General features: G+C 36.2%; 3 protein-coding genes, 2 long non-coding RNA genes and 1 pseudogene across 44 annotated transcripts; 5 read left to right on the forward strand and 1 right to left on the reverse strand.

The window, feature by feature from the left end:
• The first annotated feature begins 3,374 nt into the window (after window positions 1–3,374).
• Window positions 3,375–185,465, forward strand: ASXL3 (ASXL transcriptional regulator 3). 11 transcript variants are annotated; one of them, XM_077900396.1, is made up of 14 exons: window positions 3,492–3,558; window positions 19,194–19,267; window positions 21,155–21,337; window positions 34,636–34,718; window positions 69,813–69,921; window positions 71,161–71,269; window positions 87,306–87,427; window positions 98,328–98,445; window positions 99,412–99,531; window positions 118,953–119,116; window positions 165,607–165,703; window positions 167,604–167,709; window positions 172,442–174,389; window positions 177,141–185,465. In XM_077900396.1, the coding sequence occupies exons 4-14, from the start codon at window positions 34,663–34,665 to the stop codon at window positions 180,855–180,857; spliced, it is 6,666 nt and encodes a 2,221-aa protein (XP_077756522.1). In that variant the 5' UTR covers window positions 3,492–3,558; window positions 19,194–19,267; window positions 21,155–21,337; window positions 34,636–34,662; the 3' UTR covers window positions 180,858–185,465. The 11 variants fall into 11 exon arrangements, with proteins under 11 accessions (XP_077756521.1, XP_077756523.1, XP_077756522.1 ...); XM_077900402.1 differs by lacking the exons at window positions 19,194–19,267; window positions 21,155–21,337 and adding exons at window positions 51,385–51,438; window positions 51,665–51,873 and having other exon boundaries at window positions 3,511–3,558; XM_077900403.1 differs by lacking the exons at window positions 3,492–3,558; window positions 19,194–19,267; window positions 21,155–21,337 and adding exons at window positions 32,631–32,648; window positions 51,385–51,438; window positions 51,665–51,873.
• An 85,510-nt stretch (window positions 185,466–270,975) lies between these two features.
• Window positions 270,976–795,601, reverse strand: NOL4 (nucleolar protein 4). 16 transcript variants are annotated; one of them, XM_077900408.1, is made up of 12 exons: window positions 663,327–663,623; window positions 661,579–662,557; window positions 563,975–564,124; window positions 543,716–543,827; window positions 542,699–542,811; window positions 536,664–536,796; window positions 456,837–457,120; window positions 378,818–378,997; window positions 377,900–378,091; window positions 360,968–361,081; window positions 324,830–325,010; window positions 270,976–272,921 (listed from the first exon to the last, which is right to left on the reverse strand). In XM_077900408.1, the coding sequence occupies exons 2-12, from the start codon at window positions 661,840–661,842 to the stop codon at window positions 272,728–272,730; spliced, it is 1,917 nt and encodes a 638-aa protein (XP_077756534.1). In that variant the 5' UTR covers window positions 661,843–662,557; window positions 663,327–663,623; the 3' UTR covers window positions 270,976–272,727. The 16 variants fall into 16 exon arrangements, with proteins under 16 accessions (XP_077756534.1, XP_077756533.1, XP_077756538.1 ...); XM_077900407.1 differs by having other exon boundaries at window positions 661,579–662,193; window positions 662,581–663,623; XM_077900412.1 differs by lacking the exons at window positions 661,579–662,557; window positions 663,327–663,623 and adding an exon at window positions 795,582–795,601.
• LOC144315619 (uncharacterized) lies at window positions 460,844–520,416 on the forward strand. Of its 5 annotated transcripts, XR_013381348.1 has the most exons (6): window positions 460,844–460,921; window positions 481,525–481,597; window positions 495,492–495,554; window positions 496,118–496,219; window positions 516,187–516,273; window positions 520,202–520,416. It is a non-coding gene; the product is annotated as an uncharacterized LOC144315619 (long non-coding RNA). The 5 variants fall into 5 exon arrangements; XR_013381346.1 differs by lacking the exon at window positions 496,118–496,219 and having other exon boundaries at window positions 460,850–460,921; XR_013381347.1 differs by lacking the exon at window positions 496,118–496,219 and having other exon boundaries at window positions 460,888–460,999.
• On the forward strand, window positions 661,076–706,553 carry LOC144315618 (uncharacterized). Of its 11 annotated transcripts, XR_013381336.1 has the most exons (6): window positions 661,083–661,421; window positions 661,549–661,785; window positions 663,168–663,425; window positions 667,070–667,226; window positions 677,330–677,505; window positions 705,465–706,553. XR_013381336.1 is itself a non-coding variant. In XM_077900426.1 (2 exons), exons 1-2 carry the CDS (start codon window positions 663,054–663,056, stop codon window positions 705,516–705,518), a joined length of 426 nt encoding a protein of 141 aa, XP_077756552.1. In that variant the 5' UTR covers window positions 662,002–663,053; the 3' UTR covers window positions 705,519–706,553. The 11 variants fall into 11 exon arrangements, 1 of the variants encoding a protein (XP_077756552.1); XR_013381341.1 differs by lacking the exon at window positions 667,070–667,226 and having other exon boundaries at window positions 661,079–661,421; XR_013381337.1 differs by lacking the exon at window positions 663,168–663,425 and having other exon boundaries at window positions 661,092–661,421.
• LOC144315148 (NADH dehydrogenase [ubiquinone] 1 alpha subcomplex subunit 1 pseudogene) lies at window positions 696,087–696,409 on the forward strand (annotated as a pseudogene).
• Window positions 795,602–795,879: 278 nt separating the features above from the next.
• Window positions 795,880–801,747, forward strand: LOC144315620 (uncharacterized). The gene is made up of 3 exons (XR_013381351.1): window positions 795,880–796,007; window positions 796,502–796,619; window positions 801,247–801,747. It is a non-coding gene; the product is annotated as an uncharacterized LOC144315620 (long non-coding RNA).
• Window positions 801,748–857,265: the final 55,518 nt, after the last annotated feature.

An 857,265-nucleotide genomic window follows, 5' to 3' on the forward strand; every position in this document is an offset into this window, starting at 1 on the left:
CTTAAGTCTCTCTTCTCTTAGTATCTTCTCTTAGCGTTCATATGAACGCTAATCCTTGGCCAACACACCATCACCTCTATTTTGTCTTATAAAATTGATATTTATTACTGTTTGGATTTGTTTTGTATTGAGTGTTTATCAATTGTTAAACACCTTGTAAAATAAAATAACATTGCTGGAAATGAAAAGTTCTGCTGGAATTGATGAAGGTAGACACATACAACAGGAGTTTGAATTGTCGAATTTTGAACTTAAAAGCAGGAATGGAAAGAAAGAAGGCAGGGTAATGCAGAGAAGGTGCTGTCACATGCCAAATGAGCTTTGGAGTCATCCCTATTCTGTCTAATTGAATGGGGATCTCAGAAAAGGAAGAATTTATAGGGCACTTCTAACTGGAACCTCTGCTCTTTGAGTTGTTCTCATTTAAAGGAAAGATTCTTGAAATACATGTGGTCATATATGAAATTTAAATGAATGCCAGCAGCACTTGGTAGATGTCATCTATCCATTTGAGTATTTTTCCAGTTCTAAATTGTCCTTTTACGGCACTTTGCTCTCCATTCTCACAAATTTGAATGTTCAGATCCTTCCCATCCTTCAACTCCCATTGAAAGGACATCTCTTTCTTAAAGCCTTCTTTAACCTCCACAGGAGAAAGTTATTTTTCTTACTAATTTTCACATAATTTTACTTGTACATTTATGCCATTCATTACTATCTGCCTCTGCTTAAAAGATGCTCGTATAGTTTACCAAACTATGAAAGAACTACAATTGATTCATACATATACTCCTTCCTTCCACCACATTTATTGGGAGACTGAGTCGTAAGGGAAAGTATGGCTGAATGTACATAGGCAAATGCGGAGGAAACGAATATAATGGCAGCCACAGCTTCTCTGCAGGGGTGGCCCACCTCTCTTCTGGTGCCTGTGAAATCTGTTATGTTGGCATAAAGCACCTTTAACTAGACTCACCTATTACAGAATATTTATCCTCAAATATCCAAAAGTAGAGATAGAATCTAAGAGTCTTCATACTATTGATTATTTATACTTGGCTCACTCTCAAAGAACGAGTGCACAAATAACTGCATTTAGTTTTAGGTGTTCTTTTGTTTTTAATGTACAATCAATTTACATCTGCTTAAGAGGGATGATATATTTTCTCTTCCGTAATAACCAGAATTGTTTATTAGAGAATAATAAGTTACTGCAAAGCAACCACATAAGTATGTTTTCCTTTAGCTGACTCCAAAACTTCTTATTAAGCACTATTTCACAGAAAATAACAAATTATATGTTGTGGTCTGATTACTTGCAATAGGTACTTCTGAATAGAAGAGAACACATTAGAATGAGAATGCTTTGAAATATATCAATTGCTTTAGTTATAAAGAGAATTGCTGAAAATAAAAGCAGATGTGAATGTGATTCAAATTTAATATATTTGAAATGTAAAGTAAAAATATAATACACCTGGATAGAGTTATGCAAATTGCATGGATAAATTTTCCCCCTAGGGATAACTTCAGCATGTTCTCTAAATCCATTTAAAAAAAGAAAAGTAGGAAGCTGGAGATAATTTTTAGATATTTCCTTAAACCGATGCATAGCTCTTTTCTTATTTTATTGAATTAATAAAGTAAATATTTTTAAAGAATTAATGTAATCAGCTCTTTATGATTGTGAACTGCCTCTACTTAATTTTAGGTAATCAAGCATTTTTATTACTTCAGTCATTTGACACTATTCTCAAAGGAATCCCCTTACTAGTATTGTTCTCATTCTTAGGCGTATATGTATTTTCATTAGATGTAGATGTTCATTTCTATGTAGGAGTGTTTTTATTATTTGTTTGTTTTTAGTATTGCAGTTTAGAATAATAGAAACAACATGGGGGTAGGGCCAAAAGACTCGGGTTCGGTTCCCGAAACTGATTTAGCAAGAGATCTTGAATGCAGTGTAATGTTTTTAAGTTTCATTTCCTCATTTGTGCAGCAGACATAAAAATCTATGTTTGAGTGCCTTGTTTTGAAAGGGTCAAATGAGATAATGTATATGAAAAAACTCCAAGTACTATTTACATACCATTATTATTACATTTAGGAAATAACCTTACATAAATCATCCAGTATGAGTGCCCCTTTTTGTTTTTTTAGATAGTCAAATACACACATAATTAATGTGTGGGTCACAAAGCCACTTCTTTCTTTGCTTAACCGTAACTTTCTTGACCTAAACAATTTACCAGCGATCTAAGAAGTTGGAAGGGCTACAATAAACTTTCAAGCCTTCACATATCACTTTGTAGCTCGCTAACAAGGTTAACAATCCAACTTTTCATGTATCCCCAACCCGGCAATTATAAATAATTTTTTAAGACACCCAAGTGTTCGCTGGGCAGTCGTTCGCAGACGCATCACGTTTCTACGCTATGGAAATGATGACCCTACGATGTTTAAAAATAATGAGTCACTGCTCCACGGCCACAGCTCTCTGGACTTGCATTGTTTAAGATGATGTAGGTGGCTCAGTGTTGTCACGTTGCACGTTCAGTAGTAGTTGTGTTGAGGGGCTGGGTTTGTACCCTTCCAGCAGGGCTCTGGGAATCCACCCAGCCGAGCAGAAAAGGGTTAAAGGAGTCCAGCAGAGGGAAGTAGTGCGGAGTGAGTGTGTGTGTGTGTGTGTGTGTGAGAGAGAGCGAGAGAGCGAGCGAGCGAGAGAGCGAGCGAGCGCACAGGACAGAGCCTCGAGTTGCGGAGCGGACCCGTGCACAAGTTGCAAAGGCCACCGCGTCCGCGGCTCACGGCCCTCGCGGGCCCCGGGGGCACGGCCTGCGCCCGCGAGCAGCGCCCGGCGGGGGAGGGGGCTGGGCTGCGGAGAGGGGTCTCGCGAGGGTTTCAGGGCGTGGCCGGAGTGGGGGGCGCGCGGCGAGTGTGCGCGGGTGTGCGCGCGCGAGAGGGCGAGTGTGAGCGCGGCGAGTGTGAGCGCGGCGAGTGTGCGGCCGCGTCGCCATTCCCCGTGACGTCAGAGTGTATTGTTGTGAGCGGGGCCGAGCGGAGCATCCCCGGAGCTGTCACCGCGGCGGCCGCGGCGGCGGCGGCGCAGCGCGAGCCCCGCACGAGCGAGCGAGCCCGGCCGGCGCCGCCCCGCCCCCGCCCCCGCCCCCGGCCCGGGCCCCGGCCCCGCCGCCGCCGCCGCCGCCGCCGCCGCCGCCGCCGCGGCCCCAGCCCCAGCCCCAGCCCCCGCCCCCGCCCCCGCCCCCGGCCCGCCCGCCGCGCGCCGCCGCCGCCGCCGCCCGCGCGCCCCCACCCACCCCACCCCACCCCCTCGCTCCATCCCTCCCACCCGCCGCCGCCGCCGCCGCCGCCGCCGCCCGCGCGCCTCCCCCCGCGGAGCGAGTGCGGGTCACCGGGTCACTGGGTCATTGTCTCCGCGCCCGAACCCCGAGCACCCCGTGGAATCCCCCACGTCATCATCAGAACCATCAATGAGATGCAAACATGAAAGACAAGAGGAAGAAGAAGGACCGCACCTGGGCCGAGGCTGCCCGCCTGGTACGTACCGCCCCCCGCCCGCCGCCCGCCCGCGCGTCCCGCCGGCCCCGCCGCTCGCCCCGCCGCTCGCCCCGCCGCTCGCCCCGCGCCGGCGGAGACGGCCACTTCCAGCCGAGCCGCCGCCCGCTCGCCGGGCTCCTGCTCTTTGTTATTCTGCGGGAGTGGGCTCGCCCGGGGGCCCCTGTGTGTGTGCGTGCGCGCGCGGAGGGGCGCAGCCAGCATCCCGGGGAGCCCCGCGCCCGCCGCGCCCGGGACCGCCCGGGACCGCCCGGGACACTCCTCCCGGTACTTCGCGCTCGGGGCTCGGCTGTGCCTTCGCCACCGGCGGATTTCCGAGCGCTCGGCCCCGCTCGACTTCCCTCTCTGCCGCTCCGGAGACCTTTGTGTGGCAATTACCACTCCCTCCCGGGCCCTCCACCTCCCGGAATTTCATCAATAACTCTGTGCACGGTCTGTGTGTGTACGTTCGGCGTTCGTGAGTTCATACATTTCACACGTGCATGCACGGCGTGTGTCCGACACGGACTTGCGGGGCGTGTGCATGTGGGCTAGGGCGTGCGTGTCTGTGTGCCGTGTCGTGTGCATTATGTATGCACCCTGGTACGTGCATGTTTTGTGCGGATCAAGTTCGTTCGTGTTTTGTAGGTATTGTGTTCTGCTCGATGTTTGTGTGTACATTCTGTGCACGTGTGTGCAATTTTTTTGAGTGTGTGTCGGGGCGTGTGTCTGTTTGGTGAAGTTGGGTCAGTGTCATTTGTAGTGGGAGGTTATTAAGAGTGTACAGCTAGGTGTGTTTTAACGCTGGCTTCCTGGGCGGTGTTACTTGGCTGCTTTTCTTTAACCTTTCGGAGCTTACGTTTTAATCATCGAAAGAATGTCTCTATAGAAATGCTGGTTGGCAGAGGGGCGTCGGCGTCTTTGGTTTGATGCATGTGTATGTGTGGGGTTTTTTTTTTCTTCTTCTTCTTCTTCTTTTTCTTCTTTTAAAGGACAGCTGTAAACGGATTTTTTTTTAAAAAGGATATTTCTGTACAGTGTGCCTCACGGGAATGCAAGGCATTACATTTGAAGCTCAGCCTTTCAGGATTTCGGCTGCATAAATTAAATATTTATTTAGCAACTTACTGTCTTTTATAATTGGCCAAAAGAAAGCAGACTGCATGCCATAGAGGGTGGGGTGGGGGGTGGGGGTGGAGGAAGACCACAGAACATGTTATTGGGTTGACTTTGTAAAGATTGTTCTACCATAACTGTGGGATTCCTTTTTTTTTTTTTTTTTTAAGCTTTTGAGTAACTACATCATGCTCAAGGAGAACATTTGTCAAAAGTAATTATCTGAGTTTGGTTGAAGGGCCTTGCTGGTATGTTTCTGGATTGGAGCAAAGGGTTTTAAATAATTGACCCTATTGCCCTGTCGAAGAAGTGACAAAAGTCCCTTTTAATTGTGATCTAGTTATTGGATGTTGAAGTGGCTAGGCCCCTTTACTTCATCTCTTATTTTGTAGTAGTGTATATTATGATTTCTCCTCTTATCTGTGATTGTGTTAATTGCTAAATCACTCACTGTCTGGATGAATGGGCAGGTGATAGTCATTCTCTAATGAACTGCATCTGGGGGAGGAAACTTATCTGTGAGGAATATGCGAAAAGTAAGCAGTAAGTGTTAAGTAGACGCCAGATTGATGTTATCACTGAATTTTTCTAGAGCATAGTACATTACTTATTGTTTGCTCAGCCATTAATTCAGAATTGTGTGGGGGTGTGCAAGGCTTCTGAAAATGCATTATTCAGGTTCCTTGGAGTGGCAATCAAGTATTGTAGAGCTTCAGTGTGTTTTCTAAACAAGCGAATGAGTTGACTTATAAATATTTTAAAATAATGATTCATGAATTACCTCTATCTGCCTGCAGAGAATTACTTAATAAACAACCTTTTTTTTTTTCTGATGGAATTTAAAGCTTGCCATTTGTCTTCAACCAGTATTTGTTACTGTTCTTAAAATACTGTGCTCTATTTGATCTAAGCATGATAGATTTGTATTGATAAATCCTGAAATAGATTTCTGAGTCATAGCTTTTTGTTAAAAGTTGCCTTTTCCTCTTACAAAGTTCATTGATGGGAAAAGACACACTAGGAGTCATCAACACAAAAGAATTAATGATAGACCAGATGTCTCTATTTTAACCAGACATATTGAACTAGTAGTTATGGTAATTTTTCAATTTGGTTCAAGTTATTTTTCCCCTGGTAGTTGTACAAATGTGTATGTATTCAAAATGTGACAGTTGAAATAAAATACTGAACAAAATAGCAAGTAATTGCACTGGAAATATCTTTCTTAGAAATTTGTGTTTGTAATTGTGACTTATGATCCTTCTTAACTTTGTGAATAAAAGAAAAGGATCCATTTGGGTAAGAGGGTTTTTTTTTTTCCATGTTTCTTTATGATTACATGAATACATATAGACAAACTGTCTTACAAACTTGCATGAAAAGTTTTTATTCTTATAATTGTATTTACACGCCATTAAAAAGCAATGCTGTTTTAGGGGCATTTCTGTGCTAGAAATACTATCATTACATATTTTATTTTACACTACCCCTGCTGATTTTGCTATGGTTGTTGTTGTTAAGGACTTTTAGCCTTTTCTCCATCAAATGTTAAGCTAGGTGTCTGATTTTAAAAGTAAAGACTATGGGTAGACAGAAAATATGCACGTAGTTCTTGCAACATATGAACTAAAGAGAGTATCCAAATCAATATTAAGAATAACTTTCCAATTATACAGCATATAATATATATCTTCTACTGGAGAGAGTGGGTAAGTGAGATTATCTTGGAGGAGGGGAATCAGGGGAGAGGAAATGCAAAATATGTTTTTTGAACTGTGACCAAAAGCTTAGGTTTAAATGTAGCCTTTCCATTCATTTTTAAGAAAAATATATATGGAAGAAGAACAGTTCTTTGTAGAGTAAGAACTTCCAGTCAACAACATAATTTTTGCTTTCTTTCTTTGTGAGAAAAGTATATGGTCTGTAAATCTGCAAACTCTGAGTGGGAACTCCAGGGATTTTGCTTTAGATAGAGATGCAGCTATCAAGCCCTACCAATTTTCTCTTAGAAGTATATCATGTTTGTATATGGTGAGCTTGCTTAGCTTAGGAAACAGGGAATGGTAGTATAATTTTTTTTTTGTATTTTCAAGAATATCATGATTATTAACAGGCTGCCATTTTAAAACAGCAATACCATATATTTTTCTTTTCTCTTCTCTCTCTCTCTCTCTTTCTCCTTTCTGCCCTGCATCAGTTGGAGAAATTTCAGCCTTCAGCCTCCTTTACTCCCCCTCAGCCTTCTGCAGTTGTGGTTGTTACTTTGCGCATTGCCATTTAATATGGAGGCTGCTCCTAAACCAGATGCATTTTCATCTGTTTTATCTGCTCTTCTAAGGTTATAGAGTCTCAGAGGATCCCACAATCACATGGAAGTATCTTCTGTCTTAATATTTGTAGACCACAATAAGAATAAAAATCAAAACCATAACTCATGTCGAGCTAGGGCTTTGACTTTAATCCTTTTGACTTTTATCTCAGGTCTTCACTCTGTTACTATAAATACAGTTTAAACCATTGTGAAAGGATCTTCATGCTTCTTTGTAGAAAAAAAAAATGGGGATTTGACAGGACTTTGTTTTACTGCACTAAGGGGTTTCTTTGTTACTGGCTTAACACAGAACATACTGTTATTTATAAAATTATTCTAGGTTAATTCTTTTTTTTTTTCACATGCAAAAATGTTGTTGCTTTGAGAAGTGCCTTTTGATAGTTTCATCATTTTGTTCTATAGGGAATGCTGCTGGTAAGATAATGATTCAGTGTATTAATTTGTTTCCCGAGTTTGTTCTGTTTGTTTCATTCCCTACAATCTTTGTTTAGTCTCACTGGCACCTGAAAATAAATCTTAACAATCTTCAATAGCTTTGTGCTTGGTAACATGGCTGATTTATTTGCTTGTAGTTTAGGTACATTCACATAGATGACTATTAGTAGGGGTTTTTGTATTTTTTTTATTTGTTTTGTTTTTTGGTAGTTCAAGGTGACCTTTGGGGGAAAAATTAATGGTAAATTTGCCTCGTTGGGAGAAAACAGACATCAATCTCTTCATGCCATAGCAGAGAATTACTGAAGGTTTTAAGTAAATTGAAATTTTGTAAATCACATTCTATTAAAAATTAAGTGGGGGTATAGGAATTAAAGGAAATCTCTGCAAATCTTTTGCACTGAGAAGATTCTTTTGCATAATGCATTATATGCTAAATAAACTCTTAGAGTTCTCATGAAATAAAGCCAAATGGTGTTGGTGGCTGTTAAAATAGAAAGCAATTCATAATTGTCAGTTTACTGGTTGCCTTGTCTTTTGTCTTTGTATTTTAGAAATACATCTAGTTTTTCTAGAATGATGATATGTAGATGGAGAGGAGAGCATTGGTACTGCTTTTGTCATTCTTTCACTGTGCTAGTGGTGCTTAGATTTCAGGTTATGACCAGGCCTTGACAGTTTGACAACATTTCGACTTGTGATTTGGGGTGAGCCCCCGAGGTGCATATGGGCATAATTGTGACTGTGCTTATTGGCTTACAAGCCTGGTTAACGTATATGGCAAATGGAGTTTTATTTTCAATCACTTACATTTCAGTTGGTTTGATTCAGCTGTTTTCTGTGATCTACACGTAACATAATCTCTTTATGTTTGTATCTCATCATCTCTTCTTTCAGATGGGGAACCTAAATTTTCATTGCAATTTGAAAGATGGAAAAGAGTTTAGCAATTTCTCTGCCTCTTTGAATTTAAAGTTGGGAAAAACGTGTTTGAAATAAATGAGAAGTGTGAACTTAGGCCTAGTGTTTAGGTTGTTAATTTTTTATTTCCTGCTGACATGAAAGGGAATTTTAAGAGTTGATTCTTCCTTAAGGTTTTCTCTTCTTGGAGCAAGCCTTTGGTAGCAGATGATTCCTTGGATGTCAGGGACTCTTGGTGTGCTTTGGCTTTTAGACTTGTAGAGTTGTACCTGTAAAGGAATTTCACCACAGAGAAGTGAACTAATAGAGTAAAGAAATTTAATATTTAATAATGTAATAGTTTCAGCCTTTGCTGAAGTGCACTGAAAATGTGAAGTATGGTCCCTAACCATTTTAAGGGTTCCTACTTATACAGCTCAAACCCTGGGGAGGATACAAAGATACATCCTCAAGGAGTGTTGAGTTCAGTAGAGGAGAAAAAAGAAAACTGGGGGAAGACCGAGCAGACACCATCTGCAGGTGTCACATGAATGATCAAGCGGGTGCTATTTTATAGGTTTACAGAAGGGAGAAGCTGCATGGTATGTGGAGATTGCAGAAGGCTTAATGGATTAGGTGGAACTTGGTTTGTCCTTGAAATATGAGTAAGATTGAACAGGTGATGAGAGGAGAACATTCTAAGAAGAGATCCCTGCATGAGCAAAGGTGTCGTGTCAGGCAAGAAGATGGGGCCATGAGCAGACAAGTCTAGAAATATCCAAAGACTTGAGGGGATTGGCACCGCAATAAAGTTGAAAATTACATTGTGACCAGATTGAAGAGGGATTTGCAAGTTATTTCAAGACAGTTGGACCTTGTAAATTGTGGCGTGGGGCTAGTGGGGTAACTGGTAACAGAAATAGGATTTTTAAAACACACACACAAAACAAAATGACTCTCTCTCATAAAGAGAGGGAACACCAGTGGTCTGGGGATGTCTCTGAATGCTTCCGTTATTTGGTAATAGAGCCTGAAAACAAAATTGATTTTAGAAATATTTTAAATAACACAGCTTTCTTCTGACCTATAGCCTTTGCCAAATGAGGCAAAGTAAACATCAGTGAGTAATATACATTACATTTGTAGAAAATGTACACAGGGCACTTTGTTGCCTGAAATAGTCTCTTGAGATCAGTAGGTAGCTAGTGTTATTTCAGTACCTCAGTCTTCAAATGTGTGGTTTAATGATATGCCCAGTATCATCACCCTGTCTGTAAAGAGCAAAGCTGGCACAGGAATTTTTTTTTTTTTTCTAAATCTGTGTCATGTCTTTCTGATTTTTAAAAACCAACACAGGCATTTTAACTGATGTGAAATTAACTCATTTGTTGCACGGAGGCATAGGCAGGATCCAAGCCTACAGCAGACTTATTTCCAGCTTTTCAGATTCCCTGCTTGCTTTTCATTCCTCTTTCCCTTTTTCATCAAAAGTCTGCATAAAATTATTATTATCATTAATTTATCATTTAAAAGCTTCCCCACACCCCTGCTGCAAAGGTTGTCACTAGCAGATCCCAGCTCCTTCCTGACCCGGCTGGGAGGAGGGGCGTCTGTATAGAACCACTTTCAGCTATTTGCCAGCACTGAGTGCCTTGATTGTTCTGCTTTTGTCCGTGCACAGTTGGTAGCTGTGGAAATCTAGCCGGGATTGAAACTTTCCCTGAAGAGCCCTTGGGGAACAAATGGAAACATTATATGATTAGCCACATTGTTTTCATTATTAAACAAATCTACATAAAAGGGTAGCAATTAACAGCTTTATCAGCCTGAACTTAGACATCTACCTCTCCTCACCCCTCAAAATTCCCACTTGAAGTGAGAACAATTAACTGTTGCTGGTTTTAATGTCAGCAACTGACAACATTAAATTGGGAAAAGGCACTTCTGGTTGATTGACATGTAGCCCTCTGACACATTCTTATGTGTTTTAAGGCAAATTCATGCCCTGGGGTTAGAGCCAAAGGGCTTGTCAGAACATTGGCTTTAATAGCCGAAATGTATAACTTAAATGACATCCAAGACCTTAAAGGCCTTTGGTGGAACTTTGAGAACCTGAGGAATCCTCTATGGCAGTGCAAAACTATACTTAGTGGCCACACTTAGAAATTGTGTGAGTTTCCCCCCTAAATATATAGATGTATAATTTATTTTACAATAGTTATTTACCATGGATTTATTTTGCATATATTTAGCATAAATTAGCCCATGAAAAACCTCATAGTGGTGTTTAAAATTCCAAAATTGCTATTTTTTTTTTTTTTTTGGTGAGCTGTTCTTCAGTTACGCAGTTGTTGATTTCTGAATATATTATTTATGACTTAGAGGAGGAATAGTATGGACCCTCTTCACCTTATCAGAAGACAGATGGCATTTCTGAGATTTTGTTAACTATAAGGTATTAGAACCTATTTGAATAATTTCAAGGAGTTAGAAATTGAGATAGTATATCTGGACTTATTTTCTAGATCAGTAGATAGAGAACACATGATACAATGAAGCTGTTGGTTATTCTTGGTTTTATTTTTTACTGTCAAAAATAAATGACTGTATATATAATTTGTGTATATCAAAACCTTGTTGACAAGACAAAAGAACTGAGTTGCTGTCTGGACCATCAGGATTCTGTATAATGGTCTTTTAGTGTTCTGAGACTCCATTTCCATGTGGGGGAAGGGGTTCTCGCATACACAACAAGCAATTCTCTGACAACAGCAGGGTATCCAAGTATTCAACTCTGTTCTGGCACTATCTACCCAGAGACAGCATCAGATTCAACAGATTAAAGCTTTAGTCCTACAAGAGTTGTCCCCCATTCCCTTCAGAAGCCAATAGCAAGTCCAAGTGGTTGTTACTCGTGCTTGTGACTGACCTACCAGCTCTAGATTGGAAGTTCCAATGGCCTTTCATGAACTTCAGAAGCTAGTTGCAAGTCTAAGAAGTTACCTGTATTTCTGACTGGCTATAAATCAGAGCATCCCAAGATCTCTTCCTCAGATTCAATTAATTTGCTACACAGTTCATGAGACTCTGAGAAATATATCACTTACTAGATTATTACTAGTATGCATTACTTACTAGATCACTAGCTTATTATAAAGGATATAACTTAAGAACAGCCCCATGAAAGAAATGCATAGGGAAAGATGGGGGGATAGGGCATGGAGCTTCCATGTTTCTCCAGGTGAGCCACTCTCCCAAAGCCTCCATGTGTTCACCAACCCAGATGTGATCTGAATTCTGTCCCTTTGGGTTTTCATGGAGACTTCATTATATAGTCATGATTAATCAAATCATTGACCATTAGCACTTGATTCACCTCCAGCTCCTCTTCCTCCCCCAAGGTGAGGGAATGGGACTAAAAGGTCAAACCTAATCACATGGTTGGCTCTATTGTCAAGAAGCCCCCATCCCTAGGTGCTTTCCAGAAGTCATCTTATTAACATAATGAAAGACAGTTTTATCATTCTCAACACCTAGGAAATTCCCAGGTTTGGGGAGGTTTATGCAAGAAAAAGGACAAAGATGGAATATATATCATTATAAATCACCGTATCACCCCCTCTAACTGCCCTTCCCCCCACCATGCACGCACAACCTATACTCTCTTATTTTAAAAAGTATTTATAAGAAAATCCTTGAAAATATGTCATAATGTCTTCAGATTCTTGCAAGCAGAAGTTGTCTTTCCTAAATCCTTTAAAGCAATCCAAGAAATTAAGTATGATATTCTCCTTGATCCCTTTCCATCACTATTTTTGCTCTTTCTTGCTTGTTGGAGGGTACTCTTCTCTGTTTCCTCTTTAGTATCAGTGTATCTCAGAATGCTGCATACTCCCTCCATTTTATTCTCCTTTTCCTCCTGTCCTTTGACCATGTCTCATGCCTCAGTGGCCATTCTAACATAATTAGGACTCCAGCCTTGATCCTTTCCCTAAATTTCAGACTGCTATCAGTAATTCCTTTGTGTATCTCTACATACTCTGGTATTTCAAATGAAATTTATCCAGTTCAGTTAAATATTTATTGGGTACCTTCCACAAAAGTATATTGTACATTGAGTACAAAAAGAGAAATGTGATAGCATTCTTGTCTGGGTAGGGTACTAATCAATGTGTACCTAAACACCTAATATCTGTGAACCGTAGTAAATTCCATCTTAAATATAGTTCACATCTAGCTCCTCCTCTTTTCATTCACTATATTTTACGAAGTTCTGACCTTCCAACTAATTTTGACTCTAATCTCTCTTTTAAAATCTTACAAAAGCTGTATATCTCTTTCTAGAGTAGATCTGATCTTACTGAATCTTTTCTCTGCTTAAAAACTCTTGTGATTATCTTCAAGTTAAAACCCAAGAGGTCATGGGAAGCCCTTTTCAATATTGACAACACTTTTTAAAGTGGTATGTGATGATTGTTTTACCTATAATGTGCAGAATTTTACATTTTCATATCAGTGATATGTCATATCAGTGTTCCAATTTCTACAGCTCCTGCAGGTTTATTTTATATTCTTTTAAAACACAATGAAGATAGTTAATTAAATTTACCAGTAAGTAGTTAAACTTATCAACATTTTTATCACCTGTGTTCAACTCTGTTTCTTGTATCATACTCCACCTTCTTTGTAAATTACCTCCTTTAATAGTTTTTTTGTTTTTTCTTTTTCGTTTTTAATGAGAGGCTCTGGGTCCATTAATAGTCTTCATATATCTAAAATGTATTTGTTTTGCCTACCCTTAAAAAAAATCTTTTTCTTTAAACTTTAATAGTTTGAAATACTTTTAGACTCATGAAGTTCTAAGAATCAAAAAAGAGACTGTGAGCAAACAGCCACATCCTCAAACTATTATCCATACTCTCTCCCTAAATCCTTCCTATCTTCATAAATTTCATCTGAACATAATCCAGGTTGTATGTACAAAAGTGTCCAAGAGAAGCCTTTATGAAGATTATCTCTCAAATATGTAGATTATAATTCAAAAAGCGATATCTTCACAAAGCTTAGCACATCTTTCAGTGAAAAAAAAAAAAAGGTGGAGAAACTTGATGGGGAAAAACTAAAAGATACAATGTTGTTCTCACCTGTGAGTGATAATTTAGCTAGTAATAAAAGTTTAATTGACATTTTTTTACTCTTAATATTTTGGAAACGTTTCTTCATTATATTCTTGTATCAGTGGTTGTGACACTGTGTCTGAGTTGAGTTTATTACTTTTTAAGAAGTATCTGAGAGTTGTTACTTCTTCTTTTTACCCTTGAAATTCTGCAGTTTTAATACTCTTTTATATGTTTATAGGTCGATTTGTCTTTATTCTGCTTGGTATTTGGAGTGTATGTGTGTGTGTGTTTGTATGTATGTGTATGTATTTTAGAGTATACAAAATTCTTGCCTTTATTATGCTTTTAATCATGTTGTAATATAGAACTTACTTTTGGTATTGTATCCCCACCAGATGATGAATTCTTTGAAATCTTCTAAGAGTTCCCTCAATATCTAGTAGTTTAGCATAATCAGTTTAGGGTTTGGAAATGATTTAAGAATAATGCAGAAAGGAGCCCCCCCCCCCCCCAATACTGAACAAAATACAGCAATGAATGTGTTAGCTTCATTGGTCAGGATTCTGGATTGCAAGCAACAGAAAGCAAGTCTTGATAACTTAAATAGAAAAGGATTTTTTGGAGTCCATGAGGTAGTTCATATAATCCTCAGGAAGGATCCAAAAAACCAGGCTGGAAAAATAGACAAGGATCAATAGAAGCTGAGCAGCACACACACACTGGAAGTCATGCTGCAAAAATAATTGGGATATTGCTGTGGGCACCACTAATGGTCACCACTGTGACTTAGTGTTGGCATAGGTCACTGCCATTGCTGCCAATGTATCACATGAATGTATCACGATCTGCTCGATCTTTGCATCCCAGGTTCAAATTTCAAATTCACAGGCAGATGCATTTAATTGTCAGACTCCAATGCTTGTATCTATACCTTAATTGTTAGGCACTAATGAAGAGGTGTGTGTGGTCTCTTCAGTACCATAGTGGAAACCTCTCCATCTGCATTTTCATAGCACTGATAAAGTCAGCAGATTAAAACTGAAGGTCTCATTTCTTCCCCACCTCCTGCTCCTAGCAAGTCCGCTCTCCCTCTCTTTCATCTCTCAGTGAAAGCCACCACTGCTTTCACAGTTGTTCAAGCCAGTAACCTTCTTGTCATCATTAATGTCTTTTTGTATTTTTCCCTTTTATCCAGTAATCACTGAGTTCCACTAGTTTTATATCCTTTTCTTCAAATCATTATCCTTACATCCTACACTTATTTCCATTTCCACTGTAATTTACTTTGACACAGGCAGTATATAGGTTAGGAAAAGAATATAGAGTAAAGACAAGCAGTCTTTAAAAGTCAGGCAGATAATGTTTGAGTCTCAATTCTTCCACTTACTATGTATTTGACCTTGGGCAAATTATATAACATTCCTCAATTATAGTTCCATTGTGTATTAACAGGGAATAACATAAAAGAGTGGCTGGAATATTTAAATAAGGTAATGTGTATAATGTACTTAGTACAACATCTGACATGAGAAGATGCTGGTTAATGTTCATGTCTGCTACTTTTCCTTTTCTCCTTAAGTTGCTGCAGCAACCTTGTAACTGATTTCACTGACTATAGACTTAACTCCACTCAGAACGATTCTTCTTATTACATCCATAACTGCATCTTTAAAGGTAAAACTGGTTTATGGTACCCCTTGAGGCTGACTTAGTTTCTGTAGGAAGCAGATGGCAATATCTTAAAGGACACCACAAAAGAAAAGAACAAGTGTTAGTGAGGCAAATCAGGGGTGTAACCATCATGAAACTGTCACTCCCCTTAGACTGGAGAGGGGGCCAAGAGGAGTAGGGAGTTGTTACCACAATCATGTGGGCTGTGCCTACAGGAGAAGGGTGACTGACATAGACTGTGACCATATGCAGTGGAATATAGCCACTGCCAGTCCTCAGCCCTGCTGGGGGGGGGGGGGGCTCATCACATCAATACACTGACCTCCTCCTCCACTTCAATTTACTCATCTTCCCTTTGCTTCCTGTTGGCTGATCCATCCAGAAGCTAGAGGACAGGAGGTCTCTGTTGAGAAAATTCATAGATGTCAGCCTACCGGGTCACAGAGCTGTGTGGGAGAGGGCAGAGAGTGAATCTCAAGTTGCTAACAGAGAATATACAAAATGCTACTTTTTCAAAAACCCTTTATTAAAGCTTTGCATTTTTCTAAAAGTACAGTTTATTTGTTTCAAAATCTTTTAGGTTTATCTTATTCATACTTCTCCAGTTTCATCACTTGATTCTCTTCTCCAGTTATATAAAATTTGTGTTAGATCTCTGAATTTATCATACTTTCCCATAGTTTGCTTTAATTTTATACATGTTATTTCTTCTCCTTGTAACATCCTCCTTGTCCCCTTTCTTTTTATCTGGCAATTTCCTATGCTTTCTTCAGATTTTAGTCTCCCTTGAGCAGCTTTTATATGTTCTCAAAGCACTATGTCATTGTGACAATATATTATAATTAGTTGTTTAATTTCTTATTTATAATTGTTTCCTAAGTACCTAATGCACTACCTCATCTTTGGTTGTTGCTGATTGCAGTTAAATAAAATGAAGGAGTCAAAGAGGATTTTTCAGGGGAGCTATTAGCTAAGTCTAAAAGTTTTCAACATTTTTATAGAACTATAAAAGTTAGGTCTCCTTGATTCATTTCTGTGCCATGCTGAATTGTCACTGTACAATCTAGAGAAAGGATCAGATTTCTCAAGAATCAACTGGACAACTGATGGATTTTGAAAGCCTGTGTCTACTTTCTGCTCACTAGCACCTTTTATTACTTTGGGATAATAATTTGATAGTCATCATGCTTAATGGCACTGGAAAATATTCAGTTCCTGCCATTAATATGTTAGCTGCCTTGGGAATGTAATAAGATATGGACCTTGACCTTTAGGAAATTAACTTAAAAAAAAAAAAAAACTTCTTAGGGCATAAGAGATATTTTGCTGTAAATTTAAGCTTGTGTAGCATACTAGGAATTCAATAGCCTAAAACTAATCTTCTTCTGTATTTGATTTTAATAAGGCACAGTGATGATCTATAAAGGCTTGCTAGAACTTCCAAACCAAGTGAATTACCTAGTACATTGACTACAATGCAGACTGGAAATGTTTGCAGAGTAAATAATCTCCTTTCTACATATAAGTAAAAATATTTATAAGCTTGGTGTCCTAGCCATAGAATATAAGAATCTTATATAACAATGGAATAGTCTTCACATGTATATTATCATAAAATACTACTTTTACTACGGAACACTAATTAATAATAATGGCTAATAAGAGCTAACACTTATTGGGTACTTTTATGCCTGATACTGCATTAACTTGTTATGTATATTATATTGTTTAATCCTGAGAGCAAACCCAGAAGACACATTGTAATATTATCCACATTTTTTAAGTGAAGAAATTTAGATTTAGAATATCTCCCAGTTGAATTTCTCCCAGTTCAAAGTGAAATAAATTTAACTTAAACTAGTTGAAGCAAAAGGGGTAACTGAGAACACCAAGGGTAGACTTTAGTTCTAAGTAGATGTTGAGATTCAGAGAACGCTTTCAAGGTATTTGCTTTCTCTACACTTTTGTCTTTGTTTTTGCTTGCCTTCACACTGTAGGGAGGGTTCAAATGGAGTTTTGGGCAAGAAGAAGTAGTCACTGGCATCCCAGACCTGTGTCTTTTAAACTTAACACACCAGTATAAAAAGAATCAATCTTTCTCTATTTATTATTATTTATTATTATTATATTATTATTATTATTATACTATTATTATTATTTTATTATTTTAAAGCTAATTCCAAGGAAGTCTTCACTCTCCTCTACTTGGCTGATACACTTATTCCTCACAGCAATGGCCAGGATCAGATAACATGATTGATTGCCACACAAGGATTGCATAGAGCAGAGGGAAATTACACAAAAGCACCAATAAAGAGCAGATGGAAAGTATGTTGGAAAAACAAATTATGAATGCCCTTGCCTTTACTACAGAGAGGGTGATTTAACTTGCTGTGCTAGTAAGTAATAGAATGATGATTGAAATCCATGTCTGTCCAACTTTTGGGCTCTAGTCTTTGAGCATGTTAATATAGATATTTCCTCATTCATTTTTTTCTGGTATTATTCTTATGATCTTCATTTTATATTTAAAAAATGTTAAAGCCAAGGCAGCTATTGCAAAGGTTCTAAAGATTTCTTTGGTCTGTTTCCTCTGAAATTAACTTCCCTGATTTAGAGGCTAAAAGTTACAATGGATGGCTTCTGTTCTCTATCTTCCCTCACAGAGCAGTTTTAGAGTTCTAGGTGAATAGTCTACATATCACATTTACAACATAGTTTAACACAATTTAGGGTATAAATTCACAAAATACATAATCCTAGATAAAATTTCCAGCTACTTTCAGGATACAGGTAAATATTTTTATTCACCAACTAGATGCCAAGTTTTCTTTACAGTGTTGACCGTGACCCTTAGAGAATCTGAGCTTAGCAAAAAAGATCAAACTTTCCTGTAGTGTAAATCTTCATTTATTCCTCTGAATATTGAGATAAGATCCACATAATGACTCCTTCCTTCATTATAGAATTGTATGGGCAATCTTATTGCTGTCAGTTCTTGTTTATTCATCTAACAAGATTTCTCTTCTCTTAGTGCTTAAATGAAATAATGCTTTGGGGGGCATTTCTTCTCCTTTGCCTCCATCCTGCCCTGCACCCCAGTTTTAGGAAAATTTGACCACACTTTCTCAGTTTGGATGAAGGTACATGGTACTGAGAGTTCATGTTCATGTGTGGTCTGCTCTAGGCAGAGATGCTACTGTGTATAAAGAGAAGAATGCTTTTAATCCACTGGGATCTTTGATGAGGGAATGAGAAAAAGAAAGACACTCAAACATACACAAAAATGTTCTCTTGTTCTTATCCTTTTTCCAATTTTTATATGTCCGTCTTGTCACTCTTTGACTAATGCTATCTTTGCAAGCCAACTTCCAGTAACTAAATAAGAAAGACTGTCAGTAGGGGGAAAAACAGTCAACAAATACAGATAATTGCATTTTTAAAAATTTTCTGATGACTTGTCTCCCCTCCTTTTTATCTCAGAATTCACTATGTACTGAGCTCAGCTTCATATTAGGAAATGCAAGATGCATTAAAGTTAACCATTTTCCCCCATTGTTAAAAGCTATAGTATAGAATGAGTTTTTTTCTTAATTAGTCCAGTTTTCCCCCTCCATCTTTTCATGACATTTTGTCTCATTCTCTTGACACTAGATGATAGTGGGAGGTAGCTTTAGGGAGAAAAAGCAATTCTAAGCACGTGAAAGGTGTCATCCAGAAAAATGGATGATGAAGAAACAAACAGTAGGACTTTAATAAACTTTAGTGTTTTGTTACAATTTTTTCCATGTGTTTGTTCATATATCTTTAATTGTCTTAGATAGAGTCTACAGGGAGAAAAATATTGTCTTCTGAGTTATTTAAGAAAATTCTTTCTCTGTCTTTAACAAATGGTTGACTGGATATTTTGTTAGTCAGTAGGCTGGTGCACAGTTCTTTCATTTTCCCTCCTTAGGGACAAATGGTGGGGCTGGACTTCTTTGCTCCCTTGAAGTTAGGCATTAACCATGTGAGTTGTTTTGTTCCCTGTAGCCAGTGTTTGATGCCCCTTATTTCTTTCTCAGTTGTGTTGATCACAGAAGCTGGTGACAAGATGGAATTTCAGTCATCCTGCTTCTAGAGATGTGGACATAGCGATGTGAGTGAGAAAAAGCATTTGTTTTAATCCACTGAGATTTCAAGTGGTGGGTTTATTTTTTTGTTCTGTTTTGGTTTTTTGTTTTACTATTTTGTATCTCCACCTTTATAGCAAAACAGGTGTTTTTGTTCTATGGCGCCTTCTATCTTTGTTTATGAGACACTAAATGCATAATTACATGCTTGAGAGGTAAGGGAGGCAGACAAGGTTAGGTCCCTTTTTTCTTCTCCATTACATTAAACTGCTTTGTAAAATCAGCCTCTCATATTTATTCTTTGTTTTTTTTTTTTAAGATTTTATTTATTCATGACACACACACACACACACACACACACACGGAGGGGGGTGTGTGCAGAGACACAGTCAGAGGGAGAAGCAGGCTCCATGCAGGGAGCCCGACATGGGACTCAATCCTGGGTCCTCAGGATCAGGCCCTGGGCTGAAGGCGGTGCTAAACCACTGAGCCACCTGGGCTGACCAGTAAACAGGGAATTTTCATCACAAGGAATATTCTTTTATATTCCATCTTACGATAATTCTGTTTGTATTTTTGCTTTGTAAAATGCTTGTTTTTCATTCTGTCAACTGGGGAGGAAAGCTCTCTCACCAGAAGGAGTAGAACAATTATGGTTAATAGGGAATTGAATTCCAAGATAGTTGAAGAGATAGAAAGGGGCACCTGGACATTTTAAATGAGTTCAAGTTCCCAAGTCCAGACAAATTGTGCTTCATTGAAAAGGTATGGCCAGATTTCCACACCATTGAGAAGAGGAAAGCAGACACTGTAATAACACCTCTTTCTTTCTCTTTTTCTCTCTCTTTTGGCCTAGGGGAATGCGGGTAGAGGGAGCACTCCCACTAAGGGATTAGATTTCCCAGTCTGTCTCAGAGATTCCTGTCTACATTTCCCTTTCATTGAGGGCTCAGTCACCCTCCGGCTGTTTCCCACCAGTGTCCACTCTCCTCTAGATATAGCATAGAGAAACTCTTGACAGCCGACAGACTCCCCATTGAGTCTTACCCCTTCATGTAGTAAAAGGGGGGGGGTGGGAAGGAAGAAAACTTGTCTTGAAAGCTTGCAGACTTTCACACCACAAGGAATGTGTTGACCATATGCATCTTAAAACCAGATGAACAATGTTTGTCCAGCCCTTCACCTCACCAGTGTGTAGCCATATCTGTTCTATGCTCTAAAGCAAAACCTCTAAACCAGATTTCCCATCAACTTTCTACCAATCTTTTGCTCAAATAAAGATGGAGTTGTAATACACAGTCCGATACATGTTAAATTATATTGTTCATTATGACATAATTTATCAGTAGGGGACATTGATTTTCTTTTTTTTTTTTTTTGGGGGGGGGACATTGATTTTCACAGAGAATCCCTTCAAAATTTTTGGCCTTTATATGGGGACATATTAATTATAATTACCATAGGCAAGGCCACCTCTGAATTGCTAGGGTCACAAAGCAGACTTTCATTTTCCTGTTTTAATTTCCAGTAATATGGAGATAATGTGTTTTATATTTATTTCCCCTTGCGCTAGGATACCTACAGAATATTCCGATGTTTGTTCTCCTATATGTCCTTTATACCTGATGGCAGATGCAATTATCTCTTAAACTCTGAATGTCAGGGTAGTTAGCAGAACTCTCAGAGCTTTTCCTATAGATAGCCTCTATAGGGAGGATTTGATTCCTTGTCGGCCCGCTGCCTACTGCCTGTAGTTGAGTGGATCTAAGAGAAAAACATCTGGCCTAATTTATCTTCAGGCATAATTTAATAATGCTGAATAGCAACCTCTGGGAAAAATCTAAGTAAGACTTTATGTAACCACTAATTTAGAGTTGGTTAATAGGTAATTCTTATTTGTATTTCTTTTGAAGGAATAGATATTTTGATCACATCAGAGCTAATTTTTCTTCATCCTGACATCTAAATGTGGTATTATAGTATAATGAGCTCCCAGCCTGGTTGTATGCAGAACTCAACTGGCAAAATCAGAACTGAGGAAGGCTACAAAGCAATAGGGACTATCTGGTTTCATAAAGAATCTTTTGTTGGCAAAGGTAAGTTTTAATGCTCCATTGCCTCCTTAAAGAGACTCAGTCCATATTTCATATCAACAAATATTGGCTGATTGAAACCAGTTCTGTTTGCTTTGTGCCCTGGTAAATATGGCCTTTATTCTTCTATTACGTAGTTTAAGAAACAAGACAGAAAGGGGTGTAGGATGGAGAGGGTTGGAAAACTTGGCTAATATTAAGGTCAGTGGTACATTAAGTAGAATATAAAAGTAATTGCCCCAAGAATGTATGTAGCATAAATCTAGATGCAGAAACTTAAATTAGATCTTAGTTACTTGAGTATAGTAAATCTGGGGAGAGATCTTTGACTTGGTTTTTAGTATAAACAGTTATGCTAAATTTTTACTTTATGGATCCAATTAGAAACAGGGATGGACATATCACATAAGCCTTTTGGCCCTCAGAAGGATATATCACAAAAATATTAGGATACCTGCTTCATATTTTAAAAATTTTGGCCCTTTTCTGAAGCCTGGGATTCAGAAATTCTTTTAGCTATTGCTCATCAAAGTTGTGTTCTAGGTAAAGACCTCTTACTGCTAGAATTATTTATAGCTTTACCTGCTGAGTTCTCAATTTTATACAGTTGTTTAATTTTTTAACTATGTGTCTGGATGAATCAAAGTGCATATTTGACAAAGGGCTAATATTCTGCATTCCCAAGTTTTATCTTATTAAGAATTTGGGTTGCCAGTGATGAAGAAGTGTTAGCAATAGCTACTCTTTTATTTATCTTCTGAAGGAATAAAACATTAACATCAGGCTTAGAAACATGTCTTTTGTACTTTTAAAAAATATCCTGTAAAAAGAACCAACTAAGAGCTTAGTAATTAGTATAATGCACACATTGGTCATGAACATATGGTCATGGACAGTGACTAAAATCCAACTGTAATCGAGTTAGTAAGAAGTTGAATTTATTGGATGACTTGTATAAACCTGAACCAGCATAGGAGAAAAAAGGTCCTTAGCAACACCTGGGAAGAAGGAGTGAATATGTCCAGGACTCCCTCATCTATGTTTCTCTCAATACAGAAGCCTTTTTTTCTGAGCCTGGCTTCTTCCACATGGCTAGAAACTTGGCTTCCAGCAAACCTCAGGCTCTCTTCACATGGGGTTATTATCAGAAAGCACCTGAGATTTACTTTCTTCAGATTTAGGCTAATGTGTCCTGGGGAAGATTGATAATTGGCCCTCCTTGTGTACCCAACCCCTACCATCCCACCACCCACCCCATCATTAGTAGATAAGTCTTAAGTATCTACAGGAATATGATAGCTCCTATTTAAATCAAAGTAAAAAAGGGCATTTTTCAGAAGAGAATAAGGAGTGTGTACACAGCACAATAAATTCAGTACATCAGTTCTTCCTTGTCATTTGTTCATCTTGTTTTCATTCATTAGGCAAGTTTTTATTAAGTGCCCACCATGTGCCAGGTACTAGAAATGAACCAGTGACCAAAAAGAAAAAAAAAATACCGTGATGATTTTATCACTGTGTCCATAGAATCTGAATTATAATACCACCCTTGGAAATGGGGTATGCAAGGATCATTTCTGTGTAGACTAAATTAGCATTTTAAATAAATATGAAAGAAAGCATAGGGTCTGGTCTCCTTCCTTTTAATTTAAATCCATTTCTAAGTAAAGTAGCGGTTTGCCACCCTCCCCTCCCTAACTATAGTAAACCAGAGGATAAGTGTCTCCAGAGATGGTGATGACATGTTTTATTGTATTTCATTTTGGTGTATGTGTGTGCTTGGTAAATATTTGTTAAATCAATGAATTATTGAGGAAGTGATGTTGTTGTCTAACTATAGTCAGGAGAAAAGGATGACTATTAACTGTGACAAAGTAAGCATCATTGTCTTTGTCATTCTTCAACATTTAAGTGGTCAGAATCAAATAATTCTATATAACAAAGTCATTTTCTACAATTATCTCAAGATATATTTTGCAACTAATTCCTTCTGGCAGCTACATCTGGATGCTGTGTCATTTCAGACGAGTCTGTGAGAATAACACTGAAGAATTTTCCTGACTCAGATTGAATGATGAGTAATATTTGCTTTGGAAAAAATTCAATATACTTGTATTTTATTTTCTCCACTGTGCTTTACAGTATAAGGTATATAACTGCTTTTGTTGCTGTTTGAGTATTCAGTTTTATTTTGTTCAAAACTGATTTTAAAATTATTTAAGTATTATATAATTTATATAAGCATAAATTATATAAATGACATAATATAGAGATTAATAAACAATTTAAAGATTATGAAAGTCATTTGTGCTTATAAATATACAGATATAAAATAAGTATGACATTTCATCCTTTAACTTTTGGCTTTTTATCACTCTCCAGGGTAACAATTGTTAACTGCTAGAATAGTTTTTTATGGTGTGAATGTGTGTTGGTTTGTGTGTATGGACAACACATACACTTGAATACATGCTTTCTTTACATACTGTTCTTCAGCCTGATTATTTTTACTCATCACCTTCTCATGGATATCTTTCTATGTCAGTGCATACTTTCTTTGCAATGATAGTGTATTATTTTATGGTATGTATGTGCCTTTCTTTATCCTTTATTTAACTATCGCCCTCTTAGATTATGTCTTTAAAAAATTTTTTTTTCGAATAATCCTTCATTGAACCTACAGAATGGGCTGTAGATTTCTGTAAGGAAAATTCCTAAAGGTGAACAAATAAGTTGGCACTATTTACTACAAGATAGTATATTGTGATGGTGAATCACCTGAGTCTGAGGGCATGGATTTGAATCCCCATTGGCTTCTTACTTGGGAATAGCCTGACATAAGTGAATTAATATATCTGTGTCTCAGTTCTCCTATCTACAGCATTAATACCTACCTTGATGAGTGGTTGTAAAAATTAAATATGTTAACATAATTAAAGTTCTTGCAAAATTACCTGGTGCATTTCTATTACAGAATGCTTTCTAGCATTCTTTTGTACTACCTTCTATTATTAACACAAGCACCTTGTAACAATTCCCAAGATATGGAAATTTAGGGTCTCAACTGATTGCTGCTTCAGAATGTTATTTTGAGGAGAATGCTGGCTTTGTCCATAGGTTTCCATGTAGACAGCTATTTAGTTTCCCATGTGTGGACAAAAAATGCACATTAAGATCCTTAATTTTCATAATAATGTATTTTGCCACCTGCAAGCCTGGTTTTTAGAGTTATTATATCCATAGTAATAAAATATAAATAAACTCCAGGTTATTGGTAGAGTATATAATCCTAATTTAATTATATTGGACCTTGGGAAGACTATCTACTTGGATTATTTTATTATTCTCAATTTTTATGAGAAGTTCTGTGACAAAATTTATAACTCTCATGCTTGCTTTGGTGAAACTCTCATTAAAGATCTTGTTCATAACCACCCAGTGCCACTTATATGAATTTCTATTGAAGACAATTCTCTTAGTTTAGAAATAAGAAAACCTTTATCATTTCTGACAAGCTAATATTTCCTTTGTTCAGCTAATAGGAGTTAACTGTTTCCTTCAGCATTTTAGCTGCCATGAAATTAGTATGATATTCCAGATCAGAGTGGTAGCATGATTTCTCAGTTTTGAAATATTTGATTACATATTTTTTCCTTTAAAATAGTGCAGAAAAAAATAAGTACTGCATATTTTTTAAAAAGATGTCATAAAGTAACATAGAAGTTATATTCACTGTATTTTAGATGGGACATGAAATGATGAAATGTGAGCTCAATGACAAGACATTGAAAGAATCTGCAGATATGATGAAAAGTGCTGCTGATAATCATGGAGAAAATCACAGAGACAGGAGAATAATTGTCTAAGAATTGAACCACTGGGGTTCAAATTTTGGCTTTACTACCTTGTAGCTGTGGGACTTTGGGAAAGTTAAATAAGCTCTTTGCACTTTAGTTACCTCATCCTGTCAAAATGAGGATGATAAATGTCCCTACATGATAAGGGGGTTGCTATGAGGATTAAGCAAGTTTATATATATGTTAGAATAATACCTGATGCAGAGTCACTGCTGAGTGTTTGCTATTATTATTATAAAAAGAGATATAAGAAGTGTTTGAAATCAGATTATTGAGCTTTATTTCAACTCTCAGTGAAATTCTAGAGTGTATTATTAAACAGATGACTGTAAGGATTTAGAAATGGAAGTAGTGATCCCTGGAAGGCATTATGGATTCTCTAAGTTAATTCATGTCAAACTAAATTAATTTATTTTGATAGGATTATTAGACTTACATATCAGGAGGATGTTCCTGTTGGAGCTAAATTTCAGCCAGTCATTTGAAGTATAATTAAATGAATTTTTAGAAGATTGAACATCTATAACCAAGTATATTGATTGACTAATTAGGATCAGTCTAAAAGAAGATTCCAGCAGCAGCCACATGGTTGTGGCTTTGTTTTCCATTGCTTTGTTCAGCCCTATCACAAGTAACTTGAAGAATTCATCACAGTCATACTCGTCAGATGTGAGGGTATCACAAAATAGAAAGGGAAACTGGACAGTTGAACAAGAGAATGATGATTCCAAAAGAACCTTATAAGGTAGGAAAAACAACCTTCACCTAAAAAGATGAAGTTTGGGTGCCTGAGTCAGGCACCCAAAGGTAGTCAGTTAAGAGCCTGCCTTTAGCTCAGATCATGATCCTGGAGTACTTGGGATCCAGTCCTGCATTGGATTCCCTACTTGGCAGGGAGTCTGCTTCTCCTTTTCCCCCTCCCCTCTGCTTATGCACTCTCTCTCTCTCAAATAAATAAAATCTTAAAAAAAATAAATAAAAAGATGAAATTTGACTGAAATAACTATTTTTTCAAATTTGTAGATACCACAAGTTTAGTTGATACCTGGAGTAAAAGGATATTTGGGAATGATAAGATTTCAGAGCCCATAAAAATGGTTTGAAGCAAATACTAGTGCATCAAACAAACATGCATTAACATCCAGTAGGTTGGGAAATATACCACAGAATTATGCATGTGATTTCAGAAACAAATGTTGAAAGATCTGGAAATTTTTGTTGGTTGATGGTATGAGGACTACGAGAAAGAGCAAGTATCATACTAGGTTGTATTAATATATTTATATGTTAGAGAAATGGAACTAATAGTTTCACTATATTGTATTATGTTTATATATTTTTGTATTATGTTTATATGTTATATAAGCTACATTTAGAGTATTAATGGTATTTAGCTAATTTATTTCAATTAGTATAATTTTTAAAGCATTATTTTACAAGTGACATTGGCAAACTCAATGTTCAAAGGGTGTTTTTCAAGACAATGTCTGCAAACTATTTTATGTGAGAAAAAACAGAATTCATTAGCCTAGAGATAAAAGAAGACTGGGCCCTTAATAGTGTATTCAAACAGGTGGCAGTATATCATATGAATAAATGAGTGGGATCTATTTTGTAAATTTATATAACATAGTCACTTTAAGCTTTCATGTTAGCAAAGTGCTTGTAATTTAATATTAAATAATTGTCACATTGAAAGGCGAAAACTAGGACTACATAGAAGTTATAGGAAAGCAGAATTTTTACTTGATGCACAGAAAAAGCTTTTCAGTAATTAGTGGGTTTTGAATAAAGCGCACTGCCTGCAGATTTCTGTGGGAGAAGCATTTCTTTCATTAAAGAGATGTTTTACTACTTAAAACAGGTCTCATATGTATCATAATTTAAGTAGTTATTAATATTTCTCTTTTACCTTTTTTAGAACATTGTAGAAATTCTAGGTGTCTCTTACTCTGTTTTCTTTTTGTGTTATAAGTAATGGCAACTGTTACAAAAGATTAGAAACTTAATGAGGGAACAGAGTTGCCGAAATCCCACAGGAAATTAGAATTCACCTCTCAGTTGTATAGAACTTTATCTACAGACTCAGGTAATGATCACTCTTTGAACTGTTCTAGGCCTCACAAAGCCATTTTTCTACTCTCAGCTGTGATTAGTTTTATGAGGCTGAGCAACTGAAGTAATCTTACAGATAGAATTTTTTTTTCTGATGGATATTCAATGATACTCTATTATAGTTGCTTGAAAGTTTGTCTTTAAGTGTGTATAGTTGGAAATAAGTTTTTATTGTAGTTCTGTATTTTTACTTGAATTGTAATACAAGTATAACAGGATAATTTGTCCCTGTAGTGTGCTTTTCTTTCTGGGTGACACAGCAGTGTCTAAAAGAGTGCCATATTGTATAGCCCATCTTGTTAAACACGGATAAGACTGTTGGATGATGAAACTAGGCACAGCGTGTGCACATTTACCTGCGAACCTGTATTAGAATAAGTATGGCAGTCGTAAGGCATGAGGGATGGCAGTACATGGCTAGCCTTATTTGTAGAAGCTCGAGTGCAGTTTACACAGGAAATCTCAAAAAGAGACAACATCTAATGTCCTTTTTAAAAAATATTGTTGTCCTCATGTTTCTAGGATGTGCTCAGAGGGGTTCCCCCCGCCCCAAGTCAGCAGTATTAACTAATGTTTATTAGCACATGTTGCTGTAGGCAGTCATTTGGCGTATTGGAATAGTAAGTGCTTTACATTCATTATTTTGTCCTCACAGCATTTTTACAAATGAGGGAATGAAGAAACTTAGATTCAGGGAAGTTAAATGTCTAAGACAGCTAGTGAATAGGGGCTCTTGCTCCAACTGACTCCAGATGCCATAGCCTTCTTGATTATGCCATAAACATCTCTAAGATAGAGTGACCGAAAGCATCTCCCCATATTAACTTGGTCTCTTTATAAGTGGACTTGGTCCTCCTGCCATCTGGGGATGTGGACAATAATGGAGACGAAAACTTGCAGTGTAGCAAGAATAGCGTTAAACAGTTACTATGAATTAATGACTGTTTGACAAGTGCTACCAATGGAAGGTACAGTTTAAACCATTATCTGCGAGTTCAAAGAAATATTCGATTGTTCTTAAGTGATAGACTGCTGAGGTGGGGATTATGAGGTAGGTACTGTGTATAATATCTGAATTACAAAGCATCAGTTTCTTCACAACCCCCATGCCCTTAAGGAGAAGCAATTTAACTCAGTAGGAGAAGCAGACTTCAGTGTCAGGAGCCCTGGACTCATCACCTAGTAGCTGCCCGATGTTGGGGCACTTGATCTTCCGGGAGGTTGCTTTATTCTGGGTGAAGTAGGCCTGATTCTTAAGGATATTACAACAAAATTTCCACATCTTTTAAGTCACATTCATAAATACTACTCCCACATATAACTTCCCCCATAAAAGTCATGCAAGTAGAAAAATTGCATCGTCTTTAAACCCTTAACTAGCAGCTGCATGTGTTAGGATTAGAGCACAACCTAACTGAGCTGCAGATATTGGGCAGTTGGCAAGTGCTGTCACTTCTTGCGTGATTGATTTCCTCATCTGAATACTGTCAGTGATCCAAATTCATGTTTCATCAGAATGACATGGACTTTTGGGGCTTCTTAAGAATAGCAGAAGTAGGGAATATTAAAAATAGGAATCCCGGAGTCTATTATAATATAAGGAAAGCTCCTACACACTTAGGACAGAATTGTCTAAAAAATATTAATTATTATTCTTATTACATTTAAACATGGTTGCCAGCAGTATTATCACATATACAAGTCCTGTCTTCCACTTTTACCAGCTTATGATCTTGAACCAATTACTTCAACTTTGTGCATCTCTGAGAAAGTTAATCCTGCCTCCTCTATGCATCTCACCAAGTTGTTATAAGGGTCAAATAAAATAATATATGTTGTATGAAAGCAAATAAACTGTATTATGTGAAAGCACTCTTTAACCATAGAGAGCTATATAATGGTTTATTGTTATGACCTTAAATCGTTTACCTATGACATGAGACTTTAAACAGTGAAACATTTGAGTGAACTGCCAGCCTGAATTAAGGGGAGGACATATTGTGTTAGAAAAGGGAAGCGAGCTAGATGCTGGATGCTCACTGAGGATTCCACAAATCTAATCGTGTATCATTGACATGCTTTCAAATTATGGAAATCATCTTATTTTGCCATCTAATAAGTAGGCTCAGAAAATTTTATATAGGGCCTGAAGGACCAAGATTTTAACCACTAGATGAACATTGGTCTGGAGTGTTTATCTTAGGAATGCTTGAGAGGAATTTTGTGTTCGAGAGACACCAAGGAAATCTTGAGCAAACTTTAAGATGTTTAAAACCTTTTACTTATTAGAGTAAAATGTTTAAACCTAAAATATAGAAAAATACATTCTTAGGTTGGCCTGTAGCCTTAATCATATGGCAAACTCTCTCTCTCCTTCTCTTAACTAGATTACTATCCTTTCTTTGCAGGTTTTTTTTTTTTTTTTTTTCTCCTACTGGGACATGTAGAAGTCTGGAGGAGGAGTTTTCTGGGATGAGTCTGTCTGGTCTCAAAGTAGTAGGAGTCTAGACATTTTTTGAGATAGGCTCTGAGATGGTTACATCAATAGAGAAGGTGAAATCCAGTGGTGTATTTGGCAATTCTATATGTCTATTCAGGGCCTTGAAAAATACTAGGGGATTCATTGGTAGTAAGGTAGCAGATTGTATACAAACTTTGTATCCCTCACCATGGAAATCCCCCTTTATAGAGAGTGATGCTAAATTTGAAACCTACTGTGGAGTATTGCTGCAGAAGAAAGGAGGACTGAAAGGACTTTAGTGCATCAGGCGGAAGCATGAGACGTATAAGACACAGCTCCTAGAGAGTAAGAGTAAAGTGGACTCACAAATATGGCTTGAACACAGGAGGGCAATTTGTTTTTACAAAGAAAGGAAAGGCATTTTATGTAAAGATTAAGCACTGTGACAGACCAATTTGTATAGAAGAGACTTGATATCTGGCCAGTAGTTTCTAATTACAGTCTTCCCTTGGCAGGGCAGCTGATAGTTGTAGCTATGGATATTCTTTGGGAAACTCAGCAGTTTGGGGGGGCCTGTATTTGAGGAAATAAATGACAAAGCAGCTCAATTTTCAGCAGAATTTTTTGAAAGGGACTAGAAAAGATCAGTTTTTATCCAAAGTAAATAATGTAGGAAAGAGAAAACATGAAAGTGTTGGAAAGGAGACCCAATTCACATTATTTGTAGAAAATATGATTCTGTACTTCTATACAGTTAGGACTATTAAGAATTCAATTAGATGTTCGTATAGATAGTAATTATCACAATTCAATGGCTTTTGTGTGTCTTCCCAATAAAACGTGAGAATATTATATGAAAAAGTGTATTCATAGTTGCAACTGAAAATATAAACAATAAAATGCTTATTGCAGTTTATAAAACAAAACTTAAACACATGGAACACTGTGTAAATTGCTTAAAAATTTAATTAGATGTCTCATTTAATTCCAATCTAAATTTCATCTGGAAATATAAAGAAGTGAACAATTAAAAATTTAAGAAGGAATAATGAGAGCAGTGGCTGAACCAGATAGTGAAATGTATTATAATATTAGAGCAATTCAGAATGGTGTAGTGCTGGCACTGCAGTTGACTGAAAGTTCAGGGGATCTCTGGATCCTGGATGAGCCCCAGGGACAATGAATGGTTTGCAGTCTATTTTTTAGACACCCTGAAGATTACCAGAAGTGCCTTTGGCCATTAGAGGGAATAATATGGGGGCTCTGAGCACTTTCATCTCCACCTTAACAAGAATAGCTTGCTTTTGTGCATTTTATATATCGGGTTCCCACATTTATTTGGTTTCCCATCCAAAAGAGTTTTCACTGCTGTAGTATTAATATATGGTAGAGGATGACTCAGGAACCATGACTAGCTTAGGAAACAAATTGTAGTGGGGGGATCTTGACTTACTTATAGGTGGTGGGCTTACGTTGGTGTTTCACCTTGCTACAAAATGATAAATTCCAGATGAATTAAAAAGTAAAACTATAAATATACCTTAAAAATATTTGTAGATATTTGCATGTTCTCTGGTTATAAGGAATTTCTAGACATAAGACAGAAGTCACAATGGAATAAACTGATGGAGTTGTTGATGTGAAAATAGAAAACTTTGCAAATCTCCCTAAAATATCCAAAAAAGAAGTAACAAAAATAATAAATATTATTAATATGCAAAGTAATAAATACTATTTTACTATATGAAGAGCTTTTTATACATCAATAAGGAAAACAAATATCCTGTCGTATTGCATTTGATATTAATTTGGGGGAAAAAAAAACTTTGTCCTCATTAGTATTTGCAGAAGTATGATTAGAATAACAATGAGCCATTGCATTTTGACCTAGTAAGTTGACAAATACTACTAAAAGATTATACTGAATATTGGCAAAGTTGTGGTAAGAGAGGCAGTTTTAGTTCTGCTTGGTGGTAGTATAAATTGTTAAAATCTTTTTGGAAGCAGTTGGCTGTGTATTGAGACATGACCAAGCTCACATCATTTGATTCAATAATACTCTAAGAAAGTTATATTCAATATATTATGTATTAATTTAATTTTTAAAACGATACAAATGCCTGACTTCAGTGAAGTGTTAATTATGATGCCATTTTGAAGAATTCATATTACACGGAGAAAATTAAATAGCTAACAATATGTGCACATGCTGTATATAAGTATATTAGATTGATATATGTGGATGGGGAAAAACTAAAAGGAAGACACAAATATTAGCAGTGGTTAATATTCTTGCCTGTAGGCTTATGGGTACATTTTGTTTTCTATAATACAGGTATGAGTTTGCTTTTTTTTTTTTTTTTTTTTTTCCAATTTTGACTACCCCAAAATAAGGTCATTTTAAAGGATTATCACTGGTGGAAAATGGGAATTGTATTTTCTATTTTGCTGTGTTTGAGTATGGCTGCCTGTGAGTCTGATTCATGTCTCCACCATGTGTCTCATTATTTTGACAGTATCAATGTTCTTTTCTGTGAAGGTGATTTCTCTTTCTCTCTCTTTCTCTCTCATCCTGTTCATGTCCACATGGCTAGTTCAGTGACACTTGTTCACGACCAGGAACCTCTCCTTCTCTGTCTCCTTTCTCTGTCTTGCAGGAACTCAGGGTGGCTTCTGGTGTTCTGTGTGGCTTCATCATTTCCTTCCCGCCTCTCATCCACTCCACAATGTAATTCTTGGCACTTTTACTTCCTTTGTAGAGTAGGATGTGATGTCATAGAGAAGGGGACAGGGCTATCCAAATTCTCTCAATTGCGGGGAGGAGCTGCCCAGGTGTGCTGAGGGGCCTGTACTCAGGAAGAGAAACAGGGAGTCCTCCACAGTGAGTAACCCCACTTTTGAGTGCACCCAAATTTCCCTCAAAATGTTGCCCGGTACACTGGAGTTTCCTCTTTGGCCCTTTCTGGATTTAATCAGTTTGCTTTTTGGCCATTCCCAGTTCAGCTCAATTTTCCTCCTTTCTCTACCTAGTTCCCTCTTCTCCTCTTTCTGCAACCTGCGCCTCTTCCTGATGGTTTCCCTCTTCCTTGCTTGCCAACGTGTGTGTCTGTTAACCTTCTGCCCATCTCTCTCAGGAGAGACCATGTGTGTCCCCAGCATTGCTTGTCATTTGGGGTGATACCCGCCGTATATATAGTCCATGTGCCCATAGCATCCCCTTTCAACTATTCATAAGTATGCACCGTTCTGTGTATGGTTCTCGTTTTACAAATTCTGTCAGCCTTTTTGTTTCCATGTCTCTTTCTTTCCCACCTTTCCCCATGATCTAATCTTCACCCCTTTGCAGCTCTATGATGCAGTTTCCTTCTTGCCTTTTTTTTAAACCAGTATTTTTACACATTAGTCCTCTTCCCTATACAGCTATGCCTATGTTTCTTTGTCCCCCTTCCCAGGCTTCAGTTTGGCTCTCCAGTGGCCTCCTGTGAAGACAGGTTTCCTTCTTTCCTGTTGATGTACTTGTTGTCATACCCTCTTTCTAGCGTAGATCATGTTGCTGTGTTCTTTAAAGGACTTACCCACCACTATGGCTAAGGGATGGATCTGGGCTGGGAAAAATGGGGACGTTTCCTGGGAACCAGAGAAGGGAGTACAGGAGAGAGGCACTACTGGTGAGGCAGGGCAGGCTGGATGTGAGGCCTTGATGAATAGAACCTTTGCTAGTGCTAGTTGAAATTTGGCCATGATAGTAGGAGAGATCACAGAACTATTTGGAGCAGATTCAGAGCCTTTTCAATTGTTAGTTTTCAAAGTAACCCTGTTGATAATTATGATCGTCCTAGTAAATAATCATAAATTAGAATTCTGGAATGTGCAGATCCTTCTGTACAGCATCTTTAAGTAGGTGTTGTCTACCCTTGGAGGAAGTCATTGTGAGGATATGTGTAGACTTGTTTCTTATTCCCAGAGGTGGCCCCTGAGTCCGTGCTGGTGAACAGTGTTTATTGCTTTCTTTACAGGTAGTTAAATCCCTGGATAAATACAGGAATTTGATTTCCAGGTCTGATGGTCTAATGCCTATGGAAACAGTGAGCTATGTCCCATGTATTCCCCACACTTTAAAAGAACTCCCTTCCACTAAAAAATAAGGAGGCCAGAAGGGGAGAGAAAGAAAAATGGGACTCAGTTCATAAAACTGAGATGGGCTGAATGGGAAGAGGAAGGGGTTTACTTGAAATTAATCGAAAAAGGCAGAAGAAAGGAAACTGAGCTGAACTGGAACACACAGTGTAATGACTTACTTGGGTTTCTGTATGTATGCTTTTTTTCCATTTTGGCCATGAAGGATTTTTTTTTCCTCATTTTTTTTTTTTAATACAAAAGAAGTTGATCAAACTAATCCAGTGAGGTTATTTCTAACCAGCACTTTGTTTTCTGCTATTGGTAGTGTCCAGGCTCCATGTTTCCAAAGTCCTGGAAATTTAGAAAACATTTTAGTAGCCTGAAAGTCTGTCTTTAACCATAAAATATTAGCAATTTCAAATAAAATTATATACATTTATTAACTTGTTTTTTTCAGGTTTCATATTTCTTTCTTTCTTTCTTTTTTTTTTTTTTTTTTGGTGTGTATGCCTTTGTGACATTTTTTTTAAATAATGACCCCCAACCCCTATTGAAGAAATTTCCATTAATTACCAGAAAAGAATTACATTCTCACTTTGGATACCTGAACTGTGTGATGGGATCTTATTTTGACATATCAGCCCCTCCCCCTTTAAAATGTTAAGGAACGATTGCATGATTCACACATATTTTTTTTGTATGCTTCCATACAATAATCTAGGAATTTTATGTTTATTTTTATTTTTTAGGCATTAGAAAAACACCCCAACTCACCAATGACAGCGAAGCAGATATTGGAAGTTATTCAGAAGGAAGGGTTAAAAGAAACAAGGTCAGTATTCATATTTACATTTTCTATTTTCATTGCCACTACTTGCAAAGCAATAGATGTATCTAGATTTGATACTGTAGTTGATTGTGAAGTAATTACCTGAAAATTCTTTTGTGATTGCCAAATATTTGGATGACCCAATATTTCCTTAGGGCTGCCTGTTGGCTTAATAAATTACATTAGACAGGTTAATATAGAAGGTACTTTGTTAACAAAGAGCTCTGCTATATGAATAAGTCCTTCACTGAAGTTACTACTCTTTCTCTGTGTCTTGTAAAAGGAGATTTTGTTTCTGAAAGTAAAGAGGAACACTTTTATAGGCTTAATAGATAGATCCCAGGATATAAAGATTAGGTCACTGTGATAAAACTCGACAGTGCTGTCGTTGAAAATTTAGTCCTCTTATATTTAGAATTCCTCTACTTGGAGGGGCATTAATCAGTCTTTAAAAAAAAATAACAATTTTATTGAGATATTCACATACCATAAAATTCACCCTTTTAAAATGTTTAATTCAGCAGTTTTTAATATATTCACAAAGTTGTGCAGTCAACACCACTATCTCATTTTAGGACATTTTCATCATCCTACATGAAACTCCATCCCCATTCCCTACTCCCTTCTGCCCCTGGTAACCACGATTCGACTTTTTCTGTCTATGGATTTGAGTATTCTGGACATTTCAAATAAATGGAATTATACAGTATGTAGCCTTTTGTATCTGGCTTCTTTCACTTAGCAAAATGTTTTCAAGGTCCATCCATATTGTGGCATGAATCAGTATTTCATTCCTTTTTGTTGCCAAATAATATTCCATTGTACACACACGCACTGCGTTTTGTTTATCTATGATGATCCTTTATTTAGTAATTAATTTTAGTTTTGGCTTTTGCAGTCAGTTTAGGGCCAAATTGATGGTACTACTCAAGGAGAAAAAATAAGTTTGTTACAAAAGAATCATAGAGTTGTCAAATGACCGTGTAATCATCCATGTTACATAGAGTCAATTATTTTTGCATGAAGTTGTCTACCTACAAGCCATTGAGCATACAATAGTTGCAACTTAGTGAAAATTAAAGCTGATATCCTCCTGGGGTCAACTTTACAAAAAAAAAAAATCAGTATTACCTGTAAAGTCTTTTACTATAAAGGGTGGGTAACATCAGCTTCTAGTTCTTTAAAATACATACTTTGCAAGTTTGATCCGTGAACATCACAATTTAGAGGAGTGTAGGACATCTGGCCTCAAATTTTCATCTCTCTGTTGAGGCTTTTTCTGTCCATTCTGAAGACACAGCCTAAGATAACATTAACTCCACCATTTGGAAGAGTTGCATCTTTAACAAACTGAAGGCTACAGTGGGGAGAGAAGTTGCTGACAGAGCCTAGCAGCTCTGGTAGGGGTGATCCTGTTCTTTGAAGCCAGATGTCAGTGGATGGCGTTAGGGAACAAAATGGAGACACTTGGAAATTAATTTTCTCTTTGCTGCCTGTCAAAAACCCTGAAAATATTTATGCCATTTAGAAAGCACTGAAAATGTTTGTGCAGCAGCCAAAAAAAAGGAGGTAAAAATCTAAGGATATGAACTCCTGTTGAATGTGGGCCATGTGCCAGTGGAATCTGCCAACGCAGACATAAAAAGCATCTCCTAGAAGCAGACATTGGAAATTTGTTCATTACAATACTCTCCTCAACAGGAGTGACTATGCTGCCATCAGTTGCTATGTACCTTGAGATATAGAAGTCCTGTACCATGCCTCTGAACAGCATTTTAATTACACTTATTGCCAGAGCATTATTTCATATTTTTCAAAATGCTGGTCTTCCCAGAATGGTATATTATAAAGGGCTTTATGCACATGAAGTTAACAAAACAAAACAAAACACAAAACAGCTTCTTTAGACTAAAGAATTCTGAAATGGGGGAAAAAAAAAAAAGTAACCTGCTATTTCCCTGAATATAACCCTCCTTCTCTACCCCCTCCACCCAATTGTGTCCTTCCATAAAGAAAAAAAAAAATGTTGTTACAAATACTGATGAACCAGTATGGTAATGTTGAATGTGCCTGCAAGAATTTACAAGTTGAATAGGAAAGGGAACGGGCAAAGAAAGAGACCATAGTTATATTTAAGTTCTATTCTGTAAAATCTGCTCTGCACTGAAGGTCTTCAAGCTACACATTTTACGTTATTTCTTTCTGCTTTCTTTGTATCTTCTCTCTCTTGCCAGCTGAGACCTGTTATTTTATGGCCAGTGTGTCTGTGACCACTCTTAAGACCCTTGTTTCCTGGTTTGCTTATTAGAATCGTCTCTAAAATAAAAGTACATGTTTTGAGTGAGTTTTGGGCTTTGTTTCCTGTTATGTAATGTCGTTTTAGGGAGCAGATTCTGACATTTATTTTGCCTACTTAATGTACTCTTTTGCTACCTTCCAAGTTCTTAAATGTTCTCCAAATATTTATGGTAGCTCAGTAAACGAAGTGTAACTGCATCTATTTTTCTCAAGTTACATTTAGAAATTCCGTCATCATAAGGCCATACATAGCTGTTTAATTTCTAGGTATGTATTTATGATGTGTTTTCCAAGAAATGCGAGTTTAGTATACGCCTGATTAAATGGAAGGGAGTGTTTGTGACAGTTACTTAAGGTGACCGTGACCTACTAGTGGTTTCTGAGGATGAGAGGTCATGATAGTGGACCTCCCCCAGACAGTCCATCACTGTACCTTTTCTAGAAAACAGAACATTGGTCTTTATCCATCGTCATTCTGAACCTGGATTTAAAGTAATGCCATTTGTTTCAAGTTCCATGGGGCTCCTTCATTCCATGTGCCAGACAGCTCTCCTGTAGTGTTGACCTCATTTTCCTGTAATTTTATCCTTATTTGTCTACCTGTGCCCACCTGTGGGCTCTTTAAGGGCATCTAACACTCCTGACACTCAGCAGATAGTCAATCAATATTTGTTGAGTAAATAATCTTCTTTTTCAAGATGTTAATTTTCCCATGCTTAGTGATGACTTTAGCTTCCATTTAGGGTTAGAAGCTTCTTTTTAATGTTATATGTTATATTTTTCATCCTATTTAATACTTTGTGTGTTTTAATAAAAAAGAACCTAACAGTTTTGTGGGAGCCCTGTTAAATTCATGCATGCTGATAATCTCTGGCAGATTATACGTGAGCAAGTAAGGTTATTGTGCTGTTGCCTGTTTTAAGACACTGTAAGTGCCTCTGGTTTGAGCTTATAATTTGTAATAAAAAACACACCAATAATTTTGGCAAAGCTGATATGAGTATTTGAATGAGTTCAGTATATGTGATATTGTTAATTTATTTGTGATGAAATTCTTGACATATTATGTTATCTTTTCTTCTTTTCAAGTGACATTTTAAATTGCATACTTTTCATGTAGACATGATAAAAAGAGGACAGCTTTTCTATATCATGTTCTATGTATCTTTTTCATGTTATTGATGAAATGTGTAGTGTGTGATTAAATTCTGTTTGGAAAAGACAGACTGAAATAAATACTTTCCATGTGGTTTACAAAAAGGTCAGAAGGACATATGATTTTTGTTGAAAAAAATAGCATGGCATGGTTTTCTAGAATTCTTAATGAAAATATATTTCGGAGGTCTTAGTTCCTTCTGTATAACATAGAACATTTTTATCAGTATAATTTTATTCTGGTCCACCTATATATTTGCTTTACTGAGTATTTCCAAGCTTTTGTTACTTTGTGTTTATGAGTTGTGAACAATTAATAACACATAGATGTTTGGAATGCTTTTCAGATGATCAGAACCTTACTATCAATGAAATAGCCATATTGCTTGTATAGAGGGGGAAAATGTGCATATTCCTGTCTGCTGCTTTTGTGGATGGATATTTGATATGCCTGATTGGACTGCTTGACTAAACATTCCCACTTCCTCAGGGAGTTAGGGTGCTACTGTAGAATATGATCTTGTCTGCAGTAATTTTAGTATATGTACTGCCAAAGAGAGCACTTGTCTCCAGTAATTGGAAATATGTTCATAGAAAAAGAGGAGTAACTCAGGTTACCATGTTGGTTTGGATGGCATTTGGGGTTGTCCTAATTCTGCTTTTCTGTTTTTGGTTTGCTTATTCAGAGGTTCTAATTCCTTTACAAAGAGGACTGAGGGATTTTTGATGCCTTAGGATATGTTTTTCTCTGCTCACGTAATTTTTAAAGTGATGCTTCCAAAGAAGTATGTGCTCCCATATAGCGACGCGTCCAGGGGCAGCAAGGTTAAGGAGTGAGGCTCGCAGCACTTACCTAGTGAGAACAGAACAGCTATTCGTCAGAGAGGGATAATTTCTTATGTGCTGGGCATTATCATTACAAGATACCTGTCATTAATGTAGCATGAACCTTGATTTAGTTTTCATATTATTTATGCACAGGCAAATAGTTTGCGAATGGAGGTAAAGCAGTCATAAAATAAAGGCAAAATAAAAATCCAACACACCACACACGAAACAATAAAAAAAAAAAAACCTCTGTTTTGGGGGTAGGGCAATATTTATGAGGTACATTTTACAAGATTATAGATGCCTTACTTAAAAAAAATCTGTTAGATTTCATCAACCATTTGCAGAGCAACAGCCTATAATTACATACCACAGTAGGGATATTTGAAAAACTTTATAAACAGTCTCTGTTGTGTTTAGTGTTACTTGAAATATGGACATATTTTTGATTTTGCAATGTGGAACATGCAATTGACAACCCAAGATTTTGCAATTATTCTGGTATCAATGAGAAGTTTTTATTCACACTCATAATTCTTGGAATAAATTTGTTTTTAGCTACTTGCCTTAGGTTTTGCATGTCTTCTGTTTTGCAGTCTGTGTTGTAATGTGCTGAAATTAGGATCTCTACTTCGTACTGTGGTTTATTAAAGATGTTGCATTTTTCTAGGGGGATAAATGTCAGAAAATTCTATTACCATGTATAGTGACAAACAATAAAATTTCTTGGCATTTCTCTTGGTGAGATTTACGTTTCTAATTAGTACTATAGGAGATGATTCTTTCTAGCTGCTGAAATGTTTTGTCTAGAGATAAGAAAGAAACACAAATAATTTCTACTGCAAAATCAATTCTTATCTCTAGACTCCATGTTGGCATCCGTCCTTTCACACTGAAATGGTGGTCTGGTTTGTGCTGAGGCATTTTAGAATTACAGTGTTAACTCACAGTGTCACCCCTGCCATTTGCTAACATCTAATCCTCTCATTGTGTAAATGGTGTGCACAGTCAGCTACTTAGAAGGGGCAAATCGGACAATGGTGTTATTAAACAGAAACATAGGACAATCTACATTTATTTTTGCATGCGTATAGTTGTGTGAATGTAAGTGTGTCAGTGAGCCTTGAGAATAACTTACCTCTTCTCTGATATGAAATTTTACTTGTCATCATTACTCAGATTAGAGTTCCCAAACATTCATTCTCAGCTCCTTTCTTCGATGCTCCCTTGGCCAGTCTGTTCTTGGGTAGTGTTAGTTCTACTTCCTAAATACGTCTTTCTTTCTTTGTATCCCTACTCCTTGCCATTCAGTCTTTGCACTTATAATATTTTAATGAGATTAATACAGTATCTTCTTATCTTGTCTCTTTAAACCCAGTCTCCCCCATTTTAAATAATTTTTTTCTCAAACACTACCATTTACAGTAGAATTTCTTAACTGATCATCCACAATATTCCAGAGAATATACTGCACCTAGCAAACTGTGAATCAAAAGATGCTGTCCGTTGTATGATTGGTGATAATTAGATGAAATTGGGTACGGTACGATTTTCCTAGTCACATGATACCTAAATAAATATGCATGATATTCTGATAATGTAGGGTTTATGATATAAATAATGAAAACAGACATTATATCTTATAAGGTATTTTGAATTGGCAATCTGATCATTTATATATATTTAGTCCTTCTGAAGAAAACATCACTTAAAATGTCATTCATTGGGACACAGAGGTGGCTCAGCGGTTCAGTGTCTGCCTTTGGCTCAGGGCATGATCCCAGGGTCCAGGATCCAGTCCCACATCGGGGTCCTTGCATGGAGCCTGCTTCTCCCTCTGCCTAGGTCTCTGCCTCTCTCTCTTTCTCTCTCTTTCTGTGTTTCTCATGAATAAATAAATAAAATCTTTAAAATAAAATGTCATTCATTGGCATTGTGTGTAATTAACTTGCTTTAGATTAAATGGTATAAAACTGGTTAAATAAGAATTCAAAATGTATACATGGATATCACTAATTGTTTAAAAATTACTTCACAGTCTGTCACAAATTAAATTTTATTTATTTATTTATTTAGTTAGTTAGTTAGTTTCAGGTGTACAACATAGCGGTTTGACAGTCTTCTACATTACTCAATGCTCACCATAAATGCAATCACCATCTGTCACCAAACGTTATTACAATATTATTGACTGTATTCCCTATGCTATACTTGTAATTGATCTCCATGACTTCATTATTTTAAAATAAGAAACTTGTACCTCTTAATCCCATTCTCCTAGTTCATCTAAAAAAAATTTTTTTTTAACTTTAAGTTACTTTTCTTATTGTGAAAAAGTGATTCAGGGGAATAAGATTATATATTCCCTTGGAAGCATTTCCTGAGTTAAAAAGTAATTATGTGAAACATTACCTTACAAGGTAGAGTTCCAACTCCTAGCTCTACCTAAATCAGATGGGACATCTGCAGCTTTAAAGCTTAAGTAGCCAAGCATCTGTTATTGTAGCCACAGGTAATTACTTGTCTTCCAATGCCACATTTCCCATATTATCTCTTTGTGATTTGGGAAGGTAGAAGTAGAGCCCCATGAGGAGTTCCTGAACCATGTCACCCTGTCATGTGCTTGCATGTGCATAGTCACATGCGCTTCCAGCAGTCATCACACTGTTCCATAAAAGACTGTAAGATTGGGCTTCCGAAAGGAGAGGTAGCACTTTTCAGAGAGAAAACGCCTCACGCCAAGATAGTACATTTAGAACAGACCTCTTCTTTGTTCCCTGACTGAAGTCATATTAATAGTGATTGGCTTAGTCTGCTCAGGCTGCCACAACAAAACGCTACAGACTGGGTAGCTTAAACAAGAGAAATGTATTTTTCACAGTTCTATAGGCTTAAAGTCTCAAGTCAAGGTCCAGCAGGGTAGGTTTCTGGTGTTTCTTGGTTTGCAGATGGTCCCCTTTCCACTATGTGCTCACTTGTCCTCTCTGGGTGTGTGTGTGTGTGTGTGTGTGTGTGCAGGGAGAGGGAGGGAGCTCTTCTCCATTTTTTCTTATAAGGACACTACTACTATCGCATCAAGGCCCCATCCTTACTAGACTTCATTCAACATTCATCATTTCCTCAGAGGCCTCATCTCCAACTATAGCCACATTGGGGGCTAGGGCTACACCATATGAATTTTGGGAGCGCAAAAATTCAGTTCATCATAGTGATTGAATATGAAACTTTAGAGTGCCAGAACTCACACACAACATAAGATTTCTAGAATTTTGAATATCTGATTAATCTTGGAGTGTATTCATAACATTATGCTTAACACTGTATTGTGCTTCTGTTTTTATATACTCCTAATATGTGTTTTCATATGTTATTTTTCACATAAACCAGTAGAATACTTGGCTTAAGTTTTGTGTCAAATATAATGTGTATATTCATACAATATAAATTGATTTGGCTTTTATTTGAAGCCTTTGGTAAAAGTAGCTGTGCTGACTGCATATAGCCCTCAAGGCATCAATATTCACTAAGGAATGCAATTATAGCTATGAAATGGCCATTTCTTAATACATCTTTTTATTCTGTCAAGCTTTCTTTCTCCATTCTTCCAAATAATTGAACAAAAAAAGGTAATTTAGGTGATTTCAGCTTTATCAAGATCTAGGTATAATTTACTCCAGAAATACTGAGCACTCTATAAATATTTCAGTGCAGAAATAGAAGCAGAAATGGATATAAAATTACATTGTATGTGATTCTAAGTATCCTATGCAGATGAAAACCTTTGGGAAGGAATAGGCATTAAACTGGGATGATTTTATTTAATTTTTTTCTAACTGGTATTTTTCTCTTTATCTTTTAATTTCGTTGCTTGTGCTCTTAATTGCCATATGCCTATGATTTTAGTTTTGCCTCGTTGTTTTGAACTTGACAACATAATTCAAATGCAAAACAGTTAATATGCTGACATGGGGACTTCTTTTTATAGTTGATTTGTTTTCAGGAGAATAAAAATTACGATGCTTTGTTAAGCCAGGTTTTCCAAAAGCTACCTTGTGTAATTCCTAAGAACAAGTCTTAGTTCTTTCAGGACAATTAAGGATTATTTATCCTGCAACTCCTGAGATGCCTAAATGCAGAATCAAATTGATAATCATGGACTGGGATTCTGCCTCAAGTTCAGGTGATGTCTATCAATATTAAAAAAAAAATTAAAATCTGTTCTAGATGCTGTGCAAGGCTTGTACTCAGGCTCTGCCCAGTTCTCAGTCTGACCACGTGAGTAGGTGCAGAGCTTTGTCTCGTGATTGGTGGTCAAATTAGAGGACATCAGAGAAAAGAAAAAGTTGTGGAGATGAAGGTTTCAGAACATAATGGTAATCAATTAAATACCTACTAAGTTCCTACTCACTGTGCTCACAGTGTTAGATCCTGAGGTTCTGTGAAAGCTTTAAGGCATGTATTCATTCCATTATTAAGCACATGCTATGTTATTGAGAGGATAGAGGTTGCTAGATTAATGAATGAATAAAATGTAGTCCCGGTTTCTGAGGATTTAACAACACAGTTCTGGACCATTTTTCTGTGTCATTTAATTAGGTCTTTTCATCTCTTCTCTGTGAAGCATGTCTTCAGCCTAGTGCATAATTTTATTTATTTATATACATATAAATATATATATTATATATATTATATATTATATATATATTAGTTTTTAAATTTAGGAATTTCTAATTCTCCCTTGAATTCTTGATAAGATATTTGATATTCCAACATATCAAGAAATATTGTCTTTCCATCACAAATATAAGGCCATTACTGTAAAGAATTTACATATCTATTCATTAATTTGTTTGGCAGAGAGCTGAGATACTATGCTTTATGGACTATGTCAAGCAAGTTAATGAGTAAGGGCTTGATGGTTAAAAGGATTCCTAATTTTTAAGTCATTTGCTTATATTATATTGCTAAGGACTGTACATGAATTATATTTTTAGAAACATTAAGGTGGGTCGATGATATTTTATTTTCCATTTTACTGATAGGGAAATTGAAGCAGGTGGGGTTAAGTAAGTTGAGACAGCTAACAAGTGGCAAATCATGGATTTGATGTCTGATACGGAACCACTTGCACTGAACCTTTTTAAATATTTGTAGCCTAATAAAATTTTGATTAAGGAAGGTATGGGTTATGTGATTCTATTAAGTAAATCACCCCCACCCTCCACCTCAAACATATCCCCTTTAGCAGCTTTTTAGGCTATGTCCAAAGTGAGTATGACTTTGAAGATTTGGGCTTACAGACAACAGCAAGGCATATTTGAATGTACCTTCTTACTGTTTGCTTTAGAAGGTCTCCTACCTGAGGTTAGGAAACATGCCTCAGGTAATGGGAGGACCAAAGACTCCATAGGATTCTCCCCATTTTATTATTGATATTGGACCTACAGATTGAAGCTTGTTTCTGGGGAGCTTGCAAATTGTGACTAGCCAAAACATAGTTGCTGACAAGTTGTAGATAATCTGAAAGGGAATTTTAGAGGGTGGCATTGACTCCATTGGTGCAACAACCGAATGAAAATAGATTGGGTTGACTAAACCATCCTTAGAAGGGGGTAGGCTAAGTTATTAACATTGTTCTCCTTTTAAGAAGTACATCTAGGGGATGGAAAAGAGGCCCAAGTGAATAAGTGAGTCTGGTTTCAGAAGCAGCATTAGGCCTTTTTTGGAGAAATTATCTTACGCAAAGAGTGACAGATGAATTTTACTATCCTTAGTAATCTATATCATGACCATTTATCCATCCTTCCTCATCTCATCCATCCATTGTGTTTCTAGCGGAAGATATAAAAATAATATTCTTTCCTTTTTACTTTTATTTTTCATTTTTCAGAATAAAATGAATGTACAGGAATGTAAAATTTCAAAGCAGAGAACATTCTCCTTCAGGCCACTACAGCTAACCTGAATTCATTATTTAGTTCTTTTCTAGCATGTCTGCATGAAATACAGCAATTTGTACAATGATTATTTTTCAATTTCTTGCTTAATTTGTGTTTATTGAAGGTGACCTGCTGGTACTAGATACAGAAAGCTGTCATTCATGAAGATGTGTTGGAAGAAGCTATTGCTAGTGGGAAAGTCTAAATGGCTCCAATCTTAAATTCTGAAGTGTTAACGATAAACAGGGATCACTTTGGAATCCCCTTACACCTCCACACCAAGAAGGAAAGTACTGAATCAGGAATACAGAAAGTACTATTTGGAATTACTTAGAACAGTTTTCACTGCTCAATTATTTTATCCAGCCTTAATATTAGAAATGTTAACTTGATTTTTTAAATTAGGATTTATGTAATATACTATTTTTAGATACTACCTTTTGAGCAGCCACCCATAACTTAGTTTTCAAAGTTTTATAAATTAGTTTGGATATTAGATACAATGGTATATTCTTACTTGTTTTCTCATAAAAAAGAGTGATGAGGAATTGTGAACTAGTATCTGTAGAAACTTGAATAGGAGTAGATAATTATTTTAAATCTAGTCCTTTCCTTACCCAATTTTCGACCACCTGGTCACCCAAGTAATTTCCAGTCTGTCTTAGAAGATTTTTTTGGGATAGAAGAATAATGGGCTGAACAATTCCTAACAGCTGAAGAATTAGACCCTTTGTTAACATCAGGACTGTTTTACAGAAGAGGCTGTTTGCTGTTGTCATTACTACCCCAACTTTAAGCAATGCTTTTGAGAATTTATTTGAAAGCACGTTTCCTTAAAAACAGTGCATTTAGAGCAGCCTCTATTATATCAGGTTGCACTCTGAGGTGAAGTTTAACTCAGTGCTATAATATTCTGTTTCTGGGGTAAGGACTTTGCAGATCATATAGTCTTAAACCTTTATTTTACAGATCAATAAACTAAGGTGTAGAGGTGAGTGGTCCACTATAATAGAACTGGTAAATATTTGACTTATCTTAAAACTTAGATGAGGCTGATCAGTTTTGAATTTAAGAATGTTCAAAAGCCTAGTAGTAAGTGAAGGCAAGACTGTATAAAGAAAAGAAGATAAATCTTCTATTCTAAGGTACTATTAGAAGGAACATGTCTTTCATTTGATTTTCCTGAAGTGATGGGTTTTCATTGATCCAGTCACCCCTCTGTTACCTGATTTTATTTGCTTCCAGTAGTACATATTTGTAACACTGTTGGCAGAAGTTAGGGGTGTGAGAGAGATTGTACTGTAATTTATACTTCAACCAGAAATTTAATACTCTCAGATTTGGCCTCAGCAGCTCCTTGTTGCCATCAAGACCTTGCCCAAAGAACTTTGGGAAGAACAGGGGGAGCAGTTGACATCACCTTATGTCCCTTCCTTCGTGGGCTGATGTAGATAGCCAGTAAGCTCAGTAAAGTATGATGCCTTAGATCATTTTATTAAATATTCTTATTCCAGTTATTCTTTGAAATGCCTGTAATATGAAGTAATATGTGAAGAAAGGGTGAATAGATTTGCCCAGAGACAGGTTGATGCAAACAGGTCATCTGGCAGCCATTCTCCTCTGTTCATCTCTCCCCTCTGGGCTCTTACAGCTTGCTCTGTTTCTTCATTCACACTGTGATGATGTATTTTTGTTTAGTTATTAAATTTTCCTCTGTTCTCTGTAAAAAATGGATAGCAATTAAATATTTAGATGTAATCACAATAACATTGAGTGGACCAAGAAGTCCAATGGGTAAATTGTCAACTAATGTGCACTTAGAGCAAAAATCTACTTTTCACCTATTGATTCTTTTTTCTGGCATTGATAATTTGTTTGACTTATAAATGAATCTCTAGTATATCAGTGTAGTATGGAATATATATAATAATTATTTTATGGATTAAGTGAGATTAAGCTCAGTATAACTTGGAGGTATCAAATTCTTATGAATTCATGATATGTTGTTTTATTCCTCACTTACAATATGATAATATTGATTTCTGACTATAATTTTGCTACATCAGGATATTCAGGGAATTGGGTCCTTCTGTTTTATTGCTTCATTATCCTTAGGATTTTGTCCTCCTCCTGATGGTCTAACATGGCTTGCCACTGAAACAATGTTCTAAGAAGCAGCGGAAGGGACACATGCAGTCCCTTTATTGAAACCTTCTGAAAGTTAAGTGTATCAGTTTTCCTCTTGTCATTGGCCAGATACCGAGCTGCACTTAGCTGATTGAGAAGCTGGAGAACATATTCTGCTGCAGGAAATGTATTCCCAGCTAAAATGAAAGAGTCTTAAGTGTAGGGAAAGGTAGTTATTGAGAGAAAACTACCAGCCTCTGCTATGTCTGTTTTTAAATTAAATCTCATTCTTGGACTTGAATAGGTTAAATATGTATTATCATTTTTGACATTTGAAAACATAATTACCTATATACTTGACTTTGTGTAAACATTCTGTGTATGTTCAAGTCTTTCTGACTCTGCTCAGCCTGTAATGACCTTCACCGTTTCTTGTCCTCCAGAGTTCAATTCCAATGTCTAATACCACTTCCTCAGTAAAGAATTCTTTAATTCTAGCTCTAATTAATTATTTTATCCTTCCTATTCCATTATAACATAATATGTGTGTTCCTTTGTTGTAGCATCTCATAAACTCTCTCAGATTTTCTCTTGTTATAATAGGACTGCAATTTCCTTAATGGTAGAGTTCATGTCTCATTGATTCGTCTCTTCCCCATGGTGCCCTTCATGTAATAGGCTCATGATATTTTCTGATTGAGTGGATGGGAATTTTAATTCTCTCTTTCTGCTTCTAAAATAATGTGTTATCCTGGATAAGTCACTCAGTCTTTTTTTATCTTTCCAGTAAAATGGGGGGAAATTGCATCTCTTTATCTGCATCATAAGACTGCTATGGAAATAATATAATTTGGGAAATGTGCTGTCAATTGGAAGATACTTGACTAATGAGATTTCACTGCTTTCTGCCTTATTAGGAATTTGGGGAAATTAATCAAGATTAAATGGGTTTCAAGTCAAATTTGTATTCTAAGGTATTTTTCAGTGGTGTTTGGAACACTGGTGCCAAAAGATGATTTCAATAAGTATGTAATGTTATTTAATACCTAAACTTTTATCTAAAATTTCATAAGGGATTTGAATTTGTTTTTTTTTTTTTTAAGATTTTATTTATTTGAGAAAGAGAGCATGAGCGGGGGGAGGGGGAGCAGTGGGAGAAGCAGACTCCCCACTGAGCAGGGAACCTGACATGGGCTTGATCCCAGGATGCTGGGATCATGATCTGAAGGCAGACACTTAACTGACTGAGCCACCCAGGAGCCCTAGTTTATGTTATTAATTCAGATGCAGTGATAAGATTGAAAGCCATTGTAACCTAATTAAGCAGATTCTGAGTTTTAGGGATTTTTAAAAGATTTTATTTGTTTATTTGACAGAGAAAGAGCACAAACAGGGGGAGTGTCACGTAGAGGGAGAGTGAGAAGCAGGCTCCTCACTGAGCAGGGAGCCCAGTGAGGGGCTCATGACCTGATACCCTGGGATTGTGACCTGAGCTGAAGGCAGACACTTAACTGACTGAGCCACCCAGGTGCCCCTGAGTTGTTTTTGTTTAAGGTTTATTTATTTAGTTTTAGAGAGTGTGTAGGCATGCAAGTGGGGGGGAGGGGCAGAAGGAGAGAATCTCAAGCAGATTCCCTGCTGAGTGCAGAGCCAGACTGATCTAAAGACTCTGAGATCATGATCTGAGCAAAAATCAAGAGTTGGATGTTTAACTGACCCGTCCTGGAGCTCTGATCCTGAGTTGTTTTTTATGTCTGCCAATGACCAGTGTTGGAACTCTGGTATCAGGGATTTTCTTAATTTACAATATACCAACAAGTTAATAATTTTTCATTAAATGAGATGCCTTTTTGGGGGTCCTATTTGTAACTGAGAAACTATTTCCCTAGCTAGCTTTCACATTTGGGCCACTTCAGCCTTTTAAAAAAAAGATTGTTAAGATTTATTAGAGAGAGCACATGTGAGTGTGTGCCGGGGGGAAGGGCAGAGGTGAGGAGAGAGAGAGACTCAAGCTAACTTCCGGGCTGAGCTTGACAGGAGACTCAATCTCAAGACCCCGAGATCACTACCTGAGCTGAAATCAATAGTTGATGCTTAACTGACTGAGCCACCCAGGCACCCCTGGTTCACTTTAGCCTTTTGAATGAATGATATCAATATGATATTTCCTGCTTTCGCACCCTCCAGACTTCTATGTGTTAACATGTAGTGCCCTAACAGTACCTCCTGCTAATTATATAATTAGTATTTTAGGGGGGGGCGGGGAAATGTGTCTCAGAGTCCTGTGTATTTGTATTATCATCCAAATTCTGTTTGATACTTGATTATGAAGCTTCAAGGACAAAATGAAATTCTGAAGAATAGACTTTAATGAAAAAAACACTTTACTATTTCTGAGGAGGTCTTCATTTAGACATGTAGGAAATGATTAATTATTTGGAAAATCTATGTCATTATTTGTGTGCTTCTGTCATTAAGGTTCTCACAGTTTTGGCTTGTTTAATATGTATTAAATGTTCGTAGTATACTGAGAGTTTTCCATTATACTAAAATGGAAATGCTGTGTATTACACTAAATATAGGACAGAATATATTTTACTTTTGAGTAGTGATCTGATTTCCAAGATTCTACTAAATTACATATATGCTAATGCTTAGCTTCTGTTGATTATTACCATTACTGCTATCCTGCTACCTGTTTATCATTTAAGATGCAAATTGTCATCTCCCCTGGGCAACTTTCCCTGTGATTCCCAGGCAGAAATATGGTTCCTTTTTTTGTATTTCAAGGGAGGTTTTAAATGAATCTTTATCACAGTTCTTTTTGTTTATATGTCTTTTTTCCATCTAAACTATGAATTGCAAGATAGCTAGCGGCCCATCTGACTCATGTTTGTATATCCTGTATAGTCCCTAGATCATAGTAGGTATCTCAGCAAATGTTTATTTCATTGAACATATATCACTTACAGACATCTTTAGCCGACATCTATATAAGGGATGGTTTGAGAAGACTCTTACACTTACTGTAATTGACCCTCAGGTTGTGCAACAGAGGGTCAATATGTCAAACAAGAGGACTTAACATTTTAGGAGAAAAAGCATTATATATTGCTAAGCACCAAATGGACAGTAAGTTTTAGCTATCAACCATGTGGTCTATCTCTTTTGGTATAGTGTTTTTTAAGTCCTTTGCCTAGGTGACCCATTTAGTTTTTGCATTTTCCTTATGAGAGCAATGTCACTTTTTATGAGATGCAGTGAAGTTAGTGGAAAGTGTCCAGAAAAAAACCGTAATGAGTATTATGTTTGATACAAATCTCAGGTCCTAACCTGATAGATTTCTGCGTATTTAATATCAGAATAGTTGACTTGGGAACCAAAGTATATATTCAGTAGGTAGAGGAGGCAGTATACTGGATGGACATTGCTGAGATTTTTCATTTTAATACAGACTGTAGCTAACAAGGATGAGATGAATCTGGCCAGTAGAGCAACTGAAATGGAGATTAAAAGACAGAATTTTATTAATTTTAAATGGAAGTATATATGACAAGCAGTCAGACAGCCATTTGCTTAATGCAAATAATAATTTAGGGTAAGTACATAGAAAATAATGCTCCAATGCTTTAACCCATTTAGTTTTATTTTAGGCATTCTGGAAATAGAGAAACAGTTAAATTTTGTGCGGGGATTGGAAGTTTTAGTTTTCAATATTAGTTTCCGAGAAGGGGCAGCAAAAAAGGAAATATGTAGTCTTTAATATTATAATAAAGGTTTCAAGAAGATAAAAATAGTACGTTTGCTGGTTTAGCTTTGAAAACTACATAATGTCTGTCTCTTTGTTTCTTAAAAGCCTATCCATTAAGCAGTGAGAGGGAAAAATTAACATTTTAAATAAGTTGGTTTGTTCTTGTTCTTTAACATATAATAGCTCTTGGGGCTCCATTGATCTCCGCCCCCCCCCCCCCCCACCATTTGAAGTTGATATCCATTCAAAGGTTTCTGGTCCTGTCTGTATGATGAGCAAGTAGAGGGTTCCTTGATCTGTAGAGATTCTGATAATGCAGTCAAGGCAATGGTAGCCAGGATTATCAAAGTGGCATCCACATAGTGGGATTCAGGAGGAAGAAGGCACACGTTTGGTAATATGAAACAGAGCTTCAAGAGTTAATCTGGCATTGCTTCCTCATCTCCTGAAAAAGCCAAGGTGTTGTGTTGTGTTTTGTTGTTTTTTAAACACCAGAAGAGTTTGATCCTGTGTATCAAGTTTAGAAGATTAGCCTTGGAAACCAATATTGTGTTTTCTCTCTTCCCTTCAGGACAGAGTATATTCCATTTGGGACCACCTCAACTACCTTACCAGGCAGCACCAGGTCTTCATATGCTTTCAGTTTACCTTCTACTATGAAAAGCATCTTTCCTTGAATGTTCATATTTCACCTTGAGAAGGCAATATATCTATATCTATATCTATATCTATATCTATATATCTATATCTATATCTATAGGATGGATTAAGCAGCTGTAAATAAATATGACATAGTAGAAGAGTGGTTTGTGGGAGTTTTACTATATATACACATATATAATATTTTCCAGTCTGGTTTCAGACCCCGGCATGGCTTGGAGACAGCGTTGGTGTGTATGAAGGATCTTCCTCGAATGAAGGATTTGGGACAACTTTCCATGATGATTATATTAGAGCCTCAGCTGCTTTCGTGTTGGTCATGAGGTGATGCTGAACCGAATGCTTGAACTAGCAGGAGTGGCTGGGATTGCATTGGAGTGGTTCCGTTCATTCCTTCCGGGTAGGTACCAGCTAGGGACGGGTGAAAATGGACATTGAGGGTCTTCCTGTGTGGAACCGTGTAGTTGTCACTCATTCCCCTGTTCACGTTTGGTGGGTTTGAGAAGACAACTGGACACCTGGAGGCCAGGCAGTGTGATTTGAATGACTGTGTAGAAGGATATGAGGGTGATTCCCAGATGGATGTCGCTCACATACGTTATTTCTGTTTTGTCAGTGTGACAGTGCAGACTAGAATTGAAACTGAGAAGTGTGACTTGTTGGAAAGGGAAAATTCGGGAGGCCCTGGTGTGCTTTCTAATTCCTCTGAGTTACAGTTTGTGTAAACTGTGGCCATATTTCGACTACCAATTTATCTATACATGCAAATCCTACTGCAATGTTAGAAATGTTTTATTTTCCTTTTTGTTATATATCTGAGCCTTCTTCCCTGTGAACATTGACTGCATCTCAATGATCTTTCTTGTTAAAGCTGTAGTCTGCTTGTTCACCCTTTTGCTTGGGGCTCTTTTAAGTGAAGTACCCTGACCACGTTAATAAATATTCTTGAGGATGATGGCTGATTTTTCCCAGTAAATGTTTTGCTTTATCTTCACTGAGAGCACTTCATTTTTCTAACCCTGTTTTACTAAGAATCAAATTGGGTTGTACTTTGAAGGAGTTTTGCAGCATAAATACTGTCTCTCTCTCTCTCTCCTTAAACTCCTTAGGCATTTTAAGTTTTTACAGAGAATATGCTAGTTTCTCTAATTTTGAACATGTTCTTTAGAAAGTTGGTGCCTTTTCTTGCCTATTATTTATTTATGAAATGTTATTTCAGTTATTTTCCTTCAGAGTAATGAAAAGCTTGCTGAGTTTGAACATGGAGGAAGTTTATTAGGCCTAATATTAGAATACAGGTAAAGAACTGCAAAGAAGAAACACAGATGTATGTATCTGTAAATATCATTAGAACTGTCTGTTGAATGTCATTTTGGCAAAAGGGCAGGAAACTAACATTTATGCAGTAACTGATCAGTGTCAGGCACTGAGCCAAGCAGTTTCTATTTTTTAGTTCATTTAATCCACACAGTAACATTGAGAAATAGGTGCTGTTTCTTCATTTTACAGATGAGGAATTGATTCCGAGAGAAGTTCGGTATTTTGCCTTACTTCAGTTATAGGTGGAAGATCTGGCATTTGAGTGTGAGTTTGCTGATTCCAAAGCTCAGTCTTTCCATCACAGTCAAATGTTAAGCCACAGGCAAATGTTAGACTTGAAGTGGGGGTCGCAAAGAGGAGAAAAAAAAAAAGAAGAAAAAGAATGCCTATCAGAAGGCATGAGCAAACCAAGGAGGAAATGAAAGACAGGAATGTACTAGCATAGTGATTGTTTTGAAAATTTCTAGAATTTTCTTAAAACTCAGTTTAATAAGCCAGGTGACAAGATGAGCAATATTATGATTATCAAATGTTTGTCACTTATGGGATAAATAGGTTTAGAGTTTTGCATTTTATCTTTTCAGACATTTGTCCAGAATTCTCTCTTGTGAAAATGAAGTAGCAATACCCACATTGGATCCTAGAAAACCATAAGAATCAAGTGCATGGAGGTCAATCAGATAGTGATTATCTGAGAAAAGACAGCATTTGAAGACCAATTCTAGGTGTTTTCTGTTTATAAATGCTTTTTGTTTGTTTTTTTTTAATGTATCTACAAAACTTTATACGAAACCTCAGCTTACCATTGCCTTTCATGTATAATATGGTGCTTATGACTGAAGATGTGAATTTTTGTTTCCTGCTTAAATAGTAATATATCTGGATTTCAGTAAATACTTGTTTTCATCTTTAAATGAAGTTTGAATCAATATTATCAGTGTTTCTTTTCATATTGATGGGCAGCTTACTCCTATCACACAATAGATTTATTTTAGGCATAGCCAGAGAGAACATTGTTTTTGTGTTTATAAACTGACATTTGGCAATAGAAAAATACAGTCATATATTAAAGTTGTTATTCTTACTCTAACATGATAAACTGTTATTAATTATGTTAATGGTACCTTATGAAACACCCCCCCCAAAGGAGGTAAAGCTCTTTAAATGTGATGATTTTCAATTTCAGTGATATGTTTTATCTACTAACAGCTCATGAAGTAACAGTCATAATTGAATTCACCACCTTAAGATTTCCTGACTTAGCTTAAGTGAAATATTGATTTCATGGAATTAGGTGGCAGGTGCATCGAGGAACTATTTCCTGAAAGCTTTACGTGGCTATATAAAACCTCAAGAATATTAATTCAGGTTAAATGAGTGGGTTGGAGTCGTGCTTACTTCATATGTTTGCCAAATGGCCAGAAGCCATATCTCGAGTTTTGTTTTTTGAAACATAGAAAAATGAAGGAAGGCACAAGGATATTTCCCTTATTGTTACATAAACATAGATAGTTCTCTATAATTCTAGCAATTGCTTAATCAGTTACCCTTTAGTTAGTTGATTAAGTAGAGGTCCAGGTTGAAAATAATTGTTCTTGAATTATTATCGTGGCTCATCAATTCTCTTCCTTTCCACTCCGATTACATTTACATATTTTTCTCCCTTTTTATTACTGGAGTTGTTGTCTGGAGGGTCTCTGTGTGCCTGGCTGGAACATTGATATTGCTGTAAAATAATGTACAGGAAATCTTTTGTCTAAAGATACATTTCTCCCCATGGGTCATCAAAATGCGCATTTTTTCCTAAGGAAGATGTTTATTTCTATAAAACAGAGGTAACACATATATAACATATTAGTAACATTACTTTTGGAATTTATTAATATGTATGTGTGTATAATTTTGTAGTTTTCCAAAACCATTAGCCTAAAACAGTATTGTTTTTTCTCTTTTTACATTTGCATTGATCCTGGGCATTCTTATCTTTATCTTACTGGATTTTTTTCTGTATGGAAGAGTATTAATATGGCTTACTGTAGGAGACATAGCATTTCTGTAATCCCTTCTCCTAACTTATGCCTCTCATGAATTATATTTTCCTGAGGGTGAAATTAAAACAAGAACTAGATGTATTAAATTTCTTTTAGGCCTACTGCCAGATTCTTAGATGTATTTTTAAGTGTCAAATACTAAGTTTGGGGAAGAGAAGGATTCTTTAATTCACTAGTCTTTGTATTTACTCTTCCTTTCTCAAAGCATATTGTTTCCATAATAGATCTTGCTTAGAAGTTAGGCCCTTTGTAAAGTTTGTTTTTACTCTGTAATTCAATCTGAATTTTGTAGATGTATTTCATGCCGTCCCAAAAAACAATGACGTTTGTGTTTCATAAAACTTCTGATTTAAAGCAGAAAGCTATGTTTACTAAATATATTTCTACTGTAATACTTCTAATTAAGTAGATGACTACCACTGAACAAATTACCTTAAAAATATAAGTGGATAAAGAAAGAGGAAGAGGAGGAGGAAGGAGGAGAAAACACAACTAAGTTAAATTGACATTTGTTCTTTTTGTGTGAATGCCAATCTTAACAGGAGTGGTTGGTGCAGTTAAATTTAGACATTTCCTTTATCAAACATTTAAAGGTAAAAATTTCCCTGTCGCCAGCAAAACTCTGAATTCTTTTGACATTCTGCTGATCAAGGAATTTCTGATGAGCAGTACCAGATTCTTCTGCAGAGAAGTAGGGGCATGAATCAGAAATGGACAAGGAAACTATTCTTTCTGAACCATAGAAAACCATTGAAAATGATAAATGTTTATTGAACATGTAATGTGTTAGTTGTGTTTTATATTGAGAAAGATATGTACATGATTGAAAATTTATATTTGAAAAGTCATACCATTGGGAAAAAATGAGAAAAATTCAAACCCAACATTTGAATCTACCCTTGATAGGGAAGTAACTTTTAACTGTTAAAAGCTATAAAACAAAGTTCAGAGGAAATAATTGACATAATTAACTACTGAAATTTTTATGTGTCTCCATATCAAAATATATTAAGTAAGTAAACATTTTTAGTTAATATGCTGGAGGTATTATATAAAAAGATTATAAAAACAAATAATAAGGGGATCCCTGGGTGGCACAGCGGTTTGGCGCCTGCCTTTGGCCCAGGGCGCAATCCTGAAGACCCGGGATCGAATCCCACATCGGGCTCCCGGTGCATGGAGCCTGCTTCTCCCTCTGCCTGTATCTCTGCCTCTCTCTCTCTCTCTCTCTCTCTCTCTCTCTATCATAAATAAAATAAAATAAAATAAAAATAAAATAAAATAAAATAAAACAATTAATAAAATAAGTAATGACCTTAGAGCATCATGGTCAAAGGACATGAACAGAAGAGCTCCAATGTATAAAACTAAGGAATAAGTAAGTACGTGGGTAAGCATTTGATCTTATTAATAATCATAGAAATGCAAGGTAAAGTAACCATTGGAGATAGTTTCTTAGTTTTCCTAACAAATTAAATCAATCCATGCACTTCACTCTGACTCCAAATGACACTTCCTGCTATATAATTATCAGTGAGAATATAAACCAAAATAACTTATTTGAAAAGCCAATTGGCATTATTTGTGAAAAGTCATTACATAATTTATATATCCTGAGTTAATAATGCCACTTTTCAAGTTTATCTTAAAATATTCCTAAATATAAGAAAAATACTGTATGTGCTAAGGTATTCATATTAATGCTATTTCAATTATAAAGGACATAATTTAAATGCTTACCAGTGAGTGGTATGGTGCTTCTCAAAGTTGGCTGCAAATTAGAATTATTTGGAAAGATGCAAGAAAATGCATGCTCTTCAGGCCCCATCTGGAGATTTGGAGTTGCCTAACGATTTACATTTTAAAAATTCTCCTGAAAATTCTAATATATAGACAGATTGAAAACCATGGACTTGAAATAAGTTTATAGAATATTTTTAACCATTTGATATCTTTCTCATGGCTTTATAATATGGAGAGGGTATAACATAAAATGAAATATTGTAATTCAACATTTAGGTAAATTATAACTTTAGAAACACACCAAAAAAATAGGCTAGAAGAAAATTTATAAAATACTTAGAGTTGTTTTAAGGGGTTCAGATTTTGAGTGATTTTTCTCATCTTTTCATCCATTGACAGATACTTAGTAATGGTTCTTATATTACTTCTTAAAAGAAAACTATATTTAAAAGAAAGATTCCTGCTGGCAAGATACTCTAGGTAATTTCCCATTTATAGGTTATTTCTTCCTATAAATACAGAGATTTATTCTGACTTCTAAAATAATCGTATCCTGAGGTTAGAGTTACACTTCATTATTGTAATGAAATCCTTTGCAGGATTCTTTTTTCCTTTTTTTGTGATCTCAGAAATATTTTCTAGTGTAGTTTTCTGACTATTGGAATATAATAAGCCCAAGTCAGTCATTTTTCTCTTCTTTTATTACTCTACATCTGTGCCTTATCAGTTTTCACCTTTCTAAATACCATCTATATGCCGATGGTTCCCCAGTGTTTTTCTCTAACTCCAGCATTAATTTTGTGATGCATGTATGCATCGGAATTCTGGATGTATACCTTTAAATTAGTAAGTCCAGAACTAAATTTATATTTTGTTTTTCCAGATTGACCTCTTCTCTATTAACTGTCTTACCTAATTATACCACCATTTACCCCCAGACCCTAAAGTAATCCTAAATTCTTTCTCCTCCCATCTGACACATCTAGTTGGTTTTTATGTCTTACTGATCCTCCCCCCACACTATTTCTTCTCATGCATTTCTTTTTAAGATTTTATTTATTTATTCATGAGAGACACGCAGAGGAGAGAGAGAGAGAAAGGCAGAGACACAGGCAGAGGGAGAAGCAGGCTCCATGCAGGGAGCCTGACGTGGGACTCGATCCCGGGTCTCCAGGATCATGCCCTGGGCTGATGAAGGCAGGCACTAAACCACTGAGCCACCCAGGCGTCCCTTCACATGTGTTTTTTGACTCTTCCTCCATATCTCTGACCTACCATCATTGCTCTGTTGAGGTTCTTGTCATCTTCCCTACAGTCCAGTACTGCAGGCTCCTAATCTGTCTTCTAGGAATGTCTTGTTCTAGATCTATCCTCATGCTAACAGAGGGACAAGGGCATTTTCTTCTTTAAAATCCTCTGGTGCTCTTTATTATCTCTTTCATGAAGTCTAAGCTCCTGGCCATGGGATTTAGACATTTGCATGGCAGGGTACATATCTTCCCTCTGGAAACTGATCCCAACCACCCTTCCCTCCCCTGGAAATGCCAAATAAATAATCATGTTTCTGTCTACCACATTCAGTTTTGTCCATTTGTGCCTTGTTCTTTCTGTTCCCTCTACTTGTAATGACCTCTTTCCATTTTGGACAGATTAACAAAAATTTAAAGATTAATACTATCTATGTTGACTAGGGTAGGGAAAATAGTTACTCTCAAGAAAGCGTAATTTGGAAGTAACTATCAAAATTTTAAAATAACCCTTTTATTTTTTATTTCTTTAAAGAATTTTATTTATTCATGAGGAACACAGAGAGGCAGAGATCTAGGCAAAGGGAGAAGTAGGATCTCTGAGAGTAGCTGGAAGTGGGACTCGATCCCAGGACCCCAGGATCATGACCTTAGCTGAAAGCAAATATTCAACCACTGAACCACCCAGGCATCCCTTAAAATAACTCTTTTAAGCTAATAATTTCTTTCAGAAATCTATTCTCAAGAAGTAGCCATACATATTTTCCTAGTCTGTTTGAGCTGCTATAACAGAATACCACAGATTATGTGGCTTATAAACAAGAGAATTTGATTCTCACAGTTCAGGAGGCTGCAAAGTCTAAGATCATGGTGCCTGCAGGTTTAGAGTCAGGTGAGGGCCGACTTTCTGGGTTATAAATGTTCCACCTTGCATTGAGTCCTTATGTAGGAAGGGGACAAAGCTCTCCAGGGTCTCTTTTATAAGAATGCAAATCCCATTCATGAAGGCTCCATCCACGGGACCTAATCACCTCCAAGAGGCCCTCACCTCTATATACCATCACACTGAAGACTAGGTTTCAACATGAATTTGGGGATTAGGGACACAAGCATTAAATCTATAGCTCCTATATAGAGAGAAGTACATACCAGATTATTTATTACAGTACTATTTTAGTGGATAAAATTAGATACAAACTAAATGTTAAATAAGGAAATGCTTTAAAAATTATATTTCTACTCTATAGGATGTGGAAAATATTATGAATATTAATATCCAGTCTGTACAATATTAAGAACAAACACTAATTCTGTGGGAAAATCTGGTTGTGTAATTAAGCAAAGAAGCATGTACCTACCAGTGTGCGCTAACTGCTGTCTTCTATTTGAAAATAAATTTAAAATACCAAACTGTAGAGTTGAATACAGGCATCTATGCATACAAACAGAGGAAAAGCTCTGGAAAAAAACATGGTAGATCCTTACTAGTCATTACTTCTAAAGTAATAGGTAGAGTTAGGGGAAATTGAGAAGGACTCATTACTTTTAATTTTGTGTAATGATATAACTTTATACTTTCCATATAAGTTCCATGTATTGATTTGCTTGCACAAGAATCTTTAAACAATAACACCATGGACACAAGGGAAGCATCTGATAGAATTGGAGAGAAGCCAAATTGTGGGTAAAAGAACAAAAATGAGTGATTTTCTGTTTTGAAAAATTTGGAAAATACAGTAAAATACCGTAGACCACAACCAGTGGCTGAAATTCACAGTTGTGGACATGTCATAGTTGCTATGGATTTTTTAAAAATTAAGTCTAGCAGGTAAAACGAACTTCTTTGATTTCCTCTTTTTCTCAGAGGCAATCTGGGTCATAAATTTGCTGTGTTTTATACAACAGAATTTATATATGCAGAATTTCAGTCTTGTTATGAATATATAGGTAAAAGTATGTTTTTGTCTATAGCTATCATCTACTGGTGAATATTTAGTTTATTGACAGTTCTTTTTTCTTAAAACAAATAATGTCTCTTTGTGAATGTGCATGAGGTTTTCTGGGGTCTATACCAAAAAGTGGAATGCTGATCTGCAGAGCATGCATACTTCTGTTTTGTTTTGTTTTGTTTTTCCCTAGATATTGCCAGATGTCTTTCCAAATTGGTTGTGTCAATTTATATTCTCACTAGAGTATTTCTTAGTTTCTATTTCTGGACATTCTCAGCCAGTACTTGGTATTGCCAACCTTCAAATTTCGTTCTACTCTGTAAATTGTAAAATGTTACTTTATCAACAGCCCTTGAATGTTTCATGAGTGTCCAAGTCTGTCAGGCCCCTGAGGGGACCACCAGGAACTCTAAGGAAGCTGCAGTCCTAATTTGCTAGATGCCATCAAGCAATGTGGTGTTAGATGCACAGAATTAAATGCTACACTTGTGGTAATGACGATAAAGCTTCTGGAATTTCAGAGATGATCATGGACTGGAGAGGTCATTGGAAGTTTTTAGGAAGTGAAGGTAAGGGGATCTTGACACATGAATAGGAAGAGAGGAAAACAGAAGACATTGAAGGTGAAGGGAGTAGGAAGACAGGTAGCATGGCTGGAGTGAAGAGTAAGCCAATAGTCAAACCATTATTAATTGTATTTAAAATCTTAGCCAGAAAGGGATTAGCAGAGCTTTAAAGCACACCTATTTTAAACTCATCATTTTACAGATGAGAAGAATGAGGCCTGGAAAAAGGAGGCCAGCCTTTATAAATCATTTAGCCTATTTGATAAGTGTCAAAAAAAAAAAGTGCAGAGGATTTATTGGCTTATTTAATTGGGACATCCGATGGATTGACCTTCAACATGACTAGATAATGCAGGAGTTCAAGTGATATCATCTTCCCCACACCCCCTCTTTTCTTTCCATGTTGTGCTCTCCTTTACTCTGGTTAGCTTTATTCTTGGCAGGCTCTCTTTGTGGAGGCAGCGGTAGGCACCAGCTAATTGTTTTTGTACCTTTACAGCTTATGTTTCCACTGAAAATAATGTGTGCTCTTTCTCTTTATTTTTATATCAGTTCCCCAAACTCCCACCATTTGACCATTTTGTTTAGCTAGCCTTCCTGGTGGGGAAATAGGGACCATTTCACTGGTAACTAACCTGGAATCACATTACTGAGGACGGAAAAGTCTATAAGAGACAGGAATGCACAGCATGCATATATAAGATGGCCAGTGTGGCCTGAGTGGTATGTATGGTGTTTGACACACAGGATTATAATCATAAATTGCAACAGAATATAGATAGTAGTCATTGCAGGTGCTTTATGTATAGAAATGCATGATTGTAACAGCTTTCATGGCAGTGATCAAGTTCATCTCAACAGACATGTTTTGAGTGGATTGAGATTGCTCGTCAGATAATACAAAAATGAATATGTGACAATCCTCTATGGAGTCCCCAAACTTGTACTTGGTAGGGACAGGAAAGTTAGAAGTATAAAAATTTTGATGAAACCATGAGGGATGTGCAAAGTGTCAAGATTGTAATCCAGGAATGCCCTGCGATCACAAAAGGTGTCACCATACAGGCCGTAGTTAAAAGTTTTATTTTTAGTGGTAAATGGAGCAAGGAGTGGGATGCATTTTCAGGCAGAGGGTTTAATATGAACCAAAACAGAGAGATTGGAAACCATGGAAGCATATGATTTACTGAGTTGGATCAGATTATAGGAGAGTAGTCTGAGGGTGAAGAGTAATCTGAGCATTGGAGATGAGGTAGGCGCCAACTATCCTGTAGGAGACTGTCATTTCCACTTAAAAATTTGTGCTTCTGAAACCACTGATTTTAATAAATGAATGAATGAATGAAATCAAGTGTATGGCATGGCCTGAGGAGTCTAAGCAGTGTTTTTGTTAGTTTTTTTTAAATAGGAACATTGCTTTGGCATCAGTGGGTAGGCTGCATTGGAGCAGGGAGATACTGAAGGTAGGGTTGGGGGCTATCGAACTATCCTCCTGTGATGCAAATACTGTTTGAATTAGGAAGTGAAGAAGCCAAAAGGCAAACCGAAAAATGAACTTTGTTGAGGTACAATGGCTTGAAGAGTGTGAGAAATGCTTCAGTCGTGGGTGATGAGGAGGAGGATAGTACCCAACACTGAGAGAGATTTAGAGGAACTAGAGGGAGGTCTCCATTGGGAGGATGAGTAAGATGACTTTTATGTTGGGTAATATTGCAAATATATAGTGTTTTCAACTACATGTGAATGTTACATATACATTTGTCAATGCTATTCAGAGTTCCTGGATCTATTTTTCAGTTTTACAGATTTGCACAGAGAAAAATACTCATCACAGTGCATTATTTTTTTCCACAGAGGAACAGATGTTTTGTATACCTTTAAAATAATATTTTAAGCATTTGGCTAATAAAATTAAATATTCCTGGAAGTATAACTGCTAGGTACTTTTTCCTAATGTTCTGAGTCATAAATATAGTACAGCATTTTCTCAAGTATATTTCTTGGCATACTATAATAGGGGATGTTGCTAAATATTGCAGGGGGGAGGATTTGGGTTTTTTTGTTTGCGGTTTTTTGTTTGTTTTTGCTTATTCTTAGGAAATAGTGAGTTAAAGAGGTTTCTTCAGTTAAGCAGGATTTTTTTTTTCAGAGACTTTAGTATATATCCTTAATGTGTTTAGTGAGTTTGCAAAGAATGCAGCATGCTCTTTTCTAACTCATTTGATAGTTCTTTTGGAGCATCACTTGGGACTAATATTTCATAGAACACATTCAGAAATGCTATAGTATTAGCCATTGGTAACACATTGGGATAGGAGGAGTACAAGTAGAATATAGAAATTCACATTTTTATATGAAACTAATTTATCATACCAAATATAATTAGTCTTTTTCTTAATATATGAAATTCACTATTTTATTTTGGAAGATACATTTTTTTTGGCCTAATTGAAAATATCCTCTTTGTGATTGCAGTAACAGGGAAATAGTATAAAGTCCTGAAGTGCCATCAGTGGCCATGGGTTGGTTGCCTTTGCATTAGAGTTGGTGACATAAGAAATTGGCACTTGATTCCATGTCAGTCATCTCCTTGGAATAAACTAAGGATAACATTTAAATTTGAAATGATTTTACTCCTGTTGTGCCACATGCCTCAAGGCTCCCTTCTCCTAGATCCCTTGTCATTTTGTATATATTCAGATAATTCACTTGAGTTCAGCCTGCATTTCTATTATGTGCAAAGCACTGTCAGAGTGTAAATTTATTTCAAGATTAATTTGACATATATAATGTGCTCAATAAATGTTTATTCAGTTAATGGATTATGTTATTCTTTAATGATCCACTTCTACAAAGAGGCATCTTGATTGTGGACCTGGATTCTCTACCACATTCTCTCAAAGTTCTTTCTTCTCTAGTTTTAATAGGTAGCATCACTTGAAGAAGATGAACAATGTCATCTTCTGCAGCCTAGTTCTTAGAATAATGAAATCTACCTAGAGGGCATCATTGCTATAGGTGGCATTGAGTGAAGACGGAGCCAAACACATTTACTGTTTGCCAGCATCTGGCTTTTCCTTGTGTGTTTCCTTCAAGTGCTAAATATTCTTTTTTAGTATCCAAGGTTAATTAAGTGGAGGAGGCAATTGGGGGGAGAAGAATGTGGGAGATTGGAAAAAGCATAGGCTTTGGAATCAGAATAGAATTTGGATTTCAGCTCCATCGCTTAGTTGTTATTTGACTGCAGTAAGATTCTTAATCTCTCAGCCTCAGTTGCATCTGCTAAACTGGACAGCATGCTTACATTTCATGGTCGCTACGAGGAGTATAGATAATAGGCGTGAAAACGCAATCACGTTAGAAATGCTCAGTAAATGTAACCATAATAATAGATCTTATTATCATTCTTTTCCTTCTACCTTTACTGAATAAGTTATTTTCAATGTTATTCACATGTTGAAGGCTATGGGGTTGGAATATAAGCTCACTCATGTCTTCTCTTATTTTTGCTCATGAAGTGAAAGTGAAATTAGAAAAAAAAACCTGAGCCATTTTTTAGACAAGTTATGAAATATTTAAATTCTTTCCATTTGCCATCCTTTGTACCTCTTCGAGGAGGAGTAGTATTCATAATAATGAGAGTTTACAATATTTGAACACTTCAGGTATGCCAGATGTATTTCTAAATGTTTTACATGTTTGAACTCATTAATTCTTCAGAATAATCCTTTAAGAAATAGTGACTTTTATTATCCACATTCTGTAGTCAAGGAACCTGAGACCTAGAGAGGTTAAGTCTCAAGTAACACAGCTAGTAAATGGTCTAGCCACTATTGAACCAAGCTGACGGGCTCCAGAAGCCACAGCCTTATTCGTTGTGCTCTATTGCCTTTCCTGGTATAGCAGTGATCACATGACATGTAGAGAAACAGTTGCCAATATCCAGCTAAACCTGTGGTGTGTTGTTCATGTGATGTCTATAAACCAAGGATTTTTAGACATCTCACTTCAGACTTTAGATGGGGTCTTTAAAAACTATAATTTGGATTATAGGCTTTAGTTTATACTTTTATAGGCTCACTTCTTAGTTTCCTTATAGATATTATTTAGAAATAATACTGATCAACTCTTGTCCCTATTTTAATGTTTTGAGAATCTTGTCTCCTAAAACAAAAAGTCAATTTAATGAATATGATTGTATGAACCACTGTCTGGTGGCAGCTTGGTAATGTCTCCAAAGTGAATAAAAGGTCTAAGTTCAAATCTCTGTTTATATTCTAAGAAGAATATCTTTTTATATTTTTCATGCCAATCAGAGACAAATGTTTAGGTTTGGAGTCTGAAACTGTTTCTCTACATTTAAGAATTAACTTGCATAGCATATGTCACTTGGTAATTATTTCATGCCTCATATATCCACTTCATAAGTGTACTGGGGCTACATTTCTATATTACCTGAGAGATGTGTTGAAAATTGAAAATCATGTGGATTTTCTTCACATGGAAATATGTAGAATATCTTTCTGTCATGACCCATCTCTTGAGCTAATTGGTTCTCCCTATTTATTCTTACATTTTTAAAACTCTAATATTAGTTATTTCTCATATGTCTGTGCTCACTAAAAATGTTAATTAGTGATCTTCTTTGAGGCACTACAAAGTTTGGGACACCATTTGTGTCTTCAAAAATCAAAATTCAGGGCTGCTATAGATAATTTTTTGGTTAACATTTTATGTGCTGGGATTAGGTAGGTAACATGTATAGTTTTAGATTGTTATTTTCTATCATTTTCAAAAATTCCAGACTAGTGGTAATTTTTCTCAAAGAGTAAGAAGTTAATTTGGCCTTGCCTTTCTATAATATTTTTTAAGCATCTAAGTTACAGATTTTCAGCGAATGTACACTGTGTCTATGTATGCTAAGGAGTCATCCACACACACTGATAGAAATAGTTTATTCTTTTCCACTAGTAATGACCTACCCATTAAAGATGTAAATAAATAGACAAATCCAAGAATGCATTGTTCATTTTTTAACATTTTAAAAACATTTTGGTGAAGTGTAACATATACAAGACTTAGATGCGCAAGTCCTAAGTAATCAATTTAATTTTCACATAGTGAACACAAAGATCTTCCATCAAGAACTAAAATATTACCTGTCACACCAGAGGCCCACGTAATTTCCTCTTAAAAATATAGTCTTTATAGTTAAGATATTTTCTTAGGCCATCAACACTGGAGATACTTGAAAGGAGCTATTATGAATTGTTTTGAAAGACAGTGAACATGTAATTGTTTCTATTAATTTATATTAATAATAGCACAATAACATTAATAACAAATATTGCTTAACAATTGCTTCTTGAATTTATTGAGTTTTTTGACTGACATTGTTTGGGATTAATTTTTTGATATTCCCAGATTTGAAAAATGAGATTAAAAATATTTTTAGGAAACGGCTTTCATCTGACAATTTTAAGAGATGCTTAGTGAAATAATGTGGTTTAAAATTTGGGTTACTTAAATATTGAACAGCCTTGCTATTTTATACATAAGGGAATGGAGGACCACAATTATGATATTTTCTTTGTCATGTCTATAAATATTCTTCCATTTGCATTCCCTGGGTACTTTTTGTGGTTTTTAAAATTATTAAAATAGATAAGCCATCCAGCTCATTCACTAAGTGTGCACTATTAGTAAAATTTTATGTGTTCTGTCAGCAATTTGATGTGATAAAGCAATGGTTTTTCTGTAGTTCGCACAGCACCAGGGCTCTGCAAAGCATCTCTGGGGGTTCTTTGATGTCTAGACAGTTTAAATTATGCCTGCTCCCCTGCCTCCAAATTCCACCCCTGTTCTGCTTCAGGGGTTGTGGGAAATGAAAACAAACCAGAAGGGTTCCACAACCCTACAGTCTAGGGAGAAAAACAAACAAGTAGAATAAGCTGTATATCTACCCTGGCAGGTGTATAGGAAGGCCCAATTACAGGGAATAGAAAGAAAAGAATTAGGGACAAATATTGTCCTTTGTATTTATTTCTAATTATATTCCTGATGTAGAAATACATGTGCATTACGGATAAAATGTTGTAGAGGCATTAAGGGAAGAAAGTACGAGGTACCTATTACCTCAGCTCCCCACTTTTTCCTCCCCATTGGCAGCCAAATCTACAAGTTTGGTGTGTTTTTTTTGTATATTGTCCTGTTTATTGAAATGGTAAGATGCAGAATTGCATTTTAAGTTGGAAAGCTAACTTTATTTTCTTTCTTTTTTCTTCGTTTTCCTTTTATAATTTGGGACATCATGATTCTTCCAATTCGTCTTTTTAGAAAGTAAGTAACTTTTGAAAGTTCAGAGGTTTTTTTTTGTTCTTGTTAAAATGTTAACACTTTATTATTTCATACATACATATACACATATACATATTTTTATTACAGAATTTTTAACTTTTAAATGCCAACTGAAGTAATTAACCCTTGCCTTAACTGTGAATGAAGTGTGTTTAATTCATTAAAAATATGAATTGCCTTATAGAAGGTGTTTATGCTAAGAATACACTTTTAACATTTATTTGCCTCATCTTTTATACACACAGTAAATCATTATACTATATATTCATACATAAATGTATTTAAATATGTATGCATATAAATATATTTTCCTTAATTTAAATATGTATGCATATATTTTCCTTAATATTTTCCATACTTTCTAGGTTTTTTGAATATGAAAATAATAAAAATAAAGAAGACTTTTATTACTGTTCAATAGAAGTACATTAAGACATTCATTTCTTCAGGAAAAGCAATCCAAATTTTCTAGACTGTATGAGGCTGTTAAGAATAATAGCAATAAGTAAATGGTATGAAAGATTAAAAAAAATAATTTTCCTATGTGTATTCTGCATTGATGAAACAGTTACCTTTTATTAAGCATTTACTTCTTTTGATTCTAATGTTTTATTGTTTTTAGATAAAATGGGCCATATAATTAGTTTTTTTTCTGTAAAGAAATGCAGGTGATATGCTTACAACTAAGTAACCAGCCAATGATTTGAATTGTAGAATTTGCATTTCATTGCAAAATATTTTCCAATTCTTCTAAAATGCAAATGTTGTTTAGTTTTGAAATAAAACAAATTTCATATGTTTGTTTTGGGAAAGATTTTGGAGAATTATAGTGATCATTGAGACTTGGAGATACACTGTCATGTGATTCTGAAGTACATATTTTTAAATATTTCCATAGTAAGTCTTGAGTTTATGGAATTAATAAACAGTGTAATTTAATAATATATTCATGCTCAACAGAGCTTATTATTTATATGAAACTGGGTGCTTATCACTTATACTTGCAGCATGCATAGCATTAAACTGCTACTTAATAGGCAATTTATCTTCTACAATTATCTTTCACTTACTGTACCTTAGAAAGAAAATGTAAATTATAGCAATGTTAAATTATATTTGTTCAACATTTTTTAGTGGCCTTTAAATCTGTATTATTCTTTCATATTCTAAATCTGTGTCAGGACTTCAGGAAAGAAGCAGGAAGTATGTGAGGTTCGATGTTAGGTGGACAATTGTTATATTTTTAAAAGTCTACATTCTTTCATTTTTATGTATTGGATTCTATTTTACTTGTAGTGTTCACATTTTCTTGCCAAGTCTCTACAGAAAGTCTGTGTTTCTGACAGTTTCACTAAATTAAAACTCCACAAATCTGGCATAATAATTTCCTAGCTTCAAATTGTCTGTGCTTTTATCTAGAGAGAAAATGACAAAAATAGGTATTTTGGAGTGCTCAGCATAACATGTACAGCATGATTTATCTGGAATTTGTTCATGGACAGAGATATTTCTAGGAGAGATGAATATATTTTACAGTATCAGGTATGCCTGGCCCACTTGAAATATGAGCAAAAAATCTTTTGTGAGGAAAAATAATGAAATGAGGTCTGTAAACTTGGAAAAGCTTCATGAGGAAAGATATTAAAGTAAACGCACACAATGCAATTAACATGTATACGTTAGTGTCATTACTACATTGTTTATATTAGGGCTCTTACTTCCTGTCAGATCCACTGGGATCATACTGACATGTTGGCACAGAGGAGCTGCTTCCTAAAATAACAGTGTTCTTATTATTATAATACTCATAAACCTTTATGACCATAATGGGTATATATGCTATGTATATATACACACACATACACACATATGTGTGTATGTCTGTGTAAGTATATGCTGTGGCAACTCAGCAAATTTGGCTTTTTCATTTTATTGGTGAGTTTTCATAGTAGGTAAGAAATTTCCTAATTTTTGTTTTTAGAAACTTCTAATTAAATAACATGAAATTATGTTTCTATCATAGAAATTCAAAGCTTAATATCCTAGAGGTACTCTTATCTGAGAATATTTTGGATTAAATACCTAGAACCCCTAAGGCACAATGTGGTGGAGTAAAGCCTCTAATCCATATTGGTTCAACCAAATACTGATGTTTTAGCATATTAGGAAGTAAAATATACATGGAAACATAAGTAATGAAAGTAATAATTATAGCTCCAAATTCCAGCTTGCAAAAATATTAGTTTGCAAACAAAACCCAAAAAAGGTTCTAAAGTCTACCCCAGAAAATACATACATATACATTTCAAAAACATCTTTCTAGGTATAATGAATACATTTCAATACTATTTGTTCATATGTGCTTTGATATTCTTAATCGTTAGTTTAATGCTGTTTGATTCCTTTTAAAAATCTATTTTCATAATTCAATCACTTGCATCTTTATTATAGAACATAAAGCTGGGAAGAATTCCCAAACACTTATTTTTTTATTGACAAATCTGAGAAAAGGATGTCATTGTAGAAGCTGTATCAGGTATAAACACAGATATAGATTTTTATTTGGCTGTGTGAGAAATGCAGTCCTGTGAGTAACTTAAACACTTGTAATTTCAAATCAGTTCTTCCCTGGTTTCTTATTATTCTTTTGTTGCTTTTCAACCTATAGGATGGAGCTGTCCTTGAACTTGGTTTATTTGATCATTCAAGTGCAACCATCAAGTTGTCTGTAATATTTAAAAACTGAGGCTTCATGGTATTATTTGTAAAGTAACAGCACATAAACATTTGGGCTTTGGTTTCTTTGAAATAGAGTGTTGGTTGCTTTATGAATAAAAGCATAATTTCAATTCAGGAGACTTTTTGCCTGGAGCCTATAAGACAGATGCATCTGATTAACTTTGGCAAAACTGGACTGGCCTGTTATTGTAATGTAGATGTTTTCGGGGTTGGGAGGATATTTTAAAAAGGCATGTGAGAAGGTCCTTTTTTTTTTTTTTTTTCTTTTCTTTTTTTTTTTTTTGAGAGAGAGAGAGACTGAGGGAACAGTTTTGCCACAGAAACTACATCTCAGATTGCTTCATTTTTGTACACTTTTATTTTCTAGTGGAACTTCTCCATTAGCCTGTCTGAATGCAATGCTTCACACTAACACTCGAATAGGGGATGGAACATTCTTCAAAATCCCTGGAAAGTCAGGCCTCTATGCTCTCAAAGTAAGTTGGATTGTTCTGCATATTATGTCTGTTATTACTGTGTATCATGCATTTTTTCAGACATTTGAAGGTAAACAAAATTAGATTTGGGTGAAGGGTAGAAAAATGACCCCTATGCCTTTTAAATGTTTTCAGATGTCTTAAAAATGATTTCATATTAAGAATAAACAATGACATTTTTCTTCAAGGAAAGCATATCTGTGGTTTCACTCTAACATATGGTAATGGAAAATAGTTGTGGCTTCCTTAAAATTCTTGATTCTTAAAAATTTACATGGAGGAGTGCCATGAATCATCAGCCAAGAGCTTTAGATGATCATGGTTGCAGTAAACTATTTGACTTTATGGCCTCAGTTGATATACAGGCTTCACACCTGTACACATTGTTGTCTTTTATAAAATAAATTTATCCAGTATTCCTGAAAAGTTGCTGATTTAAATTATTCAATTTTGAAACAGCAGTGTATCAAGGGAATTTTAAATAATGCATAATTGTTGTGTGAGAAGAATAGAGAAATGAAATAAAAAGCTTCAGATAATGGAGTCTTAATTATTTTAGTGTAATCCCGTTCCCTACTAGAATGGGAAATGCTATCTAAGATGCAAAATTCCAGAAGACAAAAGCTGATGATCTACAAATGGTTGCGTAACTTGGAACAAATAAATCAATGTATTATTTCTTATAAAGTTAAAAATAAGTCACTGCTCTAATAAATGATGGATTACATTTAAAGTTCATTCATTTCTTTTGAGAAGATGGTTTTTAATGTTAAAAGTTATACCTGGCGAAGAACCAGGGGTTCCTTCTCTGCTACTAAAAGTATGGGACCCTTCTTACTGTGTGTTTCAGAAAATAACAGGTTAATCAAAAAGACTTGTACTATTTCAGTTGCTTTTTGTAGCTACTTGGGTATTTAATTTACTGGTAAAATTCTGAGTTGTGAAGCCATTTTCTAATATAAAAGTGTAGAATTGGGGAAAAAAAGGAAACAATGAATATCAAAAGGAAACTTTGTTTTGTACAGATTTTAAGAGGTTTAAGAAAGTCATCTGTGGCAATGTGCTTTTCCCAGTTTTTTTTTTAATTCATATTTTTTAGAGATTTTACATTAAGAAAAAAATCTGTTGAAATTCCAAATCACAAGTAACAGTGGTAATACTTTAGGACTCTGAAAGTATTTTAAATATTTTCAGTTGTCAGTATATCTCCATAAATATCATTTTTTAAAAATAATACAGAAAGAGGAGTCATCATGCCCAGCTGACGGAACATTGGATTTAGGCTGTGAATCTGAACTGGATGGCGCAGAAATGGCAGAGGCCAATGCTAGTGGAGAAGGAGATGGAGGTACGTATGACAAAGGTCAAGATATAAACATTATTCTCTTCGAGTTATATAGAATTCCAGTAATTCCACTAATTGATCCCAACCATTAGAGATACAATTCCTTCTCTAAGTTTTTACCATCTGCATTGATTCATCATCAAATATTTGGATTCAAAAGGTTGGCACCAAAGAAAAGTATGCATTTCTTTGCTTTTTGTTTTATTTTATTTTAATTTTTGACACTGTGGACTTTTCTGGATAATATTCTCAAATGTTATCAGTATATTTCTCCTGTAAGGTGACAGTGTTACTGGAGGTATCTGGTGGTTGTATTCTATTGTGAGGCATTTTCTGCATTGTGTTTCTTTTTCCTGTGATCACAAGTAGTTTTATGTTTAGCTTTGTTCCTGGGTTTGTCCTTAGTAAATTAAACCTAGGACTAATATTCCTCACAATTGAACAAGAGCCAAATAAGTTATATTCTTGTGAAACACATTTGAAAAGTGACTGACTCTTCCAGAATTCTAAGGGGGTGTTTTCTGCCTCTGAATTCTGTCCATGTTAATTCATTTTTTATCTTTGTCAAGACATTTGCATTATGATCCCATTGGTGTATGTAATTTCCATACAGCAGTTTTAACAAATTTTCAGTCCACAGACACTGTTGTACTTTTTCCTACCCTACCCACTGGTCCCACAAAGTGGACCCAGATCATGATTTGGGAGGAAGACTGTGTCATTAAAGCCTCTGTTGGTGGACTCATAGAAATCAGTAAATTATCTTTAAACAAACAAACTTTAAAGGATCCTTGAGAAATATCATATTTCAGTAATAGCCCAAAGCCATTCGTTTTATTAACAGCTACAGGAGTCTCTTTGTATTCAGACTGGACACTCCTGCCCTTTAAGCTGGTATGCTCTCTGATAGCCCCCATGAGACTGATTTTACTTCGGTGCCTATCTAATCTGCAATAGACATTGTGAATTAAGGTAAGAAACACAGATTCTTTGTAAAAGGGCTGAAGTTGGCTCTGTAGGCTTTTTTTTTTTTTTAGACCAATTTTCACTGTATTTGATGTTCCTATTCTTTTTTTTAATAATAAATTTATTTTTTATTGGCGTTCAATTTACCAACATACAGAATAACACCCAGTGCTCATCCCGTCAAGTGCCTCCCTCAGTGCCCGTCACCCAGTCACCCCCACCCCCTGCCCTCCTCCCCTTCCACCACCCCTAGTTCGTTTCCCAGAGTTAGGAGTCTTTATGTTCTGTCTCCCTTTCTGATATTTCCTACCCATTTATATTCCTACCCATATATATTTCCTCCCTTTCCTTCTATTCCCTTTCACTATTATTTATATTCCCCAAATGAATGAGAACATATAATGATGTCCCTATTCTTATACCTTTTAAAAACTCAGCTCAACCCCACACTTGTGGTAGTACTGTGAACTTCGACAGGTCCTTGCGGTTACAGAGGGAACAAGGCAGAGGTGCATAGCAATTTCTGCCTTTCTGGAAGTGCTGGTAAAATGGGGGCAAACTATTCCTCTTCAGGAGGATGAAGGGGAATCGCATTGGGTCATTCTCCTTGTTGTACTGCCTGCTTTAGCATACAAATATGCTCTCTCTCAACCTATATATTGAGTTTCTACAATGTGCTATGTACCATTTTCAACACTGCAGTTACAGCAGTAAAAAATAAGACCAAAAAGAGACTTCTCATGGATCTTAGGTTGGTAGAGAGAGAATAAGCAAAATAAATGTGTAAAATGTGTAGCTTATTCATTGCCAGAAAGTGAGTGAGATTAGGGTGAGAGAGAAGAGTACATTTGAGAAAAGATCTGAAGACAGGGAGAAGGTATTTAAGGGGAAAGAGTTCTAGATGAAGAAGCAGCAATTACAAGGGCCTTAAAACAGAAGAGTGCCTGGAATGTGTCAGAAACATCAAGATGCCAGTGTGGTTGGAGGCCAGAGTGAGCAAAGGAGAGGATGATAAGATATGAAGTTAGGAAGTTATGGGGCTGGATGCTATCATGCCTTAATTAATTTTGTCTTTTGCTTTTAGTGAGATGTTCAACTCTTGTAGGGTTTTGAGCTAGAGAGACAGTGATCTCACTTAGATTTAGCAAGAGCTAAAGTATAGCAGGAGCACTAATTACAAAAATACATACATACACACACATATATATGAAGGAGGATATATATATATATACATATGTGTATATATGTGTGTATATATATATATACACATATAGACAAAAAGGACAAAAACAGAGGCCATTCAGAAAGCTATTGCCACAGATAAGAGGTGATGGTGGTTTGAATAAAAGTAGCAGTGGATATACTGAAAAGTGATTGGATTCTGGATATATATGAATAGGAGCTGCTAAAATTACTATGGTTATGAAATTAAAAAAGGAATTGGAGATAACCCCAAAATATCAGTGTTAGCATATAGAAAAGTTAGCACTGTCTTTAATTTAGATGGAAAATCCACAAGGAATTAGTTTGAGGGGCAGGGAGTTGTTGATCAGGAGCTCAGTTTTGGACATATTAAGTATGACATTCATTTTCAACACCCTGGTGGATGTGTTAAATAATTGGACTTATGTGTCTTGAATTCATGGGAAAGACCTTGCTGGAAATACACATTTGGAAGTGGTCAGTCTATAAACAATATTTAAACACAAGAAACTGGATGAGATCACCAAAGAACTGAAGGGAAATTGAAAAGAGAAGATGCCCAAAGGCTGAGATCAGGGTTATTTGACTTTTTTTTGTTTAAGGTTTATTTATTCATGAGAAACAGAGAGAGAAGAGAGAGAGAGAGAGAGAGAGAGAGAGAGAGAGAGGCAGAGACACAGGCAGAGGGAGAGGCAGGCTCCATGCAGGGAGCCTGATGTGGGACTCGATCCCAGGACTCCAGGATCACGCCCTGGGCTCAAGGCAGGCGCTAAATCACTGAGGCACCCAGGGATCCCCTGGTATTTAACTTTTAAGAGCTTGGGGGAAGTGATGGGAAATAATTACAGAAAAATGAAACTGAGGATAAATGGTTAGGAGAACATGTTCTCTGTCCTGGTAAACAAGTGAAGAAAGTATTTCTGGGAAGGAAGCACCTCAGATGTGTTAAATGCTTTGGATATTTCAACTTATAGTGAAGACTGAGAATAACCATTGGATTTAGCTTTGTGATATTGTTGATGAACTGGGCAATGACAATTTCTATCCAGTGGCGGGACCACAAGCCTGAATGAAGTAGATTCATGAGAATGGGAGAACAAAATGGAGACCCCAAAAGTAGCTGATACTTTCAAGGATTTTTGAGGTAAAGGGAAGAAAAATGGGAAAATGGCTAGAAGGGAAAGTGTAACCAAAAGAAAGTTATTTTTTAATATGAGAGATAAATATTAGAATAATTCTATACTGATGAGGAAAATCCAGTTGAGAAGGAGAATTTGATAATGATGAAGTTCTTCTGTGGCCATGTGCTTGATTAGATGAGAGGAAAGGGATCTATTAAATGGATGCAGAGACTGGCCTTATTAGGAGTATAGACAGGTGCTCTAAGAAAGTAGAGAGGATAAGTCAGGGTATTTGGATAGAAATGAAGGGAGGTGAGAACACCTGGGAGAGGCTTATGGAAATATGCTTATTGCTTTATTTTTCTCCGAGAAATAGGAAATAATTTCATCAGTGCAGCATGAGGACCAGGGAGGTAGTTTTTCAGATTTAGAGAGAATATATAAAATGTTTGTCTAGAGTCAGGCAGGATCAAGGATCCTTTTAAGGTTGTTAATTCTGAATTTAGTATGAGACCAATCAACAAGGTGGTACTTTTTCTCCAGTCATGTTCACGACCTCTGTTACAAGTGCAGAGTAGGTACAGAGTTGGATTTGGCCAGTGTTGGGATTTTGCCAGGTGTGAATGAAGAAGTAAGAGAGGGACAGAGGAGTTAAGGGTGCATGAAATGGAATAGTCAAGATCAGGTTCCATGGTATTTAAGGTGGTTGCAGATATGAGTAAGGGACACAATCCTGTGAGGGATGGTGCAGAGGGGGAGGTCTTACTGGGGTGGAAGGATTGCTTGATTTGGTGTTCTAGAGAAAATGAGTTGAAGGATGAAGGATATGTGATGTGAGAGTGGAATACACAAAATTGAGGTCAGGGTGATATTATGGAATATATGTCAGAGATGAGAGGAAAGAAAGGAGGAGCCTAGGTTTAAGGCTGTCAGGAATGGTTATGCGTTGTGCATCCTCTTCAGAGTGGCCCGAATGAAGAGACCATCCAAGGCAGCTGAAACACAGTAACCCTCTGTTTGCCCAGCCTAGTGTTTTGGGATGAAATTGGGTCTCCTTGATGGAAACATTGCTTTTTTAAATTTGCACAAAGATGCAAAGGCTGGTCGTGGCTCAAGTATAAAATACCAGAGAATTATCTGTGTGGATATTGAAACCGACAATTGTGTTAGAACTAGCATCAAAAGAGCATGACCTTTAGGAGCTAAAGCCTTCAAAACATGAAGGGGAGTAATGCAGGAGTTAGTAGGTAAGTGCAGGAAGGAGCATAGTTGCTGCTATGGTTTGATGGAATGAGATAGGCTGGAGGCAACTAAGGAGCAGCAGGGGAAAATAGAGGTCATCTCTCCCATTTCCAGGCTCAGTAGCACAAAGGGTGTGGAAAAGAAAGGGTCTTCTATCTGAAGGGTCCGAGGGGAAGTAGTGTTCATTGGAGAGAGCCAGGTTTTTGTAGATCAAGATGTGAAGGGAGTTTGCAGAGAAAAGATGGAGGCTAATAGGAGATCTTGCTAATTGGCTAACCCCGAATTTCAGAGAAACAGTGGGAGGGTTTTAGTGGCTAGAAAGGGGTGGAGGACCAGGTGGTGGGAGCACTTTGCCAACAGCTAAAACAAAGTAGGGAAAGCAACCTCCCCTAATTTGAAATGTGAAGAGGAACTTCACAAAGTAATGTATTACCAGCACCCCTCCAAGCTAATGTGACCAAGTCACATTTCCTGGTCTCTCCTTTGAAGTTGCATTAGAGAAATTGCTTTGGGGAATCACTGAACAGATAGTAAATAGCTTGTTTCCTTGAGTATTTCTTGACTCACCCACTTTTGCATCTTCTGGCAAACCACAATTGCTTCTTTTAGGACAAGTGTATTTCCTATCCACGTTCCACATAAGTACCATATACTTCTTGTATAGCCCATCAACCTTGCCAAACTTATATATTGAAAAGGACTGCTTCCACTGCCCAGTCTTTGTAAGCTGTTTGCTTGTATATGGTTTAATCCTCATAATATTCCTGTGAGATACAGACTCTTTCTAGGCTCTGTTTTTTGTTTTTTTGTTTTTTTTTTAAAGGTTCATTTATTTATTTATGATAGAGAGGCAGAGACACAGGCAGAGAGAGAAGCAGGGCCTATGCCGGGAGCCCGATGCGGGACTCGATCCCAGGACTCCAGGATTGTGCCCTGGGCCAAAGGCAGGCGCCAAACAGCCGAGCCACCCAGGGATCCCTCAGGGTTTTTTTTAAAAATCTATTTTAATTAATTTTTTTTTTTTTTGCCTTTGAGAAAATAAAATTAGATAAATATCTCATCTAAGTGGCAAGCCCAGGTAGGTGTACATGACATCAAAAGCCACGCTCTAACCACTGGGATACTTCCTTGGAATCACAGGGCACTCTTTTAGCCAGGAGTCATTGATACAATTTGCTTTCCCAACATTTGTGCAAATCTATTCTGATTATAGACTTGAGAATTTGACAAAGAGGAACCCCTGGCTTATCCAGATTAAGGAGTGGAATACCACATGATTTCTTGCAAATTGATAATAAAGTCCATGAAACTGAACCAGTTCAGGTGATTTCCTTGCCATTCTGTTTCTAATACATACTTGAACCAGAAGTTAGAATGGATAGAATTTCTGCACTTCTAACAGCTGTACAAATATACTTTGAAAATATAATCAGAGAGAGAGAAGGTGGGGGATGTGTGGGGATGTGTGGACCTGGGAGCCAGGGTGGGGGAGGGGGGGAAAGGAAAGAAAAGAGGAGGGTCCCACCATCTGTTTTTTTCCTTCTCCTCTCCCATTCCTCCTTTGGGATGAAAGAGTGGGAAGTGCGGAGGTGAATAATAACTGCCACTTGGTAACATAACCTTGTGGCAATCCAGAAAATAAGCCTCTGCTACCATAGAGTTATTTCAAATTAATAAGGATCAACTGAGATTCGCTGTACCATTAAAGAGGGTAAGCAAAGAAATATTTTTTAAAGCACTTTATAGAACTGGTAATACAAAATCTTAGCAGCTTGATTCCAGTCAGTAATATTTGAATCTTCAGGTTTGAGGTAATAACAATAATGCTTCAGTCCGCTTCTTGCAATCAATTGGCCAGAGAAACGTTCTTATTAAATGGGTGATCTTTGGCCAAGAAATTTTATTTTAAAGTTTTGTTGAAAATTTTTACAATGCGGGAAAGTGGTATATTTATTGATTATAGGATTTACAAGACACAGAACTACAGTTATGTGTATGTTCCTTTGACTCCTACCAGTCTCTCAAGTTAATAAGAATTAGGCATATAGACTCAAGAAAATAAACTCTTCAGATTTTACAGGCTTTAGCTCTAGAGATTGAAGAGTGATTTAGGTGAATCACTTGATATATCTTTGTTGACATCCCATGACCATTTATGCCAATATAAGTGTAGATCTATGTCACCCAAAGAAAATATTTTGGATTTTATGGGGTATTTTAGTCAGAGATATATGGGTATATTTGTGTCTGAGTTGTTTTCTGAGCATAATACATTGGTATATCATGAGTTTTCTCACACATATTAAGTTGACTTACAGTGCATTCCTGGCTGCAGAACCCATACATATTTTATATGAAATGAGAGCATCACTACATAGTCTTCACCCTCTTCACCTTCTATTTATAAATTGTTATTAACAAGAAAAAATGAGTTTCTCTTTTCATGGCCCTGATTTATATTACATGTTTAAAATCAAAAGCAACCATCCTATTTTTTAAAATGAAGAAACTGGAGAATGTACAATTTTCATCCACAGAGATCAAAAAAGGTTCTGCTTGTTATTAACCCTAATGGCTTTCAGGGAGGAAGCAGTATTCTAGCGGGGGAATTAGTATTTTAAAAGTCTCTATTTAGGGGGAAAAATTATAGAGAACATATATCCTATGTTTTAGTCCTTAGATCCCAGGGTAAATAATGATTCCAACATTTGAAGAATTTTATATGGTCCTTTTTCATTATTCTTTACGGCCAGCTTTATAAGTGGGTTTCTGATTGTATGATTCTTGGCAGAGTTGTGTTAACTTAATGAAACATTATTCAGCTCACTCTTTGTTTTCATTGGCTCAGAGGCCACAGTTTAAGGGGTCTTTTTTCAGAAGTGAAAAGTGCTTTAAGATGGCCTGAAGTGTGTGGCTAGGATCTCTGTTGAGACATCAATTACATACAGATGAGGAGCGTCCTGGAGGCCCTGAGAAGTGTACTAGTGAAGGTTTAGATGCCCTCAGGGAGTAGTCACACAGACAGTTTATCAGTGACAATTTTATATAGGGGAGCAGGGAAAAGAAAATGGGGCTGTGGAGCTGTGAAGACAGTGTTTTGAGTAATTTTGAAGGATATTGCTAACCTACTTCGTGTCTCTTTCCTCATGGTGAGATTGGTCTTGTTTGGCTGGAGGTTTTTCAGTAGCTAGTCCGGGGTTGCTCCAGCATGATTTCACATAGGATGGCACCCTCAATTTTTACCTGACAACCATTCCTCAGAATCCTGCAGATGACGGTTGGGAATTCTTTCATTGACTGGGTCCCCTGATTTTCTTAGGTTAATCGACTTAGTCTTTTCTTTAACGTTTCATTTTCCCTAACAGCTTGGTTAGCTCACGGAGACACCTGTTCTACATTGGTGGCCCCGAGGAACTTAAGTATGTGAAAATTATATTGTTTTAGTTACAAATGGAAGAAAATACGGAGGAAAGAGAATACTCTTCACAGTCAGAAAAGACCATTGGCAGGATATCAGACCTCCTCTGCCCACTCCTTTCTTATTCTCCCTTCTTTGATCCCAGCCCACAGCATTCATGAGAAATATGAGGGACTTCAAGTTGATGCAGGCTGGACCTCAAGCCAGCATTTAACTTAAGCCAGTCGATTCAGTTAGATATTATTCTAATAGTAAATGTCCAGAGGGATAGGAATCTCAGGCTCCTTTATATTTGCCTCTGTGTTTTGATAACCTTTATAGTCAAGAATTTTTTCCTTATGCTGAAATCTTTTTGTGCTTTTAATTAAACTAATTTTCTCCCCCCTCTTGTCTGATGATGAAGAACAGCTGGGCATCATCTCGATACCACCCCCTTCATCTTAACTTCTCCAAGTGACTTACCCCAGCTTTTTGAAACATTTTTGGTTTACTCTTTTCTTCTACCCATTAGGGACCTCTTTTTCTTGCATACTTGCCCTTGAACTATGAACTTTGATCTTGTAAAATGGGTTGGTCAGTTTTAATAGCTTAGAGTCATGGAGGAGAAGAAAGTTTTCTAAGCTCAGATAAAGTGACCCATTTAAATGTACTTTTCCCTTCTCTTGTGCTATGAGAGAAATATTTTATAATATAGAGATAGAGATTGTATAGAGAGTATGATCTCATAATAAAAGCAAACTCCCTCTCAAATAAAACCAGAATTAAAGGTATTCCCTCAGTTACTCATCTTAACTAGCCAGATTTCTGTTTGATTTATTAGTTTACAATTAGTATATAAGAACAAAGCACCTATTCTTTAAAAAGTAAAATACTTTCTTTCATTAATGTCAGATAATCCATTCTCTCTTTACTCGACAGTGTAGAGCCATTTCTCAAACAGTTAACCACCTCAGTACTTTATTTAGTTCCCTTTTATTGTATACTAGAGTTCTATTTTATGTGTCAAAGTATAAAGCACTCAGTAGTGATGCCCATTGGTGAAGAAAACACTTACCCTTGACCTGTACCAACCTTTTAATGATATTCTTTCTACCTGCTTTTTGCTAGTTTTCATTTTCCAAGTGGATTGCTGTATTTCTGGGTAGATGTTTCGGGAACCTAATGCAGTGTAGAAGATCACAGGTGTTGTGCAGTATAAAAGAAATAGCTTCTACTGTTTTGCCCCCACACAGTTTATTGTGTTACTACTCTACATAATTTTGAGAGAGGAATCTGCAGGAAGGGGTTAGGTGGTGAAAGGCTAGTACTTATAGGATATGCTTTTTCTATTAACTATTCTTATTTCTGGTTTGAGTTTCTCTTTTCTGAGTTGAGAGGGATATTTTGTTGGATATCCAGAGATATTAGTATAACTGAATGGCTCTGGTGATAAATTGAGTACCTGTAGGAGAGATTCCTATAGAGGTACCTTTAGTGTGCACATGTTCTTCCTCGTTGCCTGGGGAGTTTCAGTGTCCTGTCCGCAGCAAACCGAGGTGTCTGTGAATCATCTGTGGACATTGCAATGAAATTGCAGTCTGTCCAGTTCCATGATACCTGATGAGCATCACTGGTAGCCTATGATATCAGCCTGATTACATCTTGTTAGGAGGATGTTCTTATTGATAGATGTTGCTGGTATAATTATCATCTGATTAACCATTCCTCTTGTTTTATTTTGTTCCCTTTTCTGCAAACCTCTTCTGACTAGGAAGAGGGCCTTCTTGGGCAAATGAAGCAGGATATAAAATACATTAAAAACTTCAGTTATATTAGCTGTATTTTATTCATAGATGATACTCTAAATAATATCGAGTATCAGTACTTAACAATATTTAGACAATTTGTCCCTTGAAAGTTTCTTAGAGGAAAAGAGCTTTTTTCATAATTTTATTGCCCCTATTTCTCTATGTAATTTTTGGCCTTTCTTGGCATATTATATGCTTTGGATGTTGTCTTTTATTGCAGTGAGGGAAGTTTTTAAAATCCAGATATCTATGCCTATCTTGGAATAAGGAATGCTTTTAAAGAAGGTAGTTCTCTCCTTAGTCTGGATCCAAAAAGGATTAAGGAATTACTTTTTCTCTGAAAGAAATGGATTCCAGGAAAGATTTTGGGGTCAAATCGGTTTGCCTGGTCCTCATTAAGTCATTTTTAACAGTTTCTGGCATGTATTTTGTTACTATATATATGTATCTAGAACATCTGATATGTATGAATAATTTCAACATAAGTATGATACATAAAGCGTACTCAATCCCAACAAGCTTTTTTAATTATTTGCCATCTGGGGATACTTTTGAATTGTTTGCTTACCTATTTTTCAGAACAAATTTTAGTTATTACTGGTAGGTTTTGTATGCTTGGCTTTCCTCAGGTAGAATTAATAGTTCTATACCATTGTTCTTAGAAAAAATACATTTAAAAAAAAGCTTTATCGTCTCAGTCAGGTCCTAGGTTTTATTTTATGTTGTCCCCCAGTATACAGTGCTTAGCACAAAAGTGCTCAGCAAAAGTTTATGAATAAATGATTCATAAATAAATAAGCTTCCTCTAAGATTCCATTTTCTTTTAACATGTGATTGAATTATAACTGGGCACAGTGTTATCCCTAAGATACCTTGTGCTCTTCAATTTATATCTTCTATTTATAAAAACTAAATTAAATCTATGGTGTATATCAGGATTATTTCTGCAGAGAATTATTTGGATAGCATCTAGTTCGATCAGAAAAATGAAAGGGAGTCATTGGAGGGAGAACTGATAGCAATGAAGTGGATCAAAAGCTGTTCTTCTTCCTGCCTGGATTAGACCTGCAAATACTAGTTACCTCTGATAGCCTGTTACTTATTGTGTTGTTTGGTGGGACATACAGCAATTACTATCTTTGTTGCAGTGACTATATTGTGTCCAGATCCTGGTCCCTGTTGTGGTTCTGCCTTCACGTATCTCCTGCCATTTCAAATAAGCATTGTGATTTCTGATTTTGACTTTTACATTATTTTTATTTTTATTTCATTATGCAAAGCCTCCAAACTGTCACTTTCTTCCTAAAATAAGGCAACAAGTCAGGATGGCAGAAGGAAGTTTATTGACATTGAGTGGCAGGTCATGTGACTTTCCACAGACATACATAGGATGTTTTGTGGTTGGTTTTCATATTTTTCCTACTTGATTTTAGGATGATTTTAAATTTTTTTGTAAGATAAAAAAAATTCACTAATAATAAACTGCTTTGCTAGGGTCCCTTTCCATGAATTCCTATTTAAAGCAACAATTGAAAATTCACATTAAAAAATAGACACTTTAGATAAATTTAGTGAAAATCAAATTTAGCAATTTAGTAAACATTTATAGATTAACTACTCTGTGCCCATCTTTGCACTTAAGTCCCGAGTTGCCGAACCTGTGGATGATTGAGGCAGAGAGAAGCACCAGTTGCAGAGAGTGCCATGAATTCATATACTAAGTTCCAAGAAAACATGGGAAGAAGAGGAATAAGTTGACCTCATAGACTGGCATAGTCAGGAAGGCTTTGGGGAAGCTGTTTCAGTTTGGTCTGCCAAGATGAATTCGCCAGGCAAAGAAATGGAGAAGGGTATTTGGATGAAGGATAATCGGAGCAAATTATGGTAAATACAGCAAGTCACTGTGTTCAGGAAATACAGCAGGGTCTCGGCTGGTTGGGTCAGAGAGGATAGGAGTTGGGGAGGCAGACAAAATGTAAGACTAGAGAGAGAGACAAAGTCAAGGTTGCGTTCTAATCTCTCCCTTCTTTGTGGCTTGGTTTAAAGGTCAAAGCCTTCTTGTACACTTGTCAGTGGATTAGTAATTACAATGAGGGGAGCATTGTCCATAGCCTCTGTTACTTGGCTTTAAAAATATGAGTTCTAACCCATGTTTTCTAGTTTGATCTCATTTTCAAGTTGAATGGTAAATGAAAGAGAGGAGAGCAACATGGAGACTCCGAGTCAGAAATCCAGTCTTGCTGGACAGTCACCAGTGTCTCCAGCCTTCAAGACTGTTTCACGATGATGTGTAAGCCTCCATCTCTCTTATCTCCTAAGCCTCCTAAATAGACTATTTTGGATGGAGGACTTGGGTGAGAATGTGAGAGTGGGAGTAGTTAAGCAACAAATACTGAGAATCTCATTACCTGTTTGAATTTAAAACAAGCAGATTAGCTTTTAACTATATTGTTGGCTCTGCCTAGTTTTGGCAGCCATGCAAAATGTAGACAGAAATAGCATTTCTGTACATTTAAAAAAATATTTCCTTGTCTTCATTTTGTCTACCTACGGAAAGGGCAGGCAGTCTTGTGGGGTTTTGAGGTATAAATCCTGGCATTCGTTTTGTGATCACGCCAGTGAAGTTAGAAAAAAAAAAAAAAAAAAAAAAAAAGCCCCATTCTTGTTTGAATGCCAAAAAGATATCACTTTCTAAGCTGCCTGTCAGTGTTTGATATTTATTGGATAAAACATCTGTCCTAATTCTTCAGTTTCCTGGTTTCTGTTGTAATTTCACATACAGGGAATTTCCCTTGGCCCTTTCTTTAACATTAATTTTTCTTTGGCTTGTATTTCAGAGGCCAGACTCAGTCCCTTATATAAATATTCAGGCAACTGTTTAAAATGAGCTGTGTATTATTTATTTATCACATCTGTTATTAACAAAGCTGCAAGAATTAAGTAAAAGTGAAAACCATGTATTTTGTCAGAATATGAATCTGCATGAACCTCTACAGTCCAACTATTTGGTGTTTTTCGATTCAGCCACCCTCATCATATACATGGCAAAAGAGTGAATAAAATCACTCATGCGCCCATGTTAAGGGTCAATTTTTGTCAGTACACAGACACACACACACCCCACATGCACATACACGCCACATATGCAGGTGCATTGTCTGGAGTTTCTGGATAACACTGTGCATTTTATTATTTCTGGACTTTTTTCCATAAAAATAAGGTATTTTTTTTAACTCAAAGGAACACTCACTTATAGATTTAATTTTCTATTACATTTACTTTCTAAAGATTCCATAATTATTTGATCAGAAATAAATGATTAGAGAAAAATTATTTGATTCAGGGAAATAGGACCATGTTTCAAAAGAGGGAATCAAGGAGGAAATTGACTATGTAGGAAGGAGTTTTCATGATGCTTCATTTGAGTATAGGATAGAATGTAAGATAAAGCAAAATAGAGTTGAGTTAAAAAAAAATGAATCATCTTGAGAAAAAAAAACTTCATAGGATTGCTTGATGCTGTTTCATTTTATTGTCCTGCCCTCCATCTGAAGTTCTGGGCTCCAGATTGAACCAAATCTTCCCTTTGGAAACACTAAATATATGTGAGTCATTATTAACCTGGTGTAATAGTGAATTTAAATCAAACTATGCATTATATTCTCTGATACTGAAATTGGTATTATGATACTCTATGGCTTCCTTGGGCAGAGAGAAATAGAGCAAGTTAAAAGATATCTGTTAGCCTCAGGAAGGAGGGCTGATTGTAGCAGTCAGATTAATGCAAGCAGTACCTCTTACTGTAGCAGTCAGATGAATGCAAGGGGGACAAGGCTTTAATTACACTCACTAATTCAGCATTTGTTGTTGTTTGTCCCTGCTTCATTGGCATTTACCTTTGAAAGACTTACAAATAAAAGCACTTCCTAAGCAAGTTGGTAAATTTGTCCAGTGTGCAGAAGTGTCTCATTTTTTCACAAATTTCCTAAAATCCAACAGCATTTGGTTCTCCTTTTTAACTCATCAGTAAGTTTCCATTTGTCCAGTTGGAAATACTACTCTGAGAATGTGAAGTAATAAAACATATTTGCTAATGCACACTTTGTTCCTGGCTGGGCTTCTATTGCAACATTTAGGTCCATTCAATTGGAATCATTTGTCCCATCTGCCACCTTCCTCTCAATTCCTCAGTTCTTCACACTTTGTAGAGACTTCAAACATTGACGAGCCCATGTGTGTAATCACTGTAAAAGCAAATTTATCTTTGGAATGTAAACTGATGATTAATTTCTAATATTTCTTGAGTTAAGATTTGGCAGAGTGATACAATTTACTCTAGTGATCATTTCAAGGAGAAAAGCCTTGGAGTCCTATAGTTCAGGGTAGCAGTGTTATAAAATGTTTCTACATTTTAATGTTAACTACAACCTTAGACTGTTTTAAGGAAAAGTATCATATGATACCAAATAGAAACAAGTCAGCTGATCTTTAATTCAGAGACTTCTCTTAACTCTATGGATGGGCAAATCCTTTTGGCTTCTTCAACCCTATTATTTCCTGGGCCAATCACTCTCACCCACAGTCCTACATTTTTTCATGTTGTGGTTAAATGACTTGATCTCCCTGCCTTTATTAACTTCCTGTTTCAGTACCTTCAGGATGCAGCTAAATTAAACTTCTATAGACATTGAATTTTCTACATCAGTTCTGGGCTTTTAGGCCAAATATGTAAGTGGGAAATTATGGCTCTGGCCCTGGCTCCCAGCTCTGCTATTTTGTTGACTTTGTTACTGTGGGCAAGTTGTTGAGCATTTCTGGGCTCTAGTTTTCTCTCTCCAAAACAGGGACAGTACCTTTCCATCTTGCAAGGAAGTAGCAATGAATTGTCAAGGATGAAATGAGATCACATATGTAAAGTGCTTGGCATTAAAAACTAACAATTATTGTCCAAAACTTGTTCATTTTGTTTAGTAATCAGCAATTTGATTACTTTCTGTATTAAAATAAAACCTGACTACCTCTTTTTTCCCCAGCATTCTTTCATGAGCATTTTTATTTCTAGGCAGCATGTGCTTGAGTCTATCTAAAGCAGCTTGAGTGTTCGCAACACTCTGCACGTGCATTTGCTTCCATTTTTGACTAGAATAATTTTTATTCCTCCACCTGCCTCTAAAGCTCAGGTCAGAATTCTCTACGTTTCTGTTCCTTGGAAAATTTTCTTGGATTAGTGTTAACCCTGGTGCCCTTAAGAAGTCATATTTTGAGCTTTTCCAATATGTTCTCAAGCTATTTTTTTCCATCCAACTTCTTGCCTCCTGCCTTTGACATATGCCTCCATTCTGCCACTAATCCTAGTGCTTCCTTACTTTGATTTTTTCCAAAAACCTCCTTCCCCTCTGGCGTACATAGAAAAGGTTGTGCATAGAAAAGGGTCCGCATCTGTGCTGCTGCCAGAGTCAGGCACAAAAAAAGGTACTGTCTCTGTTTTGTCTCTTAGGTGGTAGGTTTGGGGACTGAAGAAGAGTGGCCGTTCTAACCCAGGTTTCACAGAACAGAGAGTGAGTGTGGGCCCTTGTCACCCATGTTAGTGAGACATTGGTTCTTCTAAAAGCAGCCTTTATGAAGAAAATGTCCTCTGTTGAATAGACAACAGGTACGCTTGACTTGGGCAAAAATGGACAGATTATATGATTATCTGCAGAGGACTTGATTTCCTTGAAAATAATTTCCTTAAAAAAAAAAAAAAAAAGAAAATAATTTCCTTAAATTGACATCCAACATTTTGGATTTTATTTTCCTTCTCCATGATAGATGACTTGGTCCATAGGAGAAAATAAACATGTCCCAGAAGGCCACAGAATCTATTGAAAGAGGGCTGCTAAGTGGAAGAAGACAATGGTGGTTGGTAGATTTAAAACAATTTCATTAATTTACATGCTTTCTTCAAAATACTATACATTGCCCAATCTGCATATTCGGACTTGGAAAGTATCTACTGATTCCCAAGTCTTGAGTTAGAAATTACACTCTTTTTTATGTCTGCACAATAGCCCTATGGCATAGAAATTATCATCAATTAGTGGGTAAGGAAACGGAGGTGTAGAGAGGTTACATGTAACTGTGACCACACAGTTATTAAGTGATCCTTCTCTCAAATCTAGATACTCGTCTTTTTACTGTGCTATTTGGCTTTATTTTAGGTATCCATTTTCAATTGGAGAGAAGCTCCAAGCGAGTTAATTACAGTGGATATAAAAAAAGGAATTCAAATTAGTAATATCATTATCTCTCTCTGTTTCTAGTTTGTGCAAAGCAGGTAACTGATGAAGCATCTTCCACTCGAGATTCAAGCCTTACTAACACAGCAGTGCAAAGCAAGTTAGCGTCTTCCTTTCAGCAACACACCAAAAAGGCTCTTAAACAGGTAAGAGAACTGGCATTTGTTCTTTGTTCGGCCTACTTAAAGTAATGGGCATTATGTGGAAAAAGTGAAAATCAATAAGAACCTAGCAGTCAGAGAGCAACAGGGATGTCCTGAATTCAACCACTTTCATAATAGTCATACACTAATTTTACTCTATGCTAAAAACTAGGAGAGGCTTGGCAGAGAACTTTGATGTAAAACAGAGGAAAAATGTGCTCAGAACCATAAAAACTTATATTAAGATTTTCTCATGTAAGGGTTGTAGTAAACATATTGGCTTCATAAACGCATATCTTGAAAATAATGTCTCTCTGGTCTCATGTTTGTAGTTGATGTAAGAAATAAACAGATAATTTCTTTCTTGTGACTGAGATACGGCACATTACAAATGAGGAAAATAGCAATTGTGCCTCCTTTTTATCAAGGATGTCCATCAGGGAGTGAGTGGTATTGAACGGAGGTTAGTTGTACAATATCATCTTGATATTACCTAAGCAGTCTTGATCTCTGTGCCTTGCACTGTGATGGTGATAGGAGGGAATGGTTGGAAGGTTGGGGTCTAGGCTCTGAAATAACCCAGTTTGAATTCCTGTGACTCTGGGCAAGACACTTTTTTTTCCCTCTGAATCTCAAATTTCTTCTCTAGAGAATGTGGAAAATAATGATACATTTCACATGGGAATGATCTGAGAAGTATGTGAGATGAGACATTGAAAGCAAGTGGCAGAATGAGTGAACCCTAATCACCACTCAGTATATGTTAGCTATTGCTGCCATGCTGGCAAATTCCAAATTGTGTGTGGAAGAGGAAGAGGAGATGCTATGGTTAAATGGGGACAGTGCATGATGGTAATGCTGTCAGGAAAGCTTTTACATGTGACCTTTCATGTGAAAACTCATGGCTTTCCCTTGTTTAACTGCTTTCCTCTTCCATATTTTATTTTGCTCTTTCTGTGACAGCCCCCTCCATCACACCTCCTGCAGACCTTACCAAGTGTAGAAATAGAAGTATTATTCTAGTGATATATTTGTAACAAGGAAAAAGAAACCATTTTTGTAAGTTAATTTTTTTAAGTCTCATTAATCTATAACACTTCTTAATAGTCCTATCCAGTCTTCCAGAAGGTCTACCCCTACCTTCTCATCTACTTCAAACAAGGAGACTTAAGAAAGAAACTCAACATTTTTGTACTGAATTACATTACTTTTCTATTTTGTGTTAATTATTGAAATTGCAGTATTTCCTTTCATTGGTATTATATTTAAGATAATTAGTGTTGCATCAAATAGTCTTTGGTGAGCTTACCATTTATATCTTGTAAAATGTTTTAGGCCAAAGAACAAAATTGAATTCAATGTTGAGATCCCTTTTTAACTGATGAAATAAAAGATGGATAACAGTGAGAAGGTCCAGGAAAAGGCTTACTTAGGCAGCAAATAGGATGCAGATAATAAAACACTAGCCAGGAGAGAACAGAGGATACAGAGCTGGGAAACATAGATGCCGTCATAAATGAAAATGAAATAAATGAAAGTCATACTTCTGAAGGGCAGCGATTTATAAAATGTGTATACCATGAAGTATTCCTGTATGTGAATGTAAAGATAAAGATTCAGATCTGTGTATTGTCATATCTCGCTCTTTTTTACTTTCCTCATTTTGGTTTCATATCATTTGAACATTTTTTATATTACTAAATAATTTCACAACTTTGAGTTAGTACTTTTGTGTTGCAGTAGAGCATGTGTTTGTGGGAAGTTCCACTTGCTTGCTTCAGGCCTAAGCCTTGTTTTAAGAAACCAGTCCTGTAAGCTTCTTAATGCCCTGAAAGAGCTACATGTTAATTTCTTAAAATTTTATTGTATAACCAAATACAAAATTAGCTACTATGAGAATGTGCCACAATATGTAGCAGATATGCTAATGTTTGATTAATAATCAAATTCATATTTGAAATACATTTAGAAAAAAGCTGTTCTTGCAGAATTTTGCCCAGATTCCCTGTAATTGCTGAATTTCTTAAGACAGCATTTCAAGAATTGACTGAACATGAGGCATTTTAAATTGTAGCAGCCTCAGCAAATCTGCAGCTTTCTTTTCTTTTAGATAGTTGAATGGCTATGACCATGTAGAATTCTTTGTAAGTGTATATATACATATGTGTACATATATATGGGTTCTGCATTCATGAACATATATTTTATGTGTATACATGCATATATAAATCCTCTTATGAATGTAGGGCCAACTGAATGACCCTAATAACAATTACATTCGCTGGTATTTACTTTTCTGAATTTTTGGCATTATGCTCTGTATTTTATATATACTATGTCACTTAATCCTCAGAGAAATCCTTTATTGTATGTACTAGCATTCCCATTTTTCAAATGAGGAAAATAAGGCTCAGAGAATATAGGTAACTTGCCCACAATTGTCCAATGAGTACATTTTGGAGATGACACTTGAACCCAAAATCATAGTTTTAGATTCTTCCCTCTTAACTGAGACTGCCTTTTAGCATATGATATGTAATATGATAGATAAATTTTTGACATCCAAGGAAATTTACATTCTTCAGTATTTGTATAGCATAAGGAATGCAATACAGCATGATTATTAAGAATATTATTTTTGAACACAGACTGTTTATGTTCAGTATCAGCACATATTACTGTTAGACACTCAAATATATCAAATATATAGCTCTTAACATTTTACTAGAAGTATATTTTGGGTCAGTAGGGCTTTAGTAGTTTGTAAACTGGCCAGTGTAGATTCTTAGAAAGAAGTAGATGGAAAACAAGAAATAAACAAAACAAAACAAAATAAAACCTTATAAAAGCCAGTGGCTTTATAAGCATAAGTGTAGTAAAATAATAATCATAGTAATAATAATAATATTATTCAAAATAATCATTAATGCAAAATAAGCCAGACATAATTACTCAGGTCTGAGGCCCCATCCCCCCGAAGCATGTTGTATAGGGAGTGGGTCCTTTTACTTTGCAATACTACTCATTGTATTATAATTATAGTCTGGACAATATGGAGGCTATAACGTCCCTTGACTATTGACATAGAATATTTCCATTATGCTTCTAAATATTTGCATCCCTTTTACTTTCTGATCATCAAAATGTTAGTTAACATCACATGTTAGAGTATGAATAATAATATATCGTTATGTTGGTAGATTTTTTTTCTGAATAAGCATATTCCAAATAAATACATTCGGAAGCCTCTGGAGAGTAGCAGATTGCTGATTCTTACCTTGTTCCCTGTCTTTCTGCCTTGTTATTTTAGTTGTAATGATCCTAAAAAATATGAAATGATTAGATTTTGAATTTTAAAGAAGGATAATTAAGAAAGATTAAATTTTGGAAGTTTTTAAACAGCAGAATCAAATGAAAGATTAAGGAAGGGTGAGTTCTGTTATGATGGGATGTAACATGGTGTAGAACAGAACCTTTCTATGTTGTTGCTGTTGTTTTATTTGACTTCCTTTATTATTTATTTAGGGTGGTAGAATTTATCCATAAAGTTGCAGATCTTTTGCCCTCTTTTCTTATCACAAAGCAGATACAGTGTTGGTATTTTGCTTTAGCTTTATATGTTTGACCAATACTGTGAAATTCCAAAGGTTATGTTGCATGATAGCAGTTTCTGAACATGGGCGTTGACATTTAGCATATGAGCAACAATGCAAGTTGGTGGTGCCTGACTCAGCCAGCTGTTTCATATGTGTGTATTTCTAATTATTTTAGCATTCACAGCATGTGATATTTTCAGATTTTTCAGTGAAGGGCTTTTTGCATTCAGTCAGTGCATTCTTAAGTTACATTGTTAGTGTTGTTTTTCTATTATAATAAAACAGGCATTACTTGTTTATGCAAATTCTAAGTTAACACAAAAGCCTGTGATTTTAGGTTTTATTTCATTTTTCATTAGAGTAGAAATGAGGACCATTTTATTTAGAGTTATCTGACAAGCTTTCTGTTTAAAAAATAAGATGCTTATTTAAAGGGGTTTTTTTTTTTTTTTTTGGTTTCTTTTATAAAAGAACATCACAATACATCTCCAGAGAAAATCATGCTCAACCCATTTCTTTTGATTTCTTTCCTTTTGCTTTTGCTTAAAGCCAGAATTGTAATTGATGAATGATAGGATCTTTACTTTTCCCTGACTGGTTTAGATCTGTTATGTGTTTCCTTTAAAAAATAAGTTTATTTCCAAGTTTAAGCCTGTAAATTTCTTTCATACTGTATAATACCTGGAAGTATTAAACTTGGTTAGTACCATGTACTTTGTGGAGCTTGGTCGTGTTGGACATTATATATGTGGGCAGCTCAAAGGTATATTCCTTCACAGCTGACTGCATTTACACTTACCATCTTCTTATTTAATTTTTTTAAGGTTTTATTTGTTTATCTGAGTGGGGGCGGAGGGCAGAGGGACCAGCAGACGCCCTGCTGAGCAAGAAGCCCAATGGGACACTCAGTCCCAGGACCCTGAGATCATGACCTGAGCCAAAACCAGGGCTTTTAACCCACTGAGCCACCTGGACACCCTTATTGAAATTTTGATAGTGTTTCTGGATTTGAAATTACAGAATTTAAAGTTGTTCAGTAAGATATTCCATTAGCATTTTGAAGAGCTAAGGCCTGAGTAGTCAGAAAGTACCTCATTGAAATCATACCCCTCAGTGAAATCATACCCCTCTAGGCTAACATAGTAAGACTTACTATATAATGTCAATGTCAAAATAAAACAATGCTATTCAGATTGAGCAACAAGGCCACCTCTAGCTAGTTGAGACCTCTGGTGTGGAGTAGAAAAAGCTGCTTCTCATAATTTCACAACAGAATAAAATCTCCCCTTTCAGGGTACCCTTATGCAGAGCAAACCTCCCATGACCATCTAAAGTGACCCTCCTATTCTTATTTTCTTAATCTGTTACATGGCTTTTTATTTTCCAGGCTGTGGAATATCCAAATTTAAATAATGATTAGTTGCATTTAACTTCTGTTATATTTGTAATATATGATGTAAAACAGAAATTTTCTTTTTCTTCTGGAATTTTAGCTAAAGCTTAAAACTGAGGACAGTGGGATAGAAGTATACCTGCTGTAAAGGGAGGTGCTAGACACAGTCTCAGAGGACTTAGTGAGAGAGGCCAGATGGCCCTGGACCATCCCCCAGCAACCAGTATAAAAAAATAGCTTAAGATTCATTTCAAGGAGCATTAATTAAAGGGATTTTATAAAACTGGATAGAACTCTGCTACATCCTTCCTCTCTCTCTCTCTCTCTCTCTCTCTCTCTCTCGGTGAAAGGCACAGTCTACATGAGAGGAAGACTCAGAAACACTCATGAAAAGGGAGTTCCCAGGAAGGGAACGTGGTATCTCACACACTGTTAGGAAGCTTTATAAGATTATATATATATATATATACTTTATATGATATATATATATATATACTTTATATATATAAACTCATATATATATATGAGTTTTATACACACACATATATATACACAGATATATATACTATATGTAGTTATAGTTATAACTAGGTAATAGATATGTAGGTAATATAATCTGTATAACTAGATAATGTACAATATACAAATCTAGCAGTTGGCCTCTGCCTCCCCAAAGATTGTGGTGCTGTGACTATTATAACACAAGGTAAAACGGCGTTGACCTATTTTTCTCCTCATTTTCAACTCCAGTCCTGGGGAACCCAGAAAAAGAGGAAGGAAATAGAGGAAGAGTAAAATCGAGAATCTATTCACTAATGAAGCTTTTTTGATCTGAGTCATAGGCGTGGCCTGGGGAGAGCAGAAAGAAGGCTTTATATTTGACCTCATGTATTTAAACCTGAAAATGAGACTATATAAAAACTTGAAGACAATCCAAGAAGCTGTGGGTTCTATGTAAAGTATTGTTCAGAAATGAGCAAGGGAAATGGGTCAGAAATGTGTGAAGGCAATTTTAAGAGAATAAAATTATTTCTTGTTTCATGCTGATTTCTGCCTTATGAATAAACCAGTTATATATTTTAAAGAGAGACAGAAGAGGGATTTTTTTATTTTTATTAAAATTATTTTTAATTTTATTTATACTTAGTATAAATATTATATATTAAATTCATTTCATAATTTTATTTATACTTAGTAAATATTTATGAGCACCTAGTATAGCTCAGGTAATCTTCTAGGCACTTGGGGATATGTCAGTGAACAAAAAAGATGAAAATCCTTGTCTTCCGTAGAGTCTGTATTCTAGGTTGGGAAAGGCAAGAAAATGACATTGCACAGTTTATTTTTCCATGTGGGGAAAAATAAAGTAGAGTGGATGTTGGGGATCGAGAATATGGTGGGAAAAGCAGTATAAGAGTGTGTGATTTGAATGTTTGTGTCCCCCCACATTTGTATTTTGGGATTCTAAGGTTCAGTATGATGGTATTCGGGGATGAGGTCTTTAGGAGGTGGCTTAGGTTATGAGCATGGGGCTGTCATAAATGGGATTAATATTCTTACAAAAGAGACCCCACCAGAGTTCCCTAGCCACTGTCTGCCATATGAGGGTACAATGAGAAGCCCACAATCCAGAGGAGGGGCCCTATGATCTTGGGCCTTTGACCTCCAGACTCTGAAGAATGAATTTCTATGGTTTGCAGGTTACCCAGCCTGTGGTATTTTGTTATAGCAGCCCAAAATGGGCTTAGGCAGTAAGAAAGGTCTCAAGTATATGAGGAAATGAGCCATGCAGATGTTGAGGGAAGAGTGTACTGTGTACAGAAAAGAATTCATGCAGAGGCTCTGAGGCAGAAGAGTTCCTGGAGTGTTTAAGTATCCTTCCCTAAGTTGCTCAAAATGCTCAGAATTGTTAAGAGCTTTGCCCAAGGTGTGAGATGTAATGTACTTCATGCCGTGGAGCCTTAAAATGTATGCTGAAAAAGTGCATAAAGGCAAACGGCATTTATTTGTTGAAAGACACACTTTGCTTTCTTTTTGCTGGGCCTCTTTCACGTCTTTGGTGCAGAGGTGCTGGAGTGGTCACTTTGGGCTGTGGGACAAGACTGAGGTTGTAGAGGTGCCTTTGCTTTGAACATACATCTCTTGTTCCTAATAAACACTGGGCAGTCATTTCAGGGAATTCTTTTCCATTTCCATAATCTTCCTGGTCCTCCTTTTGAGCTCCCCAAGTTATTTGTTCCTTGAACCACCAAAGACTTCCTGTGAGGTCTAATACTAATACTAGACTGGAGATCCTGACATCTTCATGTGGCTGGTTCTCCTTTCACTTGGGTTTTGTCTCAACTGTCACCTCTCAAGAGATTTTTCTTCCCACCCCAGTTACTCTACTTCCTCATCCTGGCATAATTATATTAGTGCTTGTATGTATATAAAATTATTATGTTTATTTTATGTAATTCCTTAGTAGTCTTTTGCTAAAATGTAAAATAAAACAAAGCTTTTGTCTTGTTCATTGCTATGGATCAGCAGTGTGTACGCTGTACTACAACAGAATAAGTCCTCAAAAAATGCATTCATTGCAGAATGGGTAAATTATATAAGAAGTAACATTTATTGAATATTTACTATGTGCTACAAATAGCATTAAATACTGTTATGTGGATTTCCTATTTAAAACATCTTAAACATCTATTGTCTTCGTTTTATGGGGACATATTACCCACGTAATTTAGCCAGCATTTTCCAGCTGGTTAGTTTATTTTTTCTCTGACTCTGCAACCCTGCTCTTACCCATCACACCACACAGACACAATCATTAGAATGGCTCTGCACTGTTCCCTAGTCCTCTGTAGGTCAGCATGTTCGAATAGGGGGAATTTAATACCTCTATTGGGCAGTGGTCAGACTCATTTATTTGAGGAAGTGAGGAGCATTGGAAATGTGTGTAGTAGATCTGAAAGATTGGTGCCCTCAGGCTGAATTTAACTCAGAGTCATCTTTGTTTTGTCTGGCAGTTTGTTTAAAACAGGAAAGCTCACCTAAAAATCCAGTTGTGTTGCATTTCTTGAGTACTTACTGCCTCCTCCAATGGGGCATGTGCTTTTCTCACTCACTTCAGCCCCCCCACCCCCATCACTATTTTACCCTAGCCCATATACTCCAAAAAAGCATTTCACATTTGTGAGGAGACATGCAGCATATGTTTGAGTAGTTGATGTACACCTAGTTGCAGAAATAGTTACATAATCCAAAAAAACCCATGAACAGCCAGCTACTCTACTTGTAGGATTAACACCATACAGCAAGAGAACAGAAATCACCATAATGCAGGAACCACTGTACAACCTGCCTCATGGACATGGCAGGTGCCAGAGTTCTCTTACGTGGAGCCCACACTATCCCAGACAACTCAATTACTGAGCATTGTTTTCTGTACCTCCATCCACATTCTGATCTACTTGGAAGTTGTCCCTAGTGTCTAGAGTCAAATAAATCCTGCTTTCTGGGAAGTGAACTGGAATCTGCAAGTTAGCCTAATGTGACTATAGATCTAGTAAATGTGATTAAGATGCCCCTTCTGATAACTGAACCATGATGCTCCTCAAGTTTGCCTGGTAGCCTACTTCACTGCCATGACTGGCCTCATAAGGAACAAAAACTTCCCAATTTTTGTTCTCTGCCCCCTAGAGATTGTTATTCAGGGTCAAATATAATACATGCTTTTCAGAAGTAAAACAGAAAAGTATACATATTTTAAATACACTTAAAACAATTTTCTTTATATTGTGGGCATTTAGTTTTGGTCACCTGTTGACACATTGTTTCATTTTAGCATTAAAAAATACTGTATTCAGAAATATTTCTTTAAATTTCTGAATAGTAAATGCATGTTTAGACAAAAATCATTGAAATGGTCTCAATATTGATTATTCCTTTATCCCTACTTGGCTCCACCTTGAAGCTGCAGGTTTTTCTTATTATATTATCTCTGTCATGGTTTCTTTCTGTCCAGCTACTAATTTGTCTGTAATAGAGTCCTCTCAGCTCTAAAAGTTGATGACAAAATTATTACTTTAATAATTATTTACCACAAATCCTATAAAAAGACATACCGTTTTTATGATTCCAGTTCCTAGGTGGGCCCTTTGTTATTTCACATTCTTACTTAACCAGTGTTTTCAAATATATACCTACCCTCCCTAATGTAAAATGAATGCTTTTAAAATACCCACTTGGATTGCCAAGGGAAGTAGTTGAAGTCTATGATGTATAGACCTCTAAAAATTAATCATTCTCTGTACACGTTTTATTGTTCTGTGAAGTCTTATGGAGTGGGCAAAAATGGACTTAATTGTAATTAAGGCACTGTGTTGCTTCCTTCTGTTTTATTATTGGTTTGATAGGTTAATGTCTATAAAGTGCTCTGAGCTCTTACACCAGGCTGTAAGAGATTTATGCAGTTGTATACACCTTGATGAAAGTAAGGGTAAATGTCTTAAATATTTTATAGCACACATGGTCTCATTAAATATATTATTGACAGCAAGCTGAAGATGAGGAGCAAGGCATTTTGTTCATTTTTCTTATCTCTTGCCCCCTACACAGGGCCTGGTACTTTGTAAAAGCTCAGTAGATATAAGAATTGGAGGGAAGTTGCTTGCTTTATCATTAGCCAACAGTATCATTTGTAATAGATTTCCCAAGCCATTCACTTTCCCATCTGCTTCTAAATCTCCTATGAAGAGGCCTTCTCTCATTTAAATGGTATTTAATTTTTTACTTCTGTAATTATTTGATTACTAAATCTTACTGTCTACAGGTTGGACATTCAACTAATACCCTTTGCAAATAAAATGACATTGTTTCTGACAGCAGGGGATATACAGCCAATGCAGTATTTTAGGAGGTTGTGACAACTCCTAGTCGAAGAATATAAATCAAGTAACTGAGTTGTTATAAAATGGGTAGAAATGACACAGAAACCAGGAATAAAAATGTTTGAGACTGTCTGTGGTCAGCCTTTTAACCTTTTGAGGAGTTTTAGCATCCCTGTAACTGTGAATTTAATGTCTCTTCAGTCTAGTGTGCTGAAGACCCTTTTTATTACAGGTAATTTTCTGTGTAAAGTGATCCGCTGGATAAGCTGTATTTCAAAACTTTTAAATGTCTTTTATTACATTATCATCACCGTGGTTGATTCATTTATGAAACACAAAGCACTCCCATTTGGAGAGATTTATTCTCGTATCAATTTTTTTTTCCCCTGGATTTGCCAGAACGCCGTCATGTTCGTGTTCTGAAGGTTAATGCCCAAAGTCAAGCAGACAGAAGCCAAGTGCTGCAAGGTTTCCAAGATTAGGACTGATTCCCTTCACAGTAATAAATGATTCCTGCCATGTTCAGTGATTTTGTGCAGCGCTCCCCACGGCTGAGTGAGTGCATCAATACTGTAGTCCTTACCTGCTGTACATACTGATGACACTCGGTGTTAACTTGATTGACCGAGCAGGCCACTGAAGAAGACGCACCTGCAAGAGAAGTGCAGACACATCTATTTTTATCCTGGTCTCGAAACATTTATTTTACATTTATTTTACTTGGGAGTCATGGTTGCAAGTTCCATGGGCTCCCAAGCCACACAGCTAAGGTAGAACTGTGCTATAAGTGCTGCTTTGTTTTCAGAATTAGACTCCAAATGGTCTCAGGTTGCTACCCTTTGCCAAAGCCTAATTTTAGGCTTTTGAGGGAAAATGACATGAAGAGGACTATTAAGAATCAGGACCAATTAGTGACTCTGTGGAATTTAAGTCTCTTAAGAGGTTGTATCTAACGATGGGCAAAATGGATCATTTATTTCAATTATGAGGCATCATTTTGGCTATATTTGTATGTTATATTTTGTTATGTTTTGTAGGCTTTGAGGCAGCAGCAGAAAAGAAGAAATGGAGTCTCAATGATGGTAAACAAGACTGTTCCTCGTGTTGTTTTGACACCATTAAAGGTGTCTGATGAGCAGTCGGATTCGCCTTCAGGTAAAGCGCTAAAATATTGTATGCTTGGCCAGTTTCTTCCCGGAGGAGACTTCTTCACTGAGAGAGATGTCAGGAATTTTCTCTGCAACCGAATAATATTTCTACTAGAGGTTTCGTTTTAATTTTTTATTTTTTTTAGACTTTGGACTCTTTCAGTGATACAAAAATAATAAGACATTTCGCTCTTAAAAAAAGAAAAGGCAGCAGCTCGCTCATCATCAAAGGACTTCATTTTCTAATGTCAATAGGTGTAAGAAAATGTGTGGTACTGCTAGGTGGATTTTTTTGTTGTTGCTCTGGCTTTTGTTTGAATGTTGAACTTTAATGGTGGACCACATGCTGATGTGTAATGCCATCAAAAGCAGTTCTTCCGTGAGTGTGAATTTGTTTTTCAGTCTTCTGCTGCAAAATCAGGCATCCTTTATTAGTTTCTGTGTTCTGGGAACATTCTTCTCACCTCAGTACAGCCCTGACCTTTTCTTCTAATTTACCTTCTGTCACTTTATCAGTTATGTACCATTCTATTTATTATAGATTGATGCTTGCATTTTCTGTTCCTATTTCAACATAAAGTTGTTTATAAAGGTATGATCTCTCCTTCTCTTCAAGCTTCTCTTCTTTCATGTTTCTATCTCTGTCTTGCATCTTCTCTAAATGGTATAGAATTGTCGACGCTTATCCGTGTGTTTTTACAAAAGATCTGAGTGTTTCTTTTTAAAGCTATCAGATCAGTGAACGTGTTTTTGACTCCACTAATAGGCCATCTGTTCTTGCTTTTTGTTCTGTTTGATTGATTTATTGGGCTTTTCTCTTTATATCCAGCAGAGGAATCAGATTGTGGCCAAAGGTAGTGAATTAACTTATAGAAAAGGAGATTATATCTATGGTTTTTGAAATAATTTTAGATTTTTCTTTTCAAGGACAGCAAGAGGAAGATAATGACATAATAACTATTTCCTTTTTTAGGATCCGAATCTAAAAATGGTGAAGCAGACAGTTCAGATAAAGAAATGAAACATGGGCAAAAATCTCCCACTGGAAAACAAACAAGTCAGCACTTAAAACGATTAAAAAAGTCTGGTTTGGGTGAGTGTTCAATAGACTATGACATTTCACATTTTAGAGATTTATATCTTTTTTCAATGAAATTATGGAAAATTCTTAGAACATTTTTTGTAATGGTTAAACAAGGAAACTTAAAAATCTTTCCAGTTTATCTAAACCAGAAAGGGTACTAAATAAGAAAGTACAGTTCCAATAGATTGGTCTTAGCATATTGCTGAATTCATAAATGATATTATTGGGTAAAGATAGGAGATTTAATGTGATCTGTATATTTAAGAAATTATCTGCCAAGTCATGATTTTATCTATTGTGCCATGTTTTGTTTCTGCAACTGGGTTTCAGTTTATTGGAATATACTGTATTGGGGGAAAAAAGTGCAACTTTTTGTAAAGAGTTCATTCAACTATAGAGGACATTGTCATTGGGGTCTGCTGCAGTAAAACTGCTCTGCTTTGCTTGTCATGGATGCTGCTTGAAATATTCAGTAATGCTTGTCAGAAAAACAGTGTAAAATTGCTGAGAAGTGTAGTGTAGGAGACACAGTCCCAGGGTCTTGCAAGTCAGCACCAGGTTTTCTTCGGCAGATTTCCTTCCTGATAACTTGCATCAGATACTCAGAAGCAGCATTCAGAGAAAACGTAACGTGAGAATTAAAAAAGATGAAAATAAACATATCCAGGGCTGAACATTGTAATTCTCCACTGAATCTCCTTTGTTGGAAATCTGGACCTAATGGCTTCATTTCTCTCTCTCCGTTATTTCACTTCTGAGTCAGGGTAATGATAATGACCTGGATCATTGTAATACTTTGTCAGATGGTTGGTAGAAATTACAGTTACTGATCTGAACTTTATTATCAGTTCTGCCACTTACTTTCTTGGCAACTTAGGTAATTCTTATTTGCAATTCATCTGTTTATAAAATTCAACCAAGAGTTTCTCTCTTTCTCTCTCTCTCTATATATATGTATATATATATACACACACACACACATACACACACATATACATAATATATATGAAACATTTTATATATATATAAAATAAGGGTTTACTATATGTGTGTGTGTGTGTATATATATATGTATACACACACACACACACACACACACATATATATATAAAGGTTTACTGATTGCTTATTTTATACCAGGAATTTTGCCAAATCCTGGGAGCATGCTTTCAATAAAAAGTCTTTGAATAAGATTTATATAATCCTTAGATAAGATCTCTTTAGTTAAACAGAGTTTATTTTTGGTTTACATTCTTGGCATATAGATAATTACCTCTTTTGCATTATTTCCAAAGCTAAATAATTTTATAATTTTTGTGTAGCCCAAAATGTGTGAATGTGTGTTTATATCCTCACTTAATATGTATTATTGTGTTTTTTTCCTAGTCTTTTGAGGGTTGTAAAGTATGTACTTTAATAGGAGTAGCTTCTAAAATAGAAAACTACCACGGGAGAGTGATATGTAAAGAATGTATTAAAAAATGTACTAAAAAAATGCCATGTTGTGATATCATAAATAATGTATTTATTGTTTAAAGATTTTATTTATCCACTTGAGAAAGAGAGAGAGCAAGCAGGAGAAGGGAGAGGAGAAGCAGACTCCCCACTGAGCGGGGAGCTCCATGCTGGGCTCTATCCCAGGACCTTGGGATCATGATCTGAGCTGAAGGCCGATGCTTAACCCACTGAGCCACCCAGGTCCTCTGATATCCTAAGTTATTTAAAAATTAGTGACATTCGGTTAAAAATGGCCTGCTACCAACTTCCGTAAAGTCAATGGCATATCATGCATCTAAAAAAATTCAAGGCATAGGGCCCTCCCTATTTAATTACTGAGCTAACTTCAGGATTGGAAGTCAAAAAAGGTGTGTAGTATGTTATCAGGATCTTGTCAGGTATTCAGGTTTTACTCAGGAGCTCTTGCTTTCTAACTATTGTTACCTAGAAGCCCTGCATGGCAATGAATGTCTTACATTTTAAAAATTGTATTGTCAGAGTATTTCAGCTGACTTGTCAGCAATTTAAAAAGTTGATAAAGGAGACCACTGTGTTCATTTTAAGCTGCTTTTTTTTTAAAGACTGCAAAGTAATAGAATAGTGAAGCTACCTTAATGAAGAGATGTAGAAGTGAAATCATATTCAGTGCTTGTATTTAACGTAATAGTCTAGGTATCTCTTAATAAGTTATCTTGTTTAGTACTGCCTTCAATTATGTACAGTAGAATTATTTCCATTTTTCAGCTGAAGAAACTGAGGCCCATTTAAGGAGGTTCCCCCATAAATGACATGGCTAAGATACAAGCTGAGGAGTAGCTAGCTCCAAAGTCTACACCTGGGCATTATCCTGGGCATTTGGATATTGAACCATCTAGCCCATACTATGGACCTGCAGGCACCATGGAAGAGCAACAGGGCCCTCTGACATGATGAATCTGCCAGTGTTAAAATCCAGGTTTACTAGTTACACATGGAAGGGGGGGCTAGCAACTCTAAGATTTCCTGGCTGATCCTATAAAATCAGGCAGATGGAGGAAGAAGGTGGGACTTAAAATAAGTCAGTTAATGTAAAAAACTGCCAAAGATAAGCTGAAGGTGATTACTGGGAAGGAAATGGGACTGATGACTAACCAGCAAGCAACTGCATTCTGTGCAAATGAAGTGAGCAGTGTTTAGGAAGCCTCCCATATACGCCCAGCACTGTAAAATAAAAAGTGAAAAAAAGATAAGGATGAAATGAAAGGAAGAGCCTTAAACATAACTATTTCTAGACAATACCCCATGTTTCTTCTAGAAAGTAATGTTTTTATGTTCTATGACCTTAGGGATCTTACAGAGTAAAAGAATCTCAATGCTGTGAAGCATTTTAGCTTTGGGATAGTATTTAATATTCCTTAAGGCATATTTATTTATATTTTGCTTTCCCTCTCTTTGCCATTAAGTTGTTATTCCCTTGGACATAGTGACCTTCCTGTCTATCTTTGAGGTCCTCACCACACCAATTATATCCTTCTCACTTAGTAGGTGCTGGATAATTTTGGTATGAATTATTTATAAGTAGCTGAAGGGGTAGTAAGTTTGGATGGTATCCTATAGGTTTCAGCATGCTTACATACCCTTGCATAAAAATGATCCTATGCCCCTGGGGAAGGTCATTCTTTTATAGCTACAAATACAGTGCAAAGAAAGATGAACCAACCAACATCCAGTAGCCAGCCAGACAGGGAGAGCTGTTTCTTCCTTGTGCCTTCCCCATCAGGGTTAGACAGCTAATTCATACAGTTTTAGAAATGTGGTTTGAGCCATCTTTACTTTCTTCTAGGTAGAGGTAATTGTATATAACTCCTAACCTGTTGAAACCATTCTGAATTAAAACAAATGGTGTCAGTCTTTTCTAACTTAAATTGGTAACTCTCAAACTAAATCTAGTCAAAGTCAGAGGTTAGGGTGTAAGTCTAAATTGTCATCCTTGGGATCCCTGGGTGGCGCAGCGGTTTAGCGCCTGCCTTTGGCCCAGGGCGCGATCCTGGAGACCTGGGATCAAGTCCCACGTCGGGCTCCCGGTGCATGGAGCCTGCTTCTCCCTCTTTTTTTTTTTTTTTTTGCTTCTCCCTCTGCCTGTGTCTTTGCCCCCCCCCCCGACTATCATAAATAAATAAATAATAAATAAATAAACAAACAAACAAATAAATAAATAAAAATAAATTGTCATCCTTATTGTGAGATTCCCCTAACCAGATATAAAAATCCTCCTAATCCCTCGAGTGCTTCCTTTTGGTCTCTGGCAAATACTTAATCAAATTGCAGGATAATGACCCTATTCAGGTATAGATTTCACTTGGGTCTTGGAATCTCATGTTTATAGCCCAGGGCACAACGGAGCCTGGTGTGCTTCCCTGAGGACACTTGAGTAAGAAAGTGCCATAGACCTCCCTCAGGTCCCTTTATACGCCAGCTTCCCTGGAGAGGGTGAGGAACACACAATAAAAAAATTACTGAGGGGTGCCTGGGTGGCTCACTTGGTTGAGCATCTGTCTCTTGGTCTCAGTTCAGGTCACTATCTCAGGGTTGTGAGATCGAGCCCTGCATCAGGCTCCACACTCAGTGAGAAGTCTGCTTAAAGATTCTCTCCCTCTGCTCCTCTCCCCACTTTCTCTCTCTCTCAAATAAATAAATCTTTTATAAAAAATTATTGAACTTTAATATCCTCAGTCATTCCAGTTTTTCTGATGGTAATCTTAAACCTTTTTTGAGAAATGTGTCATTTAGCATGGGAGCCCATTACTTCTGACATAGGTTTCTTTTTTTGTTTTATTTTGTTCTGTTTGGTTGTTCTCGACCAAGGTTATGTATGAAAATTCTGAAAATATTTCTCGGAGTAGCTCTGTGATTGAATAGACATAGTAACATAGTGACTGAGTGTAATTAAATAAAATAATGAGTCTAAAGACCACTTCTCTAATGATGTTAAAATAAAAAACCAACAAAATCTTGGTCTCTCACCCATATTTGCATCACACATAGTGGAAAACACTATTCTGATATACATACAAACAAATGCTAACAATATCTACTGGGTTCTTTTATTGTCAAAGGTCTTGCAAAATAGTATCACAGTAAATATTAATCAGACAGTTGAAACTGCAGCTGGTGGAGATGAAAGGTTGGTGATGGCTGAAAATAGGCTTTGAGCTACATGTTTTCTAGCCTCATCAGTTGTTTCATAGCCTTTCTCCTGGCCTTAGCAAAAGATGGAACTCATTTAAAACCTCCCCTATGGAGCTTTCTGAGCTAACCCTGGTATATTATCATCTCCTGGTCTTCAGGGAGCTTAGAGAAGGGGTTGTAAACATTTTTAAAAATGTTTAATGATACTCTCTTACCATTTGTTTTGTATTAATTTCTCACATTTTTCCCTAACATTCATTCCAGTGTATTTCATTTGATTTCATCTTTTTGTAGTGAAGAATTACAACTTTGCTGGTTTCATAAAATGTTGCATACTTTTAAAATAAATTAATGCAGGAAAATTAAAATAAAATTTGAATAGTATCCCTGAATCCTGTCACCTAAAATGATTTTCCCAGTGTTGTATAAACATGATTTGACATCTTTGTTTTTTATTTATTATTTTTATTTTTTATTTTTTTAAATAAATTTATTTTTTATTGGTGCTCAATTTACCAACATATACAATAACATCCAGTGCTCATCGCATCAAGTTCCCCCCTCAGTGCCCGTCACCCAGTCACCCCCACCCCCCGCCCTCCTCCCCTTCCACCACCCCTGGTTTGTTTCCCAGAGTTAGGAGTCTTTATGTTCTGTCTCCCTTTCTGATATTTCCCACACATTTCTTCTCTTGTCCCTTCTATTCCCTTTCACTATTATTTATATTCCCCAAATGAATGAGACCATATAATGTCTGTCCTTCTCCGATTGACTTACTTCACTCAGCATAATACCCTCCAGTTCCATCCACGTTGATGGGTATTTGTCGTTTCTAATGGCTGAGTAATATTCCATTGTATACATAAACCACATCTTCTTTATCCATTCATCTTTCGATGGACACCTAGGCTCCTTCCACAGTTTGGCTATTGTGGCCATTGCTGCTATAAACATCGGGGTGCAGGTGTTCCGGCGTTTCATTGCATCTGTATCTTTGTGGTAAATCCCCAGTAGTGCAATTGCTGGGTTGTAGGGCAGGTTTATTTTTAACTCTTTGAGGAACCTCCACACAGTTTTCCAGAGTGGCTGCACCAGTTCACATTCCCACCAACAGTGTAAGAGGGTTCCCTTTTCTCCGCATCCTCTCCAACATTTGTGGTTTCCTGCCTTGTTAATGTTCCCCATTCTCACTGGTGTGAGGTGGTATCTCATTGTGGTTTTGATTTGTATTTCCCTGATGGCCAGTGATGCAGAGCATTTTCTCATATGCATGTTGGCCATGTCTATGTCTTCCTCTGTGAGATTTCTGTTCATGTCTTTTGCCCATTTCATGATTGGATTGTTTGTTTCTTTGGTGTTGAGTTTAAGAAGTTCTTTATAGATCTTGGAAACTAGCCCTTTATCTGATACGTCATTTGCAAATATCTTCTCCCATTCTGTAGGTTGTCTTTTAGTTTTGTTGACTGTATCCTTTGCTGTGCAAAAGCTTCTTATCTTGATGAAGTCCAAATAGTTCATTTTTGCTTTTGTTTCTTTTGCCTTCGTGGATGTATCTTGCAAGAAGTAGTTACTGTGGCTGAGTTCAAAAAGGGTGTTCCCTGTGTTCTCCTCTAGGACTTTGATGGAATCTTGTCTCGCATTTAGATCTTTCATCCATTTTGAGTTTATCTTTGTGTCTGGTGCAAGAGAGTGGTCTAGTTTCATTCTTCTGCATGTGGATGTCCAATTTTCCCAGCACCATTTATTGAAGAGACTGTCTTTCTTCCAATGGATAGTCTTTCCTCCTTTATCGAATATTAGTTGACCATAAAGTTCAGGGTCCACTTCTGGGTTCTCTATTCTGTTCCATTGATCTATGTGTCTGTTTTTGTGCCAGTACCACACTGTCTTGATGACCACAGCTTTGTAGTACAACCTGAAATCTGGCATTGTGATGCCCCCAGATATGGTTTTCTTTTTTAAAATTCCCCTGGCTATTCGGGGTCTTTTCTGATTCCACACAAATCTTAAAATAATTTGTTCTAACTCTCTGAAGAAAGTCCATGGTATTTTGTTAGGGGACATCTTTGTTTTTTAAAATCACATATATGTAACACCCAGTGCTCACCACAAGTGCCTTTCTTAATGCATATCTCCCATTCTAGCCCATCACCCCATCCACCTCCCCTCCAGCAACCCTCAGTTTGTTCTCTATAAGTAAGAGTTTCTTTGGTGGTTTGCCTCCCCCTTTGTCTCTCTTTGTTTTTCTTTTCCCATGTTCATCTTTTTTGTTTAATAAATTTGACATATGAGTGAAATCATATGATATTTGTCTTCCACTGACTAAATTATTTTGCTTAACATAATACACTCTGCTTCATTCACATCATTGAAATGGCAAGATTTTTATTATTTTTGATGGCTGCGTTATAATCTGTTGTGTATATGTGTGTATACACACACATATATATATATATATGCAGACACACCACCTCTATATCCATTCATCAGTCAGTGGACATTTGGGCTCTCTCCATATTTTGGGTCTTGTTGATAATGCTGCTGTAAACATTGGGTGCATGTACCCCTTTGAATCAGTATTTTTTTATCCTTTGGGTAAATACTTAGTAGTGCAATTGCTGGGTTATAGGGTAGTTCCATTTTTAACTTTTTGAGGAACCGCTATACTGTTTTCCAGAGTGCCTGCACCAATTTGCATCTCCACCAACAGTATAAGAGGGTTCCCCATCAGCTATAGCCAATGTCAAAAGGGTTGCTGCCCTGTGTTCTCCTCTAGGATGTGAGATGGTATACTGTATCACATTTAGATCATCCATTTCAAAGTTATTTTCGTGTGTGGTATAGAAAGTGGTCCAGTTTCATTCTTCTGCATGTTGCTGTCCAGCTTTCCCAAGCCCATTTGTTGAAGAAACTGTCTTTTTTTCCTTTGGATATTCTCTCCTGCTTTGAGAACATTAGTTGACCATATAGTTATGGGTCTGTTTCTGGGTTTTCTATTCTGTTCCATTGATCTGCATGTCAGTTTTTGTGCTGGTATCTTACTGATTTGATCAGTACTTCAAGCTATGTAATATAGCTTGAAGTCTGGAATTTTGATGCCCTCCAGCTTCACTTTTCTTTTTCAAAATTGCTTTGGCTATATTCAGGGTCTTTTGTGGCTTCATACAAATTTTAGGATTGTTTATTCTAACTCTGAAAAATGCTGGTGGTATTTTGATGGGAATTGCACTAAATTTGTAGATTGCTTTGTATAGTATAGACATTTTAACAATATTTTTTCTTCTAATCCATCAGCAATGGAATGTTTTTCCTTGTATTTGTGTTGTGCTCAATTTCTTTCATACGTGTTATAGAATACTTAGTTTCTATGGAACACTTAACAGATCTTTTACCTTTTTGTTTAGGTTTATTCCTAGATATCTTATTGTTTTGGGTGCAGTTGTAAATGGGATTGATTCCTAATTTCTTTTTTTGCTTCATTATTGGTGTATAGAAATTCCACAGATCTCTATATGTTGATTTTGTATCCTGTGACTTTACTGAATTCATGTATCAGTTCTAGCAATTTTGGTAGAGTCTTTTTTTTTTTTTTTTTTAAAGATTTTATTTATTTATTTATTTGAGAGAGAGCATGAACAGAGGGAAGGGCAGTGGGACAGGCAGACTTCCTGCTGAGCAGGGGTCCTAACTCATGTCTCAATCCCAGGACCCTGAGATCATGATGTGAGCTAAAGGCAGATGCTTAACCAACCAGCTGAGCCACCCAGGGACTCCACGGTGGAGTCTTTAAGGTTTTCTACATAGATCATGTGTTGTGTGTGAGTAGTGAAAGTGTGGCTTTTTCCTTGACAATTTGGATGCCTTTTATTTCTTTGTGTTGTCTGATTGCTGAGGCTAGGACTTCCAGTACTATGTTGTGGGTTTTTTTTTTTTTTTAAGACTTTATTTATTCATGAGAGACACAGAGAGAAAGGCAGAGACACAGGCAGAGGGAGAAGCAGGCTCCATGCAGGGAGCCTGATGTGAGACTCGATCCTGGGACTCAGCCCGAGACCATGGGATCACACCCTGAGCCAAAGGCAGATATTCAACCGCCAAGCCACCCAGGCATCCCCTTCCAGTACTACGTTAAATAACAATGGTGAGAGCAGACATCCATATCTTTTTCCTGACCAAAGAGGAAAAACTGTTTTTCCCCATTGAAGATGATATTAGCTGTGGGTCTTTCATATATGGCCTTTATGATGATGAGGTTTATCGTTCCTACTTTGGTGAGGGTTTATATCAAGAATGGGTGCTGCACTTTGTCAAATGCTTCATCTGCATCTACTGAGAGGATCATATGGTTCATATCCTTTGTTTTATTAATGTGGTGTATCGTGTGGATTGATTTGCAAATATTGAACCACCCCAGCAGCCCAGGAATAAATCCCACTTGATCTTGGTGAATAATTGTTTTAATATACTGTTGAATTCAATTTGCTAGTACATTGTTGAGAATTTTTGCATCCATGTTCATCAGGGAATTGGGTTGTAATTCTCCTTTTTAATGGGATCTTTGTCTGTTTGGGAATCAAGGTAATGGTAGCTCATGTATTAAGTTTGGAAGTTTTCTTTCAGTTTCTTTTTTATTTTTTTAGAATAGTTTGAGAAGAATAGGTATTAACTCTTCTTCTGGCTCTGGACTTTTATTTGTTGGGAGATTTTTGATTATTGATTCAATTCCTTTGCTGGTATGGATCTGATCAAATTTTCTATTTCTTTTTGTTTCATTTTTGGTAGTTGTTATGTTTCTAGGAATTTATTTCTTCCAGATTGCCCAATATCTTAGCATATAAATTTTCATAATACCCTATTATAACTGTTTTTGTGGTATTGGTTGTGATCTCTCTCTTCAGTTTGTGATTTTATTTATTTGGGTCCTTTCTCTTTTCTTTTTGATAAGTCTGGCTAGGAGTTTATTTTATTAATTCTTCCAAAAACCAGCTACTAGTTTCATTGATCTGTTCTACTTTTGTTGTTGTTGTTGTTGTTGATGTTTCTATATCATTTATTTCTGCTCTAATCTTTATTCTTCTTCTGCTGGCTTTCAGCTTCATTGGCTGTTCTTTTTCTAACTCCCTTAGGTGTAAGGTTAGTTTGTGTATTTGAGACTTTTCTTCCTTCTTGAGGTAGTCCTGCATTTCTTATAGTTCCCTCTTAGGACCACTTTTCCTGCATCCCAAAGGTTTTAGATCATTGTGCTTTCATTTTCAGTTGTTTCCGTGTATTTTTTTCATTTCTTCTTTAATATCCTGAAAACCCATTCATTCTTTAGTAGGATGTTCTTTAGCTTCCATGTATTTGTGGTATTTCCAATTTTTTTCTTGTATTTGACTTCAAGTTTCCTAGCATTTGGTCAGGAAACATGCATGGTATGATCTCAGTCTTTTTGTATGTGATTTGTGACTCAGTGTGTGATCTGTTCTGAAGAATGTCCCATGTGAACTCGAAAAGAATGTATAGTTTGCTTTTTTAGGATGAAATGTTCTAAATATATATGTGAAGTCCATCTGGTCTGGTATGTCATTCAAAACCATTGTTTTCTTCTTGATTTTCTACTTAGATTATCTGTCCAGTACTATTAAGTAGGCTGTTAAAGTCCCTTGCTATTATTGTATTAATATCAATGAGTTTCTTTATGTTTGTTATTAATTGATTTATATATTTAGGTGCTCTCAAGTTGGGGCATAAATATTCATAATTTTTAGATATTCTTGTTAGATTGATCCCTTTATTATGATTTAGTGCCCTTCTCACCTCTTATTTCAGTCTTTGATTTAAAATCTAGTTTGTTTGATATAAGTATGGCTACTCTGATTTTCTTTGATGGCCATTAGCATGATAAATGGTTCTCTGTCCTTTCACTCTCCATCTGCAGGTATCTGTAAGTCTAAAATGAGTCTCTTGTAGGCAGCATATGGAAGGTTCTTTTTTTTTTTTTAATCTGTTCTGATACCCTATGTCTCTGATTGAAGCATTCAGTCCACTGACATTCTGAATGATTATTGATAGATATGAGCTTAGTCCCATTGTATTACCTGTTAAGTCATTGTTTCTGGAGATTCTTAGGGTACTTTAGTGACTCCATAAAGCATAAGCTTCATATCATAGGAGCCCCAGAAGAGAGAGAGAGGAAAAGGGGCAGAAAGTTTATTTGAGCAAATTATAGCTGAAAACTTCCCTATATTGGGGAAGGAAACAGAGATCCAATTCCAAGCGGCAAGACAAAGAGGGCATGATTGGAGAGAAGGAGAAACAGACTCCTTGCTACACAGGGAGCCCGTTGTGGGGCTCCATCCCAAGTCCCTGAGATCATAATCTGAGCTGAAGGCAGATGTTTAACTGACTGAGCCAGCCCCCCTTCCTAGTCTTTGTTACTTTTGATCTTTCTTTCCCTCTCAGAGTTCCCTTTAATAGTTCTTGCAGAACTGGTTTAGTGGTCATGAACTCCTTGAGGTTTTTTTTTTTTTTTTTTTTTCTTTAATGTCTGGGAAATTCTTTATCTTTCATTCTATTCTAATGACAGCCCTGCCAGATAAAGTATTCTTGGCTGCATATTTTTCCTCATTCAACTTATTGATTAAATTATGCCATTCTCTTCTGGCCTGCGATATTTCTGAGGAGTGGTCTGCTGGAAACCTTATCTGTCCTCCTTTTTAAGTTAGGGATTTATTTCCCTTGTTGCTTTTAGGATGTTTTCTTTATATGTTTTGCAAATTTTATTATGATATATCTTGGGTGTTACCCTCTTTTTGTTAATTTTGATGGGAGTTCTCTGTGCCTCTTGGAATTGGATGTCTGTTTCCTTCCCCAGTATAGGGAAGTTTTCAGTTATAATTTGCTCAAAAAACTTTCTGCCCCTTCTCCCCTCTCTTCTTCTTCTCAAACTCCTATGATGCTAATGTTATGCTTTATGGAGTCACTAAGTGCCTAGCCTACATTCATGATCTAGTATTTTTCTTTCCCTCTTCTTTTCAGCTTATTTTCCATAATTTTTTCTTCTGTGTCACTTATTTGTTCCTCTGTTTCTTCTATTGTTGTAGTCATTATGTCCAGTCAATTTCACATCTCAGTTATAGTTTGTTGTTGTTTTTTTTTTTTCTTTTGCCTGACTAGTTTTTTGGTGTTTTAGCTCTGTGGTAAGGGACTCCCTGGTGTCTTCTGTGTTTTTCTCAAACCCAACTAGCATCTTTAGGATTTTTGTTTTAAACTCTGGTTCAGGCATATTACTTCTATCTGTTTCAATTAGATCTCTGGCTGTGACCTTTTCTTGTTCTTTTGTTTGAGATGAATTCCTCCATCTTAACATTTTGTCCAGGTCTCTGTCTTTTTCTCTGTGTAAGGAAAACTGTTGTTTCCTGCTCCTGAGAGCAATGGCTTTATTAAGAAGAGGTCATATAATGTCCAGGGTCTAGCACCTGAGCAAGTATTTCTGGTGGATATTGTATACATTCTGCTGCTGTGTTTTGGCTGCTCTTTCTCTCAGGTCAGTCCTCTGCAGAATTTCTATTTGCTTGCAGTGAGAAGTGTTTGGACCTTGGCCAGAGTGTGGCAAATTTTATACCTAGGTATGCTCTGGGTCTGCTTGTTAAAAGAGGCCTGATCCTATTTCCACTAGAGCTGCAGCTCTCCTGTGGTTAGTATACTTGGTGCTTTGGGAGGGATAGGGATTGTGTTGGTCTTCTGGGGGAGAAGCCTTCCTAAGCCTTCCTAAGAAGCCAGACAGCCTGCTGTCTGGCTCTTAGACTTGCCCTAGTAAAGAAGGACCTGCAGAGTGCAATGTGAGGGGGCTTGCTGTAGGTGGCTAAGCCTCAACTATCAGTGCTGTGTGCTCACTAAAGTCCATCTATGCTGACAGGCATGAGTAGAATGGCATCAGCCCTCTCCCTTGTTCTGAGAGAGGGACACTTGCTGCTGTCCAGGAAGCCTTCACAGAAGAGCACATAGTCTCCACTCATGCCCCAGGCGTCCCTCAGATTTCTGCCTTTGCCCCATCTATGTCTGGGCTGTCTGCTCCCCTGGCAGCACAGTGCATGCATGTTTATCTCAGGCACACCGGCTATTAGAAAACTCCAAACTTTGGGGACCCAATGCAGCATGGACCCTGACTGGTCCTCTGGGGGAATGTCTAGGTGTACTGGGACTGGGGCCATTTTGTCCCAGAAGTGCAGTTGCACTAATACACAGAAGCTTGAAATTCAGAGTAAAGTGCAGCAGAAAGAGTGAGTTCAGATTAAGTGCTCCCAGGAGATGTCTCTGGGCCTTTGCTAATGAATAGGACAGTGCAGTGGCACCTGCTGACTCTTGTTCCCTGAGAAACAGAGCCACCTCTTCCAGATGCACCACATCTGGGAAAAGTCTCTCCCAGTGTATCCCAGAGGATTTCTCGGATTGCGCCATCTACTCCCTGGCCTCTGCCCTCCTTCTCCACAGGAGCACCGGGCTGCATCCACCCAGACTCCACATCAGCTATACTGTGGAACTCTAAAACTCCAGTCTTTGAGCTCCACTGGTTGTCACCACTCAATATAATCAGTCCCCCTTTTTTTTCCCAGTCAGTGGCTTTGGGGACAAGTTTTCCTTGTGCGACCCCCTGTGCACTGCTCACTGACTCGGACTCTCTCCCTCTCCTCTCTCTGCAGTGAGGACTTTCTCCCATGATCCCTTTCTCTCCCAAATCCCATCTCCACAGTATGGCCTCTTCTCTCCCTCCAACTGTGCAACTTGTTCTGTAGGTCCTCAGATGGATTTCTTAGGTGTTCAAAATGATCCAGCATTTATCTAGCCATGTTGGAGGTATGAGGCAAGCATAGAGTCCTCCTGAGATCAGGGTGCCAGCAGGGTCAGGGGAAGAAGGCCTTCTTCTGAATCAGACTTCTCTTATCCTCACCTGGTGGAAGAAAGTGATTTGATATCTCTTATTGTATGTCTACAGCCAGAGATCATTTTAGGAAAAAAACTGTATTAGGCATTTTAATTAAGAGTACTAAGTTTAATTTTAACTGAATAATAAAAAAGAACAGAAGTAAAACAAAAAAAAAAACGGAATTGCTGAACACTGCCATGAGATATATTCATATCTAAAAGTTCTGTCCAAAGGTATTAAAATGTGAAAAACTGAAATAGTGATTTTTTTTGATTACTCATTACAACTTTAGACAGAATATTGTAAAGGATGGATGAATAATTAGACTTACAGTCCCTCCGAACTCCATGTTCTTGTTAATTTTATTATTTTTAAACATCAAGGTTGCTAACATTTATGTTGTTTTGTAACCATAATCTCACAGTTCTTTAACCTCAGTACTATATTTTAAAGGATTCGGTGCTACCCAATAGATTCATTATACAGTTACTTCATTTGTGAAGGCTATGTTGAATCACGTTGTGAATGATTTGCTTTTGTCCTATGATAAATTTTTTCCCCTTAGATGGAATCTTTGAAAGCCTGTTTTTCTCTGAGCTCTTTTAGAATCATTCCTCTCTAATTGAGACAATGAAGAATTTTTTCATTTTGAAGTCTTTCTGTATTTCTTTGGATAGTTCCTCTTGTAACAAAAGACCGTAGTCTTGCCTCTTGCTTGGGCTCCTTCCCTTTGGGTGAGTGTTATGTCTGTGTCTCTGTGTTTGTGCATTTTATGCATAAATCCTCTGTGTTCCTTTCTGGGAAATAGGAGTGTTTAAGCCTACAGACTACCCATTGACCAAGAGGCTGCAGCCTTTACTCAGATTGGTGGTCTTTGAACTCCCTTTGGTCAAAGTAATAGAGAATTTCCCTGACCCTGATTGGATATATTCCCCATGGTTTTTATCATGGGGTCAGCTTAGTGTCTTCTTGTATGGCATAGACCCTTATTGTGGCAATTTGACAACTGATGCTTCCCTTCCTTCCTTCTCTGGAATTCAGCTACTTTATTCTCCTGCTGTCCAGGAATTAGACACTAAAATGACATATTTTTCTTCCTCTGAATGCTGTAGGGAGATGAGGTACCAGTTCTAATGAGATAAGACAATCAGATATAATTGGATTGTTCTTAAGCCAATTAAGAATAAGTGTGTAAAGATAATTAAAATGGGATTAAACATCCTGTGTGGCTACACATTTAGCAATAAGTTCATCTGCTCTTTGTTCCAAAATTATGGAACATGTTCTCGCTTATTTAGACATGTTTGAAATAGATCTTCCTTTAGATATGTCATTAAAGCTTATGTACCTCTCTGAATCTTCTTTTATCAGTGTTATTCTTAAAGATTTTGAACCATTCTAAATAGTAACCAATAGCATAAGTCCTGCTTTTTGCTTTGCTTATAACATGTTTCAAAGTCTTAGAATTTTCTCATTTCCCCAACACTCCTCCCCAGTCAGAATCACTCTCAGTAAATGACCTCAACTTCTTCATATGAGATTATTTAGGTCATAAATGACAATTAAGCGGACTCCTTTCCTATGTGCCTAAACATTTCTGTCTCTAGGTTTCGCCTTTGCCTCCACTGCTAAGAAAAAAAGCTTCTCCCTAATTCTTCTCTCCTTGTGGTCTTTTGTTTTTAGTTGTGAAATACTTTAAAAATATTGAAAAATACAGATGCTAATAAAGCAGACACCTATATACCTAGCTCCTTGACTAAACAAATGTTAGAATTTGTTAAATTTGCTTTAGATTTTTTTCTAAATGATACAACTTTTGTACTTTTTTTTTTTGTCATATTGGTTGATCTTTTTTTCCTCTTATACTGTTCTTATTTTGGAATAAAGATTATATTAACTTCATAAAGTGAATTGAAAATATTTCTTTATAAACCTTTTCTCTGGAATATTTACAAAATGAAATGGTGGGAGAGTTCCTTAATGGATTGGTGAAACTCATCTTTATATTATATTTATAATATGTATATTTATAATATATATTTCTGTATGTGGGGTAGAGGAGGTTGCCTATTTTCAAAAGTTTTTGCAAATCTATTCAGGTTTTCTATTTTAAATTAATTTTAAATTAAATTTAATAATATTTATAACTTAAAAATTGTTGGTCTTTAGAGATATTCAATAGTCATAGGATCATATTACACAGCTCAAAATCAATTTTCAATTGATTCAATCAATTATATGTGTCTTGTATACTATATCTAGAATTATGTTCCTACCTTTCATTCCTCTTTTTACCGTGTCTTACCAGAGGTATATCTATTTTATTAGTCTAATATAAAAACAAAACCCCTTTTCCTGGTGTTGATGGTCTTCATTGTCCTTCTTTTCTGTTTTAGGACTATATACTTTTATTTTTGTAATCCTTCCTTCTCAAATTTTTCTAGTTCATTTATTAACTTCTTGATTCATACACTTAACCTTGAATTTTCAATATTTTTTCTAATCTGTAATAGATACAATTTGCCTTTTAAACTGAGTTACATTTCACAAATTTTGGCATTGTCATTTAGAATCCAAGTATTTTCTAATTTTCATTAATTTTTTTTAATGTATGAAATACTTAGAAGAATGCTTCTGAGTGTCCAAATATATAATGAGTATGGGAGAATTGGAGAGTTGCTGTGTTTGTGTTATAACTACCTAATTAAATGCATTTGTAGTGACTCACTGGTCAGGTTTTTGTTTTACTGTTCCCTGAGTAATGATGAAACACTGGTTTCTCTAATGGCTTAGTGCAGTGCCCTATGTTAAATTCATTGGTCAACATTGATTATTGAATTGTTAAACTTCTCTTATTAAGACAGATGTTTTTTTTTTTTTTTTTTTTTGGTCTGATGTCTCAGTTTCTGGCATAAGATGTTAAGACTTCCCACTAGCATTGTATAATGTCACATTCTCTTTTTAGTTAAGAGAGTGCTTAAGTGCTTGCAGATTTAAGGTCATTATATCTTCTCAGTGAATTATTCCTTTTACACTTAATGATCCTTCTAACCCCCAATAAGATTTTCTACCTTTACTTATGTTGTCTGATGTTAATATTGTTGTACTATTTTGTTGCTTGAGTCTCAACCTGGTATATCTTTCATTTTCATGTATTCGTTATGATTTTTAAGTTTTTTTTTTTCTTATAAGCAGCATATAGCTGGATTGTATTGCTTTTTAAATCTAGAATGATGGGATGAGCCCTGGGTGTTATACTATAATATATGTTGGCAAATCAAACTTCAATAAAAAATTTAAAAATCTAGAATGAAAATCTGTATTTTGATTTTCTTGAACTTAATTTTGAGTTTTTTCCTCCTGCTTTTATTTTTTTTATTTTTATTTTTATTTTTTTATTTATGATAGTCACAGAGAGAGAGAGAGAGAGAGAGGCAGAGACACAGGCAGAGGGAGAAGCAGGCCCCATGCACCGGGAGCCCGATGTGGGATTCGATCCCGGGTCTCCAGGATCACGCCCTGGGCCAAAGGCAGGCGCCAAACCGCTGCGCCACCCAGGGATCCCTCCTCCTGCTTTTATACTTTCCATTTGATTCATTGAGATTTTTTCCCCAGGTATTCTTTTAGGAGTTATTACTCTTTCTCATTGCCTCTAGTGGTCACCTCTAGAGCTTTCACCAAGTAAAGAACTAGTCCACATCTCTTTCCTTCCCAAATCAGGCCAGGGTTTGTTAGTGCTGGCATTTCGGTCATGCTGTCTTATCATACATGCAGTTATTTTCCATTTTATTTTCTTTTTATTTAACTTTTTTATTTCCTTTATATAACTCTCACTAGTTCTTAGTATTATTTTTCACATTTAATATATACTTGGAGCTCCTCTGATCTATTAGTCTTTCAGTTGACCATAGCTTCTGCAACCCATTCATTTCTTCTTTCATTTAATTTCTCCATTTGATGAGAATATCTACTAGTGATTATTTTAGGAGCATTCTTTAAAGGATAGAGCTCCCATTTTAGATCCTGAAAATATTTGTTTTGGTTTTTTAAAAAGATTTTATTTATTTATTTATTTGACAGAGAAAGAAAGTGAGCAGGAGTAGGGGAGAGGCAAAGAGGGGCAGAGAGAGAGAATCTCAAATATATTCCCTTTTGATTTCGTAGCCAGACTAGGGGTTCAATCCTAGGACCCTGAGATCATGATCTGAGGTGAAATTGAGTCAGATGTGTACTTGACTGAGCCATCCTAGTGGCCTGATCCTAAAAATGTTCTTATATCTTGCCATCATCTAGATTGATGCTTATATTCTCTTGATCCTTTGAAGATATTTTAGTGCAACTTGTTATTCATTGATAAAATATCTGTGTCTTATTATCACCCCTTTGGATATAATCTGTTTTTCTTAAAGATTGTTATAAGATACTCTTCTTATTTTTGATGTTTTTAATTTCAGCACATCAGACAAAAACTTGTCCTTCTTGAGATTTGGTGTATTGCTTTATCTGAGAACTCATAATTTTTTTTTCAGAAAAGTTCTAAAAATGTGAGCCCTTAGCTCTGCAAATATTGCCTGTCCTCCATCTACTGTTTTTGAGTCTTCTATAGATGTTCATTCTGATTGCTTATACCCTTCTCTGTATTTCTTCACTATCCTGTTTTTTGTCTCATTTTTTATGCTGCATTGTAGATATTTTTATCAGCTCTGTATTTTGTTTGGAATTCTTTCCTCTGCTGTGTCCATTACTTTTTTAGTTTAAAAACTAAATTTTCATTTCTAAGTGTTCTGTCTAGTTCTGTTTCAAAGTTGCCTATTCTTTCATCACGGTTCCCTGTTTGTTAATAGATGGCTTTCATTCTGTATTTTGACTCTATTTATTTAAAACAAGAGTTGGCAATTTTTTCTGCCAAGGGCTGGGGAGTGAATATAGGTCATTTGATTTCTGGCACAACTATTCAACTCTGCATTGTGGTGCAAAGGCAGACCTAGGCAGTAGCTAAAAATCGGACATTTACTGTGTTCCAGTAAAACTTTATTTACCAGAACAAAAATTGGACTGAATATAGTTCATGGGCCACAATTTGCTGACCCTTGATTTAAAACATACTCTATTAAAACAACTCACATTCAGGATGTTCTCTTAACTCAGGTAACTGAAAGTGGCAATTCTTCTGTATGATGCTCAGTTGTCTGTTTGTTAGAGTGGATTATTTTCTTATGTCATAATTTTGAGTTGTACACTCTACACATAACCTTCTGTTGGAGGTCAGTGTACCTTGACTCGTAGAATTATCCTTCAAAGTGTATTGGTATTTTAGACCTTGAAACTAATGTTTTTTTATAAAGGATTGCTTTTTAAATTATATTCTCAAAATACTCCGAATAGGAATCTTTTGAAATAATCCAGTGCTCAGTGCTCTGCCTAAAATATAGAGAATCACACAGCTCTCAGCTAGCTGTCAATATCGCTTTTAAAATTAACAGCACTGTTATTATTGTTATTATTGATCTAAGGTCTTATAGAATCTATAATTATAGTTGCTGTCATTATGCTCCCAAAGCTTTTTACAATTCTGATTAATTGGAAAACCGAAATTAAAATACTTCTTCATCTAGACCTGGTCTACTTTGACTAAAATACACAGACAATATTGAGTAAAGTATACATTATGAAAATAAAAGACGAGTAAGACAAGACAAAAACATAAACTTTGGAGAGTTCCTTCTGAAATGTCACTTTCAAAAGCAACAGAATTAAACACGTTATTGAATATGTTTGATGTGTACATATATGTGTATGTATATTTGAGTGTTTTCCCAAGCCTACAGTGAATTAATCTCTTGCTTGTTTATCACAGGACACTTGAAATGGACCAAAGCTGAGGACATTGACATAGAAACCCCAGGATCTATTCTTGTCAACACTAACTTGAGGGCATTAATAAATAAACATACATTTGCTTCCTTACCTCAGCATTTTCAACAATACCTCCTGCTTTTGCTCCCAGAAGTGGATAGGCAGGTAAGTGGGAGTTTTAGACATTTGATATTAGTCACTAGTTACATTATTTGTGAAGTAGCAGTTCTGTTATCAAAGATCACTGAAACATGTATGGACCATTTTTGTAACAATATAGTATATTTATAATATATATACTCATTGCTAGCATTGGTGTGTTTAATTTGCCAAAAGAGAACCATTTTTATTATCAGTAGAGAGCCCATTCAAATGTTAAAATATAGCATGTTGCTATAGAGTGAAAACAATAGACCTTTCCACATTGGAAAGGAAAACAAAGAAATCAAACATTCCATTATCAAATAAATCTTTGAAGTAGCTGCTCCTTTGCCTGAAGGGAATATTGAAGTGCAGCAATAAAAAGCCAGGGTTTCTAAGAAATTATGTAAATGTTTTTATTCTCAACTCCTTCCAAAAAGCATTTAAAATTTATGTTTGCAGTTGCCTTCTGAGACTCTATCATCATGAATATTATTGCCTATAAATAATCTACCTTTTATCTTTTTTTTCTTAGTATAACTGGAAATGCTTTAAGTTTATTTTTGTATTTCAAAAAGCCTCTAAAATAAGGAAATACAAATATAGACCCATAATAGCAGGCATCAATCATCTTCTAAAGCTGTTTCCTTACAAAAGAAAAGGAAAAAAATATTTCATCACATAAACTTTTATTAAATTTCACAAAAGTTATTAAATGGCAACTAGGAAAAATTTCCTTGTGATTCTTATTTCAATAAATTTTGACACTGAATATAGTTTCCAGTTGATGGACATAATGTGTATGTGTTTATGTATTTGCATCTCAAAATGAGAGGTACATCCATATACTGAAATGAGTGAGATTGATTCAACATTTCCATATTACTTTGAATAAATTTTCTTAGCTTTTTATTTGATTCTGTTTTCTATGAACTTAGCTGCCTCCTTTCATATATATTTAAAATGTGATAAGCTACAGTTTTCTACCACTTGTATGTATCTCTTTGGTGGAGATTATTGTCCATATTTAGAAAAAGATTATTTTGATTTTGGCTACACTTCTGTTTTGAGGTTTGCCTTCATTCCTTGAAAATTTGATGTTTACTATGAATATGGTATGTTTTAGATACTTTGGAGCAATGGAAAGACAGTAAGTGCCCATTAAGTATTTATTGATGATTAAGTATGCTTTAGTTGGATACATAAGCTATATTTATGAATAATCAAAATGTGAGGTAGAAACAGGTAAGCCTAGAGGGGAAAGAACAAAGTATATTGAGCTTTCATATGCAGAAGGGGAAAATCAGAGACAAACTTAAGGTCCTTGAATTGGACCTTGAGATGTAGGCAAGAGTTAAATAAAATAGAAGGAAATCTACCAAGTGAAAAGTTCAAAGATATAAAATAAAAAGCTAATTTTGTGGGAGTCTAGATTGTAGGAAGAACAGTGCTAAAGAATCTGGACAGACAAATTGGAAGTCAATTTTGGAAGATTCCTTGAGTATGACGTTCAGGAGTCTGAATAGTATTCTCCCTGTGTTTGCAAAGCCATTGAAGGCTTTTGAGCACAGCTGTAATATAGTAAGATTGTTGCTTTTTAAGAAAATTATTCTCACAGTATTGAAAGGGAATGCAGAGATGGGAAGCATAAAAATGGGAAGAGTTGTTAGGAAGCAATTTTAGTTGTTCCAAAAAGGCAAAATGAGGGCTTGAATTTGGAGAATAGTGTTGAAATTAAAGAGGAAGAAGATAATGTGATATCACCATCATCACCATCATCATCCAGTGGTAGCAATTTTACATTTTGTCAAATAACACTTGAACAAGGTATGGGGGAAGCCATAATGACTCTCAGGTTTCAGATTTGTGTGGGTAAGAACTGAAATTTGGGAGTTAAAGAAAAACTTTTTTGGGGAGGTTGGTGAGACTGATATATTAGCTGTAGAACTGTTTCCTCCACCTCAGCATATGTGTGGTTTATCTTGTTTATAATTCTATCTCCAGCTCCTGGAATAAGATTTGGCACTACAAGATCTTTTGGAATGAACAAATGACAGATTGCCCTAGGTTTAGCCAAATATTTTGGTTACCCAGAAGACCAGTTTAAGCCTAGTATTTTATTCAATCTGTAGCAGCTTCTGTTCCTCAATTTTCCAGTCACTGTGAGAAGTGTAAATGAACAAGGCATAATACCTGTCCTCATAGAACATTTAGTCCACTGGTAAATTACTCAAGCTGTATTTACCAGGTATGTACTGTGTACTATATATACTTTGTTAAATACAGAGGATGTAAGAATGAATCTTGTGGAGAAATCACAGATAGGAGAAAGACAGCCTCATGCTGATATACAATATACTTCGCTCATTGCTAGGTAAGAAGTCTAATAACTGGGTAAACCTATGCCAAATTTAGTATAACCAGGAAGTGCAATATAAATATCAAAATATACATTAAAGAAAATCTTCTGCAGGCACAGAGGATGAAGAACTTTAATTAGAAACTAATATTGTAGAAGATTTTTTGGTGGAAAGGGTACTTCATTTGAGCCTTGAAGAACTTATAGGTGTTTTGTAAGTAGAGCCAAGGGAAAGTGAAATCGACAGAGGGAGAGCATGTCATTTATAACGATTTACTGCTTGTGTGTTCCACAAGATTTACTAGTTCAGTATGACTGGATCATCCTATGGGGGGAAAGTGGTGAGCTACTCTGATGATGGGGAGTATGGTTTACAACCTTAATGACCTGGTTGCAGATTAAGCTCTTCAAACTTTTTCTGAAACCAGTGGATACCATCAGAGAGTTTTTCAAATGAGAAATGGCATGGATAGAATAATTTAAACAGATATTTTCATGCCTAGACATAGGGGAGGGACAAAGGATAAATAAAATGCATTCCTTATTTTCTCCTAGGAGCTAGTAGCCCTCTGAATGATGGATTGGACAGGCAGAAAGATAAGACACAGAGACACTGGGTAAGAGACAATTGGAATAGTTGAGATATGAGATAAGGCTGTGACCTTGGGCATTGGCCTTGGAAATGAGAAGAAAGGACTGAATTCCAGGCATAGTTTCAACCGACTTGAGTAGGAATAAATGACAGATTGCCTGTGGGATGGGGTTGTAAAAGGTCTAGAAGGCAACTGGAGATTTTATCTAGGGTGACTTGGGAGGACAGAAAGGCTCTGTGGGCCTATCAACATTTGATACCAAGAAATTTAGAGCTCTGTTTCTGTGTGCCTTGCTTGAGATGAGCTGAAACCTCTCTCGTGTCAGAAAGTAGTAGCCGACTTACAACAAGCTCCCCAAACTGCTGCTGTTTTAGTACAGCTTAGAAATATCCAGATGGGATTGAACACCACCACTACTTTCTCAGCCAGAATGAGTAGAAAAGGTATGCAAATGTGAAGCTGATTACATAGATTTATTTGAGCCAGTGGAAAGCACTATAATTATTTGAAATACCTCAGAATTTCACTTATGTATGAAAGCTTGTCTTTATATATTTGTATAGAATTTGGAAGTTCCAAGTTTCCTGTTTCCTTCCTTTGGCTCTCCAGGTTTCTACCAGATTTCTCCCCTGGTGTAGTCCCTACCTGCCTCTGACTCTGGACCATAAAGTTGGGGATCTTTCAGTTATCACATCTTGAAAATATGGAAGCTAGGTTTCCCATTTATCTTGACAGTGCCAACTGTCATTATGCCAACCTGTCTGGTATTTTGTTTTTCTGTATTTTTACTTTTCTTTTATAGAGGCCTGCTTATCTTAGATTTCATGTATGTTAACTTCTTGTTGTTTTATAACATTTTCACATCTAGTTTTATATTTAACTTTACTCTCCTTTACATGTTCTACCACAAGTAACAGAAAATCAAACTCAAACTTAGATATAAAGGAATTGATTGGCTTAGGTAATTAGAAGACAAGTTAAAGAGGGCTTCCAGTTTTTTGGTCCTAGGATCCACTTATTGTCAAGAACCCATTTCATTATTATTTAATGAATTAATTTTAAAAATCATCTTTCTTGTTGTTGGCACTATTGTAATTTGGATTTTTGTTTTTTGTTTTTTTCTAATTCCCCTTTGTGATAGGATGCCTACCTGAATCAAAGAATGAGTATTTGCCCCTGGTTTACATTCATGGGAAAAATAATTCTGTCCCAGTATTTCAAAGAAAAGATCTAAGATTCACACTAATGGTACTACTTAGATCACATGACCTTCTTAAACAACACCTCTGGCCATGAAATGGAATATCCAAATTGTTTAGAGCAGCTAGACCTAGTCTTGAGCTTCAGTGTGCTCACCATCTCAAGTAAAATAGTGCACTGTGATAGAGGTTAGGGGTGCCTTAGAAATCTGGTTTTTAGGAAGTTATTTTAGAGGATATGCAATTGGGGGTGGGGGAGAATCTGGGTCGTCCACTAACAGTGCCCACTGTAGTGGGGTAGGTATTTTTTTTTTTTTTTTTTTTTTTTTAGTGGGGTAGGTATTGAATTTGGTTTTAACATGTTGGATTGAGATGCTTCTACTACATGAAATGTTCTATGTTCAGGTTTTAAAGCTGAAGGAGATGAAGTTAGTTTACATCTGTTTATAAAATCTACGTAGATAATGACATCAACTGTGCGATTTGATGAGGCTACAAGATAAGAGTCATCCCAGAGAAATACATGTATTTGTGAGAGGGCGTGAATAAGAAAGTATGGGAAGAAGCCAGGGAATAGACAGAAAATAGCAAATATATCAGAGATCATCATGTGCAGGTTTTGTCCAGGTCCCATGGATTTTAATTTGGTTCAGGCAACAGGATCAAATGGATGTTAGGAGGTCACTGGGGAGTAAGTGGGATATCTTTCCTTTGTCCCTGTAGATCCACCCATCAGTCTTCTTCACTCTGCTTTGCTGCAGGAGGCTAAACCATGTATGGACTAAGGCACCAGGAGGACCTATGCCTTCTGTATTTTTTTTTTTAAATTTTAAATAATCATAAACTTTTAGAAAATTTGAAGATATGTTAGAGAATTAGTTTCTAGCCTGTTTATCCGTCCAAGACCCCACCCCTCCCCCAGTAAATTATGTCTTTAAATATTTGTACCTTGCACCTATTAGTTGGCACATAATATTTATTTGTCCCAATACCACTGATGTTCACTTGATCATTTGATTAAAATGTATCTGCCAGTCTTCTGCAGTACAATTACTTCTTCTCTCTTTGTAATTAAATAGTATTTTGTGAGGAGGTTCTTTTAAACTGTGTAAATGTCCTTTCTCTTCAGACCTTCAGTTTATTCATTTATTTGTATCTGTATGGGTTCATTGTTTTCTATTTTTTCAATAGATGACTATGCTCAAATTGTCCCACATTTGGTTACTGACAGCCGTTCAAGCTGGCTCCTGTAACTTCTGATGTCTCCATTGCCCTCTGATCACTTCATTACTTTGAAGCACATCACATTGTTCCAGTCTCCTCTTAGACTTTTTTTTGCCCAGGCCCTGGAATGAACCTTTTCTTCAAGGAGCCATAGTTCCTTGTAGTGGAGGATAGTACTTTGGAATCTGGATGTCACAGCAAGTGTAGTCTTTGTGCATGTGTGTATGAATGAATACCTCCTTACCTCTGTCTCTTGGAGACAAGGAACACCTTACAGAAGAAAGACCATGAATCTTTCAGAATCTATAAACATAACACAATTTATATCGACATTTACTTCTATATGTATCTTGTGTCTATATCTATATAATCTATATCTTGTAAACCAAGAATTTACATTTATACTTCCAGGCCTTACCTAATACCCCATGGTTTATTCTAATTTTCTTCCTTTCCATAGTTTACACTGACACTAAGAGACCCAGTTTTTATTACCTTAATTTACCTAAATATTTAATCAATCCCCTTATAGGCAGCCACTCTTCCATACTGTCCCATGTGGATGGTCTCCTTTACTACACCCAGGCTCACACTCTATGACAGGCTACTTATCCACCCATCCTGCTTGGGTACCTTCCCCTCCTGCATATCAGGCCCTTCCTCAGTGTAGGAGTAATTCCTCACTGTGCAATACCTCTGTAGCTCCTCTCAGGGCTTCCCTCCATGCAGATACTTTACCTCACCCCATAAGGCTCTATGATCACACTTTGGGCCATCATGGGTCCCTCTGCTCCTTTTTCAGGACAGGGGCCTATATTGTTTTAAGCTTCAGGCCTGAATCTTTTGGAAGCAGGAAGAGAAGGCCCCGTGGATTTAATTGGGTTCAGCTATTGGGGAGCCCCAAAAAGAGTTTGGTCAAAAGAAGAATGAGATTGAGCCCCTCACCTGCCCTGTGTGGTCAGCACATGATGCATCCATCGACCAGCTCCTATCAAAAGGTCCTCTCCATATAGCCCTCTGTCTGTCCAAGTTCTGATAAACCCTTTCTCTTGGTACCCTTCAGGTCAAATACTACTTTTTACTATTAGCTTTAGTTTACTGAACTCTCCTTGGTGGTTTGCTGCACCCTAAGATACCTTTCTTTGTGAGTAGTTGCTTTAATTTACTCTCTTCAAATGATGCTAACTTGAATAAGCCATCTGTGCCTGCTGGGACTCCTGACTGACAGACTTTTTGAAAATTTAAGTAGAATAATATGAAGGTTAAGCAAATTCTAGTGGTTCAAGGAAGGAATGGAATATATAATTCATTCATTCATCCAACCAATGTTTATTTAACACCTATTATGTGCTTGATAAGCACTGATAATACAAATATCAATAAAGTCAGTTCCAACTCTGAGAGAAGTGATGGTTCTAGAGGGGAGAGAGAGATGTAAAAGCATATAGTTACAGAAGCATGCTATGGTGGTAGCATACACATTGTTCCAGAGGAAAAGTGAGGAGATAATTATACTTTGTATGTGGGAATTAGAGAACACCTCAAAGAGAATGTGTTGTCTAAACTGCATCTGGCAAGATGGAGGAAATTTACCTGGAAAAGAAGTGTGGTAAGCATTCCGAGTAGAGGAGACAGTGTGTGACAGTAGTAATATTGATGACATACGGTGCTAAGCCTTCTACATCAATTATCACTAATCCTTGCTATAACTCTCTAAAGAGTTTGTACTATTAACCCCTCTGTATCTATGTGAAAGTAAGGATCAGGAAAGGACTTACCCAACTTCTTCCAAGACATGAGAACCAAAATTTGAACACCCCTTTGTCTGACTCCTAAGTTTATGCTCGCTCTTCTACATGGTGTTTCTTGCTCCCCAAACACAGGCAAAGAAGGATCTGCTGTCCATCAACATGTAATTTGAGATAGAGGGGGTACAGAATGAGTAAACTGAGTTTAGAAGGGGAGGTGAAGCAAATCTTTAAAAAAGGCCTTCTGTGTAAACAATGTAGTACATACCAAGATTTTATGTTTGGAGCATGACATTATTTCATTTCTATTTTAGAAAAGGACTCTGTTGAAGGAATAAAGCATGAAGTAGAGGAAAGAGATTCTCCTACTTTCCACCTGGCTAAGCTCTAGCCATTCTGTCTTTAAACCTATATCTAAACCTTCTGCTCCTAGCGCCTGTGCTTGCTAAGAGCACTGCTAGAGGCACTTTATGGCATCTTTTGGCAAGGCCAGCTTATTCTCATCCACCCTGTCAGTGTCATCTCCTCACAAAGGCTTTTCTTGTCCTTCCACCCATGTAGAGTAGCCTCTTCAGTTGTCCTCGGACTTATTTTTCTGTTTATTTTCCTCCCAGTACTTAATCATAGTTAATAGTTACTTGCTTACATATTTGTCTTCACTCATGAAAAAAGAAGCCCCAGGACAGTGGCTTTGTGGCTGTCTTCTAGTCACTGTGCCTAGCATGGAGTAAGTGTTCAGTAAACAGTTTTTGAATGAATGAATGAATATAGGCTGGGCATCCACTTAGAAGCTAGTATAATGTGTTTGATAAGCATAAGAACTTAGCCAAAAGCATTATAGAATGAAAAAGAAAGGCCTAATTCATGAGACATCAGTTTGCTGTTGTTGCTATAACAAAATACCACAGACTGAGTGACTTAAATTTATTTTCTCACAGTTCTGAAGGCTGTAAGTCCAAGATCAGGGTACTGGCCTGGTTGGATTTTCCTGAGATCTCTCTCCTTGGCTTGCAGAAAGACTCCTTTTTGCTGTGTCCTCACATGGCCCCTTTTCTCTATGTGCCCACATCCCTGCTGTCCCTTCCTCTTTTTATAAAGACATTCACCATATTGGGTTAGGGCCTTGCCCTACGGCCTCATTTATGCTTAATTTCCTCTTTAAAGGTATTGTTTCCAAGTATAGTCACACTGGAGGTGAGGACTTCAACACAGGAATTGAGGAGACATTTTAGGGATAAAACTATCAAGACTTGGTAATTGGATTTGGGTCAGAAGGAGGAATTAAATATATATCTTAGGCAGTAAATGTTTATTGCACAGTTGAAAGTAGCAGAAGATGGCTATGTCTTAAAAGCCAGGGTAGGCTTAAACATGTGTTTGTCCTAAAAATTGAGGTCGTTGATGGGAGAAATTGAAGATAGAAGAAAGAGGGTTTGATTTATTGACCAAGCTTTAGAATAATGAGACAGGATGGGCTATATTAGACAAGAAGCTGATTTAAAAATCAGAAAAAAAAAATCAGGTTCTGATTTCTGACAACAGAAAGTACTGATTTCTGAGATCAGAGAGAAGAGAAGCAAGAGAGGAGGAGCAAAGAAATGAATGAGAAGAGTAGACTGGAAAAGGAGGGTTTTTTAACTGCGGGGTGTGTGATTGTTCACACACTAGAAGATTATGACTGTCGGGAGGCTGACAAGGCTTTGGAAAGAAGCCTGAAGGGTGATACTGTGGGTCCATCCTGGTGAAAAGCTGGTTGCTGAACAGCATTGAGGCCCCATTTAACATTTGATGGCAGTGGGTCCAGTTGGTCTGCTCACGTTTCACTTCAGTAATCCTAAATGTTTGTGCATTTAGCTTGGTAACAGAAGTGCCAGGAGTTGGATTTTGCCAAGATTAGAGATTTTCAAAGGCTCACATTGAAAAAACTGAGAGATTTTAGAGAACTTGTGAGATGCTTGTTGGAGTGATTGATTATGGGGTCCAGGCTTTAGGGAGAGAAGTTAGGGTCAAGGGGGCTTGACTGAGTGGAGGTCTCAGGGAGGGGAAAATATGGCTTTAAAGGAAGAAAGATATGTTGTTGAAAGAAGTAGTATAGGGCCTCAAGATAACACACTTCAAATATGATCAGGTTTTGGTAAACATATAGGTCAAAAGCTATCTTTTTGGTCATAGCATTTCAGTTCAGAGATTAAGTGCAAAGAAACCAAAGGGTGAAAGCAGCATTAGTCAGTGCTAATGAACAGGGTGGAATTGCAGCTAGTTCTTCATTCAGTTCCCAGGTAGGAATATTACCTGAATAAATTCAGTGCGTTTGTCTATAGCCAGACATGGCTTGTGCATAACTCTCTGCAAAATATGCTTGGGGAGTTTTTAGAACCTCCTTTATTTTGCAAAGCAGATCTCTTCTTTCTATAAGAATTTGTACTTTATAAACAATATCTACATGGAACAATGCTATGACCTTTTAAAAATATATAGCAGCTGGTGGAATAAATGTCAGCTAAAGTGGGGTCATATTTAGGTTTTTATTACACTTTCCGATTGAACATCACTGATGAATAGGTTGTTGTCATTTCTGTCATCTGTATCATTTTTAAGTGATGTTCATCTCTGCCTCCATTTGGTGGTATTGGGACTATTAGGGCTGTCTCTCCAAATACTTAAAAGACCATCCCCCAACTGCTTCTAAATAAATTATGACTGTTATTTTTGTCCAAATGGTAATTGCAGCATTTCAATCCATTCTTACTAATCTTCCAATTTTGTTCTGCATTCATATCTGTGTCGCTATGGTCTGTTAAATGACTAGCCACTGAAGGATATGTACTGTGTAGGCTCTTTAAAATCCTATCTAGCTTTGTGCTCTTCAGGTTTTTGCACTCACTGGCAATAATGCACATAATTTTAACTGTGGAGAATGTCATTAAACTAAAATGGAACATTTACACAGTTCCTTTTGCAGAGGATTTTGGACTAGGAAAATGAATGTGTGTGTCAGACATTTTACAGCACATGAGAATGTGATTTATTGATTTCTGATGGCTCTGTTGGCATCAGTGTATATATTTAAAGAAGTCACGCAGCCTTTATAAATGCAAATGGGAAAGGGCTTTCCATCTTTTTCCTCCATGGAAATAGCTCATACATTTGCAATAACTCAGGCTCCTCTTAGAGATTGCTCTATGTACTGTATATATTGATTTAAAAATTATACCGTTATTTTATTCTACAAATAGCGTTTATAATGAAATGTCAATTTACCTAACAGATTATAGAAATTCAAAAGTATTAAAGATATGAAAAAATACTAGTATCTTAAGCCTTTAGGTAAAAGTGTGTACTTGAGATGTAATTATTTTAATGGAACTGACACTGGCTTTTTCCTTGCTTCTGAAAGCATATCTTAAAGTACTTAAGAAATCCAATATTCCTTCTAGCCTAAGTCACTTACTGGTGATAGTAAATCATACATGGCCAAAGATATCCTTACAGACCACACCTGATATTTCCATGCTTGCCATTTGAGCTCTATGCTTATGGAGGGAAGTAATTCTCTCTGGATATTATCCATTTCTTAGCTAACTAGAGAATTAACATCAAATCCTGTTTATTGGTATCTGCTTTGAAGTATATCAAATAATGTATAGACTGGATTGAAGTACATATGTGCAAGCAATTGCATGTCATAGACAATCTGACAAATGGAGTTTCAGTCCTGTGCATAAGAAAGTTAATTGGGGATCACACACTCATTTAACCTGGAGAACATCCCATTCTGTGCATTAAACCACTTTCTTCCTCCTTTACATGAGATACTAAGTGGGAACCTTATGGCTTGAGAGGCTGTCTTTGGCCATGTACAATCAATTACACATGATCAAGCATACTGGATGATTAAATATTTGGTACTATCATCTAATATTTACATAATTACCTTTATGGTATCTTACATAAATTTTAATATGTATATGTGTAATACTTAGTTTATATGAGAATAGAGAGAAGGAACTTTAACTTCAGTTTATCATGCAAATGAGTAGAACTTAAGAAAGGGAGTCATGCAGATGGCAGATAACACATTAGTGCCTATGCCTGTCATTTTAATAAGGGACATTCTAATGTCTAGGTCACCATGGATCATTATGAACAGGTGTCATACAGTGACTCTCACCCCTAAATTAGGCTGAAGGGTAGAAGGAAGAAAATGAATTTTACTCATTAAATCACCTTTAGAACTACTAATAGTTATTAAACGCTATTCAAAAAATATAGTTGCCTAAGAAAACATTTGGTTCCATTTGTAAAATTTATTAAAGATCATTGTAAAGAAATAAAGAACCAATTATAAGCAGGGAGTGAACAGTGTAGTAATGTTCGAACCTCTAGATTACAGTGACAGCATTATTTAATAACCTTCCCTGCTTCTAAATTCCATTAAAATGACACTGGCTTTTTCCGTTATATTTCTTTATCAATCCTAAAACCTAGGGGAAGAATACCATCCAGATGCCAAAAACTGTGTGGAATTTCAGCAGGAGATAATGAAGGTGAGACTAGATTGAGCTAAGAGATTTGTAAAATGAAAGGGGCTGCCTGGAAAGGAACACTCTTTGTGGGATCTAACTGAAGTGGACTATAAATTTCTCTTCGACACAATCAGCAATGAGTGATCCAGCCAAAGGAAAGGGGGGAGCATTCCAGAGAAGATCTCTCTACTAACTCTTACTTTCTGGGAATGTTTGCTAGCTTTTAGTCTCTGAACAGCAGGGTATCACTGCAGAAAATGTTTCCAGTCTGTGCTTGCTGAGGGTTTGCCTTCTGTTCTCTGTCCAAAAGCTAGCTGTTTTGCTAGATAAGGGGAGGCCTAGCCTCATTGATGTATCCTTAAATGTGTTCTTTATTAAGGAATCAATCCCTATTCTTCACAAGTGCCAAACCTCTACTTGGGCAAGTATCACTGGAGTAAACATATACTTTTTCCTGATCCCTTATCTGAGCCTGAAAGATTTATACCAAGTCCAGCAAAGTTTCTGACAGAAACTATCTCAGTAGCTAATACTGATCCAACACCTACTGACCTCTTGCTCAGGAGGAAAAGACAGAGTTCAGTAACGCGACATAGGAAAGATTTAGCAGTTCAAAAAACAGCCCAAGTGTGACAATTCAGAAAACAGGAATATGTGTTACTAAAACAGGATAAAAATTATTTTGAGAACGTCTGTTAATAAACTGAAGGAGATTTATGAGAATTCAGTCATTTTTACAAGTATTAATTAAAATTTTACAGTGGGCTCTGCATGTACTGGCCAGTAGGGATAGTACGTCACACGAGACTACTGTGCATCTGCCTTCATGGAGCTTCCAGTCCAGCACTGGAAGTGGTGCATGTTCACGGAGGCCCCTGGGAATATAATTTTAAAGAAGTGAGAAAAAGCTTCTGAGGAGGCTTCTGAGAGAGCCCGATGCAGTTAGGTTACATGGACGCAGTTTGATGCTTTGAAATCTTAAGATGTCTTTGGCAGAACCAGAGCAGTGCTCAGTCTCTGGCACATTCCTCTCACTACCGAGGCATGTGTTTTTCTAGTCTGACAGGTGAGAACAGACACTGTGAGCCCTGGGCCCTGTTACCTCTGCTTGTTACAGGCAGTTCTTGCCTGGCCTCTGGTAGTTTTTCTCACATTTATGCACTGATAAGCACTAAGCAGAAGGACTCCAGAATTTCCTCTCCATGGTGCTGTGCTCTCCTTTGAGTGATAACTGTCTTGATTTCTTCTGCTCTCAGCTTCAGTGCCTTGTTAGACCAGTAGTTGGAGGGTGGTGCCATTTACTGAGGTGGGTGAGATTTGAGGAGCATGATTTTCATTTTGCACAGGTTGTGTCTGAGGTGCATTTGAGTAATCTATGTGGAAATTTTGAATAAGAATTTGACTTTATAAATATGAAGTTTAGAGTTTGAAGCTGAAGTTTAAAAAAAAATGGGAGCCACCAACATCTAGATGTTAATTAAAATCATGGCTATAAATGATATGGAGTATATGCCAGAATGAGAAGGGGGCCAAGACTAAGGCTTGAGATTTCCAAATCTTGATGGCTGAATAAAAGAGATTAAGCTGACAAAGAATGAAAGTAATGGTCAGTGAAATGAGGGATAGGTAAACCAATGTGTATCACCAAGTCAAGGGAGTGAATATTTAAGAAGGAAGCTGTGATTTATTTAATACTTAAGTATCCCCCAAGGTGAGGATTGAGAGTTAACTATCATATTTCATATGTCATAGATGATCTTGACAGGAGCAATTTTGGAGACATGGTAGGGAGAAAATGCCAGTTTGGAGCAAGGACTTCAAAAGAGAATCAAAGGAGAAAAGTTGGGTGGAACACCATCTTCCTTCACCTTACATGTAAAGTGTATAGGGAAATGAAGCAGTAGATTTTAGAATTAGTTGTTGACTATATTGAGGCCAATGTGTTTCTAAAAGATTGCTGTCATAAATGAGGTCTTTTCTTCCATAATAGAGCTGTTGGATTTGGTGTATAAGAAAGCTATTTTTTTTTCTTAGCCACCTTACTCAGTGTTTGATAATTTTGAATTGCTTATCATTTTATGCTCCTGAGTTTCCCAGATAACTAAGAATGAGTAATTTTATCTCCTTTCTGATTAGTATACTTTTTGGAACCACTTCATTTATTTGGTAGGTAAGAAGGCCAGATTAGGGTTTGATGAGTTAAAGAAGCAAAGAGAGAATATAGACAGATGTATCTTTTAAAAAATTTGGCTATGAAGTGGAATAGTCATACGGATAATGGAAATAGCATGATTTAAAAATAAAGGTGAATTTTGTGTATTTGATTTATTTGTTCAGTTGGGAGAGGAGTTAACATGTTTAGTGATCAAAGATATAGAGATTCCTTTGAGAGGGAGCAGTTAAATAAGATAAAAATGGAAACCGGTTGCTTATTTAAAAGGCAGGGGTGGGGAAATACAGATCAAAGTACTAATGGAGAAATTTTCCTTAGAAAGGAGGCAGTATCCATTTCTGGAATACTGGAAGAGAGGAAGAAAGTAGGTGAAGAAGATGGGTGTGAAGTTTGGTCGTGTAAAATCTAGGGATTTCCTATATGATTAGTACAGATTCTTTTTTTTCCCCTACAAAAGTAAGAGTCAAAAGCATGGACAGGAAGCAATGGGTAGGATGAGAAGAGGGAAGAAGGCTTGAGGAGAATGGAGTTTGGAAAAATCATTGAAGAGTGAGACAGTGAATTCGCTGAAAAAGCACAATTAACTAGTTGGAGAAGTAAGTGATAAGTAACCCAGAGTTAAAGACTTAATTATCAAACCTGTTTGCTAAGAAGAGAAGATTTTTACCGAAAGTGCTGGGTGGAGAGTGGTGGGTCCACCACGGATTGGACCTTTGTTATATGTGTGTATTCAAATGATGAGAAGAGCAAGACCTTAAGAACATCATAGATCAGAATGGATAGGATAGAAGTGAAGGGATGAGTGGACAGCAGGTCTTGATGAGTCAAGAATGGTCAGAGTAGGGCTGTGTGAAGGAGCAAGCCAGAAGGAGTGAGGTGGGTCAGCATAATATGCATGTGACTAAATGTTATAAGGACAGAGCAGTTGGGAAAATTTTCCTCTATCCCCCCAAACATCTATAGTCTTTTGTCTTTTTTTAAGTTATTAGTAGCTCAAAAAAATTAGCTTTCATTTATGATATGGTGTTTGGTGTCTAGCTTCAGAATATGTTCTCTACATCAATATACTACAAATACTCTCCAAAGTATTTTAATCTTTTTTTTTTTTTAACTTTTCCCTTTGGATTTTTAGAATTGTGAGTCCTGCAATTGTGTTTTTCTTTCAAGATTTTTTTTTCTATTCTGGGATCCTGAATTTCCATATGAGTTTTAGGATCAACTTGCCAATTTCTGTAAAGAAAGCAGCTAGAAATTTGATTGGAATTGTTTTAAATATGTAGATCACTTTGGAGAGTATTAGCATCTTAATATGAAGTCCTCTGATCCATCAACAAAGGATGTCTTTCCATTTATTTAGATCATTAATTTCTTTCAACTTTTTTGTTTTTATTTAAGAGTGTAACTTCTGGGGATCCCTGGGTGGCACAGCGGTTTGGCGCCTGCCTTTGGCCCAGGGTGCGATCCTGGAGACCCGGGATCGAATCCCACATCGGGGTCCCTCTGCCTGTGTCTCTGCCTCTGCCTCTCTCTCTCTCTCTGTGACTATCATAAATAAATAAAAATTAAAAAAAAAAAAAAGAGTGTAACTTCTGCATTTCTTTTGTTACATCTATCTCTTCCTATTTTGTTGTTTTTAATGTCATTGTAAATGAGGTTTTCTCCTCATTTTTTGATTAATGAGAAGTCCGCTGATAATATTACTCTAGTCCTTTTGGACATGTCATTTTTCTCTTGCTATTTTCAAAATTTTCACTTTGGCTTTCAGCATTTTTACTATATGTGTCTGGGCATGAATGTCTCTGCATTTATCCTACTTAAAGTATGTCAGGTGTCTTCAATTTGTAGATTAATGTTTTTCATTAAATTTGGAAAGTTTTAACAATAATTCCTTTGAATATTTTTTCTGCTCCCTTCTCTCCCTTGCTTCTCTTTGTTACTTCTATTACTTGTTAGTACATTTAATTGTGTCCCACATTTCTTTGAGGCTGTGGGTGTGGGATTTTTTTTTTAATTATTTTTTCAGTCTGTTCCTTAGAATACATAATCTTTATTGCTCTGTCTTCAAGTTTGCGGATTCTTCTGCCACCAAGTTTACTGTCAAGTCCCCCTAGTGAAATTGTCATTTTAGTTATTTTACTTCTCAATCCAGAATTTCTAATTGGTTCTGTTTGATAGTCATTATCTCTTATTGATATTTTCTATCTGTAAAAACACTTTTATCATACCTTTCTCAATTTATTTAAGCAAGGCTTCATTTAGTTGTTTAAAGATATTTATGATGGCTGCTTTGAGACCTTTTTTCTTAAATCCGAAGTCGGGGCCTCTCACCAGGAATTTTGTTTTCTGATTGGGCCACAACCTGTTTTTTTGTGCCCCTCTCTCCCAGCTTCTTTCTCTATGGATATTTTAAGTTATGTTTGTACAATCTGTATAGTGATCACTCCACTCCCATTTCCCCCATTTCTGTTGTTCTATTATTACTTCGATTAGAGACTGAGCTGGATTATTTTATTTAAGTTGATTTTCCCTGTTACGTGAAGCCTCTACTATTGCTTCTCAACGAACACAGTGTTGGCCAAAATTAGTCATGCTGGAGTTCTCTTTTGTCCCTTTCCCTGATCTTTCTGTTAAACTGTTATAAATACCTATTTGAGATTCTTTTTTCCCATAAGGAAGGAGAGTATTTCTTTTGTTTATACCTTTATTTTATCATTACCATAATTTTGAAGAGTGAATTTGTATTTGCTTTGGGGAATGAGATAATTATTTTATATTAGGTTTACAGTGGTCAAAATGAAATTACATTTGCCATTCATAAACATTGTGAGCCTGTTTCTAGGTGTTCTGTTTCCTTGGTAAGCAAGGGGGATAAAATTAATGAGTAAATACAGACTGTGCTAAAAAATTTTACAATCCCATTTGGTATCACACCCAACCCTTGGGCTCCATTAATCGCTGCCTAATTGCTTTATTGTTTTCAACAATGCCCTGGGGCATAAATTTCTCCAGAAATTTCTGATCCAATTAAATTAGAGCCCCTTTGCAGGGATTGTTTTGAGGCCAGTGTTTGAGGTTTGTTTGCCCCCCACCCCCACCCCAGCAGGGCTCTTTATATCTATCTCTTTCCCTGGTTCTCTCTGGTAAGTTGGTTTAGTTTATTTAGCTTATTGCCCTTAGAGAGCTGTTAGTCTCCATTAATTGCTCACAAGCAAAATCTCCCTTGGTTTCAAGAGCACCCTTTGGCTTAAACTTCCCTACATTCTTTTTTTAAATAAAACTGGTTCCTTTTGAGACAACCTGGAAACTCTGTTCTTATGAAGTTCCTCTCTGCCTGGGCAAAATCTAGAGCCACTATTCCAGAAGTGGGAACAGATGTGACTCTTCTGCTTTCATAGCAGAGCATTGACGAGAGGTGATAGCTCTAGTCTTTCTCATCTTGCCTCTGCTGGGATAAAACCTCCACCCTATAAGTAACCTGAAATAAGGGCATTAAGGGCCCCACTAATACTGACCTGCCATACCAAGAGTAGAGCCACCACCCTAGAGTGGTCACTGGGTGGTGAAAAGACCCCATGACTTCTTGGCTATACTTGCTGGGAATTTAGCCTCTGCAACTCAGGGCTAGAGGGGATAAAAAAATAAAATCGGCCTGCCCCTTCCACTGAGTAACTATACTCCTTGACTGAGCTGAGAAATGAGGCAGTCTCTTTCTGGCCACAAACACCTGCAAAGGAGTTACCTAACAGAAACCTGTTGAGTAGAGGGAGTGGGCTAGGGCTTAAGTGGCATAGACTTTTGCTGTGGTTACAAAGATTTACTAGATTTTTTGAATAACTGTTTCTTCATTTGCTTTGTGCTCTTAGGACAAATTCCAGAAATTTCAATATTTTTAAAAATAGTTTTCACTATTATGATTGTTTCACTGGAAAGCAGGTTCACACAGCTAATCACAATACCATCATGGAAATGGAACCCCACTACCTATAGATTTTTAATGTAACACTTATAAACCATAATAAATACTGATTCAAATTGTTTTTCTCTGCTGGATTACCAAGTATGCCAAAGTCATTTGTTAAATAAGCCACCCTTTTTCCAAAAGTGACATATTAATAATGGATTGATATTTTAATATATGCTGTAATGTAGTAGGTACTCAATAAATATTTTTCAATGAAATTCATATTAACATCTTATTTCTATGAGTAAAAATGCATCAAAAAACCTACTTTATATTCTTTCTATCATCTTGAATTACATTTCACATTTATACTTCACTGAGAAGTTGCAGTTTTGCTAAGCTTTTTTTATATTAGAGAAGATTATAAAGAGAGTTGTATTGAAGCATAGATTATCTCCAAACAATGCAGAGAGGTTAACAATTACCATTATTAATACCTAGGTTAATTACCTGTAGTAATTATTTAAAGTACTTTTTCTCAAAAGAAGGAGAATATTTCTTTTGATTGTACCTTTATCATTATTTTTCATGATTTTGAGGAATTTGTATTTGCTTTGGAGAATGGTATAACTAATTTATGTTAGATTTTCAGTGGTTACAATAAAATGGCATTTTGCAGTTCATAAACTTTGAGCCTATTTCTAAGTATCTTGTTTCTTTGGTAGACGGGATAGTTATTGAATAGAAGTTTGTACGGGATTTACAGTCTTTCAAAGTAATGTGATAAGTTGCAGAAGTATGCCATTGAAATGTGGGAGCTTGGAGGTGATAAGGATACTTAGAATATATATTTCACTTATTTTTCTTCTTACAGTAATTTTGCATCAAGCCTTTATAGATCTGTTTTTATTAATTGGTGTTTTACTGCCAAAATTTTAGTTACTTAAATCTGGTGTTTTGTACATAGAGATATCATTAAATAAATGGTGAGTGAAAGGGAAGAAAGAATGCATTAATGGATGAGGAAATGCTTCAAGTGGTTCAATTTCCCCATTTTCTTTAATCTTCTCTTGGGATAGTTTCCAGAATGTTACTTTTTGTACTCTGTGTTCTCATTTAAATTATTCATCTAATGTTTTATCTATTCAGAGATTCCATTGAAAGGAAAGGAAGGAAGCTAGGGGAAAAAAAAAAAACACTTTGTAAAACAAGTTAATTAATATATTTCAATGTATTATGTATTTCCATATATTAATATACATTTGATTCTTAATAAATAAGGAATATTTTTGCTTTTTGGATGTCTTAAAATACATATGCATAATTAAAAAAAGCAAAATAACTTTGTCACGATATGAAGCTACTATTTATTGTGTTTTTAAATATCCCTTAAGAGTATATTTCATTGGGGAAGAAAAGTATTGGGATACCATCCAACTACAGAGATTCACTTCCAAAACTTGAAGATAACACTGCAATTCTTTTTATATATAACTGAAAATGTTTTTCTTATTCCTTGTGTGACTGACAACTTTATTTAAATTAAAAAAATGTGGTCTGTTAATGACTACAAGCTTTTACTATTATATAAAAGGAACCATATTCAGCAGCAAAATTTTTGAACTCTAGATTTTTTTAAACATAAGCCAAACTACAGATAATTGTAGAAAATTTTAAGCCTACATTATTCTAAGCAAACCTCCAATATGCTTTGATCCTTTCTCATTTTATCAATCCCGGATCTTCATCATTTTCCTCTTTGTCTAATCCTGGCAGTTCTATGGGTCAACTATTTATAAAATTGAGGGAATAGTGAAAGGAAAACATTTATTCCTTTATTTTTATGTAAGCATTTTATCGAAGTGTAACATACAGACAGATAACTGCCCATCTGATAATTGTATCATTTTATGAATTTTTTAAAAAATGAGCACAACCTTGAGTTGGCAATACATACAGTTTTTTTAAAAAAGAGCAAGCATATCCTACCATTTCAGAATTCTTTTTTTCCCCTCTTCAGTTAACACTCAGAGAATTCCACTACCTTGACTTTATCACCATCAGTTTTGTCTGTTTTTGTACTATGTATGTATGAAGTCATTCAATATGTACTCTGTTTTATTTAGCTAAGTACTGTGTTGGTAAGGTTCATGCCTTTTGTTATTTGTAACAGTAATTAATTTATTCTTGTTGCTGTGTAGTATGCTATTGGCTGATTATACCATAATTTCCTTGTTGATTCTGTTGACGGACATTTGGGTTGTTTTCAGTTTGAGACTTTGAGCAATACTGCTCTGAACACTTTTTTATCTATGTTTCTTGGTTTGCCTAAGTACAAAAGTCTTTGGGGGTATATGACTGTGGCCTAACTGCTGGATTACAGAGTTTACATGTATTCAGCTTTTAAAAATAATAATAAATAACTTTGCAGAGTGGTTATCCTAATTCCAACATGAGTATGTGAACATTCAGGCTATTTGACATCTTTGCCATGATGGGATATTGTCAATCTTTATAATTTTATTTGTAGTTTTAATTTGCATTTCTCTGATGATTAATGAGATTGAGCAACATTTTGCGGAGTTTCGGATATTTACATATCCCCTTTCATGAATTACCAGTTCAGGTCTTTAGTCCCATCTTTTTTGTTAGGTCATTATTTTCTTACTGATTTGTGGCAGTTCTTGGTGGTATCTCACATTTTGGCTTATCTTTTGATTCTCTAAATGATGTCCTTTGATGGAGAGAAGTTCTTCATTTTAATGTATCCCAATTTGTTGATTTTTTTAAATAAGCTTTTTTGTGTCATGATGACAAATGTCCTTATGATACCTTTAGATTTAAATCTACAGACCACTTGCAGTTGAATATGAGTATGATGAGGCACAGATTGTTTGATTTGTTTTAGATGATATTCAGTTTGCCAAACATGTTTCATTAAAAAGGCTATCCTTTCTTCCACTGCAATGTGATGTCACCTTTGTTTAAAAAAACAAGTGACAAGATACATGTGCATCTATTGTGGACACTTTTCCTTTCTTTTACATTGGTCTTTTGTCTCTTCTTGAACCAAATCATTTTATTTTGATTATTGGCAGCTTAATATCTGGTAGAGACAGTCCACCAACTCTGTTTTTTTTTTTTCCATTGGTTTTCAGTGGCCCTTTGTATTTTCATAGAAATTTTGAAAAATAGTATGAATTTCCATAAAACTACATAGCTTTTGATGAGGGAATGCATCTGATATATAGAATAGTTTGGAGAAGAATTGAAACTTTTACCACATTCTGTCTTATCACCCATGAATATAGTTTGTCCTTTTATTTATTTAGGTTTTCTTTAACTTCTTGGGCAAGGTCTTTTACGCTTTTCAAGAGGTTTGTTCCTACATGTCTGCTGTTTTTTGCTGGTATTATAAGTTGTTTCTATTTCTTGTTGATAATATAGAAATAAACTTTTGTGTATTGATTTTTCCCAGTGAATGTGCTAACTCATTAATTTTAAAGTGTATAGTTTCTTTTGGACTCTCTGAGTATACAATTATGTTGTCTATAATAATTACAGTTTTATTTATTCTTTTAAAATACTTAACGTCTTTATTACATTGTTGCACGGAATTATATCTTCAGTACAAGTGTTGAATAGAAGTGGTGATATCTGCTATCTGTTTCTTGCTTTCAATTTCAGGGAAAAATATTTTACTATTTCAACTTTATGCAGGAAGCTTAATGCGGATTTTTAAAATAAACTTTTTATCATATTAAGGAGGGTTCGTTGTTCTAGTTTTCTATGTTTTAATCACAAAGGGTAAATTTTCTGCATCTATAGAGATGATTATTTTCTCCTTTATTATATTATTGTGGTAAATGACCAGTTGCTTTTCAGATATCAAACTTTGTATTCCTAGAATAAACAAAACACACACATATAAATCCAATTTGCTAATATTTTGTTTAGGATATTTACATTTATGATCAAGTCCTTGCAATATGTTTTCTGGTGATGTCTTTGTCAGGTTTTGCTAGTAAAGGTAATGCTGGCCTCTTAAAATCACTTAGTAAATGTTCTATTTGATTAACAGTTTGTGTAAGATTATCATTTATTTTTAAAATGTTTCGAAAAATTCACTCAAAGTTATGTAGGTCTGGATATCTCTGTGGAGGACTTTAAATTACAGATTCAAATCCTTTAGCAGATGTTGTACAACTTCTCTCAAATTCACTTTTTGTAAATTATGACTTTTTGAGAATAAAAAAGAATTAAGTTCTATTGAAGTATAATTAACAAAACCTGCACATATTGACAGTTTCCAAGTTAATAATTTGACATATCCAAGATGGATAAGTAATATTCATTACTCCAGAGAATTTCCTCATACCCTTCTGACATTTGTAGAGTGGTAAGTCTTCCAATCCATAAACATTGTATACTCCATTCCTGCCGTTTACTTAAATCTTTATTTTTTTTTTTAACATTTTATAGTTTTCAGTATACAACAGGGTTCTAAACCCTCAGCATTAAAGATATTTTGCACTGGATCACCTTTGGTTAGGTGGAGGGACTAGGGAATAGGCTTAGAGGGGCTGGTTTGCACACTGTAAGATATTTGTCAGCATACCTGGGTTCGACCCTACTAGATGTCAGTAGGGTCCCCTACATCCAGTTCTAATAATTAAAAATTTTCTCTAGCTATTACCCAGTGTTCCCGAAGGGGCAAATTTCCCAAGGCTAAGAGGTTGAGTACCACTGGTATAGAGGTCTCACACATCTTCATTTGGGCTTATTTATTCCAAAGTATTTTTCATGCTATTGTATATACTAGTATCTTTCCAAATTTTTACTTTATCTTTGGACCTGTCATTTAATGGTGACATTGATTTCTATGGATTGTGATCCAAAAGTCTCACTAAATTTACTTGTTAATACTAATAATTTTTATCGATTTAGGCAAAACACTTGAGCTGGCACTTCAAAAAAGTATGTTATTTCAAAAGGCCAATAAATATATAAAAGGTGCTCAGCTTCATTAGTCATCAAGAAAGCACAAATGAAGCCATGATTCAGTACAACCACACACCCAGGAAGATGGCTAGTATGACAAACAAAAATGAAAATCACACATAGACAATTAAAATATTGATGAAGAAGTGAAGCTCATGGAGCTATCACTTTAATGGGAGTATATAAGCATTTTGAAGAAATTATTTGACAGTATTTATTAAAGCTGATTGAGCATTTAAATTCCCACATTTATATCCAATGGAATCATCTATAGATTTACCAAAAAAATGAGCAAAATTTGTTATAGTCATACTGTTCACAAGATTAAAAAACTGGAAATGATTGAAATACCCATGAACAGCAGAATGGATGAATTTCTATATATTTCAGTGCTTGAATTTACAACAATGAGAATGAATGATCTACAGCTGAATGTAGTAGAATGGATGAACCTCAGCAACATGTGGAGCAAGAGTCTTTGACACAGAAGTAAATGTGTGTCTAATTCCATCACTATTAAGATCAAAGACAAGTGAAACTAATCTATGTTGTTATATTATCCTTGAGGATTAGTACTTGGGAGGTGGCACTTCTGAGTGTTGTTACTGTTCTGTTTCTTAATATGGACACTGGTAACAGGAGAGTGATGAGTTTGTGAAAATGAATCAAGCTATGTAGTTGTGATTTGTTCACTTTCTATATATGTTACACTTCAACAAAGAGTTGAAAAAATTAAAACAAAACAAAACAAAACAGAATGCTGTTCTTCTTCCCATAATATGACTCTGCAGTAAGCCCATCTGGTCTATCGCACAGAACTAGAGTTACCTTGCTTTTCCTTCTCACCACTACTTCCCAGGTATCTCCACTCCCACCACTACCCCTTACCAGTGTTGTCCTGAGATTGGTAGGTCTGACTTAAAAGCCAAGTCTGGCTTTCAATCTGGATAAAATGTATTATTTTTCTTCTTGCTGCTCCATGTTTCATTTGTGCCTCATTAAGGCCAGCTAGAAAACTGTAATTAGCAATAGTTTCAGTTTAAAAAAATTATGTCCACAATTGGAATGTCTTGACTAGAAAGAGTTTTCAAAATTAGTGTTTTATTTTTTTCATTTGTGTTTTCTCTTTCATCTGATCATAGTTCATTTCAAAAAGTATGTCTGTGAGCTTCTGAATATATGTTCAAAGATACAAAGTAGATCCTCCCTTTGTCTTACTAACGGTGTATATTTTTGAAGTTGTCTTTTGAAATAGTTTTGATTCCAACCAGTGTAAATTTTCTTGAATTTTTGTCCTTAATTTGATTACCTAATTTTAGAATTCTGTACTTATTTAAATATGGATCTAATGGTGAAAAAACTTAAATTTGACTTTTTTTTTCTTTTGACAATAAGATATTTGGGACCAAGTTATTGCCTTTAACCATATAATGAAATAAATGAATTTTCAGTTTATCATGACCATATTTAATTTTTTATTCTATTTCTTTTACTCAATAATTTTGAAATAGAAATTTTGATTTTTTTTGAAAAAATATTTTACCAACCCTTTATTCTGTAAAATTATTTTTAAATTTTATGATAAAGTAGCTATATATAAAACACTGCTCATTTTTTGTATCATTGTATTCTTTTCTCCAGTGTTGTTTTAAAATGTTACTTTTTTTCATTTGTTCAGATTTATTATTTCATTTAGATGTTCTATTTAGTTTCCTGTATTTTAGCCCAACACAGCAATTTTGTCATTTGAGAATGAATATGTAGATACCATGGTTTTCTTGAATTGATTTCTAAATTAACTAAATTACATCTTATTTTGTAAACAGATGTTTGAATTTACTTTATTGCCATAATTTCTCTATTCCTTTTGGCAAAATACATCATTTTTTTTATTTCTAATCTCAGTGGCATTCACATTTGCTCTTTCTTTTTGTCTTTATATACAAATTGGATAAATATTCTTCCCATCTACTTTTTAATTTGATTTTGTACCATATGCCTTAAACAGGCTTTCAAAATATACACAATTTTCTTCTAAAATTTAGTTTGGCTCCCTTTCCCTAATTATATACAATATTTATATAACTACATTTTATTCCTGTTTCCGAGGTAGGAACTACATCATGGACTGTCTGAATTCCCAAATGACTAATTGTTAACTTGTCAGTGTATGGTTATTATTTAATTAGATGGAAACACTTCTCAGTTATTATGATAATGAATTGTGTCACTGGTAACTGATTTTTAAGCAGCTTGGAATTTTAAAAGCCATTCCTCCCCTTGATCATTTGAATAAAATTTGGTGGTTGACTTGATTGTTTGCATGTAGGTCATATGTGTCCTGTGGGTGAGAGCATATGGTGTGATCGGATCACTCTGTGTCGGGGGCGGGGGGCTGGGAATTCCTTGCAGAGACTGTGCTGCATTTTTACAGTACTGCTTCCTTAAGAATTCTTCTTCAGGCTCCCCCATTCTCACATTTGTGGTCTAGTCACTTGTATATCATTCAGCAATGCAAAACTTCTGTCAAAAAGATTAAGACTCTGTCCATTCCTGTAGTTACTAGAAAAACTGATGATACAGTCATAGAATGTGCAATCCTTATTTTCTTCTGTTTTCATATTATATGAAATTAATTCATTAGTTCCATATACTCTTGCAATTTCTAGTCTATGGACAATAGATTATTCTGTAGGTATTATTACTTGCTTTCTAAGATGAGATAGAGAAAAAGTTATAGAATAGGAAAACCATTGTTTTGGCAGATTTTTGAGAACTAATGTCAATCTTACAGTTGCTATTATTTTACTAAAATTCTTCTCATCTTTTTTTTTAAAAGATTTATTCATGAGAGACACAGAGAGAGAGAGAGAGAGAGAGAGGCAGAGACACAGGAAGAGGGAGAACTAGGCTCCATGCAGGGAGCCCCATGTGGGACTCGATCCTGGATCCTGGGATCACGCCCTGAGCCGAAGGCAGACTTTCAACCACTAAGCCACCCAGGCATCCCTCATATTCTTTTTATTTTTTAATTTTATTTTATGTATTTTTAAAATTTTTTTATTGGAATTTGATTTGCCAACATATAGTATAACACCCAGTGCTCATCCTGTCAAGTATTCTTTTAAAGCCTATTTGTTCATAGTGGTTAATCGTGAAGTTTGTTTTTGGCTCTTTGTTTTTTAGTTCATATATTTTTTGCACAATGTTTACGTTAGATATTCACCCTTTATAAATGAGCAAAAAAGAAATTTTAGTAATTTCTCTCATTCAAAGAATTGTATTATAGTTGTCAAGTCAAAATGGTTATTACTAAGTATGTACATTAACACAGCTAAATATGTTTTGGAGTTAAGATTTCTTGCCTGCAAACCTGAAAATAGAGATAAAGGAATTTGAAAGAATTTAGTATTGAGGAAGGAGTCAATCATTTAATCATACTTTTATATTTCAGAATGCTCTCTTGTTTCTCACTTGTAGATTGCAATACTGGCTGACAAGATGAGTTTCCTTGTGACTGCTCCAAAATGAAAGCTCCTCTGATATTGTTTAAGCTAGTTTTCCCAAGAGACTGTTAGCTATCCCCAACCGCTGTAAAATTTTTAGCTTAGAGCACCAAGAAAGGCTATAAGTTCTGACATTCTGAAGTTTTGTGTAGCATTTTGCATGTGAGTGAGCATGTGTGTATGTGCATGCACAAGCATATGCATTTATCTGTGGTTTATTTCCAAGATGTATCCAGGTAGAAGCTGTGTTGCTGTAACAAAGAGTTCCAGAAAGGGGTGGCTTAGCCATGGTAGCAGTTTTTCTCTTACATAAGAGAAAATTTTTATTTTCTAAAAATAAAAAGAAATTTTTATTTTTAATTTATTTTTATTTTTTTAAAGATTTTATTTATTCATGAGAGTCACAGAGAGAGAGGCAGATACACAGGCAGAGGGAGAAGCAGGCTCCTTGCAGGGAGCCTGATGTGGGACTCGATCCCAGGATTCCAGGATCGCACCCTGGGCCAAAGGCAGACAGACATTCAACTGCTGAGCCACCCAGGGATCCCTGCATAACAGTTTATAAGTAGACAGTTAGTTGGCCCATGGTGATTAAGCAGTTCTGCCCCCGATGTGGCTCATTCCCAAGCCTGAACCTGACACATTCATGTTCTAGCTCAAGTATTGTGGAAGGCAAGCATACAGAAGTGACACACAAGGGACATATATGACGTGTGCGCACATTCCCATGTGGAGAACTTCATCCTTTGGTCACAACCAACTGCAAGAGAGTCTCAGAAATATTATCTCTAATGCTGCTCACACTCATGGGAGGTGTCTGTCACCATATGAGAATGGAGGACAGAATAGGTCCTGGGAGATGGTTAGCAGTCTGCCACACAGTGTTTTCATTGGCAGTTTTCATGAAATAGAGAAAAGTCACTGTAGACCCAAAACATGTAAAACCACTGATATAGATCGAAAGTTCTGGAAGTAGTAACCCTATTCTAAAATAACATATTTTGGAAAGCCCTTTTACATTCTTTAAAGTCACAGAAAATATAGTTTTCCTACACTCACATTTTAAAAATATATAAATAATACACGGTAACAAACATAGTATATAAGAGAAATAAAAAAGGCATTATGATTACTAAAACCTTGCAAGTTCCAGGATGTCACTGGTCAGGCAGGAGCATCTGTAAAGGCAGGATGGAGAGTGGAATCACTGTGTACACACATGGGATGGCTGTGGTCACTATAGCTGCAGTTGGGAGACTGATAGGTTGTCTAGAAATTTGGAGTTAACATCAGTAATGCAATTTTCCACGAACAACTTTTATAAAAGTTTTAAAAATAGCAATTTTAGTATTCTCTCAAAACACATGTTAAGTACATTCCTAGAAAGAAAATACAGTACATACTAAAACCCATGCAAAAAGATGCAGTGATATTGTAGTCTTGGATCATCCTGGCAATTTTGGGGGTTTTTTTGTTTGTTGGTTTGTTTTTAAGATTGATTTATTTTAGAGCATGTGAGTGAGAAAAGGGACCTAGAGAAAAGGGAGAGAATCTCAAGCAGACTCCCTGTTGACCTCGAAGTCTGATGCAAGGCTCAACTTCAAGACCCTGAGATCATGACCTGAGCCAAAAAAAAAAAGCCAGACACTCAACTGACAGAGGTACCTAGGGGCCCCCATCCTAACAGTTTTCATAGCAAGTTTTCCTTGCATACATGGCTTCTAAGTCATTTGTAAGGCCTATGGGGTACATGGAAATTCTCTGTTGTGTGTATGACAGTGTGTACACTCCAGAGCCTCTGGGTCTTTCCTCTTTGATCATTAAAGACCAGAAATGGCCCCCCATAATTGTTAAAAATACCCCTTCCCCCACCAACACACACACTTCAAGTGGCAGGTCTTATTTTTATATAATTTCCCCCCTAGAACTCGTCCCTGTGTTTTGCTCTTTCAATTTTTCATACACATGCACACCCTAGAGCTTTTGTATCTCAGCAGGATCAGTTCAGTATTTTAGTACAGCCACCTTCAAGGAATCAGATTGCTTTCAGCACAGGTGGCCACCAGCTCAGGAAATTGCACCCTTGTTGTTCTTGTCTGCACCTGCTTTCTCCAACCCCTGTTTTACCCTGTTGTCATTGACTGACCTTTATTTGGACTTGATCTTTGGGATCACTGTCATTTTGCTTTACCTTTGCTCTACCTGTGTCATCGAACACTAGGTCTGGAAAAAACATTAGTGATCTTTTATTTTAATCACTTCATTTTACAGACCTTCTATATAAGTTCCAAAAGGTTATAGTAACTTGCCCAAGGACATATGGTTAGTTCTAACTCTCAAGTGGGCCAAGGGTATTTCTTATTGCTTGCATTGCATATTTCCCTTGAGAACCAAGCATCCTTTTTATTCTGTCCAAGTTTCTCCCAACTTGGCCCTAGACCACAGCTTGTTTCCCGAGTTAGTAGGTAGATACCAGAAGGACCTATGTCAGCTCTACTGTATTTCTTTTTGCTTCAATTTGCTCATTAATGTTGAATCCATTTCTTGGTAGGGACTTTTTCAAAACCCTTGTCTGTTTTTTGATGACTAGTTAAGATTTGTAATTGGCAAAGTTACTTAACTGGGAAGGAATAGAGTGCATCTTTTATTTTATTCCTGCTTCTCAGTGAAGCACTTCATGGTGTCCCTTCATTGATGCTGAGTACCATATTGCAGACTTGCAGGAGTCCACTGAACTACCTGGCTTGTGCACATGCACACATTCTGAAATTTAAATTTGCATAACTTCACCAAGACTCCTTAAGTTCCCCATTCTGTCCAGACTTTTGTCCTATTTCCTGTTTTTCTCTTCTTTAAATATTTTATTTATTTATTTGAGAGAGATATATATAGTAAGAGAGAGCATGAGCAGGGCGAAGAGGGAGAAGCAGGCTCCCCACTGAGCAGGGAGCCCAGTGTGAGCCTCAGTTCCAGACCCTGGGATCATGACCTGAGCTGAAGACAAATGTTTAACCGACTGAGCCACCCCAGCACCCCTGTTTCCTGCTTTTGAACCAGAAAATTCTCTAGACGCTCAGCCATTTCATTCCTAACACTCTTAAGACCAGCCTGGCATATGTAGGTCTGCCATGTACATTCGTGTATTTAAAAAACTCACAGTAGGCTTATGCCTTCAGCTGGAATATTAGCTCCTTGCTTGTCACATTAGCCTTTTACATATCATTTAGACATTTTATCACATTCAGTTTAGCTTTCTGTTATCCCTCAAGCCATAGTAATTAGAGGAAGGGTTTTTTTTCTATAGAGAGCAGACCCAGTGTGGACTTGCAGTTATCAAAAATACATGTGATTAATGCCTGAAACGTTGTCTTTGTGTGAGTGATATCTTGATCATTAGCAGCGATGTTTCTATTTTTATGTGTAGTCTTAGGAAGAATATTTTTTCATACTTATGAAATACAGAAAAATCAAGAATGTTAAAACTGGCTTCCTCCCCCCCCCCCTTTTTTAAAGATTTTATTTATTTATTCATGAGAGACAGAGAATGAGAGGCAAAGACACAGGCAGAAGAAGAAGCAGGCTTCGTGCAGGGAGCCCGACGTGGGACTCGATCCTGGGTCTCCAGATTCAGGCCCTGGCCCGAAGGCAGGTGCCAAACCACTGAGCACTCAGGGATCCCCAACTGGCCTCATTTTTAATGATTGCTTTACATGTAAAAACTATTGGTATGCATGGGATTAAAACATGAAATATTTGAGATATAGGTAAAGAGATATACAGCAGCTAATGAAGAAGGGATACAGAGTGGCCATTATAGAGCACCTCTTGAGTGAAGTCCCTGCATTTGACCACACAACTTATTTCCAAAATTCCTAAGATCAAAGGCAAAAGACAAACACAAAAAGTCAATAGACCTCACTTTTTGAATGCATCATTGGTTTGCATGTCGAAAGTACCAGACTGCATTTGAATAATGTTTCACTGGTAATTGTGTGAGGATGGCAAGGACATAGTTCACAACGGCCATTTCCTATTCTGGCTGTTGACAACAGATTGAGAGTTAATTAAATTGGAATTTATAAAGATGTGTCAATTCCGAGATAGAGTGGTAAAGTAGTAGATTCTAGCTCTCTAATTCTCTAGTGGTCTAACTTGCTGTACTTGCTGCAATTGTTGCCTTGCTACTGAAGGCAACATTTCCCATAGTGAACATAATCAGTAGAACACTAGTTCCTCAGAATTATTCAATTGAGAGCTGTGCTCTGAATTTTCAGGAGCCTGAGAAATGCTTTACTCATTTGCACAGTAAAGGCTCCAAAGCTCTGGAATAGATAAAACTGTTGAACTTTGTGTCAAGCAGAGTCTCTTGAACTTAATTGGTGATGCAATCTTCTATTTCCCTAGGAACATCTCATGGATTGCTATCATAGAAAGTCTTTTGAGAAATGAAGAAGTAAAGAATGAAGGTTTGGCATGTATGTCACTGATCTGTGACATAAGTATTTCAGACATTAGGTGATGGACAGGCATTCTCTGTCAGTAACAAGAGGAGAGTTGTGTGTCAGGATTTTCATCTAGGTGCTTGGTGTGATTTAGATGGCATGTTTGGATTTTGATAGGAAAATCTAAAAAAAAAATTAAGATTTTATTGATTTATTTATGAGACACACACACACACACACAGAAAGAGAGAGAGGCAGAGATACAGGCAGAGGGAGAAGCAGGCTCCATGCAGGGAGCCCTATGTGGGACTCGATCCCAGAACTCCAGGATCAAGCCCTGGGCCAAAGGCAGTCGCTAAACAACTGAGCCACCCAGGGATCCCCTTGATAGGAAAATCTAAGGTTGATTTCAAACCTTATCTTTATGAAACTCTACTCTTATAGTGTGCTATAAGTTGAACTGCTGGCTCATTATTAATTTACATTGTCATCCAACTTTGTTCATGGTCGTTGGCTTTTTTTTTTTTTTTTGCAAATGGAATTTCCTTCTCCAATGAACTGTACAATCTCCTCAAAGAGGAAAATGTTTAATAGATTACTCAGTGTAATACTTTCTAGTCCTCTTAGTTGGCCTTGCTCAGATTGCAAGAAATAGAGATGTGTTGGGGGCAAGGGAACTTTAAGTAATTGCAGGGGAGGAGGAGGGAATTAAACATGCATTTGACCTCTTTTCTTTTGCTATATGATTTTGGGGGACTCTTTGTTCTTCTCAGGGATCTCCTCTGGTATCCAAGAAGGCGATTGTCTTAAGTAATAGTACGTTGTCTCTCTGTGACAGCTTTGTCCCTTGCACTTGTCTCATGGCCAATAGCTGATTGGGTAATACAACTGATTTTGCTCCCAGCTAAGGAGCTGATGTCTCAGGGGAATAGTAGAGGTAAGATGACCATCCAAAAGCAGCAAAGCCTACCCTGGACACTGCACTTTCCAGCTGTGATGCCTCATTTCGAAGCAGATAGCCCACCCCAAATGTTACTTCTTAGATATGGTATCTGTATTCAGGTGATATAAACTTAAGAGGACATACTTGAGAATTCCACGATTTGAAAGATCACAAACTAAGCACTCAGTAAACAATGGTTGGTGTTACTATAATTTCAGAATCTTTCAGAATCTTTCTAAATCTCACTCTTCATATGTGGTATCTTAAAATTTCACTCCTTGCTAAGTAGTATATTGGGTTCTTTATACTTATTACTTGCAATTCATATAACAGCTTTGGAAGTAAGTTTGATTTTGCCATTTGAATAATGAGACAAAAACTCAAAGCTGTTACAAAGCTGGAGCATCTTCAGACAACTATGAAAAAAGCAGAGCTGGGCTCAGCAACTTGATTTTCTAACTTTAAACCCAGTCTGCCTTCTTTCCACTGTGGCATGCTGGGTTACTTCAGATGGAGAATTCAAGGGAAATGTCTTGCATATATCAGAAGGGTTTGTGGGGTTTTTTTAAATTAGAAATTAAAGAAGATATCAGAGAAACCAGTATGTACATACAATTTAAAGTCTACTAGAGTATTTCTTCCATTTTCTGGTTTATGCACAACTGATTGATTTAATTTGAAGAGATAAATTGTTGACACTTTGGAATGTTATGTTACATTAACTTAACTGTGGTGTTGATAACCTCTAGACAAAAACTGAAGTCCATTGTCTGCTTTATCCCCCTCTTTATTACTTTACATCAAAGACAGTAACTAAATGTATCTCCTGCTACCTGTGTGTTCCTAACAAAATCAGTTGTTTATACACTACCAAACTGTCTTTTGGGCACTGCCTCATCAGAAGACTGGATAAGGTTACATAGAAGCATCGTTATACAACTAAACTGCAACAAAATTAGTTCATTCCTTGATATTTATTAAGCACCTACTCTGTCATGGCATGCAAATTGCTGCCCTCATAGAGATGACAGTCTGATCTTTCTTCATAATCCATTGCCTGATAATCCTACTTGTATTCCTGTGTTCTCTCCTCCTATCCCCTAGACACACATGCACACACACACATGCGTATGCCTACTGATAGTTTTCTCAACTGATAAAGGAGAAGCAATCAAATAATCTTTTTCTCCTCCTCTGAATTAGTTCTCTGTGCTGTAAAACAAAATACCACAAATTTAGCAGCTTAAAACAGCACATATTTATTATCACAGTTTCCCTGGGTCAGGAGTCTGTGCACAACTTAGCTGATTTCTCTGTTCAGGCTGAAACCAGGTCTTGGCCAGCTGCATTCTCATTTACAGCTTGGAATCCTCTTCCCCACTCATTTAGGTTGCTGGAAGAATTCACTTCCTTACAGCTGTAGGGTTGAAGCCCTCAGCTCTTAGAGGTCACCTCTCTCCATAGGCAATTCACAACTTGGTTGTTTGCTTCTTCAAGGCCAGCCGGAGAGTGTTTCTGCCTCCGTTGGTTAACGTGGAGTTCTTTGTAACATAATCAAAAGGGTGACAGCCCATTTTCTTTCCCATTTTTGATTGGCTAAAAGCAAATTACAGTTTCTTCCTATACCCAAGGGGAGGAAATTATACAAAGGTGACTCACTGGGGTACCCTAGGGTGTGTCTGTCACACCATCTACCAAATAATAATAATAAAAATTATAGAGCATTTTTTGAGCTCTTTCCCTGAACCAGCACTATTCAAAGCATTATATATTTATTGATTTAATAATCACAAAAACTGTATGAAGTGAAGAGTTTGTTATTCTAAGTTTACATATGATGAAACTAAAATGTAGAGAGGTGGACCTTCTCAGCTAGCCTTTATCCATCAAAAAAAAAATAGGCAAAAACGATAACAGCAAGTCTTGGTGCTACATATTTCTTCAGCTACCACCACTCACTGCATTTTGCTTTATAACAAGGTTCTTTACCTCCCTCGTCAGAGTTTTGGTAGCTGTCTCTGTCTCTGTCTTTTGTCTTTGTCTCTGTCTCTCTCTCTCTTTACTGAGGTAAAACTGGTGTTTAATATTATATAAACTCCAGGTACAACATTATAATTTGACATCTGTGTGTACTACAAAGTGATCACCACAAAACCTGGTTGCCATACTTCACCCACCCTCACTCCCTTCCCTATGGCACTGACCAATTCTCTTTGAGTTTGTTTTTGTTTTATTTGTTTTGTTAGATTCCACACATGAGGGAAATCATTTGGTATTTCTCTTTCGCCATATTATTTCTCTTAGTGTAATACCTTTAAGGTCCATCTAGTCTCTTGCAATTGACAAGATTTTTTTAATCACTGAGTAATATTTATACACATATTTATATATATTATATATACCATATCTTTATCATGCACTGATGAACATTTATGTTGTTGCCATTTCTTGGCTATTGTAAAAATACCTTCAATATACATAGGTGTCTATATATCTTTTCAAATAGTGTTTTTGTGTTCCTCTGATAGATATATAGAAGTGGAACATCTGGATCCTGGTGTAGTTCTATTCTTAATTTTTTTAAATAAATTTATTTTTTATTGGTGTTCAATTTACCAACATACAGAATAACACCTTAATTTTTAAAAAAATGTATTTACTTGAGAGAGAGTGTGCAGTAGCAGGGTAAGGGGAAGAGAAAGAGGGAGAGAATCACTACTGAGCATGGAGCCCAACTTGGGGCTTGATCCCAGGACCCTGAAATCATGACCTGAGCTGAAACCAAGAGTCAGACACTTAACCGACTGCACTATCCAGGTACCCCCTATTCTTAATTATTTGAGGAACCTCCATCTTGTTTGACTTGGTAGGCTGTAACAATTTACATTTCTACCAACAGTGTGGATAATTGTTATTTCTTCTCTTTTTAATAATAGCCATTCTAAGAGGTGTGAGATGATATCTCATTGTGGTTTTGATTTGTATTTCCTTTATAATTAGTGATGTTTTACACCTTTTCATGTGCTTGTTGGCCATTTGTATGTCTTTCTTAGAAAAATATCTATTCAAGTCTTCTGCCTGTTTTTATCACTGCATTCCCAGTACCTAGCATATGAAGATTTTGAGTGTTAATTAAAGGAAGCCATATGGTATAAAGAGGTATCATTTTGGGGGATTATATTGTTTCACCACTTACCTATCTACAGGGTCGTTATAGGTACAAAATTAACTATAGTCATTATAGTTATTGATTTTAGTTATTATTGAACAGTAAGTGGATTGGAGCCATTGTTAAACTATATAGAGGAGAAAAAAGGTAAATTCAGGCATGGATATTTACAGATTCCAAAGGGAGAATTAGAAGCATTCCAGATAACCAGGCCTGGCAGTTCTCACAGTTACCTTTTTCCTCTCTGGGCACTTACCATACTATCTGTCTTATTCTAGGTGCTAGGCTTTTGTGGTAGCAGAAGCTGTCCATTTCATAGTTCCTGGCACGTAGTAGATGCTTATGAAATGTTTGTTAAAGAAATGAATGACTAATAGATAGTCACTTAAACACAGCTGTTCAGTGTATTACAAGTAGAAACAGTGATTCACTGCTTCCCACTACATTATGACATAATCTTATTTTATCTACACAAGAGCATGAGCTTGATTTTCACTAAATAAAGCATTAGTATTCTGTCTCATGGTTGGATACATTGAAAGTTTTCTTTATTTCCCTCCCACAGTGGGAACATTGATAAAAATGCAATTATAAGAGAGATTTTTTTAAGACATTTACATATTCTCCAATTTGCTAAAACTTGTTCAAACTTTATTTATCTGCATTTGTATTAAAAAATCACTTCATACCAAGATCCATCAAATTCCCAAATGACCAGGGGTTGTCCACAAAATTGAATAAAAGAGATAGGCATAAAAACACACGTCTCTAGTTTTGAGAAGTTGATAAAAACTTGATATATCAATGACTTTACTTTTGCCTTTAGGCATCTTTATCTTATGCTTACCTGTTTCATTACAGGCTATATTTCTTCTGAGCAAACTGCTAAAACATCAAAGAGAATATAGCACTTTGAATAGAGACTCCTCCCTTTGAAATCTGCAAATGGGATGGTTCTTAGAAAAGGTGGCAGAGTGTAAAAACATAGAATAATGTCATTAGAAAATGATTATTGTTGCTCATAAGATTGTAGAGAAGATTGAGAGAAATCTCATGTGTATAGTAATTGAAACTCAACAATTGAAAACTTTTAAGAATCAATATATGAAAATTCCTTTTTCATATATTTCTAATATGCACACCCTGCAAATGTGGTTTTCCTTATTGTATATGCTGAAATTCATGGCAGTAATTACGAGAAAACTTTTATTTTTCTCTTATTGCTAGGGAATTCTTTTTTCCCATTGCTTGGAGCCTGAGAAATTGCTTGCCAACATGTCTTGCTTTAGGGAATGGCCTCCCCAACCTTTGATTGAACATTTCCTCTGTGGACTTGGGGGCTTGGGGCTTGGTCAGGTCATGCGGTGGGAGAGAGAACAGTTATCTTAGAATGTGCAAGAGATCCCATTTTAAAGAAGACCATTATCTTAGCCAAGTGGTTGGTTTGCCTTACAAATTGCATGTGTTTGGTGTATATGTGTGTGTACATGCATGGATATATATATATATATATACATACATATATATATATACACGTATATGTATATATGTGTATATATGTGTGTAGGTATGAATGAATGTATAGAGAGATACAAGTAGATTCATACAGATATATGTTTCTATGCATTTTTTTAATGAGAAGACAATAAGCAGTTCCCACAGGACTAGTTTTCATTATGCCGTTTTATTATATTTAGTTTCAAAGCCCTTTGCAATTCACATCCACAAAAGTCTCATCAAATAATGAACTGTTGTTGTATACTTCTTTTGTCCATCCCTCTGCTTGAAGAACTTCATTCCAATTAAGCATTATATCCAGCATCATCCAGAGTGTGGGAGAGCTTCCATCTCCCAAACCCTTCCATGCTGAACTTTATACCTTGTGATTTTCACCCTAGTGCTCAGCAGTGATTCCCCAAGGAGTAAGTGATAGAGAGAACTAAGGCACCAGCTCAGTTCAGAAGAGGGACTTTTATGATAAAAGCCCTATTGTAACAGTGATAACACAAAAGCCTGCTACTTTTCCATCTAAATGTTGATTTGGGGGGGGGGGTAATATATCTATATCCTCTCTGAGATTTCCCTTTTGTTTACTTTAGCTTACTCTACATGCATATTTAAAAAAAAGGTGGAAGGAGGATGAACATGGTGTAACACTTCATTTTTTTTCTCGGACACTTAACTGACAGAGCCACCCAGGTGCCCTTGAAATTACAGTCTCTACTTTTTAAAAGAAAAGATGTTATGTTTGCTTATATTTTGATGTATTTTTTAGAAAGGAATGCCAGATAGTTGTTTCCTTTTTTTTAATAAAGATTTTTATTTACTTATTAGAGAGAGAAAGCATGAGCCAGGGGTGAGGGGTAGGAGAGGTTAGAAGGAGACTCCATGCTGACCAGGGAGCCCGATGCAGGACTCTATCCCAGGACCCTGGGATCATGACCTGGGCTGGCAGCAAACACTTAACCGAGTCACCCCTGTACCCCAAAATAGTTGTTTCTTGAAGTGGGCTTTGAACTTGAAGTTGTTTAGGCTTGTAGACTAAAGCCTATTATGTCATTCTTTACAAGTTTTTACTACTTTTAAAAATCATTAACTTTATCTTTATTATTGAAGTATAGTTGACATACAATGCTATATTTGTTTCAGGTCTATAACATAGTGGTCTGACAATTCTATACATTACTCAATGCTCACCACAATAAGCGTAGTCACCATACAACGTTATTGCATTATTATTGACTATATTCCCTATGCTATACATTTCATCTCTGTGTTTTATTATTTTATAACTGGAAGTTTGTACCTCCTACTCCCCTTTACCTATTTCATCTATCTCCTACCCAACTGTCCTCTGGCAACCACCAGTTTATATTTAAGTATTTAAGAGTGTGGGAGGTTTTTTTGTTTTGTTTTGTTTTGTTTTTTTGTTCTGGTTCATTTTGTTTTTTAGATTCCACATATAAGTAAAATCATATGGTATTTGTCTTTGACTTATTTCACTTAGCATAATCTCTAGTTTTATTTTCACTATTTTACTTATTTTGAATATTTGATTTTTGTGTTGTAGTGAAAGTTATCCCATGTCCAGATCTGAGAGCATTTTTTGATCACTTGTTCAACAGGGATTTAGTATCTAACATGTGCATATTCATTGTGCTTAGGTTTATTTCATTTGACTGCTTCTGACTGATTTACAGCTCTTAACACATCATTTCCCAAAATATTCTGAAGAATACTTGTTCCATGAAATATTGATAATTGTTCTGTAAGGGGATTACAGGGTTAAAAAATTGGAGAAATATCACATTATAGGTATATTCTTAGGTATTAAAAATAAACTATAGTACATTAGAAAGTACTTAGAAAGTAAAGAAAACTGTTTTAACCATATTTAATAAATACAAACTGATTCTATCAGCAGAATCAGTTTACTGGGGAGCTTGTATGGCTCAGTAGGTTAAGTGTCTGCCTTTGGCTCAAGTCATGATCTCAGGGTCCTGGTATCCAGCCCCATGTAGGGTTCCCTCTCCTTCTGTCCCTACCCCCTGCTTGTGCGTTCTCTCTCTCTCTCTCTCTCATAAATAAATACATAAACTCTGTTTAAAAAAGATTTAATTTCCTTTTAGATGTATTACCCATTAAAATTAAAATTACCTATTTAAATTACTGTTTTGCAAAGTACTGTTTGGGTAATGGTGTCTTTTTTTTTTTTTTTTTTTTTTTAATGATTTGCTTTATTTATTCATGGGAAAGAAAGAGAGGCAGAGACATAGGCAGAGGGAGAAGCAGACTCCCTGCACGGAAGCCTGATGCAAGACTTGATCCCAGGACCCTGGGATCGCAACCCGAGTCAAAGGCAGATGCTCAACCATTGAGCCATCCAAGCACCCCAGTAAATATTGTCTTAATGCAGCTTTAGAAATAGCATTCAAAAGTTAGTGGCCAGATTATCCTTAGTCTATTGTCAGTCCTGTCTCCCTTACTGATCCTTTCTTTATCAGCAGCCCTCTTTCATTTTTATGCCTAACTTTATGCTTAAAGAATTACATTTTTGCTTATGGATAAACCTTGAGCATACCTATGGAGTCTTATGAGCCACCTGAATTCTACTAAGTGATAAGGTAAAAAAATGAAAAATTTCCTATTAGAATGAATAATATCCTACCTTTGATTCTTACTGGGGTCCATAGTTCAAGAGTACTGGGTGCTTGATCGGAGTATGAATGTCAGTGATGGGATGCCTGGGTGGCTCAGTGGTTGAGCAGTTGCCTTCTGCTAAGGACATGATCCCGGGGTCCTAGGATCAAGTCCTACATCGGGCTCCCATAGGGAGCCTGCTTCTCGCTCTGCCTTTGTCTCTGCCTCTCTCTGTGTGTGTCTTTCGTGAATAAATAAATACTTTTAAAAAATTAAAAAAGAAGGTCAGTGATGACAGCTTATTGTTCATCTGCTTGTTACTCTTTTGCTGTTGCATTTGCCTTCTGGTTAGTCTCCACTGCCTGGCTTGTGTCTGCCATAAAGACTCTATGGATTTTTTTTTTTTTTAAATTGGGCACCACAACTTACATAGTATACTGCACATACTGTTGACCTAAATAATTCTACATGGTTTGATAGATACTAGCACACACATACAATATAGCTCACTTCCCTTGCATCTTTCCTTGCATTTCTTCCTACCTCTGTCAGACAGCTTTTGTTTGGTCTTTCTAGCAGAATCTACATTTCCTGCCCATTCCTTCTAGATCAGTATTTCTCAGGGCTCTGCTTTAGAGCTGTCTTCTATTCCAGTAAATTCTTCTTCCATGTTCTCATCATATCCTTGTTTTCTTCTTTGCTGATAATTGCTAGTTTTCATTGATCCCTCCCATACTGTTGAGCTTCCTGCCCTGAGTCTTAGTTATTGATTAGACTTCTTTATTTGGATGCCTTTAAGATACCTTATATCAACACATCCAAAACAAATCCCATCACTTCTTTGTCCACATTCCTGCTCCTCCTTGTATTTTTCCCATCCTGATTTCTGCTACCAGTATTCACCAACTTACCCAAACTTTATGCCTGAGACTCATCATTTACACCTTTGTCTCATTCACCACTCATTACATGTGCACTCAGCCCTATCCAGTCTGCGGTTCCTGTACCTCTCTTGAATAGCTCTCTTCTCTTTACTTGCATTGCCTGAATTATCTTAAGACTTCATCATTTATACCTTGACCTTCTCTTGATGATTCTCGAACAGGAACCTCTGTCCCTAGTCTTGGCTATGTCCAGGGCATCCCCTACACTATATGTAGAATGATATATCTGAGACATCTGCTTAAAATTGTTATTAGCACCTCAACTGGTTTAAAACCAAACCTCCTCTTCTCACTGTTGTCTTCATTTTGGTAAATAGAAATTTTATAATTGTAGTTGCCAAAGCCAAAAAAAAAAAAAAAAGTCTTTGATGTCATCCTTGCCTGATCTCTTTCTCTCTTACCACACATCCAATCCATCATTAAGTTCTGTTGGTTCAACCCTCAGAAGGAAATCAGAACCCAAGCATTTCCACTGCTGTCACCATAGTCCAAGCTACTCTCATCCTTTTCCTGGATCACCACAGTAACTACATACTTGTGTCCTTGTAAGTCTTTATCATCTAAAACTATGCTGTCCTGTAGAGTAACTATGAGTCACCAGTGGCTGCTGAGCAATAGAAATATGATTGATCTGAATTGAGATGCTTAAAAATATACACTAAATATTGAAGAATTAATACATAAAACAATGAAAATATCTTAATATTCTGTTATATATCAAAACAATAACATTTTGCATAGATGGTATTTAAAAATATGTTATTAGAATTTCACCTTCTTTTTTATTGTTTCAATGTGACTACTAAGAAAACAAATCACGTATGTGGCTGACATTTATGTTGCCATTGGATGGCACCACTCTAAAGTCTTTTTTACACACAGCAGTCAGAGCTATCCTTTTGAAATGTCAGAATTTCCCATTCCTCAGACCAGAATCCCCTCAAAGGCTTTGTAGCTCACTTGAGGGGAAAAGCCAGTCTGTACAGTGGGTCTGCAGCCCAGCACAATTCTGTAGCCTTCAGTCCAGTGTGCCTTCGGGTTTTCAGATCTCCTGGTGGGCCCCCCACAAGGATCAGTATCTGGATTGGCATCCCTTTACTTTACATACTCTTCCCCAGGCGATTTCAGGAATGCTTCCTTGCTTTTTTCAGGTTTCTACAGGAATATCCCTTATTAAGAGTGAGCATTCCAGAGGCCAATCCTGAACACCCCATCTAAACCAGCAGCCTGCCTACCTGCGTACAGGCAGTGTGAGGTGGCTTCACTTTGAATGGCTCCCCATTGTCTGAAGAATGAAATCCACATTGCTTAGTATATCTAGGTGTCGCGTTATTGTCTGGCTATTTTCAAACTCTCCAACACATCTCTCACTGTTCCATTTTGCAGCCCACATGCCATGCATTCTGAATCACTTACAGGAAATCTAAAATAAGAAAAAAGTGATAATATATTAGAGGTCTGAAGGATTATTATTAAGCATAGATATATTCGTGTATGGAATTAAAATTCATCGACCTTCAAAAACTGGCTACGGTGCAAGGAGAATTGGGATTTCCACCCTTTGAATTCCACAGACATCCATCCCACAAAATGGATGTTACTGTAATCAATACCAAAGGCAAGTTATAGACTCACGAACAAGGAGTTTGAACCTTTGTGAAAGGATCTCAACACAAATGAATTTCCCTTTACTCGTATTTATTTTCCTCTATAACAACTAAAACGTTCAGAGTTTTTTCCTCCTAATTAAAAAGGAAGCATAATTTATCAATAGCTTAGACACTTCATTAGAAGAGAGTTAAGGGAGTTTTTAGAATGAACATTTCTAGCGTGGGTAATCTGAAAAACAAGAATTTATAGCTCAGCAATAAATAAATAAATAAATCTTTCAGAAATGTTTATTGTTCCAGCTCATTAAAATGTTATGTCTTTTGGACAGTATTTCTTAAAGGCCATAAAATTAATAGTGTATTTTAAAAGTTTTATTGGCACGTATTTCCTAAGTCCAATTTAGCCCTAATGTTTAATTGTGCTGTCTCATACAGCCTGGAAGTCTGGCAGCTAATATTATTTTTCTGTTTTAAAAGAAAAACATTTTCCTTCAGGGCTAGCTTCCATATTTTTGAATGTGTTTATTTCACACTGCCTTGCATTTTCATGTGCTGAAATCTTGAGACTCTGTCAGAGCTAATCTGGATCTGGTATTTCTTTGTGTCTTAAAATTATGCTGAAATTTCAATTAATAACTAATCATGCTCTTGGCCTGGGAGAATGCATGAGACAAAAATCCTGCCTATCAGCTACCAGAGTTTAATTTTAAATCTTTCATTACATAAAGCGAGGGCAGCAATAATTTATTGAGTACCTGCAATACACTAGGCATTGCATGGACTATAGAAGATTATAAGGTACCGTGCATGTCCTCAAATATAGAAGAATTCTTACCTATTCATCGTGCCTGCTATAAATGCACTTCATAGCAAACAAATTTCTTTACCTCTTCAGGGAACTTGCCTTCCACCTACTAGTCCTATTTAAAATTTACACAATAAGAATACCTCTTCCCTTTTAGTCTTCCTAAGTGAAGTCGCTTTTTCTCAGGGTTCCGAAACCACAGACAGACGTTCAGAGTTAACATTCACAGAAAAATTTCAGACTTCTTAGAGGCATAACACTTAGATGGCCTGTCTTCTCTTCATCCTTTTGTCTTTGCTAGATCTCTTTCATAACACTGCTTGAAGACTTGTGCTCAAGCTCAGCTGCCTTTTTCATCCACCCCATTTCCTGGAGTCATCCTGAGCGTGTTTGGTGTCTGCTGAAATGTTCTTCCATTACCTTTACATCCTCAGTCCTAAAGCCCTCTACCCAGTCCTGAAGATTTTGCCTTTCTTTTCCTTTTTTGGAAGTATTCTGTTACCTGCTGGTGATGTCTTTCTGTTATGCATTCCTCTCCATTCCATCTTTTTCACAGGTAATAAAGTTATCTTGTTAAACATAAATCTTTTTGGACTCTTCCCAACTTTGACCTTTTTAATGGTAGTTTCCTTTTACCTAAGAGCAGGGTTTCTCACCTTTACCCTATTGTGGCACATGTTGAAAAGGTGATTAATGTGCAGAGGTAAATCAGGGGGCTAACTTGGACTTGGAGGTGACCAGCCAGAGGCGCCATGCTGATATATGCTCTGCCTCAAGCCTCCGGTTCACCTTAGGTACATTCACTGGGTCATCTCCATGTGGAGACTAAAGCCCAAACTCCTTAGATTCAGAGTCTTACTTAGTAGGATCCTCCCCTGCCCCTTCCCTCCAGAAATGGAGCCTGGAACAAGAACTTGAGTATAGTTAGTTTGGAAGCAGAAGCCAGAGATTAGATGATGTGAAGACAAGAGGAAATACCCTTGGAATGACTCAGTCACAGTTCTGCTGAGGGCCCTCTGAGAGTTGTCCCAGAGGACAACAGGGAAGCAAGACGTTTTACCACAGACCCTTGTCTCCCATGGATGGGGGCATTGCCCTCAGGGCCAGACTCTGCACTTCCAGGCTGCATCTGTAGCAAAGAAAACCCTAGAGTGTTATAGGTGTGGGTGGGACAAGTGCGCTGAAAAGCATTGCCCCATCTGCTCTATACTTATGTAGGCTAGATACAGATTCACCAATGTCCAGTCCAGTCTACCTCTCTACCACTCAGACCTTGTGCTTAATGTTAAGTTCCCTCTGTGACTAGTTCTGTAAAGAGTGGCTGGTCATGGTATTTTGGAAAGGAAAACAAACAAACAAACAAACAAACAAAAAAAAAAAAACAAAGAACCAGACTTCTGACCAGGGACTTAGTGGACTAGCTACACATACTGCTAGTCTCAGGCTGGTCTTAAGGCTATGATTGAAGTTCATTCCCCTTCCCTGTCACCCATCTCTGAATTTCCTCACACCCAGTGGAATTCTGCTAGTTTGCCTGGTGAAGTCATCCAGACTGTCATCCCTGAAGAGTCTGAGCCTTTGGCTCCCTTACTATTTCTGGCTGTCATTGTTGTAATCCATGTTCACTTGTTACCACCAGATACAGAAACACCAAGAGAGGTCCTAGTGAATCTCCAGTGTTCCCTACATCCTTCACTCTGCCTCTGTCCTATGGCAACAATCCTCTTTCCTCATGACACGTTGGTGCTGATTATCCCACCTGTCTGGTAACTCCTCTCTTTGCCTACTGACCCACCAGCATGAGAGACTCAGAGGAACCAGGCAGAGCTTTAGCTGCAGTGGTGCCCTCACCATGTCCAATAGTGCAGTGATTGTCACTTGGGGATGATTTTGCCTCAAAGGCACATCTGGTAATGTTTGAGGACATTTACAATTGTCACATTTGGGAAGGGGGGGTTGCTACTGCATCTAGTGCATAGAGGCCAGGGATGCTGGTCAACAACCTACAACATTCAGACAGCTGCCACAATAAAGAAGTATTTGGACTCAAATGACAATAGTGCCAAGTCTGTGAGACCTTGCCCTAGAAAAAATGATGCTCCCCTGGGGACATGTACTTTTTTAAAAAAATTTTTTCAATTTTTTTGGGGGAAGGGGGACATGGACTTTTAATATCACATGGTCTGGAACCGTGGGCACCAAAAGTACACAGTCTGCCAGTGGTTTCCTGTGAGAGATAGTATGAAGATTCACTCATCCCATCCGTTGGTTTCCAGGGCCATGTGTTCTACTGGGGACACAGGACCAAATGTCATCCATTTGTCATCCATTGGTTCAGTGTGTATACTGCATTCCAAATAGTCCTAGAATTGTCCAGTCAGAAGATAAGAAGGGTGGGGCACTTAATCCATTCAGATCAAAGGGCTGTGGTAGACACTGCGGTGGGATACTGGCATGGTGATATAACTGCATTACAGTTGTGCTGAACCCAGGCGGGCGGAAGAGATATACAGGGACCACAAGCATCTGCTATATGTAGAATATATTCACTATAAGGGCAGGGGCTTTTTCTTCAGTGCAATTGTATACACGTGCCAGGTACATGGGTTCATATGAGTGGCTTAATAAGTGTCTTGAATAAAGATGAAATAGCTCTGAGTGAGTCAACAGTGATTCAATGAATGAACAAAGTCTTGCCTGACATTTTCCAAGTGTATTGAATATTTTAGCATGGTTATCCATATCTTCTTAGATGCAGGAAACCTAGAATGTCCACTCTGCGGCTTCCCTGTCCATGTCATGGCAGCATTCAGCATACCTTATGTTTTTTCACAGCATCTCTCTTCTGAATTTGATCTACCATTATCCAGTTTAGAGTGGTTGGTATAATACTGACTTTCAGTTTCAGTGTTCTCCTTTGCTCCTGAATGGTGGTTCAGCTGACATGTTCATGAAGGCGTTGAGTGACATTTTAAGAGAGGAGTAGTATTTCTGTGGTGAAGATGGAGTGTGGAAAAGACCATAGACAGAAACATGGGGATGAGAAATCTCAGGTAGCAGTGACAATTAAAGATTAGGACACATGAAGCGTATATATGGGAATAAAAGAAAGTCTTTGAAAATGTAATTGGAGCCAGGCCATTGACCAGCAGGTTAAAGCACCTCACACCTTGATACCTGGTCCAGTTCCTGGTTGTCTGTGATGTCCTGCCTCTGCAGTAAAGCTCCTAATCTCTGCAGTACACTACATGCTTTATCTCTAAAGCCATTCTGTCCAAATCCTATCTTGCAGGACCTGGCTTCGCCTCTGGTATCAAGTTCTTCCTCACCACTCATGTCCATCTAGATATCATCCTCCAGCTTTTATTTTTTGCACTTCTTAATTCCCATTCACCCAATGTTTGACACTGTGTTATCTTCATTCCTCAATGATATAAGCAACCAGTCAAGGACAAGGCCAATTCTTTTATCTCCAATGTCAGCAAGCAGACTACATGCACATAGAAGGTGCAATAAATAATTGGAAAGTTAAAAGCATCCAATTTGATGATGCTTATCTGAATCTCTTCTACATGTGAATTTTTAAAAAATTAGTATGTTTAAAGAAAGAGGTTAATAGCATGCGGTTTCACATATTTACACTTTACCATTTACCTGTTTTTGTGTGTGTGTGTGTGTATGTGTGCACCCAAATTGGAAAGAAGTATGAGGGGGTTTGTATGACAGTGTGGGTATATTTGCCTTAATATTTTAGAACTTTTTCTTGTCTAAACTTCAGCCAGAGAAAAAAATCCAAGTGATCAGACTGGATTTCTTTAGCTTTCACAAATTTTAGAAAATTTAATTTATAAAAGATAATAGAAAAAAAATAAATAAAAGATAATAGAAAGGTATAAACATGGTGATTAAGGTGGTACCACTTAGGACGTAGTAAAATGCTAAAGATATAAAACTGTTTTGATGAAATCCCATGCATTTGTTTTCCTCACTACCAATAATGGGAATGCCTAGTAAAGATTTCCTTTAAATTGTTATATTTGTGTCATTATAGTAGTCACTGTAAAGTGCATTTTTTCTACTAGGAAATTCACCTTCTGCTAGGCTCCTTTTCTTCCTTTCTCCTACCCCGCACTTTCTCTCTCATGCACACACCCTGTTTTCACTTCTTTCCTGCATACTTTTGCTTTGAATTATCCTTGATGGATCTTGTTTTTTTCCGTTTATTTCCTAGATGGGAAGCGATGGAATTTTACGCCTGAGTTCTTCAGCACTAAATAATGAATTCTTTGCATATGCAGCTCAAGGATGGAAACAGCGACTGGCAGAAGGTAAATTTCTCTTTTCCATTATTCTTTGGCATATCTGAATACACACATTGTACTGAGCCTTGCGCCTTTCTCTGATTTCTGAGTCTTTTTCTCTCCCTGACGTATACTTTAATGTAGTAAAAACTCTCATTCTATTCCAAATGACTTCACTAAGTCTTTGTTATACTTGGCATTTTTGAAGGAAGCATAATATTATCTGGAACATAATAAAAAAAATTTTGATGTAGCTAGATTTTCTTTGGAATGGTAATTTTAATCACTTACTTGAGGCATTATGTATTCTCTTAATGTCCTAGAGCTTGAATAGTCTTCTTTTAATACTCTCTCCCCCTAAAGCCACCACTTTACCTTATTCTTCCTTTAGTCACCATGATTCCCGAAAGAACAAAAATAACCAATGGTACTATCATTTTACTGCCTTACTTGCTCAAATTGTAATGATCAGGTGTGACCCTACTTACTATACACAACTGAAATAATGCCTCCTTGAGAATATTAATGACTTTCTAATGGCAAAGCCCAGTTTCCTCTTCTTAGTCCTTAAATTTCAGGCTCCTTCTGCAATATCCTTTTTTTTTTTTTTTTTTTTTTTTACCTCGTCCAATTTGAAACGAAACGATCTACCTAAGACATTCACAGTATATTTTAAATTGTTTCCTGTGGCTGCATTGCTGATAGCGTTCCTCAGTTTTCTTCTAGAGCTTCTGTTCTTCCATCTAATGATACATGATGATGTCTCCACCATTCTCTTGGGTACCTTCTCCTGTAGCTGTGCACATTCGCAAAGCAGACTCTTTCACCTTCTTGGTAGTCCATATGCCAAAAACTTCCATATTGGCTCTAACTCCTTTTTCCTAACTCCATGTTCTGTTCCAAATGCCTGTTGGATCTCCCTAGCTGATATCAAGCACCTGAAAACTGTAATGTCAGTATTAACCTCACTTTCTTTTACTGTCTGCTGTCCCTTCTGCCCCCTATTTGTTAATATCACCGCTGTCCACAGAGCTCCTCACTTTGAAACTTGATGATCCCTCTGGTCCTCTTCCTTCTCCTGATCTGGTCATGAATTGTCAATTGTGCTGTGAATCTGATTCCCCTTGAACATTCCCACAGCTGCTGGCCTGACTCTACTCTTCCTTTCTCATCTGTGCCATTCAGTGGCCTCCTGGCTGGAGTCCCTCCACTTCATTTTGTTTCTAAGCCAGTTGTTTGGCCACATTCCTCCCTGAGTGAATGCTGTCAGGACCTCCCTGAGTGAATGCTGTCAGGACCTTCCTCAGTCTCTTGTAGGAAAAATTTAAAACTCTCTTTAAACCATGTATTTGTTAATTGGCCTCAGCCTACCTTTCCCATTTCATTTCATCCTACTCCTGTGTTCCCACAATTGGCCACTCAAAAGAACATAAATATACATATTCATATCTCTGTGCCTTGTGAGTTAATTACTTTATAAAAGCTTAGTCATCCTTCAAAAGCTAACTCAAGAACCATTTCCTGTATGTGGCCTTCCTAATCGATTCAGGCAGAATTAAGTGCCTTTGCTTCTGTACTTTCACTGCTTTTATTCCTACAGCCCATACAGGGCTTTCAGCATTATATTATAGTCAATTGTGTGCCTTTTCTCCCACCAGACTGATTTCATTAAGGACACTGAATATATGCCATTTCATTCACAGCCCCTAGCACACAGTATATTTGCTGAGGGTTTTAAAGTTCACCTATGACTAAATGACTGTTTGAGCCATGTTCATAAAAAGAGAGGCTGTAGAAATGTTGTCAGTACTCTATGTTTTACTTTTCAACATCCATAAAAGCTTACTCAAATTAATTACATGTTTTCTTTATTATTCGGCAAAAGAGATGACCACTTTGACTCAATATATAAGCATTTGCTTTCTAGGAGAATTTACTCCAGAAATGCAGTTGCGGATAAGGCAAGAAATTGAGAAGGAAAAGAAAACAGAACCTTGGAAAGAAAAATTCTTTGAAAGGTTTTATGGAGAAAAGTAAGTACTAGAGCATTTTTTTCTCATTTCTCTCAGAAGGAAATGAAAATGTAATTCTCTGCTTCACATAGCACACTCATATGCTGTAAAACTTAATAAACCTGCGATAAAAGGCAATAGTCCCACGGTGTAAGAAATTGCAGGTAAAATTATAGTGGCATATCAGCACTTAAATTTTTAAAAAATGCGCTTTCAAGGGTTTATAACTTGTCCATGAAAATTCATTTTGGCCTGAAAATAGCACCTGAAATCCTATAGAAGTCAATTATGGCTTTCTTAACTAGATTCTAGTAAAAAATCTCCTGTTTTTAATCCAAGTATGTTCATTAACGAATACTTTAGAACTAAGTAGTTTTAGACACACTTAATTTTCACATTTTTCTGAAAATGTTGACTGTGCATATACATGTGTTTGGAGAAGATCCTGAAGTATTACTCTTTATCTATCTTCCTCTCCGAGTGTAACCGGTTTTTATTATTTCTCTTTTTATGTGTTTCTCTTTAAAATAATACTGGCCACACTTAAGCTTGGTAGCAACTGAATTAAATTGAAAGTAGTTTAGCTTTTGCCTCACATTTAGAAGGGACATATCATACTTGAGCAGAATTAGAGTCTCAGAGACTAGCAGATCCCTAAGGAAGAAGGAAGTCACTGACAATTGACAGTGACTTTAGATCCTCCTTAGAAAGGAATTTGTGCTTGAACTCCCAGGTACATAATTCATGCCTGAAAGTCGTTTTGTGTAGATGTCACTGACGTGGTTGCAGGTAACAAAATCTGTACCAATTGATCTCATTTCATAAAATTTCAAAAAAAATAAAATAAAATAAAATTTCCCCCTGTAAACAGAGAAAACAATATCAGGAGTCTCATATGAGTGCTCTTGAAAAGGAACTACGTGATTAACAGCCTGCTTAGAGTAGGCTAGCATTTGGTGGAGTGTCCTAAATAGCAGTACTCTCAAGTAGGAAGGCTTGTTTTCATTGCTATCCTAGGACCGTGGATGCATATACATATTTAAGAAAACTTACAGGAGATAATTAATGTGTTTTCTCAAAAATTAAAATGCAGCAGGCTCCTTATATACCTTCAGATATTGTCACCAGCAGTATTACTCAAGCCTGCCTACATCAAAATCCTCACTGGAGCTTTTAAAAATAGATACAGATTTCCAGGACCCATGCCAGACATACTGATTGGGAATGTCCAGTAGTTGAGCCCAGAAATATGTATTTTTAGATGGTCTCTAGGTCATGCTGATGCCCAGCAGGATTAAGAACCTGGAAGATGATATTTCTGACAAAGGGAATGTTGGGAACACTGTTTTCAGTGCTGGCAAAGGTACAACTGAGCTAGTTACCTCCAGTGCACTGGTCCTTAGTTGTGGTTGACTGTGGGCACTTTTTTTTTTTTTTAATTCAGCAAAATTGATTCAGTATCTCATCTAGATGCCAGAGGTGCAGATGTTCACAGGGCTTCTTAGGCTCTGCCCTCAGAGAGCCTGTACCCTAGAGACTACGCATGACAGAGGTCTTCCCCCCCATTCAGCATGTTGTGATTGAGCATATCTGGCTCTGATATGTGCCTAAGAGCTTTGCAAGTATTATTTCACTTACCTACCCAACTGTCCTGTAAGATGGACACCGTTATTACTTTTACATTAAAAAAGGGTTTAGGAAAAAAAAAAAGTGTTTAGGAAACTGAGATACAGTGAAACTGAGTAATTTTTCCAGGTTTTCACAGTGTGGTTAAATGATTTGCTCAGTCACCTAATGCCACAAATCCTTCTCAGAAAAATTCACACATACAATTTTTTTTACATAAAATTTGAGGGCTTCTAGACTTCCATGCCTCTCAGGTTAAGGGCCCCTGCCCTGGAAGTAACAGCTACAATCCTGTGAATAAGCATGATTCCCCATTACGTAACCTCCCTGAGGGCTGAATACAAACAGTTCTCTTTTTTTGACCCTTTTCTTGCTGTAGTTTATCTATAGAGTTTCTGTCCCCTTATGTCACTGGTCTTTGTCTCTTTCTGTCTTCGATTACATACTGGATGACAGAGATATTTTGGACATTTCATTGAGTGCTCTTCTAATGTTGTTACTTCTAGATTACTTGGCTCCAGTGTATGAAGGATTATGTTTCATAGCGTCAGATAATTTTCAGTTGACAAGTGTCTTTTTACTGCTCTAAGTTTTCCCAAGAATGTTGCCATCCAAACTCCCCTGTTTTTAAGAGTTGTCTACTTTAGTTTTTAGCTATTTGTTTGAGGTCTTTATTATGGTTCTTATTGACTTACTCTGCTTATAACATAGTACTGTTCTATACTTGCTTTGGTTACTTAAGAGATCACCCATAGGGATGCTAACTCAGTTATAGGGGTTGGTCTGTTGGTTTACAGTCTAGATTTCTGAACTTAACTGTTTTCCTTTGTGGTGTTATGTGGTGTGCTGTGAAAATCAACCTATGCCTTATGCCATCTTAAATCTATTTTTTTAATGAAAATAATAAAATGTCAACATAAGCATATTTTATGCAGTGCTATTGTCCATATATACATATCTATTATATACATATACACACATGTATAATATATATTACATACATTTGTTATATTTAATGATATTAAATATATTTAATATGAATTAGTAATAATAATAATAAATTTATTAGATCCTTATTAACCAACCAGCAGAAATTTGGCTGCCAGTGGATAGGTACTGTATATTCTACACTTAACCTAGTATCAGTGGCATCTCTGCTTGGCCGAGCCCCATATTTCTAGTTGATTATTTTGCTTTAAGTTTATCTGTAATGTAGTTATTCTGTTCCTCTCAGTGTAGATAGTTATAAATTGTAGCTTCGTTTGAACCCATCTTAGGGAAAGTTGAAAGAAAAGAGACTAAGAATGAGGGGGAGTATCTTCTATCTTCTTTTTAGAATCTTCTGAATGTTAGTAAAGAAGTCAATGAATGCAATCCAAAAAATGTATCCAGTTTTATTTCCCTTTCATTTTGAGAATTTAAGCAAAAGGTTGAAGGTTTCACTGAGATATTTTCCTGCATCAATACTATTTTAGCTATATTTCTTCAGTCAAATACGTTTTCTCCTTAAGAAAGACATATCTCTTCTGCTTATCTTTGTAATTGTCTGAAGAATTTAACTTCTTTTAGAACAGCTTATTTATCTACCATGTGATGCTGACATTGTAACTTAGTATGATGGGAAAAATTGGTTTACAATATCTTTGTAATTCTGATGAACTTTTCCTTATGACATGAATATTAGGTTGGATTATTTATTTATATTCTTTGCTATCTTTTATGAAATATCTGTATAGTAAGATCACATCAAAGAATTTTAAGGTCTTGCCTCATATAAATGTAAACTAGTAGAATCAACTTTGTTGACACCAAATACATCCATTACTCTTTTGCAAAATTTCCATATTGTCTTAGATTAGACACTTAGAGATTAAAGTAAGGTGAGTAATGCCTTGTACATTGGTGTAAGAGAACTTAATCTTTGGAAGTCTTTTCAGTTTTAAGATTTTACAACCTACCCACCTTGTATCAATCTTATTTGCTTATATTGCATCCTTTGAAAACGGTACAGTTTTTTTTTTAAGATTTTATTTATTCATGTGAGACAGAGAGAGAGAGAGAGAGAGAGAGAGAGAGAGGCAGAGACACAGGCAGAGGGAGAAGCAGGCTCCATGCAGGGAGCCCGATGTGGGACTCAATCCCAGGTCTCCAGGATCACGCCCTGGGCCGAAGGCAGCACTAAACCACTGAGCCACCCGGGCTGCCCTACAGTTTTTTTATGATAAAGACATAGTGCTGCTTTCTGACTTTAAAAAGTTTTAGATCTTATACATTTGGCTTTTCTGACCATATTTTTCTAATCTTATAGATGCATATACATATTTAAGAAAACTTAAATTATAGTATTTAATTGTAATTTTTAAATTCCTTTTACTAACATTTGGCAGAATTTATGTCTCCTTGCTTCCAGAATAAAAATCTATATCAAATAAATAAGTAAAAATGAAAATATATACCTTTTTAAACCAAATGTAGAGTTTAGTTTATTTATGATTATAAATAGTATGTAATTTTTAAATTCCTTTTACTAACATTTGGCAGAATTTATGTCTCCTTGCTTCCAGAATAAAAATCTATATCAAATAAATAAGTAAAAATGAAAATATATACCTTTTTAAACCAAATGTAGAGTTTAGTTTATTTATGATTATAAAGGCAGTAGAACTAAGTCATCATAAACATGTTTACATAAATTAAGCATGTTAGTGATTATAAAATTAATTTGATGCTCTTATTTCTGTTGAATAAATATATATATACTATATATTGAATATAGTATATATATACACTATATATATACTTTTATTTCTGTTGAATACTATATATAGTATGCTATATATTGAATACTATATATTGAATATAGTGTATATATATACACTATATATAGTATACTATATATTGCATACTATATATAGTATTCAACAGAATGTGTATGTGTATATATGTATATATGTGTATGTACATATATACACATATGTATGCATATATGTATATACATGTATACATATACATATATATGTGTACGTGTGTGTGTGTGTGTGTGTATATATATATATATATATCCATACCTCCAAGTTGTACCTTATTTGTGGTTGAATAATATTTAATACTTATAATTTCTCTTCAGGTTGGGCATGTCAAGGGAGGAATCGATAAAGCTCACTTCTGGACCAAACAATGACGGAGCTGAAAGTTCGTGTGGAACCTCTGGCCTTCCAGGTCTTTCTACACAGACTCCCTTGGAAGAGCAACAGTCAAAAAGCATGAAAAGTCCAACTTCTCCAGAGCCTGATTTCTGTGATACGCTTTGTCCTATGGTAGATGTAGGTAAGGATGTAATGGCGGAATCAGAATCAGAAGATATCTTGATCCCTGAAGAATCCGTGATTCAGGAGGAAATTGCAGAAGAGGTAGAAACTAGTATCTGTGAATGTCAGGATGAAAATCATAAGACAATACCTGAATTTTCTGAAGAGTCTGAAAGTCCAGCCAACTCTCATGAAGAGCCCCAAGTTGCACCTCCTGAAGAGAACTTGGAATCCTGTGTTATGATGAATGATGTTTTAGAAATATTGCCTCATATTGAAGTTAAGGTGGAAGAAAAATCAGAATCTCCCCAGGAAGAAATGTCAGTTGTTATCGATCAGCTAGAAGTCTGTGACTCTCTCATTCCTTGCACTTCATCTGTGACTCATGTCAGTGACACAGAACATAAGGAGTCAGAAGCTGCATTAGAGACCAATACTCCAAAAATAAAAACAACGTCATCTTCTTTAGAAGGTCAGTTTCCCAGTGAAGGAATTGCTGTAGATATGGAGCTGCAGAGTGACCCTGATGAACAGCTTTCTGAGAATGCTTGCATCTCTGAAACTTCGTTCTCTTCTGAGAGCCCAGAGGGAGCCTGTACCAGCCTGACATCCCCAGGAGGGGAAACCCAGTCCACCTCAGAGGAATCATGTACTCCAGCCTCCCTTGAGACAACGTTTTGTTCTGAGGTGTCCAGCACTGAAAATGCAGACAAATATAATCAGAGAAATCCCCCCGAAGAAAACCTTCATGCATCTTTGATGTCAGAAATATCTCCAATATCCACTTCACCTGAAATATCAGAAGCATCTCTGATGTCCAATTTACCTTTAACATCTGAAGCATCCCCAGTATCAAATTTACCTTTAACATCAGAAACATCACCCATGTCTGATTTACCTTTGACATCAGAAACATCTTCAGTGTCTTCCATGCTTCTCACATCTGAGACTACTTTTATATCCAGTTTGCCACTTCCTTCAGAAACATCTCCACTTTCTAATTCTTCCATGAATGAGAGAATGATGCATCAGCAAAGAAAGTCCCCTTCCCTATCTGAAGAACCGCTCTCCCCACAGAAAGAGGAAGGCTCTGCTCCTGCCAAGCCCCTGGGAGAGAGCCTTCTCTCTCAACCGAAGACTCTATCAAATACTCCTGAACCCCTCAAAATGGGGTCCTCCATTGTTCCTGAAGCATTTCCATCTGAAGACTTGCACAATAAGACTCTGAATCAGCAGCCTTGTAAATCACATGTTGAAACTGAAAAGCCCTACCCTGCTTCGATTCCAGAACTTCCTTCTATAGAAATAATAAAGGTAAAAAATCATAATATCCTGCAAAGAACAGAAAAGAAAGGGGCATCTTCACCATTGGAGCTATCTGTCTTTTCTGAAGAAACAGAGAATAAGGGAAATGAGCTTCCATCAGCTAAGTTACAGGACAAGCAATATGTCTCCTCAGTGGATAAGGCTTCATTTTCAGAAGGCTCTAGAAATAAAACACATAAGCAGGGGAGTTCACAGAATCGGTTGGAGACCTCACATTCTTCCAAGTTATCAGAGCCCTCCAAATCACCCGATGGGATAAGAAATGAAAGTAGAGAATCCGAGATATCAAAAAGGAAAACTGCAGAGCAGCACAGTTTTGGAATCTGTAAGGAAAAGAGGGCTAGGATAGAAGATGATCAGTCTACCCGGAACCTGTCATCCAGCAGCCCACCTGAGAAAGAACAACCTCCAAGAGAAGAGCCCAGAGTGCCACCTCTGAAGGTATGGAGTAATAATAATAACAATAAAGACAATTCCAGAGAAATAGGCTTTTCTGTGTAGATGCTTAATTCTCAGAACTAAGTAAGGTTTTTGTCCCTCTAGGTTTTATGTAGTTTATGATCTAATACTCCCAGCACTAGTCTAATATTAAACAATCCTTTTTAAGGATCACTGAGCTCATATGATAATTTTAGATACATGTATATATTTAGACCTCAGCATTTAAGGAAAAAAGAAATAGTGAGGGAGAACAGGGCCTGGAGGAACCTATAGGCCACAAGATAGTCTTTTGGGGACTCCAAGGTAGGACCAAGAGGTACATGTACTTGGGGGAAGTTGATAATTTAGCCTCCTATAAAAGTTTAGTAGGATGAGGGAAAGTAGTCAAAAGTCAAAGGCATTCACTAAGGAGGCAAAGGTACAGAATACCAGTTCATTTATTTTCCGGCAAATAATCACCACTACCATTGTCTAGCAGAAGGACCTGACTTATGGAAGAGCCTCATTAAATATTTCTTGAGTAAATCGATGAAATTACTTTGCATACCTTGAGGGAAAATGCAATAGGTATTTAGATATACAAATCCTATTTTTTGAGATAGTAAAGAGATATTTAACTTCACAAATAATAAAGCCTGTAGTCAAACATTCCCATTTATATATTCTCTTTTGATCCCAGGTAGGTTTTAACTCTCAGGAAACAAGCCTTTTATATAAATTGGCTGTGCCTAAGTAAACTGAAAATTAGGATTAATTCAAAAGAAACACTGTTTAACAACAACAACAAAAAATCCTACCCAATATAAGCTATATTTATTTGGTGCTTTCATCTCAGTCCATTTATATTGTTCTACAATAAAGTGGATTATTCCACCATAGGTTTGGTTTAGAATTAAAAACATATTCAAGCTTTGTTTATCTTAGTCTCTTTCTCTTTATTTTACTCTGCCCTGACATCTATTTTTTGTATGTGTCTCATGATATCCATAAGGCTGACTTTTAAAAGTGTAGCTGTAGTTATTTTACTTAATGAAGTAACCCCTATTAAATAAAATTCTAGAGATATGGAAGATGAACATTAAACTCCAATTAAAATCCCACTATGCATTTTAATTTCTGAAGCAGTAGAAAGAAAAATGTAAGTGCTTTTCATAGGAAATATTTTTGAACATGGCAGTCTGATTTTTCTTGTCAAAAGCTTGTTTTCAATGTAATACACACTTTACAATAGATGGATACCATAAGTACATTTGGTGTTTGGCCTTGCATTCTTGTTTAAGTATATCTAGGTATAATTTTTAAAATGTTTTTAGTTTTTTTTTTTAACTAAAGAAAATATTTAACAGGAAAAATTGATTCTCCTCTCTAAATTCATTTTTCCATTGGAACCTTTGGATTAGAAGAGAGACATTACAGGTTGGAAAATGAGAAATGCGATAGCAAAGACAGATAATTTCATCCACTAAAGTTCCAAAGCATAATTTCAGATTGATATGATCCTACATCATGTGTTAAATGTCGTTTATAGTGTAAATATATGTATGTTAAGAAGAGAGATGTTTTCTAGGAAAAGCTTTTTTTAGAAGGAGAAAAACGAAGGAATCATAGTACCAGTCGACAGCCCTGAACAGGGAACCCAAAGATTCTCTCTGTCAATCCCTAGTTCTGTGACCCCAGGGCAGCCTATTTTCCCTCCAAGAGTTTTTTCAGCTGTAAAATGAGGGGCTTTGATTAGATCCCTTCCAGCTCTCCAAATCTATGACTCTAAGAACGTTTTAGTGACCAGCACATCACAGGCATTGCTATGGGATGTTGGTGTTGGGTCTTGTGCCTCATGAGTTTGGTGATGACTGTGAGTCTCCTAATTAGCATGAGTAGGTGAACAGTGTGACTTTATGAAAATCAGCAAATTGTAGATTACCAGTATCCAAAGGAACTGCCTAAGCTCCATAGTTGCTTTTAGAGGCAGAAAACCAGAGTTACCCTTGCTTTCATGAAAAGATAACGATATGGGATCCCTTTGGAAAGCAGAGCACTCTTACAAATATAGTCTCATTCCATCTTTATAGCAGCCCTATGAAGGAAATAGACCAGAAATAACTAGTCTCATTTTACAGGTGAGTTTACAAACTCTTATTGTGCACTTATTGTGCATGTAGGAGCCAGCGTACTGGGTGGTATGGGAGTACACAAAAACTATAGAGTCTTTGGCTCGAGGAGGTCATTGGAGAAATCGAACTGCATGGTGATCCCTGAAATCACAGTTTCTTTGAGTGAAGGCAGGACGAGAATTCTAATTCCCTAACCTCTTGGCTAAGGTTTTTCTCTTTGTGTCAAATTAAGAGATAAACTCATGTAGAGTTAAGGTCCCAGTTTTCCCTGCCAGGAAGGAAGATAATTTAAAAGCTAAATATCTCTAAGCCTTTTTTAGCTAACCTCATTTTAAGAAGCATGGATTTTGTTTCCATTTATATGAGGCATTAAGAAGATGTTTCATTTCCATACCAAATGAAGTCACCGGTTGATGTTTCTGTAGATGAAAAACAGAGATTGAAAATTTTAATTTCACATTCATGCCACATTTATTGTCACTTTATCCCCTAAAGGCCCATTCGGGGATTTAGGTGTCATTCCTGCCACATTATGAGAGAATGCAGCACATCTTCTCTCTCACATTATCGCGTTCCACCTGCCTCCTCTGTGATCATGTACCATGAGCTTTCTCTTTCCATTCTCCCCTTCTTCCTGTAGATCCAGCTTTCCAAAATTGGGCCACCTTTCATTATCAAGAGCCAGCCAGTCTCCAAACCAGAGTCTCGCACATCCCCCAGCACGTCGGTCAGCAGTGGGAGGAATACAGGAGCCAGGACCCTTGCAGATATCAAGGCCCGGGCCCAGCAAGCGAGGGCCCAGCGAGAGGCGGCCGCAGCAGCTGCAGTAGCCGCCGCGGCGAGCATCGTCTCAGGAGCCATGGGGAGCCCAGGAGAGGGTGGAAAGGCAAGAACCCTGGCACACATCAAAGAGCAGACAAAGGCAAAGCTCTTTGCAAAGCATCAAGCCCGGGCCCACCTCTTCCAGAACACTAAAGAGTCCCGGTTGCCTCCGCTCAGCTCAAAGGAAGGGCCCCCAAGCTTAGAAGTCTCTTCTGCTCCTGAAACAAAAATTGAAGGGTCAACTGGTGTGATTATTGTCAATCCAAACTGCAGATCTCCTAGCAACAAGTCTGCACACCTCCGGGAGACCACCACTGTATTACAGCAGTCTCTTAACCCAGCTAAACTTCCAGAAACTGCCACTGACTTATCTGTGCATAGTTCTGATGAAAACATACCCGTGTCACACTTACCTGAGAAAATTGTTTCATCTACCTCTTCTGAAAATAGCAGTGTGCCCATGCTTTTTAATAAAAATTCTGTCCCTGTGTCTGTTTGCAGCACTGCTATGTCGGGAGCAATTAAAGAACATCCCTTTGTGAGTTCTGTTGATAAATCCTCTGTTCTAATGTCTGTTGACAGTGCAAACACTACAATTTCTGCCTGTAACATAAGCATGTTAAAAACCATCCAGGGAACTGACACTCCGTGCATAGCCATTATACCAAAATGTATCGAAAGCGCTCCTGTCCCCGTCACAGCAGAGGGCTGCAGTGTCTCGAGCCCCATGGATGACAAGCCCTTGCTCCTGCCCAGCAGCAGTGCTGGTCACTTAATCCCCAGTCAGTACAACTCTGCGCCAACTCCCTCCATTGGAAAGAACTTGCCAAACCATCTCTCCACGAGCTCTGTCTTGATCCCCCCAACGGGAATTAACAGCCGATTTCCCTCTGAGAAGATAGCCATGCCTGGGAGTGAAGAACAGGCCACCGGGCCCGTGGGCACCACTGTGAGAGCCGCCCTCGGCTGTAGGGAGTCCGGGGCAGTCACAGAGCCTCTGGCTGCACGACCACCTGTCGCAATGTTTACTGGAAGCATGCTGACGATAAACTCTTACGAGAGTCCTCCCAAATTAAGTGCTGAAAGCTCGGACAAAAATTCAGGGCCTCGAAACAGGGCAGACAATTCTGGGAAACCTCAGCCACCTGCGGGGGGCTTTGCACCAGCAGCCATAAACAGATCGATTCCGTGTAAAGTCATCGTTGACCACAGCACCACGCTGACCTCCACGTTGTCTCTAACCGTCTCCATCGAGAGCGCAGAAGCCAGCTTGGACCTCCCGAGCAGGTCAGTGAGGACAGAAGCCTCCATACAGCCCATGGTGTGTCCCCAGGTATCTGTTATTAGCAGGCCGGAGCCCGTGGCCAGCGACGCCGTCGATCACAGTTCTAGTTTCATCGCTGCTTCTGCAGCAAAGCAAGAGTGTAATAATAAAGCGATGCAGGCAGCCGGTTCCAGTCTCCGAGAGGGACCCCTCGTCGTTCCAGATAAACTAAACGAGGTGACCACTCCCAGTAACTGCTTTGCCGAGCAGGCTCGTGGCCCGACTGCTTTCAAGAGTGAAGCGGACACAACCTGCAGCAATCCGTATAACCCGGGCAGCCGGATTTGCTGGAATGACGAGGGGATGAGGAGCACAGGGCAGCCTCTGGTCAGTCACTCCGCTCCCAGTAAGCAGAAAGAATTTCTGGAGCAGAGTGGCCCGAAGGCCATCAAAACCGAGCACGCCGGCTACTCCCACATGCCAGAACTTCACCCCAGGAACCTCCTAACGAACGTCACTCTCCCGGTGAAGTCCGAACCTCACGAGGTGGACAAGGGCTTTAGAATGGACACGGAAGACTTCCCTGGCCCCGAGCTGCCGCCTCCGGCCGCGGAGGTCGCCCCCGGCGTGCAGCAGGCCCAGAGCGTGAAGGCTCCCACCCCTGGCGCCGGGGACGAGCCCATTTCCTTGGCCCCAGACCCCCTGAAGCGAGTCCCCGGTGCGGGGAGCTCCGGCTGCCGGCTGTCGTCCGTGGAGGCTAACAATCCGCTCGTGACGCAGCTGCTCCAGGGCAACCTGCCTTTGGAAAAAGTGTTGCCTCAGCCCAGGTTGGGAGCCAAGCTCGAAATTAACAGGCTTCCTCTGCCTCTTCAAACTACCTCAGCGGGGAAGACGGCACCAGAGAGGAACGTTGTGGAGCTGCCGTCCAGCTCTCCCAATCCGGACGGGAAGGGCTACCTGGCCGGGACCCTCGCACCACTACAGATGAGGAAGCGAGAAAACCACCCCAAAAAGAGAGTAGCCAGGACTGTGGGGGAACACACTCAAGTTAAATGCGAGCCAGGGAAGTTGTTGGTGGAGCCAGATGTCAAAGGGGTGCCTTGTGTCATCAACTCGGGCATGAGTCAGCTGGGACACAGCCAGCCGTTTAAGCAGGAGTGGCTGAGCAAGCACTCCATGCAGAACCGAATTGTTCACAGCCCCGAGGTCAAACAGCAAAAGCGGCTGCTCCCCTCGTGTAGCTTCCAGCAGAACCTGTTTCACGTCGACAAGAATGGCAGCTTCCACCCCGATGCTGGTACCTCACACAGACAGCAGTTTTACCAAATGCCCGTGGCTGCCAGGGGCCCCGTCCCAAGTGCAGCTCTGTTACAGGCCTCTGCCAAGCCCCCGGTGGGCTGTGGTGCGTTTGCCTTCAATAGGCATCTGGAACAGAAGGGGCTGGGAGAGGTGGGCCTTTCCTCCGCACCTCACCAGCTAAGGTTAGCCAACATGTTATCTCCCAACATGGCCATGAAAGAAGGTGATGACGTGGGAGGGGCTGCACACGCCGTGCCAAACAAAGCACTGGTGCATCCCCCGCCCCCGCCCCCTCCGCCCCCTCCGCCCTTGGCCTTGCCCCCGCCTCCCCCACCGCCACCTCCGCTACCTCCACCTATTCCTAATGCAGAAGTCCCATCCGATCAAAAGCAACCACCGGTTACCATGGAAACCACTAAGAGACTTAGTTGGCCACAGTCCACGGGCATATGTAGCAATATAAAATCGGAACCTCTTTCTTTTGAGGAAGGTTTAAGCAGCAGCTGTGAACTGGGCATGAAACAAGTTTCCTATGACCAGAATGAAATGAAAGAACAGTTAAAAGCATTTGCGTTAAAAAATGCAGATTTCTCTTCCTATTTGCTTTCTGAGCCACAAAAGCCTTTTACCCAATTAGCTGCTCAGAAAATGCAGGTGCAGCAACAACAGCAGCTCTGTGGAAATTATCCAACAATACACTTTGGTAGCACGAGCTTCAAAAGGGCAGCATCTGCAATTGAAAAGTCCATTGGGATTTTGGGAAGCGGCTCCAGCCCTGCCACGGGCCTGCCCGGTCAGAACGCTCAGATGCCCGTTCAGAACTTTGCCGACAGCAGCAATGCGGACCAGTTGGAACTGAAATGCTCTTGCCGGCTGAAAGCCATGATTGTGTGCAAAGGCTGCGGGGCCTTCTGCCATGACGACTGCATAGGTCCCTCCAAACTCTGTGTAGCTTGCCTGGTTGTGCGGTAAGAGCCGAGGAAAGATGCAGTATCCCTTTTCAACACGGAAAAGCCAAACGGCGTCAGCAGCAACAAATTGAATAACTCAGTGGTTTATATCGTGCTAATTTATTTTACTTTGGAACAGATTCTCTTCTCTCTCTGGGATTCTTTACTTGCATTTCCCAGAAAGGGGAGATGGCGTCCCAACCAAGTGGCTCAGCAGCATGTCTTTTACATATTAAGTTGCCATTCCCAGCTCTGGAAAATTTCTGTCCAAGTGTATACAGGTCACTGCCCCATTTGTTTTTTTTTTTTTCTTTTTTAAATCCAGATGTAGATAGGAAAAGGACATTTTTAATTACTTAATGCTAACCAGAAATGCAGATGTAGAAGGAGGATGGTACAAGTGACTTAAAGTGGTTGGTTATTCATTCTTCTGTAGATTAACCATTACAACAAGGGTTTTCACAGTTGACTCTTCTGGACCTACCTTGACCACAGTGATTAAATCATATTTGGAAAGGGGAATCTGATTTAAGTGTATGATTCCTTGTATTTGCTCATATCACAAAAGATACATTAAAGGAGGTATGCCATTAATGAACTCCACTGTCCTTCTTCTCTTCCCTCCCTTTTTACTCTTTTCAGAGACTGGCAGCATTTCTGGATCTGCCTTGGACATTGTGCACACATTGTAGTGAAATGTGTCTTATACCTGAAATTGCAGCGTGGGCCCTATGCCCAGTAATCTGGTTTGAGCCCTTTGACACCTGATACTGTAGGATCAGTTGACCAACAGAGGCCCAGAGGCCCAGAGGATTTCAGAGCATCGTGTGTAGCTTTTAAGAGCAAGTATGAAAAAATGCCCTTAAGTTTAAAGAGTAAGCAAGTAAAATGCTGTGTATGCAAACACATAGAAGTGGGTTGATAATGTAAATATCAGTCCATTCTGTTCACTCCAGTACAACTACTAGATACTAAAACTGGGGGGAAAATAATCGTACCCTTTATTGATGACACCAGTACATTCTGGCTTCTGACTCTGCAGAGGTTGGCCACCTCTCAAAGTGTCAATGATGATGAAAGGAACTACAGAAGGCTGAAGTGACGATACGTTTCTGAACAATTTTTCTCTTATGATTCACAATCTACATAATTATACTTGACTCTGAAATAGCCTTTGTTTTAAAAGTTCTAGGTACTGCATGTTTTGTTTTCTTTCGCCCCCCCCCCCCCCCCTCAGGTGAATTCAGTACATTCTTCGTATTTGGGGGAGTGGAACTGCTTTTGAAAACGGGATACTGCATCTTACAAATACCGTCAGTGTTTATCCAGTAAAGTCTGAGTGTTGAGTATTTGAGCTACGTTCCTCATACTTTGACCACCCTCATGCCAGAGAACAGCTGTAGTTCAGGAGGCTCTGTTCCCTAAAGCAAGTTCAAAAGCACATGCACACTGTGGGAAAGATGAAAGACAACAAAGCCACGCCCATTTAACTTCAGATTGCAGAGCACAATATATGGAGTGCCAGTAATTCATTGCTTGACCATGGCTGTAGAATTTAAAAAATGAAACAAATCATGGGGTGGGGGGTATCCTCTGTATCCAGGGTAAGAGTGACAGACATTTTCACATCAATGTAAACTTTTGACATTCCCTTAAAACATGTCTTAAAACTTAACTGGAATAAGCAGAGATTACATTCCTGGAGGGAGAAAAAAACACACTTGTGATTTTTTAATAGGAATCAACCATGGTACATGTTTGTTTGTTTTTTTTCTCCTCCATATTTATTATTGTGATGTTGCCAAATTTTGTTAGGTGATACAGATGTCACTTTCATTAAGAAGTTGCTGATAGCGAAAGATATTTAGAAAAGCAAAGAACGGTCTGCCTCTGTGGCTGAGCTGCCATGCTTCCTTCCGGACCGACCGTCACTTCTGTTTTTCACATTGAAATTAACAAAGCGAACGACTGAGAAAGTGAGCAGTGCACTAACCAGCCCCTCCCGAGGAAGGCGGCGCAAGTTGCAGCGGACCCGTAGTTCCCCTGCGCCAGGCTGTGCTCGGGCGGCATCCTCTCGTGGTCGGCTTGGCTGCAATACCATCCTAGTTCAGAAGAGCACGCTCTAGTCCCACAGAAGGGAGCCCGTAAAATGTAGACCCTTGCATGCCAACTCCTTCCGAATGCAGTTGCCGCTCTACCAGTGTCAGGTACTGGCCACACCAGCAGATTCAAAGATCACTACATCAGTAACTGGCACCGTGTTGAAGAAACCCTGGTCTACGAAGCTTTGCACTCTGTATATGAGGTCCGGCTGAGGCGGAAGTGATACTGAGCTCACTGTCGGTTCCATCATTGTGGGACACTGCCTGCAAGGTACTGGGAATAAAGAAAAAAGTGTCCTTCTGTATGTTTTGATTTTTCACAAAATAGGTGATATTTCACATGATTTTGGTGAATCGATTGTTGATCGTGCATGGATTCTATCACCCAGGTCCAAAGAGGATAATTCTTCTGTGCCCTTTCTCTCTTTTGCCCCAGCTCAAATGCCTAATATTCGCATATGGTTTATATTAGTGAAAAAATTAGTATCTTTGGGCTAAAAAATAATGGAAAGAAAAATTCAGAAGTAAAATGTGGGTCAGATATTTTACAAGTGTCCACTTAATATACATATATGAAAACCAGTATATTCGGATTAGGTAAGTAGGTTCTTAGCTTCCTGATTTCCACAGGTGTCTGCCTATGTGCAAATGTAGTATGTTATTTACTACATGGTTATTGTGGTGTAATGTGCAAATGTTAGTGTGTGCATTATCCTGATCATTGGACACTCTGATATCCCTATCAGGAATAGAACTTGCACATGTAACATGTAATTTTTTTTTTTTTATCACAAAGGATGTATTTCCCTAAGTAGCACTTTTGGAGCAGGGGAAAGCAGAGAACTGCTATTCCCTCATCCCCCTCCTCTATGATATGCATATGCCTGAAGTGTGTAAAGACATTTAGGTAGTTAATGGGCATGTTAATAAGAACGTTCTGATGCAAATTCATTTTCAAAATGAAAATAGTTTTCCTTCCCCAAAGTGAGAGTAGCAGAAATGTTGGTGAACTGAGCACCATAGTTATATATAATATTTCTCTACTAAGGTCTAGTTTGAAGAAAAAAACTTGAAAACAAACCTATGAGGTTGAGCCTGGTTGCTATAAAGACTTTATGGTGGTATGTGTTTCTGGGATGAGCTGTAGAGCAGGTTTAGGTGACTTCTAGACCTTGGATGTTCTAAGTCGTTCAGATTAAACCTACAAAACCCAACAAGCTGGTGCACATGGTGCTTCATAACGCAGCCAAGATTAAGAATACATGATGTTGCAGCCCCATTTTAAACACTCGCACAGTTTCGCGAGAGGAAGTTACTGTGGCCTTGGTTTCCCGGTTCCTGCTTGGTCTGGTGAGGTTCCAGGTCACAGAAGCTGAAGCCAAGCTTAGGGTTGCATCGTCTCTCTGGTGTGGAGGCCAGCACCGCACTAGCTGCCTGGTGGGAATGAGCCCGTGGAGCATGCAGAGCCCAGAGTCACTGTCTGTCTGTGTTTCTAGAGAACAATGTGAAGAGTCCTAGAAAAGGAACTCGTCAGACTGTCAGGGGCCTATGTAGCCAAAATGTCACTGAATATAAAAATCTTGTCTTCAGTCCTCATGCTTTGTCACTGTAAAGCGAACAAAAAGCATTTTTACTATAATTTAAAGGAGCTGCTTTTTTATAGCACATACTATTTCGCTTTGTACTATATTTGATAGTTGCAGAATAATTTAGACTGTAGAAAAACTTTGTTGTATTTGTACTGTTCATGAATGTTTCCAAAAAAGTGCTTTACTTGGTTGCCATAATTTTCTTGTACTGCTGTATTTTCCCCCCTGCTTCCTAGAAACCTAATCTGATTCATATTTTCAGTACAGTTTTGTTTTTTTTTTTTTTAATGTGTGTGTGTGTACTATTTTTTGGGGTCAGTATTCTGAATGTTTACATCTGTTTGACATTAGCCATTTAATGCCTTTAAAAAAAAAAAAAAAAGGCGGTATTACTCCTACAGTGTAACAGCAAAATGTGAAATCAACCCAAACATAACATGCATGACAAACACAGATTGGGGGCGAAGGCCCTGAACATACAGACATTTTATATCAGCATACAGAAAAGTAAAACCCTCCTTCAGTCCTCTACCAAAGAATATATTATTCCCACAGGAAAAACTCACGAAAGGTGTGTAAAATCCTCAGAAGGGGGAGCAGTTGATTCAGTAAGACTGCTACAATTTAAAACTGTTATGCTTGCTTTGATACCTGACTAAATGTGACTCAGTGCAACGAGCATTTAAACAATTTTTAGACAGTGTTTTGTTTAGAATTCAGGGATCATGCATTCTTTAATGGTGCTGTTTGTTTTTTATTTCTTTTCTACAAAGAAGAAAAGTGTTGCCTACAAAAGTGACTGCTCACAATACCATAAGTTAAATGAAATGAAATGTTTGTCTCTTCATGTTTCTCTGTTTTTTCCCTTTCTCAAAGTAACAATTTGGGTTTCAATATTAAAATATTCTGGAGAAAATAAAGAAATTAAACATTAAATAATTGTCATTTTTAATTTTTTATGAAATGAGGTAGTTACATAAAATGTGTTAAATACATCGAAAATTTTACTTAAAAAATTTTAGGGAGGAAAAAACCACATACTGTTGAATTATCGACCCCTTCCAGTTTGGTGAATTGTCAACACACAATTTAACTGTTAAAACTGAAACCTATTGGAAATTAACAATATCTACTGTGCTTATTATCATTTAAAAAGTATATTTGGAACTTGCTTTCATAAAGATCTTGTTTAATTTTTAAGTCAAAGACATTCGGGTCAAATTGTTAACTACCATAATTAATTTTAACTCTCCAAATGAATTCCAAAATTCTTTTTTAAAAGAATCGATTAGGTTAATTTTTTTTATCTTGCATTAAACATTACAGCTAGAGTTATTTGAAGAAAGCGCTGTGTGCCATTGGAACAAAATTGCCTCAGTTATGTTTACATTGGTTAAAAACGCATATTTTTACATTAAGATGAATCAGAAAGCATTAAACAATTGGTTAAATCGTAGCTCAGCTGTTTTCCTCTATAATGCTGACTTTGGCCGCCAGATGGCGAAAGAGGATGTTTACATTTGGAGGGGCGAAAGAAAAGAACAAAATAAAAGGGCTTCCTCCAAAAACTGAATTAAATGCTTATAATAAAGTCCAACGTACCCAAATGAGTCCATGGAAAACTGATACTTATGTCATCAAGCTATTTTCACTACAATGATAGCATTCCTTTTTTGTCCTATTTTTTCTATTAAAGTATTATGAAATGCTTTCTTAATTTTATTTAACATGGAATTTTTTTGTTTTCATTGCATTATTTCACAGGCATCCTTTATTCTAAAATTCACTAGAGAGGGGCAGCCCAGCGGTTTAGCGCCGCCTTCAGCCCAGGACCTGATCCTGGAGACCCGGGATCGAGTCCCGCGTCAGGCTCCCTGCGTGGAGCCTGCTTCTCCCTCTGCCTGTGTCTCTGCCTCTCTCTCTCTCTCTGTGTCTCTCGTGAATAAATAATAAAATCTTTTAAAAAATAAAAAAAAATAACTTTCACTAGAGAAAGTTGAACAGTCCAGCATTTTTTAAGCCGATGTTTTTTGAAACCAATCTGAATGCTTTATGTTTTAATTCCTATATTCTCATGAAATAGGAACAATTATACAGTTTTTATACAAATATCCAATTGTTCTTAGTACATTATTGTGTACATTATTGTATGCAGTATTGTGTACATTATTCTGGCCTGATTTGAGTAAAAATTGCACTCAGCATCGGAGGTATTTATTTGTATCCATCATAGGCTTTATCTGAGAAAAAGTAGTTTACCCAGTGATTCATTAAGTTTCACATAGACACTTCATTGTCATCAAAGATAAATATTTTATTTTGGAAGAACCTACCGAGGAAAGCAGTTGACACAACTGTTTGGGCTCCCCCCCCACCCCCCTGCAAAAGGCAACTGAACAGAAATCCTAGGAAGTGTCCCTTCATGAATTTATTTGAAGACTTTAATTGCAGGTTGCCTAGACTTCATGTTTCAATAAATTATTTCCAAGTCTTTAGCCTTCATGATCTGAATATAAAGGAGATTTTATAAACTCTCTTCATAGAAATAAACTTGGAGTTTTAGCTGTATACTAAGCAAATCAGCAATTTTCCAGAATTCCCAAAAGACAGACTACATTTTTAAAAATAGTAGAAAATATTTGCAAAAAGCTAGTGCGGAGTGAGGCAAAGCATTTCACAGCTATTAATGATCACATTTGTCCTTAGAAAAATCCCGTGAGGCAGGCACTATTATTGTAGCCATGTAATAAATGAGGAGCCCAAGGCTTAAACAAAAGAATACATGGGAAAAATCTGAGTATCAAAAAATGTTTTTCAGAGACCAGTGTCTATCCTTTTATTTACTACAAGATGCAGTCAATGGCTGTTTCGCTGACGTCTATGTATTCTGAGAAAAATAGGAGGGTCCCAAACCTTGAAAAAAAATTACAGGCTAGTGAGAGAGATGATAAAATAATTTTAATATAACAGGAGTATAATCAAGACGTGTACAAGGTGCACTGGCGAAGAAAGAGACATCAAGGGGGTGAAACTATTTAGAACTGCTACCAGATGAGAACAAAACCTCCAGAGGAACATCCATTGCCCATACCTGACCCAGTGACCGAGAGGGCATGCTCCTCCCCGTGAGCATCACAATCATTTCCCTTGAACAGGGCTCATCACTAAAGACACGGTCCTTCCTGATCATGATTTCTACAAAGTGTATGATCCTTTACACATTTTAGAGCTCTGTCCCCAGGCCCTTCTTACATTAATCTAGGAATTTGTTTATATGTTGATAATGTTGATAATTGATTTTGTGAAAGTTAACAGCATATTAAAACAATGTTTGTGGTACCAGATGTCCTTGGTGGTTATTGACTTCCTAATACTTTTTTAGATTAATGTGATACATATTTCTGGACGTTGAAATGTTACAGAGTCATATTACAGAGACTACAGAAAAAAGCAGAGTCCTGATATAAATTGCAATGTGAGCTCTTCCTTTTTAAAGGGAGAAGACATTGCTTCTGACTTCTGTTATTCAGTAGAGCTCAGATAACACAAAGGTCTAGTCTTGCATGTGTAAGCTGAGGATTTGGACTGAAGTCAGGGAATTCACAGTGTCTCATGCAGTTCTTCTAAGAAATAAAAGCCTCCCACTTTGCTGGTAATCACAAGAGGGAAATGTTTTGGTCACTGAGGAAAATGAGAATGCATAGATGGACAGCCAATAGATAACACCAGAGATCAGCTTCACCTACATCAATATTTTTCCAAGCAAACCTTAACTGGATAAGTAAATCCTACTGCTTCATTTATTCCAGCCTGGTAACTGGGAACATAAGTGGTAGAAATACAGAAAAGCTTATTCAGTAGTGCCCAGTGGCCTCTGCCCTCCTGTCTCTTTTCATGCCACAAGGGTAAGAGCACGACTTTGGGCTATTCACATTCCTATTCACCGTCTGACACAATCTTCCTCAGAGGAGAAAATCATCTTTTATCAACTCATAACTATTTTTCTTAAAGCCATCTGGCAAGCTAATATTTTAAGTATTTTAATAAGTAATTATTTGATGATATATCAAAGTAATAATAAATTTATAAGGTTAGATCATGTCGGAAATTTGTTATTTCCCAAGAGATGCTTTAACTTTCTTTTCTACTTAAGGAGAATATTTCATTTCACTGAATACAAGCAGAGCATACTCCTTGACCCTCAATACTTGGAAGGGGATTCCAACAACGGGAGCATTTTGATGCCAAGATTCATCCAACCTTCAATGAGCAAACTTGTTTAGTTTGATCACCACATCTGTGCTAGGGACTGCATTACAGGGGACAAAAGATTTTACCAATGGCTTGATTCTTCAGGAAAAAATAGTTACCAAACATTTCTTTAGTGTGTTGTGTTTTAGAATTGTACCACAAAATATGTCATAAAATGAAAGGAATTTTCTCAGAAAATGACCTTTAAAGAATTAATTTCAGTGGAAAATGCCATTTAAATGTACCTTTCCAGGAAACATCCTATTTTCCAGAACAGCTTGAGTGTGGATGGAGAGAATAATTGAGAAAATGAACATTCTGGAGAGAAAAATCTCTTTTGAAGTCATAATTTAACTACTTTGTCTAAGTTCAGAGTGAAGATATTTAGGTAATATAATATGAGAAGCAAAATACTTTTCTGCATCTTTTACTGGAGAAATTATACTTTCTCAGTTAAAATAGAATAATTTAAAAAGAACAGCTCCTTTGTATGGAAAATGGTTTGTCACCAAATTTGGCTCATCTGGAGAAAACAGCACAGATGGTCTGGTTTGCTTCAGGATTGTGGTTTCGTGCCCTGCATGACTCACCAGACAAGGTAAATCAGCATCTCCTCATTTCAATATTGCAGTAGGACCAATATGCACTAACATTGTTTTTTCACTAGACCTTAGCAAGAAAATTAATGTTCTCTTGTAGCTAAACTAGAGATTATTTTTTCCTATAATTTTACATCCAAATTAATGAGGGGGTGCTTAAAAAATACCTTTGCAAGCTTAATAAAATTTTGGATGATGTACAAAACTCTCTGGCCAGGACCTAGTTAATCATTTCTTTCCTTTTTTTTTTTTTTTTTTTTTTTAAGTGAATTCAAACTAATTTATCAGAAAGGAAGATCTGGGCTTTACAATTGGCTATTCTTATACGTGGTCATTTATTAAACTATTGTCCTGGAATATTTCTGCGTGTGTAATTTGCCTGTGAGGATGGATACTTAAAATGTACTTCAGTACATAGATTTAACCTGTTCTTATGGTTTGAAGTTGGCTCATATAAATACTACCAAGAAAGAATGATAACTTTAATAATGGGAAATCTGATTTCCTGACCCATGGTTCAGCAAATAGATTTATGCAAATCTGAAGAGGTTAGCTACTGAAGAAGCAAATATCTCCCTTGACTGTGCACAATACAGATTTCTACATTCCTTTTGGATCATTTCCTGAGTTATAGTTTATAGTTATAGAGAGCTACCATTCACTTATAGCAAGCCTTGTCTATATAGCAGAACCAAGACCTACTGAAGAGCAGGTGTAGGATCTCATCTATTTTGGTGTCTCTAGCAGGTTCCATGATACATAACAGAGGATAGTCCCTTTATGTGCATAGCAGTATTTATTTTGTTGGCTTCCTCTGTGCCGGGCTCCATCATGCGTGCTATAATTGCTGAAACGAACAGTCAAAATTCCTAAGTTTTTCTTCTTGTGTCGGGAGACAGGTAGCTAAGAGATAAATACATGACATATGTAGTATATTTCGAAAATGGAAAGTGCTATAAAGGAAAAGAAATCATGGTAAGGCATAGACTGTATCGTGGTGTGGAGGTTGTAAACATATATAGATAGGCTTCCTAGGGAAAGCCTTACTGAGGAAATGCTATGCGTATCCCCCCAGATTCATCTGTTGAAGCCTCAAATGTGACTGTCATAGAGATAGGACCTATAATGAGGCAATTATAGTTAAATGAGGTCATAAAAATGGGACCTGATACTTTAGGATTAATGTTCTCTTAAGAAAAGTACCAAGGTGTTTTTTCTCCACCTCCCCACCCCCCCACCATGTAAAGACTCAGCAAGAAGGTGACATCTGCAAGCCAGGAGAAGAGCTCTCACCAGAAACCAAACCAGCCAGCACCTTGATCTTGGACTTCCCAGCCTCCAGAACCATAAGAAAATTTAATTTCTGGGGGATCCCTGGGTGGCTCAGTGGTTAAGTGCTTGGCTTCAGCCCAGGACGTGATCCTGGAGACCCGGGATCGAGTCCCACATCAGGCTCCCTGCATGGAACCTGCTTCTCCCTCTGCCTGTGTCTCTGCCTCTCTATCTCTCTCTGTGTTTCTCATGAATAAATAAATAAAATCTTAAGAAAAAAAGAAAATTTAATTTCTGTGTTGAAGCCACTCAGTTCATGGTCTTTTGTTGTGGTTGCACAAGGTGACTGACAAGATTACTTTTAAGTCGAGAATAGAAGATGTGAGAGGGTACAGGTGCATGCCAAGTGAATATCGGACAGAGAGGTCTTTAGGTTATTGGTAAAAGCAAATGTAGGGCACTGAATTTCAGTGCGCTGTAGCCGATAATTTACAGAACATTATCTCTCATTCTTAAAACAACCCTCTATGTCTAGAAGGCAAAACTATCAACTTCCTAGGCTTTCCACTTACCAAGATTCTTGCATAACTGATGGGATCAGCTGTTTCCAAAGGCACAACCTGAGAAGTGTAACTTTCCTAGTAAATGACTAAAATCAGTTGTTTTTCTTTGCCCATGTTATTAGGCTTCTAATAAAAAATTGGATTATTTATTCACCAAGCAAGGTATTAAAAGGGCCTCACATATTATATCATCTGGTGCGTTGCTAGGACAAAAGCCACCTTGGAGAGCTAAGAAAGTAATATGATCCCTATTTTCAGTTTTTTTTTTTTAAGATTTTATTTATTTATTCATGAGAGACAGAGAGAGAGAGAAGAAGAGACACAGAGGGAGAAGCAGGCTTCATGCAGGGAGCCCGACATGGGACTCGATCCTGGGTCTCCAGAATCACACCCTGAGCCGAAGGCGGCGCTAAACCGCTGAGCCACCGGGGCTGCCCTGATCCCTATTTTCAGATAAGGAAAGAGTCAAACCTATTAAGTCACCCAGAAAAGACCTATCTCCAAAAACCATGCCCTTTCTAAACCATGTGGTTCTAGTTACGTGTCAATTTGCATGAACTACTTCAGAATTAGCTTATCCGCCACATTTCCCTTGTAGTTGTGAGTAGTTATACATTTTAAAGAAACTGTCAGCAGGGATATGTTTTTGTCTTCTATTTTATTACATTTTTCCCCAAACCTCTGAGCAACGTATAACACTTTCTGACCTGTAATTAATAATTGCACCATCTAAAATGACAGAGTTAAAAAAATAAAAAGAACAAATAAATCCAATTGCCTTTCAATTAACTCCATGATATGCAACAACAGCAGCTCTGAAGTATTCCCTTGCCACTTCCAAATAGCAGAGGAAAGCGACAAACCAGTAACCATACAATAACTCCTTGTCAACTTACTGAGCCAAGAAGGAACTTCATTGGCCTATCTACCTTTGTACCTTTCTGCACGTAGCCTGACAGGGTCCTGGAGTTGAATAAACATAGGTCATAGCACCAGAAAGACTGGTTTGAATTCCAATTTTGACTTTGAAAAATAGTCACCTGGGTTGATTTACTTAACCCATCTGAACCTCTGAGCTTATCCATAAAGATGAAATTATAGCAACCTGGCAAGATTGCTCTGGGGAATAGCAGTACATGTAAACTGCTTAGCATAAAGTTTGTTGCATATGACAGTCACAATAAATGATCTCTGGTTTCAAAGAAGCATATTCTTGCCTGCAGTGTCTCCAAAGCCTGCATTTTAAGGTTGGAAATGAGCTCTTGATACACACCAGTATTCCCTTGACATCACCTTAAACTGGACACATCATCTTTTCCACTGATAAAGAAATGGAGACAAGTGAAATAGAAGTGTTTCTCCAAGTTTGCACATTATTGTTGAGATTTTCTGACTGTATAGTTTGATCAGAGTGCCAATGGTTCAAAACTTTGAACTAGCTCAGGTAAGTTGTTAAAATGCAGAAGTCTGTGCCTCAAACTTGTTCTGATGTAGGATCAGTCCAGGCAATTCTGATCAGAAGGTTTTGACTCTCTCTCAGAGAAAAGTTCAGGACCTCTCATTATAAAAGGTATTAATTTACCACTTAACATTGGAAGGCTGAAAACTATCAGCTAGCTTGACTTCAGAATTAGCAACAGTTGTCTATAAGAGTAATATTAAAAATCGGTAAATAATTGGTAAATGCTTTACCACAAGGAATTGCTTATAAACTAGTCTAGCCATGTGAGGTAATATTTTTCTATTTCTAAATATAACTCTGTAAAAGGACATTTAATGAAATGAGCAAGTAATTCACACTATATTAAATTAAACAATCCAGCATTTTATTTTATTTTATTTTGTTTTGTTTTGTTTTAAATATTTCATTTATTCATTAGAGACACAGGGAGAGAGGCAAAGACAGGCAGAGGGAGAAGCAGGCTCCTCACAGGGAGCTCAATGCAGGACTCAATCCCAGGACCCTGGGATCATGACCTGAGCCAAAGGCTCAACCACCCAGATGCCCCGACAACTCAGCATTTTTAAAACATGATGTTAAAAAAAAGTCTTTACTATTGAAAAAAAAGTAGACATCAAAAAACTATACATATATGACAGTGACTATGGTTAATTTAGTTTTGGGGATTCTGAATAATTTTATTCTTTGTCTTCTCTAAACTCCTCAGCATTTCTTTGAACATGTAAGACTTCTCTTAGATTTTTAAAACTATTAAAAGTAATGACAGCTTTTAATTTTTAGGAAAATACCATATCTATCTAAAATCATCCTGAATAGTATTAAAAATGTATATTATATTCATAGAATATTGGGTCATAAGGTTTAATGTTTTATCTATTTTTCTCATAGTTGAGTATGCTAGTTTACATGAGAGAGGTAAGTTAATGAATATAATCTGTCAAAAGACAGTTTGTTGAAAATAATGTTGTTTTTTAGTATGCTAAGTGGTAAGAGATAGGATAAAACAGTAAGTGTATCCATGCTGTATATTTTTCAAATTTCTGCTGCCACCCAGTGGCTGCCCAGTCTGTTTTACAAATATCATTTACCCAGCTAATTGAGCAGCAAAGTTGCTCTTGAACACGTCATTTGTGAAAAAGAAAATCAGCCTGTCTTGAAGAAGCAGTGATTTTTCTACCTCAAAGAAATGACCAGTAAAACCATATGAAGTAACAGATAAAGGTTTCAATAGATCAGCCTAAGACGTTTTGGGTCCACTTGAGTAATTTTCCAATTCTCCCTGCTTGTTCCACAAATTCTAGAATCCCTGTCTTGCTATAACAGAGTCCCTGTTAAGCCACTGTTCCAGGAGTCCTATACAAGGAAAAGTTGTCATACAGTAACAATCTTAAAAAAAAAAAAAAAAAGATTTTATTTATCTATTCATGAGAGACACTGAGAGAGAGAGACGCAGAGACATAGACAGAGAGAGAAGCAGGCTCCATGCAAGGAGCCCAATGTGGAACTCGATCCCAGAACTGCAGGATCATGCCCTGGGCCAAAGGTAGGCCCTCGACTGCTAAGGCGTCCCGCAGTATCAATCATTAACACTCACTCATTAAATTGGATCCAGTCGCTTTTAAGTCTCAAAGAAAAGAAAAGCTGAGGATGAGGCCAGATGACACTTGGACATCCCAGAGGGCAGACAGCTGCAGTTCAACAGGAGCATAGCTTGACAGGAAGCAACTGGCAGGTCAGCTAATGCTGAAGCAAAGTCCCCAGGGTACGATTTCAATGAAAATATGCAAAAGCCTGAAGAAAAATAAGAAAAAAAACAATACCTGAACAAGTTCTAATTCCAGTGCAAATAAATTTTTAAAAATAACCACACCTAGAAAACCACATAAGAGTAAAGGTTAAATATATAAATCAGTATTTGCATATGTTTGCAAAAGCTTGAGATAAAAATGGAGATATACACACCAAAATATTATCATCAGTTATATGATGTGGTTGAAAGAAGAAGAAAATTATCTTTTCTATTTTTTATTGTTACAGTGAATATGCATAACAATAAATATGAGTTTTGTAAAAGCCTAGAAAATAGTTATTGTGAAATGAAGGAAAATATAATAAGCATTGGTCTAGAGGCTCCTTCTCGTATTTCTCTGGGCAGAAGGGAAAAGCAAACAGGAATTGTTTTCAGGACTATAATAGGGTTGTTTTTCCCAAAGAAGACATGAATGTAGGAAAGGATAGAGGTTGAGATGCCTCAACACAAAGCAAGGCAATGGGGGGCCCCCAATAGAAGCAGGTCAAACAATATAAAATGGAAATGTCTTTTGATTGAAAGGTAACTCACACAGTGGAAGCCAATATCAAATCAAGTTTTTGAAAGGGCAATGTCAAAAAGTAATTTAGGAGCCAAAGTGAAATTAATAAAAAAGCACTCATATCGAATAATGGCACACTTCAAATTCTGATTGAGCCACAGTGACCTATAATGGTTGCTCTGAACAGGACAGAGTGGAAAACCCTTCAGTAATTGTGAAAATCATACTTATGACTGGTGCCTAGGGGTTATTAATTCTAAAGTAGGGAAGTGAACTTTGGAGAATGTGGAGGGTAGGGCAAGGATTGGATGTGTCAATTGTAAAGATTTGGGTCTTTGCAAATCTTGGGTCAGAGTCTTTCACTCCTGCATAGATCTTTTTTGGACCAGGCTGTCACTTACGTGTAGAGGGATAGGCATGATTTTTCACTTAATTTGTGTGTGTATTGCCCCAGGATTCTTGTCTCTCTGGCATCCTTTCTGTTTGTCTTGTTCCTGTCTGACGGTTGATTTTGAAAGGCTCTGACCTCAAAGGTATATGGAGATCTGTCTTTTATTTCTTTCTTCTTGAATAATTAGCTCCTTACTAACTGAACAGAGGTAAACTTTTGATTCCCTTCTATTGACCGCTTTAGAAACGTGTGATTTATATTTTAAAATAATAATATATAAAATGTCAGCACATAGTTGTTTAAATTATGTTTCTGAGCTGTTTGAAAATCAATATGTCAAAGTTTATTAGTTTCAGAACGGTAACAGTTGATATACATTTATAATAATGATGAAATTTCCCATGTTGAGTTAACAACACAGGAAACGCATTAAGACCAATTAAAGTATTTATTTATATGCATTTATGGATTTCTGATCTCAACATTAGTTCAAATATGAGACTGTTTCGATTTTTCTTAAGAAAGAGAAAAAAAAGAAGGAAAGAAGGATATTTTCAAATGAAGACTATCCTCAAACAGCCTGAAAACATTCGGGGTTTGATTCATATAACTATTACTTAATTTGTATTGTGATGTTCTTCGACATATTCTCATTTAACTCTGTGAACAAACAAATTTAGGTGTCAGCTCATTAAACCTTTATATTTTATTTGTTACCACTTTTGGCTCCTATTCAGCAGTTTTATGTCTTTTTTTAAAGTTTTTATTTAAATTTAAGTTAACATGCAGTATAAAATTAGTTTCAGGTGTACAATATAATGATTCAACTATTTTACACTATAATCAATTATATTAGCTTGAAGCAAAATTCTTAAGTATTGGTGTGCCAAGAATCAAGTTGAATGCTCATTGATAAGGTGGATTCTGGATCTCTGCTATCAGAACTCATATATCAGGAATGGAATTCAAGAATCCATATATGCAATAGACAGCTCAAGTGATTCTGATATATAGTCTAGAGATTTAAAGTAGGTGATTGTCATCTGCTTTTACTATATCCTGACATGTGTTGTAAGTCTAATAATTCCTTTTAGAAGTTAATAATTCCTGGAGAAAAATGGACAGTGAAAGCCATAATATGGATACATCTGACAGGTAAGCTTACATTGAGGAGGATAATTTGTTGAATTTGTGGGAAAAGTATATGGGCTGGGACTTTCCAAATATGTGAAATGAGTTCATTTCACAGTGGCACACATTAGCAAATGACATTTTTTCCTTTTCCCTGCTTTTTAAATTTAGTTTCAGCTCCTGGGTTTCTGTGACTCCATTTTTTATAATTTACTTGATTGTTCACTGTCCCATAGGCTATCTGAGTAGGGGTATAAAAGTAAGTTTTTGACAAATTAAATCCACTGAATGAGTTTTCATGAACTTAATAATATTTTCTATTAGTCTTTTTAATTCAAGAGCATCTTTCTTGAGAAGCAAATGTGTTCTGTTGGTTAAAAGTGAAGTCTCTTAGCTTTAACTTAATTTCCAACTTGTAATCAGCCCCTATGCTAAATCAACTAGAGTTATGTAATTATTTTTGTAAAAAAACATAAATGTATATTTATTGAAAGGAAATTTTCATCATTGAATAAGTATGTATTATTTTAAGTATCTTGTACCATTTTTGTTTACATGTATGTGAAACCATACACTACGAGTTTAATATGGAGTTGATTTTATTGAACTTCATTCATAGGGTTAATATTGTATTCATAATATCTTCCACTTAACTTCCACTTAACTTTTGAATTTGCACAGCTAATCACTAAACATGATTTTGTCTATACTTTGTAAATACTAACAAGCAATTTAACAATTTTAAGTTTTGTCTTTTCTACTTTTTCTGTTCATGCTTTGAAATAAGTACAGACAGTCAGAATTTGAAAGCAAGAGGATATTTCAGATATTGGATAATTAACTGCTGCAATATTAAAAATTTACTATTGTAAAGTGAACTAATTACACTTTTCTTTGCCTTTAGTTTGTAAAATAGTAACAAACCATAACAATTTAAATTACAGGTGAGACCTTTGAGCTTTTGATTGCAGTGACCAGAAGACCCTAGACAAATCTCATAAAAGACACAGCAATAAAGATTCTCTTGATGTGAATAATTGAGTTCACATTGTTCTCATTTCATTTCTGAGTATGGTTCTTTGAACCATTACAGAAATGAAATTGACTCATTGTCTTCACTATATATCTTGCATGTTCTATATCCACACTATGGCTCTCTGTACCTTCCTTCTGAAATATACAGTCTGGTTTTCTCAGACTATCTAAGATTTACTATTTCACATATTCAAGAGGATTTGCCATAAGCATAATGTAGCTTGCTTAGAAGAAGAGGGTATTTTATTTTTGGTTAAAATCATCTTTATGTTCTAGCTGAGGACATGAGGAAAATTCAGAAATTAAATTTAGTAAAATATGATATCTTAGTCTGATCTAATTACTTGAAGTTATTTTTAAGTATTTTATTTTAAAGATTTTATTATCTATTCATGAGAGACACATAGAGAGAGGCAGAGACATAGGCAGGGGGAGAAGCAGGCTCCCTGCAGGGAGCCCAATACAGGACTTGATTCTAGGACCCAGGGATCACAAACTGAGCCAAAGGCAGATGCTCAACCACTGAGCCACCCAGGTGCCCCTGATTTTATTTTTAAAAATATTTATTTATTTATTTTTAAGTGATATCTCTACCTAGCGTGGGGCTCTAACTCATGACTCCAAGATCAAGACTTGCATGCTCTATTGATTAAGCCAGCCAGGTGCCCTATTTATTTATTTATTTATTTATTTATTTATTTATTTATTTATAAGATTTATTTATTTATAAGATTTAATTTATTTTTTCATGAGAGACAGAGAGAGAGAGAGAGAGAGAGAGGCAGAGACACAGGCAGAGGGAGAAGCAGGCTCCACACAGGGAGCCCGATGTGGAACTTGATCCCGGGTCTCCAGGATCAGGCCCTGGGCCGAAGGCAGTGCTAAACTAATGAGCCCTGAAATCAGGCTGCCCTGATTTTAATTTTTAGAACAGTTTTGTATTTACATAAAAATTGAATAGACAATAGAAAAGAGTTTGCATATGTTTGTGTTCAGTTTTCCCTACTATTAACATCTTATTTACTATGGTATATTCATTATAATTAATCAATATACATTATTATTAACTAACGTTCCTAGTTTACTCATATTTCTTTAGTTTTACCTAATGTCTTTTTCCGTTCCAGGATCCTATCAAGGATATCACATTATATTTCGTCATCACATCTTCTTAGGCTCCTGTTGGCTGTGACAGTTTCCTGGACTTTACCAGTTTTTGATTACTATAACAGCGTTGAGGAGAATTGGTAAGGTATTTTATAGGATTCCCCACTGCAGGAATTTGTCTTATGTCTTTTTAGTTATTACACTGGTGATATGGGTTTTGGGGAGAAATAACAGAGGTAAAATGCCATTCTCATTACACAATATCAAGAATTTACATATCAACATGATTTATCACTGTTGCTGCTGTCCTTCATCATGTGACTGAGGTGGTGTTTGTTGGGTTTCTTTACTGCAAAGTTACTCAATTATTTTCCCTTTTTATAGTGTACTCTGAAAAGTAGTCACTATGCACATACAACACTAAAGGAGCTTCCATTTGTGTTAGTTTCCAATATTAGTTTCTTGCTATAACAAAGTGCAAGGTTGATGACTTAAAACAATAGAAACTTTTCTCTTAGTTCTAGAGGCCAGAAATCTGAAATCAAGGTGTCATCAGGATCATGATCCTTCCAAAAGCTCTAGGGGAGAATTTTTTTTTTTTCATCTTCAAGCTCTAGGCATTCCTTGGCTTATAGCAGAATAATACTAATCTCTGCTGTGATCTTCACAGAGCCTTCTCCTCTGACCTCTTCTCTTATTATAAGGATATTTGTTATTGGATTTAGGGCCCACCTGGATAATTTAGGATGATTTTGTCTTAAGATCCTTTACATAATTACACCTGCAAAGACCTTTTTTTTTTTTTTTTTTTCAAAATAAGATCATACCAACAGATTCCAGGCAGATATATCTTTTGGCAAGCCACCATTCAATTAACTACACCCTTCTTCAACATGGAATAGCCATATAAATTATTTCAAGGAAAAGTCGTCTCTTTTCTCCATTTATCAAACAAAGGGGAAGAACTCATGTAGGGAGATGTATAAAATTCAACTTGATGCATATTGACTTTGATGTGCTTATAAGACATGAAAATTATAATTGTAGTAGGCAATTGAGCAAATGATTCTGAAGCTTTGTAAAAGCTAAATATTACAGTTCATCAACAAAATTATTCATACCGTTAGATTCAATGAGAATGTTCAAAGATAGTGTGTAGAAAGAAGAAACCAATGGCCCAATGACCAAATTCAGGGAACTCCAACACAAATGGGGCAGGATGCATATGACCAAGAAGTGATGATTTGAGTAAAAAAGAAGCAAAAAAACATGTCATGGAAGGCAAGCATAGCAGTATCATATGCGCTAAAAGCACCAGTAAAAGTCACAATCTACAGATGTCCCATGCATTTGGAATCAGGGACTTGAGATTTTCCAAAGCATTTTGTGATACTCTTATACATATACATAAAGAGTAAAGGAATAAATAAATGAGTAAAAAAAATAAAGTTCTACAATGATTCAGAGGTGTTTTTTTTTTTTTTTTTTTAAGGGCCAGAGGCAACATCACAAGTGGGTAATGAATGAATCAGAAGTGAGAAACTGGGGTGGGTCAGTTGGTTAGGCATCTGCGCTCAGCTCAGGTCATGATCCCAGGGTCCTGGCATCAAACCCCTTTTCCAGTTCCCCGCTCAACAGAAAATCTGCTTCTCCCTTTCTCTCTCCCTCTGCATCTCCCCGTGCATGTGCTTGCATGTGCTCTCTCTCAAATAAATAAATAAAATCTTAAAAAAAGGAAAAGAAAGTGAGAAATTGAACATGGCATATAGAGGCAAAACTTTCCAGAATTGAGAAAAAAAGGAAGACAAGCAATAGAAAAACGGCAATAGTTAAAGAGGGTTTTGTTCAGTTTCTGTTTTGCATTCTTTTTTATTTTTTTATTTTTTTCTCTTTTCTTTGTAAATGGAAGAGACTTTCTGCATGTTTATAGAAAAATTTCCTCTGGCCAGGGGAGGCAGATGTGGAAGATACAGAGAAGTGAGGAGATCCTGGGGGAACAGTTTTTATTCTGTCAGTGGAGTTTTATTCCACTTCAGTGGAATAGAAGTGGGTTGGAAATGTTGGCCTTGGAATGGACTAGATCAGAAGAAAAGAAGCTAGGAGAGCACACACATAGAAGGCTGCCAGGCTGGGGAAAACACACTCCATTTGCTCTTGGAAAAGAGGATCTACGGGGAGGAAGGGGGCGGGGCACTGACAGCGTATGTAAATTCCTCATGAATCTTACTGGGTCAGGATTGCCTATTAAACCATTTAATTAGAAGCGCTTATTGAATCAATACTTCAGAGCTCCAAGGCTTTGTGTTCTCAAAGATACTCAGAATTAAAGCCTTTTATCTATAATGTCAGGCAGAAATATAAAAACAAGCAGTCATAATATTGACTTTCCTTCTGATTAACTTGTCTGTACCATTTTAGAAGGGCGAAGACAAAGTGCACAGTGCTCCAGAGCTCTTTATCGATCCCCCACACCCCCCACATCCCCACCCCAGGCTGGACTGTGCTGTGTTGGTCTTCCTGTCTCCCACCATGGGGCAGTGTAGGAAGAGCATGCTTTGGAATCGGGGAGACTGGTTTACATCTTACCCTTTCCAGTTAGTAGCTGAATGTCCCCAAGTAAATGGCTTTATGTATCTTAGCCTCAGGATCCTCATTTATAAAACACAGTCCAGAAATCTTCTGCATACATTTGTTGCAAGACACAATCTCTGAATACTGCCCAGGGCTTGGAACTCATTGGAACCGTCTGTCTGGGTTCCTTTCCCAGGCTGTGAACCCCCAAAGGCAGAGAGTGTCCTACTCCTGAATTCCTAGTTCTCAGCATAGTAATGAGTACACACACACACACACACACACACACTTAGTAAATGTTGGTTGATTGGTTGAGTGAACAAATAAATGAATTAAAGATGTTCTACAACTGTTAGTATTTTATAATTAAAAAGAAAATCTTAATGAGAACAATACACACCAATTTGTTCTGAACAAAAGCAGAGGCTTTTCAGGTTCCTGACTTCCCCTCTTTGCCTAACACAAAGATATATAGTAACTTTTCTTCAGTATGGTAACTTTGTGCTCCTAAGGGCCACATTTGACTCCTAATGAAATAGAACTCTATTTCTTTTTAAATTTTGGTATATTCTCTAGTAGAGTAGCTAATGGATAGTGTAAAGTGAAGAAGAAAAACAACACATACATCGTGCACAACACATACATCTTTGAATTACAAACAAGTAATAATGGACTATATGTATGTTTGTTTTCTGTGTGATTTTTATCGTTATGGGGGTTTCTTCTCTAGCCTACTGGTTAGACCTAAAAACAACACATATCAGGATAATGTGGCATTCCTTGCTTTGTTTTAAGAATTTCTCAAACATTCACTGTAAGGGCACTTGGGTGGCTCAGTCGGTTAATCACTGCTGTGAGATTGAGCCTGACTCAGGCTCCCCGCTGGGCATGGAGTCTGCTTGAGATTCTCTCTCTCCCTCTGCCTTTCCCCCCATGCCTCTCTCTCATTCTCTCTCTCTCTCTCTCTCTTAAAAAAAAAAGTTTCCCAAACACTGTAAGATGGGGCTCCCAAGGAAGTCTGAATAAAATCTAGTTTTGCTTAAAGTTCCAATACCTGGGTTATCCAAACCAGTGGACGCAGAGGGGTACAATATAGAAAGGGACCATGCATGCTAGCCCTTGCAGAGAATAGGCTTTTTAGATAAGTATTGGGCCATATTTCCATGGTTACAGCTAATCTATTATTTATTCTTCTGTGCAGAGAAATTCAGTAGCAGCGTGGTCACTGGGGGATGGTTGCTGTGTTTGCCACGCAGAGGATGAGGTTGAGTGGGAGGGATCATGACACTTGCTTGCAGTGGCCATGTCTGTGCCACCTGTTCATTAGTAGATCCTTGCAATGCTCACCATTCTCTGCTTCACTGTATCTGGATGTGCACGGGGAAATCTGGTGAAGGTAGAAGGCTCGATTCTGATACTCTTCTGCTGCTCGCACTGAAAGGACCTCTGTGGAGTTGCTACCCATATTTTCTTCCCCAGAGCTCACTTTGTTACCTTCGTTTGTGATTAATTAGTCTGCTGGTGAAATGCAAATCATAGCTGTGCATCCTAGAGGACAGCGGAGTAGGGATGAGGGGGGTGGGTGCTGTGGGTCCTCATTTAGAAGTCCTCCTTTCCTTTCTTAAGCTTGGTGGGAGTCATTGAGGAGCAAGGTCTCCAGTGAGCAGAAGCAGAGAGCTGAAAATTTGAGGTGTTTTTCTTACCTAAGAGAGGATGGCCAGTAGGTCAGGAGTCTTCCCATCCCTCCCTGTCATCTGGTATCCCAGGGAATGTTCCCACATGGCCCTATTTCAGGAAGTCTCATTTTTCTTGTCATTGTGACTCTGCTTACTAGAGGTGGACTGTTGCAGTACAGTCACTGTGCACTCATAATTCTGACAGAAAATCACTATAAATTGTATTTAAATTTGGATCAATTCTATGTCATAAAAAGGCAAAAGAATACAATTTATTTGTTTAGTTTGGTTTTCTTTAGCTTAGTTGACTAGTATGGTATGAAACTGAGGTTGTTCATTTGTTTGCTTTGGTAGTGAACAAAACTGCCCTCATATGTAAGGACATCGTTTCTTTTTATATTGTCCACTATTTTGCCATCTATCAGCTTTCCCTGAGACCAAAAAGCTTTACTCTCCTCTTTTGAAAGCACTTTTTTCCCCCTAAAACTTCTTTTCTTTATCTAAGTCTTTTAAAAATGATCTTCCCTATCCAGGAAGGAACTGATTACCCATTATTCCAATCCAATTTCCTTGGTATTGATTTTAACCACTTCAGAAATGTCGAAGTAAAACTGTCATTTCATTATCTCAATTTATCCTTCTTATGTGTTATTATACTGATTTTTATCTCTAGTCATATGTTAGTTGTTAATCATTAATTTTTTAAATTTAATTTATTTCTGGTCCTCACCCTCTTTCCATTGAGATCAACATTTCCAGAAAGATAATGATAGCTGCTATAAATTACTGAGTATATACTGTATAGTGTCTAAGTGCTGGGCAAACATTCTCTTTTAATACTCACAACCCCTGTGAAGCATGAGTTGTCAATATGTCCACTCTACACGCTCAAAGAAGTTATACACAGCTGGTGCTTGGCCAACCAGGGATTCAAGGCTGCATACACCTCATAAAGGCCCTGTTATTTCTACTGCACTTGACTATAACATTTCAAGCATTTAGGATTATGCCTTGAATATTTTAGAATCCAAAAATTTTGGTCAAACAGAAAGCTTAACTGCAAGCATATAAACAATGATTAAGGCATTTATATGAATAACTACTAGGTAGAAAACATAAAAGCTAGAACATTAAATCAAATGCAATAGCTTCATCGTTTTCCTTGAACTTACAAAACTGTCTTTTTATCTATTAAAACCTATATTTTATCACTTAGAAATCCTTCTTTTAGGAATGTTTAAGTATATAATTATAAGAATTTAAATGCAGTGAAAAATGGAAGCAACATAAATGGTTCTCAGTGGAAGACTATTATAAATTGTGGCTTGCCAGTGGAATGGCATTCTCTACAGCAATTAAGAACAAAAATCTATATATTCTGATTTGGAAGAGTGATAGTGAGCAGACCAAGTAAAAGAGCAATATGTATTAGATTATTCTATTTTTGAGTAAAAATGTAGATGTGATTATATGCATATATGGCTACATCCATATAAGAAGTAGCAAAAACAAAATCCAGTGGGGAAATGTCTTAAATTATAATCACCAAAATGTTAATAATGATTACCTTTGGGGTTTCAGGTCAGTGATCATTCTGCTTCTAAGTATAAATACTTAAAAAGGAAGTAGGGGGATTAATGGTGATTTTTATAGCTTTTAGTTTTTAAAAAATAATTTTTATTAATTTCAGTATATGACCTTTACCTTAATAAAGGCATTTCTCTGCACTTAGGCATAGACACTTCATATCTATGGGTCAGAGGTAGCCTTTACATATTCCTCACTCTCACTAAAAGTATAAGGAATCTCCAGGCAATAGCAACAAAAAGATTATAAATTTATTTAAAACTAGTGAAGATCTTTGGATACCAAGAAATCTAAAAGGATCAAAGTCAAGAGAAGCAAGTCTTTTCTACACAAGAAAGGGACAGCTCATGTTTTTATACTTAGAAGAGTTGCTGAGGGTGGCAGCAGGGCTGGTAGAAAATCAAGCGTGCACCATGTTTACTTGGAAAAAGAAGCCAGCTACTTTTAACAAACCCAAGCATTGGCATGCTTGATTTGAAACTCCCAGAGTCTCAAAAGCAGAAACAATTCCTTTTGCCAAGTAATGCTCTTACATGGGAATTCTGATGAGTTAGGAGAAGCTGGAGTGTGGCCGAAAAGTGGAAAATCTCTGCAACCTTATGATCGACATGCCTACAGTCTTGAAGCCTCATGGTCTCACAACTTCACGGTTTCACAGATATGCAGTCTTCAGGTCCTGCAGTCTCATGATTTGTGGGTCCCTACTGTTGGGAAAGAACTAACTCAATGTCAAGCCAGTTCAAGCCAGAGATGAAGGGAGTCTGATCAAAGTCATAACCAACTACTACTCAATTCAAATTCTGATGACATCAAATGTATCAATGCTTTCATAGTATACATGGGGATGGCAAACAGAGATCTATTCAATTCCTGGTGTTCTAATTCTAAAGCTCTGACAGAGGAATTAAAGCCACCTCCTTCCAAACTAATTTAGCTTTTGACCAAATCAAGTTGAACAACTTCTTACCACATTTCACACTAGCTACCTAATATTAACAGAAGAAAGTGGTGTCATTTATGTTAAAAAAGAACAAATAATAAAGTGATGCACTTTATGTTAAAAAAGGAAGAAATAATATACATACCCAGTCTTTAGATGCACTGTCCAACCTACAACAAAAAATAATAAAAAGATGTGCAAAAAAGCAGGACAACTCACAGTGAATGGGAACCATCCATCATAAAATACAAACATAGATAATGAAGTGTAGAAATGGTCAAACAAAATTTTCAAATAGCTGTAATAAATATGTTTTAAAAATCCCTAGAAAAGCATAGATATAATGAATGACAAGATGGAGGATTTTGAGAAATAACTTGAAGCCTTAAAGAAAAGACCAAGTGGATAACCAAGAGCTAATTAATATAATATTTGGAATAATAATATCCACTGGGGTAAGGGTGGGCAGGAGGATTAATAGCAGACCAAACAGAAAAAAAAGGACCATTGATATTCTAAACGGGTTATTAGAAATCATCAAAATGGAAGCAAACAGAGAAAAATATTGAAAACATGAGTACAGAACCCTAATAGGATTATATGAAACAGGGTGATATTCATGTAACTGGAGTAGTAAAAGAGAGAGAGAGAGAGAATGAGAATGAGAATGAAAGAAAAAAGAATATTGAACAAATGTGGGGTAAAAATGACCAGATTTGATTTTAAAAGAAAATAGCAACTCATGTATTCAGGATAAAATACAAAGAAAACCACATCTAGATGCATCCTACTTAAACTGCCAATGATATTGAGAAAAATCTTAAAAGTAGGCCAAGAAAAAAGACAAACAAAATGCCCTCAATCCTTGCCTTTCCTTCCAGAATTGTTTTAGATATTCTAGTTTCTTCAGCTTTCTGTATAAATTTTAGAGTTGTTTTATTGATAACTATAAAGGAAAAAAGCCTGCAAGGTTGGTTCTGGTTATACATGTGTCTTAGGTAGACAGTGTCCTTGGGTGTCATGGATGATCTATCTACCAAGGGGAGAAGTAACTTTCATTTCCTTCCCCAGCTACAAGTTTCTTTTTTAGTGCTCTAATGGTGTGCACATTGACTGTTCCCCATCCAGCCTCATTTAAAGCTTTGGTTCAGTAGGGGAGACAGGAAGAGAAGGACCTGGATGGAATGTCATGCTGTTCTTGCTCACAACAGCTCTTGTCACCAGATTCCTTGTCACCAATTTTCTTCACTAGACTCTTTGTCACCAGTGTTTTCCCCAGACTCCATGTCACCAATTTTCTAATTCTATTCCTCCATTCAGCCAAATATTTAGCAGCTGCCCAGGAATCGCAGAGATTTGTTATTTCTGACCCTCTCACAGAGTGAACAACCAGATGAATTGCTGAAGGTCTTGCCCATTGAGAAGATTCCTTTCACTAATGACAATCAGGGCTACCCTGTGGGACTCTAGTACTACATTTATCCACTTTAAATTAGAACTATCATATTGTGAGTACCCCTTTGGAAACCAGACATGAGGGTGTTTTTTTCCTCAGGTCATTGGAAATACACCAGGCCATAGGTATGAATTTGAGAGGCAGTACATTTCTTGATGTTGGAGAAATCCTGCTCCTGCAACTTACTCAGACCTTGTAGACCTGCCCAAGCATCATCTCTTATACACAATTTTTATATCATCTCCATTTGATGATAGACTGCTGCAGTTGCATCTTCCCATCCTATGGCTGTGTGGTTCAAATAACCGAGTTCATGAAGGTACACTCAACCCACAGTCACCTGCTGTTCCACTGTTAGGTGTTCGGTCTCTACCAAGGCTCAGTAGAAAGCCAGAAGAAGCTCTTCCTTAAGAACAGAGTAGTTATCCGTATTAGATATGGATGTAAGTACATATAGATGCGTATAAGTATATGAATAAATGGAGATGGAGAGATTCCATGATCTTAGAAATACACACTGATTTTTCCCTTTGGTGCTTGCCAGGGTCTGCATGCAGCATTCTTATGTGCTCCTGAGTATCATCAGATAGGCTTAATCATACAGCCAAAGCAATGAGGTGCTTGTGTACAGACTGAACTTGTTCCAGAGCCTTCTCTTACTCTGGTCTTTACTAAAAACTGGCAGTCTTACAGATAGCTCTTTAAATGGATTGAAGTCTGCACCTGAATGTGTTATAAATTACCTATAAAATCTAAAAAGGCCTATTGAGCATCTTTTTTCATGGCAGGCGATGTAAGGTGCACAACTTATCTTTCACCTGGAAGGAGATATCTTCACATGCTCTAAACCACTGATCCCTCAGACATTTCCCTGAGGTGGCCCCCTACATTTTTTTAGTGCTCTAATATATGAGCTAGAGGTGCTCCTCTAGCTCATATATGTCTTACTAAGGCATTTAAAATCCTTGCTACTTCCAATTGGCTGTATATAATGAGCAAATATCATCAATATAGTAGGCCAGTGCAATTATTTTACTGAATGTCAAAAAGATCAAGGTCTCTATATGACCATACTTCTGTAGAGAGCAGGAGATATAAGAGAGGTCTCTGAAGGTGTACTTCTGGCTCGAAGGAATAGCTGCATATGAAATGGCAAGGCCTGTGCTATTCCAGTGAAGATATAACATCTGGGGTAGCAGCTTCCATTGAAATGACCACTTTATCAACCTTACAGTAATCCATGTTAATTCTCTAATATCTGCCTCATTTCTCCACACATTGAATTGTTGAATAGTATATGGATATTATAGGTTTCACCACTTTTGCTTCATTCAAATATTTGATGGTGGCATTAATATCTGAAATTCCCCCCAGTGATGCAGTATTGTGTCTGGTATCCTATTTTTATAGGTAGAGATAAGTTCCAGAGGTTTTCTCTGGGCCTTTTATATAATAATAGTCCAAACTCTATGAATCAAAGAGCCAATATAGAGACTCTCACCATTGCCAAGTCTCTATTCTAATTATACATTTAGGAGTTGGGCACATAGCTACAAGGTGGGTCTAGGGACTAACTTCGCTCATTGTAAAACAGACTTGAGCAAGTGCTCCATATATCACCTGATTACATTGGCATTTTGGGTCCCCAGGAATTCGCTTCAATTCAGAGCCAATGTCCAGTAATTTTCCAAATGTTTGGGTATTTCTACTTCACTAATGCACAATACCTCTAGTAAATGACCACAGGTCCCTGTGGAAAGTCTTCAGTAAAGATTTATAGTATGTAGCTGTGACAATGGTCCTTCTTCATGGGGACCAGAATATTTTCTTCAGTCAAGGAGCTCTGGGTCTGTGAATTAACTCAGGCCTAGGAACTGGGCTCAACAAGAGAGTAAACTAAGTCATATTTCTAGCTTCCTGACCTAGAGTTTTTTTCTGGTGCTAAATCTATATTATTACCTTTCAAAGAAACAGAGTGAGGAGGGATGGACTAGGGAGAAGTAAAAAGAATACTTTTTACTTACTCCATTACATCTAGGCCTAAGATAGAGTGGCCAAGGAAGAGACACCCATTCCTGGAACCCAGTTCCAAAACTCGTTATGCATCGCCTGGCTGTAGCTTATTGGAAGGCAGAGAAGTCACAGAGATGCTGTACTGATGGAACTTGCGGGTACTCTGTCCTCTGTTGTGATGGGGTAAGCTGCCCTCAGAGGACTAACTACCGAACTCACACAGAGCCTCCTGTGGAGTTGTCAGGGGAACAGCTGGCTCCTGGGCACTGGAGAATCCACAGCGTGCAGCGTGCAGGAGCCTGAGAGAAGAATACATCAGAACCCGGGAGAGAGACCTTCCTCTTCCAGTGTCTTTCCAGTCCCTTCACCTGACAAAACTTAACATGGTGTCAGTTCTGCTATATTATCACAGAGCAGGAGAAGGAAGATGGATGAGGAGCCAAGACAATACGTTAATAATTGGCACAGGAGACAATGGAAAAATTCTCATTTTGCATATGAAATAGTGATTGTGTTAGAAAATAGTGGATTTTCTTGTGCCTCAGAAAATTAGCCTTCTGTTTTTGAAAACCCTTTGGGGATGCCTGAGTGGCTCAGTGCTTGAGCGTCTGCCTTGGACTCAGGAGGTGATCCTGGGGTCCTGGGATCCAGTCCTGCGTCGGGCTCCCCACAGGGAGCCTGCTTTTCCCTCTGCCTGTGTCTCTGCCTCTCTTTCTGTGTCTCTCATGAATATAAATATAATCTTAAAAAAAAAAAAAGAAAATCCTTTGAAGCTTAACTAGAGTAAATGGCTTAGAAGTATAAACTGCTTTACCCATTAAAAAACAAAATATACAACAGACCAAGCAGACAAACCAACCAAAGGAGTATAGTTAATATGAAACAAACATAAAAAAAAGTTCCAGAAAAACCAGAGAAAACTAAATTATAACTTTAATAGTCCTCAATTAAAACAAAGAAAGCAAAAAAAAAAAAAAAGAGAGAAAAAACCCTGAAAATTGGGAATATGATGAATATTATAAATAACTTTATACCAATAAACTTGATACCTTGAATGAAAATGCAGTCCACATATATTTGTATTTAAATATTTAAGGCATCATGTTCATAGTAGCCAAAAAATTGGGAGCAATCCAAATGTCTCTTAATAGATGAATAAACAACTTACAGCATATTAATACAATGTAACACTAGTCACTAATACAGTATGTAAACTAATTGTGATACACACAATCATATGGATGAATCTCACAAACATCTTGGGAAAAGGAAACTGAAAAAGAAAATATACTGCAATATGGGTGAATTGAATTTAAATAAAAAATTTAAAATAAAATAATATATACTGCATGCTTCTATTTATAAAACTTCTGTAACTAGTGAACTTAAATCTAAGTTACAGAACTTAGATCAGAGGTTGCCTATTGAGGTGAAAGTGTTGCTGAGGATTGTTTGCATGAGAAAACTTTCTTGGGTGATAGGAATATTCCATATCTTGATTAAGGTGGCAGTTATGCAAGTGTATACATTTATTAAAACTCATTCAACTGTATATTTAAGGTGTGCATTTTATTGTAGGTAAATTATACTTCATCAAAACTGATAAAATTCATAATCAATTATTTAGCTTTTAGTATGTATAAGGCAAAATTCTAGGTATAAAACCTTTCTATACTATTTCTTGTTACTTACAAAAGGTCTTTTTTTTTTCCTATTTAGATATTAGCCTCTCCCAAAACTGTGTTTAGTGATCCCTCCTTCCTGTTCTCTATCTTTCTCATCCACATACAATACCACTCATCTTTGTTTTTATTTTATTTTATGGTAAAGATTTTATTTTTAAGCCCTACACCCAACGTAGGGCTTAAACTTAAAACTACAAATCAAGAGTCACATGCTCTTCTGACTGACCCACCAGGTGCCCTGTTTTTGTTGTTGTTGTTTTGTTTTTGTTTTTTTTTTTGTTGTTGTTGTTGCGACACATTGATATAAGGAAACAATTGAGTTTTATTTAATTTTGTTAGTTTTGAAAAGATGGAGCCACATCTATGTTTTAAAAAATTGGCTCACCATAGAGATGAACAGATAAGCAAGCAGCTTTCACTATCATTTCTACCAGTTATTTCTTCTTTCTTTAAAATTAATTTATTTATTTGAGAAAATGTCAGAGTGTGTCTGCGCACATGGGGAGGAGGGAGGGTGGGAGAGAGGGGCAAAAGGGAGAAGGAGAGGAAAATTCCTAAGCAGACTCCGTGCTGAGCACAGATAAGCCACATGTAGGGCTAGATCTCAGGACCCTGAGATCAGGACCTGAGTTGAAACCAAAGTCAGAGCCTTAACTCGCTGAGCCATCCAGGCACCCCCCCCCCCCCCACACACACACACAAACACACACTAGTTATTTCAGTTACTTGAATGTCCATTTGTTATTGCCTTCATACAGATGAAAATTCTAAAGCACAGGCCAAATAATGTTCTCAGATTCATATCCCAACACACAAAAACACTAGGATACAGGTTATCATAAAGCCCCCTTTTTATATTTATGAAAAATTAGTTTTCTTTGTATGATTTGATTTATATACTTCAAATATTGTCTATATATTTCAGGAATAAATAGCACTAGTCTTGTCGTTCTATATTCAGATCACAAAACTGGCCCCACCTTTTTATTTTAAATATGTTTGCCTTTGATGTTGCTGCAGGTGTGAAAAGGGATAGAATAAGAAAAAAAGTTGGAGTGATCTTCTTTCACACTTTTCTTCACATTTCATTTTTATAACCTATAAATATTGGAGAAAATCATCTAATTGTTCTCTGGAATGCCAATAAGTGGATTCAACAAAGCCCTTAGAGCTTTCCCCATAAATTCCGGGGCTTATTTCTCCCTATTTGTACACAACTAGTCTTCTAGTGCTTAGTATGACCCAACAGATAGACCAAATGTGAAAATTTACATTCTTATCATTATGCTGCATTTATTATATATGAGGAATAGAACTTGTATATTATTTTATTTAAAATATATGAATATATGTGTTTGATATATTGGACCAGCTGCTTTAAGCATGCTATTAAAACATTGTTGTTTGTTTTAATGACAACTCTGTGCAGTTGTTAAGGGATTCTTAGAAATGTTAAAGTGGAAGAAGAAATATACTTTGGTTTCATAGAAATGTTCTCCCAAATCAATAATAGTAAATAATTAATCTCATTGGAAATATTCTTCTACCTCAGACCGGTTCACAATTGCATTATTCTTTTTGATCAAAATGCATAAACAAGCTATAGGCAAACACTTTGTTGGCTTTAGGCTCCATAACAGATTTTTGATCATTTGCCTTCAGGCCCATCTGATCTTTGTTCTATGAGGTTGAATTTTCTGTGTGCTTGTGATGAAAATGAGAAATTGCAAGCATCGCATGTTCTAGTATGTTTTCACCCAGGCTTCACAATACTCCTTCTCAAAGCTCAGTGTCTGCTGTGTTTCACTTGTTGGAAATGTGCTACCCCTCCGATAAACTGAAGCCTTTTCCTTTACTGTTTTGAGAGAGCAGTGAAGTCATAGTCTTCTGAGGATGAAATTGCATACAAATCAATACATTCCAAAGACCAATTCATCCTTCTAGGCTGAGTGTGAGAAAATCAAGTGATTTGCCCTATGAATTAGCCTTATGTAATCTGGTTTTTCCCACCTAGAAGTGCATATGTGTTTCAGTCAACTCCAGTGCTTCAGCCATGAAAAGAGACTTCTAGAGCTTATGGAAGTTTTGAACAAGGTGGGAGGTTCTCTTAAATGCCTTGGGGCTGGGTGTCTCCATTGCCTATTTGTGCTCCATTTTCTGGCCTGGATTTCCTAAAGCCTGAGCTGTGTTTTCACTGAGCCATGGGATAGGTCTGCTCAAAACCTCAGAATAGTATATGTGCACATGTGGAGGGTGAGGGGGAAGAGCCAGCAAGAGGGAGAATTAAATGTAACTGCACTCTTGTGTCAGCGGATAAAAACTGAGCTGCTCAGTTTCACCTCATAGTAAAGGGATACCTATGCAATGTCATAACACACTGAGTCATCTCTTTTTGCAAAAGGCAGCTGGCCTGTTTGTATACAAATATATTTTGTTGTGGCCTCGTATTTCTGGTCATGGTCTGAAAGCGCTACGTGGTCAGTGGTAGAACGTTCATTTGCCTGACTCGCATCCTCCATTCTGGACCTGTAAATAGGCATCGTCGATAGCACGGAAAATGGAAAATCTAGACATAAGTCTTTTTTCTTTTTTGGGGGGGGTCATTATCATCCTCAAAAGAAGGCAGCAGAGGGAAGGAAGAAGAACTAAAAGAAACTGTCCATAAGCCAAATTTAATTATTCCAATTTTCACATAAAGGGGCTGAGTTAAATGCCCTCAAGAGGCAACCAGGGGGCAGAGATCACATAACCATGGAAAGAATCAGTACTGATGGACTACTACTAATCTCTTAGGCTATATGCATTAGGATAGGCTGAGTTACCTCATGTCACGTGACTGGCCGATAGTAAGGTCAGAATTTTGCTCTAGCAGGTGCAAAACCTGTTGTTTACTTAAAAATGTTGGCAGCAGCTGCCGCTTGTGCTGTCTCAAAGCAATTAAAGAGTGTGTTGTTTATTAGGTTGCCAGGTGCTGGCTTCCCTATGTGCTATGACAGGTGGGGCAAAATTTCATGGAAACACCTGCCAGCCTCTGAGACAGACCTGTGCTAACTGGCTATTATCTACATAGCATTTAATCTTTTGTGGGTTTAGCTGACAGAGCAGGAAACATAGCTACAACACCCTCCACCAGGACTGAAGAGATATGATATGTAAGCACTTTCTTGCTTGCCACTGTAGACAAGCATATTTTAGATATTAAGAAGATTTCAGAGGTTTCCATTTTTCAGCTGTGTTTGGAGAGCATAGAAAACACCCCAAATTGAAAAAAAATGTTGTCTAGAGATATAGCATGTTAATTATTAATAACAGTCACCAAACTGACTTATGAAACAATAAATACTATCAAACAGTTTTCTCCCAGTGCTGGAAAGCTCCTCACTGCCTTTCCCTTTAGTTAACAATTTTCTTCTTTACATAGGAAAAGTACCTTAATACTCATACTAGAAACAAATAAGTGAAAAGAATCACTACAGCTTTTGGATTTGTTTATTTGCTTGTTTGAAACACATGTGTGACTTAGGCTCTTTAGTTTTCCCTTTCACAAACAGTGGAAACTCCTGGGAGAAGAAATAAAAATCTAGAGATTTCTTAAAGGTTAGATCACAACTATTTTCTCTTTGGTAAAATAATCCCAGGTGAACTCAGGAGACATAGGGACTTCCTTTTAAAACATACTTGACAAGTGTTAGCCACCTACCAAGAAAAATTTCTTCCATCAATCTCAGAGCTGTGGAAACTCAACTCAATAAAGAAGTCTAAATGATGCTATCTTAGAACTGTATTCTTTGTATTTCTATTTTTCCATTGAAAAAATGCTTGAGAGTCGGTCCATAGATAAGAGCTAACAGTTTGTGGCATTCGAAGTGTATCTTCAACTTACGTCTCATGCATCCCTTTTTCCATTTACTTTCATCTATTAAAAGTTGCCTCCAAGAAAGAAGTTTAAAACCTTATTTATACTAAACACTAATGACTGATATATAATATTTTGTTACCTGTTTCTAGAACATTTGCATTTTAGGAGAAAATAGTAAAAATTATATCAAGGGTAAAGCCACCATTACCACAACACAAAATTACCTAATTCTGAAATATTAAAGATCAGCAAAGAGAAAAGAGAGTTGGCATTTGGGAAACAAAGACATTTCTGGTTTGCTTGCACATACTTACTGGCTGGGCTTGTCGGGTCAATTGCTAATGAAGTTCACATATGTTTCCTTAGGGGCAGCTGAATGTTGAATAGAGCAGTGACTTGGTTTTTGTTTGTTTTTACTTTTTTTAAAATTTGAGTATAGTTGACAATGTTCCATTGGCTGCAGGTGTGCAACATAGTGATTCAACATTTCTGTAAGTTCTCTGTGCTCACCACAAGTGGGGTGGTGAGTACCATCTGCCCACCGTACAACACATTACAGTACCATTGATGACATTCCCTATGCTGTGCCTTTTGTCCCTGTAACTTACTCATTTCATAATTGGAAGCCTGGACCTCCCACTCCCCTTCACCCATTTTGCCTATCTCCCATCCTCCTCCCTCTGACAACTGAGTTGGTTGTCTGTATTTATAGATCTGATTCTGTATTTTTGTTTATTCATTTGTTCTGTCTCTTAGGTTCCAGGAATTTGAATCCTGGTCCTCCTATCCACCTACCAAGTCTAGAATCATCAGGCTCCACTTGTCATCCGTGTAAAGGGAAACAATAGGACCTCAACAGAGTCTCCTGAGAGGATTTCAATGAAATGACAGTGTATGGAAAGCACCTAAGACAAGACTGGACCCAGGTGAAACACGAGAGAAATTACAGTTTTCTTCCTTTGCTTGAATTTAAGTTTCTTCAGTAGATAAAAATCATTCTAAGAGCACCCTTGCGGGTTTGTGCTCGCTGAGGTGGAAACTGGTCCCATCTTGGCATTTATAGTTTATAGGGGGCCACTCAGCACAGGATTTATTACTTTCTGTAGGAAAGGCTGCTGTGTGAAATGTGAGTCTTTGACGATCTCCTCCCCATCCTTCAAGGAAATAGTTCATAACCATCTGATTTAATGCTTGTGAAACTCAAAGTTAGTTTTATTAAGTATATCAAGCTTCATGTGACCTTCAACTTCCCATTTCATCTGGCAAAAACCTTCATTAATGTTCACCACTGTGATTAAGGTAGCATTTAAAAACTGTCACAGAATAATCTAGAGGTTATTATACCTGAGGAAAAAATATGCCACCATTTCCAAGTTTCTGCTAGGAGTCTACATTGCCTCCATAAAAATTTCTTTTAAACCATGTTGAAAAGCTGATTTTTTAAATCAAGAAAAGCACCAGGTGGCAAATATACATTTTATATAAAATAGAACTGACCTTTTGCCATTGCTCAACACAGGAAGAGAAGGATAAAAGGATGTGGAGTAGAAGCAGATAGAATTCACACGGGAAAATAAAATCCTTTCCCACAACAGTCCAAAGATATACTCCATCATGGATACTATAAGAAGTTAATGTTATCAAATAGAGATATGGGACAGTTGATCTTAAAAGAAAAGCAGGGTGATGTTTTTATAGGAAACGACATAAAAGAGTAAAAGGCAATTTCTAGGTAAGGAGTCAGGAGGAAAAAGAATAATGAACTAGGTGGTGAACAAAAAGATTGCAAAGAATATATAGAACACACATATCAGAAAAAATATGAAAAGGTCCACTTAGAAAACTCCTAAGGTTACATTTACAAATATTAGAAATAAAGAGGAGCTCAGTAGTGTAGGTCTGGCATGTGTTTGTTTTCGATGTTCATATTGTAGTTTTAAGTGAATTTATTGTTTTACTGGCAGCAACTGCAGGTGAATAAGGAGACTACATGTGGACTGGACACTAGTATACTTGATGTGAGTAGAATGTTGGAAGCAGAGATGGTAAAATAAAAGGACAGGCTTCATCCAAAACTAGCTTTGACTTCTTGCAATTCCAGGTGTGTGCTTCGGATGAGTTACTTCCCCTGTCTATTAGTTTTGTCTTTAGTAAAATGAGATGAAATTTCATACCTCATGAGGTTGGCCCAAAAGATTAAATAGATAATGCAAAAGGAAAGTATTCTAGAATAGCGCCTGGCTGTCAGTAAATAAACACTGTTAACTAATGTTATTAGTTATTAGGATTGATGTTAACTCATTTATTTTAACAGGTAATTTTCTTAGAAGAAATAATTTCTACAAAAAGCACAACACACATTCCTTCTCTTGCTTGCTTGCTTTCTGACCACCAGAATGTAAGTTTTATCTCCTTTTTAGGTAAAAATGCGGAAACTTCATAATGCCAATGTGTACTCTCAGAATTGTTTTCTTCTAATGCAGTCATCAATAAAGTTGAAATCTGAATTTATATTAGGATGTTAATGTCTTAATATTTATGGAATTTCCATGTCAGATGGTCAATAAGGAAAGGGATGCTGAGAAAAGTGATTTTTTATAGTTAAAAGAATGATAATGCTTAAGGACTTGTGGACATGGGTGGAACGGAACAGCCAATTAGAATAGACATCTTACCTCATCATAAAGAAATTACCATCCAAGTTAGCTTAAGAGTTTTGATTTATAGAAAAAACAAAGAAATAAAATTATGCCAAAATATCCACAGCGAGTGATTTTGTGTATGATTGTCAAAGAACTTTGTGTTGAAATAGGATTGTGATCTATTAGAGGCCCTGATGTATTTTATTTGTAATCTACAGGAGAAAACTACATCCCGAGGTGTGAATGCTTCTGTGACCTACAGAAAAGCCTGTGTAATTCATCTGTTGATACACAAGCCTGGTGAGTTCATTTTTAATTTAAGTGAAAATACTCCACTTTTGGTGACAAATATATTCTATTGACATAACTGTAAATATAATGTTTCACATGCCTCATTAAGGTTGAGTGTTCTGTTCCTGAGAGTTGAAACTATTTAATGCCCTAGGAAAAACAAACACCAAACTAACGTAATTCCCATTGAATATCTCCTAAAGATTACTGCTCCTTTTTCAGGACCATAGAAAAGACATAGCAAGAGACAGAGCCTTCACAAATGTAAATAAAAACTTTTCCCCCTTATGATTTCACTCTTACCAGGCACTTGGTTTACTTAGAGTCTATGGTCACTGAATATAAATACTCTAACTATGTCTTCATAACTTGAAATGTCAAAGTATGGCCAAATAATATTCTTCCCTAAGTTTATAAAATATTCTTGTGATCTATAGTTTATTTTAACAACATTGGATCAAAATTCAATGCTATAATTTGTATGTCCAAAATGTGAATATTACACTCTTGTAAAACTCTAAATGTTAAGTAATCACGCAAGAGCATAACAAACTATCCAATGAAACCTTTGCCCCTTTCCCAGGCAAATCCAAAATATGCAATCAATGCTGCTTTGAAATGTATTAACCAACTACAAAGGAAGCAAGCCTTTTTCAGAGAGTAGATTCCCTCTTTGAGTCTCTTTGAATGAAATTTCATTAGGTCATATTCATGATTATACCATGTAAATATACATACCAAAGAAAACCATTAGACTTTTAATAGGACACTATAATGGTACTCTCAGAATTTCTTTTCCAAAGAATTCAGGATCCTGAGTTGTTGAACCACCATTTCATCCAGCACTATATTTATTGCTTACAGATTCTTGAGTATTCTGTGCCTTGATTAGTCTACTGTAGTGAATTTTAACATATAGAGGATTCTTCACCTTAACTTTAGTGTTTCCATTTGGATCTTTGTTTTCCTCCTGACTCTCACCTTCTCCTTTCACTTTCTCCTCATATCTTTGCTCATTAGCTTCTTCCTTTCACTTAAATGACTAGAGTATACAGAGTATCTAAGCATTTTAGGAGAGAGGAACAATGCCATTTTGTTCTTTACATACGTAGTAGATACATTCGTTTTTATAAAAGAATCAAATAATACACAAATAGGCAAAGTCCAACATATATATACATATTTTTTCATTTGTCCTCCTTCAAACTGAAGCTATCCTCCTCAAAGGTAACTACGATAAAAAATTTGGTATGTAAACTTTCATGTATATCTACTAATACTCATATGCAAGCATGCTCATTTTATTCACGTGATTGTATGAATTGATTTTAGGGGAGGATCTTTTCTATAGTATTACAAAGCATGGATGTTCATTTCATGGCAAAATTTAAAATGAAAGATATAAATATTACTGCTCATGAAATCACTGTCCAGTTTAAGAAGTCACATATTACCAACATTATGGAAGTTCCCTGTGCAACCCTCCGTGATTCTATCATAACCTTCCCCTCATCCCAATAACTCCAAACCTGAATTTGGACTTTACTATTCCTTTGCATTTCTTTGTACTTTCTTTATACTTTTTACTACTTATTTATGTATGCCTAAATGTATTTCTCCTGCAAGTTTCTAAACTTTATATAAATAGTATCAAAATCTATTTGATTCTTTCCTTGCAAAATGTTTATGATAGCCATCAGTTTTGAAATAGAAAGTTCCAGTTCATTAATTTTTAGTTTTTGTTGATAAAAATAGTTTATTATGTAAATATAACACAATGTATTCATTCACTCTTCCAGTAATGAACATTTATGTGTTTTCAATTATTTGTAACTAAAAATACATGTTGAGAACTTCTGGTTTCTGATCCAACACATAAAGAGGTTAGAAGTCACTGGTTCCATCCTTACAAAAGCTGAATATTGAAAATCAAAAACTTCTTAGATTCATCAGAGAATTGGGATCATAGGACAAATCACTAACACCAAAACTGAAGACACAGATAGGTTATACAGAGTTTTACAGTTTACTGGAGCAGAAGCCCAGAAGCAGAAACATTCTAGAAAAGAAGTAGAAAAACCTAAACTGCATTTGACAATTTGCTCGAAGCTCAGGATAGACAAATTTGAGAGTTAATCACTCCATGGGTTGAGGCTCAGAGAGGCCCTATACTTTGATGAGCCTCACCTTTAGAAGCCCTGTCAGGTTCTCACAGTAAATATCAGAAAAAATTCCCTTGTGTTTATAACAGCAAGAAGGGGAAAATAAGCATACTGAAATATGTCCATTGCATTCTCCAACTCATCCTCCTCCTCTTTTCCTTCTTCTTTCTCCTCCTCCTCCTTCTCCTCCTTCAAGATTTCTTTATTTCTTAGAGGGAGCAGGCAGGAGGTGAGGAGGGGCAGAGGAAGAGGGTGAAGCAGACTCCTTGCTAAGCAGGGAGCCTGAAGCAGGGCTCAGTCCCAGGACCCTGAGATCATGAGCTGAGCTAAAGGCAGACTCTTACCTGATTGAGCCACTGAGGTGCCACAAGCATTCTGTTCTTCTTAATAAAGCCAATCAAAAAGGGAAGCAATTTTATAAGACTGTAACTAACTAGTGTTTTATCAGAGCCTAACTGATCTGAGTCAAGGGAAATATCCAACTCCAGCACCTGCTAGCTTTCCTGATTCACACAAGGGAAAAAAAAAACCTGAGATACACTGGTAAAAGTCATAGACTAGGGGCACAGGGTTACTAAAAGCCTGAGACCTAATTATAAGACTATAGAATGCTTCTCCTCTTCAGTATATACACTACATCAGTAGCATTCTTGTGTAATAACAGGAAAATACAACAAAAAATATTGCAAGTCTTATATTTTATTTAGGAGGAGATCTTTAGGAAAAGCCAAAGATAGCAACAAAAACAAAAATAAGAACACCAGAGGAAATTTTAGCCTCTGATACCCATAGCTAGAGCAAACAGTAAACAAACTAACTCCTAGGCAGGCAAATACAAAACCTCACATTGAAAACTATTTAATGAGTTCCTTTTACTAGGTACATCATATCTGGCTTTCAATAAAAGCTTCCGGGCACACCAAAAGGCAAAAAACAATTTGAGTAAAGAAAGCAAGCATTGGAACCAGCCTCAGATATGGCAGAGATGTTGGAATGAACAGAATAGGAATTTAAAACAATTATCAATAATACGATGAAGATTGTAGTGGAAAAGTAGACAACATGTAACAACAGATGAGTAATGTAAGCAGAGAAATGGGAACTCAACGAGTCTAAAGAAAATGATGAGAAAAAAAACCCACCATAATGGAAATGTGTAATGGACTTTAATGGACTCATTAATAGATTTAATATGGCCAAGGAAAAATTCTCTGAGCTTGAAGAAATGTCAATGTAAACTTTCAAAACTGAAACACACAGAGAAAAAAAGAATAAAAGAGACAGAACATAATATACAGGAACTGTAGGATAATTACAAAAGATATAATAAACATTGTAGGAGCACCAGGAGAAGAAAAAGAGAAAGGAAGAGAAATATCTGAAGCAACAATGTCTGAACATTTTCAAAAACTAATGCTAGATGATAAACCACAGTTCTAGGAAGCTCAAAGAACAACAAGCAGGGTAAATGCCAAAACAAAACAAAACCCACACATAGGCATATCATTTTCATATTTCAGAAAAGCAAAGAGAAAGTCTGGAAACTAAGGAGGAGAGACAGGTAACATATAGGGAGCAGGAATAAGAGTTACATTACTCTTCTCTTGAGAAACCATCCTAGCCAGAGGAGAATGGAATAACACATTTAAGATATTGAAAGAAAAAACCAGCAGCCTGGAATTTATCCTTTAAAAAAAAAGGACTTCTGTGGACAAACAAAAATTGAGGATATTTATTGCTGGTAGACCGGTCTTGCAGGAAACATTTAAGGAAATTATTCAGAAAGAAGGAAAATAGGTCAGAAATACAGATCTACATAAAGAAAGGAAAAGTGTTAGAGAAGAAATAAAAATAAAATCATTTTTGCTTATAATTAATTGATCTGACAGATAATTGTTTAAAAGGATTATAACAGGGGCAGCCCGGGTGGCTCAGTGATTTAGTGCTGCCTTCAGCCCAGGGCCTGTTCCTGGAGATCCGGGATCAAGTCCCATGGAAGGCTCCCTGCATGGAGCCTGCTTCTCCCTCCGCCTGTGTCTCTGCCTCTGTGTGTGTTTGTCTCTTATGAATAAACAAATAGAATCTTTAAAAAATTATTATAACACTAATGTATATCTCAGGGATAAGTGAAATTATTGACAGCAATACTATAATGGATGGGAGAGGGGTATCAGGAATATTTTGTTGTAAGGTACTCACACTATCTGAGAAATGGTATAGAGCGACTTGAAAGAGGATTTGGATTACTTCTACATGTATTTACAAATTTAAGGATAAGAACAGAAGACTGCATGTTCTCTCATGAACACAGATGTAAAATTCCTCAGCAAAATATTAGCAAATCAAATCTGACAATATCAAGTTAGTTAAGAAAGGGTTTCACAAAATTCAGCATTCATGCATGATGAAAATTCTTAGCAAACTAGGATTAGGAGAGAACCTCCTCAACTTGATAAAGAACATTTCCCCCAAACCCCAAACTTTACCTGCTTTCTGGATGACAGGGCCCATGGTAAAATAAGTAAAATTCAGGGTGATTATAGTGTCAAACTTCTTTTGCCATAAAAATGTTCCAAGGTCAAAGATGATATTATATACTGAATATACATATATATGCAGACATTCTACACATTTATTATTCTACTGCAACAAGAATGTATGACGCATGCTGAATCTGGGATTTTGTCTCTAGTAGGGCACTGGGACGAGAAGAAATGTTATTTCAGAAAGAAGGGAAGAGGCTGCTTAGGTATAATCACATGCCCTGCCAATCAAGGAAGAGAAACATGTCTTGACTGATTGTTCAAGTAAACTGTCAACAAGCATGTGGCCAGCTTGAGCTGACAATAATAAACATCAATAGATCCTTCATTTAAAAAGCAGCTATCATGGACCAAATATGGTTTTTGATACTTGTTGCTTCTCTCAGAATAACCAAGGGCTAGAAGGCAAGTGATTATTGTGAGTGGAGATGTATTCTATTCACAATCAAATGAATGAGGTGGGCCCAAAGCCAAAGAATACTCTTGATTGGACTCTTATTTTATAGCCCTAAATTTAGCTAGCTAGATTTTTTCAATTTTTGAAATGGAGGCTTTGGCATTTATCATAAAATCTTGTTTTCATTGCAGAGATATCATAAAGCTCTATAATTACCCACACAGAAAGTGGTCTTTTTTTTTTTTTTGATACGACATATATAGCATATAGTGAAGTCCCAAATTATATTATTGTTAACAGGTTGCCCTGGAAGAATCCAGATATAAAGATTTGGAATCTTGATAAGAGGAAGTGGAAACAGACTGTCATTTACAAGTTTCCAGTGGTTCTTCCCTTCTCTAGAAATAGAGCCTTCAACTCACAGTTGGGGCAGACTCGTCATTTGTGTTAAGGAAACTCCAGGAATTAACTCTTAAGTTACACAAATATAAAACATACATCTACATGTTGTGAGACAGAATGCCATTTCCTGCACAACCGTAAGACAGTTGTAAAACATTTATTTTGGTCATATATTTGTACATCTCTGAATCTGAGCTGTGGATAAAATGTTTTCAGGGTTTATTAATTGAGACCACATTTTCCCTGAACTCTCACAAGTTTCTAATGAGATTTTTTTTAAATGTATATTTTGAAATAACTCTACACTTAGAAAAAAGTTGCAAAATACTAGAGTTTCTGTATACTTTTCAACCAGCTTTCCCTGACATTGATATCTTGCATCACCACGCCACAATCATCAAAGCTAAGAAATGAACATTTATACAATATTGGTTTCTAAAGACAGTTGCAGGATGTACGAGTTTCTTCACTAGCATCTTTCTTCTTTCCCCATATCCATTCCACGATCCCACATGGCATTTAGTTGTTAGGATTCCCTGGTTTTCTCCAATCTGTGATGGTTTCTCAGTCTTTTCTGAGAGTTTTGAAGAACATTGATCAGTTTTGTAATAGAATGTACCTCAAATTGAGTTTGTCTGACGTTTTGTAAGGATTCGTTTGAGGTTATGAATTTTTGGCAAGAATATCTCAAAAGCGATGTGACTTTCTTGGTGCCTCATCACATCACAGGGCATATGAATTTGGTATGTCTTATCAATGGTGATGTTAGCCTTTGTCACTAGATCCAGGGTTCATCAGGTTTCACACTTCCCAGTTTATCTACAAATATCCATTATTTTCCAACTTTTGCCCACTGGTAGATCTTGCTTATAATAATTATGACTGTGGCATTTTAATGGTGATGTTCTCTTATTCCTCCAATACCTATTAATTAGAATTCTAGAAGGAATAATTCTCTCCCATAAATTCATAATTTATTTTCCAATTTACATATGCCAGTATGGACTTATGGGTATTTATTTTATGCTATGTGTTACAATTTAATATTATATTTATGTATTATTTGCTCAAATCACCCCAGCTTTGGCCACTGTGCTCTTCAGTTTGACTCCTGTGCCAGTTCAAAATGCCCCATTCTTTCTGAGAAATACTTTACTATCTGGCACTAAAATATGCCCCAGACTCATCTTATTTCCCCTGCCTCAGCCCTAGAATCAACCACTTCTGCAAAGAGTCCTTGTTCCTTTTATTGGAGAAGAATATTTACAAACCAAAATCTGGGCTCGCTAGGTGTGCTCATTCCTACTGATGTGTCATTACTTCTAGACCTGTCATCAAACAGTTTGGAAGATGTGTGTGTATACTAATCTGTGTATAAACAGACATCTACATTTATTTCTGCATCTATCTGTAAATATTTTTTAAAAAAATCTCAGATACCTTTCATTTCTATATAACACCACATTGTTCATTCCAAGCTCTCCCCTTTTCTTATTTGTAACTTCTTTCCACCACAGTGAGAAGCCTGGCTCTCATTATTTATAATGTATTTATTTGCTTGTTTAACTCCACTATATATATAAGTTATTTTCAGAATTTCTAACCCATATTCCCATAAAAAACACATTTGCCAACTAAAGTACAATAGTTGTCTACAGATCTTTTTGTCGCAGCCTTTATGTATCTGGTCAAAATATTGTTTTCTTTCATTAATAGGTAGTTCTCTTCACCATCCCTTTAATGCAGTCTTATTATTATTAACTATTAACTCATTTTTAAATAGATATTCTGAATTATTTTCAGATTATTTATTTCTTCTTATATAAGTTTTGGTATCCTGTGTCTTTCAAGGAATCAGTCAATTTCACCTGGGTTATCAGATTTGTGGATAAAGAGTTGTTCATAGTATTCCTTCACTATTCTTTTGCTTTTCATGGAATAAGCAGTGATAACCCTTCTTTCTTTTATGGTATTAATAATTTGTGTTCTTTCTTTTCTCTTAGTCTCTCTAGTGAGCTTATTAATTAATTGGATTATTTTAGATCTTTCTTCTCTTCTAATATATACATTCAATGCTATAAATTTTCCTCTAAGCACTGTTCTCATTGCATCTTACAAATTTTGATAGTTGTGTTTTCATTAACTATACCTATCGTGGTGGATATTTCATGATATATATATATATATATATATATATATATATATATATATCAGAATATGTATAATTGTCAAATCACTATGTTGTACACCAAACTAATGTAATATTATACGTTAACCGTGCTTCAACTAAAAATGAAAAAAATATTTAAGTTCTCTTGAGGCATCTTCTTTGACCCATGTGTTATTTAGAAGTATATTGTTTAATCTCCATATATTTGGGGATTTTTTAAAGTTACCTTTCTGTTATTGTTTCTAATTTAATTCCATTGTGGTCTGAGAGCAGGCATTGTCTGATTTCTGCCTTTTAAATGTGCTAAAGTATGTTTTATGGCCCAGAATGTGGTCCACACTGATGAATGTTCATGTGAGCTTGAGAAAAATGCACATTCTGCTGTTGTTGCATGAAGTAGTCTACGGATGCCACTTACATCTGGTTGATTGATGGCATTGCTGAAATCAACTATGCTCTTACTCATTTTCTGCCTACTGGATCTGATCTGTCTGTTTCTGAATGGAGGTTGTCGAAGTCTCCAATGATGAGACAATTTCATCCATTTCTCCTTGCAAATTCTATCACTTTTTCCTCATGTAGTTCCATAGTCTGTTGTTAGGGACATACACATTAAGAATTGTTATATCTTCTTAGAGATTTGACCTTGTATCATCAGATAATGTAATTCTTTAAGTCTGATTCCTTTCCTTACTTTGAAATCTGTTTTGTCTGAAATTAATATGCTACTACTGCTTTTTTGCTGTTTTTATAGTATCTTTTTATTGGTGCTATCATGGTATATTTTCTGCATCTATTTACCTTTAACCTCTATGTGTCTTAATATTTAAAGCAGGCTTCTTATAAACAAGATAGAGTTGTGTCATGTTTTTTTGATCTACTCTGGTAATATTTTATTTTGTACATTTAAACCATTGACATTCAACATGATTACTGAGATGGCGAGATGAATGTCTACCACGTTCGCTGCTATATGCTATGTTTTGTTCTTATTCTTTGTTCTGAGTTTTGTCTTTCACTCTTTTTCTGCCTTTTGTGGCTTTAACTGAGCATTTTATGAATCCATTTTCTTTCCTTTCTTAGCATATCAGTTCTCCTCCTCCTCCTCCTCCCCTTCCTCCTCCTCCTCCTCCTCTTCCTCCTCCTCCCCTTCCTCCTCCTCCTCCCCTTCCTCTTCCTCCTCCTCCTCCTCCTCCTCCTCCTCCTCCTCCTTCTTCTTCTTCTTCTTCTTCTTCTTCTTCTTCTTCTTCTTCTTCTTCTTCTTCCTCTTCCTCTTCCTCTTCTTCTTCTCTTAGTGGTTGTTCTAGAGTTTAGGACTAATCCAAGTCCAAATAACCTATATACCACTTGACAAGGTAGTGTGAGTACCTTATAATAACAAATGCCCTACTTCCTTCCTCCTATCCCTTGTACTATTGTTATCATTTATTTCATATATATAAGCATATATATATATATACATAATACATAAATGGACTTAATTGAAATTAGTGTTGCTATTATTTTGAATAAACTGTTACATGTTAGGTTAGTTAAGAATAAAAAAATAAAAGTTTTTATTTTGCCTTTACTAATTCCTTCCTCAACGATCTTTCTTTCTTTCTACAGATCCAAGTTTCTGACCTATATTATCTTCCCTCTCTCTAAAGAACTTCTTGCAAAGCAAGCCTACTGGCAACAAAGTCCCTCGATTTTTGTTTATCTGAGAAAAGTCTGTATTTCTCCTTTACTTTTGCACTTTGGAAGGATAATTTTGCAAGGTGCCGAATTTAGGTTAGTGGAGTTTTAGAACTAGTTTTGTCTATTCTTGTTTGCATGGTTTTTGAGAAGTCATATTTAATTCCTATCTTTCTTCTCATATAGGTTAAGGTTCTTTTTCCACATGGTTTCATTCCAAGTTGGTTTTGTTTTTCCTTTATCATTAATTTTTTCAGTAATTCAAAAATGATATGCCTGATTTATTTATTTATTTATTTATTTATTTATTTATTTATTTATTTATTTATTTTTGACATTTATCCTGTTTGGTGTTCTCTGAGCTGTTGGTGTCTGACATTATTTGGGGAAAATTCTCAGTCATTATTGTTTCAAATATTCCTTTCCTTTTCTTTGTTTTTCCTATTATGTGTACATTACAACTTTTGTAGTTTTCCCATGGTCCTTAAACGTCCTGTTCTTTTTTTACTCATTATTATTATTTTTTTACTCATTATTTTGATTTTTCTGTTTTTGAAAATTCTAGTGTATAGATTCTTTTCATTTTTAGGCTGTATCCAGTCTACTAATAAGCCTATCAAATGCACTCTTTATTTCTGTTACAGCTTTTTTATCTTCATCATTTCTTTTTCTTTTCCCTAAGGATTTCTATCTTTCTGCTTACATTGTTCATGTGTCCTTACACACTGTCTACTTTATTCAGTAGAGCTCTTAGCATATTAATCACAGATTAAAAAGTTCCCAGTCTGATAATTCTAACACACTTGCTATGTCTGATTCTGGTGCTGCTATCTCTTCAAATTGCACATTTGGCCTTTTGGAATGCCTTATAATTTTTTCTTGATAGATAGACATGGCTTGCTGTAAACTGTCCCTTAGTAATGAAGTGATGAGGTATTGGGGAGGAGCACAGTCTATGATCCTATGATTAGGTCTCAGTCTTATACTGAGCCTGTGCCTCTGGACTGTAAACTTCACAAGTGTTTCTTAGTCCCCACCCAACCCAGGTAACAGGTTGGCTTAAGTGGGTTAAAATTGAGTATTTCCCTTCCCTATATCAGTTAGGCTCTGATAAAACCCCAGTAGGTTAGGCACTGGTTAATTAGTTTCTCTGGATGGCAAGCCTATTTAAGGAAAACAGAGTGATCTGGCGTATTTCAAGATGGTTCCTTTCCCTCTCCCTCTGCCTGATGCTCAAGGGGATTTTTCTCTGATATTTACTGTGGGACTCTGATTGAGCTCCTGGAGGTAAATCTCACATATTGTGGGGACCTCATCATGACTGGGACCCCTGAATTTTTTAACTCTCAGACTTGTCCACATTGAGCCTCCAGTAATTTGTCAGTCAGAACTCAGGTTTTCCTGCCTTGGCCCTGTTTCTTACAGCAGATTCTCCTCACCAGTCCCTGTTCTGGTAAGTTATTCTCTGTATTTTTGTCATTCTCTCCAATCTTGAGGACAGTAGTTTGCTCTGTGTATTACCCTCTTTGTTCTTGTTTTGTTGTTGTTTAGTCTGTTCAGCTTTTTACTTGTTGGAATAATTTGCTTCTTAACTAAGCTCTTATTAATTAGTTAATTTATTTATTTATCTATTCTTAGCTCATTACATGAGAAACTGGAAACAGTACCTGAATTTCTTTAAAAAAAAAAAAAGTTTACATACGGTTAAATTCACTCTTTGTGGAGCACAGTTCTTTGACTTTGAAAAATATAGACTACAAGACGATTCCATTAACCACCCCAAAATTCTCTGTGCTTCTCTTTCGCAATCAACACAAACCTCCATCCCTTGTAATTAATGATTTGCTCCCATCATTAAAGTTCTACATGTCATGTAAAAGGAATCAAAGCATATAAAGCCTTTTGAATCTGTCTTTTTTTACTTAGCAAAGTGCATGTGGGAGTCATCCACGTTGCTGTGTGAACAAATAATTTGCTTCTTTTTATTGATGAGTATTATGCCATTGGCATGACATACTATACTTTATTCTTGGGTTAAGGTATTCTGAATTATTTCCATATTTTGACAATTATGAATAAAATTGCAATAAACAGTTATATAAACATAAGTAAACCTAAGGGTTTTTTTCAGGGGGAGTCAGTGAACATATGTTTTCCTTCTTTTTGGCAAAATACCTAGGAGTTGGGTTGTGAGTTATATGGTAAATGTCTTTTTTCATTTTATCTGAAACCATTGAACAGCTTTCCTGAGTTGCTGTGCATTCTGCTTTCCTACCAACAGTATATGAGAGTTCCAGTTACTGGATGCAAGTGCATCCTCACCAGCACTTGCTATTTTAACCATTTTTCCCTGTAAATTTTAGTTATTTTGAAATTAGAATTGGCACAGTGGTATCCCATTATAGTTTTAATTTATATTCCCTTAATGGCTAATGCTGTTGAGTTCTTTTGTGAATTTTATTTTTCTTAAATTGCTTTTTGAGCTGGTTGGTAAGTGGAGGGAGAGTTTGAGAGGTTCCTGCAAGATCTGGAGCATGGTGGGGAGAAGCTCAGGGATCTTTTTGTATGTGTATGTGTGTGGGGGGGTAGTGGCCATGAAATATTAGATCTCAGAAATGTTGGTTTGCAGCCCACATAACCAAAGGTAGAATTTTTTACACCCAACCCGCACACAAAATCTAGTGTCCTGTAAGAGGGGGGAACACTGAAATCATTGGGAAGCTGCACCCTAAACCAAGAAAATAAGTATTGTGAGGAACCCATTATTAGAGGCTACCATGCAGGTCCTCCATTAGTTGTTGGAGCCTGGGGGAGCAACCCAGGGTGACTGTCACTATTTGATTATTTTCTTCTGATAGTGAAATTGCAAACAGTAAATGTTTTTAAGTACTGAGAGAGGCATTAACTTTTATAAATACTCCTTTAAGGCTATGAATGCTTTGGGAAATACTGCATTAATTAGTATGGAAAGTGTGATCAGTTAAGATCACTACTACTACCTACTACCTTGCAGCTCCCCAGCCCCTCCCAATAAGTATGTACACCCTGGATCTTATGACCTTGTGCTCAGTGCCTGGAGGTGAAATGGGAAAGCCAAAGGAATTCAAGACTTCTGTGATTTGAATCCCCACGGAGCCCAGAGGGACTAGGCCTGAGCCCTAGAGAGGGAGAGACTATAAGAACCAACCAATCAAACATAAGAAAGAAAACTTTAAGAGACTGTTATTACTAAGGACATTATGGCACAAAATGCATTTATTCAGATCCTAGTAGATAACCACACAACAGGACCTGCAAAGAGGCCTAAACTTTATATGTGGAATGTAGTGTAGATTTGGAACAGTGAATAGGAAAAGCAAAGCAACGGAAACCCTAAATATCCTGCAGCCTTGAGCTAACAGAACCTGCCCCTGAGCCTGGGTGTGCTACTGTCCCAGAAAGTGAGGGCTTCCTTCACCACATGACTTGAGATGCACAACGGGGACCTGTCCACTATTGGAGCACAGGGGTCATCACCTGTGGCTCCCAGAAACAAGTGAGGAGCCTAGAGGTTGTCAGCGACATTCTGTGGGGAGGCAGTTATCAGCTCAATGTTGTCCTAATATGACCCCTCAAGCCCAAAGGCTGATGAGGCCTGGTAAAAGCTGAGTTCCACCTGAATTAGTCTCCACTGGTAGAGACCTTATCTCCTCAGCAGAGAGCTTGATTAAAAACATGTGCGTTGAATGTATTTTAAAATCCAGGCTTGGGAATTAATTGAAGAACAGTTTGAAAATTTCTACCTACTGAAAAAAAAAAAAAAAGTGGAAAATGGAAAAAAAAAAATCCAGCCTTCCATTTCCCATGGTGGATAGGTTCTTGTATTTGCAATTGTGATAAAGCTTTTTGCTCCTTCTATAACAGCATTGTCTTTCTCTCTAGGATATTGTAGTAAAGTTATGTAGGTCATGTGACCTCACACAATTTCCCCAGGCCAGAAGAAAATATGGTCAAATGTCTTCATTGCAAAATGAGTCAGAAAGTAAAGCTGCTATTAGTCATGTCTTGTGTCATTACAGGAAGCAGAAAAATGACTGGCAACATAAATATCAGAGGCATGAATGTTTTGTTTTCCCTTCACCAATCTGAGCTCCTCCCAGCCAGAGAGCTCAAACAAAAGCCCCTGATCCAAATATTCATGCATCAGGAAGAAAAACTCCTTCCCTGCTGCTTCCCTAATAATGTGTGTCTGTAGCCAGTGATTGTGGTTCAGCCTGAGCCCTTTTCAGATGGCTGGTTTCACAAGCTGGTCCCGGAGGTTGACAAGAAGCAGCTGTTGATCTCATCTTACTCCATCCCATTCTCCCCCTACCAATACCCTGAGAAGAGAGGGGTGTGTTCCTTACCTGGTTAGAGAAGCAGAAGGCTCTTGGGTCTGAGTGGAGGGGAGAAATCAGTTGCTTTATTTTAAGAAGCTGGTTAAAAAAAAAAAAAAAAAGCTGGTTTATCATAAGAGTCCATTTCAAATTTGTTACATGCACTCTCATCCATGCCTGTGCCTCAGAGGCATAGAATTTCAACCAGACAGGAAGAACCAGGGCATTGATAACTATTTCTGTGACTTTCTCTTTGTTATAAGGAATAGAGATGGTATAAGGCGCTGTAAGTAGGATAGTAGAGAAGCCAAAATTTCCGCGTATCTGTAATATTGAACGTTGAAAGTACTGGTTATAAGTTTCTGGAAATAATGGAAGAATTGATAAGAAAATAGAAAAAACTTAATAGTTAAATATCAACAAAAATAATGGTCATTTTCTTGACTGTTAATCAATGCCAAGAATGTATTCAGTTTGTCATTAGCAATTCTCAATATCTTAAATTCAACCTATCTTTCCATCCCTCTATCTCCATCGCAATGACCTTCTACTCCCCCTGCTATACAACATCATGTCCAAGGGTCTGGCCATGCTGAACAGTATACTCCTTTCTCTCCTCCCTATTTAGTAGTTTTGGGATTTCCTGCCTTGATTGTGTTCCTTCCTTGCCCTTCTCTCTCTCTCTCTCTCTCTCTCTCTTTCTTTATCTGTTTGTTAAAATCTTTTTCATACATCAAGAACTCTTTCTCATGATGGTGAAATGTTTTCCAAGTCAGACGTATTTTCTCCTATGTTCGCTCATTACATTTTGTTTGTTCTTCTAGTTTATCTATCATATTCCTCTTTATATTAGAGTTTCTTACTTTGGTTGAGAATGCTTTCCAATATCCATTCTTATCTTCTTCCTCAATATTAGAACTTGTTATTTTTTAGCAAATGGTTTCCCAAGCATCATTTCAGCTAGGAGCAAATTTGTATCTAAAATTTGTCAAAGGGAAACAAGCAAAAGTGGCACGTGAAAGATCCAGAAAATGTCATGAAAGGAAGGACACGTGTCCTTTTTCTTCTATTTCTATCTTGTTGCTGTTCAGAATATAGATAAAACGGTTGAAACAGGAGTAGTCATGCTGGACTAGGAGGAGAAAAATCTGTGATTCTTCTTAAATTTGAGGATAGTCAATATTTAATATTATACTAGTATCAGATGTACAACATAGTAAATCAAAATTGCATACATTACAAAATGTTCACTATGAGAGTAGTTACCATGTGGTAACACACAGTTTTTACAGTATTGATCACGTTACCTACATCGTCCTTTTCATCCCTATCACTTACTTACAACCGAAAATTTGTACCTCTTAGTTCCACCATTCTTTTCTAGAAACTATTAGTTCTTTATATTTATTAGTATAGTTATCTTTTTTACTTATTTTTTTGTTTCTTAGATTCTACATATAAGCAAAATTATATTGTATTCGTCTTTTTGTCTTACTTCACTTAGCATAATACCCTCTTGATCCGTCCATGTTGTCATGAATGGCAAGACTTCATTATTTTTTATAGATGAGTAAATATTTCATTGTGTACATATACCACATTTTTATCCATTCATTTTTTAATGAAAACTTAGGTTGCTTCCATATCCTGGCTATTAAAAATAATCCTGCAATAAACATGAAGGTGAATATCTCTTTTCAAATTAGTGTTTTTGTTTTCCTTGGGTAAATACTAAGAATTAGAATTTTTATTGCATCATATAGTAGTTCTTTTTAGGGTTCCGAGGAACGTTGATACTGTTTTTTATAGTGGCTGCACCAATTTACATTTGCACCAATGCTGCATGAGCATTCCTTTTTCTCCACATCCTTGCCAACACTGGTTATTTCTTGTCTTCTTAATAAGAAGCTGTGATCTTAATTATCACAGGACTCCCATTGTTATATTGTACTCCCTATGTTTAATGAGAAGGTTACATTTCAGTCTTATTTGAGCTTATGTTATTCAGAGTTTTCTGTCACTTGCATTTGAAACTGAATTCTAACAATCAGACCTTTGTAAAAGTCTGTCTCCCCCACCAGATTGTGTGACCTGGGGCATGGGTATTATATCTTATATTACACCCATCTCAAGCCACTTCTCAGCAATTAGAACAGTGCATGGCCTATATAGATTGCCAAAAATGATATGATAGTTTGATCCAAGTAGAAAGTGTGTTCCTGATATTTTCTTATTCAAAGCAACAAAAAAAAAAAAGAAAAATAGACACCACAAGCTACATGAAAGCACTGACTATTCAAAATAGAAGTCAAATGAAGAATGTTCAAAAGAAGGGGAATTATACTATCATACCAGACATAATACAAAGAGAGTTCAATTTTAGTATAGTTCTTATCACTGCAGAAACAGTATTTAAAGCTATTTTGAAAGAGATCTAAATGCCTACAGAGCTATATGTGTATTTTATCAATATAAAATTTTAAACTATCCACTGTTGTCAGGTGCTACAACAGTTGGTAGAGATAGAATGGTAGACAGGTATTAATGTGCCCTCATGTATAGTCTAGTCAGATTTTTATTAAAACTTCCCACAGAGGGGTACCTGGATGATTCAGTGATTTAAGCATCTGACTCTTAATTTTTGGCTCGGGGCATGAGATCAAGACCCACAATGAGCTCCATGCTTAGCATGAAGTCTGCTTGAGATCTTCTCCCTCTTCCTCTCCCTTTGTCCCTCCCCATGCTCATGCTCTTTAAATAAATAAAATCTTTTTAAAAGCATCCCACAGAAATTCCCATATAATTTATAATGTGTATGAATATTACATATATTCCTGTCATTTATAATTTATAAGTATAACAAATGCAATGAAGTGAAATATATATGCATTCTATGAGGGTATTGGAGATAGAGTTGGAAGACTCTGGACTATATCTTAGAAATATTATGTAACAGAGCTTGGTAATAGATTGGATATGAGGATAAAGAAGTAAGAAATGTCAAGGATGACTTCTAGTTACCAGGATTAACTAGAATGGTGTTACCAGTCATTAGTCAGTAAAATATTGGAAAAATATAAGATTTGGGCATATATTTTGAGTTTGGTTTTGAACACAGTGATTTTTTTTTTAACATAATAGTTAACATCTCAAATTTGAGATTGAGGGGTGAGTTTTACATAAGAATATGGGGATGCAAAGTTTGGTCTGGGGGCTTGAGACATAAAATTTTGAGTTATCTGTCTTTAGTAGTAATGGACACTATAGGGATAAATGAAATTGCTTCAGGATAGAATCTAGACTGAGACAAGGAATTGGTTAGGATCTGGCATTGAAGGACTCCACTAAAACCCAGATAGAGGAGAATTATTTAGCAAGAGAGGCCAAAAGGGCAAGAAATAATCAGAGGAATAAGAATAATGTGATGTCTGAGAAGTTGAAAAAAATTAAGGGTTCAAAAGAGGAGGAAGGAATTTTCACAAGTGCCTAATAGTAGGCAGATGTTAAATAACATGAAGACCGTAAAACAAAATTTATTGAAATATATATCCTAAAAGTCATTTGTGTTTTAGTAACTGCCATTTTGGTGAAGATAAGAGTGGAGACCAGATTAAAGTAGATTGATAAGTGAGCAGGAAGTGAGAACATGGAGCAGAAAGTGAGAAAATAGTGACAGTTTATATATATATACTTGCCATCAGGGAAATACAAATCAAAACTACAATGAGATACCACCTCACACCAGTGAGAATGGGGAAAATTAACAAGGCAGGAAACAACAAATGTTGGAGAGGATGCGGAGAAAAGGGAACCCTCTTACACTGTTGGTGGGAATGTGCACTGGTGCAGCCACTCTGGAAAACTGTGTGGAGGTTCCTCAAACAGTTAAAAATATACCTGCCCTACGACCCAGCAATTGCACTGTTGGGGATTTACCCCAAAGATACAAATGCAATGAAACGCCGGGACACCTGCACCCCGATGTTTCTAGCAGCAATGGCCACGATAGCCAAACTGTGGAAGGAGCCTCGGTGTCCAACGAAAGATGAATGGATAAAGAAGATGTGGTTTATGTATACAATGGAATATTACTCAGCTATTAGAAATGACAAATACCCACCATTTGCTTCAACGTGGATGGAACTGGAGGGTATTTTGCTGAGTGAAGTAAGTCAGTCGGAGAAGGACAAACATTATATGTTCTCATTCATTTGGGGAATATAAATAATAGTGAAAGGGAAAATAAGGGAAGGGAGAAGAAATGTGTGGGAAATATCAGAAAGGGAGACAGAACGTAAAGACTGCTAACTCTGGGAAACGAACTAGGGGTGGTAGAAGGGGAGGAGGGCGGGGGGTGGGAGTGAATGGGTGACGGGCACTGGGTGTTATTCTCTATGTTAGTAAATTGAACACCAATAAAAAAAATAAATAAAAAAATTAGTCAGATAAAGAAAAAAAAAATAATTTTTTAACTGAAGTTAGATTTGCCAACATATAGCATAACACCCAGTGCTCATCCTACGATTTTTTTTTTTAATCTAGAGTGAAATAGTGAAGTTTTGGGAAGGCTGTGGGGGCTAAGATAGAAAGTGTTCTTTCGGGCAGCCTGGGTGGCTCAGCAGTTTAGCGCCACCTTCCACCCAGGGCGTGATCCTGGAGACTCGGATCAAGTTCCACGTGGGGCTCCCTGCATGGACCATGCTTCTCCCTCTGCGTATGTCTCTGCCTCTCTCATGAATAAATGAATAAAATATTTTTTTAAAAAGTGTTTTTTCTTTTCCTCTTTAAAAAAACAAAAACAAAAACAAAAACTTAAGAGTGACTTGAGAATGATGGGGAAAAAAGGTTACATATACCAAAATGGAATGGAATAGTTGGTATAATTTTTCAAGAATGGCAGGAATAGGATCCAAAGCATAAAATAATGTATCAAGTCTTAAATGAAAAGGGAGATGACCATACCATTAGATCAAATGATGCTTGTATGTGTGTGGATATATCTTTTATGAATTGCATCTAGCTACTTATATCAAAGTCTGGCATTAATTGTGACTTAAATAAGATGAAATTTCCTTTGTTATATAAAGGATATCTGGAGATAGCAATGGGCTAATAATTGTGAACCTACCATTCTCCAGATCACCTGTAGAGCTTATACCTATGAATCATACCTATGTTCCAGGCAGAAAGAAAGAGGTGGAAAGTGAAGAGCATTGCTATATAGTTTGAAATCAGGAGTCATGATACCTCCAGCTTTGTTCTTCTTTTTCAAGATTGCTTTGTGATTTGGGGTATTTTGTGGTTCCATACAAACTTTAGAATTGTCTTCTCTATTTCTGTGAAAAAAAAATGCCATTAGACTGTTCATAGGGATTGTACTGAATCTTGAGATTGCTTTAAGTAATACAGACATTTTAACAATATTCCTCCAATCCATGAACACAGAATATCTTTCCATTTATTTGTGTCTTCTTCAGTTTCATTCATTAATGTTGTATGCTTTTCAGTATAAAGGTCTTTTACCTCCTTGGTTAAATTTATTTCTAGGTATTTTATGATTTTTGATGCAACTATAAATGGGATTCCTTTCTTAATTTCTCTTACAGTTCATTATTAGTGTATAGAAATGAAACAGATATTTGTATGTTGATTTTTGTATCCTGCAAGTTACTGAATTCATTTATTAGTTCTAACACTTTTTTTGGTGGAATCTTGAGGGATACACACACACACACATACATTATTATGTCATCAGCAAGCAGTGAGTTTTACTTCCTTTCTAATTAGGATAACTTTTATTTTTTACCGAATTGCTCTGGCCAGAACTTCCAGGGATATTTTGGATAAAAGTGGTCAGAATGTCTTGTTCTTGATGTTAGAAAAAGCTTTCAGCTTTTCATGACTGAAGATATTACTCGTGGGCTTGTTATATGTGGCCTTATGTTGAAGTATATTCCCTGTCTACCCACTTTGTTGAGATTTTTCCTCATAAATGGATGTTGAATTTTGTCAGATGCTTTTTATGCATCTATTGAGATGGTTATATGATAATTATCCTTCATTATAATGTGGTGTAATCACATGGACTGATTTATGGATGTTGAACCATCCTTGCATCACTGGACTAAATTCCACTTGATCATGTTGTATGATCTTTTTAATGTATTGTTGAATTTGATTTGCTAATATTTTGAGGAGTTTTGGATCTAAGTTCATCAGGGATACTGACCTATAATTTTCTTGTGGAATCCTTGTCTGGTGTTAGTATCAGGGTAATGTGACCTTGTAAAATGAGTTGAAAGTGTTCCTTCTGTTTTTTTGGAAGAGTTTGAGAAGGGTTGATAATAATTCTTTAAGGGCACCTGGTGGTTCAGAGGTTGAGAATCTGCCTTTGGCTCAGGTTGTGATCCTGGGGTCCTGGGATTGAGTTCCCCATCAGGGTCCTCAGAGGGAGCCTGCTTCTTCCTCTGCCTATGTTACTGCCTCTCTCTCTGTCTTTCATGAATAAATAAAATCTTTAAAAATCAAATCCTTCTTTAAATATTTTGCAGAATTCACTAGCGAAGCCCTATGATTCTAGATTTTTATTTTTGGGGAAGTTTTTGGTTACTAATGCAATATTCTTGCTAGTAATTACTTGTTCAGATGTTCTATATATCCATGAATTCAGTCTTGGTAGGTTGTATGTTTCTGAGAATTTATCCATTTCTTCTATGTTGTCCAATTTGTTAGTGTACAAATCTTCATAGAATTCTTATGAATCTTTGGTATTTCTGTGGTATCAGTTATGTCTACTCTTTCATTTCTGATTTCGAGTCCTTTTCTTTGGGCAAAACTTCAGCTAGAGTCCCCTTCTATCTTCTCAAAAACCAACTTTTTATTTCCTTGCTCTTTTCTATTGCCTACTTCATTTATTCTCTGACCTTTATTCCCTTCTTTCTACTAACTTGGACTTCATTTGTTTGTCTTTTTAAAGTTTCTTGAGGTATAAGGCTGTTTGATATTTTCCTTGTTTCTTTTTAAATCACATTCTATTTTTTTAATCACAAGTGTACTCTTTAAACCCCATCCTCTTTTCCCTCGTCTCTGCCATCCCATATACACACACATCCCCTCTGGGAATCATCAGTTTGTTCTCTATAGTTAAGAGTCTGTTTCTTGGTTTGTTTCTCTTTTTTTTTCCCTTTGCTCTTTTGTTTGTTTCTTAAATTCCACATATAAGTGAGATCGTATGGTATGTGTCTTTCTCTGACTTATTTTGCTTAGCATTATACTCTGTAGCTTCAACCATATGTTGAAAATGACAAGAATTTTTTTTATAGCTGAACAGTATTTATATACATATATATATACACACACACACATATATATGTATATATACACATATATATACACATATATATGTGTATATATATATACACATATATATACATATATATGTGTGTGTGTATATATATATGTAGACACACACACACATACACACCACTGCTTTATCCATTCATCTATTGATGGACACTTGGGCTGTTTTCATAGTTTGGCTATTGCAATAAACATAGGGGTACATGTATCTCTTTGAATTAATATTTTTGGTTTTGGTGGATAAATAGCCAGTAGTACAATTACTGGTTCATAGAGTATTTCTATTTCCATTTTTTTTTTAGGAAACTCCATTCCAAACTGTTTTTCAGAGTGGCTGTACCAGTGGACATTCCCACCAACAGTGTAAGAGAGTTCCCCTTTCTCCACATCCTTGTCAACGTTGTTTCCTGTGTTGTTGATTTTAACCATTGTGGCAGGTGTGAGGTGATATCTCATTGTAGTTTTGATTTGTATTTCCCTGATGATGAGTGATGCTGGGTATCTGTTTGTGTGTATGTTAGTCATCTGTATGTCGTCTTTGGAAAGATGTTCTGTCTTCTCATTTTTAATTGCATTATTTGTTTTTGGATATCTGGTTGTATAAATTCTTTATATATTTTAGATACTAACCCTTTATCAGACATATCATATGCAAATATATTCCTTCATTTAATGGGTTCCCTTTTAGTTTTGTTGACTGTTTCCTCTTCTGTGCAGAAACTTTTTATTTTGATGTAGAGCCAATAGTTTACTTTTGCTCATTTCCTTTGCCTCAGAAGACCTATCTAGAAAAATGTTGCTATGGCTGAGGCCAGAGACCTTATTCCCTCTACTCATCTGGGATTTTTATGGCATCTGGTCTCACATTTAGGTCTTTAATCTATTTTGAGTTTATTTTTGTGTATGGTGCAAGAAGGTGGTCCAGTTTCATTCTTTTGCATGTAGCTCTCCAGTTTTTTCAATACCACTTGTTGAAGAGACAGTCTTTTTTTCCATTGTATATTCTTTCCTCCTTTGCAAAGATTATTTGACCATATAATTGCAAGTTTATTTCTAGGTTTTCTATTCTGTTCCACTGATCTATGTGTCTGTTTTCTGCCATACAATTTTGATTACTACAGCTTTGTAATATAATTTGAAGTCTAGAATTGTATTACATCCAGTTTTGTTTTTATTTTTCTTTTTTAAAAAATGTATTTATTTATTTATGATGGTCACACACAGAGAGAGAGAGAGAGAGAGAGAGAGAGGCAGAGACACAGGCAGAGGAAGAGGGAGAAGCAGGCTCCATGCACCGGGAGCCCGACGTGGGATCTGGGTCTCCAGGATAGCACCCTGGGCCAAAGGCAGGCGCTAAACCGCTGCACCACCCAGGGATCCCTGTTTTTATTTTTCAAGATTCCTTTGGCTATTTGAGGACTTTTGTGGTTTCATAAAATTTTAGGATTATTCTAGTTCTGTGACAAATGCTATTGGTATTTTGGTAGGAGTTACATTAAATCTGTAGATCACTTTGAGTAGTATAGGCATTTTAAATGATATTTGTTCTTCTAACTCAAGAGCATGGAATCTTTCCATTTCTTTGCATGGTCTTTAATTTCTTTCATCAGTGTTTGTAGTTTTCAGAGTACAGATCTTTTATATCTTTGATTAAGTTTATTCCTAGGTATTTTATTGTTTTTGATGCAATTATAAATGGGACTGTTTTCTTAACTTCATTTTCTGCTTCTGCGTTATTAGTGTATAGGAATGCAACAGGTTTCTGTATATTGATTTTTGGATCCTTCAACTTTACTGAATTCTCATTTATCAGTCAGTTCTAATAGTTTTTCGGTGGAGTCTAGGATTTTCTATATTTGATATCATATAATCTCCAATAGTGAGTTTTACTTCTCCCTTTCCAATTTGGAGTGTTTATTTCTTTATGAAGTCAGATTACCTGTGGCCACCTGTGTTTACTAAAAGGCAGCCTCAAAAAGGTTCTGGTACCACTGTATCAGTATGTCAGGTTTCCCTTAATTTCTCCTAGGCTCTAGGAGCAGAAAAATAGGGTTTGCACAGAAAGGGACAAACTTTCAGTCCTGAATCACTGGCATAATGGAAAGTATTGTGCTGCCTCAGTCCTTGCACATGCCCTCTGCCATAAACCCTGAGATGAGCTGTCTGAAAAAATAATTTGCAAATATTGAGGATGCCTCAGTTCATATCTGAGGGCCCCCTCCAAAGAAATTTTTAAAGAAGGAAAAAAAAAAAGACTGAGGATTCCTGCAAGAAAGGGAGAATGAAATCGAATTCCCTGTTTAGATGTGTGCTTAAAAAGCTGTCCATTAGGGACTCCTGGGTGGCTCAGCAGTTGTGTCTGCCTTCGGGTTAGGGCATAATCCAGGGGTCCCTTGCAGGGAGCCTGCATCTCCCTCTGCCCATGACTCTCCCTCTCTCTCCCTCCCTCTCTCTCCCTCCCTCTCTCTCCCTCCCTCTCTCTCCCTCCCTCTCTCCCCCTCCCTCTCTCTCCCTCTCTCTCTCCCCCCCCCAATCACAAATAAGTAAAATCTAAAAAAAAAAAAAAAAGTCTGTCAATTACGTCAACTCAAATTGATGGCGACTCCAGAGTTGCCCCTGTGTTCATCTTAGCTTTCCTAGAGAATAGTATCAGCTCATTTTTGTGTCCTCTCTCCTCCCTCAAAAAAATAAAAATAAGAAAAAACTCTATGAAGTATAAATTCCTTTATCTGTAAAAAGTATTTTATAGAAAACTTTTGAAAAAATTTAAGAGGCCAAACTGCTCATTTCAAGGAGGGGTAATATAGTAAATGTACTTCCCCAATTATGAAATCCTTGTATTTCATTTCAGAGATCATATTGTGGGACTGTTGTTCCATTGAGTATATTTTGGAAAACGTTGCACTAGACTTATTAAAACCAGCAACAAGAATGCTCATTCACTTCTATTAATATTTAATAGTCTTTTAATCAATGAAATAAAACCAATAAAACAAATTTAAAAAGTTTAATTATTGGAAAGGATACAAAATTATCAGAATGTGCTAATGATGTGATTCTATCAGAATTCATGATGATAAATTACAAAATGTAGAGAAGTGCAAAAGATTATATAGGTACAAGAAAAATGCTCAACTATCAGTAACTATTTTTAATATAAGCAATGAAGAACTAAAGGATATAATAAAATGTTCATTTAATATCAATAGAAAAATATAAAATCATTCAGAATATCTTGAATGTAAAGAAAATTCAGCAAGATTGAACAGATTTTTTAAGTGTTTGAACAAAGATTGTTCATAAGTCTTTCCAGGGCTCTGAGCTGTTGGTTAAGACTCTGTCTCTTGGTTTCAGCTCAGGGTGTGATCTCAGGGTCACGAGTTTGCTCAGCATCAGGCTTCACACTCAGTATGGAGTCCACTTGAAGTTCTCTTTCCCTCTCCATTTGCCCCTCCCCGATGCTTGAGCACAAGCACTCTCTAACTCTCTCAAATAAATACATTTTTTTAAAAAAGATGAATCATTCCAAATTAATTTATAGTGTAATACAATTAAAATAAACATTTACTGGGAATTTTTTGGTAACGTGATGAAATTATTTTAAAGTTGCTTTAGCTAAATAAACAAGTAAGAGAAACTAAGAAATTTCTGAAAATAATGAAATTTTCCTATCAAATATAAATACAGATCACAATTTTCATTAATTGCATGATAGTATTGGCAAAAGAGTCAACAGGTTGACTAATGAGATAAAGTATATAAATCTCTGAAATACTAATAAGTGTAATAACTTATAAATAAAGGAATCCTCAGAAGTAAATGGGGAAATTGTTCAATACGTGTTATTGAGAGAATTGACTAAAAATATGGAATAGTTAAGTAGAGATCTTGCCTCCTACAATGCAAAACAAATTCAACAGAGTTTAAGGAAAATATTTTTAAAAAGCAAAAAAATACAAATATAAATTTTAGGAGACTATACTGACACTGAGGTGGGTTCTTTTCTACTTAAGACTCATTATACAAATTAATCCAATCAACTTTATATATATATATATATATATATATATATATATATATATATATATATTTTAAAAGGCAACATTATGATTTGGAACATGGTGGAAATCTGCATATATATCAATAGGAAATATAAGCTGTTCCTCAGAAGGAGGATAATTTGGAACTAAAACCATCAATTCTATCTCTAACTTCTCTCTCTTTAAGGGTGACAAATTCTCACCCTGAGGATCTCTCTCATCTGCTTTTCTCTCTCTAGCTCAGCTCCCCTATAACTCTAACCTCAGATGACTTTACTGGGCTTTCTCCATCTGAATATAACTGTGAGCTCAAGTTTCTGCAAATGACCTGCAAAAACTCTGTGAGGTTGTGTTTCCTATAAGTTTTAAAGGGGTAATATGATTTAGGTCATATTTTTTAAGCCATAAAAATCCAGAGGGTGATTCAGTTTCTTTTCTTTTTTTTTTTTTTTTTTAAGATTTTATTTATTTATTCATGATAGTCACACAGAGAGAGACAGAGAGGCAGAGACACCGGCAGAGGGAGAAGCAGGCTCCATGCTGGGAGCTCGACGTGGGATTCGATCCCGGGTCTCCAGGATCGCGCCCCGGGCCAAAGGCAGGCGCCAAACCACTGCGCCACCCAGGGATCCCGGTGATTCAGTTTCTTGTGTAAAGCAGGACACTTCTGAGAGTGAAAGCTCATATGGTTCCTGATTAAGGACCAAGAGAGGCTTTTCCAGGCCAAAGAGGACAAATGTTTCTCCTAGCCTAAGTCACCCTCTAGCTGAAGTTGGATCTTCTGATAGTCGAGTATGTATCTCTACCAACCCAGTGTGGTCGCATGTGATAAGGTAATTCAGACTGCTGCCAATCAGACTGCAAGCTAGAACAGGTTCTATGAGAAGTGGAAGTAGAACAGGAACTATGGAACATGCCCACTCTAACAAGAACTTTTTGAGAATGAAAACAATGAAGATGGAAGCACAGCAAGATCCTGAACTCACTTCCTCCCACTGGCACACTGAATCTATAGCTACGTACGGGATAATTTACTCTGAGAGGAAAAAACCCTAAAAACTGTGATGATTATACATTGGGCACATGAGGAAAAAAACCCTATTGAAGCAGATAGGAGAGGCTGAAACAGAAGCTCTCCATAAACTCCACTCCCAGTGTAGCAACTCATAGTCAGGAGGCAATTAAAAACCTGAACTTCTCCCTGTGGAGCAAAGAGTTTGAAGCCCATATCAGGCATCCCTAAGAGGTGCACCTGAGAGACAAGCCTCCAAAACATCTAGCTTTGAAAAACAACAGGGTTCACATTCATGAGACCCACAGGGCTATTGCAATCTGAGAAATGGCTCAGGTTCTTCTTTAAAGAACTCACAAGTTAGGACTCACTTGACACAAGGCCTAGTGAAGAAATAGCTGATAGCATCCCAACTTAATGTGAAGAAAGCTCATTTAGAAATGGTGAAGCATCAACCTGAAGAGCAGGCATCTCTCTCCTATATCTAGGGTCCTGCTGGATGGAATACTCTCTGGTTGGTGGGTACCATATTCACACCTTTGCCCCTCTAAAAAACCTAACATTTTTTCCTTTCCTTTCCACTCCTGGTAGGTACTATCTTTATGTTTCCACCTCTGCTTTTCTCCAGCCATGAGTTCCATCTTCATATTCTCCCTCTGCTGTGCTCCAGAGTGTCCTGCTAAACAGGATCATTCACATACATCTGGATCAAAAGGATCAAAAACAATTTTAGAAATACCTTGAGACACATAAAAATGGAAGTAAAACATACAGAAAATTATGGGATGCAGCAAAAGTAGCTCTAAGAGGGAAATTCACAGTGATAAATGTCTATATCAAGATGAGAAACATTTATTATTCAAATGATGTCAAAAGAAAACTGCAGTAGCAATACTTATTTCATATAAAATATACTTTAAAACAAAGACTGTAACAAGAAACAAAGAAGGACACTGTAAAATAAGTGGGACAATCCAACAACATGCTTTAAAAATTATAAATATTTATGCATGAAACATGGGAGCACTCAAATATATAAACAAGGTAATAAATAAAAGGAAATAATTGCTCGTAATACAGTACTAATAGGAAACTTTAACACTCTACATAACATCAAAGGAACAGATCATCCCAACAGAAGATCAATATGGCCAGGGCACCAGGGTGGCTCAGTCAGTTAAGCATCTGCCTTTGGCTCAGATATGATTCAAGGGTCCTGGAATTGAATCCTGCATCAGGCTTACAGCTCAGCAGGAAGTCTGCTTCTCACTCTACTTCTGCCCCTCCCCTGTTCATTCTCTCTCTCTCTCTCCCTCCTTCCCTCCTTCCCTCCCTCCCTCTCTCTCTCATAAATAAATAAATAAATAAATAAATAAATAAATAAACAAATAAATAAAACATTTAAAAAAGAAAAAAGAAAATCAACAAGGAAACCATGGCTTTGAATGACTCTGGACAGATGGACCTGACAGATATATTCAGAATAATCTATCCTAAAACAGCAGAATGCACATTATTTTCAAGAGCACACAGAACATTCTCCAGAGTAAATTACATATTAGGCCACAAAAAAAGTCTCAACAAGTTAAAAAATTGAAGTTATACAATGCATCTTTTCTGACCACAATGCTATGAAGCTAGAAATTAACCACAAGAAAAAAATCTGGAGGGATCCCTGGGTGGCGCAGCGGTTTAGCGCCTGCCTTTGGCCTAGGGCGTGATCCTGGAGACCCAGGATCGAATCCCACGTCGGGCTTCCGGTGCATGGAGCCTGCTTCTCCCTCTGCCTATGTCTCTGCCTCTCTCTCTCTCTCTCTCTCTGTGTGTGTGACTATCATAAATAAATAAAAATTAAAAAAAAAGAAAAAGAAAAAAATCTGGAAAGAGCACGAATACATGGAGGTCAAATAACATGCTACTAAACAATGAACGAGTCAGCCCAGCCTTCCAAACCTTTGGGATGTAGCAAAAGCAGTCCTAAGAGGGAAGTTTAGAGCAATACATTCTCCCTTCAGGAAGCAAGAAAAATCTCAAATAGCCTAATCTTATACCTAAAGGAGCTAGAAAAAAGGAAAAAAAACAAACCTCAAACCAGCAAAAGGAAGAAAACAATAAAGATTAGAGAAGAAATAGGGATGCCTGGGTGGCTCAGCAGTTGAGCGTCTGCCTTCAGCTCAGGGCATGATCCTGGGATCCAGGATCAAGTCTCACATCAGGGTCCTTGCAGGGGGCCTGCTTCTCTCTCTGCCTGTGTCTCTGCCTCTCTTTTTCTGTGTGTCTCATGAATAAATAAATAAATAAATAAATAAATAAATAAATAAAATATTTTTTAAAAGATTAGCATAGAAATAAAAAATATAGAAATTTAAAAAATAGGTTGATAAAACCAGGAGCTAGTTCTTTGAAGAGATCAACAAAATTGATAAACCTCTAAGATGAATCAAAGAGAGAGAGAGAGAGAACAAGAGAGAGAACTCAAAATCACTAACAAAAGAGGAGAAACAACCAATACCCAGAAACACAGCCAATTTTAACAGATTATAAAAGTCTATGTGCCAAAAAATTGGACATCTTAGAAGAAATAGATAAATTCCTAGAAACCTATAACCTACCAAAACTAAAGCAGAAAGAAATAGAAAATTAGAACAAACCAATTACTAGCAATGAAATTGAATCAGTAATCAAAAACCTTCCCAAAACCAAAAGTCTAAGACCAGATAGTTTCATAGGCAAATTCTACCAAACATTTAGAGAAGATTTAATACCTATTCTTCTCTATTCCAAATATATCCATATACATATATATATTCCATATCTCTATTCCACATCTCTATTCCATATCCTATAGATATAGATATATATAAAACTTCCAAATCCATTCTATGAGACCAGTATCATGCTGGTACCAAACCAGATAAAGATACCACACACACACACACACACGAGAGAGAGAGAGAGAGAGAGAATTACAGGCCAATATCTATCATGAATATAAATGCAAAAATTCTCAACAGATTATCAGAAAACTGAATCCAACAATACCTTAAAAAATTCATACATTATAATCAAGTAAGATTTTTTCCTGTGATTCAAGAGTAATTTAATGTTCTCAAAATCAATGTGATATGTCACATTAACAAGAGACAGGAAAAAATACGCAATCATTTCAATAGATGTAGAAAAAAAACATTAGACAAAGTACAACATTCATTCATGATTAAAAACCCTCAACAAAGTACGTTTAGAGGAACATACCTCAACATAATAAAGGCCATATATGAAAAACCCACAGCAAACATCATATTCGATGGATACAAACTGAGAAGTTTTCCCCTAAGGTCAGGGCAAAGACCAGGATGTCCACTCTCACCACTTTTATTCAACATAGTACTGGAAGTCCTAGGCAAAACAACCAGATAACACATTTTTATAGCTTTCTTTAAAATGTAGGGTATTTTCTCTTTTTCCCTCAATTCAGAGTTCTAATAGCCATTTCCCTGAAATAGAAAATGTTTACTGATTATGGTATTAAATGCTTTTGAGGAACATTAAAGTGTTTACTGCAGATAAGGACAGTTTTCTTTTGTGTGTGTGTGTAAATTATAATTCAATGTTCAATATGAGTTTATTGGAAGGAGAAAGCATAAAGATCCTTCAAAATCTTTGGGAGAACCTGCAGGGTTTATGTAACTGGGAGCTTTATAAATAATCATCAGCTGATAGCAGGGACTAGAACAATTGATCCTTTGAAATAGATTCCAACTCTAGGATTATATGTTTCTGTGAAATGATGAGTGTAAACTGCATCACAATTATAATCTTTTCTATTTTGCTGGCACTTAATTAATGCTTCTCAGAGTGACAAGTACTATAATGACTATGTGACATAAGAAAACTATATCAAAGAATGATAAAACCATAGTGACCTTATTGCTCCCTTGGTGTGGCTCAAAGACAATGAGGCAGCTAAAAAATAACTTCATCAGTGATTAAGAGGATAAATGCCATTTGGCTCACTCTGAGAGCTAAAATTTGTTCTAATATTCCTCAGGAGTACGTTTAGGATGATACAAATTCATTTATTTATGTTCTTTTGAATGGTTTTAAAGTACCTCGCAAAGATCCACAGAGTATAGCATAGTAAAAATGAGTGGAAAAAGAAACCAAAGAAAAGATAAAAGGAATTTATGATTTTTTAAGATTTTATTTATTCACTCATGAGAGGCAGAGACATCGGCAGAGGGAGAAGCAGGCTCCCTGCAGGGGGCCTGTTGTGGAACTGGATCCAATCCCGGGACCCTGGGATCACAACCTGAGCCAAAGGCAGATGCTTAACCACTGAGCCACCCAGGCATTCCTCAAGAGTATTCTTAATTCCACCTTTGATACCTCATGACCTTGTTATTCATTTCACTTATTCAGATGTGGTGATGATCTGATATATTATTACTATTATTATTTTAAACAAATTGTTGTCATTTAGATTAAGAGAAGAAAGAAATTGACATTCCTGTATACTTTCTCCAGTACTGTTCCTCTATTTACCTAGGTCAAAATTTCTGATCTCTATAATTTTTCTCTTGAACTTATTTTAACATTTCCTAAAGGCAGGTCAGCTGTTGATGACTTAGGTTTTTTGGTTTTTTCCTCTGAAAAAGTCTTTATTTCTCCTTCATGGCTGAAGAAATATATTGCTAGGTATATAATTACAGGTTGGGTTTGATTTCTTTGAAAACCATAATGATTTCACCTGCTATCTTGTTTGCATGGTGGCTGTCTCCCTTAGCTCTCATTCGTGTTCCTCTATGAGGGGCTTCACCACTCACCTTGCTTATTTCAAGAATTTTTCTTTGTCTTTGGATTTCTCAATTTTGAATATGTATATGGCTACCTGCATTTTTTTTCTTAAGAGTTTACTTTTTACTTCTGGGTCATAGCAAAATTGAGCAGAAGAGAGATATTCCCTATATATCTTTGTCTATACACATGCATAGCTTTTCCCATATCAATATTCTGCGTGTGGTGGTGCTTGTGCTACAACTGATGAACCTACATTGACACATCAGTATTACTCAGATGTCGTATATTCTATAAATTTGGGCTTGGACAAATTTATAATGACCTGTATCTACAATTATTGTACCACACAGAGTAGTTTTCCCTGCTAAATATCCCTAAAAATCCTGGTTTCACCCATGCATCCCTCTCTTCTATCTAATCCCTGGCAACCACTGATCCTTCCAATATCTGCATAGTTTTGCCTTATCCAGAATGTCATATGGTCGTAATCATACAGTAAGTAGCCTTTCAGATTACTTCTGTCACTTAGTAATGTGGATTTATGTTTCCTCTGTGGCTCTTCATGGCTTGAAGGAAGTCTCATTTCCTTTAAGCATTGAATAATATTCTATTGTCTGGATGTACCACAGTTCATTTATCTATTCGCCTACTGAAGAACATCTTGGCCTCTACCAAGTTTTGGCAATTACGAGTAGAGCTGCTCTAAGTATCTGTAAGAAAGATTTTGAGTGAACACAAATTTTCACGTTTTTTGAGTGAAAGCATCGGTGAGCATGAATGCCGCATCTCATGGTAAGAGTAGGTTTAAACCTGTTCTATAAGAAATGCAAACGGTCTTCCCAAGTGACTATACCATTTTGCATTCCTACCAGCCATGAATTAGAGTTGCTTTTGCTCCGTATCTTCACTAGTGTTTGGTCGTGGCAGTGTTTCAGATTTCAGCCATTCTAATATATACATAGTGGTATTGGATTATTGTTCTAATTTGCTTTTTCCTGATGGCATGATGCAGAACATCTTTTTATGTGCTTATTTTTTATCTACATATTTCTTTGGAGTGTCTCTTAAGGTCTTTGGCCTATTTTTTAAAGCAAGTTGTCTGTTTTCTTATTGTTGAGTTTTAAGAGTTCTTGTGTATTTTAGATGAGTTCTTTCAGATATGTCATTTACAAATATTTTCTCCCAGTTTTTAACTTGATATCAGTCTCTTGATAATGTCTTTCACAGAACCAAAGTTCTTAATTTTTAATGAAGTCCAGTTTATCAATTGTTGTTTTCATGTATATTGTCTTCAGTTTTTTATCTAAAATGTCATCATCTTTCCCGAGGTCATCTAGGTTTTCTTATGTTTCCTTTGAGGAGTTTTATAATTTTGCATTTTACATTTAAGTCTGTGATCCATGTTGTTTTTATTGCATTTTTAAATTAATTAGAATTAAAATTAATTAAGACTCTATGTCCAATATGGAGCTTGAATTTACTATGCTGAGATCGAGTTGTATGCTTTACCAACTGAGCCAGCCAGGTGCCCTGTCTGTGATCCATTGTAAATTAATGTTTGTGAAGATTATAAGATCTGTGTCCAGATTCATTTTTTAAATATGCAGATGTCTATTTGTTCCAGAACTTGATGAAAGACTATCTTTTGCCATTGTATTCCCTTTGCTTCTTTGTCAAAGATCAACTGACTATGTTTAGGGGATTCTGTTTCTGGACTCTATTCTAGTTATTTGTTTATTCTTGTGTCAGTTAAACACTCCTGAATGTTGTAGCCTTAAAATAAGTCTTGAAGTCAGATAATGTTATTCTTCCAATATTGTTCTTCAATATTGTGTTGGCTATTCTGGGTCTTTTGCCTTTCCCTAATAACTTTAGAATCAATTTGTTGTAATCTACATAGTAGCCTCCTGGGAATTTGATTGAGATTTTCCTATAGATTAAGCTGGGAAGAACTTGAGTCTTCCATGAACATGATATTCCTTTCCATTTATTGATTTCTTTGATTTCCTTCATCAGAATTTTAGGTTTCCTTATGTAGAACTTGAACATATTTTGTTAGACTTACACCCATGTATTTCAGTTTTGGAGGTGCCAAAATACATGGTACTGTTTCTATTTTCAGATTCCACATGTTCACTGCTACTATACAGGCAAATAATTGACTTTTGTATACTAACCTTGTGTTCTGGAACATTAGTAATAGTAATCACTTATGAGTTCCTAGGACTATTTTGGTTGATTCTTCTAGATTTTCTAGATTATGTCATCTCCAAACAAAGACAGTTTTATATATTCATCCCAATCTGTATACATTTTCTTTCCTTTTCTCACTTTATCATATTAGCAAAGATTTCCAATATGATGTTGGAAAGAAGTGGTGAGAGAGGACATCCTTGCCTTTCATCTGATCTTCTGAGAAAGCTTCAGGTTTCTCACCATTAAGTATGCTGTTAGCTAGAGGGTTTTTGTACATAGTCTTTATCAAGTTCAGGAAGTTCCCCCTCTATTCCTAGTTTTCTGGGAGTTTTTAATGAGTGGGTGTTGAATTTTGTTAAAATATTTTTCCTCATTTACTCATATGATCATGTCATTTTTCTTTAACCTATTGATGTGGTAGTTTATATTAATTGATTTTTCAGATGTTGAACCAGGCTTGCATAACTGGGCTGCATCCCACTTAGTAGGGTGGTATAATTTTTTTTAATGTTTTTTGGATTTGATTTGATACTTGTTGTAACTGAATGTTTTTGCACTTGTATCCATAAGAAATACTGATTTGTAGTTTTCTTGTAATATCATTGTCTGGTTTTGGTTATTAGGATAATTCTGGTATTCCCTGTACTTCTTTTGTTGGTTTGTTTTTTAAAGTAAGCTCCATGCCCAGTGTGGAGCCCAACATGGGGCTTCAACTCACAACTCTGATATTAAGACCTGATCAAGAGTCAGATGCTTAATGGATTGAGCCATCCAGTGCCCCTCCCTATACTTTCATCTTTTCAAAGAGATTGTAGAGAATTGGTATAATTTCTTCCCTATATGTATGGTAGAATTTACCAGTAAACTCCCATAGACCTGTGCTTTCTGTTATGGAGGGTTATTGATTATGAATTCAATTTCTTTAAAGAAAAACCTTTTCTGATCATCTATATCTTCTTGTATGAGTCTTGGCAGATTTTATCTTTCAAGGAATTGATCCAATTCATCAAGGTTTTCAAAATTTGGGGACATAAAATAGGTATTACTATTTCTTATCCTTTTGTTATTCTTGGGATATATAATGATATTTCATCATTTGTGATATTAGTGATTTGTATCTTCCTTCTTAATTATGTCTAGAGCTTTCTCAATTTTGCTGATCTTTCAAAGAACCATCTTTTGGTTTTGTTAATTTTTCTCTATTGATTTACTATTTCATTTTCATTTACTTCTCTATTTTTTCTAGTTTCCTAAAGTGGAATCTTAGATCATTGATTTTAGAATTTCTTTTTTAATATTTACGTATAATGCTGTAAATTTCACTCTAAGGGCTGCTTTCACTGCATCCCACAAACTCTGATAAATTTGTGTTTTCATTTAGCTCCAAGTATTTAATTTGCTGATTTTTTTTTTAACCTATGCATTATTTACAACTCTGTTTAATCTCCATTTGGGGATTTTTCTAGCTATCTTCCTGTTATTGATTCTTTGGTGGTTTGAGAGCAAACATTGTATAAATTCAGTTTTTAAAAATTTGTCAAGAAGTGTCTTCTAGTCTAGAATGTGGCCTATCTTGGTGAATGTTTCATGTGAATTTGGAAGAATGTGTATTCTGCTATTGTTGGGTGAAATAGTCAATACATGTCAATTATGTCAATCCTGTTGATTGATGGTGCTGTTGGAGTTTAAGTATGTCCTTACTGATTTTCTGCCTACTGAATCTATCCATTTGTGATTGAGTGAGTTAAAGTCTTTGACTATAATAGTGGATTCATCCATTTCTCTTTGTGGTTCTATTGGCTTTTGCCTCATGTAATTTGATGGTCTGTTGTTAGGTGCATACACATTAAGGAATTAAGGATTGTTTTGTCTTCTTAGAGAATTGAGCCTTTTATCATTATGTAATGCTTCCCTGATTAGTTTTCTTGCTCTGAATCTGCTCTGCCTGAAATTAGTATAGCTACTCTTGTTTTCTTTGGATTAGTGTTAGCATTGTATATCTTTTTAAAATCACTACTTTTCATCTACAAGTATCCTATTTTTAGAATGGTTTTCTTGTAGAGAGCAAAAATTTTGTTCTTCGGTTCACTCTAACCATCTGCATTTTAACTGGTGCATTTACACCGTTAACATTCACATGGATTACTGATATAGTTTGATTAATATCTATGATATTGCTACTCTTTTGTATTCCACTCTTTTTCTGCATTTTATGATTCCACTTTCCTCCTTTCTTAGCATACCAGTTATGCTGCTTTTAAATTTTTTGGAAGTCTTCTGTGTAGTTTGTAATAGATTTACAACTTATTCAAGTGTCCTTGAATTACACTTATTATTATTTTATTACACAAGTTCTAGAAATACCAGAGAGGAAGAACAAGAGAAAGGAACAGAAGAAATCTTTGAAATAAGAATTCTCAATGGAGAATTCCTCCAAATTAATGTCAGACACCTAACCACAGATCCATGAAACTCAGAGACAAAGCAGATTAGAGGCCAAAAAGTTAAAGCTGGGCATATCATCTTCAAGCTAAGAAAACCATAATAATGTAATAGTTTGTAATGTAATACCTAGTAATAAAATAATCCTAACTTCTCCCTCTCATCCTTCATATCATTGCTGTCATTCATTTCACTTATGTGTAAACATGCATAAGTGGATATATTATTGCTATTATATTTTGAATAAATATTTTTAGATCAATTAAAAATAAGAATAATTAAAACTTAATATTTCTTTCATTCTTTCTCTGATGCTCTTCCTTTCCTTATGCAACTCTGAGTTTCTTACCTATGTCATTTTCCTTTTCTCCAAAGAATATATTTTAACAATTCTTGCAAGGCATGTCTACTGTTCACAAATTCCTTTAATTTGTCCAAGAAAGTCTTTATTTCTTTCTTCTTCACCTTTGAAGCATAACTATGGAGAATTATAGGTTGGTGGCCTTTTTTCCCGCCTCTAAGCACTTTAAATATTTCAGCCCATTCTCTCTTCCTTGTGTTGTTTCTGAGAAGTTGGATATAATTATTTTCTCCTCTACAAATAAGGTGTTTTTTCCCCATGATTTCTTTCAGCAATTTAAAAAATATTTGGTTTTCTTAGCTTGAAGATGATATGCCCAGCTTTAACTTTTTGGCTTCTAAACTGCTTTGTCTCTGAGTTTCATGGATCTGTGGTTAGGTGTCTCACATTAATTTGGAGGAATTCTCCATTGAGAATTCTTATTTCAAAGATTTCTTCTGTTCCTTTCTCTCGTTCTTCCTCTCTGGTATTTCTAGAACTTGTGTAATTTTTCCACAATCCTTGGATATTCTGTTTTGTTTTTCAGTTTTTGTTCTCTTTAATATTAGGTTTTTGAAGATTCTATTGAGTTAACCTCAAGCACAGAGATTCTTTACTCCGCTATGTCTAGTCTATTATTAAGCCCATCAAAGGCATTCTTCACTTCTGTAATAGTGTGTGTGTGTGTGTGTGTGTGTGTGTGTTATCTCTAGCAATTTTTTTTTATTTTTTTATTTTTCTAGCAATTATTATTATCTTTTGGGCTTCCATTTCTCTGCTTATATTGCCCATGTGCTCTTGTATGCTGTCTTTTTTTTTTTATTCTTTAAAGCCTTTAGCATATTAATCATAGTTTCTTTTTTTTTTAAATCATAGTTTCTTAAAAGAAATTCCCAGTTTGATAACTCTAACATCCTTGCCATGTCTGATTCTGATGCTGCTCTGTCTTTCCAAATTCTGTTTTTTTGGCCTTTTGTATGGCTTGTAAGTTTTTCTTGATAGCTGGACTAGATAAAATGAACAGCTATATATAGGCCTTTAGTAATAGGTGTGAGTTGGGAGAGAGAAGTGTTCATGTCTCAGTCTTTAAGAGAGCCTGTGTCTCTGGACTGTGAACTTTACATGTGCATCTCAGATTTCTTCCCCTTTCTGTGGGACAGGATGGCCAGAGTTTGGTATTTTCCTTCCTGCATGTGGAAGATTTAAGGCTGGCTGCAGCTGGGTTTTACCTTCCTCAAGGTTGTTTAATCTCTGATAAAACCCCATCAGTCTAGGCTTGGGTGAAATAGTTTCTCCTATGGGCAGATCTCAAAAAGAACAGAATATTTTGTTGAGTTTTATTTCCCCCCTCTTCCTGCTGTGAACACAAAGGGATTTTTCTCCACAATTCATCATGAGGACCTGATAGAAGGCCTGGAGATAAAACTCACAACAGCGTGGAGGCCCCTTTATGACTGGATCTCCCTAGAGTTTTAACTCTCAGACTTGTCCACATTGAGTCTCTAGCGATGTATTACAGTTCAGATTTTCCTACCTCAGCACTGGTTCCTGCCCAGGCTTCTATTCATGGGGCTTTGGTAAAGTAAGTTTTGATTCTCTGTATTCATTTTTGGTCTCTCCCATTTGGGGGCCAGTGATTTACCTTGTGGTTTCACTTCTCTTTAAAGATCTGAGGAGACCTATTGATTTTTCAGTTTGTTTAGCTTTTTTACTTATGAGGGTGAAATGGCAACTACCAAGCTACTTACAAGCTGAACTAGGAATGGGAAATCCCTTATTTTCTTGTTTTGTTTTGTTTTTAATGTTTATCATCTTGATAAAACTGCAATTTATGTATTCCTGTATTGAGGTTCTTGTACAAGAGCCACCTGTATTTGTGGTTTTGTTTCTGTCGTTTTTTCTGAGCAGTTTGAAGCCATGATTAACACAAATATTTTTTTCTACTTCATTGTTTTTCTTCTGCTATTTCAATCATGCATATGTTACCTCTATATAAATTGTCCCGCATTTTAGGTTTTTTATTTTAATGTTTTTCTTTTTGCATTTAAGTTTGAGAAGGTTCTATGGTCCTTTCTTCAAATTTAGTTTTTTCCTCATCTGTGTCCACTCTACTGATGAGTGAAGCAAAAGCTGTTCCATTTCTTGTTTTTGATTTACACCATTGTTATTTTTAGAGTTTCTATCTCTGTTTACATTACCTGTCTATTCTTTCATGCTGTCTTCCTCTGCATCCACTGGAACCCTTAACATATTGATCATAGTTATTTTAAATTCTGCATCTTATACTTTTAATATTCATGTCATACCAGAGTCTGGTTCTCATGTTTGCTTTGTTTCTTTAAATTGTGATTTTTTTTTTTTTTTTTGCTGTTTTGCACACCTTGTGATTAGTTGTCATTGAAAGCCAGATATATTTTATTGGGTAATGGAAACTGAAATAAATAGCCTTTTCATATGAAGATTTGTGTTCATGTGTGTAGGTGTTAGGTTGTGTTTGATTTTGTCTATAGCAGAGTGTCATGGACTTCAAATTTCTCTAGCACCTTTGTTTCCATTTCCTTTTGATTTTGGATTTCTTAAGTTCTCCTTCTTAGAGAGTATGTATTCTGCTGGGTTTTTTTTAGCTATAACTCACTGTTATTATGCTGAACCCCTGTAGGTAGAGTGGTAGGGTATGTAGGAATGGGAGCTTTCTATAATATTGTGGTTAAATCTCAATCTTTAAGTGGGCCTTTGTTTCCTGGCTGGATCTTCACAGGATTTAAACAGAAGTGTTAGCACTCCTACCCCAGGTTGAGACCAGAAGGAATGGGGGGTAAAAGCAGAATGGGAGAAATGTCCTGGCTCTGATAAAGCCTTATCCCAACCAAAAGAAGGCTGCTGCTATGACAAACGCTCCTTATTTAGCAATACTCTTCTCCCTCTTAAGCCACAAGGGGATCTCATATAGATCTTCACAGTACAGCAAAATGAAGCTCCTGCAGATAAAGTCCCTGATTGTTGGCCCTCTCATGAGAATGCAACCCCTAGGAGCTTCTCACTGTCATGCTAGTCTCCACTTAGCCTCCAGAAACTTGTCGGTTACCACTTAAGTATTCCTACAAGTTTATGCTAGTGGCTGCTATTCCAGATAAGTGTATCTTGGCTAAGACCCTCTATTTTTTTTAAGATTTTATTTATTTATTTATCACACACACACACACACACACACACACACACAGGCGAAGACATAGGCAGAGGGAGAAGCAGGGTCCACGCAGGGAGACAGATGTGGGACTCAATCCTGGGACTTCAGGATCATGCCCTGAGCCGAAGGCAGACGCTCAACCACTGAGCCACCCAGGCATCCCAAAGGCCCTCTATTTGTACCTGTCTTTCCACATTACTGGCTGGTAGCTGGCCTGAGTCCTCAGTTCTCTGGGTCAAAAAAGACAAAAACAAAACAACAACAACAAAAAAAACACAAACACTTTCTAGTTATTGGTATGGGAAACAAACCTTTAAGCTCTTTATACAGCAGAGTTAAGATGGGAAACATCTTGTCCTTGATTTTTATTCCACAAGACTCACTCCTCATCCTAGTTGTCTTAATGATTCCTTTTCATTGCTTTCTCTTCAATGATTGGGCCTAGGTATGGAAACAAGACTATTTGTATAGTCTAGTTAGAGACTGCTGGAACTTTATAACAGGATTTTTTTTTTTTAAATCTGAAAGTAACATGTGGAAATTTTCATCACAGAAAGATTATATTGTTAATAGGCTACAGATTACTTCATTTAAGTTTAGAATTGCCCACAAGTGACTTTTTTGCCAAGCTTCCAGTAGCTTCTCTGTGGCAAAGGTCCTATTATTCCTAACTCCCTGGAGTTCTCTTAAATGTTTCTGTATCCACTGAAGATCAAAGACATTGGCAGAGAGAAGTGAGAAATCCTTCCAAGCATGTTCTAGCTGGGGATCTGGCCTTTTTGCATGAGGGTTCCTTTCATTGGGCCATTTCACCCCTACCTGGTGTTACAAACTCATCTCAAGGTCTCAGCAGGTCAGCTCTCTCACAAAGGCAATAATCCACCTTAAAGCAGCAGAAAATTTGAAAGGAATAGATGTTTATGTATCCTGGGTAGTAGATACCCAGCAAGCATTTGTTGAATGAATGAATGAATGAAAGTAGGTCTAGAAATTTGAAGCAGAGGAAAACAGATTTGAAGCAAGATAATAAGTTGGTTCTGAATGCTTTCTGATGAGCTCACTCTTTCAGAACACAAGAGGAAAAAGTCAATTGGGGAAAAAAAAAACTAAGGAAAGTGGTTGTTACAGTCCCTTGCCTTTACCAAAAAAAAAAAAAAAAAAAAAAAAGAAAGAAGAAATTCAGATGTCTTTGGGCATTTGGATCTGAGAATGAAGTTAAGGCTGTTTTAACAAGCATGATATCTTTGTGTATTATCCTAACCCCCGTGTGCATACACTTCTTGACCTCCTCCAATCTGTCCTCCATTGAGCACTCAGAGAATTTTCAGAATATGAATTTGATTAGATCACTTCCATGCTAAAGATCTCTGAATTCCTACAACCTAAAATTAGTTACATATTTAATGTTGTCATTCAAAGCCAATTTATTATCTTGCCTCAAATCTTTTTCTGTTCCTAGCTGTATCTCTTGCATATTCCTCAAATAATGTATCCTCTAATCAAGTCTGACCAATTCCAACATAAACCACACATTTCCACATGACCTTTTATCTGCAATGCCATATTTTGCTTGTTGAACTTCTATGCATTTCTTAAGGCTCAGCTTACTTCCTGTAGTAGATTTTACTGAAGAGTCCCTCCCTCTGGCAGTTTTAGTTGCTCTATGTACTATTTTATTTAAAATTTTGTAGCATAGGGATGCCGGGTAGGCTCAGTGGTTGAGTGTCTACCTTTGGCTCTGGTCGAGGTCCCAGGGTCCTGGGATAGAGTTCCACATCAAGTTCCCTTCAGGGATCCTGCTTCTTCCGCCTATGTCTCTCTGTCTCTATGTGTCTCTCATGAATAAATAAATCTTTAAAAAATTAACATAAAAATTAACTTATAAGTTTTAATTGCTTCGAAGGGGCAGGTGTATCCTATTGACCAGCTAGCCTTTGTTAACTGAGTAGCATGGGATATATATAGTGAGAGAAGCAGTGTCCATGGCTAAAAGCACAGACTAGTTTCAGCTGACCACATCTGACATCTAAGTAATTTTTTGTCAAGTTATCTCTATGCATCTATGCATTGGTTTCCTGAAGTAAAAAGATGCAAATGATGATAGTCAAACCTAACCCACTGGGTCTTTGCAAGGAATAAATGAGTCAATCCTGAGTCAACCTATGAAGATAGTGCAGAAATAATCAGAATTGAGGGTATTGAATTGCTTCGTCTAGTAAGTGGTAAAGATACTTGAGTTGGGTTGGTGGAGAAGTAAAGGGAATCCAGGAGGGAAAAGACAAAAGTTAATGAGGCTGAACAGAGAAGCAATACATTGTTGGTACTATAAAGAGTGAGTTTTAGAAAACAGACCCATCTGGTGAGGATTTTAAGTATTTTTCTAATAATTGTGTGCTGTAACTGTCTCCTATCCCCATCTGCCAGATGAGATCACTAAATGTACTTTATGAGTAACACGTTGAGTGCCACAGGATTCCTTCTGGGTAGTGAGACAGATACTGAGACTGTTTCAGTGCAGTGTGGAGCACAAATGCCTGACTTCAAGTTGCAAGTTGTGTCTTCAAGCTGACTTCAAGTTGGAAGTCTGTGTCTTTTAACAATCAGCATAGGAAGACAGTGCCTTTATCTTATTTATACTGTAAATAACACTCTCCAGCTTTCACTGCCTGAGAGAATAATAACCAGGGCAGGAAGGATATATTTGTCTCTGAACTCCCCCAAGTGAAACCACTGGAATCTCAATGTTTTCTTTTCATACTCCCCTCACAAAATTCCTTAACTGTTACCTGTGGGCATTCTCAAAGGATGTCTTTAGCTATGCTCAGTTGGCTGATAGTCAACAATGACAATACATACTTCTGGTTGTATTCTTCTTTTACTAGTAACCCCGTTGCCATCACCACTCCCAGTATTCCAGATGGGACAGCATTGTTCCATCAGCTTGTGATGATACCTCTTGTGCTTCAACTCTTTCAACTTTCTCATTTTCAGATACTTTCTTTTTGAAGCTGTTGAGATACTTCCTTAAGGATGACCACAGAAAAATAAAACTCATGCTTCTTGTTATGCAGCCCAAACATTCCATCCTCAACAGGTTGGTAACCAGAATAGAGTCCTTGAGGACTAGTCCTCATTTATCTGGAGGAGCACTCTCTAGGAGGTAAATACAGCCTTGTTCTTCAGTTGTGTTTGAGAGCTTAAGTTCAGAGGACAGCTATCCATCTGGAAAAGTGTTATCCATACATCCCCCAGGAGGGTTCTAAGAGCTTCATGCAAGCCAGATCAATCTGTTCTGATGAACCTGAACTCCATACTGGGTTCCCTCTTATACTCTTTACTGGAATTGGACTCTGCTGGAAGCTTGCTTTCAATTTATCCCATGCTAAGGGTCAATGGACTATAACTGTTCTCTGTTCTATTCCTTATCCATGTGAGTGTCAATGAGCATGAAAACCCATCAGCACACCTGACGTTTTAAGAATTATTTCTTTATAAGGTTTTATTAAACCATTAACAGCCGTGTGTGCCATCAAAGTAGCCTCAGATGAAGGCAAGATTGTTTTAAATTCTGGATTTTCCTGCCCATGGAAGATGATAATATTCTAAGAGGTGCTTTCTGAAATTCACGACCTAATTTTAAGAGTATTTTACAAAGCAGAAAATTAAGTAATCTGGTCTGAAATAATTGGCCAAAGAGGCCAAGTTCAGTGTAGCCTACTTTTTTGTAATTTGAATCTTGTTGATTTCCTTAAAATATTTAAGTTTATGCTAATGAAAGTGATAAGAATAATTCTAAATAAATCAAAGGAGGAGGGGACAGACAGACAAAGCAGGTGTCTGGGATGAGTTAGTTACAACAGAAGTGTGGAGCATTTAGCTCTCAGGCTCCTGTCCACAGGGTCACATGCAGAAACAGATGTGAGTTGCTGTTGACATCTCTTGAATGCTTATTATGTGTCAGGCTCAAGTATACAGGCCTTTTAATTTTTGTGCGTGAATTTATTTCCATAACTACTCTGAAGTATTAATGACACTCATATTTTACAGATGAATAAACTGAGTCAAAAAAAGGCAAATAACTTCCCCCAAGATAACATAGCTAGTCCATGAGAGTTGGAATCTGAAATAAGGTAATCTGACTTCAGAGTTTATGCTTTTAAGCACAATGATTCTTCTTACTCTCCAGTAAGGGAACACCAAAAGATACATTTTTCTGAAACTCAAGGCAAGAAAAACTTATTTAGTATTTAGTTTAGCCTTGGATTGGGTAATGTAATAGAAAATAAAAATCAAAAACTTGGGCTCAGTTTTGCAAAAGGAACAATGTATCCTCCACATGGCAACTTTTGTGTCACTATCTTAAAATTATAGGAATACCAATAACCTAAATTAGAGACTTTGCTTTATCATGTCATAACTTCGCAGAGGTTAGACAATGCTTAAAAATATATATTGTAGATTATTGAGTTAAGTCCTATATCTGCAAAGCAGAATGCTGATTTGTAGGATGATATTATTTGGATGAGCCTGGGTAATGTTTAGGGGTGGCTTGCTTTATCTCCACATGGACATGGGGTTCGGTAGGGTGGGCTATAGAACTGGAAAGGACCAATTTGGCCAGAAAAAAATAATAAGTCAGGTGTAATTAAATACTCTTGTATATAAAAGAAAGTATCTTACAGGATATGTATTTTTTTTGAATCAGGGATCACATTTATATATTATACATAAAATTTACTCCATTAAGAGTAAGAGTTAGAGAAACTGAAATTAATGAGTGAATACTAATAAATATGCATATGTGCTGCCTTTAATATTCATAAACCATTTGATTTTTAGAAGCTTAACTTCGCCCTTACAATTACATTCCTCAAAATAATGCCATATGGTGAGTTTGTACAGAGATAATTATCAAACTTCTCACACTTTAAATAATTCTACAGAAATAAAAGATTTTGTTTTCAAAACATGTCTCATATATACATAATATATGTATATATTCTCTATTTCTCTGGTGGCCATCTTATATTCCTTTTGCTTCAGTTTATTTTGGAAGTAGAAAGGAATAAAGGGGGAAAAAGCAATTGAACATGTAGTTTATTTAAGCAAAAGGGAAAATTTTTTTTCCAGATAGGAAAGCTTAAAGTGCTTTTGGCTAGTTACTGTGTGTTAGTCTCTCTTCCCGTAGGGGGCAGGATGTGGTAATCCGTAAACTCAAGCTTCTCAGGGGTTAAATGAGAAGCAGTATCACCTTCTTTTGGAGTTACTGTTTAATTAAAAAGCTGTTGTTTTTTTCGCTGATATATATGTTCTGATTAATTAAATCCCCCAAAGTGAGATTGTGGTAACTTGCAAAATACTGTATTGTAGCAAATTAACACGTAGCCCAGTTCTCTTCCAGAATACCTATACACTTGCACAGATTTCAAGGAAGTATTTTCCATTGTTGATAAATAAGCAAGTGGAAATTTACTACACACTCCAGGTTGTACTCATATGTTGCATTTTAGGACAAAAAGACAATATAGATGTTTATTATTAACTAAGGGGGAGTCACATATGAAGTGCTTTGCAGCAGTGCCTGGCCCTCTTCCAGACTGTGGGGTGCAGAAGTGAGTGGTACAAAAGCTCTACCTATAAGCAGCCTGTATTCTCCCGAAAGGACACAGAAGATCCACACAGATATTGCTGACTAAATAGTTTGTGGACAGTCATAATTGTTAGAAAATGAAACAGGTTGGAGAGTGGTTGGGCAGTCAGAAAGACCTCTCTTGACTAAAGAGGCAGCCCCCAAATTCTAAATGGGCAGCTTCCTAATAGCTTATATTTAGGTCCATGGTTTGCCACTGAGAACTACTTTTCCCACTAAAAATAAAACCTGGAGATTATGTTCCTAAAAACAGTTAATAAAAGACTTGAGTCGGAAAAAAAAAAACCCAAAACTGTGTTTGAATTCTGGTTGCGATACTTATAGTAGCCTGCTTTAGACACATGGTTTGGCCTAAGATTCTTTCCTCACTTGTAAAATCATGATCATAATACAACTAGCAAGGTTATTGGGAGCATTAAAAATAACCTATCAAAGGGGTCTAGTTGAACACTTGGCATATAGGAGATAGTTATGGTCCATAATATAATTTTCTAGACCAGCAGTTGACAAGCATTTCTGTAAATAGTCAGTAAGTATTGTTGGCTTTGTGGGACTACTATAGTGTGAAAACAGCCATAGACAACACGTAAGTGAGCAAACATGGCTGTGTTCCAGTGAGACTTAATTTACAAAATCTGAGCAGGCTGGATTTGGCCAGCTGGCCATAATTTTATGACCCTTGCCCTGGAATATATGTATATATCACTGGATTGATAAAAGTACAGTAATTGGAATATAACTGAATTCAATCACCAAAGGGAGCACTCTTCATTCATTCATTCATTCATTCATTCAAAGAGAGCCAGAGAGTGGGAACACTCACAAGTGGGGGCAGAGGCAAAGAATCTCAAGCAGACTCCCTTGCTGAGCACAGAGCCCCACACAGGGCTCAAACTCACAACCCCAAGATCATGGCCTGAGTTAAGATCACTGACGCTTAACCGACTGAACCATCCAGGTGCCCCGAGGTAGCATCATAACCAATTTGGTGCCTCTTATTAAGGATGTGGGTTTGGGGCCTGTCTGGATTATGGCCTTAAAGAATTGGAAAAGCAAATCCACACAGGATTTAAATATGAATTGCAACTATGTATGATTTTTTTCCCCAAATGTCCAATTGCTAAATAACTGTCTAAAAATTAGGTCTGGCTCAATTGTGCCTTATTTTTCTGATTTCAGCTGCTTTTAGAGTACATGGAGACCCATCAGAGACCTGGCGTAAGCTACCTCTAGAATGCTCCTATTACTCTGCTGCCCAGGAGCGTAAAAAGTGCTGAGAAGCATGTTTCCTGTCAAATTGGGGACAAGCTCTTATATTTTAGTTTTCATTTGGTTCTCCTGGTCTGGCAGGAGTTCTCACTTCTTACAATTAACACTGCCAAGGGCTTCAAATGGAAACGCAAGGAGTAGCACTCTGAGACTCTAAATTTTATTTAGTGAGTGCCTTAAAACCTGTTCTATCTTATTTAAATCCATGTTTATATTGTGAAAGAGCTTATTCTCATTTTACACATGGACAAACAGATCCAGCCCAGTGGCTGTCAGCACAGGGCCTGGTGCTAAAATCCTCACACTGACTTGCAGACTCTTCATAAACATTTATTTCTTTTCCATAAAAATATTCCATCTCTGATGCCAGAAGAGCATGGGGTTCTGTAGTTCATATATTCTGCTTGAGTGACTCTTCTAATGAATTTTCATTAAGAAAAAGACAAACCTACAGGCAAAGAAGGAGAGCAAATCAAAAGGTATTCTGGTTTGAATGTCTCCGAGGTTATGAACGTGTCAAAGGATGGATAGCGTAAATGAGCAGGTTTCAAAACCTAGATAATGTATGTTTGTAACACGTGAGAGAAACAACTCTTTGAAATGCAATGCAAGGTAATGGGGTGGAGGCCAGGGAAAGCACAGGATTCAGCATTAGAAGGCCTGGCTTCTTTCTTGGCTATAATAATTAGCAGTCTTAGAACTCCGTGCTTCAGTTTCAGAAAGTGATTATAAAATCTTCTGTCTTCCCTGTAATAGAGATCAAATAAATCGATGTAGATGAAGGTACTTTCTAAAAGCTCTCAAAATTGTCCATTAAAGTTATATTTTTAAACATAAACATTATGAGCTAGTACTTGGGTAATATATTAAGAATATTTTCAGAGTTATTATATTCTGCTTAATATTCAGTGAGGTACTGAAGGGGACTTTGATGAGGTGGCGCAGAGGGAGATAAAGACTGGTGGTGGTAGTTTGCCAAGCCGAGCTGGGCTCTCCTTTCTGATCATCCATAACTGTCTGTATATTTGGGACTCATTTCAAATGTCAGCTGAGCTGGCCTTTTATGTCACAACACCAGCAGCAGTGTTTAGATTAATGAGGAGAATATGCTGCTGGCCTGAAGCACCGGCCACTGAGCAGGGCGCCTGGTATATATGTGGGCAGATCCACAATTCGCCGAGGTCTTTTCCATTTCCAGCTGCTCCTCCTTATGCTGCAGGCTTTAGCCTCACCCAGTCTAGACATGGGGTCACTGGGGCTGAGCCTTCTGCAGTCACTCCTATCCAAACATGCCATCGAAGGCACCAGTCAGGAGGATGAGTTCCTATTTATTTGAAGGATCATCTTATTTAATTTGGTCTTTGGCACTGGCAATATCTGCAGCTGAGCTGCATAATAATGAAGAGAATGAGAATAATTGATTTGTGAGTGGAACAGGCATGTTGTCCCATTCCTGCAGGTCTCAAGTCCGGCACTACTCCACTCTCTGTATGGGAAGTGTAGAACACAAGTGATACGTGAAATAGCACATTGTCATACTTTGCAAAGGAAACACAACTCATGAGTAATTTTCATTTTACTGGAAAAAAACAAAATCCTACCATGTACACCATGTTAGGAGTCTGCAATAGCAGTGCTAAATAAGTCCTTCTCTGATGCCAAGCTCCCTAGAGCAACTCTGATGATCTTCTATCCAGTTCCCAGAGGTACCACATGTTCTCCTTGGTCTGCTGTGGTGTAGAAGATATCCCTCCTGTTTCTTAATGGATAGACAATGTGCACAGTAATAGACATTTCTGAAGTTAGGAGCTATTGAAGAAAGATTCCTTAAAATGAAAAGTTTGTCACAGATGCCATTCTTACAATGTCAGGTTGTCAAGCGAGGTAAAAAATGGCTTCCCCTGGTCTTATAGTTGCAAGCAAAGCATTTATTGCAGAAAAAAAAAAATGATATATTGGGAGATACTTTATTTCAAATATATTTTTTTTTTAACTTCTATGAACTCATCTTTCCTGTCTGCCTGCCTTCCATTCGTTGCTATTGGCTGGATATCTAGGTATCATACTGTTTCTTTCCACCTAATTTTTATGGGACATGCTCATTGTTTAACTTCTATCTGTCCTAGGAGGTGTTTCTGGCCATTGAAATGACAACACCAGTCTGCAATGATTTTCTTCTCCAATGTCCTTGTTTTAAACTCCACTTGGGTAGGACTTTATGCTATCAACACTTGGAGATAAGGAATTAGTCTAACGATTTCTAAATTCCCTGATTTCAGGGTGGGTCCTTTGAAATTTTTCTTTTCACGGAGGCAATGAGACCCAATCATTCATTTCTCCTAATGCCTTACCCTTTCCCCTGACAGCTTTGCTTGTTTTCCTCTCAGAGAAAATCAAGCAAGAAAAATGGAGCTCATGAGTTTTGGCCATCATGTTGTTAGGTAGGGGTGGGGAGGAGGTAAAGGAAAGGAGAAAGAAGATAGGACAGGAAGATGGGGTGTTGGCTGAAATCTTATTCTTAAAGAAAATTTGCCCAGGGTATTACCATTTCTCTGCCATTACTCCTCAGCCTGCCTTTTCCATCAGAAGATGCACAATATGTCAGTTTCTAGCACTGCTTCTACTTTGGGAGGCTTGTGAGGACAGGGAGGGACTTGCATTCCTAAAGGGTTGTGTACATTGCCGGGGGGTGGGGGGGGTCCACCCACCCCTCAGTCTCCCTTTTTCCAAATTAGGGTATTCATAGTGGAGTTTTTTTTTTTTTTTTTCAAAATTCCTTTCTACTCACCTGTCTTTTCTTGTATCTGTCTCCTGAGAAAGAAGCCACATTAATTTGTGACATTTAGGGAATTATCCTGGTTTCCGGTTCTCAGTGGTTATAGTACAAACCATTCCTTCCTTGTTAGCATGCTGCTCATGTCATACTCCCTCCCCCCTTTTTTTTATTAGTAGTTTTACTTAATTCTCCTGGGAGGGAGGTCCTATGTCCCAGTATTATTCCATCTCCTTCCCCAGAATTTCATTCAAACAGTCAAAAGCCAAGCCAGCACACCACTTACCACACCACTGATAGGCCAGTGCCTCTTGATCCTCTGCAGGTCATAGCTCAGCTCCTTGGCATGGCAGGCTAGGCTCTTCATGATAGGGCTCCTTTATTCCTCCCCAGGAATCTCTCTCGATTCTTAAACCCTACTGTCCAGCAATACTAAGCTGTTTGAGTTACTGTGCACACCATGCCACTCCATGTCTCCTCTATCCTCTTCTTGTGTTGTCCCCTATAGTTGAAATGCCCTTCTCTAACATGTTTGTCTTCTTTCCTGCCCAAACACACCTGACAATTTTGCCAGATATTGTTCACAGCTCCAGTCTTGATGACCAGCTAGCCCCAGCCCATGCTCTACTGCCAAGACAGGATCAGTGCTCTTTTCTGACCTATCTGGCATGTTCCTATCATTACATGTTATGCCGTTAATCTTTATCCCTTTGATTTGTAATTATCTGTACTTCTGTCCCTCTCCTCCAGCAGATGGGACCCCTTGAAGCAGGAATAGTTTTTGTTTTGTTTTGTTTTTGTTTTTGTTTTGTTTTTTTTTTATTTTTTTTTATTTTTTTTATTTTTTTTTTGACTTTTTTTTTTTTTTTATTGGTGTTCAATTTACTAACATACAGAATAACACCCAGTGCCCGTCACCCATTCACTCCCACCCCCCGCCCTCCTCCCCTTCTACCACCCCTAGTTCGTTTCCCAGAGTTAGCAGTCTTTACGTTCTGTCTCCCTTTCTGATATGTCCCACACATTTCTTCTCCCTTCCCTTATTTTCCCTTTCACTATTATTTATATTCCCCACATGAATGAGAACATATAATGTTTGTCCTTCTCCGACTGACTTACTTCACTCAGCATAATACCCTCCAGTTTTGTTTTGTTTTGTTTTCTGTATGACAGCACAATGCCTAGCACATAGTAGGTCAAAGAATACATAGTCGTTAAGATGAATGAAAAGAAAACAAGCTAAGAGGCTTACTACTCCAAGGAGAGTAGTTCACAACAACAAAGGAACTTAGAATAATCTGCCACCATAATAGAACACCTTCAGTAAGTAGATGATACCTTTATCGTAGGCAGACTGATCTCATTCTCTGATAAATAAAGAATATGAGAAATCAGAACTTTAGAGGGGAAGAAAAAACTGGTGCCAATCTCACACTGGTAGTAATAGCATTTGCTCTCTGTGCTCTATGCTTTTATTATATTTTTTCCCTCACACAGCATTAAAAATGGTCTTGAATGATCTCAATCTTCTTTCATTTAGTGGATAGCCTTTAAAGGGAAAAATGGTAAATAAGGGAAAATAAAAATTTTGACATGTAGATAAAAGTACAGTTGTCCTAGCAAATTTAATTTTTAAACTCAGCTGATTATCTTAAATTCAGTATATTTGTTATTGCTCAGTTTGTTATTTGTTAAAAAGAAGGGTCACCTAAAATCATTTAATGTCAAATATATCATTTGTTCAAGTAAATAAAACGCCACTAGTAATTGGCACTAGAAGTTTTATAAATGCAGTTGGTTTACTTAAATAATTTAACCAGCTTTGGATTCTCACGTACCCCTTCTGGCCTAATGAGTTGGAGTCTTCTCATACATATGTCAGGGAATTTCTTGGGCAGAACCACCTTCAAAGAAATGGAAATGGAGGAAAGCGTTCAGAGGTATCTTTGTTTCATTTCCTGTGGAAGATTTAGCTGTACTTTTACCATATTCATTTGTTCATAACGTTGAATTTGAATGTGAGACATGGGAGGGAAAAAATTCCATTAAAATTTCTAAGACTGTATCCTTTATACAGGAAAAAAGAACATGTAGTATTGCCAGCTGACAAACCTTTGAAAAAGGTTTGTGCTGCTGACTTAGGATTTTTAGTACAGGAGATTGGAAAATGCACCTATAGTATCTGGGCACAGAGTGGTATTTTTAAAAAGAAATTAAGGCTGAATAATGTCCCTCAAAGATGTTTACTTTTTCATTATCAGAACTTGTCAGTGTTTTGATACATTTCAAGTTGAGGAATTAAGTTTGGAGAGGATATTAGGGTTTCTAATTAGCTGTCTTTAATATAAAGAAATGACTCTATTTGATCCATGTGGTCCCAAGGTACTCACAAGGGTCCTAAATGTGGAAGGGGGGCTAAAGAAGAAGTCAGATTTAAAGATGAAAGGAAGGGACACTGGTTGAGGAATATTCTGAGAAGCAGAGCAGGCAAGGCAACATTCTCCCCAAGAGCCTCCAGAAAGGAATGCTTTTACTGAATCCTAGATATTAGTCTAGTGAGACTTCTGACCTATCAGACAGTAATAAATTTGTTGTCTGTGGTAATTTGTTACCGCAGCAATAGAACACTAATACAGGTACATTCAGACAATGTGATACTACACAGTCATTAAGAATCATACTTAAGAAGAACACATGGTGTATTGTTAGGTTAGAAAAACAGCTGAGGAAATACTCTAGGAAAGTGAAACCAAATCTTTATATACCTATTTAGGTAAAATTTGAAAGATAGGCTGTAAAATGATATTCATGGTTCTCTATGGATGCTGGAATTACTATTTTTCTTTCTTCTTCCCTTATTTCCCAAGTTTCTTTTTCAATCAGAAAATAAAGTTAAATGTGGAACATGATTGACCTTAATTAACAATGGAGATAGGTTGCTCATAGTATTTTGTTTTCCTTCAAAATCTTGGAGAGGAGATGAGCTCCAGGTAGTATAGTAAGCTCCTGTATGGTAGCTTGTACTCAATCCTTACTTTGCCAAATTTCTACATCTTAAATACATGGAAAATGTGTTAATGTCTTCCTGTTGTATTTTTTATTTTTAGTTATGAACTGAAGTTTGAAATTTGAGCCATAAGAAATTAGAAAATATTTTGGGCATTTAAGATTAGTGTCTGAGTATTTGTATTAATGGTGTAAAGATTAATTACGATTGCAGGAAGGCTAACTCTATAGGTGTAGAAGACTAAAAGACTATCGGTGTTTGAAGACTAAAAGTTGAGGTGAAGGAACCTAATCTTTATGGGATCAGCTGGATACTGCCTTTCACCTCATTGTTAAAAAGTCCCTGCCTCCCCCTCATGCTTCATGTATTTGATTGTCATTAGTGGTGGGTTTTATTGTTGCCCTTGATATTTGCAGAGAATGTAATTTAAAGGAAACTAAACCTCTATAAGCAGGATAAAACTCTCTATGTTCAAGTCAAAAGCTTTATTTGATGCCAAGAACATTTTCAAAAACTATTACTTATGTACCATACTAAACTTTAACAATCTGGTTCTGAGTCGCAGGGTAGAAGACAATTATTTAGTACCTGGGAGGCATCAGACTCCAGCTACCAAGAGGGGAGAGTGGGCATCAGGTATACCTGGGTTCAAATGAGGGCTGAGGCCTTCAGTCTGTGCTCCTGGCAAGCTACATCAATTTCTTGAGCTTCCTTTGTAAGACGGACTGTGGCTACCCTCAGTGCCTACGGTTATTGTGAAAAGGAAAGGAAACAAAATGCTTCTCCCTGTATAAGTAATCAGTAAGGGGTGGTTGTCATTATATCTGAATGCCCATTTACTGAGTATTTTTCCTTAAACTATACAATTTAAGAAAATTCAGTAATGGCTTGTGTGTGCAGTCTCTGTAGTCATTTCAAGGCATTTTTTTTCTTATTAGGTATGATAAAGTAACACACACAACACACTGCTGTTGTATATAAAGGTAACTGGCAGAAACTTCTGTTTGATCTCTGTGTTTGTGATAATTTCCAATCACCTTAGTACAATGAGGATACAACCTGCACCTAGTTTCTCCAAAATGCCTTATAAAGGGGACATGATTTATTTTCATGTGACACAGTGTCAAAGAGGAACCTGATGTTTTTTAGGTACAAGTTCTAAAGGAAAAGGCTTTGGCCTCTGAGCACTCCTAGGGAAATGATCGGAATCCCAGTACCCTCATTCTTTGGGATAAATGTTCAAAAAGCAGAAACTTTGAGGGGGAATTTAGTTCTTGGTAGGTAGGGCTGGGAGTTACATTAGAAGGTGGGGACATAATGAAAGCACGATCACCTTGCTGGAACTTACCTTCTCTACTCCGTTTGCTTCATTATCACTCTTAAGGATTTTTTTATGGATGTGCCAAACTCAAACCTGTTACTTTGAAGACTCAGACATAGTTGCTACTTCTCAAAGATGGCTAGATGACTGCAACAAAACCCAAAATACAAAACAGGAACTTAAAACAGGGAAATGCTTCTCCTAAGATGTTAAATCAGGAGTGACTGAAAGAGCCAGAGTACTCTGGTAAATGAAGAATAAGAGAATTAAATTTAAATAAGCAAATGAAATATTCTTGGCTTGCTAATTTCCCTTACCTTATCTTGGGATAAATTCTTTACTAGACAATGTTGAGACTCTAGGGGATCTTGGGATAACCTGCTGATTAAATGTTAAACTGTCCTTTTTGTGCTCAATGTTGCATACAAAACAGCATTGCATATTTTCAAAGTAAACTGCTGAAAGTATAGTATCATTCAGAAAGTTTGTAAGTTTTCACAATCATTGTTTTAACACAGAAATCTGTTTATTAAACCAAACAAAACAGAGAAAATTATACCAGCCCTCGAATTTTTTTTGAATTTTCATTTAAATAAGCAAACTCTAAATCCACACCTTAAAAGATGTTTGTGCATCTATGTATTTCCAAAATACTCATATTTCAATAAGATTTTCACATTATATTCACCAACAGTATCACAAAAGTTCTTTTTTTTTTTTGTTTTTTGTTTACGTAACTGTAAGGAACAGTAATTCTAGAAACGCTAGAAGAAAAAGCATAGCAATGTCCACAGTTACAAGAAAAAGTGCACATTACTTGGTCACAATCACAGTCATTACTTGAAAAACTATATGTAACAAGTAGATAAGAAAGATCACTGATGCCTTAAACTCATTATCAAAAACTGAATGACGTAAGTTTTACATGAAATAAGGCAAATTCAGGAATGCACAAAGAATTTGTAATCCAACCAAAGCTGAACAACAGAAAAATAATTGTACAAGAAGCATAAACTGATGTACTTCTCCCTAAGTATTTAAAAAATAGGCTTGCCTCAGTGCACAAAGAAAACACCATTCCTGTGTATCCAACACTATAAAATAAGAAAGAAGGGCAAAGAGTAAGGGGAGAGGTGGGGACAGTTCATTGAAAGTTGCAGCTGCATCCACTGAGAGTTCTTTACATTTTTACCTAGAACTGTAAATTATACAAATTCTATCAGGAGAGGTAATGGTCTTTTTTGGAAACTATTTCTGAAATAGAGAAAGAAAAACTACACACGAGTGCAAATTTTCAGATTGTCACTTGCAACCGCTTAACATTCAGTCACCTACATCCAATTGCTGCTGGAGGCATGCCTGTAACACAGCAGCGTCAATCCGGGGTGAGCAGCTGTAAGGAACCAAGGTGTGATTTTTTTTTTCAATGATATGTCTTTTTTAATATTAAAAAATTCTGTGATGAAAACCTCTATTGCGAAACTGCAATGTTGAATGGCATGATGAGCCTGAGTGCAGAAACGCAGGCTTCTCTTGGAAGTAGCTCCTGATGTGACGGTTTAAAGAACTTAGCCAGGGTGTGTTTTCTAGCATTGTTATTTCTGTAGAAAGAATTTGGAAAGAGGAAAAGGCAAAGGGATATGGAAAAGGTACTTACAGTAGTTTCTCAAAACAGTTTTCTTTTAGGACCTATGAAAAAGTTACCAAAGTAAAAATGACAATTTTGAATGAAAAACAAGTTTTCTTTTTATAAAAATTACACATTTTTTTAATACAAGATCCTTCTCATTGTTGTTATATCCTGTAGCAACAAGAAAATTGGCTTTTTTTCTTTTGCCAGATAATGCAGCTTTCCATCCAATAAGTCAGTAATAATAAGTCCATTAATATTTCAGTTGGATCTTGAACTATTTTTTTCATACCACAAGCTTCTTCTGTTTTATCCTTGAATTAGGAATATACAGCCTTTTTTTGTTTGTTTTTTGTTTTTTGTTTTTTTGCCCCAGATATTTATGCTGACAAACTAAAACAAAAAGCAGTAGGCTGGACACATTACAGTATCTCAAGTACTTCAGAGGTCAGAGTTCCTTTGAAGCACCTTAACACATCACTTCATGGATCAAGGACAATGTGGCATAATGGAAGTATTTCTCTTAAGACTGTGCAGTAAGACCAGAAGCATCTCTGCTGGGAAATCAAAATGTCATTAGTGGAAACTGCAAATTTAGACCTCAGTGAATAGGCTCGTCATTTGACTCAGTTCTGTTGTAAAATAAGATTTTCCAGTTCATCTGCAGAACGCAATAAAAATGCAGCTGATTCTCGATATCCTGCAACGAGCTGTCTCACGGCATTGATTTCAGTTGGACTCAGCTGGGGTCTGGAGCTTGAACTGCTGGAGGATCCTGAGCTAGTTGCCAACTGCCTCTTCATGCTGAGATCCGTGGGTCCTAGAAAAAAAAATTACAAAATTAACAGGAACAATCTTTGTTACGGTACTTTGAACACGGACATTAAATTGACTTAATTCACTTACTCTTCTTAGAGATACCAAAGAGCAACATGATGTGAAATGAGTGGCTGAGTAGTCTCAGATTCCTTGTCCAGGCAATCCCCTCTTATTGTGCAAAGACGACAACCTTCTCCTAACATGTATTTTTCGGAAAATTCATTTTTAAGTCTACTTCCCTGTAGAAGTTTCTCAGCAGTAGCTAAAATGTTGAGACTTACAAATTCTTTGTGCTTGTACCATTGGTTCACAAATAATTTTAGATTCCACCAATTCAATGCAGAAACATCCTAGATTGTGATGCTAATGATCCAGATTAGGAATTCCTCCATTTAGAACAAAGGAAATTTTGGACAGGGGAGTTCAATGACAAGGTTATAGTTTCAACAACTATTAAGTGGCACAGTAAGGATGTGAATTGTGGATTTTTTTCATCTCAGGCAAATACTGTTCTTCTATTAGGATGGTTAGTATTGAAAAATATTAGACTAAAATTAGAATTTTAGAAGAGTACAATGGGTAAGTGATCAGTAAAACAATTCTACAAAAAAAAAAAACCAAAAAAACAAAAACAAAAACAAAAAACAAAAACCAGACTAGGAATAGTGATTTAGGTAATGCTAAAGCTGCTTCTATATTTACTTGCAGGAAACATTAGGTGTCAAAAGGTTTATTACATATAATTAGATCTGCTTTTTGACAACATTTTGTCAAATTTTGGGGGTAAATTTTTACTTTAAAATAATGTTCGTTACTTAACACACATCTGAATTAAAACAATTTAGTTACTTCACACAAATGTCTGAATTAAAGATTTTTAAGATGCTTTACATCAATTATTGTATTATTAAGGTTTTTTATGTGTTATTATGGTTTCTAAGTGTCGTAATAGCAATTACTTAATGAAAGTAAGAACTATAATTATTTGCAATGAGTAATGCATTTCAAATCCTTGAATAAATATGAATAAATGTGTACACGATTAAAGCCATGCTCAAAAGCTGTAGTGATGCTCTAACTTGAAAGTATTTTAACAAATTTTTCTTAAATGTAACTTTTCAGATAATGGTATTCATTTCATGAACTGAAACAAGGGATGCTATTTTATCCTGTTAGTTCTTTTTGAAGCCTGATAGAGACAGGTCAAGACCCAATCCCCCTCACCCTTTACCCTGAAGGGAGAAGACTCCTGTCAGCTTGGAGGCAAGTGTCCCATGAGACTCGAACAGTTTCACTTGTAATTTAATTAGGACAGAGACAAGACTAGCACACAAGAACTCTGACATTTGAGATGGACTTATTTCCATTTCTGCCACAGTCTTTCAGAGCCTTGATTTTCTAGCAGGAGTTAGATTCCATTTGTTCTGCTCTTTACAACATTATGATTCTGACATAGCAAGCTGAAAAGGGAGAGATGTGGGGATGTCACACTTGGCAAATATGAATTAATGAACAAGTATTCAAGCAAATCATTAACAGCAACTATCTTTAGTTGCTATTAAAATGCTTTCAACTATTTGGAAAACTCTGAGTGGATTAAGAAAATATGACATAATGGGTTCTGGTTTGCGGATGAACCAACTTTAAATTTGTCTTTTTCCCCCCTTTATACTCAAGAATCCCAATACTAGTACGAATCTTTATAAAAGAAAACAGAAAGGATTTTCTTAAGTTATGTCGATATGTCATGTCTAATTGATTATCCTTATTTTATTAGAAGTTGTAACATTTTGTGATGTTTTGCTGATAAGCCAAGTGGCTGGTTGACATCTTTAACTGGAATTGAGAAAGGCTGAAGCTAGGGCTCAGGTTCTTTTTTGGGATAAAAGAGACTGTGATTTCATTCTGACACTGCAGTTTATAGGTTATTTTCTGCCTGTGGCTCAGGGGCAGAGGCTTTGAAATTTAAGACGTGGCTTTCACTTTCTTTTTTTTTTTTTTAAGATTTTATTTATTTATTCATGAGTAACACAAACACACACACACACACACACACACACACACACAGAGGCAGAGACACAGGCAGAGAGAGAAGCAGGCTCCATGCAGGGAGCCCGACATGGGACTCGATCCCCAGTCTCCAGGATCACACTCCAGGCCGAAGGTGGTGCTAAACCACTGAGCCACCCGGGTTGCCCTTTCACTTTCTTTCAGATTATTAACCTAGGCAAATTCTAGATAGCTCAGTAACACAGAAGCAACTCATACCATTGTTATTTTTCTGGAAGAAAGTTGACTTCATTATCTTGGTGTCTTTTGGATACAGGATCAGAATTAAGTATAATAAAACTGTAAGGAATTCTTGTTGCTGAGTATTTATTATTCAGGTCTTCAAAGTTAAGAGGTTGAGTAGGGCAACTAAAAAATTTTAAATAGTCATAAATGAACAAACTATTTGACTACGGACTACTCAAACAGCCCCTTGTTTGTCACTAGTATTCTTATCTTCGCCATTCAGACAATGTCATACTTGACTGGCCTAGCTTAACCCAAACGACAATTGATTAAAAGTAAAATTTCAAATTTTATAAAGATGTTGAATTTAAAGAAGTCCAGAAAAATATTCTCGGAGATTTGCTCAGATCACAAAACCACTAAAAAATATGGTTCTGGAAGAGTGGGACCAGTTAACCAAACAAGCAATAATAATGACACAATAGATGTGTCAAGAGAAAATGATTTGAACAACAAGTGTTAAAGCAAATAATCAAAAAACTTGGCAGGGCCATTTGAAAACCATAATTAGGCAGACCTGCTTTATTCTGAAAATTTGAGTAAAAGATATTTCATGCTAACATGAAAAAATTAGAAAAATTAAGATCCACTTTTTAAAAAAGGTTTGGGGACATATTTAAGTCATAAGTAAGTTGTAAATAAATGAAAATGTATATCCATAACTCATATTTGTTGATATATTTTTTTTAAATTACAGTTTACGTACAGTGTTAGTTTCAGGTGTATAGCATAGTGATTTGACAACTCTGTTATGCTATGTTCTTTTTAAGTTTTTACTTAAATTCTAGTTAGTTAACATCTGGGGTAATATTAATTTCAGGAGTAGAATTCAGTGATTCATCACTTACATATAACACCCAGTGCTCATCACAAGTGCCCTCATTAATACCTATCACCCATTTAGTCCATCCCCTGACCACCTCCCCTCTAGCAACTCCCAGTTTGTTCTCTATAGGTTAAGAGTCTATTTTATGGTTCACTTCTTTTTTTCTTCCTTTCCCCTGGGTTCATCTGTTTTGTTCCTTAAATTCCACATAGGAGTGAAATCGAAAGGTATTTGTCTTTCTTGGACTTATTTTTGCTTAGCATAATACACTCTAGCTCCATCCACATCATTGCAAATGGCAAGAGTTCATTCTTTTTGATGGCTAAGTAATAATCCATTGTATATTTATATCACCTCTTCTTTATCAATTTATCAGTCAATGGATATTTGGGCTCTTTCTATAATTTGGCTATTGTTGATTATTCTGCTATAAACATTGGGGTGCATGTGCCCCTTTGAGTCCATATTTTTGTATTCTTTTGATAAATGCCTATTAGTGTAATTGTTGGGTCATAGGATAGTCCTATTTTTAACTTTTTGAGGAACTTCTATACTGTTTTCCAGAGTGGCTGAATCATTTTGCATTCCTACCTACAGTATTAGAGGGTTCCCCTTTCTCTGCATCCTTGCCAACATTTGTTATTTCCTGTGGTGTTAATTTTAGCCATTCTGAAAGGTATGAGGTAGTATCTCATAGTTTTTGTGTTTCCCTGATGCAGAGTGATGTTGAACATCTTTTTGTGTGTCTGTTGGCCATCTGGATGTCTTTGGAAAAAAAGTTTATCCATGTCTTCTGCCTATTTTTAAACTGGATTTTTTTTTGGGGGGTGGGGAAGGGTGTTGAGTTTGATAACTTCTTTATAGATTTTGGATACTGATCCTTTACCAGATAGGTCATTTGCAAATATCTTCTCCCATATAGGCTGCCATTTCACTATAAGTGTAGCTAGCATCCATCACCAAACAAATCTATTACAATCCCATTGACTATATTTTGTAAGCTAAACCTTTAATCCCTGTGACTTACTCATTCCCTAACTGGAGGCCTGTATCTTCTACACTCCTTGAACCATTTTGACATCCTCCATCCCTCTAGTAACCATCAGTTTGTCCTCTGTATTTATGGATCTGTTCCTGCTTTTATCTGTTTTGTTTTTTAGTTCCACAAACAAGTGAAATCATATGGTGTTTGACTTTCTCAGGCTTATTTCACTTAGCATAATACCCTCTAGATCCATCAATGTGGTCTCAAATGGCAATTTCTCATTCTTTTTTGTTAAGTAACAGTCTATTACACACACACACACACACACACACACACACACACACACACACACATTCTTTATCCATGCATCTATTGGCAGACATTTGGTTGCTTCCATATCTTGGCTGTTGTTAAAAATGCTGCAATAAACATAGAAGTACATATATCATTTTTCAAATGAGTGCTTTTATTTTCCTTGGGTGGATATCCAGTAGTGAATTACTGGATTATATGGTATTTCTGTTCTTAATTTTTTGAGGAACCTGCATATTATTTTCCATAGTGGGCACATCAAATTACATTCCTATAAGTAGTACGTGAGAGTTTCTTTTTTCCGTACATCTTCACCAACACTTGTTACTTCCTGTCTTTTTTAGTCCAGACAATCTGACAGGTGTGAGGTGGTAACTTCATTGTGGTTTTAGCATTTCCCTAATGATTACTAACATTGAACATCTTCAGGTCGTCTACTTATTTAACATTATTTATTTATTTAACATTTATTATTTAACATTATTTAACATTGAACATCTTTTCAGGTCCTCTACTTATTTAATCAGATTGTTTGGGGGCTTTTTGAGTTGTATAAGTTCTTTACATATTTTGGATATTAACCCCTTATTAGCTATATTATTTGCAAATGTCTTCTCCCAATCAGGAGGTTGCCTTTTCAATTTGTTTGATGGTTTCCTTTGCTGCACAAAAGCCTTTTATTTTGGTGTTTTCCCAACAGAATTTTAGTTTTGCTTTTGTTTCCCTTGGCTGAGGAAACCTATCAAAAAATGTTGCTGAGACTAGTGTCAAAGAGATCACTGCCTATGTTTTCTTATAGGAGTTTTATGGTTTCAGGTTTGACATTTAGATCTTAACCCGTTTTGAGTTTATTTTTGTGTATGGTATGAGAAATTGGTCCAGCTTCTTCTTCTTCTTTGTGTGTGTGTGTGTGTGTTTACATGTAGCTGTCCAGTTTTCCCAGCACCACTTTTTGAAGAGATTGTCTTTCTTCCCCACTGCAATTTTTTGTCTCCTTTGTCATGGACTAATTATTGACCACATAAGTACTGATTTATTTCTGGGCTCTCTATTCGATTCCGTTGATCTATGTATCTGTTTTTGTGCCAATACCATACTGCTTTGATTACTACAGATTTGTAGTATATCTTGAAATCTAGGACTGTGATACCTCTGGCTTTGTTCTTTTTCAAGATTGCTTTGGGTATTTGATGTCTTTTTGGTTCCCTACAAACTTTAATATTATTTGTTCTAGTTTTGTGAAAAATGCTGTTGGTATTTTGATAGGGATTGCATTAAATCTGCAGATTGCTTTAGGTAGTATGGACATTTTAACAATATTAATTCTTCCAATCCATGAGCATGGGATATCTTTCCATTTGTGTTGTCTTCAATTTCTTTCATCAGTATTTAATGTTTTCAGAGCACAGTTCTTTAACATTCTAATTAACTTTATTCATAGATTACATTTCATTTACTTCTGCTCTGATCTTATTTCCTTCTCTCTACTATCCTCGAGCTTTGTTGGTTCTTTTTCTAATTGCTTTAAGCACAAAGTTAGATTATTTGAAATATTTTTTTTTTTAGGTAAGCCTATATCACTATAACCTTGTCTTTTAGACCTGCTTTTGCTTCATCCTGAAAATGCTGAAACTTTGTGTTCTACTTTTATTGTCTCAAGGTATTTTTCAGTTTCCTCTTTATTTGTTGAAACATTGGTTGTTTAGTAGCACATTTAGCTTCTACGTGTTTGTTTCCAGCTTTTTTTTTTCTTTTTCTATTTGATTTCTAATTGCATACTGTTGTGGTCAGAAAAGACAGTTGGTATAATTTCAATCTTCTTAAATTTATTGAGACTTTTTTTATGGCCTAACATGATCTATTCTGGAAAATGTTCCATGTTCATTTGAAAAGAATGTGAATTCTGTTTTTAGATAGAATATTCTATATATCTGCTAAGTCCATGTGGTCTAACGTATAATTTAAAGCCACTTAAAAAAAAGATTTATCATTGATATAAGTGGAGTGTTAAAATTCTCTACTATTTTCATCATATTACTGTCAGTTTTTCCCTTTATGTCTGTTAATATTTGCTTTTAATATTTAGGTGCTTCTATGTTGGGTACATAGGTATTTACAACTATTATATTATCATCTTACTGGATTCATCCTTTACTGCTGTGTAATGCCCTTCTCTGTCTCCTATTAGAGTCTCTGTTTTAAGGTTTATTTTGTCTAATACAAGTATTGCTACCCCAGCTTTCTTTTTTGCTTCCATTTATTTGCATAAAATATCTTTTTTTATTTTCTTTCAGATAGTATGTTTCTTTAGGTCAGATGTTAGTCCCTTATAGGGAGTATCAAGATGGGTCTTATTTTTTTCTTTTTTTATCAATTTAGCCACTCTGTACCTTTTGAGTGGAGAATTTAAGCATTTAAAGTAATACTTAATTGCTATTTTGTCCATTGTTTTCTGGCTTTTTGCAAATCCTCTGTTCCTTTCTTCATGCTGCCTTTGTGTTTTGATTTTCTGCAGTGATATGGTATCCTTGACTAAATTTGATATTTAAGCATAAGAAAAGGTGATTAAAGGCCAATATCCCTGATGAACATATAGACAAAAATCCTCAACAAAATATAGCAAACCAAATTCAACGATATATTGAAAAGATCACACAGCATGATCAGATGGGCTTATTCCAAGGATGTAAAAATGGTTCAATATCTGCAAGCCACTGTGATGTCCCACATTAATAAAATGGATATAAAACATATGATCATCTTAATAGATGCAGAAAAAACATTTGAAAAAATCCAACGTATTTTAAAAGCTCTCAACATAGCAGGCATAGAGGGAAATGTACCTCAATATAAAGCAGAAAGTTTTTTTTTCCTCTAAGGTTATGAACGAAACAAAGATGCCCACTCTCACCACTTTTATTCAGTATAGTGTTGGAAGTGCTAGCCAGGGCAATTCGGTAAAAATAAATTAGTTAATTAAATAAGTAAATAAATATGTAACTAAATAAATGCATTCCAAATTAGAAAGGAAGACATAGGGATGCCTGGGTGGCTCAGCAGTTGAGCATATGCCTTCGGCTCAGGGCGTGCTCCTGGAGTTCTGGGATAAAATCCCACTTCGGGCTCCTGCATTGAGCCAGCTTCTCCTCCTTCTACCTGTGTCTCTACCTCTCTCTCTGTCTCTCATGAATAAATAAAATCTTTAAAAAAAAAAAAAGACATAAAACTGTCAATCCTAAAATTTGTATGGAACCACACAGGAACTCAAATAGTCTCATCTTGAGTTAGAACAAAGCTGGGGACAATATCCTCCCTAATTTCAAACAACGTTACCAAAGCTATAGTAATCAAAATAGCCTGGTATTGGCATTAACACACCATGGAAACCAATGGAAAAAATACATAGCCCAGAACTAAATCCATGTGTATATGGTAAATTAATTTATGACAAAAAAAGCCAGGAATACACAGTGGAGAAAGAATAGTCTCTTTTATAAATGGCACTGGGAAAACCAGATAGCCACATACAAAAGAATGAAACTGGGCTTCTATCTTAAACTATAGATAAAAAATAATCCAAAGCAGGTCAAACACTTTAATACCTGAACCCATAAAGTTCCTAAAAAAAAAAAATAGATAGTAAACTCCATGACATCAACTTGGCTATGATATTTTTGATTTGACATTAAAGCAAAGGCAACAAAAGAAAAAATAAACAATAGGGGCTATGTCAAATTAAAAGGAAACCATCAACAAAATGAAAGGCAACCTACAAAATGGGAGAAAATATTTGAAAACCATATATCTGATAAGGAGTTACCATCCAAAAAATATACAAGCTCAATATAATTCAATAGCAAAAACCAAAAACCCCACAAAACCTGGTTAATAAATGGGCAGATGATCTGAATAGAGAGTTTTCCAAAGATGACCTATAGGTGGCCAATAGTACCTAGAAGTGCAAGTCAAAGCCACCATGATATATCACCTCACATATGTTAAAATTGCTGTTACAAGATTTCACAAAACTTCTATGGACAAAACTCAAAATTCAACAATTGATAAATATATTACAAAATATGTAGTATAGGACTACTAACAGTGAAATTCTTTGGAGGAGGGAAACAACATTTTGCTTAACTGGGATTTCAAGTTTATGTTCCCTGTTACAAAATCAATTGTAAATGCCTATCTGCTAATGTGGATCTGTACAGAGATTTTATCAGTTTTATACAGATAGTTGTTTCCAAATACTGATAATAGTCCACAAGATTATAATTTTAATTGAGTATATTCATCATTTGTAAAGCATTTATAGCTGCCTACTAGATTTTTTTTGATACTTACCTAGTAACTTATCAGTTCATTGCATATTTATCTGGCCATTCTTCAACTGAACAATAAAAACTATTTTGTAATATGGAGATTTATTTTGCACTTGTATAAAGTCCCAAAAAACATTGCTGAGCCTGTAGTGTGTGCTCGGTGAATATATCCACTAGAAATGTGTGTGAAAATTTAGATTTAACTTCTTATTTGACTTGAACAGTATGAATTTATAAAGCAGCTTAGCCTACATGTGATCCAAACAATGTTTGTCATCAGCAAAGTGGCTTTATCACAGCATAAGCTTCACATACAAGAACTGTTTGATATTGTAATTCTAGACTGAATTCATCAAGAATCATTGTCCATTCTGCAGCATAAGCTAATTTCCAAAGCCATTTTGTGTTTGGTAATAAAGTCTGAGGGCAGTTCTTGTTCAGAAAAATTTCAGTCTTGGCCCTGACCTGAAAAAAATTGCAATAATTTCCCATAAGCCATCAAGTTGCTGTGTCTTAGGACAAGTAAGGATATCCGGATACTATTTTTGACAAAATATCACATAACTGATGTTTAAATTGATGAAAACAAAGTTTAAAGTTAACACTACTGTTCAAGTATCACATGATAGTAAATGTTTTCCACAATATACCTATTTCAAGAAATGAATAGTTCAAGAAATAACCATATGCCTTATGTTTTAATGAACAGTAAATTTGTCCAAATAAGCCTTTTTCTGCTTCATACATCTTAGCAGATTCCACTTCAGGTTTTACTGAATTATTTTGTTCTTTGTTTTAAAAATATTCTCAGCTAAAGGTGTTCAACTTCTACTGTTCATAAACACTAAAAGTCATTTGTCACTTCAAATTCATCATTAATTACTCAAGCCCCAGCAGTATTAGTAACATCTCAACTTCAAAACCACTTTTAATCAGTTGCCTTCTTTTTTAATTATTTGCCAACATCTCAATTTCAGCCCTTCAAGCACTGTTTTTGCCATAATGCTAATATCAAGCAAGTTTATTTTCTCTAAACACATTTCTTTGGGGATCCCTGGGTGGCGCAGCGGTTTGGCACCTGCCTTTGGCCCAGGGCGCAATCCTGGAGACCCGGGATTGAATCCCACATCGGGCTCCCGGTGCATGGAGCCTGCTTCTCCCTCTGCCTATGTCTCTGCCTTTCTCTCTCTCTCTGTGACTATCATAAATAAATAAAATTTAAAAAAAAATAAACACATTTCTTCAATTGCTGCAATCAAACACAATTTAATAAACTCACTATGAGTAAGTGAAGTTACTTTCCCTGCTTGACTAACACATGAGCCATTTAGAAACTTACTTTGGTTGCAGGCTTACTTTCATTTTCTATTTTGATCATATATTTAATACTAGTATTTGATAATATTTTCATACTTTTCTGCCAAAGGATAAAAAAATTAACTATTATTCTTTATCATCTTGGCTAAATTAGCTGATACATACAAAGCATCCAGTGCTGTGCCTGGGTAATAGCAGATACACGTTACTAAATTCAAAATACTGAGTTGCAGTTACAGACAGAAGTGATGATAGATTTTGCCCTTTAATACTGTTCTTAATGATAGGATTAAGATGGCATCACAAAATGTGCTGAGGTGCTTTTCATTTCTTTTCCCCTCTTTTTGATCTGTTTGTCGAAGTGAGTATTTTATCCTTAAAGTTTTGGTAAAACTCATTTGTAAAACTATCTGAGTCTTATTTTTTAATGCATTGGTTTTTATGTATTAATCATTGTGAGTTCATGTTGAATATCTTTTTTTGAGTCAATATTTGCCAATTATGTTCTTGTACAACAGTCTAAATTTTTCAAATATACTAGTATAAAGGTATAATATTTTAATTTTTAAAATATTTTGTTCTTTCATTCTTATTTTATACTTGTTCTTGGCTAATCTTGCTAGATATTTTTAAGTATTTTCAAAGATTTTGCTTCTATTGGTCTCTATTGCTGCTTTTTTTTTCTGTTTAATTTCTCCATTTATTTTCTCTGTTCTAACTTCTTGGTTTAAATGAATAGCTCACTAATTGTCTTTCTGTAACATGTGTGCCAAAATACCACTTTAGTTCCATCCAACAAATTTAATGTGTAGTGTTTTCATCTTCATTAATTATAAATATTTCTAAACACAATGCTTTCCGTATATTAATAATCTTTGGTTGTCATCATTTGCTTAGTCAATATGTCTGAAAGAATATTTGTTGTCAAACATGTCTGGGCAGGTTCTAAATATAGTCAGATTAAATTTTTTTTTTTTTCAGATTAAATTTTTGTTGTTTTTTCAAGTCTAAATGATTTTCTTTTCTATCATTCTCTGTGAGAAGTGTTTTAAAAGTTATGGCTAGGCCAGTTTCTTCCTACAATTTTGTAATTTTTTATTTATTAATTTTAAGGTAATAATATTATTGGGACACATAGTTTTAGACAATTGTGACTCTGAACCTTTCCCTGAATTATTAATCTAAAGCTTTTGCCTTAAAGTCAATACAAATTTACTTTACTTTTACAAAATTGGGTTTTGTATGGGTCTTTTCTATCAAAATGAAACCATTTTATGTATGCATCTTCCTAAGAATCCATCCTTTAACAAATAATGGATTAAAATAGAACAAGATATGATGTGTTAATATAAGGTCTGGGATCACTCCATCTTCAGGGGACTTATCCTTTGATAGGAAAGAAGGTCGGATGCTACAGTTCAGTGAAAATTGTTTGTCTCCTCTGCAGTTTGTGCCAAACTCAAGCCATTTTCAAACCATTCAGGTCTACTGTAGGTCTAATAGATTGTGCTGCTGCCAAGTACTTAACTCCTCTTGACCTCATCAAATTTATCCTTTTCTACTTAACACTGATTAATCAACATTAAGTTACCCAGGAACAGGGTATTTATCCATAAAGTATGTACCAAATTGCTGAGATACATGTTCTACAGACAACTAAGAAAATACATAAAGCAAGGTATTTATCACTGTCAAGTAGCTATCTAAGGCATTATGCAAGACAGAAAAGAGTATATGGATCACCCCTACTCTCCACCTACATCATAAGTCTACTTTCTAGTAAAATGAAGGATCAAGCACTGACAGCAATTATAGGTTGAATTAGATCTTCTGTAATATACTTCTGGGCTGATTTGAAGGCAATTTTGAATGTTTACTTTGGACTGTAATTGATGATATCCCATACATTACAAAAAATTGTACATGATTTCCTGAGCCAGATTTAGCTGAGTCTTTATATTTAACATGCAGATCTCTTAGATCTGTTTTTTAAATTTTAATCTATTAAATTTTTCCTTCACCAGGTCTTCTCGTATCTTTTTCATTGTCTTAATCCATTTGTTTTATTTCATTTTTTCTCATCTAAATGTACCTTGTTAAACAAAACAAAACCAAAACCACCAAAGAGCAAAATTGCAGTTGAATAAATTTTTATACAGAATTTGAAATGACTCCATTGTTTCCCCCATTAAGAAGGCCCATCTTTCTTCCACTTATATTTGCTAACTGCTGGCACTCAGCTCTGTAAACTGCCTTAGTGTTTTCATTGTATATAGCCTTTCCACTCGAGCATCAAATTCATTATTTTGTAGAGACTTGACTAATCATTCTGATAAACTGTAGGAAGACCTGGCAGTGAGTCATTGTCCCAGCAGAGTCTTAGAGATTTATGAGGGAAACAACTCAGCATGCTTATTTTGTGCCTAGTTTTGGATTGTGAGAAAGGACGCAAACATTGCAGTAGAGAGAGGAGTTGTTTAACTTCAATGGAATCAAATATATTACATGAGAGTATAATGAATTATTGTACTACTTGACTTTATGCATTTTCATACATGTTTTTTTGTTCAAGGAAGAGGAAGCAATCCCTTAAAAAATAAGCCCAGAACATTCATTTATTATTTTTTGGAGCTGAGGTAAAAAATGTCTTAATTGCTTGGACTATTGGGTTTTGCCTTCATCTACACCCCAATGATTAGTTTTACCTTTCCTTTTGCTTAAAGAGTATTTATTTATTTAGAGTGTGAGCAGGGGAGGGAGAGTAAACAAAAGGGGAGAGAGAGAGAGAGAGAGAGAGAGAGAGAGAGAATCTCCAGCAGACTCTGCTCTGAGCAGGGAGCCCAACATAGGGATCTGTCCCATGACCCTGAAATCATGACCTGACACAAAATCAACAGTGGAATACTTAACCAAATGATTCACCCAGACACCCCTAAAGTTTTACCTTTTTAAGGGTTTCCAAGGATTAGTAGGAAACTTAGGAAATAAAAGGCAAGATGAGATTAAAAAAAATCTCCAGAATGTCCTCAGGAAAGACTAGATATTTGTTTTATTCTTTTCTACTTTTATCTTATTCCATTTTTAAGTTAATAGGAAACCCCAATAAACTACAATTTCAAAATCTCACCTGTAAGATGTATCTGTTTATGTGTATCCATTCAATCTATTTCCAAAGATATTTGAAGATATTTTAAAGATGTAAATTAAATGGAAACTGTACCTGTGTTAAAGTACTAAAAACTCGAGTAAATAGTAAAACTCTACTAAAGAATTAAGAGTTGGACACAGGTTTCATCTTCAAATGATGAAATCTCAATTAATATATACATATAAAGATATATAGTTATAAGAGCATAAAACTAGTATGTGAAAAACTGGGTTCAAGTCTTAATACAGAAACTTTTCTAGATATGTGAACCTTACATTTGGGCAAATCTTTTATTCTCTGAGATTGACAAGTAAAATGGGAATACTGCTCCTACTTTTGTCCATTTGTCAGGTTGTTGGAGCAGGAGAAATGAAATTATGAATGTTAAATGGTCCAATGAATGTGAGATCATATTCAAAACTGGGATCCTACCCTTGCCTTAACTTCTCAGTAATAATAGGGGATTCATGGATTAGTTATGTTAAACTCTAAGGGATTATTCAAGTTTATATGACTCTTTGTATTAGTAAAGTTTCTCCAGAGAAACAGAACCAACAGCTAATATATGTGTATGGGTATAATATTTGTAATGAGGGAATAGCTCACTTGATTATGGAGGCTGGGAAGTCCCAAGATCTGCAGCTGACACTCAGGAAAGCTGAAGGTGCAATTTCAGTCAAAGTCCTAAGGCCTGAGAACCAGGAGAGGTGACTGTATAAGTTTTAGACTAAAAGTTGGCAGGCTCAAGACCCCCAAATGGATTTTTCAGTTTAAGTCCAAAAGCAAGAGTTGACTGTTTTCCAGATCAAAGAAGCAGATGGAAATCTGACTTAGCCTTTCTGTTCTACTCAGGTCTTCATTTGATTGGATGATGCCCATGCATATTAGACCCATCTTCTTTACTTAGTCTACCAATTCAAAAGTTAATCTCATGCAGACCAACCCATAATAATGGTAGGCTAAACATCTGGGCACCCTTTGACCAGTCAGGTTGACACTTAAAAAAGATACATGAATGTGATAGTTAATTTTAAGTTAAGTTAAATTTAAATTAAATTTAAATTTTCTAAATTTTAATTCCAATATAGTTAACACACAATGTTATATTAGTTTCAGGTGTAAATATACTCAGTTTTCTATATATTACTCAGTGCTCCTCATGATAAATGTACTCTTTAATCCCTTTCATCTATTTCACTCATCCCTCTACCCACCTCTCTTTTGGTAATCATCAGTTTGCTCTCTACAGTTAAGAGTCTGTTTCTTGGTTTGTCTTTCTCCTTTCTCCTTCATTTCTTAAATTCCACATGAGTGAAATCATATGGTATTTGTCTTTATTTGACTAATTTGGCTTAGCATTATACTCTCTAGCTCCAAACCTATTATTACAAATGGCAAGATTTCATTATTTTTTATGGCCAAATAATATTCCATTCTATTCACATAGCATTTCTTTATCAATTCATTTATTGATAGGCACCAGAGCTGCTTCCATAATTTAGCTATTGTAAATAATACTGCAACGAACATAGGTGTGCATGTGTCCCTTCAGATCAGTGTATTTGTATTTTGGGGGTAAATACCCACTACAATTACCGTATTGTAAGGTAGTTCTATTTTACGAGGAACCTCTGTACTATTTTCCACAGTAGTTGCACTGGTTTGCACTCCCACCAACAGTGTAAGAGGGTTTATTTTTCTCCACACCCTCACCACACTTTTTTCTTGTGTTTTTGTTTTTAGCCATTCTGACAGGTGTGGGGTGATAAGTCATTGTAGTTTTGATTTTCATTTCCTTGATGATGAGTAATGTTGAGCATCTTTTCATGTGCCTGTTGGGCCATCTGTAGATCTCCTTTGGAGAAATATCTGTTCATATCTTCTGCCCATCTGTTAACTGGATTATTTGGGTGGTTTTTTTTTTTTTTTTTTTTTTTTTACATGTTGAATTTGTATCAGTTCTTTATATATTTTGGATACTAACCCTTTATCAGATATGTCATTTGCAAATAATTTTTTCCCATTCAGATTGCCTCTTAGCTTTGATGATTGTTTCTTTCACTGGGCATAGCTTTTTGTTTTGATGTAGGCCCAATAGTTCATTTTTGTTTTTATTTCCCTTGGCTCAGGAAACATCTAGAAAAACGTTGCTATCGCCAGTATCAGAGAAATTACTCTTGATGCTCTCTTTTAGGACTTTTATGGTATCAGTCTCACACTGAGGTCTTTAATCCAGTTTATTTTCATGTGTGGTGTGAGACTGTGGACCAGTTTCATTCTTTTGCATGTTGCCGTCCAGTTTTCCCAACACCCTTTGTTGAATAGACTTTTTCCCATTGTATATTCTTTCTTCCTTTGTCATAGAGTAATTCACATATAATTGCAAGTTTATTTCTGGGTTTTCTGCTCTGTTCCATTGATTTATGTGTCTATTTTTGTGCCAGTACCATAGCTTTGTAATATACCTTGAAGTCTGGAATTGTGATACCTTTAATTTTGTTTATCTATTTCAAGATTGCTTTGGCTTTTTGGGGTCTTGTGTTCCCATCCAAAATTTGCAATTGTTTGTTCTAGTTCTGTGAAAAATGCTGTAGATATTTTGGTAAGGACTGCATTGCATCTGTAGATTCCTTTGGATAGTATAGACATTTTAATAATATTTGTTTTTCCAATCCATGAGCGTAGAATGTCTTTCCATTTGTGTTGTCTTCAATTTCTTTCATCAATGTTTTACAGTTTCAGAGTACAGGTCTTTCATCTCCTTGGTTAAATTTATTCCTCAGGTATTTTGTTAATTTTGGTGCAATTATAAATGGTATATAGAAAGGCAACAGATTTCTATACATTGATTTTGTATCCTATGACTTCACTGAATTCATTTATCACTTATAGCAGTTTTTTGGTAGAATCTTTAGGGTTTTCTATATACAGTATGGTGTCATCTATAAACAGTGTAAGTTTTACTTCTTCCTTACCCCTTGTCTTGTTCCTGACCTTAGGGGGGAAACCTTTCAGTTTTTCAGCATTCAGTATAATGTTAGCTGAAGATTTTTCACATATAGCCTTTATTATTGAGGTATGTTCCCTTTAAACCTACATTGTTGAGGTTTTTATCATAAATGATGTTGTACTTTGCCAAATGCTTTTTCTGCATCTATGGAAATGAACATATGGTTTTTATCCTTTCTCTTATTGATGTTATGTCATGTTGACTGATTTGCAAATATTGAAACAGCTTTGTATCTGATGAATAAATCCCACTTGATGGTAGTGAATGATTTTTTTAATATATTGTTGGATTTCATTTGTGAGTATGTAGTTGAGGATTTTGCATCTGTGTTCATCAGAAAAATTGACCTGGTGGTCTCTTTTTGTAGTGTCTTCGTTGAGTTTTGGTATCATTGTAATGCTGGCTTAATAAAATGTATTTGGAGGGTTTTCTTTTCTATTTTTTTTTTTTTTTGGAATAGCTTGAGAAGCATAGGTATTAAAGCTTCTTTAAATGATAGGTATAATTCATCTGTGAAGCCAGCTGGTCCTGGACTTACATTTGCTGGGAGTTGTTTTGATTACTGATTCAATTTTATTGTTGGTAATTGGTCTGTTCAGATTTTCTATTTCTTCCTGCTTTAGTTTTGGTAGGTTATAGGTTTCTAGAAATGTATCCATTTCTTTTAGGTTGTCCAATTTGTTGGCATATAACTTTTCATAATATTTTCTTACAGTTGTTCATATTTCTGTGGTGTTAGTTATTTCTCTTTAATTTGTGATTTTGAGGTGGCTTTTTTTTTTTTTAATGAATCTGGTTAGAGGCTTATTTATCTATTCTGTTGATCTTTTCAAAGAACCAGCTCTTGGTTTTATTGACCAGTTCTAGTGTTTTTATTTTATTTTATTTTATTTTATTTTATTTTATTTTATTTTATTTTATTTTATTTTATTTTATTTTATTGTTTCTGTATCATTTATTTATCTTTATTATTGCCTTCCTTCTGCTAGTATTGTGTTTTGTTCTTTTTTTAGCTCCTTTTGGTATACGATTAGGTTGTCTGAGATTATTCTTCCTTCTTGAGGTAGGCTCATATTGCTGTAAATGTCCCTGTTAGAATCACTTTTGCTGCATCTCAAGGACTTGGACCATTGTGATTTCATTTTCTTTATCTCTATGTAATTTTTTATTTCTTCTTTCATTTCTTGGTTGACCCACTCATTTTTAAGCAGCATGCTATTTAAACCTCCATATATTTGTGGTCTTCCTAGATTTTTCCCCTGAAGTTGATTGCTAGTTTCATAGTCTTGTAGTCAGAAAACATGCATGGTATGATTCATTTTTTTTGTTGAGACTTTTTTATTTTTCTTTTAGACTTCTTTTGTGGTCTAATTTGATCTATTCTGGAGAATGTTCCATGTGCACTTGAAAAGAATGTGTATTCTACTGTTTTAGGATGGAAGGTTCTCAATATACTCTTAAATACATCTGGTCCAATATGTCATTCAAAGCCATTGTTTCCTATGCAAATCAAAACTACAATGAGATATCACCTCACATCTGTCAGAATAGCTAAGAACAATACAAGAAACAACAGCTGTTGGCAAGGATGTGGAAAAAAGGAACCCTCTTGCACTGCTAGTGAGAAGACAAAGTGTATAGCCACTGTGGAAGTTCCTCAAAAAGTTAAAAATATAATTTATGATCAAGCAATCACACTACTAGGTGTTTACCCAAAGAATACAAAAACACTAACACTATGTTGATAGCAGTATTTACAATTGCCAAGGTATGGAAGCAGCCCAAGTGTCCATCAGCTGATGGATAAAAAAGATGTATAATTATACAATAGAATACCACAAAAAGAATGAAATCTTGCCATTTGCCACAACAGGGATGGAGCTAAAGAAAATAATGCTAAGTGCAGGTCAGAGAAAGACATATACCATATGATTTCATTCATACATGGAATTTAATAAACAAAACAAAGGGGAAAATAAGAGAAACAAATCAAGAAACTCTTAATTGGAGAGAATTGATGGTTACTATAGACGGGAGGTGGTGGATGCATGGATTACATACGTGATGGGGATTAAGGAGGGCACTTGTGATGAGCACTGGGTGATTTTTGGAATTGATGAATCACTATATTGTACATCTGAAATTAATATAACACTTTATGTTAACTGGAATTAAAATAAAAACTTTTAAAAAGCCACTCTTTCCTTATTGATTTTCTGTTTTGATCTTTCCATAGACTTAAGTTGGTGTTAAAGCCTCCCAGGATCATTTTTTTGTTTTCTAGGATCATTTTTATTACTACTGATTAGTTCCTTTATGTTTGCTATTCACTTTAAAAAATTTTTTTTTTATTTATTTATGATAGGCACACAGTGAGAGAGAGACAGAGAGAGAGACAGAGACACAGGCAGAGGGAGAAGCAGGCTCCATGCACCGGGAGCCCTACGTGGGATTCGATCCCGGATCTCCAGGATCCCACCCTGGGCCAAAGGCAGGCACTAAACCGCTGCGCCACCCAGGGATCCCTACTATTCACTTTTTTTTTTTTAAAGATTTATTTATTTATTCATGATAGACATGAGAAAGAGGCAGAGACACAGGAGGAGGGAGAAGCAGGCTCCATGCACCGGGAGCCTGACGTGGGATTCAATCCCCGGTCTCCAGGATCGCGCCCTGGGCCAAAGGCAGGCGCCAAACCGCTGCGCCACCCAGGGATCCCCCTATTCACTTTTTAATGGAAAGTTTTAAAGTCTATTTTGTTCCAGAGTAGTATTGCTATCTAAGCTTTCTTTTGACATCATTTGCATGATAAATGTTTCTCCACCCTCTCACTTTCAATCTGCATGTGTCTTTCAGTCTTCTAGAGTCTCTTGCAGGCAGCATATAGATGGGTCTTGCTTTTTAATCTACTGTCATTCTCCTTTGATTGGGGTGTTTAGTCCTTTTACATTCAAAGTAATTATTGATAGATTGCTATTTTGTTACTTGGTTTGTGGTTGTTTTTATAATTTTTCTGATTCTTTCTTGCTCTCTTTCATGGTTTGCTGGCTTTCTTTAGTGATATACTTGGACTCCTTTCTCTATTCTTTGCATATCTATTACTGATTTTTGATTTGTGGTTACCATTAAGTTTATATATAACATCTCCTACATAGAGCGGTCTATAGAAAGTTTCTGGCCACTTAAGGTTAAATTCATTCTTTACTTCCATCCCGCCCACGTTTTATGTGTATGTTGTCATATTTTATATCCTTTTATTTTGTGAATCCCTTCACTGATCTTTACAGATAATCTTTTTTCTTTCTTCTTTCTTTCTTTCTTTCTTTCTTTCTTTCTTTCTTTCTTTCTTTCTTTCTTTCTTTCTTTCTTTCTTTCTTTCTTTCTTTCTTTCTTTCTTTCTTTCTTTCTTTCTTTCTTTCTTTCTTTCTTTCTTTCTTTCTTTCTTTCTTTTTTCTTTCTCTTTTTCTTTCTTCTGCTTTTGTGCTTTCTACTTTTTATGCTCTCATTATGGTCTTTCCCTTCCACTCAAAGAGTCCTTTAATATTTCTTGTAGGGCTGGTTCAGTGGTCATGAACTCCTTTAGTTTTTGTCTGTGAAATTCTTTGTGTCTCCTGTTCTGAATGATAGCCCTGGTGGATAGAGCATCCTTGACTTCTTATTTTTCTTATTCAACACTTTGTAGGCAAAAAGGGAGTACCATGATATATTCAAAGTTTCTGATGATAGTCTTATGGAGTTTCCCTTATATGTGGTTTCCCTTGTATGTAACTCATCTTTTGTCTTGATGCTTTTAAATTTTATTTTCTATCACTACTTTTTGCCATTATAATTACCATGTGTCTTGGTGTGAACCTTGTTGGGTTGATTTTGTTGGGAGATCTGTTTCCTTCCCCACATCAGGGAAGTTTTCAGCTGTTATTTCTTCAAATACATTTTCTGTCCCCTTTTCTCTTTCTACTTTTGGGAAACCTATCATGCAAATGTTACTATGCTTGATGGAGTCACTGATTTCCCTAAATCTATTCTCATTTTGTATAACTTTTTTTTTTTTCTCTGACATGCTGAGCTTGATTATTTTCCATTGTCTCCCAGGTCATTAATTCATTTTTCTGCTTCTTATAGCCTGCTATTTATTCAATCAAATGTATTCTTTATTTTATTTATTGTGTTCTTCATTTCAGAAGGGTTTGTTTTTTTATCTCTGTGTTGTGTCTCACCAATGTTATCCACTCTTTTTCAAAAAAGAATATCTTTTTCAAAAGTGAATATCTTTATGATCATTACCTTAAATTCTCTAATCATGCATATTACTTATATTCTACTAGCTTAGGTCCCTTGCTGTGATTTTGTCCTATTCTTTCATTTGAGGCATATTCCTCTTTCTCCTCTTTTTCCTAACTCTGTATCTGTTCCTGTGTGTAAGGAAAGTCAGTTATGTCTCTTGTTCTTGAACGTAGTGAGCAAGGCACATACTTTTAACAAGGTGGCACCTTCCACAGGGAACACAGAGCCACTGCTGAGATTGAGCTGGCTGTGGCTGTTCTGCAAAACATGGGCAAGGTATACAGTCTTAAGGTACATGTGACTTTTGCAGGAGTTTGGGAGAGGCAGTGTTGGTAAGGTTTGCTGTGGTCTTCTGGTGGAGAGGCTTGTAGGGCCAGGACTGAGGCAGGACTAGCTGGTGGGGGGAGGTTGAGGTGGGGGCGCACAGTATAAGCAATTTAGATAGTGAATGCCTGTGCAGCACTGGTTACTGCTGGTGAATGTGTGATTATGCTGGGGGCAAGGGAGGGAAATGGTGCTTGCCAGTTCATTTGTTCCTGGAGAAGTCCCTCAGGGACCTAACAAGATTAGTAACTAACTGGCCCTCTGGTATGCCCCAGTTGTTTTTCAAACTACTTCTTCTAAGCTGTATTTCCTCAGCTTCTTTTTGTGCCAGCCCTAAGGGGCAGGGACTCAGCTTCCTATCACCCTCCAATATCTTTCAGAGCCAAATCTGCTGCTTTTTAGAGTTTCAAGCTTTATGTCTTGCTGGTTGTAAGAACTCCTGAAATTCAATCCTGGTTTTCAAAGCCGAATGCTATGGGGAGTTGTCTTCCCTGTGCAGGCTCGCAGTGTGATAGTCTGTTTCTCAACCTTCTCAACACCAGTGATTCCTTTCCCCCTGCTGGCCATATCTGCAGGGTTTAGCTCCCCACCACATCTCTGCCCTCCCCAACTTCTTCAATGTGGCCTTTTCTATACAGTTAGTTGTGGAGTTTGTCTATCAGTCGTAGGGTCATTTTATGGGTTATTTACATTGATGTGAATGTTATCTAGTTGCATCTGTGGGATGAAGTGAGTTTAGGATCCTCCTATTCCACCATCTTCTCCATAACCCTCATAATTTCAACTGTCATAGTCTAAATCATTTTAATTTTTGAGATGGTTATATAAAACATGTTTATTTGTAAGGTAGGCATTTATTTTATAATAAAGATTTAATAAGAGTTGCTTTTTGTTCCATATGCTCAATAGTAAAATTATTTCTATTCAAGGGAAATGAAATTTGACCTTGAATTTTATTTAGATTCTCTTCTGTGTTTTTTGTTTTGTTTTCAATAATTATTTTTAAAATTTGAGTACAGTGACAGATGGTAGCTGCAATTATGGTGAACACAACAGTTATTGAGTCACCATGTTGTACACCTGAAACTAATTAAGATTGTGTGCCAAATTACTTTGAATTCAGGATATTGAACACACCTACACAAAATGTTAATACCATAGTGATTAAAAAATTTAGGATAACAATAACCATAGCAGAAATTCTGATGGCTCATGAAGTAAGACATAGGTGAACTAATGACACCTCCAGAGTTAGAAGTACCAGTCATAAAATTTATACCTATAACTGCAATATTGTATTACAATATAAAAATACAACCCTGACTCAGCTTGGTCATTGTTACTGCTGATAAAGAATTCAAATAGCTATTTAGAAGAAATTCAATGAATTTCAAGAAAACCCAGAAAGACCATTCTTTGAATGCAGGAAAAAAATTATGAACAAAATGATATACTTACCAAAGAGACATAAATCATTAAAAATGAATCAATAAATTCTGGACCTGAAGAATTCAGTGAATGAAATGAAAATTGCAATAGAGAACATCTATAGTGGAATAGAACAAATAGAATACTTAAATAAAAATTAAAGGACAGGAATTTTAAAATAACCCAATCTGAGCAGAAAAAATAAAGAATGAAGAAAGTGATTTATGAAATTTCATCAAAAGAACAAATATTGGAATAATTAATATGCTAGAGGGAAAAAAAGGAGTAGGGCATAGAAAATTTAAATAATAGCTGAGAGGTTCCCAAAGCAGGGGGAAAACTTGGGCATCCAAGTTCATGAAATATCACAACCTATTATCTCAATGTAAAAAGAAATGATCTAAGATAACTTATAACTTGGAAATATAAAAGAATTCTAAAATCAGCCAGGGAAAAAATGATTTCAACTTACAAAGGAACCCTCCACTAGGCTATCATAAGATTTTTCAGCAGAAATCTTACAGGCTAGGAAAGTACTGAAGAAAAGAATTACCAAGCAAGAAATACTCCATATGGCAAAATTATCCTTCAGATATTGAAGGAAAAATTTTAAAATCTCAAAAGACCTAAGGGAGTTAATCGCAGATAGATTTGCCATGAAAGAAATGCTAAAATTAGCCTTTTTTTTTTCAGCTTAATCAGCAACATGAAAGTATACAACACATTAGTAAAGATAAATACAGATTTAGAAAAGTCTATAAGATAGTGTGTTAACCACTTACCACTAACAATAATTATAGCAACTCTAATGAATACAAAATATAGTGACATCAAAAAAATGAAATAAGAATAATAAAGTGAAGATTTTGTAGGCAATTGCATTTAAGTTGCTATCAGCTCAAAAATGAGCTCTTTAACTGAGATGTTTTATGTAAGCCTTAAGAAAGACCTAGAGTAGATTACTACAGAGGAAAAAAAGGGTTAAATGGAGCTAACCACCACAGAAAATCATCAATTTACAAAGGTAGGCAGAAACAGAAAAAAGAAAAAAATGGCGATATAAAACAACTGGAAAGCAATTAATAAAATGACATTAGCAAGTTCAGATACATCAATAATAACTAAATGTAATCATTATAATTCACTAATCAAAAGCACAGAATTACTGGATGAATTTAAAAAAAAAGGACCCAATTATAGGATGCTTCGAAGACTCAAATGAATTTTAAGGATTGAAAATGAAGGCATGAAAAAAAAATTCAATGCAAATGGAAAAGAAAGTGTAGTTAGCCATTCTTAACACCAGATAAAATAGACTTTTACCAAAAATGGTAACAGGAAACAATAAAGGTCACTGTATAATGATATAGGGGCCAATACATGAAGAAGATAGAATTTATAAATATGTAAATACCAACATTAGTGAATGTAAATATATTGAGCAAATATTAATAAATCTGGAGAGAAAGAGACAAAATTGTAATAATAGAGGTCTTTAATACCCTAATTTCAGCAATAGATAGGTCATCCTGATAGAAAATCAATAAGGTTACATTGGACTTGAACCATAAATTAGACCTAATGGACCTAACAGACATATATAGAACATCCTATCCAATAGCAATGGAATGCACATTCTTTTCAATTGCACATGAAATATTCTCCGGGACAGATCATATTATAGGACATAAAACAAATCTTAGCATATTTAAGAAGACTGAAATCAAATGAGGTATCGTATAGTATGAAATTAGAAATCAAGAGGAAAGTTCAAAAAATTATAAACGTGTAAATGTAATACAAACTTCTGAACAATGGGTCAAAGAAGAAATCAAAAAAATGGAAATAAATCAAAACCTATGGGATGCTGTAAAAGACATTCTTTTATGGGAAGTTTATGATGATATGTGTATATTATTAGGAAAATAGATCACAAATAAACCACCAAACTTTACACATCAAGGAACTAGAAAAAGAAAAAAAAAATTAAATCCAGAGTTAGCAGAAGGAAACAAAAAGGCCAAGAGCTGTTTTTTTTTTTGGGGGGGGGGGTGGGAATATATATATATATACACACACACACACACACACACATATATATATATGTATGTATGTATAAATTGACAAATCTTTAAAATCAGAAATGGAAGGAAAATTAAAACTGATATGACAGGAAAACATAGAATCATAACAGACTCCTCTGAACAATATAATACAAAAAAAACTAGACAACCCAGAAGAAATTAATACATTTCTAAAAACAAACAATGCACCAAGACTGGAACAGGGAGACTAGAAAATCTAAATAGGTCAGTAATGAGTAAGGAGATTAAATCAGTAATCAAAAACCTACAAAACATAAAACCCCAGGACCAGATGGCTTCACAGGCAAGTTCTACCACATTTGAAGAAGAGTTAATGCAAATCCGTCCCAAATGCTTTCAAATAATTGAAGAGAAGGGAACACCTCAAGACTCATTTTACTACAGGCAAGAGTTACTCTGATACCACAGCCAGATTAGGACACTACCAGAAAATTAGAGAGCAAAAAATTAATGAAAATTCAAAATTCTCAACAAAATATTAGTGAACCAAATTTAGCAGCCCTTTAAAAGGATTGTATATGGGTGGGGGGGGAGCGGGGCTCGTGTGCGGCCAGGTGTGCAGTGGCGGCCGTGAACCACGGGAAGAGCGGCCTGCGGATGCCAGCTTTCCGGGGGACAGGGCCCCCGCCGTGTTAGTGCAAATAAAAGATAAAGAGATAAAAAAAAAAAAAGGATTGTATATCATGCCCACATGAGATTTATCCCTGGAATGTAATGATAGTTCAACATATGCAAATCAATAAATGTAATACATCACATTAATAGAAAGAAAAAAGATCACATGATTATCTCAAGATGCAGAAAAAGTATTTGACAAAATACAACATCCTTTCATGATAAAAACCCTCCTCAAAGTGAGGATAGAAAGAACATAACATAATAAAAGTCCTTATTGAACAAACCCACATTTAACATTATACTCAATGGTGAATAGTAAAAAAGATATTCCACTAACATCAGGAACAAGACAAGGTTGCCTACGCTTATTATTCTTATTCAACATATTGTTGGAAGTTCTAGTAAGAGCCATTAGGCAAGACCAAAAAAAAAAAAAAAAGTATACAAATGAGAAGGAAGCTATAAACTGTCCTTATTTGCAGATAATATGACCTTATATATAGAAAATCTTGAAGACTCAAAAAACTGTTGAACTAATCAAATTCAGTAAAGTTGTAACATATAAAATCAACAAGAAATCAGTTGTGTTTCCATACACTAACAAAACATCTGACAATAAATAAAACTATCCCATTTATAACAACAAAATATTTGTACAATGAAAACAAGAAGACTTTGATGAAAAAAGTTGAAGATGCAAACAAATGTAAAGATATCCATGTTCATGGATCAGAAGAGTTAACATTGTTAATGTCCATGTTACCCAAAACCATCTATAGATTCAATGCAATTCCTATCAAAATTACAATGGCATTTTTTACAGAGCTAATAATATTAAAACTTGGATAGAACCATGAAAAGACTCCCAATAATCAGAGTAATCTTGAGAAAGAATAAAGCTGTAGGCATTGCACTTTATTTCAAACTATACCACAAAGCTATGATAATTAAAACAGTATGGTTCCTCAAAGAATTAAAACAACCAAATCACTTCCAGCAAACCACTTTCAAGTATATATCTAAAGGAAGTAAGATAGGATGTTGAAGAAGTATACACATTGACATGTTTATTGAAAGATTATTCATGATAGCCAAATATGGAAACAACGTAAGTGTCTGTCGATGGATGGATGGATAAAGAAGTGGTGGCATATAAATAAAATGCAATATTTAGCCATGTAAAAGGAGATCCTGCCATTTCATTGAATATGTTATTCTAAGTGACATGTCAGACAGAAAAAGAAAAATACTCTAGAATATCCCTTATATATGTGGAATCCACAGAAACAAAATTTAAAAACCATATTCTATAATGATGGTTTCCAGGGGTTTCGGAGGTGTAGACGTTAGGGATATGTTAAGGGTACAAACTAAGAACAAGTAGACAAATAAGTCCTGGAGATCTAATGCACAGCTTAGTCATTATAGATAAGAATGCTATATTATCAACTTCAAAATTGCTAAGAGACTAGATCTTAATTATTGCCACCACCACAAAAAAATAATAATTATAAGACATGATAGAAGTGTTAGTTAACACTACAATGATAACCATATTGCAATATATAAATAAATCAATAAGTAGTATACCTCAAAGTTAAACAATGTTATATGTCCAATATATCTCATAAAAAAGAATGCCCATATTCAATTTACAATTATTCAAAAACAAAGAAAAAATACATGAAGGAAACAGTGGCCCATGTGAAATGATAAAAGTTTCTCCTTACTATCATTTTAATCAATAAACCCTGGGGGTAAAAATACAGATTCAAGACAGAAAATTAAAAGGAAACAGCATTCTTAACACATTAAACCAGATTAGACCAGATGGGCTTAACAGACATACACAGAACATTCTATCAAATGACATCAGGCTACATATTCTTCTCAAGTACGCACGAAACAGTTTCCAGGATAGTTCATTTTAGGTCACAAAACAAGTTTAATAAACTTAAGAGGACTGAAATCCTTTCAAGCACCTTTTCTGATGGTATGAACTAGAAATCAAATATAAGAAAAGTACAAAACTCACAAATCATGGACATGAAACAACCAATACTACTAAATAATGAATGGGCCAAGAAAAAATTGCAAAAGAAAAAAAAATACCTTGAGACATAAGTAAATGGAAATACAACATATCAAAGATTAAGGGATGCAGCAAAAGCAGTTCTTTTTAAAAATTATTTACTTGGGGATCCCTGGGTGGCGCAGCGGTTTGGCGCCTGCCTTTGGCCCAGGGCACGATCCTGGAGACCGGGGATCGAATCCCACATTGGGCTCCCGGTGCATGGAGCCTGCTTCTCCCTCTGCCTATGTCTCTGCCTCTCTCTCTCTCTCTGTGACTATCATAAATAATAAATTAAAAAAAAGAAAATAAATAAAATTATTTACTTGTTTATTTATATTAGAGTGAAAGAGTAAGAGAGCAAGAGAATGAGAGAGAAAGCATGGCAGGAGTAGGAGGGGCAAAGGGAGAGAAGAGATTCCCAAACAGGCTCCAAGCTTAGTATGGAGCCAGATGGGAGGGATTGATCTCACAACCTGAGCTGAAACCAAGAGTCAGTTGCTTAACCAACTGAGCCACCCAGGCACCCCAGCAAAAGCAATTCTTTTTTTATTTTTATTTTTATTTTTATTTTTTTTAGTAAAAACAATTCTAAGAGAGAAGTTCACAACAATAAATGCCTTCCTCATGAAATGAAAAATTTTAAGCACCTTTCACTGCAAAGAAGTAGAAAAAAAGGAACAACTGCTCAAAGTGAATACAAGGAAGATCAGAATTGAAATAAAAACTGAAAAGGCAATAGAAAATATCAATGAAACCAAGCCCTGGTTCTTCAAAAAGATAAACAAAAGTGACAATCTTTGGCCAGGCTAATAAAGAAGAAAACTCAAATTAGAATTAATTATTATTAGAATATTAATATTAAAATTAATATCACTCCTCAAACTCCTCCAAAAAATAAGGGAGCACTTCTAAACACATTTTATTCAAAGCAATCATTATCCTGATACTAAAACCAGACAAGGATGACACAAAATTACAGGCCAATATCCCTGATGAATATAAATGCAAAAATTCTAAACAAAATATTTGCAAACCTAACTGAATACATTAAAAGTATCATTCACTATCACCCAGTGGGATTTATTCTAGCGATCTAAGGATGGTTCAAAATCTGCAATTCAATGTGATACACCACATTAACAAAATGAAGGATACAAATCCTATCTTAATAGATTCAGAAACGCATTTGACAAAATTAGACATTCAATTATGATAAAAGCTTACACAGAAAATATATAGAGGAAACTTACCTCAATATAATAAAGACCATATATTACAAATTCACAATTACCATCATACTTAACCACAAAAAGTTAAAAGCTTTTCCTCTAAGACCAGGAACAAGAAAAGGATGCCTCTTCTCACCACTTTTATTCAACATAGTTTTTGAATTCCCAGCCAGAGAAAGTAGGTAATAAAAAGAAAAGTGATCCAATTAGAAAAAAAAATAAAGCTTCCATTATTTGCAGATGACATATTATATATTATATATAAACTCTATTATAATAGATTTTGGTGGAGTCTTTAAACAAATTTAGTAACATTATAGTATACAAAATCAATATACAAAAATCTGTACTTCTGTACGTTAATGAACTATCAGAAAATTAATAACAATTCCATTTAAATTTTCATCAAAAAGAATAAAATACTTAGGAATGAATCTGACCAAAGAAGTGAAAGACCTATAGTCTGAAAATTATAAGACGTTGATGAAAGAAATTGAAGCCAACCCTAATAATAAGATATTCTATACCCATGGACCGGAAAAAATTAATATTGTTGAATTTCCACACTACTCAAAGAAATCTACAGATTCAATGCAATCCATATCAAAATTTCAATGGCATTTTTATGGAAATAAAACACACAACTCTAAAATTTGTGTAGTACAACAAAAAGACCCTGAATAGGCAAAGCAATCTTGAGAAAGAAGGAAAAAAGCTGGAGGCATCATGTTCCCTGATTTCAAACTATGTTTACACAGTGATAGCAATCAACAGAATAGTATTGGCATAAAGGTTGATGCATAGATTGATGGAACAGAATTGAGAGCCCAGAAGTAAATCCATGCAAATATGGTTCATTATTTTATCAAAAAGGTGCCAAGAATATGGAATGAGGAAAGACTGTCTCTTCAATTAATGGTGATGGATAAACTGGACACTATCTTACACCATACACAGAAATGAACTCAAAATGAGTTAGACTTAAACATAAGATCTGAAACCATAATATCCCTAGAAGAAAACATAGGCCATAAAGTCCTTGGACACCAGTCTTGGTGATGATTTTTATTTATTTTTTATTTATTTTTTTATTTTTTTATTTTTTTTTTTGGTGATGATTTTTAAATCTGTCACCAAAAGCAAAAGTTACAAAAGCAAAAATAAACAAATATGACTAAATAAAACTAAAAAGCTGCTGCACAGCAAAGGAAACTGCCCAGAAAAAGAAATGGCAAGCTACTGAATTGGAGAAAATATTTGCAAGTCATATATCTGATGAGGGTTAATACCAAAAATATAAGAACTTAACATCCAAAAAGACAAAAAAAATCTGATTAAAATATAAGTGGAAGATCTGAATAGACATTTTTCTAAAGAAGACATACAGATGGCCAACAGACACATGAAAACATGCTCAACAACATTAATCATCAGGGAAATGCAAATCAAAACCACAGTGAGATACCCTGTCACATGAGTTAGAACAGGCACTATCTAAAAGACTAGAAATAACAAGTTTTGGTAAGGTTGTGGAGTAAAGGGCCCCATGTACACTCTTGGTGGTAATAGAAATTGATGCATCCACTGTGGAAAACATTATGGGGGTCCTCAAAATATTAAGAATAGAATTACCATATATTCTAGCAATTTCACTTCTGGGTATTCATCCCAAGAAAATGAAAACATTAACTCAAACATATATGCATCCACATGTTCATTGCTGCATTATTTACGAAAGCCAAAATATGGAAACAACCTATGTGTCCTCTGATAGGTAAGTGGATAAAGAAAATGTAATATACAATTTTTATTTAAATAAACCTTGCCATTTGCAACAATATGGATGGGCCCTGAGAGCTGTATACTAAGTGAAATAAGTTGTGCCAAGGAATACAAGTCTTACTTACATGTGTAATCTTAACAAAAAAAAAAATCAAACTAAGCTCAGATACAGAGAATAGACTAGTGGCTACCAGAGGTGGTTGTGGGGGCGGGGGGGGGGGGGGTGGGCAAAATAGGCTAAGGGAGTCAAAAGGTACAAGTTTCCAATTATAAATAAGTCATGGGGATATAATGTACATCAGGGTGATCATAGTTCATTATATATACTGCATATTTGAATGCTGTTACGATAGTAGACCTTAATAGTTCTTATCACAAAGAAAAAAGTTTTATAATTATGTATGGTGGTATATGCTAACTATATTTCTTGTGATGATCATTTTGCAATGTATACTAATATTGAATAACGTGGTACACATGAAACTGATATAATGTTATGTGGCTATTATACTTCACTTAAAAAAATAACTTTAAGAAACTGTGTTTGATGTTAGGGTACCTTTGCCTGCCTTCTCTCAGTGATTTGTTTTTTTTTAATCAAACATGTGCTTTGATTTGTTAATGTCAAGAAATTTAAAAGTTAAGCACGACCGTTTTTTGAACATAGATGAAGTACTTTCTTGTATATGAGGGCAGACAGGGTTGATGGATATCTGTGGATATTAATGTCCTTTTCCCAATGTTTTTTAAGTTATATACAAATCAAATTAATATTTTACACAAAATAGAAGAAAATCATGGGAGATCATAATTAGAGTGGTAAGAGAAGGATGTCTTGTGGATAATGAGGATATGAAAGAGGTGGGTATATTATAAACACAAAACATGGTTTTCCTTGAAAGATCACACAAAAAATAAACAGTATGACATCTCTCACAATTTTGGATAAACTGTTTATAAATATATTTTTAAGAACAAATTATTTAGAAAACATGACTGACTTCTAGAGAAGATGGCAATCTAGGAAGATCCTAGACTCACCTTGTTTTATGGTGACATGGACCCCTGTGGGAACCAGGACAGTGGGAACTTTCCACCTAGCCTGCCAACAGCATGCCCTACCCCTTCCATCTCAGTCTGGGCAGGAATTTTCCCACAGGGCTATGGGTCCCCTCCCACACTAAACTAGTGCAGACCTTACTGGCACCATGGCACTTTGCCCCCACATTCTCCTGTGGACATGCCCTATCCAATATGAGTTTGGCAGGAGACCATCCAAAGAGGTGACATAAGCCTCACAGGGTACAGAAACACTCAAAAGTGACTCCTGCCTCAGGGAGAGGGGAAGATAACTAACCAACCACACCAATTCAACTGCAATCATAACAGTGGGCTGGGGACAGATGTCTGGTCTGACTGTGGGCCCTGTCCACCAACAAAAGCTTTACAGAGGAGAATATAGGGAGACGGCCCTGCAGTTTGGTGCTACCACAGATTTGGCAATGCTTGGTCTGACTTAACTTAAGCCAAAGGCAGCCCCAAACTGGGCTATTAACACAAGGACCAAACCCTGCCTACAACAGGCAGAAAGAGCCATGGTAGGTGACTGGAATGAATGCAAATGGGGCTCAGCCACATAGTAAGGTGTACACAACACATATAGGAAACAACTCCAAAGCACCAGGTTCTCCAGGGGACACTGACTATAGGACGCTACAGTACCTCTTCTCCATAAGGCCATTGCTTTTAAAAACAAGAGATGTAGCTGACTTTCCTAACACACAGAAATGGTCACAGAGAGTTAGCCAAAATAAGGATATGGAGGAATAAGTCCCAAATGAACAAAAGGACAAAATCACAGCAAGAGAGCTAAATGAAAAAGATATAAATAATATGCCTGACAGAGAATTTAAAGTAATGGTCATAAAGATATTCACTGGACTTGAAAACCAGAATGGAGGACCTCAGTGAGACCCTCAACAAAGGGCGAACATAAAGAAGAACCAATAAGAGAAGAAAAACTCAGTTAACTGAATTAAACACACTCAGTAGAATAAACTATAAAAAGCAGAAGAACAAATTCATGACCAGGAGGACAAAATAATGGAAAGAAATCAAGCTGAATGGGAAAGAGAAAAAAAAAAGAGTAATAAAAAATGAAAATGGATTAAGGGAATTCAGCAACACCATTGAACATAATAGCATTCACATTATAGGTTTCCCAGAAGTAGAAGAGAGTAAAAAGGGGGCATATGATATATTTGAAGAAACAGCTGAAAACATCCTGAATCAGGTGAAGGAAACAAAAATCCAGATCAAGGAGGCACAGAGAGCCCCCAACAAAATCAATCCAAGGAGGTCTACACCAAGACACCTAGTATTTAACGTGGCAAACAGTAGTGACAAAGAGAGAATTCTAAAAGCATCAAGAGGGCAGCCTGGGTGGCTCAGTGGTTTAGTGCCACCTTCAGCCCAGGGCGTGATCCTGGAGACCCAGGATCAGGTCTCATGTCGGGCTCCCTGCATGGAGCCTCCTTTTCCTTCTGCCCCCCCCCCCTCTGTCTCTCATGAATAAGTAAAATCTTAAAAAAAAATAAATAAAAGCAGCAAGAGAAAACAGTTACATTTACAAGGGAAAACCTTTAAGGCCATCACCTTATTTTACAGCAGAAACTCTGCAGGCCAGAAGGGAGTGACATGATATATTCAAAGTTCTGAAAGGGAAAAAATACTCTATCCAGAAAGGCTTCTAATAAGAAGAGAAAGAAAGAATTTCCCAAGCAAACAAAAATTAAAAGAATTCATGACCACCAAACCAGCCCTACAAGAAATGTTAAGGGGGACTCTGAGTGGCAAGGAAAAATCATACGTTAGGAGTAAGGAAGATAGGAAGCACAAAAGCAGTAAAAGTATACCTAAAAAATCAGTCAAGGAATTCAAAATATATAAAGATATAAAGTATGACACCATATATCTAAAATGTTTGGGGGAGGGTATAAATTTAGTGCTCTTAGGATGGGCTCAAACTTATGTGACCATCATCCTAATATAGACTGCTATATGCATAAGATGTTATTTATAAACCTAATGGTAATGACAAATCAAAAACCAATAATAAATTAAAAAAAAAACTAAAAGAGAAAGGAATTCAGTTATATCACTAAAGTAGCCAGTAAACCATGAGAGAAGAGAGCAAGAGAAAAAAGGAACTGAGAACTAGAAAAGCAACCATAAAACAAGTAATAAAATGGCAATATATATGTATGTATCAATAATAACTTAGAATGTATATGGACTAAATGCTCCACTAAAAAAGACATAGGTTGACAGAATGGATAAAAAAAAATAAGACCCAACTATATGGGGCCTACAAGAGACTCATTTCAGATCTAAAGACACATGGAGATTGAAAGTGAAGGGATGCTGGTAAAGTATTTATTATGCAAATGGGAGTGAAAAGAAAGCTGGGGTAGCAAAACTTGTATCAGACAAAATAGAAACAAAGACTGTAACAACAGACAAAGAAGGACATTATATAATCATAAGAATATCCAACAGAAAGACACAATTGTAAATACTTATGTACCAAATGTGGGAGTATCCAAATATATAAAGCTGCTAATAATAAACAAAGAAAGTCACCAATAGTAACACAGTAATAGTAGGGGTGTTTAATACCCTACTTACATCAATGGTTAGATCATCCCAAAAGAAAAATCAACAAGGAGAGTGGCTTTGAATGACACATTGGACCAGATGGATCTGACAGATATATTCAAAACATTCCATCCTAAAATAGCACATGCAGAACATTCTCCAGAATAGATCACATTTAGGCCACAAAACAAATCTCAACAAATTAAAAAAGATCAAAGTTATATCATCTATCTTTCCTAACTACAATGTCATGGAACTAGAAATCAACCACAAGAAAAAATCTGGAAAGAACACAAATACATGGAGGTTAAATAACATATTACTAAACAATAAATCAATCAACCAAGAAATCAAAGGAGAAATTGAAAAATACATCAAGATAATGAAAATGAAAACACAATAGTCCAAAATCATTGAGATGCAGCAAAAGCTGTTCTAGGAGAGAAGTTTTATAGCTACACAGGCCTACCTCAAGAAGCAAGAAACATCTCAACCAACCAACCTAACCTTACACCTAAAGGAGCTAGAAAAAGAGCAAAACCCATACCATAGAAGGAACAAAATAATAAATTCTAGAATAGAAATAAACAAAATAGAAACTGGAAAAACAATAGGATGAATTAATGAAACCAGAAGCTGGTTCTTTGAAAATATCAACAAAACTAATAAACCTGAGGTGGACTCCTCGATTAGAGGACTCAAAATCAGAAGTGAAAGAAGAGAAATAACAACTGACACCACGGAAATACAAAGGATAATAAGAGAATATTATGCAAAATTATATGCCAACAAATTTGACAACATAGAAGAAATGGATAAATTCCTAAACTGAATCAGAAACAAATAGGTATTTGAAAACACCAATTAGGGGGATCCCTGGGTGGCTCAGCGGTTTGGCGCCTGCCTTTGGCCCAGGTCGCGATCCTGGAGTCCCGGGATGGAGTCCCACATTGTGCTCCCGGTATGGAGCCTGCTTCTCCCTCCTCCTGTGTCTCTGCCCCTCTCTCTCTCTCTCTCTCTCTCTCTCTCTATCATAAATAAATCTTTAAAAAAAAAAGAAAGAAAAAGAAAACACCAATTACCCGCAATGAAACTGAATCAGTAATAAAAAAAACTCCCAATAAACAAAAGTCCAGGACCAGACAGCTTCACAGGTGAATTATGCCAAACATTTAATGAAGAATCAATACCTATTCATCTCAAACTATTCTAAAAAAAAATAGAAGAGAAAGGAAACCTTCCAGGCTAGCACTACCCTGTGATACCAAAACCAGATAAAGACACTACAAAACAATAAAACTATAGGCCAGTATTTCTGATAAACATAGATGTAAAAAATCCTCCACAAAATATTATCAAACTGAATTCAACAATATATTTTTAAAAAAATCATTCATCACAATCACGTGGTGATTGAATCCAGGGTGGTGAGGGTGGTTCAATACTTACATATCAATCATTGTGATATATCACATCAACAAGAGTCAGGATAAAACCATATGATCATTTCAATAGATGAAGAAAGCATTTGACAATGTACAACAAAGTAGGCTGAGAGGGAACATGCCTCAACATAATAAAGGCCATATATGAAAAACCTACAGCTAATGTTACACTTCATGGTGAAAAACTGAGAGGTTTTTCTCTAAGGTCAGGAAAAAAACAAGGATGTCCACTTTCACTACTTTTATTCAACACAGTAATGGATATCATAGCTGTAGATATCAATTAAAATATTGATTATTTTAATCAATCACGGAAAATAAATTAAAAACATCCAAATTGGTAAGGAAGGAGCAAAACTATGACTATTTTCAGATGACCTAATATACATATTAGGCAATCCTGGAGACGCCATCAAAAAACTGCTAGAAGTGACAAATGAATTCCGTAAGGTTGCAGGATACAAAATCAATATACAGAAATTTGTTCCATTTCTAGAGACTAATAATGAAGTAGCAGAAAACTAAGAAAACAGTCTCATTTACAACTGTACCAAAAAGTGAAATATTTATGAATAAATGTAATCAAGGACATAAAGGACTCATTTTCTGAAAACTTTAAAACATTCATGAAAAAAATTGAATGACACAAAAGAATGGAAAGATATTCCATGTCCACGAATTGAGATGACAAATATTGTTAAACTGTCCATACTCAAAGCGATCTACAGTTTTAATGGAATCCTTATCAAAATGCCAATAGCATTTTCCACAGAACTGGAACATATACTTCTAAAATTTGTATGGAACCAAAAAGTCCATTAGTAGTCAAAGCAATTTTGAAAAGAAGAACAAAACTAAATGTCTCACAATACCAGGTATCAAGATACACTACAAAGCTACAGTAACCCGAACACTATGGTACTGGCACACGTGCGCACACACACACGCATACACACACAAGGCACATAAATCAGTAAGACAGTTAGCTAGACATACACCCATGGTTATATGGTCAATTAATCTTTGACAAAAGAGGCAAGAAGATACAATGGGAAAAGTCTCTTTAACAAATAGTATTGGGAAAACTGGACCACTTTCTAACAACATATGCAAAAATAAACTCAAAATGAATTCAAGACCTAAATGTGAGACTTGAAACCATAAAAATCCTAGAAGAAAGCATAGGCAGTAATTTTTTTTTGTCAGTAATTATTCTGACATTAGCATAGCAATGTTTTTCTAGATATATCTCCTGAGGCAAGGGAAATAAAAGCAAAAATAAACTATTGGGACTACATCCAAATAAAAAGCTTCTGTGCAGTGAAGGAAACAAAACAAAACTAAAAGACAAGACAGCCTACTGAATGGGAGAAGATATTTGCAAATAACATGTCCAATAAAGGGTTAGTATCCAAAATATATGAAGAACTTACACAACTCAACAACAAAATAATCTAATTAAAAATGGTCAGAAGACATGTAGATGTTTCTCCAAAGAGGACCTACAGATGGCCAACAGGCACATGAAAAGATCCTCAACGTCACTCATCATCAGGGAAATGAAAATCAAAACTATAATCAAAAATCAAAACTTACACCTGTCAGAATTGCTAAAATCAAAAACACAAGAAACAAGTGTTGGTAAGGATGTAGAGAAAAAGGAACCCTCTTGCACTGTTGGTGGGAAGGCAAACTGGTGCAGCCACTGTGGAAAATAGTATGGAGGGACCTCAAAAAGTTAAAAATAGAATTACCCTGGGATCCAGTAATCACCCTACTGGTTACTTACTAAAAGAAATATAAGAACACTAATTCAAAGGGTTACACACATCCCTATGTTTACTGCCACAGTATTTACAATAGCCAAATTATGTGTCCATCAATTGGTGAATCTGTAACGAAGTGGTATATCTAAACAATGGAATATATAACTCAGCCATAAAAAAAGAATGAAATCTTGGCATTTGCAATGACATGGATGGATCTAGAGGGTATAATGTTAAGTGAAAAAAGTCTATGAAATACAATACCATATGATTTCACTCATTTGTGGATTTAAGAAACAAAACAAAGAAACAAACAAAAAAGACCCTTAAATATAGAGAACTGATTGTTGCCAGAGCGGAGGTGGGTGGGAGGATGGGCAAATAGGTGAAGGGGTTTAAGAGTACACTTAGCATGATGAACACTGAGTATAGTATTGTTGACTCACTGTATTGTACACCTGAAACTGATATAACACTGTATGTTATATTATCCCAGAATTAAAATTTTAAAAATAATATATGTTTATTCCTACAATATTGCCCCCCCCCCGAACAATAGAGTAACTTATATTTCCAGAAACAGGAACCAGAAAAATGGTCTAGATTTAAGTAGTGTAAAAATTGGTTTTGGATACATTCGGAGCACAACAGTCCTTCCTTATCCATAGTTTCCCTTCTCGAGGTTTCAGTTACTTCCGGTCAGTTTCATCTGGAAGTAGATGATCCTCCTTTTGAGATATCATCTGAAGGTCAATAGTAACTTAATGCTAATGTCACAATGCCTATGTCACTCACCTCACTTCACCTCCGCACATAGGCATTTTATCTAACACCATCACAAGAAGGGTAAGGATGGTAAAATAAGCTCCCTTGAGAGAGAGCAATCACATTCACATAACACTTATTACAGTATACTGTATCATTATTCAGTTTTATTAGTCATTGTTAACTTCTAACTATGCCTTATTTATAAATTACTAAATTTATAAACTTTAAAATATAATTTACAAATGAAACTTCATCAAAGGTATATAGGAAAAAACCATAGTATCTATAGGGTTCAGTACTATCTGCAGTTTCAGGCATCGATAGGGGTTCTTGGAAATAACCCTTGGGATAAGGGGGGGGACTACTGTACTCAACAAGATTATATTCCCTAATGAGTTTAATCACCGGAGAGAATTTCTTTTTGCCTTGAGACCACTGAGATTTTGGCCAGAATTGTCAGTCACCACACATTCCTCATTTGTTAATTTGGAATCTGAATGAGTGGAGCAGCACAGGAAGCAGTTTGCACTCTGTGAACTCACACTAGTTCCAGCAGTGGTATGTGGATGGAAGTAGGACTCTCAGACAGTCAAGAGCCAAGTGGCTATTAATATGACTGTGTGCCTTGAAACCACAAAAGGAAATATTAGCATTGTAACTGTAATCATATTTGGCATTTGCAATGTGTTAACATGAATGAGAAAAAAATAAGGCAACTCTGGCCTTCCTACCCTCTTGGAGTGATTCAGGCAGACAGACCCAAGATCTCTAGTGAGGCCGGGGAGAAGCCTGGTGCCTATTTCAGGAAGGTGCATCAGTACCTGAACCCAGGAAAGAGGAATGTAGAAAATGGCTAATTCAATTTTCATACAGAGAGTGATACTTCTCACTTCCTAGAAAAGTAGAACATTCTGAACTCCCCAAAGAGTTCCTTCCTGAGTAGCAGTGGGCTGATGAAGCTAGTGAAATTTAACTGGTTTGTTCAGAAAGATCCCCAGAGGATATGTCAAAGTTCAAAGGAGGTTGTATAAGGAAAATGAGCCCAGCCAACCATTAGGAACTCATACCACCTGGAAAGCCCCTGAAGAGGATCCTGGCAGCCTCAAAAAGGGAGGTCCCAGAATCCTAATGGAGTTGTCTTTTCATCCCTTCCCTTCAGTGAGTAGGCACAAACACAACATGAAATAAAAGGATCTTAGGAGTCAGTAAAGATCCATTTTACTGTAAAGAAGGGCTTTTAGGAAGCTGCTGCCAGAAAGCCTGCTCAATATGGAGCTGTAACACCATTACAAGTGCTTGGCAGTCCAGGGAAAACACAGGGCCACTCACTTCTTTTATTCCAAGCCCTTTCTCTGAAGCTCCCTGACCTAAAGAACACCTGCTGCAAGATTTGAAGACTTGATCAGATAAACTGAGAGACGCTTCAGTTTATTTTGCAGGTAATTCATATCATTTTCCTTTGAATTATCCAGCAGCTGATTAACATAATTTCCACTCATGGTTATCATCATGGTACATGTGGGAAAACCTGAAAAAATAGAATGAACTCAGTGGCAAAACTGTGGTCACATTTCAAACATTTTCATCTTGAGCTGCTTTCTCTAAATGTTACACTATTTGAAATTCTATCACAATGAAACTCTTACAAAATTTGTTTTGTTTTGGGGTGCCTGGGTGGCTCAGTCAGTTAAGCATCTGCCTTGGGCTCAGCTCATGATCTCTCAGGTCCAAGGTCTGGCTCCCTGCTTAGAAGGAAAGTTGCTTTTCCCTCTCCCTCTGCCCCCACCCCACTCCCAGTTTGTAGGCACACACACTCTCTCTCAAATAAAATCTTTAAAAATTTTTATCTTGTTTGTAATTTTAAAGCAATGCCAGCTTCTGCCAAAAAGGTTTTCAATACTTATGTTGCAACCTATTAGCTTTTCTCAGAACCCTAAAATGACTGCAAGTCATTTAAAAGCTGAGCAGTCTGAATTAAAAGCATTATTTAAGAATTGTCATTTAAGTTTCCATAAGGTTATTCATTGACCCCACATATTTTATTGAGAAGTGAAAAATACATATATAATTAAACACAAGGAGCTTGATGGAATAAATGTAGAAAAAGTTTTCTGCAATAATAAAACCCTCCAAAAGCCAATAAAATGGTGCAAGGTGAGAAGATTAGGGTCTGGAATAAGCATTGTCCAACAGAAATTTTTGTGGTGATGAAAATGTTCTTCAGTGCTATTTAAGTAGCCACTCACCACTTTGGCAACTGAGAACTTGAAATGTGTCCCAGTGTGATGGAGAAACTGACTTTTTAAATTTTACTTAATTTTACTTAATTTGAATAGACACATGTGATTAGTGGCTATTATATTGGATAGTACAGACATTGAGAAACTTAAAAATAAGGATACAAATGAGTAGAGTTTAAAGTAGGGAAATATATGAATTAAGATATGTCATCAAAGGAATTCACATGGAGGAAATGGGCTTTCTAAGAATAGTCACAAGCTGGATACTGTGATGGTACAATCTCCCTCTGCAAATGAAGTTATAGAACGTGCTTTGAAAACTCAGGTGTTTTGAAACTATTGAGATATAATAACAGCATATTCCTAATTATGTTTATTTCAATTAGATCATACGATCATCTTTTTTCACATATGTTATCATCATGTAGATCTTTCCATTGTGTAAACTACATACAAATTAACCATAGGGGATTGCTTAACTTCTGTGAATCACTTTTAGGTTCTACTTTGTAAAATCATTATGTACACAATTTTACATAATACATCTAATGTATTTTTCACACAACAGAAACAGCCAGCTGGTCTATTGGAGCAGGATGATGATGAATCCCTCCCCCATGCCTCTGTACCACTTTGCATTCGGCTCATGAACCAGAACAAGTCATTATGAGGATAAGGTAAATGTATAAAGAGCACCTTGCCAGTTCCCCGGACAACTACGTAAACATTTCTCTCTTGAATCAGGGAACTTAAAGCTGAATACATTTTGAAATGGAATATGTGTATTTCAAAACATTTGTCTGAAATGTTTGATATGAAAACACTTCTCTTCTTCCAGTATTGTACTCTTCAGGGTATTGAGAGAAACAGAGAAGACATCCTCAACTGATGATTACTATGCTCAATAGGATTTAAGTTCTCTAAAGAAGTAATATTTTATTGGAACAATTTCTTTCTTTCTTTTTTTAAATTTATTTATTCACAAGACACACACAGAGAGAGGCAGAGACATAGGCAGAGGGAGAAGGGGGCTGTGAGACTCTCCCAGGACCCTGGGATCATGCCCTGAGCCAAAGGCAGATGCTCAACCACTGAGCCACCCAGGCGTTCCAGAACAATTTCTTCCTGAGTCATTTATCTGCTCAATATTCGTTGAGCATAAATATAAACCTATTATTTATTGATGCTGGTGTTATGTTAGTAAAAAAAAAAAAAAAATCACCTTGCCTGTCCAGTATAGAGAAGAGCATTTAACAGGTTAAATAAGAAGTATGCCCATGGCATTATGGGAACATATAGGAAGAAAACTTAAGTGGGGGAGGCAACCAGAAAATTATCAATGAGAACAAGAGCTGTCATGAGTCAGGTCCAGGGAAGGGCATTCCTGAATGAGGCAGCCTGAGACAGGCAATAGAAGGTATCAAGATGAAGAATTCATTGTTAAATAACTGAATGTGAATTTTCTTGGGATGTCTATATTTTCTTGGCTATCTGGTAGACAACTTGATATAAAATCTGAAGCTCAGGGTGAAATAGGGGTGAGATATACCACTTTTGGCATATTCTAAAACCACAAGAGCTGGTAGGCTCACCTTTAAGCAGTGTGCAGAACAAGATAAGTAAAGAGACAAGAGCAGGATATGCTAGGAGAATCCCAGTATGGAGGGCATGAGTAGAGAGAGAAAGCCCAGGAATACAGTGAGAGAAGAATCATCTGAGGAGCAAAGTGACATGAGAGTATATTATCATGGGAGCCAAAAAGGTGGATGCTTCAAGTCTCTAATCATCAACAGATACAAATATACCCAAGAAACCTGGTAAGATAAAGGGAAAAATCATCTATGGTTTGACAAGTAAAATCATTGATAAACTTGACCTGACCAGTTTCAGCAAAATGGTGGAGGAGAAGCCTGCTATTGTGGATTGAAGAGTGAGTGATAGATGAGAAGTGAAGACAGCACATGAATAGAAGGTCTCCTCTGAAAATTTCAGATGACAAGTGATGTTTCAAAATGTTGATGCCGAGGGGCAGCAATATCCATATACAAAGCCAGGCATATCACTATCAATGGGCTTTAGAATGGTAGTGAAACTTATGGCCAAGCTTCCTTAGACTCATAATTATAGGTTCTGATCCAAAGCATCTTGACAGCCAACAACCCTGAATATTTGTGAGGAGCAAAAAAGATAATGGATGTAAAGATTCAGGCAAACTAGAAATTGCCACACAAATGTTAGTTATTATGGGTCATTATTACTACAATTTGGTCTTGTTAAATTTCGGTCTGTATATCAGCCCAGTTTATATCAGAGTTGAAAAACAAATTGAAAAGTCTGCCCAATGGAGTTTGTGGAGAGGAAACATCAGTAGTTAACTTATGCATTATGCATATAATTTAGACTCAAGAGATCCAATGGATAACTGCAGCAAACCGCAATTGCCCTCTTTAGAAAGCTCAGTGTGAACTTCCTGATAGAAAGAAAGCTTTCCAAAGTCCCATGTAATTGGATGTGATAATAACGAGAGGATTGGCTGCTTGCTTGCTTCTCATTTCAGTTTGATAATTTGAATAAATTCTTTATACAAATTGTAACTGCTGTCATTTTGATAACACTCCAACTTGAAAATTTGGATTGTTGGGTGCAGACCCTTGCCAGCTCTAAACAAATGGAGGTTGGCTAACAAAGGATTTGAAGGGCACCCTTTCCTTGCTATGAAGTCTCCAACAGGGGCAAGTTTTTCCTATTGTTATTACCCTCAAAATTAATCAATTAGTAAAACTTCATGGAGTCTCCCTCTTTCACCCACAGAATCTCCAAATTCAGTTTTGTCTTTCTTCTTGCTTCTCATTCCTTTGCTTTATTTAAAATAAACCCTCACCCGTACCATCCAATATACATAAATAATTCAGTTTGCACCTTTTTCACTTCTTTAGCAAGTGTTCTATTTTTAAGAATTTATTATTCATTAAGCCAATATGGTTGAGCACTTATGTTTATTCACGGGATGCAATAGAGAGCAAGACAGAGTTTCTGCTTTCAAGGAGTACACGTCTATCTAGGGAAAATATTTGAAAACCTATGTCTTGATTCAATGAGACAAATGCTAGAATAGAAACATAAGCAGGAGAATAATTGTTCTCCAAAAGGGTGGAAGGGTGGCAAGGTACAGTAAGGATTCCCCAAGGAAGTACTACTTCATCAGAATCTTAAAGGATTCTGATATTTACACAAGAAGAGAAAGAAAATGAAAAATTTTAAAAAGATTTTACCTATTTATTCATGAGAGAGACAGAGAGAGAGGGAGAGGGAGAGCGAGAGAGGGAGAGAGAGAGAGAGAGAGAGAGGCAGAGACACAGGCAGAGGGAGAAGCAGGCTCCATGCAGGGAGCCGACTTGGGACTCGATCCCGGGTCTCTAGGATCACATCCCGGGGCGAAGGCAGGGCCAAACTGCTAAGCCAACGGGGCTGCCCAAGGAGAGGAAGAAAATTTTATCTCATTTTGATCTGGAAGTTCCTTGAGGTCAGTGATTCTGCCTTTACTCAACTTTGTTTTTCTTTAAGTGCTTGCTCTGGACTGAATGTTCACCTTTCTTTCAAAATTCATATATTGAAACCTAATCTCCAGTGTAATGGTATGTGGAGGTAAGACCTTTGGAAGGTGGTTGGGTTCTAAGGGTGGGAGGAGTGCCTTTATCAGAGAGGCCCCACTCATCCTACTGTGTGGGGACATGGAGAAAAGGTGGTCCACTAGGAGCCAGGAAATGGTTCTCACCAGATACTAAATCTGCCCAGCACTGGAACTTTGGACTCCATAGCGTCCAGAACTCTGAGAAATAAAGGTTTGTTGTTTAAGCTACTCAGTTTATAGTATTTTTGTTATAGCAGCAGCCCAAATAAATTACAAAAGAAATTAAGAAAGTGATTTGAAAATGAGAATCCAAAGTTCTTAAATCTTTGGACTCTTTAAGTCCAAATGCTGTTAAGGTAGCCTTCCTTTCTCATTCTTTTACCCTCATGCTCTTTTTGAATGTAGCACAATCTACAGGGTTCATATTCTTATTATGTTAGCCTAGAAGGTTTTACAAACATTGTATCTCCTTCAATCTTTGCCTTCCTATTTGGATAGCTAATCCACATCATGCTTCCCATTTAATGATTTAACTTCTAATTGTCTTCATCTGCTTTATAAATTCAGATGTGTAGCTAATTCACCTTTGCATCTTGAAAGTTGCTGCTCTGTTCAACACTTCTCAGAAGATCTCCACAAATCCTAAAATCAAGAATTCTCAAATTTAGAGTAACTGGAGTTGTCAGCCATCAGATTTGATGCTGGCATCTCATATAATGCTAATCTTCTGCTATGTCCTTTTTAGCTCTCAAGATTTATGTATATGTATATAGTTTCTTTCTCCACAGCTCCAAATCTGTTACAGGGAATGATTATTCTAATGTCTTAAAATTGAAGAAATAAGCTAAGGATAATACCATTTTTAAAAGTCAAAATATGTTAGGGGTTTCCAGAATTTATAAAGAAAGTCCCCAAATAAAGGAAATTGTGGACCTGAATCAAGCTTCCATTCTGTGCTTAAAACAAGCAAAAACTAAACACTATCAAAATAGCAGTAGCCATTACCAGTGTTACAGGTAGGATGTGCCTTTGGGAAAAAAAAAAATTATTTAGAGCTCCTTCACAACCTGAAATTAACCATTTGCCTTGCTACCATTACTATAGCTTATTTTTCAGACACAAGGTAGAAAAATTTTCCCTGGTTTAATCCTGAAGTTGTTATTTGCCAAGACTAGTCTTTTGCCTCTTTAAAAAAAATAAAACCAAACCCAAAAACTCCATTACACTTATCCCAAAAACAATGCTCAAAGAAAGCCATTCATTTTAAATTTGTTGCATACCACACTGGTTATTCTGCTACTCCTGTTTTTTTGCTACAGTACACAGTCTGAATTGTTCAAAGTTGTTCTTTACTGTGTCCTTAAGAGATCTTTATAGCAACACACAAAAACCAAAAGATGTATTAATCCAATAACCAAAAAAGTCAGCCTGTGTGACCTTGAGCAAGTCACCTTACTTTTCTGGCTTATTTTGTTATAGCCTTTTAAAAATAAAGAGGTTTCTATTGAATTATTTCTCAAATCCCCTTAGGCCTATCATCCGATGATAGGTTTTGGTGGGAGGGGTAACTTACAGACGAGGTAAACTTCATCATAGTACCATAGTACCTACATTTAAACTGCCAATTTATAAAACTTACTTTCTAACCACTTGTATGGTTAGAATCTGATAAAGGATCTATACTCGATTTCCAATGTGGCTTTTGAGTAGCATTGAGCAATAAAATTGAAGAGTGGATACCAATGTATTGTGATTACATATGTGTAAGAATGTGTTTAGGAGTGTGTAGTGTGTGTGTGTGTGTGCATGTGCTGTGGTTCATGCTTCAAAGAATGCTATGAAAATTATGACTATATTTAATCTAGACTTCAGGAATTCAAGATTCAAAAGATGAGCAATAAATGATGGATATGAGGGTGAAAAGGGCAAGTCCAAGAAAAGTTCAGGTGAGTGAACCTTGAGGCATAAAGTGGTAGGTAAGGTCATTTTCCAGGAACAAGGAGAGCTATAAAAGGGTTTTAGATGAAAAAAAAAGGGGGGGAGGGGCTTAGATAATAAGTGATGTAATCAGATTTCTCTTTTCTTTAAACTTACTTTGGTTCCTATGTGGAGAATGAGTTGAAGGGCAAGAAAAAATTTTGGCACCCCACTTATTAATAATTCATAGCAAATTTTTTCCTTTAAATTCCTTCTCAATATTGACTCATCATTGGCAGCTGCTCCAACATTCTCTCCTCTCTCCTCAAAAAACTCAAACTATTCTCATTATATTTCTTCTCACCAGTAACTATCTGCCTTTTTCATGAAAACACAGTGCTTCCTCCAATTTGCTTAACAAGTCAGAGGAGCAAAGTGGGGCATGAAATATGTATAGTCCCACAGGATCCTGTGATCAAAAGAGTCCCATGCCTTGTGTAATGCTCTGTTATCATCATCTTGATATTCTTACTTTTTAAATAAGAAGACCTATTTTTCATTTGGCATTGGGTTCCCAAAATTACACAGCCTTTTATGGAAAAATGACAAATTATTTTGGTAGTATTTGAGTAGAGGTGAGAAATACTCAATTTGTCCTATATTCTTTTTTTTTTTTAAAGAAAACAACATTTTTTAAAAAATTTTTATTTATTTATGATAGTCACAGAGAGAGAGAGAGAGGCAGAGACATAGGCAGAGGGAGAAGAAGGCTCCATGCACCAGGAGCCTGATGTGGGATTCGATCCCGGGTCTCCAGGATCGCGCCCTGGGCCAAAGGCAGGCGCCAAACCGCTGCGCCACCCAGGGATCCCTGTCCTATATTCTTTTATGTGTCACTTCCTCATCCAAAGTTTTGCCCTCTTGTCTTCATTTTCAGGACTACCACAATATTATAGAAATAACTAATATTAGGCAAGATAGATGTAAGAAGTTATAAAGAGGGATATTTCACAATGATAAAAGAGTCAATCCATCAATAAGATATAATGATATAAACAATAAATATGCCTAATGGTAAATTCTCAAATGAAACAAAACTATTAGAAATGAAGGCAAAGTAAACAGTTCAATAACAGTAGTTGGAGACTTCAATAACCTTTTTTCAATAATGGACATAAAACCTAGGCAGATGATCAATAAGAATATAGAATATTAGAACAACACTATAAACCAAGGAGACCTAATATGCATTTACAACCAGCCAAACAATCAACAGCAGGATACACATCTTTGTTAGGTACACATGTGACATTATCTAGGATAGATCACAAGCTGGATCATAAAACAAGCTTCAATTAACTTGAGAGGATTGAAATATATAACGTATGTATTCCAATCACAGTGGAATAAAATTAGAAATCATTAAATAAATTTGGGAAATTCACAAATAAGTGGTGATTAAACAACATATCCCTAAATAACTTGTGGGTCAAAGAAGAAATGACAAAGGTAATTAGAAAACACTTTAAAGTGAATGAAAACAAAAACACAATATACCAAAACCTTTGTAATGCAGATAAAGCAATGCTTAGAAGGAAATTTATAGCTGTAATTAGCTACATATGAAGAAAAAGCAGGCTTCAAATAAATGTCTTAACTTTCCAATTTATTTTCAACTGGAAACTATGGACAAACTGAACTTAGTATAAGCAAGATGAAGGAAATAATAAATATGGGAGTAAAAAATCAATGAAATAGAGGGTAGAAAAACACAGAAAATAAATGAAGCTAAAAGCGGGCACCCCTGGTGGCGCAGCGGTTTAGCGCCGCCTGCAGCCCGGGGTCTGATCCTGGAGACCCAGAATCGAGTCCCGCGTCGGGCTCCCTGCATGGAGCCCACTTCTCCCTCTGCCTGTGTCTCTGCCTCTCTCTCTCTCTCTCTCTGAATAAATAAATTTAAAAAAATGAAGCTAAAAGCTTTCTCTTTGAAATGACCAAGTAAATGATCAAGTAAATTGACAAGTCTTTAGCTAACGTCACCCAGAAGAGAGAGGAGAACTCAAATAACTAGAAGCGGAAATTATAGAGGGAGCAGAGCTTGTGAAAATAGGATTATAAAGGAATCCTATGAACTGTGTCAGTAAATTAGATAATTCAGTTGAAATGGACAAATTTCTGGAAATATATAAAACTACCTAAACTGACTCAAGAAGAAATAGACAATATAACAAGAGACTGGATTAGTGATCAAAACCCCTCAGAAAAACCCAGGCACAGGTATCATCGTTCCTGAATTCTACCAAACATTTAAAGAATACCACTACTTTACAAACTCTTCCAAAAATAGAAAAATATAGAACAATATTTTAAGGAAAACATTCCATCTGCAGTAGCATCACAAAAGGAAATAGCAATAAAAGAAGTGCAAGCTTGTACTGTAAATATTACAAGACAGTCAAGAAAATGTATTAAGGATTGATAACAAAAAAATATCTCATATTCAGTCTATTATTCCCTCAAAGTGTTAATCATAGAGTTACCATATGAATGAACCAGCAATTCCACTCCTAGGTATATTCTCAAAAGAATCATATACACAAATTTGTACACAAATGTTTATAGCATTATTCATAGAAACCTCAAAGTGAAAAAAATCCAAGTGTCCATTAACTGAATGGCTAAACAATATCTGACATAGCCACGGAATGGAACATTACTTGGCAATAAAAAAGAGTGAAGTACTGATTCATACCATAATATAGATGAACCTTTAAAACATCATGCTAAATGAAAGATGCTCAACATAAAAGACCACATATTGTATTATTCACTCATTGTATAAAATGTCCAGAATAGAAGGGTCTCTGGAGACAAAAGTAGATTAGTTCCTACCAGAGGCAATCACATACTTCAGTACTTTCTTGTTTGCACACATTGTTAGCTAAGTGGTTTACTTTACAATGTGGCTTCTGATGTCAGAAAGCCTGTGCTCAGATCCTGGCTTTTCCCTTTATTAAGGAGGGACCTTGAGAAAATCCTACTCAATGTCTCTGAGCCTCACAAAATGGGTTTCAATCATTCTAAGAAAAAAGGAAGTGGTGCCTAAGCATTATTTTTTTTTAAGTTGGGGCAAGTTCAATTTTATAAACTTCTTCCACAAAACTGCAAAACATATCTCAGAGGACTGTGTAAGGAATAAATGGAAATTACATGAAGCACCACAAGGACTCAGTAAGTGATTGGTATTGATGTTAAATACATTAATAAATGAATGACCACTTTAGTCTAAAAAAACAAAGTTTCTGTCAGTAAAATCTACAGTCAATACACTTTTCCTCAAAATGTTTTGATTTACCCCAAAGATACAGATGCAATGAAACGCCGGAACACCTGTACCCCAATGTTTATAGCAGCAATGTCCACAATAGCCAAACTGTGGAAGGAGCCTCGGTGTCCATCGAAAGATGAATGGATAAAGAAGATGTGGTTATGTATACAATGGAATATTACTCAGGCATTAGAAACAACAAATACCCACCATGTGCTTCAACGTGGATGGAACTGGAGGGTATTATGCTGAGTGAAGTAAGTCAATCAGAGAAGGACAAACATTGTATGGTCTCATTCATTTGGGGAATATAAATAATAGTGAAAGGGAATAGAAGGTAAGGGAGAAGAAATGTGTGGGAAATATCAGAAAGGGAGATAGAACATAAAGACTCCTAACTCTGGGAAACGAACTAGGGGTGGTGGAAGGGGAGGAGGGCGGGGGGTGAGGGTGAATGGGTGATGGGCACTGAGGGGGGCACTTGACGGGATGAGCACTGGGTGTTATTCTGTATGTTGGTAAATTGAACACCAATAAAAAATAAATTTATTAAAAAATGTTTTGATTTGGTGGTTGAGTTCTAAACTATCAGTTCTTACCTCCCATGTCAAATATTTAAAAAGAATTGTTAGTTTCTAGCTTTATTGGCTAAGGAATGTTCAGCTTCTGTTTATGGGTTGTCCCTATTTAGTACTGAACTTTCTTGTTCCTGATGATTTGCTGTATGAATACAAATAAGACTTGGAAACAACTAAGAAGACTCATTGCCTTTGGAAAAATTGAAAAACACTTGAAACTTAGTTTCTTTTCAAAATAAGATAATTTCCTTTTTTCCCCCTTCCACTTGAAGCACCCCTCTTTTGAGTTGGAGGCAACTGATTCAAGTGCAAGCTCTGTGATCCTGTCCTTAGAGCACCTTTAATTTGAAAGCAGAACCAAAGAGCCCCAGCCTTCCAAGCAGAGTACCCCTGAACACACCCAGAGCATATTTCCAGTATTAGAAGGGTAAGTGATTTTCTAGAGTATATACTCCTTTGACATTAATAATGCAATTTCCTCCCAAATATGTCAAAAGCTCACAAAGCCTAATTCAAATATTCAAATTTAAATTGGTCTTTATTTTCAGGCACTTTTCAGTAGAAAATGAAACATTTTTTTTAACAAATAATGAATTAAGTTCTCACTGATACTACCAATTCAAATACAAGATTATGGAGCTTTTGCTTGAACGTATTGCTTTTAAATTTATATCTACTTTGTCCCTGCTAAAAATTCCAACTTTCACTGTATCAACATAATTGTAAAATTGTTTTAAACCACATGCACAAACAGTCTCAAAATAATAATGTGATTACTGAAAATAGTTAAAGGTCTTATGATAGACTTGTATGCTATGGAGTCAAATTATGGTTTTTGAACTCATTTGGAAAAGTTCTGTGTGGAGGTTATGCCAACCACTCATTAAGCAGATAAAAATTCATCTGTATCATTTTTCTTTCAATATCAGGAATTCTTTCAATATCAATATCAGGAATTCTTTCAAATCAGTTACATTTATAATTATGTATTTAAATTGTTCAAAGTTAAATTTATAAAACAAAATACAAAAACCAAGTATAATCACAGAATTCTGGCTTGTATTTCTTTCTCCATACTGTTCTCCCCCATTCCTGCCTCTATGCAAACTTTTTTTTAATTATATAAATCCTTCTTTAATGAATATTAGCATACTATAGGGGCTTTTCAGCATTTGGAGGTATAAAGAGATTCTTCATCACTTTTTATAGCTGCATGTTACTGTCTTGTTTGGATGTACTCAAAATGAATCAACTAACCATCAATTGATGGGACATTTTTATTTTGGACATTTTCATTGGTAATCCCTTTTTCTTGCATTTAAAAATAACACTACAATGGATAGCTTTGTGCATATGTCTTTTTGAGATAAATTCCTAACAAGAGATTCCTAAAGAGATTGCTGGACTGCATGGTAAATGCATATTTAACATTTCCAGATACTGCCAAATTCCATCCCAACTTTTGCACTGTACAAACTATGCATGAGAGTCCTCATTTCCCCCCACAGCCTTGTCAAAAGATTATTGTGTAAATATTTGGATTTTTGCTAATCTGCTTTTCTCTTATTAGGTGTGAGTGGGGTTAAGTAAATTTATCCATATTTAAGAGACATTTGCATTGCTTTCTTTGGGAATTGTGTTTTCATTTTCTAGCCTTATTCTTTTTATATATACTTTGGGGTATTTCTTTCAGAAGAACCTCATGTATTGGCTTATTAACCTTTTGTAGTATAGGTAGCTAATAATTTTCCCAGTTTGTCATTTATTTTTTACTTTGTATAAAATGTTTTCTGTCATAAAAAAGTGTGTGTATGTGTGTGTTTGTATATGAAATGGAACTCCCCCCCCCCCCCCGGATTTTAAGTATACTTTAGGAAAACTTTTCCTACAATGCAGTTATAAGAAATTCATCCATATATTTTATTCCTTTTATATTACACATTTGGAACTCATTTTGGCACATAGACTCAAGAAATTCCTAAAACTTTATCAAGCATGAGCCAGTATGAGCTGCCTCCAGTAAACCCTTTACTGCTGGTGGAGCATGGAGAACCACGGGTGCACGGGTTGTTTATGTGGTGTCTCTGTTTGTATGTTCTTAGGTATATGACTAGTTGTGTTTCATAAAGTCAATAAAGTTCCTGGTGCCTCACATTTTCCAAATTAAAAACCTCTTTGAACATTGAGAAAATAGGTCATTATTCTTGACGAATAGTGCATTACAGCTTTGGGGGAAGGACGTATAACTATTTGGTTTAAAAAATTGTTATTTCTCTAGTTGAGATTTTTGTATAAAAATCAAGTATTCAGTTGTATAATAGTGCTGCTACTTTTGGAAACAGCAAGACAATTGGGAAATATCCTTGGAGGGAGACAAATGTTATGTATTTAAGCTGTCTTGTTTTTAGCAGATTGGTACTATTGCTTATCACAGTAAATTCATTTCTTCCTCTCAGATTTAGAGAATTTGCTATCCCCACATGGACAGAAAAAGCACAATAAATAGTAAAGACTCACCACTACTGGAAGCATCATTCAGATTGAGCAGGCCCCCGCCTAGCCCTCTGTAACTATGGTAACTGTAGGTCCCATTTCCGTTGATGTACAACACCTCCTGGGAGCCTGATACAGCTGAGGTGGAGTAAGTGGCCTGGGCTGGCTCTGGTTTACACTGTTTGTCAGCTGGAGCAGATTCGTCCTGCAAGGACAACAGCATTCCATTACTTGTCAGATCACAGTGCTATTTCACATTGACCAGGACTATCTCATTGTTATCTACATGTCTGCATTGAATATGGAAAAATAAAAAATCTGTGGTCAACATCATTAACTCAGCACATATACAGATTTTCAACAACTTGGCCAAAAACTAAAAAAAAATGGAGGGGCATCTGGATGGCTCAGTGGTTGAGCATCTGCCTTCAGCTCAAGTCGTGATCCTGGAGTCCTGGGATTTAGTCTCGCATCAGGCTCCTCACAGGGAGTCTTCTTCTCTCTTGGCCTATGTCTCTGCCTCTCTTTCTGTGTCTCTCATGAATAAATAAAAATCTCTTTAAAAAAAGAAAGGAAAGCAAGGTAACAACGTAAGACAAATTGGAGATAGAACAATTTGCAATTTCCAACTGAATTTAGAATTACATGAAAAGAGTTGTTCACAATAGCCCAGAGGTGAAAGCCACCTAAATGTCTACAGAAGGATGAACAGAGAAGGAAAATGTGGTATATAAATACAGTGGAATATTATTCAGCTTTAAGAAAAGAAGGAAATACTGTCATTCCACAGTATGGATGAACCCTGAGGACATAATGCTAAGTGAAATGAGTCAGTCCCCAAAAGACAAATTTTGCATGACTCTCCTCGAATGAGGTATATAAAGAGTCACACACATAGACCAGGATGTAGAACGGTGGCTATGAGGGGCTGGAAGAGGGGTAGGGTGGAGATAGGGAGTCGATCACTGGGTATATTTTCAGTTGTGCAGGATCAGGGCAGTGGCCTGGGAGTCTGTTGCACAACAACATGCATATGGTTGATGATCTTGTACCATACACTTGGAAATCATTGGAAGGGTAAATTTTATTAAAAATTAGAAAAAAAAAACTAGGTAGGCTTTAAAAATACATGAAGAGAAATCACAGTTTGTTGAAAAAACATTTGCAAAGTTAACTTTCTTAAAATCCTTTTTTGCAGCCTGTGCCTGCCTGCCCTTCACCCCAGGCTCCCTTTCTCTACCTTGCTGCCTCTCTTTTTATTTTATGATTATAGCAAAACTGATTGTGTGCTGCTAACTCCACACTAGGCCCATCTTGTGCAGCACAGCAGCCTAACAAAACCCAAATAAACCCAGGCCTTTCAGCTTGTTTTTCCTTTCTTAAACTACACTAGTGTCTGCAAACTGTGCATCAAAACTGCTAACCATGTCAAGTTGTAGAGGACAATGAAATTAAGATTTGTGATAAATTGTATATGTCTTAAATAGTAAAACAGGTTGAATTTCTCTCCAGCTTTGAGTATATAAAGTCTAAAATGCATACAACATATATGACTTCACTTGCCTGCTGCATTCTTCATGTTTTTTTTTTTTATAAGAAAGAATTATAAACAGGTTCCTAGTGAATTCCTAGGAGTATCTTTGTCATAATCAGAAGTATTTTGCAACTTTTAAGGTTTAGGGTACATGTTTAGAGAAATAAGTAACTTTCAAATACATTTTTTAAATGGCACCAAGTACTAGAAAAAGAGGATACCTGGAATAAGTTTGCTCCTATGTACCCAGTGGTATTGTTATAGTCAGAAATATCCTAATCTTTCATGTAGTAAAAACATCACCAGTTATCAGAATGATACAGTATTGATTTTCTTCTTGTTCTTTTGATCTTATTTATTTGAGAGAGAGAGCGTGCACACGAGAAGGGGGGTGGGTCAGAAGGAGAAGCAGACTCCACTGAGCAGGGAGCCTGAATCAAGGTTCAATCCTGGGACTCCAGGATCATGACCTGAGCAGAAGGCAGACGCTTAACCAACTGAGCCACCCAAGCTCCTCTGATCTTTTTATCTCTAACTGATCTATTTGACTCTGACCATTATACTGAGACAAATTATCTGTGAGCATTTCATCATTTCATTTCTAGGTAGGAAAGATTTTGAAATTAATGGAAAAAATCCTCTGTGTAAACTAAACTGAAAATAAGAATTTTCTGAGCATTCACTTTAAAAACAAGCAACCAAACATAAACTGACTTAAATTGGGGTATGAACTGGAATATCTGATTATAATTCCCTCTTGCCATTTAAACCTTAGTAATCTCTGGAATAACACTTTCCTGGAGAAAGTGCACTAAAGAGGAAACTAAGATAGAATCAAATTTTGCCGGTATCACTGCTCTGCCATTTAGACTGTAAAGTCAGAAAATTCCAGACTTTTTTTTTTTTTTTTTGAAAGTAACTCTGCTAGTTGAAAGTATCCAAAGACAGTGGGTTTTAGAATGGAGATACTGGGCCTTCACCAAATTTACCCCTGGAAATAGAAACTTTTCCTAGAAACATACCAATATATGTGCATTTTTTTTCTGGTACTATGATGTAATGTTATACTACAGATAGTAAGAGATCTTAAATAATCTAAAATATTGAAGAGTATATTTCCAGGAATCTTTTGTTACTGAAAGTATGTACCATAATAAGTACATCTTAGGTAAATAATTATACTAATTATAGTGCTACTGTGAACAAGAATTGTTAATAAAGCAATATCAGTGTTACAGAAACATGGTTAACTATTACAATCTTAGAAACTGTTACCAATGGTCTTTTCAATGGCATGTTACAGTTCAGGGTAAATGGAAAATGGTCAAATCAATGATGACAGCACATCATTAGTGTCCAAAAGTCTTTTATAAAAGTGCAGTGAAGTGGTCTCCCATCTAGGAGTGCCTTCTCCTCCATGCCTGGAGACAGAGATTATCAATCATATATATATATATATAAATATATATGTAGACAGATTGAAGGTATATATAGATAATTGAAGAATACAGTTTATGCATAAACTGGGCCTTCTTTGCTTTAGTCTACTTTCATCAAATTATCACATCTAAAGCGTATTTCCATAATAAAACCACTGGGTTGTGTAGTATTCTTTCTGTAAAGACCTGTAGCTTCTGAAACTCTGAAAGAAAGCAGAATGTTCTATACTTCAAAGCAATTCTGAGGTCTTTGGGAAGGGGCTGGCCTCACAATTCCACTGCTAGCATAACTTCCCAGTTGGTTGATTGAAAATAACTTGGGCAACATGATAGATTTTGAGTTTCTAGTTTGGCAGAATGGGTGGCTCTTCTGAACATCCCAGTCTATTTTTCTGTGTTTGGAAAATGACAATAAGATACACTCCTATTGGAGAGGCGTTTCTTAATGATGAGTAAAAAGGGAGAAGGCATTGTCTCCACAATATTTGCTCACTGATTCTTTGTGTGATAGAATGTATATTATTAAAGATGCTATTTTTAAAATTTGCCTTGGTCTTTCATTATTAACTGTTATTCCAAACCACAGTAACTGCATGGAGCAGAGAGATAATTAATTCCATTAATAATCAAAACAGGCCTTGTAGGGAGTCATTTGTGTTCAAACACAGATTTGCATTATTAATGCTCTTGGCAATCCACTATATGTTGAGAAAAAAAAAACATATGAAAGTCCCAATAAAATCTGGTCTGGGTATCTTTTAGGCAAAAGTTTAATATAAAGTTAATTCATGTTTTTCTTTTGAATGATCAGTGTTATTGGTTTTGAAGAAGAATAGATTTTAATGACATAAAAAATAAATATCCCCTAGGGTCACATTTTATCCCTGTAAGCAACTTTTAATAATCATTAGTTCCCAAATTTCTCAAAGCTAACAGTCTGCCCCATGGGTTGCTCTGAAGATTATTTTTAAAAGAGGATAATATTAACATGTTACAAGATTGTGTATCTAGGCATTGAAATAAATTTTATTCATCAAAAATTAGACAAAATCTCATCCCAGCTTTTATGAGACATAGTTCAAGTTTTCTTTTAAAAATTCCATAAAAATAAGATAGCATCAGTCATTTAATGACCACCAACAGTGCACTACAAGATCAAGTGTTGTTTTGATTCAGATTTCTTTGATTAAAATATATAACCAAAAATTAAAGATATACTCCTAAGTAACTTCTATAATGAGGCTCTGGCCTTATCAATAAATATAGCCTTGATGTATATGGGTAGGCATTTTATGTTTCAGAAAATATAGGCTTGTAATAGGATATGTGATGGATGTTATGGGTAGAGGGCAAGTTTGGGAATGATTTGAAGGAGTAGACACTGTCACAGTCTTTGAGAAGGCTGGTTTGTACTCTCCTATATGTTATCCTCAGAAACTGGACAGAGATGACCTTGAGTTTGTGGAGCTTGACCTGGTACTTGAGCCATGAGACTGAATTCCTGAGTGTGATGCCTAAGGAATCCTTAACTCAAGTACCTTAGACAGATACTTTTTCTATAAAAACGAAATTTGACTGATTCCACTCAAATTTTTTGAGAATAGATTTCAAAAAAAATTTGCTTGGGAAATGTTACATTGCCTTTATTATATTTCTCAAGAATTACACTTTTTCTTAGACTATTGCTTCTATGATCTATTAAGTATACTTTGTTTTCGTTAATTTTTCCCTATCTATAATTAGAAAACTCCAATAAAATTTACTGCTAGATTCAATAATCCAGATATCTTTCTTCTTTTTGCCTTGACCTTACATCATTAGAGCAACTGGAGTTTGCAAGGCATCGATATTGAGTTATATTTTTAGTTTATCATTGAGGTGTCAGGGAACTAGTGATCCACCTTTTTAAGGTGAAGAGACTTGCACAGACCTTAAAGAAGCTTCTCACTGCAGAATAGTAAACACACAGATAATTCATGTGTCCATTTGCTGAGCTTTCTAGAAGATAGTTACAGGATTTCTTCTATCTTTATGTGTTCTTTACAGTCTATATGACAGAAGCATTTTTACTTTAGTGACGGCTCAAAATATCTCCTTCGCTTTCTTAGTACAGATGTGAGGAAGCACAATTTATTTCACATGTAAACTACTGGAAAGGATCCTGCTTTCTAAAAGCTTCTCTTCTTCCATTTGATAGCAAGCATTCCAGAACTAAGTACATTGCTAAGAGTTTCCAGAGAAATTCATAAAAGCTCTGAGAGAGCCAAAGCTTCCATTGTAAACTGCTTAAACTGCGGAAAAAAAAAAAAAAAAAACAATCCGCACTTAAAGTAAATGTAACTTATTACTTGAGATGATAAGAAGTGATTGATGAGGCCATCAAAACACACACACACACATACAGTAATATTCAGGGAATCATTTCTTTCTCTCAGTTAGGAATACTCTATACAGTCTCCTCCCCTTGTTGGCCATACAAATAATTAAGATAGACAACATAGAAGACCATTCTTTGCAAAGATGCTCCCAAACCCTCTAAGATAATAAGGTAAAACACCTTTGATCCAGTCCGAATAGCCTCGTGATAAGATGTGAAATAAAAGAGAAACCAAAACCACAGCAAGATAGCTGTTACCCAGAGTTTTATCAAACTCTCAGAACAACAGGTTATCACATTAACAAACTCTCTTTCTAGCATTATTTTACACACATATGCATGATTTTTTATAAACAATAAAGTTTTGAGAACTATTGGCTTAAGTAAAAATACAAAGTACAGTCCCTGCCTCAGTAAATATGGATACGAGGTTGGCAAGAAGTAACCAAGTACATCGCAAAGTTGTCTCCTATAAAATTCTTCCTGATGGTCATAAAGTTTTATTATTAAAAATAAAAGTACAGATGTAGCATTTAAAAAGTTCAACTTTAAATGAAGCATGCCACCATTTAATTATTGGCCAAAAAAAATCGAATTTAAAAAATGTCATTTCCTATAGGTTTCTAACAATCAATTTTGAATTCCTTTGTTAATAGGACCAAAATGAAAATTTAAAGGTAATGTTCTTTTGAGGTTCTAAAATTGGATTGCAGATATGAATTTTTTTGCATATGATTTTATATGCATCTAACAGTATTTTGGGCCTCAGAAAAATCAATTTTAATAGAGTAATACCAAATTGGTATCTTTAACATTACATTTTAAAGTATTTTAGGGATAAAACATATTTTCCTAATCATATTTTTGTTTCTCTTGAGTTTTTAAAAAATATTTTTAAAGTCTAGGGGCACATGGATTGCTCAATTGGTTAGGTTAAGCATCTGCCTTTAACTCGGGTTATGATCTCAGGCTCCTGAAATCCACCCACCAGCAGCTATCCAGCTATCTGCTCAGTAGGGAGTCTGCTTCTTCCTCTCCCTCTGCCCATCCCGACACATGAGCAGACAGTGCATTCTTTCTCTCAAGTTAATAAAATATTTTGAAAAAATAAAAAGAATAAAGAATAAAAATCTACATTTGGGATACCTGGGTAGCTCAGTGGCTGAGTATCTGCCTTCGGCTCAGGTTGTGATCCCAGGGTCCTGGCTTAGAGTCCTGTACTGGTTCCCTGCAGGGAGCCTGCTTCTCCCTCTACCTTTGTTTCTGCCCCTCTCTCTCCTCTCTCTGTCTCTCATGAATAAATAAATAACATCTTTTTAAAAAATCTACATTTACAGCAATTCAAAACATCTTTAACACCATACCTTTATTTGTAATTTGGGTTCTACTGTTCAAACAGACTTTTATTTTTTCCTTAGTCCCCTTTCATATAATATTCTGTTTTGGTAAGATAGTTGCAATGCTCTACATGATGATTCCATGCCAGGCATGGTGTCAGATATGCATCACACCAAGATTGTTTTCTTCTCCTACACTGGCTTCTCTGAGTCAAACAACATCCAAGTCCTCACATGCCCATCTTGGAAATGACCCTTATTGGCATACATGTGAGAAACTCTCATTGACAATACAGAATTCAGAACCCCATAATCTCTCCTTTGGGTTAATATGGTAATCCTCTGGCCAGTGTTTTCCCCTTCACATTTGTCTACTCTTCTCAAATCTTTTTAAAATCATTTAAATCTTTTAAAACCATTTATCATGTTGAATTCTCTTTAAAAAGACTTTGGGATTTCTTTTTTTTTTTTTTTTTTTCTTGGAGAACAAAACCCAGAGCTCCTGGCATCCAAAGCTCTTCGGAGTTGGAGAACAATCTTGGCAGTCATATTTTCTGTCACTTCCTCTCACCACATTCCATACTCTGGTCATAACTTAAACTGGAAGAAAAAAATCTTAGCAGTGTAATATTCAGAGCCATCTGAATGCCCATAAGAGCATCGATATATAGAAAGTTTCTCATTTTTAATTTTTTCAGAGAATCGCCTCCTGGTTTCATTGATCTATTGTTTTAGTTTCTACAACATTTATTTCTGCTCTATTCTTTATTATTTCCTTATTTCTGCTGGTTTTAGGTTTTGTTTGCATATGTTATATCTGATGATGGTTTGTCATTTAATTTTTACTCTTGTTTCCAAAATTTTAAACATACATATCTAATATTGAATAACAAATTAAATTTTTTTCTTAGAAGATTTTTTTAAAGTTTCTTAAAAGTTTTTAGGTTTTTTTCTTTTTTTACTTTTGGTGTGAAGCCAAAAAGTGTTATAGATAAAGCAAGTTTAGATATGGCTTTCATCAAACTAAGAATAAAGATAGTATTTTCCTTTTTCACATCCTTACTAACCTAAAGTCCAGCATAACAAAATATTTTTCCTCCCTAAATACCTAATATAATTGCCAGCCATCCTTAAATGAAAGAAACAAATCCTATATATCTGAAATTCTTGTACCTCTTTTCCTGTATACAATTATCTTTATGGAAAAATGCAAGAAAAGCAAGTAGAGACTAAAAGATACTGCAGGAGAGAAAAAAGAACCTCAATTGTGTGTAAATGTTCAATTCTCAGATTGCTAAAGACCCAAAGACCTTGGACCAAATACTCTACAGAAGATAGGAGTCCAAAAAGATTGTCAAGGCAATTATATTCTAACAATTAGAAATTTCCCTCAAGGCCAGGGCCTTAACATGATAGCTATGTCAGAATCTTTAGCTATAAAAATATTACAGCTCTAATAAAAATTCAGAATAAATATTATAGTTGCAACCAAAATTCAGAACAAATGTTTTCAGCATTAAATGAGGCAGTAAGAATTTTTTTTTTTAGAGCACTTAACCATTAGCTACTATATAAGAATCGCATTACCACGATGATGTCAGAAGATTAAGGCTAACTATGGGCAAGGGCCACCAAGAGTGTGATGTTGGATAGCCTGAAGAGGTGCATTATTTTATCTACAATGTAATCAAGTCTGTGATACATAAGTAGCTTCATAAAGGAATTTAATTAGTTATTGGCAGTTATCAATTCTAGTCTAATATTTATTTTATCTTGTCCACATATAATATTATTGGCTAATGCTAAAATAAACTAAGAGCTATCAATGCTGTTGTGACTAACATTTTAGTTCAAATTAAATAAAAATGCATGCTACTTCAAAAGATACGTTAAGAGAAGGAAACTTTCTTTTCATTTCTGTGGACATCAGTTTTCGTAAGTAAAAGATTAAGCTACAATTTATGTTAAAACTGTGGTTAGATTCCTCATCACAAATGGCTACATAAGTATAAGTCAACAAAACTCAGGTTGAGTACTTTAAAAGGGACCCCTCAGATACTATTTATTTATCCCAGATGTCAGTCACCCAAAATTTTCTCAGTACGATCCATGGAGTTTTCATCACTGGCTTAAAAAAATTAGACTTAACTGGAAAATAGGGATTTGAAAATACAAGTTAAAAAAAAAAAACTGGCCATAGCACACAATTTTCATCTTTTCACATTTCTTTTTTGAGTAAATAGAGAAACTTGACTAATAGTGCTATTTCAACACTGATGTTGGGAGGTAATCATAGATGATTTCAAAATTAGAAAGAGGTGTGTCAGCATGGTTGCATGAGCAGAATGAAGAACAATCCCTTCTTAAGGTCACTCTACATAATAGATTCCTTCATAGCTACTTTTGATGAACATTATGTTCGATCATATAGTAAACATAATTCCATCTGAATTGTGTATCTTGAAGGAGCCACATAATTGAGATGTTACTTCCTACATGTTGGAATAAAAGCTTACAGGTTATTACAAGTTAATTTAATCTGGATGTAAAAATTACCCATCCATTTTGGTATTTCAAGTATATTAATTATGAAATAGTCAACTAAAGTAATTAGAAAAGCCATCAAAATGGTGATGCCAGAGTCATTGAGTCATAATGCTTTTATATTAATGTGAAATTAACTTTTAAAAGGAACATGCATGAGACAACATGAAATGAACTGAAAATAATCTAGTGATGAATTGAATACACATCGTTTAAGCCCGACTATATACAGGTATGTGCATACATAAACAAAATACTATATTTTTTGTTAATGTTTCTTTCCTGAATAGTTATGTTTCTCTTACTTAGTTACTTAGTTACGTGAAGAGTCCTGATCTACCATGTTGGCTGTGGGTATAGAGTATATAGAAGAAAAGAAATGACACTATTAGTGTATTTTTTACAATTTTATTCCCATCTATGATGAAAAACTAATTTGTTGTTCAAGAAGTCATTAATTTTTAGAAGTTCACTAATTTCTCAAAAATACACACAATTAACCCCTTTAATATTCTTGGACACTTCATGTATTTGGGGTAGTAGTATTATCTTCCTTAAGATAGTGTGTTCTGTTATACGGCTCCATAATAAACTTTGATAAAAACAGTATAGCTAAGCTTCTCTTTTCCATTTTGCTTCTCTTTGAGTCAGCTTTCTATGCAGAATTTTCCTTCAAGAGTTAAACTGTGTTTATGACTTCATCTATCCCTTCTACACCAAAGACCTATAAATCTCAATCTGTAATTAAGAGCTTTTCCCAAGTCTACATTTTCAACCACCTACTGGACAAAAATATCTGCATACTCCACAGGTGCTTCCCAATCAGTATGTCAAAATTGTACATTTTCCTCCTCCACACTCACTTCTCTAGCCATAATTTTCTCTGCCTCCTGAACTCTTGATTTCAATTAATGATACCTCCATCTAGTCTCCTGAGCTAGAGACTTATGCCATATTGTACAGGCCCCCTTCTGATTACCTTATATGTACATATAACCCAGGATGAAATCATATGATTATTTAAACAATGTTCTATAGAATGTCTTATTTATTAGGCTACACATCCAGCTATGTACTGGGGATATATCATCAGATAAAACAGACAGGATCCCTGCCCTCAAGGAAACCTACAGAGGTATGGGAGGAGGGAGAAAATAGGCAAGGGGAAGAAATGAAAAATGTAAGATATAGTAAGTTCCAATATTGATAACCATTAATAATGAAAGAAAATAGGGTGATGTAAAAGAATAATTAGAGATGAGAGTTCAAGAAGGAAGGCCTTTCTGAGAAAAGTATTTATGTCCATAAGCTAAAAATGATAGAAAAGAGTCAGTCATATGAACATACTGAGCAAGTGTGTGTGAATGTTGTACAGAAATCCATTCTATATCTGATATGAAACATACTTCATATCCAAAGATCTCTATGATTCCCAAGATTTTGTTTTATTATGTGAAATAAATAGTCACATATCTTAGACTAGAATTTACCTTACAGCAAAACATTTGAACAATGCATATTTTTGTTACTGAACTGAATATTCTCACCCTCACTTTAGACGCACTCTTTAAGACTATTCCCTGGGAGTAGAATCACTATGAAGTTAGTTAGCTTCCTTGCTCTCTGGCTGCTAGGATTTGGTCAATGGGAAGCCCTGGTAGGATTCAGAGTTGAGAGATGAGAGTGCATGAGGTTTTCTTCCCCAGCAGCCTTTCCTGCCCTGCCATGCTCTGGACTGTGTTTAGCCTCTGCTGAACCTGGATCCTATCAGCCAGCCCCTCTCCAGAGGGGGTTTCAGTTCCTATCTGGTTCTGCTAACCTTTCATTGCTCCTCCAGGCTTCTCTCACTTGCTAGTTCAGGATGCTTTACCTTCTCTTCTGGATTTCCTTAGGCCACCCCACACTTAGGTAAATAATCTCATTGTTAAACAATATTCAATTACTCTTTTGAATATGCTCTATTTCCCTTGCTGGGTCCCAGAAAGACACAGTAGTGTTCACTATTAAGCCAACCATTGGGGCAACCCCGGTGTCTCTGCAGTTTGGCACCTGCCTTTGGCCCAGGGTATAATCCTGAAGACCTGGGATCGAGTCCCACATCTGGCTCCCTGCATGGAGCCTGCGTCTCCCTCTGCCTGTGTCTCTGCCTCTCTCTCTGTCTCTCATGAATAAATAAATAAAATCTTAAAAAAAGAAAGAAAGAAAGAAAGAAAGAAAGAAAGAGAGAAAGAAGAAAGAAAGAAAGAAAGAAAGAAAGAAAGAAAGAAAGAAAGAAAGAAAGAAAGCCAACCGCTGAACAGTAAATATGAACACTGAATATACTTTCTTATCTAAATTTTTATTCCTTTGGTATTAAATTATTTAATTTAAATTATTTTTCTTTGCTGTTATATTCCAAGCCACCATTTCTAATTGGCTAGTATTCTAAGCCACTAATAGTAATTTCCCTCAAATTTTCTAACACAAATATAAAACCCTTTGGAACATTTCCATATCAAATCCATCCATTGTCTCATCAGTTCCATATTTCTCCTGGATACCTCTCTCCCAGAACTCTATCTTCTTACTCTAATCTGGAAAGATTCTTCTCCAAGGACTCTTCCATAGCATCATTCCAGATATTCTTCCAAATTCCCCCCCTATTCTATTTTGGGTCACCTCTTAGATTCAGTGACTTCTTCCTTGGTTTACATTCTTGTTTCAGTGAATATTTTCCAATAACTTTTCAAGAAAGACTATTAGAAGATATATACCAGAAAATTATTTTAAATTATTTTTACCCTTATATTCAATTAACAATTTTCCTGGATATAGAACTGTCTTTAGAATTTTGCATATTTTACTCCTATATATTTTAGTGTTGAGAACAGTTTTTGCTGGGTAATGTCCTTTGGCTTTCTAATTTTTTATATGTGACTTTTTTTCCTCCCTCCTTGAGTATTTAAGATTTTCTTTTCATCTTGTGTGCTCTGAAAATTTCATGGTAATGTTATTGATTCAGATCTTTGTTTGCATTTACTGTCCTGATAACTTTATGGGCTTTCATTCTGGCAACGCAGTTAGTTACTTAGTTCTGAAAGTTTTTTTTTTTTTTTTTATAATTCTTTCGTATTTTCTTTCTCTTGACTCTAATTAGCCAGATGTTGGCCTTCCTAGATTGATCATCCTTTTAAAAAACTTTCTCTTTAATTCTCCATTCTGTGCCTAATTTTTTAAAGTTTCTGCATAATTTCCAAAATGATCTTCCAATCCTTAGAACAATTTTGACTAGTATATATATAATTTTTTCATATTAAAAGTTTGATTTTGCTTATTGTTCTTTTTCATGTATTTGTCTCTTATTTCAAGGAAAAAAACTTTTAAAAAAACTGAGGAAATGTTTTGCTTCAACTATTTCTTCTATTCTTTGCTGTGCTTCTGAAATTGGAGTGCCAGGATTCATAGTTTTATTCCTCTCTGGATCCTCAGCTTTTGAGAAAAGATTTCTAGTTTTCAGAATGGAGGAAATTATTAGGTTATCTCCATTCTTGGAGCTAAAATGTGAAAAGGCCTGTAGCAGAGATATAGAGCCTTCAGTCTGAAGAATTTCTCATGTCCATTTTCAGGATACTGTTCCTGCTTTTATACCTGGCTTATCTGGGTTTAGTGACATTTGCCTTTATTTCTCTACAGGATAAACCTCTTATCTTCCTTCTCAGAGGAAGAGATTCCCCTAGAAATACAGAACTGGGGAGGGAATCCAGGATCTAATAATTGTACATATCTATTGAGCCATTTCTATTTTCATATTCATGCTTTTCCACTTTCTGTAGTACATGGTGCCCTTACTTCTTAGACTTTCATTGTTTACTGGGATTGAATGGCTTCTTCTTGGTATCTCCTTATCAACATTTGCATGTCACATTTTCATTTTACTTTCCTGAATCCTCCTCATTCTGTACCTCCTTGTAGGACTAATGTCTTTATATTCACTTACAATTATTTTAGTGTGGTTTTGGAAGGAAGCAGAGATAAAGGCAAGGATTTACTTTGCCATGTTAAAAGACACGTACGCTTTCAAACTTTAATATATTTAAGATTACAGGTAGGAACACTTCAGGATATAATGCAATATGTGTAGGATTTGGATAGTTACCTTAAGTATATCTTTTAATCTCAGATTCTTGTCATTTGAAATGGTTTTAATACATAGATGGTAAACTATCTGAAAGTTTTGTTCAGTAGAAAGGAAAAGTTAAAATACGTGAACAGAAAGATCACACTGTTTTCTGTCATAAAGGCAATATAAGTCATTAAAGTTGACAATTTAAATATTTTAAAACTGGGTAAATGTGGTAAGAAACAACTCATGCTAAACTTACCTCATTTTCTTTGTGGAAAATACTTAAAAATGCAGATCATGGTGATTTTCAAGACACAGAACAAAGCATATGACAAAATAAAGCAGAGTGTGCTAAAAAGAGAGCACCATGAGGGTAGTTCAATCTAATAGAATGATCACATCCAAGGACAGATGAATGGATTAGAGCAGCTAGAAAGGTTTTAAGAAGGCATGCCACAGAGTTTTGCTCTAAACCTGTGCCATTCAATGTTTAAATTGAGACATCAGTGTATTGATAGAATACTGAACAACTTGAGTGATAACAAGAAACAGGATGCAAGCTGTGAAAGCAGAGTAGTAAACAATATGCAAAGTCAACAGCAGCAGGCTTTGAACAACATCATTACAGGTGGATATTTTATATGATGAACTCAACAGGGCTGAAAATATAGCTTTAAAATTACATCCAAAACATTACCTATACAGACAAAGTGAGGAAGAAATTTTTCACCTCTGAAAAGTGTACAGTTATAAGTACCTTAAACCATTTGTGAAAATATTTATTGAGGGCTCACACTGTGCAAGGCACTGCAGTTGTAATGGGTGATACAGAATGAATGATTGCTTCCTGTGAACTTACACATTAGCAGGGGACACAGGTAACACAAGTCTAACAGGTAATTAGAATTATTCATTATAATTGACATAACAAAAGAGAACAATTAACATTAGAATACATATAATAGAGGTCCTAAAGTATAGATGAATGAGACAAAAATTATCTAATGCCACGGTAAGTGCAGTGACAAGAGCATATAAATCCTGGAACGTTGGGACACTTGGGTGGCTCTATGGTTGAGCATCTGTCTTTGGCTCAAGTCATGATCCCAGGTTTCTGGTATTGAGTCCCTGTATGGAGCCTGCTTTTCCCTCTGCCTATGTCTCTGCCTCTCCCTCTGTGTCTCTCATGAACAAATACATTAAAAAATCTTCAAAAAAAATCCTAGAATTTTGAGCTGCCTCTATTTAATAATTCCTTGAATAAAGAATGACACTAAAAAGAGAGAGCGCTAAATATATTACCGGGTAATACTTATTGAGCATTTACTATATGCCAGGAACTGTGGTAATTTTTATATTATCTTAACTGGAGATGCTTAATTAGAGGAGACAAAGAGTAATATTCATTTGTTCATTCACCAGGGAATGATCTTCATCAGGTTTAAGCTGTCACATACTGCTGGGAACTCTTTGGCAGGTGGCAGAAAAGTGGTATCCAAAGCAGATCTTACCCACTCGGCGTTCCACAGTGTATATGTATATGTTGTTAGACAATTAAGACACAAAAGGCAAAAAAGAAATAAGGCCAGCTATATCATTTTAATACTCCATGCTTATTTATTTTAATATCAAACAATGTGATGATAGAATTGAGAAATTTTTCAAATAAAAATATTCTATTTTCATCTGTTTACTTAGTAAACAATATTTACTCTGATGAACACTAAATATTAAGATTTTTTTTTTTGGTTTGCTTCATCCTATCCATATTTTTAGGTATATCTTTATATGTTTAGAGGCAAAATTCAAACTTGTTTTTTTTTTAACCTTTTAAAATTTGTAACTGCCCTAAATGATGGCTTCAAGGACAAACAGCATTCAATTATTAAGGAAGGGGTGTTTTAATTCTATAATAGCCTTTAAAATACAATTAAGCAAAGTAAAAAAATAATGGAACCGCACAAGGCTACTTCATCATAAATTCAGCATTATCTTCACTTCAAAATTTCCGTTTGATGGGATTTGCTGTTAGTTTTAACCCAGGCACTGTGCAGGAGGCTGGATTTGCTGATAAGTAGTTTTTTTCATTTCAGTGCAAAATCAGCAAGGTGATTAATACTTTTAATTTCCAGAAGCCTAAATTATGCAAATGAACTACAACTTTCTCTCCTCCTCCTTCTCCCTCCTTTGTGGGCCTTTCCTTGCAAAGGGAGATAGGATACAGTCCTGTGTGTAAACTAGTGAACAGCTGGTAAGAACACTCTGTTTCCAGTCAGCAGCTCATCCAGAGTTGCGGTAAAATGCTGACCCAACCTTCACCCTGTTTGTCTCCTGGTGTGTTTGGGTGAACAACGGCACCACAGTTGTATCTGTCCTGTGGAGACCCTATAAATAGTCATATTAATTTTTGCAAAGCTTTTTGAGTACTGTAGAATAAAATACTGTATAGATATTTAATACCATCACCACTTAAAAAAACAATATGATCATCTCAAATTCTTTGGAAGACTCATTAAAAATGAGGGCCTCATTCTAAGATGTGTGCCTCCTAGGGCATGCTTAACGAAGGCTGACTCTCATTCTTTCTATGGCTCTAAAATGTTTCATGATCTGTGGGCTTTCAAGATGCTTTATCCCAGGAATCCTTCATTTTAAATGAATTAATTTAGTTGTCTGCTTTATAAATGTCTTTTAATTCTAGCTTAAGGACTCTGGCCCAATTTTTTTAAAACTAAACATGTCTACTATGACCAAATATAAATAATGTGTTTACCTATTTAGGGACCCAGAGGCTTATCTTCCCTATGAACTCACCAGGAACAAACAGGCAGCTTAGTTCAAAATGAATACTGATAGATTCATTTTGGGTGGGAGAACAAAAAATCTGTCCAGTTGTTTCCTCTTCATTTTGTAACAAGCAAGGCTGTTAGTTCTAAGTACCAAAATCACACAGAAAGTTAGAATTTTAAAAAGGAAGTAACTTTAATTCAGTGGTTGGTTAAGAACAGGGTTCATAATTCAGCTTGAGTTTGATTTATATTCATACATTCTTGCTGATACATATTCATATGTCCTTCATGTATTCTTACTGATATATATATATTATTTCTGATACAGCAAGTATCCTCTTAAAGGTAAAACCACATATCCTTCCATGCTAAAATATAAAAAAAGAGAAGAATCAAATCTAAATAATAGCTTTCCTATTCCTATTCTTTTAGCAATATTTTTTATTCTACTATTGAAATGAAGAAAAGAGATAGTATTTGCATATTTGTATAAGTTGGAAAGGGTAAAAAATCTAAAGACTATCTTATTTCTTATCCTAATTCCTTTTTTCCCCAGAGGATTAGCAAAGCTTTAATTTTTAAAGCAAAAATGTTGGCATGCATGTTTGGGTGATAAAAGACTCAGCTAATATGAGGTAAATCAAAAGCCTTGATATATTACAGGTGGCACACTCAACTGCTTCTAGGCACCCAGCGAAGTATATAAATGAGAAAAGGGGTCCAACTATAGAACAATGGGAAGTTATGGGGACAGTGGTAAATTCAACAGCACATGCCCCCCTACAAAGGGTTCAAATACAAACATTTTACAGCAATGTTTAGACCAAATAAACACTCTGTGGTCTGATAAACATTTGCCATCTTCCTATATACACTTTTGATATATATAATATATTTAGGTTTACTGTACTGAAAAATGATTCAATTTTATTTCTTTTCAGAATACTGAAGCAGTGTTTTCCTAACCTGTTGAAACAAATCACGTGTTACAATCCAGGGCTATACTGAATTACTCCCAGAAATGCTTATAAGATCTAACAAGTGTGTAAAGATGAATTGGGCTCTGTGGCCAAAGCCATAAAACAGACCCAGAGTCCCCTTCTGTGCTTCCTGGACTGAGGCTTTTGAACAACCAGATACAAAAGCATCCACTACATTTACTTCCTGTCTGAGGTCTGAAGAACATGGAGCCCTGATGTGTCATCAAGACAGGGATCAGATCCCTTCCTCCTCTTGAGGGGATTGCTCTGGAAGGAATTAAGGGAAGGAATTGGAGGTCAGGCAGCCCTGATGTTTATCCCCTCAGGGCTGCACAGGGGGTGAATGTGGGCTGTGGGTGCTTGTCTTCATACTAAGATACATACAACTTTTCAGAACCTGCCTTGGTGAGCATTTCTATAATTAATAAATCACTTTCAAATTTTCCATAGTGCCATCAATATTCAGAGAAGAGCAAAAACGTAAATAAGAAACAAAAGACAGCCATATATATATTATTAATATATATATTAATTAACACATATGTTAATTTTAGTTTGATTTTTAGAACAGAATGCACACATATAAAGCTTGGTCAGCACTTTACAGCTAACGAATGGACAGTACTTCTTAAGAGACAGCTCATTAATAATTGTTTTCCTCCTCATCATTAAGAAGCACTTATTACTTGTCTAATTATAGATGGCCTTGATTAGGGGATATGTACACGGTATGTATGCATGAATCACTGGGTTGTCTAACAGCTTTGTCTCTAAAGCAGAAAAACAATGTAAATCTACATAGTATTCCCATCTTATATCTGACAGTTATTACAAGTGAGCAAAATACTTAGAAAAAATACAAGATTAAATTAATTTTTAAGAAGGAACACATTTTCTGGGTGTGGGGCATGAGGTATATGAAGCACTTTTATGGACTTGACAGTAACAATATAGTGGATCATATGTATTTGCTACATTCCCATGAAAGAGCAAAGCACATATCAATAGGCAATAGGGCTATATTTCACCTTTATTTTGAATTTTATTTCCAATGTTTTTACTCTCCATACCTATCACTGATTCAAGATTATTAGCATTTCTTCATATTTTGATACAAAATTATATTTTGTATAAGTTTATATTTATATTACATAGGAGAAAGAGAGAATCTAAGTCAATCTCCTGATTAAAAAAATACTCATGCAATTAAAAAAATAAATGGAAATATTAGCCCTACCATACATCTTTAAATAAATAAAGCTCAGATAATTTTTAATTTTTTCTCGATTTAATAGCACTGGAGGTAGTTATATATTTGCCATTTATAGATATACTTAAATTGTATGCCTTTAATAGTTCTGTTGGTAAATTCTTATTAGGTATAATACAACCTAATGGACATAAAGCCATTGGGTTGAATTTGCTAACACAAAGGAATCAGCACTTGATTTGGAAAATTTTCAATTGAGCATGCTTTGAAACAAGGGTATGGTCAGACCACCCTATGCTAACGATTTTAAGTGTAACTTATAAGTCCAATCAACCATCTTAGCAGAGGTGAGAGATAGAGACGAGGTTATCCAGGAAGGGTGTGTGAAGAACCCTCACGTCAAATAATGTGAATCACCTCAACATCCATGGAAGACCAACAAATGTTTTAAAGATGTTACGCTAGCAGAAGAATTGCAAGCTTGAAATGAGATAGAACAAGAGAAGGAGGGTTTGTAGAGCAAAGGATAGATGCAGAATCCAGAGAAAGTAGAGCTAACTAAAGTGAACCTACCGGCAGTCCCTGGGCTAAGAGTACAGGCAGCATAGAGCTGCTGCCCAGCTGGGCAGAGCACAGCACCTCAGATGGCTATTCTTAGGCCTTGGAATATAATGGGATTTACCCTGCTGGGTTTTGGACTTACTCAGGATGTGTGACCCTTTTCTCCTTTCCCATTTCTCCCTTTTGGGATGGGAATGTCTATCCTACCCTGGCCTCATCATTGGAAGGATCCATTTTGGAAGAATCTAACTTGTTTTACAGGTTTCCAAGGTCTACAGGAGGAGAGGAATTTTGACCCAGGATGGACCATACTCAGAGTCTCACTGGTACCAGATTTAAATGACGTAGAAGATTTGAGACTTTTTGGGGGTACCTGGGTGGCTTAGTCAGTTAAGCATCTGAGTTTGGCTCAGGTCATAATCCCAGGGTCCTGGGATGGAGCCCCACATCTGTCTCTCACATTCTCTCTCTCATATAAATAGTTTTTTTTTTTTCAAGGAAGAACATTTGAAACACTTTGAGTTAATTATATTTAGGGGAGATTTTGGAATTAGGGTTGATACTGGAATGAGTTAAGACTTCTGATGAGGTTGGGATGAATGACTGCATTTTGCAAGCAGAAATGACATGCATTTGGTGAGGAGGGCAAGGGGTAGACTGTTACGGGTGGAATTGTGCCCCCCCCCCAAAAAAAAGACATCTGTTGATGTCCTAACCCCTGATACCTCCAAGTGTGACCTTATTTGGAAATACATCTTTGCAGATATAATCTAGTTGAGACTAGACTGAATTAGGGTGGGACCTGATCCAATATGACTGGTGTCTTTATGAGAACAAAAAACAGATGCAGACACAGAGGAAAGATGCACATATGAAGATGGAGACAGTGATTGCTACCACAAGCCTGGGGTTATCAGAAACTGGAAGAGGAAAAGAAGGGTCCTCCTCTAGATGCTTTAGAGGGACCAGCGCCCTTGCAATACCTTGGTTTTGGACTTCAAGCCTCCAGAGATATGAGAAAGTAAATTTCTGTTGCTTTAAGCCACTGAGTCAGCAGTACTTTGGGATGGCAGCCCTAGGAAACTAACACAGCCCGTCTTAGTGAATATTATTTTTCTTTGGCTTCTCAGCATTTATCTTCCCTCCTTCCCTTTTTAGTAACTGCTTCTGATTTTTCCTCTCCCAGTCTTATTCCATGTGCTTTGCAGAGCTGACCACACCCATGTATCTAAAACTGAACATGCAACCTATGCATTATTCTGTTCTCCCGGGCTCAGTGTATGCTTCAGGGATGCATATGTACCCCAATCACAGTCCATGAGAAGATGGAAAGCTAGAGCTGCTGCAGCCATGTTGCTACCATGAGGAATAAGCTGTCCAAGAACAGAAACAACAAAGAAGAACAGAGATCTCAGGGGGATCCTACTTATCTATAAGATACTCAACCCCATATAAAGCTGGCCCTAGTGCTACAATTTTGAGTTGCCTGAACTTATCAATTCTCTTTTGCTCAAACCATCTTTGATTACCTTTTCTAACACTTTTAAGTAAGAGATTTCTAGGTGTTCGAACTGCCAATTCTTGGCACTTCCTCCTTCATCTGCTTTCAACAGCTACTGAATGCCAGATCCCTCTCTCCTGGGTCGCTGCTAAACTTAATAATAAAGTTAAGTTTCTGGTCTGGTGTTTCACCAAGTACTGAATGAATTAAATGCTTTGACAATATCTAATCAAAGTTCATCAGGTTTCCTCAATCTGAACGTGTACTCCTTGGCTACTTTTGTATCTGGGCTGCATTGCAGAGACCTTCCATCAGCTGTAGCTCGGGGATCCAAGAGAGCAGACAAATATCGCTTAACTTTTCCCTGTAGGAATAATGCAGAAGAGTCTCTCTCTTCATATATAATATATGGATTTGGATGACATCAGAAATACCTTCAATTTCTGTGCATTGAAGTGAATATATTTTATGTTTTTAAATACATTACAAAAGGTAAACTCATTATAATAATAGACTATATTTTATACATTTACATATTCTGTATCCAAATACATTGTGCTTCCAGACTTTTTTTGAAAACTCTCCCTATTTCTAACTTCATTCATAACAGATATAAAATGAAATTTTGACTCTTAATCTTCAATTTTAGTTTATGTTCTTTTTAGCTCACTGTGCATGCATTCTTTAGTAATTTCTGAAATGCTGGTCTGAAATTACTATAGAGTATTACATTTATTTTTTCAAGGTTTAAGCAAAACCAAAATATTACCATTCAGATTATATTCCTATTTTTCTTTTGCTAGTAGCACTGCTTATATTTTTACCAGGTCAAAAAGATTGAGTGAAAAAAATGTAATTTTTCAATTCCTCCTAAAGGTGGAATTATATATTGACTTGGAAAGAAAGAGAAAAAAGCACCCTCATGGTAGTGGTTATACTAAATCGTTATGATCTTTTTATGATGCCTATTCCATAATTGCATAAGCATGGTTTAGAAAATATTTAGGCTATGCTTTAGAATGTAGACATTCTCTATTGATCATACATAGGATTAGGATTTTTGTTCTTTTTTGTTTTAGGCAGAATAATCCAAGATTATTATAAATCTTAATTATTGTTGGAATAGAAATTATTTTTTCTGAAAATTACAGTTATCAGTAGTTTATCTGAGTGTTTCAAGATCATGCATGCATTAACAATTGTAATTGTTTATAAAATAGGATTGTCTAATGATATATAATTTAATGTTACTATTAAGATTTCAGTTGTAGGAAGACATGTCCACATTAATGCCAACTCTATCCTACTAAAGCAAAAATAACATTTTCAAAACTCAAATGAGTACATCACTGACCAATCCCAACATATTGAGAGATATCTTCTCCTTTATGTAGATACGTTTATATATGTTTATGTTTTTATCTAAAGCTTTAAGTAGCTGTCTTTTGTGCAAAAGATAAAGGGGTGCATGCATATATTTGTGAGTAATCAAAGAGCAAATAAGGACAAAAATTTGCTGAGTATGAACAGCATACAGAGCTTAAAAAACATACATCCAGTTTAGCATCCAAACCTTTTTTTTTCTTAGCAACACTTTAAAATACCTTCTCCCCAAGGAACAATAGCCTAGATACATGGTATCTACTTATAGCGGATGGGGCTGCAAATCACATCGAGGCTTGTGGTTGTCATTGCCTTTAAACATGGGCTTCTTATCAAGTACTTAAAAATTAGATAAGCACCAAATAAAGGAGAAAGATGGCCACTGCTAAGGAATGATATACATCCTTGTATATTGTTTTAATGTGTTCCATTTAGGATGGAACTTCCTCCAGAGCCCACAGAAGCACTTGTAGCAAGCTGTTCTATTCATCCTGCTGCTATGACAACTATCTGGGGGCAAATGTCAGGTCAGCTTCCAGCATCTGTGTCTTGCTATAATTGCTTTGTCAGAAACCTAATAGCTGCCTTCTTTTTCTTATTGAACAGTTAAAAGCAACAGTGCCCAAAGACTAAATGTTGAGACATTCTTTACTCTCTCCCCAGATTACACGCTTGATAAAAATTTTTTTAAAAACTATTTTTTTATTTTCTTTATTTGGTGCTAAGACTATGTGTACTGGGCTGTCAGACAACATATTAAATTATAGTATTACTTCCAATGATTACTCTTCTATCAGATGACATTCTCAGGCCTGAGCATTCCTACTGTGTTATGGAGGCATCTCATTAAAAAGGCTCTTTCCGGGCAGCCCCAATGGCCCAGTGGTTTGGCGCCGCCTTCGGCCTGAGGTATGATCCTGGAGACCCACGTCGGGGTCCCTGCATGGAGCCTGCTTCTCCCTCTGCCTGTGTCTCTGCCTCTCTCTCTGTGTCTGTCATGAATAAATAAAATAAATCTTAAAAAAATTAAGATATAAAGGTCCAAAAAGCTTTTTTTTTTTTTTTTAAAAAAAAGGCTCTTTCCTTCCCTAAAACTGAGCTTTTTGCCATGCTACATCAAGATTATATAGATAATTATTTACTGCCTAACCTCAACCCAGTATATAACTAGGTATATCCCTGAGGCTCAAAATGATGAAAAGCCAAAGCTGTTTTAATCCTACAGAGAGACACTTAACTTCAGAGTCAATATTCCAAAAACCCATCTGGAGGTCATTCCAGTGTCAGCTGGGTAGGAGGTAATCAAGTGGTACAATATGTTGGACTGATAGTTGTTGCTACAAAGAGAAGAGGAAAAGGACTTAGTTTTGTGGGGTGATTTAAGCCAGGAGATGTTTCTTAAATCAGATGCCTGTGGGATGGGCACAAGTCAGAGCAGGAGTGGACCTGGACAAGATGAACAGCCTAGGCAAAGACACTTGGGAAAGATTTATGGTGTGTTTAAAGGATTGAGAATCCTGCTTTCCATTCACATACCCTTAAATAAAATTTCATGCATATAGGAAGAAAATGGGGTAACAATGAGGGGTTGCACTTATTCATGTAATTTTCAGTCACGAACAATAGTAATGATGTATTTACCTCACTGAGTTTTGGGGAAAAGTTAAATGAGAAAAACGTATGCGGATTCAACATGAAGGTCTAAGAAAACACACAAACATTAGTATGATTATGAGTGATGTTTTTCCCCACACACGTACTGATTTATCTCCCAAATATAGTGGGGATGACACTTGGCATGTTAAAGAGCTTGAAACTGAAACCTGAATCTGGGTATATGAAGTGGTTTCAACAGACTTGGTTCTTAGAATAAGAACTATCAAATAGTGGTTTACAAAACTAATGTAAAGAGAAACAGAAAGGATCCTCACATGTGGATTCTTTATAAAGAATCTAAGAAAGTACACCAAGAACTAGGCAGTCCCCTAGAAAGGAAATGTTCCTCACACACATGGAGACATACAAAGCTTGACAGCTCCATTGGACTTCTCAAACTTGCTTCATAGACAACCATAAAGGGTAGAAAAATGCAACTGAATTAAACTAATGTGACCTTCTGAGCTCCACATCTAAAGTAGCATTCAAATTCTTCCATGTTATGAATGTGTGATGGCATTAAGAGTTGAAATTTATGAAGCATTCTGATTTTCATTACTCAGAACATTACCCTGAAATAAAAATGAAGCTAAATTCTTTGTACTGTATTGGTCTTTTTTCTTTTTAAAGAGAAATTCCACTTTATAGAACTAGGGAAAAGTTACTAAAGAAAGGAAGAAAGATAGAAAAGAGGAAGAAAAGAAAAACTAAACTAAAAATCAATTTCTCTAGGCTTGCTTCTTTTATAAAATAAATTTACTGAACGAAGTGGTCTGCCAGGTTCTCTGAAGCTCTCTTTATTTTATTTTTTTAAGATTTTATTTATTTATTCATGAGAGACAGAGAGAGAGAGAAGCAGAGACACAGGCAGAGGGAGAAGCACGCTCCCTGCAGGGACCCTGATGCGGGACTCGATCCCAGGACTCTGGGGATCAGGCCCTGAGCCAGAGGCAGACGCTCAACCACTGAGCCACCAGGCGTCCCTGGAGCTCTCTCTCTTTTTTTTTTTTTTTTTAAGATTTTATTTATTTATTCGAGAGAGAGAGAGAGAGAGAAAGCACATAAGTGAGGGGAGTAGTAGGCAGAGGGAAAGGAGAAGAGCTGAGTGGGAGCAAAATGCAAGGTTGGATCCCAGGATGCTGAGATCAGGACCTGAGCCAAGGCAGATGCTTAACCAATGGAGCCACCCAGTCACCCCCAATGTGTTGGAGTTTGCTGTGTGTTCTTGAGTATTAGGACCAGACTGTGCAATTATGTTTCCTTATGTATAAAAACTAGCACTAAAACTAAGAAAAATAAGAACATGGAATGTTACTAGAGAAGTGATTTAATGAGAGGTTTGCTCTTGATGTAGGAAAATCACTAGGCTTTCAACATAACTGTATCATTTAAAGTGTTATTTTGATCTTGTTTGCGTTCAAGGCAAAAGATTAACAAGAACTTGAAAAGAAATGGGACTTGGTTTTTGATCTATATAAGCATCATTTTTCTCCTGGTGAAAGATCGTGGGTAAGGGCTCTTAGAAAATAGGTTTGCATAAACTCCTAAAACTGAGAGGTAGTCCTTCATATATCCCATTTAACAGCGTGTAAATGAGAGCAAATACAGACATGTCCTGGAGATATCTAGAAGCCACTGGGTCGTTAAAGCAAAAAAAAAAAAAAAACAAAAACAAAAAACAAAAAACAAAAAAACAAAACAAAAAAACAAAACAAAAAACAAATAATAATAATGTTAACAAGGCAAAGAACACTGGTAGCATGGAAAAGACGGGGTATCTTCCTGAGGGTGAGAAACTTATAAGATTGATCCATCTGAGCAAAACTGATCAATAAAGATCAACTTCACTGGCAAGGCTACCAGAAATCCAGGATCCTTTCACCATTATGAGAAAGAGGTAAATTACCAAGAAAGCAGGTTGACCTGCCTTGGGGGTTCTCTCTAAGACAGACTTTATAGGATCACTTGTTTTACCACCTGTTCTGCAGTACCTATGCCTATAGCTGAGGCTCTAATATCAGAAATGCCCAATCTTTAGTAAAGAATAATAACTAAATCCATGGTTAAAATTGATGATCAGAAGACTTTTGTCATGAAATGAAGATGCATTGAAAGTTTAGAATGAAATGAAAGCAAAATAAATGAAATGAGAAACAAAAGTAAAACCATCCTTAATGAAGCATAATATTCAACTACCCAAAATAATCAGTTCTGCAGAAACCCCCACTTTCCCAAAGTGCTGAGGTACTGAGAGAAAAATGTGGTTTTTGAGGCCACTGGTCTCATTGTATTTACCATGGGAGTCATGCCAAACATCATAAATCTCTTTAGGAGGCTTAGTCCAATTTGTCAAGTTATTACATTATCTGATTTCATAATAAATTTGTGACTATGGCTAAATTTCACAAATACACACAATATTGTTGCTTCAGGGTAACTAGTGGGTTTTAAAGTGGTTAAAGAAAAAAGAAGATAAAGAATGAATAGATTATGAGAAATAAATTATAAAAATGAACACATTTGGCATAAACCTAATGTCAGACTTTTCATTTATCTACTAAGCCTAAAAATAATCCATTTTAAGATAAATATTAACATAAATGCTATATTCATGGAGAGCTCAGTAAACCATATGTTTCCCTGCCTTTGGCATCAAAAAGTGTATAAACATATCATGTGAATTACTCTGTCTGAATTCAAACCACCTACTCATATCCTGACATTTATCCAGAAACTAATAACATCCTAAGCCAAAGATGTACCTAAAAATTCAAAAAGAAATGATTTCTATAAAAATGTGGGAGAATTCTCAATGAAGCCAGAAAATCAAATAGTAAAGTAGAATGAATTAAAAAAAAAAGACAACCCAACAGATATCACCCAACAGGAATAAAAGTTCTCAGCTTCATATTTCCCATCCATAGAAGAAGGAAATCATTTGATTCACATGCTTCACAATATTATAAGGGGCCAACAAAATGATATCCTATGCACCTCTACACAGATGTAAATTGATAGACATTTACATAAGGAAAACATGTACACTAAGGAAAAATCTTCTACAGAAGTAACCATATTCCCAATTTAAGAAAATAATAAAAAACTCATTGATGAAAAACTACAATGTCAGTTTTTTAAGACCTCATAAAAAGAAAAAGATGAAAAGGTCTTTAGACAGAACAATAATCTTTATGTATAATTACATAAACGGAAACTCTAGGAAAATAGTAATCTTTGATTCCAAATTAGCTGAGGTAATGTGGCGCGGAAGGGCAGGCATACCCAAGACTCGTGGTTAACATAGAAATGCCCTGTAACCATACGATTATTTTATAGCTGATTCATCTTCATAATCACTTTGGCATATACTTAGCTTTACACATCATCTCATTTAAATGGCACGTTTGAAATAACAGGTGATAAGTAAAGTAATTCCTTGCTGGATCAAGACCCCACCTTTGCCCCAGCGTCTCATCAACACTCCTTTGTTCATAGGCTTCTGAAGCCTCCTAAAAATAAAACATTTTACTCTCCTTCCCACTCCTCTCTGGCATGTATTTAAAGTCCAAATAACACCACATAAAGCACCTACGCAATCTAGTTTAAACCCTCATGCCCAATACACTTTCCTTTTCCTTTTTCCCAGGAATCTGGTTTCCTTCACAGGAGATGGCAGTTTTTAATACTCAAGAGGCTTTCACGTGTAAAGATGTTCCATGTGTCTGGAATATTATCCTCAAGCTTTTTTTTACTTTTTAAAGATGTTATTTATTTATTCATGAGTCACACAGAGAGAGAAACAGAGAAAGAGAGAGAGACAGAGACAGAGAGGCACAAACACAGGCAGAGGGAGAAGCAGGCTCCATGTAGGGAGCCCAACGTGGGACTCTATCCCGGGTCTCCAGAATCACGCCCTGGGCTGAAGGCAGCACTAAACGGCTGAGCCACCTGGGCTGCCCATCCTCAAGCTTTTTTGTCAAAATCACCTTTACTTCCCAAGGTCCAAATCTGATAGTGTCTCCTCTGAGAAGCCCTCCTGGGTTCCCTAGGTAGAATTAGGAGCACTGTCCCTTTGCTTTCACAACAATCTGATCACCCCCTTATAATTTTATTTACCATGCTAATTTCACTTATCTTTAATGGAATGTGAGTTTCTTGAGGAATAATATTATGTCTTATCTATCCATAAATTGAGAATAACAATACCCATGCTCAGCAGCAATATGGCCAGAAACAAAGAAATTCCTATCTACAAAGAACCAAGTAAATCCAGACTTAGTAAATTCTCAGTAGAGGTTCCCCTCTCCTTACTTGTTTCATGGCCTCTGTAAAACATCTTCTATATGATGAATATTTGCTAAGATAAGCAAACCACTTTAGGGCTTATTTACAAGCAATTTTCTTCTATTAATCATGTTCTTTGTTGATAGAGATAAACGGAATATTTAAGGAACTACCCAGAGAAGTGAAAAACTTATGGTAAAAGTTTTAAACTTCTAAAATCCATTAAAAAGATATCTTGTAAAAACTCAAGTTGGAATTAATTCATATTTGAGGCCCAGCTGCATTAACTAATGCTGAAAGAATACAAATTCATAAAGCTAATTATTTTGCTTACAAAATATCAACAGAATTCAGGTCAAGTATTCTTTCCCACAGAGCAAATAAAAATTCCAGGAAAATTATTTTAACCCTGTTTTTCAAATATTATATAATGTGTACATAAGCTCAAACTTTTAAATTGGAATGGTAAAAATGCATTATAATTATCCGTAAGGGATATTTCATGTAATTTTAAAACATTTTATTTTGGTATATATCTTTACTTTTCCTTTGTTTTTATGTTTATACAGCTTCAATATTTTTACAAAAATGTAAGGTAACGTACAACTTATCTATATTTTTAGTATTTAAAAATGTGATTATACCTAGTCCCAGAGTCTGTTCTGGTTTAATGAAAGTATGATGGTAGGTTTGCAATAGTGAGAATGTTTGTGATCTAGTTTCTCTGGATTGGCTTACTAGTTGGTCTATTCCTTGGTGCTTATGAATTTAAGGTCATGTTTTGGTATCCACTATGTTAGCTATTTCCCTATATTCCTTTAGAATATGATGACTTCCTACACATTGCCAGGCATTTAAGAGATGATGTAAGCAAAACAAAACAAAACACAAAACACAAAACACAAAACAAAACAAAAACAAACAAAAAGAGATGATGTAAGCAGATAGTTCAGTGTACACCCATTCCAGAAAGAGAAGAGTTGCCAAGTCATGCCCTCCAATGGTGAGCATGCAAACAGCATATTTATGGATGATTAAAACTGATGAAACATGCATTTCTGAAGACCACGGAGCCTTATCTTTTTGTGGCATTCTATTTGTAGCAAAGTGTTGGATGTTGTGGCATCCCTGTTATAAATATCTAACATAATGGTGACTTCAAAATTAGAAAGAATAGAAATGTAATTTTGGGAGAGACCTTAAAATAGTTGAATCGATGAATACAAAGTGGAACTGTACTACAAGAATAAAACTGGAATTAGAAATCACACGTGGCTTAGGTTTTTGACTGAGGTCATAATTGAAAGGGCCATTGATACTTAATTGCCTCATCCTTGCAAAGACATAAAAGTAAATCAAAGGACCCAGTGAAGTTATTTTTATCTGAACCATGCAATTTTTATTTCTAGGTCCTAGTGAATATAAAAACAAAAAGTAAAAGGAAGGAGAAAAGGATGGAGGGAAAATTCATTTACTATGATAATTGCAAAGCCCATGGGAAACTTGTGGATTTTGAAGCTCAAGGTCATCTTTTCAAGTGGGAGTAACAGAGTTATGAGTTCACTATCAAGGAATGGATCTCATAATTTATGATTCCCATTCCTATTCACAAATCCTAGACTACTCCATCCATAGCAGTGCTTCTTTTTTTTTTTTAATTTTATTTACTTATTCTTGAGAGACAGAGAGAGAGAGAGAGAGAGGCAGAGACACAGACAGAGGGAGAAGCAGGCTTCATGCAGGGAGCCCGATGTGGGACTCAAGCCCAGGACTCCAGGACCACGCCCTGGGCCTAAGGCAGGTGCTAAACCTCTAAGCCACCCAGGGATTCTCCCCATAGCAGTGCTGCTTCTGCTTCTTCTTCTTCTTCTTCTTCTTCTTCTTCTTCTTCTTCTTCTTCTTTTATGTTGCCTTTTATATTTATTTATTTATTTATTTATTTATTTATTTATTTATTTATTTATTATAAATTTATTTTTTATTGGTGTTCAATTTGCCAACATACAGAATAACACCCAGTGCTCATCCTGTCAAGTGCCCCCCTCAGTGCCCGCCACCCAGTCACCCTCACCCCCCGCCCTCCTCCTCTTCCACCACCCCTAATTCATTTCCCAGAGTTAGGAGTCTTCCATGTTCTGTCTCCCTTTCTGATATTTCCTACCCGTAGCAGCACTTCTTTTTTTTTTTTTCGTAGCAGCACTTCTTAAACAGTGTTACCAACCACTCACAGGTGACATTGGGAAAATACATAGCAGGTGACACAGGCATGAAGTGGGAGAGGGACCAGTTTACTAGAAGCTCTGACATGCTCTAGGCAGTCTCAAATGACTAAGAATTGTCTCTGTTCCCATGTGAATTTTAAAAAGTTCTGCTGGATATATATATATATATATATATATATATATACACACACAGATATATATTTGTACATACAAATATGTACAAATACATGTACATACAAATATGTACAAATACATATATACAAATATATTTGTATACATATACAAATAATATTTTTATATGTATTCATATCATACATAGTTCATAACACATCCATAATACCTTTCATGTTCATAGCTCAAAAGCAAAAGCCTACATACAATTATCTGACCCTAAAAGTTGACTTTAGGTATAAACACAAAGTGCTTATGCATGCTTTTAAATATATATTGAATTATTTCGGGCATATCGTTACTATGCAAATCAAGGCAATATTGTACTATGCAGCATTTGGAACTTAACCAATAGTTTTTCACCATTTAGAAAGTTCGTGTCACTGAATGCTGTGAGCTGCCACCACACACATATAGCAGATGACAGTTGGAGCTGCTGCTGCTTTGGCGACTTTATGTGGAATCAGTGATGTTAAAAAGTACGAAGATCGGATCAAAGCAGAGCTCCATCCTGAACAACTCTGTACCCTTGGGAGAAGTTACTTCCCTGAAGCCTCAGTTTCCCCACTTCATAAAAAGTCATGACAGTGACATAAAATAGGCTTGTAAAACACCTCACACACTACTGCATCCATACATACTTCTGATACTATTATTAATATTCTTACCAAGGAGGAAAATAATGCCCCATATAGTGAGATGACCTGAGAAGTTTATTCTATCTAAGTAGTTTTAAATTGTGCATGTTACAAAGGAAATACAATGTAATCCAAGAACTACCCTCTATGGCTCTTTGTTGTTCTTATATAGTATATTTTCTTCTTTGGATGAAAGGGTCATGCTGAAACATATGTTGAAAGAGTCAAATATGTCAGGTTTTCCCTAAAATACTGAATAAAAGAAAGAAAAAATCTGAGAGTAGAAGTTGAAGATGATTGAGAATGAGAGCCCAGGGGTGTGGGCTGCAAGGGCACAGAAAGGTTTCAAGCCACATCTCCATCTCTGTTAGCAGCACATTGTTTCAATGTAAGCAGAAAATCCTATTGAAGAATGTTGCTTTCAGTTTGTGCATCTGTTAAAGTTTATAAGTGGTATCAAAAGAACATACAATTGTAGAGGATGAAATATGATAGAAAAGCTGCCTGTCTTGAAAACGAAGTCTTGACCACAGTGTTTTGGCTAGTTTTAAAAAATGTCCTTGACAAACTACAAAGTCTATAAGAAAACTGACACCATGCTTACACACCTATGTTTTCAACCTTTGTACCTATGATTACATTTCTTTTAATAATATGCCCTCTCATTAGTACCTTAACAGGACACCCAATGGATCATGAAGAGACCCAGGTTGCAGGGCGACCACCACTGCTAAAGGAAACAGAAAACTAAAAAAACAGAAAACTAAAAAAATAGTTTTGGGTCCTGGCTGGTGGTTTCATGCTAGTTTACTACCAGTGATTCTTCTTTAAAAAAATATTAATTAATTAATTAATTAATTAATTAATTAATTTTGAGATTTTTCTTTTCTAATTCTGCAACACACCGGTTTTATTATTTTTTCCCTTGATTTGTCTCCTTTTATTATATTACAAGGAACTAACATGCCATTTCTCCTTTCCCTTTCTTGGGGTTTTCTTTTTTTCTCAATAGAATCAAAGAGTTCAGGCAGCCCGGGTGGCTCAGCAGTTTAACACCGCCTTCAGCCCAGGTTGTGATCTTAGAGACCCAGGTTTGAGTCCCACATCAGGCTCCCTGCATGGAGCCTGCTTCTCCCTCTGCCTGTGTCTCTCTCTACTCTCTGTCTCTCATGAATAAATAAATAAAATCTAAAAAAATAAAAAAGGATCCAAGAGTTCACATTACAACCTACCATTGATCTGTCATCTCTCCCAGTCACCGCAAAAACCGTCACTTTGCAGAGTTGTACTGTGTTGTCCTTCACAAAGGCTGTATCTGTTGTGCTATGCTGTGGAAGCCCTTGACTCTTGGCTCTATGTGATTCCCACCTAGGCACTATAAACTAATTTAACTTAAAGAACTAAGGATAGAGAAGAGAAACCAAAGAAACTCACATTATTCAGAAACACATTATTCAGAAATTCCTGAAGTTTATAAGTCAGTAAGCCAGGAATAAAACATATGTTATCCCATAAAAACAGCAAAAAAACAAAACAAAACAAAACAAACAAACAAAAAAACAAAAACAAAAAAACAAAAAACACGCCCATGGGTAACAAGTCACCACCAAGTCACTGGTTCTCATCTCTCACTTTCTGCTTTTGTCTCTCTATTTAGATGGATTGTAACCAAGAGCATTAAAAAAAAAATCTCTTTAAGGAAAAAGTAATAAAGATAGAGAAAAAGATTATCTTTTAATTCAAGCTATAGCTAGAAAAGTGCAGTCTGACTTTGCCCATTTTATTTTTTTTTAATCGTTAGAGTGAGGAAGACTTTCCTAGTTACCATAAAAATTCCAGATTTTCCATTACAAGAAAAGAAATGCTGACTATATTCTATAATGCACTGAGGGTTGACCTCAGTTCTGTGAAATCTGATTCTTGATAAAACAGTAGGCTCCTGTCCTTGCCACTGGCTTGCTCCAGGGCTCAGGCTGCATAATAACAAGTCTCCTCTGGACTGTGGTACAAGGTGGGCATATGAAATAAAGTATTTAACACATCCATAATACCTTTCATGTTCATAGCTCAAACAGCTTTACAAAATCCAATTAATTCATCAAGCTTCATAAACTCTGAAGGACATACATAATTATCACTCTACATGTGGCCAACCACTGGCAACAAACACTCAGCTATAGGACTTAAAAGTCCACATTTAGCTGTCCAGTTCTTGAACTTTCATGCACCTACAGAATAGCAGGGGCATGATAAAGAATCTGAATCACCAGCAAATACTACAAATGGTGAGTTGGGCTAAGAATGTGTGCAGAAAGGAATGATCTCAATGCCAACAACCCAAAGAATCCTTGCTGTCTCTACTTGGGTAAAGAGGGTTTAGATCTAACTAGGAGAGTGCTGTCCCATCTGCATGCTTTGGTTGGAAGTGCAAAATCACTTGGTAGAAGCCTTTGTGTGACATGCCAAATGAAATCTATAGAATTTATGTTAAGAAGAAATAATCTAGATATTTTTAAATATCTATGTGTAATATATTATTTATTTTAAAATGCTAAATAAACACTAAACCTATGTTCATAGCGCATAACTCATTTTTCAGATGAAGTGAGAATAGCTGATACGGAGACAAAAATGCCCTGCTGGAAATAACTTGCTTACTGGAGAAGCCTGGTTTGCTAGTTATGAGAGAGTGCAAGTATCTTTGTGAATAAAACAGATTGTTTTCCAACAGAAAAGTGCACTGTCAAAAACATTATGAGCAGAGGCACAAATGATATGAGTCCTAAGAGTGTTCCAGGACATGGGTTTTCCCTCAGTGAATGTATCAGTGAAAGGCATAGGATTATACAGAGATCTCAAGTGTCAGCCTCTCATAATAGAAACTTGCAGTCTGATTTGCTCATGTAGCTGGATGACCCTATACAAATAATCTCTATTCTCTGAACCTCAGGTTCCTTACAGGGACATGAGAATAAAAATATCTGCTTCTCACCAGGTAGTTGCAATTACTGAAGGAAAAAAAAAAAGTCTACTAAGTGCCTATTAGGTTTCCAGTAAATCATAGCATGTATTTTTTAAAGCATTTGTTCCATATTCCCCCATAAATCCCAAGCTCACTGAACACGTTTAAAGTCTAGAAAGAACATTTCTATGTGGAAGGAGATATTGGACATCCCCTATTCTCAGAATCTTGCAATAAATGACTGATATGTATGAGGACAGGAAAAGGAAACAGGTAATTGGTCACCACCTATTCCCAGCACCTACTCCCTGGGCAGAAGTAAGAAGTCATTCTCCTCGTTATTGCTAGCCATTTTTCTTCAATGGGTAGAAGGAAGCTCTAGGAAGCAAATTTGATCTCAGTTTAAGGACTGTCAAAATGTTATAGCTCTCTGAAAGCAGGAAGCATGTGTTAGTAAACAGTAGAGTGTTAGTACTACTAGAGATGAGATTTTCCTACCACTTTAGATATTCAAGCAAATGGTGACTAGAGTAGTATTCTGGCAATACATAAACTTATTAAATGAACTATGCTTTCATATGCCTTGCCTTATTAAATTCTCAAAACAAATCTATGAATTTAATATTTGTATCCTCTATCTTATAGATATCTATCCATCAATAGATGGATGACCAGCTTTTGGGGATACTGTAGAGTGATATCATACATAGTTCATAACATGAATGAGACATTTAATTTTCATAACAACTGTATATATGACTGATACCATTCTAGAGTGTAGACTAGGGTGGGATATATGGCAAGATAACAACCAATAGAGTACATTCAATCTCAGAATTCTCACTCCAGTTTCTAGAATTATGATCTTTTCTCAAATAGACTTAGTCTGACTTCAAAACTCCTCTATCTGAGATACTCCTATTAGTGCCTCTTTCTAGTTTTACTGATGCCAAGGCAATGACAGAACATGAGTTAAAATCTTCTTTTCTAGGCTGAATTTATTGATGCTTAGTATACGCCAGGCTAAGTACTTAAATATAATAAATCTCATTCTCATGACAACACTATAGGACTAGAACTGTTGTTGTTATTGTTATTGTGCCCATGAATAAACTGAGGCACAGAGAATGGAGCAGCTTTCTGAAGGGCACACAACTAGAAAGGGCAGGGCTGAGAATCAAAACCAGACGTATTTAACTCCAGAATATACCATTTCAATCGCTGCTACATGGTATTTTATAAAGTGCTCTGACTTGTTTCAAGCAAGATAAATTCTAGACTTATAATAATAAATAGAGTCTCACTGAGGACATGTATACATGAATAAATACTTTTGGCCCAGAATGATTAACAAACTCAAAATAAATATTATGTATGTATGTCATCTGAGGCAAATACTACATTCAAAAAAATTAAAGGCTTCATCTTTTGCATTGTTTAGAATTATTAGCACATATCACACTGACAATAAACACAGAAAATTTTTAAATAATGCCACTATGAAACATTTTTACATATTTTGGTCCTGGAATGGAAACAATTTTTTTCTATTTTTCTTCAAAGCTCATTGGCTCCCAGGAAAAACAAAAGTAGACTAACAATTTGATCTTCTCATTCCCAACTTAATGAAAGATATGAAGCACCAGATCATTTGTTGTAAAAATAACTTAAAAGTCAGAATACAATATACTTGTATGTGTAGCATTGAATGTCATGTATTATAATTTAGCACTTTATTATGGATAGTTAAGAGGGCTAGAGAGAAAAAAAAAGACAGAGAAAGGCATTCCAGATCAGAGAAGGGGCAACACACAATGCAGATAAGCCAAGGGAAAACTGAATGAAACAAATAAACAAAAAATGCACACGTCCACACCACCTGGGGTACATTCCTTAGAAAAGAGACAGAGAAAAATGATACTTAATGGATATACAGCAAATGGTTCATTAATGAGGAAGCAAGCCCAGGACATACATTTTCATTATTTTATATCCCCATTTTTATGGCTTTCTAGTCTTTCAGAGTCCTTGCTTTCACCACGCCCAGAACAATACTGACACTTAGCAGCAAACCAGAGGCGATTTAAGAAAGGTTCATGTTCATTCAAAATGAACACAATCCTGTCACTATCATAAACAATCAGGTACAATTACAAGACTATTGTCAATGATCAGTTAGAACCACTTACTTAAATAAGCAATCAGCCTGCGAATTGGGTACTATGCAGAATTCCGACTCATTAACTTTACAGTTGGCCATTTTTCACCACAGAAAATTTGATGGATGTCCACTGATCTCATGAACATGCATTTTCAAGTTCAAATTCGTATCATAAAGACACAAAAAAACATATCTTGGTGCGCTTCAAAATTTCATTCAAAAGTTTCATGCTCTTCTACGTAAATCAGGCTAAATGAACTGTATTTGTTTTCTATCATGGGTGCACACCAGCCCCCAAGGCTCCTCAGTACCTGCTGTCTATCCAGACGCATCCTCTTGGCTGCATTTCTGCTCTCACTCTCACAGGCTGAAGCCAAGATACTCTCTGCAACTGCTGAAGTAAGGTGGGAAGGAATAGGTCGAGACTAAAAAAAAAAAGAGAGAGAGAGAGAGAGAAACATGAAAAATTATTAACAGACCAATGCTATTCTCAGAGGAGCTCACAGGATGTGCAGGAAAATCCATGTATTTCAACTGAACTTATTTCAATAAAAACAGGAGATGGAAATTGCAAAGATGAAAAATGAAAGCTAGTTAGAGGTTAAAGCTACAGCTGTTACACAGATCCATCACTCATTCCCATAGCTCCATTGTCACAAATAGTTAGTCTGGGCCATTAAGCTGGAGTTTGAATAGGCGGTGACAAAATGCTGACTGGGTTTTGCAAATAATAGAAGTTGCTTTAATTCTTTCGTAACACATGACGATGCACAACAAAACAAAATCAAGTGACAAGGCTGAAACATAGCTGGAAAAACTGACAGACACTCAGACCATGTCAAACATTTTTAATATGAAATATGAATATTTACAATTGAAGTTGTGACATTATTGGTATGATTAAAATCTTCTAAAATTATTTTAGCTTAAAAAAAAAGAACCAACTAGCTTGGGAATGACAAAAAAAATATTTTAGCTTACATACAAACTGAAAACTCAGTCCTGAAATAATTTTGATATAATACAAGTTTGATGTTTTGATATGAGCTTTATGTGTACCTACATGTTTTATTAATAAAATAGGAGCTAATATTATTAATTTAATAGATACATGTTAGAAATCTATCTTCTATGTAGCCCATATAGAAGTTAATTACCCCCCCACTAAGCTTGTAATTAATTTCAAATTGTTTGCAACTCTCCATATCATTTGTGATAATCAGAAAAGTTTTCCATTTTCTTTTCCCATAATTACATCCAAAATCATCAAACTGAAAGATGAAGTGCTTAATGATATTGAACAGTTTTTTAATGAAGATAAGCAAATGATAGATAAGAAATAACATGATAATTAAACCAGATAATACAGCAAAATATGAAATTACAAAATAAAAATGTCCTTTGGGAAGCTAGCCTATGTAGTGATATGGCACTTTTGAGTTTTCAAAGCCTCGATCTCAAATATGTATGGATGCCATTTACTAGAAGCTTCTGACCTAATAAAGGCCTTCTCATTTTTCTAAGTGAATAGGAGCATGCCTTTATGATACTTGATTCATTTTGCTAACTCTAGCATATAAAATGTGTTTCAACAAATTGAACCAGAGGGCTTATATCTCAATATTGAAGAACAGCTAAATTCAGACCATCAGTACTTGCACAGATACTCCTCAGTAGAATTTATACAGTGTAAAAAGAGACCAGGCTCTGACCTTGCTTGAACTAGGAAGCAATTTCTATAGCTGTCTCAGACAACTTCTTCATGTTTCCTACCTCTTTAGACATAAGGTAGTAAAGGTAATGGGTACAGTCTCCACTGCTAACCCTGTGGGGTACCTGAAATGATGCCTAGACAACCTTGACAATAAAGCATTAGGATACTAGAAATGTTACTTTTGCAGAGGAAAGAAAAGAGAGAGGCCGCTGAGGCGGCAAGTAAGTGTAGCAGCAGGATTTTGAGAAGGAAATTAGAAAGCTAGGAGTGTGTGTTGGGAACAGAGAGGAGGATCAAATCAGATAAATAATAAATTGAAAAAAATAAATTGTCATAAAGATGTAAATATAATTTTAAAATCCATATGGCTTCTTCATTTCATTCTGTACTTCCCTGAGTATGGATAAGATAATCTAGTTCAGAACCAAAATTATATTAAGCCACAAAATCAGTGTCTCATGAAAGAGCAAAGCTTTGGTCACAGCTCGGCTCAAAATTATAATATAAACCACACGGAAATTAGGTACACAGTGTTGTTTTTCTCAATTGAATTATGTTTGGAGGCAAAGACATTATAGAAAAAAATGGGAAGAAGAACATTCTAATATGAAAAAAGAAAAATTATTTGATTGTAGCTAACATTATTCAAATAGAAGTGACAGTTCACATCATTATAAACTACATTATTAGACCTTTCATCTGGTTCTAGGGGCTGAATTAAAACAATCTAAATAAGACATCAGTAGTCTCTCTTTTCTTGATCCAATTATTGATAGTCACATGAAATTCAGAGAGATGTATTCCTGCTCTTCATTATCTTTATTTTCTCTGTCAGGTATCTTCATTCAGAATTAGGAATACATAAAGCTATGGAACATTATTAAGCTGATTCAATTGAAGTAATAACCATATACCTTCCTAAACACATAAAAGTTTCTTGAATAGAAGAACAAAAGGTGAAATATTTCTGTAATCAAAATTAGCATTTTATTTCATTTAAAACATTAAAAAAACCAAGATGGGAAATAACTTTTACTAAAACAGTAAAAGTTGTTAGGCGTGATAATTTATATAATTTCCTTTTCAAAGAAAATGATGGGGATAGTTCAGTCTTTTCCAGCTATAGGAAATTGGTCTTCTTAGAAACTAGAATAATGTCCTGGCTGAGTGGGGCTAGATCATTTTTAAGGTCACTGGCTAGCCTAATATTTCAAGATTTTGAAAAGAAAATCAACCTCAAGATAAAGCAGTCACGTATCCTTTCCTATTAAGTGGCAAAAAAAATTAATAATAATAATAAGTGGAAGCAAAGGTATGTGATAGATATTGCCAGTAGTTAAATAGTATAATTTTGAAGATAGAGTTGTTTTGAATTTATGGTAACGCTATAACTTGGGAACTGTATATAGCCTTAGAAATCATTCAATACAAATTTCTTCTGAAAAGTTTGAAGAAACTGAAACTCAGAGAGGTTAAATGATTTGCCAAAGGACAGATTGACTAGATGTAGAACCCAGGGTTCATGTCTCCCAATTCTCAATCCTTTCACTCTCGAAATTCTGTTCTATACTTAGTACTTTTACATAACTTATCATTAATATAAAATATTATAGAAAAAAATCCTTATACACACACCCTATTGCACTCAACTGAACAATAAGCAGACCAAAGTTAACCCTTTCCATGTATGTATTACAATCAATACATGTTCATTGAAAAGAAAGCAGAATGAATAAAATTTATATTATGGATTAGGAAATATACATGTGTTTTCCAAAGTATTTACTATATCTTAAGTACATAATAAAAAATGTACCTCTAACTAGAAAACCAGTACCACCCTAATTTAATTTGATGATAAATGTTAGTATCTAACTCATACTGACTAGCTGGGATGGGCAAGCATTAATACAAGAAGCTTAGATTCATTATCTAATTTAGTTTTCCAAACAACCCTTGAGAAAAGTATTTATAATATTCATATTTAGAGGAAAAATAAATTGAAATTCTAAAAAATTATATAACTTGACCAAGATCACACAGCTATGATGTGGAAACACCTTAATATCTAAGTCCGATGATAAAGTGGGAATAATAATTCCTAGTAAAAAAATATTCTCATTTCACAATGAAGGTCTCAGTAAGTTTAAACAAAGCTAGAAATCTTAAATACTACACACTCCTACAGAGGAATCCATTTACAGCTAACTCTATTTTTCACTTAAGTAAGGAATATATTAGGATCTCACTAAAGTTCTCTTAAAGGGATTGAGATTCTCCAAATATATTTTCCTATTAATTATTTAAAGCCTTTCTTCATTAATAGCACAAAAATAAATGTAACATATCTCAGTTCTGTCACGTTCTAAATGGAGGCAATATAAAATCACAAGAATGTCATGTTGGAGAAACCAGGAGTGCCAAGAAATTACTGTCTATGAAACATAAGAAAAGCTTAGTCTTGTGCCCAAAATGAGAATGAGGAGCCAGGCAGAGTTCGTGCTTTCCTGTGAGGCAATCTGTTAAAATCCCTTTGGTTCTAATATTGAGGAGCCAATAATGAATGCCAATGCTCCTCACTATACACAGAGCTCCGTTACGCTGTGCCCTGCTCTAAGATATGAAAGATGAAAGTCTTTTGTTTATTGTTCCTCCATAATTTGGCTTTTATCTATTTCACAGCTCAGAAGTACTTTAACCAAGCTAATGAGAAGGAAATTAATCAATTTTGCTCCTCATCAATGTTATCATAGAGGAATTTAAAGCTATTGTTTAGTGTGAGTTTTGAGGATCATCTTTGCCAGAACTCTCTTTTCCTTCACCATATTTGGTAGTACAGAGCTGATTCTAATTCTAATATTGCCACGCTACGGGCTTACTGGCAGTTAATTAGCAGAGTGTGTTAAGAGCTATCATCATGAATTCCACCAGGAACAAGTATGAAAAGTCCCTCTTACATCAGTAAAAGTGGCCATAGAACACAAAAGCCTCCATGTAATAACTTAAGGATATTTTGACAAAAAAAATCCCAAGTGCGTAGAACTCAATAACACCTACTTGATGAAAAACAAAACCTTCCAGTTGAATATAGCTCAGTAAATATACTACTTGGTATATATCTTGTAAGATTTTAAAATAATGATGCAAAGATGTATATAATCATACATTCCACATGATCTATACCTACAGTGAGATTTGTTACCTATTTCTTATCCTATTTCTTACCTTATTTCTTATCCTATTTGTTATTCTATATCTGTTACTTATTTCTGATACTGGAGGTGAGATAATGCTAATCACCTTTACTAATTATCTCTTTGTAATTAACTGTCATCCTCAACTGGGAAGAGTTGATCTTTCCCTAGCACTGCTCTTATTATAATAATTATCTATGACCAAATTGGTGGTGGTTGTTTCATTAAACAGATGGCTCAACTGTCACAAGGAACTTTTGGAGATGAAAAAGTCACATTTTAATTGTGGTCTTAAGATGTGATTCCTATTGGCACAGCATAAACATAATTTTCCTTATATACACATGTATATTTACCACCACACCAACAAACTATTCCATTTTTGGGGTCTGAAACTAAAAACTAAACAATGTTACCATCGTCTGAACTTCTCCCATACTTTTACTAGCTCTGAGTTTTTTACAATTTTTAAAAAGTAAAAATAAATCATTACTGTAAGACTCTATTCATGAGTTGAGGCACCTGAGTGGCTCAGTGGTTGAGCATCTGTCTTTAGCTCAGTTCGTGATCCCGGGGTCCTGGGATCGAGTCTCACATCAGGCTCCAGGTAGGGAGCCTGCTTCTCCCTCTGCTTGTGTCTTTGCCTCTCTCTGTGTGTCTCATGAATAAATAAATAAAATCTTTAAAAAAAGACTCTATTCATGGGTTAACAGTACTTATTAGTGACAAGGCTTACTAGAATCCAGGGTGAAAGCATTACTAAATCAAGTATTAAATGAGGCAATGAGGCAAGATTGGGAACAACCACACATCTACCCAAGATTCTACATAGAATGTGCTCTTTCAAAATAAGTAAAGCAAAGGATTCAGTAGTCAGTTTAGACAAAACCCTATACTAAGATTATTTTTCCTAATTGTGTTACTTCACAAAACATATAATATAAAAATTCTGCAGCTTAGATCATATGCATATTCTAGATATATCTACTCCTAAAGGGATAATTGTTATAGGTATGTAGAAAGCTGTGGCTCCTCTGTGATCTCTTCTATAAACCAAGTAGCTTCCTTTGTATACATCAGTAGAATAAAGTCATAGTTTAGCAATGAAGTGACTGACCTGAATATTATTATGAAATAAGCTACTTGCAATCAGCCTGACCACTTTTGCGATTTAATCGCTCTGAGCCTCACTCACCATGCCAGGTACGATTATTTCTATTTTTACAAATGGCAAAACTAATTTTCATTCAGTAAGTTATGAAAGGGAAAAATAATCTTTATATCATGAATAGTTACAATTCCATGATGAGGTAGTGATAAAATCACTGATAAAGTTTTTATTAAAGTCACTAATATTTTCACTTAGGTAGCCGACAAATGTATTTCATGAGCACATTCTATAAGTCAGAATCTGTGCCAAGTTCAAATACATAAACAGTATCAATACTGTCTCTGCCATCATAGCTTACAAGCTAATACATGTGCAGCATGAGGTGTGTAATACACATGCAATAATGTTAATTACAGACTTGCAACCATTTATCAGCAATTCTGTAATGCTAATAGTGTATAAATGGAAAGTTTTTCAGAAACTTTGGGGAAATTTGGCCGAAAGAACTGATGAGAATACTTACAATCTTTCTTTTTCCTACTTTCTGTGAATATTCATATTTTAATGGCAGGAATACTAATACATTTGTATATTAGATGTTTTCTCAGACCCTGTTGCAAGTGTTATATTCCTCAAATCTGAAAAGTTCTGAATTTTGGACCACATAGGATCCAAGGTTTCAGATAAGGCTTGTGGCTGTGGACTAAAAATTATAGTTCAATTGTTCTTCCCCCATCCTATATGGTTTTGGTAGAAATAATGATCAAAGAGCCTCAGTGACCTGATCGTGGCCATGACTTAGTGTGGACCATCATGAGAGCTCACTTCAGTGGCTGATCCAAGGGATGGGCATATGAACCAAATAGGACCAAAGTCTTTTCATGGAAAAGGGGATGTAGAGTTGGAAGATTGTTCTTGAATTGTAAATTTTTTAAAAAGATTTTTATTTATTTATTCATGAGAGACAGGGAGAGAGAGAGGCAGAGACATAGGCAGAGGAGAAGCAGGCTCCAGGCAGGGAGCCTGATGTGGGACTCGATCCTGGACTCCAGGATCATGCCCTGGGCCGAAGGCAGGTGCTAAACTGCTGAGTCACCCAGGGGTCTTTTGGATTGTAAATTTTAGGGAGAGAAGTTTAGAGCTACTGATGGCATCATTTTATAACAGGTAGCAAGGACTTGTCTCAGATATAAGCTAATGCACAAGGGAAGCATAGTTAAGAAATAGGAGAGCGTGAAGCCCTAACGTCTGACCCCATGGATCCAGCTATGTGTGAATCCCTGGACTTCCCGGTTTCTTGAGAAAATTCTCCTGACCTCTTTAAAAGGAGATTGAAAATGTGTTTTCAACAAAAATGCTAATTAATCTTCATCCAAGCTTTGATAATAATTATGAGTTAATGATATGCACTTTGACCGTAATTTTAGAGCATTATTGGCCTTTAATAATGATCTTTCACAAATACATGAGGGTTTAATGTCTTATTTTTAATACTCAGAAGCCCAGTTTGGCTAATCCTATCTGAAAATCCCTTTGATCAAGATAAGAAAAACTAAATTATCAACTGAAATAATATATTATCATTTTTAACGAAGTGATTACCTACTTAAATCTCCACTAGGAAACATCTTTAAATTCTGAAAATAAGTGACTAGATGTGCTTATGATTATTGTTGATCATGGCCTCTCTGCCCCTAATAGTTCATTTGTGAAACCTGACACCATATACAAATTCTATTCAGTTAACATTACAAAACATTTCTAAAATAGTATTTCAAGAGTTAATAAGAGTTAAAGTTAAATAATGTAACTTTTTCTTCAGAGAGTTTTTTTTTTTTTTTTTACTATTAGATTTCCAGTTAGCAGTCACTTTAAAAATTGAAATGCCAAGTGCAGAATTCTGTGAAACACAGCACACAATAAAAACTTGCTTATCTCCCAGGTAATTTCTACCACAAAGTAACACATTAGTAAATGTCCATTCACTCATTCATCTTTCATTCGACAATATCAATTCAGTTGAATTGAACACGTACTGAGCAGCTTTCATGAGCAATTAATTGCACTGTGTGTGAAACACTATAAGTGATACAGACATGAACAAGGTAAGCAGCATAGTACTCAAGGAACAGAACTTCTTATAAGGCAGCTAAGGCCAATATATAAATAACAGCAATATAAGACAGGATAAAACTACAAAAAATGTACCACAAAGTACAATTTGCACACAGAAGAGAGAGAGATTTAGGGCTGCTTTTAGTGAGAGGTGAGGACTAAGTAGATAAAGACATATTTGATTTAGTCCTCCAACTAGTTGATGAGGTTGAGCAGTGAGGGTTTTCCAGTAAAGGGAGCCAGGGAACACGGTTTCAAATTATATTGTAATTTATCAAGTTCCTCAGATATTAGGTACTATATTGGGTAGGAGTTTTTACATTTGTTATTTCAAGTGACATTGGTTTTCATGTGTGATATAAAAGCTATTTGTTTCCATTCTTCCATGAGGAAACTGAAGCTCAGGAATACAAGTCCATGAGTAGCAACTGGCAAAGAAAGCAGGTCCAAGAACCAAGATCCAAGGTGTTTTTCTTCAAATTTTCTCACCAATGCTGTTAATTTTTCATTGTTGCCCAGGGCTCAGCCTCCCTCTGCATGGAGGACATTTCAGCTCTTCCATACAGCCTGTGAGTGGTAACCTTGGAAATTGTCTGAGCTAGTTCTTTGTTTCATACTCTGGAAGCAGAGGTTAGCTGGGCATTGACTTGTGAATTAAAAGCAATTTCGCCAAAAAAAAAAAAAAAAGAAAGAAAAAAAAATCAAGACTTTTTTCTTCCTTAGTCCCTTGTAGACAGTCTTCTGGCATCTATTTTGAAGACAAGAGGTGTGGTCCTTCTGTTTTTCTGTTTTAGATCATCTCTTGTTTGTTCATTGTGACATTTAAGAATTTCTTGGGTCTGCTGCAGTTGTACTAGGATGTACACAGGTATAGATTTATTTTTATTTATACTACTCTATGCTCATCTATTTTTCTGTTCTTAGGATTCAATGGTCTACTCAATTCTAAAAAACTCTCCTCATCTGTTTGAATATTGTTCTTATTCTAATTTCTCTTAGGAAATACCTTTTAGATCTATCTATATCATTCTGTTTTCAATCTTAAGTTCTTTTTTCTTATTTCCCTTTTTCTTTCTAGAAGTAATTTCTATAGTCTATATCCCAGATTATTGATTTTCTCTTTGGCTGAATCCTACCTCCTATTTAACCCATCTAGGAAGGTTTTAATTTTAATGCTTATAATGCCTGTCATTTTATTTCTTGAAGTTATAACTGGATGTTTCCAATTCCCCTGTCATAAGAGAGTAACCCTTTCCAAGTCCCAGCTATTTATATAGTTGGCAGTTCCTGTTCCTCTCCAGTTATGAAATCCTCATCACTTGAACTTAAGTGGGCATTCGGACTGTAACCTGACCTGCTTTGGCCTACATTCAGGTTTTCTACCTTACTAATCTGTTACCCTATCAAATTACGGGTTTATAACTCTGGTTATGAGTTTCCTATCAAGTTCATAGCCTGAAAATTTCCTTCTCTTTCTTTTGCTCTCAGCTAGGTATTTAAAAAGTTATTATATTCTACTCAGTATTTGTGTATTTGTAGAGGGAAGGTGGGTGCGGTGTATGAGGGGTACTCCACGAGGCTTAGGTCAACATTTTGCTAAAACTAAAAGATCCAGTGATAAGTCAGTCTTACAACTATGTTGGCTATATTCTTTACACTGTAATTACTCTTCAACCTTAATATATTTAGTAAATAATGAGAGAACAGTACTCATTATCCCTGAGTCAGGAACAATCAGTGGACCACAAGAGCACACGAGGAGAAAAGTACCAGAAATCCTGTGTGAGAGTTTAAGTTGAGAAACGAAAGAATTGAACATATTAGGAAAAAAAGGATAGAAAGAGGCCAGATCATATGCTAAATATTTCATATACATTATCACATATAATACCCCAACAGTCCTCTCCTTTAGAAAATTGGAGATTCAGAAACATCACACAGAGTTGTACAGGAATTGAACCTAGGCCTCTAAGTTTCAAAAGGCCATACTTGATTATTATAAGAAACTCAGAACTTTTTCTGATGTGGCAAAAGTTTGACATCAAAGCCAGAATCAAGGAAGACTACTCCGGGAGCAAAGACAGATTTCTCATATAGCCAATGAAATTTAGACACAAGGGCCTTTCAACTGGATGGGACTCACAGAGTTTCTGGGTATTGTAAGTATGTGGATAGGGAGGGGAAAGCCATGTGAAAATTGGGAAATATTTAAATGTAAGTGTGTCTGAAAATTGTCTAAAGAGATGTCAGAGAGAAGGGTTTGAATCTTCAAGACTTCTGTTTTTGAAGATTTTGGGGGTAGAGTATCTTTTCTAATTAGAAATAAATATTCATCCTTCTACTTAAATTTTTGCTAATAATGGTGTATTACTTTTCTTTTAATGAAAGGCTCCAACTTTATAACTTTCAGGCACAAATCCTAGTTCTGTCCCTGCCTGGGAATAGAGGGTGGGGGGAGTATAAAATGAAAATAGGCTAGTTAGGATTCTGTAGGAGTATAGGTATGAAGTATGAAGGACTAGAAGTAAAGTGGTTAATGATAAAAGTCAAAATTATTTTTTTAAGATTTTATTTATTTATTCATGAGAGACACAGAGAGAGAAAGGCACAGACACAGGCAGAGGGAGAAGCAGGCTCCATGCTGGGAGCCTGATGTGGGACTCCATCCCTGGTCTCAGGGATCACACCCTGGGCTGAAGGTGGCGCTAAAATGCTGAGCCACCTGGGCTGCCCAAAGGTCAAAATTATTAGACTGATTCAAGAATCATAGCAAAGAAAGAATAAACGGAATCCAGTGAATGGTAGGATGTAAGCCATAAATATAAGAAAGAATCCAGTCTCATTCCAGGTTTATGAGCACTGCTGTAAATGACATTAGTGGCACTATTATCAGAAAGAGCCCAGTCAAGAGGAATTTACTGATGATTTGGTAGATGAGGTGAAAGACCAGTGGAGAGTATGAATGGTGGAAAGTACAAAGAGTTCTGCGGATAGAACAACACATTTGTCCAGCATCTGGCTGACATTTGGAAATGAAATACAAAAGCTCTGCAGATGACTGGGACTCTATGGGAAGAGCTGCTTACACACAACAGCCCTCAGTAGCTGTAGATTCAGAAAAGACACAGTACATGGCCAAGCCCAGGATTTTCATAAGTGGCTCAAAAGCAAGGAAAGGTAAATAAGAAGGGAGAGCAACAAGAGCCTCAAGAAAATGGAGGTGATTTCACTGAGAATGCAATGTTTGGATCTGGTGCAAAGATCATATGACTATGTGATCTTTTAAAGAACCAATTCAATAGAGTAGTGAGAAGCAGAGTCTGAATGTGAGGGATCATCAGGAGAGTTGATGGTAATATGCATGATCTGTGAGTATAAAATAATCTTTCAGGATTATTGAATGGCAAAGAAGAATGGTCTCAGATTGTAGAAGAGACATGAGATGAAATACTTTCTTTGAGTTTGAGGACTTTTTTTAAGTCAGAAGAGAAGAAATTTTTCTCTCTCTATGGTAAAGGAAAATTGGAAATAGAAGCATTGGGATGGTTGACAAAACAACATTGTGACAGAAACTGAATGATGGGGGAACAGAGGCTTTGGGGTCATCCAGGGGTAAATACAATGAGGACATTTCCTCTGTAAAGACAGTGGCAGATACTTAAAAAATTTCAGATGATTATGAAAGTTTTTAATATTGCTTATGTAGATTCTTTGAGTGATAACCAAGGCTAGATACATCCATGTTAACAATGGCCAAAGTAAAATAGAGATGTAGATCTTGAAACTGAGAAAGAAAAAAGAATTGCGAATTCAAAAGGTCAGATAGTAAAATTATTAAGGAGAGTATTAGAGGATGTAATTAAAAAGAAATACTATGAATAAAGACCTCAGAAGATGGCATGAAAGTATCCTGGGGGATGGAGATGACATTTATAAAATAGAGACCAAAAGTTGGTACAAGTAGCAGGTGGGGAATTCAAACAAAATGTGTTTGCTAATTAGTATCAATTAAGTTAATTGGTCACAAAGACAGAAACCTACACAGTTATGGGAATAATAACGTGAAAAATGACTGCACAGGTTATTACAGAGTTTTTAATCATGACCTTGTATGAACAAATGGATGGGTATATCTCTAATCAAAGTTTCAGTCTAAAGAAGCACTTGAATTCATTCTTTATATCTCCATTTGCTAAAGAATGAACAGCCAATGTCACTGCAGCTTTTGCAATGCTCCTACCAGGGAAGTTTTAAATTGAAATCAAATTCCAATCTTTCTACTTTCATCTGCATTAGACAACTAAAGGCAAATGATGTAATTAGGGAAATTCCCTTAAAAAATGTACTATTGCTTAAACATTACTTCTTTTCTGATGAAAGAGTCATAAGCTCAGGAGACTAGATATCAAAATAGCTGAGGAGGGTACTATAGGATGTGATTAAAAAGAAATAGTATAAAAAATAAAATAAAAAAAGAAATAGTATAATAAAGAATTTTCATTATGGTATTAAAACATGGTGTTTCTATAATTAGATTTAAATATTTTTTAAATTAATATATCACATTTCCCCCTAAAATAAATATCAGAGCTATTAAAGAAATATATACCTTTCATCAATTAAATGAAAGGATAACTAGTACTTCAGATAAACTTTGGCTCTCAACTTGCTGGCAGTGAGGCACACAAGGGAACATATTTAGTTGCATGGTCCTAGGCAAGAGAAAATAAAAAGCATTCTATCTACATAGGAGAGGCACTTTTTTTTTTCTTGTATTACATTTGGAAGGAAGTTTCTGAAATAAGGTAATTTATGGACATTTTAGTAGCCTAGTGGAAAAAACACTTAGTAAAATACTACGAGTATGTCATAGACCTATTTCTCCAAACATAGTGAATCACATGATATTTTAAAAATAAGTAAATAGGTAAGTTTTCAAGATGCTGAATTTATTGAACTCAAATATTAGGGTATCTGATCTATCTTAGTATAGTGGCGCAATTTGAGATACAGTAGGAATGATAGACCACAAGTGTCTTACAATAGCTCCCCTAAATATCTTTTCAGTTTTATAAAAAATACATGTAAACATATGCAGCATGGTGAAACAGTCTCTAACAATATACACTCAAACTCAAAAAGAGAAAACATCGTTATAACACAGACTACTCAGGTATGGGCCAATCCCATCTTGTTCATAAAGTTTGGCTTTTATGATCTTATCTGTTATATCTGCTCTTGAATTTAAGATCAGGGCATCTTGGACAAACATTTTTATTCTAGAATAATCAACAGATATTCTTCAGAAAACTAAAGTAATTTGAGAGTCAAAAGTGCACAACTGAATCAGTAGCAATTGGATATGTTTGTTAAAGGATTAATTTAATGGCTGTTTAGCCCATTCATTGGGTTCTAAAAATCTAATGAAAACTAAAACAGTACTCTGGATCAAACTTATGAGATTTATTTTTCATAAAAGGTGCCCTTTGATATTCAACACTGAGGATTTTATGATTTGAAAGGATTGGTAACAGTGACTTGGTGAAAAGGTGTAGAAAAGAATCATAATATAAAGTAATATAGTGATAGTTATATAACAATAGTAATATAGTTATTGTACTTCATCCTTTACGGAGACCATTCACAGTGATGGCATGAAATTTTGGCTGCTTAAGCAATCAACATCTGTGGGGTCTTGTTAATTCTAGTGAAAAAAATGTATAAATACCTACTCTAATATTTATGTGAATTCAGTGAAGTCAGTTAAAAGTATTTATGTTGGCATGTAAATTCTTAAGAGATAATTATTATTAACCATGAATATATTTTGTATTAATGACAGTGGGAAATTAACAAAAATGAATGCCAACATTCTTAACTACTATATGTTGTGATAAACCACTTCTATGGGATTATCTCTGAATTTCTCAAAGTCAACACAAAACATGTAATTCAATATTTTGTGTTTTACTCTACTGAAGGAGTCTTCTGGCTTGGAAAGCCCAAATGACTGGAAGAGATAAGCTTGTTGAATGCCACTTTCATTTTATAAGATGGAATATCCTACCAAACAATCCTACACTTAACAATTTCATTTTACAATTATATTTTTAAAAATTCTTATGTTGTCTTGTTGACCTGTGAAGTCTTACAGAATAATTTGTATGTAAAAACCTGCTGAAAACAAGACTTTTTTTTTCATGTCTACCTACATAAAACACAACAGAAAACAAGATTTTATATTTAATGCTGTTCCGATTTTTAAAAAACTATGGATATTACTTTATATCAAATTTAAAAAGTGAGGGCAAAAATATTCACATACTATATTTAGTTGCAATTACTACTGCCCTAGTCATACATTTTTCCTATCTCTTCTAAATAAGTATTCAAAATGGCATCTAATCCTTTCCCATGTCCCGTAACAATGAAGTGATATATTAAAAAAAAAAAAGAAAAGATTCCAAGGGTCAGCTGGATGGTAGATTTGCTATTTCCAGTAGTACATTACTGAATAAATATATATAAAAAAACTAACCTGCAATATAAATTTTCATTCATGTTGCTCATTTAACATTTAATTATATTTGGCCTTGTATTTTTACTTAAGTACTTTACTTCCCACAACTTGTCACCTCAATGAATCATAATGATCAGGGAACATATTAATTTTTCCTAATTAACTGGTCAGAAATCTCTAATATTTCTGCTTATAACTTTATATAATGTATGTACATTATTGAATAAATGAATGAATAAAAATAAAATAGCATTTCTTTATAGTATATTTCTTTAAGATTAGTTTGCAAAACTATATGACTTTGAATCTCAACTTTTGTCCTTCTCTATGCATAGCACAGGGTTTACAACAAATAGATGTCCATGTTGAAGTAAATAAATACAATCAACAGGAAAACCTGTGAGTCTCAAATATGCCTTTAAAGGATATAGGAATCTTACAAGACAATGGCTTTTTTCTCATAAAAATAATTAATGGAAAATAAGATAATTTTTACCAAAGAATCTCTAAATAATATTACAAGATTAGGAAAAGAAATAGTAATGCCAGATGCTGGTAATAAAAACCTTGATAGATGATATCATCTTTATTGTTACTGAAAAAGGAAAGTATATATTGTACATTCTATTCTGAATGAGACATATTTAGGTTCAATTGCAATTTTATATCAGCTGCTAAATGGTTCTGAACTAAAAGTCAATGCCAGGACTCTAGACTTTTACACCTGCTTAGCTACGCTGTCTGTCATCTTTTTCCTATTGAGTAGGCAATAATAATTTTTCAATAACTGAGTAAAGGGATAAATAGCTTTAATTTCCTCAAGCAAACTCTCCTTCTCTTTTATTCTGTGCCACCACTCCTGCCATAATTCAGTTTGATCAGGCATAGCAATGCCATTTTTATTTTAAAATGACTTATGCACTACAAACTCTGGCTTCAATATAGTTATTCTGAGAAGTAAACAAATACTTAAATGGAGTATTCTATGATTGTTTAATACAAACGGTTTGGGAAGCTTTCATCAGATGATAGATTAAATAATATTTAAAATATTTTCAGATTTAAGATTTATTGAGTGACTACCATGTGTCAGAAATGGCTTGCAGAACTTTACAAGTGACAACTTATATAATACTCATAACTTTATAAATTAGGAGTTACCACATCTACTAGAGGCATCTGAGTGTAGGTATCTGAAGCAATGTGCCAGTCACACAGCTCCAGGGTGGTGGATAGAGAACTCCAAACCAGGCTCTCTGAGGACTGAACATTGAGCTTGGTCCCAACTAGGCAGATTGCCTCTCTTAAAGTCAGAGAGTCTATAAAGATTCTGTTTTATAGGATATACAAGGAGGGCACCTGGGTGGCTCCATCAGTTAAGCATTAGATTCTTGATTTCAATTCAGGTCATGATCTCAGGGTCATAAGATTGAGCCCTGTGGCAAGCTCCATGCTGGGTGTGAAGCCTGCTTAAGATTCTCTCTCTCCCTCCCTCTCTGTCCATTCCCCTACCCCTGTCAATTCTATAAATAAATAAATAAATAAATAAATAAATAAATAAATAAATAAATAAATAAATACTGAAGGTATTTTTACAAGCCAGCGGGGAAGGACTGATAGTAGATAGTGGATTTACTGCTTTTGTCATTGCATTTAGATCTAAAAAGCTATTTCTCCAAATGACATCTCTGAAACCTCTCCTAGCTTCACCAGCACCACCCCTTCACAACTAATGCATTACAGACACTGATCACAAACACTAACAGTTCCTAGCTTTGATGGAGCCAAGAAAAGGGGGGAAATGGCTTCAGAAAATTTCTGATACATTGCTGCTCACATGCATTAAAAAACAAAAATTTAAAAAGCACATTGTAAATGTATACACTATTTCTAGGAATAACAATTAGAGCCAGCTGAAATAGAACAAAGTTCAGAAACCATTGATAACTGATTTCTATCTGTAAACAATCTGATGTCAACAAAATCTCATCCATCTGTAAAGCCCAGATGAATATGAAAGCTCATGTACCATCCACAAGCACACAAATACACCACGTACAACAAAACCTTATTTTTCACATGAGGATTTTCATTTCCCTGATCTTTACTTTCAAGGCATGCTACCTGTTAACCACTGGTATGAAAACAGTATTACTTAGGTGGATTCATCCATTTTCTTTGGTTCCAGAGAAAGCAATTCTCATGGGCCATCTAAAGCAACGACTTATGCTTCAGTTGGAGACTTGGTTAAGTTTAATCTGCTTTAGCAGTGACAGAAGACAAACAAAAATGAGATGCTGGTTCTCATTGGTTTTTACTCATATCACCGTCATTTTCCATGACATGGTACCACATGTGCCTGTGAGCACTGGTCTCACCAGGTATTCCTTATTGAGTGACAAAGGGGGTAAATACTTCAGGAAGATGAAAAGGAGAAGGGGGGAAAAACAAACAGGCAAACAAAAACCCCTTGGACCTGACATTATGGAAAAAATAAAAAAAGACACTAAGATGAAAAAAAAAATAGTGTCATGGTTTACATGTGGGATTTTGATGGAATCTAGGGCTGTGTTTTAATTCAAAACTCACCATCTCAAAACCACTTCTTTTCATCCGCCTGCAGGACTTGAGGTAAGTACGTATACGTTTTCTGGCACGCTCTTGATACTCAGGGAATTGTCGCCTGCATGAGTCAATGATAGCCTGGATCTTTTCTTTGGGCTGCTTAGAGATTGGGACCATTCGGTCCAAGTTTTCATCTACAAACAGCCTGACAAACATCTGTTGGCAAGAGGGAGACAGAGGAGAAGGGTTTGGAGGACTGCTCTCTGCTGTTCCTAGCTTCCTGTCTTGATTACCGATAGGAAAATACTCTTTTCTGCTTTATGCACTGGAGAACTTTGCCATGGAAAGCCAGAGATTTTACGCAAACACCCTTTTAAAGGCTTTCGAAATGGTTGGATTAAAAAAAAAATAGAGAGAAAAAAAGAGAGAGAGAGGCAGACAGACAGACACACAGACAGAAAAGTATAGACTATTGTGTAGGGAAAAAAAATCAGGAAATAACAGTACACTGTGACAATTAAGCACCCCATAAAATTCTCCATTAAGGATAAATGCGACTGCTCCACTGTGACACTGCACAGTGCAATCATCTCTGAAAACAATGGACTCTCTTGTCATGCATAATTAGATAAGCCGGGAAGGCGGGAGAAATAACTGGTGACAGGCATACTCTTCCGAGGAAGAAGCCGAGGCCCCTCATCCACTAGGTAAACATGCATACTCACACAACACAAATCCAGTTTTCAGCTCACATTTGGCTTTAAAATTCTAAACAAAACACAGCAATTCTGGTGTCTGGTTGGCAAAGAGTGTTTCATGTACTTTTTAAATCCTTCTGTAAATTAAACAGACATGTCTCTAGAATAGCCACATTTACCAACAAGCAACAACACCAAAGTGAAGCGGTAAAGGAAGCCACGCGGGGAGGGTGGCCGGACTCACATTAAAGGCCTTCAGCCGCTCGGCCTCAACGCCATCGGTCTCGTTCACTTTCTCCGAGTCGTCGTGCTCGTCGTGCTCATCTTCGTCCTCATCTCCCCTGTTCAGGGACAGGTCCTCGGCACCTCGGTCTACGCTCTCATTTTTGCCAGACTCGTAGCTTGAGTAGCTATGTGCCGGAGACTGCAAAGAGAGGCGCAGATTGCTGCTTGTAAATCCATCGCACGGCAGACAAACGCGGCTTTTAATTTCATCGGTTTCTCAAAGATCTTGCTCAAAGAAGTGAATCCCAGGGTTGTAGCTATTTTCATTTGAATCGGAATGAAGGGAGAGGAGAAGAAAAATCTACCTCCCCAGTCATGCTGGTCGCATTACCAGTATTCCATAGCTGCATGAACATTTCTAACACTACAGAAAGTTCTATCGAATTTAGCTTTTCGAGCGCAAAGATAGTTCCCACTTAATATACTCAGGAAGGAAGGAAGGAAGGAAGGAAGGAAGGAAGGAAGGAAGGAAGGAAGGAAGGAAGGAAGGAAGGAAGGAAGGAAGGAAGGGGAGGGAGGGAGGGAAGAAGGGAAGGAGGGAAGACAGATTAACCTTTAATCACCTTTGCAAAAGAATCATTGAATCACACATATCCTTAGAAATGACCTCAGGGCTTAGTCAGTCTAACCATATTAGTAATGTTTTTAACAGATAAGGAACCTAAGGGGTGGATATATTTAATAGATGTGCCCCACAAGGACTACACAAAATATTGATACTAAGGGGTGCTAATTATAAGACAACGTCTTGAAAATCAGTTTTTAAATTGTGAGTCTTATCATGGCCCTGAATTTTGGCAGAAAAAAAGAACTAGGTTTCCTCAGAATCATGTTAAGCTTAATGCTTCCTAAAGCTTAACGGAAGATAAATGCCGATCAGCGCAGTTCTCGCAAACTTCAATAGGGTTCAAGACCAACCATGGGTCCTGCTGTGGTAGCTCCTACTTTTTTGTCCATGTGGCATCTTTTCCTTTCAGGAACAGCTTCTGTTCCACCAGGTGAGAGTGCCAATCCCAGGGCGGCAACCTTCTCTAACCCAGGTGTGCCCCAACTTTACCTCTGGGTAACTGAAATTAAGTTGAATACAGCAAGGCTAAGCAGAATAGAGTGCTAATAATGTCATCTGAGATTCTAGATTCAACTGTGCCTGAAATTAACCCACCTCCCACACCCCTCCCCCCTTAGTCTTTCTTTGCTTAAATCTGAGTTTTAGTCCTTTGCAGTTGAGTCTAGAGTGGCACTATAGTGGAACACCAAATACCTGTTACTGAGTGGAAGAAGCCAATCTGAAAAGGTTACATATTGTATGATTTGAGCTATAAGACATAATGGAAAAAGCAGAACTATGAACAGTTGAGAAAGATCATTGGTTGCCAGGGGTTTGGGGAGTGGGGTGGGGGATGAAATGGCAAAGCACAGAGGTTTCCTAGGGCCCTGGGAATATTCTATATGATACTATAATGGTGGATACATGTCACTATATATTTCTATGAACCCATAAAACAGACAATACCATGACTCCTAATATAAACCATGGACTTTGGGTATTTATAATTTATCAATGTAAGTTCATCAATTATAACAAAAGTACCACTCTGCTAAGTGGACATTGATAATGAGGGAGGTTATACATGTATATGGGCAGGAGGTATGTGGAAATCTCTGCATCTTCCTCTCAATCTTGCTGTGACCTTAAAACTACTTTAAAAAATAAAGTCCTTTTTCAAAAAAATGGGGAATATGAGTATTGGGATGATAAAACAGAAACAAGCCATAAAAATTACTATAGCCTTTTAGTGACCCACATAAAATATGGTAGTCTTTACACCATAACCCTACCTTAATTTTTAAGAACTTTGGATGACCATACCCTAAGAAGCCTTTATTTCAGGAGCAATCATTTTCATATTCCAAGTGTAATTTTAAAAATTCCAAATCAGGGACACCTGGGTGGCTCTATGGTTGAGCATCTGCCTGCAGCTCAGGGTGTGATACCAGAATCAAGTCCTGCATCGGGCTCCCAGTGGGGAGCCTGCTTCTCCCTCTGCCTATGTCTCTGTGTCTCTCATAAATAAATAAATAAATCTTTTAAAAAATTCCAAATCAAATCTTTTTTTTTAAAAAAAAATTTTTATTTATTTATTTGACAGAAAGTGAGAACATAAGTAGAGGGAACATCAGAGGGAGAGGGAGAAGCAGGCTCCCCACCAAACAGGAAACCCAATGTGGGGCTCTATCCCAAGACCCCAAGATCATGACTTGAGCCAAAGGCAGACACTTAACCAACTGAGCCATCCAGGTGCGCACAAATCAAATCATAAAATAAAAGAAACAAAAATGTTAAGGAATCACCACTTAGGCCTTTTGGATGAAACCTTGCTTATCCTCATAACACAGGTGTTCACAGGACCAATGGTATATTTTTGCCTAAATTATGTATTTCATTTTTCCCCTCTTGAGATAACCTGTAGTTCTCCTTAGCAAAGACCTCTTGAAAAATACAATTACACTTTGATTTTCTCACATTTTTACCACCCTTATAGAACTGGTAGCTCTGGACCTAGAAAGCCACCCCACTGCTGTCCACTCCTAGAAAAAGGAGGCCCAATCTGTTTGCTTATTCTGTGGTCAGAGCATAGAATGGCTCGGACAGCAACACCGCCATGCTTGATAGAAGAGCTGAGGCCATAGGGGCCATTTGTGATTCACGCAGCCAAGGGAAATAAAGACAAACCTTTTATTTCTTTATCATGCCCTAAATAAGGGAAGAATCTCATGAATTTAGTGGAAGACATTCATGTTTTCCTATTAGTTTGAACACAGCTCTGTCACAGCACTGATCACGAAGTATTATACAAGTTAGCTCATATGTCCATCTTCCACACAGCCCAAGAGTTACTTGAGGTTGGGGTCACTCAGGGACCATGCCTTTTCCATCCTTATAACTTTGAACAATGTCAGGCACATAGTGGGAATAAGATAAGAAATGTTTCTGAAAAAGTGAACAATTAGAGCTGTACAGAATTCGAATTAACTTTTAAACTGCTAGGGGCAGCCCAGGTGGCTCAGCGGTTTAGTGCCACCTTCAGCCAGTGCCTGATCCTGGAGACCCGGGATCATGTCCCACATCGGGCTCCCTGCATGGAGCCTGCTTCTCCCTCTGCCTGTGTCTCTGCCTCTCTCTGTGTGTGTGTCTCTCATGAATAAATAAGTAAAATCTTAAAAAAAAAGTTGTTAGGATTTAAAAAAATAAAATAAACTGTTAATTAAAAATTTACCTTGTCAGTTACTTCCTTTTTAATTGAGCTATAATTGACAAGCAACATTATATTAGTTTCAGGTATATAATAATGATTTGATATTTGATATATTTCACTGCCACCATATATAATTTCAAAATTGTTTGTGATGAGAACTTCTAAGATTTACTAACTTTCTAATATGCAGTATATTATTAACTAGAGTCATCATGCTGTACATTACATCTCTATGACTTACTTTATAACTCAAAATTTGTCCCTTTTGACTCCCTTCACCTATTCCCCGTCCACTGACCATCCTCCTCCAACTCTGGCAATATATCAACTTATTTTCTATATCTGAGCTTGACTTTTTGTTTTGTTTTTCAAGATTCCATGTGTGAGATCATTCGATATTTGCCTTTCTCTCTTTTCACTTAGCAGAATGACCTCAAGGTTCATGTCACAAATGGGAAGACCTCCTTGTAGCTGAATAATATTCTGCTGTATACATTCACTATGTTTTCTTGATCCATCAAGGACACAGGTTGCTTCCATGTCTTGGGTATTATAAATAATAATACAATGAACATGGGAGTGAATAACCTTTCCAGTTAGTGTTTTCATCTTCTTCAGACAAACACCCATAAGTAGAATTGGAGGATCATATGAAACTTATTTCATTTCATTTTATTTTTTAAGAATTTTATATTTTAGAGAAGGAGAGAGGGAGAGAGAGAAAGAATGCATGAGGAGGAAAGATAGAGGAGGAGGGAGAGAAAGAGGAGAATAAGTCCCAAATAGATTCTATTTTGAGCCAGACGTGGGGCTCGATTTCAGGACCCACGGATCATGACCTGAGCCAAAACCAAGAGTCAACGCTTAACCAGTTGAGTCACCCAAGTGCCCCCATACAAAACTTCTATTTTTAATTTTTTGAAGAACATTCATATTGTTTTCCATAGTGGATAGACCAATGTACAGTCTCACCAACAGTGCACAAGTATGGAGAAAAGAGAACACTTGTGCACTATTGGTGAGACTGTAAACTAACATATACCCTGTTGTAGTTTTAATTTGCATTTCCCTGATAAAGTGATACTGAACATCTTTCCAAGGGCCTAATGGCCATATGTACATCTTCTTTAGAAAAATATCTATTCAGATCCCCTGCACTTGGTATGGGGGTAATTGAATGGGTTGGTATTTTAGTGTTGAGGTGTAGGAGTTCTTATATATTTTCGATCTTGGTCTCTTATTGGATATAACATTTGCAAGTATGTTCTCCTGTTGTTGGTTTCATTCACTGTGCAAAAGCTTTTTAGTTTGATGTAGTCCCATTTGTTTACTTTTACGTTTGGTGTCAAATCCAAAAATCATCACCAACACAGACATCAAAATTACCACCTGTATATTCTTTCAGAGTTTCATGGTTTCAGGTCTTATGTTCAAGTCTTCAATCCATTTTAAGTTTTTTTAGGTGTATGGTGTAAGATAATGGTTTAGTTTCATTCTTTTGCAAGCAGCTGTCCAATTTTTCCAAAATTGTTTTTTTTTTTAAGATTTTTATTTATTTACTCATGAGAGACACAGAGAAGAAGAGACATAGGCAGAGGGAGAAGCAGGCTCCCTGAGGGGAGCCTGATGTGGAACTTGATCCCAGGACCCTGGGATCACAACCTGAGTCAAAGGCAGATACTCAACCACTGAGCCACCCACGTACTCCAACACTGTTAATTGAAGACACTGTCTATCCCTATTGTCTGTTCTTGGCTTTATCATGAATTAATTGACCATATATGCATGGATTTATTTCTGGTCTTCCTATTCTGTTCCACTGATCCTATGTATTGGTTTTTATGACAATACTATATAACTTTAATTACTATAGGTTTTTAATACATATTGAAATCAGGGAGCATGATGCATACAGCTTTGTTTCTCTTTGTCAAGACTGCTTTGGCTATTTGGGGTCTTTTGTGGCTCCATACAAATTTTAGGATTATTTGTCCTACTTCTGTGAAAAATGCCATTGAATTTTCATGTGTCTAAATAAATTTTATTTATTTGATAATATTGCATTGAATCTGTGGGTTATATTGGGTATTAAGGACACTTTAATGATATTATTTCTCCCAATCAATCAGCAGGGAATATCTTTCTATTTGTTCGTGTTGGTTTAATTTCTTTTATCAATGTCATACTTTTCAGTGCATAGGTCTTTCGCTTCCTCCTCGATTATGTTAATTCCTAGGTATTTTACTCTTTTTTTATGTAATTGTTAATGAGATAGTTGTCTTAATTTCTCTGATAGTTGTTATTAGTGTATAGAAACACAAGATTTTTTTAAATTCAAGTATAGTTAAAGCACAACAGATTTCTGTATATTGATTAGTTATTCTATAACTTTACTGAATTCAGTCAGCTTTTAAACATATAGGGGATCCCTGGGTGGCTCAGCGGTTCGGCGCCTGCCTTTGGCCCAGGGCGCGATCCTGGAGTCCTGGGATTGAGTCCCGCATCGGGCTCCCAGCATGGAGCCTGCTTCTCCCTCTGCCTGTGTCTCTGCCTCTCTCTCTCTCTCTCTCTCTGTGTGTGTCTATCATAAATAAATAAATAAATCTTTAAAAAATAAATAAATAAATTCTAAAAATATATATATTAGTTATTCATTACTGAATATATTAGGCAATCTTAGAATCATTAAAAATATGAGCAGTCTAGAAGCAGTGGTTTTCAGACAATGCCTACTATGTCAGCAGTAACTGCATCTCCTGGGAACTTATTAGAAATACAAATTATTGGCCCCCTTCCAAGACGACCTAAATGAGATACTTTGGGGCTAGACCCAGCAATCTATGTTTTCACATGCCCCCCTAGGGTATCCTAATGCACTTTCAAGTTTGGAACCACTAGCCCAGAACTCACTTCTATCTATAAGAAATAAGGCAGATAGAACAAGTTGAATAGCACTAGAAAAAGCAAAGAGACTTCCAAAATATGAGACCTTGTACAGGACGACTGGCTGGTTCTGCAAAAAGTGACACAGGAAAAACAAGTGATACATTAGAAGAGATTTAGAAGTGTACGGGCGTACCTTGTTTTATGGCATTTTACAGATATTGTGGGGTCTTGGTTTTTGCTTCTTTATAAAGTAAAAGTTTGTGAAAACCCTGTGGCAAGCAAGTTGATCAGCACCAGTTTTCCAATAGCATTAAGCTCACTTTGTGTCTCTGTGTCACACTTTGTAACACTCATACTATTTCAGTGTTTTTCTTCTTCATTATAATTGTTATGGCAAGTTATGATCAGTGATCACTGATGTTATTATTGTAATTGTTTGGGGTAATCACAAACCATGCCCATAAGAGATAGTGAATTTAATTGAGAAAGTGTATGTATTCTGACTGCTTCATTGACCAGCAGTGCCCCCACCTCTCTCTCTCTTCAGGCCTTCTTATTACCTAAGATAACAACAACACTGAAATTAGGCCAATTAATAATCTTATAATGGCCTCTAAGTGTCATGTAAAAGAGTCATGTGTCTCACTTTAAATCAAAAGCTAGAAATGACCAAGCTTAGTGAGAAAAGCATATCAAAAGTGGAGACAGGACAAAAGCAAGGCCTCTTGTGTCACAAACTGTAAATGCAAAGGAAGAATTCTTGAAGGAAATTGTAAGTGCTTTTCCAGCGAACACACAAATGGTGAGAGTGAAACAATCATATTCTTGATATGGAGGAAGTTTTAGTGGTCTACGGAGAAAATCAAACCAGCCATCACATTTTCTTAAGCCAAAGTATAATCCAGAGCAAGGACCTAACTCTTGTTTGAAGCTAGCAGAGGAGCAAAGGATAGTTCATAAGGTTTAAAGAAGGAAGCCACCTCTCTCCCTAACATCAAAGTGCAAGGTGAAGCAGCAAGTGCTGAAGTAGAAGCTGCTGCAAATTATCCAGATGATTTAACTAAGATAATAAAGGTGGCTAAATAACTAAATAACACATTTCCAATATAAGACCTAACAGTCTTATATTGGAAGAAGATCTCATCTAGGACTTTCATAGCTAGAGAGAAGTCAATGTCTGGCTTCAAAGCTTCAAAGGACAGGCTGACTCTCCTGTTAGAAGTTAATGCAGCTAGTGACTTTTTGTTGAAGCTAATGCTCATTGACCATAGGAAAATCTTAGGGTCCTTAAGAATTATGCCAAATCCACTCTACCTTTGGTTTATAAACGGAAAAACAAAATCTTGATGACAGCACATTTGTTTGCAACACTGTTGACTGAACATTTTAAGCCTGATGTTGAGACTTACTGCTCAGAATAAACAAAAGATTCCTTTCAAAATATTACTATTCATTGATAATGATAATGCACCAGGACACCTAGGTGGCTCAGTGGTTGAGTGTCTGCCTTCAGCTCAGGGTGTGATCCCGGGATCCATGATTAAGTACCACATCGGGCACCTTGCATGGGGCCTGCTTCTCCCTCTGCCTATGTCTCTGCCTGCCTCTCTCTCTCTCTCTGTCTCTCATGAATAAATAAATAAAATCTTTTTAAAAAAAGATAATGATAATGCACCTAGTCAGTCCATCTTTAATGGAGATATACAATGAGATCAGTAGTTTTATGCCTGCTAACACAACATTCATCCTAACAGATCAAGGAGTCATTTTGAATTTCAAGACTTATTTAAGAAACAAGTTTCATAAAATTATAGTTTCCATGTATAGCAATTCTTCTGATGGATCTGAGCAAAATCCATCTAGAAAGGTTTTATATTCATCTACATTAAAAACCTTTTAGAAAGGATTCACCATTCTAAGTGCCGTTCAGAACATTTGCAATTCATAGGAAAAGGTTAAAATATCAACATTAACAGGAGTTTAGAGGAAGTTGATTCCAGAGGTGCCTGGGTGGCTCAGTCAGTTAAGTGTCTGAATCTTGATTTAAGCTCAGGTCATGATCTCAGGGTCGGGAGATCAAGCCCAGCATCGGTGGCTGGTATGGTGTCTACTTGAAATTCCCTCTCCCTCTGCCCCTGCCTCTACTGGTCCCCCTGCTTGCATGCTTGCTTGCTTGCTCTATCTCAAATAAATAATAAATAAATAAAATCTATAAGAAGAAAAAAATGTTGATTCCAGTCCTCAAAAAGGACTTCGAGGGGTTCAAGGCCTCAGTAGAGGAAGTAATTGCAGATGTGGTATAAATAGCAAGAGAACTAGAATTAGAAGGGGAACCTGAAGACATGGCTGAATTATTGCCATCTCATGATAAAACTTGAACAGATGAGGAATTGGTTCAAGAAAGTGATTTCTTAAGACGGGATCTACGCCTGGTGAAGATGCTGTGAAGATTGTTGAAATAACAACAAAGGATTTAGATTATTACAAAAATCCAGTTGATAAAGCAGTGCTGGGTTTGAGGATGGATTCCAATTTTGAAAGAAGTTCTGTGGGTCAAATGCTATCAAACAGCACTACATGTGAGATAAACTGTAAGAGGGAGAGTCCATCAATTTGCAAACTTCATTTGTTGTCTTATTTTAAGAAATTGCCACAGCCACCCCAACCTTCAGCATCCACCACTCTGATCAGTCGGCAGCCATCAATATCAAGGCAAGACCCTTCATCGGCAAAAATATTCACTAAAAGCTTAGATGATGGTTAGCATCTTTTAGCAATGAAGTGTTCTTTCATCAAAATACGCACTGTTTTTTAGATGCAATGCTATTGCAACTTAAGAGACTATAGTATATTGTAAACATCACTTTTATACACACTGGGAAACCAAAAAATTCATTTGACTAGTTTTATTGTGATATTTGCTTTATTGTGATGTTCACTTTATTGTGGCTTTCTGGACCTGAACTCACAATGTGTCTGAGTTTGTACCTATAATAAAATTAAATGTGTTGAACTCGCTTGTATCATGATTCAAATAAACTCAATACAAAATGTCATTTTGAAAACACTTGGGAATAATTGGCTATAGATGGGGTGTATTACATGGTAACACTGAATTCTTACTAACTTTGCTAGATGTAAGACCTAATATTTGCCTAAGTAAATATCTATGTAAGAAAATGTCCACATTTGTTAGAGACACATATTGAGGTATAAGAGATGAAATGACATGAATATCTGGGATTTGCTTTAAAATACAGAAAAAAGGAAAATAGTGAAAAAAGTGTGGAAAGTCCTAATCACTGTTGAATTTGGCTGATATTAGTAGTTTTGTGTATTATTTTCTTTTTCAATACATTTTAAATTTTCAAAATAAATTTTGAAATTTATAACACTTCTGATTAGTTTGATGAGTCTCCTCCATTTCAGATATTTTTACATAACAATAACTTATTCAACATTTAAAGAATCATTAACCCATGCTTAGAGCAGCAATCTAAGCTCATAGGATTGATCTGATCCAAGTTTTTTGAAGCCTGAAAGTTATAAAATTTGGAGATGGGGCTCACTTATTTGAAAAAAATTGATACAAAAGAGATTTAATAAGAGAAAAATCACAAATTATGAGGTTCTAAAAAGCCTATAAATGCTACTACTATCATCACAAAATACAGTAAAATTTAGAATGTTAATTCTAAAAATTAAGTAACTCCCTGGCACATCACTGTAACATTGTCTTCTTTTCACATTTCCTGGCTGCATGCTCTTTGATTGCTTCTTCATATGACAATTATTTTGTATTACCACAGCCTATTGAGAATAGAAAAATGATTCAGTCTTTATTTTAGCCTGTCTGATGGAAATGTGTCTTTTACTGTTGGTAGTTTAGAAACTTTCCTTTGCTCTTCAAATTTATTATTGCTAATATCATGCAAATTGTTACATTGTTTTCTGTTGGGGAAACCCTTAATCAAGTTCTTTTCATGTCTAACCCATGAATTTTTAGGGCATTTCAAGTTTTCCTGGGAAGTGACTGATATCTTCATTAAAATGGTATTTTATGAGATTACATTTTCTTAATATTGGTATCTTCTGTCAAATTCAGTATGAAATTTAAATCTTCCCCTGGTGTGTTAATATAATTCATTCCTCATCATTAGTTGTATTTTTCTTACTCCTAAATACTGCTGTTAGTGAGATCTAAAATTTCTATTACAAGTCAGTTACTTCTCAGTGTCAGAATGTCTACTGATTTCCCTTCCCTTTATGGTTTTTCATATTCCATTAATATTTTACCTGAGTTTTCTTTCAATCATTTGGTAAATAAATATAAAGACAACAAAACGATACAGTCTTCATAGTCTTCATATATTTCAAAGTAGGCATTTGTAATTTCTCACTTTTGTCAAAAAGATTTTTCTGGGGTACCTGGGTGGCTTAGTTGGTTAAATGTCTGCCTTCATGATCTTGGGGTCCTGGGATCGAGTCCCATATCAGGTTCCCTGCTCAATGGGGAGCCTGCTTCTCCTCTCCCTCTGCCATTCCCCCTGCTTGTGCTGCCTGGCTCTATCTCTCTGTCAAATAAATAAATAAAATATTTTCTTAAAAAAAGATTTTTCCACATGTTAATTGAAATGTCATATTTCACAAAACATCTCTGTTTTAATACTTATAACTGCATGCGAATCTGCAATTACCATTGATATAACCATGGATTGATATATGTTATTTGATTTACTGATTTTCCATTGTGTAAATACTTTCCAATGATTGAGGTTAACCTTAAACAGTTTTGGATAGATAAGTCACAGGGGACATTTCATCTTGACATTGAGTGTCCAATAGTGAACCAAATTTAATGATTACTTTGAAAATTCTCATGGGATTTTAGTTATTTCAATATTATTCCTTTTCCTCATAACCTCTGAAAGATAATGTCTTAATTAATAATTTTAAAACTATTTTTTGGCATTTCGAATAATACCAGTTTTTCAGGCCTGTTCTTCAAGATGTATGTTGGCTAGAACAGTGCTTTTAATTGGCATGCACTAGTATCACCTGAGGATGGTTGGTAAGGAGGAATATCACAGACAAGAGGTCTCCCTGGAGGAGTAAGGGAGTCAAGCCCTAAATTGAGCATCCCTAGCACTGGCGATCTGTACCATGATGACAAACACCCATAAGGTCTGGCTTTTAAAATCAATGGGGCTTAACTCTGAAGCTTTAAAAATCAGGGGTGCTTAACTCCAGGAGAACTGGAGGAGTATAAAAAACTAAGTCTCTGCTATTCTGCTTGTAAAAGGTCAGCATACTATCTCACTAACTCCTAGACCAGAGCACAGTGGCAGTGGTTTGAAAAGTACCTGAACTGTATGTGAAGATTTACTGATTAACTTTAGGTATTTGTTGGAAAGGTAGGGATCTTTAGGCATTTTCTTCAGGAATGTCAGTGCTAACAGACACTATCTTTCTTGCCTCTTTCAGGTTAACTGATCAGATAATAGCAAAAGGTAGTTTTGACACCCTCCATCTACCTGGCTAGTACTGCTTGTCCTGTGTTCTGTTAACTCATCCCACCCAATATGCCTACCTGGCAAGTAACCCTCCAAAGCAGCTCCTGTCCCACCATATCTGGCAGGCAGGTTCAGTGAAGGCCAGAGTCCTTCCAAAGTCACTACTGCCATGCCACACCCAGTGGGTAGTCTAGGCCAGGTTCAACACATCTCCAAAGTAGCTCCTGCCCCAAAAATTGGAGGGAGGGGATAGGCAGTCCTGACTATTAGCATAACCACAACAGTTTTGACTTGGTTTCTCACCAAATTGCAGTAGGGGCTAACTTCACCCACCACCAGCATACCCACATCTGCTATAGCTGGGTTTCTCAGTCAGCCACATTGGGGCCAGCCCTGCTTAGTGGTGTGCCCACAGTAGTTGCTGCTAGTCATTGTAACCAGCCATGCTGGGAGTGAGCCCTGATCATCAGCATAGCCACAGCTGGAGGGTGTACCCAACCCACATAAAGCACACCCCTGGAGCATCTGGTTCTGGTGACCAGATGAGATTGTATTATGGGCTCCATAAAATACCTTCTACATAAGTCCACTACTTTCAAGACCATAATGCCTCATAATGAGTTTAAAGTACTGGTCAAAAAGGATGCTTGCCAGACTTAAGAATGGATGAACTCAGTGAAAACATCAAAAAAGAAATAGAAAACATAAAAAAGAACCCATCAGAGCTGAAGATAAAAAAAAAAAGAAAAATACACTAGAGGATAACAGCAGATTAGAGGAAGCAGAAGAATGGATCAGAAATCTGGAAGACAAAAAAAAAAAAATTAAAAAAAAAAAAAAAAGGGATCCCTGGGTGGCGCAGCAGTTTAGCGCCTGCCTTTGGCCCAGGGCGTGATCCTGGAGACCCGGGATCGAAACCCACGTCGGGCTCCCGGTGCATGGAGCCTGCTTCTCCCTCTGCCTGTGTCTCTGCCTCTCTCTCTCTGTGTGTGTGTGACTATCATAAAAAAAAAAAAAAAAAAATTCAGAAATCTGGAGGACAGGGTAGTGGAAATCATCCAAACTGAACAGCAAAAACCAAAAAAATAAAAACAAAAATAAAAAATGAGGACAGGGTAAGAGGCCTCTGGGATGACATCAAACACACAAACATTTACATTATAGGGGCTGCAGAAGGAGAGGAGAGAAAGGAGTTGAAAACTTACATGAAGAAATAATAGTTGAAAACTTCTCTAACCTGGGAAAGGAAACAGATGTCCTGGTTCAGGAAGCACAAAGAGACTCAGAAAAGATGAACACCAAAAGGTCCACACCAAGACACATAATAATTAAAATGTCAAAAATTAAAAATAGAGAATCTTAAAAGCTGGAAGAGAAAAGCAAATAGTTACATAACAAGGGAAAGCCTATAAGGCTATTAAACTGCTGATTTTTCAGCAGAAACTATAGTCCAGAGAGGAATGGCAGGATAAACTCAAATGCTAGCAAAAATAAATAAATAAATAAATAAATAAATAAATAAATAAATAAATAAATAAATAAATAAAAGATAAAATAAAACCAAGAATACTCTACGTAGCAGTTATCATTCAGAATTGAAAGAGGGATAAAGAGATTCCCAGACCAAAATTAAATAAATTAAAATTTAAATAAAAAAAAAAAACCCACAACAACAAACCACAAAAATAACAACAAAAACCCACTAAAGCAGTTCATCACCATTAATCAAGCCTTAAAAGAAAAGTTAAGGAGACTTCTTTGGAAAAGGCCAAAAGTACAAATAAAAATGTTATGACAGGAAATTATTCCTGGTAAAAGCAAACATATAGTAAAGGTAGTAGATTAATCACTAGGTTAAAAATAAAAGTAGTAAAATCAATTATATTGGCAAAATTAGTTAAGGGATACACAAAATAAAAAGGTAAAATACAACATCATATACACAAAATGTAAGAGGGGGAGAGAGTAAGAATGTAGTGTATTTAGAATGTATTTGAACTTAAATGACCATAAACTTAATATAGGCTTTTATATACATATGTTGTTACATATGAACCTAATGGTAACAACAAACCCAAAACCTATAATAGAAACAAAAAAATAAAGAGAAAGGAATCCATGCATGAGACTAAAAAGAGTCATCAAATCACAAGGAAAGAAAGCAAGAGAAGAAAGGAACAGAGAAGAATTACAAAAACAACCAGAAAACAACTAAGAAAATGACAATAAGTATATACCTATCAACAACTACTTTAAGTGTAAATGGACTAAATGCTTCAATCAAAAACATAAGAGGATTGAATGGAAAAAAAAAGAGGTAGGGTAGCAACACTTCTATCAGGCAAAATAGACTTTAAAACAAAGACTGCAAAAAAAATAAATAAATAAAATAAAATAAAACAAAGACTGCAATAAAAGGCCAAAAAAAAAAAAAAAAAAAAAAGGCATTACATAGTCACAACGGGATCAATCCAAAAGGAGAACATAACAATTTTAAGTATCTTTGCATGCAAGTAGGAGGACCTAAATATATAAAGCAAATGTTAGAGATATAAAGTGAGAAATTCACAGTAATACAATAATAGTAGGGACTCTAACACCCCACTTATATCAATGGGTAGATCACCCAGACAGAAAACCAATAAGGAAATAGTTATTTTGAATGACACATTAGACCAGATGGACTTAATAGATTACAGAACATTCTATCCAAAATGAACAGAACATACATTCTTTTCAAGTAAATGTGAAACATTATCCAGGATAGATCATGCTAGGCTTCAAAACAAGTCTTAATAAATATTAAAGGACTGAAATAAAAATTAGACATCTTTTATACCCAAATGGCATGAAACTAGAAATCACAAAAAAAGATGGAAAAAACAAAAATACATGGAAACTAAACAACATGGTACTAAACAACCAATAAGTCAATGGAGAAATCAAAGAGTAAAAAAATAAATAAATAAATAAATAAAATATATAGCAAATGGAAACACAACAAAATCTTTGTGATGCAGCAAAAGTAGTTCTAAGTTTATGGCAATACAGGCCCACCTCAAGAAAAAAAAAAAAAACTCAAATAAACAATTTAACCTTACACCTAAAAGAAAAGGAAGAACAAAACCCAAAGTTAGGGGAAGGGAAAAAAATAAGAGAAATCAAAGCAGAATTAAATGAAATAGAGACCAAAACTATAGAAATGATCAATGGTTCTTTGAAAAAATAAAATGTACAAACTTTAACTAGACTTAAGAAAAAGAAAAGACTCAAAATCACAAATGAAAGTTACAACCAACAACACAGTAATACAAAGGATTACACAGGACTACTTCAAAAAATTATATGTCAACAAATTAGGCAATGTAAAAGAAATAGATACTTTCCTAAAAACATTCAATCTTCTTAGACTGAATCAGAAGAAATAGAAAATCTAAACAGACTGATTAATGATTCATTTTTGTTACTACTAACAGGAAATTCCCAACAAACAAGAGTCCAGGCTGAGATGGCTTTACAGGCGAATCCTATCAAGCATTTAAAGAAGAGTTAACAACCTTCTTCAGGTGGAAGGACATAAGATGGTGTGGTAGGAGGACCCCAAACTTGCCTCATCCCTCAAAAACAGCTAGATTCCTATCAAATCATTAGTAATAACCGAGAAATCAATCCGAGGACTGACAGAACAAAGTGCACAACTAGAGGGAGAGAAGAGGACACATTGTGGTAGGAGTGCAGAGACATGGTTTGGGAGAGAAACGGATCATGGGTACTATAGAGGGGAGACAGCTCTGGTGGTAGAGATAGAAAGAGAAGAGTGCATAGGAAATTATACAAGGAAAATGCTGGGGAAATGGAAGTGGCTGACTTTTGTGAGGTTCTGCAACCAGGCAGGGCTCAAAGACTAGAGTTTTAGAGGTCTGTGGTATGGCTGATGTGGAGCCCTGAGAGCACTGCAGTTCTGTGAAGAAGGCAGGCAGATAAGCCAGCTGGCAGATAGCATGGATCACCTAAGACACATAAGAGCCAGCAGTCCTCCTTCCTGGAGCCCACTCTTGTGTGAGGGCGCTTCTGGGCCAAACTTGCATCAGTCCCAATGTAACAAGACTGTCTCCCAGAAGACCAGTGCAGGTCTCACCACACCAGATCCCTAAAGTCTGGAGTCTTAAAACTCAGCAGGCCTGGCTGGGATAGAGACCAAAAGTGCACTACACTGCTCCAGGCAGGCAAGCAAGCTAGACCCAGACAGTGTGGAGGAAGGACATCTGGGACACCCAAGGGAAAGTTGTCTGCTCTTCTGAGAGGGCTTCCTCGAAAGTGGCAAACATGAACTTCCCTCTCTGGGGATGAAGGAGCTAGCTGGTGCCATTTCCCGCCCTTGCTCCTAAGCATAAACTAACTTTAGTAAGAGCAAAGTGCCAAAAGTGGCAGCCTAAACTACTTAGACCAAGCCTCATGCCCCTAAACTCTGCAGGTGCTGCTTTTCTCAGGCAAGCATGCCTTAGAACCAGAGCAGCAGGCCTCTCCCCAGGGATGAGCACAAACCCCCACAGGTACCACCACATAGTGCTGCAAAGCTTCAGATCTAGTTCAAACAGATTCAAATCTCTTTTAATAAGCAGACCAGAGCACACTTAGTTAAAACTTCACCACATTCTGGTGAAGGTCCAAACACTCCCCACTGTAGGAAAAGGAAACTGCAGACCTAAGGAATAGAGTAACCAGAACACAGCACCAGAGACCCTTCCTGAAGCAGCAGACCCTGGACAACATATGACCTCTTCTTCATAAAACCATTACTCACAGGATCAGCAAACCTAAAAGGCTTTTCTCACATAGAGAAGAAGACAGAGACCTAGACAAAATGCCAAGATGAAGGAACGTATCCCAAGAGACAAAAGAAAAGGTCACAGCCAGCGATCTAATTGAGACATACATAAGTAATATGCCTGACCCAGAACTTAAAGCATCAATCATAAGGAAACTAGCTGGGTTTGACAAAAGCATAGAAAACACCAGGGAGTCCCTTACCACAGAGATAAAAGAGCTAATAACTAACCAGGCTGAAATGAAAAGTGCAATAACTGAGATTTAAAACTGACTGGATATAATGACCATGGGGATGAAAGAAGCAGATGAATGAATAAACGATATAGAAGATAAAATTATGGAAAATAATGAAGAGAGGGAAAGAAAATCATGAATTGGATCACGAATGTAAACTTACAGAACTCAGTGATTCCATAAAGCATAACATTCATAAAATAGGAGTCCCAAAAGAAGAAGAGGGAGAAAAGGGGGCAAAATGGTTATTTGAGAAAATTATAGCTGTAAACTTCTCTATTTTAGAGAAGGAAACAGACATCTAAATCCAGGAGGCACAGAGAACTCCCATCAAATCAACAAAAGCAGGCCACACCAAGACATAATATAGTTAAATTTGCAAAATATAAAGAAAAAAACCTAAAAGCAACAAGACAAAAGAAGTCCCTAACTTACAAAAGATAACAAAATAAGATGAGCATATCTCTCCACAGAAATTTGACAGGCAAGAAGAGAGTGGCAATGGTATATTGATAAGATGCTGAGCAGAGAAAATATGCAGCCAAGACTTCTATCCAGTGAGGCTATCATTCAGAATAGAGAGGTAAAGAGTTTCTCAAACAAAAACTAAAGGAGTTCATGACCACTAAATTAGCCCCGCAAGAAATTCTTAAGGAGGCTCTTGGAGTGGGAAAGAAAGATCAAAAGCAATAAAGACTAGAAAGGAACAGAGAAAATCTCCAAAAACAATGACAAAACAAGTAATAAAATGGCACTAAACACATATCAATAACTACTCTGAAATGTAAAATTGGACTAAATGATTCAATCAGCAAACATCAGGTATCAGAATAGATAAAAACAAGCAAAATCCATCTATATGCTGCTTCCAAGAGACTAATTTTAGAACAGAAGATACCTTAGGGTTGAAAGTGAAGGGATGGAGAAACATTTACCATGCAAATGGATATCAAAAGAAAGCTGGAGCAGCAACACTTACATCAGGTGAACTAGATCTAAACCAAAGATTTTAACAAGAGTTGAAAAGGTGCTATATCATATATGATATATCATATATGCTATATATGCTATATCATATATCTCTGTTATGATATAGCACAACAGAGAGATCTATCTACCAAAAAGATCAAATAATTGTATATGTTTATGTCCCCAACTTGGGAGCACCCGAATACATAAAGCAATTGGTAACAAACATAAAGGAACTCACTGATAATAATATAATAATAGTAGGGAACTTTAACACACCACTTACATCAATGCACAATCATCTAAGCAGAAAATCAATAATAGTGTCTTTGAATGACACACTGGACCAGATGGACTTATCAGATATATTCAGAACGTTTCATCCTAAAGCAGCAGAACACACATTCTTTTCAAGTGCACATGGAACATTCTCCAGAATAGATCACATACTGGGTCACAAGTCAGGCCTCAACAAGTTCAAAAAGATTGAGAGCATACCATACATATTTTCTGAACACAGCGCTGTGAAACTTGAAGTGAAATACAAGAAAAAATTTGGAAAGACCACAAACACATGGATATTAAAGAACATCTTACTAAAAAATGAATGGATCAACAAAGAAATTAAAGAATAAATTAAAAAATACATGGAAACAAATGAAAATGGAAATACGATGACCCCAAATCTTTGGGATAGAGCTAAAGTGGTCAAAAACAGATGCATATAGCAATACAGGCCTACCCCAAGAAGAAAAAATCTCAAATACACAACCTAACCTTACACCTAAAGAAGCTAGAAAAAGAACAACAAATGAAGTTGAAAGCCAGCATAAGCAGGGAAATAATATAAATTAGAGCAGAAATAAACTATATAGAAACAAACAAAAAACCCAGAATGATGAAACCAGAAGCTGGTTCTTTGAAAAAATTAATAAAATTGATAAATCCTGGGGCACCTGGGTGGCCCAGTCTGTTAGGTGTCTGCCTCCAGCTCATGTCATATCAGGGTCCTAGGATCCAGCCCCACATTAGGCTCTCTGCTCCGCAGGTAGCCTGCTTCTCCCTTTCCCTCTGCCCCTTTCCCCTGCTCATGCGCTCTCTCTCTCTCTCTCTCTCTCTCTCTTAAATAAATAAATAAATAAATAAATAAATAAATAAATAATAAATAGATAAATATCTTATTAAAAAATTGATAAATCCAGGAAAAAATTGTTAAATCCCTACCCAGACTTACCATAAAGAAAAGACTCAAATAAATAAAATCACAGATGAGAAAGGAGAAATCACAACCAACACCACATAAATACAATCATAAGAAAATATTATGAAAACCTATATGCCAACACACTGGACAATCTGGAAGAAATGGATAAATTCCTAGAAACATGTAAAATACCAAGCTGAAACAGGAAGAAATAGAAAACCTGAACAGACCAATAACCAGCAAATAAACTGAAGCAGTAATCAAAACTCTCCCAACAGCCTCGTGGCTTCTGCAGTCCAGTTCCCCTGCCCTAGAGCCCAGTGCCACTGCTGCCATGTCTTCCAGGGTCAGCCTAAAGGCCATGCAGCACCTAGTGGAGCAGCTCAAGCTAGAGGCCAGTGTAGAGAAGATCAAGGTCTTGCAGACAGCTGCAGAGTTTCAAGAGTACTGACTTCAGAGATGCCCTGCTGGCAGGTATTCAGCTGGAAGCAATTGCTTCCAGAACCCCAGATTCTGTGCCTTATTCTAAAGGCTATAGGGAAGAAATTCACTGAGGAATGCTTTTAAGCATGAAGTGATGAAAAACTGTCTCCAGGTCTCAAGAGAACATTTTTCTCCAGCCAAATGATTTCTAGATATTTCAGACCTTTCCTGTAGCCTGCTCCTAAAGCCAAAATTCTACCCAAATTGATGAGTTTCTACTTAGATAAGGAAACTCATTTTAGGAGTAGACTAAGTAATAATGTCCTGACTCTTTTGGCAAAGTGTTTTTATATATAAGACAAATAAAATGTTCCCCCCAAATACACCTGTTTCTACACCTGGAATATTTGTTTTGTTTACTGGATGTTTATATTTTGAGAAGGAAAATATTTTTGTTAAAAAATTGAATATTTGTAATTTGTTGTTTCTAAGGTTTTTATACCATAACAAAACTTGTTCTTTTCTCACAGATCTAGTTTTTAAAGATAAACAAGTATAAAACTGGAAAAAGAATAGGCTTTATTAATCAAAGGATGTCTAGATTTCTCTGAGAATATTGTTTTATTTGTAACTATAAACATGGGAGTTATTTCTTAGCAAACTTGTTTGGAAAGATTCATGTTGTGTTGTGTGTTAGATTGCCTCATCATATGTATGAAGCAGATTTGGTCTTTCTTAAGTTCCTCTATTTTATGGTTGTGGTTGTACTTAAAAAAAAAAAAAAGAACCACATCGTTTCATATCTTTTTAAGGAAAAGATTTAGTTATGTATTCTAGAGAGAGCACACATGCACAAGGGGGGGGGGAGGGCCAGAGGGAGGAGGGAGGGAGGAAGAGAGAGAGAGAGAGAATATCTTAAGCAGATTCTAAACTGAGTATGGAGTCCAATGGAGGGTTCAATCTCACAACCCTGAGATTGTGACTTCAGCTGAAATAAAGAGCCTTACACTTTGACTGAGCCACCCTGGCACGACTATTTCATGCCCCCCCCTTTCCCCCGCTCCTATTTCATGGCTTAAAAAAAAATGTTTAAATGTGATTTCAGAACATTGCAATGATTAAAAACCAAATAATGTGAAAAATACTACAACCTAAATTAATTCTTAATGTCACAAGTGTTTTACTTTGATGATGTCTCTTCAATTTAATCTCAGATGCATTTTTTTAAAAATTTTAGGAAAGAGTTATTGAACACTCATAAGAGCAGAGTGGAGAGGAGCAGAGAGAAAAGGAGAGATAGAATCTTAAGTAGGATCCACACTCAGTGCAGAACCTGACCTGGGGCTTAATCTCATGACCCTGAGATCAAAACTAGAGCCAAAATCAAGAGTTGGATGCTCAAATGACTGAGCCACCCAGGCGCCCCTAATTTGGGATACTTTTAAAAGGATACTTTCTGTTTGTAATAATCTTTGATGACTTTGGAAATAAAACTTCTGCTTAATTAAAAAAAAAAATCTCCCAACAAACAAAAGTCCAGGGCCATATGGTTTCACAGGGAAATTATACCAAACATTTAAAGAAGAGTTAGTACCTATTCTTCTCAAACTATTCCAAAAATTAGAAATGGAAGGAAAGCTTACAAATTCATTCTACAAGGCCATAATTACCCTGATTCCAAAACCAGACAAAGATGTCACTAAAGTAAGAGAACTACGGGACAATATCCCATATGAACATGGATATAAAAGTTTCCAATAAGATACTAGGGAAGTAAAATCTGACAGCACATTAAAAGAATCATTTACCATGATCAAGTGGGATTTATTCCTGGGTTGTGAGGGTGGTTCCATATCCACAAATCAATCACATTAATAAAAGAAAGAATAAGAACCATAATAGTCTTTCAATAGATACATAAAAAGCATTTGACAAAATATAGTATCAATTCTTGATAAAAACCCTTAAAGCAGGGTTAGAGAGAACATACCTCATTATTATAAAAGTCATATACAAAAAAACTAACAGTTAATATCATCCTCAATAGGGAAAAACTGAGAACTTTTCCTCTATGGACAGGAACAAGATAGCATGTCCACTCTCACCATTATTTAACATAGTACTGGAAGTCCTATCCTCACCAATCACAAAATAAAAAGAAATAAAAGACATCCAAATCAGTGAGGAGGAAGTCAAACATTCACTATTTGCAGACAACTGACATGCTATGTAGAAAACCTGAAAGACTCCACCAAAAAAAATGCTAGAATTGACACATGAATTCAGTAAAGTTGTAGGATACAAACTCAATATACAGAAATCTGTATATACATCAATAATGTTTCTATACATCAATAATGAAGTAGCAGATAGAGAAATCAATGAACCAATCCCATTTACAATTGCGCCAAAACCCACAGATACCTACAAATAAACTTAACCAAAGAGGTAAAAAATCTGTACCTTGAAAACTATAGAACACTTATGAAAGGAATTGAAGATGACACAAAGAAGCGAAAAAAATATCCCATGCTCATGGACTAGAAGAACAAATACTGTTAAAATGTCTATACTACCCAAATTTAATGCTCCATATCAAAATACCACTAGCATTTTTCACAGAGCTAGAACAAACAATACTAAAAATTGTATGGAACCATAAAAGACCCTGAATATCCAAAGCCATCTTGAAAAAGCAAAGCAAAGCTGAAAGCATCACAATTCCTAGACTTCAAGTTATATGACAAAGCTATAGCAATCAAGACAGTATGGTGCTGGCACAAAAATAAACACATAGATCAGTAGAACAGAACAGAAAACCCAGAAATGGACCCACAATTATATGGTCAACTAATCTTCAACAGAGCAGGAAAGAATATCCAATGGAAGACAGTCTCTTCAACAAATAGTGTTGGGAAAATTGGACAGCTACATGCAGAAGAATGAAATTGGACCACTTTCTTACACTATACACAAAAAATAAATTTGAAATGGATGAAAGACCTAAATATGAGATAGAAAACCATCAAAATCCTAGAGAATACGAGGCATTATCATCTTTGCCATCAGCTGTGGAAACTTCTTTCTAGACACAGCTCCTGAGGCAAGGGAAACAAAAGTAAAAATAAACTATTGGGCTTCATCAAGATAAAAAGTTTCTGCATAGTAAAGGACACAACCCAACTAAAATAAAACTTTTCAAATGGGAGAAGATATATGTAATAAAGGGTTAGTATCCAAAATCTATAAATAACTTATCTAAATCAAAACCCCAAATCCAGTTAAGAAATGGGCAGAACACAATGCCCTTCTACAGATGAAGGGCTAAAGAAGATGTGGGATATATACACAATGGAATATTACGCAGTCATCAGAAAGGCTGAATATCTACCATTTACACTGACATAGATGGAACTGGAGGGTCTTATGCTGAGTGAAATAAGTCAATCAGAGAAAGACAATTATCATATGGTCTCATTCATTTGTGTAATATAAATAGTGAAAGGGACCATAAAGGAAAGGGGGAAACTGAGTGGGGAAAAGTTAGAGGGGAACACAAACCATGAGAGACTCCTAACTCTGAAACAAACAAAGGGTTGCAGAAGGGGAGGTGAGTGGGGTATTAGGATAACTGGGTAATGGCATTAAGAAGGGCACCTGATGAGATGAGCACTGGGTGTTATACAATATGTTGGCAAACTGAATTTAAATAAAATTTTAAAAAAAGAAATGGGCAGAAGATATGAATAGACATTTTTTCAAAGAAGACATACAGATGGCTAACAGATGAAAAGATGTTCCACATCACTCATCACAGGGACATACAAATTAAAACTACAGTTAGATATCACCTCACATCTGTTTGAATGGCTAAAATTAACACAGGAAACAACAGATGTTGGTGAGGATGTGGCCAAAGGGGAACCCTCTTACACTGTTGGTGGGAATGCAAATTGGTGCCGCCACTCTGGAAAAACGGTATGGAGGTTCCTCAAAAGTTAAAAATAGAACTACCGTATGACCCAGCAATTGTACAACTACGTATTTACCCAAAGGATACAAAAATACTGATTTGAAAATATTGATGTTTATAGCAGCAGCATTATCAACAATGGCCAAATTATGGAAAGAGCCAAATATTCATCAATTGATAAATGAATAAAGTAGTGTGTGCGTGTGTATGTGTGTGTATATGTATATATATATGTGTGTGTGTGTGTATGTGTGTGTATGTATATATATATATATATACACACGTACACATATGTGGAAAACTACTCAGCTATCAAAAGGAATGAAATCCTGCCATTTGCAAGGATGTGAATAGGACTAGTGTATTATGCTAAGCAAAATAACTCAATCAGAAAAAGACAAATATCATATGGTTTTACTCCTACATGGAATTCTAAAAAATAAATGAAACAAATGAACATAGTGGAGGAAAAAGAGAGGCAAACCATAAAACAGACCCTTAAAAGAAACTGAGGGTTGCTAGAGGGGTGGGGGAGGATGGGTTAAATGGGTGGTGGGTATTATGAGGAGCACTGGGTATCATAGTGAGTGAGTGATAAACCACAAAATTATATTACTGAAACTAATATTATACTATACGCTAACAGGAATTTAAATAAAAACTTGAAACTACAACCAAAAAAAAAAAAAAAGCCTATGGAAAGAGCAAAAAAATAAAAATAAAAAATAAATAAGCAATACTCACCTTTCTCAAACTATTCCAAACAAATAGTAGAGGAAGTAATGCTTCCAAATTCTAACTAGGATTACCCTGACACCAAAATCTGATAGGCATAGGTTTATCTATGAATATAGATATAAAAATACTAATATATATATATATATATAAATACTCAAAAAATATTAGCAAATTGATTTCTACAATATATTAAAAGGATTGTTCATAATGATCAAGTGAGATTTATTCTAGGGATGAAAAATGGTTCCATATTTGCAAATCAATCAACGTGATACACCATAGTAACAAAATGAATGAATTAACAAAAATCATGAAATCATCTCAACAGATGCAGAAAAAGCATGTGATAAAATTCACCATCTGCTCATGCTAAAAATCTCTCACTAAAGTACATTTGGAAGAAACATTTATCAACATAATAAAAGCCATATATGAAAAACCCACAGCTAACATCATACTCAATGGTGAAAAACTGAACGCTTTTCCTCAAAGATCAGGAACAAAGCACAGATGTCTGCTCTTAGCCCATTTATTCAACATAGTACTGGAAGTCCTAGCTAGAGTACTACAGCTACATCTAATAGAGCTAATAAATGAATTCAGTAAATTTGTGGGATAAAAAATTGATGTACAGTTATCTGTTGCATTTTTATGCACTAATAATGAAATATCAGAAAAATAATTTATGAAAACAATCCCATTTACAATATTATCAAAAATTAAATATTTTGGAATAAATTTAACCAAGGAGATAAAAGATCTAGTATAATAAAATGGTTGTTTCATTCTTTTGAATGTAGCTATGCAGGTTTCCCAGCACCATATATTGAAGAGACTGTCTTATCCCTATCATCTGTTTTGTACTCCTTTATCATAGATTAATTTACCTTGAAAGAATGTATTCTGGAGTTTCTATTCTGTTTAGGTGAACTATGTGTCTATTTTTGTGTTTTGTTTACTATAGCTTCATAGTAGTTTTAAACCTGGGATTGTGTTACTTCCAGCTTTGTTCTTCTTTTTCAAGATGTCTTTCATTATTTCAGGGTCTTTAGTGGATACATACAATTTTGGGATTATTTGTTCTAGTTCTGTGAAAAATATTATTGGTATCTTATAGGGATTACATTTAACATTTAGATCACTTTGGGTAGTATGGGCATTTTAAATATTCTTCCAATCCATGAATATGGTATGTCTTTTTCTATTTATGTCAGCTTCAATTCACCAGTGTCTCAGTTTTCTCAGTATAGATCTTTCATGTAATACCTGAAACTTTAAAACTTCTAAAAGAAAACATAGTCAATAAATTCTTAGACATCAGTCTTAGCAATATTTTTCTGCATGTCTCCTCAGGCAAGAGAAGCAAAAGCAAAAATAAACAAAACTATATAAAACCAAAAAAGCTTTTTTACATTGAAAGGAACCATCAATACAACAAAAAGGCAACGTAATGAAAGGAAGAGTATATTTGTAAATGATATATCCAATAAGGGATTAATATCCAAATTATATAAAGAACTCCTACAACTCAACATCAAACAATTCTATTAAAATTGGGCAGAGGACATAAGTAGACATTTTCCCAAAGGCGACACACAGATAGATGGCCAAGAGGAACATAAGAAGATGCTCAACATCACTAATCATCAGGGAAATGTAAATTAAAACCACAATGAGCTATTATCTCACACCTGTTAGAATGGCCAGTATCAAAAAGACAGGAAATAATAATTGTGGTGAAAAGGGAAACCTCATGTACTGTTGATGGGTAGGTAAATTGGCATAAACACTATGAAAAACTATATGGAGGCTCCTCAAAAAAATTAAAAATAGAAATATTATATGATTCAGTAATTTCACTTCTGGGTATTTATATAAAAAAAAAGAGGACACTAAATTCAAAAAGATACATGCACCCCCATGTTTATTGCAACATTATTTATAATAGCCAAGGTATGAAGGCAACCACCTGAGTATCCACTAATAGAAGAAAGGACAAAGAAGACATAGTATGTACACACACACACACACACACACACACACACACAAATGGAATATACTCCTCCATAATAAAAAATAAAATCTAGCCATTTGTTATGACATGAATGTATCTAGAAGGTATTATGCTAAGTGAAATAAGACTGAGGAAGACAAATACCATACAATTTCACTTATATACGGAATCTAAAAAGAACAAATGAACAACAACGAAAAAACAGAAACAGACTCAAATTCAAAGAACCTGTGGTTGTCAGAGGTGGTGGGTGGAGGGATGGGCAAAATAGGTTAAAGGGATAAGAAGGACAAACTTTCAGTTATAAAACAACTCAGAGGGATACAAAGTATAACATAAAGAGTATAGTCCATAATGTTGTTATAACGTTATTTGGTAACAGATGATAACTACACTTACTGTGGTGAGAATTTCAAAATGTATACAATTTTCAAATCACTGTCTTGATGACCACAGCTTTGTAGTACAACCTGAAATCTGGCATTGTGATGCCCCCAGCTATGGTTTTCTTTTTTAAAATTCCCCTGGCTATTCGGGGTCTTTTCTGATTCCACACAAATCTTAAAATAATTTGTTCTAACTCTCTGAAGAAAGTCCATGGTATTTTGATAGGGATTGCATTAAACGTGTATATTGCCCTGGTAACATTGACATTTTCACAATATTAATTCTGCCAATCCATGAGCATGGAATATTTTTCCATCTCTTTGTGTCTTCCTCAATTTCTTTCAGAAGTGTTCTATAGTTTTGAGGGTATAGATCCTTTACATCTTTGGTTAGGTTTATTCCTAGGTATCTTATGCTTTTGGGTGCAATTGTAAATGGGATTGACTCCTTAATTTCTCTTTCTTCAGTCTCATTGTTAGTGTATAGAAATGCCACTGACTTCTGGGCATTGATTTTGTATCCTGCCACGCTACCGAATTGCTGTATGAGTTCTAGCAATCTTGGGGTGGAGACTTTTGGGTTTTCTATGTAGAGTATCATGTCATCGGCGAAGAGGGAGAGTTTGACTTCAAGACAGTGTGGTACTGGCACAAAAACAGACACATAGATCAGTGGAACAGAATAGAGAATCCAGAAGTGGACCCTGAACTTTATGGGCAACTAATATTCGATAAAGGAGGAAAGACTATCCATTGGAAGAAAGACAGTCTCTTCAATAAATGGTGCTGGGAAAATTGGACATCCACATGCAGAAGAATGAAACTAGACCACTCTCTTTCACCATACACAAAGATAAACTCAAAATGGATGAAAGATCTAAATGTGAGACAAGATTCCATCAAAATCCTAGAGAAGAACACAGGCAACACCCTTTTTGAACTCGGCCATAGTAACTTCTTGCAAGATACATCCACGAAGGCAAAAGAAACAAAAGCAAAAATGAACTATTGGGACTTCATCAAGATAAGAAGCTTTTGCACAGCAAAGGATACAGTCAACAAAACTCAAAGACAACCTACAGAATGGGAGAAGATATTTGCAAATGACATATCAGATAAAGGGCTAGTTTCCAAGATCTATAAAGAACTTCTTAAACTCAACACCAAAGAAACAAACAATCCAATCATGAAATGGGCAAAAGACATGAACAGAAATCTCACAGAGGAAGACATAGACATGACCAACATGCACATGAGAAAATGCTCTGCATCACTTGCCATCAGGGAAATACAAATCAAAACCACAATGAGATACCACCTCACACCAGTGAGAATGGGGAAAATTAACAAGGCAGGAAACAACAAATGTTGGAGAGGATGTGGAGAAAAGGGAACCCTCATACACTGTTGGTGGGAATGTGAACTGGTGCAGCCACTCTGGAAAACTGTGTGGAGGTTCCTCAAAGAGTTAAAAATAGACCTGCCCTACGACCCAGCAATTGCACTGTTGGGGATTTACCCCAAAGATACAGATGCAGTGAAACGCCGGGACACCTGCACCCCGATGTTTATAGCAGCAATGGCCACGATAGCCAAACTGTGGAAGGAGCCTCGGTGTCCAACGAAAGATGAATGGATAAAGAAGCTGTGGTTTATGTATACAATGGAATATTACTCAGCCATTAGAAATGACAAATACCCACCATTTGTTTCAACGTGGATGGAACTGGAGGGTATCATGCTGAGTGAAGTAAGCCAGTCGGAGAAGGACAAACATTATATGTTCTCATTCATTTGGGGAATATAAATAATAGTGAAAGGGAATATAAGGGAAGGGGGAAGAAATGTGTGGGAAATATCAGAAAGGGAGACAGAACGTAAAGACTGCTAACTCTGGGAAACGAACTAGGGGTGTTGGAAGGGGAGGAGGGCGGGGGGTGGGAGTGAATGGGTGACGGGCACTGGGGGTTATTCTGTATGTTAGTAAATTGAACACCAATAAAAAAAAAAACTGGAAAAAAAAATTTTTCAAATCACTGTGTTGTACACCTGAAACTAATATTTTCTATCAGTAATGCTTCAAGTTAAAAAAAAAGGGGGGTTGTTAAAACAGATTGCTATACCTCATACAGTAGGTCTGGGGTGGAACCCAAAAATCAGAATTTCTAATACATATCCAAGTAATGCAGATGTAGCTAGTCCTACTCTGTTTGGGCTGCTATAACAAAAATACTACAGATGAGTGACTTAAACAACAAACATTTATTTTTCGGAGGGCTGGACATTGGGAAGTCCAAGATCAAGGTGCCAGCAGATTTGATGTCTGATGAGGCCTGCTTCCTGGTTCACAGATAGCAATCTTTTCCCACAGCAGAAGGGGAATGCTCTGGGTTTTTAAAGAAGGGTATTAGTCCCATTTATGAGGGTTCCACCCTCATGACCTAATCACCTCTCCAAAGTCCCACCTCTTAGTATCATATTGAGGGCTAAGATTTCAACACAAAAATTTCAGAAGGACACAAACATTCATTTCAGAAAACTACAAGTCTGGGGAACACACTTTGAGAAGCTAGTGCATTTTTACTTTCTTCAAATGTAATCCAAATAACCATCACCATCATGGGCTCCATGAAATCTTCATAACCTTTAAGATTTTCAAATATTTTTTTTCTTTTTAAGATATCTATACATTTTATAAACCCCAGTATATAATGTCTTTCTTGTTCAAAATAGTTATAAGCAAAATAGTATATGTGAGGGTGGCTCAGCGGTTTAGCGCCTGCTTTTGGCCCAGAGCATGATCCTGGAGTCCCGGGATCGAGTCCCACATCGGGCTCCCGGCAAGGAGCCTGCTTCTCCCTCTGCCTGTGTCTCTGCCTCTCTCTCTCTCTCTCTCTATGTCTATCATGAATAAATAAATTTTAAAAATCTTAAAAAAAACAGTATATGTGACCTTTAGTTTTCAAATAAACTGGGCAACATATCTTATCACATTGACACTTCAATTTTTTCCATAAAATGTAAAGAATTTATTTTTGTCAATGGACTTTTGAATCTCTTTAAATAGCATTTGATTGAAATTTAAGAGAAAAAAACACTTTTTAAAATTAAAATGTTAAAAAAATTTTTTTTAATGTTTTGAATGGAATCAATTCATCTTAAAATCCCATAATGAAATCACAGTATTTATCAAAGTCAAAATGAAACTGCTGCTGACATTCATGTGTTGTTACCCTAACAAATTGTGCTTTTATTTATTTTTTTTTTTCAAATTGTGCTTTTATTATTGTAATCTTTCCTTTGTTATGTTGTTTCCTTTTAGGAAGGGTCTTGAATCTCATCTCTCTCTCATTATTTTCAACATCATTATTTTTGTCACTCTTTTTTTTATTTTTATAATTTTGACATCAGAATTTAGCAACAGTTTTTGACATGTTGACATTTTGGAGCTTCTGCCAATCTTTCTCTTTTGGGCTTTTTTACTAGAAGACTTTTTTTCCTTTATACATGAACTGTGGAATGATCAAGAATTCTGAAAATGTAAAAATTATAATTAAGACATACACATTTCTAAGTCACTTCCATGTTATTTTGAGCTACATAACTATATTATCACATTGTCCTTCTACCATATACATTGAAGTTCTTGATGAATCTATATATAGTTTTGCTGTTAGAAATCATTTCTTCAAGCTAATTCAGCCTGTCTATGGCAACTTTGCTATTTCTTCTGGAACTTCCAAGTCTCATCTGGACAGATTGTATGCTTGATGCAGTATGCTAAGATCCAATTTGATAAGTGAGATGCACACAAGTACCTTTGCCTATAGATACATTAGCTATTCTCAGATCTGCTACAGGGTTGTGTCATATAAAAAATTTTCATGGGATTCCCATAAAACAGAAAAAAATATATAGTAGGCTTATTGAGTATATTCTTCAAAGGACATTAATTTTGACTAATTCTCAGTAAGAAGAAAATCTTTCATTTTATATATGTGATGATTAGAAGAAAGTTCAATATTTTAAACTGTGGCTGCAGACAACTCAACCTTTGTTTCTCCTGGGTCCATTTCCCATATAGTTCTGGTACCAAGGATGACAGTACATGTTCACCTCAGAATCTGTGGCTGTAAACACCATGTGGACTAATGTCAGGACAGTTGATATTAGGATTATTCCTGGGAGGGCTCCCTATGCTGGCATACAGTAACTCAAGTGCACCCAGAAGTGATGGTAAATTTCTTCTTTTCCTCCATTGTTTTATAGATGGTCTTTTAGGTATGGTAACTTTATAGTGATCAAATAAAAAAACAAAAGGCCAGATCTGATTTCTGAGCAGACATAAACAGATTAGTCATACAAGAAAGCTTAACTTAGCTTATTTTGCAAGATTAACTTGACGTGGGTCATTATTTTGCTTATGTCTCTGAAAATCATAGTGAAACTTAAACTAGCCCCCAAAATTGGTATGAAATAATCACTAACCAATTTCCTCATTTACAAAAATTCTAATAGTATAACCAATCACTATGAATACAGTCACTGTCTCCTCACTACATAAGCTGCTTTTTAACAATATACCTACCCCTGAGCCTCATTCTATGTTTTAAGTGCTCACAGTTTATAAACTGTCTTTTTGGTATGTTCACAGTAAACTTTTACTAATTATTAGTTTAGTGGTTCAAGTTCATTTCTGAATTATTGGCAATAGTTTAACCTGGTTATTTTAAGATGAGACCATGATGAAATGAAATGGAGAAAATTAATGAACATACCTTGAGATCCTAGATTTGAAACCTGTTATAATAAAATAAAACTTTTTGGTAATTTCAAGTTTTTATTTAAATTCTAGTTATTCTGGGACACCTAGGTGGCTCAGTGGTTGAGTGTCTGCCCTTGGCTGAGGTTGTGATCCCAGGGTGCTGGGATCAAGTCCTGATCAGGCTCCCTCTGGGGAACCTGCTTCCTCGGCCTATGTCTCTGCCTCTTTCTCAGTGTCTTTCATGAATAAATAAGATCTTTAAAAACTAAATAAATTCCAGTTATTTCACATATAGTATAATGTTAGTTTCAGGAGAATCTAGTGATTCCTCACTTACATATAATACCTAGTGTTCATCACAAGTGCCCTCCCTATGCCCATCATCCATTTGTATCATTCCCACCCACCTCCCCTCCAGCAACCCTCAGTTTGTTCTCTATAGTTAAGAGTCTTTTATGGTTTGCTTCCTTTTCTCTATTTTTTCCCCTTTCCCCCATAGTCATCTGTTTTGTTTCTTAAATTCCACATGAGTGAAATCAGATGGTATTTGTCTTTCTCTGACTTATTTTGCTTAGCACAATACACTCTAGCTCTGTCCACGTCATTGCAAATGACAAGATTCCATTCTTTCTGATGGCTAATATTTCATTGTATATATACCACATCTTCTTTATCCATTCATCAGTTGATGGATGTTTGGCTCTTTCCATAATTTGGCCTTTGTAGATAATGCTGCCGTAAACTTTGGGGTGCATGTCCCTTCAAATCAGTATCGTTGTATCCTTTGAGTAAATACCTAGCAGTATAATTGCTGAGTCATAGGGTAGCTCTATTTTTAGCTTTTGGGGAAACTCTATACTGTTTTTCCAGAGTGGTGGTACCAGTTTGCATTCCCACCAACAGCGTAAGAGGGTTCCCCTTTTGCCACGTCCTCACCAACATCTGTTGTTTCCGTGTTAATTTCAGCCATTCTAACACATGTGAGGTTAGATCTAATTGTAGTTTTGATTTGCATGTCCTGGATGATGAGCGAAGTTGAACATCTTTTCATCTGTTAGCCATCTGTATGTCTTTTTTGAAAAAAATGTCTATTCATGTCTTCTGCCCATTTCTTAACTGGATTATTATTATTATTATTATTATTATTATTTTTTTTTTGGTATTTAGTTAGATAAGTTCTTTATAGATTTTGGACCCTAACCCTTTATCAGATACATCATTTTCAAATATCCTCTCCTATTCCAAAGGTTGCCTTTTGGGTTTGTTGATTGTTTTCAAAACAACAGAAATTTTGAGTGGACTTACATTTTGTAGAAGGGTATGTTTTCAGTTTAGTAGTAACTGCTGCATTTTTAGGATGTGGGAAAACAGTTTTTTAGAAGTGTAAGTTTCTGATATTGGGTGAACTAAGGAAAATAAACAGTAGACATTTGATACCTTTTCCTATTTTTGAGGAATCTCCCTTTTTATAAACTGACCTCACCTCCCACCACAAAAGCTTTAAAATGTCTGTGTTTGGGGGACTCTCAATCCAGACTTCACCTATTGGACATACTCACCACAAACTTTAAATACAAGATGGTTTGTAAAGAAATAGAGACCATTCTGGCCAGAGGGTAGCCAGAGGGCAACTGTATGTTCAGTTGCAGGGGTAGCAGTACCCATGGTTCTAGGGGGCAATTGCCTATGCTCAGTCTTGCAGTATTTCCAACAGGTAACTTGTGCAAACTACAAAATTGTTCCTGGCTATGGAGATTCCAAGCCTGATTATTCACCCCTCCCACAGACTGCTTTATAAATATTTTCTCTGTTGCAATTAGTCACCTTCATTAAAATCCCTGAGTGCTGCCTATGCCAAACTCTTTTTTTTTTTAATTTCTTTTTATTTATGATAGTCACACAGAGAGAGAGAGAGAGACAGAGAGAGAGAGAGAGAGGCAGAGACACAGGCAGAGGGAGAAGCAGGCTCCATGCACCGGGAGCCCGACGTGGGATTCGATCCCGGGTCTCCAGGATTGCGCCCTGGGCCAAAGGCAGGCGCTAAACCGCTGCGCCACCCAGGGATCCCTATGCCAAACTCTTTGATGAGAATATGGATATTTGAATTGAAAAAGATTTTTTTTAGCCCAAAGATTAAGTCACTCATGATATACTGCAGGTTTTAAAAATACTCTGTGAATATATTAAGAACTCCTACAACTCAGGGGTGGCTGGGCAGCTCAGTTGTTTAAACATCCAACTCTTGATTTTGGCTCAGGTTACAATCTCAGGGTCGTGAGATCAAGCCCCACATTGGGCTCTGTGCTGGGTGTGGAGTCTGTTAAGATTCTCTCTCTCCTTCACCCTTTGCCCCTCTCCACTCACTTGTGTATTCTCTCTCTCTCTCTTTCTCTCTCTCTTCCTCACAAGAAAACAAACTCCTACAACTCAACAACAACACAAAAATGTAAGAACCTTATCCAAAAAATGGACAAAGGACTTGAGGAGACATTGGTCCCAAACTGACATACAAATGGCCAACAAGTATATGCAAAGATCCTCAACATCACTAACAATCAGAGAAATGTACATCAAAAATGCAATAAAATATCACCTAATACCCAATTAGGATGGATACTATCAAAATCCCAGAAAATAACAAGGGTTGGTGGTTATATGTTAAAGTACAAATCCTTGTGCACTGATGATGGGATTGTAAAATAGTGTGATGGGTATGAAAAACATGTTGGTTCCTTAAAAAAATTAAAGATAGAACTACCATATAATCCTTAAATCCCACTTGTTGATATGTATCCAAAAGAACTGAAAGCAGGATCTCTAAGAGATATGTTCATAGCAGCACTACTCATAATAGCTAAAAGATGGAAGCAACCTAAATATCTATCCATGGATAAATGGATAAACAAAGTGTGGTATTGGAATATGCATATAATTAAATGTTACTACTCAGCCTTAAAAAGGAGGGAAATACTGTCACATGCTATAACATGTAACATTTTCAGAAGGAAAAATACTGTATGATTCCACTTATATGATATACTCAGAACAGTCAAAATAATACAGACAAAGTAGAATGGTGGTTTGCCGGGAGGTGAGGGGAAAGGGGAGTGGGAAGTTCCTGTTTAATGGGCACAAAATTTGTTTTACAAACAAAAAAACAGTTATGGACTTGGATAGTAATGACATTTGCACATTATTTAATATCACTAAACTGTACATTAAAAATGGTTAAGATGGTGATTTTTGTTGAGTTTATTAGAATTCTAAAAAAAAAATACAAAGATTTAATTTAAAAAGCTCCACAATTGGGGCACCTGGGTGAATCAGTCAGACAAGCATCCAACACTTGGTTTTGGCTCAGGTGGTAATATCAGGAGTGGTGGGATCGAGCCCTGAGTCAGGCTCCACACTCGGCAGGGAATCTGCTTGAAAGACTCTCTCCCTATGCCCTTCTCACACTCGTTACCACCTTCATCTCTCTTTCTCTCAAACAGATAATCTTTAAAAACAAACTCCAAAATTTGTATAAGGAAAGAAATCCAAGCAAGTAAGGAATATTTCCTGTTTTTCTTTGCTCTTATTAATTCTCATGTTTGAGTTTTCACAACTCTTTCTTCCTTATTAGCAATATCATGGGGTTATTAAAAGACATTCAGTGAAGAAATTAGTATATAGGGAAAAAGAAGAAAGACCTTTATCAAACATGTCTCATTTACTTTAGATCAAAGTGGGCTTCCTCCAAAGTTGGTATTGTTTAGGTTCCAACTTTAGATGATGAGGTAGCAGTAGAGAAGGCAGCAATCCCTCCTGCAATCCTAAACATATGTGGGTTTTTTAATATCAAATATAATTTGACCATTGATGATAGGAAGTCATGTATGAGAAGCAGTTTTTTGAGGATATATGCATTGGGATTTTTGCCTCAAATATGCAAGGAGATCATATAGAGATTCAACACTGAACAGGTTAATCTTGGATGTTAACACGCATACCACAGCAAAGAGAGATATTGGTCAGGCTACATAAACACTCATGGAGTGGAAATGGGGAGGAAAGTATAAGCAGTCATTCTAAAATAAGTTCAGAACAACTGATTCTCATGATTGTTCCCTGGCACACATGCCTGCTGTGCTAAATGGTTACAGAAGTTTTTCCTATCTGAGAAAAAAATTGCTCCATTATTCTGCAAATTTCATTTAGGAATAGAAGACATAAGTCAAAAGCAACACATTTCATTTTGATCAACTTGACACTTCTATGTGAAAGAATTTCCCCTGAGAGAATTGATATATATTTTAACCAATTTGTCAAGGCTTTTATTTTTATTATATAAATGATGATAGAAGTGTGTGGCAGGAATGACATTACAGGTTTCTACAAATTCGAAGTTTCTATGATTACATCACTTTTAAGAGGAAGAAACAAATGCAATTTATGTTCCTGAAGCTTCCAAAAACGTAGGGATATCGATTTTTTTCTTTTATTATAAGGTGAGAATATACTGATATTAGGGAAGTCTTGTGGCACAGAAAATATGAACTGCTGATTTAACTCTTAAAGTTTCAAACACAACTATTAATGTTATTAACTTATCACCCTCAATGAGAAATCCCCAAATGGCAAAATTCATCTTCTAGTATCTCCATTTAGTTCTACAATTAAAATAATAAAAGGTAAATGTAGGCATCAGATCTCTGAGTGTCTCATGAATATTATATTTTGTTCAAGTACTTTTAAAAAGATGAAAAATATTATGCATACTGCTAATATATTTCCCCTAATTGCTAATTTTGTGGTTTTAGAGTAACATTTTTCCTTTTTAGAGTTAAAGTTCAATGGAAAGTGAGGCTTGAAAGTGAATTGAATTCCCAATCATTAATTTCATCACCAACAATTCAAATGATTATAATATTATTAGAGGTTTTAAGGCACAATTACAATTTTATTCACGAGGGAAGAGGGTGATATAAATATTTTAGCAGTATTAAGTAAAAATTTCACAGCCTAGGCTTCAGACACTAAATACTTAAGGTTTGAAAGGTGGAGTTTCCAAACCTAGTTTCTGTTATAAAAGTACTTCTAACTTGTAGATTACATATTTAACCTTGTTTCATTTATTTTTAACATAAATCTAGTTGTAAATAACAGCAACATCATCCCTAATAATGATAATCACAATAAAAATGTTAGTTATGTTCCACATCTGTACTTAGTACTTTATACCTATTAAATCATTTTCCCAAGGACCCCATGAGGTAAATTTTACTGGTAAGAGAAATGAGAATGAATGGTGGAGTTGTGATTTGAACCCCTGCAATCTGGCTTCATTGCTGTCCACCCATATGTGCTGTATTATAGCACATAAGATTTAACTGATATAACTTCTGGTTTGAGATTATTTTGATACTATATGGCATACAATCTATCTTTAAAATTATGTTCATAACTGTATTGGTCAATAAATACTAGCTGCTATAAAAAACAAAACTCTCTAAATCTCAGTAACTAAACAGAATTCATTTCTGATTCAAAGCAGATCCAAAGTGGTTTCTGTGACTGGTGGTGACTTCACATGTGGTAATTCAGGGACCTCAGTTTCTTCCATGTGTGGAAATCTAGGACCTTGGAGTCCTATGTCTAGCCAGTAGAGAAGCAAAGGAGGATCATACACAGGAAATTACTATGGGCCAGTCCTGGAGCTAGTGCATTTCATCTCTACTCTTTCCATTGCCTAGAACTCATTTACAGGGTCAAGGAATGCTTGAAAATGCTGTTTAGGTGTATGTGCCCAAAAAGAAGAAGAAAGTAGATTGGCGAGCAGCTGGCCGGTATCTCCCACATCAGGCTTTGCTTATCTTAGTGATACATTACTCATACTTTCGGACTCCAAAACTAATATTTATTTCACTATAGCTCTGCTTTCTAGACACTCTATATACATATAGCAAAGTGAATAATACTAGTATATATAAAGGATGTTATGAAGGTAGAGCAGGATTTTAAAATTGGCCAGATTCTGGTCAGACAAGAGATTTCGGATGTCAACCAAAAAAGTAGACAACACAGTAAGTATTCAATCAGGTCTATACTGAAGGTTTTTTTTTTTTTTTCCCTCTTCTATAAGGAAAACTTATCTGCTAAATCCCTGTTTCCTTATCTGTCCCTGCTACAATATATTAGCTCCCTTGAAAATTTATGGGATTCCTTGAGGAATTTTGACTGGATCAGTTATTGATATATATTAAGCATCTAAGATATCCTGGGTTTGTTAATTATTAATTTAAATGTGCACTATAAATACTTAATGCTAGGAACATAGCAAGTGATTAATAGAAGTTTGTAGGTTATTGCTTGGACAATATTGTTTTTTAATTGTGGGGTAAAGAAAGTGAATCCAAAATATGAATCTAAATTAAAGATTTACAGAAGGATTAGATCATTTTCCTTTCATACTTACTTTTGAAGGTAGGTATGTAGGAAATAGCTGATTGTAGAACAATGTTATTTAATATGTTAAACAAATGAACTTTTAGATTATAAATATAAAAACTGAAAAGCAAGACTCAAATAGACATTAAGCATGCTTGTTCTTAGGTCTCTGCAACAAAATTGGAAACAAAAATCAACCCTACATTTACCCTTGGTTGTAAAATCAGAATAAAAAGGGCAATAAGTGGGGCAGCGCGAGTGGCTCAGTGGTTTAGCACCTGCCTTCAGCCCAGGGCGTGATCCTGGAGACCTGGATCGAGACCCACGTCAGGCTCCCTGCATTCAGCCTACTTCTCCCTCTGTCTGTGTCTCTGCCTCTCTTTCTCTGTGTCTCTCATGAATAAATAAAATCTTTAAAAGAAAAGGGGGGCAATAAGAAGACTTGTAAATCGGTATTTTTCCATAAGTTATCCATTTTTTACAAAAAAAAATATTTTTTAAGATTTTTATTTTTTTATTTGAGAGAGAGTGAGCAAGTGAGAGAGCCAGTGGAGAGACAGAGAGAGAAGCAGACCCCTCATTGAGCCCAGATGTGGGGTTTGATCCCAGGACCCTGAAACAAGACCTGAGCCAAAGGCAGACACTTCACCACCTGAGCCACCCAAGCGCCTCTCTATAGGGTATCTTATTGATATTTGAGGTTTATTCATACTCAAACAATATGCCAGACACAATCTTATCCTTTAAAATTATAAATACAAGTTTTTACTCCTTTTTTATTCATCTGTTAAATGCTCTAACCATATTGTCTGACTCTAAGTCTACTTAATTATACATAATATATCATCTATTAAAGAAAGGTCTTGAATTCTGAGATTAAGAGCAGTATTATTATAGATTCATAGTCTCTTATTGCAAATCTTCATTCTGTTTCAGACTTTGAATTTTTTATATTTACATATAGTATGTGGAGCATAAATAAAATAGTTTGAAATATTCCAGAATACTACACAAATATATTAATATTTCTCTAGAAAACATGAATATTCTAAATATATAGAGACCATAAATAGCTTCATGTTAATTCAGATTACGTTTTGCTAAAAATGAGTTTGCCACAAATTCACGTAGAAAGTTTTTTTTTTTTTTTTTTTTTTTTTTACGTAGAAAAATTTTTGAGAGTCTTTTGGATTTTAGAAACATGAAAAAAGAAGAACTATGGGCTCTTAATACAATTAAATCTTAGGTGTTTAAGTTAGATATTGTTTCTAAGCTACCTGTTCATGAAACAGTTTCAATGAATTATAAATATTTAAATATCTCAAAAGTTTTAAACAATTGTATGCTCAAATAAAAATGTTTCTGGTGGGTACTGGTCCAGCATGTAAGGACCTAACAAGTAAAAGTGAACAAACAAAAATCAGCAACTCTTTTTATATGTCAGAGAGGTGAGGTTACAGGGCAAACCACTGCACCCCAAATCAGATACACAAACAGCTGGGTAGGAAGAATCATGACTTAGCAGAGTAGAAACTTATATCCACAGCAACCCATATTGGGGTAGGGAAATCTTGACTGTAACACATGAAATTTTGGAAGCTCAAATGTAGACAAATTGGAGAGATAAAAACTCCAGAGGGACCAAGTCATGGCAGTTAGAGGGAAGAGGGTTCCTCAATTTGCTTTTATTCTCCCAGGAGCTCTAACAGGTTATAACAGTGAAGATCAGAGGAGTAGAGAGGAAAACAAAACAAACAACCTTGGGCATCCAGGGAGAAGGAGAAAGTAGTATTTTCAAATAAGCCAGAGCATTCTGATCTTAACAAGGCCTGCTCTGAAGAGAAAATGTTTTACCAAAGCCTAAACCATTGGGGTTTTATCAGGACCTAACCTCAAGGAAGAAAAACACCTAAGTCTGAAAGGAAATATCCAAATGTAGGCTCCCCTAGGCATCCAATACACATAAAGGAGGAAAAAAAAAAAAAAAAAAAAAAACAGCTGAGAAGCACTTGTGGAGTTCATAGCAGAGGGACCTAAATGACTGAAACATAATCATAGGACTAGAGAGCACCTCTCACACACCTTACCACTATATTATTAAAGACCTATTTACTACAGTTTCTTTTTTTCTTTTTTCTTTTTTTACTACGGTTTATTTAATGTAGCACAACATGTCCACATTTCAATTAAAATCTACAAGATATCCTAACCAACAAAAAACAGTTTGAAGAGACAAAGACAAAACAAGTATTATGACGAGACCCAAATATGCTATGAATGTTGAAATAATCAAACCATAAGTTTATAACTATGCATAACTCAGCCATTAGAAATGACAAATACCCACTATTTGCTTCAACGTGGTTGGAACTGGAGGGTATTATGCTGAGTGAAATAAGTCAATCAGAGAAGGACAAACATTATATGGTCTCATTCATTTGGGGAATATAAATAATAGTGAAAGGGAATAGAAGGGAAGGGAGAAGAAATGGGTAGGAAATATCAGAAAGGGAGACAGAACATAAAGACTCCTAACTCTGGGAAATGAACTAGGGGTGGTGGAAGGGGAGGTGGGTGGGGGGTGGGGGTGAATGGGTGACGGGCACTGAGGGGGGCACTTGACGGGATGAGCACTGGGTGTTATTCTGTATGTTGGCAAAATGAACACCAATAAAAAATAAATTTATAAAAAAATAACTGCATAATGTACTAAGGACTGTAACGTAAAAACTAGACAACATTCAGGAAGAAATTGACAACATAAGCATAGACAGATGACTTCTGAGAAAAAAATCAGAAACAAGTGCGATAGACCACATTCCAGGCCATAAGAAGTACTTTAAGTTTAAAAGGATAAAAATCATATAGCATATGCTTTCAGATCACAAAGGAACAAAACTAGAAGTCAACAACAGAAAGAGAGCTAAAAACTACCAGAATACTTGGAAATTAAATAACACATTTCTAAATAACACATGGGTCAAAGAAGAAATTTCAAAAGAAATTAAAAAATACTTTGAACTAAATGAAAAGAATACAATTTCACCAAATTTGTGTGATGCAGCAAAAAGACATATATTCAGAGTATATATATCACATTGACTATATATATTAGAAAAGAACAGAGATCTAAAGTCAATAATCTAAGCTTCACCATAATTGTGAAGAAAACGAAATGGAAGAGCAAATGATATCCAAACTAATCAGAAGAAATAAAAGAACAGAACTCAATGACATTGAAAATATGAAAACAGAGAAAACCAATGAAACCAAAAGCTGGTCCTTTGAAAAGATTAGTAAAATGTATAAGCCTCTTGTCAAGCTAATAAAGTAAAAAAAAAAAAGGAGAAGATGCATATCACCAATATTATGAACGAAAAAGGGAGATCACTACAAATCCAATGGACATCTTTCTGTGTCTCTCGTGAATAAAATCTTTTTAAAAGTCTTAGACATTTATCCAAAGAAGACATACAGATAGCCAACAGACACATGAAATGATGCTCAGTATCACTCATCAGGGAAATGCAAATCAAAACCACAACGAGATACCACCTTACACCTGTTAGAATGGCCAGAATCAAGAAGACAAGAAACTATAATTGTTGACGGAAATATGGAGAAAAAGGAACACTTGTATGCCATGGTAGGAATGTAAATTGGTACAGCCACTGCAGTAAACAGTATGGAGTTTCCTTTAAAAATTAAAAATAGAAATATCAAATGATTCAGTATGTCTCCAATTAGGTATTTACCCAGGGAAAAAAAAGATATATGCACCTGTGTGTTTACTGCAGCATTATTTACAATAGCAAAGACATGGAAGTAGCCTAAATGTCCATTAATAGATGAATGAATATAAGGAAAGTGGTGTGTACCCACACACACACACACAGAGGAATATTATATAGCCATAACAAAGAATGAAATCCTTCCATTTGAGACGATGTAGATGGACCTAGAGGGTATTACACTAAGTAAAATAAGTCAGACTGAGAAAGATAAATGCTGTATGATTCCACTAATTAATGGAATCTTTAAAAATGAACAAAAAGCAGAATCAAAACTATAAATACAGAGAACAAACTGATGGTTGCCAGAAGGGAGGGTGGTCATGGGTTGGAAAAAATGAGTGAAGGGGAAAGGATGATATATATCCCCAGTTATGGAATGAGTAAGTCATGGGAATAAAAAAGAGAGCAAAAAACAAAAAACGAACAAATAATTTTTTTTAAATGTAGTGTATACAAACACATACACACATATATCCAGTGGAATATTACTCAACCATAAAAAGAATGGGATCTTGCTATGTATAATAACACAGATGGACCAGAAGGCATTATGCTAAGTAAAATAAGTCACACAGAGATAGACAAAAAACAAAACAAATAATCAGTCTCTTATATACAGAGAACAAACTGGTGGTTCCTAGAAAGCAGTTGGATGGAGGGGTGGGTGAAATAGAGAAAGGGGATTAAGAGGTACAAAGTTCCAGTTGTAAAATAAATCAGTCAGAAATTAAAAGTACAATGTAGGGAATATAGTCATAATATTGTAATAATGCTGCAAAGTTGACAAATGGTGACTGCATATATCCTGGCAAGCACTGAGTAATGTACAAAACTGTTGAATCAGTATGTTGTACACCTGAAACTAATAAGACATTGTATGCTGCTTATACTTCAATTAGAAAGTCCTAGAAAGGACTTTTTCTAGGACCAGCCCCGGTGGCCCAGCAGTTTGGTGCTGCCTTCGGCCCGGGGTGTGATCCTGGCGACCTGGGATCAAGTCCCGCATCAGGCTCCCTGCATGGAGCCTGTTTTCTCCTTTCCCCTCTGCCTGTGTCTCTGCCTCTCTCTCTCTCTCTTCTCTCTCTCTCTCTATCTCTCTTTCTCTGTGTCTGTCATGCGTAAATAAAATCTTAAAAAAAAAAAGTCCTAGAAGACAATAAAACAGGAAATCTAGATGGCCTTGGTTGGTCATAGCCATAACTTTTTTGATACAAAAAAGACAAACTATGAAAAAAATAACTGATAAACAGAACTGCTCTATGAAAGATACTGTCAAGAAAATGAGAAGACAAATCAGAGACTGGAAGAAAATACTTGCAAAAAAACATCTGATGAAGATGGCCTTTCAAAATATGCAAAGAACTCTTAAAACGCAGCAACAAGAAATCTAAACAGAGAGCAAATAAGCATATAAAAAGATGTTTAATTCATGTCATTAGGGAATTACAAAGTAAAACAAAAATAAGACACCACCCCACACCTATTAGAATGGTGAAAGTCCAAAACACTGACAACATCAACTGCTAGAAAGGATATGGAACAAGAGAAACTCTCATTCATCATTGGTGGGAATGCCAAATGTTATATCTTATTTGGAAGACAGTTTGCAGCTTCTTACAAAAATAAATATATTTTTGCCATTTAATCCAGAAATTATACCCTTTGTTACTTAACCTAAATGAGTTGAAAACTTAAATCTACACAAAACCTTTACACCAATTATCACAGCAGCTGTATTCATAATTCCCAAAATTGGAGGCAACCATTATGTAGGTAAAACGATAAACTGTGGCACATCCAGAGCATGGGATATTATTCAGTGCAAAAAATAAATGAGCTACCAAACCACTAAAAGTCATGATGAAACTTTATTTTTTTTAAAGATTTTATATATTTATTTATTCATGAGAGACAGACAGAGAGAGAGAGGCAGAGACACAGGCAGAGGGAGAAGCAGGCCCCATGCAGGGAGCCTGACGTGGGACTCGATCCTGGGTTTCCAGGATCAGGCCCTGGGCTGAAGGCGGCGCTAAACCGCTGAGCCACCAGGGCTGCCCCATGATGAAACTTCAAATGCATACTACCAAATGGAAGGAGACAGTCTGAAAAGAATATACTTTTGATTCCAACTATATGGCTTTCTGAAAAAGCCAAAACTATGAAGACAGTAAAAAGAATAGTTTGTCAGGAGTCATGGCAGCAGCAAGAATGAATAGGTAGAGGAGCACACAGGATTTTTAAGGCAATGAGACTATTCTACATGATACTATAATGGTGAATACATGTCATCATACATTTGTCTGAACCCATAGAATGTACAACATCAAGATTTTCTTTTTGTTGCCATAGGACCATATTTGTTCAACAGGGAAAAAAGAATATATTTTTTTCCCATGGCATGTTAAGTCACACTAAATTTATAAGACACAATGAATTATGATGAAATGTAATGTAAGTTCAATTTTGATCCAGTTTTCACTTTTAGCCTACTTCCAAATATACAAGGAAATATATCTCCAGATAGACACCACATCATACTTACATAGAAATATTTTCCTGTGTTCGGCACATGTGAATTTGCAAGCTTCCGAGTACTGGCCAATTTTGGAATAAAAAACAACAGAAACAAATACAACACAAAACCTAGTGATTTTGTTTGCTTTATCAACTCTGGAGAAATGTAATATAACCAAAGGTTTTACAAATTGTTAGCATTTGTCCAAGGGCTATCTTTAACTTAACCAACTTAATTCTCCCTCCCCCATTTGCTATCTATGCAACTTTGGAGGATTTATTTCACCTCTCTAAATCTGCAGTTCCTCGTTAAAAACTAGTACCTACACCTCACAGAACTGAATGAGAAATAAATGAGATGGTGTTTAAGAACAAAAATTGATTGAAAACTATTCCCAAAGAGAAAAATGCTATAATGTCAACTAGTGACTAAAGTATAGGCTACGTATGATTAAATAGTTTAAAGCCTGTTTAATTTTTAAGAGAAGTTTTAAGCTAATCAACCTAAATGGTTACACCAGTTATAAAACCTCACATGAGATCATTTTTGAGAGCTGTTTTTGACAGCTGGGAAATTCAGGCATTTGAAAGTGTTTACTGAGGCAGCACGAACCGTCTGACAGATGGGGAAAATAAAACCTTCACAGGCACTTAATTGTGAGTGCCTAAATATTGTACCTTCCAACATTTGATTACTTGAGTTTTAGTATTTTGTTTTTGTATTTTAAAATGCTATAAAAATTTATGTCTCCTATTGCGAAAAAAAAGCTTTCATGGCCATCACTATAGTTTGAATGGTTTACTACTCTGTTATTCCTGATCCTCAAAAATCTCCTTGTAGACACTTTTGTTTTTCCTCTAGACCAATATTTTAAAACCCTCATGACTTAGCCTTCCTATTTTTTTATTATAGAGAAACACATTAAATAACACAATATTGAGTGAAATAAAATGCAGTCAACCATTTTAGTTCTCCAATAAAGACTGTACATTCAATAGATTTTAGGTAAAATTCTAACCATAAGCCATCTTTGGTGTGTGTTGGGGAAGGTATGAAATATGTAGAAAGATTTTAAATGAGGTTCTGGCTTCCTTAATCTCTCTTAATTGATTAACTATATGCTCAAGTCTAGGATAATGTAGCAAATAGCCTAAGGTTATACCAACTTGGATTTTACAGGTAAAAAATTAGGTATATAAAAATATGTAGACAAATAAATAACTTCTGAAATTGGTTATCAACCTTTGATCAAATCAACCACCTTTTACTGCTTTATTCTTAAGCCAAAATAAAAGGAACCAATTAAGAAAAACAAGTGTGCCTGATATAAAACATCTTTCTACTTATGTTGGACCGTAAGTACTTTATAGCATAAACTATGCTATATTCCCTTATATTTATCAGTTTAAAAGAGATATTTGTTAACAGCAGTAATTATAGCTATTTGATATATTGATTTAAAGTCTATTAATATTCTTCCAAGAACATTGGGATAAGACCAAATAATACTATTTTATTTTACAATTGGAAGGAGCTATAAACCAATGTATAATGTAATAGTGTCAATTTACATGAAACAGGGTAGTCCAAACAATATTCTGCTAAATAAAGAGCTAAGTACTTAATTTTTTTAAAACAACTTTATATATATATATATATATATATAGAGAGAGAGAGAGAGAGAGAGAGAGAGAAACCCCCCCAACCCCTCAGCCCTGCAAGAGCTGGTGGGGGGTGGGTAAAGGGGGAGGAGGAGGAGGGAGAGGGGGATGGAAAGAGAGAAAGAAAGAATCCCAAGCAGGCTCCATGCCCAGCCCAGGGCCCCAAGCGGGGCTCGATCACACACCTGAGTGGAAGTCAGGAGTTGGATGCCCAACTAACTGAGCCACTCGTGTACTCCTGAAAAGAACTATTTTGAAAAATAAGATTGTTTGAAACTCAGAAGTAACAACCAAGTGTATTTATTATTTTCATTACATAGATATGTTCCTTATATATTTAAATAAAGGGGCCAAATTTCTCGTTTGACTCTTCCTAAGAGAGAAGTTTAAAAGGAAATTCTTGGTATAGTTTTTGTCCTATGGCAGTTGGTGACTAAAATACATCTCATTGCTCTGAAATAATTAACGTATTTCCCCCAAAATTTCTGGCTTGCAGAGTATTTTATGACTCCTGAACTATATAAGAATACTGACCATTTTTACCTACAAACTAAAAGCTAGGCTTTTTTTTTAGGCAGATGTGGATACTTTGTTGAACCACAAAGGATATTGATCATTACATTGAGTTTAATAAGGATTATAATTTCTACAAATTGTTGGCTCTTAACATTTTGCAAGATAGCCAGTCCTTAATTCATAAAAACCTAGTATAAATCTTCAATTTATTCTCCAACCTTGGTTATAATACAGATAACATGATGTAGATATTCTGACCCATTTAAAGGATCTTAGCAGAGTATTAGCATCCAATCTACCACATGTCTTAAAGAAGTGAGAAATAGTCATGCAGTTTTATGTTTTTTGACTAGGGAAAATAAGCAAAAAACAAAATGAGAGATTATATGACTTTTTGGAGGAAGTATGTAAGTTTCATGTTTTAGAAAATCATTATGATGGATTTATTATTTATAAGTTCATATACTTGTTATATATATCACTACTCTGCCTGAGTTCACAAGAGAGGGAAAGACACAGAGCAAATAGAGATTAAAGAGAAGGAGAGGTGGATAGTAGGACTCAAAGCTTATCTGAGCAAACTCCCACAAGCAGAAACCACTGCAGGAACCAGTGCTAGAATAGGAAAACCTGAACTTTAATTGATGAATTGCTGAGAGTGTCAGTGTTGACTCAGAGTTAAAAGCTCTAGGGGAGCTCAGTTATAGGATAGAACCCAACAATACTGCAAGCATTATATCCAGAAGTTTATCCGAGATTCCCACAATAAATATTGGAGAAAAATCTTCTCCTACTTCTGGCAGAGGGAAGGAAAGGGAACCATTTTGAAATGAGCCCAAGCACTCTGTTCTTAAACAGGCCTGCCATCAGGAGAAACTAATTAGCCAGAGCCTAACTTGCTGGAGTTTTATCAGACCCTAAATGGGATACGGGAAGGGAATTATCCAACTCTAGCACACTTAAACCAACCTGTCCCCTGTCTCACTTAAGTGGGGAGGAAAAACCTGAAAAACACTTATGAAATTCATAGTCCAGAGGAGCAGGATCACTAAAAGACAGACCTAATTATAGGACTATAGAACATGTTCCTCCCCCTATGCCTCCCAACACATCACTACAGGCCTATTCACAGCAGTTCCTTTTACCAAGTACACTGAATCTGGCTATATGGAAAAAAATTATAACGCATACCAAAAAGCCAAAATTGCAATTTGAAGATACTGAGCAACATTAGAATCAGACGTGATGGAGCTGTTGAAATTAAATATATTTATATATGCTTATGTATGTGTCTATATAAGTGTAATAAATGACAGCAATAATACAAGGGATGGGAGGAATGAATTAGGATATTTTGTTATTATTAGGACTACTTGTGAAGTAGTAAAGTGTTATTTAAAAGTGGACTTGAATTAGTTGTAATATATATTGCAAACTCCAGATAAAGTCCTGAAAAATGTTTTTATTTATTTTTTTAAATATATTTTTAAAGGTTTTATTTATTCAACAGAAAGAGAGAGAGAGAGAGAGCACAAATAAGGGGAGCAGCAGAAGGAGAAACAGACTCCCCGCTGAGCACAAAGCCTGATATGGGGCTCTATCTCAGGACCCTAGCATTATGACCGGTGCCAAAGGCAGACACTTAACTGACTGAGCCACCCAGGCACCCCTGAAAAAGGTTTTTAAACAGTATAATTGATATACTAAGAAAGGAAAGATAATGGAATCATATAAATCAAAATTTAATAGAATCAGTTAAAGCCAAAAAAGGCAGAAAAGAATGGAAGACAAAAAACAGAAACAAAGAACAAGAACAATAAATAGAATATAGCAATAAATATGGTAGATACTAATCCAACTAAATCATAATCTTATTGAATGTGAATGGTCTAAATATACCAAGTAAAAGACAGAATATCAAAGTAGGGACACCTGGGTGGCTCAGCAGTTGAGCATCTGCCTTCTGCTAGGAGTGTGATCCTGGGATCCCAGGATTCAGTCCAGCATTGGGCTCCCTGAAGGGAGCCTGATTCTCCCTCTGCCTGTGTCTCTGCCTCTCTTTGTCTCTCAATAAATAAATAAAATCTTAAAAAAAAAGAATATCAAAGTAGATAAAAAAATATAACCCAACTAATGTCTTATTTACCAGAAACCCATTTTAAATATAAAAACACAGAAATTAAAAGTAAATGGGTGGAGAAAAAATAGCAATAATCAAAAGAAAGAAGAGTAGCTATATTAATTTTAGATAAAGTGGGCTTCAAAGTAAGGAGAGTAGTCAAGTATAAAGAAGGATATTACCTAATGATAAGAGGTTAATTCCCCAAGAAGACATAACAATTCTTAACATCTATGCATCTAATAATTGATCAACATGAGGCAAAAACAGGGTATTGCAAAGAAAGATAGATAACTCCACTATCATAATTCATCACCCCTCTCTCAGAAACAGATCCAGCAGTCAGAAACAATACTATTAATCAGCTGGATATAACAGGCATCCATAGACTACTTCATATAACAATAGCAGAATACGCACATTTTTTTCTCAAGTTTACATGGAATATTCACATTCTGAGCAACAAAACGTATTTAACAAATTTAATATCATAAAAATCATACAATGTCTGTTTTCTAACAACAATGGAACTAGAAATCAATAACAGAAAGCTAACTAGAAAATCCACCCAAACATGGCAATCAAACAGCATACTTCTAAATAATGCATGAGTAAAAGAAGATATTTCAAGAAAACTTTAAAAATATTTTGCAAATGGAAACATAATTCACCAACAGTAAAGCAGTGCTTAGAGGCAATTTTATAGCATTGAATGTATATATTAGAAAAGACAAAAGATCCAAAATTAATAATACATGTTTCCACCTTAGACATAGAAAAATAGGTGAATATTAAATACAAAGTAACCAGATGAAAGAAATAACAAAAATTAAGGCATAAAGCAATAAAACTAAAGACAGAAAAATACAGAAAATCAACGAAACCAAAGGATCAATAAATCAACAAGCCTCTAGCCATGCTAATGAAAAAAAGAGGACACCAGTTACTAATATTAGATATAAAAGATGGGACGTTGCCACAGATCTCATGAGCATTAAAAGAATAATAAAGAGGGGTGCCTGGATGGCTTAGTTGGTTAAGTGTCCCACTCTTGATCTCAGCTCAGGTCTTGATCTCATGAATTCAAGCCCCTCAAAAAGGATAATAAAGGGGTATTATGAACTACTCTATACCTGCAGATTCAAATACTTAGATGAGATGGACCAATTCCTTGAAAAACTGGAAAAACTCACAGAAGAAATGATGCCCAGATACATGCACTTGTAAATTTTACCAAACATTAAAGAAGAAATTATATCAATTCTCTACATGCATTTTCAGAGAATAGAAATAGAAAGACAATATTCCTTAACTCATTTTATGAGATCTACGTTATGCAAATATCAAAACCAAAAACATTAAAACTATAGAGCAGTATCTTTATGAACATGGAGAAAAACATTTTTCAACAAAATATTAGCAAATTTAAGACAAAAAAAGTATAAAGGGCACCTGGATGATTCAGTCATTTAAGCATCCCACCCTTGGTTTCAGATCAGGTCATGGTCTCAGGATTCTGGGACCTAGCTCCACATCAGGCTCCCTGATCAGTGAGGAGTCAGCTTAAAGATCTTTTCTTTCTCCCCCTCTGCCCCTCCTTCTGCTCATGCTTTCTCTCTCTCCCTCTCTCTCTCAAATAAATTAAATCTTTTTTTAAAAAGCATAAAGAAGGAGTAGTGGAAGGGGAGGTGGGCAAGGGGATGGGGTGATAGGCACTGAGGGGGGCACTTGACAGGATGAGCACTGGGTATTGGCAAATCGAATTCCAATAAAAAAATAAAAAAATAAAAAGCATAAAGAAATGACACACCAAACCAAAGTAAGAGCTATTGCAGGTTGCAAGGGGGTTCAGCAGTTAAATATCAATTAATGTAGTCTATTACATCAGTAGAAAAAAAAGAAAATAATCATACTAATAGATGCAGAAAAAGCATTTGACAAAATCAACACCAAATATTCAAGATAAAGATTCTCTATAAACTAGTAATAGAGGGAAATGTTCTCAACCTGATTAGACAATCTATAAAAACCAACTGCTGACACCTTACTTGATGGTGAGAAACTTGAAAATTTTCCACTAAGATCAGATACAAGGCAAGAATGTCCCCTTTCACCACACCTTTCTAATATTCTACTTGGATGTACTTGCTAATATAAGGCAAAGAAGCAAATAAAAGTATATACATTGAGAAGGAAGATATCAAACTGTCATTGTTTGCAAATGACAGGATCATCTGTGTAAAAATCTGAAAGAATGGACAAAAAAACTCATGAAGTAATAGATTATTATAGCAAGTTTTGAGGTTACATACTAGTGATAGTGATCTCCATCCAGCCATCTGTACACCAGGGACCACCTCAAGGAAAGAATATTGTAGTGTGTGGTCAACAATAGGCAAGCTGAGTTGGGGAGGCTTGTTGCTGCCCCAATGCCCCAAGGCATACTAAAATCAAAAGGTTTCTGCTTTTATCGTAAATTAGAGTGCAGTTACAGTGTTTTTCCCTCTTTATTCAAGAAACAAGAAAAAAACCTTAATTTATTGCCCCTTCCTGGAGGAGGTCAGATGATACAATCAATGCTCACCTATGTATCAGGACTTGGGTTTCCAGATCAAAAAATAAGGTCCGAATGTTGTTAATGAAACATGAAATTCTCATGTATTCCATCAGGTGGACTTGGAAAAAGTTCATGGAGCATTGTATGATTCACTTTATACTTCTGAGGAAAATAAAACATTAGCCAGAGAAGTTAAAGTGGATACTAGCATTATTATTCTTCCCACCTTCCCTATCCTACACAGCCTATCACTAGACCTCTCTCCTCTTCTCCTTTGGAATTCTCTCCTCTTTTGGAGTGCCCAAGAAACTAGATAGAGGTGGAGAGTTTCAGAGGATGCCAGAAGTATGAAATATTTAAGTATAAGAATGTACTTGAATCTTGGTCCCTTCTTTAGGGAAAGATAACTCATCCCAGGAAATGGCCCATGTAGGGAAGCTCTGCTCACTTAAGAAAAGTCAAGATAGGTGGTATTGGGAACTGGTAGGAGGAAGCTCTCTTTCATAGTCACTGTGATTGTGGGCATCACATTCGTTGTGACTACTGAAACATAAGCATCCACCCAAAGATAACTACGGATTTTGAGCCATGAGGAATAACCAGTATAGATGATGTAGCTTGTGATCTAGCTGAAGAGTGAGTAAAATTGATTATTCAGATTTACATACCTATTTTCAAACACGGTAGCTATACATGCATCCTATGGGAAAAGAAAGGAAGACACTTATACTGTATGGTACACACACTTTATTTATTGGGATTCTGTCAAAGACTAGAGAATGAAGAGTACTTTGAAAACCCCTATATAAATATACCATCCTCCCTTTCTGTGGACAATGTCACCAAGTACAACTTGAAAAATCCATCAGAATTATTTGAAATAGTTGTATAAAATTAATGGCAAAAGTCATCCTGAATCAAAGCCTACAATACAGACTAATTAGTGTAAAGGGATTTGCTGCAATTCACTACTGCATCTTAGTGAGATGAATGATAGCATCTGTTAATAATTATGAACCAGCTGCATAGGAGAAATAATAGAAATCCATAACACACAATATCTTTAAGCAACACAATGAAGACAGTTTGCTAGATGCTGAATCAATAGATAAATAACTTTTAATACAAGATCTATTAATAGAATTTTAAATGGTTATTATATGGCATCAGACAAAAAGAATGTGTTTTCATGAATAGTGCCAGGCCCAGCAAAGGGCTGCTAAGGATAGTCACTTAACCTTATTATAATGTTTATTTTCTGTAGAGACACAGATGGTAAATGACATTCTTATGCTCAGCATATTTCAGTGGTTAAAGTCAAATTTTTATAAAACCCAAAGTAAATTCCTTAGGGAACCATTAAAGCAGTATGACAATTCATTATTAATAATGAATGAGTTAATATTAGTAAAGCGATTTGAACAATTTCTGATCTATAGAAGCACTATACAAGTGTTTGACAAACCAAAAAATAAGTATGGGATACTTCTATACTGACACCCCACTATAGCTGTGGCATAATTATAATGTATATAATATGTCAGGTACAATGTGTAATAAGTTAGGTATAATCTTTTTAGCCTTTTTTTCTTCCACTTATAATAATACAGCAGAACATAAATGAGTTAATTATTTTCTTTAACAAATATTTTTTGAGCACTTATTATGTACCAGGCACTATGCTGAGGACGAGAGATGTAGTTAACAAGGTAAAACACAAGATCCTACACTCGTGAGAGACTATCTTCTACTAGGGAAGGAATATAATCAGGAGACAATTAACCAGGGAAATTTCAGACATTGATAAGGATCATGAAAAAAATCAAAGTAGGCATTGAAATAGCAATGGGAGGCTGAGGGTAACAGTTTAGTAACATAAAAACAACTTTATAAAATAATTCCTTTTGGAAAATACAAGCCCGCTAATTTTTTATACTTTACTTCTAATCACTCTTGGTCACTGGACAAAATATAAATATTTTATCCATTTTCTTAAACATCCTACCATGCTATACTCCTTTCACATAGTTTACATTCTTTCATCTCTGATATCGCCCGTTTCATGGCAAGCACACCCTGTCATTTTAACCTTTGCAGAAGAGAACATGCTTCCTTCCTTTCTTTGCCGTATGTTAAACATACCCCTTGCTGAGGCCATTGCCTTTTCTTCTTCTGGTAGGGAAGAAACGGCTCCTCCCCAGGCTTAGCCAATTCTTAGTGACAGCACAGAACTAAGCCTGAATCATGCCTTTGATAGCAAACTAGACTACCCAGAACTATACCTCCTCTATCTGGCTCATATACCCCAGGAGACAATATTATTCTGCCTTAATCATCTCAGAGTCAGGCACCAGGCAACTAAGGACTACTAGGATAGCTTAGAGTCTGCTGAAATTATTCAAATTAACCAATCCTAAATTGTCTACTCTGCTCTGCCTTGCTTTTCTTACAGAAACTCCAAGTAAGGCCATGGACTAGGTCCCTTACTACCTTACCAACACTGGTGCTTCCTCATGTGGTCCTGCCTGATGAACCACATCTCCAGTTTCTAGGACTTGTGGCTATAATGCACTTTGCTCTTTTGAGCCTCTTCTGTGTCTCCTCTGGTGGCTGCATATGACTGACCATCACCTAGGGAGATGCAGAACGGGCTGCTATACTTCTAGGTATACACTGCCCCTTCCAGACATTTAGTTTTTCACTGTTACGTTAAAACAACTTTTTTTCTTTGAGGTTTTGTCTTGTCCAATTTTACAGCCCCTGATGCCTCCTCATTTATTATTTTACTTGCAGTTCAGTTCTCTGTATTTAAAGATTTATTTATCACCTGGCCCACAGTCTTCCTTTCTACCCCAAATGACACCATTTTCCTTGAATGGCTTTGATGTCCTTAAAGATGATGTATTCATCATCCCAGCCTCATAACACTGTACTCCTCAATTCAAATGACATTCATTTCATTTCAAATAGCATGCCATTTCAGGCATATGCAAATAAGATCATATCCTAGACCTCGATATCACAAGAAATGATTCTTTTTTTGAAATACAAAAGCCCAATTTTCAATTCTGTTACTATCCTCACAAATTTATCACTTTCCTTCACCAACTGTCTTTAGCTGTCTTTATGAAGCTTTCCAATTCTTTGCCCAAAGTTTCTCCTGATTTACCAATCTCTACTCACTTTCATTACCTTCTCATTCAATCTAAAATATTATCATAACTTTAAGTATCCTCTTACCAATGCCCACAACTATCTTATCCCTTGATATTTAACTGAATTCAATAAAGAAAACACCTACCCTAGTGAAAACACCTACCCTATATTACTCATTGAGCCTGCCACAAAATTTGGGAAAGCTACACAGTAGTGAGAGATGGTGTCCTCTCAAAGTTGTGGTTGCCAACCCTACTGAGGTCTCATGTTGCCCAGGCATGCCTGTATATGTCCCTACTCATGTACCGGTTCCAATTCCTATATCAGTAGTGTCAAAACTTCCCTGCCTCTTTAAGCTCTCAAGCCTATTACCTACTTTCATTTCCCCTACTCTTCACAGTTAAAATCCCCCAACATCCTGCCATTCTGTTTACAAAGAGAACTTATTTCCCCTGCATCCATCTTCCTCTTATCCTTGTTCAGGGTTTCTCATTGACTTCTCAGTCTTTTCACTGATCTCATTGCCCTAGTTTTGCTTAACTTCAGTCCAGTTTCCATACAACTGCAAGGCTATGACTACATGTCACAATATAAGACAAATAACCCTGCTTTGAATCCTTCAGTTATTCATTACCTTCAGGAAAAGTCCAATATTCCTAAATGATGAAACCTCCCTCTTGTCAGGCCTCATTTTTTGTCTCTATACTTATCTTCCCCCACCTCAGTCTAAGAAGCCTGTAGTCCACCTCTACTGGCATGGTAGCATTATACTGTTCCTATCATGTACTCTTGTTTTTCCTTTCTTCATACATACTACTCCCTCAGCTTTGTCAGCTGGTGAACTCCTATTCATCTTTCAAGATTCACCACAAGGAAGTCTTAAATGATCCCCATCTGCCCTTTTCAAATGGGTTAGGTATGTTTTTGTGTATTTCACATCACAAACATTAACCCAGTTTTCTCTTAATAATCTATACTTCATCTGCATTCCCTCTACATGAAGTGCCTTTTGAGGAAAATTCATTTCATCTTTGAATCTCCAGGACCTACTATAGTGCAAAAGAGAATGATTATTTAGCAACTAATTCTCCCAATTTTTCTAAGAACAAAACTTTCACCTGTTTATTTATATACACTGTGTGGTCCTATTAATATTGCTCCACATTTCTTGGACCTTTCATGTTAAGACCCACCCAACTAAAACTTTATTAATTAATGCATATTTTCATTTCAAATTTCACTTTGCTCTAAAAGATGATGGGAAAAAAACACAAATAATCTAATGCATTTGTCTCTACTCTTTAATAATCACTGTTTGCCAGCCATTAAATGATCTTGTGTATTTGGCTTTTCTAGCATATGACTATTAATGCTACATTATTATTTTAAATTGGAATAATAACATAGCATGTTTTATAATTGTGGGTAGCAGTAAGTGTTAGTCTGTGTGTGTGGGGGGGCAGCGAGCAAGATAAATAGGGACAGGATAAATGAATCAATATAGCAGAATTACCGTTATCTAATGATTTTAGGAACATCAATACAATAGCTTCTAGCCACATGAGTCTACTTAATTTTAAATTAACTAAAATTAAAAATCTAATTCTTCAGTCATACAAATCCATATTTACCATTGTTCAATAGCCACATGTGGCCAGTGGTTACCATACTGGACAGTGTAGATATTGCTATCATCACAGAAATTTCTACTGGACAGTGCTGCTCCCTAAACTGAATTCTATGCCATAAATGGACAGTTATCTCTGGAGACATAAATTGAGACAAAATTAAGTCCTAAATTTTTGCCATTTAATACATCTGCAAGTAAAATTAATAAAATCATTTTTGTAAAATTAGTAGTGTCATCTCTAATTGCAAACAGCCAAATTCTTCAAGCAGATATCTATAAGCTTTTTATGGAAAACACTTGACATTACAGTTTCAGAGGTTAATCTCCCATCAGTGCATGCATAAATCTTCTATAAATGTTAATAGGAGAATGCTAATGAAAAAACTTCTAAAATCAACATGAGAATAGTTTCTTTACTATGAAAACCTATTTTCTCTTCATTTGGATCTGCTTAACTTGAAATTATACTTAGTATTTGCATAATTTTACGTTTTTATTTATAACTAAATAAAATATCTTTTTAATGTCTTACCCCTAAGTCTATTTTTCTTTTATAGTTCAAAATTGGTGATAATGTATGATAAATTGAGATTCATCTCAATTTATTTAAAATGCATTTAACGATTTAATAATCCCACTTAATCTCATATTTGCTTAGTTTTCTTTTTTCATAAATGATTAGCCATACAAAATATTCCTGATAAAAGCAATGTTCTTTCTTATTAAATGCGATCCACATAGGTAATGAGGAGAAATGCTGACTTTCTGTGAAGTTCAGTTTTGACCTAGCTCCCCTATCCCATCTGTACTGCATTTTGGTCATAGACACACACAACCTAAGAGATACGATGAGTGCTCATAGGAATTAAAAATAACTCATTTCAAAATGAATAATCAGTTGAGACAAAGCACACATGTTCACAGACACAGTTCAAAGCTATGATGACTTGAAGCTGAGTGCAGTTCCCAGGAAAGGAGCTTGGTAGTGCACTCTTGCTGTTCAGAGTGTGTATTGCCTCTATCACAGCTTGCTGTAAACAAATACTGCAGGCTATTTTCACTTTTTTACACAAAAGACAAAATTCTCTTTAGATTGCTTTCAGGTAGTGAAAATGGGTACTAATGTAGGTCTTTCGTAAAAAGGAAGTTGTATAATGCAAACTTTCAAAAAAGGAGGAAATACCTGTAATAGCACAAAGGAGGTAGATGGGAGCAAAACTCTACTAGGCTAAGGAAAATGACACCAGCTTTGACACCAGACTTGAGTCCAGAGGAATAAAGGAAGAGAGCCAGAAATGATAAATAAGGTTAACATAGGAAAAACTATATATACTGGTTCTCTTTTCTTCACTAATATTCTTTAAAAGTGACAAAATTATGTAAGGTAATGATTATAATGATGCATTATAGTATTTATAGACATAAGATAACAATAATATTACAAAAAAGAGGAAAAGAGAACAGAGCTATATAGAAGTACTGTATTTCTCACTGGAATTAGGTTTATATAAATCTGAGGCTGAGGCTGATGCTGATAAGTTAAGATACAGGATAGGATCTGGGACAACCACTAAGGAAATCAAAAAAGGAAAAAAAAATCATTAAAGAAGTTAAAATACTACATTAAAAATATTTATTTGATGCAAACAAAAACAGTAAAAGAGAAATAGCAGAACAAAAAAGACATGAGACATAGAAAACAAAAAGCAAAATGGCAGATATAGACCCAACAATATCAATAACAACATTAAATGTGAATGCATTAAATAACCCAATTAAAAGAGATTATCAGACTGGATAAAAACTAAAAACAAAATAAGATACAACTATATGCTATTTAAAAGAGAGTTATTTTATTTTTGCTATTTCTTTAAAAGAGACACACTTTAGATTCAAAGATAGAGATTGAAAGAATGGAAAATGATATATCATGCAAACGGCAACCACAAAAAAACTGCAGTGAGTATACTAACAGATGAAATAGACTTTAAAACAAGAATGCTACTAAAGTAAATGAGCGGCATTTTACAATGATAAAGGGGTCAATCCATCAGGAAGATATGACAACCATAAAATGTATGAGCCTAATAACAGAGCACCAATGTACAAGAAGAAAAAAGTGACAATGTAGGGTGAAATAGACAATTCAACAATAATAATTGGATAATAGTTAGAGATTTTAATATATCACCTCCAGTTTAATAGGTAAAACAACTAAGCAGAAGATCAACAAGGAAATAGAGGACTTGAACAACACTACAAACCAACTAGATCTAATAGACATCAATAGAACACTTCACCAAACAACAAATGCACATGGCTCATTCTCCAGAACAGACCATATGCCAGTCCATAAAACAAATATCTATAAATGTAAAAAGATTGAAATAATAAAAACGTAATAAAAATGTGCATTCTCTGACCTTAATGGAATGAAATTAGAAATCAATAAAAGAAAGAAATTTGATAAACTCACAAATATATAGAAATTAAACAATATACTTCTAAATAACCAATTGGTAAAAGAAGTAATCAGAAGGAAATTAGAAAATATTTTAGGGTGAAGTAAAATGAAGACACAACATACCCAAACTTATGGTATGCAGCTAGAGCAGCGGTACTTAGAAATTTACAGCTGTAAACACTTATATTTTAAAAAAAGGAATAAAGATCTCTAGTTAACCTAATTTTCCACCTTAAGACACTGGGAAAAATGATAAAACCTAATGTAAAGAAAAAGAAGTAAATAACAAAAGTTAGGGTGGAGATTGATGAAATAGAGAATAGTCAAACAGTAGACAAAATGAATGAAAAGATTCTCTGAAACGAAAATAATTGACTACCCATTACCTAGATTGACAAAGGAAAAAGGAGAGAAGACTCAAATGACAGACATAAATGCAGCGGGGGTCACTACACCAACCTTACAGAAACAAAAAAGATTAAAATGAGCACTTTAAATAATTATGTGCCTACAAATTACTTAGGTGAAACGGACAAATTTCTAGAAATACACAAACTACTTAAATTGACTCAAGGATAAGCAATCTGAATAAACCTATAAAAGGTAAAGATATTGAATTGGTAATCAAAACTACTATAAAGGAAAGCTCATATGCTCATATGGCTTCACTTCCCAACTCTTTCTATGAGGCCAGTATTAACCTGATTTGAATGCCAGGCAAAGATATCACAAAAAATGAAAACTAGAGCTGATAAATCATGAATCTGAATACAAACGTCCTCAACAAAATACTAACAAACCAAATCCAGCAACATGTAAATAAAATTATATACCATGATCTACTGGAATTTATCTCAGAAATACAAAGATGGCTTAACATCTGAAAAGCAACTAATCATATCAATAGAATAAGAAACAAAAACCATATATCAACTCAATAGATACCCATAAAAGCATTTGACAAAGCCCACACTCTTTCATGAGAAAAAAATCAACAAACTAAGGATGGAAGGAAACTCCAACAACCTCATTAGAGACATCTACAAAAACCCACGGCTAACACCTAAATTAATAGTAAAAGACTGAATGCTTTCATCAGAGATCAGGATCAAAACAAGAACCTACACTCTTGTCACTTCTGTTCAAAATTGTACTGGTAGTTCTAGCTATAGCAATTTTATAAGAAAAAGAAATTATGGCATCTAGATTAGAAAATAAAGAGTAAAACTATCCTTCTTTGCAGTTGAAATGCTTTTTTATGTAGAAATTTCTAAGAAATCCCTTAAAACTCTAATAAGAGCTAAAAAATGAATTCAGCAAAGTTGCATATACAATAATTAATAGTATTCTGTACAGTTGCAATGAACAAACCAAATATGAAAACTTTTTAAAATTCCATTTACAAAAGCATCTAAAAGAAAGAAAGAAATTGAAGATATAAATTCAAGAAAATAATACCCTATTTATAAATTAGAAGACTTAAAATTGTTAAGACGGTAATACTCCCTATATTGATCTCCAGATTCAAGGAAATTATTAACAAAATCCCAGCTGACTTTTTAAAAGATTTTATTTATTTATTCATTCATGAGAGACACAGAGAGAGAGGTAGAGACACAGGTAGAGGGAAAAGCAGGCTCCCTGGAGGAAGTCCGATGCAGGACTTGATCCTAGATCCCGGATCATGCCCTGAGCTGAAGGCAGACACTCAACAACTGAGCCATCAAAGTGTCCCTCACCAATGTCTCATAGTTTTACAATGTATACATCTTTCACCTCTATGGTTAAATATAGTCGTGAATATCTTATTGTTTTTGATGCTATTGTAAAAGGGATTGTTTTATTTTTTATTTTTAATTATTTTGTTATTGGTGTATAGAAATGCAATCATTTAACTATACAGACTTTGTGTCTTCATCTTTATTGAATTCACTGATAGCTTCTAATGGTTTTTTGGTAGAGTGTTTAGCATTCCTCTATCTAAGATCACATCATCTGTAAACAAAGACAAGTTTACTTCTTCAGATTTGGATGCCACTACTCTTCTAACTTATGCTTGGGATACATCTTTTTAATTGATCATTTTTCCTACGAGCCTGGGCAAAATGTATCTCCAAACCAAACACAGTCACTACCAAGTATTTTCAACTCAAACAAAAAATGAAATCTATTTTCCATTCCTAGGATAAAGATCATTCAATTATCATATTCACTGGAACATCTCTCAGCCAGGAAATGTAAATTAGGTAGTTAAGAAATAGTTTTGGAGACATGATTAGGCATTTGGTATTTAATCTGACTGTCCATGAATAATGCAATTTTTAAATATAATATGGCCCCCATAGTCAACCTGCTCAACAGTTGGCCAATTGCTGAAGGAGCAAGAAACCAGGCAAAAGTGCCTATCAAATACAACCAGCTCTTTGGTAATTACTGTAGATTAATTCAATTCCAGAATTTATTTAAATCATATATTTTGCCTTGATCTCAACACTGTGTTGGGTACTTAGGTTTCAACTATGAACAAAACATTATACATATTTGCCCACTAGACATTTATATTATAGTTACCATGGAGTAAAGACATTGAAGATACTGATTTTTATACTAATCCTTTTTTCCCATCACTATTTCTTTATTTTCCATTAATCTCTGGCAAAATTTTTGTTGAATATGTCAGTTCTTCTCTGTCTTGATAAGAGAATATACAGAGAGATTTGTTATCATAATTAGATCAAAATCTGAGAGTCCCCAGAACACTCCAGATCTGGCATGATATCCAAATTAGATTATAGAATCCCAAGGGGTTAAAATTCAAGACAATGTGAGCAAATGACAATGTGTGTTCCTTTTTGGGGAAAGATAACATCTATATCATTCTCAGTGCCCGGAAGCTCTGCTGCAGACATGACGGGATGCTAATTTCTATTTTTTCTACTCAGGAATAGTGACAACGCTGTCATAACAAAGAATTTCTTAAAATTCAACAATGACTTTGAGACAGAATGTGATTTGATACTGAATTCATTTCCTAAAAGAAACTATAAACCTGAAATAAAACATATAGCTAAAATACAATATAAAGAGTTTAAATTCTCAAATGTGAGGTCCTTACAGAAAAAATAATAATAAACTAAATTTTAAGGAAAAAGATATATTTTTATATTTTATAAATTAGAACAAGAATGTGGGTAGGTCAGGAATGTCAGCACAAATAAGGATTATTTTAGCTCAGTTATTCCTAATTATAAGAAAGATGGTTCAGAAGTTAATCATTTTTAGTATAGTAGAGTACACTTTAATATGACTTTTTTTTTAACTTGAATTCTTCCTAAACATACCTTGAGAGGATTAGTGTTTCCAAGCACTACTTTAGCACTGAAGATAACTAAATTCTCTAATCTCTGACTATAAATTCTTTTTACCAGAGAATCCCAAACTACTTAATTGCCCTCATCTTTTTTTTTTTCTTCTCATACTTATATTAGCTAAGAACAACATACACTTTACCATCTTCCAGCCAATCTAACTGATTCAATTAATACTTGTTAGAAATTGCAGTAAGTGATGGATGTTATATATACTTCTTCTTTGGTTCAACGTAAGAGAGAAAATATGAAACTTATATTCAGAACCTAATGTAAATGGCATAGAACTATATACCAGTTCTAAGAGACAAAAGAAAGTCATTATCAGCAGGGAAGACTTCATATACCTAAACCCCTTTGTAGGTGGTAATGGATGCACCCCAGGTCAAATAAGTGTGCTTGGGGAGGAATGGAGGGCTGGAATTGGGTAGGATAAGGAAAGCAGACAGAGTGAATATTCTGGGTAAAGGAAGTGCATGTTCAAATACAGAACTTCTAAAGGGGTACAACTCAGGTTTCATCATAGGGAGTATTAAGCACTAATGCTGAAATTTAGATGTAATATTTAAGTATTGCAGTAGGAGCAGCAGAGCGCTATGGGATGTGGGACTAGGAGAAGCAAGTATCCCCCAAAAGAGTATCAAAACAGCTTTGTGGGGGGACAGTGACATCTACACAGAGACCTACTTCAGTGATGGGCACTACCATCCACCCAGGTCCCCACGCTAGAAACTAGGTCACCAAAATAACTTGCTTAGATCATTTCAAAGGTATTTGAGATGATCTTGATTCCACCTTGGTTCATCCAGTTTCAGACTCCATAATCTAAGATAGCCTAAAAATAAAAATCTTGGCCCAATTCATGACTTCTATAGTGATAGCATCCAAATTCATAAACATAATTTACAAAGACTTTTGAGATGTGGATCTCTTTACTTTTCCAGATGCGGTTTTGACACTATGCCCCCTCAGACTCCAAAATCCTGCCATACCGAAGTTCTTTTAATTCCTCAAACATACCATGCACTGCCTTCCTCCAAGTTTTGTCTTTGCCTGGAACCAGTCCTTCAGCACAGTTCCTACTTAGATATTATTTCTTCTGCAAAGGAGGTCCTGACTCCCCAAATCCCAATCAATGTCTCTCCTAGTGCTCCTATTTCAGCATGTCCTCCTAACCAGACCCAACCAGCCTCTGAGAAACAGGGACCATCTCTGTCTTCTTTACTCTTTTATTTCTATCTGCCAACATAAAACTTGGCTCATTTAACAATAAATGTTAAACGATGGATAAAATGTAAAACACTTAACATAAAATATGTAATATTAAATATAAGCTCCAACATAAGCATTAAATAAGAACTTCCAATACAAACATTAAATAGTAAATTAAATCCCCATTTACTTTCTCACTCATTAAAAGTTACCATGTGACTTGGGAACATTGTAGATTAATGAAATTTTCATTAAGAAGTCACTCTCACTTTACTAAAGTTAATGTTGAAAATGGTCATGCTTTATATTTAAATTTAAAACCTGGAATCAGTCCTTCCCAATACAGACATCCTTTAATTATATTTATCAAATCTGTATGAAATATTATAGGAGCAAACGTTATCCCTATTTTTCAAAAAGAGGAGTGCCAAGAAAACTCTGTCATACTCATTGTGTTCCTGCATAATAATATTTTTGAAGGAGGTGAAGAAATAATTATATTTTACATTTTGCTTTTGGTATTTTTGAAATCTACCTAATCTGTGAACTTCTTATGAACAAGTATTAAAATAAAGGATTCAGAACGTAAAGACTGCTAACTCTGGGAAACGAACTAGGGGTGGTAGAAGGGGAGGAGGGCGGGGGGTGGGAGTGAATGGGTGACGGGCACTGGGGGTTATTCTGTATGTTAGTAAATTGAACACCAATAAAAAATTTAAAAAAGAAATCATGGAGTGGTACAAATACCCATGAAAAAAAAAAAATAAAAAATAAAATAAAATAAAATAAAATAAAATAAAATAAAATAAAATAAAGGATTATCTTTTGGTTTGTATTGATGTTTTCCAATGTTCCAAAACTTTCATGCAAGTATGAAGTCCAGTGCATATTTTTATTATTGCATGTGTCTTATTTTAGGCAGTTAATGTATTTATGTAACTGCTTCACTCAATGGACTGGGATTTTTATTTTTATTATTTTTTAAGATTTTATTTATTTATTCATGAGAGACACAGATAAGAGAGAGGCAGAGACACAGACACACAGATAGAGGAGAAGCAGGCCCCATGCAGGAAGCCCGACACGGGACTCGATCTCAGGACTCCCGGATCACACTCTGGCCCAAAGGCAGGTGCCAAGCCGCTGAGCCACCCAGGGATCCCCCTGGACTGAGATTTTTAGAACAGACTACCCTTGATTCATCCCTGCATCCTTAGAGCCCAGCATGATACCACACAAATAGATCCTCAGTACATGCTTGTTCAACAGACGAAATGAAGTTTACTTTATCAATTTTGCAAGACTAGACTTTTACCATCTCAAACACCTTAGTAAATTTGAAGAGCCTACTATTTGGCCTTCTAAAATGCAAGTGGAATTACGTCTTCCTCCTGCTGAAAAATCCTTCTCATTCCCTTAAGATAAAATCCAAACCTTTCAGCCAAATCATAAATTCCTTCATGATCTGGCTCCTGCCTCATCCCCTCTCCTGCCTCTCCTTGGGTCCACAGCACACTCCACCACCCATCATTCTCATACACATTATGCACTCATCCTATTCTTTATATGACTGGTTGCTTACCATTTCCTTAACTTTCTGCATTGTTTCATTCATTTACATTCACAACACAAAACATGATAGATACTTTCATTTTGTACTGAGTCCACATTAAACATTTTACAGCTTTTTTTCCCTTTGATTCTCATTGCATTTACCAAATGCCTAACCTTTACTTCAGGACTTGGCACATAGTAAATAGCAAATATATGTTGATGCCTAAATGAGGAATCCTTAGTAATAAAGATAACTCCCTCACTTCTTGGGTAAGTAAATTTAGTTAGAGAGATTAAGTAATTTGTCTGAGCCCACATAGGTTAGTCAATTGCAGAGATTTAAATCATCTTTCTTCCCTTTTCTGGCTGGAAACTATTTTTCCTTTAAGACCCAAGTAGAGTGGGATATTTTCAGGAAAAAAAAAAAAAAAAAAAGATCTTTTCTGATTCCCCCAAACTTTCATTTCCACCACTCGACTCAATAAAATGAGTCATTCTCTCAGACACGTGTTTTATTTACTATCCTAAGTGACTGCACTTAGGACTGTCACATTGTAATGTGTTTAATGTCTCCCTTCTTTTCTTGAAGCCCCTGAAGCACCAGCCTCTGTCTTTTTCATTTCTTCATTCCCAGGGCTCCATATGTAACTGGTGTCCAAAATTATTTGCTAAATTCAGTTGAAAAATCAGTGTTAAGACACTGTGTTAAAATATTAATTTAAACTTCTATTTCACTTTCATAACACTATTACTCTAACCACATACAGTTTTAAAAAGCATACAAGTCCAACAAAACCTTTTACTATACAAGCCTTTTTCTGAGGAAACCATATATTGACTCACGCCTCAGTTCTTTGAGATCTGCCTTTGTTCTCATCACTCCACTGAAACGGCCTTCTAGATGGTCTCCAGGGACATCCAAGTCAAAGCCTTCTTTCACTTTTTCTTCTCCTCCACTGCTGAAATGACCCATCACCTCTCTTTCTTGTACTCCAGAAGTGGATGTGCCAGGTTTTTTGTTTTCCAGCTCTTTGTCAGTTTCATGTCTATCCCTTCTGTTTTCTCTTCTTTCATCCATAGAGAAAGGCTCAGGTTTGTTGGCTGGTCACTTCCTGTCTGGCTTCCCGTTGACACAGCAGATGACTCCTACTTCTTTCCTCCCGGTTTTTCTACTATCTATTGGCCTCACATTTCTACCTGTCATCCAGTCATAGCTAACTGACCTTCTTAGAGCACCTAAAACCCCGTAAGTTCAAAACAAACTTGACACTGCCCCTACTCTGGGAAGGGTCCTTGTACTTCTCCCGTGGAAGGGTTCTCTGTACCTCCTATCTCTAGCATCCTCAAACCATTCTATGAAGTACTGAGACATCCATCCTCCTGCCCAAGATCACTCTCACTGTACTGCTCTCATGCTCATGTCTTTCCATGGTTCCCCACGCTAAGAGATACAAACCAAATAGCATATTAAGATTGGCTCTGGAAAATATCCCCCCTGACTTGCTTTTATGCACCCTTGAGTCATCCAAATTCATGGTTATTTGCTTCCAGGTCATTTTGGCGCCTTCCTGCTTTTGTGACCTAACTCTTCTCACCTCCTCAAACTTCTCTTATCACAACTATCCTTATTCTTTGAGTTCATACAGTCTTTCCTCTCTGAAATCTTCTTCAGTTGCTTGCTTTGTGTTTTCACAGAACATTTTTGCACATAATAATAAACATTCATATATTTTTACCTTTTGTTTTCATTTACATAGTAGCTCTTTCAGAAACAATTTTGTAGCACCCACAATCTCTGGTATGGCACCCTGCCTATACAGGAACTGAGGAGTATTTGATGATTTACCAAATACTATTAGTTAGGTTTCCCCAAACTAATACCTCTTTTGTTATTTCAATACTCTAGAGGCATCTCTGATGAGAAGGCTAACATCAGGAATAATATCCCGCTTAATAAAAACATAGAAATAAGTATCACTGGTTAATTTTGGTCTTTAAAATTTGTCATAAGCAGGGAAAAGGATAAATAGGGAGAGCACAGAGAATATTTAAAAGTAATGAAAACTGTCTGTGTGATAGTATAATGATGGGTATATGTCCTTGTACATTTGTCCAAACCCATAGAATGTACAACACCAAGAGTGAACCCTAAGGTAAACTGTGGACTTTAGGTGATTATGATATATCAATATGTTCATCAATTTTAACAAATCTACTACTCCAGTAAGGATGTTAATGGGAGAGGCTATGCATGTATGGGAGCAAGGGGAATATGGGGAGTCTGTATGTTTCTCTTTATTTTTCTGTGGACCTAAAACTACTCTAAAAAATTAAGTTTTAAAGAGTTTTGTCTGAAACATCAAAGTGAAACTAATTTAAAAACCAATCAGTTCTCTTTACATTTAGTGTGAACGTTTGAGAATAACAACACAAGACCTCATAAACTTCCAAATATCTCCTTTACCAGCATTCAATGATGCTATCCTCAATAATCACCGTATTAGAAATTCAATTTATTTGAGTCATTATTTTTTGTTAGTTGAAATATATTTGATATTGTGTAAATTGTGTAAATTTGTGTATAACATGTTAATTTTATACACTCATATATAGTTATATAATTGGCATTATAGCAATAATTAGCACTTCTATCATACCACATAATTGTCATTTCTTTTTGGTTATGGCATTAATTAAGATCAAGTCTCAAAGTTTGATTATTATAATACGATACTGTTGTCCATATTCACTTACTGTGCATTAGATCTCTAACTAATTTACTATTTGTCGTAAATTTGTCTCCTTTTTTTTAAAGATTTTATTTATTTATTCATAGAGACACACAGAGAGAGAGGCAGAGACACAGGTAGAGGGAGAAGCAGGCACCATGCAGAGAGAGCCTGACTTGGGACTCGATCCAGGGTCTCCAGGATCACGCCCTGGGCTGCAGGCGGCGTTAAACCGCTGCACCACCTGGGCTGCCCGTAAATTTGTCTCCTAAAACAACATCTGTCCTGTTTTCCTACCCCCCGTTCCCCCTGGGAAACACCATCTTACTCTGTTTTTACAAGTTTGGCTTTTTTTTTATATATATAGATTCCACATATAAGTGATATCACAGTATTTGTCTTTCTCTGACTTATCTGACTTAGCATAATGTCCTCAAAGTCCATCCATGTTGTTGCAAATAGCATGATGTCCTTCTTTTTAATGGCTGTATAATATTCATATATATGTAAAATAAATAAAACATAATTAATATATAGAAGATATGAGATATGTATATATCTTTTTGATATCCTGTTTTCACTTCTTTTAGATATATACATAGAAGTGGAATTCCTGGATCATACAGCAGATCTATTTTTTTAATTTTTGGAAACCCACCCCATATTGTTTTCCATAGTGGCTGAACCAATTTACATTCCTTTAAGATTGTACAAGGGTTTCCCTTCCTCCACATCCTCTCCAATACTTATCTTCTTTAGTTTTCTTGATGATTGGCATTCTAACAGGTGTAAGATATCTCAATGTGGTTTTGATTTCCATTTTCCTGATGATAAGTGCTTTTGAGCATCTTTTAATGTCCTTTTGGCCATTTGGATGACTTCTTTGGAAAAAAATGTCTATTTAGTTCCTCTGCTCCTTTTTAAATGTTTTTTTAAACTGAGCTTTTATTCATGCTTCATGTATTTTGCATATTAACCCTTTATCTGATATATGGTTTACAAAATTTTGTACCATTCTTAGGTTGCTTTTTCATTTTGATTGTTTCCTTTGCTGTACAGAAGCTTTTAAATTTAATGTAACCTCATTTGTTTTTTTTATTTTGTTGCTTGTTTTTGGTGTCTTATTCAATTGAGTCACTATTTTTGATGAAATATAATGAGAATCCATGGCCCAGAGAAATAAGATCATATACATATTGCCTGGAACAGGACATACTCACATTTCAGATTAAGGTCAGAGTCAACTACATAGTGGGAAGTTTGGAGAAGCTAGGTGGCAATGTGAGCAAGTATTGGTATAGGAAAGTGGGTAGGATAAGATTAATAGGATGTATTTCCACATCACTGCATCATTTTTGCTCAACAAACATTTTGTAAGGAGCAAGTTTTATGCATGTAAATCACTTTAGGTGTGACCAAACAATCCACCACTCATACAACTTACCATCCTGACTCCTTGTCCTTATTCCTCATGGATCTTTCTCCTTAGAAGTTCAGAAAAGAAAAGACTTTTTTTCCTGGCTGAGTTAATCAAGATAGATACTATAAAGGCAGTGAAATTTGAATTGGACAGATTCCAACAGGGTCAGGTAGATTTTAACAAGCAGAAATTGCAAGGTATCCTAGGATCTATTTCCATGAGTATCTATTATATATACACAGAAATAGGTCTTAGAATAAATGCCTATAAAATACCTCTGGGAATGTATTACATATTCCAGATGCCTGGAAAATAGGTGTAACTAAAAGAAAATAAGGAAGGAAGAAGGGGTTAAAGGGAGAAATAAAATATAGTAGTATTTACTAGATAATATAAAGTAAAATGCTGCTCCAAATTGCCAATCTCAGTAAGTACTTGTAGGCTATAAAAAAATGGATATTCAACTTTCCAAATAAATATTTATGAGATTTAGCTAAGCCCCAAACTCTGGAGCTAGTAATAACCATCACAGAAATTCCATTTATTATGTGCTTATATAAACAATGCATATAGCCTTATTTAATTGTCACAATTGCCTAAAGGTCAAGTATTACTATCCCTACTAATGAAATATCCTGGCTTAAAAGGTAAAGACTTGCTCCAAGTCACAGAGTTGATCAGTGTGGCTTTCTGATAAGGGAAACTATGAGCCATAAAACAGCAGCTGGGGGAGTCTCAGCACCAAGTTAGTTTTGCTACTCACTTTCAGGCCCTATCCCATGATCTCTACTCAAATTGTATCGTTGAAATGTGGGCAAAATGATTGGGGGCTTAAATCCAAATTCTAGAAACTCTTAGTGTAACCATATTTGTGATGTCATTGGGTCTTAGTTATCCCATCTGTAACACTGGGAATAATAACAAAGCCTAATTCCATTGGGTTATATGAGGATTACATGAGTTAGTTTTTAGAATAGTGCCTGGCAGATGGGAAGAACTCAATAATGTCATCTTTCATTATTATTATTCCTTGGGATGAAAAGTTTATGACTTTTTACTACTTAATTCTTTTCTTCAAACTCTCATTCATATTATTCTCTTGATTCCAAATAACCCCAAGATCTTTATTTCAAAAAAAGTTTTTATAAATCATACTAATAACAAAGTTATAGATAATTGCTTTCAGGAATGTACTTCAAGACATCAAATATTTAACATTAATGAAAACAATATAACTTTATTATATTGAGACAAATTAGAATGTATTACTCCTGGTCTCTGGTATTTCTTCTTTTATTCTTTCCCCAAATTTGGGTAAATATCAAGGTGTTTTCAATGAGTCCTGGTAATACCAACTATTTTGAGACATGTATGAGTTACTTCTGGGTATATTAATTATGATTTTCTCTCTTAGATTTCCTCTATCATTCTTAAGATATCCACAGACCAAATGATATTTTTAAACATTTTATCTTATTCCAAATGACAGAATACAAACATAAGACAGGCAAGTATACGTATGTAGGCAAAATAAAATTTAAAAACCACTCCAAAACCAAAAAAAAAGAAAGAAAGAAAATACAAAAGTATATAAAATACAACACTATTTCTTTTGAGCTATTGATTAGCCATTCAATAAAGACAAAGATAATAATTGTTCAGTTTTCTTTATTTTGTATTTTGGCCAAACTTATAACGTATTACTCTAACCAGAATACTTATCAATACATAGCACTGAAGGCTGGAGGATCATTTGAGATTTTGCAGTGAACCAATTGAACTCATATGTTTAAAAGGGAATTCAAAATGTATATTTTGCTGTATATAGATAATTAAAATCTAACTTCACTTTGCACATTTCAGGGTATAAATTTTAGAAGCCCTTTGTCTTCTCCATTCTCCTGATATAGTAAATGTGAAGTGAGCAAATATAGACTGTATCATGCATAGTAGGCACTCACAAATGTTGACTTTACCCTTTCCTTCTTATAGTAACATATCAAGAATATAAGCATATGCAGGTGGTAACCATGACAGCATCATGATTCAGAAGGACACTGATCTGGGTGTTAAGAGTCACTTGAATAGGTCTTAATTTCTTCATCTGTAAAACGAAGCCGTTTTTAAAACTATATTATTCCACAGAGTAGTTAATTTAACAGTCCCTGAACAAGGCACATATTTTTTTGCTAAAGCATTATACACATTTAAATTTAGGTTGCAAATATGATAGACACTACAAAAAAATCATTTGATACTATATCCTTCTTATATATCTTTTGATTAAAAAAAGATCTAAAGACAGAAGGAAAAAAATATGTCCAATAATGAGCATAACTGAAGTTCACATAACTCATAAGTATGAAATATAAAACATATACACATTCTCTCCATATATCTATATATAATACATATGTAAATATATGTGTATGCATGTAAAATACATGAAGATGTCATTTTAAATTGGTAGTTAACAAAATGTAAGTCTAAAATTTACCTTAGGGCTTTTTAAGGACCCACTCTAATTCAACCACTCATTTATTTACATTTATGCACATAAGCAGTAAATGGATACATTCTTAGTTTTCCAACAGAGGCACTAGTATATTATTTTTATGTAAAATATCTCATAGAAGAGAGCAGAACAAATATCTGTATAATAAACACCACTGCAAATATGTGCCATTTATCAAGGAACTATTCACTAATTGTTTTATTTATTTATTTATTTATTTATTTTAGATTTCTTCTTCTTCTTTTTTTTTTTTTGGAGATTTTATTTATTTATTCATGAAAGACACAGAGAGAGAAAGGCAGAGACCACAGGCAGAGGGAGAAGCAGGCTCCATGCAAGGAGCCCGACCTGGGACTTGATTCCAGGTCTCCAGGATCACGTCCTGAGCCAAAGGCAGCACTAAACCACTGAGCCACCCGGGCAGCCCCACTAATTGTTTTAAATATCTGCCTGTCTGGATAGTTTGCTCATCATAGTCACCATATGGTACATAGAAATAACTAGTCCTACACAACATCAACCATTGTGTGGGTACAGTGAAAACTACATGAGCTGCAGAGTCAGAAGACCTGTGTTCAATACCAGGCCCTAACACTTAACTAAGTGTATAATTAATGTGTATAATTAATATTAGTTAAACAGCTTAGCATCCATTAGATTTTATGCACTTATGTTTAAAAAAGACTTGCTCTCCTACCAGATGGAGTTGGTTTGAGTTATGAACATGAAAGCATACACAAGTGTTTGTCACTGTTAGAGTTGACATAACATCCTAATATCAGAAATGATATACCCTTTATCTTCTGGCTCTAAGTTTCTTTCACACTCTCCATCCCTTAACTAATCAAACTCCCCTTTCTGTCCATTTAATATTCTAAATATTTCTTAATTCTTTGCCCTTTCCATCCCTACCACTACCTCATGAAGGCAAGACCTCATGCTGTTAGTAGCTTCCTGTCTTTTTATGCCACTTAAAGCCATCTTGTAACAAAGACAAAGATGCCACAATGACCCTAAAACACAATCTGACCATGCTATTTTCCTATCCTACATCCTAAGCAAGCCTGTCAAATAGAGTAAAGTTCAAGCTTTGAACTTTAGCCAAAACATAGCCTACCCTAGTCTGACACCCCTGAACAACCATTCCAGACTTACCTCTCACTACTTCAAACCTCAACATTTCTAGGCCTTAATTGAATGCTGTGTTCTTTGAGGATTTCCTATTCCCTTTCACCAAGTGTCTATCTCCTATTTAACCATTAGTAGGCCTAGAAGGCACATTCACATACAAATTAATTTCTGTATTATAACACACTTATTTTCTTATGTGTCTATCTTTCTGGTCAAATGAGTTCTTAATGACAGAGACTTTTTTTAATTTTTAATTTTTTATTTTTTTAGCACTCAGGACAGTGCCTAGCACAGTGTGCACATTCATTGAATATATCTATTGTTTCTACCCTAAAGAAGATCCATGCCCAAATCTTTAACATCAAGAAGTTAGATATTGAAAATCACCAAATTAAAACAATAATGAGCTGAAATATCCACAGAAGACCAAGATAATATTTTTCCAAAAGTAAATCTATGGCTCTTATGTTTTAAAAGGCAATCTCATTACACCTAAATATTACAGAGATATTTAGAAAAATGTGCTGCTTCCATTCATCATGTCTAAATAAAATTACATAGCAATTCTTAATGGTAATTAGGATAAGTATTTTATAAACTTTAATTTGAATATCAATACCCATTTGGTAAGAATTTAAAGGAAAGATTCACTGAAAAAAATGTCTCATGGACCACTTTGGGGAAAAATATTTTAATAAAGTGAAGATTGAAGGGTCTTGGGAACTGAGCCAAAAACCAAACCAAATATGCAGTAACCACAGTGACACATTAACCCTCAAACAATAATCACCCTCCTACCACAGTTATTGCTTGAAACATCAGTCTTTTGGGAGACTGATTCAGAATATTTTACCATATTTAAGTATAATGCAGCTAGGTCACAGATACTAAAAGAGAAACAAAAAATCAATGATATTGTTTTAAGTTATATATTTCCCTCTGTTAGATTTCATTTTACTTTAATTCTCACTTAATAATTTTAAACATGTTTATATCCAAATTTTTGTCTTCTTAGCCTTTCTTTTTCCATATAACTTGTTTCTTATTGTTTGCTCATGAGTCTCATTTTCTGAGCTTTTAGACAACATTACTACTTCCTTCTGATTTCTAATGTTACTATTTGTCCTCTAAAAATGTGGCCATCTGCTAGCAGAAAATAAATATCACCTAAACTCTTTCAATGCAATATATTTATTTTTTAGATTGGTTAATGTGATTCACTGGTTTACTGAGTGAATTTGCATAATAATAAGCAATTGGTAAATGGCATAGTCCAGCTCAGCTATTCTTTTTAAGCATTTCTAGTCACTGTTCAGGTTTTTAAGTGCTTTATAATTATTTTTGTTTTATATGACTCAGTACAATTGTAAAATAGATTATATCAAACTCACAGAAATCTAAGTTTTTCAAAGATATTATATAGTTAAGCTTTTTTACTCCAAGTTATGACAGAGGCTAGACTGAAAAATACTGGAAGAGAAATTGGTAGTGTCACTTTACAAATTTGTAAAGAAGTGTTTATTTCTAAGGATTACAAAAGGTAATGCTAACTAGACAGGTGAGTGCTAAACCTTTAGTGCGAAGTTCACCTGATAAGCTTCAGGTAGAGCAAATATTGATCCAAAGCCAGGAACCCAAGAGCTCTCTGCATACAAATTCACATTGCAAGAAGAATCCCTAAAACAAAATTCCAGACACAGTCTCCTTCACAATTAAAATGATTCAACTTTCCCATTCAGCCTCTATAACTGTCTTCAGTCTACTTTCCCACTATTTCTGCTCTTTCTTCTGCCACATGTTTTAACTCCAACTCTTAGCATTAACTCTTTTAACCATCGTCCAGGTTGAGACCTGGGGCATTTCACCTAAGGATTACTCCATTTAACTACATATCAATTTTGAAATGCCCCACACTTTAGCTTCTAAAACATCTCCTATCTGCTTGCCTTCATTTCCTCCTTTTCTTTTCTTTTTTTTTTCCCCCTCTACAAACTCCTATTTATGCCACTTGTTCTTGATGGGCTGATATTCTTCTGTAGAATGATATATTTTGACTCTCTTGTCTCTTTAGTCTATGCTCTTCTGAGGTGATTTCAGCAACCACAACAGCTTTAAGCTGCACTTCTAAATCTTTCACATTTCTTTCTCCAGTCTGGACATTTCTTCTGAGCTGACACATATGTCCCCAATGTCTATCAAATATATCCAATAGATACTGCATAGGCACAGTAAACCTTATGTATCACAAAACTACTTCTTCAAATGTTTCTCACCTGAATCTTGGGAAATGGAGTCATCATTCACCTAGGCAATCAAGCCAATAAGGCTAGATTTATTCTAGAATGTTCTCTGCTTACGACATTCGATAAACCTTTATTTCTTCAAAATTATTCAAGAAGCTACTATGTACCCAATATTAAGCGAGATGCTGGACATACCTCAGTAAACAAGGTAGACATGATTCTTATAGTAGAATTTACATCCTAATGGGAGGTAGAAAGAGGCTCTTCATACTGTAGTGTATGTGAAAAACATTCCCAGGAGTTTCGCAATATAAAATCTATGGAGCTATATATATTCCACAAATAAAATATCAAAAGAACAAAAGCCATCTGTTCTGTTTGTTGTTGTTGTATTCCTGCATTATTGTCTCCCTAGATTGCCATTATAGCTCTCTAACCAGTTTTCTGCCTTTTTTTTATATTTCCTAGTCCCTATCCTATTTATCTGTCCTGAGGTAGCCAGGATAATATTTCTAAAATTCCAACCTGATTACAACCTTATCATACTAAACTTACCTATGGGATACAATCCAAAGTCCTTGAACTGACCCATGACACCTTTATTGATGGAATCTCTTTATACTCCATTTCTCCACATGTATTCTCTGCTGTGGCCATGTGAAGCTCCTTGCAAATCTCCATGCCAAGTGTGCTCTCTCATGCCTCTATGCCTTCAAACATGCTCTACCATATATAATCCTCTCTGTCTGAATAACTTCTACTTACACTTCACATTCATTCTGGCATTAATCTCTGCATAAAGTCAACCTTAAGATCATTATAGCCCCAAAGGTGCTCTACCTTTCTTTTCTCATTTCACCCTGCCTTTGCCCATCATATCACTTATGGAATCACATTATAATCCTGGGTTTGCCTCTCTCTCCTGCTAGATTTTAAGCTTTTGAGGGTCTGGGACCCTAGTTTGCTCGTTTCCATGTTTTTGCTTCCTACAACAGTGCCTTACATGGAGGAGTCCCTCAGTCAATATTTAGTGAATTAAATTAATTGGTGGCTAACGGTCTATGTTGCATAATGATATCGGGTTCTTCCCCAAATACCACGCTATGAAGTCCCACCCAGCTCCAAATAGACAATGATTCTCTAACTCATCTCCTCTGTGCATCCCAGGCCCTTTACAGTGACCAACAAGAGACTCCTGATAAAAGAGTAATCTTACATTTCCTTCAAAATTCAAGACTCACTTCCTCTAGGAAGCCCTCCTTATTTTTTCAGTAGAAATATTTTCTTACTTTGAACTCCCAAGGTTTTAATACAGGAATGGATATTTGCCTATACTTTTACTAAGAAACTTTTCTATATATATGGACCCCTTTTTACCAAAATTATTTACCAAAGATCTTATGAATAAAGAAAGACTCCTCTCTTTGCAGAGTCTCTGCTACGTACTACTTTAGTACAAGTATGACAGGTACTTAATATATCCTTTTATCCCTGAAGGAATGAATAAAGAATCCCTCTGGATTCTGCTCCCAATGTGCTCCATAACTGTTCTCACAGACTCAACTATTTTCTTTTTTTTAAGATTTTATTTATTTATTCATGAGAGACACAGGCATACCGAGAAACCAGGGTCCCTGTGGGGAGCTTGATATAGAACTCAATCCCAGGACCCCAGGGAAATCATGTGCCCTGAGCTGAAGGCAGATGCTCAACCACTGAGCCACCCAGGCGTCCCTCAACTATTTTCTATCTTTATCTTCTTTGATAGATCAGCATTGTCCATCAGAGCTGACCACTCTCTTTCTTAAAAGGTAGACTATGCTTAGCTTCCATACACTTTATCCTTCTGATCTTTCTTCTATATCTCTGGCTACTCCTCAGTGGGTTCTGGGAACTCTTCTTCCTTTACCAAACTATTAAACTTTTGTTTCTCCAGGGATGTCTCTTCCCCAGGTCCATTTCTCATCTTGCTCCTCACAAAATTGCCCAAACAATCTGTACTTTTTGCAACTTTATTTTAAGAGAGTAGAAAAGTAACTTCACTCTTTAAAACGTGCAACAGTGTTTCCAACAAGCATAGTTCTATCATTATAATAAGGGGATAAAGAAGAGTAAACTATTGAATAATTTTAGAAAAATACTCAACAAACACATGGCATAAAAAGGACATTTATAAAGACCAGATGGAAAATGTAGATGGTCAGAACACTTTAAGGTATTTTGTTCTATAAAAATGTAACCTTGATTCAGATCATGTTACTGAATACAAAATCATTTGCGTTTGTGTGATTTGGCTTTAAACCACTGGAGACCGTATTTGCACATTTACCCCAGCAAAAGTTGTAGCAGAGTCCCTCAGGCAGTAGTGCTTAAGTGCATGATGAGGTCAGTGACTTGCTTAAGAGGATAAAGCAACATGCCCTCAGGCAAGCAAGAGGATTTAAATAGAGCCAATTTAGGAAGTACAGTGCCTCAGCAAATTCAGAAATTAATTCAAATTAAGCCATTTTGCTTTAAAATCTATGTCAAAAGATCAGTTCTTCAATTCTAGTTTAGAAGAAGTGGAGGGGGAGGGAAGGGAGTCAAAATGTATATTCCATAAAACTACTGCGTTCAAAGTATGCATTCAAAAATTACAAAACAAAAATCACCAGCATGTATTATTTCAAACTGATAGAAATGTGAAGTCAATTTTTAAATAAATTAATCAAGACAAACTGATGGTTACCAGAGGGGAGATGAGTGGGGGGATGGGGATTAAATAGGTGATGGGGATTAAGTAGTGCACCTGTGATAAGCACAGGGTGATGTATGGAAGTGTTGAATCACTATATTGTACACCTGAAGCTAATATTATGCTGCACGTTAACTAAAATTTAAATAAAAACAAACAAAAAAAGAACTGGCAGTACTTCTAAAAATGGGTATGAAGAAAGAGATAAAAACAGAAGGACTAAAAAAATAAGAAGAAAAAATAATAAATCAATTGGGAATGGGGAGGATTGTAATTTATTCTAATATAAAGAATCTAGAAAATTAGATATGTCTGAAACATGTTTCCGTTTTCATTTGTATAATTCAGTTTGTGATAAATTACTTGTTCCAATAGTTATTTAATCTGCAGGCTTCATCTAGAACACTGACACATCTCCCAGGTATGGGGAATAAATTACTGATTGAAGTCCCTGGGTCTCTAAAGCAAACTTGAGAGTCTAATTGAAACTTTATTACTGTGTACACCTATTAGTCTAGTAGAAACTATATAGTTATCTTTTTAGAGTCCATAATTGTGTTCTGAGAGCTAAATTTTCACATCTGAGATCAACAAACTCCCAGAGACAGATCCATAAGAAGATTATATGAAGGAGAAACATTAAATCAAGTGATTTCCTGTATAAAAACACATCAATGTGATGGGCATTAAGGAGGACACATGATGTGATGAGCACTGGGTGTTATATGCAACTGATAAATTCTTGAACTCAACATCTGAAACTAATGATGTAATATGTTGGCTGATTGAATTTGGATAAAAAAAAAAAAAAACACCAACAGCTTTGTCTGAAACACTCTCCATTTTGTTCACTGTTATTCCTGAAAATTATTGCTTATATGGACACAGGATACCTATGGTTATAAACTTCTTGGTAAGATATTATTGGGATTTGCTTAAAATATTTTTAGCAAAAATAATCATCTCTCATATAAATATGTTTCTCTTTATGACCTTCATGACGAACATAGAAATGCTGAGAACTGTAATGTGACCTTACCTTGCTTCCATTTTCTCTCGCTTCTCGTTCCATCTTGAGGTCAGAAATTAGAAGATTCTTATATTTGTTTTTTCCATTACTGCTGTGGTCATCTATTCTGTATTCCGAAGTCAGCTGTGCTGAGAGGGGACTGTCGCTCAGGTTCAGTGGCTGCTCATCCTGTTCCAGTCTAGTTTTGCTGTCACCATTGGAGTCTCCTATCTCCCTGCTGTGTGTTCCCCCTGAAGCAATCGAATTGTGCCCCAGAGTCTCATTGCCATTAAAGCTCTCTGCAGCAGAATCATCTGTTGGAAAGAATATTTTGATTTTAATTAATGTGCCATTCAGCTTCTACTTCAACTGACATTTACTGAGCTCCTAATATGTGCCTGGCATTGTGGTAATTTTACATATCCTGTGTAGTCTATCCTCACAAATAAACTTTTGAAGCAGCCACTGTTATCTACAATCTAGTAGGCATGTTTAGGCACAAGAAGTGGAGTAAAATAAAAAAGAAAAGAAAAATAGGGAAAACAATTCAATCTCAAATGTAATCTCAAAGGAAAGCAAATTTAACAAAGAAAACTTGATCATTATTTTACAAATAGTTTTTGTTTTTCTAGTGAGAATATCCAGATTTGGTGAAAATTCTCTGATAAAAGCATCATCTATCCTGCTAGTGGGGTAGATGCTGGTTCAAGCTTTATGAGTGTTTAACTCGTATTCAAAATATTAAAAGTGCTCATAACCTTTGCTCCAGTCATTAAACTTTTGGGGCTTCTAAGCCTAAAGAGTATAATCATTGTGTGCATTTCTGTGCAGGTAAAAAGGCCCTTATACCAGTGTTCTTTACAATAGCAAATACTCAAAAGTGATAGAAATTACCAAATATAAAAAATTGACTGAATATATGTTGGAATGATTAGAATATGGGAAATATTGAATATTTTCCATTAATATTAATGGGAAACATGAAGTGTTAAATGGAAAAGGCTAGCTACAAAAATGGTCAAAATGATCCCAATTTTCTAAAAAGAAAACACATAACCATATAGAGTGAAAAAAATGTAGCCTAAAATGTCAATATTAATTTCTTCTTAACTGGAGTGACACTAGATTTTTAAATTATATATGTTGTAAATTATTATTTACAACATATATAATTTTCTAATAACAAAAATAAAATAACTGTAGTAATAAAAAATAAAAAAGCAAAACAGGGAAGAAAGGGAAGAAACAAAATTTGTCAAAACTTTCTGGCTTTCTAAGCTTGTTTAGAAAATACACATCAATAACAATTAGAGTAAGAAACAAAATGTACATGAAACAATAAAATTCTATTTCTCTTAACTTCATCTTTAAGGTAAGAATTTGCTATTAATTTTAAAAGATTATGACGGACCTTTGTTTCCTTTAGTTAAGGGCTATTGATGAAGACAATAGAAAATATGGATGTGCATGAATAATATTTTGATTTCTGAACACTTTCAAGTTTGCTTTATCTTCATAGGATGCAATATTTAATGCCTTCTAATCAATTAAATTGATGAAAATAATGTTTAAATTCTGAAGGAGTGGTATAATTCACCTGTTCATTCATTTATCCAATATTTATTGACTACCTATGCTTGGCCAAGAGGGGGCTAAATAATTTGGCCAACAAAGACTCTGCCTTCAGTGAGTTCACAAATAATTAAAAGAGATGGAAAAAAAGTGCAACTAAAACGCAGAGAAAAAAGGTTTGGATCCAAAACAAAGGGTAAAGACATAACAGAAGTTCTAAAGAAGGTGGGATATGAACTGAATTCCAAAAGATGAGTAAGCCTTAGCAAGGTGAACAAGTTGGGGGAGAGGATTCCCCACCTAGAGATTAGCAGGTGCAACATCTTGGAGGAAGGAAAGTGTGGGGCAGGTGAGAAATAAGGTTGGGGTGCTGAATGTGAACAAGAGAGTCAGAAAGGGAAGCATAGACAGGGAGGCAGAGAATGTGTTTTGTATAATAAAGAGCTTTTATTGGACCTTGGGAGAAAATAGGAACAATTTTATTGTCAGAAGTGATATGAAAGAAAATGTCTTTTGAAAAGATTACTCTGATTCTGATGAGAAGTATGGGATGAAGGTGACAAAAGGGGAAATTGTTAAGAGCTCCAGAAGCCCTCTGGATCAGCATTGTTGAAAGCCCAAGTCAAAGCAGCAGTAATGTAGAACAAGAGGGTACTAGAATCATCCTAAGAAAAGAACAGGTAAGACAGGACAGACAAAGGTCCAGGAGGAAGGCCAGATCTCCAGCTCCAATGGATAACAAAAACAAAGGGCATGGAGCTTGAATTTCAGTAAAATAGTATTTTAAGAACTTAATATCTTAAAATTATTTTTTGAAAAGTTAAAAAGTATTCAAATGTCAAGATGCTCCTAATAAATTATTCCTTTTACATTCCCATTCATCAAAAGACTTCATGCAGAAAGAAAACATACATAAGAGAATTAAAGAAACCCTGTCATAAATAATATGACTTAGCATGTTCCATAGCTATTGAGAAATCAAAAAACAATCTTTTAATCATGAAATATGTAAGGCTTTTGAAATAAAGAGGGCAATAATTTATATAAGTAATTCAGAAAATTCTGCATATCCTTTATATGAAGTCGAATCCAATGCTAGAGCATGCAAGCTCATTTCAGATTATTTCTTTCTTTCCACAAAAGTCCAAAGAAGAGCATAGTGGACACATTCCAGCTCAATTATTCCAATTATTAAATTCACAAAAAGTGTGATTTAACATTTGTGTACTAGAATCCTTTAAAAAATGTTAAACATTTTATGTAAGGAAATTTCATTCTTATATTAAAAGAATGAATAACCCTAAAAGTATATCACACATTTTAAAACCAAATCTAGGGGCATCTGGGTGGCTCAATTGGTTAAGTGTCTACCTGTGGCTCAGGTTATGATCTCAGGGTCCTGGAATGGAGCCCATGTCTGGGTTGGGCTTCCTGCTCAGCGGGGAGCCTATTTCTCCATCTTCCTCTCCCTCTATTCCTCCCCCTACTTGTGTTCTATTTCTCTCCCAAATAAATAAATAATCTTTAAAAAATAAAATAAAACCAAATCTCTACTAGCATAAAACAAATCCAATATTTATTATAGTTAATAATCAAATCTGGTACATCTCTGTCTTTAGTCTGAAATCATCATACATATTTACTAAAGAGTGTACTATTTATTCACATTTTAAAGAAGATAAACATTATCATCTATGAAGAGAATCTTTAATAAAAGTCATATGTTTATAATTTTGGTATAAATTATAAACAATAAAGGAGAAAATATTTTTAGACAGAGTAGTTCACTCCAGATGTTACCAAGGTAACTGAATTCCACAGCTTTCCATATCTCATTCGTGAGTAAATCAGTATGTTTTATGAAGAGCAAATGCTTTATTTGTATAAAATATATATTCACACATTTTATCATTTAAATGGTAAAAGAATCAATCATGTTACATGCCACAATTTTATAAATCAAAATCTAAAACAAAGTTTCTGATGTCAGTATTAGAAAAATTCAATATAAAGAGTGATCAGACATTAAACTGAAGCTAAATTAACCATTTTTATTGTCTGATTTCTTGTGACCATGTTAGCAATTTTTATTTTCTCTTAAAGATACTTTTTCAGAATTTGAACCCACAAATCTGAGACTCCTATTCAGAGCCAACTCATATCAGTTTATTGCTTTAAAGGGGAAATCTGTTTCCTTACCCAAGATCATTTGCTCCATCCTAAGTGGCTGCTGGCGTGTGGGTACCCAGCTGCTACACAAAGAGTACAGTGTTGAGATCTGTAGGTATAGCCGTTAGGTTCACTGGCCCAATTCAATGCTGGTGCTTCTCTCAAGTTTCAGCCTGGGGACCATAGCATTGGAACTATAAATTATGTGTTTGAATCCAAGGGGGGGTGTGGCAGGAAACGGCACCTGGAGCTTTAGAAATTAAGAGTGCCCAGGGTACCTAGCAACAGAAGAGAATGCAGAATGTAACGATGGGTAGTGTGGAATCCAGTGACATCAGGAGGGCCGTTGGATGTTTGGGTTGCATTACTCTGAGGTTAGTTTTTGCTGGGATGGATCCAGCGCTATGGAGAGGGCCATCCAAGTGAGTTGAGCTGTGGCTCTTGCTTGTGAGGTACAGTGTCACTAACCATAGTAGCCAGCTTTTCTTTTTCTTCTTTCTCCTTCCCTACTCCCCATGCCCTCCATCAATTAGTACAGACCCTAGAAGTACTAATTGTTTAAATTATGTCTAATGTCATCAGAAGAGTCAATGGTTAGCTCTCTCTATATAAAGAGAATGAAATATTACAGCAAGTATGATGTGTGTGGAATTAAATATATAAACATACATATATGTGTATGCATCACTGTCTCCCTTTCTCTATCTATATATATAAAAATAATGTGATGTAGATATATTTGAAATCTCCCAAAGCGTCTGACCTACATTCTTATTCAGTTACTTTCAGTAGTTCTTCATAATGGCCTTGCCTTGGGCAAAATGAATAGGGAAATATATATGTATATATTCTTCATTTTAAGATTGGAACTTGGAAATTTAGTTTGGAAATCCAGGTCGGATGCTTATAGGGTCCAAAAAGCTTTTTTTGTTGTTTTCTCTCAAATGTACCATAGTCTTCTAGTCCTTTGGTGCTTCCTTAGAAAATTGCCCTTTAATATCTCACCAAAAAGCTAACTTTTAATTCCAAAATATAGATGTAAATAACCCTGTGTCAAAAGATTGGTACCTTAGTAATGAAAAATATATTTTTTAAATCCTTCAAAATCTACTTGCAAAAAGGAATTTAGGTGCCAGTCCCCTTCATCACTTGGTCACTCCTGATCTCTGCTCTAAGTCTTCTCCCAGCCCAGGGTCCCCTATAAAAAAAAAAAAAAATGGAAGCATATCTATTGCTAGACTATACCCTACATCTTTTTCCCCTCCTTTCAAGTTTTTATTTAAATTCCAGTTAGTTAACATACAGTGTAATATTAGTTTCAAGTGTAGGATTTAGTGATTCACCAGTTACATACAACACCCAGGGCTCATCACAAGTGCCCTTCCCAATACACACCTATTTAACCCATATCCATTTAATCCACCTCCTCTCCAGCAACCCTCAGTTTTTTCTCTTTAGTAAGTCTGTTTTACGATTCCCCTCTGTTTTTTACTCCTATGTTCAACTGTTTTATTTCTTAAGTTCCATGTATGAGTAAGATCATATGTCCATACCCTACATCTTACACCATAGCTACCTCTACCCTGCAACATGAAGCAGGCAATCCAGTCTGCCTTTGTGAGAACACTGGCAGCAACCTCTTTGGCATCAGCCATAGCAACTTCCTATTAGACATGTTTCTGGAGGCAAGCAAAAATGAACTACTGGAACTTCATCAAGATAATAAGAATCTGCACATCAAAGGAAACAATCAATAAAACTAAAAGGCAGCCTACAGAATGGGAGAAGATATTTGCAAATGACATATCTGATAAATGGTTAGTATTTAGGATCTAAAAAGAACTTATCAAACTCAACATCCAAGAACAAATAATCCAGTTAAGAAATGGGCAGAAGACATGAAGAGATACTTCTCCAAATAAGACAGACAAATGGCTAACAGACACATGAAAAGATGCTCAACATCACTCATCATCCAAAGACAAACCAAAACTATGATGAGATACCACCTCACACCTGTTGGAATGGCTAGAAATAACAACATAGGAAACAACAGATGTTGGCAAGGATACAGAAAAAGGGTAACAAACCCTCTTACACTGTTGGTGGGAATGCAAAGTGGTGCAGCCACTATGGCTATCCTTTATCCAAAGGATAAAAAAATACTGATTCAAAGGGGTATATACACCTCGATGTTTATAGCAGCATTATCAACAATAGCCCAATTATGGAAAGAGCCCAAATGTCTATCAACTACTGAATGTATAAAGAAGTGGTGTGTATGTATGTGTATATATATACATACATACATATGTGTGTGTGTGTGTGTGTATGGTGGAATATTACTTAGCCATAAAAATAATTAAATCTTACCATTTCCAACAACATGGATGGAGCCAGAGTGTATTATGCTAAGTGAAATAAATTAGTCAGAGAAGGATACTATATGCTCATATGTGGAATTTAAGAAATAAAACAAATGACAAGGGAAGGAAGAAAAAAAAGGGAGAGGGAGGCAAACCATAACTAACTACAGTGAACAAACAGAGTTGCTGGAGGGAAGTGGGCAGCAGATGGGCAAAAAGGGACGATGGGTATTAGGAAGTGCACTTGTGATGTTATATGTAAGTGATGAATTTACATATAAATTGCAAATTATATGGGTGTCATATGTAAGTGATAAATTCTACTCATTCTACTCCTGAAACCAATATTACACTATATGTCAACTAACTAGATTTTAAATAAATACTTGAAACAAAAAGAGATAGATTATACATAGATGATAGATGGATGGATGGATAGATAGATAGATAGATAGATAGATAGATAGATAGATAGACATATAGATCAACTGATCCTTTGCTGGGCAGCCCCATTCCTCCACCAGCCCAAGACCTTGACACATTCCTGTCTTTATCACTGTTTGTCCATTTGTAGTTGCCACCTAGAAATTTATTTTTCATTTTTCTTGTTTCCTTTCTTCAAATCCTTCTGATGACTTTTCTATTCTTTGATTTCTATTTTACTCACCTTCTATAATACTGTTATTAAGTAAACAGCACTGTCTGAGTTTTATCTTCTGTTTTCTTACAAACATTTTAGTTGCTGATTACAAAACTCTTGCACTTCTAAGTCCTTAACACTACAAAAATCTTTGAAAAGATAATCAACAAAGCAATCTTCTGTTTTTGTTTGTATTTGCAAAGTATTATCTAGACTATATACTATTTAAGTAATGCTATCTCAAACATGTATAAAAGAATGATGCAATATTTTGAAGTCAATCATTCACAACAACTCCTATAAGGAGTTTAAATATCTATGTGTATATACCTAGTTATATATAAAAAGTTAAAGAGCATTGATTTTAAAATGATAAAACCAATATAGAAGATAAAAAAGTAAAGAGCAATTCAGGTTTTCCCTTCCAAAGTGAAGGATAAGTTCTTAAAACTTGACCTCTTTATAAGAAGGAGGCACATCACCAAGTAGGTTCCATCTGGTTTTGATTGCAATGGAAGTGGCTTTTCCACTTGACCTTTGTGAAGACAAAAATAGATCAGATGGTACTCTAGGTATCTGTAGCACTTCAGGATTGGACATGGAGTCTGGGGTAACCTCCAACCAGAGAAATTCTATCAGTAAAAAACATGATTTAGCACAAGGCCCCGTATTCTTCCTAGGGTAGCTTTGCTTTTCGATAACAGCTCCTGACTCTTTATCCAGCTGGCCATCATGAGCTGAGCACCACCTGGTTCACTGAATGTTAAATTTATGTGCACTTAGGAGCCCTCCTTCATTGAGTGGAAGTACAGTATATAGAAAGGAGTCTGCTCATGCCTCAGAGGTATACGAGCACAACCTGCCATACAAGAGTTCCTTCTTTTTTTTTTTTAATTTTTATTTATTTATGATAGTCACACAGAGAGAGAGAGAGAGGCAGAGACACAGGCAGAGGGAGAAGCAGGCTCCATGCACCGGGAGCCCGACGTGGGATTCGATCCCGGGTCTCCAGGATCGCGCCCTGGGCCAAAGGCAGGCGCCAAACCGCTGCGCCACCCAGGGATCCCGAGTTCCTTCTTTAATCTCTGTTTACTCTCTTAGATGAAATTATTCATGAAAAATTGAGAAAGAAAAATGTCAGCTGGGTTTCCATGATTCTGTGAAAGGCTGCAATGGTACAGGTGCTTTCATGGATAGGCCAAATGGCCAATGAAATCCATGTAGTGAACCTTGAGCAGTAGGTCTGGCTGTATTTTCTCTTTAGAACAAAGATAGAGGTTATTTTTTATGGTATTTCTTTAGCAGCAGCCAAATGATGTAGAGACTTGAAAAGGGAAAGTTTGGAGGGCTTCTTAATAGAAGTTGAAAGAAGGATGATATTGATAGATCTTTCATAATTAGGCTAGGGGAGAACAATTGTATTAGATGCCTCTGACTTGAGAAGACAGTTACTTGACCTCAGCAAAATGGACACTTATTTTTTCCTTGGTCTTGCATTTTACTCACCCCTTCTTCCTCCAACACCACTGCATATGAACCCTCAGAATGTTTTATATACTACTCTTTACCTCACACACATTAATTTTAATCAAGGAAATCACATCATACTAAAATAAAATAAATAATTGGATGATTTCTCATAGAGCTATTATTCTTATTCTCTACTCCATTATTGGAAAACTATGGACATTCTAAAATAATGGAATAAACTATTAAAAACTCGGCTACGATGCCACTGAAAGATACAATCCAAGCCTGAGGGGCTGCTTTTCAGGATGTAATATATGCTCTAAACCAGCTGCCTCTCTCTTAGCACAATATCAGTCTGAAAAACAAGGCTTTTCTGAGATGGTAGTGACATTTCTCACAATTCTCTGCAGGAATAGGTTCTACTGGTCTGTAAGTAGGACACTTCCATTAAAATGGATAGACAACTAACTACCCATTTCACACCATGTAGGCCACAATGGGAATAGATAAGAGCTGTGTGTTGGCCATGATCACTGATCCTGAATACCAAGGGAATGAAAGATGTCCAAAAAACAAAATGGATTGGGATATAGGCCCAGAGAAGCACCTGAAGCATTTCTCATTTTACTCCGCCAACAGGAAAATATTGTCAACCCAATCCTTATAGGCAGAGATAAAATCTCATACCTTGACATGATATGCCATCTGAAAACTACTGAGTAGTTTAACCACTAGCTAAAGAAAAGACAATGTGGAGTGAGTAGTGGAGCTGGTTAGTCATACTATCCTTTGGAATGAGATGCAGAAAGGAGTGCAATATTTATCTCAATTTCTTTGTTTGCTGTTAAGTGTCTGATGATTAAAATACATTTCTCATTTTTTTAAGTTTTATTTCCACTGTGTGTATATGGTGTGGTGGTAGTAGATAAATATGCTAATTAGTCCATTAATCACATAGCTTCAATTGTTACAGAACTAAATAAGAATGAACATAACTTGATGGTCTGGCCTCAGAAATTGGGGCTCCTTGGGATGCCTGGGAAGCTTAGTGGTTGAGCGTCTGCCTTCGGCTCAGGTCGTGATCCTGGGTCCTGGGATGGAGCCCTTCATCAGGCTCCCCAGAGGGAGCCTGCTTCTCCCTCTATGTCTCTGCCTCTCTCTGTGTGTCCTTCATGAATAAATAAATAAAACCTTAAAAAAAAAAAAAAAGAAAGAAACTGGGCTCCTCCATACCATCTCTGAATGCCATAGCTGGACATGACAGATTTCATTCCATTTGGGGAAGAATGAGGTTGGTTGAGGTTTATGTGAAATAGGTAGTAAGTATTCAGTAGGATTATCTTCGGTTATATGAAAAAGTTACGTGATATGTGATATGGAATGGTGTGGTGTGTGTGTCTGTATGTTTTAGCAGCCAAATGTACTAAGCACCCATTGGGTTGGAAACCTAGTGCATATGATCCATTTCTAATATGCATGTATGCTCCAGAAACCATAATCCCTTGCTCCTTTAGAAAAATTTGGAGCTTTGAGACAGAAAAAGGGAGTCATTGGAACTAGGTTGTTATATTTTAACCTCTAGAAAAAATGTACAAAAATTACCATCACTGGATTTACCAGGACTTTTCTAAAATTGGGGCTGTCTTTGGTTCCTACATTCCCAGATTGCTGGGTGACTAACTCTTCTATGAATTTTGTCAGAAACTCCAGTACCTCTCCATTGGATTCCCATTATGTGTATTGTTTTCACTTATTTTAGCCAAAGATAATATTTTTACTTGAAAAAGGCAATCTTAAATACTGTATAATATTTGTTTCACTTTTGAAAAAACTGAGGAACAGAAATGTTAAGTGACTTGATTATGTCTTACTAAAAATATAACATACATGTTGCAGGGACTTGAAATCATAATAAAATACAGTCAAAGAACTAGAGGATTCTAAACCTGAAAAGAACATTGTCATAGATTATGAGGAGAAATACAGTTAAATCAAATTTAAAGATGTGAATGTGTTTTATTACCTGTCAGATCGAAGATTAGAAGTCACACATAATCAGTATTTTTATACAAAATACGAGAAATCTTTTTGACAAAATTCTCAAAATATTAAAGAAGACTTTCTACTTCTAGAGGTATTTGATTATGAAATGTAAGCTATTTAAGGGAAAGTTCCAGTTCTTACTCCTTTACCAATTTATGATTGCTACATAGTAAATACTCAATAACTATTCATTGAACTGGATAATCATAGGAGGTGATAATCACATGTCTATTTAATGTCTGCTTAAAATAAAAAGACTGAGTCTTTTTACATCCTTTTATATTGTTTTGAACCACTTATTGAAATCATTACTACAGTGGATGCTGTGGTAGGAAGAATCTAGAAACTGCTCTTCCTCTCAAGATTCTATACCCTAACTCCCCAAACCCGTAAACATGGTGAGATACCACTCCTGAGATTATGCAATGTCATGTGGCACAGTGGATCTTAAATAGGGAGATTAGCTGGGTGGGCCTAATCTAATCATATGGTCATTTAATAGCACAGAGCTCTCTCTAGTTAGTGGCAGAAGTCAGGGACACTCGAAGCATAAAAGTTTTCAGTGTGCCATTGATGGCTTGATGATGGAGGAGGTCACACAAGGAGGAATGTAGGCAGTTGTAAAGAGCTGATGATAGAGGCTTCTGGCAACAGCCAGTAAGGAAACAGGGACCTCAGTTCTATAGTCACAAGAGGCTGCCTAGATTTCTGACCTACTGAACTGTGAAATAGGAGTGTTGCTTTAAGCTGTTAAGTGTGTGGTAATTTGTTACACAGCAATATGAAATGAATATAGCAACAAACATAAAGGATTTTCTTTCGTGTATTGGGATAGGTAAACTACTCTAATTAGTTGAGCATATTTCATATGATAGGTGTATATCAAATAGTTCTCCAACTTTAATTGCTTCAGAATTTTCTAGGAAACTGTCAAAAATGCAGATCCACTTGAACACTAAAAACCTCTATCCTAACAAAACCTAGAAATCTGGGTTTAATTCATCTTAAATAGCAGGTAATCCAGAAGTATTTCTCATACAAGAGTTTTGGGGCCACATGTGAGAAATCAATGTAGACAATATCCAACATGAATATGCAATTTTTTTAACGTATGAGGATAAGAGTTTTTTGTTTTGTTTTGTTTTTATTTTTTATTTATTTATGATAGTCACACAGAGAGAGAGAGAGAGGCAGAGGGAGAAGCAGGCTCCACTGAATATGCAATTTTAAGAGGCCACTGTTGATATCAAGAAAACTGAACACCACAACCAACAGCCATCGGGGGTTAGTAAGACTGAATCTGAGGATATTTTATCCTCATTTAATAAATCTTCAGGAAATTTTCAGAAAATGATGCCAGCAAGCCAAATATTCTCTTGGTCAAAACTAATAAACAAGGGCACTTATTGCCAGTATGGTCCCACTTTTAACGGATTCATGAAAGAATAGGATTTTTTTTCCCATAGAGCGAATGTAAATGTAACTAAAGAACTAAAGGCATTATTTCAGGCAAGATGACTACCTTGATTAGCAAACTCCTGGGAAAGAAGATCTTTACTGAGGTCAAGTGTACGTTTGTAAAATCAAGAGTCTTCACTTAGCCCGTAAAGCAGAACTACATAACACCTATGTGCTCGCATATGCTGAAATCACTGTTGGTTTTGCTCATATTGGAGGTAAAGAGTACCACTCTAGGAAAAATCGTCAAAACCTTCAAAGTTTGTCATCTGGGTCCACCATGTTCTCTGTCCCATCTTAATGGCCAATCTTCCGGCTATTTGTGTGCACACTGGCTCGATATAAATGATTTTACTAAGGAAGAGATTGACATATTGATTGATTAATTGACCTTTGACTGAAATCTCCCCACAGAAATAATATTACTTCAGTTAGGCATTTGTAATTTAAATATCTTATCTCTAATTGTTGAATGAAAGGCTTTTACTCTTGGTATTTTCTGCCATTCACGAGCAGGTGAAGAAGCGTATTGTGCTTCGGGAGTGTGTATAAGAGGGAGAAATCCTGTAGTCCTACTAGATCTATTTAGTACCCATGTTTTTAGAGGAACTTAGAGTCTAATGATTAGAGTGCATGCTCCACAGTATTTTCTCCTAAGCCCTCCTTCCCACCAAAGTTCCTCTCCCTACTGCAGTAAGCCAGGACTACTCAACAAGGAAGCTGAGCTCATCCCTATCATTCTGAGATGCAAGAAATCTGAGCCACTAAGAACTTCTTAGACCTAAAAAACAAAAAACAAATCCTAAAGTAGGATTATAAAAGGCTTCCACACACATTCCATCTTACACTTTGGTCATTTGCTGATTTGATCTGTTCTTCTCCTATTCTTTGCAAACCACTTCCCAGATTTCTCTGCCTATTGTCTTATGTCTTAGTTCAAATGATGAGAGATGCTAGCAAAGACTGAGCATGAGAGAGAGAGAAAAGGGTGAGTATCCCTACCCCCACTTTACACACACATCCTCTCTGGCTCCACTTCAGGATGCATCTTCCCCATATTCCAGCCCCTGCCAGGAAGCATCTTCTGTGAATCTCACACAACAAGGTAGGTAGCTCTGGCTCTTGGGTTCTAGTAACACCAATTCCTCCCCAACTTCTCCCTCCAGCTGTAGCAGTGGCTTCCTTCTATTATTAGTTCCTGTATCGCTTTACTATCTTCTGTTTAGCTTTTCTGCTTTTATAATACTATCGCAAATAGTTCCTGGTATTGAGTTTTCTAATGAATAACATGGAATGGCCTCCATTTTCTAGATTGGATTAAAACTGATACAATTTACCTTACTCTTGGCTTTAAGACTTCTGTTTTCTAGCATCGTTGATGTTATTATAGCCAATGTTTTATAATGTAAAAACATGGTTAATGTCAGTTCATTAGTTTATATCTAAGAGATTTCCACCAAACTTTCTTTACTACTTCTACCTCTGATGTTGAAATCCATCATCATCAGTAACAGTGGTATTAATGAACTTATCTTAAAGGATTCTAAGCCAGAAAGAGTTTTGGTACCAACTTATAAAACATTATTATTTAGACACTTGCCAAAGTACTAATATCTTTCTAAAAAAGACTAAATTATTCTAGATTCATCTGAATAATATCAATTGATTTGAATCATTACACATTTTAATTATATAAATCATTTTGATAGTCACTACCTTTACAAAACTCAAAAACAGATCTAGGATTAGGATAACACTATCAGTTTTCATAATTTAAAGAGCTTGAGAAAGATAAAGAACTTGCTCAAGTCACACTGATTGTGGCAAATTTAGGATTAAAAAACTGGCCCCTTAAAAAAAAAAACAAAAAAACAAAAAAACTGGCCCCTTAATTCTAGACCAATTTTTTCTCTAAATTGTACGGCTATAACTCAGCAGGAAACACCTATCTGGTAGGTATTATGAAGAGAAAAACCTGAAAAAGACAGATAATATGCTATGTGGGGGAAAAAACAGTTAACTTTAGATTTTAGGAAGCTCTTAGAGACACTAAATTGAAAGGTGTCATCTGAGGTTACCCATTTTGCAGCACTTCATAAAATCAGTGATCAGTGAATATCCTACTACCACCTTCCACTCACTGTAACAAAGGCCTTCTGTCTACCCTTCGTGCGATTAGCATAAACTGAGTAGCTATGATTTCTTATAAATACAGGTGAACTTTCAATATCTCCATGATTATAAGTACAGGCTGACCAATTACATGATATTTATAACCATAGACAACTGTGTTTGACATTCAAGACTGAATAATATCAAATGATACCATTTTAGGAAATTTGCTAAAGCTTTAAATAAATACGAAGAGAAAAAATAACATAATTTATGAAATAAGAGATAAAAAGAAAACCAACATAACATCAGTATTTGGAAGATACAGAAAATTGAAGTCCTACTCTTGAAAGAAAACAGTAGTAGCATATTTGCTATTTTTCTACTTGAAAAGTGATTTCATCTCATCACAAGAAAAAATAATTTATACTATGTGTGGTAATGGATATTAACTATACTTATAATAGTGGCCATTTTTTGATATACACATACAACAAAACATTATGTTGTATACCTGAAATTAGCACAATGTTATATATCAATTATACCTCAATATAAATAAAGCAATAAAGGGGTTACCCACAGGCCACAGTTAAAATCTATTCAAAGCACAAAGAAGCCAGAGGCCCTATGGCCACCCCAAAAGGATAAAGTTCTAATACCACTACTTACATTCCCACACTCATCTCTCCCATCACACCAGATCACCAGAGCTTAGGTGAGAGGTAGACAAGGACCCATGGCCACACTCATGGAACAGGATGTGAAATCTGAATGACCATGGATGGCTTCACCTCTATGTATGAGCATTCAGTAAGTACACAAGGTGTATAGATACTTCTAGGTGCCAGGTTGAAAGGACTGTAAGTAAATATAAAAGAAGTGGGGAAAAGGGGAGAAACAACTACTTGCCTAAATCTAAAATAAAATGCTCTGTAAAAAATAACAAGCACTATGCTTGCAATGTAGAGAGTAAACTATAAACCAGGTAATTTTATAATTAAATGTCTTAATAATAGCAGAATCCTAAAAAAAAAAAAAAAAATCAGAATCCTAGACAACACATCATGGGTCTACATAGCATTCAGATGATTGTTACCACCCAGGGATAAATGGTGAAACATTTTCAATAATAGAAATAGTACTTGCTTTTGTTGTATTATAGGACCTTAACAAACAGTAAATATAGAAGGGTTCTTCCCACGTTTTACATTTCTCAAATTTGGTATACTTGAGTCAATTTAAATATTCAAATTAAAAAACCGATGGTTAGTTCTAGCACTGATTTGGGGGGAAAGGAGGATTATGGTTCAAGAGAACCATGAAAGTTCTCAAAATTATCATCTAGTTTGAAATCAAGCAAACTTTCAAATCATGGATGGCTGAGGAATTAGGTCAACTCTAATTGAGCAGCCTGGGCAACATCAAGGTGGCCATCTTGCACCAAATCCTCCTTTCAGAGCACAGGCTCTCTCTCAGAGACCCATCTCTATCAATATCTGAGGAACACTACTTATATTGATCTTACTTTCTAAAGTCTTGGTTTTCAAAGTTCAAAATTTTTTTATTCTACACTAACTTTTCACACAACTGTCATATTTTTCCAAATGTTCATAGACAGTGTGGACCTTGCTCTAATATTCTTTCGTATAAAGTAGTGTAGTTAGCAAGTCACAAGTAGAAATATAATATTTCTTAAAATGTCAATGGATGAAGAGGAAATATTTTGGGTCTCGCTCCTATTTTATTTTTTGTAGTAAAAGGACTGGTAAGAGGTAATGTCAGCATGGATTTAAAAAAAAAATAAAAATGACTAAGAATTGAAAGCATTCCCAGGTAATGAGGGGCGCCTGGGTGGCTCAATTGGTTGAGCGTCAGACTCTTGATTTCAGCTCAGGTCATGTTCTCAGTGTCCTGAGATGGAGCCAACAGCTGGCTCCACACTCAGCAGGGAATTTGCTTGAGATTCTTTCCCTCTCCCTGCCCCTCTTTTCTCCTCCCCCACTCACCATTCTCATTCTACACATACATACATACATACATACATACATGAAATCTTTAAGAAAAAAGGATTCCCAGGTAATGAATATTCTTTATATATCAGGAATATATATTCATTTTCATTAATGCTGTTTCTATCATAACAAATCATTGAATTCCCCTCATACCAAAATTACAAAATCTGTCTTGGTTGACCATTAAAAAACTAATTAGTCTAAGTTTCTGTACTCACTATATCAATTTAAATACTCTAAATAATACCAAGATAAGAGCTCTTACAGTGTGATTATTTCTAATTAGCCAAGAGCTGCTCAAAATAAACTCCTTACCCCCTATGTCTCATGCTGCTATATTAATGTTACACAACCATGGCCATCCATAAAATCTTTCTTTGGATAAAGCACAGTGGATTATGATTTGAAATCTGTTGTTTCTTGGCTTTAGCAAAGAAGAAACATTTACTGAGATTTGACTGGCCTGGTTTAGAGAGGTGTCCAGTGCCCATGGCACCTTTTCAAGCTCCTTCCTCAGTGGCTTTCCATGAAAAGAAATGGGACAACTAATTTACATTGAACATATCATTTTAGTATATGAGCTCCTCTCTATACTCCCTTCTAGAACAAATTAACCTACTTACTGCCTTGGTAGCCATATTACCTCCCCAGGCCCAAAATGCCAAAGTAGGCACCTGTCCAAATGATCATCAAACCATAAGAGGTCAAAGCTGTAATTACTATGGTCAAATCAGAGAGGTGAACTGGCTCAAAAATTTCTATCTCTTGGAATTTACACTAATACCTTTCTTTTCAACATCTGGGCTAATGATGAGCAGCATCAAAATCTCCTGTGAACCTGTTAAAATCATCAAATCTCAGGCCTTACCACAGACCTACTGAATCAGAATTTGCATTTCAACATGACTTCCAGATAATTGTATCTACAATTATCTATGGTGGGAAGAGGAGAACAGAAGAGGAAAGTAGTTGAGGAGAAGCACTTATTTCGCCTTGAATAACATAATCACATACAAATCACTTCAGCTGTTTTGTTATTTAGCATAATACAAATCTCAGAAACCCAAACTCCTAACTCAGTAACCATAGCTAAAGTCATGAGGGAGCACAGGACTGACAAGGTAAGAGGGGCCATTAGCAAGCCAAATTCATCAGAGAAAGCCATAATGGGGGGACAGATGGACACAGAAACAGGTATACAACAGAGGGATTATGTCTGTGGTAGGCTGGCCTCACATAGTCTTGGTGTCAGTGTAATAATTAATTGTGCCCCCTCTCATTCCAAATGTTTGGTTTGGGCAAAAAATAGTATGATAACCCTATGTATGATTCAGTGAGGCCAAGGCTAATTCATGGCCTGGCTGTTCTACACTTCCTCTTCCTGGGCTTCTTAAATCACTGTCTCCCTTATTGTGGCATCATTCTTACAAAAATTGATACCTCCTTTCTGCCCTCATTATTTGAAGTAACTGATGCAAAAAACTATATTGCTTAATTAGTGCCGTTTGCCATTAAAAATAATTTAAATTTGAGTGCTGAATACTTATTTCATTATATGTAATCCTCAAAGCAGGCCCAGCTAATCTAATACCATAGAGGCATATGCTAGGATCTTGATTGAAAGACTTTGTCAAAGTATCACAGGTGTGATTCACACTCAGAGTAGCTGACTCCTGAGCCACTATCCTTTTCTCTCACCTACATACCTCTATAGGAGATGACCTCATGTCATCCAATTCTGATGATGCTGCAAACACCAGTCATGGGGGAAAAAAACAACAACATGGTATATATTGTCCCTGGAGGCACAGAAGTACTTATTATAAGATACTATCCTCTATTTTTCTGAGAAAATGCTTAGAAGCTTTGCAGATATGGGTTGAACATTATTTTCTAGACTATACTAAACCAAGACATGGACATTTTTTATCTTATTCTATTTAAATATGTTCTTACCCAAAATGTGTCTTTTCCCTGTAACCACCAAGGTATATTAACCAATTTGCAGTAGCAAATACAGTGATAAAACAACTGAAAATGTTAATTGATGAAACCAGGACAAAATTTCATATTAATCCACATACAAATCATGTCAGCTGTTACAATTGTTATTAAGCAGTGCAAAATGTACTACAATTGAGTGATTTCATGCCTCAGAAAATAAACAATTTTCTCCTTTTTATGGCAAGAATCCTATCTTAAAGGCAAAGGAAAGCAATGGCCTAAGTAAAAATCTAGTGTCCATTTTCTGGCATTTAGAAAGGAATCATTTTGGGTAGCCCCAGTGGCTCAGCGGTTTAGCGCCACCTTCAGCCCAGGGTGTGATCCTGGAGACCCCCAGGATCGGGTCCCACATCGGGCTCCTTGCGTGGAGCCTGCTTCTCCCTCTGCCTGTGTCTCTGCCTCTCTCTCATGAGTAAATAAAATCATAAGAAAGAAAGGAATAATTCCAATTGTATTTATATTCTTTTTTCTTAAGGTTTATTTATTTAAGCGAGAGAGAGGAAGAGCACACACATACACACACACATTGGGGTTAGAGCAGAGGGATAGAATCTTCAAGCAGACTCCCTGACAAGTCAGGAGCCTGATTCCAGGCTGAATCTCAGGACCCACAAGATCATGACCTGAGCCAAAACCAAGAGTCAAGATAACCAAGTAAGCCACCTAGGTGTCACTTTATATTCTTAATAATAAAAGCTTTGAATTTCAACCTCCACATACTTAATCTTAATATTATCTCTCTCTTTTTTAAAGATTTTATTTATTTATTCATGAGAGACACAAAGAGAGAGGCAGAGACATAGGCAGAGGGAGAAGCAGGCTCCCTGAGGGGAGCCCAATGTGGGACTCAATCCCAGGACCTTGGGATCACTCCCTGAGCCAAAGGCAGACGCACAACCACTGAGCCACTGAGGCATCCCATTATCTCTCTTTTTTAAAGGGTACATGCAAGAATGCATCCTAAGATTGAGCATGCTCAGGTTCAATATTCAGAGATTCCTGAATTCCAGTTCTAATTACTTTTGCTTATTTTTCATTTTAGGGATAGGAACAGGGAATGGGAGGTGAGGATATAGTGGGGTGTGAAGCACAAACCATCCCACATGTGAGGGGCTTACCAAATTCTAAATAAATCTAAATGGATGCAGAGAGTGAAGAAAAGGAGAGAGGAAACAACACACAGGGCTATAGGCACATACCCTTTAGTAATCAGAAATAAAATATGTATATTTCCTCCAAATTGGACTATTTGAAGAGCTCTGTTTGTTGACCATGATTGAAATCAAGGTTACTATTTATTCCCTTCTGTAGATGATAAAGTTTCTCAGTTATGTAAATCAGAGTAGATGAAAACAAATGAAAGATTAAGGGGAACGGTGAGGAGAGTGAGTCATAGCAAGTGAAGGGGAAAGGGGGCAAGAGGGTGAATAGATGAAGATGAGAAGATAGGAGAGGGGAAGGAGAGAAAGGGAAGGAAGACAGGAGAGAGGAGGAAAGTGGTTGAGGAGAAGCACTTATTTCACTTTGAATAACATAGTTATTTGGAAAGGAATCATCCAATTGTATGGCATGGATAAAACAAAGAAGCAAAGCTTGAAACAGAACACGCACAATACAAACCCATTTGTTTATTATTAAATTCTACAGACATAAAATTGCTGTTTCAAATCCTGCACTTATCTTGTCATGGACCAGAAACAGTTGTGAGTTCTACTAACTGCTCCTTGAAGAGTCTGACCTGGTAGAAACTCATTAAAAATTCATAAAATATCTCAATAGTACAGCCATCAGAACATTAACAGTTCAGCAATAAATTATTGTTAGGTCATGCTTTTTCTGGAACTTGATCGCTTTGGTTTTTCCCTCCATTTTATTGCCAATTCAGAGAAGTTAACAGGGTGGGCAATATGACCCTTATTTTTAAATGGTTACACTGAGGACAAAGGCCAGACCTGTCAGAGGATGGTCCCATACTGAGTAGTAGAATAGAAGGAGACTCAGTTCTCTTGACTCCCAGGTCACTGCTTTTTCCTAGGCTTTGGTGGCTCTTTTTTTTTTTTTTTTTTTTTTGTGCAATCAAATTGGACATGCAGCATTAATTAGCGAGCTGTAAGCACTTTCGTTTTCACTTTTGGCTAGCAGACTCCAGTGAATCTCTAATTTACACATTTCAGCTCTGCAGACATTTGCAGACCAATATTCCAAGAGCTAGTTTTTAATGTGGCTTAGCATCTATTTCGGTACTTATAATGTTAAGATGTGTATTTAATTGTCATTCCAGAAGGGATCCTGCCACAAATAATCAATGGTTCCCAAAAGATAAGTGTGTGGTTAAATCCATTCTACTTTTCTTTTAGTCTATAAATTGTTATGCCTTTTGTAGCATTGGCTAGTATAAAAAACTATGACAACTTCAGCAAATCATTGGCAAAAGGACCTTTCCAACAACTGATTAAAAATGATAAAAATGATACCTATATTCAAAATCTTGGTGACCATTTTTTTAAAAGGATAGCTATTGAACCAGCTATCATTTATCTACTTTTCTTTTCTGGAAAAGTACAAACCAAACTGCTAACAGCAATAGGCTACTGGGCGGATAGTATACAGGGAGTAGGAAATGGGGGACCCTCCCTTTGCACATTTCTGTATTTTAAAAATTTTTTTCTCATGAATATGCATTTAGATGAATATGTAATATTTTATTAATAATATATTGGTGATGGAAGTGACTCTAGGAAGTCTAAATGTTTTAAACATGAATATATATTTAAAACAAATGTGTAATATTTTATTAATACATTTTATTACTTTATCCACTGATCTTTGAAATAAGGCAATATGCAAGTCAGGTTCTTAGCTCTTTAGTAGGTAGATGAAGGAACTACAGTGGAGGTATAGGGCTGAGATTCCAAGGGAAATGTGTTATGCCAAAGTGTGTGAGCTTCGCACTTCCTTATGCTGCATGGCAATGACAAATGAATACACTGCAACAGTTAGTGAAATCTCCTTGTATTTCTAACTTAGGTCTCCCAGGGTAGATAAACAACAAACAGGACCTATTTGAAACATGCACTGTGACAATGATACAACCCAGAATTTGGGGTAGTTCTGAACCAAAATTGTTCAGGTACATTTGATCAGAAGTATATTTTATATTTCAATTACCCTGACAAGCTTTTCCTCTGGTTTGGTAAAACCAGTAAGAGATTCATTTAATCTCTAGAAGGTTAGAGATCTGTGCCAAGAACATGTTACATTGGCAAATGTCACATACCATGCTGAAGATGATTTTATCTGATAATCTAGTATGGAGAAAGCATAACATAAATATTTGCCAGATTATAAACTTAATTTTATACCACAGGTCCAATAACACGTAATTTGATTATAATGGATTATTTCTAAAAATATATATTTAAGATATTTAAAATTATAAAGTTACTAACAATATCTTGTTACTCCCAGTTCTGCTTTTTCACTTGACCAGTTAAAAACTATATTTGCTTTAAGAGAGGAAGGGCCACTAAGAAAACCAAGTTTTGGGGTTGAAAAGAAACAATGCTAAATTAACAAGGTTAAAATTTTAAGCTCTAAAAAAATCATAAAAGAACTTGAGAAAAATCCTGTGAGAATTTGTAACAAAAAATAAGCCAAAAAGAAAAATCATATTCTTGGGCCTTTTCTTTCCCACTGTGTAGAATGGGAACCAGAGGAAAGAACTAAAGGTGAAGAAGATCCCTATTTGGCAGGAGTTAAGAGAAACACATGTCTCCTTCCTGATATGGGTACAGTCATCCCTTGGGACCTTATTAGCTACAGAAAAGAAAAAAAAAAACTTGGTTATCACCCTTAAATTCCCTACTCGCTTAAAGCAATTTCTAGAGAGAAGATACACATGTGCCGTATCGTCTAAGTCATGGCTTCTGGGATTTTTAAAAATTTCTAAGGTTCCTTCCAAGCATTAGAAAAGTGTTATATGTGATTTTTCTTTCTTTTTTTTTTTTCCTTTTTTACTAATTGGAGTGACCATTATTAGACAAGTTTGGAAGGTACAGGCAGTGTTAAAGTCAATTTCTCATTTTTCTTTTAAAATCTACCTTAGGTTTGTTCCACAAATCATTGTCTTAACCATATTGTTATGTGAACTGCTGTTCTTAATATTTATTATACAGGGCTAAACTTGATCATCATATTGTTAGCTTTTACTAAAAAGTATGAGATATAAGTGATTCTGTCACAGATTAAGTAATAGCCTTCAGAGAGTTTTCCACTGTGTGAATTTCTGCATGTGATTTAAAAGGCAATGTGATATAATACATACACATGCATTCAGGACTCACGTGTGAAAACCTTTTTTCTATAGATCACAAAGTTTGAAGATCCTTTAGTATATTTTGATTTTTTGACTCAAATACTGAGCCACTGACTCCTCTGAGCCTGATTATAAACAATGCCCTTTTTTTTTCCCTCTGGTGCTAATTTTCTTACCCTCTACAACACATTCAGTGAAACCTATGAATGAAGGCTACATACAGGAAGAGGCAAGTTCCCTAGCCAGTAATGGCATCCTTACTTGCAAAAATGAAAAACTCTCAAGATATTCCTCCCACTGAGCCCCTTTCTCTAGAAACAAACAAACAAACAAAAACAAAACACAAAACAACAACAATAAAGAAAAAACTGAGAATACATGATGGTATTTAGAGGAATACTTCCACTGTTGCCTATCCCAATCATAAGGAACCCTAATGGATACACCTGGGAGGTCAAGTGCTAGGAAAGTTTTCTGTGAACCTTTAATCATCTCCCAGACTATTAGATAAAGTGGAAGGGAGGTAACATGTATATTTGCAGACTGTCTATGAAACAGTCAAAGAAACAAGAAAGAAAAAGAAAGAAAAGGAAAAGTCAGAGCAGTAACTGAGACCTAAGATTATAGTTGAATGATAGTGGCTGCTAACATATATTAGCACCTAGTGTCCTGCAAGGTTTTTCTGGTTACAACCTCCCTTCATTCCCAAAACAATTCCATGAAATAGTTATTGTACAGAGAAATTGTATTTGCTAAAGGGGAATTGTATCTGCTAGGCCTCCCCGTGTGACCACTCCCACCCTGTCGCCACTATCCTTCCTGACAGTTCTATATCTTATACTAACCTTCCTCATAGCACCTTACACATGTGTGCAACACAAGGAATAATATTGTGGTTAAAAGAATAGGTGTTGTGGCTAGAAAAACATAGATTCAAACCCAGGCCTTTCACTTATAAGACAGGTGATTTGGACCTTCTCTCAGAACCTTAGCTTCCCCATAGAAACAACAGGGGCAGGTGTATCATTTACATTATAGGATAATTGATATGATTATTTGAGTTCATGTTTGCAGAGTATTTAACTGGTCCATAACAAGGAAGAGCTTAGCATTATCTTTGAGAGGAGTGGGAGTTTCTGGTTGTCTTCATTTTCCTATAATTTGTCTATGCAGAAGGAACCCAGGGTAAGGGTGTTATTTTTTTAAATTTTATTTAAATTCAATTAATTAATATATAGTGTGTCATTAGTTTCAGAGTTAGCATTCAGTGATTCATCACTTGCATATAACACACAGTGCTCATCACATTGAATCTCAGGACAGCATTATTTTTACTGAAACTCCAATTGCAGGGATGCCTTAGAGGCTCAGTTGGTTAAGCACCTGACTTGATTTCAGCTCAGGTCATGATCTCAGCATCTCGAGATTGAGCCCCACATAGGGCTCCCCTCTCAGTGGGGAGTCTGCTTATCCCTCTCTTTATGCTCCTCCTCTTGCTCTTTTTCTCTCTCTAAAATAAATAAATAAAATCCCCCAAAAATAAAGCTCCAATTGCTTCATCATTCTCCTCTTCCTGGAGTGGAATAAGTTTCTGTGACTGTTCTGTTATTAAGTACCTAGTGCAGTGCAAGTTTCTTTACATTGCTTATCTCTTTTAATTCCCAAAACAATTCTGTGAAATAGTTATTGCACAGAAAAATTGGACCAGACTGTATCCAATGGCCTGCTTATTTTTTTTTTGGCCTGCTTATTTATAACATGGGCATAAGTGTTCATAGATACTTAAGGCAAGAACAATAAAAATGATTGTTTCCTTATTACCTCTCCATGTAGCATCCAAAAATGAGTTTCTACAATGCCTCATTTAAGAAATGAGAATGTGAGATAAGGAGCTGGATAATCTCCTACTATTGGTTCTATAACTTTAAAAATATTCCCTGACCTTTCTAAGCATCAGTTTACTTATTCATAAAACTGGGACACAATGGTAATTATATATGTCTGACAGTGTTGTGATAATTAAATGAGATAATGTGTAGAAAAGGTGCATCATAAGGATAAGTGGATGATTTTCATTGAGGAGACAGGAAGCTGCTTCCCTACCATCCCCTTTAGAGTGTCTTCTTGAAAATATTCAGGTGTAACAGGACCAACCTTTTGATTTTCCAAAGCAAGATTAAGACTTCTGGCCCTTCAAACTGTAAATTCAAGCTTCCAGAATTAGCTCAGAATTAGCTTTCTTTCACAAGAGAAATAGGAGACAATCAGGTGCATCTATTTACTTCTCAAAAAGATAGAGAAGTTATTATTCTTTATTCTACTTAACTATATACATATGTGTGAGATTCTGTGCAGAACTTATAGTCATTTTGACATCACCATATATCCCTACACTATAATAAATTGTTTTCTCTCTTTCTTCTATATAGGTACAGAGGGGTCTTTTTTGGGCAGGGTTGTTTTTGTTTTACCAATAATTATAAACCGTAAAGTACCAAAAGATCTTAACTGTTGATATTGTTCTTATAATTATTAAAAACTTTTCTCATTTCAGGACTACAGTGATGGAAAATTATGCCATTATCCAGATAGAAAAGAATATAAAATACTTGACCCTAGCACATTGGGTAAGTTCTACAAAAGTGGTTTTCTTAAAAGTTCAGCTGAATATATCTTTTTTCCTTTGTATTAACTTACTTTTATCTTATATTAGTGCCAAGAGCACAATGCAAAGACAAAAATTATTAAATTTTAAACGGTCATACCCAACTAATGAAAGATAAACTTCTTTTTGGTCATGCTAAAAAGTTGAACTTCAAAATGAAAACACATATCAAGTTTTTGCATACTCTAATTGCTATATACAAATATTAAAGAGAAACAAAATATAGTAAAGTAAATGCTAAAGACACTATGAAATTCTATGCACTAACACAACCTTCTAAAATAAACTACATTATGAGGTGCCTGGTGGTTCAGTGGGTTAAGCATCCAACTTTTGACTTAGGCTCAGGTCATGATCTCAATGTCATGAGATCAAGCCCCACACCAGGCTTTACCACACTGGGCGTGGAGCCTGTCTAAGATTCTCTCCCTCCTACTCCCTCTGCCTCCTCTGCCCCCACTCTCTATCGATCTCTCTCTCTCTCTCAAACAAACAAACAAACAAACAAACTATACTATGGGTAAGTTAACTCTTACAGTTAAATGCAATATTTCTTTCTAAGTCTTAAAGATCAAACAGGATGGCCAAATCAAATTCACTGCAGTCTCCATTACTATCACTTCTCTCCTCACGTCTCACAAAACCTCCTGTCTCTTCCTATTGGCTTTCCCTACGTCTACTAATGGCACCCATGCATTTCCAAGTTTGAAGGTTCTTTAACGCTATCCAGTCATTGGCCAAGTATACCCCCTAGTTTCCCACATTTCTTACTACAAAACATTTTAATTTTCTATCTCTTAGTCCCACCAGACTAAGTGTTTTTTTATGAATGCCTGAACATAGCATTTTGCTCTGTAATTCTTACCATCCATCTTGGCAGTGACCAAATAAAACCTTAGCTGAGTAAATCAACACATGAAATTCCTTAGATTATGTGGCTATGATTGCTTTCTCACCTATTCCTTACCTTTAATTCTCAGGTTTTCTATGCTAGTTTAGCTTCTCAGTCCTAAACACCTCCCCTTAACTCTTGCCCATACCATAGATTTATCCTTTCCACATTTGTAGAATACATTTTCACAGAGCCCTGCTCCTATTTCTCACTCTTGGCTCAGAAATGCCCCTTGGCCCCCATCTGCTTTCAGAAGTGTTTATCACCAAAAGTACATAAACCCAAGTAACATTCTGGTCTTTCTACATATAACCCAATTTCAACAACTGTTCCAGCCATCTTCCCATACACGATGCTACACATTTACTTACATGCAATCCTGAGAGATAAATTTAGCATCTTACATATTTGTCCTGAGACATATAAAGTCAAACTTAAAGAATATAAGGAGAAGATTTTTACATGAGCATAAATCTCAAAGTTTAAAAAAGAGGAGGAATCATTGCTATATTACAACTCTCTAAAGTGGCCTCTGTAACCCAACAATGTATTATAGAATCAAATTTTATATAGTCAAAATTAAATCTTAATTTGATTTTTAAAAGCAAAAAGTATTCATATCATAGTGTTATCTTTTGTGCTAAATATTTCTACCTTCAATATTTACTATAATGTATATGTCAACCATCAACCATACTGGGTAGTTTTAAAAGCTTTCTTTATTTTTTTTTAATTTTTTAAATTTATTTATGATAGTCACAGAGAGAGAGAGAGAGAGGCAGAGACACAGGCAGAGGGAGAAGCAGGCTCCATGCACCAGGAGCCCGATGTGGGATTCGATCCCGGGTCTCCAGGATCGCGCCCCGGGCCAAAGGCAGGCGCCAAACCGCTGCGCCACCCAGGGATCCCAAAAGCTATCTTTAATGTACATAACTGACCATTATATATATACTAACCCCAAGATCTTGATGTCCTAAGATTTTTATTCTTAAACTGACTTCTGGACTTTCCAAAAGACGTTCCAAACCTCTGAGACCAGTTCAAGAATAGAAAAGCTTGCTCTTCCAAAGATTCCTGAAGCAACGCCTTTCCAAGGATAATTAGGCTTTGGAGTAGGACCTGTCCCTCACCTAGCAAGATCCTGACATAGTAGAAGCCCAAACCAAACTGCCTCAGGGATATAATAAATCCCTACATGTCTTCAGCTCTCAGCATTTGGCTCCAGTTCAATCATTACTGTATTTACAAAAGAAATAAGCTCAGAAGACAGGAAATGGAAAACTCTAAGTAATATAATAAGTTTCTTATTTAAAACTGGTTAGGACCACCTCTTGAAAAACTTTAGTTAACGTAGTGAATGGGCTAAATTCCTTCCTTACCTTTCAATTACTATTCAGTATATAGTATATACTTGTATATACTTTATTCTGTGATCTCAGTCAGTGGTGCCCATTTTCACCTAGCCATTGTTCCCCTTTCCCAGTTCTGTTTATTTTGAGCCTGGCATCATATAGTGAACTCAAAGTTTCTCTCTTTTTAGAATATGGTCATTGGCTCCCTCATTTTTGCACAAAGGCCATAAATGAAGAGAAATAAGTTACTCCAGTTTGTTTTTGGAGGGTAAGGATGGAGAACCGGGGAGAAATAGCAGATTTGCCTCTTTCTCTTCGTGATTTCTAAGGGCTCTGCCCCGAACTACTGATAGAAAAGAGATTTACAATCATTTACTGAAAGGGGCTCCCTGACTTCCTGCTTTGTCTCCATTTTCTTAAGAGCATCAGGCTTCTGCATAGTTATAACCTGAATGCTATTCAGCCAATTGTGACCCTTATGGTTTTGTGTATATTTCCTGACATATGAAGAGAATAATTTTATGTAGCCATTTAACACAACCGTTCCTTCATGTCTAAGACCCATGGTCTCTTCTAGCATTAAGTTTCAGAGAAAAAGAGTATATGTGTAATCTGCACTCTGCTTTTACAGCAACACCCAAATTTCTTTCATTTTGGTAAATTAAAGCAGTATACTTCAAATAGCAATTAAATATTTTTTATGATGTTGGCTGTATTTAGCAGGGACTGCAATGTTAGTTGTAGTGTGGAAGTACACTGATAGCCTAGGATTTTGTATATGGAAACCAAAAGCTAGTTTTTAAATACACATTGTAAATATATGGCCAGGATCAAAGCAATTGAAAAACATGATGAATGCACCATGCTACAATTTTCACTGGGAATATCTTAAATTAAAAAAAATGTATATAATTTCAGTGTAATATACACACTGATCATCAAAGCCACAGTTCACATATTAGTAATATAGTACATAAAATCTACATAATCTTGAAATATTATTTTTATTTTTGGATGTGGATTAAAGTGCACTCTGAAGTAATTAAGTTTTTCAATGAGTAGATATCTCCACAATAGATATCAATATCAAACATTTCAAATCTATAACAAGGTTTACTGATTCTTAAGCTAAAATCTATGCACTACTTAGTAATTATAGAAAGAACTGTTCCCATACAGACCAAGGGGGGAAAAACAAAATCAACCCACATAGTCCCCTAGAATAAAATCCATTTGAGACAAGCAACAGAAAATCCTGAAAGATTTACACATTGCACATACTTTATGCTGACAAGTTGAAGCAATAGCACCAAAGAGAAGACCTAAATAAATTAATCTTCCCCAAAGAATATCGTTTTTATCACAGTCTAACTATCTTAAAAGAGCTGTATCACTTGTATGCTTCTAAAAGGATTTTCAAAAACTGTATACATAATTGAAAACAAACATTTGCAATCCTAAAATGAAATCTTATTACTTTTGGTGTAAAAGAAACACACTTGCTTAGAAATAATACATTTTTTCATGAATTTTTTTCTCTCTATGGAATTTTAAATTTAAGTGCACAAAAATCTAGGGTAAATCAATTAAGCACCAAAAACCTATAATACACTTTTTTTTTTTTTTTGCTTATCTAATTTTAACATGCTCCCAGGATTTTAGATGGATGTTTCAAAAGTACCTAACATTTTCCCTCAAGTTTCTGATGTGATCAACCCCTTAAATACCACCTAAACTAGAAAAACATTGGCAGTCTTATCAGAGTTCCCTGCTGTCATTCCACTGCTGCATGGGACAGTCTTCAACGAGACTTCGACAAACCTCATTCATCAATATTCTACTCTGGAGGAGCTGACACTTACTGCGAATTCTGCTCTTCAACTTAAATACCAGTGTCTGTGGCAGCCAATTCTATCATTGCAGAGACAGCCTCCCTCAGGCGAGGTCCAACCTTTCTCTCCAAGTGCACCCAGGGATTACTCTGACTTCCCCTAAATTCTCTCCTCTGCACAGTAAGAGCTAATCTTTCCTGTATGAAGCAGGAGATGGTGTTGCTATGACAACAGAGCACATTCTAGCAGTGGGACTACCGAGATGAGCCTTCAAAGACTCAGGGAAACATGTACTCAGTTTTCCTCCAGGGCTATGGGCTCCTTCCTTTAGGATTTAATCCCCCAACAAGTTTACTGACAGACCGAGTTGTTGATTATCTATGCATTTTGCTACAGGGAGATGACTGATTAAGAACATGGATGGAAGATCACAGAGTTATTTAATAAAAGTGCCATTCTCAGTTATATTAAATTTCCAGTTGTAACTGCTTTGTATAGCTGTTTTAAAATACTAGCCTCACTTAAATTTAAAACATTCTGCTTACTGTTAAGTTTTTCAAAAATGATATTAATGTGTTGAGAAGGGCATTAGCAAGGGGAAAGCTTTATCTTTTTTCGTTTGTTTGTATATCATCACCAATGTATCAACTTGAAGGTTAGATACAGTCACACACACACACACACACACACACACACACACACACACATCCATTTTCTCTCTCCAGCATCAACGTCTGGAGCCTTGAGGTTTCAGGGTGGGGGAGGGGATATGCTAACAAAAGCAAATCCCTGCAGCCACATTTTGCATACATATATTAGCTGGAGAATAATCACAATAAGCATTAATCATTTAGAAAAATAATCACCAGTAGAATTTAAGTGCCTTTGCAACCACAGAAGAGAGCTAGTATCGGGTCATATTGTGTAAGGGCAGATTTCACATATTATTTTCGAACACAGCAGTTATATTTTTCAGAAAATAATGAATGCAAACATTGTGTATTTTTTAAAAAGTTGATAATGCATTTTAATAGCCCTAACTTTGTACTATTTTTTATATTCACTTTTCTTCAGTAGGCATTCCTGTGAATTCAAACACGTCCATCTTGTCCATTAGAAGGCAAAGACTCAAGGCAGGAAAAGTTTTCCCTTCTCAGCAATAGACATTCAGTTTACTACCCCGCCATGAGAGAGACTTTCACCCAGGCAGTCATCCAAACTGTCCTTTTTGCTCCTCTTCACTTCCCCGATACCTCTTCCATTTCTCAATCTTTTCCTTCAGGAACAGCTCTTATCACACATCACCCTTCCCCCATACCAGGCTTGCAACTGCTCTCCTTTGTGGCTGAAGCAATATCATCTACATCCATTCTTCTGATTGTGGAGGGAGAACATGACTTCATGGGTGTTGCTATCATTCAGAGGTGAGGGGATATACAGGGTATAGGGATTCAGTGTCCTATTGGCTGGCTAGAAGGAGTATCAGACTATCTTTATTACTCCTTCTCATGCAAATTTAGTTACTTCCTTTTTGTGTGTGAAAAGCTTTAAGATATTAACTAGTATGTCAAGATTCCAGATAATAACTTGCATTTACATTGAGTAATTCACAAAAAATGAACAGGGCATTTTAAAACTAATTTTGATTTTTTTTTTTTATTTCTATCAGGTAATAAAACTAGCAGTTAAATTTGTTCAAAGTGTGCCTTGGCATCCTCCAGACACATACGTGCTCACATCATGGGCACATACAGAACATTTTTCCCTCATGATCCTATTCCCAGAGCTTGTTCTGAAGATGCATTCTCATAATTCAAAAAGTTATGGCACCTGTTTTCATTATGTTCATTATTATCTAATTAGTAAAAGGCTTTTTTTCCCCCCATTTTCACTCTCATCTTCAGGGAAACTGGATAAATGCCAAAACATGTAAACAACATATGGTTTACTTTCCAAATCAACCAACCAGAATTACTCATTTTCAAAGAATCTCTTAGCTAAAAAAATATGTTGAAGAAATAATTTCCTGCTCTAATAGCTAATGTTTACCATCTGCTATTCCTTTAGATTAACTACCTGGAGATCAATCACATTATATATTTTCCAGTTCCCCTCCCCTCTAAAAACTGATATTATTAGTAAAATAAAAAATAAAAAATAAAAGGCACTTAAGTAGGTCATGCTGAAGTGGCACAACTAAAATTTGAATTTTGCAAGTGAGTTATAACCACCTAAAATAATATGCAAGCCAGAAATCACTACTGTTAGAAATTTATGAGCTTTATGATAATCTCCTATGTATTACTTTTGAGCTTCTATTTTTCAACATAATAATCATTATATCTGTTAAACCACAATAATAAGTTTGTCTTACGAAAATAGAGATCAGGAGAGTAAAGAGCATTTTCCTCAAAACCAGCTTTGAAGATGAACCCCAAAGCATTTCAGAAGAAAGAGACTGAGCTGCTGGAGCCCATGGCAAGGGGAGCAGAGTGTGGATCAAGAACCATTTTTTTTCTATGAGGCCACCTTTTGTGGAAAGGCTTAAGTACAGTCTCTGGACTTTAACTGGACACTGAACACAGATTCTAATGACAAACTGCACTGCTAACCTGTATTTCAGTTTATCACTTTCAAAATGGGGAAAATAATAATACTTCTATCATGGAATTCTCATAAGAATTCAAGGGATAAATATGTATAAAGTTCTCCTAATAGTGCCTAGTATACATAACATACTATGTAAATGTTAGCTATTATTTAGGATTTTGAAGACAAGGACTACATGTTATTCATTTTGTTCCTCCTATTCCTAACACAATATCTGCTATAAGATATGTACTCAGTAAATCTACAAAAGTATTTTTCATATCATCTATGTGATTTCAATATCTAATAAAGCAAAGTGAACATAAAATATCAAAACATTCTAAAATATAACAGAAGAGAAATAATAAATCTGTATAACTATTATGGGTTTATAAAGTTCAATAAGTAAATAAATAAATACATATTCAAGGAATGGAGTAGATTTTCAATACATAACCCTCTTACATACTAATTCTATGTTAAGAACTATTTGTTGAATACTAGCTACAGATTACAATAAGTAGGATTATTGGAATACAAGCACCATAATCCCTTTAGTTTTACAAGAAAATGAGTTATCACTTACTACAAAAGTATTTAGCACCTGCTTTAGTAAATGTTATGCTAGATGCCAGGGTACTAAGATTTAGATCATGGTTTCTGTTCTCAATGAGTTCACAATCTAGTCTAGGAAACAGACATCCATTCAACACATACTATATGTGCTAGGTACAGTTCTAGGTGCTGGAGATACAACAGTAAACCAACTAGAGAGAAATGTCTGCTCTCAAGAAAGTTACCCATACTCTGTGGATATGCATGTGCACGTGTGTGTGTGTGTGTGTGTGTGTGTGTGTGTTAGGGGTGAAAAATGTGAGTATACAAGTAGATTATAACTGCTTGAGAGAAAAAGGAAACATAGTTGGGAAATAGGAAGGGTGGTAGAAACAGGGACGAAATCTTAATGTTAAGCATATATATACAACGCAAGTTGGTAGCAGCCATAAAAGAGCCACAAAGGATCATGGGCATCTACAAAAGGGATTGATTAACTCTTCCCTAAGTAATCTGGGAAGACTTCATAGAGTACTCAAATTCCAAGTAAGAAATTTAAAAATAAGTACATAAATAGAGTTCTTGTGTATTCAATAGTATTTTTCACATCATCCATTTTATTTTATTTTTTTATTTTTTTATTTTTTTAATTTTTATTTATGATAGGCACACAGTGAGAGAGAGAGAGGCTGAGACACAGGCAGAGGGAAAAGCAGGCTCCATGCACCAGGAGCCCGACGTGGGATTCGATCCCGGGTCTCCAGGATCGCGCCCTGGGCCAAAAGCAGGCGCTAAACCGCTGCGCCACCCAGGGATCCCCACATCATCCATTTTAATACTTACCACAACAAAGTGAATAAATAACATCTAAAAATACTAAAATATGTCAAAAGAGAAATATACATCTATCAACTAATTATTATGGGTTTACAATGTTCAAAAATTTCATGGTCAGTTAAAAATATGTAATTCTAGCACCTGAAATAATATGTGGTTGTTCTACAAAAGTAATTTCCTTTTATTTTGAAAAAGTAATTTTCTTCTTACTTAGTTTCCTAAGATAAAACATAGCTAAAGAAACACAAGTATAACTCTATTATACTTTGTATAACAAAACAAATTGCAGATGGGTTAAACTTTTAAAGAAAATAAAGTTGTAAAAGCATGAAAAGAAATGGAGATTTAAAAAATATATACATACAGGAAAACAAATTCTGCAACATTCTGTCAGATAATTAACATCCTGACTAGTCTAGAAATCTACAGATATATACCCATACCCACTTTTAAATTATTTATTAGACAATCATTTACTCGCTGCAATGATGCATCAGATATTGGGAATTCAAAGAAAAATGAGACAGTCTGCCTTCTACAAGTTTATGGTCCAGCAATAGACACAAATGAGTACATAAGTCTTTACCACAACAGAGTGATAATTATTATAAAATTATGCACAGAATGCTATGAGAGGATCTAGGAAAGAATTCTGTCCTGGTACAGGCATATGAAATCATCAAAAGAGCGTGTAGATGCAGCCAAAATGGAAGAGATTTGAGCGGGCCAATGCTATCACTGAGAATAGCCAGAAAAGCTAATTTTAAAAAATATATGCCTGAATCCGTTTGAAGACATCAGACAGCTAGCAGGCAACCAGGATTTGAGAGCCCACAATCCCTGAGAGAAGAAAATCAGAGAACTGTGAACCAACATTCTCTAAGCAGCTTTTTTTACTCCAGGCAAATGCTGATGTTCATGTGAAGAGTGGGACAACAGTATGAGCATGCATTGTTTAGATGCAGAGAAAAGAGTAGAACTTTTGGAAATCTCATAATGCTGTAAAGAAAATAAACTGGATTTCACATTGAAAAGGTAGCCAGATTATGAGTAGTCAGGATCCCAGAGAAAGGGTAGTAGCACGGAAGTGAGATCACAACTTGTGGTTTTATTCTTGAGACTTAAGCGTATTTATAAGTTGCACAGAGCAAAAGCCCAAGAAGATAAGCAGAAAACCTCTAAACAAACAAACAAAAAACCAAACCCAGCAGCATTTGCCTTAGTCCTCTGGACTGAAAAGCCAAGGACCCTCAGAGGGGCAGGTTTTTTGTTAACAATCCAGGCTATCCCTGGGACCTCTGGAAGGTTACATCATTCAGCTGAGGAAAAACAGATGGGGAAAGGAGATCGTTATAAGACCTGAGACATAGCATCAAATCAGTGCAATCCTTGATTTGATTGATCTGTGCCTCCTTATCTGCCTATATAATAGGCATATTAGGATATAAGGAAAACTCCCTGAGCCAGACAATGTTCCTAAGACCATCTATTATTATTCATACAAAATATCCATAATTTAATAAAAAATTATAAAGCCTACCAAGAAACAGGATTGAGAAAAAAAAAGTTTATAGAAAAACAGACAGCCAGTTACTAGAGCTATCAGAAATAAATTTTTAAATTACTGTGATTATTATAGTAAATGGAAAAAGAGGTGGGAATTTCGCCAGAGCTGGAATTTATAAAAGGAAATTCAAGAATTTTAAATATGAGAACATTAAAATTAGGCATTTAAGATAGGCTTTATTTTTTATAGTAGTTGGAGAGAAAAACAGAGGATTAGTGAATTGGAATATAGATCAGTAGAAAATATACAGGTGGAAACACTGAGTTAAGTGCAGGAGATATAGAGAAAGAGTGTTCAGAACATACAGGAAATGGGAAAATGATTTAATACCTGTGATGTGCTGGTAAATGTTTAACAACCAGTTCTCAAAAAAAGTGTACATATATTATACATTTCACTCATATAAAGGATGTGTAATACACTATTAATAATAATAATAATAATAAAATATACGATATTCCCTGTTGTAAATTCCATATAGCAAAATGATTCTTTCAGAACATTTGGCCTCCCATCAGCTTCAGGGTGAATTGCAAACCCTCATCATGGCAAAAAAAGTGTTAAAAGTATCTAGTATATTGACAACATACATACATATACTGCATATTTGATATAATTTAAGCCTCACAGCAACTAAGATACAGTGCTATCCTCATTTTATAAAATACCCCTGGTTCAAAACTCTGTCTTCCCCTTTCACTGTCTCAGTATTTACCAAAACGGGCTGTACTCTATTCTCATTGAAGAACTGGAGGTTCTCAGAACACATCATCCTTTCATCTGACACCATGTCTTGTATAATGCCTCAAACTCTCTTGCTCACTCTCTCACATGCACATTATCTCTCTGGCTGTCATATCCTGTTCCTCATACTGGATAATTCTGGTTTTTCCTGTAAGGTCCAGCTCAGCTTTCTCTTGTTCTTGGAAGCCTCACCTGAGACTGACAAGATGCCCTTCATCAGTGTTTCCACAGTACCCTGCACATACTGTAAGCACTGTCCCCTGAAATTACTCAACTCCAAAAATGGCCCCAGATGATCTGTGAATCCCACAGTTTTCTCCTTGTGAAATACTCTCCCTGAATCTGAGTTGGCCTGGGACTCATAGTCATGAGAATTCAGAGAAAATAATCCTGTGTAAGTTTTGGACTTGACACTTAAGAGAGGCTGTCAGCTTCTACTTTTGTGCTTTTTGGACCTTCAAGCCAACAGATAAGAAGTCTCACTACCTACTGAAAGAACCATGTGTTGAAACCATGTACAAAACTATCTGAGAGGGGAAGAGGCCCAGACACATGAAGTAAAAGAAACAGGGCCAGTTGTCCCAGTGACCCAATGTTCTTTCTGAAATGAGCCTCCCAGCCTCCCCTAACTAAGGCATCAAACATATGAGTGAGCCACTTCTGATGCTCCAGGCCATTCAAACCTTCAGACCACTGCAATCCTAGCCAACATTGGAAGTGGAAGCACTACCAGCTAAGCTCCATCAACCCAATAAATCATTAGATTATAAAATTTGTCTTTATATTGTTTTAAACAGTTACACTTTGAGGTGTTTTTCGTAGAACGCAGAGACAGATAACCAAAATATCTTGTACTTTGAACTCTGAGAAGCTTGAGAGCAGAATCTGGACATCTACCCTTGTACTCAAAACCACTAGAATAGTACTTTGTACAGAATAGTTCTAATAAATGCTTACTAAATTAAATTAATATATTCAGGTCTCCTCAGGCTGAATGTGCAAAAACTCCCAAACAGCTCTACTTTTAATTTTCAATTCTCAACCAATTTTTAGTGACACTGCTTTACATGGCTAGGAACTTAAATTATTTCTGCACCAATTGCATTAACCTATTTATATGTTCCTACCTCACTGTCTTTTTCCTACTTTATTTTGCCTTTGATTTTTCTCTCATCAAAATACTATGTATTATTAATTTGTGATGTTTATTATCTGTGTCCCCCCATTCTCTCCCCTTCTTCCTATTAAAAGTGCCAGGAGGACAGGGAAGGTTTTTTCTTTATTCTATTCAGTTTACTGGTTTATCCCAAGTACCTAGAACAATATCTAGTAAGAGCAGATGCACAATATTTGTTGGTTGACCTAATTCATTATTTTAGAAGGGAACTGGAGATACTCTACAGTACAGCTACACTGTAGAGAAAACCAGGACATAAAGAAGGTATATAGTCAGTAGCCAATGAAGGGGACTGCATGATTCAAAAAAAGAAATTTTACTTCTCTGTGAATTAGTGTTTAGTGAAGAAACAAAATTTGGGTGGAAATAAGACAAATGTGTATGAAAAACCTTGACCTCTTCCGCATAAAGGTGCTACGTAGATGGAAAGACATCACATCCTGCCTTGCGGTATGACTATTCCAAGTAGCAAAAGTATTTATTTCTCAGGCATTCAGTATTTTTTCTTCAGAAAACAGAACTTCAAATTAACTTAAAGGAATATACAAGGCTGAAATGCCTTAAGTGGCCTGAGTTTCATACAGAAAGAAATTCCAAGATGTGTTATAAAACAAAAGCAGTTCTTACTATCATGAAGCAGTCTGCTAAATATAGACATAAAAATTTCACAGAGAATATAATTAAGAACTAGGAGTATACACATGTATTTACCTTAGTAGCCCATAATAGGTATTTGAAAGATGTTGGCTGAATTAGTGTTGAATAAATAAACATAATCTTACACACAATAATTTTAGTTATAACATTTATTATTAAGATAATACATTATCTTAATGATGCTCTTCAAGATATGGTGAAAAAAATTCAATGAGACATTATCACCGACATTCTAAAACTACAGAGCTAGCTATCTAGAGAGAAAAGAGGATATTAGTCTCTTATACTGTATATTACAGTGATTCTAAGTGGAGACAGCTCAAGAGCTCTTTGGAAGAATACCATATGCACAGGTCATCCTATGGGATGGTGACCAGGATATTAAAATGTTCCCACAAGAAGGTCGACCAGTGGTCTGGCTAAACATATTCTTTCAAGGAACACATCCCTGGTCTGCTGGAGTCACACTATTGGGTTGGCTGAGGGGGGATAAATTTGTTTTCATCAGCTCTGCATCGGTGAAATAGTAACTCATAAGAACTATGCATAAATGAAGGAAAAGAAACTATAGACAGTTTGTCTTAACAACAATAACTTATTTTATTTATATAATATGTGATATTTTTAAGAAGCAATATTATATGTTCATTAGGTAAAGGGACCACGTCTTAAATAATTGTATCTTATAGCATTTAGGAAAAGTGAACAATTAGTAGAGAGTTAATATTGCTACAAGTTCTCTACATACATTATTAGAAACTCCTGCTTCAATTACCCCAGGAACCAATTACATGTTATTTAGTCTATCAGAATAGGACAAAAGATAAAGTAGGGACCTGGAAAAACATGAGAACGGGCAAAAGAAGAAAATGAAGAATTAAAATAAAGAAATAGCAAATATCAAAGCCTGGAATGCTAATAAGTAACATAAAGATTCATTTGAAGGGACAAACGAAGATAAACAGCTATAGATGTCTCCTAAAAGAGAGATGATGAAAGACAATAGCTAAATACTTTAGAGAGGTATAAAAATAGAGCACTGGGTGATGGACCTTACCCTTTCAGTTAAACACATAAGCCTCACCTGAGCTGCAAGGAGATGTAGCAGAACCTCTACAAGCATGAATTTTTTCCTAAAGAAGCTCCTACTAGAGATGCCTGGGTGGCTCAGCAGTTGAGCATCTGCGTTTGGCTCAGGACATGATCCCGGAGTGCCGGGATCGCATCCCATATCAAGCTCCCTCCATGGGGCCTGCTTCTCTCTCTGCCTCTCTCTCTCTCTCTCTCTCTCTCTGTGTCTCTTGTGAATAAATAAGTAAAATCTTAAAAAAAAAAAAAAAAGGCTTCCTGGGGGATCCCTAGGTAGCTCAGCGGTTTAGCGCCTGCCTTTGGCCCAGGGCATGATCCTGGAGTCCCGGGATCCAGTCCCACATCGGGATCCAGTCCCACGTTGGGCTCCCGGCATGGAGCCTGCTTCTTCTTCCTCCTGTGTCTCTGCCTCTCTCTCATATATAAATAAATAAATCTTTTTTAAAAAAAGTTTCCTACTATACTTCCACTAGAATATTATAAATTAACTGAAGATATAAACATCATTCTCTCTTCATACATATATAATATGCTGGAGTAGTAATATTTGTTATTTCCATTCCAGTCCTCATTTGAAATGCTCAAAATGTCTGAGAGAAGTTTAATCAAGTTTGAGAATGTGTCAAAGGTGAGATCTAATGTTTAAAAAAGAGTAATAATATATTCAAATATTCATTTTTCTATATCCATGAAATATATATATACACACACATTTTTATATATCAAAATTAAAATCAGGTGGATGGAAAATATATCAATATAATATCATAGAAAGAAGTCATTTTGACTTGGATAACAGGAAGTAGAAAGCAACAGAGCATATTTATATAAAAAAATTAACTCTATCCAGAATGAAATGTTAGAATACATGAAATAAATGCAAATCACAAACCAAAAAGACTGCCAATGTATAGAACTGGTTAGTTATCATGAAATTTGACATGTAAGACACTGTGCATCATTCAATCAACTACATCACAGAACTACAAACAGAAGTTACTTGTTGATGCTATATTGCCTTTTATATCCATAATGGATCTCTCTCTGCTCCTAAAGAGATCATTCACCTTTGGTAAATTTTACCTTCTTAAACACCATATTCCTAGGTGAGACATAGACAAAAGATGAATAAATGAACTCAGTAAAAGGAATAAAGAAAAATCATAGTCATATCTTGATTTGGTCCAACAGAGATGATCAGATCATGGGAAATTAATCTGAAAAGACAGCAACCTTGACATTAGCAGCAGTATAAAACCACCAGCCAAAGTTTCGGTGCAGTGCTTCACAGGGGTAAGCATTGAGCAAATAGCTTGCTTTCCCAAAATGAGTTAAGTGGCATTTTCAACCTTTATCATACCGTTACTCAATGTTCTAGAGTTCACCCATTAACTAGATTACATTTTTTTTTCTCCCACTGGCAGTCTACCTTACCTCAAAAATATATGTTGTGTGATGCCGTATGTGGAATTATTTATATCAAAAGTTGGCAGGCTCTAATTGACAACAGAAATTATGCTTTAAAAGAAAAAAATGATTGGATATTAAAATAAGGAAATAGATGGAGACCTTTGTTCTTGCATGTATAGTCTGTTACTGGACACTTGAAAAGTCATCTCTTCAAGTCTGAGCTTTCACATCTCTTAAGAGGACATCTGAGAAAGCCAATCTCATCCATCTTTATGACCCAATAAAATAATGTCTGTAAATGCACACTTATTTATTTATTTGAGAGAGAGAGACAAAGAGAGAGAGAGAGAGAGAGAGCACCCGAGCACACAGAGGGAGAGGGAGAGAGAGAAGCAGACTCCCTACTAAGCAGGGAGTCTGATGCGAAGTTTAACTCCAGGACCCCTGGGATCATGACCTGAGCCAAAGGCAGAGGCTTAAACAACTGAGCCACCCAGATGCCCTTGTAAATGCACCTCGTAAACCATGCAACAAAAATGTAGACAATAATGTCACACTAACGCTCAATTATTTTCTCTCAAGGTGAGTCTGTCTTGCTATTTAAAAGCAATACATTGCAGCAAATCTTCAAAGAGCATTTATGATGATTAACCTAATGTACAGAAAACAGCTAATTCTATTTATGTAGTTGGAAATTGCTATTTTTTCTTCCTTGCCATATATTGACTGGTGTGACTGAATGGTTCTTATGTTTATAAAGAATTAATAATTATGATATAAAGACAATCATAGGAAGTCAAGTACAACTTACAGAATACAATCAGCACACTGTCACCTATGAAACACAAAACATATTTACTCTTTTACTGGTGCAAAGATGAGTATCAGTAAAGGATCAAATAAGCCCAAGAAAAGTAAAGCAGAGACCACTGGACTAAACAGTCTCCTTTGCTACCTTCTCTTATTGTTGAAATTTTAATGAAGCAGGTCAAGGAATAAAGAGAAATGAAGGCTACAACATAGAACTGTCAACACCTTACATAAATAATACTATGGTTATACTCATTGTATTGTGGACACTGTATATAGCCCAAGGCACATTTTCTTTTTCCTCTTTCCACTTATATTACAATATCATAAAAGCCTTGGATCTTATAACCTCCATTCATAAGTTCATTTTAAGTGGTACCAGTGAAATTACAGAGTTTGACAACTAATCATTCATAAAGAACTGTTTTTGAGGATCATATGCTAGAGTATATTTTATTCTGGCAGATTAACATGCATTCCAAATTATGAAATATCCATGTTCCCAGATCATTGTTATGAAAATTGGTCTTTATAATTTTAAAATGCAAAACAAATACGTAGTATTAATAATAGCAGATATAATACTTTACTTATGAGATGTGAAATATAAATCTATAGTATTAGGAATCATGATATAATGTATCATATATAAATTTTTGTAGTTTGTCATTATGAATCATTGATTTCCCTAGAATTGAAAATGATCATTCGATTCTTACAAATCTTCCAACCATATTCCAAATGGTTTACCCAAAGCATCCTATGATCATTCTAATTCATAAAAATTTCCAAAATTATAACTTTTATTCCCCATGACATTTCTAGTAGATAATTTATAAATATCTTGTTTTTATGCCAAAAAATTAAAATACATAACATTTACTCATGTACAAGGTAACACAATCTATGTAGAAAGTTATTTGGTTTTATTAAGATAACTCAATTAGACAGGCAATTAACTTGAATAATAAGAGTTATTCAAATAAATATATCACTACATTTTTGAAAACAGAAAGGAGTACAATCTGATGAGAAATTAGCTCAGGAATCTAGTTAGTACAGTTTTAAGAAGTGTTAGAAGGGAGATCAGATTCTTGAAAGAGATCATAAACATACATGATTTAGTTTGTTTTCTCAAGTATCACCAATCATCTCATAATTCCATTTGACTGTATCTTTGACACTTAGCACTTATTAATTTTATTTGAGAGTTAAAGCATCAACTAAGAGCCAATAGCAGTTTATTAATCTTTACATAAACTGACTTCTACTACTCTTTCAGTTAAATACATTCCCCCTGAATCCCACTGAAGTTAAAATGATGTTACCAGGCATTCTAAAGTCCAGAGATCAAATAATAAATATCAAACTATTTGAAATTCTAAATTTGAATAACCAATAGTTTCATCAAAAGAAATGAGCTTTTTTTTAAAGACTAAAATGCAAAATAAACAAATAAAAACCAAAATGCATGACTTTTCTTATTTGTGATACTCACAAGGATTTAAACATACAAATGAGTTTCCCCCTTAAAAAAAATTCTGCAATGTATGCAATACCATTATACCATGAATTGCACTAAAATTATGATTCTTCATTTTATATATTAATTAGAAGATGCATACACATCTATGTTTTCTGACTTATATAGTACAATAATTATTTTATAACTTTAAATAATCTGTTAAGTACATCATGGGATGATAGAGAATAAAGGCTAAAAATTTCTGACAGGAGATATGAAAAATTAGGAGATATAAAAATGTTAAATTGTTAATTTGTTGGAATTTTCAGAACACTGTTTTTTTTTTTTTTTTGCTTAATTGAAGACTCGAAAGTTTGAAGAAATTTCCATGCAAAAAGTTCAAATTTTTTGCTATTAAATGATATATAGCACTATATTTAGTGGTTTTAAATATCTAATCAGTTTCAAAACACAACTTTAAAGAGTTTGACTTAGGATTATTACTCTCTCTAAAAAAAAAAGCAATCTCTTAGGATGAACTGATCTCAAGTATATATTCTAACAACAAAAATAACAATTTGAAATTTGCTTGGGATATTTACACAGAAATTCAAAGTAATGTCTGTATAAGCTTTAAAAATAGTGGCCATGAATAATTAATCTAAAAAAGAAGGTAAATTTGGTTTATACATTTTAGTTACTGCAAAATTATAATAGTAAAATATCTCAATTTTAGATGATTCATTTACTCTTGAGAATTACCAAAATTGTTCTTAGCAGATTTTATCATTTCATTATATTAAAATACAAAGTTCTTTAGTTCCATTCTTTTTTTAATTAAGCTTTTATTTTAATTCCAGTATGGTTAACATACAGTGTTATATATTATTTTCAAGTGTACAAAAAAGTGATTGAACAGTTCTGTACATTACTGAATGTTCATCATAAGTGTAATCTTAATCCCTTTCACCTATTTTGTCCATCTCCTGACCAACCTCCACTCTTTAATTCCATTTTTAAACACGAGCAGCTGTTCTTAATTTTCTGTTGTTTTCAATTATTTAAGTCTTTACACTTGATTAAAATATGGTACATGAGCATAGGTACTGCTATGAATTTAAATGACCTTGAATATGCTATAAAGAGAAAAGTATTTTGGAACTCTGTTATAAAATATTAAACTATTTTCATGGAATTTGAATATTCAAACTTTATTACCACTGTAGGCTTCACAATATTTAAAAGCAGTGTGTAGTTGCCAGTAGGGAGATTGCATGTCAAATCAGTACTAAATTATTCCAAAGCTGTCTACTATGTAAAATATATTAATTCCTTATATTTGAAAAGTGTTTTAATATTTACAAAGCATTTTTTGTAAGATGGAGTACAAATATATGTTCCTTTCTCTAATATAACATTTAACCTTTGTTCAAGAAAATTGTGTTTGCTTTTTCTATTTTAGCTCTAACAATAATCCCCAAACTCTAACATAATCAGTATAAGAATATATAAGAGGGGCTAGGGGTCACTGTAAAACAAGAAAACCTCTTCACCTTTAGATTGTCATAATGTAAAGGACATGAAAGATGAAAACCTCTTCACCTTTAGATTGTCATAATGTAAAGGTTCACAATATGAACCAACAGCCAAGGGATAAAAGAATAGCTAGTAATATACAGAAGCATTAATAAAATACCTTCTATGTGTCAGGAATTATTCTATGGTTACAGCATAAACAAAATAGAGGAAAAAACCCCATTTATCCCACATATTCCAATGGGAGAGAGAAAACAAAATACTAAAGTAAATTACATAGATAGTTGAAGAAAACAGTGTTACAGGGCAAAATAAGGTGGGAAAAGTGTATAGAGTTTTCAATTTAAATAAACTGGTCACTTAAGAACTCAGAGAAAATGATCTTTGGGCAAACTCTTGAAGAAGGCAATGGGGCAAGAAATGTAGACAGGAGGGCAGCCCGGGGAGTTCAGCAGTTTAGCATTGCCTTCAGCCCAGGGCGGGATTCTGGAGTTCTGGGATCGAGTCCCACATCAGGCTCCCTGCATGGAGCCTGCTTCTCCCTCTGCCTGTGTCTCTGCCTCTCTCTCTGTGTCTCTCACGAATAAATAAAATCAAAAAAAGAAAGAAAGAAAGAAAGAAAGAAGAAAGAAAGAAAGAAAGAAAGAAAGAAAGAAAGAAAGAAAGAAAGAAAGAAAGAAAGAAAGAAAGAAAGAAAGAAAGAAAGAAAGAAAGAAAGAAAGAAAGACAAGAAAATTTCAGGCAAAGTTAACAATAACCACAAAGAACCCTGAGGCCAGTGTATACCAGGCATGTTTGAGGAACAGCAAGAAGCTCATTGTAACTAGCCCATATAGAGACTTCAAATTTGACACTGAGAGATGGGAAAGACTCTGACAAGTTTTGAGCAAAAAAAGTAACATGATTGGAGTCAGGCTTCGAAAAAGATCACCTAGGTTGAGAATATACTGTTAGAAAGAAACAGAGACAAGAGTAGAAGCAGGGAGACTAGATATGAGGCTACTTTAATAAGCCAGGCAAACAATGTGGGTAGTTTTCACATAGGTAGTTTTCAAACCTAGGAGAATAGGTTTGAAAATGTACATAAGGGTCCAGATTCTGGATATTCTCTGAAGATAAAAGAACCAGGAAATTAACTGATTGATAGAATGCTGATTAGAAAGAAGGAAGTCATAGGTAACTCCAGGTGTTTTGGTCTGAGCAGCTAAGAGGATAAGGTAGACAAAAATGCAGATGGAGCAAGACTGATTGGTTGATGGATGGATTATTTTGTAAAGAGTCAAACTTTGGATGTATCAAGATGTTTATTTTATGTCCAAATGGAAATGTCAAATGAGCAGTTGGGAATACAAGTCTTGGATTAATAGTAGAAGTCTAGTTTGGAGATATAGCTATGAGTCATCATTGCATAGATGATATGTGAATACACAAGTCTGATATCACCAAAGGATGATTGCACATAGAAACAAAAAGTATTCAAAGACTGAGCCAGCAGGTCCTGCAGATAAGAGATATGGGAAATGATGGAAAATTAAGAAATAATGTGAGAAGGAAAAGCCAGGGAGATAAGAGGAAATAGGAGGTGAGCAAAGTGGTTCTGCAACTTCCACACCTGGTAGTGGGCATAAACATGTATGCACAATGGAAGCACAGACCCACTATAGTTGGAGAGGCTTCGCAGGGATGAGGAAAAATCAGGTAAGACTAGATGACAGTCAGGTCTTCCAAAATAGTTTAAAAACTGAAAATAGCTCCAAATGTAAAAACAAATATCTTAGTGTGTAAATTCTTCTTCCTCCTCTCGTCAAATTTTAACAGAAAGCAGCACTGGAGGAGAAACAATGGAAAGAGAAATTGTTTATTCTTAAGCCACTTTTTTTTACACATGAAAAGTACTAGTTTATAAATAAAATAGCTATGATTGAGATTAAGGTTTAAGAAATACTATGTGTTAAAATGTACAATTTTGATAAACTGAGTAATAATTGAACAAGAATGACTAAGTGTAAATGTTCCCTTCCAAGCATAAAAGTTGTCCTTAGTGAGTAAAAACACACTGACAATTCACTTAGCTGCTATGTTATTATTTTAAACCTCCTTTTTTGGTTTTTAAAAAATAGTAATAATAAACTAACTGATGGTTGCCAGGGGGGAGGTGGGTGGGAGGATGAGTGAAATAGATGAAGGGGATTAAGAGTATACTCATCCTGATGAGCACTGAGTTATGTACAGAATTGTTGAATCACTATATTGTGCACCTGAAACTAATATATCACCATGTGTTAATTATACCTGAATTAAAAGTAAATAAATAAAAATAAAAAATAAAAAGCCATTGAAAAAAATATATAGTAGTAATAACAAAGTCAAAGGCAGTAAGACAAATCCCCTGGAAAATTAGCTTATTCCTAAATAGTCTTGCAGTAATTTTATTTTAAAACACTTTCTAATTTGAATTAAATAGTAAACAAACATACTTAGAATGGCAATACAATACCCTCTTTACCCAAATACTGATAAGATTAAAAAAGGGGTGGTAGCCTGAGATACCAAAGATTAACTCAATATAATTAAAATTGTGGCCCAGCTACAAGAAGAATTTGGAATGAGTAGCTTCTTACCTTCACCACCAGGCAAGTGAAAGGGCTTTATTACCTGGGAAATAATTCAAAACAATAACTATACTTCAACCATTCTTTTAGAACAACATTCAGGGGAATAAATCAGAACTTTATAAGATACCTGAAGGAATATATTATCCATCATAAAGAGAAAGCAAAATAAACAGAAGATCCATAGATAATGCAGTTATTGAAATTATCATTATTATGTTAAACAATTTACAGCAAAAGATTAATATATTGGGTGAAGTGATAGCACATTTCAGCAGAAAACTGAAAGCAATAAAAAAGCACCAAATGGAAATTATGGAGTTACAGAATACATTGTGTGAAATTAAAGTTTGTTAAATGAGTTTAACAGAATACTTGACATGGGTAAAAAAAGGATAAGTGAATTTGAAGTCAAGTGAAAAGAAATGCTCTAAACTAAAAACACAGAAAAATATTGTTTTAAAAATGACAGTAAAAAGGTCAGTAATCTGTGACATAATATCAATAATATAGATGCAATTATGCAATTGCATAAAAAGAGATGAGGGAAAATTAAACTAAAAATGTTTTTGGAAAAATCTGAAAAATCGAAGAAACTTATGAGAAATCTCAACGCACAGATATAAAAAGCTCAACAAACCCTAATCAGAATTTACATACACACACCCACATGCATACACACACACACACACACCCCTGAGCATTCCATAGTCAAACTGCTGAAAACCAAAAATAAAAGAAAACCTTACAGAGACAAAATACAGGTAACCGAAAGAATGAATATACATATGGATAATGGCTAGACCACGTAACAAAAATAGAACATGACACAATCTGCAGCAACTATCCCAGGAAACCAGTCTATTTTCTACAGTAACTAACCTAGGAAGTCAAACTACTTTTTGTAAGTCAGATGTGTAGGAAATCAGATGACTATCTCTAGCAAACAGCCTAAAAAGCCAACAAAAGCCCCTATACAATTGGTCCAAAATGCTCAGGACCTCATTAATAACTGACAGCTTCCCTAATTTTTTGTCCCACATCCAACTTATAATTAACCAAAGAAAGCCCTGTGTACCCCTAACTGTGTAGAATGTACCACTTCTAATTAGCCTACTTCCAATTTCCCCAGGCCAACAGCTTCCAATCAGGGCATTCTTTTTTTCCAATCTAGCCTTTCTTTTCTTTTTTCTTTTTTTTTTTTTTTCATCATAAAGCTTTCCCACTCCTCTGCCTGTCTTTTGAATTTCTGCCAAACATAAGTAATCATGGCTGACTCTTGCTATAGCAAGTTCTAAATAAATAGCCTTTGCCTGTTCTCATTTGGTTGGTCTTCATTTATTTCCACATAATGTGCAGAAGAACACGAATGATTGCTGACTACACATAATAAACAATTCAACCCAGAACATAAGAAACACAATCTTTAACGTGTGAAGGGAAAAATACTTATAACCTAGAATTCTACAATCAGTGAAAAAGTCCTTGAGAAATGAATGCAAAATAAAGATATATCCGCTAAGCAACAGCGGAGTGAAAGAATCTGTCACTAGCAGAATCTGCACAACAAAGTAAATCCTTCAATACAAAAGTAAACAATTCCAGATGGAAACTCGGGCTTAAAGGTAAAAGAAATTATAAATATATAGGAAGTACAAAAGACTATTTCTTAATCTTTCTTACTCTCTTTAAAAGGCTGTTAAGAGCAAAAATGGTAATATAAAAATGGAGTTTATAAATTATGAAGTGAAACATGAAAACAATGGCACAAAAGAGGGAGCAATTGGAAATACATAAAGTTAAGATTCTTGCATTAAAAATAGAATGAGGGCAGCCCCGGTGGCGCAGCAGTTTAGCGCCGCCTGCAGCCCAGGGTGTGATCCTGGAGACTCTGGATCGAGTCCCACCTCAGGCTCCCTGCATAGAGCCTGCTTCTCCCTCTGCCTGTGTCTCTGCCTCTCTCTCTCTCCTCTCTCTCTCTCTGTGTCTCTCATGAATAAATAAAATATTTAAAAAAATAAAAAATAAAAATAGAATGATGAAGTATTAATTCAAAGTGTACCACAAGGTAGATACATACCAAAGTACTTAGATAACCATGAAAAAATTGGAACTAAAAATATTCCAATTAGAGTTTGTTACACTGGAGCTATATACCTAGATCTAGATCTAGGTCTATCTGCCTAACTATGTACCTACCCGTCTATCTATCTGTCTGTCTAGAGAGAGGTAGTGAGGGGCACCCAACTGTATATATCATACAGAGCTGTATTTTAAATGTAAAGAAACAGATAGGTGAAAAGAAAAATGACAGAAAAAGGCACATCATTCATATGAAATCCGATGTGGCTATATTTAGCATTAGAGAAAACAGATTTTAAGATATAAATGTATTACCAGATATATAAAAGTACATTTCATAAAGACAAAAGGTCAATTATCAAGAAGACATGTTCTAAATGTGTATACATCTAATAACAGAGTTTGAAAATATATGAAGGAAAAATGGACAGAATTAAAGGGAGAAACAGAGAAATGTGCAATTATGTTGGAGATTTTAGTATATGTTCCTGAGTAATTAATAAAACAAGTAGATAAAAACCAGTAAGAAAATATATTTGAATGACATTATCAATCAAATTGATTTAATTGACATATACATAATACTATACAACACAATTACAGAATATTCTTATTTTCAGGTACACATGAACCTTCTATTATTAAGTCATATTATATATTGCACCATGAAATAAGTCTCAGCAAATTTATAAGTATGTAAATTATAGAGAAGATAATTTAAAACAGTATGTTAGAGGTGGGTTCTTTGACAAAAGTAATAAATTTCATAATCTCTTAGAATAGCTTCGTGAAATAATAAAAATCAAAATACATAAATTACCAATGTCAGAAATGAGAAATGGCATCAACTGAAGATTCTACAAACATGAAAATGATAATAAAGTGATATTCTAAACATCTAAGCCAAAAAATTCAGAAAATTAGATGAAATAGATAAATTTCTTAAAACCACAAATGTAACAAAAAAGAAATAATAAATAAAAATATCCTTGTATATGTTAAATAATGGATTTCCAAATTAATGGAAATTTAGAAATGCAATCAAATAAAATATTAGGCACTTATTTTCTTCAGGAAAGAATAGAAAAAGTTTTATGGAGAAGGAGATATGATCATCCATGAATATCATTTACATTATAATTAAATATTTTTAACTAAAAAGTCCAATATGACTAAATTGGGAATACAAGAGATAGAGGATGGGTAAGTGCTACAGAAAATCAATACATGGAACTGGAGGGTATTATGCTGAGTGAAATAAGTCAATCGGAGAAGGACAAACATTATATGGTCTCATTCATTTGGGGAATATAACTAATAGTGAAAGGGAATAGAGGGGAACGGAGAAGAAATGGGTAGGAAATATCAGAAAGGGAGACAGAACATGGAAGACTCCTAACTCTGGGAAACGAACTAGGGGTGGTGGATGGGGAGGAGGGTGGAGGGTGGGGGTGACTGGGTGGCAGGCACTGAGGGGGGCACTTGGCGGGATGAGCACTGGGTGTTATTCTGTATGTTGGCAAATTGAACACCAATAAAAAATAAATATATTATTAAAAAAAAGAAAATCAATACATGATGTCCAAAATGTAAACCAAAAAATCAAGAAATAGCAAGAAGCAGCTGTTATTTAGAAATGTCTTAGAAATGAAAAAGAAACAGTTAAAATATTTTAAAGCAGTAACCTTTGTGAAGCAAGAAGAGATTAGATAAGGCATTGATTATTTTTGTATATTCTTTTAATGTTTGAGATTTCAAACTCTTTGTATGCATTACATTCATTAAAGATTAAAATCATATAAGTTCATTATAGATATTTGAAAAACATTAAGAAGTCTAAAGAAAAATTACATTTTATAACTTAAGGTTAGCCATTCTGCATATTGCTGTGGTATTATATAATAACATCCAATATATATACAAACAAAAAAATAAATACTTCACTAAGTTGGAAACATACTATATATATAAATTTTGCAATGTTATTTGTCAACAAAAATTACATCATGGATATTTTCCCATATTATTGACTATTATTCAAAGCTAATATATTTAATGATGATATAATTTCCTATTAGGGATATTCATTAATTAAACAAATATTTATTATGAGTATTTAATATGACCAGACACTTTTCTAGGTATTTGAGATACATCAATGAAAAAACAGGCATTAGCTGTTGATCACTAGTACATTAATATGGATAATTTAAGTTTACTTATTTTGTTGTTGTTATGATAATGCTTCAGTAAACATCTCTGTTTCTAAGAGTTACTCTCGGAAGTGAAATTATAATTCAGACATACAAATATTTTACAGTTTCTTGAAACATACTTGCAAGTTGTCTCCCCGAAAAGGTGCATCAATTTACATTTTCATCAGTGTGACATGGGAGTGTCTGCTTTACAGAATTATGTTGTACCATAACAATTCCATTATCTTTTAAAATTATTTTCCAGTTTGAAGGGGATATAATTCTTTTTTTAAAAAAGATTTTATTTATTCATTCATGAAAGACACAGAGAGACAGAGAGAGAGAGAGAGAGGCAGAGACACAGGCAGAGGGAGAAACAGGCTCCACACAAGGAACCCGACGTGGGACTCGATCCCAGATCTCCAGGATCAGGCCCTGGGGTGAAGGTGGCACTAAACCGCTGAGCCACCTGGGCTGCCCAAAGGGGATATAATTCTTTTATTAGTTTCTATTTGTTTAATTATTTGTTAGATTGAAAAGTTTTCTGATATTAGTTGTCTACTCCTATTTCTTGTATTTACTCTTTGAAGGGTTGACTTTATGTCTTTTCATCTCACAAGTACTGTCTTTTTGGTTTCTGGTTTTTAGATAAGGGAATAAAACAAAATGAAATCATTTCCAATTTCTAGTTTTACATGGAAGGAGCTTGGAAGTCACCACTGTGTCCTAATGAGTAAAAAGCCAAAAAACTGAAATCAACAGATCTGCTGGGTACCTAGAGAACAGATGACAAAGGGCAAATAGCAGCCACTAAGACTAAACAGTCAGGTGAATGTGGGCAGTCTTAGCTTACCAGGACATAGACACATGGAAGGAAAGTGTCATGGGAGCCAGTACCTGAGTAGGAATACATGAACTGTGAATGATGAATTGCTGGAGGCTCAGTGTAGACAACTCTGAGGGTGAATAACCCTAGTGGGATACAGTCCTAGGAGCCCCCCCACAATACTGTGAGATTTACTTCCTGGAGCTCAACTGGATTCCTACAGTAAATATCAGTGAAAAATCCCCCTGGGTATCTGGCAGTAGGAGGGGAAAGGAACCATTCCAAAATAAAACAGAGGGTTCTTCTCCTAAAGAAGGCCTGCACTCAAGGAAAATGACTTAACCAGAGTAAAATCTGCTGTAGTATTTTAGAGCCTAAGTGACCTAAGAAAAGAAAATATCCAAATCCAGCTCAATCTTGCTATCCTGTCCTAACTAGGGTGGGGAGAAGAAAACTGAGAAATAATTGGGCACAAGGCCACTAAAAGACTAAGTGCATTATAGGACTGCAGAAGGCTTTACCCACCCCTCAGGCCTCACAGCACATCAATAAAGGCCTTTTACAATAGTTCCTTTTACCTATTATCAAGAAAAAATTACAAGGCACACCAAAAGGCAAAAAAATCCACAATTTTAAGAGACAGAATAAACATCAGAACCAGACATGGCAGGGATGTTGGAATTATCAGACCAGGAATGGAAAACAACTATGATTAATATGCTAAGGGCTCTAATTAATAAAGTAGACAAGTGCAAAAACAGATGGGAAGTGTAGGCAGAGAGATGGAAATACTAAGAAAGAGCCAAGAAGAAAGTCTACAGATTAAAACAAAACAAAAAAAAAAAGTAACAGAAATGAAGAATGCATTAAATGGGGTATTGGTAGACCGGACATGGCTGATGAAAGAATCTCTGAGTTAGAAGACATAGCGATAGAATCCTCAAACACAAAAAAGCAAAGAGAACAAAGACTTAAAAAACCCAAACAGCAATATTCAAGGATTGCGGGACAATTAAAAAGATACAACATACACATAATGGGAATACCTGAAGCAAAAGAGAGAGAAAGGAAGAGAAAAAAAATTATTTGATATAGGAATGACTGAAATTTCCCCAAATATATGTCAGACACTAAACCACAAAGCTAGGAACCTCAGAAAACAACAGGCAAGATCAATGTCAAAGGGAGAAAGAAAAAGTACACCATGGCATATCATTCTCAAATAATAGAAAATCAAAGATAAAATTCTGAAAGAAGCCAGAGAGAAAAAACTCCTTACCTATAGAGGAACAAAGATAAGAATGACTCCTACCTCTCAGAAACCATGAAAGCAAGAAGAGAGTGGAATGAAGTACTTAAAGAGGTAAGAGAAAAAAAACTCACCAACTAGAATTTAGGTACCCTGTGAATATCGTTCCAAAATCAAAGAGAAAGAAAGATTTTCTCAGATGAACAAAAATTGAAGGAATAGGTTGTCAGTAGACTAACCTTACAAAAAGGTTATAAAAAAGATCTTTGGAGAGAAGGTAAATATTATAGGTCAGAAACTTAGATTTACATAAAGAAAGAAAGAGCACCAAAGAAGGAATAAGGAAAGGCAAAATTTAAAAAAAAAAAAAGGTTTCTTATTCTTTTTTAAAAAAAAATATTTTATTTATTCATTTGAGACACAGAGACAGAGACAGAGACAGAGACAGAGACAGAGACAGAGACAGAGGGGGAAGCAGGCTCCCTGCGGGGAGCCCGATGTGGGACTGGATCCCAGGATCCTGGGATCACAACCCAAGCCAAAGGCAGACACTCAACCACTGAGCCACCCAGGCACCTTATTTTCTTATTCTTAATTGATCTAACAGATATTAGTTTATACAAAATAATAATTCCTGTAATGTATTCAATTATGTCTGTTTTTATATATATCATATATTATTAGCTATAATACAATAGACAAGAGGGATAAATTAGGATGATTTTATTATTATAAGGCAGTCACACTACCTGTGAGGTGGGACAGTGTTACTTGAAAGTGGATTTGGATTATCTATAAATGTATACTACACACCCAAGGGAAACTACTTTTTTAAAATGTAAAAAAAAAAAAAAAAAGGAAGTATAACTGATATACTAAGAAAAGAGGGAAAATGAAATCTGAAAATGCTTAATTAAAGCTACAAAAGGCAGAAAAAGAGTGGAAAACAAAAGGGAAAAAGAACAAGGGGAATAAATAGTGACAAATGTTGATAAATGTTAATCCAACTACATCAATAATCACTGTGAATGTCAATGGTATAAATGTACCAATTAAAAGAGAGAGAATGTCAGAGCAAATCAAAAAACATAATCCAACTATATGTTGCCTATAAGAAATCTACTTTAAATAAGAATACAAAACCGCATATCGATTAAAAGTAAATGGATGGAGAAAAACTTACCATGCCAATAATAATCAAAAGTAAGCAGAGTGGCTATATTAATTTCAGAAACAGTAAACTTCAAGTCAAGGAAATTTATCAGGAATAAAGAAAGGCATTATATAACAATAAAGAGGGCAATTCTTCTCCAAGGAAACATAACAATTCTTAAGGAGTATGTGCTTAACAACAGAGTGTCAACTGAACCAAAAGCTGACAGGACCACAACAAACAATAGATAGATCCACTATTACAGTTAGAGATTTTAACATTCCTCTCTCAGCAGCCAGAAAATCAGGACAGACATAGTTGACCTCAACAATGCCATAAATCAACTGAATTTAATTCACATTTATAGACTACTTCATCCAACAACAGCAAAATATACACTCTTCTCAAGCTCACATGGAACATTCAACAGTTAGACTACATTCTGCCATAAATCATATCTTAACACATTTGAAAGAATAGACATTACACAATGTATGATCTTAGAACACAATGAATTAAACTAGAAATCAATAACAGAGAGATCAATAGAAAAGTCCCCAAATTCGCGGCATGTAAACAATATACTTGTAACCTTTCCACTCAGAGAGTCCCCTTTAATATTTCTTGCAGGACTGGTTTAGTAGTCACAAACTCCTTTACTTTTGTTTGTCTGAGAAACCCTTTATCCTTTCTTCTATTCTGAAGCATAGCCTTGCTGTATAGAATATTCTTGGCTGCAGATTTTTCTCATTCAGCACTTTGAATATATCATTCCACTCTCCTCTGGCTTGCCAAGTTTCTGTTGAGAAATCTTTAGCTAACCTAATGGGTCTTAACTATAGGGAACAAACTGATGGTAACCAGAAGGGGGGATGGGTTAAATATGTGATGGAGATTAAGGAATACACTTGTGATAAATATCAGGTGTTCATGTAAGTGTTGAATCAGTAAATTGTACACCTGAACTAATATTACACTGTATGTTAACAGAAATTTAAATAAAAACTTTAAAAAACCAAACAAAACAAGACACTTCTAAATACACAAGTCAAAAAAGATATTTCAGGAGAAATTTTAAAATATTTTGAACTAAATGAATTAAAACAATTTATCGAAATTTGTGGAATGCAATGAAAGCAGAGCTTAGAGTGAAATTTATAGTATTTCATGTATATATTAGAAAAAATGAAAGATCCAAAATCAATGTTTCCACTTTATGTAAACTAGAAAAAGAAGTGAAAATTCAACCAGAATTCAACAACAGAATAAAAATTAGAGCAGAGATCAATGAAACTGAAAATAGGAAATCAATAAAGAAAATCAAAGCAACCAAAAAATATTTTTTTGATAAAGATCAATAAGTTTCTAACCAGGCTAACCACAGAGATAGAGAGAGGACACATATTACTAATATCAGAAATGTAAGAGGATATATCACCACGGATCCAGTGGACCTTAAAAAGATATCAAAGGAACAGTATGAACAACTCTCTGCCCCCACATATGGTAATCTAGATGAAATGGACCAATTTCTAGAAAGACACAAGCTGACAAACTCATACAAAAAGAAACAGACTATCAAAATAGGCCAATGTCTATCAATGAAATTGAAATCTGTAATCAATAACCTTCTAAAACAGAAAGTACTAGGACCAGAGGGTTTACTGGTAAATTCTACCAAACACTTAATGAAAAAATCATAACAATTCTCTACAATCTCTTTCAGAGGACAGAAATAGAGGAAACTTCTTAACTCATTCTACGAAGTCAGAACTATCTTTATACCAAAATCAGAAAAATTCATAACATGAAAAGAAAACTACCCACCAATATCTCTCATAAACATAGATACAACAAAATATTAGCAAACTTAATCTAAAAAAGCATAAAATTAATTATACACCATGACCAATTGGGATTTATTCCTGGTATGGAAGACTGATTCTTACATTCCAAAGTGAATTAATGTACTTCATCACATCAATAGATTTTTTTTAATCACATGATCAAATCAATAGAAGCAGAAAAAGCATTTGATAAAATCCAGAACTATTCATGACAAAAACTCTCAGTAAACTAGAAATAGAAGGACACTTTCTCAGGATGCCTGGGAGCCTCAGCAGTTGAGCATCTGCCTTCAGCTCAGGGCGTGATCTTGGGGTTTGGAGATCGAGTCCCGCATCAGGCTCCGAGGAGTCTGCCTCTCCCTCTGCCTATGTCTCTGCCTCTCTCTCTGTGTCTCTCATGATTAAATAATTTTTTTTAAAAGGACACTTTCTCAACTTGATAAAGTCTGTCTACAAAAATCCTACAGCTAACATCATACTTTTAAAAAATATTTTTTTTATTTATTTATTTATTTATTTATTTATTTATTTATTTATTTATTTATTTTTTGAGAGAGAGAAAGACGAGAAAGAGAGCACACGCATGTGGAGGGGCAGAGAGAGAAGGAGAAGCAGGCTCCCCGCTGAGCACAGAGCCCAACACAGGCTCAATTCCAGAACCCTGAGATTGTGACCTTGGCCAAAGGCAGACACTTAACTGACTGAGCCACCCAGGAGTCCCCTAACATCATACTTAATGGTGTGAAACTCCAAGCTCTCCCATAAGATCAGGTATGAGGCAAGAATGTCCACCCTTACCTGTTCCTCTTAGCATCATATTGGAAGTTCCAGGTAATGCAGTGAGTTAAGAAAAGCAATTAAAATATATTTATATTGAGAAGGAAAACATAAAACTGTCTTTGTTTACAAATGACATGATTCTGTATGTAGAAAATCTAAAGAATCAACAAAAGCCTCCTGAAACTAAGTGATTAGAGGAAGGTTGAAGAACAAATATTATGTATAAAAGTCAGTTGCTTTCCTATACATCAACAATGAACAAGCATAATTAGAAATTAAAAACACAATATCCATCCCCGAAAATGAAATACTTAGGTATAAATCTATCAAAACATGTATAGTATCTATGAGGAAAACTGCAAAACTCTGATGAACAAAATCACAAAAGAACTAAATAAATGGAGATAGATTTCATGTTATTAGGTAGAAAGACTCAATATTGTCAAGATGCCAGTTTTCTAAAATTGATCTATAGATTCAACAAAATGTCACTCAAAATCCCAAGTTATCTCATGGGTATTGAAAAACTGTTCTAAGGTTGACATAGAGAGTCAAAAGACTCAGAATAGCCAATATAATATTGAAGGAGGAGAATAAAGTTGGAAAATTAACACTACCCAACCTAAACATGTACCCTAAATCTATGGTAGGAGAGTATGGCGTTAGCCAAAGATTAGATAAACAGATCAATGGAAGAGAAGAGAGAGCCCAGAAACAGACCAATATAAAGAGTCAACTGACCTTGAAAAAGGACCAAATGCAAAACAATGAAGCAAAGACAATCTCTTGAACAAATAGTGTGGGAATAACTGGTGTCCACATGTAAAAAAATTAATCCAGGCCCCAGAACCTTCAAAAAATTAACTCAAAGTGGAACATAGGTCTAAACATAAAATAAAAACTAGAAAACTCCTAGAAGATAATCAAGGAGAAAACTTAGATACCCTTGAGCATGGTGATGACTTTTTTAAAAAGATTTATTTATTTATTTGAGAGAGAGGGAGAGAGAAAGAGTTGGGGGAGGGACAGAGGGAGAGAAGAGAGAAAAATCTCAAGCAGACTCCCCACTGAGTGCAGAGCCTAATGCAGGGCTTGATCTCATGACCCTAGGTCATGACCTGTGCCAAAATCAAGAATTGGATACAACTGACTGAGCAATCCATGGAAAAAATTTGCAAAAGGCACACATGATAAAGGACTGTTATTCAAAATATACAAAGAACCCTTAAAACTCAACAGTAAGAAAACAACACATTTCAAAAATAGGCCAAAGACTTTACTTGCTGTCTCAGCAAAGAAGATATACAGATGGCAAATAAGTACATAAAACATGCTCCAAATTATGTGTCGTTAGGGAATGCAAATTAAAACAGCAATGAGATACAACCATACACCAACTAGAATGGACAAAATTCAGAATACTAGTAACATCAAATGCTGATAAGGATATGGAGCAACAGGACCTCTCATTCATTGCTGGTGGGAATGCAAAATAATTTTGGAAGACAGTTTGATTGTTTATTAAAAGCTAAACATGCCCTCATGATACAATCCATCAATCACGCTCCCTAGCATTTATCCAAAGGAGCTGAAAATTTATGTCCACACAAACCCTGCATGTAGATGCTTATAACAGCCTTCATAATTGTCAATACTTGGAAGCAACCAAGATGACCTTCAACAGGTGTTCGGATAAATAAACTGTGGGACATTCAGACAGTGAAATATTATTCACTGCCAGAAAACAAATGAGCTATCAAGTCAGGGAAAGATATGGAGGAATCTTAAAAGTATATTACTTAGTGAAAGAAGCCAATCTGAAAAGGCTTCATCATGTATTATTGCAACTAAATAACATTCTGGAAAAGGCAAAACTGTGGAGACAATAAAAAGATCACTGGGTGTCAGGGATGGGTAGGAAGAGATTAAAAAAAAAAGGACACAGAGGATTTTTAGGGCACTGAAAATACTCTATGATATAATGATGACGTCATTTTACATTTATCCAGAACCAAAGAATGTACAACACCAAGAATGAAGTCCAAGGACTGTAGGTGGTAATGATGAGTTATTATAGGTTCATCCTTGGTAAAAAATGTACCATTCTGGTGAGTGATTTTGATACTGGGTAGACTATGTACATGTGGGGGCAGAATGTACATGGAAAATCACTGTACCTCTGCCTTAATTTTGTTGCAAAACTAAAACTGCTTCAAAAAATAGTTTTAAAAAATAAGAAACAAAAAATAAAGCTTCACATTTAGTCTTCAGGAAAAACGTTGCCAGAATCATTTTATATTTTAATGTTTGCAGCAGGAAAATACCAAGTAGTCATGTTCCTTTTGCTGATCACAAGTATGTGGCATTTTTCATAGCTTTGAAAATAAAGTACCCCACAAAACCAAAAGAAATCCAAGTTCTTATATAGTTTTATTTACCTCAACTGATAACATTTTGAATGACCAGTTGCTGCAGTGCTCATTCTTTCATTGCTTCCCTAAATTTACAAGCAATATCTCATAAATTATGAGGCTAACTCAAGAATGAAGTCATTGAGTGTACTTTATAGGGGTAAATGGGGATCATGAGCTTCATAGCCCAAGAAAGGTTATCTTTTCTTAGATGGCCTGAAAAGAACAGAGCACACTGTAACAAACACATACTTTTTTAGACTTTTCCCCCTTAGTTATTAAACAGTTTTAATAATAAAAAAATTATCCTTCCTTAAAAGAGAAACTTGTGTTTCTAATTTTCTTTCTTTAAAAAAAAAAAAAAAAAAAGCTGTTTTGGGACACCTGGGTGGTGCAGTAGGTTAAGTATCAAACTCTTGGTTTCAGCCCAGGTAATGAACTCGGGGTCATGAAACCGAACCCTGCACCGCCGTGCTGAGAGCCAGGTGTGCTAAAGTTTCTCTCTCTCTTTTCCACTGCCCTTCCCTGCCTCAGGAGCAGCCTCTCTATCACTCTCTCTCACAAATAAAACATTTTTTTTAAAAAGCTGTTTCATAGTCATGAAAGCATGGACATATAAGGCTTAGTGTTTTAGTTTACATCACATAGTTAGATCTTTATCTTATTAGAATATAAATTCCAAGATGCCAGATATCTTGTCTGCCTTGTTTACCACTATGGTCCTAGCAGTAAAAAAGTTTCTGCCTCATAGGAAGGGCTTAATAATTGAAGAATGAATGAATTGTTCTTGAACCCAGTATATTAGCAGTCATAAATTTTTTTAATCATTTTTAAGAAATGTTTCCATAAGTAGTAAGTGAAAAAAGTTTTTTTTCATTCATTAGATCACAGTTCAACAAAAGGAGAGAAGGAATTAATCTCGATAGAAGTTTCACTATAATCTTGACATAAAGCGCATGGCCAAAGTGGAGGTAAAATCTTGGAAAGTCAAATGCATGTTCTCTTTCAGGGCTCTTCATTGCCCAATTTAAATAGTTGAGAAGCAAATAATTTTGAAGCTGAGGGATGAGTGCATCCTACTATAAATACATATGCAGTTTGTTGTTTCCTCTGTTTGTGTTTATGTTTGAAATTTTGGTATGTATAATGTATATAATATATACTTTCCATAGATTTTTTTAAAAACTTTTAAGTTCTGCTGAGTCTTCCCAGTTACTAGTTGATAATTTATTTTTTTTAGTAGTTGATACTTTAAATTAGGTGTTCATTTATAATTGCAAAGGTGAGGGATCCCTGGGTGGCACAGCGGTTTGGCGCCTGCCTTTGGCCCAGGGCGCGATCCTGGAGACCCGGGATCGAATCCCACGTCGGGCTCCCGGTGCATGGAGCCTGCTTCTCCCTCTGCCTGTGTCTCTGCCTCATTCTCTCTCTCTCTCTCTGTGACTATCACAAATAAATAAAAATTAAAAAAAATTTTTTTTTTAAATTGCAAAGGTGAGAGTTTGAGAAGTGTGTGTATATTAATTATAATAATTTGATAATAATTAAAATAATCATAAGGGGAAAATATGAGAAACTTCAGATGCCAAAGATATAATGGCAAAATTTTATATATGATAGGTGAATGAAAGTGATACTTTAGTAGGAGGAAGAGAATAGCATACACATGGGGATGCCTTGAGCAAACTGCAGAAAGGCTAGCTACTTGCAAAAGGCACTTCCCTTTGCCAGAGGAATTATAAAAAGTTGCCTATTCCTCTAGGTGAATGCAGTCTTGCCCTTTTGGCTTGGCAGAACAGAACATGACCAATAATCAGCTTCACTCACCCCATGGCCAACAGTAGCCTTTGTAGAGTGCACAAACGTCATCATTTCATACCTACACACAGCAGCCAAGGGGAGCCATTTCTGGCATCTTCCAAATCCCTGACATCAACAGCAGCCTATTTTGCCGACTCAAAAAAAAAAAAAAAAAGGTCATCCTGGATAGTGTAAAATACAACTACAAAATAATTAGTGCTAGCTAACTGGACTAAATAAAAGTCATCCTTTTGCTACATTTGTAATCTTGCTCCTGTCTCCTAGATAGAATACCGTCTGAAAATAAATTCAGGGGCAGCTCACTAAATGCTCCAAAAAAAATGTCGATGTAATGTTTCCTTAAGTTGAAGTTTTCTCTTTATTGCAGATGTACTCATAATTATTTTGGCTAATTGGAAGGGAATCCCAGAACTTACACATTGCCTTTCCTCCTTGTTCCAACAAGATGACACCACATTTCTTTTTTTTTTTTTTTTTTTTTTTTTTTTTTTTTTTTTTTTTTAAATTTTTTTATTTATTTATGATAGTTACAGAGAGAGAGAGAGGCAGAGACACAGGCAGAGGGAGAAGCAGGCTCCATGCACCGGGAGCCCGACGTGGGATTCGATCCCGGGTCTCCAGGATCGCGCCCTGGGCCAAAGGCAGGCGCCAAACCGCTGCGCCACCCAGGGATCCCCGATGACACCACATTTCTAATTTCATTATTCATCTCAGCAAGAAAATGGGGCTGGAGCCAGACAGATCAGATGAGAGAATAATGAAACTGACATTTCTACTGAGCTTTGAGAGCTGGGACTCTTTAAAGTACTATAGACACAGGAGACTCTCTGACTACAGGGTGTTTCTTAGTTCCTTAGATGTCCCTGTGGTCCATGACAGGAAGACAGACAAGTCCAAGGTTCAGAGATGAGCCCCTCAGTTCTCTCATGCAGATATCAATTGCTACCTTCTTTTATATAAAAGAATGTAAAATGGCAAATTATTTGAAAAGAACAACAATATGTAATGCTTCCAGGGTTCTTAGACACAAATTTTCTACAAAATGGTGCCTAGTAACACTTACTTGTTTCTAACAAAATAGAAGCCATCTATTTTTAGGAACATAACTGACTACAGCATGAGTCCCTGAATGGTGAACTCTATGTTTGATGTGTATGCACACTGCAAATCCCCTGAAGGTGTACTCACAAGTCAGTGTGAAAATGTGTAACATCAGGCAGTAAATTCTTGCCTTAGAATCAAATGGAATTCATATAATCTACTGAATGAAAAGTAAGACAAATTTTAAAACTAATGTTATCATATATACACACATGGGATATATATACACACACACACGTGTACACACATATGTGTGTTTATATAAAGTACCCAATATATACCAACCATTTAAAAGTTAACTATTCTTAAAATAGTTAATAGTCTGATATAGTATTTAAACTTGAAAGGAAAACAAAAAACAAAACATAAATACCCAAACAAAAATAATCCCTATCCAAACTGTCAAATACCATCAATTTTAAGTGGAATTAAAGTTCACAGAAAAAAAGATATAACAAGAAAGAGGAAATTTACTTTAATTCACATGAAATTAAATATTTGTAGAAATGAAGAATGTTGGCAGAAATTTGATATCAGTAGACCTCTAGTGGTTATTAGAGTAACTGGTGATTTTACTATTTTCCATTACTGCCTCTTTCAGCATGAAACAAAAAATGTTCAAGGGTTCCAGGATATTACCTTCAATGGCAACAGTGTAAACAGTAGCAAATATCTGTTCATATCTCTAGAAAAACAAAATAATAAAAAAAATAAAACTAACTTCCAAAGTAGGTTGGCCACAAACTATCACATAAAAATATTCTATTTAAAAATGCCTTTATAGGCTTCTAAACCCAGAGGTTTACCTTCTGACTGTAAAATAATTTCCATGAAAAGAGAAATTCAATGCACATGTGTTATTTTTTTTCATCTCAGATAACTGAAATGTTACATTTTCTTTAGCAAAGATGTTTAGTCTAAATTTAAACCTGTGAGCTATGAATACATGATTTTACTTGCAAGGGAGACAATAAATAACATGGTTTTTCTTTATATTAAAATGAAATAAATGCCAGTTTTGAAGGATGATGGACATAAACCACTCAGCAATTGATGAGGTCACAGAAAATTGCATCAGGTAGACAGACGTAAATTGTATTCTAATTGAAAGTAAAAAGTCTCAGATGAAGTTAATTTCATTTTCCCAAATTTAAGTCATTCTTGTTAATGATGGCTTTTGCCACTGATTAATAAAGACAACTGGTACAGCAAAGGATGTCTTCAAGCAGCAGCATTCTTTAGGTGACATTAGATGTGGCTATAGAATGACGCTCAGGAGCCAATGACACATACTGTCAATGACATCACTTTAGCAAAAAAAAAAAGAAAGAAAAACTTACTTCCCACAAGAAGATATTCCTTTGCTACATATTATAATTCATCTCAAATAGGTAAGTGTAGAAGATAAACCATTTAATAAGTCATGGTCAAGCCAACCATGTATATATCACAATAAGCCAATATAAAAGAATTACTCACATGGGATCAAAATAGCATAGTTTTAAAAGATCTTTTGCTTTGGAGGTGGATTTCTGAAATGCCTACTGATTACTTATAAAAGAATGTACGTACAAAATGGACCTGCTTTCCAATTTCCTAGAAGGCATTAAAAAAGGAAGAATATTGCTCAGGATGATAAATTTAAGATAACTGTGAAGCTACTTTAGAATGTTAACTTCTAAGCTCTGCCCCAAATTTAATGATGATTACTCTCAATATCTATATTCCATGTAGAACTGGTTTAAATTGACATGGTCACCAACTCAAGTGTACAAAAAGGGGCATCTTCCTTTTTTAACTGAATTCACTTTATTGCCCCACTGCTCGTCAGGTAGGGAAATATATGGCCCATGAAGGATGCTTGGTCATTCCAGTGAAAAACTCATTTTTTTTTTTTTTTTTTTTTTTGTAGAACTACTCTGCCTTGTAAACTTCTCAGGATTCTAACCACCAGCACTCCTTTTCCTTCTCCTTTAGGAATCTCAGTGACATGATAGTGAATGAAGCTTGGAAGCCTGAGAAAGAAAAGGAGGCCAACTTATTCTGTCCTCCTCGTCCTGCATGGAAGAGTAACCTTCTCATCAGATGCCTATCCTTGTGGAATCTGCTAATGATAACCATACCTCTGCCAGAGCTTCCAAATAGTAGATTTGGGACTTGGTCCACTCAATCTCAGAGATTCTTACAGTTCACCAGACCTCTTGGCTGCTTCTTCCTGCCACCTTACCCCAACCATGCTAGCCAGGGCATCTGTGAGATTTTCCCTTAGCCTATCACCTAAGTGCCTCATGCTAAGTACTGCACTCTTCAGATGCCATGTTGGACACAGGGCATCTCTCTATGAGGTTTGTGGCCACCCTAACAATACCCTGGGTGTAGAACTCTGTTCTTTTATCCTTCAAGAATATTCCAATTACTCCACTGCCCTGGCCATGGCCACTAGGCTTTTTTCAGAGAACCATGCAGCTCATCTCTCTAAATTGCTCTTTCCCACATACAGTAGGAAGGTTAACTTCTTTGGGGAGGAAAAAAGTTCTTATTATGCATTCTTGTCCTTTCTATAATTTATTCATCCAGGCCTCTAGGCTTTTGCTTCTATTTAAAGCCAATTTCTTAGAATTCTATTCTATGTTTGGATCTCACCGGACAAAGTCATTGCTTTTAAAGATGCATATCTATGCTATTAATTTTAAAATATCAACTTAAGTACTCAAAAACCAAACAATTGATTCTTTATTCTTTCTGTAACATGCTTAGCCTAAGGGCAGTTCATTTGAAAAGCCCTGGACTCTGCTTAAAAGGAGATGTGGTGAGCAGAAGTAAAAGAATTTGAAAAACCAAGCATACATAGTTTAATATCAAAATATGGCCCCATTATACCTAACAATTTATAAAGCACATTATTTTGCTCATGCAGGTTTCTGTCCAAGGTGTTCTTATGCCTTTCTTCACCTGTGAACTGTTTTTCACCTTCTGGACCTATGTCACTTTTTCTAAGAGGCATTTCTAGCTCTCCCATGGCCAGGTTAAATCAGCGCCACTGTTATTCTCTCTCATGTGGCTCCTTCCATTCAGAGTGGTTGTCATAATTTGTAATCACAAATTTACTCTTATGTCCCCACACTACCAGTCTATACATCAATGTTAATAGTGTGGGTCTTTTTTTATTTTGCCCACTGCCAAATTTCAAGCACTTTTTATACTTCTGGCATATAGAAGGTGGTCAATCAATATTTGTGAATAGCCATATTATCTTATTGGTTTCTGTCATAGATTCTGTGAGGTTAAGAAGGCAAATATTACCTTAAAATGGAGGACCTTTAGGTTAACGTATGTGAAATGGAATGCATCAGGACATGTTATATCACAGAACTGGGATCTACGCTTTGGTCCTGTGAACTCTAGCCCACCACTGTCCATTGTACCACATCCTTGTCCACTGTCATCTTTCATAATGGCTTGGAATCTGCCTTATAAAGAATTCTTAGTAAATACTTGCTTAACAAGGCAAAACATTATATTTAGTAACAAAAAAGAATAGTTTAATGGAAAGAAAACAAAAGACAGGGTTTAATTTTGAAATGAGAATAATATGTGACCCAATAAACCATTCTGATCATTATTTTAAAGATTTTATTCATTTGACAGAGCAAGAGAGTGAGGGACCACAAGCAGGGGGAGCAGCAGAGGGTGAAGGAGAAGCAGGCTCTTCACTGAGCAGGGAGCCCAATGTGGGGCTCAATCCCAGGACCCTGGGATCATGACCTGAGCCAAAGGAAGATGCTTAATTGACTGAGCCACCCAGGTGCCCAATCATTTTGATTATTAAACTGAATGACATTATTATAATATCACCATGATGGGGTACAAAACATTTTCAAAAGGTAGTCAAAATACTTAATTTATTTGCAAAAGTTTCACTTCCAGAATAACATTTTATAGTCTTCTTTTTAAGAAGATATGAATGGGTTCTTATCTATAGATGCAAATGCAAAAGCCAGTCTATTTATAGATTGGCCAGTTGACAAGCCCTATGAACATGGAGGGACATTTATAATCACCAGACAAAAAATATACCCAAGTGGTAACTGGCTCTATTAACCTTCAATTCACTCAATATATATTCTCAAAGCCACAATATCTCATGAGCATTTAGTAACCTTTACTGATCTAGTTGTATTCTTTTCACAAATGCAAGAGATTTCAATTTATAATATTAAAAGCCTTCTTTTGAAGTTTGATGTTTTATTTTTTTAATTTATTCACATTTATGTATGGCTGAATGTACCATTATTATATAAGTTTACCCAATTTAATCTGTATAATTTCCACATTTATGCACCCTTTAACAGTCTTTCAAAAATGCCTTTATTAGATTAATGTATTATTGCTATAAAGTATGTTAAGATATGCACCCTGTATGATTGATACTTCAAAATAGCCTATTCATCTGGATGCTTTATGTAGAAAAATGGTACTCTTCATCAAAAAGTGTACACTTTATTGTTAGTCACACAAAGCAAAACTGAAATGTTTCCCCAAAAAAGCTTATAAGATAAATCATTATTGGCATGAGTGGATAGTCATGAATGAAAAGTGTTTTTTTCCCCCTTCTCCGAAAGCTTGCTCTTATTATTTAGAATAAAGCACAGCAAAGTAAAATGAGAAGATATGAAATAATGAATGCACTAGAGGAGGTCAATCATAATTTCTTATTGTCCTTTCCAAAAAGGGAAGAATAGGGGGAAATGAAAGAAATCATCAAAAGTCAATTACGTATTTAACAGATAAAAGGAAATATGAATTTTAAAAACAGGACAATTATTGTCAAGAGGTGTTATAGAAATAAACATTTTAAGTTTGTTACTCCTTTTAGAAAGCTATATAAAACCAATAGATTACAATGGCTAGAAAGAATATTTTAATTCCTTTATAACAATGCGGAAGCAAAGAAGATACATGCATGAAAATAGGAAAGTACAAGAAAACATCTACAAGTAGCTATTATAGACAGTTTTAAAAGCACAGGCAATACTAAAATATGAACCCCAATATTAATTCCCTGTTCAAAAAATAAAAACATGATGAGATAGTTGAACATGCATGGCATAAAATAATGTGCGTAAGCAAGCCTAGGCTACAGAACATGATAAATGCAATGGTTAGAGAGGTGGGCTTGTGGCAACTTAAAAACCCATCTTTAAAGACATAGGCTCCAGATCTATGTTCTGATCTTGTTTCTACCACTTTGCAGTTGGATAATGACAGACTAGTTATGTAGCCTCAATGTCCTCATCTATACCATAAAAACAATAACAGTTTGTACCTCATAGGATTGTTGCGAAAATCTGAAAAGTTAATTCTTGGGCAGCGCCTGGCATACAGTAAGCAATCAAGACAGTTCTTGTCACCACCTATCATCACTTTCTGTTGGAAATATCTTACAACAATTTGATTTTAGATGGTTAAATTAAGATGAGAGACTAGATGTTTCTCATCGATCCAAAAATAGAATTATGCACATCACATTTTAGATAAACAAACTGCTGATGTCGTTGACATGCGTTAAGTAAGTATGTTCTCACTGAGCCCAATTTAGAACCCTGGCATCATTGTTCAGTGTACTAACCCTCCCCTGTACCTATAATGCTAATCTGATTTTTCTTGATTGCTTTATCATAGATTTGAATAAAGACAGAGCTAAGCAGTGATGAGTTGTGTTTTTTATTCTGTATGATGCTAGAATGTATTCTCCAAGATGTTATTATGCAGTAGCAATAATGATATGTTAGTGAAATAAATCCCCAGACTGAGAGATGTGCTGATTGATACTTGACTGCCAAAAATCTCAAAGTTTCTGAAATGTATATAGACATTGAAGGTTGTCAAAGCTTCAGTGATGCTGCTGTTAAAGGAAATTCTAAGAAACCCTCCAGTACCTTAGGAGCTCAGGATAAATTTTATGAAAAGTGTTTCAAAGAATATAATAATCATAATTGTTGAAAGTACTAAACCTAAATCCTCCTCCCTTTCTCCTTCTGTCCCTCCCTCACTCTCTCATCCCTTGCACACACACACACACACACACACAGCTATTCTCTCCCCCCTTTGTTTCTCTCTCTAAATACACACATAACCACTCATACATAAATATGCACATTCTATATACATATATTCAGGAAGGAATAAGGGTTCTTAAGCATGATGTTCATAAAGAAGAGGGGGAAAGAGAGGAGAATTAATTTCACATATTGGTAATATCTACCAGCCTCTGTGTTGACTGTAGTTTCTTACCAAAAGCATGGAAGATTGGCAGCAAAAACAAGACAAAGTAACTCTGAACTCTGGAATATCTTGTAGTCAAGATTGGAGGGAAACTGGGAAGTCTGCTCCTTCAGTAATCACCCTGGTTTCCTAATACACTCTCTCTCTTTCTCTCTCTCTCTCTCTCTCTATATACACACACACACACACACACACACACACACATATGCACCCTGGAATTAAAATGTAATATATAAAATGTAATATATAAATTATTATATATAGTATATGTTACATATAAATATAATATATAAATATAAATATAAATAAATATAAATATAAATATAAATATAAATATAAATAAACAGCCTGGAATTAAGATGGCTGAAACTAATATTACACTGTGTGTTAACTAACTGGAATTTATATAAAAACTAAAAAAAAATAAATGAATGGCTCTTTAAATATGGGAATGACCAGTTGGGAGAAGGATGACGGTGTCTCCATTATTCATTAATCCCTTCCTCTAGCCTGAGAAAATACTTAGAGTAGTTTAAGGATATATAGAAAATGATAAAGGAGCCCCTGGATGGCTCAGTAGGTTAAGCATCTGACTCTTGATTTTGTCTCAGGTCATGATCTCAGGGTAGAAAGATTGAGCCCCGAGTCAGGCTCCATGTTCAATGGGGAGTCTTCTTGAGATTCTCTCTCCTTCTTCCTCTGTCCTTCCCCTGGCTCACACTCACACATGCATGTACACACTCTCTATCTCTCAAATAAATAATTCTTAAAAAAAAAAATAAAACAATAGAGTCCCACTTATTTTTTAAAGGAAAGTGTTTTGTCAGGATGAAAACAACAGAAAACATTATAGATGAGAAAGAGAATCCTAAAAGGGTGAATACTTAGAGTGTTCTAGGACTAGAATAAATCTTAGAGGTTATCTGAGCTTCCTTCCCATTTACAGATGTAGAAATGGTTGCCCCAAGGTGTTAATAATTCTTAAGTAAGGCCACAAAACTAGTTACTGGAAGAGCTGGTATGAGAAATCAGGTGTCAATATTTAAACTTAATAGTGTCTTCCTGCTGCCTCCTTAATGACTTCGCTTGAAGATTTCCAAGCTACTTTTTTATTCCATTGTTCCTCAATGGGTTGGGCGGTAGATGAGGGAGACAGCAATAAGCATCAGAAACCCCAAAGTGAGATGCGAAAAGGACAAAATATTCATTCATGGGCAAGGAAGTCAGCTGCCTATCTCTTTTTTGGCAAGAAAGACTAAGTCTAAGAGTTGAGTGAACTTCCACCTCAGAAGCAAGCAGATGGGGAAGAAATTTCAAACACTATTTCAATTCAAAGACTACATCTTATAGCATGTCAAACACTGTTCTTGACTCCAAAGACAGGGTGCAAGGATGCAGATGATGTACTGTTCCTGCCTGCAGGTGTTCCCAGTCAAATAAAGGAGTGATAAGAAAACAATTATACTATAAATTTATAATGAAGTATCCTTTCCATTGTTTTTCTTCAATAGCCTCTGACTATTCTTTCCTTCATGAATTATCATCTAATTATGATCTCTGTAAACCTTTTTTTTGTTTGTTTGTTTGTTTTTTTTAAGTAGTAGCTAGATGACCCACACTTACCCACAAGAAAGTTGTAAAGAAACACAGCATGGTGTTGACTTTACAGTAAGAATTTACAAAGGTTAGCCAGGTGGTAGTAAAAACAAACACAAATTTTTTGGGGAAAAAAAAAACTACTTAAACATTCAAATTGGTAAATTTCAAGCAGTTCTGATTCTATAATATAGCTGGATACATGAACTTATAAGTTCAAAATTTATTTTAATAAATATTCATAATATATGCACTTTCTAACATCTCTTTGGTATCATGTGCATTCTTGTCTTATTTATGCATTATCAGACAGACAAAACTCATATTCAAGGACAAAGGGTCTAGTAATCTGCTACTTGGTCCTACCAGAATTTTGGCATCCCCTGGAGGTGCTAAAAAATTGAATGTTGGATCCATGTAATCATGCATGGTCTAGTGAACACTGTCAGAAAGATCATGACAAAGCAAAAGAATAATACTTCAAAACAAAGAACTAACCCAGAATTAAAATTCCAAATTAATCTGACATCCTTCACTGATCAGATTAGACTCTCCAAATCAAGACTGGAAGCTAGCCAATTTCCCTTAATTTTCCAGAGGTCCAGGAACTAGCTAAGATTGGATTGGTGTCTGGAGTGCACAGCAAGCTTTAGACTGAAATCAATAAACTAAATTTCTAAACAAGTACTCACTTATATGAAAAATCACTTATATAATATCAGTAAAGTATCAAGAAGCAGAATTTTAATTCAAGATAAAAGTAAACTTTTAAATATGATCACCCTAAATATAAGAAAATATCCCTTACAAAAGCATTTAAAGTAAATGCATAACTATGCATCTTTTTTCCATACTTATGTTTTACATGTAAGCCCCACTGCTATTCTTCTGCTTTTGGAAATAGAGTAACTGCCTAAAAACAATTTCAAATGATTAAACATACACACACACACACACGCACACACGCGCACACACGCACACACATAATATTTAAAAGAATCTAGCAATTGAAATTCCTCCAATTCATAGAAACATTCCACCTAATTCTCTATCTTCCTTATATTACGTATAAAGATATTTTATATTTCTGAAAATCATAATATATTTTTTATAGAACTGCCATGAAGAGAAAGCTTTCTAAAAACTTTATCGGTGTAACCACCTCAATGCAGAATAATTAATTAAATGTTTATCATGTAAATTGTTTTTAAATTTGGCATTAGAACAACTTGAAAAACTAACAGCATTGTATCATTCTTAGGTATTTTAATCCCACAAGTGTATGCAACTTAAAAATTGAGAATACCATCAAGAACAGATTCAATTCGGGAAGTCAAATATTTTATTACATTTATATAAAATAATCCTTTTAACTATTTTTTGCTTTATGCAAAATTTCCTAAACAATTAGAAACTACTAAAAGAAAACAAAGTTTTGGAACAAAGAAAGTCACTTACACAAGACAACATTACATCAATAGGGAATTTGGTGTTCTGCATAAAAAAATTTTAATAGCTTTTCTAATTAAAACTCACCATCATAAAAAATTAACCACTAAATTTAATTTTGTATTAAGTATACTGTTTTACATCATTTTTATTAAAAACATGTTTTATTAGATTTTTCAACTAAATTAAATGGTGAATAGTAATTGCTTTTATTGCTGCTTTATATGCTTTAATAATTACTTGAAACTATCCCATTTGGCTAAATTAGATGCAATTTTAGTTACAAACATACTTTTAATAAAATTTTATTCACATATATACAGCAGTTAGAATGCTATGTGTGTGTGTATGTTCTAAAATTAAATCCAAATGTGTGCAGTACTCAGATAAAAAAGACTGCAAACAGATTGTAAAACTTAGTAGATGAGTGGAGGAACATTTTCAGAAGTATTAAAAAATTGCAGTACACAACAATTGTCATAACTAAGAAAACAGCATTAACTGAAACCCATGCATATCAATCCTCACTCAGAAGGTAACAGTGGCCAAAAATAGCATTGAGCGTGACCATATCCACGTGACTCGATACTCTGGAGACTGTTGCCATCTTGACACTCCAGAACTGCCAGGTACAAATGTGAGAAGTATAAAAGTATGTTCTGGAACACTGGCTCCATGCCTTTTCCACGTGATTGTCTTAGTCATCCCATTTGAAGTGGTCCCATGAATCTGCTGTGCGTTTTGTTTTGCTTTTTAGTTATATTCCTCAGGTAGGAATCTGTGCTGCCAACTCAGTATATAATCTAAATTAGGACGGGGTGCCTACGTGGTCAGTCAGTTAAGTGTCTGCCTTCAGCTCACTGGTTTAGGTCCTGATCCCAGGGTCCTGGGATTAAGCCCCGCATGGGCTCCCTGCTCCATGGGGAGTCTGCTTCTCCCTCTCTCTCAGCCCCTCCCGCAGCTCATGCTCTCTCTGTCTCTCTCTCTCAAGTATATAAATAAAATATTTTTTAAAAAATCTAAATTAGGATGGAAGAAAAGTAAAACTTCCACTACTATATCTCTTTATCCAGTTACTTATCTCACAACTAATTTATTATTTTTAAATTTACTCCTTTCTGTTTTCACTTAAAACAGGGCTATTTATGGTCATTTTACAAATGTCTGAGTCAAGCTATACACAATGCACATGGGTATACATCATTGTTCTGAAACAGAAATCTCAACTTCAAAAACAGTTTGCTTTTTCATACTCTTCATGTTCTAATTTATTTTAGAGCTTGAACTATTAGGTTAAACCTATATGGCAATTTCATGAGGTAAAGTTTACATGTCATGTTCATGCTTATAATCCCATTGTGTAGCTCATTCTTGGGTTCAACAGGTATTTGTTGAATGAATAATGAAATATTGGGTCTCTCACTACTTACCCTTACCTAAGTATGTTCAAGGCTCTAAATAACGTACTTACTAAATTTTACATCTGAATAGGACATTTGCCTCCTTTTTGGCTAACTAGCTCCCAAATATGCTCTAGGGGGTTACTGCTGTATCATATGTCATAGTAAGAAGCAAAGCTCTCCATTACAGAATCCAAAGGGGCTCAAAGAATCTTGGAAAAGTATTTCACATGGAAATGTTGTTTCAATGGGTTTGTTACTAACACTTTGGAAGTCAGTACACTATGGATTATTATAAAGGAAAAGTGTTCTAGACTAGTGTTAACAAATAAAATAACTGCATTCCTGGAAATAGAAATTTAATCCTAGATTCTAGAGAGGGATATTTGTTCTAGTCATTTGTTCTAAACAAACTAGACTTTGAAAGACTAAGTAGACATCAGTGGGATTCAATTTTTTTTTTCTAACAATTGAAAACAAGATACTTTTCTGACTTTCAGAAACTGTCTTCCGACCTTTTGGATCCTGAAAGCCAGGTTTTTAAAGGAAAGTTATGATTTTACTCAAAGATATGCAATTCAAATGATTAGAATGCAGAATACTTACCTATTATTTAATTAACCTATAAGATATTTATAACCTATAAAATATTTTTCACTAAAGTGATATTTATGGTAAACAATTTTCCTGTTTTCAGCCATGATCTAAAACCTAAAATTCTTCAGTTTCTATAATTAAACATGATTGTATGTGTATGTATGTGTATAGATTACATATAATATACATTATATATACGTTGTAGTTTAATATTTATATGCAGGTTAACCACTAAGTTCCAATTCAATTTTTTTCTGTTTCTCAAAAATGGTCTGACCAATTGAAGCATATTAAAACATTTCTAGAATATAAATATGCAGAAAGGGGGAGATTTTTAAACTATGTAAATGAACTTTGCATTTCTCATGATGATAGAATTACCAAACATATTTTTGAAAGAAAAAGTTGCCTTAAGTAGTTTTTTCCATCCATCATGTGTAGACCCTGAAGTATTAATGAACTCATTAAAAGAGTTCTTAATTCTCAAGTCCTTTTCCCTCTTTTTTGGTTTTAAATATTACAATCCTTTAGATGGCACATAAGATGCTGTTTGTTAAGGTTTCAAATGCATAAAGAAGTCATTGTTTGACACATGAATGAAGTACCAAATACTGCAAACAAAACAAAACAAAACAAAAAACTATTATAAAAAAAATCTCTACTGAGTTGAGAGACAATATGGGGACATGCTCCCAAGAGCAAAATATTCTGTAATGTCATGAACAAAATAATTTTTAAAATTCCACATATTTTTCTATTGCAATTCCTTACTTTAAAAGCTGATAATATGCAGAGTTAAAGGAGGTATCTCAACTTCACCTTGTACTCTCATAATCTTTAAAAAAAAGGGCAAAGGGGAAAAATACAACAATTTGTTGTGACTTAAAAAAAAAAAAAACAGAAATCCTCTGCTGATTATCTAATATTTTTGAGACTAATAAAGTACAAATATTCTCTTGCAAAGCTATCAATAGTATACAACATAGTATGAATTCAGAAAAGTAAAATGTCTCTTAGAAAAGTATACTTCTATCAAATGAAGTTGAATGTTTATTTTGAACTGAAACTTTCAAGTCTTTCTCTAAATGTGACACTTTTATTTTGCCAGACATCCTTTAACTTCAGACAACAACAAACAAATCAGCTGTTTGGAGAATTTTGAGAATTGAGAATAAAATAAATAATTAGGAAAAAAAAGAATACTTTTTGAGCTATGGCATGTTCCCACAAATTTCTAGAATCTGGATTCAAAGACAGAAACCTACATGAGCCCATTTCTACTTATAATCCATTTAAATGGATGGTAGAACAAGACACAAACTGATAAACACTTGAATAAAGAGCATCTTTCAAGTTCTTTGATCAGGAATGCCTTTTGGAATTCTGTAAACCACAGCCATTGCATAAGGGAGCCTCTTTCACAATTAGCTACTTATATTTCACGATATATTTCATGATAGCTCCAAGAACCTCCTACTTTATGATTAACTCAAGTGATTATTCAATCTTTAAGTGATTTTAGCTTACAGGTATTACTTGAAGTCTGCAAAAAAGTTTTACATAGCTTAATATATTTTACTCAAAATCAGGTGAAGGTGGCTAAAAGATACAAGCTTCCAGTTATAAAATAAATAAATTCTAGAGATATAATTTACATCATGGTCACTATAATTAATAATTCTGTATTATATATTTCAAAGTTGCTAAAAGAGAATATTCTAAAAGTTCTCATGACAAGAAAAAAATGTAACTATGTATGGTGATGCATGTTAACTAGACTTACTATGATCATTTCACAATAAATACCTATAGTGAGCCATTATGTCATATACCATAGACTAATATGATGTTATATGTCAATTATATCTCAGTATTTTAAAGGTAAAATAGGTTAAATACTTACTATGCTAAGATTCAGAGATTTTTCACATTTTTACCTTTATATTTTATTGACTTAGAGAAGCATTATAAGCTTACAATAAACAAAAGAAGCCGAATATTATACATCAATTTTTCCCTTTTCTAAATTCTTCATTCTGATTTGTGTCTTCTTGACCTTTACCTAATTATCTAGCCTGATGTCAAGAGACAAGATATTTCTCTTCTTTTCCTCTTTTTCTCCAACACACACAGTATACATGTATCCCTCAAATGAATTTATATTTTTTCCCTTGGTATTGATTAGATTGAAAATCTTTCATAAGCACAGTGAGGAAAAAAACTTTAAAAAGGAATTTTTAACTCTCCATTTTATATGATGCCTAACAAAAACATTGTTATACCTACCTGTGTTATAATTATAGGGAAGGATTTCTAAAAATCACAATATTTCAATTTCTTTACAATAATAAATTAATCATTTAGTATTAAAGAAAATAGAACCTTTTAATTTAAAATTTAAAATGTGGGCAGCCTGGGTGGCTCAGCAGTTTAGCACTGCCTTCAGCCCAGGGCATGATCCTGGAGAACCGGGGTTAAGTCTCATGTCAGGCTCCATGCATGGAGCCTGCTTCTCCCTCTGCCTGTGCCTCTGCTTCTCTCCCCGCCCCCACCATGTCTCCCACGAATAAATAAATAAAATCTAAAAAAAATAAAAAAAGAAATAATATTTAAAATGTTATATTATTCATATATTAAGCTGGGGTTCCAGCTGACTGTTAAAATATGAGTTTCACCAACAATTTCTCTAAAGACTTTAGATACATCAAACCCATGGCTACAGAGAAAGACATTTAACTGCCAAGTCAGAGTAAAGCAATATTCTAGACTCCACATCTGATACAGTGGCCACCATCCACATGCAACTATTTAAATTAACATTAACATTAATTAAAATTAAATCAAGTGAAAATTAACATTAGTCCCTCAGTTGTACGAGCAATATTTCAAGTACTCAACAGCTGCAGCATGGCAGTGACTATGGTATTAGACAGCATGAATATAGAACACTTCCATTATCTCATAAAGTGGACTGAATGAACTTCCTAGACTCTTCTCCAATCTTCACTTCTAAACTCCTCTTCATTGGGTCTCTTTAATCTCCATCTTACTGGATTCTTACCCAGACCCTCCTTCTCTGTCTATACAAGTTGTTCTCAACTTAGGGAGATATAACCCCCATGGGACATTTGCCATGGCTGAGACATTTCTGGTTGTTACAATCTGGGAGACAGATTTTAATACTAACATACTGAGTTAAGGCCAGAGACACTGTGAAACACCCTACAAGGCACAGAACATCCCCCACAACAATTAATGCTGTGTCCATAGTGTCCAAGTTGAGAAGTTTTGGACTAGACTATTCTAGGTTGATGCTGCATGTGGACTGCCCACCCAAAATTGGATTTGTTATATCACAAGTCCCTAGTCTCTCAAATATCAATGTACACCATGTACAAGAAAGTAATACACCCTAGATCCAGTGTATGTCTAGCACTCAGAGTCTTCACTATTTAAGGAAGATAGATACAAACTACAAGTATTACTACTATGAATTATTATTTTTATAGAGACTGGAATTTCCCCACATTGGTTAGATGAAAAGTAATCAAATGTGAGTGATATCATGTATACTTTTATTCCTTTAGATTGTATATTACATGAAGGTAGGGACCATGTCTTTGCTCACCATTTTATACACACACACACTCATATATATATATATATGCATTTTTATAATATACATATATATTAGTATATAGGAAGCTCTAAACAAAAGGTGACATTGTATGAGAAAAACAAGATACAGAGTTGTATAAACAATATAAACTTATTTTTATAAAAGAATGATAAATCTTCTGAGTATGTACATATGTTTGTGTGCATGCCTGGGTGTGTTCATGTGTGTATATGTGTGAATAAGTATAGGGAAAATAGAATGATACAGTAGTTCATCAATCCAGATTACCTAGGATAATGCTATTGTCAAGGGAAAGGAGAAATTTTTTGAAAAGTTAAAAGAATAGGTAAAGCTTATGTGTCAAATAATGATGACAAAATTATATTTTCATTTTTTAAATAATGGGGCAAGTAAGAACCACCTCTAGTGGAGCAACTGAGGAAAATCAAAAGCATAAGATCTATTCATTAATATAGCAGTTGTATTTTAGAAGAGAAACAGCTAATAAATAAGAAATATAATATTTTATACAATGATAAATCTTCTAAAGAATATTAAAATTTAGGTTTCTGGGGGGAGATAGTCCTGAACTCAAGAAAGATACCAGGGCTTGGAGAAATAAATTTGGGATTCATCAGAGTATAAATGGCATTAAAAGTTACATGATTCCATGTGATCATCTACATGAGAGTGAACATAGGGGAGGAGAGAGTTGAGGGCTGCACTCTAGGGCTCTCCAATGTGAAGTGGCAAGGATGAAAGCCTACCAGAGATGAGCAGAAAGAGTAGAGGGGAGAAAGCAGAGATAATGAGACAACTTTTTAAATGAGTTTTGCTGGAAAATATGTTGTGGGAATGGTGGAGAGAAATGGGACACTGAACTTAAGATCACAATGGGATCAATGGAGGCTTTCTAAAGATGACTTTCATTACAGCAGACTCGTATGTAGGAGAAGAAAAGAAGGGCTCGTAAAAGAAAACTCAGTGAGAAATGTGTGGAAAAGGCATTTATACAGCGGAAGACTTAGGCAAGACTTAGGCTTAGACTACAGAAGAAATGACAAGATATGTCCCTATTCTTGAGGCATACATCCATATATGATGAAGAAGCACTTTCCCTTCAGAGTAAATAATATTTGAAATTATTCCATTGAATTTTATTGAAATCAATGTAAATTTGTATCACATTAGCTATTCCCTAGCCAAAGATCCACAACTGACAACTTCAAACAAGAAAACAGTGAACTTCCATCATAGGACACAGCCTCTTGCATTCTCCAGAATTATAGACTAAAAAAGAGGGTGGTACAAATAAGCAAAACACACGAATAAATACAAATGGAGTGAAAAATATATCACTGATATATATTTCTGTTATTCTAGGATGTCAGTGCTAAACAATTTCCAATAAAAAATATGAATAAAAGATGTCCACTCATATTATAAAAGAAAAAAGACAACCAAACCAGAAAAATTTCATTCTTAGAAATTATGCAAGTAAATATCCTTTTTATCCCAATAGCTATGCTACTCTAGTGGGTGAGATGTTTTTTAAACCCAACCGATCAAAGTAAATAAATAAATAAATAAATAACAACAACAACAACAACAAAAAAGCCAACTGATCGATGCACTCCTCCTTCCTTGTAATTCATGCCAAAGACACCAATATCTTTTAGATTAATCTGAAGTGTGAAAAAGAAACACCCTTGCCACCATGTGTTTCGAACTTTTGGTACACTTAAAACTAGGGATTTCTTTTTTTTTCTTTTTTTTATAATTTTTTTTTTATTGGTGTTCAGTTTGGCAACATATAGAATAACACTCAGTGCTCATCCCGTCAAGTGCCCACCTCAGTGTCCGTCACCCAGACTAGGGATTTTTTATATCTTGACAGCAAAAACAGATCACTAACAGAAGCTAGAAATGCAGCAATCTTTTACAACCAGTTTTTAATAGCAAGTGTCAGAGAAAGCAAGAAAAAAGTTTCATTTCCCTACCTACAGATGTAGGCACAAAACTTCAGTCAAAAAAAAATTCATGTAAACTTGTTAATTACAGGAACAACAAACTAATGTTGAATAAAACTGGCCATTTACCTTCTATTTATTACCTTTCATTTTAACTCACAATTACCATAGTAAGGTTCAAATTTAACTTTCATACATAATTCTATACTTACAAAGATAGAAATCTACAAAGATAATTTTTAAAGATCTGTACAAATAGTAGACCTAAACAATTAACTTCCAGTCTACTTTCTTTATATATGTAGTTTTCTTCCTATCAAGAACAATTGGAAATTCAGGAATTGTCAATAGACCCAAGAATAAGAGATAATGATTTTCTTTTTTCCCTTTACAGCTGAATAAAGTAACTCAAAATCCCAGCAAAAATCTTCTTATCCAACTGGTGCAGCCACTCTGGAAAACTGTGTGGAGGTTCCTCAAAGAATTAAAAATAGACCTGCCCTACGACCCAGCAATAGCACTGCTGGGGATTTACCCCAAAGATACAGATGCAATGAAACGCCGGGACACCTGCACCCCGATGTTTATAGCAGCAATGTCCACAATAGCCAAACTGTGGAAGGAGCCTCGGTGTCCATCGGAAGATGAATGGATAAAGAAGCTGTGGTTTATGTATACAATGGAATATTACTCAGCCATTAGAAATGACAAATACCCACCATTTGCTTCAACGTGGATGGAACTGGAGGGTATTATGCTGAGTGAAATGAGTCAGTCGGAGAAGGACAAACATTATATGTTCTCATTCATTTGGGGAATATAAATAATAGTGAAAGAGAATATAAGGGAAGGGAGATGAAATGTGTGGGAAATATCAGAAAGGGAGACAGAACATAAAGACTCCTAACTCCAGGAAATGAACTAGGGGTGGTGGAAGGGGAGGAGGGCAGGGGGTGGGGGTGACTGGGTGACGGACACTGAAGTGGGCACTTGACGGGATGAGCACTGGGTGTTATTCTATATGTTGGCAAATTGAACACCAATAAAAAATAAATTTATATAAAAAAAATCTTCTTACCCAGCAAAATCACTTTGATAAAACTGTCCTTTTATAGAAATTGTTTTTTAATTACAATTTTGTCTTTTAGGAAAATTAAAACATCCAAATTACTCTTTTGATTATTTTTAAATGCTTAATTATTATAGCTCAAGAAAGCAAAGCTAGGAAACATCACAGAAACCAAAACTACACTGACACAACACGTTTTGTATTCAGGGAGCAAAACGTGGGCAAGCTTGATTTTTATAATTAACATCTGTTTATAAATCAGTCTGTCACCCTACTTTTGAACAAAGTACTTGAATCCAAAAATAATGAAAGTGGATAATAGAACCTGAGAATACAGAAAAAGTCCCTGTAGAAACATTAAAAACTGGCACAAGAGAATAAGATGGTTGTTTTAATACATTCTGACTCTGACTCAGGTTTTTGTTGTTTTATTTGTTCAGTTTGAAAGGCTTACCATCTTGCTGGCCATGAAGAGCCTGAGGACTTTGCATTCTTTCCTCAAGATTGGAGCTAAGATCAGAGTTCACAGCTGACATCCGTGTTGAATCGCTCATATCAAATTCATCACTTTCTATTGAACTTTCATCCTGAAAATGGTTTTAAAATATCATCAAGCATCATAAAATATAACATTCAAATAGTGACCATTTTATCTACAGGGTCAATTAGAGTTTAGCAAGTAAGTAAGCTTTTACAGAACTCAGTAAAACATGTTACATATTTATAGATCCTTGAAATAACAAATAATGTAATAATTTCTCCCTTTAAGGAATTTCAAAACTTGTGAAAAATCAATGTATCTATGTACAGGCAGATTTAAAAGGTAAAATAATATGTTTAGGACGGATATAGTTGGGGAATTATCCAAAATAATGAAAAATATATTTTTTTAATTAGTAAAAAAAACTTCCTAGAAAGAGTCAAATCACAAAATATAACATATGGAGAAATATGTGTTTTGAGTCTAAAAATAAATGACCTAATAAATATTATAAGAAAAAAAATCTTCGGATGCAATATGAAAACCTTAACCAAAAAATTGTCGTTGACAAGTAGAATGGATTCTAATAATTGACAAGCTTACATGGCTATATTGAAAATCCACATTTACTGAGAGCAAGTTTTATCACATCCCTTCTTTCCTTACAAGTGAATATACACCATAACACAAAAAGAAGTTCTAAGTAGAAATGTGCAAGATCCATTTGCCAAAAGCCAGTTCACTGAGTGGTGAAATTACCCAAAGGCCTGTTTTCCAAAAGCCCAATTCATCAAAGCCTGTCAAAAACTAACTTAATCCAAATCCTAAAATATTTTGCTGTAGCCATTTCACTGAAGCAAACTCCTGTAGGAGAACTAATTTTCGGCCAGTCGTACACTTATGTAGGCAGAACGGCCTGAAAACTGCTGTGACATACATATTGCAAGTATTTAATCAAAATCACCAGGTTTGACTTTAGTTTGTAAATGTCTGATCTGAAGGTTTAGCATTAATATAATAATTAGCAGTAGCTGTACTTGTAGTGCTATTTCGGTTCCAGGTAATTATTCTTTATATTTGTTCATTCCCTTCAACTTTATCACCACCTGTCCCAGGATTCATTGAATTTTACAGATTGAGAAATTGAGGCACAGAGCAGTTAAAGAATGTATCCCAGTATTATATACACCAGAACGGGGATTTATATGAAGTAACTCAGACTTGAGAAAATAGCTTCTTTGAATAGGAAGAGTTACCTTGGCTTCATAAATGACATCTTGGTATCAGCAAAGAAGTTGCTATGGTTAGGGGACAGGAACATTCTAGTAGACTAACAAATTGGCATTCTGATCCATAGGTCAGGTCAAGGTGATTTTGGTGTCCTTCCTTTACAAAAGGTCTGATCATGTCTGGGTCTACTGAGTAGCACTAGCTCTTCATTAATTCAGCAAGGAAATGCCACCCTGCGAGGCCTCTGGGCAATCAGCCACATAGACTTCTCCCGGCGGCATGCCCTCTCTCTCGGTACATTATGTTTTCTCCAATTCTAAATTCTAAGAAAATCCAAAGCATCTGAAATAAATATATATGTTAAAAAGAGAAAAAAATAACAATTCAATGTGCACATCAACATTATCAGTGTGTACCATATACATATACATACATATATATGCACACATAAGTAAGTGACATAGATATTTATTATATATACTATATATAGTGTCTACGATATGGTAGTATTTTAGAGCACATTCTTTAGAGCCAGACTGACTGATTTAGATCGAGGCTCTGTCACTTAGATGTGTTACCTTACATAGGCTACCTAACTTTTCTGTGCCTCAATTTCTTCATCTATAAAATGGAAATAATAGCATTAATCTCATAGGGCTATATAAAGATTAAGGAAATATGATAATATTTAAAGTAGTTAGAACAATGTCAGATATATAATAAAAGCAAAGCTGTTTAATATTTTTATGTAGAACATACAGGAAATTCTGCAGTATATAATAGGACTCATACTAATTATATTTTATGAACATTTACAAAAGTAAATGTATTTATAATGGTAAAGGTGACCAAAATGTGTTTGTAAAGTAGCTGTGTATTCTATATAAACATGGTCTTTAGAATCAGCATTTATTATATATACTACAAATAGCTAACAATATGTAATCCAGTAAAATATCATTTCCAATATATACCACCTGATATATATTATGTGTGCATGTGAATGCAGGTGTGTATGTAAAATGTATGTGTATGTGAGAATGTATGTGTGTTTAAAGAAAAACTAGACACAAAGAGATCACAATCTCTGATCCATAGAATGATTATAGAAAATGCTATAGCACATTATGAATAATCAAACACTCTTATCAGCACACTTTGTAAGAAATGTGGACAATAAATTAACTGGTTATATAACCAAATGTACCTGTTATGTATTTTATTTTTTAAGATTCACCATTCTATTTATCATCATAAGTGGCTTAATGATTGTGACTATCTTAAATATTTTCCTCCATGACTTCCTATGAAATATAATTCAGTTTTCATAATTCTACTCCTTATTAGAATATAAATTATCCAAAACCTTTAATGAAACTAAGTGCATGCATTCATTCTGTAAATTATATTCCAATTATTAAATGATTAGATTACTATCTTTTAATAAGAGGTGGCAAAAGTATATAAAGTATAATATTGTGGTTTTTTATTATCATCTTAGAAACAATGCTAATCACTCTGGAAAGAAATTACTGAAGATTTCTAAGAGTGAAGAATCATAAAACTTGATTGATATATTAAGTATTTTATTTTATTCATAATCATCTGCTGGCGACTCATCTAAATTTTTCCCTCTGTGAGTATTTTATTCTGTATGACAACCAGAAAGAGAGTCTTCACATCTTACAATGTGACCTTATTCCTTATGTTACTAAAATATTATCATAATGAAAGCCCTGGCCAACTATCATAGCATTTGCGTCCCTAACACTTAATTTTTAAAAATTAGAATAAATATTTTACTGTAATAAATAATTTTATCCCTAGTCTTTTTCCTTTTAAGACAGTTGCTTGAAATTCTGATCCCTGATCAATACCATATTTTATTTCAGTTTTCAATTCCAGATTTTACTTCAAAAGAGTCTGTACCATGTGACTCTTAATTTCTATTGCTATTGCCTTAATCTCATTTTCCCATTTTCTGAACAATTAATAATAGTCTCCTAGTTTTCTACCCACCTCCAATCTCTTCCCCACCAGTCCTATTTATCGACTACTACTAAATTAATCTTTCTACTTCAGAGAGTGCCTCTTCTCTGCTCATAAATTTGCAGCTATATTCAAGTCAATCCAAATATACCAAGTAATGTGTAAGCTGCTCAATCAAACATAAAGGGTTTTCCATAAGACTGCTTGAAAACCACTCTCACCAATCTCATCTTTGTTCTGTTTTTCATTTGCCTTATGCTCAAATCAACTCAAAGCCTATATTATTAGCCTTTCTATGAAATGCACCACCTCAGACTTTAGTGTGCGTGAGTGTAGTTAATGTTAAAAGTTCAGATCACCAGGTGTCACACACTACATCTAGAATCAGAATCTTGGGGTCGAGGTCCTGCAACATGCAGTTCAATAAGCTCCATGGATGTCACTAATGCTAGTTTTTAGCCAGTAATGTTCAGAAAAACATTCTGTGCTGTTGGAAATGCTCTATAATATCCCCTATTCAGCAGATAACTACCAGCTATGCTTGGCTATTGAGCTCTTGAAACATGGGTAGTGCAACTGAAAATCTAAAAATTTAATTTTAGTTAATTTTAATTAATTTTCGATTAAAGTTAAATATCCACATGGGGCTGGTGTGGCTACCATATTGGACACTGAAGATCTGACAATTCTTCATTGTTGGATCGTGAAAATATTTTCAATTATTCACAATTATCAATGTAATAAACATCCTAATACATAATTTGCTTCATTCATCACATCCCTTAATACAAATTTCTAGTCAAAGCATATGAGTAACTTTTAAAAGTTTTTAATGATTATTGCCGAGCTCTCTCCCAGGAAATTTATCCTGGTTTAAACTCTGTCGACAGTTTATAAGAAGGTCAACTGATCTTACATTGGATAAAGTATTTTGTAATCCTAAAGAGATCCCCATTCCGTCTTTATTTCTCTAGTAGCATTTAGCATCTTCTCATATATACATACCTTCATTACTTACTGCCTTTATCCCCCCAACCCCTGACTAGAGGTTAAACTTTATAGGCAATATTTTTGTCAATTTACTCACTGTTTATCTCTATTGTCTACAAGAAGGCCAATCACATAGAAGGTACTCAGTAAATATTGGTTGAACTAATTGAATTCACACATTAAAATTTAAATATACCTGAGCACAAAGAACTATCTCACTTGAATTCCTTTTCAGTATGATTTACTTAACCACTTTCCTATCTTTCAATAATCACAACTTCTAGAATCTTGCAAATAATCTAGTCGCTTATCTGAATATTTTTAAGGCTGTGTATATCCAATTGGTATCTTCAAAATGTAAGGCTGAAAGTTATTTTCCTAATCCAGTTATAAATTAAAAGGATCCACTTCCTTTGTATGAAATACTTATGATTCTTTAGAAGCCAGAAAGATTCAGCATATGTGGGCTGTACTGTTGGCACAAAGTTGATCTTACTTTTTAGCCTAGAAATAAATGTACCAACATCTAAGTGAGCTTCCTACAAATAATTTGACAGCTCTAACTAGTTTATGAGGTTTTAAATTTTTTCCAATTATATAATAAATGATGGGAATAATTTTTCCATTCTCTGGGATGGATAGACATTAATATTTTTTAGTTGTCTCTCATGTCTTTAACCCAAAGATTTTATTACTATTTATTTAATCATTTATATGTAGCCATCTGGTAATATGAAATCCAAACTGCCACTATACAAATACAGATCTTCTCATGGAATATATCCTTAATAGTTTTTTAAGATAAAATGATTTTATAAATGTAGTTTTAAGATTAAACCTGCTTAAATAAAGAGGAAAACAAAAAGATGAGTTTTATCAAATAAAGCTCAAAAAAGTAATATTGAAAGAATTTTATAATGCTTCACCAAATAATGCTTTATTTGAAAAATATTTAACCACATTTCCTGTTCTTGAGAAATTTCAAGAAGGAGTATACGTATTAGCTTGAGAAACTATTCCTATTATTGATAATCTGAATGTGTCCATTGATTAATGTCTACTAACTAGTTAACAAGGACTTTCTAAAGCCCCTATTGTTATAGGTTTTTGGGGGAATACATATAACTTGGTCCTTGCTTTTGGGATACTTCCACCAAATTGAACAGTTGATTAGTATCCTAGAGAATATTCAACAAATGTGCATTTGTGTCTAATACATGCCAGTAAGCACATTTCTAGGTACTTATTGTACAAATTAAACAGAATGGTTTGAAACATCAAAATACTTCTGATTAGGAAGAATCACCACAACTTATCTCTAGAAAATGCAGAGAAGTAGACAAACTAATATATAGAATAATGAAAAAGAATATTAAAACGTATGAAAGATTTAGATGGTGGAACAATGATTATACTTGAAATACTATTAAGTGACTTTTTTTTTTAACTTCCAGGCAAAATAGCCTTAGTCCTAAAGGCTTGGACACTTTCCTTGGATTTGGGACACTTTCCCCTGAACTTTCTAGCACTTTCCCAAGGCCAGCTTGATGGCAGTCCATTAAGGAAAATGAGTCTTTCTTGGGAATGAACACATTCCCACACAGCATTAAGGTAGGTGTGTTGAGACAGGGACTCTATCAAGGACTAGAAGTTTCTGCCCGTTTCTCCATCTGTGCAATCCTAGTGACATTCTTTTCATTAAAAAATAAATTACCATCTTCAAAATGCCGTCATGCTTAATACAATAGTCATGGTTATCAAACTCTATTCTGACTTGGAAGTAGATATTTCCATTTTACCTCATCTTGCTGTGAGTTTAGCAGCTGCAGTTTCATGTGCTTCATATAGGCCATGGTAATTGGCATGTTGTAGTCAATCATGCTGGTCACCAAAGTGGGAGGTTTTCCATTATCTGTAATAAAACATTTTTAATGGGTATGAAAGTAATTCCGCATTCTACCTGTAATTTCAGAATGATCCAATTTGTTCAAATTGAAATAGGATTCTAGATACCAGGTCTTTAGGAGATTGGTAGCATTATGGATGGATTGCAGAAAAAATAACTATACAAAAGTGTATGGGACAAATAAACACTACAGATAAATTAGTTATTTCTAATGACAGGGAAGCTTTTTGATACCCCAGCAACAATGGTGGGTGAAAATCATATAGTGATTAAGCACAATTATTTGTATTTTTGTATTTTTTTCTCCTTTGCTGCATACCTACTTTAGCTATGTGCTAGTTGAGTGAAAAAGAAAATTTGTATGTTTTTTTCATTTTTCTTTTTTTTGTCTATTCATTCCCCAACACATGGGAATGAACTAGCCTAAAAGTACCTTTGAGACTAATTTAAACTCTGAGAGAAATTGATAGATTAGAAAAACCATCTAAATAATTTTTAATGAGAGCTAAGGACAAATTGTAACGACGTAAACATTTTAAGTGAAGGAGCTCCACGCTACTCATCACTTTCAGAAATAAGGAATTGGTAGATTTAAAAGGACACCAATGGAACATCCATTTCCTTGCTAAGTACATTTAAAATACTATGGAATACACACAATATGTGAAAATTAAAACATTATCATAGGAAAAAAGTTAGTTGCCACAGTCAAAACTGCCTTTCTTCTGAAAATGGGCACAGAATCATTCTGTAAGTAGATACTCAATATTCACTGCCTCCTACTCAAATAAATGAGATGATCTGACTTGTTGAACTGTTTCAGTCTACCACATTTTTATAAAAATGTGGGATATGAATTGACATTATGAATAAAATTACTTTAAATCTCACTATTTGACACTGTGGCTACCTTTGTGATCTGTTCCATCTGGGTTTAAATGCATTCTTTTCTGGCACTCTGAGCAGCTCATTAGAAACCGTGTCACCGCTTCTCTTGGTAGGAAGGCATAGCTCTCTGAAATCTGAAATGATTCACAAAATAGAGGTGTTATTATATAAGCTGACTGAGCATGAGTCAACAGAAATGATCATTGTATTTCCAAATAAGACGCATTATTCCATAATGGCAGGAAGCACAATGAAAGCATGCACTGCATACCATGCATCATTTCAAGAAATATCTATCCAACTTGATTGCATGTCTCTTAATAATAGCTAATAATGTGATGTGGCGAAAAAGAATCAACCACATCTGGATGGATATCTGTTTATATTTCTGCATTTCTTTTAGGAAAAGTAATCATAATGTGCAGATATTCTAGTGAATTTTCCTTGTTAAAAATTGTCAACGTTGTTTTTAAAAGTACTGCTAGCACCATCATAGTTTTATCCAATTTTACATATATTTTTAAAAATTTAGCCCCAACTATTAACAATAAACTTTGGATTTTGCATTAATGAGCATTTCTTCATTATGGCTTTTCAAAACACTTTAATTGAAAATAATAGATAATTCTAAGAGAAATTATGTATATATTTACTGCAGTGAATCATCCCTTCCACAGAAAATGACACACCTGGAAATGCATTTTGGCCACTTATTCCATGTATTATCTTATGTCAGTATTTCATAATTTATGTCTACAATAGCTCACGCTGTCAGAGTAAGCTTTCCCCATACCCTATACAGAGCTTCTATTTTCAGAACCATGATCTAGAATCATATTAGAAATAAATACTTCTGTCAGAAAATTTTTAAATATTAACTTTTCAAAAACCAGAGTATTTCTCTTATCAAAGCAAGTAACTTCAGAAGTGAAGCTGATATATTGCTAAATATCTCTAAATAAAAGCAGACACTGACTGATACAGTGCTATTAAGGAGTGTGATACAGGGCATTAGTCTTCCACCATAGCACTAATGCTGGTACATAAAACATGAGATACAGAAGAAGAAATGAGTTGCAAATTAGTCGTAAATGCTACAGACAGTTGCTCAGATACATGCACCAGCTCTCATGAACACTATTATATTTTAATTGTAGAAAGGAAAGAAAATATGCATCTTATGTATAATTAAGTCCAAGTCTACAACAATTCCATTAATAGTGATGGGATTAATATTTACCTATTCAGGCTGTAGGAAAAAACCAACATTGAAGAAACCCTATGCACTAAAATCCAAAATTGTAAAGCATACTTTGCCTTGAATTTAATAATAAAATCAGTTTGCATCACTTATCCTGGATCAGGGCAAAAAAAGCCATAAAAATACCAAAAAGACAAAAAAAAAAAAAAAAAGAATACCAAAGAGAAAGTGTAAGTCCACAATTAAATCTATTGTGGATGATCCATACACAGGTAATTAAAATTCAACTCCAAAAATAAATAAATAAATAAAAATAAAAATAAAAAAATAAAATTCAACTCCACTAGAGTTTTTAATATAACTATCATTTGTAAATTAAGATGTCCAGTTTTTTAAAATGTGCATTTTTATACTATACAAAGAATCGTGAGAGAAAAGTAAAGAGAACAATTTAAAAGTGTTTCATTAAACTATTTAATATTAGTTTTCAAATAAGGAAATATATACACAATTTAAAATCTCACTCTCTCTTGTTATTTCCCTAACTACACACACACACACACACACACACACACACGAATTTGATTCCTATTTATCTATTTTACTGAGGGAATTCACACCTCTGCCTGATTTGTTTATCTGATTAGAGATCTTTTTTTTTTTCTGACTCTCTGAAAACCTATATTAAAATAATTTGAAGTTAAAAAAAAAATCCATGATGCATGCCTGGTCCCTGATATTTTAACTCACATGGAGTCATGGCTCATTGGAACTCTGTGGCTGACCATAAATTCCTCAACAAATAGCTTTTGAGAAGAACGTTCTATTGATTTTCATAGAGGATTTCTATTACATCTTTCTCTACTTATATAAAAGAGAAATCTTCCATTGAAAAATGATGGGCAAATGGTGGACTTGAAGACACCCTGCATATGCTTCCAGTGTCCTGATGCTCTCCACAATCTGCCTTCTTCCCAATGCTAATAAGGCACTTGTGTAGGAATCCCTTCTAGACAGATTTAAGACTAATCTCAACCATATTACTTGTCCTAGCATTACTTTGCTCCAAATCCATGTTTCAATAATCATTATTAATCATATTAAATTTATTTTATAGTTTAACTCCGAAAAACAGAGTACATGTAATGGTCACAAAGATGTTTGTGTTCATATGTACATGTGTACATGAAAAATATATAAATTCCCATTTTATATCTTAGGAAAAAAATAGCAAGTATTTTATCACATTATTCTCTGTGATGTTATTCTGACACAGCACTTGGTATGTCACTACATGTTAAAAAGTGGATAAAAGCACTTCCTAAGGGGTACTTTTCTTGGTGTTCAGAATCCATTCTATGGGGAGGCTTGCCAAGGCATCTTATTCTCCTTGAATCCTTTCTTCCTCACCTCATGCTTACTAGGCCCACAGACCACGGAGTCTTCTTATGCACAAGGACACAAGATCCCAGACATATCTCACACTCATTTATGAAATAATATTTCTCTTGCTATGGAGGTGAAGATGGAAAATAATTTCTTTTTCTTTATCTAGAATTTTTCCTCCCAGCCTTCTTTGACATTAAGAATCCTAAGCAACCTTCATTGATAAAGTTCTTAGAATATTTTGCAAAATGAAGAAATATTTTTCAAAAGTTCTTAAATTATGGTACATTTGAATAAATACATTTCATAATTAAAGCCCTGTCTTTTGATCCTGTTGGTATCCTCTGGTAACCCCATTTAGAGATAACACTGAAAGCCTACATGTGAAGCTTCTTTAGAAATTGAGGCAGGGGCTTAATGCCCTTATGGTTCCTTCTCTAGTGAAAGCTCCTGTTTCTATTTACTAGGAGTGAACATTTGAAATGCTGAATCAACTTTAAATAGATATTCATAAATGGTGAGAAAATTCAGGGATGTGTTCTAGGCTGTCCATTCATCAAAGTCCTAACATCTTTTATGCAATATGTAAGAGCAGTTGTAAATGAAACCTAGAAGTAAGGGACCAAAATTTTAAAATATTCTGACTTGAAATACCATTCTATCAATACTATAATTAATTATATAAAATGCTCTAATCATTCATAAGTGTCTATTTCCTTGACTCACTCTTCAAATCTAATCACTTATTTGTTTCTAGGATAGAAACTGAGCTTTGAATATAGAGTACAGAACATTTTCTAGAATGCTGGATGAGATTAATACTTTACTTGAAAATGTATTCTTAGAAATATCTTTATATTTTGGAAGGATAGAGTACTTACTTAGAATTTGCCCATGCAGAAACACTGCATCTTGTTAATAATAATAAGCAAAACAAAACACTAATGGATATTAGTCTTCCTCTCCCTAAACTAAACACTAAAAAGACAACTGCCTTATGACAAGCCACATATATTGCTTTTAATAGAAATTAACATCTAAAGGAAGGACCAGAACCTAGCCATATTGAAATTTATAAACTAATAACCAAACGCCATTTATCAGGAGGTACCTCTTTCATAGAAATGCTTTTTTTCCTGTAAATCCACACCTGTTTTCTTAGATTTATATAATGCTTTATATTTTTCATTGACTTTTTGTATCCATTCTTTTAGATAGTAGCTAAACAGATTTTACAGTAATTTTCTGAGAAGTGGATCAAGTGGTATAAAGAGATGAAATGAACTGCCATGGTTACATGACAGAGGATAAAACAGAGTTGGAAGTGTGGATCTCCCAAATCCTGGCCTATTTCTACAAAGTAAATGAATGGACCATGTGGGCTTATCCAATGGACAAATGTGTAGGGTCCAAGGAAAGCAGAAATCTCAAAATAGATTTTTAAAAATGGTCTATTTCAATAACACCTGAAGTATCAAAGCATCCTCTCAAGACAAAGTCAGCACATGTAAAACTTCCTTAAACGTAAGTTATGTCTGAGTATTTATTGTTACTTTTAACTCTATGGTTGGGGGGTGGGGATGTTGTGGCACAACAGATTTTTTTTCATGACTTACCACTTCTAAGGACCTTAAGTTCTCTGTTTTTGGACATCATTAATACTGTTATCAGTGAAAACATTACATTCTAAGTCCATTAAAATTGGAGTGCAATAATGTAGAATATCATGAATCAAATTATTAATACAAGTAGAAATGACCTCTCCTATCAAAAAATATGGTGATACTCTACATAAAAATAATTGAACTGCAGCATCTTTTGATAGATTAAACAATAAAATTGGCCTCTATTGCAAAGATAGCATGGCATTAATAATCTAATGATAAACAGATCCATCCAAATAAGGCCAGATGATCAAGTCCCAGGCACTGCTATTAATCTTCCACTTGTGGGTTAAAACAACAACAAACTACTAGGGACACATTTCTGAAAAGTTTACCGACAAATAGTATTATGGAAAAGAGGCTGGGCATGTCCCTGCCATTCTGAAAAAAGAAGAAACAATAATTTTTCAAAACCTTACAACCATAAAGCCAGATTCTGGCTTCCTCTAGACATAGTTCTGTTAAGGTAAAAATATCAGTGATCCAAAAGAACTGAAATAAAAGAGCGATTGTAGTTAAATTGGTTTGCAAATCTTATCTTGTAAATTCAGTAATATATAATTCCTAAAATTTTCTTATATTTATTTTTGAATAGTAGAGCTTTATCTTCAGAAGTAAATCTTTCCTACCTGGATCTGAATGCATGAAGTAACACCAAGTTAGGAAAATTGAAGAAATTAATCAGTTAATCAAAGCAATGTAATAATAAACCATTGCTTTGCTGTACTTTCTCAGACTGTGTGTCTCAGAGTTACATGATACAAGCTCATCTTATTAACCCAAGCCATAAAATTTTGATAGCAACATTGCTAACAGAGAAAAAAATTTTAAATGGGGCTATTTGTCCGTCTTCTTCCTCAGTCCCAAGCCTCTTCTCTAATTTTAACTGTTTAATTTCTGAACATTTTCAGAAGAAAGGTGCTCTAAATGTATTCAGCTTAGCACATATACCTGCAATATTCTGGTTTCTGACATGGTAGAGAATGGACAGTTCTCAAAATTAAGATTCTCATTCAATATATGACAACTATTACTCAATATTGCTGTTTTACACGAAAGGAAATGCTTCCTAAAAAATGCATGTGTAAGTTTTCCATTAATTGAGTCCTTAATAACTCGATTATACTAAGCAAATATTTTACATGAATTTTACCCTTTGATCCCCCCAACAACCCCAGGAATAGATTACCATCATCACTATTGTCATCTCTGTTCAAAAGATGAGGAAACTAAGCTTCAGAGAGGTGGTAATATTTGTCAAACGAGTAAAGAGGACTCAGGTGGCAATGTTTTCAGAGTCTATCCCCTTAATATCTATAATTTATAGCCTCTTCTGCTTATCAGCATCAAAGAGAGAGAGAGAGAGAGAAAGAGAGAAGAGAGAGAGAGAGAGACTCATCCATAAAGACTTGGAATATTAACCTCACAGCATAGGTTAATATCCTGAAATGTTTATAATGTTTCCCAGTGTGAGGTTCTTCGTAAGTTTAAGATGCTCTAACGAGTTTGAGGCAACCATTCTGAATACAAGGGGCAGTCAAACTCTCTGTATCTTGACTTGGGTTACAGAGTTCCACAAGAAACACATCAGACTGTATAGTAAAAATGCAGAGCTCCACCTGGAGGAAATTAACAACAGCCTGTTCAGCAGAATTGATGGCAAAAGTGATGAGCATTGCAACAGTATTGTAATACTTAACAGCTGGGAACTAAATGCATAGGACTTCAGCTTTTATTTTTTTTTAATTTTTATTTATTTATGATAGTCACAGAGAGAGAGAGGCAGAGACACAGGCAGAGGGAGAAGCAGGCTCCATGCACCGGAAGGCCGACATGGGACTCGATCCAGGGTCTTCAGGACCACGCCCTGGGCCAAAGGCAGGCGCCAAACCACTGCGCCACCCAGGGATCCCAGGACTTCAGCTTTTAATAGAAAGAACAAGGAGTATGAGTAGCATATTTCTAAGGGAATCAGAATTCCAATTATTGAAGGAAATCCACCAGTAGGGGAGTCATTCTCAGCTTAAGATGCAAGCTTTAACCGGTGAACTGAAACAGAGATATCACATGACACTGGTCAATCATAAACATTAGCAAGCATTTTTTAAAGCAAAGCAAAATGGCTAAAGCCAAAAGCTTAACCCACCAAAATCATGTCATATTGTCCTAAGTTCCCTAGCAAAAACAAAACAAAAACAAACAGAAACTAAATTAATGTTACTAAATACCAGTAATTTGGAAAAGTAGGAGGCAGTGCTAAATTTCATAAATAATAGTGAAAGGGAATATAAGGGAAGGGAAAAGAAATGTGTGGGAAATATCAGAAAGGGAGACAGAACATAAGACTCCTAACTCTGGGAAATGAACTAGGGGTGGTGGAAGGGGAGGAGGGCGGGGGGTGGGGGTGAGTGGGTGACAGGCACTGAGGGGGACACTTGATGGGATGAGCACTGGGTGTTATTCTGTATGTTGGTAAATTGAACACCAATAAAAAATTATTTTATTAAAAAAAATTACTCTTCAGCTTGCTGCCTAGGTATAGTGTGCTCCATTGATACTGAGCATCAGAGCAAATAAAATTGGTCTAATCACACTATTTTTAAAATTACTGTTCCTTAACTTTATAAAATGAATTTAGAGAATAGCAATAATATTTTTATTTTACTGTAATAATAACATTAAAAACATGTTTGTTGCTGAATACCATGCAGTACACTTTATGGAAGAATTTGCCCTTGGGGCCAAACTTTTGATATTTTCTCTTGAGATTCTGGGAAAAAATAATTTAGAAATAATCTCCTAGTGAAATTTGTTTATCTCATTATATTTAGTATTGTGATATTTATTATTGTGCTATTCTATCACAAATCACCTGCAATATACATAACTGGATAATACAACTATAGAAAATGTATCTTTAAAAACTAATAAAATTTAACTATAATTGAATAAAGCCTATAAATCTAAATGCTATTAAAGAGCTCATATTTCCTGATTCATAAACAGCACACCCTAGTCCAGAGAAACCTCTATCTGGGGAATGGAAGTCTTGGTTCACTGTAACATCTCTTAGTCATCAAGGGCTACTGTGCCTTTATCTACTTTACACACTGTGTATCTTGAATACATTTGGAAGGAGAGAATTAGGACTATAAAAATCTGCAAATGGTATAACATCTTGCTCAGAAATTTTTTAAGATATATTACAAAACTGAAATGTCTAGCCAATGGTTTGCCCTTATACTTACATGGGTTCTCTTTTACCCATTTCTCACATGAGAAAAGATAAGCAGGAAGCATCGTTGTACTTTGACAGGAGTAATTATTAATTTGCAAAGGTGCATATGGAAACTGTCTTTCAAAGATGAAGACGTTTTTAACCTAACGTTTACTTATTCAACAAACACCTACTGAATGCATAGACAGTATAATTATCCCTGAATACTGCTAGATATGGTTCTACACCACTAAAGTGCCTGGATACATCAAATTATTGGAATCACTTATTGGTAATTATTTGATTAATTCCAAAGTGATTCTGAAAAATGCTTTCATCCAGGCTCTATATAAATACTCTTAGGTAAATAGCACATGCATGGTAATAATCAATAAGACAAAAAGCCAGACATTTAGCCTGCCTATATCAAATCTGCATTCACTCTGGACCTCAACAATTTTCGCTTCAAAATCCTAGCTACTGTTTCTGAAAGATTTGGTGCTCTGTTGTATCTGTTTGACCTCTAGACATCTGCTATATGACCAATTGAATTCCTGTACCTTAATAATGTCTCCAATATGAAAACCAAGATGCTGCTACATCTTTTTTTTTTTTTTTTTTTTTTTTTGCTACATTTATATTTCAACCCCAAAGTTACCACTTCTCCCTGACAGGATTCTCAGATTTTATATGAGTTCCTAAGAATCCCGTACTACTGCTTGATCTGCTGTGATTCTGATACTATTCCCATTTGGTATTTTCAGTTCATAGCACTTTCCATGTGTCCTTTTCCTTCTTTCTTTTCTGAGCATTTTCTTCTTGGATCATTCATCAGCTCCCCTTGCTTTTTTTCACTTAGTTGAGGGGGATGGCCTGCCCCAATCTGGAATATCTAGTGTTGAGTTTTTATTATTTATTATATTATTTTTCACAACTGGAGGAATTTGATTTCTAATTTTTAAAAAAGCAACTGAGTATAACACGGAAAATTCAGATCATCCTTACATTTATTTGGGGCTTACTACAGTTTTTATTTTGCATTACAGATGATGGAAAAACCACAGTTTTTTCTACCACTAGGGTCTAGTGCTGATTTTTCAATAGGATTAATGTTGGTAGATAAAACACAGCATGGCCAGTTCAATATGAATTCCAGATAAACATGCAATACTGGGACAAATTTATATTAAAAATTATTATTTATCTGAAATTCAAATATAACTGGACATCCTGTGTCTTACTCATTAAATCTGGCAATCTCACAGGATACATTCATCTAAAATGAATGAAAATATGAATTAGAGCCTGAAAATTATTTAACTTTATTTTTTAAAGATTCGTTTATTTATGAGAGAGAGTGTGTGGAGGGGGTGGGGGAAGCAGAGGGAGAAGGAGAGAGAAATTTTAGCAGACTCCACACTGAGCATGGAGCCCAAAGCAGGGCTCCAGGTGGGGCTTGATTCACAACCCAGATCATGACCTGAGCCAAAACCAAGAAGGGTGGGATGCTTAACTGACTGCCACACCCAGGGCCCCATAATTTTAAATTTGAAACAAACTGCTTATTGGGAAAATCTAAGAATAAAGTGAGAGGTACAGTAGGCAGAAGTGATCATTGGAAAGTATGCAGGCAATCTGAAATCACAGTCCCTATTTAAAGCAGTGTTCTCCAACTTTTTAGACCAAAGTACAAGCATAAATATGTTTCCCATCATAAACTAGCACATACACACATTTCTATTTCCTATTTCTGATCACTTCTATTTCCTTTTATTTCATTTTTTGAAAGTGTCCACAACCCACTAAATTGACTTGCTAACTTGCTAATGGGTTGTGATACGTCATAAAAAAAAAAAAAGAAAGAAAAGAAAATTGGTCCAAAGTAGAAGAGTGCAGTCTGTCAATCCAAAGATTTTTGTTGTGGTGTTGAGAGGAGATGCTGGGTATGTGGTCAAATTTAAAATGAAGGCTGGCAACTCCAAAGAGGGTTTAAAGCAGGCAGGGATATTTTTAGACAGTTCGGGCCAAATTGTAGATAGCTCAAAGCAATCTGAAGACATGAAGCAAATGCAACGAATGTAATATAAGAGGAAGGAATGGTGCAAACAGCACAGTGGCAGACACAGCATCCTCCAGGGACAGGGAGATAGATGCTAGAATGGATGGCAAAAGGCAAAAATTCAGTTTCAGGGATGCCTGGGTGGCTCAGTGGTCAAACATCCACCTTTGGCTCAGGTCATGATCCCAGAGTCCTGGAATTGAGTCCTGCCTCAGGCTCCCTGCAGAGAGCCTATGCCTCTGCCTATATCTCTGCCTCTCTCTATGTGTCTCTCATAAATAAATAAATAAAATCTTAAAAAAAAAAAAAGATTGTTTCAGACAGAAGCACAGAAATGCACCCCATGATGGAATCCGAGGAGGTAAGCAGAGAGGTAACAGTATTCCAGGGCAAGGCAGATGAATGGAGCCCTACACCATTATACTTCAGTAAATCAAGGCCTAGGCAAACAAGATATAGCATGTGAGTTAATTTAATATTAATTAATGAACTTTTCCTGGAAACAGTTTTTGCTTCACTGATTACAGTTCAAACTTAGCTGTATGGCTTTGCAAAAAAGAACTTTATTCTCCTCTGCCTTATCTCTGCTATAATGATGCACATCTCTAATTTGGAGCTGTATTTTACAATAATTAAAATAGTCATCAATTGAGCAAATGAGACAACATCAAGAGAGATAATAAAATCAACTGGCAATACATTGCCAAAGTTGTGGATGCTATTTTTGTCACTTCTTATGTTAGAATATTTGCCTGTTAAGGAACAGATTGTCATAACAGAGAATTCTTATATTAGATGAAAAAAATGAGCAGATGGGCAGTGAAAAGTTTTTCTTCATGCATGTTTCCTAATAGTAAAATAAAGAGAATCCCTAAATATTGCATGTAAATAAAATGACTCAGCAAAGCAAATGCTTATACAATTACTTGCAGCATGACACGCTACATTAAAATACACAATTACACACATGGAAAGTGTGGAGAATTTGCTTCCTCTCTTGACTTCTTCTGAAGAGCATATATACTATGATATTTTAGTGTTTTTACTGGGGGCATAGGGGGAAGACCAGTTACAATTCGACCTTCTTGGTCTGGAATTCATCAGCACATTCAAGCTCTCCTTGGCTCTGACTATAACCCACCCTCTCTGTTAAAGTTTACTTTGAGCACATGCTGCTAGTCAGTGGGGACACAGTGCTTCTTTTGAAACAAGTACCTAAGAATACCAAAGTAGGCAATAATTAGGCATCTTAGGGGAAATGGGAGAAGTTGCAGAAGTTTAGACTTCACTACTTAGGGAGTCCAGTGAGTTACACAACCCTCATAGAGCTGTACAGGCAAGGCGCAGAGTCAGGAGATGCTAACCATGTGCCACAGGTGCAGAAATCATTGTCTGAATTCTTGAATTGCTCAACAACTAGCAAATAATGAAAACAATTTTTTGAGACACTAAGTAGAAAACTGGCCACATGGTTTCCTTTAGAAAATGTCTCTCAACTTGGAGTGTTCACTGTGCTGTAGAAGTGACCTGAAATAGAGAACAGGGTTGCATTCTGATTATCACAGGAAGCAGGGCTAGTGTGGCTGGAACTTAACATTCAGGCATAAGGAATGTTAAATGGCCTGGAGTATTTGAACAAAGCCATCTGCCTGCACAAAAGCCTATAGTGCCCAAATGGAAATATCGCCTTAGGTTATACAAATAATTATACAACTAATGGATACATAGGACAAAAGATACCATGTTTACATGTTCTTTTTTTAAAGATTTTATTTATTTATTCATGAGAGACAGATAGAGGCAGAGACATAGGCAGAGGAAGCAGGATCCCTGTGGGGAGCCTGATGTGGGACTCGATCCCAGGACCCCAGGATCACAACCTAAGCTGAATGAAGATGCTCAACCACTGACCAACCCAGATGTCCCTACATGTTCTCTACTAAAGAGAAAAGGTTCCAAGATAGAAATTTCTTGGTGAAAATTCCAAATTCTTAGAAGCAGTGGCTAGGTCCATTTCTTTTGGGATTCATCTCCTTTACCATTACAGTGGCTAAGGAGCAGAGCCATGCTCAAACATGGCTGTGCTGTATGCTGACTGGGAGAGGACATTCCCGGAAAAAGAAGGGGTGGAAAGGGAGAGAAATAGAATGGATAAACAGATAAGAAATAGGCTGGTTTTGTTTTACCTATCATGAAATTAAACTGCTGTTGATAAAGCTAGTGAATAATAAGCTCAATTCTGGGAAATTCAAGAATGAAGACCTGGAAAGAGCCAAGGAAGAGCACAGATGATACAAAGAAATAAATAGATCTTTCAAAATCTAGTTAATAGGAAGCTGTTTCTAACATTTGCCACCCCAAATAACTCCACATTTTTTAAAAAACAAGTTTCCATTCACTTCAGTATAACAATGTTTGAAGCAATTACATTAAAACCTTGAACTATATTATTTCTGGACCTCAAAAAATCCTTCAAATAATACATGCTCAACTCACACATATAGAAGTCACCTAATCCATGATTTAAATCAAGTCTGACTGACCTCAAAACCAGCACCATTTTCTACTACCTCATGCTAGTCATTCACATCCTATACCTTCTTCTTGTTATATTTTATCCCAATTAAATATCTATATAGGTGCACATATGCATATGATTGAAGAAATTCAGGAGATTTTATTTATTATACTATGACTGTACCCAGGAATACCTAGACCTCTGGATCTGACAGAGAATCACCCACTGGGAAGCAGGAATCATCCTGAGTAGTTGTAATGCTGCACTGGCTCACTTTCACCACAAGGGTGCACTGAAGTAGCAATTTCCTAGGCTGGACATAAAGGGTTAATGGTTTCTTCAAAAGGTTAATTCCCTTTCAAGGAATATATCTATTCACTGGGACATTATCATTTAATACAAAAATTATTAATGACACAGTTTGTGACATTAGTTGATGATTAAATGGTTTCAGGGAGCTCTTACGTCTTTTGATGATCTCCACTACCAAAAAGACAGCTTCTGAGTAAAATAGATTTGCACTATTAATCTGCCTACCTGTGATAATTCTAACTATACCTATATAAGAAATAAATCAATTTTGATGAATGGCGATACACTAGTATTCTGCTTCAGAATGGTTGTTTAATAACTCTAATTGCCATGCCATTGATTTTTTTTTCCTTCTGAGGTGTTCTCCACATCTAACTTATTAGGCTGAATATTATTTTTAGTTATCAGAAACAATGGGGCTGCTCTAACATAAAAGTGGATCTAATATGATATGTACCATGTTCAATTCAATGGCTGTTTTCAATATTTAGAAATCACCTCTGTAAAACCTATATATGTGTATAAGGGTAGAATATGTGGGTATAAGTGTGTGTCTGATAAAAATAAGCTACTGTATGGAAAAGTAAGTAAAGTGTTTACAACCTGTCTCAAAGACAGAAGCATTATTTAATGGAGCATCAAAGTCTGTCCTGAAAAGCAAATGAGAAACTCTTGTGCTAAATGACTTTTTTACCTTATTGAGAACCTCCAAAGTTGCATAAATCTGGAGCTGTGTTTAGTGTAAACATGGACTGTACAGTGCCCATCTTTATGGCCATGGGATACACTACTAATCTTATTTCATTATTTCTAGTTATAGTAACATCTTAATACTATTTAGTTGGTATTTAAAAGGCAAGGACTTCAACAAGTACTTATCCAGTACCTCCACTGAGACTCGCCTTCTGCTAAATGTACTTACACCATGGTATGAGAAACATACATGGTTTCTCATGGTTTCCCCCCATCATTAGGAACTGTGTGATCTTTTAAACATCTACTCTAGTCATAAAATACAAAAACAAATAAAAGGAACCTCACAAAAATAGCATAAAATATCTATAATTGAGTAACATTTTGTACTCATAATCTCTCAAGGATAAACTAATTTAAAAACACTTCTAAATCACTGTATTATTGTATAACATTATCACTGAATTCAACATTAAAGAGTACCCACAAAAATATTTGAATTTGGAATAATTTTGAAGTTTCTTTCTATCTCTATTTGAAATCCAGAACAGTTGTTTATTTAAGACACTGTAGTTTGTAATAACAAAATAAAAAATGTCAGTTACATAAAAAAGGCAGGAACCTATATTTATTTGTTATATTAATTCATTTTTCTATTTCTTTGCATTAAGTCAAAGAAGATGGATTATACACATAATGTTAATTTCTAAGTCCCATAGAATATTTTCCTCCACACCTGTCTTCAGTAACACCCTATCCATGTGCTTGGATCTGTTGGCAGGTAAGGGAAGAATTCAAAATAATAAAAGGAAGTGAGAAGGGACAGAAGCACACGTTTTTATATTCTATTAGTAAATCATAATTGAATAGTACTTTTACTAGGAAATCATATTTAAATTTCATAGTTTTAAATCTAATACTGCCCATCTATTTTTATCACTTATTTCTTTCCCAAAATTTTTATTTAAATCCCAGTTAGTTAACACATAGTGTAATATAAGTTTTAGGTGTAGAATTTAGAGATACCACTTACATACAACATCCAGTGTTCATACAACAGGTGCTCCCCTATTTTTAAACAGCACTCTCATCTTTTAAAAAACTTTTCACTAAAAGAAATGGCACCTTCTTTTTGGAAAATATTTTCAAATAAAGTTTGTAAAGGCTTTTTATCCTTCTCTTGACAGCATGAGTTCTCAACTTCTAAATATCATACATGTTTCTAAAGCTATAATATGTAATGCCACACTGAGATTCACACAAAAATCAGGCAGCTCCTATACTACCTGGGGTGTCAGATGTAGGAATGTTTATTTAGAGCATTCCACATTGCTTTTCTGTATGCTTCTTTATGGTTGAGTTAAACCCAGCTAGATATGGGAGACAGAAGCAAGTTTATAAAATGATCATACAAAATGTCCATGACTGCTAGCAGCCTTATTTATTCTCCAACTTTTCTTGTCTGAGGATATTTGAACTCCATATAAAGATATAGGGGTCAATAGTTTAACCCAAGTAAATTATATCCTAACTGTAAAATTTGAGGCACTGTGATAGGGAAGAGAAATAGATCTGGAAAGCAAAGCCTCCCTGGCACTAATCGCAGAACTACATAGATAGATATGTTTCAACAGTGAGATTTACCAAATCCTATTAAACATTGTCTCAGACTATAGGACCATAAGACAGGCAACACTGATGTTCACATGATCATTTATGTTTCAACAAAGATGCAGGAGAAAAAAAACATAAACAAATGAGATATATAGCAATCATCAGGTTCCAGACAAGAATACATGCAACTGAAGTACAGCTGCATGTGTTGTGCTGCAGCTTAAAAATCACATTATAGGGCAGCCCCGGTGGCACAGTGGTTTAGCGCCGCCTGCAGCCCAGGGAATGATCCTGGAGACCCTGGATTGAGTCCCACGTCGGGCTCTCTGCATGGAGCCTGCTTCTCCCTCTGCCTGTGTCTCTGCCTCTCTTTCTCTCTCTCTCTGTCTCTATGAATAAATAAATAAAATCTTTTTAAAAAATCACATTATAACTAAGAAGCTGCTCATTCATAAAATGGTTCAGATTACTGCAAAAATTTTACAAAAAAGTAAAATAGTGAAGATCTGCTGACACGTGGTGGTATTTTCTGGGCTCTCTGATTGCTCTTTTAAATTCCTGGAAATATGAACTACAATGACTACAGATCCTTTACATTATTGTTCTTATCATCATCATGATGATTATTTATAGAAGAATTCTCTAGATAATAATGGAGCCAAAATGTTCTATCTCTATGCTATGCTTACCAACGAATCTGCCTTATGACAGACAGCAGGATACATTCCCTGTGTTTGCACATTTCTGGTGCCAGCTAATTTACTCACTTTGGTTAGTATCTCCATTGTGTCGCCAGCACAGTAATGGCCTCATACACACTATTACTATTGGTGTTAGTCCTTCAGAGTTGTTGTGGGTTTTTTTTTAAACTTTATTTATTTATTTTAGAAAGAAAGAAAATGAGTGTGGGTGGGGGGTGGTTAGAGAATCCTGAACCTACTCCCCACTGAGCACAGAGCCTGATAAGGGGCTGGTTCTCCTTATTGCATGACCTGAGCCAAAATCAAGAATCAGATACTCAACCAACTGAGCTGCCTAAGTGCCCCTCCAGTTTTTTTTTTTTCCAGTGTTATTCCTTCAGAGTTTAAAGAAAACTGAAATGTAACCCCCTCGTTTCATACCTAAGTAAATTGTAGCCTAAGCCAAAAAGAACTTTATTTGGAACTCTTGAATTTTAGCGTAGTGTACTTTTTTTCACACCACAATGGCTTCAAATTTTGCGGATTAGTCTCATTATAAATTGACAAGAATTCTAGAAATTTTTACATAACAAATCAGTAGAAACTAAATATCCTATTTAGCAGTGGAAACACTAACCCAATAGGTATTTATAAAAAGAGAACAAAAATTATGCTAACTTAAGCCTTAAGATTAAGCACTTAATCTTAAGATGTATCTTTTTAATTTTCAGAGTAGGAATGCAGACACTCTACACGATATATTGTTTTTCTACAATACATCCCTAGAAAGGGATGTTCAATTCATACTGAAAACACATTCTTTAAAGAGAGCTAGTTTTTAAATTTTTCAAAAAGTTTATCTGAAATTAATTTATGCAAAATTAATTTTTTTGGAAAAAAGCAAAGAAAATGAATAGAATTCTCATAAACTTCATCAAGTAAGAGATCTTCTAAACATGGAAACTGGCCTGTTTTTATGCTTCCATTCTGCCCAGGGAAACCTCAGAGAAAACTTACACTATGGACTTTCAGGGATGTGACATCTAGAGTTTGACATAAAAAAAAATATGCATGAAAAGTTATTACTATTCCTATCTCCCAACAAGAGGCATCAGGGTGGGCAGAGGAAATTATATCCATAACTGCAACCTGGGCAATGACAGAGCTATGTTAATTGCTTAATATATGTCTTTCTACTTAGAACATGAGTAGTGATTAGATAAAGGAAAAATAATAATATTCCAAAGTTTACCATATTCCAAGTGCTTTATGTATATGAACTCATTTATTTCACCACACCATGCATATCATTATCTCCCTCTAAACAGGAGGAGAAAAAAAGTAAATAATTTGCCAAAACTGACACAGATAGGAAGTGCTAGATTTGAAATCTGAAACTGAGCTTGTCTGGCTTCTAGCCTATTTTCTTTTAGCTCTAGCATATGTTCTCCACTCTGAATTAAATGAATGTAATTATTGGCAGCGATGTATGTGAATAGTACATGTAGGTTTAGTGTATCACACTACAAGTTGTGTGTGTGTGTGTGTGTGTGTACATATACACATTTATATGCAGACTGTTCTCTATTGAAAACACGGACTTTTCCCCTTAGCTCCTGGATTTCCACCATTACTCTTATTTTACATGTAGACATGTAAACATGTAGAGGAAAAAAGTCTTCAAACTTAATCCTCTAATCAGACCCTAACTTCTGTTACTCAAAGGGCAGCTGTGCTTAGCCTATGATAAAATATAGGTGATAAAAGACAACTGGAGAAGAGTGACGCATTCCCAAAAGTGGAGTTCAGGTAGAATTTGAGAAGTACCAGAAGACAACATTTTGCAATAATTTCTTATAATGTTGCATCATCAATTTTGGAGTTACCATCCAAATTGCTAAGTACTCTTGTATTCAATATTCGGTACAAATCGATATTTTATATTCAAATATAAGTGATATTTGAATGAACTATGGCTCACACCTCTCCACTCAGTTAATGTAGATAATCAAAAGTTGACTAAACTCAAATATACCAAAGGAAACAAATTCAGTGCAGCAATAATAGTTCACATATACACAAGAGCAATTGTATAAAAAAAATAAAAGACCTAAAAGACACTAGAATTCCCCAAAGACTGAACAAAACAATTATGATAGCCTTTACATATTCCTAAAATGTGTCATTTTATGTGGATTTTTAAAGAGTTCATCAGTAGTAGAATACATACCCTCCAATTTTATCTATGGTCAGATCAGATTGCAATAATAGTTAAGTTGTATAATGCCTAGATATTTCAAGGAATGACATACTGCAGATAGGTAAAAACAAAGAGCATTCAAAAGTTAATCCAATATTAAAGGACCACCATTTCCTGCAGAGTGAAAACATAGAAAGATTTGCAAAAAAAGGCAAAGTAAATAAAATGACCACTAAGTCTATCAATAATATTAAAACAATATGAAACACTTTAATGATTAGTTGTATAAGTATGGTTTCTTGGCCATGTAGGAAAAGGGAGAAAAAGGTCAATAAATATAATCATGCATGCACTATAACTAATGTTAGAAGTAGGAAAAAAATCTTAAACTTCATGGGAACCATTATAATTGCAATAGGTATAAAGCTAATTCTACCAATGACTAGCCAATTCTAGCATTAGTGTTGAGAACTAAACACTGACCCAGCATTCTAGGGCCCTGATACCACTAAACCATTCCATTTCAAATTGCATTTGGTCTTATGCTCCATTTAGTTGAACATCTCTATGAAATGCTAACATTAGACTTAATCTATTGTAGAGTGATATGTACAGTTCTGCTGGCATTGCAGCAGTTTTTTTTTTCTATGATATATTATTACTCAATAAAATGGAAAATCTTCTTTATTAGGATTCAATTATGAGGTACCAGAAGGCAAAAGATTATGCCAAAAAGAATCTTAATGATATTAGAAAAAGGTGAAAGTACTTTAGATGTGTAAATTAATAATAAACTTGGGAAAGGATCTTTAAATAGGATGTTCTCAAGAGGCAATGAAGGATGTTTCAGGGCTGCTTATATGTCCAAAGTTGGTATTCCCACCCCAAAATGCAGAAAATGTCTTCACAACGTTAATGCAAAATGAGATATGTTGGAAACATGTTTACCAATTTTTTTGGAAGTGTCTGGCATGCATAATGGCAATGGATCACATTCCCTACATTTCACCTAAGAAAATAGGGTGACAGAGTTGGGTCTGTGTCATGTTTCCATTTTAATTAAAGGTCTCTAGTAAATGTATTCCAAAGATTCAATCATTTTGAATTGCTTTTGGCACCTAAATAGATTTGGCTGCCACACTACTACTGACAATGAAGCCACTTTTTTGTTCATTTGTTTCTTTTCATTTCACAGCTGAACTTCTGCATTCCTACCTTATAAAGTTCTTTCTATCAAGTTCAGGCAGCTATTTCATGAAAATGCATTATCATAAGAGTATACAGTTAGTGAAATTAGTAGATCAATGTATATATTTTTCTTGTTAATATCCAAAGATACAACCCTAGCTTAGGAGACAAGCAAAGTGAGTATGTTCAGTAATATTAGTCTACATAAAAATATCTTAAGAAGCTAGGCCATTGTCATTAGTTATGATAAGAATGTCTCCTAGGATATGTAAGTCAAAAGAAAGTTTATGTGGCAGAATTATGTAAGGAAACTTACAATAGTGCCTGCCCACAAACCATGCAATTTGGAAACAGCCAAGAAACAAAACCATAGAGAAGGAGAGATAAATACAACATGTATTAGGGGTTATTATGCAACTACAAAGATTCAATATGACCCTGGAAATATAGCAAAAAATAGTTATGGAAAAGAAGCTATTTCTTATGCTCAGTAGCTAATTTTCAAACATATGTACCTGTATTTGAAACTTTGAGCATTTCACACATTTTTCTGTATCTGAAAAAAAAATGGATCCAGACTGATATTGTATATCAATATAGCTGAAAACAGTCAATAAAAAGGTAGCCAAAAGCAAAGTTCAATAAGAATTCTAAAAAAGGATATTATTCTGTTTGCTGATAAAACACGTCTGATGTATACTTTGCTCATATTGGAAAAGAATAATTTACTGTTCAATTTTCCTAGAAAGGATGAAATATCTATAAGATGATTTCATAAAATGTTTGATTAAATAAAAGCTAGATTAAAGTGTCTAGGTCAAACTGTAAATATAATTAGAAACTTTAGAGATAATATATAACTCCATTTTGAGAATATATATATTTTTCAATATCTGAAAGTTAATGAAATCTGTTTTCCACATAATTTACAATAACAACATTGTATATTTTCACTCTAAAATGTTCAAGGGCATTGGATCTATGAAAACAACACATATATTTTAATTCTCTATTCTGGAAAACTAAGAAATGCATACACTTCAGGACAAATGTATTTAATATAAGGTGACACAGGAAAAGTACATCAAATTTCCTTATCCATGTGAACTTAAGATTAAATAGGAAATACCTGAACATACTAATATGATTTGAAGGGGAAGGAATATTAAGATTATAGTGGTAGTACAAAAGTTCATATATCCAGTCCATAATTCATATATTATGATTTGAATATATACTGAATATATAACATAAATACATCTCCCCATTTTTGGGCATTTGACTGTGACTACCACCTTTTATGTATATTTAAACAAAACAAAATGAGAGTGCTAGAGGCAGATTTAAATTATATGCAACAGACTTAGTGAATATATGACCAAAACAGAATCAGCAATAATAATAGTTTAAATGTTGGGCATGACCATGATATGGTCTAACTTATACTAGAGATAGAATATTTATAAATATTTAACCCAATTTCAACAAACATACATAATATCAAATTTCAAAATGCATGCCTTTCTCTTTTTTTTTTTTTTTAACTTACTGCTTTGTAAGTTCTCTTTTGTCCAGCATGTTTCCGAATTTGTTCTCCATTTGGCCCTGTTTCCACATGCATCGAATAGATAATGTCAAAGAAATCTTCAACCACAGCTACCCGCCGTAAAGACAGCTTCTCATCTACCCCTACGCCATCCTGGAAACAAACCCCCCCCAAAAAAGACAAAATTAATAAAGAAATGTGTATTTAACACATAAAGTTAACACACAGAGTGAATTAAACAAAAACATTTTTGATAAATTGAAACAAATCATCCAGATAGGAAACTTTAAAAAATTGTGAGTGAATGCTGCACCATTTCATACATTACTTACATATAGAACCTTAAGAAACATGAAAAAAGATATTTGGCATAGTGATCATGCTTACCCACCCACCATGACTTATTTGTAGACATCAGTATAACTTTATTAAATTACTCCAAAATATATTTTAAAGCTTAGGAATTTTTATTACAACAATTTCATTCTAGATATTCATTCATCCAATCAATATTTATTGAATTTCTGGGTACTGGTAGCTGTTATTAGAAAAGGAAAAGAAATTATGTGGAATCTCTATCCTTAAATACCATATAATCTAAGAAAGAAAATGCATCTACTATTCTGTCAGATTGGACTGGGGGACAATAATTGTTCAAGGTTAAAAATAGGAATCACAGAAATTATCTTGGTGTGAACTTTGGATCCTCCACTCAGAAATCGTATGTTTTGTGCAAATCATTGAAACTTCCCTAAATTCTAGTCTTCTCAAATTTTAGTTTTCTCAGTTGGAAAACAGAAATAGTAGAGTCTACTTCCCAGAATTGTAAGAATTAAATGCAATAACATAGGTAAAGGATGTGACCTAACAGTTGACATACAGTGAACACTTGGCAAATGGTAACTCTTGTCATTGTGACAATCATGATAAAAATATAGCAACATACTACAGGAGTTCAAAGAATAAAGATATCACCTCTGGCTGAAGTAGCTTCTTGAAAGAAATAGAATTTGATGTGAATGGGAATACACACATGGTATAAGCCATAGTGGTGGTGGTGGGAAGTGGAGCAAAGAGCCAAAAGCTCCAAGAGATGACAGAAAATAAGAAATTTATAAGAAAAAGATAAGAAATTAGGAATTAGGCCAAAAAAATAAAGAAATTTAATCTTATATGAAAGGGTTTCCGGTTTGCTAACACAGACATGCACGCATGTGCATGTACACACAATGTTCTTATTTGGACCCTAAGGCATAACCTGAAGTAACATGACATAGTCATTAATGTTGATACACAGCATAAGAGGATGATTAATCTGAGCAAAATCATTATGAAATGAGTCAAACAGCAAAAGCCTCTTTGAACAGAAGTCCCAGAAGACTGAGCTCACTACAAAACTCAAAATAAGTTATATAGTACTTTTTCTTAGTTTGGTTTTGTTTTTTGTCTGATTTATAATAAGTCTCAGAAGTAGCAGTGTTAGGTGCCTGGGTGGCTCAATGGTTGAGTATCTGCCTTTGGCTTGGGTCATGGTCCTCGAGTCCTGGGATTGAGTCCCACATTGGACTCTGCAGGGAGCCTGCTTCTCCCTCTGCCTATGTTTCTGCTTCTCTCTGTGTCTCTCTCATGAATAAATAAATAAATAAAATCTTTATTAAAAAAAAAAAAAGAAGTAGCACTGTCTGAGGCAACATATTCATATATATATGTATATATATACAAACACATATATATATTTAAATAACTCCATATATATTCAAATAACAATATATTTCATAACTACATATATATTCAAATAACTATATATTAAAATAAATATATATATTCAAATATTATGGGTTGTATGTAAGGTCAAACTGCACAGTATCTCATCTCTGTTAAATCTGAAGCACTCTTTCACAATTACCTATGATGCATGTGATTTGTTATTAGATTATAGACCTTTCTCACTTCTCTCCTTTAACATTTTGAGGCATCTCTTCTGTACTGCATCTCATTGATAACCCCTTATTGCCTTGTAATGCAAGACCAATATGTAGCCAAAGTACAGAGAAACTGCATGAAGCATGGCTGTGACTAGCCTGAAAAACTATCTAGTTTAGTGTAGAGTTCTTGGGAAGCACCATTTGAGATGCCTATCACTCAATCACCCCGGCCTACCCCCCACTCCTCAGAGAACATCTACTGTTCTTAGGCTAGAAATCCAAATTCTAACTCTGTCTACTAGCAAATCAACACAAAATTTTGTCTTCTTTTCTCCCACTCATAAAATTTGTAGTTTCCTCTCAGTTTGCTGGGTAACCAGAAATATTGTAATTTTGTATAGTTAATAAACTATGAGTGATGTAGGAATCACAGACTATTCATTCCTTCAGCAAGTATCCCAGAAAGACCAAATATTGCCAAGACCAAAGTCTACTGTGTTGAGGTTACCAAGGTCAGCTGACTTCTCAAAAGAAACATTGGAGGTCAGAAGGCAATAGTACAATATAAAGTGTTGAACATAAAAAAAAAAAAACTGCTAAAACAGAATTCTATATCCAGAAAAACTACTTTTCCAAAATTAAAGTGGGTTAAAGACATTCTTAAATAAACAAAACAGAGAATTCAATGCTTATAAACAAGAGAAATTTATGCTCTCCTAGTCCTAGAGGCCAGAAATCGAAATTCAAAGATGTTGGCAGAGCTGCACTCTCTGAAAGCTCTAGGGGTGAATCCATTCTTGGCCTCTTCCAGTTCCTGTGATTGTTAGCATTCCATAGCTTGAGGCCATTTCACACTGCCTTCTCCTCTTTGGTGTAGCTTTCCTCTGTGTGTTTCTCTTATAATGACTCATTTTATCTGAGAGCAGTTACAGCCTAACCAGATAATCCACGGTAATCTCTTCACTCAATATCTTTAATTTAATTACATCTATACAAAGACTCTTTTTCCAAACAAGGTAACAGTTACAAATTCCAGGGATTAGAACTTGAAATCTTTTTTTTTTTTTTTTTTTTTTGAGAGAGAGAGAGAAAGGTGCACACAAATGGGGGGTGAGGGGTGGGGAGGTGAAGGTAAGGGGGAGACACAGAGAGAGAATCTTAAGCAGGCTCTGCACCCAGCATAGAGCCCAAGCGGGGCTCAATCTCATAATCCTGAGATCATGACCTGAGCTGAAATCAAGAGTTAGACACTTAACTAATCATGTGCTCCAGAACTTAAAATTGTTAGATGGCCGTATTTAACTACACGAAGTATGAATTAGAGTTCAAAAGATACAAGTTGTGCTCTGGGAACATATATTGGAAATGTTTCATTATCAGTGGTTAATAGTCCATTTTCTTTCAGGAAATCATAAATTCAGTGTTAATCAAGATAAGATTGAAATCATATATTTTGGGGAAGGGAAATAATGTTAGCCTTCTGTCATGTGGCCCTGCTTACTTGCAATTGTGACTAAGCTCAATTCACATCCATACTCTTATTAAAACTCAAAAAAGCCTTCAGGGGTTGGGCCTATAACAAGGTCAAACTGTATTGACCACAAAGTATTTGTGGGAATTGTACTTCCCACAAAGTATTTGTGGGAAGAAAACAAGGAGTAATAAAGCCCTTTAGGAAATAGAAGAAATGTATTCAAAGAGCTTGGAGCTTAGCATACTTCAAATACTATGGGGCACCCAGGTGGCTTAACTGGTTAAGTGTCTGCCTTCAGCTTAGGTCATGATCTCAGGGTTCTGAGATCTGTCAGCATCAGGCTCCCTGCTCAGCAGTCTGCTTCTCCTTCTCCCTCCTAACTCCTCACTGCTTATGCCTCTCTCTCTCTCTTCTCTTTCTCTCTCAAAAAAAAAAAAAAACCTTTAAAAACCTTTAAAAATCATACTTCAAATATCATAAAAAGAAAGACATTCACAAACAGACACATGATAGTTAAATGCCAAAGATAAAATCTCAAAAACAACAAGAGATAAATAACTCATCAACTATTGAGGAAACCCCAGTAACCATTCAATGCTGTAGACATGCCTCATAATAAATAGTAAAAGAAAAATTTTCCAGAATAAAAGTAAGTGGTAAGTGACATCAAGCAGTAATTCAAATCCAGATGTAAATACTAAGAGCTGGGCAACCCGGGTGGCTCAGCAGTTTAGCGCCGACTTCAGCCCAGGGTATAATCCTGGAGACCCAGGATCGAGTCCCACATCAGGCTCCCTGCATGGAGCCTGTTTCTCCCTCCTCCTGTGTCTCTGCCAATCTCTCTCTCTGTGTCTCTCATGAATAAATAAATAAAATCTTAAAAAAAAAATACTAAGAGCTTCAGTAAAGGAAGTAAACATAAAAAAAATAAATAATAAAAAATAGAAACATGCCAAATATAATTACCTATTCTTTTTTTAAAGGTAATAATTGAGTCATTTTTATTTATTTTTTTCTTTATTAACCTACAATCTTTCCTCAGTTACCAAAAATAGTCAACTATGTGTTGCAAGAGGGGAGCCAGGTCCATATCATTAAGACAAAATATATAACAGGCACATTGCCATAAGGGAAATAATACAGACAGCACAACTTATATCTTCTTACTATCACTGATAATAAGATTAATTTAACAGTTCCAAATGTGTGTGTCTCATTTTTGTGAACCAACACCTTAAAGAATTTTCAAATGTTATCTTTAAATTTCCATAATCATCTCTTGAGATGAGAACACTAATACTCAGAAGTTATGCAACCTTCCCAAAGACTCGTAGTAATTACAAAAGCTGAGTAACATACAGTTTTTGTGAAAAAAAGAAAATATTATTTACCCTAAGAATACACTTGGACATATCCTACACAGATATACCTGCTGGTTATTTTACAAGGATTCCACAAAAGCCTTTTAACCCATAGTAGAGCTGAAATAATCTACGGTTGCAATTAAACATAGCAAGATATGTAATTACAATACTAGAGGACAAGAAAGATTAAAGGTTATCTAAATGTTCACCTTGAATACTGATGCTTTGTTAACTGCTTGATTTAAAAGGCAAATGATTAAAATAATATGTAAATAATTGTATTACTGGTATAATAACATACATAAATGTAACATATTTGACAACTAAAGCACAAAAGAGTCAGTAACAGAGCTATACTGGAGTCTAGAATAAAGAAATAACAATAATAAATCAAATCCATATGTAGAAAGAAAGAGAATAAAAAAAGTTAATAAGGTTAACATTAAAAGCTCTATAACTATAGATTTTCCTACTTCCTTCTCTTAACTCTTTGAAATACATAACAGTGTATGAATAATTATGACATTATAATATTGGGAGATTATTGATATATCTATATATTACATGCATAAATCATAGAATTAAAAAGTGAGAAAATTGAGCTCTTTAGGAGTAAAGTTTCTATATTGGATTATAACTAAATCAGTATATATCTAAAGTAGATTCTGATAAGTTAAAATGTATATTGTAATTCCTAAAGTAACCCCCCAATTAAAAAATATATTATCTAAAATCATTAAAGGAATTACTATTTTACAAGGGAAAATATGTACTTAATATAGAAAGGAGCCAACAAAGGATAAATAAAGGAAAAGAGACATGAGACATAGAGGTAATAAAGCAAAGTCACCAATATAAATCCAATTACATCAATATCATTAAATATGAATGGACTAAGGAATCTAAACAAAAAGAATTAATTATAAATAAGATCCTAGTATATGTTAGCTAAAGGAGACACAATTTCAGTTCAAAGATGCAGATAGAGAGTGCCTGGGTGGCTCAGTCAGCTAAGCATCTGACTCTTAGTTTTGGCTCAGGTCATGATCTCAGGGTTGTGAGATGGGTAGAGTCTGCTTAAGATTTTCTCTCTCTCCACCCCTCTCCGCACTCACACTCTCTAAATACATAAATCAATCAATCAAATCTTTTATTTTTTAAAGACGCAGATAGGATGAAGATGAAAAGCTACATTATGCAATTAAGAACAACAACAACAAAAAGAGCTGGAATAGCTATATCAGAATTAGAGGACAGAGTTTAAACCAAAAACAAATGTTACTAACAACATAGAGGAACATTTTACAATAATAAAAAGGTCAATTCCAAGTAGGGTATGCATGCACATGCATTGAATTAGCAAAAACTGAAAGAAGTAACCGGAGAAATTAACAATAATAGTTAGAGACGTCAAAGCTCTATTTTCAAAAATAGAATAATAAGGGAGAATGTAACCAAGGAAAAGAAGACTGAACAACAGTATAAAAAATAGACAAACATAGAACAACCCACACAACAGAAACAGAATATTCTCCATAATAGACCATATCTCAGCATAAAAGTAGTCTCAATAAAATGTAAGGGATTGAAATATGCTTTATATGTTTTCTGATCAATATGGAACTAAATTACAAATCAATGACTGAAGGAAAATAGGAAAATCTACAAAGATGAAGAAATGAAACAACACACTTCTCAAAGCCAATGAGTCAGAGAAGTCAAAAGAAAAATTAAAATATACGTTGAGATAAATAGAAACAAAAACACAAGATCCCGAAAACAGTTCTTCAAAGGAATTTATAACTGCGTGTATTTTAAAAAATAAGATCTTTTTACCTTATAGAACTAGAAAAAGGGTAAACCAAGCAGAAGGAAGGAAATATTTTTAATGAGGAAAAATAAATTAAATAGAGAATAGAAAACAATGGACAAAATCAGCAAGACCAAAGTGCAAGTTTGAAAAAATTTTAAAGACAAAACTTTAGCTGTATTGACCAAGATTAAAAGAGAGAAGACATAAATTGCTAAAACCAGAAAGAATGAAAGAAGGAACAGCACTCCTGATCTTAAAAAAAAAAGGATTATAAAAAAGAGTATAAACAATTGTATGATAAGTAACTATATAAAATGAATAATTTCTAGAAAGACACAAATTATTAAAATTGAAAAAAGTGAAAAAAATTTTTAAAGATTTTATTTATTTATTCATGAGAGACACAGAGAAAGAGGCATAGGCAGAAGGAGAAGCAGGCTCCCTGTGGGGAGCTAGATGTGGGACTCAATCCCAGAATCCCAGGATCACACCCTGAGCTAAAGGCAGATGCTTAACTATTGAGCCACCCAGGTACCCCAAAAAAGTAGAAAATTTGAATAGGTCTTTCACAAGTGAAAGAGACAAAATTAATAATTAAAAAAAAAATTCTTACAAAGAAAAGCTTGGGCCTAATGGGTTTCATTGGACCAAACATTCAAGAAGGAAGGCCAATTTATCACTAAATTTCACCCCCCCCCAAAAAAAGAGAGAGAGACAGAGAGACATTTCCCAAATCATTCTATAAAGCCAGACTTACCCTTATACCAAAGTCAAATGTATTACAAGAAAGGAAAACTATGGACCAATATATTTATGAATATAGATGTAAAAAACTCCAACAAAATCTTGGCAAACCAAATCTAATAATATATATATATGCACATATACATATATATACATATGTATACATATATATAAACTATTACATATATATAAATTATTACATACCATAACCAAATAGGATAATCCTAGGAATACAAGGTTGATTAAATATATGAAAACTAATTAATGTGATACACAAGATTAAAGAATAATAGGCAAGGGATCCTTGGGTGGCGCAGCGGTTTGGCGCCTGCCTTTGGCCCAGGGCGTGATCCTGGAGACCCGGGATCGAATCCCACGTCGGGCTCCCGGTGCATGGAGCCTGCTTCTCCCTCTGCCTGTGTCTCTGCCTCTCTCTCTCTCTCTCTCTCTGTGACTATCATAAATAAATAAAAATTTAAAAAATTAAAAAAAAGAATAATAGGCAAAAAGCATATAATCACCTCACTAGTTACAGAAAAAGCATTTGACAAAAGCTAACATACTTTCCTAAGAAAAGGCCTTAGTGAATTAGAAATAGAAAGGAATTTTCTCAATATGATAAAGTACATCTACAAAAGCCCCACAACTAATATCTTACTTAATGATGAAAGACTTAATGCCTTCCCCCTGAGGACAGGAGTAAAACAAGAATGTCTGCTCTAGACACTTCTTTTTAGCATTTTACTGAAAGTACTAGTCAGGGGAATCAGACAAAAAAAAAGGGGGGCGGAGAAAGAAAAAGAAAAAAGAAAAAGAAAGGAAAGAAAAGAAAAGAAAAAAGGAAGAAAGAAAGAAGAAAGTAAGGAAGAAAGGAAGAAAGAGGGAAAAAAGAGCATCTAGATTGAAAAGGAGGAAGAAAACCTCTCTTTTTCTATGACATAACCTTGTATGTAGAAAATTCTATGAAAGCCACCAAATAACTATTACTCTAAGTGAGCTCAGCAAAATTAAGGTTTAAAATCAATAACAAAAAACAATTGTATTTCTTTTAATTAGCAATAAAAAATTCAAAGATGAATTTAGAAAAATAATTTGATTTACAATGGCATCTAAAAATTCACATACGGGGTTGCCTGTGTGGCTCAGTCAGTTAAGAGTCTATTGATTTTGTCTCAGGTCATGATCTTAGGGTCATTTCAGGCTTCATGCTGGGCATGGAGCCTGCTTAAGACTCTCTCTCTCTCTCCCCCTCTTCCTCTGCCCCTTTTTACCCTGCTCATGCATTTTCTGTCTCTCATAAATACATAAACAAACAAACAAGCAAACTAGACTACAAGGTATACATTTAGGTATAAAGTTAACAAAAAAAAGTACAAGACTTGTATGTGAAATCTACAAAACATTGTAAAAAAATGTTTAATGATCTAAATAAATGGAGAGACATCCTATGTTCTCAGACCAGAGGCTTAATATTGTTAAGACAGTAATATTCTAAAAACTTATTTACAAAATCAATATAATCCCTATTTAAAAGCTCTAGCTAGCTTTTTTTTGCAGACATAAACAAATTAAAATTCAACATGTATATGCAAGATACTGAACATAGCCAAAATAATCATTTAAAAGAAGAAATGTGGAGATCTCTTTATTTAAAAACTTACTATAAATCTTACATAATAGCATGGTACTGGGCATAAGAATAGATAGATCAATGAATAGAATTGAGATTCCAGAGATAAATCCTTATGCTTATTTTCCATTCATTTTCAACATGAGTGTCTTGTTGACAATACAGTGGGGAAAAAATAGTCTTTTCAACAAATGGTACTGGGACAACTGTATACCCACATGCAAAAGAAAGAAGTAGAATCCTTACCTCACCCTATACATAAAAATTAAGTCAAAATGCATCATAGATCTAAATGTAGAAGCTATAACTTAAAATTCTTAAAAGAAACATATAGGAGTAAATGTTTTTAACGTTGAGTAAGGCAAGGTCCTCTCAGTTATAAAACCCAAAGTAAAAGCAACAAAAGACAAATAAGTAGAATGACATTAAAATTAAATTTTTTCATGCTGAAAATGACACCTTCCAAAAAAAATGAAATGACAACCCACAGAAATGGATGAAAACACTTGAAAAATCACATATCTGATAGGGTGTTAATATCTAAAACTTATAAAGAGCACATTCAACTCAATAGCTTTCCCAAAGGACGCACCCATGAAAAGGTGCCCAACATCACTAACCATCAGGTAAATGCAAATCAAAACCACAATGAGATATCACTTCATACCAGTTAGAATGGCTATATCAAAGGGACAAGATATTACAAGTGTTGGTAAGCATAAGGAAAAAAGGGAGCCCTTCCTTACACACGACTGGTGGGAATGTAACCTGTGCAGAACTATGAAAAACAGTACAGCAATTCCTCAAAACATTAAAAATAGAACTACTATATGATCTTTATTGCACTTCTGGACTTATCCAAAGAAAGCAAAAACACTAACTCTAAAAGATACGTGCACCTCCATTTTCATTGCAGCATTATTTACAATAGCTAAGACATGAAAGCAACCTAAGTATCTGTTGATGAATGAATGAATAAAGAAACTGTGGTCATGTATATATATATGCCACATATTGTGCTACCACATAATTGTGGCATTATGCACGTGCATGCATGTGCGTGTGCGCACACACACACACACACACAGGCAGGAATATTATTCAGTCACAAAAAGGAAGGAAATTCTGTAATTTGCAGTAGCGTGGATGGACTGTAAGGGGATTATGCTAAGAGAAATAAGACAAAGACTAATACCATATGATTTCACTTATATGTGGAATTTTAAAAAACAAGCAAACAAATTAAAAAAACAAACTCACAGATAGGGAAAGAGATTGATGGTTGCCAGAGTCAAGAGGTAGGAAGTGGATAAAATGGGTAAAGGTATAAAGGTATAAGTTTGAAGGTGTAAAAGATAAACTCAAAATGGATGAAAGATCTAAATGTGAGACAAGATTCCATCAAAATCCTAGAGAAGAACACAGGCAACACCCTTTTTGAACTCGGCCACAGTAACTTCTTACAAGAAACATCCACGAAGGCAAAAGAAACAAAAGCAAAAATGAACTATTGAGACTTCATCAAGATAAGAAGCTTTTGCACAGCAAAGGATACAGTCAACAAAACTCAAAGACGAGCTACAGAATGGGAGAAGATATTTGCAAATGACGTATCAGATAAAGGGCTAGTTTCCAAGATCTATAAAGAACTTATTAAACTCAACACCATAGAAACAAACAATCCAATCATGAAATGGGCAAAAGACATGAAGAGAAATCTCACAGAGGAAGACATAGACATGGCCAACATGCACATGAGAAAATGCTCTGCATCACTTGCCATCAGGGAAATACAAATCAAAAACACAATGAGATACCACCTCACACCAGTGAGAATGGGGAAAATTAACAAGGCAGGAAACCACAAATGTTGGAGAGGATGCGGAGAAAGAGGAACCCTCTTACACTGTTGGTGGGAATGTGAACTGGTGCAGCCACTCTGGAAAACTGTGTGGAGGTTCCTCAAACAGTTAAAAATATACCTGCCCTACGACCCAGCAATTGCACTGTTGGGGATTTACCCCAAAGATACAGATGCAATGAAACGCAGGGACACCTGCACCCCGATGTTTATAGCAGCAATGGCCACAATAGCCAAACTGTGGAAGGAGCCTCGGTGTCCATTGAAAGATGAATGGATAAAGAAGATGTGGTCTGTGTATACAATAGAATATTACTCAGCCATTAGAAACAACAAATACCCACCATTTGCTTCGACGTAGATGGAACTGGAGGGTATTATGCTGAGTGAAATAAGTCAATCGGAGTAGGACAAACATTATATGGCTTCATTCATTTGGGGAATATAAATAATAGTGAAAGGGAATAGAAGGGAAGGGAGAAGAAATGGGCAGGAAATATCAGAAAGGGAGACAGAACATAAAGACTCCTAACTCTGGGAAACGAACTAGGGGTGGTGGAAGGGGAGGAGGGCAGGGGGGTGGGGGTGAATGGGTGACGGGCACTGAAGGGGGGCACTTGACCGGATGAGCACTGGGTGTTATTCTGTATGTTGGCAAATTGAACACCAATAAAAAATAAATTTATTATTAAAAAAAATTTCAAAGGTGTACACTTCCAGTTATAAAATAAATAAATCCTGGGGATGTAATATATGTCATGGTTACTATAGATAAAAATACTGTATTACATATTTGAAATTACTAAGATCTTCTATCACAAAAAAATATGATTTGTAACTATGCATGGTGGTGGATGTTAACTAGACTTATTGTGATGATCATTTTGATATAAATATCATTATATATAATCATTATAATCACATAATCATTATATATCTATATCATAATCATTATGTTGTATACCTAAAACAAAAAAATTATAAATATTTTGAGTAAACATTTTCTCCAAAGAAGATGTTCAAGTGGCAAATAAGCACAAGAAAAGATGATCAACATATTTAGTAATCAGGGAAATGTAAATCAAAATTTTAATGAGATACTACTTCACATTGACTAGGATTGCAATAAACAAAAATAAGTATAGACAAAGATGGAGAACTTAGAACTCTCATGCATTGCTGATAGAAATGCAAAATGATGCAGGTGCTTTAGAAAGTTTGCTAGTAACCTGAAAATTTAACACAGACTTATCATATGACCTAATAATCCCTTAGTATGTATATATTCAAGATAAATTAAATACAACCACACAAAATAAATTGTACAAAATACAGCAATATATTAGTTATAGCCTTAAAAAGTAGAAACAATTAAAATGCCCCTGAACTGAATATATAAATAAAATATGGTATAACCATACAAAGGACTGTTACTCTGTTATAAAAAGGGATAGAGTACTGATTTGTGCTATCCCATGGATGAATCCTCAGAACATAAACCTAAGTGAAAGAAGCCAGACACATAAAAAGACACATATTGTTTGATTCTTATTTGAAATGTTCAGAAAAGCCAAATTTATAAACGTAGATTACTGAATACTTTGAACTAGAGAGATGGGTATATGGGGATTCACTACTAATGGGTATAAAGTGGCTTATGGAAGAGGTAAAAATGTTCTAAAATTAGATGATGGTGATGGTTTTGCATCCTGTGAATACACTAAAACATTAAATTGTGCGTTTCCATGGATGAATTGCATGGTGTGTGTTTTATCCCTAAAAAGCCATTACAATGTGTGGTCTCCAATAGTTTTGGATTTTCTTTCTTTTTCATTTTATTTTATTTTTTTAAATATGTATTTTTAAATTTTTAAAAAATTTTGGCTGTGGGTGACAGACAATATTACATCAGTTTCAGGTGACAACATGATTCAACTTCTCTATATTACGCTATGCTCACCACCAGTGTAGCTACCATCTGTCACCGTACAATGCTATTACACTATCACTGACTATATTCCCTATGCTGGACCTTTTATTCCTATGACTTATTCATTCTCTAACTGGAAATGTATATCTTCCACTCTTCTTTACCCATTTAGGCCATCTCTCTAACCTCTTCCTTTTGTCAATCACCTGTTTGTTCTCCATATTTATAGGTCTGATTCTGCTTTTTGTTTGCATATTCATTATTTTTTGTTTTATAGATTCTGTATGAATGAAATTATATGGTATCTGTCCTTCTCAGTCTGACTTATTTCACTTAACATAATACCATATTGCCATTTGTGACAACATAGATTTTAATTTCAAAGATAAAAAAGGAGATCATACCATCCAATTTCAACAGTCTACAAACCCATAAACATAGAGTGGAAATGGGAACGGCTCAAACAGCAAGGCTTAGCGTGATGTGCTGGTATATGTTTACCAACTATCTCCCCCAGAGTATATAAGGTTTTTATAAATTGCAATAATATAAAGATGTGTAGCATATAATTTATTTATTTATTTATTTATTTATTTATTTTTATAATTTATAAATAATAGCAAAATATGTACTTTTTATTGTAAATTCCATATAGACAACTAATTCTCCCAGAATGCTTTTGACTTGTGTTGAACTCTTGCTCAGCAAACCAGCCTATTATTTTAATTGAACTATGATATGTCAAATGGAATTTCATTGCAGACTTCTTCCTAATAAGTTTTTTTGTAATTTAATATGGTATGTACTCTACTGTTGTACTATTTCTCCCTTGTATAAATTGTATTAAACTGAAACCTCTTTCAGCTTCAGCACTATGACAATAAACAAAACAATAAATCCAACTCTGATCTGTGGTATTTGCTGATTTTTGTGGTGTAAGTACTTCTATAAAGGCATATTTCAAGATACCAATGTGAGGTCACTGAGCCCAGAGTTAGGAAGAGATGCACAACAGTATACCAGTATGTGGTATTTTCACCATACTGATACTATAGACCAGAAAAACTACCTTAAGAATATGAATAATAATAAAATAATTAAGTAGTGATACATTCTGAGTATCTACCACCTCAATATAAAATAACTTAATAAGCCTATATCATTTAATTTTTCTTAATAGCTGCTTCACGAATGGCTTGTAAAATTCCTGAAAATCTAACAATTAGCTCTCTTAAGCTAGTACAAACCAGCTCCAGAATACCAGTTTTTATGTCATTCAAGATGAGTGAATGACATATTCAATGAATTAGGTGAATATTTCATAGTGTAGTTTCTTTAACCAACCACTGATATAAAAAGCCTTAAATAACAGGAATTCACAAAATAAACTGGTCTAATATAACCCTTCAGGGTGCTAGAAAACATAGCTACTATAGGAAAAATTTTATATTAAAGCTAATATGATAGCAAAGCCAATCAAATTTGTAAATTGAGTATGGGATAGCAAGTCTGTTCTCAAAAAACTTTGGTTACTTAATGCCTTTATTGTATATTATATTAATGCACTCAAATGATATTAAAGGAAGATAATAATTAAGTTCAAAAATGAATCACCCTTACTTCACTTCCTGCTGGCTTACTAATTGCCCATTGGTGAGATGACACATATACACATAAAAACTTAGGGCAAACATGTGAAATTGATCAATGAGAGACACAAACCTTAGAGATACAATACTATTATAATGAAATCACAGTGCCATGATGTTAAAAGACTATCATAAAATTTTACATGTTTCATCTTGGCCTTATAGGAGGTATTTAAAATACACTTTTCCTAAGTTTCAAATTCAACCCCTTTTGAAATTCCTCATTTCCAATTACATTTTGAAGCTAAGTAAGAACTGATGAAAACAGAACCATTAGGGGGTAGATCACTCTCCTGCAATCTTCCCTGACTCCATATCTCCATAGGAGACTGTATCTGCTTTTAGCATGACTAAGCTACGGTAAGATAATAGACAGACATTGACACCAGAAATGTCACTCAAGCATATTCATATAATTTGTGAGGATTTTCCACTCAATTAAAAACAATTTGAGAGTCAAAGTTTTGATATATCAAATATAACATCTACTGGAATAATCTTTATTTGAGTTACATTACACAATTGAAACTAAGGCCAATATAACACATTTGCTATCAAGGAATCAATGAGTGAAAGTAGTTATCATCTTTCCTTCCTCTGTCTAGTTATTATCAAACAGATAACAGGCAAAGTCATCATGATAAACTAGTTGATGTGAGAGCAATTTTAGTGAGATATTCAAAATTAAATGCAGTATGAAAGGCTGCCAGTTTATAAACAATAAATAAAACAAAATAATAAATAAAAAGGGATAGTGAAATAAAAATAAATTTCTAACATTCAATATTCAATAATCCTAAACTCAAGAATTTTTAGAGAATACCTTAAATAATCGAATTTTTGCGAATAATTTCAATGTGCTCCCTAAACTGAAAGGTACCCTTTATCCTACTCTATTCAGCTGACTCTAGAAGTTCACTTTTCATTGGCAAGTCCATCATTGTATGTATGCTGAGAGAAAGCAATGGGGGATGGAAGTAGAGGAGGATTCAGTCTGTGAAGATGGAAAGGTACCTAAAACCTACTTTATCCTACTGTAACTACCTAAAGGTGGTACCTTGGTATATAATTCTGCAAGAGAGATGCAATCAGAAAGCCCAGGAGTGAGGCAGTATAAGGAAATACAAGGTTGGCAAGGCTTCAGAAATTACCTCTACTGTGTGTCAGAGATTATGATAGATTACTTTGGCTAATTGCAAAGAAAAACCTAAAAGATGTTTTCCTTCCTAAAGGATTGTAGCCTAACATTAGTTTAGATGAGTATGTAGAAAGAGATTGTAGTAAGTAGAGCACGGTAAATCCAATATGCTTTAAAACTGGTTCTCAATCTTAGTTGCACTTTGAAATCTCCTGGTGAACTTTACATTTCTGATACCTAGGTCCTTTCTCCAGAGAATGTGATGGATGGAATAGGTCAGGGGTGCACCTGGGCATGGGAGTTTTTAACATCTCCCTCAGGGATTCTAATAGGAGCCACAGTTGAGGAATCAGGCAGTCCCTGCTAATATTGTGCAAACACAGTCCTACACCCTGGATAGCAACTCTTCTTTGAGGCCAGACACCATTCCTATTCCCAATTTACATACAGGAAACCAGGCCTGGAGATTGGAAGTAACTTTGTCCAATCAGTAGATTGTGCTAGGATACAAACCCAGGGCTCCAGCGATCAAGCAGTTATCCCCTATGAATAGGAAACAGACAGGGAAGTACACATTTCTGCGGAATATGCTTATTTTCAAAGCAGCCATCTGCAGCCCTAAACTCTCTCTTTAGCCTGCTACTTGGCCCTCAGCGCCTCAGTTCACGCATATATTTAAAAACAAACAAAACAAACATCTGGGAAAGTAAATAATTTGTAAGAAACTTTCAGCTAAAAAACAACAACGTTTCAATCCTATGTATTCATTATTGAAGAAATGCACTCTAATTTTCTGTAAAATAGTAAGTTTGGAAACCAAATCAAGAACTTTTAACCTGCAGCATTCTTATCATCTAAAGTGTTTAAGTTACTTGACTGTGTTTTTAAAAAGGAAAACAAGACAACCTGAAGAATTTTAAACAGACAATATTTTGGAGAGAAGGAAAAACAGCCGAAAGTAAAAGTAGCATAAAGAGAAACATGCAGTATTTCAACATACAGTACTTCAACTGAAAAATATGTTTTTGGGAAAAGGAAAGCCTATACAAAATTTATTAAATTTGTACTAGCAATTCATTTGCAAAAACAGAGAAATTTAATTTCACTTCTTTGCAAAATTGATGATTTATTCAAGAAAACCATATTGAATTCCAAGTTTCTGTTTCTTCAATGAGAAGATAATTACAATTATTTATGGAGAATATTCATCCTGTCTTCAGCACAAACAAAAGTCCACATTACTAGGAGGCCAATCCCTGCCAGTATAAAAGAAGTCTGGAGAAACACTGCTTCACCATATGTTCAGATGCTGGCAAGATGAACTTTTCTTGTCAGATACTATCTTATAGTAGTGACTTTTCACCACTTCCCTGACACATACTGTTGTCGCCCTTGACATACAAATAACTTTTTATTCTGAGGTACTCATGAACCAGTAGCATTAGTATATTTTAGGCTGTATATTTCACTGCTTCTAGTTATTTCACAGCATTAACATCATTAATGGTTGATGTAGTAACCAAGGAAAAAGTAAAAATTAAATTTCTTTTCTTGAAAGCCAATCTGTTCAATATATATTTAAGTTCATCTAAGGACGGAATCATTTGAGCTTTTTTGGTCATCATTGTGTATAAGTTGGGACTTGGTTGTGAGCAGGAAGTGCCACTGCACCTTCCTGCATTTTCCCTTAACTAGCAGACATAATCATTACTTAATACAGGTACATCTCCTTTATTTCTTTAGTTCTAACAACTAGAGCAAGGCAAATAGTTTTAGAGATGGTAGCACTCATTGCAAATTTTATAAAAAATTTAATAGATCAAAGATGTATGGTGTCCATGGACAATAGTCTATAATGCAGAAGTAACTTCAGAAGGAGATGCTAACAGGCCAAAAAATAATAATAATTTAAGACCTTTACAGTTAAGGATCCAATCTTGAGAGTTATAATCCCAGAAAAAAAAAAGAAAGACTTCATTTTAGGAAAATTCCAAGAATAGTAACTGAGTTAGGTACATAGGGACATAACGTAAGAATTTTTGACCTAATTACAAAGAAAGGACTTAGAGCTTAGAAAAAAACATTCTTCATTTCTAATTTGATCAGAAGAGTTACAAGAGATCCACTGAAAAGTGTGCAGGTGTAGCTAGTGAGATGTATAAATGAGACCTTTGTCAAAATTTTGGTGTCATACTTCCCCAAGAATCCAAACACATTTTATATCCTTCATTACTATTATTACTATTATTATGTTGATGATTTTGTTTAGTGGTATTTTTACCTAGATTCAGCGTCTAAAAATTCGGAATCATGATACTATGCAGTAATCAGATAATTCTACTTCTGGACTGGCTTTCCAATCTACTCCATACCCCACCTACTCTACTAGACTCCTGATTTACTAGCCCAGGAAACGACTTTGGGAGCCTAAAACAGAGATTGCAAATAGGTTTCATTACATGTGTCAAATCTGTTTCTGATAGTGGCTACTCATATGTAGAGCCTTGTTTTGGCTTCATGAGAAAGAGTACCTTTATGGGTTAGTATTGGTTCAAAAATCTGAGATGGCACATGTACTAAGTTTCTGCCAACTCTGGCATAAACTATGGAAACAATATTATTTTTATCATTTTTCTATTAATTTCTCCCCATTCCAGTCTATATTCAAACTGCTAAAATAATCTTGCTTTAAAAACTATAATCACATCAACTTATGATTTATAAATTTCTACTTGATTTTTATGCCTGTAAGACAATTCAAAGTTTTGGATTTATTATTCACTTTAATTTCTTAATCTAGTCCCAATTTACTTAACCACTACTCACCTATGTCCTGTCATTTCAACACATTCACATAACATTGAACTTCTCAACTTTTCCTGAAAATTCTGTAAAACTCATAACTAATGATTTCTTCATTAGAATCCAAGCTTTCTGTGGGCAAAGTCTGCATTTGATTTTCCCTACAAAGACCTAAAATTGAACCAAGCAGAGAATGAATGGACTATAATTTTGAGCAGAAAAATGAATAAATTAATATATGAATAACATTTTCTGATTTCTTCCTAGAATGTCTTTCTTCAGCTGGCAAATTCCTGTCCACCCTTCAAAACCCGTGTCACATGTCCAGTCTTCCAGGAAGCTTTCCTTGATTCCTTAAAGCTAAGTTACCTATATCTCTCTGTTCGTTCCTGTTTTTAGCATTTCATATGCTATTTTTGTTCACTTTTTCTTTTTTATAATTTATATACAGTGAAATGCTCAGATCATAAGTATACTATTCAGCATGTTTAGGCAAATGCATCAAATAACAAACATTTCCATCACTCCAGATAGTTCTTTCATACTTCTTTGTCAACTTCTTCAAAATAATGACCAATGATTTCAGTCACCAGAGGTTACTATTTGCCTGTTCCCAATATTTATCTAAGTGGGATTATAGATGTGTACTTGTGTCTCACCTCTTTCATTTAGCATAATAGAGATTTATTCATGCATTTGTCTGCAGTGCCTTCTTTTTATTACCGAATAGTATTCCATTGCATAGCTAAGCCACAATTTGTCCATTTTCCAGTTGATGGGCATTTAGGTTGATTCTAGTTTGGTGCTATTATGAAAATAGCTACTATGTTGTACTTTAAATGATCTCTTCACTGTAAGATCTTTACTTTGCAAAATGAACTCAAGAGAAGTTGCTTGGTGATAATTATTTTGAAATTGCCATACCTAGAGTAGTCCTTGGTAGATAATACTTGATCAGTAATCATTCAATTAGAATACAATTTGTGTCTCTCTAACCTAGATGTTTGTAGAATCTCTTTGCCAAACAGGACTTGTAGGTACTGGGAAGTGATACGTTATGAGGCAAACTACCATATTCCATTTACTTCCTAAGTTCCTTGGGAAATTCCTTTACATTTCTCTGGGCCTTGATTTCCTTATCTATAACATGAAGATAATTATAGCATTTATCTGTTTGGCTTGATTTCAGGATTACTTGAACGTTGCATAGAATTTAATAAGCACTCAACAAAGATTAGTTGTGAATTTATTATAACGTGTATCCTTCAAATATCTGACTAAGCCTATAACATGAAGAATGGAATTTTGGGATAGTTCCATTAAAAAAATGAGAGAAAAAAGAGTAAAAGGCACCCAGAAGAGTCAACACAATATTAATGAAGAACAAAGTCAACAGACTGACACTTCAAGACTTAATATAAAGCTACAGTAATCAAAACAGTGTCACGGTGGCTAGAGAACAGGCAAATAAATCAATAAAACAAAAGATGAAAAGATGAAGTATAGAAGCAAACCCACATAAATATAGTTAACCGATCTTTGATAAAGACACAAAGGCAATACAACAAAATAAAAATAGCCAGGATGCATGGGTTGCTCAGTTGGTTGAGTCTCTGACTCATAGTTTTGTCTCAGGTCATGATCCAGGGTCATGAGATTGAGCCCTGAATCATGCTCCACACTCAGTATAAAGTCTGCTTGAGATTCTCTCCCTCTGCCTCTGTCCTTCCCCCAGCTCACACGCATATGAGTACACTCTCTTTCTCTCTCTTTCTCTCTCTCTTTCTCTCCCTCTCTCTCTCAAATAAATAAATAACACCTTAGAAATCTCAGTGGAAAAAAGAGATTGTCTTTTCAACAAGTAGTGCTGGAGCAACTGGACATCCACATACAAAAAGAAAAAAAAACTTAATCTAGGCAGACAGCATATAATCTTCAGAAAAAATAACTCAAAATGGGTCATAGACTTAAATGTAAAACTCAAAACTATAAAAACTCCTAGAAGATAATATAGGGAGAAATTTAGATGACCTTAGGCATGGTGATGATTTTTGGTACAACACCCAAGGTACTATTGATGAAAGAAATAATTGATAAGCTGGAATCATTATTAAAAACTTCTGTTCTATGAAAGACACTGTCGAGAGATTGAGAAGACAAGTCACAAATGGAAAGAAAATATTTGCAAAAGACCTATCTGATAAAAGATCGTTATTCAAAATACACAAAGAACTCTTAAAGTTCAACAATAAGAAAACGAACAACCTGATTTAAAAATGGGCAAAAGATCTAAACAGATGCCTCATCAAAGAAGATGTACAGAGAGAAAGCAAGCTTATGAAAAAAAATGTTCCATATCATATGCCATTAGTAAAATGCAAATTAAAATAAGAAGATACCACTACACACATATTAGAGTGGCATAAATTCAGTATGCTGACAACACCAAATGCTAGCAAGGATGTGCAACAACAGGACCTCTCATTCACTGCTGGCAGGAATGCAACATGGTACAGCCTCTTAGGAAGACAGTTTGGCAGTTTCTTACAAAACTAAACATTCTCTTACCATATGATCCAGCAGTTGTGCTCCTTGGTATTTAGCCAAGGGAGTTGAAAACTTATGTCTACACAAAAACCTGCACACGGAAGTTTATAGCAGTTTTGTTCATAATTGCCAAAACTTGGAAGCAACCAAGATAGCCTTCAGTAGGTGAATGGATAATAAATTGTAGTACATCCACTGCTAAAATGAATGAGCTAAAAAGCCATGAAAAGACCTGAAGGAACTCAAATGCATATTACTAAGTGAAGTAAGACAATCTGAAAAGGGCACATACTGTATGATTACAGATATATGAATATTCTGGAAAAGGCAAAATTATGGAGACGTAGCCATCATGAAGACTAGTTGCCAGAAGTAAAGCAGAAGGGATAAATAGGTGAAGCATAGAGAATTTTTAGAGCAGCACAACTATTCTTTATAATATTGTAATAGTATTACATGTCATTATACATTTGTCAACCCATGGAATATACACAAAGAGTGAATCTTAATGTAAATTATGGGCTTTGGATGATAATGGTATATCAATATAGGTTTACTAATGGTAACAAATGCACCAGCTTGTGTAAGATTTTGATAATGAGGGCGGCTTATCCATGTGTGAGGGCAGGGCATATATGTAAAAATCTGTAGTTTTGTTCCATATTGCCACAAACTTAAGCTTGCAATTGATCTTAAAAATAAAATCTATTTAAAAGGGAAAAAAAGTTAAAGTGAGTGAAAGCCTTATTTCCTTGTGTAACCACTATGGAAAGTTATTTAAGTGGCCCAAAAACCAGCTTGAGGCATTTTTTTGTAAAGAAGCCTTGGTCAATTAAAAAAAATAATAATAACTGAAAATACACAAAAAATTAAAAAATAAAATCTATTCCATCTCTTTTAATTGCATGTATTTCTAAAAAAACTTCTTCATATTTTAGAACAATTCATACTGAAAAAATGAAAATTTGCCAAGGACATAAACCATTCACTTTCATTAATATTTAAAAAAAAAAAGACTTTCCACTATAAAATAAGAGGATTAATAGCAACCACATAGTAAAATGCAGAGCTCTCAGAACACAAACTGGGGCAGCCACTGGGGAAAACAGTATGGAGGTTCCTCAAAAAATTAAAGATAGAACTACCCTATAATCCAGTAATTGCACTACTGGGCATTTACCGATAGAAAACAAAAACACTAATTCTAAAAGATACATGCACCTCTATGTTTACTGCAGCATTATTTACAATACCTAAGCTATGGGGGCAGTGCGAATTATATATTGATGGATGAATGGATAAAGAAGATGTGGTATACGTGTATAATGGAATATTATCCACTCATAAAAAAGGAATAAAAGCTTGCCATTCTCAACAATGTTGATGGATCTAGAGAGTATAATGGGAAGAGAAATAAGCCGGTCAGAGAAAGACAAATACCTTATGATTTTACTCAATATGTGTAATTTAAGAAACAAAACAAGTGAAAAAAGAAAAAAAAAAAAAAGACAACCCAAAAAAACTGACTCTTAACTATAAAGAACAAATGGATGGTTACTAGAGGGGAGGGTGGTTGGGAGATAGGTGAGATAGGTGATAAGGATTAAGAAGTGCCCTCATGGGCAGCCGAGGTGGCTCAGCAGTTTAGCGCCACTTTCAGCCCAGGGCCTGATCCTGGAGATCGAGTCCCACGTCAGGCTCCCTACATGGAGCCTGCTTCTCCCTCTGCCTTTGTCTCTGCCTCTCTCTCTCTCTCTGTGTGTGTGTGTCTCTCATGAATAAATAAATAAAATCTTAAAAAAAAAAAGTGTACTCATTGCAATGAGCACTGGATGATGTACGAAATTTTGAATCACTATATTATAGTAATATAACACTGTATGTTACCTACCTGGAATTAAAGTAAAAACTTTAAAAACAAATAAAAATAAAATAAATACAAAGCTCTCAAAATACAGCAACTTTCTAGGGCATGTGTGCAATAGGCCATAAGACTTGAAACAGAAACCTCCACATGAAAACAAGACCCTCAAAACAAGGTCAACATATGTATTGAAAAAATGGAATACGAAAAAAATCTGCCCATTTGAAAACAAGGATGACAAGGTAACTTGTCTTACTTTCCTTTATCTCTTTATTGAGGAAAAAAAAAAGTCTCACCTTTGGGAAGGCAACGGAGAGAAACTGGTAGTTATTTAGACAGAGTTATTCAGATTTAAGAAATATGATTAATTCCAAACAGGATAATTTTGTTTTTTAAAAATCCACCCTTGACTGCATCTCACTTAAACTGCTGATATCCATAGACTGACCACCCTAACAAGTAGCCAGAAAGATAAAACAGATTACTCTCAAAGACCAGCTATTTGTCTGACTGCAAAGTTCTCAATAATCACAAACCCAAGACAGTAGAATAATAGTTTCATGGCCCTAAGGGTAAAAATATATATTACTCTAGAACTGTATAATCAAGTAAATTATCATTCAAGAATGAATTTTGAAACAAAAACTAAAAACATTTACCATCCTCATTAAGGGAACTTAAAGGAAGTACTTTAGAACCAAGAAAATTGCTAGATAATTCTAGAAAGGAAATACTAAAATTGTAAGCATAATTTATTCATAACATTTGAGTTATTTTAATAATTTTTCCCAAAGCACTTTTTTGATAGATAAGTCAGATCCTTAAGGAGTCAATAGTCAGTAGTTATGACCCCCAATATTTAAGAAGCATGGAACAGTTAAAGGATAAACGCTAAAGTTAAGGATTAATTTTGCTCCTACATCTAAGAAACAAGTTATTTCCATTTGTTTATTAAAAATAATGCTACTAAAAAAAAAAAATAATGCTACTGTGGGATCCCTGGGTGGCTCAGTGGTTTAGTGCCTGCCTTCGGCCCGGGGCATGATCTTGGGAGTCCCAGGATTGAGTCCCACATTGGGCTCAATGCAAGGAGCCTGCTTCTCCTTCTGCCTGTGTTTCTGCCTCTCTGTGTCTCTCATGAATAAATAAATAAAATCTTAAAAAATAATAATAATGCTATTGTGAATATTTTGTTCACATTTTTAGCATACCCATGTACTTATTTCTTTTGGACACATAACTAAGAATAGAAACGTTTAGTTACAGGGTATATTTATGTTCACGTTGTACTAGTTCCAATATTTATGAAATAATCCCAAATTTCTAGAAGGTCTTGAATCATAAAGCAAGATGAGCTGGTTTTTAAAATCCTTAACTTAAGAGGGATGTCTGAGTGGCTCAGTGGTTGAGCGTCTCCGTTTGGCTCAGGTCGTGATCCCAGGCTCCCCGGATCAAGTCCCCATATCAGGCTCCCTGCAGGAGCCTGCAGGAGCCTTTTTTTTTTTTTTTTTTATGCAACTTCATCACTTTATTCAGATCTTCAAAATAGTCTTTATTCTACATTTTTAGTATAAAAAATCCACAAGTTAAGTACACCACAGTGTAAAGAGAGATGTACAACGCTGAACTTCCATAACAGTCAATGGTACAGTCAAACATCACATGTACAGAACACAAAATTTAGATGAACTGAAATTATAAGATAAAATAAAATAAAATCCAATTTCCGAAAACAAAAATCAAAGTATTAAGGATCCCTGAAAATGTTCTTAACCCTAATGAGATTTTGCTGGACTCAAGTCATTTTGTAGTGAGGGATTCATAGTATGACCCCATTACCCCAGCTGAGGAATTCTCAGGAGCCATGAGCACCTGCATCAGATACTCTGATAACTGGTAACCAATTTTTGGATGGGGAAACTTCAGGCCCCTCTGCCTATGTCTCTGCCTCTCTCTTTCTCAGTGTTTCTCATGAATAAATAAATAAAATCTTGTAATAAAAATCCTTAACTTGGATATCTACCTCTAATACACATTGATCTTTGATGTTACGCCTTTGCTTAATTCTATAATGTCATGATGTGTATTAAAACTACTGTGTGAAAATAAGCTTATATTTGTTGAGTGCTTCATTTGTATTCCACACTGTGCTAAACAGTTCACATATTTTATACCTTTTAATCATCATGATAGCTATCCATCATTCTCATTTCACAGGTAAGGAATATGGGGCTCAGATAAATTAATACATTCTCCATGATCATGTATATAGGACATGGAATGCACTGCAAGAGAACAAATAATGAATATGGCACAGCCTGGAGATCCTTTCAGTAGAAGAAACCTAGGGTCAGGGCATCTTTGGAAAAACTAGCCTCACTAAACATAGAGGCATATATGAATCACAATGTTTATAAAATATTAAGTGTGCTAAGACAGAGACTATATTATAATAAAGAGATTTCAAATTTTGTAACTTAAATAGAAATGTATTTCCCTCCCATCTAACAGTTGAGTGGGCTGGTGAGCATAGTAGTTTTGCCATCAGAAACATGTGATTTCCAAGGATTCTCTAGATTTCATTAGTTTCCAGTCAGAAGTAAAACTGAAAGAAAAAGTATAAGAAACAAGTTGCACTCATCATGTCTGATCATCCAGCATTGGTCCAAACTTAATCACAGAACCACACTTTGAGGCAAAGAAAGCTAGAAAATGTAGTCAGCAAACTGGTTAAAGACAGTCAGATGTCCTGCTGAAATTAAGATGATTCTATTTTTAAAAAGAAAAAAAAAAGCAATGAATATGAAAAAGTGGAAGCCTCTGCCTCATTAACTAGTCAGACCTGACAGAAACAGGACATGTGCCAAGATGTAACAAGGAAACAACTGGAGAAGTAGGTATAAAGCCCAACTGGGGAAGGCTTGAACGCCCATCTGGAGAAGGTAACCTAATACAGTAGTTAATGAGAAGCCCTTTTTAAAATAAACATTTTTATTGAAGTATAGCATTGAGTCAAAATGCACATATCATAAATGTACAGCCTGCTAAATTTATACAAATGTACACGTCAGAATCACTCAGCTCAAGAAATTTAAGTTCCAGCACTCCCACCAGCATCTTCCTGCCCTTCCCAATCATCAACCTTGCTCACCTACCCAAAGATAACCACCACCTAACTTCTCTATATAGGCTAGTGTTGCCTATCTTACCATGCCATTATGTTTGTGGGATTCATATATGTAGTATATAGCAGGATTTTTTAATGTTTTACTGCTGCACAGTATTCCATTATAGAACATGCCATATTTTTAATTTAAATTCAACTAATTTAACATCGAGTGTATTACTAGTTTCAGAGGTAGAGTTCAGTGATTCAGTCTTCTATAATACCTAGTGCTCATTATATCCCATGCCCTCCTTAATGTCCATCACTCAGTTACCCCATCCCCACACTCCCCTCCCCTCCAGCAACCCTCCTAAGGTTAAGAGTCTCTTATGGTTTGTTTCCCTTTCTGATTTCATCTTATTTATTTTTCCCTCTCTTCCTCTGTGTTCCTCTGTTTTGTTTCTCCAGTTCTACATATGAGTGAAATCATATAATTTTCGTTCTCTGATTGACTTATTTCACTTGGAATAATACCCTTAAGTTCCATCCACATCATTGCAAATAGTAAGATTATATTTTTTTGATGACTAATATTCCAGTGTATGTGTGTGTGTATCTAGATAGATGATTGATAGGTAGATAGATAGATAGATCTCACATCTTTTTATCCATTCATCTGTCAATGGACATCTGAACTCTTTCCATAATTTGGATATTATGGGCATTGCTGCCATAAATATTGGGGTGCAGGTGTCCCCTCAGATCACTACATTTGTATCTTTGGGATAAATACCTAGTAGTGCAATTGCTGCGTCATGGGGTAGCTCTATTTTCAGCTTTTTAAAGGAACCTCCACACTGTTTTCCAGAGTGGCTATACCACCTTAAAGTTCGACCATTCATTTGGGGAATATAAATAATAGTGAAAGAGAATATAAGGGAAGGGAGAAGAAATGTGTGGGAAATATCAGAAAGGGAGACAGAACGTAAAGACTGCTAACTCTGGGAAACGAACTAGGGGTGGTAGAAGGGGAGGAGGGCGGGGGGTGGGGGTGAATGGATGAGGGCACTGGGGGTTATTCTGTATGTTAGTAAATTGAACACCAATAAAAAATAAATTAAAAAAATAAAAATAAAAAAAAAATAAAGTTCGACCAAGAGTGTGGGAACATGCCATAATTTATTTAGCCATTGTCTTCAAGATAAACATTAGAGTTGTTTCCAGTTTTCAGCTATTTAAAATAATTCCACTATAATAGTTTGCCTTGTGTTTTTTGGTGTACCCATTACTCATTTCTTTTGGCTATATCCCGGAGGAATAGAATTGAATACAGAGTATACTTGCGTTCAACTTTTGTAGATCATGCTAAATAGTTTTTCCCAAGTATCTGCAGCATTTATTGTTCCCCTGGAAGTATAGGAGCATTCTATTTACACTACATTCTTACCAACACATGGGAATATCATTATTTTTTCATTTTAGCCATTCTGGCAGTTGTGATTTTCATTTGTCTGCAGACTACTCTAGTAGTTTTAATTTTCATTTGTTTGATGACTATTGAGGTTAAGAACCCTTTCTTACATTTATTAGTTATTTGGAGAACTACTCTTGTTTACTATGTCTCCTAACTGCTTTCCAGTTTTTTACTGGGTGGTCTTTTTAACTTATAGAAGCTCTATAGATAGCCTGAATATGAATCCTTTGCCAGTTTGCAACTTTCTTCTCAGTGAACAGCTTTTGAATTTTTTGAATGAGAGAGTGGCAAGAATAGTTCCTTGTTTTGAGAAAATTCATCTGCCATGAATATGAAAGAGTCAGGCCGAAAAATGTTAAAAGGATACTGTATAAATTTCCTGATAATGGTAAATATAATGAGAGCCTAGTTTAGACAAAGGGGAACAATAATAAAGAGGAAAAAGATGAGAGATATTTTATAAAAGAATAATTCATCTATTCAATACTGAGACTTGCTAACTGATTTTAAAAATATGAGACATGGGCCATTTATGAAGGACAGTGAATACTAATAAAATGCAGTCATTATTGGCAGATGGGAACTTAGGAAAATGAGAGTTCTGAATCACTGAAGAGTGTTTACTTTGGAATTAGGTTTTTAACTATAATGATCACACCAAGTAGCAGCAAGGCCCAATTTCTCCCAACTCAAAGGCTTTTTATCATTCTCGCCGTGATTAACAACTCCATATTCATTTCTTTTCAAGATCACTCAATGAAAAAAATAAAAGACAAAACATGGGCTTAAGGAAACTGATATTGTAAAAAATCAGAAAGGAACAGAAAACTCCTGAAAGAAAATTTTCCCAAGAAGGATATTTGAGGAGTAGCAACCCTAGATTGTCAAAACATCCTCCATTTCTTCCTACCCTCAGATTAGCCATAATGTCTTTCCTTTCCTGGTTCTTAACACTATGATAACTAAGTTAGAAGTAAAGGATGCAGAACTTCCCTTAAGTGATTTCATAAAAACTCTTATTTGAATGAGATGTTAAGTCCTCTATCATTATCATCAGGCCCAACATTATCATCTTAACATTTATTGAGCACTTATATACACTGTGTGTTATATGCATTATTTGATCCCTGTAGAGTCCTGAAAATAAGTATTACACTATTATTACTATTCTATGGCAGAAAGCTTAAGCAATTTGCTCAATGTGACAGAGCTAGTAAGTCATGGACCTTGGACATGAACCAAGGCAGCTTGACTCTAGAGCTTCTTTCTTACCTAATTGTTCTCTACATTCTCCTTGCCAGCTATCATGCAACAATTATTTACAGCTAAGGCCATAAAATAATACGAATCATAATAATTAGGATTTAGTAGTAAGTACCCAGATGTGGAAAGTCCTATAGGACATAATGTACCCTAAGGATAGAAACGAAATTGAGACCCAATCTGAGTGACAAACACAATTGAAATTACTTCATGTCAGTTCACTTTTCTCCCTCTCCACTTCTATCCAGCTTCCTCTGTTATCACTAATCTTCTAATCACTAATACTTCTATTGTCTTTAATTTCCTCTCCATCTCTAAACTGTCACTTCTCTAATTCGTTCTCCACCCCACAGCCAGAATGATCTTTTTAAATTATAAAATAGCTCATGCCACTCTTCTTTAAAAACATTTCATGGCTTCCCACTGCACACAGGATAAAGCTCTTCATTAGGGCCCACCAAATCCTACAAAATCTGACCTCTGCTTCCCTTTCCACCCTCACCCAGCCCCCCCAATTTCCTTCTCACCATGCACATTGATTTTTATGTCAATCCCTTGAATACCAGAAGCCCTTCTCTACCACAGGTTCTTGGTGATTACTATTCTCTCTGCCTGACCTGTTCTTTCTCCAAAAACTTAAATGTTTGGCTTATTCTCATCCTCATCTCCACATAAGAATTTTTTTTTATCATATAGCACCCTAGTTACTTCTGTAGCCGACTTTCTAAAAAGCTGTAATTTTATTATTTAGTCATAAATGTATTCATCTATCTTACCCACCAGAATTAAGTTCATGATAGTGTGCCTGGCACATGCTAGATATCAATAAGAAATCTGATGAGATGAATCAAGAATCAATAAATGGCTCCATGTTTCTTATCTTGGGTAACGGGGGATAGTAAGGTCATTAACTGAGATATGAAATACAGGAGAAGAAGCAAGTTTTGAAGAGGAACATAGTTCAATGAAGGGGAGGAGACTGAATTTGAGATGCCTGAAGGAAAAACCAGTAGAAATATCCGTGAAGTAGGTAGGAATAGGGGGGTCTAGCATTCAGTGGAAAATCGGCAAGATAACACAGACACGATAACATCAATTTAGAAGACAATAGAGAAAAGGGGCAGATAAAGCTATGGATGTGAAAAAGAAGGCCCAGGAAAATATGCAGAATGGATACAGCAGAAGACCCAACAGGCAATATAAAAGAAGGAAGAGGAAAAATGAAAAGCAGGAGGAAAGGGCTTCAAAGAGATCAGAGAAGTGCCAGGAGAAGATGGGGACAGATTTTCCAGGAAGATGAGAAATTAAATAATGAAGGTCAAGTTTTCAGGAGAAGTAGGATAACAAATGAAAGCAGGGATTCAGGGTTGATGTTTAGGAAATCCTCGTGGCCACTGGCAGAGGCTGCAACCAATTAGATTAGGAGATTGAAGACAAATGTGTTTCAAATTCTTAGCTTTACCCAAGGTTTGGATTATATAAAAATCTTTTTTGGTGGCTTTGAAAACCCCATGACACAGAAAGTGTGGCAAAACTAAATTATTAAGTACTTCACCTATCAGCTTCAGGGAAGACATAGTTATCCTGCATTGTTGGAATTTTCTAAAGAGGTGGTATTAAAGTCAGTTAAAAAGGCTAGTCTATTCAAAATTGCAGAACTATGTAAGGAAACTCATGATTATCAGTAGCAAAAGCTACCAGGGTGCTTTCAGAGAATGAAAGCTGTACCATATACACATTAAACACAAAAGAAATTTGAGAAGCAAGGGGCTGAGACCAACAGCAGTTCACAGAGCCTGCCAGGGTACACTGGCAATTCAAGATCACAGATGCCTCAACTTGCTCTAATCAGGGAGAGTCCTTCTTGCTAAGTGCATTCATGTCTGTAGTCAGTAGAGATGCATCCATGCACTAAATCTTGAACTTGAACTAAGTGTAAATATTCTAGGGTATTTAATTTACCTCCCACCCCAGTTCAAGGGCAGACCCATGCTAAAATAATCCCCCCTGCAAAGCGAAACACTGATCTCAAACACGGAATGGAATGGAGCCCAGAAATGAGACATCTTAGCACTGGATTGGCATACGGGCTGGGGGGGGGGAAAAAAACAGGGAAGGAGCTTCTGAACAGCTCATTCTTTCTCTATTATGTCCCCAGATACTCCAACACATAATCATTCCACTCATTTGTCAAAAAGCAGTTAATTTCAGCAAAAGGGTGTTCCTATACTATCCATATCCTATAAATGAAAAGTAAGAATTTCGCATATCTACTATAATTTTAAAAGAATTTTAAATCTCTTTCTGTTGATACTTAGATTTTGTCCTGGACAGTGTTCTGTGAAATAAGCTGTTTGTCAACAGAAGAGGTGCGTGGCACGGTACAAAGGGAGTCACTTTTTCCTCCTCCGGACCGACCGTTAATTGCAGCAAACGCTGAGATCTAGACAATTCTGGGTGGAAAGCCAAAGAAAGAAAGGCCTGGTGGAGGAACCCCGGCGAATTTTGGAAGTCGAAGTGGGCCCTCTCCGGTCCCGTTTGCGGGGGAGGAGCCGTGGCAGGTGCTGGGTTCGAGTTCTCGCAAGAGGCCGCTCGGGCACAGGAAGGCTCGGGTCGGTAGCTGCTGCTTCTAAGGCGGCGGCAGGCCAGGGGAGGCTGCCCCGGCAGTCTCCATGGCAACGCTGAGGGGAGGAGGTGGGAAAGGCGCCCTCGCGCCGCCCGCCCCGCCTCCCCCGACCTCGCGCCGGCTCCGGCTGCTCCTCCAACCACACCTGCCCCGCGCTCCAGCCTCCGCAGCGCCCGCGGCCCGCTGCACTGTTGCCTGGGCAACGCCGGGGCAGGCAGGCCACGCCCCCCGGGCATTCCCGCCCCCAGGGCCCGGAGCGCGAGGGCTGGAGCGGATCCGAGAACTCGGGTCCGGGCGGGGCCCAGGGGTGCCCTTGGAAGACGCAGGCGACCGGGGCTGGACAGCCGGCCCGGCCCCACAGCCGCGGGCGGGGGAGGATGCTCAAGCGCCCCGCCCTCTCCGGCACCTCCGGTCGGGCATCTGCTCTCTCCTCCCGACCCGGGCGGGGTCGCCAAGCGACGCTGGGACTGTGCGGGCCACCTCCCGAAGGGCCCAGAGCCCCAAGGATGCTTGCCGCACCCCAAACCATCCCCGGGTCCAAGGCAGGGCCGAGGCGCCCGCCCCGCTCCTCCCGCGGCCAGGCCCCCTTCACACCCACCTAGGCTCCGCTCCAAGGACTAATTTACCTCCCACCCCAGTGAGTCCTCGCCCTGTTTTCCTGCCCAGCCCTGGCCTTGGAGAGCTAAGGGTAGACTCCCTCGGAGCCACAAAGTAGAAGGCAGCTAGTGCACCCAGGGGCCCTAGGCGACTCCCAGCCTTTTCCCAGGTCAGCAGCTCCGCTGGCCCGGGCCTCCCACGGGAGAGGGCTGCGGGGTGGGGGCGCAGTCAGCAGGCTGTGTCCTGCCACCCCCGACCCACCCCCAGCCATCAGAGAGGTACCCGTGACCATGATTAAAAATTGCATAGAGAAACTGATTTTTGTTCAGAGCCTAGAAGAATTGAATCAAGTGTTTATTTACTGGAGCAAAACAATCCTCGGTGAAGTGTGCCTTTTTCTGCAGCTAAGTCAATGGGGACTGTTGCCTTGATTTCAAAAGGAGCCAAGATTTTGAAAGACATAAACATTACTGCTTAGGTGTGGATAAAGAAAAAAAAAAAGAAACTATTTTTATTTTCTAATTGAAATTTTTCTAGTTACAGTTTTCTATAGTTTACAATATGGATCCGTTCTCTTCTTGAGCAAAAATATTTTATTGCTATGACCGGGGCTTTTCATAACAGAAGGTTTTAGTATTACCTTTTAAATAAGATCCACAAAATTTGAAAATAAATTCAGAAGCAATACATGTATTGGTGAATATACACTGTATCATTGGTTTTTCCAAACATTTAGGGAGATACTTGATGAATCAGTATATTGTTCAATAACTGTTGGTGACTTAGCACTTAAAGCAAAGATCACTGTAGCTGGAGAAAATTCATAGGGAAATAAACAGCACTTGTCAATTAGATTTAATAGTTTGCTTAAGAAATTTTTAAGATATAGATAGATGATAGATAGATAGATAGATAGATAGATACTAAATAAATTTGACCTAAAACAGAGGATCTTTCAGTCGGAGTTTTGAGATTAGATATGTGCCTTAAAATGCAAACTGAAGTATTATGTGATTATTAATTCAGATATGTTTCGGTATCTTTGCAATGAAACACCCAATTTTATAAGGCAGTTATCTTCAAAGATGATTTTCATAAAGAAGTTTACTTTAAATGTGATATAGTGAGTAGGAGATTAATAAAGAAAATATATCTCTAATCATCTTCCAAACTGCCTATTCTGTCATGGCAGAAATGTTTCTATCTCCCTGAGGATTTTATCCATGCCCTCAAGTGCCAAATTATCTCCTTTTGTGCCCACATTGATTAAAGTTAAATGCATATTTCAATTGGGAGATAGATCTGTATATAAGTCATAGAGTATATATGGACCAATGTCTAATATCTCACTTCATGTCATCAGGATCTCACAGAAGAAGGTTCATGATCAGAGTACCCCATGTTGCAGTATGTTGAGATATAACTGAACGGGAAGCAAATAGAAAAGCTTTTGGCCTTCTGGACTGTTTCTTTTGCCATTTGAAAAGGCCTAGCTGCTCACTATTATTTCACATGGTATGATTAGCTCTCAGCAGGTCTGGCACGCCTTCAGCTAGGTCTCAATCTTTGCATATTCAAGTATTGTTCCATTTTCTCAAGGTACAATATATATCGGGGTATTAAAATATAGAATATAACACAGAGCTGCCAACTAAAGCTTTCAAAATGAATAATTATCTGAACACTTAATATTAATGCACACTAGGAATAAGGAAACTGGAAAAAGAAGTATATTAAGAAATGATTTTAGGGCAGCCCCGGTGTCTCAGCGGTTTAGCGCCGCCTTCAGCCCAGGGCCTGATCCTGGAGACAGAGTATGGAGTCCCACATCAGGCTCCCTGCATGGACCCTGTTTCTCCCTCTGCTTTTGTCTCTGCCAATCTCTCTCTCTCTGTGTGTGTGTCTCTCATGAATAAATAAATATTTTTTTTAAAAAGTTTTAAAAGAAATGATTTTAAAGAAACACATATACTCAATATGTAATTTTTGTTAATCGATGTCTCTAGATTATAGAACCGGATGTTATTCTTTTTCTTTCTTTTGCTTTTCAAGAAATCTATAATAAGCAGGTATTAATTGAATAATAATAAACATTATATATTTTTAAATTTATAAATATCTACACTTTTAAAAGCATAAATTTATTTTAATCTATTAGTTGTGACAAACAACGCTATATTTTTTTCATTGTCTAAAATCTGTCTAGGAAATAAAAAGCCAACTGAATTTTTCAAATATGTCTTTCTAAGAGTTGGGAATGTTTCAGAGGTTCCTAACAGAATACAGAGCCAGAGAAACTTGTATGTACATCTCCAGCTTACTCATTAAACAATGTTATAAGAAATTGTTACATTTAAAATACTCATTAACCTTATGATAAGACTGTCAAACCTCCAAAGCATTCTCATCCACTGATCTATCAAAATATAACCACATTATAGCTTACCTGGGCCAGTAGGTACCAACTAATTCATATGTTAGTGTTAAAGTGTTTGACAGAATGATATTAATAAAACAATTTTTAAAAACACTATATAAAAATAGCCCCCTTCTAATTCCCACTTCAACAAGGTATGCCAATTTAGTAGATGGATCTTGCACCTAGATTTGAAGTAAGCAAACAAGATTCTGTCATAGGCAAACAGGGAGGAATTGAAAGATGTTTGTCTTTTACAGAAAGTAGATTATACAAAAATTTGTATATATTCATTTCCCCACAGTCTCAATATCAGAAGTACATCATTTAAACTTGAGCTGATAATAAACATCTAGAGCTATAATAATGTACACTAAAGAAATAGAACAATATTAACTAAAGCTTATAAATTTGTAACAATCAAGCTGGTAAAGAACAGCTATGAAATGTTGTGCCCAAGATTGCGAATCCGAGAAACCACCACGGAGCCAACACCGATGCAAGCACACGAGGGTTTATTAGCAAGCTCGAGCTTGGGTCCAAGTATACCCATCACAGTGGAGCAGGGACTTGGACCCCGAGGTGGGTTTCAGCTGGGTTTTTATGGGCTGGTCTAGGGGACCTCCAGGAGGGGTGGAAGAATTTCTTCATTCCGATATGGGGGAAAGGGTGGGGGAGTTTCTTAATCTCTGTCTTCATTCTGATATGGGACTTTCTGTCAAGGGCATTCTATTTTCATTCCAATATGGGACTTTCTGTCAAGGGCGTTCTGCGGTTTTTCCTGAAACTGAAGTAGGGTAGAGTTCAGCTCTTGTTCACAGGGGCCTGAGATGGCTGCCGAAGCTCAGATGGCTGCACTTGTGCTAAAGCTAAACTTGAGGTGGAATGGCCTTAATTTTCTCGGCCTCCACATTTCCCCCTCTCAGAGGAACCTAAGGAAGGATCCAATCATGAGTCCAGGTTAGTCTCAGTAACAAGATCCAGTGGTTGGTATTGCTGAGTATCATGAGCTGAACTGCATGATTGTCTTTGACAAAAGTAACCAAACTATTGATAATGCAGGGCCCGAAGGTAAGGAGGAGAAGGAAGATAATGAGGGGCCTGGCTAGGGTGAACAGCAAGGTAGTGAGCCAGGGGGAATGACTGAACCAGGATTTGAAGCAACCTTGTTGCTGTTCTCACTCCCATTTACATCTAGCCAAACCTTTTCTGACATTTGCCATAGATCTTGGACTATTCCAGAGGGGTCAGTAAAGAAGCAACATTCCTTGTTTGAGGCAGCACATAACACCCCCTTGTTGTAAGAAGACTAAGTCTAATCCCCTTCTGTTTTGAAGGACAACCTCAGACAAAGATGTTAGGGAGTCTTGGAGGTGGGAAATAGAGGTTTCTATCCGTTTTATGTCTAGATCGATTGTTGCTCTGAGACTGTTATAGTGGGAGTTCTGTACAGCTAGTGGAGCAATATCTGTCCCTGCACCTGCTAACCCAATTCCCAACAGCGTGGCAATGGTGATAGCCGAGATGGACTCTCTTCTATCCCATCGTGGGTACCTGCATTGAGCCACTGAAGTACCTGCTCATCTGAATGGTAGATAATTTTAGGAAGTAGCTGAACTAGCACGCAGAAACTCTTTGTCTGATTTAGAATCTGACCATGAAAACAGGGGGTTAGGCCTGTAGAACATGCCCACCAACCATCTTGAGGAGGTAGGTGGTAGTCTAGGCTAGATATAGATTTTGTATCATTACATAGGAACTGGTATTGGGGTGAAGGGGTGCCTATCCAGAGTCCCTGACCTGACATTGATTGTAAAGTGAGTCCTTGAGTCTTTTGATGCCATGTACAGGCATTAGGGTCGGAGGTTGTGTTGTACTGAACTAACATCGCTGATTCCCTCATAGAAGGGAGGCCAGATGTCATAGCAGAGCCAGCAAGATCAGATAAGATTGGGCTTAGTTGCATTGAGGAACCTGTAAGCTTGGAACATCAGGTCCCAAAGTGGATGCTGAGAGGGGCTGAGGAAAGGAGCATCTTGTGGAAAGGAGGCCGGGATGGGAGTGATTGTCTGATCAGGGGTGTTATTGAACGCAGACAGCATGGTAGGTACAGGGGAAGGCGGTGGGGATATAGGAGCTGTCTGAGGTCTGAGGTTTAGGTGGAGGAGGTGCTAGCACAGGGTTTGGGCCTAAGGCAACCCGATGGATATCCCTGTGTTGGAGTTTAACAGTAAACAGGATACTGGGGTCTGATCCCAGTTGTGAACAGAATCGCAGGCCCCAGGTGAGTCCTGTTTGCCACCTATTCTCTATTCTACCGGCCTCCGTAAACCTCAGGGTCATTAGTCCAGCCCTGTTCGGCGGCGCCCCTGGGTTGTGGAGTTGCATTTAAAGGTGATCAGATTCTTGCTGAAGGGTGCAGTCCTCCAAATATCTCCGGTGGAGACAAACTCCAAGAGGTGCAACAGAAATTGGAGGGGTCTCCACACTGTTTATGTGGGTTCCCTTTAAGATGCCCTGGACGGACAAAAGCATTGATCTGTCCAGTCTCCACAATATCCCTGGCAAGGTTGAGATAAGTTAAAAGTAAGGTCTGGGAACCAGGTCTGTGGAGGCGCTTCCTTAGAGATGGAGTGTATTACTTCTCCCCTTGAGATATCAATCACCTGCCAGGTTAGATTAAGTGGCTGATGGGGATTGGTTCTGGAAGAGGACGTAGCATAAGCAACATTAGTGGGGTAAGTGAGAATGGTGCAGTCTTAGCTTTAGGGGCTTGTCCTTGTCTAGTTGGCTTTTCCATTCTGGAACAAAGTCCTTGAGAACGGCATGTGGGTCAGCTGGCCAGACGTGGGTGTACTGGACCCAGGGAGTAATCCCATCAACCTTGACAGCGGTGGGAGTGGTTAGGATCACGATGTAAGGTCCCTTCCAACGAGGTTGAAGTGGCTGGTGTTGGTATCTCTGGACGTACACCCAATCACCCGGCCAATATCGATGGGGGTCCAGGGGTGGCCCAGTCTCGTAGAGGGCCCTCAGCTTAGGCCACACCTTAGAGATGTATCCTGGTCCGTTGTCTGATCCAATCTTAACAGGAAAACCATACCTCAGCAAGATGTCTCCCAGCAGTTTCTTGGTCACGGTCTGTGCTGTCTCATGTTTGGTAGGAAATGCCTCTGTCCATCCTGAAAAAGTATCTACAAACACTAGTAAATACCTGTATCCGTATTTTCCAGGTTTTACCTCAGTGAAGTCCACTTCCCAGTAGGCTCCCGGGCAGTCCCCCTGGAGCGGGTACCTGGGTTAGATCCATGGGCACTGGCATTAGTTAACTGGCATGTGTGGCAGCTTGCCACAATCTGCTGGATCTTTGCTTGAGAGTCTTTAATAGTGATCTTTGCGTGTCGTATGAGGTCTTCCACCTTTCTTGTTCCCCTATGAGTACTCCGATGCATTTTGGATAGGACTCATCATCCTAGTTCCTCTGGCAAGATGATGCTGGAGTCTGCGGCCCTCCACCAGCCACGCAAGACTTGGGTCATAGGCAAGCGTTTGATCCAGTGTTAAGTGAGCATCAGTATAGTTGGGGGTGTCCGGCAGGGTCGGTGCCCCCCGGATTGGGTAGCGTGGTTGTTAAGTTCTGGATCACCGAAAGGGCCACCTCCTTTGTTTTTGAATTGGCTAGCCGGTTTCCCCCAGCTACTGGTGTATCTGCCTTTTGGTGTCCTGGACAATGGATAATAGCTAGTGCCTGGGGCAGCCAGAGGGCCCTCAGGAGTTTATACTCTACATAGAAAACCCAAAAGTCTCCACCCCAAGATTGCTAGAACTCATACAGCAATTCGGTAGCGTGGCAGGATACAAAATCAATGCCTCTGTTTTGTTTTTAATAGTCTTTCCTTCTGCTGTCAGAAGCCCTCTCTCTGTGTAGAGGGCTCCGGGGATGTGAGCGGTGGCGAAGGCGTACCTGCTGCCGGTGTAAATGTTTATTCGTTTACCTTCTCCCATGGTCAGCGCTTTGGCCAGGGCGATCAGTTCTGCCGTTGAGCCGATGTTCTGGCTGCCAATGGCTCTGCCCAGATGGTCTCCGTTTCCGTGGTTACGGCTGCCCCCGCATATCTGATTCCTTCTCAGACAAAACTGCTGCCGTCCGTGTACCAGGTGGCGTCTGATTTCGGCAGTGGCTGGTCCTGGAGATCAGCTCTTATTCCGTGCACCTGGCGGACAGTTTGCGGCTGTGGGATCCTCAGGACGGTTTCCTTCCACGCATCTGTCAATCATCTTTGTCCACCCTTTAATTTGTACCCTAGGTAGCTCAACTCTGCTCTGCAGATCTGGAGAAATGTCCCAGAGGTGTGGGTGTGGGGTTGGAGCAGTTAAATGCATTAGGGAGGGAACAGCCACCAGGAAGGATTTGCCCAAGGTGGCACAGATAAAACAGTGGGACAGATTGTCCATGCCAGAAAGGCTGGTGAGGGAAGTGCCTTGTCGGGTAAGTTTTATCCAGGAGAATGGGTCCTGGTCCTGAGTTGGGTTAGTCTGTAGGTGGGTTTGGAGAAGTTGTTCCTGTGTGCCTATGGTGTGAGTTTGGATACTTAGGGCGGTTTGGAGAAGTTTGTTAAAACCTTAGAAAGTTTTAAAGCACACACCTAAATAGGATTAAAGACCTGATAAAGGCAAAACATAGAAACTGGTTTTTCTGGGCAGGCAAAGAGAAAACAACTCTTTAGATTTTCTTATCAAGAGCAGACCAACAAATCAAGGAAACTTTTGAACAGAAGTAGACTTTCAATCTTATACATTTGTACTTTAAAATCCATTAACTTCAATATTAGTCTGTCCTGACCACACCTAAAATTCCTTTCCAAGGATTTCCCTTCACAAACCTTCTACACCTTCCTTTGTATTCAGAATTTGTCCCAAGCCATTTCTTTCCAGTCTCATTTAGTACAAAATTGCTTTCTTTTACCTTGAACAAAAATACATTCCCATTCCTTATATTTTTCTTACACATCTCCTTTTCTACATACAGAGTTGCTTCCTTTATTGCCATCAGTCTTATTTTAGCAGAGTTTTTCACTCTTAGAAACCTCAGTCTCCAGTGAAAACTAAGGAGTAACCAATTTTGAACTGTCACACCAGAACTCTTCAGACAGCAAATTTATGAAACAGTTAAGTACAGAGCATGTTCACCAACAGATTCAAATCAACGTTTCAGCACCTTTTCCTGTTTGGAAAAGACCTAGATGTCCAATGAATTTAATCCCATTTATCATCAAAGTGTAGCTAAGGTTTCAGGTTACCAAAGACTTTGAAAGGTATCTTAACAATTACCTATGAAAACTTGGAAACAGACAATTAACCATGTGTTAGCCATTTTCTCCTAACAAATTGCAAAAAGATAACAGCTTATATGACCTTCAGTAAACCTCAATAGAATAAAAGTTTCAGGCTTAGTAGTGATAATTTTCAAGACCTATTTATTATGTCCCACCTGGATCCACTTAAAGTCAATCAATTTGCTCCCCATCGTCAATTTTTACCTGAGACACTAGTGCAGGATTCTGGAGGGGGCAGTGTTAAGTAATTGGTGGTCTTCTTGCTCCTGGATGGGGAAGGGAGAAAGAGCCACTATGGACCAGGGCGCGGAGGGGAAGGGCGGTAGAGTCTGCCGGCCGGTGGGTCCGGCCGCGTGACCCTGCTGCCCCCCGTGCACTGGGGCTCCCTTGTCAGGGTCAGGGAGGGGTGGCACCCCTTCTGCAGCCCCGGCGCCTCTAATGGGGGTGGGGGGCGAAAGGGCAAGGGGGCTCAGGTAGGGCTGCAGGAGAATCAGGTCCTCCGGGGAGGAATCCTGCAAGACCGGATAAGGGGTGTTTTGGTCTTAGAGTCAGTCTCCTTCTCGGCCTTTCACAGGGCTAGAATACTGGTAGGTCCTGCTTTGGGGGGTAAAAATGGTTTTAGCCAAGGAGGGAGATTCTCAATCATGTCCTGCCAGGCCAGCATGTAGAGCACCTGGTCAGGGTGGCCGTCTGGTTTATCCCTGAAGATCACGGCCTTAACCTGTAAGGTAAAAGGTAGGTGGAAAGTTCCTTCTTAGGGCCATCAAAGGTTGGCCACTCTGTCATGCTGTAAGTTCGAAATTTTTCTCTCCATATGTCTGTGCTCAGATTATGAGCTCTTTCCCTAACGTCTGAGAAGTGGGAGAGCATAAGAGACAGGGGGGTGGTTTGTGTCTGCCCCATTCTGTCTCCAGTCCACACCAAGGCACAGTTATGACAATTAACAAAGACACAGTAACACAGACAAACGTTCCAGTGCAGCCGTGGAGACGACAAAAAGTAAACCGAAGGGCTGGCTGTTCCTAATGGCAGCCGGTCCTCCTCACAGATGAGGACCCCGTCCTCCAGGCAGGGGCAAGGGACGTCTCCCAAGACCCCGGTCTACGTCCACCAGTGCATCCTGGCGCATTGGCCTAAGCCAATGCCGACCGATACAGATTGGAATTCCTACTGGTAAAAGTACAGTATAGAGCTCTCAGAGAATATGCCTGCAAAGGTGGAGAAAGTTGAGTGCACTCACCAGCGTGAAACCCTCCAGATGGGGTCCTGGAGGTCTCTCGGATCCGGACGAGCCCCCAAATGTGCCCAAGATTGCGAATCCGAGAAACCACCAAGGAGCCGACACCGATGCAAGCACACGAGGGTTTATTAGCAAGCTCGAGCTTGGAGCTTGGGTCCAAGTATACCCGACACAGCGGAGCAGGGACTTGGACCCCGAGGTGGGTTTCAGCTGGGTTTTTATGGGCTGGTCTAGGGGACCTCCAGGAGGGGTGGAGGAATTTCTTCATTCCGATATGGGGGAAAGGGTAGGGGAGTTTCTTAATCTCTGTCTTCATTCCGATATGGGACTTTCTGTCAAGGACGTTCTGCGGTTTTTCCTGTAACTGAAGTAGGGTAGAGTTCAGCTCTTGTTCACAGGGGCCTGAGATGCCAAAGCTAAGATGGCTGTACTTGTGCTAACGCTAAACTTGAGGGGGGATGGCCTTAATTTTCTCAGCCTCCACAGAAATAGTTGTATAAAGTGCTGTTAAGCTTTAAAATAAGTCATCCTGGATTATTACACCTCCCACATATCCAATTACTAAGCATAACTATTAAACCATTCTCAAATCTGCTGACATTTGCCTGTATCTCTTGCTTGGATTATTCAATTTACTACTTGTTCTACTAGTTTCAAAAATGACACCTACAATTTTTTCTTCTCAGAGTATCCTAAAGTATAAAATTAAAATCTGAGCCTACTTATTTTCTCTCCCCCTCGTATGTCTACACATTTTAGATATACTATTGAGCATACACGTAAATATGAGAAATCCCACAAGGACCCCAAAATTAAAATATAAAATAAATGTTAAAGTGAAATCAGAGAAGTAAGTTGTAACAGAAAACTAAAGTTTAGGCTTATCCAGAGGTAACTGCCTATACCAGAAACCTATAGCTTCTGGGGACTAGACGGAGCCAGAAGAAGAAACTAAACCTTGGATTCTGGCAAAGTAGGGTATATAAAGCTGATTTGTGAGTGCAAGGAATTAGAAATTATAGAAGAAAAGAAAAGAAAAAAGACTGCATTTGGGGCAATATCTTCACATCAAGATTTCAGTTCACCAACTCTTTTTTCAATGTTATCAAAATTTCTATTGAAACCTTTGAGTTCCTACTTTCTACATTTGTTGTTTTTGCCTTAAAAAATATTTTTTAGATCTATCTAGTCACTTTTGTATCATTTCTTTCCCTCTAATTTAAGAAACTGCTGACAGAATTTTCCATAACTGGTAAAAGTCATTAATTCAGAAATTCAAGACTATGTATTATTAGAAAGGCTAATTATTTTTAAATCTCCGCATAGATACATAATCGTGAATCTGTAGAACACCATCAAAAGAAAAAGATTCAAACACCTTCAAAAAAGGGACCATCTACAAAGAAAGGACAATAGAAAAGACAGCACATTTCTCACCAGGAGATATGATGTAATGTGGAAAATAAAAAGACCTTTAAAGAAGATTTTAAAAGTCAAAATAACAGGCCTAAATAAAAATATTTTCAGCTGGAAAATTAAGAAACTTAGCCACCCACCAGAACTTTAACCTCTAAAGCACTAATTTCAATGAAGAAAACATACCTCAGAGTAAAAGCCTAACAGACTGGAATAAAAAATATGGAAAGAAACTAGTGAATTTGAGGAAGAGTGTAAAAACAACATGATCTATGAGATAAAGATAAATGAACATTATATGTAACACACATATTAAAGAAATAATTATTTAAAAGAAGAATAGTGATACTATCTACATTCTGGGCTTCAAGAGAAAAAAAAGACTATAAACTAAACCCTTGATAACAAAAGATTGTAATTCATGTCCAAGACAGTAGGCAGAAAGGTCCAGAGGTAGAATTTAATAGCTATGCATGGTCAAATGCAAATGGCAGTCACTAATATAAATCTAGTTTATAAATTCCAAATCAGTAAAGGGGAAAGGTGAATAAAAAAGTAATTTAAAATGTCAAGGTAGTATGAAAGAGAACTTTTAAAAGAGCAATGTAAATAGAAAAATATATATATGTTGGGGCACCTGGGTTGCTTAGTTACGCTTCTGACTCTTGATTGTGGCTCAGGTCAAGATCTCAGGGTCCTGGCATCCAGCCCTACATTTGGCTCTGAGCTTAGCAGGGAGTCGGCTTGGTGCTTGGGAGTGATTCCCTCCCTCTCTCTGCCTCTCTCTCTATGTTCCTCCCCCTGCTCACATGCTCTTTCTTTTTTTTTTTAATTTTTATTTATTTATGATAGTCACAGAGAGAGAGAGAGAGAGAGAGAGAGAGGCAGAGACACAGGCAGAGGGAGAAGCAGGCTCCAGGCACTGGGAGCCCGACGTGGGATTCGATCCCGGGTCTCCAGGATAGCGCCCTGGGCCAAAGACAGGCGCTAAACCGCTGCACCACCCAGGGATCCCCACGCTCTTTCTCATATATAATTAAATAAGTAAATCATTTTTTTAAAAAGCGATATTAAAATATATAGACCTATATAAATAATAGTATCTTTTTAAATGAAGGCGAACATATATTATTGTCTGATACATAGAGCCAAAACAATTCATTACTAACGGACCTATACTACAAGAAATGTTACTATTCTTTAGGCAGAAATGTCTTTCAGGCAGAAGTAAATGATACCAGATGGAAATATGGACCTATAAAAAGGAATAAAGAGCACCGCAAATGGTGACCACATAGGTAAATATATTAGAATTTTTAATATGTAAGTATCTTTATAGATAATTGATACCTGAACAAAATAATAACGTAACATGAGATTTATGACATATCTGTAGGAAAAATACATAACAATGGCATAAAAGTCAGGAGGGGGAATTGAAAGTATACTATTGTGAACTCCTTGAACTATGTAAGTGGTATAATTCTTGAAGGTAGACTTTGATAAGTTAAATATGTACACTATAAACTCTAAAGCATTTCAAAAATGCAGAAAAAGGGTACAAAAAACAAAGAACAGATTGGACAAATAGAAAATAAACAGCATGATGATAACTTAACCATAACCAAATTAAATATAAATGTTCTAGTGAACCGCTTGATTGAAAGGCAAATATGGATTTAAAAAGCAAGACCAAACTATATGCTACTTATAAGAAATGCACTTTATATTTAAAGGCACAAGTAGTTTTCTAGTAAAGGATGGAATGAGATATACCAACTCTATAGGGAATGGGAATACAAGGTTGGGTTAACATTTCAAAATCAGTGTCATCCACCATATCAACAAACTAAAAAAACATATGGCTCAGCTCAGTAATGCAGTAAAGGCACTTGAAAAATCTAACATCCATTCCTAATAAAAATCCTCGAAAAAGTAGGAATTAAAATAAACTTCTTCAACAGGAAAAAGGGTAACATTTAGGGATCCCTGGGTGGCGCAGCAGTTTAGCGCCTGCCTTTGGCCCAGGGCGCGATCCTAGAGACCCGGGATCGAATCCCACATCGGGCTCCTGGTGCATGGAGCCTGCTTCTCCCTCTGCCTGTGTCTCTGCCTCTCTCTCTCTCTGTCTCTGTGTGACTATCATAAATAAATAAAATTTTTTTTAAAAAAGGGTAACATTTAACTATACCTTATTCTTAAGACACACCTAACTAAAATACATACTCATTAATACAAACTGCCAAAACGTTCATGGTTTAACCCTAAGAATTCTTTAACATTGTCTTTCATGAGTCTCCCTGTCTTATTCTACTCTCTAGCCATGCCATTCTTTTTTCAATTCTTAATCAACTTCCTCCTTTGCTTATTCTTTCACTTCACCCCACCCACAATTTCTTTAGATCCCTTCTGGAAGCTAGGAGAATCATTTCTTTGCCTTTTCTAGCTTTTGGAGTCCCTGCCTTCACAGGCTTATGGCATCGTCTTCCATTTTCAGAGTATATCACATTATCATTTGCTTCTGCCCTCATATCTCCTTCTTTACCTCCAACCCTTCTGTCTCCCTCTTATAAAGACCCTTGGGATTAATTGGGCCCACCTGGAAATTCCAGGATAATCTTCCTATATGATCCTTAATCATATCCTCAAAGTTCTTTTTGCCATGATAACATATCACAGATTCTGGAGATCAGGATATGGACATTTTTTTGGAGGCCATTATTCTATCACTGTGCTCAAATATTTTTGTTCAACAAAAGAAGATAGATTTCAAGTTTTTCTAACATTTCAAGTTATTTTTAAGCACTCAAGGAAAAATAAACTTTAATAGGAAGATATCAGAGTAAAATTAACTTTTGTCTATTATAAACTTCATGCGAAATGTGTAATCTACATGCTAAATATTAAAAGAAAAATTCTAAAACTGTTCATCTATAGCCCATAAACTGTCAATAACCACTGAAGATAAAGCCTGTCATCTTGGGATGCCTGGGTGGCTCAGTGGTTGAGCCTGTGCCTTTGGAAAGGCTCCACTTTGGAAAGGCTCCAGAGTGCTGGGATACAGTCCCACATCAGGCTCCCTGCATGGAGCCTGCTTTTCCCTCTGCCTGTGTCTCTGCCTCTCTCTCTGTGTCTCTCATGAATAAATAAAATCTTAAAAAAAAAAAAAGGCTGTCATCTCTGTAGCAATGAAAATGGCTATTATTCTTGCTACATTTTCAGCTAGTGCCCTATTTCATTTATCTAGTTTTAAATACCTATATAGGTTACTAAACCCAGACACTGGGTAAGCCATTAAGAGGAAATATCAATCCCAGAAAGAGAATTAATTATCATAAACACATCATATATCAAAACCATATATGTTTTCTATGTCAGGCATTGTACCATCAATACAATTTAGGTAGGATTTATAAAAAGAATGGAGTTTCATAGCAGTTTACAAGATAGAAAATACTGAAGTTATTAGTTATCCAAACTGCATTTTGTCATGCTACTCTCAAACCTGATCTTCATTCCAGAAAACAAGGCCTCAGACTGTTGATGAGTTTAAGAATATAATATCGCTTGTCATTTCTTTAATTAATGCATTACTTTATTATTGTTCTGATGTTACCTCAACTATATATATTTTCTGTTTCAATTGGGATAAGGCATTCCTTAAGACAAATATTTTATGTAAAACTCCCATAATTTCTAACTTAGAATTTTACATTTATGAATTTATATGTATGTGGATATCTTTGTATATGTATATAAAACTCTATGCATATACAGACTTATACAAACATATATACATATATGATCAAGTTATTACAAAATATATTTTTGATAAGCTATGTGAAGTTCTGTTACATATCTGAAATTATTAAGATATATCTGTTTTGTGTCAACACGCAGCATTATAACTACAAATGAATGAAATATTTTTGGATAATGACATCAATATATTAATTAATGTTAATCTAATACTAATATAATTTTGAATTATCCAGTTTTAAAAGCTAATTAAAATTTTAAACATCACCATAGTTCCAAATCAGTTAAAATGTTATTTTAAGAATTCTTTGTTGTGAAAATAAAGAAGTAAACAGTTTGAAAATGTAGTTTCTCTCTGTATCTGGCAAACAAATGCTGAAGAAATATTTAAAGGATATCTGTTTAAGGGACACAAAACTACAAACCTGCTCTAGGGCTCTATATATCTTTATCTGTCTTTAAAATATTATATGAATTTTTGAATGGCAAATCTTTGTCTATGTCAAACAGATGCTGCAAATATATCAAGATCAAATATTAACAGTGCTATGTATTGTCTGAATGTGCTTTTACTCAGGACGTGTATCTCTCTCAACATGAATGATATGTTGATATGTGATATCCCAATGTGGATGGTAATATTTAGCTTCAATCATAATACTTGTCCACTATTTCCTTATTTCTGAAACTAATGTCAATTAATACTTTTTATTAACTAAAGTTTAAAAATCCTTTGAGAAACACATGACCTCACATAGTGAATATGAGCAACTCAACAGCACAACACCATGTGCCAATGAAGAGACTGAATGATGCTTGGAAAACTGCCTGGACAATTTGCCCCTTTAGAATGATCCTAAAGTTCCAGACCAGTACTCAAAAATTTTGGCAGGGAGCTTAAACTATACTATTTAAATTCAGGGTACAGAAATGACATCAAAACTATAATGGCAGAGTAAGAACCACTGAAAATCTGTTCTTCCTAAAATTCATGAGAGAATGGGCAAAATCGTCAGAATCTACTTTTCAAAAACCGGAAACTCATCAAAGCCTTACAAAACCCAGCAAGCATTTATTAAAGAAAAAGCACTAAATATTGAAAAGAATGGGGAAATTTATGCTGTTTTAACTTGCTGTAATTCCATCTCCTAATGTGGTACTCTGCCATAGCCTAGAAAAGTCACAGCCCACATTATTAGAGCAGCTCGTTAGTCACTAGAAGTAAGAAAATGGAACCTGAGCTTTTTCAAAGCTTCAGTCTCAAAGAATAGCCACGTTATTTTACCTGTCAGGTGGTTTCCTAGAAGACCCCACTTAACAAGCTGTCTGAAGTTGACCTGACTTGGAATTCATCTACTGTGAAAGGCCTTCACCTCAGGAACATTTATGGAAAACAACTGCAGGAAAATGTTTTATCTTCACAGCTGCCTACAACAGTGAATAACATTTGAGTCAAACAATAGACTAAACAGAAGCCTAAAAGTAAAAACTAGGGAATAAAATGTCCATAAGGCTTTAAAAGGCTCTAACGTGGTCATCTCTGGGTGGCTCAGCAGTTTGGCGCGCCTGCCTTTGGCCCAGGGAGTGATCCTGGAGTCCCAGGATCAAGTCTCGCATCGGGCTCCGTTCGTGGAGCCTGCTTCTCCCTCTGCCTGTGTCTCTGCCTCTCTCTCTCTCTCTCTTTCTCTCTCTCTCTGTCTATCGTGAATAAATAAAATCTTTTTAAAAATTTTTTAAAAATTAAAGGCTCTAACATATTCCCTAGGAATCCAAAACAACACACACATGCATAGAAGCATATGCACACACAAAGAAGGTCTAAGAAGTCCCTCAGGTCTCACCTTTAACTGACCTTGAGACTCTGCAAAAGCAGGAAATAAAGCCTAGGAAGAGCTGTAAGCAAACTGGCTGAGTGTCAAAGGTTTGTGCTAACACAGAGAGCCCCTTACAAATACTGATTCTAGGAATTTAAGAGAATCATTGTTCTATCATTAAATTATTAGGCTGAGAAAAAACTTCAGTGACTGCAGAAGACAAACAATATAAGCCTTACAGAATTAATTTTAAAAATCCATTAAACAAAAAACATCTGTAACCATAATAAGCATCAACAAGCCCTGGATAAAGAAGAGAATCTCATTTCCAGGACTCCCATATAATATTGTCTAAAGTGGCCATTTCTCGGTAAGAAATTGAAATTGACATTCAAAGAAACAAGAATGTATTGCCCATACACAATAAAACCAATCAACAGAAGAAACTCAATAAATGGATTTACTAGAGGGGAAAAAAAAAAACCTTTAAATCAGCTTTTTAAAATATTTTAAAAGAGCTAAAAAAAAAAAAAAAAAAAGGAAAATCATGTTTGAAGAACCAAAGAAAAATATTAGAACAATGGCACACCAAGTAGAAACATCAATAATGAGAGAGAATTTTTTTTAAGAAAGATAAAAAGAAATCTTGGATTTGAAAAGTGGTATCACTGAAATGAACAATTCAGTACAGGAGTTCAACAAAAGAAAGCAGAAGAAAAGACAGAAGCTATTTGAAACATGCAGAGAAAAAGAACCAATGAACATAAAGCTGATAAAATTATCCATTCTGAGGATCAGAGCAAAAAAAAATAAGGAATAAAAACAAAAAAAACCTTAGAGACCTGTGGGACATCATCAGGCATACAAATAAAACCATAACAGGAATCCCAGATTGAGACAAGTGAGAAAGGAGCAAAAGGAATATTTGAAGAAATAGTGGGAAAAAGACTTTGCAAATTTGATGAAGAAAATGAATATATATATATTCAGAAATTTCACTGAACTCAATAGGTTAAATTCAGATAGATCCACATTTAGTGGATCTGAACTGTGTTTGCCCCAAATTCATATGCTAAAGCTCTAATACCCATATGATGGTATTTGGAGATGGGACCTTTGAAAGATTAGAGTAAGATGAGGTCATGAGAGTGGGAACCTTATGATAGGATTATCACCTTTGTAAAAAGAGACAATCAGAAAGCTATGCTCCCTTTTCCCACCATTCAAGAAGTTGGCCATCTACAATATAGGAAGGGAATTCTCACCACAAACTGACTATGCTAGCACCTTGATCTCAGAATTTTAGCCTCCAGAACTGTGAGAAAATAATATTTTATTTTTTAAGCCACAGAGCCTATATATTTTGTCATGATAGCCCAAGCAGATGCCAAGGTACATCATCAAACTGCTGGCAGCAAAGACAAAGAGAGAATATTAAAAGCAACAAGCAGCAACTCGTCATACACAAGAGATCTTCAGTAAGACAAAAAGTTGATTTCTAATCAGAAATCAGGGAGGCCCAGAAGCAGTGGCCATAAAGCAGGAAAACCAAAAACCATATTTAAAGTGCTAAAGAAAAAAAACTGTCAACTAGAATCTATACCCAGTGAAACTATCCTTCAAAAGGTGAAGACATTAAAATGTTTTTAGAGAAACCAAAACTTGAAGAATTTATTGCTAGCGTATCTGACCTAAAAGAAAAACCCAAAGAGAGTTCTTTAGGATGAAATGATAGAAAACTACAATAACTTTAATCCACATGAAGAAATAAAGAGCTGTGGTATGAGCAAACCAAATCAGTATATAAAGAGATTAAATACCATGATCATGCAGGCTCTATCACAGGAATATAAAGCAGATTCCACATATATAAACCTAATCCATGTAATGCCTCATATTAATAAAATAAGGGGAGAACACATTATCATATAAATAGATGCAGGAAAAGCATTTGACAAAAGTTCAACATTCTTTCATGGCAAAAAAAAATATAAAATATAAAAAGCTCAATATACTAGGGTAGAAGAAAATTTCCTTAACAAAGGACCACTATGAAAAAAGCAATTGAAAATTATACTTAATTTTCTCTTACACTTAGGAAGACAAGGGTGTATGCTCCTGTCACTCCATTCAACACTGTAGTGAAAGTTCTAGCCAAGGAAATTAAGGGAAAAAAAGAGGTAATAAAAATCATCTATATTGAGTAAAAAAGAGTTTAGCAAGGTTGCAGGATACAAAATCAATATATGAAAGTCAGTTGAAGTTTTACACAATAGCAATGAAAAATCTGAAAATGAAATTAAGAAAATAATTCCTTTTATCATACCATCAAAAAGAATAAAATAATCAGGAATAAATTTACCAGAATAATTGTACACTGAGAATTTCAAAACACTAGATTTTTTTTAAGGATTTTTATTTATTTGGGATGCCTGGGTGGCTCAGTGATTTAGCGCCTGCCTTCAGCCCAGGGCGTGATCCTGGAGTCCTGGGATTGAGTCCCACGTTGGGCTTCCTGCATGGAGCCTGCTTCTCCCTCTGCCTGTGTCTCTGTCTCTCTCTCTTTGTGTGTGTTTCTCATGAATAAATAAATAAAATCTTTAAAAAAATCTTTTTTAAAAAAGATTTTATTTATTTATTTGAGAAAAAGAGAGTAAGAGAGCACAAGTTAGTGGGGGGGGGTGGTAGGCAGGGCAGAGGGAGAGGGAGAAGCAGATTCCCCACTGAGCAGTGAGCCTAATGCAAAGCTCAATCTCAGAACACTGGGATCATGATCTGTGCTGAAGACAGATACTTAACCAACTGAGCCAGGCACCCCTAAAATATTGTTGAAAGAAAAAAGACTTAAACTTCTATATTACACCATACACAAATATCAATCCCAAATGGGTTAAAGATTTTAACATTAGACATGAAACTATAAACCTCCTAAAAGAAAACAATGAAGAAAATCCTTAACATAACTCTTGGCAATGAACTTTGGGATTTGACACCAAAAGCAAAGGCAAATAAAGTAAAAATAAACAAATGTGACTACATCAAACTGAAAAGCTTCTGCACAGCAAAGGAAACTATCAACAAAATGGAAGGTAATCTACAGAATGGTAGAAAAAAATGTGCAAACCATACATTTGATAAGGGGTTAATACTCAAAAGATATAAAGAACTCATACAACTCAACAACAAAAACCAAACAATCCAATTTTAAAAAGGGCAAAGGATATGAATAGATATTTTTCCCAAAGAAGACTTTCAAATGGCCAAGAGGTACATGAAAAGGTGCTCAATATCACTGATTATCATAAAAATTCAAATCAAAACTACAGTGAGGTATCACTTCACACCTGTTAGAATGGCTACCATCAAAAAGACAAGAAATAACAAGTGTTGATAAGGCTGTGGATAAAAGGGAATCCTTGTTCACTATTAGTAGAAATGTAAATTGATGCAGCTACTATGAAAATCAATATAGATATTCCTCAAAAAATTAAAAATAGAACTACCATATGATCCAGTAATCCCATGTCTGTATATGCAAGAGAAATGAAAATAAGATACCTGCACTCCCATGTTCACTGCAGCGTTAGTCACGAAAAGCAAGAAATAGAAACAACTATTCATCAACAGATGACTGCATAAAGATACACACAAATACACACACATACACATATAAATACAGTGGAATATTATTTGGCCATGGAAAAGAACAAAACCTGCCATTTGTGACAACACAGGTATACCTAGAGGGCATTATACTAAATAAAATAAGCCAGACAGAGAAAGATAAATATTACATAGTATCATATATATGTGGAATTAAAAAAAATCAGAGAAACAAAGAGAAGAAAAATAGAAAAGTGTTTGTTGGGGGCTGAGATATAGAGAAGGTGTAAGATAAACAAGGTCTGAGGATCCCATGTAAAACGTGACTATAGTTGATAATACTGTATCATATAATTAATATTGGCTAAGAGAATAGGACTTAAATGTTTTCACACACCCCCTCACACACATACAAAGATCAATATGTGACCTGACAGATGTGTTAATTAACTAGTTGGGAGGAATTCTATCACAATATACACATATATCAAATTACCATAATGTACATTTTTAAATATCTTATAATAGTTTATGTCATTTTACCTCAATAGAGACAAAATACTTCTTAGGGGGGAAAAGGCAAATAAATGTAAAGACATTCCAGGTTCCTGCACTGGAATGCTTAATATTCTTAAGGTGGCAATTCTCTCCAAATTAACCTACAGATACAACATAATTTGTATTGAAATTCCAACTGCCTTTTTTTTTTTTTTAATAAATTGGCAAACTGATCCTAAAAGCAAAAAGGAAATACAAGGGACTCAGAAAGGCCAAATCTAAATCTAAAAAAGAAAGTTAGGGCAGCCCAGGTGGCTCAGCAGTTTAGTGCTGCCTTCAGCCCAGGGCCTGATCCTGGAGACCCAGGATCGTGTCTCATGTAGGCTCCCTGCATGGAGCCTGCTTCTCCCTCTGCCTCTCTCTCTCTCTCTCTCTCTCTCACTCTCTCTCATGAATAAATAAAATCTTTAAAAAGTAAAAATTAAAAAAAAAGTTAAAAAGAAAGTTAAACTAAGACAAGTCACACTTCTCAATGCCAAAACTTACTATAAAGGTACAATAATTAAGACAGTGTGACACTAGCTTAGAGATAGACATACATCAATGGTGTAGAACTGACTATCCATAAGTAAATTGTATATCTATAGTCAAATCATTTTTGACAAGGGTGCCAGACCAGTTCAATTGAGGAAAGAATAGTCTTCAACAAATGGTGCAAGGAAAACTGGACATGCACTAACAAAAGAAATGAGCTAGATACTTATATCCAAAAATTAACTCAAAATCAATCAACAACCTAAAGGTAAGTACTAAGGCTATATAACACTGTTAGAAGACAACACAGGTTTAAAACTTTATGGCCCTGCTTTAGGCAATAATGTCTATAGCCTATAGCACAAACAACCAAAGAAAAAAATAGGCAAGTTGGACTTTATCAAAACTAAAAATTCTTACACATCAAAGAACACTTTGGCAAGAAGTAAAAAGGCAACTCAAATAGTGGAAGGAAATATTTGCTCATGATATATCAGATAAGGGTATAGTTCCAGAATATATAAAGAAATCTTACAGTTCAGCAATAAAAAGACAACCCAATTTAAAAAACGTGCAAAGAATGTGAATAGACATATACATATGGCCAATAAGCACATGAAATAATGTTCAACAAGATTAGTCATTAGGGAAATGTAAGCCATCAGATGTTATTATTCCATATCCACTAGGATGGCTACAATTAAAAAAAAAAAAGAATGTAAAAAATGATGGGGGGGCACCTGGGTGGTTTGGTCAGTTAAGCATCTTATTCTTGATTTCAGCTCAGGTCCAGATCTCAGGGTAGAGATCAAGCCCTGTGTTGGGCTCCATGCCTGCTTAAAGATGCACTCTCTCTCCCTCTTCATCTGTCCCTCCCCCAACACTCAAAAAAAAAAAAATGTTGGTAAGGATGCAGAGAATTCGGAACACTCATTCATTGCTGTGGGAATTTAAATGGCAAACTACTTTGAAAACAGTTTGGCAGTTCCTAAAAAATACAAAACAGGGTTGCCATGTGACCCAGCAATTCCACAGCTGGGTATATAGCCAAGAGAACTGAACACATACGTCCACAAAAAAACAAAAACAAAAAACTGTACATATGAAAAATGTGTTCATAGCAGCATTATTCATGATAGATAAAATGTAGAAACTCCTCAAAGCGTCCATCAACTAATGAATGGATAAACAAAATCTGTCATATCTATACAGTGGAATATTACTCATACATAGAAAATCTCATCATTGCCAATGTGCAAGGTAAAGAGTGCAAATAGATACACAGTCAAAATCCAATTTTCAGATATTCATCATCATATTTTCTATGTAATTTTTCTGTCTGGGCTGCTTAGTGGGAAAGTTACACTTGCAAATCCATTTATCCTGACATATGTACACTTGTATTCTCTATTCTGTCTACTTTATTGTGAATTACATTACTTTTATATGTCAACAAATCATTTTATTTCCTGGTCTACTTCTATGAATTCGGAATATAATTCAATAAAAAATATGGAAATTTCACAAATATAAACAAGCATGAAAAGCCCTTTAGCCAACCTGACCTGCTCCCTGTTAACTAAATGTTAGCCAAGCCTAGTAACTAATATCTCCTTCATAGTACCTGAACAACCAAGTATATAATAGTCATGAGCCATCATTGAGAATGTATAGAGAATGTAATCTGATGATAATTACATTACAATTAATCTTGGATTTCATAGTTATTAAATTTATTTCAACAAATGTTTCATCCCTTTTCCTCTGGAATAAACTACTTGTGGACCATTTGATGCTCAGCCAGGTTACAAAGTAGGTCAAAGATTTTGCTTTGAGATACACTTACCAGTCTCTTAAGCTACCTGAAGGCAAAGATTTTCACCCATTGACTATCAGTTACCTAGACTGAGAACTAATATATGCCCAATAAAAGTTCACAGTCCTTAAATGTGTGTATTTCTCTTATCCTTTTCTTTACTCACCTTAACATCCTTTTGACTCCAAGGAGACAACTTCTATAAGCATGATTGGCCAATCCAGTTTGGCTTCTCTGAATTCCTAACGCTTATTGCTACCTCCCTGCCAGAAAAAAGTCACCTTTGTGGTAAAACTTTTCAAGTGTGATACTTCCAAAACAAACTCATTATTATGTACTATCTAACAACAGACACATATCTGTCTCCTATTTCTCCTACCACTTGTAACTTTTTGCACTAGCAATGCAGGCTCAACCTCAGAGTCTTTTACTTACTTATCTACTGTCAATATTAAAGCCTTCATATTCTTCTAAAAACATGCTTATTTTGAGGGTGCCTGGGTGGCTCCGTCAGTTAAGCATATGCCTTTGGCTCAGTCTTGATCCCAGGGTCCTGGGATGGAGTCCCACATCCTGCTCCCTGCTCAACTGGGAGCCTGCTTCTCCCTCTGCCTCTACTGCACCCCCTACTTGTGCTCCCTCCCCTCCCTCTCTTTGTATCAAGTAAATAAATAAAAATCTCAGAAAAAAAATGCTTCTTTTCTTTATAGTGATTTTTAAAATTACAAATGTAATATGGGCTTATTTTAAGAGCTAATATGACCCAAAGCTGCATATAAAATTGTTAATACTTCGACCCAACTTCCATGTCCTGTTCCTTTCACACAGTGTTTCCAGATTGGTCTATGGTACAATGACTGTGATAGCAAATTGCTTCTTCCAGCCCCAAATGATACCAAGTTCCTTTTCCTATTTCCACTGCAACTACCCTAACTCAGGTGTTCCTTATCAAAATGATATTTTCCATGTTTGAGTCTCTCCACTTTGTTCATAATCCATTCTGCTCATGTCTATTACATTGTTCTTAAGATCATGGCTTATTTTGCCACTCTCCAACATAAGAAAATATCACCGGTGGCCAACTGAATAAATTCTAAACTTATTTTAATATTCAAGGATCTCCTATAGTTGCCAAAGCATAAAATAAGGAAAATTTGGACTAGGAATTAGAAGAATACACTTAACGCTAATTGTGCGATCATACCTCTAAGCCTTCTTATCTATAGAAGGAGGAATAAGTACATAAAAAAAAAACATTCTAGCTTATTGTAGAATTACACAAGTCCACTTTCAAATATTAGCTTCCATTACTCCACTAAATGGAGTTTTCCATCCAATAAAACTATATATCATTCCACAGAAAGGACTTTGCAATTACTACACCTGCCAAAGATTTTGCCTTTGCCTTTCCTCTCTGCAAGCAATATTTAACTCCTATTCCTAATAAAATAATATTCATACATAATGGTTACACCTTTCATAAAAGTTTTCTAAACCAGAATAATTATCTTCTATAAATTCCCAAAGCATGTGTATTTTGTTTTTTGGAATATTGCCAGCCTTTCTTTATATCTTAGGAAAAAAAAAAAAAACCCTTCAAATTTTATTTTATTTTATTTTATTTTATTTTATTTTATTTTATTTTCCCTTCAAATTTTAGAGCCATTTTAGGTTTACAGCAAAATTGAGCAGAAGTTACAGAGATATTTGTCTTACACTCCCTGCCCCCCACAAATATAGAGTTTTACCCACTATCAACACCCCACACCTGAGTAGTACATTTCTTACAATTGATGAAACCACATCTCGCAGAGTCCATAGTTTACATTAGAGTTCACTCGTGGATTTCAACAAATATATACTCTATGGATTTTGACAAATACATAATGATATATATCCATCATGTAGTATCATCCAGAATAATTTTGCTGCCTTAAAAACTCTTTGTGTGAGGTCCTGGGTGGTCCAGCGGTTAAGTGTCTGCCTTTGGCTCACGGTGTGATCCCAGAGTCCTGGGATCGAGTTCCGCAGCGGGCTCCCTATGGGGACCTGCTTCTCCCTCTCTCTCTGGGTCTCTCATGAATAAATAAATAAAATCTTAAAAAAAAAAAAAAACCTCTTTGTACTTTACCTATATATACCCCTTCCTGCTCAATAAGCTGTAGAAACCACTGATCCTTCACTATCTCCATAATTTTGCATTTTCCAGAATGTCAGATTATTGGAATCATACAGCATGTAGCCTTTTCAGATTGGCTTCTTTCACTTAATAATGTGCATTTAAGGTTCCTCATTTCATAGCTTGATTGTTCATTTCTTTACAGCACTGTCTAATATTGTATTATCAGAGTACACAACAATTTATTTACCATTTGCCTATTGAATGACATCTTGGTTGCTTCCAAGTTTTGGCAATTCTGAAAAAGCTGTTATAAACAACTGTGTGCAGGTTTTTGTGCGAATGTATATTTTTAATTCCTTTGGGCAAATACCAAGAAGCACAATTGCTGGACCTTAAGATAAGAGTATATTTAGTTTTATTTAAAAACTGCTAAACGATCTTCCAAACTGTACCATTTTGCATTCCCACCAACAATGAATTAAAGTTCCTTGGGGCACCTCGGTGGTTAAGCATCAGTTAAGTGAGTTGATTTTGGCTCAGGTCATGATCTCAGGGTGTTGGCCATGGAGCCTGCTTGAGATTCTCTCTCTCCTTCTCCTCTGCCCCTCCCCTGCCCTGCTTATGCACTCTCTCTCCTCTCTCTCTCAAAAAAAAAAAAAAAAAAAAAAAGGTCAAGATTTGGGTTTTTGTCATTCCAGTCGTGTATAATGATATCTTGTTGTTTTAACTGGCAATTCCTAAATAACACATGATGTTGAGTATTATAACTATTTTTATGCACATTGTATCTTCATTTTAATTATAGACTTCTTTTTTATTTTATTTATTTATTTACGAGAGACCCAGAGAGAGAGAGGCAGAGACATAAGCAAAGGGAGGAGAAGCAGGCTCCATGCAGAGAGCCCGATGTGAGACTTGATCCTGGGATTCCAGGATCACGCCCTGAACCAAAGGCAGACACTCAACCACTGAGCACCCAGGCAGCCCTAATTATAGACTTCTTAAGGGTAGCCAAAGTTATTTCTTTTTGTCATCCACTGAATGCAATATAAAGCCTTGAAATCATTATTGAATAAGATGCTTGGATTGGAGGGAAAATAAAAGAAATTGAAAACAATTGTATCAGTTGATTGGAAAGATGAATTCAGCCTCAGATGTGTCTAAGAATCAGTCATTGCTGGAATTGTAGTAATTTTGTATATTTGTGAATATTTATTGGTATATTTGTTCACAGATGATATTCTTTCTTATAATGAAATAGGTTTGTGAGTCCAAGGTACATAGCCTTACTGTACTACTATTGGTGCTTTATTTACTAGCATAGCCTGAGAGAGATCAAAGGGAAAATGAACTATATTTCCAATATGCTAATTCCTATCCACAACTTTCCAAAAGCTTAAATAATGTCGATCTGACTTTCAAAGTTAACTAATTCAGCAAATATTTATTGAGTGTTTACTATGTGCAAGGCACTATTCCAAAACAAGTAATATATTGGTGAGCAGAACCAGTTCTTCATAATGATAATGATTTTTTAATATATGCATTTAAATTTTTCCCCCTACATCTAATAAAATATTTCAGGATCATGTATCATTTGGTATATTTTAAATTAATGTTATTTCAGTTTAGAAATAAATCAGTCCTGAAAAGATTAAGGCTAAAATCCTTTAAACCAAGTTCAGAATACTTTCTTTCCATTCCTCATTTGTGAAATAAATATATATTTTTAATTTCCATATGGCTGTAAGATATTTGAATCCAGAAGACTCACATTAACATTTGGACTTGGAGATACATTTTTAAGCAGTTTTTGCTATTCCTATGACCTCATCAGGTTTCCTGTCCTAACTACACACTGGATGATTTTGGAGTTTTTTAGTTACAATTTAGGCAATAGAGAAAAAATACATACATAAATATGATCCATTGCATATATATAATATCCAAATGAATTTGAATTTCAACATCTCTGTTTTTGGCAAGAATTCAGATTTATAAGCAGCAAGCTTCCGTCTGGAATTATAGTCTATATAAAGAGGCAAAACAGATTGATTGATATTCATTCACCATAATTTACAAGAGCTGAGAATGCTTGTCTCTTGATAAGGATGGCTAAAGGCCATCTGTAACAGATCATATGCAAATAAAAGCTTGCAATATAAATTAAAATAGTCTCTTAAAATGTAATAAAACTGGACAATTGATTTATATATATGATTTTATATATCTCCCAAATGCTTTTCTATAAATAATTTTCAACTAACTATAAATTCAGTAAAATTCTATTATGTTTATATCTTCAATATTTATATGAAGGAATGTGTTGTCCCTTGTAAATGAAGGTAGAATTACCCAGTCACTATGAGTGAAATGTGTGCTTTCAAGTGTTGGTAGGATTTTAGAATTTATCAGTTTATAGTGAGTCACAGTCCTTTAATCCTCCTTGTGGAACTGAGTGGAATAGTCAAGGAAATAATCCAAAGACAATGTTAATATATAAAAATACTGAACAGAATTTTAGGTTGTGATAGCTTAAAATTTAAATATTTTTATTTAAATACACAAATAACTACATTTTGACAATAATTTTAGGCTTACTGTTGTATATTTCTCACTCAAAAAAAGTACTCTGGCATCATTTAGATCAGTACATTAGAGGAATTACTTTATCTTTTAAAGCAATTATAAATGATATTCTATATATAGGTCTGGTATACAACACAAAAACGATTTCACATGAAATTGCAAAACCATGCTAACTGAGCCAAAGAAGCCCACCGGGGTTCCCTGAATCATAAGTATCTAATGTTTTTAAAAGTTATGGAGATAATGCTCAAAAATCTTTGAATATGCTAATAAACTTCAGCTTAAAATCACAGCACAGAAACAGGAACCCAACTTTAGCTGTGTTTTCTTAATGAGATAGCTATATAAATGTGGTGCACAATTTCAGAAGGCCCTGGGCATACATGATAAAGTAAGAAAATACCATAAAAACGAGTGTATCTCCACCCCCTTCTAATAATCTTATTGTTTTAGAACACTTTGTCAGTTGAAAAACAGCAGCCAGATTCACTCTCCTCATTCTCATTTGTCTAAATGATTGGAAAAGTCAGTTATACGATACTAGAAAAAAAAATACATATATACATATATATGCACACACATCATATATGCACACATCGTATATATGTATGTATATACATGAGGTAATTGATCACTTGTGTCAGTGAAGATGATTTTGCTATAATCAATGGAACAGCCACCTTAAAGATACTTCTACATTTAATATTTTGAATACAAAAATTTCCAGAAATAGTGTTGCTTTAGATTTGGCTCTCAGCTGGCAATGTCACCATGACCCAAGTAAGTACTTTCCTTGTGTCTCCTTGTCATCCTCCCATGTCAGCTCTCTTACAAATGCAAGAAGTCCTCACAAGACCCTAGGATTCATGTGTATGCACCACCGCATACAGCAAAGAAGAGTGATTTATTCTTTTCCATCTCCTTTATTTATGGAAAAGCAACTTTCTTGAGATCTTACAAAAGACTTTCCCTTAGGTTCTGCTGGCCAGAATGAGTTTATATTCCAATGCCCTAGCTGCAGGGAAACTGGGAGAGCAAGTATATAAGCATACTCAACCTTTACAGAAGGTAAGCAGAAAAGGACCAGAGACACAGGAGTCAGGGAGATTATCTGTAAGTCTGCCACCATCTCTGGATTTGTCTAAGTTACCCTACATTGTTCAAAATTCATCTACCTACCTACCTATCCCTTCCTCTCTCTTTCTTGTGTGCAAGCGTGCATACCCACACACACTTACTACCCCACATGTTTACTTTTATCCTGCAACTGTTAGCTTGTGTAAGGGAAATGCTATTTATTAATGTGCCAAGACATCATATGTATATTTCTTCACTGTATCTAGATTGTATAGTAAACCTTTTAACTCTTGGCTACATTTTTACCTAAAAGGATTCAGAAACCTTTCTTGGTATTTGCAAAAAAACAATGAGCTACCAGAAGTTTGTAGCTCTTTGAAATTTACTGTGTTCTCAGTGGAAAAAAAAAGAAAAAGAAAAGAAAAAAGCCACAAATATGTTTCATTGGGCTTATGTATTTCTCTTATAAGTTAATTGGTTAAAAGATGTAACCATTTCCAGCATCCTGAAATGCCTTTGTTCAAAACTCAAACATTAAAAAGATGTCACACATCTTTTTCCTGATAGGATTACAGACGATTTTTTTGCATGTAATTAATATAGAAACTACTCACCTAAATGCAAATATCTTTTAAAGAGCTAAGATTTAACATAGAGATCTTTAATGGACTCCAACCCAATTAATTCAAATTGATGAAAGTTTACAGTGAAAAGCGATTTTCAAATGGCTTACCAGAATCTTGTATTTGCAGCCTGGTGTTAAATCATTTACAAATAAAATTGAAAATGACACTTTAGCAGAAATTACTGAAATACTTTTCATGAAACACTGAAGCATGACCACATCTTTCTTCTTAAATGAGCACTTTATGGATTTTATTACTGACAAGTGGCATCACCTGTATATGCTCTTTCTAATCACTTTCTCAAAATTGAAATTAATAAAAAAAATAATCTACGGATGAGTGACAAATAACAAAATTAGTACTTCTCAACACAGAAATTCAAGTAGCTAAGTTACACAGAAGTTGCAAATCCTGATGATTCTATCAGTATGAAACAATGAAAAAGCCAAACTCAGTTTGTGTAAATTGTATGTATGTACTGATGGATGGTGACCTTATAAAATTATCCTGCCATGTTCTCCTTTAAGTCTTAGTGTTTGTAAAGCAAATGTTAGTTTCCTCAAAAAAAAAAAAAAAAAAGCTATTTTATTCTAAGAAAGCTGTGCTCCTACAGGCGTCATAATAAGCTTTCATGTTGCCATTGCATTGAGGCCTATTATGCCAGTTTCACAAGTGATTATAAGCATTTTGTCTTCCACTAGCAGAGGTCAAGACATCTGAGACCTTAATAAGTATCATCTTGTCTGGAATTCTTTACAGCATTGCTTCAGTAAAGTGAACTATCAAGACATCAACATCTGATGTGGGTCAATCTTTTATTAAAAAATATCCCTCCCAGTATATAAAGAATTCATTAGTCCACCCTACAAACAAATCTCTACCCAACTTTCTCATTTAAAAAAAAATTAGGTAACTATAGAATACCATGCAGGAAATAGATATATTCATGAAGATACAATAAAAATTATAAAATATAAAAAAGGTAATTCTTACTTTCGGACCAAAAAGGGGGGGAGGGGATCATTAGGTGCATGCACTTCTCTTTCCTCATATGTTCGAAAAAATGTGTTAATTTTTAAATTACAGATTCTCTTCAGAAACATCTATGCTGAAAATATTGTTTCCAACATATCCTCTAAGGATACAGAGAAAGGTATCCCTACTATTGTATCTGGTTTATGAAATTTTAAGCTAGGAGAAGGTGGCTGCTAAAATGTGTGCACATAGTTTCCCTCATGGCAATTCTAAGGACACTCAACTAGTTTACAAAGACTCTATTATCTTATTTTAATCCAAGTATGAAAACATCACAACTTACAGAAATTGCTGATCAGAGCCATTTGGGACTAGAAACCCATATGTATTCACATTTTAAGCTGTGCAGCATCACAGTCACAAAGTGGTTTTATTCTACAACATCATTCAGTCAATAATAAAGTAAATGGGCTGTCCTAGAAGCGAAATTGACATTACAGAACTATTGTCAGGACAGATGGTCCCCAGCTTTACAAAGATTCAACTTAAAATGTTTCATCTTTACAGTGGTGCAAAAGCAATAGGCATTCAGTAGAAACCAGACTTTAAATTTTGAATTTTGAGCCTTTCCTGGCCTAGCTATATGCTCTAAGATCCTCTTCTCATGATGTTGGGCAGTGGCAGTGAGCTGTGATTCCCAATCAGCCACACCATCACCAGGTTAACAACCAATACACCTACCACCTTTCTATACCCAGACAACCATTCTGTTTTTCACTTTCAGTATAATACTCAATGAATTACATGAGATATTCAACACTTTATTATAAAAAAGGCTTTGTGTTAGATGATTTTGCCCAACTGTAGGCTAATGTAAATGTTCCAAGGACATTTAAAGTCAGCTAGGCTAAGCTATAATGTTGGGTAGGTTAGGCGTATGAAATGCATTTTTGACTTATGGTATTTTCAATTTACGATGTGTTTATCAGGACATAAGTCGAAGAAGATCTGTAGAACATGAATTTTGATTAGATGTTCACAGCAGGGATTTGAGGGCCCTCAAGCAAACATTTTGAAGGAGATTTATTCACACTTTGTTAAATGCAAAACGTTATGAATTTGTAGCAAATTTTCATGCAATTGAAAGATTTGGCTTTTCCAGAATCTGACAGGAAGGGACCTTTTCCTTTCAATAGTTTAGCTTATTTTCCATCAACTTTTGATTTTCTCCATGTAAAGAAGCCACATTTAAGGGTTTAAGAAAGAAAATATATTTAACAAATGAATATTTCCTCTAAATTGAGTAACTGTAGTTTAGTTATATATGGTACAAAAATTGTATTAACTCCTTAGATGACTCTTTAAATTGATAGGCAGATATTTTAGAGCTTTGGGGGATGGATTTCTGCTGCCTCGCAGTCTCTCAAATGTCCTTAGAGACTAACTAAGGTTTTGAGTTCTGTTATTTTTGTTTGTTTACTTTTTTTATTTTTTAATAATAAATTTATTTTTTATTGGTGTTCAATTTGCCAACATACAGAATAACACCCAGTGCTCATCCCATCAAGTGCCCACCTCAGTGCCCACCACCCAGTCACCCCCACCCCCCACCCTCCTCCCCTTCCACCACCCCTAGTTCGTTTCCCAGAGTTAGGAGTCTTCCATGTTCTGTCTCCCTTTCTGATATTTCCCACTTATTTTTTCTCCTTTACCCTTTATTCCCTTTCACTATTATTTATATTCCCCAAATGAATGAGACCATATAATGTCTGTCCTTCTCCGATTGACTTATTTCACTCAGCATAATACCCTCCAGTTCCATCCATGTCGAAGCAAATGGTGGGTATTTGTCGTTTCTAATGGCTGAGTAATATTCCATCGTGTACAAAGACCACATCTTCTTTATCCATTCAACTTTCGATGGACACCGAGGCTCCTTCCACAGTTTGGCTATTGTGGACATTGCTGCTAGAAACATCGGGGGGCAGGTGTCCCGGCGTTTTGTTATTTTTTTAAATGGAGAAAGTTAATAATTGATTTGTGCAGATCCATTACTCGGATGGAGAAAATAATACAACAGAGTGCTAGCACATATAAAATTACAGTATAAAATTACATATGGGAATTTAGCAAGTTCTAGGGCTAGGCAATATACTATTCCGTTTCATTGTGCCTTAACAATCAAGAAAATGGAAAGAAACCTGAAAACTATGATCTTTATCCTTTCTCTCTTAAGTTTATCCTTTTACACCTAGAGTAGGTGACAAATGACATTTTAGCATTGAATAGATTCACAAGTAAATCTAATCAAATCCTCTCATTTTATAGCTCAGCAAGGTGAAGTCAGAAAGAGGCAAATTAATATCTGACTTGTCTATAATAAACACATGTGTGGGAGCTCATAATACCATGAAAGAACAAAGCCCTACATTTTCGTTAACATTTACTGTGTGCTTGCTTTGTTCCAGGGGCTATACAATAGTGGGGGCGGGGTACTTACATTCTGCCTGTTTCATGAAACTTATCTCATGGGAATAGCAAGCTTTAATTAATCACACTAGCACATGTATTATCATAAAGTGAAATAAGTGCTAGGAAGGAATATGAATGAGAGGGAATCTTGAAAAAGGCATTGTTTGAGATGAGACCTGAAGGATGTACAATAGCTAAATAGGTGAAAGGGGTTATGAGAGGGTGATCTGAGTTCCTAGCAGGGGGAACAGCATATGCAAAGGCCTTTCTGGATGAGAGTGTATCAGTATTTTAAGGACGTGCATAAAAATAGAATTTTAGGAATCACCTAATCTGGATAGACAGGAAATGAATTGAAAAAAATGAACACAGCTTCAAAGATTCACCAAAAGAAGTCAAAAAGTTCTATCATATGGGTAATTGGAATCCCAGAAAGAAGACGGAGAATTTGAAGAAATCATGGGCAAAAACTTCCCAAATCTGGTGAAAGACATAAACTTACACACAAAAATTTTTTAAGAGGCACCTCGGTAGCTCAGTCAGTTAAGTGTCTGTCTTTGGTTCAGATCATGATCTCAAGGTCCTGGGATTGAGCCCCACCCCAGGCTCCCTGCTCAGCAGGGAGTCTGCTTCTTCCTCTCCCTCTCTGCTCCTCCTGCTGATTGTGTTCTCTCTCTTTCAAATAAGTAAATAAAATTTAAAAAAAGAATTTAAGAGCTCATCACATCCCAAAGAGAACAAATACAGAGAAATCCCCACGTAGTCATATCATAGTGAAACTGCTGAAAAACAAAGATTAAAAAAATCATCTTCAAAGCAAACAGCAACAGCACATTCTATACAGAAAAATAACCACTTGGATTATTCTGAATTTCTCATCAGAAAGCATGCAAGCCAGTCAGTTACGCCTCAGATTCCTGGTTTCAGCTCACTCAGGTAGTGATTTCATGGTCCTGAGATTAAGTCCCTGTGGAGCTCTGCACTGAGCAGGGAGTCTGCTCCAGATTGTCTCTCTCCCTCTCTCTCTGTCCGTCCCCCTACTCGCTCCGTCTCTCCAATAAATCAATTAATCTTTAAAAGTTTTGAAAAAAGAAAGCATGCAGGCAAAAAGGGGGGAAATATCTTCTAAAAATTCTGAAAATATTTATTAGTTTCTGTTCTTTTATTGCTTACTTCCCTTAAATTATTTTTCTAGCTTCTTCAACAGAGTATCTTATTGATTTTCCACTTTCTGCATTCTATATAAAGAGAAGCATTAGAAGTGACAAATAACAGTTTGAGTGCAACACAAAATTTCTGAAATAATTTTTTTATCATTTAGTTTAAAGTATTTTATAATTTCAACTGAGTTTTTCTTTGATACATGAGTTATTTAAAAGGGAATTTAAAAATCTCCAACTATACTTTTTAGTAATTCGTTTTTAATTTTTAGTTTAATTTTTGTCAAAATGGCACATATGAATCAGTTTTGGAAATTTACTGATATCTGTTCCTACACTTCAACACACTTGCAATTTTTACAAATGATTTGTATATTCTTGAGAATGATGTGAATGTTGTGACTGTTAGGTAGAAGGTAAACATATATTCATTAGACCAAGTCAGTTTACTGTTGGATTAAATCTCCTATTTCTTTAGTAAAGAGCAGTCAAATCAGACAAAAATTAAACAAATATATGATAAACTTCCAACAGTTGGCTTTGTCAATTGCTCCATGTTATTTCGTCAAATTTGGCTTTATATATAATAAAGGTTTACTATTAGTAGCAAGTTTAGAATTATATTTATGTTTAATGACTCTTCCTACTCATGGTAACACTGTCATGAATAATGAAATTCTATTTAGTATGGTATAAATAGACATTTACCTGCCATGTTAATATTTGTTACAATCTTTTCATTTTAACCTATAACTTTATAATTTGGTATACCCCTTATAAAGATGATATTAGCTGGACATAGACTTTTTTTAATCTAACATGTCAATTTTTCATTTTTAATCAAAAGATTTAGTTCATTTATTTTACTATATTTATCAATATATTTGAATTGAGTTCATTGTTTCATTTTTTCTCCTTTACATGTTTTTTCTCCCTTTATATGATTTTTACAATGCACTGCAGTTATTTTTCATATTTCACTTTTGTTTCTCTAACAAATTGAACATGAATTCTATTCTTGTAGTGAATAAATTTGTAATTTTTAAATGTAAATCTAATTAAGTCCAAATCTAAGTAACATTTCAGCCCTCTTTATATTCAAGCTTAAATTGCTTTAAATCTCATCTCATTTAAAATGTTAATTTTGTCCAGAATTTTGCTACCACTTATTTCCCAGTATCACATATTAATATCATTTCATAATAATATTTACTGTGCCTTTATGCTTTCTCATTTTTATGTTCACCATTTCCTCTGACATCCTGATTATTCCTTTTGAGGTCTCTGTATTCCTTTTTCTTTAGACATACCATATCATACCAAAATTTCTTGGGGGAGGGTCTATTAAAGACAAAGTCTCTCATGTGAAAATGTCTCATTACATTTTATTTCTTCTTAGTATTTTGAAGTCATTTAGTTTCCACCGATCTTGAGAAGAAAACTATCCATTCACCTAATCATTCCTAAATAAATCATTCTTAAATCATTTTTGTTCTATCTGCTTTTAAAGTTTTTCTTCTTGTCTATGATTTTATATGTCACTATTAGAGGCCTAGTTATGAATTTCTTTTGTATTTATCCTGTTTGATATTTGCTGTCTTTCCTGATTTTGTGGGTTCATCTCTTCCAAAGACTCTTGGTAATTCTAATTAAATTTATATTTGAAAAGCTCGTTTCCCTTCTTTTCTGTGCTGTGCTTATGGAACCTAATTGAATATATTTTTTACCTTCACATTCTCTTCTAGGTCTTAATCTGTCTTTTCTTTTATCACTATATCCATCTCTTAAATCTAGAAAAATTTACCTAAATTTATCCTTCAGTTCACAGATTCACTATGAAATTCTGTCTAATGAGCTGTTTGTCTTCTCTGTTGGTAGGGGGAGAATGCCATTCTGTGAAGCAGCTGTGCTGCTACAGCTAAGGATTGATGGTCATCCGCAAACTAGCAGGAGTGAAGGGAGAGTCACCCCTCCAGCCCTCAGAAGGAATCAACCCTGCTGAAACCTTCATTCAGGACTTCTAGCCTCCAGAAACTAGCACAGATTTTGATGAATTTTTTTTTCATTTTTAGAAGTGTCTGGTTCTTTTGAAAATTTTCCTGTCTTTTTAAATATCAATATCTCATTTCATTCTTAGATTTTGACTCAATGTTTTTAAAGGCATTTAAGGGGGATCCCTGGGTGGCTCAGCAGTTTAGCGCCTGCCTTTGGCCCAGGGCACGACCCTGGAGTCCTGGGATCGAGTCCCACGTCGGGCTCCCGGTGCATGGAGCCTGCTTCTCCCTCTGCCTATGTCTCTGCCTCTCTCTCTCTCTCTCTATCATGAATAAATAAATAAATACAAATCTTTAAAAAAATAAATAAAGGCATTTTAAATACGTTCCTCATATATGCTGTACACAGTAATTCTAATATCCTAAGTTCTTGGAGGCCTAATTCTTCTAAGATTTCTGCTGACTCTTAATTACAGGTGTTTGTTCTACACTTTGTAATTTTGGCAAATTCAGGTATAGTTGAGCTTTCTCTGTTGGAATCCTGGGAAACCTGAAATGAAAGTATACCATTTCATAGAAAGCTTCTGCAAGTCACCCTCAGTGCAAGAAACCCTGATTCACTTATGTTCATTCCTTAGCTTGGGACCTCTGAGACCACATTGCTGTGGGAGTTGGGAACCCAACCTACATACATGTGAGGTCTATGGTTATAAATTTTTAGGAGAAACCTCCTTTCCTTTCCAGAGCCACACCTGAGACAGAGAAGTTCCCTTGTTCTATCTCTGTACATCCTTTACTGAAATGAAATTCTTTGATGATTTCAGCTTTATGAAGAGGTCTTTGATTCCAACTTCCAACCTTATGTGAACACAGTTTCCTATCTCCTGGCCCATAGACAGCTGATAAAGTGCTAAACTGTCACTTAACTATAGATACTTTTAAGTAGATGAAATATGGTTAAAATAGGATAATAGTTTCAAATTTCATCTGAAGGGTAAGAACGTTCTAAAAAGGATTTAAAACATTATTAGGCTTACCTTTCCACATACAAAACAGAGATCTGTACCGGTAAAAAAATATAGACTTACTTATCTCTGTATCCACAACATTAAATTTAGTTTCTACTATTCTCTACTAAACCAAATCATATAAACTGTATAAAACTTTCAAGAACACAAGAAGAAAAATTCTTCAATGTTCTATAAACTTATACTTGCAGCTATAATGATACAAGTATAAAAATAAGTGGCATAGGTTAATGATTGGGTTAGAGAATAGATTTTAATATTCTGGAAACAAAATTTTAAAGATTTATTTAGGGACACCTGGGTGGCTCAGTGGTTGAGTGGCTGTCTTCAACTCAGGGCATGATCCCAGAGTCTCAGGATCGAGTCCCACATCAGGCTACTCGTGTGAAGCTGCTTCTCCTTCTGCCTATGTCTCTGCCTCTCTGTGTCTCTCATGAATAAATAAAATCTTTTTTAAAAAATAAAGATTTAGGGCAGCCCGGGTGGCTCAGCGGTTTAGCGCCGCCTTCAGCCCAGCGCCTGATCCTGGGGATCAGGGATCGAGTCCCAACGCTGGGCTTCCTAAATGGAGCCTGCTTGTCCCTCTGCCTGTGTCTCTGCCTCTCTCTCTGTGTCTCTCATGAATAAATAAATAAAATTTTAAAAATAAATAAATAAAGATTTATTTATTAAAGAAAGAGAAAGTGCAAGGGTAGCAGCAGAGGGAGAGAGAGAATCCTCAAGCAGACTCTCCGCTGAGAACAGAGTCTGATGATGGGCTCTATCCTAGGACCCTGAGGTCATAATCAGAGCCAACATCAAGAGTTGGACACTTAACTGACTGAGCCACCCAGGCACCCCTGGAAAATTCTTTATTATGTCATAAGGTTAAAAAAAAGTTAGTGACATCAGTTAACTCTAGGAGGTGAGAAGTTTTCCTATAATTAAAAAGCCAATAAACAAAAATAAACTTTATTTAACTACACATTTAAAAATAGTTTCACATCATATTGGTACAATCTGGGGATGGAAGAAGGGGACAACTGTAAATATACAATGTAAATGGTGGCTGGTATCAACTAACACCTTCCAGTCTATTCACATAACTGGATACCAACCATAAGAGCAGCAGCATCTTAAACTGGGGAGGCAGGGAAGTGTATATATTTACCTTTCCTTATACAGTCTCTGCTTTTTTCTTCGGTTTTTAACAATTTTAATAATTGTTGTCTTTCATTCCCTGGCACCATCTATTGAGTGTCACCACAGCAGTAAGCAAAATAAAAGTTGACAGGAAAATTAATGTGTTACTTTTCATCACAGAAAGAAAAAAAAATGACTGTGAAGAAGAGCTCTCTAGAAATTTCTTTTGAGTCATGAATTTCACCATTTTATAAATTGAAGCACACAGCCATGTTGATTTGATAGCACTCACTGATGTTTCTTCTATAACCAATAAATCCTTAGAAACAAATCAAACAAAATTTATATCCACAGGATGCCTGGGTGGCTCAGCAGTTAAACGTCTGCCTTTAGCTCAGGGCATGATCCTGGAGTCCCAGGATCGAGTTCCACATCAGGCTCCCAGCATGGAGCCTGCCTCTGTGTGTGTGTGTCTCTCATGAATAAATAAAATCTTAAAAAAAAAAAGTCAAAATCTTTTAAAATATATATATCCAGAAGGAGATGGGGCTGTCTCAATTCTGGTGGTAGTCCATGATGTAGTTCCCATTATTTAAGGAGAAATAATACAGTAAAAACTGAGTGAGTTTTTCACTAAATTAATCTTATTCAATTTAATGAGCTGTTTTTGATTCTCAAATTAAATCCTTCCTCCTTTCCTTGTGATGGTGGTGCTGCTTTTTAGGTTAAAATGTCTACTATTTTATAAAATGTTGGTATAATAGGTGACAGAGATTTTGTTGTGTTCTAGTGTTCTTATACCCTTATATGGAAAAACAAAAATTTAGTAAACTTGTTGTAGTCTCATGCTTAAAATTCTTTTAATTTACTAATCCACAAAATGAAAAAGTCTCTAGGAACCTCTTTGAGAAAGCAATATATTGATGTGTTACACACAATGGATCCTAATCTATTCAGGTCAGAAACAAGACCATGCCACCACAGTACCAAAAGTCAGCTGCCAATAGGAGAGAGCTGACCAGCTCTTTTTTGAGAGACAGGAAAAAAAAAAAAAAAAAAAAGCATTGTTAGAATACATAAACTGGCTAATTCAGTGAAAGTATTCAATTTGAGAATTCTATGTGACAAGAAAAGTTCCAGAAGGAGAATTTTTTCTTTCCAGAATGTTCCTAGCCACCAGAAGAGTTCCTTATGGTCTAGAGGAAATTTCAGAACTGAAGATCAGTTTTTAATAAAAAAACAAAGGTTCACTTTTATCTTGAACAAATTAACTTCAATAATATGCTTCCCTTCTAAATTAATGTTAATGTTTAGTATGATTAAAGAGAGACAAAGAAGAGAAATAGAGAAAGACACACACACAAAGAGAGAGAAGAAAATAATACTCTGACAGCTTTTTCATGTTCATTTCTAAACACAAAAGTTTTACTTAGTCATTATTCAACAGCATGTACTTCATACAATGCATTTCTCTGTTTTACAAATATTAACTCATTTAATCTTCATAAAAATCCGATGAGGGAAGTATTACCTTCAGTTTATAGATGAATAAAGCAAGGCACAGAGATATTAAGTAACTGGCCAGAAGTCACACAACTAATTCATGAAAAGCTCTAAAAGGCAGTCACCTTTTAGAGTTCATGCTCTTAACCACCATTACTGTCACCATGAATTCAATGGTAGGAATTTTATATCCCAAGAACCAGAAAGCAAAATAATCACATCTAAGGATTATACAGCATTAATATAAGGTATACTAAATAAATTCTAATTACTTGATACTTTTTCTCAGCATCCTTTGTCTGTTAGACATAAAATATTATGCCCTTCTTTCACAGTTGTACCAGTTAGCCCACCCAAATGAACATTGGGCCACATCCAATGAATTTCTGAATTCAAAAACTTTCATCTGGGTTTTTAGCTCAGGAACAGTCTCTTGGAATTTTTCAAAATTCTTTGAAGGCTAGAATTACATTTTTAAAATACTTGTAAATGCTTAACTTAAACCTATAATTTAAATATATCTGTATCATAAATGCAAATCTTATATTCGGTGCCATGAGGAAACCAACATTCTAGTCAAAAAATAAGCTACCTCTCCTCTCATCTAGATCTGCCTTTAATCCATATGGAAACATTTCTCATTACCTGGATTTGTATGAATACTTTTATCACCAATAAATGTATTTGTGGGTGCCTCAGTGGCTCAGTGGTTAAGCGTCTGCCTTTGGCTCAGGACGTGATCCAGAGGTCCTGGGATCAAGTCCCACATCAGGCTAACTGCAGAGAGTCTGCTTCTCCCTCTGCCTATTCTCTGCCTCTTTCTCTGTCTCTCAATGAATAAATAAATAAAATCTTTAAAAATAAATAAATGTATTTGCTTATTTTGCTTTTTTGGAGCATTAAAAAAAGAAAAATAAGGAATACTATTACAGTCTATTTGTCCAGAGTCTAATAATTAGAGATTTAGACCTAACGAAGTTAATTTAACTTGTATTGATCTAAAAAGAGGTCGAAATCCTACCTTTCCCACAATTTTATTCTTTAATTAAATATTTATCAGGTAAAACCACACAAAAATCTAGGGATACTGAGATTAATGTTAAGTATTGGTGGTGTTAAGACATGTTTGAGAGTCATATTTTGGCAAATCCTACTTAGTCAAATTTCATGGCTACATAATTTATTGTAATATAGATTATTCACTTCAGTATCTTTGTCCTAAAGTTAAAAACTGCACCCTTCCTTTCATTGTCTATAAACATTAGCATTGAAAGTATTTGCTCTACAGCTTCCATTTTGGGAAGATAGTTGCTGGCTAGGTATTTATTTACACATGTCAATTTTTCTAACCTTGACTATTTAGGAGAGCACTATTAGGAAACTTTTCAAAGAAAGTGGATTACAGACTTCTAGGTAATAGTGATGCCCAAGATGAATAAACTAAGTAAATATCAGTGACTTTTCCAAAAAAAAAACTGAGAAAATATCACAATGATACCTTTCTATGGTTGTGTTTGTATCAGTGACAGTTACTTTCAAACTCTAAAGAATGTTCAAAGAGAAAGTATGACTTTATGTTGTTATTGACATAAGTTATTATTGCTATAACATTAAAAACTGGATAGGATAGGAAAGTCACACATACGTACATAGCTGATGGGAAAATAAAATAATACAGACATCCTGGAATATAGTGGCAATTTAACAAACCAAACATGCAATTACTCTGTAACACATCAGTTGCACACTTGGATATTTACCCCAGAAAAATGAAAACCTATGTCCACACAAAAACCTATACACAAATATTTATGGCAGCTTATGTTAACAGCCTCAAACTGAAATATGACCAATTATCCAACAGATTAATGATTAAACAAATGGAACATCTATACCATGGAGTACTACTTAGCAACAAAAAAATACAAACTATTGATACATACAACACTTGAATAAATCCCCAGGGAATTACACTCTGAAAAAACACCAGTCCCAAAAGGTTATATATACTGTATAATTTCATTGTAAAATTACAAGTTTAAGAAATGTAGATCAATGATTGCCAAGGGTTAAGTTAGGTGGGGGCTTGGGAAAAGGGGGCAAGAAAGAGGTGGGTATAGTTATAAAAGGGTAGATTGAAAGATCCTTGTGTTGTTAAAACTGTTCCAGTATCTTGAATATGGTACTGGATACACAAACCCACACACATAATTAAATTGTGTACAACTTAATACATACAAATAAATACAAGGCAAAATTGGAGAAATCTAAGTAAGATTAGTGGATTGTATCAATATAATACCTTGGCTTTGATATTATACTAAAGTTTTAGAAAAATGTTAACCAGTGGTGGGAAGTAGTAGCTACAAAGTTTCACTCTAATATTTCATAAACCACATATGAATCTACAATTGTCTCAAAAATTTCAATTCAACAAAGGGCATTGGAACACTCTTTCTATCCTGTCTCTCTCTCTCACACACACACATGCGCTCACACAATGTTCTGCCTGGAAAGCAACATGTCCACCAGAGCTAGAGCTGCTCCAGCAAGTGAGGATGAATGCTACATGGTAAAGGTGGCAAATACGGAAACAGAAGGAGCCTTGGTCTCTTAAGACACCAGGGCTCTGTACATCATCTGTAGACTACCTATCCATGGCCTTTTCGTGAATAAGAGAAAAATAAGCTTCTACTTGTTTGAAAGATGAACACAATGTGACAAGTAGATAATACTCATCTGATGCCTCCTGTATGTTTTCATTAAAAGTGCTATTTGCCTTTAGAACAGTTCTCAACAAAACCTGAATGTGTACATACAAAATACACATCCATAACACCCTATTGCCTCATGACTGACTGCATACATGATATTCCTCCCATTATCTATTGGATCTATATAGTCTCTGCAATAAGAGGAGAATCTGTGCCATCTGACAGTAAGTTCTAGACCTTTCATCACAAATAATCTCAGCCAGTAATTAGTTTGGAAGCATGTTTTTAATCCACCAGTCCCTAAAACAACCTTTACAATATAGCTTTTTATAAGACTTGCCTTATATCATTCCTTCTTATTCCAATATTCTGAAAGTTTAGAAGTTTAAATATACTGTATTTCAAAGTCATCATTGGGTTTACATGAAAAGACTTTCAAAATGGGCTTTGACTGAAATCCATCCTGGATAATAGGTAAGAAAAGAATAAGTGAAGGAAAGTTAAGTCCCTACCCTTTCCTTGGCCAGTTGTGTTCTACTCTAGTACCATGAGCCTGAGCCTCTATCCAAGCATATTATTTTTCTGAATTATTTTATAAATAACTGAATAAACCCTAAGATTCTTTACATCCTCTGTAAAGAGTGCTTCAGAATTCTTACATTTATACCAGTTGTATTTATTGAGGAAAAGAAAGAAATGATGGTGACTAAAACAAAAAGGAAAACTTTTTGTTTAAATATGTATTTGTCCAAAATGACACATGAATCGCATGTATTGACTCATTTAATCATTCCAATACTCAGTAAAATAAATATCATTTCTTCTCCTAATTTCACATATGTTAGGAGAATTTTCAAGTGTTAAACGATTTCTTTCATTTGCATTTTGATGTGTATTCTGGCCTTGTTCCCAAACCAAGCTGTCAGGGCATTCCATCATTGCTGCCCTAGGGAAAGGTTGTTATGATGGCACATATTGGGTACAAACATTTAGATTTTTAGACTTAGATTTTAAGTTTCAGAGATTTACTTAAAATTGTAAAAGCTTTTGAGCTTCATGAACCTAAAGCCTGGAAAACTCATCATATAATGTTTATGTCAAACAAAAATAGAGCTGAATGAACACTGACGAAGTAATAAACAGTTTTCACATTTCTGATGAGATAACAATTCTCTCAGTGGGAGAAAGACAAGGAAGAAAGAAAATCTAACCTATATACTCATAAGTTCCTGAGAAGTAGCTGAGAAGTAGCCTTGAACATATATTGTATGAGACAGTCTCACAGGACAGTAGGTAAATTTCATCCCAAGACATCAAGAAGGACACTCAAATATGTTAAGACAGTCCCTTACTTGCATACTCTGTCTATTCAGAAGTAGTGTTGGGGATCCTTGGGTGGCTCAGGGGTTTAGCGCTGCCTTCAGCCCAGCGTGATCCTGGAGACCCGGGATCAAGTTTCACATCAGGCTCCCAGCATGGAACCTGCTTCTCCCTCTGCCTGTGTCTCTGCCTCTCTCTCTCTGTGTCTCTCAGGAATAAATAAAATCTTAAAAAAAAAAAAAAAAGCAGTGTATACTGCATTTCCAATCTAAATGGTAGAACCAGACTGTATGAGAGAATGTACATCTCAGTAGATGTCACTGCCATCATCAGATAACCAAGGCTCAGTTTACCTCTGCACTCTGAGGCAGTGACACTATATGAATTATCCTTAATCCCTAGAACCTCAGGCAAAGGAATACTTTATGCTTACTGAGATTATCAGGAATTAACTAAGATGAAGTTTCTGTTTTCACTGGGTTTCATTTGTTCCTTTTCTAGTTCCTTAGGTATAATAATATAAGCTGAGATTATTGATTTGAGCCATTTCATCTTTTGTGATGTATTTACCATCCTAAATCTTCCCCAAAGCCTTGTTTTAGGAGCATCCCATAAATTTTGATATGATACACCATCATTTTCATTCAGTTCAAAGTATTGTCTAATTCCCTTTGGAATGTCCTCTTCACTCATAAATACTTGGGGAATTACCAAGCTCTCATATTGATTTGTACTTTAAATCCTTTGTGGTCAGAGAACATTTTTTGTGTGTTATATATAGTTACATGCAACTTATCTACATAGACTTAAAACCCCACCAGACAATGCTATAATTTTTGCTTTCAATGGTCAGACATATTTTAAAGAATTTAGATGATGAAAAATAATGTTTACTATGTCTGGCACTCTTCCTTTATTACTGAAATTTTAAGTTTCCTTCTAGTATCATTCCTCTTCATCCTCAAGAATATACTTTAGCATTTATTTTAGAGCAAGTCTACTGTAAAATAATTCATAGTTTTTCATTGGAGAATGTCTTTATTTCACCTTTCCTAAAAGATACTTTCACTAGATATACAATTCTTTTCTCTCAACACTTAAAAATTTATGCTTTTGTCTAGAACCCTTCGTGGTTTCTGATGAGAGGTCTACAGTCATTTAAATTATTGTTTACCTACTTGGCTGCTCTCAAGACTGTTTTCTCTTAGCAGTTTTGTTATTATTCTGTAGTAATTTCTTGAGCTTATCTTGTTTGGGTTTCACTAAAGCATTTTGAATTGGTCTGTCATAAAACTTGGGAAAATTTCAGCCATAACTTTTCCAACTTTTTTTTTTCTACACTAATTTCTTTTCTTCTGTGATTTCATTAGGACAAATGCTAGCTTTTCTTATATTGTTCCACAGATCCTTCAAGGGCCGTGTTTATTTTTTTCCAACTTTTGCTACTTTGTTTTTCAGACTGGGTAATTTCTATTCATCTGTCTTAAAATTCACAGACTCTTTCATCTGCCCTCCTTATCCTAGTCTTGAGCCCATCCAGTGAATTTTTATCACATTGTATTTTTTTCAGTTCAAATATTGGCATTTTATTCTTTTTTTTATTTTGAAGCTCTTCTTCTTCTGCCAAGAATGTCTATTTTTCCAACCAAAGTGTTCACATTTCCTGAACAGAGCACAGTTATAATAGTTACTTTAAAGTTCCTTGTAATTCCAACATCTAGCTCAACCCAGAGTCGACATCTGTTGATTTTTTCCTATGAAAATGTGTTCAGGAGGCAAGAATATACAATAGGGGAAAGACAGTCTCTTCAGTAAATGGTACTGGGAAAACTGGACAGCTACATGCAAAAGAATGAAACCACCACTTTCTTCTATCATGCACAAAAATAAACTCAAAATTGGTTAAAGACCTAAATGTGAGACAATAAAAATTCTTGAAGAGAACACAGGCGGTAATTTCTATGACGTCAAATATAACATTTTTATAGATATGTTTCCTAAAGGAATCAAAAGCAAGAATGAACTGGGTGCCTCAGTCCATTAATCATCTGCCTTGGTCTCAGGTCACAATCCCAGGGTCCTGGGATGGCAACTCATGTGGGGCTCCCTGCAGGGTCTGCTTCTCCTGCTCTGTCTGACCCTATCCCCTGCTCATGCTCTCACTTGCTTTCTCTCTTGCTCACTCAAGCAAATAAATTTTTTTAAGCAAAAATAAACTATTGGGACTACACCAAAACAAAAAGCTTTTGCACAGTGATGGAAACCATCAACAAAACAATAAAGCAACCTACTAAATAGGAGGGGTTATTTGCAAATGATTAAACATATAGGGGTTGATATCCAAAATATGTCTAAAAAAACTTATACAATTCAAAGTGCCAAAAAATCCAATTAAAAATGGGGAAAGGAATCGAATAGACATTTTTCCAAAGACATACAGATGGCCAACAGATACATGCAAAGATGCTTGACATCATTAATCATCAGGGAAATGCAAATCAAAACCACAATGAGATATCACCTAACACCTGCTAGAATGGCTTAAGTCAGAAAGACAAAAAATAACAAGTGTTGGCAAGGATATGGAGAAGGAACCCTTGTGCACTGTTGCTGAGAATGTAAATTGGTGCAGCTACTATGGAAAACAAGACGGAGTTTCCTCAAAAAGTTAAAAATAGGACACCATATGATTCAATAATTCCACTACTCGGTATTTACCCAAAGAAAGTGAAAACACTGATTTGAAAAGAGAAATGTAACTCTATGTTTATTGTAGCATTATTTATAATAGTCAAGATATGGAAGCAATGTAAGCATTACAGAGGAATGGATAAGGAAGAGGTCACACACACACACACACACACACACACAGGAATAGTATATAGACATAAGAAAAAATAGGCTCTCGCCATTTGCAACAACAGGGATGGACCTTGAGGATATCATGCTAAGTGAAATACATCAGACTAGGAAGACAAATACCATACGATTTCACTCATGTGCAAAATCTGAACACCAAAACAAAGGAATAAACAAAAGCAGAATGAGACCTATAAATACAGAGAACGAACTCAGGGTTGCCAGAAGGAAGAAGATGGGGGAGATGGGCAAAAAGATGAAGGAGAGTAGGAGATACAGGCTTCCAGTTATGAAAAGTCATGGGAATGAAGGCACAGCAGAGGGAATATACTCATGATATTGTAATAGCGTTGTATGGTAACAGATGGTATCTATACTTGTGGTGAGCACAGCTAAAGCATGGAAAAGTTGAATCATTATGCTATACACCTGAAACTAATATAACCACTATGTGTCAACTATTATACAAAAAAGGTTTAAAATTTATCCAATTTTCTGTCTTTTTACATGCCAAATAACTTAAGGTTGTATCCTGAACATTGTGAATATTATAAGACTAGATCCTGCTACAATCTTCTGGAAAGTGTTCTATATTTACAGCATGTGGTAAACCCCATTAAATTTGGACCACAAATTCTGCCTTGCTTTCCAGCAGTAATGCCAGCATTAGCTCATTTTTCAAATTTTGCTCTGGTTCTTTGGGTCTACTCTGCATATGGGCAGCTCAGGGGTTCACCTGGTCCTTGGACAGTGGTTTATACCATAGCTCAGTTCTCAAAGACTTGGTCACGGTGCTTTGCATAGGTTCTTCACATTCACAGCCTGACAATGAATTAGCTCACACAAAGATTTAGGGTGTCTCCTCTCTGGTATTTTCCTCACATTTTCCAATACCCCAAGTCCCCCCTTTTCTTCTGATTCCTCTAGACTAAGACTGGAGCCATCTGTAGTAGAATGTATCAGGAAACCAGGGAGAAAAAATAGTAATGGGATCTCATACACCTTCTTTGAACCACAGGGGCCTTTTCTCCTTGTTCTTCTGGCCAAATGGACAAGTTTTCTACTCAGAGTTTTAGGTCCCTCTCTTACAGCACTGCCTCCATGGTAGGGCTATCAATGAAAATGAGAGGAAAATAAGTGATTCCTTCCATATTCTCCAGTTGGCAAGGGATTTTTTTTTTTTTTTGATCCTCAGAACAAAAATTACCCTCAGAATCTGTGTTGTCTGCTCTCACCACGCAGATCCATGACTGACTGATACCAACCTTCAGTTAAATCCAGGAGCTAAAGCAGCATGAAAAATCTAACCAGGAAATCCATCTCTGAGCTTGTTGTTGACTTCCATCCTCATTTTACCTTTTACTGTTTGTGTTTTAGAGTTCTCAAGTACCTGTGCTTTATATTGTCTCCAGAGTTTTTAGCGTAATCAGTGGAAGGAATAGTCCATAATAAGGCTTATGCTATTTTGGCCAGCATTGGAAGCCCATATGTTAGCTTTTTAGAAACCAAAAATCATGCGTCTTGCCCTGACCTAGATCCCTGATTCATTTTAACAAGCTCCTGAGCTAGATCACAGAAGTAAATTTCAAAAAGCTCTTAGAGGGCATCCCTGGATGGCTCAGTGGTTTAGCGCCTGCCTTAGGCCCAGGGCATGATCCTGGGGCCCCAGGATCAAGTCCCACATCAGGCTCCCTTCATGGAGCCTGCTTCTCCCTCTGCCTGTGTCTCTGCTTCTCTCTCTTTCTGTTCTCTCATGAATAAATAAAGAAAATCTTTAAAAAAAAAAAAAAAAGCTCTTGGAATCTAGGAAGATTCTTGTAAAGTCCTTCAATGAGGACCAAAAAAATAAATTCTAACACACAAACACCACCCCCCACACACACACAAACATATTTTTAAAATAAAAAGGTAATTATCATCATCCACGGGGAAAGGAAGCTTAAAACAGAAAAAAATAAAATGACACAACATATGGAAATGGTAAAGAAAATCACGTTAGAGATGTTTGAGCAGGTATTTGTGAAACTATAAAAATAAACATTAAGACTAGTAACATTAGGAAAATGTTAATAATTTTAAATGAAAAAGCACAACTCAAAGTTATATTAAACTAATGTTATAACTCCAAAAAGTTTGCCAGTCATGAATTTTAGAAAGTAATCAGTTCAGAAGACAACAATCAGAAAGTCAAGAAAACTGCAAACCAAGAGGAATGATTGCTTGGAAGAAAGAGTTCTAAGTAAGTTAGATTATGGTGGACACCATTTTGTTGCCTTTCTAGCATCTGTTATCCCTTCCCCTTCTCAAGCTCTCTAATATTTTCTTGGAGATCTCATCAGTGCATATGAATTGATTAGACATAGATACTCTGAATTCAATCCAAACGCACAAGTGTTTTTAGCACAAAACCTAAAATTACATAACTTATATCGAGAAATATAACTTTAATATTCCCAGCATTGGCAATAGTTCGACCAGTGCATTCTCTTTCTTTTGTCAAGCCATATGGAAACACAAATAATTAAAAAGAGGCTTGTTAAACTTGGACTGAATGAAGATATAATAATACCAAGTGATTAAGTTATGGCAGTAGGCTCATCTGGATGGAAACATTTTTGTGCATAATAAGGATATGCCTTCAGGAAACAATGAGTTCTGTCATCATGACAGTATATTATCAGCACCACAAAGATGTACATCTTTAACTTATATTTCTATGGCTAAACACAACTTATAAATTTCTTTCTATAGTAATAAAGCCTTTTAGCCATTGTGAAGCTCAGCATAGAAAAAAAGTTAAATTTGAAAGGCAGAGAAGATGATACATACACCCCTAAATATCAATATTTTAATATGTGCTCATTTATACTTATTTGCTAAACTTCTGTGATAGAACAACAATTTCTTCTTTAAGTATGGGACTACTAATTGACATTCCAAGTGTATAAGCCCTCAAAAATGCATTGTCTATAATTTCAAGTTTCAGTTAAAGTAGAATGAGAAGTTAGTAATTATTACTTGTTAAGTAATTTAGGCACTGCAGAAATTTAATTTTTTCTTATTTTCCCAATTGTTTTTAGTGATTCACATTTATTTTGAGACTTTTTAAAGCAATACATTTAAGTTATTGTACTCTATCAGTTTATTTATTTATTTTTAAAGATTTTATTTATTTATTCATGAGAGACACACAGAGAGAGGCAGAGACACAGGCAGAGGGAGAAGCAGGCTCCCTGCGGGGAGCCAATGTGGGACTCATCCAGGAACTCCAGGATCACGCCCTGAGCCAAAGGCGGGTGCTCACTGCTGAGCCACCCAGGCATCCCTGTACTCTACCAGTTTAAAATATATATATTCAAATAGCATAATTATAACAAATGAAACCAGCAAAAAAAGAAAAAAAGAATGTGGGAAAAATATGAAAACAACTCAATTTTATGAGCACAAAATGCAAGTAACTACAGGGTAGACTACAATAAACAAGTTTGTTCACACTCTGGGAATCAGTACTTTATAGAGGGAAAAGAGAGTTTTGGTTAATTCACTAGACAGTGAGGCTCTCTTAAGACATCTTTTATCATATTTTCAAGCAAAATACCACCTAGTCTTACAGTCTAGTAACCATTCTGTCATTTAAAGTGACTTTGTATATCACATATTAATTTACTGCATTGATTATAATTTTAAATCTAGAAGGTGATCTTATTTCCCATATTTGAAAATTCTAGGGGACATATTACAATTATACTCTATGTATCAACAACAGAATAATGCAGATTAGCTAACGGGTATTTATTCATAATACCTTCTTTATTAAGTAGAGATCCATTTATAATGCAACGGACCTATGAATTGTTTATATGAGGATAGAGATGGTTTAAGAAAAAGTTTTTACTCATTATAGTAGATAAGCATACCCTCTCTGCTATCTTATTAATTATGAATTTATAGAGAAATCCTCCTTTAATAGGTAGTTCAAGGTAAATGTCATCGTACCCCTGTTCAAATTAATGCTAATTTTAAATTAACATATTCCAAATTAGTGAAACCAAACAAATCATCAAATGAATTATTTTATAATGGTAGCTTTTATAGAAAAAGATTAATTAAAACAAAGATAGCAAAACTCCTTCTTGACCTCAGGTAAACACCAAAGAGCATCGTAAGCAGAGACTGCTAAGACAACAATGACCCACATCTAAACATCAAACAAACCTGTGATATTAGATTTGAAAATCTCATCTAATTAGGTCGATTGGTTAGAGCAGGATGCTAATATGACCAAGCTAGACATTAGATCCTCATGTATGCCACCTAACTTTGTCCCATGTCTCTAGATTAAAGCCCTAAAGCCCTCTAGCCATCTGGCAACTGCAGTTAGGTCCAAATCTAAGCATCCTCCCTCATCTTGGCACCCTACCAAAGAAGACTACAAATATTTGCCAAATCTTATTTCAATGACTGCTCCCATTATATATAATGGTGAGATACAAATATTCAAGTAGTATTTCCTGAAAACCCATCATAACATTTAAAAAGGAAGACAAATAACCACTGGTAGCAAAAACACCAGCTCTCTACCTATAAGACAGTTTATTTCTTTTTATTACCAAAATTAAGTTCCCAAGTTATTAAACTTATCTTCTGAATCTCCTTCTCTTACTCCCCAGTTTTCTAATGGCTCCAAACAGTGGGAAAATCCTTAACTATGAGAAAAACTACCACAAATGAATACCTGACTAAAATTAGGAAGAATAGAACATAAAAGCCTACTGAATAAACCTCAGAGAGAAAAGAAGAAAATCAAAACAAAGATTTTCCCTTCTCAACTGAGAGGAAAATGATTCCCAGTTCCTAAGATTTTAACAGAAGAAGATTTACCTATAAAGTTATTTTCTATATTCCCCTAAACATTAGACAAGTCTTCTTTAAAATGCATATTATATTAAAATAATTATTTAAAAATAAAATTATGGAATGGTTATTCCTAATAAATGATAATGTTATATTTTGTTGTATCTTCTGTATATTGTTTTCAAAAATGCTTCAACATTTAATATAATTATATAGATAATAATTTCTTTTGATATGTATACTCTTCTGTGTTTATCCTCCCACAAAAAGCCTAAAACACTAAGCTACCTTGTGTTTTCCTTAGGGGACAGATGAAAGATAATGAATGAAAGGTATTTAAAAATAAAGACATTAAGAGAAAAATCAAAGTTATATATCAAAGTTAATATATTATTAACTCATACAAACAAGTTATTATTAGGAATATATGTATATATACTTCTAATATGAGCCATCATTAAATACTTCAATTGATCTGTTAGAAATTTTATATTTTACTAAATTATGGACTATCTCATCAAAAACTATAAAAAAGGCAACACATTAAGCATTAGGTGGAAAGAATATTTAAATTATTCTCAGCTGTATCTTAAACTACAAATAGTTAAATAGGCCTTTTAAAATTTTGACCTGAAAAAATAAATAAAAATAAAAATTTGACCTGTTTTAACTGTGCATATGCTTTTGAGAAAATGTACCAAAGAACTCTAAGTTTTCTTTTGCTGTGTGACTGCAAATTGGGTAGCTTACAACTTTACAAACTTGATATCTCATAATTTGTGTGTCAGAAGTCCAGTACATTTTAACTGGGTCCTCTGTTCAGGTTCTCATAAAGCTGAAATCTAAGTGTCAGCCAGCTACATTCTCATTTGGAAACTCAACTAGGAAAGATCCACTTCCAAGCTTCCTCTGGTTGTTGGCAGAATTCATTTCTATGTGGTTATAGGACTGAAGTCCCCGTTGTTTTCCTAGCTGTTGGCAAAACATGCTCTCAGCTCCTAGAGGTTGCTGTCAGCTCTTAACCACATGGCCCTCTCCATCTCAGGCTTAGAAGCTCTGTCTCTGCTATGAGCCAACAAAACAAAAAAATATCTGCATTTAACAGGCTGATGTGATTAATTCGCACCTACCTGAAAGAGCCCTCTATCTTAAAGTCAACAGTACCATGTAACACAACAAAACTGTGGGAGAGATGGCTCATCATATTCACAGGTTCTACCCACACACAAAAAGGAGGGGATTAAACAAGCGTGAAGGTCATTTGGGAGTCATCTTAGAATCCTGCTTGCCTGGGTGGCTCAGTCGGCTAAGCATTTTCCTTTAATTCAGGTCAGGGTCCTGGGACCCTGGGATGGAGCTCCACACCCTTCCCCACATCTTCATCTACCTCCTCTCCCCTCCTCTCATGCTCTTGTGCGTTCACTCTCTTTCAAATAAAGAAAATCTTAAAAAAAAAAATCCTGCCAACCAACCACAGTGGTGCACAAAATTGAAGGATCATAGGGTAGATTCTCAGTGGTAGAGACAGACATGTGAGTATAAAATCAATGAAGTATGAATAAGATTTAAAGTATTGCTTTAAAGCATAAATTTCATGTTTTCAAAACTATTTGAAACACTAACTAGATTTTGAAAAGGACTGTGCTTGAATAAGTGTTCTCTTTTTTTTAAAGATTATTTTTAAATTATCTCTATACCCACCCTCGGGCTTGAACTCACAAGTCTGAGATCTTCATGCTCTACTGACTGAGCCAGTCAGGTGCCCCTTGAATAAGTGTTCTATATAGAATTCTGCACTTGGTTTTTTAGAAGGATTTCTCTGGCAAGTCTTTATAATTGTGAATGTAGTAACAACCAAAAGATCAATAATCATTTCTCCTTAGTTCCAAAAACAAACAAACAAACAAACAAAAACCTGTTTAAGAGGACTCTATTTATATTCCTTTTAAGGGCCTTTAAATTTATTTTTAAGTTTCAAAAATTCTATTTTTAACATTTTATTGGACTTAAAGTCTGAGATTTGTACAGTATGATTCAATTATACATAATTTAATTATAACATCAAGCTACTGAATTTTATTGATTTACTGCTTGATAATTTGAATTTAATGCTTGTGTAATATCTGTAACTATAATATTTTAAACAATATATTGAGTCAAAGGAACTATTAAGCTTCTATTTTACTCATCTGATTTATATCCTCTAACATAAACCACAATGAGACATCAAGTCTCTACATCTAAGACCTAAATCATGACATCGCTGCTCAAACACTTTTGATATCTGTAATTCCCTATGAATTGAAGTCCAAACATTTTAACATGGCAATGGAGGCTTCCCATACTTCTTGCACCAGCCTACTTTTCCAATTTCATCTTTCACTATCCCCTACACTTTAGCTATTCTTGACTATGCACCACCCCCTGCCTGAGTATGCCTTTGATGAAACAACCTCTCCCATCACACCAACATCAAACATCTATAATTGTTTTATGGATGCCAAGGATTTGTAGAGCTAAGGTACTATTTTAATGTTGTGTTGGTTAAGTATAGAAGCACCCTCTGTAATAAAAAAGGTGATACATGCGCTGAAGTATATAAAGTCTTAAACACAATGTACTACTGTGAGACAAAACTGTACTATACATGAGAGTAATTATCTCCAAATTGATATGCACACCCCAGAGAATGTATGAGATGACCTACTGGGGTGAAGAATATTAAGCCTTATATGTATTTTGACCTCAGTTCTGTATTTATATTTTTGAATATATTTTAAAATGTGTTAATTATTGATACAGTAGTATATCTATGTAATTTATTAAAAATATATCTTCAGGCATGTTAATTTTTGTTAACAATTAGAATACATTATTTTAAAAGTCTGGAGATCCAATCAAGAACTTTGGAATTCAACTGAAATGATTTCCATCTGAACTCTAACACTTTGAAGCTCTGTGACTTTAAAAAGTCACCTTAACTTAAACCAAAATTTTCTAAAGTATATGTAATAAAAAGCATTAATAACCACAGGACTATTGCGAACATTAAAGGGGATATTTTCTTTAAAGTGATTAGCCCAACCCTTAACCAATCGTAAGGACTTGACCAATGTAAGGCATTACTATTGTTACTAATTCTGTTATATTCAGAAAGAAGTATGTTCATTGAAAAGTTCTGGATGAGGAGCAAAGTCACCAGTTTCTTAGCCTCAATGAGTGCTTACTCTTATGCACTGTTGGCAGTGCTAGAAAATGGTGCAACTGCTGTCAAAAATAGCATAGCTGTTTCTCAACAAAAAACAAACAAACAAACAAACAAAAACAAAAATAGAGCTAATCCAGCAATCCCCCTTGTGGGTATATATCTCAAAGAATTGAAACTAGGATCTTGCGAAATATTTGCACACCCATGTTCATAGCAGCACTATTCAGAATATCCAGGAGGTTGAAGGAACCCAAAGATTAATCAACAGATGAGTAGATAAACAAAATGTGGTACATACTGACAATAGTATATTATTCAGCCTTTAAAAGGAAGGAAATTCTGTCATACGCTATAACATGGATGAATCTTGAGGACATTATGCTAAATGAAATAAGTCAATCACAGAAAGTCAAATACTGTAGGATTCCAATTTTACATTAAGTATCTAACATGGTCATATACATTGAAACAGAAAGTAGAATGATGATTACCAGGGGCTGAAGAAAAGGGGGAAAGGGTGAAAATTATTATTTAATGAGTACAGAGCTTCAGTTTTACAATATAAAAAGGTTCTGGACATCTGCAGCATGTCTATACTTAATACTATTCAACTGTACATTTAAAAATGGTTAAGATAAAAAAAATGGTTAAGATAATTAATTTTATATTATATATTTTTTATAATAATTTAAATTAATTAATTAGTTATATTTTGTGAAAAAAAATTCCCAAGATAGCTATGAAACTAGCTATTGTGTGGTGGTAAATAAGAAGGGCCCATCATGTGGGGTCAGGCTGGGAAGTTTTTCATTTATTGCATTAATAGCAAGCACCAAGGATACATCACACATTATTCAAACACTAGAAATCAAATCCCCCCCTTCAAAGCTTTTGGGAAAATTACCAAACTACCCTGCGATGGTCATTTGCTTAGTATGGTATAGTAAGAGTATAATGGATTCAAGACATATTCCAGTTTGTAGAATCAATGGTATTCTGTTGAGTAGTGACTACAAAAGGGGAAGGGGGAAATCAAGAATGTTACACAGAATTTTTGCCTTTGATAGATGAACAAATTGCATTGCCACCCATGGAGAAAGGAAATTAAAAAAAAATAAGAAAAGATAGACAAAATCAATAAACCTACAGCAAGACTCATCAAGAATAAAAAAGAGAGGGGCCAAACAAAATCAGAAATGAAAAAGAAGTTACAAGTACTACAGAAATACAAAGGATTATGAAAGACTACTATGACCAATTATACAATAAAAAAAATTGGAAAGCTCAGAAGAAATTAACAAATTCCTAGAAACATACACTCTTTCAAGACTGAATCAGGGAAGAAATAACAAAAGAAAATCTCAACAGACTGGTTACTGGTAATGAAATTGAATCAGTAATCACAAAACTCCCAATAAACAAAATTCCAGAACCAAAGAGCTTCAGAGATGAATTCTACTAAACATTTAAAGAAGAGTTAATACCTATCCTTCTCAAACTCCAAAAAATTAAGAGGAAAGAATGCTTGCAAGCTCATTCTATGAGGTCAGCATTACCCTGATATACAAACCAGACAGATGCCACAAAAAATAACATTACGGGCCAATATTCCTGATGAAGACAGACACAAAAATATTCAACAAATTACTAGCAAACCAAATCCAACAATACATTTAAAGGATCATATACCATGATCAAGTGGGATTTATTCCAGGGATTCCAGGATAGTTCAAATCTGCAAATCAATCAACGTGATACACCACATTAAGAAAATGAAGGGTAAATATCATACAATTATCTCAAAGATGTAGAAAAAACATTTGACAAAATTCAGCATCCGCTTATGATAAAAATTCTCAACAAAGTCGGTAAAGAGGGAATATATCCCAACATAATAAAGGCCATATTTGACAAACATACAGCTAATATAACATACTCAATGGTGAAAAGCCAGAAGTTTTTCCTCTAAGATCAGGAACAAGAAAAAAATGCCCATTCTCACCACTTGTATTCAACATAGTACTAGAAGTACTAGCCATAGCAATTAGATGAGAAAAAGAAACAAAAGACATCTAAATTAGAAAAGAGAAGAAGAAGAAGAAGAAGAAGAAGAAGAAGAAGAAGAAGAAGAAGAAGAAGGAGAAGAAGAAGAAGAAAGAAGAAATAAAATTGTCAATATTTGCAGATGACAAGGTACTATATACTGGAAACCCTAAAGCCTCCACCCCAAAACTATTTTAACTAATAAATGAATTCAGAACAGTGCAAGATAAAAAATTTATACACAGAAATCTGTCGTGTTTCTATACACTAATAACAAACTATCAGGAATAAATTAAGATAATAATCTCATTTACAATTGCATCAAAAAGAAGAAAATACCTACAAATAAATTTAATCAAGGAGATGAAAGATCTGTATTTTGAAAACTACAAGACATTGGTAAAATAAATTGAATATGGTACAAATGGAAAGATATTCCATGCTTGTGATTGAAAGAATATTAAGATGCCCATACTACCCAAAGCAAAAGACTCTGAAGAGCTAAAGCAATCTGGAGAAAAAGAAAGAAAGCTAAAGGTATCACTCTCCTGGATTTTTTTTTTTTTTTATGATAGTCACACAGAGAGAGAGAGGCAGAGACACAGGCAGAAGGAGAGGCAGAAGGAGAGGCAGAGACACAGGCAGAGGGAGAAGCAGGCTCCATGCACCGGGAGCCTGACGTGGGATTCGATCCCGGGTCTCCAGGATCGCGCCCTGGGCCAAAGGCAGGTGCTAAACCACTGCGCTACCCAGGGATCCCCTGGATTTCAAACTATACCGTAAAACTATGTAATCCAAACAGATGACACTGGCACAAAAACAAGTCATGTAGATCGTTGGAACAGAATAGAAAGCCCAGAAATAAACCCACGCTTATATGGTCTATTAATCTACCACAAAAGAGACAAGAATATGCAATGGGGAAGACAGCCTCTTCAATAAATGGTGCTGGGAAAACTGGACAGCTACTTGCAGAAGAATCAAAATGGGCCACTTCCTTAGACCATACACAAACATAAATTCAAAATGGATTAAAGACTTAAATTAAGACCTGAAACCAGAAAACTCCTGGAAGAAAATCAAGGCAGTAAACTTTTTGACATTTACTTTTTACAAAAATAAAAATAAACAAATGAGACATCAAACTAAAAATTAATAAATATTATTTTACAATAGCCAAGGTATGGAAGCAACCTGTCCACTGATAAATGAGTAAAGAAGATGTGTGGTGTATATCCATATATTTACACACACATAGATATATATATATGTGTATATATGTATATATATATATACACAACATACACATATAACACATACATATGTGTGTATGTATATATATATATCAAAGTGATCCATATGTGTGTATATATGTATATGTATACACATACACGCACACATACCCAATGTAATAATATAACTCACCCATATAAAAAGAATAAATCTTGCCATTTGTGCCTACATGGATAGACCTAGAAGATATTATGTTAAATGAAATACATTAGACAAAGAAAGACAAATACTATATGATTTCACTTATGTGTGGGTCCCCAAAACAAAAACAAATAAAGAAACAAAACAGAAATAGACTCAGATACAGAAAACAAACTGATGGTTGGCAGAGGAGAGGGAGATGGGAAGATGGATGAAAAGGACAAGGGTATTAAGAGATACAATCTTCCAAATATAAAATAAACAAGACATGGGGATATAACGTACAGCTTAGGGGATATAGTAAATAATAGTGTAACTTCGTATAGTGACAGATGGTAACTAGACATCCTGGTGATCATTTATAATGTACATAAATATGAAATCGTTATATTGGGGGATCCCTGGGTGGCGCAGCTGTTTGGCGCCTGCCTTTGGCCCAGGGCGCGATCCTGGAGACCCGGGATCGAATCCTGTGTCGGGCTCCCGGTGCATGGAGCCTGCTTCTCCCTCTGCCTGTGTCTCTGCCTCTCTCTCTCTCTCTCTCTCTCTCTGTGACTATCATAAATAAATTAAAAATTTAAAAAAAAAGAAATCGTTATATTGTATAGCTGAAGCTAATACAATATTATCAATTATTATTAAATTTTTTAAAAGATAATCCTTAAAATAGATAGGGATTACAACATAAATTCATGGCTCCATTTATTCAATACCATTTTTGTAAAGTAGCATTTGCTGTACACCAAACAATGGACATAAATGACAATAACTCTTATAAAAGACAGGGAGCAGGAAAAAAAAAAAGGCATATATTCCCAGGAATATTATTGTATAAAAGAGCCTCTAAATTTTTCAGATTGCCCATTAAATGATCCATGGACAAGTTGTTATTTTAGTGCTTTCAATTTCTAAACAAAGGAGAGAAATACAGGTACATTTTTTTAAATAGGAGAAAATGTACCATTTTTCAGATTTCTGCTGTTTTCCTCTAAGTCCACAATATAATGTTAAATGTTACACTCAGTAATAAAAGAGGAAGGCAAATCAGTAAATGCTCCTTTTTCATAAAACTTTACTATATTAGCTTATAGAAATTATACTTATTAAAATCTATTGAATTTACCTTTTTTCTGTTCCTCTTCCAATGTATAGTGCTAATAACTTTTTCTAAATCTTTCAAATTATTGCATAGTTTCAAATCATTTTAATTTGTTTGCCACCCTGAAATTATAATGAATGATCTCTGAACTGCCATTTATTCTGGGAACCAAATGTCTCATTGGTTCACTCTTTGAATGCTTAGCTGGATTTGGTCCCATACTAGGATAAATTGCAGTATAATTATTAAAAATGACAATACAAAAGGGAAAAAAAGGTGTCAGCTTGGAAGACCTAGAATGAAGGAATGAAGGGAAGAAAAAAGTCATTTGGGGTTATGTTCAGTTTAAGGTGCTTAGGGATATCTTGGTAGAAACATCCAGTAGAAAGTATAAAATACAGATGTGACTCTCAAAAGATACGCATTAAGTCACCATAACCTAGACAGATGCAACTGAAGCCATGAACATAAATATAAGTACTCAGTGATAAAAGGAATTCAAAACATATCTCAGTGAAATTATTCAATTTCAATGATAAGCAAACAATCCATGAAACTTGGGAAAAAAGTGTTTGCCTTAGAATTTTACGGAGCACACATATTATCAACAATACTCTAGAGGTAAGAGGGAAAAAAAGACAATACACCTAGTTAAGTTGTTCTTTAGTTATAAAGGCAAAGGTCAAATATTTTTAATTGAATACAAACCTCAAAAAATGGAATACATATTCCTTTCTTTAGAAAAAAAAAGACGACTAGGGATTGTAGCCAACTAAGTAATGAATCTAATCAAAGAATTCAGAAAAAAAAAAAAAAAAAAAAACAGGTAAAAAAATGGATAAGCATTTAAATATGCTAAAGGAAAAACAGTCATGAGAATCTAATTACATACCGTAACAAAACCTTGACAATAAAAACAATTATATAATATAATGAATATAACACAATAAAATATATAATTATAATAAACCTAATATAAGAAGGGAGTAACAAAACAGTGAGAAGTGATATAGACTTCCTCCTCATCTACCATTGGCGAAAGTCAATGATAAGAATGAAATTGGAATCTGTAGTTGAAAAAAGATGAATGTAATTCAATCTCTTAATGTGTTTCATAATCTTTTCTACTAATTTCAGGAACAAATACCTCTGAGAAGTATTTATTAATACCAGTTTTTTGAATTGCATGTTTCTCTTTTTCTTTTGTTATATTTTGATGATATTATGTTTTATGTTTCTTGTTCAAATTAGCATATAATCACAATCCCAGTTTTGGAAAATTATTTCTTCCTGTCCATATCAATCATTATATCAATCAATCACTATACCTAATCTTATTTTGGCATATGTGTTTAGACAGACATCTATAATGATGCTCATAATTAGCTAATGGTTAAATCTCAATGCGGGATCTAATGTAATTTAAAATTTCTCTCCTTTTCACTTAGATTTTTTAAATAATGAAAATGTATCACTTTTACAAAATAAAGTCATTTTTATTTTCTAAAAAAATAAATATTAGAATATACACATTCATAAAGATGTATCTTAACTACTTGTGGCAGTGTGAGCTTGAGTTTATAACATATACCTAATTATAATTACATCATGGTGTCCTTGCTTTCTTAATAATACTTAGAACAGCTTCAATTTTTTAGCATTTACTATGTGCCAGACAGATACTACATATACTATATGCTTATGAATTATTAGTCTTATCTGAAACTACTTAGGCAAGTATTATTAGTGTCATTTACCAAGAAGAAACTTCTTATTTAAATTTCCCCTGACACACAGCTATCATAAATGTCAAATCTAGTATCTAAATCTTCCTCTGGATCTATACCTTGCCCACTATGCCTTGTTTCCTGCCATCTATGTTGTCCATGAAGTTTATTTTGTTATCCCAGGACTATCAAAATGAACATAACCTAAAATACAGCAGATTCACTTTAATCTTTCCTAGTTAGATATAGGAAGTCTTAGCAAATCCAACAGCTATTAGTGAAAAGAGCTTCATGGTCTTGACATGGGATTGAAAACTCTCAGAAGTTCTGCTGCTACATCCCTGTATTTGCTTCTTGATCTTTCTCTATCCTATGCACAAAGTCTAGAGTGTAAAATCTTGAGAAGCAGGATCTCAGCTGGTTCAGAAGTTTATTGATGTAATATAAATGAGTGCTGAATCTTGCCCTGCCTGCCTCCCCTCCTCCACTATGCTTATTAACAAGACAAGGAAGACAGTGGAAAAGTCAAGCACCAGTATCTTAGGAAATATGTGTGGGCTAGTCTTCACATATTAACAGGGTCTGATTTCCTCCATAAATTCAGGGAAGTTATCTCTACCAGCCCCTTGTCCCTAAATACTCATACCACACTGGACTCTTATAAGGGTATACCCACTATTCTTGACAACCTTAATTGGCACTGTATTAGGGTTTTGCCATTGATGAGTTATACCTTACAGCAATTCTCCAGGAACCACTAAAGTCCACTTATTTTTTTTTAAGATTTTATTTATTATTCACAAGAGATAAAGAGACATAGGCAGAGGGAGAAGCAGGTTCTCTGTGAGGAGTCCAATGTGGGACTGGATCCCAGGACCCGGGATCGTGTACTGAGCCAAAGACGACGCTCAACCACTGAGTCACCCAGGTGTCCCACTAAAGTCCACTTTTAAGCCATGTTTTTGAGACTCATGCTTGAGATCTATTTGACCCCCAAAGACCTATATTACAGAGCTCCCCAAAATACCTAAATGAAGAGGAGGAAAAAATGCATTGGTTGTCTACAGCAATGCCCATCTTGAAAGTATGGGAGATAAGCAAAACTATTATCACGATTTGCCTGTGTCAGAGATATAAAGTATCCTAAGGTGTAACTAGCATGTTACTCAGTTTTGTGTTTCTGGAATTTCTGTAGCAAATTTCAGATCAAGGCCTAATATACATATGTGCCTCAGGCATGAAGTTAGACCTGGTAGAAATGTATGCTGACTCTTTATGGGCATTATTTTCTTCGCTCTTGATATAGCATAGAGAATTTGTAACCAAAACCATAGTCAGAGAACTAAAAAAAAATCAGTGACTATTTATAAACCGGTCCATGAATATTCATTCTAATGACTATATAGTAATCAATTAGTATACACAGAAAGAACAATATGAAATCCGAGGCTGCAGATTGCAGAATTGAATAAATCCTCATTTTCAAATGACATAACTATAGATAATACATTTCCCTTCTGGATGAAAATTCATTTTATGTCCCCTGGTTACAATACATATAAAGAAGAAATACACAAAAGGCAAAAATGGGACCTAAGTGTCCGTTCCTACATATACAGTTCAAGAAAGGCATTACTCACATAACTGGAGAGTAAACACTGCCTTGTTTGCTTAAGATTGAAAAATAAATAAAAATGTGAGTTTGTCGAATTTCCTAATGTTTTATACAGCACAGCAAGCCTTTAAAAATACACAATAATGCATTAATCCAGTAGTAGTGAAAGGTTTAATGAATTTTCTGGTTATTTCCCAAGTTTACCTTTCATAATACCAAGTGGTATATATAATGTGTTGTGGTAAGTCGAATTATAAGTGTGATGCTTCAACTAAATTGTGGCCAAAACCAAAATGTCAATCAGGATGAAAAGCTTCTAAATACAAATTAAGCTGAAACTATCAAAAATATAAAACAGAGTAACCGTAGTGTTGCTGATTTAAAATGATCACTGATGAAACCTTTCCTATAATCAATAAGACATTTGCCGTATCTTTTTCAGAACTATCTTAAGTTACGCGTTACTTCGCCCTTTTAAGCGTCCGAAAGCTTAAATGAAGGAACACATAAAAATAACAGCAACAGGGTAAACACAACTTCAATGCAATGCTCAACAAAGTGCACGTGTGCGTGCAAAGTGCACACACGAGCGTGCATGCGCGTGCAGACACACATGCAGATCCTACTCCAGACCTAAAATGGCTGAGTTGCAGGATGTTGTTGCTTGGTGACCAGACAGTATCTCCTCAGTCACAGAGTAATTTAAACAGTGATAGATACGTCCCCTCAGCTTTAGGCATGGCCAGGGCAAATATTAAAGGGTATGTTGATCTTTTCTAGTATTTCACATTTTCATTTGAAGTCAGTTGTCACCTGCTTGATTTTATCCTCAATTAAATTTAGATTTTAGGGGAAAGAGTATTTGCAAAGCTGCGGCTATCCTTTTAAAGAAAATAAGAGGTAGAACCCAGCTCCTTTCGTTCTGAAAGTCCTGTTTCAATTAAGTCTACGTGGTGTGCCTACTCTGTTCTGGTACAATCTCCCAGTTGCTATTTATCAGTCTCCCTTTCTTTCATTAAACATCAGCAGTTAATTAGCCCCAGCCTGTCCTCTTCCCTTCTCTCTGTCCCTTTTCAAGGTAGTAATGATGTCTAATTACCAGCAGCAGTGGGTTCTTGCAACATCAGGCGCAAACCTCTCTCACTGACAGCACAGCCAGCCGCAAACCCTCAAACCTCAAATAGCTGGAAAGATTCTCAGTCTGTTTGAAAACACAGCACTTTATCTCAACCAAGCTACGCCTTTGACCTCAAAAAAATATACATTTTTTGTCTTTCTGGTGACTGTACTCCCGCTATTATAAAGAAAACCTTATTTTTAAGGAAGAAATCATTTAAGATGCGGAGAAACACATGATAAAAGGGGAACCTTTTATTTATTTTTTAACTTGTTGAAATGATGATTGGCTGTCTTTCAGGGAAGGCGGAGCCTATAATTCTATGTAAGGAGCAGCATAAAATTTTCATAAAGAGCAACAGAAGAGTTCATGAATTAAAAACCTCTTCAACATTTCAAAACAGGCTTGAATGAAGAGCGAAGCTCTTAAATACTACATGGAAACCACTATCTAAGAATATCACCTGATGAATTTACATTTTCTCCCATAAATATATAGAATCTCTACTGAAAAGGGAAACATGTGTTACCTTATTATTAACCATGGAGTTGTCATTCTACATTAGATGTCTTAGCAATAATTCTGTAACAACCCTGCATAAATTTTTGAATGAAAATACGGGTATCTGAACATGTGAATACTGGTTTGAATTACTGGCACCCATAGTTCTCCTAGTGCCTCTATAGCTGTTACACAATTTATGTTACTCAGAATTTTTAATTAATGTTTTTAAAGGTCACATCTGTTTATACACATAGTGGACGTAATCAAACCCCTGCACGTATAAATTGGACCAATACGCAAGTGAAGCTATCTAACAGGTAAACAGAGGAACCTGATTTTAACATAAAAGGAATGAACAACAAACTTCCCAGCTAGCAATTGTTTTTGAAAAATATACACAATAGTATTTAATAATATATAAGTAAACATACCTCAAGTGATTATTTTATTTATTCAATTAGCCCAGTGGTGCCCCAAAGAAAATACATTCTTATGTTTTGAATCCCAATCTAAGTTATTTTTTTAAATCAGGTTAAGTTCCTTCTGATACAAATGAATCAAAGCACTTCATTCTCTACAACAGACTTCTGGCTCATCCAGATGTAAATAAACCTCAGTTCTAATCCATAAGCGTCTAGTCCTCATTATTTAGTAAACCAAGACAGTAATCTCACCATTGTCTTTAGCAATGCCACGTTAAGGGAGAAGGCTGTGTTTATAGATCTATCTCCCAGAAAATTCCAACAATAGTACTTAAAAAAAAAAAAAAGGCAGAACTTTTATGTGTGTTTCCATTTCACCTTTATTTCCTTTTCCCATTTTCCAAATAAATTCCAAAAGAAATATACTTCCTTCAAACGACTATCCCTAATTAATCTTGGGAAACCATTAACTATTTTCCAAACCTACAAGAGTCCTCCAAAATAGTCCTCTGAAAAACCTTTCATGCACATATTTCCAATTTAATATACCTCCGCTTGAGACAGAAGAATAGCTTGCAAGACATCTCCTTCCTAGCATCCTCCAGGAATATTGCACGGGAAACAGTTGCCAGTAAGGGGGCGGGGTGGGGGGGGGGGAGTAGGAAAAGGAGCAAATGCTCAAGAAACCCCAAAGCCAGGCAAAAATGCAAAGGATGCCAAATACCCTCCCCCACCCCTGCTCCTAGGCGAGTACCCACCGTGGCAAGACGAAGAAAGAGGTCTTAGGGATCTGATCTGCAATCCTACTTGTAGCCCTCAGTTCCCATCTTCTCAAAAAGGAAATTGACGCTGCCGCCGCTGCCCAACCTCACAGGCTCGTGCCCTGTGAGGCCGGGATACCCTAGGTTCTCGGCGCCCAGGACCTCGCTAGCTGCGCCCGGGCTTGCAGCCTCGTGGCCGTGAAACTAGAGCCATCCCAGAACCAGGAACAGATACATACACCATTTGATCGCGCCCAAACCCATGTCTCTTTGTTGTTCATCATGTAGCTGCGGCTTTATTTATGAAAGGGGGAAGTGAGGAAGGGAATGGGGGGCGGGGAGGAGGAATCTCCAGGACCTTATCCACAATCGAAATAGTCGTGGCAAGATCTCTGGGAGTGATCGAGGCGACGGGATAGCCCCGGGTCCCCCAGGCGGTCTAACAATAAAACCTGATAGTGTCCGGGGGCGGGGGTGCGGGGAGAGGAAGGAACGCGGGGGAGGGGGGATAGAACCCCACATCTCTGACTAGCGGCACAATCGGGCTTTGTGCCAATTAGGAGACACTGGAGACGATCGATCGGAATCGTCTGTTATCAGAGCGTGCGTCTGGGGTTCCAGCGTGGCCTCTATGCTTGGTGGCGAGAGCGGGACACGCGCCCGGCGCCCAGCGAAGGACCTGGGACAATGGGCCAACCCGAGGACGCGCGGGAGGCCGCCCGACGCGGGGATGCAAGCTCCGGCACCGGGCTCCGGAGGGCTCGGGAGCCCGGAGGCGAGGAGGGCGGCGAGCTCCGGACGTGCGCTGCCGCTTTAAAATAAAGGACCACAAAGACTCCACTGCGAGGGAAACGCGCCTGGTTAAGGCGAGTGGGGACGACTTGGGGAGGGGGTTGAGAAAGGTGGGGGGCACACGAGCCAACGGTGGCTCACGGCTCCCCCTTTCTCCCCCCCCCCCCTCGCCTCTCCCCTCCCCGCCGGCTGCTCCCGCAGACAAATAACAGAGGAAGGCGAGTCACTCACCGTGGTCTTGACCGGCACGTAAAGCACTTGCTTGGCGCAGCCGCCGCCCCCGCGGACCTCGTCCGGCTGGCCCAGCTGGAAGCCCTTCGATTTGACCCAGAATTTAAATTTGGCATTGTCCGTGGAGCTCGACTCGGAGCCGTTGAGGAGCTGGACGATCCGCTCGTATTTTTTACGGGTCACCGTCTTGGTCTTGCCTGAGTCCCCGTAAGTCCTGAGGCACCAGTCCTGGAACTGGCGGTACATGTCGCGCTCGCTCTCCATGTTCCCCGCTCCCGGCCGCCGGCCGGATGCTCCCAGCGCACTTCGCACCTGTTCACCCCGGGCTCATGAAAAATGCAGCCCCGGCCACGATGTAGGGACGCGAGGTCCCGGCCGCCGCCGGAGCCTGCCTCGGGTTGGGGGGCGGGGGGGTGGGGGGGGACGGGGAGAGGGGAGGAGGGTCCGGCTGGGCACCAGCAATCAATGCCCTGTGCTACCAAGTCTCTGGTTCATTCGTAATTGCAACGGATGTCTCGGACGCTGGTCTCGGACGCTTTTCCTCGTCCTCTTGGTGATGGGTCTCTTTAATATTGTGTGACTAGGGCCATCCCAACAGCATCCGGCCCGGAGGACCTGGGTTTTAAATAATTAAAATCCCATTCCTTGGTTTATTAAAAAAATATATATATAGATATAGATATATATCCCAATATTGACTTGGGGTGGTCCCTGGACGCCTCGCCCCGGGGCTGTGTCCGGGGCAGGGCAGGTGGAGCGCTGCGCCGCCTCCCCGCGCGCGCCCCAGAAGCTTCCCCAGCCGCTGGCCCCACCGTCCAGGAGGCGAGCGCTGCGCCTCTCTCGAAAGCAGCCGCCGGGGCCGAGCGCCTGCGAGCGCCTGCGAGCGCCTGCGAGCCCCGCAGGGCACCCAGGTCCCCGGGCTCTCCTTCCTCCAGGGTCCCGTTCCGCTTCGGCCTTCCCTGCGTGGGGCGTCCAGGGACTAGAAAGAGAGAAAGTTCTTACCTGTCATGTTGTTAAGCCTATCAAATCCTGCTACACAGGAAACCTTTAAGGTATTTTCTAAAAATGGTTTAAAATGTCATTTCTTCATAGGCATGTAGGCTAAATTCCAGCCCTGCAGGTAGGTTCCAGGAGTTAAGTCCCAGAATTAGCAAAACATTCACGGATATTATTTGGCCATAGTTCTATAGGAAAGACTGTGATACCCCCAAACAGATATCCGTTCCAGGGGGGATGTGGGTAAACGAAGGCAGGCCGCTGGCGGCGGGTATCCCGGATAATGATGGGGTCCCCAGACAGGACTCCTCTGGTTTCTGCTGAACTGGGTACAAGGCATAGAAGTAAGTTTATACTGCAGATGCTTAAAACCCTTTGCGTGAAATTAAAATCTAGAGAGAGATGATTTTCCCCTTGCTTGGTTACAGTTTGCAGTACACACAGGAGGTTTCGTATGTCTATTTTCCCCCTGCCACGTCATGGACACCCCTCCACTGCTCAGAGTAGCCAAATATGAGTTCCTCTGGACGATTTTTCTCAAGCAAATGAAATCAGCGGCTCCTCCATTGAGGATTTCCACCCGTTTGTTACAGAGCTGGAGACAGGGGAGTTCCCATCCTCCTCGCGCTGCGATTGCGGCCGCTCCTCTTTATTCTACTCTCTCTGCGGAGGCCCGCGCCCGTCCCGGGAGGCGGCGGTGCCCGAGAGGCGGCCCGACCAGTGCCCCGCGCCGGGTCCGCGTCCCAGCCCACCTTCGCCCCTCGTCGTCGTCTCCCAGACGAAAGCCCCGAATGGGAACGCGGAGTGTTTGTACCCACTGCGCCGCAGCTGGTCCCGGCACTTGCAAAATGGTCAGTGGCTCCCGCTCGGCCAGGCTGAGTGTGTGCGTGTCTGTGAGCAAGGGAGCGAGGGTGTGCGGTGTGCGGGGGGTGCGCTGGGTGTGCGCGCGTCTCCGGGAAGGTCTCGCGGCGGCTGGAGCCGGGACTGACAGCCCGGGCGGAGCGCGAGCAGCTCCACACACTAAACCTCTCGCCTCTCCCCTCACCCCCACCCCTCCCACTCCCCTCTCCTCCCACCCCCCCCCTCCCTGGCCCCTTCCAAGCTCTCTGATTGGCCAATGGGACAAAAGTTTCTGTGGAGACGGCTGGGCGCTGACGTCACGGGCAGAATTGTCCCATTTAGGGATCCCGGGGGCAGTGCGCATGCTGCAGGCTGCAGGTTAGAGGCAGGAGGAGGTAGCAGCGGGCGCGGCGGCAGCCAGGTGGCGGAAAGGAGCACTCAGCATCCAGGTGGGGGGACGACTCCAGCAGGGTTTCCATGGAGATTCCTCTGGGTCTAGCCTAAAAACAGCAGATCAGCTGACACCATTAGCTCAGGACCTAATTACTGCTTATTGGAGCAACAAATGAGGGAGAGGGCCAGCTGCAAAGGAAGAGTTTTTATCCTCCCCCACCACCCCCCACACACATACACACGCCATCTCCTCCTTTCTCCCCTCTCGGTCGCTCTTGAGTCCCGGGTGAATTCTCATTAACTTGCAAGATTCCTGCAACAACAGCTACCCTTCTCTAGAGGCCACCCGGACCGCGTTTATTCTTTTTATTTCTTTCTTTCTTTTGTATTCACACATACACACACGCCAAAAAAAAAAAAAAAAAAAAAAAGCTAAAATTGTTGTGCCCAAGATTGCAAATCCGAGAAACCAAGGAGCCGACACCGATGCAAGCACACGAGGGTTTATTAGCAAGCTCGAGCTTGGGTCCAAGTATGCCCGACTCAGGGGAGCGGGGACTTGGACCCCGAGGTGGGTTACAGCTGGGTTTTTATGGGCTGGTCTAGGGGATTTTCACAAGGGGTGGAGGAATTTCTTCATTCCGATATGGGGGGAAAGGGTGGGGAGTTTCTTAAGCTCTGTCTTCATTCCGATATGGGGAAAGGTGGGGGAGTGTCTTAAGCTCTGTTTTCATTCCGATATGGGACTTTCTGTCAAGGGCGGGCCTTCTGTTTTCATTCCGATATGGGACTTTCTGTCAAGGACGTTCTGCGGTTTTTCCTGTAACTGAAGTAGGGTAAAGTTCAGCTCTTGTTCACAGGGGCCTGAGATGGCTGCCGAAGCTAAGATGGCTGTACTTGTGCTAAAGCTAAACTTGAGGTGGAATGGCCCTAATTTTCTCCGCCTCCACAAAAATAAATCAGTTGTCCCGAGTCCTTGGTTTTTTTACCCAGTAAATATTAGACCAGTAGAGAGCTCAGAGAGTCTACTGTCTTAATAGAAGTCACAAGTAAGTGGATCTAATATAAGGGGGAGAGGGAGCAAAAACCACTTTCAATATGTTAAATTAGGTATTTATCTTTAGGCCAGTCATATTTTCAAAAAAATTTTCAATATCCTAAACACATATGTGGAATAAACAATTGGACAGAAACATATTTTGAAGCACCCTTGTGTGGTATACCTCACAGGAACACTGTTAAAAGTTTACCTGTGGCATCAGAGAGAGAGGGTAATTCCAAGTTGGGAGATCTGGATTGTGTTGTATATTAGTTAAATGTTTCCTAGATGATTTTGGAAGTATATTTGATCCTAGAGTGGTCATTCATTCATTCAGGAGTAAGCTGGTTCATTCTATACAGTTCACTTTCTTATGGTTATGACTTAATTCTTGATTTCAGAATTCTTTTTGGTAGCTCTTCCATCTGAAAAGTCATCTGTCCTCTAAGCCTCTTTCAAGTACTTTCAGAGCCATAACGCCTTCTTTCCTTGACTACTCAAGTTAAAACAGTCTGTCTCCAAACTCTTCTGGATAAATGTCTTTCAACCATGTTTTTTCTCCTTGTTTCATGGTAAGACATATACATTACATTGATGTACAGTGCATTCATACATCTGTACTTCAAAAATGTTATGAAAAAAAGGTATTTGATTACATAGAATACACACTGATAGTTACCCGATATTCTCCTATGATCATTATCACTACTATTTGGTCAAGTGTAGTCCTAACCCAATAAATTTATGAAGCTGCAAAGGATGCCTGGCAACATGTAGTTTGGAAAACATTGTTTTAAGCATATGAACTACACCACTCCTCGTGCCATATTTATAGTTTCACATGAGTATATTTGACGGTTCAAATGGAATTTTGATTGGAAGGCCCTTGAGAGTTTCTATTTTCTTGTTTTTTAAGGAACTCCACCACAATCAACAATGCACATGGTAAGTGCTTAGTAAATAGATTCTAAGTTAATAAAGGAAAGAGAAAGAAAGGAAAGGAAGAAATAAGCAGGAGGCACAATCCTTCGCAATTCCTGTTGGCTTTTGCTGGGTGGTATTTGGATGAAGTTGGTTCCCACTTAAGGACATACCAAGGTCTTACCATGTACCATGTTCATTATATTTATGATTATACTTGGCATTCTGATATATGGAAATTAAAACACTTTTGACATAAAGAACTCCTAGAATACAAGCAAATATGTTACCAACCCTCAGCTGTATTAACTAGATATGGCAGACTAGCAAAAAGAGAACACAAAAAATAAGTGATTATAGAAGATGCAGTTTTTTAGAAGGAAAAGACAAATAATTCACTATTGTAAGAATATTCACGCTGGAGTAAAGAAATAGAGTCTTAGGATTTTAAGGGTTAAGCTTTTCAGAGCCATGAAGATTCTTTTGCCTCCAATGGAACCTAAAGTGTGCTCTGTTCTATACTTATATTCTTGAGTAATTGTGAAAATCAATTTTCTTTTTTTTACCATATCATTCCTACTTAAGATCATAAACACCTGGCAAGAATCTAAACTCTGCTTCAGCAACTCACTTCTAGACTCATTTCTCTCCTTTTATACTTGTTTAGAGCCAGGTCTTCCCAGCTCCACCTGGAGGGTCATATTGACCCTTTTCCTTCAGCTATATGATTCATTTGACAGGCTGCCTGGAATTTAACTTGGCATTTCTCCAAGATACTTTTACAAATTCACCTCTCTACAGAGCATATCTCCCTCAGAAGTGACTCTTTATCCCCATATCTGAACACCAATTCCCTAATCCCTGCTCGAGGTCCTGCCTGCTATTTATAAGGAGAAGAAATCAGAAAATGTTTTATCAGAAAATGGTTTAATTAAAGATAATCTAGAGTTTCAGCTAAAATCAACATAATTTTGTTATGAAAATAAAACTTCTTCCCACCTCAGGATCAGTTTGCGTATGACATTTTTAAAAATCTGGAAACTCTTATATTTTAGTATCAGTTACAAATATTTACACAACACCACATATTCATCAGTAAAATGTTATAGTCCAAACAACATATAATTTGTAATCACAAAATAAGTGGTCAAAGAATAAAAAAGCCTTCATCATATAATTATGCTTTTATTCAACATATATTTACTGAGTGCCAAATACTCATATAGGCTTTAAAGCTTAAGTAGTCAACAAGACACATATCTATATGTTGTATTCATCTAATGGAACTTAAATTTTTCTCAGGAAAAAAAAATAAACAAGGAAGTGTTGTGCCCAAGATTGCAAATCCGAGAAACCACCAAGGAGCCAACACTGATGCAAGCACACGAGGGTTTATTAGCAAGCTCGAGCTTGGGTCCAAGTATACCCGTCACAGCAGAGCAGGGACTTGGACCCTGAGGTGGGTTACACCTGGGTTTTTATGGGCTGGTCTAGTGGATTTCCAGAAGGGGTGGAGGAATTTCTTCATTCCGATATGGGGGAAAAGGTGGGAGAGTTTCTTAAGCTCTGTCTTCATTCCGATATGGGACTTTCTGTCAAGGGCATTCTGCGGTTTTTCCTGAAACTGAAGTAGGGTAGAGTTCAGCTCTTGTTCACAGGGGCCTGAGATGCCAAAGCTAAGATGGCTGTACTTGTGCTAACGCTAAACTTGAGGCGGGATGGCCTTAATTTTCTCGACCTCCACAGAAATAAACAGCACTTGAGGTGAATGCTAGGAGGAGAAAAATGGTGCTGTAATAGAAAACAATGGCAGAGTGGAGGGACTTGGTAATTCAGGGAAGATCTCTGAGTAGGTAACATTTATCATGAGACCTGAAGGATACAAAGGGATCAACCATCTGAAGAGCCAGGAAGGGGAACTACAGGCACAGCACAAAGGTTCTACAGCAAGAGTTATTAGCACTTTTGAGGAATAGAGAGAAGAAGGCCCATACAAGTGGAGTTTACTGTGCTTGGAATGGACAGTATGGGGTATAAAGGTCTGAGTGGTCTTCTGTGGCCAGATCTTGTAGGACAGTGCTTGCCATGATAAAGAGTCTTCATTCTATTACTGATCCAGCAAAAAATTAATACAGGATTTAAAGCAGGAAAATTTTTGTGATGTGATACGCATTTTTATGTTTCACTGGCCATTCTGAAGAGAAAGGACTAGAAGGGAACAAGCATGGAAGCAGGAAGACCAATTAGGAAACTTGCAATAGTTGTAGTAGCTTAGGTAGGGAATCATGGTGATAGATTAGGAAAGTAACAGTTGAGGTAGAGAGAATTGATGGATGGCAGAAATATTTTAATGATAGAAGAAGGCTCGCTGATGGATTGCATGTGGCAGGTGAGGGAAAAGATTGAGTCAAGGATGACCATATGGCTTCTGGCTTTTGTAGTACGGCTTGTGAGGCCATTGACTTAGAGCGGGGTGTTTGAGGAGGAACAGATTGGAGTTGGAGGCTGAGGTAGGAGCAGAAGTAGGTTGATGTGGAGAGGCAGGAAGAATTTAATTTCAGAGAAGTTAAATTTGAAATACCAGGAGAGTTGTTCATGTAGGCATTTGAATATAGAAGCTTGAACTACAGAGAAAAGTCTGGGCTGAAGATATAAATACAGGAATTTCAAAACCATAAGAATGAATGACATCACCTCTGCCCACATTCCTCTATCCCCCAAAAGGAAAAACCTTCATCTTTAGATATTGATTTTATATAAACTAATACCCCATGACTAAAATAGAATGTCAGACACTGAACAGCTGAAGTTGGCTACTTTTGGTAGAACACATAACAGGAAAGTCTGAGAAACACAGCAAAGCCATTTGGATCAACCCTTGGCTATACCTAGATAGGTAGTGAATTCCAAAATTGATGTGGCTTTAAAACCCTCTAAAATTTAAAAAGGAAAGATTGAAACCATCAGGTTAGACCTCTTCTGTAGGTGTGCTAAAATAGGAATCTAAAATTTGAGGATGGCCTCTGAGTACATCTCTCATTGAAGGGATGGAATAGGAATTTTGGCTACTGAGTTGAGTCAATAAGAGAATGTGAGCCCTTTAGCTGTACTAGAGATTGTGATAGATGGTATTTGTCACTTTGAAACCTCAAAGTTCTGAACATCATTATGCATTCAGATGCTTAACAGTCTATTAATAACTCTTCCAAGGAACAGAAATTTGTAAAGGAAGCAAATGGCCAACTCAATCAGCAACTTGATTAACATATAGCATGGTAACTTTTCAAAATAAAATAGAAAAACAAAGTTAAAGCAGAAATGTACAGCTCTTATGGATAGAGCAATTTGGGACAACATACTAAGTGTCACAAATCTGATCTTATTAGTTGACCTCCATCTGTAGACTCTTCTCCCAAATAATTTTGAAAATAGTATTATCTTCAATATGCTATAGCTATCCTTTGATTCAGAAAATAAATGCTTTTGAGAGATTTAAAATAGTGTCTTGATCCTCATAGCTGTCTTTACTAAGACACCGAAAAACATCTCTTCCTTTCTATTTGTAAGCTGTAGTATCAGTATCTTTATTCCATTTTGTAACTTAAAAAAGATTAGAAATTTAATGATTGTTGTTCAGCCCAAATTAACTGATATTTATGTCTGGTAATATCATTAAATATGATGCACTCTGCAGAAGTTAATTTCTGTAAATACTTAAACATGCAAACAAAGAACAAGTTCGATTTGACAATACAATGGATTTGTTGAATTTCTCTTTACTTCCTACCTTTAACATCTCTGTACAAGCAAGTCAATGGCACAGCCAGTTCTTACATTCTGACAGCCACATATGGATTCATTCAACATTCATCCACCCAACATTTTCATCTAGCTGTTATAACTATGGTAAAGTCCAAAGTTAACAGTCTGGTGTTCGTGTCCCTTGTATGAGAGAAGAAAATACATTTCTTTTCTGGCCCCAAATATTGCTTTATTTCCCACTAGCCATATGGCTTATCTTTTCTTCCAAAATATATGTCTTAAAACAGTAATCCACATATTCATCTTCAACTCAGTGGACAGTACTATTGTAGAATTTCTACATTATTTTTGGAATAGTTATTTTGTCATAGGAAATAAAAGCTCTTTTGGAAAAAGGGAGCAATCCACTTCTGCCCGATTCCCATTATACTTTTCCACATTTCCAGTTTTTACTCTGATTCCTATTGAGTAAACCAATTAATATCATAACCATCATCATCTGACCTTTATATCTTATTTATAATACATTATTAATCACTCTAGGACACTTGTTTAACGTGCCGAATAAAAGTGACAAGAAAAGACACAAGGATTTCTTGGCTAAAACCACACACTCTATAAATAGTTTTCACAGGGGAGACGTCTGAGTTCAAACATCAGAATCTGTAAAATAGCTGTAACACTGTTAAAATACTGTCCTTTGGAAAAGCAGAATCTGAAGGAATAGCTACCCTTAGTTTCCCTGGGACTATACTAATAGGCACTGAAAAGCAAGGCAGAAAAAAAGTTTCAGACTTTTATCTTTTCAAATGAACATCCCCCAAGTTTTTAGAAAACTCTTTAATTAGGTTTCTTGATCAAAAAGCAGTGTAACCATTTAGAGTTTCCAAAATTTTAAGTTCTTTTTATAGTTTATATTAAGTTTGGAAATGAAAGTAAACTTTTACAAAATGAAGTGTTCAACTTATATGCGAAAATGCTTCTTTGGCAATTGAATTTAAACTCTCCATTTTGGTCATCCTGGTAGCCTGGAAAAGCAAAGCACCAGCTTGGGAGTGACACAATTCCATTTATTAATTGTGATTTTTAGCTTAAGCTAATCTTCAGGGCAAAGTTTTATACATTTGCACATGACATCCAAGTTGCTTAACATATCATAAGCATAATTTATTAAGAACAGCCTCACTAGGTATAATTACGTGACTAACCAATCAAACCTATGAGTCATTTTAGCTATTAATTTGTAATTCAGTGTGATAATTGGAACAAACCCCCACATACAACGCGAAGATAGAGCAGCTCCACGAGGATCAATAGTAAAGAATGGTTTACAAAGATAGCTCTGTTTCTGAGTGTATTTATGTGCACATGTGTTTCTGTAGAACAAATATACATGAATTTTGAAACAGCAGTATTCTTTGAAATCTCAAGATTTGTTTGACTTAAGTAAAATCATCTGAGCACCCCTTTTTGCTAGAGTATTAAATTACTAATCCCAAGTAAAATGAACTGATGTCATGCCATACTTTTTAAAATTATTCCAAAATATTCATATGACCATTATTTTCTAAAATAGCAGGAAACTATGTCACTTATAAGTATCAGTCAGTCAATTAATAAATATATAGTGATATTGGCTCACTTTCCTATTAATACCCATCAAGGTAAAGTTATAATTTGATGTATATACTTTAAAAATGTGGATTTCTGCTTCTAGTGCTATGGCTCACTAGCAACCTAGAGAACCTTCTTCAAGAAAGCAACTCAGAGATGCATAATGGATAACTTTGATTGCATGACTATGTTCACAGGATGTGTGGAAAGCATCTCACTCTTCCCTGGCCCTTAAAAAAGAGCCTATTGAAAACCAGTCAACACACCCAAGAGGCTAGATTATTTTATGAGTAAACAAAAAATGTTCAATCAAAAAATTGAACATTACAGTAGGAAGACTGAGCATGAAATCAGTAGCACAGTGCTAGAGCTGTGTTTAAAACTTCTGTATTGGGGATCCCTGGGTGGCGCAGCAGTTTGGCGCCTGCCTTTGGCCCAGGGCGCGATCCTGGAGACCCGGGATCGAATCCCACGTCGGGCTCCCGGTGCATGGAACCTGCTTCTCCCTCTGCCTGTGTCTCTGCCTCTCTCTCTCTCTCTGTGACTATCATAAAAAAAATAATAATAAAAAATAAATAAATAAAACTTCTGTATTAAGCCAGAGACATTTGTTGAAGGGTGTGTCTTGCCACCTAACTTGGTAAAAGTAAATATAAATTCTCCACAGAAAAAACATCTACAATTTGAGTAATCAGGTTTATCTCAGATTAAGATTAACCAGATGTGAGCGTATAATTAGAAATGTCCACATACAAGAAGAGCAACTTTCATCTTCAAAAGTCATCATAGGCATACTTGGGTGGCTCAGTCAGTTAAGTGACTTAACTCTTGGTTTTGATTCAGGTCATGATCTCATGGGCCATGGGATTGAGCCCCGCATTGGGCTCCATGCTTGGTGGGGAGTCTGCTTAATGATTCTCTTCCTCTGCTCCTCCCTCTGCGTGCATACTATCCCTGCAAAATAAATAAACCTTTCAAAAAAATAAAAGCCAGCATAAGTAACAACAACAAAACTAAGCTTTCAAAGATTTTATCTGGAAACAAATAAATTAAATCTATGATAGTAGAAGTCAGGATAGTGGTAACTGATTACAGTGACTGGTAGAAGACACTAGGTGGTTTTTTAAAATGCTAGTAACATTGATTCCTAATCTTTGTAGTAATTACACAGGTAGTCCACTTATGAAAAATTCATTGAATTATAAACTTGCTATTAGTAGACTCTTCCTCGTGTATGTTAATATTCAATTAAGAACTGTACTTTTAAAAAGCAATAAACATGCAAACTCTGTAGAGCAATGGCTAACAATATTTTTTAAAGTACATTTGATATGCTAAGAGAGGAGATAAAATGAAACCATAGAAAATGCTTAATTAAAACCAGAGATAGGGATCCCTGGGTGGCGCAGCGGTTTGGCGCCTGCCTTTGGCCCGGGGCGCGATCCTGGAGACCCGGGATCGAATCCCACATCGGGCTCCCGGTGCATGGAGCCTGCTTCTCCCTCTGCCTATGTCTCTGCCTCTCTCTCTCTCTCTGTGACTATCATAAATAAATAAAAAAATTATTAAAAAAAAAAAACAGAGATGACAGGAAAAAAAGAAAAAAAATTGACAAACTTTGAAAAGTAAGCTATAAACATGATAGATATTAATCCAATGGTATCAGTATAATCACTTTAAATGTGAATGGTCTAAATATGCTAATTAAGAGAGATTGTCAGAGTGGATCACAAAATAAAACCCAACTGTATATTGTCTACAAGAAACTGAGTTTAAATATAAGTATTCACACACTGATTAAAAGTAAAAATGAAAATAGATAAAACATGTTAACATAATCAAAAGAAAGCTGACCTACTAAGTTAATTTTGAACAAGCAGACTTCAGAACAATAAAAGTCAGGAGTAAAGAGGAGCACATATAATGATAAAGTGGTCAATTCTCCAGTTATACATAACCTTTAATGCACATACACCTAACATCAGGATATGTCAGGCAAAAACTGATAGAATTGTAAAGAGAAATAAAGAAACCTGCTGTTGTAGTTGAGACTTCAACATCTCTTTGCCAGTATTGACAGATAAAGCAAGCATAAACTCAATGAAGATACAGATGGCCTGTAGAGCATTATCAATCAACCTGACCTAAGTAAGATTTATAGAATAAAATCAACAACAGCAGAATGCACATTCTTCTTAAGCTCACATGGAATGGTTATCAAGGTATACCACCTTCTAGGCCAAACAACAAAACTTACAAATTTATAAGACTAGAAATTATACAAAGTACGTCTCCTCAAACCACATGAAATTAATTAGAAGTCAATTACAGAAAGATAACTGGAAAACTCCCAAGTTTTGGAGATTAAACAAAACATATATAAATAATACATGAGTTAAAGAAAAATTCTCGAGAAGAATTTAAAAGGTATTTTTAATACTTTGATAATCATATCTTATCAAAATTTGCAGGATGCAGCAAAAGCAGTGCATAGAGGGGAATTTATAACATTGAATACATATAGTAGACAGAAAAATCTAAAATCAGTAACCACTTTCCCCCTTAGAAAACAAAGAACAACAAATTAAGCAAAAACAAGAGGAAAGGCTATAATACACAATTAGAGCAAAGATCAATGAAATTGAAAATAGGGAAACAATAGAGAAAATAAACAAATCCAAACACTGGTCCTTTGGAAAATGAAATAAAAGCAATTAACCTTTAGGAGACTAACCAAGAAATATAAAAGGCACAAATTATCAAATTCAGATATGAAGGAGATGTTATTATAGTTATCACATGGACATTAATAGGATAATAAAGGAATACTATAAACAATCATATGCCCACACATTTGATAACTTAATTAGAATGAATCACTTCTTGAAAGACAAAAACTACCAAGACTCATACAAAGAAAAAAAGATTATCTAAAGAGACCTATTTCTATTAAAGAAATTGATAATAACCTTCCAAAAGAGAAAGTATCAGCCCCAGATGGTTTCACTGGTGAACTCTGCCTATTGAAGGAAGAAGTGGTCCCAACTCTAAATCTCTTCTTAGAACTAGAAGCAGAGGAAACAGTTCCTAACTCTGGTAGAAGGCCATTACTACATCAATACCCAAACTAGATAAAGGCATCTCAGAAAAAGAAAAACTAGTGACAAATATCTGATGAACTTGGATATAAATATCCCCAAGGAGATGTTAGTAAATTAATACAACAATATGTAAAAGAATTTACACTGCAAACATATCGGGTTTACTCCAAATAAGGAAGGCTGTTTCTACATTTCAAAATCAATGATTGTTATCCACCACATGAAGAGATCGAAGAAGAAAAACCATATGACCACATTAATTGACACAGATAAAACCCAACTCCCATTCATAATAAAAACTCCCAGGTAATTCAGAATAAATAAAACTTTTTCTGCTTCATAAAGAACATCTACAAGAACTTTAAAGCCAACATCATACTTAATGGTGAAAAATTAGACACTTTTCCCCTTAAGTTTTAGGATAAGAGAAGAATGCCCTGTCTCACTACTCCTATATGACGTTGTATTATAAGTCTAATCTAATGCAGTAAGATTTTTTCTTTTTTTTTAATTTTTATTTATTTATGATAGTCACACACAGAGAGAGAGAGAGAAAGAGAGAGGCAGAGATATAGGCAGAGGGAGAAGCAGGTTCCATGCACCAGGACCCCGATGTGGGATTCGATCCTGGGTCTCCAGGATCTGGCCCTGGGCCAAAGGCAGGCGCTAAACCGCTGTGCCACTCAGGGATCCCATAAGATTTTTTTCAAAGGAAAAAATATAAGGTACACGATTGGGAAGGAAGAAATAAAACTATCTTTTCCACAGATAGGAGATTATCTATGTTGAAAACTTTAGTTAATCTACCAAGTCCAACGTCCTGGAACAAATAAACAATTATATACAAGACTGCTAGATACAGGTTCAAAGATACCAAGCCAATTGCTCCTATAAAGTGGCAATGAACACTTTTAATTTGAAAATTTAAAAATACCATTTAGAATAGCACCAAAAAGCTATTAAACACTTAGGTGTAGGGCAACCCAGGTGGTTCAGCGGTTTAGTGCCACCTTCAGTCCAGGGTGTGATCCTACAGACCCGGGATCGAGTTCCACATCAGGCTCCTTGCATGGAGCCTGCTTCTCCCTCTGCCTGTGTCTCTGCCTCCCTCTCTCTCTCTCTCTCTCTGTCTCTCATGAATACATAAAATATTTTTTAAAAAACCCACTTAGGTGTAAATCTTACAAAATATATACAGGATTGATACACAGAAAAGTACAATATTCTGAGTTAATTTTATAGAAATTTAAAAATTGATTGTAAAATTTATATAGAAAGACAAAAGACCTAGAATACCCAAGAGTATGGTAAAGAAGGACAAGGTGTAGGAAACACAAGATCCAATCTCAATGCTCATTTTAAAGCCACGGTAATAAGACAGCATGGTATTGGCTAAAGAATTGACATATGGATCAATAAAGCAGTATACAGACCCTAAAAATGCACCAAAGAAATTATACTGACAGAAAGAGCAATTCAATGGAGAAAAGATATTCTTGTCAATAAATGGAGCTGGAACAGTTGGACATTCATACACAAGAAAAAAAAAGAACCTAGACACAGAATTTACACTTCACTTAAAAATTAACTCAAAAAAAATCCTTCAACTTTATATAAAATCTAAAACTATAAACCCTCTAGAAAAAAATATAGGGAATATATGAGCTTCAGTTTGGCAATGAGTTTTTTAGATATAATACAAAAGCACAATCCATGAAAGAAAAATGTAATTTGGACTTTACTAAAAATAAAAATTTCTACTCTATGAAAAACACTTAAAAGACTGAAAAGACAAGCCACAGACGGGGAGAAAAGATCTGCAAAACACGTATCTGATAAAGGACTTGCCTCCAAAATACACAAAAAATTCTTAAAACTCAAAAATAAGAAAACAAACAATCCAATTAAAAACAGACCAAAAATCTCACCATATATGTCACCCAAGAAGAAGATAATACACATATGAAACACCATTTGTCATAAGTGAATTGTAAATTGACATACAATAAGATATCACTACACACCTATTAGAATGGCTAAATGAGAAAATCTGACACCACTAATTGCTGGGGAGGATGCAGAGAAACAGGAATTTTCATTTATTGCTGGTGGGATTGCAAAATGGCACAATCACTTTGAAAGACAGTTTGACAGTTTCTTACAAAGCAAAGCATAGGTTTGCCATACAATTCAGCTATTACACCCTTAGGCTTCTACTCAACTGATCTGAAAATCTATGTCTATGTAAAAAACTATTTGTAAAAGTTTACACCAGTTCAAAAACTGGAAACAACAAAGAGCCCCCTCAATAAGTGATAATATACCTAATAGGGTAAATAAACTGTGGTACATCCATACAATGGATTTTGATTCAAATACAAAACAAATGAACTTTCAATTTATAAATGAACATCTGTATAATTGAATATTGTTCAGAAATAAAAATGAAAGGCATAGGGACGTCTGGGTGGCTGAGTGGTTGAACATCTGCCTTTGGCTTAGCGCATGATCCTGGGTCCTGGGATCAAGTCCCACACCAGGCTCCCTGCAAGAAGCCTGCTTCTCCCTTGCCTATGTCTGTCTCTGCCTCTTCCTCTGTGTCTCTCATGAGTAAATAAAAAGAAAATGAAAGGCATAAATCTTGAATGCATATTGCTAAGAGAAAGCCTGAAAAACTCATTTAGTGCCTCTTCCTAATTGTATGACATTCTAGAACTGACAAAACTATGAGACAGTAAAAAGAACAGTAGTCTCCTGGCATTTGGGGTGGGGTTAGTTTGAATAAGAACAGGAGATTTTCTAGGTTGGGAAAACTATTCACTATGATAGTATAATAGTGGATACAAGGGGCACCTGGGTGGCTTGGTGGTTGACTGCCTTTGGCTCAGGTTGTGATCCCGGGGTCCTGGGATCAAGTCCCACATCTCCCTCTGCTTATGTCTTTGCCTCTCTCTGTGTGTCTCTCATGAATAAATAAATTTTTTTTAAAAAATAGTGGATACACAACACTATACATTTGTTCAGAACTCATAGAAACTTTACCAAAGAATGAACGTTAACGTACACAAATTTTAAAACATTTCAGAAATCAAGGGATCACAGGATGAAATGCAGATGACAACAAAACAATCTATATTACAAAAGTATGAATACAAGTTCACTGAAGGAGAAAGAGATACTGATCTAAGTTACCTTGGAAATGAGTGGATTCTATGAAACTAAAGGAAAAAAACATTTATCCATCTAATAAACAAATTGAAGGTAAGGGTTAATAATTCTGATACCTCTGTACCTGTATATTTGAACAATTAAGTAAACAAACAATTACAATTAAATTAACAATTAAATCAGGTGGCTGGAGCCAAATGACTCACTGTTGGAGTGGGTGTTTACAAATTAGCAAGGGGAGATGGCTAAAATGACCTATAAAGATAACTTGAAATAGAGTTGACATCAATATGAACTCATGTTTAACCTAATATATATGTTTGCAATATGGGAATATTTATTTATGTGTATATATACATGTTAGTATATACACTTATATATTTCCTTGCTTTACTATCTGAGAAGCCCTAGAATATCAACACCCCAGTAGCAATGAGCATACCCAATATCCACATGCTGATTTTTTAATGCCTTTTTAAAAATGGAAGGAAACAGGGCTTCTTGGAGAAATGGTTAATTATTAGACCGGGGCAGGAAATATAAACTATAAGCCTGGAGTACCTTGTGATATCAAAAAGTAAGTGAAAAAACAAAAAATTAAAATAAAACAGAACAAAGATGATCATATCAAGGGATACAGGAGCTAATTGCAAGAGCCCCTACTGGCCAAAGCTGGAAAATTTGACCAACCAGTAAAGTGCTTTGGCCACTAAAATGCTCTGTGCCTTGTGAATGAATGAATAAACTAAGGGCATCTTCTAAATTACCTCCATCACTTCACTTGTCAATAAACTGCAGGTCTCTTAGGGATAGAAGAACATAACTTTCTTTCCAGTGTTCATCATCATTACAATAGATTTATTTAAAAACAAATTCTGTTGATATTGTCTTTGGACACCATAAGAATATTAGAATCACACAAACACCTGAGAATACTGAAGACACACAAAAATGAAAAAAAAGTAAAAATCATTTAGCCAAACTAAACATAAAATCAATATTCTATGTCTATGACCTATTCTAAAATGGCTCTCTTAGGATAAAGGAAGGTTATTCTAAAGTGCCATGATGCAAGATGAATGCCTGAGTCAGACTCAAACTATCTCTCCAGATTTTAGGCTGGCTATTTGTCCTGCAGCCTCAATTCTGTGATGGGTTATTGATTTTCAGTTTGTCCAGGTTTTTCTTGTAAGAACAGGAAGAAAGATTTCCATTTACCGTATCAGACCTTGTCCCAGTCCATATGGGCAGGTATAAGAGAATACTATAGACTGGGTGGCTTATAAAAAGCAAACCTTTATTTCTTATACTTGTAGAGGCTAAGAAGTCCAAGATCAAGGTTCCAGCATAGTCACACTCTCATGAGTTCACAACCAGCAACTTCTTGCTGTGTCCTTACATGGTAGAAGAGCCTAGGGAGCTCTCTAAAGCCTCTTTTATAAGACACTCATCCCATTCATGAAGGTTCCAGTCTCATGACTCCCAAAGGCCCCACCTACTAATACCATGATATTGGGCATTAGAATTCTAGGTCACCATGAAAACAGTTTGTAGTTCTGCAGTATTTATATTTTAGATAGGCAACTGGGTTCAAATGGAGTTAAAAGGAACCTTTTTATATTTAACCATATACACTAGAAATAATAGTGATGTGGTGATACATTAATTCTACACTTTGAACTATTATCTAGACCAGGTGTTTGTCAAAGTCTGGTCCCAGGACTGGTGGTATCAGCCTCACCTGAAAACTTGTTAGAAATGCAAATTCATGGGGTGCCTGGGTGGCTCATTTGGTTGAGCATATAGGACTCTTGGTTTCCACTCAGGTCATGATCTCAGGGTCATGGGATGGGCTAGGCCTCCAGCTATACTCTGGGTGTGGATTCTCCTTAAGATTCTCTCCCTCTGCCCCTCCTCTTGCATGCATGCTTTCTCTCTCTCTCTCTCTCTCTCTCTCTCTCTCATACCACACACACACACACACACACACACACACACACACACACACACATAAATAAATCTTTAAAAAATGCAAATTTTTTGCCCCCATCTGAGACTCAGGAAAGTGGATCCAAAAATCTTCATTTTAACGAGCCTTACACATGCTTCTGGTGTTATCTCAAGTTTGAAAACTATAGATCAACAGTAAATTACAACTGCAGTTGTAACTGGAATACAGTTATAATTTTCTAATAAAATTGTCTGTTAGCTTCATACCTGTTGTAAAAAGAAAATGTTACTCACTTAGTCATTGTTAATGATTCTATTACTCTGGAGGTTATCTCAAGCAGTCACAAAATAAGATCCTAAAATCATAGAAGGTTTGGATGTGTGAAAATAGAATGACAAATTTAATAAAACATTATAAAATTTATTACCAATTTTTAGACTTTTCATCTTGAAACAATTTCATACTTGCAAGAGTACAATTTCAACTTTTCTCCAGCCACCCCAATGGTTAACACTTCACATAAACATAATGCATAATACAATAATAATAACCAGAAAATTGAGAAATTGAAAATACTATTATGCAAACCTTATTCAAGTTTCACTAATTGTCACATTAATGTCCTATTTCAAATCCAAGATTTAACCAGGATTATACATTGCATTTAGTTGCCATGTCTCTTTAATCACCTCTAATCGCCTCTAATTTAGGCAGTTCTTTGTTTTTCATACCCTTGAAACTTCCATGTAAGTCAGCCAGATATTTTGTAATGTGCCTTCAATTTAGACAATTTTGTCTGATATTTTTTAAAAGATTTTATTTATTTATTTATTTATTTATTTATTTATTTATTTATTTGAGAGAGAGAGAGAACAGAGGGAGAGGGAGAGGGAGAGGGAGAAAAGCAGACTCCCCACTGAGCAGAGAGCCCGATCCCAGGACCCCAAGATCATAACCTGAGCCAAAGGCAAGACACTTAACTGGCTGAGCCACCCAGGTGCCCCCGTCTGATATTTTCTTGTGATTAAATTTGAGTTATGCTTTTTGACAAGACTACTACTGAAATGGTATTATGCCTTCTCAGCACATCATATCAATGTTATTCTTGGTGCTATCTTTATCACTTGGTTAAGATGATGCGTTCCAGGTTTATCCATGTCAAATTACTATTCTTTTCCCTTGAAAATTAATAGGTATCTAATGGGACAAGTATTTCGAAATTATTAAAATATTATTTTTCTCATTATACTTTGCCTATTAATTTTAGGATCCCCTGATGATTCTTGCCTGCAACAATTATTACCAAAGTAGTCACCAAATAGTCATTTTTTAAAATTCCATTAATTGCAACTCTTATTAATTACACTTATTAATTGCAATTCTACTATACTTATAAATTGCAATTCTATAATTAAAGGGAGGTAAAGAGCTAGCCTTTAACTCCCTTTAATTTTGTATTCAGTTAATTTTGTATTCAGTTTTGTATTTATTTATATTAGTATAAGCTCATGAAAATTTATTTTACCCTATGGGTTATGCTCCACCACCACCATTATTTATATTGTTGCTCAAATTGTCCTAAGGCAGCCCCTGGAAACTTCAAGTTGGCTCCAGTATCTTTCCAACATGCTGTCATTATTTTATGAGAACTTGCTTACTTTTTGATACTGCTTCTTATTCTAGGATCATTGTGTACTTTCTCCATCCCAACTCTGTTATCACTCATTTCTTCAAAAAGCATTAGTTCATTTTACTAAAGAATAATACTTGGGGGATGGGGATTAAAGAATATACTTATCATGATGAAAAAAGTAGATAAAATCATTTTTTAATTAATATTTAGAAGCTAAGATCTAGGCATGAGATGTGCTTATTGCTATTAAGTTGTTCTTGCTCCTTGGCCTGACTTATAACTATTTCCCATAAAAAAAAAAAAGAAATCTGGCTCACATTGTCCACATTATGTTTATTTTTTCTCGGTTCCAGAAAACACATAGAATTGCTAACACAAACCTCTGTCGAAAAATAAATTACACTCTAAAGTACGTGTGTGCCATGCATTTGAACAAATGTATTGTGAAGTCCTTCATGTTTTTCACTTAGTTATATATTTCTGGAATTTTGTATTGTTATTTAACATATAGGAGAGCATCTTTAGGTCCAGAAGCCCCCAAGCAGGTCTCAAATTTTCCACTTGTAGCACCTAATTATATAAAATTATATCAATTTTCAACTATATAAAACTATGCTTCTTACATATTTCATATTATTAAAGATTTCTTTATTTTTCTATTTTTTTCTCTCATTTTCATTTAGAGAACACATTGCAATAAAGTGTAGTAAGTACCAAAGGGCAGGGATTTTTTTTTCTTTTTCTACTGTAGCCCTAGCATCTGGAACAGAATTTGACATATACTAGGCACTCATTAAAAATGTCTTGACTAGAGTATTCAAAGAATTATACATACATTTCTACAATGGGAATTTTGCCAAAATTGCCAAAATTGAGTTGTCGTTGTTTGACAATCACCACTAGGGGACGGTATAAAACATTTGTACCTTAACTACCAAACAAATGTTTAAAGTTGGCCCATGAAAGCAAGGTTAGGGATGTCACTATACGTAATATACATAGGATCCCTGGGTGGCGCAGCGGTTTGACGCCTGCCTTTGGCCCAGGGCGCGATCCTGGAGACCCGGGATCGAATCCCACATCGGGCTCCCGGTGCATGGAGCCTGCTTCTCCCTCTGCCTGTGTCTCTGCCTCTCTCTCTCTCTCTCTCTCTCTCTGTGTGACTATCATAAATAAATAAAAATTAAAAAAAAATACATAGCTTGACTTACGAAAAACCTGGCGGTATTTATATAAGAAAAGTATTAAATGTACAAACCTACTAAGTGCTCATCTGTGATAACAGAATGAACATTTTAGGAAGAGTAGCTCTGTTAGGAAAAAATGAACCGGGCCTTAGAGAGCGTTGTCTTTAGTATTGATGGATAGGAGATGTGTAGCAGGAAAAGGAGAGAGTGAAGTGGAAGCTGATGAAGCCACAGGAACAGTATCAAGGTGTGCATCACCAAGGATGATTTGAAGAATCTTACGTTAAAGTTAAATCATTGCCAAGTTGAGCAGTGAAGCAACATGTAGGGAATGTTGGTAGTGTTTTGTCTCTGTTAAGAGAAGAAGCTCAGATGAGTGCTTATCTGATGTCACAAAGCTATTCTAATTCCAGAATCCATGCTTTTTCTCACTACTTAAACTGCCTTCTTGCTCCTAAATTCTTCGTGAAGAAAATTTGAATTTAAAATAGTGCCTAAAATTGCTCCAATATTGAGCTTTTAAAAATTCCTAGGAAAACAAGACCAGTAGCTGATTTTGTCTTAATCTAAAATTACTTGTGAAGTTATTTTTAAGAATTTTGACTGCTTTATAATTACATGAATTATAATACATGAGTTTCATTTTCACCTCTTAATAAATAAGAGCTCTTAGAGCTGGTCACTGTTTCAATGAGAAATTTAAAACATGAGGGTGAAATTAAAACATTCTTTCACCTCAAAGCGTTTCTTCTTCAGTGAAAACACAGAATCTATTTGAATAGTGTGTTTAGAACTCTGCTTTCCAGATATTCCTAGAGAAAAGAGATGATTTCACTGGCATTTTAATGGCTTTCCTTTGAAGGTTTCAAATGCATTGTAGAATCTGCTGAATTATTTAAAAAAAAAAAAAGAAGTAATAAGATATATAAAATATATTATTTAGATATATTGTGCTCCATTAGTCTCTTTGAGAGTAAAATTAATTGTTTTAAGGAAGTCAATCTCTCACAAATTAATTATGACTTTAATTAAACATCTCTAAGAATCAAAAACCAACTGTCAGGCAAGATTTGAAGTAGAAATTACCAAAATTTCATTATTTTATGTCCTTTATTTTTTTTTTTAATTTATTTATGATAGTCACAGAGAGAGAGAGAGAGAGAGGCAGAGACACAGGCAGAGGGAGAAGCAGGCTCCATGCACCGGGAGCCCGACGTGGGATTCGATCCCGGGTCTCCAGGATCGTGCCCTGGGCCAAAGGCAGGCGCTAAACCACTGCGCCACCCAGGGATCCCTTTTATGTCCTTTATAATCAAACCTCAATGTGATTGTGTCTGTGTTAACTAAGCTTTTTAATAACCATTAAAGTCATTTGCCTATTTCTGAAATGATCATGTACTTGGAATTTAAAATATTTGAAATTTATGCTTTTAGCAAAGAACTTAGTGTTTTCATCTCATGACAGCTATAACCATGTAGTAGAATAATACCTAAAGACACAAATTATTAGGAAAATTTCTAAATATAACTTTAAATTAATCTTTCCCATTATTCTTCCATTAATTGTACTTTTAATAATTACACATCCCTTAGTAGGAAATTGAGGAAAAAAAGATGGCAAAGACTTTTATGTGAAAAAATATTCCAAAGTAGAATAAAATATTATTTGTTTATAATAAAAAGACTTAAATCTCTGGCTACATAAATATAAGAACATGAAATATTACGTAATTTTAAATAATATGTAAAAAGAATAACATAAATACTAACAAATGAAATGTGATAAATACATGGAAACAGTGGTTGAAAGATTGATGTTAATTATATTAATTATAGGGCAGCCCTGGTGGCCTAGCGGTTTAGTGCTGCCTTCAGCCCGGGGTGTGATCCTGGAGACCTGGGATGTAGTCCTACGTCAGTCTCCCTGCATGGAGCCTGCTTCTCCCTCTGCCTGTGCCTCTGCCTCTCTCTGTGTCTATCATGAATAAATAAATAAAATCTTTTTTTAAAATTATATTAATAATTATATTAATCATAATTATATTAATCATAAACACATGCTTTGACATGTACTCTATAACACAGTTATAACATTTCAATAAACTAGAGTCTAAATTATGGAAGCATTAACTTGGTTTTCTTAAAAGATAAGTTTATATACTGGATTTTGACAATTTATTTTCTGAAGGACACAGCAAATTACCTAAAATAATTGGATGAATTACAAAACTATAGATCATTTATTGATAACAATTAAAAATGAAAGTATATTTGCCTATAATGTGCTATGCCTTTTTTTTAATGTGCTATACCTAAAGTAAACAGAAAAACCATCCATAGTACTGAATGACTAAAAAGTCTGGATTACAAAAATTTCCAAAGCTTTAATTTGCTATAATCAATATTTAGAATAAACAATTTTTCAAATCTGCCATGTGTATATATGTATTTGTAGCTCTATATGTGTGTATGTATGTGTATATATATATATATTTGTATATATGTTTGTATATATATACACATATTCTGAACCATTGAAAGTAAGCTGCAGGCATCATGACACTTTATCATTAAATATTTATGCAGGCATCTTCTAAGAAGAAGAAGAAGTTGCTTCTACATTTTTGTAGAAAATGATGGTTCATTTTAAGTGTCAACTTGCCTGGCTGCAATATCCAGATATTTGGTCAAACATTCCGAATGTTTCTATGAAGGTGTTTTTGGATGAGTTACATTAAAATCATTAAACTTTGATGGGTGAAATTGGTGAAGAGGGTCGAAAGGGAAAAAGAAAAAAAAAGTTCTAAGAGCAGTGGAGATAAAGCATAGAATGAATTAAACAATGTAAGATTCAGAAATACCACATAATAAAACAAACACAAAATTTGCTGGAAAGTTTTTAAGTGATGTCAACAGGATATGTGCCCTAGTGGCAAGGCGGTGTCTCTAAGGGCCTTGCTAAGCCAGGCTCAGTCTGTGGGGTTCAACTAGCTGTGTCCCATCTTCCTTCCATATTCTCTGCTCTTTTTCTGGGGAATGCATTATTGGGAATGAACCAATAGTAGTAATCTTCATAATAATGTCTACAAAGTAGGGGAAACTATATTTGTATCTTGCAAATTGATCAGTGCTTCATTTTGCTAAAAGTTATGTCAGTAAGAATACCAAAACAAGCATGTTGAACTTTTGCTCTTCAAAAATGTAGCTCTTTAAACTTGGCACTAATATGATTTCTCTCTCCTTATTCTTAAGGCATTTTATATAGTTTGCTCTCAGTGTCAGTAAAAATTTTTTAAAAACCCACCCCAAAACAAAAAAACAACACCCAACGTATCTTTCTGTGATACCCTGCATTTTCAACAGGTCTTGTTGATACTCAGTGCCCACAGGCATGATGCACGTCTGTGTGTGTGCATGCATGTCCATGTGTATGTGTGCATGTATTTGATGGCTGCAAGGCATATATTTGGAATCAGGTTCCTACATCGCACGGCCTGTCTTCCAATAATAATGATAGTGTCTTAGTCTGTTTGGGCTGCTATCACAAAGTACCAAAGACTCAGTGACTTATAAGCAGCAGTAATGTAAGTCTCATGGTTTTGGAGCCTGAAAGTCTGAAATCAGTATGCCAGCATGCCTGGATGAGAGCTGTCTTCTGGGTCTGGGACAGCAGATTGCTGTCTTCAGACTGTTACATGAGGGAAAGACAATAATAGAGCTCTCCCGAGACCCTTTTATAAGGATACTAATCCCATTCATGAGAGTTCCACCTACGGTTTATAACCCACATCATCTCCCAAAGTTTCTCCCATCCTTCTATCATTAAAAAAAAAAAAAAAAAGAATTTCAAATAGAGATCACCCTCCATAATGTGGGTGGGCCTCACCCCATCAGTTGAAGGCCTGAATAGAACAAAAGGCTGGCCTCCCTAAACAAGAATTCTGCCAGGAGAGGTATTTAAACTTGAACTGTAACCCTAGTTCTTCCTGGTTTGCCAGAAGACTGCCCCTGGACTCAAACTGCAACTCTTTTCTGAGTCTCCAGTCTGCTTTTATGCTCACTATGTACCCACAATAGCATGAACCCTCTCTTTTTTAGAGATAGAGAAACACAGTGACCAGAGGGAGGGACAGAAAGAGGGAGAGAGAGAATCCCAAGTAGGACCCAACACAAGGTTCAATCCCACAACCCTGGGATAATGACTTGAGCTGAAATCAAGAGTTGGATGCTTAACCAACTGAGCCACCCAGGCACCCTGGCATGAACCAATTTCTTTCTTTCTTTTTTTTAAATTTTATTTATTCATGAGAGAGATAGAGACATAGGCAGAGGGAAAAGCAGGCTCCTGGCAGGGAGTCCAATGTGGGACTCGATCCCCAGACCCCAGGATCATGTCCTGAGCCAAAGGCAGATAGATGCTCAACCACTGAGCCACCCAGGTGTCCCCAATTTCTTAAAATAAATAGCTTTCTCTATGTATACACATCTTTTTCTCTGTAGAACTCTTAATACAAAAATCATTTTCATATTTTAAAAATTTCACATTTTCAAATTTCGAGATTTCCCAATATACATATATGTTAATTTAATTAATTTATATATTCATAAATTTAATTAATTTATAATTTATTAATTTATTTGATTAACTTATAATTTATTAATTTATAAATTTAATTAATATATATAAATATATATATTTCTCCAAAATATAATTTTAGCCCTTTTTTTTGAACTTTGATTCAGAGTTCATGCTTCTTACTTTGCTTTTTCCAATGTCATCTGACATTTTGAAGAGACTTAGCCAACAGAAACAAGGTCCCACATTTTGGGATCTTTATGTTTTTCCTTGCTGCCATTGTTCTTGTTTTTCTAAGCCTGTGTGTTTCTCACGACCAGGAGGTTAGATGTTAAGCTTGATTTGACTCAGGTGTAGCACTTTGGGCAAGAATACTTCGTAGGCCCTGCAGTACTTCATTAGGAGCTATATCATGTCACATGATCCACCATCAGTGAGACTTCATTACATGGTAACTCCCAGATCTCTCCATGGTAAAAGTATTTTTTTCCCTGCCTCATGAAATACCCAGTGATATTTGGGTGAGGGTGGGGTGATACTTTGGTTTCAGTGCATATCCTGTTTTTCAACAATATTTCCTCTAATGATTTTATGCTCTAGTGATGATTCCTTTCTGAATTATTTGGCTCAACGTTACAAAATGGGCATTTTTTAATTCCATCATTCCCTCTTCTTTTTTAATTGGTTGTTTTCAACTTCCATTTAAAAAAGGAGAGTGTGTCATCTCATTACCAGAGGGTTGAACATACTTCCTCAAAGACTTATGCTAAATGCTTAACTTTCCCTTTAATTACTAATTTTGAGGATAAGGGATATAATAATCTCTTCATTGGTAGCCTATCTCTCACTGACACCACAATGAATTAATGGATTTTTATATATTCAGTGGTTACAGTCAATTATATTCATTATTCCTTTTGATGCTCAAATTGTTCTGAAACTGATTCCTGGGTCCTTGTGACATGTCTCCATTCTTTGAGAGCTTATTTTCTGACACGACAGGATGCATCAGGCTCACTGTGTACTTTCCCTAAGCCAGCCCTTGAGAAGCCATTTCTCCAAAATAATATTTAGAAACCACAATCTGGTCACAGGTGTGCTCACTGGATATTTTTAAAATCATGTTTAAATGCATGGCTGAGCTGACATGTACATGGGTGTTTTTGAAGGCATCTAGACAGGTAAAGCTGACATATAACATGGACTTTAATGAGCCACGGGCACAGAGAACAATCAAAATTACTATTCAGTGAGCACTCAGTAGATGTTAAATTTAAAGCAAACAACTCTCTCCACTCCCTCTTCAGTTGACCTCAAATCAAAACAAAACAACAACAACAAATTATATATATATATATATACACATGTATATGTATATGTATATATATAAAATAACAGCATTTGAAAATTAAAAAAGAAAGTGATCAGTATACTAGAAAGTTTGAAGGCATCTCAGGTAATAAATAGGATCAGACTGAAATTAAAAATAGGATGAGGAAGACATAGCCCTTAACAGTAAATAAAAGTTCTGTTCTTCTAAAGATAACCAAGGGTTAGCTCCAGAGTTCAACTCAGTAAAGGCAAAGAGCAAGGACGGACCACTTAATTAAGAGACTTTGTAAAAAAAAAAAAAAAAAAAATACTAAGGTTTAAAAAAAAAAAGCAGGGGGATGGGGAGGCAAAGGAGAAGCAGCTCCACCCAGGAGCCATATGCACTAAGAGCTTTAATCCCATGATAAAGCCCTCTTTAATTTGTCTAATTATGCAAGTCCCAGACAGCTAGACTATTCCATGCTCAATAACCTACAGAGCCATGGCATGTCCTACTCACAGAAACATAGCCCTGCTCCCCATAAAAACACCTCTCATGTTGGAAGGTCTGCCAGAAAAACATAACACACCTACCACTATAAGTCATTCTAATCATTCAATAAGTACAAATCCTATGTCTAAGGATCACCATATATTGGAGGAAAACCAATAGCATCCATGGCAAAAATCAAAATGAATAAACAAAAAAATTAACCTTTTAGGAAACAAATAATTTAGAAACAAAAATGTAAACTATCCCAATTAGTTTCCTCAAGGAAGTTTAAGAGAATATTACATCCATAAAACAAAAAGAGACTATTACTAAAACAAACCACCAGAGAATAAGAGTTTGTGAAAATTAAAATTTTAATTGTGATTACAAAAGAAAACAGTCAATGCACTGAATAAGAGAATAATCAAGCAAGATCAGGCTTAGTATTGGAAAGATTAAGAAATTCTCCATAATATAGAATATATATGTACATTTAACTACTATTACATATAAATTTGTATGTAAATAACTGTTTTTAATATTTGTTTGTTCATTTATTATCTATTTTTGCAACGTGGAGGTTCAATTCCAGAATGCCAATGTTAACCTAATAAACATTCCAGGAGGAGTTCATGATTAATGAAGGAAAAGAAATACTATTGACCATATGGGGGTCAGGGAGACCAACACCCCATGTGGTCAAAAATCTGCATGTAACTTTTGACTCCTGAAAAACTTTTTTTTTAAGATTTTATTTATTCATGAGAGACACAGAGAGAGAGAGAGAGAGAGGCAGAGACACAGGCAGAGGGAGAAGCAGGCTCCATACAGGGAGCCTGACGTGGGACTCGATCCTGGGTCTCCAGGATTACACCCTGGACTGAAGGTGGCACTAGACTGCTGAGCCACCCAGGCTGCCCATGACTCCTGAAAAACTTAATTGCTAATAGCCTACTATTAACTGGAAGTTCTATTGATAGCATAAACAGTTGGTGAACACATAATTTGTATATGTACTGTATACTGTATTTTTAAAGTAAGCTAGAAAATGTCATTAAGAAAATCATAAAGGAGAGAAAATACATTTATAATATTGTACTGTACTTAAGGAAAGAAATCCACATAAAAGTGGGCCTGCACAGTTCAAACCCATGTGTTTTGAGGATCAACTATAACCAAAAAAATAATAGAAACATTTTTAATTAAAAGGGCCTATTAGGTGTTCAGCTGGGTACGTAGCAGAAACCTGCATATTGATAATTCTAGTGAAATTTCAGGCTTCAAGGAAAAGAAGAAATCAAGAAATATTTCAGGGAAAAGATAACAATAAAAAAATAATATGTCAAGTAAATGAAATTAAACCTTGTCAGCAAAATTGGATGCTCAAGGGCAGTAGAAAATGCTATCAAATTTGAGTGGAAAAATAATTTTAAATAATAATTCTACATATAGTTAGTCTAAGAATAAAATCTAACAAAGTAAATGCATTTTAAAGACATAAGGACAAAGAAAGTTTACAAATAATCCCTACCTACCATGAATAAATAATGCTTGGAATATTACAAAATAAGGAAAAAATGCAAGAGGAATAATACCATAAGACAAGAAAGCATCAGCCTGAGTATGAACTAGAAGGATGGTCCTCAACCCTGTACAAGCATTAGAATCACATCTGAGCTCTTAAAAGTACAACTGTCCAAATGAGAAGATCATCCTGGATTCTGGCAATATTCTATTTCTTGGATTATAAGTACACAGAGGTGTTCACTTTGCAATGTTTAATCACAAAAAGTATGTATGCCTAATTTCCACCTCAGACTTATTTTTATTTTTTATGATTTTTTTAAATTTTTATTTATTTATGATAGTCACACAGAGAGAGAGAGGGAGAGAGGGAGAGACATAGGCAGAGGGAGAAGCAGGCTCCAGGCACCGGGAGCCCGACATGGGATTCGATCCCAGGTCTCCAGGATCACGCCCTGGGCCAAAGGCAGGCGCCAGACCGCTGCGCCACCCAGGGATCCCCCACCTCAGACTTATTAAACCAGAAAATCAAGGGGTTGACTCCAAGTGTGGGCATTTTTTAAAAAAGCTCCTTCGGTTATTGTAATTTGCATCCAAAATGCATTCACTGCCCCCAAAAGAAGCTAAAGTTAAAACAAATTAATATTTCGTGAACCCCTGATAAAGAAGATTAAGTTAATCATGCTCCTTAATTTGTAGCATATTAAAAACCCTCTTGTTTTATTCATTTTTTTAATAGATGTGTTCCTTACTGTCACCTCCTACTCTCATTCTCCATTCTTCCCCAACTATTCTATTGTTTAGTGTTTATCCTTTTGTTTATATGTTTTTCATCAAATATAAATTGTTATGTGTGCTTGCAATTTTAAATGATTTGAAAGATATTTTGTTCAATATCTTATTCTGTTCCTTGAGATACCTACTGTCCAATATGATAAATCAAAAACTAGATTGTTTTAAAATCTATTAATATAAAATGTTTAACACCAAAATGAACTCCAAAACAAAAACTATTTTAAAATATTTAATTTTACTCTTGCACTGTTGGTGGGAATGTGAACTGGTGCAGCCACTCTGGAAAACTGTAAGGAGGTTCCTCAAAGAGTTAAAAACAGAGCTACCCTACAACCTAGCAATTGCACTGCTGGGGATTTACCCCAAAAATACAGACACAATGAAACACCAGAACACCTGCACCCCAATGTTCACAGCAGCAATGTCCACAATAGCCAAACTGTGGAAGGCGCCTCGGTGTCCATTGAAAGATGAATGGATAAAGAAGATGTGGTCTACACATACAATGGAATATTACCCAGCCATTAGAAACGACAAATATGCACCATTTGCTTCCACATGGTTGGACCTGGAGGGTATTATGCTGAGTGAAATAAGTCAATCGGAGAAGGACAAACATTATATAGCCTCATTCATTTGGGAAATAAAAAAATAGTGAAAGGGAATAAAGGGGAAAGGAAAGAAAATGAGTGAAAATATCAGTGAGGGAGACAGAACATGAGAGACACCGAACTCTAGGAAACGAACAAGGAGTAGTGGAAGGGGAGGTGGGTGGGAGGTGGGGGTGACTGGGTGACGGGCACTGAGGGGGCACTTGACAGGATGAGCACTGGGTGTTATGTTATATGTTGGCAAACTGAACTCAAATAAATAAATAAATAAATTTAATTTTAGATAAAAAACTGATCAAGGAAATAGAGTTTTCATTTTATGAAACATTAATTTTCAAGATGACTTCTTTCTCAGAAGGATCAAATTATTTTAGTTTGGGGGGGCATGTGGTACTATTGTGGCACATTATATGTAAGACATATTTAGTTATTATTCCACTTGTAAAGTTTTGAGTATTATAAAACTTTTGATTTCACATTTCGTCATATTTTGTGTCTAATTTGTATCTTATTTTGGACTAATTCTTATGTATGTTTTTAGCACAGCACAGCATAATTTCAAAGTCCATAGAATGGTCTTAGATTCCTATCTTGAATATGGAAACATTCTTTAGAAGTGATATTTTTTCTCTGATTGCATTGCTTTGCTGAAGAAATTTAGCATTCAACCAACAAATTTGTGATCTCATGAAGATAGTATATTAACAGTTTGAATCTGTCACAGGACAGGTATCATAATTTGATCTGAAATAGCACATATACTTGTGTGTACATACTCCAGTTACATACACACAGAATCATTTAATTGAACATTAAAATAGTAAAACATACGTAAAGCAGGCAAAAAGAATTAAGGATGTAAGAAGATACAAACTCTTTGGGTGTCTATAATATTCTGATCTCTTGTGAGCATATGTGGAAGGACAAAATAAAGTCTTCTATCCACAGATACTGAAAGAGGAAGAGCTTCCACCTGCCTCTGGGAGAGACAGCTGACTACTTAGCCAGAGATTCCTTAGGAGGTGGCCAAAATGGTCAGGCAATGAGCTCCAAGCTGAACCTCCAACAAAAGGAAAAAGTAATTCATATGGCCATTCCAGTAGAGAGTTTCTTATTGAAATATCTACATAAATGAAAAGTTAGAATTGTCAAGTCCATGCTGTGCTTGGAAGATGATATGGAAGATGAAATAGAGGAAAATGTTTACAATGTAGAACAAAAATGCACATGGACATGTACATAACTGTCTGCAAACACAGGACTTTAAACCAATGGAAATCTGTATATTACTTTTTACCCATTTATTACTGAAAAATTGTTCATTGTTACCATTGGCGAAGAAATTAGAAAGGTGTTCATCTTTTAAAACTGTATTGCTTTTTCAATGGAAAAGTTCATTATCTAATCTATAGTCACAGGACTGTTACAAGGTCACAAATGTACATACATAGACAGAGAAGGCATGATCCATTTAAAAGAGAAACTTGGGGCAACGTTAAATCTGATGACCCTATTACCAAACTATACACCACATCATATGCATATCTTTACAGAGAAAAAAGAATGAAGATAGATATACCCCTACATATTCTTACACTACATTATTTGACTTAATCCATTTAATAACTCTGAAAGAAAAAAAACTCTGAAAGATACGAAGAATGAAGTAGTATAGATATGGTGATATATAGATATTGATACAGTTATAATATAGCCATCCCATAGCCCTGAAAAAGAACTTGCACTAGTTTTGAGTGTTCCATGTCATGGTTCAAGAAACTAAGACAGAAATGAACCAAATGATTTGCTCAAAATCCTACACCTAGAGGCAGCGCGAGACACGGAGCCAGGTTGATACATTCAGTGTCATTCTGCTATGTATTTTATCTCATAACTTCAAATAACCAGAGGTAGTTTCTGTTTTATGTTCATTTACAGAGAAGTGGCTATTTCTCTGCCTTTTAAGCAACACCATCCTAGATAATAATACCCATGCTTGCAGAATAATAGATGCCCATGTCTTAATCCCTAGAACTTGTGAATACGTTAAGGTTACGGGACAAAGGGAATTTAAGGATGTTAATCAGCTGACCTTAAAATAGATCATCTTGCATTATCTGGGATGAGCCCAGGGAAATCACACAGATCCTTAAAAATGGAAGAAGACAGAAAGAGACAGTCAGAGGAAGCTGTAACTATGGAAGAATGGGGAGAGAGAGAGAGATGCAATATTGTTGGCTTTGAAGAGGATGGAAGGGAGCCCAAGCTAAGGAATGCTCTAGAAGCTGGAAAAAGCAAGGAAATAGATTCTTCCCTAGAAACTCCAGAAATGAACACACCCCTGCCAACACCTTGATTTTAGCCCAATGGGACACATGTTGGACTTTAGCTATAGAACTATAAGATACATTTGTGTTGTTTAAGCTTTTTATGGTAACTTATTCTAGCAATAATAGATAACGTAGATGATAGATAGATGATAGATACTAGATGATAACTTTATATATATATATAAATGTTGTATATGATGTATATATACATTATATATATATATATATATATATATATATATATATATATATATATATAAGCATCTTATTTGCCTATGATAACAAACACCATTTCTAGTTCAAGTCACTGGAGATGGGCAATCCAGCTGCGGCTCCCACCAGTTCTGCTTGGCTCTACTCCATGACTTTTCTCATTTTAGGACCCACTACAAAGAAGTAACTACTATCTGGGTCATGTTCTTCTCAAGTAAGGGTGTCAAACACACACACACACAACCAAAACTATATAAGGACATTTCAAAGATTTCACTCAGATGTGGAATATGTCATACCTGCTCACATTCCACTGGTCAAAGTCAATCACATGACCAAACTAAAAGTAATGGAAATCTGTGGCTTACTTGGCAGAAAGGAAAGGGAAGTGTAATTGATAATTATGTAATACAATGTGTTACAGATATGAAGAATAATGTACTTAAACTATGACATGCAAAGTTTTCCTATTCATCTTTCCTAAGCTAAATTAATCATTCCTGGGGAAGTTAAAGTAAGGTGTTCTGATGACTACTTTCCATAGATGCTCAAAGAGACAGAGTATGGCTGTTCTCAAGGGAAAAAACAGCATGGAAGCATCACTAGCTCCTCACTTTTTCATCTTCAGCTTCAGGATTAAAGTAAACCTATATGATGTAAAAAGACTTATTAAAGCTTTCTTCCTCTCTACATTATTTTCACTCAATATGTATTCACATGCTGGGCACTGTTCTAAATACTGGGAAGATTTTGTTGCAGAGAAGAAGGAAACAAAGGAGAGGGGAGCTTATGAGGTTGATCTGAGGCAATGATACAGAGTAAATTAAATGTAGTTTTACCTTTGAAAATAGCTTCATGTTTTGCATATTTATTTTCCTGGCAGGGCCTCTGCTATTTCCTCCAGCTAATCTCTAATGTCAGGAACTCATGCCACACCATGTCTGTCTTTCCAGGCCCCACCCCACCTAGTCCTCTCTCACCAGCATCCTATGCTCTCATATATCTCATGCCTCTTTCTGCTGTCAAAACCAACCTGTCTTTTGTTCAGTTGTGAGTAATTCTTAGTTGGTCCTTTCTCAAATCCCCTCTCCACCACACTACACACTCATCAGTAGTCACTTCTGGCAGCATGGACTCCTACAGATCCAGACCTATGTAACTCTAAAGGAAGCATGTTTTTGAGAAGGATACTACTTAACCTCCACTAACAAGTTTATCCAATAGACATTTATGAAGCTTGCATTCCATTGGAGGCGGTATGCAAGCAGCAGGGAATACAAAGTTAAAAAAAAAATGCACTTCCAACCCTGGATACCTCACATCCTTAGAGGGGAGACACCTATATAAACAAACACAAAAAATGCTGTTGTGCTGATTCAGAGTTGGTTGGACTTCCAATCCATGCTTTAACCTTGCCGTGTTCTTTTCTGGACATAGGCAGCCACGATCTGCAGGATGTCTGGATGCTCCATTAGCTGGCTTTCTGTTAGATCCAGCCAAAGGCAGGTGCTGGCTAGAGACTAGGAAGCATTTTAAAAAGATAAAAACATTAAATAAAAACTGAGGCATAGAGAATTAATAACTTGCTAAAACACCATCGTTACCAGGTGGCGGACATGCAATTTCAAACCTGGGCTAATCAATAAAGATTCCTCTTTATCAATATCCTATATTGAACACAGTAATCTAATACCACCCCATGCCACTTAACAGAGCTGTGAGGAAGTGGAACAAGGAGAGATGATAGATAGGTTCTAAAGAGATGTCCAGACACAGAGAAGATCCGAGAACATGTGGGAAGCAAGAGATAATAGGTCTATATGAGATTTCCTGTGCAGACTCCTAAAATAGTCAAAGAATAAGATAGGGGCACCCAGGTGGCTCAGTGGTTGAGCATCTGCCTTTGGCTCAGATCCTGATCCCCGGGTCCTGGGATTGGGTCCCACATCAGGCTCCCCACGGGGAGCCTGCTTCTCCCTTTGCCTATGCCTCTGCCTCTCTCTGCCGGGGGTGGGGGAAGGAAGGGTTTGGCCCTGCCAACCGTGGTGTGATGTGGTTCGATATGCTCCCAGGATCAGCGTCATGGCCGTGTGCTTGGTCATCCCTGGCATAGCCACGGCGCACATCCACAGGTTCAGTAACAGGGGCAAGGAAAAAAGGCTTGCCTATTATCCATATCAGTGGAGTTTGATGCAAAGAGGTGAGTCCCTGGAATTAATCATTACTATGTGTCAGAGGGTTTGGAGAATATCGATTAAGGAAGCATTTTCCTGTTTGATGAAAAATACCTCGGTTACAGCTCATCTACCCCTTCTAGAAGGTTATGCAGTGTATTAATGTAGTGCATAATAAAAACAAAAAGTAAAAGCTAAAAAAAAAGACATCTCTCTGCATGTCTCTCATAAATAAATAAATAAAATCTTAAAAAAAGAAAAGATCGAAGAGGGGAATTCGGGTTGAGACAGCGATGGGAAAGATGGAGTAAGTTAGAAGTTGCAAATAGAAGGTCCTTAGGGCTTATGCTGAGTGGAAGCAGGTAAGAGGACAGGAAGACAGATTAAGAGAAAAGCAAGAAAGGGGAGCATTATACAGATGCTCACAAGGGGCCTTCCTGAGATGGAAGACCCTGCCAGCTTCATATCCCAGGGAGAGACCTTTGGGTCTGTAGCAAAATCTGAAGCAGGTCTACAGAGGCCTCCTTTCATGGCTTTCTGCTCGGCACCAACTCAATGGTGGGAATTGGTTACAGGATGGGCACTTTTCTCTGGACTCACGTGTGTCAGTAGTCCTCGCTATCAGTGATGAGCTTACCAAATAAAACAAATGCACTATGTGGGGTTGCACAGAAACTGCAAATAGACAACTAAGTCATTGTCTTTTTAGGTTCCATAGGCATTATTGATTGAGGAAGAACAACAGATGAAACGCAAATAGAATTATAACTACAGATCTATTGCTACACTACTGATATTATTCCGAGTACCCTTGTGTGTCCTCATTGCCTTGCTTCGATTTTCCCAGGCATTTGTTCCCCCGTGCACCCTGCCCTTTGATCACAATGTTCAAAATGGGGATGGCCATGGAAAATCAGTAGTACCTGCATCAGAGCAGCTCCAGCTGATTAACCTGTAATTAAAATAGGAAAGGAAGGACAATTGTACATACTTCTGTATCTCCATAAAATGCCACCACGGGAGGTACACAGGCCTGTATTGATTTGAGGGTCATGTTATTACACTGCAAGGAAGCCCTGAGAAACACTTCAATGCCGTAAATGTATCAAAATATGAATAAGTGAAAAGTGTCTCAATAGGAAGCACTGGCTGTGCACTAACACTCTTCATCTACACAAGACCAGTTCAAGCATCATGTTTAACCTCCTGGCCGGGCGCTGAGGCGGAACAGGCCAATGCTGGAGAACCTTAGTCTCTCACCCAGAACTTGTTCCCACAAAGAACAAAGGAAAGCACGGGAGTGAGTGGACACAGAGGGCTGTACACTACCACCGCCCCTCCTGGCTGTTGCACCAGTAGCTGTGACAAGCAGCAAGAATGAGGCCAGAAAACCCTCTTTCATCCAGTTGATTTTTAGCACCCGTGTATGCCAAATAATGTGCCAGGCATGAGGGATACAACGGTGAGCCCGTGAGGGATGGTTCTAGCTTAGAGACCGATGAGGAGACTGCAATTTAGAGAAATCATAGCTGGAAACTTGTCAGACGTCACCTAGCAAGTGGAAGCAGAGCCAAGATTCACACCAGCTTTCATCTACCCTTTAAAACTTATCCTTCAAGCGCTGTCTCCTGTGACTACTTACTTCTCTCCCTTTGTCACTCAATAATTTTCTCTTAATTTCTCTCTTTTAATTTCTCTCTTTTAAATTTCAGGGCAACAAATTGCATGGGGCAGCCCATCCAGTTACCTAATGAATGTTTCTTTAAATATGAATTGGAAGGCCCCTGGACTTGTATCCGGTTGCAATTTTGTCTTATCTGCTGAGCAGTGTGGGGCTGGGTCTGCCAAGCCCTGGCTTGACTGAATTAATCAGCCCGAGGCTCTCCCAGGGAAGCCAGCAATTCTGCAGTGACTTTCCCCATACAGATGGCCCCTTAGTCAGCTCTGAGAATGCAGAGGGAAGTCTGGCTTGGCGTTTCAGCAGCAGACTGGGTGGACAAAGGCTTGGGTGGACACAGATGCCCAAGCAATTGTATTGAGTCTATTTCCTGTCATTTAAACCCAGTGTCATTTATTATTCAACTCAGAGTGTATTTTAGAGATTCAATTTGTAGGGTATATGACACACATAGTAAATTGGGATGTATTATCTCAGTTCATTTGCTGGAGGACAGGTGTTCACATCACAAGAACCAACAGCCCCATCGACCGTAATTGGTGCCTTGGCTGGCAGTCTGAGCCTAGAGGGCAGGACTAAAAGTGCATGAAGAATGAACTCATAATAATTTCCACATGCGGCATAGTGCATTTCACTTGAGGCTCTCAAAGCACATTTTAGGCATTCATTCCCTTCTCACTACAACACTGCCTGGGCTTGCTCTTGTTCTCCTGCCACAGCCAGGAAAACAAAAGCAAAGAATGGAAGACTCTCGTTCACAGGGGAAAATACAGGCAGGACAGGGATTAAAAACTCAGGAGGCCTGAATCCTCATTCTCTCTCCTTGGAATCCCCCTACTTCCATCTCCGTCTCATGTATTATTTAATGTTGTTAGCCAGGATATTATTAAGGAACCTAGACTGATGGATCCAATTTTGTTCAGGTTAATTAATTTCAAAATGTGTGCAAGTCTGCAAGCTGCACAAAATCACACTCGATACAAATTAAACACAGAAAATGAAATATGTGTACAGTTCCCGTAATCGTTACCGTATGTGTCTGTCAAACGTATGTAGCATACAAACACTAATCACAACAAGCCACCCAACACACTTCCAGGAACACGCAGATTGTATGGTTAAGCATTCCTATGTGAAGAGAGGGGAGTCAGTCCGGGAAGGATGGAAAGATTTGTATGAAGCCAAGAAACTCCAGAGCCTAGGTGGTATCTTAACTACATATCTAATGTCATTGCAGAATACTTTGCATGCTAAATTCACTTAAAAATATGAAATTAGAAACCCCTATCCTTGTGGGTTTTGTTAATAATGAGCAGGGAGAAAAATGGAACTTTTGCCCTGGAGCTCAGGTGAAAAGACATAATTAAAAATACTGCCCTAGAAAAAGGATGCCTGCTTCCCAGGTGGCATTTGGCTTCTGCATACTTACAAATAGCCATCGCTCACAAAACCAACACACTCAATTAAACTCCTTCCACTTATCACAAACCCAGTGTTCTTCATTGTCAGTTGAGAAATTCCAAAGGATGAAATGAGTAAATGGAAAAAGAGGTTGACTACCAATCTTCCCTTTTCAAGGATAAAGTTTGGAAACATGAAATAATATGAGTCTCTGATCTTTAGAAAATTAAGTTTGACCAATAACATGATGAAGGTGTGCAAGATCAGTACCCACAGCCATGCAGGTAGTACACAGCATAGCATCAGGGCTTCCCAGCACACCCCACACTGAGAATGGAGACCATGGCTTCAGCAGGTAGTGCTCTACATTCTATTTGCAGAGGATAAAATGCTTTTTCTCTTAAGTCCAGTTTAGCTAGTTAGTTGACCCAGCCTAAGCCCATAAACAGATATAAAATCATCTAAAACTTTTCACAGAGGGGAAGCAGTTGTCAGCTTTTGTTTGACAAAATACCAAGATATAATGAGTGATCTCTACCATCATGATGTTTTCAATGTGATTTTCATTTTACTCAAAAATGAAAGTGGAAAGGATGGAAAAGGACCACAGCACTACAATGTGGGGAGAAGAAGGCTCAAAAAGCTAAGGTCCTTGGTCCAACTGGTCCAAGTATTCAGAGGATCTAGAAAGGTGTGAGTATAAGGACCATAATTGTCCAACTTCCTACAAGTTCTTGGATTTCATACCATTGAGAGGTGTGACAACCCTGTTTCATGGGCTTTTCCCAAAGCTAGTTCATAGCTTAGTACGTTAAAGCTTCACTTGCAGAGTAAAACAGCATCTGCAGCTCTGGGATCAGATTGTCAACAAGAATAAAAAAGGAGTCAAGCCAGGGATTCACTGTCTCCTTAGCTTTATCCTCTGTTCTAATGACTAAGCTCTTGCTTTGTTCTGAAGACACTGTTCCCATCCCATAGTTCCCATCTACAATGACTATCTACTATATTTTTTGATGTCTCAGGTCCTGCCTTGAAATTTGGCATTCCTACTTTGCTCATTGCCTGGCCCCAGTCTCCTGCCAGGATCTGCCTGGTTCCTGGATGGTGGCCTCTTCCCCGTCACCACGATCTTTGGTTCTAACCATCCTGTCAGCACCTGCAGTGGTTATAGGGAAACCAATTCCTCAACACAGGAGAGGGGAATTGACAAATCAAAGCAGGGAGCAGGAAAGAATCTATAGTACCGTATTATTGCTGATACTAATTTCTGAATTTTTTTCCCCATGGTCCTTGCCTTCATCCTGTTTCTCAGTGCTTGAGACAAAAGTGATCATTTAATTCGTTTCTAGGCTATATGTGTTTTTTTGTTGATTCCTTCTCTTCCATCAAAGAACACATTTATCTTCCACTCATTAATTCCGCTGGTGTGGATTTGCAAGCATATGTTCACTGGAAGAAATTTAAATGATTGTGACCTTAAATTCAAGAGAACAAAAACCCTAGCCATTTAAAGAATTTTAACATAGGGTGCTAAGTGTCTGTTAGATTATCTAAAGACCAGTCATATCTTTATTCACTCTGAGACTAACACATGTCAAATAGATTTTGACAATTTCTATTTCCATTAAGAACAGAAGATTGCCTGTTACCTGCTTGTAACATCTAGAACGGTGCCTGGCACATAAAAGGCCCTCACTAAATATGCTGATTGAATAAATTAGGTATATTAAAAGTATTTGGATAAAGATTTCTTCTCTTCTCATTGTTTTCTTTTCTTTTTCATGCCTTCCCCACAATATGAGCCAGAGGTTTCCATTCAAAGGGGTGGTGAATGTCAAATGAATGGGTTGATGAATAAGAGATCCTGTAACAAGGCAGCCCCGGTGGCTCAGCGGATTAGCGCCGCCTTCAGCCCAGGGTGTGATCCTGGAGAGCTGGGATCGAGTTCCACGTCAGGTTCCCTGCACGGAGCCTGCTTCTCCCTCTGCCTGTCTCTCTCTCTCTCTCTCTCTCTCTGTCATGAATAAATACATAAGATCTTAAAAAAAAAAGATCCTATAACAGCAGTTATAAAATATCTATATGATATGATCTCAAGTGTGTCTAAACACACATATGAAAAAAATAAAAATAAACACACATATGTTAGCATAAAAAACATTGTAGTGGGGAATGCATCAGGACAGGAACAGCAATCATCGCTGTATGGTATATTTTTCCTATTTTAGTTTTTTCTAAAATTAATATGGATAACTTTAATTTATATTACAAAAATCACTACAGTCATGATAAAAGGAAATTAAATAACACCAAAGTTATTTAAATATAAATTTTGTTTTCATCTCAAATCCTACTCCCCAAAGCTAAATATAACTAACTGATATGGACACACACAAATAATATATAAAATAGTTCAATCATAACATATATACCATATTGTATTCTGCTTTTTTGTTCAATGAGATGGTGTGTGTGTATAAATGTATGTATGTTGTATATGATCTATGCCAGATATATAAATATTTCTTACCCTATTTTAACAGTTACTAATTATTTCATTGAAATTGATGTACCTTCATTTATTTATTTTTTTTGAAGTGGGGAGAAATTTTATTATTTTTTTAATTTAATTTTATTTTTTTTATTGGAGTTCGATTTGCCAACATATAGCATAACACCCAGTGCTCATCCCGCCAAGTGCCCCCTCAGTGCCCATCACCCAGTCACCCTAACCCCCTGCCCACCTCCCTTTCCACTACCCTTTGTTCATTTCCCAGAGTTAGGAGTCTCTCATGAGCTGTCACCCTCTCTGATATTTCCCACTCATTTTCTCTCCTTTCCCCTTTATTCCCTTTCACTATTTTTTATATTCCCCAAATGAATGAGACCATATAATGTTTGTCCTCCTCCAATTGACTTACTTCACTCAGCATAATACCCTCCAGTTCCCTCCACGTGGAATCAAATGGTGGGAATTCCTCGTTTCTAATGCCTGAGTAATATTCCATTGTATACATAGACCACAGCTTCTTTATCCATTCATCTATCAATGGACACCGAAGCTCCTTCCACAGTTTGGCTATTGTGGACATTGCTGCTGTGAACATTGGGGTGCAGGTGTTCTGGCATTTCGGTTTGCCCCAAAGATACAGATGCAGTAAAACGCCAGAACACCTTCATTTATTTAATCAATATTTTTTTGGGCAAATGATTAGGCCCTTTTCAACTTTTTGTCTGTAATAAACATACAATCTCACACTTGTTCAATGATTTTCCTATATTAAATTTCTAAAAACATATTTATAATACAAATGGTCTAAACATAAAGATTTTGATGTATTTTGTCAGATAGTTTTCCAGAAATGGCATATTGATGTGCATTCCAATTATGTGTAAGATTTTTGCTTCCCTAAAACACTTACTAAAATCAAACATTATAAAATATTTTAATCTTTGTTCATCTGATAATTTAAAGCATTTAATTGCTGTTTTAACTTATAATTCTTTGGTTATTATATCATGTATCTTTTCATTTTTATTAGATATTTGTTTTATTGTGAATTACAAGGGTATATCTTTTGCCCATTTTTTCTCAGAGGTATTTATTTATTTATTTATTTATTATTTATTTATTTTTACTGATTTATAAGAGGCCATTATTTTAGAAGTATAGGAACTCTATTCCTGTTATATGTTGCAGATACCTTTCTCAATATTTCACTTCATTTGAATATTTCATTCTCTCAGTTTATTTTTATTTTGTCATTTATAAACTAGTTCTTTTTACACTATGCAAATTGTTAATGTTTTTATTTCATTGTCTTTGGGTTTTATATTTTACTTAAAAAGTACTTTCTAAAAAAAAAGTACTTTCTATTTTAAGAATTTTTAAATATTCTCCTATAATTTTCTAATACTTTTAATTTTTCTGTTTTCTGTATTTTATATTTATTAATCCAACTAGAATTCTGCATGTTTATATAAAAAGTCTGAATTAAACTTTCTTGTCAAATGAAGATCCAATTGTGCCAACACCGCTTATTGAATAATATATTTACTTCACTGAATGTTTTTGAGCAAGGAAGTGGCAAAATCAAGTTTTAGGTAGACAAATGAGGGCTGGAAGAGAGATGCTTCAGGGCGGATAGCTGAGATTTGATGTTTTCTGGCTGTGAAAAAACAATATATAGGTCACAGTTCAGTGAAGACTTGGCCAAACAGGCATGTTTAGGTGTTATATAGTTATTCAAACCCAAAACATAAACATTCATTTGCAAAAAAATTACACGCATAGCTCAAAATATTTAAAAAATCAACCAGAAGTGGATCATAATCTGAAGACTATAAATTTTTACTTTATTTTAATGGAATATACTGTATTTATTTTTTTTTCAAAGGGAGCATAAAGAACATTTTGAAATCAAACAAAATATTCTCTAATCTAATTTTTGGTGGGTATATGACTGTTTACATTTGTCATATTTCATCAAGAATGAATTTTACTGTATTTAAATTATATCTCAAAGAATCAGACCTTAAAAATCAGATAAGGGAGACATTTTATAAGAAGAAAACAAAAAAGGATGATCAGAGGAAGTAAAGGTTAAGCTGGGGCCAAAGGATGAGTAGAAATGAGCCAAGAGTTCAAGCCAAAAATGCTTGAAGCAAAGGGAATAATTTGGGCAAAATCACTAAGGAGGGAGGGAGCATTTAGATATTAGAAAAAGTAACCTGAGGTCAGTGTGATACAGGAGGAAAGTGTGACAGTGTAATGTGGGAAGAGAAAAAGACAGCACCAGATCATACAGGGTCTTGTACGAACTACTTCAGACTTTAGAGTTTATGATAACTGCAATAGAAATCACCAAAAGATTTTAATTAGAGGAATAAGGTGATCTGACATAAATTGTTAGATCATCCTAGATACTTTGGTGAGAAGGACTGGTAAGGGCAAAAGTAGGTGCAGAAAACAGATTAGGAAAACGTTGCAAAGACAGATATGGGAGCTTAGGCCATGGTAGGGCTGATGTAGAAAGACAGAAGGAGTCATGTTTGGGATCCTCAACTCCCATCAGATCCTCAACTCCCATCAGCTATGAAAATGGAGTTAATAATAACATCTATGTCATGGAGTTGTTGTGACAACAAAATGAATACAATTATTTGGCAATTTTGTTCAACATATTATAAATGTTCAGTACATGTTGGCTGATGTAAATGATGCAAATAAAATAAATATAGCTTTCTCTGTTTCTGCTTTCAACTCCATCCAAGTTGCCTGGGAGGCTGTCAATGCCTGTACCTCTCCTGTCCCCACCCAGCCTTACTAAGATATAATTGACAATTACATAACATTGTGTAAATTTAAAGTATACAATATATTGATTTAATACATTTATTTATCACAAAATTATTAACACTGTGGTGTTAAGACTTCCATCACTATGATGTCTTTACCATGTCTATGTGGAACCAACCCAGTTCTTCCTTGGTGATAACTTTAGTGCTGGTTGGCTTTCTCCCAAGAATGTGTACTAATGTGTAATCAAAACCATGCAAGAGCCAGATCTACACTTCCAGTTACAGCTTACAGACAACGAGGTAGTATCTATGTAGTTTTAAACTGACCTGGTTACATTTGCTTTGTTTTCTTCCTGTTATCGAACATTTGAGTATTTTTTTTTTTTTTTGCAAGGATGGTATGGTGCAAATCTTTTTTCCTTAATTATGTGTGCTTACTGTTATAGGAACATCAAATCTATTTTTATTATTTTTATTTTACTCCCTCCAAAAAGGCCATTATAATCATAGAAATATAAATGATACAGGGCCTGGACAAGAAGAATGAAAGTGAGAAAGATTAATATGAATTTGGAAAGAAGACTCAAGGAGACTAGGTGAACAATAGAATACAGAAGACCATGAATATGAGAACGTCAAGGACAAATTGAGTTTCCATTCCTATTGGCCTGGGTGAAATCCGTCACCACTGATATTGAAAGAAAAGTCAGGAGAGGATTCTTTTATAGGAAAGAAAATGAATTCTCTTTAGAAACATTAAGGGTGAGATAACAATAGAATTTTCAAGTAGATGTGTTCAAGGGCAGTTGTAAGCTATCAAAGTACTTAGTCCACTTGAGTGAGCACTTTAATTTTTTTTTATTTTTTTTTTTAGGATGCTGAGACTACACAAAGCCTCCTGGAGAATGAGAGAGAGCCTGGAGAATGAGAGGTCCAGAAATTGCCCAGCAACTAGTTTGGTAGACGGAAGATAATTTGAGTACCAGGCAAGTTAGAGACTGGGTAATAAATAAGCAAAAGTTCAGACAGATGAGTTGGCTTAACAAGATAAAACTAGTAGAAACCCGGTGCAGTTCAGAGCCAGAGTTTCAACATTTAGGAGAAACAAGAGTAACTATTTGGACAGCAAACAAGGACTTGGACTTGTGTGTACCGTTATAGGATATGTATCAGAAAGATCCAAATTAGTATCCTCCTCAATCAAATACAGCAAAATTCACTACTCTGTCTTATCCCCTAAACATAATTTTAAGTACCCACTTGACAGTGATGAGCTCTAAAAGATAAAATAATTTGTGACATTCCTTTAAAGGAAAAAAATTAGCTTCCATTCAAAAATTGTTTTTATGCTTAAGATCTGTACTTAGCTTTTGCCTCAGAAAATCAGAAACTAAAAGCAACTGAGTTGAAATCTTCACTTTACTGATTTATTGTCCTTCAGTATTATTTGATGGTAGTTTTATTCATGAATTCCTTTAACTTCAAACATTACGTCTTGGTTTTCAGTGGTATTTGTAGCATCTCCCAATTTAGATTCATCTTCAAATTTAATTGACATGCTGGCTGCTCCCTCCATAATTAATCCAGCTGTTAAATAAGACAGGTCACAAAACTCGTATCACCAGCCATCATACCTTAACTGGAAACATTGCCATTCATTATTATCTTTATTGTTTATTTTTCATTCAGAGTTTAGTTCTTGAGATGGTACTTAAATCTCATCCAATCTCAGTAAACTTACAAATAGATTTCACAAGATACATGGTCCTGATGTTATTCAAATCGTGGCTTATGGGATATCCGGGTGGCTTAGTGGTTAAGTGTCTGCCTTTGGCTTAGGTCCTGATCCTGGGGTCCTGGGATCAAGTCCCACATCAGGGTCCAGGCAGGGAGCCTACTTCTCCCTCTGCCTATGTCTCTGCCTCTCTCTGTGTCTCTCATGAATAAATAACTTTTTTTTTAAATCATGGCTTAGTATGTGTTTGTTATTTCCCCTTTTAACAGAATCAGAAAGACAATTGCATTTTCCAGATATGGTTTATCCTTTAAAAGAGTGGCATTTATAATTTTTAAACAATTGCCAAGATAAATCATTAGTACTTGGTTACATGCATTGTTTTTATGTGTTTTTGTTTAATATTTGTAAATTTCACCTACTAAACAAAATTTGTGCATTTTTAACTCTTTCCTTTATGCATTTATCAATGTGTTAAATATCTACTAAATTGAGACCATTCTCCTTTTCTTTTTACTTACAAATATTTTATTTTAAAAAATTACTCAGGGGCCCCTGGGTGGCTCAGTTAAGCTTTCAGCTCTTGATTTTGGCTCAGGTCATGATCTCAGGGTGGTGGGATGAAGCCCAATGTCGGACTCCACATTCAGTGGGGCATCTGTTTGAGATTCTCTTCCTCTCCCTGTCCCTCCCACCACTCTCTCTCTAAAATAAATAAATAAATCTTTAAAAAACTAAAATAAAGAGCAAAATATTATAATATTATAAAAAATCAAAATTTTCTAAGAATATTTGTTTAAATATATGAGAAAATATAAAAAGCATACCACTTCCTAAGAAAGTGAGCTGCCTCATTTTTATTGCCACTTTAAACACTTTATTTACATCGGTTTGGTGAACTAGTCTTATTTTTTATTAGGAGCAATTCTTTTTATTATCAAATAGCTTTTAATATAACAAATCTAAGTAATTTTCTCTGACTTCAAATTTTTAAAATTAAGCTTGTTCTATCACATAATGTCCGAAATTTTCAGACTATTTTAAGCCAAAATCCAACATGTGTTCCATGAAAACTGGAAAGGTTTATCAATATTATTATGCTATGTGTAAGTTGAAATTTGAGGGTGACAAGATAAAAATATACATATGAAAGTCAAAAACAAATAACATGAATACAATAGATATTTCATGGAATAGTAAGAATAACAATGACCACTCACTAGATATTTAGTATATGCCAGACGTTCATCACAACACTTCACATAAATTATCTCATTTAATATAGTCATATTATTTTATAATTGTGGGAACCAAGAGTCTGAGACATTAGATAATCCAAGATTACTCAGCTTGTAATAGCTAGAACTGAGGATTGATTTTAGGTCTGTCTCCTTCCAAAGCACAGGTTTATAACCACTCTGCCATACTATTTTCATTGTGAAGAGAGTGGTGTTCCTAATTCGATGGAGAAGTAACAAAAGAGTATCTGCAATAAGACTTATATATCCCAAATCACTTAAGTAACTGAGATGGTTCAATTTAAAGTTTAGCGGAAAATGCAGCCTCTCTGTTTTATGGCCTTGGCTTAAAATTCTCCATATATGTCCAGAATTCCCTCAGGACTCTTGCTTGTTGTATTCAAAAGATCAATTCAATTTGCTTTTACTTCATCCCTAGAAATGAAACTCAAATCTAACCTTCAGCAGGGGAATGCCCCCATTCAGGATCTGATTACCCAAGAACATGGTCCCATTAACTTGCTTTCTCTCCTACCAAAGGTAGCATAGAGACCTGTGTTACGCTGCTGCTGCCCTGTTGGAATATCATGACTCCAACTGGCCTCAGATACTAGGGCTGAGACAAAGCCTCCTGCTCTGGTAACCTTCACTATTCCTGATGCAGATTTCTGTCCAGCAGAGAGTCATGCCTTTAGATGTGATCGAAGATGATTCTCATTTCTGTATTATGTTCATTCAAGCACATGGTGCTCAGTGCAAAATTGGCTATGATGCCCAGTATTGCAGCCCCTTTTATTCACCCGCAAAGAGCTTCCCCAGGGCATGAGCCTACTACCTACAAGGATACCCTATCAGAACAAGCCCCAGAACCAGATCTACCCTTTGATTGCCTTATCAGCACTGCAAAGAATGAAGACAATGAGACTGGATTGACTATCAACAGGGAAGTGGAAGATTCTTGGAGAACATTACAATATCACATTGGAATTTATGTGATGTAGAGAAAAAATACTGGCTGTGGATCTACTAAAACCAAAGCTTTGGGCAAGCAGAGTTCAAAATTCAAAACACCACAGAGAAAAGACACTAAACCTCAAGTAGGATGAGAATCTCTAAGCTGAAATTGACATGAAGAACTGGCTCCAGTGGAAGAAAAATAAGCATATGTGTTTAAGGGAACCAGAGAGACAGCATTAGGAATGTTAGGGTAAATTCTCATACTCAGAAGATAAGAACAGAACATGGAAACGTCACAAAAAAAGCTCACTTAAAATCAAAAGTTTTTAAGAACGTACAAGAGAGGTTCAGAAAGGCTAAAGCCCAAAATGACATGAGACTTAGGAGAGAAGGGGACAAGAAAAATGTACACGGCTTAAAAAAGAACTTTGAGATACGACTTACATATGGTAAAGTGGGGACAGACTAAGTATACAGCTTGATGAACTGTACATACATCTCTATTTAGTAATCACACCCAAATCAATATGTAGAACGTTCCCAACACCCAGGTGACCCTCCCATGCTTCCTCTCCAAGTCAACAGCCCTCCAGAAGAAATCATCATCTTGATTTCTATCACTGTGCATTAGTTTTCCCTAGTTTTGAAATTTCAGATAAATAAATCATACAGCGTCTAGTTTCGAGGTTTTGTTAGCCACAAGAATATCATTTTCATGAGAGTTACCTATGGTTGGGTTTAGCAATAGTTCTTTTCCATTGTTGTAAAATATCCCTTTTAATAAATACACTACAACTTAGGTATCCTTTCTATTTAAGCTGACACCTGTAACTAACAAGGCACGTCAGCTGCCCCATTCTCCCCTTCCTACTCTGCCTGCCACCCAGCAGGGGTGAAAAGCAGGAAAGCAGGAAAGCAGGAAAATGGGAGGCACACAGCAGTCTTCTGTTTAGAGTAATTCTGAAATCTTGGTGTTCTGAAATGTGGTGTTCTTCTATTCTCGAAGTGTGGGAAATAGTCTTTGATTAGACCTTAGTTTGGGTTTGAGGAGTAGCTCCCCAGTGCACTATTGTCCATAGCTGTCCATTATGCTCCTCTTCCTTTTCCTCCCTGGCCATATCTCCCAGAATTAAGCACCTTTCTCAGCCTGCCTTATTCTCAAAGATCTGGGGCCCGAGGTTAGTTTATGGCTCAAACAGTCACGTCAATATTTGTCCTGGTGTTTCTTTGGCAGTAAAATCCTTTCAAAGATAGACTTTTTAATCTATTTTATTTTCTTCGACAAGCCAATAGCAGCACCAAGAAGTCTTTTCAAGACATGGCTCTAGACTTAATTATAAGTTTAGCAGTTCCTGGGGGAGCCAATTCTTTAGTTTCTTTGCCCTGAGACATCTAGTCCAACTGAAAGGACTAATAACTAACTGTTATCTTAATCAATTTATTTTGACAAAGGGCATGACAGCTGTACCCATGGTTTTGGTTTGCCTGTTAAAGATGAAAAGAAGTTTACTCTTCTAACAAAGCAATGTCCCAGAATTTATGTCATCTTCATACTCCCTTTCATCTTTACATTTAATGTGGCAAATTCATTTTACAGATCATTTCTGCCTTGTAGATTCTTGTAAACACAGCAAATAGCAAACAGAACACATTATGGATACCAATATTCTTTCCCTTCACCTTTTCCTAAAGCCTTAAGCTCTTTCAGTATCTGCTTTCCAAATTACATCAGTGGATTGTTTGACCAAAAATAGTGCCTTTATATAATGTGAGTTGACATCTTTCTAGTCTCTCAACACAACTTCCTTGCCACCCACTGTTGGATCCTACAATCAAAATCACAAAATGTTGGTGTTTTATTATGGCAGTACCCCACTTCTATAAATTTTTGTACTGGAGAGTGTGGGATGTTATATAGTAGTAACCTAAAACTCTAAACCTCAGTGGTTTTAAAAAAAACAAACAGTGAAATTATATATCATATCGTATATGTCCACTGTGAGTCAATTTCTCTATGTGTCCTTCATTCTGGTATCAAGGCCAGTTGAGAAGTACCTATGTGAAACGTTGATACTCTTGTGGCAAGCTGGCCTCTGAAAGTGACACATGGCACTTCTGTTCATACTTCATTGACCAAAGCAAGTCCCATGGTCAACCTTGATGTCAGTTGGATGGAGATACATGTCCCTTCCATTGAGAAAGCGGATGTTTTTAACCAAAAATACAACCAATTATAATAAAGGGGTAACTTTCTAGCAATTAGAGCTAAATAGCAGTGAGGTGAGAACTAAAACTATTTCCACAGAAGTTGAAAAATCTGTACCATCATGATAAATATAGTTATCATTTATTAAAGTATGTAACAAGATCCTAGCCTCCATTTGCTCTTCATTAAACCTAAGCAATGATGGAAACTGTAGCTCAGAGAGTGTAGCTCACCTTACCCAAGTTTATATAGTAGTAAGTTACAGAGTTGGAATTAGGATCTTAGTCTGAATTCAAAATCCATGCTTTTCCCATTGCAAAATATAATGATAGCTATCAAATACTTTTACACAGCAGTGAGGGGTTGGATTGATATCCTCTTACATTGGCTTCAGCAAGATTCTCTGATTATAAACATTTTCAATTATAGGATTTAATGAACTCTTTATTATGGCCAGAATTCAGCAGATGTCAATTGGCAGAATGATATTGTTAAATTAAAACTTTTGTTCTGTTTGGTAAATAATATTGTCAAAGCCCCCCCACGCACACACACATATACACTAAACTATCCCTTTTAGATATGATTGAGGACCCTCAGGACCGCATTTTGATTCAGCAATTAAGGGGTTCATTCTTCCCGATGGGGTTTCCTTAGACAATTAGCATGTCCTTGGCAGTTGGTCAGTGCCTATATCTTCCTGGTTATTAAATATTATGAATATCACCCTACCCAATAACTATTGAGTCATAAGTGGGCTAAATCAGGATTAAATTTTATTCTAAAGAGAATAATTAGCCTACTGGAACAGAAGCTATCCATCAAAAACTCAAGGTAATTATTAGATGTGAAATATAAAAGTCATATGCTTAAAAGATTTAATCATGAAAATGCATAATTTAAATAATTGTAATGAATTGCTAACTGAATAGATATGTTTTCATTTATTGAAGTTAGAATGGGAAGTTTGTTCAACTAGTTCATGTTATCTTTCCTTTTTAAAAAGAAAAGATTTTATTTATTTATCCATGAGAGACACAGAGAGAGAGGCAGAGACATAGGCAGAGGGAGAAGCAAGCTCCCTGCAGGGAGCCCAATGCAGGACTCGATCCCAGGACCACAAGATCATGACCTGAACTGAAGGCAGATGCTCAACCACTGAGCCACCCAGGTGCCTCTCATGTTGTCTTTCTTACATGTTATTTTGTGTGATGGTTGATGTTAAATAAGGTGAAATTTAAATATTCCTTAATCAACAACAGGAATCACTCTTCATGAACTCAAAATATATTCATGTTGAAGTTTAACATAGTAAATAGGGAGAACATTTAAATACCCCCTGTCAGTGGTTCCTAACCTTGGACTCACCTGGGGTACCATGTAGGCCACATCCCAGAACAAAGATATCAAGACTCCTGCTGATGGGACACAGGGATTCATAGTTTTTAAAAGTCTCCGGGCAGCCCAGGTGGTTTAGCACCGCCTTCAGCCCAGGGTGTGATCCTGGAGATCCGGGATCGAGTCCCATGTCAGGCCCCCTGCATGGCGCCTACTTCTCCCTCTGCCTGTGTGTGTGTGTGTGTGTCTCATGAATAAATAAATAAAATCTTAATTTTTGTCTCTGGGTGATTCTAATGCACAGTCAAGGCTGAGAACCACCTCCCTCTATCATCTAAAATGCTACCCAGTCCTTCCTTTTGGAAATTATGTTCTTTAGGTTTTTTAGATCAACTGCATGTCCCTACTTATCAGGTGTCTTACATAATCTGCAGATAGCTCCTGGACAAGGTAGGTGAAAGGGGGTGGACATAATTCAGAAATGAGGGTGAGAAAAATCCTGATTTTCTGGGAACTGATGGCTTCCCAAGATGTGGGATTTTCAATATTACGCTACCAGAACAATCTCCTCTGCCCTTTCTCTGGGAGGATAGCTTACTCAGGTCCACTCTCTGGGGTCTGGGATGGAGAAATAAAGTGAACAAAATTATAAAGGGGATTAACAATTTTATGTCCCTTTATGTAAGAGTTTATAGTCCATAAACAGTACAGAAATGGTTACACCTATGAAACTCTCGAAGAGTAGAATTTTTCCATCATCAGGGGTTTTATTTTGTTGAAGCCTGAAATATTTGCACATATAACAGCAGTCAGCCTTTTCTTATTCTTCTTACACCCTCAGGCACTTGATTCACTGGCCCCTGCTAGGCTAGAATTTAGCAAGCTTTGCCAAAATAGGCCAATTTCCTCAGCATTAAAAAAAAAAAAAAAAAAAAAAACTACTTAAGGGGCTAACCTCTTTCTGGTGTGTGTGGCGGGGAGCTGCAAGATTGTTCTGGAACTTCACAGCTTTTGTTTTTACTTTGTTTTTAACTAGTTACACCTAGCCTTCTAATGTCTTGTCTCACACAACTCCGTCGGCAGCATTTGTTTATAAAATCGTTTGCTTTTTCAGTTTGCGTTGAGTGCAGACAGATGTGTTTGCTGGCAACCTGGGGGTGGGGGGGTAGTTTTTGAATCATCGTGTTAGGACAGTTTCTATGCAACACCTGATCATGGCTCAGCTACCATCCATGCTCTACCCTGTAAACATCAACCCTCCTCCGAGCAAGAGTGAATGGGCCACAGACAGCTCTTGGGTTGCCTTAAGCAGGACATTGAATATTGATGTCCTTTGAGACAATCCAAATTAATGGAATTTAGTTTGCCTTTTTTCTAAAGGTTTTCTATTGAGGTATACAGGAAGCCAGCTGCATACCGACAGTGTCTCCTCAGCCCACCCTCTCCGCTGTGGCACAGGGAGATGCCCCAGGCAACAACAGGAGTGAGCACTATAATGCCATTAGGGCTTGCCTCCCACTTTTGGACTTTACTGCCACTGTCTCACTGCTATTGCTTCTACTCTTGCTGATCCATCTCCCTTCTTTATCTTCTTTTTTTCCTTTTTTTCTTTTCCTTCTATTTCTTGTATGGCTTTTACTTGTATACCAACATCTTGGCTTTAAAATCAAACTTGTTTCCCTCTGATCAGTGAACTGACCAGTCAGTCATTTGATGCCAGATAAAACCTTTGGAGCGTCCACATGCTCTTCCACAAATATTTTCACAGGAGTGGCTGCTTCCAGCCAGTCTCTGTTTTTTTCTGGTTCAGGCTTTCCATGTGCTTTCAAGTTCCATGAGGATTGGCTTCTAGACAATGAATTGCCTATCTGAGCCAAGGAAAAAGTCTTATATTTGGGGGAAAAACCTCCAAAAATATATAATTATCCTCAAGCAAAAATAACAGTGGGCATAGTGAGGATTACAGACTATTACACTTAGGTTTTCTTTTATTCCACATGCATTTATTAAACACTGCTTTGTGTCAGGCAGTGGGTTGGGTGTTAGGAACACAAAGAGGAAAATTTATGTTTTAAGTTCTCAATGAAACGTCAAACTCCTCTGCATGCCAGACCTATAAACAACTAATATTAGATTTTCTCTTAAAGTCTCTATTCATTTATGAAACTCAAATTTTAAAAGTTTTTATTTTAACAGAAATTTCAAATATGTTCAAATTGACACCATACCTTTCATTAATGGGCATTACTTACATATCTTTTAAGTATTATTTGATATGCAAATAATATAGGATATTTATAATTAGTATCACTCATAAAACAAATTAAAAGGATGTTTTAGATCAGTGGAGAATGTTTAATCTTTTGATGTTACTAAGTGGTAGAAAATTTGCCTACATTTTGGTGGGAAAGTTCGATTTATTTTTATTAACTTTTTTATACTGCTTATAAAAACTCTGCCTTTATCTAAATATATAGATCATGGAAAACAGTAATCTAATACTTGGATGAATATGAAGCTGTAACTATTATTTATAAAATACTGTGCATATATATGTGCTTGTATGTGTCTGTGAGGGAGATAAAAAATGGATATTTCAAATATCTGATAGAAAATGAAATCTAACAAACAACTAAAAAATGAGTATATATCTTAAGTCCAATCCATGTTATCATTCTCTTTGGAAAATAGATTAATATTTAGCAGATACCTGGAAGGAGCAGTTTTTGATATCCTATAAATATTTCAGAATGTTAAATGTTTTAATAAATAGACTTTTATATATTGCTTTAACATTAATATACTGGGAAAAACTTGAGTCTCCCTCAAGTTTTCTATTATGTGAGATATCTTGAAGTCCACTGATATTGCTTGCATCTCTGATTCTGCTAGCAAAAACATATCTGAGGTAAGATCTTTCCACTCCTCACCTTCCTCTTGGAGCTGTCTCTCTGGGGCTCATTTTTTTGATACATTTTCAATTTTATACTCCAAATCTGATCTTGAGTTACTCTATTTGACTTACATTCTTGTAGAATTTTTTCAGTATTAATTTTATCAGGCATTTATAATACACTCTGGTGTTCATCACTTGGAAGATACTATTGAAGGGAAACTTAATTGGATGAGATTGATTCCACCACACACACCATTACACATGCTATAGATATGTGTATACAGCTAAAGGGGAAATGGGGATACGCCTTTCTCACTCTACCATACTATTTAAATAATGCTATTAACTTATTAATCAGTAAATCAGTACAGGAGCTCTGTGGAACGTATGGCTTTGGCTTCCTGAATTCTGATTGATACTGAAAATCAAGTAGTAGCTCTTTTGAATTGCTACTCACTGATTTAGAACAGATGCAAATCCTTCTAGAATAAAATAAAATCTTCCTGAATAATCAATTCAGCACGATTATTTATAGAGAATCAGGCTGTGTCTCTAAAAGTTAAGTAATCATACTGCAGCATGGGTAAGCTGGTTATTTAAATTAGAATTGCTACAGTCTATGTGAATATTGTACATTAATAAATCCTAAAATTCTCTGGATATCCCACAAACAATTTTTCCCTTTCAAATGGCCACACAATTTCTAGTAACTTATAGGGGTGGAAAAGGAAGGAAAAGCATAAGAATTTCATCTCATATATACCTTCACCAGTGGTTCTTTTTACACAGATATCAGAGTTCAGTATTAGGGGAAGTTAAAAGGAGAAAGCCTTCTCAAGGGGAAAATATCTAGGACAGGGGAGAAAAACAGAGCATAGAGGGCAAAGCAAAACCCAGAGGAGTAAAATAAAATGTGCAGCCAGAGTAGAAGTATCTGAACACAGTACTGACAAGTGAATATAATCCTGAAAATACATGCCCACTCTCACACTCCATAAAGGGGGCACAAAGAGGGAAAAAGTGAAGTTAGTAAACATCTGTCCTGGCTAGTGTCACTCCCCAGTGCTGAGCCTGAGCAAGAGCTGCATTTGGGTAGCTATATTGGAAACCAATCCCAAGGCATAATAGTACAGTGGGGACAAGGGTGACTGAGGAGGGAGGAAGGAAAGGCAGCCCAAGAGATTGTATCTAACTGCTCCTGTTGTGGGCACCTGGGGCTGGATCCCGTTGGGTACCTTCTAAATAACTACAGAACAAGACTCAGCATTGTCTGCTCAAGGGGCAAAGAAAATATTTTTTGCTAGTTCCTGCATCCATGGCTCAAGATTGCCCATTGCACATGCATGTTTGTATAAGCATCAGAATAGCTAAGTGGATTCCACAGACGGCTGAGTAGTAGCAGCAAAGAACCCCATCGCAGAAAGTGAGAGAGAGTTCAGTTGAATTAAGGTGAAGTCAGGTTACACTTGGGCCGAAGATGTATCACAACAGCAACTGGAATAAAAAGATGGGCAGAGAGGGTCTGAGGCAAGGCATGAGAGGTGTCTAGGACAGCCATTCCTTGCACTGCAGAAACTCACTTGCTCCTTACATCAAGTCCCATTGGTCACAGAGTCTTCAAGATGGTGGCTGCCTACAATTCTACTAAATACTTACTACACAATGATAGGGGAACATACTAGAATCCCAACTGCTATGACTGATCCCAATGCTATAAGCATATTGCTGTCCTTTCCCTCCATTCCCCGTTTGGAATTTCCCTTGAGATTAGATGGCTTGACTGATGGAAAAACTCAGAAGTTTATTCCCCGGGGATTAGAATCCTTAGTTCCTTTACCTTTATTGAACCATGGTTATTGACACTGGCCATTTACTTTTACCACCAGGTTTGGAAGAACCAAGGTACACTTCAGGGAGTTCCCTAGGTTTCAAAAGTCATCCCAGCAATCCTGCCTCTCCCTAGTAATCAGGTTCAAGTACTCTACCAATATGGAAACTCCTTTCTTTTCCTAAAGACCCACTAGCACAAGGATCCAAAAATGGTCCATGGATAGTTACAGCCTTAGGCTCAGTAGAATCTTTATTGTGTCCCCTGATAAAAGTGTCTTCCTTTGCCAGAGAAAGAAGAATTCTTTTCCAATAGGGCCTAAAGTTGCTAAGACAGAAAGCATAAATTTCATAAGTGGGTAGCTGGAAAGACGGAAGAGAGGCCAAGCCTCCCTCCACACCTTGGTTCTCAGAACTGTGCATGCTCGGTGTTGGGAACACAGTGCCTTAGTAATGGCTGGTGGTTCGTTATATATACCACATCCTGGAGGTTAGTGCTCCAGCCCTGCAGGACATTAGCCCCAAACTAATGTCTTTTTGGAATCTTTAATAAACCACTTCCATCATTGTATTAGTCTGTCTATTTCCAGGTCATACAGCGTATATTATGACTGGTGGGTTTTTATGGTTATCCATTCATTGTTACCCTCATTAATCGTGACATGTGTCCCTTTGTCTAAGATAATGTTTTGTTGCATCCCATGTTATTAAATCAGGCATTTAATAAGTTCTCAGATGATGGTGCTGGTAAAAGCAAACCCATACTTTCAACCTAAAAAGGATAACCGTTGCTCCTTGACTGTTGAAGGATTTTGAAGTAATCAACTGGCTACCAAGGAATGGTGCCTTACTGAGGGTTCGGGGTCAGTCTCTGCTTTTGGCAGCTTAAGCAATTAAGCAGTAGCTGCACCAAGATCACTTTTAGTAACGGGAGCCCAACTCTGTAGCCTGTGCTTATACTGCACCCCTACCACTTGGGCTATGCCAACTGTATGATATTAACAAAACACTGGAATGGCTATGGACGGAGGCGGACTGCGAGCCACTGGACAAGTCATCCTGTCACCCAGATTAGTGAGTGTCTTCTCTACTATGGATACTCTCTAGGGGGGCATTATCATGAAGCCCAGAGATTCTTATGCTTTCCTGAGGGGTAGTGCAGTGTGATGGAAGTCTGTTTTCAGCCAGCAGCAACATACACACCCAATCCATTTCTGATCGTGTTTGGGTTTTCCTTCTCTGCTAGTTGGTGATAGAGAACCTCTACCCCATCTGTAAGGTCACAGATGTAACTTGAAAGAGAAAGGAGGAAGTGCAACAAAAGTAAGAGATATGGGAATCTAACCCGCTTGTTCAAGTTGCTGATCTCTCTCTGGATTTACTGAACTGATTGCTACTGCTCCTGTTCAAACTTTTTGCTGGGTGGGTGTGATAATACCTAGCTTATGACAAGAAGCCTTAGTCACACAGTAACTTGATGTCCCATGATCAGGAACTCTCTCTGTACTGCAGTCCAGCAAGAAGCTCCTCTTACAAATGGTAAGTAGTTCTCTGACCCCAACGTATGGCCTGTATGACGTTGTCTGAGGATCCCAGGCATCTGTGCTTTGACTCTGCTCTTCAGACTAGACAGAGACTACACACAACATCAGATCTGTTGGTCACATGAGCCACTCTCACTCTAGGCCCCAAACCATCAGCTTTGCAAGTTACCCAGTAAGTTCATTGTAGCAGTAATCCTAAGCACAGTATATATGTCTCTGAGATCCAAACAAAACAAAAGAAAACTCACCAAGCGCTGTGTCTCTTCTTTGGGAAGAGTACATGACCAGTAATCTGTCCTTTATGTCAAAGGAAATGGCAATGTTCCATAAGCCATTAAATCCCTAACATCTTCACTGGTATTGCAGGTCCCTGAATCTCCATGCTGTTATTTTCCCCCTTTCTGGCCCACATGTGTCTAGCCAATACACAGTACTTGCCAGTACCTGATTACTTAGCAATATAGTTGTCCAATATAGCAGACCAATTGATTAGAGTCCATGAGAATTATCCATGACAGAAAACAAGGGGATTAATGGGGTCCTGGGGATGGAGAGTTGATGGTCTTCCAAGCATAATAAAATTGCTTTGGGTCTTCTTTACTAATAGGACTATGGAAGATGCCAGTTCAGTAGTCACATATGCAATGTTAGAGACTGAGTTCCAGTAAAGATTCCACATCCAGCACAACAGCACAATTGAGAGACTACCATTTGATCAAGTTTATGGCCCATTTATGCACTGCACCCATGGAGGTCTTATGGAGGCCTCACAAGTAAATTGGATAAGAACATAATAGGAAATACCACCCATGCGTCTTTAAGTCTTTAATGTTGTCTCTAATCTCTGCAATTCCTCCTAGGGTGTGATTTACTCTCTTGGCTGAACTAGGTAGTAGAGAACAGTAGGACAGATTTAGAGGCTTTCACTCAGCCTTTCCTACGATAATGGTTATTCCCCTATAGGTCAGGGAACCAATGTGAGGGCTCTTCCAGCTGCTAGGTATGTTCACACCAATTATGTACTCAGAAAATGAGTAAATAACCACAGTGTGGATCCTTGAGCCCAATAAATCCAATGTCAGAGAGATTCAGCTAATACCTTTAATCTCCTGGTCTCTAATCACTCTAGCCACGGAATTATATTGGACTGTTGAGTTTCTGAGTGTCAGGTCAGATTTGGTGTCTAAAAACAGGGGATCCCTGGGTGGCTCAGCGGTTTAGCGCCTGCCTTTGGCCCAGGGCACGATCCTGGAGTCCTGGGATCGAGTCCCACGTCGGGCTCCCTGCATGGAGCCTGCTTCTCCCTCCTCCTGTGTCTCTGCCTCTCTCTCTATGTGTATCATAAATAAATAAATAAATCTTTAAAAAAATAAAAAAGTAAAATAAAAACATGCAAAATTTCTAAGTATTTCCTCTTCCCCAAGTAAAGACTGAAGGTCCTTTTGGAAGAAGATTGGGGATGAGCGTTGTGTATACTCACAGTAGCAGGGCAGGGTTCTTCTTTAAGGGAACCCTGCTTCCACCTCCAGTAGAGGGCTCCAATCTGCAAATTTATGGTATGGAGCCTGGGTCTGAAGCAGTGTCAGAGTTACCAAGATTTCCATGGGTGGTAGATTGGGCTGAGTGGACAGAAGAAGCACTAACTTTTGTAATGGCGAGGGTGTTTCAACGGAACAAGGACACTGGTGACCATAAGGATTGTGGAGTTCACTGGCTTAGGTAAGTGCTTTGAAAGCCTTTGAAAATAAAAGATGGCAGACCCAAGTCAAACCATAACCAAGTACAGACACATTAAAAAAAAGAGGCTATCAATGAGATCTTTCTTCTACTCATGCTGTTGAGTAGAAGCTCTACCCAGCTGAGTGGATTTTAGCCATGTCTTTTCACCGTGTCGAGACTCAGCTTCCACATCTATGATTGAACAGTTTAGTGAGATGATAAACAGAGTTCCCTCTAGTTGCAACACATCCCAGCTTCAGGAACACCACGACTCCCTACCTCAGGTTCACGTATCCTCCTATGAACCCACCAGAAGTGTAGCTGGAGAGCTTAACCATGTGATCCAGGGTCCCAAACAACTCGGGGCAATAGTTGCCCTATGATAAGGGGATCCAAAGGGAAACCTGAGTCCTATCTTGCATTTGAAAAGTTCTTTCCTGCTTGCTTGAACCTGAACAGTGTCTTAGTCCCATTTTCCCTGAATGTTCTATTCCCTCCCATGATCCCTATTTATAATTCACCTATAACTATAAATCAACACCCTCTTAGGGAATATTTCATCCACCCTGGACTGCCATGAATTGCCCACGGTTTTGCTGATGGTCAATAATTTTCAATGACTCATTCCACCCCTGCCTTTGTACCAGCTCCCTTACTGTGGAAGTCACCCCAGCTTGCTGTCCTTTGGTTACCTTTTAGAAGTTTAACTTGCTCGTCTCTTCGTGCTTGCCTACACAAAAGTTCCCTACCCATTTTCTGTAAAAGCAGTCTTTTGGCCTCCATCAGAGATCTTTTGACCTGGCTTCTTCCCACTCCCTACCTCTAAGCTAGGCCCTCGATGGGATTTTAAAGTCCTATTCTCAGAGCCCTTTGACATGCTGTCACTCTACAGCTCTGCCCTGGTCAGCCAGAAGACTTCTGTGCTGTCCACAGAGTTAATCTTTAATACCAATGTATTGTGGACTTCACAAGGGACAAAGTGTGGCAAGTAGTACCCAGGGGTGCCAGGATATTTGGCATCTCTCCCTTTTCCTGGTACACTGATTTTTACCAAATGCTAAATGCTACATGATTTGAAACTACTTCAGACAGCTCCATTGCAAAGGTGACGTGAATGCAGGAGGTGTTTGGTACTCTCTCTGATTAGTGGGTTCTCTGAGTTACTGATTAATTAGCTAAGAGAGACACTTTTTACATCGAAAGCCAGATCATGGCACGGCAGCCACTGCTACAGCCTGGGCCTGTGTACAGTTGCCATGGGGCTTTGGGAAGGCCTGTCGCAGCTGTATACAAAGACTGCTTTCTGAGAACCAGAGGCTTTTTCAATTATTAGACATCCAAAGCTTGATAATTTCTGACTTTGGATTTACATTTAGCATTTTTGTGTTTAATCAGGTGTCAGTGAGGGAAGAAAGGCACTGCTTGCTTTTTAATACAACATCACATTCATCTGCGCAGATGAAAATGCACTCTTAATCTTAACAAACAAATATGTTGCATTCTAGGTCTGGATTTTCACTATTACCAAAGCAGTTGCTGAAATACAATATTTCAGTTTTGCATGAAAGAAAAAGGACTAGAATCAGCTTCAGCAGTAAATATAAAATCTGTGTTTTAGCAGAAGCCCACTGAATAGAAATCATATACCACAGAGAAAGACAACAGATCCTTACAGCTCTATGTGTATAACGAACACAAATAGTCATAATTATCCCTGCCCCGGGGACTTAACTCCTTCGGGGGAAGGCCAGGCTTCCAGCCTCCTTCTCAAACTAAAATCATTTAGAAATATATTTGTCATCTCCTCCAGCTCTGTTTAAAAATGTTTGTAGATAGATACTGTTTATTGTGTTTTTTTCTCCCTCCTTTTTGTTTTCAGTATTCATGAGAATTAAAACCCTGGCTGTAATAAGGCATCTGTTGTAAACAAGTTCAGACAAAGGAAGCAATTTCTCTGGCAAGTAGGGGGCATGAGGAGACACAGAAGCCTGCATTATAGAAAAGCATAGATAACAACAGAAAGTAAACCTCTTTTTATCTCCACACTGCTCCCTCAGCTACCTTGTTGATCTCGAGGTCCATCAGCTTTGTAAGTTGTTTGGGGAATCATTAGACATCAAAAATATTGTGAATCTAAAAAATTTTGCATCATTTCTAATTTTATGGGTTCTAGCCACATCCATTCATAGATTTTCCAGTATCTCTCCATTCTGGACTGAGAGCAGATAGGCATCTGCCTTCAGTGTCAGTGAAAATATATCCTGCTCCATTCCCTTCCAAGGTGCGTGTGCACACACGCTCACACACACGCACAGGCATGCACACACAACACACATAAACACAGTGCACAAGCGCACATAGAGGCACACGGACACGGACATGCATACATTCTCACATACGCAAACACACACATAAGTTACACTTCCATGACCATGTGCACGGACATGCACTCACAGAGATATACTCACACACATACGCACACACACATCCCTGGCTGGGCACTGAGAAACAGTATCTGTCTTGCCCTGCTCTGTTTCAGGCCTCTGGGTTTCTGAGCTCATGCTCATTTTCATTACTGAAAATAATCATCTGCAGCCAAATTCTCCTCACTGCCTCAGGGAAAGTTCTTTCCTATCGCTTCCTCTACATCCCCCTCCCATATTAGGCCCCAAAGCCAAATCCTTTCATTTCAGAGAAAAATCACTGTCGCCAAACTGGACAGCATCTACACATAGACTAGTGTGAGGACACCACTTTGCATGTCTTGCACTGAGATCAGGGAATGGGACACAAGATCCGACAGCCTTCCTTTTCAGGACCTGGCTAAGTGGTAACCTCTCCCCTCGTCGCTCCCACCCTCAAAGTCTGTGGAGCAGCCACCGCAAAACAAGGTTGGTTTTCTCACACCCCCTGCGCAGGGACTGTGTCTTACTCAACTCTACGCCTGCAGCGCCTAACACAGTGCCTGCCACAGAACAGAATCCAATAAAGATCCAAATAAATGAACCCCCAATGTGAGATTGTTTTCCCTCAAACCCCGATATACATACTCATCAGTGTGTGTGCCTGTGGACCAGGGAGCAGGAGAAGTCACAGGATAAACACAGTACATCTTCCTGGAAAGTCCATTTTATTCCTATTAAGTTGTATTTAAAAGATTATTTTTCTATTAAAGCAAACACTAGATAAGGAGAACCTAATAAATGTCATGTTGGTAGTTACGATAAAGATCTTAGGTTTTGAAGGCAGTTTTAAATTCTATACCTACCACAGATTAGTAATATGACCTCTAATAAATTTTTTATATTTCTCCAAACATTTTAATTCTCTGCTGTAAAATGGAGGTCATAATAACTGTCTCGTAGAGATTTTGAAATTCAAGGAAGAGAATATGTGCAGTGACATTGGAGGCAGTGGCCATAACAATAAATATGACAGCAGCAGTATGGTAATGCTGCCAATAGTCCCAGCGACGCTGATGTTAGCAGGGGCAGTTGTAACAGACACAGAAGTAAACAGCAAAAGCCCAGAGGAAAGGAGGGAGCCAGGCAGGGAGGAAGTGATTGAGTAAACCAACCAATTAAGACAAGTTAACCCAAATGCAAGGGGGCTCGCCCTTCGGGGCAGCAGCCACCAGTGGCAATGACTTAATCCGGTCACTTTGTTGTACAGACAAGGAAACTGAGGCAAACTGAGGCTCAGAGAACTAAACAAAGCAATTCATCCGAGTCCATCACAGTTACCAAGCAGGCCGAGTCTAGACCCCATTCCCAACTCCAGAGGCTAGGCCTTCGAGGCTGCAGTCTAATCTGTTCAGCGTTGAAAATAATCATTATTCCTATGTGATGGTAAAAAGATATGCCCATGCTCATGTTCAAAAGCAGTCAATGGTCACATGTGCCAGAGCAGAGTTGAACCCGGACTGCGGAGTCCTAAAATCAAATTACAGCTCTGCCATTTCCTAAATTTCTAACTGTGGCCAAGTTACTTCATCTCTCTGAATCATCATCCACATGTGGAGGGAAGAGGATTATATCTACCTTGCAGGTCAATGAGTCAATTAGAGAAAATGCATCGGAGTGTCTGGTGGCACATACTAGCACGCACTTAAATGTAGCTTTTATGTATTCATCCATTTTCTTTATCCTATAACTAATTCTTAATAATCACTGTAAATACACTCACCAATCTGGTAGGAAAAATAATTATCATGCCAATAGTATATTCTGAACATGTCAAAAACTAGGGTGATCAAATAGATTAGAAATTCAGGGGCTTTGTGGCTTTATCCTGAGAGTCACTGGAATATCAATGACCATAATAATGATAATTGATTCTTCTTGGTCTAAATTTCTTCACCACTACAGCATATGTAGTATTTGGGGGTCAGGGGCAGTGATTGTAATATAATTTGAGCATTTAAAAGGCAATGAACTTTCTGTGAACAATAGCAAATAATAACTAAGAAGCAGACAAAGCACTTGAAACAGGTGAATCATAGTATTTTCACTTTTGATGTGGTTTTCTTTTTTCTTGTTTAAAAGGATCTGACACTCCAAAGAGCATAATGTCTTTCTTGTGTCCTGATCTAGAAATCAAAAGACCTACATTGTATTTGTGGCAAAAAAAAAAAAAAAAAGTGAATTACGGGGGCACCTAGTAGCTCAGTGGTTGAGCATCTGCCTTTGGCTCAGGTCGTGATCCCAGGGTCCCTGGATCGAGTCTCACAATGGGCTCCCTGCAGGGAGCCTACTTCTCCCTCTGCCTATGTCTCTGACTCTCTTTCTGTGTCTCTCATGAATAAATAAATAAAATATTTTTTAAAAAGTTAGTTATGGAATAACCATACAAATTATTTCTCTGCCCTTCAACTTAGCTCATCCCTTATCACCAATACTAATACAAAGAAAAAATGCAAAGAAAACAAAAAGTTGGCAGTATCATCTTGTAATAAAAGATAGTTATTTAAATAAAAAATATTTAGTTTTGTTTTAAATATATATTTAGTATTACTAAAAACTTACTAAATCATTATTCTCCTCACTTCTCCTCCACCTGGGGAAACCCCACTGTGGAGCAGCACTGGCCAGTTGGAAGAAGCTAAAGATTAGGACTGGAAATCACAAGACATTGGACAGAGCCAGATGGGCCACCCTCTGTGTGACTCTAAGTGGTCTTGGACCCTATCTGTCCTGGTTTCAGAGAGATTACACTGTATCTCTAATACCCTTTCCAGTTCTAGCTTTTATATCTCTGACTCAGCCCAGAAGGGTGCAGAAGGATTAAAACCATAACTCTTCCTAAGGTAGAGGACATTGGGGAGACCTCCCCAAGTCTTGCTATATGCTGATATCAAAACAGGGTGAGAGAGTGGAGTTATGAGATCTATGGAGATAATATATCAACCCCTGGTACACACATAATTCCCAAATATTCAAATTCTAATCTAGATCCTGCTGTGAGAATATTTTGCAGATGTCACTAAGAACCCATATTAGTCAATCCTAAGAAAACGAGATAATCTGGGTGAGTGTGACCTAATCAATCACAGGAGCCCTTTAAACAAAGAGAGAGATGACCTCCCCCCAACCCCACGCAGTCTTAGAGGAAGAAGTCAGAAAGACACGTTCTTCCTGGCCTAGAAGAAGCAAAACCACGTTGTGAATTGCCAATGGGGGCTACACAGTGAGGAGCTAAGAGTTGCCCCTGGCTGACAGCTAACAGGAGAATGTGGACCTCAGTCATAGAATCAACCACAAGGAAATGGATCCTGCCAGCAACCATTGACCTTGAAAACATATTTCTTCCCCCGAGTCTCCAGAAGAGAACACAATCTGGTCAGCATTTCAACCTTGTGATGGTCTTGAACACAGAACCCAGCCTTGCCATGGCCAAATTTTTGACCTGCAGAACTGGGAACAAATAAATAGGTGCTTTTGAAGCCACTTGGTTCATAGAAGTTGGTTACGCAGCACTAGAAATCTACCATGTTCCTATGACTAGAGAAAATAACGTGCAATTTGGTAGCTTTTCCTTTAATCAAATAATATTTCTTTAACAATCAATTTTAAGTTGATTAAAACTTCACATAGCTCAGCTGCAATGTTATTCTGCTTCCTGTGAACGTCCTATCAGAAATCACCAGCATCAGGCTTTCTGCAGGTACGCAGAACTGGCCCTTCTTGTACCATAAGGCAACTTTCTCTCAAGAGAAAACATGGGCTCCCAGGAGGCAAAAGGCACTGCTATTCCACAGCATTCCCTACCCTGTCACAATGTGCTTTGTGTACATTTCAAGTTTAAATATGAATGATATCATCCCAGAACTCCACCCATTAGACCTTGTTTTTCTTTATTGCATTAGGACATTTTATTTCAGGTTGGCGAGAATGAATGAGCAAGCTGTTGGTCAGGAAGCTGAGATGTGCTGGAAATTTCCCAGTGATTCATTTGTGGAGAGGATGGCAGGGGCTCTGAATGGGCAACGAGGGGAACAGTCATAGGAAGGGATTAGGAGTATCTTTAAACCAGCCTCCTATTGTTTAGAATCAGGCAGCTTCCTCCAGGTCTTCCACTTTTGGGTCCAGGGGGCTGCAATAGCATGAGCAAAAGTCAAGGGCACCTGCGGTCCTCTGAAACAGGAGGATGACACAGGGAGGGTGTAGAGAAAACACCAAAAAGAACATTTTTTTTCTTTCCCTCAGACAATTGAAAGCTGAGGAATGAATAGGTTTTATGTGTTTTGTTTTGTTTTACTTCATGTTTTGATCAAGCCTTCCCCTAAAAAGATAACGCCAGAGATTTCACTAAAGGCACAACCAGAGCGCCACCATGTGGTAGAGCCTTTGCGAACTGACGCGGTCTTGCAGAGTTGGCAGATGGACGGAGTATTGCAAGGGAAGAAAATTTGTAAGAATGGGTTTACACATCGTCACAAAAGCCAGAACTCTTCATGCAAAAGATCGTGCATGTCTTCGAAAGCTTGGTGATAGGCTTAATTTTTTTTTAACTGTCATATTCCTGCAATATGTGTGACAGTGACTCTCATAGCTAACACTACAAAATTATCATCCACGTGATTTCAAAGTGAAGTTATTTTATTTTGTTGCCTTGATTATTTTCTAAAAGAAAGAATGAGGCTAGCACTAGTATCCATCATGGGACAAGACAGCATTTGTTCTGGCTCACGAAAAATCACATCCATGCAAATTCCTCATGGCTATCATACTGCTTGAGTTTGTTGATGTTGGTGGAATTGGTGAATTTTGAGATTATTTGTCTGGTTGTCGGGTTGTTGTTGTTGCTGAGCAGATAGAAAAAAATGTCACCTGCTCCAATTTGAATGATCAGTTCCAATTTTTTTGTGTCCTCATATCCCTCTGCTCTAGATTTAAATTCTGGAAGGGAGTGTCTGATTAGCTTTGCTTGATCTGATCAACTTTATCCACCTATGATTCTTGACTTACAGTCTCACCAAGACTAGATGCAATGGAGGAGCAGCTCCCTAGGAAAACTGGGCTCACAGTAGTAGGGGAACAGGGAGAAACCGGCAGAGGACAAACACATCGTGTGCCATTTCGAGGGCTAGTCTATCACTGGACCCTGCCACAGACTAAAGGCGTGGCATAGGTGCCATAATGTCCTACTTACTGATATTGCTGAATGATACAGACCAAGCTCCTTCTGATATGTCTGAAGTCTTCTGGTCAATGGACATTGTGCCAATGTGGCCTCCCCAGCTAAGTTCTATCATCAAAGTCACTGAGGTTGCCTGCCACTTGATTACAAGTCCCCCAAGGAAGACACAATATCTGAGGGCCATTTCTGACCTGAAGACATTTGTTTTATTTTTAATACATATTGACTAAGTCTCAATTTTCTCCTACTTTAATGGGAAACAGCAGGAGAATACTCAAAAAGGACCTGAGACCCACTTGACACCTCAGTGAAATGATTTTTTCCCTTTTGCAAGGAGATTAAGGCATCAAGTAACAGTGTTATTATTGCTTTTGTGTAAAGTGTGCTAATGCCTTTGTGCCCCTTCCAAGAAAGAACTTGTTTGTGATGAAAGAGATTCATGTCAGATCCTCCACGACAAGTTATTCTTTGATATTTATACTATGTTTAAATGCGCTTTGCCAAAAAAAAAAAAAATCTTCCTTTCTTTGAGGACTCGGGGCTGCTTACTCTTCAGATATATAATCTATATATAGATTGGGGAGAACCAGTGGCCCAGATCAAGAGAGAGAAAGTTGTTATAAATTGTCACTTTGGTCTCTTAATTTATCACCAGGATGAAATTATGGAAGCAATGAGAATGTTCCAGCCCCTCATCTCCCTGCTTCCCCTGAATGAGTCAGTGGTACCTGAGCACATTCATTTAAGGCCTCCATGATCCCTGATGCTTTGACCTCCATGGGAGTCTCTTGATATTTCATGATTCCTAGTTCATTCAGTGAAAGAATCAGTATGTTCTTGCTCCAGAGAGATGGCCTAGACTTGCAGGCCCTCAACTAGAACCAGACATTTCATCTTCTGACTCAGGCCACAGCCCTCTCCCTAGACACTCTGTTTCTCTTCTTTTACTGATGTCTGCATGGCGTTACTTTTATATTACAAAATCATGTAAACAAAGATTATTAAAATCATGGAATGAAAATTATTAAAAGTACATTAATATTATACATTGAATATTATTTATCAAAATGATATTAAAATATTAAGACTAAAGGAGATACTTAATCATCCTTGTGTATATAGTTGATCCTTGAACAATAGGGGTTTGAACTGTGAAGTTACACTGATACACGGATTTTCTTTTTTTCTTTTTTTTAAAGACTTATTTATTTACTCATGAGAAACAGATACATAGGCAGAGAAGCACACTCCCTGTGGGGAGCCTGTTGCAAGATTTGATCCCAGGACCTCGTGACCAAGACCTGAGCCAAAGGCAGATGCTCAACCACTCAGCCACCCAGGTGCCCCCCGACCACCTATTTTTTTTAATAAAAAATAATTCAGTGATGCAAATATATTTTCTCTTATGATTTTCTTAATAACATTGTCTTTGCTCTAGCTTACTTTATTGTAAGAAAATAGTATATAATACATAAAACATAAAAAGTATGTGTTGACTATATTGTTGGTAAGGCTCTGGTCAATAGTAGGCTATTCGTAAAGCTTTGGGGAAATCAAAAGTTATATGTGGATTTTTGACTACATGGGGGATCAGTACTCCAAACCCCTGCATTGCACAAATGTCAACTGTATATATATATATATATATTTTTACTTTGTTTTATTAATATTTTATTTATTTATTTATTTATTTATTTATTTATTTATGCCATCAAATAGTTTTAAAGTTGCTTTACAAACTGTTGCTGTTAGTTTCAAACAATTTGTGAGGAGAAAGATTCTAAGATTCTCTTAGTAATATAGATTTTAATAGTTAATTTCAGAGATATTTCTTGTCTTAGAGAATTATTTTTTAAACTACCTTCAAGACAAATTATATTATAAAATCTCCTAGGCTACTGGGCAATTTTTCATAGCTATAGTTGACTCATTGTGCACTTCATCCCAATGCTGCTCTCTTTGGTGCCTTTTTTTCTAATTTCTATAAAAAGTCATTAGAGGGAGTTATTTTCTCCAAATTTCCCATTATTTCTATGCAAACAGCAAAAACAAGTTGTTGGTTGAAGACAGAATTGATTGAGGAGATGTATCGTTGGCATATGTGTATGCTGCCTCTGTTAGGTCTTGGTAATTGCTGTGTAAGAAAATTGAAGAAAAAAAGATTATGTACAATATACCTAATAATGTAGATACTACTAATGATAGAAATGTTAAAAATAAGAATTTGTATTCAGCTTTGCTTTATTTTTCTTCTAGACTTTCCATCCCTGACTTTAGAAAGTGAACAAGTTGATTTATACCAGTTTTACAGGAGAGAAGTTCATTTGGTGACTCCCCTCAGGGTAAAATCCAACTCCTTAAATTGACATATGATGCATTTCCCAACATAGCCTCAGTCACTCTTACTCAGCTTGTTCCCAGCATTTTTTTTTTAATTCTGGCTATCTTCATGTTGCTATTACCCAGGGATACATATGCTCTCTTACTTTGGATGCTGTTTTCTGTACTTGAAATATCTTTATCTTACTCATCCCTCATAATCTAGATCAGAGGTCAGTAAACCATGGCTCGTGAACCAAATTTGGTCTGCCCTTCTGCCTGTTTTTGTAAATAAAGTTTCATTAGTATGCAGCCATTTACACATGGTCTATGCCTGCTTTCATACTACAACTGCCAAATTAAGTAGTTAGAACAAAGGCTGTCTGGCCACAAAGCCTAAAATACTTACTATCCAGCTCTACAGTAAACACCAACCTCTGGCCTACATCAATACCACTTTTCTTGGGAAGTAATCACTCCATCTTAGTCACCTAGTCAATAGATCATTTCTGATCCTAGAGCATTCTTGATAAGATACTAAAGAGTACCTACCACTGTTTGCAAATTCTTTTACATATCTATCCTTCCCAGAACAACTGTTTCTTCCTCACACACAGGGATGGTTTCATTTATTGCTGTATGGCCAATTCCTAGTGCAGTGCCTGAATTAGAGAAAGCGCTCAGGCGAGGTTGGTGGCACAGTGAATGAAGTATTTGAAGAATCAACTAAAACCCATTAAGCAGAAAATGAGAAGGAAAGTAAAGTTTTCTACTTTGTTTCTTTGAATATGTTACTCATTATAGCTTTACGAGAGTTAGAGATTTCTGGGGGTAAAGGGGAGGGCAGGAATTGTTTCCTAGTTTAGATGTCTTCTGTAAATTAAATTCAAGAGGTGCTGTAGTCAACAAAAGCCCAAGACACTATCTCTAGGAAGTTCAATGTAAAGAAGGGTGGCTGTAAAATATTGTCACTGATTTTTAAAAATACCATAAAACATAGCAACTAAATGTCAACATAATCTCTTTTAAACAATTCATCATAGGAAATCATATACTTTCTCTAAAACTTCCACCATTAGTTGAAACTTGCTTTTTGGTGGGGTGCCTGGATGGCTCAGTGGTTAAGAGTCCACCTTTGGCTCAGGTTGTGATCGTGGGGTCTTGGGATCGATTCCTATATCCAGCTCTCCACAGGGAGCCTGCTTCTCCCTCTGCCTGTGTCTCTACCTCTCTCTGTGTGTCTCTCATGAATAGATAAATAAAATCTTTAGAAAAAAAATTACCTTTATGATAAATTCCTTCCTAGGTTGTAACTAGTGCATTTAACACTCTCCCATGCCTTGGGGTGAAAGGGTACTTATTTTTTTTCAATGTTCCACAGTTATCTAGTGACAGATGTGTTATGAAAAAGGTAGCTTCTAAAAATTGGGAAATACTCTTTTGAATCTAACAAGACGTATTCATATAAAACAACAAGGTTGAGTTTCTTGTACATATTTGTAATTGACTCATTTAACGAATACCAACTGAGTTCTTGTTATATAAGGCACTGTGGTCAGAAGGCAACTCCAAATGCTTCAAAAATATTCTGACAATGGTAGCATCATAAGAATACATGGGAGGCCCTGAAAACATATAGTGAATACTTACAAAAGAGATCTAGCCACACAGACTGAGCTATGGATGTAAACTCTTACTTAGGCCATTAGCCAAAACTGAGCAGGAAAGCATCAACCCTTAGCACTGGTTGGGGAGGGAAGTATCTTCCTCCTTTAAAAAAAAAAAAAAAAAAAATATATATATATATATATATATATAATTTATTTTTTCATGAGAGACACAAAGAGAGAGGGGTAGGGGGAGAAGTAGGCTCCATGCAGGCAGCCTGACATGGGACTTGATCCTGGGTCTCCAGGATCACACCCTGGACTGAAGGCTGAGCCACCCAGGCTGCCCTCTTCCTCCTTTTCAAGTCATAAAAGCATAGACAACACTAGATTGGTATGTAGGAGCCAGAAGCAGAACAGGCAGGGTCAAAGGGAGCAAAACTGAGGCAAAGAGCAGACGTGAAGGTCAAGTGGGAAAAGCTGAGTCTAGAATTAGAACTCAGGGCCAAGTGTTAGGTTACCAACAAGGAAAACCATTGGTAAAGAGTTGAGTGAGCACAGAAGCAAGATGCGAGTCAGTGGGAGGGATAAAAGAAGAAGATGATCCAAAGCTTCATGAACAGATGGGTTCCTAGCGGTCCCCTTTTATCAGATATTGACAAGGTGGAAGGTGTGTGGGTCAGCATGGGCTAAAGGCACAAGGTCAGAGCAGAAATTAGACCCCGTGTTCAGATAAGAGGAAACAAATAATAGAAATTTTCGAAGCTGTCACTCTTAGCAGCAACCTGCTCCTTCCATCTTTTTGTGTTGGAAAAGCATTTGGACATACCAGGGTAGGCCACTCCCTAGGACATAGTCTGTAAAAGCTGGTAAACACAAAATGCTTCAACAAGGAAACTTCCTGACAGCTTCTACTTCTGCTATCTTCCCTCTTTCCAGCCCTCAGAAGAGCTGTGTACGGAGATACAGATGAGAAGTCTGTCAGGAGGCACTCCCTTATGACCCATATATTTATAGTCTCTAGCACTGTAAGGCATGTAACTCCTCCAATAACCCACTGAAGGATTTATAGTGAGGCCTCTCTCAAAAACAAAATGCCTCCCAGGCACAAATCATTATCCCATTTTTATTTTGTGGTATGAACGGAGGTTATATTCACCTGCAAGTCAAGTGCAAAGAACATTGCAATTCAGAACCCAAGATCTGTGCTTACTAGTTACTTTTTGCACTGACAAGGAGCTTCATACAAATAGAATTGCCATAATGTTTATTTTCCTGGCAGCCAAAATTGTAATGCTCTTACTGACATTCAACTGTCTGCAGCATCCTTGAAGATAAATTGAGAGAGAGAGAGAAAAAACAAAACTAAGCGACTCACTAACCGAGAAAAACATTCTGGACTTTATATAAAAGAGGACACTGGAAGTATGGTTTTTTAGGCACCGTGGGCTATCTTAAACCCAGAGTGGCTTAAAAGCAAGGAGGAATAGACGTGGAGTCACTGTTAGGAGAATGTCCACTTTATAAGCTGGAAACTTTTTCTAAGTGGGGGGGACTTGGAGACTCTCTCTGGGAAATGACTACGTCCCACTCTTGTACTGAACTAATTAATCTTTAAAAAATAATCGGGAAGAAGGAAACCTGAGAGGACATCTGGAGGTAGATTTCCAAGCTGGGCTAATTACCAGACTCCCCTGGGAGCGATCAAAGACTATGGAAAGAAAGGAAACTAGTCTCTGGGCTCCACCTGCGACTAATATGGCTCATAAGCCTGGGGTGTGGCTCACACTTTTGTCTCTGAAAGGCCTGGCCAGGTGATCTGAAGATCAGCCAGGTTTAGGAACCACTGATCCATTTCATTCTCCCCCCACAGGAGAGATCACCTGGAATCTAATGGATCTCCATCCTAATGGAGATTTTTTTTTTTTAAGATTTTATTTATTTATTCAGGAGAGACACAGAGGGAGAAGCAGAGACACGGGCAGAGGGAGAAGCAGGCTCCATGCAGGGAGCCCGACGTGGGACGTGGGACTCGATCCCGGGTCTCCAGGATCATGCCCCAGGCCAAAGGCAGATGCTTAACCGCTGATCCACCCAGGCGCCCACCCCCCCCCCCCATGGAGATTAAAAACAAAAACAAAAACAAATCAACACTTTTTAAAGTAAGAGGGAATTCCATACTTTTTTCCAGCAAAAAATCTATTTATACTTTAAAGCCCGCCTACAGATAACCTACATATCTAGACTCTGCTTAGTTACCTTTGGATTAAGATTCCACATTATAAAGTAATTCATTAGTAAAATTATATACATGTTCTTTTTTACTGTTAAGTATTTGAAAAGTACAAAAGTAAAAACCTATTGTCCTCCAGTTATGTTGATTTATTTTTATTTTTACCTCAGATCTTTTTTGTGATTCTCTGTTTTGAGAAATAAAAATTGGGAGAAAAAGTTAGGTTTCCTCTATTTCTCTCACAGCTTCTGTTGTATGTGCCATCTTTCCTTCTCTCCAACAAGGCAAACACTATCACAGATTTGCCAAATACACAGTTGACGATTTTACACTTTCTCCCCATACTGAATCCATTAACAATATACATATTGGTTATTTTTTAAATTTGCATAGACGATATCATACCTTATTTAACATTCTAAAACTTGCATTTCTCTTTCAACATATTTTCCAGATCTACGTTGATACATATATATTGAATTCATTCATTTGAAATACTGTGTGAACATCCTGTCATATAAATATACCACCATAATATATCTACCCATTCTCTTACTGGTAGATATTTGAATTTTTTAAAAATTGTTGCCTTTACAAAAGATGTTACTGGAGCATTCATATATTTTCCTCTTAATAAATATGTACAGGAACTTCTCTAAGTATTTGAGTTTAACTGCAAAGTTATAGGATATATGCATTTTCAAATGTATTAGTGTCAAATTGTTCTCCAAAGTACTGGATAAGACTTTAATCAGCAGTTTATGATGGTATTGTTTCCCACATCTTTACCAACATTGACATTATCATTTCTTTACAAATTGAGTGAATCTGATGATACTTCAGTGTTGTTGTTGTTGTTGTTTTTTCTCAGTGTTGTTTTGATGGCAATTTTCCCCAATTACTTGTGACATTGAGCCTATTTTTATAATTTCATTGTACATTCAACATTCCTTAGCACTTTTGTCTATTGAGCAAAATATTCCTCTAGAGAAATGTCTTAACCTAAACATTTCTCTTTCCATTTTTACAATCCACTCACCCAGTTGTTTACATTTTTTTATCAATAATAATGGGTCCATTCAGGGTAGGGAAGACTAAAACAACTAACAAAAATACCAAATCACCTCAAAATATCCTATAATACTGAGCACCTACTAAACGACAACACAGTATCACGGTAGAGTGTGCCATCTTTGGAGCTGAACTACCTGGTTTAAATCCCGTCTCCACCATTTGCCAGCCAGTAACTGAGAAAGACTTCTTAACCTCTCTGAGCCACAGTAGCCACATAAACAAAATGAAGGTAATAATAGTACCTAACTATTGAAAGTTAAAGTAGACAATAAACATAAACCATTTAGCACAGTGTTAGGGACATAATAAATACTCAAATACTAGTTATTTTACTGTCATTATTGGTAGGAGGATAGCAGTGGCATTGGTCATGTTTTGCCATCCCCAGCATGTAGATTTTAGATGGAGATTAGCATGCAGAAGGTTCATCAGAGAGTGCTCTTGAGATTGCCACATGGAATACAGGGAAGGAAAGGAGGAATGCCCAACCAGTACCCAACAATGAGAACTAGTCCTGATGCATTTCAATAATCCATACCTTACAACTTACCAGAAATATCAAAAGTATTGCCCTTTGTCCCTGAACCACACTGAACTGTAAGAAGGAGGCAAGGTGGGGGGGTGGGGGGGTGAGGTGCAGGCAGGGAAGGTGAAAAGAATGAGGAAGAGGCAGAAAAGAATAGTCTCTGGAACTATTCTAAACATCTTACACGTTAACTAAAATCTCACAAAATCTATAGGATAATCCCAAGTCAACAAATGACCACAATGAGAGCATCTAAGTAACTTCCTGATGGTCACACAGCTAGGAAGTGGGTACAGCTAGAATTTGAACCCAGGCAATGTAGCTTCAAAAATGACGCCCCTCATCGCTGTTCCGGACTGCAAGAATGCATGTCGATACCACTAGCAGGCTGTAACCGTGCATCATTATTTCTATTACAGGTCTCTCCTAGACACTCTGCTAGGTGCTTTACTAACATCATATAATTTAATCTAATCTCTGTATAACTCATCAAGGGTTGCATTTTTATCCGCATTTCTAGCTGAAGAAAGTAGGGGATGTTAAGTTACTTTCCCAAAGTCATACAAGTTAAAAGTAGAGCCAGGATTTCACTCCATGCTTGTTTGGCTCTGAAATTCAGTGTTCTTTCCCATGATAATGTGGTTTTATTTTTGACAAAGGACCTCCTTTTCAAGGAAATTGATGACTATATCATACCTCTTATGTCATGTGTTCCCCTCAGATAAATAATATCAATTTGTCAACTTCCTTATTGTTTACATTGTCTCATGTTGGCACCTTTTGAATATTCTCCATGTACATTGCCTTATTTAATTACAGAATCAGAATTGAGCATGTAAAGGCTTTGACAATTTTGAGTACCTAATGGGAAAGGTGCCAAGTGTTTCCTACATTCTGAATTCCCATTTAGCATTTCAATGCCATAATTACCTTTTCAAGAGCAGAATTGCTGTACTGACTCATGTTTAATATGCTTTCTGAGGTGACCAGTAGACCTCTTTCTATGGTGCTCAGAGTTCAGACTTCCTACATGTTCTAGCTGTATAATTTGCTTTAAAAGTATTCTAAGAATATTTAGTCCTTGTCAAGTCTACAGCACTTACCTATGCCTAATTATCCTATTTTAAAATTAAAGCATTTTACTGATATGAAATTAGTAAAAAAAATTACAATCTTTCCATACTAGATTTATCCAAGATAATTCTTAATATAGATAAGATATAAAATAAGAGGAGTTTTACATAAATTCTACTATGATTTCTCTATCCCTACCCATGGGTACAACTTAAAAGTTGCACTCATTCTAAAAATCTTAATTCTAATGAGGTACCTTAAACACTTCTTAGAAGTCTCTCTGTGTGTTTATTTATTCTCAGGTGTACAGATTAACGTAGTGGGACTCTAAGAAGCCGCAACAGTCTAAACAACTTGCAAACTTCAGCCTCCTATGAATATCTTAAGTGGATCTATTTGATCAGCTGTCTCATTTTGTTGGAAAACCGCCACCATGGCCTTTTTAGTTTTGCAACGATAAAGCAAGAGCTACTCATTTTTCTTGAGGAAGACCCTCAATGTAGTGTAATCTAAATGCAGTTGTTTTAGCCAGAGACAATATTCTGGATGATCATGTAAATTAGGTCTCTACAAACATTGATACTGTGTGAGAAAAACACTGTTTTTTTCTCTCTATGGGTTTAGACTGCCCTGCACTTGTTCTCAGATGCTATTTTTATTAAAACAGTGAGCATCACAAAAATCATAAGCAGAGAATTTGGCGGTTCTACATGGACATATAGGTATATTTCTGGCCTCACACTAGAGAAAGTATAGAATGTGCCAGAGGGAAGATCTGTCTGTGCTTGCAGCTCCACACAGATGTGCAGGTGACTCACAATTCCCATAGGACTGTGGGAAAGATTCTAAGGCCAGATGAATTTATTCTGATGAATTGTGGGTGTTCAAGAGCAAGGCCACACCCCTCTGAGTAGGGGTGTAATTTATTTTAAAGGAATTAATTTACCTATCAAACTATTAATCATGTCTTTTCTATCTACATCCACACCCCTCCACCTCACCCTGGTCAATGCCTTCCATTCTCATGGTATTGAATGAAATACAACTGAAAACTTCTAAAATTTTCTAAATCCAATTGCCTACTCAAGATATCCACTTGGATGTCTAATATATCTCGGACTCAACCTATGTTCAAAACTGAGCTCTTTGTCTTCCCAAGCACACTTATTCCTTCTTCAGTTTTGTACTTTTAAGCCCCAGATAATTCTGTTCCTCCAGCAGTAAGCCAAAACCCTTGGACACATCTGATTCCTCTTTGTCTCATACTCCTCATCTGACACATGTCTCAATGCTACATTCAAAAAACATCTATAAATCTGATCAATACTTAACACCTTGAATGCTACCACCCAACCCAATACACCAAAATCTTTCCTCTGCTTTATTGTCATGGCCTCTTAACTGATCTCTCTGATCTGCCCGACATCCCTGAAGGCAGTTCTCACCTCTGCAGCCTAGTGAACCTGTTACTCTGCTCCATGCCCTTGCCTCTTACTCAGAGCACCTTACGATTGCCTACAAGGTCCTTACAATCTGATTCCCCTCATATCCCCTATGCCTACCTCCAACCTGGTCCAGCTCCATCTCTGACTTCATCTCCTAATCTTCTCCACATTTCACATCATAGTAGATATGTGGACATATCGGTTTCCTTGCTGTTCCTCACAGTTAGTAGAAATTCTTACAGCTCAGGGCCTTTGCACCTGTTGGTCCTTGCACCAGGAATGCTCTTCCTCCAGATACCGACATAGCTTGTTCTCTCAGATCATTTTTCCAGGTCTTTCTTAGACATTTCTTTCTCAGTGAGGCCTTTTCCAATCATGTTATTTTAAATTGTAATTTAAAATAAATCACATCAAAATCTTCATCCCTTTCCCTACTTTATTTTTTTCCCAAAGGGCATATCACCATAAAATAACATCTATCTTTCCCAAAATATTTTGTTCATTGTCCAATTTCTCCTACCAGAAAAGATTAGCACTATAAGGGCAGGAATTTATACCTTTCCTTCCCTAACCACTGGTATCCTTCAAATGTAGCACATAATTGTTCAACAAATATTTGTTGAATAGATCATTGAATGGCTCCTGAAAACAAAGAATCTGGGACAGGAGATAGATATTTCCTAGGTCATTTTTGAGGAGCCTAGTACCACTTTCGTTAGTATTCCCAGAGCATTTCCAGTGTAGTAATGGGGATGGGGATGGCAATGGATTGATGTAAGTCCTAGAACATGTCAAGGGACACTAGGTGATTTGAAATGTATCCAGCTTTCTGTGTAAAATTTCTGATTTAGAGTGAGATAGAAAAGGAAAAAGGCCTCCATGTCTGTGTTCAAACCAAAGGATCTTCCGCTGCAAACCATCATAAAGAATTGGAAATTTAGGCTTAGTTGAAACAGTTTACTATGGGTACATTTTATTAGGAAATCACACACTTCAAAGAGACTCAAAGAGCCTCCAGATTTTCTTTATTGGTGGGAGCAAATTCAGAAGGATAAGTAAACATGATGGAATTTAAACCACCAGTTTGGATTTGGGAAATTGGCCACCAGAGGAGAAATCCTTGATAATCAAGGTCCCAGCATAAGCATGCTTAATTGTCATTGGTCTGAAGGTTCCCAGAACAATATTAGGGACCTGGTCAGAATCCATGCTCCCCTTTTGTCTTCCATTATGATAACTGGAGAGAAAGAGAGCAATATGGACAATCTGAACTCTGTACTCGTTAGGACTTATTCAGTATAAAGTAGCTCTGGGAGTGGGGGAATGGGGAATTAAAATTAAATATATATATTTATATATTCTATCTATGAAGATAAAAAGCCTAGTGGTTTTTTTTTTATGATTATACAGGACATAAGAATTTATGACAAATGTAGATTTTTAAGAGAGGAGACTATACACACACAGCTATATGAATGAAAAAGATTGACCCAAGCTACTGGGATGGGGTTCCATCCACCATCCACTTCACCCCTAAACCCAAACACTATTGCTTTAGAAACCTAACTTGGTGCTTTGTGAGAAGAGATTCTGAGAAAACACATGCAGGGGCTGGGCTTGGTCTCTGAATACAGCAGAAAGGCAATAATACAATACAAGCAGACACAGGATAGGTGTCACTGATGAGCAAAGCTAAGTAAACCACTTACACTTCATAGGAACAGTAAAGTTCCACTGACCTCTGGGCTCTAGAGAGAAATCAGGAGAGAGAGAAAAAAGAGAGAAAGAGAGCATGAAGGAGATAAAATGGAAACAACTTCTGACCTTTCACGCCTTTCTCCACAGTAGGTATTGTCTTCCTCACCTTTGCCATATAATGTCAGCTCTGGGAGTGATGGAAGGTCCTAGAACTCTGCACTGAGACCTCTTGTCCCATTACAGCCTCAAAGGCCCACCCCCTGAGGTCACCTTTCTTTCCACCCTCAGTCATCACTTCTCCATCCTTCCCCCCAAGCTGATTCATTCTCAATCTAAGGAACTTCTCACCTAAATAACCCATTAAGTAATTCTAAACTCTTACAAAATAGAGATGGCAAAACCCATGTGAGAGAATTAGACCAGTTGGTTTGGCAAGTGCTCAGACATGGGTGATTTTTAAGAGCTGTGGGGATGATTCTAATGAAGGTAGGTGAGAAACATTGCTCTCGGGATGCCTGGGTAGCTCAGCGGTAGAGCGTCTGCCTTTGCAGGGCATGATCCCGGGGTCCTGGGATCGAGTCCTACATCAGGCTCCATGCTCCCTCTGCCTGTGTCTCTGCTTCTCTCTCTCTCTCTCTCTCTCTCTCTTTCTCTCATGAGTAAATAAATAAAATCTTAAAAACAAAAAAGAAACATCACTCTCCATCCTCTTCGTCTTTTTTTTTTTAAGGTTTATTTATTTATTCATGAGAGACACACAGAGAGAGAGGCAGAGACACAGGCAGAGGGAAAAGCAGGCTCCATGAGGGAGCCCAACATGGGACTCGATCCCGCTCCAAAAGCAGCGCTAAACCACTGAGCCACCTGGGCTGCCCGCACCTCTTAGCCTCTTAGTCTTAACCTAAACTTGGTCTCCCCCTCCAAACTGGTATCCTTTGACCTCTTTCAAGTTCAAGCTTTTTCTTAGAAATCCCAAGTGCCTCAAGACAAGGGGTGTCACTTGTCTTCTAGCTGCTAAATTTTGGAGAAACTTTCTGCAATAAACCCTCCTCTGTGGAGATCTGAGTTTCCTGCCTAATAGCCTTTATCTTTCCTCATTCATATAATTTACACACACCCCTCTTCTGCTCACTTTTCAAGCCATCTCCTACCATAATTCTGGGTAATTCTATGAACATGTAAACCATTCATCTGTCACCCTGGCTTCATGATTCTTTGACCTTCATAATTAATTGCAATTGGCCCCTTCTCCCCTTCTTGTCAGAATGACTACACCTTGGGCTTTGACATTACTCACAATTGCTCCACCTCAGAAACCATTTGCAGCATTTCTCAAACCTGGTCAGCATAATCTTCTGTCCTTCCAAATCTCACCTACCATACTTCCAATGTTCACCTCATGTTGGATTTAGTCTTTGAACTTCTCCAATTTCTCTTATATCTCACCCCATTCAGCACTTTGCTTCCTTCCACACTCAGCCTAGTCTCCTAGGCACATTAGTCACTTCTTTACCATCCCTCTGAATCCCTTTCTGCTTGTTTGGCTGCAACTGCCAACTCCCAAATGTGAATAAAGCCAAAAATCTAACTACTCCATTCCCACCTCCTATAATATACACATTCATGGTACCTGATCTTGGTTTTATAGACACAAAGAGAATAAATATATTCCTAATACTTGCTGGTAGTATGTTCCATTAGCCACAAAAGGTAAATATCATGTAATAAAAAGCTTAAATATATTGTGGGCTGTCATTTAATCTTTATATCAACCTTAAAAGGCAGTTGGAATTATCATTCCCATTTTATAAATGATGAAAATGAAGCTTAGAGAGGTGAGTAACCTGCCTAGGGTCATATTAAGTGCCAAATGATAGAGCTTACATTCAAACCATTATCCCTTTGACTCTTGAGTCTCAATTCCTGAATTATTTCATAGTACCTTTCTCTGTGCTACACAACTGATCTCAAAGGGGTCAGGGATGCTCCGCTGGCTCAGCGGTTGAGCATCTGCCTTCAGCCCAGGGCATGATCCTGGAGTCCTGGGATCAAGTCCCACACAATGGGCTCCCTGCATGGAGCCTGCTTCTCCCTCTGCCTGTGTCTCTGCCTCTGTGTCTCTCATGAATAAATAAATAAAATCTTAAAAAAAAAATCAAAGGGGTCCAAAGGAGACTGATATTTAAATTTAATCATTTGTTTAAAAATGTGATTTGGTTAGATGTTATAATGTAAAATTTCTCATAAACTAATCAATATTTTCTATTTAAAGGAAATCTCAGTGTTAGTAAAGGTAATTTATACCCTCCTAGTCTTGTGTCTTTCCCTATCTTATTGATCTCTGTCTGCAGAATATAACTCTTCTACCTGAAGATCTCTCACTTAAATGCTTGCTTTTTTTTTAGAACTAGGTAAACTATACTATTCTATAGAAACCAGCCTTTCACATCAAACTACATAGGTAGTAAATTCAGGTACAAGTAAAGAACTGAGAATGGCTTACATGTTTCAGAAATTAGTTCAGTGACCACTGCCTTGTTTTCTCCTATGAGAACAAAAATGTGTCTCTAGAATTACTCATGCATTAGAATGGACAACTCTTCTTTGGGCTCTATCCATTTCTCAATGAGCTTCCCCACCATCTACCCCTACTCTTATGTCCACAATCTGTTCTCTGCCTTCTGAAGTGGCAGATGTGCCAGTAATCACTCAGTCTGTGAGAGCCTTGTAAATAAAGACAAGCTATTTTAAAAAGCATTTTGCACCCCCTCCCTTCCTGAGTGTTTAAAGAACGGGCATGGGTAGAAAAAAATCTGGATTTTCAGCCCCATCCTATCACATATGTGACTTATGGGCAAGCCATTTTAGCTCTCTGAACTCCAGTAGTCTCTCCTCCTCAAAATAGAAATATTTTACCTAGAAGACTTTGGCTAGGTAGGTTTTTTCCTTGAAATACCCTTAAGAAATATGATTAAGTATAAATAACAAAATGCCATTCTCACTTCAGAATGAAGCCAATAAAAGTCCTATGAACATTTCCACCTACAAAAAAATAGTATTTTTTATAACCTAACTACAATCTAAGCCAAGTTGATTTATATTATGAATTTTTGAAAAACTGAATTAGATTCAAAATTTCCAATTCACTCTTACCATATCTATTTAATTCTTCCTACTTGACAGTATTTCAAAATATTTTCAAAGACAATGAAAGATAGACAGTGATAATTCTTTTAGAGGTTAAATAATTGATAAGAAAAATTAAGAGGATATAAAACAAAATCTCTAACCTTCAAATGAAGTATTCTTAATAGTTATGCAAGCAAGCTTGATTGTGCAGACTTATGCCTTAGATTTAACATGTTATCAGTGCCAGCAACATATGGGTAGTCGGTGATTTCTGCCCACACCTTGTGAGCAGCTTCCTTCATAAATTCCAAAAGTTAATCATGACAAAAAGCAGTCTTGTCTATTCCCTTTAAAAGCCTGAAGCAATTTGTTCGGCAACCACACTGCTAATGTAGAGATAAAGGAAAGGAGCATCGAGGGCAACAAAAGAGGATCAAAAATATGGAAGAATGTGTACAGAATTACAGTGACTATGGTAAGGAGTGACTGCATGTGGATCATTTTATCTTATTACTCTGGAAATATATTGCTAGTTATAAGAGAGAATTAGGAACTGAGATTTTAGGGGAACAAATCCCGATTCATGCCACAGTGCTGAGTAATTTCTGATTCCCAATTCCCTATTCATTATTCATTCAATAATTGCAAAATGAATGCATTTAAGTCCTATATTCAGCAAAATGTACACTTAATGAATGGTTAAAAACAATCAAGAAAAAATTAAGCAAGACACAGAAGCATTGATTTTTATTAGAGCAAGCTGCATTCAAAATAAAGAGGAAGAAAAAGGTCAGGGGTTAGGGATTCCTGCATTCCGAATATATTCCTCTTTACCCTCATTGTATAGTAGCAACCACTTTCCCTTGATAGTCAGGAAAATTTACCCCACCCAGTACAGAAATCCCCTTCTTCATATGTTGGTCAATGTCATTAAATGGCCAAATTAGTCAGATAGCAATCTCAATTCCCAATTCAATGGAATTATATCCCTTGGTGGAAGCATTCCTCCTTTTGGAATTAAAAACTCTAGACAGCAGAGCCCAAAGTTCCATCCCGTGATTTCTGGACCCTGGCTATGGGAGAAATAATACCAAATACTGGATGCAGATTTAGAACATATGCCATATCCTGGAGGATACTGCCCCAGCCCCACAGGATATTGTTCCCTAGCTGGTGCCATAATTAAATCCTTAAAAGTCTATTCCACCAGTCTATCAAGTCAGTTGTTTCAGGGCAATGATGAATATAGTGATATCAGTGAATTTCATGAGTAGGAGTCAATTGCTGCATTTCATTTGCTATAAAGTGATTTCCTTGGTCATAAGCAATGATGTGTGAATGCCATGATGATGGATAAAGTGTCCTATAAGTTCACCGATGGTAGTTTTGACAGAAGCATTGTAAGCAGAGAAGGCATCTGGGGAGGCAGTTTGAGTACTTGGCATGGCTGTAGCCAGGTTTGCCTTGGGGAATGGAAATTCATGTTGCTGAGCTGATTTATAACCTCCCTTCCTGCCACTATGGCCTCTTTTACTTGAGTGACAGGAATGACTAGGGAAAGAAGCTTACCAACAAGCACAAAACCATGTTATCCTATCTTCTGGAATCACCCTTTGGTGAGCATTATAGGGCACAAATATCTTCATGCTGGGCCTATCTAGATACCTTTGCCCCCAACCTCCTTGTCACTAATTTTCTATTCATATAATACCCAAGCCCCTGACTATCTAGCCACAGTCTTCAGGACTGTGACATTAGCCACAGTCCAGAAATAGATATCTGTCCATAATTCTGATCATCTCTCCTTTTAGGAAAAATGAACAATTTGAATCTCTGCCCTTTATCACTCTTTCAGGGCCATCTTAGAGTGGGACTCTCATGCTGCAACTATATTGATGGTGCCCGTGTTTTTTGCAGAATGTGTTTGTAAAATCAGGCCTAAGTTCTTTCTTTCATAGTCAACTGATCATAAAGAGCTCCCTACGAGAGAAGGTTGAGAAGGAAGGCAATAGAGTATGAATAGAGTCCGTGGGCATCTGTGCCACTTCCTTATGCACCTTGTGCTTTCAGAAACTACTTGAGCCTAATCTAGCATATAACCTTTCCTTTTGAAAATGAGTGTTGTTTTCCAGAGTGGCTGCACCAGTTCACATTCCCACCAACAGTGTAAGAGGGTTCCCTTTTCTCCGCATCCTCTCCAACATTTGTTGTTTCCTGCCTTGTTAATTTTCCCCATTCTCACTGGTGTGAGGTGGTACCCCAAAGATACAAATGCAATGAAACGCCGGGACACCTGCACCCCGATGTTTATATCAGCAATGGCCACGATAGCCAAACTGTGGAAGGAGCCTCGGTGTCCAACGAAAGATGAATGGATAAAGAAGATGTGGTTTATGTATACAATGGAATATTACTCAGCTATTAGAAATGACAAATACCCACCATTTGCTTCAACGTGGATGGAACTGGAGGGTATTATGCTGAGTGAAGTAAGTCAGTCGGAGAAGGACAAACATTATATGTTCTCATTCATTTGGGGAATATAAATAATAGTGAAAGGGAATATAAGGGAAGGGAGAAGAAATGTGTGGGAAATATCAGAAAGGGAGACAGAACGTAAAGACTGCTAACTCTGGGAAACGAACTAGGGGTGGTAGAAGGGGAGGAGGGCGGGGGGTGGGAGTGAATGGGTGACGGGCGCTGGGTGTTATTCTGTATGTTAGTAAATTGAACACCAATAAAAAATAAATTAAAAAAATAATAAAAAAAAAAAAAGAAAGAAAATGAGTGTTGTTGTATGTATCCAAAATTATATGTTGGTGGGTCAGATAACACCAGTTTGATGGGCAGCTCAAATTACATGAAATGGCAACGCTTTGCTCCAACATTATAATAATCTCTGTGATTCCCTATAGGATTCTGTCAAAGATTCCATACAGCATTCCTACCCACCACTGACATTTTGAGTAGCATCTAATCTGCTGGAGGACCTGCTGAGCTGGAGGGTTATAAGACAGCTCACTCTCATGGCTCCTGGCAGGACACTTCAATTCTTTGCCAATTGAGCCTTTCCATAGGGCTGCTTGAGTATCTTCCCCCAGAGCAAATAAACCAAAAGAGCAATCAAGGATGAAATGGTGATGCATTTTATAACTTAGTCACAAAACATCACTTCTACCATATTCTACTTAGAACCAAGGTACTAGGCACTCAAGGGGAAGTGAATTGGGCTTCATTTTTGGAAGGAGTAGGTGGAAGATGTATGGACATGTTTTAAAACCACCGCCATACTTATTTATAATATTGAAGAATAAAAGGCAGCCTGATACAAAAATCTTGCACTGTACCTCTCAAAATTTGCTTAAATAGAATTCCTAGAAATTAACTATGGATCAAAGCATAATGATTTCTTTGAAGGCTCTTAACACATTGCCAAACAGTCCTCCAATGAGTCTTTATTGAGCTGGATTTTTTCAGAAGCAGTGAATGTGTATGATCATTTCTTTGCATATTAACCAATATCAACTCGGTATTAAAAAACAAAAACTTATTTAAATTTATTTTTACTATTTTATTATCAGTAAAGGTATATTTTTTCCTGTGGTGATTCACATTTTGTATTTCTTCTTTTATAAATTGTTAAGTGTTGCCAATTGTCTATTAGGATGCTTTACATATTGATTTGGAAAATCGTGTCAAATGCAAAATTATTATTTCCTTACTTGTCATCTTTATAAGTAGTTTACTGGTTTATCATTAATTTTATATTTTTATTTAGTTACAAAAGCTTTTTATTTTGAATTGTCAAATAAATCTATTACTGTCTTTGTGATTTCTTACACAGCTTCTCTGCTGCTAATTTAAGTCATTACTTTCAGCAAATGTTTTTTAAAAATCACCATTTCGATACAACTAACTTCTTTGTTGTTTATAATTAATATTTTTCTTTAAGAGTTCAGAGCTGGTTACATAACTGGCAGGGCCCTATGCAAAATAAAAATGCGGGCCCCCTTGCAAAAAGAAGAAAAGTATGTGACTAAAGGTACTAACATGTAAAGACTTTTCCTTTCTCTCCTGGTGTTTCTCTTAACTTGTCATGGTGCTTTTTATTGTCGCACTATTGTTATGCCAATTAAAGAAAATTAACATTTTTAAATATTACAAAAAGTTGTTTGTCTTTTTATTGTTTGATAGCAGTTCTATTTTTTTTTAATTTTTATTTATTTATGATAGCCACACAGAGAGAGAGAGAGGCAGAGACACAGGCAGAGGGAGAAGCAGGCTCCATGCACCGGGAGCCTGACGTGGGATTTGATCCCGGGTCTCCAGGATCGCGCCCTGGGCCAAAAGCAGGCGCCAAACCGCTGTGCCACCCAGGGATCCCTGAGAGCAGTTTTAAATGCAAACATAAGGATATTTAATTTGCATGTTAAGTTCCTTAAATTATACAATTCATATTTATAGCTCATGCAAGTATATGTATTTTATTCTTATCAAAATATAAGAAGTGATACACAAGACTAACTTAACTGTTTTTATTTTGCTTCTTAATATGTACACATTCTACTCACATTCTCTACTTTCAGCTTACTGAGTTAAGGAAGGACAGAAAGGAAAGGAACAATTGGTTGCCCTATGCCTGCTTTTCCCTCTGTGTTATCATTTGCTTTTTAAATGGCTGGCTCATCCAAGGGATAATAACGAGTAAGAAAGATTATAATAGGATTCCTTGATTATTTGATTTTAAAATGCCACTGCTTTCTTTCTATTTGAATTAAGTTCCTGTTCCAAAGGAAAATATGGCCTCCCTGGCCCATTAGAGTCCCCTCTGTAACATGTTGAACTTGTATTCCTTTTCTGTCTTGCTAAAACTCTAAACACTGTGGTTCCACCAAAATGCTGTGTTTGTTGGGCATCCTGAAAGCTCCATGCAATGAAGTGGCAAGGAAAGGGAGATATGAATACTGTACATGCCTCCCCTACTCAAAAACATGCTTCTTTGTCCTGCTGGACTTTTCTTACAAATCACAAGTTCAAAGATAAAATTATTAAGAATTTAAAGACAGGAGCAATAAAACATTAAATCAAATGTGAAGCTCCTCAGAACATAGGGCCCTGCGGGACATGCAGGTATCATGCCCTTGAAACTAGCTTTACATGAACTACAACCAAATTCTAGGAATGTTTCCCACCAAAATAAACCACATGGAGTAAAGGTAAATGAGTCATAATTTATAAAAAGCTTTCACTAAAAGACAATGAAAAATTGATTAAAATCTAAGTTTAATGTCCACATACAATAGAGAAAGAGGTATACATAGCCTGGGTGACACCATCAATCAAATGGTTTGAATTGACATTTATAGAATACCTCATCCAACAAAAGCTAAATACACTTCTTCTCAAGCTCATATAGAGCATTCACCAAAATAAATCACATTTTGGTGCATTCACAGTCCTCACCCATGGGTGGATGTTTTTTACTCATCAACAGAGTTCCCGCACAGAGAATTCAGGCACTCGTCATAGTCAGGCACACCAAGTCCCAGTGGGTTCTTTGGACCATTTGGCCCCTAAAAGCCTTACTGCCCTTCACTGCCAGGGTCTGGGCCAAGCCATACAACCCTCTGGTTGGATCTCCCAGAAAGCTCAGTTAACAATGCCTTCCTCAAAGAGGCCCTGGGCAGGTGTAGGGAGACTCCATCCAGGCCTGGGTGTGCCAGGACTGAGCTCAGGCCATGTTGGAGAATGCCCAGGACAAGCTTCTTTGACCTTTACCTTCTGCTCTTCATATCTAGGGAGAAGGGCACTCAAACCATCCAGAGATCTAGGAACAGATCAGAATGGATATGGGGGCTTCCTCCATATCCTGGAGGATCCCATGTGCCTTCGGAATATCAGAAGACCTAGTTAGATGTCTCTAACCCAGCAGGAATGTGCCACTGGGAGTCTCCCCTGTTACACCAATTCCCTGAAAGCAAGAACTAAAATGGTAGCAAATCAGAGCAAAATAGTCAGGCGGGGATGACTTCTGGAGGCCTCTAGGCTGGATATTCCAATTTATATAAACATAATTACATTTGCATAGATGCTGAAAGCCCTTGATAAGAGGAAATGTCAGGGTTGTACTCCAGGGTCCCACTTAACAAGCAGATGGGCCAGATGAAGAGGCTGCACAGACAGGATGGCAACTATGTCCATGTTGCCTGTCACTGTCACCATTGCCCAGTAGTAGACATTTACATAGACTCCATAGCTAAGCTCAAAGGGCAGGAGCACAGTCTCTAGATGGCCATGATAGCCAACAAATGGTATTGTACCTGAAGGCTCTGCTGTGTGTGTCTGGGGTAGTGAGGCTGGCTATCACTGTGGACAAATTTAAAAGAATAGAAATGAACCAAATATATTGTCAGATCACAATGAAATTTAACTAGAAACCAATAACAGAAAAAAAAAAAAAGCTGGGAAATCCAAAAACATTTGGATATTAAACAATACTTTTCAAAATAGTACATAGGTCAAAAAGGAAATCTCAAGAAAATTTTAAAAATATTTTGAATAAATTAAAATGCAAATACAACCTATCAAAATTTGTAGGATGCAGGAAAAGCATTGCTTAGAGGGAAATTTATAGCATTGGATGCATGTATTACTAAAGAAGAAAGATCTAAAACCAATAATCTAACCTAGCCTTAGGGAGCTAGGAAAATAAGAGTAAATTAAATTCAAAGTACCAAAAAGACATAATCAATATTACAGAAGAAATAAAATCAAAAACAGAAAATCAATAGAGAAAAATCAATGAAACCCAAGACTGGTTCTTTGAAAAGATCAATAAAAACTGGCAAACTTCTGGCTAAGTTAATCAGGGGCAGATAAAGAAAAAAGAGATTACTAATATCAGAAATGAAAATACCACTACCGTTCTCAGAGACATTAAAAGAATGATAAAAGAATATTATAAACAACTCAATGTCCAAAAATTTGATAATTTTGGTAAAATACGCCAACTCCTTGAAAGATAAAATCTACCAAAACTCATATTAGGAGAAATAGATAACCTTGACAGATATATATAGATTTTTAAAAAATCAAACCAATAAATAATAAACTTTTGTTAATAATAAATTTATTTTTTATTGGTGTTCAATTTACCAACATACAGAATAATACCCAGTGCTCATCCCATCAAGTGCCCCCTTCAGTGCCCGTCACACTTTCACCCCCACCCCCACCCTCCTCCCCTTCCACCACCCCTAGTTCATTTCCCAGAGTTAGGAGTCTTTATGTTCTGTCTCCCTTTCTGATATTTCCCACACATTTCTTCTCCCTTCCCTTCTATTCCCTTTCACTATTATTTATATTTCCCAAATGAATGAGAACATATAATGTTTGTCCTTCTCTGATTAATTAATAAACTTCTAAAACAGAAAACATTAGGTCCACATGGTTTCACTGCTGAATTCTATCAAATATTTAAGGGAAAAATGATACTAATACTCCAAAATTTTCTTACAAAAAAAAAAAAAAAAGGAGAGGAAATACTTGCAAACTCATTCTATAAAGTCAGCATTAGCTTAATACCAAACCAGTCAAAGACATTACAGGAAAGGAAAACTAAAGACCAATATCTCTCTTAAACATAGATGCCAACATTCTTAACAAAATATTAGCATATCAAACCCAATAATGTATAAAAAGAATTATACAACATAACCAAGTGGTATTTATTCTAGCATGCGAGTCTTGTTCAACATTCAGGAAGAAAAAAAAAATCAATTATTAATGTAATCAAGAGACTAAAGAAAAAAATCACATGATCATATCAATAGATATTTTTTAAGCATTTGGAAAAATCCAATACCCATTCATAATAAAAACTCAGCAAAGTAAGAATAGAAAAGAACTTGATAAAGAACATCTACAAAAAACCTGCAGGTAACAGCAGACTTAATAATGAGAAACTAGATGCTTTTCCTCTATGATTACAAAGTAGGTAAAGATGCTCCCTCTCATCATTCATATTCAACATTGTATGGTATTCCTAGATAATGATATACAACAAGAAAAGAAATAAAAGACATACAGACTGCAGAGAAGGAAATAAAGTTTTTTTCACAGATGATATGATGGTCTTTGTAGAAAACCTCCAAGAATCAATGACAACAAAAAATCCTGGAACTAATAAGAGATTATATAGCAAGGCTGCAGGATAAAAGATAATATACAGAAGCCAATTGATTACCTACAAATCAACAATGAACAAATGGAATTTGAATTACAAATACCTTGTCATTTACATTAACACACAAAAATAAAATACTTAGGTATAAATCTAAGATAATTTGTATAAAATTCCAGAGTCACAGGCACCTGGGTAGCTCAGTCTGTTAAGTGACTGACATGATCTCAGGAGTCCTGAGATCAAGCCCCATGTCGGGCTCCACACTGGGTATAGAATCTGCTTAAGATTCTCTCTCTCTCTGTCTCTCCCTTTCTCTCTTCCCCTCCCTCCCCTTGTACTCTCCCCTTAAACCAAACAAAACTCCAAAACACTGATGAAGGAAATTAAAGATATAAATAAATGGAGAGATTTTTTGAGAGATGTTTTATATACACATATAAGAATACTCGATATTGTTAAGATGTCAGTTTTCCCCAACTTGATCTGTAGATTCAATGCAATCTCAATCAAAATCCCAGCAAGTTATTTTGTGGATATCAATAAAATAATTTTAAAACTTATATAGAAAGGGAAAAGACACAGACTAGCCAACACAATTTTAAAGTGGAACACAGAGAACTGACAACTCTAAAACTTACTACAATAATCAAGAGAATGTAGAGAATGTAGCATTAGGTACCTGGGTGGCTCAGTCTGTTAAGCATCTGACTTGATTTCAGCTCAGGTCATGATATCAGGGTTGTGGGTTGAGAAGAGTTGGGCTCCACTCCCAGGGGGGATTGTGTTTAAGATTCTCTCTCTCCCTCTCCCTGTCCCTCCCGCCAAACCCTTATGCACGAGAGTAATACATGTAAGTGTGTGACATAAGTGTGTGCTCTCTCTAAAATAAATAAATCTTAAAAAAGAAAAAGATTGTAGTATTAGCAAAAGAATAGACAAATAGATCGATGGAAGAAAATAGCCCAGAAATACATCCACACAAATATTGTTGACTGATTTTCAACAAAAGAGCACTGGAGAAATAGTTTCTCAATGGCAATTCAATGGAGGATAGTCTTTCTAAAAACTGATACTGGAATAACTGGACATCCACAAGCAAACACAAAACACATTTTTTTAAGAGACTGTATACCCATCACAAAAATTAACTCGATATGTATCATAGATGTAAATGCAAAGCTATGAAACTTCAAGATGATAACACAGAACACAAAAGAAAATCTAGATGACCTTGGGCATGGGCATGATTTTTAAGACTCAATCCATAGAATAAATAATTAATAAGTTGAACTTCATTAAAATTTAAAACTTCAGCTCTGTGAAAAACACTGTTAACAGAATGAAAAGACAAGCCATAAACTGGGAGAAAATATTTGTAAAACACACATCTGATAAAAGAGTATGTCCAAAATATATAAAGAACTTTTAAAACTCAACAATAAGAAAACAAACCACCCAGTTAAAAACGCAAAAGGTCTGAACACAAACCTCACCAAAGAATTTATACAGGTGGCAAATAAGCATATGAAAAAATGCTCTATAGTATATGTTATCAAAAAATGTAAATTAAAACAACTTACTGAATACTGTTTTACACACTTACAAGAATGGCTGAAATCCAAAACACTAACCAAATGCTGGTGAGTATATGAAGCAACAGGAGGTCTCATTTATTGCTGGTGGGAATGCAAAATGGTACAGCCACTTTGAAAGACAATTTGGCAATTTCCTACAAAGCTAAACATAGGCTTACCATACAATCCAGGAATCATGCTCCTAGGTATTTACCCAAATGAGTTGAAAGCTTATGTGACACAAAACCCTGCATAGTCATGTTTATAACAGCTTTATTCATAATTGCCAAAATATTGCAAGTAACCAGGATACCATTCAAACAAGTGAATGGATTAACTGTGACACTCCATACAATGAAATATTACTCAGTGATAGGAAAATAAGAAGATAAAATAAGAAGAAACAACCTGAAATACAGACTGCTAAGTAAACGACACCAGTTCAAAAAGGCTAGTACTATATGATTCCAACTACATGACATTCTAGAAAAGGCAAAACTATACAGTCAGTAAAAGCATCAATGGTCACCAGAGACTTTGAGGGAACATAGAAGGGAGGGATGAATTAAGTGGAGCACAGGAGTGTTTTAGGACAGTGAAACTATTCTGCACAAGACTTTAATGGTATATATGTAGCATTAAACATTTTTCAAAAGCTATGGAGCTGTTCAACACAAAGAGTGAAATATAATGTATGCTATGGACCTTAATTGATAATAACCTATCCATATTAGTTCATAAATTGTACCAAATGGACAACACTACTGTAAGATGTTTATAACAGGGGAAATTGTAGAAGGAAAAGGCATATAGGGGGCATATGGGAACTTTCTGCACAATGTTTCAATAAACTTAAAACTGCTGTAACTGAATAAAATCTATTAATAAAAAATAAAAATAATCTATTAAAGATGGTTCATATTATTTAAAATCCATAGAATCACCAGGAGTGTTCCAGTTCCTAAGAATTGCAAGTTATCACTTAATCGTGTCTGAGAACGAGAATGTGTTCTCAGAGATCATCTTGCTTAGCTTCCTTACTCAGGAAATGTCTTCTCCAAGAAACATATTACAAAATATAGAGAAAAATATAATGCATTTTAATAAATAATAAAAAACTCTAAATAACAAAAATGCAACACATAATTCAGTATAAACAGACCACTGACACAGACGATGAAATGCATATAAACCAGAAACATATCTGGGTAGGTGTGCCTATGTTTTGTTTGGGGGTAAAGGCAGAAAGCACTTAACTCAGGGCTAGCTACACCAAAAGAAGCATTTGAGAATTTTGGTACTATTTTAATTACCCTCTAACATATTTTCATTACTCTGAGAGTAGTAGTCCAGAGAACTTCATTAACAAAGATTGCTAAGGGTAGCAATGCTGGTCCTAGAATAAAAACCCAGGTCAAATTTCTCAGAAGTTTTCATTAAAGGAAGAATCCTACATGGCTCTTCCAACTACTTTTTTTTTATATGAATACAGGCAGATTTTACATTGAGTATACTCCCATGAGATTCATGTCTGGTATTTGTCCAAGGAATCATGAGAAGAATCTAGGAAATTTGCCACTGTCTACAATATGGTATCAAATGGATATTCTTTACATCAAATTCCAGGAGATAAATACAGTTGAAAACAGATAGCACTATAGAAATTGCTTCAACAAGATCCATTTCTGCCTAAATGTCATCTGAAGATGTTAAAATAGAGATTCCCTGGTTGATTCCAGAGTTTTGGATTCAATAAATTTGGAAGAAAGCCTGAGCATCTGAAATAAAACCTAAAATGAAAATACTCTATCCTATCTGGAAATTGGTAAAAATCCTGGGGGACCAGCACAGAAAACAGCAGTGATTGGCTGATATTCATATAGATCCCTCTGTGATCTCTCTCAACCTTTCCTCACCTCCCAGCTCCAGAACCATCTTGACTGAGATGCAGGCAGAACTAGGTTATTTCCCACTTGACTTCTTTGACAGTTGAAACAACTCCTAGGGACTTTGAACATTTCTATTCTTCTGTCACCATTAAGGTAGCTCACTGCTTCTTCTACTCTCAAAAAAGGCAAGCAAAAATAGAAATATGAATACTTCATTTTTTATTTTGCTCTTGCTTTGGAAATCATCCACAGGTCTTTAATCACATGGATTTGACTCTCAGGTCAAGGTTTTGCAGATCGCATGTTATTTCTCACATGTTCTAACAGCAGTGTAACATGGGTGCGATGATTCAGGTTGTGTTATCCACACCCCTCCCCACCAGCTCAACATGATGCCTCTGCTCTTCTAGCAGGTGTGCACACTTGATATTTATGGTTTAAAGCACTCTTGATCCCTGGAACCTTTGAGAATATATATATGACCTCAACTCTACCTATATTTAGTTCATAATACACAGTTTGGGTTTATAGTAAAGTGCCTAAAACAGTGATGGTAGTATTTCTCTTTAATTATTTACTTATCACACTTATCCTCTTTGGGCATTCATTTAATATTAACGATTCTCACTTAAGAGAAAGTGAATCCAAGAATTTAGATGAGCTGGTTCTGCTGCAGCAAAACCCTCATTCAAACAAATTTCAACTAGAGATAATATTTGCTCATCAGACTACAAACACCTAAAGAATATTCTATCTCCCATGGAGGTGGACAGACAGGGCAGCCTCTATCTTGTTTTCGTTTTCCTTAGGGCAGTTCACATTACTCAGTAAACAAAATGTCTGCCAGGGGGCAGCAGAATGTAATACTTTCATTCCCTGGAGATTCCAGAGGATTTTTATGAATGCTACAAGCATATTATGATAATTAACTCGAAATTAAAGCCTCATGATTACCATGTTACACTACATTTAAAAGTAAAGGTCTGTCTGTGGATTTCTTATTAAATCATACTAAGGATTTCCGTGAACTTAAACTGTATGTTCAGACTTAAAAATTAAAGGGAAATCCTAACAGACTGATGTTGCTACCTAATTCTGTCCTTCAAAACTTCCCCAAGCTTCCTTGCTCTCTTGAACCATTTGTGGACAGTTATACTGCCTTTTATAAGCAAAACAAGATATATATATTTTTTTTCAAAACAAGATATTTTTTAAAATTTAGAAGTATCTGGCTATGTTCCCAAAAAATGTGACTCATCTTGAAAGAAACTAGGCGTCATTATTTTTGTTACTTACGATAGAAAAAAAAAAATACTTCCATAATGAGCTGTAACAAAATTATTGTAGCAAATTATTTCTGAGTATGACTTTATTATATATGAATTACAAAACCACAATGTAGAAGGACAGTTCATGGGAAGAGAAAGGCACTGAGGGAAAGAAGAGCCATATTGAATCCTTCAGAAGTCTTATTATAAATTCAAATAATATTTATTCAGAATCCCTGGAAGGGTGCTTTTGAGTACCTCTTGGCCTATCTGTGTATTGTCTTTTATAAGTATGAACTAAAAAGGTACCTTCAGGGAACCCTAGTAGTTGAAGGGGTTCCCTGAAGGTACCAAATTTTATAAAAAGGGCCTTCAAACTTACCTTTTTTTTAAGTAATGAGTGTTAATCAGCTTCAAATCCCTATTCATTTTGTTTACAATGTTCTGCTTTGAGTAATGCCCTTTAATAAAGTGGTTTCTAGGGACCTCTGATTAGAGATACTTCACCAAAACAAAGTAATCCTTAAAATCCGTAAAACCACAAACACAAAAACAACAGGAGAATAACCAAAACAGAATTCTGGAAGCCAGAAAGCAGATGGATATGGGGTAACTGCTTAGAAAACTTGAGAAACGTGAGTTCTGAGCTTCCGTGTTAGAAACTGTGCACTAAGTAACCTGAAATAACAACAGAACATCCAAGTGGTTCAGAAATTGATGGCTGTGAGGGAAATGCTGTGGTTGAAAAGCAGGGAATCATTCGTTCAGTGAATGAACTCAAATGCCATTTTAAGGAGCATCTAGATTTTCAGGTCCCCACCCTTATTCTACATATCTAGGCAACTAGCATTGTTGTTACCTCAACAGAAAATTGGAGATATAGTCTTCAGAGAGGAATAACACAGAGGTCCTGTTGAATGAAAGAGGTTTCTGTAATCTACTGGCATATAACAAATCACTTCCCCAAATGGAAGTAATATAAAATAATCACCTATTATTATATCTAATATTATACCTATGGGCTGACTGGGTCCACTTGGACAATTCCCAATGGGGCTCTCCAAATATAGTTATGAACAGATGGTGGCTGTGTTGGAGTCTCTGAAGGCTTGAATGAGTTGGCTATCCAAGATGAAGTGTTCACTCATGTGCCTGGCTCTTCAGCTGGGATGATTGGAACAGCCAGCAAATGACCATAAGCTATTCTTTACACATAGCCTCTCCATGTAGCCAGTTTGTCCTCATCACAGCTCGGCAGTCTCTGGTTAGTTGAAATTTATCCAAAGAGGTTGGCTTCTTCTAAAGCAAGCATTCTGAGAAACGCAGAGGAAAGCACAAAGAGTCTATGACATAGAGTTGGAGGTCATGTAGCATCACTTCTGCCACATAATCTTGTTCAAGAAGAGAGTCCAGAATCAAGACAAGTATACTCTCTAAAAATGTGAATAGCAGGAGGCATGGTTCATTAGGGGGCAAAGACATGTTTGGGTGCAAGCTGCCACCAGAGAACAAACACCAGATACAGCTGAGGTGTGGAAGATATGAAAACAGAGAAACTAAATGAAATATTAAATCTTTTCTTCCTTTCCACATTGAACTCTCAGAATGTCTCAGACCCTCCAAGATTGAAGTGTACCAATTAACAAGCCCAGAAGATATACATAGTGCATCAAATCAGCCTTGTATTCCCTACTCCTAAATATAAGAAAATGTTTAAGGAGTCATAAAAAGCGAAGATACCAAAACAAAGACAGAAATTAAAAGAAAGTGAGTAAACAACAGTGGGTAAAGAAAACTTCTAAATCATATCTTTAATATTATCAGGGGAAAAAAAGGAAATACAGCATATTCTTGTAACAAAAGCAGGATGATTCTAAAAAGTAATATCCAGAGAATGAAAAAAAAAAAACCTCTTGGAAATTATACACACAGAAGCAGGCAATATGTGGATGGATGGGGTATTGTGAGTTTATATAGGATAGAAAAATATATAAATAAAAATGTTGGAAGACACAGACTTTAAAATTAAGACACAGAAAACAGGGGGACAGTTAACATAATTAAAGGATCATTTCACAAGTTCCATGATCCAAATAACAAATATTCCAGAGAGAAAAGAACAGAAGATAGGTAGGAAAATTTTCTAAGAAAAAATTCAAGAAAATTTCCTCGAACTGAAAGAATTGAATTTCTAGTTCAAAGGAGCTGTTATGGATTAAATTGTATCCTTCCAAAAGATGTTGAAGTCCTAATCCTCAGAATGTGACCTTATTTAGAAATATAGTCTTGGCAGATGTAATCATGTTAAGATGACATCACTAGGGTGGGCCTTATGACTGGTGTCTTTACAAAAAAGGAGAAATTTGGACACAGATACAGAGGCACACAGCAAGAAGGACATTTTAAGATGAAGGCAGAAATTTGGGTGAATCATCTACAAGCAGAGGAGTGCCAAAGACTGCCAATAAACCTCCAGAAGCTAAGAGAGAGAGATGGAAGAGATTCTCCCTCACAGTCCTCAGAAGGAACCAACCCTGCCGCCATCTTGATCCTAGACTTCCAGCCCCCAAAGCTGTGAGACAACAAATTTCTGTTGTTTAAGCCCCACACTTTGTAGTGTTTTGTTATGGTGGAGTTATAAAACTAATACAGGGGCCCACTGAGTATCCAGTTATATAGATAGAGCTAGAGACACAGGAAAGCATAGGACTGTAATTGTGGGAATTTGAGTGAGTATAGAAAACAGATTCTTTTTTTTTTTTTTTTTTTTTTATGATAGTCACAGAGAGAGAGAGAGGCAGAGACATAGGCAGAGGGAGAAGCAGGCTCCATGCACCGGGAGCCCGATGTGGGATTCGATCCTGGGTCTCCAGGATCGCGCCCTGGGCCAAAGGCAGGCACCAAACCGCTGCGCCACCCAGGGATCCCCAGAAAGCAGATTCTAAAAGCTTCTGGGCAGAGGGGTGTAGGAGACTAAACTACTAATTCAGTGTTAGGGTAGAATAAAGACCTGAAATTTCAAACATGTCATTTCTCAAGCATCCATAGGATGACAAGGGCCACCAAAATGAGTCAACAAATAAAAGGCAGATGTGGGACTCCAGCGTAAAAAGAAACCAGCATAAGACACAAATGAAGGGTGTTTCCAAGATGGTTTTGAGAGTATTTTCAGGCTAAGGGCTGTGTAGTAGGCTCTGAGAGCAACCAGGCTGGTTTAGAGCATGCCAAGTGATTAAACCAGAAAGGAGACAGAGAATATCTAATTTGTTTGAGAAATTTTATACTTAGGGCACTAGGTAGTGGATGCATGAATAATCATTGGGGGAGGGGGGAACTCCAAAGTGATAACAAAAAGTTGTGTAAGAAAGACAATGAAATCATAAAAAATTCAGTTGTAAATAGGATTTTCATAGCCATATTGATATAAACACTGAATATTAATTTAAATAAAAATTATAACTAATTAGAGAGGATAAGGAAGAATTTTTATTCTACAGGGTGAAAGGCAAAGGTGAAAGAGGACTAAAGATTCACCTTTTTTTTTTTTTTTAAAGATTTTATGTATTTATTCATGACAGACACAGAGAGAGAGGCAGAGACATAGGCAGAGGGAGAAGCAGGCTCCCTGCAGGGAACCCGATGTGGGCCCTATCCCAGGACTCCAGGATCACGCCCTAAGCCGAAGGCAGATGCTCAACCACTGAGCCACCCAGGCATCCCAAATATTCATCTTTTATAGTGAAAAATTGGTAGATAAAGCCTAACACTAAAAAAAAAAAAAAAAGAAGTATAAACATAATGTTCAAAGGTAGGAAATAATTATCCCCCAGAAGTAGAAAGTGATTGTCTTTAGGCAGCCAGAATGGAGGAGTGGGTGGGATACTGCTTTTTTTTTTTTTTTTTATCACAAGCCTTGCAGAACTATTCTACCTTTTAAATATTTTGCATATACAACTTTGAAGGAAGTAAAAACTAGTGAGAGAGAACTGCCTCTGGATAATTCTGTAATTGAAGTGTAAAGATAAGTCTCCGGCCATTTACTCTAGACCAGTGATTCTTGAAGTGTAGTGTGTCCAGAAATGACCTGGTGTCTTGTTTAAAACACAGGGCTGGACATAAAGAAGGATGAGATCTTGCAAGGACATGGCTGGAGCTAAAGGATATTGGTCTAAGGGAAATAAGTCAGAGACAAATACCACATGATCGCCTTCACATGCAGTATTTAGGAAACAAAACAAACAAAGGAGAAAAAGAGACAAATGTGAAAACAGACTCTTAACTGCAGAGAACAAGAGATGGTTAGTAGAAGGGAGGGAGACGGGTGAGATGGGGGAGGATTAAGAGTATATTGACCTTGATAAACACTGAGTAACTATAGAGTTGCTGAATCACTATATTGTACACCTGACACTAAGAACACTCTATGTTAATTATACTGGAATTCAAAAAAACAGAAAACATGGGCACCTGGGGGGCTCAGTGGTTGAGCATCTGCCTTCGGCTCAGGGTATGATCCCAGGGTCCTGGGATCCAGTCCCAAATAGGATTCCCCACAGGGAGCCTTCTTCTCCTTCTGTCTATGTCTCTGCCTCTCTCTGTGTCTCTCAGAGAATAGATAAATAAAATCTTTAAAAACAAACAAAAAAATAAAAAATAAAATAAAAAAAAATAAAAACAAACAAACAACAACAACAACAACACAGGGCTGGAGTAGGACTTAATATTGTGCATTGACCAGAAGCTCTTAGGCAGGTACCAACCTTGCTGGTCCAAACACCACATTTTGCGTAGCAAGGCTCTGGGGCAGTATTTTCAACTCGAGATACGCATTGTATTCCCATGAAGAGATTTCTAAATGGTGCAGATGGTTTGAGACTAAGAGATTCTTTCAATGACCCTCAAACTGCTTTTAGCCTAGAGGTCAACACTCTGAGAACACCACACCAGGCTCCTTCATGCACACTCTTTGCCCTGCTCTGCAGCCAAGGCCCCACCTCTACCAAGAATTGCCATCTGCTGGCATCACCCAGGCAGACGGGAGAGCCTGCTCTAGAAAGGAGCCAAAGTCGGCCTCTGTGCACTGACTCCTAGGTTGTTTACTTCTTCCCAACACACTGAGATCTGTTGGCTCATAAGCCAACTGGTGGCAAACTCAAATTTTTATACATCCACTTATTTTAAAAATAGCCCAAACAAGCAGATTTCTAGCCATTTACAGCCTGCCTGCTTTGCATCCCCCCAAATGTCACCTCATGTTGGCTGGCAATAAATAAGATAAGCCCTGGGCCATAAAGCTCCCAGGCTGCTGTGGCCCTTTGGAGCTCTCCGACCCAGATCTCAGGTGCTGCCTGGCTGAGCAAAGTCCCCTCTCCCAGGCTCTGCTGCCCTCTCCTGCCCCTTCCCCACACCAAGTGTCCTCACCCTCCTTCTGCCCTTAGGACTAGAAGCAACCCCAGTGCCAAAGCCTTAGGAAGCACCTCTGCTCTGAAGGATTTTGTCCTCACTGTGAACCTATCAGCATTGCCCAAAAAGCTGTACATACCACTGCTACCTCATGGTCACATCTTTTTCCTTAATTACCCCTCAAATATCTCACTCCCCAACCACAACACTTTAAACACCCTATAACCCACTCTATTTTAGTGAGATAATTCTTCTTTACTCTTCAAAACTCATGTTAAGGGCCACATGCTCCAGGAAGCAGTCTTTGACCTATAACATGGGGAATAAATAGTGCCCTGCCTTGCGATCCTCTACATGGAACCCGATCACAAGTCAGACATTACAAGAGTTCTATTTACCTTTGCTGACCTCTAAAATACCCTGGAGGAACCTCCCTTTCCCTCTAGATAAACGGGTTCCGGGTTTTTATTCAGTCGACCAATATTTATGGAGCAACAATTATACACCAAAGAGAGTCTTGGGATTGGATATTCGTGGTAAGAAAATAATGGAATTTCTGTTCTTAGGGATGTCAAGCCTACAGAAGAAGGAAGTGGGAATTAACTAGTCACACGAATAAGTGTGATTGGTATACTCTGGAGGGAGGTACTCAGAAGAGATTATAGACCAGATTCAGGCTAGCAGTACAAAGCACAACACAGACCCCCCCAAGAAAATTCTAATTTCATACTCTCTTGAAGCTAGGATCCTCAGAGTGCTCCTTTCATTCTAGACTGTGTCTTTGGGTGTCAAGCAAAATCATTAATGCCTGTGCCTTATAGGAAAGTGCTCCAGGCCTTTGAATTGCATTATAAATTGTACTGAACTCAGATGGACTTTGAAAGAGAATTCTCAGCACACTGCAGGTGTTGTCTCGGTCAAACCCCGAATGGAGATAAAGTTGCCACATTATCAGGTGCACAACCTGATGAAGATTCCAAGTTTTCTTCCCTTCATTTCAAAATCTTCTCTGGTTGTAAATATTACACACTATAGTGTATTTGAAAATACAATTAAGCTTAAAGAAAATAACATTACCATTGACATATGAGCCTGGTTGGTATTTTGCTGTATTTCCTCTCCTTTGTTTCTATGCCTCTGTATTAGGAGACGTATACTAGCTGTTGTCCTAACTCAGTCTATTCCAGCCATCACCTTCTTGCAGGACATCTCAACCCCCTACAGGTTTCCAGATTTCCCATCAGTGAGGGGACTGTCTGCAGGTAGCAGTTGGATGGGGACAGATGCCCAGAGGTACTACACTGTAATCATGAAATTCCTGAATTAGCAACAAGAGGTCTACTTGGCTTGGAGTCAGTGTCTACACTTGCCTGGTACTTGCAAATGAAAGCTCTATTTTCCTCCCCAGGGATGGAGGTCTTTCAGTTCCTTCCTCCCATCTGCTTGTTCTTTCTCTCCGGCTGCTTCTTCCTCTTCGCAGCTCAAAGTCTTTCAGGGAGTAGAAAAACCTGCTCCTCAAGCAAGCCTGTGAATCTTTTTATGCAGCACATCATTAGCTTGCAACTTCCGTCTTTGAGATTTACAGTCTTTAGAGCTGTTTCTGATGTGGGTGATCTATGCCTACCATGTGAAACAGGCTTGGAAAAAGGCCCCCTGGAGTGAGAATGAGAGAATTCTATGATCCAGGAAGGAAGATTCAAAAGAATTATAGCCTGATACAGATTAATAATCCTGCCACACTTGTATATACCTCTTATTGTATATAATCATAAAGCATACATAGTCAATTTGGTGTCTTGATTTCTTTCACTAAATACTATGTTATAAACATTTTATCCAGGTCACAAAGTATTCTTTGAGGACTCCATTCCACAATATTCACTGTAGAATATTCCATCTTTTGGTCTGCTAACTGCTTAGCTGATTGTCAGTTGGTAATTTTGTGTAGTGATAAAAAGCTCAGGCTCTGGATTCACCAGCCTCGGCCGGAACCCCAGGTCTCCTACCCACCACCTCTGTGACCTTTGAAAAGATACTTAACCCATCAGTGCTTTCTCTTTAAATTGGAATATTAATATTACCTATCTCTAAGAATTAAAAGGAAGTTTAAAAGTTAATATACAAAAATAGCCAGGTCAATTCGTGTACCTACTGTTGCTATAGTTATTTGATTTTTGAATTGTTACTGTTTCATTTTTATAAACAACTATGAGTATGTACGTATATACATATCTCTATGTCTTTTTTTTTTTTTTATGATAGTCACAGAGAGAGAGAGAGAGAGAGAGAGGCAGAGACGGAGGCAGAGGCAGAGGGAGAAGCAGGCTCCATGCACAGAGAGCCCAACGTGGGATTCAATCCCGGGTCTCCAGGATCGCGCCGTGGGCCAAAGGCAGGCGCCAAACCGCTGCGCCACCCAGGGATCCCCCTCTCTATGTCTTTTTTAAAAATCTTTTTAGACATAGTTGTAGAAGTTGTATTAACAGACTATAAATTTTTAAAGGTTCTGTATTTGTCAAATCATTTATTGGTAAGATTATATAATTTTACACCCACACAGCAGTTAAATGTTCTCCTTTCAATAAAGTTTCCATCAGCAAGGACAGTAATCTTTTTAAAAACAGACTAGATCAAGTCTCTCCCTGAATCTTTAGCCTGGCTTTGGGGAATCTGCAGACAGTGCCCCTGACCCACCTCTCTTTCTCCTACAGCTACTCTGGCTGGTTCACTGTATTCTAGCCACACAGGCTTCCTTTCCACTCCTAAACCAGCCAACTCAATTCCAATTTCTAGACTGCAATTCCTTTAAACGTCCCAAATTCCTTCTGCCTAGAATGTCTTCCTGTCTCCATGCCACCTCTATTCTCCCAACCTTGTCTAGTTAACTCTTGGTCCTACACACACACTCAAGCATCAGAACATGATATTCCTTCATTTAGATACTTTCATGGCATTGTCTTTTGCTCCATAGCACTTAATGCAAATGACTTAGTTAATTGATTACTAAGGGTTTCTAGAATGTTTTCCTGGCTTGTCTCTAAGCTCTTGAAACAGGAATTGTAATTAGCTTCAGGATGATCATTGTATTGGGGTTCTCTTTTACAAGAGCAAAGTAAATATTAAATACTTGTTGAATGAATGGAAAAGGATAGGAAAGAAGGTTCACATGATTAGATCTGATTTTCCTTCTTGCAATAGTTGTCTTTAAAATTTCCACTCATTTATTAAAGTGTATTTTTTACCTTTCTCCTCTACCTAAACACCCCAGCAGAAGCACCAGGTCTTTACTCATTAACTTGGGCCATATCCCCCCCCCCCCCCCCACATAATCCAGGCTAAAGGCAGAGGCTTTTTCTCTGAGAGGTTGTAGCCTGAGACCAGAGGCAGTGTTGGGGGGAGGTACAACACCATTAATAAAATATGGGATTAATTGAGACTTTTCCCTGCTTCCTTCCCCTACTTAGCTCACTGATCACTGGTAATGGGTTTGTAGCCCCCAGACAACGGTTGGAGGATTCCTCTCTGGGCAAATCAGCCAGCCCGGGATCTTGACTTTGAAGAAAGCATTTAATGTAAAAGAGAGTGAAACAAACAGAAACATGGATGAAATAGGAATGACACGGTAGCAGAGGAAACTTCTATAATAAAATAAACATTAAAATAAATAAAAGAATAAGAAAGTAATACAATTTTTTGAAGGAACATTTGAAAAACAAGAGAGAACTCTTAGAAATTAAACACAGAGTAGCAGAAATTTAAAATTCAATTGAAGGTTTAAAAGATAAGTTTGAGAAAAATCTATTTGAAAACAGAAAAACAGACAAAAAATAGAAAAATAGGAAACAAGAAAAATTGCGGATGAATCCAGAATGAGCAGCATCTAAATGATAAATATTCCTGAAAAAAAATAATTTTTTTTAAAGATTTTGTTTATTTATTCATGAGAGACATACAAAGAGAGAGAGAAAGAGAGGCAGAGACACAAGCAGAGGGAAAAGCAGGCTCCACGCAGGGAGCCCGACGTGGGACTCAATCTCGGGTCTCCAGGACCAGGCCCTGGGCTGCAGGCAGGCGCTAAACCGCTGGGCCACCTGGGTTGCCCCAAAATAATTTTTTTAAAAGGTAACCCACACAGAAAAAATTATTCTTGCTGCTAACAAGAACTAATGTTATTATGAAGTGAGGCTAAAATATTTTCCAGAAATTCAAGATCTCAAGAGTGAGCTCTACCATATGAGGAATAACACCAAAAAGAAGGAAATAGAAAATTCTGGGACTAGGGAATTCAAAAGAGGAGAGAGAAAGAAGTTCCACAGTAACAGCTGGGCAGAGAGACTCAGGGAACCAGACCAGACTAGAACAAGAAGAAATGCCAGATTATGACCTGATGTGCTTGACAATACCAAAAGGAATTTTACACTACTTTCAGGGAGTTTTAGAATAAATAAATGACAGTATATTTCATGAAATCTAAGATATCTTAGATCCTAAAATGTTCCATCGTTATATATACTACTAAGAAATGGTTGACCAATGAAGTGTGACTAATGTTTTATATTTTATATATATTCAAATTCAGACTTAGGTAGACATGGATATATATCTCTCCATATATATATATCCAGGCACTGGTTATATGTAAAAAAGAAATACAAAGTAAATTGATCAAGGTACTGCTAAACTTTCATTTTTGGAATTCTGATTTTAGATATGTTAACATATAAAACAAAAAAGGAAATAAAATCTAAAGCTCTTTACAGGATTTTGTTGAATTAAATTTGTAAAAGGGACCAAACATTAATAAAAGTCTCCTTAAGGAATGCCTATTAATACCAATAGATTATGGATAGATAATAAAGCTAGTAAGTTGAACTTAGAAGTTAAAATTAAAATATTTAAAATTATAACATTAGGGAATTGGATCAAATAAATTAAAAAATTGTTTTAAGTGTACACAAATACCGACTCATAATCCTGATAATGTAAACACTGCAATACCGACTTAACCCCAAATTGCCAAACTGTATTTGGAAAACGGGAAAAAGCAAAATTGTGTGTAGGTGGGAATATGGTGGTAAGAGGGCTAATTGTTTCTCTTTCAGAGTTGGATTCACTAAAATGCCTGAGGTTGAAAAATAAATAACAACATGAGCACATTAATTAGAAATGCAGCAGAAAGAAACTGTTCAGAGTCGAAAGTGGTGGCCTCTAGAAAGGCTGACTTCCGGATAGGCAGAAGCGAGGCAGGCAAACCACTGTTTTTCATAAGTTTGTTTTTTTAAAAAAGAACAACTATGAATATGTATTACTTTGATAAAAATACGAGCTACATTTTACAAAGAAACACTGAGAAAGTCACTTCATTTTGAATTCTAAGTACATTGCAATTTTCATCTATTTTGGTCATCCTCTAAAACCCAAAATCCAGTTTTCTTGACGCCTTCATTCTCCTTCCTATTCCCTCACCCAGGATTTTTCTGCTCTTCCTCTTCCGTGTAACTCTAACTAGACTCCCAGAGCTCACACAGGTGTTTATCAACAGGCCAAATATAGGGATGGACTTCCCTAGTGAAGAGTCAAGAAACATTCAGTGCATCTAGAGGTGGACCTCCTCCAGGGCTCCAGGACTCAATGCACAACCATTTGTATACTGGAGTCTTAACATAATTACAGCTACACTTTCCCAGCTAAAGCCAGATTTTGACAAGTTAATAGAAAAGGTAAGCCTCATTGGTACTCAAATCAATAAACCCTTGGAAATCAACATGCTTACACCTTCTAGAAGCTTAGGCTACTGAACTCCTTTCTCAGATCCTATGTACCTGTTAATTCAAATGAAAGTTTTTTATTTTTAAAAAAATCAGTGCTATTCACATCCCCATGTGGGTTTCCCTTTCCCAGTATACTTACTAAAACATTCGTTGCACAGTTAGTTGGGATCATAGATTTAAGACATTACCAGTCATCATGGGTTATGTTTTTCCTTGGCATCGATCAGCTCTGCAGGTGAAGGACAGTGGAGACAAAAGAATGGATTTAACTGGATTTTGATTTAGCTAAGGAAGTAGGATATGGTGAGAGGCAAGGGGAGTCTGTACAAGGAACAGTGAATAGTACTTAGATCAATATCATTCTTCATCTTGTATCTACGTGAATAATACATTTCAGTAAGTGTAATAAATGCAGAATTTCAGAAGTAAAACATTTTCAAACCATTTTTATAATGAGTCCTGTAATTTGAGATCTAAAACTGCTTACAATAAAAAGTGAAATGAAGGACAAGTAAACAGAAACGGGAATTTCATACGTTCAATCCACAAATGCTTATTAATCACCTATCATGTGACAGATGCTGTGCTACTTCTAGGGGTGCAATAGAGAGCAAACAGTAGACATAATTCCTTCTTTCATGGATGTTACCATCAGGTAGAAGACTCACATATAAAAATAAGTTACAAACAGACTCATACAAATTAATTACAAATATAATGCTGTGAAGGAAAAACAGAAGTGCTTTGAGTACTTAACACAAAAATGCAACTAAATGATGGAAACAGGAGAGTACTGGAAGATTCCTAAAGAAGTGATACCTGTGGGCAGCCCGGGTGACTCAGCGGTTTAGCGCCTCCTTAACCCCGGGGTGTGATCCTGGAGACCGGGGATCAAGTCCCACATCGGGCTTCCTGCATGGAGCCTGCTTCTCTGTGTGTCTGTGTGTCTCATGAATAAATAAATAAAATCTTAAAAAAAAAAAAAAAGAAGTGATATCTGTTCTAAGATCTGCATTAGAAGGAGTTAATCAGTGAAATGGGGAGGAGAGAAAAGAGGAGAGCATGCTAGGCAAAGGAGCTTTCTAGAATATAAGATTTTCAAAGACGGAGGTACCATTTTTCAATCCCCTACAGTTGGTAAAAGTATCCAATTAGATGGAGCTATGCAAAACAGTAAGCGTCACATAAAGCCTGGCAGGATATCATCTTTATGAGAATTGTGGGGATGCATTTTTGGTTTGTTCTTTGAAGCAACGTTATTGATGGTAAAAGCATTGAGTCGAAGCCAGACTGGCTAGATTCAAATCCCAGATTGGTACTTATTAACAGTGGGAACTTGGGGAGGTCAATTAGCCTCTCTGTGCCTTAATTTCTTTATTGGTGAAATGGGAATATAAAGGAAGCCCCTCATACCAATTAAATCAGTTAAAGTATGTAAAGGCACTTAGAAGAGTGTTGGGTGAATCAGAGACACAGTTAAGTATAATAGGAATGTTAGTTATTATCAGGAATAGCTGGCATTTTGCGAAGAATTTAATGTTTTTATCGTATTCACACTATGGATTATGTTACAGGTTAGATGTATCTCTCTTGTATTTAAAGACAGATCATTTAGGACTGGTGTGCTTCGACCTTCTGGCATAGCATGGTGTATACTTACATTGTGACCAGCATTTCTTTTTTTTTTTTCCTTGACTATATACTGTCATGGGAATTTTTATGAAATGGAATGTTATACGGAGAGCAAATTGTTTAATAACATGTAAAGTAGGATTCATTTACTGCAATAAGATGAGAGAGGCACAAAAAAAATTAAGCTGGAACCAAAAGGAAGATGTTTACAGAACAGGCAAGACCTGTGCCTCATGATTTCACAGGAGAATAAGGAATGAGCAGTGAGCAGCTCAATTTAAGCAATGACTGTGCTAAAGGGTAGTCAAATTCTCTAACTATGATTGTTTTAATAAAAATGGGAGATACAATTATGCTGGGCAGTGACTATGATATAATTACTGGTGACAGAATTAGTCTTGTTTTGATTCTTTTAATCCCCTTAAGAATGCCACCAAAATTATAGCATTCAAAAGTACGATTTAAAAAACAAACAAACAAACAAACAAAAAGTACGATTTAAACCCAGAGTTTAAGAATCACTGACTTGGAACTCAAAGTAGAATGTACAGGTGTACATATACTCACTAGGTGTGCATTTTTCTGTTGGCTTAATTTCTAGATCCATTTTATGCCCCTATCAATTTAATCCTTTCATTAGTGTCAATTTTAGTTTATGTTATTTTGCTATTTTTATGTAGTTTTCTAAATCATCCTGTGGGAGGTGTAACAAGGGTCCTCAAAGATGCCCACATCCTAATCCCTGGGATCTGTGAATATTTTATATTTCCACAGCAAGGGGCATTACGACTGTCAATAGAATTAAGCAGCTTATTCCCTGAATAAGTATCCTAGAGATATTCCTATTCCCCATCCAGGCATTCATTTTCCCATTCTTATTCAAACTAGAAATGGTCTCTAACTTGAAACAATGAAAAACATAGTTTGCTTTCATTGCTTTAGCATATTCTTCTGTATGTGTCTGAAGAACTCACTGCTTCCATCGATATTAGGAGTTCAATGCCTTTAACACAGTCTGCCATCTGCATGGTTTCCTGTTCATTGTTTTAAGAAAAAGGAAAAAAAATGCAAAACCTAGGGAAAGTATGAAGAAATTAGATTTGACCTTCAAATTGATGCACTTTCAAAGATGTTTTTATTCAGGGAAGGTAAAGGGTATACATAGGCATTTGCTTGGTGCCTACATTCTGGTATGGTTCTGGAATGTGGGTGGCATTAGCTCTTGTGAGCCAAACTTATTCTCTAGGAAACAGAGATCCTCTGATTTGAGAAACCCTGAGCTGGCATATTTCACTGGCTTTAAATTCAGCATAAAAACTCAGTGAGAAAATGTTAAAGGACACCTCTACGGAAAATGCTAGGATCAAACTCATGGAACAGACAATACGTTTGTCTGAGTCTCTATAAGACACATGCTCCTGGATGTTTCAAAAGCTTTAAGGCATGAGGTAAGAGAAACAAGGTTGGCCACCCAGTTCAGGTCTGCTTAATGTCATTTGCCATGTGGAAGACCAATTTTGGAGACAGTTTTCTGTAATTTCAAGCAAATAAAAAATAAAACAAAACACAGTAGGGCATTGTTCTTTGCACAGCCTCACAGACACAAATTAGTGCTGATCACATGCAACCAGGCCAAAAATAAAATCGGACAGATTGGAAAATACAGAGGTAATCACAGTCCCTTCAATCAGAATTTCAGATAACATTAGTAAGGTGAACATGGTTCAGAAGCCTTCATTGGTTAAACACAGAGCCATTCATAAGCTCTTTCACTTGTGCATTGGCAAATGTTTATTGGACACCCATCACATCCAGCCTCTGCAACAAACACTGGAGATACACAGCTGAATGTACTTGGTCTTGGATCTTGTGAGCCTAACCAATGGACTGGCTAGACAAATACTACCATACACAGAGATGAGCATTATTGGAGAAATGTGCATATACAGCTGTTAGTGAGGCAGAGAAATGCATACTTCTAACATGAAGAGAGGCAGTCTTTTGGTGTAGTTTGGTTTGGTTTACGTTTTTTGACTTTTGAGGATCTTAGTTTGAATCCCTTCAGAAGTTGACCCTGAGTAAAAGATTAAAATACAAGGTGATTACTTGGGAAATAAAGGAGTCACTAGTAAGGGAGAGGAGTTGGATCTGAAAAGGAAGGGTGGTCAGTAGAGGGTATGTTATCAAGTCAATGGACACAGTGAAACATTAGGGTTTACCCTCCCTTGAAAGTTCCAAGAAATGGTAGAAAACAGACATCTTACAGTTATCCCACCCAAGGACAAGGGAAGGGGGGCATAGCTCCCATCACTCATTTGCTGAGGCCTTTTCCTTGGACACTTAGCTCCCTCCAGCACTTCCGGTCAGCCCACAATAGGCAGAGCCACCTTTTACTCACTTTGGGAATAGCCTTTAAGCAAAGGTACTGGCAAGTGAGTGGATGTCAAAGGCATCCAAGGCACACCAAAGTGGTAAAGGTTCAAAGGATATGAGTAAGGCACCTACAGTTGCTGCAATAGCATGTGAAATTCCTCCCAGGTTTGGACAAGTCCCAATTTTATGACCTGTAGTATGAAACAGAGACTACCTAGCACTATGGCAAGGTAAATCGTGCAATTCGTGCTTTCCCAGCCTCCCTTGCAGTGACGGCTCAGGTAGGTGAACTAGGCTCTACCAATCAGATGCACCTGACGGACTTAAGCAGGAAGTTCAGGAAACTCTCCTTCTGTCAAAGGTGATAGCAACTAACTTTATCAAAATTGAATTTAACACATCAAGCATGTGGCTTTTCCCATCTCTCCTCTGTCTCCAACTTTTCTCTTTGTGCTAAACATACACCCACAAGGTCAGCTACAAAATGTGCAGGACCCATGCAGAATGAAGATACGGCCTTTTGTCAGAGAGGAAAAGTACACTTGCAGGTACGTGTAAAGCCTTTTTCATGTCTTCTGTGCTCTGTCGACTGATGGTGTTTCATATTTGCTTTTTAATGGCACTCTAAATATAGTAAGATTAAAATGTTAAATTTTTAGCATAAATTTTACCATTCATCTTTATACTGTGAATGCCAGTTTTAAATGCAAATATCAGAGTATTTAAGTTGTATGCGATATCACCAAAATTACAAGATTCATATTTTGTGGCTTGTCCCCAGAGGGAGTCTTCAGCTGGCGGGAAGAGACAAACAGAAGCCAGAACCCAGAAAGTTGGAAGAAGAGAGGATCCTTTCAGCCACAGAGCCTTGAGGCAGAGACCAACACAGGCACTCTGGTGCCCCACCGTACCACATGGTGCATTTGTGCTCCCTCCAGTCTCACGACTGTCAAGATTCCCTTGTACTAGCCCTGGACTCATGCACCATATTCCAGGGAGGGGCAGGATCTGGGAAAGTCTCACCAGTCATCTCCCTTTCCCCCAGGTCTACCACCCCATGCCTCACAAATGGGTGAAACCCTATGATCCAAAAACCTCCACACTGAGAAGCACTAAGTAGTTGGATCCGAGATGAACTACAGGCTAGTCCCCACTGACATACGGCCTCTGGTTGGCCACTCACCAACCACTCTAGGATGCTGCTAACCCAAGAAGGGCAGCTGTCACTGTGCAAAGGCCCAAGTCATGGCAGGACACACACACCCAACCTTGACCCTTCTTGTTCTCATGCCTTGACTCCTCTCAGAGGCAGAATGGCAGCAAGGATACTGAGGCCAAGAGGACCTGGAACACGAGACGCCTGAGGGTCAAGTAGCAGAGAACCCTTGGTCAGGAGGAGGGTAGTGGGGAAAGTGAGCCTACAGGATTAGCCCTCACTTATAAAATATAAATGAAAAGAAACAGTTGTCAAGAATCTCGAGATAGTCATGGAAGAGCATTAAATCCCAAATGTGGGACACTGTCCTGTGTTAATATACTGGTCATACACCCATGAAGCCGGAGCAGTATATACATACACACAAAAAAACTCCATTCACCCCAGGCAAGCTTTTTGAAAGAAGAGTTCACACTGGCCAGCCTGTCCTCTCCTGTCTCAGTCACATCTCAACTCATCATATCAGGCTTCCATCTCTAAAATCAGGAAGAGATCAGGCTTTGTAGGACCTAAAGCTCACACAGTTTTGAGACCAGTGTTAAGAAGACAGATTCTAAAATATGAGCCTGTGATTAAGTATATAAAGGAGAACACGCATTTGAGTGGTCTAAAGCTTAAACTCCATTAGCTTCACTGTAAATCCTCCTCTGCTCACAATTTTGCTCTACTGTTCTCCCCATTTTCCTCAATTGCCACATCTAATGGACAAATTTTGGTCTGAGTCTCACTTGATTTCTTCCCCATAATTGATATGAAGATCATTGATTACTTGCTCCTCGAAATCCCCTAAGATGGCTTCTGATACATCATCTATCTTCTGGGCTAACTCATTTCATCAACTTTCATTGGCTTTCTCTCCAATTCTTCCACCTGTGCTACCTCAGTAACTCTTAGTATCTATATTTGTTTTAAAGGAAAGATATTGCTTAAAACTACATTATATATCATATATGCAAGTGGTTTATAAATTGTAAAGCACTACATAAATATAAAATGTTATTATTACTAGGTGATTGATTCTATAATTTGTTCAGCAAAGAGTATCTTAACTTTCCAAATGATCCTTTTATATCCTAAAAGAGATATGTATGTAAGAGATTCATGCAAGTTACAGAAATGACTTTATGATTTATACATTATTTTTATGTGTCTTACTTTTTTGTACTCCCCATTACAAAATAAATAACACTGAAAAATTAAGGAAATGACATTTATTATGTGTATATCTCTGTTTCTCTGATTATATGAGTGGAATTTTTACTTTTATGGAAATTAGTTGCATGAAACTCAAGCAAATATATTGAAATGCAGCATATATACTTCCCTAAATGTAAATTAATCTGTCCAAGTGAAAAACCAACCAAAACACAGATTTCTTTTTCCTTATTAGAGTTTGCCCACTTATGCCACTCAAAATAATGACTATATTTTGCTATAAATTATTTTTCTATGGAATTTGAATAGTTTTATCTCTGCCTTAATCAGAACCAACCTATCTGAAGGCAGAGATAATTTATAAATTATTATTTCCTTGTTTTAAGGTTAATCACAGTTTCAAAAACTATCCAACACACACACAAAAAAAATTTCTTTAAGTCCACTTCGGCTTGTGAAAGGCTTCATTTAAGATAATAAAAACACATTTCATGGCTAATCGCCAAAAGAAGAATGATAATTTCTTATTTATAATGGTGACTTATTTTTCCTCTAACGAATGGGGTATAGGCATCCATAATCTTCATCTTTGCAAATCAATCATTATAATCGAGAAGGTAAGTTTTCATGGCAAAACACTCTTTTAAAAATTACTTTTAGCCTATGACTGCCTTTATTACAACTTCTGTTTAGATTTTGTTTTGATTTTATGTCAGGGAGAAAAAAATCCTATTGGTTTCTCTAATGATAAGTTTTCCAGAGGTATTTAGGTTCACTGCTGATCTTGTTCATCCCTTGCTCATAAAATAATATATCATGTTTCTTTAATGCCCAGATGGGGATGATCACTTCCTTCATAAATTCAATGAGTTGGAAACTCTTTCACTAAATAACGACAAAGAAATTAACAGCACTGGTAGATACCAAGATTTCATACTACGTTTTTGGACTTCTTTAACAAGCCAGTTTTTTTTTTTTTGTTTTTTTTTTGTTTTTGTTTTTTTTTGTTTTTTTGTTTTTCTGTTTTTTGTTTTTGTTTTTGTTTTTTAGATTTTACTTATTTATTCATGAAAGACACAGAGAAAGGCAGAGACATGGGCAGAGGGAGAAGCAGGCTCCCTATGGGAAGCCTGATGCGGGATTCAATCCCAGAACGCGGGATTCAATCCCAGAACCCCGGGATCACACCCTGAGCTGAAGGCAGATGCTCAACCACTGAGCCACCCAGGCGCCCCACTTTTAATAAGCCTATTTTGGGGAAAGGCACCATGCCAACTGTATTGCACTGGATGCTGAAAAAGTCAGATATTTTAAGCACTAAATTTAACAGATGTCATCTTGTCTCCTTTGATGGGCATGGACATCTTAACAAAACTGCGAAGATATCACTTTCCCATAAGGCAGGGATAATCCATGGGGTTTTACCGGAATAATTATGTGCATTTAACGGCCCCTTAACTGTAAAGCTGGCAGCAGAACTGAAGTGGTATCTGTAGCTGTTATTAACAGTCATACCTTGAGAGGACCATAGCTACCAGCTTTCATGAGTTGCAGAATAACACCTGGCTTCCAAACAAATACTTCAACCCTTTTTATAAAGAGCAGGAACTGACCTTGTAAGTAAATACCCTGTATTGGAGAGAAAGTTGAAAAAATTATAGAGATTTTTATTTTTTATGTTATCTTCTAGGAAAAGTAATACTCTCATTTGTTCAATCAATCAGTTATTCAACAAATACTCATTGAACCCCTATCATGAATAAGCTCATACCATATATGTATTTAAGTTAGAGAAACTCAACTCCATGCATTAAATATTAAATATAGCATAGAAACATACAGAGTGCATTTTAGGGGTTCAGCTTGGCCTCAAAAATGCAAACAAAATATTTCATTTGTTCCAAAGCTGCAGGAAAAATGAACTGTGCCAGAATTATTGAAAGGTGCTCTGTCTGCTTTCTGGTTTTTGTTAGGCATATATTTTTAAGACCATTTTCAGAGGTTCAATTTTTGCTTTACATGCAAACTTTAGAACATAAATTCTCACCTCCAACATGCTGCTGACCCAACTTTCACAATAAGACTCTATTCTGATATGACAGATATTTAGTTAGGAGGACAAGGGAATTTTTTTAAAGATTTTATTTATTTATTCATGACAGACATAGAGAGAGACAGAGACAGAGAGAGACAGAGACAGAGACAGAGAGGCAGAGACACAGGCAGAGGGAGAAGCAGGCTCCATGCAGGGAGCCCAACGTGGGACTCAATCCCTGGTCTCCAGGATCAGGCCCTGGGCTGAAGGCAGCGCTAAACCTCTGAGCCACCTGGGCTGCCCAGGAAAAGGGATTTTTACAAGACCCATTCTTTGCCCTCAAGACACTTGTAAATGAGAAGGAGGAATATATTTTATAAGTTAGTTCTCAATGCGAGTGGTATCAGTCTGATACCTGCAATACAAAGCAACATCACCATCCCCACTCTCAGCCAAAATCAATTTTATTTTTCTAAAACTCTCTTCCACTAAAATATTGGGAAAAAGAAAAACTTTCATAAATAATAAGAAAGTTTAACCATCACATTACACATGTAGCGAACAAGAAAAAGAATTCTCAGATGTTTTACCTATCTATAAATAATTGAATGGAGTTGACACTCATTTAATCATAGTCCTCAGCTTGCTAGTGTAACAGGTGTCCACCTTAATCATCCCTACTTTTACAAACAAAACATTGTGCAGCAGTCTGCCTGACAGGCTGCAATTCTATACATAATTACATATATTATACTCCAAATTATATATTGAGAAACATCTCCATTAAAAATGAACACAGAAAGTCTCTGGACTTTTGTCTCCTTTGTCAACTTCTGAAAATAAGCTCAATTTATAAAATGAGAAATGACTTTTTAAAATTGATAACATGAAAATTTAGCTCTCACCCAAGGGGGTTGTATTTACTCTCTTCTGTTTATTTGTAAATTTTAAAGACCAACCATGAGTTTTTGATGAAATATAAAATGCAAGAAAAGCCAAACATAAAAAGCCACAACTTGGGGATCCCTGGGTGGCTCAGGGGTTTAGTGCCTGCCTTCGGCCCAGGGTGTGATCCTGGAGTTCTGGGATTGAGTCCCACATCGGGCTCCCTGCATGGAACGTCTCTCTCTCTCTCTCTCTCTGTGTTTCTCATGAATAAATAAATAAAATCTTTTAAAAAAATAAAATAAAATAAAAATAAACAAAAAGCCACAACTTGATTAATTTTGCACAACTGAACTTTTGTTTTTATTTTAACTTCCAAATAGTTTTTCCTGCTATAATTTAAAAGAAATGTATATTTTAATGCACATCCTAGTCAATTATACTTTAGATAGCATGCATTCAGTCGCTAATTTGATCTCTCATTTGGATTATTTTCTATTCCCAACCAAGACACTTCTCTCACTGCATATATTAAATTTTATCTGTTCATGGCATGATTATCTGCAAAATCGGGCTTTGTCTCCCAGCTGTTCTTTTCCTTGGTGACCCCATAAAACAAAAGTGCCAAGGATCCAGAAATCAAAAAATAGACAAAACATAAACCATTACCCTCAATGAAAGGTGGAGATACACAATTAAACAAATAGTTACAATAAAGCATGCAAAATACTATAGTAAAAGTCTCTACAAGACACTTTGAGATCATAGAAGATGTGATCAGCCTCTCCCCGATTTGGGGTCCAAGAATTAGGGAACTCCTCACAGGAGATGATAATGAAATTTAAGTTCTATTTAAGTTCCACTTAGGTTAAAGATCTTCAGCCTAAAGAACAGGACCATGTCAGGCAAAAAAAAAAAAAAAAAAAAAAAAACAAAACGAAACATGTCATGTGCCTGATACTTCATAGCACATTCAGTCCTCTGAGTGGCTTAGTGCACTATAGCCCACGGGCCAAATCTGGCTCACCACCTGTTTTCATGCAGTCTGTGAGCTAAGCATGCTTTTTAGATTTTTAAATGTGTGGGGCAAAAAATCAAAAGAATAGTATTTCATAGCACATGAAAATTATATGAAATTACAATTTCAGTGCTCATAAGGTTTTATGGGAATACATCCTTGTCCATTCCTTTATATTATTGCCTACAGCTGCTTTTATGTTACAATGGCAGAACTGAATCGTTATGACAAAACCCTTTTGTCCACAAAGCTAAAATATTTACTATCTGGCTCTTTACAGAAAGTGTGTTGTGTTCTGGTTTAGTGTGACTGGAGCAGAGAGTCTTGAGGAAGTAGTAAGACATGAGGTAATCACAAAGAAATAAGTGGTGACAAAATAGCAGATAGAGAAATTAAGAAAACAATTCTACTTACAATAGCACCAAAAGAATAAAATACATAGAAATAAACTTAACTGAGGAAGCGAAAGACCTGTACTCTGAAAACTATAACAGTGATGAAAAAAATTGAAGGCGACACAAACAGATGGAAATATATTCCATGCTTACAGACTGGAAGAATTAATATTGTTGAACATTTTTAAAATGTCCATACTACCCAAAGCAATCTACAAATTCAGTGCAATCCCTACTAAAATACCAGTAGCACTTTTCACAGAAGTACAATAAATAATCCTGAAATTTATATGAAAATACAAAAGATCTCGAATAGCCAAAGAAATCTTGAGAAAGAAGTTCAAAGCTGGAGCTATCAATCCCAGATATCAAGATATACTCCAAAATTATAAAAATCAAAACATCATGGTACTGGCACAAAACAGACAGACCAGTGAAACATAACAGAGATTCTGAAACTACAAGATATTCAATACACTTAGAGCTAAAAGTTTAAAATAGTAAACAGTAGAATAAGTATGGAAAGTTAGTTAGGACCATATCAGACACAGACTTCTTTATCAAGCTAAAGAGTTTAAAGTCCATCCTGAGACCAGGGTTGCTGAAAATGGAAAACGTTTAAATCAAGAGTAACTTAATCAGAATTGAATTTGCAAAATATCATTCTGATTATATTTGAGGGAATATTTGTGGGCAGTGGGGGAAAGCAAGGCTTAAATCAAACCAATTAGACTCTTTAATAATATAGATGAAACATAATCTTACATCTGGCTTGAATTGAGTAGAGGCAAAGGGGATAGACAAGAGAGGGAGCGTGTATTAAGAGTAGTAACTGATTGTCTGACAATGGAGTAAGAGGGTATAATGTAAGAGGTCTGGACACCTAGCTAGAAGGGTATGTCATTCACTAAAATGAGGACATGTAGAGGCAAAGAATTTCTTTTGGTACAGGTTGAGGATAACATGGGATTTAAATTTAAAGGAGCTGTCTGGTCTAGACACTATAGACCAGCTGTCTAGTCCTTACTGCAAGAACGGTGCCAGTGGGAGATAGGCCTGGCTGTGATCACCCAGGACTTTACTAGTAAGAAGACAAAGGGCTGGTCCCTGCTAAGTACCTTCTTATAAGGAAAGAATCTTATGGACTTTAGGTTTAATAATGCCTGTAGAATTTTCAGTCATCACCTTTCTCTTTCTCTTGTTGCCAGAGTGATACATGCCCTCCTCCTCATATTTGGAAAAGAGCATGTGATCCCAGTGTCATCCTCTATTGCTAGCCTCTGTTGATGGAAGGATGGTCTCTCCTCTTCTTGGTGGTTGTCCTCAGTTTGCTTAGCTGACGACCCTGTCTTCTGTTCTCTGTATGGATAAAGTATGGTGGTCATTGGGTTGGAGGCTAGCACCTAATGATCTTTCTTGCTGATTCAATCCCTGTTTCATCTCTTTTTACTAATCTTCGGAGCCCAGTTAGAGGGATCCCGCCATTCCCACTCTGGCCCCACCACTTGGCTATCTTCTGCACTGCACTCTTCTTGGGCACATTGGAACTTTTTGATCTCCCTTATGTCTCACAGGAGCTTAGAGACTTGAGAGGGCACGCCAACTCGCATCCTCACCATGTCTACTCTGCCAGCATTAGAATAGGCTTCGATACTGCCTCTCCCCTGAATCACATCTCCAAACTCATGTAGGACTTCCATGGCTCCTCCTTCTCCAAGGTTCCCCTTGGAAGAGGCCAGAGGATGGCAGCAGAATTTCTACACTGGTCTAAATGTCCTTTCTATTCTGACCAGTGTTTCAGGCTCCTCCCCAATTCAGAAGGATCTTAATCTGCTCTCTGAATAGTGGAAAACTACTTTTTGTCATTCTACATTTTTCTCTTCTGTGTAACTGAAGATATAGAATTCAATGCCCTGATTCAGCCAGACTTTATACTTGACATGCAAAGAAAAGACCTTAACATTCCAAAGCATTTTTCCTTCTCAAGTGCTTGCCTCTTGTAATTCAGAATTGCTTTTAAGATACTGCCTGTTATGGACTTATCAAAAAATACATAATAAAAAACTCAAAGCTAAGAAAAAATTGATTTTTCATTCTTTTTGAGTTCTTTTCCTCTCTTTTCTAGGTAATAAACCTTAAAGTCTTTTTAAAAGAATTTAGATTGATTCCAACTGTCTAAAGTACAATACATTAGAATTCATTTTACAGTCCATATAATTTTAAGATTTACATACATACAAGCATATGAACAAATGTTACTTTGCTTGATATAGATCTAATGAATTGCCAAGATGTATTGGTTTTGACACCCACTTACTTATGGCAATAAATAATTATGACGGTAGACTATCAATAAGAACTTTTGTGCAATGATAGAAAATGTAGATAGAGAATGTAGAGAATGTAGAGAACACAGTAAAATGAAATTATCTTTCTTATGCAATGATACTATGAATAATAAGGCATAACAAACTGTATCACAGTAGTCTGTCCAGCTGTGTTTGAAATGATGAAATCAGCTAGAATAATTCCCAAATCTTACTTTATTTTGTGCTTTATAAATATATGCTGATTTTTCTTCCTTCTATGTATCTTAAAAATAAAATAGGACACTATTGTTTTTCCTTAAAATAATTCAACTTTGATCCTAATAAGTCAGCAAAGCCCATTTTTACATTAATTCTAAGAACATTAATACATGAAGACTTTTACTATTTTTAAATCTGATTTTAATGTTGGAAAGGCTTCAGGGGACACAGAAATATGCATTACATAATATTTCAAAATATTAACCCTCTATATTTTTCTACATGCAAACTATTTCATTCCTCTCATCCTCCAACCTGGCTAATTCTAACTGCTACTTCTGCACTCAACCAAGCAAAAACTTCATGAGGTTATTTACCTTTGGCTCCTCAGCTGTATGAGGTGCTTTGCTTTGCCTACATGTACCTATGACACCTAGTATATACCTCCAGTATGACATTTACTATCCTACATTACAATCGCTTGTTTATAGTTCTATCTTCTCATCTGGAGTGCAATTTCCTTGAGAATAGAAAGTGTCCTATTTCTTGTTCTCTATCAATAATAATTAGCATGTTATCTAGTAGAGTAGACACTCAATACATAGTGGTTAAATAAGTAAATGAATGAGTACTATCATCACTTTACAAACAAAGGAAGTGATGATCAAGACATATTCTTATAAAACATGTCTGCTATAAATTCAAACTCAGAACAATAAATATATAACAATCTGCAAATTTTACAAAAATATTTTCACCAGAGTAGAAGCAAAAATTCATTTTCCTTTATTTAAACATTCAGCAAGAACCATAGTCTCAGTCAGAAACCAACTTACTAATTAGAACTAGATCATTTAGACTGCCAGGAAAGTTATTCAAAATCATTATGGTAATATTATGTTAAAACTTTGGGTTTGTCCAGAAATGTAGGTTTGCCTTTTTGGGTTTTATTTGTTTTTTTTTTTTTAGGTTTACCTTTTTGACTTGGATAATTTATTAGACTTTGCTGAACCTAGATTCTCTTCACTCCTGATTTCTTTCTTCACCTTACCCCTTCCCTGAAAAATTGTAAGGGTTAAATTGGCCCTTCTAAAATTAAAATTTTTTAAATCTTTAAAAACAGAAAATAATATAAAAATAAATGTGTATCTAATTGATGGCATAATCACATTGAAAGGAACTGTTCCAAGCGACATTAAACAGAGTAATTTCTCTGCCTATTCGAATATAATTTAAGGTTGAAAAAAAAAGTCAAAACAAAATCTTAAACTCTTTATTAAGCATGTTGTTGGCAGTACTGTTGTAGTGGGCAAGCTGGTATTGTTCTCCTGAAATACTTATATGTGGATTGTAGAATGTGTAATTGAGTAATTATGTAATCTTCTAGTTATATTCCTGGTGTGGTTATAAATCCCAGAACTTCTTATTCTTAATGTGATGGGCAAAAGAGATGCAGACAGAAGATGTTAGGCAAAAACAAAACAACAAAACACCATTGTCCTGAATTTGAATTGGATATAAAAATAGAATTCCTGATGACATATACATGGATGTTTATATTAATATCTGTTTATGCTTAAATATTTTGGAGTGTATGTATTTCCCCCACTTTATCCTCTGAAAAAAATTTGAGAACAAGGATGAACTCAGTAGCAATGAACATCCTTAGTACCCAGATTGCGGTCTCTAAATACATTTCCCTCTAAAAAGAAAGAGAGATTCTCAGAGATATCTCAGATCTACCATAGGCAATGTATAAAATAAATCTAAAACATCTTGTTCAGATAGCAAGGAAGCTATCAGTGAATACTAAGGTCATATCAATAGGACTTAAGAGTCGGATTAAAGAGGTATGAAATGGCCCCAAATGAGCTATGTGTGGTTTCAAAAATGATAATTACTATGGATTGAGAAATCAAATGTGGTTAAATTCATGAGTTCATAAGGATAGTAAAAAAAAAAGTCTAATTGGTCACCTCTGGAGAATGATGAAGAATTAATTCATTATCTTGAAGACTGGAAGATAAAGGGAATATATCAAGCATTTACAGTTTCCTATATGAGTTATACCATTGGGTAAAACCATAATTAGAGATAAAGAGAACAAGTCTTTTTATGGTATCCCATGAAAAAAAAATGACCAGAAAAAAAAAGAGTTTAATCATTTTGAATGTCATCATTTTCTAAACCTCCAATTGGATTTAGCCACTAAGTGTCTATGGTTATTGAAAACACCAAAAGAGAAATAGCCCAACATTAAGTGTTTCCTGATAGGAGAATTCACCATCTTGCCAACACAATCAAACCTGAATTCAGTCAAGCCTCTAGAGCTAACTTCAATTTATAGGAAATTTAAAACACAAAGTAACATGTTAAACAATTTCACAAAGATACAACCTGCACAATCCAGACTATGGGCAACTCTAGAGACATATATCAGCCAATCACAAAATATGACTTATTTGAATCTTGATTCAAATAAATGGAAAGAGAAAAAATATATAAGCTATTATGATGGCTATAAATAAGTAATTGGTTAGGTCAAAGATCTTGAAAATTTCTATTTTCCTCTGTTAAAAAGATATATGCCTATCCAAGGAAAACATAATTTTGGTCAGAGTAGTAATTAGCATGGTCAGTATAAACCACATTCCCATAGAAATACAACCTTTTCTCTTACATTGTTATAGAAGCATTTTATTAGTTGTGATAATTTATGTTTTTAATCTTTTCAGTTAATATACCCAGAGGCAATGGAATTGGAGCAGTAAGGAGGAAAAAATGAATACAATATTATGCATAAATCCAAAAGCATTAAAAAGCAACTCTATTCTTTGGTCTCTGAAATCAAGTAGGTCAAAATGTTTAAAGAAAACTATAAACCCTTTATTTTCCTTTTTGATCAATTATTTCTGTTGTAACAATTATGAAAATCATGAAAAATCATTTTTATTATGAAAAATTATGATTTTTAGTTGGTAAATCTATTTTTTATAAAAATGGGTATATTGAATATCAGATTAACTCCTCTCACTTAAAATCAATTTATTTCAGTGTCAATTATCTTATTAGAAATAATGCTCTATTTTCTCACATTTCTGGGAAATTATTTTCCTGGATATGGTATTCACAAATCTTATGGCTTGGAACTTGAATATAGTTTTCATTTCCTAATAACGTAGTCAATTAAAAATAAATATTTCACATAATGTATGACTTACTATGTTTGGCTTGTCTGTAATGAGGAATGTCATTAGATGTCTCCCCTCCTATTAAGGCTCTGACGCCTCCAGGGTCACCAGACAGTGCTGGCACTGGAACTTCCAGGTTTCCAATTCTGAGCCTTTGGATATTTCAGGCAAAGGTAATTCTTTTTTATTCTGAGTTATCAAGCCAATTTTCACCTCTTTACTTGAAAGCTGTCCTTTCTCACTGGGAGAAAAAAAAATAACCATTATTTCCCTACCAGAACTCTTCTTTGATGCAGTAAATAACTATATACATGAAAAAGATACTAGGCTCCTTTTTATTTTGTTCTATAAGGAAATAACAGTCCATAGCCATACCTGTGCACTGTCTTCCCATCTGATTTGAAGTCATACTTAACTCTGTTTATGTCACGTTATGTCATGCTATCAGCATGGGGAATTATAATCTTTACTGGTATACTAAGTAATTAAAACACTTTTAATGCCCACCTCGCTAACTCTTCTAAGTCCATTGCAATAATACCTCATTTTAAACAAGTAAATGATTTTTTCACATTTCAAGGATGCACATAAAACTAAAACATATTTATTTCCTTCTCTAGGACTCATACGCAATGCTATTTTGGTCCCCTTTTAAAGAGTAGAATTGAATAATTCTTCCAGGAGACATCTTCTCCCTTACAGAATGTATGATGAGCTAAAATTTCTCTTAATGAAATATCACTCATCTTTGAAACTCATTATTACTTATTTACTAAAACTTCACCATTTCAGTAGATTTTTTCATTAATTTTGAAGCTATTAATAAAAAGAATGAAGAGATCTAACAGGGTGACTAATCAAATATTTAAAAACTATATAACTTCTAAGAGTCATGGTTCATTAATATCACAACAGTGTCTAGCACATAGTAGAAGCTCATGCAATATATTCCAAATGAATATGTGAATAAATATTGTGACAATTATCATGTAATATGTTACACATATACCACACTTAGCCAACCACACTGTGAACTCAGAGGACAAGAAAAATGCTTGATTGCTAGAAAAGCATCTGGAATATAGCAGATAATATATATTGAAGGAAGAAAAGTAGTGAGCAAGTGTCACTGAAGAGAAAATCATCCGTTAATGTTAGACACAATCTTACAGTGAATGCTACCTTTGATTTTATAATTAACTTGGATATGATGAAGCGCAATGGTTATTTTGTAAAAACCACCCAATTCTTTATCAAAAAGGCTGTGGTTGTTAAGTTACCTTTGAATGTCTTAAAACCTGGTGCTAAGCTTCGCTACCATTATAGAGAAAAGGAAAATTATATAATCTTACATAGAAAAGTCTCTGGATGCTCCAGGGGGATGCAACTGTCTATTTATTTCAGAGTTCAGTAGTGCCATTCAACTGGCCAGCTTCCCTAAGGCCTTCAGTCCTGGAGCTACCCTGGGTCATTAGAGCCCATGCCCAGCAGAAATCAATGCAAAAAAAAAGCCCATTCAGGTGAGCATCTGCTAGGGGTCTGGTAGTAGGTAATTAAAGCATAAGCGTTAATGGAACTGAAGGAATACTATGATAATAGAGTTATCAGTGATGAGGTAAGCAAAGAAGAGCAGTTATTAGGAAGTTTGAGAGGGTGGTAGCCCATGTGTCCAAGAAGCAAAGATGGGAGGTAGGTTACAGAAGCGTAGATATAAAACATCATATGTGGGAGCTACTTGGGTATGTGAGAAAAAAATACAAGTCAAGGGTGATGACATTAGAGAACCAGACACTCGATTCATGTATTTCAACATTCAAGGAATGTTGACAAAACGTCAAACATTAGGAATATAGGATCAATAAACAAATAGTCAAAAGGTTTATGGTCTAGAAGCCAAGCTCTAAAACATGTAAATATTAATCACCATAATATGTCACAGGTGCTACAATAGATCTACATATGAAAGAGAGGATATATATATATATATATATATATATATATATATATATATAGTAGAAAGGAGGGAATGTGAATTATTTTTAGGTTGGGGGAGATTGAAAAGAAAGATTTCCTACTCAAAATCCAGTGGTAAAAAAAACAAAAAAAAAAACACAGTGGTATAAAAAAACATGTAAAAAAAATTAAGATGTGGCAAGTGCTATGATAGAAATATGCCCGGGACGCATACTATGATTAACAAATCAGTCTGTGACATTAAGTTATAAAGCAGGAGGTTTAGATGCAACTATAAAAGACTATAGAAATGTTACAGTCTAAGTTTTTTAAATTAAATTTTTACCTTTTCAAAATTATCAAACAACATATACCATAGACTCCTTCATCATATTCTTGAACATTGCACTATCCCTGAGCCCTAATCTGAAATATGGAAATATGGAAATATGGAAATGGATTGAATAAGTGACTGATACATATGAGGTATAATGCCTTGGCTTTTAGGGTCTTTGGTATCATAAAAAGATGTCTGGCCTTTGTCCCTGGTTCCTGAGAGCCCTGAAAACTTTTGGAAATTCCTGCATAATAAAGATGATAAAAGCATCCTTTTTTTTTTCTGGCAGGCCCCTAGATAGCTTCAGGATGTGGACAAGTGGCCAGAAAGACCAAGCTTTGATTAGAAACTTGAAACTCTCAGCCCCAGTCTCTGGGGAGGAAAGGGCAACTAGAGACTGAGTTAATCACCAATCAATGGCTAATAAATTAATGAATTAATGAATAATGCCTATGCAATGAAACCTTCAGAAAAAGTCCTAAACAAGAGGGTTCAAAGTTTCCGATTTGGTGAATATATCTATGTGCAGGAAGAATGAGGCATCCCGACTCCACAGAGACAGAAGCTCCTGTGTTCCTTCCAGACTTTGCCCTATACACCTCTTCATCTAGCAATTCATTTGTATCCTCTATAATAAACCAGGGAACATAAGTTAGGGGGCTTTGTGAGTTCTGTGACCTGTCTTAGCAAATTATCAAAACTGGCAAATCGTTGTGGGAAGTCCCAATTTACAGCCTGTCAGTCAGACAGACAGGTGGCCCAGGACTTGTGATTGGCCCCTGACATGGAATAGCATTGTGGAACTCAGTTCAGAACTGAGTCCGAACCCCAGGTAGTTAGTCTCAGAACTCAGTAGAATTATAAGACACCCAGCTGGGGGCCAGAGAATCAGAGAATTGGTTGTTGGTGCTGGAAAACACCCCAAGGTTATAAGTACTTAGAATGTTAAAATGACTACAAAATCAAAATGTCAGATACCAGGAAAGACTTTCAGTGGGTATGGACTGAGTTCTGCAGGGTAACTCACAACTTGGCCAATTGAGAAGGTCCAGATAAGTGAAAGAAAGCTGTCATAGGCCAAAAGACAAGGTGGGTAATGATTGGAGGAATGCAAGAGAATGTGGCCTGTCCTGCTCTGGATGGCTGGAACATGGAAAGTCAGGGCAGAAACCCATAAGAGATGAGACTGGAAAGATAATCAGGGCTGGAGTGGTCGGCTAAGTGCTTTGTGTCGTGTTCTCAGTTAAGTATGATTATCATCTCAAACAATCCTGGAGAATTATAAGCAAGGGATGGGAGGATTTAATTTTTGTTTTACAAATATTAATAGAAGACCAAACATTCCTCCCATTTTTTGTCAGGTCTACATTAATTGAACACATCTAATGTAGCTTGCTAGCTACCACTATCATCACAGGTTCCCAAAGATTTTGCCGCAGAAACACTTCAAACAGAAACACTCCGCTGTGATTTGTGACCCCTGAAAGAAAACTTTTGTGACCTCTGGGAAAATTTACATGCCTAACCTTGCCAGTCCAAGACACTTGCTGAAGTCTCTTTCCTATGGCAGAGTTTGTGCCCTCTCCGCACGGAACTTGGTCCACAAGAAAAAGGATGTATATACTTTCTCTCGTTTGGGCTTGGTCCAAGGAAAACAAGTCCATATCAGGCCCTCTCGTGGTTCAAGGATTTTGCTCAGAGCACTTGACTATGCCTACCCTTTGCAGTTGAAGTTGAAAACACATACATACTCATGTAGCCTGACAAACTGCCAGATAGTAGAGATGGGAGGATCGCTAAAGTCCTGAATTCCTAAGGCTTCAAAACTCCCATCAGTTTCTGTAAAACCACCGTGTTGGGTTGCCAAGGGGGAGGTTACGCAGCATAGAGAATAACTACTACCATGTGAGTAGTTCTCCAAGTGGATCTCCAAGTGCTGTGGACCCTTGGAGACCCTGGAACCTTTTCAGGGGATCCAAGAGGTCACAAGTATTTTCACAGTAATGCTACAATGTTGTTTGTCTTTCACTGTGTTAATATTTGTTCTGATGACAGCAGAGGCAATGGTTGGTAAAACTTTTGGAGCCTTAAAAACAAAACAAACAAACAAAAACTACTGGAGCCTTACAGCAAATCAAGGCAGTGGCAGCAAACTATTCCATTAGTCACTGTTGTCTTTGCTGCCATGAACTTGCGATGAAAAAAAAAATCAGGTTCACTTAAGAATGTCCTTGGTTTCCTAGTAAGATATATTAAAATATTACTAAACTAAACCTGTACAACCTGTAAGTACGTGGTTTTTAAAAATTCTCTATGACTAAGAAGCATACCCAGAGTACTTTTGCTACATCCTGAAGTATTATAGGTGTTGCAGGGAAATCCGCTCCAAGCATCCAGAGCTCAGCTGAGCTGGGACAGCAAACTGAGCTGTTCTGTGTGAGAGTGGCCCATTCAAGGGACAAGCCATAAACCAAAGAGTTAAGCCTTTACCTACCCCGATGGTGTGAGTGAGAGGCTAAAACCAGAGAAAACACCAACTCCCTGTTTCATTTTTTCCCCCATGGAAGGGCACACCAGTCCTGGGTCAGGTGGATCATCTCACCATTGATGGAGCTCCTGAACAGAAGGCTTTGGTGGTTTCAAGGACTCTGAGGTCAGGAGGAAGAGCTCAGGGTCAGGCTTGGAGGGCAAAAGTACTGGTACTGAGTCAGAGCGGGGAGAAGTGTCTTTAAGAGTTTTCCCTTGGGCAGCCTGGGTGGCTCAGCGGTTTAGTGCCGCCTTCAGCCCAGGGCATGATTCTGGAGACCTGGGATCGAGTCCCACATCGGGCTCCCTGCATGGAGCCTGCTTCTCCCTCTGCCTGTGTCTCTGCCTGTGTGTGTGTGTGTGTGTGTGTGTGTGTGTGTGTGTGTGATGAATAAATAAATAAAAATCTTTAAAAAAAAAGTTTCTCCTCCACGCCACTCCCTTCAAGCAGAGGCACCTGAGGAAGACCTCTGCCCAAGGCCTCCACGAAGGTGCCCGGGTGAGGAAGGTAAATATGCAAAGAGCATGACAGAGCAGGGGAGTCTGAGACCTTCACTGAACCTCCATTCAGGGGCTGTGAGGCACCGGCCGTGCACCAAGTATGATGTGGGGAGGGCAGCTCTCCCCTGGGAGGCCTGCCAGGTAAAGCTTTTGTATGGGTTGGGCTGTGGGTCAGACTTGAAAAATCGCACATAGGTTTTTAACCAAAAGCCTGACTCCTCATTAAGAAAGGCACACTGCAGAGTGATGGAGTTGCAAGCTGAACTAGCAACATTTTTTTATAGAGCACCATTTTTATTTGAAGGAACGACTAACAAACTGTGGTTATTGAAACTTAGGCTTTTGGCAGACATTTTCTTGAAAATGAACAAAGTGAGCCTGTCACTTCAAGGAAAACAACTGAAAGTTTGTTGCCAAGGATAGAATGCAAGCTGCCAAGCAAAAATTGGAATTTTGGAAAACTTGTATCCACCACCATGAGCTTCATAATAATTGCAGAATTTTTGGAATGAGTTCAGTGGTGATAATGAATGATTGCCAGTGTTGTAGCTTGAATTGTGTCCCTCAAAAAAAAAATGTGAAAGTCCTAATATCCAGTCCTGCAAGAATGTGGTATTATTTGGAAATAGAGTCTTTACAAATAGAACCAAGTTAAAATGAGGTGAGGTCATTAAGGTAAGCTCAAATCCAATCTGACAGATGTCTTTTAAAAAGGGGGAAAGGTATACCCAGAGACAGATCTGCACAGAGGAAGGCGATGTGAAGATACACCACCTGAAGATGCAAGACCGCAGTGATTCATCTACCAGGCAAAGAACAATGAAGATGGTCCTTAAACCATTCAGAGGTAGAAAGAGGCAAGGGATGCCTGGGTGGCTCAGTGGTTGAGCGTCTGCCTTCGGCTTCAGAGCGTGATCCTGGAGTCCAGGGATTGAGTCCCACATCGGGCTCCCTGCATGGAGCCTGCTTCTCCCTCTGCCAATGTCTCTGCCCCCCTCTCTCTGTCTCATGAAGTAATAAATAAAATCTTTAAAAAAAAGAGAGAGGCAAGAAGGGATTCCCACACTTTCAGAAGGTGTATGGCCCTACCTACACCTTAATTTCTGACTTTTAGCCTCCAGACCTATAAGACAATAAATTTCTGTTGTTTTCAATCACCCAGTTTGTGATATTTTGTGGCAGCAGCCCTAAGACAGCAGTATAGTGATTTTTCCATACTGTAAACTAAAACATGTCAGTATTTAGAAGATCTGTGTATTAAGGTGAACTAGTATTTTTCCAAATATCAATAGGTGAAGTTATAAAATCCTACATGGGTAAAATATCCATTCAAAGTTTTAATGGGGGGCAGCCCGGGTGGCTCAGCTGATTTAGTGCCTGCCTTCAGCCCAGGGCCTGATCCTGGAGACCAGGGATGGAGTCCCACGTCAGGCTCTCGGCATGGAAGCCTGCTTCTCCCTCTGTCTGTATCTCTGCCTCTCTTTGTGTGTCTCTCATGAATAAATAAATAACATTTTTTAAAAAGTTTTAATGGGCTTTAATGTGCAGAGCACAAAGTGTTCATTGATATGATTTGACATAATACATTACAATCAAGCTTTAAAAAACTACCACTTCCTAATTTTTGGTATCATATCAAACAAGAATATCCACAATTATCTGAAAAGGTTATTTAAATACTTCTCCCTTTTTGAACTATATGACTATACAAAGCCACATTTTCTTCATATCCCTCAAACAAAACAACGAATCACAAAAATCAATTGCAGAGGCAGATGTAAGAACTGTTTTACATTAAGGCAGACATTAACAATATTTATAAAAGTATAAAATAACATCTCACTATTTTATTTTGAAAAAATACAATTTCTTCAAATAAAAATATGCTAATCATGTCAACTTCTAATGTGTTATTTTTGATGAATTAGTTAATATCTTTAAGCATCCCCAGTTTTAATTGCTAACAAAGCAAACATAGATAGATTGAACATAAACAAAAGAATTTGGGGATCCTCAATAATTTTTAAGAGTGTAAGGGTACTGAGATGAAAAGTTTGAAAATTGCTTTCCTAACAAATGCTCAATTTTATGACTCACTGAAGTTTGGAGCCCTAATCCCTGTCTAATTCCCACCCCTGTGAATGGATAAGTTTGGTTGCATATCTAGGAGTTCCTGTCGTTCCTCTTTCTTAGACTCAGTTGTTTTCTGATTCTTCTACTTGATGAGTGGGGACTGACATGTGCACACATTTACTGCATGTGCCTCTTGGAAGATAAATCTTTAGAGAGGGAGCCAAGCCTAGATGGAAAGAGCATCATGCTTGTCCCCCCCCAAAAAAACCATGCGCAGCACACAGTGGGCTCCCAGGGAGTCTTGGAGCTATTCTTGGCAGTAGAAGGAGTGAAGGATCCTAGGAGTCTTCCCATCACTACCACCACCTGCTATAGATGCTGTACAGATTCATAGGACCCATCCCAAGAGATTCCAAAGGTCTGAATTAAATGGCAGAATCAGTCTTTCCCACAAGCAGCTCAAATGATTCTGGAGCAAGGGGTCCATAGACCACACAGTGCCAATGGGTGGGGTGACCTTCTAACCAGGACCAATATGAGAAAGGTGTTAGTGAGCTCCATGCTAAAGGCTAGGTGATTATCAAGACTACCTGGTCCATTACACACAGAAAGAACACCTGTCTCATGATTTCCTATAGGTCAAGGGAGACGTGTGCTACTGCCAGCAGAACACAGTCATTGATATGGTTAACTCTGAGAGGAGGAAAAGATGGATTTGTCAGCCTGGGAACTTAGCTGGAAGAGTGGGCCTTTGAAACAGACTCACTTGGAAAACAAAACTGATATAAAATGAATGTCAATTACCCAGTTCCAGGGGGCCTGTCCATTTTCACTTCTTTTTGACATAGCATTTGTTAAGTTACACTTACATAAAGTGCCCATGACGGTAATATCTGAGTGCCCTTTAGACTCCTAAGAAATGCACAGTTTATTTAACTGTTGAGTAAAACACAGTCCTTGTTTTTCTTCACAAAGAGACAGAATAACAGCACAATTGCGGGTGGTACCTAGGATGGAAAATCACTAACACTAACTGTATCCCCATATAAATTGTGTGAACGATTCTTAGAAAAGGTTGAGACTATCAATATCACATGTAGTAAACCTAAATATTATTCTTAGCTTATCACAAGTAAGCAAAACAGCATTTTGCTTTACAAATCAGCCTTTTGTGTTATGTTACTGTCCTTAACTTTCAGAGTAGCAGGAAATCCTTTCTGCTTCCAGGATTTACCCTCTACTCCCCTGCCTACACTCCACTCAGACTTACCTTTCTGAGATAAAAATCTATTTCAGATCTCTTTACATTGTGTCATGTTACCACACTTTCTTCCTTTATCCAGCACCTTCTATGTGGTGGCAGGCATGATGAAACCATCAGTCAGATGGTTTTCACATATTACCACTTTTTCTCACCCAGAGAGCTCCCCTTATTCTCTCCATGCCACAGTTAGAAAACAAAACTCCAAGAGCTTAGGCACATTTATCTAAGAAGCTATGATCTGCTTAAGCTAGAAGTCTTGCCCAGTTAGAAAGCTCTGGTTCCTAAGCCTGTATTCCAGTCCGCTCCCCCCCACCCCCACCCCCCAGCCTGAGGATGCTTGGATAAATGGACAGTATTAGGTTTCTAAATCAAAAAGGTTGAAGTCAGTTTCCTTGGCTGGTAACCTCTGAAACCCATAGGTGGCTGTGCCTATTTCCTACAGTAACACAAAGGGATTCTACTGGAAAGCAAACTATAGAGCAGGACAAGTTCATTTGGCTTCAGGAACATCCCATGAAACCACTGAGTAGAGTCAGAACTCTTCAAATGGTGCCAAAGATAGCTTTGTGTCAAGCCACTGAGTCACACATCAGCACAATAAAAATAAGAATGACTCATACTTTTTGGTCTCTGTCACGTACTCTGCCAAATAGCAAAAAATAGAAAGATGTTCCTCAAATGTCACATATACCCTAGGAATAGTTCAGGAATAATTCCCACACTGTATGTGTAAATATTACTTCAGAGTCTGAAGACTGCTGCTCACACCAGGTTGTACCTGAAAATCTTACTGTTTTCAAGACTTTAAGATTCTGAACCCTTTTCAATAATCTAATGTTGGGAACAAACCCAAGCATTAAGCTTGAGGAATTTAAATTATTAGAACAAAATGTATTTTCAATATTATTTCCTAGTGCTGAATTGGATTTTAAAAATAAACGGAAATTTTTGGTATTTGTCTGTTTACTTGATTCTTTTTTTTTTTTGAAGACTGTAGCAAAAACAAACAATAAAACAGAATGCACATATTTTTGAGAGGTAGGCTCCTAGAATTTCTCAAAATCTCTCTGAAGTTGTCTCCTGGTAACATTCTCCAGGTCAGAACACTCAAGAGTAATGAGTCTCTTTATATATACTACCTAATCAATAAGAAATAAAACTTCCAGTGCTAACAAATTTCCATTTCAGCAAAAAGAGATTTATTCTGCTTGGCTTGTATTTCCTCATTAGTAAAGTAAATGCAAAGAAGTCTGATTTATCTGGATTTTTTTCCCTACTGAACAAAAAGTAATTTGGTGAAACTACAGTTTTATTTTTCATTGTATTGTATTTTTTAATTAAAACTGGCCAGTGGAACCTCTCTATCCCCAAATCATGGTGTGTATTAAATTTCAAGGAATCCTTATGCAACTGGAGAGAATTTCATTTTTTTAGCAAACTGCAAGGCATTAAAATCAATAAATAGGCTGATGATGCAATTAATATTCTAGAGGCCTTGAAAAGAAAAAAGGAAGATTTAGTGTTAGCAACCACCACTTCTTTCAGTTAAAGAAATTTCTAAGCCTGTGTTTTACTAAGTAAACTATATAATCATGACCACTGAACAGTAGTTGTGTTTTCATTATAGTTAATGTTAATTAGTCTGTTTATTTTTGGTGCAATTATCATTAATTTAGAGATGTGGATGCTGTTCCCTGTAAAGTATATGTATATGATTCATAACCAAGAATGCATCCACTGAAATGGTGAAGCCCTCCAGGAAGGCTTTTCATTCACAGTATTACTCAGTAGCTAAAACTGGATAAGTTTATCCAGGATCTTGCCAGAGGTCAGATTCTCCAATATCACCCCTATTAACTCCTATATTGCTTTTCCATAAAAACGCAAGTATAGAAGCATTTGAAAAATATTTTACCATTTCTTTCATGTTCTAAAGACAATTTTTTTTAATGATTACATATCAAAATATAATAGGTTTAAGGCAACACGTGAAACATTGCAGAGCCAGTGGGAGGTGCTGAGACTACTTCAACTTGAACCCTGAAATGAAGAAGTTTACAGGCATGTGGAGGTGATAAGAGTTCTGCCCAAATGCCCAGAAGTCATAGTGATTCCTAAATAAAACTGTATATCTTTTGGAGTAGGGGCAGGCCTGGATCTCTATAGATTCCAAGTCAGAAACTCATAGTCACAAGAACTTGGGCAAATCACTCTGCGTCTCGATGTCTCAAATTCCCTATCCATAAAATGGAAATAATAACTAACACGTATCATGGTCTTGACAATTAAATGGGATATGGTACATTACAAAATTGAATGTGGCACTTTATGTGTAACAGGTGTTAGAGGGGAAACCTGTGCTCCCCCCAACTTCATACTAGGTTCACCTTACTGCAAAGTTCAAACATGTTCCATTTCAGAGCATGTGTTCAGGTTAGCTTCTTTATCCTCAGAGAAGTCCATAAACTTGCATGGAGACAAAAGTACATTGCATTTTCACTAACTCATTTCAGTTGGAGAACCAAAATTTAGCATTTCCTTCAATGATGACTGTAGGCAACAAACCATAGTAGTATTTGCAGTGCCTTTGTCACCAATATAAAAGACATATTTTCCTATCACATTTTCCAGTTGCTAAGATCTTAAAATATCATTTATGCTGATCATTATTTTGAAATTAAAGTAGTTATTGGACTCAATGTATAACTTTTTTTAATGCATTCACCAAAGGCACATATATAACTATGGACACATATTTTAAACATTTCTTGGCAAGTATTTTTTAACATTTTGGGGTTCCTTTAAAGCCTATGTACTTTATTTTATGCACTTAAAAGCATTATTCTGAGAAGACATTCCTTAGGCTACACCAGACTTCACAAAAATCCATGGTGGGAAAACACTGAAGAACTCCCCTGCCATAGGGGAGCCAGTATCTGTAAGACATGTGTGCTCGCAGAGACTAAAATAGGGAATCCACAGTGCAAGTAATTGGGAAATAATCCTTAAAGATAGGAACAGATATACCAAGTGCTTAAAAAAAAAATCTCTGGATGGATCTGAAGGATGGGATCAACAGGACAGAGCTTAGGACACTGACAGTGTTCATGAGTGGGTTCAGCACTCCTCCTAGGTAGCAACTCCTCTCTTCTAGAGCTGAGGCCAAAAACATCAGATTCCTTGTAACTGTCACCTTTCCTTCCACACCATACAGGCAACCTATCATCAAGTCCTGGCTGCTCTGTCTTCAAAATACACCTAGATCCCGGTCATCTCACTCACTTCTATCACTGCCACCTGGATCCTGGCCACTACCATCTCTCCCTTGATAATAAATAGATGCCTCGCTGCTCTTGCTATTTCAGGCAAGGCCTGAAACATTCATAAAATTGTAGAAGCACATGACAAAGGCACAGGACTAAAAATACGCCTTGCAAAAGTCTGGAGAAGTTCTCTCATATCACAGCCCTGGGGCTCAAAGGAGAGATGAAAATGAAAGGATCTTGAAGGTGAGGCATAAAAAAATACTCCTCAAAATAAACCCCTCCCCAGGACAGCCAGACTTGCAAAATTTTTTTAATTGAAAAAAAGTCACCATGTCTTAGATGATACTTACATAATGAAAGAAGACGTAAATTTCCACTCTCTGGATACAGTGCATCTCTCACATTGGAAGAGTCCTTCTGATTATTTGTTTGCAGTTCATGAACTCCAGACAGCTGGCTTAGACCGGCTGGGATTCTGGAGAAGCAGAAATTGGGGTGTTCCCTAATAACACACCCTCCCTCCCTCAGATATCACTGTATCTCTACTTTGCCCATATAAAGTAATGGGTTCTGGCAGCATATTTGTCTAAGATTATTTCATGAGGCATTGGCAATGTGTGCTTCATCTTCAATGTCATAAGAGTCATTGTTATGATAAGTGTGTATATGACCTGGAAACTTCCAACAGTGAGGCACGTCAGAGCCCAGAAGAAACTGTACCCATTCCAGGGAACTTCAGCCCCAGACACAGCAACTGACAAGTTCTGACTCTCCAGGTAGGTGACAAGACTGGACACAATTGGGATGGGAACAGAGCAGCGAGTAGGTTTCAGTTTTGATAACAGAGTGGCCTTGGAATCTTTTAAAGTAACAAACTGTTTTGGTGTACTTCTGAGTCTTCTGACAAAAACATTCACCCAACAGCATGCCCAGGGAATCCATAAAGGTGTGATGTACAGAAAGCAGCCTCAGAATGGTGAGAGCAGGACTACCCAGTAGGCCAACACCTTTCCAGACATTGCTGGGTGACCAGAGGCTTAATGATGAAGCCCAAAGAATTAAAAAACCAAAAAGCTAATCAGCATTGGGAATATATTTAAATATACCTCATGTGCTTTTCATGAGAAAAGACTGCCACTAAAATACTTCTCATCTCTTGCCTCATTCCCTAGTATTTCCCACAAAACTGCAATAAATTACCCAATAGTGAGTATGAAAGAGAAACTGAGTATTCAAAACTGACTTCCATCTTCCATCTTTCACTTGCAAGTCAGCAGCCTTCAGGAAGAGAGAACGGAGTCTACCTCTATACCGGAAATTTCACAGGGATAGTATTGCTGGTGACAAGGTGGACAAGCAGTTCTAGGAAGTGCATTTTGGCTTTATGAGTAAGTACCTGGCTTTTTGATTCCCATCTGCTGGATTCTTATTTGGTTCAAACCTCAGGTAGTAAAGAAGTGGCTACTATGGGGATCCCTGGGTGGCGCAGTGGTTTGGCGCCTGCCTTTGGCCCAGGGCGTGATCCTGGAGACCCGGGATCGAATCCCACGTCGGGCTCCCGGTGTATGGAGCCTGCTTCTCCCTCTGCCTGTGTCTCTGCCTCTCTCTCTCTCTCTCTGTGACTATCATAAATAAATAAAAATTAAAAAAAAATAAAATAGAAGTGGCTACTATGTACTAAGCCCTGCCAAAACCTATGCATTAACCATTTGATAAATCATTCCTTCAACTAATCCAAGAAAGAAAGTAGCATGTGTCCTAAGAAAAATTGACATAGGTAAAGAGCTGTGATGGCTGAGAGAGATAGAAGTCCTCCTGGTAGCTTAGCAGACAGAAAATTTCATTGAGGGATTAACACATGAGTTAGCCTTTGAAGAGAGGAATAATTTACACATGAGGAATTGGAAAAAAAAAACAAAAAACATAAGCAGTCAGATCCAAGCACTTGAACAAGTGCTTCAGTGCCTGAAGGCATGAGAATGTGGATCATACTGTAAATATGGAGCAGAAAGCACAGTTAAGTTTGACTAATACACAGCAGTGTCTGAAAAAGTGCTTAGCCTACAGATACTGAATTTGTTCAATAAAAACAAGAAATAGCTGAGGACACATCAAAGGTCTCAAATGTGGTAGTCAAAATTTATCTTTGGGTATCTGTGAAATGTTTAAGGAAATATTTATGAGAGTATATCTATTTGTCATACATAGTAAACTTGAGATAATATAAAGAAAAGTAACCTGGCTCCTGCATAAAGATATCAAAATTCATGAAACTCTGTTGTCTTAATGTAGTATGATCAATTTCATACAGTTAAGTAACATGTAGTCATTGAGATGATGCTTTTGAAAAGTAGTTAGTGACATAAGAAAATAAGGAAGATATGTAGAATATGAAAGGATTGAAAATGTTCAAGACTAAGCTGGTTGGGCCACCCACTCTTAGTTTCAGCTCAGGCTCTGTGCTCCATGTGGAGTCAGCTTCAGATTCTTTCTCCCTTTCCCTCTCACTCACACGCTCTCTCTCTCTCAAATAAAGAAAAATACAATCTTTTAAAAATAAATAAATAAAAGGTTTCAAAATATTCATTAGAGTATCAATTTTGTGAAAGATAGAAAATACGTGTGCATGTGTATATAAGTACAAAAACTAAATATACCAAAATATGAAATACATAATTTCTGAGTGTTAAAGTAGGATAGATCAAAATGCCTGGGTTGCTTAGTGGTTGAGCATCTGCCTTCCATTCAGGGCGTGATCCGAGTCCCGCATAAGGCTCCCCACAGGGCGTCTTATGTCTCTGCCTCTCTCTGTGTGTCTCTCATGAATAAGTAAATAAAATCTTTAAAAAATTAAGATAGGTTTATTTTAGTTTTTGCAAATTTCCTCCAAATTTGTAACTCTGTAACAGTCTTTATAACAACTTTCAAGGTACAGAGTACTGGTAGTTTAGGAACAATTTATTTTATTTTATTGTTTACAGGGTTTTTTTTTTAAGATTTTATTTATTTATTCATGAGAATACACAGAGAGGAGAGAGAGAGAGGCAGAGACAGAGGCAGAGGGAGAAGTAGGCTCCATGTAGGGAGCCTGATGTGGGACTTGATCCCGGATCTCCAGGATCAGGCCCTGGGCTGAAGGCGGCGCTAAACCGCTGAGCCATCCAGGCTGCCCTAGGAACAATTTATATATGATTTTGAAAGCCAAATTGATACCACTCTTACTACTGTGTATTTCTAGCAATTCCTATAGGCATATATCTGTGATAGTAGTATAAAAATAATGGCTTACATGAACTTACATAGTGATTTATAATTTACATGCATTTGCAAAGGCATACAATGGCTCCTGGGCCACTGTGAAGAGTTGATGTCATGCTAATAACCAACAGTTGAAAAACGTGTATTCCAGAGAAAAATACGTGTTTCATACAGAGATCTCATTTTATATAACTGTAAAATTTAGACTTTCCCAGATACCAGGACCAAGTCATTAATATGTTGTATCAGTATAAGTTAAGAATCCTGTTAAAATCAAATTACTTCCAAGTCCTAGGATATATCATTGAGGAATATGGGAAAGAGGAAGAAAGAATTCCTTGGAGATAGAAACACAGATTAAATATGAATTTAGATTACTTCTAACTTTTGATAGCCATACTAACCTTGGGAAAGTTCTCTGATCTTTAGTTTCTTCATTTATAAAATATGGAGACTATTCCTATTTTATAGGATTTGTATGAAGATTGATTTAAGTAATATAAGCCAAGCATTTAGCACAACTTAACTAGGTCCCTTGTTCCGCTAGATAGGTTAATAGCCTAATGTCTATCATAACCACCATTAATAGTTCTCACGACCCCACTATTACCCTCTTATAGGACATGCATTCAGAGTGTATCTTTTTTGGTGAGTCTCACGAATTGCCACAACCTGTTCCACAAGACCATCCTTCCCTGGTCACCATAGATGAAACAGAATGATTACCTCACTCAAGAAAGACTAATCTATACATTTCTATAATGGTTTTTAGGGGGCCCGTGTAAGAAATCTACCGACCAAGGGTGATTAAAAATCAACAATACACAGAATTCTATCTTAAAAGTTTGATGATGAAGTAGGTATTAAAATGCACACTGGAGAAGCAGTGTCCAGATGCTATAAATCAGTAGAAAGCAACAATAGGCAAAGCAATAGAAGAAATAAGATCAACGCTCCCCAAGAATTTTTTGTCATGCAGAACATCACACTCTCCTCATTATAGATCAGATAGATAGTTTTTTCTAATTGCATAGTTTTTTGGTGATATCAACAAAGATCCAGACCAGGCTGGGGATGGGTGGTGGAGCTGACGGGAAGGAGAGAGACAGAGATTTTAACACTTTACCAAATGTTGCAATTTTCATTTTGCCAGGAAGTATTACAATCAGAAATTGAACTCTTCAATACTAAAATTCCTAAAAAAAGAAAAATATATCCCATGATTAGATGTCACATTCACATTGCCAACTTTAAGAATTTTTTCAGCTACAGGGATGTCCATATAATGGCAACATTGTTATGTTCCATATGACTGTTGTTTGCTTTTACCCTTTCACAAACTGAGACAGTTTTTTTAGTGCTGAGTATTAGGTGTCCTTTTCTCCCATCACAGCGAACGTTTAAATAAACTTTTTACTGAAATATACCCTTGGATATTCTTATAGATGATTATTATGCTTTTCTTGGGAAATCAGTTGTAAGAGCAAAAGGAAATTAACAATAAGGCAGGTGAGATTGATCTTTTGGTATGTTATGTCTCCTTTCTGATTAAATATAAAAGCCCTTATTATTCTATGTTTCTTTGTAGTTTGTAATCATATAAACCAATGGTACTCAAATTTTTACATTTTCTTATGCTAGAAAATATTTAAAGGATAAACAGGGGAATCATGGATTACTACTGTAATTTTATAAAAGAAATTGGTTTTAAAAGTATAATTTGGAAATAGTAATTGAATTCAGTCATTAGAGTAATTTCCTAAGTGTCTTTACTTCTTCCATATCATTACAGATTAACAAAAAGTTTAAACTTCTCCTGTTCTGTGACAGGATTTGAGAACACTAATGATAGTCTTTATTTTCATTTGAGATCCAGAAAGTAAGTGTGAGGAAAATTAAGAACTTCTAAGAACTTTACCTAAAATTGGCCTATAATGAATACTTTAAGTATGTTTTGAGAAATTTTAGCAATTTGGTAAGCTGAGATTGGATGCTGATTTAGAAAACCTGTAAATGCCAGACCAAATTTAAGTGTCCTTTATTCAATGGTTAAAAGAAACATTCAAAACCTGTAAACTCAGTCATTAAAACAAGAAGGCAGTGATATAGATACTACCTTTTTTATTTTATTAACCAGTTAGGCTCCTTTGGAATTCCTATAGGCATATTTTAAGCAAATATTAGTGATATACAGTTTTACAAAAAGTATTGTGTCCTATTAGATGTACCAATTAGTCATTCTATCTCTACTTAAGGGGATAAGATTTTATTTATACCCAGATACCCTAATGCTTAAAGATGTCAAACACTGAACTCAAAATTACAAAATTCAAATATTCTGATATTTGCAAATATTCACAATAGTAGTTGTGTTAATTAAACACCTGAATGCTCAATAGATTTTATTTTTTTTCCTATTTTGTCTGAACCATTACCAATAAAACTCAGTGTAATTATGGTCCTTTTTTATTAATAGTGTTCTAACATGTTATTATCTTGTTTAAGAAAACAAATTCAATACCCTTCATTTTTTAAAAATAGCTATTGTGAGTATAAGGTTTTTGGTGATAGATGTATTTTTTACTTTCGGTGCTTCGAATGTCACCTGATTTCCTTCTGACCTTTATTGTTTCTGATAAGGAAACAGCTGTTGATCTTATGAGTTTCCTTAAACACGATGAGTTGTTTTTCTCCTACCACTTTCAAGATTTTCTATGTATTGTTAGCCTTTAACACTTTGACTTCATTTTCCCATAGGAGAGCACCCAGAGAAAAGATCTTCCATGAAGATGGAGACAGAGGCAGAAGAACAGGTTATGGCTTAAATGCCACAGACTCTCACTGTTCTTCACTGTGCTGTAGTAGATTTTCTTGAATGATTGTCCATTTACTGGATGTCCTTAGGATAATTTCCAGAGACTTTAAATGATTGTTGTCTTTAATAATTGTATCTAGTTAAATGGTTGCCTTGTGGGGCAGGGAGGGAGTCTGCCAAGCTCATCACTCTACCATTCTGTATGTCCTGCTTTCCATGATATGGTATAACTTTCCATTTGTGAAGAAAAAAAAACAAATCGTAAGCTGTAACATATCATGTCACTGACTTTGCATTGAATTGTTTTCATGGGATGCCTGGGTGGCCTAGTGGTTAAGCACCTGTCTTCGGCCCAGGGCATGATCCTAGAGTCCCAGGATCGAGTCCCATTTCGGGCTCCCTGCATGGAGCCTGCTTCTCCTTCTGCCTATGTCTCTGCCTCTCTCTGTGCCTCTCACGAATAAATAAATAAAATCTTAAAAAAAAAAAGAATTGTTTTCATGCCATAATGTATTACCTCATTAGGCCTTGCTTTATTTTGTTAATGTTAATACTTTTCATTCTTAGAATTTTTTTCTATGAGGTATATCCAGAATCTATTACTGGCATAACTTCTCGTTTCCTTTTATCAGCATTATAAGCAATATGCCTCCCTAGACAACTGCTAACCCATTTCTGATACAGTAGTTAGGCCTATCTCAGAGAGTATACAGCGGTGCTTAATCATACTTCAGGTCTGCACAGTAGAAAAACAATGTGGCCTTTGCAAGTCTGTTAACCTCTCTAAAAATAAATTTTGTCATATGTGAAATGGGGTTGATATTGGCAACCATCTAGAAGGATTACTGTGAGGTTTAAATGAGGTAAAGAAAGTGTTTAAACCAGCATCTTGCACATAAAAAACATCAGTAAGTATAGGCCTTAGGGCAGACCTGGTGGTGCAGCCGTTTAGCGCCACCTGCAGCCCAGGGTGTGATCCTGGAGACCCGGGGATTGAGTCCCACATTGGGCTCCCTGCATGGAGCCTGCTTCTCCCTCTGCCTGTGTCTCTGTCTCTCTCTGTATGTCTCTATGAATAAGTAAATAAAATCTTTTTAAAAAAATATGAAGGGAATCCCTGGGTGGCTCAGTGGTTTAGTGCCTGCCTTTGGCCCGGTGCGTGATCCTGGAGTCCTGGGATAGAGTCCCACATCAGGTTCCCTGCATGGAGCCTGCTTCTCCCTCCACCTGTGTCTCTGCCTCTCTCTCTGTGTGTCTTTCATGAATAAATAAATAAATAAATAAAATCTATTAAAAAAAATTTTTTTAATAAGTATAGGCCTTAGTAGATCAGGCTTGATTACCGAGGTGGGCAAGAATATAATACATCATTCACTCTTTTGGGTTTAATTTCCCATAAAAATAAATAATTTAATCACAGAAGCACATACGCATAGAATATACCAATTTCTATTCCCAACTATGTATGATAAGAAAAAGGTAAAACCAAAAATATAATTACTTAAATCATCAAGATGGTAAATCAAATTGTTTTTAGACTTACATATATAAAATGTTGCTACTTTTAAATCTTTCACCTTGAGATGTCTTGAGTTTAGACATACAAATTTGTCTTCCATTTGTTAGCAGCCTATTCTCGACTGGTGTTAAACAACCTTATCTATTCTTCTCAGCATGTATCAGAAGAATAAATACTGAGTTCTTCAAGAAAAGTTGTACCTACCCTTTCCAGGTCTGAGCCCCGAGAATGTTCTCTTTACCGTCATCTCCTTGACGTGAGTGCACAGTTTCTTTGTTGGCTTTCCCACGCGTGAAATACTTGTCCATGTGTGTGCTTAAAGAATGAATTTATTCAATCTGGGTAGGTAATTACTTCAAATAAATATTAGGTTCATATTTCCCTTTATATTGTATGAAATTCTAACTCTTATAAATAATGGCATACATCTGTCCCTTGGGGAACCATTAGGATTGATAAAGTGTGACTTTTGTCTGTTATCTTTAAGAATAGTAAACTCCTGGTGCCTCTAACAATAAAATGAATACCATGCAATGTTTGCAAATTTCTTGTGAAAAAACCTCCATCTAGAACGATACTGTCTTGTTCTTTTAATGTTTTTGTGAACAAAAATAGGAGAACAGACTCAGGGTCTTAGAGGGCTCAGTAAATCTCATCCCTTTACTTAGCTCCCAGATTCTGAAACAACTATGTAAGAAGAAAAAGAAGAAAGCAGGTGGAAAATAAACACATTTCTTTTAGTTTGGTAGGACTAATATGGAGCATATGTTTTACATCTGTGGAATAAGACATGTAAGACACATTTGAGCCTCCCAATATTAAATCTGAGTATTGGACCAAAGTTGATAAAGCCATGGAAAACTGAGAGCTTCCTTACAGGAGGACCTACTCAGTGTAATTCATGGAGAGGCAGACCAGATTTTAAGGACAGTCTTAAAATCTGAATTATGCCCAATTATCTCCCCATTCCTAAAGCAAACCCAGATTTCTGTAAGACATCAATGTCTAGATCAGTTGAGTTTGCCCTGGTGATCCACACTGACTCATTCCTGAGCCAGTCCCCTTTGTCATGGCCACCTGTGTTTCTCACAATCAAAGATCTTTTCCTTACCTCACTCATCTCTCTACCTTTTGCTAACACTCTGTTTCTTTCTTGAAGAAGCTAGTCTTTTTAAAAATAAAACTTATAGGCAGCCCAGGTGGCTCAGCGGTTTTTTTTTAGTGCTGACTTCAGCCCAGGGCATGATCCTGGAAACCCGGGATTGGGTCCCATGTTGGGATCCCTGCATGGAGCCTGCTTCTCCCTCTCCCTCTGCCTCTCTCTCTCTCTCTCTCCCTCTCTGTGTCTCTCATGAATAAATAAATAAAATCTTTTAAAAAAAAACCTTATATACCGTATTTAAACACAGAGATGACAATAGCAAATACCTTATGAGTGTTTGCCATGTGTCAGACACTTTTTAAGCATTTTCCATTCACAGTAGACTCTTGAACAATGTGGGTGTCAGAGGAACCAATACCCTCACTCATAGTCGAAAATTCATCTATAACTTTTGATGCCGCCCAAATTCAACTATTAATAGCCTACTGTTGACCAGAAACCTTATTGATAACATAAGCAATCAATTGACATATATTTTGCATATTAAATGTATTATATACTGTATTCTTATGATGAAGTAAGCTAGAGAAAAAATGTCATTAAGAAAATCATAAGGTGCAGTACCTGGGGTGGTTCAGTCAGTTAAGCATCTATCTTTGGCTCCGGTCCCAGGGTTCTGGGATCAGCCTCACCTAGCCTCAGGCTCCCTGCTCAGCATGGAGCCTGCTTCTTCCTCTCCTTCTGTCCCTCCCCCTTCCACCACCCCTGACCCCAGCACTCTACTCCCCATGCCCCTAGAGCATGTGCTCTCTCTCTGTCAAATACATAAATAATATCTTTTTTAAAAGAAAATCATAAGGAAGAGAAAATACATTCACAGTACCATGCTATAAAAAAATCTGCGTACAAGTAGAGCCTTGCAGTTCAAATCCTTATTGTTCAAGGGTCAACTGTATTAATATAGTTAATCCCCAGGAAAGAAGCTAGGTAAAAAGTACATTATCCCCGTTCTACACAGGAGGAAACTGAAGTACAGAACGGATAAAGAACTTGCACTAGGTTACACAGCTAGTCAATGTGGGGCTCAGATTCAAACCATAACTCAGAATTTATCTTCTTAACCATTACCCTCTACCACAACTCAAGAGAGAGACTAATAGGAATAAATAGCCAATAGATGCAGATATAAAGACAGCAATTTCTTCAGAGCATCAAATCACAGTACATACATATTTTTGACATTTCAATTATTGTAGATAAATCATTGCATTGATATAAATTCTGAAATAAATTGTGACATATGTAGACATAGGTGATTAAAATTTTAGGGAATTGGGCACTCGTTCTTGCTTGAGTGTGTGGCAGGAAGGGATCTTTCCAGAAAAAGGCACTTGTATCTTTTCAGTGATTTTATTTTCTGACTTAATAGAATATTTCTGATCTTTTACATTACTACAGAACAAGACCGTGATTTATATTTGACAACTTACATAGTTGTTTTCATGTAGTTTTAACACTTATCAAAAAAATTTTTTTTATTTATAGCCCATGGGAAGGAAGAGTTTGAAGGCCTCAAGGAAGTTTGAGGTGCTAAGCAACACTTCTATTCATGTACATGCCCTCCCATTCTATGCTTTTACTCAGGAGCCCATAATATCTTGGTACTTATGAATAAATCTAAACAGCATAGTTAGAGAACAGCTTAATCTTATTTACACAGTATTCCTTATTTCATTGCTTCTTTGTTATCTAAAAGTATAATACAATTCAGCAGAAAAATGTGTGCAGTCAGGAATAAATTTCTTGATTACTCAGAGTAACAAACGCAAAAAAAAAAAAAGGTAACAGTTTTACTTAAATCCTTTGATTTTATTCTGTAAGTTTTTATTCCAATCCTCAGTAATCTTCAAAAAGTTTCATTTACTTGCCCAACTTCCATATTTTAAAGAGAATTAGTCAGGCTTTTATCTGTTCATTTTAAACGAATCTTGCAGAATGCAATCATAAACAGCTCTGAAAAGTTGGTTTAAGTGTTAGACCATTAATTAGAAACTAATAATGAACCTAGTTATTGGATTTTTTTAAGTTACTATAGCTACTAACTCTAATTTGAGTCAGGAGTTTCTTAATTGTGTATTATAAGAATTGATGAACTTAATTGCCTCCTAAAAGCTCCCACAGGCAGTATATATCTTTTATGAAGAATCAATAAATCACAGAGAACTAATAATTTACCATCTCTCTGTTTAGGAAAATATGAGCATGAAAAATCTTTCCTTCTAGTATATGAGAATTTTTAACAAGAATAGTCTGGTAATAAGAAGCGTTAAATTTTTTTCGTTATTAGATCACGTTGAATTCCATAGTTTAGATTTTTACCATCAACTGGCAATTCCAATTAGGTCTTTCTTGACATAGGCAGAAATTGTATATTTGTGACAAAATGAAATTAGCCATTAAAAATGTTATTCTTTCTCAGTCTAAATATAACATAAAATACAATATTACCTGTCTGCTTTCGGGCTAAACAGAAATAAAAATTCCAGATCCTTAGAAGTTTCCAATAAATGAAGTCAAATAAAAGATGGCAAGTTGCCCTGGCCACTTGTGAAAAAAGTGTTCCTACCCAATCTGTAAACAAATAGAAATTCATTACTAGATAGCTTGAAAGAGACAGATTACCCAGAATTTATGGGAGAGTAATTTCTTTCCTTTAAGGCATGATAATGAATCTCCATTATCCCACATTTTTAGTTTACCCTTGGTCCTCAGAAATTGGAACGATGATTATAGGCTGCAGTGAAAAATAGCTCCCATATTCTTTCTTTGATTCTCTTACATACCAGGAAATGGGTTTCCCTTTGCACTTACCTTTGCTGAGTACATGTTTTTAAAGATGAATGTACCACATGTTAACATTTTGTCTAAAGGTTAGTCCCTGTTATTATTACTAATTTCTAGAGTAAGAAATTAAAAAGATAAGCAGTTCTCAACTTAAAAGCACATTATCCTTGTCCCTTACTTTTGTTTGGTTTAAAATTTCAAATATTCTTTCCCATAGAAGTACTATTACAAAGAGCTACCTGGTTCCTGGAAAGATCAAGTTCCACTGTCAGATTCATACAAGCAGGATAACACTGGTTGGTGACATAACCAGGGGCAACTTGATTGTGGCTACAGATGACCTACCTCTCTGGTGCCAACATCAAGGCAATCTGTGCAGAAGCTGGCCTGATGGCCCTGAAAAAACATAGAATGAGAGCAACGAATGAAGATTTTTTAAAAATCTGAAGAAAATGTTATTTATAAGAAACAAAAAAGCACCCTTGAAACGCTTATCTCTTCCAAACCACAGTTGCCTCCAAGGAAATGGTCGGGATTCGATTGGAGCAGTTGCCCAGAAGAATCCATGTTTCAGTTTGTCGTCATTAGCAACACATCTTATCTATTTTTGTCCACATGAAGTGTAGGATCCCCCCGGACTGCCTTCATACAATGCCCTCTTCCCAATAAAGCATGCTCTTTCTCAAAATCAAAGGACTAAAACCAAAAAGCCTGCTCCATAAAGTAGCTAACCAGTAGAAGTATAAACTTCTAATATCAAAACTATAGGTTACGTTCATCATCTTCTATTACATTTTCTTTGTAATCTGCTAACACAGCTCAAGACTTCTTTTTTGCAAATCTATACAAGAGGAGATACATATGTGAGTATTAAACCCAGCATTATTTGGGATACAAAAAACTTGGGAACCACACAAGTGTCTACTGATAGGTGAACGGAAGTAGATAAATATTACATATAGATTCATTTAGACACAGTTATAAATTAGAATATTTATACAATTCAATGCAATAATATATCAACTTTAACATAAATGAAACATATCTACAGGTGCCTGCATGGATAAACCTCAAGACATATCATTGACAGGAAAAATGTGGATTACATAATAATAATATATAATATATATATAATAAATATAATTTAGGTAATGTTTGAAACTACTTTAAATGGTATATATTTGTTGGCCAATATGTGTATATATAGTAAAAATAAATAAGCACAATGGTAAGAACATTACACTCACTTGAGAATGGTAGTCATTTCTAGAAAGGAAGGATGGCAAGTAACTTTTAGATCAGAAGAGATAGACTTTCAAATATATCTGCAATATTTCTTTCTTTTTATTTTATTTTTAAGATTTTATTTATTTATTCATGAGAGACACAGAGAGAGAGAGAGAGGCAGAGACACAGGCAGAGGGAGAAGCAGGCTCCATGTAAGGAGCCGATGTGGGACTCGATCCCGGGTCTCCAGGATCACACCCTGGGCTGCAGGCGGCACTAAACCACTTCACCACCAGGGCTGCCCTATTTCTTTATTTTTATTTTTATTTTTATTTTTATTTTTATTTTAAATTTTATTTATTTATTCACAAAAGACACAGAGAGAGAAAGGCAGAGACACAGGCAGAGGGAGAAGCAGGCTCTATGCAGGGAGCCCCACATGGGACTCGATCCCAGGTCTCCAGGATCACACCCCTAATGCAACGCTAAACCACTGCACCACCGGGGCTGCCCGATTATGTATAGACTTACGAATCACTATGTATGTCTGAAACTAATGTAACATTGTGTTTCAACTAAATATTATTCCTTCTTCTGCCATCCTTACTATAAATATTTTCCCTTAAATCAGTGTATTTCAAAAGCAATTCTTTTTTTTTTTTTAAGATTTTATTTATTTATTCATGAGAGACACAGAGAGAAAGGCAGACAAGGCAGAAGGAGAAACAGGCTGCTCGCAGGGGGCTTGATGCGGGACTCAATTCCCAGAATGGGATCATGCCCTGAGCTTGATGCTTCATGCCCTGAAGACAGATGCTCAATGGCTGAGCCACCCAGGCATTCCACTAAAGCAATTCTTCGAAGTATCAAACAATGAACACGTATGGTAGTTAGATAATCAGTATTTAAGTGGTTCTAAGATAATAGTGTGCATGATTCATTTTGAAGTTCAGAGCAAAGTCAATTTAAGTATTTCTTTGAAACTATTTTTATTTAAATCCAAGTTAACTGAATTTTCTATACTGTATTATTCCCATTGACTTAGATTCCAATATACTTTTCTGACGTGAAGAAAAAGAATGGAGCTAGTAGCCTTTATGATAATTGAACATAACCTTGACTATTGTCCAAATAAGTGGTGTCTCACTGGAAATATCATCTGTTGGAGGCCGACGGCAGAAAATTAGTTGACAACTGCTGCTTTAATTAACAGAACTAGTGGAAAGTCCACATGATACATGGTGAGCCCTCATATTATAGTGATCAGTTACATAATTGCTTGGCTTCTCTATTAGATTATAAGCTCTATGCAAACAGACTTGACTGTCTTGCTCATCCTTGTATTCTGGTACATAACTGTTGAATACTTGGATGAATGAGTAGTAAGAATAAAACTATCATGTGGTATATTCACTACATGCTGCCTTAACAGTTAAAATAAGAGTAGTAGAAATTCACATTTCTGTTTGCTTGTATGTGACTTTGCTCATGAAATTTTACCATGAACGTTTAAATGAATCAATTGTTCAGAAACAATCGTCCAAACTCTTAAAAATACTATTACTTATTTATTAAAAAAAAAGCTTTTTTTATTCTATTTGTTTCTTTCTACCTAATTTAAAATACACATTGAGTAGGAAGTGAAAAAAAAATCTCCTGAGAAACCTTGCTATTTTCCTCTTGTCACATAAATAAATTTTATTTCTGTCAAATTAACATAGTATCTTGAGTTTAGACTCAAAATTAATTACATATACACCCTGCAGGTAAAGAGCTATCACAAATAAAGATCCTGGTCAATATGTTATATAGTTTTATACTGTTTTATTCATCTCATTCCAATGAAATGTCTTGACCAGGAATCCTGAACATTGCCTACACTTGTTTATAAAATATATTTCCTTCTTTGGTTTTCCTTATAAAGTGGCACTTGCCACCCCCTTCTCCCAATCCCATTACCCTTCCTTACATCAATTATCCCAGTACATGCTACTAAAGAAAGAGGCAGCAAGATATTCAAGCAATCCCTCTCAGATGAGACACACCATGGAGCAGCCACCATGGTACCATGTTTGGACTCACCTGGACTGTTCCAGGAACACAGTTTCATCAGTTCTTCCCAAATGGATAAGATTTAAATTTGTCAAACTCACAGGGCACTGTTTAGAAAACCAGAATGCTGGTTTATTAATTTAAATTACAACACACATCAATACTTTTTCCCACTAGCCAAGGCAAATCTTTTTTGATAAATCAGACATTTAGGAAGTGAATTGGAAAAATCTATTCAGTGAACATAAAATAGTAGATCATTGGACATTCTTGAAAAATATTTCTCTCAGGTTAAAGGGAAGTCTATCAGTCTGTCACAATAGAGAAACCTTCTCTAGAGACAGAATGCTCAAGCTGTCACATAAACACCTTTCTAGAAGGTGCTGCAAATGCATATAGATCCAGCCTGCTTGCTTTTTGACATAAAAAAGCAAAAATATAAAGCATAAATCAATGCATGTTTTTCTATATTACAGCATCCTGTGCATCACTGACATTAAAGCTATGTTTTTTTGCATTTGTATTTTGTATATATGTGTAAGTAGTCAATGAAAGGTAGATGCTCTCATTATACTTTTGCATAATGATGGCTGTAATGGATAGAAATAATAGTCTACTTCAATCTTTATACAAACTAAAATTTTCAAAGGTTCAGATCTGGGTCAAATAAACTTCTTACTGGGATGCCTGGGTGGCTCAGCGGTTGAGCATCTGCCTTTGAGCAGGGCGTGATCCCGGGGTCCAGGATTGAGTCCCAAATTGGGCTCCCTGCAGGGAGCCTGCTTTTCCCTCTGCCTATGTCTCTGCCTCTCTCTGTCTCTCATGAATAAATAAATAAAATCTTAAAAAAAATATCTTACTAAATTTCTTACTAAAACATCATAGTCCATGTCATGTGCATATATAGAAAATGTAGACAATGTTTTACTTCTTAGTTTTACCAATATATTTACATCACTTTAATGTCAGTTATTTTTTAAAGTTCAATTTTGGTGACAAAATTATGTTTATGACTCATTTGAAAAATATCTAGTAAAATTTGAGACTGAATTCTATGATGACAGTGACTATAATCATTAATAATTTATCTCCTACTAGGTTAATGATTTCATGCTAGATAGGCTAGGAGAGACATATAAATATTAGGAATTCAAATCATGTTATCATACTCTTCATATAATATGTGAAATATAGTAGTAACGAGATAGTTTGAGTAGGCATTATAAAACCAAGCCTACAATACTGACTCCACATTCATTTGTTGACATATTTCCATTCATTTTAAAGCCAACTCTGATAATCCCCTAGTTAATTCTGTTATACAAAATTTCTCATCATTAAAGCTAAATATTTTCAATCTTAGGAGATTTTACTGTGGTCAATGTCACACTCAGCTGTCAGTTGGGGCAGCCTGGGTGGCCCAGCGGTTTAGCGCCACCTTCTGCCAAGGGCCTGATCCTGGAGGCCCGGGATTGAGTCCCACATCAGGCTCCCTGCATGGAGCCTGCTTCTCCCTCTGCCTGTGTCTCTGCCTCTCTGCCCACCCCATCTCTGTCTCTCATGAATAAATAAATAAAATCTTTAAAAAAAATAAAATGTATGCAAATTGTTAAAAAAAAAAAAAAGAAGTTGGTTGCCACCCTGGCATCCATACCTTCTATTCTTTGTCAATAATACTCTGATTTTCCTTGGAGACTTTATTCCTCCCAAATCTTTAGCCATATGGCTGAGATGGGAATGGTGCCTATGTCTAGCCTTTGAATTAAGTTCTGCAATTGGTTCAAGAATGGAAATATAGAGAACAAGTCTCATAATATGTGCACAAACTACAATAATTGATCTCTTTTAAGATGATATGTTTTACCTTAAGTATTTTGTAAACAGAAGCAGAGGCACCATATAGAGCCTGAGAATAAAGCTAACCCAAGTGGAAGCAGAGAGACAAAAGAGAAGCCAGATCTTGGTGATAATTGTTTAAACAGGTGGTGGGACCAGTCCTCACCCAGAACTAGCTGTACCACTGGCCTTTGAAGATAAAGCCAGTGTGTAACTCTTTTGTTCATTTGTTTGTTTTAGCTGTTTGAATATCATTTTCCATTGCACGTAACTAAAAGAGTTTTAACTGACATAGAAACTGACAACCTGATTTCAGAATTATATGAGGTTATGACATGTATGCATCTAAGAGATAACACAGCAGATCAAGTTATTTCTGCATTTAAAAAAGTTATTGAATACCTACTTATTCCAAGCTATATAGTAATGCTGAGGTGACAGGGTAAACAAAATATTCATGGCTCTTCCCTCAGAATGTTCTGCTTAAAAAAATTTCATTCACTTTGATTTTGAAAGGGCTTTGAAGAAGAGGACTAGAAGCTCCAGGAGGCTGATCACAGGGGAATAGACCTGCTCTGGGCTGTATTAATTCCCTCAAGCTGCCCTGGTAACTACAAATTGGGTGGCTTGAAACAACAGAAATCTATTCTCTCAGTTCTAGAAGCCAGAATTCAAAAACCAAGGCGTGGCCAGGGACCTTTGAAGGTTTTAAGGAGAATTTTTCACTGCCTCTCCCTGACTGTTGGTAGCTGCAGCAATCCCTGGGATTCCTTGGCTGGGAGCTGTCTCACTCCAAACTCTGCTTTCAGTGCCATATGGGCTTCTTCCCTGTGTCTCTGTGCCCCCAAATCTTTCTCTCGTTGGGGGATCAGGACTCCAATGTATCTTTTTGTCTGACACAATTATCCACCACAGGGTGTTAGGTAAGACTTCCTTGTCTGAGGTGATCATCCAGAGCAGACATCCAAGAATGGGAAATGAAAAACAGGGACATGTATTTTGCTGTAGGATGCATTTGCTGCCGTTCCCATTATTTCTGTCACAACCCATCCTTGCTCCTGTATTACCTTCCCATCTTTCATCTGCAATCCCGATACTGTAAGAGAGAGAGAAACCATGGAAGGGCAATTCCTAATGATGATAACAGAATCTCTTGGGCAGTCACTGAGCCACATGATAAATGAATCCTGCTTGCATATTTATTTCTAGAAAAATATTTTTTTCAAAGCTTTTGTTTAGAATAGGGGGTAGAGGGCAGCCCCAGTGGCCCAGCGGTTTAGCACCACCTTCAGCCTGGGGTATGATCCTGGAGACCTGGGATCGAGTCCCATGTCGGGCTCCCTGCATGGAGCCTGCTTCTCCCTCTGCCTGTGTCTCTGCCTCTCTCTCTCTCTCTCTCTCTCTCTCTCATCTGTCATGAATAAATAAATAAAATCTTAAAAAAAAAAAAAGAAAAAAGAAAAGGGGGTAGAGCAATTAAGAATTTCTCTCTTTTTTTCCCGGAACATAAGATTGTATTTAATAGTTGTTTTGATCCTGGAAGAAATAAGCATGTAATCTGTTTTCTACCTTTAATTTTTACTGCTAATGTTAAACTATTAGCATATAAATTTTGTTAATTGCAGAAACTGCTTTAAAATTTTCTCAACTCAATGTTCTCAAAACAAAATTTAGACACTTTGCTGTGAACATTTCCAGAGACCCTATGTTTAGTCATCTCACATCAATGAGTTCCCTCAGTGACTAAGAGATTTTCTTCAGAACATAAACAGCCATGTCCCATGTAACTTTCCTCCTTCTCACCTGCCTACTAGTGGTAGACTTTATTGTCTTTTCTCCCACAGATGACTGGCACATGAGCTTTATTTAATACTTTAATACTTACTGACTGGCTGCAGGAATGGGTTGATCATGGAGGAGGGACAGCACTGCCACTGTTTTGCCTGCCCCTACGTGCACAACATCACCCACAAGGTAAGCAATCAGAAGTAATCAAAGCTCAAAGAACTGGATGATGTGCTTGGTGGAGCAGCTGTCTGGGAGAATGTTGACTCTACCACACAGTCATGACCTAAATGTGAACATCCTCGTGCCTATTTCATGTAGCTTCAGACCCGCTCTGCAGACGAGTCAATGATCACTTTCTTTTTTTTTTTTTATTTATTTTTTATTTTTTTTATTTTTTTTTTTAAGTTTTATTTATTTATGATAGTTACAGAGAGAGAGAGGCAGAGACACAGGCAGAGGGAGAAGCAGGCTCCATGTACCGGGAGCCCGATGTGGGATTCGATCCCGGGTCTCCAGAATCGCGCCCTGGGCCAAAGGCAGGCGCCAAACCGCTGCGCCACCCAGGGATCCCCAATGATCACTTTCTACAAGTGCTGCAATGCTCAGTGTGGACACCGCTGGAGGGACTAGGGCCAGGATCCAGCTGTGTCACTGTCTGCGTACCTTGTTCCCTAGGGTGAATTCACAGCCAGGAGTGTGAACTGTTTGTCCTGAAGCATCTCTGCTGACATAGCCAAAAGCTTACCCTTTTACCAGAGGCTGGTCAGGGTACCAGCCCATCTGGGAGTCAGCGGATGAGCTCATTTATGTCCAGGGGGATTGTGTGTGGGGGGAAGGGTATTCATAAGTAAGTGTACTCTGTTTAATGTCCTGCTTGTGAATCTTGTACATATATTGGCTAATTGACATCTTTTCACCATTACCCTTCTTAAGTATGCACTCTGTTTTCACAATTAATAAAATAAAATTTTATAATATAGTACATTAGATGTATCTAAGTATTTAACTGTTAATTGTAAACTTATCATCTATTCTGAATATTTAATTAAAATGGAAAATCTAAAAAAAAAATACTTACTGACCATGGGAAAAATAAGCTAAAATTAAATTTTGAAAAAAAATTACAACTTGAGTTGTATGTGTCACTTCCAAATCAGCCAAAAAATATATTTTTTCTACTATTTAAACAAATGTCACCATGAACATAAAACATTTTATTAAGGTTGTGAAACCAAAGTACTTAAGATATTATGTATATACAGAATCTCACTATTATTTATTGAATCAGGTACTTTACTACATGCATTTTGCTGTCTGATATTCATGACCACTTTAAGAATAAAGTATTATTACCTTTACTTCATGGATGAAGAAAGATGAGACCCAAGGTCACATAGCAAATAGAAAATAAAAACTTAGGTCTGTCTAATATTAAAGTAAGTGTTTTTTCCATTAATACCACCCTAATTCTTTCCCAAGGTCTTTTTTTTTTTTTTTTTTTTTATTTATGATAGTCACAGAGAGAGAGAGAGAGAGAGGCAGAGACACAGGCAGAGGGAGAAGCAGGCTCCATGCACCGAGAGCCCGACGTGGGATTCGATCCCGGGTCTCCAGGATCGGGCCCTGGGCCAAAGGCAGGCGCCAAACCGCTGCGCCACCCAGGGATCCCCCTTTCCCAAGGTCTTACAGAGAAAATTACACCCATGTTTTTTAATGTATATACTACATTTTCTTTTAACCAAAAATCCAGTAGCTTCTAGGGGACTGCTTTTAGTTATGTGCTCTCATAAAACTAATGTTCTTGAAACAAATCTTCCTCATCATCATTAGTGAAAATCCTTTTTAGTACCCATTTTGTGCACAATTCTAGACAAAATGCTGATATCATTGAAAGCATGGAAAAAACAGACCCTGCCCTTGAGGGATTTATCTATAAAGGAAGTCAGGACACCTAAGGTTATTATCTAATCTACATTTCTTAACTGACTGCTGTTCCTTGGAGAAGATCTAAATTCATTAACAAGAATCCATGATCTAGTTTCACCTCCACTCTTTAGCTTTAATCTTTTCCACAGATGATACTCTTTGCTCCTCTCCAAATCCTAATATATAGTCACATCGAAATTCAAGTTCCTAAACCACTATCCTACCCTTGCCAGTATCTCTGCCACCTCTGGCAGTCATTTGGCCATGTTTGCTATTATCATCCATGACTAAACTATAAACTCCACCATGATATTGCTTAGAACATAAAATATGCTCATCTGTTAGACTTGCGAAGACACTAATGCCTTTCCTTGTCAAAGCACTGGTTGGTTGGCAAATTGGTTGATTCTTTTTTTTTAATTGGTTGATTCTTTAAAAGAATTAATACACTGAGGAACAGATTTTCTATAACCAAATACAATGACTCTATGACCATGCCTACCCCAAGGAGAAATTCCCAATATCTCGTCATAGCATAGCCTATCATGGAAAACAAACAAACAAAAAAAGCTTTTAAATCTTTTTGTAGAGAATTGGTTTTTAAAATAATCTTACTTAATCAAAGAGATACCCCTCTATGCCTTTAAGAAAAAGCTATAGATTGATCACACAACTTTAAACTGCAGTGATTGAAGAAAATCATTTATCCATCTCTTCTAATTCTGTCTCCCATGCAAACATTCTTTCATAAAAGCTAAAAATAATTTCACTGATCAACTAATTTTACTTTCATAACTGTTAACAATGATAGTAATAATGTGATAGCACAATTAATGCAATGTAATTCCAAGTTTGGAATTTTTTTTAAAGATTTTATTTATTCATGAGAGACACAGAGAGAGAGGTAGAGACACAGGCAGAGAGAGAAGCAGGCTCCATGCAGAGCCTAATGTGGGACTGGATCCCAGGTCTCCAGGATCAAGCCCTGAGCTGAAGGCAGCGCTAAACCACTAAGCCCCCCCGGGCTGCCCCAAGTTTGGAATTTTTAAGTGATACCAAAACTGTAAAGTTTTAAATTACAATTTAATGCTTTTTTTCCTTTTCTAGGTGTTGGCCTTGCATTTCTTCTAAATAAAGAGTAGTGCTCATTAAATTTAACTTGAAATAAATTAAAATCTTACAAGTAATACCTAAAACCATGAAACTCCTTAAAGAAAACAGGAAAACAGGAAAACAAAATCATTGACATGGATCTTGGTAATGATTGGAAATCACATCTAATATACAAATAACAAAATCAAAAACAAGAGGGACTACAAATAGCTAATAGAGTTTCCTCACAACAAAAGAAACCATCAACAAAGTGAAAAGAACCTACAGAATGAGAAAAAAAATATTTGTAAACCATATATCTGATAAGGGATTAATATTATATTATATATAATATATATAGAATATATATCCTATATATATTCTATCTATATATCCTATAGATATATATCCTATGTATATATAATATATATATATAAACTCATACAACTCAAAGCAAAAAAGCAAATAATCCAATTTAAAAATGAGCAAAAGACCTGAACAGACATTTTCCAAAGAAAATATATAAATGACCAACAGATACATGAAAAGATGCTCAATATCAGTATCACTGGTTATTCAGAAAATGCAAATTAAAACGACAGTGAAATATCATCTCATAACTGTTACAATAGCCATCATCAAAGAGACAAGAGATGACAAGGAGTGTGTAGGGGGCTCAGTCAGTTAAACCTCAGACTCTTGATTTCAGGGTCATGGGATCAAGCCCTATTTTAGGTTCCTTCCTCAGCAGGGAGTCTGCTGAGATTCCCCCTTTCTCTCTCTCTACCCCTCCCCCTGCTCCCACACACACTCTCTCTCTCAAATAAATAAAATCTTTAAAAAGATTATCTTCTCCCCCTGCCCTTCTCCATTCATGCTCTCTCTTTCTCTCTCAAAAAAAAAAAAAAAAAAAAGTTGATAAATGCTGATGTCGATGTGGAGAAAAGGGAACCTTGTGTCCTGTTGGTTGGTATGCAAACTGATGCAGCCACTACAGAAAACAGTACAGAGATTCATCAAAAAATTAAAAATAGAACTACCATATGATCCAGTAATTCCACTTCTGGGAATATATCCAAAGGAAACAAAAATATGAATGTGAAAGGTAACTGCACCCCCATGTTCACAGCAGCACTGTTTACACAAGCCAAAACATGGAAATATCTAAGTGTACCTCAGCAGATGAATTGATAAAGAAGTTGTGGTATATATAACCACACACAATGGAATCTTATTCAGCCATTGGAGGTGGGAGGAAATCCTACCATTTGAGACATCATGGATGGACCTTGAAGGAGTTATACTAAGTGTAATAATTCAGAGAAAGACAAATACCATGATCTCACTTACATGTGGAATCTTAACAACAACAAAATAAAAACCAAAGACCCAAACACCAAACTCAGAAAATGAGAACAGATGGGGGGGGGGGGGGGCAGCACTGGGAGAGGGGGAATTGGAGGAAAGTGTTTAATGGGTATAAATTTACTTCCAGTTATAACAAGTACTAGGGATGTAATGTACAACATGATGCCTATAGCTAACACTGCTGTGTTATGTACACAGTACACAGGTAAGTTGTTAAGAGAGTAGATCCCAGGGATGTCCAAGTGGATTAGTCCTTTGAAGTTGAGCGTGTGCCTTTGGCTCAGGTCATTATCTCAGGGATCAAGCCCCATGTCAGGCTCTCTGCTCTCTCTGCAGCAACCCCTCTTTGTGCCTGCTCTTTCTCTCTCTGTCAAATAAATAAATAAAATCTTTTTTTAAAAAGAGTTCTCATCACAAGAATTTTTTTCTTTTTTGTATCTACATGAGATGATGGATGTTAACTAAACCTAGTTACAGTCATTTCACAGTATATATAAGTCAAGCCATCATGCTGTATACCTTGAGTTTACATAGTGATGTATGTCAATTATTTCTCAGTAAATCTGGAAAAAAATAGACAGTATTTGACTAGGAACACAATTGTTAATTCTTTTTTTTTTTTTCCCTCAGTAAAATTAATCTAATTGTTCTTGCAGCAGAAAAAAAGAAAAAAAGAATAGTGCCATGTCTGGGCATGAGGCAACCAATTTTAATTTGAGTTGCAATATTCAATATTTCTAACAAAATTCTAAAATGGAATTACTCTGCCTTAGGCTGAGCCTTAAAGTCTGAGAACAATAGGCATCAAACATTTTTTCAGATCTTAAAGTAACGGACTATATGGAAAACATTCTTCTGCATTGTGAAATTGGTTCTACCAACTTTAGGTATCCACCTTCCAATCTTGTGTAAGAGGGAAAAAGAATTTTGAAGATAGTCTTTGAAGTGTTAAAGGCTTTCCTTTCCAGGAAGCTAAGGGAAGAAGAATTTGCAAATTAAAGTCAAGAGGAAGTAAGTTTGGGGGTAGTTGTTGGTGGTGGGCTGCATATATCTTCTACCCCCATCCATCCCCTGCAGGAGAGGATGAGGTTAGCTGCCAGACAGGCTCCAAGGGATCACTCTGAGAGTCTGATAAGCACCCCATGGAATTTTAACCTGAAACAGGAAAGTGAGGTGGGAGGTAGTATTAGGAATGCACTGTGTTTCAACAAAATGTGGGGCACAGAAGCAAGGATTTTCCCTTGGGCCAAGCTAATCTTTGCTAATTCTCGGGAAAACACAAATTTAAGGTCATTTTAGAATGGATTCCCCTGGAAGCAATTATTATTCTAGGGAACAGAGGGATCCCAAAGGAAATAATGTGTGAAGCCAGGTAGAATCCAGATAAAGGGAGAGCCAATAGAGGCATTTATGTGAACAAGAGATGCCCTGGCAGGATCTCTAAAAATAATATGCAAAAAGTGCATTCATGAGAGAAAGAATTAACTGTGCATCAGCCCCAAAGAAGCAGGTATTTTCCCTAAAGTCTTCCTCCCCGTGAGCTCAGTAACCCTGGACTACTGGGTAGAGGACAGCTAGGAATCAGAATCAAGGGAAGGAGAGAAAGCAAGAAGGGAAAGTCATTCCTGCTCCCATTCTCCTCTGTAGGCTTCCCAATCTGAACTGGGAAAGGGGGAGAAACTTTAAGTTGAATGATTTTAAAATGTTGCTTCTTATACCAGAGAAATGTTTACATTGCTCAGATGGAAATGTATTCTTCTGACTAAAAAGGATGAGAAAAGCTCTGGGGCATGTCTGAGATCTGATGCAGGGAAGAGTAAGGATGAATTCACTGATGGGCAGGGGTAGAAACTTTAGAAATATAACATGATGAATTTCTGGAATATAGGTGAGGCCCAAAGCTGACAACCAAGAAAGAATTCTTGAGATGTTTTTGGTGCAAAATGGTGGTTTTATTAAAGCCCTGGGATAGGACAAGAGGGCAGGAAGAGCTGCTGCCCTGGGCTTGTGAGGGGAGGCTGATATATACCTGATTATATACCTGGGCTAGTCTGGGGAGGTAAAGAAAAGGGAGAGTTCAAAAAGATTTTTACTCTAAGGAGGACCTACAAGATACTAGAGGCCTTGCCATTGTCAAGTTAAAGACTGTTTTTCCCTCTAACAAGGCATTAACATTAAGACAATTGGAAACTTCCTGAAAAATGTCACATACACATCCCACCCTGGGGCGGGGGCGGGGGGGGGGAGGGGGGGGTGGGCGGGGGGCAGGGGGGGAGGCTTCATTTGGGGGATATCAGCTGTACTTTGTCCTCAGCTAGCTCTGTTCCCCCATCATAATGTTCTCATTCTTTACCTGCTTCAGTAAAACAAGTACATGTTTATCAATCATTAATTATGTATCAGGCCCAAGAATATATATTTCTTTTGACCCTCTTGGAAGATGGTATTGTTATCCACTTTTACAAGTGAGGAAGTCCTGCATTATATTAAATGTTACTGTGCTGCTCTGTAGAGATGATACTCCTATAGATGCTGTATCCATGCCTCACCTCAAGCTCAGAGTATATGAAGTGATGAGACAGATATTCATCATTCTGTTTCTAGCTCTGGAACGTTCTCCTGATGCACAGAGGAAAGAAGATCAAGCACCTAAAAATAAGTTCTCCTATATTAAGCAAAAATACTATGCATGAGGTACGTTATATATTAACTCTAAAACCCAAAACTCCAAAACAAGTTATTGATCTTATTTTACAGGTTAACTCAAAAGGGCTGAGTAAACTGCCTGAGATTTCACAGCTAGTAAATGGTAGAGCCCAGATTCCAATGTAGGCCTGCCTGATTCTAAGAAAGGTATCCTTTCTCACTATTCCCTACTCCCGTGTGTTAAGATACAAACCTATGGCAGGACATGGGGGCTAAAGATTTCATCAAACTCAGATGGCCCATTTAATGAGATATTTACATAGATTAAATAATATCTGAGATACATGGGAGAATTATTCTTATTTATCTTTTACTGGTAAAATAAATAAGATACCCAAAGTTGAAATGTCCATGAACACAAAATAAATGTATGCAAACTAGTTTGTATGCCCTGATTTGGGTGTCTTCTCTACTTCACAATATTACACACAACAATAGAGGTTATTGGTTGTATGTAGACAGATACCCAGATTAAAATGATGAGAGAGAGCACTTTCTTTATATTTATTTTCCTAAAATAATAGGAAACACAGAGATGCAGTTAACTTACTCCTTAGAACATGGACAATCTCTGAATATGAAAAATTATACTAAAATGCTGCAGACTATTCATTACTTGTAAAGTAGGAATTAGGACAAAATTTCTTTATAGTGTTTAAGGTATAAAGTATTTGAAGCAATTTTATTTACCATTTTTGTCAAGCCAACATTTTCTGACTATTCATGATAAAATTCCAAAAAAAGAAAGTGCTTGGTATCAAAATATATGTTATATCCAAGATCATAACAGTTACATTATTTCCATTAGAACTTTTTAGAATAGAATTTATAAACCCCAATTGTTATGAAGCCAATCTGAGAATTGAAGTTGAAAAGCCAGAAATCACCTCTGAGAGGTTATTATCTGTATTTACTCATTGTTCCACTGTAATTTTATACAATCTGTGTTTAAAAGCTGAATTATGAACCACACAGCCATGACTATGTTTCCTCTCATTCTTTATAAAATAAGTAAAATATAAAGAATACAGCAGTTACATTCTATCTTCTGGATTTTTAAATCACTTACATATTAAAACTAATGCTTAAATTATATGTATAACTCTGAGGGAAGAAAATAAGTACCATACTTGTTCATTCCATATGCAGTTTTCCCCATACTTCATTGATCAGGCTGTTTTCAGAGATTAGTTGTGGCACTTCATGACTGTTTGACTTCACAGAATAATATATTTTATATCCACTGATATTTTGATGCTATTTGGTTTGGAAAGAATATGGTTCAAACATTTGTATTATTCTCTGCAATGAAATCAGTTCTCTACTCACTGCAGTTTGTCTTTATAAAAAACATTGTAGAGGGCGCCAGGGAGGCTCAGTCAGTTAAGCATCTGACTGTTGTGCCCAAGATTGCAAATCTGAGAAACCACCAAGGAGCCAACATCCATTCAAGCACACGAGGGTTTATTAACAAGCTCGAGCTTGGGTCCAAGTATACCCAACACAGAGGAGCAGGGACTTGGACCCCGAGGTTAAGAGGCGTAGCAGTTTTATAGGGGCCAGGGGCCAATGAGATAATCCTAGTGCTTTCTTGGATTCGCTATCTTGGGCACAACACTGACTTGATTTCAGCTCAAGTCATTATCTCAGGGTCCTGAGATCAAGCCCTGCCACAGGCTAAGCCCTGGGTGTAGAGCCTGCTTAAGATTCTCTCTCTTTCTCTCTCTTACTCTACCCCTCCCCACCCTGTTCTCTCACGTATTATAGCTTCAACCCACTTATTAATAGCAAACTAGATAGAAATGGTAAAAATATAATATAGTTCATTTTTACCCCCCACTCCCAAATTTTAGTGGCTTTTTTTTAGACTATAAAAATAAGACCATTTATCACCATTACTGAAAATAAAGACAGCTTTATTATTTCCTTGACAATACATTTTCCTTTTTTATTTTTTTCTCGATATATTTCACTGGCTAGGACCTCCAGTACAATATTCAGTAGAAGTGCTGAGATCAGAAAGCCACATCTTGTTTTTGATTTTAGGAAGAAAATATTCAATCTTCCACCATCAACAATGGTTTTAGATATGTTTTTCATAGATACCCTTTATCAGATTGAGGGATTTCCCTTCTAAGAAGTTTTCCAAGAGTTTCTATCAGGAATGGATATTGAAGTTTGTCAAATAATTTTTCTCCATTGAGATAATCATATGATCTGTTAATATGATGAATTACATTGATTAATTTTTAATGTTAAACCAATCTTACATTATCCTGGGATAAATATCACTTGATCATGATATTTACTGTTGCATTCAATTAACTAAATTCAAATTAAGGGTTTTTGTGTTTGTTCTAGAGAAATTGGTCTGGAGGTTTCTTTTCCAGGGTACTGCTGGCCTCACAAAATTAATTGAAAAAAATACCTATTTATTTTATTTATAAATACAGTTTGTCAATTTGCATTATTTTTTCCTAAAAGTTTGTTAGAATTCACAAGCAAAACCATCTGAGAGTTTCTTTGTAGGAAAGTTTTGGATAAGTAATTAAATTTCTTTAATAGATATGTACTTATTCAGGCTAAATATTTCTTCATGAATGAGCTTTGGTAGGATGTGTTTTTCAGTAATTGTTCCATGACATCATCTTGTTGATTTTATTGGCGTGCATCATTCAGATTATTTTCTTATTATCCTTTGAATGCTTGTAAGATTTGCAGTGATGTTTCCTTTCTCATTCCTAATATTGGTAATTATGTCCTCTCTTTTTTTTTCTTGACGAATTTGACTAGAAGTTAATCGAGTTTATTGATCTTTTCAAAGTTTTTTGTTGATTTGCTTTTATTATTTTTAATGTTTGATATTTCATTAAATTCTGCTTTTTATTATTTCTTTCCTCTGTATACTTTGAGTTTAATTTGCATTTTTCCTAGTTTAAGTAGAAGATTATATAATTGATTTTAGGTCTTTTTTCTTCTATAAGTATATAATGTAAGATTTTTCTCCTAAGTGTGGCTTTATCCGAGTGCCACAAATCTTGATAAGCTGTTGTATCACCTCACATTCTCCAAAAGCATACTTTAAAATGAAATTACATGTGCAACAGATTTATTAAGTGAAGAGGAAAGTTGAGAGAAACACAGAAAACCTCAAGAATCTTTTGATTGAAATGCTGTGATGACTCCTGTGAAAAGAGAGAAGGAAAGGAAGAATGCTGTGTAAAAACAGAAGACTGAGGTAGAACTCTGAAAATCTTGGCAAGTCTGAAGGGAGCCTCAGCGTAAAACATCCCCTATTAGAGGAGCCTTTCATTGAACAAGGTGACTTGGCTCTGTATCCTCACCATGTTCAGTCACTGCCTAGGATAGGCCCAACAAGAGCAAGGCCACAGCGAGAATTCTGCTGCAGATCCTGAAGGTATCAGCTAACTGTACTCTTCATGCAAGGTTTTCTCTTTTGAGAGGACCTGACTGGCAAACTCCCATGGATGCCACAGCCTACCCTGTCTGCCACAAAGATTCATTTCTTCATATATTTTCAGTTTCTCCACAATTTTTGTGAATCTCTCTTTCCAAGAGGGACAAACCACAATCTCCATCATCATATTTGGTTTCTGGGCCACAAGAGGTCCACTATCTTTCCCCACTACTGATTTAAAGTTCCCATCACCCTTGGTTATCACTCTGCAAATCTTGGTCATTTACCCAAACCAACTTTTAAAGATCTTAGTAGCTTACCCAACAAGGGACCCCAACTGCCCAACAGTAGCTTACCCCAACCCTCATTGCTGAGGAATGTGACCCACCAGGTAATTAGATCCTTTTTTTGGGTAGAGTTACTGCAGTTTCCACTCATACTTAGAACTGGGCAGGAAGTACCAACAGGTATTCAAGTGGATTACCTTTGTCCCACATGTATTCATCCCTGCCCCCACTGTAAAAGCAGGCTTACTTCCTCCTGCTGATCAGGGTCAATTACCTATATATTAACTCCTTGCCTTTTAGTCTCTAGAAACAAGGAGAAAAAGTGTCAGGACAGTATCTATATCTTACAGTTAGACACACTCATGCCATGTCTCCTGTCAAGAATACAACCTTTTGAAGACCCAGACCTTTAAACAAGCAGCTCCAAAAGTTAGAAGAATGGGAGGCACAATGCCTTCTAGTAGATCCTCAGGATTGATAAATGGGATACTCTGGCTTTAACCCATTGGTTTCCAGACCCGTGAACTCTTCCTGTTCCTTCTGTGAACTAATGCAGAGCTGATTAGTACCGATATTGTGACTTGAAGAATGGCATCCCATCATTGTAGAGTGTTACCTTGGAATTGGTACCTCAGTTGTGCCCCAATAGGCCATTCCAATATTCTATCAGTTCTCTTCTAGATGGTGTTGTATGTTATAAGGAAAATAGATCTGAATCTCATATCTCTTTCACTATAAAATGAGTCCCCTATTTGGATGTTATGATGTTTGGGATTCCTTGCATACTGATCAAATATTTCATAAATTCCCAGATAGTGATGCTTGCTAAGACTCTACAAGTTGGGAAGTTAAACCTTTCGCAGTATAAATATTAGATACTGTGAAGATGAACTACTCACCCTTCCTAGATGGTAGGAGCCCAATGTAGCTGACTATCAGCACTGGGTCTGCTGAGAAGAACCACCACTGAACTTAGAAATGTTAGCACCCCTGTCATCAATGGTTCTTGATGTCCTCAGTAAATGGAAACTCTTCTAAACCCTCTTATAGAGCACAATCTTGTGTGTCTTCTAAACTCATATAACATGTCCATTCCAGCTTGCTTACCACTCTTTGCCTTTCTATGCCATCCCATAGGATCTGCCATGATAAATGTAGGCCAATGCTTTACCCAGGCTTTTAAGAACCTCTCTAGCAGTAAGTTTGCTCTCTGGTTCTCTGTCAGGGTGCTAAAGTCCTATGCCTTGAGAAAGTATCCAAACTCAAAGAATACTTGGTTTTATGTAAAGGTCTTGGTTTTATGTAAATACTTGGTCTTATGTAAAGGTCCCCATGTTTTGCCATTCAAAATCCAATCCTAAGTATATTTCTCCAGCTCCAGCTAATATTCTCCTCACTCCTACTAATTTCTGCAGCTTCTTTAGAATGGTATCACTTTTCTACCTTATAATTCCAGCATTCCCCCAGCCAAGTTATGTTGGGTTTTCACCCTAGTTACCAGCCTAATAACAAGGAAAGTAGTTAGGAACAACTCCTGAAGGACTCATCTGTTGACTTAAAAGAAAGTGTCTTCCTCTTGGAAGAACTTTGAACTCTTAATAAGGTATAGAATGGGCCATCTCTGCAACTCTGGGAGTTCAGGGTCATATTCAGAGCCCTAATCCTTGAAAAAATCCATTCCATATGTTAGGGTACAAATTTCCAAACTAGAACACAGAACTTACCTCAGCATTTCAATGTCTCCAGAGCTATGTGACTGTAACATTTAAGTCCTGTGTTGTTCCTCCATCTATTAGTGCTTCTACTGTAAGAAGTAAGGGTCTGCTTGGTAGCTTACAAAGAAGCTCACTGTTTCTTACACTTTCCTTCTAATTATTGTTTAACTGTCTTCAATTTCTCATTATCCCTCTGCAGGTCATCAATATGACCTATTAATAAGCAGTCAACTCCACTGTCTTTGGAGGGATTATCCTCTTAACATCTTTCAAATATCTTTATCATCACATTAGGCCAGGAGTTCCCCTCCACTGGAGTATCTTCCAGGATCACCACCAGTGAATTCTTTTTTTTTTTTTTGATGGTTCATAACTTTCACTTCAATTTTTAATTTTTTCCTTTTCTTAAATTTAGCTTTTTTTACTTATTTAAATTCAAGTTAGTTAACATATAGTGTAGTATTGGTTTCAGGAATAGATTGTAGTGTTTCATCACCACCACTGAATTTTTAAGCAAATAATTCCTCATCTTTTTTCATCTTTCACCAGGGATTATTTATGTATAACATCCAAGCTAGAGAGTGATCCAATCCCAAATCCCAGTCTTATTGCCTATTTTGTCAGGCCACTCTTAGTACTTACTGTGTCAATTCAGATTCTCTAAGAAGCAAATGTCAATACAGAATTAGATACACAAGCATTTTCTTGAGGAAAACACCTGTAAAGGGGAAAAAGGAGAGGGAGAGGAATAGGTGTGGAGAGCCTTCAGATTATGATGGGGATATGACACCTACAAAAGGAGTGAGGGAAGGAAGGTGGATTGGTTAGGAAAAGTCTCATATTGAATTACAGTTTTGAGAAAATCAGAGCAAAGCTTATATGGGGAGCCCCAAAGTAAATGTTACTCATTACAGTAATTTAAGGATCTACATTGAGTAGGAATGGTCTGCTCTCTGCTATGCTTGATAACTTGTGGGAGCAGCCCATGAAACCCAGCAAGAGTACCAACCTTGGTATAAATGGTACAGTAAATAAATCTCAAAGGTGAGGCAAAGAAAGGGTTTCATCTAATTACTCCCCTTATGGTAGGTTCTTATTTGGAGATGATTCTCCATGGGTCTCTCACATTTCTTACTTCTTGTGAAGAAAGGCACTGATGGCCCATTTTCTGGACTATTTTTGAAGAATAGCAAACAAACTTGAATACAGAGATAATATCTTCATCTTCATCAAAGCAATCATACCTACTGTCCATCATAAAAGATTCAGGTTCCCTAAACTCAGGGTTCTTCTTCATGCAACCTCTGGCCTTCATTTGGTTGAGCTTATCCATTTTGACCCCTGTGGAGTTGGAGTCAAGAGGAAGATGCAAATATGCTGACACTCATGCTGCTTGTCATTCTACGGGTAACAAAGTCCTCAGTCTTTAACCCGGCATTTTAGAAACGATGTTAATTTGTTATCTTGCAAGTAGGATAAAACTCAGATCCTTCACAGTTCTTGATAATTCTGTCTTGAAGGCTGTTTCATTTTTTTTCTATGATTCATTGATTATTAAGAAGTATGTTGCTGGAAACAACCTAAGTGTTATCAATCATTTAAAAAAGAAGGAAGTCCTGTTATTTGTGACAACATGGATAAAACTTAAGGACATTATATATAGTCATATAGCCATTCTGATATAACATACATGAGTTTGCATATATATAGAACCACAGATTCAACATGGTCCACTTTTAAAAAGTTACTCCATGTGTGCCATCCAAAATAACAAGTCAAAATAATTGTGAGTAGAAAAATTTAAGCATCTGATAAAGGAGAAACTGATTCACATTCTTGAAAATCTTGTTCCTATAATGATATATAACTACTTCATATTTCTTAATATATTCCTTTCCTTTTGCAGAATGTGTTATTTTACCAGAACAGTACACCTTAATATATTCCTTTCATTTTAATAGTACTTGTGCTATATCTTCACTTTTTATTTTATCTTAGAGTGCTATATATAAACCTGATTTCCCACCTTACATGCATAACTAATTCCTTCATTAGGCCAACTGAAGTTGAAGGCTTTGAAACTGAGCTGAATTAAAGCCATATTAAATCAATTCTTACTAGTGTCCTGTAGTTTGTGGAGAGAGAAAGAGAAATAGAAAGAGAGAAAGTATGTCAACTTTCCCTGGCTTTTTAAGGTCAAGAAGAGAGAGTAAAGAAGATAAAGTATGACACTGGTGTTTTATGGAAGTTACTATGAATTGTCTCATCAGCTAGGATAACTCTGCTTCATGCTCTAGGTGACAAATGGGAAGCATACATGGAAAACTACTATCAGTTATCTCTTCTGACATAAAGAATTGATTATGAAGTACTTGCTAAAAATATATGAGTTTAATATCTATTTAGATACTAGAACTTTATTTCTGCATCTCAAATATTTTTCAAAGTATCTTCAAGATTTAGAAAAACAATTAATATTTGTGCATCTGACACATCCATTTGTTGAGCATCTGTGGCATTACCCAGACACTATTCCAAGCACCAATTTGAGACAGCAGTCAACAAAACATGCAGAAATCCCAGTCCTCATTCAGCTTTCCCTCTAATGGAGGGACACTGACACCCAAATAATTAATAATTAATGATAAGAATAAGAATAAGAATAAGAATATTGTACGGTATTTGTGGTAGGCAGAATTATAAGATATCCTCCAATGACTCTTGCTCTTATGTAATCCCCTGGCCTTGAGTTGAGGTGGAAAGAGGAATATAATAGAAATCATTCCTGTGACTATGTTACCTTATATGACAAAGGTGATTTTGTAGATGTAGTCAAGGTCCCAAATCAGTTGATTTTAAGATAGGGAGATCTGGATGAGCTTGAGACTTAGTAATATAAATCTTTTATATTTATGTGGAGGTCAAAAAACAGGGAAGTCAGAGATCTGAAGTGTGGCAGGATTCAATGTAAGGAGCATTCTCTAATGCTGATGATGAAGAGGGTCATACAGCAAGGACATGAGAACCTGCAGGAGCAGAGAAAAGCCTCTGGCTGACAGAAAGTTTCTAAGTTTCTAACAAGAAAGTTAACACCCACTTCTACAACTGCAATGAACTGGTTTCTGCCAACACCCTGAATGAGTCCAAAAGCAGATTTCCCCCCAGAATCTCCAGAGAAAATTCAGCCCTGCTCATACATTGATTCCAGACCTAAGCAGACACTAAGCAGAACAATCACACCATGACGAACTTGGTAACTACAAAATATTTGCTAATAAATGAGTACTGTCTTAAGATACTAAATTTGTGGTGAATTGTTATACCACAGTAGAAAATTAATACAGGAGCTTAAGAGCCTATGTAAAGAAATAGGAGAAAGATGTGACAGTGTGTGCTGGAAATAGAAATGGAATTGGTGGAGGTAAAAGTCTAAGAGTTGCCATATTTGAGTAAAATGTAGAATACAGTAAAGGAGACTGATTTGTGGATATCTAGGGGGGAAAGTTTCCAGCAATAAGAACATCTACAAAGATGTGAAGTAAGTCTTGGCTGTTATTAACCAATTAACTTGGCAGAGTGAGTTACTCAAATGAAGTATAATGTATAGATCCTGGCTGCTTTAAAGAGTTCCTAGTTTAGATGAGAGAGCAATCTTTCCCTCTCTCTCTCTCTCTCTCTCTCTCTCTCACTTGTCTTTCTTTTACCCATTTCCGCATTCTTCCTTCCCTTCTCCCATTCATTTCTTTCAATAATTATTTACTGTATGTCTATTTTGTGCCTGGAACTGTGATGGACGGTGAGAATATAATACTGGTTAAGACAGACATAGCCATTTCCTTCAGGAAGTTTACTATCTATTAACAGTAAAGGGGCAATCACAAGCAGGATGATAAGTTGTATGAAAAGAACAATAAACTATAGTACAGAAGAACAAAATCAAGGTGACCAGCCTTGATTTGGTGACTCAGAGAAGCTTTCTCTAAGCAAGTGATATCTAGGCTGAAACTAGAAAGAAGAGGATTAACCAGGAAAAGAGATTTAGATGGGAAGCCGTGTTTCCTAGCAGGGGGAAACTAACAGGTCTAAAGGCCCAGAGAAAGGACAAAGCATGCTCACAGAAGAACCCACAAGGAGTTCAGAGTGCCTGGACCATGCAGTGCAAAGGACATAGGGAAAGGTGGGGAAATGTTAAAAGTAAACTTGGAGTAGGCTGGGGCCAAAATAGAGAGGTCTTTTGAGCTATGTGAATGACTTTGGATTTTGCCCTAAAAGCAACAGAAAACCATTGAATGTTTTTTTTTAAAGATTTATTTATTTATTCATTCAGAGAGAGAGAGAGAGAGAGAGAGGCAGGCAGAGACACAGGCAGAGGGAGAAGCAGGCCCCATGCAGGGAGCCCGATGCGGGACTCGATCCTGGGTCTCCAGAATCACGCCCTGGGCTGCAGGCGGCGCTAAACCGCTGCGCCACTGGGGCTGCCCTTTTTTTTTTTTTTTTTTTTTTTTTAAGATTTATTTATTTATTCATTCAGAGAGAGAGAGCATTGAATGTTTTTAAATGAGGGGATTTGCCTTTCAGAAATATTGTTCTGGTAGTTACATGGAGTATAGATGTTTATGAGCCAAGACAGAAGAGAGGGAGGCCAGTTAGGTGTGAGGTTCAGCTAACCAAGAAAGAAACAAGGAGTGACTTGGCAGGAAAAGAACACATAGACAGTAAGAGATAAATTCAGGACAGACTTGAAGGGAAATTTATAAGAATATGATATGGAAGGATTGGAGAAAATTCCAGAATGACTCCCAGGTTTCTAATTTGGTCCATACCGTGTATATCATTATCTGAACTGTGTCTAATATATTTTCATTATATTTTAATTAGTTCCATAATCAAGTACAAGGAAAGTGGTATTGTGTAAAAACTGTAGGTATTGAGAAGAAAAGAGGACAACGGGCAGGAGCAATGTTGGAGAAGTTTTCTGAGAAAGATGGAGCTTGACCGGGACTCAAGAAAAGGTGGTATTTGATTGGAGGAGGGGAGAATGGAAGATACTTCTCTGAGTGGGACCACCCAAGAAATGGCAGAATAAGAAAGAATATAACTGATAAGAGGCCGGGGTAGACAGGCCTGAGGGAGAGAAGGGTGCCTCTGGGAGTAAGATCATTTCTCTAGGGAGGGTCAGGTTACAGAAGAACTTCAAAGACAGGCTTTGGAACACTGGACATGATCTAACAGGGAAGCATGGTCAGTCAGTGAGTAAGGAGTGAAAAATCAAGAGCTATGTTCTCTGATGGTTAGTCTAGTTTCAGTCAACTGGATACTTTGAACACAGAAAAGGATGTGTGGGTACTGGGAGCACAGATAAGCTGTTTCAAAACTCCAAGGACAAGGTAATGATGTTACATAGCAGGGCACAATCTTGTTAATTAGGAATAAAGGACAGATAAAGACAGTCTTATTTTTGAATCAGAGCTACACATTTGGAAGGACTAGACACTGAGAAGATAAATCCAGTAGCATATTTGGGGTGATGTGGCAAGCAGAAGTTTAATGAGGCAGTTAGCATCAAGTCAGTCCAATATAGACCAAACAGAGTTTGCAAACAAGTTAGTGAGGAATCCAGGATTATGTGGTACTTAGAGATCTGAACATGCAGATGAACAGCATTGGTGGTTCGTATCAGGAAACCCTACTAACGGTTGGCAAAGCTCCAATTAACAAGCAAGGATTAAGAAGACTTGGCCATTAGAAGAGAATCGTCAAGAGCAAAGCAGGTACCTTGGTTAAAGAAGGACTAGATCATTCCAATCTCCCCTCCTACAATCAAATACCACCTTTTCTTGAGTCCCAATCAAGCTCCATCTTTCTCTTTAATTTATTATACCCCAAATTGAGTCTATCTTCCCCCTTCACCTCTTCTCTCCTGTGAGCAACTCCTCACAACAATATACATGATATATACTCTGTTATATATAATACATGAATCTCTCGCTATACATAATATATACTCTATAGATTATATGCTTGCATAAATTAAAATTTGACCCTTTAAAATATACTTTTAAGAAAATATCAGATTGGGGCTCCTGGGTGGCTCATTCGATTAAGCAGGTTCTATTCTGTAAGGGGTACTGTTAGATACTAAGTACTAGGAGAAAATGCCAGACTATTAATTTTTAATATAAAAGCCATGAAGTTTTATGAACATACAGGAATTTAAGAAATGAGGACCATCCTGAGAAATTGATTAGAAACTCAGCTTCAGGTAACTGAAAGCACCGAAGAGATATCAATACAATTACTAATTATATTCTGAAATTGTTAAATATGCATTTTTGGACTACAAGCAAACATAAAATGCTTTAATTCTTATTCACAATGAACTTCAGACCTACATTCTGCTCAGGAGAAAAGGGACTCAAAAGTAGATCTAAATTTTAATTGAAGGTAAAAGAACTGATAGAACTTTTTAAATTTTTCCCCTGAATTCTGTCAATGGAAAAGTCTAGAAACAAAGGGAATTACAATGGCAATAAACACCCCTAATGCTCAGAGTCTCATCTTGAGAAGTCATTTTCTAATTTAAAGAAACGGAAAGAAAAAACAGGGATCCTGGGAGAAGGAACTGATTCCAAATCTGAGGCCATAAATGTATATAAGATGAGTTTGGAACACTAGATAGCAAGAAAGCTATCAAAGACTATTAGGTTATGGAAATAAGACTACAGCCAGTTGAAAGAAGCCAAAGATGGGACAATTTGATTCCCATTAAGGATAATAACTGAAACACAGTAATATGTTTAATTTCATGAACTCATAATTATATTAAAATAAACTAGTCACTAATGAAGGATACAGTAATCCAACTCAATGTAAAATTAGTAAATTTTTAAAATAGTAAAATTTTAAAATAGTAAATTTTAAAATAGGAAAATTTTAAAAATTGAACATTTTTCCTGCCTTACCAGTATACACTATACCACCAGATAAACAAAAAATAGATGAGGGAAAATTTTGCTTTTGGATTATTTTTTTAAGATTTTATTTATTTATATATGAGAGACACAGAGAAAGAAGCAGAGACATAGGCAGAGGGAGAAGGCTCCCTGCAGGGAGCCTGATACAGGACTCCATCCCAGGACCCTAGGATCATGACCTGAGCCAAAGGCAGATGCTCAACCACTGAGCCACTCAGGGACCCCCCTTTTTAAAAGATTTTAATTATTTATACATGAAAGACAGCTTTTGGATTTTTCTTAACAGAATTATTCTTATTATGAAGAAATAATAGAATGCAGCTACTACCATTTTGCAACTCAAAGTGGATCTAGGCTTTTAAAATCAATGGCTACTAACATCACTAAAAGAAGGGCAACTAGAAATTAGAAGTTTCTTGATGAGAGAATACAACATCATTTTATTTTTTTTATTTATTTATGATAGTCACAGAGAGAGAGAGAGAGAGAGAGAGAGAGAGGCAGAGACACAGGCAGAGGGAGAAGCAGGCTTCACGCACCGGGAGCCCGACGTGGGATTCGATCCCGGGTCTCCAGGATCGCGCCCCGGGCCAAAGGCAGGCGCTAAACCACTGCGCCACCCAGGGATCCCACAACATCATTTTAAAAATGGTCTTTAAAAAGCACACACAACTAACTTGAATCTGATAAAACCCTTCCCATTTTCCAGCTACTAATTTACAGGAAATACAGAGTTTAGAGAGATATATTATAAAACAATACTGGGATGCAAAGAGCAAATGTGAAAGTCTTCAAACAATTGACTGTGTTTTCAACAAACAAATCACAAAGGGAAAAAGAAATGGGTGAGTAACCAGTGGATTAAAAGAGAATTACAAAACATTATAATCAATTGAAATGTGGAGTCTTAATTCAAACTATAAAATGTAACATGAGACAAATGGACATTTGAACACTACATATTTGATGATATCAGAGATATCTACCAAAATATATGTGGAGGAAGTGATACAATCTCTAAGATTTCTTCAAAATAATATGAGAAGTGGATGCAGGTACAGATGAAATAAGATCAGCTACGTATTAATAATTATTGAAACTGAGTTTGGGGTATATGTAGGTTCGTTATTCTATCTACTTTTATATATGTTTGAAATTTTCCAAAGTAAAAAATATATATGCTGTTTGGGACACAAGTTCAGCCTGCACAAAAAAATTGGTGATAATATTTAAACACCAGCTTGAACTTCAGATTTTCTTCTTGCTGGAAAGAATCACAGCTTTGAGAAAATCAAATACTCAGTACAGGGCTGATTGGCATGGATCTACTGGATGTGGAATAAATAAGTAGATTACACAGAATCTGATTTTCTAAAGAAGAAGATTTGGACCAAAATCAGGAAAGAGATTTTCCTAGCTACTCTTAGATTAAAATGTCATTAGCACTCTAATTAGAAGTTGTGCCCAGCAATGTCCCGGCAAAAAAAACAGACAAGCTACTGGAAATCACATAGCCAAAGAGGTTTTAAGAGAAGAATGACTTGCAGACCAGTGGGCAGAATGACAGGGACCAATAAGGGGTAGGAAACCTCTTAAAGGGCAAGGGGAGAGAATTGTATATCCTGAATCCTGCCAGAGCTGGAGCCTGCCCCGTGCCACAATGGAGTGAGTCCTGCCACCTCCACAGGGAAACAGCAGGGGAGACACAGAGAAGAGGTAAATATGGAGGTGGTTTTTCCTGTTGCCCTCTGATCTCCTGCAGGCCTTGACATTGGCTGAACCCAACTAAGCCAAAGGGCACAGGAGCCAGTGTGATGTGGTCTGGGGCAGGCCATCCTCCCAGTCCAGCGCATAGAAAGATAGACAATGATGCTAGATAGGGACCAGCTGACAATGACCTCCGCAGAATGCATCTTTCATCAACACCCAGGCCACAAAGTAAGTCTGTAAACCATTTGTTTGTATATTATATGTGTACATACTGACCATACAGTTTATAGACTATATAGTTTAATCTGCTACAGGTATTTATTTTGAAACATACAGAAACATGTATCAACTCTTGGGTGTGCTTGTGTGTGTGAGAAGAGAGATCCAGAGTATGGATTCATTTCTCCTTTACATCTAATCCTTCAGTTTTAGGATATGTATTTTATTTTATTTTTTTACCCTTTCTCCTACAAGTGGACCTTGAGAGCTTGTTTGGAGGTTCTAGCAGGGGAGCACAGCTACTCATATACCCTTGATCAAAGAAGGGTCCTCCCTTGTGGGGGATGGTGGTCCTCTTTGATCAAGCTAGCACACAGCAGCTTGGGGAGGGATGCACATGGGACAATGAAGGAGGAAGGGGACACCAGGCTAGCTGCCAGAGCAGCCAAATCAACCCTGGCAATCAATGAGGTGACAGATGTTGCAACCAGATCACCCTACATCCCAGGTTATTTAAAATAAATCCTAGAAAAGGAAATACAAATGTCTGATAAACTATAAGATGTTTAACATTGCCAGAAGTTTGGGAAATACAAATTAAAATAACAAGATACTATTTTTTGCCTATCAGATTGGCAACTATTTAAACATTTTATAAGGTCAGGTATTGGTGAAGCTGAGGGGTAAGAGGAACTCATACATTACTATAGGGAAAGTGCAAGTCTGTCCACTTAGTTACTTGTTCAGTTTGATGATATCTACTCCAGAGTGCAAGAACATCTACTCCAGAGACAGTGCAACAACATGACTAATAGCTCAGAGATACTCGGGGCAGATCCCTGCTCTGCCACTTAATCTCCATATAATCTTTAGTGAGTTACTTAATCTCTCATATCTTAGTTTCCATCTTCTTACTAAAAATACTTATTCTTGAGACACCTGGGTGGCTCAGTCAATTAAGCATCCAGCTCTTGATTTCGGCTCAGGCGATGATCTCAGAGCTGTGAGATTGAGCTCCAGGCTGGGCATGGGACCTGTTTAAGAATCTCTCTCCCTGAACACAGACAACACCCTTTTCGAACTTGGCTACAGCAATTTCTTGCAAGATACATCTATGAAGGCAAGGGAAACAAAAGCAAAAATGAACTATTAGGACTTAAGATAAAAAGCTTCTGCACAGCAAAAGAAACAGTCAACAAAACTAAAAGACAACCTACAGAATGGGAGAAGATATTGGCAAATGACATATCAGATAAAGGATTAGTATCCAAGATCTATAAAGAACTTATGAAACACAACAGCAAAGAAACAAACAATCCAATCATGAAATGGACAAAAGACATGAACAGAAATATCACTAAAGAAGACATAGACATGGCCAACAAGCACATGAGAAAATGCTCCACATCACTTGCCATCAGGGAAATACAAATCAAAACCACAATGAGATACCACTTCACACCAGTGAGAATGGTAAAAATTAACAAGACAGGAAACAACAAATGTTGGAGAGGATGTGGAGAAAGGGAAACCCTCTTGCACTGCTGGTGGGAATGTGAACTGGTGGAGCCACTCTGGAAAACTGCGTGGAGGTTCCTCAAAGAGTTAAAAATAGAGCTACCCTCTGACCCAGCAATTGCACTACTAGAGATTTACCCCAAAGATACAGATACCTGCACCCCAATGTTTATAGCAGCAATGTCCACAATAGCCAAACTGTGGAAGGAGCCTCGGTGTCCATTCATGAATGATGAATAAAGACGCGGTGGTTTATGTACACAATGGAATATTACTCAGCCATTAGAAACGAGGAATACCCACCATTTGCTTCAACGTGGATGGAACTGGAGGGTATTATGCTGAGTGAAGTAAGTCAATTAGAGAAGGACAAACATTATATGGTCTCATTCATTTGGGGAATATAAAAATAGTGAAAGGGATTAAAGGGGAAAGGAGAGAAAATGAGTGGGAAATATCAGAGAGGATGACAGAACATGAGAGACTCCTAACCCTGGGAAACGAACAAGAGGTGGTGGAAGGGGAGGTGGGCGGAGGGTTGGGGTGACTGGGTTAGGGGCACTGAGGGGGGCACTTGACGGGATGAGCACTGGGTGTTATACTGTATGTTGGCAAATCGCACTCCAATAAAAAACATACAATAAAAAAGATGTATAAACAATGGAATATTATTCAGCCATAAAAATAATTAAATCATGCCATTTGCAATGACAGGGTTGGTTCTAGACAGCATAATGCTAAATGAAATAAATCAGTAAGAGAAGGATAAATACTATATGATTTCACTCATATGTGATATAAAAAAAAAAACAAATGAACAAAGGAAAAATAGAGACAAACCAAAAATAGACTCTTAACTATAGTGAGCACACAAATGGTTACTAGAGAGGAGATGGAGTTGGGGATAGGTGAAATAGATGATGGGGATTAAGAGTACACTTACTCTGACAAGTACTGAGGAATATATAAAATTGTTGAATCATTATATTGTACACCTGAAAGTAATATAACATCATATGTAAATTATACTGGAGTTAAAATTTTAAAATAAATAATTAATAAATAATTTTTAAAAAAGAGTCTCTCTCCTTCTGCTCCTCTTCCACCCCTTCCTCCCTAAATGAAAATAAATACTTACTCCCCATATGCCTCAGTTTCTTAATCTAGGAAACGGGGAAAGAGTGCCAGGCACATTAGTACTCAGTAAACACAAAACATGTCCATACACCATAAATCAGCAATATTACTCCTCCCCTATCTGCATAAAGAAGCTGGTGCAAGGATATTTATTTCACTACTATGTGTGCTGTTTTTCATAAGAAATAAATGGAAACAATCATTTGTATTCATTGTTAGCTGTGGAAAAATTCTTGACATATAATGTTGATTGAATAAAATATTAATGAAAAATATATGCTTCCTATGGAGATTTTTTTATATCTACTAACAAATATAATATATTTATATTGATATCTGTATAAGTTTTAGAAAATTTCTGGGGGAATATTCTGAATTGATAACAATAATTATTCCACAAAGGGACTAGGATCAGGAGTGAGGAAAGATAGTCAAAAAAGCTTTATGTTTATTTGTTGTGTTTGAATTCTTAACAAAAAAATTTATTCATGAGGCACTGTGTGATTAAAATTTAATACAGTTTTGAAAAATAATTCAGGTCCACCTGAATCCAAAACCAATGCAGATAATCACTACATATCAGAAAAACCTTTTCATTGACCCCAAAAGCCTTTTCTCTGTGGTTACTTCTTCATTCAAACCATAAAAATTATAGTCATGTCTAAAATTGTTTTCACTTGCTGCCTTGCTGCAGTTTTTATATTAATCATTTATTTCCCACTGAATATGAGTCATATCAAGATGTATGAATGGTAGCAAAGATCTGAATCCTTTCTGATGATCTATAGTACATCTACCTGCTACTTTCAAATATCATTTTTTCTTTGAATATAGAAATGTCAATAACTAACACAAATATCCAGTTACAGTTTATAGTTACCTAACATTTTCACATAAATAATAGGAGCTTTGAAAAGGCAACTTAATAATTTTTCCCTGAAGAGTTATAAATGAGATTTATTTTATTTTATTTTTTTAAAGATTTTATTTATTTATTCATGAGAGACACAGAGGGAGAGGCAGAGACACAGGCAGAGGGAGAAGCAGGCTCCATGCAAGGAGCCCGACGTGGGACTTGATCCTAGGCCTCCAGGATCACACCCTGGGCTGAAGGTGGCACTAAACCGCTGAGCCACCCAGGCTGCCCTATAAATAAGATTTAAAATGTGAAAAACGGAATTAAAAATCAGAGAATGGAAAAGAATAATTTTGACTAATTCAAAGTTTAGAGTGAGAGATTATCCAAACTTTCAGATGAAACCTGGGAAAAAAAAAAGAGAAAGAGCAAGATAGGTTGCAGATGAAGTTTGGTGAGAAAAATATAAAACTGTAAATGTTTGAATTTGTTTGACAAATTTTCTGAATCAGATGATTACTGAAATATGTATGCAAATGTTAGAAAGTAAACAGTTCTTAATCACTATTATTTATCTTAATGATGATATTTTACATTACAGAAAAACCAAAAATAATTCAATTGTTATATTTATCATTTTTTTTTCCTTGTGGGAAGTCAACATATCAGGGAAAATATAATTTTTGTAAACAACTACAAGCTTAAATTTCATCTGGGGGAACTATCCAAATTGGGGTCCTAGAGTTTACAAGGAAATTATCTCACCCACAGTCAAATAAATCAAGCATAAACCATAAATCAGATATCACCAAAATATGCAATCAGATCAGTTCATTCCTTGGATGGTGATGTCCTTGATAATCTATTGTTAATATAATCATTTGAAAATTATTAATATTATTTACTATCCATTGAACTTAACATCACTTTTATTTTATTATTAAATTGGTTATTTTTATGCAACACAATGCTAATAAATACTATTATTTTGTAGAATTAATAATGATGTGGAGTAAATATTCAAGCTCTCTATAATTTCTTGATTCTATGTTTTTTATTTATTATAGTCCTTTTATATCTGTCAACAATAATATCATAAAAATTGCAGGTCTCAAAAAAAAAAAAATTGCAGGTCTCCTATGGATTATTCCCCCACCCCCAGATAGTTTTCCCCTACAAAAAAGGTGTAGTGTTCAGGGTAATAATTTCGAAATGGATTTTACTTTAAAAACATGGTGCTATTGTTTAATTATATTTTAAAATATAATTAATGAATTTTAGTAGTTCATAATCACCAACATTCTACAAAACAACTGATTTCATGAAGGATGAGCTATATTAAAGATAGATATTTGACTTAGGTTTTTTCTTTTTAAGATTTTATTTATTTCTTTATTCATGGGAGGCAGAGACAGAAAGAGGCAGAGATGCAGGCAGAGGGAGAAGCAGGCTCCATGCAGGGAGCCCGACGTGGGACTCGATTCTGGGTCTCGAGGATCACGCCCTGGGCCTAAGGAGGCATTAAACCACTGAGCCACCAGGGCTGCCCCTATTTGACTTAGTTTAACACATGTTTAATCTGCTGAAAGACGGAGCAAATTCCATGTAGCTAATGCAAGTAAACTTCAAAATAACTTATTCCGCTTTGCTTTAAAACTTAAAAACCAGATAAGCAGAGTATGTGGTACTTTCCTTGATAAAAGGCGAGGAGCACCATGCTAGATGGGTCATCTCCATCTTCTCCTTTCTTCTACTTTACCACTGGATTGCAGCACTTTCATATGCTTGCTACAACCTTGGGGATCCTGCATCCTCTAGACAATGCTAATGAAAAGGAATGCTTTTCCAGGAAGGAAAGCCTTCTCTGGGAACCTAATGACTTAGAAATATTTCTGGAAGAACTTTGTTTTTAATTAACTCATTCTCGTTTTCTATTTTCCTCTTTCCATCCTTCTATCATAGCTACACCCCAGACACTATCATTACTTTCTCCTAAGCCCAAGAGACCATTTAGTACCACTGATTATTAGCAACAGGTGATATTGAAAACATACTACAAATTATTGAGACTTGTTTTGTTTTTTTTTTAAATTTCAAAGATTATTTCCTTTTCAAATATGCAGATAATAAAATAACTCAAAGAAGAAAATAAAAATCAGCTTTCATCTCATTGCCTAGATACACCTACAGTTAACATTTTGGTGCACATCTTTCCAGAGAGTGTCCTATACATGCTTACTTTTTAAACAAGGGGCGCCTGGTGGCTCAGTAGGTCAAACATCTGCATTCAGCTCAGGTCATGATCCCAGGGTCCTGGATCCAGTGTCTGTCATCTGGCAACCTGCTTGGTAGGGAGTCTGCTTCTCCCTCTCCTTCTACCCTTCCCTGAAACCCTGTCCATTCTTTCTCTCTTTCTCTCAAATAAATAAAAAATCTTTAAAAAATAAAATAAACACAGAAGCATATTTTGTACAGCCTAGTCATTCACTTAATATATTGTAATTTTCTTTACATATGAGTGAACATTGATTTGCAAGTATTATTTTTATGGCATCATAGCATTATATATACAATATATAATATGCAATGTGTAATATACAAATAAATATAAAATGTTGATACATATAGGTTTTAAAGTTTGTAAATGTTACTATTTTTTTAAAGATTTTATTTATTTATTCATGAGAGACACAGAGATAGAGGCATAGACACAGGCAGAGAGAGAAGCAGGCTCCATGCAGGAAGCTTGATGTGGGACTCAATCCCAGGACTCCAGGATCACACCCTGAGCTGAAGGCAGGTGCTTAACCACTGAGCCACCCAGACATCCCATAAATGTAACTATTTTTTAAAAATGTTTCCCAACTTCAGTGCTAGCTACTGGAGGACTGGGTAAGTCCTCAGATCTACAAACAGGCCCTCACAAATTACGTAGCCTCTGGTAAGAGCTACTATCTCCTGCTTCTGTTCAAGATGAGAATTTACTTTGGATTTTATCCCTTAAAATTTATCCTCATCATTGGGAAAATTTAGTGTTTCTCCCTTTGTGCATTCATGAAGTAAATGCTTATCTCCTAAAACACAATAGCATCAATATCACATTGCTTCTTGAAAGTTGATATAATATTTATCTTTCTCCAGTCTCTCTGGGAATACCCTAGGAAGTCTAGAAGTATAAACTGATGGTGGTTTCAAGATAAAAAGCCATAATGATCATGACCATGAGGCTAAGCAAGGGTGAAAAAAGTTGCCACTACAAAACAGAAACCAATTAAGAGGAAATAGATCAATACACCTTCAAGTTCTTGGCCATTTCTTCACCTAACCAACACTCCTTGATTATCTGCTATGTGCCTGGCACTGTGCTAATTCTAGTGAGAAGAACCGTTGATATACAGATGATAAATAGTTGACAGAGGTAAACTCGGGGTACTATGACACTCTCAGGAAAGGCAGCCCCCATTGATGGAGGTAAAAAGTGGTCAGAGGAGAGGTCCAACTAAGAACTAAGATTAGGCAATTAGAGCATTAAATTAATTAAACAAAGAGGCCATTATAGGGCCAGGGAGCCTAACTAAGCAAACCAAAATTTAAGCCTGTAAGTGCCTCAAGGTTACAAAATTGCAATCTAAGGACAATTGATCACAAGCAGCCAGAGAGGCTTTAAGCTGTGGCAGATCAATAATTTCCTTATTTTGCTTCTGTCTTTTCTCTATAAAAGTCTCTAGCTGAGCTTCTGTCAGGGAAGCACTCCTAACCACTTCTGGTTTGGCACTGCCCCATTCTAATTGATTTTTGCTCAAATAAACTCTTAAAAATTTTAATATGCCTCAGTTCATCTTTCCACAGGAGTTAGAGACTTTGGTTTCTTATCAGACCCACAGGTTTTTAAACTCCAAATGCAGTCACTATAGAGATGATCCAGCAGCAGAGTCAGGGAGCCCTACTACAGTGAAGTGCTTGTTATTAATAATGTATGGTGTCTGGGAGATTATCAAATGAAGTAAGCATCAGGAATGAGTGAGGATTTGAGTCCAGGCTCTGCCACTTACCATCTCTGTTGGCTGGATCCTTGGTTTTGTCTACTTTACAGGATTATCAAGTGAAAGAAATTAAAAACCATCCTGTATGTGCCAGCATTTCATAAACTGTTAAGGTTACAGATGTAAAATCTGCTACAGTAAACATTGCAGGAGCTGCCTGAGTGCTGACACCATCTAAGCAGTGGTAATATTAAAGTTACATTTAACACTATGTATTTTGTTCAGACAGAATAATGTGAAAGATATGACATGCTATTAATCCCACATTTTATGGCCCTTATCATTAATTAAAAATTCTGTTTCCTTATACTCTTCTGTTCTCCTTAGAGACTTGTCCTTAGACATGTTAATATAAGCCTAGTCTTCTTTCCAACTTATTTCCTTTCTAGTTAAAAAAGTAAATATTGTAGAATAATGTAAATTACACAGCAATAGAGATAATACTTTTTTATTTGAATATATATATTCAGTTCCCATATAATCAAAATTCTGATTATCATTGGTTTCATCAGAAATTAGTGTCACTAGAAGATCAGAGAGTTTCTAACTAGTACCTGTACACAGACTCCCCACGGAAGATTCAAGGATACTGAGGTCAAGTTCCTGTTGAATATGGTTGAGAGATGGGGCTCCCTTCTCCTGCCTAGCCCCCACTAGTGGAACACAAGTTCTGTCTTGAAAGTAGCATCCTGGGAATACTGGAACAACAATTGCCCTCTCTCTGCATCTGTAAAGAGGATGTTTCATGCCAGGAGAGGTAGTCAAGAGGTCCCCAGCCTGCTGACCACCACACACGGAGTGCTCAGCTTCTGAAGTGGGTGTGTCAATCAATTCCAACTTTGTTGTTCTACCCTTAGCTCCAGCGCCTGGCTCAAACATTTTGCCTCTGGGGAGAAACAAGCCATAAAATAAATGCATCCCAAAGCAACCAACTTCATTTGCAAGAGTGAAGAAGTTCAAGTCTAAAGGGACTCTGAAAAACTGCAAAGGTTGCGATGAAAGGATATTGGCAGGATATTCAAGATAGAGGCTAACGTGTAGACTGGATGGTTTGTGGTAAAGAACCAGGAAATAGCGCAGCTGGATATAGCCCTTCTGATCTCAGAACAAAAATCAAACAATGACCTCAGAAACTATTTCTTCAAGAGCCAAAATTTGATTGGGTATCATTTCTTCTTAAATGTTCAGTAGAATTCTCTAGTGAAACCATTTGAGCCTGGTACCTCCTTCTTCTAGAAAGTTACTAATTATTGATTCAGTTTCTAAGGTAGATACAAGTCTATTCAATTTTCAAATTTTCCGTGTGTCAGTTTTGATAGCTTTATGTCTTCCAAGGAATTGGTCTATTTTACCTAAATTATTGAATTTGTGGTTATATGTCTCTGAGCTATGACCTTCACAACTACATTTCTACAATGAGATCATTCTTGGATCTTCAGCATGGTATTCCTGAAAGTAAAACCTCTAAAAGTGTAGGGTTCCCGTCAAAATGCAACTCCCAAGAATTTCTCACTCTCACCCTAGTCTATATTCAGCCTTTAACAATTCATCAAACCTACCATTTAAATCGTCCTACTAGTTTATGGTTCTAGAGGCTTCTGTTCCTCATAAGTAGATCTTGGCTATGACTATATTTGCCTGTCCCTTCAAACTCCAAGCTGATGGGTTTGGCCTGTAACTTCAACTGCCTGATTGGGTCCAAGAAAAGTCATTGATTTTCAATTTTCAGATTTCTTTGATATAAGAACAGAAATGGTAGATTCTAAACTCTATATGTTAGATCTGAAACAGGAAGTGGTCAATTTATTCTTTTTTATTGCTGAGTAGTATTCCATTGTATAAATATACCACAATTTGTTTTTTTCCTTCTCCTGTTGATGGATTTTTAGATTGTTCTGAATTTTTGCTCATTAACAGAGCTTCTATGGACATTCTTTTAACTGGCTTTTGGTGGTCATAGTAATCATTATTTCCATAATTCCAGATTCAAACTAACGAATAGATCAGAACAATGCTCCTATACAGTAAATGAATCACACATAGTATAACTGACTTTGTGCCTTACTCAGCACTGGTGGGCCTTTCTTTATAGAAAATAGACCTGGATAGAACATCTAACTTGTGTTGGTATTCAGACTGAGGATAACCACTTCTTGTAGCACAAGCCATGAACTCAAGTCCACATAAAACTATCTTTCTTGGGAAACCCTCTTACACTGTTAGTGGGATTGCCAGCTGGTGCAACCACTCTGGAAAACAGTATGGAGGATCCTCAAGAAGTTAAAAATAGAGTTACCCTCTGACCCAGCAATTGAACTACTTAGGTATTTATCCCAAAAATACAAATGTAGTGATCTAAAGGGGCACCTGCACCCCAATGTTTATAGCAACAATGTCCACAATAGCCAAACTGGAAAGAGTAGAGATGTCCATCAACAGATGAATGGATAAAGAAGATATATTATATATGTATACAGTGGAATATTACTCAGTCATCAGAAAGGATGAATACTTACCATTTACATTGACATGGGTATGGCACTGGAAGGTATAATGCTGAATGAAATAAGTCAGTCACAGAAAGACAATTATCATATGGTTTCACTCATATGTTATATATAAGAGAGAATCATAGGGGAAGGGAGGGAGAACTGAATGGGAAGTCATCAGAGAGGGGAAACAAACCATGAAGGACTCTTAACCATAACAAAAAACTGAGTGTTGCTGGTGGGGAGGTGGGTAATTGGGGGATGGATATTAAGGATAGCAGGTGATGTGATGAGCACCCACTAGAATGGGTGTTATATGCAACTAATGAATTACTGAACTCTATATCTGAAACTAAAGATGTACTGCATGTTGGCTAACTGAATTTAAAAATAATATGTTTATTTTACTAGAACTACATTTCTGTTGAGCTACCATTTGACTTGATGACAGCATATGCAATCTTAGTCAATTCCAAGTAAACTCACACAGTCAATAAAGATTTCATATCCTTACTGGTTCCTTCTTCCCCATTTCTGTCCTGATTCTTAGCTCTGGGGTGTATATACTGCCATTCCATCAGTGGATAAGTGACATCTGCTCTGTGCTGGAACTTGCTAAGATAGACAATTTCCTTAAGCATTCTTTACATCATTTGTGCTCTTTCTTTTTGAAAATGTACAAAATGTACAAACTTTATAAATGGAAAATATTAACTGCATAAACTATAACAAGTTACTATCAAAAAAAAAGTTATTATCAAATATCTACAATTATTTCGTTTTTAAAATTTAAATCATAGTACAAAGGTTATCTGGAAAATCATCTCTTCTAACTTCAGCCAGAGCATGAATACCTGCAACTGATACACTTTATAATAGTGTCACATGCCTAACAAAACATTGTACAACCAATAAAATCATCTGGGATAGATTATTTCAAGGTCACTACAGAATGTGTTTTAATTCTTATTCTTAAGAATGTTAACTTGTATGTGGCAAATTCCACTTATTCTCAGTATAGGGGAGAATAATTCTCTCTCACTATCATCCCTTATTAAAGGCTATTCTCACTAAATATTAGTTGATTTGCTTTTTATAATAAGCTAATCTGCCTCCGTTCCACACACATACACACTAATAAAATTTGAGAGATTTTTAAATGCTGCTTAAAGCCCAGCCTGGGAATTTTTACTGGATTCATCATGATATTAGCAAGGCATAAAGCGTGAGCACTTCATTACTGGGATGAGAAAAATCTTAGAGTCAATGAAATGTCAGCTTAGAACTTTTCATTAGCCATTCCACAGAACATGTAGACATTGGGCTTCATTTGAACTTCCTTGATACAGTTTATGATGGTCAAATTTAGTAGATTTTTATCTTTATGAAAATTTATCATAAACGTAGGTAATATGGTAGATAGGAAATGAACTACATAATTTTCAAAATGAGCAGCTTTATGAAATGATTGGTACACTGTTCATTAGATACTAGGAAGTATGAACCTATACTCTTAACGTTCTTAATTTCCTAAAATGGCAAAAGAGGTGAAAGATTGAAATCCATTAATTCTAACACTTCTTATTAGTCAAAAAGGTTGTACTTTCTACTTAAGTTTATTTCCATGGAAACAGAGGAGAGGGAATGCCCCCATATCTAGGAATATGACCAAAGACATAGGGCCACAAAGTACCTGGGATGTTAAGGAGAAAGAAAGTCAAGCAATTTGACTACAGTAAAGGATTTATGTTGGGATTAGTATAAAGTAAAGCTGGAAAGGTAGGTTGGGGGTGGATTATAAGGAGTCTTGAATACTGGGATAAAGAATGTATATTTTATTCTACAAAAGGAATGATCTGGTGTTAGCAATTAGGTGTGGATTAAATGAGAGTGAGGCTGTAAGAAGAAAAATTGATAGAGAGGATGTGTTCTAAAATAGGTGTGAGTTAACGATGGCTTGAGCAAGGGTGATGTCTGTAAGAGTCATAGAATAACCAAAGCATTTGGAAAAAAGAATTGATGAAACTGGCTGATATGACAGAGAGCTAAAGAGAAGAAAGATGCAAAGACAATTCCAATTTAATGTTGGGAGAATTCTATTTCCACTTAGTTCAACATGGAAAGCATTTAGAGAAAATAGAAAATGTGAGTTCAGTTTTAGAGAAGCATAAGTAGATACATAAGAAGAAATGTGCTGTACAGTGGAATCTGTAGGACTGGCTGAGACAGCAGGGATGGATCCATTTTAATTTTAAATAAAAGTTCACTGAAAAAAATAGTCAAATAAAATAAAGTTTCCATTTGAACTTTGCATTTGAAAACTGAAGGGACCTAGTCATTCATATTACTATCATGTTTTAAATTTATACTCAAACATATGGGTTAGGTTCTATATTTAGTCATGTCTCTTGTGTGTGTATGATTTGCTAGAATATTATAAGGAATGCCTTTCAATTTGGCTGAGATTAGCTTAATAAATTAAATGTTTATTATTAAAGGGTATTTTTACCATGTAAGTGAATGTTCCCATTTAATACCTCCAATAAAATGTGAAGTATTAGGTTTCCTGGCAAAAGAGATCTCTGGATATACTATGTCTGCATAACATCAAAGTGATTCAAGGTAGTGAAAAAATAATTCTAGGGGCACCAGGGAGGCTCTGTGGGTTAAATGTCTGCCTCAGGTCACGATCCTGAAGTTCTGGGATAAAGCCCCTTGGGCTCCCTTCTCAGTGGCGAGTCTGCCTCTCCCTCTCCTCCTGCCTCTCCTCCAGCTTGCTCTTGCTTTCTCTTTCTCTTGCTCACTCTATCTCTCAAGTAAATAAATAAAATCTTCAAAGAAAAAAAGAAAAATAATTCTGTTTTATGGAACTTATTGGTTAAATTGCAATCAACACAGTTATTTAATAATTTTTGTAAGTAAAACCACAATATGATGTATCCAAATCAAGAAACATTTTTTTTTGCATGTTAGAAAGGCTAAAAAATGTTAGTCACGTTATTAACCTAGCCTCAGTTTGTTCATCTGTATTAAGTGAGAAACTGAAATGAGAGCAAAGTTCCCTTTTAGGTAGTATATTTTATTTATTTATTTATTTATTTATTTATTTATTTATTTATTTATTTATTTATAGTACATTTTATTATATGTAAACACCAAGTCTTGGGATAACAAACAAAAAAATTTTATTATGCAACACGTCAGATATACTAAAAAATACACCAGAAAGAACAATTGCTAAGGGAACCTAAAATCATGGGATGTTGTGATTGACATTGAGTTAAATTCACTTTACACCAAGCCTTTTTATCCAAGAAGCTTTAAAGAATTCCGTGGTTGCAGTAATTACAATCTTAAAAGGGAGGGAATAAAAGTAAATACTCTAAATCTCATCTCAGTTGACATAGCAAGTCAGTGGTATTATCTAGCAGGTCAAAGTGTGGTCCCTGGATCAGCAGCATAGGCATCACTGGGGATCTTGTTAGAAATGCAAAATCTCAGATTCTACTCCAAACCTACCGAATCAGAATCCATGTTTTAACAAGATCCCCAGGTGATGCCTGTGTACATCAAAGTATGAGAAGCACAATGATAGGCCACCCTACTTGGATCTACACCCAGAGAGTGAGCAAATGCATACCATCCACTTATGGAGATCTCACCACTCTCTTACTCATCTACAGTTAATCAAATTTTACAATGTCACTTGCCCTAATGTCATGTACTTCGTGAAAGATATGTGATCCTGAAGAGCTTCTTCATGATAGAAATAGCTTGAATTAGACTTCATTCAAGAGTGGTAGAGATCATTTATAGGCACTTCCTCCACTCCAGCCAAGAACTCAGACTTAGTTTAAAATCTGAACAGAGGTCCCTTCATTATCTGCTGCTTCATTCACCAGGGCAAAAATAAAGTCAATCTGGAGAGCTATACAGAAGATGTACACGTTCTTACTCATTTTGCAATAAATGTTCCATTCTTTTATAGTCTTGCTATAGAAATTGCTTTAAGTCATTCGCAAAGGCTATTTCTTGCCTAAGCTTCATTAAGCTTTTTTAATATAGGCTTGCAACAATGCTTGGAAACTAGTAAACCAAACTGACTGCAAAGGGTATTTGTTTTATTTGCTCTGGTAAAGAAAAGAGTGAGGCAAAAAATAAGTAAATAACTAACATTTCTTGAGCATCTACTATGTGGCAAGTACTACACTGAAGTTTTATGTAAAGAACAGGGCTCTCCAAAATGTTAAACTTGAGACCAGCTCTCTAATCATGTAAATGCAGTGTTTGTGTGCTCTGTCACAACTATAAAAACACAGGCTTTTTTTAAAAAAAATATTTTATTTATTTATTCATGAGAGATAGAGAGAGAGAGAGAGAGAGAGAGGCAGAGATGCAGGCAGAGGGAGAAGCAGGCTCCCTGCAGGGAACCTGATGCAAGACTCAACCCCAAGACCCCTGGATCATGACCTGAGCTGAAGGAAGATGCCGAACCACTGAGCTATCCAGGTGCCCCTAAAAACACAGCTTTTTAAATAACTTCTAAAACCTTATGTATCTAAAACTTTGCTTTATTAGAAACTATTAATATGTCCAAGACTTTCTCATCTCCCCAGTGATACATTACTAAGAAAATACTCTAGAATGGTAGAAATCAGATGACCTTGTTATTTTAATATCCAAAGGGCCTATATTAGATCTTAAACACACCTAGAGACCTTCTCCGGTGATATTATTTATCTTAAACACACCTAGAGACCTTCTCCGGTGATATTATTTATGACTGTTGGTCCTGAAAAGTATCTTGGGAACTGTAGTACTTTGCAACTGGTCTCAGTTAACATGCTTCATTGTACATGCAAGGACTGCTGCATAATAAAACGACCATCTGGGATACCTGGGTGGCTCAGTGACTGAGCATCTGCCTTTGGCTCAGGTAGTGATTATGGGGTCCTGGGATCTGAGTCCTGCATCTGGCCTACAGGGAGCCTACTCTTCCCTCTACCTATGTCTCTGCCTCTCTCTGTGTGTCTCTTATGAAAATAAATAAAATCTTTAAAAAAAAATCTGAAGGTGCTATAAGGTAAAAAAAAAAAAAAAAAAAAAAAAAAAAACAGGTGGTTTTTGGAGGAGCTCAATACCTGTACAAAGGAATAACACAAGAGGCCACTTTTTTTACAGCTTAGTCTAAAAGAATGCTTCAGAAGGCACCACACAGAGAGTAGACAAAATTCTCACAGAAAGTTGGCAGACTTTCTGACCCAAAGAAATAGAGGACAGACTTTAAGGAAACCACAACTTCTAGAAAGTGAGGGAATAACTCCCAGAAAGGAGGGAGACAAAGAAAAGGACCCCCAAATCTGTAGACAAACTGTGCTCAACTATGCAGCAGAACCCTAAATCACACACATGTGAGGCACACAGAAGTCAGCTAAGGATGGAAGAACTGAACCTACATTTGAGTTGCTGTAAAAGAGACCAAGTTTGCAGTTTGCATATCCCAAGTTCATTGCCAACCCAAACAAATGAAAAATATCAACACTCTTTGGAAGGACTTAAAAGAAAATATATTCTTCACAAACTCACAGTCACAGGGTCCAGATACCACTCTAGAATTACTTCAAATTCAGAGAAAAAGACAGTGATTCATTCTCAAGAGGAAAGACATGGAAACCAACCCCAAAAGGACTCAGGCAGTGGGACTAGCAGACAAGAATTTTGAAGCAGCTATTCTAACCATACTTAGTGACATAAGGAAAATATTCTCAGTGAACAAAAGATAGGAGATCTCAAAGAGGTGAAAAAGATAAAAAAGAACTGAAGTTAAATTCTCAAACTTAAGAAAATACAATACGTGAAACAAAAACTCATGTTAGATTTAACAACAGAATGGAGATAACTGGCAGACAAGAAAATAAACCAATAAGTATGTGAATATAAATGATCCAATCTGAAGAACAGGTTGCAAAAGTGACGAAGTCTCAGGGTCCTGTGGGACAATATCAAAAGGTTTAACATTGCATCTAATTTAAGTCAAGAAGGAGAGGAGTAAGAGAATGGGGCAAAAATAATATGAATACATAATTTCCAAAATTTGGTAAAATATATATATTTAAAGTTTCCACATTCTCAGAAAACCGAAAACAGGAAAGATATGAAGAAAAACACCCATCAGTGCATCAGAGACAAACTGCTGAAAACCAAAGATTCAGAGAAAATCCCAAAGGCAACCAAAAATTCAGAGATAATAAGTATGTGTTGTCATGTTTAAGTCACTAAATGTAGAGGTAATTTGTGCTACAGCAATAGATAACTAACACAGCTATTATATTTGGAGGTATCAATATTCTTTCTCTCAAGAATTGACAGCAAATAGATAGAAAGTCAGGATAGAGAAGACTCTAAATATTATCAACACATTTGCCCTAAATGTAATTTAGAGACAACATTGGTCAATAACAGAAGAAAATGAATTATTTTCAAGTGAATACAGATTATTTATTAGGGAGATCATATTTTGGACCACAAAATAAACCTTCATAAACTTAACAGGATTGAAATCATTCCAAGTATGTTTTCTGTCCACAATGGGATTAAATGAGAAACCGACAATAGAACAATGTCTAGAAACACCCATTCCAGACATTAAAATCACACTTCTAAATAAAATGGATCAAAAAAGACAACACTGGGAAAATTAAGGAAAAAAATTAACTGATTATAAGTGAAAAGCTGGACATCAAACTATGTGAGATGCAGCTAAAGCAGTGCTTAGAGAGAAAATTATCACATTAAATTCTAGTAGAAGGGTCTCAAATCAATAATCTAAATTTCCATCATAAGAAACTAGAAAATGAAGAGTCAATTAAACCATGAGTGAGCACAAGGAAGGAATAAAGAATGAAATCAATAAAATAAACAAACAAACAAGATAACTCCAAAAGAGACACTGAATAAAACCAAAAGCTGATTTTTTTTGAATGGGTAAATAAAACGGATAACCTCTTTAAGACTTACCAAGTATTTACCAAAGAGAAATGAAAATATAGATTTCCCCAAAATAAGACCAATCAGGCATATTTACTCAAGAGATAAAAATATAGACCCTCAAAAATACTTGGGCAAATGCATTCATAGCAGCTTTATTCATAAGTAATCAAACACTGTAAACAACTCAGATGTCTATCAACAGGGGAATAAATTAAAAAAAAAACATGATATATTTATGCAATGGACTAGAACTCTGCCATAAAAGAACCCACTCGATGCACACAATGAACATTGGTTCTAATGAATCTCATGGATACAGCCCTGAGCTAAAAAAGAAACACAAAATCATATATACTCTTCATATATGAAGTCCTAGAACAAACAAATTGAAATAATGGTGATAGAGATCAGAAGAGGGATTGTCTTTGGGTGGAGGAAGCAGGACAGTATTTACAAGAAAGGGATGAAGGGGAGTATCCTTGGTGCCCTGTGCTTTGATCCACATGGGTGAGTTCCAGGGGTTTTTACATCTAAGTCATCAGACTGCTGATTGAGAGAGAGACAGAAAGACTAATGATAGAGACAGGGGACTGGAAGAGAAAGAATACAATTAAAAAAAAAAAAAGCTGCCCAGGATCTTGGGGGAAGAAACTAATCTGGACCACAAAGAAAGCATAGAAGACTTGCAAAGTGAGACCTGATTTGGAAAACACAGAAGCAAACACTAGGATGAGAAGGAACAGTCTCTAAAGAACAGACTAGGAGTCTCCAGGGATGAACAGTTTTTAAGTTATTAACTAGGTCTGAACACTTGACCTTGTAATTATTTGTGTGTGCAATGTCTATTTTATAAATAGTCACACTGGCTTGAGGTATGTACATGTGCAATGAGAGCCAAGTTAAGATTTGTAAAGCCCTCTCCTCCCCAGATAATATTATGGTATTCCACATTATCTACCCCCATTATGTAATTCTAAATTAAAATTGTATAGCCATGGGCTGAAATATTTATGGATGAATATATATGAGATCTAGGATGTGCTTCAAAATACTCTGGGTGGAGAGATGAAGGGGTATGTGGAACAGTTTGGTTATGAGTTAATAGTGATGACAGCTGGGTAATGGGTACTATTATGTTTGTTGGAAAGACAGTTAAAGAAAACTGTAGCACCATAAATTAAGAGTGCTAAAGCCAGCTTAGTTTTTATTTATTTTTCATGATAACTAATTTGAAGCCTGAAAAAAAATCTTTCAACTCTTTTAGTGCCCCTGTTGCTAATGTTAAAAGCCCACACAGCCTTCGCCTACCAAAGGAGCCCGTGCTGACTGGGCTGAGGGTTGCAGCTCCTGATTGTCTTGTCTCAGAGTGGTTTCACAGGTTAAAGGGCCCTCAGGGGAAGGGCAAATAAAAGCTAAGAGAAGGAGCCAATTTTTTGTCACTGCCTAGTAAGAAGCATCACAGAAGACAGGAGAAAGAACCAGCAATGTTTTCAACATCAGATGAGGGGGGATGGAGCAATGGAACAGTCCCTAATGTATTTAGTTTTTCTATTCAGGATATGAATAAAATTATAATTGAGCTGTTTTTGTTGTAGAAATAAAAACTGAGGTACTAAATTTGAATTTCCTTAAAATCTATTGATTATAGATTATAGCTCCTCGATCTACTCTATTATTAAATGTGTTTGATCTATTATTAGGCAATTGATACATATTTTTCAGTTGTTGAAATATTGTTTTCTTTGAACAAATATAAGCCATTCTGCAGCATGATGAACATTAATTCTTAAAAAAGGAGTTCGCTTAAATTTTTAGATTATCAAAAATTTACAACACTGAGAAAAAATACCAAAGAAAGAAAATCTTTTATACTTCAATACCTCCACATTCATTTCATATAATTTCTTAAAGTAAGAAATAAAAGTATATTAGCCTAAATAAATGATACTACAGTAATCCTATCTGGTTAAGGTAGAAACTGAAGATATCATAGGTAGTAATTACTCCTTGCAACTAAACAGCAAATTGATTTTGATTTATTTACTTATAAATATAGAAGTATTTATTTCTATATTTACATATACTTATTTACTTATAAATTATAAATTTATTTACTTATAAATATAGGACAACTTCTATTATCAAACTTTGAATCATTATTATAAAAAATTAATGCTGTACTAGGAACATATATTTAAAGATTTGGAAATGTACGCAGATTAATAATAAATAGAGAAGACATTACTCTTTCATATTTTGGGCAACATCACATCAAAACAGTAACCCATTTTCAGTTAATCAACAAAGCAATCAGCAAATATTTTCTGAATAACTATAAGATGCTGCAAAATGTACAAGAGATGCATATGATAAGGAGTTCACAATCCTGATGAAGGAGTACGCAATCCTAATGTCTGATATACATGAAATGTCTAGCTAACAACACAAGATAGTGTTTCCAAAACTAAGTCTTTCTTAAAAAAAAATAAAGCTTTTATTTATGTATTCATGAGAGACAGAGGGAGAGAAGCAGAGACATAAGCAGAGGGAGAAGCAGGCTCCAGGGGAGCCTGAGGTGGTACTTGATCCCAGGACCCCTGGATCACGACCTGAACCAAAGGCAGACACTCAACCACTGAGCCACTCAAGTACCCCAAAACTCAGTCCTTCATATGAGTTCTGGAAGAACAGGTAAACTGAGCTGGAGAATGCACTTTGATGATAGTAACAAAAGGACAGAGCATGTGGAAGAGAATACTTTACGTATGGCCTGCATACAATCCTGAAAGTCTTCTCTCCTATAAAATAAGTTGTTTCTACTTGCTTTGAAATCAAAACCAGATGATCTTAAAATACCCACTTTTTCCTTTAATGTAAACTACAAAATAATGTTTTAAATGCTCTCTCTTCTCCTAAATATTTAAGACACAGATATAGACAAGTAGAGTTAAATTGAAGAAACATCATAACAAAGGGAAATATACTGCACTGGTATTGATTATTAGATTTAAATGAGTATCTTTACATGTATATAATTCTGTCATCCTCCAATTTTTTTGGTTTGTTTTAAACATACAAAATTAAAAAAGCTGTACATATTCCAGTAGCGAAAGCAAGTCACTTCAGCTTGTTCATAGAAAATGTACCCAAAAAACGCTGTCAAAGGTATTTACGAGGCTACAAGAATTATTTCTACATGTTGCATAATGCCAGAAGTAAAATCGAATTTTCCTCACCATCATCCTCGTCTTATTTTCCAAGCACCTCCTAGATGAAATAAACATGCTTGATTCTCTAGAGAGGAGAAAAAAAAGATTTTTTTTATCATGGCCCTTGTCCTTGAGAATCTTAAAATGCTGTATGAGCTATGTGCAAATAAAAAAAAGGACAATTTCAAAATCAGGAAATTTTCACGTATATCTACTGGACAGCGCAGACAATGCTGGCAATAGATCAGGGTACAAAATAAGCCTTCTGGTTATGATAAAACATGTAAAATGCCCTCCATTTCTGTTCCTTTCAGTCTAGCTGATTGACATAAAAAAGAGGAAAGTAAGACCCATATGTAAATGGAGAAGCATTGAAACCATGGAGGATGTTCAAGCTGATCTGGTGAAGCAGCTCAGGGACAAAGGAGAAAGAACAGGGGTGAATCACCCACGGTATTTGTGACACAAATAAAAGATAAGCATCTTAATTAACAAAGAAAATTCTCATGCCAGTGGTATATATTATTACCTCCTAGGAATGCACTTTGAACTATCTCAAAATGTACCCCCTAAAGGGCAAAATACCTTTATTTCCAATAATAAATCTTAATTATGGATCCACCCAAATATCTGTCATACAATTTAAAGATTACAATTGGGTTCGTTTACATTCATCCCCCAACCTTTTTTTTTTTTTTTTTAATTTGGTTTTTCATAAAAGACAAGGCTTTGCAGCATCAAATAAAATATATGGTATTTACTATAGGGGTTAACTTTTAAATTAAAACATGTGCTTGTTAACATGCTTCTTAATGGGCTACCGGAGATTTGGGCTGTGTCTAAAGGATATGTCAAGAATCATTTTAGTGGGAAATAATTGAGTTGGGCAAACTGATTTCACATAAATAAAATTGTTTTGACTAAGCTTTTCACTCTGTAACAGGTTTTTTTTTTTTTGGTATTGTTAAAAACATTAGGTTTTATTTATAAATCACCAAGGAAAAATTTGACATTTCCCTAAGATAATGTGGATAGCTATTCATATAAGTCATCTTCAATAAACAGCAGGGGTTTTTTGTCCTTAATTATTTGGATTGATCATCTACACTGACCGAGTTTATTTGTTATTGATATTCTGATGTATTCAATACATGGCTACCTGTGTCAAGATATTTTGTATTCTTGGCCAAAACAAAACCGAAAACGTTCAGCTTCAAAGCAATTAAACACTGGGCAAAAACACTTTTAGCAGCAAAATGAGTAGATTAGAAGCACCTTCTGAAGGCTATGCTCTCTAGCTGGCCTTTTTTCCACTGTCTCCACTGGGATACTTAAGTTTCATCTAAAACATCTGTGTTTTGTTTATGGCCCACTGAGAAAAAATTCCCCCAGGAGTAAAGGGTGCACCGGTGTGGTGCCATTGAGAGATGTAAACCACCCTAATGTGCGGTTAATGAATTGCCATTACAAAGTGGAATCACAGCTATTTAAAATGGCATCAGATTTGTTCACTCTAACAGGAGGAGACAAAATACACTTGACCACTTGCACCTGTTCTTTAGGCTGTGTTCTTTCCTCAGTCTGAGAAGCATGTAGAGACTGCAAACACCATTTCTTCTGAGGATGTTAGATCTACAGAGGAGACACTGGCTGAGCACCATCGTAGGTACTACCAGGAGCAGCTGAGTTATGCAGCACTGCCCTGGGCACAGGAGGCTCCAGTACAAGTGGGGGTGGGGGCAGGGAGCATAGGCAGGATGAAAGGAAGAACACCTCTGCTTTCCCAGATTTGCAATTACTCCCTAACAGCTGACAGGACCATGCCTCAATGCAGAATTTCTCAAGCAGATGGATACTAACTTTAACTATATAAATATGCATCTTGAAGTGACGCATAAGGAGACTGAATGAACATCCTTGGAGTATATTAATATAC

Source organism: Canis aureus, chromosome 6 (genome assembly GCF_053574225.1).
Source record: "Canis aureus isolate CA01 chromosome 6, VMU_Caureus_v.1.0, whole genome shotgun sequence".
Classification (NCBI taxonomy): domain Eukaryota; kingdom Metazoa; phylum Chordata; class Mammalia; order Carnivora; family Canidae; genus Canis; species Canis aureus.

Bases quoted from the DNA above. Each gene is read 5' to 3' on its own strand.
- NOL4 (XM_077900408.1), bottom strand. From the start codon at position 661,842: ATGGAGAGCGAGCGCGACATGTACCGCCAGTTCCAGGACTGGTGCCTC. The intron at 542,812-543,715 runs GTAGCCACAGTG...GTTTTATTACAG, and splicing joins AGATGGAACAGATCACAAAG to ATAATGGAAAACCTCCCACT. The intron at 378,092-378,817 runs GTGAGTCCGGCC...TCTTGCCAACAG, and splicing joins AGCGGCTGAAGGCCTTTAAT to ATGTTTGTCAGGCTGTTTGT.
- LOC144315618 (XM_077900426.1), top strand. From the start codon at position 663,054: ATGGACACCCCTCCACTGCTCAGAGTAGCCAAATATGAGTTCCTCTGG. The intron at 663,426-705,464 runs GTCAGTGGCTCC...TTTTTTTTTTAG, and splicing joins GTCCCGGCACTTGCAAAATG to GATGCTGAGACTACACAAAG.
- ASXL3 (XM_077900395.1), top strand. From the start codon at position 3,505: ATGAAAGACAAGAGGAAGAAGAAGGACCGCACCTGGGCCGAGGCTGCC. The intron at 119,117-165,606 runs GTAAGTGGGAGT...TTTATTTCCTAG, and splicing joins TCCCAGAAGTGGATAGGCAG to ATGGGAAGCGATGGAATTTT. The intron at 165,704-167,603 runs GTAAATTTCTCT...TTTGCTTTCTAG, and splicing joins GAAACAGCGACTGGCAGAAG to GAGAATTTACTCCAGAAATG.